Consider the following 943,283-nt stretch of genomic DNA (forward strand, 5'->3'; position numbering starts at 1 on the left):
CAAATATTGTTGTCTTCGCCGACGCGTATTGGTCCACGCTGAATACTCGCACTGCGCATGCGCCATGGGAAATCTTGTATTTCCACACGCAGAACTACGCAAGAGTGTTTTATCTTTTTCTATTGCTATAGCAGAGTGGGAGTAATAATGTGCAAGGATGTCGCCGATAGACTACGCTGAAGCGAAGAGAGGAAAAACGTTGGCGGCTGGAAAACAGTTCGTATCCTCAACGCGTGGCGAACGCGCGTGTACGAGCAGTGCGCGTTCGACTCGCGTTCGCGTCGCATCGTGCGTGACCGCCTCCACCGGGTCAGGTACAACAGCCGCCGCCGCCACCGCCGCCGCTGCCAGTCATTACTCATTGAATAATACTCCCCGGTGCTCTCTCGGTCGTCGCCGGTGCGAATAGTGCGACTATTGATCCTATACACCACCCGCACCCGCACATACGCCACTTGTTGGATATTTGTCTCGATATGTTTCGCAATTGTTGCGCGCGGTGAGAACAACTACTTTACCAGGTAATTGCCGGCAACAAAAGCGAACAAATGCTTTGCTTCCGAGTGTCTAGTGCGCGCTGCTGTGGAAATAAACAGCGAGCCGGATCGTAGGCGTTCGACCGCGAGATTATTTGTTATTTCAACTTTTCGGCGCGTATAAATAGAATAATAAATTGATCGGAATGTCAAAAGTTTTTGAGGCGTTATATTGGTGGCGAGCGTGAATTTTTCTCAGCAGAAAAGTAACAGGTGTTTGGAGAAGGTAAATAAGATTTTTTTTCATATTTTCAAATATAAATTTTGTAATTTTAAGAGAGAAAAAAAAAATTTTAGAAAAAAAATTAATTTTGGCAAAAATTAAAAAATTAAATTAAGAAATTTATTTTTGACTAGCTGTTGCCCGCGACTTCGTTCCGGCAGTGTTTAATAAATATGTAATTCGTTTTTACTATCTTGTTCTAGACATACTCGTAGTAAGAGTCAATTCTATCAATAAGATTAGCAATTTTAATTTAAAGAAATTATGCATATAAAGTTTTGTCAATAATGCACTTCAGCGCGCCATCTTGAATTCAACTATTTAACTATAACTATGATTGAATTTCAATGTCAAATTTTATTCTATGGAAAAGAGCTGTTTTGAGGATTTTCCCGGCAATTATTCGAATTTTTCTCACCTTTTAAACCTTCCCTAGACCTCCACGAATAATTCAAGACCAAGAAAAGTTAAATCCGTTCAGCCGTTCTCGAGTTTTAGCGAGACTAACGAACAGCAATTCATTTATATATATATATATATATATATATATATATATATATATATATATAGATAATTAAAAGACAAAAAAAATAAAATTAGAAAAATAATTTTGAATAATTTTTAAAGAAAAAACCTAAAAATCTTTTTTTTTCAATTTTTGTAAAAATAATAAAAAAAGCATAAAATCACATATTTTTAACATTTCCCAGTCAAATTAAACAATAACTGATTGTTATTGTTTGTATTCAACGTTGTATACAAGCTTTGTGCATGTTCAAAAATTTTTTTCTCTGTACGCTTGTCATTCATCAACATTCGATAGTTTTAACTAGTGGTTGTTACAAGCGTGAAAAAAACTGTGTGCACACTCGTGATTCACACTCTTTTTGTGCCTCGATTCGCACAAATAAATTAAACAACGTATAGTGCACGTCGCTGAATGTTTACCGAACGATTTCGCCGATGCTCTGTGGCGGACGCATCTGCGCTGCTCGCATGTTTGAAATGTGTTAATTTACTAAATTCACGCGCGCGTTGCCAACTAGATGTGTTCCAACATTTGTTCCGCACGTTTGCACAACGTCTCCGGCGCGCATGTTTAAAGACGTGCGCCGCAAATATTACGAAACTGGAGAATTATTTTAAATATTTGCGTTGACGATTATATACAATTGAAGGTTTCGGGCCGGAAAATATTGATTTTATAGCAGAAATATTAGTATTAGATAAAAATTTAATTTACACGTGTTGAAAGTACTTAGCGATTAGGAATGTTTTTGAAAGAGGGTCGTGGCTGGTCGCATGTTTGAATAGATAATGAAATTTCGTGGCATCGACGATTAAATTTAATAATCCGCACGCATACTTTCGATTGGATGCTGTGGAGTCGTTTTTGGTTGACGGTGGGGTAAATTTGGTTTTCTGCGGCGGCGGCGGCGGCGTTTGGAAGTCGTTGAGTAAAAACGAGCGAGGACAATCGATGCGCGAAATTATTTATGACGGGCCCGACCGTCCAACGCACGGCTGCGGCCTAAAGTATGGCGTGACCCGATCGCATTTTATCGCTGCCGCCACCGGCGCCTCCACCAAATACCGTATGCTATCGCTCGCGTGCCTTCATAAAATTTGTTTCCGATAAAAATATCTTGCTAAACATGATCAAAATTATGATAAAAATAAACTGCTCAAAAATTTATTTCCGTTTAAACAAATTTTAAATTTAAATTTTTTTACTTTAATTATTGTTAATGAATAAATCATACAAATTTTATTTTAGAATTTTTAATGTAAAATATACACATCAACAGCAATTATGGCATGAATATAAACATCTACATCTAAGCATAATCCTTCTAAGCCCGGCGCCTCCACATAATACAAACCCATTAATAATTACCACAACGCATAGAAAGTTATTCAAAGTGTACTTCACTAGCTATTTAATTAACAAAACACTAATTTCAAACGGCGTCAGTAGTTACAAAACTGACTGGTAACTGCGGTGGTCATTGTATAAATATTTAATTTGCTCATTCGCATTCGCTATTTCACTGCCAACTTCACGTCTGCATAGCTAACTTTTACTGTTATTCTATCACGAACCAAATACTCTGTATAAATATAATACAAGTGATGCGATTATTACACGTTTCGCGATGAAAAATTGCCAGCGCTTGAGAATTTTCCAACGCGAAATGGAAATTTGCACATTTCAAAGTTGGCCGCTTTTACGAAGCGTCGCTGACAGGCAAAGTTCTAACGTTGTAAGTGTATTAAAAGCCCAGTGCGTTGCCAACACTGGCGAACTTTGTCTATTTCAATTAGAATTACCTTCTCGCCAAACTTGAGAGATTTCGCATCTCGGACGAAGAACGGCAAACGACAGGGGAAGAGTCAGTCAATAGACAACGCGAACAAACTTGAGTTAACAGTGAAAAGTTTCGCCACAATACACAACAAGGGGTACAGAAGGGAAAATGTTAAAATATTTCAAGTTAACCTTAAAAAAGTTTAAAGTAAATAATAAAACGGATAAAGATAAAAATTTGATTTTTATTAATTTAAAATTGATTTTTAAAGAAAATTAATGCAAATTCAGTAAGTTTAGACTAAATTTTAAGAATTAATTAAATATTTGTATAGTTTTTTACTTTTTATTATTTATTATTTATTAAAAACTGCTAGTAATGCATTTTTATCCATTTTAAATTTTAATTATAAAATTCTAACTATGATTGAGCTTTTAAAACAAGTTTTATCAAATATTTCAAAACCAAAAAGCGCCAAAACTGTCCAAACATTTGCGAGTTTTAATAAGACAAGCAAAAATAAATGTAATTATTTATATATTCAAATAAATAATTAATTATTCACGAAAAACAACTTTCTGTTATTTTTGTAAATATTTACAGTTTATCCAAGCATAAAACACAGCAATAACTTTATCTATTTACGCTAGTAATCCGATAATCCACGAAATTCACAAATCTGCTAAATCCCATTCGATAAACCAACACAAAAATATTCAACGTGCGCTTGTCATATTAACGCTCGAGCGCTTCGCAGAGATTGCGCCTATCAGCAAGTCATATCCTCACAGTTCACAATCCTTCATCGCCTTATCTTATCTGCTCATCGCTTTGCGTCTTCATTACGCATGCAAATATCCGTAGCGCGAGTATATTCCCAAGTCATATATTCCGTCTTAATATGCGTTGAGTTGGTTGACTTTGAGTGAAAATGAGAATTGGTAAAATGAAGACTCGATATGCGTCGATGGCATGAAGGCCTGGTTTGATGTCTGGCTGCGTTGATGCGTGAGCTCGTTGGTGCTCGAATGCCTCGAGGATTAGCATAGACGTTAATATTTAAGGAGAACGGGCGCATCAAAGACGCTCATTGAGAGATCAGAGGATCAGCGTTCAGTTCGGAATAAACGCCGGGATCAGAACGACCGCGGAGAGGGCAAATAAAGTGGAAAAACGTTTTGCAGTCAAACGTGGAATTTATTTACTTTTAAATCTATTTACCTAAATATTAAATTTATATAAAAACCACTTTTTACGCTATTAAAATTGCAAAAAAAGTAAATTTAATAAAAAATATTGAAAAATTCTGATATTGAAAAAGTTGTGTGTATAAATATAATAACATTGTGTGTTTCAAATGTAAAAATGTTTTGCAATTACAAAATGCTGTTTGTGCTTCTTTGAGAGCATGTTTTGACGTTGACTTTGCACATATTGAATAACTTTCTTATGCGCACGAGAATATGTAGCTAAAATAAATGTGAAAGGAAATATAGAGAGCACTACACATAATTGAATAGAGTATAAAGTACGAAGCGCACAGAGACGTCGGCAAGTAGGACGAGTTTTCTCGGTACACTGCGCGTATTTTTCTTTTTTCTTCATTCTCACACATGCTCTCGCAACTCAATATTGCAGCGATGCAACGCGTCAAAGATGTCAAATTGCATTTTCAATATTTTCCTCTTCGACTGCCGACAGAGTTTTTATGCATTAAACTAAATTTTTGATATTTATAGATATGCATATGAATATATGAATATATCCTCATAATTTTTAAAAGTCAAATATGTCAAAAATATATTTTTTTTATCTTTGGCTCTGTAGAAGTAAATATTTACAGAAAAATGTTTTTTTTAATTTTTTATGTTTAAAAAATGTGTATTTTATTGAAACACTCTGTGGATATTTTGGATATATGAGATTTGGGCCCACATTTTCTCTCAAAGCAACCGCGGTGGTTTTTATCAGTTTTCTTTCTATTTGCAAATGGGATTTGATTCATATTTGTTTCTGTTCTTGTTTTATTTACCTTCCGCTTTATCGCGTCACAAATAAATACGAGAAAGCAAAAATTCAGAAAATAGCGCAAACACTTCGTTAAAATTTAACGCGTGTTGTCAAATCCTCGCAAAAATATTTCACGTCAAAAAAATCGTGGTAGGTAAAAATAAATTCGCAAATTTTCATGTTGACAGACATGTAATGGTAGAGTTTCGTGTCGAACGATGACACGCGCAGGATGCTGGGCGGCGGCGGCACAATTAAGGGCTCCCCGGTTGAGGCTAAAATCATTGCGCTAATGAACCTCGGGCGGGCGCATGATGTAATTTACGTTTACGCAATACACCGACACAGTTACACATGTATGTGAGCATTGAATCATTATTATGCGTAAGTAGAAAATGATTTGCAACATCTCCAATTCACATTCCTATCACTTCGAATATCGTTATAGTTGGAAATGTATGAATTTGGATGTATTTAATTTCTTGTGGTAATTCAATACGTGTTTTCATGCCAAATGATACCGGGAACATGTTTGGTGGGGTAATGATATTTTGCGCCGGATTTAATTTCCCATTAGCGTCATACTGCGCGCGTAATTGGATTATTATGTTGAAACGAATCCATTTTTCCATTACGGCACCGCAAAAAGCACTTTGTATAATTTTCTATACATAGAGTATGTTTTAATGTCGGATATGCCACAAATAGATTATATTTACAGAAATTGCATTGATCAGCCCGGCGCCTCCACTGTATTAAATCTAGGCTAAATATTTATTGCCAAAATATAGATTATTGAGTGTAGATTGTAATAAAAAGTAATTTAATTGATTAATTTCCTATTATTAGTCGTGTTATGTACTAAAATACTTCATTTTAATATAAAGAAATAAGAAATGTTATTTCAAAACCTTCCTTTAAATTTTATTTGTTTTTTTTTTGCGTTTTCAGGAAAATTTTTACCACAAAAAGTGACCTATGTTATTCTTCTTGATGGTGACTATCTCTAAACCGAGTTTCAACAAAATTGGTTGAGTAGTTTTGGCTAGAAAGCGTCACAAACAAACAAAAAATTAATAATCAAATTTATAATACAAATTTAGATACATTTCCTACATTTATTTAACAAAATATCATTAATAACTAATAGATATCATAAATTTTAATTTTATTTTGAAACCTACATAAAATCTAAAGAGATTTAATGTTCTTTGTGAATCACAGTTAATTACTGAGTCTATTAAATCCGCTTTTTGCGCTGATCCTGCGGCGGAGCGCATCTTCGCTCATAATCCCCATAATGACGTGCAACGCCCCAATCTCGGCAAACGTTTAATCACCTCCAATCACAATCGTAATTGCTTATCGATTGACGACGAGCACCAGCGTTTGCGTTTGTTGTCTGCGGCTGTGTGTGTGTATGCGTGTGACCGTTTTGTGATTAACACAATATGCCAGCCGACGCCGTTCGCAACGAATCACTTCCAGATTATAAGGACGCCCGGAATACTCGCACGTCAATAATAATAATAATAATAATCATAATGAATATAACTATTAATAAAGCTTAGAGTTCTCTGTTTAATTATATTATCATAAAAGCATTTATATATAGTACAGTTAGAGATGCAAGATTTATATATTTAAACACTCAGGAATTAACGTTTCTATCAGTCATAATCAAATTATAATTATGCTGGTGTTTCGGATGTGACGTGACGTAATGGTGACCAATGCATAATTGATTGCATGGGCTGAGTGGAGGCGCCAAATCGATATTTTCGGGCGGCGCTATTTTCGAAATTGCGCAATTTATAATTCAGCAGTGAGACGCTCGAAACAACGCGAATAAAGATTGATGTTTTATTAATAACGCAGCGAGTAGTGCGCCGGGGATGAAAAAATGTAAAGTGAAAATGCGCGCGGAACGTGGAGCTGGGGCGGCCTAATGGAAAATGGAAACGCCCGCACACCAATTGAATTAACAATGAGGCAGATATGACAAGCAAAAGAATCGTTGCAAATGTTTCAATTAAGAACGGGTTTTTGAAAATAGATTTTCGAGTAGTTTTTTTGAAAAAAAAAAAAAATTCAGGCATCAAAATGTTTTAATTTGATGTAAATTTATATCCGCAGAAGTATGCGGTTGATTAGTTAACGCATTTCTGCAAAAAAAGTCAAAGTTTTGAAAATTTAAGCAAAAATAAACGTAATTTGAGTATTTTTAGCATAATTTTCAACTAACGCCATCTATTGGAAGCACATCAACATAAAACTTTAACCTAACTTCTCTATTTATAGACACATCACTCACAAATATGATTGAACCTAAGTTATTTATATGATCGACCAGAAACGTATGTTTTCTTTCGTTTCCCTTCGCTCTGCGAACGTCCTTCACTCATTCTTATTATGAGTTTTCTTTTATTTCTTTATAGCGCTCCAACTCGATCGTTGCGATGTTCTGCGGGCCATGTAAAAATAGACGAAGTAAATCTACTCTTGCAAACGACGTTACGTCCGTTTCGGCAATGTGCTCAATGTGTGCTCTCAATGTGCTCAACGTGCTCGAGCAGCGATAAGAGCCCGCGGTGCAAACGGAAACCGCTGCAAAAGGAAAAGACCGCTTCAAACTGGAGGTCGGCACTCGGTCGGACGTCGTCGATGATTGCGTTACGGCGCTGCGCCGATTACGCGTGGTCGGAAAATGTCCACTTTGTTAGAATAGTGACCGACGCCAACGAGGATTCAATATCCGGTCACGAAAAACCTGTTTTTTTAAGTTTTGCAACAAAAAAATTATTTAAAAAATTTTTTTTTGAACAATGTGTATGTGTTAATACCTGAAGCATATGTTAAACTTAATTTCCGTAAGTTTACGGCGCTGAACTTTTTTTTGTGTGTTTGTTTTCGCATAAGAATGAAATTCAGATTCGAATTCAAATTCCCAATTCGTCGAATGCGAGTTTTCCTCACGCCTTGCGCCGTGATTTATCGCCGCCGCACAAAATCCATTTTTCATGTTTTGATTTCGCCTCCTAAAGCATTCGAGCTGCGAGCTTCCAATTCGACACAGCGGGCATTCGCGCCTGATTTACTCGAGAAGCTTCCAACCTTACCGTAGGCAAGATACACCAATATCTTTCACGTTCAAATATCACAAAACCTTTCAAATTATCTTTTAAACTTCACAAAAATCATTTTTAAATATTATTTCTACATAAAATACATATTTTGAACTAAAATAAAACAAAATAAAATAAAATTTGCTTTGTTTGGAACACACTGTATATGATGCTGAAAAAGTATGAAAAATGAAAATGACATGCTTTTTGTGCGCGAGATGCGAGACGGTTTTTGTTCCGGAGGGCGCGTTCGAACGCGTTCCTACCCTCGTTTCACCCTCGTTTCTCGTTTTCCGTACAGCTTCTGTGCCCTGGCATGCCTATACGCGTTGGATGAATAGATGCAAGCGCAAGATAAATAGACATCGCGTCGGCGACAAGTATTTATCAAAACGTACGATCGCTATCATTTCGAAACCAAACAAACAGAAAAAACAAACGTGCGTACCTATATGAGTGTGAGTGAGTGTGTGTTTGACCCATATGAGCATATGGTTGCAGTTATCTCTTTAGTTAATTATTTGTTTGTTTAAGTCGGGAGATTTATTTTATTATTTGATGATTTATTTCTTTTGCAAAGTGCAGTTACGTGCTTTAAATTAATTTTAAAGTTAAACGCTTAGTTTGAGTTGCCGTACAAATGGCGAACATTTATATATCCAGTGCTTTTTTTCTTCAATTTTGTGATTATGTTTGTTTGTAACGCATTCACGCAAAAATCACCGAATCAATTTTGATGAATTTTTGTATAGACATAGTTAATATAAAGGAAAATAACATAGACTACTTTTTGTTGTCAATAAACAATATAAAGGGCATAAAATAAAGGATGAAAGTTTGTATCCACCAAATTTCTATTAAAATCTACGCGGATAAAGAAAAAAATTACTAATTCCTAAATAATTTTATAAAACTGCTTCCCTCGTGTTTATCACCAAACAAAATGAAATTGATGCATGATGATCAGGTAATCCATCCTGAGTCAATCAAGACAGGTGTAACAATAGACCGTTAGAGTGATGAGAGCCCCCGCTACCCCGGCAGGTATTGAATATCTGACATTGTTTCCTCCTCGTTTTGTTTGACGTACGCGTATTATGAAGAAAGCGAAAACAGTTTAAGAAGACTTTGCAAACAATTCGCGGCGCAAACATTCAACACATCGAGCGTATTAAAGAAGCGCGTGCACAATGAAACGCTCGCCGACCAAGGGAAAAAAAAGCGTTTGAGTTTGAGTTGGTAAGTAATGAGTCAGAATATGAAAAGAATAAGAAAAGTTGAGAATATAAAAATTGTTAAGAAAACGTAATATAATGGATTATCTTGTTTTTAAACTTTATCAGAAAGTTTTTAATTAGAAAATTTTATTTTTGTTTGAGTTTTAATAGTTACTAGGTTTTTTATACATAAAATTATTAATTAATTTAATAAATAAGTTTTTCCATAGTTTTGAGACACAAAAAGTGGTATTTTAAACATGAACGGCCAAGGTCGTGACTAAAGTACTTTAATCACGGGATTTAGTCACGGGGTGGAGCTTATATTTAGTTTTTACATTAATTTTATATTTTTTTAGTAGAGAGCAAACAAATTTCGAAGATTTAAAATACAAAAATTTAAATTTAAAAGTCTTAATGTGGAAATTGAGTAAAAATAGAAAAAATAGCGCAAAAATCACGTCGCTAAGCGTTGCTAAAGTGCAAGTTGATCACAATTGTAAGACAGAATACGTTCAGAAATTAATTTTGCGTCTAAACTTCTCACTCCGGCTACTTTTTGGGGTAAAATATAATTTTTTACACTATAATAATATTATCTATAGATTAAAATGCATTTATCGTAATATTTTTACCAAAAACTGCGTTTAAAATAAAACAGAATGATATAAATGATTACTTTTATGATTGACGGTGAGTACGTGTTTGTGAATTGATTAAAATTCATTGAATGCGCACCGTCGTCCGCAAACAGCGCATATCAAAATCGAAAAGCACTCTCGCCTCCCCGCGCTACCTCCGCCCCCATCGTTTTGGCACTCATCGCGCGTAAAAACCAAACAATGAAAAACCAATTTTGGCGCACGTCGCGCACCGACAAGTCAATTTCGCGAGCGCATAATCGAATGACACCTCGCATCTCGCAAAAGCTCTCCGATCAACTTTAAACACCCGCAAAACATAAAACAAATATTGAATAAGAAAATATAAAATTATTTGTATATAACACTGAATATATTGTAGAATATATTGTGCTATGATGCAAAATACACATTTTGTATTAAAATTGCAAATAGAGTCTAAACGGTAAATGTAAGCAAAAATAGTTACTTAAATAATCGATGTAGAATTAAATTATCTATCAGAATCCGGGAACAGAATTTAAAAATTTGCTTACCTTTGCGTTTAAGGAAGTCGCACATCACTCGGGCACAATCCAAGAAGCATTGAGAAATATTACGTAATATCGCGACGAAAAATTAAGAACTCAAATTATTGTGAAGAATATTGTCTGTGCGTGCAGATTACCCGACGACAAAACTGAGACTAACGTGGTATGCAAGCCAACCGCGTGGCGACCGCACAAAAATCACGCACGAGATAAGAAAAACTTGTTTGTTTGTAAACACTGATTCTTTCGATGTTGAAATACAGAACATGAAAAGAATTGAATTCATACAATTTACTTATGCATGGAACATCTAATTTATAATTTAAATTTCGAATTAACAAGTTCCAATTATTTCAAAAGTTGCATTTATTGAAAAAATCATAAAAAAAGCAAAAGATTTCTTTTTTTATTATCAAAATTAAAAATTTGAATTTTTAAATTCTAATTTTGGATTCTGATAGATAATTTAATTCTACATCGATTATTTTAGTAACTTTTTTTCCTATCATTTACCGTTTAGGTTTTATTTACAATTTTATTATCAAGTGCATTCGACATTAAAAACAGATTTTTTTTGCAATTTTTATAACAAAATATTATCTTTAAATTTTTGGACCGAAAAAAATATCAATAAACTAAAATACAAGTAAATATGCTTTCAAGTTATTATCGCAAATTTCAAACTGCCTTTACACTTCAATTTTTTTATTTTTATTTTGTTGTGAAAAGAAGCCAAAAGTAAAGTTTTATGTTTGTCGTTCAATCGCATTAAGCGAAGCTTTTAGGTGAAAAACTTTGATGTGTGTCTTGCGCGTAAAAAATAGCTCTCAACGCAAAAATTATATTTCCATGGTAAATAAACAAGTAATATAAAATCTAATTAATTAAACAAAAGCAAGTATAACTTGACTATCCACACAAACGTTTTAAGTTGGTGCTGTAGTCTTTTATTGCGCATTACTGCAGATTAAATTCGTCGGCTGCGTTCGTGCGTTGAAATCAAATCGCAATTTTTCTCATCCGCTAATTGGAAAATGCGCCTTCGCTTAAAGCACGCCTCGAGCGGAAATAAATCCGCCACAATGTAGCGGCGCGCATTCACTCGCCGACGCCGCGCCGGGAATCCGCGGCATCCGCCATTAAAGTGCTTTACGACGTAAGGCTCGTTGCCGGATTGAAGTGAAGTGAAGGAATAGGACGCGGAAAGACGAGAGCGTGAGAATGTGAGCATCCAGAGAGCGAGAGAAACGCGCACGCCGCGAATCGTTAGCGGCCGAACAAATGATTCCAATTTCGGTCGTATTTTAATTGAAAGCGAAGCACTAAAAGCGTTCGAAAATCCGATAGATGTGAAATAGCAATTTTCGAATATCTACCTGGCAATCCAAGGCAATAAACAACCTGGATTATTGATTTGCCCAGCGCCTTCACCATAAAATACTAAAATATGAATAAACAAAGTTTAAAAAAAAATTGAAAAAAATTCAAAATTGACTGCAAAATAATTTGTTATTAATTAGAACTATTCTTGTTTAGGTTACGTATTTTCCCCTTGAATAGGAATGATAGTTTCAAAGTAGAATTAATTAATTAGTTCAAAACTATGTGCGATTTAATTTAAATTGTGATACAAATAATTTATAATTAAATTCTTGGTGAAATTAAGCAAATAAATTTGAAATTTTCAAACAAATAGCTTGAAACTTAAGATAAACAATTAATTTAATAATTTTGTTTGTTAAATTGACTAAATTGTGAATAAATCAGTAAGAATTTTAATCATTTTGTAAGTTAACGTAGAAAATCAAATTATTATTGTTCAGCTAATTGCATTGGCTACTATTCTGAGATTTATTGGCTTAATTTACTTAATTTTGCAAATTCAGTTAAGTTTACTAACGCAATTATCATCGTGGCGTTGGGTCCTCGCTGAAAATGGTATTTTCTCTAAAGTCACTAAAGTCATTACCTTTCTAGAGTCTAAACTTTGATCACGGTCCTTCCGACCTTTCCACCCACGAAACCCTTACAATTTAAAATATTCACATCACAAATAACAAGGTTAAAACATAAGATATACGAGTATTATTTATCTAAAACTTGTATTTTGTTGTAGATCTACGTTTAAAGAAATAAATAATCGTCCGGAAGTATCTGGTTTCTTTTAAGTGGAAAAAGAAGCCCGTGAAAGATGAGCGCCAACCCGAGCACCACGCCGAAGAACACGAAAAATGACGACACGATATTGGAGATTCTGCAAGGACACAGGACAAGCAAGTGGCCCGCGCCGAAATTGGTGAAGATTTTTATCGCTAGTGATAAACAAGGTAAAATATTTATTTTTGTATTAAAAATAGTTTTTATTATTTTTATTTTATTTTCTATGAAATTATTTGATTTTTTTGTGAAAAACAAAGAAAAAATTACAAAATTTTTATTAAAAAAAAATTTCCGTTATTCTAATGCTAGTTTAGCATGACACAAAGAAGTAAACTTTCCCATATGTTCTTAAAACGTAAAAAAATCCCTCTGAATAAAAGTAAAACCAGAATCATAAGCATACACAAAAGATACAAACCCAGAGGACATCTGTAACACCAACATTCTGTTCTTTTCTTCCGACGTCCGTTTCGTGGTGGTAATGGTAACGTGTTCGCAAGTTCATGAAAACGTACGGAGAAAGCAGCCCGATGATAAAGCACCTCGGCGCTGCAAATGGCAGCGGGATGAAATGGGCCGGAGTGCCCGGGCGTCTCCCGGCGCGCGCTCCGTAATAAATAGGACGCGCCGCGATGGTAAGGTCCGCGCGGCCGCCCTCGGGCGAGATGTTTAATTATCCTTCCGGTGTTTTCGCCCACCTGGGGCGCATCGCGCGCGTGCATCGTGCACCCAACAATCGATAAATTACTTTATTATCTCATTACACCTTTGTGCGCCTTTTGAGCGCGCCATGTTTAACACGCGGCTGGTGCCAAACGCTGCACGTTAATTATCGTAATTGTTTTCATTTTGGTGTGGTGCACGGGTAACTCAGGACCAAAATGGCATCTTAACTTTGACCTTTGGGGGATATTGATTACATCCTTAATCAGGGATAACGTTTATATACACTGCGGAGTGAAATTTTTTCTTTTTAAATTTTTTTTGTGGTTTTAAAGTTTAATATTGATTTTTGAACAATTTAAAGTTTAAATAATTTATAAATTTATTTAAAAAATGATTTACATGTTTTTATTTAGTTTTTCTGTGGTATTTTAAACAAGGAAAGCCAATAATGTGACTTTAGTACTTTAGTCACGAGTTTTAGTCACGGGGTGGAGCTTGCGCCTGCGCATTAGCTTACAGTGCAACACAAAACAAGTCAAAATAACGTTTTTATTTGTTTTTATTTATTTTTTGCATTTTTTTCAATTAAAATTGTTTAATTTACTATAAAACTATTTATCTCTAGTGATAAAATCTCAATTTGTTATTTCACTACATGAACACATTCCCTACCTTCAATAAAACAATCAAAATCAATAACTTGGAAACATTCCAATTGCAAAACAACTCGAAACAATGTTTTATTCACATCGTGCCTTTGATTTCAGATTTGAATTCAGTTCGCTCGTACTTAAAATAAAAATTGTAGCGCGCACGCATTTGCGCCGGCAATAAATCATCCGTGCTCGCCGTGCACATTTCCACAAGCCTTTTGATCAATAGCGTTTGCATTATGACCGTTTCTCGGCGATTTCTTTTATATTTTCTCTCGCAACAAGTATCACAAAGCAATGTAAGAGGACGCAGAATATGAGAAATGAAAGGATGCTGTGGTGCTGGAATGTGAGGGATGAAGAAAAAATGCGCGATATACAGAAATATAATAGGGTCTAAATGGGGCAGCATTTCGCGATGCAAATTGCGTATAATGTACATCGTGCACATTCCATTGGATACAGAAAAATGTTTATGGTGAAAATATATTAAAATTTGTGTAGGTAAAAATATGTTGTTGGATTAACTGTGAATATTTAGGGAATTTATTGGGAATTTATTTGGAAAAAAATATTTTGCCTTAAATTTTGACAATTTTTTTTTTTGTACTGATATTTTAACATTTGATTGTTTGATTGCGCTAAAATAGCCGCAACTGTTTGTTAACGTTGTAAACGCAGACAGTTTCGATTTTCTTAGCGTCGGTTGATTGTGGGTTATGTTTGCTTATGCTAGGCAACTTAATTTACAGCCTTGCAGACTAAAGCTCTAAGCAAAATGAAAATTTCCTTCGCTTTTGCGCCTCACAACTTATAACAAATTATAGTAATTTTGCGCCGCTTGGGTTACATGCGAGTGACGTTGATTTATGCACTTTAACTACGTAGGTATTTCGTATCGCGATTGTTGCAAAGCGTCGACGGGCCAAAGGCGCGCAAAACTAACTAACTAAATTCATCTATTTTCTTTAGTTATTCTCCATCTTATTATTACATTCCTGCTGAGTTACAAAAGAAACTTCATTTATTAAACGCTACCAGCCTGCTAGGCAACCAACAATACAAAACATAAAAGTTTTGTTAGTAATTAAATATGAAAAATATAAAGAAACATTAATTTTGGAAAATATCGTATGATTTAAACATGAAACACAAAACGTGGGAAGAAAAAAGAACTTTGTTTCACTTTTTCCAGTTTACATTTACATTTTGTTCGCTTGTCCGGCGGCCAGTCGGCATCCTTCATTTGAGAACTTTGGAAACTTTATGTGTTCGCTGCCGGCGATATGAGCTGTGTTATTTACGTGGCTTTTTGCACGGCGCGTACAATTTAATTAAATTACTTCGTTTTTCGTTTTCGTCTCGCTTCTTGCGATACGCTTTTTCTGCGCGCGCAGGTTTTTCTTTCGCCTCATTATATCGCAACACTTGGAAATGAATTACGTATTCACAAACGGATGTAAATGTCTGCAAATGACGCCAAACAAAATGTTTCTTTACTGTCACGTTTCTCCAACGGATGTATATATCATTATACAATTGTTTTCTTATTATTTACTTGAGGCAAGAAATAAACTCAGCAAATTTTTTATCAGATTGAAGATTATGTTAGTAAAATAAGTTTTTTTACCTTGTGCTCTATGCTTTTTTCTTTCCTGAATGAGGAGGATGATGGAGATGATGATAATGATGATGATGGGAGAAAAAAAACGAAAAGTTTTTAATAAAAGCCGCGATTAAAGAGGGTACGAAGAAATCGAGCGAGTTTATTATGCACTTATTTTTATGTATCATTAGACGCGTTTAATAATAATAATAACAATTTCGTGCGACTTCATTGGCGCGCAAGTCGGTAAAAAGCACGTTTAACGGCAATCGATACTTTTGCATGGTTGAATGTAATTATGGTAAAGCCGCGAGAAAAGTTAATAAAACTAAGTATACATAAATTAATTACAATTACATTTTTATTAAAATATGTTATATTTAGTGTATCTATAGGTGTATGTATGTGTGTTCCCAATTGACAACGAAACAACTGAACCAATTTTGATGAAATTTTCAGAAAATCTTTAGAATACCCTTGTTAGTAATCTTGTAAAGTTTGGTTGCGCAATTATAACTGGAAGCCGGTTAAATAAGGGATGAAAGTTATTATTGAGATGTACACATAGTTAGGTAGTATAGTTATATAATTTGAGACAAGATGACGCTTAGACTGATCAAAAATCTTTAAAATTCTTCGAGTTACATAAAAAAAATAAAACATTTCAACCAGTTTCTTTTATTAAAATCTGCCCGGATGAACCAAATGAGTAAAAAGTAGTTTTTCATAAAATTTAGTATTCTCCTCGGGTATTCTACCGTCCACTATATGATTGTAATAAAAATGTTGTTTAAATAAACACGAATTATATTAAATCACAGAACACAATTTCGGCGCAGCTGCTTTTTTCCATTTATTTGCTTTCCATTGCCGCGCTGACGCTGGAATTTTCCCTGTGATGTTTTACTTTGGCGTTCTGCTGCCATTTTCTTTGTTTTTCTTACTGAAGGATGGTGCAAAACTAAATAAACACGTCGTTCTCGGGCCCTTTTGTGCTCCTCGATGAACATGCGTAAACACTTCTCTGTGCAGAGTCTTCACTCTTTCGTCTTTCGACGTCGTAGACTTTCGCGGCGCTTTCTGTGCGCTTCCGGCGCGAAGCTTAATCTTAAGTTATACTCGCTCACAAAGCACACGGTTCACTCTTTTGCTTTCAACTTGGAAAAATGCGACTCACGCAGAAAACGTCAAATAAAACTAAAAGTTACACTCACACTATCAGTGATAAATTTCTATTGCTATAGATTCGTAAACGAGAAGTTAATACTCGTACAACAAAATTGATGTTTTAAACTCGCATAAATGTTGAACACACGCGCGATGAAATAACTTACGTCATTCGATTACTTGCTAATGTCTCGCAATTGGGTTAACACTATGTAAATTGAATTCGCCGGAAAGCCGAAAACTAGCAGCGAAACTTTTGCCGCAATGTCCGTTTCCAAAGTTTTGGATTAGTCGTGTCACCGTACTAATTTCAAAATGGCAACCCAAATTAGAATCACAATGGTGTAGGCAACAAAATTACATAAAAATGTTTTTTTAAATAAAATCATTTGGTATTTTAAACGTGTAAATTAAGTTACGAACGATTGCTGAACGGAAATGTATAAGTATCATCCCCTGCGGCAATAAATTCGATTTGCGATAATGTCCCCGGGGGACTCCTCCATCTGCTCCGGATGTGAACGCACCACGCCACCGACGATTAATCCGCTTTAAATCATTCAAAATAACAACCAAACATCCACAACGACACGCGGCATCTTGCGCGTCCTTAGCAAACACGCCGTCATGTAGATCGCAATCTCCAACATCAACAACACAGTTTAGTATGCGCGAGCGAGAAGAAAATATTCTATTTTAAACCCGGTTAGGGGATAAACCTCTGCGGTGGCTTTTAGTTTCCCAGGAGTTGGGCCAGCGAATACGAATAGGAATAGTGGTTGATATGACGCGGAAAGCGCTGTTAAATTAGTCAGCCAGGCTGAGACGACGTCATGCGCGTGCCCGTTAACGAAACAAAACAACCAAGGGCGCCGCAACAAGGGTATGCGAGTGGAATAAATCAAAAGGGCAACAAGGCGCAACAAAGTCTCGGTTTGAAAGGCTCAAAGGACACCCGAGGAGCAAATTGACTGCTTTAAATGAGAGATAAATGTAGTCGACGATAAAAGTTTGGGTTAATCACAGCCAGTTGCTATAGGCAACCAAATCTACGAATAGTTACGTGTGTTTGTTGGGTTGCCTTGAAAATACACTCGGATTACTACTATGTATTAAGTTAATTTAGATGAATCGGTGGTTACAAAGTTAAATAACAAGAATCTAACCGTGTTTGCAGACTTTGCAGAGGAGAGAAAACTATTGCTGGAATTTGTAGGGCCGGAGCTGCAAATTGTTTGCAATGAATACCAAATTGAGGTTTGTAAGCGTTAAATCTGCTGATGTGAAGTGGGTAAATATTGAAAATAAATTTGTTTAGGTGGAACTTGTCGATATGCATTATGGAACTAGTGAAGCTGTTGTATATGATCCAGCACTGCAAGAAGATCATCTAGATCAAATACGGGCATGTCATCAAGTCTCCAGAGGATGTTTTTTTCTAGTTAGTGTTTTTTTTTAATAATAAAATCATAAAAATTAATATATTTTTTTATAATTAGCCTCTACTTGGAAATAAATACTCACCATGCGCGTTACCATATCGTATCAGCTCGGAAATCATGTCCGCCATGTTGAAAATCAACGCAGACATCTTAAGTAAATGGTATATACAAAATGGCGATGAATATATCTTAAAAAGTGATTACAAGTACGTAAAAACAATGAAAATGCATTGTGTTTTGCATTAAATTAATAAATTGATCTGAATTGACAGAAAATTAAAATATGACGAATGGAAACCGATTGCTGACAATCTGCATCAGGCGATAACCGAAGCAATAAACCAACAGGACGAGCCAACAAAGCGGAAGTGCGCGTCGCTGTTGCAATCGATAGTCGAGCGACAATTCCACCACGCTATCGGTATAAATAAGCAAACTGATTTCCAATGCAGCGGTGTCAAAAAATTAACAACGTCGGGTTGATTTTCCGCAGGATTGGCACCTGGCACCGCGCATCGTGTACTCAGCGTCCTGCGGGACTTCGATCCGCTACCAACAACAACACCGGATGCGACGTCAACGTCTAACGAGTATAGATTCCAAGTAAGTCTCATGTTTCCAGCGCGGTGCAAACTTCCGACTTTCATAAGTTTTCCGCTTGATATGTCAGCATATTCAACATCTCCATATTGTGTTTTTATTTGTTTGTTTTTCAGAATATCGTTGAGGCTCTAATACCGGAAGAGAACCGATGTTATTTCAAGTAAGTTGCTTAAAACGAATCAAATCAATTTTTATTTGTATTTCTATTGCTATGAATAAATTAAGAGTGCCTTGGAGAAGCGGAGGATTGGATCCAGAGCACAACGATCACGAAGCATACCTCAACAAATTCAAAAACACAATCCTCAATAAACTGCAGACGATGATCAAGAAGTCTCTCGATGATGAACCCGACCTCAAATCGCGCAAAAAGATCGTCGAGGAGAACTTTCAGGAAAACATCACTCACCTAACGATTAATCACTTTGAAAAACCTGTTATTGACTTTTCTCAGTCTGACCTCCTTGATCGCATCGAGAAGGTTGTTCTTAATACGACGCATACCCGTCACAATCCTATTATTATTTATGGCAATACCGGATCGGGAAAAACGTCACTGATCAAAACTGTCTACAAACAATTTGAGTCGTGGTTCTCTTGTAAATTATTACGAATTGTCCGCTCGATTGCAAGGACTCCTCGGTCATCCTACAATTTGGAGTTGTTAAGGGTTATATGTCAACAGATTTGTATAGCTTTGAAACTTCCCGATGGGTTTTTACCAAAGGACGCCTCGTTTGACCCGTTGTATATTAATAATTGGTTTCAAACTCTTCTGCGTATGTTTGAAGATATGAATCAGGTGTTAGTGATATTCCTGGATGATCTGCATTTGTTGAATCCATTGGATTCGGATCTGGTGTCGGCATTAAGCTGGTTACCAATCAGTTTACCGAAAAATTGTTATTTAATTTGTACCAGTGGAGTTGAACTTGATGGGTTGAGACTTACGCCTGTACAAAAAGAAAGAATGAAACATCCTGATTGCTATATGGAGTTACCAGGTGTTGGAGGGTTCCATGGTAAGACGCCAAATGAAATATTTAAATTTAAATATTAAAATATTTATGATGATTTAGAACAATTGGATGAAACATTTTCTACTTTGGAGTTAACTTTTGGTACACCCGCTATTAAAAGATTATCTTCGTTTATTACCTGTGCGGAATATGGTTTGACAGAAACTGAATTATTAGAGATGTTGATGCCTACCAGTAATGTCACAACTGAATCAGTGATAAACATTGAAAATGCAGATTTTAATTTTTCCACGTTATGTTCAGTAAGAAGAAAAATGAGTAAGTGACTTATAATAAAAATTAAATCATATTTAATATTGACTAAAATTGAAGGTGACCTTTGTTGTGAGAAGCTAATGAGTGGTAAACTGCTCATTGAATGGCGACATCAGAATATTAAAGACTTTGCAAGGAAAAGATATCTAACCTCACAGGAAGTGCAAAAGAGTGTGCATACAGAAATAGCCAACATGTTCTTCTCAGAATTCTGTGATGAGGAGAATAGTGAATCTGAAGATGAACCAGGTATTCCCCACAATCATTAAATTGTTTATTTTTATCCTATAAAACAAATATTTTTAGCTCCTTTACCTTCAGACATCAAAGAAACTCCTTTCCAATCAACCCTACATAGTGACGTCACTTACAGTCTCCGCCATGTTGAAGAATCATGGATACACCTCCTCAAAGCAGGAGATGTCCTAAAACTGAAAACATTGACCATGTGCAATTATGATTTTATGTTGGCCGCTGTAAGTTCCCATTCATACCCATTTTGTAAAAATATGTGAGATGTGAATATTTGTTTAACAGGTCCACACAATATCCGTAAGTTACCTGCGTTGCGTGCTAGAACACGTTCGGTGTTACCTGCTGGACAGAGAGATTGAATTGATCTATCATGCCATTCGCAAAGCAACTGATATTTTAACGAAAGACACCTATCAACTAGGCACACAAATCATTGCCTGGTTGCGTCCGGTAGTAGAAAAATCCGGTTCAGGGCTAATGAACACCCTGGTCACCGCTGCAATGGCCTGGTGTGACGGGTTTACCCTTCCTTTGGTAGTACCATTAACTGACTGGGTACAACCCACACTACCATCACAAAGTAAAATTGTAAACACACCAGGTGTGCGTTTGATAGAATCAACCCCAAGTGGTCAACATGTAATCTGTTGTCCTGATAATGAACCTCAACTGTGGCACATCATGAGCAACACTCTGGTACACACCTTCAAAGGTCACACAGGCATGGTCATCTGTATGGCTGTGACAAAACAATCGCAATACCTCCTCACAGGATCAGAAGATCTTAGTATCATTGTCTGGGACCTTAGAGGTCTTACTATGACCCTGAAAATAATGGAGCATATAGCACCAGTGTTGTGTATTACCAGCGCATTGAACAACTCTGTGATTGTCAGTGGAGGCGAGGAAAGTAGTATTATTGTTAGTTCATTGGGAAAGGGTCAAGTGGTGATGAAGATTGACCATCATCGTGGACCTGTGACTGCTGTAAAAGTTACCTCAGCCGGAGATGTTTTGGTCTCGGGGAGTCACGACGCAACTGTATGTCTGTGGTCTTTGGAAACATTCACGATACTGAATACAATTCAAATGCAATCTCCAGTGAGGATGATTGATGTCTCCAGCGATTCAGTTTTTTTATTGACTGCTTGTTTGGATAATAATCTTTATCTGCGTACTCTAGCAACTGGTACCGAGTTGCATTCGCTCAGTGAACACAAATCCCGAGTCAAGTCTATTTGTTTGGCTCAAGATAGTTGTCGAGCAGTAGTGGGATGCACAGACGGACGGGTTTATATCTACGATGTTCATAGTGGAAAACTAGCAAAAACACTTTCAGGTCAGCAGGGTGAAGTATCCGCGGTGCGGGTTACAGATAAAGATGATTTCCTACTTACCGCAGGTAGAACCTTTTCAGGGATATCTTCAGGGTTAAATTTATATATGCTGAATTTAAGGTGGAAATAAAGTGCTCTTCTATCCGTTTCGATCCGATGATAACGTGCGGAGTCTGCTCAAACTGAAAAAGTCCGCACACCATCTACTCCCACATACTGGTTACATCACCTGCGTCGAGATTGCACGAGATGGACTCTTGTCCGCCACCGGAGCGAGCGATAATCTCGTCAACGTGTGGCAGCTCAACACGCATGAACTGCTTCTAACTCTCAACAGCCATTCAGCCGCCATCACGGATGTCAGTTTCGCGCCGAATACTTTATTCGTTGCCTCCTCGTCCGAAGATAAAACAGTTAAAGTTTGGGGCTTGACTTTGGGATCCCTTGTGGCCACTTTCAAAGTAAACACTATAAAAATCAATATAAAACTTTTTAAACATTTATTTCATTCATAGGGTCACCAAGCACCGGTTTCCACCGTGATGGTCATGATGGATTCAACACGGATTATCTCAAGCGATCGTAATGATACCCTCTGTATATGGTTAGCTGACAACGGGAACTTGATACAATCAGTGGCAGGACCATCTAATTGTGTTGGAGTGACCAATAATATGAAATACGCATTGTGTACAAATGCGGAGACAACTCTCAAGATATGGTCCTTGGTTCGTGAAGATGAAAAATACACTGTATCTCATTCTGAAGAGATCACATGTTTTGTAATTACAATGGATTCTCTGCATGTGATCACAGGGTCCAGGGATATGTCTTTGAAGGTGTGGCAGACTTCCGGTGGGAAGTTGTCTCAGGTATTCATTGGTCACACTGATGCAGTCACTTGTGTTGCTGTTTCCGCTGCGGATAAAAACATAGTCATTAGTGGATCATGTGATTGTAATCTTATTGTTTGGGATATCAATACTGGAGCTGACCTGCATACGCTATCAGCCCACCTGAGTTATATTACCTGTGTGAAGTGCTCGGGAGATGGCACCATAGCCATTTCCGGTTCGGATGATAAAAGTATCATTATTTGGGATACAAAGAGAGGGTTGCCACTGACGTCCCTACAAATGCATTCTTGTGTGATGCGTGTGGAACCATCTTCTGACCTGTCGCGGATTTCGGTTATGCTGAAAGATACGCAATATATGCCAATTATTTGTCTGCATAATACACCGGCAAAGTATGTTAAATTGCCTACATACTGTGCACCTGAAAAGGATATAATTGAAAGTGAGTTATGACCAGTATTTGACAACATCAAAATTTAATTTTAAATTAATTAAATTTTAGATCCTACTAAAGCTGCACCAAAACGTCAACTACGGCGTTTGCTCAAGAAAGAAGTGTCGCTGGACACGTACACGTGGCAGAAAAAATATGCGCACTTAACCTCAAATCTAGTTATACCAGCGGTTGATGAGAGATTCAAGCGCAGGTTTTCTGTTTCGGCGAGTATGGAGGAAATTTCCAAGATACCACAAAAAGATGGCCAAGTAATAATTATAAATTCCATTAATTTTCAAAAATTTTACCAAATATTATATTTTAGGGCGGGTTGCCTAACAAGCAAGGATCTCTAGCCCAGAGTCAACATTTTGATCAACTGGAAGCTTTGTGGAATAAACGATCTCCTCCCAGACGTAAATTACAACAAGTATGATGAAATTTATTTATTTATTGCATAACTTTTAAAAATATGTGTTTAATTTTGCTTCAGTCGCTGTCAAAACAATCTTCACTTGCTGAATCACACCAGGACTCATCAGATGAAGATCAATTTGATGAAAGCGGACCATGCTCGATACCAAAACGATAAGCAACTTGTTGTACAACTTGATTTTCCTACTTTTATAACGACACAAGTCCCATGAATCATTGCGCAGTGCTCTTACTTCCACACTACACCTACACTCGTTGATTAGCTAATTCTAACCTATTTTTACACCTCTCTTCCTCACAATCAGACCTGTCCAATAATTTCTATTGTTTTCTGTTTTCTCCTCCAAAAATTGGGCATGTCTGGTTTATGTGTTATAGAAATAATGCAAACATAGAGAGACAATCGTTTAACAAAGCATAGAATATATATGAATAGATCACAATCAGCAAAACAATATTATCTAAAAGTGTAGTCGTATTAAAATAGTTACGAATCAATTAGAAAATAGCGCGTGCGCTTGCAATATTTAATTATTAATTGTCGTCACACAATATACATCTGAATGTTGCACGTTGAGTTGATGTATATGCAAAACAAATTGACAGACGATGATTCGGTTCGCCGCCGAGACAATATCGAACAAATAGCGTTAGCTGAAATAACTAGACACAAACTGTAGCTCTAATAGAATATAAGCGTAAGAAAAATGTCGCACAATGACAATGAATCTAATCGATTTATGATTATTTCCAAGCATATACACGTACATGTTATATGTATGTTATCTCTCTCTTTCTGTGATGTAAACTAAAAATTTATTCGAATTATTCGAGTCTTAACTAAATGCAAACATTAATATGAAATTAAAAACACAAATCGGAAGACAACCTCATACCTCTAGATGAGTAATATATCCAGAGTATAAAACAAACATTGTAATTGTTAGAAAATAAATAAACTGTTGTTTTTATAATAAAATGGCGGCACATGAGTCCAACTTTAAAATACTACAACACTTATTTGGGATAAATAATCTTGTTGTTGTAAACTCACCGACATATTTGTCATATTAGTCACTCGACTTTCATCAATCGGACGTGTTGTGATTAGGAAACTTCACATGAAACTCGGTGTAATTAATATTCCTAATTGGATTCCACTGCTTGTCCATGGCGACCAAAACACAAGCTGACCCCGCGATTGATAACGCGTGGAATTTCGATCACGCCTCCGAAAAAAAATCTCAACCGTTTTTTTTTTGCGTGATTTACGATGGCGACACAACTGCCTAACAACCGAATTCAATGAACTTGATGTTTTTGCACATTCATGTCGTTAAATTTATCACTATCGTTCACGTGTGAGTACACGTGTCCTGGAATGATCGTAAAACTCGCCATCGGTTGTAATTCATCAATTAATTTAAACGAATTGTGAAAGCGTGGGTGGATTGCTAGATGATGATGAAAAAAAAAGATAAATAAACGGGCCGATGCGTTGTGAGTCATGTGCGGAGGTTACGCGGCGATCCCGGATCTGGACTTTGCACACACGTTGAGTAATGCGACACAGAAAAGCGAAAAAATGGCTGCGTTCAATCGAAAAAAATCAAAATCAATGCATCAATGTGTCAGAAATTGCGAAGTTGATTTTGGCATCGCTGATAACACTAGCAAGCGCACAAACGTAAACAAATTCAATGCTAGATATGTCAAAAAAGAACAACCTTGCAAACATTCATCAAAGTTGCATCAAATTAAATTTAGCAATGGGAGTTTTACGTTATGTGCGAGTGCTTCTTGTTTATATTTAACTTGGGAGGCAAATTCCGCACTTTTGGAATTCTTATCGCCTCGTGGCGCTGAATACTGATAATTGAATTTCAATACTGGAAATAACTCAACCGATAACACTCGCCAGCGAAGAATTTGAGAGGGTCACTTCCAGGAGCCACGCGACTCGTAAACATATGCTTCAGGTTTGTTTACAACTTTTGGGCGATTGGTTTTGTATGTTTTTGAGGTCAATTATTGACTGTGCAAATTTAGTGTCTTTTTATTTTATTTTATACAATTAACAAACAAATTCAACGCGCGTGCCTTAATTAATTATATAATTATAGAATTAATTAAAGTACTAGAATGAATGGCGAAACTCACATTCCGATTTCGTTTCGTGACTGCGTGACTGACTTGAGATAAAGTTTTTGCTTGTCAAAATTCGGTTTCTGCGTAGTAAAATCGGAAATTCGATTCACGCGATTCACGCGACGCCGGCCTGAAATTCGTCCGCCGTGTATTACTCTAGTTCCGATAGAGATACAGGTTCAAGGTTCAGTTCAATCATCCAGCACCGAGATGTTCGGATCCATCATCAACCGCCTGTCACTCGACTACTGGTGGGGACAGCGCGTTTGTCGGACACTTATTCCAGCGATCACTGCCGTGCATCGAGCACAAATCACTTGCTACCACCAGCATTAAAATGTCTAACATTCAACTTGCGCCCACGCTGCTGGTCCTCCTCTTGGCGATTGCCGCCTGTTCGGGTGGTAACGATCATCGTCACCTGCGAAGTGTCCTCGGTGCTTTCTTCGATTCAAACCTACCGCAGGTGGTCAATTTACCACACAGCACCTGTACGGGTTGCTCAAAACGTTATCAAGTGGAAACAACCGCGGATGACTTTCCGGATGAACAGAACGCCATCAAGGAAGTGGACCATCACAGCATCACAGCTTTGGAGATTACAGCACTGCGTATTGAATACATCAAGAATCAAATTTTGACCAAATTAAGATTGAAGGAGAAACCATCTTCGATGGCTCAATTGCCGCAGCCTGTAGAGGAAGAAAACCTCGTCCCACAAAGACCCACATTGGACATCAATGATATTCTATACAGACACTACTCGGATGATTTCTACGGAAAGACCACAGAGGCAATCATCCTGCCCTTTGAAGGTGGGTGTAAAACATTTAACGAGTTTTTGGTCCACGCACCAAGTCCGGTTCTGATTGTGACCGATCATAGTTCGGAATTTCTTAGATAGCCTCGGGGTCCGATAATACTATGTTGTTGTTTTTTTTTTAATCACAGACGAGGCAAAGTGCGTCCGAAAGATTCGTAACCCGTCCGCTTGTGTGCCGTTCCAAATGCCCAACGATATTGCCGCTTCAGATGTGAGCAGCGTCGAGTTGTGGTTCTACAAGGAGCCCGATGTACTGGATACCCATAATCAAACCTTTGTGGTTTCTGAGGTCGCGCATTGGGATAGCAACAAGAGCTTTCAAAAGAACAAACCCATCGCCATCTTGGAGACCGATCTTGATGGTAAGCACAGTTAAAGAAGCAACAACTTTGGTTACATGGAGTTTTTTTGTAGAGGGTTGGATCAGAGTGGATGTGACATCTGTGATTAAAAACTGGTTGATGTATCAAGATTCCCCAACGCATGCAATCGCTGTAGCATGTAAAACATGCGGAATGGATATGCAAAAATCACCGATTTCATTCAAACCTTCGTTTAAACCTTTTTTGATGATCAGGACGTATGCACCCCAACTTCCGGTGCCTGTAATGCGTCGGCCTAAACGCAATGCTCACAACTGCGTCGCTGGATCAAACGAGTGCTGTCGTGAGAATGTGTACATCTCCTTCGCGGAGATCGGATGGGATGATTGGATCATCGAACCGAAGGGTTTCAACGCATACTTCTGCAGGGGATCATGTCGCACCGCTGCGTCCCTTACAGTGTATCCATCAGATTTGTACAGTATACAACGGGTAAGCTCTACAAACCAATATTTAAACTTAAGCTTATGAAGTGTGGTTATGTTTGTAGAGAGCCATGTTTGGCATAAACCGGACAAAGACGCAGACGATTGAATTACAACCGTGCTGCGCGGCAACACAGTATAGTTCGTTGGAGCTGCTCTTCTCCGAGACGAACAAGACGATTAGCAAAAAGATCATTCCGAAGATGATCATTGAGTCGTGCGGATGCATGTAGTGCGCAGGCGCGTTCGCCGCTACAGTATTCGCCGGTGTAAAAGACAAAAGACAAATTGTGATCTTTGAAAAGCTTACTGCATTTTCTTCTCTCACGAAAAGCTTTATTTATTGTTTTATTTTTATTTTTTAATATTATGCTTGTTTCGGATGATACGTGGAGATAATTAGCTAAATTGTTGTTAGCGTTGCGTAATTGAAAGTTGTTGATGTGACTTGATCTGTTTTTTTTTCTTAATTTATTATCGTACTTTATTTATACGTTGTATCGTTGTTTTTCATAAATATTTTCGAAAATTGATGCGTTCTTATTTACGTTCCGGTTCTGGTGCCTTATCGGCGCTGAGAATTTTTGGCACGCAAAAACATACATCAAATTGTTGAAATATGGCATAATCATGGCATTTGTAATAAATCGATTGTCAGTTGGTGAACGAGCTTATCAACAGATAATATGAATCTACTTTGCGTTGCATAAACAGAAAATATCCAACATCATATTATTATTATAATATTTATATTGCCAAACAAATCCATCTCTTTTTTTGGCCCTAAAGTTACCAATGATATACGTTCCTTTGTTGCATTTGAAAATATGACAACATATGAAGTGTGAAGTTATAAATTGACACGACACGCAAATATTTGTTTTTGATTTTGTTCATTGTTGATGTAAATATGTAGTCTGATACGATAGTTATTCAGAATAAAGATATATAATATTTTCTCTGTGTAGTTTATGTGTTGTCCTGCAAATTTTAGATAGGTTGTTTGGTTGTACAAATTCAATATGTTTTTTTTAAATTGTTTTATTTTTTTTTACATTTTTGGGATGCTTGTAATTTAAAGAGTTCTAGAATTCAAGGTGGTGGTTTTGAGAAGTTTCTCCCCTCACCCATCTAAATGTTTAATAGCGGGTGCAAGAGGTCTGGATCTCCATGGAAATGTCCTTGGAGACGGACTTGTGGGAGAAGTCGGGGCTGGCGCCGTTCTCGATCTGCTGCTTCCACAGCTTGGAGACGGAAGACTTGGCGACGCAGTGCACGGGCACCTTCTTGGTGGACATGCGCTCGACGTTGCAGTGCTTGCGGCACACAGGCTGGGGGCGGATGGTGAAGCAGATTTCATCGTCGCTCTCGATCACCTTGTACTGAGTCTGGTGGGTAAGGCACTCCTGGCCATCACCGTTCTGACCACGGGCGTGGGCGTTCTTGCCGTGATGCTGTTGCCACTGCTGCTGCTGGCGGCTGTGGTATTGCTGGTGGGCGCGACCGGCATCCTGCTCGGAGATGACATTGGCGTACTGGATCTCGGGCTTTACGCACTCAGTTTGGCTTTGCTTGCCCTGCTGCTTGTAGTTGTAGCGACCTTGGCGACCCTCGGCTTGCTCAACCTGGTAGGCGGCGACGAAGGCATCCTCGTTCTCGTAGATGCAGTATTCGGGGGCAAGGAAGTCGGTGGCGTATTCGCCGGTGTAGGTACCGCAGAGACCACGGACGGAGCCGCGGAGCTTGTCGTGGGTGGCGGTGAGCTTGACGCGCTCGCCATCATAGATGATGTAGTAGGCCTGACGGACCTCAATCTTGACGTCACCGTCGGGAAGAGCGTAGACCTTGACAAGGCCGTGCATGATGTCGCGAACCTTCTTGTTGTCGTACTGGATCTCCTGGCCGTTGTAAACGACCTTGGCGCATTGCTTGTTGTCACCGCACTGACCCTGGGGCTTAAGATCAATCTCGATGGTCTGGCCCTCGGTGTGAGGGTGCGGATGGTCATCTTAACTTCCTTCTGCTGGCCGTTGGAGGCATCGCGAACAAGAACGGAGTACTGTTCGAGTTGCTGCTCCTCCTGCTGCTGGGAGTAACGTTCCTGGTGGCGGCTGGCGCGAGCGAACTGGGGAACGTACTGCATCATCACGGTCCAGGCATTGCCGAGGTCGGCGCGGTAGGTCTTGTTGTCGAAGGTGTTGGCGGCGGTCTGGTCAACGACGCAGATGGGACGGTAGGTGTCGAGCTCAAGAGCCTCAGACATCACGCGGTCGGTCATGCGGAAAACGGGGTGGAATCCAAAGACTTGCTTAGCCCACTGGTTGACGCGGATTTGGTCAAAGTGAGACTCCATCTTGTGGGTGCGGATAGTTACGTTGACAGCCTCAAAGTCGGGCTCGAAACGGGCCTGGATGGTCATTTGGTTGTCCTTCTCGTTGGTCTGGGGATCAACAGTGTTCTCGTCAAGGTTGTAGTAGCCGTAAGCGCGAAGAGCGTTGTAGATCTTCTGGGTGGCGTTGCGGGCCTTGGCGGAGAGATGCTCAACTTGCACGTGCACGTTGACGCGGTCAAGAAGGTTGGCCTCGGCGGTCATGTTGGCGCAGGCGGGCAGCTGCTTGTTGCCCTGCTTCATCTCTTCGTGGCACTCCTGGGCGCGCTCGGAGTTCTTAAGGTACTGCTTGCGGGTTTCGCTCTTTTGGAGCTTAGCGTGAAGCTGAACCTTAGTGGCAGACTGGAGGTCTTGACCGAAGGCAAGCTCAGCCTGGGCGGTGGTGGTAGGGTCGAACTGGAGGGCGTACTGGTAGTCAAGACCGTTGGTGTTGGGGATGTGAGCCTTGGCGGAGAAAGCAACTTCGTAAGACTGCTGGGCGGCGTGCTTCTTGTAGTAGAAGAGGGCACGGGCCTTCTCGTCGACGGGAGAAGAAGCGATGGCAGCGGTGGCAACGTATTCAGCCTTGTTGTGACCGTCAAACTCGACAGACAGGTCAACGACGCGAGCGGTGGAGGAAGCGATGCCGGCGGAGGCAATCTTGGCGAACTGCTGCTGACGAGCCTTGGACTCGCGGGGCAGCTGAGCGAACTGAGAAACCTCAGCGTTACCGTGACCCTGCTCTTGCTGGTACTCGGATTCGTAGCCAAGACGCATCTGCACCTTGCGGGCGGAGGATTCCTGGGCATCGTAGGTTACTTCAGCCTTGGTGTGCTGGATAGTTTCGTCGTAGAGGGGAGCAAGGAGGAAAGCGATAGCATCGCCGTTATGGCGCTGGAGCTGTTCGTAGGCCCACATGGAGTCAGCGAACTTCTGCTCGGAGATGTACTGGACGCGGAAAGCCATACCGGTCTGCTTACCGACGAGCTGGTTGAACTGGCTCTGGGGCTGCTGCTCGGCGTAGATGATCTTGGTGTGAGGGCCCTGGGCGACAGGTTCCAGAGAGAGGATGTCGTGCTTAGCGGTGTAAGGCCAGGAGCTGTAGTGGAACACCTGGACGTTCTTGTCTTGCTCAATGGGCTGGAACTGAGCCTGAACCTGCTGAGTCTTCAGATCGATTTCGTACTGGGACTTGATGGGCAGGTTGATCTGCACATTCTTGTCGTAACCGGCAATGTATTGCTGGTGGTCGAAGGAGTGACAAAGCCGATCTTAGCCTGAAGACGAGCGGACACAAGAGCGCGGATTTCGGCGTGAGCGGTGATGGTCTCGGGCATGCGGATAGCTTGTCCGTTGGACATCTTGGGCTCGGCGGTGGCGCGGATCTTGCCCTGGAAGTGCAGAAGGGTAGGAGCGTCAAGAGTGTAAACGAAGGGCAGAGCCATTTCAGTGGGGAAGCTGATGGCAACGTCGTTGCGGTTAATGTACTTGGTGTAGTGGAAGTCCTCGCCTTCGCGGAGCATGTCCTCGACCTGGCGGAGAAGCTGGGGCAACATCTCAATGGTCTGGTTGTTGATGGCGAAGTAGCGGGTGACGCCACCGGCAAGCTGGACCAGGAGGTCAGCCTCCAGTTGCTCGCGCTCGGGGTTCTTGATGTTCAGTTTCTCGGCGATGTACTCAGCGGACCACTTCTGCTGCTTAGCCTGCTGGAAGCCTTGCTGCTGCTGCTCCTGGTGCTTCTGGTATTGGTGGGACTGACGCTGGAAGACGTTGGTGAGCTCCTCAACGGAAGAGACCATGCCTTGGACGTTGATGAGCTGGCGGCGGGCGCCACCAAGACCGGCGCGAAGAGCGTATTTGAAGCCCTTGGGCATGACAGAGTCGTGGCTGCCGTAGATCTGAGCGGTCTGCTTGTAGAAGAGGTTCATCTCTTTGGCGACGAAGGAGCGGAGGAAGTTCTGGCTGTACTGGATGCCATAGGTGTTCTTGGTGAGCAGGGGCTGGGCGGCGCGAGCGTTGGAGGCGAGCTCCTCAAACTCAGCACCTTCAAGCTGGGCAGCGGTCTCAATGGTGGCCTTGACGGCAGCGTTGACCTGCTCGTCAGTGTCGATGTTGGTGTACTCAGCCATGCGTTGAAGCATGGACGCGGGGGGAGCGGTGCGCATCAGCTGGTAGACAGCGGCGACACGAACGTACTGTTCCTCACCAGCGTTCTGGTAGATCTTGTACAAGACGGAGCGAGCGACCTTGGGGTGGGTCTTGACAAGTTTGTCAAGAGCGAGCACCATCTGCATGCGCTGGAACTGAGAGCATTGTTTCTCACCCTCAAGGTAGGGTTCGAAGACAGCGAGGATCTCCTTGTGAGCGACGTTGCCGAGAGCGCGGATGTAAACGAGAACCTTGTGGGAGTCAGCCTCCTTGACGGCCTGGTGAAGCTGATCCTTAAGATGGGGGATCAGTTCTTGGGCAACAAACTGCTGGCCTTCCTGGGTGCGGAAAGAGCCGAAAGAGTGGACGGGGTATTGGTTGTGGGCAACCAACTTGTCGACAATAACCTTGCGGACCAAACGGGTGAAGGAAAGGATGGCGGTGTCATTGAGGATGTGTTGGCGCTGAACCTGCTCGTTCTTGATGGCAAGCTGGTAGAAAGCGCGGATGTACTTGTCGGTGGGCTGGCGGACAGAATCAGCCATAACAGCGACGACCTCAGCGGCTTCCTCGTGCTGGATCTTCTTGGAGTCAATCCACTGCTGGACGGTGAGAAGAGCGGGACCGGTGCCGGCCTCGGCGATGGCGTCGCGGTAGGCGTACCAGGCTTCAGCCTGCTGGCCACGCTGTTCCTTGGTGTACAGTTTGTCGGTAACCTGCTGCATCTCCTTCTCGTTCATGATCTTGGCAACGGAAGAAAGAATAACGTAGGAAGCAAGGGTCTGTTCCTTCTGGATTTCCTGGGGATGCTGGATCTCCTTGGCAATCTTCTGGGCGAGCTTGTGGGCGGCCTCGACAACGTTGATCTTGTCAGCGGACTTGATGGATTTGCCCTTGTAACCAATGTAGAGGGGAAGAAGAGGGGACTGAGGGGGCTGGTTAAGTTTAGCCTCCTCCTGAGCCCACTGCTCTTGGGACTCGACGGATTCCTCGGACTGCTGGACAGAGCGGGGGTGGCGGTGCTGCTGGCGACGGTACTGCTGGTCATCTTCCTCAGAAGAGTACATGTACTCCTGCTGGCTGCGCTTGGCACCCTGGCGGGCTTCGTGGTTGCCAGAGAAGGGGGTGTTGAAAGTGTAGGTCAGAGAACCGAGCTTCTGGCCCTGCTGAGGCTGCTCGAAGCTGCCGGAAGCGGGCTGCATGGCGCGGAGGGTCAGATTCAAGTGAGAAACAACCATACCCTTCTGCTCAGAGTTGAGGGTGGGGGCAATGATGATCTTGTTGGTGGTAGAAGCAGACTGGATGGTAAAACGCTTGAGAGAACCGGTAACGATCACACGGGACATGGCGGAGCGGAGGAAGAAATCTCCCATCTGGTTGGTGTTGGGCTCGAACTGACCCATACCGCCCAGACCGTAGTAGTAGCCGAGGTTCTCCTCGGAGCGGCTGAAGTTCTTGGTCTTAATGATCTCGATGACCTCGCCGTTCTTCTTGAGTTCGGGCATGGGCACAAGCTCGGGTTGAGATTGCAGAACATACTCGGGCAGAGGGGTGATGTCATAAAGGGTCTCGTAGGTGCCGGTGACGGTGTCCTCCATGGTCTTGAAGACGGCGGAGTTGTCATCACCCTCGGGCAGCTGGTTGAGGTGAGCCTTGATCACGTTCTCACCCTGGGTGTCGAGCTGAACCTGGCTGACGATGGCCTTGATGATGTTGGCTTCCCAGTTGTGCACGTCACGGTCAACGATGACATCGCGAACAACGCCGTTCTTGAGGAGGATCTGGAAAGGCTTCTCGCTGAGTTGCAACTGCTTGTATTGCAGATGCCTCTCGGGGATGTCGCTCTTCCAGCCTTCAGGAAGGTTGGCGTGAACTTGGGCGTACTGGGCGTTAGCGATCTTGGCCATGAGGACCTCGTCGCCTTCGGGGCGAACGATGAGCTTGGCCTTCATCGCAATACCGGCGTACTGGTTGGCGATGTCGGGCAGGGCAGTGAAAGTGCGACCCTGCACTTTGTATTCGTATTCCATATTGCTTTGCCAGCCATTTTGGGAGGCAGCGGCGAAGCCGACTATTCGGAAATAGACGTATTCAGTTAAAAAATTATTCTAACAAACAGGAGAAATATACTTACTAAGACAGCACAAGAGAAGTTGGGACCACATCTTGGACTCGTTCTGATGAACTCAGAAGTGTGCCATTCCGTGCTTTGCTCTCAGCTTTTATACCAAAATTATTTGCACAACGGACATCAGCAGTTTCCACAGATAAGCGCATCGCATGTTGATTTTTGCTCGTTAATTGTTGCTGATCTGCAAATTGATTGATAATTTTGAATGCAAATTAATTGTAATCGTTCACCCAAAAGTATGTTTTAATCAAATTCATTCATAAGCGTAACCAAATATTGCTATTAATGCATTAACACAAATGCATGGCAGAAATGCAATCATCAGCAATCCGTTATCACATGCGCAAAAGCTGTGTATCTTTCCGAACTGAAAGTGCTCAAAATTGCAATTTTTAAAAATTTTGACGATTTATTTCATTTGCGAATATTTCGTATACTAAAGGAGATAGAAAGGAACGAATCGCAGAGTCTCACTCTACGGAAAATTTTCAATAAAATATGCTGGTTAAATTATAAATTTAAGGAATGAATTTTTAATTCACGAGATAAACATGGTGTGGAAAACAGCCTGTATCCGTTAAACTAATTGACTATCTGAGAATTTCTTTGGGACGAATTTTTTGGCGATTACGTCAAGAAGAAAAAAGTTGTTCTCTAAAATTATAAATAGGATCTAACCGATTAATGTTATCAAAAAAGGTAATAAAATAATCGATGTAGAATTAAATTTCCGATTTAAAATTTAATGGAAATTAATAGTTCCATGCATAGTAAAAGTACAATTCTATTCATGTTCTGCACTACCACACTGTAAGTCTCAGTGTTTACAAACAAACATGTTTTCTTATCTCGTACAGTTTTTGTGCGATCGCTACGCGGTTGGCTTGTGTACCACGTTAGTCTCGTTGTTGTCGTCTGCACGCACAGTTCCTTCATTATTCTTGAGTTGCTAAATGCTTCTTCGATTGTACGTGATTGATATGTCGAGTTCGTACCACGCGGATTGTACTCGTACGTACTCAGAGGTAAAGCGTGATGCACCGTCGGCCATCATAGTCGTATTCTTTTTGTATTATACGCGTATTTCATCGGTTCTACTAAATTGGTATGTTCCATTAAGGTATGTTCTCGCATTTCTTCAGCTATTTGCAAATCAAATCCAAATCAAAGCTACTTAATTTGGGAATTTAAGCCATGAAATTTTAATTATATTATATTTATAATTATAATTAATTATATATTAGAGCCTTATTGGCGTCTAAAAACCAATTTTTCCCTAAAATTGCTAACATTAACGACTTAAGCCCTATTGGCAATTTTATTTAAAAAAAAAAAAAAAGAATTTGCACCGTAACGAATTGAAATACAACTTATGTTTTTTTACAGTATTCGCCGTACCATGTAGTTCTGCATTAACATTAACATAAACGTTAACGCTACCCTCCTACGGTGCCCTGAATGGAAGTCACTTCTACCGCTACCCTCGTACGGTGCCCTAACATTTGTCATTATCTCACAAATTGACTCCCAAAATTGCATTTTTATGTTCGAAGGACTAGTTTTTGATGGTTTTTGGGATTTTGCACTTGAGTCAGACATCATAGAAGGACCATTCTTTCATTAGAGTGTAAGTAAATAATTCTTTTATCATTTTCCTGCATAACTTTTGTGATTATCTCACAAATTGACCCCCAAAATTGCATTTTTATGTTCGAAGGACTAATTTTTGCTGGTTTTAGGGATTTTGCATCCGAGTCTGACATCGAAGTAGGACAATTCTTGCATCAGATTGTAAGTAATTAATTCCTTTATCATTTTCCTGAATAACTTTTGTGATTATCTCACAAATTGACCCCCAAATTTACATTTTTATGTTCGAAGGACTAATTTTTGATGGTTTTAGGGATTTTGCACCTGAGTCTGACATCGTAAAAGGACCATTCTTGCATCAGATTGTAAGTAATTAATTCCTTTATTATATTCCTAAATAACTTTAGTGATTATCTCACAAATTGACCCCCAAAATTGCATTTTTATGATCGAAGGACTAATTTTTGATGGTTTTAGGGATTTTGCTCCTGAGTCTGACATCGTAGAAGGACCATTCTTGCATCAGATGGTAAGTATTTAATTCCTTTGTCATATTCCTAAATAACTTTAGTGATTATCTCACAAATTGACCCCCAAAATTGCATTTTTATGATCGAAGGACTAATTTTTGATGGTTTTAGGGATTTTGCTCCTGAGTCTGACATCGTAGAAGGACCATTCTTGCATCAGATGGTAAGTATTTAATTCCTTTGTCATATTCCTAAATAACTTTTGTGATTATCTCACAAATTGACCCCCAACATTGCATTTTTATGTTCGAAGGACTAATGTTTGATGGTTTTAGGGATTTTGCACTTGAGTCTGACATCGTAGAAGGACCATTCTTGCATCAGATTGTAAGTAATTAATTCCTTTATCATATTCCTAAATAACTTTTGTGATTATCTCACAAATTGACCCCCAAAATTGCATTTTTATGTTCAAAAGACTAATTTTTGCTGGTTTTAGGATTTTGCACCTGAGTCTGAGTCGTGACATCGTAGATTGGACCAATTCTTGCATCAGATTGTAAGTAATTAATTCCTTTATCATATTCCTAAATAACTTTTGTGATTATCTCACAAATTGACCCCCAAAATTGCATTTTTATGTTCGAAGGACTAATTTTTGATGGTTTTAGGGATTTTGCACCTGAGTCTGACATCGTAGAAGGACCATTCTTGCATCAGATTGTAAGTAATTAATTCCTTTATCATATTCCTAAATAACTTTTGTGATTATCTCACAAATTGACCCCCAAAATTGCATTTTTATGTTCGAAGGACTAATTTTTGATGGTTTTAGGGATTTTGCACCTGAGTCTGACATCGTAGAAGGACCATTCTTGCATCAGATTGTAAGTAATTAATTCCTTTATCATATTCCTAAATAACTTTTGTGATTATCTCACAAATTGACCCCCAAAATTGCATTTTTATGTTCGAAGGACTAATGTTTGATGGTTTTAGTGATTTTGCACTTGAATCTGACATCGTAGAAAGACCATTCTTGCATCAGATTGTAAGTAATTAATTCCTTTATCATATTCCTAAATACCTTTTGTGATTATCTCACAAATTGACCACCAAAATTGCATTTTTATGTTCGAAGGACTAATTTTTGATGGTTTTAGGGATTTTGCACCTGAGTCTGACATCGTAGAAGGACCATTCTTGCCGCAGATTGTAAGTAATTAATTCCTTTATCATATTCCTAAATGACTTTTCTGATTATCTCACAAATTGACCCCCAAAATTGCATTTTTTTGTTCGAAGGACTAATTTTTGATGGTTTTAGGGATTTTGCACTTGAGTCTGACATCGTAGAAGGACCATTTTTGCATCAGATTGTAAGTAATTAATTCCTTTATCATATTCCTAAATAACTTTTGTCATTATCTCACAAATTGACCCCCAAAATTGCATTTTTATGTTCGAAGGACTAATTTTTGCTGGTTTTAGGGATTTTGCACCTGAGTCTGACATCGTAGAAGGACCATTCTTGCCGCAGATTGTAAGTAATTAATTCCTTTATCATATTCCTAAATAACTTTTGTGATTATCTCACAAATTGACCCCCAAAATTGCATTTTTATGTTCGAAGGACTAATTTTTGATGGTTTTAGGGATTTTGCACCTGAGTCTGACATCGTAGAAGGACCATTTTTGCATCAGATTGTAAGTAATTAATTTCTTTATCATATTCCTAAATAACTCTAGTGATTATCTCACAAATTGACCCCCAAAATTGCATTTTTATGTTCGAAGGACTAATTTTTGATGATTTTAGGGATTTTGCACCTGAGTCTGACATCGTAGAAGGACCATTTCTGCATCAGATTGTAAGTAATTAATTTCTTTATCATATTCCTAAATAACTCTAGTGATTATCTCACAAATTGACCCCCAAAATTGCCTTTTTCTGTTCGAAGGACTAATTTTTGCTTGTTTTAGGGATTTTGCACCTGAGTCTGACATCGTAGAAGGACCATTTTTGCATCAGATTGTAAGTAATTAATTTCTTTATCATATTTCTAAATAACTCTAGTGATTATCTCACAAATTGACCCCTAAAATTGCATTATTATGTTCGAAGGACTAATTTTTGATGATTTTAGGGATTTTGCACCTGAGTCTGACATCGTAGAAGGACCATTCTTGCATCAGATTGAAAGTAATTAATTTCTTTATCATCTTCCGGAATAACTTTTGTGATTATCTCATAAATTGACCCCCAAAATTTCATTTTTCTGTTCAAAAGACTAATTTTTGCTTGTTTTAGGGATTTTGCACCTGACTCTGACATCGTAGAAGGACCATTCTTGCATCAGATTGTTAGTTTTAAAGTTCATTATCTTAAATAACCTTTGTGATTATTATACAAATTGACTCCCAAAATTTATGCTTCTGTGTTTTCTTTAATAAAGAATATTTTTAAGTTTTTCTAATCAAAATTATTTCTGTTATTTCTACCTGATCACATATTCATATTTAACGATTCCTTAAACCATTTATTTTGAAAAGTGCATGCTAGTGCCATCTATCAATTAGAAACTACAACTACCGAACGTTTTGAGCTTCGGTCCGTCGCCACCAGAGGCAGCACATTACTAGTTTCCGCCAAAACTTTATCAGCCTCCTCAACTTCCTGCGATCCTAATATTCAATCTTTATTTTGTCGACTTTGGAAGGCAAAATGACACAAAATTTGGACTCGAAACAGACGAAACTCAGGTTTTGGTATTCGGATCGCAGAAAGGGTGAGGAGGTATGTAAATAAAAGAGGCGGTAAATAGTAATGGCGGGTAAAATGAATGTTTAAAAATCTTTATTCAGTAAATTCGGTTTTCAAATTCTGAAGGATCTCGACAACTATGAGGGCTAGAAAATTAAGAACTACATAGTATTGATACTTGAAAAATTCTCTACAAGGTGGCATCATTATTGAAAAATCATTAAAATAGCACAAAAAAATTTTAAAGAAAAGATTTTATTAAAAAAATGGCAAAAGATTTCTCTTTTTTATGGTCGACATTAAAAGTTGGAATTTTTAAATTCTGTTTTCGAATTCTGATAGACAATTTAAATTTTCGAAATTTTGTCGAGAAATCCATTGAAATTAGTCACAAAATTCTTTTGAATATTAGGATCGCAGAAAGTGCAGTAGGCTAAATCTCTTGAATAGCGACGTAGTTTAGTTACTCGTGGATAGATGACACTAGTAATACCGTTTTTAAATTAATATTGATACAATATAAAATTATTTTTGAACTATTTCTCATATCTAGCAGTGGTATTTCCATTAAAGTTTAAGGGATTTATGGATTAATTAAAGGAGTTACAATGTTGTGAGCTATGTTCTCCGTTGGGGACAAATAACACAATAAAAATTTATAGTTCAAAATATAAAACAACAATTTTATTCAAACATGTAGAATAACAAACTCAATTTCTTAATTTATACAACATTTTTAACAATACAAGCATGAAAACAGGATAATAATATGCAATTAGATAATGTTCTTTTTATATCTTTTAACAAAATACATAAAAATTATATCAATATCAGCTTCAAAATGTTGTAAATTCATTCAATCGTATTTGGAATCATCATCAACACCGGCAATCCAATCTTCAACTTCTTGGACACTATAAACCAGATTGAATAACAGAATAGTAAAATGTAAAATATTATAAATTACCAATATATAACATACGTTCTTGGTATTTTAGTCCAGTTGACACATCCATCTTCAGTAAAGGACACATCATCCTCAATACGCACTCAGTACCCCGGAACCTCTCCACTTGCTCCTTATTGATAAACTTAGACATCTCAGGATAAGCCAGCCAATGCTTCATCCAACAACTGAAAAATATTTATGTAAATGAAATATACATGTAATATCAGAAATAAGATTTAAGAAAAGAGTGTACACGAAAAGGAGAGGCCATCGTTTAGTTTTAAGCTTAAGTTTAAGATGCTACGCAGTCATTTTACGAGTGCAAGAGAGATGATAAGGGAGAGAATAAAAGTATGTACTCGGTATGGAGGTATGACGTTTGGAAGGGATGAGTGCTGAGGGTCAGTTTTGACCTACGAGTGATGGACAGTTCTCGAAGAGCATTTGACATAGACGTTTCATTTTTTTTTGTACCACATTGCATTAATAAACTAGCAATATCATTTAACCACACTTGTTCTAACTACTAGAAGTAAGAACCTATACCCTATCACATCCACAGGGTATTACAATTTGGGGGCTCGTGCCAGGATCTAGTTTGAGTGACAGTTACAGTTGTGAAGTTAAAAAGTTATTTTGTGACAGTGTAGTGCAATAAAATGGCAGATAACGAAGTAGCCAACGAAGTAGTGGGTTTGACCGACGAAGAAGTCGCCCAGATGACCATACCAGAGCTGAAAGTTGAGCTCAGAGGAAGACGCCTCAGGTTATCAGGGAGAAAGCGCGAACTTGTTGAACGGTTATTGGCAGCGGTACGATTAGAACGGGAGCACGGCGCACTAGACGACGAAGAAGAAAACGACGACAACAACGACGAAGAAGAAGACGAAGAAGAGGAGGAAGAAGAGGAGCTACTCACAGGAGTCCCGGAAGACGCCAGGGCTGGCCAGGTGGTTACTCCTCAAAACCCTCAAAACAACGACGAAAACGACGAAGACCGTGAAACTCAAATTCGAAGACCCGCGCTGAACAGACCCCGACGTACGTTATTGCTCTTAAAAGACGTCGAGAACTCACTAGAAAAGTTCAGTGGGGATGACTTGCTGAATGTCTCCCGCTGGATTGAAGATTTTGAAGAGTTAGCAGAAGTATGTGGCTGGACCGACGTACACAAAGTCGCGTTCGGGAAGAAGATGTTAACGGGTTCAGCGTTAGCTTTTGTACGCCAGGAAAGATGCGCTAAGACGTGGGCAAAACTTAAAAAAGCTCTGAAAGACGAGTTTGAAGACGAAGTAACCGACCAGCAGATCCATCGAGAGCTGGCACAAAGGAAGAAGAAGACCGACGAGACCTTGCAACAATATATGTACGCAATGCGTGAAATTGCGGGGCAAGGAACAGTGGATACACGATCTTTAATTGAATATATTATTCAAGGTATTCCTGATGAGGTCACCAACAAAAGTGCACTGTATGGTGCTAACACGCTGCAGCAATTAAAGGACCGCTTCAAACAGTACGAAGCGATGAAAAGAGACATGAAGACGAAGCCGAAGCCCGTGGAGAAGAAAGACGATAAGACGAGGAAGCCTGATGCAAGAGGTCATCCGAAGAAGCGGGCAGCTGGTGAAAAGGGTGATAAACTTAGGTGTTTTAATTGTGGGTGTGAAGATCACGTGAGTGCAGAGTGTCCTGATAAGGAAAAAGGTGCAAAGTGTTTCAATTGTAACGAGTTTGGGCACATCGCGGCGCGGTGCCCAGACAAGAAAAATAAGGCATATGTAATTTCAAGACCCGACATGAAGAAATACACCAAGGAAGTGTCAATAGATGACTCTAAGTTTGTAGCTTTAGTGGATACAGGTAGTGATTTAACGTTTATCAGGTCAGATGAGTATGTAAGATTAGGGTCACCACCGTTAGGTAATCGCAGAATCGAGTTTGCAGGTGTTGGATCCACTGGCAATGAAACTTGGGGTGAGTTTTCAAAGATAATAAATATTGATGGGCAAAATTTGCCGATAACGTTGCATGTAGTATCTAGTAAAGTGTTGACGAACCATGGTTTATTGTTGGGTACTGACTTTTTGGACCAAGTAGAGGTTAGAGTCAAACGAGGGGAGGTTACATTTTTGAAGTTAGATGAAATTGAGTTTGACGCAAATGCACCCGATATTTATAGAATTAATCTCATACATAAGACCAAGGAGTTGGACTTATCGCATATCGAAGATTTGCCTTATCGAGAAGCCGTGCGGGATATTATTAACGGGTATAAGCCAGAGAAGACGCGAGAGGTTGATTTGACGGCTAAGATTGTTTTAAAAAGCGAGAAGCCGATCGTTAGACGGCCGCGAAGGTTGGCTCCTTGCGAAAAGAAAGAAGTAGATGATTTAATGAAGACGTGGATCGATGAGGGGGTAATAAGACCGTCTAATTCGGAATACGCGAGTCCTATAGTAGTGGTGAGAAAAAAAGATGGCTCCATCAGAGTGTGCGTTGATTTTCGCGAATTAAATGACGTCATTGAGTGTCCACATTTTCCATTGCCGTTGATTGACGATATTTTGGACGCTTTACAAGGGTTCATGTATTTTACAACGATAGATTTAAGAAACGGGTTTTTCCACGTGAGAATGCATGAAGACAGTTGTAAATATACATCTTTTGTCACGCCGACGGGACAATATGAATTTTTAAAATTACCATTTGGCTTAAAGATTTCCCCGATGGTATTTCAAAAATATATTACTTTAATTTTTAAGGGCCTTATAGAAATGGGTATTCTCATAGTTTATATGGACGATATTATTATTCTAGCTAAAGATTTGAAGGAGGCATGGGAACGTTTACTTATGGTAATAGAAAGAGCAGAACAATATGGGTTGGTAATAAACTGGGAAAAATGTCGTTTTCTGATGAAAGAAATTGAGTATTTAGGGTATGTTGTTTCGAAAAACACCATAAAACCGTCCACTCATAAAAGTAAAGCCGTTGCTAATTTTCCCAAACCAACATCTGTTAAAAAGGTTCAAAGTTTCTTAGGTCTCACGGGGTATTTTAGAAAGTTTATTAGGGGTTATTCAAAGATAGCTAAGCCATTAACCGATTTGTTAAGGAAAGATGTTTCATTTTGGGAACCATGAGAATGACGCCTACGAGGCCTTGAAGTCAGCACTTACCAATGATCCTGTGTTAAAATTATACAGAGTAGGAGCTAAGACGGAATTACACACAGATGCGTCTATTGACGGGTATGGGGCAATATTAATGCAAATTGACCCAGATGACGGGAAGTTTCATCCGGTCTATTATGCCAGTGGAAAAACGACTCCTGCAGAGTCTAAGTATACGAGTTACGAGTTAGAAGTACTAGCTATTGTAAAGGCATTAGTTAAGTTCAGAGTGTATTTGTTGCCGATACCATTTACTATTGTAACCGATTGTCAAGCATTCGCTATGACAATGAAGAAGAAAGATTTATGTTTACGTGTAGCCCGATGGGCTTTGCTTTTAAGTGATTTTAAGTATTCGGTACTTCATAGACCGGGTAAAAGTATGCAGCATGTAGATGCGTTAAGTCGAAATTCATTACCGAGCGCTATGTTTGTGAGTGAGAGTGAAGGTGGGCTGATTGCACGTTTAAGAAGTGCACAGAATAAAGACAATGATGTCCGTAAGCTTATAGATGCCGTAACGTGCAGCCAGACCGATGGGTATGTTATTAGGAATAAGATTTTGTACAAACAGTGTAAAGACGATTTGTTAATTATAGTACCTAAAGGCATGCAGACTCAGGTAGTCAGACAGGCACACGAACGTGGCCACTTTGGGGTCACAAAAACCGAAGCAATTGTCAAGCAAGACTTCTGGTTTAAGGGGCTGCGAGAAAAGGTCGAGCACGTGATAGCCAACTGTTTAGACTGCATCTTAGCTGAGAGGAAGTTGGGTAAGCAAGAAGGGTATTTAAATCCATTAGACAAAGGAGACAAGCCATTGGATACCTATCATATTGACCATGTGGGCCCAATGACCTCTACGAAGAAAAGATATGCACACATTTTTGTAGTGGTGGATGCATTTACCAAGTTCACGTGGCTTTATCCTACTAAATCTACCGATACAGCGGAAGTACTAGATAGATTAACAAAGCAAGCTGCCGTATTTGGGAATCCAAGACGAATCATCTCTGATCGAGGAACAGCGTTTACGTCTAACGCTTTCAAAGACTATTGCACCGAGGAGAATATACAGCATTCTTTAATTACGACAGGAGTTCCCAGAGGGAACGGGCAGGTAGAAAGGGTAAACCGAACCCTTATACCATTGTTAACTAAATTAACAGCACCAAATCCAGATGATTGGTACAAGCACGTGGACAAAGTGCAAAGATTTTTGAATGCCACAGCGAGCAGGAGCACTGGAAAGACGCCGTTTCAGTTGCTTGTAGGCGTAGACATGCGGATCAAGGAAGATACGCGAATTAGAGAATTGATTGAAACAGAGTGGACTACACAGTTTGAAGAAAAACGGTGTGAATTACGCGAAGAAGCTACAAAAGCAATTGCCAAGGCGAAAGAAGGCAAGTATGTACTCGGTATGGAGGTATGACGTTTGGAAGGGATGAGTGCTGAGGGTCAGTTTTGACCTACGAGTGATGGACAGTTCTCGAAGAGCATTTGACATAGACGTTTCATTTTTTTTTGTACCACATTGCATTAATAAACTAGCAACATCATTTAACCACACTTGTTCTAACTACTAGAAGTAAGAACCTATACCCTATCACATCCACAGGGTATTACATACATATACCGAAATTAAATTAATTATTCTTACAGGATCCATTAAGGCTCCCATTTAGGGCACTGTGCGAAGGTAGCGATAGAAGTGACTCCCATTCAAGGCACCGTACAATTTAGTGCAAGAACGGCGGCTCCACGACATTGCGTTCGCCGGCTAAAACAAAAAAAACCACAAAATTAGTCGACCAATAAACACAAAAAGGGCATTTTTGTAGGTTTCACGAGGGATAAACCCACAAATTATACATGAAAATTAAAAAGAATTTAAATATCTATAATTTGGTGAAAGAACGGTTGTCCTACGACATCGCGTTCACCCGCTAAACACTAAAAACCCCAAAATTAGCCGACCGGAATATATAAAAAGGGCATTTTTGTAGGTTTCCCAAGCGATAAACCCACAATTTATACATGAAAACTATTAAGAATTTTAATATCGATAATTTGGTGAAAGAGCGGTTGTCCTACGACATCGCGTTCACCCGCTAAACGCTAAAAACCAAAAAATTCGACGACCAAAAAACACAAAAAGGGCATTTTTGTAGGTTTCCCGAGGGTAAACCCACAAATTATACATGAAAATTAAAAAGAATTTAAATATCTATAATTTGGTGAAAGAACGGTTGTCCTACGACATGGCGTTCGCCCGCTAAACACTAAAAACCAAAAAATTCGACGACCAAAAAACACAAAAAGGGTATTTTTGTAGGTTTTCCGAGGGATATACCCATAAATTATACATGAAAATTAAAAAGAATTTAAATATCTATAATTTGGTGAAAGAACGGTTGTCCTACGACATCGCGTTCACCCGCTAAATACTAAAAACCCCAAAATTAGCCGACCGGAATATATAAAAAGGGCATTTTTGTAGGTTTCCCAAGCGATAAACCCACAATTTATACATGAAAACTATTAAGAATTTAAATATCGATAATTTGGTGAAAGAACGGTTGTCCTACGACATCGCGTTCACCCGCTAAACGCTAAAAACCAAAAAATTCGACGACCAAAAAACACAAAAAGGGCATTTTTGTAGGTTTCCCAAGCGATAAACCCACAATTTATACATGAAAACTATTAAGAATTTAAATATCTATAATTTGGTGAAAGAACGGTTGTCCTACGACATGGCGTTCGCCCGCTAAACACTAAAAACCAAAAAATTCGACGACCAAAAAACACAAAAAGGGTATTTTTGTAGGTTTTCCGAGGGATAAACCCACAAATTATACATGAAAATTAAAAAGAATTTTAATACCTACAATTTGGTGAAAAAGCGGTTGTCCTATGACATTGCGTTCGCCCGCTAAACACTAAAAACCCCAAAATTAGCCGACCGACAAACATAAAAAGGGCAATTTTGTACGCTTTCCGAGGGATATACCCACAAATTATACATGAAAATTAAAAAGAATTTAAATATCTATAATTTGGTGAAAGAACGGTTGTCCTACGACATCGCGTTCACCCGCTAAACGCTAAAAACCAAAAAATTCGACGACCAAAAAACACAAAAAGGGCATTTTTGTAGGTTTCCCAAGCGATAAACCCACAATTTATACATGAAAACTATTAAGAATTTAAATATCTATAATTTGGTGAAAGAACGGTTGTCCTACGACATGGCGTTCGCCCGCTAAACACTAAAAACCAAAAAATTCGACGACCAAAAAACACAAAAAGGGTATTTTTGTAGGTTTTCCGAGGGATAAACCCACAAATTATACATGAAAATTAAAAAGAATTTTAATACCTACAATTTGGTGAAAAAGCGGTTGTCCTATGACATTGCGTTCGCCCGCTAAACACTAAAAACCCCAAAATTAGCCGACCGACAAACATAAAAAGGGCAATTTTGTACGCTTTCCGAGGGATATACCCACAAATTATACATGAAAATTAAAAAGAATTTAAATATCTATAATTTGGTGAAAGAACGGTTGTCCTACGACATCGCGTTCACCCGCTAAACACTAAAAACCCCAAAATTAGCCGACCAGAAAATATAAAAAGGGCATTTTTGTAGGTTTATCCCTTGGGAAACAAATTATACATGAAAATTAAAAAGAATTTAAATATCTATAATTTGGTCAAAGAACGGTTGTCCTACGACATGGCGTTCGCCCGCTAAATACTAAAAACCACAAAACTAGCCGACCAAAAATACCTACAATTTGGTGAAACACCTGTTGTCTTACAACATTGCAATCGCCCGCTAAATACAAAAAACCACAAAATCTGCATCTGGGAAAGTTATTCCATACTTATTGTAGCACCGCGTTCGCGTGTTATACTAAAAAAAAAAAACTACAATTCCTAGCGCAACGAGTACTAGTGCGTATACACACAACTTTCAATATAAATCGCGTTACGGAATTTTCTGGCAATAAATTTCGATACATGGAGATATAGACTTAAATTCTGCATTTAAAAAAATCATTAAATAAAAAAATATAAAATAAATATATTTCCAACAGTAAAAGGTCGAAAAACGCGACTAAAAGTGCTAAAAAGTGACATTTATCAATTTTGGTCTATTTTAATCAATCGCGAATATCTCGTAAACTAAAAGAGATAATTAAGATCCGATCGCAGCGTCTTAATCTACGGACTATTCTCTATCAGATAGGATAGTTAAAAAGGAAATCTGTGAGATGACATTTTAATTCTTAAGAAAAAAATTGCCAAGGGGGGGTGCTTGATACTTTTTTACGACGATTTTCAAAAATTCATATCTCTTAAACTAAAAGAGATAGCTACCAAAGAATTGTTGATTATGAAAGATTGGAAAATTGTCTATCAGATAAAAATATAAAATAATTATATTTCCTACAGTAAAAGGTCGAAAAACGCGACTAAACGTGCTAAAAAGTGACATTTATCAATTTTTGTCTATTTTAATCAATCGCGAATATCTCGTAAACTAAAAGAGATAATTAAGATCCGATCGCAGCGTCTTAATCTACGGACTATTCTCTATCAGATAGGATAGTTAAAAAGGAAATCTGTGAGATGACATTTTAATTCTTAAGAAAAAAATTGCCAAGGGGGTGCTTGATACTTTTTTCGACGATTTTCAAAATTCATATCTCTTAAACTAAAAGAGATAGCTACCAACGAATTGTTGATTATGAAAGATTGGAAAATTGTCTATCAGATAAAAATATAAAATAATTATATTTCCTACAGTAAAAGGTCGAAAAACGCGACTAAAAGTGCTAAAAAGTGACATTTATCAATTTTTGCCTATTTTAATCAATCGCGAATATCTCGTAAACTAAAAGAGATAATTAAGATCCGATCGCAGCGTCTTAATCTACGGACTATTCTCTATCAGATAGGATAGTTAAAAGGGAAATCTGAGAGATGAAATTTTAATTCTTAAGAAAAAAATTGCCAAGGGGGGGTGCTTGATACTTTTTTTCGACGATTTTCAAAATTCATATCTCTTAAACTAAAAGAGATAGCTACCAACGAATTGTTGATTATGAAAGATTGGAAAATTGTCTATCAGATAAAAATATAAAATAATTATATTTCCTACAGTAAAAGGTCGAAAAACGCGACTAAAAGTGCTAAAAAGTGACATTTATCAATTTTTGCCCATTTTAATCAATCGCGAATATCTCGTAAACTAAAAGAGATAATTAAGATCCGATCGCAGCGTCTTAATCTACGGACTATTCTCTATCAGATAGGATAGTTAAAAGGGAAATCTGAGAGATGAAATTTTAATTCTTAAGAAAAAATTGCCAAGGGGGTGCTTGATACTTTTTTTCGACGATTTTCAAAAATTAATATCTCTTAAACTAAAAGAGATAGCTACCAACGAATTGTTGATTATGAAAGATTGGAAAATTGTCTATCAGATAAAAATATAAAATAATTATATTTCCTACAGTAAAAGGTCGAAAAACGCGACTAAAAGTGCTAAAAAGTGACATTTATCAATTTTTGCCCATTTTAATCAATCGCGAATATCTCGTAAACTAAAAGAGATAATTAAGATCCGATCGCAGCGTCTTAATCTACGGACTATTCTCTATCAGATAGGATAGTTAAAAGGGAAATCTGAGAGATGAAATTTTAATTCTTAAGAAAAAAATTGCCAAGGGGGGGTGCTTGATACTTTTTTTCGACGATTTTCAAAAATTAATATCTCTTAAACTAAAAGAGATAGCTACCAACGAATTGTTGATTATGAAAGATTGGAAAATTGTCTATCAGATAAAAATATAAAATAATTATATTTCCTACAGTAAAAGGTCGAAAAACGCGACTAAAAGTGCTAAAAAGTGACATTTATCAATTTTTGCCCATTTTAATCAATCGCGAATATCTCGTAAACTAAAAGAGATAATTAAGATCCGATCGCAGCGTCTTAATCTACGGACTATTCTCTATCAGATAGGATAGTTAAAAGGGAAATCTGAGAGATGAAATTTTAATTCTTAAGAAAAAAATTGCCAAGGGGGGGTGCTTGATACTTTTTTACGACGATTTTCAAAAATTCATATCTCTTAAACTAAAAGAGATAGCTACCAACGAATTGTTGATTATGAAAGATTGGAAAATTGTCTATCAGATAAAAATATAAAATAATTATATTTCCTACAGTAAAAGGTCGAAAAACGCGACTAAAAGTGCTAAAAAGTGACATTTATCAATTTTTGCCCATTTTAATCAATCGCGAATATCTCGTAAACTAAAAGAGATAATTAAGATCCGATCGCAGCGTCTTAATCTACGGACTATTCTCTATCAGATAGGATAGTTAAAAGGGAAATCTGAGAGATGAAATTTTAATTCTTAAGAAAATAATTGCCAAGGGGTGCTTGATACTTTTTTCGACGATTTTCAAAATTCATATCTCTTAAACTAAAAGAGATAGCTACCAACGAATTGTTGATTATGAAAGATTGGAAAATTGTCTATCAGATAAAAATATAAAATAATTATATTTCCTACAGTAAAAGGTCGAAAAACGCGACTAAAAGTGCTAAAAAGTGACATTTATCAATTTTTGCCCATTTTAATCAATCGCGAATATCTCGTAAACTAAAAGAGATAATTAAGATCCGATCGCAGCGTCTTAATCTACGGACTATTCTCTATCAGATAGGATAGTTAAAAGGGAAATCTGAGAGATGAAATTTTAATTCTTAAGAAAAAATTGCCAAGGGGGGGTGCTTGATACTTTTTTACGACGATTTTCAAAAATTCACATCTCTTAAACTAAAAGAGATAGCTACCAACGAATTGTTGATTATGAAAGATTGGAAAATTGTCAATCAGATAAAAATATAAAATAATTATATTTCCTACAGTAAAAGGTCGAAAAACGCCAGTAAATGTGCTAAAAAGTGACATTTTTCATTTTTTGCCCATTTTAATCAAATGCGAATATCTTGTAAACTAAAAGAGATAAATAAGATCTGATCGCAGCGTCTAAATCTACGGACTATTCTTTATAAGATAGGCTAGTTATAGCGCAAATCTGGGAGATAAAATTTTTCTTCTTAAGAAAAAATTGCCAAGGGGGGTGCTTGATGCTTTTTTTCGACGATTTTTGATAATTCATATCTCTGAAACTAAACGAGATAGCAACTAAGAAATTGCTGATTATGAAAGATTGGGAAATTCTCTATCAGATAAAAATATAAAATAATTATATTTCCAACAGTAAATGGTCAAAAATCGCCACCAAAAGTACTAAAAAGTGACATTTATCAATTTTTGCACATTTTATTCAATCGCGAATATCTTGTAAACTAATACAGATAAATAAGATCTGATCCCAGCGTCTTAATCTACGGACTATTCTCTATAAGATAGGATTGTTAAGTTGGAAACCTGGGAAATAAAATATTAATTCATAAGAAAAAATGGGAGTCAGTTATACATTCATCCATGTAAGGTGACACAAGTCACTTCTATCGACACCCTGCTACGGTAAATCGAATAAAACTCAACTACACAATTGCGATTAATTGCAATATAACTCAATAAACAAGGAATAATCAACGTTCTTGACATATTCGAGTCGATAAACGATAATAGTGCATAACTTTTAAACTAAAAGCGATAGCGACCAACGGATGAAAGCTATAAAAGATTTGTAAATTCTGCATTAGATAAGAATTTAAAATAATTTAATCTCGTGGAATAAAAGGACCAGAAACGTGACAAAAAGTGCAATTTTTTTTGCCCTTTTTTGAATGGCGAATATCTCCTAATTATGTCCGACCGTACCGGTCGTCTAAATTGTGTCACAGGTAGGTAGTACGTGATAAAGAATTAAATTCCGCATCTGGGAAAATTATTCCGAGCTCAGTTTAAGGCCGAGTTCGCGTGTTATAATAAAACAAACTACAATTCCTAGCGCAACGAGTACTATTGCGTATATGCGTATACACACAACTATCATCATAGCTCGCGTTACGGAATTTTCTCGCAATAAATTTCAATGCAGGTAGGTAGTACGTGATAAATAGAAAACTTGTTTATAAACAGCAAATGCATATTTGACCAAAAAATATAATTGAATTATAAACTTACCAGTGTACAGCTTATCGGACTGCCAGGCACAACGAGTGCTGTAACTAAACGAAAACATAAATTAAACCAAAATAATTCATACAATTGAAATATGTTATAATTAACAATCAACACAAAACAAACAATTTTTGCTGTTTAGTTAAAAAAATACATACACGAGCCTGATGAATCTTTCTTAGTGATGAGAATCGACATGGTGGTGATATATATAGGTATATATACGATTAATTTAGTAACTGACACCAAACACAACGCCGAGTGAAGAATGTTATCACCACTATCACGTGACTTGTAATATACATAACAAACGCGATCAAAAACCGGCATGTCCGAACATTAAGCAAATTACTATAGTCGCAAAGTACAAATAAATAGTCGATTGATCTTCGTATATAACAGGAATAAACGATATAAGTCTCTCAAAACACAACCGAAATAACCAGCGACCGGCACGAAACTGGCTGCAATCCACCGATAGTGCATGCCAAAACTGCGTATACAACGACGGGACGTATATGATAAGAAAGCAAGAGGTGCGCAAAAGCGGCGCGTCGACGGCACGCGACCTTGCGCGCGAATTTGCAATATGCACATTACCTGTGATCTAAACTAAACTAGATTTTGCTGCATGCAGCAAGTTGATGCGGCGCTAGGAGACAGCGCGCGGTACACATGCGATAAGAAAACTATTCTCGTGGCCACGTTTGTCGATAAATATAAAAATAAGCCGTATAACTCGATTTTACGATTTTTAGTGCAACCTAGTGCCATCTATGAATGCGACAGATACTAGTCCCACAATTTAAACTATTATAATCAATAATTAATGTTTCCACTTAGTTCATATTGTCAATTAACATGTAGAGCGTCTCTTAAACTATAACATGGCCTTTAGAAACTCACAAAATGTGAATTAGGTCTATTGCGAATATCTCGTAAACTAAAGGAGATAGAAAAAAATCGCAGAGTCTTAATCTACGGAAAATTTTCTATAAAATAAGCTGCTTAAATTAGAAATTTAAGAAATGAAATTTTAATTCATAAGAAAAAATGGCCAAACTAAAAGAGATAGCAACCAGAAAATTATAGATTATAAAATACTGAAAAATGCTCTATCAAGTAGAAATTTAAAATAATTTAGTTGAACGCATTTTTATTTGTTAAATAGAATATCTTCAGACAACGGCAGTTGCTATTGGATTTTGTTTTAAACTGAACAAGAAATCAATTTTTTATACGAAGGTACGCAGAGACTCATTTACTATCATATGACAATGAGATAGTCAAAATTCTTCTTTCGAAAATTGGCAAAAACAACCATTTTTAATTGGCATTTCAGGGTACTTCCTAAAAGATTAAAATTTCGGAAAGATACACAGCTTTTACGCATGTGATAACGGATTGCTGATGATTGCATTTCTGCCATGCATTTGTGTTAATGCATTAATAGCAATATTTGGTTACGCTTATGAATGAATTTGATTAAAACATACTTTTGGGTGAACGATTACAATTAATTTGCATTCAAAATTATCAATCAATTTGCAGATCAGCAACAATTAACGAGCAAAAATCAACATGCGATGCGCTTATCTGTGGAAACTGCTGATGTCCGTTGTGCAAATAATTTTGGTATAAAAGCTGAGAGCAAAGCACGGAATGGCACACTTCTGAGTTCATCAGAACGAGTCCAAGATGTGGTCCCAACTTCTCTTGTGCTGTCTTAGTAAGTATATTTCTCCTGTTTGTTAGAATAATTTTTTAACTGAATACGTCTATTTCCGAATAGTCGGCTTCGCCGCTGCCTCCCAAAATGGCTGGCAAAGCAATATGGAATACGAATACAAAGTGCAGGGTCGCACTTTCACTGCCCTGCCCGACATCGCCAACCAGTACGCCGGTATTGCGATGAAGGCCAAGCTCATCGTTCGCCCCGAAGGCGACGAGGTCCTCATGGCCAAGATCGCTAACGCCCAGTACGCCCAAGTTCACGCCAACCTTCCTGAAGGCTGGAAGAGCGACATCCCCGAGAGGCATCTGCAATACAAGCAGTTGCAACTCAGCGAGAAGCCTTTCCAGATCCTCCTCAAGAACGGCGTTGTTCGCGATGTCATCGTTGACCGTGACGTGCACAACTGGGAAGCCAACATCATCAAGGCCATCGTCAGCCAGGTTCAGCTCGACACCCAGGGTGAGAACGTGATCAAGGCTCACCTCAACCAGCTGCCCGAGGGTGATGACAACTCCGCCGTCTTCAAGACCATGGAGGACACCGTCACCGGCACCTACGAGACCCTTTATGACATCACCCCTCTGCCCGAGTATGTTCTGCAATCTCAACCCGAGCTTGTGCCCATGCCCGAACTCAAGAAGAACGGCGAGGTCATCGAGATCATTAAGACCAAGAACTTCAGCCGCTCCGAGGAGAACCTCGGCTACTACTACGGTCTGGGCGGTATGGGTCAGTTCGAGCCCAACACCAACCAGATGGGAGATTTCTTCCTCCGCTCCGCCATGTCCCGTGTGATCGTTACCGGTTCTCTCAAGCGTTTTACCATCCAGTCTGCTTCTACCACCAACAAGATCATCATTGCCCCCACCCTCAACTCTGAGCAGAAGGGTATGGTTGTTTCTCACTTGAATCTGACCCTCCGCGCCATGCAGCCCGCTTCCGGCAGCTTCGAGCAGCCTCAGCAGGGCCAGAAGCTCGGTTCTCTGACCTACACTTTCAACACCCCCTTCTCTGGCAACCACGAAGCCCGCCAGGGTGCCAAGCGCAGCCAGCAGGAGTACATGTACTCTTCTGAGGAAGATGACCAGCAGTACCGTCGCCAGCAGCACCGCCACCCCCGCTCTGTCCAGCAGTCCGAGGAATCCGTCGAGTCCCAAGAGCAGTGGGCTCAGGAGGAGGCTAAACTTAACCAGCCCCTCAGTCCCTCTTCTTCCCTCTACATTGGTTACAAGGGCAAATCCATCAAGTCCGCTGACAAGATCAACGTTGTCGAGGCCGCCCACAAGCTCGCCCAGAAGATTGCCAAGGAGATCCAGCATCCCCAGGAAATCCAGAAGGAACAGACCCTTGCTTCCTACGTTATTCTTTCTTCCGTTGCCAAGATCATGAACGAGAAGGAGATGCAGCAGGTTACCGACAAACTGTACACCAAGGAACAGCGTGGCCAGCAGGCTGAAGCCTGGTACGCCTACCGCGACGCCATCGCCGAGGCCGGCACCGGTCCCGCTCTTCTCACCGTCCAGCAGTGGATTGACTCCAAGAAGATCCAGCACGAGGAAGCCGCTGAGGTCGTCGCTGTTATGGCTGATTCTGTCCGCCAGCCCACCGACAAGTACATCCGCGCTTTCTACCAGCTTGCCATCAAGAACGAGCAGGTTCAGCGCCAACACATCCTCAATGACACCGCCATCCTTTCCTTCACCCGTTTGGTCCGCAAGGTTATTGTCGACAAGTTGGTTGCCCACAACCAATACCCCGTCCACTCTTTCGGCTCTTTCCGCACCCAGGAAGGCCAGCAGTTTGTTGCCCAAGAACTGATCCCCCATCTTAAGGATCAGCTTCACCAGGCCGTCAAGGAGGCTGACTCCCACAAGGTTCTCGTTTACATCCGCGCTCTCGGCAACGTCGCTCACAAGGAGATCCTCGCTGTCTTCGAACCCTACCTTGAGGGTGAGAAGCAATGCTCTCAGTTCCAGCGCATGCAGATGGTGCTCGCTCTTGACAAACTTGTCAAGACCCACCCCAAGGTCGCTCGCTCCGTCTTGTACAAGATCTACCAGAACGCTGGTGAGGAACAGTACGTTCGTGTCGCCGCTGTCTACCAGCTGATGCGCACCGCTCCCCCCGCGTCCATGCTTCAACGCATGGCTGAGTACACCAACATCGACACTGACGAGCAGGTCAACGCTGCCGTCAAGGCCACCATTGAGACCGCTGCCCAGCTTGAAGGTGCTGAGTTTGAGGAGCTCGCCTCCAACGCTCGCGCCGCCCAGCCCCTGCTCACCAAGAACACCTATGGCATCCAGTACAGCCAGAACTTCCTCCGCTCCTTCGTCGCCAAAGAGATGAACCTCTTCTACAAGCAGACCGCTCAGATCTACGGCAGCCACGACTCTGTCATGCCCAAGGGCTTCAAATACGCTCTTCGCGCCGGTCTTGGTGGCGCCCGCCGCCAGCTCATCAACGTCCAAGGCATGGTCTCTTCCGTTGAGGAGCTCACCAACGTCTTCCAGCGTCAGTCCCACCAATACCAGAAGCACCAGGAGCAGCAGCAGCAAGGCTTCCAGCAGGCTAAGCAGCAGAAGTGGTCCGCTGAGTACATCGCCGAGAAACTGAACATCAAGAACCCCGAGCGCGAGCAACTGGAGGCTGACCTCCTGGTCCAGCTTGCCGGTGGCGTCACCCGCTACTTCGCCATCAACAACCAGACCATTGAGATGTTGCCCCAGCTTCTCCGCCAGGTCGAGGACATGCTCCGCGAAGGCGAGGACTTCCACTACACCAAGTACATTAACCGCAACGACGTTGCCATCAGCTTCCCCACTGAAATGGCTCTGCCCTTCGTTTACACTCTTGACGCTCCTACCCTTCTGCACTTCCAGGGCAAGATCCGCGCCACCGCCGAGCCCAAGATGTCCAACGGACAAGCTATCCGCATGCCCGAGACCATCACCGCTCACGCCGAAATCCGCGCTCTTGTGTCCGCTCGTCTTCAGGCTAAGATCGGCTTTGTCACTCCCTTCGACCACCAGCAATACATTGCCGGTTACGACAAGAATGTGCAGATCAACCTGCCCATCAAGTCCCAGTACGAAATCGATCTGAAGACTCAGCAGGTTCAGGCTCAGTTCCAGCCCATTGAGCAAGACAAGAACGTCCAGGTGTTCCACTACAGCTCCTGGCCTTACACCGCTAAGCACGACATCCTCTCTCTGGAACCTGTCGCCCAGGGCCCTCACACCAAGATCATCTACGCCGAGCAGCAGCCCCAGAGCCAGTTCAACCAGCTCGTCGGTAAGCAGACCGGTATGGCTTTCCGCGTCCAGTACATCTCCGAGCAGAAGTTCGCTGACTCCATGTGGGCCTACGAACAGCTCCAGCGCCATAACGGCGATGCTATCGCTTTCCTCCTTGCTCCCCTCTACGACGAAACTATCCAGCACACCAAGGCTGAAGTAACCTACGATGCCCAGGAATCCTCCGCCCGCAAGGTGCAGATGCGTCTTGGCTACGAATCCGAGTACCAGCAAGAGCAGGGTCACGGTAACGCTGAGGTTTCTCAGTTCGCTCAGCTGCCCCGCGAGTCCAAGGCTCGTCAGCAGCAGTTCGCCAAGATTGCCTCCGCCGGCATCGCTTCCTCCACCGCTCGCGTCGTTGACCTGTCTGTCGAGTTTGACGGTCACAACAAGGCTGAATACGTTGCCACCGCTGCCATCGCTTCTTCTCCCGTCGACGAGAAGGCCCGTGCCCTCTTCTACTACAAGAAGCACGCCGCCCAGCAGTCTTACGAAGTTGCTTTCTCCGCCAAGGCTCACATCCCCAACACCAACGGTCTTGACTACCAGTACGCCCTCCAGTTCGACCCTACCACCACCGCCCAGGCTGAGCTTGCCTTCGGTCAAGACCTCCAGTCTGCCACTAAGGTTCAGCTTCACGCTAAGCTCCAAAAGAGCGAAACCCGCAAGCAGTACCTTAAGAACTCCGAGCGCGCCCAGGAGTGCCACGAAGAGATGAAGCAGGGCAACAAGCAGCTGCCCGCCTGCGCCAACATGACCGCCGAGGCCAACCTTCTTGACCGCGTCAACGTGCACGTGCAAGTTGAGCATCTCTCCGCCAAGGCCCGCAACGCCACCCAGAAGATCTACAACGCTCTTCGCGCTTACGGCTACTACAACCTTGACGAGAACACTGTTGATCCCCAGACCAACGAGAAGGACAACCAAATGACCATCCAGGCCCGTTTCGAGCCCGACTTTGAGGCTGTCAACGTAACTATCCGCACCCACAAGATGGAGTCTCACTTTGACCAAATCCGCGTCAACCAGTGGGCTAAGCAAGTCTTTGGATTCCACCCCGTTTTCCGCATGACCGACCGCGTGATGTCTGAGGCTCTTGAGCTCGACACCTACCGTCCCATCTGCGTCGTTGACCAGACCGCCGCCAACACCTTCGACAACAAGACCTACCGCGCCGACCTCGGCAATGCCTGGACCGTGATGATGCAGTACGTTCCCCAGTTCGCTCGCGCCAGCCGCCACCAGGAACGTTACTCCCAGCAGCAGGAGGAGCAGCAACTCGAACAGTACTCCGTTCTTGTTCGCGATGCCTCCAACGGCCAGCAGAAGGAAGTTAAGATGACCATCCGCACCCCTCACACCGAGGGCCAGACCATCGAGATTGACCTTAAGCCCCAGGGTCAGTGCGGTGACAACAAGCAATGCGCCAAGGTCGTTTACAACGGCCAGGAGATCCAGTACGACGACAAGAAGGTTCGCGACATCATGCACGGCCTTGTCAAGGTCTACGCTCTTCCCGACGGTGACGTCAAGATTGAGGTCCGTCAGGCCTACTACATCATCTATGATGGCGAGCGCGTCAAGCTCACCGCCACCCACGACAAGCTCCGCGGCTCCGTCCGTGGTCTCTGCGGTACCTACACCGGCGAATACGCCACCGACTTCCTTGCCCCCGAATACTGCATCTACGAGAACGAGGATGCCTTCGTCGCCGCCTACCAGGTTGAGCAGGCCGAGGGTCGCCAAGGTCGCTACAACTACAAGCAGCAGGGCAAGCAAAGCCAAACTGAGTGCGTCAAGCCCGAGATCCAGTACGCCAATGTCATCTCCGAGCAGGATGCCGGTCGCGCCCACCAGCAATACCACAGCCGCCAGCAGCAGCAGTGGCAACAACATCACGGCAAGAACGCCCACGCCCGTGGCCAGAACGGTGATGGTCAGGAGTGCCTTACCCACCAGACTCAGTACAAGGTGATCGAGAGCGACGATGAAATCTGCTTCACCATCCGCCCCCAGCCTGTGTGCCGCAAGCACTGCAACGTCGAGCGCATGTCCACCAAGAAGGTGCCCGTGCACTGCGTCGCCAAGTCTTCCGTCTCCAAGCTGTGGAAACAGCAGATCGAGAACGGCGCCAGCCCCGACTTCTCCCACAAGTCCGTCTCCAAGGACATTTCCATGGAGATCCAGACCTCTTGCACCCGCTATTAAACCTTTAGATGGGTGAGGGGAGAAACTTCTCAAAACCACCACCTTGAATTCTAGAACTCTTTAAATTACAAGCATCCCAAAAATGTAAAAAAAATAAAGCAATTAAAAAAATACTCTTTGAATTTGTGCCTCTATACAACCCATCTAAAATTTGCAAAAAAACACTTTTAATACATTAGTAATACAGAAAAAACTTGATCGTCCTGGTTGTACACACACATGCTGGTACATTATTTGATCATCACCCTGAACTACAATTATACTGGCATGACCAAGCAGCACTGGGCCAGTTAGTAACCGATATAATAACGATAAAATAATCTATGAGATAATTATGGAATCCATTTCTTAAATTTTTAAATATTTTACAAATTATGTACATAAATAACTCGTTTTTACTTTCTATAAACTTTTCCTGAGAATTTAACAATTGTATCACGTATTAATTATTTAAAAGAAACATCGTTTTCACCTGATATTTTATAATACAAATTACATTCTTCATGCATAAAATCGCTTAACAATTCAATCGTTTCGAATTGCAATATAGTAATTTGGCACACGCTGTAGGCAGGTATACGAGGAATTTTTATTATACACTGCATCTACCTCAACTTAAACGTATAATTTTGTTAGGAAATATAATAACATGAATTTCGATAAAAAGCTGTTACCCATTTTTAAATGGCATATAAATTCATCAGTCAATTCCATTTCCTGTTAGTATAATTTTCGCATTTCTGCAAACAAAAAACAAAGAAAATCCGCAATGAGAACCGCCGATTCATCTCATATTTTAGATGTGGTAGACTATCTAAAAAAAGTACTAACATTTTCGGGAACATGGCCAGTACGCAAGCCTTCCTGGTCTCACAGAATGAGAAAAACAATTAGTTGGATCTTTGACATATCAATTCAAATTTTCTTATTCGCGGAAGCGTATAAGAACTTTACACACCGCGAATACAAAGAATTGACCGAAATGTTGTCCATTATGCTATCATTTAACTCTTGGCTTATTAAACGCACGATATTTGAGCTTAATTATGGTGCTCTTCTAAGCCTTCTTGAAAAACTTGATGATCCCGTCCTACACGACTTTCCTAAACATTGCGACGGTTACATTAAAAGAGCAAACAGATTAACAATGATATGCGCAGTATCATTTCAATTCTTTGCTGCTAACATGATACCATTCTCGTTATTCAAACCAATTTTTAACGCAGGGTTAGCTATGCACTTCTCTGTTGTGGAATTAGGCCACTGGTATTACCCGGTTCACATTTATGAGTGTCTTGCAATGGCAAACACCTGCTACAATAACAGCACCATGGACTGTCTTTCAATGGCTTTAGTCTCCGTTGGTAGTACACAATTGGAAATACTAAAAGATAAAATAACGTATAGCAGACAATGGGCTGGTCTTACAACAGAAGAAATTGATAGTGGTATTGTTAATACAGGTCCTGACATGGATCCAATACTTGATGGCATAATTCTTGAGCATTTAAATAATTGCGTGAAACATCATTTAAAAATTTTAGAGTAAGTAATATATCAAAATCTATTAATTATTAGAATTATATTATACCGAATTATGCCTTTATTACAGTTTATTGGATAATATTGAGAAAATATTAACATATCTTATATTATCACAGTTTTTTACAAGTGTATTAGCATTTTGCAATACTTGGTTTCAATTAGCGGTGAGTATGATGTTTTGTGGAATAAATACATAATTGAAATTTATTTATTTCAGTTAGAAGATCAACTTGTTAAAATTTTGTTCTTGGTAACGTACGCAACTGCTTTGCTTATACAGTTGGGGTTGTATTGTTTATTTGGTGACCGAGTTATTGAAAAGGTACATTCCTAGTTGCAGTTTACATTAAAATCTTGATCAAATGCTTTATCAATTTAATATTTAAATATTTTTCAGAGTCAGGAACTTTGTGAAGCGTGCTACTTTGCAGACTGGTATAAATCAAACAAGGCCGTGAATAAAACGTTAATGTTAATTATGGAAAGGGCAAAACGTCCCTCCGTTATAACTGCTGGAAAGTTATCCGTTTGCAGTCTAGTAACATATACTGGAGTAAGTACTCACATTCATTCCCTTGATTGAGGTTTTAATAGTGAAATGTATGTTATTAATTTGTTTTAGCTGATGAGAATGTCATATTCATATTTTGCGTTGATGAATCGATTGTATGGTTCAACATAAATTAATAGATTAGAACCAAGGTCAATAGTTCATAGTGAACATACACTGCTTGCAAACAAATTATCAGTCAGCAAATTATAGGCTTTATTATACATTTTGATTATATTGAAAAGTTATAAAAAACATGATTAAAACCGCCATAGACAAACGAACAAACTCTCCATACCATCATAAATCCACAAATGCGCATAAATTTCTGTGGATTAGGAAAGTTTAGATGGATCTGGAGTATAATCCCATTCATACACAAATTTATAATCAAATCTTTTGTTTCCTAAATGATGAATGCAATCCTCAAGCCGTTTTTGAACCTTCACAATATCAAAGTATGGTGGTACCAAATACTTGTACTGTTTGTCAAGAATATTACCGCACATCTTCATGGCGTCTTCGAAATGACCGGCCCCAAAAACATCATTGGCTTTTAATAAGTTCGGCGCTAAGTTCTATAAACATGAATAAGTTAATTATATTTTTACTTCATACATAGAATAATTACCATTAATTTAGTAAGTATTGACAAAGAAACATCTGTGTTTTTGCACTTAGGACATAGCCAGGAGTTCTCCTTCTCGGGTGAGCAATGAATAACTCCACCACACTCACACAACAGCGGGACTACCTCTTGACTCATTTGACTGGCAAGTGGCCAATTTTCTTCGCATGCTTGACACTTGCATGTAAAATGACAGGTAGATAACAGCGCATCGATTCGTTCTTGCCTCGTATTGTCCCAATACAAGACGCATCCATAAGTGTCATAAACAATGTCCCCTGCCTTAATCGGTTTAATACTGCGTAGAACCAGAGTGTCCTTAATGTAATACCTATTTAACAAAGCAGGTTTTAACAAAAATCATTCCCAAAGCAGCAAATTACTTACCTTGTAACAGATGGGTCACAAGAATGATTGAACAATGTCAACGTTGGGTACAAAGCGGTTCCAATTCCATGCGCCATTTTGATATGCGGTAATTCAAACATGATATGTAGATTGTAACGGAACATGTGCATATATTTGTACATTAATTCACCCACAGCCACCTCCTTCTTGGTTAAATGACTATCCGCTGGTTTGTAACCGAAGTACTCTTTGATTCTCAATATCTTCAGCAAGAACACTGCGTAAAATGTCATTTCCAAAAGCACTGCAACTCCTTGCAAGTTTTCATGACGCTCCAGACGACTGACATTGTAATAATCTTCGGTTTTGTAAACATCCACCTCGCGGTCCACGCTGGCATACGCTTTATCTTTCAAAACTTGCGCCCGGGGACGTTGAGTGATCATCCGCAGCGCCATCAGCGGTACACACTCGGGAGTTTCGGAATCAAATAAAGGTGTAATACCGCATTCGTATTGATGGTGGACTCTTGCGTTCTCTAAACAAGGAATGCTGCAGTACACTGCATGACACTTGGCGCAAACGTGAATCTGATCAGTAGATATAGCGCAGTTCTCGCAATTATCTTTGCGTGTCACCACAGACACGTACGGCTGCTCCATGGCGACAATTTCTCCCGTCTTGATGTCTTCGGTAGCTACCACGTGTCGGCCCATAACATCATCCTTTTTCACAGTAAGTTTACTTGACAACGCAGGATACTGTGGGTTCCCTGAAGACCAGGAGGATTCCTCGCGCGTGGGCGATTTAACGGTACCGTCTTCATTTAAACGGATTAATTTTGAACCAACGGATCTACGTAGGGCTTGCAGGGCTTTTCTGCCACGTGTACTGATTTTTTCTGGATTAGGATGGTGGCCATATTGTTTAATGAAGGCGACATCTTGTAAGACTTTTTTGTACTCGCAGTCATCAAGGAAGACCGCACAACGATTTGCGACAAGAACTGCGTAAAGTTGTTTACCTTCCGCTGGAAACAAATTCATAGACTGAATTCACGATAATAATTTATTGCAACAATTAAATACATACAATAAATAAATAAGTGACTTACGTTTGTCCTGTGGGCATACCTTAAGTGCCTCGTTGTACACAGTCACAGCTTGTGCATTACTGTGTTGCTTTAAGAATAAATCGTTACCCCGCACTTTGAGGGCTTCCGCGCGTTCCATAGATTTAAATTCCGTTGTAAACAAATCTATTTTAACCTCTTCACAAAATGCAAACACGTGTCTGATTCTCACCGGCGTGTCCGCAAACTTGGAACAAAATTTCACGACATCTTCTCGAAGTTTATCAAGGACTGCATTATAATAGCGTTTAACGATGCATGGCGCCGGATCACTCATTTCGTAAATGAAATTGTGCTCTTTTGTGATGCAGAATCAACGTGGCGTATGAGCGCAAAACCCGTAGTATTATTACAGTTCTTTTGTTAAGACGACGGCTCGGCGCACTGCGATCTCACGAAGTTGTTTGCAAATGGGGCCAACTCGCGGAACGCCGAAATCTCCTTGACCCCTTCTTAAAAATTACTATCGTACTTACTCTTATTCTTCCCAACTTGTAGTTGGTACAGGAACAAGAAAAACAGCATATATTGATTATTGTTTTCGGATCACCTGAAAATATCAACTAATAAATATTTATTAATTAGATGGCATTATAGTTTTATCTTACAAGCCACTTTTTTCTTTTGATTAGTTTTAACACTTGTGGAATATGTAAACTAATTGGCATTCCGGTCGCAACTAAAATATAATTACAAGATTGTGATTATTAAATGGGTGATATGAAAATGGGTAACAAATGTCACAAATGAATTAAACGATTAATGCGATAAAAGTATTGGAGTATGTACAAAAACTGTGGATGCAAAACAATAAAATGTTAGCAGAGCATGGTTTCGATCCACGGACCTCTGGGTTATGGGCCCAGCACGCTTCCACTGCGCCACTCTGCTATGGACTTCCAAAGATTTGTTTGCAAAGTGTGTTTTTATTACTCAAATAAAAAATAAAATCAAATATCAAATAAAAGTTATTCTAAAATAAAATGCAACACAAAGCAGCATTTCACACTACCATATTCTAAAAAAACATTTCAAATATTTTAAAATGACGGAATAGTAACTATAAAATAAAGTTGACACCGCAAAAATTGTATTTTTTGCGAGTTTACTCAAAAAACGGGTAAAACTTATATGTTAGAAAAACAAAAAATCTAAATTTTAATTTTTAACTAAACGGTATTGAAAGTGTCTGTTGCCACGCTGATCGAGACATTTTATGATCATCTCAGTACTCCTAATTATAGGTTCGCACGGGTGCGCGAAGAGTTCGTACAATGTCACAAGATTCTCCTCATACAACTTACGACAATTATCAAAATCACCCTTGAGAAAATGTTTATTTGCTTGCGCTTCCGTCGCCTCCAATTTCTAAAAATAAAATTAAAACATACAATACCATTCAATTCTTCAGATTTAAATGCTTACCATCATAATTTTGCGCACCGCGCGAAAATTTTTACGTTTGTGACACTTAGGGCAAATGGCGGACGGCCTAGAAATTTTATTATGTGCAACCAGAATCCCACCACAATCACACAAGACTAGGTAATCGTTTGGGTTCATGTCGACGTAAACTGGCCAATCTTCAACGCAAGCTTGACATTTGCATTTGAAGAAATAACTTTCGTTCATAGCTTCAATGCGTTCTTCTTTCCTCTGAGTAACGTACCACCATCCGTAGCTTACAGTGACAGGGTCTCCCGCCTTAAGAGGTTTTAAGCAACGTAGAACCGATACGTCCTTAATATTGTACCTTAAAATGCATAAACGGATTCATAGACATTTACATAACCTAATTTATAGACTAATATGATGAAGACTTACACCATTGCAGATGGATCGCAAGAATGATTAAACAATGACATTGTTAGATAAAGACCAACACCGATTCCTACAGATTTGTATATGTTAAGCGATGCATTAATCGGTCTGATTTCATCTATAGAATTCAAATTAAATTGAAGCACTTGTAGATATTTATAAAGTAATTCTCCAACGATTATTTCCTCTCGAGATAATTCGCCAGATGCTTCCGGATCAAAATACTTTGTAATGCGCAATCTTTTCAGCATAAAAGTTGCGTAAATTGTCATGAATAACATTCGATTCCTCGATTTTTCATGGCGTTCCAATCGAGTAATGTTGTAATGATCATCAGATTTATAAACACTCAAGTTTCGTTTCTTCTTTGAGTAAGTCTCTTCGAGCAAAACTTGCTGAAGAGGTCGTTGAACAATCATTCGAAATGCCAGTCGAATGTACACCTGTTTAGAAGTGCGTATATCATACATGGGTAACCAGAACATACACTCATGTTTGTGATAAGTCTCCGCCTTCTCCAAGCATTCCATACTGCAGTAAAGTTCCGAGCACTTTGGGCAAGCGTAAACCTGATTGGTAGACACTGAACAGAATGTGCAATTTGTATAGGTTGTCATTATGGTAGCGTAGGGCCTCTCCACGGCTAAAAGCTCTCCAGGATTTATATCTTCGGTTGCTACAACGTGTCGCCCCAAATCTTTGTCGCTTTTGACTGTTAACTTGCTTGATAATGCTGGATACATTAAATTTCCTGAATTCCAGTTTAACTCTTCCGAGTGATCACGTTCAACAATTGGTTCGGATTCGCTTAAAGCCAGCAGCGCATCGGCTTCTAGACGTTCGATTTTCTCCAGGTTCGGATGGTGGCCATATTGTTTAAGGAAGGCGATATCTTTTAGGGCCTTTGCGAAATGTCCAGTATTCACAAACGCCGCACAACGATTGGAGATTACAATGGCATATAGTTTTTTCCCCTCCACTAGAAGAAAAAAATGTGGAATACATAAATATACTGAATTTTGGGAACTCAAAAGTGCCAATGTTCACTTTTTACCACTTTTAAACACAATTTCAGAACCTCTACACCACAAATTTAAAATATTTTCTTGTTTTGTCCCATAGAGAAATTTCCAAACTTTCATTATCTTTGATCGACTGGTCGCTAACGGGTTTAGTTCAAAAGATATTCACTACCGAATTCGAATTTCCAATTTAACTAGCTTATTTTATACAGAATTTTCCGTAGATTTAGACTTTGCGATTCGTTCGATGTATCATACGGTGCCCTGAACCAAGTCACTTCTACCGCTAGCCTCGTACGGTGCCCAGAATCAAGTCACTTCTACCGCTACCCTCGTACGGTGCCCTGAACACGAGTCACTTCTACCGCTAATCTCGTACGGTACCCTGAATCAAGTCACTTCTACCGCTACCCTCGTACGGTGCCCAGAACCAAGTCACTTTTACCGCTACTCTGGTAAGGTACCCCGAACACGAGTCACTTCTACCGCTACCCTTGAACGCTGCCCTGAACAAGGGTCACTTCTACATTTTTTCTTACAAATTAAAATTTAATAACTTAGATTTCCAATTTAACTAGCTTAACTAGCTCTCATACAGAATTTTCCGTAAGTTAAAAATTTGAAATCCATTCTTGTCTATTTCTTTTAGTTTACGAGATATTGCCAATCGAAGAAAACTCTCATAAAATGAGAATGTCTACTTTCTAGCACAATTCAGAAACTTCTAGAACCGCCTTCTTGATATCATAAAAGCGATTATTCCCGCTAATAACTGGTGCAATACCAACAAAACGACTAAAATAACATATAGTAATTTGAGAATACTTACAAGTATCCTGGGGACACATTGATATTGCAACGTTGTATTCCTGGATTGCGCCAGAGTAGTTTTCTTCATCAAAACACGTGTTTCCATGCTCTTTCGAAACGGTTGCCTGGCCATGATGTTTTGAAATGGCCGGCGGAGGAAACAAATCAGGAACTGACTCACACAATGAGAACACGTACTTGATGCGCGACGCATTATCCGGCAAACTGAAGAAGTGCTGTTTATCAAGTGATAGTAGCTGAATAAGTTGATCACATTGATTTCGAAACTTTGAATCCGACATCTTACTACGCGATCAATCGATAAACGCACCACGCGCTCCCGGCAAATAATGACTCGGTGATTTTGCTGACTTGGAATGAAATAATCTTTCTTTGTTTCTTTTGCTCGCGGATTACTTAAAGGGAAAACAGAGGGCGTTAATCGGCAATTTTGATGACTTCGCTGAGGGTCTCGCAGGTGGCACGCACACTCTGACTCTGATAATGAATTTTAGCAAGTTTTAGGATTAAAATAAACGTTTTAATTACAAAAATAAGAGATGTAAGTAACAATTCGTTCTTATTTAATCTATTAGATTCATTGAATGTGTTTTATTCATTAGTCAATCGAATAAATCTGCTCAATCAACAAATTTCGCTGAAACAACAAAAGCGCAACTTATATCAACAATGAAAACGGTGATACCCAGAAAGGCTTTATCGGCCTTTCTCGGCATATCATCGTTGTGACCAACAGTGACCTTTGTGCCAAGCAAAAATCCCTAGAGAAGAATATATCAAATGCTTCCAAATACTTCTAATTTAAGATTGTATTATTACAGTAAAAATAACTCTTATTATCACAAAAACATTAAAAATAAAAATAATAATATAATATTTCCTTGACTGTATTTACCGTGTTTGCAACATGCTGTATGTCCCTATTTAAAAATTCCCCAGATTTCAAATGTGAGCAGTAACCTAAAACAATAAAATCCCGCGCAATGTTACTACAAACATTCTGAAGTCATTTTTCAAATGAGTTGCCAAAGACGAGCTAAATAATGAAGTCCAACTTAAGTAAGACTCTTATCTCATAATAAATTTCAATTTTAATTAATATTTATAATGATTTTAGAACAATTACTGACAATTCTCTCAAAAGAGGTGCAACTTCCCCGAAGTAGACCTTTTAATATTGTATTGGAGGGTAATATTGGCTCAGGAAAGTCAACTTTCCTGAATTATTTCCAGCACAACAAGTCAGTAAGCATTGATAGTGAACCTTTGGACTCATGGTGCAACTGTGATGGCCACAATTTATTAGCATTGCAATATGAAGATCCATCAAAATGGTCTGCCACATTACAATCATTTGTGCAGCTTACAATGTTGCAATTGCATTTAAAACCAGTGCAGCAGCCAATAAGGATGATTGAGAGAAGTATTTATAGTGCACGGTAATGTATATTCATTTTTCTACTAAAAAATGATAACATTTGCGTTTTTTTATTAAGAAAATTGAATATTTTAGTCATTGTTTCATTGAGAATATGATTCGAGAGGAAACAATGCCATCAGCATCTGCTGCCGTTTTGGACAAGTGGTTTAATTTTCTCACAGAGAATATTCCTTTAAATATAGATTTAATAGGTAATATTATCTGTTTTTAAATGTTTTATTATTTAATTGTTATATTTCTAGTTTATCTGCGCACATCACCGGAAGTAGTCTTCCAACGAATGCTGTCACGTTCTCGGGTAGAGGAAAGTAAAATTCCCTTTGATTACATACGAAAACTTCACGATCTGCACGAGGAATGGCTAACACGCAGCGAGATTTTATTACCGGCGCCGGTTTTAATAATTGATGGAAATGTCGAGAGGCATTACTTTGAGGAGGAGTTTTTGAATCATTCCAGGGAATTTAAAATTTCCAGAGAGAAAGTAAGTTCAATTGCTTAAAAGTCGAATTGAGGTGAGAATCTGAATGTATGTTGTGTAACAACGTTAAACGAAATAAACCGTAATCTGATATTTCAACATGTGACTGGTTGCCTAACTTAAACACTCGTTCAGTCATTTTGTACAACTTGTTGATCGAGATCCACTAGCGGTCGACGTCAGCTGACTTTGAACGCAATAAACTTCCTAATTTTCTATCTAAGTAAGGTAAACATATTTAGGTTACCAGGATAACTTTCGAATAATCGCAATATGTTTAATTAAAACAATACTTTCTATACCTACAAGGGCGTGGCCGCCATTTTGAAAAAGATGCGCATTCCGCAATAAAAATGCAAATAAAAAAGCTGACGACAATTAGGAAAAGAGCAAAACGAGTAAGGAAACGAGCGCATAAAATGTGTGTTGGTGCTTGTTGCATGTAATTGCAGTTCTTGGTGCCGCTGGTCGTTGGTGTGAGTTGTTGCGCGATGGATCAAGGTCGATCCATCGAACTCTCGCCGCGTGATGTCACCGCGGCTGGAAACACAAATGACATCACCACATCGACATCGGGGAAGTGCGCGGTCGCACTCAATTATTATATTGTTACGAATGCTCAGCGCAGCGCACGCAGACGCAACAAATCAACAAACGTACTAAAACGACTAAACACAACGCGCAACCGCAACACATGCACACAGGGTGTTGTGATAATCACATTGGAAGATGGCGCTTAATGCAAAATGGTTGCCGTTTACTTTATATCCATATAGTCTCTTATCAGTAGGATTGTTGTGTGTGTGTGTGTGTATGGCGGGAGTGGCTGTGGCAGTGATGAGAGGCCGAGCGGTTCGAATCGATATCATCTGACGTCAGCGGCGGGGGGCCGAGGAAGGGGGCGCGGCGCCGTGGTATCACCGCTTGCGGCGCGCGGCGTACGCTCTCGCGACAAGCCACTTGTCCGGCGCGCGCCCGCGCCACTCGGCCAGTAGTGCAATAACGTCGCACGTCTCGCGGTCGCGCACCAGCGAACAACAACCAAAACATCATTCACAAACGCAATCGGTGAAAATCCATAGCTTCAAACAACAACTTCTCGCGCAAATCCGTTAAGTGTGCTTTGCAGAGTTCGTGTTTAGCTCGGTGTGTGGCGCTAGTGTTTGTTGTTCGGTTGCCATCGTTACCGCGCACTTGTTGCTGCGGCGCTGGTATTGTTGATTGTTGTTTGTTACTTGAGCATGGTGGACAGCGGTTTCGGCGGCGACACGCGGCGCGAGCGCGTCGTCACCGTATAACGTGCTAAGTGGCCTTCGCCACCGACCACTGCGCGGGCTCTCCACAGTCGAGTTTGGTGCTGCTGGCGTGTGTGCATGTGTGTCTGTGCGCCGTGTGTGTTGACATTGAAGGTCGGTCGGCCGGCGCGCGCGTGCTCTCTCGCTCCCGCTCCGAGAAGACAACCGCAGGAGGCCAGCGGAGGTCAAGTATGTATTACAATCTTATAAATGTTACATTTTTGCTCCCTTTTTCTATTGACACGCAACACTGCACACTTTACACCCCTGAAAACACTCTGAATATCAATTTCTAACCTCAAATTAGTTTGAAAACTTTTCAAATATGGCCGCGTGTTTGTGTGAAGGATAAGTACGTGTGAGTGTATGAGTTAACGGCCATCTTGGCATCGGCAATTATCGCAATTTGCGATTTATTCAATCGTCTCACACTCGTCTGCCGGTTGACTGCGGGTTTTGTTGCAGGCCGACCGCGAAACTGGTTGCGTCGGTTTTCGTACGCAAACACGCAAAGAGCGCAAAAAAGGGACGCAAAGTGCAAGTTTGGCGTGCGCTCGCAACAACCTGCCCGGCGTCAGACATGCACGTCGACATGTCGCTGCATGCTGATGTTGTTTGTGTGTTGCTTTTGTTTTGTTGTACGCCGCCCGATAAGCCGGATCTTCTGGATCGGCGCGAGGATTGATCAGAAACACGAGTAGAACCCAACTCGTGGTGGCGGCGGGCAGGAGCGCTCTGCTTTTCTTCCCGTTCGACGCCAGATGGACGCACGGGTTTCCAAAACGGGAACAAATTTTATCCCAGAAAAACAAAACTCAAACAAAAATAAAAAATTGAAATTTGTTTTAAAAAAAGTAATGATTAGTGACATATTGCATGTATAAATTGTTAATATTAATTTATACTGTTGTTTTATTTATTTTTTGATTAATTTCTTCGATTTCCATAGTTGGTAATTTATTATTGTATTTTGAATTTGATATTTTTTTTTTGCATTGACATGCGCTTGCATAATATCGATCGAGTTGAGGCTGGTGTTGACCTCATCGGTTCGCGAGTTGACAACGCTGCGATTTGCAATTGTTCGGGCGCATGCATAAATTATTGTAATGTGGCGCTGAGCTTGTTGTGTGCACGCCGCCGCACAACATGACTACTATAGCAGCAGCAGCAACAGAGCATGGCTGACACTGACACCCGCACACTGGCTTTTTGTTTTCAAAAAGTCTGGCAATTTTTTAGATTTTTTGGTTATTTTCCTCTTATATCAATAATTGAAGAGTGTTTTTACTTGGAATTTGAAGTGGGTTCAGCGAATATTGATTTTTAAGTGTGGTAATAAAAGGAAATTGTTGCTCTTATCGATTGTGATAAGATGATATTGATAGGGATGCGCTAATATGTCAAATAAAGTGGAATTACCTTACATATTGATTCAGATTGGACTTTCACTAAAGAATTTAATTTTTTTTCTTTAGTTTAAGCTGGAAGTTAATTAATTTATGATTTTGCATTTACTATACTTTGGTAAATCACCAAAATCTTACAAAAATATGTGTTATATAATATTTTTATTAATTATTTGCGTAAACATGTTTATAATAACCTAATCTTGTTTTTCTTCTCAATTTTTAAAGATTGCTTACTTTTATACAGAGAATCAGTAAATTCTATGAGAAAATTTGTTAATTTAGTAAATTAATTAATAACAATGAAGTATTTAATCTATTGAATTGGTACTTACAACTTTTCGATAGCGAATTTTATAAAACACGTTACTTATGATTAAAAAAAGGTTCGCCCAGGTTATTACTTAAAAAAAAAAGAAGATTAGATATGTAAAATTTGAATTAACAGATGTAGGTAGCTAGATACTTCTAAATTTTTTGCATTCCTGCCTCCAATTTGAAATTTAAACATAATTTAAGCGATAATATCGATTGCAATTACAAAAGCAGCCATATTGTCGTAATTTTAATCGTAGAAATCTGTTTTACCGACCGGAAAATGTGATATTTAATCATCTTGAATATCCTATATTATTATACCCTAAACATAGTGTATACATTGTAATTTGGTGATAAATCGCTTGGTGGTTTGTTCGTAAGCGTGTTTCTCAACGTTATCGGCGTAAAGGCGGGTGATAAGCCGATAAGGCTGTGCGCTGTTGAAGCACGTTAACGTATGCAACTTTGCACACTTCTTTATTATCCTTTTTACATAAAATTCCCATCTTGCAATTCTACGACTTTACAATCAAAGATTTACATACATGTACAACCTATCCACAACTGTTATCACCCATTTGCATCCTGCATGAGTTGTAGTATCTCGCAGTCAAAATAAATAAATAATAAATTCATTAATATAATGTAATGCAAGTAATTATCATTTTACCACGCGAGATTAATGACCACGCTTGGCAAACAGCAAGTACAGCCAACAATATGCAAACAAGCCACCAGCTTCTTGTTTGCATGTTGTTTAATAAATTTAAACAAATAAAAAATTGCGCTGTACGCATTAATGCGCAGGTCACAGCCTTTAGCATACAGATACACTTACCATGTGTTCAGTGCTTGTCTGTGTACATTGAAAATTTTCAGGGTTTAGTAGAAAAAATGAATTAAATGTGAAAAATGATGTAAACGTGCTGTATGCAAAAAGTGCATTAACATTAAACGGCGCGTAAACCGAGCGTGCGCAAACATTGCAATGCAAATCGTGTGTGGAAAAATTCGATTGTATAACGCAAGGCGATTGTTTACAATCGCATGGTCTCGAGGGAGGGCAATGTCATTGTTTTGCGAATAGAGAAAAATTTTTGAGAAAATTTCAGCGGTTTGTTTTCATGCTGCAAATGTGGCAAATATAGCGACAGTCGTGTGTTGTTATGTAACGCTGGCAATATTGGCATTATCAACGGTTATCATTATCAATTGGATTTTTGAATGTTTACTATGAGCGAGCAAGTGTTTGTTGACGCCAGTGTAATTATAACTATTCGTAATTATATTTAGAATTTTTCGTATGGAGGAAAATATTAAATTATTCATAGAATAAATAAATACAAGCTATTTTTTACTGGTAATGCTTTTAAATTATTAAAATTATTGAAAATAAAAGTGTTTTGTGGTTTGTACTTAATAGTGATCAACTTTGCGTACATACAAACAATAAATAAATTAAATCACAACAGCTACAATGCATAAATAATCTAATAAATCAATAATTATATTAGTTACATTTAAAAAAACAAGTATTTTTTTAGAAAAATAGTAAATTATAAAAAAAGTAGCTTAATAGTAAAAGAATGATTTCGAAATTTTTCTCTAAATGTTTGACAAATAAATAAAATTGTTGTTTTCACACTTTTCTTTACAATTTCTTCATTTTTTCTCATTTTTTGACCGTTTCTGAGACTTCTACAAATATTTCAAAAGAAAAATCAGCAAAATCTGTTCAGCATCTTCCAGTTTCTGTAAGTTTTGATTAAAAAACTACTTTAAACACTTATTACACTCATATTTCGTTCAAATATTCGCAAATTTCATGTTTACCTATTATTTATTATCAATTATTTATTTTCAAACCAAAAATCCCTACTAATATTATAAATGCGAAAGTCCTGATGTTTGCTACACTTTCACGCAAAAACTACTTAGCCGATCATCATGAAAATTTGTACACATATCCTTAGTGGTCCCCGAATGGTTATAGGCTACTTTTTATTTAATAAAAAAATTAATTTTTAAATAAAATAAAGAAATTGTTTAGCCAATAATACCTCTGCATCTGGCTATTTGACTACTTTAACGCCATCTAGCAGTCCAGCAATGAAGCTCAAACCTAAGTACTATAGTACCATCACACTGTATTATCACACTGTATTACCGACAGCTACGTCAACATCAAATCCAATTGCCTACACTATGGAGACTGTACACTATACTTCCATAGACTATACTTTCAGCCATTTTAAACTTCCCGCCATTCTACTTCATTGTTACTTCTTCTGTGACTACAGACGCGTACGGAAGCAACTTCATTATTTTAAATATTCGCGAACGAAGCCGCGGGTTAAAGCTAGTCAAAAATATTCCTCTTTGAACTTGACAAGGATAAATCCCAAGGTCAAACCCTGTGCTTAAAACACAATATGGAAGATAAGTTTCCTTATATCCTAAAACACTATGTATATGATTACCAAATTGAATGAATATTTATTATAGTATTATAATGCCATTCACACGAATGACGTAAGCGCACAAAATATTTGTAAAATTGATAAACTCGATAGCATTACCAACTGATAACGTTTGTCCCGAGTGGATATTTGCATTTTGAAACCCGCGGAACGAATAAAAACGGAATTTCCCCCTCGGAAAATCGCTCGACATTTGCGTGGACAGTGTATACTTGGTAATGAATTCGTAAGTTGCGATAATTGACGAACGCCAAGGACAACAACGCGCGTACTTTGCATTTCATTACGACTAGTTTGAAAAAATGTATTAAGCTCCTTTACAATATACAGTGTGATTGGTAAAAAACGCGAAATTTTAATGGAAAATTTTCAGAGTTGTAAAGAAGTACAACGTGTGACGAAAGCTTTAAAGTCGACGCTTGGCGTCGTCGAAGGGTACCGCCATCGGTCTATAAATACTCCATGAATCCGTCGGCGTGGTGCTTTTGTTTCGGAAAGCTTCATTTTCATTTGAGCAACGCTTGCAAGTGACTTGTTCATTTGTTTTCGGTTTAGTTTCCTACAATTTGTTTTGATACGCGTGTTTTATACTTTTTTTTTTTTTCATTTATGTAGCATGATGATTACTTTTCGTATTTTATTTATTGTCGAGTTGTATTTCGCTCGGGTTCAACTTCCTCCCGGCGGGCGACAATAACAAACAGCCGCCGTCCGTTCAACCAACTGCTCTCATCTGCCGAGATGGAAAAAATAAATTTTCCGCTAATTAAAGGCGCGCGCGCTAATTAATAAATAAACGTTTGCGGAATAAACACGCGCGCAGCGCGCTTATCGCTGCCGGGGCGTTATCAGCGCGCGATTTGAAAGAGGCGCTAATGAACCGCGCAGCGCTGGGAGCAATTCATTACGATTCACAGAAATCACAATTGCGACTGATAACAGTACGGTGATAACAGATAACAGTAGCAAGTTGAATGTCGATTTTCACAACTGAAAGGTTACAAAATATTAAATAAATATTAATAAATACAAAACTATTCACCGATAGATGTCACTACTTAATAATTAATAATTACACAGATATTATTATTATATGTTTAAATTGTTTTAATTATTTATTGTGTACGTGCCGCATCTGTTTCTTTTTGGCGTCATTGATGTTATGGTCGTTATCGTGCGCACGTGGCGCCGCACGCAACCCCTTTGCGCATTCGGCGCCTCCCACGTGTGCATGTGTGGTGTGCGCAAAGGTGCGACACGAAGACAAGCCGCGAGATGGCAAGAAGCAGCGGTGTGTATCGTGTTACAGACGTTTGCAGCTTGCAGCAAATTAACTGTATCAACGTGCGTGCGCGTGCGCCCCCTGCTTAAGCTAAAAATATCCGCTTGCCGACGAAATGCAACACAACATGCACACCTGAATATATGTGGTACCAAGAAATTATTTTTTAATTTTTTTATTTCAGATTTTCATTGGATTTTTCTGCTGGAAATTTAATTATAAAGGTAGGTTTTATTTAATACAGCTTTTACGCGCGACTTCGCTCGCGAATATCTAAAATAATGAAGTTGCTTCGATACGCGTCTGTAGTCACAGAAGAAGTAACAATGAAGTAGAATGGCGGGAAGTTTAAAATGGCTGAAAGTATAGTCTATGGAAGTATAGTGTACAGTCTCCATAGTGTAGTCAATTGGATTTGATGTTGACGTAGCTGTCGCTAATATAGTGTGATAATACACTGTGATGGTATTATAGTACTTAGGTTTGAGCTTCATTGCTGGAATGCTAGATGGCGTTAAAGTAGTCAAATAGCCAGATGCAGAGGTATTATTGGCTAAACTATTTCTTTATTTTATTTAAAAAATAATTTTTTTATTAAATAAAAAATAGCCTATAACCATTCGGGGACCACTAAGAATATGTGTAGAAATTTTCATGATGATCGGTTAAGTAGTTTTTGCGTGAAAGTGTAACAAACATCAAGACTTTCGCATTTATAATATTAGTAGGGATTAGTTTTTAGTGGATTTTGAGTGATTAGATCTCAGATGTAGATTGGTTTAATTCGTTTTTATCGATTGTGTTTGAAATGTGCCAAATTTTGAAGTTTTTACGACCAGCAGGAAATTAACCGTGCAATGTGTGCGTTTGTATGTGAGTTCTGCCCGCCATGTGCACCGTGTGCGTCGCTTCCGGACGACATACCACTTTGAACTCCTCTCCTCTCTCTGCCAACATCGCATCCACTCGACTGCTGATGTTGTTCTTGCTCGTCTCCTGTTTTCCCGTCGCGGTCTATTCTTCTCGCCTCACACACGCATAGATATCCGATGCTTATCTCTATCTCTTTGGTGTTTGTGCTGCGTTCCTGCCATCCTGCGTTGCGGCGTTGGGATGTGTCACACGCTTATTTTTTCCACAACTTTTTTCTTCCGCTTACGGCGTACGACGGCGGCTGACGCGCAACGTGCGTTTTGTTGGTTTGTAAAGTTTAAATTAACGTAAACGGGCGAAAACCGCAAGTAACTAAATATTAGACGCGGATGAGGCAGGCGCGCTGAATCATACTGCGTTTTTTTTATGACGGGGATTAAGTGCTGTAACACGTGCGCAAATAAATTGGGCTATGAAAATAAGAAATAATTGAAAGCGGTAGAGGAATTTTCGGGCGGAAATAGGTGACTAATTATGATAGAAATGGAAATATATTAAAAATTAAAACATGTGTGTTAAACTCACTATAACTTGATAACCGTTTGGACGATTTGGGAAATTTTTGTTTGGAAATATTCGTAGAGGTGTAAGAAATGTTCTAAAGTGAGAAATTGTTAAGAAATTGCAAGGAAAAGAGTGAAAAATCAATTTTATTTGTAATTTTGTGAATTTGCGCGTTAAAAACTTAATTTCTTGACTAAACTTATCAAAAAAAGCTTCAAAAATTACTTTTTCAACTCTTTAACCATTTTACTCATAGTACAATAAAGTACTTTAGTCACGACTTTGACCATCAGTGTCTAAAGTTCACTTTTCATGCCTCAAAACCATAGAAAATAAATAATAATATAATTCAATGCGATTGTTATATTTTTATTTATTTTGTTTCTCATTTTCATGAATTATTTACGATTCAAGGTCATATGCCACCCTCACATATGCTCCAACTCTGATTTATGAAGTCACGAGTGCATTAATTATTTAAATTTTAATTATTTTTGTTTTATTTGACGTAGTCGAGCCGTGGGTGTGGTTATAAAGCGTTTTTATAGCATATTTACCTTTAACAAAAAGTGCAAAATTATTTTTAGTTCCCACTCTGCAGTTATTACGGATGGTAATCTTAGTCCGCATTGCAAAAATGCAAAATTAAATTGAACGTAAACACAGAGAATTCATGCGAAGCAAAGGGTGGAAGTTGCAAATACGGCACGTGCTCTTTAATTAAATGCGAGTGATACGCTAGGATTAGCGTTACAAAGTTTTCGATTGTGTGAATGATTAATTAACCGCCTTGAAATGGATTCATTAATATTTATATTAATTCTATTACAAAATTAAAAATAGCAAATAATAGTAAATAATTTTATTTCTTGATGATAATTTAATTTCATATTTCTATTGTTTTATATTTGATGAGTTGTTTAATGTTTTGCAGCGCCCACGCACTCGTAAAAAAAACTTAACAAACACAAACCGTTTAAGCATGACATTTGCTGACTTAAGTCCGCTCGCGGCGAGAAGACGCGATGATCTCAAAGCGTTTTTACAAAACGCAAAACGTGAAATTTACTAAATGAAATCATAAAGGTGATTTATTGATTTAATGATTGCGGCACACACACTGCTCACGGCGAGATGTGAATAAAACTCGCATCGTGAATGATGCTCAACTAGCTGCAGGACACCAATGTGCGCTTCAAATTGCCTGTGAGCATGCGACACACTCGTGAACTATCACATTTCCATTGTGCATAATTTACCGTAACTGAAAACAATTAGGAAATCGTTTTTTACACATCTTTCAAACAATACATAAATTTTATTTTGTTATGCGTTGTTAATAACGAAAAAAAATTTTGTAATGTTTAAGAAATTATTGAATTAAATTTAAATAAATCAATAAATTTTTCTGACACAGATTTTAAGTCATTTTAGAAATTTTTCTAAAATTTATTAAAAGTTTACGAAGTAATATTACCATTTTGTTTTTGATTTTCGTCAATTATGCAAGCGTTAAAATGCACATTAATAGTGTCACATCTTGCCACTGTTTGGCGTGTTCGCGCCTCGGTGACGCGAGATGATGGGCGTTCATTAATTAGCATTCGTTAAGCCCGGCCCGACTGGCCGGCTGGCCACAACGATACGCGACTGCACATCTACAGCACTCAGCGCTGGCGACGTTAGAATCGTCACCGGAAGTTCTCTAACTTGCCACTGCCACTAAAAACATAACCATACTTGACGAACAAATAAACCTTTCAGTCTTGTAACTTGCGCAAACAGTTGACACACGTGACATATACCAAAACTCTAAGTTTGAGGTTATATAAGATGAATGCAATATTGGTTGCATACTCTACTATTCAGGGAAAATGAGAATTGATAGGGTTTTGACGTTGAATACATCGATGCTAATTGTTTGTTGTGTGTTAGGCTTTGTGACAATTCCGGAAATTTTGGCCCTCGCCGAAATCATGAAAATCGATTTGGTGAGTAATCATGTCTCTCGAGATGAATTATGTTCGTATAGGACAGGAGAGGAGCATATTCTAGAAGCGCGTGATGTGGCCGATGCGGAATGCATGCATAATGCGTATGCGCAGTCACTGCTGCCGCCAACGTGTTAAACCATTGCGTTTTTATGTTGTTAGCTTTTTTTTATGTGTGCAATTATTTACTTTTATTGCTATGGCGTTAGATGACGGAATGTATTTGACAGCCTGCGGTCAACTGCAGTTAATGCGATGAGCACGATGATTGCTATCATTTACCAATATAATATTTGAAATAGGTAATAGCTTAGGGGCCTAGTGAATTATAAGAAACGTCATATTTTTGAAATTACTTCAGATGTTTACCTGAAATATTCTAGAAGATGTTTCTTTAGATATTTTATGTAATCCGAATATGAAAGGAAGATTTTAATGATATACACCTACGCATATTGAATTCTTTGATCAGTTGAAATCATGAGAGTATCAGGAAACATCTAAAAGGTATAATATTCAGTATTAAATTGGTAAATACTAATTATTTGTTTTTAAATATATTTTTTCTATTTTTTATACTTTTTTCATGGTTTTGAGACATAAAAAGTGGTATTTTAAACACAGATGTGACTAAAGTACTTTATTCACGGGTTTTAGTCACGGGGTGGAGCTAACGCCTGCGCATAAAACCATATGAATAGTTTGAAACATGATTTTTTCAATTTAAACTAATAGTATAGTTTTAACTTATCAGAATTTTATCGATGACACTAATATTGGACATTTACCAAAGCAATTTTCAACAGAATGGATCTGGGGGCGATGTGTAAGTATGTTAGTGATATAATTGAAGAGGAAATTACAGAGAATGCAACTCGATACACACGTCGCGAGCACGTGCGACCAGCTGTATGATGACTTTGTGGCATTTTTTTTTTCGATAGGTGAAATTGTTAAATGGCGTGTATTCCTAATCGATTACGTGCACATGGACGCAAGTACTTACCTAATCCACCAGTGTTAAACTTGAAATTACCAATTATTCATAACAACAATTACAATGCCCAACAATTGATATGCATTTATATTTTTTATAAGATTTTAACGTTTTTTTTCTTAACCTCGTAAATTTGAGTATTAACCAAATAGAACTTGACACATATCGAACAATTTCCGAAGATGTTTCTGGCTTGCCCGTAATCCACGCATTAATAACTAAAACGTCGTTCGTCCTTTGACGGATGTTTATCTTATTCGTTGTTCTTGTTTTCTTTCTTTCTGGAGTTATAGTACACTATTGGTGCGTTGCTGCCGTCCCCCGAAGATGGGGCTCGGTAATCTTATTTATTCATTAGCGGAAGCGAAAGGGTATGGCGGCGAAGGGTAGGTTGTGTAGCGTGTGCGTGCGAACGCAATCATCGCCATGCCAACGAGCGACGAACGCCACCGCTGGCCGTGACCGGGGCCGGGGGCGGCAGCGGGCGGCGGGCACGCATCCCCGCGCAATCGATCGGCGTGCACGGCGTGTGACGCACGGAGCGCGCACCGGTCGAAGGCCACGTGGGGGCGCACGTGCTACGATGTGCCCCGCGGGGGCGGCGTACACCCGCCACCTTCTTAGTACCTGGGCGTACCTGCATTGTGCGTAACATACACTTTGATATCAATTTTTTTTCTCCTTTTTCGTTTCATAATTGGTCATAATTTAAACGAAAATCAATAAATCACCAAAACAAATTAATTTTTTTTTACTTAATATTATTTTTTACGGAATTCATTTATATGTTGAGTTTGTACACATTGTGTATTATCAACTCCAAGTGTGTATTTGTTTGTATCTCTAGCGCGGTGACACTATGACGGAATAGAAATCTATGCGCGACCTTGAACGAAAATTATGTTCAATCGCGTACACAAGCGCACTTCGCACATTTATCGTTACCTAGGAATACTCGTACGTTACGAGCACGTTGTGAGAATATTGAAAACTGAAATAATTCCATACACACAACATCGCGCAATCTCCCTCTGACTATCACAACAGCAGTCATACACAAAGATAAATAATAAACACGATAATCACGCGTTATCTATGCGCTAAAATAACGAATTTTTCAAAATTTTCAACCTCAGGTGATTTGTTTGATTACTTTGACGTAGGTAAGTTCACACCACACATAACCTCAATCAACAGCTATGTTTTCATCTAATACAATAACAAAACACTTTCTTTTCTTCTTATTTCAAGATAATTCTTGTACTTATAATTTTCAATTGTGTGATTACGATGACTGCGTCTGGCAGACACACACAATCGCGTGTTACGCGCGTCGAAAGAACTTTGACATAACCGCGAGCGCGCGCGCATACACTGCCATCATTGACCTTGCACTTTTCCAACGACTTGCGATAAACGTTATTGCGCTGCGCACGCCGCCGAGCATGCCAGACAAGGAGGTGAAATTTAATGAGGAAGAAATGTTAAATAACAAACAAAATAAGACGAGACGTGAACGCGGATTGCACATCAACAACACAACAACGATTAATGCATTGAGCATTAAATTTAACATTAACACTGAACATATTCACTTGGTGATAATAAGATTTTTTATGTATTCTAATGGTGAGTTGACTTTTTTTATTACTTACTCTATAGTCATCTATTGGATACCAGCTTTAACCGGCGGCTTCGCTCGCGAATAACTAAAATAATGAAGTTGCTTCCGTACGCGTCTGTAGTCACAGAAGAAGTAACAATGAAGTAGAATGGCGGGAAGTTTAAAATGGCTGAAAGTATAGTCTATGGAAGTATAGTGTACAGTCTCCATAGTGTAGTCAATTGGATTTGATGTTGACGTAGCTGTCGGTAATACAGTGTGATAATACAGTGTGATGGTACTATAGTACTTAGGTTTGAGCTTCATTGTTGGAATGCTAGATGGCGTTAAAGTAGTCAAATAGCCAGATGCAGAGGTATTATTGGCGAAACATTTTCTTTATTTTATTTAAAAAATATTTTTTTATTAAATAAAAAGTTGCCTATAACCATTCGGGGAACACTAAGAATATGTGTACAAATTTTCATGATGATCGGTTAAGTAGTTTTTGCGTGAAAGTGTAACAAACATCAGGACGTTCGCATTTATAATATTAGTAGGGATGTTTGTTATTTGTTTATTAAAATGCTTAGAATGGATTACAACGTATTATAAAGACAAAAGTTTTTTTTTAGCATTTTCCACGGTAATTTTTGATCATACGTTTCTGGTTTTATATTTAGTACATTGTAGTAAAGTAATAACAAGTTGGTAGTACACGTAGTGCCCGTAACCTATTTTTAGACATTTTTTGTTAAATAACTTACATTTCTAAAAGGATATTAACTTGATTTTTGCCTGCCACTTGATTGTACGAGTAATAATATTCTAGTGTTTTTGTTTTCACTGGTACTTGTGTTTTCCATCATGTAGCTAATTACCGCGTTGGTCATTAGCTCGGACATGTTCATAGTTGTTGCGACTGACGCACATCGACGTCAAAGTGCGTCGTTCCGCTTCACGTCTCTTTTATTCTTTGTGGTTTTTATATGTTTTGTTTCTGTCGAGTGTGAATGTTTCGTTTTCTGTGCGAAAGGGCGCTGCACCTGGTGGAGGCGCCGGGCTGTTTACTTATTAATCGGCGCCGCGCGTAACCTCACGTCCGCACATGCCGGATGGAAATAAATCCCTATCGATTGTGCGCGTTTTGTTTACGCCGGTTATTTATACATCATAATTCTTGCGACACGCAAACTACTTCCATCATTACGCTGCGATTGTGTTTGAGAGGAAGAAAAGCAGGGACTTGCACAATGTTGAATATAATGACCAACCAAATTGATTATTATGTTTTGTAGCATAACAGAATTAATTTTTAGATAGAAATTTTTTTTATTGATAAGGAAAAAGGTGTGATGTTCAATTAGATTAGTTTAATGATTGTTTTATTGTTTGTGTGTGCGATAAACGCTTAAAAATCATTAGGATTTTGATTGATTAGTGATTAACTTATCTAATCTCATCTTGTGTGCCAACATCAATATCCTGTCAAGTGAATTCGCGCCTCTTTCACTGATTAATTGAGATATTGATATCATATTTTGCAATTGAGGCACATTTTAGGATTTAGGTTAAATATTTTCATTTTTTTGGGGGGATATTTGGGTTGCCTACGTCTAACAAAACAATTAAGGGATGATTTTGATGATTTTAAATGCTGGGCGAGCTTCTAGTTGCTATGCATCATGCGCAAATCTATGTATAGCGAAAAGATATTCCTGTTTGTTTATGTCTATAATTAACGCTAAAAATTGTTTCGCCGGTCGGCGGTAGCGGCGCGCGGCGGGTCAAAAATACTCAAAAAGCCCCACGGCTCCACGCCGCCACACGCTCCTCTCTGTACGCACTCGAAATAAAACTTATATTTTAAGCGATGCCTTTTATACATTGCCTCGCGTGGATGAGGAGAGCCTCTCGCTGCGCTCGCCGTTTGAATTTAGTGGGCATCCAGTCCTCCTGCTCGTCGCCAGCACCAAAAAACCACCCCCCGGAAATGTGGGCGCGAAATGTCTTTTACCTCATCGGATGCCAGTGGTGCCAGTTAGTGATGTTTCGCAATTAAAATCTAATTGGATATTCGATCATATTATATCAGAGGTGTGGTGACACGACAAGTGTGCGGATATGGCCTATAGATGGCGTTCGATGAGTGTGGGCAGGTGTGAGATGTGTTGTGCAAGTGTCAGCTATCAACCGCCATGATATTTTTTAAATATTAACTGGGAATATCAACAATACCCAAAGGTAAATTATTATTATTTTTTTTTTTTTGAAAAAATGGCACCTAGGGACCAAAAAAGTATAATAAATTTATCCAAACATTAGTTTAGTTGTCAATCAAAATAGTTCCGACACTTGCCGCCCCCCCCTAACGAGTTTCGCAAACTTTTTAAACGTGCGCTTGGTCCATTGTGTTTCTGCTGAGTGCATTCGAAGCAGCGCACGTGCCGCGGCGTGACTCAATTAGTTCGGCCTTTGTGGCGAGTCGACGGCGGCGTTTCGCGCCCTGCTTCACTTACCTACCAGCGCGCGCGGCAATGCGGCCATCGATTTTCCCGTCAGCCGCCTCCGACACTCTTGTGGCGGTGCTGCCGCAATGCGAACGCACTTGACCGACCAACGTCGCCTACTGCCGCCACCGACATCCACACCGACACCCTTTTGGCTCGATGCCTAATAAACCTGTTGATTCATGTATTATTTTTTATTTTATTTTTTTATAAAATACAGAGACAGGGAGGAACACATTGTATATTTAACGTAATTATTCATTAATTTGAATTTTGAATTTCTTGTGTCGAAATATGAGAAGCGTTTTAATTAATTGTTTTTGGCGACACCTTATGCCGCGAAATTAACCTCGTCAATGTTGGGCTGACATTGCCACCGGTATGAAATAATTTAATTTAATTCAATGGCGCGCAACGGTGCAAAGCACTCATCGTTAGATGAAAATTTGGCAGTTGATAGATGACAACCCGAATTTCGGACCAAATCACTCAAGATGGCGTCGAAAACCGAAAGCAATTTCATGTTCTGCATTTGTAACCTAACCAAACCTAACTTATTTTTTATTGTGTGGTTATTATTTTGTGCAGCTGTGTCTCGTGAGCGCGTTTAATTGCGTTTCGTGCCTCAGTTGTCGTTTGCGCGATGCGTTTTGTTTGCATTCGTCGTGCACACGTTGTGACATTTCGCGAGCGCAGAACGCAAAACGTCCAAAAGCGCGCGATTCTGGCAGCTGGCGGCGCATGCGCACCAGCTCTGGATTTTTCCAAGATACTTTGGCAGCGTACAACGGCAGGGAGAGGGACGTGGAAAAGTTGACTTCATCGAGAGCAACAAACGTGCGTGTGTCGGGAGTAAATAAACGATTTCAAGCTGGGAGTTTTTCCTGGACGCGTGCCAAACGTCAAGCACTTGAAAGCCAAATTATCTTACAGAGTGTATCAAAAATATTCACAAAAACGCACATAAAAATTAAAATAAATAAATATAACTCAATAATAACACAGAAAAAATATGACTTAAGTTAAGCAACATTTTTTTATTAAATTTTTTTTTAAATTTTAATTAATTTTATAATTTATTTGATTAAATATGTTACCCTGTAGTGGATAATTTGAACGTGTGCCTGCGTCGCTCCATAAAAGGCGTCGGCACACTTGAGAAGGGGCTGGTCGAGTGCGCGCCCGCGGCTTAAGTCGTGGCGGCGGCGCTCGAGTCAGTAAGTCACTTACACACTCACCGCGCGCACATGGCCCTTCCGGCCTGCGCGCGCGCTCTCCAAAGGTGAGTAACCCAGGCGGCGAGAGGCGATCGACGCGCATGAGAGTGACTCAGTGCGAGCGCGCATGACAAAGACGCTTAGCGTCGCGACCTCCCTCTCGACCCGGGTTGCACACGTGCCGCTTGCGAGCTGCGGTGCTATCTTTAGAACATTACCCACGGCGTTCCCCCCAACGTTGTGTTTGATGAGTTTTTTTCTCTTGGCACCTCAGACTGCTATGGAAATGCTCTATGTGGTTTGACTTAAGTCAATACATAGGAAAAATTCATTTTTAAAAAATTTGATTTTATTTCTTAAAATTTATCAAGTTTTGATGTTTTATTGATGTTGTTGCATGAAGATTTCGTGATTAATGAATTCCTCACGTGATAACATGCCGGGGCCTTTATCCCTGATGCCTCATCTCGCCATTTTGAAGGTGGGGCTGAGCCAGCGGCTGAGCGTCGCGACGCGGCGTGCTTTTCGGCGTTCCTCACTTTGTGTCACGCAGTGCGTCGCGATCCTGCTCCTGCTGCCCGCCCCGAGTACCCACCTCACGGTAAGCGCTTCTAGATCACACTACATTGCCGATAGTCGGCGCCCGAAAGTCCAAGTGCCGAAAGTCCCGAAGTGAGCACCCAAAGCCAAAGATAGCCGATTTATTTTGGAACTACCAACGGCGCACAGCCAGCATAAGCATAGTCATAGCGCAATGGCGACGTCTACGTATAGATATTCGGACAATTATTTTCGGTCTGGGGGATGCGAGATGCATGCACACGCGGCGATTAGTTTCGCCGTGGCAAACATGGCGGACAGTCGGGAAAATCGCGTGACTCGGCAAAGGGACTAATGTAACCTTGAAATGAAAATCCGTGAACGTCATCGGGCATGCGATACGCGCATTAGACACTAGCTTTGAACTTTTTAGCGAAAAACGTGAAAGTATTTAGATTTAAACATGTTTTTTATTAACATAGATTTTAAACTTCACTTTTTCATTTTATTTCTTTGAAAATCTTTAAAATTTGAGGTTATGAACGTTTTTTAAAGATAATTTTAATTCTTCCTGCTGAGTGTTTTGTTTTTATCGTTGCTCGGTTGTATCAGTCGCTTCCCGATGTTCCAATTAATTTTTTGTCTGCCGCATTGGCTTCTGGTGCTTGTCGCGCATGTGTCTGGATGTTTATGTATCTATCCGAAGCGGAAGTGGTAACTTTTGTTGGGCAAATGGGACACACACTTTATATACACATATATACACATATAATTGATATTAAAAAAAAAACTAAAAGTTTTGAACGAATTGCAATCACAATCACAATCACAAAATCACAAGGTGTTACTGGTTATGACCAGTCATTGCGTCATTAATATATCGTTAAATATTTTGGACTTTTCCAAGTAAATGTAAATTATACAGAGTGATTTAGTTTTTATTTTGTATTTTTTACGACGGAAGTTACTTAAATTTTGATTTTAAGTAAATGCCTTAAGTTAAGTCAAGTAAAAAGTATTTCGAGGGGACTAAGAGTGATTACTCGATGTCGATGGTCTTGGCGACGAGATGCCGCATCTTCTCTCGCGGCGACAGACGAACAGGAGGAATCGCGCCGGATTTCCGCTATGTCTTCCCGGCGCGTGTGCGTACATCTGTTGCGCGCGCCAAACGGGGAATCACCCTTCGCCAGGCGCACCCCAAATTGTGTCACAGACAGACTGGTAGATACTTAGATAAGTAGTAAATCATCTGATTCATTCGAAAAATCATATGGTTTGTATTGTGTCTCAGAAAAATGATTTTTTAAAAAATTTTTGTTTGGATTTGTAAAAATTTTGTTACGATTCGTACGCAGCTACTTCTACGCCTCGGAAAGTGCGCGCACCGCAATCCGAGACGCGGGGCAAAACACCGCCGCTTTTTGGCCGCGTGCCAAACGCCAAGCGACCCGCCGCCGCGCCGTTCGCCGAGCAAACATTTCCTTTATGTTTGCCTACTACGACGCGATTCGCAAGATTTTACAACATTGTTTCCAGAAAATTTACGTTTATATCTTTAAAAGTCATTTATTGCTAATTTTTAGGTTAGTCTAATTTGAAGGTTATGTAATGTAAATATTAGGTTATGTTATAAAACGTCCCTGAACCATTGGACGATTTCGAGGCTGGTCGAACAAAAGGTTAATCGAAAATCGATGGACAATCAACGAAATGTGCGCAAATTGCCGGATCGAAACGAAACGAAACGAAAGGAAAAAAAATAAAAGAGTGTAACACACTCCTTTGAGGTTACATCTGGCGCTGGCGATGTTTTCACATGTGCGTGCAAGACGGACCTCCACTCGCGACAAAGACGAAGTGCGTCTTGCGGAACACCCACCCCACGCGTTTTCCGTGAAGCTTTCTTGGTTTCAATGGTTTCAGTGTGAAGCTCGTTTTGGAGCAATGTGATTGGTCGTGCGGCTGTGCGGCGGTGACGCAACGCGTTCGTATCGACCAATCGGTGGCGTCGTGTGCGCCGCCGTCGGTCGGCGTCGCGCTCGTCCTCGCCACCACCGCCAGAACGCGTCCAAACGCCCGTGTCGCCGTGTACGGGTGTCGAGCGACACTTTCCGACCAGCGAACACCAAAAGCTCTCGAGAAGCTTTCGTCTCGTTTCGGGTAGTCGTGCGCGAGTGGCTGCGTCGATCGGACGTCTTCTTCGCGGGTGCGCAAAACGTGTGCAAACAACGTGCAAACTAATCAACGTTTTAATACACGAAATTTAAATCGAGCTTTAAATACATTTAACTAAACATTGATAGAATACTGTGTGTGGTGGAAATTGCGATTTTCAAAAATTGAATTTAAATCGATGTTCGGTGTCAGGATGTCAGGAAATCTAGGTGAGTCCGCTTGTACGCGCCGCGAACGGGTCGATCTCGTTCGCCCTCTCGTCCATTCTCATTGAAATCGAGACCTTGCAGAGACCTTGGATTCTAACGATTGAATCTTATTGTTTAAAATTATTCAAATCACAGCGGAGCTATCGATAGTTCACATCAAATCAACATATTCATTTTAAAAATGTTTAAAATGTAAAAATTTGATGTTTAGTTGTGGATTTTTGTGTAACACGTGGTGCACGTGGCACCCACGAACGACGTGCAAATTCTAGTATTTATATTTACATAATTCTATTGTAAATACACACGGTAGTATGGTAGTACACACGGCGCGTGCTATTAATGCGCGATTAGTTGCGTTGTCGTCGGCATTGTGGTGCGGCGCTCGCGGCATTTTATTTATAATTCTGTGTGTTTTGTTTTGTTACTATATTTAGCGTATCGATCAATTAAAAATAGCGATATGAGGTAATTTTACGCTCTAGACATGTCGGGGTTTCGCGCGAAAGTCGCGACTTCCGACTATTCTCGGCACACCTGGTATAAATAGTTTAAACTCACTTTCACAGTCATCCACAAAATGCATCATAACAAATGATAAACAGTAGAAAATCGGATTATACTTGATTTTTTGATGAATTATTTAAAATTTCGTTGTTTTTTTAAGTTTTTAAATCGGAAAACTTGTCATATTCGATATTTTTATGATTTAAGTTTGATACAAGTATTTTCTGGGTTTAAGAACCTCAAAAAGTTCGACAACTCATAAAAGTTTGTTGATTAAAAGTAAATAAATGCTTTGCATGTCAATTTTATTGACATAATCACAACTTTTATGGATGTAAATATCAAACTGTACCCCCATTCAAAGATAATTAATATTTTTTGTTAATTGCAGTAATAATTCACTAATTGCAGTCAAAAATCACGAAAAAATGCAAGAAGCAATGATTAATTAAATTATTTCTCACTGAAAATTAGCTTATTCTTAACAAATTCATGTTATTGACACATTTATATTTTTTTAATCCAAACTTACTTAGTATTCAGCAATTAGCATTTTGTAAGTCAAATTTTACTAATTTTTTTGCTCAAATGTGAAGTGATTTAATAGTTTTCATCTTCTATCCCTCACCCACTTCAATTCTTGTCTTTGTGCGTGATACTTTTGAAGATTTGTGATTCTGTGTTTGTCTTTTGGGTTCACAACATCTTTGCTTCTTTTTGTCTGCCCCCTCGACGTGCGTTCAGTGTGCGTGCAATGTGCGCGACACATGTGCGTACGATGGATGGTCATGCCTCCTGCCTAGTTGTCACTCTCTTTCGGTATCATCGTCTGCAAGATTTTACATCTTCGTAATTTTAACTAAAGAATATTTTAGAAAAAAAAAAGTTTTTTATTGATTGGTTCTTATGAGGAAATATAGCGCAAATGATCCTCATTCAATAATGAACACCACTCCACCGCTGGAGTTGTCAACCGGACATGGCGAACGCGACTCCTCACATCAATAATAAATCGGGTTAGCGCGCTTTCAGGAGATGAGGAAGGAAGGCGGAGAGCAGGTACCCATCTACCCGTCTGTCATCCGCGTGGGTACTACCTGGGCTATGCAACCCGCATCACGCACCCGGCACCTACGCGCGGCTACCGGTTGCGGTGACGACCACCATCTCCTCCCGGCCGGCAGCGATCGGTAGCAACCGGTGTAACAAGAGCGCGGAGGCGGCGCGCGGCAGGTGCGAGAGGAGAGCGCGCGCCTCGCGCCCTTGCCGCGTAGCGTAGGAGGGCACACGCGCTGGCCTTGTTTCGCCCTCGACAACCGGCGGCCACCGATCGATGCGATGTGCCCCGTCCGCCCCTCTCGCCGCCCCCGGCCGCTGCTTGGTTCCTGAATCGGGTCACTGTGTTTGCGGGTGGCCCGCTTCCCCGTTTCGTGCCGTGTTCGCTTCGATTCGCTCAACGTGACAGCCGAACCGACGAGCGATCCTGCGAATTGCGAAACGTATCGGGATAATGGCCAACTAGCCGAGGTTTTTCTTTGCAACGTCAATTCGCTATTCTCTCTTTTTGTGGAGGCAATTTGTTGTGACCTAGGTCGTTTCCAGGAACATTTCGATGAGTTTACATGGAAAGCAAGATTATTAATCGCGCATTTCGAGAAATTTGCGTATTATTATACCAACATATTTGTGGAATAATATTTGATTTAAATTTTATCTAATAACTATCACAGTTGTCAATACAAATGGTAGATTTTTACGCTCGGCGTTTTAAAGTTGAAATCTTGCCAAATACGTAATGAAACCTCGATCGTATCACGCGTTTCGTGTTTCGAATTTCCTAAGCTTCAGCGACTCGCGCAGCTCGTCGTTTTCCTCTCCTGCTGAGCGAGATTTTCCACGGCGCGAGCTTAAGCTGTTTGCGCTGCGTTCTAATTAATGGGCTGCGCGCCGCGACGCCTAAAAATAGCGGCGCGCACTTCTAGGACCCTAGACAGAGCAAGCGGAGGCACGCTCTTAATGACTGCCAGATTTTCAACTAACAGCAACACGCACGCAGATACCAACCAATCACTTCCTTGATAAATGATCGCGCCTGCGCTTACACTTAATTACTTTTAAAAATACTTAAATTTAATAAAAAAAAATTTTGATTCATTGCAGTGTGCGACTCAATGACATCGTGAATGGTAAACCAATAGAGTCAGAAAACCGTGCGATTTTCACTTCAATTCGAGCCACCAGCTGAACAGCCCCATCCTTCAAAATGGGTCGCAAAAAAATCCAGATATCACGGATCACGGACGAGCGGAATCGCCAGGTAAACATCCGCAAGCAATCTCAGAATAACGAGCAACGAGTTGCGTTGCCATGACTCTCTTCTAACTGCGTTTCCTGAACACAGGTCACATTCAATAAGCGGAAGTTCGGCGTGATGAAGAAGGCCTACGAGCTCTCCGTCCTCTGCGACTGCGAGATCGCCCTCATCATCTTCAGCTCCAGCAACAAGCTCTACCAGTACGCCAGTACTGATATGGATAAGGTGCTGCTCAAGTACACCGAGTACAACGAGCCGCACGAGTCGCTCACCAACAAGAACATCATCGAGGTACATCAAATCCAGCAGCAACTCTGGCGGGCTTTGCGCGAACTAAAACAAACGAAAGCAATGCGATACAATATACAACTAACGCCATCTTCAAGATGTTTTGTGTTTTCGTGTTTGCGATGTACATTAACACTTGATGCGAAATTTTAATTTTTTATTTTTAATTTTTAAACAAAACCAAACTGAATTTTGTTTGATTGGATTTCATGCATTTGCTTGTTCTGGTCGGCGAGCCGATAATCCCCCAGGTTGTTGCTTATAACTTAGACAACGTACATAGCCCCGCCCCCCTTAATGTTGCGCCGCCATCTTGTGTTGAGATGCGCGGCGCGCAGCGTGCATGTTTGTTTGTTTGCTGTGTGAGTGATTGTTGAACGTGTGTGCGAGCGCCCTCCGGCGAGTAGTCTTATCACCTTGAGCTGGTCCACTGACACTTGCAGGCACTTAATAAGAAGGAGCATAAGAACGGAGTGATGAGCCCGGACAGTCCCGAACCGGAAACAGAGTACCAACTGACGCCGCGCACAGAGGCCAAGTACACCAAGATCGACGAGGAGTTTCAGATGATGATTCAGAGGAATCAGATGAATGGTCAATCTAGAGTGAGTTTTTTCAAAAAAAAAACATTTCTTTATTTTTATTATTAATTTGTTGGGATTTTAGGGAAGTATGAGTGGAAATTACACGCAAGCAGTGACAGGTCCCGGAATCTACGGTGACGCAGTGTTGCTACAGTCTAGTCCCCAGATGGCGCACACCAGCATTAGTCCACGTCCTTCCTCTTCGGAAACAGATTCGGTCTACCCCAGCGGCGCAATGTTGGAGATGTCCAACGGTTATCCCAACTCTGCATCACCCATGGGTGGATCCCCATCACCTGGTCCCTCCCCAGGACCAGGAATGGGTGGTGGGGGTGGATCTGCAAAACACCTCAAGCAACACTCGCCCACGCCTAGATCCAATCTCCGTGTGGTCATACCCAACAACCTGGCAGACGACATACACTACGGCGAAGTAAGTTTTAATCCATCTGGGAATTCATCGATATAATTCGTAATGTAGTATGTCTCGCTGCAGAACACGAGCCTGTATCCACCGCTCGGAGGCTTCGCTCCGCAAGACTTCAGTACTGGTCTCGTTGGACAGGACATCACGCTCAATCAGATCACGTGGTCCGGCCATCAGATACCTCCCTCACTGGGGCATGGTCCAGGAGGCGGTGGGTTACCGCACCTTGCAGTCTCCAGCAGTACTCCTCCGCCTTCCTCTTCGTCACCTCACCCTGTTAAGATAAAGAGTGAACCGCTGTCACCACCACGAGGAGGTGGCGGTGGAGGTGGAGGGAGTGACCATCACCTGCATCACTCGCTCAACTCCACCCTCAATCTAGCGCCGCACGCCCATCAGCGACCCAGCTCCGCTGGTCAGCTGACGCCCACGCACACACATGGTAGTGTCACGCCGACCAACATGCCCTCACCGGGTGGCCCGCCTCCTAATTCGGACTACGATACTGGGCCGATGCTGAAACGGTCGCGTCTTAGCGAGTGGAACTCGTAGGCAAGGACCAGCTATGCCACTCCTTCGATTATAACCAATCGTTACTGAGGGAGGAGCGCTTGTTTGAGAAACACTGACACAGTGCCATAGTGATAGTTCGTTTGCTATTGCCAATTCTGTCATCCACCAAATTGTGATAAACTTCGAGTCCTCACAAAGCAGGAGATGGAGACGACGCGTGAACTTTGACAGTCAGTGAGTGCGCGTTTGCTGTTTTCCGAGTGTCGTGCATCCAACACAAGAGGAGATATGATATGCATGCGCGACACTTTATCTACACACATATTATCATAGTGCCATTATTTTCTTGTAAAACTCGGATCGTCGTAGTAATTACGTCTTTTTTAAAACATGGCGCCCGATGAGGATCATAACTAACCGCCCCCGCGCGGGACGCCGCAACCACACACACTTATTATGTATTTATATATTATTATTGTATATCACTTGTTAATTTAGTCGCGAATTCGAGAAATTCAAGAGTCACTAACAGAAATCTTTATCGAGTACAAGAGAGAGAAACATATAGAGGTATTTATAGAAAGATGGCGGATCTTTTTTAGAGTTATAACGCAAGTAAACACGATGACTACGTGAGAATAACTCCTGTCCATTGGCTGTTCGCACGTGCAACATAAAAACAAAACACTCACTCGTCGATGTTCTTAAATGTGCTGCTTCCCTTTCGCCGAAGAGAGAAATAGAGAGAGAAAGAAAGCTGAAAGTAAAAAAAAAGGAACCTAGCGTGTGTTCATTGTCGTACCACTCGTACCCTCTATCGCACGTAGCCATATTGGAAAAAACAAACACGAAACAATACGTATATCGACGACTGGAGGCGAATTAACCTAAAAAAAAAGTAACAAATGACGCGATATATTATACATAATTATATACATGCATATATATTTTATCTACTGTTGTGTGCACGTACCTTGCACATAGATTTTAAAGTTTATATGATGAAAAACGATGCAGTAACGAATGAGATTCGAAATTTCAAAATTTTGACAGCATAAAACCCGTTGGCGAACATAAGCGAGAGAAAGAGAGAGAGAGAGAGACCCTTTTCATCTCCACTATTTGAAAAGTTTAACAAAAAAAAAACATTACTGTAGGAATGCCTTACTCACAGTGCCTGACAATATTTGTGTACGTATATATCTTGTTCGTTATGTCTTAAACAGAAAACAAATGGACACACAATATAACACAACAGACTCTGTAATACACACACACGCGCCATTATAATCGATGTGTCTAAACAAAAATGTCACAAGTCACTTAAGTATGATGATACACACTCTTAACTCTAAGCCAATTGCGCATGTGCGTGATTGGTCGATGGGCGTGGTCTCGACGAGAAGCGCCACCGCCTCCGAACCGAACCGCTGCTTGTGCCTTCTCGCCTTTTACAACTTTTACCTGATTCGTTCGTACGCACGCGCGAGCTAGATCCAAACGACACTCACGCCCCCATCGACGTAAACGTAAAACAATGAATGTCATCCACCACACAATACACTACACACTGAGAAATTCACCTCCGCCGCAACCCAACACACACGTTTCTAGATGTCAAGTGCAAATTCAGTATTGTTACATGCGACACCCGGCATGCGGCAAGACGATGGTGTTAAGATGTTGAAAACAATGTTACATTAATTAACGAGCATGCGTAATGGTTTGTGTTCTGATTGGATTGCGCGATTTCGTATCGTCCGCGAATTAGGTTATAACTATATAGGTATATAACACATATATATCATTGACTCTTTGTACATAGTTTATCATTATATCCGAGGAAGTAAGTTTTTGTAACTCTTAAACAACGGACGTACCAAAATTTCTCTTTTCTAAATGTTATCTACGATTTTAAGTTTGCGAAACTGTGTGCTATATTAGGTTTTTAGGTTAGAAACTGACAGTTTTTACGTTTGCGTCATACGTTGATCCATCCGCTTGTTGTAAGAAAAATGTCGATACTGATTTTACACGGACCACCAAAAACCCACTTAACTCTGCAAACCTGTAAACTAATTATTGTATGAGATTATATAAAAAAAAACAATGTAAAACAAAGCGAACCTGGCTTCCAATTTGCACCACGAGAACAAGAAGAAAAAGACATATAGATCTGTTATAATCTGTCCAAGGAAACACAATTGAATTGTATATTCATGTTATATTAATATTTAAAGAGAAACACTGATTCGTGTGCGGTGAACAAGTGCAATATACGTGAAGTCATTATAGATGGCGCGCCGATCTCTTCTCTTCTGTACGAACATCTCGGGGGTGTTCGACTGGCCGAGCGCATGATTTCAGTTTGCGTTGTTTTTCTTTTTCTAATTTAGTTTGTTTTCAGTTTTTGTAAGATTTGTAACGTTTGAATGATGCTTGTACACCTTGTAGTTTCACACACACGAGTATGAGATGTGCGCATGCGCGAGGAGATGTCAGATGGTTTTGACACATACTTTTGTTCCGTACATTAATTCTCCTAATTTTCGATAATTTAATCAACGTGCAATATCTAATGGCGATGTGTCGACGAGATGATCATGATGATGAGATGTATTAAATTTTAGACCAAATAAATACTGTTTGTTACATTTATTTTATATTTTTTTATTTTTGTTTTGTTGATTTGTTTTGATTTCCTTTCTGTGCAGCGCCAATTTTATTCTGGGGGACAATTAACTGATACAAACTGCAAATATTGTAAAGTTGTAAACTTGTAAAGAATTTAAGAACAAAGAGAGATATTTTAAATTCTATATTCTATATATACCATGACGATGTCATGCCGAAAGACAAATGAAGAGATATGAGAGATATGTTTCAATTGCTAAATTTTATACATACATATTGTAAATTAAATGAAATGTTTATAATGTTATCTCAATGGCTGACAAGAGAAGTGTGATGTGATCGAGAATCAATGAGAATATTGAAGGAAAAAAGCAACAACAGCGTACTATGTCCAATAAATATTTGTTTCCACACAATGTTTACTAATTTCTACTTTGATATTACCTGAATATCAACTATAACTTCTTTAAACTTAAAATTTGATTAATTTGCGCAGTATTTTAAATTTGTGTATTGTGGGTTGCCTATCACTTAACGCAACATTCACATTATTTGAAATTAAAGTTTTCTTTTCGTCTTTAGTTGTTACGGTTGTGCCGAGTCTGTTGATAGACTTACGGATTTACTAAAAATGCTAAATATGTGTATTTAATTACAACTCGCGACGCGATAGTGGTAAGTATTCGTGATTATTCGTGTTAAAAAACAAAACATCACCAAGAAGAACACGTCGTGCAATATTCGAATCCGCGACCAATCAGCGACGGCCACCAGTCTCGACACGCAGCCACCGAGCACGCGCACTTGTGCAATAGCCACACAACCGGCAATCGCAGGCAAACACCGCTCACCGGCTCGACATCCCGACACCGGCTCGTGAATCGTCAATCGTCATTCCGCAGCCACGTCTCCACCGAACAACCACACAGCGATGCTTAAGTTCTTCTGCTTCGTCGCCTTGCTGGCGGCAACCCGAGCCGGCGAGGCCGACGTTTTAGACCTCACAGATGCGGACTTCGATAGTCGACTAGCGCAGCATGACACCGCCTTGGTCATGTTCTACGCACCATGGTAAGAGAATAAGTCGATTCTTTACACTTTACACCATAATTGTTTCTAACATGACTTGATAAAAAAATCAACATGGCGCTTATATAGTATTACTTGTAAAGGTGCGGACATTGCAAACGATTGAAACCTGAATATGCCAAAGCTGCTGAAGATCTGGTGAGGAATGATCCACCGGTAGCACTCGTCAAGGTCGATTGCACAGAAGGCGGTAAGGAAACCTGTAACAAACACGGAGTTTCCGGATATCCAACGTTGAAGATCTTCCGCGGTGGCGAAGTCTCGCAGGAATACAGTGGGCCACGTGAAGCGCCTGGTATTGTTAAATATATGCGCGCGCAGGTTGGTCCCAGCTCCAAGGAGGTCGCCAGTGTTGCTGAGCTGGAGAAATTCCTTGCTGCTGAGAAAGATGTTGGCGTTGTGGGCTTCTTTGCTACAGAATCGGATCTCAAGGGGGCTTTCCTTAAACTTGCTGATAAACTGAGGGAAAAGGTCAGGTTTGCCCATTCTACAAACAAAGATGTCTTGAAGAAAGAAGGAGTTAGGTATGTGATAATATTCTAGTCATATTTCATGTATAAACTTATTTTTTGTGTGTTGTTTTAGTGATGGTATCGTTCTGTTCCGTCCTGCGCACTTGCACAACAAGTTCGAGGAAAACAACGTCAAATACGAGGGTGATGGTTCCGATCTGCGTGAATGGATCAACAAAAAATTAGTAAGTCAAGTAAAAATACTTTCTATAAAAACAGAATTTAAATTTTTAATCTTTCTAGTCATGGTATTGCCGGCCATCGTCGCAGCGACAACCGCGCTGAGTTTGTAAACCCGCTTGTCACTGCCTACTACGCCGTCGACTACGTCAAGAACATCAAAGGCAGCAATTACTGGCGTAACCGCATCTTGAAGGTCGCTAAACCCTACGCTGATCGCCTTAACTTTGCTGTTTCTTCCAAGGACGACTTCCAGCACGAACTCAACGAGTACGGCATTGATTTTGTCAAGAATGACAAACCAATCATTCTTGCACGCGACGCACAGAACCGTAAATTCGCCATGCGTGAAGAATTCACCCTGGAAGCCTTCGAAGCCTTCATTGAAGATCTCCTCGCTGAAAAACTTGAACCATACCTGAAATCCGAACCTATTCCAGAATCCAATGCAGAGCCTGTTAAGGTTGCTGTTGGTAAGAACTTCGATGATATTGTGGTGAATAACGGTAAGGATACACTTATTGAGTTCTACGCGCCATGGTGCGGGCATTGCAAGAAACTGGTTCCTGCCTACGATGAAGTTGCGACCAAGTTGTTGGATGAAGATGTCGCCATTGTCAAAATGGACGCCACTGCAAACGATGTGCCCGCACCGTTCGAAGTACGCGGTTTCCCCACGTTATATTGGGCACCACGTGACAGCAAGTCTGCGCCGGTGAAGTACGAAGGTGGTCGAGAAGCTGATGATTTCCTAGCTTATATTGCCAAGCACGCCACCGATGAGTTGAAGGGGTACGATCGTAAGGGCCAACCCAAACAACAGAAGACTGAATTGTAAATTCAACGGCGCTCGTGCGCGTAACAACTTTATTTAACTGTTGTTTCACATAATTGTTTGTAATTTGTGCGTCAGTTATTTCGGGGATGCGGAGTCATCTTTAATATATTCGGTAAACTTAGTTTCATTTACGTTTTAAACCGCAGTTGTAATTATTGTGATCACTGAGATATTTGAATTAAAGAAATCAATTTTATAACAAACCAAATGAAATTTGTGTTTGTTTATGCGCGTTATCTTTATAAATTTAACTCTTTTTGATAAGTTTAAGTTTATTTTGTTTTGCTACACTCTGTTTAGTAGTTTTTCAGCTGAAAACGGCGGCGCTAGTGTCGCACTGAAAGATACTTTCACGGCCGTGCCAGTTTTCAGCGAGTCTTTGGTTTGTTCATCTCGCGCCCTCGCTGAGTTCGCCCGCCCGGTGTGTCAGAAGTGTTTGTGGTGATGACGCCGCCGTCGAGCTGATGCAGGAGTTGGTGGCGAAGACGTACACGATGGCCGGCATATTCGCCGTGCTCGTGGCTCTCCTGCCCTGCGTCGCCGCCTTGGACCAAGGTATACCTAGAGCACTTTGTCTTCTGTCTGTCGCGTCCCGAGTTATTTATAGTTTTGTCTTCTCCGCCTCTAAGAATTACTACCAATCACCCTGCACCCTTTAAAACTTTAAATTGTTTCAGAAGGTTTAGTAGAAAATACACTTTCAGTATTTATTTTCTTTGCGCCTGAATACACAAGTTTTATGCAACCAATGTTACACATAAACAAAAACAATAACATTTAAATCTTAATATTTAATATTTCAGCATCATTTTATGGGAGCTCCAGCATCGCGATACCCCTCCGCGAAGCAAAGAGCGCCACTGATGTTCATTTTAGATTTAGAACAAGGGCTGCCAATGCTCTTATTCTGTTGGTGGCTGGACAAACTGACCATTGCATAGTGGCACTGGCTGATGGCAGACTTCGCGTGAATATGAATTTAGGCGCTGGGGAATCTGAGCTTTTATCAAATAGAGATAGAAGATTAGATGATGCTGAATGGCATGAAGTATTTATTGTAAGAAAAGAGGGTGATTTGTCATTATTAGTGGACAACAGTCATCAAAAAAGAACTCATCTTGCTGGGGATTTCTTTGAGTTGAACATCCATTATGGTCTTTTCCTTGGCGGCCAAGGAAATCGCACGGATTTGTTTTATGGACACATGGAGAATTTTCGGGGATGTTTATCAGAGGTAATAATTAATAATTATTACTTATTTATTTATAAAACAATTTTTAAATATTTTAGGTTATGTACAATGGAATGTTAGTCCTGGACCAAGCTCGTCGCCGCCAAGCCCAAGCAGTGGTCCACGGCGTGACATGGAATTGCGCCACTGAATTCGACGCCGACGGCGACACACCAATGAGTTTCATCGAAGATGGAGCGTTCATGACACTGCCTTTCCAATCATCAGCTCAGCACTCGCTTCGCCTTCAGCTAGAGTTTCGTACGATTTTACAACACTCAGTACTTGTATACAATAGCGGACCCGTTGCGAAACCAGATTTATTCGCGCTCGAGGTCTGGGACGCCAAACCACGTGTCACTTTTCGACATGGCGAGCACATCCATGAAATCATCCCTGAATTAAACGTCGCCAATGGCGAGTGGCATCGCGTTTTAGTTATTTTGACTTCCACTACGTTAGAATTAACTATTGATGACCGTACGCAACAAACTCGATTGCCACGTGGCGCGTTGATGGATTTCACTGATATATTCCACATTGGTGGTGTGGAAACACCCAGACGGGCGCGGGCAATGAGTAAAGGTCTACGCACAGCCGATGCTAGTTTTAAAGGATGTTTGAGAAATTTACAGATCGGGGAATCTTCAAAAGGTTTATCTGATGCTAGAGCCACCGAAGGTTTGTTACCAGGCTGTGTCTGGCGATACCCTTGCGATCAATCTAAATCACATTCTTGTTCAACGAACGCCACTAGCGACGCCAGTCGTGTGGTAGCTCACAGCGGACTTGCAACAGATTTGGAATTGTTGGCACTTACACCATTGGAAGCTTTTGAAGGACAATCTGTATTATTAACTCCTGAACATTTACACGTTGTGTTGGATTACCCTAAGTTCGGAGTGCGTGATGCAGGCGTTAAATTCACAGTGACCGAGGCGCCATCTCACGGCAGTTTGGCGATTGATATATGGCCGAAAGAAAGGGATGTGTTTACGCTTGCGGATGTCGCTCGCGATAAAGTGCATTACGTGCATGATGGATCAGAGACGTTGGAGGATACTGTTGGTCTACAGGTGGAATTTACAGCGAGTGATATGTATATTCTACCGGCATATCTGCAAGGAAAGTTTCGCTTCAAGTTGCACGTTTTAATTGCTCCGGTGAATGATCCGCCAGTGTTGAAAATCAACGCCAATACTGTGCTGCGAGTACCACAGGTGAGATAACGCACGTATTGCATGTAGTTTAATTGCATTACATTAACATCTGTTCATATGTCTAATATTTGCAAAGTTTAAACACTATTTAATCATTTTTTATGAATGTTATAGCATTGTGAGTTCAGTTTTTTGAGTTTTTTTGTTATGATTTAACAAAAAAGCATGTTTGGCATGAAAAACCCATAAAAGGTAAGGTACACTTTTTAGTTTAATAATTTCTAATCATTTTCTGTAAGAATTTTAAGCAATAAACGTAAATTTTAATCACAGGGCGCGAAGAAAACAATCGAGGCTGATTCACTCACTGCGCATGATCCGGACAGCGCATCATCACATCTGGTGTTTAGTATTCTGGACTCCGGCGCCGGCCATTTTGAACATAACCACAAACCTGGAGTTCCGATAATATCTTTCTCACATACTGAACTTGTACAACGTGATGTGGCTTATGTTCATAAACCAGGCGCTGCCAACGAATCACACGTTGTCCTGCAAGTTTCTGATGGTATCGAAACTAGTTCAGCTAGTCGAATAAGAGTCTCCGCCTTTCCTCAACATTGGAGGTTACAAAACAATACTGGCGTGGTGCTGGTGCATCTAACCTCAACTCTCATCACACCTTTTAATTTATCATTTGTTTCGAACGTGGCTAATTCAACAGAATCTGCACAATACGTGATTGAGCATGGTCCGCAATATGGCGTCGTAGAGGTGGAGAAAGATGTTGGCTCCTGGGAGAACACGGTGATTTTTACCAGTGAGGATCTAAGACAACATAGAGTCAGGTATAGGCATGTGACGTCAAGACCTGACGTGGACGAATTTCAGTTTAGAACTACGCTGAACAAAACGCAATTGTTTACATTCAGAATGTCATTTGCACGATGCAAACTTCTAAAGTTAAGCGAAGATCGCTTAAAACTAAATTCCAGTGTAGAAAATGTATTAAGTTTAGATTCGCTGAGGTATGAAACTGATCCTGTCAGATCTCCATCAGTAGCCATTTTGTATACTATAAAAGTACCGCCATCTTTCGGTTATATTTACGCTGCGGTATCTAAATACAGAATGAGAACTCACGATACTTTTAGTCAGGAAGACATTGCATCTCATCATGTGAGATACCACTTGCATAGAAAAGGTTATTCTGTGATCAAGGATCATATTGAGTTGATTGTGTCAGCTCCGGGGTGTCGCAACACAACAACAAATTTAAGTATTGAGTATACCCCGGATGATGAGAGTATTCGCTTTATGCGGAACAAAGTAGTTGTACTTAACCTCCAAGTAGAAGAAGGAGGAAGTACTTCTATATTCACAACCCATCTGGATATTAGAGGACATGTTGATCTAGTATTTAACATAACTTCCAAGCCAAAACATGGTGTTTTGAGGGTTTCGCCAGGTGGCAGCACCTCTGCGGGTAGTCTTAATCTCAGAAACAACACTGATTATTTTACGCTGCAGGAGCTGGCAGGTGATAGAGTTGCCTATCTACACGATGATTCTGAAACACGACATGACAGTTTTACTTTCATGGCGCTCTCTGCTGATGACGGAAAAGATGACTTTGAATATGTCGACACTGTTCATATTGACATTTCACTCAAAAACGACAACGCTCCCAAGAGATTGGTTGATAAAACGTTTGGTGTTGTAGTAGGTGGCGCTAGACTCTTAACCTCAGCAGACTTGGCTTACACTGATGCTGATCTAGACACAAAACCACAGGATATTATCTACACGTTTAAAGAGTTGCCTAATGGAGAGTTTCAAGACGCAAGAGGCCGAAACAAGATGGTGGAGTTTACCCAAGCGGATTTGGATGCAAAGAGGGTATTATTCCAACATCGGGGACCAGAGTACGGAAAGGTTAAGTTCTGGGTCACAGACGGGCCTTATTATGTTAGCGGAGTGTTGGAAGTTCAAGCATCCGCGCCGTTTGTCCGACCTGTGCTAAGTAAACGTTTAGTGGTGCAACACGGAAAGGTGGCCGTCTTGACATCGGAAAATTTGAACTACGCGACGAATTTGTACGCGAGTGATGACGACGTTGTGTATTCTGTTATTGGTAAACCTAATTTCGGCCATGTTGGATTTGTTACCAATGAAAAAGTAAGATATAACATATTTATTGGCACTCATAGACTAATAACAAAATGTTATTTAAGGTATTTAAAGAGTTTACGCAGAAAGAAGTGAAAGCAGGTCGGGTAATGTACAAAAACGACGTGACATCATCATCAGCAGATGAAATTAGGTTAAAAGTCAGCTGTCGGGATGCAACCAGCACTGCTCAAATTAGTGTGCTGATGTTACCTGCTAGTTACTGGGAGCCTCTGCATATTAAAACCCTTCGACAGTTGTCAGTTGAAGAATCTACTAGCGCTATTATTGGTAGGAATATTCTTGAGGTACGTACAACATTTTATTTTATTTTTATTCCACATCTTTAAAATAAAATATTGATTAGGTTATACAACCACAAGTACCACCAAGTGCGATTACATATCACCTCACTGTACAACCAGAAAACGGCTACGTGAGTATCCTTCCAACAGGCGGGACCGATGACCACTCGTCCCATGTGCGCTCCTTTACTCAAGCATCTCTGAACGACAATCGCGTCATCTATATCCAATCAGTAGCGAATGAAACACGCGATCGTCTTATTTTCAATATCACCAATGGAATGGTATGGCTACCCAACCTCATTCTAGACGTGCAGATTATACCAGAGAGGTTGTATCTTGGTAGCATTGTTTTGAGTGTCTCTGAAGGAGGTGCTGCTGTTATTACATCCACACATCTACACGTGGCAACAGAATATTATCGATCTCGTGTTACTGATTACGTTGTTTTGGAAGGACCTTCATTCGGGTGCGTGCAGATTCGAAAACGTTGTAGTAAACTTCACGGATTCTCACAAAAGGAATTAGCGGCGGGGTTAATACAATACGCACACGATGGTTCAGAGAATTTAAGAGACGCGCTGGTGCTGATTGCTGTGGCAGGTGAGAAGAGGAGTATCCCGGTTGTTTTGGATGTGCGGGTGTTGCCGATTAATGACGAGTCACCGAAATTGGTGAATAACACTGGTCTCACCATGTGGGAAGGAGGCGTTGCGTTGATTACCCACGAGGCGCTTGCAGCAGCTGATGCAGATCAACCTATGGAGACTTTGAAGTATCAAGTGATATCCAGTCGATGGGGGAATGTTTCTTTGCTGAATGAACCGCATACTTCGTTGAAATACTTCACACAGGAGTTGATTGATCGGAAAATGGTTGTGTTTAGGCATCAAAGTAAGTTTTTAAGAATTACAATAAATTAATCAATAATATAATAATTTATTTGTTTAAATAGATGGTACTGATGCAAAATTCACATTTAATGTGAGTGACGGTCTACATTCTACGCAAGAGTACATCTTTAATGTGCGCGCGCAACGTGTGGAGTTGCACATGCGCCATTTACGCCCGCTGCATATATTCCCTCTGCAGCGTAAGTTTTTAACAGCCGCGCATGTTTTAACGGATGTATCGGATCCCGATCGGGAGATGACATACGAGGTAACCACAGGACCCTCCTTGGGACGGCTTATGATGGAGAGTCCCACCACACCGGGAATATTTAATGTCGTGTCGAGGTTTACTCAGCATGACCTGAATAACAGCAGGGTATATTATGAGCATATTCATCCGTTTGCTGGATTGTACGCCAATGACAGCTTCGTATTTGATGTTAGGGCGTATCTCGCGGAACCCCTATTGAACAAAGTAAGATTATATAATGTAAATAAAATTGCTTATGTTAAAAGTATGCAACCATTTTTACAGCGAATGAAAATTGACATCTCAGTGTCTTCCGGTGGCCTGGACGCGTATGTCTCCATACCTAAAATTCAAGTGGATGAAGGTGGTGTAACTCAAATAGTTCTCAACTTTTCGGGAGTGGTATCTTTTCTGGAACAACACGCTGGAGTTGCCCGGCCTGTGATTCATGCATCAGTGGAACAACCGCAACATGGTTCGGTTTTCCTGCAACCCAACGAACACAATCAAACTACTTTCAGCGCGTCACAACTGGAATCAGGAGCTGTACACTATCAACATGACCATTCGGATTCTCTGGGTGACAACCTTTATTTTGCTCTCTACCTGCTACCAGGATATATTACATTATGCAACCTCACTGTACCGATCCGTGTGACGCCTATTAATGACCAACCCTTCCGGTTGGTAACACCGGCACCCAACTTAGTAGTTGTCAGAGGTGAGAACCACACCATTTCAAGAGCTGAACTGTGCACTGAAGATGCAGATACCTCACCTGCAGATCTCTTGTATGACATTATCTCAGGACCTGCTGAGGGTAGAGTTGTATTACTCCCCGCAGGTGTACCAGTTAATCACTTTTCACAGTCGGATGTAGATGCAGGTAAATTGGTTTACACCCATTTGGGAGGTGGGCTTACAGATGCTTTCCACCTGCGTGTGTGGGATGGTAAGTTTCGACCGGAGTACACTGTTTTCAGTGTGAGGGCTCTGGAAGTAAATCTGGAAGTCTCGGGAGGATTGCCAGTGTATATCCAACAAGGTATGAGTGTGGTGCTGTTGTCACCCAAACAGTTTTCTGTGAAAACCAATGCGGACCCAGCTAAAGTGATATATTCTGTAACCACACCACCTAGACATGGAGCTTTGTATGTAAAAGACACTGCTGCGACTGGTTTTGCGCAGAGTGACCTCGATGCTGATAGAGTTATGTATATGCAGCGGGATATGACCACTGCAAATGACAGCATGACGGTACGCGTCGCCATTTTGGGCATGAATACATCCAGCAGTATAGTTTCGGACCAATCAAAAGTACTTGCACAGTCTGTTCACGTGGATATCAGAGTACAACCATTAATGCAACTCGGTAACTGTACGGTACTAGCCGGGGAAGTAAACAGGTTGAGTTTGCATGTGTTGGATGCCACGCCACTTGCAAAACTAACAGGTGGTAACCCAAGGTACACCATCAATCGTCAGCCGCAATATGGTGAAGTACGGAAAATCATCAGGAGTTCCGGAGAGCGGAGAAATGTGTTGAATACACTTGTGACTGGTTTTACACATGAAGAGGTGCAAAGCGGATTGATTTACATTGCGGTGCGTGATATAGAAGTGGGATGGCGGGGTACACCGGATCGTTTGGGTTTTGTACTCGCCGCTCCGATTTTCCAACCAGCGGAAGGAGAGCTTAAACTTTTGGTGCGCTCACCGCTGCATAACGATGTGCATGCTACTCTACCCGGACCTAATGATCCGGCTGGACATGAAGGTGGCCTACATTTTGCAAGTCCCAATATGACACGTGATTACTTTTTGATTGTAAGCATGGTTGCTGGTGTGGTCATCCTAGGCGTGGCTGTAATCATCGTGATTAAATGTCGATCATTTGATCCGGAGGAGTTGGCGAAAGAGGCGGCGCTACAACAGCCCCTCCCCTTGCCACGACCACCAGATCGTTTAATGTCGGCGTCGCCACCATTAAAACATCAGGCGTCACCAACTGCGACTCTTGCTACGCCTCCACACTGTAAAGTGACACCTATCGACGCCACAACGAGGTACCCTTATGGTTCGGATGAACACTCCGCTGATGAATGGAGTTCTTGCGATGCTTCCGACCCATCGCATCCTGCGTCTGGTGGAGGCGGGCGGAATAACATTATGCTGCGGCGCAATCAGTACTGGGTCTAATTTCGCGCACCATTCACATGTTCCATAACTTCATAAAGCAAAAATCGAAAACTCGGACTATCTAACTTAAGACGTGCATTTTATACCGACTTAACAGTAATTATTAGGATAGGGTGGAGATCTCCGGTTGTGGTGTGTGTTTAGTTGCGCCATTATCATGAAAACTCATATTATACATAGTATATTTTCGGTCATCCCTATTACATCGCATTATTACGATTATGATGATTATTCGCGTAGAGCAACGAAATGTTCAAATGTTCAAGTTTTAAACTCAATGTGTAGATGACAAGATGGCAGCGGGGTCATGGGTGAAGTCATGCAAGAATCGCAACCATTGCCAAAGTTACTTAACCTCTAAGAGATGCATAAACAAAGAATGTTACTAGTTTTAAGGAAAAGCGTGTTTTTACGAAATGAACGAAAACCAATTTGATGTTAACTGAAAACCAACGTTTACATAACCTTGTTTGCCATTATTATATCATCGATAATCGTTACTCTTAATATTATGTATTTGTATACATTTTATATTTACTATTTACGTATTTTATATCTTTATGCGAGTTATGTTATCACGACTTTTTTATTATAGTATCAAATTAAAGGTTTATTCGAAACAAACTCTCTTTAATTACAGAGTAATAGAATTGATGAATACAATTGTTCAATTCGCAATTTTATGTACTATATTTTATTTACTTTGTCTTACATAGGTCATAAGTTATGTATTGAGAGTAGAACTGGTTGCCTAGCTTAAATTTGCGCATTTTTTTCATGAATCATTGTAAAAATCGATGATAATTCAATTAAACACGACCTAAATACGTTTTGCCTTATAATCCAATATGACGCAAGACAAAATAATGAAATTTGTTGAAACGAACTGGTATTGCATTCAGATGTTTTTGTTTTCTTGAAAACATTCACCAAATTATCGCATTATGGCTTCCTGTCACGCATTCCGCATGTAAAACGATCATTAAGTGATATTCAGAGGTCGGTGTGATAAGCAATGATATGAATACACAGTGAATGCCTACTACACAATGAAATTATAACTATTTGTATCGTCCGTCGTTGCGTATCTTATGAAATTTTTGATAATTACACAGTTGACGAGGAGTTGTAGACGAGAAGTGTAGTTCAATTTAGTGTATTTAATCGTAGTATATTGTCAATATGGCTATTATTCGAAGTGCAGGTATATACATTTTATACAATTTTTGTTGTTCTGTTTATATACTCATGTTTATGTACACGCTCTAACAATTTAAATGGGTAGAAGATCAGCGCTGCCAACCTACTAGTAAGTTTGTCGGTTTAGATTTTAAAATTCAATCGCTCTAGTTTTAGTTATTTTTTAGTTAGATTTAGTAAGTTATTTTTGTATCAATGAATATGGTTTGCATTGTTTTTTATTTTGTTGGCTTGTATTTTATTTAAAAAAACTTGCAAAAGTAGTTGTATAGTAAGAAAATGCCTGGTGGTGAAATTATCAACTAGAAACACGGCGCTGACAGCACTATTCTCGCGCGTCGTGGCTCGGACTCTGCTGTTTAAAAATTGTGGAGTAAATGTTGCTATATCAACAATAATAGAACCACCGGTATATTTTATTTTATACAATGGGTGATATAAACGGTAGTAGGTTTTCATTTTTGTGATTAATTCCGTAAAATGCGCGTTTTTGATCAACGGGTAAACGTTAGTCCGTCCCTGCATGGTGGCAATGCGCTTATAGAGGGGTACGCGCTATACTCAAAACGTGTGCCTGTGCGCCCGTGTGCCGACTCTTGTGCCGCGCTAGCCTCTCTACCCAGTCTACCGTGGCGGGATGTTACATCCATCTTGGATTTAGCACCTCGTTTCCTGGGCAGCGCAGCGCAGCGCCAGGCCGTGCACCGTGTTCCAGCAGCGAATGAGTGGTGAGTGGTCAGTAGAACGCACGCACGGCGTCAAGTAGAGGAGAGCCGCCCCGCAGCAGCAGACACGAGCCGCCGCCGCAAGCCGAAAACCGCACCGCCGCAGAAGGGCGCCGAGTGTGTGCGTGAGCTCCGCGAGCACGTCGGCATGAAAGAGGTACGCATACCACTTGCACACTAATCTCACGTTTGTTCCGCGCCGTCTTCTCCGGTTGAACACGCGCCCCCTCGAACGGCGAGGTGACGATGACGCGCTCGCGGTATGCTGGTGCGCTGTGCTAGATTCGCGAGTCTTTGCGCGCCCCAAGGTAATACCTTCTTGCAAGCAGTCTCATCATGAGCCACATGCATGCCTCACTCTCATGATGCATTGCAATGGATTATTTTACATCACTATTTATATTGTTATCTAGTATTTAGAGTTGGAACCCTGTAAGCATGTTTTACCTTGTGAGATCATGTTGCATGTTTTATGTCTGTATGTTTAGTGGTGCTTAGTTTGATTAATGATGGTTTTAACGTTGTAGTGAAATCCTATGAGCAAATAAGGATCGGCGTTCAAGGACTGGTGCGTGGGCCCTCGCTTGCTCGTTTGCGCTTCGCCGAGCTGGCGACGATGGCGGTACCGAGTCGGTCGCGCGTCTACACGGACGTTAACTCGCTGAAACCGCGAGAATACTGGGATTACGAGAGTTATGTGGTCGACTGGGGCCAGCAGGACAACTACCAGCTGGTGCGTAAGCTCGGCCGTGGTAAATACAGTGAGGTCTTCGAGGCGATCAACGTCACGAACAACGAGAAGTGCGTCGTGAAGATCCTCAAGCCAGTCAAGAAGAAGAAGATAAAGCGTGAGATAAAAATTCTGGAAAATCTGCGCGGCGGCACCAACATCATCACGCTGCAGGCCGTGGTGAAGGACCCAGTGTCGCGCACGCCGGCGCTCATCTTCGAGCACGTCAACAATACCGATTTCAAGCAGCTTTACCAGACGCTTACCGATTACGACATACGCTACTACCTGTTCGAGCTGCTGAAGGCGCTCGACTACTGCCACAGTCAGGGCATCATGCATCGCGACGTCAAGCCACACAATGTGATGATCGACCACGAGAATCGCAAGCTACGATTGATCGACTGGGGCTTGGCGGAGTTCTACCATCCGGGGCAGGAGTACAACGTGCGCGTCGCATCGCGATACTTCAAGGGGCCGGAGCTGCTCGTCGACTATCAGATGTACGACTACTCGCTGGACATGTGGTCGCTGGGATGCATGCTGGCGTCGATGATATTCCGCAAGGAGCCCTTCTTTCACGGCCACGACAATTACGACCAGCTGGTGCGCATCGCCAAAGTGCTAGGCACCGAGGAACTCTTCGAGTATCTCGAGAAGTATCACATTGAGCTGGACCCACGCTTTAATGACATCCTAGGAAGGTATGTTTATTACATCTTGATATTTTTTTAATTTTTAAATTATAATTTATTGTTTTAGGCATTCGCGTAAGAGATGGGAGCGATTCGTGCACAGCGAAAACCAGCATCTAGTGTCGGCGGAGGCGCTCGACTTTCTCGACAAGCTGCTGCGCTACGACCACCTCGAGCGGCTGACGGCGCGCGACGCCATGGAGCACTCGTACTTCTGTAAGTTGCCGCAGCGCACCGCGCAGAGTGTGCTCGCGCACGACATGAGCTAAGAGGAGGAAGCGCGGTCGCCATTTTGTACATAGGAGACACGCACGGCACGCCTCGCTTTGACTTTCATTTGTAGTTTAATGAAGAACACGAGACAGGGAGAAAGCGATCGAGCGAACGGGGATGATGATTACAATGATAATGGGACGGACGCAGTGGTAGAAGTTTCTAGCAGTAAGCCTAAGCAACCGCGCACGCGTCGCGGGTTCATTTAGTTATTTATCTTTGTTACTTTTTACTTGGAAATCATGATTCTGGAGGATAACTTTGTTTTGGTCGCCGAACCTAACCGCATGCAGCCGGCGTCGTCGGCGACGGAGGGGGGACCGTTGACGCCGAGCGTAATTTAAATTAAATTAAATTTAGTTGATAGGAAGACTTTCTTGGATATGATACAAAAACAATACATATGAGAACTAAACCGAAAACAACGTTGGAGCGTTTGCTGGATTTGTTTTGGTGCAGCGGGGAGGAAAAGTGAACGTTGCTGGGGGTGAATCACATTCATTTGCGCTACGATTCGCAGCTAACAGATATATTCTCACACATTGATGATAATGATGAGTTGATTCTGTTTTATCTATACTTCATTTTAAATCCTAAACTTGCGATTTTTTTCGTTTTCCGCTCGAGAGTATACCACCTTCGACCGTTTTGCGACACGGAGCGCATTTTTGTCATTAATTTTTATTTTGCAAATAAATCCATTATAGTTCGTTCACGCACACGTTGCGCATCGCACGCATTCGACTCTCATCGCCGCCGCTCCGCCTTCCTTCCACCGCTCCTGCTCGCCCCGTCGCCATCTTGCTGCGCCCACGCAAGTGTGCCTATATCTATCGCCATCTTGTGCTTTCTGTTCGCAGACCCCGTGGTTAAAGAGCAATGCCGGATGATAGCGAACGTGAATCCATCTCCTACTCCACTAGCAGGCGCAATGTCTGTTGTAGGAGTAGGTGAGTAGATGCCCATTTAGCCAGGTAAAAACCGATTGCACCGATGTTTCGCTTTTAAGACACACCCCCCACACACATGAATCCCAGAACAAGTGCCTCCCACACAAAGCGAACGTCCCACTTTCTATAGTTTGGTTCTTTCGTTTCCGACACGACGCCATCTTGTTGTAGTCAAAGCACCTACACTCACAAGATGGCAAGCTGTTTGCTTCAATTTGTTTGTTTGCTGCGCGCGGCGCATTGCATTGTGAGCTAGAGTGTGAAGCGTGGCGTCGGCCATCATGTTTTCCAGATGAGATGACGGCGTCGCCGCCGCTCGGCTCGCCTGCCGCCGATGAGTCGTCGCCGAAGCAGCTGGCCGCGATGCGTCGCACCTCGGCGTACCTCACCAACCTGGACTCGTCGACGACGCCTACGCCGACCTAAGGCGTGGTGGCGGCTCCGCCTCTCCCAGACTAAACAAACTCCCACATCCCGACAGTCACGCCCTCCATGACAAAGGGAGGACTAAATGAATTCTTTGGTTGCGAAACATCCTCGGTGTAAGATGCACGCGTCGCGTGGGTGTAAGCGTGAGCGTGCGCGCTGTAATTTTGTATATATTCAAAAGAAAACGAAGATACTGATGATGTTAGTCCAAATATTACACACATAACACTAATAACGATGAAAACTATAAGTAAATAATAAGTAACGCTAAGCAAACAAAACATTGTTTCAAGGTAAGATATACATATTATACATACAATATAAATACATATTAATAAGTACAAACGATTTGTTTCATGATTTATAGAAAATAGTTTCAATTTCCTGCCGAGGAAAAATCTCATCATCTATACAAATATGCAGTGTATGGTGGGTTGCCTACGTTAGTTGCAGATGTAGTCGACTCATATTTAAGCTGACAAAGTTAAGCGTTAACCACAAAATTTACAAAAACAAGTCAAAATAAGATCAGTGGTTTGTGTCTTTTGTTTGTACAAATTCACACAAAGCCGCATGAACTTTGCGCAGTTGATTGCCGTGTTTACTTATGATTAACGAACGAGTGTGCGGTTTGAAGCTCAACTGGGTTTAATTAGAATGTCTAGTGGTTCGTACATAAGAAACGGGTAGAAATTTCAAGTGCACTCGGTTGATAACGCGATCACACGATAAATACACGCCCCTTGCCGCGCAGTCACCGCGTTATAAAAGTAGGCGAAGAGTGGAAGTGCGGCGTACTTGTTTGCAACCCACCGCGGAACACACCCAGTAATTACACCAGTTGTCTAGCAACAAGTGATAAACGTGATAAGTGAGAACAGCTGTTAATTGGGCGACAATCATCAAGATGGCTAATAAAAACTTCACGTAAGTGTCAGTTTATTTTGCATTTTAAGGTTATGCGGGGAAAGTAAATACTACAAAACAAAGAAATGGAGTTTTATAGTCACAGTAATCACAATCAGACTATTTTGCAATATTTGGGAGTTATTTGTCTCATTATCATGACTCAATAACAATTAATTAAGGTTTACTTTTATTTTCTACAATAAACATTATTTACAAAGTCTACAAAGGATTATGTTGCTTTGGTTTCAATTCTAAGTCCATGAATCTTCTTAATTTGGTCTTTGAGTGTTTCTGTTATGGTTTTGTGTTGTTTGACTATTGACAGACCTTTAAACTCTGCTGAAGCAACATAAACATTGAACATGGCGCCACAGCCGCCTGAAACATCCTCGACTATAATTTCTTTGGCGTCTTGAAACCGTACTTGAAGTAGATCTTTGATATCCTTTTCTGTGACTACTTCACTTGTTGAATAGGAACAATTAGTATTACATGAAAGCTAAAAATTAAAAGAAAGTTAGTATACTGGATTTAAATAATATATTCATACTTACTAAAGGCAGCTTGGTTCGGAGGTTTCTATGCGTTATATTTGTTAATAATTTAAATAACTGCGACATTATGCAGACTTCTATATTGTTTCGCTTAAAAATGTGTAATAACCTTAAAGTTTGTACGTAGCCGACTTGAGACTTGAGATTTGACCTTCCGATGAAAGTTTAGATAGTTTGTCAGTAGATGGCGCTAGGGGTATTAGAATTTGCACGTTTTGCTTTGTGTTTACGTTGTTAAGTTATAAATGGTTACATAGATGTCGCGCGAGGTTGCATTTTACGCGTTGTTTATCTTTGACCATGTGATTTTTTATACATTGATATTTACTTTTACATTATATTGGAGCAATGTAACTGCAGCTTTATTAAAGAAATAGTAGATCTACGCTATGCGTAATACAAATCATTTGTTCATTGGAAATTTCCGATCGTATTACATGTACTGGTCGCTTACACAACAATTAAGTTAAATTTCGTGGAAATTTTCGAGCTGTACGAACGTTACGAACAAACATGGACATGTTTATATCCGCCCGGCTTATATTATCGTATGGCTTATTAGTCACGATTGTTATTTATAGCCTTCGATATACAAACATGGCTGTGTTTTTGGTGTCTAATTTTTTTGCATTTAATCTGCAAATATACAGAAATTAACTGCCATGTGACATCAAGATGTGGAAATGTTAATTCAGTGAATAATATAAACAGGAAATGTGTAATTTATGGCAGTCGCAAGTCATAATGTTGTGTTGTGTTATGCGGGAGACCGGCATCGCCATCTTGTCCCCCGCCTCTTGTCTGCCCGGCCAGCGTGTCTGTCTGTCGGGCGCATTCCGTTGTTTACATGCTGCGCCGTCATAATAATAATCGGGGGCATCCGCTTCGATCGCGGAAACAACGTCATCGAACGCGATTCACAACACACAAGAACCGCGGCGCGGTGCGAATAAAATTCTGCGATACTCTCGTGGGCTGGGATGTTGTGAAAGCGCAACCTGAATCGATTCACACAGCATTCACAGGTCGTCTACGTAACTCGCGTAAACGACCGACAATGCACGAACTTGCAAATCAAAACAATCCGGCGTGTATGTTTTGTTTTGGCTTGGAATGTTGAGTGAGTCAGAGTGAGTTAGATATATCGAATAGCATTAACGTGAGAACGAAATAGAGTGAAATATTATAGTGGGGGTTTGTTGGTGTATGACTCGGCGAGCGGCCGTGGGACGCTGTGCCGTTTTACGCGGCGCAGGTTGTCTCGCACAGGCAGTTACTTTCAGACAGGCGTTGAGTGCGCATGTACAACGAGTGTGAACGTGAACAGTTGCATCAGTTTGGATATAAACAGAACCACTCACACCAACTCATACACACACGAGCGTAACGCCTGCGAGAGTGTGAAACCAGCCAAACATTGCATTGGATATCGGATAATCCGAACGCGGTGCGCATGTGCGCCATCTTGTAATACACAAACCAAAACAACACAATCAAAACATAAACATCACGAGTGTTACGTGACTGTTTTTTTCTGGTGATGCCGTCTGCGAACACCCGCACAGTGGTGGCGGCTGCCACCGTCACCACGCCTGCCCCCGTAGCCGACTACCGCCACCTGCATCGCGATGTCGAGGGTCTCGTGTTGGAAATAAAAGAAAATTTGCGTATCTCATCCACCTGTGCCGTTGGCGCTCTGAAAGCGCTTCCGGCATACCGCCGCTACCCGAAGAAATACCTACGCAACTCACCTTATGCTGCGCGTTCCGCCGATGAACAAACAGCATGCGCGCGCCGCCTCCTTCGTCACAAGCAAGAGGCGGCCGATGACGGCTGCGAGGATCCCTACGAGTTGCTACAGCGACTGCTCAAGGACGGCGGGCTTGTGAGCGAAGCCGTGCGGCGTGTGCAGCTTGCTGCCGCGGCTGCCACTTTCGCCACCGCCACCGTTAAGACAGACTACTGCTACTACGACTCTGAAGAGGAGTGCTCCAGTCCAATGCTGCGGCTATGCGATTAGGCAAAAGTTCTGCATAACATTTATTGTTCCTTTGACGCGAGACGGACTGACAGAGAGAAGAGTGGATATGTGAATGTGTGAGTGCGCACGAGATGGAAATAGCACTGAGACTATAATGAGGCACTCATATACAGAGTGTCCCAATTTTAATATGTGCGAAAGAAAACTTTGTCGGGTGGCACTCGTGACATATCGTAGTTTTAAGTAGCTAAAAAGATTTGAGAAAAGGTTACGCTTAGATGGCGTCGCGAGCGCGCAACAATGAATACGCTTAAGTACCTTAACTACGTTGTCGTTATTTTGTTTTAATATTTTTGTTTTTTATTATTTTCATCTGTTTTAATTTATGTTCCATTAAATTCGAAAGAAGAAAGAAAGAAACTCGCGACGACGACAGCGCAATCAGTTCTACTCCGTATCTGTGATTGTAAAACTAAACACTAAACTAATATTAGTAACGCTAAGCTGTAATAATTTAATATTAAACAAATGAAAATCGAAGCTGAGAGGAGGAAAATGGCCGACAATGACAGTCGTGCAGGAGTAAACTCGAATTCGGACTCTTGTATATCAAATAAGCGTCAAGCGATTGTAAATGTTTGTCATAATTGTCATAAACGTGAACAATATTTATTTTAAACTAATAGAAACGTTTATTGGACTATGTGGGACATTTATAATAATTGACACCTGTCAATGTCACAATGTCAAAGTATGACGTTGTGGTGGCTCAAGTCGTATGCATTATACAGGGTCGACACTGAAGAAGGGAGGCAGTTGGGGAATAAAATTGTATATTTCTAGAGTTGTAAAGCGTTAATTTTGTGATATTTGTAAAGCAGAGGTTTTGATTTTTGTGATTATTTACGTTTTGGTTTGTTTGGCGAATCGCTATGGCGTGTCGACAGTACATGAAAATAGAAAAAAAACGCATGGAAGGAATTAAACATTTTAATTTCTTTTACTAAAAAATATTTGATGATTTTTCGAGACAAAAAATATAAATCATTATTTTGATGAAAACAAACACACGTTTTATTTATTCAAAGCTTACTATTTAAGGTTATGCAATACTTTTACCTCTGCGTGCACCTAAACATGTGTACGCATGCGCAGATTTACACCGTTTATCGACCAAGTGCGTTCGCGGTAGTTTCATGCGTTAATTCGCTTGTGTCGGTATCGGTACGCGTGCGCCGTGTGTATATGCACGGTGTTTTGCACTTGTGTGTTTACAAAACATTTCCACGTGGCCGCGAATACTACGACTGAACGAATTGCGAGTACTACTACGCCACACTACGTGATCGCACCGCTTCGGTCGTAATATTGCGTCGCAAAACTCGCCGCGGCGCGTTTTTTTTACGACGCAGGCATCCTTTTCAACTTGAATTCGAAACTTTTATTACAAGTTTAAATCATTCGCTCTCCATCGCGCACGTTGAACAGCACGCAAACACTTTTGTTTGCAAACACGCCACGTGTACTATTATTGCAATAGTTTACAACAATCGATATTCATAACAATTAGACACTCTAAAGTAAACATACACAGAACATACTAATGCAACACACGTGGCACGTTATTTTTAAAATAATTATTTTTAGTTATTAATTTTTGCAATATTTTTTAATCTTGAGCTAAATTTATGTGAATTTTCATTACTTTTATGTGCTTGATATGTGATTGATGTTGACGGTTGCATGTTTATCAAATTTATCACCAGATAAGCGCGATATTTTTGTTTTATTTTTGGCTGCAATATGGCTGCGTTGAATGCGAATCCGTTTCGCGCTTGTTTTGCACTTGACATTGATAGCATGTATCGAAAGTGTTTAATAACAAGCTTACAATGTATTTTCTGCAACAAATTGGCCGAGATAATCACTAGATTGGTGTGTTATCGTTATTATTTTGTTTACTGTGCAGTAATTGCTGTGTTTTGCATATGGCGCCATCTTGAATTACTTAATTTACATTTTTTGTTGTGTTTTTGAAGTCGATGAATCTTTCGTTGTTGATGGAATCGTTTGTCAAGTTCAAAGGCATGCCTTGAACCTCGCCGAAGCGCAGCCATCGTCATGCGCCGACGAGCACCACCTTGCCTTCGTCGGATTTACATTTTATTACGATTTTACTACAAGTTTTGTTTGTTAATTGAACGAAAAGCCGCCGAAAACAAAAAGACAACGTTGCAATACAGATGGTGTAACTAGAGAAAGATTTATCGTTTTTATAGTTTATTAATTTCATTCGATTGTGTGTTTATTAGTTGATTTGCCCCAACATTCAATTAACCTATAAATCGTGAACTAGTATTTTGACAGACAAGGTTATGTGACACGCACGCACATTGTGCAGCGCGCTTATAAACGATGTTGGAAATGATTAATAAATGACGCCGACGTGATTTGCGAAGACCATGTGTCTTGGGATATTGCGCTGGACAAGTTATGCGAGTCCGGCTTCAATGTTGCTATAAATTCGCAACAAATGACGATCGATCAACCGGCGTGATCGATCGTAAAGGTCAAACGCATTCGTCGCAAGCATGATCCAGCACAATCTGATAACCACATTTCGATTCATTGCATTGGAATGAAACATATTCTAACGCAATAAACAAGTTGAGACAAAGCAACTAATCTGTAACACAAAATTTGTTAAAATTTGATTCATGATTTATTTGCAAATCTTTTTTTGCAAAATTTAATTACTTTCAAGTGTTACTACATCGTTACTACAAGTCACAAGTCTTATTTCTAATCTTTTGTATTTTAAACTTTAACTTTAACTTGAAAACTTGTTTAAACTATGAAACGTAGAACACGTACATTCCGTTTTTCTGTTTTTATTTGCATACTTGTTTAATAACACACTCGACATTTGACGTTCAACTATTTAAACATTTACTCGTTAACATTTATCCACCAATTGGATGTTACTGCGCGTATGACGTAGCATACTGTTGTAAATTTTCTATTATACGGGAAATTCTAATTCATCCATGAACTGGTATAGTTTTGTCGTCATGAACATTATCATCGGTTGGTTCTTTACACTTTACACTACTCGTTTCTCGTATCATTTGACAACCGCACATTTTTTGTCATGTCATTCACCGTGGAGCAGAATAGTATTATACATTCTATAGGTGTTCTTACATTTGAACAATTTCTGTTGGTTTTTAGTTGAATTTCTTATTTAAATTTAGAATGAATTGGTTGGTAGTAAGTTATCATTAACTATGCCTTAGATTCTTTAGTCTTATGAAGGTGCTGAAACTATATTTCTTTATTTTATAGTAAAACTAGTTTTTGTATTTTTTTTATGAGTAGTAGATACCTATATTCTTAATTCTAATTTCCATTCTCATTTTGTGTCTATTACAAATTTAAAAAAGTATTTGCAGTCTATCTCTCTTGACTTTTTATTAGTCGCTGGATTCGTATATTTATGAATGTTGTCAGCGTTTTTCTGTGTAGGTTTTATTAGTAGTATGAATTTTGTATGTTTTTATTTATGACCTCGAGCGTATTCGCATAATTTTTACACTGACGTGTTTCGTTATTGTTCACGTGTGGTTCGCTCGGAACAAATGAGTAAAGGAGCTGTGTGAATGGTGGAGGTATAAAAATCATAAACAAATATCACGATGTGGAGAAACATTGCCAATTCAGGTTTTCGATCAGCATGGAATGTCAATTGGCTTATTGGTTCGTGTTTTGGGTGTGGCTCTTGTACACAATTAGAAATTTTTAATTTTAACTTAATTTTTGTTTTAATTAATATTTCCATCGATTAATTTATAGTTAAATTTAGTTTTATACTTAGGATGGTAAACCGAGTAATTTATGAATCAAATAAGTTTATAATTTGACTGTAATCCAAACAATTTCTAAGCATATCTCCTAGGGAATGAAAAACCGCAGTTTATAACATTCTAACAAAATGTGGTTTACATTGTGGTTTCTTATCATTGTCGACTTCCGAAAATATGTTTTTTTTTTGTAATTTATTAAAATTCTGTTCTATTCTAGTTTGGGAATTGCTCGGTTAACGGTTAACTTGATAACAAACCGACTTGGAAAACCAACTTTTAACCTTATTTTTTACTTTTACCGTCGCCATGAGTCACAACAACCAAATAATAAATATTTATATTACATTTACTGCGAATAGCTTAGAGCATAGATGAAATTATGACAAAACACAGAATAGATGGGTAATATCCGTTTGCGTGCCTTTTTTTATTTTCACATTGCGTTTGTGAGATTCATTCATTAAGAATCAGCAAACAAGCTGGCATGTTATGCGAGCGAGCACAGCAAGTAAATGAATGACGCTCATTGACGTGTCAACTGACGTTACAACAGCCCAATAACAAATATACCATCTGTACATATTTTATTTTTGATACCACGTTCAAATTTTGATTATACAGCACACATGAGATATTTTCCCGCGATAAATCTACTCCCATCATGATTTAAAATCCACTTTTGAGCATGACGATACAAATCCGGATGTCAATATTAATATAAACATTAACCATCCTGTAATCATACTCGTACATTACTTTTTATCAATATATACATATATATTTATAGATTAATTAACGGTTTCCTGTGTCGTCTGACACCTGCGCGCGCCTCCGCCAACAAGTATTAATATATCTTCTATTTTTACAGAAGAATGTCGTCAATTTTCTGATTTATCGAAATATGTGTGCTTGTATTATGTCTAGTCAAGTATAGAATTATGCATTGGTTTCCGACACACATTGGCGATTTTGGCTGCGTTTTCGAGCGCTCCCGAAATAATCCACAGCCGTGGCGCGCGCTATAGTTGCCATTGTTATTTATAAGTTTCGCGGGAATCACGGGACTGACGATGATTCGGTCCGCGGCGCAAAGTGCAAACTCTCGCGCTATTCCTATACGCATCACTATCTCACATTTCATTAGCGAATCGATGCAAATAGCAACAAATGTATACACTATGTAGGTACATCTGCATCTCTACATTGACAAATGATCAATTGACAATGTAAATTGATTGAATATTCGTGTTGTGTTGCATAATATGGTATTACGATGATATGATGGTCGCCAACAGACAATTAGAGTTATAAATGTCGGAACGCTGAATATTCCAGAAATCTTTTGGCAATACTACAAGCATTTTTTTACTGCAGATCAAATTAATAAATTGTTATTATTGTTGTCTTGGAAAAATTTCCGTTGACTTCATTTATGATATTTATTTATTTGTTTACTTCTATTTGTGTACATCCTGCCGTTTACTTAGTAGCGCTTGCGCTAATTTATCAAGCTGTTGGATCGAGGACTTGGGAAATTTTCCATCGTTACGACACTTTATCTAGTTAAATTTAAATTGTATTCAGAATGTATCGCCGTTGACACACATATATGACACATAACGATAACCAGTGATAACCGTAGAGGATTCTTAAATGTACGAACCTGTGAACAAAAGCCAACAAGGAGAAAAGCTAAACCAAAACAAAAACAATGTTATCAGCGCGTTGATATTTATATTTTTTTGAAATTTAAGGCTGTTGGGAAAGATACCATAAATTTGAAGTGATAGCAGAGATATCACGCGGTATATTATGACGAAAATCAACGATCTTTGTATTGCTATCTGCTATATTTATCGATATCAGACGATTACGACGCATCAACAACAATCAACAAACAACTGGCTTACGTAAATAGCATGTTACATATAAATGATTCAATACGAAATATTAAATTTATTTACATTGATGTAATACACTTACCTAGAAGTATTTTCCTTGGGTTTTTGTGTGCGAGCTATTGCTACGTATGTGTCAGAACGTTTTCAAGGACGTTTTGGTTATTTAATTATTTATTGAATCGTTCACCTCAGTTCTCACTTCACTTTCGTACCATTGCGTACCAAACTATTATTATTATCCACTTTTAGTCACTATGTAGTTCTAGAGTATTTAAACTATGATTTTTATTGCTTTGGTGGTCTATAACAATATATTAAATTATTATTTATGCTTTAAAATATAATTAAATAATTTTAAGGTTATGTATTGTTACATAATGTAATATTAGGTTAGGTTATGTTTTGCGGGTAACCTGCAATTTCGCTTTCTTTACTTTGTTTTTGTGGATTTTATGTTTATATTTCTTGGTTTCATTGATTTTTTGTCGTGTATTACCTGGTGGCATGTTATAATTCGGTATTTTCGTGTTTTCTTTGGTGGGCACGTCGGTTATTTTCGTCACGCTCGCGAGAACGCGCACACCCGCGGAGCGCGTATCAATAAAAAAATTTCAAGGGCACTCATACATACTTGTGATCTAAAAAAAGGCGAGAAATAATCTAAGTTTCGAAATTGTGTTTTTGTTTCATTTTTTTTTGCATTGTTGTGTCTAATCTATTTGATGTGTAATATGAATATTTTATCCTTTTTAAAAAGTTTTATTCTTTGAGGATGAAAATGTCTGTATTACAAATTTTAGTAATTTAACACCGCAACATGTGCGGAAACATGAAATTTTCATAATAAACATAAAAAATGAAACGATGCACTTGTTTTATAGCATTTCAAAAGTGCTAAGTGAAAATAAAATCATTTTACGTAATGATACTGGTTGCAACTATGATAATCATGTAAAATCAGAGTGTTTATATGAAGTTGTCAAAACGAGTGATATTTGAGAGATCATGCAAGGTTACTGTGCACGTCAAATTCTATTTTGACGTTTCTGAGTATAAATATTTTACTTGCAAGTTTCACAAAATTAAATATATTGCAATTTTAGGTTCTTTTAACTGAACAATAAAAAATGCCATCAAATTTCATCGAAGTTTATATGATAATTTGCTTGTTTCTTAAATAATTTAATTTATTTTACGATTTCGACTTATTACATGTTTATGTTATGCCAAAATATTATCACCAACATGTTTACTTTTCTTATAATTTCGATGATCATTTCGAACATACATCATAGTTATGTAACACTTCGTCTATGTTACATCATATTAAATCATCTCTTGGCGAATGTTTTGAGTTTTACTGCAATAATATAATTTTCGGTTGTTGATGCGTTGTACTCATACACAGCGACGATGGCTTTTTATTTTCGGCACACAAGGTGACGTCGGCTCGCCCTCAGCGTGAGTTTATCTTGGAGTTCGTTTACCCAGAGTCGAGTATAGGACGTGTGCGAGCATACCAACGAACGCGAAACTTCCTCTCTCGTTCGACGCTCCGGTGCGCGCCATGCTTCTCTTGCTGCCACCTGAGTCAACTACATAACGCATTGAAGTTGAGATTGGCGGAGACGCGGCACCAGGAGACGCGCTGTTTGTTTGTAAACACCAACAACCTCAAAAGCAAACGCGGGGACTGGTGAAGGTGCTCGACTGCGACCTGCAAGTCTATGCCAGTCTGCGAATGTTTGTGTGCTCGTATTCCTGCTGGTGCCTTGCTCGCCGTTTGGCGAATTGAAACAAACAACATTCCGACATTCCGGCGAGCGGCGCTTTTTTTGTTGCTTCGCCTTCACACGAAACTAACCTGGCTTAACCGAATCTAACATAACCTAATCTCAATCACAGCATATTATATATTCGAAATAAATTGACACATGATATGTCAGGAAGTAATTTATGACTTGTTATACTCGTAAATCATGTAACTTTAGTTATTAACGAGAAACCTAGTTTTTTTTTCATTTGTTTAGTTCTGTTTTTTGACAGACAGGAAATTTGTAGTTAATAAAAGAGGGTCAGAATTGTTTGGTTCTCTATGTGTTTTATGATTAATGCATTGATTGATAATTCATTTCTGTTTATGTTTCAGTGGTCGTTTGTCAATGGGCGGTGACACCCATCAGGTGCCCCTTGAGCTCTTCGCATTAAATCGAAAACGTCTTGTCGACCGCCTACGTGCCGGAAACGGAAAGTCCATTGTCGTCCTGCAGGGCGGTGACGAAGTGCCGTTCTACGACACGGACACCACCTACCATGTCTTCCGACAGGTAAGCAACATTGTAGTGAATCAGAAAATAAATAATAAAAAAATTACAATAGCTAACTATCAAAACAAACCGATCACAATAACAATAACAAAAACAACGACAAAAACAAGTCATTACGTTAATGTTTTGTAGAATAAGAAAAAAAGTAGATAATTGACTATTTGAAGGTTGAAAGAAACGAATATTCAAATGGAAATACTACATATTTGCTTCGTAATAAGTTAGATTTTAGTTGTAATAAACAAATGGTAATTCTTTCTGTTTTGGATGTTGTTGATGTCGATGTAGATGTGGATGTTAATGACCCGGGCGTTGTACATTTGTACATGTTCACAATCCGCATCGATCGAGCTGGTGTTTTCATTCGTTCGACCCGGTGCGCATTGGCGGTAATTGCACGTGGAAAATATTTTTAGACTCGATAGCCCCCAACCACTTCAACCCTTTTATACACCTTTCATAGCACGAGCGCGTTTGGGTTGTGTGGCAATCGATATTGTAAATTGGGTCATTTATTATTTAATCTATTGAAACAGTTTCAAACAGGTATCATTACATTTATTGAGTCAATATTTAATATATTATGAATGTTTTGTAATGGAAGATTCTTAGTTTTGTTTATTTTTCGAGAAATTATCTTTAAAAGTTTGGAATTTTAACAGTTGCTAACATTGTATGTATGTACTTATATAATGATTGATAACGTTTGCAAAATGACTAAGTGAAGTTAAGATTTCATCATATTGCATCAGATTTGAAGCTAAAATCGCAGTTTTGGTCTTGCGACGTCATTTGAAAGCTTTCTGGACCAACTTTAGATATAGATACATACCTGCAGGCCTAAATATATTAAAAATAAATTCTACCTAGCATAAAATGAAATTAAACACAAAATGCAACGTATATTATATTAATATATCTTTTTCAATCGAAAAGTAGTCATCGTTTATTGGAATTTAAAGGTATGAGCAGTTTTAAGTCCGTTAATAGTGCGTTGAACTTGTCTTTATTATCCGACCTGCGGACGTGCACAATGTGCCCATTATGTTGATGATCGGGTTGCCTATTTTTACGCAATGGCGAAATGGCGGACAGGAGAGACGTTCGCGCCTGGTCCAATTCTAATTTATGTCGAATCAAATTAGGCACGCCGGGACATTTAAAATAGCAGAGTCGTCAAGCAGGAAACAGTGAAGTCTCACAACTCAAAATAAAAAAGAATATAAATAAATGTCGAGTGGAGCGCGCCGGGCAAAGTCGAATATTTCGCGATGGACGAGACACCGTAGACTACAGCTCTAGGAATTGGCGAGGTATCAATGTAAATTCGAAAGGAAAAAAACCGAAAAGTAAACATCAATTATAATATCCATCTAGAAATTCTATAGTTAGATTAGAATTATGAATAATCTTTTAATTAGTTTGTTATGTTATTTATGTGAATTATTTAGTGATTGTTAGTTAGTTTTTGTTTACGTTATTGTTTGTTGTTTGCGTGCAGGCTTTTGACCTCTGTAGGTATGTTCGTAACTGCTAACTGTACCATCAAAGCATCAGCGACAGCGACTGTCGCAAATTGTTATGAGCCTTATACAATTTGTAAAATGTACGTTAAAAAGGCTATACACAAAAAACTTTACACAATTTAGCACGATACCGAACAATTTGAACAATGCTCGCAACTTTTTGCTGCGAAATGTTACAAACATTTCAGTATAGCATAATAAAATTAAAATTACATGAAACACAATTGCGTGCAGAATTGTACCATTTGCGTATTGAAACAATAAACAAACAAAACATGGCGCGACTGAAAGAATGAGAGAATAAACGAAACGAGACGAAAATAAAACAAACAGACGGCGAATGCGACATAATATACAATACATGCACACATTTCAAATAAGTTTAAATATTGCCGAAAACAATGCGAACGACACAATCACATTATTCCTAGCGTGAAATTAACTAATTATCGCGCTGAATGTTGACAAAAATGTCGCAATTTTGAACAATTCGTGTATAATAAGCGAACTTTCAAAAATTGTGTTTAATTAAATTTTACATATGCAAGTTGTGACTGACACTTTGAGGTTTGTGCTTATGAAATATTAAAACAACGATTATCATGTAACTAACTCATGTAGAGAACTTTATATAGAGATTAGATTTTTTGCCAGTTTTCACAGCTCACAAAATGAATGAGCATGGGCATGCGTACATACAAGGAGTGGATTTCAATGCTGTATGTGCTGAATGCTAAATGTGTGTGGTTGAGTTTATTTAGCATGATGGCGGCCGCTGCTCGTGTTTTGTTTCGGCTTACTAGACTAGAAAGTTTCGCGCAAATTAGGCAATCTTTGTTTACTGTGCCGCCGACACAACACAGCCCAGCACTGCGCCCAATGCGCAATGCAGGATCGAACTTATATCAACATGAATAAATAAAAGCTATTTTTATATTCTACAAAAATAGCACAATTTGTTGATTTTAGTTACTTGGAAAAAATTTATAGTGTTAAGTCAGTTATACAGATTTAAATTTTTATATGAGGTGAAGGAAAATTTGGTTTTTTATTCTATGAAAACGTTTTAATTAATTTGTATCAAATTGCATACTTAATTATTAATTTTGAGATTAATTTATATAGGCTTGTGATATAACTTTTGTGGAGATGTTTCGTTTAATCTAGGTACATCATGTACTGACGCTGAAGTTGGAAACCTAAATTAATAATTGGAATTATTTCGGTTGATTGAGATCATACAAAGTTTCATTGATACGGTGCTGCCTTGGATTCTTGCTCTTTCACGTTTACAGCGATGGCGATGGCAAATACGAACAATATCGCTCTGCGAAAGGCCTCGTTTCGAACGACCGCGGCCCGGAGAAATGAAAACAGACCGCACTCGTCTCGTACGTGTACATAACGGTTTGTTCTCTACAGTTCACTTGCGTTGCGTCGTCTCGCGTCACACAGCGAAACACAACAATAACAAATAATAAACAACTGGCAACCAACAAAGAGCGCAGAAAATAAACAACAACAGCGCCACGTAAAATAAAACAACATTCTCTTGTAACGATCAAATACTGTATAACTTTTATTACTCTATACATTTCTTTTGTTTTCTTTGGTTTATTTGCATTGCGATCTTATTCAATCAGCTGCGGATGAGGTTGGTCGGTTGTTCTTTGTGCGCTCTTGGTATTTAGATTTAGATCGAGTATATGTTTCATTCTCGTGATGGAAGATTGCGAAATCGAAATCGAAACGCGCAAAAACGAACTATAAACCAGAAACGGAATCAGAAACAGGATATGCGATTTCTTTTATCTTCATGGTTTACGCTGAACGTCGATTTAAATAGATATATTACAATTTATTGTTTTATTGGAATATAGTGTATTCATTAAGTGGGCAAAAAAAGTGCTGCGTTAGTGTTAAATAAAATGTTGTATACGTTAGCAAATATTTGCAAATAAACCGTCGGGTATTGATCAATCACATCGCCACCGCATTTTGCAAATAGAAAATAGCGAATTTCATCATTCATTATTTACCAATCAAAGTGATGAAATGACGCAACTTGAAATAGTATATAGCAAGATTTAATTTTCCAAGTAAATTTATTTTTGTAAGCATTTTTTAAATTTAAGCTTTAAAAGTTATTCCAATCAAAGTCCAATTTAATGTTTAAATGATTTCGTTATGTTGAAAGGCTGAAGGTGTCAAAGAACTGCACGCGCTAACAATGCAAAATGACGATGCGGAGGATGCAAACAAACGCAAATAATGCAAATGGACGCTAATTACGCGGAAATCGGCGTTACGCTGACGCCGCCATTATATAAAACCACAATCACATATTACACGTGCACACATTCATTTACAGGTGATTTCGAATTATATCACGTTACGATACAGTCTGTTTTTGACGACATTACATTTAAAGTGCAAACTATACAAAAAATTAACACGTTATTGTTGATTATGTTGTCTATATAATTTAAATTGCTCACAGAAATTTCATCATATTGCGCAAGTGAATTTAGTGTTTATTTTGACTGGACAGTTGAAGAAACTGTGTCTCCAACACTGTCTTTAGCGAAACTACTTTATGAAATGAATGGAATGTTCTGTGTTGATTTTTGTTGTGTTTTTTGCTAGTTAGTCATGCTTTTTACTATTTTAGCAACAAGTAAATATGTGCGCACTTAACATGTACAATTGTACAAACTCGTAAAAGCATGATTCATTAATTTATTCCTTTGGAATTGGCGAATTTATGCTGTGTAACTGTAAACACACAGTTGGCTGCTGCATAAACCAAAATGTGGTACACGTTTGCCAAATTAACGACGTTAACAACAATCGCCAACTCAACACGAGTGTAAGACAACGAAATATTAAAGCGTGGCTAACTCCAAAACACGATTGTAACCTTTGGCGAAATTACCTCATAAAAGTGGGTCGGCAGAAAGTTGTGCGAAAAATCCCAATGAGACAAGAGCGAACGAAACAAACAAGATGACTAATCAAAATAAACAGAAACATATAATTTTTTATGCAAACATTCAAACACATAAGAAAGCTTTTAATCACTCACTATTATATGAATAATGTATTTGCAGGAGTCGTATTTTATGTGGACTTTTGGTGTCTTGGAAGCGGGCTGTTTTGGCGCTGTGGACATTGCCACCGGAAAGTCTTACCTTTTTGTGCCGAAACTTCCGGCGTCTTATGCTGTCTGGATGGGTCCTTTGTTGACTCTTGATGATTTCAAGAAAAGATACCAAGTTGATGTTGTTAACTATGTTGATGACGTAAGTATTAATTGCAGAAAACCATATAAAACTTTATTAACTTTAATTATTTTACTATACATAGATTGCCAAAGTTTTGGGAGAACTTGCACCAACATCGCTGTTGACTCTGGTAGGTTCTTAGAAAGAAATAAAGGTATAATTAATTAATGGAAAATATTTTGCATTTTGTATATTTTAGAAAGGTGTAAACAGTGATAGTGGATTGACAGCCAAGGAAGCCGAGTTTCCAGGAATCGAGAACTTTAAAGTCGACAATGTTTCCCTGTTTTATCACATTGCTGATTTGTAATAATTACAAATTACTAAATATTGTTCTAATGTGAACTGAATTTGTGTTGGTTTTTCAGGCGCGTAATTAAGACTGATTACGAAACGGAAGTGATGAAGTATGTCACTAAAGTGTCTTCCCAAGCCCACAGGAAAGTTATGCGTATGGCCAAGCCGGGTAAAAGCGAGTACCAATGCGAATCAACTTTCTTGCATCATTGCTATTCTTCCGGAGGATGCCGTTTCGTTTCCTACACTTGTATTTGTGGATCCGGGAATAATGGTGCTGTTCTGCACTATGGTCATGCTGGATGCCCAAATGATAAGTTCATCAAAGAGGGCGAAACTTGGTATGCAACCATAAATAAATGGATTCAATTGATATTGATTGTTACTTGTTTTAGTCTGTTTGATATGGGAGGAAACTATTTTGGATATGCTGCGGATATTACTTGCACCTTCCCGACTAGTGGAAAGTTTACCCCAGATCAAAAGATGATCTACAACGTGGTGTACGATGCTAACATGGCCGTTTTCAACGCATGCAAACCGGGCGTCTCTTGGGTTGACATGCATCATCTTGCTTTAAGGAAGATTCTTGAAGGCTTGAAAGCCGGAGGTGTACTTAAGGGTGAAGTTGATGATATGGTAAAGGTGAACTTGGGGCCCATATTCCAACCGCATGGTCTGGGTCATTTGATTGGTATGGATGTCCATGATGTAGGAGGTTATCTGCCATCAGAACCGCCGAGGCCGAAAGGACGCGGTGAAGACCGTTTGAGAACTGCGCGTATCCTACAGAAGGGAATGTGGTTGACCATTGAGCCTGGGTGCTACTTTATTGATCCTGTAAGAAAAATTAATTTAATTTATGTATATGTATATTTCATTTACATAAATATTTTCCAGTTATTGGATGAAGCATTGGCTAATCCTGAGATGGCCAAGTTTATCAATAAGGACCAACTGGAGAGGTTCCGTGGTACTGGTGGAGTGCGTATTGAGGATGATGTTTTGATTACTGAAAATGGATGTGTCAACTGGACTAAAGTTCCAAGAACGTATGTTATATTTTGGCAATTTATAATATTTTATATTTTACTATTCTGTAATTCATTCTGATTATAGTGTCCAAGAAATTGAAGATTGGATTGCCGGTGTTGATGATGATTCCAAATACGATTGAATGAATTTACAACATTTTGACGCTGTTATTGATATCATTTTTGTTTATTTTGTTAAAAGTTGTAAAAAGAGCATTATATAATTACATATTATTATCCTGTTTTCTTGTTGCTACTCTATATATTGAGAAATTGAGTATGTGATGGGTATATATTCTACATCCTTGAATAAAATTGTAATTTTATATTTTTAACAATAAATTTTTAACGTTTTATTTGTCCCAAACTACTCCTTGAATTAATCCATAAATCCCTTAAACTTTAATGGAAATGCCACTGCTAGATATGGGAAATAGGTCAAAATCAATTTTATATTGTATCAATATCAATATTAATTTAAAAAAGCTATTACTACACATTTTGTGAGTTTCTAAAGGCCATGTTATAGTTTAAGAGACGCTCTACATGTTAATTGACAACATGAACTGCCTACAAAAGTGGAAACACCTACAAACATTAATTATTGATTATAATAGTCTAAATTGTGAGACATGTATCTGTCGCATTCGTAGATGGCACTAGGATGCACTATAAATCATAAAATCGAGTTGTACGGCTTATTTTTATATTTATCGACAAACGTCGGCACGAGAATAGTTTTGTATACAATCTGCGATTCGATGTAAACAACGTTTTTATCGCATTTGTCCCGCGCGCTGTCTCCTAGCGCCGTATCAACTTGCTGCATGCAGCGAAGTCTACTTTACTTTAGATCACAGGTAATGTGCCTATTGCAAATTCACGTACAAGGTCGCGTGCGGTCGACGCGCCGTTTTAGCGCACCTCTTACATTCTTATCATATACTGTTCCGTCGTTGTTTACGCAGTTTCGGCATGCACTATCGGTGGATTGCAGCCAGTTTCGTGCCGGTCGCAGGTTAATCCAGTCGTGATTTGAGAGACTTATATCGTTTATTCGTGTTATACTCGAAGATCAATTGACTATTTATTTGTATTTTGCGACTATAGTAATTTGTTTAATGTTCGGAAATGCCGGTTTTTGATCGCGTTTGTTATGTATATTACAAGTCACGTGATAGTGGATTTGATAACATTTTTCACTCGGCGTTGTGTTTGGAGTCAGTTACTAAATGAATCGTATATATACCTATACTAGTTAACCGGGCAAACGTTGTTTTGCCATATATTATTTTAAGTTTCTAGATAAATTTTAGTGTAGACAAAAAGTAACTTACTTATTATAAAAATAGGGGTTGGTGATAAGAAACCAAACATTTAGGGTTGTATGTATATTTTAATGCCACATTAAAAATAAAACAAAAAAATTTCGACCAAAATTAAGGGTGAACAACCCTTATCACTTAAAGATCCATCAGACTACGTACGCATATAAAAATTTTCTTTGAGCGGGATAAAAATGATTAAATTACTAACTAAACAGCACATTATAAAAAATAAAAACAAAAGATTGTCCATTTAAAAAAGTGTGTTATCACTTAGATTGAAAAATTGTTAGCCGATTCTCATACTGAATACGCATATATTTGGTAAAATCGGTAATTGTATGGAAATATTTTATATTTAGATAATTTATGTTTTCGTTTAGTGATCCATCAGGCTCGTGTAAGTATTATTTAACTAAACAGCATAGATTGTATATGTGTTGATTGTTAATTATAACATAATTCCATTGTATTAGATATTTTTGTTTTAATTTATGTTTTCGTTTAGTTATAGCACTCGTTGTGCCTGGCCGTCCGATAACCTGTACACTGGTAAGTTTATAATTCAATTATATTATATTATATTTTTTCGGTCAAATTTACATTTGCTGTTTATAAACAAGTTTTCTATTTATCACGTTGTACCTACCTGTGAACTAAATTAGACGACTGCCACGGTCGGACATAATTAGGAGATAATCGCAATAGAAAAAAGGGCAAAAAATTGCACTTTTAGTCACGTTTTTGGTTCTTTTATCCCACCAAATTAAATTATTTAAAATTTTTATTTAATGCAGAATTTTCTAATCTATCATAACTTTCAATCCGTTTATTTACTCGAATATGTCAAGAACGTTGATTTTTCCATGTTTGTTTAGTTATATTGCAATTAATTGCAATTGTATAGTTGAGTCTAACCAACCGAAGCAGCGTATCGATAGAAGTGACTCGTGTTCAGGGCACCTTACATGGCTGACTCTCCTTTGCCCATTTTTTCTTTTGAGTAATCATTTTATTTCTTAGATTTCCAATTTAATCAGCATATTTTACAGAGAATTGTCCGTAGTTTCAAACTCTGTGATTTGTTCCCTTCTATCTTTTTTAGTATACGAGATATTCGCGATTGAATAAAATGGGCAAAAATTGAAAAATGTCACTTTTTAGCACTTTTAGTCGCGTTTTTCAACCTGTTACTGTAGGAAATATAATTATTTTATATATTTATCTGATAGACAATTTTCCAATCTATCATAATCAACAATTCGTTGGTAGCTATCGGTTTTAGTTTACGAGATATTAATTATCAAAAATCGTCGAAAAAAAGTATCAAGCACCCCCCCTTGGCAATTTTTTCTTAAATCTTAAAATTTCATCTCTCAGATTTCGGTTTTAACTATCCTATCTGATAGAGATTGGTCCGTAGATTAAGACGCTGCGATCAGATCTTATTTATCTCTTTTAGTTTACGAGATATTCGCGATTGAATAAAATGGGCAAAAATTGCAAAATGTCACTTTTTAGCACTTTTAGTCGCGTTTTTCGACCTTTTACTGTAGGAAATGTAATTGTTTTATATTTTTATCTGATAGACAATCTTCCAATCTTTCATAATCAACAATTCGTTGGTAGCTATCTCTTTTAGTTTAAGAGATATGAATTTTTGAAAATCGTCGAAAAAAAGTATCAAGCACCCCCCCTTGGCAATTTTTTCTTAAGACTTAAAATTTCATCTCTCAGATTTCGGTTTTAACTATCCTATCTGATAGAGATTGGTCCGTAGATTAAGACGCTGCGATCAGATCTTATTTATCTCTTTTAGTTTACGAGATATTCGCGATTGAATAAAATGGGCAAAAATTGCAAAATGTCACTTTTTAGCACTTTTAGTCGCGTTTTTCGACCTTTTACTGTAGGAAATATAATTATTTTATATTTTTATCTGATAGACAATTTTCCAATCTTTCATAATCAACAATTCGTTGGTAGCTATCTCTTTTAGTTTAAGAGATATGAATTTTTGAAAATCGTCGAAAAAAAGTATCAAGCACCCCCCCTTGGCAATTTTTTCTTAAATCTTAAAATTTCATCTCTCAGATTTCGGTTTTAACTATCCTATCTGATAGAGATTGGTCCGTAGATTAAGACGCTGCGATCAGATCTTATTTATCTCTTTTAGTTTACGAGATATTCGCGATTGAATAAAATGGGCAAAAATTGCAAAATGTCACTTTTTAGCACTTTTAATCGCGTTTTTCGACCTTTTACTGTAGGAAATGTAATTGTTTTATATATTTATCTGATAGACAATTCTCCAATCTATCATAATCAACAATTCGTTGGTAGCTATCGGTTTTAGTTTACGAGATATTAATTATCAAAAATCGTCGAAAAAAAGTATCAAGCACCCCCCCTTGGCAATTTTTTCTTAAGAATTAAAATTTCATCTCTCAGATTTCCGTTTTAACTATCCTATCTGATAGAGAATAGTTCGTAGATTAAGACGCTGCGATCAGATCTTATTTATCTCTTTTAGTTTACGAGATATTCGCGATTGAATAAAATGGGCAAAAATTGCAAAATGTCACTTTTTAGCACTTTTAGTCGCGTTTTTCAACCTGTTACTGTAGGAAATATAATTATTTTATATATTTATCTGATAGACAATTTTCCAATCTATCATAATCAACAATTCGTTGGTAGCTATCGGTTTTAGTTTACGAGATATGAATTATCAAAAATCGTCGAAAAAAAGTATCAAGCACCCCCCCTTGGCAATTTTTTCTTAAGAATTAAAATTTCATCTCTCAGATTTCCGTTTTAACTATCCTATCTGATAGAGAATAGTTCGTAGATTAAGACGCTGCGATCAGATCTTATTTATCTCTTTTAGTTTACGAGATATTCGCGATTGAATAAAATGGGCAAAAATTGCAAAATGTCACTTTTTAGCACTTTTAGTCGCGTTTTTCGACCTTTTACTGTAGGAAATATAATTATTTTATATTTTTATCTGATAGACAATTTTCCAATCTTTCATAATCAACAATTCGTTGGTAGCTATCTCTTTTAGTTTAAGAGATATTAATTTTCAAAAATCGTCGAAAAAAAGTATCAAGCACCCCCCCTTGGCAATTTTTTCTTAAGACTTAAAATTTCATCTCTCAGATTTCGGTTTTAACTATCCTATCTGATAGAGATTGGTCCGTAGATTAAGACGCTGCGATCAGATCTTATTTATCTCTTTTAGTTTACGAGATATTCGCGATTGAATAAAATGGGCAAAAATTGCAAAATGTCACTTTTTAGCACTTTTAGTCGCGTTTTTCGACCTTTTACTGTAGGAAATATAATTATTTTATATTTTTATCTGATAGACAATTTTCCAATCTTTCATAATCAACAATTCGTTGGTAGCTATCTCTTTTAGTTTAAGAGATATGAATTTTTGAAAATCGTCGAAAAAAAGTATCAAGCACCCCCCTTGGCAATTTTTTCTTAAGAATTAAAATTTCATCTCTCAGATTTCCGTTTTAACTATCCTATCTGATAGAGAATAGTCCGTAGATTAAGACGCTGCGATCAGATCTTATTTATCTCTTTTAGTTTACGAGATATTCGCGATTGAATAAAATGGGCAAAAATTGCAAAATGTCACTTTTTAGCACTTTTAGTCGCGTTTTTCGACCTTTTACTGTAGGAAATATAATTGTTTTATATTTTTATCTGATAGACAATTTTCCAATCTTTCATAATCAACAATTCGTTGGTAGCTATCTCTTTTAGTTTAAGAGATATGAATTTTCAAAAATCGTCGAAAAAAGTATCAAGCACCCCCCCTTGGCAATTTTTTCTTAAGAATTAAAATTTCATCTCTCAGATTTCCGTTTTAACTATCCTATCTGATAGAGAATAGTCCGTAGATTAAGACGCTGCGATCAGATCTTATTTATCTCTTTTAGTTTACGAGATATTCGCGATTGAATAAAGGTCGCGTGCCGTCGACGCGCCGTTTTTGCGCACCTCTTACTTCCTTATCATATACTGCCCCGTCGTTGTTCACGCAGTTTCGGCATGCACTATCGGTGGATTGCAGCTAGTTTCGTGCCGGTCGCTGGTTAATCCAGTTGTGTTTTGAGAGACTTATATCGTTTATTCGGACATCAATATTCAAAATTTGTGTTATACTCGCAGATCAATCGACTATTTATTTGTACTCTGCGAGTATAGTATATTATTTAATGTACGGACATGCCGGTTTTGATAACGTTTCTTATGTATATTACAAGTCACGTGATAGTGGATTTGATAACATTCTTCACTCGGCGTTGTGTTTAGTGTCGGTTACTAAATTAATCGGATATATATCGCCCTCATTCAGAAAGATCTATCAGGCTCATGTAAGTATTTTTTAACTAAACAGCATAGATTGTTTATTTTGATAGATTGTTAATTATAACATAATTCAAATGTATGAAATATTTTTGTTTTAATTTATGTTTTCGTTTAGTTACAGCACTCATGCCTGGCAGTCCGATAAGCTGTACATTGGTAAGTTTATAATTCAATTATATTTTTCGGTCAAATTTACTTTTGATGTGTATAAAAACTCCGCCACGCGAGTTACGTATATTGACAGTTGTGTGTATACAAACTAGTACTCGTTGCGCTAGGAATTGTACTTTGTTAATATTCTAACACGCGAACGCGGTCTTAAACTAAGTTCGGAATAATGTTCCCAGATGCGGAATTTAATTCTTTATTTCCCTGTATTCAAATTTATTGCGAGAAAATTCCCTAACGCGAGTTATAATGATAGTTGTGTGTATACGCATATACGCAATAGTATTCGTTGCGCTAGGAATTGTACTTTTTAATATTATAACACGCAAACGCGGTCTTAAACTAAGTTCGGAATAATTTTCCCAGATGCGGAATTTAATTCCTTATTTCCCTGTATTGAAGTTTATTGCGAGAAAATTCCCTAACGCGAGTTATAATGATTGTTGTGTGTATACGCATATACGCAATAGTACTCGTTGCGCTAGGAATTGAACTTTGGTTATATTATAACACGCGAACGCGGTCTTAAACTAAGTTCGGAATAATTTTCCCAGATGCGGAATTTAATTCCTTATTTCCCTGTATTGAAGTTTATTGCGAGAAAATTCCCTAACGCGAGTTATAATGATAGTTGTGTGTATACGCATATACGCAATAGTACTCGTTGCGCTAGGAATTGTACTTTGGTTATATTATAACACGCGAACGCGGTCTTAAACTAAGTTCGGAATAATTTTCCCAGATGCGGAATTTAATTCCTTATTTCCCTGTATTGAAGTTTATTGCGAGAAAATTCCCTAACGCGAGTTATAATGATTGTTGTGTGTATACGCATATACGCAATAGTACTCGTTGCGCTAGGAATTGTACTTTGGTTATATTATAACACGCGAACGCGGTCTTTTTGGTCGGCTAATTTTGTGGTTTTAGTATTTAGCGGGCGAACGCGATGTCGTTAGACAACAGTTTTTCACCAAATTGTAGGTATTAAAATTCTTTATAATTTTCATGTATAACTTCTGCGTTTGACCCTCGGGAAACCTACAAAATGCCATTTTTGTGTTTTTGGTCGGCTAATTTTGTGGTCTTTAGTATTTAGCGGGCGAACGCGATGTCCTAGAACAGCAGTTTTTTACCAAATTGTAGGTATTAAAATTCTTTATAATTTTCATATATAACTTGTAAGTTTGACCCTCGGGAAACCTACAAAAATGCCCTTTTGTGTTTTTGGTCGGCTAATTTTGTGGTTTTAGTATTTAGCGGGCGAACGCGATGTTGTAAGACAACAGTTTTTCACCAAATTGTAGGTATTAAAATTCTTTATAATTTTCATGTATAACTTCTGCGTTTGACCCTCGGGAAACCTACAAAATGCCCTTTTGTGTTTTTGGTCGGCTAATTTTGTGGTCTTTAGTATTTAGCGGGCGAACGCGATGTCCTAGAACAACAGTTTTTTACCAAATTGTAGGTATTAAAATTCTTTATAATTTTCATATATAACTTGTGAGTTTGACCCTCGGGAAACCTACAAAAATGCCCTTTTTGTGTTTTTTGGTCGGCTAATTTTGTGGTTTTTACTGTTTAGCGGGCGAACGCGATGTCCTAGGACAACAGTTTTTTACCAAATTGTAGGTATTAAAATTCTTTATAATTTTCATATATAACTTGTAAGTTTGACCCTCGGGAAACCTACAAAATGCCCTTTTGTGTTTTTGGTCGGCTAATTTTGTGGTTTTAATATTTAGCGGGCGAACGCGATGTCGTAAGACAACAGTTTTTCACCAAATTGTAGGTATTAAAATTCTTTATAATTTTCATGTTTAACTTCTGCGTTTGACCTGCGGGAAACCTACAAAATGCCCTTTTGTGTTTTTGGTTGGCTAATCTTGTGGTTTTTTGTATTTAGCGGGCGAACACAATGTCGTAAGACAACAGTTTTCTCACCAAATTGTAGGTACTAAAATTCTTTATTATTTTCTTGTATAACTTGTGGGTATGACTCTCGGAAAACCTACAAAAATTCCCTTTTGTGTTTTTGTCAGCTAATTTTGTGGTTCTTTTGTTCTAGCCGGCGAACGCAATGTCCTGGGGCAACCGTTCTTGCACTAAATTGTACGGTGCCTTGAACGGGAGTCACTTCTACCGCTACCTTCGTACAGTGCCCTAAATGGGAATCTTTATGGATCATGTAAGAATAATTAATTTAATTTATGTATGTGTAGGTATATTTCATTTACATAAATATTTTCCAGTTGTTGGATCAAGAATTGGCTAATCCTGAGATGTCCAAGTTTATCAATAAGGAGCAAGTGGAGAGGTTCCGGGGTACTGAGTGCGTATTGAGGATGATGTTTCCTTTACTGAAGATGGATGTGTCAACTGGACTAAAATACCAAGAACGTATGTTATATATTGGTAATTTATAATATTTTACATTTTACTATTCTGTTATTCAATCTGGTTTATAGTGTCTAAGAAATTGAAGATTGGATTGCCGGTGTTGATGATGATTCCGAAAACGATTGAATGAATTCTCAAGAATATCATTTTGTTTATTTTGTTAAAAGTTATAAACAGAGCTTTATATAGTTGCATATTATTATCATGTTTTCTTGCTTGTATTGTTAAAAATGTTGTATATATTAAGAAAATGAGTTTCTGATTCTACATGTTTGAATAAAATTGTAGTTTTATAAATTTTTATTGTTTTATTTGTTCCAAGCTTAGAACATAGCTCGCAACATCGTTACTCCTTTAATTAATCCATTAGCCCTTAAACTTTAATGGAAATGCCACTGCTATATATGAGAAATAGTTCAAAATCAATATTATAATGTATCAATATTAATTTAAAAACGGTATCACTAGTGTCATCTATCCACGAGTAACTAAACTACGCCGCTATTCAAGAGATTCAACCTACTGCACTTTCTGCGATCCTAATATTCAAATGAATTTTGCGACCAATTTCAATGGATTTCTCGACAAAATTTGTCGAGAAAATTGCTGAAATGTTGCTGCTCATCAGTCTGTAGTATTAGGAACGCAGAAAGTGGACATAGATAGTTTCCGTCAAATTATTATATACCTATATTATTTCAGTTTGTTTCAGTACATTTTCAATTTTTTCTATAAAATTGCAAATAGGGCCTAAGCAGTTAATGCTAGCAAAAAAAAATACCAAAATAATTGATGTAGAATTAAATTGGCTATCAGAATTCGAAAACAGAATTTAAAAATTCCAACTTTTAATTTCGACCATAAAAAAGAGAAATATTTTGCCATTTTTTATATAAAATCTTTTCTTTAAAAATTTATTGTGCCATTTTGATGATTTTTCAATAATGATGCCACCTTGTAGAGAATTTTTCAAGGATCAATACAATGTAGTTCTTAATTTTCTAGCCCTCTTAGTTGTCGAGATCCTTCAGAATTCGAAAACCGAATATGCTGAATAAAGATTTTTAAACATTCATTTTACCCGCCATTACTATTTACCGCCTCTTTTATTTACATACCTCCTCACCCTTTCTGCGATCCGAATACCAAAACCTGAGTTTCGACTGTTTCGAGTCCAAATTTTGTGTCATTTTGCCTTCCAGAGTCGACAAAATAAAGATGGAATATTAGGAGCGCAGAAAGTTGAGGAGGCTGATAAAGTTTTCGCGGTAACTAGTAATGTGCTGCCTCTGGTGGCACCGGCCCGAAGCTCAAAACTTTCGGTTGTTGTAGTTTCTAATTGATAGATGGCAGTAGCATGCACTTTTCAAAATAAATGGTTTAAAGGATCGTTAAATATGTGATCAGGTAGAAATAACAGAAATAATTATAATTAAAAACTTAAAAATATTCTTTATTAAAGAAAACACACAAGCATAAAGACTGGTCCTTCCACGATGTCAGACTCAGGTGCAAAATCCTAAAACCATACAAAATTAGTCTTTTCAATATAAAAATGCAATTTTGGGGGTCAATTTGTAAGATAATCACAAAAGTTATTTAGGCAAATGATAAAAAATATAATACTTACAATCTGATGCAAGAATGGTCCTTCTACGATGTCAGACTCGGATGCAAAATCCCTAAAACAAGCAAAAATTAGTCCTTCGAACATAAAAATGCAATTTTGGGGGTCAATTTGTGAAATAATTACAAAAGTTATTTAGGAATATGATAAAGGAATTAATTACTTACAATCTGATGCAAGAATGGTGCTTCTACGATGTCAGACTCGGATGCAAAATCCCTAAAACAAGCAAAAATTAGTCCTTCTAACATAAAAATGCAATTTTCGGGGTCAATTTGTCAGATAATCACAAAAGTTATTTAGGAATATGATAAAGGAATTAATTACTTACAATCTGATGCGAGAATGGTTCTACTGCGATGTCAGACTCAGATGCAAAATCCCTAGAACAAGCAAAAATTAATCCTTCGTACATAAAAATGCAATTTTAGTGTCAATTTGTGCGATAATCACAAAAGTTATTTAGGAATATGATAAAGGAATTAATTACTTACAATCTGATGCAAGAATGGTCCTTCCACAATGTCAGACTCAGGTGCAAAATCCCTGAAACAAGCAAAAATTAGTCGTTTGAACATAAAATGCAATTTTGGGGTCAATTTGTGAGATAATCACAAAAGATATTTAGGAATATGATAAAGGAATTAATTACTTACAATCTGATGCAAGAATGGTCCTTCTACGATGTCAGAGTCGGATGCAAAATCCCTAAAACAAGCAAAAATTAGTCCTTCGAATATAAAAATGCAATTTTGGGGTCAATTTGTGAGATAATCACAAAAGTTATTTAGGAATACGATAAAGGAATTAATTACTTACAATCTGATGCAAGAATAGTCCTTCTACAATGTCAGACTCAGGAGCAAAATCACTAAAACAAGTCTAAATTAGTCCTTGAAAAACACAAAGATATTTGAATTAATTTAATATGAGATTAGGTTTTATTAAACAGGTAGTACTTACAGTTAGTTTTTTGAAGACATTTTCCTGTCCCACACCGTATCCTTAAATCATCCTCAATCATCTTAATATCTTCGTTGCACTCCCAATAATGCTTTCATACTTCAACCAAGAATAATCAAACTGAGGTTAGGTCTTCCAACGTTGTACAAGCAAAGCCGTGCTTGGTAAACACAAAAATAAAATTAGCTATCTTGGGTAAAACGTGGAACAAAAGAAATACTGAATTTATGTTTGTATTTTACATGACTTTAAATATTTTGAAAAGGAACCAAAATCATATGTTACTGAAAATTTAAACAAAATACACACTTTATACCCATGAGAAGAGATCGTTGTCAGAACTTAGTCACCATCTTAATGTGATTATTAATAAAACAGTAATTAAGATAATGGCCACCCCTGCGACGTGGGCGCGCCTGACAAGAATTACCCAGGTAGAAAGTTTTCAATAACCATCCCTGAGCCGGGTTAATGTTATCGCGATTATTTTTAATAAATCAAAACAAATAATCTAGGTAACAATGGCAAAATGTGTTCATCGGCTGCACCGCCCTTCCGATATGTGTAAGGTATGTGTAATGTGTGTGTATGTGATAGTGTAATGCAGTGTTTGTTTAAAGAGATAGATTTTATTTTTCAATGTTAAAGATTAAGTTAAAACGACCTGAAAATGTAAAGTTCGGATGAATATAATTAATTTTAAAAGTTGAATGTTAAACATGATTTATTTTTCATTTAATATTAGCCGGTTTTACATAAGTAGAGTAACAATAACGATTATTAAACAGCAATAATTAAGATAATGTTTATCTTGATTATGTATGTTTCGGTGCGCATTGTAAATGAAGTAATTGCACCATTGAACAAGATTAAGGCATAAATCATACGGAAAGGTAAGAAGGATAAAACAAGTTTGTGCTAATTCTACCCTAAAGCTTAAACACTAATAACAACACAAATTATTAGTCTACGAAAATTCTTTATAATGTAAGCTAGTTAAGTCAAGAAGCAAAGAGATAAAAATAATACATAAGAGAAAATAGAGAAAATAAGAAGCATAGATTTTGATAGCAATTATCTCAATTAACTAGCTTATCTTATAAAAATTTCCCGTTGATTAAAAATCAATTATGCGTTTTTGTCTATTACTTTTAGTTTATGAAAGAACCGTGACTTTAGCTCAATTTTGCAATAAGATGTTAGAATTAGATGCATAAATCAAATTTTAATTTTGCATTATTTTTAATTATCTAAATTGCGAGACTACCATCTCCATCATTCATAGATGGCACCAGCATGAACTAAAATTCATATAATAGACTTACAATGTTTATTTCTTTATTTATCGGCAAACGTGGGCATTCGAATTGTGTGTGTTTTGGACGCAATTTACACTTTCTTATCGCAGTCCCTCGTATCGTCGTTGCCATGCTCTCATGCCGCACGTTTACGCATCTTAGTTTAGTGTTGATTGCAGGTAACGTGCCGAAGGTCGCATGCCAGTGATGCGCCGTGTTTGCGCACTTCTCGCTTTCTTATCATATACTGTCCCGTCGTTGTTTACGCAGTTTTGGCATGCACTATCGATGGATTGAAACCAGTTTCGTGCCGGTCACTGCTTAATTCAGTTGTGTTTAGAGACTTATATCGTTAATTCGGACTTCAATATTCTAAATTTGTGTTATACTCAAAGATCAGTCGACTATTTATTTGTACTTTGCGACTATAGTAATTTGTATAATGTTCGGAAATGCCGGTTTTTGATCGCGTTTGTTATGTATATTACAAGACACGTGATAGTGGATTTGATAACATTCTTCACTCGGCGTTGTGTTTGGTGTTAGTTACTAAATTAATCGGATATGTATCACCACCATGTTGATTCTCATCATTAAGAAAGATCCATCAGGCTGGTGTAGGTAATATTTAACTAAACAGCACAGATTGTATATGTGTTGATTGTTAATTATAACATAATTCAATTGTATGAAATATTTTTGTTTTAATTTATGTTTTCGTTTAGTTACATCACTCGTTGTGCCTGGAAGTCCGATAAGCTGTACACTGGTAAGTTTATAATTCAATTATATTTTTGGTCAAATTTACATATGCTGTTTATAAACAAATTCTCTATTTATCACGTACTACCTACCTGTGAACAAAATAAGACGATTGGCACGGTCGGACATAATTAGGAAATATTCGCAATTCAAAAAGGGCAGATAAAAATTGCGATAAGTCACGTTTTTGGTCCTTTTATTCCACGAAATTAAATTCTTATCTAATACATTTTCAAATCTTTAATAACTTTCGATCCGTTGGTTGCTATCGCTTTTAGTTTAAAAGTTATTCACTATTATCGTATATTGACTCGAATATGTCAAGAACGTTGATTTTTCCTTGTACGAGTATATTTAGATACATTGCAATTAATCGCAATTGTATCTCATTTGGTTTAACGTAGCAGGGTGTCGAGAGAAGTGACTCGTGTACAAGGCACCTTACGTGGATGAATGTATAGCTGACCCTCATTTACCCATTTTTCTTATGAATTCAAATTTCATCTCTCAGACTTCCGTTTTAACTATCCTATCTAATAGAGAATAGTAAGTAGATTAAAACGCTGCGATCAGATCCGATTTATCTCTTTTAGTTTACGAGATATTCGCGATTGAATAAAATGGGCAAAAATTGCAAAATGTCACTTTTTAGCACTTTTAATCGCGTTTTTCGACCTTTTACTGTAGGAAATGTAATTGTTTTATATATTTATCTGATAGACAATTCTCCAATCTATCATAATCAACAATGTTGGTAGCTATCGGTTTTAGTTTACGAGATATGAATTATCAAAAATCGTCGAAAAAAAGTATCAAGCACCCCCCCCCTTGGCAATTTTTTCTTAAGAATTAAAATTTCATCTCTCAGATTTCCGTTTTAACTATCTTATCTGATAGAGAATAGTTCGTAGATTACGACACTGCGACCAGATCCTATTTATCTCTTTTAGTTTACGAGATATTCGCGATTGAATAAAATGGGCAAAAATTGCAAAATGCCACTTTTTAGCACTTTTAATCGCGTTTTTCGACCTTTTACTGTAGGAAATGTAATTGTTTTATTTATTTATCTGATAGACAATTTTCCAATCTATTATAATCAACAATTCGTTGGTAGCTATCGGTTTTAGTTTACGAGATATTAATTATCAAAAATCGTCGAAAAAAAATATCAAGCACCCCCCCTTGGCAATTTTTTCTTAAGAATTAAAATTTCATCTCTCAGATTTCCGTATTAACTATCCTATCTGATTGAGAATAGTCCGTAGATTAAAACGCTGCGATCAGATCCTATTTATCTCTTTTAGTTTACGAGATATTCGCATTTGAATAAAATGGGCAAAAAATGAAAAATGTCACTTTTTAGCACTTTTAGTCGCGTTTTTCGACCTTTTACTGTAGGAAATATAATTATTTTATACTTTTATCTGATAGAGAATTTTCCTATCTATCATAATCAACAATTCGTTGGTAGCTATCGGCTTTAGTTTAAGAGATATTAATTATTGAAAATTGTCGAAAAAAAGTATCAAGTATCTCAGATTTCCGTTTGTACCTATTTAAAAAAATTACTAAATTTTTATTATATTCGATTATTCTACTATTTAATTGTCATTCGCTACTACTCGTATAGTAATGGCATATACTATTTCCGCGTTTAATATTAATTTTGAACAAAAATGGTGATATTTTATCCTGTCTTGTGTGCATGCTTATGCAAGTTGTTTTAACTTATGTTTTTTTTTTTACAGTATTCGCCGTACCTTGGAGTCAGATGAATTCTGCATTAAAATTAACATAAACGTTAATATTAATGATGCAACACGCCCTTCTAGGAGTCATTACTACCGCTACCCTCCTACGGTGCCCTGAATGGGAGTCACTTCTACCGCTACCTTCGTGCGGTGCCCTGAATGTGAGTCTTTATGGATCCGGTAAGAATAATTAATATAATTTATGAATCTGTATATTTTATTTACATAATATTTTCTAGTTGTTGGATGAAACATTGGCTATTCCTGAAATGGCCAACTTTATCAATAAGCACCAACTGGAGAGCTTCCGTGGTACTGGTGGAGTGCGTATTGAAGATGATGTTTTGATTACTGAAGATGGATATGTCAATTGGACTAAAATACCAAGAACGTATGTTGTATTTTGGCAATCTATAATATTTTATATTTTACTATTCTGTTATTCATTCTGATTTATAGTGTCCAAGAAAATGAAGATTGATGTTGATGATGATTCGAAATACGATGGAATGAATTTACAACATTTTGAAGCTGATATTGATATAATTTTTGTATATATTGAGAAATTGAGTTTGTGATGGGTGTATATTCTACATGTTTGAATTAAATTGTAGTTTTATACTTTTATCTATAAAGTTTTATTGTGTTATTTGTCCCCAACGGAGAACATAGTCCACAACATCGTTACTCCTTTAATTAATCTATAAATCCCTTAAACTTTAATGGAAATGTCACTGCAAGATATGAGAAATAGTTCAGAATCAATTTTATATTGTATCAATATTAATTTAAAAACGGTATCACTAGTGTCATCTATCCACCAGAAACTAAACTACGCCGCTATTCAAGATTGCTGGAGATTCAGCCTACTGCACTTTCTGCGATCCTAATATTCAAAACATTTTGTGTATGAATTTCATCGGATTTTCAACAAAATTTTGTCGAGGAAATACGAAAGAGCTGCTCATCAGTTCGTGATATTAGGAACGCAGAAAGTGGACATAGATAATTCCCGCCAGATTTTTGTTGGATTTCCATTAGTTTGTTATGATTAATAGGGCCTATATGGATAATGTTAGGTAAATAATTACTTAAATAATCGATATAAAATTAAATTAGCCTGCAGAATACGAAAACAGAATATAACATTGACCGTTTAGGCCCTATTTACAATTTTAATACAAAAATTGGATTTTACATGCCAATAAGGCTTTAATCTATAATTATGTTACTAATTTCCGTTTCAGAATTTAATCTATATTCAGAATTCGAAAACAGAATTTAAAAATTCAAATTATTATAGAAGGTGAATTTGGTGAAAAAAGATTTCGTCATAAAAAAGGCAAAAGATTTCTCTTTTTTATGTCGAATAGAGTTTTCATTGAAATTTGCAAATAGGCCCTAAACGGTTAATAATAACAAAAAAAGTTACAAAAATAATCGATGCAGAATTAAATTGTCTATCAGGATCCGAAAACAGAATTTAAAAATTCCAATTTTTAAATTCGACCATAAAAAAGAGAAATCTTTTGCCATTTTTTTAATAAAATCTTTTCTTTAAAAATTTTTTGTGCCATTTTGATGATTTTTCAATAATGATGCCACCTTGTAGACAATTTTTCAAGGATCAAGAATATATAGTTCTTTTTCTTCTAGCCCATTTACTTGTCGAGATAATTACGATTTAATCTTCTAATTAGGAATGTTGAAAATTAAAAATCAAATTTTTTAAATTCTGTTTTCGGCTTCTGATACCTAATTTAATTCCCCATCGATTATTTCAGTAATATTTTCTGCTAACATTAACCGTTTAGGCCCTATTAGCAATTTTAATGAAACATATGCAAGCCGTCGGAATAGTCTAACTTAGAAGATTAAAATAGTAATTATCTCGTCAACTAATAGGGCTAGAAAAGAAAGAACATCATATTCTTGATCCTTGAAAGATTCTCTACAAGATGGCATCATAATTAAAAAATGATGAAAATGGCACAAAAAATTTTTAAAGAAAAGATTTTATTAAAAAAATGGCAAAAGATTTCTCTTTTTTATGGTCGAAATTAAAAGTTGGAATTTTTAAATTCTGTTTTCGTATTCTGCAAGCTAATTTAATTCTATCTATATCGACTATTTAAGTAATTATTTGCTTAACATTATCCCTATATCCCCTATTAATCATAATAACTCATGGAAATCCAACAAAAATCTGACGGGAATTATCTATGTCCACTTTCTGCGTTCCTGATATCACGAACTGATGAGCAGCTCAATTTTCGTATTTCCTCGACAAAATTTTGTTGAGAAATCCGATGAAATTCATACACAAAATCATTTGAATATTAGGATCGCAGAAAGTGCAGTAGGCTGAATCTCCAGCAATCTTGAATAGCGACGTAGTTTAGTTACTCATGGATAGATGACACTAGTGATACCGTTTTTAAATTAATTTAGTACAATATAAAATTCAAAATTGATTTTATATTGATACTATTTCCTTCACGCTGAAAACTTTAAAAAGCTGGATCGGGAGATGGCATTTTACAGTAGAAAATCGGTAAATTAAAAGACAATGAACATCTTTATTGTATTGACATTTTATATTTTATAACTTGACAATTACAGGAAATTAGGAGAGTTCACAATGAAATGATAGCGAAGACATATGAAACAACGTATGCATCCATGTTGAGTTTTATGCCATTTCGCGTTGCAACAGAAAACAATTGTTGCGCGTTGTTTCTCTTACACTAATTTCGTCGATTTTGCATAGAATAATGTATTAACACACATGTATATATAAAATCAAATAAATCAGTAAAGTAATAGATCTTCTATACATCTACGTGGGTATAATGGCAATATACATAACGAACATAAAAATACGGCAATAACGTGTTGTATTATCACACATCCAAACAAATGTTCCGAATGGATTTAAAGAGTTTCATAATATATTACGGATTCGGTGCATGCTGCCATTTTTTCTTACTCTAACAACAATTGTTCAAGAATCATTCGCTTACATATTAGTATCGTATTCGACTGTACATTTGAAAATGCCGATACACGTGAGTTGGTAATGCGCCTCCCCCGAAGATAAACATTGCTAACTTCTTAGTTTAGAGCTAGTTACAGATGCATTCAGACTTGTTGATTTTGAGTTGAAAGAGAAATGTGTCGGCTGGTGGACGGATTACTATTCTATCAAAAGCACATCAAATATCTTCGGAAAACAACAGCAGTACAATGTCTATATGATGCTACATATTCAGCAAGGTGCGCAATTTGTGAATTATGACTGAAGGTTGACAATTTATGGCGAAATTTCAACTCAACAGACACCGAACCGTGTCGAGCTTTCTCCATCCTATAAATGAGTTCTTTCTAAAATATCTGAGCAGTTCAAATGTCTCCGATGGGACCACATCAGACCTACTAATTAACTGTATACCCTTCTATTCGAATACCATATTTGTGTGTGTGTGCAATCACCCGCCCTTCATGCGTGTTGAAATCATTTTTGTTGTATATCTGAATTGAATTCCAACTCAAGTAATTATTCTAAATTGGTCCAGATTCATAAGGGTGAGGTGGTTTTGCATGAATCGATGTACTCATAATTTATATAAATAAATCTTATGTAGATATAAAAACTAAGTCTATACAGTTACATAAATATTGGATTAATATGCTACACTGCACATTTTGTATAAGTATCTTCAATTCATCATCCTAGGAGCTCTTTTATACACATAACTACAATATTTATACATTGCATTCACACATTATTTCGTATCCATGACCAACATTGTCTTCATTTACGCCATTAGTAGTGATGCACATCGGTTAATCTTACATATTTGCATTGAATACTAATGAAATTCATTAAATTTTAGCACATTTTTGTTTAAATATTAGCTTAATGATCTACGTGTCCATCTCGTCATCATTAGCTCTGTTAAAACATTATCTAGACAGATGATAGAGTTTCAATAGATTAATATAAATCTCAGTACAGTACATTGGCGTATTATCGTTTCATCATATAGAGCCGAATTTAGTTTCATATTTATATATACTCTACAACATGTTTAATTCCATTAAATCATGCAACTTTTTTGCACTAATTTCATAGCGATAATATTCTAGCACTATTCGCAGTATTCAATTACGTTGTAATATTCCATCATTTCGCCCTCCTTAAGAATAATGTACAATTCTCAATTAAAAGTATGTATACAATTAGCTTAAATGTATGTATATAAATATTGGTAAAAAATGAACGCGTTTATCGTTTAGTAGATAGGTACAAAAAGTGATAAAGTATTTACAAGATATTAATAATTTAATTTCGATCATTTTGTAATAAAAAGTACTAACGTTTTTGCATCGCTCGTGTTTAGTAAACGCTGTCATACTAAAAAGAGCACAATGGATTGAAGATAAAAAACATTCGATTAGATTTGGAACTTGCGTGTGCCCACAGGTATTAGTCGAGCTTCTGTAAATTAAAACAAAATACAAATTTCACTCGATTGATTCATGAGAAACGCAAAGTTGGCTGGCGGGGATTTGCTTCCACTCATACATTACACATGCATGCATTCATTGCAATCTGATAATGTTAATATGTTTGACATGCGTCGATGCAAATTCCCAGCACTTGATATTGATTTCTGAATGAACAATGATTAAGTGATTAAGCAGACACAACAAACATACTTGATGATTAAACACCCACGACTTGTATCGAATGCAATCAAATGCTGAGCTAGGCATTTCAAAATTATTTAATGCAGTCATATCTATGTTGCCTATTTGTAAGTTTCAACTAATCGTACGTTGCTCAAACGTAATAGTGTTACATAAAATTGTCGAATGACGCTAGTTATTTGCGATAACTTGATCAATTTGAGTCGTAGCGTGCCACATCAATCTAACGTCGACGACTTGTAATACATGTGCAATAAACTGCATACATCTTCTTCGTTGAAGAATTTGTTGGTCTATCATCAATGTTAGGGGTATAAAAAGAGCATGATTACTTCACAGTCGAAGGAAAACAAAACGAGGATTGAATCGAATGTGTGCGTGCGTTCATGTACAAAAAGGTATGATCGTGTACGGCATTACACTAGTCGTAAAAAGCGAATATGTACACCAAAGCGGGTTTGCGTTGTGATATTTAAGTGACCGTGAGTTTGGGCCCCACTGCCTCCATACCTTCGGGCGGCACGCGCACGCTGTCGTTGCTGAGCGAACCGTTTACAGCGCCGTTCGTCGTCGCATACAGATCGGGAGCACCGTCCGGTGGACTGCAGAGGGTCTGCAGGGCAAGATGCATGCGCAGATAGTCGTCCACAGAACCCCAGATGCCCGGCCGGCGATTATGGAACAGTTTCGTGTACATGTAAATGTCTATATGGTTGTCGTACATCAGATGTTTGCGCAGTGTGCTCAATGCGCAGAACTCAGCTGCCTCCGTGCCGCCATACCTAGATAAAACAATAGAAACATTTTATACATCAGCCCACAAATTTGATGAGAGCTCACCTGTCGACAATTACGATCGGTCCATTTTGATACCCTAGTTGTGCACTTTGTACGGTATTTGGCAAGTAAAATATTTCGCTAGCTGTGGAGCACAAGTGCGGCCAATTTGTGCTATGGATCATGCGCACGTGTAACTCATAGTCGTCCTGGAGCGATTGCATCGTAAACTCTCTGGTAACATAAGAGGATTGTGCTACTTCGTTGACTAATTTCACTTTGTAGTTCTCAGCGTCTATCGTATCCTGATCAACTGGCCAGAATACTTCAAAGTCCTGAAATGTGCGCAATGAAAGCAAGTGATGTTGTAAAATAAGAAAATTGTAGGGATGTTAAAAGGAACGTACTTGATTATCGATAATACTAAGCATCACAACTGTCTGCGCGTTATGATCCCAGACCATCTGCCAAAAGTCTTTTATGGTGCTCTTGAGCGGATGCTGCGTGATGATGAACTCCCGAAGACTGTGGAAACCCTGTATCCAGGTAGCGTTGATATAATCAGAGCCGTCCTCTCCGGGTTTTGGTGTGAGATGAACACGCGAACTTTCCACCGGCAATATGTCCGCCCGTCTGTTCTTTGGTTGATTTATCACTTTGTTAGAGGACACCAGATTGAAGTCCTTTGGCTGGAAGCTTGTTGCAAGCTTAAACTGATAGTCGAGCGGCTTCCACGGCTGGCACTTCTCCTCCAGCGTCTCGTCCTGCAGAATCTGCACGTACTTGGGGAACTGCTCGCGGCTGATGTTCGTCTCGCCAGACTCGATTGCCTCAAGCAGCGCGTCGTGAATGAAGATATATTGTTCTTCTGTCTGCACGAGGAAATTGCGCTGGGTACGAATGTGCCGCAGGAAACCATATATGTTTACTTCGCTGCGGATGCGTATCTGACGCAACATGGCATCCAGAACAATGTAGGTGCCTGTACGTCCGACGCCTGCACTACAATGCACGATGATGGGTCCGGCGTCGGGCGGGTTTGCAGTCGCCGATTTCTTGACAAAGTGCAGCACAGGCAGTGGATGGTCAGGGGTGCCGTGATCGGGCCAATTGGTGTAATGATACTGATAAACTAGTTTCTCATTCATCGCCGCCTTCTTCTTCTTGATCTACACAAAAATAAAACAGATTAAAGTTGGTAAAACCCAATAGTTATGTTCGTGTAGCAATCGGCAAAGTGCGGATTATTTACTTGGCAGTCAGCCAAACGGATTCAATTCAATTAATTCGTATGTTCGTTTTTCACTGCATCGAGTTATATACATTGTTTGATGTTTACGCATTACACGTTAATAAAAAGAATGTATACTTACACGAAGGTGGCGAATTTGCAGCGTCCTCACAGTGTATGTTGACATTACGTCCTCTTTGACTAGTTTCACTTGGATTACGCCGTAAGTTTCTACACCCTCCTTGGGCCAATACATATCACATTTTCTCTGTAAAGTAAAAATAAATATTAAGAACACTGTTCGCCAACGTAGTAGCATGGGAATAATTTGGGTTAATAAAATAAAATCAAAAATAAACGGCAATTAACACAATGTGTACAAGATAGTGACAAGCAAAACACCACACAAACACTTGTATACCTCAAAATGTTCGCTACCGAACTTGGAGTGAGGAAAATATAATGAAGCCTAATAACAATAAATAGTATTCAATACTCTGAGATATGAAAGCAAAGAATACTACTCACCCTTCCACGCTCAACTAAATTTGTAATCATCACAATGATGTTCACTCGCTGCTCCCACACCATGCGCCAGAAGCAATCGAATGTCGATGGCAGAGGGCCTTGTGTGCCAACGTACGCTTTGGACCAGAGAAAACCATCGATGTAATTCGCGTTGATGTAATCGTTCTTCTTTTGTCCGGGCATTTGCAGCAACTGTACACGGCTGTGATCATCTGTGGAGAGTGGTAAAGAGCAAGCTCGATTGTAAGTACGATCACGCCAAACGTCAAAATATGTCACTTACATGCAATGATGTTGAGATATCGATTCTTGCTTTTGTTGTCGGGCAGTTGAGAGTTCACTGAGGCGTGCTCGTCGTTGTTGGCCTCAGCTTGAATAGCTTCATATTCCTTGCTGAAGCCAATATCACCATCGGCATGCAACTCAGCCACGTGTTTGTTGAACATGTTCACTGGAATAGCGCCTTTGGAATCGCCACCATCATCTGCTGGCGCATTCCAGTCTAAGGATGCTGTTGGCACTGAGCATGGCGGGTCATCCAAATAGTAATAGGATGCACGAAAACATTTCCTAGAATAAATAAAAAATAAATAAATATTTTTAAACTAACATGAACAGATTATTAATGTGGTTGCCAACACATACCTCCAAATGATGAATGAAAATATAGCTAACAAGAAAGCAAATGCAGCGCAAATGGCTCCAGCAATCATGCCCGCGCTAAGTTGATGATGTGTACGTCGCATTATCGGTTCGAACTTATCGCAGTCAGGAACGATATTCACCATCTTGGGATCAGACGTCTCGCCGTCGACAACTTTCCCAGTCATCGGGCTTCGGGTGGACGCCCGAATTCGAACCTCATACAGAGTATGTGGAGTGACATTTTTAATCGAGTACTAAAATCACAATTAAAACAATTGCAGCAATTAGAAACCGAGCGCAATTTTACGCTATTGACTTTAATTACCGAAGTTTCCAAATGTTCGGTGCTCGTCGGCAGCATGATGTTCTCGAAAAATGCGCCGCCATGCACAAACACGTTGTAGAAGTCCACACTGTGGAAGTAACTCAACGGACGTGCCCATTTGATATAGATGGTGTCTGACGGTTCACAAGTCAAGTTCAAAATTTTAGGCTGTCCAGGTCCAGGAATATCTGTTTTGTTGTATACTTCTTCAGACTTATTACCCTCATGTTTTGATGTGTAGGCTTTCACAAATATTTCATATTCTGTGTTAGGTTCTGCAATCATTTCCAATTGGAAATATGTAATTAATTTAAATTCATAGAAGAGGATATTTAAATACATACTTAATTTAGTCAGATTATAGTGAATAATAGGTCCTGTTTCTTGAATTGACTGCACATCTGTCAAATTCCCCTGAACATAGTACACTCGATATCCTTCGATAGCTCCGTTCTTCTTCTCGGGCTCAGTCCACGTTAAAAAAATGCGATCAGACGAGATGTCAAGCACTGTCAAATTGCGGGGTTTACTTGGCACTGAAAAAAACAATAAATATTTAATTGAGGCCAACAATGTCAACTGCAATTACTCAGTTGTTGATATGCAACGGTGTACGTATGTGCGCATTGGTTGATTGAATACAATTGAGGATCACGGGGGCGTAGTCAAACGAGAGTTTCCTTCAGGATTTCGGCCGGGTTATTGACGTATATTGCATGCAAGCTGCGGGCGAGCGCAGTACGCAGTTGCCGCTCCGGACGTAACTCATACACAGTTATAGGCATTGTAAATGAACGAGCAAACAACCTATATTTAGATGAAAATATGCGAAAATCACAACCGCAGGCAGCAAAACGGAAGGATATTCTTTGTTTGTTTTATTTACCAGGGTCATCATGTTCGAATTGGGGATTGGCGACGACGCCGAAGATGACGCTGCACGCAATTGCGATAGCGACGAAGGCCGCCGCGCTGTTGCGATCCATAACAAGTCGTCCAAGCGGCATTATTCTTCGGACACGGTAGCACAAAATTCAACGCCTCGTCGTCGTCGTCGTGGTCATACATGCACTTGTTATCGACAATGCTTTCATATTTGATCACGAAGAAAGCGCGCGCTCGTATCAATGATGGTCGCCGCGAATGCAAAATCGAGTACGGCAGATTCACGCCCGATGCATAACCGATGCGCCGCGCACCGCGTACATGTTCGTCACACTAGTTATTATTATTCCGATCCGAAATAAAACGCACGTCAAGCGAGCGCACCACCCAATTGCTCCGCAACGGCCAGCACCGTGACAAGAGCGCTAGACGATGGCGGGAGGGGCTGCGCGGAAAGGCGAGCAGCGAAGAAGCGGGTTCGTGACCGCGCGGGCTGGTGCGGGCTTACCGGACGGCGCACACGCAGTGCGCGCCGGCCCGCTCGGGTCGTTGGCGTTCATGGCGAACGCGGGGAGCGACGATGCCGATCGGGTTGGGTTTTCGAGCGCTGCACTTCAACACAACACACTACACACAGTCGTGCGAGCTGATGTGAGCCACTGCACTGGTACCACAGATTATTCACTACTAGTGACCGGTACCATGCAGAGACCGTGCAGCGATTCACTCGATTTTCATTGCTTTGACTGCTGCTGAGAGCAGCTGAGCTCAGCGTGCGGCGCGGACAGGCAGTTTCGGCTGTTTCGATCGATTCACGGTTTGTGCTCGTTTGAACGGGCCTGCATCGGTGACCATGAACACATTCGTCATTCGTTTAACTATAACATGTACCCCGCATGCGTAATTGTTTATTCAAATATTTAAACATTTTCGTACATCACGATGCATACAGTCGATAGTAATTAGTTGCGCAACGGATGCAAACGATGAAATGATGCAGAAAATTGATTTATAGATGCGTACGTGATTCATATCAACTCAATGCAATTAATTGTTAGTTGGCAAATAATTGATGTCAATATATACATCTCTTTAAAAGAGAAAAATATGAAATTTTGTTTCTTACGTTATGAAATCTGTGTTTTTACTCCGCAACCAGTTGAACAATACATTTAAAAATAAAAAGTAAATATTTTCCCCTTGATATAAGGCTGATAATAGTATTTATGATTACTTGTCAAATATTTATGCCCATTATCTTGTATTCAGTACAATTCACAGTAATATTTGTGCCTATATTATTAAGTAAACAAATAATGACTCATAATTATAAGTTTACTATTTACGTATGTATTATTTATATTTATATGTGGTACAGGTGTCAATGAATTAAATAGGACGTAAAGTAATTTATATTTAATATATATTTAATTATTTTGCACTGTGCAATATAGATAATAGATACTTTCATGGAAATCATATGTTCTGTCACACAATTATTCAATATTTAAACATGCGCATGCGCAAAAGATGACAATCTAATTGATATTATATTTCTGGAAATAACTGAGCAGATCAAAAAATTTTATTGCAGCTCACAAAAGCAACTTTATATGAGTGATTTGATTAATTTGAATAAGAAATATATGATTTAAAGTTAATAATCACTCATTTCATGTTACTACACCAAATTTAATTGCAATCGTAAATTACAGATCCCCGGGAGGTACCCAAACTATATAATTGTAATTATGCCAATCTAATAAATACGGGAATAATAATTATTACTCATTCTTGTAGATTAATCGCCATTTTTTATCAAATACTCTTCACAATTACATGAACATTGTTTTTTGGTGTATAACTGGTTGCATAATCACCATCGCCATAATATCGGAAATTACCACCAGATTTTCATATCGATGCTGTTAAATGGCGTGAAAGACTTTCGCCCAGATGTTCAAGCCAATAGGCACAAACCTTCCGCTAGCGTACTCTAAAAATATTTGTTATTTTTGCCCTTTTCTTCGCCATTCAATATTTGCGCTCCTGTGCGATGAAAAATGATTTCCGCGCTCGAAAAAGTTTAGTTTAATTTCCTCTGAGGTGCACACGGCAGCGCGCGTCCCATTCACGAACAGTAACGTGATTATAATGGTAACGGCGATTTAAATGAGACCCCTTGTGCTCGCGACGGCGAGATTTGAGATCTTTTGTATTCTTCGGAACAATGGCTTACACAAGTAGCAGGTGTTCACGAAGGTGGATGAGACACGAGACGCGCGCCACCACCCAGTCGGTGAGTCATCGGTGCAACGTGTTTCGGTAGTCTGCAATCCGTCATTATGCGCTCGGAGCGAAAAACAAAGCGAACAACGACATTATTTGACCCAGACGAATAAAGATGACTGAAGTAAATGCATAACGCGCACTTTAATCAATATATTCAACAGTCCACGGTCTGCATGCGGTCGATAGGATATTTATAGGATGTTTTAAATTAGCAACAATTATTCACCGTTCTTCCGGGAAGCGCAAAACCATTTTGTTGTTCGCATCTTATTTCATCTCTATTTACTCCTTCTTTCCAGCGACGCTTTGCGCTTGAAGGAAGACAGACTGTCCTTAGCTTCGCCTTGCAAACAATGCCAACTTATTTAACTTCGCCCAACTATAGCGGCGCGTTTTGTAGGTGCGCTGAATTTCGTAATTGAAATTTAAATCTTGTTCAACTTTCCTTTAGATGCTTTAGATTTTCTTGCATTTTCATTTCAGAATGCATGTTTCGCCAACATCATCATGTTTCACATAACATTAAAGTCGTAAATGTTTAATTGAGCAACAAAACCACTCTTTTTGTAAAACTATTTTATTTTATTAGAGTGCGTTATTAAATTTTTAAGCAGAAGTAATAACATTTATTGATTTTTATTGTGTTTGACAAGGCAACTTGTATTACATCTGTAGTGTTGTGATTCGCCGCTAGGTGGCACTAGCAATACTAAAATGAGATTTTGTTGTGAAATGTGGTGAAAATTCCAAGTTTCTAAACATTGATTTATTAATAATAACTAATTCAACCAAGTAATATTTATTAATATTATCTCAACGTAACCTAGATTCGTGTTTTACTTTATTTTTACCCTTGGGGCGTTCTATCATTTTGTGCTCAACAACAAAACAAGAAAACATAAACTAAACTCTCCACCGACATATTAAAGAAACCACTTATCATTAAACTTCATTAAAGTGAGCATAATAAATTACTGCGTGAATATAGTATTAAACTTTATTTCATTATAAATTGTGCTGATTTGCACATTTTCTACTCGCGCAGCGCATGTAATAGAAAAATTACATTTGCACAAAGTAATTTTGTTCACGTGTACAGAATTGTTGCGCATTTCTTGATCAGCAACTTGGCTCTTTAATAATTCACAGGATATCTTTAGTGTTTCCGCAGTGCAAAAATAGTTAGTCGGAATAGTATTTCCGGAGACTTTAACTTCGCCTCAATGGGATGATATTAATTTATTATGTAAAGAGTGAGGCGGTCCGTGCGCATAAAGCGATTTGCCGCGCAATAATGACTGGTTCATTTACGCTATAATGAGGCGTCGCCAGCGCAACGACAAAGACGTCCTGGCGTTGCACTGCTGCTAGGATGCCCGGTACTTCTAACGCTCTATGCTTTGTGCGGCATCTTCACTCGTTTAGTCGGGCGTGTAAGCTCACACCGCCGACGGAATAACATACGCGGAGGAAACGTATCGATTCATTTAAGTGAAATGTGTGTGGGTACAATCCAGACGCACACTTTCTGCATATATATTTATACATGCACATAGAGATTTATTCTTGTTGCTTATGCATCGTATGCATTCTTCATATTTATCTGGGTATTGACTCTCACAAACTGCATTTCAATATAAGTGCTTATTTTGTACAAGCAAATATATGCAATTATTCGATTTCAATTCAATTACATACCTAATCTCTGATCTTCGGGTATTAGCAAATTTGGCATTCGTTTGATCTGTGCCAGAAACTGAGCAGCTAACTAGTGTTGCTTTGAGGTAGAGAAACCTTACACGCACATCTAGTACTTTATGCACATACCTAGTCAATATCCGTGTGCAGTTCGAATGTGCGTTTAACTAAAAAACCGCGTTTGCACCGGTCAGTACCCAATTCCATCTCAACTTGCGACTGAGGATCAATTATAGTATTGCCTGCACTGGAAACTCTTGCGGTTTCTCTCAAAAGTATTCAAAAACACCTCCTAATTTATTTCATGTACTTTAAAACGATGTTTTCAATGCTATGCTAAGAGAACATCTACTACAATTCAGAGATTACCGTCAAATTATTATTTAATTGATTTCTATTAATTATTAATGTCATTTAATATAACTTTGGTATTAAAAATATTAAGAAATAAGTTTTTTTAAATTAATTCTTCTGCTTTTTTCCTTGCTTGTGTGACTACCGTAAGCATTCTCATTTGCAAAATCTCTCTATGTGTTTTGTTCATCGTCTAACGTTTCTTAGATTGATCTTCATGCGATTAAAACGTTTCCACTTTTCGCCGACAGACTCCACTTCGTATTCACGAAGTATTCGGCAAACATTCGTTGATGTTAGTTGATAGCATCATTTAGACGCTTACTACGTCGAGTGTTAAAGCTGCCTGCTCAGCGCACAAATATAGAATTGCATTTTGATTTAGTACGTAAATGTAAAGTACTTTACACACTTTAAAAGATATCCTGATTAGCATACCTGAACATTGATTTCTTATGTTCTGTCTTATAGAAATACTTAAATATATTTTCCGTAAATTTTCCACATGACTGCTATAAATTGAAAATTTCAAGTTGAATGTAGAAAACTCTTTGACCAGTCACCACATCTTTCAATTGTGATAAATGCGTATGTAACTATTGACCAACGGCAACTTTAAGAGAACCATTGTTCGCGGGTCAGCCGCTTCGCCCAGAAAGGACGATAGGCTTCTTTTGGTGCGCGCAATTTTTTTTAAACTTTACATGAAAAATTGCTATTATAAGAAGGGTCTGATTTTCGTAAGTTCCTTCATAAATCAAAAAGTGTACTAAATCTAGTCAATGCCATTCGGGGCGTACGGCGGCGGCTACAACGCAGGGGACCTAGGCTTGTCCGACTCGAAAACCCGAACTTCTTTATTTAATTTAGAAGTTCAACTTTCCATGGCGGTCGTCTCTCGATCACAACTTACAATATCCCGGTATTATTGTCATCGTCAAGATGTTTTTTCGGTGTTCCACAAAACTTACGATGTGAATTAACTTTCATTCTTGATATATTTTATGCATAGAATGATTTTATTTATTAAATTGAAGTAGCATTAGAAATCAACGTGAAACGTATGAAAAATACAAGTTTTAGGCAGCCCTGAAAAGATTGTTGCGGACTACTTAGGAATATTGAACGCGTACTACTAGTGCGGATTCCCTGAGTTGAAAAAAAGTCCCTGACAGCGGTCACAATTCGCAAATCTCTATAATCCGCAAATCTTCATGCAAACCAAGTTGCAAAACATCAAGGAAATGAGTGCACTCTGTAGCTCATGACATAAACGTCACTTACTCGTAGGTTTCTCGCGACTCGATACTCTATGCAAGCGCACTTCGCGGTTGAGCTGTGTGAGAGCTCAGAAGTCTAGATTCTGATATAGTTGTGAGAACGACAGCTTTAATTCCGGTACGAGGCGCGTATGTAGCATTTGGGGTCCAGACGCCGCAGTCACGATAAATATAATATAATCCGAGTTAAAATAGCATGGCGCATGAATCCTGCGATGTTTATGAAAACGTCGCCAGTGTCCTTATTTGCATCCGCTTTTGAGTCGAGCGCGAGACTCGGCGGCAGGAATAGAAATGAGACACTCTCTGGCGCGCGTGTCGCGCCCCCGAATTGAAGTTGAACAAAGTCGTCGACTTTGGCTCGTTCTCCACTTAACTCCGACGCCCCACATGCCCGCCAGCGAGGAGTAGATTTGCATGAACAGTTAGAACGAAGGAAATGAGGCACTCACCTCCCTCATCTGTCATCACGAGTACGGTCGTGCTCGGCCCGGGTCCCTCAGGATTGAAAACCTGTAGCGAGACCAAATACTGCGTGTAGGTCTCCAGGTCTTGTATGGTGTGGCTCTGCAACAGACAAATACAGCCCTGTTTAGCGCTGTGGTGGTGGTGGTGGGGGTTTGAGACCTAGAGGGAAATTATTCCCCCGGATGCTGGCGCGGATGGCTGACACGTGCACGATTAGGAGGTGCTTAAGCGATCCACCAGGACTTGCTGGCCACGCGGAGAATCGGCAAACTTGCGCCAAACCACGATCTTAGTTCATCCATTCACACACGCACATCTTCATACCTTGCTTATCTAATGTTCCTCCCGGTTGCCAGGAGGCAAATGTGTTTCAGTTGTAAATAACCTCAAATGTCACAAGCCAGGTCATGAATATCGAGCAGGATCAATAATATAATAATTCATAAAAAGCAATTTACAAATCAAAGCAATCCATAAAACGTCAGTTGAAACGATTTTTAAAATAAAAACCGCTGTGTAAAGTCAAGGAAATTCTCGTAATCATATGTAATCATGGTTTATCGTCCTCGTCCCTCGTTATCGTCATCATCATTATGTGCTACATTTTGTGGTGACTTATTGCCAAAACGGTGGAGAATGGCACACTTGCCGCAGGCATATTTATTCCCCGAGATATACAAGTTTTTACGATCAAAATGATAAATGGTTATTTAAATAGTACGATGTCGCGGAACATATGTGAATGGATGAAAAGGATCTGATGTGATATAAAATTGCAGCGTTTCCATAAGCCATCCGAGACATTTCCACGTGTTTTTCGATAATAAATGATAGAAATTCAAAAACATTTAAAAAAAATTATACTAGCATCGTAAATACTCAACGTAATTAGGTTACTAATAATAATAATAATCACTAATTATGTTTACAGCAAGGCGTAAAAAGAAAATGTTACCTACTCTAGAAAGGTGAGCCGTCTGATAAACACGAGCAAGGCAGGGTTGCTTATTAGCGCACAGAGGCAATTTGATCTGAAAATAACAGCAAGAACGCGTCGCGCCGGCCTATTAATAAACAGGTCATCCGATTAAGCGGGGCGAGGTGAATTTCTGTGATTTCCCGTGGGGCCCTTAGATTGAGTTTATCGGGAATCCGCGCGAGCACCAACATCTGAAGCACGCGGAATTGGAATGAATGAATGTCGGACGCGACCAACAAGACGCTCGCAATTTCTTTTTCCCAATCGTTTTATAGACTAAAAGAGACCGTCACGTTCAAGAACCTATGAAAATTTGTCTTTTTCTATTTTATTTTACAAGAAACAAAAAAAATTGTTTTAAAAAGTCTAAAATTTTAGAGTAAAATTTACCTCGACGGTGGGATCCCTGATGTAGATTTCTTTAACATCGTCGACGCCCTTATCCCGCGGCCGATATGATATCCTGTATCCGAGAAACTCTCCATGAATGGTATCTCGATGTGGCGGTCGCCAGCTAATGTGCAGCGCCGTCGATGACACGTTGTGAGCAGTTGTGATTGTCGGCTTGCCGGTGGGCGCTGTAAACAAAGGCACACGGTAGATAATTAACATGTTTTAACCTCCAGTTACGACTTGCTTCGGCGCTTGCGAGAACTGTTATTATTTATAACTATCAGTGACATTTGTGCTGGTCGGACACGTTTATGTATGCTTGTGTTTAGTTCCAAAGTCGTTCATAACTCTCGCCAACAGTCGTAACAAGCGTGTTACGATTAGCATTTATATTTCACCCACCCCGATTTAGGCAAACTACTGTGTAACTCGCAATCAACTAACTAGTACTAGAGGAACGCGCATAACGATTACCTAAGTATTGAATGTAACATAAACTTGAGGGGTAATACCCGCATTGGCTAGACATACATTATTTTAAATTATTGCCTTGTACTCGTACATATCCATAATCACTATGGAAGAAATTTTGGATGAATACGTTATTTGACCTACAAATTGTGCACGATGCAGAGAATCGATTTCTTCAATTATTTATTGCATTTTTATCGAAGCAGCAATTTTTGTGTCGCGCGTGCAGTCGAGTAGTGAGTTATTCGCAAGATGTGGAGGCGCCGGTCCTCAGATATTACCATTTGGATTAAATTTAAGTGTGTAATACATGTTGGTACCATTCGTACATACCGCCTGTCGTGTAACCCGGAGGGAGATAAAATTGAATCGCAGAACACAAACTTAATATTGTCGCGATGCTCCAACAATGTAAATCGCCATTTGAATACGTTTATGACACAAGGAAATGAAATAACGCCCCTCATGCCGGGCATGAATGCATGCGCTCGAACGCAAACGATTTGGTGGAGGCGCTCAAAGCCAAGACATGCACAAAAAATACACGCATTTCGGAGGAGTTTCTCAATGCAAACGTGGATTGATGTTTTTCAGAAAGGGCAAAAAAATACGACGAGGAGGACTTTTAAAGATCGCATCTGAATGGTTGGCAGTTTTCTTTGTTTGATTTTGCCAGTTCATTTCGGCCACTGCTCGAGTTTTTTTCACACCTTTCAAAACCGATGAAATTCAAACAGGACTCAGTAAAAAACATGTGCTACGACTTTATTTCGACTAAAAATTGATTTTAAATCGTTGATTTTGATGGTAATTATAAAAATAAAACACACAAAAGCGATTTTCAATCGGGAATTATGTATTGAGTCCACGGGTCGAAAATACCCTTGGAATTAAGGATAAACATGCAAGAAGCCCATCGACTCAAGCCTACTATCACTCGGAGTATTTTGCGCTATATCAGAATGAAGAAAGTCTGAAATATACTCGCGCTGAACTCGCATGGCGTTTATTATTCCACAGCGTCTAATCTACATTTCGCCGACGCTCTAATCCGCATCAGTTGAAATATTATACAAATGTGAATTTATTCATGATGCGGCGGCGCCTGGATGTTTCCATCGCCCTCCAGCCGAGTGCGTCCGGCGCACCGGCAAACGAACGAATTTATTCGTGCGCGCCGGGCAATTAGATCTATTCCGTAAACATATGTACCTATTGCAGGCGCACACGAAAGCGCAGACCAGTGGGTCGTTATTTACAGCGCGCGCGGCTTGTATGTCGACGCTGTGCGCCGTCAACGACATGCATTATGAATAAAATAGATGGCCAGCATTACCGATTTGTGGCTGGCGTGGAAGCACCAGGGTGGAGGGATTTTGCAAATATAATACGTCCGCAAAATGCGCCGTTAATGCTTTCCGTTTTGCAATGTGGCGCGAACGTCTTAAATCGATTTTATTCCAGGGGAATAGCAATGGATAGAACTAGAACTAGGAGGGTGAATAAATAAAAAAAAATGATTTGGCGATACTCAAGTTGAATTATTGTGGAATCGTTAAGAGAAGATCAAGAAAAATTATTTTAAATCTTTTCTAACATTTCACGTGATTACATTTTTTCGTATCAAAAGTCAATACTTGCATTTCCTTTGATAAAAACACATTGACTACAGATACGAAAAAACAATCTCTTAAAAGTTTCATACCGTATTCCTATACACAGTTTTTTTAAACGTTTGTACGCGTGGCTCGAGTGTGTGCTTTTATTGTCGCTGCGCCATGCAGAAGAAAAACAATGCGAAGCATTTCTGGCGAGAAAAACTGGGGTGACCGCGTAGTCCATTTAAGTTTATTCGGGAAGCCCGCCCGAGAGGGAGCAACTTCATCCGGAAAGTTTTCGGACTCTTGTTGGAAAGCATAAGGGGCAGTCAAGAGAATTGAAGTAAGTGATCCGATCACATTAAGGCTGCGTACGTGTGAGAGTGCGTCTTGGTTTTCTCTGTGTGTGGGTGGAAAACGCAACCCTCCAACACAATATCTATATCTATACCTTCTACTATATCAGTATATCTCTAATATATGTAGTTTATCGAACATGATGTTTAAAGCAAACTTTTTGCAGGCATAGAAAGGGTGCCGAGCGTCAAGATGCCGTCCAACGTCTCGGAGTCCTTCCGAGTACTCTCATCTTCCTATAGTGCCTTTCATATCTCGGCACGAAGGCATGCGTTTGATGTGCACGTTTGCAGTCCTGGGGGCCTGCGTCGGGCCCGACATAATACCCGGGTGTCTAGCAATTAGAATCTTGCATCTTTTGCTTTGACTTGGTTCGCGCATAAATAAAGCAAAAGTTGTTTGCTCGCCAACTTTTTAAATACATCGTAAAACAAACATTTGGAGTTTTATTTAGAGAAATGATATTATACCTGATTCAATCATTTGATCCGCAATGTTTTAAACTATGAGGTAACAAAGTCCATGACCTGATATTTTTATATGTCAAATGATTTCCCACTTGCGCGACCGGTTATTTAATTTCCTGACAGGCAAGAAATTGTGTGGTTTATTTGTCAATAACGGCCACGGATCGGCTTCTAGCCTGCCTGCATGAACCGCGGCTTGTTCAAATCGCTACAAGTTCGATTAGCGCGGTTTCACTTTGACAATGGTTTGGTGACATATACCTCGTCCAGGGATTCTACCTACTCTACATAACACCTACACCTACACCTGCCTATTGACCACACACAAATCTATTGGTATTGACGTGCGAACGTTATAGTGTTTGTGCGCTGTTTATTTGCGCGTTTTGCTTCATCGATTTGTCAACGGAGCGCGTCGCGAAATATTCGCTCGCGCACGAATTTTCCCAGAAACTGCATTTTGAATTACAAAGAACGGAAATATACTGTTGGTTAGTCATGAATATACTGAATTCCTTAGTTAATTGGGTCAGCAACTAGCGTTTGATGAACATTATTGTTTAATAAATACTAACTATAGATTGAAATTTAATTATATTGATCATTTCTAAAATACGCGGCGATGAATGCTCGTGGGCTGCGTCGAAACTGAACAAAATAATTAATTAACGAGAATAAAGTTGACAAAAAAGTTTGCTAGAATAAAAGAGAAACTTTAATATAAAGTTTTTTAAGAGGCAAAACTACAACTTTATTAATATTAAGTAATAATATTAATATTATGAAGTAAAGAGCTATTTACCTTAACAAAAAGAGAAAAATAATCAAAATCTTCTTAGAATAATGCAGAAATAATAAAATAAAATAAATAAAGTCGTTTTTAGGTAAAATTCAATTGAAAAATTAAAGAAATGTAAAATTAAATTTTATTCTTAACCTCAAATCCACTTTCATGATCACATAACCATAAAAAAATCAGAAAATGTCCTCAAGTTTCCACCTAAACACCATTTTACTAAATGGTGTCGTTTGGAGTTTGACTCTCCACCCTATTGTGATATGAAATGCAAAGTACACATACGCCACGAAAGGTGAGTAAAAATACCCCGAAAAACCAATATTTTACCCAAGATACCTAAAGAAGACTTAACTTAACAATTGTGGTGCGATGTACTCACCTTCGCGCAGCGTAACCATATAGTATGACCCCTTACTGGGCGCACTGGAACCCATCCCATTGACGGCGATCACGCGGAAGCTGTACACCGTGTACGGATGTAGGTTGGTGATTTGGTAGGTGGAGGCGTTGTTCGGCGTGAGAATGCTGTCGATGACTTCCCACTCGCTGTCCTCTCCAACTCTGTAAAAGTGTTCAAGATCATATAGTTTTATCCGGCAAACTCCGGGTCTTTGTTCGCGGCGTTTTGCTCTCGAGTGCGAACTCGTAACGTCTCGGTCGTCTCGCGACTACGTATGGACACAATGGCTGGTGGCGGCAGCGAAACGACCACCCGTCACCAGCGTCCACTCCCAGCCGCCCTGCGTTCGACATCGACAGCAATGATATTATGATAGAAACGTGCTTTATTATACGCGACGAATGCGCCCGTTTTTTTTCATCATCTACAGCTACACATTGAACCAGTGAGGCTGGATCATTGGGAGCATCACTTCCGGGCGACACCAAGTGCGCCTTGTTATGCATTGTACGAACGCCTTATGCTTTCATCACGTTTCTCGCGAAATTATGCAGTAAGCGGAATTCACTACAATTTTCTTACACAACCACCATGAGCAAAAGTGTGGGTGTAAAAGTAATGCAGTCGAAATGTACGAGTACTACCAGAATACTAGCAGAGTGGAAAAAAAATCAAACTTGCAACAGCGAGCGCGGAAAGTTAATACGAAAGACGTGCAATCGCTCTCAACGCGCTTTTATATCACAAGCTAGACTATATTATCATTTCATACGGATGTGCATTTTTTAATTACGTTTTTCTCATGCATTTAGATGACTGCATCGCGCGGACGAGGCAAGTTCGCCTCTCACACTAATGAGAAAACCACCGCGCACCCGGGAGCGCTGAATTCTGCGCGTCATCTTAGGTTCTGTTATTTAACAGCGACGACAGGTGGAAGACCTCTTTAGCAACTACTGGGTTTTTGTGGTTTCAAAAACCTTTTCCACCTACATATGCTGCTTTAAGCGACTTGCTGAAAGCTTCCAGCGCAGAATAAATAAATTACGAAACTTCTTTCAGCGTTTAATTTATGTGCTTGCTTGATTTAACTACTTTTACAAAGAATTTATTTAAATTTACTTTAACGAACGTGGCTTTGCATATGTATACTCATTGTGCTGAATAAATGCTAACTTTAATACAACGTTTCTTGCGTTTTACGAAAAGAAATTATTTACAGCATTTCGAATGGTTTATAGTTGTCATTATACTTATAGTCTGGATCGATAATTGAGGGTTGGCTCGACACGATTGACCTGAAGTGCATGTGTTGCTCACCTTAGTTGCGGTGTTTTATTATTGTGCTTGTCCTACTAATAAGTCGTAAACTGGAAACTATACGCGCCCTGGCAACTACTTGCTGAACTTTAATATTAATCAACGTCGGGACATAAAAGTACAAGGCGGGAAATAAATTACTCGCATTGCTATACTCACATGCATGTGTGATAAGACTCACAAATATAAAGTGAAAAATCAGAACAATTGCTTCCGGGTGTTTCTGATGCAACAAAACAGCATTTGCGCTTTATTTTGATGAAATTCACTCGGCAGATATGTGGAGTGAATTGCTGGGGTGCGTTGAGCTGCAACGCATACGCTAAGTGCTTGTAATCATCGTCGGTTACAGCATCGCGTAATGTGATATGTATGTAGATTCATGCTAGACGTATTATTGCCAATTGTAATAATCATTTCCGCAATGCATCTTTTGCATTATCTCGAAAACCTTTGCCACTTTCGGTGAAATAATTTCCTCCAAATACGCAAAATGTGTGTGAGGGAAAAAACGAAAATGGTATATTGTTTCGCCAGTGGTATGGAAATGCGAGCTGTAAACGACGCAACAAAGAAACGTGAGGACGACACGCGGACGTTGAGCATTTACATGTTATTTGATATTTTCCATCTCGCAACGCGCGCGTCGATTATATTAAGTGAGTTTTATAAGCCTATTCTGCCACTTATCCTACGCGGCAATAACGTGGAGTTTGTTATTTTGCCATGGATAACCTAATATTACACTTGATATGCAGGAATGTTTCCATTTTCACCCTGGGTGTGTGATGTGAGCACCAATATCCGTCAATTCACACATTTTTATGAAATATTCCAACGGAAAAAGTTGACATATTTAAAGAATTTCAAAATTTATTAGTTTTCTATTATAAATACAGCAAATAAAATTTTAGATATTTGATATCTGTATTAGCAAACATGAGAAGTCGACGATGTGGAATTAATAAGTCGTCGCACCCTCCCATGAATAACATGTCAAGTTCGGTAATGATTATATATGTGTCTTAGGAGTTTGATTGATTACATCGGCAGATGAACGGGTAGGAAAATTTGAGAGTGGTAATACTAACGTACGTTCCAAAGACTTTTTGCGGTTCGCGAAGATCTCGCAGGATCACATATCCGGATCACTATCGCCTTCGACTGCTGCCATCGTTTGTTCAACTTTGCGTCGATTTAAAAACGTGCACGGCACCGCAATCCGTACGAACGTAAAACAGTTACGCCCGGGAATGAGATACGATCGCATTTGCCATCCGACATCTTGCATTATCGTGGGTTGTGTGAATGGCAATGTAACATAGGAAATCGTCTAGATTACGTGTGGTAGTGTTCCAATGATGTCCCACCGTTGGTTTAAGTAGTAATAAGTGGTTATAACTTGCAAGAAACGTATTTGTATTCTATTCCCACCCACACACCACGAATTCATCTCTTCAAAAGGCCGAATATAGAGGAAACATTCCACTAATCAAAATAATACAACCCTCTCCCCGGTTGACACCCTAGGCATCCATTTGTAACTCGCGCGAATGATGAATTGCACGAAGATAAGAGAAAAATACGTGCGTGGGAAGTGAATGCGCGTGCGATATGCGTGCGCCATGGGCGATTCTTTTTTGCGGAGGTGTCGTGTGAAGTCCTGGCGTCCGACGGTTGGACTCAGTGGAGTAGAAGGTGCATTACACAAATGGTCATTGTTTTTTCATGGCTTATCTGATGGCAAACCCCAAATAAAATAATCACAACTAAGTGACAAGCACAGATAACAAAATTGCCTTGAAAAAACATGAAGATTAACTAAAAAATAAAAAGTTGCTATCATTAAACAAAGTTTTAATCCCTCTGTAACAAGAGGCTCATTGAACTAATTATAAATAATTTGATTTAATATCGCGCAGCATTAGCGATATCGACGTGCCATTAGAGCAGGCAATTATTTTAATACTTTTCTATTAGCGAAATGCAAACAAGCCGCCGGGCGCCGCCGGCTCGTTAGCCCTGACGAATTATCGAAAGAGATAACGTCGCAACAGGACGCTGCGTCGATTTGTTGACCGCCCCCATCGTGATTCCAGCCCTCATCCTTCCACCATGGTGGCAGCGCGCTGCGACATCACTCCGCGTCCGTCACACGACGCCTGATTAATGAACACGCATTTTAAATTGTCGACGTCACGTTTGACGTCGATCTTTCATAATTGCAAAAATTGAATTGTAAATTTCACGGTCGTTTCATATTAATCACCTGATACTCCACCCCAATGCACAGCCTGTTACCAAAATATCGTAGGAAACGTTGTAAATGTGGGTAGAATAATTTTTTAATAATAACCAAGATTAGGGGACGTAGAATAATGAGTAATTTAATTTCCCTATGACAGGAAGTATTCCATTGTCAGATCCTATCATCAGTTTGTGGATAGAATGCATGTTGACATGGTTTTCGGGTTAGGTTATCCCGTAGGTGAAAACTGGGTGAAAAATGCAGGTAAGAGTTATGGCGAATAATGCAAAGGCATGGTACACGCAGAAAAGCCCACTATTTATTACCAATATGACACAAAATAAGTAAATGCTGCTTGTTTTATGGGTGGCGTATAAATCTATCTGTCGCGAGGGACATAGAGCTTGCACATCTGGCAGCGTACCGTGCAGCTACGGGAATTTGAATAGGAAAATGTTTTGATATATTTTATTTATACATTTGCGTTGTACTGACGTAAATATATATATTGGTTGGATGGATAGCGTAGCGTTGATTCTGTTGTTACATATTTTGAATTAAAATTCTGATACATAATTTTCGAATGGATTAGAATCCACTCTCAATATTATCAAACTTTGACCTATATATGCATATGCATATGTAATCCAACATGGCGAGAGTAATGATAATTAAAGCATAAAGTTTCGCATTCAACAAACATTCAGACTCAAACAATTGAGCAATGTAAATATCAATTAAATTATTCCGGAAGCATTTTAGAACAAATTTGAGTTGTATTTTAACTCAGACATTTAATTTAACTAACAAAAAAATAAAAAGTGAAAAAGTTTGAGAGGCGAATTTAACTTGGGTCCTTGATCTTTGCCTGAGTTATGTCCTGGCGTTGTAATCGGAACAATTCCGAAAAACGAATTATACTGTACCCCATCGATACCCCACGGACTGCTCGTGCTGCTCCCGGCATGGGACCCGTTGTCACACGTAAGATAGATAGACGATGAAAATCAATATCGATTTATACAGGAAATTTGCATGCGCCCCAGACGACACGCTCGCCCCATCCATCGCACCTTCGGCCTTGCCGCACACACAATCATCAAAGTTACCTACGTGTAATTTAATTTATTTTTAAATTAAAAAACAATATTCTTCTGGAATACTCGTAATATGATAAAAACGTTTGCTGAATTTTTAAAGCACACGTTTTAGGAGGGAGCAGATTATCTTATGGTCAAATTGTATTCGCAAATGTCTTGAAACTCTCTGCGAGTTTCGGCGAGCCAAGAAGATATTTTAAATTACTTCTGACATTGTATGGTTTATTGCAACAACTTTCATTTTGTTTTATGAATTTTTAGCACATGTGACCTGCACAGTCACGAAAATATATTTTGCAAAAATTGTAGCGGTAGGGTCATAACGAGATTTAAAATAAAATAAAATAGTTTAGCCATGTAAATACAGGATAAATGCAACTTTCACACATAATATCTACCTGTCTGTTAAATTCGGTTATTTTATTTTTATTATAGTAAAATATTTTAATACTTTTGCATATTATTTTAATGCCAATGTTATTATGCCTCAATAAACAATTAAATAAATGAAAAGTTCAATTTAAATCTAAAAATTTTAGGTTTTTAGAAGTTTTATAAACTATTTTATGCCATGATACTCATAAGCAGAGTAAAAAATAAAAAAATATAATTATATACAACGCATAAACGTTCTCTTCGTAGTTATAAAAAAATAATTGCGTGATTAACATAAACAAGCAACACTTCGTGTCTACGAATCCATTTAAAACAATTATATCTCTATTCCAGCAGAAGAAACAGGTCGTTGGAAAAATTAATATGTAGTTTATATAAATGCATACTCGCACTAAACGTAAACGGGCAAAAAAAACCAACTGCACGCTTTCAATAGCAAGAGGAAATTGAGATAGCACAAAGTGCAAGTAAATTAGTCTCTCCCCGGAAACACAGCGTATAATTATATACTTTTAAACTGCATTGAATGTGCTCTGTCGCCCCGGCAGCACCATACGCGCCCTGAAGATTACTTAATAAATATGCGGATATGCGAACAAACAGTGAAAAGTAATTAATATTAGAGGCGCACAGCGCTATCAAAAGTAAATTAGACTTTTCGAACACCCAACGCAACGCATCGCATTGCGTGGCTCCCCGGGATGGCAAATAGTAACGCAACGGCGTAAAATTCCGAAATGCGAAATGGAAAACAGATGCATATAGAGCCAACGCACACACTGGGTTTTCCCAGCGTATGACGAGCACATGTTTATACACGTGAATCCCACAGTGTGTTTCCGTACACAAACGAACAGGCGCGCGAATGCTAATCCACCATGTGGGCTGCGGGAAATGGGAGAGGTGGTAATGTATGCCCAGCAGAAGAGAAACGAACGAAAATGTGTGGTGGTTGTACGCATTTTGTGTAACGTACGCATTCATATTGCATGAACCCCATACGAACAACCAGTTGGTGTTTAGACACAACTTAGAAACAGAGAATCGATAATTACACATGCACGCACACTCGCCGGCATGCCTAATGAGGATGTTGTTAAATAATAAAACGCTACACGCCTGCACGAACAATTATTATTGTCTCGATGATTCGAGCGCGCGCGCCGCTGCCCGAAATTAAACTAATGAAAAATTAACGATTGTTTTTGGCGTCGATTAAAAAGCATCGCAAATCGCATGATTAATAGAAGTGGCTTTCGGCGAATGCGAGCTTTATTCGATGTTCAGCGAGCACACAAGAGCATCGGGAAAATTTCAACAAGCATATTGCATTATCGCGTACAATGCGTACTTTTATTCCAATGATTTATGCACTCGCCGCCGAAATTCGTGCCGATAGTGCATTTATTTCCGGCTGCGGGATGCAAACGCACACATATATAAAAGCGAAGGGAATTCCTTCTTGGCCGGCGCGCCGCCGGAAGATGGAAGAAACTAATTTCATTAAATTTGATAATGGCTTTGTGTTGTTGTGTGCTGTTGTTATTGTCTGTCGACGAGCGTGCGCTAAGGAAAAACATGCAGCATCGCCTTTAATCCCGCAATGAATCATAAACATTGAGTTACTCAACCCGCAAATTCAATTGCCGGTGAAGAACACGTCTTAAGACTTGATTTAACTCTACAAATAAAAAAAAATTTAATTTTTTTTTAATGAAATTAATTTGAAATAAATTAAGAATATTTTAGTCAAGGTCCAATTAAATAAATTAGCTTCTAATTGCAGATAATGCAAAAGCTCGCCTCAGCATACAATAAATCCTCTAGCAGTCGACGTTCATAAATAATTCCACAAATGGTTAACCAAGGGTTTAGTTTCTTCCCAACTGGGTAGCAGTAGAAGAGGTAGACGCAGGTACGGTAACTAACTATTCGAGCGTGCAAAGAAAGGAAACTTTTCCAGGCGAAAACTTTCCATAAAATACTACATATAATTATTACAAACGCATTAAGGAAAAGGTTTGTTCGGGGATATACTTAGAAGTTGGATAATTCTACTAGCCAGCAAATTGCTTTCTCCTGGGAAGAACTTCCCGCCGAGACAACATCTAATAAATACTATGGTGAGCTAAGCTCCCGAAAGTTGTGTGCGCCTAGGTCACAATCACTCACAAGTGAGGTTTGAATTTTTGTTTATTTTATTTGATATTTTCTTAGGTATACTCACAAAGTTTTAAAATCAATTTGATGCATGTGTGAGTGATGTGTCCGAAGATGCTAAGCCTCATGGACCAGTGGGATTTATATCGTTAGCAGACGGAACTTGATGAAGGAAGCTTGTCAATGCATCTATCCGCTTAAAGACTTAAATGCAGCTTGTTAATGGACCCTACTTTTTATGCATTGATAGAATTACTCTGTGCGTATTTTTTTTATTTTTATTTTTTTCTCTGTAATTGATTCCCGATGCGCTGACATACAGCAGATCTAAAATATTCAAATATTTATGCTTACTGCAGAAGCATTCAAATAGGAATTAATTAACGCGGCGCTTTCATACAAAACAATGCGGCCAGACGGGTGCTAGTGCTTTGAATAAAGGCATCCGAAGAGAGACGGAGCTTTATTACGTTGCCCGGCGCCTCCACTTCAAAATTGAACTTGCAGCGCGCGGCGTTTCTGTCATCTTGAGACGCATAGGGAGTGTTAAAACTTTCCGATAAGTTTTGTTTGTTATTAGACTAGAGCCGGTCCTCCGCCTCAACCGTGACAACTTGACCGCAGTCTGTTTGTATTGCGAAAGTCATAAGTGCCGCCAGTTGCACCTATATACATGACGTAAGTTGGGTTGAGCGGGAATAGCGGTCACGCCGATGACGCAACAACCGAAGGTCTAAGCTACTTATCGAACGGACGCTTCATTAGACTCGCCCGCATAACGCCGACCAAACCCTGCGACGACAAACTTATCACCGGCAAATGAACGGCTTGTAGTAATAAGTGATTATTGAATTCGGTTAATTCAACTTCCACCACTAGGCTAACAAACGAATAGGACAGGCAAAGGTTTAATACCTTTGTATAATCTAGGTGCTTACCAGGTAATTGCTTATTTAATTCACTAGTCACTTTTTTTTACTTTTTTTATATTTTGACTTATTTTAGCAGTGCTTACTTGTAAGTCCCTTCATTAATCTGCCATTTGTTTCTTTTTCTATGTTAATTTTGTGGCACTGTTAAAAACTCACAATTACACGACGAATGCGGGAGGCAATTGTGAGCCACCTTCGGGACTAGGAAGGAAGACGCAAAAATAAGGAGGATTATTTGCATTTTTACCATCTTTTATGCCGCTTACTTCGTTCAATTACCCTCGGGAAAGATAAATTCAAGAAACTTAGTTAAATTTCCCAAATAATCATCATTTGCGGTTTGTAAATCGCCGTGGCAAGCTACGTAGGTACGAGCAAACAAGTAATTTGCTTTAATACCTTAAAAAATCATCACATTTTTTTACTTTTTTGCTTCAAAACCAAAAAAAACAAAAAAAGAAATTTTAAGTAAAATTATTTGTTTTTTATCAAAACCAAAGGTTTAACTGATTCTTTTTTTGGTTTTGTACCTTATCAAAACCAAGAAAATGTTATCGTTGCCATATTTTCCGTTCTGAAGCAATCTCTTTCTTTGCTTTTTCTATGCGCGCGCGTGTCACAGACACAAAACAGCCGCCCGCAATCAGAAAAAGCAAATGTTGTCAACACGATGCTCGAAACGTTTTAAGGCTCACTTTTTCCCATCTCGCTCCTGTCCGTTTTATTATTTCATCCGGTTGTATAACTACGTCGGTTATATTCAATGCGTCCTCGTTCGCTTTATTTATACGAGATGGCATCGAGCACGAGAGTCGTTTGGCCCTCGTCTGTCTGGAGATGCACGAACACACCAAGTGGATTCATGCATGCAACTTAGATTTACTCGACCACCATATTACATTTGCCCGTCCGTCCACTCGATCCTTTTCGCGTGAGATGCGAGCACAGTTGAGGCCTTCGGGGGCGGCGACAAGGAGTTATCGTATGCGACCGCATATGGTTGATCTTTCAACGCGAGACGAGTGTCTGTCGCCTGGAAAAACTTACATTTACTCCAAGCAGTGTGCCCATTGTACTCGCCGGCAAGCAGATAAGCACACGCGGACTTTGTTCCTAGTCCTATTGATTTTCCTGACGTCATCGCACTTGGAAATAAAATAAGGTTTACAGGCGGAGGGCCAACCCTTCGTGAGTGCCGCGCGGTGGAATCCTTGAGAGCGGTGTATCGTGCGCCGGCGAGCCCTTCGTGCCCACTTGTGAGCCGCCACTTACCGACTCATCTTTACATTTACTTCACCCTGGCCACAGACTCGCACTTTTGTGGTTATTCACATTGTGTGCCCTGAATTCTTTTCTCTGCGATTGTGTCACATTTTCTCACCTTTCGAGGTGATTAGTCAAAAACAGAGACAGTATGATAAACAAATTTATTAAACGACTGCCTGCCTAGTCGGATTATTTTCAATTTGACGCTGGCGCGCAATTTCCGTGTCGTAAACGCTGGCAAATTCAAAAACGTAATAAGCGCCATCGCGCGTGTATCGTTTATGGTGTAGGCTTGCGCGCATTTTCGCACCCCCTCAAAGAAGCGCTCAAGCGCTTAGTAGCCCCGTTGTTGCTTGGCTTTTGGGGCACTTCGCTATGGCGCTTGTGCTCGCCACTGCGGCTCTTGTTTGCGGCAGCGCCCTTTCACCGGTGGTCTTAGCATACCACCGGCCTAAATGCGCCCTCCTTCATGCATACGCAATTGTCTTCACTTCACCTCTTTCCGCCCTGTATTAAGCTATTACGCAATATTTCTATCCAGGACGCCGTTATATTAGCATGTTCGTAGACATATACCATCTCAGCGCGCTCAGCACGTCGAGCCACTCTTTAATTAAGGCTTTAGCGCATTCATATTAAACAAACTGCAACTTCTTAATAGTAGGTATCTTGATTATCCAAGAAAACTTGGTTTAGGTGGTGTTAATTTTATAATTAAAATTTTTATATTGAAAAATATATTTTTTCAGTGTTGGTATTTGATAAAGACGTTTAAGTTGAAATCGCCAGCGACTTATGTTGTTAGCGAAATAATTTATGCATGGAAATATACAACCGACCGGAAATTAACTTTTCTATTTGTCAGTTGGTCGTGGCGGACGGACGTGTGCGCTAGAAAATGCCAAAGAACGAATGAGCTGTACAAACAAGCCGGTTACCGGTAGGTTTTTCACCCGCCGAAAAAAAAAACGACACTGGATTGATGTTTGAAAACGGTAAAAACGCACATTAGCTCTGCGTGTTGAACCATCGAGTGGCAAAGAAATTAACATGAGCCCGTATGAATATATGTTGAAATTAAGTTGTTCGTTTTTTATTATTTTTTCGTTTAATAAACGACAATTTATCCAAAAACAGCTAAAATTATTTCTTGAAAATTTAATTTGCTGAGATATCCAACAATATTCAAAATATTATAATATGTTAATGATGTAAGTAAAATATTTGAAACAATACACGAAATGACGAAACAATTGTTTGTTGAAGAAATATGCCGACGTTTTCAACAACAACGCCCACATCGGTGTTTGTTCAATTTATTTATACGCTACGCGTTTATATAATTCACGACGGTTGTTTGCCAAGTTTAGTCGCCTGCATTAGTGGGTTCCAAAGCATTTACATACAAACACATTATCGCCGTCGAAATTATTCGCGCGCATAGCCACCGTAGAAGTGTGCGAATCGCATGTGTGGCATGTATAAACGCAAACCTCCGCTGGCTGGGAGAGAGTTAAAGCACGTGTGCATATTCCCATATCCCATTCCATTCGTCTTGCGTCATATTTCTAGCGCCGGAGACCCAATGTGTGTACCTAAGAAGAATAAACGCACACTTGCGCGAATTGCACGCATTCGTCGGGCGAACGGTAATGACATCGAGCTGCTTTACCACCAACAGCTGTAAAGTTTGCCTACAGATGTAATTTTATTATTCATACGCGTCAACTTTGATAAAAATAAATTCAGACGCAAAACGAAATTTTGCGCGTCGATTTCTTTTACTTAATGGCGTGCGCCAAACTAAAGCATAAACTACATCACGTAGGTACATTTCACATCTTGCCACCGCTAGACATTGAAATATTAAAGTTCAGCGCGTGCACATTGTTTAAATAACTGAATTTCTTTTTGAAGAAAAGCGCTGTTTTAAGTTAACCTGAATAACAAAAAAGTTTTTCTCTGAATTGCTAATAAAAATGCCACAATTCTCGAAACAAAATAAATTCAATAATACAAAACAAACGCGCGGCTTGTAAATGAACGACAAAGTAGGCGGAAAGTAACATTCGAAACGCGTTGCAATTCTAATTGGCCAATCGACCGCAAAGCAACTCTCGCTGCTGGCTTTTTTCGGTCGGGGCCCAGCCGTATTCAATTGAACGCAAGAGTTTTGGAAGAAAAGGTGATAAATAAAATTGTAGATTGAATGCGGGCGGAATGTTCCAGGGATTCGAAAAGAGAAAGCATCAACTAGCCCCAGCTACCTCCCAAAGGGCACACGAATAAAGGCATTACGTGCGCGATACACATGGACAAGGACGAATCTCAAATTCAAATTTTCTAGTGCGTGGTCGATACGCTGGTACATTTGACGCTTGTTTCCAGCGAACTAAAAGTGTTTTTATTTTATTTTTCACTATATACTCGGCGCGCCTGAACTGCGAGGAACAAAAAATACGCGCTATGCTTTTATTAGGCTGGGATGACCTAAAAAGGGTAGGTTTTTGTTTGAAAAACCGAACGGAAAGCAGTAATGAGCCTTGTAACTGTTCCATTCCATTGTGACGCATCATTTTTCCTCGGCTAACTTTCCGTGTTAATGTCACAATGCGGCGAGTACCCACGGCATATCACGTAAACTTCTAATTATTGGCTGGTGGGTTGATTATGGATAATTGTGAATGGTCGAAATGACATCTTAATTAAATATACTGTCGGAATGTGATGCCTGTCGTTGGTTCAAGTTTGAATAAACAAATAAAATCATTGAATAAAAAAAAAACAATTTTTGGTTCACTGGACTTTTATTCATTAAATCCCTACTAATATTATAAATGCGAATGTTCTGATGTGTGTTACACTTTCACGCAAAAACTACTTAACCGATCATCATGAAAATTTGTACACATATTCTTAATGGTCCCCGAATGGTTATAGGCCACTTTTTATTTAATAAAAAAAATATATTTTAAATAAAATAAAGAAATTGTTTAGCCAATAATACCTCTGCATCTGGCTATTTGACTACTTTAACGCCATCTAGCATTCCAGCAATGAAGCTCAAATTTAAGTACTATAGTACCATCACACTGTATTATCACACTGGATTGCCGACAGCAACGTCAACATCAAATCCAATTGACTACACTATGGAAACTGTACACTATACTTCCATAAACTATACTTTCAGCCATTTTAAACTTCCCGCCATTCTACTTCATTGTTACTTCTTCTGTGACTACAGACGCGTACGGAAGCAACTTCATTATTTTAGATATTCGCGTGCGAAGCCGCGGGTTAAAGCTAGTAATTAATATATTTATTACTTTCTTTGGTGAATACGTAATCCATGTTATTTTTATAAATATAAAAATATTTTTAAACCACTTAACAAACTACACATTCCCACAAGCACGATAACACACAATAACACAAACACTTGACACACAAAACACCCCTAACAAACCTACTAAAATCAGTTTATGAAGATGCCCTCTGGGCGAAACATGTCAAACTCAACAAAAACCTGTAAAATCCAAAAAATCACGTTGTAATTTTAATCAATAAATATTTTTATATTTATAAAAATAGTAATTAATATTTTTGATTAAATACGACGAATTCATACAAGAATAAAAGTAAATTCTTGCAAAAAATCAAAAATTTATTTTTCACTTTAATTTTGAAAGGAATAAAAGTTTTTAAGCTAACTTTGTGTAACTTTAGTTCGCAAACGTGAACTGTAAATGCAAGATGGCCTTAGACCTTCACAAATACACCGCTCTCACCATTAGAACCATCCGCATGATAATGTGATATAGCGAGGCAATGCACGCATCGCACGCACGCTCCAGAGGTGCACCCCACCCACGAGTACAAGGCTGCTCTGATTTATACATTCTTCCCGGATCGAATTCTTAAGTTTTAGAGCCCCTCTAGTAAACGACGCGCGACACCGCAATCGAGGCTCCGCCGGAGCGTATATTTTAACTTGATTGCATACATTTGAAAAACTTGCCGGGGGTCCGACCACCCTAGCGTATACAATAATCCATTAGCAAATCGAGCGAGAGCAAGGAGCGCGCGTTTGATCAAAGCAACATGCATATTTACATAATTTCTCTCTTAGATTATCGCACGAACTAGAAGAGATGATAGCCAACTTCCGATCGATGCTGCGAGAGTTTTTGTATTGGTTATCAACGGTTTCCGGGGAAAATTACGAAAGCAATTACTGTTGGCACTTTAAACGCTGTGGAAAAATTATTTATTCAAGTATTAAAGTTTATCAATTTTTAATTTAAAAAAAAAAAAGATATTTTCTTACATGATTTGATTCAGAATTTATTTATGAGCAAATTTAAATTATAACTTCGACCACAAATCGCCAGAATATTAATCGAAACTATTACTCAGCAAGTCAAAGGTTGGAAGAGGAAATTAGCGTTAGTGCATTTGAATATCACCTTTTATGACAATATAAACTCTCAGTATGCATACCAAGTTGATATTAGATTCTTCTTCGGTGAGTTTAATTTCTCTATTCAATTTCATTCCAAATCTTTTTACGATTGTTCGTTCCATGAATGCAAAGTACTAAACTCTAGACCATTAACTACTAATTTGCTTTTGTTATTTTCATTTCTTCAGAAAAAAAATTAAACTGAATTAAATTAAAATTAGTTATAGATAAACAATTTCTCACGCAGTATTTTCACGTGATTAAAACTCGATAATGAATATTGGAATGCATTTATTGATTTATTTTTGTTTTAATCTCACTTGCTCACTATGTGCGCGCGTCTGCGGTGGAAATTTATTTGATGCAGATCGGCAACGTTATTAAATTTCATTTATGATAAATAACACAATTATTTGCATATAATTTTTATTCATACATTATATGTATTTGCTTGGGCATAAATTTGCCGTGTCTGCGATGAGCGGGCGTAATGGCTTGGCGTATTTATTCCTGCTATAAATAAATAAATATCAAAATGATTTAAATTCGCTTGTATTTACCGTTGTACTTATTCAGGAGCTTCGTACCTTGGGTAAAACGTAAATTCGTAGTGCGCGGTATTTTTTTTTCTTCTTCTTCGTTTGTTTGTTGTTTGTTTGCTTGTACGCTCATTACGAAAGTTTCCTATTGGTCGAGTGATTTCTTTACGTGTATCTATATTTAAATTTATGTTGAGTGATTTTTCTCTAATTTTGACTCTATCCACATGGTTGAATTTATGTTAACGCATTGTCGATGAACCCTACACACCAGTGCAACTCCAGATAAGCAAACTTTTCATATTAAAAGAGTGTCAAGTTTGCAGCGCACTCCCGCCATAATGTTATTCAGTTAATAGAGTTCGTATTCCTTTTTTCGCATCCGTGCGCGCGTCCTTTAGCAACGGATTTATCGTAATTGAAAAATAAAATATGCTCGAGGTTTATTTGGTGCATTGTGCTTCCAACTCCGCGCACAGCGTTTAAAGAATTGCGAAAGCAAAGAGACACATAATTATGTGCAACAATGGTTATATCGTAATTGAAATATAAAATCTTCCTGCAGTGCTTAATGTAATGACGATTTCGGAGCATACGCCATTCTCGGTCTTTTCCGCGACAGCCAATCTGCGCTTCTACTCACTACTTGTTTTAATAAGCTTTCATGCCTTTGTGCGCTTTACTTTGTTTGCTGGGAAAGAACGCTGGATGAAAATGAAATAAGTTTTTAGCGAAACATCATCTTGTGTTGCCCGACTTTCTTGTGTTGTCATTGGCATTCACTCGAGTATGCTACATAATTGTGCATGCTTTTGTTTTAAATATTTGCGCTGTAATTTTTAATTATTAAGATTTGTTGCTAGATTGCAATCTTGTTCTATAAATAAGACTGCTATAAAACAATTAAAATTAAGCTACACTCGTACGGTGCTCTGAACACGAGTCACTTCCACCGCTACACTCGTACGGTGCCCTGAACCAAGTCACTTTTACCGCTAGCCTCGTAAGGTACCCTGGAATAAAGTCACTTCTACCGCTGCCCAAGTACGGTGCCCTGAATGGGAGTCACTTCTACCACTACTCTGGTAAGCTACCCTGAACACGAGTCACTTCTACCGCTACAATCGTACGATGCCCTGAACCAAGTCACTTTCACCGCTAGCCTCGTAAGGTACCCTAAATAAAGTAATTTCTAGCACTACCCGCGTACGGTGCCCTGAATGGGAGTCACTTCTACCGCTACCCTCATACGGTGCCCAGAATCAAGTCACTTCTACCGCTATACTGTACGGTGCCCTAAATTATTAAGATTTGTTGCAAGATTGCAATCATATTCAATAAATAAGACTCCAATAAAATTATTATCAAGTTTAAAATCTTATTTTTCATTATTATTATCCCAGTAATTAAAATTTAAATTACATATTATCAATATTAATTTCTATTGCAAAATAAATATATTCAGCATGTTTGAACATTTCCAGCTTTTATTACACCCGAGCACTTAAGCCCTAATGTCCTATTCAATTAAATGAATAATTAATATAAAATTACATGCAGTTGACAGTCAGTCAGACAGTTTACAGCCATATTTTTTATTTATTTATTTTACGCCATTAACACATGCTTTACATTATTCAAACAAACATAAAATTTAATGTCGAGAATATTGTGGGTTGATATATCTATACAGATATAATTAAAACAAAAATATATTCTGACAAATAATAAAATTATTCCGCTCTTTGTCACCGTTTAACTGCCTGAAGATTTACGAGTAAAAATCAATTTGTTTAGCTGTACTTTCCGGGCGGTGCAAATTTGCTGATCCTAAACCCCCACGTTGATGGGGTGGATAAATGTTCAAAAACAAGGACCTGACTTGGCGTAGGCGTAACAGAGGCGTCTTCATCTCTTCGAACGGATTCATAATGGTTCGGAAAATTTTAATACAAAATGTTGACTTTACCTATCAATCTTTTCCGTTTTTGCACGTCGGATTTGCGTCGCTATATTGTCGCCGACTATTAATTTGATTCTTTTTCTCAGCGGCGCATTGTCGTGCGCTGTGATTTCCATTTCGTTTCATTCATCAAAAATGCGAGTCGTGAATCGGAGGCGCCGACGAGCATAGTCAATGCGTAGCTTGTTTTGTATTCGTCGTGAATACGAAAAATATATGTTCTTATTTTATTTGCGTTTCGTTTTTATTCGGAAGTAATAAAAATGCCATGCGTACGAACAATATTACGCATATTCCCGTCTTATAAAATAATAATAAAAAATATATAATTAGCTCAAATCCACACCTCTTGAGATGAAAGAATAAACAGACTATTAGATATTAAATATTTATTGTTGGACGCACACAAAATCAGTAAAACAGCCGACAAGCATAGTTGTAGGTAATTAATGTTCTGACGCGCTAAAAACGCTCCGGCAATTAAAAAAACTCATTTTCTCTCAGAAATAATGAGAAAAGATACACCTTTTGCAATCTACAGCATCATTTTGTTTGCGTTAACTCCGGCGAGTAGGTAATTGAAAATTCTCACCCGCATTCTTTCCTATCTTCACATACTAACTTACGTATACGCACACACTGCCGAGCTTTGTAATTAAAAAATGCAATTTTCATGTTCTCCTAAGACACTTGCAGCGAAAAAGCGCCGACTGGCAAGCTTCAGCGTTTGATGGAGCGTGCTTCGCACTGAATAACTTTAATATGCTTCAATATATCCAATTAATTAAGTCCCCTTTGGAAACGTTTTCATGACAGCCTCCCGGTTTTTTTTCTCGTGTTAAAACAACTCATCTGGAATTTCCTCATAAAAGTTTTGCTTTCTTTTTATACGCTTCCGGTTGATTCGCATGCAGAGGGAAATTGCGGCGTCCGTCGTCGTGAATTTTTAATAAGTGGCAAATAATGATTTACTTTGATGCATAATTGGATTGAACGCGGCGTCGTGCTAATTAAGCGTGTTTACTCCGCAACGAGTGACAAGGGAAGAAAAACGAAGCTCGGCGCCTTCATCGATCAGAACCTCGAGTGACGGAAATTCACGTGGGAATCTTTGATTCGTTACCATTGCGGAATGCGGAATTCGGACACGGTCTTAGCAGAGATGTCACAAGCCGTTAGGAAACACTATCAATCAATAGCATTTACGTGGCGCTCACAATCGCGTTACAAAGCGCCACGATTAGGCTTATTGCAATCGCGAACGACCGCCGCCGGGAGCAGAAAAAGTAGAGGCACGCCTGAAGGATTTGCTAGATGTGTGTGTATAGGCCGCACAAAAGAAGCAGCAGTGCGCCAGCCGAACGAGAGAAATAAACGAGGCAAGGCGGAAAGGCACTTCAGAAAATTGAACCACAGCCGCTTTGGAGATAGAATACACTATTCAAATATATACGCCGCACTTAACTGCTTTTATTCATACAAATAAAAGCGAGCACGTTGACGGTACTATTATAAACAAATATATTGCATTGCATTTTTGGATTACAGTAATGGCTAAATGTTACATTTTACTGCTTCAAAGTAAATTATTAAAAATAGTAAGCATTCATCTCCTTAATTTCCAATTTAACTAGCTTATTTTACAGAGAATTTTCCGTAGATTAAGACGCTGCGATTTGTTACTATTTATTTATTTTAGTTTAGGAGATATTCGCAATTGAAATAAATCGTCAAAAATTGAAAAACGTACGGTGCCCTTAATGGCAGTCACTTCTACCGCTACTCTGGTTAGGTACCCTGAACACAAGTCATTTCTATCGCTACACTCGTACGGTGCCCTGAATAAAGTCACTTCTACCGCTACTCTATTAAGATACCTTGAATCGAGTCACTTTTACCGCAACCTTCATACGGTGCCCTGAATACGAGTCACTTCTACCGCTACCGTCGTACGGTGCCCTGAATAAAGTCACTTCTACCGCCACTTTAGTAAGGTACCCTGAACCGCTACCCATGTATGGTGCCCTGAATGGGAGTCACTTCTACCGCTACCCTCATACGGTGCCCTGAACACGAGTCACTTTAACCGCTAGCTTTGTACGGTGCCCTGAATGGGAGTCACATCTACTGTTACAAGGGTGACATTGTAACGTGATTGAAGAATATAAAACTTTCAAAAATTCTTTATAAAACAAGATAATAAAATATATTAACTACTTGAATTAAAAGTTAAAAAATAGTCGCTAAAACTGCTAAGAAAAGAAATTTTTTGTGCTTTTCCCAGATTAAAAAATAAATCGGAAGTAAAATAAAATAAAAGCAACAAAGTGTCATATGCAAAGAAGGGTTTTCTGTAAATTTGTTGCTTTTGTTCGGTGAGGCCGACGTTTACCCAGCAAAATATGCCTAATAATTTTTACACGCGCTGACATTTCAAAATATATAGGTATGCGGCGAGATGGTCTCTATTTGACGGCAGTTTATAGAAAATTATGACTCGTTTTGGCACATGTCCTCCTAAATTTCCGCGTATAATGCACCAGCGCAATGTGGAGGACAGACGATGCGTGATAAAGTTGCCTTCCTTCCTTCGCTGCGCCCCCGCTTAGTGCGGATCGCCCCATAAGAGAGGAGTAGTGGATAGCGGCAAAGTCTGCCTACCCCGCTTATCCTAAAGCGACCTAAAACGTTCTCCACCTATTTGCCACGCCACAATAAACGATGTAAAATATGTTGCTCACTAGAGCACGGCCGAAGCGGGCAAAAGGAAAAGCCCTTAAGTAATATACGAAAAGTTAAAGCGAGCGTCGCATTTGACAAAATTTATATCGGTCCATGGAAATTGCCGCACCTGTTTATTTTTAATTTCGTGCAAAAACGTTTTCTTTTGCTGGGAAAAGCGGGCAAGCGGCTGTCGTGTTGCTGCTCAATTGTTTGCCTTTGTTTCCGCAAATTCGTTTGTTTCAGAGGCCCATGTCGTGAGCGCGTGTTTACTCACATTGCGTGAATGAATTGTGCGAGGCAAGACGTTTAGGAAAAGGAAGCGGCAACGGAGATGGTCGGCTTGCTACGCTTCGCTGCCTTCCTGTACCCCACCGCCGCTCGCGCGAATATAACTCATTTGTAATAATTACGCCCGCTGAGTGAAAGGGAAATTTTCTGACAATGCGGTGCGCGACGCCTTCGAATCGCGCTTGAGGAAGATTGATTTTGTTAACTTTTATGAGCAGCGCGGTATTGTCGCGTCGAGCGCTTGAATATTTTAACTTTTCCGAACAATTACGCCGACACAATAAACCGCCGATGACTGTGATTAGTCCCCACGCTGATTGTGGCCTTAATGATGACACGCAGTCCTCTTAACATCTCTTTTAAATATTTTTTCAAAAATAAATAAAAAAAAAAGTAAAATTTATGCACGTTAGTGAAAAAGTTGTGAAAGTCGATAGCAGCAATATTTAATTAATTCCAACTTTGCAGTATTCTTTATTCCTTTGCCTCGCAAACTAATTTCAACATAAATGTCTCCACGAGCACTTAATTAATAAACTTTGGAAACTTTATCATTTTACGCCACGTGGTTATACGTGATGCAACAAAAGTAAAACGCGCCAAGAAAAAATGCAAGCGTATCGCGCTGCACTGATGCAACAGCTATATCAATATCGGTAATTCAAAAGTGCTTCGCAATAATACGGTACCCTGAATACAAGTCACTTTTACCGCTAACCTCGTACGGTGCCCTGAATGGGAGTCACATTTACCGCTACCCGTGTACGGTGCCTTGAACACGAGTCACTTCTACCGCTACCCTCATACGGTGCCTAGAATCAAGTCACTTCTACCGCTAATCAAGTAAGGTATCCTGAATCGAGTCGCTTCTACCGCTACACTCGTACGGTGCTCTGAATGGGAGTCACTTCTACAAATACCCTCGTACTAATTAATAAACTTTTGAAACTTTATCATTTTACGCCACGTGGTTATACGTGATGCAACAAAAGTAAAACGCACCAAGAAAAAATGCAAGCGTATCGCGCTGCACTAATGCAACAGCTGTATCAATATCGGTAAATCAAAAGTGTAAGTGCTTCGCAATAAACTACAAGCGAGCATATCGGCTGGGAAGTCTACAGGGGAGGCGCGGACGTGTCCATGTAAAAATATTTACGTACAGCCCGGAGTTTTGAATGTGTGTGGGGCGATGGACGATGCGGCCCACTAATCATGTATACTTCACGTGCACGTACGCCCATGCAAATAACCCTCGAGAATTTATTATCTATTTACTTTAGTTTTCATCCACTGCGGAGTATTTATATCTTCGTGTATGTCGTGCGTCATGCGTTATCTATTTTTTAGAAGATAATCAGGAAACACAGCTATGCAACCAAAATGTTTAATTTTTTAAAATTTTAATCGTGAAAAAATTGAAATTTAACACATATAATACTAGCTTTTAAGTGTTTATCTTCTTTATAAACAATTAAAATTTAAAATTTTTGCGAAATGTGACAAGATATTCGCTTATCTTAAATTATAATTGAAATTTTAAAAAAATTGCTTTTTTTAGCAATTATATCATTAAAAATTCCTCATTGGAAATGAGCAGTTAATGTTTACTTGCCCACACTTGTAGAATCAATTACAAATGATGTTGTTTCCACCAACATTCACTCTCCTTACGAGTAAGTAAGTTATGTTTGTCGTCCCACGCGTACCCATATCGTATATCTTTGATCTACATCACCACATAATTAACAATAATACGCCGCCACCACAATAATACCAAGGGCTTATAATTACCAACATGCATGAAATATAATTCTTTGTTGTTTACGTGCGTGAGTGGCGAGTGACATCATAGCAGTAAATGTTGTTTGATATCAACCAACATGTGCAGTTTTTTACTCACAATGTGAGGCGGTTTTACGATATTTGTAGACAACCAATATTTTAATTACCATTCTAGGCTGAGCGGCGCGCAGATAGCCTATAAACTGCGATGATTAATAAAAAAAGCAAAGTCGTAAAAGGACTCGCTATAGATCGTTTTATTTGCGATCCCTACCACATAGATCTGCGTCATTTGGACAAAAACTATGTGAGCACTTTTTGCATCGTATGTACACCGACCACTACTGCGGTAAACTAGCATAAAAACGGCCGAAATGAAAAGCTTCTCGTGCATACAGGGCATTCAAAGCAGAGGTACATTCACTGCTCTATTTTCCATGGTGTACAAATGTTCTTTTGCAGTTCTTTTGTATTTTATTACATAAAAACTACCAAAATCATTTGGCGTCAAAATAAATGATTAAATGATGAATAAATTTTTGTTTAAATTTAATTCTTTTCACTTTGTATGCATTCGTGATATTTTATTAATCGCCCTTCCGTATTCGATGAACGGTTATTGCACAGACCAGTCGCTATCAAAAGATTTGAGCATTATTATTTTTATTGCTGGTTGCACTTATAAACTCCCCCACTATTTATTTAGCTTAGTGATTTAAGCTGTTCGGATTTATCTGATCCGTAGATTAGATATACCTCCACTGCGCCATCGATGAAAGAAAGCCGACGTCTGGCGAAAATCTCAGAGTTAAACGAAGAGGAAGAAAAAAAGGGGGCAGCACGTCCTCTGTAGACGCGTAAGAAAACGAAAGTCAATGTCAAACTTCTTGTGCGCTTCGTAAAGATTAAAAACTCGGCCCCGAAGTTTGGCGTCGGACCGAAATTTGATTTGCGCGCTACCCATTGCGGCGGTTCCACCTGACCTGCTTTTCATATAGCAGCCACATGCATGAGAGCGTCGCATGTGCATGGCACTGGTGTACAAATTTCGTTATGCGTCGTAAACTCGATTTTCGGGCACATATTTGGTATTTTTCATTTCCGCAAGCGTGCACAAAAATTTCGTTAATTAAATAGCCTTTGGAAATATCTATTCAAAGAAGAGCCAAAAATATGCGTACAGAAAGGGGCATAATAAATATGAGAGAAAAAAATACGTTTTGTAATTTTCGGTGCAGGTTTTTACGTACCGCAAGCAACCCGAGCAAAAAATGCGACGTTTCTTTGTAGGATGATAACAACAACAACAACAACAATAGCGATGGCAAGGGTTTTGCGCGTTATTGTTCACACCCGGATTAAATCTCACACGTTAATATGCCCCCCTGCGGGGTAACACGCATGTATATCGCCCTGTAGGTGCAAAATATTCGCCAAGATATTTGCACATTACGATACTCTGCCTAATATCCTGTTGGCCCGAAATAATATGCAAACATCTACCTAACACCTTGTCACCTTGTTTTCCCCAATACATCATTCTATGTATCTGTATACTGACTGTAAACATTATTAATTTAACATGATTTTTTACTAATTTTTAAAGAAAAACAAATTTTAACATAAAAAACAACAAAACATTACCGTATTGTTTGATGGAATAATTAGAAAATTATTAATAAACACAACACTACACTTTGTGTCATTTGCTGGTTATTGGAATTGTGTTCTGTGCATCGAAGCGCTCCGATTTCAATTATCAGTAACTATCAGTAACTCTAGCAATGAATATTGATGAACACATTGTTCGCCGAAGTTGCATTAGGCGGCATCGAACGCTTAATCGGCTGCCAAGCTCGCGGGAAAAATAACTTGAGTGGAAACTTTCGAACAAAAATGTTCCGGCACCGTCTTAATTATGATTAATGTCCCTAAAACTCATCAAGTTTCAGCGTCACCGTCACCATCGCCAAGGTTTACATTCTTGCATTTTCTTAACATTTTTTTGCGATTAGTATGTAAATAAAACTATTTACAGATAAAGTCTCTTCATTTTTCATTGCTTGACTTGATTAACGTCTTAATTTAAGACTAGTAAATTCTATAAAATGAATAAATATCATCTAAATTATTGTGATAATTGCAGAAGCATTACAAGAGTTGAACACAATGTGAGTAAAGTGGCATTTAAATTTAATACGGCAACAAAAACTCCTTAGCAAGTTTTTCAAATACCATCGAAGAATAATCGGGGAGCAAAATACCGCCGCAGGCGCAACATTTTCAGCACGCTAAATGGTTTTTCTTATTAATCCGGCGCGCGGAAGCGAAGTGTGAACGCTTTTTAAAACGAATCTCGCGCAGCACATAACGAAAAATCTCCTAATTGCACCGCTCCCTATTTGGTGTTTTCTTTTTGCACTATGCATAAGCACCAACACAAACAAAAGCTGAAGCATTCTTCTTTTTAATTATATCCAGCGCTCGAAAACTCTAATGAACGAATTTGTATCCATACATTTTCCATTCGGGCTGGCGTAAAATAATATGGCGCATTACGGCATTGAAAAGCGTATATCTACATAAATAAATATATTCTATAATTGAATTGATACTCGTGTATTCATTTGGCCGTCAATGCAGATGTAAAATTGAATTAAATTAAATGCAATTTATTACATGATTATTGATTCCACAGCTGCGGAATTATCGAATTTATTTGCTAATGCGCTCGCGTATATAAGTAGCTCTTTGCATAGTGGTCGATTTTAACTGAAATAATTAAAGCATACTACATTATCATTTGTCGGCTTCATTATGCATTTCGAATTTCAATCCGCTGGCGATATTTTTTGGTATTTCCGCGCGCTTAAAGTGTAGATGTTGGTGTTTTATGTGCTTTTTTTCCTCTCGTGTGCATTATTTGATAAAAATGCGAATAAATCATTGCGGACTCGCGGAGTTAATTAAGCGGGTTTAATATTCAAGAAGTTTTTTCATTCGGGCCGATCGTAATTTTTGGCTTCCCGCGATGCGACGCCAAAAACCCTGCTTTCCACGCAATCCCACGGCTGTGTTTTTACACGAATTTCATGCATATACTCCCCTTCTTTACACATCGAAGAGTTGCCCGTTGGCGACGGTAAGTCCGGGGGCTTTGTATGCAAAATGATAAGTTGCTTGCACGTTTCAGACCGAAAAATTTTAAATCGTTTCATTAAAAACAGAAAAGAAAAGTAACGACTCTAAGAATTGATTGCACTCTGCGGTTTGATGAATTATTAACAATTAATAAGATTGAATCTGCCCGGATGCTGGAGACCTACATCAAGCTTCCAGGAGAGAAAAAAAAACCATGTTGGAGTAACACGGTAATAAATGAATCGCGCCTTGTTATATGATTTGTTAATCGTCCCCAGTGTGCCAGCAAAACATCTTAGTTAATGTTGAAACATTCATTCGTGACACGCGTACTAACCCACATCGCACATCCCGTCGACAAAAACATCTTAATGTTCGCGTATTATCTCTGGATATTTAATCGCGTCTTCGTCTGCGGCGCGTGCATCCTCGTCTTGATGCTGGGACGCCCGAAATGGGATCTTATCTCAATCGTTTGCGGTCGTCTCGCTTTGCCACAGCATTGCATTGTCTGGCTAGAATGATGGTGGAATTATTCCTTTTGGTGGAGGCGCTGTTTGCTATCGGATAGCAGTACAAATAACTCGAATCAAGGTGGTTTAAAGTGGATTTCGAGGTTTTATTATTAAACTAAACGTTTACCATCAAAAAAGTGAAAAGAAACGTTGTGCGATAATTATTTATGGCGTACATCGACTCGTATTACGATTACGCGCTCGGTTGCAGGTAACGCAATTATACGTTTTACGACCGCACGAATTATAGCTAACCCCGTGGGGCAGGTTGGTGGAAATACGCATTTCGACTTTACCTTGTTAACCACCTATATGGATAATGCAAATATCTTTGTTGTTGCCTGCCCGTCTATTTTTAATGACAATTCACTGGATTTGAAACGCTTGCGCTGATTTTTTTCATTTCGGCCGAAATATAATTATTGTATGTTATGGAAATGTCGAACAGGTGAAAATAATTTCATCTATATTTAATACCGCACAACTTACAAAACAGCTTCAACGTGTTTATTGTTAAAATTGACTTAAATTTTGACTTAACTTTTTCTTGAATTTAAAATATTTAAATTATTGTATTAAAACAAATGTGAATGAGAAATTTTATTGAGTTAAATTTTTCTCTGCCCTCTTTTTTCTCTTTGCTTCATCTCATTTATATCATTAAATTATCATCGCGGTCGCAACGCAACCAGCAAGCCTGCGCTTCGTCCAAACAATTTTTCTTGTTTGGTTTCCCGTCGGTGCTCGCCAGCCTAATAAATCTTAACGAAATTAATTCGGGCAGTGAGTAGCAATATATCATCTTAAAAGGGTTTCCTCCATTATATATGTTGATTTATCCTTTTGATCTTGATTCTTTTTTCTCTCTGAGACACAGATGTGTAATTTATCATTACAAAATGAATGAATTTTTTGTTGGTTTTGACTCGCCCACCGTCATCGGCTTGGTAAAATCAAGTGTGATGATTTTGTGAGGCCTAGACAAAAGGTCACCACGTCCGTCGTCAAAAATCCCTGTCGATTTTTTCAGTATTGAAATTTTAATCGCAAACTTTTTGTTTTGTTTTTGTTTGTGTACGTTTTCACACATAATAGTTAGCTTTCACATCACAATTGTAGCCCAGCACGTTTCGGTAACAAGGACCCTTTCTGCTGAAAAACAAGCGCCTGTTTACGCCCGTTTTCATTCCATTTCCCACTAGCTGCGGTGCATATTCGTATGTGTGTTACTTCAAGAGGAAATAAGAAAATGGCCGATTTTGTTTGTTTTGTCTCAATTTGTATGAAAAATGCCGAGACGGAGAAAAGCGATATTTTATGCTAGGTCATTTGAAATTTAAAGGAATATATGTACTGCCTAAACTTAAAAGGGTACGTATACACACGCACAGCATGGCGTAGACGCCGGACCGAAAAAGCATATTTCTGCAAAGTAGAGCAAATGGAATGAAAATGTAAAATATCCACCGTTTTCTGTTTTCTTTATCTTTTCTGCTTCCCCGGCTTCCGCGCCTCCACCATCGTCGCGCGGCCCCGGGAACGACTCGTTTACACAAAAAGCGAGGACACTTATTCATGCACGCGAAGACAAAGTGGAAAAACACAACGAAACGTGGCGGGTTGTGGCAAACCGCCGAGTGCATTCATACGATCATCAAGCGCGTATATTATTACATGCGTAAAGCATGGAAGCTTATGTTTACACAAGGGTGAGAAGGCGAACGCAATTGTCGCTAAGTTTCGGTATTTGATGACTTCAGGTGAAGGCGCCGGGCAACCTACTGAATCTATTTACTTTATTTTTTTGTTAAAATACATGAATAGAATTTCCCAGAATCGTAGCCAAAATATAAACGCTTTCAATTCCAACACGCGTAACATTTTCCCTTCGTCCTTCGACGTAATATTGTTAACTCGATAATAAAACATATTCCGCTCGCTTGACGTGTGCGCGCCTGGAAACGTGTCGGTGGCAAATGAGGATTGAGATTGTCAGTGTTCAACGAGTGGAACGGATTTATGCGCGAATTTCCAAATAATTCTCTGGCTCCTTTTCAGCCACCGCCTCTCCGCCCACTAACAAACTTTAATTTATCGGTCCCTAGTTGGACGCGAACGTTTGCAGCGCACGGTCCGCCGCCGCCGCCGCCTCCGCCTCCGGCATGGCCTTCACTCAGGCAGATTCCAGTTTCCAAAATCCCAGCCTCTATTAGATGTCAGACTTTCTCCGAGGCGACAATCAAAACGCCGTTAGTTGCATTGGCTAATGATTTAATCAATACTCATGCCAAACGGATAAATCTGGCATAAATTGTCATCTGTTGCACTTTTTATGCATTTGATAGCAATTTCACACGGATAAAACAACATCTGCATTAACACTTACTTAAATACGTTGATATCTCATTGGTTTATGCCGATATCAGTTGTGAATCAATGTAAATCACCTGAATAATACCCACCGTCGTACACGTGCCGTTTCCACCCGACACTACGACGCCCGCCATGTCATAACCGCCATGGTAACGGTAACCGGTGTGCCGTGGATTCCCACCGGCGCCGCCATCATTCGAGACCGCGAAAGCTAATAACCCGCCGAGGTTAAACTTTTCCTAATCGAGTCAACCGGGCGAATGACAAGCACGACACGAAATTTGCAAACTTCCTTCCGCCCTATCGCGATGGAGATGGCCGCCGCCGCATCCAGCCCGAATGCTTCTCGAAGCGTTCTTTCATTTTAAACGGACAGTCCCGGTCGTGTTTAATTTTTAATAAAACCAAAGGGAGAAAGTTGGTTAGCTAAATTCTTAATTAAAAAATTGTTGTGAGGGCGCGCCCCGTGTGCGTAGCAACTGATAAGCCAGAAGCAGAAGCAGAGAAGCGGGTTATCCGCCCCTCGGGCCTCAAATCGACGCACTGAAGTGCGTGAACCGCTCGGCTGCCGTGACGCCGCGATAATTTACTCTAATGACATTTAATTGTGAATAATTTTGTTATTACGTATTACTCTTGTGAGTGTGCGCACACCTCGCGCGCCTTTGCACGCTCACGTTTCAATTAAACCCTTTTGCAACCCGCCTCGCTGATGAATTATGAAATGCATGGCTGACTTTGGTGTAATTCTTAGCTGTGCGAGAATTTTAGAAGGCAAGAATTAAATTCTACCCGCAAGCTAATATCTGTTGCTAAATATTTTATATATTTAATGTATTATAAGCCATCATGTGTGAATTTATATTTTTTTCTTTCAATTTCGTTTATTTTCATCACCAAAAAAAAGAAAAAAAAATTGATACTCAATCTATGCTATGGGTTGACTTGCTACGTATCACAATGTGTATTTTGCGTTTACATATTGTGTTTCCCTATCTCGCCGCGCCGCAAACATTTCAACAATGAGCGAAGAGATTGATACGAATTAATTTTTGCATCAACGCACGCTGTGCGATGTTATGATTCGACGACTGCACAACAGTGAAATCGTGGGATGACATACGGCGTTTATTCACGCGTTTATTTCGCTTCAACTATGCAAACCAGCACAGCCAGATTTGCATTCGGCAATTTTTTACTCCCTGCTGCTGCAGCAGGAGGAACTAGTTTGCATAAAAAATTGGATTTCTTCGGGAGTGGCTTATTAGGCGCACATCCGGCGGAGCAAGTTTGGATTCTTATTCTGTCGACGTGCACTCTCACACCGCGATTGTCCATTTCTCCTAAGACTTCAATCCAATTAACTGTACGATAAGCATTGGAGGAAATTTTTCCAACGCTGTTTGCAAGTTTCTTGTTCTTTTTAATTCTTATTCTTAAATTCACGTTTTGCTACTGAAAAAGTGGGGGAAATGATTCGTTTCGGAGCATTGTCTTGCATAAAATTGTTAACGTTTTGCAGGCGAGCGGCGAAGACAATTAAAACGAGAGTTTTCGCACGCGCAACTACCATCGATCATCGCCAACTTACCGGAACACTTGCTGCACTTAATTAAAAGAATCGAAACATGCAATGTCATAGTCCGTAATTATTTTTCAAACAATTATTTCACCGTTTAACAAAAAAATAAAAAAAATAAAAGTATCTCATCGACAAATTGAATATTTATTGGAAAAAATGACTTCCTCTTTATCACAACCCTCTTGTACATGTGATGATATTAATCTGTATCGGCGCTCGCGCATGGTATGTTTGCTAAACGAACTAGATTAAGCCGGTCGTGCGCGCACGCGTTAATCCGATTTGGTCATTCATTTATTTTTACTTTGAAGTAATTATTAAACGAATTACCCGCCGGGCGCACTCCATGACTGGAAAGTTTTAATGCAATTTCGCGGCGACCTCATTTACGTACGCGGAGAATCATCGGAAATGTAATTGAAAAAACATCCGGTGGCCGGTGGCTGGGCTGGGCTGGGCGCGCGTTTCTTGCATACAAAAATATCCTGCGCATGATACATCGCAATGCGCACGAGGCATTAAAATAACACTGGGGCTTGTTTCCCCAATTCAACAATCACTTGTCCCAACAATGGAATTAAATATAAATACAATTTTTGCCTGCGTTGAATAAATTCTCTCACTAAGCTTTTAATTAATCCACGTTTAGTAAAATGATAGTTTTTGTGGGATAGAAACTTTTTGACCGCAATAAATATTGCGCTGGTAATGACCGGTTTAAGTCTGTTATTGTTTACATTAGTAGAGGACGACGTGAAGCACATTAACATTAAACAAAGGATGTGTGTATACAAATTGCCCTTTTGTACGCGCGTAACGCGAGTAAAACGGATGCGGTGATAGGCGACTGAGCGCAGAAGGTGTCGTCGATGGGACAAGACAGCTTTGAGCGTGTCGCCAACACGAATATTATTATGTCCTAGGTCGCCGGCAAACGCGTCATTTTCAGTCTTGGGTTTACTTCCGGCCAGCCTTTTGCGCTTTGTGCATCTCGCCTCTCACCATTACGCTCCTTGTCCAGCGGGATTCATCTGCGTGCTTAGCGATTTAATCACGGACCTTGGATATCAGATAATCGCCGTTATTGATCATATTAATTAAGTGTGTTAGCCCTTAATGACCAAATTGCTGTTATTATTCTATTGATACATGCGTTTCGGTTGCTTTAGTCTTTAGACCCTATTAGGAGTTTTGTTACAATCGCTTTGTCATTTTAATTGCTCACAGATAGTTTCATTCAACTCCTAGAGCTCTAATAAAATTAAAAAATAATTAAATTTTGGAATCTTGGAATTTTAATAAAATTTTGAGACAACTATCGCCCTCTGTTGATAAAATTGTGTATTAACTATGCAATAATGAAATTTGAATAATTTTGGCGCATTGGCTGCGGTGAAAACCGATAAAATCGATCCGTAGGTGATGAAACCATCCATCGACGCACGATATCTCTCCTATAATCATTCATATAACTTTCACATCGGAACGCGCATCAATCTCTATCGCTTCGAACTCGTTAGATATGACTTCGAGTCGGCTGGTTTTCGCCAGGGCGCATTATGTGGCGAGGCCTTTTTGTTCAATTTGTATAAACATGTATAATATATTTTCTTTCGCCATCCGGCGCGCGGTTTTGCTGCTTCCTTTCTAGTTTTTGGCGTCTCTAGCGCTCGTCGTCAACTGCTTATTCAGTAGTTCGCGCTCGCGTTCGGCGTTCATGTTTATTGGACACATTCCAAGATGATTAGCATTGCTAAACGTTAACCGCTCATGTTAACCAAGTGACACGATGAAATTTATGTCATCATGGCATTTAATAAGTTAATGTCGTACGCGTACAACATGCCAACACGATAAATATATGATAGCGTACAAAAAAAACAACGGAATTTCTTATTTTTTATTTTTATCAAGTTCGGAATAAAAAAATTGTCAATTTAAACAATTGACACGTTTGTTAATTAAGAAACATTTGCAATAATTACGTCTCGACGCGTTAAATGTTCAGCATGTATTTGCCTCATTCAATATTCAATGAACTATTAACATACTCGCGCACGTGTGACGCTTAACAAGACTTTCGACTAATTATTGATGTTTGACGAGCAATTAGCTTTAATGATTGGTAATTTTATTACGAAACGCTTGTATATTTCCAGGAGTACCATGCAGCGCGCAGCATGTTTATTGTTGCCAATTTCGACACAAGTATTCAATAGACTGCATTCTCCGCTCCTGCTGAATAAATATATTCCTCTGAAAGCGTAGAAGGGTATTTGTCGTGAGCGGTGCACCCCGCGAAGCGGTCATGAGTTAATAATGCAATTTATGGATGCCCCCGACGACGTCACTGCCTGGAAAATCACTTGGCTTAGTTCTTGTAAGAAAGCGACGCTTTTATTAAACTTTTGTAAATTAATATATCACAATGTGCGGTAGCGCCAACCTTTCCACCGCCGTTTGTCACGGATAAACACGGTGGTCATTTAAGTATTTATACACAACTGGCGAGCGCCATTATTTCCGTTTACGCGCTGGTCGCGTACATCGCTGCGATTTAACTATTTCATTGCAGCGACAGCGCAGTTGCGTTTTTTTTTTGTTGCGTTTGCTTTCAGCGTTGTCAGCGTGCATATTTTGCCATTGGTGTATCCGGTGTCGTGCTATAACGACTACACACTTGCGGACTGTGCGCAGCTTCTCTATTTTACAATTTCGCGATTTTCCGTGGCAGTAAGTTTTAATTTTTAATAAACTTTCCACGGAGCTTCAAGCCCGGAGGTTGCCTGTTTCCTTAGTGCGTCTTTGCGTTAGTTTTGTTTTTGCGTAAGTTAAAAGAATATATTTTCCAAGATTTGTGAGACCATTAAACGTAAACAAGATAGTTTCAATTGATACAGTTTTTTATTAACTCAAATAATTTATTTCCACGCATAAATTATTTAAAAAATAAAAATTGTATTAAATTGAAACTAAAAACTAAATTAATAGGTATATACAGAGTGTCACTATTTTATTTTTCTTTTTGTAAAATTTAAATATTAAAATTCTTATCTCTGACACGATTTACTTGAAATTATTACACTCATCGGGTAATTTCATCTAATCATCAGCACCATACGCCTTAATTATACCTAATAACACGGATTAGTAATCTTTTAATAAAAGGGTTAGCATAATAGCGTGCGCGTTGGTTATAATGCAACATAGCTAAATTCATCCATCAGCATACTTGTTGTTTAATCACGAATTCAAAACATTACATCATATCACAATGTATTTGTGCGTGCATACGTTTTTAATAAAAAATATGTTTGATAATTTTTCAAAGAGGTGTTTTGTTACAACCCTTGATTAAATTACGTATAACACTACACTCGAAATGATTTCATATTGCATTTGAAATTTATACCAATCGCAGAAGTTTTGTTAAAACTATTAACCAGCATCGAATTCGTTATTTAGTTTGAAATTATATTCAATCCATTACATGAGTACAGAGATTTGATGGATAACAATATGATGTTGCTAATTATGCGCATTATTCAAGCCCAGCGAATTGCGAAAGCAAATACAAAGCATGTTTTAAGAACGCTCTGTGGAACTGTTGCAATTTTTCACCAAAGAGCGCGGGTTTTACGTTTTATGTTTTACGTGCGTTTTCGTTTGCGTTGTTCGCGTTGCGCGCTCAAGTTGCTATAATGAGTTCTTTCTTGGATTTCATTATGTTTTTGTTCTTTTGCAGCACAAAGCCGAAAGCCATCCGTCCTTGATGTCCTCGGGGATGTCGTCTCAATAGACTTGCGTTATTATCATCTCGCCTTTTTGCCAGCGCGCAACTTCAAGGTAAGAATGCGCCGTTGCCTTTCGTCTCTAACTCACAGTGCTTCATACTTTGTTTTGTTTTGTTCGATTCACGTGTTTCGTTCGCGAATCCGTCAACGTTACCTACTCACCGACAAGCGGAATAGGAAAGCTCGGATAGGGAAATTTTCGTCTGCCGTCTGAATTGCATTTTTCGTGTGCATTTTGCATGCTGCAAATGCATCGCGGCTCTTCTAGTGTTGAGCACTTTGCATTGACAAGCGAATGCGCATTCCGATACTGAGCGCTCGCGTCCCATTAAACAACAATGGACAATGGAAGCCTATGCATAAAGCTTCTATAAAATCCCAAGTTGAAACTGAAATGGTCGATGCAACAATAAATATTGCCTCGCTGTTTGACTTTTTTTTAAACTTTTAATGCGCCAACATTTACGTTGTTTCTAGGTGTATTTACGCGCCGCAAAAAATCCGTGTTTTTATCGATTCGGCTATTTGCGCTAATATTTTTCACTTGCGCAACATTATGGCCTATTATCCCTGACACCGACTTACGATTCGCACATCAACGGATGCAATCTGTTTTGTGAAATACTATCACGTCAATGTACGTCGAATGAGTGCGCTGAAATGAGCCAACTTGAGACAAATAGCACATTTGAGCGCTCAATATAAATGAATTTCGAGTTTAAACTGCCGCATTTCTAAACTTTATATCTTTTTATTTTTTTATGCGTCTGGAATGCGTCATAAACTTTTATGCATATTTAATGATCAAAAAAGAAAAAAAAAATCCCAATGATAATTATTTCACTTTTGAAGTAAAATAAATATTACTTTAAATATTAGAGACCAATTTGACAGTCACACGCTGTTCGCCATACGTCCTTTCATCGTTTCTTATTTTTTTTATCATACTTACACGCTGCATTACGTGCCCTTCGCAAAATGGTTCAGTCAGTATTCCGCTCATGCTTGAAAATCTGATTTCTCTCATTCGATTATATATACCTACTTATGATTCCATAAAGCAAACTGCTTCTTTATTTCAATAGTCGAATCGGCAACCCCCGACGATAAGAAAACCAACATCATTTCGAATTACACAACGTCTAGTAGATTAGGTCGGCGCTTTGCAACGTTTTGCAAGCAACATTTTCGAATTGCCTCCTCGGATATACACGCCGAAATGGTGAAATTTTCTCTTTGCTCGTACGTTTGCTGGCGGTTCCTTCTCGCCGCGAAACTGAGCACTGAGCACGATTTGCCAAGGTCTATTGTGCTGAATCTACAGAAATCCTAGGTTAACAGTATACTGGGCACACCATGCCGCAATCGAAATTATTTCAAGCATGCTTTGGTAGATTTGGCAGCAGCTCGAGTAAAAATGAACTTCACATTGAAGTAGCCGAGGGTGGACTTCATAAATGTTTGCTTGCTGCGGCTGAAATCGTATCGATTTATAACGTAGATTTACGCACCCGGTATGTGGGCGTCCCAGGACACAGTCTTTGCCTTTATCCCCGTTTCTGCAAGCCTTTGCTTGCGCTATAACGTCGCCGTTGTGCTATTTCGTTATTGCCGTCGCTAGTGGTGCATACTATAAAATTTAATCTTTATTACTGTGTACGGCGTTCGGCGGGCGAATGCGTCGTTGTCAAAGGACGCTCCAAGCCTCAGTGAGCGTCGCACTCGCGCCAGCTGCGAGCAGATAAATCTCTGATCCATTTCGTGACAAGCGCAGGACACTAAAGGATGATACATTGTTGATTGAAAGATGCGCTTGCTAGTGCTTTGGTTCTGGGCATGATTGTGTACGTGCGCGTTTGAGTTTGAATTTTCTTTTTAGAGGATCAACGCAAATACCTTCGACCTAGTATATGTAGTATTTGTTAGCAAACAAAAGCATGCATCATCCAGTCTTTTCCAGTGACCACAAACATTGTGAATTTGCGTACTGAACAAAAAATGATTTTTATTTTACTACGGAATTTTTGCCATCTTCTATCAGACTACAAATAGTTTTACAGAATTTTTATTTTATGCGATGAGCATGAACGCATTCAGAAATCATTAGGAGTAATTACTTGTAGAAATAATTCAACTGAGCAGAGCACAGCGGGCGTGTTTTTCTAGTTTCAATTAGATGTTTGCACTTGTTATTTTTCCATTTTCTCCAATGAAAAATTCTCCGTCTGCACGTTCGGGCTCGAGCAATGTTTGTTCGGACATCAAGCAGAAATAAGTTTTAATGGTTGAATTTGGAAAAGAATTTTATTTCACTTCTTTTGCTTTTATTTTATTTTGATAAATATTATTCAACCATAGACACAACTATTTTTCGTAAATGTTAATGAATATCAACGTATAAACATTAATTTCGTCAGGATTTGAATGAAACTGAGAAAAAAAGTGTCACCGTTGTTGTTGACGTGCAAACCGAAAAGATGAAAGACGTGACAAAAAACGTCCTGAATTCATTTCGGGTTTTCGCCAATAAAATGAAACAGCATTTACATATTCACAAAAGCAAGCGCAAGCAAAAAGTACGAAAGACGCACCTACGTCTGAGAAAATATTTATTTATGAATATAAAGCGAATCTACTCGCTTCGCCCATGAACATCGAAACGTCCAAATATATTTCTTGGAAGCCGTAGGTGTCGCCAGCCTTTTATGGACACAAACACAAAAACATGTCAGAATATAATTGTGTTATTGGCTTTTTTCTGCCAGGTTGAAAAAAATGCGCAAAACATATTCGCAAGTATATTTACTGCGAGAAAAATGATTAGTTATATAAGTTTTAATGTTCAAAGTAATAAAAAGAAAGAATTTTATCATTATTCAGTGTTTAATTCTGTTTTACACGATGTAGGTGCACGTAGTTAATAGAAACATGGAAATATAATAAAAAATTATATGTGTAGCACATAGCAATAACTGGAAATGTAAATAAAGATTAATTTTTATGGTTGGTCGCATATTTCCTGCCTGTGTTACCGGGAAATCTAAATTTTCCGCGCAAAGTTTTTCTCGTGTCGGAGTGAACGCACAAAGTGGAGGTAATAATTTATACGCTTTGCGTGCACACAGAAAGCGCAAGATTATTACACGGTGCTAGACGTTCATCAACAAATCCTTATTTTAAACGATTTTGTTTATTGTCATGCGATGCGAGATTCGAGACGAATTTGAACGGCGATCGTAAAACAGTGAACAATTAAACCGTACTAAAACGGATTACTTTACCAAGCTGCGGATATTTCTGCGCGTGTCACATTGGAAAATTGGCAAAACGAGTGCCCGGCGCCTCCGCATGGATTCAACGGAACGAATTCGGCTCTTTAATTTCTGAATATGGGGAAAACGTTAGCTGCAAACTACGTGAACATGCGCTGCTCCTTTTTTTTCAATTTATATTTATATTATTTTCTGGGGATTTCCTCCTAAGCAGGAAAAAAACAAGTCGTTTATATAACAAATATAAAACGAAAACCGTCCGAAGGTAAAATACGACCACATGCGAGCGTCGCACAAAGCGCCTGCAACCTGTACCCACGGACCAAAAGCAGAAAAATAAATATAAGAAGTAAAAGTGAGAGAATAAAAAAAGCGTATATATTTTTACGCGTGCATTTACCGAAGTCCGCCAGGCGTTTAATAAATATAAAATGAAACGAAATCGTGACAACGAAACGACGACGAAAAAAGTGCAAATATTGGGACACGAAATAAGCACGAATATTTTTTTGATTTTGTTGTGAGTGATAAAGTTAACCAAAGTAACAAAATATCGACTTTTAAATCAATATTTTCTTTTTTTTTTAAATTATTAATTTATATTAAGTAAAATAAAAATGTAGAATAAGTTAATATGATCCATTAATGTAATCCCCTCTTAATTCTACGGTATTAAAGATATGCCAAAGTACATCACTTAAGACGTTCACATATCGGGTACGTGCTGGTGTCGTTTTGGGGCGCGAACGATTTGGACTACTTTACTCTCGTCGGCGCTCGCGCAACTCAAAACTTGATAAATTAATTACCCGAGACATCCGGCGGCGCACACTAAAACTACGTACTTATATACTTTCCTAATTCAATTGAAAATTTCTCAAGTAACGCACATAGGAACGCAAACAAGGGGTCGGCGCTGCTTCACATGTCAACCCAGCGTCTTCAAATCGGCGCCGAAGTGCAAGACGTCGCGCGTCGCCTCGGCGCGCGCCTTTACAGATCTATAAACAAAGCCGGCGGCGTTTCTTATTATGCATGAAAACATTGCGCATCGAAAATATGCTAATAAGCTTCCGCGTTGGTTCGCGTGCGTCGCTAATGCTTACATTTGGATCGTTACGCCGCGCTGACTGTTTGCTAAAGCGGCAATGCCTCATGCAAAAGCATGCTCGCAGCCGCTGACATGCCGAGTGATGTGAGCGATGGATTATGAGCAGCTCTTGCTTAGTCAAGTGAGGAGGAGATATTTTTAACGCGCTTTCCTGTGTGATATTCGCTTATTACGTTTGCGTTTGGTATTTGGCGCGAGGGTTTCTTCAATTTTCTTGCTTGTTAGTTCGAGTTTATGTTGTCACAGACGTAATCAAGCAGAAAAACATTTATTGCATTAACCGGACAAAAGTAGCTTACATAACATAACCCCACTTTAGTTTAAATTCTCAAATTAAACCAAAAATTTAAAAAAATTAAATTTTTTAATTAAAAAAATGATAAAATTTGTTAGTTACCACCAAATAAAACCCCTAAAACCACAAAACAGATGTATTCTCATTGAAATTTTTATATATTCACAATTTAATCTATGTTTAATTAAATGCGGTTTGTTTTAACAATTTATATGTTTTCCCAACCTACCAGTCTAAATATATCTTCTATTGTATCCCGAATGAAACAACATGATGAACCGTTTTCAAGTTTTGAACGCACCCACGTTAACGTTTTAATGTTCATAAAATTAAACAATACAATCAAAAAGAAGTATACGTGCTGCTACCGCTCGAGCTCTTGTAACCGTCCGGCGTAAATTCAAAAATAACAAACGCAGCGTTGGTGGCAGCGCGGCATTGCAAATTAAATTCTGTTCAACATGCGTGTATTATGTTTATTACTCGTTTTCACACGGGGGGCCGGGATAATTTTGTTGTACAACTTTTTTTGCTAATATAATAAACACGATGTTACGGCGCAGCATAAACGTGCACAGCATTTTTTTCCTGCTGCTGTGTCACGAAACGTATTGTGACGACGACTGCAAGCACCACTGGCTTGTATTAATTAATAGAAATTATGTTGTTCAAGTTTATTATGAAGCCGTGCGCGAAGCTTGTGTATTTGCTTTGTTTTTTATTTGGTCCGCTGCGTGTGTGTAGGATTTTTTCTCTTGCGAAGGGAGACGTTGTTTCGCCGTCAAATGTCTCGCACACCTTTTTCTCGCCGCGATTTTTTACGACGGGTGACAGCTGTTGCGGAAGATGAGGAATGATGGTGTCGGGTAATGGCGGCGCATGAGTATATTGTTATCTGGAAAATTGAAGTCAATATCTTCCTTAAAATCATAAACGTGTTCGTCGTATTCCATGGGGTTCAAAGTGTCTCGAAAGCGCTGGGCGAGTCGAATGCCCACAACGCTGCTGCCGCCAGCGTAAACAATCTATAATTCTATATACGTCCCTTTACTTTCAAGATTTATTTATTCGCGGTCGGATGCGATAATAGATTGTGCCACAATTCAATCTGTCGGAAACGCCGGCCGAAAACAAAGATATGGCCATTTAACTCAAAATAACTATTTTCGAGCACTCTCACGCGCCGCGCTCGAGGTGAGAGCACTCAGAGGAACCTGCACGTCGCAGCCGCCGCCACCATCGCCGCCACCGCCGTCTAGATGCCTGTGATCCCGCCTGCTCACGTCACAGCTGACTGGTCTTTGTTTGTTTACGCCGTGCTCCCTGCACGTTTCGCCTCGCTGGCGTATTGTTGTGCCGATCGGGGATATATTGCCGCACCCCGCGTTGTACGAATGGTTTAGCTATACCTATTGTGCATATCGCTTTCCGCTGACAAACAAACAATATTTAAATCAACTACCGCATCAATTCACTCGTGTCGCAAACAATAAACCATTAATCTATTTATTATTAATTATATATCATGACACGTTTGTTATTTTTATCCGGTAAATTCAGATCTTTTTGTTTGTTTTAATTAATTTTAATGAACACAATTATTATTTTAATTATTGATCCGTCAAATGTGGATTAAACTGAAAATATTGTGGTTTTGATTTATTTTTTAACAAAAATCAGAAATATTTAATGTGTAACTGTAAACACGCAGAAAATTTATGTTATTTCATAGTTTCGCTTAATTTACAGAAAGCGAATTGTTAATAGCAGCTGCTGTGTCGTAAACACATTATAACAAAGGTAAAATTAAGGACGATGAGATGTTAATTGTTCTCGCCAGCATATATTACATTTTCTACATTTTCTACCCGACCCCATCCACTATGGACCTTAATAACTTGCAAGTCCTTCAGACCCGTGCATGTTTGCTGCCGCGTTGTTGTGTATACTTTGTTAATCAGATTCGGATTTTTCACGACCCGCTGCGTGCAAAAAATAGAATGGGAACGTCAAGGGGACCCGTAAACGGTCCATGGGGACCAGTTAGGATGGTAGATTTTTACCCTCTGGCGAGTTGCAGTGTTTTATCTAATAACGAATGTTTTGTTGCAGAATATTTTGAATGTATGTATCAATTCTGTGTATTTTGAATTTAAAATGAAAATTTTCATAAATAAATTGTGTATTTATTCCATTTATAGCTGATTTATTCCGTGTAAAACTAATTTACGAACTGAATTTATGTGCAATGACTAGTGTTAACAAATATTTCAACTGATCATGGTCCAATTGTTAAAATTTAATATTTATTTTTCAGTTTTTAGTTTTTTTCTTCTTACTTCATGTTTTTAGGCATTAAATGCAAATATTTATTTATAACTAATCTATATATAAATGAATTGCTGTTCGTTAGTCTCGCTAAAACTCGAGAACGGCTGAACGGATTTATCTTATCTTGGTCTTGAATTATTCGTGGAGGTCTAGGGAAGGTTTAAAAGGTGAGAAAAATTCGAATAATTGCCGGGAAAATCCTCAAAACAGCTCTTTTCTATAGAATAAAATTTGACATTGAGATTCAATCATAGTTATAGTTAAATAGTTGAATTCGAGATGTCGCGCTGAAGTGCATTATTGACAAAACTTTATATAATTAATTGCTTTAAATTAAAATTGCTAATCTTATTGATAGAATTGAGTCTTACTACGAGTATGTCTAGAACAAGAGAGTAAAAACGAATTACATTTTTATTAAACACTGCCGGAACGAAGTCGCGGGCAACAGCTAGTTATGTATAAATTTATCTCTGTATTTGTCAATACAAAATGCAATTTTCTGCTTTTGGCACTAATTAAAAATTACTTAGTGCGATAGGAAAACAAATGAAGTCTTCCGAAATGAAATACACAGCGATTTCGTTAAGAAAAATTGTCACGTTCCATGCTGTTTGCACGAGAAGCATGGAAACGTTTTCAATGTTGACTTCCGACAATCAACGCTTGCCTTCCATTATTATCGAGCAAAAGTACGCCTTCGGTTGTTCATCGTTCGTTGACGTGTCGGCGTCCATTCCAGCTCGGTACTTGTACGTGCGCCATTGCTCGCGCTCATTTCGTGCAAATCTTCCACGAAGGCGCTACAGCTCGTGTTGCGAGTTGTAAGTTGTGCGCGCGCGAGCCAAACGACGGCGGATGCCAAAATGGAATTTCATTTCCTCCAGCGTTTGCCCGTTTGCTCTTAGCGCGCACTTGAACGCCACGCGATGCTCACACTCGAAGCGCATCGGTCATGATTTGTTGGATTTCTCTAAACTATATAATTATTTTCGTTATTGTCGAACCGAGCTGGCAAATATTATGTGTTGTGTGTGTTACTGTTGTAATTTGAATAGAAAATATTAAAATCTTATTTTTTATTTATTTTTACCAACTCCAAGGTGATAAAAACAAACCGAGCATTCGAAAAGCTAACGAAAATAACAACGGACGCGGCGCAGATTTATTTTCGGTGTACGAATGTTATTTATGTGGGACATTTAACGAGTGTCGAGTAAATAATCAGTTAGAGCTGGTTTTTCGGCCGGCGTTTCATTGCTTTTCATTGCAAACGACCAAATAAAATCGGCCCTAATTGCGCACGCGGCGCACATGGTCTTTTTAAACATTAAACTTCCTTCACAATCACTCACTAACGATCATTGCCGCCCGGCGCCTCCACCGCGTCCACTCCTTCGCATATAATACAAGTATAATCGATTAGGGCGAGTGTTCGCTTCGTCTTTATGCTGCAGAGAAAATGGAAATGCGGCCGAGTATTAAGCGGATTACTTTTCATATCCCTTTTACGTTTTCACATCGTTCGCATCCATGTTGAAAATAACATTTCGTGACAATTATTCATTTTTCTCCGTCGGTTTCTGCCTATTCGGTTTGTTAAGTTTTTAAGACCAATAGCAATTCAAACTTTAAAGGTAGTTATAAATAAAATAAAGTAAAATTAGTTTATAAAATTACTGAAAATGAACTTGAAATTGTTTTTCTATTGAGGCGGTGGGAGCGATGCTAAAAAATGACTTTCGTTACTTTCGGATTAAACCGAAAATGAAAGAAAAAGCACTTGCGACCTGTGGCGTAACAAATAGGCGTTAGATAGACAGAAAGGCGGAGACGTTTATAAATCGATGCTTGAGCCTTGCCGCTCCACTCTTCGTTTTTTATGCAAATTTCAAATGTATGCGCGCTATGCGTACTTTCCCCGATGCGTTGCCAACGTACACGAGTGATGCTACTCGTAATAAAACAACAACGCGGAATTTTTGGCTGTTTTCCTACTCTTAAGAACGAAACGAAACAAAAATGATTAGTTATACGAGTCGAACGTGCCGGCAGATCGAACCATAGCGAAAATGAATTGTGTTGCTGTTTATTGTTTGCGCGCATTTTTGTTTTAGTTGACTCCAGGGGTGCAAAACATAATAAAAAGCATGGGGAATGGAGCGTGTTTCAATAAACGTATCTAGAAGAAATCATGTAGCTGCCGTGACGCGCGTAAACGAAATTGAAAATCGATTCGCGCAAGTGAATATTCATGAATATAGCCAGAGACACACCCGATTGGTCGTACGACTCGCATACCACTTTTATATGTTTTACGACTAATTTCATATCGCGTTTGGTGCGGTCTCGGAATGTTTGCCATTCGGTAGGTAGCGTGTGATTGCACCGACTGCAAGAAATCGAATCAAATCAGAAATTGTGTACCATATATTGACAATTTTATTTTGCTCCTTTTTCTGATACTTCTATTGTGTGCAAACACAATATTATATCGTATAAAGTTTGGTCACATTTTGAAAATTAAATAAACTCAAACTTTTGCACGTAAAAATAAAAAAATGTATTTTTTATTTCTTTACTTTCAATTAAATGTTATGTAATTCGTGTTAATTAACGCTTTGTGTATTCAATTAATTTCAAAAGATTTTTTTTGTATTTAGTTAAATAATTGCGTTAATTAGAGTTAACCACAGCAGCCAGGTAACAAGTCAATTTAAAAGTGTCACCTGGCTACGCAGAAACAATTTAAATCGCCTCAGTTGTAAAAAAAAACACACACTTTTTAAAATTAGCCATGTTCACGCAGAAACATGTATATTTTATCGCGCTGGGGTATATTTAAAAGAAAACACACATCCAGTCTTCTACTCTCGTCTAATTCGTTCAGCTTTAACTTTAATTAGGAAATTTCAGTAAAAAAGTGCGGCGCTCTTATAATTACCACACCGCAGCTGGCGGCTGGGCGTTAGGTGATGCTTTGACGTCGTTGTGGAAGCTTTGTTCGCATCACATGGACGTCTGGCTGGTTTTTGGAAGCAACATGCATGTGCGATTTACTATCGTCTCAGTGGTCAGCAGTAGAGAAAAAAATTCACGCCCGGCGTCTAGCTGACCAGTGTATAATTTAATTAAAACTTATAATGGGAATGTTTAAATAATTAATCAACGTTATGTTTGAAAGTTTTCGAATGCGGCCGGCGGCCGGCTGCGGACCCAGCGGATGTCGGGGGCGCCGCCGCCGCCGTCGGCCACCGCCGACGTTTAGCGCGACGTAACGGCTGCTCGTGAAACGTGCGCGTTTATTATGACCGCCCGATTTATTTTTGTCATAATACACCGGGTTCATTTATATGTAGATATTTTTAGTGTATAAGTTTGAGCAATTTCACTCGGAATTCGTTGGAATTAAATCTACACCAATAAAACTTAAATATTTTGCTTATTAAATTACATATTAATTGAATAAATAGTTATTACTACTTTTGGTGAAATAATATTTCCTTTAAAATAAATATTAATTGGTTTATCAGCTTAGAAACGGCTGCAGCTGGAACTAATTTATGTTTCCCTAAAATCCCAAGCAAATTTAACGGCGTAATGATAAACGATAGACCGTTTAAAGCAAAACTCGTGATTTATTTTTTTCAATCAATTAAAGCGCTTGGCGTTGTTTAAATTGATCGACTAATTTATTGTCATTGTGTCCCATGGTTCTATCTATCAATTTACCTTTAAAATTCGTGTGTTTTGTTTAAAACTAAAGAAAAAAAATTTCATCTTCTTTTATTTTTCCTTCCTGTTTGCGCCACAGCCGGGACCGATAGATATGACTAAGATTTTCGCGCGCGCAGTTCGTGAAAGCTAAGCAAGGAAAACCTAAGCAACGGCAGCAGTTGGCAGCGCCGAGATGAAAAAAATCTGATTTTAGTCTGTTTGCACAACTCGAGGGCTGTGAAGGTTGTGGATGTACGACTGCTGAATGATGCTGTGAGTGGCTGTTTGTGTACGTGTGCAGAAGGAAAGAGATGTGTACAAGGGTTTATCCGTAGGCTGGGCGAAACCCATATGAAAACGCGCAGCCGTGGCATGGATTGCTTCGATTGTGCGCGCCCGGTTTTCGTCGGGGAATTGAAAGTTGCGAAAATTTTATAGACATAAAGCGCGTTATTATTGCAACCTTTCAGCAGTGCTTCTTTTATTGCACATACAAAACATATTATTTTCCCGAGCTTGTCATGAAAAATACGAGCCCGCTGCGACTTTCGCTCTCGCTTCGAAATTAAACATTCGCGGACGATGTTGTGTCGTAAAAAAGTTGCAAATGTTCACGGCTTGAATGAAAGATAAATCCGCATGTCTCACATCAAAAGGCCACTAATTAGTTTTTTTTTCTCTGTGCCAAGAATTTTCTATTACCTCTTTGTTTTCAAGCGGTTATTGCATAGGAAAAACTTTTCCGAACGAAATATAGTTTGCAACTTTGCAACGCGGCAATATAAAACTTGTGTAATAGAGAGGATAATAATATTGTAACTTTGTATTTTATTTTAAAAAGGAAAATTAAACTTCCTGCGCCGGTAGACGTACGAAACGTTTAGCAAAGTGGGCCGATGATGATTTCGAGATGCTGCCGTTTGCATTCGGGCGCGTACACGCGCGAAAATAATTATTTCGTTAGATTTGCGCCTCACGCCATGCGAATACGTGATTAGCATTAGTGTGACGCTTCGTATGCGCATCACGCGCTTGTCAATACAACGAGTTTTCGCGCTTTGCCGCAACGCGCAGATCGCCCCGCACGTACGCAATCAACGCGAATGCAGCACATCTAGGAGACAGAAATGAACGCTGTGGTGAGTATGTTGTGGTTTGCCATGGGTATGAATGTATCTAGAAATTATTTTTGATTGTTGGTTATGATGAGATTTTTCACGGAATTAATTTAAATACGCTAAGGTTGATTTTTTTCACTACAACGTTCAATTTTGCTCATTCAAATGTAAAAAAAAATATTTACCACTTTAGAAGTTTGGGAATCTTGTATTCTATCGAATGTTGAGAGATTAAGCTTACCTGAAACAAAGAAAAAAATATTTTATTGTTAGTTTTGTTTGTATAGTACTAAAATTATAAAAAAAAAATCATTTTTTTTAATATCAGGGATAAAAAATATTATTAAGCAATAATCTGGTACCAATAATATCAGATTTCATATTCTGCAACAGAATCTAATAATTTTCTAGCTTTCAAACCGTTCATTTAACGTATATTCCTGAAATTAAAACTTTTCGTTTTTAATTAACTTTTCACCAAATATGAGCGCCACTACGCTGGTTGACAAAACAGTGAGCTAAAGACAAATAGATTTTAAAATGATGAGTTCGGAAAAAACGACGAAAAATGCCAGGAACAAAAAAATGCGACCAGTATAATTCGAGCAGCGTCAGCATTTAAGGCTCGCGAAAAAATTGAACAGTAAATCAACGAGAGCCCACTTTTTCCTTCCCGACCATTTTCCTGTTGATATATAAACACGCGATATACGCGATCATGCTTTATGTCCTGAACGAAATTCCAACGATGACATTTTTTATTCAGTTCTCTTTTGCAGCAACTGCCACCAAATAAAAAAAATATTTGTAAAAACTGTACACATTTCCTTATTGGTAAAAATTATTGAATTTTACAAGGAAACTTGATGTTTGTTTTCAATAATTGATAAATATTCAGGATACGGAAATAACTTTGCATGTATTCCTCCATGCAAACAGGAAATCCACAGCCGGGGCAAATATGGTGTTCACATGGTGTTCTTAAGTACCAAACATGCACTCCCAGCACGTGGATACCATTCAGTTCGTGCGCATTACACCTGCAAATTGCCGGCGGACATTCGAGCTGACTTTTATTATATTATTATGATAAGCATCGAAATTCGTATCTTGCATGAGTTTGATCGATTCGGATAATTTCCATAATTTTGTCTGGGGTCTGAGGTGCATGTAATCATTACATTTGTCGACGACTTATTCACTCAACAAGTCCGACATAAACCCACAAAAGATATTGCATTTGATATTTCTATTAGGCGACATTATTTCTAGCTCACTGACGGCGAATACGAGTAAACTCTCTTCATTCAGTTGCGGTTGTGGTTCATTAATTTATTGATTTGCGGAGGACGCCAAATCAGCTCTTTTGTGGAAAGTAATTAATGTATAGCTAAACAAAACAGATGTTGTTGGTACATATTCTCATGTTCAATATTTGCAGTGCGACGGAGGAAATTTGCCGACCAATCTACCAAAACTACATCAATTAAATTATTATTACTCAAAATTTCAAATGTAGTTACAATTGAATAGAATTTACGTCGATTGAAATGAACAAATATCGAAAAATATCATTTATATATATAAAAATGAATTGCTGTTCGTTAGTCTCGCTAAAACTCGAGAACGGCTGAACGGATTTATCTTATCTTGGTCTTGAATTATTCGTGGAGGTCTAGGGAAGGTTTAAAAGGTGAGAAAAATTCGAATAATTGCCGGGAAAATCCTCAAAACAGCTCTTTTCTATAGAATAAAATTTGACATTGAGATTCAATCATAGTTATAGTTAAATAGTTGAATTCGAGATGGCGCGCTGAAGTGCATTATTGACAAAACTTTATATAATTAATTTCTTTAAATTAAAATTGCTAATCTTATTGATAGAATTGACTCTTACTACGAGTATGTCTAGAACAAGAGAGTAAAAACGAATTACATTTTTATTAAACACTGCCGGAACGAAATCGCTGGCAACAGCTAGTAAATAATAATATTCTGTTATTATAATATATCAGAGTGATAATTATCACAATTTACACAATATTGAGATGAAGTGTTAATTGAATAATACGCCAAAGGCGACATCATGACGAAATTGCCCTAATTATTACATTATTCTAATTGTTTTGTTCCATCAACTCAATATTCTAAACCAATCCTGTTTTCTAATAAAGTTTCGGTTTATATTTGACACATTTTTAATTTCCTGATGACGTTATTAACGAAATCCCTCCTTATACTTCGCATGTGTCTACTACTAAATGCACTCACTCTTCAAAAAAAAAAACGCACCACTTCAGTTTGAAGGGCCATCGTTTTACCAAAAGTTTACTGAAGTTTAGCGACGTTAAAAATGAACAAAGTTTCAACTTGGCGCTTCGCAGCGCGGTGAAGAGGCAAAAAATCCACGAACGAGTAATTAATATATGTTAATCCTTGCCATTTACAGAACTGGTGCACACGCCGCGAAGGTCCGCATACTTAAAGGTAATGAATAGTTTGCGGTTAGCGTTTTGCGCTTGCAGGATGTGAGGATTTGGGCTTTCCCATCGTCGAAATAGGTCATTCATAACGCAGCAAAAAACCGGGCGTAATTGGCATGGAAACAAAAGTTCAGTCGAAGCGTAGACGCGTATCATTACTCACATCGTTCAGAAATTGTGACCTAATATCTCAAATTACACTACGAGTACCTTGCGTTGTTGAGGGGAATTTTTAAAGTCAGAGCTCTGTAGCAAACTGTTATCATTTCGGCATTCAAACGTGTTAATTGCGGCAAATCGCTGCGCAGTGTACAAAAGACTTTTAATGTGTACCTCTCTTGTTCCATTCCTGCGGTTGGATGTTTGCGTCACCGCGTAATTTCTTCGTTCGCTCGCTTTCATCAACCCCGCACCGCTGCGTGCTTTTTTTACTCCTCGTTTATGAATAATTACGTGTGAATAAAGTGAATTAGTGTTGTATATTCGGCGAAAACATGCCCTGAAGGTTTGGGTTTATTGTGATCCATAAACCCCAGTGCTTGGTGCAATATACACGCCAAATATTCATGGTCGTCGTCGCGGCGCTTCAATTTATCGACATGTCGTCCATTTTATATGATAGCGTAAAGTGGACCACAGAAAAAATATTAAACGACCCAAGATAGACTCTTTACTGTTACAATCTCATTCATTATACGAATCAGGAAACTGGGCAATAATAAAATTTGTTTTATATGGAAAATCGCATTGCTAAATAAGAATTAAGCATTAGTTGACAATAATAAAATCAAATGCTGTTTTTGACATTCTGGGGAAGTAGTAATTTGGTGACTTGCATTCTAATTAAGAGTGGATCATGTCTTGGACGGTATTTAGTTACTCGTTTAATGTAACTACGTCTTTAAGAGACGTACGCACTTTGAATACTAAATGCTATAGGTAATTATGATACAAATTAATGATTGTAATTGTTGTTTGTACAAAATTATTCAAAATTAGAATTTTCAAGTTTTTTGACGTGATAACGTCTTTAAAATCGTTTTAGTCGGGTGACATGTTCAGAAACTGTGTCACGAGGCCTCTCGAGGCCGATCGCAGGTATACCCCCCTCTCGTTATAACGAGAGAGAGACGGACCGATCTCCCTTCTCATCTCGAGCGCTGCCAGTCATTCCGTGAAACTTGACACGCGGAATCCACACGAGCGGAGGCAGGCATAGCGTTCGAGTGAGTGGACCGATCTTCCGTCTCTCTCACTCTAGCGGCATACAAACGAATGGAGATTTTCTCGTGCGGTTAAGTTTTCGTTGAATGTTTAACAGTAAAACAAAATGTGAAGTGCAAGTGAAGTGTTACAACAATTGCAACAAACAAAACTTATATCACCAATAAGACGTTATCACGTAAACATCTCGATCGTAAACCTACTTTACAAACAACCATTTTTTTGTTTCAAAAATAAATTTTTAGGCGAATATTTATCATTTAACGCTTTCACCAAGGATGTCACTCCTCGTCTTTTATTTACACGCATACTACCTACTCCCAAACATTTATCCAGGACGTGGTGAGCGCAATAAACAATTCATGTTCAATGTCCCTTTTTAATGTCGTGCGAATAGGAAAATGACCACTTTTCCCGCTCGTGAAATACGTGCGCGTCGCGAAGAATGCCGAAACGAAACAAAAAGATATCCTCTGCCGGGAGAGAGCTAGACCCGTCTCATTTAAACAAATTTCATTTTTATTGTTCGAAAGAATCGGAGTGAAAGCTTTCGGATTATTATGCGGCCATAAATGAAATTCATTGCCATCACACTCGCGCTAAACAAAAGGGACTAGTCTTCTTAATTGTTTCTCTTAAATATCTGAGGAGCGGCGTGACCGGGGACAAGAGTTCAAAAAAAGGGGAGATGGCATTCTATTATGTCGCCTTCGTCGCCATCGCACAAAACGGCAATGGAAGAGTTTCAATGGAAACCATTTGAGATGCAATGGTTCAAAATGTCGGAGATTTTTTATTTTTATACTAGCTGTTGCCCGCGACTTCGTTCCGGCAGTGTTTAATAAAAATGTAATTCGTTTTTACTCTCTTGTTCTAGACGTACTCGTAGTAAGAGTCAATTCTATCAATATGATTAGCAATTTTAATTTAAAGAAATTAATTATATAAAGTTTTGTCAATAATGCACTTCAGCGCGCCATCTCGAATTCAACTATTTAACTATAACTATGATTGAATCTCAATGTCAAATTTTATTCTATAGAAAAGAGCTGTTTTGAGGATTTTCCCGGCAATTATTCGAATTTTTCTCACCGTTTAAACCTTCCCTAGACCTCCACGAATAATTCAAGACCAAGATAAGATAAATCCGTTCAGCCGTTCTCGAGTTTTAGCGAGACTAACGAACAGCAATTCATTTATATATATATATATATATATATATATATATATAGATAAAATAAATAAAAGTTAGGTCCAAAATCAGTATTATAGTGGTAAAAAACCATAATTAAACCAAAATGGATTTAAATATAAAAATATTTGTCTGGTGAATGTTAAGCCTCGTTTTGCGGATTTATTAAAAAAAATATTCGCGCTTTTGGCGTTTTTGTGCATATTTTTAATTAAATTCATATTGAAATTGAATTACCAACCGCATTTGGTGGTACGAAATGAATTGTTGGTGCATAGCTCATCGTGGTGAAATTATATAACATAAATGCGCGTCGTTCGTAAAAGTTATTTCGGCGTGGTGACAGCGGTCACAACGGGCATGAGGAGTCTTTTATACTGACGACAAACGATGCGGTGTGCGAGTAAGAGGGCACACAGCTGGGCCGCGTCAATATTATGGTTTTGTGGTTTGTTGTATTTTGCATCAAGGGGTAAACTTTCAAAGTGGTTGCTTTAAAATATCTAAACTGTCGTTGACTCGACGGTCATCCGGACGAGTGGCTCAATGTTGCTTTGCTTCTCCCAGTGCAGAAGACGAAAGTTTCCTACATAATCATCTCGGTACGAGTAGACCGTGTTTTGAATTATGCACGCCGGCTTTGAATTTAATTGAAATATTCTCTAAGCTGCCTGGGAGAATATCACGAGAGGTATTTTGTGCCGAATATTATCAACAGATAGCGAGTCGCAATATTGCATTTCTTAGGATGACTCTTGATACGCGCTAATTTACTAATTGCTATTTATTCACGGACTGCTGCACTTTGCATTTAAATGCTGAAAGCCCGCCTGGTGGGCGCTTGTGTGGCTCTCACAGGTGCGTATATCTCGCGCTAAATCTTCATTTGCATCAGCCTCGCTTAGGATTTTAACGATTTTCACAAATGCGCACGCGGGAATTTACCAGCCAGCGGCTGCAATTCAGAAAACTGTTGCAATTATTTTAAGCTAGAAATCACAATTAAATTTTAAAATAATTAGATTTTGCTTTTAAATATTTCGGTGTTTTGTATTGCAATATCATTTTTATATAATTTTGTTGTCGAAATGTTAAGCTTAGTTAAAGTGTTCACATTTGTTGTAATTTATATTACAATAAAATAGGTGAAATAACGAAATAAATTATATATTATGAAATATAATTACACTACTACTACTGCTACTATTTCAGCATTAATCACTCTGCCGTTATATTTTAATCAATTGAACCAAAATCAATTTTTACATGCTAAATGATTAAATAAAGCTATCGTTGATACATGTTTGCAATTAGAACATACAACCATCAATTTTATATGCAGTTTGCGTGCTTAAATCACAAATTAAACTAATTTTAAATATTCGATTAATAAGATTGTCCAAATGTCCAAAATAAAAATAAAAATGCCTCGGAATACTAAACTTGAAATAAACATAATCTAGGCCTTAAAATATAAGGTTTATGCTGCTTTATTCCATGCACTGCAAGATACGCGAAATTACAGGACATTTTCAAAGAATTGGAGTAAACATAATATTAAGATTAACGAAATGCGATGCGCACACCCGGCGAGCGGACGTGCGCAAGGATGCAAACGATGGCACAGGAAGCGCATAAAAGTTTGGTCATATATTATTCGCAGGCACAATGGCGGCGAGCACCGGCAAGCACTACAGGCTGATCAAATTTCGATTCTTGCCAGCTTCGCATTCCGCTTGGTCGTCACTTTACAATCCATTCATTCCGTGACGCCGAAATGCAATTTTAAGAATCACCATTATGAACTTTTCATGTGTGAACTTTATGCGTATATGCAGGGAGCAAAGCGTAAAATGAATTCGTAAACAATTTTCACAAATTTCAACAAAACTAATACAAAATACCCACGATTTTGCCAATTTTCATAATTGGGCTTTGTGCGTATGTTAAAATATAGTTTAAATTATGCAAAAGATTAAATACATGAGTTGTAGCACTTGATAAAGGTAATCGACTTGCATCTGTAGTAAAAACGTTTGCAACATAAAAAGTATTCATATTTTCACACCGCCCGCGTGTGATAGAAGCATTAAAACGCAGTGTCGCGCCATTAATTAAAAAGATAACAGCCAACGATTAGAGTATTTACATACCTACTCTTGGTGGTTGAAAAAAAACCTTTTTTCGCATTTTATTCGCTTTCACATCTCCACGTTCAGTTTTTTTTTAGATATAAGTGATAAATATATAAATCACGCTGTTTTTTAAATATCTTTCTTTAAAAATATTGAGAAAAAAACACAAATTTTTCAATTTCAACTTCTCGCTCCGCATTTGCATATTCCAATCTCAAATTGACTCTTTCTTCAACTTCAACCTCGAAGTTATTTACTAAGTGTGTGATGGAATGTACTTTTGACTTTTTCAAAAATAAACTCACACGAATAAAGAAAGCAACCACCGCACGGTGTGTAAGGTTTGGATTTTAATTGAATGGCACCTGTGCACATACTCAACGAGGTCGAGAGTTTCATGTGCAATCCGGGTGGCGGGTTCTTTTTTGTGCGTTTACGCCTCGCAGCGTATTTGTTCATCATAGATTTACGCTTGCGTTGTTCAGTTTCGCGAATTTCGGCGGCTGCGGGAATCGGCCATGTGTGACGGGTGACTGCTGAATAGCATTTCATAATAATATTTAATACGCATATGTGCACGTACGCATGTAATTTGTTTGATCGAATTAAATGTAAATTAGATGTCTGCCTATTGATCGAAGCCGTGCGCCCGCTGCGCCCTTTTCACGGGGGCGGCGTGTGCAAGCCGCAAATGTGCGCGGTTCTAATTCGATTTGCTATGAATATTTAACCGATTATACCCGCTTGGGTTTTGTATACATGCCGAATGTATAAAGTCACGAGGCGGGATGAATAGTAATTGGAATTGAGATTGAAAATTAAACGCACGCATTGACTTTTCAAATTATCTTAGCTAAAAACTCCAAAAATCAAAAATGAATTTTTTTAATTTAAAATCATTCGTAATTCGTTTATTCAAATACAGTTCACGATATAGAATTAGAATGTGTGTTTTAAAGTTTCATAGCTATTTGAAAATAAAATGCGATTAGGATACGACCCGGAAAAACGTCCTAAATCATGCAAATAAATATTCATTTGCACGTTGCCGAACCTATATAGTCGTCTTTTCGGCATGCGGCCGCCTACGCTCACATTGCCGCTGGCAGCTAGGGCCGGTTACCGGTTAGTTTAAAATGCGTGGATTCAATCCAAACTCCCGATCCAACTCTTTCGCCCTGGCTGGCGCTCGCACATCCGCGACGGAATTTAAAGCAGGTAAACCGACCGCAATCTAAAAGGAAGTGTGTTGGTGTCGCGCATACCGCTGCTTGCGCCATAGATAAAATGTAAATTTAATTAATCCAAATAAACCCACGATTCATTTGTAATTTTAGTACATAAAGGAGATTTTGGCGTGCAGACACGCGGGTAAAAGTCATAGCTTTGCGCTTTGGGGGTGCGCCCGGTATTTTTGGGGGGTGATGGTGAATACACTGTCAGTCGCCGGGTTTATATCTTAGGTTTATGCTGCGAGAACACGCACCGCCCGGGCTGTAATCATAGCATCTGACAACGTTTTCTGTTATTGTGATTAAAGTCGGATATCGCACGAGGCGTGCGCCGCATCGTAGGTGTTTACACATTTTTCGGGCTCCCTGGGGCGCTACTTGGACCGGTATCGCACGCTCGCACTTTACTAGCGGGCCGTGCGCGCGTTGTCAAGTTAAACATCGCATAATTTTTCAAAGTAGATATGTTTATGATGAGGGTACAACGGAAGACAAAAATTTTGCCTAAATATTCATCATTTAATTGTATTATTATTTATATCAAATTTGCAATCAGTAAATGCGCTAATTTTAAATTCATTATATTATATTCACTTTATTCCTATTCTTATTGCGAATACTTTCACAAACCTACACATAGAAAATAAAAGACAACGTAAGTAACCATGCGAGACATGGCTCCTCGTAAGTCTCACGGCACCGAGAAAGGTCGTCCTGTGCTTTCTCTATAAATAAAGAAAACCCTACAACATTGTTTAAGAAAGATCCTGCTAACTATTTGTGATCGCAGGGGCGGCGACTGTGTGCAACGCCAATAAAGCCACCTACTTCCATTCCGGAAAAGTGGTCCGAACAATTATGCCCCCCGGTTTGTTATCTTTGCTCTCGATTCGCATCGCAATTCGGCCTGCTCTTAGTTTTAACTTTATGTGTGCCGCTTTGTTAGCGCTAAGAACTAGTGCAAATGAATCTAACTATTTTCACAAGCAGCGAGATATAAAAAAGCTATTTTTTATACAAAAAAATGGAAATCAGTGAACGCATAAAAATTAGTTTTCTGATTAATTTATACGATGCATTTTACATGATAGGTAGGTATAATAAATGCATCAATTTGAGCTATTATACATTCAAATAGAAACATTACTCATTCATTCAAACTGCTATTGGCAACTATTAATATTTTAATTATAGCAACATTAAAATCTAAAATTCTAATCAAGAATTATCGATTTTGGCATAGGCATTGTGCATATCCAGAAGCATAACATGTTTATAAACGTAATAATTGGCTTTTAAATGTACGTTGCCATTACCATTCAATTTCCGGTTATTAGTTCAACATGTTTGAATAGATGTTGAACCTACCTATCGATAATAACCAATAGAATCGTTGGAAATCGTTAAAAACTAAACAAAATTCAAAATAATTAATAATAAATAAACTAAATGTAATTCGTTTTTACTCTCTTGTTCTAGACATACTCGTAGTAAGAGTCAATTCTATCAATAAGATTAGCAATTTTAATTTAAAGAAATTATGCATATAAAGTTTTGTCAATAATGCACTTCAGCGCGCCATCTCGAATTCAACTATTTAACTATAACTATGATTGAATCTCAATGTCAAATTTTATTCTATGGAAAAGAGCTGTTTTTAGGATTTCCCCGGCAATTATTCGAATTTTTCTCACCTTTTAAACCTTCCCTAGACCTCCACGAATAATTCAAGACCAAAATAAGATAAATCCGTTCAGCCGTTCTCGAGTTTTAGCGAGACTAACAAACAGCAATTCATTTATATATATATATATATATATATTACGAGATTCTTACAATTTCTTCTCATCGATTCTGTCCCCAAATAAACTTATAATAAAATCTAATATTGTTGAATATAGTTATTAAACTTCCTAATGTAGTTCCGATTGGCTATGCAAGCCGCGCTGTTCCTTTGGCAAATTTGCTACTAGTGATAGTAGCAAAGCCACGGCGCGGTGGGGCGGGTAGTAGTAAATTAGAATAATAATTCGAAAATCCAAGCGGGTTGGTAGACACCGCCGACCTCCTAGAACCCGCACGCCAAAGCTCGGTGTTAGAGCTTATAAATACATACGTTAGTCGCAAATGTAGATAATACCCCCTCATCGCGTTTGACCGGCGCCGCGTTGGAGGCGGGCCCCGCGTCAATTTTCAAAGTTTACTTTCGTCGAGTTTCAACGCCGTTCGACACATTAATTAATCTGCCTTCGGCGTTTTCCATGCGTTCGGTTATGTCCCACGATAATCGACAGCATTATATCGGCACCTATCGATGTATATTTACATTGCTGATTTAAGTCTAAACATAATATACACGTTAATCGTTGAATGTATGCAGTTGATAAATACAATATGCTCAAAATTTTGCCTAAAGCTATAAATGCTTAGAAATAACATTTTGAGTATGATTATTAGACTTAATCGTAAGTGTTATTAATTATTGTCGTTATTATTCTAATAGGCAAAACTATTTGACCGAAATTTTTCGTTTTGCAACAAAATAAACAAAATAAAAGCTTTTTTCGATATCTATTACTAATTTCATTTATTTTAGAGCTCTGCTTACGTTAATATATAGAAAAACTTATTGTGTTTAAAGATACACAAAGATTTTAACGTTTTAAATGAAAAAATAAGCATTTTTTTATAAAAAACTGAAAAGTTGATGCAAAATCGTGGAGACTTTCATACTTTTACGTTTCACGTGTCGTTAATGTACTATCCGTTGAATTTGTGTATAAAATTAGATAATGCCAAGAATAACAACGCTTTACCATGGATTTAATTAAAGAGGATTGTTGTCGTTTTGAAGTTAGGGTTATTTACGACGTCCACGGCACTATTTTCCCGTCGTCGCTGTCATCCATATTCAAACACACAACTACATCCACCCACCTACACGCAAACATGTCGTCTTGATATAAATATTAATAGTCTCCTACGTAATACTATATGTAACATATGTATACATGTGAAGTTATCAAGATATTATTGTAGACGCACGTGCCCGGCGCCTCCACATGCCTGAAACCATGGCGTAAAACTCATGCTCCTGCAATGAGAAGGATTTACGTTTGCAATGAGCAAATGAAGTGTCTCCTCAATGGCGTCGCGTATAAGCTCCTCTATTGTGCCAACACGGACTTAATTAGCTCATAAAATCGGCGGTAATACCGCAGACCTTGAAGTATTCGTTTTGCATTAACAATGAGATATCGCACAATGCAAAATTCGCCCCGGCTTTATTTACACGACGTAATTAAAAAGTGCTCAAGCTTTCGGAATTCCGCCAAAGACTACGCCAGTTGCAGGAGAGTGGAATGAGTGGCGCGAAAGGCAAAATGCCACAGATGCACAGCCAAGCGAGACGAACGCCAGCGAAAAAAGTACCTGGTCGAGCGACTCGGTTTTTTCCGAGTGGAAAACTAACTAAAACCAATTACGAAAAAATTTACATACTTTTACAGCGTATAATTATTGTAGGAGGTCGTCGTCACGTTGCTGCAAAACGAATTACGGGACGTCATAGTGCATCGGCGGGAATCTCTTCACTTTGCCCTTCAACGTGTTAATTTGACACATGAGCATTGTCTCACTAATCGAATTTTATTGCAGATGCAAATATTTCATATCAAAAATCACGAAATTCTATAAACACATTAATATAAATTTAAACTATTAAAAAAGTAATTTGGCTTCGTATATTTCACGATAATAACACGGCCAGATGGCCAGGATATCCTCGAAAATGAAAAAGAAGCGAGGCGATATTTTTCCTTCGCTCTACGCTATTTAAAGTCGCTTGCGACGGCGTTATATCTATAATGCTTCATTTATCTCTAATCTGCGGGAGCAAATTTAGGTTCGGTGCTCAGCGTAACAGCCGTGTTTGTATTTCTCTCAGCGTATCCGATTGGTCCGCGCAGGGTGAAAATAAAGCAAAGAAAGGCTATGCTTAATAATAAATAGCGATGAGCTATTTCGATTTTATTGCTGATATATCCGCAACCAATCAAATATATGAGGCAAGACATTTTAGTATCACTATAGGTATCATCATATAGTCGCTTATGCGATGGGCGGCTCAATCCATCGTATACGTTTGCTAATAGACAACATGAAAGTTTCTCAACGGAAATGCGAAACCAACACAACACATAGGTTTGCTTATGTAATTTGAAACTTCATAAGTCTCTCACCCCGTAAATCGAAGGCAATTATCGATGAAGTAACAATATATTATCACAAATGTAATGCATGTACATTAAGACAAGAGATAATTGTTAATATTTAGTAATTAGCATGTTAAGAAAGGTTTAAAGAGGAAATTTATTCAGGAAATTATAAATGATTGTATTTACAGATATTTTAATAAAATTTTCAAGTTGAGTAATCATTTTGGCCAGAAGACGTTGGCAATTTCGGCATTGTAACGAGCGATAAATTAAATTAATTTTATGATTAATCCGGCGCCGTGGCGCGATCCTACAGATGTTCCTCACGAGCAATAAAAGCGTCTCCCACACTCGAAATTTCCCAACCCGCATATGACCAGCATAAACCACCAACTACCAACCGCAAAACTATCAGTCTGAAGACACAAAGTGTAGCAGTAGCAGTAAAACCAAATAATACTGATAATGTAAGCGCTGACGTACTTAAAAATCCGCATTGTCGTCAATGTCTTCACGCGTCTTCGACATGTCACATTTTATTGCATCGTATCGCGTCGATTCCTTGGAGAAATTCCGCGATCGAGATTTATGTAAACTCATGTACCGCCGCATCGCTTGAGGCGTGCGCGCCTTCAAAAGCGCGACTCTTTTAAATGAACGGCTGCCTTTGAACTCAAAATCAATTTGAAGAATATTTCGCGCCTGCGGATTGCACACACCATGCAGCAGCGCATATATATTGACTCCAGCTGCAGGATGGGAGAGAATTCGGGGGATTGCATGCAGACAGTCAGACAGGAAACTACCGAAATTGAAAATCGCAACCGGTTTTCATCCAGTGCACAAACAAAGCCATATATATACAACTCTTCTTCTCTGCCAAGTGTGGGACGTATATTACAGCGTGTGGTAACTTTTAGTTTTTCAGCTGCAATTCGCGCACTCGGGCTCAAAACTATATAATAAATAGAGAATATTTGCGCTGTGTATTTCTACACGATGCGCGCTCACTGAAAGTAATTGCTGTGTTTGCGTTTAACGTTTCCGCATTCAGAAAAATACCGCGGGAACTTTACATTTACTATTAATATTGAGTACAGAGGAAATGCATTCACATCTATATATTTTCAAATTTCAACTGTAATCTTTTATATCCTGTTCAGTTATTTACTTCTATATTCAATTAAATGTTTTTTACAACACAATGAAAGCAATTTACTAAACTGTCGCGATGATTTCTTTAATTTCGTGGTATTATGCCATCATCAGATCATTAAACTGTTTGGGAAGTAGGCTTAATAAGAGTAACTATCTTGTTTCGTAATAAGTTTTTTAACAAAAGTTTAAAATTAAAATTAGATCGCCGAACGCGTGCGACTGCGATGCAAGGATTAGGGTCGGTGAAGAAATGAAGAGAAATCGATTTCGAGGGTGCAGGAAAACTCAAAGCGCGCAGAAAGAATAAAAGGAGTGATGCCTTCCTTTTTGGTCTGTTTCACTTACGAGAATCAGACCTCCGATTCTGTCTTGATATTTGAAAACGGTATTTAGTTTCATGGCAGCTTTCACAATGATAACGGCAAAACGCGCTGCATAATATAATCACAATCAAGCTGAAATTTAATTCGCGAACGCGAAGTGCTGTTCGAAGCCCTTTGTGTGTTTCGTTATAAACATGAAAGCATATCAAATATGAAATCAGAGATTATTTCCAACAACTTTAGATATGGCTTTGTCGAGTTAATAGCAGCAGCATATGTGCATCTTCATTCGTTTTAGTTTTAAATGCAAAATGCAATTGTTATCGGAAGCGAAAAATTCGAATTTCGTTACAGCGAACGCGTGTCGAGCATATTAAGCAAATTACGATGCGTAATCGATACGCGATGCAATTGACGCAATCGAGTATGGGCTCGACAGACGCGATGCTAATTAACTTGTCGCGTGTGCACCACTCGGCAAATTCGGCGCGTGTTGTTATGAGCTTACAATTTCCTGCATGTTCGGCCGCCCAACATTTCCTGAATCGATTAGAAGAAATTACACCTCCTGGTGGAAGTGCGTGCCGAAACGCACGGCGAAAGAAATTCGACTGGCGTCGATAAAGGAGAAAACATCTCAATAGGCCTCGGCGTCGACACATTCCTCACTCAGATCTCGGTCATCACAAATTGAATTCAGCCTTGTTACCTTCTTCAAACTCGTGCGTTTGTTATCCAGGCCGCATTTAATCAAAGCTTCGTACAGGAGGAGAATGTGTGCGTTGGCTGGGATTGATAGAAAGGAATGAAGTTCAGGTAAAAGACATGTTGAGTGGCATTCAAACAAAGGAAATACATTTTGGGATAAGGTTTATATAGAAACAACTTTTCAAAGAACCCCAGAATTAATTGTACTTAAATTTAGTGTAAAAATAATGCATTTTTATGAGTTTAATAACTTTTTAACTCAAAAACAAAAAAAAATTGTGATTTTTCTTTAGTAGCTGATATTTCAGCAACCAATTATACACCCAACAAGATTTTATGTAGAAATCTTTTGATCAACACCCCTTACACCAATAACCAACTCCCCACTGGGTTGTTTCGAGCGTGGATTTATACCCAACATATAATATTTGTGATGATCAGTAAACATACGAGTACCTTGAAATGCAGATTGCATGCAAGACTTTAATTGAGAGCGAGAGCCTCTGTTCGCAGATATTTCACTTTGTACGTGCACCGCTCCGTTCCGGATTTAACACTCCACTTGCTTCACTTTTACGGCGTAAGCACCGAGTGAAATTTTCATATTTATTTCACCTCAGCGGGAACTTCCGCCTGCGCCTTTGCCGGCTCTCCATGAATTTTAATTTGCACTCCGGTTGCAAAGAAACACCTGAGGGTAATCTTTGTGAAATATAGATGTTGACGGCTCGCACTATTTAGGCTGCAGTATTCTATTAAATGAAAACTTGTTAATTTTAGATGATGGCGCTTTAATTCCTTTAACTGTGCTTGAACGAGCGGTCTATCGCGGTTGATATTCTAGCAAGAAGCCAATTTGACTTGCCTACATCTTTGGGCCTTTGCTGACGTAGCTTGGGGCTTAGAGCAATGGCTGCTTTAATAGGCCGCTTGGAGGTGGTTGAAACAGATGGATTTTATTAATTTATCTGGAATAATTGCGTTGGGAAAGGTGATTTTCGGTCGCTTGTTAATAGCAACCACCGCATTCCTTAGCTTGGACCTACGTAAGTCTTGCCTGTGCCTCGACGTGTGTTATTTTTGTGTGTGGAAATTGGTAATTCAGTTGGGGAATTGGGGTCGCTGTGACTTTTGCCTGGTGTGTGTGTGTGTGTTTATGCATTCGCACGCGGGGCAACCGAGAAACGGGTTTGTTACGTAACGCACGTCCTGGCGTAGCCTTCAAGAGTGTTTTAGGGTTTCCGCTTTCGCGCTGCCTAATATTATCCAATTAAATTTGACAATGCGCATCGGCGGAGGTCCTGACGCCGGAGCTTCCCCGACGAAGCGTTTAAAGCGCATGATTAATGTGACTTCTTTAAAATATTTCCCCCGCAGACTCTTCCGTCTAGGCTCAAAATACATCGACGACGCTAAGCTCATGCTCGGCATGTCGAGTTAAGCGTTTTAAGGATTTTTGACTCGGCGGTTGTTATTTTTTTTATTTGCTCAAGCTAGGAGCGTGTAAATGCGAACTGTTGAAACGCTGGTCGCTCCAATTATTTTGTATTATGGCTCATTCGGCGGACGTACGTGACTCCTTGAATTTGTCGGAGGGACTTTTGTTCCCGGTTACATTTACGCCTTTGTTGGATTAAACCTATCGGTGTCGAAAACTCGCCGAGGCAAGAAACTGAACAAAAAAAGCAGGAAAACAGCTTGTTTTTGTTGGTTGCTTCCGATCAAATTGATTCTCTCAAAGCATGCTAATTTTTATTACAGGTTTTCCGTTAAAAGTCAGTAAATTAATTGTTATATCGGTTGGTATATAAATCGGACAACAAAAATGGAAATCTCGTTTTCCTGCCGCTGACAGCATCAACATGTGCTTTTTTACACTTTTTACACTGCACATGACATTGTATTTTATATTTCACGGTTATGATCGAATTTTGGAACCCACCGGGATTAGACGCATGAAAATATTCATGCTAATATTCTACGAGCTGAATATAAACGATGTGCCTTTGCGACCCTTTTTAATTCTTATTAATTGTGCCAGTGCCACCCCCAAAGCGAATTAGCTTTCGGTAAACATCCGTCTAAGGCCAAACTCGCACGATTTCCCACCTAGGGCCGCATTGTCGCAGACTTTATAAGATTGGAGACGGATAAGTTTTCGTCACCTGGCGCATGAATTTGCTATCGACGGCGGAAACTTTCCGGTAACGCTGCGATGCGGCTTTCTTAATCTAGCTACCATTGTGAAGGTGTTGCGCACACGTACAAGAAACTTTCAGAGTGGTCCCCGCTCAGGCAGCGCTTTTGTTTAATTCGTTCTTTTTCCACTACAGCCGCCATCTTGGCACTTAGTCGTTTTATTTTAATTAACGCGCTTAAGTTGATACCTCGTCGCTTTTTTCTTTATTAAATTAGTCTATTTGCACACCAAGGCAGCAGCGATCTTCGCTTCTCTTCGCATGATTTATGCATTCGACGGTGGCGCTAATATTAAAGAAATGCTAATTTATGCGTTTCGTAATTTATGACCCGCAATCAATATTTATGCGTTGCGGCCAAAAACAAGCTGGGGCCAAGACCCGACAGAGAGACGGTTTTAAAATTCATACGCACGCGGAATCCAAGAATATGGCACATGACTGGTAATGGCGGATAAAAACGATCCGATGGCGGATAACGCGTGCTTTGGTTAAACATCCGTGACTATATAGGCACACGCTCGTTAATAATACAACGGTTCATTAATGCCGCGCAACGGTAGTTTTAAATTAAACATTACACTCAACCGATAGCTGGTACTAAGCGAGAAACACGCAATACGGATGGATACCATTCTTGTTTAACAAAAAAAAATTTAAAAACCTTCGAGTCGACATAAAATTCCGGAAATATCAGTAGATACATCTTCAGTGATAATAAAACCTAACATTCTTTAATTTTTGAAAAATTAAGTTTATTGAAATGAAATTTTGCGTAGTCGATCATCAGCATTCCTTTTATTTGGCATGAACAAAAGCTAATAAATATTTTTTTGTTGTAGAATTTCATTGCGTTGAATTTACGAGTAACTTTTCGTGTGCACCGCTATAAATATTGATCGAAAAATTGCAACCAAGCGAGTTTGAGTTATGAAATTAGTTCCAGCTTAATTGCGGCTTTCACGATCGAATGCTACCCGCTAGTACGCGCGTTGTCGGCGAATCAAACCAGGGCGTGTGCGCGGTGATTAAATTCCTTGCATTTGCGAAAAACAAGCGCACCGAAATCAAACTAAAATTTCGCACAAGTAGGGCGGTAGAAAAATTTCCCACGGATGAATTTTTCGGCACTCAAAGTGGAATGCACTTGCAATAGCTCCTGCGACAATGCGAAACGGTGCGGTGCGACGAATGGCAGCTTTATCACATCGACCGATCTACTATAACTGAATTAGAAGTGGATGATTTATGCCGACGCGTTCGCTCTATTTCAAACAAAGAACATTTATCCTTAAAAAGTTATTTTAACTTATGTTTGACAAGCGTAATCTGCCAAAATCTGAAGGCGTTCCGTTCCGGTGGCGGCTTAGCCGCTTTATCTGCGATCAGGTATACACCGAATGCCAACGCCAACGCAGCCCAGCGCGCCTTCAAAGCAAAGTTTTCCAAACGTTTGCCGCAACGATAAGGCGATATCGGCGCGCGTCCGTGTGACGGGCGGACTCTCGAGGGTGGTGCAGTAAAACAGAGTTGAAAAGTAAAAAAAAAAAAGAAAAGAACTCGAAGAACGTTTGAAGCACCAGAAAGGAAAACTGGATGCGCGGCCGTATCACGTCCGTAAAGCTGGCCGCTTTTAATAAACTCAGCAATCAGAGTGGAATATCGTTCCGGATCAAAACAAACAAACAGATGCGACCAAAAAGAACCAAGTGTCCGACGCCTAATGCAGGGTGACCGACCCTCGAATATCGAACGCGATCGAATGATGTAGAGCCCATTCATTCCGATAACTTTCTGCGCTCTAGCGGCGATTATGGCCGCGTAATCCGTACTTTCAAGTTTTCCCAGATTTCTCTGGGGCGTGTTGGCCCCCCACCGGAATCCGCTAACATATGACTGACATGAAATAATACGCTCCGGCGAATTGTTGATGCAGTTTTGCCGCGCATACCGCGCTCCTGCTTAAAATATTAATTTAATATCGTGCATAATAATAATCCGACGTCTCACGCGATGGCCGTGCAAGCCGACACCATGTTAGCATTTTTCGACCAGCCAGACAGAATGCAGGAGTTGTACAAAATGACTTAATAAGGGTTAAGCCGGTGGCTTGCATTTGCAGCAAACAGCAGAACGCAAACCTCATTTGTTTCGTTTGTATCTCGACAGCGTACAACTTTTTTGAGTTGCGCATACCTTGTTGGAATTATGAGCGATTTCGTTCGTAATGTGGTGCATGCTTCCATGCACATAAAACACATCAATTTCTGCAGAACCTAGCATTAAGTATTCCGTCATCATTATATACCTGGCATGCATTTGGTGAGTTTATTAGTTTAGCAGAATAAATCGGTTTATGCTGACTTTTTTAATGTCATTAATTCGCACTTGTGGCATGAAAATGTCATGGAAATTGTTTTGATGTAGGTATGAAATTTCCTAATTGAAAAATGCTTGCAACGGTGAGCAGAGGAGGAGTATAAATGCGCCCGAGTTATATTTCGTTAATATCCGTTCAATCTAGAATGCATCCTGGCAGGGAGGAAAAACAAATATCCTGATAAACGTTCGATCCTGAAAACTCTCTCCGTCAACGTGGTGGTGTATTGGCGTTCTGGTTTGCTTGCGGCGTTTTGTGGATTGAAAAATATCATGGATCTACTTGCATACACAACCACAAAGTGGACAGTGAGAAGAGGAGAATTTTGATCTTATAGCGATAAGCTAAAATTGCAAGACACGGGCTAAACATGTCAGTCAAGCAGTTGACCAGCAGAAAAATATAGCATCGTTGCAGTTTTACAACAAAAATTGTAAAACTATATCGATGCTTCTTTGCTGTCGCGTAAATGTCTATATAAATATTTTCTTGGGTTGACGGCACGCGCAGTGGCTTTATGTAAAAGAAAAGTATCGATAACCGAGGCAGTAGAAAAATATTTTCCTTCTAAACGCGGCGAGTAAATTAAATTTGATCGATTACTCGGACGTCAATAATTTTATTGGTCAGGGAATTTGCAATTGAAGCTATATTAATTTAATATTTTTCAAAATATTTCTATAGATATTTCTCTGTAGTATACCAGCAAACAGGTTCAAAAGCATTGTTGATTTACACCTGAGCTCAGCCAAGTTTTAATTTCTCTAGAGGTTGTTTTCTAAATTGCTCCACAAAGCAGCCAAAGCACGATATTAATTAGTTACCGCCGGAGTTTCTACCAACAATGCAGCCGTTTGAAATCATTGAAAGTTAATAGTTGTTTGAATGTGATTTTTCATCTCATGGATTGTGCGCAGTGCAAGAGTACTTTCACAATACCTAAACAAGTTACAAGTGGACTGTATGAGTGCACCCAGGTTTCGCGATTTTTTACCTCAAAGATTAAACAACATAAAAACAAACAACAATGCATAAATTGTAAACAAAGTTTTAGCGGAAATAAAATTAGAGTGGCCATACGTGGTATAAAAATTGCGGGCCTGATTGCTACACGGTACGATGAACTGTGATAAAGTTAAAGCGCATGAATACTTTTTTTAGTATGAAGTAGTTATACACTACAAATGTGAATACAATTTCATCAAACCAAATGGTATTCAATGTTTATTATCGCGATAATATTCTTTGTTGATTCAATCCCTACTAATATTATAAATGCGAAAGTCCTGATGTTTGTTACACTTTGACGCAAAAACTACTTAACCGATCATCATGAAAACTTGTACACACATTCTTAGTGGTCCCCGAATGGTTATAGGCTACTTTTTATTTAATAAAAAAAAATATTTTTTAAATAAAATAAAGAAATTGTTTAGCCAATAATACCTCTGCATCTGGTTATTTGACTACTTTAACGCCATCTAGCATTCCAGCAATGAAGCTCAAACCTAAGTACTATAGTACCATCACACTGTATTATCACACTGTATTACCGACAGCTACGTCAACATCAAATCCAATTGACTACACTATGGAGACTGTACACTATACTTCCATAGACTATACTTTCTGCCATTTTAAACTTCCCGCCATTCTACTTCATTGTTACTTCTTCTGTGACTACAGACGCGTACGGAAGCAACTTCATTATTTTAGATATTCGCGAGCGAAGCCAAGGGTTAAAGCTAGTATTCTATATTCTCTTAAGCCACCGATGGATTGATTTTGAGGTGTTGGTCAAAATGCGCGCCCCCATTGAAAAGCACCAAAAAAAAAACTTTAAAAAGTCCAAAAAACGATGTCTTTGGATTCCAAGGCCGACAACGTAATTTTTGCATGATTCCTATCTCCGTGGATCGGCCATTTTTGGCCGCTGCCGGTCGCCGGCTTATATCGGCGATCCGTGGGCCCGAAACGTCCCTCTTCAGGAGTATCCGATAGGAATCGTATTATGTCGGACGCGCGTGCATGCGATAGATGTAAGCGACGCTTGTTGAAAGCTATTCGAAATTGTATTAAGCCGGCGCGCAGGAAACTCGCATGTATCGGCGGCATGTACACGTATTCGGCCGCTTTTCGGCACAGTGGTGGCAGTGTAAAGATATTCTGGAGCAAGACATGTGCAGAATGTAAATCAGATTCGATTCAACAATGGCGGCGCGCAAGTTTCGGCTGCACTACGATGCGCTCTATCGGAACCCGCTTTCGCATCGTAATCCTCTGTTGAGTCTATTTTACTATGCATGGACGTCAACACCATACAACACAAACGCATATTTTTAATTAGTTTAGGATAAAGATTAAGAATTTTCGCTTAGATATTGTCTCCTAGGACGTGGAATTGCATTCGTGACATAGTTGTAATGCGCAATTAATTCACTTACCTTGTGTGTATGATGTAATGCGTGATCGGACTATGATGGGTGTCTTGCGAGGGTGCCCAGGAGACGTTGACCGAGCGGGACGTAAAGCTCATGATGAGCGGCCGGCCAGGCGGATCGGGCACATCTGAAACATAAAGGACGCACATGCATAAGCAATACACACCAACCATTACCCACCGCATAAAGCGCAATATAAGCTACCCCATACAATATTGTAACCAGCAGTAACAATCCGCTACTGTTCGTTAAACGCTGCTTCCGCCACGGTCATTACCACACGAAACAATTTATTTACAGTGCGTTTCCTAATCGATATAAGTTACTAAATGCATCAGGTGAGAGAAAGCTATGTTCAACTATGAGGCATTATGATGGAGAAGTAATTTTTTTTCTGCATTTGCCTGAAGTATACCTCCGGGTTTTTTTAACATACGAGTGGGTTAGGATGCTGCGCGCTCTTTCATTATCCGAGAAAACATCTCCGGACATGTGTTCCCCACGGTTGTAACACGAACGAATAAGATAGGATGACTCGCCTTTTATCCGCTCCGTTATAAAATCTATTCGCATTTCTCGAATACCCGTAAACACAAGCTCTATCGCAATTTACTATTACAAAATCAATATTCCCTCGAGCGCAAGCTTTTTTCATTCCTTGTGCGAGTTTCTTTTGGTTATCGTACATGCTGTCCAAGGAGAATAAACCACTGTTCGGTGCTACAATCTCGTTTGGACAAAGCAAATTGCCTGAATTACACACCAAAACAAAAAATCCGTTTTTTAGTATTTTAAAGAAGTTAAAAAAATAGTATATTTTTAATCTGCATGAAACCTAATGGAAAGTGAGTACCATTTTAGTATGCATTGCCGCCCTTGAGTGCTTGCCATGTTAAAACCCGATAAGGGCAGGGACACTAAAAAATCTAATCTCGGGAACTACGTGTTAAGCCTACCGATCGACGCCCAGGACGCCCTGAGGGCATCTTCGCATTGTCGGGAACGTAATTCTTAAATCTCCTTGACCATGCGACTATCCACAGGCGATTGGTTTTCATTCCGGCACGGATATGTAAATTTGTGGCCGGATCTGCACTCAGTGAAAACAAGTAACGTGCGCCGCCGTCCGACTGGAACAACCGGAAGGACAACTCACGCGTTCGCCCGTACTTAAAGGGCGCTGCCGTGCGGAATAACCTTCTGTGTAGTTAATTCCGCCATTGGGGCGAGCAGCTTAACACCTCATTTCATGTTTCATGCATTTAAACGAAATCAAAGAACAATGGAGACTCTGGCGTGGTTGCAGCGCGGACGTTTACGGTTATGACGGCCATTCGGCGCACTGCGTTCGAATATTGGCGAGAAATGTGTGTTTCAACGTACACGCGGCGTGCTAATCCCATCGTCGGGTTGGATTAAAACTAAATGCAGCCGGCTTAGGCGAGGAGGTCTGATGGACGATCGTTTTGCGAATTCGGCGCTCGTTTTAAACGATTCATAAACGATCTAACTATTTATATTTAGTCACTAAAATATTTTCATGCACTTCGGATGTACTCGTATTTTAACAGCAGATGGTTGGATATTTCCTGTGAATGCGAGGAGACAATATAACTCGCCACTCTAATAGATGCATATTCTATTTTCATGCATTTGGAATTCTGAACAAGTAAGCGATATATTACAGAGACGATGTTGTTCTGTGAATATTTAAATTCAACAGAAAATGGCAACCGACGAGTATTATTCCATTTATATGGAAAAATATACGAAAAATCAATACATTTTAAGTTTTTTTTCTTGAGGATAAATCAATTAAATTTTATTATTTTTTGCGCACTCTGTATAAGATAAAGGACATTGCATTAATAGTATCGACCCAGGGAAAGATCTGAAGGAAAGATAGAAATGACTGAGTGACTTGGTTCGTGTTAAGAACGAGTCCCCGCTATTCAGTTCATTTTTTACTCTGCCTTCCGACAGTTTGGCTAAAGTGAGATCATCGAGCGTGGTTTTTGCACAAATACACTATTCCTACCGAATATAGTGTTCAATACCAAACCGAACAAAGAAAAACCACCAACAAAAAAATTTCTACACAAATTTTCCAAATTCTACTTGAAATTAAAGTAAATTTACTAAATATTGAACTGAATATCTGAACCAAACGTCAAGAAAAATAAAAAAAAAAACAAAGAAAATCGCATGAATTACGAATTCTTGAATTTTGTTCATGTTTGCATCATATAAACGTCCATCAAACCTTCATATATAATAAAAGCATTTTTTATACAAACAAATACGGCACGTGCTCCAATAGAATACGTTTATATACTACCATCATATTGGCATGTGTTTCGAATCTTGTTGGCGCTGATATAAAACACGAACTTATCTTCTGTTCGGTGTCGCTTATATACAAGTACTTGCCCGGCGCCTCCACCGCGTGTTATTTCAAAGTTATCTTTACGTATGCTGGTTGACTGTCAAAGGAAAGCTCAAATTTTATCCAACTAATATTTACTGCAGTTAGTATGACACAAAATCAAGTGATATTTAATTATTCCTGACATTTACCAAGAAAATTAGCTTAGAATATAGATAATCTTCATGTTTAAATGTTGTTTTCATATCAGTACATTGTTGTTCTATGCTAAAACATCATTCTCTGTCGAGATCACTTCATATAGCAATTACGGGCGGTATCATAATTAAATTTCCGTGTATTCGACGCTGTTGAATCTATGACAGAGGTGAAGCAAAAGGTGTGATCGGCAACCTTGTAGCATGTAGATCAATGTTCTCTCTTACACACTCGTAACTTAATGCTGTAGAGTAAAGAAAACGAACTCGTACATATTTCAGAAGCGCATAAAAGTAGGCAAACAGGCCGCGAATACATGTACGCAAACTAGCAATCGTCGTTTCAGTCCTTTTTGGACCTTTTTGCGCACCGTTATGGCCGCCTTGAGTACCAGCCCCTTCGTGTTTATAGATTGCATTTTACGAGGAGTCGCGACTATTAACACAATGTATACTCATGTTATTTGCATCTGCTTTTCGTGCTTACGTCAGGTGAAGGTGCTCGATATATATGCCTTCTATTTCTCTTATTATCCTTTCTATTTATGTACTGCTTGAATGAATTGCATGTCCCCCAAAAAAATGTCATAAAATGGAACAAACATTCATTAAAAGTCTCCAACTTTGTACGCTAGCTAGGGATCATATATAGGAGTAAAGCTAACACACAGAGATATTTGGCAGTGTAGGAATTAAGTTGTTGGGAGTATGCGTGCTTGTGCTTACATCGCATCTGATTGTGGCGCGCGCTCAACGTTCTGCCCTACATTTTTACATAAAACCACAATTTTTCCGACCGGGCGGTGAATTCAGAACGCGCCCAATTTGGTATGGCCTGTGTTGCCATTGGGGACGCGATGCGCTAGGGCTCTGAGGCAGCATTTAATGATGAAGTTGCAATCGATTTTTCTGAACTTCGATATACATATCCCTTTGTCAATCCAACCTGTTCATATTTTTTTGTGAAAATGTGTATAACACACAGATATATTATCTTCAATCTTATTACGTTATTGAAAATAGATATACCTTTATTTGTTCATTACCTATCGACATTTTTATATAAAAAAAAAAACAATAAAAAACTATGACATTATAAGAGTGATGAATGTAACCTATTCATGAAAGTTGAATGCATGTGGCAATCACAATCTCATTTTCTTTATTTATTTAATGAGCAGTTTATATCCCTGATGCATTTTTGCTAACGACGCCCAAGATATTTAACTATGAACTAAACACAGCTAACAGGGAATAATAGCAGCTGTAAGATAAGCATCAAATTTTTTCTATGTTGAAGAACCTTCCCGGAAACTTGTACCGGTTCATTGAATATGCAAATCCCAAGTTTATCTATTAACAAACTGATATTGATGTTATTGAAACCGATACAAATTTAATTCAAATATTCCGTGGGAAGGTACGGGCGGATAGTTTTGGAGAAACGATGTCGACGCTAAGTTAAATATGTGATGACGACGAAACATAGAGATGGCGGCTGTCGGCGGCCATACCCCAGCGAGTCGATCTCACGGTAAATTTAATATTTCAGTCGCAGCCAGTGGTTCGCAAGCGCATTGTGCAAAAGCATAGACAAGCAATCGGCGCATATGTGTCGCAGTGTGGCAGTGTGTCGTTTTAAAAATTTCCAAACAACCGAGGCTTGTGTTTATCACGCAATCGATTTGTCACGGGCGCAAACTATCGAATAACAACACAACAGGGAAAGCACCATGCTGGTAAAATTTCTTCTAGTAAATATATAATGAAGGAATATTTTCTGTTGCAGAAATCAACTGTTTTTCACCGGACAAAATGTTTTAAAAAAGTTTCTTTGCAAGGCCGATGATCATTTCACGCTACATTTGCTCTAAAACCTTCCTATAATGGTTGCAGAAGGACGCTATGAAACTAATACCAAAGCATTGGTTCATGTTCGTAATAGAAAAATGTTGGTAGTACGTTGTCGCCATAAACACCTATATATCTTGCGCCGTGGATATAGGCACACGACTTGCGAAAAACTCCACTTCTGCGAGAAGTTTGTGAGTTTAATTGCGTTCACACACTGCTGGCACGCAAGGGCGGCAACACCGAGTGCCACGCGTATCCGCAGCACCCCCAAACGTCAGAAAGTAACTTATTTAGAACAATTTTTAAAGTTATGCTGTCGGCCTCAGACTCGATTTAACTTACGAGCTTAGTTTTGCTGCTGTGCGAGATTTTTAAAAATCAATAAAACTTTCGATATTCGTTTTTGATATAAATTCGAAAAGTTTTTTCCCTCCATTCCGCCACTTTTTGCATTCTGTTTATTCCCACCAGAGCTAAACCACGCACGCCTAGCGGAGATATATTATCGGTGGAATAATATTGATGTTTTCCAACGGTATGGACGCAATTCGCTAGGAATGATTGATCTGTGAATCGACGGCTTAATAGTAGCTACTATGTTTGTAAATGATTTACACTTTAGTTGGAATGTTGTATGATTTGACAATTTTAAATGGTTAAATGTTGAATAAACGATAAAAACATTTAAAATATGAACGGAGGTGGAAATAATTAGAACAAGGGCTATGAACGTGGGCGAAATCACTTTTCCTGGAACGAAAATCAGTGAATCACGTGCGAAGCGCAGAAAAAGCGAAGGATCAGCCATAATACCCCATTTATTTATCCCGGACAAGCGGAAAAAAAAGAAGGATGTAATAAAGTGGTTCATTTGGCAAACGGCCAATGCAAGCGATCGAGCGGCATGAATCCTCGCTTGAGGACAGCGTTTTTCCCTTCTGGAAGCCTCTGTGTATACGCACATGTCGACGCATTACGCCCGAGTACGCGCTAGTAACGCTAATGAACACAATTAACCTTGTACGATGAGGCGCACCAAAGCGTCCGGCTTCGGCCGACTGTTCACCAGACACACGTAGTCGCCGCTGTCTTCGGCCATCGCCGGATGGAACGTGAGACCGAACGTGTCCGTTAGCAGTGAGATGCGATGCTGGTTCACCCACACCGTTGTCGAGTCCTTCATGTACTCGACAACCTTTTGGTTGTTGTTCGCCACCGAGAGCCATTCCAGTGCGTGCACCAAGGAATGCTCGTTCACGCCGGGGCACGACAGCGACTTATTCTCGCCGGCTTTGATGACAACCCGGTGAATCGGCAGCGCGGTGAAATCTGCAAACACAAGAAGAGACATTTTAGTCAAAAGTTGCAGAGCCACAGGATGAGGACATTTGCTTGCATGCATACAAACAAGTTGCATTTGTGAATAATCACAAAACACAGCTTGGAGTTTTAACCCTGTGTGTGTGATATTTTCCGACGACAAGGCAGCGAGATTTAAAGCGTGCGCCCCGTTTAAATTCAACCGGAACGATCCCGAAGGTGTAATCTATTCGTTACGGCAGCCATGTCTACATGGCGTATTACATAAAAACGAGAAAGAAACAAAGTGACCAGATGCGTGTGTGAGTGAATGCGTTTATGAAATATGATAGGTCCCAATGTGCTTATTTATATACGTGTGTCGTTCCGGGTCGCGCGCCTCCACCACCGGCTCCGAATCCTAAGTACATTAATATCGTAGCAGGTCACACGTGATATCAAATGTTTGCGGGGCGGTAGTGAGGTGCGACCGCATTTATAACAATAACAAATATTGGTGAAACCTTTCGCATTTCTTTTCACGACGCACACACATCTCATATTCCCATGCCTGTCATATGATGACAGGAAACATATTTTCAAATTCTATTCCATTCTGAGCGATATGGTTTTGAATTCAGTTATTTCATTACGCTGCTTTTATTATCTCCTTTGTCTCATGGCATCAGAGAAAATAAGTGCGCATTTTTGGGGAGACATCTAAATTTGTTTTACGTCCGAATGCGCTGTGTTGAAATGAAAGATGATAAATTCCGCTGGAACTAATATCATCGAGATAAATATACTCCCGTTGAAATAATAAATTATTTCGGTGTCGTGGAAACAAAGTATCCACCGAGTCCGGCATTTATTAATAAGCATTGCTCAGCGTTTTGTTTTTTGCTGTGCCACCCCCGGATATATGCCTATATATACATTCCAGAGTATCCAACAGTTCAAAAATGTACATTTCAATACAAGAACACCCGAAACAAACGCGAGAGCTTATAAATCTCGTCGTCCCTGGATTCAAATTCGAATGCGAATGAAACAATTAAAAGCATTTTTGCATGTGAAACTTCCAAAAGGATTTTCAATTGATCCGAGCGGGAATATTCGTGTTGGTGGCCCGTCGACGTATTTTGCGGTGCCGTGGAACCTTCATTCATTTGATTCAATTAAACTGACTGGCTAAGACGTTTGCGCGCCATTCCAGCGACGCCGCCGACGCACGTTCCCACCCCTAGCGGAATCAATTAATCATTAACCGCGCCACGGACGTCGGTGTATGTGGTATGTGTCGGTTACGTCTGATATTGGATTCTCGTCCTCGCCACTGGCGCCCCGTGCAATTAGAATTTGCTTAAAGCATTTCATTTACTGTTTCATCACAAATTCTTCCAAAAATTATACGAATTTTAAACCACAGTCACATTTTTTTTCATTTAATGTCTTTTAATCGATGAATGACAACTTTATACATATACACAAAATTAGAGTTCGTAAGGGTCTGGCTCTGCGGGCACAAAACAATCTTGTGTTACGCTGAAGTTTCTCCCAAGCCACTTAAATGGCGCGCCGCGTTTATTAATTAATTCCTTTCGTATCTGGCGCGACTATCTATCGCATTGTAGAGCGCCGCATGTGACTTTCGCAGTTTCGATAAACACGCAATAAAGTTTCCGCTCGCGATATTGTTGAATATGGCCAAACTTTGACGACGCGATATTAGCTCGCGTTCGCGTTCACGCCGAATTGCCGAATGCCAGCAGCGAACAACCAATTCAGAAGTACTAGGTATTATATTACCAACCGAATGGCATGTGTTATCGATTGACTTTGATAAATATGCGAAGACTCATTAATAATATTAACGTTATTCGAGCATTATTCATTACGACTCGATATGTTGAAGTGGTAATCTGTAATGATACTTGTTCGTCTGTGCGCTTTGGGCACTTTTCGAACTCTCCCACCTTTACTTTTCGCGGTATACAATCAATAGCGGGCTCTATGTGCATGTGTCTGCGTAGAATCAAACAAAAATACACAATGAAAGGTGTAATAAAAGGTGGAGATTCAATCAAAGTTATATTTATATTATTCACATCGAGATGGCGGTAAAGTTACGTATTTTTATTTATTTTCATAAAAATTGACGAATTTAGATTAAAATAAATCAGAGAAACAAAAATTACTTATTTAGGTTACTTTTAGACGCAGTTGGGAGCAAAAATTGATATCTACGAGTAATAAACTGAAGTTTCTTTATATTTACTTCGTGTAGTTTAAGAAATCACTTATCAATTTTTTCCTGAGCGCAACTTTATTGCAGCGCAACATGTACGATGATATCGTGGGTATTATATGACTCAAGTGCGTTTCTGTTGAGAATTTAATAAATATTCCAGGTTAAGCACTCCTGCTGCATGAGCTGCACAAAAGTAGCAGTCGTACTTTTAAATTTGAAAAGCGCACACTTTATATATCGTAGCTGCATTAAACAGCTCATCCGCGGTGACTGACTATATGATACTTAAAAAACAATTACGTTTGATCTTTGTTCATGTATTAATATCATCCGCTCCAATTGATTTATATGCGTGATGCATAGAAACTGAAAAATTAAAAATGTGTACTCATTGTAATGAGTGTAACTGTCGGGTGATTCAAACGTTGGTGATTCCTCTCGGTAAGACGCATAGTGCGACAAAGAAATCGCCAACGCGAGCCATATTGAATGTCGTCCGTCGACGACGGCTTTCATTATCGTCAAACGCGCGCACCTCGCGCCGCAAAGCTTTTTTAATGAACGTCAAGTCCGGCCATGCAATGATAAACCTCAACATTCAGATATTCATCCAACATAAAGAGACGTATACATAAAACCAGCACCCGAGTATTATGTTTTTGTACTGTTACTCTTTATTCGAGTTTAAATAAAATATTTTCAAAACATATCATCTCTTCGCCGGCCCAATGGGATACTTTTTTCCGGGCTGCTGTGGTCCAGCACGTTGCACTCATTCATTTCTGCTTGCATGCAAATGCCGGCCAATTTTAAATCTGTTTATATAGAAAGTAATTACAAACATCTGTGCATTATATCCAGCTTTAGTTTACTCGGGGCAAATAGACGCAAGCCTGTGGCGAAGCCTGGCTGTTATGTGTCAGTCCGACAATTTTGCTGCAGTTTTACCCAATTTGTGATTAAGCATTGCGACGCGCGCCGCCCGCTCTGCTGGGTCTGTCAGTGTTCATATCAAAGGGTTGTCAGAGTCGGGCGCCAAAAGTAAACGAGCCGCACAAAGGACACTGGTTGACATCACGTGCATGCGCCCGCCGAATAAATTCGCTATTTTCATATCGCGCACTGAATTTTGTAAAATATTTCGAAATAATTGTGTTTTTGGATGCATGTTAATTACCATATTTTTTCCTCTTTATTGAAAGTATGAATTTATTTTGTTTTGAAATCGAAAAAAATGCTGAAAATCATCAATGTCATAATGATGTTTTTTAGATTATGCAATTACACACCCGAACGACGTAACGAGCGTTCGAGTATTTGGTCATGCTCGCGCTTGTTTATCGTGAAAGGGGTGCGCGCTCAAACTTAATTACAGTCTCGTTTAATTCCGTTATTTGGCGTTGAATCGTCGCAGGAAATTATTGAAATGTCGGTATAAATTGCGTAATGATATATGTCGTGCCGTAAGCGCTCTTTGGTCGTAATTGCGCAGCGGCGTGGTCGATGCCTAAATGGCTGGGGTGAGCGCCGTTTTAATGGATATACTGCTCGTGGCCTATTAGAAGGACGCGACTTTCGGCGTTTAGAAATAAAGTTGCGCACCAAGGAAACATTTCGCATAAAAATTTAATTTAATTGCTACGTTTCTTCAGGCTTTTTTCGTTGCCATATTGTTTTCTGTGTTCTTTTTACGGGTATTGTGCTCAGGATTGCCACATTTGCGGAATGTCAAATGTAATAACGTAAGTGTAAACCTTATCCCCGGCGTTGTTTACTTAGCTCGCATCGCTCGTGTTGTAAAAGAAAAAAGATACATTGGGAGCGCACATGCTGTGAAAACACACGTATATTATGGAGACAAGTGGCCCGGAAAGTTACTGGAAGTACGCTTGATATAGGTGAGAGTGAAGAAACGTGCAGAATTATTGCTTCGAATGCTAGCTACCACTGTTGCACTGGCAAATGGCAAACCCGGAGCACAACCCCCCATTCCCTAACAACGTGCGCATAGAAACTCAATTCGGCCCAAGAAGCAGTCGCCAAAACTTAATACATGACGCGGATACGAAAATAAATATACCTCATGCTCGAATGCGCCATTCGGCGTTACCCTCTGTTTAATAGAAATTTCTCATCGCGTTATTCCACCGCGCGCTGATAACGCAGATATCGCTTAATTTATAGAGTGTCTCCTTGAGGGGCGACCACTCGTACATTCCGCATTTTTCTTATCATTTAATGTACCGGCAATAAAAATCTAGTCCGCCATTAAAATAATGGCGGTGGCCCAAAACGATGAGAGACATTATTATTCTCCCTGGTCGTCTTCAGCAGAGAAAAACCTGCATTGGACGCAAATAATAAACAAACATAATGTGTTTATATCTTCGATCGCATTTCCTACATCACACAATGTAATAAATCGCTGTATAAGAAACTTTTCTATTTGATTGTTTAGAAATATCACGAAAAATTTTAAATCCTACAAACAAAACAAAGAAAATTTTCTCTTGCTGAAGATTTACGAATAGAAGTGCGGCGATTTAATGTAACTTTAATTACATGCAATTGGCGGTCGCGTTTATCGACGCCACTATATCATCTCGAAGAATGAAATCGATTTTAAGCGCGCGCGGCGCGCGCGACACTCACAACTACACCAACGCTCGCCGCAAACTTAAATTAATTAAAATATGATTGTTATAGCAATAAGCTTCGCGTGCATTCGTTTATCTTGCTCCCTTCAGGCAGACCCTAACTGTACTCTAATTAATTTTATCGATAACCAATTTGTTAGTGTTGCGTAATGGTATCGGGAATTGTATAGCGTACGCAATTTCTCTTCATACACACACACATAATATCCCTACTAATATTATAAATGCGAATGTCCTGATGTTTGTTACACTTTCACGCAAAAACTACTTAACCAATCATCATGAAAATTTGTACACATATTCTTAGTGGTCCCCGAATGGTTATAGGCTACTTTTTATTCAATAAAAAAATTATTTTTTAAATAAAATAAAGAAATTGTTTAGCCAATAATACCTCTGCATCTGGCTATTTGACTACTTTAACGCCATCTAGCATTCCAGCAATGAAGCTCAAACCTAAGTACTATAGTACCATCACACTGTATTATCACACTATATTATCGACAGCTACGTCAACATCAAATCCAATTGACTACACTATGGAGACTGTACACTATACTTCCATAGACTATACTTTCAGCCATTTTAAACTTCCCGCCATTCTACTTCATTGTTACTTCTTCTGTGACTACAGACGCGTACGGAAGCAACTTCATTGCTTTCTAATATTTATTTGATGGATTCAACGCAAGCGAAGCCACGGGATAAAGCTAGTACGTAATAGTTTTCCATAGAACAAGACCGATTTGTTTCAAATTATCTTGAGTACAATGCGACCAATTAATCACAAAATACACCTATTAATAATTTAAATGTTTAAATGCCGATCAGAATTGACAGATTTTTTAAATTTAGGTCATAATGTGAACAATGTCAATGCATGTATAAATATCCAATTGGAATACCCGATTGAAAACATTTCATTTAGGTAATAACCTATTCATGAATTTTAATCAGGTTTGAACAAACCATTAAACGCCACTAGTTAACTGGAAATACCCGGCAATCCGATGAAATATTAAATCTTGTAACAACTCATTATTAGGCATATTCTTTGGTGCGTGCTAACAACTGCCGGCGGTAATGCCATTTGATGTATAACCACGAAACAATATTTATCCGATTGCAAATTATGCGGAGCTAATAAATTTGATTGCCTACGCATGAAACACCTGTAGTTGTAACATACAAATGAATTCAACGCGTGGAATTATCAAAAACAATACAAAATTTATCCAGATTTTTGAAAAGTAAATTTTTGGTAATAATATTGACCTAGTTTGAAATCAGGTGCGAAGATGTAAACTGCATGGACGAGATTTGCTGTATTTCCTCTGTGGCAGAATGTTGAAGGCTCGCTGGTAGTCACGCACGTTGAGATTCATGCGATGGTTTCCTTGAGAGCGCAATAATATCGAGTAGCAGCCAAAAGAAATAAAAGGAACTATCTTTCGCCCGGCGTGCTGAAAGGGGAGAGAGTGCCGAACCAAGGAAGATCAAGGCACGACAAGAGCAAAATTGACTCCGCCAGGCGAAAAAAAAAAAAGACGAAATCGTCGAAGGCGAACGCAAACGTAAGCGATTTCGTGCCAACGTGAGTTTTATGCTCTTTCCATCCATTTTTCGATCCCGTAGCGCTTGATTGTTGCATTGAATCTTTCTTTTAATTAATCAGCATTGTATTATGTGCGCGCGCGCGAGAGAGAATTGGGCTTCCGGCCGCCGCCGCCGCCGCCGCCGTCGCTCACTTTGCGTTCGTTAATTAATATTTTATCTGTAGCAAAATTAATCGAGAATTCGAAAGGCTGCAAAAGGCTCGTAAGCGAAGCTTAAAATTTTTATCGCAATTTATCGCGAGCGTTCGCTCTTGCGCTACTCCTTCACCCATACTCTTGCAATAATAATTCCAGTGAAGCCGGCGGCGTCGATGTTTCCTCTCCTCGGCAATGTGCAATCTATGCTCCGCTCTTTGTCGGCGAAGAATTAATTTCCGTTAATTAATTTAATTTATCTCATTATTCATGCAAGTTGAGCGGATTACATTTTATTGTTTCATTGAATAGGGTTGCTTAAATGCGGCTCAAGTGTATGTGTGTACCCCCCGAGTGCGCTTCGGTCGAACCCTCACAACAAAAACCTCCGCGTTTTTTTTTCTCCTAATCCGGCAAAAGCTTTTCTTTGTTTCGCGCGCAGACATCTAGGGGAATGATCGTGTAATGACAATGCACGGTGCCCCAGATCCAGAGCCCGGCATCGACCAGTTAATATTTTAGAAAAATATAAACAATTTTCTTTTAGCCCCGCAGCTTTCCGACGTTATTTGCTACATCATCAGAAAGCTCGCCGGCGCGCACATAGTAAGAGTAAAACCCGCGCGGGTATTTACTTCAAATATATCTCGAAGGTTAATTCGTTTCGTTCGGAGATAGCATCATCCTTATCCACGCGTTTCCATTAAATATCTTTTGTGCCATTTTGTTTCGGATCGACTTGCAAGCTTCGCTGGAGTAATAAACGTAAAAATACTAAATCATAATAACAAAATGTCTTTAATAAGAGCACTGCGTGCGCTCTAGTTGGCAGTGAACGTGTGCGCAATGAGCATTGGTCTCGCGGGTAATTCGTTTAAATTAGTTCGTGCTCGACGAGTTGTATACAGCTTCTGTTCTGGGTTTCAAGAGATCTCCAGTCGTTTTAAATGTGAGACTTCGTGATAACACGTTTTCGGTAATTTGTTTTTATTAGGAAATTCGACTAGTGTGCTAATAGTACTGCGATCTAGGATCTGAAGTTGAAAGTATTAAGTTATTATTCATGTAGACACCTTTTACATTTTATTTTTTGTTACAATAAAGCAAACAATTGTTTATTTCGAACTGTTGCCCGCGACTTCGTTCCGGCAGTGTTTAATAAAAATGTAATTCGTTTTTATTCTCTTGTTCTAGACATACTCGTAGTAAGAGTCAATTCTATCAATAAGATTAGCAATTTTAATTTAAAGAAATTAATTATATAAAGTTTTGTCAATAATGCACTTCAGCGCGCCATCTCGAATTCAACTATTTAACTATAACTATGATTGAATCTCAATGTCAAATTTTATTCTATAGAAAAGAGCTGTTTTGAGGATTTTCCCGGCAATTATTCGAATTTTTCTCACCTTTTAAACCCTCCCTAGACCTCCACGAATAATTCAAGACCAAGATAAGATAAATCCGTTCAGCCGTTCTCGAGTTTTAGCGACACTAACGAACAGCAATTCATTTTTATATATATAAATATAGATAACAGTGAGAGCAATGTTTCATCTATGTTAACTGTCTATTTTTTTACGCGTTACAGTCAGGTATGTATATTTACAAACAGTTTCTATTGTTTCCTCTGAATTTCTTGTGTTTACAGCTATTTTGGAAGCCCAATTGCCGCGAGACACATTTTTCATCGCTTTTCCCGGCATTCATTATGTTCCCCGTCCGAATATATTAGCAAAAAGCATAGTTCCTGATACTTGTTTAAACAGACGTCATCTAAAGTTCGCCTGAAATGTGTACACACAGTGAAGCATGAATATTCATGGCTACAATGCGGAGCGCGCGGTCGTATTGTGTGCGCGCGCTGGTGCTTTTATCATCGTCGACTTTCCGAAAGATTTTCATCAAAACTTATCTCACTCTCCCACTTGTCCGATTCGCAAAACTTCCGCACGGACAAACTATGCTTCGGCGAGCGTCCGGAAGCACGCCGACGTCGAATCAAAAATACAATGTAATTTTATCTTTTTGTTTGGCGATGCCGAAGAGCACAATGGTCGTTCAAGTGCGGTCGCACAGCGGCAGCGACAGCAAGTGCCAAAAAGGTAAATACCATTGTGCTCAAGTAAGCGAAGCTTTCCGCTGCGTTTTGCGCGCAAAACTAAAATCTAAATTAATGTCGCCTGTATTGTCGCCCCGAGAGAGTGCGTTCTGCATTCGTTTGCTGGATTCTGCAAAATGCAAACGGGGCAATTTTAATGCACTCGAAATTAATTTAAATATTCATGTTGAAATTAATTGTCGCCTCGTTGGAATAATGCTATTACAAGAAATTGTGTGTGAAAATATGCACACCAAGAAAATGATGAAAAAGTCAAGAAGTTAATTTTCAACCGTGTGGCATTTGTAATACACGAACCAAAAAAAGGCAGCTCATTTTTATGCGTCTTATGATTTGATTACGCAGTGAGCAAATATTTTTCACCGCCGCAGCCGCAATTAGACGAGTTGCGGGATCGTTTTTCTTGTGTTATCGTCGTTTCCGTCTGTGGTAGATAACCAGATTAGACGATTTAGAACAGGTGGAAAATTTAGGACATCCTCGTAAATTTTGCACACGTGTAAGACGCATGTGCAGTAGTAAACCACTTGAATTGTTGGCTTGCAATTAATTTACTAAATTAATTTGAATACTTTACAGTTTCCTGATTAATTTCTCGGGATTTCTAACGTGTTTTTACCCTAAGTTATTTTTTATACCAAATCCTACTTAAATTAAGTCATAAATTTTAAATTTATTTCATTGTTTCATACAGATTATGATTTTTTTCTTGCGTAGGCTTTATTATATTAATATTTGGTTTAATTAAGAAAGTTACAGGATGACAAATATTTAACTCTTTTTTAATCTCACAGCCTCCACGAGTGACAAGGACTAAAGACCGGGTCGCGCGCTTAATTTTACAATTTTCTTAATACGCGCTCCAACTGCCGTGCAAAGTGTTCATATATAAAATGATATCTAAAGTGCCCGACTTAATACTTTTTGTCGTGTCGTATCAACCATATTCATAAATCACGCTGGAAATTACTTTTTTGACGCGTTCGTATGAAACCACAATGTATGGCTGTGGCGAAGATGCATGCACAAGTCTACTCGTAACAAAAACTGAACGAATTGTCGCTGGCAAAAAATACACATTGTGAGAAGGGCAAGCGAAAGGATAATAAAAGGGCAACTAGGAAAAGTGGTTGAGCATGTCTAAGTTCAAAGCAAAGTACAATTTCAGAGCTAATTCACGATTCGTTAATATTTCTAGCATTCTACAACAAAATATTAATTTTTTAGGACCTAGAATCATAAAATATCAAAAATTAAGAGATATTAAAATGATTCAATTTTCCAAATTCGCAAAACATACAAAAATGGCTGAATTATTCACAAAATTAAAGCAAAACATTTAAAAAATGTTTTTATCTGTAACTAAATATGTTATCCAAAACCATAAGTTGAATATTACTCAACCACAATTAATTTTTTTGTTAATTAATTTAATTTCAAAAGTTAATGTCACAAGGGCTTCCCTAGCTAATTCGGTCAGCAACTAGAGACGCACCATGCATAAATGAATTTGTTATGACTAGACATTTTAGAAAGGCGTACGACCATGTCGAATTTACACTAACAAATTTAATGAGGCGTTGGCGCCTGAAACAAAGGCTTCTTCCCCGGCAGATTTAAGCAAATGTCATCTATAGACAAGCTATAAGCTCAAAAAGCGCACTGAAACTGTTCACTGTAAAGAATAACGCGCACATTTCTACCACGAATAAAACAAAGACGTGTTTTGCAAGAAGGGCGCGACGGAAATGAATTTAGATCCCGGTTAATTCTTCGACCGCATAAAGTTATACAACGCTTTTTCTTGCTTGATAATTTATGTTAGGCTTCATTTTTCTCGCAATTCGCATTTCAGCGTTCTGCGCACTTTTTCCGTCTGCGTTTTGTAATAAACTCGCTCAAATTAGCCATTAGTAAGATTTCTACGCTTTTAATGAGTCGCAATGCCCGCGAGTGTGCCCGTCAACTTCTTATAATTACTCACAAAAAAAATAAAACAAACGTTTTGCAAAAACTGAATGAAAATTGCGGTGCGGTGTTATCGTTGACACAACCATGTCGCAATGTACAAGTATAACTTTCGTCTTTCTTAATCGAATCAACCCCATCGGTGATACGGCATAGAAACCATCCCTGTCAAACCGATAACAGATATCTCATGATTAAGGGTCAACGCGGTTATCTTCCAGCGGCATGACCCTTAATTGGCAAAGGTAACGGTAATAGACAATGACAAGATATCTATCACGGTGGTGGAAGGTCTTATAAACTAATGCATGACACCAATTACGTCTGTAGCTATTAATAGTAATTTACAATGGGCAAACAAAGTCGTAGCGACGTTGATGCATTGCAAATATTTGCGGGAGCGCATCGGCGAATGAAACACATTCGATTTAAAAATATTGCGGCGCGTGTTACGTCGAAATTGATAAATCGATGACACAAAGTGACGGAGCGAAAATAATGCTGTCAAAACAGGAAATACGGTGTGTGTATGTCACGTCAACGGTATGATGCGCATCAGTTGAACAGAACAATTAGTTTCTTGTTGCTAGTTTTGATATTCTGATAAATGCGTGAATAAATATGTGTGTAATATAACAATGAAGTATTTAAGTACCTCCAATGCGTTGCGCACCCCATTTATTTGAAATAGAATCTCTTTTCTTGACGCAATTGACATAAAACTCAATTTTACGACCGATGAATCGAACTAAATCAAAACTGTAAAATATATTCAACGTTATGTTGTGTTAAATATTCTTCTCAATGCGTTTCGACGCGTATTTATCAACATGCAGTTGATAAACAACTCCGAATTTGGGCATGCAAAAACTAGTTTAACTCAATATGTTTCGTCTTTCGTTTTGCATCATCCGATAAACGAAATATTTCTATTCCAATCGTGATGCTACGCCGTTAAATTAATTAACTTTGGAACGATCACGTTTCGAGGAAATATATTTTGGTGCACGTTTGCGATATCGGATTATAAACGAGCGGCGGATCGCATTGAAAACGTGAACACAAAAAAAAGCGAAGAGGAGTGATGCGGTGCGACGGCCGGTCGAAAAATGTGAACGACATCTTAGCAGCGGCACGAACGAAGAAGAAGAAAAGTGATGCTGGGGCGATATCGAAAATTGGAGGCACTTACATCACGCACAGAAAACGACTTCCCATAACGATAACAATAAAGCGCCGAGGCGATCTCGCGCGATACGGACGGTGGACGAGATAATTTTAAGCGCGTTATGTATTTTAACCTTAGCAGTTTCCTAATGGTGCCAAATGTAAGAACGTTATCGACGTGCGCGGTAATGTAATGTAGCATGTATGTCCGTAAACACGTTCGGGCAGACATTGCCAAACGTATAAATCTTAATTATGTGTCGAGCGCGCGTGCTCACGTGCCGATATACTCGAAACAAAGGACGCGCGAGGTTTCCGACAATGATTTTCGGTGATCGAATGAAAAAGTTGCATTTTCTTACCGAACGTATACACTTGCACAGCGAACAACAACAGTGACCAGTAAACCAACGGCATTGTCATGTTTATAGCGATAACTGGTAAACACAAAATCGTTCACTTCTCATCTCGACACTTTCACACAATTTATTCCACTTATTAATCCAAAGATGATACACAAGTTCACGTATGATCCAATTTGTTAGCACAGCTGGAATAACATCTGAAATGCGCGAAAAACTCAGTCACGCGTTCGGAAAAACTCGCGCGCTTCCCGCGGCGTTCGGAGCGTGTGCACACCAACAGCGAATGACGTCGGTTGGGTTGTACGCGGTACGCGGGGATGCACGAACATCGCGCGAGTCAGACGAGTGGAAAACTAAATCACATAACCTCGGGGCCGTTTTGCTGCCGCCACCGCCGTCGCCACCATCGCCGCTCTTGCCACCGAACGCGCGCGGCTCCCTACTTCTCGACGCGCGCGGCAAGCGTGCGCGCTAGAAACGCGTAGCTTGCGCGCATCCTCGCCGAATGTAACCAGCGCACCGCGGCCACCCTCACCGAAAAACCTGTTCGCCACGACGAACACCGCCAGAACCTCTTGCTGCGATGATTACAAAATCCACGGCGCCATGAACCAACGTAAGTCTTAAATTTTAAATGAACGGTTCGTCATCGAGCATATACCCCTTAAATGTATGCTTTTTCTACGATTTCTAACCTACAAAACGAATAATTTTAATATTTCACTAATAAAACTGTTTTTTTTTTTAGTTTATAGCCATTTATTTAACTGAAAATTGAATTAAGCAATGCATTTGCTAATATATACACCAAGGACGTGCCCAAATTGTTTTCAAATTGCATTCGGGCGATTAAAAGTTTCAACATGAAGAAGGGAGTGTAAGAATATGAGCGAGTCCGAAGGCGATTGCATCGGAATGATTTATATTAACGATGTGTCCAATTTAATAGCTCCCAGCATGCTCATCTGTGTTTCTCAAATGCTTTTGTCTGCTGGGGTAGGACGGCACGAGTCCTACGCGAGGCAGCGATGGATGAATCGAAGGCGGAATCGTGGGCAACGTCCTTAGACATCGTGCGACGAAGGAACCGGGGTTATAAAGGGAATCGTGAACATTTTTATTCCGAACCTCTTGGGTGAGATTGAATCAATTGAAGGTATTTTACCATTACGCTTTTAGTTGGCTGTAAAAATCGAATGCCAGAGCAAAACTAATGACCTCTCGACGGCATGCATATAATCTGAAGCGGCGTGCCACGTCAACTTGCAGGCGCTTACTTGTTTTTGACATCATGAAGGTATTCGCCTGTTTCCACGCCGCCTGAAAAATCACTTACGATGCGCTAACGTATTAGCATTCTAATCGTCGGTTACATCGTGCCACACAGATTCATTTATCACGTTCGTGTGGTAGTTGTTTCGGCGCACGGGATGGATCTTTGTCCGCCGACGTCAGCTTAGTTTTCGCACAGCACCTTTTCCTCCTGGCTGTTTGTAAAGACGGTGCGACGTCCGTGTGTTGGGCGGACGCCTCGTGCTGGGAAATCTACGAATACGGTTAGGTAACATTATTGCCTTGTTCGCCTATTCCCGACAGCCAGCCTAATAGGTTACGTATTTTAACAAGTTTCATCATTCAAGCTATAAACCCCTCCTTCATACCTGAAGCGAATAAATCATTTTTTATGTACTGAAGGCATTGGCTTGCAGTCTACCTTCGTTCGATATCTACGCTTGATTTATGGATAATGTACGGCACTAGAAAATCCTACATTATACTATACTAGACTTTTTCAAATTATATATCGTGAATAGATTTAGTCCTGGCATTTTAAAAACTATTTTTAATTTGTGACGAAACTCAAATTCAATATCTGTGCAGGATCCATGTAGAAACAAAAATAAAAGAAGACCTCTTGTTGGTATTTTTGGCAGTTGGAGTTTACCGTTCGCACGTCGAGCACAGTGCTCGGAAGGTTCGCCCCCGAGGGAGTTGACTTTCAACCTCTTCCTGAGGTTTGCCCGCGTTTCCACTTCTGGAATACTAATGCCTCAATTTTTCAATGTGTCATCTTGGAAAATAAACAATTGCGTCATTAAAGTGGCAGCGGCAGGTTTTAGAGCGTTGTATGCAGCTTCGCGGCGGCAAGAGCGCCGCGGCTTTGTTTGCGTAGCACTGGGGCCAAACAGCCAACCGCCGCCGGTCGACCAACCTGTACATGTGTGTCCACCAAGTTTTGACAGTGACATGCCTTTATTGTCCTTCATTTGCTTAGCGCGGAGCGGGCCTACCATTCCGCCTTCGCCGCCTCCTCCCAGCCCAAAACAAGCACATGAATTCAAACGCGCCGCCGCAACCTATAAACACGAAACTATAAAGCATGTCACTATCTCGGGGGCAATTAGATAACGTGCAAACTTTTTATGGACGGTCTTGGCGGTTCATTCGCGCGATATGACAAAAAATATATTATGCTACATTTGTGTTGAGAAATATTTCATTTTCATTGTGTTTATTTAATGGTATATTAAGTATCAAGTGGTTAAATGAGAGTTTTAGTCACGGGATTGATCAAGGACGAGCTTAGCGAGTGTTTGACTGACGGTACATAGCATTTTAACTAGTTTTAGTAAGAAAATTCGCAGTTGCAAGCTCCACCCGTGACTAAAGCCCGTGACTAAAGTACTTTAACTACAGCTTTGGCCGTCTATGTTTAAAATACCACTTTTTGTGTCTCAAAACCGTGAAAAACTAATTTTTTTAGAATTGCAGTTAAATTCCACAAGACGAGTTTATAGCATGTAATAGAAAATAAGCTAATATAGTAATTCGTATATATCCTTCCTTGTACAATCCGCGACGGGTGTGAACACGATGGGATATAATCTATAATCTTGTTTCATCGCCGGCGCACATAGCAAAGTTAGGTAATTATTAGCATTTCGACCAATACTACAAAGTAAGCCTACATCGCTTGCGCATGTATCAGCGATTTTCCCCGGGTCTAATTTTGCTCCTTTTTGCCCCCTTGCTTTAGCCTACGCCAGCGTGTAATACTTGCAGCATACGTGTTCGCATGTGAACGCTTTAACTTCCGGCCCCATAATTATTGGAAAGTTTGTAACGAACCCACTCACCGAAAGCTGGAAGCATCTCTGCCTACACCACATCATCTTTTGTAAATATGAATATTAGGCGAATATTAAATAATTATAAATTAAAGCCGCTCGTTCGTTAGGCAGCCAGCGGCGGCAAAAAGCACCCCCAGCAGCCAGTAAGTGGAAAGTCGGTCAAATTATGCTTTAAACAGCAACTTTTCCACGAATTTCGAAATTTTGTTTGCCATTAATTTTCTTTCAATTTGTATAATTATTCTACTATAAACTTACCTACGTAATGTTCTGCTGAAATAATTAAATATTCGGTTAGTTAATCATAAATTTATATTTATTTAATAAAGTACACATTGGTCTTAAAATATTCAGCTAATTTCTACAAGTTTTGAGGCAAACAGTTAATTACAATTAAATTCAGCGAATGGCAACTGCATTGATCGTGAAAATGTTCGTGGGATTCGTTTATTCACAGCGGTTCACACGTCGCAATCCATTTCATTCACTACTATCGTGAAAGTCGAACAGGTCGTAGTCGTTGGGCTGAAGTGCTGCGAGCATTTCCTCTTCGTCTCCCTGCAAAAGTTGCATTAATGCTTCGGAATTGTGCTTCGCTTAAAGGTTCGGGATAGAGAGGGGTGTTGCAACCGTGGACGCATTGTATGCGACGCGTTAGGGGTGAGTGGGCGGCGGCGGATAACCACGCGCGTATTGAATACGCGTCAAATGTCGCGCATTGTGCTCGCCACTTACGTTCGGCCTAACAAGCGCCACCGGAATCCATATATTTCCTACCGCTTTCTTTCGCTAATGTCATTCAAACGACTTTTTTACAATTACACTGCGGTCCGGGAATGAAGGAGTGTCGCGCATTTATACGCCTGCCGGACCATAAATCTCCCCCATGTCAGAAGGAGCAAAATAAAAAGTTTAGATAATGAAAGGTACAACATAAAATGTAAAACGTATACATCGCTGAAATAGAGTCGACAACTGAAAGTCGTATAAATTCTGCGCGTGGATATAAATTCTAGCCTGAATCGGGACTAGGCGTGGAAGGAAAGCGGAGTGCTATGCTGCGCGCGGCCAAGTAACTGGCAATCCACTCGAAGAAGTACCATTTGTTGGACTGAAGGATTACAAAACGCAAGGCGCGCGCGTGTGCTTGAAAGGAATTTTGTGGCTTTCGGCTGTTTTGTTATGTTGCTAAACTTGCCCGGTCTTTTCGTGATTCTTTCCGTGGGTGTTCCGGAAACTAATAAAATTGATGATGTTAACTGTCATTTTACTCTAGATCTAGTCGAAAAATAAAACAGTTATCACTTTTCACCGCCCCCCCAGGACGAAATGTTTGAGGTACGAGACATGAGTGGGATAGTTAATTAAGTAAACATAAAAATTCATCCTACTTACGTATTCTATTGCCAGCGGCGTAGGGTAGTAGCAGGGCAAACACTCCATATAGGATACGCCGGAGTTGTCTGCTGTGCACTCGCATGTCTTGCACGCGTTCGCCACGGCCGACTGCGCCACTCGTTTTGCAAACACACCGAGAATCTTGCGAGCGGATTTCTCCCCGTCCAACTTTTTGCCGGCGAAGAGTGAACCTGCAATCACATCGACCCCATTGGATACCACTCGAATGCCGATATATCAATCGGTTGAGTTTTTGGCATAAGATGTATTGCCTTTGGTCAGGCGAAATTCAACGAACAATACAATATTCGCGTAACCAGCGATTTGTCGCGATTCTCGTAAATTTTAGAATAAAACATTTGAATGATTTAGTCCGTGGGTGATATAGATACAATTAAACCAGGTCGCGGCGAGAATTTATCGCTTTTCCGGTGAAAAACGTCTTCCCAGCGCACAGGTGATAATTTAAAGTGGCAATTGTGTTCGAAACTAATGCACTATGAAAAGATCTACGCCTTGAAATAAAAAAACATGCCACGGAGGCAAACTAAATAGTTCCTTTGAATTTCCATTAAAGCTTGCGTGCTTTAGTGTCCTGTAGCCGGCGGCAAGGACTAGTAGCTCGCGTAGCGTACGAACATCAGGTTTATCTCTCGGATTTTGACCGGCGGCGGCGAACGCGAGCTCACGGACGGTATACATCCTGTTAGCCACCGGCTGATCTGCGTTTCGGCGATAGTTCCAAACGTGCCACCGATGTCTTACTTACCGTTAGTTTCCAATGACAACGATGCGCACACACCCAGACTGCTCTTCGGTAATTGCACGCTCTTCCTCAGTGCCTTGTCTCCTTTCAGCTGATCCATATCCTTCTTTGCGTACGCATATCTGCGGTCGACGCCTGCAACGACAACACGTTTTAACAAGAATAATCATTATAATATTCCACTTCGTCTCCTCTTTTGTGAATGGAAAACATATCCCATCCGAATGCAATTGCTGCACCTTTATATTACTACTCGTATCGTAATTCGTCCATGGTGGACCAGAGTAAGCACAGTATGGTGATGACATCTGACTCATTTTAATTAATCTGCCGTTCAACTCAAGCTTTTGCATTTACATAACGTGCATTGCCAGTAGCAAACAATTATCTTTCTTTGAGCGAAGTATTATTTCATTTTTAATTGAATTCCCTTGCAAAGACCAGGAACACGTAAAGTCACCTGCGCTCCGCAGCAATTTCACTCGTACCCAGCTGCCTGAGTCGTATTTGTTTTTCTTCTTTTGAGCAAGTGGCATTTGAAAACAGGTCGCAGAGCTAAAACACCAATGGCAAAGGAACTGCTTTCTTTTTCCAAAGGTACCTAATTGAATTTTTTGTTAATACACATATTCGCTTCTTTCTCAGGTTATGCGCACCGCAAGGGTCTTTGTATAGCAAATTGTGCAATGTTCCCAACAACCAGAGAAGTCTAAACTCCGAAACGGTAAAGACTGAGTTCTTTGCTCACCAATAATGCTATATAATAATGTGGAATTGCGTAATCCGTAAAGGAAAAACGTTTATATTATTCTTATCGAATTTTATTTAATTTTTAGTTCATTACTTAGTTTTAACATAATGAATAATTATGCATATATTATGTATAAGTGCACTAATCAAAATTCAGGTATCAAACTACTGAAATTAATATTGCAGCAACTATGCAGCGCATAATGAAATTCCGACGCTATTAAGAGTATTAAAAATTAATACTAACGTTGATACTTTTACAACTTGTGACTACGTTAATTATAATAAATTCAGAATTTGAGACTTTAATTAATATTTTACATTAATAATGTTTTCATCTTGCGCTTTGAAAGTTTCAAGCAACAAAATAAATGCATTCACGATGTTTCAGTATCTTTAAATAGAAAACATTCCAGGAAATTCCGGAAAAAAAATTAAATTCCACTGTTAATGCATATTTCCGTATTTTTTTGTTTTTGTCTTTTTAATACATTTTTTTAAATATTTAAGAGAAGAGCAAATATTATTTGATAAACAAGACGCAATATTTCAAAACTATGTGACCTATTAGCTTTCCATTATTCTAAAACTGCCGAAATACCCGAACGTAAAATACTGATTATTCCACAACAACATAAAGTTTCATCGGCAAGTGCGAATGAATTCAACCAGCATGCGGCCACACGCAAATGTGCATCCAATCGCCATATCACATTGAAATGACACTTGCTAAAATCGCAGCGAAATTATCGAACGACCACGACGCGATGAAACGCGACACGCCGCGCTGCTTTGTTCCGGAAAACAATGCCCGTTTTGCGCGTTAATTAAAAAGCAGACCTTTGAATCGAACATTTGTGCCGTACCATTACGCACGCAAGTTTATTTTTGGGCGACGGTCTGTTTTGCGTTATGGGTCGAGTCGGGAGCTGAACAAGATTTAATTGCGAGGTGATATTATATACTTGTTGGTGAAATGTAATAGCAGGCAGCCTCAGAGAGAAAAGTCTGCTGCCTGTGGCCAAAGGTCATGTGAATCGTATAACATTACCAGTACATAATACAGCGTATAGAGATATTGCCTTAATTAACGATTTTTAGCTAATTACAGCTACGGAAACGATGTTACGCTGGGATAACTTGTGCGCGCACCCTGACTATAATGTGAGATAATAATTGTTTGGAATCACCGCGATGCAAATTGTGATTCCTTCACGCATGTTTCACAAAATTTACGAACTAAATCGGGGAGTGAATTAGCAGACGCAGGTGCCTGCCACAAATGCAAATTAATTCTTTTATCAACTCGAAAATTCAAACCCAATCGTAATGCGGATGCGTCCCAAAATGGCAAATATACAAGGCACGCACAGCGTCCGGAAACAGAGTAATTTCCTCATGCGCGTCAGTTAGTAATTCATAGCGTTTACTGAGGATCAGAAAACTATAATCGACTATACAAGGCGATTTGCTCATTAAAAAGTATTCGTATCAGGCGAGATATCGAAAGAAATTGTTGCGCCGCTGGGTGCGATACAAATACCTATACCATGGGCTCGCGTTTCGCATTCTTCCCGCAGTATTGTGCAGGGCACGTACTGTTCAATGCCATTACGGAAGATTGCTGTTTATGTATCGGCGCGCGTCCTGAGGCCATGTAGATTAGATCTCCTCAAACCGTAGCTTCCTCGTCCATGCAACACAAGGGTTCTTGTACAAAGCGCGCATAACAAAACATACTAATCTCAACCAAGCGCGCGATTCATTAGCAAATTTCGCAAACAAATAAAAGTCAACAACGGCATTTATCCGAAGAAACTTGTTTTCAATTTCACTGTGCGATTGGTGCATTAAACCTTTGTAGAAATAACATTTTGACGATGATTGATAGATCCTAGTCCTAGTGTTTTCCACACCAATCAAAATTTTGATGAAGTTCAGCAAACAGTTGCACCTGCTCGTACTTGCGCAGCTATTCGCATGCAATTTTCGTGGTTTACAGTTTGGAATAACATTATAATTATATAGAGCAACGTGAGGCAACATGGGGCAATGCTTTGTTATCATGTTCACATTTCATGAATATTCCTCATTCTGATTTAAGCAATGTTACCGCAGAATGAATTAACCAAATAGTTTCCTGATTTCAACGTGCTTACTTGGATCATCGATAACAAAGATTCCCGATTTCATGAATGAGCTGTAAAATTTCCTTGTATGCACTCGAGATTCAAACCAAATCCTGTGCTAATAAACTGTTCCCATTTGTTGATTCAAGTAGTAATATCTAAATGACATAAATAAGTATATAGAATTTTGAATGACAGCGTTCTGGGATTGTGCAAATCCACAATCCGCAAAGGTCTACAAGAACGCACCGGTAGGCCGCAGTCGACTGTCATGGTAAATGTAATCGCCCGCCGGATGGACATTTAAACAAGTAACGACTCTAGTTTACATTGTTTTCCATGTAAACGGACTATACATCATCCGAAATTTGCATTCGACAAACGAGGCATGCACGCTCACATGCGCTTCTAAATAATTCTCCCAACAAACGCGTGTGCTTCGTATTTTTCCACACGCCGAACAAGAACACGTATACTCCTCCAACATCGACTGCTCGTTTCACGGTCGAAGGGAATAAAAATAATAGCATCGCAATTCGCAAACGCAACCCGCCTGCGAAATTCCCCAACTTATATCAAGAAAGAAGTAAACCGATCCAAATTAACTTCCTTTCCCTTGTTTGGCACGCAGGGCCGCGGTATAAAATGTCGAGTCATTTAAGCTGCGTAGCGCACATTCGGAATGGAAAGCGAAGAAGTGGAAGAAAAGTACTCACCGAAGGTGGTTTTGATTTTGCCCGTCTTTTTCGCCCGAAACTCGTCGTTCATTAATATGTGTAGAGCGATGTCGTTCTCCAACAGCAACTGGTGTATGGTGGTGTAGTCGAGCTGGAAAGTAATTACAAAATAATGTTTCGCTCATCCTGCGGAGGAAGGATTTAGCAAGACCGCCTCCTGATACATGGGCTGCTTTGGGGCGTATACATGCATTAAGGGTCTGCTTTTTATCGTGATCATCAGTGTGCGGACTACTTAATATCATGTAGGTAGACCTCGTAATTTTTTTCAAAGCTTTAAGTAAATCACAAAAATTCGTAGAAAAAAGTAGAAAATTCAATGATTGAACAGTTTTGATATTAATTAATAATGTAAATTGCTGCTTACCGTCATATTAGCCTCTTTACAATCAGTGCAAGGGAGTAAGATGAATGATTTTGACACGCCCGGGCGGAAAATCAACGTAGTTGCGAATGCAATAGCTTTGAATATGTCGGCACTTCCGTTACCTGCAAAGCAAAACAAGACGTTTACAATCGTGTTTATTGTATTTTTCAAAGGAAATCACACAATACCTGGCATAATGTTATCGAAATACTTTGGAAGCAGACGATGTGATGTGAAAATTCCATCTTCAATGATGCTGCGTGGTTCGTCAAAGACTCCGTCACCACCGAATACAACTACAGAGTATCTGTAATTGTATGATAAAAATATTAAAGTAAAATGCAACTTCGAAAAAGAAAAATGCATAAATCGATGTCTTACCGATTCGTTCTGTATTTTAGTGAAGTTATTTCTCGGTCAAGCTCCTGCACGAACTCCTCCATTCGTTTGCGAATGCGCAGATCTTTATTGCAGGCTTTGGCCTCAACGATAAATACAATGTCCGTCGAGGGTGGCAGTGTGTCGTTCGACATCTTAACGAATGTGCCTTCCTCGATATCGGTTCCATTCGCTAAATTACATCTGCAATATAGATGTATAAATATTAAGCCCCCCGACGTATATATTCCAAGGTGAGTAATGTAAAAGCAAGAAAACACTGGATATAAATCTGTTCGTAAATTATGCGAGAACTTTAACTGCACTACTCGTATATTGAATGTGAGTTGTTGCTCTTTACGGGGTGCAGACATTTATGCATCACTTATGAGAATGCATCACTCGAGCACAATAACGTAGAGCACTCCACACATGATTGCAATCAATGGGCGGATGTGTCAACAATACGAATTGGGCATTTTCGGCACGTGCCTAGCAAGAGGGTCGCACGACGCGCTCAATTATCGGCTTTCGCATCAAGGATTAACGCAATAAAATCAAGCCTATCATATAAGTATACTCCACCACTATGTCTATATTAATCACTTACTTGACGCAGGCGTCTGGAATCCGGAGTGGAGTATTAGAAAAAGCGCACATCTTCATGTAAGCAATCGCAGATATGCACGCCTCGTGCGCGGTGTGACTATGCTTGCACATTTCGAAGAAAGGAGCGACGGGCACGCGGTCGAAACACGAATCGAACGGCGACACTTTGCTATCGAAGAACGACGTGCACAGCGTGTCGACTTCCGGCGTCACCGCTGCAACAGTGTGACGTCCTTTTGCTTTTTCCTTTTCCAGCGACGTCGGCATGTTGACGCACGTTGCATCCAGAGACCAGCTTTCGGAAAATCGCTGCAAGTCGGTGGTGGCGAGGCGAGTTTTATTCGGCGTCGATAAATCATCGTACGGTTCGTTGTTCATAGTACCCCAGAGCCCGGCCGTCTTGCCAAAATACCATCCTGCGGGAGATGCAAAACTCATTAAGGGATCCACGCGCAGACGTGTTGAACTTACCCGCGACCTCAAACAGGCATATGTCGAATTTCATATTGCACTGCAAGTTGAATCCCATCTCACTTTCAACTGTTACAATATCAGCTTCCTGGTAAACGAACGCTTCGCCTACCTGGAACGGGAGAGCGGCTCGCTGTGTATCAGAACCTCGGTGAATAGTCTGTAAACGCAACAAGATTTTAGACGTAGAAAACATTATTATTATTAGAAATCTATTGTAAAAACCTTTGAAAGCATATCAATTCGAATCAGAGATCCATGAATCAACAGCAACAACTCGTGACTTTTTGGTGTGGTCTTTTTGTAAGACACGGCGATGGAGAAGTTCCTATCCAGAAAATCAGATGCCAAAAGATAAGTACAACTACCATCAAACTCATACACCTGGCCATCAAAGGTGACGTAGTACTGAGACCCAACCAACATAGCTTGAGCTGTGAATCAATAATATTTCATATGAAATAATTAATTTTACATTTGTGCATATTTTATTTCAACCTTTGAATGGAGGCAGCCAGTCCATTGGATCGGTGTACGGTTTGTAATCGTAGTAGAAGTTCGAGAAAGTCAATTTCGATGTGCTGAAGAAGCCCTGTACATCATTGAATGTCTTGTATTCGGGAATTTCCTGAAAGAACGTGATCGTGAGACGTGACGCAGGCAATAGTTGACTACGAAATTATACTTGGAACTTGGGGGTTTCATTAAACGCATGCCATGACATCGGCAATTTTTGCTCGAGATGCATTATTCCATCAGCGGGTTCAAAGAAGAACTTGGTTTTTGCCTCTCGGTACCTGCTCAGAGAATGAAGTAAAACACGTGTATAGGAATATAAACATACATTAAATATAAAAAGACTTACCTGTTTTCTGCTTGAAGTGCAGTTTGTTTCATATCAGTTAATTTCGCGTGAATAAGCGAGATAAGTCGATGCAAACGATTCTCAATATCAAAGTAATCATAAAACCATTTAGCTTTCACCTCAATTTCATTGTATTTATCAATCAATACACCAATAGATTTCAATTTCTTTAATTCATTGATTTCGTCAACAATCTCATTGACGACATCTTGCAGCTCACGTCCGAATGGCACCAGTTTAAAATACTTCTCTTTGATGAAGTCCCACGCCACTTTTGAGTACTTATACACACTGCCGATTGTATCGTTGCCGGTGATATCATGGTAGAAGCGATCAAGATCGTGCGTGAAATTCGATATTTTGCTGACGTACGGATTATCGATAATGTCGCTGTTGCGGATGTAGAGGAAGTCTGGAACAATCATAACGTCACGCAGCGGAACTCGCATAAGCCGCGCGCGCAATTAACAAACCTAAAATTTCCGTGCCGGCGTTCCATATGATCGTTTCAAGATAATGAAGGAGCGTGATGAATTTCGGTTCGAGGGCGGCGAGCGTCTTGTGCCAATTGACAAGGAGCATTCGGTAGGTTTGGTTCCACAACTCCTCCACATAGCGTATGAACGCAACGTGCATGTCTTTAATAAAGTTGTCATATTTCTCAACGAGTTGCTTCATGCCTTCGGAGAGATGCTCGAGCGCATCGCCTTGGAAGAATGCGTTAACAAACTCGGCAGCCTTTTTGTAGTACTCTTTAATCTACTCAACAATTATTAGAATATCGATTTAAACATTAACAGAAAATACGCAATACCTTATTAATTATCCAACTTATGCTCTTCTGAATTTTAACACCTGAATCACCCATGACTTCCCAAATTTCATTGAAAATCACAGGTAAAGATTCAATGTGTTTCCGAATGGATAGTTCGTCCACCGCCTGAACAATAAACCCAACCACGTTTTTGATGTAGAATTCGTTGGCGTTGTACGACTCGTTGAGGAAAACTTTAAGCTCTTCAAGATCTTCTTCGATTACGTGTAGTTCCCTAGAGGATGCATTATTTATATTCATAAGCTTCGCCAGCATGATACATCGTCATGTGAAATTAGATGTGCCAGCAGGAAGCATCATTACAGCGCGCTTCAAAATTCGCTTGACCGGTTGAATTTATATATCGGGCAGATTGGCCGATTTTCCTGCCGGCCGATCAAACCGGTGAATCGGCTGACCGCACGAACGATTTTCGAGTTTAGGACCCGAGTTGTTTACTGTCTACCCCGAAATCACACCAAACGACAAAGTAATTTGCTTCAAATTGCAATTTTTAGAATAAATTAATAAAATATAAATCGATTCGCGAAGTAGGTACAACATTTGATATCTAATATTATGTCCACCTACTTGATGTCGGCGATGAATTCCTCCATGCGAGGTTTCGAGTCCTGCCAAATATCACTGAGAGCATCCGCCATCTCAGAGCGGACATACTGTCGCCAGTAGTCACTACGCTCCATCGTGTGGTTGTAGAGGCCGACACTGAGAGCTCGTATCCCGTCCTGTAAATATTTTCATACGAAATTGAATACTTTTGTGCGTGGCTTCCACATAAAAAGCCTATGTGGACCCAACAGGCAGATCGGACGAGGTAGAATAACGTTTGATGACTATCATAGATAGAATAGCATCTGATAGAACGAGGACCCGCTCCGGGTCCGGATTCGATATGATATGTGTACCTTAATATTCTGCTTCAACTCGGGTCTCCACCGGAGGCTGGCGACGATCAGCCGGGAGTGATTCAGCTTGAGAAAATAGGAGACGTCCGAGATGCGGTCCTCATCATAATCGCGCCAGATATCGAAGTAGGCACTGCGTGCATCCGGGATGTAGCCGTACATGTGCATGCTTTGACTTCCGTCTGTAAATCATTGTGTGAAATACGCGCGCAATCGCGTTTAGAAAAGTTACGACGTTTCAAAGAATTATGCATATACCTTCAGTGAGATTCAGTTCTAGTTGTAGCAACTTTTCGACGAAATTGAGGTAAAACTCTCCAGAGGCATTGATGTCTTTCTCATGTATGGCTGTTACGTTGGCGGTGTAGAGCGGGAAACTTCCCGCATATCTACCCCACAAATAAGACAATTCGTGGAGAGTTTTGCGCTGCAAGAAGAACAAAAGTTTAATTTTTTAACATTCAAAGAGAAATTTTGAAACATTTTATTTTCTTAAATATATAACAAAATCCAAAAGAATTAATTTATCGTAACAAGTGTTTTCGCATTATCGATTTGTCCTCTGCATATGTGCCCCGGCCTTGAAGGCTCAGCTGGCGACATTGATCTTTCTACACGGTGCTAATGTTAGCCGGGAAAGTCCCACCGTAGTGGGACGCCTGTATTTCTTTCCACGTCTCCGATCCGTAATGATTTTGAATGAGAAGATTGCTCCCCAAGCCTCTTATCTTATTTATCGGATAACGGTCGGATCGCATTGAGCCACCGACGGTACGAGGAGCATTCTCAACGGACATTTTCACGCTCGCACCGCAACCTTCTACCAATAATTAGTTTTACTTCAGTTTGGAGGCCGCTTGTGGTTTGAAGTCTTACGAAGTTAACGATACATATGTATTCATTAATTTGCGGTATTTTGGCAAAAACACAACCGTAAAATTTATAGCTGCGGTTAAAAATTAAATAAAAATGAATTATTTTGCATTGCTATGTGATTTGGAGCACGAATGGTCAAAAAAAGATACCAACGAATTACACTATATTGTATTAAATTCCGGGTTACCGGTTCGGTTGATAGTATTACCTTCATTTCGATCTCGTTGTTGTCGATGTCGATGCGCGTGGTCGCTTCGCCGACCTGCGTCGGCAAATAGCTGCGCCTGTAGTCGACCAAATGATGTGAATAGAATCTGCGCCGCCTGTAATGCACTCCGCCTCCGACGTCTAATTGCAGATTGGTTGCTGGATGGCTGCCCCACAGGCCGTACGTGTAGTTGACATTATATCGGTCCGAATGATTTTCGAGCAGACCGCGCAGTTTTAGCGTCTGTTCCGGATCGGGCGAATAATCGACGGTCAACTTGACATCCGCGAGCGCCTTATCATTCCTCTCGTATTCGCCGAGAATCGTGACATTCTGTAAATTAATTTTTAACATTCACATATATATTCATAAATCGTATCGTACCTTTTCAAGCGATGGATGTTTAAGTTCCAAGAGAATATTATGTCGATTGGGGATGTTTTTGTCTTGCGACCAACCAAAATCTCCTGCGACGCACTTGCGTCGCGACTCCTCGGCCATAGCATTGCTCCAGTCCAAGGACACACCCGAGGATAGCACGTAGTCGGTGATGTTATATGAGCCGGCGGCCGTAAAATTTCGCCGAGGGTACGATAAGTTGATCTGCACTTGCTGCGCTTCGAAGGAATCATCCTGCGGGACATTTATGATATTTTTATTTTATCATGCCTACAGCTTTGGCAAGCATACACTTACCACCGTATTGTTGCGCAAGTCGATTTCGTACGCGAGCCAATGCGTGGGACTCATTTCAATCTTGGAATATTGTTTAAACTGTTGGTCCAGCACATCATAGTTGGTCGTTAGGCGCACCGTGCGGTTAGAGTGGATTGCCATGAGCGTTATTTCTTGACCTGTTTCCTTCTTTAGCACTTTCATGTTCCCAGTTACGTCAAACGTGCTTCTATTGTGTAAGTGATACACTTTGAGGTGCTTGAAATCCTAAATAAATCATCTTGTTTAATGCTGATTGAATCGGTTAGGGCTAACATAATACAGAGTCCTAGGAGAACTTCGGAGAAGATTTGGGATTGCTCAGGTTTAGTTGTTTGTAGTTTCTTTGAAAGAATTTGTTTTTGTAGTGCGTGCACGTAGGAAATGCACGGGGTGGTAAAGTAAAATATTGTATGAGTTGTACGATTGTAGTTAATATTTCGCGTGGTCCACTCGCAAGTAATTTATATCATTTGGAAAAGTTTAAATTGGTCATAATTCACATCGGCTATGGATTATGGAGAAATAGACAATCTGCCACTACAGCTTTGGCGGTGCTTATGTCCGTCCGGCTTTCGTCGTCCGTTTGTTTTTCTCTCTCCACCCTCCCCAGCGTAAACGGTTATGTATGTGCGGCTTCAAACGACCGGATGAATGCCCGAACTCCAGATCACATTCATCACTCCGGATATGTACCAAAATTTAAATCAATAGTACCCCCTTTGTGTGCTCCCGTCATCCACGCTCACAACGTATGTGTACTACCAACCGGAATAGTTGCATCAGATCAATATGAACGCAAAAATACAAAGAAATGAATTTAATGAAAATTTAAATTAATAAAGTGTCTAATTATGAAAATGAGGCATCAAGTGCGTGTGGTGCAACTTTTTAATACCAAACGCATGTTGAAAGCACTGATGCTGAAATGTGAGACTTCTGACAGCCGCAAGAGCGTTCCGCATCTTCGCGTGCATGGCACAAAGCGGCGTGCCAATTAGGAAGAAACAAGTCGCGTCGTCTTTGCATCGGTGTGATGCGAGCAGCCCTAGAGTAGGTTTTAAGTAAGTTTTGTTCAACGCCCGACGCGCGAGCGCTGGCAGTGACACAATTAATACGGTACGAGACTGTGACTTCTAATTAAACCACCACCGCACCTATATTGATGTTGTTCGCAAAGAATGTGTCGGTCGAAGTTAAGCCGAGTGAGTGAACCTCCTGCTGCGGCAAAGACGTCAAATGAAATTTGTGTATAAACGACGTTTAAACGCCAAATTCATTCGCCGAGCAAACATTGATGAAGAACCCTCCTTGAGCATGATAATGAGCAAAGGTGTTGGATGAGAATATTTCTAGGAGTTTCTAGAAAGACGCGTAGACGGTCAGGATGGCAAGTAATAGATTAGGTAGGATTTTATAGCGGGCGTGTGATTTATTCGATGCACCCACCGTGGTTGGCGCGGCACTGCTGCCGCCGTACTCGAAGCTGCGAATATAGTCTGCGCCGACGGGGACCCACTTGTTCTCAAGCTCCACGTGAATCGTGTCCTTATCGAAGCCGGCGCGGGACTCCGACTGGCAATTGTACGTCCCGTTCAGCACTCGGTCCTTGTTGTAGACAACGGTGGCGTGGCCAACGCTCTGGACTGGCTTCGCCTGCAACACGAAATATGCGCCGATAACAGTTTTGCCGCTTGGAATTTACGCACGCACAGCGAGGATTACGTGCATTGTCGGGCGCGGAGAAAAGGCGAATAGATAAAGTGAAAAGAGCCGCGCGCCGAGTAACGAGATTTGTGACAAGAGGAAGAAAAATCTGAAGAAAAACTTCAACGGCGACTAACATAAACGACTATTTTCTCGCATTGCAGCAATTTGTGCATTGGTATACGTACGCTGTAGTCATAATCCACACGAGCCACATGCCGGGTCGTGAGTGGAAGCTCCACCAGCACAACACCCTTTGTGTCGCGTTCGACGGCTGAACCGCCAACCTCTGTGGTTGTGCATGTCGCGTTGAGGAATGCGTTATTGCGAGGCCAGAATATCTTGATGTAACGATTGTACGTCAACCTGTAACCAACCAAAACAAAACAACTCACATCAGAAAATTTTCCTAAAATTTTCCTAAAAAATTCTTACCGATTGGTTTCTGTAGCAAATTGAGCAGCTGTGTAGTTGAGTCCTTGGAAGGGTGTGGTTGCATTGATAAAACCGTTCATATTCCCGAATTGCTTGAAGTTGATATGCCCGCTGCCGACAGATCGATTGCCAGGGTAAAACAATTCTCCTCTGAAATGAAGAAAACCGGTCATTTCCTATTACTTTGCATTCTCTCGCTAACTTACGTGACATTGTGGAAAGCATTCCATGTCAAGTATGACATGTTCGCAATTAGCGCCTCCTGCTGAAATTTCGGAGTGCGCAATTTGTACAAGAGGTGCGTGATGTCGGCACTCTTGTGCAAGTCGAGGTAGTTGCGGACCAGCTTTTCATTCCATTCGATAAGCACATCGGCGTTCATATGAGTGGTGTTCCTATAAGATAACTACAAACCAAATATTAATCGATGCAATAACTCTCAGATAAACCATGCTTACCACACCAGAAGATCCATAATTTTTAGCTGATTTAATTGTGTGGTATTTTGCCATGTATTCAATATCAGTGACTGTACGTGAACCGCGGAATTGACCAGTCATCACGTGTGTTTCATCATTGGGTTTAGGCAATTGTAAATTTGCTCCTACAAGGTATCTACCACGTTCCGGACGGGACATTGTCAAGTTACTGCTCATACTAAAAAATAACCGACAGGGGTTTTAATACAAAGTCCAATTAGTTCTCTCTGGAATACCTACACCCAAGCATTGTTTAAATCCACATTGCCGCCAATCTTCAACTGTTCGAAGGCTTTATTCTTATTAATGTAAAATGCATTAATTGCGGCATCGCGTTTGTATTTCAGCTGCCGGTAATTGCCAATTAATTTAACGCTCATATTCTCCAGCAACAGCCAGGACCAGGTTGCTTCTATGCGACACGACGTATCATCGAGGTCGTAGAAAGCATTGGCATGTTTCTCTTGTTCACCTATTATACTGAAATGCAATAAAATAAAAATTTGTCATAAAAAAGTCGAAAAATTAGAAACATGAGCTGAATGAATATTTAATAGTTACGGTGCTTGTGTATTCCAAAACAGGAATATTACGAGAGTGCCCAAGCTAAGAGGGCGTTTGATAATTCCGACTGCTGCTAAGAGTTTCAATCCTCTTGCATCAGCAGGACTCGGGAGTTATAGCAGCGCCTGCGAGACGTTGTGGATTGTTTAAATCAATCATCTTTTTATTGCGCGCGACAAATTCTAAGGCTGTATGTTATGAGTGGATGTTTCGGCTTAAGCACCCTTATTCTATCGCCGCACACCGAGGGTGCCGAGAGTAATGCCATTACACCGCTGCCGCCATATATTTTATTACATCCTTTGTACACCCATGCAACCCATTTATTTCCAGGCAAACAACGACGCCCAGAAAAATGTTCAATGTAGAAAAAAGCAAAGGAACTAAACCTGCGACTTTAGATGATCAACTCATTAGAAAATAAGAAAAATTTTATGATTTTTGAAAATTAAATTTTTGTGGATTGAGTTTGAATAAATAAAACTCAAATACCTGTGCTGTAAAGAAAAATGAAAGAAAGTACAGAGGCAAATGAGAACCCATTATAAAGGCGAGAACGGTGCTCCGAATGCTCGACTTCAAGCGTTTGGTAGTACTTACAGAAAAGCCGCTCCAGTTCTGATCTTCTGAAGCCGCTCGAACGGCGTAACGGCGTCGATTGCGATGCTTCTGTTGGCGTCGTTCGACTCCGCTTTAGCGTTAACGACAAACGTCTTGTATATTTGATGAGACGTCTCAATCTGCGAATGGAAAATTTGATTACTAGCGCTCGCTCACGCGCTTCCACTCCTAATTAATACAACATACTTGCAGATGAAGGTCCCAATCGAACTTCGCCCTGACATTCGCATTCGCCGTAAACTCGGCGAACTTCTCGCCGTAACGCATCACGTTCGTGACGACAAATCCGCTGCTACGCGGCTGCATCTCATAACGCAAGGTGATCGGCACACCTTCCGCGCCCTCCACGGTCATATCAAACGCTTTCGGCATTTTGCCATCGTCGCCCATTTCTATCACGCCGGTAACGCGCAGCTTTTTGTCCTGTCTTGTTAAGACGCCTTGAATCTGATGTTTGCCGTTGGCTTCTTTCGCCAGCCGCCCGGCGAAATCCAGAAGATGCCTGCATACACAGATTAACACGTTGTACGTTTAGATAGATGCCGTAATATGCAAATGTTTCCGGTTATCCTACTCGCTCTTACCGTTTGCCGTCGAAGTCGACGTCGAGCGCAGCCTCCAGCTCGTTATCGCGGAGCGAAGCGTTCGCTCTAATTCCTAACGGGTACATTTGTATATTAGTTCTAGCTAATGCGTCCTGGTCGGTCACGCGCACCACAACGTCGGCCTCGATTTTCTCCAGACTCTTAAACGGCGTCTCTAGATATACGTACGTCTTCATATCTTTAAGGGAATTGAGTTTCCAGGCGGTGTCTAATTTGAACTGTAATCGGAAAAAAAAGTTACATAGTTTTTTGCTAGATTTCACTATGAAAACTTACATTGTTTGATTTATTATTATGCATTGTGTAAAAGAATTCAACTCGGTTGTCTTCTTCACCAAAATCTTTCATAAAACGTACACTGGACTCCGGAAGAGTCAAAATGGAAGTTAAAACATGACCATCAAAGCTTCCTTTTAAATATTCGCCTAAAATCTGCAAATTCATAAAAAAATTTTTTTTGTAAAAAGAAGAAAAGATAACTGAATACAAAACAATAAAAATACATAGGATATAAAGAAAATCGAATCCTTTCCGATAGAAACGATTTGAGCTTAGCAGCTTCACTTGATTGTAAAAAGGTTGTAGTGTCAGGCATAGAGAAATATATATGAGCGCATCTGCGAACAACCAATAAACCGACATTTGATTGCGTCCTTTCCCCTCGGCGGCGCACGTAAAAAGTTTACGGGTTCCAGAGCGTTTCACTTAGAGGTAGCGCACGCGATCATATAAACTTCTTCACACATTTCGTACCTCAACGCCAGCCAAGACGGCAATGTCGGTGGTGTTCGTCAGTAAGGTGATATTGGTGCCGTACGCGTGGTCGCCCTTCTGAAGCCCGCCTCGCACCTCGAGCGTCGGCAGAGCGTCGAACGGCGTGTGTACGAGGAACGTTGCATTATAGATAGCCTCGCCATTTGGGCGCATCCGTTTGAAGTAGTGGGCTAATGTGCCCGCCTGCAAAAAATACACTGTCTAAGCTAATCTGACTTAATGGCCGCAGCGCGTTTGTCAATCTCACCTTTATCCACCGGCTGCCGTTCAGGTAGTCGGCGTCAAGGGCGAGAAGATATTGATGGCCCATCATTATCCTGAACTCGAAGCTAGAGGTGAGTTCCTTGAAGGCGGCGTATGGCGTACTGAGCTTGAGATGATTCTTTATGTTGAACGCGTCCTGAAAAAACATCCCCAAACGGGATCAATATCAATGTCAACGAAGACATTTTCGATGCTGGCATCAAAATAGGCCAGCGAGGTCTAAGATGCAACTTACGCCGAAATCGAATTCATCTCGTAGAATTGCCTCGCCGTCGGGCAGACTTAATGTGGCGACGACATCGTAGACGGTGCCTTTCTGATCGATGTCGACGTCGATGATTACGCACGGGTAGAGAAGCGTATGCACTTCGGCGTAACCTGTCCAATTAAACGGGTCCTCCTCTTCGACGTCTTCGTCATCATCTTCATTGTCCTCGCTGTCATCGTCGTCCGGTTCGATGAGATCTTCGATGAAAGGACTGTCGTTGTTTTCATTCAGTTTTTTGCTGTTGTAGATTTGCTGCGTGCGGAGACCAAGTTCCGCCAGAGTTCTCGGATTTGACTTGCCGCTTGCGATAACTCCCAGCTGAAAAGTGCACACGCAAGAACGTGAAAGCCATAACAATAAATATACGCTTGTGGGAAGCGGAGGTGGTGCGCGTCGGCCGCGGTCCGAAATTGAGGACCTACTTCGGCAAGGCGCGCGGAAACACGCCGCCGGCGAAGAGGCACGTAACTACTTGTATAATGTGGATCCATTAAGTGCATAACTTGGTATAATGAGACATGTTTAAGCCTCGTGCTCTCGTGTTATAACAATGTGATATAGGAAATTTTGCATCAAAAGTACCAAAGAAGCAAATCTGGTATTTTCAACTTAAAGAGTGAACAAAACTATTTAAAAACAAACAAAAAGACCACAAATGGAAATTTGTTATCCTAATATTGCTGGTTTTTCTTTGTGAGAATACAATTTGACCGATCGATAAAAGTGTGAAATGTTTGCGGCATGCGGAAGCTACTTAGAATAACAGAGAGGGTTTGAGGCTATCGCGACCTTAGCGTAGGAATAAGCAAATTGTAAATCTCTGTTTTGACGAAAGATTCAGGCCCCAGCTCATAATATTCAGCATCTCTATACAGACCTGGGACATCGCCAACTTGACGGAAACTTCAAAGTCTAAGCCTTCTTTGAATATGAGTTTTGCGACGATACCGTTTTCTTCAAACCCATCGATGGGAGTGTAAATCTTGTACGAATACTCGAAGTCGGTGATATTAGCATAATGCCAAACTCCGGCAAAGCCGGCGAGCAGGGAGTTCCATCCAACGCGGAAGTCAAGCTGAAATAGAATGTGTAATTATATAATAATTACAGACATCGTTAGCAATGTGAACATAAACACTCCGACATAGTGAGTGAAATCTTACCGCTGCTGGTTGCAGTTTGCCAACGATGAGAACGTCCTGCAGAAATTCCAGCGGAGTCGCCAAATCGAAAAGAACATCGAAGTTTGCCAAACTGACGATGAGAAAGCGGACCTCAATGCCTGTCTTGCCAGTGGGGTATTCAATCTGCGCGACTAAGTGTCTCTGCACTTCGGAGAATCCGAAGCGGCCTTTAATTAATTTGAACTTTTCGATTGGCGTTGTTATATTAAAGACTAGCGTGCTACGCGACAATTTCTGAAAGTGGCCTGTAACATACAAAACATTCACATTCAGCCGCATAGAAAAAACACGTCAATTAAACTACGCCCGACGCCTCGTTTGCTGTGGGTTGTTGGCGTGGACCTTGCGTTTCTATTTGTGCATACCTTCGACGCTCGCGCTGAACTCCTTGTGATCCAGGTCTAAATTGGCAACTCCGCGCAGGTCGCGCGAGCTGGTTGCGTAAATCTTACTCACGAGCAGCCCTTTGTTAAATCCCTTGAAAGGGCTAACGAGAGTAACGGCGCCTGTTAGGTTCTTCATATGCGAATCCTCGTCGATCTGCCACGAGCTCGTTACGGCTATCTTCTGCTTCGGTTGGTACTGAAACAAAACGATGCAAAATCGATGTGAGTGTGTGTGTGCGTCAGGGCATACACCAAAGCATTGTTATTAACGATACCGCTGCGGAAGCCGCGGGTCGCTCAGAAATCCGTACCATCATGTGAACCTCCGAATCGACTTTGGTGCTGTTGTGACTGTGTTTTACGCTGGCACTTAACGACGGTATATCGCGCACGGTGCTGTCGAGCGCGCCTGTAAATTCGCATTTGAGCGTCGATGCCGTCGCCGCGTAATCTCCGAAGAGATCGATGGATACGTGCTGATCGTGCTGCCAGTACATACTGCCGTTGGCGCGATACATGTTACCTCTGTGGCTGAACCTGAACAGAGATATAGTAGACAAGATTAGGGGCTGATGAACTACTTAGCTGATGAAGTTTAGTCGCGAGTCGCGAAAATGCTCACGCACCCGCCATTTAAAGACGTTCGACGCCAGTCATCGAACGGTGTCAATACCAGCGATCGGATCTCCAGCATGGTTAACTCTTCATCATTCTTCAAGTCAATAGAAAGTTGCAGGGACAAAGAATCATCCGGTCCCCATGTGATTCCTGTGGTAGTGTCGAAATGTCCACCTAAATAACATATACGTTCAAAGTTAGTAGTTAATATTATCCACAAAGTGTCTTCTATTCACCTTCCAAATCAAACGTAAAGTATCCTTTAATGGTCCGGCCCGGATAGGAAATATAGAAGTTAGCATCATAGTTGTACGGTTTGGCGTTGGCGTAGTAGACGGTGACCACCAGTTTCTGGTTGGGATCCCGATTTGCATCCCATTTGACATCAAAACCCGCCTCCTTGTGAGTTTCCTTATTATTCGCCCACAAAGATACAGAGATATCTCTTAGCCTGTAACGTAACATTCATCACATTAACGCGATTTATATCTGAAATAAGTCTCTTGGTTCGGTATTGCAATGCACGTACGACCTGTTCATTGCAGGCGATGTCAGTCAAGATACAAAACTTGCCTCAAACTGCTTCTCAACTTACACTCAGAGGTATTAATTTAACTTACTGGTCAATGTGGAGTTCGAGCGATATCTCCCGTTTCTCTTTCAGTGATATCAAACTACTAATTGAGTAAAGTTTGCCCTTGTACAGCAGCCGTCCTGAACTCATTATTTCGTACGCCGAAGTTTGGATGTGGAGCACATTCAGCCCGTATTGATCGTCGTTGTGATCGGCCTGGAAAATTATGTGCAAGTTGTCTTCATTAGAAATTTAAATCTATTCAATTGATTATTAATTGCGTCGCGAAGTGCGTGCGGGTAATATTCAATCGAGAAGGGTTAACATGCTTATACCATTTACAAACCGCCAAAGAAGTTGTGTGGGCAATTGATGAAAGGATCGAATTTATGTATTGCCATGGACAAATAAATGTTAAGATAAGTATGTTTTGTGACTGTGGCGGTGTTGTAGCGATAATGTGTTTTCGTCAGACGACAGGAAGGAAAGATGGGATGACCGAGCCCCAATCTCCATCAAAGCTCAGACAGCTGAATAATGAGAAAGTGTCGAGCTTAATTAATACGAGCGCGTGCGATAGCGGTTGGCAAGGATGTACGGAAGGACCTCAGCGTCCGATCCGAGAGAGGATATGGGTCGGGGGACCGTACAACTGCCTTAATTCTCACCTTAATGTCTATCTTGAATACGGTGTTGTTGCGGTGGTAATAGCAATCTGCATTGATCTCACTAAAACTGGGCGATTGCACAAGTAATTTAAGGTGGTGAATTGCCTCGAGGTCCGTGCTACGGTCTTGGTAGAGTCCCTTGACGTCAAACTTATGTCCGCTAAACCAACTGCAGTCTAATTCAACCTGTTATTAAACAATAAATAATGTACGATTAAAGCCTGCACTTTCGCTATTGTTCACATCTTGTTATAATGCAAATGCATTCAATAATTCCAAGGAATTTCGCCATCTTGGAATTGTATAAAATATCCAGAGTTTAGTTTGACATCGGGGAATAAAGTAAAATTATTACTGCTGGTACCAAACGCGTGATAATGCGCGCGTCCATTAACCGCATTATTTCATAACACTGATATAATCAGGACAAGAGAAAATAGACTCAATTACATGTCTCAAGAGTGCGCTTTAACTGCGCGCCAGTCACTCTGGTAATCTGGAAGTTTTTTCCATGACCGTGGTCATAATTAATGTGAAAACTTACCGTATAGTCGCCGGAGTTTTTCTCTTTTAACTTGCCTTCGAGTACCATCGGTTTGAACGTCGGTATTGTAACATTTAAACGACCTTCGTACAGCTCAAGCATTTGACGTGGATGATACCAATAAACGCTAATGATCACATCTTTGTCCCGACCGGTACGCACCAGCGCCGTTACGTCCGTGCCGTAACCCATTTGGGCGTACGACAATAACGCTTTGACGTCCAGCTCTGTCTTCTCGCGAAATAAAGATGCACTCGCTTTAAACCGGGTGCCATTCTTGAGCGATCTATATGTTAGGAAAACGTTCATTGTGAGCATATCCCTGTCCACTGTCAGGTTCTTGTTGAGATGTGGACTGGCGTTCAAAAGGCCTTTCAGTAGAATGTGACCGGCCGCTCGCTGCAAATAGATCGTAATTGTTTGTTATTACTGTTATTACTTCGGTTGTTACTATTATTGACCCAATGGGCAAATTTTCCACCTGGTTGAATACACATGCAGTGTTTACCTGTAATGTTAATGTGGAATTAAAATTGTAGCTCGGGTACGCACTGGCCGCCACTTTAGCTTCGGCCGTAATCACTTCCATGTTAGGTGAGAAGCGTCTGGCCAGTGTTACATCTACCAACACCTCGTGTTCTCTCTTATCCACGAATTTGTAGTCCAGCTTTAAAGTGGATGTTACGGATGTTTTCGACAGTGAGACGTAGCCAAATAGCTTGGATGCAAGCCGCTTTGTTTTGAATTTCAAGTCGACGTCGTATTGCGAAATGCCTGCTTTTGAGATTAGTTTCACCGAACCTGTAATCGAAAAATAAAATAGATGCATAAGCTCTATGAGAATGACAAAAATAAACAAACCCTGCAGGTCGGCAACGCGCTCCTCGTTTATACCCAGGTATAACTTTGGCTCGTATAAAAATCCGTTGCGGATTTCTTGTTTTTCCAGCGATAAGAGAGCGTCAAAGTTTTTTTGATTGTTGATATCCAGTCCCAATTGGAGGTACTTTTCCGTATCGGTGTTTTTATACTTGCCGCGGGCGAGCACAGTCCCTTCAGTTGAGCGTAGTAAAAGTGTAAGGTTTTGACTTTCCTTATCAATGGTCATATTTGCACCCATGATGCGCGGAATGCTAGAATCAGGCGTGTCGAGTGTAAGACTCATGTAACTACTCGCGGGTGTCTCTTCCCATTTGTATTCGAGCAAATAAGTAATTGCAGTTGGGTCAGATTTTTGTAGAGACAATCTGAATCCAGCCGGTCCTGCCATGATAAAGTGCGGTACGTTGGCGATGTCAGTCACGTTCGCGAAATGATAATCTGCGCATAGCTTAAGACCCAGGGTCTTGTCCACAGCGGGCCAAGTACACGCTGATCCCTGCACACGGTATTTCTCAATGCCTTCCTGCAGCTCCTCTCCGCTGCCTTTCATAATTATCAATTCGGACCTGTTCATGCAAAGATGGACCGTTAATTACATTAGAAACTTTCACTCTAGACGAAGTTAATCCTACCTGACACCAATAATCTCATTGGTAGTTTTGGGCAAACCAAACTTGATACTCAGTAGCTTCATGCCTCGGATTTTCAAGTGTGCGTCGATAGCAGTGGTTGTATGCATGCTAGTCTTTAATTTGATGCCTGTGCTTGCGAAATACGCATCTACTGACATAGTGCCGACGATGTCAAGTGCGATGCTTGGATTGATGCTCGTGCCCACATCCATTTCCTTGGTCTTCAAGAAATTCTCAGCGTCCAATGAGCCTTTTAATTGTAGATTAATGGACGTCGTACCAACCGCGTTGAGCGTGACGGGCAGACCAGCACCACTCGACACAACGTAGCTGGTGTCCAGAAACATCGCCGCTTTGTTGAAATTGATCTCCTGTGATTACATAAATGAAATGAACATTTGCTCTCGGAGTGAAAAACGCGTTCAGATTGTAGACTAATATACACTCACCCTACCGGAGAGAATGCGCTTTAAGTGCTCGAATGGATCCAGATTTTGCAGTGCCGTGCGAATCTCCTCATCGCCATTAAATGTCGCATACTTGAGCTCATTGCCGAATAATTTCATTCCCAGGGCCACCTGTTGGGTGCATAATTACGCCGTTTTAAATCGCCCTCACGAAGAATTAATCAAGCGCGTCGGCATGCAAGCCGCCTGCATTTTAGAGCACTTACCTTAGGCGATCCGAAATTGTTATCCATCTTGTAGCCCAACTGGTCTATGGCATTGTCGTATTCGTTACCGTCGGGAGCGTCGCGACGGAAGCGCATTTGAGGAATTTTGTCTCGTAGATTTTTTGCGCCGTATTCTCCTTTGGGCCCGAAAATCGATTCTGCATAATGCTCAAACCCTTCGAGTCGACCGTACACCTGCAAACAAAGCCGGGGCGCGTTAATGCATGCAAGCGCAGAGAAGACAAAACAAGGAGGTAAAATAGCCTACCTCTAGCAGGTTGATAGATTCGCCGAATAAATCAACGGTCACGTTCAGCATAGCGGATCTAGGAATGTACGAATTTTGGGAAAATATTACATTACTCTCGTAGTTTCCGCCTGAAAAGAAACATTAATGGTGTATATTAATATAAGTGTGAAAAAAGACATGAAAACCTTTGTAAAAAAGACAAATTTAGAAAACTTTCCAAAATTATTTATAGGACATCATCAGTTGCACATCAAATGCCTCATTATTAAAATATTGTCTTTGAGCTTAAAGCTTATCAACGCAAATTTACTTTCTCCTGATAATATTTTTTCGTCCCGCCTCAATGGACAAAGCGATGCAATAAATAATAATTAGATTATCTACAACGACGTTCATCAAATTGACCCGCACGCTGGAGATCCAATGCAAGAAGTTGGGCCGTAAAAATAACACTTACCAACATTATATTCTTCGAAAAAAACTGAGCCCTCGTAGTTATGGGAAAACTTGCGCACGTCGCTGCTAAACTTTTTAGTCAGATCTTTGTCGGAGAGCAGACCCTGGATCTCTACGCGGCTCGGAATTGATGACTTCAATAAATTGTGCAAATGACTCCAAATAAAAGATCCCACTAAAACCAAAAACGCTCATGAGATTTCCCAGCACGCGAGGTGCCAACAAGCCACCATTGTAGAGAAGCGAAAAAAATTTGCTGTGTTGGATGTAGTCAAACTACAGGGCGGCTTCGAAATGTAGACCTCAAGCACATAACATTAGCGTATTCAACACAACTCGAAACAAGTATAAAAAATGTTAAATTATAAAAGTTTTTCTCTCCCGGCCGACGCGGCACGCATGAAGCGTGCTTATAACTTTTATGTCATAAAAAGAGTCAATGAGCTATAACGTTGGCTTGCTGTTAAAATGTGGAAGTATTTTCATCATATCACACTTACCTTGATTCACCTCTTCATACTCCAGACTGTGCTTAATCGTTCTTATCACGAGATAGTTTGGACAGCGCATTACCTGCAGATACGCAGCAATACGAACCTCCGAGTCCTCGTTTTCATTGCGGAAGAAATTCTCAAAATATTGGCGCGTTTCCTCGCACGGTAACCGGCGATGCGCTTCGACTGCGGCAACTCTAATAGCCACATCCAGCTGAACATCCTCTGTCATCATACGCAGTTCCTCTTTAAAGGACTCCGAGGCAACACCAACGTTGGCAAGCGCTTTCAACGCGACCAAAAGCTGCAAGCAGAAATCACATATGCGAGTGCATGTAGAACGCACCCTCGAGCATTTCCATCATTCGGCATCGGCTTAGTGCCTCCGCTTTTCTACGCTGACGCTCCGCAGCAATCGATAAGCTATTTTGTTTATTCAACATTTAAATATTATATGCGAGGCATGCGATGTCCCGCGGCACCTCAGTCAATGTTTGTTTACGTACCGTCTCCTGTGTTTTGCGATCTCCTTTATGCGAATTATATGCTTCGCTTGCCCTGTCTTCTAAAAGTTGAATGATGCCATCGATGGCGTCCGAATCCATGCGACAATCGACGTTTTGTTTGCAGTACGTGTGTGCCATCGACGAGATGGCCAACACCGTTGCTGGGTCCTTTTTCCCTTGAAGGAGTTCATATGCAGTCGTTACCATCGCTTTAGAGGGTAATGGAACTAATGCTATTGACATCATCCAATCGCGGATAACATTTTCGGGCGCGCCATCATTTAAAACGATTGTTTTCATCAGTTCTATGGAAGCATCACTGCCGAGATACGGCAAAACGTCTATTACATGCTTCCTGAAAGTGCATATTTACCAATAAAATACCTTAATACCTAATCCTGAAGAAAAAACTTACTTTCCCATATCACACAAGGTGCTAGCATGGTTGTGTAGCGCCTTGAGCGCAGGCGACGAGAGAAGTCGTGCGGTGTGAATGAATTTTGTGAATAAATCAGAGAATTCGGTTCGAACGTCATCTGCGCTCACCCGGCACAATTTCTTAATCAAATCGCGCGACGACTTCAACTCGCCGGATGTGGGCTTCGGCGTTGGGACGTGGTCGTACAGCAGGGGTGTACGTCGTTCAATTGGTGCCTGTTCTTCGACAATCTCTGGTACTTCGTCGATCAGCGTCAGTCGCTGGCGCACAATCGTCGTTGCACCTGCGGCTCGATTGGAAAACGGCTCGAAGATGTGCGACTCTTCGCATTCCACGTTTTGGTAGATGCGATGGTCGATAGAGAATTCACAGCGGGCCTCCGACTTTAGCAAACTTTTACCCTTGTAATTCTGCAACATTTTGTAAGCACTTTAATCCGCACATCCCCGGAAATCCGCGCCAGCATAATCAGCGGTAGTAAAGTGGTGAAGTAGGAAAACATGAGGGTTGCGATGTAAATTTAATAACTATGACACGCGTTTGCAAAGTATAGGACCTAAGCAAACATTGTCACAGTCAACACTAAAATGTGGTCACGCACATGTCATGATAACAAAACTTTACGCATGCTGACAACTACACCTACAAGTGTAGTGTCTTATCAGAATTGAATAGATTCTAAACCTACCACTCTAAAATTGTAAGGAGTCGATTGAATCATGGAATGCAGCCGGGAACGACTCTCGCAGGTGCTCATATCCTTATACTTCTCGACAATCAGACTGGTTCCCTTGGGTCCTTGAACACGATACTTGGTTTTGCATCGTCCGCGCACGTCTTCCTCATCGTCCACCTCGTGATCCAGATCGAAACGACGCATTGAGTTGTGCAACATTGTGAGAATACCCTTTTTGAAGTTGAGTACCCAGTTTTTTTCCTCTTCGTAGGGACACACCTCAGTGACAAGACCATCATGGAAAGCGAAACGCATGGAGAACTCTGTGAGTACATCACTGAAGGCTTGGCTGTGCTCATGCAGCGTCTCATCCTCATTCTCCGTCGACCATACATTTAGCCGTTCTGGGTCTGCGGTGTTTTCTTTGCTGTCGCCGACACCTTGCGACTTGAAACTCTTACGCAGAGTTACATCGCTTAGTGTTAGGATGCCGTCGCAATGGGAAATGAAGTCTAAGTGAACGTCGCCTTCAATAAATAAGCTCGATTCGTTTTTGCTTGTGCCCACGAACAGCGAACTCACGTTAACCGCATATTTGTAGTTATGTCGGATACCGGGTCGGTATACAAATTTTCCACCTTCTGAAAGTTATGTACATGTTTTATGAATTACATACATTCAATTATCAAGCAGAGCAAAATTTATTTCAATATTACGGAGAGCAGATTTGTTTATAACGTTTTTAGTTTTTCACGAACACAAAAGCATTCCTTTTTGAGATGGCATGCGAGAAATACTTGTCCTACATAGGAACACGATTCGAATTATGCCTTTGAAATCGTGTGAATGGGTTCTACCATCATATTAGCCCGTCCATACTGGCTTGCACAATTGACATAAAATGATTCTTGAACAATAGCTTACAGAATTTTGCCAGATTTAAAAAAATCAGAATTTAAGTATTTTCACCTGTTTTTACGAATATATTCAAGCTCAGACATTACGAGTATTTAATTTATGTTATTTTATTAACAAATTGGGTTGTAAACTTACCTTTACACTCTGGCCTGCCACATATGTTTGGATCCTTTAACGGATCTAAAAACAAACAAAAACAAACAGTTAATATTCTTGCTCCCACGATTTTATTGCCTGTTGGTGAAACTATAACAATAAATAATCCTTTGCAATAATTAATCCTATTCAATACCGATTCATGACAAATCCCAGTTTACCAGGCTAATGATTTTAATCCCACTACAAAATAAATAAATTGAAACCAATTTCACTAGTTGAACAAATCTCAAACGTCCAATTTGCGACTTCATATTTTCAAAATCCAATCTTATATTTTGAATGCGTTTGCATAAAATAATTTCATTTTAATGCAGCAAGCTTTATTTCTGTATATTTGATATAGACAGACAAAGCATAACATTAAATGATGACGTGGGAGAACTTTTTTTAATTCGCCTTTAGCACTTGGAACGTGTTTTCTTTTCGAGGTATATAATATTAAATTTTGCGGTTCAAATATATGTAGATTATCTAGTGAGAAAAGCATTGCGCATAAATATTTCAACATCACCGACGGTAATACAATGCTAATTATATTTTCGCTTTGTTTCGTAGCGCACGGCGTTACGCTGTTTTTTTGGGCAATTCTACATGCAATTTTCCGCGCGTAAAGACAAGCTCCAGCAGCTGCATCGACTCGGTTGCGCCCGCAACACTCACATCTTTACCGCCGCCTCCGAACACAAAGCATCAGCGAAGAGAGAAAGCACACGAGCGAAGTAAGTGAGACTATAAATAGCAATTTTTACATTGGTCCTGGTTTGGTACTACTTTTTCGCCCACTTCCCTTCTGCGTTTCTCGCGGGAGCGCCATGTTTTTTTCTCAGTGGCTCTCGATCCGTGTGTGTGGTAGTTAAATTTTCGAAAAATATAAAAATGCTAGATGAAAAGCTTTGGTCGATGGAAAACGCGGCTAAACGTTAAAGTTCTTTCACATTTTATGTTTGTTTGCGTTTGTATTTTATGCGCGCGGCGTGTAAACGAATGAAAGGAGCGCGTTTGGTATTGGCGAATTCCAAACGGCACGAATGTCCGGAAATTCGTACGCTGTGTTTGCGCTACGGGGGTCTGCGAGTACATTTATAATTTTGCGAGCGGCCGCACGGCTTCGATAGAAAAATACTCATCGATACGCAACGCTGCCGACGTGTGTTGGCTGCGAACACTTCATTCTCGATTGGTTTTTTTGTAATACGGCCCAACGTTTGTGAATTAATCAATGCACCCTCAAAAACAATATACAGTCGCTGCATATTTTAATATCAATTCGTGATGTAACCGAGCGTGAGGAAAACATGCGAATGCGCACAACTCTGTTTATCGAGATTTGTTGAAGCACATGTGAGTGGAAACATTTGGTTTTGGACAGGAATTTAGTGTATCTTTGAGTCACGGATTTTTAAAAACATAAAACATCAACAGATTGTCCAGTTAAGGCCTGAATTTCAGTATATCCTTACTAATATTATAAATGCGAAAGTCCTGATGTTTGTTACACTTTCACGCAAAAACTTCTTAACCGATCATCATGAAAATTTGTACACATATTCTTAGTGGTCCCCGAATCGTTATAGGCTACTTTTTATTTAATAAAAAATATATTTTTTAAATAAAATAAAGAAATAGTTTAGCCAATAATACCTCTGCATCTGGCTATTTGACTACTTTAACGCCATCTAGCATTCCAGCAATGAAGCTCAAACCTAAGTACTATAGTACCATCACACTGTATTACCGACAACTACGTCAACATCAAATCCAATTGACTACACTATGGAGACTGTACACTATACTTCCATAGACTATACTTTCAGCCATTTTAAACTTCCCGCCATTCTACTTCATTGTTACTTCTTCTGTGACTACAGACGCATACGGAAGCAACCTCATTATTTTAGATATTTGCGAGCGAAGCCGCGGGTTAAAGCTAGTTTCTAATATATCTTAATTTTCTCGAATTTCTGGCGTGTTTACTAAAAATATTTGCAAATATTTTTAAAACAACAGCGTTGAATATAATATTTATATTAATAACGTAAACGTTAGCAAACGCGTCCAACAATTGCATACAAAAATAACAAAAGTGCCGGCCCCGCTTGAGCGACACGCTAAAAAAATAATAAATACACGCCGTACGGGTTGGTTTCGCGCACATATTGCTCGCCGCGGGTGTCCGCCGCGATTCTATAAGCGGACAATGAAAATATTTCGAATTCCCATATACCTTTATTATAAAATGCTAACAACATTCTCAACGCAATCTAATTTCGGCTAAATTGATATTTCCTTTTTAAGCGGTCTCGTTGCACCGCTTAAATCAACAAGACTGCTTAATAACGGCTTATTTAATTTCATTCCAAATACTTACTCTGACCACCATTTATGCTTAATTGAATGAGTCATATTTAAACTTGAAAATTGCCCGTTTTTCATATATAAACTCACATCTTAATTGTATCACGAAGATTAGCGCACATATCAACCATTAACAGTTGTATTAATCACATGGATTCGAGCTCGGACGGTAGCAGGGCAAACAAGCGAAAGTTATGAAGCACGTAACGTGTTTACATCTTATGTTTACAAATTGTTGGAATTTCCAGCGAGCGTTGATGCTGGTTCATCGTTATCGCCGGTTTTATGAATGGGAGTCGAATGCGGCGCGACGTTATGAGTTAATCAACAGTCCGAACACTGCCCGAGTCGCTATCAAGTGCGCCTTTATTATTAGATTATTTCTGCGATATCCGAACTGGACGACAATAAATGCTATTTACACGCTGCCGCTATCGACGGCTTCGAATTATGGGATAACTTCATTGGAGGTCGTAATTTAATTAGACGCTTCATTTCTCGCCCACGTGCAAAATCTCGAGAGGTGCTTTTAAATAATTACGTGAATGATCGGTTACTTGTTGATCCGCATTTTAAGTTTTAATTTCGCAATTTGCCTAATTGAATTCACAAATCAACAGTGATTTGTTTTCGTCAAATCACTCTTAAAATTAGTATATAATGTTTAATTTTACAATATTTCATAATATATCATAATATTTCACAATTTTTTTTGAAAACAGAAAATCTTGGTTTTAAACAAGTTGGACACCCCTGAGACATAATTTTATACAGACTCTAGCAAATTATTTAAAACATTTGTATTAACACTGTCGTAAACGTTGCCGCCTATTGTTGCCGAGTTTGTTTAACAACTAAAACTTCATCGTTTTGAAAATGTTATAACTTGATGCAAGTGAGAAGAGATTCACGAAGGATAGGAGGCGGATGAAAATGCCACAATCCGAATACCGCCACCACAGTGTTGTACTCCGCCTAGGAAGGAAACGCGTCGCTAGTTGAAGTGGAGCGTAGTCGTTGTTCATCAATTTTCATTTTACACAACTCAAGCATTATTGTGTTGCGATGCTCACGTGTGCCTGCGGTCTGCTTGTTTGTATTTAATTAATAATCAATACCGGTGCTGTTTACGTATTTTCCTCCGGCAAGTTTTCTGCACTGAGATAACTTGCATCCTTATGTTGTCGAGTTTCTTTAGGTTCGCGGAGAAACGTACGTAATCGTTACCGGCAGCCATAATTAATTTCAAGTTTGCAACATTAAGTTGTCGTTAGTCGCGGATGCGCTGTTTGTTCAAATGATAAACGTATGCGTTTATTGAAGCTAGTTGAATTTGAATAAGAATTTCCGTAATATCAATATTTTCCATGCGTTAGTTTAATGATTCAAGCAAAAATAAATGTGGGAAACACTTAATCTGTTATCAGTTACAATAAAATATTGATTACTGAATATAGTTGAGTATTATCACAAAGTGTTCTTGACGTAAATATATGTTATGATGTAGTTCAATCAGTATTTGCGATTAATATGTAATAAATATAGTATCAGAACACCAGTGACATGCATCGCGACGCATCAGAGAGAAACAATTTGTTGTTGACATTTAATAAATAATGTACGCTTAGGAATCAGCTTTAACAACCTGGAAAGTAAATATTTAACCAGGCGTAGTTGCAATAGGTGTTTGGTTTTTGTACTGTAATCATCCTGCCGAATCTGTAACATTATCTGTCACCAACACAGTCCACCAAATTCACAACTGAGATTCATGATTTATTACTACAAGAGTAATGGTAGAGTAATTTCAAAAATATTCTCAACTCTTATTTTTATAATATTATTTGGATCTTGTTATCATAATTTTAAATTAAACTTAACTTTTGATGTTAAACATTTCTAATTATCATATTTATCGGAATATCGTTGACCGCCGTTGTTCACTGCTCGATCGGAAATGTATTTAGTTCAATTTTAAACAAATAGTTTACGAGTACACTGAAGCAATACATCATCGGCGCCGCATAGCCATTCAGCAGTTGGGCCGTCCCTTCATTCATTTATTCGGCATCGTTTCGTTTTCCGCTGGCGTTCGCGCATATGCGACGAGATGCTGTGGTTAGTTTCGCTCAAGTACCGAAGTATGTTTGATTTATAGCGTTTTCCAGATCGAGAGGGGAATATAAGTTAGGTTTACGCGAACGCGCGTGTTTATATTGTGGATTTGCAAACACCAGGGGTGCGCGTTACGGAACAACAAGATGCTAAAATTCGATCTTCTAAATGCCGTTTCTTTAGCTTCGCTTCTGTTTTTCTTTCCATTCCTGTTTTTTCTTTGTGTTGCATAAATCAAGTGTATGTACAAACGCCGTAATACTTCATTCAAGTAAAATTCACGTATCAATGAAACACAAAGTTTTAATTTTAATTTTATGTTGCTGCTTTTCTTGGCATGTGAAATGTTAGAATAAGTAATTATTTATAAGTTAGCTCATAATAAGCGAAGATATAAAACTGACATGTTGCAGCAATTTTACTGCGCATTACTTCCAGTTTAGTTGGCTTACAAATTTCCGCAAAAACTTTCTTTTGCTGGAAGTTGTTGTCTAAAGAACTAAAACCCAACAAGCAAAAAATGCGTCATGCATACACGGAAAGTTTATTTTTCCTTGCAGAATTGCGCTTGCTTTGTGCTGCAAGTAACCGTGGACATAATATGAAGAAAATAACATGTACCTACAATGTTTTGTCTAATTCGGAAAATAAACGGCGGCAAAACTAAACAAAACGAACAAAGAAACTCATTTTCATTTGGCAGCGTTGTCGGGCTACGCTTTGCACTTTTATGAGCATTTTCACTTGAATTAAATGCTCGATACTAGTGCTAGCCGAAAATGTTTTGTTTTTATTGTTTATTAACGTCGACGTTATATTTTCTGCGCACAATTTAATGACCACGTGCCATTGCGCTACGCCAAACCGTCCACAAACGGAAACCAAGTCGTAAAATTTAATAATTGCGAGATTTCTGTTTGGCAGCAAATTAAAAGCTGCCAAATTAATAAAATATTTAACAATTTCCACAACGCACGCGTTTAGGGCCGTATAAATTACCCTCCCTGGTATTAGCTTCTCAGACCACGTGTTGATATAAAACGCTAGTATGGATAAAGGTAAACAAGCGTTGCGGCAAAATAAAATATGAAGTCAACTTACTGTTTTGCGCGAACGATACGCCGAAAAGCGTCGTCGTCACCAGCATCAGCAACAAAATCAACCGGAGGCGGCCCATGTCGCCCCGGCGAGCGAAAAACGTGCCGATTTTAATTGCTCCTCTTCTTGGCGGATCTCCGCTGACGAGGAATGGAAAACCGTAGCACTAATTAATCACACCGACGATAGAAATACAAGAATCGCACACATTCACGAACGGCGCTCAGTCACTGACGATGCACACACGATCGATTATCGATCGGCAATTGTCCGTCGCTTAGTAAAGCGATACTTTTCGAGCGCGACGCTGACGAATGTCGAGATCCGTCCGACGTTGATGTAACTAATACAAAGGTCGCGTGTTCAATGGTGGCCCACATCAGCGTCCAGCCAGCTGAATGATAACCGAGTTCAAAGGGTCGAAGGTTTGACGCGATCTTTCGATTTCGGTTAAGTTTATCACTATTTCTAGATCCCCGCCTCCCAACCCCTAGCACTAAGACGCATTAACAGAGTTAACTTATTGTTAAATTTAATGTTGTCACAACACTCATCAATGCGAGTGAATTTCAAAAATAGAAGACGTTAAATTGTTTATGTGCGTATTGAACCCTCAAGGTCGAGTGTTACCATTTGCATAATCCATGCTAATGATTTGCTCGTTTTGTTTTCTTCGAATTCAATTGTCGTACTGATAACAGTGATTTAATAGCAGATGCTAGAAATGCGCTGAGTGCGCATGGTGCAACAGAGTTTTATCTCCTTCTTTGACGCGGCAGATTTCGTGCCCGCGCGCACTTTCGCCTCCGGAAACACATGAAATCAGCATCAATTGTTATCGCCGCTGATTTTTGCTATATATATATGTCTCGGCGGTGCGCGCTTTAGCATCGATTTGGGAAAAGCTCACGCTGCTTGGGTCATTGTCATGTGAAGCGGGCGCCGTTTGCGGGCGCAGCTCGTAATCCAAATCTAATTCTATCCAACGACCATCGAGTGTATCGGAACGTCGTAACTGTAACGCTCGATTTTCAAACACACTGCCAGCAGCGCTCTTTCTAATCCTCTCGACGTTATTACTCTCACGTGAAATTACCGACCGCTGAAATCATCGTCGCCGAGCGAACTAATCTGGCAGTGCAGTTTAGACAGAACTCCGAGTCAACGGTGCGGCACCAATTCGAGATTAATTAAAATTATCGCTAAGAAGCTTCAGTGTCCGTTGCTCCAGGCGCGCCCGCCTTCGCGCGGAATATTGAAATAAAGCGAACGAGGAAAGCGCACCAGACAGGACGAAAATGTTTCGCAAGTTTAACGCGCGTCGCCTCGCATATATTCGTATTTTTCGCTAAGAATCGTAGATGGTAGATTGTTTCCGCTTTCGCGTTTCCTTTACGTTGTCGTCAACATGATATTAGGTTGGTCTTTATCCGCGTTTATTTACACTCCGCGAGGTGCACAACTCTCAGAAGCACCTGTCTACAATTATTTCACTCACAGTTATCCTTATCATTTTCCTGTCATTTGAGATACCGCTGCACATCTGCGCTAGTGAACAAAGTTGGTGATGCGTCCTGCTTACATCCTGTTTATTCGTGTTATATTCCAGAATTTCCGCGCGAATAAACAGCGACATCGAAGTGGAAACGCAATTACTGAGTGATTAAGAATAGTTTAGAGTATGTAGCGAGTAAAAAAACGCAGTAACACATGACTAGATTGTGCACGATTGTTCGTTTACTGCATATCTGGACCAACTGATGGAAGGGGGACAGACTGTTTCAATGATACTACGACCCGGACGTTGGTTAATTTCTGAATGGGAGAGCAAACGGCATGGCTACATTGAATACAGTATCATTGACCAAAGGCAGTGCGCATTCACGCATTGTTTCTGCGCATTGATGCCATAATTAATGAGGTAGTCACCGACTCTCTCTACAAATGTTGCATACAGACCCATTGAACACGCAGGATTGAAGTGGCCTGCATGTCCTGTGCAGGTACAGAATGAATATGAGTTAGTCACATTGACAGTAATTTTCCTGTGCATTAAAATGATACAAATTTCCTTCATGGTCACAGATGTTTTAGTAAAATGTCTTATCCAACCTTATAAATTGGATTTCTTTGAATCTGCTTCTTTGCTCTGTTGTGCAATTACAGACAGGTCTACAGCACCTGTTATCTTCGATATACTCTTAGAAAGTACCTGAAGCATTGATATCAATGCTAATAATGGCGTAAACTGCGATAGCTCGTCCTTCGATTGTTAAACATGGTAGTAAAGTGATCCAGAGATTTCAATCGCAAACGACGCGTCGCTTCCGATTCAATCCTAAGCGAAGGAGGCACCGGGGTTGCAATACGACGACACATAAATACAACGAGAGTGTCGCGTTTGCGTTTTCCAATTCCACCAGCATGCGCATTGTTTTTACGTATCGGGCGCCTGCTGCATGCATACGATCGTCCGCCGTGCCGCTCGTGCCGCTTATCGCCCCGATCTAACATAATGACCTACAGGCGAAGATAAAGTGCTGGAATAAACAGCGTGTTGCGGGTTGCCTGCAGAGTAGAGCACGATTAAGGTTAGATCGGTTGGACGCATAGCGTACCACTAGTCTAAACATACCTGTACTTTGCGATTTCGAGCTTCAGTGGCGTCTTATAAATTAGCCTGAGGCACAAACATGACATTCGGGCCAGTATCAGTTCACTATTCATTAACATATACCTTCTGCGCTTGTTGTAACTCAAGTTATAGATATACCAACAAGTCTGTACCTACGGTTAGCGTAAACATTTACACCAAGTTGGTATCTGCTTAGCAAATCCGCAATAAAAATAGAAAACAAAACGTACTTTTCCTGGAGCGCGAAGGTTTTATTTTTATTTGTTTTCGCCCTTTGTGTTTTTACTGGTGCCGCTCGTTACGGGCACTTGTAAATAACATCAAATCGCATTATACACATTTTGAACGATAAATTTTTACACTGTTTGCAGCCCGTTTTGTTTGTGAATGTTTGCGTTGACTTATTGTTGACTAAATCAATAATTTACGTTCTGGCCATTCATTGTTTTGACTAAATCTACACTGCTATCGCCGCAATTAATGGGTTTAAATTCTCCAAATTGTATCCGCTTATGAAGCTACTACACAAGCGCAATCACGATGTTTCTCAAGGTTATTACAAAGTATAAATACACTTACACTATTAATATATTTTCCAAAATCTACAAAATGAACAATTTATTACCGCGGTATATTAAGACACAGATTCCAGTCACACAAATTTCCGTATACACTAGGTGTACATGTGGCACTAAAGTTATTCGACAATTTTAATTGCAATTCCCAGTAATAAAAGTTGGAAAAACAAATATGAATCAAGTATGCTGCATTGCCATCACTGTTGTCAGAATTTTTAGGGGATCCAATTGCGTTCAAAATAAACTGCCTTTTTGTAATTCTATTTCATCAAGTGAAAGAAATGATGTATCAAATGATATCAATATCAATATCACGTGAGGGAGCATGATGGTAGCAATATTTTCGCTGTTAACAAGCACAGTTAAGAATAAGTTACGAACAGTTGCGGAATAACTAGGAATAAGCTACTTACTGAAGTCTGTTATTCTTGATACACCAAATAATATTGACTACATAAAACTTAGTGCATAGTAAGAGCATAATAAATATTGGTAGAATCACACAATTTAGTAGCGTAAAATTACATATTTTTTGCACAAATACCTTAAGTAAATAAACGCATTCTTTAGTTTAACATTGTATAATTTCAATTTACTAGGTTATGCTTTGCAGAAGAGAGAAAGAGTTTCCTCATCCTGAAGACATGCCCAAATGATGGAGAAATAACTTCTCTATGTACATAGCACGAAAAGGTTAGTTTCTATTGGTTTTAAATTTAATTGCATATGTTATTAATTTGTTCCATTTTTTATAGACGTTATCACCTGGTATGTCCATTCACGAGTTCATGTCAATAGCAACTTTCCCGCCAAATTGCACCCTTCCAGAAACATTCGGCATCGACTGTAATGACTCTCTACACGCTGCCAATGTGGATATTGTTACATCATTGGGTACTAGAAGTATCTGTATCAAAGCGGATATCGGAGAAATACTGCGGTCTGCTGAAATTTTGCAAATGCTTTTATACCAATTTGATTATTAATAATATATTCAAATAAATAAATAATAAACGTTATAAATTTTTTTAAACTTAAAGCCCTTTTATAACATAGGTATGCTCCCTACTCATTTGCAATGCCAAATCCTCAGACGGAGCTCTAATGCATCCTGTATCTCGGCAATTGGTTGACCAATTTTGAGTTTCTTGCTGCCATGTTATAGTCCAGGATACTCCTTACAACATAATGCCCTTTTATTGAGTTAAACCATTGGGAAATTTACTAAAATGCACCTTAAACATGAACTTTTTTAACAATATTAAGAAAATGGTGTATAAAATGCTCTGTATATCCGTATCAAGTTAACATATTTTAAATTTTACCACTATGTTTTAGCTTGAAAAACCCTCTACCGTTGACATACTTATTTAATGTACTAAATTCTTAGCAACTGCCGTAAAATATCCATTAAAATTGCTACTTTTTCAAAATTTAGAAAGGTTGGTGTGATAAACACTCTGTATCTTGGGAACCAATGGAGAAACTTGAACTGTTTTATTCACATGTGATAGCTAAAGAGTTTTTCTATAAACTCTGTACCTTTCACATCTTTTAAACCCTTAGGAAGTACTTAAAAATGTTATTAAAAATTTCTATCTATTCAAATTTTCAAAAATATAGTTTGGAAAACGCCCGGTAGCTTGGGAACCAATAGAGCAATTTTAACTGCATCATCCTTATATTATAGCTAAAGAGTTCCTCTTCAAGCTGCGTACCTTTCCAAGTCTCTAAACCCTTAGGAAGTATCCAAAAATGGGAATTAAAAATTGGTGTTACTTTAACAATTTTTCATTTTGGTGTTAAATATTCCGTGGAAATTAATTTCGTTCAACTGGTTTAATAAAAATATTTTCTGCTGAAAGATAGGGACGAACTTTTTTAAACGAAATTATTATCTGTCGAACAACAGGGTCGAACTTTTTTTTAACGAAATTATTATTTACCGAACAACAGGGTTGAACTTTTTTTAACAAAATTATAACCTGTCGAACAACAGGGTAGAACTTAAATCTTAATTTTTTTTAGGACGAAACCGTGAAAGTGCGCCTACACCAAGAAAAATTTTATGGAGTAAATGATAAATATCTCGAGAACTAAACGGGCTAGAAAAAAATAAACTTCATATTCTTGATCCCTGAAGAATTCTCAACTAGATGGTATGTTTTTTGTAAAACGACCCAAATTGGTATAAAAAAATTAGAGAAAAGATTTTATTAAAAAAATGGCAAAAGATTTCTCTTTTTTATGGTCAAAATTAAAAGTTGGAATTTTTAAATTCTGTTTGCGGATCCTGATAGATAATTTAATTCTGCATCGATTATTTTTGTAACTTTTTTTGTAATTATTAACCGTTTGAGGCCTATTTACAAATTTCAATGAAAACTCAATTCGACATAAAAAAGAGAAACTTTTGCCTTTTTTCTGTGATAATTGGAATTTTTAAATTATGTTTTCGAATACTGAAATCAGTATTATAATTATAGATTAAAGCCTTATTGGCATGTAAAATCCAATTTTTGTATTAAAATTGCAAATAGGACCTAAACTGTCAATGATATTCTGTTTTCGTATTCTGCAGGCTAATTTAATTCTATATCGATTATTTAAGTTATTATTTGCCTAAAATTATCCATATAGGCCTTATTAATCATAACAAACTAATGGAAATCCAACAAAAATCTGGCGGGAATTGTTTATGCCCGCTTTCTGCGTTCTTAATATCACGAACTGATTTATGAGCAGCTCAATTTTCGTATTTTCTCGACCAAATTTTGTTGAGAAATCCGATGAAATTCATACACAAAATCTTTTGAATATTAGGATCGCAGAATGTGCGAGTAGGCTGCTGAATTAATAATGAAACTTATTGTAACACCCAGTGGCGGAGTAATTTATTTATTCATAAACAGATGGCAGCGGTGGCAATATTTACATAAATTTTGATGCAATATTAAACAGAAAATTGATTATTATATTTATGTTGAACGAACAAGATCTTCGCAATTAAAATAAATCGTCAAAAATTGAAAAATGTCACTTTCTAGCACTTTTAGTTGATTTTTTCGACTTTTTACTGTTGGAAATATAATTATTTTATACTTTTATCTGATAGAGAATTTTCCAATCTATCAGAATCAACAATTCGTTGGTAGCTATCGGTTTTAGTTTAAGAAATATTAATTACCAAAATCGTCGAAAAAAAGTATCAAGCACCCCCCCTTGGCATTTTTTTTCTTAAGAAGTAAAATTTAATCTCCCAGATTTCCCTTTTAACCATCCTATCTGATAGAGGAAAGTCCGTAGATTAAGGCGCTGCGATCAGATCCTATTTATCTCTTTTAGTTTACGAGATATTCGCGTTTGAATAAAATGGGCAAAAATTGCAAAATGTCACTTTTTAGCACTTTTAGTCGCGTTTTTCGACCTTTTATTGTAGGAATTATAAATATTTTATATTTTTATCTGATAGAGAATTTTCCAATCTATCATAATCAATTATTCGTTGGTAGCTATCGGTTTTAGTTTAAGAGATATTAATTATCAAAAATCGTCGAAAAAAAGTATCAAGCACCCCCCCCTTGGCATTTTTTTTCTTAAGAAGTAAAATTTAATATCCCAGATTTCCCTTTTAACTATCCTATCTGATAGAGGAAAGTCCGTAGATTAAGACGCTGCGATCAGATCCTATTTATCTCTTTTAGTTTACGAGATATTCGCGTTTGAATAAAATGGGCAAAAATTGCAAAATGTCACTTTTTAGCAGTTTTAGTTGCGTTTTTCGACCTTTTACTGTTGGAAATATAATTATTTTATATCTTTATCTGATAGAGAATTTTCCAATCTATCATAATCAATTATTCGTTGGTAGCTATCGGTTTTAGTTTAAGAGATATTAATTATCAAAAATCGTCGAAGAAAAGTATCAAGCACCCCCCTTGGCATTTTTTTTCTTAAGGAGTAAAATTTAATCTCCCAGATTTCCCTTTTAACTATCCTATCTGATAGAGGAAAGTCCGTAGATTAAGACGCTGCGATCAGATCCTATTTATCTCTTTTAGTTTACGAGATATTCGCGTTTGAATAAAATGGGCAAAAATTGAAAATGTCACTTTTTAGCACTTTTAGTTGCGTTTTTCGACCTTTTACTATTGGAAATATAATTATTTTATATCTTTATCTGATAGAGAATTTTCCAATCCATCATAATCAGCAATTCTTTGGCAGCTATCGGTTTTAGTTTAAGAGATATTAATTATCAAAAATCGTCGAAAAAAGTATCAAGCACCCCCCCTTGGCATTTTTTTTCTTAAGAAGTAAAATTTATTCTGCCAGATTTCCCTTTTAACTATCCTATCTGATAGAGGAAAGTCCGTAGATTAAGACGCTGCGATCAGATCCTATTTATCTCTTTTAGTTTACGAGATATTCGCGTTTGAATAAAATGGGCAAAAATTGCAAAATGTCACTTTTTAGCACTTTTAGTCGCGTTTTTCGACCTTTTATTGTAGGAATTATAAATATTTTATATTTTTATCTGATAGAGAATTTTCCAATCTATCATAATCAATTATTCGTTGGTAGCTATCGGTTTTAGTTTAAGAGATATTAATTATCAAAAATCGTCGAAAAAAGTATCAAGCACCCCCCCTTGGCATTTTTTTTCTTAAGAAGTAAAATTTAATCTCTCAGATTTCCCTTTTAACTATCCTATCTGATAGAGGAAAGTTCGTAGATTAAGACGCTGCGATCAGATCCTATTTATCTCTTTTAGTTTACGAGATATTCGCGTTCGAATAAAATGGGCAAAAATTGCAAAATGTCACTTTTTAGCACTTTTAGTTGCGTTTTTCGACCTTTTACTGTTGGAAATATAATTATTTTATATTTTTATCTGATAGAGAATTTTCCAATCTATCATAATCAATTATTCGTTGGTAGCTATCGGTTTTAGTTTAAGAGATATTAATCATCAAAAATCGTCGAAAAAAAGTATCAAGCACCCCCCCTTGGCATTTTTTTCTTAAGAAGTAAAATTTAATCTCTCAGATTTCCCTTTTAACTATCCTATCTGATAGAGGAAAGTCCGTAGATTAAGACGCTGCGATCAGATCCTATTTATCTCTTTTAGTTTACGAGATATTCGCGATTGAATAAAATGGGCAAAAATTAAAAATCAGTTTTTAGCACTTTTAGTCGCGTTTTTCTCATTCTTATATGATAGCTCAAGAATTTCTCTATAAACTGCATTTACTCGAAACTCTTTGAACTCCTGGGAAGTGCCCTAAAATTCCTAATAAAAATGGCAACGTTTTCAAATTGTTAAAAAATGTTGAGGGAAAACGCCCTGTATCTCGGGATCCATTGTAGTAATTTCAACTGCATCATCCTTATATTATAGCTAAAGAGTTCCTCTTCAAGCTGCGTACCTTTCCAAGTCTCTAAACCCTTAGAAAGTATCCGAAAATGGGAATTAAAAATTGGTGTTACTTTAACAATTTTTCATTTTGATGTCAAATATTCCGTGGAAATTAATTTCGTTCAACACGTTTAATAAAAATATTTTCTGCTGAAAGATAGGGACGAACTTTTTTAAACGAAATTATTATCTGTCGAACAACAGGGTCGAACTTTTTTAACGAAATTATTATTTACCGAACAACAGGGTCGAACTTTTTTTAACAAAATTATAACCTGTCGAACAACAGGGTAGAACTTAAATTTTAAATTTTTTTAGGACGAAACCGTGGAAGTGCGCCTATACCAAGAAAAATTTTATGGAGTAAATGATAATTTTCTCGAGAACTAAACGGGCTAGAAAAGAATAAACTTCATATTCTTGATCCCTGAAGAATTCTCAACAAGATGACCTGTTTCTTGTAAAGCGACCAAAATTGGTATAAAAAAAATTAAAGAAAAGATTTTATTAAAAAAATGGCAATTTTATGGTCGAAATTAAAAGTTGGAATTTTTAAATTCTGTTTTCGGATCCTGATAGATAATTTAATTCTGCATAGATTATTTTTGTAACTTTTTTTGTTATTATTAACCGTTTGAAGCCTATTTGCAAATTTCAATGAAAACTCAATTCGACATAAAAAAGATAAATCTTTTGCCTTTTTTATGACGAAATATTTTATTTCAGCAAATGCAGCTTCTGTAATAATTGGAATTTTTTAATTCTGTTTCCGGATTCTGAAAGTCGTGTAAATTCTGAATCGGAAACTAGTAACACAGTTGTATATTAAGGCCCTATTGGCATGTAAAATCAAATTTTTGCATTAAAATTGAAAAAATGAGCCTAAACGGTCAATGTTATATTCTGTTTTCGGTTTCTGCAAGCTAATTTAATTCTATATCGACTATTTAAGTAATTATTTGCTTAACATTCTCCCTATATCCCCTATTAATCATAATAACTCATGGAAATCCAACAAAAATCTGGCGGGAATTATCTATGTCCACTTTCTGCGTTCCTAATATCACGAACTGATGAGCAGCTCAATTTTCGTATTTCCTCGACAAAATTTTGTTGAAAATCCGATGAAATTCATACACAAAATCTTTTGAATATTAGGATCGCAGAATGTGCGAGTAGGCTGCTGAATTAATAATGAAACTTATTGTAACACCCAGTGGCGGAGTAATTTATTTACTCATAAACAGATGGCGGTGGTGTCAATATTTAAATAAATTATGGTAAATATTAAATTAAAAATTGATTTTAAAGTGTTTCACGATAGCAGGAATGCACAGTTATAAGCCATGCTACAGTAATTGCCTAAAAATACCTAATTAACAATTATATATAACGAATAAGTCCACTATTAATTTAAAATCAATTTTCAGTGTAATATGGCATCAAAATTTATTTAAATATTGCCACCGCTGCCATCTGTTTATGAGTAAATAAATTACTCCGCCACTGGGCGTTACAATAAGTTTCATCATTAATTCAGCAGCCTACTGCACTTTCTGCGATCCTAATATTCAAATGATTTTGTGTATGAATTTCATCGGATTTCTCAACAAAATTTTGTCGAGGAAATACGAAAATTGAGCTGCTCATCAGTTCGTGATATTAGGAACGCAGAGACTGGACATAGATAATTCCCGCCAGATTTTTGTTGGATTTCCATGAGTTATTATGATTAATAGGGGATATAGGGATAATGTTAAGCAAATAATTACTTAAATAGTCGATATAGAATTAAATTAGCCTGGAGAATCCGAAAACAGAATATAACATTGACCGTTTAGGTCCTATTTGCAATTATAATACAAAAATTACATGCCAATAAGGCTTTAATCTATAATTTTGTTACTGATTTCCGATTTAGAATTTAATCTACATTCAGAACTCAAAAACAGAATTTAAAAATTCCAATTATTATAGAAGGTGAATTTGGTGAAAAAAGATCCTAAGTGTGTAAAGGCTTAAAAATGTACGCAGCTTAAAGAGGACCTTTTTAGCTATAATATAAAGATGAGACAGTTCATATTACTCCATTGATTCCCAAGATACAGGGCGTTTTCCGCACCAACTTTTTAACTAATTTAAAAAATCGGCAGTTTTCAATGAGTACTTATAAGCACATCGTATGGGTTTAAAGAATTAAAGAGATACACATTTGTAGAGAAATTTGTTAGCTATCACATGAAAATTAGATAGTTTAAATTACTCCATTGGTTCCCGAGATACAGAGCGTTCCTTGAACTTTCATTCCACATTGTAAACTTGCAATAGTGTCCATCATATCAATTGTAGCAACCCCCAACGAATTGGCAATATGCACTGTCTGTATTTGTATTTGTTCACGAATGATTTAAACGCACGAACGCAGCCGCATCAACCGCCGCCACCGCAGCAGACTCAGCAGGTTGGAGAGCTGCGTCCGTGACCTTATTCGTCTTCGTTCGTGCAAATTTTGTCACCTATGTGCATAAATCATTCAATGTCAAAATGCCGATCACATCACATATCCCACGCACGTCGTCATTCATTTGCAAACATTCAGGGCTCGTCCCGCTAGGGCGTTTATCCATGGACATACAATATGAAAGCCGCTCGCATTTCGTTACGTGCACGTTGGTACCGGGAAGTGCACTCGAATCGTATAAATGCCAAGAGTTTGCGCAGCAAAATAGCAAACTCGCTCACTTGAGGTTCGCGCCACCGCTTTGTTTTGTTTAATTAATTTCTCAAACATGTTTATTGCATGCGGCGTCAGCGGCAACTACGAGTGCATCAACTAGCGTTTTCGGTTACAATTGTTTCATGCAAACCGGGCGGAAACGAAAATATGCTACATATCCAACGAAAACCTGATGAATGTTATCTTGTTCCACTTTTTATTTCGGAGCATGCTAATTGAAATTTAAAGCATGTCGTAAGTTTTAGTAAACTACAATAATTACAATTAATATTAACATTGAAAGAATGGAAGTGATTGAATAAAAAGGTTTAGTGAAAATTAATGCATGAGCACAACACAAACTATTATGTATTCATAAATTTAAAAAATAAATAAATAGAAGTATAATATACTACTTAATATGCTAGCTACCATAAAATCACTACCGCAATTTTTCCACGCGGCTATGGATTTGTTTTTCATACCTACCAATTTAAAATGCAACCACGTAATGAGACACGTGCACTTTTCTCGTCTGGATGCGTTAGTCTAATTGTGTCTACTCGGACATGCAAGCATCGTACACCGTGCGACGCAAATGATATGCTTTTTTAATCCGTCTTCTTTTTCATTTATCTCACTGCAATCCTGCAAACTCGGGACCAGCGAGTCAACAAAGCTTTCTTTCTAGTAGAAGTGAGTTTCGTGTATGTACGAGTAAAAGAAGAAAAGGACAAAAACGAGGTGCCAACTTTGACTTATCTTATAAATTATGATGGCGATAAAATAAAAATACGAACTTCTCTTGAGACTGAGCTTTATGTGACAAATATAAGATTGAAACAAATACGCGACGAGCATCAATTCAAAAGAAGCAGCCAACGTTCCTGTTTATCACAGATTCCATTGCGCCACCTCAGAATTTTGTCGGTTTCCTACGGTTACAGTATGTTGTCGTAAAATGAATTTTACGCGGTGCACTCACACACTGGTGCACGTTAAAATGCAATTTTATCGACTGTCACAACTGAAAGTGGAAATTGTAGAGTGCGGCGGCATCGTTGGTGATGTTTCAGTTTCCGATTTTAAACTAATTCAGTGCGACGTGTATAAATGGAAACGTATTGTTTTTTGCAACTTTATCGACGCCCGTCGAGTGAAATAACATTACTAACCGTATAAATGTGACCGCTCGCCGTCCGGAAACCTCTTTTCGCGCTACACGTCTGGGCGCTGGGAGTCGCATCAATTGAAACGAGAGGCCGCAAATGCCCGGAGGTGTCGCGCACCTCCAACCCTTCCTCTACATTCCATCCCGCGCACCGGAGAAAAACGCTAAAGGGATGAAATAAAAATTCATTCTCACTTCCAGCCGACTGGTCAACAGGACGAAACACAATAAACGTGAAGTAGCTTAAAAGCGACCACACAATCCGGTGAATATTAATTTTTTTCGCAAATATTTATTCCCTCACTTAACCTATTTTACAAAATGTGGCAATATCAAAATTAACGTTAGTTAGGAGTTTCGATTGACGTCGCAGCTTAGTGTATTTTTAATAGCACATTCACATTACAACGAGCAGCAGATACCCGTCGGCCGATACCGACCGTTTTATTCAATTTTCCCAAGCCGTTTCGGCATGTACAAGCGTCACATCGAATGGATTTCCATTTACGTGTAAATAGCAAATGTAATTTTATTTTGCTCCTGCTGATTCCAATCTCTCAGGCGTACAGGAAAAACTATTCAAAACGCAGCGGTCGTTTGAAACCAGAAAAAAATAATCGCTGCGACAAAAACTCTTAATTAAACGCGCGGCGGCTTCAAGGATGTTTGTTTATTGAAAGTCGACTACCGCCCTCCCGTCGTGCGGTATACCCAAACAATGGCCGCAACTATTTATTAAATCCATTTCAATTCAGTTCGCCAAGCATAACGTTATAATAAGCTGGTGTTTGTGTTTATTAAACGAGAGCAAACTTTTCGTAATTATTACTATTTAAGTGGCTTTTTATTGTGCTGGTGGAATAATAGGTATTGACAAAACGACAGAGAATAAAGCCAGGACAAAAGTGTTTTATTCAGTAATAGTGGCATTAGTATAGTCATTGTACACATTGTTTGTCGAGCGTTTCTGCAATAATGAGGAAATAATTGATTTTCGGGAAGTTTCTTGTTGAGGATGTTAGATGGTAATAAACCAAGGTAAGTATATTAAATTATATACAAATATCTATTAGGTATCGTATGTACATATAACAAATAACGAAAATATGTAAAAGTATATTTTGCAACTCCAATTAGTAGTTTTCATTTAATAAAAATTCAAAATTACAAATAGTTGATGGTTTTATATTTGGTTTACTGCATTCCATCTTCCTGATACAATAATAAACAATAACCAACCTCAATGTCAATATAAAATCATGTTCAACGTATATATTTTTTGTGATAGCTTTTTATTAAAGCCGTCATGATTGAATGTTCCAAACAGGCCAAAAAATAATAATGCGTTTCATTTCGATTGCAATGTAAAAAAGCAACCGGAAATGGAAAACGAAGTGAAAATATAATATAAATCCAAAAATTATGACACTTTTACTCTGGGGATTTCGGAGTGCTTCGCAGACGGTTTGCACGAGCAGGCGTCTATGTACTTCCATTCACTTTAGCGACACAGGCACATATACCGTCGTCACCCATTTTGTCTTTGCTTTATTCTTTTGCTACAGTGCGAGTCCATTATTTGTTTTCGTGCGAAATTAAATTTGCTACAATGATGCTTGTCTTTTTATGTTTGTAATGGAGTTGTTTGATGTTTTGTTACCATTTCCAGCTTTCTTCCAATCTCTTTTTCGAAATTCTGATACCTATACCTATATCCGTATCTCAAACAATTTTCGGCTCAAATTCATGCAGCCACAATGAAGATATTTCAACAGCGCGGCGAAATTAGAATTTTTATAGATAATTAATTTTTCTTAACGGGCGTCTTTAATACAGTGACTGTACACTAATGAATTCGGTGCGGAAGCCATTTGGTTTTCGTCTTTCGGTTTTACCTGCCTTCTTCGAACCTGACGATCTTGGTTTTGGAGGCAAAGGTTAGGTTAATTAAATTTTGTGATTGACTGTTATTATTATTATATGCGTTGTCAAAGCGCCACACAGATCTGAATATTTTCGGAACTGGTGGCAGAATTTTCTCCGAAGCGTTGAAAAGTTTCGACGGAGACGCGACACCTAAGCGACGGCTGCCGTTTTCGAAAATGTAATTTGCCGTGCCTCACCGCTACATGCCCGGAACAAACTATTCCAACTTGTGCAATATAATTAGCCGCATACTTTAATTATTATTAATTTTCGTTTCACGCAGACGGCGCCACGCATATAGTTCTATGGGAAAGTGAGTGGAAAACATGTTCGCTCACATGTGGTCGTGTCGGATTACAAGCGACCCGTTCTTATTTGCGATTATAACTTTACTTATGAAATTAGTAACATATTGCCACGCGACATTCGACTCATGAAGTAAACCCAACTTGGAACTACTGTTGGAGTTTACTAATAATTATACCGAATAAAATATGGTGTTAAAAGCCTAGAAATCAAGGACAACAACCTGCGGTTTGTCCACTTGAAGCATTGAGCGACATCTCCCGGATTCTGTTATCAAGGCAATAGAGACACGCAGGCGCCGATTTATTGGCTGCGAATTCGAGCGTCTCTTTGAAACGCGCTAAACGTTCACATTCCATCCGAAGGAATGAAACTCATATGGCGTTTAATTATAGTTTAAGCACTCTCCGACTCGTTAACCCCTAACGAGTCCGAATGTCGTTTTTCACCAGCGACGCAAGTTTTCAATTAATTGATTAACAAGTTGCGCCTCTCGCAAGTTGTTAGCTGGCTGGAAATTACAAGTTCGCAAACTTTTCGTATGATGTGTATCAGCGCGTGCTCTACAATTACAATTAGCACAAACTCGTTTGTTGTTTACGAAATAATTTATCACGATGTCGAGGAAGTGTGGAAAGTGTGGAGAGGCGAGGACAATCAAGCGAAGGTGTTAGATATACACGTTGGAGTCTGACATTTTATATATTTTCATGTTCATTCATACGATCTGATGCCATGGCTTTGTCATAAAAATACAGCAGTAGTATAAAAAAATGTTGTCCGCGCGAACGCAGGCCACAGACGCGTGAACAACAATTACGAATTCATTTTCTATCTTTTTTAGAGAGATATTTGTTAGGAATGTTTTACATACTCATATGTATAGCAAGATATTCTGACATATTTTGTCTATAATATACAAAAATAAATATTTGAACAAGGCTCTTACAAGGCTCGCATACACTACGTACGGTACGTAGTCTATGAAGAAGTCGTATCATTGTGCAACAGTTTTTACATCGCGAATAGTAATTGGTCACCTTGAACATACCATATGTCGTCTTCTAAGGGCCTTGTTACTTATTGACATCGACAAAACATTTACTTTATAAATACAGAAATAGCATGGTTACTTATGCAGTTAATAAGGGTATCATCCAATATGGAAAATTCACATTTAAACATTTACATAAACAAGTGAGCAAATAAACCGAGTATCACAAAAGTTGTAAATGAATCGACGAAATCGCAAACATTGTCTCGTTACGTCATGTTAACGTTGACTTTGACTATTTGCATTGCCTGTGAATAGATTCCACATCGAAGCCGGGTGCGCGCAGTCATTGTTTTAATGTTTGCACGCTGCACTGGCGTTTCTATGAAAGGACGAAATTAGGAAGTATGTAGTTAATTATTCATAGGAAACTATTGAATGCGATAAGTAAACGAGAAACTCGAATCGAGCGCGAGCGAAATAATTATGCTGGCGAATCGTATCGAATGCATTGTAGGTAGAATTCGATTTGGTGTAGAAAATTGATGCGATTTGGACCACACTACTGGTTGACGTAATTACGCAACCATTTGTAGATTTCCGCCTGGTTCTGCGTCACCCAATTGATGTTCAACTTGATCGTTTCGAGGCTCTGCTCCAGTGCGCGCGATGCCGAACCCACATGCATTCCTTTGAAGTAGGTAGACACCTGTTAACAAACATAATTCGTGAAACCAACCACATTCGCCCATGTAAAATTATATTATCTAAAGTTTTGGAAAGATGTTGATAGATTTTAAGATCAAATATGAAGCCTTGTTTCCCCTGATGTTATTATATGATATAAAAGGGCACGGAAAAAGAATGTGTCTCAGTATGTGAGGATAACTTGGCTCGGAAATAATCACGGACGGCGAAAAGGCCAGCACACCGAGCAATCGAGGGCATTGCCATTACCGCCTCTATCTATTTCATTTCCGACGGTATTCCCAGGCGACGTATTCGTTTTTCTTCCCGGCGAGTTTTCTTCGACCGGCCAGCGTTATTCCCAGGCTCTACTTAAGCAATGTAACACACACGCCAGGAAAGTCGCATCGAGGAAAACTTTATTTGCTGAGAGTAATACCCGCCACGTTTATTACGTAAAGTAATAGTTTGATGGATTGCTCTGTTCCACTGTTCTAACAAGTTAAAGAAATTCGCTACAGTTTTGTGCTGACGTCAGAGAATTGAAACTTGCAAGAAATGGTAAATTCAATCATTAATTAGCAATTAATTAAATGAAAGCCACAAATTATGTACGCCTACCTATTGTTCTTTGTTTCTATTTAAAAAATATCCAACTGACATGCAAGAGGGATTAAATTAAATTATGTTGTTGAATCAAAATCATTTCGGGAATATTTTTAGATTAATAGCGTTGAATGATGTTACAAAGTGAATCTAGTTTTTATTGTTTCAGTACCAATAAATACCGCAATGCAAATAACTTTTATACGCGTGCTCTTAGACTGAAAGATAAAATTTTATCGTCATTTTAACGCAGTTGCGCGGCTTTTGATTCGCATGAAATGGAGAAGAGTTAACTGTTCCCCTTCTTCATTTATGTACACTTTTACGAGACATCAAGACAAAAATAGACCTTTAACTTGTTATACAGATTCACATATTTTAATCTCGTAAATTTTATTCCTACCTCATTCCTAAGCTTAAAAGGGTATCTTTTGTTCAGCGTAAGCCTTACATTGTTTTATTTTTCATGCGGTTTCAAGTGGGTGGCTTCTGCTTTCTGGGCCGAAAGCAGCTGTAATACGTGACGCGCGACTTCGTGCGCGAGATTTAAAATTTATCCCCTTTTGTCGAGCACACTTTTATTTACCGGAATCCATTTTGCATAAGTGAATTTGCGCAGGAATTGAAATTTTATTCATTCATTCCGGCGGTCGTTCATTTATTATCCGACCTCGCGGTAAATCTAGTGCATAAATTGACCTTTGCCAAAAAAAAAATATTTTGGGTTCATTTACAATACCCACAACAGTGTAAATATGCGAATTTATATGCATCAAATTAAATAAATAGAGATATGTAATATTAAAAGTGACTCACGTCGTAGTAATCGTAAGGTGTCGACAGGTGTGCGGTGACGGCTGATATGAGGCCGCCCATCATGAAAGTGGCGTTGCCGAACAGCGACTGCATTGTCGGCCAATATGCCTTAAGATGTCGCCAAGCATGCAATCGACCTTCAGGATTGGCGGAAACAACCGCCAATACAATCTTCACATCTTGTGGTTTAACCATGTCGCGTTCCAACGTCTCCAGTAAGTACCTAAACGAGAAGAAACCAAAATTAAGAAGTCGTTTGATAGTGAAGCGTTAAACGTTACCGTTGCAGGAGCCAAGGATCAGACGCGGCGCCCAATGCCTTCAGGAGCAATTTGCGCTCGCTAGCGACTTTGGTCGTGTTGTAAGTGTCCCAGCAGTGCTGCCATTCCGCCAATCCGCCATATTTAATACCAGCCGTGTATACAACTTCCTTTAAATCGGAGGGAACAGTTTCATTTTTAGTCATCCAGTTTTGAAAGACGGTTTTTGCTTGCGAAACAGTGTCGTTGATTTCGCACAAAACGGCAGTGGATAAAATGCTTGATCGCATTAATCTGATAATAAATATAAACATAACAATTATTTTAATATAAATACTAAATAAATTAAAATAATAATAAATTACTTTTTGAGGTGAGGTCCCTTATCATTCCAACCAACGAATTTCGTAACTGGTGTCATAATTTTCCGCATATACTGTAAAAAGAGTTTGTATGACAGGGATTCAGAGAGAATGCGACTCCATGATTGAAAGTGTTCAATAGCGGTTGCCCACGGAACGTAATCCCGTTCGTTGATCAAATACAGCGACATCTCCAACGGGACAGTCGCGTTCAGTAATCCAGCTCTGAAATCGCAATATTCATGAGTGTCACATGGATTATGCGGGATGACCATTAATTACCTGCATAAAGTGAACGCGTCGTCGATGAGACTCGCGCGGTCGGCAGCATTGAACACGGTGTGATTTTTACGCAAAGTGTTGATAATAGCCGCCCACATGGCATCATCATACATCACTCGATAGAAACCTGATTGATTGACGTTAGCTTTGATCCATTTCACATCCGGGTCTATTTCAAATCGCACTGCAAATTAAAACATTCTTTGTGAAACTGACAATCACAATTTATTGTCACTCACCATCGGACATATTCATCCAGACGTTATAAACACATTCGGTATCATTGTCGGCGATGTATGTTAATGGCACGTACCACTTGTACTCGTGTTTGGATTTTGGCATTGATCTTGCTGTGCTATTGACACCTTCGGTTGTTAGAAGGAAACGTTCCTGAGTTGCTATTATTTCGTTGTCCTCACGTGTGATCGTAATTAATGGAAAACCCATTTGTTGTGTCCATGTGTCCATAATTAGCTAAAGCAATCGCAGCGTTAGTAAGATTTAAATTTTTTGTTTAAAAATGAAAATTTTACCTTAACATCTAGAGATTGATTTGTATTTCTACTGAACACATTCCAAAGTTCTTTGGTGTCGGCGTTATTAAATCTATACGTGTTTAAATAATCATTGAGACCGTTTTGAAGAGTTTCCTGTTGGAGAAACTTCCCCAGCATGTGCAAAATGGCGGCACCCTAAAATGATAATTGACATATGATTGACTACTTATTAAATATTTATAAAGTAACCTACTTTGCTGAAGGAGATTGTATCAAAAATAGCTTCGATTTCATTCGGGTCATGAACAGGTACGGACACTGGATGGCTGCTGGAAAGCGCGTCTAAAGCTAACGCTGGCTGCGTTTTATCTACAATGAACTGTTCCATCATCTTCCATTCGGGGAAAAGATTATCGACGCCAAGATACTCCAAAAAGCTGGCGAATCCTTCGTTCAGCCACAAATCGTTCCACCACTTCATCGTGACCAAGTTGCCGAACCACTGCGCGTGGAAGAAAAAAAGATAACAATGCGGTATTATCGATCCGATTCAATTCCGCTAATGAAATAGGTACCTGGTGTGCGAGCTCGTGCGCGATTATAACTGCGATGCTTTGATGTGCAGCTGTTGAGGTTTCCACGGGATCAAAGAGCAAGGAAGACTCACGGAACGTGATCAATCCCCAATTCTCCATTGCACCCGTTGCAAAGTCGGGTATTATAACAAGATCTACACAGATACCACAATATTAATGACATTAGTCTATTTTTAACAAAATTTACTGAAAATATTTTATTACCTTGTTTGGGTAATGGATATGGCACCATAAAAAAATCAGCGTAATAATCCATAATATGCGTGGTAATATTAAGGGCAAAGAACGCTTGGGAAGTAAAAGTTGGCGGTGTGTAAACGGTGACGGGAAAGCCACGATCGGAGTTAGTATTCACGTGTTCGTAATCGCAGATTACGAAAGCCACCAAATAAGTGCTCATCTCAACGGACTCTTTAAAATCGTCACGCAGCTGTAAAATTACATTCGGAATTTAATTATCTTTGGGGATGGAGAAATTTGAAGGGTCCATAATTGGATTGGACCACCCCCAGACTAAATGTTTTACTCACCAAACCAGTACCCATGTAAAAGCCAACATCTTCGGTGGTCACAACCGGCATATTGAACAGCGCTATGTGGAAACGGTCCCGAAATATGGACATTTTGAATTTCGCCTTGAGTTGCGGCTCGTCGAAGCAAGGGAAGGCCGCTCGGGCATACGTCGGCTCAAAATGAGTCGTCGCCAGGAACCTGCATGTCATTTAAAAAAAAAACTCATTTTATTCCCCTTTTCTGTGCATACAACGATTTTTTAGGTTCACATTAGGGGCATGCATAATAAGTGAAACTGACAGTTTCCCGTTGATTGCGGAAACTAATGTATTTTCATTGGTGTAGCGTGTTGGTGTAGTAAATCACAAAAGGGTTGCTTCCCTAAAGTTATATCGATCGCGATAGTAATTGCCCCGTGCAACACATGACAAATATACCTTTTTGTAGAATATTATAAAGAAAAATAATAATAAATAAACAAAACATGTAAAATACACGCGATAAATACCTGGTATCCCCATTTTCGTTGGTATAAGTAGAAACATAGAAGCCCTCGTAATCCATCCCTAGTTTTGTCGTGTATCTAATATTTAATGTATAATTGTTGCGTTTACGAAATTTATCCTTAATCTCTATATAAATTTGTTGAGCACCGGTGTATTCCAACATCTTAGTTATCCTTAAGTTGTGTCCTTTTCGGTCCTGTATCATCTAGAAAATTAAACCAATCCGACTTAATACAATGCAATACACTCTCTCTTACTGCATGACGTTACCTTATCAGTGATAGAAAGGTTTTTACTGTGCAGAACAATAAAGTGAGTATCTTTTTCTACGTGAAATTCTATGGAAACTTGACCTGAAGACAACAAAGAAACAACATTACAGTAACGCACATGGTTGTTACGACACGTGCACACGTGCAACACGAAGCGTTTAGCATCGCGATCGCAGTTCGGCAAGTGTGCGTGTGCAGCAGGTCGACAAAAGCATTTCGCACCTTTTACTTCGAGCGTGGTGAGATTCGGGTGAATGGTAATATTGTAGCGGGTCGGTTTGATATAAGGGGGAAGACGAACGTTGTTCCATGGGAATATTTGGCCGTTCGTCGCGCGAGGGACGAACGTTTTCGTCACGTTCCAATCCTCGTCGACGAAATTAGGGGGTTTCTCCCCGGCGCACGTGCAGTCTGAAAATACAAGCAGAGAAAACGCATTATAGCGGCTCTGCCAAGTGCATCCACCCTTTATATCTTTCTCTCTTTTGTATCAACTCACTACTCGCAGTAAATATTGTAATAAAATCGGTAAAATTGAAATTACCGCTTTGTGGACCTGTATATGCGATGATGACCGACGTGAGGAAGAGCAGAGCGAAAACGACGGTGGCGATGAAGAGTGCACGCTTCTGAGAGCACGCGGCGACCCCATTGTTTTCGTAGAGACTCTTCTTGGTTGGACCGGCAGGACTTTCAGTTCCTGCAACACCACCTAATTCACAGGCAAGGTTATTCGTGTAGGATGCGGATGGACACAGCGTCTGAGAAGTGTAACTGGTATGCGTGTGATTTGTACCTGTAAGAAACGCAACATCGTCAACATCCTGCTCACTCATTACGGCCTGACCGCGTCTCCAAACGACTGCTTCAATGTTGCGCTCTTCTTCACTATCGACGCTCGCTTTTACAAACTGACCACGATTGTTGCCCTCCAGAGTAAAGATTTGAGCGTATCAAGGTGTTTTTAGACGGAATTAGGGGTGGATTTTTTGTCGGATGGACTCGTGAGGTTTGCGTTCACCGATGCCGCACCAACGCCGCGTGACTGGAAGCAATTCCGATACCGGTGGGCAAATCTACATCGTCCAAAATCGAAGCGCCATCGATCGTCCAGGCAAACGAAAAAAAACCAACGCGGACACAATGCGAGCGGTTTTCCACACTTTCACACACAGTATCAACACGTTTGAATGCCTGCAAGCACGATTCACACTGCCGCGAACAATTCTTCAGACGCCTCCCGCACCAACGCGACTACTAGCAGCCGCATCGGCCTCGGTCATCCCGAAAGGCAAGTTACGACGCTCACGGATTGATAGCATGCGCGCGTTCCCGGAACGCCACCGGCGCAATAGCTCAATACTCGGGAAGGATCCTACTTGTCCTGCGCCGGCTCGCACGTGCTTTTATTACAAAAAGCGGCAAACGACAGAAAACATTAAAAACAACACGCGATTAAAAAAATAAACAATTTAATATCGACTAAACTATTAAACCTTATTTTATAATATGGTGACTATGGGTGGAACATTGAAGCATTGGATCGTTTATTGGAAAGTGTCATGTGAAAAAACATTTTAAAATGTTTGTATCTATATTATAAATGTTACCATTTCCATTTTGCTTGTATCTTCCCATCGGTTCCATCGGAATCTCAACTGGAGCGTCCGGCGGCGGCGAGGTGCCCAACGGCATTGTTACACGCACCGACACAATGTGGGCGTCATCCTTACCACGCAATATTAAAGTTTTAAATCTTAGCTTGCTAACGAATACTTTAACTCAAAACTATTCATTCCTCACACTCCCACGGTTAACCAGAGAATGTAATCGGGTAAATACACATACTTTAACCCGTTTCCTTCGTGCGAACCTGTTGATTATAAATTAATGTCGAGTATTGTTCACAAAACGCGTTGGAATCAAAAATTGAATCAAATATTCCGTTCTATCACGCACAAAATACGCGCGCCATCTGATATTTACACTTTCGTTGGTAGATAATAACACACGAGGATAATTGTATGCGTCGCACGACTTACGACGAACGGAGGCGGCACACAAAGCCGGTGCGCGGCGGGAAAGGACCATGCGCAACTCGGGGATGGACAGATCGAGCGCACTTTTACAGTTTACACGGTTTATGGCATTCGACTGTGGTCATTGCCGGCTAGACACTACAATCTGGATGCATCACGCTTCATGCAGTATTGATTTTCCATTACTCCCGTTATCCATCTCACACTCGCACCCTTCGAGCAAACATGGCTGGGGCATTTTACCCCTATAATTGCATATTTCGGAGAGGAATCATCAGGGGTGCAGTTGGATCTCATATTGATCTCGAACGCAGCGGGCAACAGCGCATGCCCACAACGCGGTACAAGAATAATGAATATGTTAAATATTTCAATTTTTCTTTATTAACATACTGTGTAATTACACATTACAGATTGATTCTGAAACATGTTCAAATACCTTTACTATTACCTATTACAATTGCTTTTGAATTCTTGGTGTTTTTATTTATTTTGGTGGGAGATTTTCTAAACCCTAAAACAAAATTTATGTATTATATACAATTTAATGATATATTTTGCATGTATTAACTTACTGCTACTTTGTAGGCACTGCCACCACTAATTCTACTGTCCCTTATGTAGCTCATACGGTTTTCAAGAGTCAGCATACTTCTTCTGTATCCCTGCAAAGATGTAAAGAATTATTATATAGTTTCACTTACGTGTATAGATAGTTTAGTTTAGTATAATTTAAAATAGTGCAATAATGTCTGTAGATATGAAACAAAATAAAATAACTTATCCAATAATTATATAATTTAACCTCTAATATAATACATACGTTTCCAAGAACAACCTTGTTGATGAGGTAGGAACCAAAGGGAGGCAGTGAGAGGGCTGCACAGATGATGCCAAAACTGGGTAAAATTTCATACCACATTTTGTTGTTATGCTAGCAACAACCACCTTAGAAATGGGTTTATTTGTTGATGTGGGCAAGGCGAGTGACACTGGCAACTCGCTGTGTATGGATGTGTGTAGTATATCTGACTAACCTACAAGTAGACAGTAATTTAGGCGAGTGGCGAGTATTTGAATTATCAAAAGTTGTTAAGAAATATTCCCTTATTCGTTTAATAATGTCAACAAGCATGTTTATTGAAATAAAAGTCATCTAATATATGAAATCTGAACTAAATTCAAAATGGGACGTTGGGATGATAAAACCACGTTCAAGTTTGTTGCTGCCTATTTGAAACATGAATGTCTCTGGAATACAAACTCAGATTTGTATAAAAACAAAGCACTTAAGGCAGATGCCATCTACGACTTGGATCAGACGATGGGGATCCGAGACTTTCACGAAAAAGAGATCAAAATCAAAATTAAAAGCATTAGGTATATATAATTCCTTCATATTTTTGTATATACTAAACTAAACTCCACTTGCTTAGATCTACTTACTGCCAGGAGTTGAAGAAGATTAAGGAATCGGAACTATCGGGAACAAACCCCTACATATATGTGCCTACCCTTAAATGGTTTTCTATGTTACACAAATGTCTCAACAATCTAAAACCAGAGAGTACTGCTGTTGCAAATGAAAACAATTTGGTAAATCAAGCACATAAATTTATACTTGTTTTGTTAAGTTGAAGGTCCATTGTTAAACAGTGGAAATAATTCTTTGTTTCTTTAAGAAAACTGAAGATGTTCTCGCCTGGGAATTTCCTGATGAAATCACTGAAACAGAAGTGGAAATTAAGTCAAAATTAATCGAACGACAAGCGGTTAAAAGAAAGCATCATGGAGATGATAAAACAACGCTGAAGTTAAATAATATAAAAGACGCATCTACCAATTCTCTCCGAGAAGACGAATTTGACATGTTTGGTAAACTAATAGCCACACAACTAAAATCCTTACCTCTGATGCTGGCCCTGGAAGCAGAAGAAAATATCCAATCTCTTATGACCAAAATTCGTCGGAAGCATTTAAAACGAACTTCAACTACAAATTATGCAAGTGACGAAAGTTCTTAAATTTAATAATAAGAAATGTAAATGAGATAGTTATAAATATATTGACAAATGCCTCATATATACGTGTACGTTATCTCACAAATGTAAATGATTCGCAAGTGTTCCGCAAATGCGAGAATGACTTTTCATAACAGTTAAGAGCATCCATAAGGCCACCGGAAAATCACATCTCGATTGTCTTCATTATTATCATCAGCCACGCCTCTCGTCATTAGACACAATAATACAAACTGAATTAGGACTTATCAAGTAACAAAATATACCCGAATGAAATGGTTCATTTGATAAATGCATCTAAAAAGGAACAACACACACAACAACGAATACCTAAAATTTCAAAAAAGGCAGCAATATAAAATAGCTAAACTAAACCTTTGCAACACCCCCATCAGTTCACATTCCATTACAAACAATACAAACAACAAATTGAAGATGCCATTTTTCTTTCACTAAAATTTGCAGATTGGTGCAGCAGTCACCAACCAATGTTTTTTCTTTACCTAATTCGAAATGAATGGCGTAATACTGTTGATGGAATGTGCGACTGTTAACTTAGAAATATTCACATGACTAAACATTACAAAATTATCACACCGTGCGACTGAATTTAGGGCGGATTTGCTCCGCGGTTTTGAACTGCTGACTGAGAATGCTTACTTGTGCATAACTAAAATAAATTCGTTTAAAAACCGAAATAAAATTCTGAACCCTGTCTGGTGAGTACGAATACTACCTACAACCTGGAAATTAAACTACTTCGTACGCTGGCAGATGAGAATCGATGAGATTCGGCGCGGCGGCGTTTTGATGTTGTCATTTTCGATGTCCAGGTCGAAATCGGTTGAGCAGTCGAAGGTATTATCGTGATTAACGACAATAGTCGGCACTAACTCGACGTCCTTCTGCGCAAGATACTTTTGATACCAATCGTCCTGTAAAATATGTAAAGTGGAATCAATAAATTAATTTTAATTGCTATTTTGGGATAAATATGACGTACAAAGTAATTGAACCGAGTCTTCTTCAATCGTGAACGCATTTTTATCGCGGGTGATCCCAATAGTTGAAGTGCTGATGGTCGTTGGTCAGCTTGGGAACTCATCATCCAATTTAATAGTTGTTCCATTTCTATTGATATACCTGAATGTAAAAACGTATTACAATCATATTATTAGTCCATTTTTTCATACATCAGAGGCAATAAAATATCACTTACGTCTTTTTTCACCTTTGGGCAAAGTCCGCCAATCACAATTTCGTATCTCGTGCCATAATTCGCCATGTATAGGAAGTAGTAGATCCATTGCAATTTCCAATATAGAAATTCCCAAGGAGAAAATGTCCCCAGCAGGTGTCACTACCCCTGAAGTATTTCACTTGCTATGTATTTAGCGTCACCTTCACATGAAGGTACTGAACTTTTCTATAAAAAATGAACACAAATAACCTTGAATTTAATTACTTATAATGGAAGAGAGAAACATAAAAGCCCTCACACCATAGTTCACCCATGACTGCCCAAGCATGCATAGTCTACTTACCTTCTGATTCAATTTATACAACAATCCAAAATCACATAATTTATATTTGCCTTCAGGTGTAATCACAATATTCTCAGGCTTTATGTCCATATGCACATATTGGTTACCATGCAAGCACATCATGGCATTGGTGATGTCATGCAGAATATACCAGCACTCCTCTTCACAGATACTATGATTCTTCTGAGCATAATCAGCCAAGCTCATCACTCCTAGCTCCAGTTGAATGTAAACCAGGTTGTCTTCCTCCCAAGCATTGTAGTACTGAATACAATAGGGTAAACCATCAACTGCATCCAAATTGTGGATATCATTCTGTTTATATCTCTTTGGAATGATTTTAATTGCATATGTTTGTTGGTCTTCTAGGGAATAATAGGAATAGACTGCACCAAATGATCCTTCACCAATCTTCTTCTGCTCACTGAAGAGTTGGTTGATGTACTTTGTTTTTAAGCTTTTATCATAATTTAAGCTTAGTTGTCCTGATACAAACGTTTACATTTATTTAATGTTTAAAATCAACTAAGTGGTAGTGACATACCTTTTTTTCCTAATGCCCTGGCTCCATAACTTCTCAAATGGTTGTTGTTTAGACACAAATTTCTTTGTATCTTATGTGATAAGGGTGGACATTTTATAGGGTGATTTTGTTCTTCAGCCTGCACAAATGTATGCAATAAATATATCACTTTTAAAGAAATCACAATTATATTCAAAATACTCACTGATTTTGAGGATGGCCTAATGATGAACGTTTTGCCATTTCGCAAGTCGTAGTGGTTCGGCGCTGGTCTCGGTACTGTACTGATACTGTTATCAGGCAACGTGCTCACTGCTTCAATTCGGCTTGTTCCTTCTCTAACCTTTCTCACTTTGCGTGAGTTTTTCGTTGTGGAATCCATGATGGTTCATAGTTCACCTATATCCATGTATTTATCTACTCTATGGACTAGATTTTCTTAGGTCCGCTTGGCATGCCGCTGTTGCATGCCCTTCGATTGTACACCGAATTACTGAGATAACAGCTATGGACATCAGCCGTAAAAATCCCATAGGCGGAGAATGAGTTGAAACAGTTATTGGTGGTTAGAATTGTTTTTAGTGTGAATTATTCAATGAAAAGAGAAATAAAATTCACTCTTAACCTCACAACCGTATTAGAAAGAGACGCCCATACTCACATTTTATTTTAGTTTATTTAAAGTTTTTAGAAACAATTAGCTACGTTTTATTATTGTTAAATATTAAGTTTTTAATTTCTAAAAGTTATCACCTGTTTTTATTTGGGTTTTAATTTGTATAACGTTTTGTGATACAATTTAACGCGCATGCGTGTTGACAGCTTTAATGAAGAGGAGGGTAAACCGGTTAAATACCTACTGCTTCAGAGAAACTTTATTTCAGAACTTTTATGAAAGAAATTGAAGAAAACCGTATTATTTCTTAGGTAAAATCAAAACATAATTATTCAGAAAGTATATAATTATATTGTGTTCAAATAATTGAAGAATGATTTCCTCCCTGTAAGCAGTTAACAGATAACCGGTTATTTCATGCTGGTTTATACCACTGGGTACGGTATACCGGTAAATATCTCACTTCTCCACTGACTGCGGTACGGGCACATTGAAAATCGGTATAATTTCAGCGAGCCCCCGTACGGGATCTTTCGACATCGGCGAGCAGAGCGGATTCAGTCAGCGCATGGGCTGCCAGGTAGTGGCACAAGTGGCTTGGACAGCGTAAGTGTGCGTCGGTAGGTGTTCGCGATCGGGAATGCAGTGGAAGTACGCCAAAACAGCTGTCATTGATGTGTGAAGCCTGCCGGTACGTTAACACCGACTGATCGCCTGCTCCTCCGTCGCCGAGCGAACACCGAACACCGGACTGCCACTTGCATATTCCTATGGGCATGGTATGATAATTCAAGTACAAAGAGGCTTGCAATTAGGTACGGTTTTATGCGGATATCTATTTAAGCGGGCCGAAGCATAGCATAAACACGTGTACAAACTAGCTGATGTGCAAAAAATGCACTTTTTATTTGGCGGGTGCTCACAGCCAGACATCTGGGTAGACTGGGTCGAATATTGAAGAGGGTTACGATTATCTTGTAGGTGGAAGGGTAGCGCGGCGCAGCGCACATTGTCGATATCTCAATTCACCCAGATTTACCTAGCTCTGTTTTATTGAACGTTACTAAAATTAATGCGAAGGTGAATTGCCCAACGAGCTGAAAGAACCTTGATTTATGTGCATGTTTGTTAATTATTGTCTTTGATTTTTAAAGTAATGTATAGGGCTTTCAGGTTTCTAAAACGAATGCGAGAGGAGCAAATGGGATAGTTTAGGCGTAGAACTGAGGCACTAGGACTGATTTAGGTATATTATCTACATAATATCATCATAAAGTATTAATTTATTTATTTTTTACTCTTTTTAGGGTTTAATTAGCACTACAAAGTGCGGTTTTATCAAGAAATGAGCTTTAAGCTTCCTCCATCAATAAGGTTAAAAGATTACTATGGTCGACCATGGAGCGATATAGAATTTATCGAAAAAGATGGCGGCACAACCCGTAAGTATCATCAATGCACATAGTGTTGTTATATTTGATCTAAATTTGTACTTCAAGACGAAGATTTTCTTTAAATAAATTTGGTTTCATTGCAATTATCCAACTTCTAAAAAATTCTGTGTTTATTTTGCTTATTTGCTAATTTTCCAGCCGAAAAATCACCGCCAAGTTCAAAAGAATATCATTCAACACGCTTGCTACCCCGGGCTGACCTTCCACTCTTCGGGGTGTTTCCAAAACTCGACACACGAGTATTATTGGAATGTGATAAGTGCGGTAAGGTGTTACTACCGTGCGTTTACAATGCGCACTGTGCGAACCCGGATCACAAAACCATGCAGCCGATCGTGCAGCAGGCGGTGGTGCCATCGAAACCGTCAAATCGAGCTCGAAAATCGGCCACAGTAACACCACATTCTCGGCGGTTGTCTGGACTATTGATTTTGAATGCATTTGCTTTTAGAAACCGTCAGCAACGTACACCAATGCTCCTGCTAGCGTTAGCAGTAATCACAACAGTAATGTTTCGTTGATGATTCCCAAACCGATACCTACACCACCGCTGGTGTCTGTTGCATTACCGAGCGCAGTGGCAGCGGCTCCTAGCAATGGCCGCTCCAGTAAACCGAAGAAGAGCTCGAAAAGCAATAAGCGTAGCCGGAAAGAAGAGAAAAGCGATCCACCGATACCATCTGCGGAAGAGCATCCACATCCTACTAAAGTAGTCAAGCAGGACTCTCAACACATTGTGGCAATTGCTGCGAACGCACCAAACATTCCGCCCAGTCTTCTATTTGACAATGAACCAGCTACACCTAATACGACAGTCGTCGTTAACGCCGAGGTGCGTGTGCAGGAAACACTCGTGGAAAGGCGATGCGATGAATCTACCTCAACAATCCCAACGGTTGATAGTCCAAGATCAACATTTATTGTAACCACCATTTTGTTTAGCCATAGACGCATATCACACATATATTTAATTTCAGAACAATGCGATGGACTCATCAACCACGCCAAACTATGTGATTAGTATATGTAAGCAACTCGATGAAAGTGAGCTACCGGCGCTTGAGGAACCCATCGCGACAGACGCTATCACCGTAAGTAATGATCTCGAGGAGAATCAAGACAACTCGCCGGTTGAACATATGCCTATGAGCCCAGTTGCTGTGGTTAACATTGTTCCTGTGCAGGTAACTAACTTGCATGCCTATTTGTTTCTTGTACAATGCGAAACACACCGAAAACAAATATGTTAATATATGTTTCAAGAACTTTCAGTATTTACAACAGTATCTGCAACTACCGACACAGCCGATCGTCGTCACGATTCCATGCACAAGTCCGAGCACGCATTTGTACTCCTATCCCAAGCCGCTGACGGTGGCAACACGTGCGATGCGTAAGATTGGCAGCACCTACCTCTTGCAGAATCAACGATTGGATCATCAACGTGCTGAGATTCGGGCCATCACCAGATCGCGCTGCACGCTCAATCATCTTCCGACGTAGGCGACCTAATCATTAGCAATACTTGCATGTGAATGAAATCGAACAAATGACGAAGATTCATCATAGTTTTACGACTCGTGCGATCAATGTTATTACTTAATAGAGAAATTTTAAATTACGACTTTTGCGGCATGCACAAGTCGAATTAGCGTAATTAATCGATGGGGCCTTTATACCTATCCCAATGTGATTATCATTTCAATATTTTGATTGCATAATTACGATTAAAGGAAATTATTTTATTTATTATACTATTATGGCATTACTTCCCATAATACAATGCTATTCCAAGGTGATATGAAGATGTAATCATTTTTGACTGGTTCATTTTAACTTCTCATATCGAAAAGAAACGTTTAACATGCACACGCACTACATTCAACATTTTAATCATGACATATTAAGACTGTTTATGATTAACTCGTGCATACTACCAACCTACTACCGTTTTATAGTGTATACGTGATTCATCTTGTAATTGATATTCCATTAACCTACTCATTACTCTGTACATGTTCAAAAAATTGAAACGAAATCGCTCATGTAATTGTAACAAACGTGTAAATTTGCATGCTGTTGTACTTGTCACTATTGCATAATTGTGCAGATTCTGTTTCTGTGTTCAACAAATAATGTGTCTGCCCAATACTTAAATGCTATTCATCTCAACTTGAATGAATCGGAATTTTGTAAATACGATTATAGTCATGTCATCAACAATGCTGTAATGAATGTAATTTAAGCACAAAGTCGTTTAAACAGAAAGACATAATTTAAATAATTACTAATTGAACTCATGAGTATGGCGAATGGGAAATAAATACATTTTTATATAAAATTTACTGCATAAAAATAGACTCAAATATTTTATATGTGCCGATTGTATTTTATGCTCAATTATCGAAATCGGGATTTTTATTTTTGACATTTGTACATTGATTTTGTTCTTTTTTATTTAGTTTTTAATCTTTTTTTTTTAAATACTTGGCCCTAGTGTTGTAGCTACAGTATTTTAGTATCAACTACGTGAAAATTAAACAGAATATTTATTTATATAGTTTGTGATTCACATTTGCATGTAATTTTTGTTGTGTGGAGTCACTGATAATATTCTGGTATAACAAGATCCTTTTTTAGTATAGGTACTTAATAAAGAGAGTAACAGACAATACCAACACTTTAGAATCTTCAATTCTATCACTGTTCTAACACAAATGGTCAAAATATTTTTGAGACTAAAATTGGAGCAAGGATTAATAGCTCCATATTGTTTTTTAAAGAATTTTCCAAGGAAATCAGCACTTTACTAAAAGTTGCAAAATTTTACTTTATTGCATGTTTTGGCAGATAAAATGTCAATTTTAAATCCTGCAGGACCATTTTTATTTCATCCAAGATGTTTACATCGCGCTGTTTCCTATGAGTACCTAAATAATTATAAAAAGGACGAATCTTTCGAGTGGTGCGTTAGGAACGCACTCACTTGCCATTTCGTTCATGCCCTCGCATGTTGCAAAGAAAGGTCATACTTGTAAGCTGCATTTCCAAGCGGCGCACACACAAATTGGGGACGCGTAAGCACACGCTGGTTGGTTTTCGCGCATTTGCCGCGCTTGGGGGTACGAACAAAGAACGCGCCGACGTAGCACATCGCACAATGTTGAGATGAGCAAAATAATCGATAACGTGGTCGTTGTAGAGGGTTGTTGCGCGGCGAGGAAGGGATGAATGTTGTGCTGCACGTTGCGGCGAATATGTATGGCGTATATGCGTTTTCTGCTCTACATAATAACAGCGAACAGCGTATCGTCCACGCGAATGTCCAGCAATCGTACCAACTTTTTTACATCGAGCGCTCGGCTGGTGAATAGTGAATCGTTTGCGATTACAAAGTTACTCATTCGCACCTTGGGAACAATACTGTTAAGTTTTAAAGTCTTTATTCCTACGTCTAAAGTGCGTTTTTGTTAATTTGTGGACACTGTGACATTGTTTGGAGTTTTAAAGTTCAGGATAGTGTGGGTGTTTAGTGTGATGACATATGGGCACAGGAATTAAAATTTGGTTGAATTGCAGCGCGTGCTAAAGTGTAATAAATGTTTCGGTTGGGTAATGAGCACGTGCATGTCGCAAGCTGAAAGAGTGCGTCAATGCGTAGTGCAACTTAATACCAACAAAGCGACTAGAACGCCCGGAACAAGTAGAATGTAACACCGGACGCCGGCAACGGGACAAAACGGAGTATCTACGCACACAAGCGGGTGGGATATTTGTCGTCCCAGTCCTCGTGTTCGTCCTAGTCGGCGCTGTCGGTGTTTGTAGAGTGCGGTGCGTGCAGCGCGCGGTGGTATATGGCAGTGCCGTCGCGCGCCGAGACCGAAGAAGCCATGGCAATGGCAGCTGCTTGATAAGGGGTGCCTAGCGGTGAGCGCACCACGAGGGGTCACACGCGCAGAACCACCTGGCGACGCGCGCTCCCTAATATTCAATTCAGTATCGACCGGGCACGAGTTACGTTTCTCGGACAGTGAATCGAACTAAGCCGAGCGGCGGCACACGGAACTCGAACGCACCGGGCATGTACGCGATGACAAAACCGGCGGGCAACGATGGCGGCGATGGCGGCAAGCGCTGAAGTATGCGCGAATCTGTGCGAGCGCGAAATTTCCGCCGGAGTTTGTCAGACGGGGCACAGTTTAGTCACCGCCGCACGAGCGGCGTCGTCGTCGTCGGGACACGCGTCGAGTGTGGTGCCATAAGCGGCGTCGCGGGCGACGCTTAATGGTGGACGCGAGTATTACAAACAAAGTGCGTTTGATGGCGTCGCATTCAAGGCGGAAGTGCGTCGAAACGCTATAATATGGCCTCGCAAGGAGCGCGGCACGGGCTCGTAGGATAGGAGCGCCTTCGATTTTCACCAAAGCACGAACAAGGATAATAAGGACTCCGTGTGACACCGACGCACAGAGCATGTGAGTGCCGAGGTGCACTTATCACAATGATGGATAACATAATTGAGCACCAGCTCGGCGAGCAGGTGGAGACGGTGGATGGTGGAGGCGGAGCGCATGTGGTGGTCGCCGGCGGCATGGACACTCAAACCGTCCGCATGCGGTTGGTGACGCGCTCCGTTGTGGAGCGTCGACTTGTCAAACAAGAAGAGGCGGATGGTTCTTTATCAGTAATTGTTCAGCCTCAGGAGGACTCGCGTGACTCAGAACTGCTTAGTCCCGGTAAACTATCGCCGACGTCGGTGAGTGTCGCGAATATGATCGACAGCGCCGACTTCCGAACGTTGCAGCCAGAACCCACATACCAGACGCTAACGTCGGTTAACGGCAGGATGTCGCCTCCGGGATACAGCCCGAACTCGTCCTATGCCACGTTGACGCCGCTACAACCGCTACCGCCAATCTCAACCATGTCGGACAAGTTTGCCTACGGGCATGCGAGTAACGTTACCGGCTCCTTCACCGTAATGCAAAATAATGGACTGGGCATTGGTTTGGGGCTAGGCGTAAACGTCAACACGGCGTACACAATGCCCAATATGGGCATGACCCCTCCGCACAATTATTCCTCACCTGGAATGGGTATGCAGCAGCAACCGTCACCCATCAGCCCACAAAGCTCTTACAGCCAGAATGGGCTGCCTTCGCCGCAGAAAAGCATGTCACCTCCTCAATACGACTCGCCGTACGGCAACCAGCGCGACTTGGTTGGACGATCACTCTCTAGCCCACAACTCAGCCCACCTTCGGGGTCCCTGAACTCCCCGGGAGGTTCACTGGTGACGAGCTTCAGCGGTGCGACGTTGAATGGTCTCACGTTACAGCATCACCCTCCGACGCTAGTGCAAATCGCGGCACCACAACGTGAATGCTCTCCATCACCTCCGATTCTCACTCTACAACAGCAACAACCTCAACAACAGCACCAACAGCAACAACAGCAGCAACAACAACAACAGACCCAGCTACAACAGCTCAACTCAAAGAACCAGAATCAGAACAATTCGCTTAGCGTGACCACGATATCCGCCGACGTGGAGGAGATCAACACCAAGGAGCTGGCGCAGCGGATAAGCGCCGAGCTGAAGCGGTACAGTATACCGCAAGCCATCTTCGCACAGCGCGTACTTTGTCGGTCACAGGGCACGCTCTCCGACCTCCTACGCAATCCAAAACCATGGTCCAAGCTGAAGTCAGGTCGAGAGACTTTTCGACGCATGTGGAAGTGGTTACAAGAGCCTGAGTTTCAGCGAATGTCAGCGCTGCGGTTGGCAGGTCGGTAACCAATAAGCACCTGCATGATAACATATACATCTTGGCAATTTAAAATCACACTCACATTACACAAGTTAGCAAGGTTAAAAATATAAAAACCAAACATATTTTCACGGGTCTAAAGTGAAGCGCACAAAATACATAAGTGGTACGCGGCGGCAGGCAAGCAATTCAGTTCCCATGATGCTTTTGAGTCTCCCTTTACATCACGGACACAGACACTAAAGGAGAAACCCTCTAAACATTTAAGCTAAGGGATGTGTGGTGCACTGCGCCTTGTAGGAGTAGCGCGCGGTGCAACACTCGCATCAAAAACAAGAAAAACAAAATTTTCAAAAAAACTATTAATAAAGTTTAATATTGAATACTATTTAGGATTAAAATGTATATCTTGAAAAATACTGTTAATTTTTTATTTTATCATTGCTTATCAATGCATTGCACTATAAATATTGCTAAATCATTTATTGACATTCCAAACGAGTGGTTCTCGATACACGGTTAAACATCCGTTCCCTGCACGTTGTTTTGTGGCATTCTAATTTAAATACACGCGGTTAACGTTTGTGTAGACTACACGCTTGGTGTATATAGGTAAAGTATTGATTTTTTACATGACGCTGATAATTTCCCTCAACCACCCCCGCGTATACACAACGTGTACAACCCCTTTTATAATGACACAGACTAGCCAAAGCACGTTAGTCATTTTGGTTTTCACATGTATATCGGTGATAAACACAAATATTGCAGCATTTTATTTAAAATTTATTATTTTAAAAATATTATTGGATTTCCTGCAGTTTCAGAAACAATTTATATCCAAATGCATTCAAATTGGCGCGGAATGCATAGGATGAAAATGAAAAGTTCTCGATGTCGATGTCAATGTTATGTGTTGTTTGCAATGTTGACTACTCTCTTGTTTTCATTGCAGACTGCCAGATGCGCAATGTAAACGTGAGGGCAGTCAACGGCAAGCGAAGAAAACCACCCTCCGCTTCATGCTTGTGAGTCTTTCTGTCTGTCTGTCTCGATGTTTCGGGCATGTGCCGTATTACCTCCCTCACCCTTCTTGCGATTTTCAAAACGCAGTCTTTAAATGTTTAAGACCGCAGCATGACTCCAGGAAGCGCTGAGTGCGTGCCCGGCGCATTCGCAAGCTGTGTTCTATTGGTATGCCCGGCGCCTCCGCGCAACGACTCATACAGATGTGATTTGAAATTGGGTGGTTTTCTTGAAAATTCAGACTAAATTTTATATTGTATGATTAGAAGCAATTACACATGAGCGGACTGTCCACGTGCATCTAATGTACCGCTTACCACATTGCTGGGAATGTGTTGATACGACATATATAAATTTATTGATTTGACTTACTGTGGCGGATCCAAACAAACTACAATGCATACAAATCGATTAACACATGTCAAGGTTGTTGCCTCCAAATTTATATATATATATATCTGCACGATTGCCAGATTGTTTATGTATATCCAACTATGGTTGTTATAACTATGCGATTATTTAATTAACCTGTATGTACATGTTTATGCTGGTAAACATTTTAATAATTCTGTTTTCTTTATTTTACAGCTGCGCAGATACCTCAACGAGGCAGTGAGTATATATAGTTTTTATTTTATTTATTGTTCGTAGTATGTATATAGAAACAGAGTCGAGGGCCATACTTTAATTAAAAGATACGTCTGATTGTTTTAAATCAGATTCGGTTTTAGGCTGCAAGAGGAAAGAGGATGTTACGATCCAACAGCCGCCTCCACAGGAGCAGTTACCTACGCCGAAGAAGCCCAGGCTGGTTTTTACCGACCTGCAACGCCGTACTCTTCAGGCTATTTTTAAGGTAAATTTTAAAAAATCATGTGAAATTTAACAACAAAATTTTAACTTAAAACATGTTAAATAATTGATGATATTATTTAGAATGTAGCCACTGCTTATATAATTCTATTACTTAAATCTAGATGTCGCTAAGCTTCACTTTCTTACATTAAAAATTTTCTTACAATAAATGTCCAAATAAACATTTAATAAAATCTGATCCAGGAAACAAAACGACCGTCGAAAGAAATGCAAGTCACGATCGCCCGACAGCTGGGTCTTGAACCAACAACCGTGGGCAACTTCTTCATGAACGCACGCCGCCGCTCAATGGACAAATGGAAGGACGAGGACCCAAAATCGGCGGCGCACATGATGCACGGTATGTCCCCGGGCATGGAACATGAAGACCCAGACGGCGACATTGACCTGGACAATGATATGGATGATCACGACGACGACGACGACGTGTTGTGACATGCATTACGCGATCGCCAATTGTTAATGCTGTGAACACTTAGTATATCTTTGTTGTGGCCGAGAACGACATTGGACGGGGACGCCGCGACGCGCGACCACAAAAGTATTTGCGAGCAACCACACATTGTGACGAACAATCAAATTCGAAGCGGAGCGTGCGCGGTGTGCTTGGATGTTTTCAGTGCAATGTGAAAAAAAAAATGCGAACACGAGCAGGGTGCACCGGAAGCGGAGGCGAATATTAAACAAAAATGCAATCTAATGTAGCATCCCATCTATACACACAAGAATACAAATGCAAATGCAGTAGCCAATTGAGTTTGAACCGCAATCTATCAATTAACGTTTGATATTTTAGTCAAATAGTCATGATTTTTATTACTCATTGGCGAATACGTTGATTTATCATTAACCGAACGCACGTATTGATAAATAATGCTAAACGTTGACGAATTCACCAAAGCTACAACCAAGAACATCGCTCGTTGATATAGTTGGCTATTATTTAACCAGATATGAATTCGTAACATAGTTCAATTAAGCTTTAAGCTTGTACGATTAGTTACAAAGTTAAATTACCTTCGACCCGATAGATGATGGACCCGGCATGAAAAAAAAAAACTTAATTGTGAACATGAACAAGTACAATGTGAACTGTTTCTAGTCATTTACAGCCTAGTGTTTATTTTTATTTTTTGTTAATTTATTTAATTGTTTCGTGGGTATTTAATCATTGATTTGCTATTGGAAACTAAATGTTTGGCACCGAAATATTTTGAACTTTTTGAACAAAGTTCGTATACAAGACAAGGCACATTCCTAATGCGAAAAAAACATATTTTTTATATTGTACATAAACATGATCAAGTTGTTCCAGGAATGATATCGACTATTTATTTATTTATTGCTTATTTATAATCGACCTGTAATTACAATCATTTTGTATGTCACACTAAGCCAACGACGGATACGCAGAGATAATTGCTGAGAAACCAAACCAAACAAAAAAACAAAACATGTGATAAATTTTATTACTAACGAATGATGATGATCATTGCTAAACAAAACAATTGTAAGGTAATTGCGACAGTATTAAACCGATACAACAAACACGTTGAAAATGATGTAACACTGAACACAATAGTATGTTTCCGCAAATCGTAGATTTTTGATCACTAACTTAATGTAATACAAATCATAATGAGATACTAGATGCATCAGTGAGTGATTATGAACGGATTGGAATTGTTTGGTAAACGTGAACAAATAATAATAAGTAATCTACGTTTTTGGAAGAAGAAGAAAAAAAATCACGCAATAATATTTCCGTACCTTGTGTTACAATGGCATTTACTGTAAATAGCTATTTCATGCTGACTCGCTGATGCTAAACATCTCCCAAAATCAGTGTTAAATTATACATTCCGTTTTTTTAGTCATTAGTGATAAGTTTTTACGTTTGACGTTTTTTATTTTTATTTATTGTTTAAATTTTTCTTTTATATTTTATAATTTATGCTATTTGAGAGGGTTTTACTGCTTTAAGCCACAGTTCAATAAATAAAAAACATAAATAATTGCGTGTAAATAAAATTTTAGCACAAATTAATTCGGAATCATACAATTCGGTGACAAAACTGTATTTCAAATTTATTTATTTTATTTCATTAAAAGTTTTCTTTTCTTTTTAATTTTCAACCCTTTCTGTGACAGACCTGCACCCTGAGTTTCATTCGATAGCTGGAGTTGTGCAATGTGCAATGATGCGTGACATTCTGTGAACCACTGAACAAAACGTTTTCCCAATCACGAATGAACTCTGAGTGGAATGGGAATAGAGCGTAATAATATAAATAATTAGCTTAAATGTATATAGTTAAATATATAAATATATATAATATAGTAAACTATCGCAACAGAATAATAAACTTTGTTACTTCACATCATTAAAATGTTGAGACACACGGCAGACAAGAAAACCAAAGAAGCAAGCGTGGAAAATGCGTAAAGCTCGTGAAATGCGCGCAGCTAATTAATTTTAAAAGAAAATTGAAACAAAATACATTAACGTAAGTAAAACTAATCTAAAGCAGTATATTAATGTAAAATTATTTATAGATGAAATTAAATAACCTGGTGGCAACTTTGGGTCGTCACACAATGCCTTAATACCATGTAGAAACAAAAACATACAAAATGTAAAATGAAGAAAAGCAAACATTGTTTAACAAACCACACACATTATAGTAAGCACTCTTTTTGTCAGTACATTCTGTAACTAGTTAATTTCTAGTCATATTTTTATGTAAAAAAGAATAAAAGTTTAAACATGATTGAAAATGATGAACGCTGATGATGTAACGACGCAATAAGCGCAAAATGAGTATTTAATTATTTCTTTCTGATTAATTGTTTTGGTAAATCAAGTAAACATTTATTTTTTACTCTGTTGTGGTTGCTAAGTAGGATTGCAATTAAAATTGAAGCGTAAATAATTCACATCATTGTTATAAGCTCAATAAATATCAAGGCAGAAATTATTTTCAAATAAAATTTGCATTTTGCTTTTGGTTGATTGAGTATAGTTGAGAATATACAATTTATTATTTACTCAATTTATTTTATCTTCAATTGAATGTAATTTTTCTTTTTTTTTTGCGCTAAAAATTATCATTTATTGTATTAATTAATTTTTACTTTATGATGAAGAGTATAAATACATTATATCAGCATTTCAACAAATTTAAATTTAGAAGCCACTAAAAGAGTTTAATCTAATATAATTTATAAACTAGTGCAATAGAAACGTGTAAAAATGGCAATATCATATCCCATCAATGTGTAATCGTGACCCCCACGAGGCAAAACACATTCTGTAAACGAACGCATTGATTAAAGAAATACTATTTAAATTATTTCCTCATAAAAATGTTTTGTCATGTCAGCAAAATGAAAATTTCGATATTTTTGGTAGTACGGTTCTGAGTAAGGTGCGATGGCTTGTATACATGTTGCGGCCCCTCGACCGCTCTATTTTTGTCTCCGATCGATAGCGCTTATCAACGCGACCGCCGGGAATTTAAGCGCCGGAGAGGGTTGACGCGGCACGAGCAGTGCTCGTCTTATGCTGCAGGTCGTTAGATGCTTTGACGCCTGTTTTTGTGAGCTTGCGCGTCGCTGCGCAGCACGAAGAAAACACTTTCTTTCCTAAGCGCCTATCTAAATATAGGTCGAATATTGGGTTATCTCTACCGGCTCGCGGCGCGTATTTACACATCGCGAGCTATGTGAGCCAGCTGACGTGACTCGAAATATTGTGTAGTCTCGCATTAGCTCGAGCGTGATTAACGCGTGCTTGCAGCAATTCGCGGATCTAAAAAAGGCGCATCGCAAATTGCGAGTATTTTATTACATGCGTGTGTATTGGATAAGAGGATGAGGTAGAATGAGTGGCCAAGTGCGCTCCAGCTAATTGTCGCTGACGAGTCCCCGGGATAACGACGAGACGCGCAGGAGACGTGCGTGTGCGCTGGTGAAGTTCCCACTGCGAGGTGCTGTGAAGGCTTCGGATTCCTGCTGGGCTGGTGCGTTGTGAGAGTGTGGGTGGGTGCGCGCGACGCAGGATTATAAGCACTCCTATGTCGAATTTAGATAGCGGCGGCTGGTGCCAACGGTGTGGCAGTGGCGGCGCAAGCGAGACGGCGGCTTGAATTTTCTATTTCGGTAAATGTGCGCGCATCGAGCTCGCACATGGAGGCGCTGCTGCGAGTCGAACAGCTCGCCATCGCGTCCGATTTCCCATCCCTTTTTACGCATCTCCGCCGCAGTGTCCACAGCGAGTGCCACGGCGTCTGACATAGCGCCGCGACGGATCGTACGCGAGATGCACTCGGTCGCAACGCATCTTTCGCGCGCGTAGTGTTCGTCCTGTACGAGACGCGTGGAATGAAAGCCGTCAGGGCCGCGCTGTATTGTGGAGCGCGTACGTCCTGCGGCGGTATATAGGTGGGTGATGGCCGTGGACTTTGCTGGGCGCGTGTGAACGAGTGCGAACATTCCTCCGCAAAGTATGGCCTCGGTCGCCGCTTGGCTGCCATTTGCCCGGGCGGCGGCCATCGGCTGGGTGCCCATCGCTACCCATCCGCTCCCGCCGCCCCCGGTGCCCAAGGATCGCCGAAAGACTGACGATGAGAAGATGCTCATTAATGTCTCGGGGCGGCGATTTGAAACTTGGCGGAACACGTTGGAAAAATATCCAGATACCCTTCTGGGATCAAATGAACGCGAGTTTTTCTACGATGAAGAGATCAAAGAATATTTTTTCGACCGCGATCCGGACATTTTCCGCCACATTCTCAATTATTATCGCACAGGTAAGCTGCACTACCCGAAACACGAGTGTCTCACCAGCTACGATGAAGAATTGGCATTCTTCGGCATCCTGCCGGACGTCATCGGCGACTGCTGCTACGAGGACTACAGAGATCGTAAACGTGAGAATGCCGAGCGACTCATGGACGACAAACTCTCCGAAAACGGCGAGCACAATCTGCAACAGCTCACGAACATTCGACAGAAAATGTGGCGCGCGTTCGAGAATCCGCATACATCCACAGCGGCACTCGTGTTCTACTATGTGACGGGTTTCTTCATTGCGGTGTCAGTGATGGCCAACGTGGTCGAGACGGTGCCGTGCGGCACGCGGCCGGGTCGTGCAGGTGCGCTCCCATGTGGTGAACGCTATAAAATAGTGTTTTTCTGTTTGGACACCGCCTGTGTAATCATCTTCACCATGGAGTATCATCTGCGATTGTTTGCGGCGCCCAGTCGTTATACGTTCGTGAAGAGCGTGATGAGTATCATCGACGTGATCGCGATCATGCCCTATTATATCGGCCTCGGCATTAAAGACAACGACGACGTGTCGGGCGCGTTTGTCACCCTCCGAGTGTTTCGTGTGTTCAGAATCTTCAAGTTTTCGCGTCACTCGCAGGGTCTACGGATCCTCGGTTACACCCTTAAGTCTTGCGCTTCCGAACTTGGCTTCCTCGTGTTCTCGTTAGCCATGGCTATCATCATATTCGCGACGGTCATGTTCTATGCCGAGAAGAACGTCCCGGACACGAACTTCACCTCGATTCCAGCCGCCTTCTGGTATACGATAGTAACGATGACTACATTGGGGTAAGTAGAACAGCTCGTTGCGGCTGCCCGTAATTAACCACCCGTTCGTGTTGCACGTCAGTTACGGCGACATGGTGCCAGCGACCATAGCGGGCAAAATCGTTGGCGGTGTGTGCTCATTGAGCGGGGTGTTGGTGATCGCTCTTCCTGTGCCCGTCATCGTGTCCAACTTCTCGCGCATCTATCATCAGAACCAGCGGGCAGACAAGCGCAAAGCGCAGAGGGTAATGTCACATGCCCTTGTAGCACGCAGTCTCTTTACTCTTGCATTCGTATGCGTTTTATCTTGCTGATTGCAGAAAGCTCGCCTGGCGCGTATCCGAATAGCGAAGGCGTCTTCGGGCGCCGCGTTTGTCAACAAGAAAAAAGCGGCGGAGGCGCGTCTAGCGGCGCAAGAGTCCGGCATCGAGCTGGATGACAACTGTCGTGAAGAGGATATCTTTGAACTGCAACATCATCACCTCCTGCGTTGTTTAGAAAAGACCACAGATCGACAATTCGTGGAACTGGAGGTGCCCTACAATGGGCATCCGAAACGGCCTGGTTCACCATCACCGCTTGCCAGTCCGGCACACTCGGCTGTATCCATCGGACTGCTTCAGTCCTGCTGCGGGAGATGCTGTCCTCGGCGGTACCAGCAGGCTTGTGGCAAGTATATGCCGGCCGCGTCGGCGGCACAAAGTAATCAAACGGGCGGCGGCATGGATGGTACCTATTTAGTGGAGGCGTCTTTCTAGACCACATATCATATCAAGCTGCCTTCCCGTTGGGTTAAGTCCGATGCAAAACCACCAAATACCAAATTCTTATCTAACAAGTCCTTTGCGATCGTCATGCCTCTAGTAATTGGTGTGCTCGACTACTATTATTGCTCTGCCGCATCCGCCTACGTTTGCTATGCAGTATATTATATACTTTAGTAGCCACCACAGGCGTTATGTAGCATTTGATTTTTCTCCGGCCACAATCGATGCGTGAAATCCCTGTAGCCTATATATGATCCGAGAAAAAAATGAAGACGCAACAAAACAAATACCTTGCCGACCAAATATCAAAACCGAAACCAACAGCTCTCACTCACTATTTTTCTACTTTCTCTCACTTCTCTCACCACAGATACCGAAATGAAATCAAAACGTATCAGAGAATTAACAACAGCTTACTTTTAGCAGATAAACATAGAAACTAGTCTCAGTTGTCAGTAGTATGATTTGAGTTCATTTGCGTTTTACTTTCGATGTTGATATCTACATACATTTGGTTGTTTTTCTGTTTTATAATGATATACCACACGTATGACGAGTGATGTACACCATTATCAACTATCCTATGTTCTCGTAGGAGCATGGATAGGAGGTACTCACTAGTTGGTAACACACGGCCACCGTAAAGCTCCGTATTCCATATTCAGATGACACGATTGACACGAACGGGACGATGTCTGTGTGTGTTCGGGGGAAAAGGTCATCGCGTCATCGCGCAACCCTCCCTCGCAATGCCCGGCCGCCGCGGCGAGCTCTCGCACCCCCGCCTCGCATCATGCGGCGCGGGCAAACTGTATTCATCGCAATCGAATCACGAGTACCGCGTAGTAAACGAAACTTTACATGCATGCATGCATACATACGGTATGTTACCGATACATTGATTGCAAGCCACACTTTGCACGCGTCCGACAACAAATTTACTCCCCACATTCAACATTTTCAAGTACGTTGGTGCCTGGTCTCGGGTTATCTTAGCGCAATTAACCCACAGGCTATAATTGGCAGATTGCAAATCGGTAATGTCGTTAACCCCACGACTTCTAATAGCGCCGTCGTAATGTACGGTATGTATGCATAGCGGTGCGATGAGAATGCGTTCGCCATGTCAAGAGTTACATTTTCATCGCATCGAAGAGATGCAGCCGATAAACCAACATGTTTGTATCGTGTTGAAAGGATTTGACGCAGTGATGCAATCGAAGGTTGAATGCCAGACCTTCTTCTTCTTCTTTGGGAAGAATCCAGATATAAAAGCGCACTTATGATGATTGTGGATTTGTACGCCTTGTGATTGTGTCACTGCGAATCGATAGGCTAGATATTGTTACTACATTTTAAATTAAACGAAATAAGATTCATACTGTGGTCGTGGCCGATGCGACCCACTACGAACAACAAAGCAACTTACCAACTAAGAAACTTATTAAGACAACTAAGACAACTTCTCTTCTTTCCAAACATCGATCATGTTTGTATTCAAAACGATACAATTATTTGTAGTGTAAATTGTGATATAGCTGATAACTTAATATACTTACATATATTAACAAATAAGAAATAATGAGAACCAGAACCCTACTACATAAACACGCAAAGACGATCCTGACGAATTAAACACGCCCCAGTTACAAATTACATACGACTTGATTCTGATCCAGTGGCGTAGCTACCATATAACATTTGCAAAACATAACCTCAAATGTCGGAAATTTGAAAATAAGTAATACGTACGTTTGGGCTCAGATTAAACTTGAGTTTTGTACAATTATGCATGCTCAGCGTTTGTTTTTATTCACATTATTTTTATTGCTTCGAAAAAAAAGGTAAAACTTGATTTAGGGTCCTATATGTGTAGCTACGCTGATTTCCACCATCTTTTTACATATTCATTTAAACAACAAGTAGGTATTCCCCTCTATCACAGCGAAAATGGAACTTAAACCATAGAACATTTCTGAAAGTGTAATATAAATTATATAAATGTTTCTAAATTAATTAAAATTACATTAGTTAGTCATACATATACATATATAAATATATAAATATGCAGATAAATACATTCAGAAAATTATATATATATATATATATATACATAGAATTAATGTATGAAATATAAAAACAAGTGAAATTTCGAGACGATTTTGACTTATATCATTGGTCTACTATCACTGTCACATTACCCCTTGAGTTCTTTTCGGAAACAATCTCAACGTATTCAATTGTTTGTAATTGCAGACATAGGCAGGGAACCATGCTCGCATGTTTAGGAAAATGATTAGAATTCTTACAAGTGAAAGGATATTACTAACACACAGGATTATGTTTATAAATTTTTCTAAACATTATGTCCTCGTATGTGAGATTATGTTTAATTTGCAAGCTTGCAGGCTGTTATGTAGGAGCGGGTTTAATTTGAGTGTTTGCAATTTGTAGAAATTTTCTTTGGTTTAATTTGCAAAAATAAATTATGTTGGTGCCATGAAGATTTTTAGGGACAATAAATATTTCCTATATATTCGTGTAATAAGAGAGGGAATTAACTGGACAGTGAATAAAACGACTCGCAATCAAAAACATTGACATATATTTCAATTAGTTTTACTGTGTCGCGATGATCAACTCCAATGATCTTTATGAACGCGTAATAAATGACAACGTTGCATAAATTTTCGATGGTCAATTCAACGGATGTTTTCATCATGAACATTTTGTTGTTGCCAGTTCGGTGTACGGGATATCTCTCTTCGCGTCTACTTCAACTCAGTGGCCCAGCAAATCATTAGAACGATTACCGAGCATTCTTCCTCAAGTAGTTAAACGTAAACTAAGATAAAGACACCAGGTAAACATTGCAAATGTGTAAATTACAAAAGAAAATTCAGGAAGTCATGTAATTGCTAAAACAATTGCATAAACAGCTTTACTCACACACACACCTAGCCACACACACCCCCACCACACACATGAAAGTGAAACACCACAACACTATGCATTGATGCGCATGTAAGGATTGGTTTGCCTATATAAAGATTACCTAAAAAAACGACAAATTAAAGTAATGATAAAATCTCACCACAGAACAAATAAACGTGCGTTTAGAATTAAGATAAAAAAAAACAGAGTCTATATATACATAGATATTTTAAATATAAATGAAACAAATGGAAAATAATATTGTAATTTTGCGTCTCTCCCTAACAGATTTAGATCTTATGTCTTACGATGTCTTATGAACCAGCGCATATTGCGCGTCCCGATTCGTTATTAATGCTCTACATTATGATGCGATTTCAATTCACGATTCGTGCGTTTGTAAAGTATTCGTGACGTTGATTTAACTGTTGTTATGATTAAGCTAAAAGGTCGCAGGTTCGATAACATAGACGAACATAGCAAAATCAGATTAGATCAAAGTAAAAAAACATATAAAAAAGAAATAGCATCAAAACATTAGCGAAGCAGGTTACAATTATCACGTAATACAATAAAAAGCAGTCTTAAAAATAATTCGGCTAATAATAAACACACAAGCGTACAGAAGCAAGAAAACCAGTTTATAAAAACAAATTAACATTAAGTATCTATAGTGAATTATGCATTGCGTAATTATGAATTGTATGAATCGATTATTGAATTATGTAAGTAAGTTATCGATTTAATTCATATTAAATTTATTGTGATTATACTTGTAATGTTAGAGAACTTGTTATCGTTTATTCCTTTGGAAAATATCATTTGAACAAGGGTTTGTTAATAAATAATAAATGATAATAAAAAGAGATTTAAATAATAAATAAATAAATTTACAAAAAATGCAACTGACTTGTTTATACAGCTTTATCAACCTGTGGACAATAATCGTTTATTTTTTGTGTTCTAGTGGTGTAATGACGTGGCAAATGGTGATGGTTTTGCGCTATTAACCGGAATATTTACCTTTGTAAGAGGGGTTGCCTGGATTACTCACACACGCTGATTTACTTTTCAGATCATTGGTTCACCACCGCATGGCTGAAGGCTCGGCAATAATTTAATTATCGCAATTAAGTCTTTTGTTTACTCGTTTGCTCAATATATTTCCGGGGCATAATTTTTCCTGCGTTTTATTGATGAGTTTAAGCAATGATATTAGGTGAGTAGCCTAGGGTCAACCATTTTGACATTTTTATTTTTTATACGAAAACGACAACAAAACATAAAAATAAACAATATTTACTACGGTTAATGATTACAACTCAAGAATTGTACTTTTGAACAATCTATTTCAGCGCAAATCAAAATAATATCAAATAAATCAGTTTTATGAGTGTTTCCTGAATTTCCAAGCTCATCCCATACTAAATCGTAATACATCATAACAATGAAAAATTATTTGTTTGTTCAAGAAGCGCGATTTTATCGATCCGCAGCGCGTTTTCGCGATTTGTTTGGTTTCGATTGAATGCGTCGACGGACGAGATGCGTCTCGTTTCCTACGTCGGCATGCACTTGCTGTAATTTCATTACGGTGCCCGGCCTCAGGCTATGATGCATTTGGCACTTTTATCGAAAGATTTCACATCCGAATGGCATATAAAATTTATATTGCAAACCGGTTGCTACTGAAAATAACCAAACGCACGCATGTTACTACTGCATGTACCAAAATGGGTTTCATGTTAAAAAAAAATCTAAAGGGATGTTTGCGAATTTAACAACTTCCGCAACCATATGCTATATTTAACGTGCAAAAACGAGAAATCATTCTGGCACATTTCTGCATCAGTTTATGACACCTGTGGGATATTTATAGTGGGCACGCTTATAAATTTAATATTATTATATAGTAAGCTAAATATTTGCAAGTGCAATTGCATTAATTGGTGTTTAATCGGTTTTTAAGGACAAGTAAATGAATATGTTACAAGTCACATATTAGATGCATCGTACAAGTAACGCGCAGTTGAAAATATTAAGAATTTTCGTACGCGACGGAACTAACTACACAGCGCATTAGTATACGCAATGTAAACAGAAGCATTAAAAGTTAGACACGAATATACTTGTGCAACGAATTGGCCCATTTGCATTTGAAGTTGCACGCCATATCTTGGAGTAAATCCTAAACGCGGAGGAGTTATAACTGTTTCCATGCTAATGAAGTTTCTTTGCGTTCGAGTGCACTCAACTTGGAATGTAATTTAATATTTTACGCCTTACGATTTGTGAAATGAGTAACAAACGTTAAGAATTGAGAATATGCGTTAATAGGAATTTTCACAAATAATGTGAATATTTATTTTGCCTTAATAAATCATTGTGATATGAAAATTTTTCCAGAACCGTGCAAAAGTACGATTTATAAATTTAAAAATCAAAATAAAATAAAAATTAAATAAAAATCAACTAAAACTTATATATAAAAGACGTTTTTAATTGAAATCAAAATGATTTCCATGTTTTTACGCGATTTTAAAGTTACTTTGGTTTTCTTCTTGCTTTGTTTCATAAACTATGACATTGAATAAATTTATTCGCCCGTATAAGTACAAATGAATGTATAAACCATTCAGGACAATTAAAAACTTCAAGGCTAATAAATAGCCAAGTGTAACATGATATATGAAACTTTAATTAAATGATAAATGGTTGCGGAAATATATATTGTAGTTGCGAAATTAAGTAAACAATTTCTTGCTGTCTTCCTGAATGTCACCAATAAATCTTCACCAATACGACGTGGTAAATCTATGCTAAACTAGGACAAACTTTTCGAAGTATTTCATTGTTTTTGCAGCACTAACTGACCAACTCTTCAGCGGTAAGTTTTTCTAATATCTTAAATATAAATAACAACATGTTTTTATCTTGTCATTTCACACTTTTTGATTAGTTTTCCAAAGCAACGTAGATTGAATTAACGCACTACGTTAATAAATTCTCTGAACAAATAAAATCGTAAACACGTTAGTCATTTTCTTTTCAGAAAATGCATTTCTCATTCATGAAATTACACCGGGCAAAATATGACAGCGCGAACTTAACAGTCCATTAAATATTTGCAGGCTCATCAGTTTTCTGTTTTCAATTTTTCCGAGCTGGTTGAGTAGTTGCGCCTTTTTCGTCAAGTCACACACTTCGAAACTCAATTAACAAGTGAGGCGGTTTATAGACACTTGAGTGAGTCATTGCGATTTATTATGTCTGCAAAATGATGTTTGTTCCTGGATTATTATTCCAAATAGAAATGCGGACGTTTTGTGGCTTCGTTATTCCACATGTGTGGACTTTTACGAGGAACAGTCGCGAAATTTTCCAATTGCATGCGAATGGAAGCTCATTTCATTTTGGATATTCCAATAAAATACAAGAGTTAAATTTATTATTTAGCTATAACTAAATAACTGAATCCGTAACTATAAACTAAACAAATAATTCATTTAAAAATACTTCCAAGCGTTTTCATTAGTTTATATTAAATTGATAATGTAGTTATATTCTTCTTGTATCTTAATAAATATATAATTAACTGTATTGATTTGTGATCGATAGCAATGCGACTTTCAGAATGATTGACACGCGTGATTTTGTGTTAACATACTAAGTTCACACACTCGGCGCAGTGTCTCAGCTGCCACGTTCACAATATGCGCACCGTTCGTTTTACGGTAGGTACACAACATTATGATTTTTCATTTAACGTGTGGCGGCGTCTGTCGATATGAATTTATTTTATGTAAATGCAAATTAATGTTTACATTGTGAGTAAAAAAAATACGTATTATAAAAAGGGATCATTTTTTCATGTAGCATAATTTTAAACTATAATACACAATTTGCTTCTCATTTCTCTAAACATTTTCGATGATTATTTTTGTATTTAGTTTCGGAAAGCGACCTTAGTTTAAACTTACGCACACTATGATTGTACAAAAGTGTTTGCACTGTAAACCCTTCACCTTTACCTATATTTGATCAATAAATAGATATGATTAACTATCAATGTTATCAAAATAAACCTCACAACGCGGAATAAGTATAAAAATAGACCAAGTCGAATGAATGCGGCGAAAAATATAATGGGGACTTCCAACGCCGCTATGCTGTTGACGTCGACACGCGTTACACACCGGGTTATGTGTTACGTTTTATCGAGCGAAGTGTACGACCACCCCCGGCTGATGTGGGACGCAGTGGCGGTAGTGGTGACGGCAAATGATGCCTGCACGATATCGCAGCCATTCGCTACCCAATGTCAAGACTAAGCAATTGCAATCTTTGTTCTACGCCGACAATCAATCGCTGTTTATTAATGTTGATTAATTGCAGTCGTAATTGAAGCAGTCGCTGTCGAAAATTGCATAGTCAACCGTTGAATACTAAAAATGCGCTGAAATGTCACTTTTCAAAGGCACTATTGTCAGCTTTGTAAGCCGCAATTTGAAGTGCGCGATAAGCAATAAATGAATGATGCTTAGCAGTGTGCTGCTGGAGCAGGTGTGAAGTTGTGAAGTCGGGGAGCCAATAAATTGTGTTATTTATTATTTCGGTACACTTTTATCGATTTTGCGTAAACCCACTATCACCCCACGTGGATTATTTATATATCCTCAGCGTGTCGTGTGAAGTTTCTAATAGTTTCAGCTGGTGAGAACAGCAGCGACAGCTTATAAAAAGCGATCTGATTTCAATTGTTTCATGCTGCTGCGCGAATTGTTCTGTTTCGCAGATGTTTATGTGCTCTCACGTTTCTCATGTAATGTTTATTGCTTTAACGATACTTGGCTTTTGTACTTCAAAAATTATTCACTTTATTTCATCTAAAAATATCCAAAGCATTATTGTGATCCAAGAATTGACAACAAAAACAATGGTAATGAAGAAATAAATAAATATATCTTAAATCTTATTATATTTTTTCAGGTTTATGGTAAAGTGTTGAAATTTAAAGCTGGAAATGTGTTATTACAAGATGATGACCGTCCGCATGGAAATTGGTAATATTTATGGCCATTTTTCATAAATTCATGTATGCGTGAATGCATGTTGGGTGTAAAACCACAGCCAGGGCCAGGCGAGCCATTCGATTCGAAAATAATAAACTATCGCCACAAGTATTTCGCCTAGCGATAACAAATTGCGGATCGATGGTTTGAACGTGTGCCAACTTCATTTTTCACCGCCGCACTATCATCAGCCGCCGAGCATGCCCAGGGGCGATTAAAATGGTGAATAGAAAATGCTGCAAACAGAAACCACCGCGTCGCGCCAATCATTAATTGTCTCTCTTTTGTGTTCTCGGTCGGGTCGTACGTGGCATGATCGCAACATCTGTATTGACTAATTCGACGTGCATATTTAATGTGTGCCACAATGACAGGTGTTATCGTGGCTGTTGGCCACCCGCACAACTCGCAACACTTGGACGCCGAATAGGAATGGTAAATAGTAAATATGCTTGACCTCTGCTCTGCTCCTATTTAAAAAATAAAATAAAAAACAGCGTTTCGGCTGAAGTTAACAAACCGCATATTATTTCACGATCATCTCTTTTTGTTTCATTAATTATTTTTATTTTATCAACCTGAGGACTTGAGACATTCTTCAGTGTTTTTTAGCAGTGATAGAACCATATAGATGTCATAAATAAATAAATAATATGAAACTATAATTTATTAATGATATGACATGGCAAACTATGGCAACTATGTGGGTACTGATTAATTTTTAATAATCCAAACATAAGTTTTGTTCTTATGAGCGCGTTTTATCACAACTCAAAGACGAGAGAGTTGAGATCAAAGACTGGATTTAAATTACGATTTTCTGTAAAACTATGCACACTCCATGTTTGGCAAAAATCAGCATAAAGCACATGCATAAAGCAAAAGAACAATACGCGTCTATATTCATCTCGTCACTTTTGTTTGCATTGTTTTGCATACTACTCAAAGTACGTCCTTCGATCGACATTTTTATTTGCACCCGTCTTACGTTCACAACTTTTGCGTGTTACTTTAAGGAGGTCGCTTAGTCGACTCGAGGCGGGTGCACAAAGGCGTAGCGAAACAAAGTTATCGCGGCACCAATTCGTCGAACCTCAAAAGACAAAAAACTTTTATTTTTATTTCGCATTGTTTATATATCACATGCGTCACGATTGGCCAGGCCGGTATATGGAGTCGTTTCTATTGATTGATTTTGCACATTCAAAACGCACGGATTGTATTCATCCGGTAACAGTGCGTTGTGATATTTTTAGTATTGCAATTTGCCGCCTTAATTATATTCGAGTTCGCAACTTGTCGGCAATTGTGATTAGCGTTTGTTTTCGCGTTTTGTGTTGGTTTCCAGATTTCGCCCTTCGGGCGATGTGTCTTTGTTCTTTTGGACGTAACATCATTGTTTCGACGCTTTCGTGCCTTCAACGTGCGGAATAATCAATACCATGTTGCAATGTATAATAGAAAATAAAACAATACCTACAATCAATTCAGAATGATGTGTCATTGAAAATATAAGAAGTAAAAATAAAGTATAACAAAATATTTTGCATAAAAACATCTTTTTTGGAACGTACTGGGTCAACATTATATACCAGTATAATGAATTATAAACTAATCCGAAAATATTGATTGAAATCGCACGACGCCCACTATTTCTCAGAATAATTGCTGGTGTTTGTAGTATTTATTACGATGATAAAAACAATCAAGCTCTATCACTCTCACTTGACTATTCAATTTATTAATCATGTATAAGTATAACTTATGTATTATGTACCACATCAGCAAAATGTAGTTTTATTAATAATTCAGGTATGCTATATTTATTAAGTCAAGGTGAACACTTCTTGAATATCAACCAGAAAGATGTGTAGCGAGTTTGGTCTTAAATTGTTAACGCGTTAATATCATCTTCTGCAAGTGTCATAAACAGTTAGCCAATTAGAAATTGTCGTAAAGTCATAATGTACGAGTTCTCCAGAACCCGAAATTGGCGTACTACTGGCAATCAATACGATGCGGAGTTGTCCAAAATGGTAGACGGAGCAAATCTATGGTTACAATTGTAAAGTACTCGTACATATATCGAGATTGCAAAACTCTTATTCACACCATTATCTACGAGAAGAAACTGCACTACGCACTCTCCATTGTGTTGTTCGACCAAAGTAAACCAACAAATCGATTGTGGTGTAGATTTATGAGCACATCGAGATATTTTCGGAACATGCGAAACGATCGCGCACGTCTATAAAGCCAGTTTTGCATAGTTTTTATTCGAAAAAATTGAACATTGTTATTTAATTTGTGATATTGGAATTTTGAACGCGGTTTTTCTTTGATATCATATATGCTCACATTCTTAAAGTAAATATTTAGCCTATTGCTAAATATAGGTTGCACTTGAACTGTAGTAAATCTAGTCGTCCTACAATATTTATCTTGAGAAGTTTACATGACTTGACCTACCATAGCAGTTGGTCTAAGTGAAATGTTACAAAACTGACAACCTTATTAGTACATAACAACGAAAAATAATCTAATATATGATAAGAACTGAGGTGTTCCAGAAGTGGGTGGAAAGGTGTTTGTCATCAATCTAAAAAAGCACTTCTGATATATCTCCGTGGATGTTTTTTAATCTATTGTACGGATATGTGAATTTAAACAAACCCTAAATAAACATCGCACCCAAAAACAAATCGTTACTTTCTGCTTAGCATGGTTTAGCTATGTTTGTCCCGAAAAATAAACTAAACCGTGCGTGTTCAGTTTCGGGACCGCAGATTTACATTTGCAAGATTAATCGGTTACGATTCGTTCAGACGCGCGTAGTGCGTGATGTGCAATTACAAATCATAAATCTCTCAATACCTAGCATTGTTTTGCACTCAAAAAGTTATTGGCAACAAGTTTATATTTGACTCTGAGCATCGCAGAACCATAACATTGACTGGTTTAATAAAATCATTCGTATGTAAATTAAAAGAACTTGTTTTTCTTTTTATTTTTGTAAATAATATAGATATGATATGTGTGGATGTAACGAAGGAATGAAGCTTGGCTACATTTCAAATTTTAATAACATTACTCATTTAGTCACCCGGGTCACACCCGAAATACATACGAGTAAATCTACATATTTGTGCACATAGAGTAGTAATGAAAACAAATGATCATAGTAGTAATGATGGCCGCATTTCAAAAACTTAACTTCCAGAATATTCTCAATTACAGTCGCGGAGACAACTAAAATATTGAATTCTTAAAATGATAAATTATTTATAAAATGTTTCTTATGAACCACTTAATATTATTAAAATAAGAGGGAAACTTAAAAATCAAAAAAATCCATTTTTTCTTGTTTCGATGTAGCAAAATCCAAGAACCCTGTTAAAAAATAAAGAATAGTAATAAATAACTGAACTAATTAATTAATAGTACTTGCCATGTTCTGTCGTGTCGTCTTTATCACTTTCGGAGTTGGTTTCATTATCACCAAACTGTCCAAACGCAAAATTATCAGATAAAAAGAAGTCCGACTGTAGTTCTCCCTATGTATATGTACAAAATATATAAAATGTGAATTAGGTGCATGAATTATTCAATTATTTACCGAATTTTGAAATGTATACGCATCGCCATCAAAATCAGTTGTTGAAGCAGGTTTGATTGGTTCCCGCACCATAGACTTAGATTTTTTTGCAAAAGAGGATGAAATTGGCAGTGTATCACTTTTGCGCTTATTTTCCAACATATACTTATTCCCAGCAGACATAGAAACATCAAGATTTTGCAAAACTGTTACTTTTGGAGCAGTTGGAGGTGGGACAATTGGAATTTTAAACTTTTCCTCTGTGTGATTCACAATAGTTTCTAAAGAAAAAGATTTAAACATTACTCAATGGCATAAAACGTATAAAGAGGACCTACTGTTGCAAACATTATTTTGGTTGGTGATCGTTTCGTTCAGTTCCGCTGCGAAATCTCCTGCTAATAAATTTTTATCATAAATATTTATATCCACCTTTGTTTGATCCAATTTTCCAAGTTTCTAAATTTACCTGTATTTATTGTGTCTGTATTCACTGAATACGCCATTACTTCATCTTCTTCAACCGTGCTTGTTGTAATACTTTGGTCTTCAGTTAAAAGAGTGTTCACTGTAAAATAATCGTTGTTAATTTAATTACACACCTTATTAAAGCAATAAAAATGTACTTAATTCTTCAGTGGCTCTTTTATATTCAATGCAGGATTCGTCATGTTCCTTCTTCAAAGCTTGCAACTTTTGCAACTGCACAGTGCGCATTACAAGTTCCAGCACTTGTTTATTCCTTTCCATTGTTTTTGATTCTTCAGTTTTTATTACTTCATTCTCCAATGCTGTATAATCAGCTTGCAATTGAGCAATATCTGCTTGTAATTGCAGATTATGATCTTTAAGCGCCCGATATTTTGGATATTCGGGTTGCAGCGCAAGTAAATCTTCCTCCATTTGGACAATATTTTCAGTTTCATTTTTTACAATAGTTAGATGTTCTTCTTTTAAAGTTTTCATCGATTGCTCCACTTCTTTGATTTCATTGCTACAGGATTCAGTGCTTTTCTGCAGAAGATCAATATGATTCAAAAGGCGATTCTTTCGCTCTGCTAACTCGGAGATATTGTCAGACAACAATTTGTTTTGCAATTCGACAGTTGCCATCTCTTTTTTAATTAATTCTTTTTCATATTTTAGATTTTCTAGAGATATTTTATATGCTAGAAATTATACATATAATAATAAATAATTTAAAATATAATATAAATATTATATTACCGTTGATAGCTGCCTTTTGTCCAACATAAATAGTTTGCTTTTCAGCAATCGATTTGTTGATTTCTACCCAAGCAGACTGTTCCTTATTCATAGTTGTATCTTAAACAAGTAAGTATAAGCAGTATATAAATGATAATATGAAAATTAACAAACAAGTTCTGAATTTAAGTTTGAGCGGCAAGTATTACAGAGTTCTGCAACTGTTACTTGTCAAAACAGAGCAAGTATCATATGATATAACCTTGAATGTTATCAAAACATTACTCTACACTGAAATAATTTAATTAGGATTCATTTTTATTCGTTGTTGCAATGTGTTGTGCAAAGAAACGTCATCCAACATGTTAGATACTAAGGAAATTTTGGAAAAAAAGTTTAACATTGATACCCACCGTACGTAAACAAAGCATTAACCTTTAAACTAGAAAAAAATTCAGTACTATTTAATTTTGCTGCTTGTTGCTTATATTTCTGCAGGTTTAATTGCCGAAAAACAACTGCAACGATATAGTAGTTTCTTTGAAAAATACAGTGAAGATGTTAACACTTTTAGGAAGAGACTGAAGTATTCATCATGTGTATCTATAAAACCCATTATAGTAAATGTAAGTAAACATCACTATTTAAAAACAAAACTGTGTTTAATCTTGTTGATATTTAGATCATTCCAAAAGAAGAAATATCTCTCTTGAAGTTAGTAACTTCTGATAATAAATTACTTAGTAGAATATTGGTTAGTCTCAGTTCTGTGTGCAATGAAGCCTACTTACTTGTGGCTGAAGCCAAAGAAAACTTCTATTCTGAATTGGTGTATTATGGAGAGTTTGATGATGACAAGGGCCTGGAGAATTTGCCCAACTTGGATAAACTCTTTGAACTCCTGCAAAAATACAACTATTTATTAAACGAACTCAGGATGTCATCATACTTATTCTACAGCAACTATGTGCAATCATTGGCAAAAGATTCTCCAGTGAGAGCAATGTTACATCATTTTCAGTTAGTTAAATATATATTATTATACACAAGGCAAGCATGACTCTTGATGTTTGTTTTCAGGAAATGTTGGATTGTTTAGCTGAACTACTGGTGTGTTTGCTCACACTTGATTCATTATTGCATGCAAATGTGATTGATGATCATTGGAAAGTTTATAAGAGAGCAATTCGGACAATGCTTCACAATTCTCATCATTTCAGTATTGATGTTGATGATATTAGGAACTTAGACAAGAAGATATTGGACTTGGAGGATACTTTACTAACTGGGATGATTATGAAAGTATGTTTTGTATTTTTTTAATACTATATCTGTGTAATGAAATTCATTGATTTAGAGAACAATGGACAAATGCATGGATGAACAACTGTTAATCACTATTAAGAGTTGCAATCTATGCAATGAAATAGTACTGTACATGCAGCAATTGCTGCAAGATCTTGAAAGAGATGATGAGGGTGTCAACTATATGCAGATATGGCTGCAAGTAAATGCACTGTTTGTGTTGCATTATAATCTAAATGGAGCTTATGACAAAAAAATATTCAAACGCATTCTGGAGAGCAACAAGAAGGTGTCGGCTTGTGTTCTATCTGGGAACATAGTATGGCTACCAGAACAGTTCCTTATCAATCACATACCTGCGCTACGTAAAATCATTGACATTAAAACAGCGCACGCGAATCGTGCGGGACAAATCACACAACGTACTCAAAATTTACACAGGGATACAACCGCGATATGTATGCAAGTATGTATAGGTAATCTATTTGTTGGATGTAAATTGACTAATATTTAATTACAGGCGTGTTCTTGGTTTATACTCATAGAAAAAAAGTTGAAGCAAGATACTAGCAAGTTTAAAGTGAAAGATTTGCAAGAATGCAGCGCTTTATTTCTGGATGGAATCAAACTTCTGAAGAAGATTTCAGAGTCTATAAAATGGATCACCAATTTACACGCTGATGAAGGACGACCAATGCCTAAATCAGTACTGTTAAATTTATGCAAAATGGTGGAGATTCTGGTCTCGTATCAGTTTGTTTTCCGACGTAATATTTTACCTATTTCCTATGTTATACCTTTAATATCACAGCAACTCACTCACAAAGCATTGGCGTTTTTGGCGAATATTAAGAAAAGTTATGTCGCCGAGAAAACATACAAACAACAAGAATTAGATGTGCTCTCAGCTTTGGTTGTAGCTGAGAAGGCTTTAAAAGGTCCTACTACTCCCGAACGACTACTTGTAACAAAATTAGCCTTATCTGCAAGTGGTTTACACAGCGAATCATTAACCGAAGTCAGACAAGTCATCCAAAAATTGGAATTCATTTGCCATTTAGTTGAGATTCTGAACCAACTGACAAACTGCTCGTTTCTCTATTGGCATCAAGTGCTCTTCCCCGTTTATTTCAATAAGCTGGCAACCAGCAGGGCTGATTTAACTAGGTCCTATGTAAGTACCCCAGATTTTCTATCTTCTCAACATAATATTTATCTGTAATGAATTTTGTTTTGGCGTAGTTACTTTTGGCAGCGCTTTCGCATTCGACCGATCTAACAGACAACACACGCGAAAACGCCGACAAATACGTCGATAAGAGTCTGGTGGAACCGATGCGTGAATTCATTGAAGCTAATCTGCGCCACCAAACGCATTTACATCTACAACTCAACCCGCTGAATCCATTCCAGACGCCATTACCCCCAAGCTGCAGGAAACTGCTGCCAGTATTATTCTCAGATACGTATGTTAATATGCGCCATGACATCGAACATTATTTGAGTACAATGTTCTACAACCTAACTACTGTTGTGTTGCACGATTGGCGGACATACGGCGAGATGCGTCGGCTCGCTGTGCTTCAGTATGGCCTTAAGACAGTCGAAGATAATTTACCCGTCCAGACATTGGAACAAGGTCTGGACGTACTGGAAATAATGCGTAATATCAACGTGTTTGTCGCTAAGTATATGTACAACTTGAATAATCAGGTCTTCGTCGAGGAATGCAGCAGCAACAAACATCTAAATACGATAAATATTTCGCATGTGGCGAATTCAATACGCACGCACGGTATTGGAATCATGAGCACCACGGTGAATTTTACATATCAGTTTCTACAAAACAAATTCTACACGTTTTCGCAGTTTATGTATGATGAGCAGATCAAGTCACGTCTTTTGAAAGATCTGCGATATTTTAGCGAGCACAAGGTCGATTTGAATCAAATGTATCCGTACTCTAGGGCGGACGCTTTCAATCACGGAATACGCAAGTTGGGTTTGAATGAAAATGGTTTGACGTACTTGGATCTATTTCGCAAGTTGATCACACAAATAGGCAATGCGATGGGATACGTGCGACTCATTCGATCTGGAGGAAAGCGGTGCGTAGCTGATGGCACTTGCTTCCTGCCGGATTTAAAATCTGTGGATGCGTTGAATGAGACCGTCCAGGACGCAGAACTTCCAGAATTGACCAAACAAGCCGCGCAACAGCTCAAGCGCGAAATTAATAATTTGGCGGATAATTTCGAGGAAGCTACCGAGTATTTTAAAGTATATTTAACTAAACTTTAAATGTTTTTCAGATAATGATACAATATTTGTTTGTAGCTTTTGATAAATGCTTTTGCATCGGTGTTTAGGGACCCACAAAACAGTCACTTGCGAAACTTCTACGTCATCATACCGCCTTTAACGATAAACTATGTGGAACACTTGTTGAACTGCAAGGAACGCCTGAATAAGAACAATCGCGATGGTAGTGCGTTCACCGATGATGGGTTTGCGATGGGAATCGCATACATAGTCGAATTACTTGATCAAGGAAGTCAGTTGAATTCACTGCATTGGTTTCAGTCAGTGTGGGCAAAACAAGTTCAGGAACGTAATCAGCTCGAAGCACAGAAAGCTAAGGCGAGCAAAGAAGACAATAAATTGCAGCAGGCATTGTCATTGACCGAAAAACGTATCAAATCTATCGAAACTGTAAGTTGCATTTGTGTTGTTGAAATGGGATGCATAGTTCAATGTTTGTGATATTTATGTTACAGGAATTCAAATTGCTGTATTACAGCTTCAGCAGTGCAAGGATCTTTTTTGAAAAGTAATTATTGATCAAATGTGTGAGAGATATTCTATTTTTATACAAATATATTATCTGTAATATACACAAACATTTAAATGCATATTTTGTTACTGCCTATGAAATATTATACTGTTAATGAGTTAGTACTCTGTTATGTCCAATTGTTAACAAGCTAATATAATAAAATGTTTATGCTTCATATTTCTTGTGAATTATTAATTGATAATTAAGATATGATACTTTTGATCCGCCATTATGCGAAATTGATTGAATATACTATAAATTTACTTACTGAACTTTTTTACTTGCTTATTGCCGTTGCAGCACACAACTAAAACTTTGTCAACAGATAATGTTGCAGAAGTACTTTGAAACAACTCAGTTGAATAACTTCAATAATTTAAAGAAAAACAAAAGTAGGCAAAAGAAAACATTATTTTACAGGCGGCGCCACTTGACAGAGCACTACTACTGCGTAACTCAAATCGATTCAAATATTTCTTGCAATATTGTTGTTTTCTATAAAATTTGTTAATATATGAACTATTTTTAATTATTAAATAATTTTAGTTTTAATAAAATCAGCTTATAAACCGCGTTTTATGCTAAATTTTTAATATGTTTGTGTTTGGACACTGATTTGACTAGCATGAGTTTACCTCAGTGCCGCGGCCATCTTAATCGGTCTCTACTTTGGTAACACGTCGAGTGCACGCCGCAACGATGAGGTAAATTGTGTTTTTGGGCATAAAACGGCGATTTTCTTACAATAAATAACTCAGAAATAATGCTGTCAGTGATCGATCCATGTTGGTTATACAAATTAGTGCGTAATCGTGTTTTAAATTCGCGAAATCAAAGAAATTGATCTAATGTTGCACCACATGGTGTTGTGTTGATCCTCATCGGTATACCTAACCTGAAATTATATACTATTCAAGCAAAAATTGAGTTTGTGTTGTAAGAAAATTGCTATTATACAGTGATCACCTAATGTTTTTATCATGCATCTAAATTAATATCTATTCTTCAGTTCGCTCAAGTTACAGAAGAGGCTCGCAGCCTCTGTTATGCGATGTGGCAAGAAGAAAGTGTGGTTGGATCCTAATGAAATTACCGAAATTTCAAACACCAATTCAAGTAAGTTAATAGATTTCTCCCGTTATTCAGTAATTTATGTTTGAATTTGTAGGACAAAACATCCGTAAGCTTATTAAGGATGGTCTCATCATCAAGAAGCCCGTGGCTGTCCACTCACGCGCTCGTGTCCGCAAAAACACCGAGGCCCGTCGTAAGGGTAGGCATTGTGGTTTTGGTAAGAGGAAGGGTACGGCGAACGCTCGTATGCCTCAGAAGGAACTGTGGGTGCAGCGTATGCGTGTGCTGCGTCGACTCCTTAAGAAATATCGCGTCGCCAAGAAAATCGACAGACACTTGTACCATGCCTTGTACATGAAGGCGAAGGGTAATGTGTTCAAGAACAAGCGTGTCTTGATGGAGTACATTCACAAGAAGAAGGCCGAGAAGGCGCGTACCAAGATGCTGAAGGATCAGGCTGAGGCCAGGCGTCTGAAGGTGAAGGAAGCACGCGTGCGACGCAACGAACGTATTGCCGCCAAGAAGCAAGAGGTATTGCAGAACTACCAGCGCGAAGATGAAGCAGCCGCGGCCGCCGCTAAAAAATAAATTATACATTTAGAGGTTTTTTTCTTAAAAAGGTTCATAAATAAATTATGAAACACCAAATGTATGTTATTTCATGTTTAACCACCCTATAAAAGTACTTAAATACTTTAAATCTAACAAAGATCAAGCTAAATTATCTTTTCATGAGTGAAAAGAGACAAAAATGATTGAATGTTGCCGATTTAAACAGTAATTTTAATAAAATCAGGGATATTGTCGCCATCTTTAGTAAGCTGGGTGAATTCTGAGTGAAAATGGTGAATAATTATGGCTTTAAACAGAAAAAAAAACAAAGTTAATACATTTTTGGATTGTAGGGAGAGTTCAGTCATGGAAAGTCATTTTAAAAACGATTTATTGCATGTAAAAAAACAATTCTCAAGTACTGAATATCAATTCAATATTTTCATAATAAATATTTAGTTTTGCACCCCAAAATAATCAAAAAATCAGTTAAATATAAAAAATGCAATTTTAATTGCTTTAAATTTTTAATTAAAGTAAATTGACTGCATATATTCGTTTAAAATTTAAATGTCGCAACCTAACACAGAATATAAGTAGTTTAAAAGTCTTCAATTTTGATTTCTCAGCAAATAAATGCTGTGAATGCAAATTATGTAATATTTGACTCATGTTTTATTGTCCATCGTAATATTGTCTTAGAAATTCTTCTTTGGCGCGCGCGGTTATCCTCCACGGCAGCTGTTTGGTTATAATCTAGTCGGGGTGGTACAAAACCCCGTTGAATACTTTCCATTTCCACCAGTTTAGTACCGCATTTACGCATCCCAACACCAAACCGCAGCAGGCATATGCTGGAAAACGCGCTAACAGCCCGACGACCCCAGCGCGCGCACGGCCAACGAACCAGCCGCGCTCTAATGTAGGTAAGGAGAAGTGGAAACATACGTTCGGAACGCGCGCCAGTATTGAGAGTTCGTCGAGATCGCGCGCCGTAATCAAGTTCAATGGTAAATCCGTGCATCAAATTCGCGTCCGAAAAGAAAGATTTCTAGTGCCTTGTGGTAAAATTATTGCCTGCGATCACATAACTACTAGATTTTATTAAGGTAAGTCTCAAAATCTTCAAATTTGTACCCAAAAAGATAATGTTTTGTGGATGAACGTTAGCGCCAAAAGTTGTGAGACGATGGCTAGATTGACACGTTAGAGGGGCATCTTTGGAATTAATTTCTGAGTGCATCCGTGGTGCTAGCACAATAAAACTTATACCATTTTATTTGTCTTTTAATTAGCTACCAGCACGTATTTTTGTTTTTATTAAATGTTGCTTGTTCGCCTATCATAAATTATTTTCTGTAGGTTATGTGATTAACCTGTACATTGGTGTTTTGCCGCTTCTTTTGAAAACACCCCAATTTTATCAATTTGGACTTATTTTAACATAATCGAGTATTGTACAATATAGATATAGAACATATTGAATAATCTAAATGGAAAAAACGGCAATAATTGGCCTGGTTCTTAAGTTATTCGTGTTGTTTCGTGATGAGTTTTGGCGCGTATCAACTGATCTCATTGCTGCAGATGCAAATTCGGTTTCCTTGTCTATTTATTTACTATGGGGCCAAGTATAATTTTTTAATAGTAATTTATTAATTGTATAATAGGTTTTTAAATTTAATTTTTGATTTTGCAGACTGACCATGGACAAAAATGTTATAATAAACAATGATTCTTCAACTTCAACTTCAAGAAAACAAGGAATCAAGGAAGTAAAACTATGTGTTGAGAGTGAATCAAACTCTAGTTCTGACACAGATTCACTAACGAACGAACCGTCAAGCAGTTTTTTCGATTTTTTAAATGAAGATAAGCTACAGAATGAGATTAATGCATTAGTTAGCCCAAAGGAATATCAATCAGAGATATATGATGAACAAGTATGTGACTATATTCTTATCACATACAAAATATATGAATGTTTTTAGTTAATCATGTTGACCTTATTTTTATATATTTTTTTAGAGAGGCATTAATTCATTCGGAAAGGAGGGCATATACAAAACGCCTCGCAGTCGCGTGCCGACGATAGTAGAGAACGTTGTCAATGATGTGGAGACGACACCGAAGAAAATTCGCGACACACCACTGCCATTATTAACTTGGGCAGAGAGTGACGAAGTCTGGCAGAATTTGGTTTACAAAGAAGAAGCAACAGCGACACTACGCAACATTAAAATCTTCGATGAAAGATCTGCGTATTTACCGCGAATGCGCGCTATTCTTCTCGATTGGATCATGGAGGTTTGTGAGGTTTATCACCTCCGACGCAACACATACTACTTGGCAGTAGATTATATCGATAGGTACCTAACTGCGCGTCCCAGTGTTCCCAAAACTCAACTACAATTACTAGGAGTTGCTTGTCTTTTTATTGCGGCTAAACTAGAGGAGATTTATCCTCCGAAGTTATCTGAATTTTCATACGTTTGCGATGGTGCGTGCACTGAAGCTCAGATACTTACCTGTGAAATACTTCTGTTGAATATTTTGGGTTGGGAGGTGAATGTAATGACTCCTAGTAGTTGGCTCAATCTGTACATGCAGATACATTACAACGCTGATGTCATCAAACAGTGTAAGATGCTCTCACTGGATAACAAGTATTTTGAGTATCCTCAATATTCAGCGTACGAGTTTGTCAGAGCGAGTCATTTGATCGATTTGTTCTCCATGGACGCAGGTTTTCTCAAGTTCAATTACAGTACAATTGCTGCCGCGGCCATGTTCTACACTTACGGAGAAGAGGTTGCTCTAAAGGTATCCGGGTTGAAAAAGAAACAACTAAAAGACTGTACTAATTACATGCGTGGGTTTAATTCGATTATTAATCAAGCTCATGATCCGCGACTTGCCTCGATTGTTCCAGCACAGGACGATGAGAGATTGAATCGTAGTTTTTGTTATACTAGGCGACATGTACCGAAACTGATTAAGAACGAAGATCATTCCATACAAACACATTTAATTGATTTAGACTATTTTGAGCGATCAGTGCTACATCGAATTGAAGAGTTTGGTATTCAGGTAAGAAAGGCGTTTGTTAGGAAATACAAGTCCTCAAGTGGGGAGACAGAATTTGAGACGTTAAATGAAGAACCTAAAGAACAAGAACCACCCACAGTAATGGTATACGAGCTGACACCATTGAAGAAGTTTGAGGAAGAGGAGGAAGTCAACACATTACACACAATGCATCCAACTGACGCTGAGTATGAGGCTGGTAAAGTGAATATTTTTCGGTTGCCACACAAAACAACAGTTACTTTCGATGATATACTATCAAGCATTCATCACGATTCACGTATAGCTAAAATTACCTCGCAATTATTGGATCAGTCGCTAGTGTATCACTAATTTTATTTTACTTAATAGTTGCAGTTTGGAAACATTTAATACTAGAGCGTTTTTGTTTGGGAAATTGTTTGGATTTGTAAAAGTGGCAGTTCATATGTTTAGAGATAAATGTGCAAGTAATTCGATATGGATCACTGAATATTTTTGAGAAAGACTTGATAGAAAATTTTATAGCTTGAAAAATACTGTGATCTCTACAAACTGACTAGTTTTATTTAGGTTTTAGTGAAATTAATATTTATTGTACTTGACGATTAATACCGTTCGTACGGTTTATACAAGTGAATTTTTATTAAAGCGTAAAGAATTTGTACAAATATGATGTATGGAATTTTTAATGAAATAATACTTCAAATGGTATTTGTGTAGTAGTTTAATACCAATAACAAGTGATTGATAGCATTAAAATGTCTAATAATTATTTGACAACGAAATTAAATGAAGGGGTGTAGTATTAGTGGAACATATTTTTAAAATACTGCAAAAGTAAGAACTCAAATGATTTTATTATTAGTATGCTAAGATTGAGTCTAATGTTTGTAACGAACGCGAATTTACATAGATACTGTGCCTTGTACTTTGATTTTTATAAATAAATGAGTTAATAGTTTCACGGTTAATGCAATTAAGCAATTAAATATTTAAATAAGTGAATACGTTAGTCGTACAATAATTATTACTCATTACACATGCCACGCGTTCGACATCACGATAGTTACATGTACCTGCGTTTCATTTTCATGTAATTATGCCCAAAAGTTGAAGCAAACACGTAAATTCTGGTTGCAAATCAAAATGAGTATAAATACTTTTGAATTTGGCTTTACCTGCTTGATATCATCGGCTAAAATGACAAAGTTGGATATAAATACATTTTAACTACTTTGTAGTTTCATTCTTTATTTGTAATAAGTTCAGAATTAATTTTGCACATTGAAATCTAAGCAAATATTTACAAATCACATAATATGGAATATAACTTGTATAATGTTTATACCATATGTATCAATTATATATATCATTACTTATTTACTAAAACAATAGTCCAGCTACGAAAATATTACAAATTAATTGTGAAGATACTAATTACTGATATGTTTTTGTCAAATTTCTAAATGCATACAACGCTATTTTCTTACAGTATCAAAGAAAATGATATTTGACATGGATAGATAGTGAGCTATAGTTATTTGTTGAATATTTTGTAAACTTATCAGTTCATTTCTTTCAACAAATTGTATTAACATGGTTTGCAACTAACAAAATCTTTAAACGCGTTATAGCAAGCGAATTAATTTACGGTATTAGTTTATTATTATTTTCTGGTGGACTAAATGTAGACTCGTGACCGATGCAAGTAGAACACTCCATGTTGGGCTTGGATATCAACGATACCGGGCCGGGACTAGGTGCTTCTATAACAAAAGAAATTGCGTGAAATTTAGCTATCGTTTGGTTTTAATTAAGTCGTTAAACTTTAAAGCAAATTCAGAACATTTCCAGCTGCCAATGTTGCACGTAGCGTTAAGTCGGGCGCTGCATTGTTCTTATTTAGAACAAATTGAAAGCGCCGCCGGTGTTGAGTAAATGCAGACCCGTTTGCTAGTTGCTAACGCGCATCCTGAACAGAGGAGGTGTAACTTAACTTGCTCACACAATCATTAAGCGGATTTCCGTTAATTACCAAAGTGTAATCAAATCACATAAGTACACACTTTGCATGAATGGCGTTCAAAATCAATTAATGTAACTGCGCGTTGCCATGGCAATTCCCGAACCGTTTTCTAGCACTGTATGGGAACCGCCTGGCAACGTGTAGGAACTCAGCTCCCCGCTTCAATATAAACCTGTTTATCTATTTCATTTTAATTTACTATTATGTAAAACTCTGTTGGCGTATACTATATTATTATACTAAATAATTAATGCTTACCACCCGCAAGAACAAAGTGTCGGTGCAAATCTTGTCGATAGAGGAAGTTGGTGCGATCTGTACCGTCGAACGACAATCGCGACAAATTCCAGATACGATGTGTTAGTGCTGAAGCAGGTAATAATTCTTGTTGGCAAACTGATGCAGGAACTAATGAAGGATGATGTTGTTCATCGTTTGATTCTGGAGTTCGACTGCGTTCCACTAATGGGCCTAGCTACAAAAAATGATTTTTTAAGTTTGAAATTAGGTATTTGATCCGCAGTTAATAGAAACTCAAAACACAAAACATATTCTGAAAGATAATCAAATTTTATATCGATTATATAAGTATTTATACCCCTACCATTGATCGTTCAGGCCCTATTTGCAATTTTAACAAAAACATTGGTTTTTACATGCCAAAAAGGCTTTAATCTATAATTGTGTTAATGGTTTCCGATTCAGAATTTAATTTACTTTCTTAATCCGAGAAAATAATTTAAAAATTTCAATTATTACAGAATCTGCATTTGCTGAAATAAAAGATTTCATCATAAAAAAGGCAAAAGATTTCTCTGTTTTATATTGAATGCAGTTTTCATTAAAATTTGCAAATAGGGCCTAAACGGTTAATGTTAGTAAAAAAAGTTACTAAAATAATCGATGTAGAATTAAATTGTCTATCAGAATCCGAAAACAGAATTTCAAAATTCCAACTTTTAATTTCGAGCATAAAAAGAGAAATCTTTTGCCTTTTTTATAACAAAATCTTTTCTTTAAAAATTTTTTGTGCCATTTTAGTCGATTTTCAATAAGGATGGTTTCTTGTCTAGAATTCTTCAAGGATCAGGAATATGAAGTCCTTTTGTTTCTAGCCATTTTGGTTTTCGAGATAATTAGCATTTAATTTTCCAAATTACACTATGCCGACCGAATACACGTGTTTCATTATACATAATTGCAAGTAGGGCCTAAACGACTAATGTTAGACAAAAATGGTACTGAAATAATCGATGCAGAATTAAATTATCTATGAGCACCCGAAACCAGAATTAAAAAATTCCAATTTTTCCTTTTGAACTTAAAAGAAAAATATTTTGTCTTTTTTATGACGAAATTTTGTTTTCAACAAATGTAGGTTCTGTAATAACTAGAATTTTTGAATTCTGTTTTCGGATTCTGAAACCTAATTAAATTCTGAATCGGAAACCAGTAACCCAATTATAAATTAAGGCCCGTTTAGCATGTAAAAGCAAGTTTTTAAAATTAAAATTAGAAATTCGACCTAAACGGCATATGTTAAGTGAAATATTTCATGAATATTGAATATCTTGATTAATATGTTGGTGTCTCTAGCAATAGATACCAATATACACCAAAATTTATGAAAGAATTTGGATAACGCTTTTGGTCGCGCTCCTAATGCGTTAATTTGCAGTCCCAAATTATGACGTTCGCCATCAATTTAATTAATTCCCGTGAAATAAATGTTAAAATCCAAATTTAAGGCGATTATGATGCTGTATATATTCGTAAAACGACTGCGTGCACGCGCCCTACATAATCAATTAACGTAATGTAACATCAAACGAGAAATATGATATGCGTACGGGTTGGATGTGCGCAGTATTGGCTTGTTATGATTGTTGAAGGGAATAATCGTGTGCATGCGTATGTGTGTGTGTTGTATTGAGTGAGTTAGTGGTCGCGACTGCCGGCGGGAAAACGTTATTTTATACAAGTGAATGTTAATTTGATGTAATGTGATGTGATGATAAAGAAGCTTCCTACTAGCTTCCAGTTCCGCAAATTGAGTATTAATTAAGATTATGTTATTTGACGCGTAATTACCTAATTGGGACAAGCATTAATAATAACCTAAATGGATATTACTTTAATTAGTCATTTAGTAAACTATGTACACAAAGATTATATATGAGATTCCCTTCTATATTAGAATTAGAGAATTGTTATTCCAGATATGAATAATCAACATTCAACAGTACAGAAAATTAATTTATAATTTGACAACCGTGGAGTATTTTCTTGTTTATCTCTTCATAACTGCGAAAAAAATAAAACAGCAGCTTATTTGATAGAGAAAAGTCCGTAGATTAAGACGCTGCGATCAGATCCTATTTATCTCTTTTAGTTTACGAGATATTCGCGTTTGAATAAAATGGGCAAAAATTGCAAAATGTCACTTTTTAGCACTTTTAGTTGCGTTTTTCGACCTTTTACTGTTGGAAATATAATTATTTTATATCTTTATCTAATAGAGAATATTCCAATCTATCATAATCAATTATTCGTTGGTAGCTAGCGGTTTTAGTTTAAGAGATATTAATTATCAAAAATCGTCGAAAAAAAGTATCAAGCACCCCCCCTTGGCATTTTTTTTCTTAAGAAGTAAAATTTAATCTCTCAGATTTCCCTTTTAACTATCCTATCTGATAGAGGAAAGTCCGTAGATTAAGACGCTGCGATCAGATCCTATTTATCTCTTTTAGTTTACGAGATATTCGCGTTTGAATAAAATGGGCAAAAATTGCAAAATGTCACTTTTTAGCACTTTTAGTTGAGTTTTTCGACCTTTTACTGTTGGAAATATAATTATTTTATATCTTTATCTATAGAGAATTTTCCAATCTATCATAATCAATAAAATTTAATCTCTCAGATTTCCCTTTTAACTATCCTATCTGATAGAGGAAAGTCCGTAGATTAAGACGCTGCGATCAGATCCTATTTATCTCTTTTAGTTTACGAGATATTCGCGTTTGAATAAAATGGGCAAAAATTGCAAAATGTCACTTTTTAGCACTTTTAGTTGCGTTTTTCGACCTTTTACTGTTGGAAATATAATTATTTTATATCTTTATCTGATAGAGAATTTTCCAATCTATCATAATCAATTATTTGTTGGTAGCTATCGGTTTTAGTTTAAGAGATATTAATTATCAAAAATCGTCGAAAAAAAGTATCAAGCACCCCCCCTTGGCAATTTTTTTCTTAAGAAGTAAAATTTAATCTCTCAGATTTCCCTTTTAACTATCCTATCTGATAGAGGAAAGTCCGTAGATTAAGACGCTGCGATCAGATCCTATTTATCTCTTTTAGTTTACGAGATATTCGCGTTTGAATAAAATGGGCAAAAATTGCAAAATGTCACTTTTTAGCACTTTTAGTTGCGTTTTTCGACCTTTTACTGTTGGAAATATAATTATTTTATATCTTTATCTGATAGAGAATTTTCCAATCTATCATAATCAATTATTTGTTGGTAGCTATCGGTTTTAGTTTAAGAGATATTAATTATCAAAAATCGTCGAAAAAAAGTATCAAGCACCCCCCCTTGGCAATTTTTTTCTTAAGAAGTAAAATTTAATCTCTCAGATTTCCCTTTTAACTATCCTATCTGATAGAGGAAAGTCCGTAGATTAAGACGCTGCGATCAGATCCTATTTATCTCTTTTAGTTTACGAGATATTCGCGTTTGAATAAAATGGGCAAAAATTGCAAAATGTCACTTTTTAGCACTTTTAGTTGCGTTTTTCGACCTTTTACTGTTGGAAATATAATTATTTTATATCTTTATCTGATAGAGAATTTTCCAATCTATCATAATCAATTATTCGTTGGTAGCTATCGGTTTTAGTTTAAGAGATATTAATTATCAAAAATCGTCGAAAAAAAGTATCAAGCACCCCCCCTTGGCAATTTTTTTCTTAAGAAGTAAAATTTAATCTCTCAGATTTCCCTTTTAACTATCCTATCTGATAGAGGAAAGTCCGTAGATTAAGACGCTGCGATCAGATCCTATTTATCTCTTTTAGTTTAGGAGATATTCGCAATTGATTCGATATTCACGACACGTTTGTCTCTTTTTATTGTTGTTTCATTAACTTTGAAATCACAACGATTTTAAAGAAGCATTCAAAAATATTGATAAACATAATAATCTTTAAACGTATGAAAATAAAACATCAAATTATTATTATTATTATCATGATATAAGCTATCATATATTCAGAGGTTTTCATTGTCAACGAAATATTTAATGTATACCTAAGCACACTAAACTAATCTAATGAATACGGGAAACTAAGTACACTTGAACAATGGTTTTATCAAAATGAAATATCGTGAAATACAATGCCGCTTTCGCTTTGCCTAACGCGAACTTCGATTTCCAGGACTAGTACAGGTGGCAGGATGGAATAGAAGCAGAAGTAGTTCCACCACGGTACATGTAATATTTAATGAGGCTATAAAATATCTGATTTGGAATGATATAATAAAACATGTGAATGCGTAACATGTTCGTTTATTATTAATTATCGGACACGCGAATCATCCACTCGTCGCGTTGGGTTTCCATGCACGACGCATTTAATATGCGCTTGGAGTGTGTTTATTAGTTGGGAGCGCGCTTGCTTAACCGACCCCAAAGCGTTAGTGCAAGCAAGGAAAAACTAAACACGACAGTACATTTTTCCAGTTCTTTTATTTAGCAGGCAGCGTTATTAATTCATAATTAAATATTACAACACGTGCATTGATTTACCACCTTATGTGATTTTTAGATGTTTTAATAACAAATTAATTAAAATTAATCAATTATTATTTTTATTATAATCTAGTTTATTTACTATTGATTTAGGAATAATAATATGTTTAAATTTATATAAAATCTTGAAAATTGAGCATTAGATAAACGAAAACAATTTTTTTTCTTTCCTGTGAAGCATTTAAGTGACACAACAAACCGAGAAAGAAATGGTCGTATTGATACATTCACATTGCCAAATCTTGTGCTTACATCAAGGCTTCTCTTGTGCGCACCGGTTTCGCCCAGCGCAACCGCCTCCACATGTTGTGGGGCACACAAATGGCGTAATACCCTTAGTCAAGAGCTTATACGGTTTGTGCGCACGGAAACGCGGCGAACCCGTCCCCATGGGCCGGCCAAGTCATATGGGATTACAACGAATGTTGTATTATAGCTACTTTGCCCAGCATTGCTTTCTCCGTCGCTATATAAAACGCTTGACAAAGCGGGCGGACGGGACCTTTAAAAACGCACTGCACACAAAACGAATCCCAGCCCGATTCAATTACACAAGTCTAATTGCTTTTAATTGTAAGTGTGCGAAATTTGATTGTAGTTACCAGATTTGCGATTTGTTATTGTCGCCAGTTGTTAAACAATTATGATTATGCATATAGATATATTAATCTAAATAAATTTTGTGTTTAATTTAATTGTGAGTTGATTAAGTTAGCATGTGTTAGGTTAAATTAGTTTCAAATAGATTCTGATATACTTAAACTGCTTAATTATTTAATTCGAAGAACATTTGATTATTTTGAAGGTGGATTATGTCCTTTGGAAAATAATTACTTACAACTAAGACAAATAAAACAAATTAACTTTTTCAAGCGGCTCATTTAGTATTCATGGAATGTATTTAGCACAAAAGGCCAAATGCGGCAAGTGGCACGCCTGTGAATCGGGCGAGCTTCGACGCCTGCTAAATCGTGCACCCTCGCCGTGAGTGCGCCCGAATTAGAAAGCGCGACGAAGAGTTTGCCCGGCGGCACTCAATGAACATTTTTATTTAAATTAAATATCTCGTCAATGTTTCACCGTGCTGCTTCGCGCTGTAGTTGCGACGTCTTTATTCAGTTTTACATGCCGTCGGTGTTGCTCAAGAATAGCTGCTCTCGAGCTCAAGGAGTTCACGCTCCAGCTCGAAAAGAGCGTCTGTTGTATACACAATCCAGCAGACTTTTCTCCTCCGACGGAGTCACACGTTCGGCTTGTCTGGATGTTAAAAAGTGTCGTGATACACCATTAGTTGCGAGTATAATAAAATAAATACACATTCCAAGTTAAATGAGTTCGTATTCCCAGCGGACGTTCGACGGAGGCGCCTCCGTGCCGAGCGGACAAATGCGTCCCGGCGGCGACATCGCAATACTCGATATCCGACGCTGATTTCGTACATGATTGCTTTTTTATATCTCCAAAACAAAACACGTACGAGCAGAAGATAACGGCGCCATTTCGAACGACGTTAAATGTTTGTCTTGGCTCGTTTCCCCGAGAACTAATGCCCCACGATTTCGCGTGTGAGCCACCCCCCGACTCCGAGCCTAAGTGGTAATTCGGACGGGCATCTTCTTCGAAAAACGGCTCCTATAAAAAGATGCCCATTACCTACACGTTCACGTGCGCACGTTTTCTCTTGCAGTACCTACACGCGAATAGATACCTCGGGCTGTCATTAATTATTAGCTCGGGTACGCCGAATTAACTTATTGAGGATGTTATCATTTCAGATGGGATTGTTTGAATCATGGATGATGGCAATGTTTAAAGGCTACGCGGGGGTCGCATTAAATTTTTAGCGTAGGTATTAACTCGAAGAAGGGTCAAACTCATTCAATTTAATTCAATTAACATACAGGGTGTTTAATTTAAAGCTAATTTACGTATATTTAATTGAAAACATGAAATATTTATTAAATTTTTTAGTTTTCAATGAAATATATTTTGTTTCTATATGTTTAGAAAGCTGCATAATTGTGTAACACCCAGTGAAGGCGAACAAGGGTGAATTTAACATGATGTATGATAGATAACGCTCGAAATCGCGAGAGCAAATGAGGGGACAAATGCAGCGCTCCGCATTGTCTGTATCAAAGTCGATCCCTTAATTATTCATACCTGCCCATAGAATTGTAGTAATTTTAATCCATTGTTAAGTTAAACAAACGCCCCGATTCTCATTGTTACGGCGTATTCACTTTAATTGCTTTTAATTTACAAGCAAGAATCGCGTGGGTTGTATTATGTAGTCTTGTTTGCACTTTTCAATTATGTTATGGTATGTTCACGGTTCATCCGCGCCGACTTTCATGTTATTTCACTTCGGTGCGACTACGCGCATGCAATCCTTCGAGGATGAACTTTGGGATGGTTGCATTGGAAGTGAAATAAAATATTATCTCCGACTGTTGATTTTCCATTGTATTCTCTATACTATATTACCAATTGTGTCTTACGGCGCTTCAATTTAAAATGAAAAACGCGGAAATATCATTCGTTGAATAACGAAAAGTAACGAAAACACGATCGCCATTATTTAGTTTCGCGCAAACTTTTAATTGGCATCACCTTTGCGCATTTTAATCAAGCGGATTTTTTTCTGCGTCGCTGGTAGAATGGTAGTTTTTGTGCGCGGGGGAGATTCGCGTCTACATCACTGAGGCAACTAACGCGGAAAAAACGTTCGTTTGCACGAGCGCCCTGCTCCGATTACCAAACATTGCACACTCCCAGTGAGAGCGGGTCGGTCGTAAGGGACATTTCGCTTAAATGCCAGCGATTGCCCTTTGCGAAGAGTCCGCGAAAATTAAAGCAGACATTATTCAAGCCTGAAATTAAATGAAAGTTATGGTAGATAACTAGGCCCGCCAGGGTGTCTGGCAGTGTTCCATAATAAAACTGACAAGAACCTAACTGATTTATTACCATATCTAGGGCTGTAACTAAATTAATCTCTACGTTGGTTATAAGTGTTTATCAGTTTATAAGTCTCTGTGCATTTCTGCACAATTATATCTATTATATAAATTTAATTCAGAATAGTAAAATTAACCTATTTTACAGATTGAATTTTAAATTTATGTCGCATATGTATTCACTTAAAAGCAGTAGTGACTGATAACAGCATTAATTGCTACAACACTCTTTTGCGTAACAATAGCGCGCGCGATTTATTATTCATTACTATCGATTTGTACACAGCGGCGCGACTCCATGATAATCTAAATTGTCATATGGCGATAGGTATTGTCAGCAGTAGGTATGAGTGGCTGCTATTCTATGTAAGTAAATCGTCAATTCAAGGCGACAGGAAAATAGTTATTTTTGAATGTTTTCCGTAGGTAATCAGTATTAATAAAATATTTATTTAATAGAAACTGTTTGGCAGTTAATTATTATGCTTATTGCTGTTTGAAACAGAGCGTTAATTATTATGTTTATTGCTGTTTGAAACAGAGCGTCATTATTATTTTTTATTGTAATCGAGTAGCGCTCTATTCGGCCATGGAAAAGTTAGTGTTTATGACCTTTATTTATTGGTAGGATCTTGAATCTATGTACGTTTTGGAATAAAATGCACAAAATTATAACGCGTGCTCAATTAAAATCAATCAAGTTCACCAAATCTCATTATAACTCATTACATTATCGTCCGATTAAAGCAAAATTTCCTTTAGGTAAAACTTAGAAATTCGATTACATTTAAATAACTAATATTTCCACCAGTCAACAAAGGAGCGCCCGATGTGCTCACCTACTTATTACATTAAAGTTCAAAGTACAGGACCTTCTTGCGCACCGGCACTATAAATATTGTTTTTGAATAGACTCATGGTTGTAAACCATGCGTGACATCGAAATTCGAGTTCTCTTCGATTAATGCGTTAGTCTTTTTAATCAAATGTAACTCAATACTGAAGTGTTTGTGTTTAACCGCGTTCTGCCAGGACAGACACAACAGCAGCACCGGCTAAGACCCACCCCGTGCAGAACGTACCGACGGGTTTACCTTCGTCGGTGTGCTGGTGTGGGCTTTGTCGACGCAACCTTTTAATATGATTAAATGCAAACACTTGCAAACGGCGAACTAAACAGCAAAAGTTACGACCGCCACTTATTTATATCTTACCGGCACGCGTTAAGTGCTTTTCACTTTTCCAAAATTAAATTTTGCATTATTTATCATATTTATCAATGTATTCTGTAAGCATATGAACGTTTGCTTCCCCTTTCCAAACAAAATTTCTCATACAAAAAAAAAACATTAAAATAACTCACCTTTGATTCGGAATTTGGGCTCCACTGGCCATGAGTAGTTGTAGGGATGTCTGTTTTGTCGTCTGTTGTCTCAATATCCACTTCATCATCACTTTGATCTTGCTCTTTGGACGTTGGAGGCTCCTCAATAGAACTAACAGGTCTAAACGCCGACTGGTACGATTTATCCATAGGAAAGAAAGGATTTTCGTGTGGAAACAGAATTGGATTACGTTTTAACCATGGAAATGATCCATATGAAGAAAACGCAAATGGTTTGTTATAGATGAAATCCATTGCGACTCTGGATATCGGCAGAGGTAATTCCGGACACGCTGGTAACCTCGGCGCTGGTACCACTGGTTGTGGTGTTGGGGGAGTAGCAGGCGCTGTTTTAACTTGTTTGGGTTGACGTGTACTGATCACAGAATTAGCCAGCATGCGTTTTCGTGTACCACCGTTGAACATAGCCTTGACATCCTCCCATGCAAAGACCACTTCATCCGGAGGGCTACCGCTGAGTTTCATGTGACGTCGCCAGGAATTAAAGTTAGCCGCGTCAGGCTGCACGTACTTGTCGTTGGCGCTAAGACGATGTGAGTGAAAGATGAATTTATTTGGAGAGAAAAACAAGCCGCACATGGAACACTTGATGCACTTTGCTCGTGAGGAATTATAGCGTGATGGTAGGAAGGAACCTCGACAGCCCCAGGCGCATTCATGGTGCACGGAGAATGCAAAGTCGTCGGGGAGTCGAGGTGGTGCGTTGTCACCAGGAAGCTCTTACAAAGACGTTCTGCTTCACGACGGGTGATCATTCCACACCGGCGGGAGGATACAGGCATGGCACCAGCTCGACGGAGAATCTCCAATTGCACAGGAGTGCATTGCACGCATGTTATTCCAAGCGCTACCCGTCTATTGTGGATTTCATTGTAACTGAACTGCTTTAGCAATGTGTTCGAAATTTGCGCCAGGCATAAACGTTCTTGATTTTCAATCACTAGTGAAACTATCGGAATTCCATACAGCACAACTGTACTAACCTAATGTTAGCAATAAAAAACTGAGGTAATTTTAATGTAATTGAAAGAATATATAACTTACCTGATTAGGTTTTGCTGATGGAAGTGAAGGTGACGGCGGTGCGCTCCCTTTAATTTTGATCTGCTGTTCACCCCTGAAAGCACTTGCACATATAGTTCTCAATAAACAACAAAAATCATGTTGCAATCAACGTACATCTATATTAGATTATGATGTTATCAGGAATAAACGACACTTTAATCACCGAAAAGACGTGAGAATTTGAAACAACACCTGACACACTGCGTGAGACGGACAGGATAGGGGATGTTTGTGCGACAAATCGTCATGCGAAAATGAAACTGTCCGTTTGCGTCACTGTGCGATGCGTCCCGACGCTCCACCCGCTCGGCGTCCCGACGCCCTCCGTCGGTGACCAATCATAGCAGGGCGTTTAAAGTAAACGCGGCTGTTGGTTTCCATCCCTGCGCTTCCGCCAATCATACCAGGGTAATACAACGACCCTTTACACTTGTTCTTGTATTGCATTTGGACGCTGGAACAAAAAGCATGCGACGCAAGTATTGATAAATAAACAATTTTCTATTTCTGATACAATAAACTAAACTAAAAGCTGTAAATATTTTCAATAATTACATTTTTTATTGGTGATATTATCACCATCATGAATTTTTTTATTTGAGTTTTGCATTGTTTAATATTTAACGTTTTTATTTTTTCAGTTTTTTAAATCAAATATTAGAAATATGTGAATTTGAATCAATAAATAAAGTCAGTGTTGCGTACTTAAAGATATGTCATGTCGATGGTTCCGATAAGTGGCTCCCGAGGGACGTTAGCATGCATTATTCAAATCATATGCAATTATATTCTGAATTATATTTTCTACTGTTTCACCCGCGTGGAAATAACAAAATTTGATTGTAGATATTTGAATTTTAATACTTTTGACAAGTATAAATGAAATTTACTATTTACTATTGTCCAATTACGTCATGTTGATCTGTATATAAATGGGATGCGGCTACAGTGCCAATTACATTCTAAGTTGTGGTCATTCACGAAGGGTGTAAATTATTATCGCCGCATGCAGCATGGTGGTTGTTAGTGGATAAATGTAAGTATTTAATAAACGTGTATTAGACGATGTGGCGCGGCACAAAGCCGAGGGGGCATTTCACCCCCACACCAACACAAACATACACTCACACGCACTTAGCGCATCCCTCGCCAGGCTTGGAATCGACCTCACCATATTATAGGCTCGAGGTAAGGGCGCGCACGTGAATGCGCTAAGCCGTTGCTTGAATCGTCGCTGAATGGCTCCCTCGGGAGGCCACAAATAATAAAACGCGTTGAGAAAACTCCCAGATTCAACTAACCGAAGTGAAACTCACACACACTCGCGCAACTACGTAAACATGACGCTATAGTTGAAAGAAAAAAGCTGGTGGCCGATGAAAAGTGACATGTGTGATGTGTATGTATATATCGTCGGATGAGGACAAGGATAAAGATAAGAAAAAAGAAAATAATTGGGAGCGCGTCGCACATAACGAAAAGACGAATTACCGCGCGCGCTGGAAATAAAACTATACCGCAAAATAAAAACGTAGGCGAAAAGGCGTGTTCCAGTTAGTTAGTTTTCTGTATTGTTTCTCGCTGAATGTGTGCTCACCACGTTTGCGGGCGAACACAAACGCGCTGGGCCGTCGTTCGTCATCGTTAATGTTACGAGGGGTATCATTACGCGGATTTGTGCTCTTCCTCCACTTCCTCCACCTGGAGGCGCGAATCGATTTAATAACTTGCTTTATCGCTATGTTCTTTTTATCCTGCAACCGCTTAAAATGCAATTGACAAAATAATTAAAATTTTGAAACCTGTAAAATTATTTTATTTTGTCATTATTATTAGGCGCAATCAAAAGATTAAAACAAAGATTGTTTGTAGTGCATATCCGGTGTTTACCATGACATTGTTCATGACGCTGGAAATGGATTAGGTCATTGAGACATCACCAACATGGCGGGTAAGTTGGTGTTTGGTTTAACAAGACGCGTGCGAGTCGCGTGCGTTCTTTAGCGTTATTTAGCCAAAAGCTTGTTGTTATCGGAAGGCGCCGCGTGCGAAAGCTGCGGCACGTGCCGCCGCTCGTTACCGCCTCGCTCAATTGCCATTAAACGCTGCCGCCACCGTGGCGAACATTATGTTGTGCAGCTGTCGTCATAGCTATAAGTAGACATGCGAAAAAGGTAAGCGATTAATTCTGAATGCTGCGCTTCTTTCAATATAATTGGCATGTGGTCGTACGATTTGCGTATGGTGCACATACGCAAATGTATCAACTTATCGTGGAATTACATACTTACATCATATTTTAAGATATGTTACGCTGCACACAACATTTTAATATTCATTTTGCTACGTGAGAGTGATAATCTTATCTTTCATTGATTGTCAATTAATATTAATTTATATTATTACAGATTTGTGGAGAAAGTAGAACTTTCTCCTGAGTTACTCGGAGATTTTAATTACTGATGATTAATATTACAGAAATGATATTTGCGCAAGAAATCATACCAGGAGATCAATCAGATGAGGGCAGAATCATCAAGGATCCATCTAGGGCGGTGTTAATATCATTCAACAGTTGACCAAAGAAATACCTGTGCACGAGAAGATGAAAAAGGACATGGAAAACCACCTGGAATTGACACGCAGATGAAGGTTGGTTATAATCATCGTTATTAAGGTCTTGTTTTATTTTTTTTTTGCTTGTGTGTTTCAGGGGGTCGAACAAGAGGCAATTGAACAACTACAGCGCATCAACCAAATGGTTTTATTCAAGTTACAACAACCGCCATGTTGAATTTTGACATAATACAAATACTTGTTGTAAACAAATTATTAATAATGATGTATATTGATTTGGGAATAAATTATTTATTATTTGGAATCAAAATGATTGTTAAAATCATTCTACAAAGAGCTCCTCTTTTTGTGGAAAACTAATTGTATCTCCTGAACTAATATAGGTACCTTTTCCAAGTTTCTCGGCGCTATACTATAGTCTAAGGGGTCCTTTTTCTGATACAATTCATTTCAATCCCGTAGCCCTTATGGAAGTGCCCTAAAATGCTTTTTAAAAGTTAACAGTTTTATAAAAATTTGAAAACAAGGTGTGGAAAACACCCTGTATCTCCTAAACCTATACACTTTCTGCAAGTTTCTCGGCGCCATATCATAGTCCAAGAGACTCTTTTTGCGATGCATTTTATTCCAACGTCCTAAACCCTTTGAAAGTGCCCTAAAATGCTTCATAAAAATTGACAATATTATAAAAATTTAAAAACATGGTGTGGAAAACACCCTGTATCTCCTAAACAAATATACTTTTTCTGAGTTTCTTAGCGCCATGTTATAGTTCAAAAGACCCTTTCTACGATGCATTTTATTTCAACTTCCTAAACCCTTTGCAAGAGCCTTAAAATGCCCTTTAAACCTTGACAATTTTATAAAAATTTAAAAACATGACGTGGAAAACACCCTATATCTCCTGAACTAATTGGTTTTCTCAAAGTTTCTCACCGTCATATTACAGTTCGAGAGTTCCTCTACAAGATGCGTATCCTTTCAAACCTCTAACCCTTTCGGAAGTGCCCTAAAATTCGATTTAAAAATAGTCATTTGTGTCCATTAAATTATTTTTTTGGGTCAAAAAACTGTGTTAAAATCGTATTTAAATTTATTTTCGGTCGAATAACAAGGTCGAAATTAATTTTAAAAAATTCTTTTGGTCGAACAACAGGGTCGAAATTATTTTTTAAAATAATTTTTGGTCGAACAACAGGGTCGAACTTTTTTTAACAAAATTATTACCGGTCGAACAACAGGGTCGGACTTTTTTCTTAAAATTTTTCAGGTCGAAACTGTCGAAGTGCCCCTCCACCAAAAAAAATTAAATGAGTAAATGATAATTATCTCAAGAACTAAGAGGGCTAGAAGAAAATAAACTTCAGATTCTTGATCCTTGAAAAATTCTCAACAAGATGGCATCTTTATTGAAAAACGACCAAAATGGCACAAAAAATTTTTAAAGAAAAGATTTTGTCATAAAAAAGGTAAAAGATTTCTCTTTTTTATGCTCGAAATCAAAAGTTGGAATTTTTAAATTCTGTTTTCGGATACCAATTGATAATTTAATTTTGCATCGATTATTTTACTAACTTTTTTTGTTATTATGAACCGTTTAGGGCCTAATTGCAAATTTCAATGAAAACTCAATTCGACATAAAAAAGAGAAATCTTTTGCCTTTTTTATGACGAAATCTTTTTTCATCAAATGCAGCTTCTGTAATAATTGGAATTTTTAAATTCTGTTTTCGAATTCTGAATGTAGATTAAATTCTGAATCGGAAATCAGTAAAACAATTAACGATTAAGGCCCTATTGGCATGTAAAATCATATTTTTGTATTAAAATTGCAAATAGGGCCTAAACGGTCAATGTTATATTCTGTTTTCGGATTCTGCAAGCTAATTTAATTCTATATCAACTATTTAAGTAATTATTTGCCTAGCATTATCCCTATATTCCCTATTAATCATAATAACTCATGGAAATCCAACAAAAATCTGGCGGGAATTATCTATGTCCACTTTCTGCGTTCCTAATATCACGAACTGATGAGCAGCTCAATTTTCGTATTTCCTCGACAAAATTTTGTTGAAAATCCGATGAAATTCATACACAAAATCTTTTGAATATTAGGATCGCAGAATGTGCGAGTAGGCTGCTGAATTAATGATTAAACTTATTGTAACACCCAGTGGCGGTATAATTTATTTATTCATAAACAGATGGCGGTGGTGTCAATATTTAAATAAATTATAGTAAATATTAAATTAAAAATTGATTTTAAAGTGTTTCACGATTGCAGGAAGGCACAGTTATAAGCCATGCTACGGCAGTTGCCTAAAAATACCCAATTAACAATTATATATAACGAATAAGTCCACTATTAATTTAAAATCAATTTTCGGTTTAATATTGCATCAAAATTTATTTAAATATTACCACCGCTGCCATCTGTTTATGAGTAAATAAATTACTCCGCCACTGGGTGTTACAATAAGTTTCATCATTAATTCAGCAGCCTACTGCACTTTCTGCGATCCTAATATTCAAAAGATTTTATGTATGAATTTCATCGGATTTCTCCACAAAATTTTGTCGAGGAAATACGAAAATTGAGCTGCTCATCAGTTCGTGATATTAGGAACGCAGAAAGTGCAGTAGGCAATTCCCGCCAGATTTTTGTTGATTTCCATGAGTTATTATGATTAATAGGAATATAGGGATAATGTTAGGCAAATAAAATTAACTTAAATAGTTGATATAAAATTAAATTAGCTTGCAGAATCTGAAAACAGAATATAACATTGACCGTTTAGGCCCTATTTGCAATTTTAATACAAAAAATTGGATTTTAGATGCCAATAGGGCCTTAATCGTTATTTGTGTTACTGATTTCCGATTCAGAATTCGAAAACATAATTTAAAAATTCCAATTATTACAGAAGCTGCATTTGGTGAAATAAGATTTCGTCATAAAAAAGGCAAAAGATGTCTCGTTTTTATGTCGAATGGATACACGATATGTACCCTTTCGAAAGTGCCCTAAACTGTGATTTAAAAATTTGTGTCCATTACATTATTTTTTTGGTCAAAAATTATTGGTCGAACAACAGGGTCAAACTTTTTTTAAGAAAATTATTATCTGTCGAACAACAGGGTCGGACTTTTTTCTTAAAATTTTTCAGGTCGAAACTGTCAAGTGTCCCTCCACCAAGAAAAAATTTAAATGAGTTAATGCTAATTATCTCGAGAACTAAAAGGGCTAGAAGAAAATAAACTTCATATTCTTGATCCTTGAAGAAGTCTTTACAAGATGGCATCCTTATTGAAAAACGATCAAAATGGCACAAAAAATTTTTACAGAAAAGATTTTGTTATAAAAAAGGCAAAAGATTTCTCTTTTTTATGTCGAATGCAGTTTTCATTAAAATTTGCAAATAGGGCCTAAATGGTAAATGTTAGCAAAAAAAGTTACTTAAATAATTGATGTAGAATTAAATTATCTATCAGAATCTGAAAACAAAATAAAAATAATCCAAGTTTTAATTTCTCCCTTTTTCTCACACACACACGCTCACACTCAGCTTATGTGAACGAAGAAGTGCATGTGTGTGTGTGCGCGTACAAATTCGGGTCGAAAACCAATGGTAAAATCGGTTTGTGTTATTCGGATCCCAGAAAGTTGAGGAGGCTGAAAATTTTTGCGGGCAATTCGACGATTTGTGAATTGCACTTTCTCTCTCCTTTCTCCCTCTCTGCATGGGCGTGAATTTTACGTTCAATGTCGTATCAGAAACAAAGTGGATCGGAAAACAAAAAAGGCATTTTTTAAGGTTTCCCGAGGAGTAATCGCACAAATTTTATATGAAAATTATACAGAATTTAAATATCTTTAATTTCGTGTAAAAATAGTTGTCCTAAGACATCGCATTCGCACGCAAACCACCAAAAACTACAAAAATTAGCCAGCCGAGGAACACAAAAAGGGCAATTTTATAGGTTTTCCGTGGGTTAATCCAACATATTATATATGAATATTATGCAGAATTTGAATATCTTTCATTTGGTGTAAAAATAGTTGTCCTACGACATCGCATTCGTCCGCAAATCACCAAAAACTACAAAAATTAGCCAACCGAGGAACACAAAAAGGGCAATTTTATAGGTTTTTCCTTGGTTAATCCAACATATTATATATGAATATTATGCAGAATTTAAATATCTTTAATTTGGTGTAAAAATAGTTGTCCTACGACATCGCATTCGCTCGCAAACCACCAAAAACTACAAAAATAAGTTAACCAAAGAACACAAAAAGGGCAGTTTTATAGGTTTTCCGTGGGTTAATCTAACATATTATATATGAATATTATGCAGAATTTAAATATCTTTAATTTGGTCTACGCTACTGACCTTTAGACAACGGCCCTAGCATGGTTTATATCCATGCATTCCTGCGACAACAAAAGGAGTGGCTAATGCTTGGATAGAAGACCGTATGGACCTCCCCCCTGCATTAGTGGGTTTAAGTTCTGTTTCAGCGTTAGTTACTCAAGCTACCAGTGCCATCTCGCCTACTGCACTTTCTGTGATCCTAATATTCAAAAGATTTTGTGTATAAGTTTCATCGGATTTTCAACAAAATTTTGTCGAGGAAATACGAAAATTGAGCTGCTCATCAGTTCGTGATATTAGGAACGCAGAAAGTGGACATAGACAATTCCCGCCAGATTTTTGTTGGATTTCCATGAGTTTGTTATGATTAATAGGGCTTCTATGGATAATTTAGGCAAGTAATTACTTAAATAGTCGATATTAGAATTAAATTAGCTTGCAGAATCCAAAACAGAATATAACATTGACCGTTTAGGTCCTATTTGTAATTTTAATTCAAAAATCGGATTTTATATGCTAATAGGGCCTTAATCTATAATTATGTAACTGATTTCTAATTCAGAATTTAATCTAAATTCAGAATTCGAACACAGAATTTAAAAATTCCAATTATTACAGAAGCTGCATTAGATGAAAAATGATTTCGTCATAAAAAAGGCAAAATATTTCTCTTTTTTTATGTCGGATGGAGTTTTCATTGAAATTTGTAAATAGGCCCTAAACGGTTAATAATAACAAAAGAAGTTACTAAAATAATCGATGCAGAATTAAATTGTCTATCAGGATCCGAAAACAGAATTCAAAAATTCCAACTTGTAATTTCGAGCATAAAAAAGAGAAATATTTTGCCATTTTTTAATAAAATCTTTTCTTTCATTTTTTATACCAATTTGGTCGTTTTACAAAAACATACCATCTTGTTGAGAACTCTTCAAGGATCAAGAATATGAAGTTTATTTTCTTCTAGCCCTTTTAGTTTTCGAGATAATTATTATTAATCATTTAAATTTTTTCTTGGTGGAGGGCCACTTCGATAGTTTCAAACAGAAATTTTTTAAGAAAAAGTCCGACTCTGTTATTCGACAGATAATAATTTTGTTAAAAAAGTTTGACCCTGTTGTTCGACAAGTAGGTAATAATTTCGTTAAAAAAGTAAGGCCCTGTCTTTCAGCAGAAAATATTTTTATTGAACATGTTGAACGAAAGAGATATTCGCAATTGAAATAAATCGTCAAAAATTGAAAAATTGCAATTTTGAGCCCTTTCAGTCGCGGTTTTAGACCTTTTAAATTAAATAATTTTAATTTTTAATAGGGTACTATCAGACAACGGCCGTAACATGGCTCATTACCATGAATTCCTGCGATTGATTAATTCCAGCAGCGTCAGGTGTGGGTAGTGGCTTAGCCTTGAGCCTTCTAACGTTGAGACAGAACTTAAACCAACTAATGCAGGAAGGAGGAGTCCGTGCGGCCACCAATCCAAGTATGTATTACTACCTGCGCCCGATGAATATCTCAAAATTAATTTAAAAAGGTACTACCAGTGTCATCTGTTTATGAATAAATAAATTACGCCGCTATTGGAGATTACTGGAAATTCAGCCTACTGCACTTTCTGCGATCCTAATATTCAAAAGATTTTGTGTACAAGTTTCATCGGATTTCTCAACAAAATTTTGTCGAGGAAATACGAAAATTGAGCTGCTCATCAGTTCGTAATATTAGGAACGCAGAAAGTGCAGTAGGCAATTCCCGCCAGATTTTTGTTGGATTTCCATGAGTTATTATGATTAATAGTGAATATAGGGATAATGTTTGACAAATAATTAACTTAAATAGTTGATATAAAATTAAATTAGCTTGCAGAATCCGAAAACAGAATATAACATTGACCGTTTAGGCCCTATTCGCAATTTTAATACAAAAATTTGATTTTACAAGCCAATAGGGCCTTAATCTTTAATTGTGTTACTGATTTCCGATTCAGAATTTAATTAATCTACATTCTGAGTACGCAGAAAGTGGGCATATACTATAAAGTTCCCACCAGATCGTAATATCGTTTCGGGGCGGAATCCAACCAAATCATTGCATCGGTCGATTAGGATTGTAATAAGGTATTTATAAATAATGTAATAAACGAGAATGTAATTTTTTAAAAATTTATTTTAGAATAGTAGGAAGTTATCAAACAAAACATACATAATAACAACATTTACATATCAGTTCATTGCTCCTAATAAATAAAATGTTGTATAAATATAGTATTCCATTGCATATTGACAAAAATTACAAATGATGAATCAAATCAACGCCCTAACAATTCACCTAATTAAATTTTTGTGATATATGCGCATATTTATTAGCATTTTGGCAGCGAAGTGAAATGAAAAATAAAATAATAATTGCGCTTGGATCCCAATGGAAATGTTTCCATCTGTGCGTAGCAGCGCATCGGCGTAATATTCTGCGGGCGATTGTAGTTACTAGATATTGGACGAACCGGCGCCGCTCGATGCAGGAGCGCCCACCAGCAATAAAATTACATTACACAATGCGGACCGGTGGTTTTTTCAATTATAAACTCTATTTGGCTTAGCACAGATTGTTGTGTAATCAGTTTAGCTCGTTACGAGCCGCGGGCACTCGACGGTGAACTGCGGGCGGGGAAACAATCTAACTAAAGCAAACCTAAACCTTAACTGGAGTAGAATGATTGCATTTCGCAATCCTCGACGCCGCGTTCTGCCTAATGCCTAATACGTAGCGAAATACCAGTCAACGCAGATATAACTCCGTCAAGCATAAGCATAATAATATTGTTGCCGAAATAGTCAACAACCCAATAAACAACCGATAGACCTCGACGTCGACGTCGGTTGGCTCGTTCTTGGCCTGGAATTTGAGATCTCAATGAACCAAGAACAGTCTATTAAAGTACCCGCTTGTGGAAACTGCTTGTCTACACGCTGAAGCGAGATGGAACTTGGGGAAGCAGGGAAGGAAGGACTAAGCGCCGAAGCGGATTGAATATTGCAACCGTGTCTTTCGTTCGCTTCCAATTCGTATCCGATGCTGTGCTGGCAGCGCAAGATTGTCGGACTCGCTGATATTATTCATTTGCAATTTGCGGTCGGGACGTCGGGATGTCGAAGCTGCAGCGGTTGACATATTTTGATTGCGGCGAAGTGAGGAAACAAACGACATTAAGCACGGTGTAATGATTGTGTAGTAGATTTGCTGGCGGAGACGGGAATAACTTGCATTTCTCATCAAAAGTTGAATCAAGACTTAATTTGCATATAAAATGTCACCAACAAAACTGATTTAATCTTAACCTATGCCAATACTTATTATAAACACAATGTTTTAATTTTTTTTTCCAAAAATTGTTTTTGACGAATTTTAAAGCTGAATAAATGCTAAGTGGAAGTTGCAAAGCGTATTGTCTATTAGTCAGTAGAGAACATATTATTAAGTGCGATTAGTTTGTAATTCACGTGTGGTGGTTTAATAAAAGGGAGAAAGTTACGCAGTGCCCCTCCGGTAATTCCCCTTACACCCTCACACTCCACCATTCCACAGCCTTCGCAATTCGTTCATCTGTCGACAGTTGATCAGTCTGTCGCGCTTGTAATTGAGGATTCAATTTGTTAGCGAGTAGGTAACTGTACAATGATACAAAGACGCTTAGTTAATCTCCTCAAACACACTCTTCGACCCTCCGAGCATATACTAAACTCACCCACTAGTATTACACATTCAAGTGTGCGTGCACAAGGCAATGTTTTGACTTGCTATCTTCGGCATGTACGCGTTGCGTTATTGTGTGCGGATTGAACAGGCACATCAGCGTGATTACATTGAGATGAATGAGGTGAGTCATTATAACGCAATGGTTAATCTTGCCGGTGCTGCGAGTGGCCGAATGAATAATTTCACGCACATCAAAATAAATACCCAAATGTAAAATTATGCGCGCCGCGCTAAGTAAATATTAATGGCCGGCGCGAACGCGATGCAGGCGGGAGATGAAAGCTTTGTGATTTAAATAAAACTTTTACGCTTTTTAATGAGCTGCCGACGAAGCGTGCATCGGCAGCACTGCTTCAATTTGCGAGGACGATTCGTTTGGAGCTGGTTCTATTCAGACATTTTTATGAATGCGTCCTTTCTGCTAAGATTACATTCTTTATATTAAATACCTAGGCATCGATGTATAAAAAACCGCATTACCGCAGCACGAACGAAAAGAAATGAGCAAATAAGTGAGGGAATACAAAAAAATCGAATTGGAAATATGCCAAAAGAAGTTTAACGTGAATCAAGCACGGAACCCTCGTGATTCACTGAGGAATCATTTTTCAAAATATATATTCGATGCTATAATTTATGCATTTTGATATCGCCCTGTATAGATAAATACCAACATAATAAGCGGAAAAATCACGATAAATACTTACAGACCGAACAATATATCATTAAATATCTTGACGGAATAAATACAAAAGTACTGCATTAATTTAATAAAAAATATTAAATACTTTCAGTAAATGGTGCAAAGTTATAACAATGGTATTATTATCGTAATGAATTCTAAACCGATCCTTAATTTATTTAATTTTTTAAACTGAATCAAATTCAAATAAAAAGTAATAATATAGGTACTACATTTGTTTATTATTTAATGCTAAAACTGTAATAATTAGTGGTGCCAATTTAATTTTGTGGTAATTCCGACTGCTGTTTTGTGCGTACACAAACAAGTTAAGAACAATTAATGGAAACCAGCGACATTATTTTCGCGCGTACCACATAAAAGTTGCTTTAAATTGAATTTGCCAGAGTTGTTTCGCGTGACCTTAAATCAAATCAGTGAGGGAATTCGCGTCGCCGATCCCCAACTCCCAGGAGCATGCAGAACGACGGCAGCTGGATCGAATTTTAATTAACAAACTCGACAAGCAATTAGTTGAGCAGTGCCGTGATAGACATTTACATCTAACAAATGTCACACGGCGCGATATAATTAATCAAATGCAGCCAATGTAACATTTACAATTTGGAATATATATTCTTTGTTTAAATTAATTTAAATTAAAAGATTCAAAATAGTAATTCCATAGTATTTTCAAATTAATAAATTAATAAAATAAATTTAATGTAGGCAAAATGTAGGCAATCTGTATTTACTACTCGTAGTACATAAAATAAAAGACCGACAGGTTATGTATAACGGAAAACCTTGATTTAGCAATGAATAAAAACCAATTGAAAATGTGTTTTAAATTTAGCAAATTGCTAAATTCTTTCCTTAAGCAACATGTCACTATTCAAAGTTGTCAATAATGGTTAAAAATCGTTTTTAGCGGGTTATGTACAACAAGTACATAAAAGTTTATACATAGCGAATTAGTGGAATATACGTATGCAACCCACAATACACTTCAAGTCAGTTCTAAGCGGTAAAAATAAACAATACGAAAGCTTAACCTTACAAGCAATCATCACATTGAAGTCAAGTTTTAAAACTGTACAATGATCCATGGTTTTATTTCATAAACTTAGTCGGATATCATTCCACATACAACGATTTTTTGCCAAGGATTCCAAACCGAAAATGAAATACCTCTGTGTGGCAGAAAAGAATGATGCTGCTAAGAACATTGCTTCAATTTTATCTCATGGAAACTCAAATAGGGTATTATCTAAATATTTATTCAATGTTAGCTCATAGCAACTCATTGTATATTTTTAGAGAAATGGTTTATCAACATACAACAAGATATACACATTTTCATGTCAAATTAATGGAGTTGAATCTGATTGTGTGATGACTTCTGTATCTGGCCATCTTCTGACCTATGCATTCAGTGGAATACACAAAGCTTGGCAAGCTTGTGATCCAATCACTTTATTTGATGCTGAAGTTAAAAAGATATGTCCTGAAGATTATCAGAAGATAAAGGTTTTTCTGTATTTAAATATAAGTATGTGTTTCTAATTGCAATAAATGCTTACAGAAAACTATTCAGAAAGAATTGCGTTATTGTGGAGCACTAATAGTATGGACTGATTGTGATAGAGAAGGAGAGAATATTGGATATGAAATAATACAAGTTTGTCAAGAAATTAAGCCCAATATCGAAGTTTTTCGCGCCAAGTTTTCGGAAATTACTGCAAGGTCTATTACAAGGGCTATCAATAATCTAGAGAGACCCAATAAGAATATAAGTGATGCTGTTGATGTTAGAAGTGAATTAGATCTAAGAACTGGTATTAAAATTATTTAAATATAACATTTCAGAAAATATTGTTTTATTGTTTCTTTTAGGCGCCGCATTTACTAGATTACAAACGTTGCGACTTCAGAAAGTTTTTCCTGATGTATTGGAACAGAAATTAATCAGTTATGGTTCCTGCCAGTTTCCTACATTAGGATTTGTAGTTGAGAGATTCAAAGCCATTGAAAATTTCATAGCTGAGCAGTTTTGGCAAATTCATTGTAAGTATACTTATATTAAACATTTTCATACAATAAATATTGATTAACATATGATTAGTGTCTCATACAATAAAAAAGTTAACAACTGACTTCACCTGGAAACGCAATCGACTCTTTGAGAAATCAGCGGTGCTGGCGCTTCTCGATATCTGTCTGCAAGCGAATTCCGTACGCATTGAAAGCGTAGATAGTAAGCCGAAGAGTAAATGGCGTCCATTGCCTTTGGACACGATTGAAATGGAGAAGATTATATCGCGTAAGATGCGTCTCAGCGCCAAAGAGACCATGAAGATTGCCGAAAAGCTTTACACTTCTGGTTATATTAGTTACCCCAGGACAGAAACTAATATTTTTCCCAAGGAGATAAACTTGCAGAATATTGTTCAACAACAAATTGACGATCCAGATTGGGGTGGTTTTGCAAATCGCATCATGAACGAAGGAGGGCCAACACCGCGCCAAGGCAAAAAGAGTGATCAAGCTCATCCTCCCATCCACCCAACCAAATATACGAAAAATTTGACCGGAAACGAGAAGCGAGTGTATGAGTACATTGTAAGGCATTTTCTGGCGTGTGTGCACAAAGATGCTAAAGGGCACGAGACGATTGTTCAGGCAGATTGCGGTGGTGAGAAGTTTACTGCAAAAGGATTGGTTATCTTAGAACGGAATTACCTTGATGTTTATATTTATGAAAACTGGAACGGGAAGGAGATTCATGAATATCAGATTGGAGATACTTTTGTGCCAACTCGTCTTGAATTGGTAAGTCTTACAAATAAGAACAAATTAAAAGTTTTTAATTCAAATTATTGATTTCAGGGTGAAGGTGTAACTAGTCCACCAAAACTTTTAACTGAAGCCGACCTCATTGCCTTGATGGAGAAACATGGGATTGGTACAGATGCAACTCATGCTGAACATATTGAAACAATCAAAAGTCGTGATTACGTTTCTCTACATCAAAACATTTACTTTGTGCCAGCTGCACTCGGAATGGGACTTGTGGAAGGGTATGTACAACTAATAAAGTATATAACAGTTGATCATAAGAATTTTTAATTTGTTAGATATAATAATATGGAGTTAGAAATATCATTGGCGAAGCCAAATTTGCGCTCAGATTTCGAAAACGACTTAAAACTTATTTGTGATGGTCAAAAACGCGCCCAGGATGTTTTGCAGGATCAAATAGCTAAATACAAAGAAGTGTATCGCATTGTTTCCCAAAAAATGACAACCATTGATAGTACTCTACAACAAAGATTAAACCGTGTACCGCGTCCGTATAATGAAGCACAGATTATGATGGGTTCATCGGATAAATGGGCACTGAAATGTCCTAAATGTGGAGGAAACATGTTCTTGCGTCAGAGATCCAACGGGTCGGGATGGTTTTTATCCTGTGCAAATTACCCACCGTGCAGGAATGCGATTTGGTTCACAGGTGTTAACTCTGCGCAAATCATGGATGAAACCTGTCCAACTGTAAGCATTTCGCTCATTTAAATCAATTTGCATTAGTAATTATTGTTTGTTTTTATAGTGTGGACCGGACGTAAGAAAAATCAAATTTACTTTCCGACAAAATCCGTTTCTTGGAGAGCCAAATCCTAATGTGTTATGTATTGGCGGATGTGACATCGCTGTTTTATCCGCCTTAGACATTCAGTTGTCTTCTGTGAAGAAAGGTACATAAACATTTAAATAATTTGGGTTTAGTTGTTAAAACAAATTGATGTTTTAGTAAACACACCAGGTTTACCCGTTCAGGAAGCGCCTCCACCACCACCACTACAAAACAGAACTAACAATTACAACAATCAGAATGGGCCTACAAAGAAAACAAGCCAGACCAAATCAACAACGACACAAGTCCCTCCTAATCAATCTACAATCACGTCATGGATGGGTGGCGGAAATACAAATAATACAACAAATGTCCAAAATATTCCAAACAATCGTCCCAATTCTCTAGGATCTTCCGGGAACACTTCAGTATCTACTGATAATGGTCGCACACCTGATACACAGATATGTAATTGTAACCGGGAAGCTGTGGTCCTAACATGCCGAAACGGAGCGAATGCAGGTCGTCAGTTTTATAAATGTCCGTTGAATAATCAAACTGGAACAGGAGGGTGTAAATACTTCGCTTGGAAGGACGAAGATCAGACACCTAACACAAGTAACGCAGGATCTTATCAACCGCCCGCCAATGGCAATAATAATGGAGATGATTCTGACGACGCCGGACAACCTGCACAATGCCAATGTGGTATGCCTGCTGCGATGCGTACTGTCTCCAAAGACGGCGCAAACAAAGGTCGGCAATTTTATTCCTGTCCAAAACCAATGGGGCAGGGGTGCAAATTTTTTGAATGGGCAGATGAAGTAAGTACCCTCAAATCTAACACATGCAATATTTTCATATCTATAATCTTAATAGGACAATAACGGAACATCAAAGCGAAGGATTCCACTAAAAAGACGGAATGCACCTGTAGACAAAAAAAAACAAGCTAAATTGTCTAAAAGGAAATGTAGCATTTGTCACCAAACAGGTATGTCACATCTATTGTATATTACAACATATACTTATACATTTATTTGAAATTTTAGGTCACGTCAGACCAAAATGTCCATTAAAAGGTCAAAAATGAATAAGAATGTAGTGTATAGTGTTACAGGGATGTAAATATATTTATTTTTACATGACTCGAATTATTTACCAAAGGTTATGACCGAAAAGTTGATTTAATCAATGATTTAGAACTATGTTTATAATGATACTTACCACCTATTATAGTAATTATAATTCTGATTTGGATTCGCATCCATATTATTACCGCCGCTATTATTCGGGTAGAAGCGTTGTTGCATGCCTTGGAAATTATGAGGGATGGTACCCATGGGTTGTTGCATGTGTGGTCGCGCATTCAATCCAGGCCCGTTTGGTTGAAACTGCCGATATGGCTGTTGTTGTCGCGGTTGAAAACCCTTATTACTATTAATGTTATAACTATTAGACTGTTGCTGCTGTGGCGGATGCAATTGTAAGGTTGGTGGCACAGATTGTTGGGGAACAGTATTAATCACTGGTTTACCAGCCACCGACGTAGTCAGTACATTTGTGTTGGCATTGGACGCAATTGAAACCATAATATTCGCAATTAAATTAGACATATCCGATTGTTGCGTCTCGCTCAAGTTTTTACTAGCTGCTTTAAAGACATCTTCATAGCTATAGTCGTCTTCGTCATCAGAAATACCTACTTTCGTTTCTTTTTTGATATCATTTGTTACAGATTTGTTTGTAGTTATATTTTCTGATAACTTCTTGGAAAACGGACTTATTCTACCTATCTCTTCAGTTTTTGACGATTGTGGTAGAGTTACATCCATATTGACAAATTTACGTAGTGTTTCCACTCGTGCGGGTTCTTTCGCTTCCAATTTCTTAAGATATGAGATCAACCCTTGCTGTTCTTCAGCTGATAGGTCCTTAAAACTTTGAAGGAGTGTCTGCAGCTCTAGATCAGAGAGACCATCCATAGCGTCCTTTTGAATACTGCTTAGATCCTTTTCAGGTTCAATTTCTGTAACCTTCGTGTGTTTCTCAAGCTCAATTGTTTGTTTTGAGTGTTCGGGTTTGGCCTGAGATTTGTTCTGTTTAAGCATTTCTAGGAAGGAGGCTGTGGTCATTGGTTTGTCTGATTCTTTAGACGCCTCCGCCATTTGTACAACAGTATTAATAAGTTGTTCTAATTCAGCTTGGGTGACGTCCGTTTTACCTTGCAACACCAACGCATTTGCGATTTGTTTCGCTATCGCCACCTTATCGATGTTTATGATGGAAGCTTTCTTTGCTTCTTTTTCAGTTTTTCGTTTATTTGCCAAATGTAATAAACCTGCAATTTTTGTGATGCTGGTCTTAACAGCTTTTTCCTGCGAAGGGTAATCAGCGACTAACCCAGCATGCAACAATCCCTTCAATTTCTCCTTGATAGTTTCAAACATCACGCAGTTTGTTTCGTCGTCTAACAGTTGCTCACTGCTATTCGGAGTTTTCTTCTCCATGGAAAGTGCCTTGGCTAACAAATCAACCACCTTCGGTCCCAATGATCCAAGTTTATCTTCTAACGCAGTCAACAGACGCAAGACGGCAACAATATTGACATCTACTCCTAGATCTTCAACAGCAGTGATCTGTTCATCCAAAATCTCTTGCTTCTTCAGTGCGGACTCTCGTACCATAATTACGTCCTTCCCAGAAGGCGCAAACGGGATGTTAGCCTGTTGATGATTTTTGTAGGATACCGCCCGATCCCATTCGACGGAACGACGTCCACCCTAACAAACAAAATAAATTAATTTGTATACAAAAATATTATTTGCATTGTTTACATACCGTTGTTTTGCTGCTATCGGCTTCTCGTCGTATTTGTGGCGACTTACTCTTTGATCGTGTCGTTCGCCTATACCTCCGGCTTTTACTCCTGCTCCGACTGCGACTCTTTGTTCGACGCCTTCCATAGTTCCTTCGCCGATAGGGAGACAACGATCTTGAGCGTGATTTGGATCGTGAACGAGTTTTCGTCGTTCGGCGAAGCGGAGCTGGCCTGCGCCGATAATCTTTCCTTGGCGAGTTATTCGAATCGCTCTCCCATGGACTATGTGAATCTTCACGTGATTTCACCTTGTCATCTCGCAAATCGTCAATTACAATTACCTCGTGATCTTGATCTGGTTGTGCAGCAACCGGCTGACATCCAAATTTCGGATCACGTCGACGCATCGCTGAGGAACTTGTCGATGCCGAGTTGATTTTGAAACTGATCGGGGTTACTTCAGCCAGACCCAATCTAAACCAATAAACACGATAAAATAAATGCAATTGTTAAATTATTATAATGTACCTTCGCCGCAACGCATCAATGCTTTGTTTCACAGCAGTTTTATGAAACTCTTCCATCCTTTTGTTCCAATAAACAATCCACTCCGGTTTAAAATCGTAGCCTTGTGTATCTCTTCCTTCCATTTGTAACTCTTTATATCGCTTATTCCAGAAGATTTTCCACTCCTCGTTGTATTGCGGATGCTTCTCCGGGTTCATTTGATGTTTGCGAAGTTGTGGCTCCATGTCTTTTTCAATCGCCGCAGCTAAACGACGAAATTCGTCTTTTTTATTATCCCTATCATCCTCTTTGCTTCGCCGGTCTTTTGATGAATTATTTTCGTTCCTACGATAATCCGGACGATTCCACGGTAGCGAATCTTCAGCACGGCGCCTGTATGGCGATCTGGAGCGCGAGCGTGTTCTAGTGCGACGTCGACGATTATAAAGCGAAGAAGTGTTTGATTTGACTGGCTTGGAACTGCGATTCCTGTCCCTGTCGTTTACAGAGACTGTGAAATCATCGCTGGATATGGATGAAACACTGCTCAATGATCGACGATTACGTCTGTGTTTCGGTTCGTTATCTCTGGAAGTTGGCCGACTATGCGCAGGTTTCGCATCTTGGTTTAATTCATCTATGAAAGCTACACAATCCTACATTACCCAAATATATATAAATATTAAATTTATTTACCTTTATTTGAATTGTTTATTATTTCATCTCGATTTACGAGATGCTCAAAACTAACGCCATTGCTTTCAGAGAAATGCGGCCCATTGTTAACTTTGTTGTACACTTCCTGCTTATTCCTTTCATATGTATCCATATCAATGGGATGCGGCAACATGCGGCCATATTTAGTTTCAATCGCGTCGGCAATTTTCGTCAAAGCTTCCTGCCAGCATTTCTTGTACTTCTTATGCGAAGAAAACGGCACCAATGCATTATAGGTTTTGGTGTAATGTCTTTGCAAATACTGAAAAGTATGCAATCAAATAAAAGTATATAAAACAATCTTGAGTAAACTTACATATTGCAAGTGATTGTAGCTGACCAAATGTGGAATAATGGTGCGAAAATCACCCTTCTTTCCACAAAGCAGACAAAAGTATGATGGTTCGCGTTCTTGGTCGTAATCTTGCAATTCTAATAAGTACTCCAATCCTATAAGGCTTGTAGTTTTAAAGTTGTCAAGACGCTCCTGCGATAAATTAAAAAATCACATAATTTTAACAATTAAATAAGATAAACAAAAATGTTTTGTACCTGAATTTGTGCAACTTTAGTTATCTCTCCTTCAAAACCAGGAGGCACTGGTTCTCCAGGTGCAACAATCACTTCACCTCGTTGCTCAGTATAGTTCTTCGTTGAATTACCATCATCCCAATCCGCGCTATTTGAATTTGAAGTAGACTTCAACAAATTAGAAGCCGATGTACGTTGATTTCGGGAAGCACTGGCGGCTTCCAACGCTGCCACGTGTCTCTTCCCAGCTTCGTGGTTGAATACCTGCCCCATAACTGGACAGTGGCACACACGACAATACCATACTTCACTGCCATTCTGCCAGGTGAGCTCAAAGATAGCTGATGAACTTCCATCAGGCAAAGTATATCGCAAGGAGAGCAGCCGATCGGTCTCGGAATTCTGCAAATAGACACAAATTACTTACAATGACATTTAAATGTTTTGAAGACCAACACTAAAATAAACTCAGAAAAATGTGTAAAAAAAAACGTAAATGCCAAATTTAAAGTTAAATTTGTTTGTCCACAGCTTAATAGCATACTTACCTGTGCAAGTATCTATTGCTGTTATTTTATTTTACCTTTTTACTAATATATGTAGATGATGCTGGTGAAGTGATGTTATCTTCAGTGCCAGGCGGCGCCAACGATTCCATTATACACTGTGCACTGTACACACTTCACTTAACTTGTCTTTTATTGAATAGTCACTTTGCTTCTGCAAAAATAATAAACATTTATATTTCCATTGCACAGTCAACCCCCAAAAACTCGAATTAGAATTAAAGTACATACTTACTAACTTGTTTACACTTTACTACACAGAACTTACCTTCGGAAGGTGAATGTGAATTAAGAAAAACATATCACAGAACCGCATTGTAATTATATAATGATATAATTACATGAATTATGAGTATATCAGTAAGTACGCACAATTATTGCAGTCAATAATATGCAAGTAGTTTGTATTTGTTAATAAATTGCAGTTGCAGTTCAAAAGTAGATCGATTCTAACCTTACATATATAAATTTAACATAAAATTGTGATAGCGGCACGCCAAAATATTTATCACATATAGTATTTATCTAATAGTTGTAATGGTGTGTATAATTACCTTTCGTATTTATTCCTGTTTCACTATTACAGCGGTTTGGTCATTTTCTTATAAAATCGGTTTGTTTTGGACGCCTAATGTGGATTTTCAATGGCGGATATGTTGATCGTTATTTATCACGGTTATGTACTCTGATGGATGATATTCGCCTGCGGTTTTTTGGTGAGCAACCAAATATACACATTTTTAGCACCTTAATTCAAATCATTTTAAGTAATATTAACAATTACTTTTATTATGAATTACTATTATGAATGTATGTAAATATGCTTCTAGGTACCAAATATTAATATTGGGATAAAGTCAGGGAACACCAGAACTTAACTTAGATACTGAAGACTTTTTTAAATTTATTTTTTGTGGTTTTTGTAAAAATGTGGTATCAATCAATAGATAATACTGGCCCTATGTGTATACATTAAATATTATAGTAAAAATAAAAACATATTCATGAATAATAAATGAAATTAACTTAAAATATAAATTAGACTTTGGTGCGTTCTTCAGTATACCCATCACCCACATATGCTGCGTTGGCGATTCCTTGATGAGTGATACCGTTTGTGTTTCCTTCTGGTTTCTCTTCTGCGGACACTGAGTCATCATTCCAATGCTGAGGTTCACCACTTCCAATCAAACAAAACAGCAATCCGCACACAATATAGACAGAGGCACCAATCCAGAAAATGATATGCCATTCAAATAATCCATTCTAAAATATTTAAAATTATTTAGTTTTAATTATAAAAATATTGATGACCGATGAAGAACTTACGCGTTTTTCGGTAATAAATCCCGTCAGCAACGGCGTGATAAAACCCGTTGTCCCACCGATACAATTAACAATTCCATACACGGTTCCAGCATAACTACTGGATAAGTCTTGAGCATTTTGCAGATTTGTAACTGTTGATGCACCATTCATACCAAGGGCTAATGTTAGAAATACTACAGCCAGTGTTTGGTCACAGCCGATGAGCGTTTGAGCAATAAGAAAACAACCGGGAATAACATGTGCTAAAAATAAATAAAACATTATATAACTCCTTACACAATAGTAGTTACTTTAAACTTACAAAAAATAATGAAAGATTTTCTAATTTGTGTAACGGACATCCAATTTGCTTTTCGTATATAATCCCCGATGGTCCCAAAAATAAATCCAAATATCATTCTAGCCAAGTATGGCAACGACGCCAAAATACCAGAGTGTCCCAAATTGAAACCCAGCACTTCCGACATAAATTTAGGACCCGCCGTTAGTAACAAATACAAGCCCCAACAATTTCCAAAGTGCAGGAATGTCAACGCCCAGAAGGGGATTGAAGTAAATATTTGCCTGTAAGGTGGAATGCCTTTTGAAGGTGCACTGCCTGCATCGCCAAGACTTTTGATGATGTAGAATTTTTCTTTTTCGCTGATGCGAGGGTGAGAATCAGGAGTATCGGAGACAAAGTAGAACCACAGCAAACACCATAATAACACAATACCTCCAGGAACAAAAAAGGCCCAAGTCCAACCCCATTTTTCAGTAATGGCGCCCAAGAGTGGCCAGGTTATGACAGTTCCCAGGGTTCCTCCCATTAATGCCCCGATGAATTTGCCTTTTTCTACTGGAGGTGCCCAACGGGCAATGAGACAATGTAATGCTGGATACACTACACCCTAAACAAAACAAGCAATTGTTTATAAACATAGCATCTATATACTTATTAAGTCAGCGTAGGTACTTACCCCAAGCACGCCAAGTAATATACGAATGGTAATTACATAGCCAAAATGCCAGGAAGCAGCCAAAGGTGTCAGGAGAGTTAAAACAGCTGATAACAACGCGGATATACCAACTATTCTAGTAGGACCAATGATTTCAGCTAAAAGACCGCCTGGCATTGAAGATACCATGTATCCCCAGAAGAATGATCCCAAAATAAGTCCTTGAACGTTTGGGCTCCACTCATGTCTTGGGCCGTACTAAATAAAATTATATTAATAATTTTATTGATTATTAGAGAGATTCTTACATCTGGTAAAGCTGTCAATCGTTCATGGGTCTCAGAACCATTTCCGTTTGGATCGTTTATAGCCAAACATTCAGATTGCACCTGCCGCGGTGTAATGTCTTCCAAAGATATTGTAGATGTGCCATTTTCATCAAATTCAAAATCCGCTGATGAACTTGGTTCAATCATTGCAATGAGATTTATGGACATATTTACACGTAACATGTACGACACCAGACATGCCGTCAAAATTAACACCCAAAGGATCGCACGTGTTTGTATTTGGACCATTTTGGATTTTGATTTTTACTTGAATTTCAGCCTAGAAAAATTCACATGTTTAACTTGACATGTACTGTCAGACTTGGCAAAAATTAGAAAACTAAAAGTTTGCCCGTTAGTGTTAGGTACTTTAATGCCTCGTGTCATTAGAGAAATTTCGCCGCTAATACAAATAGAAAACAGTTGCTTCCAATTTGACACTTTGCTAATGTGAGTCATTTATTAAACTGGAAATATTTACACTTGAATGAATACGCATTCTTTGAATTTTGTGTTTATGTGCAATTGTGTATTGTGGAAAAGATTGTTTGATTCCACAAATGTCTCTTGTGTTTATCAAACATAATTTTGCTTACTGTTTATCGCCATCGCTTAGAATTTAATAAAATATTGACATTTCTACTCTGTTTATGCAAACTTTTACTGATTCACCAATAATTAAATTCCTCGAATTTGTTTATGTTTATCACTATCATAATCTGTCGGCATATTTATATACGCCACGCAAAAGAATTTCACACTCTTGAATATGGTTCATAGTTATATTTACATTGTTTGTAAAATTGTCCAATGATTGCTAACAACTGATAATATGCAAATTTAATTGTGAATTGATGCATCATTGAACTGCGCATTGCAAATTTCTCACATATCTTGTGCGTCCGAACCAAATCAAATACTTAGGTAAACGTTGATGTTTTCAATTAGTGAATATTTGCGATGAGTTACACACTATTTGCGTGAAATGGGTGCTAAATGGTCGGTAAGATTGTTAAGCGCTTGCGTATATTTTATTAGTCAATTATTTTGTTGTTAGTACACATTTGGTGGTATATTTTGTACTTGGTAGTGATGGGTTAAAGTCCAAGAACTGACGAGGGCGTTATGACACATTTGAATAACCTAGTTTAGATGCTATGGTGCTAACCATTTTTATTATTAAATACTTGACGTACTGATGATGCTTAAAAATACTATCTTGTTATGTATTAATATTATTTAGTATTATGTATTGTGTTGTGATTACGTTCAGGGATATTTTCTGGTCGAAATTGTCGAAAGGCGCCTCCACCAAGAAAAAAATTAAAAAAATAAATGGTAATTATCTCAAGAACTAGAAGAACTAGAAACAAAAGAACTTCATATTCTTGATCCTTGAAAAATTTCCTACAAGATGCTATCTTTATTGAAAAACGACAAAAATGGCACAAAAAATTTTTAAAGAAAAGATTTTGTTATAAAAAAGGCAAAAGATTTCTCTTTTTTATGTTGAAAATTAAAAGTTGGAATTTTTAAATTCTGTTTTCGGATTCCGATAGACAATTTAATTCTACATCGATTATTTTAGTAACTTTTTTTGCTAACGTTAACCGTTTAGGCCCTATTTGCAAAATTTAATGAATACTGCATTCGACATAAAAAAGAGAAATCTTTTGCCTTTTTTATGATGAAATCTTTTATTTCAGCAAATGTAGGTTCTGTAATAATTGGAATTTTTTAATTCTGTTTCCGGATTCTGAAAGTAGATTAAATTCTGAATCGGAAACCAGTAACACAATTATAGATTAAGGCCCTATTGGCATGTTAAAACCAATTTTTTTGTTAAAATTGCAAATAGGGCCTAAACGAATAATGTTAGTAAAAAAAGTTACTAAAATAATCTATGTAAAGTTAAATTACCTAACAGAATTCAAAAACAGAATTTGAAAATTCCAATTAGTACAGAACCTGCATTAAAAACAACTTTTTTTGTTAAAATTGCAAATAGGGCCTAAACGGTCAATGTTAAGATAATAACTACTTAAATAATCGATGTAGAATTCAATTATCTTTCAAAATCTGAAAACAGAATTCAAAAATTCCAATTATTTCAAAAGTTGCATTTGCTGAAAAAAGATTTCGTCATAAAAAAGTCAAAAGATTTCTCTTTTTTATGTCAAAAATTAAAGTTAAAATTATTAAATTCTGTTTTCGGATTCTGATAAATAATTTAATTCTACATCGATTATTTTAGAAACTTTTTTTGCTAACATTAACCGTTTAAATTTTATTAAATAAACGCCATAACGTATAAAGGCAATACGACTTTGCTTAGTCACATCAATATAAATAAAGGTCGGTTAGATACTGCCATAACAAATTTTGATAATTATATTCTATTTTGAACATTAGACTGTATGGAGTGAATAAATAATTATTCAATTGATATGCAATCGATTGGGAACAATCTTCATTTGCATACCTACTTTTACAATATGTATCTCTAGTGTTTGAGTATATATTTGTTCTAATTTAAGTTTTTAAAAATGTTTTCAATTTTTGCACTGCTAAAATAATTACTAGAGATTAAAAAGTAAATCTTAAACAAAATTTACCTCTTGACGAATTTATGAACTATCAGAAAATTAAACACGCGATATTGAAAAAGCATATTCATAAATTTTATTTGTTGTTGTGTCTATATTTTGCGTATTTTATTGTTGTTATTATATCAAGGCATTGTTGCTGTGTTTATTACAAGCGTAATAAAAAATATCTTCAACTTTATGACGCGAAAAAGTACATTATTCCAAAATCATATTAAATTTTTGTTTTATCGTGAAAATTAATAATTAATTATAGTAAAATCCAACAAGCACACACATTTTCAAGAAATAGTATTTCGGTTAATTATCTGCACGTAATTCTTTGCGATACTGGACTTTTATTATACAATATAATATTTAATCAAAATTGATTTCGGTGCATTCCATATTCCCAGAATTATCCTAATATTATAGAAGTAATTACTGTTTTCAATTGTGTTCCTATATTTAAATGTAAAAAACGCAACAAAGCGTGAAATACGTCATGTTTTAGGTTTCCAAGTAGTTAGCTACCTACACAAATCATGGCATTTAAAAAAATCTATACAATTGATAAAACCAATATACAAACGTGGAAAACACTTGTTTCCACATATACTAAATTTTAAAAAGTGCTCAAACTGAAACTTTTTACTATTCATTTACTACTCACCTCGTACACAACAGCAACTAAGTAAAAGTTTATCTTTACTTTTAAATTTACTTTAAAAACTCGATATTCATTATATTTAACAGTCACAAAATAGTAACAAACAGTTATCACTTATCACAGTCGTATTGTTTATTATTATACACAATTAATTTATGATTTCCAAGTTTTGGAAGGCAATAAATAGTGCGTGCTGTGTTCACAACACATGCGATGTCAGAATGAAGCACACGCAGAAAAATGGCACAAAATTTACGCGTTGCTAATCCACATAAGAAGTCCAAGAGTCTACGAACAATTCGCGCACGCAATTCCTTAAATAGGTGTTCACTAGATTCACAAAAAAGTTCGCGACTTTGTTGTAGGTGGGCCCAGTCAACGTGCGAATGTTACGATGAGCCCAACAAACGCCTGGCGAATGAACGTCGCGCGCACGGGGACGACAAATATAATGCACATTTTAATGACATTCACAATAAAAATCCGTAACCGATAAGCAGATTTTCCCGCTGCCATATACTTTTGAATGCTCATTAAAGTCACTGACGTTTTACTAATGCACCAATACGTAATTAAGAGCGAGTTTTTGTTCTCGTTAGGAATGTCTAGACCCAGACTTTAGAAATAACATGTACTATTATTAATTACGCCACTTATACCAGCATAATATCGTTTGATACCTGCGAAACCTTTAAAATTGCAATACTGTTGATGCATTGTAGACATTCTGACACACTGATTGTACAACTCATAATTTGTTTATGATCTACTGGTTTTGAAAACAATTGCATTCATTGATACATTTATTTTATCGTTTGTATTGTATTGTACGTTGTGGCGCAATTTAAATGTTAGTAAATACAAAATTAAAATACCGAAACATTGACAAGCGACATTGTTTTCAAAATGGCGGTTTAAATGTAACAAAAACAACATTTTACTATAAAAATGTAAAATTGTATTTCTTTCAACTAATCGAAGCATAGAATTAGATAACTATGTATGATATAGTAAAAAAATAGTTAATTTGATCATATGAATTCGTGTATTAAATAATAAAGTGTTGTTTTAGATTTTTAATTGTTGTGAATCCCAATTTAACTTGTTACCTATAAAAAATGCAAATCCTATGGGTTAATCGTCCGAATTTAACTGGGAATTTTAACTGGTGACATTAATACTATGTTTAATAACACTTAATTTGTTGACTACTATTGTACCACGGAATGATTTCCTCGTTTCAATGCCATTGTCATTTCCATTATGTTTAATTTAATTGTTTTATTCTTATTTTTATTATAATTATTTGCTTTGCAGCGTACTATTTGCGGTTGGTAATTACACAACACTTTATCTCTTCATGATTTTTTGTCACTTTAATCGCGTTAAATGTAAAAAATATTTATAACGCTAAGGAATGCTTGAACGTGCGTGATGATACTACACGAATACCTAATATTAAATGTAATCTAATATTTTGGTTTGTAATTAACACTTGTGGTGTTTAGCATTTATCATTGAAAGATGAATACCTACTACGAAAATTAAACATTCTTTAAAAGTATTAATAGATTTGCTTCGAGAAGTTCCTTGAACTTAATTGGTTATTGGAAACGTCTAGAATGCGCAAAATCTTCGTTAACTGTTGCTAAGCAACCAATTTGTCTGCGACTTTGGCTGATAAGTTGTTATTCCATGTCGATGTTTACATGCCATACTTTTTTAGTTGTTTGGTAACCAACACAAGAGTACCTCACACCACTTTTTTGTACAGGTATGATTTTATGATTCAAGACTGGAGCGGAAATTTCCACTAATCTATTATAGTTTAGTGCTTAGCAACGTGCAAACACACGATAGCAGTTATGATTAAGTTGTATTAGTTTAAAAGCTTCTTTGGACTTTAATCTGAGTATCTCTTGCTTATAAATATGTTAATAGTTAATTTGTTTTTAGTTTTAATTTGTCTAATAACTATGAAGAAGTTTCTAAAAATAAATTAACCGTCAGAGTTAAAATACTGGTGAAATATCATGTAGTATATAAAATATTAACAATTTAACACAAAAAACTAATACTTTAGCAATAAATGATCATAACTTATTAAGGGCCTGTTGAAATAGGTGTTAAAATTGAATTTTTAAGGTTTTACAATCAGATAAAACGTTTAAAAAGTCTTTGAGTCTTGAGTTTTGTTGATGCCTAGAGCAATTCAGTTGAACAACAACTTTTTATACTAATTATATGAATTGATTTACTGTTCAGTTTACTGCTCGTTATTATAGTGGATTCTGTTTTATAAACGTTCAAAATACAATAATTTTTAATGCCAAAAAATTCGTTTATTGCGTTAACCTGTGATTGGATTGTTCGTTTACCATTGATATCGCAAATTGTTTATACACTTCACGTTTTTATTCCTTTTTGACAAGCCAGGCACCGATAAATGTTTTATAATTGAATTTCATACTCCTGCAATAGTAATAAACCTTCCCAAACATGCACAAAACCATTGCATTTTGTTTTAAATATTAATAAAACAAAAGATGGACAAACCAATCAATTGTGAGCAATATTACCACTGCAATAAAACCAATCTACTCGAGCATCGCTCACATAACACACTGCTCGTTGTGCCTATACATAATTGAAAAATGCATGACAGGTTTATGCATTATGACTCTGTGACTCTACAAATCGCTGACAATGGCCATCAACAAGAATACTTTAACTTTTAGTGCACTCACGTGCGTCATGATTGTTTGGGTTTATCACGTATTGATAATTACCAAGCGTAACCGATCTAATTTAACATGAATATTTATGTTATGTTGCTTTTCAATTTTCTTATTATCATGATACTGGTTTGTCATTGTATCTGTGTAAATAATCACAAATTTCGCAGGTTTAATTACTGATTACTTCTCTGTTATTTTATAACATTGCTTATTATGGTGTACGCTTTAAATTTGTTAGCCGCGACCTTGCGACATGGAAATAAAATTTTAACGCGGACTCAGCATGCGAATTCGAATTATGACAATTTGCTTTTTAATTCAAGCAATTCGGTACAAACCTTTTTTACAAGCGGACCGATAGCGGAAGTAAAAACATAATCATAATGGCTGATTTATGATTATATGAAAATTGCTTTTCTGGACACAATGTTTTGTAAATTTGTTTGTATATACTCGTAGCGTTCTGTTAGTCCAATGAAATAGAATGAATTCGAAGAATCGCTATCATTTTCTTTACATAACTCAAACTTGCCCAGTCAGGCAACAAAAAAAAACATGATTTAGTTTAGTAATTACATTGGTACATGCTAAAGTCGCATTAAATTTAATTTGGCTTGGTGAAATCGTTTATATCCATATCCCATTAATTTATTAAATAGAAACAAAACTAATGCATCTGGAAAGCACAAATTACTATTCTATCCTAAAGACTGAAGTAAAATTTTTATGTTTATTCAGAAAGTATAAATAAAACAAAATTTACTTCAAATACAAATCGCCATGTGTAACTTTACCACTCAGCCGAAATAAAAATGCAAACACGTGAATTCCCTTAACTTGCATAACAATAATGAGTAATAAGAAAATAACTAACTGGATTTAAACATAGTAGAGTTCGAAATTTTTAGATAAATCATATCACGTTTTGTCATTAGCCAAAATACACACGGATACGTTCTTGGCTAGTCATATTTACTGTTCGTTAACATTTTATTACTGGTACTATCTTTGATCAAATGGTAAAGACATTTGATGTAGATTCTAGCGACGATGCGAATGGTGCGGCGATTGTTGATCGCCGGAACGCTCTCGATTTCTATCTCTATCACGATCCCTATCGCGTCCTATAAAAATACACAAAATATTATACCATAACAACCTTCAAGAAACTGAAAATGCTGAAATATTTGCCTGAATGTCGATGGTGCGAATGTCTGTCACGATTTCTGTGCGGACCCACGCTGCTTGTATTGTTCCCAAAGTGTCTTCGGTTTACATTTCGATCCTTATCCCTACTATCCCTATTATTCCTGAAAATTAAATAAAATATCGTAAATTATTTGTTTTTTTGTATAAGTTAAGTTTACTTTATGCCGTTATTGTGATCCCTGTCACGGTGATATGAATCCCCCCGACGTGGTTCACGTCGATTGAATTTGAAGTTCGTCTCCGTACTTGGGCGCTCAGATTTCAGTCGTATATTATCAATTAATGCCTGCACCTCTTGAATAGCTGCTTTGATCCGAGCAAATCTAAACATTCACACAAATATTTTAAAATATCTGATTTCTTTAGTTTATGTATATGTTTAATTCTTACCCAACATGTTGTTTGCCCATAAGATGATCATCAATCCTCTGTTGAGCATCTCCAACAATCAGAAATGCTCCACAAACCTCACAAACTTCCATTTGCTTTTCTTGGACTTGGGCTGAGCTTGAACTTGTGTTCGGATTCTCTTGAATTCGTTTTAAACTGTCCCTTTCTTCTTTTAATTTATCACACAACTTCATCAAGTCTTGTGCTTGATCAACATTGCCTTGATAGCCAGCCTGTTCAGCCTTTTCCACCAAACTGTTGATTCTATCAGTTAAAGTATTAATTTCTTCTGTATTTCTCTGACACTCTGCAGATACTGGTATTGTTTCAGTTTGGCTCTTCAATTCCAGTCTCTGCTTGCCTTTAATTATCTTGCGGTCCACATCATTTATCATTGACTGGCAAAATCGGACAAACTCCTCTTGGTACAATATCTTCTTGAATGATTTACCTTCTGCAAAGAGTTTTTTCACTTCTTCATCATGGATTTTTGTGCACACCCCCAAATCAGCTCGGGTATTGACAAACAAGTCATGAGGGCAGAACTTGACCAGATAGTATTTACAATACTGCAATTAACATATAATAAATTTTACATTAATGATTATAGCCTTATAAACAATATGTAAACAAAATTTGTTGTATCTATTTGTTGAATTAATCCACTTATACCTCTGAATCTTCCCAGTTTAGTTTCTTTCCTTTCTCATTGGGCGCTACATTTCTATTTCGACCCATAAGCTCATCTAGCAAAGCGGCGGCTGCTAGGGCCATAGTTAAAAAGTGTATCTACTAATCAACTGCTTCTAATTGTTACTAACTAAACCCAGTGTGAATTTTCGATAGGTTAGAAACTCACGATTGTAAACAGTAAACCAGTATATAACTGCTTGACTTCTGTTATTTACTGGTTGGCGTCGCCAGATGGCGCACCTAGTACCACATTTAAGATTAAATTTATTTACTTCGTGGAAATCATAAACCATGGTTTACATTATATTTATTTAAGTTCTACGTTATTGAATTACATTTCTGTTTCAAGTTAAACATGTTTCGCCTTGAAAACATCGTCTTATTCATCGTATTATTAACATTAATTTTTAATTTGATTTTATTACTCAAAAGATAAAATGTATCATCAATTTAATATCTTAATTAATAGTTCTCTGTTTATAATGAAGCATATTGAGTAAATTGCAATATCGATAATACAAGGACGTAAAAAATTCAGTTTTCATCCACTGTTTGAGTTTATCGGAATATCATGGATATTCCATTCGAAAAAATTTGTAATTATTTCAAGTGTTATGATACTGGTGTTAAGACACTTCAGTTAAACCAAACAGGAAGAAGATTCTTAGCAAAAGTTGGATTTCACTCTGACGTTGTCGATTTTCGAGCATATTTGAAAATGATTCCCATCACCGTCTTTTTTCATATGTTGATGTTTGGTCAATTGGGTCATTTGATACATTATCTACGTAATTATAAAATAAAACTAAAAGTATTAACATTACTGATTCATATCTTCTTTCAGAACATAATCCGTTTTCTTTCTTTGAAGTAGCCGATGATATCGCAGTTATACTATCAACTGAAACAGTTACTTTCGTAACAATATCAATGGGCTCATTCTCTTCTGAATTGGATAAAATTTGTATAGAACTTGGAGATTTTATTAATGCAGATTTGGGTAGAGCACGAGGCGTTGAAGCTTTGGACAAACTTTTTGCGAAATATGTTTACGCATGCATCTTTGCCTTTGTATCAACTTGTTTCATAACTTTCGTCTTTTACTTTATTGACAATTGCGCACCAGACGAAGTGAGCAACTGCGGATTTATATTTACGCCATATTTGCCATATATTGATATCTATAACAAACCATGGAGGCAAATTTTTCTGTTATGTCAATGTTTGAGTTCTTATACAGGCGGTGCTATTATTTTAATAATTGTATCGCAATACATGTTTGTCAACGAGGTGATAATTCTGCGATTTGATCACTTGGCAAGTTTAATTAAAAGAATCCCTAGAACAAAGCAGGAAGATAGACAGGCATTGCTTGGAAGAATAGTTCGATACCACAACTATTTATTAAAGTGAGCGTTGTTATAAAATTTAATTGCTTTATTTAATTTTTTTTATTTAAATAGAACCAACAAGGAAATCAACCGTGCATTAAGCAAAGCATTTGCATTACATTTATTTGTCACACCTGTTAATATGAGTGTGATTGCATATCAACTGCTTGGCAAAGTAAGAACGTGTCACATCTTAATAAATTAGAGTAAAATTATCATTTATTTACCGTTTATATTTTAGGAAGTAATTTTATCATCAGTAATCCATCTATTGACGTACGTTGTTATTGTGACCTTAACTTGTGGAAGTGGCGAACGTTTAACTACTTCTGTACGATACATTTGATTTCAATCTAGTGTTATTACTATATATTTTGTTTATATTTCAGTCAGAAGCTTTATACAACATCATTTTTCATTCTATACCATTGGAAGACACGAAAACAGCATTAGATATGAAGTTTATCCTATTAAAAACCAAGAAACCAATTATACTTCTTGCTGGCAGTCTTACAACTGTTAACCATGTTTTAATGAATGAGGTAAATCATTGAATTTAATATACAATGCAATAATAAATGAAATAATTGTGTTTTAGATTTATAGAATGGTATGGTCGGCACTAACAGTTTTAAACAAAACAAAATGAAGAATTCGTTCAATAATTTTAACTTATTTTTACAGAAATGACTCTAATCTAAATGACTTTATCAAGAATAGTTAAAAAAATATAGGTATTGAATGCTATTAATGAAATGTGCTCGATTCTTTAAGAAAATTCAGCATATACACGTGTCAAAGACATCGAGGTCAATAATTTGGAACAAATCAGCAAGAATAATATAATAACAAGTTAAAAAACGACATTTAATTATGATTAAAACAGATAACATTTATTTGTGCCTCGTGAATATACTGTACCTATAAATTATTAATTCTTTAACTACTATAGACTTTATTAATCATTTCATCTACTTTGTAGTATCTTATTACACAACCTTTATTAGTAACAACTATATTCAGATTCTGCTACTGTGAAGGACTGTCAAACTGCACAATAACAATAACATATGTAGTTAACATATTAAATATAGTTATATTTGCCGCATAATCTAACTCGAAGAAACCAGCCGCACTGAATTCTGGCGCAAAGACAATTGCTTCATTTGTAAAGTGAGAAATATACTCCATCCAGGATTTATTGTAGCTTATTGGGTTTGTTTGGAAATGTCGAGATATTTTCCGATAACAATTAGCAATAATTTCGGTATTCCATTGTCTTATTTGAGCACATTTGTTAATAATCATAAACCACCCAAACTGAAACAATTACATCACATTTAAACAGCTAAACGCAGTTTTCCCAAAAGAAATATTTAAAAAATGCAATAATGATTTGAATTTATGTTAAATTTTGTAAATTACGACGTGGCAACTTACCATATTAATCAAATTTTTAATTACATTTTCAATTATAAAAGTAATTTCATGATATTGATTCCAATATAAAAAAATCATCACATCATTTAACAAAAACGAAAATATTGAAATAGTAAAAAAGAATATATACGTCCCAAACACATCATTAAAACCAGTAATAATTTCATGAATAGCTTCTTGAATATCCAACCAATCCAAAACAATATCATTCATCAAATCCACAGTCAACGAAGGTTTCACATGAATATATATAGATGCCTGCTTTGATTGCACCTTATTTTCGTACATAATCAATTGGCTTAAATTATTGCATCGTAGTTCAATGTCATCCAGCAAGCTTAGTGTACAGAACAATATCAACATCTTAATCATTTCACACCATATTGCCCAGTAAGACAGAAAAGTATTAAAAATAATGTGAACATATGTCAACCACAGGAGTAGAAAAATATAAATAATTCCATATTTAAATTTATTTTGCTTTTGGTGTGGAAAATCAAGGTGCTTAGCGAAAATCTCATCTATTTTCTTAAATTGTCTTCGGAAGTTTTGACATGTACGTGCGTTCAATAGATTAAGTTGCAGGATCACAATCGTTGTTGATACATAGTTGGAAATAGCTGAAACTAAACTCATACATTTGCTTGCTTTTTGAGAATTTGCACTATAGACGGGAACATCAGCGCTGCCAATTGACAAAATTACTATTGACCATATGTCAAAGATTTGTGCAATCAAAAGATGCGTAATTCCAATAAATTTATGAATATGTGTGTGGTTTATTAGCCAATTACCTGGAATTAATCCTATTAAACGACCTACTTTTATTAAATAGTTATCCATGATTCTATAAAGTTTACAAGCATCTGAGCTGGTTTATAACTGTTTTTGAAATTTATAAATTGTGATCGTTCATAATTTATTATGAAGAAATTTGGTTTAAGAGTAAATTATATTGTCATGTTTTCTTTAACGTTTCTAATATCAAATGTCTCATATATTATTAAAATTCACACAATGCGCTTGATCGATTTAATGAAAAGACATGTTTTTATATATTAAAAATATCCGAAATCTTTGTGCGTTCAAAACCTATTGAAATCCAGATTTATTAAAATGTCAAGCTGTTTTCACACCCTTCCATCAATTTTATTGGTCAACTGTTTATGTTATTGGTGATACTACATTCGGTAAATAATATACGAGTATTCTCTTCATAATATGAAGCATTGACAAGTAAATGTGTTGAGCCACACCTTGTAGAAAAATGTATTGATAAACACGTTATAATTACAGTATAGATATAAATAGATCTCTTATTCATTCTCTTTCAATGGCCTAAGTGAAAAACACCGAATTTGTGCTGAAATATTGTTTAATCAAATTGTGTTTGATAAAAAAAGTAAAGTGGCATATGTACTTTATATAGACATTTATATTTTGACAGAGTGGTGATGTGAATACTTTTTGTTTACTAAATAGGCTTTGATTTGATGTGATTGATGAGGTTTGGAGTACAAACATTGACATAAAAAGTTATAGGTACGACAAAAGTATAATAAAATTCTTTTTGAATGAAGAAGAATCTTTTTGCAAACCGAATTAAATTTAAGCATTAAGTTCTACTACAATCTGAGTGAGTTTTTTCAATTACAAATAATGAACCAGTAAATGATTATCTACCTCGTAAAAATAGAAATATGTGTATTAATACACGTTGTGTGGACATTTCCGCATAGAAAATTATTACATGACTTTTATTATATACATTTACCTTAAAATAATGAAATGAACGTTGATAAAATCATGTTACCAATCATATTTTACGACAAATTATCAAAATGTTTCAAAATGACATACTTGATTTTACTAACATAAAAAGCAAAGTCTACCCTTACAACCGACAGTTATAATTCTAAAATAATCCAAGATGTGTACTTCAACAAAAGTTACAATCAAATTGATAATATATTTTACATTTATAAGTCTAGTTGGTTCATCAATTGTCCAAAACAAGAGATCTACGTTTAATACTATATATAATAATATTGACATATCATCCGCAAGTGAATGTATTCAGAATCTAACTTATGAGTTTTCAAAAACCAAGAATTTAATAACCATATTGATCTGCAATGTAACCAATGAGCCTGGATTGTCAATTATATCTAATGTACTAAGTACCTTACACAACAACCCGGAATATGTGTCTTTCACCTATGAAATAAGTAATGGAACACAGATAAAAATGAATTCATTCGAAATGTGTGTCAACAATTGCAACTCAAGAAACACTTCGATGAAAATATTCAAAAGTTATTTTAAAAACACTTGGCAGACACAAATTTATCTTGTGTTCATAGATAATCTTCAAGACTTTGAAAATAACCTCAAGAAAATTAATTTTATGGCATCCTACAATATTTCAGCAGAGTTTATTTTATTTTATACAAATATACCAAACAACACGAAAGTTCTTGCAGAGAAAATATTAAAAATCGCATACAATCATTCAAAGTACATCGCAACTCTTTTAATACCATCTGCCAGAGATATATTTGACATGTATGTCTTTGATTTATATGCAAAAGACTCAATTTACTGCGGAGCTAAACCAGTGCTGACTTTATTAAACACCTGCAATCAAGGAAAATTTAATTTTACGACTTATCGACATATTCCTAATTTTAATAAATTAAACTGCACCATTCGTGTGGAATTGGTCTACACCCCGCCTTTTGTTGTATCATCTACTGATGGAATTGAAGTACGATTACTTAAACAAATAGAGAACCGCCTTAACATAACCTTTGAAATGATCTACTATAACACAACATTGAGATGGGGATCCAAACAAAGTGATGGCAATTGGTCAGGAATACTTCGCAGAATTTACAATGATCATTTTAGAATAGGTGTTGGTTCAGTTGCTTTGAGAGAAGATCGTCTATTGGATTTTGATTTTTCATTGGATTACTTCTCCGAGGAGATGTTCTGGGTTGTCCCACGAGCGGAACATGTAAACGACGGATCGCTTCTGTTATTTATGTTTACTAGGAGTCTTTGGATTGTTCTACTGGTGTTTTTGGTAATCATCGCAGTGTTCTTCTGGATAGTTAGTAATGTTGAGCGTGAATGGATGCCTATACAAGACAATAGCTTGAAGAAAATTGGTCCAGCCATTTTGTTTTCTCTTCAAATTTCACTTTCTAACTCAGTAGTAAAACATCCATCTTTATTTGCTAATAGGATGATTTTTATAACCTACGTATTATTCTATATCGTCATTAGCAGTTTATACCAAAGTGCTTTAATTAATATATTAACCAAGCCCAAGCATAAACATCAAATTAAAACTTATGATGAGATATTGAAAAGTTCCTTAGAGATCGGAGGTATATCCTACGTGCAGGAGTTTTTTCACACGCCAGAAAATGAAAAAGCAATGATTATTTATCATAAATACAATTCACTAACAGCAGACGAACCACCAGATTTTTGGAGGAATATGGTTGCTGATGGAAATGCAATTTCGATTTTAGGCAATACTTATTTAATGTATTATGCAAAAAGAAACGAGTTGTCTAGACGTGGTCAATCATTGAGCATTTACGTGGTAGATCATGAGGTATTCGTTGACACATTCCGAATTATTTTCTCGAAGAATTTTATTCTTAAGAACCAAATGGATAATGTTATAGAGAAGGTAATTTATGCAGGATTTATTGGTAAATGGACAAGTTTTTACTCTTATAAAAATGTACATGAGGCGGTAAAGAAGATGAAGAGACATAATAAACGAAATGTTCCGCTGACCATGAAACATTTAAAAGGAGCTTTCATAATCATTCTCACTGGCAATTTTCTTGCGTGTTGCGTATTTATTTTTGAACGTTTTTTGTGGAAATAAGCTAAATAAATGTAAATTATGAAAGAATTGTTATTGTACAACGAACATTTTGTATTTTACCAACTGCATTTAATAAATATTGTTGATTGCGACTGTTTAAACGTCAGTAAAGAACCAAAATATAAATAATAAGTAATTGAATAGCGTTGAGGTAATAAATAATCGATTCGTAGGTATACTTGGTTGCATATCGTGATGGAACAATTTATGCTTTAGTTTGGTTATATAGATCGTGCTTCAAAGCTTCAAAGCTATTTATTTGAAATAAAGTCAATTTTGCATAGACTACAACAAATATAAATACCTAAGATATCGAATTTAATATTAAAAATGTTTTCCATCTACATTTTGTAATTATTTGAGAAAAAAATGATTTAAGTAAAGGGTTTGTCAATTTATACCACAACAAAGATAATAATTCTTCTTCAAGTAGCACTACACGCGTTAATTGAACGCGTATTGATGGTTGCTATCTTCGACACGCCAAATAGCCGTGATTAATTCTATTTCGCGCCATGGTCGCCCGACACAACCGCCTACAAAACGTTCAATTACATTCTCTTGTTGAGCTCGAAGAAGAATTGCAGAGGAGGGAGCAGCACTCCCAATCTGCATCCCAGCATCCCATTCTTCGCGTGGTCGTAGTGCAATGTTGGTACATAGATACGCAGCCGACTCGTTTGCAGGTTTGGGTGTTATTGATGCCTAAAAAAACACGCTGGGCATTGTTATTAATTGTGCAGAAGAACATATTGTAACATCCCACCATTTATTCCACAGACATTTCAAATACTAAAAAAAATTATACCGGTTAATATATTTAATGCAATACCGGTATATTTTGAAGAAATATGCTGGGACTCAATGCATTCACAATTGCGTGTTTATGCCGTAGTGTGCCCGGCGGGCAAATGCGATTGCCAGGCTCCCGTACATCGGAGCCGCGCGGATTTTCGCCCGTGTCAAGATTTGCGCAACGGACAACATCTGCGACGTGGCGCTGTGACATCCAGCTTCCTGTTGATCACGTAGCAGGCATCTTTGCGAGCATATGATTAGCAGTTTCACACGCGGCTGGAATCGAGGCGCAACGGTCCGTGGTCAAGACGCAGGCCACGACGACGCCGGATTGGAGAGCGCGCGTGGGCGTTCGAATGCATTCTTTATTACTGATTGGCTGCGTGCACTTAAGCGAACGGAAGACGTGGAGAACGCGTGTACCATGTGAACTTCAAACGCTCAAGAACTCAGCTATTTTAACTATGCGCCGTAGTTTTATATATAAAATAAATATTGAAAGACGCAGAGCAAATTTGTACGAACACCAGCGATGATTTGATTAAAAAATCGAAGAGTTATGTCGAAATTAGTTCGATGTTATGTATTGCTTTCAAGAGTGTACAACTGATTCTCTAATATCGAACACTTTTATTCATACTTTGGTTGCATGCATACCAAAACCCGAGAATTGATGTGACACTTTGAAGTTTCCAAAACTCGCGCCCGATGCGAAAATGATTTATCGCCGTGCGGCGTGTACTCGGCGTGTTATTTATGCGACAAAACAATTTTTTGCGAGCGTCCGCAACACATTGAACATAGATTCTTACTGGCTTACACACACCTTACATAAGAATGACGCCGAAAGTTTTTAGCGACATGTTTTTGACTCTCGACAAAAGTTTCATCGTCAGCTAGTGCAGCAGCAGTCGGAAGGTTTGGACGCCCGTGAAAGCGCTGCCGATACTTTTTGCGACACTTTTGTCAAAGCTGCCTGCAGGCCAGCAGGATGGGAGCTCAACGGCGTGGTTTGATTTATTGTCGAGAACAAGCACCCAAGGCGGTTGACCCCGTAGTGGATGAACAAAAAATCGCCATGGTGGAAAAGGTCAATATTTGAGAATTCGTCGAAAATGTGTGATATACAAAACTTTCTGATCATCGATATTGTTTTTGTGGTGACTCGATAGGTGGTCCACCCTTAATCATGAGCAAACGACCCTTTCTCGTACTTTCATCTCATCAACCAGCTTCACACTTCCCCAACCAGTCCGATTGTTAGAAGTGAAATTGACAAACGAAACCGAACGCGTCGACAGCAAGGGACGAAATTCATGTACCTCGAATTGGGAAATAAATTAGACGATGCGGGCGATTAAATATAGAAAACAAGGTGGATCCGCGTCGCGCCAAGGCGAACGAGGTAAAAATTGTGTGTAATTAAATAACGAACGCCAGCGATCCGATAAAGTAAAATAAACACTAAAAGGTGAGGTAAACGTCGGGTCCGTATTTTCACACGATTAAATACCGTCGATCCGTAACGGATAAGATCGCACCACGGAACACCCACGCGTTTTATCGTCCCTTTGGATAAATACATTTTTCCTCCATGCCCCGCGGTGGTGCAAAATTTTCAATGCTTTTGTTGGGCTGCTTTTTATTGCGTGTCACCGAGACAAGAAACAAAGTGATAAATGAATGTGAAGCGGCTCCGAACGTCCTTTAATATAAACTTGACAAGCTAAAACATTCGACAAAACGAAACAAAACAGCGTCTGTGGAGGCAGTTAAATACGGAGCAGTCAACTTAAAATCTTTATAAATTAAGTTGGATTAGTTGGAAATTTTTTTAAAGTTATTAATCATTGGGCTGTCAATTTGAAACTGGTGTTATTGATTGTTGAGGCTGTTAAGGCATGAAAAATTATGAAATAATTTCATATAAATGACTACTAAGAAGAAGAATTAAATGGTTGAAATACAATCAAGCATCAAATCATCGATAAAAAGTCAATTTAAACAGTTTTATTCAAGAAATAAACGTAATAATCTTCCTGAGATAAAAATATGCAATATTCTGCAACTGGTAATACTTACATAACCTAACATAACCTAAAACATAGCCTATTATTCAATCAAAAAGCCCAAACGTCTAAAATTCTCCAATTCATGAAATATCAGGCTTTGATCTGCCTTTGCTGCATGTACCAGATGTCAATGAGTGAGTTAAAGCCCCGCTTTGAATGTGACCATGCATTTGTATCTTTCACTTGCGGTGACAAGTCTCAGCGTGGTCCATTCGCCCAGCCACACGTAATTTGTATCCTATCCCCATGCCCCACATCAACAGCTGTAAATATTACTATGTGCCTATTTATTTATACGCAGCCGTCCTTCTATCCCGCGTCCTAAGTGACTAATGGTGTCGGAAACGACATTAATTAATTCACCACGCCGCCGCCGATAATGGAGATAACGGCAAGCGCGCCAACCCTTGTTATCCTCTTTCGCGCCGGGGCGATCGGAGCGCGCGGCCCGAACCGATGTGACTCAATCTAAACATCCCGACTTTAATTATGTTAACTAAAGCGAATATCTTAATAACGCCACCGCGGCGCATTTACGTCGCGTTCGGTGAATATTATGTCGGGGCACCGACGTGCACCGTTCTCAAGGGGCTTACACCTTTAAAATTTTATCACGCAGAGCGCAGACAACGCACTGGAATTCGCCCAGTTTATGTCGATTGAGATAAAAAATAACGACAACAGGAGAAAAATAAGACCCAAAAGAATTCCGGTTGTGGAAAGAGGCCAGAGAAGAACCTAGAAGTGTCTCGTCTAATTTGGGTCGGGTACTGTGTCCGGGTGGTTGGTTTCATCAGCCTTGCCTTTCTTTAATCTGGGACACAACTTCTTAATGGTTTTATTAAATTAAGCTCAGCGCTTAAGTCTTTATGCTACAATTTTTATACGTTGCTTTCTTCATAAATTGATTTCTTTATAACCCTCTTAAAGTTTTTTTGCTAAAAAAATTATTTTACGCACTTTAGTTGTACCTATATTAATATAAAACTTTTATAATTACCAATAAAGAGTGATTCATGGCATTAAATTAAAATCAAATATAGATGATATAACCAATTTACTCGTACGTGTATTTGAATAAACCATATAATTAATACGTCACAATAACTTTTCACAAAAGCTTGGTCTATGGCCATTTAAATGATAATACTTGCAGTTTGTTGGCGTTGTGATTTTAATTGGAAATTTATCACTATTCCATCCGATCGCACATTGAGACTATAAAAATCGTCCGCCAGGAATCAAATTTCCCATGGTGCATGCGGCGACAACCCGCAATAGATGCAATTTTGTGTATCACTAGGCATTGTATAAACACTACCCATAATTACAATGTCGGTGAATTGATCATTTATGATTAATGCATTCCTGATTTTTGCAATATTTTTCCATGCCTGTTTTTGTAAAAATATTTACGTAGCGCGGGTAAACTCATTGAACTAGTTGTTAATTTACCCAACGGACGCACGATTAGAGTGATTTTTATTTGCTGCAATAAACCAGTCATGGATAAAAATAAATTCTGTGTTGGTTTGTTGCGCTGTGCAACTGTTAATTAAAAAAAGTTAAAAATTTGATTTTATTGCTAAGTAAACTCTAGTAGGTGTTATTCTTTGAATTGTTTTACAATAAAATTTGCATGTAATATATCGCCAAACAAAGTTGACATCATTTTTCTTAGCGTATACTAAATGTGACATTCATATTATTGAAAAATATAAAATAATTGTCAATCATAAGATTTTTTTTTATTGATACACTCCGTATATGCAAACGAATAATTGTTTTGTATGCAAAAAGCATGTTTGTTGAAATGGTGGGCAACGTCGTTGAGTTGTCCGAGTCGAAGTCAGAGTCCGAGTTCTCCTCTGCAACACGCTTGTTCAAACTAGGCTCAGCGTGATAGAGAAATCCAAAGAGATGTTAGTGTTAAGCGCGTTTTGCTCAAGAGCGGTACGGTGCGCGCAGGTCTCTTCTGAAATGCCGCAACACTTTTTCTTCTTTGAACAAGCACGCGCGACCATCTGACAGAATTATCCCAGCCACAATCGTGACTCTAGTGTATTAATTTGTTTGACTAAAATAAACAAGTAGCTGTAGTGGACAGCAAAATGTGCCACAAACTAATTTCCAACCGGACTTTTGTGACCTACGCATTGTGTTTGTTTTTGTTTCTAATTTCAAATCCTGTGCAGAGTAAACAGGACTTTCTCGAGGACATTTTCGGCAATGTTTCAAATACTCGAGTGATAGGAAACGATAAGAGTTACCTGCGTAGGAGGCATGCGATTCTCTATGCGCCGTACTGTAAGTATGACACCGACATAATCGACGACGATAAATTGCTGGCCGAAGAAGTGCGGAAAGCCGATTACGTTTTCTCGGGCCGAGTCAGCAGCGAAATTCGGCGCGCCGACGATAATCGCACGCTGCTGTTCAGCATCACGGTGAAAAGGCACTTCAGACATCCGGGCGCGCTCGAGGGGCGGAATGTGGTGCGCGTCGAGAAAATACTACGCAAAGACGAAGGTGTGAAGTGTCGACAAGTTGTTCGCTATCGATATACGGCCATCTTCGTCGGGCGGAAACCGGAAGAAAGTGACGTTCATCAACTCACAGATGTACAACTGACCATCAGTCCAGTACCAATCACATTGGACAATTTGGATCGAATCAACGATGCAACTAAAGGTAAATAAAAAAAAACAATAAATTTAATTTATTACATAAATCCAATGTTTCTATTAAATTTCTTTTATGATACAAATTTCGTTTTGAGTTTATTTAAACTTATAAAACAGTAGTAAAATAAAATAATTTAATACTCGCTATAAAAGTGGTTTTGACTTGGTCTACGCATAAATCGTAAAACTAAAAATATTACGCCTTTCAATTAAAATCTCTTGGCGCTGTGTCTTTAGATTAACCTCGCGCGCGCAATAAAAATAAGTGAACATTTCCCGAATGATGAAAATCACGATTTCATTATCCCATAAGTTTCACGTCTATCAGCTCGCCCGCGCAACTTGATCTCTCGCGGGACCAATAATACAGTTGTTAATTGAAGAAATTGAATTGCGGCCAGAAAATTCGAATAATTTATCGTCTCTTGCATGGTTTTTAATGCTCGACCTAAAACTAACTAAAACTAAAATTATCTGGCGCATCCGGGTAACGACACATAGGTCTTAAATTACCTTCTACTTGTTGACATGCACATTTACATCAAAATTAATTCTTAAAGTCCATTTTGTTTATAAGAATTATTTTTACAATGTGGGAATTTTGCAGTCAAGCGAAAAGTTTAAAAGTTTCCTGGCTGTTTCTTTTCTTTTTTCTTTTTTCTTTTCTTTCTGGGATAACGCTGCTGCTTCATTTTTAATTCAGACTTTGCGAGCAAGGGAGCGACGTTGATATAAAAGTGTGCAGCGCAGAAACTCAAGTTCGCCATGTCGTCATGGCAGAACAAATATTTGTCTTCGGATCGGTGGTGCAGGTAGACGCGAGTATTACCCGTGTGCACGGGCGGGCTGAGATTTAATCTTCACTGACATCTATCCATGCATTATCTGCATACTCAACGGAGACAAACATTCCCGTGCGCCGATACGAGTATATGTGCAAAGCTGATGAAGCCCAAGCGGCAGGCGGCGAAGCGTTGAACAAATTAAGTGCTGATTAATGAAGTAAAAATTGAAAATTTACATTTTACGATCACACCAATCCCAAATGCTTTTTTATTACATTTTGGTGGAAAAACTGAATAACGAGTGTATAACAAGTCTATGCCAGATATAAGAAATACTTAAAAATTGTATTTTGTTGGTGTAGTTGTTACATATTGCAATTTCAAAGGTTTTTATAAAATCTCTACTTTATGCGCAATAAAACGTCAAAAGTGACTCGCTGTATGTCATTGCTATATATTTATATATTGAAAATCATGCAACAGTCAGATTCTTCTGTATGCAATGCGAAAATGTACAAGTGTCGCAGAATAATAAAATATTTTTATTGCTTATTTGGTTGCAACGCTTCGTCGCTTTCAACAATTTTTAACCTCTTTTTATAAATATTTACTATGTTACTGCATACGTTACAGTTTTACAAATTAACATTTATGCGTGTTATTGATGTTATTTATTGATAACGTATGTTGACCAGGTTTATTTTTGATGTCGTATTAACGAGGTTGCAGCAATAATATAAATGCAAATAATTTGAAATATTTTCGGACGGTTTTCAATTTTAGCACATCTATATTGTATAATTCTGTTTTAATAATCCCATTATATTTTATATTCAATAATTTAGGGCTTTACAAAAAACAATAAAAAATCAAAATATTTCAACTTTTTTGTTCATTAAATGCCTTCAATATTGATATGCACGCTACGAGCATGTAATTATCATATTTTGTCTACATTTGTCGGAGATTTGAAGGTTGGAGCCAAAAAGGATGTCTGCATGTTTAATACCGACGCGTTTTACCCCGGGGTGACTTTTCAAACGCATAAATTCAAGTAATACGCTGCCATAAAACTAAAACCCAGTAATTACACGCACACAATTAATTACCAATTAGCGCTGTGTATTTTGAGTTTAATATAGAATAATAAGTGGCCGCACGTATGAACGGACCATCGAGGGCCATAACTTATTGTGGTGGGCACCCGTGGCGAACGAAGCAGGTTACTAGTTCAGTTTTGTTTCTACTCGTGTGACTAAATACAATTCGTATGGAATGGAAGTGTTTTATACTGCATGTACCTACAAAACACAAAATAAAGCATTTATGGTGAAAATTTTGCTGTTTCTCAAATTACTCAAAGTATTTCCTAACAAAACATAAAATTTTAGCTCAAATTACACTGAAAATTTTAATTTTACCTAGAAAAGCAGTAAAAACTATTCTCCAACAACCTTTGTTGTTATATTGCCGTATTCCTGAAACTTTATTGTTGTTTTTATTATAAAACTGGATAATTAATCCTCTGTGAATACTGAAACATCAGTAAATTGTGCGAATGATATGCAAACACTTGCGTTGTGCTTGTGCGTGATAATAAGGCTTACTTTTATTACACATGCAATCGTTCGATTTTATCGGATCGAATGTGAGACATACGCAATTAAATTTCTTCGATTTATACTCATTAAACGCGCATACAAGTGGTAAAGAACATAAAACATACATAAAATTCTCGACTACTCAGTATTAATGTGCGTATTCATATATTAATAAAATTGACAAGGTGATAAGCTTTTTAAATTCATTATTGTGTCGTACCAATACTAAAAATTAAAAATTAATTTGATTAATAAAGCAAAACACGCGTAAATGAATGTAGATTTATTAATTAATTATTGCTTTTCGAATGCATCGAAATACATCGTTAAAATGCGCAAATTAATATAAAACTAGAGTGTATTAGCGTGAAACGTTTTTACACGCTGAATAAATGAAGCGGGGAATGAATAAAATAAAACGCAGCCGGCCGAATCACGTGTCTGGCGCTTTCGCATTCCGGCAATCGCACGGAACGCGTGTACTTCGCATTCGGCAAAAAATTATTTATCGTAAACGATCGTTTATTCCAACTGGCAGCGCGAGCGCATTTATGAAGCCTTGCGAAGTGCGGAGCAAGTGGCCGGGCCCGAACTTCATTATTCATGGACGACTTCGCAGCTCGAGGAGAGAGAGCGGGCGCGCACTGTGCGCGCATTAATGATATTCGTTGCGCCCACGCGGCAGCGCCGATGTCCGAAGTCGAAGACCGAATCTGAATGCGTGTGTGCGGCCCGAGCGGCCAGCCGGTGCGCGCTACCAGTGCTAGTGTGCATTTAGTTGAAATTGTGCAATCAAGAAAAAAGCTCTAAGCTGGAATTAAATTTGAGCGCGTCGAGGAGGCGCTCCGAAGACAGGAACGACTAAGCTGATTTCGATTGATTTGTTGGGCGATGAGCAGTTGGCTTTTAATGCGGCTGGCATTTGTAAAACATAAAATTTTATTTATTTCGGTTTTTAATGATTTTTTCACTTTTTTACGGAATTGTATAGTTGAGTTTATAGGGTAGCGGTAAAAGTGACTTCCAGGCAGAATTCAGGGCACCGTACGAGGGTAGCGGTAGAGGTGACTCGTGTTCAGAGCACCGTAGAAGGTGGCGGTAAAAGTGACTCGTGTTCAGGGCACCGTACGAGGGTGCCGGTAGAAGTAACTCGTATTCTTGATACCATATGAGGCTAGCGGTATAAGTGACTCCCATTCAGGGCACCGTAGCAGGGCAGCGGTAGAAGTTAATTCCTATTGCTTAGTTTTGATTTAAATTTTATTTTGAATTTTTAATTTTTTTTACATTTTTTTTCTGATCCTCAAATAAATTTGCAAATAGAATATTCTACTTGCACAATCCATTTAATAAACACACAAGAAATGTCGATAATAAGCAACATCGCGTTCACAAACACTAAACTTCAGTAAACAGTAAACAGTAAACACATACTCGCCATACACTTTAGATGCCAAATGCAAAGTGATAAACTATAATGAATATTATAAATGGTGTCTGCATCTCTTTTGTTCCCGGCATGTGGCATTCCAATCGACGATGGCAGATCGACTCGCGTAACTACGAAAATGGAAACTGCCATTACACATCCTTATTACCCCCGGCATTTGCAACGTATGCGAGCGTGGCGTAATGATAGGAAAGAGTTACTTAAAGTTAACGATGTGCTACGTGAGACGTGTGCCACTGCTTGCTTTTCGACGAAATATAAAGTCGCTAAAATTGAGTGGAAACGAAATGGTGCTCGATTATCTGAAATCCAATTTGCGCCGAGGCGTGCAACCTGCAAGTGCGATATTCGTTCGGGAATATCTCCTCAACAGAATTAAATTGAGTGTCGATAGATATTAGGAGGAATTCCATTGATATCTTCTATAATTTCTTAAAAATAATTTCAAAATTAAAAATTTTATTTTTTTCAAATTTAAAACATAATTTATAAACCTACACAATTTGACACTTGACAATCAGAGTCCCATGTCTCCTACAATATGAATTTAATTAGCAATGCACTGCCCCACATGCCACTCCAAAGGTAGGCACAATAAGACATAGATTATCAAGTGGGCCGATGCGTTTTTATCAGCTTTGTTTGTTATACATGTTCCAGTTTAGATTTATTCCGCATCTACATCGGATTCGTGCGTCGTCGCTCGAATTATGATGACAACGGAATGATGCATATGGTATGTACGTGGGCGACAATCGGACTTTATTCACACCTTCTGTCTGTTGGCTGTCCCACGACGGGCTTTTGTCGTGCGTGCGGTATTCGGAGACGGACAGAAGGCGGTCGTCGTCGCGCATCGTAGGGTATTAAATATTGCGCATAAATCTGTTCGTGAACACAACAACAATAAAAAAAGATATTGAAATGAAACGCGGCAATGTTTACGATGCATGGATTTTTAAATTTTTAGTAAAAAAATTTTTTTTTTAAATTTTTAAGTTTAAAAATAAAAATTTTGAGATGCAAGGTTAAATATTATGATATTTATGTATATTGCGTTTTATATTTAACTGTGCGACAGTTATTTGAGCCATTTTCCGAAAAGAAATAAATATCAAGTTTTATTATTTATATTTGACATCGCGAATTGTGTACGGTACACCGAAGCATGTAATTGCAAAATACGATACAAAAACATGACATTCCGGGCTGCACGAAAGCATTAACGCTGAAATAAAATACGAGAGTAGCAGAAATATGACGTCAAATAAAATAATTAGCGGACGTTTACTGCCCTCGATGTGATTTAAAAGTGGTGCACTTGAATATTTTCCAGCGCGTGCAATTACACCAGCGGCGGCTTGCTAATACAAAAACTGCGAATGTAACTCCTCTTTACGCGCGCACAATTTGCATGATTAACGATAGCAAGTGCACCAGCGACTGCACGGCACACGGCGCGATCGATTCGAGTTCATCTTAGCACCGTGCACACGGGGCTAGAGACGTTTGAGCTATCGCGGACGCGAACGCGAACGGAAAACGCTCAACGCACATATTATAAAGATGAATTGCCGTAGATTGCAATTATGTATGCTAATATGTCAATTAGTTGTGTTGTGTGCCATTGTGCGCGCGCTTCTTGTCGACGGTGTTGTTCCCTAAGTGCAATTAGAGTGTAATTACAGCTCGGCGCCTAGGTGGGAAAGCGTTTTGGATGCAGGCAAACGCCGCGCAAACATAATCGATTTTCGAACGTTGAATTATGCGTGGAGGGTAGTGCCGGTTGATGTTCATTGAGTTTAATAACTTCTCGTTACGAGCCAAGGTGGTGATAAGTAGGAAATGTTGTGAACTACATCATTTAATGCACTTTTTGAGGTGGCGGGCTATTTCACCGGCGTAATAAATTGATGTTAGTCTCGGTGGTCGGCGGGCGCAGACGTCGCCAGCGCTTACGAAACTGTCACACACATGCCACCGCGTCTGGGTTCTTGGTATGAGTTATGGGGTTTGTGGGAGAGCAGCGAGGAAAGCAAACAGGTCATGCCTATTATTCTTTTACGACGAAATTAATCAAATCGAAGGTCAAAACAAGATGCGGATAAATACTGATTGCACTGGATATTTTATACAATGTGGTAACACATCAAATTTCATTAAATTTTAAGTTTTACAAGAAATTAGTTTTAAATTTTTAAATTTTTAAATTTTTAATATTTAAAGTTAATTTATTTGCATATTGAAAGACGTGGGCATCAAACGTCATCGAGTTTAATAATTTATATTGTGAGAAGGGCGCGCGCACTATAAGATTATCGGCAATTTACATATAATTGTTCCCAATAAATCAAGAACGCGAATGGTCTTTAAAAATACGCTTGCAAATAAATCTTGGTCTTTTCCTGAAGGTCGGATCGTCTGTCTGCTTTATGAATTAATTTCCACTGCGAGTACTTACGCCAAGACAATGAAATTTCTTATTTGCACCTTGCATGCAAAATAAAATATAACAATATACGAATATCGGATGTGATAAATTGCAATCGCGTATTGAGAATACCACAGGCATCAAATAATAATATGGAATTATTGACTCGAAAAACTAGTATCCATGTGTGCCTGTGCTTGTTAGGCCGCATAATCTCACCAAAGAATATTATGTATATAATAGGGTTGGAGATTATCGGTGGATGAGTGCGTCGAGAATAAAATTCATATAAATGCAATCCGCTTGAATTGACAATACGAAGTGTTTTCATACGATATCTACAATTCCACATACAATCCAAGTATTTTTATGTAGAAACACACCCTGTATATGCAAATGTGTTGCCGATTACAACTCAAAATCCAAGTGCTCTCGCGCATCCTTCATGCATCATATTTTTTTGTCTCATGCGAAGTGGCGAGCGCACAATGAGTAAAAAATGTAAGCTGTGGTGCTCACGCCGCCATTAAAGTTTAACATGACATTGCTTCAAGTCGGGCGCAAAGTGCGGACTTCCCAAGCACTTCAACCCTCTTCAATCTTTGCCATTTTCGGAATAGATTCTTATAAACTCGCAGAGATGGAATGCATAAAAGTTGCAACAAGTCAAAGATTTCACGTGACGATTTCTACGAGTATATCCAGACCGTGTCCGGAAATTGAATAACAAAGTTAGAATCACGTAGATGCATTAAACGTCCGCACATGCGCATCAAAGTGATTTAATTGCACCAATAAATCGATCAGCATCCCTCGAGATTGCTCTCTAAGCCAGCGTTGTGCTCACGGCCATGGATGGGACTAATTAATGTCGGCGCGTGTACGACGCGCTATTAATTAGGCTGACCGATGAGACTATAAATACGACCGCAAGGTGCAACAATAAAATACGAGCACGGCGTAAAAACTCGCGCGTTGATCGATTTACTTAATACGAAATTTATACCAGCGTGCATTTTTACGAATCCGGGCTATTTGAATGAATTACATTCCGTGCTTTGCATAACATGGGCCACTCGAGGCGTTTGTTGCATCGTTTTGTTTTTGTGGACGTTTTCTGAAACGATGCTGCAGGTGAGTCGGCGAGTCGGCCAGGACACACATCACGCTTCATGAAAATAAACACGTCGGTGTGTAGCGCGCTTTTTAACGGGGGCGCGTCGCCGTAACTCAATTTACATATGTCTGGAGTGATTTCCATGAGAATATAATAGTACCGACGACGACATAACCACAAACAAATTTAATCACACTTTATTATGAGGCGAAGATCTTGCTGGAGGTGAATCTTTTGTGGTGTGTTTATTTTCGATTATGTCTTGGAATATTCTTTGTGGGGTTAATTCAAGTGGCTTCTGTTGATTTGTATCAGAAAACAAACATAAATCTAATATTTTATGCAAAATGTCAACATGTGGAGAATTAAAAAATTAATTGAAAGTTAATATTTGTAAAGAAAAACATTTTTATTTAATTTTTAGAGTTCAAACCTTTAATTTTGATGTTTTGTTATTTTTTATATTATTTTCTATTCTTGGAGCTTTTACTTAGACTCCATATTAAATTGCAACTGCATTTTCATCGTCTGAATTTTTTATTATAACGTAATGCAACATATTCCATAAGAAAACATTGTTAAGTATCTTTTGTAGATTCTGAGTCTTCTAAAACTTGATATAATGAGTGTTATCCCAAACATTTTATTCTTACAGCTACATATCATATTTATTATTGATGAATCAGTTTTTAATGATTAATTATCTTTTTGATTATCATCCCGCTGATAAATCAACCGACACACAAGAATACTTACGAGATAAGTACCCAATTAAATCCTCCAATTAAAGCCAAACTTGCCAAGTCATTTTTAGATCTCGTCTGCTTCTTTCCGTCTTTTGTCTGACTGCTGGTTCCCCAACACTCCGTATACGAGATATCATCTCAACTGGAGCACACACAACGTGTACCTATTAGTCTACATCTAAATGAACACGGCGAAGCACTGTGCGATGCACACATCAAGCCGTTCAAAGGCAATAAAGACCTCAAAGCATTACGTTGATAAATAGTGCGGATAACGCGCAACTTTGCATATCAAATGCGACTTTTTCCAAATTGTCATTATGTAGATATATCGATCTCACAACTGGAATAATAAAATTGTACGCGCCATGAGCACACGCGGAGCCATTTGTCATCGTGCTAAAACATTCATCCGCGTGCAGTGTGTGTGCAGCCATTCGGTCGTTATTTATGCGTATCATTCGTGCGCGCTTTATTAATTTGAATTTATTCAAGCCGCGCGCTGTCGCCTAATGGCGCATCGCGTTCATGAAAATCATTTAATTAATACTGAGTTGAGTAAATAGTTGATTTTAAAGTGGATAAACAACAAGAATACACAAAATTTTTAGTTTTTTAGTCATACAATGAATAATCAACATAATTCACAGTAAAATAAAGTTTTTTCAAGATGCACCTCTGTTTTGGCTCACGGCTTGTCGACGGCAAGGCGTCAAGACAACCCACGCAGAAATTAAGTGTAGGTTGATTAGTCTTACATGCTGGCTGTGTGCACTGCACCGGATTCGTTGAGAATGCAGCGCGGTTATAAATGAACTCGCGCAGGGCAGGTACGAGACACAAAAACAGAAATACGAAATAGAAACACGGCACCGTCTGCGCATTATTACACTCGTACTGGCGAGGTGCTATCATCCCATGTTCCCGGTTTTATTGTATACAATTACATGTACTTAATATTTTGAAAAGAATAAGCGAAAAGCTAATAACACGGTGCGCGATGCTAGAAATGGAATCGCGCATATATACGCTGCACACAGAAAATCAAGAATGACCAGGACAATGGAGATGTTATGTAACGCATCAGAAGATGCTCATGGACCACCTTGCAATGCCTACACAATATCAACGAGTGTGGGATCGTCATGAACTAGGTGGCGCCTCAGCAATTATTTTATTCCTTCACGTTTAAAACCATTTTTAAAATAATTTTTATATTGTTGTTGTATAATATATTTAATACTAGCTGTTGCCCGCGACTTCGTTCCGGCAGTGTTTAATAAAAATGTAATTCGTTTTTACTCTCTTGTCCTAGACATACTCGTAGTAAGAGTCAATTCTATCAATAAGATTAGCAATTTTAATTTAAAGAAATTATGCATATAAAGTTTTGTCAATAATGCACTTCAGCGCGCCATCTCGAATTCGACTATTTAACTATAAATATGATTGAATCTCAATGTCAAATTTTATTCAATAGAAAAGAGCTGTTTTGAGGATTTTCCCGGCAATTATTCGAATTTTTCTCACCTTTTAAACCTTCCCTAGACCTCCACGAATAATTCAAGACCAAGATAAGATAAATGCGTTCAGCCGTTCTCGAGTTTTAGCGAGACCAACGAACAGCAATTCATTTATATATATATATATATATATAGATGAATAAAGATTGACGTGACTTTGTTGTGTGCATGAAGTAAAGATTTAAAATTGTTTCACGCATGATGTAAATTTCCACAACATTACCCATTTGAGTTTTCTCAAGATTAAATACATTTATAAATTCATGGTATCTTAAGTTGTCTGAACTAGATATTAAAAACACACCATAAGAAGAAAATGAAAACTTCTTGCAATGCGCCTTGGAATTTTCATAGTTTTGCAGCCTCGGAAAAGAAAATTGCTCTCTGCTATTAAAATGATAAACACATTATATTACTTACGTTCTGCTATCTGCTGCACCACGCAGAAAAAGTTCTAATTAATGTTGGGAACTTTATGCGTTTTTTTAAATTTCAATTAGTATCTGGCCTAGCTGAATTTCTGAATAAACTTGAAAAGTTTGTTGATTAAATTTAAAGTTATGTGTCTTGAATTTTCCGCCGTATAAAATTTTATTTTAAAATTATTATGTTTTATAATTATTATTAAAGCTAAAATAATAGCATGTAAGCTTGTAATCAATAGAGATCAGCTCCTCTTCCATTTTCGTCGCTTCTTCACCGCGACTTACACTGTCGCCGCGACTGCGACGTTTTCTCAATAAACAAAACTTTATTCACAGCGGCATGCAGCGCCAATGGCAATTGGGATAGAATTTCATTAGGTAAACATTGGCTATTTATTTACTGTCACATTCGAATAAAACGCGCCGGGCTAATACAAGAAGCAGGCGTGAGTGTGTAGCGCAACCGTCGTTAAGCAGAATGTCAAAAAGCAAATCTTTGCTTTGAAGCCGTGCTGCCTATTTCCACATCTTAAACAAGCACGAATTTCGTTTCACTATTTAGTTAGCGCACTTGTGCTCATACTCCGGCTCGTAACGTATTCGCGCGTTCTACACGCATGTAGTATACTCGTATGTCGGATGAAATCTAAGGCAAAGAGACGTCGGCGGCCTGGCGGCTTTAAGCCCAACAGAAATACACAATAATTCACATTTACCATTACCATTGCTTGTGTCAGCACCGCGCATAAAGCCGCCCGTGGAGGAGACGCTTTAATAATACCAATTTGAAAGGATTCGATAATAATTATTAAGTGCCAGCTGCGGGTACAATTTCATTACGTGCAAGCCTTAAAGTACGATTCATTCGCGAATAATATTAATCCTTATGTTCGTGTACAATTAAAATTAATCCAATTAGTGATTTTATTGGGTACTGACTGAATTGTTTGAGGCAATTTTCATTTTTTTTACAAATCTACACAGACGACAAGATTTCTACATTCTAATCGCATTAAATTTATTAATAGCTCAAAATTTAGCTTCCAATTGATGTTATCCTGTCGGCTATTAACAAAATTTTTATTTTTATTCAATTTTATCTATTTTTCTGCACTATAATACTTTGTAGTCAGTAGTCACGAGCAAACAAAATAAATATATGCCATGTTAGATCTCATGGCACGAAGTAGACTGAATCCCGCAATAACATACACTGGAAGTGTATATAATCAGAAAGGAAACTCTTGTAACATTTGTTTATTGTCCAATTTTGCGCCGGTGACTGCAGGACATCAACGTACTAACAGAATACGTAATGCGTCGGGAACGGCGGACGAGACGACCGACACTAAAGTCGTTGTCATAGCGCGCTACAAAGTTGATCCGAGTGGAAAAGCTCGGAAGTTGCTTTAATGTCCGCGCAGGACACGGGATCCTTCCCATCTGCGAACGCATTTCATACGCCAAACTAAAATTTTATTTAAATTAAGCCGCGCGTAAAAGTAAAAGAATATACATCCCGAAGCACATTACTCTTTTTTACTCGGCTAATATATTTAATACTCTCACGAGTTTTCATCTAGGCAATTTTAATAGAATTTGAAGTATAGAGTAGGCAAGTTGCCAAGTATGATAAATAGATTATAGATACAATGTATTCGTATGTAATATTATACTACGACGTATTAAAAACTTAAAAAATAATTTTTGTTAATTAATTTTAATTATTGCGATAATTAGCTAAGTTTATCATTGTGAAGGTTATAACAAACACTTTCCACTTAAAGACCTGTCGGATAAAGGAAATTTCGCGAGTCTGGCGTGGAAATAACGCGGCCAAACGAAGAGACGCTTTACATCTAATTGTCTTTTGTTCTGAGATGCCGTGTGACGTTTATTAAAGTTTATTTGCAAATTCCATAGCAATAAGTAATAAACGCGGCCATTGTTGTAAGTGCCTCTGAGAAAAACTCCGCCGCATCTGCGCGCGCGGATATTCTCGGAATGCTGAAATTTATTAGGTTTCTGCATTTTCTGCGGCGTTCTATTCGACTATTTGCCTTTGCGCACATTGTTCATACAACATGATGTTCGCTCATAAATATGAACTGGGCGTTTTATTACGTGCTCTCTAAGACTGCACCATGCACATCGTCTTAATGTATGACAATTTGCAAACTTGTAATTTATTAAACAAATAAATTTACACAAATAAAATTTTCCATAAACAAAACCCGAAAATTGATGAAATATTTAATACACAACCCACTATAGATTATTATTTGATTTGTCATCAACATTCTGTGATTCCTAAGCATTTAAGCGCACCAAAAATTCAACTTAATTAAATTTGATGCATAGATGCCCACATGGGATTAAATTCTCAGTGAATGTCAATTCGATAAGTAGAAATTCAATTACATATAATAAAATGCCCGGTGTGACACTAATCTGGAGTTTCCTACATGTGTAAATAGAGATTAGCGCCCCAGTCGAGTTTCTAGTCGCGATTCAGCACTTTCAATAACTAGAAACGAATTAATCAAGTTAAGTAGTCCGATCGTTGCACAAGTTTACAACGCACATGCATAATATTCCAGGAACACGGCATCGTATTTATGATTATGCAACCCAGCTCTCTATGTGCTTTTATTTTCTAGGTTATGTCGCGCTGATAATTCGCCGTATATAAATGATATTAATTTTATGCATTGTCGCGCATCGATTTTAGCTTCTGGTGTTTCAGTCGAGTACTCACGCAGATGTTGTGTGTATTTTTTTGTATTTGAAGTATGACAAGCATGAAATGAAAGCATCTGATACGCTCATCATGAAAAAACGCGCCAATCCGTTGCTATTGCTTTTTATTGCTACATATACAACACGTAGACTTGATATTATTTTACAGGACGCTGTCCGATATCATTAACACCTACCTGATAAATGCCAGACTAATGTTACTGTTACCCAGCGTAATGCTGTACCTCGATGTGATTACATTATTATACTGATCATTAGAAAAATTCAATGAATATTTAAGCATAGAGAAAACGTGTTATATTATTACATCGTTGCATCACGAGTGTTTGCATTTGTTGCATGAGTAAGTGGTCGTTTTTAGCACATCTATTAAATAATGCTTGATTGTTGATGTTAATTGTTTTGCTGAATATGGTTTGTGAGGTTTGAGAAGGGGAAATTTATTTGTGTATGCAAATTTAATAAAATTTCTTTAGCGGTGAAGAATACTCACAAGCAGTGTTTGAATCGAGACAACAAGAATTACAATGTAATCAAACACTGCTGTTCAGCGGCAAAGCTAACAAAGAGGTACATATGTCGTCGCGAAAAGCTATTAAAATGTTTAATTTATTAGCAATTTAAGCCTTTGTGAAAGAGGTTATCAATCTTCATTTACAAATTAAAATAAATGAAATTATTAACAAGAATTGTAAACAAAACACCTTACCAGCGACACTTTAGCAAAATTAATTGTATAGTTTCTTAGAATTATTGCTTAGAACTATTGTTTTATTTGTATGCTTGTTGTTTAACGTCAAATTGATTTATTCTAAGATAAAAAAAAGTTTCATGATTCTTAACAATATGTAAAGAATATCACTTTATTCCATTGTTTTATTCAATACTTGTTTGAATTTAATCCCATTCCAATTTAGGACTTTTCTCTTGTAACATATCGATAGCATTGATAACCGGGTGACATCCAACGTGAAATCATAAAAGGAATCCACCAGCGCGATTGCCAAGAATGCGGGCCGTCGTGCGTTCGATTTCGTTAGTTGGTACGTGAACGACTTTATAACAAGGAGTGGCCCGCCGGTAATGCGTGCGGTAATAAAACACCGGAGTCATGTCAACCGATCGTACTTACCTGCGGAGGAAAATATAAAGATAAACAAATGAAACGGATGGCAAACGAATGGTTGTCAAGGCGTTGTCAGACGACGCAAGGTGTCTGTAATAGCGCGCGACGATCATGATAAACTAATTCCCTTCTCGTGTAAAACGAACGAAAAGAAGTTTTAATCGATAGATTAAAGCGCGACTGCTCGGATATGAAATTGCGGCCCATCTTGGGCGGACCGCAGCGCGTCGCTTCTCACACTCCCACGCTAGCCATTGTGAGAAAAAATCCGTCGCCGGACCGGGCAATAAATATTGAATCTACTGACAAAAGTTTGGGATTCAGAAGTTTCGAGTGTTATTATGGCAATTTAACCCGTAATCAAATCACTCCAACGCAGTTAATATTCGGGCATAAAGATATGACTCATGGACTGTCTCAGGAATAATATACACGTGAAAAGAAATATTATTAAGTACAGCATTATAATTTTGAATAAAATTTGATTGTATCTAAATTATTAGTCAAAATATACCGAAATGAAATGAAAACAATTTTCAATATCTAAATTAAAGCGGAATTATGGTAAACGGAAGAAGAAAATCAATATGGTTATAATTAATCATTCGAAACTGGACGGAATATAAATCTAAATTAAAGAGCATTATGCTGTATAGTGGCCATGACAAATGTTATTCTGAAATTGGCTTTTCACATCAAGTTTTCGGTATTATATATAGTTTTCACACTTTGGTTACATTGAAAGCTTACGGATTGATTTTCCGTTACTAAGTACTTTGCTTATTGACGACTGACAATTGAGGAATTTGTTATAAATTATTTAACATTACGCCTGCCAACCTTCCAGGTATTAGTTTGAAATTAGCAGACTTGCAATTAAATCGGTTCATTATTAAGCAGTTAATTACGATAATTGCGCGCAAGGCAAACGCAAAATTTCGTTTGTTTTAATTTTTTAATTATTTATTTTATTTGATTACATCCCAAATAAGACAAATTATATATCAACATTAGATTTACTGACTAAATCAATCGTTTCGCACATGAGTCCGCACTCAAAACGATTGTGGTGCGACAAGATTCGGATAAACGCGTGAAATTTATCAAATACCACGTGGACACGTTCAATATGCGTGCATATTGAATTTTCAACACATAAGCAAACATTTAAACTGCACAGCAATAAAATCACCAACAAATATTTCAAACATATTTCTTCTCTATTACTATGCGCTGCAAATATCTTATTCAATTTTATTCATGAGCCGCATGCTCGAAGTACGAATGTCCTTTGCTGGAGCAATGTGTATAGTACTCGGATGTGTTCCAAGCTTCGGTTTTAACGTTTACGAAGTGGTGTGGAGCGCTTTCACGTTGCGTCCATCGCCGGCGCATAAACGGTTTATCCCAATCAGGAATGGCTGTGTTTTCGATTGTGCAAATAAATTGCCGTAAACCGGTTTCGGTGGGCGGCTTAATTATATCGAAAATTAAATTGAAGCCGATACGCGGCATGCAATTTTGTTGTCACATTCAGGGATGTGCCGAATTAGTGCAGCCATCACAATTAAATCAATAGAAACATTTTTGTGCCCGCGACCTGTGGCAACAACGCGTCCTGTTCCATTCGCTAGCGCAAAGCGGTTTATTACTATCACTTAGCATTTAAATTTTATTTGATAGGAATTTACCAGCAATAAAGTCAATCAAATATATTTCTGTTTAAATTCATCATTGTAGCATGAACAAAATTACATTAAAATAGTATTTTATTCATCAAACAAGTAGAATAGTTTTTCTTGGTGATTGTCATTCGTTATACCACTGGAAATAAATCGCTGGCGTCAATATCCTTGTCGAAATTCAGTGCTGCGACCCTTGACGAACATGTACGTATGTAATTCTATCGGAGCAAACCAACAAACAATGCAATAAACCTGTTCCACACATTTTTCACGCGCAATCGCTTTTGTTGCGCCGTTTTATGCTGTCTAAACGCATGTCTGCCGGACAATGCGATGAAATAGTATTCCGTGCGGCGCACTTTGAAGCAATGATAAATTCGACCATCCGCTGATGTATGCAGAATCCATACGACGTGCGCATGCGGTGATATATTGTGCTCTGCCAAACTAGTCAAACTCAAAATTAAATTTCCATCCATCAACTTAAAACCATTACAAAATCACAAAAAAAATCCACTCTTGTTTAAACATTTTACATCACATAAATCTAGTGTAATATTGTATTTGGATAAAACACAGAATATTATTTTGTGTTGTATAATGCATTATCACGTCAACATTAAACAAGAAATGCCAATTAAATTTTGATGTACAATAATAAAGCTGGTAGAAACCGATATTGGATATGAGACATATGTTCCTCAAAATATCTTGATGACTAGATTTAGGCGCTCGACGATGTTGATAGGCTTTCATGGCTTGTATACGTCCATCAATAATCTAACATCGGGGACGCATTTCCGACAATGTTACGCTCGCTTTTGCCCCACTGAGATTGTCGTGTTATGTAAAGTAGGTGTGTACACCTACGCCGGACAAACCTGTCGGTCTCTGACGATCACCCCCCTTCATTATCGTATATTATCGTTCCATTTACCGCGCATTTGTCATACACGTCCACAAAACCACGTTCCTTAAATTATGCTGCGCGTAAAGTGCATTTACATAGAAATGCGTTTTCGTATAATTTCAACATTTTATTATGCTCGATATTTTATTAGAAATTTAGAAAGAGCGTGCGGCATGTGTAACAATACACGGCCCACCGGGGTGTAGTCGGTGTAATGGTTTTGCCCGTTAAATATTTCTGATATTTTTTATGTCGCTGCTTGGGGAGAGGATATGATGAAGGCGGAGGAGTCACAGTACGCAGTTAGAGCACGATTCGACTCTGTGAACACATACCCACATCGCAAAGTATTACCTATTTACGGCAGATGTCAGATTTAATATATTCATAAGGAAGGACGACATTGTGCATTGTGGAAGAAAATTAACATTATTTGTGAGGCTTATGAGGCACACGACTTACATCTACAATCACAATAACAACATAAATTTAAATTATATAATATTTGCAGGGTAGGTAAAGAAATTTTCAATATAAACGCTATTAAAAGTGAAAGTATAATAGAAAAAGCAAAAATAATTGAGAATTTAATATTTTTTATGGAAATTTTATAAAAAAATTAAAATTATAATATTGATCCATTGTATTATCAAAAGAACAAAATATTTTATATGTCTGCAGTTAGTAGCACTCTTTTGCAGCGCATAATACAGGACAGTAACATTCTGGACCTTCCTATAGCAAATGAATAATTGAGAATGTTTGCTTTGTTTTGCTTTGTGGAAAACAAAGAATTTCAAAATGCGAAATAGGGCAACTTGACACATGACCGGGGAGCATGAGAAATGAATCAATTTCGTTGGGACACGAAAAACAAATGGATGCAGATTAAAAACGAGTACAACATACAGAAACAATTTTATAAAGTAAATAGTAAATCAAATCAATATTTAATAATATTTTTATTCTTCTTTTGAATATATTTTCATATGCAAACATACAATACATTAATGTTTTAGCACTTGTACTAAAACAACCCCTAACTTAATGTATTGCACATTTTACTGTTTGAACATAAACGTAATAATGATAATTAATTTCGTTGACGACAGTCGAGAGTGTCAACATATCCAACAACTTATTGAAACTTTCAAGTCAGTTACTTACGCAAGTATTCGTTGAAATTGCCTTGGATGTAATGTGCATGCGCCGGGCAAAGTTAAAATCTGAGTTATATTAATGTAACTCGAACAATTCGCATTATTTGTTGAACGTTTGGCACAAAGGCACCCCGAGAGCACATTAATAGCGACTCACATGCGTCGATGGCATTCGAGCGCGTTTGCTTCTGATTGGGAAACTGAAGAGTGTCGTAAATAACTCCACTCGTAATCGTGAAGAGGACTTTTTATGTCTCCGGCCGGCGCCGCACACTTCGTCGTTTCATTTGAACGAACATCGAACCCACCTTATTGTACGTCTATTGTAACCATAGTAACAGTTGACTGTCGTTTCATTTCGCTTTGTTAGTTCTTATCAGCAACGGCGCGATGGTGCTCTTACGCTCCCCATCGCCGCAGCCGCCTTCGGCTGATGCACACACGTGCGCGTGAGGTGGCTGCGGTGATTGCATTGTTCCTGCTTGCTTTGTACTCGCTGTCGACCAGTGGAGGCTGCACTCTTGATCTTTGCATCCTGCACCTCTAAATATCTTCGCGGCGTGATAATTAAAATTGCATAAAACGGTCTAATTTATTATTCAATTTCCGTCGAAGCGTCGGCGTCGAGCGGGCAATGAAATTGCAAAAATAATCTACACCGAGATGCGCATGTAGGTGATGTGTACGTGCCTCGTCGGCGGATTTGTACCGCGCGGCCGATGCTGCTGCATCATTAAACCCCAGTTTTGCCGAACGCCGGCGGGGTGAAATGCTTCGGGAACTCGTAAAAAAAGTTGTTTCCGGCCGGCGGCGGGCGCGCGCCATAACTCGGTTACAAGGATGCGACGGCAGCGGCGGTTCACTTTTCCGATATCGTCGGAATCGTCGGAAAAAGCAACTGGGAGTAACGAGAATTCAAGGAAATTTTAACCGGCGGAGACGTCATTGAATCCATTCGTTAATAATTGATCCGAATGCCGGTTCGTTCCGATCGACGACGATTTCCTGCAGGCGTACACGCGCGCAATAGTGCAGGAATACGCGGCGGGCGCCCTTGCCGCCGCGAGCCGAATGCGAAAGTTTCCATTTTCGCAAATTAATTTACGCAGCACATGCGATACCAGCGATTATTAACGAACAATGACAATGCGAGCGGAGCGGTGTACGGGCATAATTAAAAGTGCTAGTTCTCGAGAGCGGAAAGCGGAGCAAAGCAAAATTAAGGCGAATTAACTCACAAGAAACGTATTACAATGTTAAACGGTATCGAAATTTGCAATTTGCGAGAGGGATGATTAAAAAGATTTTGCACAGAACATTTACTTGTTTCAACTATTTCATGCAATTATTTCTGTTAAAACTTATTTCACAATTGTTTGAAATTTGTATGTATTCTACAGTAAAAATTCATTTTAATTAATTAAGCTTTACAGAAAAGAATAACAAATTTATTCATTTGAAAAAATATTAAACAAGTCTTATATGTTACGAATTGCTTAGATGTAAGCTCAGTAATATATTGATTAGCGTATGTTATTGACTGTGCAATCGGATATTGTGAGTTCAAAGTATGTCATCACACACTGCGATTGACAGGTTAATATTTAAAAAGTCGTAACTGGAACGCTGCCAGTCAAGCGCACAAGCAATGTTAACAAGATTTAGAAAATATTTAACAAAGTTTCAATAATTATTTAAGTTCAAGTTTATTTTTAGAACAAAAAGTCCGCATTTAACAAAAATAATCTTAATGTTTAGCCTTTACCTATATGTTGCAACTTATTTCCTCACTATAAACTCTTGATGGTGTTGACTTGACCTATTGAACTTATAATATGTTGGTTGTTAAGTTAAAGTTAGAAGCAACACTATCCAGAAGTATTTACATGCCTCTATAATTTTTCCCTAGGTTGTTATATGTTTATTTAGTTTTGTATTAATAGAACCACATGTCGAATAATTAATCATAAAATTATATCTGAATCAGTGAAAGCCGATCTGTTGCGTTAATGACATTTTAATGACAATAATTTGACACGACAAACAGACGGGCGATACACACTGAACTGATACATTCTTCCGGGTCGATTCTAAGCAGAATTGAAAGTAATAAATATCCGGGCGCCGTTGTATTGTTTCGTGCCACATCATTATTTTCCACGTCAAAATATTTCAGTTAATGAATTGAAAAAGCGCTCGCAAATGCGAATTTTGTTCTCTTTGCTATTCTCGTGGTTGGACAACGTTTTGATATTGTGGAGGATCGCAATCTGCTGGAGCGCGTGAGCGAATCCACGGGCTTTGCAATCTGCGGCGACTACTTTTAATAAGATTTGCGAAAACTTTTATTGCGCTAGATGTTTTCGACCGATGGTGGGATGATTCCGCCCGTCGTATCTGTACGCAAGTTTCGAGTTGCCGCCAGTTTTCTTCCTTGGTTTCTATTATTACTCTTAGCGAGAGTTTGCAAATCGAGAGCCTTTTATAATCTCGTACTTGCGCTGAAATGCAAATAGATCAAATTATACACACTTCGTATAATTATAAGATCATTTTAACTTAGGAATAACAGCGCAAAGTAAATATTTTTTGTTTTAATTAGTTATTAAATAATATTCTACTGAGTAGAATTATGTGAATGCGCCGGGCAAAAATAAATCATCCAGTGAAAAACTCTACCAAATCTAAGTATATGTACCAATAAAATAAGTAAACAAAATTAAATATATAGACGTCGAGTAATAAGCACGCGCACGTTTATTTCTTCTCAGTGGCATTTGCGGAAGTAAGTCATAAATTAGCAAGAACGCGACGCTTGATGTTCGGCATGTCTGCGCCGACGAGCGCGCAAACCGTGTGCCGGCTGCGTGCCGCCTCAACAACGGTGTCAGTGTCCCGCGAACTCTTCTGGTGGCAGCATGTTCCATCGAAAATCGTAGTGCCGGTTTGTGATACGATACGTGCACGTGTTTCTTGTCCAGGAGTACCGATTAACACTTCTGCTTCACGTCGCAAATAAATCTCTTAAACTTCTTATCACGTAATAAAAATTGTTTTTTTCTAAAATTAATCTTTTATAATTATTAAATTAATACTTAGTGTTTTCAAGATAATGTTTGGGTGAGTATTTCTTTAATTATGAAAACTATTTATAAAAATAAAATCAGAAACTCTGTTTTAATTAATTACATCTTTGTAAGCACTTTCAAAGAGAGGGTTTTTACTTTGTAGTTTGTTTGCGTGGAGGCGCCGGGCAAGTATAAATTGCATTACGGCATAAAATAATTCCCGCTGCAGTATTAGATAATTGAGACAATCGTGCTTACAAAAAAAAGATAGCATTTATTTTAAATACCCTTGCATCCTCGGTGGGTTGCCGGCACGTCCGTGCGAAATTAATTTTAACGACATCAACATTACATGTAATCGACTATTGTTGCCGCATCTCACCTGAATCCACCCGGTTGCGAAATTAAATTCCGGACGCTGTGGGTGCATTGTTCGAACGTAATTACTTAAACATTTAGATCGTGCGCACAAAAAAGCAACTTTTAAAAAGGAATGTAAACGAATTTGGGCAAAGAAAAACACCGAGAAGCGGAGGGCTGCGCGGACGCTGCAAAAATAAATCCACCACCGGATCTCGGAATTAGTTGTAGGAAAGTATACTAAAAAGGTCCTCTGGGCGTCCATTTTAAATGTACCTGAGGTGCTTCACTACCCGATTACCACACAAAATTCCGCACCAAAGCACTGGCATTCATTTATTCGCGTAACAGCGACTATTCTGTATTTTCGCGTTGATCCAAGTCCGCGTGCGCCACTGTTTTATTTTCGGATTTAGGCTTTACATACGCCGCTGCGTAAAATTAAACGGGGTTGTTCATTTATCACATTCAGCGAGAAACGAAACTATCCAAACAGTAAAACGTGCTGTTCATGACTGAAATAATTATTATACAATGCGCGGCTTTTATCTGAATTATTTTTACTGCGGTTCTTAAACGATTGTTACGTATATGTTTGCAATTTTGACAATCCGCGAGGGCTTAATTTATGAATTCAAATTAAAGTGGATCAATAACTCATCAAATAAATGCCACAATACGCTGGGATTAAGCATTTTCGACAATAACAATGTAAATCATGGCATTCATTTGCATTTGCATAGTTTATTGGATTTGAAAATTAATTAAATAATTATGATTATTGCTTTTAATTAATTTGTCTGAACCTAACTTTAACCATAAACAATATGAAATTATGTTTCCATTTCTATATTTTCAAAAATTTAAAGGAAGATGTTTTAACTAGAAAAAGTAAAGAAATTATCTTTTTATGGCGTGAGTTATGTTTTAACAGAAGAAAATGTCGCCGGATTATTTTTGCATCCTTGGGATTTTACTGTGAAAACTGCAACATGTATCAAAACAAATCGTAAATTCTCAACTCCGCTAGTTTAGTATTATAAAATTTCGAGAAGAAAGCACGTTATGTTTTAAGTACGGAACTGAAAACAAAGTGTTTGATAAAAATGCAAATTAAGACTTTTACATCATTAAATAATCTCATATTTATAATAAAATAGTAATTTGTACTGAAGTATGTTCAATTTGCATGTAAAATTATATTCAAGACCCAATATGTTGCAAACAGTTGTTTATGTCAAAATTATTGTGACACTCTGTAACAATAATAAAATACAACTCTCTTTTAAATCTTCGCCGTGCTGAAAAGCACTCCGCATTTAAATGCGCCATGAATCTAAAATGTAAAAGCTCTGCTCTAATCCTGCAGACAGCAGAATTCATATTTAAGTCCCTGCGTTGCGTAAAATACGAACACATATCTCGTTTTCTCATTTTTGTTATATACGCTGCTAAATACGAGATTACCTGACGTAGGCTTGTTATGTTCACAATTAGATTTAATTTACGATTATTCCTTTATCTAATGCTGGGGCTTTCCTTTACTGAACAAGTAATTGATTAAAAGAGGTAGCTTTACTCACATTTTCGTAAATAGTTACAGAATAATTTATAATTTTATTTAATAATAAAACATTAATTCTATTCTGTGGTTATTAAATTTAATTAATGTTTTTTCATTGTTTCAGGTTCGTTACAATTAAAACAGTGCTAATAAATAACCACATAAACTTGACTAAAACATAAATTACTAAAAAACAAAATAATGATTAATTCTTCTAATATAACCATCGCCTTAAATGCCCTAAATGTTGGTACCGTTTAACCCTTGCCCGAGTAATGGTCACCGACACGAGCGAACATGCATATGAAACGCGCGCGAATAACACCCCCAATGGCAGCGCGTACGGCTACTATGAAACGCATCCGACACTGCCGTCCGACTACAATTACTACGCGAACAAAAACGGCCGATCGACAAACATAATGATGCACAACAATGGCACCCACGCACCGAACAACTTTGTTATGTCGTACGGTGTGTACTACGAGGACGACGGCGGTTTTGCATCGCCACATCCGCCACAGGCTGCAGCACACACCGGCGTCGTCGTCAACGCCGCCGGCAACGCAACCGCCGTGCGGCCGGAGCGGGTGGCCGCGACTTGTGTCGCTGACCACGGCGACGGTGAGACAGCTTGCGGGTGGTGTATATCCACAACCGCCTCGCCTTCTGATGGTGACGGCTGGTTACCGTGCTGCAGGCCAATCATCCTCGTCGTCATTCTCGTCCTGCTAATCGTGGTATTCGTCCTAGTTTCTGGCATACTGATTTACATTAACTGTACGTCCATTGAAATGTATGTTTGCGCATGATTGTATTGGTGTGTATAAATTATTGCTTCATTTTATCATGTTATTATTCTTGTTGTTATTGGAGTTTATTTTTGTTTGCTTATGTTTTTTAATTGGTTAAATGTCGGGATATTTACCTTTAATTTAAAATCCATTAGTTTTGAATATGAACTCAACATTTTGTTTACAAAAATTAATTTATTTCGAAATAAAATAAAAATATTAGCATTGATTTTATAGATTTTATAACAAATTACATATTTTGTAAGGTAGTTTCAAGAAGAGAAAATATTTTTATAAATGTTGACTATAGGTGCGAGTTATTATTTTATTTCTGTGAAGTTTTTAATTAAAACGCGACATTGGTACACGGAAATATTTTTCTATGGTTTTTAACTTGTTATTTCAAAACGTGGTTATAAATATTTGATGCGCTGGTAACGTTAATTAAAATGCATCTTTGTTGATACATAAAGTAGAAATTATTTTGTACAAATTCAACAACCTAGTTTCGATTTATGCATGTTATATTTCGTATTAATTTTAAATTAATTACAAACATTTATTTGATAGTATCTAAACATTTTAATATAACATTAAATTTATATCAGGAAATTGATTCAAAAACATTTTAGATTATTCTTGGAATACTCGTATGTCATTGATAAATATTGATAAATTCTGATAATAATTGCATTGATATAGTTGCCGACCTTTTATCACCTGAGAATGATACTTAACTTTATCATAACGATGGATTAATTAATAGAGAAATTGGAATTTATTAAAATTAGTTTTTCTAGAAGTACTTGACTCATCCAGAGTGTTTTCCGTTTATTTAATCCATTATTATCCAAAAAATACTGAGTGCCATTCAAATGCAAAATTAGTACCTACGTAGATAACATGTGAATCATATTACAATAGAATCTACTGATAAGAATAATCAATAAGCCCAAGGTTTACAATACATGCTCATTACTTGCACTCGCCGTGGGACTTCCGGGAAATAGCTTCCCATTAATATTTTCCACGAAACAAATGTCCCAGTGACATTACATGCACGGTCTTCAGACCTTCGCTGATTCCGGGCACAATTTACCGACTTCTTCGATTGACTACTTATTGATCAGATTTAGCAAGCGCAATCGCACGAAATAAACGCCGTTGTTGAATTAACTATAGATTACACAAAGCTTCTAGTACTCTACTCGTAGTTGCTTTGATGGCAAATGCAATAGCCGACCCAGTTGTTTGAAACATGCTCTCAGTACCAACCGAACGCAACTATTCAGATAGGAAGATAATGGTCTAATTTGTCATTCGTATCTAGGCATCATCAGCAATTAAGTTTGCATCTTCATTAAGGATTTCGGGAATGTCCAAGTGCACACTTTGGATTAAGTTGTTGTTTTTGTTGTTGTTGCTGCTCTGTTTGTTTGCACTCTAGTTCTGACCCTAAGATTCAGTTACTTAAATAAATACGAAGTAATTTAAGATGGTAATCTTTTTTACATGTAATCTTAAACTACGAGTACAAGAAATTAATTCTATAGCTTTTAAAATTTGTATAATTTTATACCCCGGAGATTAAAAAACTTTGAAATTACATTGGCATCAATGTCGTCTACAATATTTTAAAGTTCTACATCTAGTATTTAATATTTTAAGAAGAAACATGCAGCTAGGAAAAAATAAGTAGATGCAGCAAAAAATAGCCATGATTATGTGCATTTCCACATGAAACACCAACTTTCGTTTGGGTTCTTCTAATTTGAAGTGCCCCGAAGGCAAGCAGGCGTACCAAGAGAAAACACCTGTCACGGTCGCTCACATTACAAGTCGTGCTCGGCACTTGCTGCGTGATATTGCGCCAGCAGAGGAGAAGGCGCCGGTTTGCAAATATTCCCGCCCCGTTTGCAGTGCGCTTTTCCTTGCCGCATTCACTAGTGGCACGCCGCTCCCGCCATGAATCATACACACATCTTCTGCGCTCGAGGCATGCTTGCGCAGGCACATTTCTTCTTGACGGAAAAAAAGATGTTAGAATTCGATACATAAATAAAATTTTAATTTTGCATTATTTCCAATAGCATATTTTATAGAGAATTGTCCGTAGATTAACACTCTGCGATTCGTTCCTTGTTATCTCTTTTAGTTTCCGAAATATTCGCAATTGAAATAAAACGTCAAAAATTAAAAAATTGCCATTTTTAGCAATTTCAGTTGCGTTTTTAGACCTTTTATTCCATTAAATTAAATTATTTTAAATTTTAAACTGATTGAGAATTTTCCATTCTTCCATAATCTACAATTTTCTGGTTGCTATCTTTTTTAGTTTAAAAGATATTCACTGTCAAAAATCGTGAAAAAATATTATCAAGCATTTTCTAGATTTTCAATTTTTGTCCGTCTTGCCTGTTTCTGAAAAGCGACCCATGAAGAGTGAATAATTAAGCACATCAGCGTCGCGGTGAGGGCGGCAAAGTGTGTATAAAATCAGACGTGGTGCATGCATGCACAAAGGCCTATTAGGAAATAAATTAGTTCGACGTTAGTTATAAAGCTGCAAACGCTACAAGTTTTTGCAGTTCACTGCGAATCGATCGCTGCGCTGCGAGAATACATCGTCAGAGGTTCACTCCCCGCACTTCTGCATTTGTTATGCATTTAAGCTTTATTAAATTGCCGCTTGGCGAGAAATTAGCACTAAAACACGATTTATTTGTAATGGTATTAGCCACATCTCAATTCATCCTAATCGTACGGCATTGAAAGAATATTGTTTAATTTGAATATGATAGGATTACAATAGCTTCGGGAATAAATACACAGCGTTTGCAGACAATTAGATATACACGTAATTAAAACCGAAGTTGGAATCCGCAGTAATAAATCAATTAATCGGGAATATTTCGTACGTGTCCAGTATCCCTTCTCATAACGCCCGGCAAGAAATGAAAACGGACGGACTGAATAACCGCGTACCACCACTGCTTCGTCTCCAAAGGACGAAGATAAATTAGTTGTAAGCTTAGAATGGCAATTCCTGGGTGAACAAACTCGGGCCGGCACGGTTGGTGCGCAGGGTAAACAAGGGATAACACACTTGCGCCGCGTTTCCAACAACGCCGCAGAGCAAATACATGACAGGCGACCTCTTTCCGAATGGTAAACATTAGCCAACCGTCCCGCAAAGAGAATAGAAATTTATTTTGCACAATGTTAAAAGTATTACAGCCCGCACGCTCTAAAATAACATATTTTGCGAAGCGCCCCGAAAAGTAGAAAACATAAAATGATTCGGTTTCATTTGGACGTGTAAAATTTGTAGGAAGGTAACTTTTAGTAGAGGTTATTTGCAGAAGGATAAATTTTTTTAATATTCGGCAATATTCGAAGTCAAGTTCGATTTCAGAGATTCATAACTTTGACGACTGCATGAGGGATTCGTGCGATATTAATAATCTCTGCTGTCGCTGCATCATTTTATGCTTGCCTCTTTTTCGAGATTGCGCACTTTAATGCTCCTTACTATCCATCCTGGTGCGGCCCAAAATTTTCGTTCGGCCGGTAATAACACGAATGTGAATTTCGTAAGCACGAAGATTAAGTGTGTTAATGCGCTCATGCGGTAACTCGCGCGCAAAAAAAGGATCTGGCAGAAGTAGTTAGGAGCAAATTGCAGTCATTTCCCACGAGAGAAATGTCGACGCTTTGCGCTCGTCTCGAAAGGTTCAGGGCGACTCATTTGTAGCAGGAGTTGCGGAGCGGGAGACACTCGCGACAACGAAAACTATCACAGAGTGTTGTCAGCAGTTCTCAAAACAGTTACGACGCGTTCATATTTCCTGTCTGAACCCGTTGGTATTGATATTGCCACATATGATGTTTTATGAAATGTGAAGTGCTTACACTGCATCGGCGACGGCGTATTATTTATTCAATCCACGTCGTTATGAACACATTACGTAGTACAAATTATACTTCGGGAATTTTTACAACTTTCATGTGTGCAGATAATGGTGTACTTACCAATTCACTTCATACTTTTGTTGTTTCTGTCTCTATTTCATGAAATGTTTATCTTTTGATTGACGCGAACCGCATGTAGCTATATATTAAAGTTGTTTCTTACCTTGTTACAGATGTCGCGTACAAACCGAAGCATTTATATGTTGAAGGTAAGTTTTGATATTTTCGTTCAATTTCTTAAGGAATGTTTCTTATTGTGAATGCATGCTAGATATTAGTTTTCCATTAGGAGTTAACATGACAAGAATGCATTAATTTGGTATATTACGATTCTCAACAAGATGGCAAAACATACAAATTTGAAAAGATTTTGATATAAGAAAGGGAAAAGATAGCTAAAAAGTCTTTCTACTGGTAAAACAATTGCATATTAAGGTCCTATTGGCATTAATAAACTATTTTTGTAATAAAATTGCAAATAGGGCCGAAACGGTCAATGTTATATTCTGTTTTCGGATTCTGCAAGCTAATTTAATTCTATATCTACTATTGAAGTAATTATTTGCTTAACATTATCCCTATATTCTCTATTAATCATAATAACTCATGGAAATCCAACATAAATCTGGCGGGAATCATCTATGTCCACTTTCTGCGATCCTAATATCACAAACTGATGAGCACCTCAATTTTCGTATTTCCTCGACAAAATTTTGTTCAGAAATCCGATGAAATTCATACACAAAATCTTTTGAATATTAGGATCCCAGAAAGTGCAGTAGGCTGCTGAATTAATAATGAAACTTATTGTAACACCCAGTGGCGGCGTAATTTATTTATTCGTAAACAGATGGCAGCGGTGGTAATATTTAAATAAATTTTGATGCAATATTAAACTGAAAATTGATTTTAAATTAATAGTGGACTTATTCGTTATATATAATTGTTAATTGGGTATTTTTAGGCAATTACTGTAGCATGGCTTATAACTGTGCATTCCTGCAATCGTGAAACACTTTAAAATCAATTTTTAATTGAATATTTACAATTATTTATTTAAATATTGACACCACCGCCATCTGTTTAGGAATAAATAAATTACTTTGCCACTGGGTGTTACAATAAGTTTTATCATTAATTCAGCAACCTACTGCACTTTCTGCGATCGTAATATTCAAAAGATTTTGTGTACGAATTTCATCGGATTTCTCAACAAAATTTTGTCGAGAAAATACGAAAATTGAGCTGCTCATCAGTTCGTGATAGTAGGAACGCAGAAAGTCAACATAGACAATTCCCGCCAGATTTTTATTGATTTCCATTAGTTATTATGATTAATAGGAATATAGGGATAATGTTAGGCAAATAATTACTTAAATAGTCGATATTAGAATTAAATTAGCTTGCAGAATTCCAAAACAGAATAAAACATTGACCGTTTAGGCCCTATTTGCAATTTTCATACAAAAATTTGATTTTACATGCCAATAGGGCCTTAATCTATAATTGTGTTACTGATTTCCGATTAAGAATTTAATCTAAATTCAGAATTCGAAGACCGAATTTAAAAATTCCAATTATTACAGAAGCTGCTTTTGGTGAAAAATGATTTCGTCATAAAAAGGCAAAAGATTTCTCTTTTCTACGTCGACTTGAATTTTCATTGAAATTTGTAAATAGGCCCGAAACGGTTAATAATAACAAAAAAGTTACGGAAATAAACGATGCGGAATTAAATTGTCTATAAGGATTCGAAAACAGAATTGAATAATTCCAATATTTAATTTCGACCATAAAAAGAGAAATCTATTGCCATTTTTTAGTAAAATCTTTTCCTTAATTTTTATACCATTTTGGTCGTTTTACAAAAACATGATATCTTGTTGAGAATTCTTCAAGGATCAAGAATATGAAATTTATTTTCTTCTAGCCCTTTTAGTTCTAGAGATAATTATCATATACTGATTTAAATTTTTCCTTGGTGGAGGGCACTTCTACAGTTTGAACCTGATAGTTTTAAGAAAAGGGTCCGACCCTGTTGTTCGACAGATATTAATTTCGTTTAAAAAGTTTGACCCTGTCTTTCAGATGAAAATATTTATATTGAACCTGTTGAACAAACGAAAAACTATCCAACATACCAGTTAGTTCACGAGATATTTGCGATTGAATAAAATAGGCAAAATGTTGAAAAATGTCACTTTTAGCACCTTCAGTCGCGTTTTCGACCTTTTACTGTAGGAAATATAATTATTTTATATATTTACCTGATAGAGAATTTTCCAATCTATCATAATCAACAATTCGTTGGTAGCTATCGGTTTTAGTTTAAGAGATATTAATTATCAAAAATCGTCGATAAAAGTATCAAGCACCCCCTTGGCATTTTTTTCTTAAGAAGTAAAATTTCATCTCAGATTTCCCTTTTAACTATCCTATCTGATAGAGAAAGTCCGTAGATTAAGACGCAAACGATCAGATCCTATTTATCTCTTTTAGTTTACGAGATATTCGCGTTTGAATAAAATGGGCAAAAATTGAAAAATGTCACTTTTAGCACTTTTAGTTGCGTTTTTCGACCTTTTACTGTTGGAAATATAATTATTTTATATTTTATCTGATAGAGAATTTTCCAATCTATCATAATCAACTATTCGTTGGTAGCTATCGGTTTTAGTTTAAGAGATATTAATTATCAAAATCGTCGAAAAAAGTATCAAGCACCCCCTTGGCATTTTTTCTTAAGAAATAAAATTTCATCTCTCAGATTTCCGTTTTAACTATCCTATCTGATAGAGAATAGTCCGTAGATTAAGACGCTGCGATCAGATCCTATTTATCTCTTTTATTTTACGAGATATTCGCGATTTAATAAAATGTGCATAAATTGCAAAATGTCACTTTTAGCACTTTTAGTTGCGTTTTTTGACCTTTTACTGTAGGAAATATATTTATTTTATATTTCTATCTGATAGAGAATTTTCCAATCTATCATAATCAACAATTCGTTGGTAGCTATCGGTTTTAGTTTAAGAGATATTAATTATCAAAAATCGTCAAAAAAAGTATCAAGCACCCCCCCCTTGGCATTTTTTTTCTTAAGAAGTAAAATTTAATCTCTCAGATTTCCGTTTTAACTATCCTATCTGATAGAGAAAAGTCCGTAGATTAAGACGCTGCGATCAGGTCCTATTTATCTCTTTTAGTTTACGAGATATTCGCGTTTGAATAAAATGGGCAAAAATTGCAAAATGTCACTTTTTAGCACTTTTAGTTGCGTTTTTCGACCTTTTACTGTTGGAAATAGAATTATTTTATACTTTCACCTGATAGCGAATTTTCCAATCTATCATAATCAACTATTCGTTGGTAGCTATCGGTTTTAGTTTAAGAGATATTAATTATCAAAAATCGTCGAAAAAAAGTATCAAGCACCCCTTGGCATTTTTTCTTAAGAAGTAAAATTTCATCTCTCAGATTTCCCTTTTAACTATCCTATCTGATAGAGAAAAGTCCGTAGATTAAGACGCTGCGATCAGATCCTATTTATCTCTTTTAGTTTACGAGATATTCGCGATTGAATAAAATGGGCAAAAATTGCAAAATGTCACTTTTTAGCACTTTTAGTCGCGTTTTTCGACCTTTTACTGTTGGAAATATAATTATTTTATATGTTCATCTGATAGAGAATTTTCCAATCTTTCCTAATTGGCAATTCGTTGGTAGCTATCGGTTTTAGTTTAAGAGATATTAATTATCAAAAATCGTCGAAAAAAAGTATCAAGCACCCCCCCTTGGTATTTTTTTCTTAAGAAGTAAAATTTCATCTCTCAGATTTCCCTTTTAACTATCCTATCTGATAGAGAAAAGTCTGTAGATTAAGACGCTGCAATCAGATCCTATTTATCTCTTTTAGTTTACGAGATATTCGCGATTGAATAAAATGGGCAAAAATTGCAAAATGTCAGTTTTTAGCACTTTTAGTCGCGTTTTTCGACCTTTTAACCTTAGAAATATAATTATTTTGTATTTTGATCTGATAGAGAATTTTCCAATCTATCATAATCAACAATTCGTTGGTAGCTATCGGTTTTAGTTTAAGAGATATTAATTATCAAAAATCGTCGAAAAAAGTATCAAGCACCCCCTTGGCATTTTTTTCTTAAGAAGTAAAATTTCATCTCTCAGATTTCCCTTTTAACTATCCTATCTGATAGAGAAAAGTCCGTAGATTAAGACGCTGCGATCAGATCCTATTTATCTCTTTTAGTTTACGAGATATTCGCGTTTGAATAAAATGGGCAAAAATTGCAAAATGTCACTTTTAGCACTTTTAGTTGCGTTTTCGACCTTTTACTGTAGGAAATAGAATTATTTTATACTTTCACCTGATAGCGAATTTTCCAATCTATCATAATCAACTATTCGTTGGTAGCTATCGGTTTTAGTTTAAGAGATATTAATTATCAAAAATCGTCGAAAAAAAGTATCAAGCACCCCTTGGCATTTTTTTCTTAAGAAGTAAAATTTCATCTCTCAGATTTCCCTTTTAACTATCCTATCTGATAGAGAAAAGTCCGTAGATTAAGACGCTGCGATCAGATCCTATTTATCTCTTTTAGTTTACGAGATATTCGCGTTTGAATAAAATAGGCAAACATTGGAAAATGTCACTTTTTAGCACTTTCAGTCGCGTTTTTCGACATTTTACTGTAGGAAATAGAATTATTTTATACTTTCACCTGATAGCGAATTTTCCAATCTATCATAATCAACTATTCGTTGGTAGCTATCGGTTTTAGTTTAAGAGATATTAATTATCAAAAATCGTCGAAAAAAGTATCAAGCACCCCTTGGCATTTTTTCTTAAGAAATAAAATTTCATCTCTCAGATTTCCCTTTTAACTATCCTATCTGATAGAGAAAAGTCCGTAGATTAAGACGCTGCGATCAGATCCTATTTATCTCTTTTAGTTTACGAGATATTCGCGTTTGAATAAAATGGGCAAAATTTGCAAAATGTCACTTTTAGCACTTTTAGTTGCGTTTTTCGACATTTTACTGTAGGAAATAGAATTATTTTATACTTTCACCTGATAGCGAATTTTCCAATCTATCATAATCAACTATTCGTTGGTAGCTATCGGTTTTAGTTTAAGAGATATTAATTATCAAAAATCGTCGAAAAAAAGTATCAAGCACCCCCCCTTGGCATTTTTTTCTTAAGAAGTAAAATTTCATCTCTCAGATTTCCCTTTTAAGTATCCTATCTGATCGAGAAAAGTCCGTAGATTAAGACGCTGCGATCAGATCCTACTTATCTCTTTTAGTTTACGAGATATTCGCGTTTGAATAAAATGGGCAAAAATTGCAAAATGTCACTTTTTAGCACTTTTAGTTGCGTTTTTCGACCTTTTACTGTTGGAAATAGAATTATTTTATACTTTCACCTGATAGCGAATTTTCCAATCTATCATAATCAACTATTCGTTGGTAGCTATCGGTTTTAGTTTAAGAGATATTAATTATCAAAAATCGTCGAAAAAAAGTATCAAGCACCCCCCCTTGGTATTTTTTTCTTAAGAAGTAAAATTTCATCTCTCAGATTTCCCTTTTAACTATCCTATCTGATAGAGAAAAGTCTGTAGATTAAGACGCTGCAATCAGATCCTATTTATCTCTTTTAGCTTACGAGATATTCGCAATTGATTCGATATTCACGACACGTTTGTCTCTTTTTATTGTCGTTTCATTAACTTTGAAATCACAACGATTTTAAAGAAGCATTCAAAATGTTGATAAACATAATAATCTTTAAACATATGAAAATAAAACATCAAATTATTATTATTATTATCATGATATAAGCTGTCATATATTCAGAGGTTTTCATTGTCAACAAAATATTTAATGTGTACCTAAGCACACTAAACTAATCTAATGAATACGGGAAACTAAGTACACTTGAACAATGGTTTTATCAAAATGAAATATCGTGGAATACAATGCCGCTTTCGCTTTGCCTAATCCGATTTTTGAATTAAAATTGCAAGTAGGACCTAAACGGTCAATGTTATATTCTGTTTTGGATTCTGCAAGCTAATTTAATTCTAATATCGACTATTTAAGTAATTATTTGCCAAACGTTATCCATAGAAGCCCTATTAATCATAACAAACTCATAGAAATCCAACAAAAATCTGGCGAGAATTGTCTATGTCCACTTTCTGCGTTCCTAATATCACGAACTGATGAGCAGCTCAATTTTCGTATTTCCTCGACAAAATTTTGTTGCGAAATCCGACGAAATTCATACACAAAATCTTTTGAATATTAGGATCGCAGAAAGTGCAGTAGGCGAGATGGCACTGGTAGCTTGAGTAACTAACGCTGAAACAGAACTTAAACCCACTAATGGGGGGGGGGGAGGTCCATACGGTCTTTTATCCAAGCATTAGCCACTCCTTTTGTTGTCGCAGGAATGTATGGAAATAAACCATGCTAGGGCCGTTGTCTAAAGGTCAGTGGCGTAGACCAAATTAAAGATATTTAAATTCTGCATAATATTCATATATAATATGTTGGATTAATCCACGGAAAACCTATAAAACTGCCCTTTTTGTGTTCTTTGGTTAACTAATTTTTGTAGTTTTTGGTGGTTTGCGAGCGAATGCGATGTCGTGAGACAACTATTTTTGCACCAAATTAAAGATATTTAGATTCTGCATAATATTCATATATAATATGTTAGATTAATCCACGGAAAACCTATAAAATTGCCCTTTTTGTGTTCCTTGGTTGGCTAATTTTTGTAGGTTTTGGTGATTTGCGAGCGAATGCAATGTCGTAGGACAACTATTTTTACACCAAATTAAAGATATTTAGATTCTGCATAATATTTATATATAATATATTGGATTAACCTACGGAAAACATATAAAATTGCCCTTTTTGTGTTCCTTGGTTGGCTAATTTTTGTAGGTTTTGGTTATTTGCGAGCGAATGCAATAGGACAACTATTTTCGCACCAAATTAAAGATATTTAGATTCTGCATAATATTCATATATAATATGTTAGATTAACCAACGGAAAACCTAAAAAAATGCCATTTTTGTGTTTTCCGATCCACTTTGTTTCTGATACGACATTGAACGTAAAATTCACGCCCATACAGAGAGAGAGAAAGGAGAGAGAAAGTGCAATTCACAAATCGTCGAATTGCCCGCGAAATTTTTCAGCCTCCTCAACTTTCTGGGATCCGAATAACACAAACCGATTTTACCATTGGTTTTCGGCCCGAATTTGTACTCGCACACACCCACATGCACTTCTTCGTTCACCTAAGCTAAGTGCGAGCGTGGGTGTGTGAGAAAAAGGAAGGAATTAAAACTTGGAGCATTTTTATTTTGTTTTCAGATTCTGATAGATAATTTAATTCTACATCAATTATTTAAGTAACTTTTTTTGCTAACATTTACCATTTAGGCCCTACTTGCAAATTTTAATGAAAACTGCATTCGACATAAAAAAGAGAAATCTTTTGCCTTTTTTATAACAAAATCTTTTCTGTAAATTTTTTTTGTGCCATTTTGATCGTTTTTCATTAAGGATGCTATCTTGTAGAAACTCCTTCACGGATCAAGAATATGAAGTTTATTTTATTCTAGCCCTTTTAGTTCTCGAGATAATTAGCATTAACTCATTTAAATTTTTTCTTGGTGGAGGGGCACTTCGACAGTTTCGACCTGAAAAATTTAAAGAAAAAAGTCCGACCCTGTTGTTCGACAGGTAATAATTTTCTTTAAAAAAGTTTGACCCTGTTGTTCGACCAAAAATTATTAAAAAAAATAATTTGGATCCTGTTGTTCGACCAAAAAAAAATTTAAATTCGATTTTAACACTGCCTTTTTGACCAAAAAAATAATGTAATGGACACAAATGACTATTTTTAATTCAAAATTTAGGGCACTTTCGAAAGGGTACATATCGTGTATCCATGCGACATAAAAACGAGACATCTTTTGCCTTTTTTATGACGAAATCTTATTTCACCAAATGCAGCTTCTGTAATAATTGGAATTTTTGAATTATGTTTTCGAATTCTGAATGTAGATTAAATTCTGAATCGGATATCAGTAACACAATTAACGATTAAGGCCCTATTGGCATGTAAAATCCAATTTTTTGTATTAAAATTGCAAATAGGGCCTAAACGGTCAATGTTATATTCTGTTTTCTGATTCTGAAAGCTAATTGAATTCTATTATTATTGGCACCACCGCCATCTGTTTATGAATAAATAAATTATGCCGCCACTGGGTGTTACAATAAGTTTCATCATTAATTCAGCAGCCTACTCGCACTTTCTGCGATCCTAATATTCAAAAGATTTTGTGTATGAATTTCATCGGATTTCTCAACAAAATTTTGTCGAGAAAATACGAAAATTGAGCTGCTCATCAGTTCGTGATATTAGGAACGCAGAAAGTGGACATAGACAATTCCCGCCAGATTTTTGTTGGATTTCCATGAGTTATTATGATTAATAGGGAATATAGGGATAATGCTAGGCAAATAATTACTTAAATAGTTGATATAGAATTAAATTAGCTTGCAGAAACCGAAAACAGAATATAATTGACCTTTTAGGCCCATTTTTGCAATTTTAATGCAAAAATTTGATTTTACATGCCAATAGGGCCTTAATATACAACTGTGTTACTAGTTTCCGATTCAGAATTTAAACTATTTTCAGAATCCGGAAACAGAATTAAAAAATTCCAATTATTACAAAAGCTGCATTTGCTGAAATAAAATATTTCGTCATAAAAAAGGCAAAAGATTTCTCTTTTTTATGTCAAATGCAGTTTTCATTAAAATTGGCAAATAGGGACTTAACGGTTAATGTTAGCAAAAAATGATACGAAAATAATCGATGTAGAATTAAATTATATATTAAATTCCGGAAACAAAATTTAAAAATTCCAACTTTTAATTTCGAGCATAAAAAAGAGAAATCTTTTGCCTTTTTTATAACAAAATATTTTCTTTAAAAATTTTTTGTGCCATCTTGGTCGTTTTTCAATAAGGATGCCATCTTGTTGAGAATTCATCTAGGATCCAGAATATGAAGTTTATTTTCTTCAAGCCCTTTTAGTTCTCGCGATAATTATCATTTGCTCATTTAAATTTTTTGTTGGTGGAGGGGCCCTTCGATATTTTCGACCTGAAAAATTTTAAGAAAAAAGTCCGACCCTGTTGTTCGACAGATAATAATTTTGTTAAAAAAAGTTCGACCCTGTCTTTCAGCCGAAATTATTTTTCTTGAACACGTTGAGCGCCCTCTGTCGTCTCAAATTGGCACTATATTCGACACAAATATATAAAAATTGTAAAAATAACAACAAGTTCTAAAGGTCATTTTAGTGTACTTTCTCTAGTTTTAAAGGGTCAAAAAGGTACGCAGCGTGTAGAGCATCTTTTTAGCTATCATATGACATTGAAATCATTTAAATTTCTTCCTTAGTTCCCGAGCTACAGAGCATTTTAAATTTTAAAAGATATTTTAGGGCACTTCCAAAGGGTTTAAAGGATTGAAAAGTTAAGCAATTTGTAGAGAGACTCTTTGGCTATCATATGACGTTAAGATAATGCAATTTACCTTATTGGTTCCTGAGATACAGGGCGATTTCCTCAATAACTTTTCAAAAATTTGTAAGATTGTCACATATAAATGGTATTTTAGGGCCCTATCTAAGGGTTTATAGGATAGGGAAACTAATGGTCTGATAGAGGGACTTTTTGGCTATCATATGACAATAAAATAATTCCAATTATTTGATTGGTTCCTAAGATACCGGGTGTTTTCCATACTAACTTTTCAAAATTTAAAAAAATAGTACCCCTTAATATGTATTTTAGGGTACTTTCCACGGGATTGAAGAGTCGGTAAAATACCTAACTTGTAGAGAAACTCTTTAGCTATGATATAAATATAAGATAATTCAAATTACCCCATTTGTTTCCGGAATAGGGATGTTTTCCACCCAGACTTTTCAAAAAATTGAAAAACTAGCAATATTTAACAGGTATTTTAAAGCACCTCATTAAGGGTTAAAGAATCGGGAATATATGCGACTTATAGAAGAACTTTATATCTATCATATGATAATGGGATTGTTTAAATAACTGAATAGCTCCCGGAATACAGGGGAAACACACACACTGACTTATCAAAAATTTGAAAATATATCCACTTTTAATGTGCATTTTATAGAAAGTCGCATCAGCTCGTATAATATTTTTTGCGATTCAATCGTTTGGTAAATTTCGCTGCAAAGCGGGTTTGGTTTTAACAAAAATTGCTGAAAAAGCGGATAACAATAACGTACGATTTGCGTTGCGTATGTGCCGTTTGGCGTAATTTATATTTCAGCGCTCGGCGCTTTATAGCAGATACGTGATGAAAGCGATGTTATAATTATGTTGTTGCGTATTTTGCAGGCGGGTAGATAAAGGCCATTACGATTCCGGAAAACATAAATATGCAAAGTGAGCATATCGCATACGCGCTGCGCCGAATGTCGACAATTAACAATTTCCTCTTTCGTGCTTTGTTATTCCGCATAGGCTAATGAAGGAGAGTCGGCTAACAAACCGTGTGATTGAAACTTTTATCTCTTTTGATTTGGTACGAATTGGGTATTTAGAGCAAAACGGCGCAATCATAAAGTTTGCATGATTTTCCACGCATGCAAAATTAAAATTATCCATCAATTGCTTACGTAAGCATTGAATTTTATTTATTTCCACAAATATTTCGGAAATATTGTTTGATGTGTCAAATTAACATAAATTCTGCTTTGCATTTGCGCGAAAATTTCGTAATGAAATTAGCTCCACAAAAGCTTCCAATAAAACCCAGCGACAATATGATTACCTATCGCATTTGCGAGATGGTGTCACCATTAGCACGCTCCTAGATGAAATTGAGATAAATTAGAGCGACGATGCATTCACCCACCTGCATGGCGACACATCCAACTTTATTTGCATAATAGAAATGGTGTTAAAACCTGGCGGCGGCATTAGTGGATGATTTTAATTTGAATTTTATGTTATCTCCGCCAGCATGAACGCTCCAACGACGTCACAATATATACCTACACGTAGAATGCAAATGTCTCGCACGTAGCGTATTATGCAGGCATATCTCATCAACATTAATTTGCCCGCAGTATTCCCCTGATGCGACGGGTACACATACCCCCTGCTTGTCGTCGGCGCTTAGTGGCCCGAGCCGAAAAAAACGAGAGCAAATGCGGCGCACGAAGGAAATTTTAATTTGAGAAAATGAAATATAAAACAAAAATGCCTCAGCATTTTATTGCACAAAATTTCCAGCATTAATATCATTGCAAATTGGTTCAGGGAATTAAGCGTGTACAAAAATAACATCGTTTTGTGTTCAACGATAAATAAAAAGCTTCTTTTGGTGTTTGAGTAGCTTTTGAAACTCATAGTGCAGAAAACAAATTTACGTTGTATTTATATAACTTATTTCTTTGAACAAATTATCAGCAGCGACACTCTCAAAAACAATTTTAATAAAAGCTTGCATTAAACTTTTTCCCAACTTTGAGTAAGTTTATAATTACAATTTAGGTTAAGACGCAGTCTACATCTATTTCTTCAGCTGCGTTTTCATTCATGTACTAATTTAATGTCTTCAACAGACGGAACACATAAAAAATGACAGTTTTATTAACGTCGGAGAATCTTTAATTTTAATTAGCATTTTTGATGATAATAGCAATTTCTGGAAATGTAATATGCAAATCTCAAATGATTGTCTCAGTGTATTTACTGTCAAGAAGACCAAACTATTTCTATTATCACAATAACGAGATTATGTTTTCAGAGTTTAATGGGACTTTAGGCAAAGTAAGTTTTTAGTTTTAGACATGAAAAATTAAATGTAATGGCCAGTTGGCGTGCTTCTCCCGCTGGCAAAGACTAATTATGCATTTTCAACGAAAATAATTGCAACCCCGTTACACTGAGCGGGGCTTAGAAATTTCGTGCGCCGTTTCAATTTCTAGGTCGGCCGAACTCGAATTTCAGAATATTCAGCGCTCAACAGATAATCTATCCGTCGCTCAAATAACACGCGCCCTATCCCGCCCTGCTGTAATACCATCATGACAGTGCTACATTTCACTGCGTGCGCTTCTTTAAACAATACACAATACAATACACTTTAAACAAAACGTGATCAAACTGCCTACGCATGAATGTGCATGCATCCATGATTGTGTTATCGAACACAAAGCGCAAGTAGCGTTTGAAGTATTGCTTTGTTTTTATTTACGTTTGAAGTTAACTCTATTCTGGAACGTAATGGCGCAGTAATTGAGATTTGTGTGGCTAGGAGTATTCAAAATTCAATTATCAAAGAACAAACAATTTATCGCAAGCTTGTGATGTTTTTTTTTTCTCGTCGGTGTGGTTCTTTACGAGGCACTAAAACAACATAAAATATAAAAGCATGCGATGTACGCTTTGGTTTTCTTCAAGAGTGCTTCCACACGCCTTGCTACATACCTGTAAGATATTTACGATAATGGTTTCAATGCACATGTTGCCTGCCATGTTGTTCTTTTTTAGTGATACACGTTTGATATAATACGTATTCTTTTATATTGATGACAGTATAAAATGTTTAAATATTTAGACGTACAAAGTCCACTAAACCAATTTTTTATTAAATTAATTTCATAAAAGTTTTTCTTTGAATTTCTGAAAATGTGTTTTAATTCAATTTGGTGTGCATGAGGAAAAACCTTTGCATCCATTTGCTTGCGCTGCTTTGATGACGATTAACAGAGACTAACAGGTTTGTGTGCATTTTGGCATTCCGGTAGAATCCTGCGAGAAGACTTTTTGCGCGTGGGGCGCGCAATGCGTGACGGGGACCGAAGGGCGTGCGGTGTGTCAATGTCCAACGCACTGCCGTCCGCAGGGTGAACCGGTGTGTGGCAGCGACGGGCGCACGTACGACAACCACTGCCAGCTGCGTGTGGCCTCATGTCGAGCCCGCCGCAACACCAAAGTCAGCCATCCCGGAAAGTGCGGTAGGATCCTGTTATCATTTTGCCTCCTTTGTGCAGTCTGACTAATTAATGCAGATCCCTTTCTAAATAGCAACGCATCCGAGTTATTTCGCTTTGGAATCTCAACAAAGTACGCCTGTACGAGTAATCCGCTACTGCATTCATTAGTTATTAAAGATTCTTCATCAGCGATGTGGAATTTTTAATTGACTTGTTCCCATTAGGTTCGTGACCCTACTTTGAGGATTTCCGAGATTATTGAGTAAAGTTGAGAACGTTCGTCTTTTGTGGGATATTTGATAAGGTGTCAGGCAAATAGTATGGTAGAGCTAATGGTTCCTTTGCGCGTTTCAGAGCGCAACGATCCTTGCAAGGACAAGCAATGCGGTTTTGGGGCGCACTGCGTGGCTTCCCCAGACGGCCACAACGCGAGCTGTCGGTGTCCGGAGAACTGCCGTAACTACGGAGATCATCCGGGATCACGATCGGTCTGCGGCAGCGACGGCGTCAACTACAAGGACCAATGTGAGCTACAGCGTGCTGCCTGCGAGTCGAAAATTAATGTCACGATTAAGTTTCTTGGAAAATGCGGTAAGTATTCACAGGAATCAACAATGTACAAAAATTGCTTGGCGTGTAAAGAAGTATTTAAAAGATAAATATTTTCATTTAAAAATGAAAATAAAACGAAATAATAAGTATTTATAAACGGATGAATTGTGTGCTTGTGTGCTCCAGACCCATGCTTGGGAATACAATGCCCGGAACCTGAAATATGCCAGCTAGACGAACATCGCAATCCGGTGTGTCGGTGCGGCGACGTATGCCCATTGGAATTCACGCCTGTGTGCGCCTCCGACGGGAAAACCTACGCCAACGAATGCTCCCTGAGGCAGGAGGCCTGCCGCGCACGTAAAACATTAAATATTATTTATCGCGGCAAATGCAGTTCAGGTATTGTTGATGTTTTCCATCTCCATTGCTTTTCCCCTGCTTCGTTGCCTTCCGATAGCAAGTAAATGTATGTGGGTGGGTGTGTGGTTGTTTGTGCAGGTGCGAATCCCTGCAAAAGCGTTCAGTGCCTGCTAGGGGAAGAATGTGCCATTGACAAATTTGGAATCGCGCGCTGTGAATGCCCGCTGGCGTGCGAGCCCGTCATGCGGCCGGTGTGCGCCAAGGATGGCAGGACGTATCCCTCTGAATGTGAACTGATTCGCGCTGGATGCCTGGCAAGGGTCGCCGTGGAAATCGGCCACGTCGGCGTTTGCGGCGGGACTAGTCCGTGCAGCGATTACGAGTGCAAGTACGGCGCAACCTGCGTGGAACGACTCGGAAAAGCGTTCTGCGAGTGTCCGGCCGCATGCTCCGCCGAATTCGAGCCGGTTTGTGGTTCCGATGGAGTTTCCTACGGCAACGAATGCAAGCTGCTGCGGGAAGCCTGTCTGCGTCGCAAGGAAATTGCGGTTTTGTACAAGGGTCCATGCAGTAAGGCAACAGCTAATGCAAACGTTTCCTTGGGCATTGAAGAAATTTATTTGTTTGCAGGCGAGTGCGAGAGTAAAAAGTGTGACTTTTATGCGTCCTGCGAAAGCGATGGGTTTCTTGAAGGACGTTGCGTGTGTCCACAATTCTGCTCAGACATAAAGGTAAATAAAAAAATAAATCTCCTAGCTTACCGGTCAAAAAAAAATTTATTTGATTAAAATATTGATAGCTGCGTAATGGAACCGTATGCGGAACAGACGGTGTCACCTACGCCAACGAATGTGACCTCAGAATTTCCTCGTGCAAGACGAAACAATACGTTATAACCGCGTACAATGGCAATTGTGGTAAGCTACAGTAACTTAATGTACCCAGTCACCATCGTGCACAATGTTATCCAACCTAACAAACCATTCCAGATCTTTGCTCTGGGGTTGAATGCAAATACGGCGCGCATTGCGAAGCCGGTGTATGCGTTTGTCCGACAGATTGCGAAGGATCGGACGACGAGCTTGTTTGCGCATCAAATATGGTGACGTACCCAAATGAGTGTCATATGCAAAAAGCCTCATGCTCCCCACAGATTAATCAAACACTCAGCGTCGCGTTCTACGGTGACTGCCGAGAGCGGTTTCCGGTGCCCGGCTCAGCCCTGCGTAAGTCAATATCTATGTCTTATTCAGTTCCATAATGCACTAATATAATAATTAACTGTCACTGCCGACCTTGCAACTCATAGCGACTCTATCGCCAACCGTTGCGTCGAGTAGCGTCATAGCCACTAGTGCGATCGCAGAGGCGGAAAGTGAGTTTCCCGCCGGCAGCGAAAATTTAAGTGGACTTGTGCGCTCATACGCCGAGCGTGAAGCATGTCGTAATATACACTGCGACTTCGAGGCGACATGCGAACTCGCCGCGGATAATTTTCCTCGTTGCACCTGCCGATTTGATTGTGGTGCAGTAAAAACGAAGCCTGTGTGTGCTTCTGATTTACGTATGTATGAATCGCTATGTGCGATGAAAATGGAAGCGTGTCATCGGCAGGAAGAACTGCGAATACGGCCACTTGACCTCTGCGAAGGTTTGCCATCTTTTACTAACATGAAATAACTAACTTAATTCGGAAACTAATTTTCGAAGACGTGATCATCGGACTTGTTGGTGTGTTTGCAGGCATGGAGGTGAAGCCTTGCAATGGAGAATCACCACTACTAGATGAGCTGACTGGTAAAGAGTTGGACTGCGGCAACGGGCCGAATCGACAGGACTGTCCGTCCGATAGTTACTGTCACCAAACGGCGCGCTTTGCAAGATGCTGCTACAAAGGTATGTCTACACCATTCGGATGTGATGTACGAGCGGCGCATGCACATGATTCCATTAAATGTTGATAGATCAAAGCGAGCTGACGCAAAAAGGTTGCGAGGACAGCTGGTTCGGATGCTGCCCGGACGGGCGAACAGCCGCCCAGGGCGTCGATCACGCCGGCTGCCCCTCGACGTGCGGGTGCAATAAGCTCGGATCGTATTCGGAGACGTGCGACCCGGACACCCAACAGTGTCGGTGTCGTCCCGGCGTCGGTGGTGAAAAATGCGATCGTTGCGAACCCGGTTATTGGGGCCTGCCGAAAATCTCATCCGGCCATCACGGCTGTATACGTAAGACAAACTGGTCAATTTACCCTCAATGTCTCTGATGATGAACAACCTCTTACAGCGTGCGGTTGTTCAACCTTTGGCTCGGTGCGTGATGATTGCGAGCAGATGACTGGACGTTGCGTGTGCAAGCCAGGCATACAGGGACAAAAGTGTACGGTGTGTGCGCAACACGATCGAGTGCTTGGCCCCAATGGCTGCGTGCCAGGTAAAATGTCAATAGAATGCCAAGCGACATTTATTACCGCTTCCTTTGCCTTCTTTTGTAGCTGACCTCAGTGCGCCACCGCCCGCGACGTGCAAAGAATTGACATGCCATTTCGGGGCGGCTTGTATCGAGCGCGGAAGATTTGCCAGCTGCGAGTGCAATTCCGAGTGCACCGAGGAAAGCAATCCACAAGTACGCCATCGGAATAATAATACAATAGTATTAATAAACATTTGTTTTCTTTTCAGATTGTATGTGGCAGCGATGGTCAGACCTATGCCAGTGCTTGCAAATTACGCCAAGTGGCATGCCAGTTTCAGAAAGATATTGTGGTGCAAGCGTTTGGTACCTGTAGAGGTACAACTACTTCAACTTCATCTTGCTTAGATTTTATTTTATTGTTTTGTAATTTTACAGAAGATGGGTTTCCGGGAACTGATTGGCCTTTGCGTCGTTACACTCCTTTGCAGTACACGCAATCAGATGATTCCAATTCGCCATTGTCCAAGTCCACTAGACATTTACTAATGCCCGATCCTAGGTATTACTATGAACGCCCGGGTCAACTTAATAAAAACGGTGCAACTTTTACGGTTGATGCCAGGAAGACCAATGGACAGCCTGGGAAACCATTTAATTCAGAATATCCATATGAAGACTTGTATAATACTTCAGGTGAGGTCAAATCAAAGACCCAGAATAAAAATGCACGTAATGATATATTTTTTTTAATTTTAAAAGATTTTCGACCAACTCCAGCGACGGTTCGCGTTGTCACTGCCCTTCTTGGTGATCTTTGCTCCGATAACTCAGACTGCCTCATCATGTTCAGTAGTTGTGTAAGAGGCGCATGTAATTGTATACCAGCTTATTCAGAATCATCAGATAGGAAAGAATGCATAGGTATTTTTTAAATTTTTTTATTGTTTTAGCTAAATAATTTATTTGTAGCTGATGTAAATCCTACAGAAGAATACCGTGCTTGTTCTTCATCCCCGTGTCTTAACGAAGCCAAATGTGTCGATCTACCATCGGCAACTTTCACTTGTGTCTGTCATCCCAGTTTCACAGGAGAATTTTGCGAAACGGAACTTGAGCACCAACGATACAATATTCCCGCGTTTGACGGGCATTCATACGTTCGATTAAAACCTCTGAAAGCGTACCACAAACTCACCCTAGAGTTAGAATTCAAAACTTACACGAATAATGGCATATTGGTGTACAATCAACAGAAGGAAGATGGCCATGGTGATTTTGTATCATTGGCCATCGTGAATGGATACGTCGAATTTCGTTACAACCTTGGCGATGGTCTTGTAGTAATCACTTCTCTAGAAAAAGTAGAAATGAAGAAATTCCATCATGTTTCTGCGAAGCGCTATCACAGAGATGGCATGTTGCAGCTTGATAATGGAGAGAATGTCGCAGGTCAATCGAGTGGAACGCTACGAGCGCTAGATCTTGTCGAAGACACATTCGTCGGATTCATTCCAAGCAATTATTCTAGGTTAGTGGAATGCAAACTAATTACTAATTGCATTGTTTATACTTGTGAGCAATATATCTATGTTTTGTTTGTACAGGGTTTACGAGAACATTGGGGTCGATCGCGGTCTACAAGGGTGCATTCGGAACTTTAAGATAGATCGTCGAACTGTTGAACTTCATGAACACAGAGACGAATGGGTGGTCAAGGCGGAAGGTGTGCATGAGTGTGGGGCAAACCCATGCGCTAATTCACCATGTCAAAATGGCGGCGAGTGTCGCACAGTTGATGTGGTTTCTTTTCGATGCGATTGTAATGGGTCAGGATATACTGGAAATTTATGTGAGAATATTGCTGATCCTTGTCAGTCAAAACATTGTATGACCGGAGCAACGTGCGAATCTATTAATGGTAAAGCTATTTGTAAATGTCCCGCGGGTCAGACTCAAACCGGAAATGCATGTGAACATGGTAACTAAATTTAGTTGAATACCACAAAAGATTGAATTAATTTTTGGGTTTTCCACAGCGGTACAAACAGAGATTTCCATTCCGGAATTCAACGGGTCAAGCTTCCTCCAATTTCCTAAACTCGAAGGTGTTAGCAAAGCATTCACCTTGGAGATTGTCTTTTTGAGCCGTGTTCGTAATGGATTACTCCTATACAACGGACAGATGAAAAACGGTCACGGTGATTTTATATCCTTAGCCCTCGTGCGTGGACACGTACAATTCCGGTATAATCTCGGAAGCGGGATAGCTAATATCACGTAATTATACACGCATACATCAGCTAGGAAATAGAACAGTGTTTGCTTAATCATTGTCTTGTAGGTCCAGGGAAGTTGTAACTTTGGGCAGCTGGCATCGCGTTCGCATGTTCCGCAATGGCCGCGAAGGGGTTTTGCAATTAGACAACAACACGCTTGTGAAAGGATATTCGGGCGCGCCCCTCACCGAACTCAATTTAGAACTTCCATTATACATCGGTTCTGTGATGTAAGTCAGCATACATACTAACACGTGTGTTGTATTATAATACAAAATGTCATTTGCTTTATAGATCCACTCAAGAGGTGCATCGCTTAGCTGGGGTGACAAAAGGCTTTAGAGGTGCCATTCGGGAATTCCTCGTGAATGGCTCACCGCTGCCAATATCTGCTAAAGTAGTGGGTTGCTCGTTTGTCCCTGTGAATTCATCAGGATGTGGATTTGATATTGCGCAGTACGATGCGTCGCCATGTTCCGTTGAAACAAATCCATGCCTCAACAATGCTGTATGCATTCCTAATGTTAAAGATTACAGTTGCCAATGCCCGGAAAATTATGAGGGCGTTAATTGTGAAACGCGAAAATCACAAACTGCTATTAAATTTTCTGGACAAACATTTTTACAATTTAAAAATCGTGGATATAAAAGGTAATTTATAATCAAAAATTAATTTCTGCAATCAAATAACATTTACTAACTCAAACAGTTCTAATGTAACATCGCTGGAAGAAGATAATGATTACGACTTTCAATATGATGATGATGATGATAATGATGATGAAAAAGAGGAGGACATTGATACTTTTAACGAGAATACTAACTATGACACTAACAGTAATAATTTAACAGGGTAATCATCTATTTCTGTAGATTTGTGATTTTCTTGAAATAATTTTTGTAATTTATTTTAGGAGGAAAGGTGAACGTGGAAATCGTTATGAAATCAAACTTCGAACATTTGTTGCTGATGGATTGATACTTTGGAGAAGCAAAAATATGAGTTTAAAGAATGATTACTTATCTGTAGCCATTATTAATGGTTATCCTGAGTTCAGCTACAATCTAGGGAAACAAAAAACATTTTGGGCAATAAGGTAATTAATAAAATGATTTTTTTAAATATAAATATCTATAATATATTGCGATTGTTTTACAAATAGATCTGAAACAAAACTTAACGATGGCCAATGGCATACAATTCACGTATGGCGTCGGAAACGCATTGGTTTCTTATCAGTGGATAACCAAACTGAAACGAAGGGAATAAGTGACAGTGGTGCTTTTACATTGAATACAAATTCTAAGCTCTGGATAGGTATACATCTTAAAGATTTTACTATAATTAATTGATTAATGAATGTTTGATGTGTATGTTTAATAGGAGGTGCGCCATCACTTCCTACAGGATTGCCAACTGCATACTACACCGGATATGAAGGGTGCATACAACATGTGCACGTTCACGCGAAGCCAATTAACCTAGCTAAACATAACGACCCGACGATACTGCGGTTCTGTAACGATAATGAAATTTAATTTAAGAATCAATTATAACTTGTTTAGATTTACGAACGTTGAGACTGACATTAAATTACACGTATACTTTTCAATGTCAAAAAACGTTTGGTGAAGTAGAAGCGAAAAATAAGGCATTGTCCTAAATTTTCTAAATACTTTAAAACGTCACAAAGTTTTTTTATTCAGTATATTTTCTATGACTACATATCAGTATGGCCAGTTGATCGTTTCATATTCATGATTAAAAAAGAAGGAAATATCATCAAAACGCGTCATATCCGGTTCCACTATATTTTCTTGTCTATTATTAAATTCAGGACTGAGATTTTATGTAATATATGTATAATAAATATATAGCGATTTAGAAAATTTGGTTTTTATAATTTAATTTCCTCTGAAGTTGTACTATATTAAGTATTTACAATAAAAAATAAATACTAAATATAATTTGATACATACCATTTTTTGCCCTTAAAATTATATACTTGTGTGTACTTCAGAAACACTCAAAGTATGTGAAAAATTGTTTGAACTATTTTAATCCGTTTTTCGGAATTTTAATTGCTTGTACATCTCTATCATAATCCTCATTCATTAAGTATTTACAAGCGCAATTGTTTTGACAGGAAACGCTGCAAATAATAATCGGTAGATTAATAAATTTGTAGTAATTCAAATAAAACAATCATTTTAAAAATAAATTTAATCCATTACAAAGTGCTTTGAAAATAGAAAAAAAAACTATAATATGTGACGATATGAAAGATTAGTTGCTAAATCCATCATAAACCTTATCGTCATATCGTAGTAGTATATAAGGATGGTAGAAACATGACAAATGCACTCTCTGAAAACTATTCATCAGTTCTTTATTGTATATTCAATTAGATCAACATGAAAGGTAAGTAATAAACACACTTAATTAGAAGTCGTTATTAATTATAATATAATTATTTAGTTTTTGTGCAATTCGTGGCTGTATGCTTGCTCGTGCAATTGGCCGTTGCTGCCAAGGGTCCAGTAGCAGAACCGGTTTGTGATGTAGTTTGTCCGGAAACATTCCCCATTGAGGAAAACTGGCACTTGCCATACACTGGTGATTGCTCCAAGTTTTGCCATTGCGCCAACGACGGAAACTGGAAGAAGGATTGCCCTGCTGGTCTTCACTTTAACGCAGAACTTCAGGTATGCGATTGGCCCGCTAGCGCCGGTTGCGAATCTGGTTCTGCTCCAACAACCACAACCACTTCTGCCCCTACCACTACTCAAACTACTGTTAAACCTACAGAAAAACCAACAGAAAAACCAACCGAAAAGCCAACTGCAGCACCTACCACCGTTCCTAACAACATTTGCAATAATGTTTGCCCTGACGTGTTCCCAATCGAAGAAAACAATCACTTGCCTTACCCAGGGGATTGCACCAAGTTCTGCCACTGCGCCAACGATGGAAATCACGAGAAGGATTGCCCAGATGGACTTCATTTCAACGCCGAGCTTCAAGTTTGTGATTGGCCCAATAGCGCAGGTTGCGAATCTACTCCTGCTCCAACCGAAAAACCTACAGAAAAGCCAACTGAAAAGCCAACCGAGAAGCCAACCGAAAAACCAACTGAAAAGCCAACCGAGAAACCAACCGAGAAACCTACTGAAAAACCAACCGAAAAACCAACCGAAAAACCAACTGAAAAGCCAACCGAGAAACCAACTGAGAAGCCGACCGAAAAGCCAACCGAAAAACCAACCGAGAAGCCGACCGAGAAACCCACTGTAGCACCAACCACCATTCCTAACAACATTTGCGATGATGTTTGCCCTAACGTGTTCCCTATCACCCACAATAATCACTTACCCTACCCTGGTGATTGCACCAAATTCTGCCACTGCGCCAACGATGGAAACCACGAGAAAGTGTGCCCCGATGGACTTCATTTCAACCCCGAACTTGAAGTATGCGATTGGCCACACTCTGCCGGTTGTGATGCTAGCGCAACAACATCCAGTACTGCAGCTCCACCTACTAAACCAATTGGCTGTGAAAATGTAGTCTGTGGTATTGACGAATGTTCCGACGAGCCAAACACCGCTGACTGCCAAGCCTATTGCGAGTGCAATCACGGCGTAATCACTATTAAAGAATGCTCCGAAGGTCTGCATTTCAATCCCGTCACTAAGGACTGTGATTTCCCAGAAAATGCTCAATGTGAACCAACCATCCCACCAAATGGTTGCGAACATGTTGTATGCAACAAAGACGACTGCTATAAAACTTCCAACACATTGGACTGCAATCTATACTGCGACTGTGATCATGGCAACGTTACCATTGCGCAATGCGCCGCTGAACTTCATTTCAATGATGAAACTGATGTCTGCGACTTCCCCTGGAGTGCAAACTGTGAAATAACTGGTCCTACCCCAAGCACTGAAAAACCCACAACTCCTGCTGCTCCTTCCCAGCTTTGCGACAACATCTGCCCTGATGTTTTCCCTATCGTTGAGAATAACCATCTGTTCCCAGGAGATTGCACCAAGTTCTGCCATTGCGCTAACGATGGAAATTGGTTGAAGGATTGCCCAGCTGGACTTCATTTCAACTCCAAACTGCAAGTTTGCGACTGGCCCAGTGCTGCAGGTTGCGAGTAATTTAAATAATAAATAACATGTTATATTGCTTCAAAATAAAAATAAATATTTAACATATTCAAGTATTCACATTTGAGATTCTTTATATAATATTCAGAAAAAGATAACACATTAAAACATTAAATATGCATACATATACCTACCCTTTCTGTTTACAGACACAGTTGGAACATAACATATTAATAATTTAAAAAGAATTGTCCACGATGTAGGAGTATACCTACTATAAACAACACTTTACATTACACGCACTCAGATTCCGAGTAAATTAATATCTTCCTGCACATAAAATTTTAGCATGGATAAAAACTACTTTTTGCGATGGTGCATTATAATCGGATTAATTCCTGGATCTGACAATGCCTGGTATCGCACTACTTTAACAATTATTCACATAATTATCATGCAGTTATTGTACATACTTCAAATTTGGGATTATATTGAATACTTGTATAATTTTAATTCAAAAATGCAAATGTCAATAGAACTTAATCATTCAATCATATTGATTACTAAACCATTATTTATATTATTAACTTTTCCAATAATTCGAATAAATTTAATTCAACAACAGACATTCAGGAAAATGATGGCCAACTTTAAAACACTTGATGTAATACTGGACTCTGAAAACATTAAATTAAAAGAATATGGAAAGTTCAAACTTGTAGTAGCGCATATTATAATCGTTGTTTTTGCCTACAATATAATTCGATACGAAAACAACTCTATGCTTATTAAAATTTGGAAAACCTGGTGTAATTATATAGAAAATATGTTTTTTCTATTGCTGTTAAGTATTTTTGATCATTTGAAACAATACTATACTTTTTTCTATATGTTAATCACGAAAGGAACTAATTGTGCATCACAGTCAATAACAAATGTACAAAACAGTAATGAATCAAATGTCAAGCTGTTGAATTTACTACAAATGCGAGAAGCTCTGAATGATATTATAACTTATCTTAATTCAACGTTTGGATTCTACATTTTCATCTATACAATTTGTGCATTCACAATACTCTTATGCAATATGATGGTTTGCATATATTGGGGCTATTTATTTGAAACAAATCAAATTATTATACAAATTATTTCAGATGCAGTAAACATTGTGAGTATTTTTTTACTTAACTTTCATGTGAATATCATAAATCTGTACAATATGTTTAAATTCTAGTTGATATGGATTTTGCTAATAACAAAAAGCATGCAGATACAAAAAATTGGAAAGATAGCTGCCGTCAATTGTTGTAAACAAATAACACGTCAGCTGCGGCGTAATAAATTTGAACGTGACAATTTGCATCTCACACTTCTAACAGAGTTAGCCAGTGAAACAAATGTTTTGCGTCCTTACTTCACCGCAGGTGGATATTTTGAATTGAACAATACAACTATAATTAAACTGTTTAATATGATAACCACTTATGTTATACTTATTATACAATTTAACACTGTACCAAAATAATTAATGCATATTTATAATATTAATAAATGTTAATGTAATGTGTGTTGAATCTAGACAGAAAAATTAATTTTTTAGTTTATAATAATATATTTCATATATAAAAAAAATGTTTAAAAGAAATGTAGCACAGGAATTTTCATATCAGTTGGATTATCCATAATTCCTTATATTACTACGATTCATGTATTGCACGTTACGTTACACGTTACTTACTTATTGAAAAAAAATCAAATTACATCTTTCGTCTAGAAACCGTCCTTATAATAAAATTACAATTAAATAATTCAACACTTGATTTGAAAATGACATTTTCCCGTTTTGAAATTAATTTTTTTCTGCTATAAACAATGTAAGCTTAGGTATTTATTAGAATAAGAAGTTTCAACATAATTGGGTCAATCAAAAAGGAAAACATTTTTTACAATAATTACTTGCAATAAAATACCTTCACAAAATATTAAAAAATATAGTTTAAATTAATTTTCTAAGATAATTCCGCGAACTAAGCAATAAAACAGTAACTAAAAAATATGCCTAATCCGTTCCATAGTTCGGAGCTTATGAAGTAAACTACAATAAAGTCGGTCTATTCAAGATTAGATTATAAGTCTAGGATCATCTTTATCGCCAAAACTTACCTGTATATAAAGGTGATGCTAACTTGTCGATAGTCACAGCCTGAAAACTTTTCATTGGTTCCCAATTGTATATTCAATTAAATCAACATGAAAGGTAAGTAATAAACACACTTAATTATAAATCTTTATTAATTATTATATATTTATTTAGTTTTTGTGCAATTCGTGGCTGCATGCTTACTCGTGCAATTGGCCGTTGCTGCCAAGGGTCCAGTGGCCGAACCCGTTTGTGATGTAGTTTGTCCTGAAACATTCCCCATTGAGGAAAACTGGCATTTGCCATACACTGGTGATTGCTCCAAGTTTTGCCATTGCGCCAACGACGGAAACTGGAAGAAGGACTGTCCTGCTGGTTTGCACTTTAACGCAGAACTTCAGGTATGCGATTGGCCCGCTAGCGCCGGTTGCGAATCCGGTTCTGCTCCAACTACAACAACCACTTCCGCCCCTACCACTACTCAAACAACTGTTAAACCAACCGAAAAGCCTACTGCAGCACCTACCACCGTTCCTAGCAGCATTTGCAATAGTGTTTGCCCTGACGTATTCCCCATCGAGGAAAACAATCACTTGCCTTTCCCAGGTGATTGCACCAAGTTCTGCCACTGTGCCAACGATGGAAATCACGAGAAGGATTGCCCTGCTGGTCTGCATTTTAACGCAGAACTTCAAGTTTGCGATTGGCCCGCTAGTGCCGGTTGCGAATCTGGTTCTGCTCCAACAACCACAACTACTTCTGCCCCTACCACTGCTCAAACCACTGTTAAACCAACTGAAAAACCAACTGAAAAACCAACCGAAAAACCCACTGCAGCCCCTACTACCACTCCTAGTTCCATTTGCAATGATGTTTGCCCTGACGTGTTCCCCATCGAAGAAAACAATCACTTGCCTTTCCCCGGTGATTGCACCAAGTTCTGCCACTGCGCCAATGATGGAAACCACGAAAAGGATTGCCCAGATGGACTTCATTTCAATTCCGAGCTTCAAGTTTGTGATTGGCCCAATAGCGCAGGTTGCGAATCTACTCCTGCTCCAACCGAAAAACCTACAGAAAAACCCACTCAGAAGCCAACCGAGAAACCAACTGAAAAACCCACTGAAAAACCAACTGAAAAACCAACAGAAAAACCAACCGAGAAGCCCACTGTAGCTCCTACCACCACTCCTAGTTCCATTTGCAATGATGTTTGCCCTGACGTCTTCCCCATCGAAGACAACAACCATTTACCTTACCCCGGTGATTGCACAAAGTTCTGCCACTGCGCCAACGACGGAAATCACGAGAAGGACTGCCCAGATGGACTTCATTTTAACCCCGAGCTTCAAGTTTGCGACTGGCCCAATAGCGCAGGTTGCGAATCTACTTCTGCTCCAACCACATCATCCCCAACCACTTCTGCCCCCACTACTGCTTCAACTACTGTTAAACCAACCGAAAAACCTACAGAAAAACCCACTGAGAAACCAACTGAAAAACCAACCGAGAAACCAACTGAGAAACCAACGGAAAAACCTACTGAAAAGCCAACCGAGAAACCAACGGAAAAACCTACTGAAAAGCCAACTGAGAAACCAACGGAAAAACCAACTGAAAAACCAACCGAGAAGCCAACCGAGAAACCTACTGAAAAACCTACCGAAAAGCCCACTGTAGCACCTACCACCATTCCAAGCAACATTTGCGATGATGTTTGCCCTGACGTGTACCCCATCACCCATAACAATCACTTGCCCTACCCTGGTGATTGCACCAAATTCTGCCACTGCGCCAATGATGGAAATCACGAGAAGGTTTGCCCAGATGGACTTCATTTCAACCCCGAACTTGAGGTATGCGATTGGCCACACTCCGCCGGTTGTGACAGTAACGCAACAACAACCAGTACTGCAGCTCCACCCACTAAACCAATTGGCTGTGAAAATGTAATCTGTGGCATTGACGAATGTTCCGACGAGCCAAACACAGCTGACTGCCAAGCCTATTGCGAGTGCAATCACGGCGTAATCACTATTAAAGAATGCTCCGAAGGTCTGCATTTCAATCCCGCCACTAAGGACTGTGATTTCCCAGAAAATGCTCAATGTGAACCAGCCATCCCACCAAATGGTTGCGAACATGTTGTATGCAACAAAGACGACTGCTATAAAACTTCCAACACTTTGGACTGCAATCTATACTGCGACTGTGATCATGGCAACGTTACCATTGCGCAATGCGCCGCTGAACTTCATTTCAACGATGAAACTGACGTCTGCGACTTCCCCTGGAGTGCAAACTGCGAAGTAACTGGTCCTACTCCAAGCACTGAAAGACCGACAACTCCTTCTGCTCCTTCCCAGCTTTGCGACAACATCTGCCCTGATGTTTTCCCTATCGTTGAGAATAACCATCTGTTCCCAGGAGATTGCACCAAGTTCTGCCATTGCGCTAACGACGGTAATTGGTTGAAGGATTGCCCAGCTGGACTTCATTTCAACTCCAAACTGCAAGTTTGCGACTGGCCCAATGCTGCAGGTTGCGAATAAATAACACATAAAATATTCCCATTGTATATCATATTTCTGGCATAATAAAAACTTTTTAATACGTTAACTACTTATGTTCTTTTTACTGTTATTTAATACCGATACAAATCAATCTATAGAAATAAATTTACAATATTTATTGTAATCATTGATTGTCTATCAAATGAAGTGCGTCAATGCTTATCAACTTGAACAAATATTTTCTCACTTGTTGCTACTTCTGTATGTGAAAACAACTGTACCTATTGGTTTTGGATGGTAAACGCTTGGTTAATAATTCAATACTCTTATTTATAAAAGCAGTGTAAACACGGTAATTTTACTATTCAGATTTAAAACTTCCCTGGAACCAGTTCTGACAGTTCTGATCATTCAAGAACCTTGAATAAAATGGATAATAATTTAATTAAATTGGCCCGTTTCATTGGAATCATTCCAGGCTTTTGGTTTAAGAATCATCCTCGTAGATATCAAATAATTTCACTAGGTCATCTCTTAATTATACATGCATACTTTATTTTTGCCGTGGTGCAAAAAGCTGTCATGGTTGTCCCGCACTTATTGGAAATAGGAAAGTTTATGTGGATTTCAATCAAAATTGGTCACCTCTTTTGTATCACCACCGTACTTGTAAAAATAAGCATGTTGGGTAACAATTCATGTCAATTTATGCAACAACAATTTCAAATAATCAACGGAGTATTTGCCAGGCAATGCTCGTTCACACACAAAAAACAAAACGCATCAAAGTATTTTATTATATACATATTTATGGTAAATGGTTTCATAAGTATTCATACTTGGATAGATCCCAGGTTTGACTTAAATGCTGAAACATTTTTTGAAGTTTGGTGTGAGGCTATTAAAGACCTAATAATTGTATTTGTATTTACTGTTTTGGAAGATATATCATTGCGATTTGAAAGTTATGCCAAGTTGATACTGTCTGGAGATGCAAAATATAATCACTCATTGAGTGAATCTGTAACAAAATGTAACAAAAATATCATTATAAATAATGATCTTACAGATTTGATGGAAATTCAAGAAGCATTACATAAAATCATCAATTGCTTCAATGATACTTTTGGAATATACTTTTTTATTTCAACTGGGTTGATTTTCAGCTTATTTTTAAATGATATCATGATAATCCCTTATTTGTTTACTTATGGTACAGCTAGAAAAACAATGCGAGGCGTATTAGTTAATTTTGGAAATATTGTTAGTATAAAAATATTCTGATATTATAAAATATTATCTGTGTGTTTTGTATTTCAGATGGCTTGGTTTTTCGTTGTCAAGAAATGCTCCCAGATAAAATCTCTTGGAAAGAAAGTTGTGCATAATTGTCACCGGAAAATAACAACAGGTTTATCAAAAGAGTTTAACTACAAGAAGTTGTGGATGATGCAAATGACACATTTATCCAAGGAAGCCATAGCTTTCAAACCAGAACTGACTGCAGCTAGATTCTTTATTATTGAGTATAGATCATTTGTCACTGTTTTTAACATGCTTACCACTTTTGTAATTGTCATTGTTCAATACAGTAATACTAACTAAACTTATTGAAGAATAAAAAGTAAATAAATGGGTAGCACAGGTCGAATTGTTGTAATAAAATGAAATAAATAATAATATCGTTCGTGTAAGTTTTCGTTTTTATTACCGTTACAAAAATCTCTTGAACAATCAACCGTCCAGCACACGATTCTTTCGTTATTAACATTTCATTTACAACATAACTCCAAAAATCGCCAAGCTTTCGTTACGTCCGTAGAAAACTTATCGAGGAAGATTTAAATATATCCAATGAATTCCAATTATACACAAATCGAATATAATAAGAATCGATGGCGATTCGCCTGCCTGCCTGCTGGTCAAATAATACAAACTATATATGTATTTGAAATCGTGTACACACTTAAAATACCCAAAAATTTCAATAAGCACAAAACTTTACAAGTTGTCATCGTAAGAATGATAATAATTGGAATTAAAGGCGGATGTCATATTTCTGTGAATTTGCTTGTGCCGAAAATGATTTCACAAATTAAAAGACTAGATGTCTGGAATATTTCTCACAAGGTTCAGAAAAAATAGCTATTAAAGGTATATCATAGGTGGTTAAACAGCTGTCCTTCCTTATCCAGTCACCGAACAAATCCTCGATTCGAGATATTCGTAGCCAGTTGCGCCTTACGCAACGTAATTGTATTGGTTCGGATTGTCCTTGTCGCGTTCCATGTAATCGCGATCGATTAACGACTCGATGCGTTTCTTGAGGTCAGCAGGCTACAAACCAAAATATTAATGAAGTAGTAGTATCAAGAAAAGAAAAATAATTACCTTGACAGGAAATTTAAGTTGGACGTACAACTCACTAATTAATAAATTATGACTTAATGTTTTTCGCATTTTCATAATGCGCACGATTGCCGCATCGATTTGATATTGCCTATCTTGATAGACCCGCTCTTCAGTTGCTTTCTGCTCCTCCATCTTTAAAAAAAGTTTTAAAAAAACATACAAAACATTGCAAATTAAAACCCTGCAACTACTTACCGTTTCCTTCATTTGTATTTGATTAATTTTAATCCTATATAGCTTATTGGTAAATTCCGAATTGAATTTAAACTTATCATCTTCACCAACATCCCGTCCCTTGGGATTCTTATTGAGCACGCGCGCCTTGCCACACGCCAAACTCTGCAGCGTCCGTTTCAGCTCGCCTTCTTCGATGTTAGTCGCCGTTTTAATATAATCAAAAGCTAACTCATCAGAATTATTGAATAACAGCAAGACGAGCGACTGAAACAGCGACACCACCAACTCCTTTTGTGCAGCCTTGAAACACGCTTTCAACACGCAGTGACCCAACGTCGGCTGCCATTGCAGTTTGCGTCCGCTGTGTTTACTGAGGTAGAACTTGTTGAAAACATCCTGAAACTGCACCATCTCTTCGGGCACGTTCACCTCCATTGGTGTATACGTGGGCCAGTATCCCATCGTTAAAATATTCACAGTCATCTCCAGCTGGGCAAGACGGCTACTCGCATTGGTGATGTGCTGCTTGAACGCAATATTAATATCCTTGCTCAGTTCCATATCTTTAAACATTCCCTCTAATTTTGAGGTGAAACCACCGCCGCATTCCTGTTTCAATTTGCTCAACATACTCTTCTCAGCATCGACGCTGGCTGACTTCCCAACTAGTAATCTTTTAGCCAAGTCTTTCTTATAGAACGCTTCAAATACATCCTTTCCATGGATGAATCTAAAAAGTACCATTATCTTGTCTAACAGCCGCTCTAATTCTTCCTCAGTTGCTTCTTTATTTCCTGCACGTAGTTTGGAATCAACGAATTTCGCAATCAATTCAGCTGGTTTATTTGCACGTTGATTAATGAAGTACTCAAAGGCCTCCTTCAGTGAATTCCCAAACTTCTCATTTCGATTGAAACAAGTCTGCACAACATTATCCGTGCTGTCCTTAAAGTCCAGCAGTTCCTGTACCATAGTTTTGTCCTTTTCGGGTTCGATAACGATTATCCTACCGCGTTTCTTAATATAAGCATTAAACGCTATACATAGCTCAGAGTGTCCGTTCTTCACACGTCCGAAGAGATTGTATAGCAGAGTCAAGTTAGGCAGACGTTTCTCTTCCAGCAAACCGTCCAGACCTTTCGCCAAAATGTTATTAATATGTTCGCGCAGCAACATTTTCTCCACGGTGTGAATCAGTTGATACTTGGAAATCGAATCCAAATAATGCAGCACGCGTTCGTTCTCTTCAGCAATGCGTTTGTCAACGTGATTTAGGTATTCAGGTACTTCCATTTCCAACATCAAGCGTTGCCCCTCGGCCGCATATAAACGTTCTGTGGCGATGAGGAACTTCTGCTCGAATGCTTGTTCGTAGATCTGTAAGTCAGTGAGCATACGCAGCAGGGACTTGAGCAGGGTGCGATCTACAGTCACTCCACGGCGCTCACGCTCGATAAGCATTAAGAGACCTTCGACAATTCGCGTCTGGACGAGCGTGTATTGCAAAATGTATTGACGGAATAACTCCAGACCCATGTCCCATATTGAAAGAATGCTTGGATTTTGTAGGACGTAAGTACGATCGAGAAACAAGAATATACTACGAATCATTATCATTTGTTGACAATGCGCCTGCCAAGTTTCATTCATTTTCTTCAAAAATAAAAACCTATCCATTGATTCAGCAAGAAATTGCTCAACATTGGTGCGTACATGTTTTTCCATTAGCGAACGTAAATCGTTGTAGAGTGTGCTTGCCATTTTATGGTTGCACATGTTTTCCACTGCTTGATACAACTCTTCAAGAGAATACTTGTTTGGCTTTGACATGTGGATGGCAAGCACAGCCTCTTTTAACTTCTCCCATGTTTGTTCTCTGTAGTCATCAGGAAGTTTTAATTCACCTAAAATTCGACACACATTCGAAATGTTGCTTGTTTTATATATGATAATATTGCAAATACATACTTTTGAGATTTTTAATGACGAGTTTCTTCGTAGCCGTTGGCTTCACATTTAAAATGTTCAAATTGCGATTGAGTCCGTTTGAGGCAATCGCCGAGAAGTTGGCCCGTTTGCTACGGTCCGCCGGGTTGTCACTCATATTTTCAATCTCGACGGGTCTTTTACGCTTGTGAGACGGTGTATGAAAATGTTCCCGATTGGGACCCCTGTCCTCACTTACTTTGGTGTATCTGGACATAGAAGCAGCACATCACCGATGCTCTAACCACAAAACACAATCGTACTCCGGAAACTGGAACGGCCACACGAACGATGCGAACAATGCAAAACGCTCCAAGGTGAAAAGCGCATTAAAAGCAAAAGCAAGAAAACTCGTCCCGCAACGATACCGAAACACGGCTTCCACCACAAAACTCCTGGCAGCTCGCGATCCCGAGATCCTCCTGCTGTCGGATATCAAAATTATGTTCTACAAGCTTGTACGCGCTTCAAGGTAATGTTTTGAAAGCGCCAAATTCAAAGTTGTTTGGTTTACACTCAAAAATTATACATTTATAATGCAGCTTCAAACAAATAACAAGTCAAGAATTGTTAATTATTTAATGAAATAAAATTACTCCGGTGATTTTGTTGTATTTTCAAGTCCCACAATGAACTATTATCATAGGCAACTATTTTTGTTTAACTACCTACAGTTGTTTGGGAATACGAGTTTATTTTTAGGGTGGCATTGGGTGAGTAATTCTAGAAACATCTCTACTTACCTTGTAAATTGCTTGTCAATGCCACACTATTGAATTTTAATCAGAAAACAGTTTCGGGATTAAATAATATCGAAGATACTAAAGTTTCCAATGCATTTTCTATTAAATTTACAATAAATAATAATACATACTTGTATTCACATAACTTATTAAGCATTTTATTATAATTAATAAAAAATATTCTTAAAACATATCCTCACTAACTTTTAATTTCCAGTAACCCAAAATATGTAGTATTCCAGCGTGAAATACTATTGGCGCCACCACGCGGCTGTCTGAAACAATATTCCGACATTAATTTTATAATTTTAGCACAGATCTGTCACCAAAACCCATCATAGCAAACGTCAACCAAGTCATCATAATAAACGTAATTCAGGGGGACTTGACGCGAATCACCTCTTGAACAATAATATTATTAGATATCAACAAATCTATTTTATCTAATCGACCGGATAAGGTATGGCATGTACCTTAGTATAACAAAACTGAATTATCTTTTAGAAGGTTGGTTGTACTCTATTTTAATTACATTCTTCTACATAACTACTTTCATTGCAGTGCAATTAAATCAACTAGTGCAAACATGGAGCCGTCTGAAGAAGTGAGCAAGAGTTTAATCGTGTGGCTACGTGCAATCATACCAGAACGAACACGCAATATATCAGAAATATCCGATGGTGTTGCCATTCTAAAAGCATTGATACAAATGTCTCCTGCGAATTTTTACAAACTTGATGGTAAAATTAAAAGTGATATAGGAAATACCTATATTAAAAACTCCAATCTAAAGAAAATCTTATCCACAATAATGGAGTTTTATAATGATGCTCTCAATCTGCAAATCATGGACATAGGTTGTCCTGATGTGAACAAAATTGCTGAGACACAGGATTTAAAAGAGTTGGGTAAGCTGTTAAGGTTAGTCTTGGGTTGTGCAGTACATTGTGAAAGAAAGCAAGAATATATTACACAAATAATGGCTCTGGAGGAGTCAGTGCAAAGGTGTATTATGCAAGCTATACAAGAACTTGAAGAATTGACTGGGGGTGTTGGTAAATCAGGCATTAGTTTGTTGAGTCTTGATTCTGAAACTAGAATAATGAAAATAATGCATGAATTGGAGCAGGCAAATGAAGCCAAGGAGATTCTAGCACAGCAGTGTCACAATTTAGAATCAAAAGTTCAAAGCCTACAGGAAGAAAAACAAACACTACTATCTGAGAATCAAATTTTAGCTACGCAAATTAAAGAACGGCAAACACATGATTTTCCACGCGGGTTAGAAAATCGTAAACAAATTGACCATCTGAAGGAGGAGATTTTTCGATTGGAAGTCGTCCGTGATGATTTAGGTGCAAAGCTGAAAGACCAAGAGAAGGATCTTCAAACTGCGCAAGATAAAATCTCTGAATTATTACACGCTGCGGAAGTCAACGCTCGATTGAAAGATGAAGTTGACGCCCTGACTGAATCTGCAGAAAAGGTAAAAAATTTAGAAACCGCACTAGCTTCATACAAGAAAAAGCTAGAAGATTACGCCGATGTTAAGAAACAATTCAAAGTTTTGGAGGAGAAAAATGTCGAATATTTACAACAGAACTTGAAGCTAGAAGAAGAACTAAAGAAACACCACAGTTGGAAGAATTCCTCAGATTTATACAAAACACAAGCTTCGGAATTAGAATTAAAACTGGATGAAGAAACACAACGTCTGGATAAAGCCCTGTTTCAGAACAAAAACCTTGAATCAAAACTAGCAGCAATGCAGGCGGAAAAGGAACGCTTGGAACGTGAACGTGTTACTCTACGTGAAGAAAACGATGAACTTCGTTTGAACACAAATAAAGGCGGCGATGGAGCAGCGATGGCTCAAGAATTAGCTCCCACTGAGATGAAAGAACGCTTGCGGTTTTTAGAAAAAGAAAACTTATCACTTCGTGCGGTGAATCAAGACGCTGAAGCGCAACAAATGCGCTTGGAAGACGCCACTGCACGATTAAAGAAACTCACCGAACAAAACCGCACTCAGAACTTACGCATTCTGGAACTGGAAGCACTGGTAGAGAATACCAGACTGGAAGACCGAGCAAGTGGAATGGCAAGTGGCGATGACAGCCTCAAAGATTGCAAAGCAAAGATTGTACAACTCCAGGAGGTATTGCAGGGTAAAGAACAAGAATTAAATATTATGCAGGCAAAATACGCGAGGAGCGTTGAAAAAGCCCGAGAGATATCAATATCTCTTCATGGAAAAAGCAACGGTAGTATTGAGTCACTCCCGACGCGTCATCAACCAACTATGAAAGAAGAAGAAATTCGGTTGATGACAGCAGCTTTTTATAGATTTAGTTCCCAGTTGCATAGAAATGCTGTCGATGAGAAACTGGCGCTGTTAAGTGCAGGCCAAGGACAATCGTTTCTTTCCAGACAAAGGCAACCCACGCCCAGGAAACCCGTGACGCCATTTAAATCAAAATAATTGGTGTGAACAAAGATTTGAACAATATTTTAACTGATTTTATGGATTTGATATAACAAGTAAGACATTTTATTCATTGTTTTGTTTCTATTTATTTTTTAGAAATAAATAATTTTTAATAATCAACGCTTTTCAAACGTGTGCATGGCAAAGTGCACAGACCTTACGAAAGTTCATGTATTGCTCGAGTGCAACATGGTGACAAACTTTGCAAATCCAGTGATTCGATGATTTTTCCAGCAACGGTTCCCCGGAAATGACGCACGTCGGAAATGTGCTGTTGCAAGTCGGACATGCTGTGCTCCTGTAAAAACAGAACACGCAGACTTGTGTATTTCTGCAAAACGCAATAAATTCAGGTACAACTTGAATGCAATTACCATTCGTATAAACTTTCGTGACAAGTGCCGCATCGTTTCTTCTTGAAATCGTCGTCGTTCGGCTCGTGAATCAGAAATATCTCGTAGGTAAGTTTATTAATTTCCGCCAGTTCGTTTTCCGTAAACTAAAAATAGCACAAATTTTGATAAACGTACCCGCAGAATTTCGTACCACTGACCTCGAGCGATTTTAATTTAATGAATGCCGTCGAACAAACACCGAACGCTTGATACTGACATGCAATTAACGCCAAAAGTTTGTAAATTTCCATTTCGTCTAGATAGCTGGCATACTCTTGTAGTTTGAAGGCGGTGTTCATGGCATCGCGGAGTTTGTTCGAATAGAGCTGTTCGTGCGCCAGCAGGAAGTAATGATATGCTTCAGCACCCTTCCAGACGTTATCCATGTAATGTAGATTGCTTTCTTTACGCATCGAAAATATATGCATACGATTATTATTATTATTATTATTAAAAGTCGCTTTGGGAAATTATTTCTCATTGATATTAAATTGCGTTAAAGTGACATACTCACCAGATGTGTTATTGCCTGCAAGCAAAGCGGCATACACGAATAGTTTCTTCACTTTGATCAAATTTCGTTGCGAGCGCTTAGCTTCCTGCCTCGCTAATTTGAAAGCCAGCTCTGCGGCGCTTGCGAAATGCTTCGCCTGCACGTTGATTTCCACGGCGCTTGCGAGCATGTTGCGCTCGACCAGATGCGATGTGTACTTTTTGAATAGCACGCTTATCTGCGGCAGGTCGTATTCTTTGGCTAATTCGATTGCCTGGTCCCATTTATTGTGCAAAATGCACAAGTCTACCGCGGCTTTGATGTTTCCCAACTGCAAAGTGATGTTAGCGTTGAGAATATGTGTTGTGAGGATTAAGAGGAAATAGAAAAGATTTTAGACGGATATACGTGCCCTGATAAGTGCTTTAACAGCCACTGAGTATACAGCATCCGCGGCAAACATGTCGGCGATATTTTGCAGCAACGGATCGCCGTCCGGCAACGATTCAATCATGTTCTCCAATGCAGCGTAATCTTCCAGGTGATAATAGCATTCGATCATCTCGCCGCGATTTTTTGCCAGCTCGTAATACTCCACGGCGGCGGACCAATTGTTAAACTGCGCAAAGTAGTCGGCTGTGGAATTGTACGCCATTTCCAGGACGAGATCTGGCGCGGAGACTCCATTTTTCATTATTTGAATCACCCGAAACCAATCGCCCAAAGTTTGACGCAGAATCAACGCCAAATCCCTATAATACAGAAGACGAAAATTGATAGTAATGTGAATGTTAGTAAATAAAAAGCTTGCGCTGACCGTCGGTCCGAATCAATATACAATTTTTCGGATTCGTCGAATTGCTTGAAATAGGTCGCAATATAGGCCTTCCTAATTGCCACATTGCTAATGCCGTGCAACTTCTTGACGAACGAAATGCCGCGATAATCCAATGACCGTATGAAAGCCGCCTCGGCGACGGGCAAGTTGACTTCCTTGAGTGCAGCCTCGGCGAGCAGGCGCCATAGTCGCGGATGCGGATTATCCTCAATGAACTGCGCCGTTTCGGCGATGCCAACTTTTTCGAGCAACATGCGCGTGTCCCGCAAACTTTTCACTTCCAATTTGAGTAGGTGGTCTTTGGAGGGTTTCTCCGGCTGCTCCATCACTTCGTCCAGCAGCACCGCCTCGATTTCCAGATCGTTGAAGTTGCAAATGTAGCCGGAGCTCGATATCGGCTCCTCGGGATTATTGCCTTTGAAGACATACATGCGGGTTTTCTCCATGATGGCGAGCGATTGCGGATTGTCACTCGCCCAGCACATCGCCCACACGTCTTTGCGCTCCAGTTTACCCGATTCGCCCTGATTCATGCGCAAGCTGTTTTCCGAAATGTCCATTACCGTCATAACTCCCGACACGTCGATTATCGACAACCGCCTGGAATTCCAAACCGCAAGTTTTAGTTTTTAAACTTTCAAAACACCCCAATAAATCACGACTTATAAAGTCGTATACCGCAAAAATCACTTATTTTGAAAGTGGATATTGATATTGATATTGATAGATATTGAAAAGTGAGTGCGGATTTCATAAAATATTTTCATCCGGCAAACAAAAATTGCATCCCACACGACATAAAATTAAAATGTGATACATACGTGGAATTGCAGTTAATAGCAATTTTGTGCGGCCGCGATGCAAGCTTATAACGATTACAGAGCGCCGAATGCGGCAACGCGTAATGCTGCAGCGATCCCGACTCCCTGCCAATGATCAATGCACGATCGCTCGCCGCAATCGCACAAATTGGATCTGTGGTCGCATGTGTGCTAATAGTTATTTCAGCAGTTTGTTCCAAATCGTGAATTACTTCCACCGCTCCCGATGGATTATCGTCGACGTGGTAGATGCGGCATTTCATTCGATTTTCTGCACCAGGAAAAAAAAACATGATTTATTTCAATTAATTACCACAACATGGCGCTTGCATACTTAGAATCCCGTAGGTCTTGGGTGTTTTGTACTGCCAAACTATGAAATTATTCTTATCGGCAGCGATCACATGGGTGGAATTGATCGTCACGAAGAGCGGCTCGATATCAACGTAGTTACCATCGATTAATGTGCCTAATGTATTAAACAACAATAATCCGTATTGGCCCATTGCATCGTCCTGATCATTTTTGGTTACCAACACGCAGTGATCACCAAACGCCGCAATCCCCAGTAAAACAGGAACGTATTTCGTCTGGCACTGATATAATTTATATTATTATTTGTAATACAAATTTAATTCTAGTACTTACTTGATTGTTTGTTGTATCCCAGAAGGAAACACACACTCCGGCTTTCTGCGGACGGCAAGACGTGTAGACAATTGTCTTCTTGAAATAACACCACTTGTAGTCCGGGCGGATATTGGCGAAGTAGACGTAGGAATCAATTGCGAGAGCAACACGCAAAGAACCACCCTCCCAGACACAACAGGATATCGAGTAACCAGGCACTTTTAATGTCCGGAGATGCTGCAAGGTAGATTGTTAGCGTTATATTTTACTATATTGATTCGATTGGAATTACATCCCCGAAGGGGCTATAGAACTGCACGACATTCGATTCCTTGTCATTATCCAGCTGTCTTCCAGCAACTGCTAACAAGGTGCCATTGTGATTCCAACTGCAGTAGACTGCTGACATTAGTGTATCTACAATCACCGGATCTACAACAAATAATACTCGATAGTCATTGAGTTAGGTTAGGTGTGATTGATTTTATATACTTGGATCTGTTTCGCTGCTCATCAGTTGCATTCGTCCGTTTTCGTAACAAATTGCTAAACATGGACACAAGGCGTGCATGTAACCATTTCTTCCATTGTACCAATCCAAACCAACAATGGATACACTCATGTTTGGTTCTTGTGTTTGTATCTCTAAACGCATCTAAAATTTGTTTGTTTTTTAATGTTTTGTAGATTAATTTACTTTTAATACTTACAACAAAATTACCCTGGTTATCATACAAATGCACTTGGCCATTTTGTAAGCAAAACAACAAAAGTTTTGCATCTGGTGACCATTGCACTCCGGCAAGTTGAACTCCTTTTAATTCCTTTCCCCAAATACGGTTCCCATCCACGGAACCAACTATAACCGCTCCGTCTTCATAAATAATACAAATTCTCAAACCGTCATAGCTCCATGCCATGCCAACCACTGTTGACTTCTTCCGATTGTTGATCATCTCTTCATACCAGGCACCTTTGTACAGCATCCACACGATGATGACGCCATTCTGATCAGACGTGGTGAGTTTCTTGTGGGTTTCATTCCATGTGATTACTTTGATACTATCCGCATGCCCTTCAAGGGTTTGATTCATTGAGAGGTTGCTAGCTGCTGCTAGACCTCTGGTTTTACTTCCACCTTCGGCATCTGTACCCGCGTCCAATTTCAACACCTTTAGTAAGCCATCTTCGCCACCGACCGCGATGTATCCATCTTCTCTATTCCATGCGATGCTGTATAATTTTGTGTTGTTAGGTATAGCAATCTGGAAACAATAGATAATTAGTTGGTGATTGTCGTGTTTAAATTTGATGTAGTTACCTTTTTACTTAAATAGATAAACATTTTAGCAGGTTTGATTATTTCGTTCGTACAGGATCTGCGATTATCAATAAATATCAATATATTGTTATGTTTGCGGCGCAATCGTTGGCATGGCAACGTTTTTTTGACGTTTGTATACCTGTAGGGAATGATACAGGTGTAGAGCTTTTGCCGGTGTTATTTGTTGAATTGGAGGATCATCAAGCGTGAAGAAACCGGTTTTAAAAAGCTAGGGTTTGATATATGCCTACAGAGTGTTGGAAATTTATGGAGATATATTTGGATGGTTAAATAATTAATTAATTTGTTTGTTTTGAAGTATAGAAAATATTAATAAATAGTATAATTGTGTTTTTCATAAACAATTTTAACAGTTTAAAGTATTTAAAGTATTTATTGCATTAATTTAATTTTGAGAATAGTTTTATTCAATTAAGTAAGTACTAGGACTATTTACCCATAAAATTAGCCAACAACTTACTACAGAACTTATTTACCTACTTAAATAATCATAAGCAACTTTAGGAAAGAAACAATCAATAATTTAAGTTGTTTGAATGATCCACAGAGGGCGCCAACATTGATAAATACTTCTAACTCATTGTTGTATCGAAATTACAAACAGAAAAATACAAGTTTTTAAAAGAAAATTAACTTTAAAACAATATAATCTTTAATAAAATATTATTATCTTTTATTATAGTCCATGAAGCGTTAATTAAAACCGTTTTTAAATCCCGTTGACAGTGCAGTTCAGTGGGAGTCGGCCGGTAAATACAGCTGACTAATCTGAAGAAAATGTGAGTGACTAGGAACGACGCTAGCGTGTACACTTCGCCCGCTTCACCAACAACACACTTCGATAGCTGTAGCGTAGCGTCATAGCTGTAAACAATACAATAGTGGATTCGGATACACTCATTCCTATTCTTTACATTGAATCATCTCGCCCGTATCTACAGTCATCACTTCACGGTAGATACTTCAAGCGTTCATCTGCTGTTTAACTTACAACGAAAAGACACCAAATAATCAGCAATCATGGCTAAAATGGCATTTCAACACCAGGCCGGCACGGCGATGGAGTGTTTAAGCGTGAGTATTCAATCATACACAGAAAATACAGAATAAATCATTCACTTTTGTTTCTTACAGATTCCAATCACATTGCACAAGGAAATCGAAGGGGATAATCATAGATGTGGGTTTAAAATTGGTGGAGGCATTGATCAAGATTATCATAAAAGTCCCCAAGGATATACAGACAATGTAAAATAAATATTATATTTATAACTTTAATTCAATCATGTTAAACATATTTCTTGATTGAATTGTTTCAGGGTATTTATGTGACTGAAGTTCATGAGTCAAGTCCAGCATCAAGAAGTGGTCTGCGAGTGCATGATAAAATCCTACAGTGCAATGGCTATGATTTCACAATGGTAACTCATAAAAAGGCTGTTAGTTATATAAAGAAACATCCTGTACTAAATCTGCTTGTTGCTCGCAAAGGAGTCACATCAACATAATTGAAACTCATCAGATTTGTGTACTATTCATTCCCAATTACAGTATTATCAGCAAGTTACCATATATTGATATGTCCACTTTACAAAATTCGTAGCTCAATGTTATAGGTTTCAAATTGAGGATTTATCGTGGAAAATTGTGTGAAGCAAATTGTTTGACGGTGTAACTTACGTTTTTTAGATATATAGATGATATCACTGATGTGATTGCATTTTTTTGCATATATTGTTTATTTTTTCATAAGTTTAATATATTGTTCCATTGTAAATGTGCTTATAATAAATATAATTACATCAACGAATGTAATTTAATCTAGTTTTGGGATTGTAGGACTTTGTCAAGTAAAATCTGCTTCTAAAACTAATATTATTTTAATACATCAAAATTAAGTGACCTAAAATAGCATTTGACTTGGTGCTCTACGAAAATCTGTGAATAATGTTGATTTTAGGCTTTAGTATTTGATAAAACAACCACTTTATGTATGTATATGTATTCTTTTCCGTAAATTTTTATTAATTTAATCAAAATTGAGAGTGCTTTTATTTTGCACGTCATATTTTGATTATATGATTTAATTAAAACCATGTTCAAAGCCTATACCGCGTGAAATTCCATTTTTGGATTTAATAAATCGTGTTGGGCTAAATTTTTAAATGTTTGACATGTTTTGTTCGATTGTGTGTGATTATATTAATATTTAGTGTCACGAAATGCATTCTTTCTTTTAATAGTTATATTTATTTGTATTTGCAATAGAAAATATTTAAAAAATTGTTTTTTTACGAAAATTACACGTGCTGGAATCAGCTGAAGCGTGATCTGAAGTAAATCACGTATTTGCTGCAATATTGTTTTGAGTTTATAGTTTGCGATGAAGATAAGAATGGATAATACGACAAACAAACGAATAAAATCGTAACATAGTAACATAAATCAATAATTAAGTTAGTAAAATTGTTTATATGTGTCAAAAGGACAAACTAGTGTGACCTATAAGATTTTATGTTTTTCTAATCAAATTTATTATCGCAAATTACCATGATATTAGTTGTTTTATTGCATAAATTTTGATTGAATAATTTTCAATTGAGTTTATTGCATACAGCTTAATTTTAATAAAATTAAATATTAATATTATATGTTGTGTAATAACACACGATGAAGAAAATCTTATTACAAGCAAATACCATGGGTCACGAACTCATTTTTTAAATCAACAGCGTCTTTGGAAAGCAGAACTTTTCGACACGCGACGTAGCTTATATCGGCCTGGGCCGATCGCTGCTGGTGTTTTGTTTTTGGACCAATTCCGCCAACGCGGAAACGTTTTTTCCCATCAGATTTCAATTTGCAGCGCCGCGGCAAAATTTGTAATTTTCTAATTTTCTCTTTATACGTTTTACACGTTTATAGCTGATTTGGCAGGATCAAAGTGAATACTTTATTCGGAATTAGGTATTCTGAGTGATTATAAAGCCGCCACTAAAGATGTGGCGCAGAAAGGGTGAACCAATTTTGCATGTAAATTGCTCTACTTTGTGCTCATGGGTCAATTAACATATATATACCTATATGTATCATAGAAACGTTGCCGAAAACATCAACATCAATTAATCGAAACCCGGAAGCGCAATGGGCGCAATTTTTTTGATTATTTTAGTCAAATTTTGTTTTTATTTGAATAAACGCGTTTTAGATTAATTTTTAACAATTGTCATGCGTAGACTTTGTTGCCAAGTTTCGCGTTTCAAGCACGAGAAGAAGAAATCATATTCGTGACTAAAGGTTCCACCAAAATGTCACATTCGTAAAAATCCATTATTCTTACAGTATTTAAATTCGTTAGCGAGCCGTTGTGATATTCATTTGCAGAATGGTCACACAGGACGTGCTGTTGGGAAATACTGTTAATAAAGATCATTAAATGAAAGTCATTTTTCAGTGTGATTTATGACATACGATTTTTTGCGGTCCCACCAATACAGGAAAATGCATGGAGTATTCTGAAGCAAATTAATTTAACTTTATCGTGTAGTTGAAGTCAAAAATAGTTGAAGTCAAAACCATTGCAGAATTATAAAACATAAAGTTTTTTTTTAAATCTGCAGTAGAAATTGGCACTGAAAATGTAAATGAAAATGAATAACATGTTAGACAAAATAATTTGTAAAACTTTCCAAGAACTTTGATTCTGTTGCTATTTTTATAAAATTATCTATATCACGATTAATACGTATGATAGATTGAAGCAGTTTGCTAATCATAATTTTTTTCCTAATTCGATAAAAAGTATAATCAGAAAAACGCAGTTAATTTAAAATCTAATCATTATCCACTTTCTTAATTTCAAAGTCCAGTGTAAGACGACATTATATAATTTAAAAATACTATAATAGCGTGATATAGGATACTATGAGTAACATTCAATAATATAAAACCGATTTATTTCAATATAATCGATTGGCACCGAGGTTGCATATCGTTATCATGTTGTTATTATTGTCTAGGTCGTGTTCGTGCATGTGCCTCGCTCAAACGACCCTGGTGGTCACTTTTATGCAAAAGTAAACTAACGGGAACGAAATTCTATACCTGTTCAGTCAATATGATGGATTACATTTTATATTATTTTATATTTACTTTTTGATTGACAAAAAATCAAACTTTTTCACCAAAGCAAACTTATTGGTTCTCAGTACTTTGATAAAAAATCTCTCAATCTGTGTGGATGGTGAAGAGGATATTATTAAAGCAAAACGTAAAAAACCTTAGCTTATCTTATCTTATTTATTCGCTTATATTTTTATTCATCACTAATAAAATCAAATTAACAACTTGTGTTCCGCAGATGTGTCTCCAATTCCCCGAAATTCTGGAAGAATTCTTCCTACGTGCTGCGACTAGAAGTACCGTAAGTTTGTGCAATCACAAACGAAAATTCTACGAATATTCAAGGTAACAGGTAAGAAAGTGTAAATAACTTATTGAGCAATATGCATACGCGCATTCGAGGTGCTTCCATTTTTATTTCATTTCATTTCTAGCGAAACGAATTTAATTTTGAATTTATTTTCATTTTAAGTGAGTTTAATTAAAAATAAAAACGAAAATAAAATTTGGTTTTTTGATAAATAAATATATCTGCCCGATTATCAAATATTTTCATTAAAAACGCCAATGTAAATAATTGTAATAAACAAATCAAACCATGAATAGTATTCCATATAAATATTTTCGATAAGTGATTAAAATCAGTTTTTAAATGCGAATATACATATTTTGGTTTTTGAGTGTACCGATAATTGAAAATGTGGGCTAAATTTTTAATATATTAGCTTTTTCTATTATTAATCAGGTAGAAATTGGAAATGTTGTGTGCAACACTGTCAACACATAAATAATTGATCCAAATAATCAGCATAAAACAGGTCATCATCCAACCTTTGCTAAAATTACATCCAAAGGGCAAATCAAACAAAAAAGGGTTGCTCGGTTGAGTAGTCTCAACTCAATTTCTAATTTCGACTCGGGCATTTCGCTAGGGATGCCCTCGCCCTCGGATAATGGATTTAAGGCGCTAGAGAAAGGAAGATGAGCATGACGATTTGATTTCCGTTCTTCAAGTACACAAAAAATTAAAAATTAACCCATTGCCAACACGAAATAAGTCTTACTCTGTTCTCTCTCAAAAAAAAAAAGAACTGAAGAGTTGAGGTTCATTAAATAGATTAATTGGTCCTTTTATTGTACGCTGATGATCACTTTATCTTCTCTTTTCTTCTCGAAGGCCGTCGACGAGGTGGACGTGCAGACCGGCACGTGTGCCTCGAGAATGGTGCAAGAAAAGCTTATTGTGACAATGATGACTCATTCGTAAGCGTTTAAAATTCGCATTTAACGTCACTACTATATCAAATTACGCACATTAACTGGGCCCGCGCCAACTGAGTACGTGCTTAACGAAACAATACGACACTCGTAATGCAATAATAAAAAAAAACAAGCAGTGTGTGCATTAATGCACATGATATGCTTTTTTTTTTCGACCGTTAATCGAGGGATTAACAGAGCCGAATCAATTTCGAAAAACTAATTTACTTCGAGTACATATTGAAAGGATTGACATCTAAATCTGATTCTGTACACAGCGATCAAACCCAATCGAACGTTCCCGAGTGTCTGTCTGTAAGTCTAGAATAACTATCAATCATGCCAGGCCATGCCAACCGCCACAGTGTTGTATAAACATCGACTCACATCGGCTATAAAAACACAAAAGCGTTTCGCCCGTCAGCGACACACTGTAATTCAATGCGTTTGCACTCGTTTAAGTCGTCTACTCGAAAGTGGGGAGGGACAACGTGCCGCCGGCATCACTACAAAAGAAAGTCACCCCCACGGGGATCACGTAGTAACACTTTGGAACTCTTGGAAAGAGCACCCGACCTCACCAACATCAAGACTGATAGTGCGATTTATTTAATTACCGAGATGTGCGTACCGAATAAATCCAGTGACTTAAAAAAGCTATCCAAGTATCAATCAAGGGGCTTTAAAAACTTTCAAACTTCCGGCGTCGATAGTGATGAAAAATTCAAAGACGTTCTGTCCGTGTCGACGGACTACACTAAGTCGTGCTTCAATTACATCGACGAACGATTCAAAGATTTCCAGCGCAGCAGCGCGTACAAGTAAGTTGCATTTGCGCGGATCGAAGACCGAAGCCGATTCTGATTAATTAAATTTTTATTCAGAGTGCTCTTCGGAACAACTCAACCCGCTCATGTAATAATGATCGTTGCCGTGGCGACGGTCGCATGCCTGTGGCATCCACGGCGTGAAGAAGCACCAGTAGCAGCTGCGAGTCGAATCGTTCGGTTCGCGTACTTCGGTTCCTTCTGCATGTATCTGGGCAGCCAATTCTGGATGACTTTCGTCTCGGGACTGGCGTTGTACTTCAATCTCCCGAGACATCACTTCGGCGACGTTCAGCGCGTACTGTTTCCGAAATATTTCGCTCTCAATAGCGCGCTGACGTTCATCATCCTCGTCATCTTCACGCAGAGCGCCCAGGAACTGCACGGCTGCAAATTGTATCAAGTGAGTTTCGGAGTTGAAGCGAGGATCGGAATAATTTTGTATTAATAAGTGACGCGTTCGTGTATTTCGCAGATGATCGCTTTGGCTGTGTCGTTCATCATAAACCTCGTAATACGTCTGTATTTAACGCCGCCCCTGCTAAGGTTAATCTTTATCAAGAACAAGATCGAAAAGGAGGCCGGCGTGGGGATGGAAGTCGGAGCCGCAGATGTTGGCGCGCTGCGGAATTGCCCCCATTACACCAAGATTCATCACATGTTTAGAAAAGTTCATATGTCAATTGCCATCGGCAATATCATCACCATGGGTTGTACTGTATTTCACTTGTATTATTTATGTCATTCAATATGTATGCTATGAACGCTCAATTACGATAGTTACATCAATTGAAGTGTGGTATTATAATTTATAGTGATTATTAATTTGTATTAGGCAAATGAAATTAATTTTATCATGAGTCTATTTATTATAAAATAGACTTTTATTTTTGGAAGCCGGAAGTGCTATTTATATTACTTCCGCTGCAATTCCAGGTAAATAACCATTATTGAAAACCTCTTTCCGCAAATTAAATGTCATTTGCTTGGTAATAGATCGCATTTTATTACTTCTTTCGTTTTAAGACAACACCGCGCACTGGTTATAATACGCTTTGATGGCTTGGTATTATTGCTTCCTTCTGTAATATCCCAAGAGTACTCGAGCGGACTAAAGGTGGAGACATTTGTCAGTCGCAATAACTGCACTCTAAAAGCCATTCAACTACACATAAAATATTGATGCTGTTGTATATTTATGATAGCCATGAGTATTTAAAATCGCGGAAGTAAAATGACTAAAACTTGACATAAAATCAATATTGAAGAAGTTGAAGAAATAATTAAATTACTTAAAAGTATTTAATATCGATGATATCATATATTCAAATAAAAATATTGTATTGAGTGGGAAAGATATCTAGGAATAAACTGAATTGACATTTGATGATGTAATATTGAATCAAGATACAAGTGGCTATCTGGATCAGTTCGGATATTCCTTTTCACTTAAATTGATTGACATGTTAACTGACGTCATAGAAAATCACAATTATGAGCTACATTTAGAATTGATAACAATATTTAACTTACCTGTGATATTTCTCACTATTAATATCCCGTTACTATGCTGTGTGAATACAAGTACGTACCTATAACTTTACAATTTCAATTATCGATGAAAAGCAGAAAGGATTTGTTTGTTGTGTGCTGTTTTTCAAAACATTTTACTTACTTGGTAACAACGTACATCATATAAAACTCTACAGTGTAGGTAAAATCATCTAAGTAAAAAAAAAACCTATATAACAGTAACTACTGGTGATTACGAACATGTTACATGATGCTAATATTTTGCATAAGCTACAAAACGAGTTAAACATTGTAGTGCCGGTTGGGATGCGAGTGTTGCCGAAGTTGCAGTTAAATCTAGATTAAATACGTAGGTGTGTAATATGATTTCAGCCTTAACGCAAATAAATAAAATCGAAAATCTATGCAAAGTCATAAATATATCCAACAATGTGCGAATGTGCAAAAAGATTTCATGGATCAGGTAGATAATGTCGAAACCGCGCGTAGGTCCATCCGTAATTTCTCTCTGTACACGATTTTACCCAAAAAGCGATTATGCTACGAGCAGATAAGTAGATAATCGCATTTTCAATGGCCCCCAAAAATTAATTAACAGTTTCGCTTACCCTAGGCACGTTATTATATATATATGTACACAGAGGGATTCAGCATGCGTGCGCATTTTGTGTCGGCGGCGCAGCGCATGCATGAAACTCAAAGAAACAAATGGTTAAGTGGAATGCTGGTAAATGCCGGAGCAGTCGACGGTTCTGTACATTTAGAGGTTGTTTACGCTGATGATTTGATTTATCCAGCCGATGAACGATGATACTTTGACGTAGACGCCGGGCACGTCAACTCGTCCGCAACCGAATCCCCAGGAAACCAGGCCGGCCAGCTCGTAGAAGCCGTCATCTTGGCACACCAGTGGTCCTCCACCGTCACCCTAGGTATTATCATAAAGAAAATAAATAAATATTATGTTTTGATATTAAAAATTATGAATTTGAAGTCTCGAAAATTTTTTGTAGTAAAATCTATCTTTCTTTTCAGTTCGTGGGTCGCTGACAGAAGTAGGAAACAAATAGGTCAAGCATGAGGTTTTGGCTGTTCAAGTTTATGTACCCCAGTAAGTTTGTAATTGGTTGTAGATCGCGGCGTGGAAAAGAAAATAATATCGGCGAGCGCCATTGCTCAGAGCGCGCAAAATGAAATTTTTATGTGACTGCCGCCGCCGTCCGCAAAGAAGGCAAACTCGGTAATTTACCGGAGTGGTTTCCAGCGGGTGAAATATAGTGCAAATGCCGGCGCAAAGCAAACAGCATCGCAACAATGCAATAAAAGGCAAAAATGTTCATTCGAAATGTGCGACTGCACGCCTGCATACATGAGCGTACCTGGCAAGCGTCGTTTCCTTCCTCGCCGCCGGCGCAAAAACTGCTCGCCGGCAGGATGAATATCTTCTCCGTAACTGCATTCACCTTGCGGATACATTCCGCGTCACTCACAATGGGAATTTCGGCCTCTCGCACTCGCAGCGGAATGGGACCGGCTGAAAAATGAACGAACGTGTTGCGGCATAAGTACGTCGGTCGACGGCGGCAATTCGTCGCGATTACCTTCGCCCATGTAGCCGTAACCGGTGACCGTGCAGCGTTTGCCGGCGGCGTGACTGACGCCGCGCGCCGGCAAGCACACCAAGCAGACGCCCTCTTTCAGCTCGGCCTGGCCGTGCAACTTGAGCAGTGCAATGTCGTTATCCAACGTCTGGCTGTTGTGATTGTGATGGATGTAGGTGGTGGCAACGCGCAGTGTCTGAGCGCCGGGGCTGCCGTACTTCCTGGTCAGATCGTGGTCGCCCACCCGCACGTAAATTGCATCGCCCGACCGAACTATGCTGCACAGATCGAATGATGCGAACGATGCGAAGCGGACGTGACGAACGCCGATCGGAATCGAGAGCATAGATTAGTTAATAACGCGCGGCTGGCTGGTCGAATGGAAGTGCACTTACTTGGTTACGCAATGAGCAGCCGTCAATACCCATTGAGTTCCGATGAGAGCCGCGCCGCATAAATATTGATTAAGTGAATTAATTAGCGCCACTTGCCAGCACCATTCAGCGCGATCGCCGTCTTCGCCGCCGACGACCCGGCCTGCCCGTGCGGTGCCCTTGACGCCGCACACGTACTTGCTGTAGACGGGCGGTTTTCCGGTCGTGCCCGACTTCAATCCGTCGGGGGTGGCTGCAAACAGTTTAAGTCAATAACCCGCAGATTCACAGGAAGCGGGCGCCCAAGGTGCCAATCGTTTGGCACCCACAGACTTACTCAACGCGGACGTATCATTGAGGGTTGTGTGCCACGGCGTGGTAAACGCTGGCGAAGCAGCAATGGGGGTGGTATTTTTCACACTAACACCATCCTCTTCCTTGGCACCGGTGATTTCTCGAATGAGCGATTTGGGTGCGCAACATTTGGTGCCAGATTTCCGGCATTTGAACACTTCGGTCATCTCCGCGTTTCCTAAGTGAATCAACGAAAAATAACAATCTTAACATTTCGAAGGAAAGAGAGCGGTAATCCGACGTAAGCCTGCACTTACGGAAGCATGTGAAGCTCAGGTAGGAGACAATACAAGAACCGGGGCATTCCGGTCGCGGGTCGCTCGTCGTCGTGGTAGAGGTGGTCGTGGTCGTGGTCGTGGACGTTTGTTGACTCTGCTGTGGTCGCGGTCGACTTGTTGCCGTCACGGATCTCGTGTTATCGCAGCACACTGATCCTCGTTTGCAGTTGACCGTGTGGGGGATTAGAACCGAGGGTCGTTCGCAGAACGCCGCCATTATGTTAAGCAAGCAGAAGCCGGGACAACGCGGCCCTGGATCAGGTGTTATAGCGGGACGTGAAGGCGCCAGCGTTGTGGTTGTTGTCGGCGGTGGCAACGGCGGTCGGGGCTCTTCACCTGCGGGCTGCAAATTCGTCTATACTCACCCTTTGCGTTTCCGGAACGCGTTGGCAATGAGACAATATTTACCGGGTTGGTGATGCAGCAGCTCCCCTCGTCGGGACAGTCAGCCTCCGAGTCGATGTCATCGCAGAACAAAGCGAACAATCCACTCACGCATTCACCGGCGCACTTATGGTTCGGCGGCTGCGTGCCGCCTACCTTTGTCGCCGGCGGCAGGTGATTGAGCGTTGTCTTGATAAAGCTCTCTGTGGTGGAGGTCGTCGTCGGTTTGGGCGTGTTTCGCACTTCGTTGCGCGTTAGATTGTGCTTCGTCTTGTTGGGGATGATCAAGTTCGGCGGAACTTTGTCACCGAACGCATCGCTGGAGACGCAACAGCGTAAGCCCGCCTTGCACAGGTCCTCGGTGGTCAATATTGCCTCGCAATAGTCTGCTATACGGTTGGCGACGCACACGCCAGGACAAACCTTGGCCCCTTGAACGCAATCGGCAGGTTAACCATCAGCACGGAATGTTCAATTCAAATTGAACAACTTACCCGCTTCCTTTTTATTCGATTCCGTCGTCGTCTGATCACACGAAGAGCAAAGGGATGAAGACGGTGTAATTAAAATTTTATGCGTTTACATTGAAATTTGCTAAGAAGCAAAGGAAGAGGTTCTTACGGGTTTAGTGGTAGTTGTAGTCCTTGTAGTTGTTGTCGGAGGAGGAGTAGTAGTAGTTGTCCGTACTGAGGTACTCGCTGGGGCGCTAACATTCGCGGGCATCTTTTCCGTTGCGTTCGCTGGCGCCGATTCCACACAGCATTTCATCGACTGCGGGCATTGCACGTTTTCCAGCACGTCGTAGCAAATCAGCGTCGCCAGAGCGTGCACGCACACGCCCGGGCAGTCTTTCGAATCCGCCGTGCTCGTGATTGTGTCCAGTAAGCCTTGTTAATCAAATTGAAACCAAATTAAATTCGTTCAAATACTTATTCGGATTATCTGTTTTCGCGTTGGCGACAGCAGCGATCCGCGCGTCGTCGTCCGTTTTTCCAATCAGCGGAGTACGGTATTTTCGAGTTTATCACATCGCACATTCATGAGATTGAGCATCCCAGTTTTGTCATTATACATATCTACCAGTTCGACCGGCATGAGCACGACGAGGTACCCGCATTCACTCGCAGCGATTATTAATGGAATGAATGGCATAATAAATGCCGGAGAGGAATATTTGATGTATCAAACTTTGTGCGATAGCGTAATAAATGAATCTACCTTTCCGAACCAAATAAATATACCGAGCGCAACTTGTTAGCATAACGCTGTTATTTCGTATATACATTCCGGGCGAATGTATCTACATTATATTATTTTGTTTGCTTTCTTCGTTCAGAATTTATAAATAAATACTAACTTTTCCCGATAAAGTATTTATGTTATTATATAAGAGTAAGCACATAATGCTATTCAACCTTTCAGAAATGTTGTGAAATACTCATAAAAAAGTTTTATTGTCCAAATTTTCCAATATTTAAATGGGCATTTATAATAATGCTAATTATTATCAAAGTTTAAAATGAGAAATAATTACTTTTGTTTTCGATACATAATTTGTTCAAATTTAATATTTAGTGATTAATTCCTATACTTAAAATCAGTTGCAAGTATTCTTGAATATTAAGATAAGTGCTACAAGTTTTTTCCAGTCGAGAATTACCATTTTTTAAATATGCATAAATTTTTGTTGAGTAAAGTAAAGTTTTTCAACTAGTAGTGCACCAATATACATAAATAACGTAACATCAAAGTTACTGAAAGTTAAATAAGTAGCAAAAAATTGAAGGCAAGTGATAATAAACTATAAAACTGATTTTTCTAGGTCATTTAAATTTGCTTATTAATGATAATGATGCACTGTCAAAATAAGACTTGAGTAAATAGTATAATCTGCTTACGGCGCAAATGGTAAAGTTTTTGGCTCCTGTGGATTTTTGATAAAACAATCAGTGGTTTCTCGGGTTTGGGGTTGGTGTATTTACTTTAACGATAGCATCGATCCGCGCCATTTCGCAAATGTATTATTGAAGCCCCCGAATTGACTTGCAAAGCAAGTGCAAAGAATCAAAGTCAACAAACGCACTCCTCGCAAATGGCGCCAGAGCCCCGAAGCGAAATGTACTTACCGGAGAAGAAGCTCCCGGCGAGCGAATCCTCTTGTGCTCGCGTCCCGATCGCCGCACATAGCGCAAGCACCAGCACCAGGACAAACCGATGCAATTCACACATGTTCCGTAAATAGTCTGTCGACGCAAATTGTGCAAGTCCCTTTTTTGTCACCTCTCAACACAAACTCATCTTCGTCGTCCACACTCGCGATTCAAATCTTCTACTTACAGCACTCGTCGCGTCCGGCGCACTGTTGCTTTTTCATTCATATGCGTACGGTCGTGTGTGCAATACGGAATCGTTCGGTGCCCGCTGAAATGTACCGTTGGGCAGAGGCACCTCAGGTACCTCAAGGTGATTCGTCGGTGATGGTCTTCGCTGGTTCGCGCACGTACGATCGTAACGCGCGCCTCGCCTCTGCTCGTGGAGTGGATGCGCATTGTCGGCGGTGTACAGTTATATCCAATGCAGAGTATTGCCCGACGATCCCATCTAAGACCATGGCCTTGACTACACATATCCAAGGCGTTGGTCAACGACCTCGGCAATGCTTGGTGCTCATGTCGAAGCGTGCACCTTTGGCTTGAGGTGTACAGGTTGTACACACACTACACGTCCGTGCTTAATACCTTAAATATTGGATAAGCCCGGACGATGTATTATGACCGACTTAACCCTCGAATACGACCACGTAATTCATTCAGAAAATAAGCACTGCTCTGATTATTAAACCAAACCCCAGATTTTATAAATATATTATTACAACTAGAAATGGTTAATTAACTGAATATTTTAGGTGATATTAGGTGAATTTCTTAAATATACGTTAATAAAATTATTAATAGAGGAAGGCGTCACGCGACGATTTGACGATGGACATACTCATGTCTTGCATAACATGTGACATATTGTATCGATAAAACGTAATCACAATAGCGGCGAGCGCGTCACCAACCAGCAGAAGCATTAAAGGAAAGTTTCACTAATTGTGACAATTAATTGCGAGCTACTGAAGGCGGAACTTTGCTGCGACAATAACAATTACATTAGAAATCACTGTGGCACGATGTGACAGTTCCGCATAACCGCACTTTTTAACTTTTAATGTGAGTGTCGTTACATCTTCGCAGTCGTAAAACCCGTGAAGATTCCACCCAAGGATAACTGTCAAGAATGTGTGTGACATAATGACATGATTGTTTTTACTTTTATATCCGGTTTGTATCCAGGTTTTTCGTTACATGGAGCAAACTTTGGATATTTTATTATTAATTTATTGTTGTTTTTTAATACAATTAATTATATAATAATCGTTTTTTCTTTTTGGCATAGGAATACAATTTTAAATTTAATAGAAGTTGATTGAGTATCGATTGTGTTGAAGTACGTACTCGTTTTATACCAGAAATATTTCCGATTGGCTTTTTAAGATGATTTGTAAATCAAGTTGGAACGACAGCATCTATCAAGATGGCCGCCAAGAATTGCCTTCTGTTTCATCGTTGGTATTACAGTCGGAAACGGCTCTAAACGTAATGTGATTTTTGGCTCGAAAACCGATCGCTCTGCAAGCACATCTGTATTTGTCTGATTTGACCTCCCGCATTTTTCTTGTAATCGGGGTCAAAATGCCAAGGAGGTGATTTGGAGAACATTCAAACGAATGTGACAGGCAAATTGCGGTCAATTTCAAATGTGGACTTTGCGTGAAAAATAGGTCTATTTAAATAAACGATTTTAAAATATCGGATTTTAATCGAGCTGTGGGCTATTTTTGTTTGGCTGAGTTCGGTTTGAAAAGGAAATGCGATCGTGAATTATATAATGGTACGCAATGACAAGGATTACGAGCTGCAGTCCATAAAATCCGTGTTTAAATCCACCCCTGTCGTGGGTGCAAATAAAACTGAACCGGGTACCTAAAAAAATAAAAAAATAAAGCAATTTTATTTACTGCAATTTTTGCTTTAAAAAGAGAATTTAAAAATTCCAAATTTTAATTTTCAACAAACAACAAATAGAAATTTTGATTCTGATTTCGGATTCCGATAAATTATGTCATTCTCCACCGATTATATTAGTAACTTTTTTTTATATTATTAACCGTTAAGAACCTATTTGCAATATTAATAAAAAATGGCTATTTTATTCAATGTTTCGAAAGTCGGCGTGGAAAACGCCCTGTATCAGAGGAACCAATAAAATAATTGAAATTATCTTATTGTCGTTTAATAGCTAAAGAGTATATTTCCTATCATTTGATCATAAAATTGAGTTATACGGCTTATTTTTACATTTATACAGTCGTGGGCACGAGAATAGTTTTGTATACAATGCTGTTATCTGCGATTCGGTGTAAACAACTTTTTTATCGCATGTATCCCGTGCGCTATCTCCTAGCGCCGCATCAACTTGCTGCATGCAGCGAAGTCTAGTTTAGTTTAGATCTCAGGTAATGTGCCTATTGCAAATTCGCGAACAAGGTCGCGTGTCTTCGACGCGTCGTCTTTGCGCACTTCTTGCTTTCTTATCATATACTGTCCCGACGTTGTTTACGCAGTTTCGGCATGCACTATCGGTGGATTGCCGCCAGTTTTGTGCCGGTCGCTGGTTAATTCAGTTGTGTTTTGAGAGACTTATATCGTTTATTCGTGTTATACTCGAAGATCAATCAACTATTTATTTGTACTTTGCGACAATAGTAATTTGTTTAATGTTCGGAAATGCCGGTTTTTGATCGCGTTTGTTATGTATATTACAAGTCACGTGATAGTGGATTTGATAACATTCTTCTCTCGGCGTTGTGTTTGGTGTCAGTTACTAAATTAATCGGATATATATGGCCCCCATGTTGATTCTCATCATTAAGAAAGATCCATCAGGCTCGTGTAAGTATTTTTTAACTAAACATCATAGATTATTTATTTTGTGTTGATTGTTAATTATAACATAATTCAATTGTATGAAATATTTTTGTTTTAATTTATATTTTCGTTTAGTTATAGCACTCGTTGTGCCTGGCAGTCCGATAACCTGTTCACAGGTAAGTTTATAATTTAATTATATTTTTCGGACAAATTTACATTTGCTGTTTATAAACAAGTTCTCTATTTATCACGTACTACCTACCTGTGACACAACTTACACGACCGGCACGGTCGGACACGATTAAAAAAAAAGGGCAAAACAGCTATTTTAGTCATGTTTTTGGTCCTTTTATCTTTTATCTTTTAAATTAAATTATTTTAAATTCATATCTAATGCAGAATTTTTCAATCTTTCATAACCAACGGATTGGTTGTTATCGCTTTTAGTTTAAAAGTTCTGCACTATTATCGTTTATTGACTCGCATATGTCAAGAACGTTGATTTTTCCTTGTTTATTTAGTTATATTGCAATTAATATTGCAATTGTATAGTTGAGTCTCATTCGGTTTACCGTAGCAGGGTGTCGGTAGAAGTGACTCATGTTCACAGCATCGTAAGAGGGTAGCGGTAGAAGTGACTCCCATTCAGGGCACCGTATAAGGGTAACGGTAGAAGTGACTCGTGTTCAGGGCACAGTATGAGGGTAGCGGTAGAAGTGACTCGTGTTCACAGCACCGTATGAGGGTAGCGGTAGAAGTGACTCCATTCAGGGCACCGTATGAGCGTAGCGGTAGAAGTGACTCGTGTTCAGGGCACCGTATGCGGGTAGCGGTAAAAGTGACTCGTGATCAGAGCACTTCATGTAGGTAAATGCATTGCAGACTCTCATTTGCTTATCTTTTCTTATGACTTAAAATTTATTTCTTAGATTTTCAACTTACTGGGCTTTTTTTTATTGAGAATTGGCCGTAGATTAAGACTCTGCGATTTGTTCCTCTCTATCCCCTTTAGTTTACGAGATATTCGCAATTGAAACAAATGATCAAAAACTGAAAACTTGCAATTTTGAGCAGTTTCAGTCCCGGTTTCAGACCTTTTATGGGCAATTGTAAGAAAGAGTTGAGATTATTCAATACTCCAATATTAATATAAATAAGAAATTAGATTTACGTAAATTGAATTTAAAATTTTCATTACTTTTAATAATTTAAATCCTAAAATAATTGTATTGCTTATTTTTATATTTATCATCAAACGTGAATATTCGACACGAGAATTGTGTTTGTTTTGAACACAATTTACACTTTCTTATCGCATTCGCTGCGAGGAATGCTAGGCATGAAATCCCCTCACGCCGCATGTTGGTGCATCTTAGTTTAGTTTTGATCGCAGGTAACGTGCCAAAGCGATTCGCGCACAAGGTTGCGTGCCATCGACGCACTGGCTTTGCGCATCTATTGCTTTCTTATCATAAACTGTCGCGTGGTTGCTTGCACAGTTTGCAGCCAGTTTCGTGCCGGTATCTGGTTAATTCAATACGCGACTCGAATTGTTTGTCCGGACATCTACTTTCCAAATTCGCATTATATACTGATTGCGCGTCTATTGTTCATAAATGCCGGTTAAGTGTATCGCCTCATGTTGATATGATATTCATCATTCGGATAACCCATCGTGCTGGTGTAAGTAATTTTTAACTAAACAGCACAGATTGTTTATTTTTCCCTGCGGTGTGATTATAATATTACTAAATTGTATTAAATGCTGTTGTTGTAACTTATGTTTTCTTTGTTTATTTACAGAATTTGCCGTGCCTTGAAGTCCATGAGTTGTGCATTGGTAAGTTTATAATTCAATTATATTTTTGATTTTAATTTCTGCGTCCTCCATTAGTTTGTATTTACGTTGTTTTGGTTTATCGCGTTGCACTGCGTGTTGAAAATATATAAGATAGTTGCGTACTCCGAGTAGGCTGACACATCTCAAAATTAATTGTTTAGTTTTTCCTTCGCTTATAAAAGCGCAAGAGTTGTTCTTGAAGGTGCAATTCAGCGGAAATCCGTCTTAACCATCCCTATCCCATTTTGTCTCAGTTTTTCTAACTCTAATGATTTCGGATTCAAGATTCTAAATCTTTGGAAAATTCTTTATAAGATAAGGTATTCAAATTGGGAAAATAAGATAAAAAGATAAAAAGATAAAGAAAAATTGATAAATGTCACTTTTTAGCACTTTTAGTCACGTTTTTCGACCTTTTACTGTAGGAAATATAATTATTTTATATTGTTGTCTGATAGAGAATTTTCCAATCTATCATAATCAACAATTCGTTGGTAGCTATCTCTTTTAGTTTAAGAGATATTAATTTTTGAAAATCGTCGAAAAAAAGTATCAAGCACCCCCCCTTGGCAATTTTTTTCTTAAGACTTAAAATTTCTTCTCTCAAATTTCCCTTTTAACTATCCTATCTGATAGAGAAAAGTCAGTAGATTAAGACGCTGCGATCAGATCTTATTTATCTCTTTTAGTTTACGAGATATTCGCGATTGAATAAAATGGGCAAAAATTGAAAAATGTCACTTTTTAGCACTTTTAGTCACGTTTTTCGACCTTTTACTGTAGGAAATATAATTATTTTATATTGTTATCTGATAGAGAATTTTCCAATCTATCATAATCAACAATTCGTTGGTAGCTATCTCTTTTAGTTTAAGAGATATTAATTTTTGAAAATCGTCGAAAAAAAGTATCAAGCACCCCCCCTTGGCAATTTTTTTCTTAAGACTTAAAATTTCTTCTCTCAAATTTCCCTTTTAACTATCCTATCTGATAGAGAAAAGTCAGTAGATTAAGACGCTGCGATCAGATCTTATTTATCTCTTTTAGTTTACGAGATATTCGCGATTGAATAAAATGGGCAAAAATTGATAAATGTCACTTTTTAGCACTTTTAGTCACGTTTTTCGACCTTTTACTGTAGGAAATATAATTATTTTATATTGTTATCTGATAGAGAATTTTCCAATCTATCATAATCAACAATTCGTTGGTAGCTATCTCTTTTAGTTTAAGAGATATTAATTTTTGAAAATCGTCGAAAAAAAGTATCAAGCACCCCCCCTTGGCAATTTTTTTCTTAAGACTTAAAATTTCTTCTCTCAAATTTCCCTTTTAACTATCCTATCTGATAGAGAAAAGTCCGTAGATTAAGACGCTGCGATCAGATCTTATTTATCTCTTTTAGTTTACGAGATATTCGCGATTGAATAAAATGGGCAAAAATTGCAAAATGTCACTTTTTAGCACTTTTAGTCGCGTTTTTCGACCTTTTACTGTAGGAAATATAATTATTTTATATTTTTATCTGATAGAGAATTTTCCAATCTTTCATAATCAACAATTCGTTGGTAGCTATCTCTTTTAGTTTAAGAGATATTAATTTTTGAAAATCGTCGAAAAAAAGTATCAAGCACCCCCCCTTGGCAATTTTTTCTTAAGACTTAAAATTTCTTCTCTCAAATTTCCTTTTAACTATCCTATCTGATAGAGAAAAGTCCGTAGATTAAGACGCTGCGATCAGATCTTATTTATCTCTTTTAGTTTACGAGATATTCGCGATTGAATAAAATGGGCAAAAATTGCAAAATGTCACTTTTTAGCACTTTTAGTCGCGTTTTTCGACCTTTTACTGTAGGAAATATAATTATTTTATATTTTTATCTGATAGAGAATTTTCCAATCTTTCATAATCAACAATTCGTTGGTAGCTATCTCTTTTAGTTTAAGAGATATTAATTTTTGAAAATCGTCGAAAAAAAGTATCAAGCACCCCCCCTTGGCAATTTTTTCTTAAGACTTAAAATTTCATCTCTCAAATTTCCCTTTTAACTATCCTATCTGATAGAGAAAAGTCCGTAGATTAAGACGCTGCGATCAGATCTTATTTATCTCTTTTAGTTTACGAGATATTCGCGATTGAATAAAATGGGCAAAAATTGCAAAATGTCACTTTTTAGCACTTTTAGTCGCGTTTTTCGACCTTTTACTGTAGGAAATATAATTATTTTATATTTTTATCTGATAGAGAATTTTCCAATCTTTCATAATCAACAATTCGTTGGTAGCTATCTCTTTTAGTTTAAGAGATATTAATTTTTGAAAATCGTCGAAAAAAAGTATCAAGCACCCCCCCTTGGCAATTTTTTCTTAAGACTTAAAATTTCATCTCTCAAATTTCCTTTTAACTATCCTATCTTATAGAGAAAAGTCCGTAGATTAAGACGCTGCGATCAGATCTTATTTATCTCTTTTAGTTTACGAGATATTCGCGATTGAATAAAATGGGCAAAAATTGCAAAATGTCACTTTTAGCACTTTTAGTCGCGTTTTTCGACCTTTTACTGTAGGAAATATAATTATTTTATATTTTTATCTGATAGAGAATTTTCCAATCTTTCATAATCAACAATTCGTTGGTAGCTATCTCTTTTAGTTTAAGAGATATTAATTTTTGAAAATCGTCGAAAAAAAGTATCAAGCACCCCCCCTTGGCAATTTTTTTCTTAAGACTTAAAATTTCTTCTCTCAAATTTCCCTTTTAACTATCCTATCTGATAGAGAAAAGTCCGTAGATTAAGACGCTGCGATCAGATCTTATTTATCTCTTTTAGTTTACGAGATATTCGCGATTGAATAAAATGGGCAAAAATTGCAAAATGTCACTTTTTAGCACTTTTAGTCGCGTTTTTCGACCTTTTACTGTAGGAAATATAATTATTTTATATTTTTATCTGATAGAGAATTTTCCAATCTTTCATAATCAACAATTCGTTGGTAGCTATCTCTTTTAGTTTAAGAGATATTAATTTTTGAAAATCGTCGAAAAAAAGTATCAAGCACCCCCCTTGGCAATTTTTTTCTTAAGGCTTAAAATTTCTTCTCTTTTAACTATCCTATCTGATAGAGAAAAGTTAGTAGATTAAGACGCTGCAATCAGATCTTATTTATCTCTTTTAGTTTACGAGATATTCGCGATTGAATAAAATGGGCAAAAATTGCAAAATGTCACTTTTTAGCACTTTTAGTCGCGTTTTTCGACCTTTTACTGTAGGAAATATAATTATTTTATATTTTTATCTGATAGAGAATTTTCCAATCTTTCATAATCAACAATTCGTTGGTAGCTATCTCTTTTAGTTTAAGAGATATTAATTTTTGAAAATCGTCGAAAAAAAGTATCAAGCACCCCCCCTTGGCAATTTTTTTCTTAAGACTTAAAATTTCTTCTCTCAAATTTCCCTTTTAACTATCCTATCTGATAGAGAAAAGTCAGTAGATTAAGACGCTGCGATCAGATCTTATTTATCTCTTTTAGTTTACGAGATATTCGCGATTGAATAAAATGGGCAAAAATTGCAAAATGTCACTTTTTAGCACTTTTAGTCGCGTTTTTCGACCTTTTACTGTAGGAAATATAATTATTTTATATTTTTATCTGATAGAGAATTTTCCAATCTTTCATAATCAACAATTCGTTGGTAGCTATCTCTTTTAGTTTAAGAGATATTAATTTTTGAAAATCGTCGAAAAAAAGTATCAAGCACCCCCCCTTGGCAATTTTTTCTTAAGACTTAAAATTTCTTCTCTCAAATTTCCTTTTAACTATCCTATCTGATAGAGAAAAGTCAGTAGATTAAGACGCTGCGATCAGATCTTATTTATCTCTTTTAGTTTACGAGATATTCGCGATTGAATAAAATGGGCAAAAATTGCAAAATGTCACTTTTTAGCACTTTTAGTCGCGTTTTTCGACCTTTTACTGTAGGAAATATAATTATTTTATATTTTTATCTGATAGAGAATTTTCCAATCTTTCATAATCAACAATTCGTTGGTAGCTATCTCTTTTAGTTTAAGAGATATTAATTTTTGAAAATCGTCGAAAAAAAGTATCAAGCACCCCCCCTTGGCAATTTTTTCTTAAGACTTAAAATTTCATCTCTCAAATTTCCCTTTTAACTATCCTATCTGATAGAGAAAAGTCCGTAGATTAAGACGCTGCGATCAGATCTTATTTATCTCTTTTAGTTTACGAGATATTCGCGATTGAATAAAATGGGCAAAAATTGCAAAATGTCACTTTTTAGCACTTTTAGTCGCGTTTTTCGACCTTTTACTGTAGGAAATATAATTATTTTATATTTTTATCTGATAGAGAATTTTCCAATCTTTCATAATCAACAATTCGTTGGTAGCTATCTCTTTTAGTTTAAGAGATATTAATTTTTGAAAATCGTCGAAAAAAAGTATCAAGCACCCCCCCTTGGCAATTTTTTTCTTAAGACTAAAAATTTCTTCTCTCAAATTTCCCTTTTCACTATCCTATCTGATAGAGAAAAGTCAGTAGATTAAGACGCTGCGATCAGATCTTATTTATCTCTTTTAGTTTACGAGATATTCGCGATTGAATAAAATGGGCAAAAATTGATAAATGTCACTTTTTAGCACTTTTAGTCACGTTTTTCGACCTTTTACTGTAGGAAATATAATTATTTTATATTGTTATCTGATAGAGAATTTTCCAATCTATCATAATCAACAATTCGTTGGTAGCTATCTCTTTTAGTTTAAGAGATATTAATTTATGAAAATCGTCGAAAAAAAGTATCAAGCACCCCCACTTGGCAATTTTTTCTTAAGACTTAAAATTTCATCTTTCTAATTTTGTGGTTTTTAGTGTTTAGCGAGCGAACGCAAGGTCGTAGGACAACCGTTTTTTCACCAACTTGTAAGTATTAAAATTCTTTATAATTTTCATATATAAATTGTGGGTTTGACCCTCGGGAAACCAACAAAAATATCCTCTTTGTGTTTTTTGGTCGGCTAATTTTGTGGTTTTTACTGTTTAGTGGGCGAACGCAATGTCGTAGGACAGCCGTTTATTCACCAGCTTGTAAGTATTTAAATTCTTTATAATTTTCATGTATAACTTGTGGGTTTGACCCTGGGGAAACCAAGAAAAATGCCTTTTTGTTGTGTTTCGGTCGGCTAATTTTGTGGTTTTTAATGTTTAGCGGGCGAACGCAATGTCGTAAGATAACAGTTTTTTCACCAGATTGTAGGTATTAAAATTCTTTATAATTTCCATATATAACTTGTGAGTTTGACCATCGGGAAACCAACAAAAATGCCCTTTTGGGGTTTTTCGGTCGGCTAATTTTGTCGTTTTTAATGTTTAGCGGGCAAACGCAATGTCGTAAGATAACAGTTTTTTTCACCAAATTGTAGGTATTAAAATTCTGAATAATTTTCATATATAATTTGTGGGTTTGACCCTCGGGAAACCAACAAAAATGCCCTTTTTGTGTTTTTCGGTCGGTTAATTTAGTGATTTTTACTGTTTAGCGGCCAAACGCAATGTCGTAGGACAACCGTTTTTTCACCAAGTTGTAAGTATTAAAATTCTTTATAATTTTTATATATAAATTGTGGGTTTGACCCTCGGGAAACCTACAAAAATGCCCTTTCAGTCTTTTTTGGTCGGCTAATTTTGTGTTTTTTTTTTGTTCTAGCCGGCGAACGCAATGTCGTGGGGCAACCGTTCTTGCACTAAATTGTACGGTGCTTTGAATGGGAGTCACTTCTACTGCTACCTTCGTACAGTGCCCTAAATGGGAATCTTTATGGATCCGGTAAGAATAATTAATTTAATTTATGTATGTATAGGTATATTTCATTTACATAAATATTTTCCAGTTGTTGGATGAAAAATTGGCTAATCTGAGATGGCCAAGTTTATCAATAAGGACCAAGTGGAGAGGTTCCGTGGTACTGGTAGAGTGCGTATTCAGGAAGATGAATGTGTCAACTGGACTAAATACGAAGAACGTATGTTATATTTTGGCAATTTATAATATTTTATATTTTACTATTCTGTTATTCATTCTGGTTTATAGTGTCTAAGAAATTGAAGATTGGATTGCCGGTGATGATGATTCCAAATACGATTGAATGAATTTACAACATTTTGAAGCTGCTATTGATATAATTTTTGTTTATTTTGTTAAAAGTTAAAAACAGAGCATTATATAGTTGCATATTATTATCCTGTTTTCTTGCTTGTATTGTTAAAAATGTTGTATATATTAAGAAATTTCGTTTCTGATTCTACATGCTTGAATAAAATTGTAGTTTTATAAATGTTTATTGTTTTGATTTGTTCCAAACGGAGAACATAGCTCGCAACATCGTTACTCCTTTAATTAATCCATAAATCCCTTAAACTTTAATGGAAATGCTACTGCTAGATATGAAAAATAGTTCAAAATCAATTTTATATTGTATCAATATTAATTTAAAAACGGTATTACTAGTGTCATCTATCCACGGGGAACTAAACTACGCCGCTATTCAAGAGATTTAGCCTACTGCACTTTCTGCGATCCTAATATTCAAAAGAATTTTGTGACCAATTTCAATGGATTTCGCGACAAAATTTGTCGAGAAATTTGCTGAAATGTTGCTGCTCATCAGTCTGTAGTATTAGGAACGCAGAAAGTAGACATAGATACTCCCCGCCAAATTATTATATATATTATTTCAGTTTGTTTCAGTACATTTTCAATTTTTTCTATAAAATTGCAAATAGGGCCTAAGCAGTTAATGCTAGCAATAAAATACCAAAATAATTGATGTAGAATTAAATTGTCTATCAGAATTTGAGAACAGGATTTAAAAATTACAACTTTTAATTTTCAACATAAAAAAGAGAAATCTTTTGCCTTTTTTATGATGAAATCTTTTTTCACCAAATGCAGCTTCTGTAATAATTGGAATTTTGGAATTCTGTTTTTGAATTCTGTTAGTAGATTAAATTCTGGATCGGAAACCAGTAACACACTTATAGATTAACGCCCTATTGGCATGTAAAATCCAATTTTTGTAATAAAATAGCAAATAGGGCCTAAACGGTCAATGTGATATTATATTTTCGGATTCTGCAAGCTAATTTAATTCTATATCGACAATTTAAGTAATTATTTACTTAACATTATCCCTATATTCCCTATTAATCATAATAACTCATGGAAATCCAACAAAAATCAGGCGGGAATTGTCTATGTCCACTTTCTGCGTTCCTAATAGCACGAACTGATGAGCAGCTCAATTTTCGTATTTTCTCGACAAAATTTTGTTGAAAATCCGATGAAATTCATACACAAAATCTTTTGAATATTAGGATCGCAGAATGTGCGAGTAGGCTGCTGAATTAATGATGAAACTTATTGTAACACCCAGTGGCGTCGTAATTTATTAACTCATAAACAGATGGCAGCGGTGGTAATATTTAAATAAATTTTGATGCAATATTAAACTGAAAATTGATTTTAAATTAATAGTGGACTTATTCGTTATATATAATTGTTAATTGGGTATTTTTAGGCAATTACTGTAGCATGGCTTATAACTGTGCATTCCTGCAATCGTGAAACACTTTAAAATCAATTTTTAATTGAATATTTACAATTATTTATTTAAATATTGACACCACCGCCATCTGTTTAGGAATAAATAAATTACTCCGCCACTGGGTGTTACAATAAGTTTCATTATTAATTCAGCAGCCTACTCGCACATTCTGCGATCCTAATATTCAAATGATTTTATGAATGAATTTCATCGGATTTCTCAACAAAATTTGGTCGAGAAAATACGAAAATTGAGCTGCTCATCAGTTCGTGATATCAGGAACGCAGAAAGTGGACATAGACAATTCCCGCCTGATTTTTGTTGGATTTCCATGAGTTATTATGATTAATAGGGAATATAGGGATAATGTTAAGCAAATAATTACTTAAAGTGTCGATATAGAATTAAATCAGCTTGCAAAATCCGAAAATATAATAATAACATTCATCGTTTAGGCCCTATTTGCAATTTTAATACAAAAAATGGATTTAACGGGTCAATAGGGCCTTAATCTGTAATTGTGTTACTGATTTCAATTTCAGAATTTAATCTAAATTCAGAATTCGAAAACAGAATTAAAAATTTCTAATTATTACAGAAGCTGCATTTGGTGAAAAAAGATTTCGTCATAAAAAAGGCAAAAGATTTCTCTTTTTTATGTCGAATGGAGTTTTCATTGAAATTTGCAAATAGGCCCTAAACGGATAATAATAACAAAAAAAGTTACTAAAATCATCGATGTAGAATTACATTAACAATCAGAATCCAAAAAACAGAATTTAAAAATTCCAACTTTTAATTTTGAACATAAAAAAGAGAAATCTTTTGCCTTTTTTATAACAAAATCTTTTCTTTAAAAATTTTTTGTGCCATTTTGGTCGTTTTTCAATAACGATGCCATCTTGTCGAGAAGTTTTCAAGGATCAAGAATATGAAATTCTTATTTTTCTAGCTCTTTTAGTTGTCGAGATAATTACCCCTTTATCTTTTAAATTTTTTCTTGGTGGAGGGGCACTTCGACGGTTTCAAGCTGAAAAATTTTAAGAAAAAAGTTCGACCCTGTTGTTCGGCAAGTAATAATTTCATTAAAAAAAGTTCGACCCTGTCTTTCGTCTAAAAGACTTGACCTAAAAAAGAGAAATCTTTTGACTTTTTTATGGCAAAATCTTTTTTCACCAAATGCAGTTTCTGTAATAATTGAAATTTTTGAATTCTGTTTTCAGATTGGGCAGGTAGATTAAATTCTGAATCGGAAACCAGTTACACAATTATAGATTAAGGCTTTATTTGCATGTAAAAACCTATTTTTGTGTTAGAATATGCAAATAGGGCCTAAACGATCAATGTTAGGGATAATTACTAAAATTTATTGCTACTTATTAAATTCAATATGAAATATCTGTAAGGCATTTTCTTCTATCTTTGATTATTTAGGTCCTATTGCAAAAAATTGAATTTGTATGTTTTGCGTAAAGTTGAACTTTCATTTACTCGGCTAATAATAGCCAATAAACTATGTTTTTTTGGCATATCGAGAGAATTTGATTTCACGCTTTCGTTCACCAGGCCGTTACGCAAAGTGCCGCTCACACCCGCCAGCCCCGCTGCGTGGAATCCACTTGAGGCTCTGTGGCGCTTATCGCCCGCAATAAATAGCCCAGCTATCCGAATTTATTGGAATATCTGCATGGTGGGGTTCGCCGCGAGAAAGGAAACACTGGGATTTTCAATCCGTGCGCTCAATTCTACGTCCAATATATTAACCCCCGGCGTTAATATAAAGAAAAACTTGCGGGCATGAAAAACTATCGGTGCCGGGAGGCAAAGTTGGCCGTGTGCGACTACACTTTTCAGCTCTGCGCTCCAATTTCGAGAGGTTTTCGAGCTGGTCGCGCGAAGTTACGATCCAAAGTTGCGCGGGAAGACGCCAAGAAGGCGTCGCAATGCCGGCGCGCGGACATCCGTGTTAACGGCGCCGCGACGCTTGAAAATAATCATGATACCTACCTGAGTCTCTGACGCCACCTCCGCGCATCTTGCAGCAAAAGTTATTTTATTTAGGATAAATTGGCACGAAACGAAGTGCTAAGTTTGGCTTTAGCCACGCGAGTTGCGCGCCTTGAAACTTGCCGCTTATTCATCGCGATATTCAAGGCGCTTAATTACCTGCTCGGAGTTTGGTCGCCTCCCTGGGTAAACGCGAAATGGGCCAAATTAATTGAGACTTTACATGTGCCGCACCGTGTACGCGCTGCGCGAATAAATCATCACTCAACGGCTTTCGTCGACGCGTCGCGCCCGACCGACCCGACGCAGAGTTCCTGCCGCCGCCACCCCCCAACGTCGAGACGTGGCGCATCCATCCTCAGCGCCGCCGCTCCAACGCCCAATTACACATCCGCGACGAGCGCCCCGAGATCGTCGGCTGTTCGCATTACACGCCGATATGTTTGCCACGGGGCGTAAACACCGCTAATCCCTGAGCAATTTCTACCGCGAGCGCTGACGATATTCCGTAAAAACAATGCAAGTGCTTTAATTATAGCGTTAACGGCTGTTTTTAATTTAGCCTGGAGTTTTAAGACCCAGAAAACTTTCCGCATGTCCTCGTCTCCATCTTCCACGATTTTGTAATAAATCCATTAGGTAACGAGTTTCCGTTTTTCATCGATGCACTCTTACCCTGATTTGTGTTAAGTAATATAGATGTACCTATGTTCAGCGTGCTGAAAATGAATCAAAATCCTTTCGTTAATTATTCCACAAATTACACTCACCTTTTTGCTCAGCGCCTGCTGCCGCCGCCGTTGACGCCCGTACACCAGCCGGCCTAGCCAGCGCGTTGTTTTTTGATGTGCAATAAAAACGAGATAAATATTCTAGCGAAACACACCATAAACACTGTTTTTAATACGCCCAAACCGGATGCACTCGTGCGTTGGCTTCATCAGCGCCATCTGTTAGCTCGGTTTATCGCCGACTGGAGGTTCCGGTAACACGGTGGCACTAAAAACTTCCTTCGGGAATAGAATAAAGTTTGTTGAAAATTGCATCGATAGTAGTTCCGCCGTTATAACCTATCTGGGAAAAAAGCGGCGCAAAAAGTTACCGAGGCAACCCGCCGGGACGGAAACAGTTTCCCGTCTGGTCGTTTCATTAAAACCTGACCCATTCCGACGCACGCCTCAAGTGGCATCTGAAAGTCATGCATAAAATTTCTACGCAAATGAAGCGACGTGTGTTACCATTGTTATATTTGTCTTTATTTCATAATTTTTACATCATATAAATTATCTGCTATACACTTGTATTTAATTCTCAACTGGTTCGCCCGCACACTCGCACCGCAGGAGAGTGCTGCGAGGCGAACAATTAGCGCACACCTTTTCTTATAAAATCTGTCCGTCCGCAGCGCAATTGTTTGCTAATTTCCAAGTTAAATGTTTCGCATTACGCTGAGTCGAATATTGCGAGTGGTCTTGGCTTGTGGACCGTTGCCTGTTACACAACCATAATTCGGGCAAAGTGAGTGAGTTCTTGCGCTGCTCTAACTTGCTTTGTCTTCCGGAATGACACGATCACAAAGCAATCGCAATCTTCGGCCCCCGCGATGCATACATATTCATGTTGAGCTCGGTTCACTAAATACAAATTAACTATTGACTGTTCAATAAATTTGCTTGTTCCTTTTCGGTGTATTACATTTACATTTCATACAAAGTGATGGCCATAAGTGTAAGTTGAGATTGTATGTTTTCATAGAGACTAAAAGTGTTTAAAAGGTGATGAAACATTCATATCGGTCAATATTGATAATTAATCATATACATTAAATGGATTCAAATAATGGCGTCAATTCTTTGGTATAGGTGTGCTAAATTTCTACAATTGTTTAATTATTGTATTGCAAAATGTTATGCAACTTTTGTAGTCAGATTCAAGTCTCATAACTGTATTAAAATTAAAAACAAAGATATATACAATCATTCGTCGCTTCATTTTAACCAGACGACATTGGCATTTTCCGAATGTGATTCAAAATAATAAACAACTTGGAAAAAGTCACTCCAACTCGTTTTTGAAATTATTCCGCTTGGTTGGTATTTATTTTTTGGCGTAATAAGGTTTCCGCAGATCGCGTGCCCTTTGTGCTCACGAATCTAATGGCATTCCGAAATGATTAGGTTCTCCTCGCGTAGGATTGGGGAATTTTTGCTAACGCTCAGCGGTGTGTAATCTTTAAGAACGAATTCAAATCGCGCGCGGTGCGGAAAATAAATAAAAACCGAACACAAAGTCAAAAACTCGCACGAGAAACACGAAGCGCGTGAGCGGGTGTGCAAAAATAAAAAAAAAACGAGAACGTGTGCTGCACTTGAAATTCCGCGAGATTCAAATTGAAAAACTCATTTCCTCATCCTCGACAGCAGCGGGTGGGCGTTTGCGTGGTGCATATCCTTTGAGCCGATTCCCTTTGTCGTTTGTCGCGTTCATTAAATAAATGAAAAATGAAAGCCATACACAAAACAACAACACGAATGACGACGCTGCCGAATAGTACAAACGACGATAGGCTTCATTGCATCTGACAACATAATAAAATTTCTACCGCCGCGTTATTAAAAAGTTTTAAGTCCTCCACACCGGCACTTATTACCTTTTATTACGCCTGGGGTAGAATGCGTGCGCGTATGAAGTTATTACCAGGTTGAGACCTGTAACTTTTCCATCCGGTTTTAACCCCCCCACGCCTAAGCTCAAGACAAAGAGCAATTTTCAGAATTGAGCCGAAAAATGTTTACATTTGCGCGTATATGTGTTAATTAAATTTTATTATGCAATAAAGTATCCATCCGTACAGCGGATGTTTACAAATGTGCTCTGTTGCTTCAACCGCCCTCTGATGCTATTCTATTATATTCAATTATATCAAAACTTCGATCACTAGTTTACACAGTTTTGTTATTAAATTTTTTCTCTGGTTTGATACTTGAAAGGGTTCTTTACGGACGAGTTTTTTGTTGTTGTAAACATCCTGTTTTGGACGCAGTGTAAACGTTCTTTGAGCGTTCCGTTCATTAAGCGAAGTTGTTTGCTCAAAACGGCGAAATATAATAAATTAACTCAGAGATTAAAAGCTTTGCCGGCAAAGCGGTGTGGCGCGCTCAAATTCGAAATGAACTAGTTTTGTGTCAAAACGCGGCGGTCCGTTCGGGCCCAGGGATTATACAATTCAATTCGCGTCGTCCTCTCACTCGTGGGGTGTGCAAGCGTCGGTCCGTGCGGGGGCGCCGTGCGTGAAAATGGAATAATAAACATGCGAGGGTGCGCGCTCCAAAAGGATGTCCAGCGTTATTCGATAGTTGTTATTACGTTGCACCTGATAATATATATCTTCATGCAAATACGCGGAGAGTATCCTCGTGCGGAAACTCGAGCTGGCGCGCCGGGACCGAAGGGTTTAAAGGGACGAAAGGGTGCCAATTAATTCGCTGAATTATAGCTAGATTTCGTGCCGGAATGCCGTGCGTCTCGAAAATTCCCACCGAAGACACCCGGAAAAACGTCTGATGTTTCATACGCTTCAGCTACTGCTGCTTTCTTTCTTTCACCCAACAACCACGCCCAGCTTTATCACGATAAACATACGCAAGATTTCATGAACTACATCTAAATGTTTTCTTTAGTGTTTCACTCAAGGGCCAATATGAATTGTTAATTATTATGTCCTTTGTACAATTTTAATAAAGAGATCTATATATTCAGATAATAAGTAATATTCAACATTTATTTATTTTCTTTCTTCCCCTCGACCGTCGTAATCAAAGGAAATACGTTCAGTAAAGCTTCTTTATCGTTTAATTTCCGTCGTCGAGATTCGACTGAGACGGAAACCTCGAAAACAAAATCGACTTCTCGGTACAACTCGGTTCCGCATGGCTTAATTGAATAACTTTTATGCTAGGAATTTGCTAAAGACATCGAATATTAGATACAGTGATATATGTTCGTAACACTTTAAGTTTCATATGTCGTTATGCTCGAGTAAATTACATACGTCGCTCAGGTTGTCCGAAAAGTGTAGGTAAATAAATATTTACAATGAATTTACACGAAAGAATGGTAATTACCCGCTAACTTACCACGCGGCGGTCCAAAAACTTGTTGGGTAAAAGTTGCAACGCCGAAGGTGCTTCCTGGACCGCCATGCGGCGCTTACAAACTTTTTAAATGCTAATGTCTTATCCACTTTACGTGACATTTACTTTCGGCATCAACGAAAGTACGTACTCACTGTGTCTGCACGATAATACAATGTGGTGCGCGTTGTATTCCTGTCCAGTTGCCGGTTTCTTTTGTTCGCTCCGTTGGTTGTGTTGTATAATTGCCCATGCGAAACGATGGGCTCGGTTGGGAAGTTGCGTTTGAAGTTTTCCTTATCGGTATACCATGCCGTGCCATGCGTCTATGGTATGTACAGTTGACGGCCCTTAAATGGCTACCGCGTTGTGGAGGCGGCGCCGCGAGTCTTCGCAGTCTCCAGCTGTATGCTAATGTATGTTGCGGTGTACAGATAGAGGGTGATGATTAACGCCAGGACGTTCACCGAGCTGTTCGACAGTCCCGCCGAGCCGGTCTGCATTGCTGCCGGGCGCTCGCCTGTCGAAACAAAATAACTTTAGTTCCTTCGCTTTTCTTACTAGCTCTGCAAGTACCACACAGCCAGAGGGTAAACAAGTTTCGAGCAGCCAGCCATGCATGCGTTACGCGGTTGACTTAAGGAATATGTGCTGGCGCCCGAGTGAAAACTCAAACATTAGGGAAACTTGCAACTTTGTCGCGCGCGCCAAAGAAAGTCGCCAGTGAATTTGGTGTTTGCGCAAAAATTTAGAGCGTCACCTAAAATATGAAGCTCGACGGCGCAATTAACTTCCCACTTATGCAGTGGCAAGTGGTTTAGGTGCAATTCAACCGCATAGCGTTAGTTCGAATGTGGGAGCAGCGTTGGATTAAACAACACAGCCGTAATGCGTTTAAACAAACAGCCAAATCGTGCCAGAAGGCAACGCAAAGCAACCGAGTGGGCCACGGGTGGAAATTTTGATAGATTTAGTGGGAGCACCCACTAAAATGGGACGAACTTATAATGGAATTGTAATCTACTGCGGGGACCGAGAGTGGTCTCGGGCTGGGTGGGAGCAGCGGAAATGCTGGATGCGAACTTCTGGGCGCCGCGCCCGATCGCGCGAAAGAGAGAGACCTCGGTGATCTATCGGCGTCCGCGCCAAATCCTCGTAATCGAACGGATTATGTATCGCATTAGCGTCAAACAGCTTCCTGAGTTAGGGTAGGCCTGAAATTACGTGTGCGAACGAACCGATGAACTTGCCGCGCGAATTCGCCGGTGAGTGAGAAAAAAAACCGCCGAATAATTTTCAATTGGGTTTTGTGTGCCCTTTTTTTGTGTGTGCGTGGGGGTGATCCGGTTGCCATTGATGCGTCGGCGACCATTGCCTGGATATCGCGTGCAGCGAGAAAAGCGGATATTGGCGGATTGCGGAGACGTTTTCATTCGTTTGACAGAAATTTAATTAGAAATGCGTATGACGTATATTCCGCGCCATTTCACAGTAAGCGCGCCGGATCGAATGGCTTGGTTTCTCAGTTTGCAAAAGCGGCCGCGGTTTCAATGAAACTTGTTATCCAATCTGCATGTATAACTACCAGTATATGACTTGAATGCAGAACGGTGACTGGATGCGCGGCTGATTTTGTTCAATGTGTGAAATCATCGGATATAATAGTGCCAGCTTGACTAATTCGACAATCATCAATACAATCCATAGAAATAATTATAATTAGTTTAATAAAATCGCTTTAAAAAACAAAAACTTTAATTTTTATTATATTTTGTGAGGAAACTGAATCAAATTCATAACCTGGATTTTATTTTTTTAAATAATGATATGAAATTCAAACTCTAGAGCGCAATTTTATTTGAAGGCGTTTGTTTATTATAAAACTCAGTAGAATCCGATCAAAGTTTTTCTTGTCTTGGAAAGTTTATGAAATCTAATTTATGTTCATTAAAACAAACTCTTGAGTGCCCAAAATTAATCGGGTTTTACGTTTCGCGGTGGAAAGTAAAGCGAAGCGAAAAAAGTTCCATTCTAATTATAAAAAGGATAAAAAGTTATAATGATTCGTTTCACATTACACGTCGAGACAGTTCTTTTTGAAAAATTCGTTATTACTTTAATTGAACGCTGCTTCTAACACGCGTCGTATTTATGAAATGTCAGACACAAAGTGTATTTGATATTTAGATATCAGAACAATTATAAAGCATGCAATAAAAAAATAAATTAAAATAAAATGTGATTTTGTCCGTGAAATTAGATGGAAAATTGGTTAACTATGCGGTATTTTCAAATCAAAATAACTGTTAAACTGAATTTAAATTTTGGTTTACGGGAAATTTCGGAAACGTGGTTTGTAAACCAAGTTGGAAAATTGTTCGAAAATTGGCTGAGCGTTCCGTAATAGGTGCGGCGTCTTCATTTGCGTGTTGTTAAACTTAGTCCCAAGAAAATACTCGGGTGCACCCAAAATCATTCCGTCATCGTTGTGCCGTCGAGAAAATCGCTATATAATGGTAATTAGTTACACAATGCGAATTTAAAAACGTAGATTACGTGTATCCAACGGCAAGCAAGGACGCGCCCCCGGGGAAATAGCGAATCTCGCATAACCGAATGCCGAGATTTCAGACAAGTGTCTGATGGCGCACAAGCGAAAGAAACGGCGAAACTGCTCTGGATGAAAAACAAACGGAGCGGACGCAAAGTGCGACAAAAAATCGATATGTTTGCCACTTACCGTTGAGGACGTGCACTCGCACGCTTGCGACGTCAGCATTCGAGGGGCTGCAGGAGTACTTGCCCGAATCGGTGATATCAGCGTGCTGGATTAACAAAAAGGACGTTGTTACATCGCCTTTTTCGGTGATGACGCTCACGCCGCCCCGGTTCGAATCGTAGCTGATCACCTGGAAGAACGATTGCGCAACAACGCAAAAAAATGCTTCAGTTTGGCGAAATACGAGCGTAAAGTTCTACCGGTTATTACGTGCAGCTGAGGAGATTACGTACAAAAAGAAAACTAAATGGATTTTTATTACATTTTCGAAAACTTTATACCCCCCCCCCCCGAAAAAAATTGTTGCTATGCTTCAAATGAAATCCAATTTCGAAAGTTTTGCGGCATTTTACAAATTGCATAAAAATTAATCGATTTAAAAATTTCCAGAGGATGCTTACGTCATCGTGATGATACCAGAAGATGTACGCCGGCGGCTCCGGGCTGAAGCGGATGGAGCAGGTCAGATTAATGGTGCTGCCCTTGTCGACATGCAGATCGGGCCCTCCTAGAATCGCCGCCGTCGGCACTGTGGAAACACGAATTTGCGCTACGTGAATTACAAGCGTAATATTGACAAATTAATTGCACGTTTCGTGCAGCGGCAACGGCGGCAACGCGGCGTTGATTTCCAGCGCGTCCGCCATTTCGCTATTCGTACAGCTCACGGCTCGAATTAGTTCGCAATAACAAATCAAACGTTAAGTGTTAATCAACAAACAAATGCCACGCACACCAGGCGGCGTCAACAAGAGCATACGCAGCGTATTTTCAAGAAATCGAACAAAGCGAGAGAGCACGCGCGCGCAATTGTTAAACGTTTGTTAATTTGCGGCGGTTTTTCGAAGCGAGCGCGCTTCAAACACTAATTGAACACCTCCCCTCCGCTGGAGTGCCTTTTGTTTCGATGGACTTTACTTAATTGGCTTCCTGTTACCAGCACAACATAACCTGCACACATCAATCCATGGGCAATGCAAGTTGTTGAAGAATTTTACGGCACACAGGGTGGTATCCACATAAAACAAGTTGATTGCAGAAAGCGCCGCCACCGCTTTCGGTTTTCAATAATCGCGCAATCATCCGACGAATCGCAAAATTCTTTCATCTTGTGCATGGCTGGGCCGAGAATAGCCTAATGTTTCTTAATTTAGCATCGTGTTTCTTGTGTCAGTGACCCAATTTGGCCGTTGCCCATCACTCGGTATATTTTCATTCGGGCGGCTGACGACGAAATTGTGTTCGTTAGCTGTGAGGCATGCACACTTAGTTTTTATGCGCAGGGCATTTTGGCAACATTTTTGTTTTGCTTTTATTGCGGAATTTTATTGTTATGGTTATTATTTAGAAATAATTAGTTGCTGCGTTGTTAGTCCCACGACGTGCGTTTACATTGCCACGCGTTATTTATCTACTCTCGTTAATTATAAATAGCTTTGTATAAAAAAACATCAACAAAAACCAACAACACAAATAAAAACGGAAAACGAAAAAAATTGTAGCAGGAAAAAACCTGAATCCGCGAATTTTATGGTGGCTATCAGAACCATCGCTATCAGGTTAACGCTGCTCGTTTCGCCACAATTCACTTCGTACACCAAAACATCTGAAATCGAATACAATTCTAATTGTTTAACTGTTGGCGATTTTACCGGTCTCTTGTTATGACAGCATAATGGCATCAAAACAAAACATCTGATACGGTATTGTTTTGCTGCTGGTGCTTCGATAGAATTAACGAGCAAAAAATCGCCGGAATTAGACTGCGCTTCACGCAGCACGAAAATTTTTCAAAGTACGCGCATGCGCCAATCGCCGCCTACCAAATGCTCGGCATCGGAGGTACTAATTATCATGTCAATTGTTTGGAAAACTTTAATGTCCCTAATTCACGAATTAGATTACCATGTCTATCCGCCGCCCGGGGTTCGTAGCCGGCGAAATAATTGAGTCAAATGGAAGCGGTCCGTGAGTAATTAATACAATCGCATGTGCGTGTTTGAGCGATGATTAATGAGTTTCTTTAGGCCGTGAACGCCCACCGAATGAGAGATGGGGGCACGTAATGAGGAAAAACATTCTTCTATTTTTTTCGCGCTCTACGAAAGCACTCTCGCAAAAAAATCCAACAATAGTCGCCACCCTGCTAGTTGCAGAGGCCACTAATCAAATCAAGGACAAAAACAAAAGTTTAATTCCTAATTTGTCGCGTGAGATTCAATTTTAAAGTGGGTGTGAAGCAGCATGAGGTAATTTAACAGCGTGTATTCTTTTAGCGTTTTAGTTTTTTTTTGTTCCAGGCGTGCTTTTGTTTACTAATCTCGGTCGTTAAGCTATTTCGTTTTAATCCATCAACGATAACTCTGTGTTTTTTAACCAACATGTTTGTTTTGATTAATTTATAAAATATTTAGGATTAGTTAACGATTTATTACTGTTTTTTTGTTGAAATTGTAAAAGTTTGAACTAAAAATTTATTGTTTTCATAAATTTTGGTAGATATTTAATAATATTTTACTATACCTGTGATTTTAGATAGTAATCTTTACTGAACTTATCTTAATTAAGATTTTTAAACAAAAATTTAAGGAAAGCTTGAAAAACTATCGCGAAAACTTTGCGCAATTTGTGTTTTTTTTTTCCTTTTTCGTTGAAAACTTCTAACTATGAAAGAAACTAACATTAAACCCTTCGCTACTTCATCCATCTTGTAATCAAATTACGAAGAAAAACAAAATGAAACTTTAATTCCTAATTCGTCGCGTGAGATTGAATTTATGGCCGTATGCTGCACGGAGCCACGAAGTAATCCGCCGGCGTGAATTCCTGTAGTCCTACGTTCGTGTGTTTGGTTTGAAAATCAGTGACGCCGGACCATTCCGTTTCACTTACCCACAACGTTAAGATTGACGGAGTAGCTGCGCACCGGCTGAGTGCTAATTTGGCACTCGTAGATGCCGGCGTCTCTCTTCTGTGCCCATTTGATCTGCAGCGTCCACTCGTCGGTCTCCGGATGGTGATTGGCCTGGAAACGCTGGTCGCTCGTGTACGTGTAGCTGCCCACTGTGAGGATGTGCAGGTCTCGGTGCCTGATCCAGGATACCTGCGAAACGCAAACGCAAACAATGGTTCGGTCGGGGCGGTTGGTACGTGACTCTGCGCGACGTCGGGTTTTCGATCGAACACGTTCAACACCGACGTGCCCAGGTTTTGTGTACAAGGCAGGTATACATGCAGGATGCAATCGATTGGTGAAACGAATATCGCGCTAGCGGATGGTGGAGGCGCCGGGAACGCACGGAAAGGAAAACTTCGTTAGTGCAACGGATGGCGCGACTCTTGCAAAGAAAATATGTAACGAATATTAGGTGCTTCGGAATGGTGCCGAGCGGCGCGGATTTGCCGCGTAGGTGTATGCCTGGCGCGGGCGTAATCCTCGAACATTCTTGTCTCCGATATCGAACTCTCGTATATATTCGCTTCGGCGCTCGTGTGCTGCTGATTATATTTTTTGGCGCGCTCACGTGCAATCGCCAGAAATGCAATTTTAAGCGACACGCTATTCAAAAATGCTATATTGTCGCTTAGAATGTTTTCCATTTTCCTTTTGTCGCCGTGTCGCGCGCCGAACGCGAAGCAATTCGCTCTTTCTAGTGAGTCACAAAACGCTCTGCAGAATTCCTTGATTTTCGGCTTAAACGCCTCCTGCCATCGACGATATCGACTGCAAATCCGAATCCGAAATGAATTTTTCAACTCAATTTTATCGGTCGGTACAGGCAACAAGCGGCACACATATTTAGGCGCGCGCACAAACCCAGCACCCGTAACATTAGACAACCGAATGAAACTTGATAACACGTTTGAAGTGTCACATTAAAGGCACGTACGTATCTCGGCACGTCCCATGCGCGTTTCTAGTTAGCCAGTCGCTTGGAGTCACCTTAAAGTTTCAAGTGACGTGCCTGTACGCACGTCGACGCGCCTTTGTGAATTCGCCGGGCATTAAAATTGTGTGAAATAGCGTCAGCGACCGCGAGCGTCAATAATAAATGTGGCAATTCGTGTAGTGGCTATAAAATCTGCACGCGCCGAAATTTATACGCGACTTTTTTTTGCGCTGCCGCGGTGTGGCATATATACGTAATGAACAATATGGCGGGCAATAACGCGTAACGACTAGCAAAATGGCGAAATAACTCCGTGGCGCACGGATTTCGGCTATGGTTAACTTCTGCCAGCTTTTTTTATATGCAATTACATCTGTGGATCAGCAAATATGAAAATTTTATTATTTCAAAGTTTTTTTTTGCTGTAGAAAAAATAAAATGAGAAAAATAAATATACGAACACGAAGATGTGTGGCCAGCAGCATGCCTTGAGAAGGAATGCGATGCTGTTAAACGAATACGTATAAAATACGATTTTTATTGTTGTCGGGCTGGGAAGTGCGCGCCACGAACGTGATTGATGAAGTGGCCCGGTTCGAAGCTAAAGAATGAACATTTCAGCACGATGGTAAAGGCGGTGGCTGAGGCGGTGGCAGTGGCGCAGTGAAGGGACATTCTGCTTGCGCTTTGTGTTGACGGTTGCGGTGTCCATCTGTGTGTTAACGGCGATAACGATCGGACAGCCGGACCGTGCAGTAGTTGGCAATATTGTGCCCGATTTAACAGCAAGCCGTCGACGATTTGTCAGCCGGCACGAATGCACGATTCCCTGCCCGTCCGCTGTCGGAATTAAACCAATTTCATTTGAATAACAATGCGTTCGCTCCACTTACCGTCGCAGGAGGGAACTTTTAGGCGCAATTAAAACCGACGCAGCGACAGGCGTTGAAAGTTTAATGGCCGCCCTACGACGGCTCACCTTTCTTATATACCTCACGGAGAAATTCGCTACAAAGACTGCAAAGCAGCGCCTTGAAATGTTTGTTTGAATTTCCCCAGCGCGCAACATAGCAAATCCGGCTGATTGTATGTGCGCGCGTTCGAAATATTGTGTTATTCGACTGAATAATCGTCGGGATAAGTCGACAATGCCGTTGGGGAAGTGCATTTTCTGAAGCTTTACGCTCCGGCCTTTTGTTCACGTCGCAATCGAGTGTATCTCGCAAGGAAAAAGCGCGATTCTGAAAGCGTGTCGCAGTGTGCGCGAAGTTGTAAATGAAAAGAAGCAGCGCTTCTTGTACCGCGCAGCGGGTGAAAATCACCGCCTACACTGGCTGTGTATTATCAGCGGGGTTGCGGATATCGTTGCTTCGTCTTCGTCGCGGAAGCCATCCGTATGCTGGCCGCGGCGGGGGCGGCTGTACGCGCACTCGTAACGTTATTGCGCTTTCAATGACTGGGGGATTAACATCGGAAGGATGAACTCGTTACGCTTGCTAAACACTGCGCGCCCTGTTCGGCAAAGCGTCGTTAGCCGTTAACACACAACGCCGTCGCCGACGCGTCACGTCGCCGCGATATTAATTGTTTCAGCCGCATACTTTACCCAACTTTATACAAGCCTCATAATGTCTTCACCAGGCTACGCCACGCGCGGGAATATAATGTAGATTGTTTGACGAATGCGCGATTATTGCGACGCGATTCGGCTTAATCAATCATTTCAACTTCACTAACTGTTTTGCTATAAATTATAAAACACCCCAAGGGAATCACATCCGCAAAGTAATCACCACGCTCGGCGTGATTTATTTCAATAATATCGATTGCTAAATTTAACTTTGCGCAATTATTACTACTTCGCATCAGCGCTTCCGGCTCGATTGCAATTATTCGTCATACGGGTAAAATCAATACCAAAATAATGATTCGTATCGAAAACAGGGATTTATGTTGTTTGCTTTTGCATTTAATTTAATGACAAGTCGCAAGTCAACATGGTATTTTTTTTTGGAGGCAATCAGCCGATAGAGACTAAAAATACGCTTTGAAATTTACCTATCAACCGTTCATCGATTGATGTAAATATAGCATTTTTTGATTTTCCAATTTGGGAAGCAATTAAAGGTATTGATTTTTGTTTTTCATACCTTTTTTGCTATTTTCGATTATTAACAATTTAAAAAATGCTCATATCTGTATTTTATCTATGGTAAACATTTATGTTGATTTTAAAATTTATTTAAGCAAAAAACAAAATTTTGAATTTGAATATTCATAAACAAATTGCAAAACATTTTAACATAATAAAATCTTTCATTTGAAGAGAATTTGAAGTTCATTCAGATTCTAAAATGTGAAATAAATAATTATTCATGATTGTAAATGGTCCCCTTTAGTTGATTACGATTCGAATACCCTTGTGTATTATTCGGTAAAGTTCGCCGCATTTTGTTTTCGGCGGAAACGCAAATCCGACGATAGGATTTATTCGTACCCGCATTCATTACAACCAGAGCGGGGACAAGACATTCCGGCTTATCCCCCATCTGAACGTTGTCTTCATTTGTTTGGCTAAATATCGGGAAAACCTATAAACTCGATATAAACGCAAAATACTCGCCATGCAGAAGTTCGCCAAACGAGAGACAAAAGTTCGGGTTAACCAAATTTGGGTTCGCCGATCGTAGGTACTCAAAACTCGTCGATGTGCCCGGAACGTCCACAAAGGACGACGAGGTGATGTATATCGCGTCGCCCTCGTTATACGTGCGCCCGTTCAGTTTTGTTATTTACATTAAAACTAGACCGATGCAGTTGCGCTATTAAGTTTATACCCACTGAAAGCGATACGGTTGGACGAGCGACGCGAGTGTCCGTGACTGGGCAACGCGGGAACAGCAGGAACCGCGCCGCCATTAAGGAGTTTGTCCGAGATAAATAGGATAATTTTACACCGACGCGCCGGTAGCCGGCCAACAACTTCAACTTCGTTAACGCCCATTACGGTGCGCTCGGACCGGAGGGCAAACTTGAAACGTCAATAAGTCAAATGGATCGTTTCGATGTTTAGCGCTTAGATACAGACACACCGCAAAAGCTAAGTGTGTTTTTTTTTTCTCTCTGTGTCCGAAGCGCTGAACTTTGTCGAGTGGGGGTGCGTAATAAAAAATAAAATTGGCCAGCGGTCGGGCAAATCAAGCGGGCGAAACTAATAAAACAAAAGAACAAACCGCACACATCCAATCCCAACCCACCCACGCACTGTCGCACGCAACTCCATGCATTGCCGGGGTGGGTTTCGGGGCGGCAAACAATTCGAAGGAAAAACAAAAAGAGATATTATCTGAAAATGGGCTTACCGTTTTATTTCCCAAGTTCCTAACTCGACAGCTGAGATAAGCCGACTTGCCGACTAGCGCAGTGACGTTTCGCGGTATCATTGTATCGAACTGAGGCTCGAAGCGGTTGTGTGCAGATGGGGACCCTAGCGGCGATAGTGTGCCACTCTCGGGAAGTACATTTAAGCCGCTTCCGCCGGCGCTCTGGACTCCCCCTTTCACCAGCAATACACCTGCAAACACACAAGCAAAAAAGGAGCGAATGAGCGGAGAAATGAAAAAAACGATTTATATACGATTATAAGATTTTATCAGCTTTGTTGTATTGTGCGCGCGTGTCTCTTCCGCCGCCCCCGGCGGCAATCTCTGCCGGCAGGATGCTTATTCACCCCCGTTTTCCAATGGTAGTGAGATGCGCTGGCTAGGAGTATGTGTGCGTTCGATATATCCTCGCACGCCCGATTTATCGCGAAAGCAATAGAGATTCAAGCGCCAAAGTTTCGCTTGCATGTGAAATCCATTTTCGATTAATATGTCGATACATCTGCATTAATATTTATGAACTGAAATATGGATTTACTCTCAGTTCAAATATTTTCACAGTTGCCAGCAGCTTGACATTGAATGATATCACCAATAGTTTTGGTAATATTTTTATTTTATTTTAAAAATTTGAGAAAGTCTTCAAGATATTAGAAAAACGTGCGTATTTGATGGCGTTTTCGATGAACGATAGTAGCACCCCAGAGACATTACTGCATGTGAGAAGAATAGCAAAACTACAATATGAAATTCAGTTAGTTTTTTTTCGCCTGCTACCAAATCATCCACATCCATCATCCGTCCAACTTTTCTTTTTCCACTTATCTGGCGGCTTTATACATTCTGCGTTTAAGAAGGCCTGTATGCCATTTAGTTTCATCGTCGGTTCGGTGTGCACTTCCTTTTTTTTCGCGTCCTCCATACATAACTTTTTATTTGCGCCATCAGTTCCACGTCCAAATGTTGAAACTAAGTTGGCCAGCGTGGCACGGCTTTATTCGGCTCATAAAATATGAAAATTTACGAGATTATGTACTTAAAAAACCGTGATTACCGACTTATTTTTTGCGCCCCGCGCGTACATTCTGCTGAAACGCCTGGAAAAATGTTAATAAACGTCGGCTTTTAATTAAATTATATGACACTCGGCGTTGCAAATGTAACACTAGGCGGAGGGCGACAAAAACAAAGAAAATTTCCATACTCACTTCTTGTTGTTTTCAATGGTCGCTTTTGAGCGAGATTAATTTATGCGGTCTGTTTTTGCCTTGTTGTGATAATGACCCTTGGAAATTATTGCATTCTACGAATATTTGTCACGAATGTGCTTCTTTTTTATGCTTACACGTATTTTTTGAGATAACATATAAAGATTATAACCTGCTCTTTATAAAAATGCCATTTTTAGTACAATAGACACACGCAAAACTTAAAAATTAACAAAAATAATTTTTTTTACAAATTTTGTTTTTTTTACTAAAATAACCAACATAACACTATCATTAAATATTAAAATCACCGTGTATAACCCCAGGAAACATAAATAATCAATTTGCAATCGTTTTTCGCCCGCTTGTCATTTACTCCGATAATAGATCTATTTTGTTCCGAATTAAAAATTGTTTTATTTGCAAACATTTTACATTTACGTGCAAATATTACCCCCGCGCAGGCCTTTAATTGACATGACTATAAAATAATTGCATATGCATCCTATCGATAAAACATTCTGCACCAATCGTGCCACGAAACAATGCGAGTGAAGTGAAAAAAATTGCTTTCGGAAACCACGAGCGGAAATATTATCGCATTGCCATGCAAACCTGGCTGGCTGCGTTCGATGTTATAAAATTTGACTGTACAAATCGGCAACAGCTGTCGCCAACAACTGCAACCGCTTCCGCATTTTATATCACATTGGCGATTTAAATTCGATTTTCATAAATATCGAAAATCGTGCCCCCGCATAACACAACACAATTTGCCGCGCCGTTTGTGCACGACGATGATAATAAAAGCGACGATCAAAACATATCCATCTCTATTGTAATTCGCATATAGTTAATTTATTATTAATTAACTTTTAAAACGTACATTCCGCGTGCAGCACTGATGAGAATCTAGATATTTATGTGCCGGGAATATGAATGTAGTAAATGTAGATTAGCGCGCTAAAAATATTTTTTATTTGTCTGAACATTTCAGAGGCAAACTTTTTTCGGGGCATGGATAATTATCGCCCAGCGCGTGAGAGGAATACGCCCGAATGCCCCAGGATTGTGCACTCATCTGTACTCGCGAAAACACGCATTCGCCGCATCAGACGCAGAGACGCAATTAGAAAATCCAAAATGAGAAATCCGCTCCTTCAGAAAATATTGATTTTAAGCGTTGTTATATTCGCCATGGAAATGGTGCATTTGACTAGGGCTTATTATTTCTGCAGCTGCATGTTGAAAAAAACAAACTCAATTTCATTACGTTGAAATGCCAACACTGCCCTCATATAAATTCCTATGCATGTTCAGTTTCAGCAGGCTTCAGTGGGTTTCCATGCTTTCGCGTGTAGCGTAACCTGGATGCGCGTTGTCACCACATTCAACCGGCAATGGCCAACGTTGCATTCAATTATAAAAACGCTCCGGTTGTGCGCGATGTCACCGCATGTTCATCGCGCAATCACAACTAACGGTTTTTCTTTGTTATTATGCACCAACATCAACTCGCGTGTCTGATGCCTTCATGCTGCAGTATGCCAGGCAAAGCAAAATTACTCCTCATAATTGACTTGCCAGTCGGCCTGAACACGTTTATCAAAAAATAAAAACGCGCGAGCAAATGTTCAATGCACAAACCAGCAAAACGTTACATTGTATACAAATTCGCTTTGTTTATACACAGAGTTTGATTGAATGGGATTGACGAAAGTATGTGCACTGTGTTTTTCTCTTCTAGACCAGTGGTTCTAAACACAGTCCGCAGTACGCAGCACTTTTGATCGCAACGAACGATACGCGCTGGATCTCCAAAGGATAAAAAGTTTCGATATTTCATATGGAACAATAGAGCGTTTCGCCAGACACTGGCAATAAATTCCGGAGAAAACGTGCGGAGAAACACCGGTTAAGGTACATCGGGTTTGGATAGACAGAATGCGAGCGAGCGAATTGGACAGCAAAACGAATCGACACCGACCGAGCAAAAAATACAATGCAGCCGGAAGCGAGCGGCATACTGATCGATGTTGTGCAAAGATATTTTAAACTTTCACGGCGCACACAATAGCCGGCGGATTGGCGGAGTAAATGAATACGCTTGATTAGAGCGCATTCGTGAAAACCAAACTGGCGGAAATTTGCATGCTAATTAATTAGTTTAACTAGAAAAACTATTTTTGGTCATTACGGATAGTTTTTGACTCCAAACTTTATTTTTATAAATAAAATGCCTAAATGTTTAATTAACCCTATGATATGCAACCAACAATACAATAATTTACATTTAATATAATATTTACGCCATAGTTGGTTGCCTATAGTAAAAAACCTTGGCAATGCTATTTCCAAGTTTTCATTATATCCCGAAACACCCAAAACTAACTTACGTGAAAATTTCTTTAGCGCTATGACAAATAGAGCTACTACTTTTGTATCTTGTCTCCTCTCTTAGATCCTTTTTTTCCGCACGCGCGTTTTTTGTTGTTTCTGCTGTCATCATTTTTTTTACTACTTTTCGCACTACACGCGAAGCACTGGACCATCACGATGCTCTCTCATTTACTTCTTTCATCTATTTCCTGCCATTGCAATATGTTTTCGACACTATGAAAAAATCGAACGCCACTCGGACGTTAATTAAATGATAGAAGCGTGTGTCGGTCGCAGGATAACATTTATTTACCAAACAATGCAAAAAACACCTCGTGCATGCTGCTTTTTGTTTGTCTTATGCTACAATTCAATTATTTCAACCGAAAAATGCCACACAATCAAATAGAAGCTATGCATAAAATATTTCTTTGATTTACAATGTTTGCGTATGATTTCCAATTTTGTTGGCTTTTGATATCGTGTTGTCATAGAGACAAAGGAAGCGGGTGCTATGGCCGATCGGGGGCCGTGCGCACATGATGATCCCTTAAATATTGTACAAAATTCCATGCATGAACATGAGCTGCGTGCGCTCGGAGAGCGCCACCAGCGTTTTTGCATTCCTGACCGTAATTTCGGCAATGCTGCGGAGCGCGCTACCATTTTTGCAATTTATCGCGCACATAACGCGGGACCACGACGCGCGAGCACAAACCTGCACGATGCGATTTTATAAATTTTGATTAAAAGATTGTTACACCGAATTTAGTTTACCGCGTGTAACAAATATTAAATTTTCTGTTATAAATAGACGTCACGCTGTGCCAAATACTGTAATATTTTGAATTGTGGTTTGCAATTTTAAATATTAAATAAATTACCAATTATGTAAACAATTTGAGTTGGTGTTTTGGAAATTTTTAAATTTTCGCATGTTTGGCGGGTGGTTTTGAAAGGGTATTGTTTGGTGTGCGGCGACACAAAATTAGCAGGTATAGCGTGATTGTTTATTTTTCATAAATACAAACTCGATAATAACTAGGGCGTCGGGCGGTTAATTGCTTTCCCCGTTGATTTATGCCGGCGCGCTAACGTTAATTAAATAGTATTCTATTAGGTATTTTGGGGGCTAGGGTGGCGGCGTCCGCGTTTGGCGATTCGTGACGGCGGCGGCGGTCGCCGTGTAGCGCGCCATGGGAATGAAATATGCAGAACCGGCGCGCCGCAATCTGACGGATATTTGCAATGTTTTCCGTTTTGCAGGTTTTCAGCATTTCGGGACCCGCCCGCACCTGCCACGGCCGGTTAACGCCAAAGTCGCTCCGGCACGAGCAATGCTGTTTGATTATCGCGAACATAAATTAAAATGTCCGGAAATCGCGTTATTTGTTCGAATTGAATGATTAGAATTAATGAAACGTTGCATTCCGGTAATTTCCGTTTCAGCATTTCAGCTTTGGTTCGTACTCCGAGAATATGTATATTGTTTCACATCAGGTAAACACAACTTGGCAATAAAATTAATTACAGCTCACGATGCGCAGGCAGGCAGGCAAAACCGGCGTGGATAATCCACGCTTTGGATTAATAGTGGCATCGCGTTTACGATCGAGTCACGCATAATTGTTTAATTGCCCTATTATCAATAACAGATTTGCATTCGAAACGTAGTTTCGCTGTGCAATCTTCACCACGGCAGGTATAGCCAAACATTCAAACAAAAAGGGTGGATGCGCGCCACAAACAATTCGAAGTCGCGCGTGTTCATATCTTGTCTGCGCATAACGCACATCGCGCACTACTGGCACAGCGGGGGCGGAAAATCACGCAGGAGCAAATGTAATCCGTGAGCGTGCGTGACTGCAAACAACGTTTGCTGGATGGCGTGACAGCGCCGCGAGGAAGCGGTATGCAGTATTTGCTGATAGGTATCGCAAACGCATTCGCGGAGTTCCATTTATTTGATTAACTAACGGCGCCAACCGCCAAAGCACAGATTGCTGCGGATAATGATATGTATCGTCATTCTTTTCGGCATGTCAAATACCAAATGTCTACATAACTTCATGTAATCAAGTACTTAGGGGAAATCAAGCCTCAAGTCCCCTAATCGTCGATTTATTTATAAACTGCTTCTTTTTAAACAGCGCTCAAATTGATAAAAGAAGAAGTTAATACAAAAGTTTACTGCATAGCGGCGTAGTACGTAGTGAAACAAAACGTGGTTGCATGTTGCAATCACAAATCAGCAAAACAGACTTCCGAAAATGAATAAAACACACAATAGCCGCGCGCGAGTTCTAAGCAAAGCCCGGCGCCCACCTACGGATAACCCTATTGTTTCTACAGACAATGCAGCAACAATAAAATTGTTTTATAACGTGTATACGGTACATTGTTCACGCATGACGCCGACTTTAGTTGCAGATCGATGCCGTCTGAATTCGGGACACGCCCGAGCGCCAGACGCGGAGAGCGCTCGCTGGATGCGAGCGAACGGCGGGCGCAGAACTTTCGCTTTATTCCGCGGCGGCGGCGGCGGCGGTGGCGGCAGCTTTCCACTCCGGCAAGTCTGTATGATTTCCATTACATTCACCACCACTAGCACCAGCGGCTGGCTCTCCCAGCTTAAATATTGACATTGATTATGCGCGTTAACAGAATCCCTTTGCTCGCGGCATTTATTTCCTGAGGTGAATGCCGCCACACCACCGCGCCGCTAACGCATTAAGTCAACGTCGAAGGGAAATAATTAGATAGACCCTGATACTGTCGGTGTATTTCTTTCCGCGCGTCGAGGTTCTCGTACGAATGAAATGGAGCTTCTTGGCCACTAGTCACAATGGGTTTAGCACGAGTATCAAATCACAATTCTTATCACGTAGGATTTGCCGTGTCCCCTTACTTTCTTATTATGACTCTTATTATGGCTTCTTTATTACGGGTGTATCCGGTAATTACTTGTTTATGGAGTAACACCCCTCATATTATTTCTAATAAAGTTCAGGGAGAAGAAAATTCGTTGCGTAGCAAATTTGCAACTAATCGCTTTCTGGGTCTGCTAACAACGTTTTCGTTTCTTAAACATGACACACGAGAGTGTTTGTGCCATTCGAATATGTCACGATTGCGAGCGCGAGTGGCGAGTAGTAGATAAGTTTCCGAAAAGCAAAGCGTGCCGGCGTACCAGTGCTCGAAAGTTTCATGATTTTGTCCGGGTTATGGCTCCCTTGCGCACGTAATGCTTTCTTTTTTTTCCTCCACGTTCCGAAGGAAATTCTACGCCCGCCATATGTTCCTGGATTATTTCTACCCACAAGCAAGCGGAATAACATGAAGTGATTCTTTCGTGCAACCACTTTTCTAGCTTACGTTACTTCCAAGCGTGGCGCTGCGCTTTACGCTCCAAAAATAGGGTGGAAAAAGGTGCGAGAATATACGTACGAGTATTTTCGCATGATTTGCGTTTTCGACATAATGCTTCGGGAAAATAATAGAACACGCTTTTCGAAATTTCTCGCTTTAATTCAAATGGTATTTTGCTGTTGAACGAAGGTTTTTCCGAATATTTTCTGTGCGTGATGAAAAAAGGAGGAAAAAGATGTGTTACCGACTGCTGTCAGATGTCTTGTGTCTGGATGTCATAAACAAAATGTTTGAACCTTGCAATTTTAGAAATATGACCAGATTATGTTGTTACTAATCAAGATAATTGTCAAAGTAGAATAAATTTTACTATAATGGAAAAGAATTGCTTGAAAGTTTTTTTTAAAATACCATTTCGTTATCTATGGGGAGTATAATACGCGTTCATTGAAATCGTGCTTGGTGGGGGGTCAATGACAAAAAACCAATAAAATTGATATGCCACCCAGAAATCAGGCAAATAATCAATTTATACCTTGGTGTTCTCTGAATGAAAAAACAAATTGATTTTTTTATTCACCAAACACCAGTTTAATTAGTTTTCTTTGTATCCGATAGATTTTATCATTTTTAAAATTAAACTGAAAAGATATTAATAATTTATGATGCAAAATATTTATTTGCACTAAAAATAAACCTCGCAAATCTTTTTTACAAGTAATACACTGTAACTAGAGCGGAAAATAGTGGTGAATGAAACTTGAGATGATTGTCGAAGGAATGCACTGAGTAAGAGGTTCAAACCTTATTTTGGTTTGAAGTACTCTCAGCATATTTCCTCAACGTCCCTTTGAAAGTTTAGACTTTTGACAGGATATTTTGGACGCTACGCGGAAATAATGTGTTAGTTCTCATACAAATTCATAAAATACCTTTTCATCTAATAATAAAACACTTTTTATATATAATTACCAAAAACCATAATTAAATCATTTTCAAAACGCTCAAACATTACATTTAACGGTAATATAATAAAACATAAAAAATCATAAACAATAAAACATGCTTTAATTAAAATATCCATCTGGTTATGTCAGGATTTAAAAACAGTTTAGACCCGTTTTGCGAATCAATTAAAATATGGACGCAACGAAGCGTTGTATAGTATTATTTAATTTGTAATAACTTGTGTGTTATATAATTTGTTAGCCAATTTGCATGTTTGTTTGAGCTTTCAGTCGCATTGAATGTGATTTATAACACATTAACAGATTTGCGTTGTTTTAATCTATTTAATTATATATACTAGCAGTGCGCTCGCATTTGTTCACGTTTGAACTATTGCAACAGCAGGATGTTTTCGACTACAACATTCAAGTCCAAATATTATTTGATAAACAAATATTAAACATTATATGAAATAACATGTAGCTGGTTGATGGCAAAATCTAATTTTATCTAATAATTATTTATTATTACATTTAAAATTAAAGATAAATTTGTTTTTCAATGGAAAATTTACTTATTAATTGTATAATATTAATATTGTATTATTTTTACTATTTTTATTCGTGTTTTTGAACTTTTTGTGACAAATTTTATTTAAATTTTGAATGTTTGAAAATGTCCTCGACACGTGCTTGTGTTTTCCATTTTTTTCTTGTGTTACCACAGCTACAGATAAAAAAAAGCAGAGGCTGACGTATTTACAATCTGAAATATTATATTGATTTGCCATTTATTATATTATCGTCATTTTCACAGTTTGAAAGGCAACGTGATGCTCCAATGCGGCCTTCGGCGTCTCGCGCGTTGCTGGTGGCGGCATAAAATTTTGTGTGATATATCTGCTTCATTCACATGTTAAATTGCTAGAATCAGTCAAAAAATTGCCCCCGCAGGCTTTTTTTGCTGATAGCGAGCAACACTTTGGGTACGCGTGTATCGGCGCGCGCTCGTGTTGAAAGTAAATTTATAAATTCCAAAACGACATGTCCAGGGTTCTTCCGTATCCGAATATATTTCATGTTCGTTTTTACTAAAAATCTAAGGCAAGTTCAACTCAGATATTTGGTAGCTTTGAATATGTGCTAAAAATCTTTTCTGTTTTAATTTTTTTATGTCAAAAATCAAAAAGTAATTATAAAAATAAATATATGAATTATTTTTGTCGAGTATTGTGGAAAGCATGAGTGGATGAAACCCGAATCCAAACTTTCCGAAAAGTTTTACCAGATTTCCTGAAATTTATTAAAAATAAAATATCGGAAATTTATTTATTAAGCCTGGAACCGTCCGATATAAATAAATGTATACCGAAAGAGTGAAATACAAACTCGTCGGCTATTAAAACGCTTGCCGGCGATAAAGTTTCTCTTCAAACATTTTATTTGTACGCCCGGAGAAACATCTCCCCCGAGAGCGGCGCGAAGGGATATAATACTGAACAGCAAATGCATAATACATCGAACGAAGAGAAAATTTTTGGAGAAACATTTTATGATGAAGGCAAACTCGTAAAAAGCACAATTGTAAATACGCACGCGCTACATAAACAATTCGCATAGACGTGTGATGCTGGAATATACGATACTCGTACAGCACATTAAAAAAGGTTTAAATAATCGTGGCGCTACAAGGTGCGAGGCTGCGTGTTTGCCGGGTATTTATGGTGTTCTAACTGAATGTGCGTCCTCATTGCGCGTTGCCCGTTAACTCGCCAGCCCCAGCGGCCTGCTTTTTTTCTCACTGATTTATCAATGCCCATAATTCATGCGCGACGTTTGCGATCGACCAAAAAATGAATTTAATGAATTTAGTGACACGCCAAAAAACAGAATTATTATTTATTGCCTCGGACGAATCCACGACAGGCAGAAAATGCAACATTTGTTTTTGAGATTTTGAAACTTATTTTCAATATCAGCCTTTACATAAAAATATTATTTGACTACAAATAATTGAAATACATTTAATAATTCCCATAAATGTTAAAATAAATTTAAACTTTTCAGGTTTTTCTGTTCGATATTTGTTTTGTAGTATTTGAAACAGTAGCCACAAGAAAGTAGCAAGCGAAACACAGTAAATCCCAAGTATATAAAGTTTTTTATATGTACGCTACGCTGGATTTCTTTTATCGGCAATAATTTTCTTATTTTCTTAGCGAGTCGGGCGCAAGACAATATAAAATACACGAGAGTGAAAATACATATGTTGTAAATTTATCGAGGACGTCAGATTTGAGTTTTTGTTGCGCGCCGAAACGGCGAGAGCTTTTCCAAGCAGCAACAGCGACGAACGAATACGGTACAGTGGTGTGTTTGCATGGTTCAGGATATTATATTTACTAGCGTTTGAAAGGCTTCCGACAGATGCGCCTCTCGCGCCTATCCTGCCACATTCAAAGACGTTCCGTTCCGGGTGTCTCCCCTTCGAAGGCAGCAGCGATTTCCATTTGAATGCGAAACAAGTCCGCTTAGTATTTTTATTCAACGCGCAAAAGAATTACTGTCCATTGTAATTCGTCGCATATCAAATTGCGTTGCGAAACGTCAAGTTTTACCTTCGTTTGAACGGCGCCTCCACCAAAAAGTCAGGCGCCTCCACCAATTCAACACAATTAAATATTGAGTATGAATTATTACAAAATAAAAACACAATAATTGCGTGCATTGAACTATTATAAGAAACGAATACTAGAATATTGAATATTTGGTCTAAAAACTACTGTTCGTTGAGTGGCGGCGCAACGATGCAAGAAAATATGGAAATATGGAATAAAACGTGAGTGCTATTTATATCCGGTAACTTGCTAGCGGTCAGAAAATCGATTGACTAAAAAATATCCGCTGCTCAGTACAAATAATTGTCTCAATTAATCAACCAAAGCACAATGTGAATTTTAACCTAACCGACGTATATATGCAGATGAATAATGTATCCACAATTGACAATTCCGATCGTTTGATTCCCGGTCCTGGATCAAAGAGCATTACAACTTATAAGGCATTCGTGGCGTAACGATACGTTTTCTTTCCCATTTTGCTGAACTGGCAGTAAACAAGTGCACATGTTTCGGACGTCTGAGCATAGCTCAAGGCGCGTGGGCTTGGAGCAAGAAAACGCGCGCGCTCGAAGAAAACGTAGCCATCCATTTGTAGATTTATTATTTGATCAATAATCGCCGACTGTGATTGATGTGTACAAATTGTTGGCTGAGCCTAGTAAACTAACGACAGTTCACACTTGAATTGATTGAATGCGTAGAAAGCAAATTGGAGAAGAATAGCATGTTGCAATTGTGCTGATCGCACAATCTAAAAACCATCAGGGCAATTAAATACGGATTCGCAGCTAATGCCCGGCGCGTTCACATTATTTTCATTTTTGGTCATTTTAGATCATAAAATGGTTATTATCATAAGTCGTGGATTGTTAATGTAGGCAAACACATTAAAGCTTTTACATGCACATAAATAAAACATAATGTGCTTAATAAAAGATTCAAGAAAATACAATCAACTACTTGGGCCATTAATGCATGATTTGTGACAGTAAGTGATTAATTTTATATTTTCTTTCTTTGTGTCCGCATTTACTGAACACATTGATATTTTAATTCTGATTTTAAAAAAGAAAAATTACTTAAACTTAATTCCACAGAAAAGTTAAAATTTTCCATTTTATATAAAATGCAGGATTGTGAATTCTACGTTCAACCCTTCTTGCAATGAGAAATGAAATAATTAAATAAGAATTCGTCTAGAGAATTGGTCTTTCCGTCGACGGGGACATCCGCCACTGCAACTGATGACCTTAAACCCGCGCTTTTGCGCATTTCAAATGACAAAACGCCAAAACATAAACGACAATGACAAAGGGACGAAATGCCGCCGCCGAGGGGGAAGGTGGTGGGTCGCTTGTATGCGACACATCCTTTATTTTGTACGCATGTGCACCGCCTGAAACAGGGGGCGGCAGCATACGAGCGAGCGTTGATTCCGACCGCGCTCAATTCTCATGGCAAATGGCTGAAAATAAGGACAGTGAGTAAGGTTTGCGGTTACGTGTTATTTCAAGAGCATTTCAGCAAAAACATGTCACAGACCAGTGACACCGACGGCCAGACATAATAACATTCCTCCTGAGAAATGTAGCTCGACTAATATGATTCGTTGTGACATTTTTCGCCCCTGGGCTTTATAACGTTTTTATCTAAAGGTTGTTATTAAATTTCCAGATTTTACCTCACATATGTAACGCACAACTAATTACTAAACATTTTTTTCTTTAAATTTAAATCGCGTGTCAATTTCTTCAACGCTTGAGACGTAATTGAAATAGCTTTGTTTTCAAATTCAAAAGTTTGAGTAGATAAATCTTTTGGGACTCCAGCGGGCATATATAAACTTGTAAAAAAAGAACATTTAAAACACTTTACCAAAAAACAAAAAGTTTATTCGTGAAATTTATCTTCTTGTTTGTGCTCCTTGATTCCAGATTCGCTCGAGACTGAAACTCAGAGGTGTAAAAACATTCCTTCGACGTTGTCATGCGCTCGGCATTTCAGATATTTATTGGCAGAGCAATTTATAATCCAAAATCGAAAAAAGAAACGACGCGTCGATGCTAGATATATGTGGCGCGAAATTTTTATGTTACCCATGCCATTTCGCCAAACAATGCTTATTTGACACAAAATTATCAGCAATAAACACTTCACCAACAAAATAAACGAAATTTCAAATCAAACAATATTATATTAATTCGTAATATTCGTAAAAAATCATTTTCCTAATAAAATAAAATTAGCTGAATGTAAAGTGCAAAAATTGTTGGGGAAAAATTACGCCTGTGTAAGAGGGAAAAAGGTGGCGATAAATACAGTATAGTTTAGGGTACGCTCGAAAGTTGCATCGTCTGAAATAATAATAAATCAAGTTATACGAGAGTTGGCAAAAGTCTTGAAAGCGCGTAGAACTTGAAAAAAAAAAACGATTTTTTAGCGCTTTTGCTTCTTCCCTTAATTCTACGCGCTGCGGAGCCATGGAGAGTCAGCTTTACTAATGTACTCCGCGTTAAGTATAATAATAAAACAGTAGGCATTTCGAAACTGAATTTTGTTTGCCAACGCAAAGATTAAACGAGTCTGCAGGAATGCAAACTTGGCGCATTCTAAATATTCATATATTTTCCAGCAAACGCCGAAACGCAGAACGCAATGAAGCAGAGACATTTTATTTGGTATTTAATACAAAGCAAAAGAAAAGTAATAAAAATTCAAAATAAAACACGCCCGGAGGAACGCTATATTTTTAAATTTAAAATTTTAAAAACCAGACGTACATTTTTTATGCATGAAATTTTTCGATTTAGTTTTTAGTTTATTTCAAAATTTAGATACAAAAATTTATATTTTTTCTAACGCCAGCAGGCATAATTTAAATATTACAGGCTTTTAGAAGCACCCACAAAGCTTTAGGCCAAAAGCACTGCATTATACACCACACACAAAATGTATGTTGTATCCGATTACTCTTCATGAGCCACAAAATACCATAATGCCCCAGGAGCACAAAAGAATAAAACATGCGCCGCATTTTACCGCTCTGATGACGCGCGGATTCACAAGAGGCCCATTCGTGTGACTCAGGTTGCTTCTTAACAAGATAATAAAAGCAGTGAAAACGGCGAATTAAAATAAATAATACAATTTTTCAGCATTAAAAAACAAGTCAAATTCTGCTGTAGAAATTATCCCGAGGGCTTTAAACTGTGCATACATCTCAGAAGCCATTAAATGTCAACTATAGCTAATGCTTTGTTTAAGTAAGAAATAATATGCAGCGACTGTAAATAGAATTAATAAATAAACGTATTATCCGTTAAAGAGGTAAATACTCGTATGTTTCTGCGAGTTGTTTGGCGCAATGCGCGTGAGGCGTACGTGCTTCATGATTGAAATAAGCAATTAAGTGATTCTCAGATTCGCAGTATCATTAGCAAGTTCGGCGTACGCTCGCAGTTTCCATATTTCAATTTAGATATTTAATGTGCGAGTTCGCAGAAAGATGGAGTGTAAATACGGTGGGTGTGGGGTGGCACATTAAAGCATGCACGGCAGTCACGTCAAATTACTTCATTAGTTTAATTTTCTAAAGTCGTGCTATTAAACTCCCACGCTATATATTTATATACATAAATCATTTAAATCTAATTATTTCAACTTTTTAGCTAAATTTAAAAATATCCGTTTTATAAATCCATTTTTCATGCCATTAATTATTTAATTTTGGTTGTCATATAAAAGAAAATTTTAAAAATGTAAAAGATTAAACAATGGCTTATGTTGCAGGTTCTTTACTTAGCTCGGATTAAGAAAAAACGAAAAAATATATTCTACAAGCTTTTAACAAGAATTTTAGACAAATTTTAACGAAAAATTTGCAGTAAAATTTAAAAAACTTGCAAAAATTAAATTATCTATTATTTTTGTTAATATTATAAGAAAAAATACGACAATGCAAAATTCCTATTAAAAACAATCCAATTTTTGATGATGACTTCCCAAAAGTTCACTTTGCAAGTCCGTATAATCAATACGCGAACATTTAATATCGAAAATTGATCCAGCTAATCAATTTAAAAGCAAAGTGCGCTACTTTAGATGCCATTTCTTCGAGATCAAACAGCCCAAAACGAGCAATTTGGTCGTTTTGTTACGATATCGATTAGGTGCGTAAGCCGGCTACGGTCTTTCGGCGTTCGTTCGCAACGGCATCAAGCAAATAACCAACGCTAAACAGGAACGCGGCGCAGGTATTTGTACTTTGAGCGGTAATGGAGATTGAAACTGAGAAATAAACGAGTATCCTATTCCGGCCGCGCCGTATAATTTTCGGGGCAAAATGGACGCGCACAACACTTCAGACTTTGATTGTGTTTGATGTTGCGTCGCCTCAGGTAAGTACTTACCTTCTATTTATACACGTTCAGTACACAAATAAACGCAACACAAAATCTATCTAATATGTCAACTACAACTACAAAGTGTTTATATTGTTATTTTTGAAAGAATAACTTTTTTCTTTGCAACTTTGTTATTTATTGTAGAAAACCAAAGCTTTTATGCTTACATTTTTTATTGTTGGTTCGATAACCACGAATAATATATGAACTCATCCGAGTGCAATGAATAATAGACAAAGTTGAATACTTCCAAGGCCCAAGTAGTTAAGTAGTTGTTGTAAAAATAAATGACATCTTTCTAAAAAAAGTTCAGCAACTCAGGAGACTCGGGAATATTTTGTGTTTTATTTTGTATCATCAGGATATCCTCGCAAATTAAGCCATTTATTCCAACCGGGCACGAAACCGAATCATTACCTCGTAGTTATTTGTGAAAAGTTGCGATATTTATTCTCCGTCAAGCTTAACACGCAACAATCATTATTAATTCCGCTGTAATGACCGTGTCGCTAACGAGAGTTTTCTGCACCTAATAAGACAGTTTGTTATTCTCGCTTTGGTTCACTTTGACGACCAGTCAACAAAGGAAGGATTTTCATGAAGATGCGCAAGTGAAACGGTTTTGTTGATTAATTCTTTATAGACTAAGCTAGCTAATCATTAGGTACGGAGAGAAACTAGTTTACAGTTGGACATTGATTAAATATTAATTTTCACAGAGTCGGCTTCACGTATTTTGATAAAAATGAGAAATAAATATTTTTTGTTGATATGGGAATGTATAAGTGACTTAGGTGACTACACTTGCGTAATCAGAACATGGCAAAGTGAGAATCATGGCGTCTTCACTTGTGATTCGGTCTATATGTCATACTTCTCAACACCCCGTGTCAGGCGCACGCAGAAAGACCTAGAACGCTTCTTGTCTGATGGCGCTGGGCGTGGATTTTGTGTACCGAGAAGTTTTCCCATTAATTCAGTTTTAAAAGTAGCAGCGGCCAAGGTGCCCAAACACAAGTTAGTTTGATTCTTTTATGATAACGGTAGAAACTGCCAACGACATATTTTATTTTAAATAACTTTGCGGTGGTACCGCACGAAGTTTATTTTTTGCTTGTTGTAAAAAAGTTATACATAGACACAGGGTGCTCGGAACACTATAGCTTTTTTTGTTGGAAGAGTCTGGAGAATATTTTAGTCCATTTTTTGTCAGATGCCAAGAAGTGGTTGGGAGGTTGTATTAGAAGAGTAGATTTATACATGGTTGAGAACCTGGGAACGCTTCAGGATGAGTGGTTGCTCGATGCTGGCTTTTTTCATCTCTTCGAATTGCGCATTTTCCACGTTTCGGAAATTCTTATAGCCAGAAGCGTAAGAAATGTCACGTTAAAAGCCCGAATCTTGTCACGTAGAGTGCAACAATAATGTATTATTATCTATTCGACAATGCTAGATAACATTTTACCATAATTCATAAGCAAAATCAAGTTTTTTTTAACTTTTGAATCATTTTTCAATATTCGCCTTTTTTTTTACTTTTTTTGTCGGAAAATCATCGAGAAACGCGTTGAACTTGTTATAAAAATAAAAATTTATTTGGTTTTCATTTAATTCACGTCAAATATTTATTTATTTCTGGGAATAAATAAAAATCTAAAATAATTTTAAAATTTTTAAAATTTGAAAAGTTGAAGTTTGTGCATATTTGCATGATGCATGTTTTTCTTTTGGTACCTGTTTGATTGGTGCTGAAATGTTGCAATTCAATAAGCGATTTCAGACCACTTCCATACCCCGCTGGGATATTAGTCATATTAGGCGGTGTGCGGGCCGCAATTTAATTCTGAAATACTTCATAACTACAGCGTCTCGGGAGTGCTGCTAGAGTGTATTTCACTTTTAGATAAACAACTTTCGTGGCACTGGCAACGCTACAGAGGCACTTATGGATATTAAACGCTCATAAGAAAAATCATCTCCCACGTTATTAGTTATTACTTAAACCCTTAACTCAAAAACATATTAATACCATTTTTAATCTAATTTTATTTTCTCTGTTTTTATGAGAAATACTTTCCAAAGCAGAATTAAAAAATTACACATTACCTAGGCAAATGTAAAGTTGTTACCGTCGCTTGTTGTTTCATAACTCAAACATTAAACTTTGCTAATGTTGCCTGTGTTTCTAGGTGGAAGAAAAAAACAGTGTTTGAAAGCGTGGCATTTTTTATCACGTTGCATATGAATATTTGAGATGTGGTTGAACTATGCGTGCTCCCGGTAATTCGTGTAATGCGTTTGTGTATTAGTAACAATGGGTGCACGACCTGTGCGGCCAAATGAGAATTTGGCATGCGACATCTCTGTAAAATGACCGTGCGTACTCCAACTCCAATTCTTCGCTGGCCACAAAGAAGGCCACGCCGCATAAACGCCGCGGACACATGGCAGGGTCATACGCAGTGGTTAACATTTGAATTAATTTGAATACACGATAGCCAACTCGGATAATGGCGCCAGAATTTTTCAAAACATGCTTTGCATCATGTCACTGAACACAAAATAAATTTTGAAATGTTTTTAACGGCTCGTATCTAGTGCTGCGAGTAGAGAAAACATTTGCAAAAGTTCATTTTTAATTTATCGATCTGTTTTCGCGAAATGAATGACTTGGTGCAACAAATCAGAAGTCGCAAACACTAACGAAGAATAATCGCACTTGGATGCCGGCGAATCGCGCGCACATTCGCTGCAGAAAGCACGCCTGGCACTTGACTCGAAAAGGGGGAATATAATCCGATGAGAAAAACAAAATGTGGAAATGCGGTGGCGGCGAACGGGAGACAAAAGGAGGACGCTCGCAAGAGTGGCACCACCACTGCCATCGCCCGCCGCCGTCTTCGCCCTGTATAATGTGATTACGCAACGGAAAACAAAAGTCATTCTTTGAGCGCAAACAAACGACGCCATGCGGATAGTTTGAATAAGGATAACCGAAGAATAACCGGAGATTTCAAAACAATAGTTATTGAATTATTATCGTGTACCTACGCTCGTGATTTAGTAATTTACTTTTTGGCTGCGTTCCATGATAAAATCAATTTCGGTCTGTTTCAAAATGGCGATGAAATACTCTTTACTTATAGGCATCCAGTGACAACATATCAATAAATACGGGTGTTGGGATTAATTTCGATTATATATGCATCAGCAGAATTTAATAAGATCACTAATTATCTTCAAGTGCATCGATACATCTCGGGCATCCGAGCATACTTACAGCTCAGTATGTAATTGAAATCCTCATTCGATCCATATTCAAAGCTCTCAATTTCCATAGAAATTAAATTAAATACATATGTTTCTCTCTTGGCAACTGGGTCGCTATTGATCGCTATCCATTTCAATTCTTTCCACGGAAAAACAATTTTAATTAATAAAGTTTGAAAAAATATGCGCGTACAAGTAGTAAAATAAATTTTTCTAAGCGTTGAATGATAAAAGAAAGCATAATACGCATTGTTAGGGCTTTAATTCAAGTTTTAATTAAAGCCACGTATAGAAATCGTAAAATCTTAACAATTTGTTCAAGTATATTCATTGTGTGTTTAATTATACAAAAATTGTACATTAACAATTTAAGATAAATGATATTCAAAAAATTTGCAATCGAGCTATGAAAGTACATTACAAAACCGGAAAATTCCTGCCCCGCATGAGGAATGCAAAGCATTTGAAATACTTTCCAACTGGTGGGTTCGTTAACATTCCTTTGCGACTTGCGGTTGACATTTGTCTTGAGAAGTTCTCCGCCTTAATTAAACAAGATTTATCCAATTTTGCACAGTGGTGACATTAAAAATCTAAAGTAATTGCAACTCTTAATTTAATTCCTAATTGCTTCTGTACTTTCAAGATAAATATTTTCGATTATTAAACGAAATAAATTAATGTACAAAAATTTGTGTAATTTTCCGACGTTTTGAATATTTTTAAACTTTTCTATAAGTTCCATGATAAATATTTAGCGTTTCGCTAAATATTAAATCAAGCCTGCGTAAATTGCAGAAAAGTTTCGCGCAAATGTCAACACATTGCGAATTTTATGATTAATAAAGTTCGAAATGACTTGGTAAGAATTTCCGAGCTCATTAAATTATTAATCAATCATTAGGTCAGCGTGAACTTTACGCACGAGATGTTTGAAATTCTCTTTAATTATTCACTCCTGCCGCCTGCAATTAATCGGTGGGCAACTTTTATTAAATCTTCATTAACTGTTTGCACATTTCGCTTCGAAATGTGGAATGTATAATTTATTCTACTTCACATTTCCAATGAGAGTAAAAGGTCACATTGGGATATATTTTAATAAACATTGGATGTCATTCCGACAGGAACTAACACATTGAATCTTTTGTTAATGTACTCGCTGAAACAAATTGCTAGTAATCGGAAAACTGTCATTCAACATAAGCGACGATTTGTAGTATTTCAGTTTCTGACCAAATACGAGTATATGAAGTTCCCTATTATATTCTCAGAGGAAATCGAAGAAATGCAAGAATAAATCGAATTTCTTCTGTAATGAAATCAAAATATTGACATACAATTCTTTTGTGTTATTCCCATGCCCCGAAACGCGACTTGTGTTAAAAATAACGTTTCACAAGTCTATAAATATATAAATATAAAACAATACTTAATTTAATTGGTTCCTATTATTAGTTAATAGGCAAACGCATCAGCTCCAATAATAATGGTAAAATAACGACCACAAATATCATGTAATATGTAATGACGTGAACCCTTCATGCGGTTGACTCCAAAAATACATTCAATACGTTAGCAGAGTATAGGTACATGCTAAACCCATTATTATGAATTTTTAATTATAAATACGCTTATTAACCCCGTCGTTTACGTAAGTATATTTATAGTTACTTGTTTTTTTAATATATCGATTAGACATTTTAACATTAACGCGAGGTTAGCACAGGGTATAATTAGCCATAAAAATAACCATAATAATAATAAATATATGTCAGATGTGATTTTGAATTCGATAGCTGCGTACACACAACGTAAGTTTCAACTAAATAATGGTACAAGACGTAAATAGCACGAATTAAAAATAAAAGTTCAACATGTCCGTCTGCAGCGCATGACATTTAACGATGATATAATGCGTGACGAACGTTTTTGAGATTTTCAGTTGTTGATTTCAGTGGCAAAACATCATTTTAATAATATACTATAAGTAATTGAGCAGGGGGTGGTGTTGGGCAGTCACTACTTGTTTCAAAATATCATGATGATATATTTTAATATACCTAGATACCAGTTGAACTATGAATTACGCATCCTCTTTCATTTAATACGGTATTAAGTTGAATAAAAACATAAAAAACCGAAATAAATATTTATTTATTTTTAAAAATTGAATTATTGAATTTAAAATATTCTAATCTGTCGAATATTTTATCAGCCTCCCATGAAAAAAAAAACACCTCTCCAGGCTTAAATCATAAAACTCAGGTAGGGGTGTAATCCCGTAGCAAACTCGGATTTCGTCCGTTTAATTCATTTCTCATCGCCAGGGGAAATTAATCAATTACTCCGGGTGCGTTGTTCTCATCGCTTACTTTTTGCAAATTACCTATTCAGCCCAAGGCCGAACCGAAAACTGCAGCAAACAAATAACCCGACATGTGCCCGGCTCTCGCTCTCATCAACCGAAAGAGATTTTAATCAGTCATTAATTAAAGTACTCCTTTTCATGCGCTCTGAAATAGCCACGCGCGCCGTTCTAAAAAGTTATAATAGAGGAAACGTGAGCGAAATTCGAGGGGTGAATTGGGAAAGAAGAACAGTCGCCACCCAAGACGCATCCAAGCAGCACGTACCGTCGCTACGTGGCTTTGGTCGAATGAGCAAATTAGACAAACCAAACTTGGGATGAATTACCACGTCTGGGTGAAGTTATTCGAACGCACTCACGAGACATGATTTCTCACTTTTGTTCCACCACCACAGAGACAAGCGACGCGCGTGTATTTTATTTTTGTGTCTGCTTTGTACGCATCCTGCACATAAATTAAAATCTCATCACTTTGCAAATCAATTATCTATGCTGCGTATTGATACCACCCGCTTATCGACATGATGGCCAACTTGATGATTGGTTTATTGCGAGCTGCTTGCATAAATTAGCATTTGTGCACGTGGTGCTAATTGGCCTAGATTCTCACCTGAAAACAATAGATGCGCGCAGAGTCCCAAAATTCTGGTAAATATCGATGCATTCATTGTAATCCAATTTAGTGAGCTGATTCTTCATATCTAAGCACAGCACTGCATTTATTCGTACTGGAGATGACAAACGTGGCGAGAAACATTTTCTTATCAATCCGACGGTGCGGTTGTAGCTAGGTTAAGTTAAATTTTCCATTTGTGTCTCAAGTCTGTAGCAGGAATAAACTATACACTCACAGAGTTAATAATCAGTTGCATTTTACCGTAATCACACACTTATATTATCCGCACATTGTAAATATAAATATTTAAAGAGGATATGTCTATAATTACTTCTAGCTCTGTCTCCAACCGATGACACAATTCTAAATAACTTGTTTTAGATGTGGATGTATGCTGTGTGAAATAACTAGTAAATCCGATTGACCCGTTTTGCATACGCTGCAAAATCCGATGACCAACACCAACAAATTTTTTCTCAACGCACTGCGTGGTCGTTCAGACGGTGCCAACGAGTGAGTGTGGCGCGGAACGACGTGATAGCAGCAAGGTGTCTAACGATAAACTGCACGCAAGCCGTCGGCGATGCGTCGCGCCGCCCGCCTGTTTTCCTGCTGGACGCCTAGATGTAGCATGCCTGGCGCCATCTCAACGGCAACGCCGGAAGTCACCGCCGCCAGACCAGCCTCCCCCATTCGGACATCGATCTTTAACACTTTGTCACACTCTAATCTCTGTCAGGCATTTCATACAAATATGCGGAAATTGTGTATAAATACTAGAACTAGACTTTTATATTCGTAAATGTTGTGTAAATGTGACAGTTGTTGAAATATTGATCGAAAATGCACAAGTATTATTGAAATACTACAGTGGCAACCACAAAGTAATTCCCACTTGTACCAAACTGTCTTAAAACCACAGCATAATCAACATTGCAGGCGGCAACCGCCGCCGCCGTCAACGCCAACTGTTTTCACGCTCTTCGCTTCGTCACTTCCGTTCGCAATATCTGCGCGTGTGTAGTCAATTTATATTCGGAGCCTGTTATTACCCCGACACATAATCTAGTAGATAGCAATTAGTGCCCTTGACGCCCCTTTCTACTTTTCATTAATATAGAGCAGCCAGGCGCGCACCTTTCCGGATACTCCGCGAAGAATATGACTGATGCGAAACAAATCTTATGCATGCTCTCGCATTCTAATTAGCTGCAAACTGAAACATGTTGCCTTGAAGTGTAAAAGTGTTTCATAGCGTTCGACACACTAAATAAGCATGTAAATATGCGTGGACACCGCGTAAATATGACAAAGGTAAACATAGCTAACGGCAGAGTCTCCATTCCAGCATCAAAAGCTCTCCTCGAACAAGGATGAACGACATCCTCGTTTGAGGCAACTAATAAAGCCGTGCGGTAGAAGCTGTTTGCCATCCTTCCACCTTGCTTATCTGATATTTACCCTTACGCCGTGAAAGTTAGATTCAAAGGTGGTGTTCACGCTTCGTTGCTGCGTCATTAATAGTTAATTAATTATCTGTATATATTCAATTCCCCGATGTGTTATACAACCGCGCTAGTAAACCCAGCATACAAAATGCAGTTGCAAGCGATCTTATGTTTTAGTAATTAAATATTTCCTCATAAAACACCAACAGCAATAAAAATATGTTGAATATTAATCATGTTTGGGTTTCGATACGAATGTTAGGAGAAATTTTATGATTTACGATCACACAACTAGGAATATATTCACTTTCAAGTTTTCCCCCTAAAGTTTTGGTTCCAGTTGTGGCTAGTATGATACGGAATTTCACGAAGGCAACTCCACCATTTAAATTCAAGTATTCAAGGGATTAATCCTTTTCAGAATAGTCCAAATTATATTGAGGGTAGACCATTGTTTTATCTCCGAATATTTTGTTTCATATAGTTTCCAATTACGCAAATAAATGAAATATTTGACAATAAAGTTTGTGCATAAAGTAGATAGGATTTAATCAATCACATATTAATTTATTACGAAAACAATATTTCCAATTTATATTTTATAATTATTGCAGGTTAGCGAAGCAATTGCCCACTTATTATTTCAAGTAAAATTTAGATATAGCCAAATGTAATTTACGCATAATATCAAAACAAATATGTAATATTTGGCAGCTACAATGCTATTTAAATGTTTGTTTGGTTTTGCGTTTGGGTTTTGGTGAATCTGTTTATATAATTTTTATCACACAGCGCCGGACGTGCTTTAATCATCGATTTGTTTGCTTTATGCTTAAATTATAAGCTGCCTTTTTGTTAATTTTTGTTCGCAAATTCCACGCGTTTTCGAAATTAAATTATTTGTTACATTTTCTGGAGTTGTTTCGATTCAGTTGTTAATTTACGTCACGTACTTTTTTATTCCCGGCAAAATTTGCTCTCGAGAGAGTTTATGAGTGAGGTGTGCGAGAGTATAGAGAAAACCTCAACCACAAAAGCTCTCGAGAATCGTGGCAACATGTGTCCGACCGTGCTGGAAGCTAAAGCAAACTGTGATGAAATTTATGTGTAGTCAGTAGTCAGATTATTTATTCGCTGCTTCCACGGGGTGGAAATGCAGGTGCTTCAATTTTAGAAACGCGAATATGCAAAATAGAAATAATATTTTTGATCATTTTACTTATTCTTCATCATCATCAGGGAAAAAAACTCGTAATATTTGAACCAGGAAGTTTTATTGTTCATTTAAGAACCTCCTGAAAGAATATCAACATAAAAATATCACCTACACAATTATCTAACTACAGAAAAAAATTATTTTGAAGCATTTATAAGAAAAAGTAAAAATATCGCGGTTAAAAGTTTATAAACTTAATATCCTTGATTTTTTTATATTTTGTTACAATTTCCGTTCATTTTGACTATAAATTAATTGTATTTCTTACAATTTACTTCTATTTTGAAGAAACAGCTAAAACTTTTGTTAGTACTCAAAATATTAACCCGCCAAATGTATTATAATTCAACGTTGAACCTAGAAATTAGATTTATAGACTAATTTAGAAGTTTTGTGATTATAGCAAAATACCATACGCTGGTTTTCCTTGCAACACAGAAATTGATATTCTAGAGTTCTAGACTACATTAGAGGCTCAAATTATAATTAGCATGGAAAGCTTATAAAAGTCCGCCGACGAGACAGACTATAATTAGAGGCTAAATATACACATTACTTTACAGAGTTGACAAGCAATGAAGCGTTCGGGACAGCAATACCTGCAGAATGTCGCCGAATTTTATATCGAAATTTCAACGTCCGTACGTGACAATATTAAAAAATACATCTGTGTTTGTTGTTGCTGTTTGCGACGACATATGTGCCTGTCGTAAGATTTTTATATTATTTTTCTATCTGTACAAATAAAGTAGTAAAAGCAATGATTCAACAATAAAATTGTCATTTGCACTTGCGGATAACACTTTCTGTTATATTTTCTGTACGTTTTATGCTGCGTTGCAGTAAAATCATATACACTGAGTGTTGTTGAAATTTTTTATTTTTTATATTTTGAACAATTTCCTAGAAAGCTCTGAAGGAAGTTGGGTAACTTATATGAGAACGGTATTTCAACATGCAACATGTTCTCATAAGCTTTCAAAAGCACGTACATTTTTAACCACTAATCTGATGGTAATCCATATTAATTTCTAGTGTATAACCAACCTTCCGGTCTTGTTGACCTGATAACATCTTTTGTATATACGGTATTATTATATAACCGCTTTATCTGCTACAGAATCAGATACAAAAAGACGTATTCGTCTTTTTTGTCAAACAAAATGTATCACAAAACATATAATTATTTAGTAACAGACAATAGGTACAATTTAAAGTAAAAATAAAAACAAAAAAACGTTTTCTTGTGTTTTTATAAAAGTAAGGTACAAACGACATTTCTTATCAAGATAAACTCAAGGCAATGCAAGCAATTAATAATTCCGTTTTAATGATCTCCACATAAACAGCCTCTTTCAGTTCTAAGCGAAAATGAAAGAAAAATCTTTGCTTTACCATGCCGGGTGCTGATTGTGAAAAGCGTTTTTAAATATTTGATGTGCGTTTGCTTTACGAGCCTTTACCAACCCACTCCACCACTTTGTAAATACAACCATCAACTTTTTGTTCTTCATTTAGGACAATTTCGTATTTAAAAACTCTCAAAAATGCGTTGCTTTTATTTAATAATTCATATTTCAATATTTAAGACACCGACGACATAAAACTTTATTTGAAGTACTTTATTGGTGTCGGAAAGAAAACAATAATGCCACCGAGAATAGGAAAGAAAACTTTTTCGCTACCGCGTTTTCGTGCTATCGTTTTCATACTATTACAATGGGCTGAAAACGCTATTCTCACGTAATTTATTACCTCACGAAAACCGCTTGAAGAGAAATCTGGAAAAGATTCACTTTTCTTTTGGTAGGTGCTTGTTAAATATGAACTCCGTAACAATATAAAATTTAAAAATTTTAAAACTAAAAAAATGTTTATGTTAATAGTGATAAATTAAATATTTAAACGTTTAATAACCTGTAGGTAATAGAAGTATAGAAGTAATAGTACACTAGTTTTATAAGAGCCATTTCAGTTGAGAAAACTGCAGAGGAATGAATTGGGGTTGGGACTAATAGGAAAACACATACCTACGCTAAAAGCTATGAACGAAGAGCAAGTTTGGGTTGTTTTTGGTTATCCGTTTCCCGTGGGGAATAAAAGTGTTTGGGGTTAGTATGCAGGAACCTTTTATGGATCCTTTAGGCATAGTAAAATGCCCACAAAATAACTTCATTGCATTTGCAAGTTGTTAAAATGCACATTTTCATTTTGTTCATTTTCAAACATGCTGGAAACACCAAAAGGGTTATTTAGGTGCCAAACAGCATTTTCTATCTATTTACATAACGGTAGGTATATATTTATATACTAATCCTTCAAATTTTTTTAATAATGTTAATTAAAAACGTGTTTAACGCATCAAAACTTGCGCTACCTCAGAAGCATGAAATATTAAACGATTATTACCGATAATAGTTTACATTTGTATTTAGTAAGCTTTTTGGTAAGCTTTGATGCAAACACTTTTAAATAAAATGCGCATACGTTTCAGTCATGAATAATTACACGCATTTTACTAGAGATTTGGAGATAATATCACATGTCCATCAGTAAAACAAATCTAAAAATCTAAAAATCAACAACTAAAGCGAATTAAATGTTTTTATTAAACATTTTTTTGTGCAATTTTAGTTATTTGCTCGTAGAACGTAATTTATTAATTGAATTTAGCTAAATTTTTATATTGTTTATGATGTACTGTAATTAAAACGTAGCATAGTACTTGCTATCAATAGGGGATATATTCATTCGTCGTTTGATACTATGTACCACCAAGGAAAACAAATTATCACCTCGAATTCTTGTTTTATGTCAGTTCTGTCAGGATTGCAAAGATATCTGAGGTACTGTACTACAGTTGTAATTCTTTTAGTCACGCAAACTCGTTTGTAACGTAAAATTTAGCAAACTGTACTAAACACGAGAAAAAAATAGGAAACCTGCTTGTAATATTTGCTTTTTTGCAAGAATCTTTCTTAGTATTTAATATTTTTTAATAAATGTTGGATACAACGCTGACTCCAAAAAAGCCATTGTTCTGTAAATCTACGGATCAGCAGTTTATATTATGCTTATGCGGAGATGGCGATAAGTAAGATTTACACCCACATTTTGTTCTCACATGAAATGACAGCAAACGTGTTCAAGCATATTTGACCAAGGTGATTCTGTTGATTACACGTTTCTGTGGGTACCAGGTACCAATAATAAATCAGATTTTCGAATTGAAAACATTGACAGCAGTTTTACAATTACTCAAAACGCTATTGCCTTTTTTCTGGAAAAAGTATGCACCGCAATGACGACTCTGGTAAAATAGCTTAATTCAGCTTAGTTCAGCATCGTCACTTCATTAAAATTAACTATCACTTTAATAGCCCATAAAATAACATTGACTCTATTAGATATCTAAAGAACTATGCACATGTTGAGTATGCCCAAAGGAGACATTTGAAAACTTGTATTATGTTGTTTTTCTTATTCAATTATTTATCCTAAAATTCAATCCAAGTAATATCGCTTAAAGTTTCGCACTACTAACACTAAACTTAAGAGTACTTAGTACTTTAGAAGTAAATTTAGTTCAATAACGTGAATATTCCAAGTTTAAGCAGGTAAGTAGTAGTAAGTCATACTTGATTTGCCTATAAATAAATAAATTGTTTATAGTAAACTGATTCAATATATTATTTGACCAATTCACACTAAATCCAGAAAATGTAGTTCAAAAGTCTCTTTTCTTAAATGCATTTGCAAGTGTGCAAAGAATAAAAAGGTTTTTCCGTTTATCTAGCTCGTTGAGTTTGCTCCTTTGGGATAGATTTGTTAACATGATAATCATTGTGTCTGCACTGAAACGACAAACTCTTTCCAAGTGTTGTTTACATTTAGCTGCTTCGCTTTAAAGGAACTTGCTGTGCATGCGTTGCTGTGTTAAGTGCCGCAAATATTTGATTTAATGCTGAACACAGCTTTCTTATTCGACAAGCCAAATTTACCAAATTTATGATAAAATGTTATTATAACATAGTTACTGTGCGTTGACATCATCATGGTCACCATGTAACATACCTGAAACAATAGAAAAATAAATTTATAGAATCTTATAGAATCATCCCGGTAAATTTACAAAATCATTCGTGAAAAGAAACCAAAACAACATTTAGCTAACGCCATTAATTAATAATGCAAATTTTCTCGCATTTTCAGGAGATAAATTGTTGTCTTGTTCAACAAAGCAATAAAAGCATAAGAAACACAAGCAGAGTATTCTATAGAAGTAAAAGAAGAAGAAAAAAGGTACAAAAAGTTAGAAAATAAAAAAAACTCTATTTCGCAAGTTTATTTCTTTGTGTGTAGACTTAAAATACCAACAAGACGTGAAAACAAGGCTTTGCACAAGTCTTATAAAAACAATAAAGCAATATATGCAATAATAATTGGGTATTGTACTGCTATAATGGGAATAATTGTTGTTTTAGTTTAAAAAAGTCTAAATTTGTAGTATTTAATAATTTTTTTGCTTATATTATATTATATTATATTATATCATTTTTTGTACCATACGCCCTGCTAACACAATTTGAATGTCAATTTAATTGAGGTCGTGAACTTTAATCCGGTTAGAGTTTACGAGCTCCCAACTTGTGGGATCTTGGTTCGTAATTTCAGTTTGCGGTTGCAGAGCGCGACGACTGATAAAGTTTATAGCTTACTGTAAACGCGGCCACCTTTAAGAAGCTAGACACATGAATGTCATGAAGACATGAATCAGTAACGATCGCCCAAAGATCATGGACGCATTCAGGATCGTCTCTTGTGTTAAACTTAGGAAATGCAACCAATATTAACTATATGCATTATATGTTTAGCTAATTTTTATTTGAGTTTAGACCAGACACATTTATACTGTAAATTCGTAAAAAAGAAAAAAAAACTATAAGTTTTTTGTCAAAGATTGAAAATCTTTCGATATAATCTTATAGTGTAGATATAAATTGCAGTATTATACGTACTCGTATATATCGTGAAACGCAAAGTAATGTGTAACAAGATTGTACGTTCAAATATCATCAAAGTTTCTAGTCACGTCTTTACAAAATGAGTTTTTCAGGTAGCCAGGACATCTAAGGTCTACAACGTCGGTCTACAAAAAAATAGTGTTACTATAAGAATAAATTCAAAGCCTTTTGAACACTTTTGTAATCTAATGGTTAATTTTTAATACTATTGGTTCCAATAAATAACAAATCAATAAAATACAAAATTTATAAGATGCAGCTGTAAATACTAGAATACTTTGTTTATTGATATGTTGAACAACTTCTTCGCTTTTATTTTTTTGAGTTACGAGACATAAAGCACGCTTGTAAAATATTACAACCTAAATAAAGGAACAATTTATAGAAGATATAAAATCGGAATTTTGCCGTAAAATAAAAATGGATACATTGCCAGCTCAGCTACACTCGGTTCAAAAAAGATACTTTTAGCAGCTTTTAAAATGTTTCGGCCAGATGTGCGCATTTCCACGTATTACTCATTTCATTTTTGTTATAAAAAATGCAGAAACTCTACAAAGTTTCATTTAAATATTTTAACTATAATTAAATTTTTTCACATATATTCTTTCATATTTTCACAAACAATATTATTTCCTATAGATACTATAGAGTGGATGCGCCGGGCAATAAATTTTTTTTACAGAAAATTAAATTTTTAACAATGAAAACTTTACTTGACAAATTTAAAAAAAAAATTACAAATTAACGTTTTAATATGTAAAAATTCAAAGTACATATCAAAATTGAAGTTAATTTTTACAAGTTGTAAATTATAAACCTTAACAACTTTTAGTTTGTCATAGGGTGAATACAATATAATTATAGTAGAACGGTAATTGCGGCAATTAGAGCAATTTCAGCGCACTGAACGGTGTACCAGCCAGCTGGAAACAAATTATCACTTGCAATATCCTTTCTTTTGCTTGCTTTTGTGGTTGACGCACGTCTGAAAGGTTTGCCCGCTGGTTCGTAATTCTTTTAGTCACGCAAAGGCGCTTGTTTGGCACAATATTTAGCACACTCTATACAAATAATATAATGAAAAGCAGCCAAGAAAAAATTATTAAAAAAATACGCTGAACAAACTAAAAAAAATTAAAAATTAAACTACGTAATTAATTATTAGATACTAACTTGCTAACTTAATATTATGACTCATAAACTTGTAGAATATCGGTTTTATCTAATCGATATTGTTATAGACTGAAGAGCCTGTTTGAATTTTTTTAACCAGGAAGATAAAAACGAGAGTTGAATGTGTGGGCATAAAATAAAATATTTCTTAGAGTGTAGGCTAATTATAATACGAATTATAACATCAATTTGATATAAATATTGACGAAAAATTTAAATAAAAGTGTGTCCACAGTGTAAAATTTAATCTGAGTTGCCACTTCATTAAATTAACTAGCCTCTTTAATAGGTAATTAAATACACGATAAACTTAATGGCCTTTATACGTTACTTTGTTTTAGATACGCATTAAGGAACCATAAACTTGTTAAGCATGCCCAGCGGAGACATTTCAACATGTTATATTATGTTGTAATGTTCGCACTTGCACTGAGATAAGATAGTGACATTAAAGCTCAAAAGCCTTGATCCAAGATTGCGAAGAAAAAAATAGTTAAATGTAGATAAATTTCATGTTTTGTGTGGAATTAATTTAGTTGTGATTTGAATTGAGTAAGTTACCAACTCAACCGCAAAAATAAGTTGTGGCGTACTGTAAACCAAAAACAAAATTTGCTGATAGTAGTTAGGTTGCACATCCTTATGCTGGGGTATGTCAAGATGTTTTATGTCTATCATCAATCTTCTCTACAGAGATCATTTCATATACATTAATCAACTGCTTCGGGGAATTCGTGACAATATAAGAATTGTCAATTGTCAATATGAAACAAGCATTGCGGGGGTGTATCACATTGAAGACATATGCTTACACATGCAATATAATTCCCAATTGCTGCAGAAGATTCATTTTACAGGATATATTTTCAAAAACTTAATAATTATATAATTATAAAATTTTAGAGCCATTAATGGATGTTTTTTATAATGTACTTACACCAAATCATGTAATATATTTTTATTTTCCAGTAACCCACACTTGAGTTGCTTCTCATGTACACAGCGCGATGTTTCCTAGCTCAAACAATAAATTCCTAAAACTTTTGTCGTTTGGCGAAAACTTTGGGTTGATAAATCGTTGAGTTATTTTGTCAAGCAAGAAAGATGAAAGCAAGAACTTTTCGCGTGTGAAGGCAGAATAAGAGAAGAAGAAAATATTTAAAACGCGTTGGAAAAAGGAAGAGCTGCATTTTTCAAATTTATCTTCTTGTTTGTGACCTCTAAGCTCTCGAAAACAACAGCAAGGTGTAAATTCTGAATGATTTATCGCATCTTCTATTGTCAAAAACAATATACGAAATATTTTAATACCATTTATATTAAAAAAATGGAGTAAATTTTACAACAAAAAAAAATAAACATTATCAGTTTGGGTTAGTAAACATTCCAAACTTGTATTGCTTCAAATAGTACCTAATAAATTAAGTTATACGAGAGTTGGCAGCAATTTTCGAAACGGCAAAAAACGATTTCAAGCACTCCTATTTCTTCTCTCCTAATTCTGTTCAGAAACGGCGAGTTAGCTTTACTGATGTACTCCGCGTTAAATGCAATAATAAAAGTGCAGAAATTGAGTTTTGTTTGCCAAAGCAAATTAAAAGAAACACCGAGACGCAAACTTCGCACATTCTAAGCATTCATTCAAGTTAATAGCGACTAAAGAAAATGAAGGACATAAAGCAAATGACCTTGTTGAAATTTAATACAGAAATGGCGAATGATGACGAGAATCTGAATGTGTTGTGAGATTCTCAAACCGGGAAACAAGTAATCAAATTCTTTTAATTATTGAATAGCTATGTAAAGTTTAACTCCAGTAATTTCACATTTTAAACATCTCAGAAAACACGTTCTCGCTTTGAAGATGATGCAAATACTTTCCGCCACTTTTTCCTTCTCATTTAACTTTGTAAATTTGTATAAGGAAATAAGTTAGACGCAAAGACATAAAGCTAAATGAAGAATTTCGGACTGTATTAAGTTACTGCTATTTAAAACAAGTCATAATAAAATAAAACATAAATAAAAACTCATTTTTTTGATTATTTATGAACTAAAATAAAAGATAAATGACGTCTAGACACTTTGCGGCAAATGCTGTGACTACATCCTCTTAATTATTATAAATTGTAAGGCTTGCAACTTGGAAAACTTTAGATTACAATAAATTCCAGTTTCAGCTCTAACTCAATATATTCTGCAGAGTTTAAATGGCAGTATAGTAAGTGACGCAACTTTGAACCAATTTCGACCGTCACCTGCACACAACACCAAATCTACTACAACAGCCTTAAGTTTGTAATTACGTTGGTAAACAAATCATAAAAGCGACAAAGTCCACAATGGGCAAAATACAGGACTACGTGATAATTCCATGTATTTTACGACTGTACCAGGTTATTTCATTACCTGTCAAACATTTACGAGCCATAAAAATTGTATTTCGTATTATCTATAAAAACACTATTTTTTTTTCTCTTATATATCAAACTATAATAACACTAGTTTTACGAAATATGCAATTTCACATTTCACTGGTATTTTTAGTACCTGCTTTGGTGTAGACCCAACCCTAAAAATAGGATACCAGCGGGCATAATCCTATTAGAGAACTAATGCTGTCATCAGCACACTATGCATATTCTAGCAGTGCTTTGCGCAACACAATTATAAAGGGCAAATGAGCAGCACGTATTTTCTTTGCGTTGGTCATAATTCCTTTCCCATGGGTTTATAAGTGTGGTTCGTACGAGCGAGAAAGCTCTCGAGAATTGCAGCAACACGTGTTTGCCGTCTGACTACAAGAAAATCTGATAAAGTTTATATATACAGGGATTATTTGTTTCTGCAACCTGAATAACAACTAGGTTTTTCATGAACAATGCGCTCGTGCTACATATAACTTAGGGAAACACTCATTTAGAACGTATAATTTATTTGTGAAACAATATTCTTTTAGTTTTTCATGTGGATGCGTTTAATATAATTTGTGATTGTAGAAAAACGTAGAAAACTGTTTTTTATGAGTGTATAACGAATGAAGTAAATAATTTTAAGAATAAATTTGAATTGCAACTCAATTTAACACCAAAGTAATATAAAAAAATGGAATTTGTAAAATTCGCAAGAAAATTGAACTTAAAAACTTTAAAAAATATTCTTAAAGTTACCTGCATCTTTTTTAAAATTTAAATATGACAGCTTGAAGTGCGTTAATCCAAATCTCTGAACATTTTCACATTCTAAGTCATTAAATATTAAGACGACAAGGATTTCCATTTAACATACGCATACTCCCAACATTCTAAAACACGAGAAACTACTCTTGAACTTTTTACGTTTTACATCAACCCCCTAACTGTCATCCAGAATATTTAAATAAATATGAATCAAATAATGAATGTATTGTTATGATGGATAAGTCTACCCCTAAATAAGAACGCGTAACTATTTTTTAACAGCAAAAAAATGTAAAGGCTGAAAGTGAAGAATAGTGTGTTGATGGACCGCTTTCCCAGAATTGTGATTGAGATAAATTATGTCCATTTGCTCCCGCTTATATATGTCGTACTTGCAATGAATTAGCTTTCCAGCTACAGAAAGCATTTCAGCAAAATTAATTATTGTTCATCAATCAATCCCATTTACATCAGCGAGTTAATGCATTGCAAACAACGCAATTAAATGAAACATACCTACACCCACACACCTGTTTCCTCATGTATCATATAAACTTTTGGATTGAATAAATTTTACTTGAAACAACTTCCAGAAATGATATGAAATCTGTTAAATGAGAAAAATGTTATTTTCATAAATATAAATCATTAATGTTAGAAGTCGTTGTATTCAATGCTTTTTATATTAAAATCCTCTTTTGATCAGGAAATATTTGGTAAATTTACGTTTAAACTATTGATAAATAGCTTATGATGATGAAATAATAAAGTGATAGTTTAATAGTAAAATATAGTGCACAGTAAAAGAATATTAAAAAAAAAACTAATCTACGTCATATTTTCGACTATAAATTGAAATGAATCCTTAAAATTTATTGCACACAAAATTTACTATCAATTCATCGATAACGAATTGAAATAAAAATACTAATGAAATGTAAATATCTCATTACAACCCAAGTTTTCCAAAAATGAAGCAATATCTTTTCTGTGGTGAAAACTTTTATTTTTGTTCTTGAAATGGTTTTATTTCCTCCGCTATAATAACTTCCTGCTGTTTGTCACACGCAAGTCACGGTTTTAGAAGGTTGGGCCCGGAACATACCGGTTTATACCCAATATAAATTGGGCATCAATTTGCTATAGTATTCCTTGAAACACGGGAAATGACTTGGATATTACAATACTGCGTTTGGAAACGACAGCTTTAACATTTCAATCAACCTCGGGGGCGATATTTTATTTTTATATCGCAACAAGTTTGATGTTGATACTGGCTATTATTTTCAAATCTACGGCGCAGCGTGCTGAGAATATCATTTCTTACATTGTGTACTCGTAAATACTTTGAAAAACAAAAATGTTACATTTTAAAAGCTCAAGCCCACACAACACAAGAATTTAATCGTTCTAAGCTTATAATAAAAATTTTAACTACTGAGTTCTTATCATATTAAAAATTTAACTTGATAAAACCATTTTTCATTAGATAATCAAACGAGAATTTTTCTACTTTCATCTATGAAACAAATAAACGTACTACATAAATACATTTATGCATTTAATATTAGATGACAAAAGCGCAGCGCGAGGGATAAAGGAATTATGCCTAGAGTAGGACATGGCAAGTTTCAGTTGACCCAGATCCTTTATGCTGGTCTATCGGGTATGTCCGCAATGTGGAACCAACTTATATTGTATACAGGGCGGGATTGTCTGACATTCCAAACATCGCATGAACACAAAATAAATAAAAATACAATCTATGATTAATTTTCAGAAGTTGAAGCTTATATCATTCACTACTGCATCTATTTTAATTTTAAAATCAAATTATCTACCAAATTTTATAAAATAAAAAAAAATGAATCCTAATATAAAAATACATATTTGAATTTAAAAGAGTATGATATTGTCCTTTACGTGTTGCACTAGGTAAATAACCTGCGCTTTACACAATAAACTTCAACGATTTGTTTTCCTTCTACTTCGTTGAGCATTACTGTCAACCTGATCAAACACTAGATAAGTAGTGCAGAGCGAAAATTTATTTTATGTGGCAACTGTGCACGACCGCAATATATGATTAATATCTTTAGTATTTACGTTGTGTTCTAAAACAAATAAAATGCATGTAAAGGGAAGTATATTAACTGTACATTATCATTTTGCGTAAAATTTAGTTCTTCAGCTGACAGTTGACAGGTTTTGATAAAGCAATTTATTTCTTATAATAAAGATTTTCTTATTTCTCATTCACGTGTATAACACGCGATGTAAGTTAAAAGTTACCAGGAAGCACATATGTTATTCTTATTATACGAGATACGAGTATTTATTGATAGATTTTAGACGTTTGACTGCTTTGGACATAATAAATATTCAATCATATTACTTTTTTATTTTTATAAATATTGATAAAACTTATTAAAAAGTGCTACTTCCTAAAGTTGAGTTTAAAATAAGCTTGTAAAGCGTACTTACTAGTACTATAAAAACAAACGCTAAAAATGCTTCATGCATCTTTATAAAAGGAATGAAATATGAATGTTCACTTGGAAAGCAGTGAATATACATGCATACTTTAGATTCACGTTCTATGTGTTATCAACAGATGCGCTCCTTTTGCGTAGGTTTTAATTTCAATGCTGGTTTGCCTTTTTGTTTGAAAAGTTTATAATTAAACATGCAATACTCTAAATATCATTTGCATGTTTATATAAATCCAAAGATATAGAAAATAAAATACTTAAAAATATATTTAATAAAAGTTTAATAAATTTCTACTAATTTTTTATATAAAAATTGTTTTTTCGCCTTTTTCTTAAGCAGCAAAAAAAATTTAAATAGGAAAAAGAATCGCTTGACCAGGTTTTAATGTGTAAATAAAAAATAAAACCATTTTACGGATTATGCACCTTATGTGTTTTCCTACAATGCCAAAAATATAATTTTTGAACTTAGATTAATCCCTAAATAAATATTTCAAAATGCCCACTTAGAAAATCAGTATAAACATTAATTTAAACGCTTTTCAACGCATGTGGAGCACGGCCATTAGAATCCCTTAAATTGGACCACATACAAATTTAGGCGCGTGCGTATAATTACGTTTCAGCGTTGAATGATAAATGTATAATGCGTCAGACAGCGGTTTGCGGCTTGGGTAAGTAAAATGGAGTAGGCGGAGATGTTATGCAAAATTGACTGACAAGGGGATTAGATGGACATTCGGTGCAGATGCTCCACTCAACAATGCTCCTATTGTTCTACCTCATAGTTACTCATAGGGGCTTAGATTATTTTGCAAGAAGTCATTTGTAACCGGTTTAAGTAGAGATTACCACGATGGGTTAGTTTTTGCATACGTTTCCTGAAAATCGCATTTTTAGATAATTTTAATATAACACAATGAACAATTTTCAGCAATAAAGTACATAGTTCATGCGCTATCCAATTTTCAACTCTGATATGTCACTTTAATGATAGTGATTACTTGAGTAAACATATCGTAAAATTGGAGAGTTCTGGGTTATGAAGTCCGGTAATAACCCGGCGAGCATACGAGTATAGCTAGATATTTGCTCGAAGCATCCCTGTTTAATGACCCACTAAAGTGGTATCTTTTTATTAACTGTTATGTATTTACGACTGAGGCATAAAGTAATTGAAATATTGATTTTCATCGCCCAAAAGGCAAAAGTAAAGTTTCCGTTTGCTGGACAGGACATTTTGAGATTGGCATATCGAGCGAAAACTTTTATGCTTGGCGAAGTTAAATAGGCCAGTAAATGCTCAGTTCAAAGGTCTGGAAGGTTGGGCGTACCATTTGTAATATATTCTAGAAGTAATAGTATGACCTCGTATGTTTTCTCTGCCATTTGCTTGTCCCGCATTTTGGATGAGACAAATAAGAAAAATACTAAAGTCTTTGATTAAAATATATTTAATTTGTAATTAATTTGACACGAGCCTTCGTACGGCCCACTGTACGGTGTTCCTATCTCTATCTCCTTTAGTTTACGAGATATTTGTAACTGAAATAAATCGTCAAAAATTGAAAAATTGCAATTTTTAGCACTATCAGTTGCGGTTTTAAACCTTTTAACCCATTAAATTAAATTATTTTAAATTTCCATCTGATAGAGAATTTTCCAATCTTTCATAATCAACAATTCATTGGCTGCTGTCGGGTTTAGTATAAGAGATATTAATTTAACTAGCCTATCTTATAGAGAAAAGACCGTAGATTAAGACGCTGCAATCAGATCCTATTTATCTCTTTTAGTTTACGAGATATTCGCGATTGAAGAAAATGGGCAAAAATTGCAAAATGTCACTTTTTGCACTTTTAGTCACGTTTTTTGACCTTTTACTATTGGAAATATTATTGTTTTAAATCTTTATCTGATAGAGAATTTTCCAATCTTTCATATTCAGCAATTTGTAGGTTGCTATCTCATTTAGTTTCAAAGATATTAATTATCGAAAATCCTCGAAAAATCATCAAGCACCCCCTTGGCATTTTTTCTTAAGGATAAAATTTTATCTCTCTCAGATTTCCGTTTTAACTAGCCTATCTTATAGAGAAAAGTCCGTAGATTAAGACGCTGCGATCAGATCCTATTTATCTCTTTTAGTTTACGAGATATTCGCGATTGAAGAAAATGGGCAAAAATTGCAAAATGTCACTTTTTAGCACTTTTAGTCACGTTTTTTGACCTTTTACTATTGGAAATATTATTGTTTTAAATCTTTATCTGATAGAGAATTTTCCAATCTTTCATATTCAGCAATTTGTAGGTTGCTATCTCATTTAGTTTCAAAGATATTAATTATCGAAAATCCTCGAAAAAAATCATCAAGCACCCCCCCTTGGCATTTTTTTCTTAAGGATAAAAATTTTTATCTCTCAGATTTCCGTTTTAACTAGCCTATCTTATAGAGAAAAGTCCGTAGATTAAGACGCTGCGATCAGATCCTATTTATCTCTTTTAGTTTACGAGATATTCGCGATTGAAGAAAATGGGCAAAAATTGCAAAATGTCACTTTTTAGCACTTTTAGTCACGTTTTTTGACCTTTTACTATTGGAAATATTATTGTTTTAAATCTTTATCTGATAGAGAATTTTCCAATCTTTCATATTCAGCAATTTGTAGGTTGCTATCTCATTTAGTTTCAAAGATATTAATTATCGAAAATCCTCGAAAAAAATCATCAAGCACCCCTCCTTGGCATTTTTTTCTTAAGGATAAAAATTTTTATCTCTCAGATTTCCGTTTTAACTAGCCTATCTTATAGAGAAAAGTCCGTAGATTAAGACGCTGCGATCAGATCCTATTTATCTCTTTTAGTTTACGAGATATTCGCGATTGAAGAAAATGGGCAAAAATTGCAAAATGTCACTTTTTAGCACTTTTAGTCACGTTTTTTGACCTTTTACTATTGGAAATATTATTGTTTTAAATCTTTATCTGATAGAGAATTTTCCAATCTTTCATATTCAGCAATTTGTAGGTTGCTATCTCATTTAGTTTCAAAGATATTAATTATCGAAAATCCTCGAAAAAAATCATCAAGCACCCCCCCTTGGCATTTTTTCTTAAGGATTAAGGATAACTAGCCTATTTTATCTCTCAGATTTCCGTTTTAACTAGCCTATCTTATAGAGAAAAGTCCGTAGATTAAGACGCTGCGACGCGATCCTAATTATCTCTTTTAGTTTACAAGATATTCGCAATGGAAGAAAACTCTCAAAAAATTAAAAAGGTCCAATTAATTGCATTTTTAAACACGATTTTAGAACCTTTTCACTCCGAATTATAAAAGATCTCATAGAGAATTTTCCAAACTTTCATAATCTTTGATCGGCAAGTTGCTGGCGCATTTAGTTGAAAAGATCTTCACTACAGAAGTTCCTAAAAAAACATGATGCAGCATGAAATATGTTTCATATTTATATACCAGAATTAATTAAGGAACGTTAAAATATAAAATTCCTCGCGATATTGGAAGCAATTATTCGAACTGCTTGCTTTTTAGCGTACCTTCGTACTTTTCCAGCGCAGAATTTCGCCCTGAACATTAAATTAAAAGTTTTTATGCAATAATGATAACACAAAGTTAAACAATATTACAATATTAATAAAACCACCCATATTTTTATTCTTATTCTTTCAGTTAACTGATTTTTTAAAGTAAATTTAATCAAATTTACATTATGTTAAAATACACGTTTAATTTTATCGAAGAATAATATCAAATGAACATACTCATAAGCCTTTAAAACCTACAATACACCAAGATTGCATAGAGACTTGCGGTTGACCTACGTCTGGAGAGACTGGCTGCTTTAATTAAATAAGATTTATCTACTCTCGCACTGTCGCGCAATAAAATACGAGCATTACGAGTACCTGTGGTTACTTCAATGAGTACAAATTACTCAAATTGCCACTTTTGTGGTGCTGCTTAAGCATGTGCATGTGAATACTACATTTGTGCATTGCAAATTGTAAAGATAATAAATTATTTATATCAAACACTATAAACAAAGTTAATTGAATAAAATATAGTCATATATGTATGTATTTTTATTATATAAATATTTTAGACTTGCACGAAATAAAATATTTGAAAATAACAAAAATAAATGTTGTCCTGCGGCATAGCAATTATTTGCAAATGCACAACAATGATTTTTCATATATATTTATATAATAACACATAGATCTAACTGTTACGTAAATATCTGTAAATATCTCTACTTGGATAAATTGACATGAACGCACTGAACTGATGGAAGCGGCCATAACTCAAATATCGGATATTGAAACGGAACAATGTCGGTATAGTGGAAACGCCACAAAAAATGGAAATATAAAAAAATGTAGGTCAAATAAAAGATTATATCGAAATTGCAGTTAGGTAAAAAACACACAATATAACAATTTTTCACATGAGCACTTAGGTTTTACGAACAAAAAATTGATTGCCATATATAAAAACACACAACGTTGGTTTAATGCTTTTCTAATCAGATTTAAAATTTAAAAATCAAATTTTCAACTTCAACATTTCATCACAATTTCGCCAATTCTTTTAAAAATGCAATATTTGAAGTGAAATATGGATTATTATTATATTGCACATATATAGGTGTATACTGGCAGAAAATATGCGGGTTGCAAAGAAATATATTGCTTGTAAATTATTTATCAATGTGTCTAAGAGTTAAAACTTTGTTAGCAGAGAGTTTCAGGTCATAAGACCCGCCTAGGACGCAGAGTGCTTTACGGTTTTCGTTATATTCAGATATTCGCATTTTCCGCTTTTCCTAAAGTTGCGACATGAGCAAAAGAAATAGTAGCCCAAGGCATACACAATAGCATAGAATATTGAGCTAAAAGCATGAGCTCGCTTAGCGTAAAGTGCAACAATAAGATGGTATTATCATTTTCAAAAACTCAGAGTATTACTCATCCTCAAGACACCGCAAAAACAATAGGAGTGGCATCATCAGGTAGCCGAATACTACTCGTACAATACGAAACTAGTGCCAATGTAAGTAAATAATGTAAATAATTTAAATCTTTGAGTTAAAACAATTATTTTAGTTCCAATCAGTTGCTGATTACTAAAAATAGCATTTAACTTCTTATGACAATAAAATATTGAAGAGAAATTAATAAATAAGTGTTTAAGAAGAAGTTTAATACGAAACTTTTGTTTAAATAGTAAATTATTCTTGAAGAAGTTTTAAAAAAAGCAAATAATAGCATTAAGCATTAAAAAAAACACAATGCATTGTCAACGGCAAAAAGTTTAAGATTCCAGTTGTCCCAGAAGCATTTAACTGTAAACTTTTACGTATAAAAGTTTGACGCTTGTTTCAAATTAAAATTCTTATTTCAATTTCACAAAGTTTGCTAAAATAACTAAGATTATTTCCGAAGAATGATATAAAATAAAATTGTATTTCGTTTCCTGTGTCTGAACACTATTTCTTTCTCATAAATTAATTAAAACAAAATAAAAAGAAATAATTTTATTTATTTATGTATAAATAAATAAATCGTTTTCCCTAAATATTTCTGATTTTTTATGCATGTGTAAGCAAGATCTTAATGAGTAGTAAAACAAAATAACGCCGAAAATAACCAGCAGAACCAGCAGCTTCTTAATGCTCTTTTTATGTAAATTGTCAACAAACCTAAGCTATGACTTTAAATAGCGCTTGTTCGCAACGCATGTAAATTTGGTATTTACTTGAACTTTGAACGTTAGGGAGTGTTAAGTAAAAGTATTAGCATAAAATAAGGATTTCTTCCAAACTAAACTTTTCGGTTGGATATATGTATCTACATTTCGCATTTTATCACCCAATAAACGTCTACAATACAAATAGATACATTGTGAAGACAGACGTTAAATATAAATATTATATTTAACACGAAATAAATTTGCATTCAACAATTTCGTTAGATTTATAACTCAACTTTTATGCGGGAATTTTCTTCGCATTTCGCAACGCGTTCTTTGTTCCAACGCTTTCTTTGCTGAAATTGAAATCGTAAACTTAAACAGTAAACCACCCAAAAACGATTTGGTTTTGTCGACTCCTTTAGTGTAAAAAGTAAAGTTATATACCTAGTTTGCTGCTAATTCTGTATTTTACATCAAGAGTATATAATTTAAGGAATTTAATTAAAAGTCTCGAGTTTATTTATCACTTAAAAAAAGCAACACCAACATGAACCATCGGAACAAGGCGAATACAAAGGACCTCGAAATATTAGCGCCATAGATAAAGTGCTGCAAACACACTTCCTGTTGTTTGGCATTCTAAATGTTTCGGTCGAACATTCCATTAGTTTTTTGTTGCAAGTTATGCTAATCAAAATTTTAATTCACTAACAAACTGTTAATCTAATCGAATACGAAGATCAAATGATAGAAAATTAAACGGTGAAAAATATTTCATGATTGAATGACTTTATAATAAGTTATCTTACTATTACTCGCAGTATTAAGTAGTTTAAGTGCCAAATAAAAATTGATGGGAGGTTAAAATAGTATTTTTATGACTACTAAGCCAATAAATAGTCATTTTTAAACCGTCATAAAAGCTACCTTTGCTATTGTATTGATTTGCAAAAGCACTCGCCAGGTTTCGAGGTCCATTTGGAAGGATATCTAGACTATAACGGTCTCAAACAAGCAGCAGGTTTTTGCAGTTAGGACCGGAAATTGAAACAGAAGAAGAAGCGTTTTCGATAGTCCCATGGGCAGTAAAAGTTTTCGGAAGCAATCTGCAAGTTAGCACGTGTTTGGTTTCAACATGTAGCCGCCATGCTGTTTTAGCGGTGAGTGAGAACTGTGGTCCGTGTATTTGGATTTGAAATGTTTTGTTTTGGCCACTACTAATAAAACTTTAATAACTAGACTAAATTAATTAGAAAATTACAAACAGAATTCATATTTTCTAGTACTACTCTTGGTGTTTTTAAATAAAAAACCTTTTTGTGTTAAACTGGAACTTTCTCTGACTGTTTCAATCGAGTTTTATATTTCTGTACATAAATAAAAAAGGGAACAAAAGATAAAGCAAAATAAAATAGTACAACAATGTGCTCAGATTTATGATAAAATAAAAATAAGGTGGCAAATGTCGTTTTATACTTAACTATAGCGCCTCCTTGTTGTAAACTTTTTCTTCACCTCGCCAAGCGTAAAAATGCGTTATTTCGCTTATCTCGAAAGTAAATAACTTACCTGCAACACAACAAAAAAAAAAGCATTAAAGAAACATGAAAGAAAAGAACAAAAAATTACTTTGTGCTTACACTTTTAATGCTGCACCAAAAACATATTCAGAACCCGCAGGAGGAGTGAATTTTATGCGCAGAAGCATAAACATGATACTGACATTGTCCTTACTCGTATTTCTCATAGACAATTAAATTTACTAGTTTTAGAATAACGGCATTAATTTTATCAAATTTAACCTTTTTCATGGTTATGAATTATTAATTTTATGTTGAGACCAAAATGTTCAGAATAATAAGAAATAAAAATAATAATATTTATATTTGGATTGAAGATTGAATTTCGATGCAAATAATTTATGTAAACAATTTAAAGAAATTGCACGATTTTTTTTATCGTAGGACAAATATTACTGACTCAACATTTAATAGCATATTGGCATATTGAGCATATTGCTTGCAGTTCAGCAAGTTAAATAGACGTTAAATAGACCAGAAAACGCACGCTTCCTTGAACTGAAAGTTGATGCCGAAATCATGCACGACCAACATATAACAAGATTTTTTGGAACGACCCAAGACGTTTCACATATCAATTATTTCCACACAACAGAAATTCCTATTATTACGCACTGCAAATGTACAATATATATCAGATATGATATGAGTATTCCATAAACATAGAAGACATATAGGTGCTTGGTAACTCAAGAATTTCTAGTTTCTAGTTTGGACAACCCTGCAACACAAAATTCGTAAAATATTCCTGGCGTAATAGTATGTCCTGACATGTTTTCCCGCCCATTTGTTCGATTTACAGTAAACATTTGTGCGTGTTTTAGACGTTTCGCTGATGATCAGAGCGTGTTTATAGAAAATTTTCTATCAACATTGTATTACAATGTTTTTTTATTAAACAAAATTTCATAGGTGTGAAACTATGAATTAAATTTTGCAAATTTAAATAAAAAAGAAAAACAATTTACTTGACAATAATAATAATCTTATAGTAATTGAAATTTTGAAAAATATCGAAGCTGTTTGATCAAATAATCTGTTAATTTATGTTTTTTATTAAATTTTCTTAAATTTGCATCACAAATTATGGAAATCTTTATGCATTTTCAGATTATTTATTAGTATTGAACAAAATCACAATTATTATACATCCGACAATGTGTATATCAATAACACAAGGTGCTAGAAGACGGAAAACATAATCACAAATTTGATATTCCTTTTGGCGTACTTGTTACCTACACAAACGATTGTTTCGTGTGGTGTTTGATACACTTGTTAAATAGCAAACCATTGTTGCATTTTAGCAACATCGAAAACAGAATATTTTCAAGTGATAAATTATACAAGGATGAATGTGTTTGATAAACTTCCAAAACATCAAAACAATTATTTATAATACAGTACTCGTATACTCTTGTTTTTCAAGTAAAGTTAAAAGTTGCAAACTTGATTTGAACTCTTACATGCGGTTCATAGCATTCGTTCAAAACTGAGAGTGGTTTACTACTTTCATAACATTCAGGATTCTGCAATCCTGCTTTACGAAAACTTCTACCTTAGAGACTAGACATTGCCCGGAGCCAGTACAATGGCGGCAAATACTACGTGGGAAGCATGAACTTGCTTACAGAAAGTGCCACAATAACACCGCATTATCATATCGCACAATGGTAGATTTATTTCATCTACTTGAAATTCAAAACCTGAACTAGATATCAAATTAAGCATAATGCACCAACTGAAATTCGTATTATTTATAAAATCATAAACACCGACATGAAATGAAATATTCTCGTGAATACCTTTGGGAATATTTAAACTTTGTCACCTTAAAACCTAAATAATTACTTTATTCTACTTTCATCTTTAAAGCGTCAGTTTTATCATGGTTTTGAGATACAAAAAGTTGTATTTTATTCACGGGCGTGACTAAAGTACATTATTCGCGAATTTTAGTCACGAGGTGGAGCTTGAGCCTGCGCATTTGATTGAATATACTATTAATCAAAGTTTTAAACCTAATTGAACATTTTAAAGTACCTAAATTTAAAAATATAATAAATAATGAATAATATTCCAATATTTAATGTTTGCATATTAATAATAACAGGTTTCAGCTCATTTAAAACATGATATGTGCAAATATAAATTAAATTTCCAAATTAATTATTAATTAATTGATTATTTTTCCTAACAATATGTTTATAATCATTTTTAATTATATAATTAATTATTATTTGTATTATTTTTGATTAAAAACAGTATAATCATATAACGAATCGAAAAACAAGTTGATAACGTGAAAAGAAGCATCATGTCATCTTAACCTGGAGTTCGGTCTATATGTCATACTTCCCAGCATCCCTTGTCAAGTGCACGCGGAAAGTTTCAGCACGCTTTATGTTCTTTATGACTTGTGACTTTGGGCGTAGATTTTGTGTTCAACTAAGCGTTCGCATCAATTCAGCTTAAAAATGTGTTACTTAGAATACGATTCCCGGAAAATAACCGCTGAAATTGTCAACAATGTTATTGTCGTTCATTTTTATCCACGGGGCGTGTCATTAATTCTCTCTAATTTATTGTTGCAAACTTTATCTGGAATATTTACGGTATTATCCTGGTGTCATATTTGTGTTGATATTAATGGAAGTACTTTCTTTCATTTACCAACCAAAAGCCTTCAGTAACTTCAAAAAAGTTATAATAGAACAAACGTGAGCAAAGTTTCACACATTTCCACTAGAAATACATTGCAAGCACGTACCACTGACCAAATTAAACCAAACCAAACTTTAATTTCTCATTCCCAATTCGTATTATTATTATAATGAATAAAAATTAAAACAATTGATTTTTAACCGTACCTGATATCAATATTTGTGCATACAGTCCCAAAATCCTACTAAGTATTGATGTATGCATTGCAATCCACGTTGTTTTGTTGATTACACATATCTCTTAAACACCAGCCATTGTAAACACACACACGACGCGAATACATCCATATTTAAATATTATTAGAAACAATAAAGTGCGAATTGAATTTGAAGTGTTAAATATAATAACGCTTCCTTTAGTCTCTCGTTATTTATGTTGACACAACAATCTAATGTTTATTTAACGGACGTTGTGATTGTACAACCGGGTGGCTTTGATTGCGGCACAATCCGACGCTAGCTGGAAAGTGCTCGAAAGCAAACTGAACGAGAACAGCACGGTGTGACTCGAGCGGATATTCCGCAAGGCATGAAAACAGAATATACTGCGCCATCTAGTGAATCATTCAGGAACCAGATGTTTAAATCTCTTATTTTGTTCTAAAAAATAAAAATTTGAAATGTTTCTCTTCGCGTTTATTAATTAAATGCACTTGTGTAATAACATGAATATTTCCACTATGGTGGGTTTAATTCCCCGAAGGGTTCCACATCAGCAGCAACTGTTTTCACACCCTTCGCTTCGACACTTTTGCAAGCCGGCAGATATCATCCGCACTCGACTATTAATATTCCCAGCTTGTTATTACTCGGCGCATAAACCGGTAACCTAGTAGATAGCAATTAGTGCCCTTGCTACATGCAGTCTTCATCTGGGTGCGCAATGCTCTTCATTACTACACACATGAATGAGGCACAGAAACACAAATACGTACGATACCTGCGTGTGCTGAGTGTTGGCAGGAATGAGATTTACACCCGTTGGTGTCAGCGTGAATATGAGCAATAAGAGAGAAATCTTAAGTACGCTTCCGCATTTTAATTAGTGACGCCAGTTGTAACCCCGGCTGGTAGTTTGAGGTTGGCGAAAAGGGTAACAGGGGTTCATTTTAATTTCATATCTAATTTTCGTATACTAATATATGCTTGGATGGGGAATTATATCTTAGGCATGAAAACTTTATAATTAGATATGGTTAATGTAGATTCTATTATTATTTTTGCATGTGTTTGTCATTCAAATTTTGATTTGTTAAATTTTAAAGGTTTTTTTTCTTAAAAATTTATAAAACTAAAATAAAAATTTAATTTCTTTTAAATTTATTGGAGAATATTAACACTTCTGCCTTTTTCTATAATAAAACATGCCTATATAAATAAAAAATATAAACAGTTTTAAAATAATGCATTAAACTTACTTCAAAACTGTTGTTCAAAGTTTTGTTAAAGTTTACTTTCAGGAAGTAATCTAAATATTGTTATGAAAGTAATTCTTCGTGAGGATTGTTTCTATTTGTAATTATAAAATGCTTTTTTCCGTTTATTTACTTAAATTTACATACACCTACGTATTTTTTGATAAAAACTGCATTTAAGTTAATAATAAATACACTCATTGTGCAAAATATTTTGATTGCACGAAAATCATTACTAAAATATAAAAATAGGCAAGATAATAAAATTATCTGTCAGTTACCTATAGAAAAATAATTTGTCAGCACAAAAATTCAATTTATTCCATGTTATTTTATATATTTCACATTTCTATTTTAACTGAGAACTATTTTTATCTATTTTTACTTTTTTTTACTAATTTTATCATGTGAAATATTAAAATAATAGAATGCTATATGAAAAAGACTAAAATAGTTTATAGTTTCTGCACAAAAGTGAAACAAGCTATATTTTTGATGAAAATCGTAAAAAAGATGACGCTTCGTAACATTAAAAATGATAAAATAAGGTAATTTCGTATTATTCCAGAATACATGAATAGAGGAAGTCAGTAAGCCCCAATATATTATGTGCTGACGGTTGGCTTTTCTTTGTTCGCCTTTATCGCCAAATCCTGATATCCATAGATACATACATATTTTTATACCGAAGATTACACGGGCAGGTTAATACTAGTTTTTCAGGTCATTTAGGTTTCAACGTTAGCGTTTTTTCGAAGTTTTAGAGAAAAATATTTCGGTGGACTAAAATGAAGAAATATAGAAGAATAGAATAAATTGACAAACTTACGATAAAAACGACAATAACGTCATTATTGCTATTTTGGCAGAGACATTCTTATGATAATATTTGGTTGACATTGACGGCTTAAAATAAAATCACAACCACAAGTATTAATGTGAAACTGTAAATTCGTCCTGTGCACCTTGAAGCCTCGAAAGAAACACTTTCAATGGTTTAAACTGTGCAAAAATGTCGAATTCAGAAAGCAGGGAATTTAGCTGGGGAATGAAGTGACAATGAATTGAAAGAACCTTTTGTGTAAGCAAAGAGAGAGAGTTTAAGGTAGAATGACTATTTGAAGCGAAATACGCAGGAGCGTTCCAGAAGATTATCGACTGTTTTCTTTACTTCTCTTCCATTTGCATTCAAGCCCAACAGTTTTCTTTTTCGTCTCTGAATCCTTATGTCAGCACTTTTCGACAGTACTCAAATCATATTCATGCACTAAAAATCTTATTACCATTTTCTATATGTACTTAATTTCTTGTGCAAAAATTTCAGTCTATAGATATCACAAAGTGATATTTCTACTATGTTCAATAGTTGAAAAATTAGTATAGCTGGAATACTCCACGATGCAATATATTTATTCCAATTTACAAAATTTAATTAAAAGTAATTTATTATTACACGGATATCACTAGAATGTATACCAAATATATTAATAAACATGTGGATAATTATTTTATTAGTTCACTGGTTCGTTTTAATTTCAATTAGTTTAATTTAATATTAATATAAATTCAATATTTCGCCAGAGAATTATTTCAATGATTTCAATAATTATTTAAATGTATTCATCGCAGAAATAAAAATGAAGCATATTTGTAAACAATAATTCCGGCATTGAATAACCATATATGTTTGCATATATTCAGTGCAGATCATAAACTGGCGAACATTATTACGTATTACTCGTAGGTAGGACATGTGGGAATTTACCATGCGACCTGTAAGTGTACTCTTGAAAATCATCCAGCTTTATTTATGCACGTATATGTTTGCACATGACTGATTCCGACAAGAGCAGATGACTCTTGAATGGTTCGGAATATTTATTACAATGACAGACATGTAGAGTAATATGAGATGAGGAGTTTGAAAGCAGTTATTTCCGTTTTCACACTGGTTTTGTGTTGGTATTCATGATTCAACATTTATAGATGCAACATAATTAATCAGCATCCTGTATTGGATGCATAGAGGAGTATTTAAGAAATTGTATGCTATTGGAATATAGTGTAAAGAATAAATTTAATTGAAATAAATTTTGTATCAAAAGTTTTGAACAAAATTGAGCCAGGATTCTGTTTAAAATTTATCTGAAATATTTGGAGTGAACTGAATATAAATATTTGTTAATTTTAATGTTTTTATCCTTGAAAAAACCGTGTGTAAGAGTCAAATTTGACAATTTGTCAAATAAATTCTTTGTTAAAAAGTGTAGTTGATTTTTCAAGCAGTTTATAAACCAAATAACGCCTTAGATTTGATGTGGTGTTATTAAATATCTTTCTGCATTAATTAAGTATAAGAATTATTAAATACTGATTCATGAAGTATAAACAAACTTTAATATTACTTCCCTGTGATTCGTACCTAAGTAAAAGTGTACAGAAAACAAGTTTTCTATTTTAATTACTTATTTGTAATTATCCTTATATTGTTGGAACATACGTTGGTAGATATAAGTCTAAGCTAATTTTAATTCAACGATAAGACAACTGTTTCTGTCGTTTAACTTTCAAATAAACTTTTCAATGTATTCTTGGCATACTAACACAGTCTTTATGTTTATATTACAATACCCTTCCAACAATACATTTCATTATCGTTTGTTACGGCTTGAAGACCTACGATGCCTATATAAATATATATTTTATACGAAATAGTGATTGATGAGTTTCATTTAAATTCTTTGATATATAAAATATATATTTATTTATTATGGTAAATATATTCGTAATTTACATTTGTATTTAAATACATTTTTAGTTTCTAGCGGGTTGCCCTCAAGCAATTTTAGTATTCTCAAGGACTAAAGTGCTTTGTTTGTTTCTCCAACGCTATTGCGTCAATGTTATGTGCTGAAGAGCAAAATTAATCTATTCCTGAAACCCTGGAGCAGGTAATTAGTACTTCGACTGTTAACTGTTGAATACTCTTCGTTTGTGCATATTTAATGCTATTGCACCAAAACTTAAATTGCACCAACGGACATTTATTTAGATTTTAGATTTTTTTCAATTATCTATAATTGCCAATAATTTAAAGAAATTTAAAGTTAAAAATTAAAGTTAAGTTAATTCTGGCGTATTAACTTTATGCGTTGAATGAAAGCGGCTTTTACTAAATGGACCGTCACCAAAATAAATGCAAGCATTACAAAAGATGATCATGGAATTATCCTCATTTGTGATTCTTTTGCGGATCTTCTTTTGTTCGGTTTTTGTGTGTAATCTTCTAACCATTGTATATAACAAGCAGTCATCAAATGACACAAGGTTTGAACGATAGTAACAAGCCAGAAAAAAAAATGACAAAATAGTAAAAAGCCAATGTAAATGGCCAAAGTTTAATCAAATTTAAAAAAAGAAATAAAAATTATTTATACCTTTAAATGTATAAAGAAAGATCAAATTACCGAAAAAATTGTTTTTTGCAGGTTTAAACATAGTAAACCTGTAAATAGTTTTGGAAAAGTTGGTCGCGTAACTAAGAAGGTTGCTTTACTTGTCGTCACGTTCCTGGAAAGACCCAAGATAGCAAGGCGGATTGATCCGCGAGGGTGTCCTGGATACGTAGGCGACAAAAGACGCACTAGATGAACCAAGTCACAAAGGACATTGTGCGAAAGTCTCCGAGGAAAAATGGTGGCGGCCGTAGATACAATGAAGGGCTAACGTGGAGTTTAGGGAGGTTGTTTATATCCACCAAAGAAAAACACAAAGTGCAAAATGCTGTGAACCATATTTATATCAAATAAACTTAAATATACCATAAGATATTTGCTTTTATATCAATAATAAAATTGAGTATAAAATAATATTGATTTAAATATACTTCTTGTGAAAGAAATTTGGTTAGTAAATAATTATATAAATACTTATATTTCATAAATATATGAAACATTTACTGCATGGCATAAGAAAGAATAACAAAGAGAATGGTATGTTAGTTTGACCCTCATTCCTTGTTGCTGGGTATTTATATTATGTAATTCGCATGTGTGAGCACAGCTAGCATTAGAACCGGGTTAACTTCTGCGGAGCTAAATTTCTATGACAAAGGACCCGAAATAAGGATGGCATAAATAAGGTTTTGTGGATCTGGGCTGTTTCATCAACATTCCAGTGAAATGTGTCACGCTCCAGTAACATCAAAACAACTAACAACCAGACCAGACCACAATTACGATTTTTAGATGCTGTCAAGAGATTTGAGGGACATTAAAGAATTAAAAAGCAATACACTAGATTATAGGTTTTCAACTATTATAAATTTTATAAATTTTAGTCACGTTTATTATTATAACAGTTCATTTGATTTTTTAGCATTTAAATGATTGAAAAAGTGTAAAAAATGTAAAAATGAACTGTTTATGTGCAAATGCGCAGGCGCAAGCTCCACCGCATGACTAAAGCTCGTGATTAAAGTACTTTAGTCACAGCCCTGATCCACTATGATTAAAATACCACTTTTTGTGTCTCAAACGTGGAAAAACTCTCATTTTAAGTAGAAAAAATCCATTATTACATGAACTACAAGTATTTAAAAAATATAATCTCTAAATAACTTTTTTAATTAGTACGCAATTACTGTACCCGGTGAATATTAACAAAATTAACGCTTGCAAATACTCCAAAATGTAAAATAACTGTTTGATTGAAGTTGATCGTAATTAGAGAAACGTATGTTGTTGAAATACGTCAATTTTGTTTACACATAACGCCAGCAGCACTTTGCAGAATGAGCGTTATTTAGTAAAACGCGAATACAAGTTAATTTCTCCTGGGATGGTAATCAATTATGTTGTTCTAATTGTTACAATAAATAATTGTTGTTGCAAAACATGAAGCAAACATCCATTTATGCAGTGATTTATGAAAGAAGAATATAAATGAAGCAGCAAGACATTTTGATAAAAAAGGGAAAAGAAATGTATTCATTCTCGCCTCAGTAAAAAAATACTAAACATTTTTTCCGATTATTTTTAATGAATGCGTTAATCGTCAGCAAATTCAACCGTAGTCTAAATAAATTTAATAAATTTTGTATTCAGTGACAAGTTATTCTCATTTAACAAGAAATGAAGAAAGTTTGTGTTATCTAAAAAAAACTTTTGACCGATCTGTCACGTCACACAGCAGCTCACTCCAAGTTCACACCGAAAATGACCTAGAATTTTTCTTGTCATCGGATTTCCAGCCGCAATGTGTTGGGGTTTTGTATACTTGAAACTTTTCTCATTAATTCAGTTTCAGAAGTATCGTCTACACGATTCTTTTATGATAACGTAGGAACTGTTAAATATAAATTTTGGCGTTTACAACTCACAACTCCTAGATGGCTTTAAAAGTTTGCATCCAGATTTTACTTAGTTCTACACTTACTGCTTGTGCTGACTAACCTTGATTTAGGCAGGACTATTGTTAATAAACACATTGTTACTAAATTTTTAAAACTATCTCAATTAATTTACAAAAATTGGTACTTTCTGCGCGCACGGTAAATGTCGTGACTAAAGTACTTTAGTCACGGGCTTTAGTCATGGTATGGAGCGTTCGCCTGTACATTTAATAAGTTAAAAATTTATTTAACATTTATTTTACTCTCAAATCTTTCATTTTCATCGACAAAATCAATTTTGATTTAATACGTTGACAATAGAGAAGAATTTTTCTTGAAGAAACATTTCGTCTATACAAAGTGCATCAATATCTTTGTATTACCTTCCTAACAATGGTTTATATCCAGCTACACTTTTTGGCATTGTAGTAAAAATTGAATGAGCAATTTTCTTTCCACTCACAACTAAACTTTTAAAAATACTCGCTTTTAAATGCAGCATATACTCAAACATTCAATTTTTAAAATATAAAAAAGTCAATGTTTTCGTTTGCAAGTTTACAAACGTATTTGATCCCTAGATAGTGTATCCACCAACCATTTAGAAGTAGGTCAGTCTTGATCCATTGTAAATTGAAGTCGTAAAAGTATAGCTGCAAAGTTCGATAAATTCGATTTTCTTCTGTCGCACGATAAGCAAACTGATATGGACAAATCAAAAATGTCTTGCAATTTAAAACAAGTAGATATATGTAAATATAAAATATAAACAAAAACAAAATAAGCACAAGTAAAGTTTATATTTCATTTTGTAATAAATGGTTGACTTTATTTATTGATCTATTTTTGCACGCAATATGTCAGCAGAGAAAACAGCAGAAGTGGCAAACACTAACGAGAAATAATCGCTTTTGGATGCTCAAGATCTATTAAGGAAATCGCTTACTAATCCATTAGAAGCGCTTCATTTAGAATTCAGCCCTATTGGAAAGGGCGAACGTCAAAAGTCGATAAATACAAGCCCGGAACAAAAGAAAACAATTCATATATCTCCACAATTTCATTTCATAAGCTTTTTGATCATTTTTTAATTAAAAGATAATTTATGATTTATTATTTTATCTTATAAATTTTTTATTATTAAAAAATCTCATTTATATCCAATGTCAACGCATATCGATTGCTTTGATTAATGAAGCTTTAAAATTAACAAATTTACCACACATAACAAAACGCAAAATTTAATTTAGCCTAATTTCCTTCTTTCTGTAATCAAAAGATTTGTTTGTGCGAATGTTGGCATGACCCCTTGATTTGGTGATAACACCCTCTAAATTTGTTAATTAATTAAGGCTAATTACTTAGCGTAATTACATTTAAATCAAATAAACTGTAAAATGTAACTTTATCAGTATTGTCACTGTTTTTAAGGCGTGAGATGGCAAAGCAACGTTTTTCAGCTTCGAATATTTATTAAACACGTTTTTTGCTAGACGAAAAAATATTTGATGGATACAGAATGAAAGCGGCTTATTATGTTGGATTAGGGATTAAATTTTCAAACAAGAATTTCCCGTTATTATGCATTATTCAAAGCTTTTTGTTGTTGGCGCCTGCTTGTGCGTGAATTTGATTAAAACATTGATCAAAGTTAGATATTCATTAAAATTAAAAGTCTTCATTCAAAACTTTTATTTGCGCGGCGTTTTAATTTATTTTCTTATTGATTCTAGACTTAGGGAGCAATATATATTATATTTATTACAAGTAAATAATAAAACTAAAAGTCTTATGTAGAAAAAATGTGTTTTTCTCAATTTTTTTCATCTTTAAAAAATATTTCACTTTTTTAATCTCCCTTAATGGTTATAATAAACTGCGTTTTGAAACAAAGTTCAAAATTTTTTGAAAAATATTTCCGTTTACTGAACTTGCACAGATATAACTTTAAAAGTGAAACTCAAATATCTTTCAAGTTAAAGATTTCAATCACTTGAGCAAAAACATAAATTGAATGGTGACAATCGTAATTGATTGAATTATTGCTGTCGCCTCGCTGACTTCTTCCTTAAAATGTAGCTCCTAACATTCTATTTTTTGCTTTGAAGTTTTAAATTGGTAAAAATTGACAATTTAACCTTTTTGTGATATAAATAGTTGTATTTATTATAACAATAAAAGAAAGACATGTAATATCTAGAAGGAAACATCACAAGGCAAATAAATATTGTGATGGCAACTATGAAAAGAATAATTCAATTGTTATAAGTTTCCGTGACATTTCTTTCAGTACCTACTCGTACTGTTGTCAAGCACACGCATAATAGCTGGCTTTTAGAATCTGGATCGCAGAATAATTCTTGCTCTATGCTGAAAGTTGGGCGTTGATTTGCTTTCTCCAAAGTTTTCCCATTAATTCAGTTTTAAAAGTTTTCTTTTCTGTCCTACTCTTGTTTTGTATGATGTAAGTGAAGATGACAATGTTAGCAAACAATAGAAACTACTAATGACAAATGTTTAGTCATATAACTTAGTAATATAATCATATTTCACTATTGTTTCACCTGCGTTTTGCAATATGAACAAATTAATTGTATGATTTAATTAACAAGACTCATCTTAGTAAAATCAATATTTATACCTGCTTATTTTATTCCTGAATTCTTATTTTAACTCTTAAAAAAGTTTTTTTCTTCCTTTTTTGACAAATATTTTGTTCAACCTGACTTTTAAGCATTGAAAATGTTATTGAGTGATGTTAATAAACTCATCATGTTGCGGAAACATTTTATAAAATCATTGTGTAACACTAGCATTGGAGTTTGGTCTATATGTCACACTTCGTAGCATCCCCTGTCAGGTGCACGCCGAAAGTTTCATCACGCTTTATGGTTTTTCCGCCTTGTGACGTTGGTCGTAGATTTTCTCTTCAACTATCCGTTTACATCAATTCAGTTGTAAAAATTGGCTGCCTCGACACAAGTGCTTTTGATTTGATTGAGATAACACTCAATCATGACAACAATTTTACGTTGTTATTTTTTTTTATGTAGTTCTTACCTGATAGCAAAAGTTGCACTAATATTTCCAAATTCTTAAGGAGTATTGATGTATTCATTGTAATCCACTGTGTCTGGGTTATACCACATATCGTAAAATACACAACCAATAACGATAACACTGCGAGTTGATACTGAGATTATAATATTAGATAGTTTTGAATATTTTAATTTCAAAATGTTTACATTTCATTTATTAATTGTTTTTGGTTTGTAAGGAAGAACAAATGTTTGTTTATTAGCGTTATAGCGAAACCGGGTTATGATTACTGTGCAAACCGGCGTCTTAGCAGCAAAATGGCCAAAAGCAAACTGCAAGAAGGCGGTTTCGCGTGACTCGGCGGCGCAACACTGATTTTGCTTTCGATCTTCATCTAGAATGCATGGCGCCATCTCGTAGATACTTTTACAACTTATTAATGTAGATAAGACGAAATCAAAGCAATAAGATATTTATTTACCTATTCTAAATCAATCACCACAATACGAGAGTATTGAATTAATAAAGCAACAAAATATTAATCGAGTTTAACGTACCTTCGTATTGATATTAATTTATGATCCCACATAGTCAAATTTGCACAGTGTTATAGTATTAGTAATTTAATAGACAAATTCTCGTATCATTCATAATTGAATTGATAGCATCTAAATAGGGAATACGCAGGTAAATAATATAATAAAGGAGCAGAACCAATACTATATAATTTTAAAATATTTTCAGATCGATATTTTCATAGTGCAAATCATGCGTAAGAGTTATTTATTAGCAAATATCCGTATTTTATTTCTTTTATTTGCCTAAATGCATATTTTCACAATTTATATTTTATAGTTTTTATTTATGTGAGCTGTACGAGCTTACAAACACAAATTTATTGTGAATATTTAATACTCAACTTCAATTAAATGTAAAATTGTGTATTTGCTAAAATATACATTAAATTTTGCCCAAAATTTCATAAATATATTTTATATTAGGGTATAATTCAAAACAGGTAAAATCAATTAGTAAAAATCAATAAATAACTTCAATTTAGTTAAAAATAACAAAAATTTTACTAGTAATTTACTGAACAATTTATTAATTGTAACCTTCATGTTTTCTTATGTAATATTGCGGAAATCTAATAAAATTGTAGTCGATGTTAGTATCTACCGCACCAATCTAATCATGATAAGACGAATTTGCAATTGCGAAGTTCCCGCATATCTATATTTACCATATAAAATTGAAATCAAAACTTCCGAACAAAGTTAGATATTGTGTTTTCATTGCAACTTGCAACAACTGAGAGTAAACTGATAAAGTGTCGGAGAGGCAAAGCACCGAACGTCTTCTGCGTATAAAGCACAAATTTGTCTTCGGCTGTTTAATTAAAAGTTTCTCTACATCTCGGCGTATAATAAAGAAACAAGGCTTCAAAATTGAAAAGCTCATCCTTAACCCGGCAAGTATACAATTCCAGGGCTTTGTTAATTGTATTTAAAAGTTTTTGAAATTCAAAATAAATAATCTGTAAATACGAGTATAGCATATTAATAACTCCTATTTTGATTCATTTAATTTAAATTTAAACACAAAAAGTTTTTATTATGCTGAAGCATTTTCATTAACACTACTATATACCAAGAGCCAAAATTACGAAGTAAACTCATAAGCAAGAACATAGTAATTAGTGCGTCCTCTGTTGATTGTGTAATGTTGTCCGCTTGTATATTGAAACACAAACGTCTCTGTTTCTACTGCAGTGGCTAGGAATTCTCTTATTACAGTGCACATTTTGCAATGCCAACTTGAAATGACTTCCCAAAATGTTTAGGTATTACATATTGTAATTATTAACACTTGTTACACCAGTCCAGGATATTATACCAACTCAATTAATAAAATAATAAATTTACGAGAAGAAATAAAAAGCTGACAGAGGCTTAAAAATAAATGTACCACATATAATCCTCAATAAATTCTTTACTGCAAACTTTGACCTTGTATTGTGTGAAATAATAATAATAAATCAAGCTATACAAAAGTTGGGCAAACTCATGAAAACAATTCGAAGCTTTTACTTCTTCTCGGGAATGGCGAGTCAGCTTTACTGATGTACTACGAGCAAATGCAATATTAAAACGGTAGACGATTCCAAATTGCGTTTTATTTACTTTGGCGGATGAAAGAACTGGAGAAATGCAAAGTTTGCACTTTCAGACATTCATTAACTATAGAATTATCACAATAGAGTTAATAAATGCATTATTAACTAAATAAATAAACAAATTATTTTAAAAACAGAAATTTACGATTAATTTTTCTAATTTTTTAAATTTTTGGCAAAGTAACTTTAGCAATAACCGAACCTCCGTGTCCTTAACTCAACTAACTGGTTTAAAGTAAGAAGGTTCACAATATTGTGCTTTCAACCTTCGAAACTTCCAAGGTAGAACACGAATTGATCCCTAGGATCGCGGTAACCTGGAAGAGAAATGAGGCGTTGAAGCTGGATGAGTCCAAACACAAAAGCACATTATTGTGTGAAAGTCTTAGCGAAAAATGTAAGGGAAAGCTACTGAACCTTGAAACAATTTAGGACTAAGGTGAACCTTATCCGGTTGAATTCATAATGGACCTAAGAAAATATAAAGTTTTAAGTAAAGTAAACAGTGTGTATTAATATAGATGAATTAAAATTCAGCTTGATCTTGTATCTTATCACACAAGTGAATAAAACATTATGCAAACATATAATGGAACTTAAATAAGTACAGAATATCAAAGAGAATATGATTCAAAACTGTTTTGTATCCTTTACATACATTCCCAAGAGTAACGCTCATCTGCCTAACATGGAGGCCCAGTTAATTTCAGTCATGCTATTCTCTTTACAAAGGACGTAGAATTAGGATTGTAGCGACATAGTTCTGCGTTGTTTCATCAACATTCCACAAGAATATATCATGGTTCAGTGGCATCAGCCAAATATAATCACATTCCTTTTGGGGATTACTAGTAAAATATACATTTTCAAAAATAAATATAAAATATATTGCTAAAATTGCTTTGACTTGTTTGACTGACGGCGCTTGACATTTTCAATGACTTTGTGCTGCACCGTAGGCAAATGCGCAGGCGCAAGTTCCACCCCGTGACTAAAGCTCGTGTATAAAGTACTTTAGTCACGGTTTTGGTCGTCCTTGTTTAAAGTATCACATTTTGTGTCTCAATACCGTGGAAAAACTGACGATTTAAAGGTGTAAGTAGAAAAAATGTTTTAAATTATTTAATTGTCAGCTAATTATCTTCTTATAACAATAATTTAAAAACAATAGTGATATTTCAAATTTTGATATGTTATTCTTAAGACATTCTCAATAGTGAATGTATTTTTGCGCAACCTATAAATGACATTTGTAGCATGATAAATTGGCAGTATTTGAATGATTTATGACATTCCACGGCACCAGTTGGAAAATGTGCAATTTACTGTAGCAACGTACTCTTGCGGTCGTTCAGCACTTGGGACTCAAAAAAGTATGAAGTAGATACCTATAGGTGCAGTGAATCCTAGTGTATGTGCGTTCTTTATGGTAGAACGTGGATTCACAATGTGGCATTCCCAGGTGCAATAAAAGTGCACGTAGCCGTTTTCTTACTAAATTCATCCAAATGGCTGCCTGCATTTTAAGTTCTACAGTATTCAAACACGATAGCTTCAAAGATAACACGTCATAAGATAAGATTTGAAAGAAAAATACATGAAAAATGAAAAGTAAGTCAAAAGTTAAAAAAAAAAACAAAAAATCAATTTGTATCCAATAATTAACTTGTTTTTCTTAAGACAAATAATTATTTTAAAATTTAACATCGAATTGAATTCAATATTGAAATTTGACGTAATGATTTCATTCGATTACAGATGCTGCGCCTCATGTTTCCCTCCAACGACTCCCATTTTTCATTTTCAAGGAAAGGTCATCAATTATTCTTCGAGAGACGCGCACTGCTCTTCTTACTTTTTAATTATTCGATTCAGTGCTGATTGAAAAATGAATAAAACAAATATTTGAATAAAAGTCCACGACGTTTGTTTTATTTCCATCCGAGATACGAGAGATTTACATCGGCATTAATTAAAGTGCTTCTTTTCATTTAACTACTTCCAAAAGGCGATCGCGAATCCCGAAAAAGTTATAATAGAGAGGACGTGATAGAAATTCCAGGCATTTTGGTTGAGTCGACTGCCACATTGGGAGCACGTACTTCGACTACGTGGCTCCGGCCGATCCAGCAAATTAAACAAACCAAACTTTGGTGAGTTGCCACGTTCAACGTTGGATGAATACAGTTCGAAACAACATTTGGAGATACTTAAAAAGTGGATTAAAATAAAATTTCCAGCTTTTATTTAATCTCAGATATTGTTACTGTGAGAAACATAATTTGTGCTGATTGCAATAATAAATACTAATCTAGTAAACTAGTATATTAAGTTTTCCCGCGATTTGAGTGACTTTATATGGTCTTGTGCTGCACCGTAGGCAAATGCGCAGGCGCAAGCTCCACCCTGTGACTAAAACCCGTGACTAAAGTACTAAAGTAGCACTTTTTGTGCCCAAAAACATGAAAAAACTGACATTTTAAAGGTGTAAGAAGAAAAATAATATAAAAATGGCATATCTGATGTAACAATGCAATACTTTAAGATATAAATCTGCTATTAAACTGCTAAAAACCCGTTAATTAATAAAATAGGTATAAATATATTTTATGGCGACGTAGAATAACGTTTGCGTGTAAACTATAAGCTTTTATCAGATTAAAGTGTAATATTCACTAACAAAAAGTAATAATATTCAATCATAGTGTTAAAGTAACACCTAGTTTTCAGAAAAGTTTGATATAGATTTTGAAGTTAGATTATAAACCGATTTTATAAAGTTTATTATATCGATTACTACATTGCATGGCTTTTCAAATGTAATTTTTGTCTTTCGAGTATTTACAAAAGTTCTACGTGTACATACACCATTATTTGATCAAACTTTCAAATAATATACGTACATATACATACTCTTCCCTGATGAATATAATCAGAGTTTGAAATGTCTTTATTGAACAATTCAAATCCGTAGAGTCGGTCATTTACGGCTCTTTGGTATTTGATGGCAGTGAGTAATTTTAATTGTTGTGTGCGGCTTTTGGGTAACGAAGCCAATTTCCTGTTGCCACACAATGGCGTGCAATTCCGGGAACAGAGGGAATAATTTGGTACAATGCCGCCACAATTGAGTTCTCCTATTCAGACCGTATGACAATATTCCAAGAATGTTCGCTATCCTTGCAAATATTAAATATTGATAATAGAATAGACAATTGTGCAGGAAAACTAAAACAAATACAGAAAAACTTAAAAATGAATAATTTCATTATCGACAACATATTGTAAAGCTTTTAGCAATCTTAACAAATCGATAGATCCGGATTCTCTTATATTTAATAACGCTGAGTAAAATTCTGTTTTAATTGTATTGTTTTTACTGACTTTCAAACAAAATTTCTTCGATGTTCTAATGAATCTGATTGAATAAGCATCACAAAAGATAACGAGTACTAGTAAAAGAAACCCAAAGCAAAAACAATGTGTTTTACATTGCTAATAAGTAACACGCTTGCAAAGTTCACACCACCACAGTCAGCTTCATTGTTATAATCGGATAATTGGATTGCGACTGTTACCCAAGCGAAATTGTTTGATTGGAATTGCACAACAGGAAAGTTTCAAGACATTAATTAGTTTGAAGTACTATGTTTTTAAGTGTTTGTTTATTATAAATTTGTTTGATTATAAATGAATCTCAGTACCTTCTAAATTAAAGAATATTTTCATACGATAAGATAACACATTTATCTTGAAACTAATGCAAAACTAATGTTCTGAAATTACCTAACCTTACTGTTGACAATTTTGATTATTATTCTTTTATAGTAGTAGTCATTTAGAATACAACTGAAACTCCTTTAAAATTCGCGTGTATTTATTTCAGCAAAAATACAACATGAATAATAAATTGTACATAATCCCATTCGGGAGATTACGCAGCTCAAGTACAGTATGTGTTTGCTTACTTTTAATGCTTGCACGTGATTAATGTATGTAAATACCTACCAGCAGCACATTTGCATCTGACAAAAAGATTAACTATACTAAAACCTCACATTACAATAAAATGCTGCAAACTTTACATTACATCAAGCTGTCAGGAATAAATCCTCTACCAAAGAATATACATAGGTACATATATTTTTTTGTGTAATAATTAAATATGGGTATTTAAAATTATTTAAATATGTAACTGAATACAATAAATATTTGAATGTTTTAATAGTTGAAAAAATCTAAGGACTGCTCAACATAATTATGAAATAGTTTCCACTCGACCTGTCTACCGCGATACGACCTCAAACTTTAATAACAAATAATCGATTATATTAATTTTATTAGTTAGAAAAGGAAAACAAGACGTGCATCAAGGACACATCAATATCAAATATAAATTATTATATGATTGCACTCAGTACTTCAAAACATTTTGGTTTTTTGCTTTAATTGGTGGAATGTGCTCGTGATGTGGTCGTGATAATTGTTAACCTATAATGCATTACTATTTTTCCGCTTTTAATTAATTTTAATTTTAATTTCGATTATATTAATATCTAAGGCAATGCACGATTCCCATTAAAGCTTAATTATTTTACAAACGAAATTCCTGAAAAGTAAATAATAACTAAAGTAAATTGGAAACACAACATCAAACAGCACGCAAAATTTCGCTTGAATTAAGTATAATTACAATTAATTTAAAAATGAGAGATCACAGACCAAGTAACACCGGAGAGGTCGCGAACGCCTGGTAAGCGTAACTTTCGCTTTGATGTTTAATTTAAGTGACAAACAAGAAATTATAAAGAATAAAACATTTAAAAAATACCTTGCAATAAAGACATAAAATGATACAGAATATAAATTAATTCTCATAATATTTATACAAATTAATTAAAGCCTAGTAAATCTTGTACTTAGAATGACCTATAGTATATCAAGAGTATCAACTAAAAAGATTAGTGTTTGCAAAAACACGTCTTTTCAAAATTCCAGGAGAGAAGAGAACTGATCCCTCCGGAAAGGTATTATATTCAACAACAGATACATTAGATGGACCAAGTCACAAAAGACTCACATTATGTAGAAATTCTGTTTGAAAAGGTAAAACGGGAAAGCTAACAGTAAAATTTATGTCCTGCACAAACCTTAGGGATCTTGTTTATGACGAGCCGAAGGGAATAGAAAGTGCAAAGTTTAGTGTACGGTAAATATTTAAAGTAGTCTGTGGCAAGAACTATAACTTTTAGTTATGATAATTTTATGTACTTCTATTGTGTAAGATAATGTACACTTATAACATTTTTTGTTTACTGCAAAAGTTTTAAGAAAACATATTAAAGTACTTTAGTCACGGCCTTTAGTCACGGCCATAACAAAACTGCCATTTTAAATGTAGAAGAATATAATTATGAAAAAATACATGAATAAATTTCACAAGACGAAAATGGGGATCATATTGCAATATTATAAAAAAATACGTTTGCTCTAGAAATGGTTGAATTGTGATCGTTTGAAAGAAATATTTGCGTCCATTTACAAATTTGGCACATGCTCACTTTGTGCTGTATTTGACATATGAGGGACATTACAGCATCGCTTCGAGACACATTCAGCCGTTAAATTGAAGCGTGCTGGCATTACATAATCCAACGTTGGGCAATTTATATTGATACTATATATGTATATTGGATTTTTGTAATGTTTTATGTTGGATTGTACATATGGTATATTGAGCATATTGTGCTAACTAATCTTAACTAATAGTGTAAAAGAAAAATGTGAATTATTGCATAGTTTTGTTTAGTTTTAAATGAAATAAAACATTTAACTCTTATTTTTAAATATTTTATGTTTTAGTTGAGTATGTAGACTCTAATTATGCACTTAATTAACTAACTTCTAACTTCTATCGCTGTGGAAACAGATTACAACATTACTAGTGCAGATGTCCAATTGTACGTACATGCGCATAGCTTACCTATAAGCTCTTCATCCAATATACATGCAACTTGAGCTTATGCACCTCGCTTTAAGATAACTTTCGGGGTTTGCATTTGCAATTGAAATGTGCAATAAAGTCATTTAATTTACATCTGAAAGTAAAATTGCACGGGTTGCTACTGCCTTCAATTTAACTCAAATGTTAACATTTATGAAGCTAAATACACGCATAATTAAATTCAAAATTGCTTCACGTGTTTATCTTTGAAGCATATTTTATTTCAAAATCAACTTAATGAAAACTATAACTTAGTTCCGTCAAAAATATGTTAAAATAGGTATTTATTAATTAAAATTGATAGAATTTTATGATTTAGTTAAAACAGTTATATTAAAACTTGATAAAAGGATTAATTTTCAAGAATCCAAGTTTTTTGATTTTTTTTCTGAAAATTCTTTATAAAAGTTTTACTGAAGGGAATGTTGTGTTGGTCTGATATGATGTAAAACTGATTTGAGACGAAATACTAATACCATTGATAATTTATTTTTTTGAACCGAACTTTTGTTGTCCTATTCACTTTATTGAAAATAATTTGGTAATAAATATTGAGTAAAACGTTGTACTGTCTCGTTTTTTTAATCAAACATTTGCGATAAATTTGTTTATCAATACGATAAAGCAAAGATAACATACAGATAAAAATGTATTATACGATCTATAAATATAGGCGTTCCTTGTGTTTGCCAGTTATTAGGTGAGATACTAAACGCACTTGAAGCAAGCATGTTGAAAATATTTTTGTACGCAATTCTTTGGAATTGGTATGTATACATATCTCAATAACTTAACAAACTTATAAAGAAAATAACAATTTATATTTTAGTTTGTTCGCTGCAATTGTTGCTGGGGAGCAATCAGAAGAAAGAATACTCGAATGTAAAATTGGTTCAGGACGTAGAATTAAAAGAAGCGTTGATAGTCCATCACTCACCATATGCGAACCATCGCCAGGTGAACCTCTAAGTTCAGCATGGGAAACTATAATAATTCCTCAAGACAGACAATATGTATCAACACTAAATGCAATATCATGCAATCTAAATCGTGTTGAAGACCTGGACCATTTCTATTGCTACTTAGAACTGGAAAAAATTGTTCTAATCGACTTAAAGTTAACAAAATTTAATCTACTATTCGTGTCAAATAATCCACGTCTGCGTACGCTTATTCTTGATGATAATCCAATAGAATCACTTGAAAATGACGCAGAAATAACGCTTGAACATTTAAGTATGAAGAATACCAGTTTGACAAACCTACCGAATTCATCATTGAAAATATTCCAACATCTTAAAACCTTAAATATAACCGGACGTAATTTTAAAGATACACATGATAAAGTGTGTATAAAATTGGAGCACCTTGAGATGTTTAATGGTGTACCATGTCACCCAACTTTAACTCCGACTGATCAAACAATTTTGATTGAAGTACCTGAAGGAAATCCCGAAAAAAGACAAAATTCTCTCGGTACAAAATTACGACCTATGAGTATTATGATTGTTTTAATAACATCTATTTGTCTGCTCACACCTGGATATACAAAGAAATGGGCATGTTTGATTATACTACTTGCTTGTACATACTATACTAATGCAGTGACATTATTTGATCAACAAGAAATCATCGATAAAACCGACTTGCATTTCGAGTCTTTTGGAATCAGAGGACTAGATGATCTTGAATTTACATCTTTGCCAGCGTTAACACATCTGTATTTAAGTAATAATAGTTTAACTCGATTAAATATTCAATCTGAAAGCTTGACATACCTGGATGTAAAAAACAATGAAATCCAAGATGTACAAAATTATGATTTTAACGGCTTACCAAACTTGAAAGACCTTTTTCTTTCTGGAAATGCTATTAAAGAAATCAACTGGAATCTGGACTTTAATACACCTAACATCAAAAGGATTGATTTATCGCACAATCATGGATTGCGTAAGGTAATTATCACATCTCAAACCTTGGAAACTTTATCATTAGCGTATAATTTTATGGATGAAATAGTTTTGAACACACCTAATCTTTTTTTGCTTGATTTACGTAATGGCGTTTACAGTGATGGAGGCTTGCAAGGCATTTGCAAACAAAATTCACGGTTTTCTTTTAAAATTACATTTATACGGAAAGAGAATGGCACCGTTGACTTTCACAAGTGCGAAGCTATTTTTAAAGAGGAAAAGAAGCAAGAAAAAGTAACAAAATCTGAAAAATTTACTGATTATACTGAAGAACAAAACGAGACTGAAAATAATTTTGTCGGTTGTGAGTACACTACATTAAGAGTAAATATAGATGATATTGTTATAAGTATGAAGGCGTACTACAATCTTCACTTAACTTTTGGGTCTTTATTCACATACGCAATAGGATTGAGCTGTAGTCTCATCTACTTCACGCTTAAATTACGCGGTATATACAAAAACGGAAATATTTCTATTGATTTATTTATTGATGCCAAATCTTCAAAGGCAGGAATTTCGGTTACTTCTACGCGAAAATTACCAAACACTTCTTCTATACAAATGAATGATTTTACTAAAATTAAGAAAACGAATACAAAATAAAAATAATTTAAAAACTGTTACATTTATCATAAAATAATCATGTTTTTTATATAAATAGTTTAATTTAATATTAAACGAAGTAATAAATATTTTTTAAATGTTTTTGTAGTTTGTTATAGTAAACTTAAATCACTCTTTCTTTTATCGTATACCATGGAGGATAAAAGTTAGCAATTGCATGTTGTTTAGCAGTTTTATTGCTCCGCTGAGCATAATAAAATGCCCGTATTATAAGACCATCGCTAACCTAAATTAATGCACCTGAAGGTTATGAACACATTCACGGTGAACATTAACAATATTTATGAAATATAACTACAAGTTCAGACGTTAAATTAATTAAATTTACATATCTACATTCAAAATTATTAATATTTTAATATTTAATCAAAATTTTTGTGTTTTTAATTTGTGATTTAGCAATAAAGTGAATAGGTATTAAATTCAAGTGTTGTATTTACCAGTACAAGCCTTAGACTTAAATCTGATTAGCGGTGGTAACAATAACATGGTAGCAAACTTATTTCCGGACGATAATCTGTAGCCAAATTGTGCTTTCGTGTGCTTTGCCTTCCAATTCATTATATTACGTGGCTCAACAAGCTGAAGAGTAGGCACGGAACGAATGTAATTCATCATGCAACCGCCTCTTACTGTAAGTTCAAATCACTACAAATTTATTAAACCAGAGTAATTCGTAAATAATTAGTGAAGAAGTATGTGCATCCTAAGATTATTTATGTGATCAATCAAAATGTCAATGTAGGAAGATAAACCATTATTACATTCCACCAAAAACTAAAGAATAATCAAAAGAAATTAATTAAAATAATAAGTTAACTTCAACAAATTAATGATTTTTGTATATTTTGTTTTGATTTAGAAAAAGTATGCAAAGGAATTCTATAAAACCAAAATATATTATAAATAATTTACAAACTAAAATTTCCTAATTAAAAATTCCGTTGTTTCAATAGTTTATAAACAAATGTACTCTATTTTTAATGCTTAGACAATCAACTGTTGCAAAATTAATTATAAATGTAAGCGGCCAGACTTTTGATTTAATTCGACTGACTGCATTTTATCATTTAAAAGAGTTTTAAACGAAATTTAATTATTAATTGAAAAGTGGAAAGTTTTTTATTCACTTGGATAATTGAACAGCGTGGCACTCAAGACTTATAACTTTTTTTCTGGTGCAAGCGTGATGGGAGTTTTTAATTGAAAACCCTACTTTTTATCCCAGAATCTACAGCAAAGTAAAAAAAATTAATCATTTTTGAATTATCACGTAAGTATTTCAACCATAAAAGTATATTAAGTATCAAGTGGATAAATGGGTGTTTAGGCACGTGATGCTTACGCTAATTTTTCTATTTTTACAATATATCCATGTTTAGGTTTTTTATTTGAACTTTTGTATTGTGAATCTTAGAAATTCGCTCGATAGCGCATGCTATTTCATATGGCATGGCATATAAGCTCCACCCCGTGACTAAAACCCGTGACTAAAGTACTTTAATCACAGCCTTGGCCGTCGATGATTATTACTTTTTCTGTCTCAAAACTGTGGAAAATAGGCGATTTTAATAGTATTTTAATAGCATGTTAGATTATAACAGGCGTTAATTAAACTTCTTTTCATTGCTTTTCAGAGAATGTTACAAGAACTAAAAAAATATAATAGGAGAAACGTGAGAGTAATGTAAAGTACTTCGATAGAATCCACCACGTACCACAGCACGTTTGGTTTATACATGGCTTTGGTTGAACGAGGAAATTAAACAAACCAAACTTATACATTTCCCTGGAATTCTTCCCTCTAAAGGATTTTAAATGGATATTTTAAATTGAATTATTAGTTCATATTCCAGTTGAATAAAACTTCCAATACGCATTCATGAAGTATATTTTTCAAACCATACAAAAGATTAATTGATTCATTTTACCTTAAGCGAAAATTTATCGCTATGCGTAAATATATTTCGTTAATAAATATCATATTGCCATAAACAAATCAAAACGTACTCTACCCCTGCTTAAAATTATGTAATAGGTGCATAATAACAACGAGGTGGTTTGATAATGGCTACCAGAGATGATTTATAACGGGGCGCACGTACATTAAACTCTAGCAAGTATTTTGAGAACAACAATGGGATATAATTTCGGGCATATGCGCTAGTGTCAAGCATTAAATACATTAAAACGTGTAACAATAATGGGTCAAAGTGATAAAGTAGACCAACAAAAGTTTGCCGAATGATTAATGGACGTCATAAGACTTGTCGCCTATTCATCTTCTTATCATATATATGGTAAGAGGTTTTGTTTTCAAATAAATTCATTTGTAAAAATGGTTGTCATTGAAATATATATTTTTTACAGTAGTAAAGTAGTTGGTCGGTATAAGAAGTGCATCTAAATGGTTTATTGAGTATCAAGTGATAGAATAAAAGTTTTTGCCACGAGCGTAGCGAACGTTTAATCAATCGAGTGTTTAACAGTATTTAGCCATCCCTACTAATATAATAAATGCGAAAGTCCTGATGTTTGTTACACTTTTACGCAAAAACTACTTAACCGATCTTCATGAAAATTTGTACACATTTTCTTAGTGGTCCCCGAATGGTTATAGGCTACTTTTTATTTAATAAAAAATATATATTTTTTAAATAAAATAAAGAAATAGTTTAGCCAATAATACCTCTGCATCTGGCTATTTGACTACTATAACGCCATCTAGCATTCCAGCAATGAAGCTCAAACCTAAGTACTATAGTACCATCACACTGTATTACCGACAGCTACGTCAACATCAAATCCAATTGACTACACTATGGAGACTGTACACTATACTTCCATAGACTATACTTTCAGCCATTTTAAACTTCCCGCCATTCTACTTCATTGTAACTTCTTCTGTGACTACAGACGCGTACGGAAGCAACTTCATTATTTTAGATATTTGCGAGCGAAGCCGCGGGTTAAAGCTAGTGTGATTATAAATGTCGTGCTGCGCCGATACTAGCAGCAGCACTAGTTTGATTGACGGCGCACGGCATTTCATATGGTCTGTTGCTGCACAGTAGGCAAATGCGCAAGTGCAAGCTTCTCCCCGTAAATAATACCCGTGAGTAAAGTACTTTATCACATTTTGGGTCAAAAAACCGTGGAAAAACTGGCGCTTCGTAGATAGAAGTAGAAAATGAAATAAACGTTTTGTTCGTATGATTTGTGGATTATTTTATAGTAAGTAAATTATTCTGTAATTTCTTTCCCGTAAATTAATCGCATAATAAACGTAATTATAAATTATATGCATTTTACATGACAGAATTATAGCCTAATTAAACCAGAACTCCACAAATCATGCAAATTTGTGCCATTCTGGACATGAGTTGTCACTTATAAAAACGTACAATTTTATTAATGCGCAAATATCCAGCCGACCCAACTTAATACGAGCAGACAAGTGAATGCAAATGAATTCATTGCAACTGCATTTCGGTACATTTGTACGTGTGTTGGCAAATTTGCATTTTCATATTATGTGTCAGTTTGCGCGGAATCCATTAAACTAGATTTGGTTTATGTACCAATAATGTTTTATAAAAGAGCTAATGAATTGCATTCATATTATACCTATAATAAAAATTTACCACAATTTATATTTATGTTAAAATTAGTGTGAAATTATTAAGACTGGGAGTTTAAAAAAAAAGTCAATTTTTTATGTAAAAGTATAAAAAAATTATAGGTACTGGAAATATTAGAACTTTTTTTGGTTGGATATTCAACAAAATATCAAGAAATGTTATATTTTTAGATGACTAATGATAAGTTTTTTTTGTCAATAATTGTATAAATCAAGGATTATATTTATTATTGTATATTGTAATGTCTTGTCGCATTAAATGATTAATTACAAACATCAACGCAGCAAAACAAAGTGATTATTTGCAACGTAACTCTAATTCTCAAAGCTGAGGTTCAGCATCATACATAGGACATTACAACATTAAATATTTAAGAATAATTTTCCTGAATTTTCCAAAAATTTTCCATTTTTCTAAAAATAATATTCATTTGAAAAATAAAAACTCTGTGAAACAATATTTGAAAAATCTAAGACGTTGAATGCTCAATAATGAATAGGTATTTGCTAAATATTACCTAGTTTTGTTTTTTTTAATTGAAAATATTTTTACAAAATACCTGATATCAACAATTGTCCCAGAATCCTAACAAAGATCGATGCTTCCATTGTAATCCACTTTCTTTGGATGATCACTCATATCTCTTAAACACACCACACTCAACACTTGCACTTAAGAATAATAAGCAGATAACCATAATTTATAATTATTAATTTGTAAATTCTGTAAACACAGAACTAATAATTTAATAAATTCCATTCCACATAACTGTCATATAGTCTTTAATAGCCACAATAGGACAAGACGAAACAAGCAGGTCTCGTATTAGCAGAACCGGGTGTTTTTGATTACTGTGCACACCAACGTGATAGCTGGAAAGAGTTCAACAGCAAACTGCACGAGGGCGGCGTGCCTAGGCGTCGCGCTGCCGGTTTTCCCCTTCAACGAATGAAATGGTACACATTGCGCCATCTCAAGGCTTACGCTTAAAGCATTATTAATAATACAACCAATATCAGGGTATAAAACAAAATAAACAAAACTCTTTTGGATTAAACTGAAATACGAACGCAGTTTTTTTGGTAAATCTGCTTATATGCTCCTATTTTAGAATAAAACGTTTTCATTTACTGAAAAAATCAACATTTTGTCATCTAATTTTGCATTTTATCTATTAACTATGAAATTCGTGGTTTAAACATTCAATACAAGTCTGTAAGCTTGTTAAAATTGACTTAAATTTACTAAATTTACCCAAAAAATCAATTTTAAATAACTTCTTACATCAAATATAACAAACTTGCTTCACTTTACCCATAAATGGTAATCTATCATATTAAAAAGGATGCATACCGCATTAAAAATAAGTGACTTCACCAAGAGGCACAAAGTTAGCACCAAGTGATACACCAACTGCAATTTTCTTTAAGTAGAAACTTACTACATTAGAAAACTTTTCAGATAGTGCCCGTAATACTTCCAGACACGCACCGAATTTCACTCAATATTCAACAAAGAGCCAAAGTGTAATATTTAACTTTTGTGATAAATAAATATTTATCCAAAGCAGACACTGAATCATTTTATTTGTCTCACTCATAAACGAGTGTCACTTGAAAGCCAGATAAATTATATTACTGTCATTGTTGGCATACATTTGAATATGAATGTGCAGAATAAGCATCAGACTGTAAATGACAGAAACAAGTGAATATTTGTTGCAAGCATATATGTAATGCCCAATGTATCATTTTGATTATTTTACTTTACAGAAAGGTTAAAGTGTCACGCTAATAGTAATATTTTCTCGGCAACAAAGCTTTTGAAGCTCTTGACTTCATATAATTGCTTTGGTTGTTATTAATACTAATACTAATATCAAATATGCGGCTTGGTTTCGTCCGTCTAATGCCAAGCGGATAGTTAATTAGTAAATGATATGGCTTGGGGTGAGGCATTGTGGAATGATTTGGTTCGGCTACCGATCGGCCATCAATATAATACATGTTTAATTGTTACGTATACTCACTGCAATACTAAGCCAATAGCGATAATTTCCAGTTGATGTTTGTACTGCAGGATTATAGATATCGATCAAAACATTAAGCCTCCACAATCAAATTAGGTGGAAGTTTGTGGTTGAAAATTCATTAATATTATGTATTAATGTGATGTGAATCCATGTAGTACTTTACTGATAAATTGCAAAAGAAAATCTCTTGTTGTGTTGTAAAATAACCTCAATATTTGGAAGATAGAGTTTGGTTTGTAGTATAAAACTTTAAATTATAACATTACCGACTAAATATAAGTTAAAAGCTATCTGAAGCAGATGACATGACAGATTAGGTTAAGATATTAATTGTTCTATCTTTACAGTTATGGAAAGTCAACATTGGCATATTTGCATTAATAGTTGGACCAACTTTGGAGTATTGTTTTATCTCACGATTAATATTGTTGGTATTTGATGTTTCAGTTTCAAATACACGTCTGTGACGAAACTTCTTCGTGGTGATATTACCTCCTGCATCCACAGCAACAGTTGAAGAAGATCCGTTGAAACTTCGACCAGAGAAATTCTCCGGATGTGGAAGGTTTAAAAAACGTGCAATACCGATTCCCATTTTATGAAACGTGTGTGTACCAATTCTAGAATTTCTAAACCTACCCATCCTGTATTCTTGATGTTGGGCTATCATGTAGGGGAGCTATATATTTTTTGCATATATTATAACATTTATCTGATATAATAAACTTTCAATGCTGTCTTGTCCTGGAATTACAAACAGTGAACACAAAAGCAGTTCCAATATCTTGTATGTGACCAATTCTCAGCCAGTATAATTCATTTGTTTGGCAAGCACCAATTACTCCAAGGATTAGAGCAACCTATAAATAAAATTACCTTTTATCTTCTATGAAGATACGCCTATCACTTACTTTTGATGGGAGATACTTGTCATCTGGTGCATTATCTAAAAACTCTTGTATATTGTTCAGTGTGAACAAATAAGTCTTTTTAGGCTGGAAATCTTGTGATCTTCGCTGTAAGAAAGCTAAGAGTGTGGAATACTTCTCTATGTTGATCTTTTCATGTATATTCAAGGTGGTTTTCTGCATGGAAAAATGTGTCCACAGTGATGTAGGTGTATATTATGTGGATAATAATTTAAAGTAATCCAGCAGAGCTGATTCTGAGGCTGATGTAGTTCATTTGTCAACTCTCCAATTATTGAATGATTCATATGAGCTTAAATATACTTTCCTGGATTTTTCTGGTAAGATATTCATTGATACATGTGATGATTGCATTATTTGAGCCTTGTTACATGTTATCACTTCACATATTGTACAATTACTTACGCGGTTTTACCTTAAGATGCAAATTCACTTAATTTTAATTTATTGGATCTATATATTGATAGGTTATGGCGCGTTTTCAAATCTTCAACTCTGGACGCTTTGAACCGCTCAGCTGTTAAAGAATTACTACAACTTAAGTTGTTGGATTGAAGTCCAAACATGTAAAAATGTAGATTGTATCATTATTAAAATAGGTACTCATACCTAGATATTCATACTGTTGCTTCTTATACTGTTAAAAAGTAACTAGATGTAAAATTCAGATTATTTCCCTTTCTCTGCTTAAAAAAATATTCAAAATTAATATTTAGCTCTATAAACGTGATGTTAACTCCACCATATTGTCACCACATACCTATTTGTCGTGCCTTCGCATAGTTTATGAAAGTTCCAACCAGTTAAATTGCTTCGCTCGCATCTTCAACAGATTCTCATCAGTATATCAGTAATATTGCATGCCGTGGGCTGAAATTATCCCATTGCTGAGATTGCCTGGCATACTCGCAAGCAAGAGGCAGCAATTAGAACTCTCTCGGCTAATTGTGTTATACTGTCCTCAGCTTCTACAAACACGCACCACATTAATGCGTTAGAGAGACATCCTTTCATTAGGTTTGTCCTCCCATTGCACATACACCGAGTTTCATAATGTTTGGGTTTTGGGTTTCTCTCTTATTGCATGTATGTAATTTCAAGCAATTTTACTCTTATTTCTTAATTTCAATTTAAAGCTAATAATTGGCTTTAGTATCCAGAGAAATTTATACGTAACAGATAAATTTGTCAAATAGAAAATGAAATTTTAATGTATTTCAAGTTTTTACTTGATTTTTTGCTCAATTTAAGAACAATTTGTTCTACAACATCAAAACGGCTAAAATTGATCAAGTTTAAAACTTAGTGTTTATTATCTGAAGCCTCAGTTGAATGATGTTGGCAAAACCGTCAATTTTGATTTTTTTGTTACTCAATTTCTGAAGTTTTGCATGTTGTACACAACCAAATGAAATCAAAACTTCTCAACAACAAACTAAGCTTAAGCTGAACGAGTATTGGATAAATCACTTTCCTACAGCTTGTAATACTTACGAGTAGAAGGAAGCTGATAGTGTGCTGTTTAATTAAAAGTTTTCTTATACATTACAAAGAAACAAAACTTTAAGATGGTAAAACATATTAAACTAAAAAATATACATAATATCAAACGTTTTATTGATAATTATTTGATGGTATTTGTTTATTTTAAACAATTAAATTGTGTAAACCATAAATATTTGCGTTAACTAAGAACGCAAGGATAAATCGGACAAATGCAATAAAATAAGGAGCAAGTAAATGACGCAAATAAATTCTGGTAATCCGGGTAATCCGAGATGCTTACGATAAACCCAACCCAAATGAGTAAGGTTTGTGCTTATTTCGTATGGTTGTACAGTAGAATCCGTTTATTATGACTCCGCTTATATTGACCAACCGGTTATTATGACGTACCTACACTACCAAGTTTGGTTTTCATATAAAATTCTGTATAAAAAAGTCGGATATAATGACTTCGCTTACAGTGACATGTCGCTTATTATGACCCATTTTTAACAGATTATGTCCGATTATATTGACCAACATGATTCTTTACACCTCCGGTAATGTTCGTTGATACCCGACGACGTTCGACACGTGGCGAACTTTTTATATTTATTGCTACATTTCTTTTATGATTGTCAAATTACTTTTATGTATTTACTATCGGAAAGACCAAATGCTTAAATAATAAATATAAGCATTCGGGCAGCAGTACCTTGACCACGACTTAATCCGTATTTTCCATTAATCCGAATTTGGCGTGGGTCATTCGACAATCTCAATGCTTTTTAAAAAACAAGAACCGCATTAAGCAATCGTTCAATTCAAATGTTTTGAAACCGAAGAGGCTTCGAAAATCACAAGAAAATTAATTAAATGAAAAAACAAAAGCAGACAAAAATTACAGATTACTTGAAGTAAAAAATACACTTGTATGTGTTATAATGTGCTGATTATGTGCAATTTTGATTTTGATTTAATATGTATGTATATGTACATATTTACATAAAAAAGGGATTTCATTTCACAAAACGCTTTGTATGACGTCCGCTTATTATGACGTGTTTGTCAATTCCCTTCGATGTCATTATAACCGGACTCTACTGTATATGGAAGAAATTTATGCAAATGTCAACAGCACCATCGCGCAATTCAAGTAAGAAAACCCGATGAAATACGCAAAGAAATAAATGGGCGCAATATTTTTCAATAAATCGCAAATTTAACCGAATAAACACAAAACTAATTTTTCCAGAGCATAATAAATTTAAAAGTGTGATTGTAAGTTACCCAACAATTCAATAATTTTTGTTAATAAATCAAGAATTCGCAGAAATATTGATTTTTTATTGCATAGATTTATAATTGTTTACAAAATATTGATAAACTATTTAAATACGATATATTACTATAATGTTATCACTATAATTGTTTTAATATGTTATTTTAGATATTAATCATTATTCCAGGGTCCAGATAAACAGAAAGTGCAAAGTTTAGTAACTTTAAAATTATCCTGTTTGAAAGTATGAATGGAAAATGTAAAATATATCTCCTGGAGGTGAAAGTTTTGTTCCGTTGTCAAATAGTACACGTATTTTCTATGTTAAGGTTGCGAGAGAAAAAAGAGCCGAATCGTGAAAGCTTTCAAGAACCATGGCTTCACGTGCTTAACATACGCAAGCGGAAAATCTGATAAAGTTCATTCGTACTGGGATTATGTGTTTCGCGCAAACTGAATAACAAATAACAAGCACATTCAACATACTCGAATGAAACTCGTCCAAGCACTTAAAATCTGTCACCACGAACAATTAACATTACTTTTACAAGTAATTATTGTTTTATAAAAAGTGATTTTGTATATCTAAAAACTACGATGAGTTTCATGGTATTTTCTTTGCTTCCATATTAAATATCAACTAAAATAGCAAGCTGTTCAATGTTCTCTTGTTTTATTTAAAACTGTAAGCGTTGACCAGACGGTTTTAAAAATCTACAAGTAATAATTACGCATTATAAAAATATCTTCGTATAGATATCAGTTAAATTGTATACATTTCCCATCAGAACATGGTTCACTCCTGTTATACCACCAGCAAGAACTTGCAGAGGATGCTGGGCTTTCATCAATAAAAATTTCATATCCTTCGAAATTTTAACGTCTTTGAAAGGCATGGATATAAAAATAGTATAGTGTAATTTCTCAGTCTAAAACGTAGAAAATCATTGAATGATACAATTATTTATAATTATGATTATGTATTATACATATGTTGTTAAACGTTCGCCACTAGCACAGGTTAAAATGACGATAATAATGTATGACAAAATATGCACCACTGAAGACAAAATCAAATCCTTAAAAAATAAAATAAAAATTTATATTAATAAACAATTTTTTTTTAATATTAGTAGTGTGTATACCTTACTCAGTAGTTGAAATGCAATCACACTCATATTTATAGGTGTAACACACAAATGTAAGGCATATGCTTTTCCAATTGCATGGTTAGACTTTACGTTTATTCTGTAATATCAAAATTAACTATAATACCAATAATAATATGAAATAAATCAATACTTACTCCATTAAAATATTGTGATATCGCACAATTCTTCCAATTAACGCACGTCTTTCCCACTTTTTAACCTTGGGAATGCGTTGAACAATACTCTCCAAATGACTATACCTTAGAATTAACACTTCATTAAGGAATACAAACTGCGAAATATTACACATGGCAATTGCCCCTGCTGTATAAGAACTAAGACATTGACAAACCAACGCAATTGATCGCCATGGCTGATTATAAATATCAATATAAGGCAAATAGGGCGTAAAAATAAATCCACAATTACTGACTTCATCCGGCTCGCACTGATCAGTGATATAAAATACAAATGTAATCAAACATGTTACCACAAAACTCAGTATACATAAATAGATGTATTTTGTGAATAATTTGTCCAATGCTTCAACATTTCTCGCTCTTCCTAAATCAGGATCTTGAAAATCGCCTAGTTTTTTACAAATCTCATCCAATTCAGGGGAAAATGTTGTGAAATGTATGAAAATATAGGTGATTGTTTCGGTTGTTAATATAACTGCAATGTCATCAGCCACATCAAAGAATGAGAACGGATTATTACCTAAAAATAAATAAAATTTATATAAATAAATATTTTATTTTAAAAAATATTTATATACATAAATAGTGTATTATATGTCCAATTTGTCCAAAACAAAGCATATGGACGAAACACATAATTGGTATTATTTTTATATACGTAAATGTATTAATTTTATTCGGTCTTAGACCAACTGGTGCGAGAAAATTCTTTGCTGTTTGATTAAGATGAAGTTTATTGACGCCGGTGTCATAACATTTAAAAAAATTGCAGATTTTTTCAACCGGAATTTCCATTTTGATGTTTATAACTATATAATGAATTTATTAAGTGAAAAGTACGCGTGGTGAAGCTCAACTGATAAATATAAATCGTTGGAAGTATAAGAATATTAAGTATAAAGAATAAATAACAGAGCATATTATAAAATTGTGTAATTGCATCTCATTTGTCTTTCACTTATTCACTTATAAGTAAGTGGCGACACACATACACAAACAGATGTCACATGAAACACGTGGTTGGAGTGGGTGTTCTTGTTGCTTACAATAATAATCCTGCGGCCTCGAAAATTTCTTGAGATGTGCGCAGGAATCGCATGGCAATTTAACACCTGACACTTTACTTCCTTTTATAAATTTAGTCGCAATATTAACTTTTAGACAATTAGCTTCGTATTATTTTATTCAGTCAAGTAATTTGGTAATTATCTTCATATTTTCTAATATTTTGCATCTTTTGATTATTACTGAGTCTAGCTAATGTCAATATATTTTCCTATATACTCCTATACATGAAAGTTTCTTTAACTTTACAAAGTTGTAAACTCTGACGCAAAAAATGCGCAAACACAAAGTTAAGAACGCTGCAAAGTTGATTTTGCAATTAAAAATTAAATTGAATTTGAATTGAAAAGAAGCAGAACTTGAATGGAGCATGCAGAGAGCGAAGTACGTATACTTCAAGTCCAATTTCATCTAGATTAAACAACCCACAACGGGGATTCTAAGCGTTTTGTTTCTAAATCGATTTGGTGCGTGGACTTTTCAGCCATTCGGCGTTCGTTTGTGAAGACATCGGCCGAATAACCATCTTAAAGTAGGCGCAATGTTTGTACTTAGATGCCGTAATGGTGATTGAAACTCGGAGAGGAAGGGGCGCGCAATTCCCACGTTGCTTATTACTTTTGATGTTGCGATTTTGTCTTTTAGGGTGAAAATTATTAAAAAATTGTTAAAATTCGTGGATTTTTTCAATGTAAAGTGAAGGAAAAATACGTATATCCTAAAAACACGTATTAAAACATTATCAGCGCTTTCCTTATCTTTATTTTGATTAAATTGCGTTAAATTTGATTTTTTTTTTTTTAGTTTTTAGCTTTTTTTAACCATTTTTTCATTTATTTTTCACATTTTCTTTAAATAAATCTTATTATTCACTATAAATATTTAATTTTCACATATTTGACAAATCACTGGTCTAGTTTTTAATAATTTACGTTATTCCCATGTAAATATTAACATTTAAAAATTATATCAACCAAATCCAGTTATTACTGATTGTTTTATTGGCTAGTCGTCCATATAATTACAAATCCGAATATAAAACCATAAATAAATTGCCTATTTAGACGGTCCGTGTGCGTTGTTTTGAAATCACTTGATTGGAATGACCGAATTTTAATTAATTTAATTGCGCTGTTTACGCTCCGTGTTAATTAATTTAATTTATTCGTTGTGTTATATTCGACTAATTACTCGAGTTCAAAGTTGAATGGAATTAGTATGACTTGCAAAATATCACTTGAGCTTAAATAAACAGGACATTTACACTTTCATAATTTGCGCGTTTGCATTTGAAAGGTAATATCAGTAAATTATGAATTTAATTACGCCGGAAAACTTCTAGGTTCTAGAGTTCGGAAAATTAAAGTCGTTTTTATTCAGAAATTCCAAAGAGAATTGCTTGTTAACTGGTTCAATCTCGAGTTTCAATTTTTGTTTCAACTTCTAGAGTTTGCAGAAGTGGGTTTTCCAATAATCATTTACATACTAGTAATTTATTTGAGTAACATAATCATATGTTAAAAAATAAAATATAATCTTCTCTAAAGCTTTGTCTGTTTTTTATTCTATAGGGTAGATGAAGACATGACGTAAGAAAATGGCAAAAGGAAGGTTACAATAACAAGCTTGAAGATGTTCGTCTGCAGCATTCACTTTTGGTTCATTTGTACTCGACTCCGAATGTTTTCGTTACTTTCGTAGATTTGTGCCGCTTTGTCAGCGTTTTCAGCGAGTCATCACTTCAATTTTCTTCTTTTGCTCACGCTTCGCTAAAGTAAAAGTGCTTGTCTTTTATATCAATGTTCCACTCAATTCTGCACAGTCATATTATGAACTATATTATTTGTTCCCCGTAAATTTATTGATTTATTTTCCTTTTTTCCGCGTTGTTTAATTTCTGAATGCAAAATAAAAAGAGGAGGTAATTAAATGGCGTGAATAAATTGTACGTAATCCAAGATCAGTGAGATAAACCCAGTCCAAATGAGTTAGATTTGTGCTTACTTAAAACACGTTGGTGTACGTGAGTAATTTATGCAAGCGCCAGCGATACAACAGTGTGTAGCGCGTCTCAAAGAAGAAATGAGTGTAGCATTCGGATGTCTTACATTACCCTCGGCAGTGGGTGTGCAATAATTAAGCACTAAGCGTGCAGTAGCTTTAATTACCTTATGTTTCGGTTAATGACTGTGGATCTACCGATACTTTAACAGCCAAGCTGTAAAAATGCAATGAAATTTATTTATTTATGTGTATTTTTATATATTCGTGGTATTTTTTAAATAAAATAAAAGGAACTAGTGGTAAAAAGTGAAAATAAATGTTTTGTACTTTTTGTACGATTGTACGATTTTTAAAAACGTAAAATATTTTGTTTTTCAGTTTGTATTGTAATGGATGAATAATAAAACTTGGAAAAATAGATTATCTATTGTGTTATTTAAATAATTTGTGAATAACACAATTTATGGCTTTGAAATTTTGAAAATTAACATTTATTGATTTATTTATGCGTAATAAACAAAGGTAACATACTGCTACTGCTCTAGTAGTAGACTGGACGTGTCAATGAATTATGAATACAAAAAACACGCACGATTTTGGGTGTTTACCGGATAGAATACAAATGCGTGAATTTGGTACAGTGTTTTGTTACTCCTGCGGGAAGAGTGAAAACCGTATAATTCCGAATCCACACACAGCAATACAAGCTAGCAAAGCAAATCAATAACTTTACAATTTTATTTCTAGGTTTTTTTTTCTATTTTATATAAAACTAAGAAAAATACGTGCATTTGAAACTAATTATTTATCAAAGTTTTTATTTCTAACTGACTTAAAATATGTTTTATTTCTTTGGTTTTAAATTTAATTTTTTCAAAAACAAACAAAGCCGAAAGAAATTTGCAAAATATTTTTGTATAAAAACTTGTAGAAGGATTAATATAATTAGCATATATTTTTACTTGGGTGTCACCGAAATATCATAAGGAAATATCAGAAATATAATTATCTTTTTGCAAAACAAAATTAATTTGCATTAAAATAAGTTGTGGTTGCAACCGCTGCACAATTGATCGAGAAAAACAACTTGAATATAAATGAGTGTAAAGATGCACGAGTTCTTTTAGGTAATAAATTTTGTGGTTACTATTTCTCCCTGCTTGATATATTGAAACAAAAGGCCTCCGAAACTTTTTCCTTTTCCTTGCCAGACAAAAACGCTTTCTTTCTGCAATTTATTACTTCCTGAGAATCACTTCGAAAGAAATACATCATCCAATTATAGCGCTAAAGAATACCATAAAGGATTTTAAGTTTTTTTTTGTCTGTTTATATTTAAATAAATTTCACACTAGAGAAATTAATATTTAATAATTAATACCTTTGAGTCTAATCTAGTATAGATAGATGTATTATGTATTAAATAGACTATTAGCATTTAGCAAAATCGCTACACTTGCAATTTACACTGCAAATAAACATTACTTTACCCTAGATCATAGAGATTACAAATACTGAATGTGTTTGGTGGGTTTGTTTACTCTAAATGCATTCCTGCAAATAATTTATGTGCTACCTAATTCAGACATGGATAAAACACACATGCTTTAGAGGAAAAGGGTAAATTTATAAAACAAATACTTGCTTACAACCACAAAAATACTCAAATGTTGAAAACAAAACGAAAACATTCAAATGCTTCATATGGTCGGCAAATACATATGTCACTAGAAAAGGCCTATTTATCATCCTTTATAAAGGGAGACAACGTATAGATCAATGTCACAATATTATGAGATATTACGTGTTGGTCGAGCAAATTTGCGGTGGAGTTTCACAATATTTGGGCAAACATCAATTTCAATTAATTTACAAATTTGCATGCATTTTAGTAATTATTTGTTAATATAGATATTTCATACATATTCAAATATTTTTGTTAATTTTAATTTATTTAAAATTTTGTGAATCATCAAAATCATAAATCAATTTTGTACTTGTTGCGCAGTAGCTGTCGTGTTGTTACATGCAAAATATGATTCAACTTGGTTAAGTTTTTATTTTAATAGAAAAATAAATATTTATTCCTTGAATGAAAGATACAAAATATTCTTCTAACGTTAAAATATACTGCTGTATCTAATACATCACAAGCAAAATATATGTTAAATTATTCCAAGATTTTCTGCGATTCAACTTGGTGTTTTATATAAAATTATGATTTTAATTTATTTGCATTTATAATTTCTATCATTTGCATTTCGTAAAAGGCAAATTACAAATTTCTTAAAGTTCTTCTTCTTTCAGTCTTGTGATGTGATTCAGACTTCCATGAAAAACATTTTATAAAAATTCCAATTTTCCAAGTTTGCAAATTCTCACCTGGTACTATAACAGCTGCTAAAATTCCCAAAATCCAAGAAACGAATAATTTTTACATTAAAAACTCATTGATTAACACAGCATTTTTATGTAAACAATAAAATTAATTTAAATCGTTGTTTTGTTATTATGCTATAAACATAGAAACTAGAAGATTCAACAAATAAAACAGGTATCGAGATATCATGAAGATAAGACACCTGCGTTGGATATGCGTTAATAAAATACTAAAACAGGATTCCTGGCGGCATCTACACGCCAACGGAACGGGTAAATATTTAAATCAATACACCCGCACATTATTTCAAACACTCAAATACTGTGCAGTAACGATCTCTTGTGAGGGTTACAAGCGTTTTCATTTTATTCTATCTTAAAGCATTCGATTATTATTTTAGGAAACTGTTTTAGGGCGAAATTACACAGGAGTCCTGGAATATTCCAGGATATCATCCCACAGAGGACACTACCAACACCGTTGCGATGTTCCTTATTCAGAAATTTCATTTTTTTGTTAAATCGATTCAGCAAATAAATCAATTTATTAAATTTATTAAATAAACCCACAATATATGTAATTTTTTTAACTATCTATTTCGTAAAATATAATTTTTAAATTTTATAATTATAATAAAATTTTTGAATTGTTAAAAAGTAAATAATAATAAATTTAATTGTTAAAGTAAATAGAGTTTTAATATATATCCCCATTTTAAGGTCTCCGAATACTGATGAGATTACCAGTTTGTAGCAATGCAAAACGGCATTATCAAATTAATCTGTTAAATAAATACAACTGATCACACCATTATAACAGCAACAAATGTGGCATGTACAATTAGCGCGCACTAATGCTTCTACTAAAATTCCCGTTTTAATTATTCATGATTGCGAAGCGCAATTGGAATGCTATTTTATGATATTAAAACAAACAAACATTATGAATACAAATAATTAATAATATTACTATTTTAAGTAGATTTATATCATCTACAATAATTAAATAAATATTTACATAAACTAAATTTACTTTAAAAGTAATTCATAATTTATAACAAACAAAAATCAAGAAAAAGAAGTTTTAATGTAATTTTTAATAAATGTCTCTATTTTTATTTTATTTTCTTACATTTTAATATAAATAATTACATAAAAATAATAAAAACAAAACATTCTATATAACTTTTACCGAATTAATGACGTCGTAACTGTCAGTATTGAAAAAGACAATCCACACAGAAAAACTCGCATATAAAACATAATCCCAGACGAAGTGATCGTATTTTTCGGCTACCACATCTGAAAGTGATCGTCTGGCAAATCAATGCCTCTTTTTTACGGTTTTACATGCGAGTCATTCTTAATTAATGATAGTGTTAAACGCAGCATCAGCGTACATACGCTCGTGGCTCGTCGATTCGATGATTCGTTTTATTCCATTACTGCCACAAGCAGGATAATGCCATCATCGATCACTGATGAACAGATAGGGCCGGCTTAGGTAGACTAATGGAATTACATATAAACTCGGTGTAAAAAATACATTTATATACAGTGTTTCCATTAAACCAAGAATAAAATTTATCTGTTTTCATTACTTTCAATCGACGGTAAAGAAAAGTGAATACTATTGGCATTGACGGTGGAATATGCGTTAAAGGAAACACAAACACAAGAAACATTGAGAAAATTTATTATTCAACTGGGAATGAATTTAATTGCTTTCGCAGTTTACAAACGGTCGGTGGTGAAAACGATTTCTTCTTTTTAGCGAATTAGATTGCAATGTGTTTGCTAAAGAAAGCTTACTAATAAGATTTAACTTTATTTACGAGGTGATAAATGTCGTTTTCAAGGTTGTTTAAAGGTCACATTTTTAATACTAGATTTTTTTGTTTTTTTCTAATTTTTAAAAGTTTCGGTTGTTAATTTTGACTTTTTAGTATTTTTAATATTATTAAGAGCAATAAAATTAGTAGTCAGCCCTATTTATCTCTTTTCATAGCTTAAGGAAGTCTAAATTTATAAATAATTTTTGATTTTATTTATTTTGATGTTTTGATTATTGCTTATTGATTTAAATATTAAAGAATTAGGTCTGCTACCTAATCAGACAGTTTATTAGCTTATTCAAATTAGACAAGAATTTATTGCAAAACGCAGACGTTACAATCCTATGCGTCGTAATAAATTCATTAGAATCCTGCGACATTCAGTCCAGGTCTAATAAATTTATGAGTTTCCAATTGGAGTCGACGCGAATATGAGCGCAAAAAAGCACAACACAATTTTCCTTTTTGCTAATTGCTGGCGGGTATTCGCCAGTGATGGAAACGCAATTAGGTTTTTGCTTTTAACTTCAACTCCATAAAAGAGTTGATTGGTTGCGCAAATCCATACAAACAAATTTCAGGCCTCAATAAACACTTTTATTTATTTGAATAACACATTGTTTCCTGTCAAAATTTCCTCACATTTTTAATTCTCAATTTAAATTTAAAAATAAAAAATAACAAGAAATAGTAACGCATGGCTGGTTACTTGTTGCTTCATAACATTTTCATGTATAAAAAAAAGTTTGTGTTCACCAGTGTGTTGTGGATGAATATGATTTACTATTAGAAGCGACTGTTTTCCATCAATCTTTCATGATTATATTTTATGAAAAATTGACGAATTTGCCCGGCTGAATTTCAACGTAAAATCTTACACGCCTGTCTATTGCAACCCTTATGTATAACAATACGTTATTGTTCTCTTTCCAGTTTTTCCTTTTATCCGCGTATGCAAACAGCGTTCCTTTGCATTTTCTATAAAATTTACAACATGCGTAAGCACCTTTTTCCTCGTCTATGTAATTACGTGTTTTTTGCGTTTTCTTTTATGCTTGTTTGTTTCACTCGTATACCGTGCATAAACTAAACTTCAAAGCCTCCGAAGATTTTCACGCAGAAAAAAACACAGAATGAGAATTTGTACTTACAAGCCAACAGAGCCGACCGAGTGTTGTGCACAAGTTGTACAAGCATCGCGCAAATATTTATTTTGTGCGAGAAGAAATAAATTGGTGCCGTGAGGATAAACATAATGCTCTGAACGGCTTCTCGCAGACGCTTCAGGAAAACAGGCACAAAGCAAAACATGCGCAAATATATGCAATATGATGCTTGTTAGAAATATTCTCATTTTCTTTTCGCGTTCTTTCTATTTCCAATTTTTTGTTCTGCACGAATTGCCGGCGGTATTTGCGGTAATTTATGTTTTGAAATATTACCAATAAAATTGTCGTTATATCAGGGCATGCAAACTTTTCTTATTCTGTTCGTAAATTTCTGTGTAATCGAGCGAGTTGTGGCACTTTACGAGTTTACGAAAGAAGAGTTAACCAACTCTTTATTGGTAGGGCAAACAACAAGTTATTCACTTAGATAAAGTTCTAATAACTGTCTTAAAGTTGATCTTAAAAATTCAAACATTTGCTTAACAAAAGTGTTTTTTGAGGGAAATATTTGTTGAACAAAAGTAATTTTAGATTCTTTAGAGTCTTTTGTAAACCATTCATCCATTTGATCAAAATCAACAAAAATTTAAAAAAAAATTATTTTTGCTTTTTTTTATATAGAAAATTCGCCGAATTTCATCATTCTACATTCCACCAAAACTGATTCCGATGTTTTAGGTTATTGTGCGTATAATTATTACAGAGTATTATCCCTTATAAAGTTTTCCAAAAATTAATTAACAAACCCAGTATACTATTTCATATTTCATGTTCTGAGTGTGAAGTTCATAATGTAACCCGTGCATCAAGTAATCCACGCGAAAATTTACGTAGCTCCAAACAAGCCAGAAAATGCAAAACATTTTCACTTCGCCCCAAACTGAATGAATGCCCCAGCGTGATTTATGAATTCTGTTATAAACACATTAGCAAGTAACAAGATTTATGGAGAGTGAACGCAGCAGATTCGAGATTAAAATTGTTGCGAGTTGCAATTAGATAATCACGCTTGCATAAACACAATTTGCTTGATGATGCAAGCGCATCAGATTAATATTACTTTCGCGTTTGTGCTTTATGATTTGACATAAATTTTGCAATTGTGGTCGGGAATTGTAGCAAAGTAAATGTGAATGATAGATTTTGAAGTGTAGTTGGAGTGCTGTGCTTGGAGGCTGTCGTAATGTCGAAATGTAGCAATGTTGGCAGGGTTTTAGTTGATTGTGTAGGATTGGAGGTAGTGATGGCTCGTAAATCTCCCTCTCAACCAGCCCTTTCCTTGTACTTCCGCACAGACATAAACTAAACTCAACGCAACTGATTTCCGATGACTCGCATAGTTTTGTGTGTTTTTTTTTTAATTAAACTCGGAAAGTCATTAAGATAGCAGTTTGTAAATGATTTTGCATAAATACTTAAATTTGAATATATTGGGGGACTTAGAGGAAAATTTAAAGATTTACTGATATCAAACTTTTTTTAATAGAAGGTATTGACTATCATCCTTCAACATTTATAAACTGGAGCAATGGGATTTGGCGGCAAGTAAAGAAGTAAAGCGTTAAAGCGTAATGCCAAAGGACATTTATCAGGTTCAGAAATCTTTTTGCGAGTTCAGGCTTCTAGTCCATTAATTCCCATTTGGAGATCCTAATGGAGTATGGAGAGTTTAAAGCTTCTTCTTAATAGCAGCTAATTGTTTTTTCCTTTCTTAAATATCGACTATCTGCAGAATATAAAACTTTAAAAATAATTTATATTAAAATAACATAAAGGAATAAATATCTAAGCAATATACCTTGATATAAAATTAAATTTAGTTTTGTTTGCAAGATTCTATACATGAATCATGAGATAAAAGAGTTTAAGTGTACTTAACAAGTATGAGTTAAGGAGCAAGGTCGTAAATCTTACTTTTTAGGAATGTGTACTCGTTTATCAGGTTCAGAAAAGAATACATGTTTTTAAACTCTTGAAAGAAGAATAATTTATTACTAAATAAATATAAAAACATTTGTAATAATATTTTAGGTTATTTTTTTCTTTAACTATGGCTGCAAGAGATAATTTTAAATATGGAAGTAAGGTTATGTGAAATAATTAAAATCTGCTTTGAAAAATTGTTGATATCGGAGATCAATTTTCCAATATCCATGTTTATACCTAAAAAACACTTTTTTCTTGCAAAAATATATATTTTAAGACCATTTAGATATTTACGACTTTCATAAACATCTATATTTACTTTAGTCAATTTTTACCGTCTTTTCCTCGACGATCCCAACACGGTCAAGAGAATTTACGAGCATAAAAATATCTGAAAAGTTGAATATTGCGACAGATAATAGCACCATAAAAACCTCCTGAATTATAATCAAAATTTAAGTACCTTATTAAATGATTACGTCTACAAATTTAAAAAAAAAATCACAAAAATGCAATTCATAAATAAATATATTCATATCATGCATACACCCAAACAAAACACCTCATGAATGATAAAGCATCGGCCGATTTACAAAATATAAAGGTATAAAAGTCAGTCGCACGTCTCCAGTCGTTTCGGCATAATAGAAAAGATGATGCGGAAATAGCACATGGCGCAGTGTGTTGCTGAAATGTAAGAAACTGTGCGTGACATTTCACTGTGCTGCACTGCGCAGCATACAAACGTATGGAATGAGATTCTCCGCCGCTTCTAGGACGAATGATGAAGAAATTCGCGAGAAATACGACGAGCGCGTACATTCGTAGTCTCGAGGTGTGCGAGACGACATGCGAGCAAAATGGGAAATGATTCAATAAATACTACCAACCGCGCGCTACATCGCACAACGCAATTTTTTTCATATTTCCGAGCGTTCTTTTCTACGTTTGTGATGGTTTCGAGGTAGATGATGTGGATATAAGTAAGATATATTGGTTGATTTATGTTCTGACATCTGGCACGTGTGGATCGATTGTCAATTGTTCTTGCGCATTTAAAAAAATTAAAATACGTGGAAATGAACACAAAGTCTTTAAAAACAGTTATGTAAATCTAAATCTAAATATGGGTCGTAAATATTTTTTGCGTAGGGAGAATGTGAAAATGAGATAGGGTAAAGGATGCTGGAGAGCACCCAAGAACCAGTCGATCGAGAAAAGTTATTTTTAAGTCTTTACGAAGCTGATATGACCGGAATAGATTGTCATTTGGTGGCAAACATTTGGGGTTCACTTAATCAATTGACATTTAAGAAAAATGGAAAAATTGTTATTTTAGCAAGTTATAAACGTGTATCATTGACGTCAGAAGCATGGGAAGAGTTTTTAGGCTTTTTATATTCCATTTACTTAAGTTTTCCGCTTTTCACTAACTCTCCTACTCGAACAAAATTGTTATCGTTATTACTATAGCCCGGCTTTTCCTAAACCTTACTACAAAGTGTATGTATTCCTATTAGAACATCAAGGTACTCGCCGTAATATTCAACCATCAGTTAGCGCGTTTTATGTGCCTAGTTTAAGAATATTGAAAAAGTTAAGTAATGTAACATTCAAGTAAATTGAAAACTTTAATCACTTAACATCACACACCGGAAATACACGTTTGTGTAGTAGTAACTAAGTACGTGTAGATAATTTAATTAAATTTTTACTCAAATTGAATTTAAAAAAATCATTTTTTTATTGAAAAAACTTTGATTTTGTAAAATAAAATTTTGAGAATTTTGTATTTTTTATTTATTATTTATTTCATTTGGCATTTAATGCCATGCGCCTTTAGGGAGCCTTGAAGAGCACATTATCGCGCAGCGGGAAACAAGGGGCGGCGGAGGCAGGGATGGCTGCGCGGGCGAATGCGGCGGGAACGACGCACACATCAGGCGGCAGCGCGTACGGGGTTTTCGGATCCCAGCTTTTCGACGCATTCTCAGTTTTCCGCAGCTTCATCGGAAGTACACACGCGGCATCATACAGGTTTCATCTCGCGCTCTGATAAATCCACCGGAGTGACGGCACAGATTCGCAATAAAGAAGATTATTATATTACATCTTCGTCTATCGCAGTGTTTTTGTTCTCGAAAATCTTTTGCTATAAACTAGTTTGATTTACGGTCGTGTTTAAGTCAACATGTGTGCACCAGTTGTGTTGTGACTTAATCATGTGTCAACGTTTGGATTATTGGATGGTGTGAATTCATTTCATTATGCACAATGGGTAAGTTAACTAAAAATTAATTAAAAAATCAAAAAACAAAAAAATTCTTGAAAAATTTTAATTTTTTTCTTTTTTCTACAAATTTTTCCATTTATTAAATAAACTACAATCCGTACGTGTTTTGAATCGTCTAATATATGACCATTTGTAATCGGTTGTGTTGTGAAAAGTCATAAAGCAGGATTTGCCGCCTCCTAATTTGGCCGTGTCAGTAACTCTTGCTAACACTCGGTTATCGAATGATGCACGCGAATGGCAGAAACGTAGCGGTTGGTTCCAGTTTTACGCTCCTGCGAAAACATGTGCGTTGGCGATTGGATTCGGCGGCGAGACGGCCGTAAATTGAGATCTTTACGAGCAGCATGCTGCCGCAAAGTAATGTAAACAATTTACACGAAACTATAAGCGCCGCAGCCAATGCACACAATATGTCTGACCGCGGCATTATAAACAAATTTGTGTCTGCCGTAGTTGTTATTTCGATAATAAGATATATAATAAGATTGCACTTTCAAATAAATTCAAAGAGCTCCGAGAAAAACCCACTTAAATCCGATATATTTATTAATTGTAATCAAAGCAACGTTAGTGAATTTAGCTAAGCTAATAAATTTGTAAATAAATGTTTTTTTGATTAAATCCTGAAATTTTTATAGAATAGTCGAACAAAAATATAAATTTTTTATAAAAATATTCAAATTTTCATTTTTTACACTTTTTTTTCAATTTTTGCTGTTAGGTATTAAAAATCAATACTTGCCAGTTTTGTACTGGTTAAAATAAATATACCTAACCCTTGTCACTTTACATGTCGAAAGATTCCCTAAAGATATAATAACCATGTTTATATTGTTTCAGAGGATGATAGTGACTTGTTTAATTTACCAATCCGATATCGGCCCGAAGACATTCACAAACTATGCTCCAAAACAAAATTCACGAGAAAAGAAATTCAGTTGATGTATCGAGGATTTAAACAGGTAAGAAACTCTTTATAATAGCTTATATATTAAATATAATAACTGTTATTTTAGTTTATTTTTGATTATTTTTACAAAACGCATAATTTTGCAATATGTATTTGGAACAATTCGTAGAAATGTGCGCTGAGATACGTGATAATGTAACGCTCGGGAAGCTGGAAGATTTCCCAGCGCGCCGATATGAAAATGAGTTAATGTTTATGCATGCCACCCGCGGGGTGTTGCGCTCATTGCGGTGCGCTGTTGAGCTTAATGAGCGCAATGAGCGCAATGAACGGAATGAGCCCAACGAGCCAACGAACGTATTGAGCGTGGGCGTTTTGAGTATAATTACCCATGCATTTCATTGACTCGTCAAATATTTAAAGCAACTTGCGGCTATAATTTAATTAAATCATTTCATAAAATCAGAAAATTTTCATAGTAATAGTAAATATTTTATTATTAAAATATATTTTTGGATAATAAAAATGGTTATACATTAATTAGTAAAAAATCCAAACCTGCCACTGGATTTTAATTAAGTTAATTACTAGAGTAAAAGCATACTAAAAATGGGATGTAATTACATCTCTACTGCACACGGTATAATCCCTGGGTAGGAAATTAATTGGAGGGTAAGTATGATGCACAGCATCTGTATATGCATTCATTAAAACCTGTAGGTAATTATTTTCACGTATTACATTTTTTTTGTGAACATAAATTTCAAAAATTCGAAAAATTCAGAGAGATTTCATTACTTTTAAGCCTAAACAAAAGCGATTATACATGTCAACATTAATGGATATAGGTTGCGAATTTATGGCGCTGTATAGCGAATCAGGATACGTTGATGCATTAATTCCGGCCCGCATCAATTTATGAGGATTAGCGAAACATGCGCCAATGTTCAATTGAGCATGATTAATTGGTGTCAAGTCGAACAATCCTGTTTATTCGATGGGAGCAGTATGTGAAAATCATAATATTATCATAAAATCTAAATTGTGAATATATTAGAATGAAATCTGTATGAATTTAATTTTTGATTAAAATTTGAAAGTTAAATAAAATGTGATTTTACGGTTTTGCCATGTTGTTGATTAATTTGTACTACATATACACTAAACCGTACTGCATGATAATAGTGTATTAAGTATCCAGTGACTAAACGGTTGTTTTTGTCACCCCGTGACTAAAGTACTTTAGTGCTATTGAGAAGTACTCGTTGAAGATTGTGTCTTTTGCACTCGGTTTATTTATGTATCCTTAAAACCAGGCTTTGACCACATTAATAATTCTGCACGCATTTGACTATACTTGTATGTTACCCGTAGAAGGAAAGCCGTCCGGCTAAATCATGCAAATTTAATGCGAGGGAATGTGGTATTATCGGCCTAGCAGATCCTTCCACGTTGGTTGAAATTTAATTATGTTAACACGTTCTGGTTGCGGCTAACAAGACTAATATTGCCGATGAGAATATACTGTTATACATTTTGATTTATGCTCAATTTCATGTTCGCATAATGATCATCATCACTTAAAACAACAAAAACGAATTTTATGTTAATTTCTGTTTGATTCTTTGATTGATAGAAAATGTAAATAAAGGAAATTTCGTAATTTGTTCAATTAGCATATTTAGCACTTATTTCAATAAGGTAATTATTGTTTGTTTTGTTGCAGGAATGTCCAACTGGGATGGTAGATGAGCAATCGTTCAAACACATTTTTTCTCAATTCTTTCCGTTGGGAGGTAAGTTATTTGCTTGTTTCGGAATTTTGTATGTGTACGGTTAGTGTTTTAAAATTAACGTCAACATGATTAATTACCTCATAAATGTATGTTTACATCAACAAAAACAACAAAGACTTTTTTGCCTATTCGCCGCGAGCGAACTTGTCAAAAGTTTCCTGCGCTGAACTTTGAATGACAATGGAAAATTGAGTTTGTTCATTCCAGGTCAACAAATTGCATTCTAACTACATGAAAATTGCAAGTTGAGTTATAAATATAAAAAATGATAGTTTTATTCATATCAAAGGCAACCAGCAAGTTATTTCATTAATAAAAAATATCTACCATCAACATATTTCATTTTTTTTTCATTTTTGATTTTGTTTCAACAGGAAAATAAGTCAGTAAAATATGGAAGTTATTTTTATGATAGTTGATGGCAGTTTGAATAAAAACTACCTTCAGGTTATTTTATCAGTTAATATTTGGCTTTTTTTAAAATTAAATATCAACGTTTTAGAGTAGATAATTATTTCTACATAATGTAGATGATCTATTATGATTATACTTGAATGAGGTTGTAGAAGCGCAACATGTTGCTCGAGGTATTTGGTCACTAATGCATGTACTTCTACGTTTAGGTAATTTTGTAGTCGAAAAGTTTTGCGGCGTTCCATTGTACGAGCTCAATAGAAATTCCACTTGGAAACTTCCAAGCAAAGTAAACAGAGTTGCCGTGTTCCACTAAGTAACTGGTAGAATAGGAAACACCTCACGTTTTGCAATTTCTATTATTCGAATATATTATACTCAATAGGTATATTCTGTTGTAAATAAATACGAATTCACATGTTAACAAATCATATAATTAATTTATTACAGCTATATTTTATATAAGTATATAGAAAAAATAATAATAAACAAATTTTGATACTTATGTGCTCCTGGGTTGAAACATGAAATGTTTTATTTCTGTTTCAGATGCTAATAATTATGCTCATTACGTATTCAATACAATGAAGCAGAAGAATAGTGAGAAAATTAATTTTGAGGTAGGTATATGACAAAATTGTGCAATTTTTGATATTTTGGACAAATGGTACTAAATTATTTTGATTCATACAAACCGTGTGCATTTTCATGTTATTTACAGAATTTCTTGGATATTTTGTCAAAAGTATCTCGGGGTAGCACCCAAGAAAAACTCCAGTGGGTATTTGGCCTCTACGACCTAGATGGGGACGGCTTGATATCGAAAACCGAAATGGTCGATGTAGTTAGCAGTATCTACGAGATGATGGGACGCTCGACAGAACCCACCGTAGAAAATGGAAGTGCCAAAGAGCATGTCGAAAAAATCTTTCACGTAAATATATTACATAAATACAACACTTTATATTATTTTTTTGTATACTTTAATTTTGGTTCAATTTACTTTACAGCTTATCGATACTAATAAAGATGGGGCCGTTTCCATCGATGAACTTGTTCAATGGTGCACTAGAGACGAAAGCTTTTTGAATTCGTTAGATACACTCGATACAGTATTGTGATTTAATTACTTTTAAGTTAAACGCACTAACAAATGATATAACGTAAACCGAAGTCTACAAAAACGGAGTAAAAACCACAAAAATAGAAATTAAATAAAAAAACACAACTAAAATATTTAAAACGTGTAAAAATGGCCTTTTCCTAGAATTGAAAGTATTTTACAAGATCGAGTTTCTCAATTTCATTTTTAGTTTTATTTGCGAGCGCGACATATGATACTTTATATTATATTGGAAAATTCAACCAAGAATGTTTATTTTTAGATTGGAGATAGAGATGTGATAGACGCAATAAAAACCTTGACAAAATCTTGGTTGATTTTTGAATTTGAAACTCTATCCTGTAAATCAGCTCAAAATAAAATTAAAATGAAACAAAAAATTTAATAAAACTGCTTGAAACATGAATTTAATAATGTAAATAAATAAAAATTAAATTAAATACGGGTAATACTAATATATTAAAAATTGTATAATTTTGGGGGCCAACGTAATATTACGCAGTATATTCGACTAAGTTACCTACTTAATTTTTAATTTTTACAATTTTATTACATGGCATTTATATTAACTCGTTTTTGCCACGTTAAAGTTATTGTTCAGTGGATGTCATCAAAAGTTAATTAAGCCGAGAAAACGCAGGATAATTTATCGTTTCGCCTGCGAATTGTTTGCAACTTTGCGCTGAGTTGGTGAAACATTTTAATGTCGACGGAAACTCAATTCGGTGTAAGTGAAAAGTAGCAAAAGGGAAAACGATAATGTACAGCCAGGATAATAATAAGAAACAATTAAATTTTGCCTGCATGATTATTGTACACATTACGGACTTCATCTACTTAAAACTCATTTTCGAAAAGCATATTTTTAATAACTTTTGCTTAAAATCTTCAAAATAGTTCCCTCAAAACTAAAAAAATAATTGTTACTTCCAAAGTTTCTAAAATCAAAAAATAAAACTTCTGCATCTTCCACTATTGAAAAAATCTTGACTATATATCTATTTCGCAATAAATTATCAATATTTAACATGTTCAAATATACATTTCAAATATATTAAAAGTATGGAGATATCTTATAATTGGGAACAAAAAAAAGGAAGCAGTGATGTGTTGATAACAAGAAAGCAATTAAAAAATAAATATCAAAAACGTTTCAATATTTCTGATCAACTGTGGATTGAATTTGAATGGAATCTTCCAATATTTGTTCTAAATTGAAATTTTTGGCACGAATAAGAACGTATGTAGTTGCGTAGAGATTGATGATAGATTTTTATAAACCTGGAACAATAAATCGACGAAAAACTTCAATGTTACAAGTTGTTAAGATTTCGATAACTTTCGATATGTAATATTAATTATATTGTAGTCATTCTATTACATGGAATAACAGTCTTGTTGTAAATGAAATTATATTCAAATATTTATTAAATCTTTATCTGTGTTAATATAAAAATTTATTCTTAAATGCGTAGTGTTTCAATGTGTTAAAAATAATTTTTTTTTAAAGTTTATAATTTGCAGCAGGAAATTAATTATTTTACAGGCGTTAATTTTAATAAAACTAATTATTTTTATTTTATTGTTTTTCCTTCGATTTTCCCGACAATTTTTTCCGCTTTTTTGACCTTTTGAATTTTTCTTGAACTCCTTCCAATATTTTACGAGTACAACCAAAATACCAACTCATATAATGCTGTTTTCGTGTTTTAGCGATAATAAAATAAAATAGTAGGTGCACTAAAATAATAACGAAATAAAACATGAATGTCACGTACGTTGCTCACACGTATCACTCGTTCGCATCCCCGCGAAACAATAAAAATAACTCCGCAATTTAAATGGAATACCACAGCATCAACTGCGCGTTTTATAAGCAATGTCACGTTCTATTGTTGTGATGTTCCCATATTTTACGTGGTAAGCATGCTCTTATTCAAGCGGACGTGTGTCGTGAAAAATTAACATGCTTGCTAAAGCCGCGCAAAACTCTAAAAATTGTGACATAAATGTGAAGAGACAAACAGGTCATAAGTGAAACGGGTTGACTGGTGGAGTATTTTCTTTAGTGGTTATGACATGTTTGCTGTGAGGATTAGTGCATGTCACCCAAATACTGTCATATCCTTTACTGTAACAGATCATGTTACGTTTTGCTTCGGGTGTAGTTTTACAGTTTTGGGAGTGCTTTTGAGGTAAGTGATGATTTAGAGGAATTGTGTGGATGATGGAAATTCAAATAAAATTGGAATTTAATTAAAACAGGAATTTTAATTAATTTATTCCTATTACAGAAAAATTTGAAACGTTTGCTTTAGGACTTTAAGCTCGGATTTCGAAATCGAGACTCGTAAAAGCGTTTCAATGCATTTTTTTCTTGTAATTTCGACAGATTTTGTTTGTTTTGAAAAAAACTTCAATAAAAAACAACGTAACAGTTTTTTTCTGTCTCTAAACCATGTGTGTGATGCTGTATCTATAAAAAAACGTTTTTACGTTTTCCCAACATTTTTATTCCTACTAAAAACTATTCGTTTTTATTTTTTCTGGAATATTTCAAGTAATTTTGCCTATATTTTCCCCAAGTTGTTTGACTGAAAGGTCCAAACAGACCCACACGTTCCACAACAAATAGTTGATTCTATAAACTTGCAACAGGTGCAGTAAATATCCCTGAAACTCCGTTGCCCCAATGCGGGTCGGCACAAGCATTAATCCTATTTTCCTCTGCGCGCAGACAAACTGTTCAAACAAAAAATAGAAGTGTTAATCCTAACAAAGGTCATGGGAATAAATTCTACTAACTTTCTTCACCGCATCTGTATTTTTTGCAATGGTGAAACTTGCTTTTGACAGAAAAATACACGCATATATTTTTCATATTTAAAGAACGGAAATTAAACTTCCTGGAATTTTCCAAATATGAATACAGTTAGTATAACACAGAAAAACTTTACGAAACCATATTTTATATTCAACACTTTACCTTGTTTAAAGACAAAAGTACATTAATCATGTTAACAAATTGCTCGTCACACTCTGGCAGATTTTGGTTAAGCGTTAAAATCGATAATTCTATCAAATACTAATTACTTACGTTGTTAAACCAAACAAAGCTGTTTTACCCTTTTCATTCATAGGTAATTCAATTGTAATTAATTACTAACTCAACTGATTCAATGCTTTGCTTTTAATGCTATTTTTTTCTTTTAAAATAAAAATTTTATAGATATTTGTACCTGAAATTAAAGCTATACAATCAAAAAAGATGAATTACAGAAATCAAATATTCTATTAATTTTGCCTGGGTCATAACAAGAGGAATGTCCGCACGTAGGTATTAAATGATATCCAGATTGCAGGACGCAACGTGAACATGGATGGAATTCGCCCCAAATGCCAAATTTCCCAGCGCGCCAATATGAAAATGAGTTAACATTCGTAGATGGTTTGGTGCGCATCGTTTTCGACGATTCATGTTTCACGAGCATTTGCTGCGGCAACTTGGAATTATATTCCATTCAAATGGCATTTCTGAATTCATACAGCAAAAGAGAAACAAGAAATTAATGGAAATGCAGTTTACGACTGCTAAACAACAAATGGGTTTATGATTACTTTCAACACGTGTACAACAACGCGAGAGTAATATCAAAATAGGAGCAAGGATTCTTGAACAATCACAAATTCACAAATTTATATAACTAATTAACAAATTAAATTACATAAGAATAAAAATAAGTAAGTTTCTGATTTTTGTAAAAATTTATTTAAAAAAACTTTTTTTTACAGTTAAAATTATTTGTCATGGATTATAAGATAAAAAAGGTTTTAATTATAACTTAAAATGTGCTCAGCCTGGACAGCTGGAGCCTAGCGCCTCCATGTCAAGTTAAATTTGCATGGCTAATTGTAGTTAATATTAACGTTTCTCTCTGCAGCGAATTTTGCGATCAACTTTAAAGTAAAACATTAATTTCTACACATGTTTATAAATAATTAATAGTTCAATATTTCATTGAAATATTAAATAATTAAATTTAGTTCTGTTACTTCCAGCAAGCACACAAACAAAATATGTCAAAATGTACAAAATAAAAGCAAAATTTTCATATTTGTTTTTATTTTCTATGGAAAGGTTATTTGTTTTACACCTGCAGGTACCACTCCAGTTATGAGGGTAGGTTAATGATCATCCTATTCTCTGCCATCCGGCGCACGTGAACTGGCCTCATTGTAACGAGCCAAATGAAGCGTAACGATGCGCATCTGAAGCACATACAAAGCAGCCCCACTTGACGCCGCCGACCTCTTCGGATACTCTCTACATTCCGCGCACAACGTCCCAAAAGCGAGTCCTTGCCAAATCCACTCGGGAGGCATACAGATTGCGCAGTCACACTTTCAGCGCACCATTCAGCTATCTGCTGATTTATGTGAACGTATGGTATACGAAGAGAAACGGCGGCCATGTTAGTGGCAGGTTATAGAAAATTGTTGCACGTTGCCCGCATTTCGGCTTTTGTTAAAATTCAATGCACGCACTGAAACATCAATTCGTATTTATCATCGTTTTTCCAATAAAATATTACCATTCGAATATTATACCAACTGTTGAAATTTGAATAAAAATGTATTTTTGAAATTATTGTAAATTGGGCACATAGCAAGAGGTTTTTTGGAAACATTCATTTAAAAATATTGATCTGAAAATATTAAAGCAAAACCGAAACAAAAAACACTATAAAAACGATCCTTGTTGCTATTATATCACATAAATGGTAAACTTTTTCATTGTTCGCGCTCAAACTGAAACATTCCCAACACACAAAAGTTCTTGTTTGTAACAAGTACCTACGTGGCCCTCACATTTTATATCTTTATTATGCCGACGCGTTCACTGGCAGAATGTTTGTTTTGCAAAATTATCGTTGTCAAACAATGTACAATGCAGTGTGACAGATATAGCAACTTTTTCAAAACCTACATCGTTTATATTTCGAAAAACAAAACATTTTTGTTACTCGATTCTTTTATTTTCGTTTAATAAAGTTCAACTTTTTATAGTGACCTTTTCATTTGCTTGGGGTTAAAGGACTTTCGCATGACTGAAAACTTTTCGAAATGGTGTCGACCCTTGGCACTTTATTATCATATCCACCCAAGGTAATGCCGAATTACTTTTGTCCCTAGCATCTCTAACATTAAAGACAAATGATGACTTGGGGACTGCAGAGTACTGCGCAAGCACTTTATGGCAACCAGGCTAAACCCGTCGTTTATTTGACCCAAACGGTTTATTCGGTTTCTAATGGGGTGTAGAGAAATTCTATTTATTGATTGTAACGTTAGGTAGGTAGACCACGCATGTATTAAATATAAATGTGCATCTTTATTTCAAAATTTTTGCAAAGACAATTTCATTTTGCAATGTTTTTCATATTTTAATCTAAACTTACATTATTGGAAAGGGAACTTCTTAAAAAATATTTTAAAATATATAAAGAGTATAAATACATTGTTTTTGACAGCAAATTTAGGAAATTAGAATTTATCTTGAAAATTTGTTGAAAATAGCAATTTTTCTTCCGATTTTACGAAAAATTGAAAATTTTAATCACATAAAAAATAAATATTTGCAAGTAGTTTATTTAAAAACGCAGAAAAAATTGATTTGGGTCATTGGTTGTCTTTTTATCACAAAAAATGTAACCTATCCCATTCCATTGAGTCAATTTCGCTAAACCTAGATTCACGCCGCAGTAGACACGGTAAATAGAGTCACTGCAGATGCAAGCTGCCGCATTGATGAATTGGCTGGCACTCAGGATCACAAGCTTTAACCTTTCATGATAAATTTTCGTCACGTACATGTACAACAAACCGATCAATCAGTAGAAAACAAGTACACAACACATTATTCGCTTCCCACGTTACCGCAACCATGAAAATAGATAGAATATTAGTGTGAGTTGTGTAAGAATAGTACTTGTACGAGTAGGTGGCAAGTACGATGACGTCGTAGTGTAAGTAAGACGAATGCTTGAAGTAACGCTTCATTTCACGCGCATCTTGCAACGAGGGGAGATTTTACATTGGTCGGATAACGATGATCATTAACTTTCACAAAAGACCGGATTCTAGAGCTGTTGCTTCAGTGAAAACAGTGAAAACACACGCAACGCATTGCGGTATTTTCAAACAATGGAAGCTGGATAGATAAAAACATTGGAAGGATTATTTTAGTACGGTGAATGTTTACTAGGCGTGCAGAATTAATATTATTATTAAATTAATTAAACATTTAATTTAAATTTTAAAAAAACTTACTTTCTTATGATATGTGTTTCGGACGAAATAAACATATATTTTTCTTTTATTCTATCTTATAATCGGATATAAAAACGTACAACAAAAAGATAAAAGGCACAAACGAAAGGAGAAGAAATATTTAGCTTCTTTCTTTGTGGTGCGTCTCAATAGAAAGTAACCAATATCGGGATTTAACGCTCGCATAAATCAAGGGTCTCCTTTATCTGTAGCAATAAAGCAAATTTTCAAATTTAATTTCTAGTTTGGAGCAACAAAAGTGATGTAATTAATTTCAGGTTTGCCTTGGGTGGTATATCATTGAGTTTGTTTCTATACGCAGTTATGTCTTATAATTATCACAAATTTTTCAGTTTTTGAATTTTGAAAGTTTTATTTTTGCCGTGTTCTTAATTTTAAATCATTTTCATAATATATCTAACATTAATTACGGATTTAATAATAAACGAAATTCTTACCAATGTTTAATATTATTATTATATATATATTCTGTTAGTTAATCTTTTGATGTTTCGCTCGTATGATTTCTGTCAAAGTTATGTATGTACCACAATGAATCACACGAATTGCGGTCAGACACCCTAGAATGCCGACGTGCGAGTGACAGCTTTCGTGATCATACGCAGTTCTACCCTACATTGCCATTCTCTATGGCCATCGTTTAATAGCCCGCAATATTGGACACTGGGCAACTGTAGCGGTAAGCACAGCACTCAAATTTAATTACCACACACGAAAATAACTGCTGATGTTCAATTTACTTTTTGCGTGGTGTAATTTCCTTTGAGTTAATTTTGTTTGTTGATTAGTGGACGCAAGGAAGAAGGATGCTTTGGTAATTCAAACATTTTTTTGACATAAAAAATTACTCATAAATCTCAGATCCAAAATATAACTAATTCAGATAGGAAAGTGCGTTAAGAGCAAAACATATATAATTCCACTGGTTTGGCAAACAATTTTCAAGAATTTAATTTATTTAATACGTTTGTTTAGAATTAGCAGGTAATCATCATTAATCAGTAACTAACAATAAATTAATATTAAACGCATTTTCAGTTTATTGCCTCGCGAATAAACTCTCAAAGAGCTCATAAATTGAATTTATCTGCTACCATTGCAGTTAATTACAATTGCTATGATACTACGCTTAATTTATGGATGCATTCCCACTATTAAGGATGCAATAAAACAGGTGATTTGCCTGGGAATTGTCTGAAAATGGTGTGATATTCAGTGTAAATTGCCGAATACGAAGTAAACACGTGTGCCAGCAATTATTACGAGCGCACGTAATGCTCTAGATAATTATCAGGCATTAAATCTGAATAGATGTGAGCAACTAGAGATTTGGCGCTATCGATTAGGGTACAAACTTGTTTGGGAAACAAAGGGCTTTGATAAGCACCCCTGCTACGCAATTTGTTAACAGGATCTTAAGTATTTAAATTTCTCGTGGTAATAAAATGTTAATTTGATTGTATTTTGAATTTTGTTTTGTTTTCAATAAAAAGCAGATTTATTAGAGATTTAAATAAAAAATTGATTCGTTTTGTGCACGTACCTAGCATCAGAAGTTAAATTTTATGCGTTTAGTTTAAACTTTATTGTGGCAAACCGCAGAGTGAGTTCGCTAATATCATATCTAACCAACACGTGTTTATTATTTACATTTGTTCCAGAATCACAATCAAAATTGTAAATAACTCAAATTTATATTGAGATTTTAATGATTATTTAGCTTAATAAAATTTATCATTATTTAAGTAGAATATGCTGAAAATATTATCGACATTTTTTAATTAATTTCTATCCACTGGTCCAAAATGTGGCGAAATTTGGGACATTACACACTGCATTAATTATAACACCAACCGCATATGTTAATTAATTATTTATTGAATGGTGGAGTGCAACGGAAAGGCAATGCAAAATTAATATCGGAATATGATGAGATCGGTTGTGTAGATAGGTAGGCATAGGTATGCTCGTTGAATAAAATTTAATTATGTTTAAGCGTTATGGTTACTGACTAACCACGAGCAATATTGATGTTGATATAACATATGCAATTTTATTTGACAAATTTTCTCCTTTGTATTGTATTTATCGATTGCTACAGGTATTCATGTTCTGGTTATGAAGGTATTTCGTAAAAAGTCAAGAGTTTTTCTTTTTGTAATAGCTGTAACTTCTTAATATAAAAACCGAGCTCATACCTTACATCAACTTGTTTCTTTTCTTTCTTTTGTTAACTTTGCTTTGTAGGAATATTTCAATATACTAAATCGACGTTACTCGTCGAATGGTTTCCTGCTTCTTACAGAAGTTCACTCACATTGGAAAGTTTTGCAAGTGCTTGCAATGCGAGGGAATTTTATTCTTCCTGCAAGCCTATTTGCAACGCGTACCTGGGCACAAGTTGGAAAAGTAACTTTTACATAAAACGAAAAAACCTCCTTCAGTCATCGTGCTTCCACTCTGAACTCGACGATGTCAGTAATAAAATAAATACAAAGAGATATTCCCTCTTAACTTGGAAAGTACCGTCGAGAGAACATTTAATCCAGGATATACATTTGCATAAATTATATATCTTTTGTTTTTGTATCTATATAATAAAATTTGCAAAAATGATGAAAAGCGAAAAGAAAAGAAAAGAAAGATGAGAATATTCTTTGCATTACAAGGTGCCATGTTTAGTTTATAGCAAGGATTCTCGCGGAACCCCAATTACCTTACAAAAGACAACCAGGTTGTCTAGGATTGAATTATTTAGTTGCTCGAAACCATGTTCTGACATCCCTAACCACCGTTGCCTGTTTTAGCTCAGCATCCTGCAGATGCTTAGAGTCTCTTCCTCATCCTTCAAAAAATATAATTAATCTACAAATCAATCTCTTTTGATTTATTTATAGCAAGTGGTCTGCGACTAAATAATATGCAATTGCTTTTACTTAGGTGTATTATCACGTAGTTTGCAATTTCCTCCTTCCTGCACCCACCGGATATGAACCGTGATTTACGCGACTGCAACGTAAATCTTAGCTCAATCTTGCAGGCACCAAGCTAACCACAAGTGCTTAACCGTATCTTGTAAGACCATCCGGTGCTCGACATCCAAATTTACTGTACTATTAACAGTTAATAATGTCGCGTTGGCAAAACATGTCCTATTAAAATAATACATTACCACTGCACGCCACAGAATTAAATTCTGTTTTTAAGAGATACTGAAAAATCAGTTGTATCACACTTTAATTTTAGAATAATATGCAAGAAACACACTGTATAAAACAGAATTGTAAAAAATAAACAAAGAAGAGTGAAAAAGTTCTAAAACTTGGACGAATAATGGAACCCTTTGAATAATTTGTTGCTTCTCTGCGAGTCTTATCCCGTGAGGTCGCATTGCAGACCTTGTTACGAAAGAAAACATAAAACTGCAACAAAAAACTACAACAAAATATCATGTCCAAGATTATTTTGCAATGTTGCTGTGTTTTGTGTTACGCTTAAAAAACTAACAAAAGCACTGTGTTCACAAGATAACTAAATTTTTAATATTGAAGCAGGAGAGAAAAATTAATTTTTTAAGAATACACAGTGAAGCACTCAATCTAAACTTAAATTTGATTTAAAAAAATTACACTTGACATGACTAGGAATGAAAATCACGAATGTTATCTCCCTAATGAGTTAATGCGAATGCGTTTGCGCCACTGGATTTTAGTATTCGTGCGTTTCGTGCAATTTACACTAATCAAGCCCTCGGGTTTTACTAATTTCCATATCAAAAGCGCAGCGCAAAAACCATATTTTCAGGCTATGCATGACTTAATGGAAATAAAATTACTTTCAACTTACTGTGGGGCAAAAACCAACCAATGTTAAATGTGTGACATATGCTTGACACATACAAGTCATTAATCCCAATGTTTTTCTCATATGTTACATCCAACATATAAAAAAGAGTATCTGAAAATGATTGCTGAAAATTATACGTTAATTAATAATTAATTATTAATAAGACTTGTATAACCAGTCAAAAGCATTGAGGAAAAGGATTGAAGGCCAAATATTGAATACTTGAATTCGACAGAAAAAAATCATTAAAATTAACGTTTATTTGTTCATTTACCTCTAATTGCAGGGGCAATAGACCAAAATTACATACATTATTTACTTGCATTATGAATAAATTATCCTAATTGAATCAAAAAGATATCTACATACATTTAATGCGTATTTTTGTTCCTTAACCACAACCACAACCACAAACAACCACATTCTATTTTCCTATCAACTGAATACACAATTCCTCACATAATAGTTTTCATAATTTAAAATGTGTTATTCAAAAACCTTTCCATCCGTATTCTTGAGCACGCATATATTATATTCATACTATTGTAGAAGAATGGTAGTGCTCGATACCTTGTTGGTAATCAGTATGATAATTTATTATGCAGGAAATTTTGGATACTTTTATAAACTGTACTATAACAATGGTAAATTTGCTGATGTGGCTTTGAATTTTTCTGTTTTGTTATCAGTATCATATGGTTATTTTGTTGTATATACAATGAAAACAAAAACAAATTTAGTCGATCGTCTAATCCGTGCGATTGAAAAGAATCCATATCTTAACTTCAAAAGTACAAAACTTCTACCGGCTACTAATATGTGCAACACTGTTCAAAAATTGGTCATAGTTTATTGTTTGGTTTTTTCGATAATTGCGTTGATACTTGTTGAGTTGCAATCTTGCGATTTTGAATTACACCAATATGAATGCGGATATCTATTGCCTAGTGTATGTATTTTAATTGCTGTATTTACTTAACGTTGATTTACTCCTTAATATAATACTTTTTCAGTATTTTTTCATAGATAAAGTAACTCATGTTTATCGATTGTTTTATAACATTATAGTTATTGCCACTATTGCATATTTAATACTTGGAACAATGACAGCAATGGTACAATTGCTGTATACATTTAAATATATGGAAATTTCAATGCACTTACTTCACACATCATTGATTCAAGCAAAACACTCTAAAAATAAGACACTTCGACAACATTTTCTTGTAAAATCTCACAAACAGCATAGATATATGTTTCAGTAAGTGAATTAGGTATATTTGCATATTATTAGTTTAAAAATTATTTTTTTAGTTATTGGGCTGAAGTTCTAAGACTATATAAGTGGCCTTTATTTGTACAATGCATTACAAGTGGATGTATTGTTGCTTTAATGCTTATAACTCAATTAATAGTAAATATTTCTATAGCATTCATTAACACACTTATAATTTAATGATGTTTCTTCTATAGAAATTTGATGTCATATCACTTACCCTACTTGCTTTGTATACTATCGGGACGATTGCAATGGGCGTAATTGGAGAAGAAATTATTACTCTGGTAAATAAAATTTCTACAGCTATAAATAACTACTAACTATAAATTATAAATTGTAGAACACTAAAATTCGCCATTTGATTTTCTACGCTTGCCCATGGGACGGTGATTTCAAAAGCGCAAAATTTCTAATTTTAATGCATTTGAGTTGTTTTCGTGGATTTGCTGTGCCTGTGAGAAATTATGCTATTTATTCCAATGCTCTGGTTCTTGGTATATTCAAGTTTGCTTACTCTGTGGTTATGCTATACATTAATTGTACTTGGAAAAAGTAGAATGGATTATTAATTATTTATTTAACTTGTTGAGCACACACATCACAATAAATACATTTCAATAAACCATCATATAGTTTAAGAGACGCTCTACATGTTAATTGACAATACCTACTGCATACAAAAGTGTAAACACGTGGAAATATTAATTATTGATTATAATAGTCTAAATTGTGGAACTAGTATCTGTCACATTCATAGATGGCACTAGGATGCACTAAAAATCATAAAATCGAGTTATACGGCTTATTTTTATATTTATCGACAAACGTGGACACAAGAATAGTTGTTATCTGCGATTCGGTGTAAACAACGTTTTTAACGCATGTGTCCCTCGCACTGTCTCCTAGCGCCGCATTAACTTGCTTCATGCAGCAAAGTCTAGTTTAGTTTAGATCACAGGTATTGTGCCTATTTCAAATTCGCGTGCAAGGTCGCGTGCGATCAACGCGCAGCCGGCTTTGCGCATCTATTGCAATTCGCGCACAAGGTCGCGTGCCGTCGAGAGCGCTGGCTTTGCGCACTTCTTGCTTTCTTATCATATACTGTCCCGTCGTTGTTTACGCAGTTTCGGCATGCACTATCGGTGGATTGCAGCCAGTTTCGTGCCGGTCGCTGGTTAATCCAGTCGTGTTTTGAGAGATTTATATCGTTAAGTTTATACGAACTTCAATATTCTCAATTTGTGTTATACTCGAAGATCAATCGATTTATTTATACTTTGCGACTATAGTGGTTTGTTTAATGTTCGGAAATGCTGGTTTTTGATCGCGTTTGTTATGTATATTACAAGTCACGTGATAGTGGATTTGATAACATTCATCACTCGGCGTTGTGTTTGGTGTCGGTTACTAAATTAATCGGATATATATGGCCCCCATGTTGATTCTCATCATTAAGAAAGATCCACAGGCTCGTGTAAGTATTTTTAACTAAACATCACAGATTGTTTATTTTGTGTTGATTGTTAATTATTACATAATTTAATTGTATGAAATATTTTTGTTTTAATTTATGTTTTCGTTTAGTTACAGCACTCGTTGTGCCTGGCAATCCGATAAGCTGTACACTGGTAAGTTTATAATTCAATTATATTTTCGGTCAAATTTACCTTTGCTGTTTATAAACAAGTTTTCTATTTATCACGTACTACCTACCTGTGAACTAAATTTAACGATTGGCACGGTCGGACATAATTAGGAAATATTCGCAATTCAAAAAAAGGGAAAAAAAATTGCGCTTTTTGTCACGTTTTTGGTCCTTTTATTCCCCGAAATTAAATGGTTTTAAATTCTTAAGTCCGAAAATTAAGACGCTGCGATTCATTCCTATATATACATATATCTCATTTAGTTTACTAGATATTCGCGATTGAATAAAATGGGCAAAAATTAAAAAATGTAACTTTTTAGCACTTTTAGTCGCATTTTTCGACCTTTTACTGTAGGAAATATAATTATTTTATATTTTTATCTGATAGAGAATTTTCCAATCTATCATAATCAACAATTCGTTGGTGCTGTCGCTTTTAATTTAAGAGATATTAACTATCGAAAATCCGCATGGTGGTGCATCTTAGTTTAGTTTAGATCGCAAGAATCGTGCCTATTGCAATTTGTGCACAAGTTCTGAAGTTTTGATGACAGTTCTATTATCAACGTTTGTGTGTAACGTGTTTTATCGCATTTGCTGTGCGATATGCTATGGGTAATATTTTCGTCTATCGTCGCGCTCTCGCACAATTTTGTTTAATTCTTATTGCAGGTACCGCGTCTATTGCAATCGCGTACAAGGACGCGTGCCATCGACACGCCGGCTTTACGCATCTATTGCTTTTACCTGCGGGGTTCATGCAGCAGGTGCAGAGTCTTATTGTGAATTGTCGCATAGTAAATTCTATTCAGAGATGGCACTAGCATAAACTAAAAATCATTTTAGATTAGTTCTTATCACAGGTACCGTGTCTATTGCAATTCGTGCACGAGGTCGCGTGCCATCGACGCGCCGCCGGCTTTGCGCATATATTGCTTTTACCTGCCGGGTCATCAATCGACTTATTTGTAATATGCATCTGCAGTTTTTTCTTAATAAGTAATTGTTCGTTTAATGTGCATAAATGTTTTTTTTGCTTGCTTTTGATGTTTATATTTCAAATTACAATGCTGCGGTTTTATTGTCGGTTATTGTGGGACGTGGTCGGTTGCTAGATCATTCGGAAATCTATTCGTGCTTGAGTAAGTTACTTTTATCTGACCATTGCGATACTCAGCACTGGAAGTTTGTTTTTCTCATGTGTGAATATAATATTATCATATTGTATGAAATGTTTTTGTTTTAACTTATGTTTACTTTTAATTACAGTACTTTAATTGCCGTACTTGTTGTGTTAGGAATTGTAGTTTTGTATTATAGCATGCGAACGCGGTGTTATAAGAAGTTAGGTATAATTTTCCCAGGTGCAGAATTTAATTCTTTATCACCCTGTATTTGAATTTATTACGAGAAAATTCCGTAGCGCGAGTGATATTGAAAGTTGTTTGTATGCGCCGTAGTACTCGTTGCGCCAGGAATTGTTGTATTTTTATTATAGCATGCGAACGCGGTGTTATAATAAGTTAGGTATAATTTTTCCAGGTGAAGAATTTAATTTTTATCACCCGGTATTTGAATTTATTGCACGAAAATTCCGTAACGCGAGTTATATTGAAAGTTGTGTGTATGCGCCGTAGTACTTGTTGCGCCAGGAATTGTAGTTTTTGTATTATAGCATGCGAACGCGGTGTTATAATAAGTTAGGTATAATTTTTCCAGGTGCAGAATTTAATGCTTTATCACTCAGTATTTAAATTTATTACGAGAAAATTCCGTAATGCGAGTTATATTGAAAGTTGTATGTATGCGCCGTAGTACTCGTTGCGCCAGGAATTGTAGTTTTTGTATTATAGCATGCGAACGCGGTGTCATAATAAGTTGAGAATAATTTTGAAGTGACTCGTGTTCAGGTCACCGTACGAGGGTAGCGGTAGATGTGACTCGTGTTCAGGGCACCGTACGAGGGTAGCGGTAGATGTGACTCGTGTTCAGGGCGCCATACATAGATAAAATTTCATCTCTCAGATTTCCGTTTTAACTATCCTATCTGATAGAGAATAGTCCGTAGATTAAGACGCTGCGATCAGATCCTATTTATCTCTTTTATTTTACGAGATATTCGCGATTTAATAAAATGTGCATAAATTCCAAAATGTCACTTTTTAGCACTTTTAATCGCATTTTTTGACCTTTCACTGCAGGAAATATATTTATTTTATATTTCTATCTGATAGAGAATTTTCCAATCTATCATAATCAACAATTCGTTGGTAGCTATCGGTTTTAGTTTAAGAGATATTAATTATCAAAAATCGTCAAAAAAAGTATCAAGCACCCCCTTGGCATTTTTCTTATGAATTAAAATTTCATCTCTCAGATTTCCGTTTTAACTATCCTATCTGATAGAGAACATTCAGTAGATTAAGACGCTGCGATCAGATCTTATTTATCTCTATTAGTTTACGAGATATTCGCGATTGAATAAAATGGGCAAAAATTGCAAAATGTCACTTTTTAGCACTTTTAGTCGCGTTTTTCGACTTTTTACTGTAGGAAATATAATTATTATATATTTTTATCTGATTGAGAATTTTTCAATCTTTCATAATCAACAATTCGTTGGTAGCTATCTCTTTTAGTTTAAGAGATATTAATTTTTGAAAATCGTCGAAAAAAAGTATCAAGCACCCCCCCCTTGGCAATTTTTTTCTTAAGACTTAAAATTTTTCTCTCAAATTTCCCTTTTAACTATCCTATCTGATAGAGAAAATTCAGTAGATTAAGACGCTGCGATCAGATCTTATTTATCTCTTTTAGTTTACGAGATATTCGCGATTGAATAAAATGGGCAAAAATTGCAAAATGTCACTTTTTAGCACTTTTAGTCGCGTTTTTCGACCTTTTACTGTAGGAAATATAATTATTTTATATTTTTATCTGATTGAGAATTTTCCAATCTTTCATAATCAACAATTCGTTGGTAGCTATCTCTTTTAGTTTAAGAGATATTAATTTTTGAAAATCGTCGAAAAAAAGTATCAAGCACCCCCCCCTTGGCAATTTTTTTCTTAAGACTTAAAATTTTTTCTCTCAAATTTCCCTTTTATCTATCCTATCTGATAGAGAAAATTCAGTAGATTAAGACGCTGCGATCAGATCTTATTTATCTCTTTTAGTTTACGAGATATTCGCGATTGAATAAAATGGGCAAAAATTGCAAAATGTCACTTTTTAGCACTTTTAGTCGCGTTTTTCGACCTTTTACTGTAGGAAATATAATTATTTTATATTTTTATCTGATTGAGAATTTTCCAATCTTTCATAATCAACAATTCGTTGGTAGCTATCTCTTTTAGTTTAAGAGATATTAATTTTTGAAAATCGTCGAAAAAAAGTATCAAGCACCCCCTTGGCAATTTTTTCTTAAGACTTAAAATTTTTCTCTCAAATTTCCTTTTAACTATCCTATCTGATAGAGAAAATTCAGTAGATTAAGACGCTGCGATCAGATCTTATTTATCTCTTTTAGTTTACGAGATATTCGCGATTGAATAAAATGGGCAAAAATTGCAAAATGTCACTTTTTAGCACTTTTAGTCGCGTTTTTCGACCTTTTACTGTAGGAAATATAATTATTTTATATTTTTATCTGATTGAGAATTTTCCAATCTTTCATAATCAACAATTCGTTGGTAGCTATCTCTTTTAGTTTAAGAGATATTAATTTTTGAAAATCGTCGAAAAAAAGTATCAAGCACCCCCCCTTGGCAATTTTTTTCTTAAGACTTAAAATTTTTTCTCTCAAATTTCCCTTTTAACTATCCTATCTGATAGAGAAAATTCAGTAGATTAAGACGCTGCGATCAGATCTTATTTATCTCTTTTAGTTTACGAGATATTCGCGATTGAATAAAATGGGCAAAAATTGCAAAATGTCACTTTTTAGCACTTTTAGTCGCGTTTTCGACCTTTTACTGTAGGAAATATAATTATTTTATATTTTTATCTGATTGAGAATTTTCCAATCTTTCATAATCAACAATTCGTTGGTAGCTATCTCTTTTAGTTTAAGAGATATTAATTTTTGAAAATCGTCGAAAAAAAGTATCAAGCACCCCCCCCTTGGCAATTTTTTTCTTAAGACTTAAAATTTTTTCTCTCAAATTTCCCTTTTAACTATCCTATCTGATAGAGAAAATTCAGTAGATTAAGACGCTGCGATCAGATCTTATTTATCTCTTTTAGTTTACGAGATATTCGCGATTGAATAAAATGGGCAAAATTGCAAAATGTCACTTTTAGCACTTTTAGTCGCGTTTTTCGACCTTTTACTGTAGGAAATATAATTATTTTATATCTTTATCTGATTGAGAATTTTCCAATCTTTCATAATCAACAATTCGTTGGTAGCTATCTCTTTTAGTTTAAGAGATATTAATTTTTGAAAATCGTCGAAAAAAAGTATCAAGCACCCCCCCCTTGGCAATTTTTTTCTTAAGACTTAAAATTTTTTCTCTCAAATTTCCCTTTTAACTATCCTATCTGATAGAGAAAATTCAGTAGATTAAGACGCTGCGATCAGATCTTATTTATCTCTTTTAGTTTACGAGATATTCGCGATTGAATAAAATGGGCAAAAATTGCAAAATGTCACTTTTTAGCACTTTTAGTCGCGTTTTTCGACCTTTTACTGTAGGAAATATAATTATTTTATATCTTTATCTGATTGAGAATTTTCCAATCTTTCATAATCAACAATTCGTTGGTAGCTATCTCTTTTAGTTTAAGAGATATTAATTTTTGAAAATCGTCGAAAAAAAGTATCAAGCACCCCCCCCTTGGCAATTTTTTTCTTAAGACTTAAAATTTTTTCTCTCAAATTTCCCTTTTAACTATCCTATCTGATAGAGAAAATTCAGTAGATTAAGACGCTGCGATCAGATCTTATTTATCTCTTTTAGTTTGCGAGATATTCGCGATTGAATAAAATGGGCAAAAATTGAAAATTGTCACTTTTAGCACTTTTAGTCGCGTTTTTCGATCTTTTACTGTTGGAAATATAATTATTTTATTTTTTTATCTGATAGAAAATTTTCCATTCTTTCATAATCAACAATTCGTTGGTAGCTTTCTCTTTTAGTTTAAGAGATATTAATTATCAATTATTATTAATTATATATTATTATATTATTATTAATTAAAATCGTCGATAAAAGTTATCAAGCACCCCTTGGCAATTTTTTCTTAAGAATTAAAATTTCATTCCTCAGATTTCCGTTGGAAATATAATTATTTTATATTTTTATCTGATAGAGATAGAGAGAAAGGTTAGATGGCGCTACGATGTACGGTTTTGCATTAAATATTGCTTGTTGGTGGTAGTGAGTGCACACCATGTCCGTGTGGATCACGCGATTTCGCGCAAGAGATAAGTTTGTTTACTTGCAGGTATCGAATCTTTATTTCGTGGAATCAAAACACACCGTTGCTGTTTATTATATTAGCATCGTAAATTTAAGCAAATTTTCTTCAATTCTTTCATGAATATGACTAACAATTTTATATTAATTCTAATACATTTTTATTATCAGCAGATTACGGACTAATGTGTTACCTGGTAAACTAGAAACGATGCATGTTCAAATTAATTATCACTTAAATATTTAATGTAAAGTCTGACAATTTGTCAGCATATGAAATCAGAATTACGCAAATCGAATTTTAATTTTTTTACTTTTACTATTCTAAATTTCGAAACTACTGTATCACTTATAGATGGCAATAGCATGGACTAAAAATTGTAATAATAAAAATAAAGAATTGTGTTTGTTTGAGCATAATATACACTTTCTTATCGCATTGCCGTGTGTCGTCATTGCCAGCACCTCACGCCGCATGGTGCTGCATGTTAGTTTAGTTTAGATCGCAAGCATCGTGCCTATTATAATAGCATAATTCATGCACAAGGTCGCGTGGTATCGACGCGCCGGCTTTGCGCATCTATTGCTTTTACCTGCGGTGTTCGCGCAGCATGTACAGATTCTTACTGTGAACTGTCGCATAGCTGCTTGTGCAGTTTCGGTAAGCGCTATCGATGGATTGCAGCCAGTTTCGTGCCGGTCTCTGGCGTATCCAGACGTATTTCGCGCAATGCGTATCGTTTTATCGGATTTCTATTTTATAAGTTTGAATTATATTCGGTTATCAGTCGACTTAGTTGTTATATGCATCTGGAGTGTTTTGTGTTTTGATTAATTGTGTGTTTGATGTTTATATTTCAAATTACAATGCTGCGGTTTTATTGTCGGTTTTGTGATCAACCGAAAACATATTCCTGCTTGAGTTAGTAACTTTATCTGACCATGGCGATATTCAGCACAGAAAATAATTTGTTTTCCATTGTATGAAATGTTTTTGCTTTAACTTATTTATTGAATTGTTCAGGCACTTACATGATGAAACTCTATAATTATCGTAAAATAAAAGGATTTATCGTTTATGTTTTCTTTTAATTTCAGTACATGCCGTACCCTTGCAATCCGATAAGCGCTACATTGGTAAGTTTATAATTAAGTTATATTATTCGGTTAAACGATTGAAGGCCTTTCGTCGTGTATATTTCACTTACTGGTAATATAGAAAAAGGATCCTATTGCGGGAAACCTTTGTGAAATGTTCAAATTTTTCATCGGATTTTGATAGCGCAAGAGGGGTTTTGTTAATTTAGTTGAGTTTCATTCGGTGGTCCGTAGCAGGGTGGCTATAGAAGTGACTCGTGTTGAATGAATGTAATAATTTATCAAATTATTTATTTCAATTTTACGATGTGCAGTGTTATAAATATATTACTCTAGCACTGAAATGAAAATAAGTAATACTTTACTATCCTACACCAATATAAAGCGTAAAGTAACCTTTACACACTACGTTTGTGTCAACTACGCCTTGGAAGTTAAAAAGTATGACATAAAAAGTATAATAAATAAAATTTCATTTTGGTTGCTATTAAGTTAACTAAATTATTCATACAATTATTTATTTCTATTTTAAAAAATGTAGGGTCACAATTATAATACTGTAATACTAAAATACGAATAAATATAACTTTACAGACTTTTAAACGTGTTTTATAAAGTGTAAAGTGCGCTTTACACACCACGAATGCGTTAACTTAGCCTTGGCAGGTTGACACAATTAAACGTAACACATAGTACACGAAGTATATAGTACATCAAACATAAATATATAAAATTTTACTTTTGTTTTTATTATTAATGTAATAACTTATATAATTATTATTTCCATTTTTGAGTGTTATAAATGCATCACCGTTGCACTGAAATAGAAATAAGCAATATTTTATTGTTCTACACACATACAAAGTGTGAAGTAACCTTTACAGAAATGTTTATGTTAAGTGAGCCACAGAAGTTGTACATAAAAAATACTACGCAAAATATACTAATCGTACGATATACTTTCGTCGAAAAACGTAAAACAAATTTTGTGTTTTTCGGTCGGCTAATTTTGTGGTTTTACTGTATAGCGAGCGAACGCAATGTCGTGAGACAACAGTTTTTTCACCAAATTGTAGGTAATAAAATTCTTAATAATTTTCATATATAACTTGTGGGTTTGACCCTCGGGAAACCAACAAAAATGCCCTTTTTGTGTTTTTCGGTCGGCTAATTTTGTCGTTTTTAATGTTTAGTGGGCGAACGCAATGTCGTGGGGCAACAGTTCTTTCACCAAATTGTAAGTATTAAATTTCTTTATAATTTTCATATATAACTTGTGGGTTTGACCCTCGGGAAACCAACAAAAATGCCCTTTTGTGTTTTTCGGTCGGCTAATTTTGTGGTTTTTACTGTTTAGCAGGCGAACGCAATGTCGTAGGACAACCGTTTTTTCACCAACTTGTAAGTATTAAAATTCTTTATAATTTTCATATATAAATTTTGGGTTTAGCCCTCGGGAAACCTACAAAAATGCCCTTTTTGTGTTTTTCGGTCGGCTAATTTTGTGGTTTTTAATATTTAGCGGGCGAACGCAATGTCATAAGATAACAGTTTTTTCACCAAATTGTAGGTATTAAAATTCTTAATAATTTTCATATATAACTTATGGGTTTAGCCCTCGGGAAACCTACAAAAATGCCCTTTTTGTGTTTTTCGGTCGGCTAATTTTGTCATTTTTAATGTTTAGTGGGCGAACGCAATGTCGTAAGACAACAGTTTTTACACCTAATTGTAGATATTAAAATTCTTAATCATTTTCATATATAACTTGTGGGTTTGACCCTCGGGAAACCAACAAAAATGCCCTTTTTGTGTTTTTCTGTCGGCTAATTTTGTGGTTTTACTATATAGCGGGCGAACGCAATGTCGTAGAACAACCGTTTTTCACCAACTTGTAAGTATTAAAATTCTTCATAATTTTCATATATAAATTTTGGGTTTAGCCCTCGGGAAACTAATAAAAATGCGCTTTTTGTGTTTTTCGGTCTGTTAATTTTGTCGTTTTTAATGTTTAGCGGGCGAACGCAATGTCATAAGATAACAGTTTTTTCACCTAATTGTAGATATTAAAATTCTTAATCATTTTCATATATAACTTGTGGGTTTGACCCTCGGGAAACCAACAAAAATGCCCTTTTTGTGTTTTTCGGTCGGCTAATTTTGTGGTTTTTACTGTTTAGCGGGCGAACGCAATGTCGTAGGACAACCGTTTTTTCACCAACTTGTAAGTATTAAAATTCTTTATAATTTTCATATATACATTTTGGGTTTAGCCCTGGGGAAACCTACAAAAATACCCTTTTTGTGTTTTTCGGTCGGCTAATTTTGTCGTTTTTAATGTTTAGTGGGCGAACGCAATGTCGTAAGATAACAGTTTTTTCACCAAATTGTAGGTATTAAAATTCTTAATAATTTTCATATATAACTTGTGGGTTTGACCCTCGGGAAACCAACAAAAATGCCCTTTTTGTGTTTTTCGGTCGGCTAATTTTGTGGTTTTTATTGTTTAGCGGGCGAACGCAATGTCGTGGGGCAACTGTTCTTTCACCAAATTGTAAGTATTAGATTTCTTTATAATTTTTATATATAACGTGTGGGTTTGACTGTCGGGAAACCTACAAAAATGCCTTTTTTGTGTTTTTCGGTCGGTTAGTTTTGTGGTTTTTATTGTTTAGCGGGCGAACGCAATGTCGTGGGGCAACCGTTCATGTACTAAATTGTACGGTGCTTTGAATGGGAGTCACTTCTACCGCTACCTTCGTACAGTGCCCTAAATGGGAATCTTTATGGATCCTGTAAGAATAATTCATTTAAGTTATGTATATGTATATTTCATTTACATAAATATTTTCCAGTTGTTGGATGAAGAATTGGCTAATCTGAGATGGCCAAGTTTATCAATAAGGACCAAGTGGAGAGGTTCCGTGGTACTGGTAGAGTGCGTATTCAGGAAGATGAATGTGTCAACTGGACTAAATACCAAGAATGTATGTTATATTTTGGCAATTTATAATATTTTATATTTTACTATTCTGTTATTCATTCTGGTTTATAGTGTCTAAGAAATTGAAGATTGGATTGCCGGTGATGATGATGATTCCAAATACGATTGAATGAATTTACATAATTTTGTAGCTGTTATTGATATCATTTTTGTTTATTTTGTTAAAAGTTATAAACAGAGCATTAAATAGTAATATTGTTATCCTGTTTTCTTGCTTGTATTGTTAAAAATGTTGTATATAACATATTAAGAAATTGAGTTTCTAATTCTACATGTTTGAATAAAATTGTTTTTTTATAAATTTTTATTGTTTTATTTGTTCCAAACGGAGAACATAGCACGCAACATCGTTACTCCTTTAATTAATCCATAAATCCCTTAAACATTTATGGAAATGCCGCTGCTAGATATGAGAAATAGTTCAAAATCAATTTTATATTGTATCAATATTAATTTAAAAACGGTACCACTAGTGTCATCTATCCACGAGTATCTAAACTACGTCGCTATTCAAGAGATTTAGCCTACTGCACTTTCTGCGATCCTAATATTCAAAAGAATTTTGTTACCAATTTCAATGGATTTTCTCGACAAAATTTGTCGACAATTTTGCTGAAATGTTGCTGCTCATCAGACATTGGGAACGCAGAAAGTGGACATAGATAGTTTCCGTCAAATTATTATATACCTATATTATTTCAGTTTGTTTCAGTACATTTTCAATTTTTTCTATAAAATTGCAAATAGGGCCTAAGCAGTTAATGCTAGCAAAAAAAAATACCAAAATAATTGATGTAGAATTAAATTGGCTATCAGAATTCGAAAACAGAATTTAAAAATTCCAACTTTTAATTTCGACCATAAAAAAGAGAAATATTTTGCCATTTTTTTTATAAAATCTTTTCTTTAAAAATTTATTGTGCCATTTTGATGATTTTTCAATAATGATGCCACCTTGTAGAGAATTTTTCAAGGATCAATACAATGTAGTTCTTAATTTTCTAGCCCTCTTAGTTGTCGAGATCCTTCAGAATTTGAAAACCGAATTTTATGAATAAAGATTTTTAAAAATTCAGTTTACCCGCCATTACTAGTTACCGCCTTTAATTACTTACCTCCTCACCCTTTCTGCGATCCGAATACCAAAACCTGAGTTTCGACTGTTTCGAGTCCAAATTTTGTGTCATTTTGCTCCCAGAGTCGACAAAATAAAGATTGAATATTAGGATCGCAGAAAGTTGAGAAGGCTGATAAAGTTTCGGCGGTAACTAGTAAGGTGCTGCCTCTAGTGGCAACGGACCGAAGCTCAAAACTTTCGGTTGTTGATTTCTAATTGATAGATGGCACTAGCATGCACTTTTCAAAATAAATGGTTTAAGGGATCGTTAAATATGTTATCAGGTAGGAATAACAGAAATAATTACAATTAGAGAAACTTTATATATTTATATATATTCTTTATTAAAAAACACACAAGCATAAATTTTGGGACTCAATTTGTGTAATAATTACAAAAGTTATTTAAGATAATGATAAAGAAATTTAATACTAACAATCAGATGCAAAAATGGTCCTTCTCCGATGTCAGACTCAGGTGCAAAATCCCTAAAACCCAAAAAAATTAGTCTTTTGAACATAAAAATGCAATTTTGGGGGTCAATTTGTGAGATAATCACAAAAGTTATTTGGGAATATGATAAAGGAATTAATTACTTACAATCTGATCCAAGAATGGTCTTTCTACGATGTCAGACTCGGGTGCAAAATCCCTAAAACAAGCAAAAATTAGCCCTTCGAACATAAAAATGCCATTTTGTGGGTCAATTTGTAAGATAATCACAAAAGTTATTTAGGAAAATGATAAAGGAATTAATTACTTACAATCTGATTCAAGAATGGTCTTTCTACGATGTCAGACTCGGGTGCAAAATCCCTAAAACAAGCAAAAATTAGTCCTTCGAACATAAAAATGCAATTTTGGGGGTCAATTTGTGAGATAATCACAAAAGTTATTTAGGAATATGATAAAGGAATTAATTACTTACAATCTGATCCAAGAATGGTCTTTCTACGATGTCAGACTCAGGTGCAAAATCCCTAAAACAAGCAAAAATTAGTCCTTCGAACATAAAAATTACATTTTGTGGGTCAATTTGTAAGATAATCACAAAAGTTATTTAGGAAAATGATAAAGAAATTTAATACTTACAATCTGATGCAAGAATGGTCCCTCTACGATGTCAGACTCAGGTGCAAAATCCCTAAAACAAGCAAAAATTAGTCTTTCGAACATAAAAATGCAATTTTGGGGGTCAATTTGTGAGATAATCACAAAAGTTATTTAGGAATATGATAAAGGAATTAATTACTTACAATCTGATCCAAGAATGGTCTTTCTACGATGTCAGACTCGGGTGCAAAATCCCTAAAACCCTAAAAATTAATCTTATGAACATAAAATGCAATTTTGGGGTCAATTAGAGAGATAATCACAAAAATTATTTAGGAATATGATAAAGGAATTAATTACTTACAATCTGATGCAAGAATGGTCCTTCTACGATGTCAGACTCAGGTGCAAAATCCCTAAAACAAGCAAAAATTAGTCCTTCGAACATAAAAATGCAATTTTGGGGGTCAATTTGTGAGATAATCACAAAAGTTATTTAGGAAAATGATAAAGGAATTAATTACTTACAATCTGATCCAAGAATGGTCTTTCTACGATGTCAGACTCGGGTGAAAAATCCCTAAAACCCTAAAAAATTAGTCTTTTGAACATAAAAATGCAATTTTGGGGGTCAATTTGTGAGATAATCACAAAAGTTATTTAGGAAAATGATAAAGAAATTTAATACCTACAATCTGATGCAAGAATGGTCCCTCTACGATGTCAGATTCAGGTGCAAAATCCCTAAAACAAGCAAAAATTAGTCCTTCGAACATAAAAATGCAATTTTGGGGGTCAATTTGTGAGATAATCACAAAAGTTATTTAGGAATATGATAAAGGAATTAATTACTTACAATCTGATCCAAGAATGGTCTTTCTACGATGTCAGACTCGGGTGCAAAATCCCTAAAACAAGCAAAAATTAGTCCTTCGAACATAAAAATGCAATTTTGGGGGTCAATTTGTGAGATAATCACAAAAGTTATTTGGGAATATGATAAAGGAATTAATTACTTACAATCTGATGCAAGAATGGTCCTTCTACGATGTCAGACTCAGGTGCAAAATCACTAAAACAAGCCAAAATTAGTTCTTGAAAACACAAAGATATTGGAATTAATTTGATAGGACATTAGGTTTTATCAATCAGGTAGTACTTACTGTTAGGTTTTTGAAGCAATTTCCTGTCCCACACCGCATCCTTGAATCATCCTCGATCTTCTTTATATCTTCGATGCACTCCCAATAATGGTTTCATACTTCAACCAATATTAATCAAACTGAGGTTAAGTCTTCCAACGTTGTACAAGCAAAACTGTACTTGGTAAACACAAAAATAGAATTAGCTATCATATCTAAAACGTGGGACAAAAGAAGTACTGAATTTATTTTTTTACTTTACATGACCTTAAAGATTTTGAAAAGGAACCAAAATCATATGTTACTGAAAATTTAAATAAAATACACACTTTATACCCGTGTGAATAGGTCCTTGCCAGAACTTAGTCACCATCTTAATGTGATTATTAATAAAAGCATTAATTAAGATGATGGCCACCCCCGCGACGTGGACGCGCCTGACAAGAATTACCCAGGTGGAAAGTTTTCAAATATCAATCCCCTGAGCCGGGTTAATGTTATCGCGATTATTTTTTAATAAATCAAAGCAAATAATCGAGATAACAATGGCAAAAATGTGTTCATCGGCTGCACCGCCCTTCCGATATGTGTAAGGTATGTGTAATGTGTGTGTATGTGTTAGTGTAGTGTTGGTTGTGTAGTGTCTGTCGCTCGCGATGGACATGCAACCCGATTGTCCATTATATCAAATTTATAATTATGAATATGATTATATGATGACGAACGCGGCGACCACCCCCAGAGGTTCCAGATGGGTGCAGTCTCTGTCCTCACCTCTAAAGGCAGTTTGTTGATTGATGCGGAGACATGCAGTATTTGTTTAATAAGAATTATGTTGCGCCCTTGATTACCCTCAAAAGCATTTATCTTCGAGGGTTGTATGGAGCTCGCGGTAGACGCGGCGCGGTTGTTTAAACTCAAATATAGATAATTTTTAATAATGTTGTTCGCAAAAGAATCGACTCGATTTTATTTGTGTAAAATTCGCGATATTGAAACGAAATGATACTACCCATGCCCCGTAACCCTCTTGCTGGACCTCGACGTTGGCAGAAATTGTTCCTTCCTAAAACAATAAATATATTGTAGAAGTTGTTAAAGTAGACAAAATAAGGTTATTTATTTATTTTCAACTATCTACAGTTGAAAATAGATACGTGATAAAACTGAATAATAACCAAAAATAAAGTCAACTTACATCTATGAATTATAGGAATCAGCGGCAGTTGGTAATGATAACTGATTGCATTTCAATGTTCATTTTGCAGTCCACTATAACTACAACTAGGACTACAACTACAACTAATACTACGACTACGTGCATTCTACTACTACACTACGAACTGCTCGTGAACATATGAAACACAATTCAAAGTTATCTATCTCATTCTGAGATTTTATGATTCATTATTTTCTTCTTTATTCTTCTTTGTAGAATTAGATATCTTCCATTTTTTTTCTTAGTCTTTTTCACTCTTCTATTTTCTATCTTCTTAGTCTTCTGCATTTTTCTATTTTCTTTCTTCTTAGTCTTTTTCACTCTTCTATTTTCTTTATTCTTAGTTTTCTTCACTCTTCTATTTTCTTTCTTCTTATTCTTCTTCACTCCTCTATTTTCTATCTTCTTAGTCTTTTTCACTCTTCTATTTTCTTTCTTCTTAGTCTTCTTCTCTCTTCTATTTTCTTTCTTCTTAGTCTTCTTCACTTTTCATTTTTCTTCACAAAACTAAGAAAAACAAAAAATACAAAGGCAATTAAAAAATGTATAGTTAATGTGTATGTTGATGCCCTATGCCCCCCTATACTTGAAACCTCATCTTCATCCCCAGAGAAATGATGCCATCATCCAACTTCTGTAAATAATTTTATAAATATTCATGAATACGTAATTTATTTTACATCAAATAAGTAATTGAAATCATGTTAATATTAAAATATTATTACGAAAATTAATAATATTGTGAGTAGAATTTAATTGATATTAATTGTAAATTCACTCACCTCAGCATCTTGGCGACTGTTCATACCCTTGGAGGCAGCAGCCCATTCCTTGATGGGTATACACATCGAACCCTGCCCCCAAAAGCTTCTTTTTGTTGGGAAGCTGGATACATCAGAATCGATCTCGGCATGAATAGATCTGCACCACATCGGCTTCTTCTTCAGCTACGGTTAACAATAATATAATAAGTAAATAAAGTTATGTAATAAAAAATTAATTCTTACAACACTCACCTCAGTTACTTTCCGGCTTTGCAGGGGTAGGAACCCATTCCTTGATGGGTATACACATCAGGCCCTGACCCTTGGTGGTCAGCTGGACAACTGGCTAATTTGTGATCGTTAGGATCAACCTCGACGTAGACGGTTCACATCTTCTTCTTTGACTTCTGTTAACAGTCAAAAAAATAAAATAAAATATTATTACGACCAAATATTAATGTATTCCCCTAGAGACAGCAGCCCATTCCTTGATGGGTATACCCATCGAAAGTTCATGAAAGTTCTAGAAATAGAAATAATTATTTTAAAATGTATTAATATTGAATTATTTGTATTAGTTGTTTGTTAAATTATTGCAATAAAACTCACCTCAGTTTCTTTCCAGTGTGACATACCCCTGAAGGCAGTAGCCCATTCCTTGATGGGTATACACATCGGGCCCTGACCCCCAAAGGCGGAAAGATAGCTGAGCTGAGATCTTCAGGATCAACATCGGCGTTAGTGGAACTGCATCACATCGGTCTCTTCTTCTTCGTCTTCAGCTGAAATTAACATCAATAAAATAAGTAAATAAAAAATCTTGTGATAAAAAAATGATTGTAATAAAACTCACCTCAGTTTCTTTCCAGTTTTGCATACCCCTAAGGGCAGTAGCCCATTCCTTGATGGGTATACACATCGGGCCCTGACCCCCAAAGGCGGAAAAATAGCTGAGCCGAGACATTCACGATCAACCTCGGCGTGGACGAATCACATCTGCTTCTTCGGCTTCCTCTGCTAACATTAAAAAAATAATATATATATATATATATATACATATACGTGAAAATATATATTATTGCGACCAAACATTTATTGTAAATGTAACTCACCTCAACTTCTTTTGAAATGTGCCTTATATCAATAAAACGCCCATCTGTTCTTGGCCCTCGGATGGAAGGATCTTCTTGTTTCGCATTCAAAAACGAAACATAACAACGTGCAACATGACAATTTCAAACAGTGACTTTCGTGCAATCGTGCAAACTGTTGATCTGTAAAGAAATTATTAAATATTTCACGACACTCCCGCACTCGCACTAACACTTGTATAACGGCCCGCACAATATACTTCAACACTCGTGCACTATTAATAATTCACAACACTTCACTATAAGTTGATATCAGCATTTAACCGTTTCTATTTTTATTTCATTTCTCTTTCTGAGATGTATCCAATTCCATTTATTTTCAGTTGAGGTTGATATTTTTCTTGATAAGTTTCTTCTTCTGAGGTTTTGTCTTCTTTCTTCTGTACTTCTAAATAGTTGTTGATTATTTTAAAACACTATATTAACACACTCGCGCACTATATAAAACACACAAACAAAATTATTTATCACAGTTGCTATTCATATCCAATTCCAATTTTCAATTTGATTCAATTTTTCCAATTTTCTCTTTGTATCTAACTTGAAGTTCATTCTATAGTTGTTACAGTTAATTCAGGATTCATAATATCTTCGACTTCTCGTTTCTCGTTTCTTCGTTCGGAATAATTCGGTTGGCTGATATTTTTCATTTTCTTAATCTTCATACATCTTTGGGAAAATTCTCCATCTGCTTGATTTCTTCGTGTCTTATTATAAATGATGCTATTTGAAGTTGGCTGCTTGTAAATGTTTTCTCGAGAAAATAAAATCTAATACAATCTTTGAGTATCATTCTTCATTTTATTCGGTTCCTATTGTTGCTGACCCAATGTTGTTTGGTTTCAATTTATGTTATTTATGATGATGTGAAATATATGTAAGTGTAGTTGTGTTAAAAATGTAAGGTAAGATGTGCCGAAGCACACCACTACCCAAGAACCCTGACAATGATCATGAACAGGGTAGAAAGTGTAAGTGTATGTGTGTGTGTGTATGTAAATGTAAAAACTGATGAAATTCTATTTTCACTCCCGCACTATAATTCAAAACTCGCGCACTATATAAAAACACTCCCGCACTATTAATAATGCACATCACTGCACAAAAGTTGATACGTTGAAAATGTGATATGTAGGTGATTTTGTGTTAAAAATGTAAGGTAAGATGTGCCGAAGCACACCACTACCCAAGAACCCTGACAATGATCATGAACAGGGTAGAAAGTGTAAGTGTATGTGTGTGTCTACGAAGTATAAAAACTGATGAAATTCGATTTTCACTTCCGCACTATAATTCAACACACGCGCACCATATAAACACACTCGCGCACTATATAAAAATGCACAAACACAATTATTTATGACAGTTGATACTTTTAGTTGTTTTTGTTAATTCAGGATCCATTCTATCTTCGACTTCGTTTCTCGTTTGGAATAATTCAGTCCGCCAATATTTTCTATTTTCTTAATGGAATCCACGTACATCTTGCGGAAAATTCTTCATTAGATTGGTTTCTTCGTTTCTCATTTCTACAATCAATTCCATCCATTTAAGATCTTCTTCCTTTGGCATACTGCAGAAATCCTTTCCCATCATATCAAAATCCTGTTTCTTAAATTCTCTTTTTTATCCATTGATGAATAATGATGGATTGACATTTCCAGCAGCTAAGCATTCAGCTTATTGGAATTCGCTTTGAGCGGTTTTTCATAAATTTTAACAGTTTTTAATAAGACACAAGGACTAGTAATATATGATTATTAATACACTCAATCAATGATTCTACCAGTTCACCAAGCACTTCGAATACCTGTATCAAACAAACAAGCAAACAAAGTTGTGATTAGTAAATTTCAAGAATAGAACACAAAACAGCATAGAACATCCACAACGGCCTAGCATCCAGGATCCTGCAACATAAATTAAAATATTAGTAATCAATTCAAACAAAACGCCCTGAAAACATAGAAGAAATATTTAATTAGTTGCTGAAAGAAAAACATAATTCATTAGTAAGGATTTTTTGGATTTTTGGAACTCATTCACACACAATACAAATACATAATAAAAAAATAGCACAAATAACAATAAAAAATACAAAAAATAAACAAATGTCACCTAAAAGAGAAATAAATTAGATTAGTACACACATATAAATTGCTGTAAGAAAAAAGACATTAATAAGGATAAGGAAGGACCTAAACCCCTACCTAATGACAACCAATAGCTAATTCGCGATTATCCTGAAAGCGGAAAAAGATTAGTACACAAATTTCTAAACAATATTCATCATTCACACAGCTAAGAGGAGTAGGATACTTATAACTATTTTAATAAGACCTGCCTTTGTCCCTACCTAAGTACATGAGATAGCTTTTGAGCACAAACCGATTATAATAAAAAAAGAGCGCACCTAACCCGCGACGCGTTTGACGATTTGTGCTCGATGTGCAAAACGATTTTGCAACGAAAACAAAAGTGACCGACTGCTACATCCCAGCGGCAGCAGCCGGCTTTTGGTTGCCCAAAATTTAACACGACATACACAAATGAAATGAAATACAATACAACACACGCATACAAAGTAATAATCCATTCAACAATCAATCCATTCATTCTTAAAATTGTTCACTATGCAGATTTAACTCTGCTAAAAAATGCCCCGACCGATGCATTGATTTGATTAGTGTTATTTGTGGTGTTCTGCGTGAACAGAACGTGTAAGTGTTGTGTTGAGAATGTAAGGTAAAGAATGTGCCTAGACACACCCAAAACCCAAGAACCCAGACGCTCGCCGAAACGAACAGGGCAAAAGTGTAAGTGATTGTGTTGTATTTAGTGTTTGTGTGTGTGTGCGCGTGAGATTTTACGTGCTTTCGTGCGAAAACGGATAATAAACAAGATTCGCTTGAAACAAGAGCAAATTAGCAAAGTACAAGAAAAGTGTTCACGGTGAACCATTATTATTAACGAAATTAATACAAATTGTTAATAAACTTTGAGTTTTTGAGTTTGAAACACGATTGAATTTACCGCGATCACGATAGGAATAATAAATGTAAACTCACTGTTTATAGACATCCGGCGTTTCTAGCAATGCTGGGAGGATTAGTCGAATGACCAAGTACTGGTTACACACGCCACCCCCAGATACAAGAGTGTCATGCATACGCCAGCCTTCTGATCAGTGACATCACCCCTGCCTACCTTAATCCCATTCCTCGAAATGTCGCACTACGGTGTCAATGCAACATTTCGCAGGAGAATCCATCGTTGATTTGGGATAGTTTGGTGTTGGGGGGTCGGGCCATTCCTCATCTATTGGTCCATCCTTCCTTCATTGATCCTTTTGTCACGTATCGGTCCATTCCTTATCTATTGGTTCCTTCCTAGGTTGTTGATCTATTCAATGTTTTCCATCACTTGGTCTCATGTAGTTGTTGTTTCCTAAAGCAAACAAAATTTATTAGTATTTAATTATTAATATCGCATGCAAGGACAGAAAAGTGAAAAATTTATAAAATTATAGAAAACTTACCGAAGTCACTGGGTTCCCTGTCTGAAATTAAGGGTGAAATGATTTGTTTTCTCACACTAAGCGGTAAATAATTCTCAATCAGCAAAATTGCTTTAGTTTCTTTATGCTCACTTCTTTCGTTCGGATGTGTGTTGGTAGGTACGCTCGTTAATAATAACTCTAAAAAAATTTAATTAATTTAGAATATTTTAATGTATTATTGTTTATTTTGTTTTAATACTCACCAATTTCACACCGGGTTATTAGAAAATATTCACAGGTCACAATAGGTTGTTACGTATTCTTCTTTCTAGCTCTAAAAAATATTTAAAAAAATTGAATTAAAATATTTTAATGTTTTGATATTTGTTTTCGTTAATAATACTTACCAATTAACCAGTGGGTTGTTAGAAATTATTCGTTCTTTTTTCACAATAAGCTTGTTTTTATTACTCTCGTTCATAGTAGGTAACTCTAAAAATAAAAATAAATATTTAAAATTTTTTAATTAAATTATCATATCTTTTGTTTTGATACTCACCAATTGATTTTAGGTTACACTAGTAATTTAAATGTGTTAAATTCTTTGTTCCTTTGTTCAAGTTCGAACGTATCAGTTTAACCGCCATGTTTAAAACGAACGGACGAATTCTATTGGCTGTTGCCGACTGACGAAAACTAACCCTTGCGAGGTTGCCAAAAATTCAAGGCAAATTTTTGCGCAGAGCGACCGTGACGATGTGCACCCGAAAAAGTATGAAATTGAAGTGATCGAGCCGATCTAAAATTGCCGCATTATATAGTTTCCGAGTTGGCGGGAAAAAATTTGCAAAACAAAAATTTTAACTTTTTATTTAGACACTATGTGATAATTCTAACTTTATGAAAACAATCTAGGATTAATATCATGAATTTTGATACATTGTTTTCGCTTCAAGATGGTCTAAATCCGCTGAAATAAATGTTTAAAAATTCGTACATTTTTACCCGGGTTCTTATGGAAGAAAAATTATTTTGCGAAAAAATTAACGAATTAAATCGGGAATGACACAAAATGTGCATTATTGAGCGCTCTTTCCAACGGTGTATCGCACTTGAGGATCTATAGTGAGGTTTGGTTTTTATTCGCGAAACAAATTTCGACCGTTGACGTGTCAACTTCAAGAAGAAAAACCGTTGACATCAAAAATGTTTTTGCGAATTTCTCTTCAATCGCACGTTAAAAGTTAAATCCAAATGCGGCATCGTGATCCTCGCAGTCGAATACACCCCGGAGAGTGTTATTTTCACGAATCTCACTTTAATTAAAAAGTTACACGAGGTGTGTGTTTCAAGTGCATCAGGTGTGTTTTGCCGGTGTCTCACGGATTTCCTGCTGCATAAAACGTAAATCCTAGGCCGGTAATCGATAGATCAACTCATAAACTATCGATATCGACCCTTTTATGGTGCTGATACGTTTTGTGGATGCTGTGATCCAATTGGAAACATATGGTATACCTGAACCTCAATTTGCAACATTGTTGTGGGCCCCCACGAGTTAATTACAACTCAGAACCAGGAAAATCAGCCTTGGAGACAACAATTAGGATCTTAGCTAAGTGGTCAATGTATTTGTTGCTGTTGTGATAATGTGTTGAGCTTTTTATGTGTGTGGAAACTTAGTGCATATAAATGAGGAGTGTTGGGGCGCGATTTTTCAGTTGCTGAAGCCTAACAAGTGGTTGTTTCATGTGTATGTTGGTGTAAAAAGCTTAGGGAATAGTTAAACTACATAGCTGCTTTAAAAAAACGACGAATTTACTAATATATGCAAAGATATAACTTAAAATAACTTCACAACCTATAAATCACACTTTATTTGTATAAATCTACAGTTTAATACAGATTTGATAACACAGACATATTCTGAACGTGAAATAATGTCTGATAAAAGTTTATATCCAAGATTGTGCGTTTTTAAACACTTTTTCTCTGTTGCAGACTCAGTGTGAAACCTGATATGAGCTGTGCTGCTATTGGTGCTGATAACAGTGAAAGGAGATGGAAATTTGCAATTCTGGCTACGGGTGCTTCTTAAACACGTGAAGATACTCCTAGAAACGCTGTGTTTGCATTTATGGAGGATTGAATTTAGTTTAAACTACATGGGTTGGACAGGAATTAGTGCGTTAGGTGAATAATTTGATGTATTCTTGATAATAACTCTTGATGTGATAAGAATTTCGAAATTCTGATTGCGGATTGTGATTCAGCGGGTCCAAATACAGGTAGGAGCATATAAACAAGTTTCTAGTTGGATTCTAATTGAGTTTGTTTCAGGTATGTAAATGCAGCACTAGGGGAGATCGTCCAGCATGTTTCAAGGTGGAACATTGAAACGCCTTCATTTATTCTTACCTGGCGGCAAGGCCACGCCTTCTTTGCAAGTACACAAGTGCTGTATCAGTGAACGCACATGAACGAATGGTCCGACTTAATCTTATCAGCAAAAAGTGGGATTAAGATACCTGACTGTGTACATAAACCACGACCAACGGATCAACAATACATTCGCTCTACCTGTAGACACGAACTTTGTAGTTGTTGTATTTAGTTTTGTTTAGAATTACTATGTAATCTGCACTATAAACTTAAAGAGGTAGATTTTATTTTTTCAATGTTAAAAATTGAGTTAAAACTACCTGAAAATGAAAAGTTCGGATGTATATAATTAATTTTAGAAGTTGAATGTAAAATATGGTTTATTTTTCATTTAATATTAGTCGGTTTTACATAAATAGTGTAACAATAACGATTATTAAACAGCAATAATTAAGATAATGTTTATCTTAGATTATGTATGTTCGGTGCGCATTGTAAATGCGGTAATTGCACAATTGAACAAAATCAAGACATAAATCAAACGGAAAGGAAGGAAAGATAAAACAAGTTTGTGCTAATTCTACCCTAAAGCTTAAGCCCGAATTATTATAAACACAAATTATTAATCTACAAAATATTCTTTATAAGATAAGCTAGTTAAGTCAATAAGCAATAATGACACCAAGAAATTTAAAGAAAGGAAATTAATTCAGGAGATACAGAGCATTTCCCGCACCACCACATGCACGCATTGAAGATTAGAATTATTATTTTTTACTATTTTCTTCTATTTTTTACTGAATCCTTGCAATTTCTTTATAATTTCTGATTTTTTCAATTTTCATAGAACTAATTCAAATATTTCTATACCAGAATTAACTAAATCGCTCCACCGGGCCTAAATTTTAATAATTATTGCAAGTTGAAATATAAACAAGCACGTGTATAGATCTTAAGTATATTGCAACTGTTAATAATAAATGCATGATACTCGTAGTAAACAAGTCTAATGCGTAGTAAAACAGTTGTTCAGATTCCTAGTCAGCACGCAGTTGGAAAAAGAAAAGGGTCAATTATATCGTGTTATTGAAGTAATTAACAACGGCACACGCTGCAAAACGCTTTAAAATGCAAAACAATTATAGAATTATGTTTTTAATATAACATTAGCAGCCTATAAATCATTCGATTCAATGAAAGCTAATAACAGTTGAAATTTATATCTTGCCAACTGCATAACTATAATAAAACTGGATCAGCAATGAAAACTGCACGAAATTCACACGTTTTAGACGTAGTCGAATATTTAAGAGCTGTGCTTACCTTTTCGGGAACATGGCCGCAACGCAACCCATCCTGGTCTTACAGGATGAAGAAAATTTTCAGTTGGTGCCTGGATATATCAATTCACATATTCTTATTTGTTGAAATGCGTAAGAATTACCAAAACGATGAAATCAAAGAGTTAACTGAAACATTATCAGTCACAACGTCTTACTTTTCATGGTTGATTAAACGAACAATATTTGAGTTCAAATTCAACACACTTATATCACTCTTTGAGAAACTTGAAGATCCTGTATTGCATGATTTTCCCACGCAATGCTACACATACGTACATAAAGAAAACAGATTCACAATGATTATGGCTAAGACATTTCAATTCTTCGCTGCTAACATGGTTACGTTATCCGCAGTCAAACCATTCATGAACGCTGGATTAGCACTGAATTTTTCAGTTTTTGAGTTGGGGAAGTGGTATTATCCGATACATTGTTATGAAGTTATTACCATGGCCAATACTTGCTATAATAATAGCACCATGGATTGTGTTGCTATGTCTTTGGTGTCTATTGGTAGCACGCAATTTGAAATATTAAAGGAGAAAATTATTAACTGCAGGCAATGGGCTGGACGTTCAACTGAAGAAATTGATCGAGGTGTTAGAAATACTGAAGCTGATATGGATCCCAAATTGGATGCTACTATTAAAAATTATTTGAATGACTGTGCGAAACATCATTTAAAAATACTAGAGTATGAGATTATTATTAAGGGGGAATTACGATGCATTAAAGCGCGAAATCAAAAATATTAATTAACGATATTAAAAAAGCAATTAATTCTGATTTGTATGCGTAAAACGGTTTTAAAAAATTTGCATTATTTTAGAAATGTGAGGCAAAAAATGTTTTTGTTTTGTGGTGCTACAATGCGTCGAAACTCCTTAAGTAAGATATATTTACTTATAGAATATTTGCAGCATAGTAGATGATGTGGAAAGTGTATTTTCGTATCTATTGTTGTCACAATTTACAACAAGCGTTCTGGCAATTTGTAATACCTGGTTTCAATTTATGGTAGGTATTAAAAATATATTTTTGATAAAATTTATGTTTCTAAAAATGTTTTTTTTTTTTACTTTTAGATGGAAGACAATATAATAAAGATTTTGTTTCTGGCATGTTATGCAATTGCTTTACTCTACCAATTAGGATTGTATTGTGTATATGGTGATAAAGTCATGTTAAAGGTACGTATTTTTGCACGTTGAATTTTTGATTTTTACAGTAATTGTTACCTTTTTATTAATCAGAGTCAGGAAATCCGTGACGCTTGCTTCTTTTCGCAGTGGTATCGATCAAACAAGTCGGTAAACAGAAGTGTAATGTTGATTATGGAAAGAGCAAAACGGCCAACGGTTATAACTGCTGGGAAATTATCTGTTTGCAATATGGTCACTTATACTGGAGTAAGTTGAAAGTTTAGTTTCTATTAGAGTTATTAATAATATTAATTTTTTTGCAGTTGGTGAGGATGTCTTATTCGTACTTCGCATTGATGAATAGATTATACGGCACAGAATAAGCAGAATAAGTCATGCAAAAGATTATGGAGTCAACAAATATTAAAATTTACTAATTGTTGTAGATAAGCATATAGTATTTATTATCCACATGAAGTTATATTGTAGACAGTATTTTGAAATTGTTTAAAATAAAATTTAAAATCATTTCACCATTTAGTTGCTTTTTTTTTATATTAATTATTTTAAAGTTTATATTGTTTATAATCTGGTAGCGCATTGTCAAATATCCACTGAATTGTAGTAGGTCCTTCTGTAAATCATATGAATAACAAACAATTAAAACACAAATCACAAACTTTTAAAGTTTACTTACCCATTACTGCCCATGGATCAGCTTTTGCGTCCGATTGAACCCGAGCTGACTTCAAAGCATGTTTTATCGCCAGGGGGACAGCAAACGACAGACAAATCGGTGGCTCACTTGTTGCTGCACAATATGAAACACATAAAAACCAAACAAGTCATTTATTAATATTTAATGTTATATAATTACCTTTATTTCTAAACGGCGTAACGGGATTCGGCACCCCATCAGGAAGTTTAACCCTGAAATCCACCGGAATATCCTTCGCTCCTGGAATTTTATACCACCATGTTGAATTAGTCGTTAATGCCCCTTCCTCATTCAAAACAATATCCTCAATGGTCCAATTACCCATTCCCATTACAAAAGCGCCCTCACACTGCCCAATATCAATCGCAGGATTCAAAGGATTACCTGCATCTTCCAACAAGTCAACTCTTTGAACAATATGCGCACCTGTTAGAATATCAACTTCCACTTCACTCACGCACACCCCGTATACTTTAAACGTTGTAGGATCATTTGGATCATTAGAAAAGTGTTGATTTTCAGTGAGGGAAACACCGTTATCAAATGCATTACGTACACGATCCAACCAAGAAGCATCCGAGGGAAGTTTAGCAGATGTAGCTGCTTCGTTTATTCTAGAAAGAAGTTTCTCGGAGGCTGAATTGAGTGCGATTAGTACACTTTCGGTTGTTACAGCACCACCAGTTGCAAAACAGTTGGGAGATACAAAGTTATTGGTCGGCCATATTTCAATCATGGAGATATCTACTTTGAATAGGTAAGCAGCTGCTTGTGCAGTCTAAACATCATAAAACCATCAAAATCAGAATCAAAACATTAGTTTTTTTGGTTTTAGTTTTAAAGTTAGTATTACCTTGGTGTTAATACCTTGACCCATTTCAACTCCACAATGTGATATTGCTATGGTGCCATCCGCATGAAAAATACTAACTTGTACGTTGTACGGTGCAACGAACAGCATTCCGAAAGTCATTGGAACAATTGCAATTCCTTTCTTCCTCCATCGATTCTCCTGTATAAATTATATTAATACATAGCTACATCAACATAACCTAAAATATTCTAACCTTATTAAATGTTTCAATATCAGCTCTTCTTTTCCGGTATTCCGACCATTCTAAGCAATCATCAATCAATTTTTTCAATAAAGGATTAGCTTCGGTGTTTAAATTGGCCATTCTAACATCAATTGGGTCCTTATCAATTTTATAAGCGATATGCTCAAGAATATTTTCAATTATCGCACATCCTTCAAAACTCCCAGGTGCACGCATCATAGTCGCCGCTGGATTATCCGTCCTTACCCAGAATGTATCAGTCTGAAAGGCGTCTGTTCTATATGTGCCTTCATACAGTTCTAAAACAAATCCTTCCAACATGGCGTTTTGATATGCTCCAATGTTATTATACAAGTTATTGTCTAGGAACCCTATGACGCCATCTTTATCAACACCAACTTCATATTCACTCCTATAACAGTTCCTCTTTCCCATTACATTCATGTTATCAACCAAAGGAATCATAAATTTAACTGGTTTGTTTAGTTTCATCGCTGCTAGTGTTGCAGCAACAGATGTCCAATTGTTTCGTGTTATTTTGGCGCCAAAACTGCCTCCGAGGCGTTTAACAGCAATGCGAAGTTTATGCGCGGGAATATTCAACGCCCTTTGAATAGAATACTGTACATTATCCATCCATTGAGTGGATGGATAAATGTCAAAGTATCCATTGTCTCCTGGAATAACATTGACGACTTGCAATTCCATGTGATAATGGTACTTCCAATCTGTTTCAAAAACACCTTTTATTTTGTGAGGGACATTATGGTTTTGCTTCTTTGCCACACGGGTTTCAAGATGATGAATACGCTCCTTTGATTTTTCCTCCATTGCTTCTTTTGTTGTAAGAATTGGAGAATGCGCAGAGGGTTCAAAGGTAACTTTAATCATCCCAGCAGCTTGTTGGGCTAATCTTCTAGAGTTAGCCACAACAACACCAACAGGTTCGTAGTAGAATTTTATAGGTTGACCAATTGGAAGGAAAATTTCCTCATCTTCACGGTAGAAAATTGGATTTGGGGAAAGGAATGAATTTACACCGCCTACATCATCAATGTCTGATGCTTGGAAGAATCCTTCAACGCCTTCCATTTTCTAAACGTAATGAATATTTGGTTGCCTACATTAAAACTATGAAATATATTTACTTACCAATACTTCAGTAGCGTCAATGCTTCTTAAAATGGACCCAGCTGCAGCTTTCCCCGTGACAAACGCAGCGTAACACTGATTATGCAAATCGGGCATGTCTGTAATATATTCCGCTTCGCCAGTGGCTTGAATAGGTGCTTCTAACTTTGTAACTGCTTCCCCAATCGGATACATAGACTTATTTGTTTTGTAATCCTGCACGCCGGTTGAAACATCCGGTCTTTTCAATTTACTACCTCCGCTTTTATTAGCTTTGGACACCGCGCTCTCCGGTGTAATACTAAGTATAAATTTATACATTAGAGACACAGCAAGTCGTCTTCTAAACTCTGGTGGTGGATCTGGTGATTTATCCTCTGGATGCACCTCGGAATATAGTTTACCAAAGAGTTTCTGCATGTTACCATTGTCAAAAAGCTGTTTGCCTTTGATAAATGCTTCGGAATTTTTTGCATGGATGAAATTAGGAGCTACTCCACCATAAACAAACGTGGCGGAGCTAACAACATTCTTTTTGTTCATCTTTACAAGAAAACCAGCGTTTAGGTAAGCGTGAGCGTTTTGTGCACGTGGCATTATTTTGTATGTTTCTAATTTATAACTATCGTCAATTGGAGGTAGCTCGACACTGAGGATGATTTTTTGATTCATGTTATAATTAAGATAATCACGTGGAAGTAGAGATTTCTTAAATAATCCGCCATTATCTATAAAGTTACCATTTTTGTGTGTGTGAATTTGGTTGCCTATGTAAAGCTATTGTTAATTTTATGTTCACTTACCTACGATTATTTTAGCTCCAACGACTTCCAGTAATAGAAAAACATCCGATGCAAATTCATTATATGCGTGTTTAATGGATAAATTTCCAGCAAGTGTCCCAACCTAAAATTTAATTAATTATTTTAATTTTAGATTGTTTATGTTTGAAATTACTAACATTTCTAACGGGAATATGAGCAACTAAATCTAAATGCTCAACAAATTTTTGTAAATATTTAAAATCATCATCACGCCCTGCCACGTCTTTTAAAACAATCATAACCTCACTCAGGGACATCCCCCCACCTAGTTTTAAATTTTTAGTGTTCAATTGATAGTTTTTTAGTTCTTTTACGTCAGTTATGTCAATGTAATAATCTTTTTGTGATATTTCCTTGTAAATTCCTAAAATAAATCATTTAACTTGTATTTATTTATTCAATTATTGAAGTAATTATGAAGTATAGACCTCTAGCGGTATTCCCAGCAACCAATTGATAAGTTTTTCCACGATTTCTCCTAAACAAATTGAAAATATCTCTGGTTGTTTGTACTTTATACCAGTTTTGAGCATCTTTCAAATCTTCCAAGTTGTCACCTCTTAAATTCATTTCTAACGGTAGTTTAACCTCACAGTTATGTTGACAATCATTTTGACAGTTTTCTTTGTTTCTTTTTGAGCATAACCTCAATTCTTCAATATCCGGTATGATTCCTAAGACAGCGGGATTAGCATCGGGCGCCATTGATTTGAAAGCTGTCAAAATAGAACGGTATCCAGTGCATCTGCACATATTACCACCAAATGAATTCTCAATCTCTGCCATTTTAGTTTTGTCGGCTTCTTGAAGAGCATACATATTCATAACCATGCCCGGGGTGCAAAAGCCGCACTGGGTGCCATTAAATGTCACAATTTTCTGTTGAATGTCATGCAGGCCATCATATTGGTTGCCTAGATGTTCAACTGTAGTGATTTCCCAATTTTGACAGGATAACAAAGCTACCAAACACTAAATAACCAAGAAAATATTATGATGATAATGTTTTTTCAATTTTTTTAAATTTTATTTTGTTTAACTTACTGAATTAACAGCATGAGTTTCTTTTACGTTTGTCCTAGGATTGCGAATAGTGGCCGCAACTACACACGCTCCACATCCGCCTTCAAAACACATGTATTTTGTGCCTGTGAGATGTAATGTATCTCTCAGGTACTCATTCAAAGTCATTTCCGGTGTGAGATTAATTGTAGGCACAGTTTTTTTCTCCCCATTTATAATAAATGTTAATACATCACTTCTAAACATATAATCATAAAAATTATATAAATCTAGTTTTAAACTATGTTTTTTATTGCCTAAACTTACTTGACTAATTTCCAATTATCATCAACATCTACTTCTTCTATTTCTTGCAGATTAGAATCTTCCAGCGCTACTAACATGACATCCATGTTGAATATGTACTTGCACTTGCATTCAGTCAGTGATTAATAATATTATTGAGTTGGTTCAGTCGGTTTCGTTAACTTTAGTTTAGTTAATGATAATAATAATTAAAACTTAAAAATAAACTTGTTAAATAATAATTGGGCCTGATTATTTTCGCGGTTATGCGCGAAACAATGTTATTTACCAACTTATCAGCGCCACGTGTCAATGGCAGGACATTCATCGCATTGTTGGTGATATTTGTGGGAATTACATATAAGCATATTTTTCCTTGCCATATTTTCATTATAATATTTAAAATATTGACCTTAAACATATTTTAAACTACTGGCATTGATTTTTGTAAACAATAGTTGGGTAAGTAAGTATTTTCTGCTATTTTGGACTTGTTATGTGCCGAGAAGCCAATAAATTGTAAACAAATACCAGAAATAAAGAAATAAATGAAGAATACTGAACATTACCGCCATCTCAATTCGAATTATATTACTATAAATATCTTCTTATCCGTTTGCATCTCTTACATCTTGCAAGTTATACACCCTGCAAGTTATATCTTTTCTACTAAAAGTAACCCATGATATTTTCCTGTTCAGTGACTTTGCGGGAAAGCGTCATAACTCAAACTCACATTTGCATTTATTACTTTGCTAGGTATATTAAAATGTCGAAAAAATAAAATTTAAAGGATTTAAAAAGATTACATATTTAAAAATAGCAAAAATGTCTTTTTGAATATGAATATCTTTCCAATAGAATTATCCGCTCTTCATAGACAATTTATTTCATATAACGTCAAACACGTTCACGACCTCATCCATGATTGATAGCAGTTACTATAAACAATGTCAGTAGAACTCCTATCCACGCCCAGCTAAATTAAATAATGTAAGCAGTTTAGTAAAAAATAAACCAAGTCATTTTTCAAGTGGATTGACAGAGCATTTCAATTTGTCAATCAACTTCTTAGCATATTATACCATATTGTTTGGTTGTTAAGTAACCTGGTTCTAATACCGAGTGGCGCACGACAAGCCACGACAAAAATTACCACTTTACGCGCGACTGACACTGTAAATGATACGCATTTGCGCTGGTGTATGGCGTCCCTCTAACGGATTCCTAAAATTCGACCCATTCGACCATCTTGGCTTTGGTCTTGACCATGCAAAACAAACGCTCAACCAAGCGATGGCAAAACATTCGACCATTCGACATTGTCGCGCCAAACGCTTCAAACGTTCCGAAGAATTCGCACGCGATTAATTTTTATTTCAATAAAAAAAAAATGTTTAAGTATAGCATACAGTGTTAAACAGTCTAACAGAAAAAAAAACAATTTTCGTTTTATTTTTTTGTTTAAAAAATGAAACAAAAGGTGTTTGAGTTTATAATCATGGACTTTCCGGTTGTTATCCTGCTGTTATCTTATACATTGTGCGCGGAAAACACGCAACTCTCACAGAAATACCTACAGGATACTATTAAGGACCTTAAATTGAAAACAAACAGTAAACAATCAGGAATTGGGCATGTGAGTAGTGATTTCTTCCCAATTTATTGAAAAACGCACAAAAATATCAATTATTAATTCATCAACAGAGTCAGCCATCTTTAAACACACTCTCCTTGCGTCGTGTATACACACCACCACCGGAAATGGCGAGTTTTGCGCAGTCGCACGACTCACTCTCAGCGGAAGTAGACAAAATGTTAGACAATGTAGCCTCGATGGTATCCGCTGCTTCAGATGACAACGAAGAAACAAAACCACCACCACCACAATACTCAGAGAGTCATGGCTACCAAGAGTACCATAATTCAGCGCAACCACCACGCTCACCAACAATACAAGCATTACAAGGCGCGCAAGGATCACAAGCTGCTGTACCAGCCCTGCATCTTACAAAATCAGAACTTGCTTCTTTATATGCAAATGCCGTACATAAAGGAGACACAATAAAACTGGATGGTGGTGAAAACCACTCGGGAGATCCTATAACCGCAGCTGTGCATGAGGTGGACGCTGGCGGCCATGTTACCAAACCTAACCTCAACGCAGCGAAACGTCCTGATAACGGATACTACTATTATTATTATCCGTTGAAGAGTTTCATGGATGAGTTGGCGAGTTCTCCAAGTGTATTATCTCCTAGTCAGGTAAGTAACCAAATTAACCTAAAAATATAAAAAAAAACATTTTTGTTTATGTAGGTTAGTTATATACTGATTTAAATTTGTGCAAACCGTTTTAAAGTGAATGACTTGATAATTGCTTGACATAGTCGTAATTTTCGTGTTCCAAGCACGCAATCTGCTAATATTTCACGTTTCATTACTTCGTAGAAAACTGTAACAAATGTAACATTTAAGTAGACTTAAAAAAAAAGACAAAACGTTTGCGTGTTAAGAGCTTAAGAGTTACGTAGCTACTTACACAGGACCGGATGACAGACAGAACCGGACTTCGCTTTAAAAATTGATTCTAATCTTCCATTTCCTTGTTTCGCTTTGTTTCTTTCACATTTGTAGAACTCGAGCGCTGCGAGTGATCAAAACAATAAAAGTACTAGAAAAAATGGACAGTTTCAGAGCAGCCAGTCGTACAAGGCGCCGTATTATCATCCGCCATCATCGTATCATCCGCAACCAGCGTATCACCACCATCATGATCCATATTATCATCCACATACACATCATACACATCAGGTTAGTTACATAACCTATAATGTCAAACATTACATTCCGCATGTAATCACCTATGCAAATTTGAATGTGTGTGTGTGATGAGCACTAATCTTGCACCTGCAATGTGCTATTAAAGCTATTGCAACAATCGCAGCACAACGTCAACATCAACACCCCCAAGCCACCCACAATGATGATGGATGATAAGAAGAAAGGGTTGGAACCGTTGTTTATGGCAATATCGGGTTTCATCGGCATGACGGTGATGTTTATTCTGTCAGCACTGGTGCTGCCAAAGTTTCATAAACTAAAACCGAAAGGATGGCGCAGGGAGGGGCTTCAAGAGGAAGAGGAGGAGTTGTATGGTATCGGAAGGGTGGCCCTTGAGGCAATCGATGGTTATGATTGCATGGAACGTTTTGCTTGCGAGGCGGGCAAAACGGCGAATGCTCTCGGGTTGTACCACAATAGATTCGTCAAGTTAGTATTTACATTAAATATTTAACTTAAAAATTAAAGTTTTTTGTTGTTAAAGGTTGCTGAGAAGAATTGGACCTGTTTCACTTGTACGGCAAATAAACAGACTTGGAAAATACACTAATAAAAAATATCGCTGCGCTGCGATTCGCTGTAAGCAAAGAGGCGTGGCCCCCAAACCGCCAATCAAATTAACGTAAAGCACTCTAATGTAATCCGCCATTTTGTTTCCTTTTCGCGTCATCCCACACATCCTAAATTAATCTATTTATTTAATTTTATTTATTCCTAAAGATTTATAATTTTATTATATCAAAAAAGCAATATAATAATCAAAAAATAATATACAAATATCAAAAAATAATAAATAAATATTTGTGTCCTACGTATTATCATGTCATATAGTATCATATTATATGCGCATGCGCATCACACAAGATGGCGTCCTCGCTAATTATTGACGATTACAAGTATGAATGAATCGACTAACAACTAGTTAAACAAACATCAAAAATAAAACAAACGGACTTATATATGTACACACGATTACAATTACTTTGTTAGACGGTGATATCATGAGATTTGATATTTCAATATTTCAATAAGTCATCAAGAGAGTGAGTGAAGTAAACTAAGTGACATCCAAGCTATTTTTACAAACAACAACGAAAGTTAAAACAAAAATACAATACCTACATATTTTACATTGGTTTAAAATATGACACAATAATCTCAATAAGAAGTGTGAGTAAGAAGTAGTTTGAGTAAGTTACAATCACTGGTAACACGTATTGCTTAAGCTTTTTTCCGTCTTGTTGAGTTTCGGTTACAAAAATACAAAAACTACGCAAAATGACGTCATAATATGGTTGGATCTTGATGCATGGATGGATGAATTTTGCAGCTATCAAAATGGCCGACTTTGACTAAATAACACAAGTAAAAATATTTCTAGCAGTTTAAGTGCTAATAAAATGGCGTCGCCGTCAAAATACTTCCATCCATGCGATGCAAACGTCGAACCGTACAATATCATAAATTGTTATAAATATTTTTTTACATATGCAATAAATACGCCTACAGAAAAATGGAAAACACTGGAATGTGTACGTGTGTGTTGGGTTGCTTACACATATGAGCAGCGTAGCAAAATATGAATTTTTGACAATCAAACAAACAAATTGAAATAATTATTTCTAGTCTATGATTAAGTTTTTTAACTATCGGTTATTGAATCAACTAGAAATGTTACACATATTTGTCACTTGAGTAGACAGTAAGCACCCAGCAATCTTTCACCTTATTTTTTTTTTATACATTTAAAACTGACTTGTTCAAAAACCTCCTCCGATCGTTTAAATTTTAAATATTTCAGACTCATAATTGTTTCTTTTTTCTGCCTTAGTACATATACATGGTAGGTTATGTTATGGCACCCTTAATTTTTACAAAAAATATTTTGTGACTTTGTTTTTGGCTTGAGTATTAGGAAATGTGAGCAAATTTTAGCGAACGCTGCTTACTTCATATATTATGGCAAACAAAAACATTGTTTCGCTTAGGTTTCTTACAAAAAAAAAAAATCACCTTTGGTCGTTGAGTCTCTCGTTACTTTCATTTTTGGTACGCAAATTTCGTGTTTCTTCTCTCGCAAATCGAAATCGTGTAAAAGTAGATACAATATGGGAGTAAATAGTTTCAATAGAAGTTTTGTACGTTGTCGAGTTACAAAATATTTTTGGTTAAGCGCCAATTGAGGTTATGTCAACCACCGCAACTAGCAGTTTATGCTACAAACCTTCAGCGTGGAGAATTATGTCTCGCAGAGATTGTGCAGCTCGGCATAATTCACAATGGCTCGATGTAGAAATTCGTATTGTGCCTAAATTAAAAACAAAACAAAAAAATCACATTTAATATTTTAGGTTAGAAAATTTAGTACTTACATAAGTAGTGATAAGTTGTTGCCTCTGCGATCTCAACTTTCTCACAGTTGTAAAAATATCCACACGTTTCTCAATACGCAGCTGCTGTACGAGCACGCTCAACGCAACAAACATGGAACTCCTATCCGAGCCAAGGTCACAATGCACCACCATGGAAGTAGGCGACCCGTGTTGTTGTAATGCGCCGTGTGCATGATCAACTAATTCAATCAACCCACGCGTCACTTCCGGAACTTCGCCATCGACCGTCGGCCAGCCATGATACTGCAGGTGAATAACGCGGAAGTCATCGCCGTCGCGACTCTTCACGTACATCTCTCTGCGCGTATAATACGGGCAGTTCTCTGATTGTACGTAGCGCACGGCAATGTGATCATAGGCGACATCATCGTCAGGCCAATAACGCGGACATTTACCCTCACCGAGCTCTGAGAGCATCACCACCACGCTAATACCCTGCTCGGAGACCATACGCCAAAAGTCGGGTATGGTGTGTTCAAGTGGATCCTGCGCAATGATGAATGACTCTGAGTTGTCGTAACCTTCGATGAAAGAGGCATTGATGTAGGTGGAGTGTTCCTTGCCGGAAAGGGGTGTGAGTATGACACGGTTACGATCGTAGGGGAGGACTGTATCCGAACGGTTTTTCTCGGCGTTTTCTTCGCCACACGCGACTGAACATGATTTTCTATCTTCATATGCGTTCTTTATATTCTATAGAAACAAAAAAAAACAAATTTAAAGATTTATTATAAAATCAATCAAAAACTAAACTAACCTCAAATTCTTCCTCCATTCTGGTTCGATTTTTATCCTTCTCACATTGTCGCAGTTTTTCTACGGTTGACTTCAATTCAGTTGCAGGAATTTCAGTGTCGCCATATTGTGCAACTTCCATGAGTGCGCGATAAATGAAGATGTATTGTTTCTAAACAACATAAAAATAATTTAATTAAACTTCTCCATTTATAAATTAAAGACTATTATTCAACTTACCAATGATTGAACCAAGAAATTTCGTTGATGTCGCAAATCGCAGATTGTATTAAAGATGGCCACGTGTCCCTCCTCCCTCAACTGCTGCAGTAAACAATCCAAAGCAACCAAAGTCCCTGTACGCCCCACACCAGCGCTACAATGCACAAGAATACTCCCTCTCTCAGGAGAGTGTGCCTCGTTCATTCTTTTAATAAACTTCAAAATGCCATGCGGGTGTTCCGGCGCCATGAAATCCTTCCACACCAAATAATGATACTGTGTAATGGTACGCTCCTCCTTATCCCGGGACCCAGCGCGTGAAATTCTCAACTCCCTGACGATATAATCAGAAAACCGTGTTTCCTGTACATGATTAACCGTAATCTCACCGAATACCTTGTCAATCTCACTCTTATCCGGCCAGTATTTCGCGCATTTCGTTTTGCTGTACTCTTCAAGATTAGTCAACATTAGAATCAGTTCTAGATGTTGTTCCCAGATCATTCTCCAGAACTCATTCACCGTGGTATCCATGGGTCCTTGTGCACAAATAAACTTCTTACGCTCCTTGTATCCCAGGACAAAATTGGCATTGATGTAATCCGAACCAGCAATGCTATCAACCTGTGAGATTTTCACCCTGGTCTGATCATAACTCTTAATATCCGGGTAGCGATTCTTGTAGACATTCTCTCTAGCATCCGATGACCTTGTAGTACGATCATTGAACCTATCAGGAAGCAGTTCAAACTCCTGTTGGAAGCCATAGTCAGAATCACGGTGATGTTCAATGTAAGCAGACACCAGTTCACTTTTTGTAATCGGACACATATCCGGCGGGTTCAAAGAAACCAATCGTTGACGACCACGGAGATTCCTCAACGATGTCCTGAATGTTATCATCTCAACCGCCTGCGCATGCGCTTGTTTAGTATACTGATGTAAAAGACACAACACCGTCAAGAGAATCAACGCAATAACAATCAACCCGCTGAGTATTTGAACCACCAGACTCATGCTACTAGAAGGTGGGGCTTCAACTACTTCCGGTCCAGGGTGCATCATCATCAGGTAATTACTATAGGCAGCCATTACAGCGCCATCTAACTGACCGTAGACAATAACCTCAACAAAACTGGTATAATTAGCGTTGATATCAAGTGTACCATCAAAAGGCGGAAGTGGTTCCGGAAGCGCATTCTGTCTTCTAACACGATTACTCTCAATGAAACTAACATTCTCGGTTGTAGTAGCAGTTGAGGTTATGTCATCCGAAACACCATCAGTACTCTCAGAATCACTCACTGTGACAGATTGATGAACATTTAGGTTATGTTTAATGTCTTTATCCTTCGGTGGATTCATATAAGGTCTAAGACCTATGCATTGATCACACCCAGTTGCGCTGACATTATAAACCATATCATCACCCAAAAAGACTTCGTTATGAAACGTGGAGCTTGTAAACATCTCAGCGACATAAGCGCCACCTTTGGGAGTTCTATGCGCTTCTTGATAGGAAACCACATCAAGTTCTTCAGGACTAGGTAACTCAGACAATTTCTGTTGTGATTCCATTTTCACAAGATAAACACGATAACAACAGATAGGTCCATTGCGTTCGGAAACCCTGGGCATCGACAGTTTAAAAATCCACCTACCTTGTTCCTCCATTTTCCGCCATGACAACCTACTTAGGCGTTTTTTATCCGGAACAGTCGGTGGCATAGTACATTGCTTCTCTACAACATCGCCATTCTTTTTTGTTTTCGTCACAGCGGATATCCGCACTGTATAATTTGTATTAGCGCTAACATTATGAAACTTTGCTTTGAGATTATCCTGTTTTACTGAGGTGGCCTTGGGTCCCCAGGTTGTAGTCTCCAATAAACCTTGTTCATTAATAAAAGACGCATTGCTTACCAGGTTCACATTGTAAGACATAATGGTGCCATGCGGGTTGCCTGGTGGTTTCCATGATACTAACACCATATTAGTCTGACTTATATTATCAAACCTACATTCAACTTGGACGTGTTCCGGTGGTCCTGATATCCCATCCATGGTTGTACCGTTGACTTGATCCGACCATGGTCCACACTCTCCGCTGTATTCATTACAAGCAGACACTTGGAAGTAATACGTCGTTGCGGCAGCTAAACCGGAAAACATGTAGAGATTATCCGCTGGATTCAAACTGATTGTTTCCAGGGCATCACCGCCTGTTGTCTGACTTTTTAATCTATAACTCTGCACATAATCAACTAAATGCTCCGGTGGTTCTTTCCATGAGATTGTAATCGTGTTCAGAGTTAATCCGGTAACTTTTACTTCCGTTTTGAATATGGGTTCTTCTTTGAGTGTCTCGATTATATCACTTTCGGAATACGGACTTTCTCCTTCGGAGTTTACTGCTTTTATTCGTATAACATAAGATGTGCCTGGTTCAAAGTAATCTGCCAATACCCACGAACGATTATAACCTCCAATCACATCCTTGGTATAAAACCAGTTTGAATCATTCAAACTTTTATATTGTAGAGTATATTTTAAGCTGTGTGGCTCGTTACCGTCATTCACCGTCCAGTTAAGATAAATTTTCGTCATGCCAATGGCTTTAACAAAATCTAGAGTAACTGTGGGTTTGTCCAACACTAGAATTGCTATGTCTTGAGTATCGTTGTAGCCGAACACATTGCGTGCAAAGCAGGTGTATGTTCCGTTGTCTTTCTTAGTTACCTCGCTGATGATCAAGGAGACTTGATGCAGTGTATCGTTGAGGTGTTTAGTGACGATTGTCTCTTGATGCGTGGTGATGATGACTTCGTCCTTCATGAAGCCGATTTCCTCCAGAGGATATCCTTCGATGAGGCAGGAGATTTCTTCCTTTTGGTGTAGTTTGGTTTTGATGGGTCCGGTGGCGTTGATGACCCCAGGTGGAAGTGTTACATTGAGTGTGATTTTAGAGATGTCGATTTCCATTTCTTGTATTGCATGACACGTGTATACCCCCGAGTGGATTAGATCCACGCTGAGGATGTGCACGATGGAGACTTCCAGTTTGCTGTGTTTTTGAGGATTGATGTTCTCAGAGTCGTGTTCAATGATATATCTGCAAGTTTATTTTTTTTGTTAAATTTTTAGAGTTTTTACATATTTTTGCGTGTTATAAAAGACATACCTATTGTTATCTGTGATGTTTTCATCGTTGAACGTCCACCAGATTTTACTCTTGACCATTTTTGTTTTGCAGATGATGCTGATGTTCTGGCCGAATGGAAGTTGGTTTGGCTCGTAGTTGCCGAGTACCTCGATTGTCGTGTTGAGTTCTAAATCTACATCTTTAAAAAGCAAAATTTTAAATATTTAAATATATTTTATGCAAAAGTAGTTTATATTTAAGGTTAGGTCAATGTCAAAACATGATTTTAATCTAAATTATTTGCCAGTTGTTGTGATTAGCTACGTGAGAAGAATTATAAAACATTTCGAAGGCTACATTAATCACCTCAATGCTCAGAATTAGAAATAGCTTCCTCATTGAATAAATTTCATTACCATTGTCTATCAATTACATTATCGTATTATATGCAACCAGTCAAACGTCTTCACCCGGCTAAATCCCCAACCGCACGCAAACTCATTTGCCGGCCGCTTAAACCGCAACCAAACTCTCCTTCGCAAAACGAGCAAAAAGCACGCACATCATGCATGTGATCAAATGAATTTCTTAAACTGGCAACAAAATCTCACCAATAGGATTTCCGTGTGCAATCGGCATGTCGCCGAAGACAATAAAGAGCAGTGCGGCTCGGATGAACCACTGGGCTGGGCAGGGAAACATGGCGATGCCGATTTGCGCCTCTACGACGCACACTAAAACGCACCGAGAAAGGCGCAACAAATACACAATCGCGCGAAATTCACGCACGCATTATTACCACTCACAATTGTGCGAGCAGAATAATTTTCCGCACTGATTGCACTCACTAAACGCGAGATTTTCGTCTAAACATCGTTGTTTTCATGCGCGCAGCCCGGCCACCATTTTACATCAACAAACCACCGCGGAGTGAAACAAGCGACGATCGGAAAGAGTACGCACGCACAATTTTGACGTTTGGTTATAGGCAACCATGCATACACCTACTAAATAAAATCTAAAACTGATTTTAGTTCTATGAAATATTTATTATGCTTTGAATATTAAAACAACTCATTAGGAATTTTATTGTAAAATAATTTAATTAATATGTATGTAAAGATGTTTAGTTTTGATGAATACTTAATTGTCAATCTTAAGAAGCAAATGTATACAAAATCATAACCTGTTCATTTTACTTCATCCCAGTCGGCATTTCGCTTGCAATTAAATGTGTTAATCAATTGAAAAAGATGCATTCCAACCGGCTGACGTTATGTTTTGTGTTCTTCTTGGGCATATCTATCCGATGGTGCTTAGTAAACAGCCAATATCGTCAAAATATTCAAGATCGCATCGAAATAACCACACCTTTAAACTCAATCAAGAGAGGTACAGTAAAATACTTCTAATTAACTTATTACTTATTTATTCAACTAAAATTAAACATTGGATATCATATTTTATTATTTTTAACAAATATTTATTAATTTTATTGTCTGTTTCAGTCATTGAAGGACATTATCGAGCTTCTCTTGGTATAAACCCATATGAGAGCGATATCCTTCATGAAAGTCCTATACATTTGAAGTTTTACTCATTTTTGATCACAAACTTTGGCCAAAACCTTCCACTGGCTTTCATTGCAGCTGATATCATCACAGCACTTGGTTTATATTTGTTTTCAAAGAGATACATGCTGCAATTATTCATTGAACAAGAGTTGGAGAAGCATACCTATGCAAAAGACTCTGTAAATCAACTGTTGAAAGGAAAAGACTTGTCTTTGCCTCCATTGTATACAGTGATTGTGTTTCTGTTGAATCCATACACAATTTTCAATTGTGTGGCTTGCACAACAAGCACTTTTAGTAATTTGGTGATGACATGGTTCTTGGTTGGAACAATTTACAGTAAGTTTTTCATTTTTAGATTATCCGACAATATTTAAACATGAATTAATAGAAAATATTTTATTTTAACCATTTAGCTACTTTTTAACGTTTATTTTTGTATATTTTTTCAGATAATTGCTTGTTAAGTGTGGTTACATTGGCTCTGAGTGCATTTCAATCATTTTACCCACTTGTATTAATTTCACCACTTTACTTATCATTTTACAAGGGAACAAAGAGTATTTTCAAAGCTACTTTGGTTGTAATTGCTGCATTACTTGCTATTTCCGGTTTGATGGTTCTTTCCAAGGAGATTAATGGCGGGTGGCAATTTTTAGATGAGACTTTTGGCTTTATGTAAGTGTTTTTTATATTAAAAACTATTTATGGTATCTTAAATTTTATTGTTTGTGATTCTAGCTTGCAAGTAAATGACCAACAACCCAACGTAGGCGTTTTCTGGTACTTTTTCATGGAAATGTTTGAACACTTCCGTTTGCTTTTCCTCTGGTCGTATCAAATGAACGTAACCATCTTATACTTGGTTCCTTTGAGTATTAAATTCCGAAAGGATCCATCCCTGTTGGCGGCGTGCTTTATCTCAGTGATTACCATCTTTAAATCATATCCGAGCATCGGTGACTTTGCCCTGACCTTGGCATTATTGCCAAGCTGGAAACATTTATACAATTGTAATAATATAATATTATTTAATTTAATTTTAAGTATATTAATTTGTGTTTATATTTGTAGGTATGCAGCAAATTTTGATAAGTTGTGTGACAATCGTTGTTACAACCATTCTGGCACCGATTTTGTGGGATCTTTGGATTTATTGGGGCACTGCAAATGCGAATTTCTTCTTCGGAGCAACTTTAGCTTTTGTCACCGCGCATATTTTCATTGTAACAGACATTTCCTTTGCGTATTCCAAGCGCGAGTATTTACTTAAGTTCGGGAATTGTCGGAAAATTAACGGGAAAGATGCTAAACTAGTCTTAGAATAATGCAAAATGTCAAATTGCTTCATTTTGTTTTTTACTTTAATAAAAATCACAAAAGAATACGTGATATTGTTATATTTGTGGTCCAAATATACAACACACAAAAATAAATGAGTCATCTGTAAAATTATTCACACTAAACCAATTTGCAAATTGTAATTTCACGCTGCAAATTGTAACAAGGTGACAAGGTGACATATTTAAAAAATTCAAATTATCGCCGACTCATTGGTTCACAATTTAAACTTCAAAATAAATACTCTTCTCCTATTGGTTGAAATACAACATCGGTCCTACACGAACCTAGTACGCCGCTACCGGAACCTCCCGAATGTGGTGACGAACAACCGAAGCTCTGCTATTCAGTTCGCGGTTTTATTCGGTCGAGCAGGCATTGAGCCGAGTTATGTAGTGTGCTTTGACGGTTAGAATTCAAACGGGCATTGAAACTGTGCTGCGCCGTTGCAGTGCCATTGAAAGTGATTATAAATAACCTGAGTGTGTGCAGAGTGAAGATCGTTCGAATTGTGCCTCTGCTCGTAGTTTATCATTGCTGCGTGCCAGAAGATCACGCCAAATAAAAAAAGGTGAGTTTCCTTTGAATTTCATTCATTTCAAGATGTAAAACGGGGCCAAAATGGATAAAAAATGTTGTCACACGTTGTACAAATGATGTACATCACTCAATAACTGAAAAGAGTTCAATTTACCAGAATATACATTGATTTTCAACCAAATGGCGATAAAAATCATGTCGATGCATAGCTTTAAAATGAATTTGATTTAATTTAAATTGACTTGAGATAATTTGATTAGCGGCGCAGTTTGTATTTCATGCACTCGTTGCGGGTTGTTTTCGTTGTGCCAGTGCCACATCTATAAATAAACCAATTCACGATGTATTTTTAAATGATAATCATAAACGTATCATATTATTACAATGGTTATGTATGTATAAACATTTAAAACAAAATTTCTAATTTTTGTTTATAATTTCAGTGAAATACAAGAATTATGGAAGAAAACAACAAAATGGCGAAGGATATGGTAAGATAAACAAGTTCAATTGTTTCAAATAACTTTCAACTTTTCTCACAATTAATTCTTGCCCATAATTGTATGCAACGGTTTATTTATCGCCATAAATCACGTTCTTAATTCTAATTAGTATTTGATTGCATGTAGGTTGGTGGGTTGAATGAAAGTTGAAACTAGAGCATAATGTGCCCACATGCCGTGTAGCAAATCCGTAGGTGTCAGGTGTTAAAGAATTAAATGTTTCACTTCCTACTTAAAATATAGTGGAATGTTTGTATTTCTATTTTGATTTTGATAATTATTATTCCACCAGGATATGGATATGAACTTCAGCGATGCAATGGACGTAGATATTACTATGGGCGACGTGGATGTTACCATGGCTGATGCGGATATTAGTAAACTTTTGAATGACACGCATACTTTGCCTGTGTCCAACCCTGAGACTCCGCTGCAAACGCCCGTGAAGCCACATGTACGTGTTGAAGATGAGCTTTTCATCGCTGCAGACTACATGAACAATGTGCAGGTCAATCAGGTGATTACGCCTAACCAGCATCCAGAACCATTGAACTCTACTTTTAATTGCGAAGACATTAAGATTAAGAACAACGAAAGTATTCACACCAACGAAAACGGAGGTATTGTACATGAGCATTTGAATATTACAAATGAGGTTATGAATGCAAGCGTTGAGGGTAAAAAAGATTTGAACTCGACGTTTGGTGTGGATAATAATTGTGTTAACGTCAATGGAGATACAAATGGCAACCAGATGGTAGATGTGAGTCTTAATATGAGTGCAAGCCATATGAATGGCAATGCAGCGAATATGAATTTAAATTCCACGTTTGAATTGCCCAGCGAAAATCTAAACACCAACATGGCTGACATTTCATGTATTCAAAACATTTCGATTATTGGTAATAATCTGCCGGTTAATATGGCGAATTCTAATGTTGTTAATAGTGATTTGTCGATTCAATCAAAAGATTCTACTGCTGAAGTCACTGTGATTGCCAATGGGACGTTTGATGCCAGTCGGTCTCAATCACAAATAAATGTCACTCAAGAGTTGAGTACACACAATAATGAGCAGGATGCAGAGGAATATCTGCAGGCTGAAGGCAGTTCGGGGCATTCATCGGGTAATTATCAAGATGTCCCTGAAGTTGTCGAAGCAGAAGTGCCAATTGCAGATAATAAAGTTATCAATGAGCAGTTATCAACATTTTTCAACTCGCTGACACAGAAAAAGAGAGAAACTGAGAAAACTTTAGAAAATGTTAATATGGAGGTAAAAATAATTGAAACAGAAGATAATTCGCATAAAATTGAAGATATTCCTCAAAATATTACTATAACTGAAGAAATATGTTTTAACTCAGCTGAGAGTGAGGTTATTTCTATTGAAAATGAGGTTATTCCTTCAAATATAACCCCTTCTTTGGAATCTGCAGTAAAACCAGTTGAAATGGAAGTAAATACCATCAAAAATGAAGATATCTCTCAAAATATTATAACTCATGATGAAAAACCTGTTGAATCAATGGAAACTGATGTAAATTTAATCAAAAATGAAGAGAACACTCAAAATATTACAACTCTTGCAGAAAAACCTGTTGAATCAGTTGAAACTAATGTAAATTTAATCAAAAATGAAGAGATTTCTCAAAATATCTTAACCCATGAAGAAAAACCTCTTGAATCAGTTGAAACTGATGTAAATTTACTTGAAAATGAAGTTTCGCCTATACAACCTGCTCCCTGCTCAACAAACAATGATAATTTGGAGGAACTTAATATTAATCCAACTGATGAAGACAATACTGTCATTTTTGAAGATGCCGAACAGACACTACCAGCAGTTGATCCTGTGACTGACGCTGTTCCACCATCTCAGCCAGATATAACAAAATCTCCTCTGCCAATAAAAAATGTCAGCCATTCTAACTCACTTATGAAAACCGCTCTAATGGCGTGTCATGACGCTTTCCAAAGCATCACACGCACAAAAACAGAAGACTCACCACTAAATAACTCCACAATGATACTATTTGATCAATCCGGAATTGCAAGCGGTGATTGCTTGAACACCACAAATACCAAGAGCAGTAATCTCTTGGATTGCACCCTGGAGAATGGCACGATGATGCAGATGCTGCAACAGGAGCAGGAGAAAGTCTTACAAGCCGCCAACCGGATGAATGAAGTAAGTATTTTTAACCATTTTATTTCCTTCGTGTTTTAGGCATTAATTGTGGTAGTAGATGATATTGTCCGCCATGGAATTATTTTTAGTCTTGTGTTTTTCATCTATTTATACTCTTGAGGAAAATCTCCAGTAGGCACGCGTCCAACACTCTTCTAATGCGCATCTAGTTCAAGTTTACCATCTGCACGTGCACGTACTGCTGCACCTAGGTGTCTCTTGCCGCCTCCGTGCTGTCTGTGCGCGCGTGTTGCGTTTTATTTCTTTTGCTGTTCCGATTTCCTGCCAGTTGACAAATTTTCCGCGCTCATGATCAGGGTCGAGGCGGCTGCGGCGTCTGAAGCGCAGCTAAAATTAACCCAGGATGCGTCGACGCTGTCGCCGTCAGGCCAAACTGTATTTTGGCAAAGTTCGCAATCGGCAACCACCGCGAAAAGTTGCGTGCTCACTACGCTTTGTGTTTTCGTGTGTTTTACAATTGTCAGTTTTGTAATGCGCAATATTATGGAGTTTGTTACTAGTGTTTTCAAACGATATGTTACCATGGGTGGATATTATAATAATGTAATAATATTTTACATATTGATTAGATAAGAATTAACGGAATATTTTTGGTAATATTTCACACTTACATTATTTAAATTTGAATTTCCTATTTTGAAACAATTCCAATCGCCAGCTCTTTTAATAATAATTTGCAATTTGCTTAAATTGCACCGCGAAATTTTGCATTGTTTCCATTGTGTGCGACTATTGTCTTGTTTGTTGTTGCTATGGCAACGCAATTGCTACTTTGTGAAAATGCTTCAATTATACTCAATTCGGCTCAGTAATGAGTCTAAAATAAGTAACATGTTAATTTCTAATGCTATTTATTGTTTATTTTGTTTTTAGGATAAATTAACACCTGCAAAAGAAACTCACCCGTCACTATTGGCCGAAAACAAGGAAAACATCAAAAATGCCGGTGAGTATATATTTTAAATAATTTTGAGGTTATGTTACGTTAACACAACTTGCTTATTTTTAAACCTAAACAAGTTTTGTTTGTTTGCTTTTTTTGGTTATGTTAAACTGCAGTGCACTGCCGGCGCAGGGCGCAGCTGCATCAACATGCGCCGAACAAGCAAAGCTCTATTTACCATTTGTTTCACTCACTCACTTCACTCAACACCCATCTCCTTTCATCGCATGTGTATACTCATATCTCGCACTATTTCCTGCAAGCGTAAACTTTCACCTCCCACTCCTACTCCTGCTGCGTGCGTGCACTTCCAATCGCGTCTTGTTGTACTCGTGTTGTGCGCTTTTATTAGTCATGCTGTGTCCGTAGTCTACTCTTGCGGACCGTCAGCTAGCCGCTAGCGTTGGTTTTGTTTGTGGAGGTGCCGTGATGTCATAATTCGATACGTAGCCGTTTCGTTCGACTCGTTTCTGTGATGTGTACGTCAACAGCGGTAGCGCAGTGAGCGTACGCCCTCGGTCTCTCCCAATAAGCACACGAAACTCCTACTCGCGCGGTAGTTAGTTCGCGTGAAACGTCTGAAACAAATGCTAGCGAATGTTTGATTTGCACCCGCTTCGATCGCCCTGATCGGCCGCAGTGCGCGCTCATGACCTTTGGCGCGTTTGAAACACTACCGACACTAATATACTCGGCGGATTATTTTCAGCCGGCGACCGCAACGAGCAGGCAAACCGCGAGAAGATACGCGACAAGCCACGGCCTTCGTTACTTCTTCAATTTGACCCTCTTGCTAACTTGTAAGTACTTGAATAAATACTTTTACTTCCATTGTGATTAAATAAAACATTTTATTACACATAGGGTTAATGGTAAGACTGAAGAGTCTAAATTAGAAGCATTGCCAATTAGGACTTTGCCATTGGTAGTGACAAAAAGCCCAAAGTCTTCGGGGCGATTGCTCGACGTTGATCTGGAGTTTGACGTTGAACACAAGAAAGCCATGGATGCCGTCAACGAAGAGAAGATGAATCTCATCCAGGAGGTAAACCGTCTCAAACTAGAACTTAATCAGGTTAAGCAGGAGAACACAACACTCACTCTGGAGATTCAGAAGCGTGAGGAGGTATATCTCAAAGCAGAGGCTAACAGTACTCTCAGAGAGAGTCAGTATGAGTTGGAATTGAAACAACTTATGGAGAAGTTGGAGTCTGCCAAGGAGCAGAACAACAATGAAGAGTTATCTGAAGTTAAACAAGAACTAAAACAGAGTCAGGCAGAGATCAAAAAGCTTTTGGAAGAGATTGCACATTATAAGTAAGTGAAGACTATTTATTTATTTCTATGAATTGCTATTAATATTGTTTTATATTAGGAAAATAATGAATGAATATGAATCGACGCTGAGTGCTAACAACTGCGAAAAGGAGAAGCTCAAGACGGAGCACACGACGGTCACACAGCATTTGGCTGCGTTGGAGGTGTCTTTCTCAGATACAATCACCAAATACGATCGGTGCAAGGAGATTATTGCTGGATTCAGTCGCAATGAGGAGACGTTGAAGGAGCGGCTGGAGAAGAGCAATCAAATTGCCATCAAATATGAGGAGCGTTATGAGACGCTAAAGAGTCATGCTAACTCACAATTAGACAAGTAAGTGTTTGTAAATTTATTTTAAGTTTTTCGATGAACGCACAGCAAAATATCTACAGTTTAATTTATAATCTGATTGAATTGTTTGATATAATCTTTTAAATCGGTTATGATCATCTAAAATTATATTTAGATTGGTTCTAAGAATTATTATCAGTTAATAATATTTAAAAATAATTATTATTTTGATTTAGTGAGGTTTAAATTTGCACTTTTGAGCTTAGAACAACCTGCGATTAATAATTTTTTATGAATTCAAGGAAAATACCGTGTTCCCGATAGCAGATTATGATATCATTTAAATCTGAATGTTATATTTATTTACAGAGCGAATAAAGACCTGATAGCAGCAAAAGAAGCACACCGAACCGAAATTGGTAAGCTCAACACGCTTATCAAACGGCAGGAGATCAAGAACGCGTCGCTGCAGCAAACACTCGAGCAGAAGATTGCCGAGTGCACTGCGCTGGCGTCGCTCTGCGATGAAATGACCGGCTCGGGGATGCACTAGACTGCGTCCGGCTAATCTCTCTACTCAGACAGCTTGGAAGTGATTGCATTTTACGATTTTAATTGCTACGTTCGTGTTTACACGTGTAACTAAGCTAGTATTATCTATTTAATGTTTGAATGCAAATGTATATATATTATATGTCTTAAATTTTTGTTAACATTCCTCGTAAATAAATTATTTGATTACTACACGTACTGTGCAAGAATAGTGAGAGAATTTTAAATGTAATAAATGTGAGGTGTAGCGTGCTTTGTTTTGGTGTATATTGGGTTGCCTATAGTCACGATACTTTCTTTATGTATAGCTTGTGTAATTTATCAAAATCAAAGCAATTTAATGCGTTACTCATACTAAAAACACTAAATCGTTACACAAAAAAGCAATATTTGATGTAGTACACATCTATTTGTTTATATATTATCAATGTTTATTAAATTTATTTATTTTATTCATATTTCTAAGCTGTCAACTATCAGGAAGTTTGAATGTTTGCTGAATATCACTAAATCTTTTTTTAAAAACATGTAGATTACAAATATTTAAGTAATTCTATTTATTTAATTATTTGTTGACAGTTTGTTGTAACTCTCTCCGCACTCTGCTGTACTGCGCATGCGCCGTGTATGACGCCATCTTATCTGCGTCTCACGAAACTTGCGCTCGTGCGCTCGCATTCGAACACCATTCGAAGTTGCGCGGCGGCCTGTTGCGTTTAGTTTAGTTGCCGTGTGCGCCAACCGGCCGGAACCTTTTAAACCACCGCGAGCATCGCGCAGTGCACACGTCCACGAATAACACAACAATAATGCGCGGCCAGCACAAGCGGCATCGATCGATCTCCGAATATCGACTCGCAAACGCGTAACCAAAGTGAAACAAGTGAAGCATCGTCAGCGTACCTGGATTACCTGCGAGAGTGGCGTGGCGCGCGCGTTGCGCTTACCTGTGATTGCCACCCGAGACTGGAACGTGGAGCCATTTTAGAAGAAGTGATCTTCTTGCTCGCGTGCGCTGCTTCATTTGTTTGTTGTTAACTTAAAACAGTTGGACATCGACCTGTGGAATACACATAGGATTAAGTGCGTGCATACTCACACGCACGCAGTGTGGCTGGTTTCGATTGTTTGGTGGGTGCATTGTGCGACGTGCATGCATATGTGCAGTGAAAAAGTGCAGAAAGGAAAATGAAGTGGAGGACATGCTCGAGTGCCGTGGCTGCAGCGGCAGCGGTGCTGTTGTGCGCGATGGCCGTTCACAGCGCGGGTTCTTCGGGATTCAGAGAGTTCGAAGGTAGAGTATGCGAGTAACCCAATAGATTTTTAACCGAAAAGCAAATTTGTTTTCCCTTGATTTTGTTTAATCAAATTTGTATCAACATGTAATGTAATTTGATGATTACTTTTATTTATTATCTTATCAATTTTATATTTGTTATTGATAGATAAAGAGTGTATTTAGTAGTTTTACACATAAAATTTCTGAAAAACCAATTTATTACGGTCGGAAATTCCAGGTAGCTGGAGGTAATATGCGAACGGTCGGCAGATTTCAAATTCTTTGGTTTGAGGAAAGAAGAACTTGCCGAATTTAAGAATTTCGGCGAATTGTGCTCGTAAATAGCGTAATAAATTATCTATGGTTACCTCAAACCTTAAACCGCAGATTTTTCAGTGAATTACTAAAGTTTTAGTTACATAGCTACTTGTTTTACTATAAACAATGTACCTGTTAGCATTATGAGTCATCTTTTAATTGAGAATGATTCAAGAAAGCTGAATCACATGTACTTACCTAAGTAGTTTTGAAAAATCTTCAACTAAAGATGATTACAGGTTTTATTAGTCACACGTTTCACAATGTTTTTTTATAATTGTGATTTGGTAAGTATCGTTTTCATTTAGTTTTCATTTCCTTAGTAGTTTTCTTAACTTTTGAATTCTCATGATATATTCGCGAAAATTAGTTGATTATTACTGATAAAACGCTTAAAAATTAAATTTTTTTATTTTAACTTTTAAAATGCTAGTTTTTCCACGGTTTTTAGGCACAAAAAGTGATACTTTATACATGGACGACCAAAACCGTGACTAAAGTACTTTATATTCCCGAAAAAAAAAGTATATTTTTAACATAATTAAACGTAATATTAAAGTTTTCAAATATTAGGTGTTACAAAACGTTTATATTTACAATGTGTATCACCCTACTCATCGTTATCACTAGATAAAAGTTTATCTAGTATGTAGGTGCTTAGTTTGAACAGGTTGTATCATTTGCTATTAAGCGTTGCGGTGAGGTGTGGTCTCTATAAGCAGGCTATAATAACATCGATGGCGCATGCGTCGTTTACTTGCAATTTCCACGCCCGTACAACCGCGATTATATTAATTAATATCTCATTTAATTATCTTACGTATGACATGGCACTCGTAAAACCTCAAGGAAATATTAGCGCATCTTTATCTTTAATGGTATACTTTGAGCTTAAAATGGCGAGAAATCACGAAAAAATGAAGGTGATATGTAATATTTCACCGTAAACTGTTTATTTTATTTTAATTATTTTTTATATAAAGGAATATATAGGAGGAGGAGAAACCCTTGAACCCTGCGACTGGACTGCTGGACGACTTAGGAAGGACTGAGCCCATGCCGCCCTTTGCACCCGCCTTTTATACCTGCGCTTTTGCACACGACCCGCAAGAAGTGGTGGGGGTAGTAGCGCTAATCCCAACTATATTCCTGCAGTACCCAACCTAAACTTTCACTTTTCTTCCAAAAATACTTTAAAAGAAACAAATTAGCAAATATGATTTCAAACATGCTGGAATCATTTCATGGAAACGCCTTATGTATTGGTGTGATTCTCTTGAAGTACATTGCACGATGCACTCCCAGAGATATAGTACTCGTACAATGACGCTCGCGCAGGGCAGGACGTGCTCAACGCTCTCTCTGCTTTAAGTCGGTGCGGCTGGACTTTAGAATGCTTTAAGTCGCCTCTACGATTGTGTAGAGTTGCATTACGGTTTGCCTTGCCTTGGTGCATCGCACGCTCGAATAGTGAACAGAGCAAGGAATATATATGTGAGAGACGCAACACTAGTATAACCCTGTCAATAATTACACTCACAACTCAAACAGCGCTTGAATGTAACCACCATTACGTGTGTGTGAATAAAAATCGTACTTCAAGTACTTACAACGTAGAACGTACTCAAGGTTATGTTGAATGGTCTGTGATATCATGGATATCACAAGAAAGACATTAAAGGTTGAGGAGGAAGGGATAGTTTCACATTGTTGCTTAAATTATTTTAAAAAATTCAGAAAAAACATTATTTTAATTTTGTTGTGGTTTATTAGTATCCAAAACGTCTGCTGTAGAAAGAAATTTTTATTATATTTTGAAAAAGTTTGTTTTCTTCCGGGATTGATTGATTTAACTTTCATGTAAAAATAAACAAGGCATCAACGCGCATACATCATCATCATTAACGTTTCACTAAAACGCGCCCCATTGCAGTTCGCAGCTTACGCTGATGCATAGTGCACGTGCAGCACGATTGAGGGATCTTCGGCGGTTTGACGCGTTTGTCGCTCATCTGTCAATGATCGTCTCGGTTCTTGACTCATAACTCAAGCGATCCGAAACGTGTCGGCTCGTTTCGTCTTATTTCCACACCTTTTTGATGTAGGGATTCATGGTTGCATGGAATATGGAGTTTATTTTTAGCTTGTGACTGTATTTGGTTTTTGTGTTCGATACTAAGTCATGTTTATGTTTGTGCGGCAATAAATTGATGTGTTTTAGGGGTTTATCCATCTGACACATACTCTAGTATAATTTATCCCTTTGGAGATACAGAGAAAGAAAAAATTCCAAGCATATTGTGACGGTTTTAGATTAGAAGCAGTGTTGTAGTAATTTATTGTAAAAATATAAAAAACATTAAATAAATTACGTTAAATTCGTTTCTAGGAGAAAAACATTCTCGAGATGATTTAAATAAAAATTTTACTTTCTTTTGTACTTTTAAGTATCGCGAGAATAAAATTTCAATAGACGTGGTTTTAATTTAATTACACAAAAACTATTCACGGTACATGCATGATATTTGCAGAAGTAGATCATAAAATAAATCTACAACCAACGAAAGTTTCTCATTTATAATACGAATTTAATCTTAATCCATTCATAAAAATCACGTAAAAATCAAAACGAAAACACGTCAAATCACATACTTATCTCGCATGATTTACATTACGCATTCACGTTGATATGATTTAAGTGGAAGTAACACGAGACGCCGGTCTTAACCGATGAATTATAAAATTAAAACATAGGGGGCTTTTTTATTACAACGCGCGCTGCATTGCGTACAGCACAATGCTCCACAACGCTCCAATTAAAATTTGTTATCACTACAAAGAATGACATTCGAGACGACGCTGTGTTGCAACACATTATGCTGGTATGCGCAAGTCTAAGTCATTTACACACTGGAAGACCAGTAAACAACGGACTTGTATGAGATACCAGATAAATCAAACGGTGTGGAATAAATCATTGCAATGAATCACAGCTGTCAGAACAATCACTCGGGACATAGAAAAAGGGATTCTAAAAACAACTGGTAGGTTAGGGTAGGAGTAGTAGAGTATTGAAAGATTGCATTCATCTGGTGATGTTATAACGAGAGTTATATTCAATTATGTGACTAATTGGGTAATCATTGATGAGGTTTAATTTGTTTTCGTGTTGTTTGTTGACGTTTTCTTTTATTTACTGCATAAGAAGTGAAATAAAAGTATCCGGAGTTTTTTTAGGCAGTTAAAGTACTTTAGTCACGGCTTTGGCCCTCTGTGCTTAAAGTACAACTTTTTGTGCGTCAAAACCATGAAAAAACCAGCGTTTTAAAGCTGGAAGTAGAAAATTATTATTTTTGCTTCTAATATTCTTATCCTCTGAAGACACATTTTCCCTTCTTAATTTCTTTGTTATGTGGAAAATTAATTACAAAGTAAAACGCGTTTACCTGATAATGACTCACAGGACTTGTGGTAATGCTGGTTTCGTGACGGGATGACTCCTCTCTCGACTCCACCCTTATTTGTTTCATTTGCTACTTGCTACGTGCGTAGTTAGTTTGAGTGCAGATTGTGTCAGCATTCGCAGGCGCTTCTTTTTGTTATTACCCACTACCAGCGGATGAACACACAGTAGCAGCAAACGAGCGCTGCACACGCACATTTCTCACGTGTCCGACATTTTCACACGTGATCGTTCACGAATGCGCTCATTACATTAGAAATGCAATAGAGGAGGGATGTGAATGAGAGATGGGCGTTCGGTGTAGTGAGGTGTGACAACTTCCCAGAAATACATTAACTTGTAATTTGCGAGTTTTACATAAAAACACGTTTTAACACAATACAATCAGTCTATAGATATTCAGGTAGTAGGTACTTGAAGAAAGAAGAAAGAAGAAAGTAAACATTTTTGGAAACAAGTTTTTTTAAATTTTACCTCAAAAAATTGCACACTACAAATGAATAAGGAATAAGTTGATATTGATTATTTCTTTGCACGCTACTAGTTCGTTGTCGTCTGTGTTTGCCCTATAAACACACATTTTTGTCATAATATGATACATATGGTCATATTATACATTATTATTATAATTATACATCATGCAGTCAGTCATACCCCAATGATAACTGTAAAACATCGGCATAAATATGCGCTAACAATGCACAAGTTTTATTTATTTATTAATGCATAGTCATGCAGTAACCAAATTTATTAAATTTAAAGATTTTCATCATCAAATGTTCTACTTTGTGTTTTTTGGATTTATTTAATTTCCCATCGCAATTTTTCAATGAATAAAAAGTTAATTGCACCGCGCACGTATTTTAGGTCTCATCTCAACTTGGAATATGTAGTAGAAATATTTCCCCGCGAAAGCAATGCGCGGCACGGCCTTGAAAGAGCCAGCGACTCGCGATGGCCGGCCGCCGAAGACGAAGCGTCAATGAACGACCGGCATTAATGCACGGCGTGCACGTAACCGTGGCATCGCGCATAACTAACTGCTTACTTAAGTATGTTGCTACCAGCTACTTCTTACAGCAGTTACGCTGTGCTTCTCATACTAGAACTAGAGTGTCAACTGAATTATTTGTAATGGTGACTAATTAAGAGTAGGTAGAGTAGATTCAAGCATTCAGAAATATTGTTGTTGTGTTTCTGCTGTCATATGTAGAAATTACATCTTCATGTCAAGTCACATGTCACATTCCAACACGTTTACCTTGTTCTTCAGCGTAACGACGTGACAACATGTTAGCTTTTTGCGGGTAGCGGTAATTACTTTGCAATGTCATATACAATGTGTCAGGATTAATAATAATGGATAATTGATGATTGTTAAGATTTTTTTGTACTTCCACAAGATTTTTCATGGTTTTAAGACACAAAAAGTTGTATTTTAAACACGAGCGTGACTAAAGTACTTTACCCACGAACTATAGTCACGAGGTGAATCAAAATGATTCTTTACATAAAAAAACTCAAATCCCCCTTGTACAAATTAATGAATCATCAATCATGTTCTTCTTATCTCTCCGCGCCTTATCAATGTCACAATAAATAGAACAATATGATTAATACAATGCTCAATGCCTCGATATACTTTAAAACGATTAACTGAATAGCAACTATAAAAAATGAAAATAAAAAAAGAGAAGTAAATCAGTCGAGACGATGATTAAACATTGTTACTCATGAAAAATATTGTGAATGAATATTGCAACACCCACACACGTGTAGCGGTGTTATGCGTGCGGATGATTCCTATGAATGAACAACACACACACACACACTCACATGCGATGACTAAACAAACGTAATAAACAATTGCCAGCCCGACGTATTCGGATGATTGGTATGTAGGAAAGTAAATTGCCAAGAATGCAATCCAAGGTGTGTGAGTCATCTGGTCTTCTCCCACATCATCGTACGGCTTCTCCTGTTCCTGCGTGCTTTTGACGTCAGATAAAATCGAGTTGATTGCCGGATTCTTGACCGCTTTCTACTTCTCTCCGCGTGGATTGATACTTCGGGGAATTGGAAATTGTGATTCATCCCGATGAATCCTCTCGGTACTTGAGGAAGTGTAATGTTTTCATTTTGTTAGTCATCGATAAAAGTTTCATGTTAAAAGAAAGTCGCGCCGACAAAAGGTGAAGGCCTAGGGCAGGTAAAGTGATAATCGTAATCATTGTTCAATATTTACCAAAATTTAATTTTATCTTCTTCAAAGTATGTTCACACTTTGTATAGATATAATATGTGATTATTTATAGTATGATTAGTACCTAGTTAGGTCTGAGACAGTTGAAATGGTTGAACTCTACGCGATTTCCAGCGACAATTATCGAATTATGCTCAATTGCCATGAATGAACGCTGAAGTGAACGCAAGTCTATGTTGATGTTAATGTTGATCATGCGATTGTAGTGGTCGGGTTAATTCTGTACAGTTGTAAGAAGAATAATGGTCGATTACCACCGACAAACGCTAACTGCAAGTTGTAACTTCCATCATACAATTACTACCAGTGAGAAACAGTCGCAAATTGTCATTGGGATAATAATTATCTTGTTATCAAACTGTATTCTCATTCTTTAATTAATAGATTATAAAATTAATCTTATTTTGGGAGATAATTACAATTTGGTTAGAATTTTTAAATTTTTAAATTAATTTGATTTTGGGTAAAACTTATTCGTTATTAAGACAATAGTTCAGGATAAATTAGTTAATTTCGATTTATCTTTAATTCTACTCTTCTCCAAATTAAAATTAAAAGTATTCTTTTCATCGCCATCGAAACAATCACCAGCCATTTCAACGAAAGTCTGGTTTACTTAAATTTAAGTAATCTCTCACTCTTAATGAGCGTACGGTACGCGGTGCATAAAATATGTGTTAATGTGCGGTAAGAACGCACACGCATTGTTCGCTAGAATTCGTTAGGACGGCAGTTACACAATAAATAAGTGTAACACGAATTCGTCATGTCCGCGCAGCGAATTCGTTGAATGCTAAGCACGCTCTACTCGTACCTACTCAAAACTGTAAACCGCTGAATTGCAACTTTAACTTCAACTTGACTTAAGCAGTTTAACAGACAATGCACAACTCCAGACATAATTCATAAACTCTTTACTTTTCATGAATAGAATTTTAAAATGAGTGTTAATGTGAGATTTTCTACCGTAAGCGACTTAGAGATTATTAAAATCTGTGCTTTGCTTACTCAGCCAAGCGCTTGTTAGTATTTTCATGCTGAATGAGCGCGAAATGAAAAAATGACTTCATAAATATGCATACACTTTTGATTAAGCGAAACTTTAACATTACTTAAGTAAGTGACTTAGTCTACAGTCTACATAATGTTTTTCCGCACTGTAAGCATTTTCAAAATAACTGCGGTAATATCACCTACTTACTTAAGTCGCCTTAGTACTGCAAAACCGACAAATCGCAACATTGCTTTGGTTTTTGACCGATAAGGCAAAGGATTATTGATTTAAATATTATTTGTATTAAATATTTACAGTATAAGAATTCCCATAATAATTCAAACATTTTTTAGATTAAATTTTTTCATTGGTGTTATCAACCTCAAGTCATATGTAAATATTAATAAATAATTCCAAACTAAAAATAAAACTGATGATAAATCGCTACCGAAATTAGATTTACGTATATTAGATGTATTTTATATTTGTAAATATAAATGTTGTTTGTTTTTCGTCCATTTTAATAGCTTTTGTTCGAAGTATGGCGGCCAATGGCAGTTTCGTGATTCGTAACGAATCGTACGGTTTGTCACGGATCACCGTAAACTTCACACTCGCTCAGCGCGCGCGCGCTATAAATAAACAATGAGCACCTCTTTTTCGCTCCGCTGTTGAAATGGTAAAGTTCATCCGGTTCTTTCGCTGTTTCGACAACGGCAGCAGCCACCGCTGTTGGTGATTTATGCCGCATTAATATTAATCGCCGTCCATGTCGAACTCTCGAATACTTTTGTGCCTTCGCGGCCGAGACAAAACCAAAAACCAAATCAAATCTCAAAGAAGCATGAGGACTGTATTGAGAAATAAACCTAAGAAGCTCCGCGCAGCGACAAAACGACCGACACCCGTCGTAGATGTTAAGTCAAGAAAGGCGCGTGTTAGTTTAAGTGCGGTATGGTGGTTTATTATCGGTTAAGGCGACGGTTTTAGTTTAGCTTTTAAATTTTTTAATGGACTTTGACTTTCTGGGCGTTTGGAATCATATCTTCAATAGCTTGGGAGGCTCGTTGAACATGCATGTGTTCTTTGGCTCAAGTGGCGCACGTTTATCATGTGACGCAAAGACTTAAGACACATCATAAGTCACATGCATGTATTATACCGTATTAGGAATGTGATTAATGTTGATTTTCTTTGAGAATTTCAAATATTTTTTGTTTTCTAGTCTGCGAAACAGCTAAAAATATTTTTTTTGGGGAAATTTGAAATTTTTTGATAAAAATTTGATAAAAACTTAAATAACATGTGAATTTTGAGACATTTTACTTTCGTTGAAATAATTTAACTTCTCTATGAAGTTTAGGTTTGTTTCGTGCACTATGGGTAAACAAGATGGCGTCTCTAGTACCGTTGCACCTTCCACAAAAGAAGAAAGAATAGAGTACTGTGTGAGCATTGAGAACAAAGTCTGTGCACAAAGCACAAAGACGTATTGTAGTCGCCGTGCAGACCCAGAAAGGAACAATCACAAGTAAAAGCCAGCCAAGTCTAACAAAGTCGCACGTCATTTGTTTAAGCTGCTATCGCCGGCGATGTGTTAAATGTTGTTAATTGAAGCACGTGCGCATTACAGCCACTGTAGACCGTGATTCATACGAGTACTTAGCTTAGCAAACTCTGAGTCACAAGAGAATAATATATAGGTTATAAATTTTAAAGTTTTGGAAATTTCTTGGAAAACAATTTAAATATTTTAAATGTAATATGCGTTTGCCATGTTTAATTACAGTGTCGGGCAATCGCGACCTGCGACTCGTTGGGCGAGTTGTAAATGACTTAAGTCACGCATGGATAACAACCCTTGTCGTGTCGTGAACGCCAGCGGGCAAAAAATTACACCCAACTGAACCAGGTTAACTCAAGCGAGGCAAGTGGACTTAAGTCAAAACAAATTTGACGACGTTGTTGTAACTGATGTAAATGTAAATTCGGACGTTGTGTATATTTGGTGGAGGTATATACAGATTACAATTGTCTCCTGCTTTATGTTGATACGTTCGTATTGCAATGTATGCAACGTGAGTTAAAAAGCGGTTAAGGTTGTTTTCCTCCTGAGGAACAATGGACGGCACTGTTACTGTTTCGATTTCAGCATATCGTGGGAGCGTACACGCGCAAATGACTTAACAAGTTTAAGTATAATAATATACAGTGCGTTAAGAACTTTTATTTTATCCATTTTCTGATTACCAACAAGCATTTTTCTTTCGAATATAAGAGAAATAAGAAAAAAATAATTTAAATATTTAAGTTTCTATAACTTTTCGAAAAAATCACCGATTAGGATAATTTTCACCTAAATTTTGGTGATAGAAGGGGCCGGCTAAGAGTACGGCACGTACTTAATACTGCAAGTTTTATAAGTGCAAAGTATTAATTTCATAGTGCAAAGCATTTTATTCAAGTGGAATTCATTTTTCAAAGTGCAAATATTTATTTTTAAGTTCAGTTCTGTATTTTTAAGTGCAAACATTAATTATAAGTGCATTTCATGAATTGACAAGTTAAAAATCGAAAAAATAAAGTTTGTTTAATTACATGCCAAAAAAAAATAGCACTGTTAAAAGACAGCACAGCACACAATACACATCAAACGAGTACCGATCGAGAACTATACTCAACGGCATTCGACGACATTACCAACATTCCTCTGGCGTGAATCACGCGCTTTGTGCAATCTGCAGTTAACATTTTACTTGACTTAAAACTTGACTCAACTTAATCGTTACAGCACAGTTGCGTAACAAAATACTGCACAAAGCGTTAATAATATCTATCATTGGATACTTCTAGAATTACATTTTTCTGAGAAATAAATAAAAAACATGCGATTGATAACATTCTATGGTCTATGTTATCAATCAATTGTTTAAAGCTCGGATAAATTATATCTGGGTGTTTGATGCACGCGTTTGTTTTATGTTTTTTATGTGTGTTACAATAAAAAATGAATACATATCCGGTCGGAACGCATTCAATGGCAATGGCGAGTAGATGCAGACCGGAGGTGAGCCATTAGACGCACAGCTCGACATTGCAACGATCCAAACAAAAAAGCGTCGTGATCATGAGTGCTTTTTACATTCACACCACCGGCGATGATCCGGCTTTAATAATTCTATCCTGACTTTCATTCCTATTCATATTAATACTTCTAGAGATAATATATTTCCTGTCAAATGCACTACAAACCATTTATTAAGATAAATTATTGCAGAATATTTATTATTAGCTTTTATTCAAAAAAAGTTTAAAAGAGAATTGCTAATTATGCACTTTAACTTAATTTCCGATTAAATTAATCACAATTTTTAATATTTTAATAGCTATTCTGCTATTCAGAATGAAAACAAATCCAATAAATCATAAATCATCAAAATCTATCCACGCGTTCTTGAGTTATACACGTTCTAACTAACGCAACCTCATTTTATAATTATCTATTGATGTTCTTATCAATTTAATTGATTTTTTAAAGAAAATCCCGCTAAATTTGCATTTTATATCATTCCAGGTAATAATATGGAGGAAGATGTGCCCTACGCAAGATTAAAACAAGCCCCCCGAATGGGCAACACACACAAACCCACTTTTATCCACTGTACGCAATACGCTCCCTCGATAAAAGAGCAACAACCTAAGGGTGAGCACGTAATCACAGTGGAGGCGACAGACGAGGATTCTCTCGAAGAAGGCGGCCGTATTACCTACTCCATCAACAGACGCGATGGTGATCGCATGTACTTCAAAATAGACAACACCACCGGGCGCATCACCACAAACTACGAGTTTGACCGCGACGAGCCCAACCGGGTGAAAGAGATCTACATCACGGTGCAGGCCACCGACAACGGCCGCCCCGCTCTTACAGATATCTGCACCTTTAAGGTCATCATCACAGACATCAACGACAACACGCCCAGTTTTGATCAGGTGGACTACAACGAGAAGGTCTCTGAAGACCTGCCCAAAGGTGCTGAAGTGATGAGAGTTGTAGCGTATGATATTGACGATGGAGACAATGCAAAACTCACCTATGAGATCAAAAATGACTTCAGCGAGAGCGGCAATGAGTTCAACAAGTACTTCCAGATTGATAGCGAATCAGGGGTGTTAACACTCAAAGAACTCTTGAATAAAAAGGAAGGAACTGTTTTTCAATCGTATGTTGTAGTCAGAGATAACCCGATTGATCCTCATGAAAGAAAGGAACATCAAGCACAAATTAAGATTACTGTCGTTGGTTCCGATAAGAAACCACCATCTTTTCTTCAATACCCACAGTCTAAGACTATGATCAACGAGAACTTCAACAGTTTCAATTCTCCTGTGGTCATTTTGGATGCAGTGTCTAACATTGACGACACCTCGGTACTCTTTGAACTTGTTCGAGGGTTAACCACTCAAACAAACAAGGATTACACTTTTCAATTGGAGCAGCAGGATACAAAAGCTTATATTAAAGTTGCGAGAACACTGGACTATGAAACCGTAACCGATTATCAGTTGACTGTAAGATGTACTAACAAAGACTCCTGGTCTGTGATTAGAACGATTGATATTGGTATCGTGGACGTAAATGACGAAATCCCCAATTTCATCGAATTCTTCAGAGGTAGTGTCTTGGAAAATGAAGACCCCGGCGCAGAGGTAATGCAGGTACGTGCCGTTGATAAAGATGGCACCTCCGCCAACAATATTGTATCCTACGAACTTGTTGACCACAAAGACTTATTCGAAATCAATCCGAACACTGGTAAAGTAATCACGAAAGTAAGTTTTGATCGTGAGAAGCAAAGTGTTTACGATGTCAACATCATGGCGAAAGACAATTCACCTTCGGCGTTAACCGGAAAACCCTTCAATTCCGCATCGCAAACATTTAGGATCACCATCGAGGATATCAACGACAATAAACCGCGTTTTGTGCATTCACATTACGTCGCCGAGAAGATTCCCGAAAATTCTGATATAGGGAAGGATGTAATTGAGGTTAAGGCAGAAGATGAAGACACTGCATCATTGATTCATTATAAAATCATCGACGGTAACATTGGCGATGTTTTCATGATCATGAACACCACTGGTCGAATCAAAGTACATAAAAAACTGGACTTTGAGAAGATAGAGAATTATAATCTGACTGTGGAGGCCAACGATGGTGTTTCTGCAGATACCGCTGTGGTGTACATTGAAATTTTGAACGTGAATGATGAATTACCAGAGTTCTATCCCTACGATGGTAATATCACGATACCGGAAGAAGTGGTGCCGACCGAGTGCATCATTGAGTTAAGAGCGTATGATCCTGACATCAAGGATAAGGAGGCTGATCAAAAAATTGTTTATAGAGTTATCAAAAACAATGACTTTTTAACCGTTGATGAATATGGTTGCGTGAAACTAGCCAGGCCTTTGGACAGAGATCGTCCCAATGGATACCCTGTATATCAGGGATACATCTACGCGCATGACGATGGCGATGGTCCAAATTCCAACTCGCGAGCTGCTGAAATCTTCATTGAATTGAAAGATATCAACGACAATGCTCCGTTTTTGAATGTCACAGAAGTGGTGTGGTATGAAAATAGGTCACCTGGTATAATAACGCAGTTGCAAGCTGATGATTACGATAGTCCCATCAATGGACCACCATTCTCCTTTCAAATTGCATCGGATGCCGGCGAGGAAATCAAGCGTTTGTTTTCCGTTGATCCAGTAGAAAAAGTAATACGAGCCAATGAGATGTTTGATCGTGAGGAACGCAAGTATTATAATGTCCGGATTGAGATCACCGACAGCGGTACTCCATCTCTAACAGGCATAGGAGTCTTGAAGGTCATCATCGGGGATGAAAATGATAACGCAGCGCAAGATGGCGAGAGTAATATCTTCGTTTACAACTTCATGGGCAACTCTCCCAATATGGTTATCGGGCGTGTGTTTGTAGAGGATCCCGATGATTGGGATCTGGATGATAAGAACTTCCGATGGCATCATCAGGATAACCAATTTGATCTAAACACTGAAAACGGAGAGATTACGTTATTACACGGTGCACCCGAAGGTATTTATAACCTAGAGTTTATTGTTACCGAACAACATCCGCCATTGATCATTGATAACGTGGTCAAAGCCAAAGTAACTGTAACAGTTAAAGAGTTACCTGAAGAAGCTGTCCTGAAATCTGGATCTATCCGAATGACAAAGTGTTCCGCAGAGGAGTTCATCACTAAAGATGGTGTTGCTATGAGCAAAAAGGATATCCTTCAAAAACACCTCTCTGAGGTATTAAACACCAGCGTTGATAATGTAGATGTAATTACAGTAATACCCACGCCTAATAACGATTCAACAATTGATGTGAGATTTGCTGCGCATGGTTCACCATACTATGAAGCAGAGAAGTTGAACTATCGTGTAGCGAACAGTTCAGTTGATCTGGAGAGGAAACTCGGGGTGGATTTTGTTATGATTGATATCAACGAGTGTTATGAGGAAACATGCCCTGAGAATTGTTACAATAACCTTGCAGTTCACCAGGAACCAGCGGTTATCTTAACAAATCGCACATCGTTCGTAGGTGTGCGAGCATTGGTTGAACCCGTGTGTGGGTTGAGACCCACTCCAATCACATGTCTAAATGGTGGGATTTTACTGGAAGACACTGTGTGTTCATGTTCCGATGGGTTTGATGGACCTAGGTGTGAGATTCTTGGTATTGGTTTCTCTGGCAACGGATGGGCTATGTATGATAATTTCGATGCGACGCTCAGGACTGAGATTAGTTTAGAATTGACAACGCAACAGGAGAATGGGCTTGTGTTCTATGAGGGACCACAGTTTCCTCATCCACCATCACTAACATCAGGTATTATATTAATTTTAAATCGAGTTTATTGAGTTAATATAATATTATTTTCTAATAGATTTCATTTCTTTGGAGTTGAAAAACGGTTACCCTCGATTACTCCTTAGTTATGGAGGTCCTGAGGTTACGGAAGTGGTGTTGGACTTTAAAAAACTCAACGATGATATGAACCATAACATCAGAATTAATTTACAACCTAAGGTATGCTTAGAAATCGATTTAATTTAACATGAAGGTGTTAATGTGTGTGTTTATCGTTTTGTAGGAAATTTTATTGTCGGTGGACGATTGTCACAAGAGCAGTTGTCAAGTGCTGAAAGCACCAAAGGGTGAAGCTCGCTTCCTGAATGTTAATGGTCCCCTGCAGGTGGGCGGTATTGCTGGCAATATTAAACAAATTGCGACCGTTGCTGGTTGGACGCATGTGCCTACCCACTACGGATTCAGCGGATGCATTCGCAATCTTACCTTCAACGGGCAGGTGTGGAATTTGGGCCAGCCGGGTGAAGCCATCAATGGGTCCCCCAACTGTTTGTACAGTGTGGCGCGCGCTGTCTCCTTCCGCATTGACTCAAACTTTTTGGTCGCCATCTTGGTTTGCATCGCTATACTGATAAGTAAGTTAATAGCAATAAATTGTACAAAAAATTGTTTATTAATATCCGTTTTGTATAGTTCTTCTGTTAGCCGTGGTGGTTCACCGTAGAAAACATGATAACTGGCCTGATAAGGACAATGATGATATTCGAGAGACAATTATTTCTTATGAGGACGAAGGCGGCGGCGAAGTGGATACTGGTTTTGATATGAGTGTACTGCGTCGTGTGCAGGACGAAGAGTACGCTACCAAAGAGCCGATCAAGATGCCTGAGGTACCTGATATCTCCGGGTTTCTCGGACACAAGAAAGACAACTGCGATCGCGATCAGAACAGCTATCCATTTGACGATGTACGTTATTACGCGTATGAAGGCGGCGGTGACAGCAACAGCCAAGGATCACTTTCGTCACTTGCTTCATGTAAGTTTTACAATCTGCAACATGATTTCAGTGATTCATTGATATTCTCCTTTCGCAGGTACTGATGATGGTGATTTGAAATTCAACTACCTGTCAAGTTTCGGCCCGCGCTTCCGGAAACTAGCGGATATGTACGGTGAGGATCCCAGCGACGAGGATAGCCAAGATGGCGGCGAGGAGTCGTGGTGTTAACTCACAAACCGCTCACAGTCACGGTACTTAACTTAAAACCATCAAACTGTGCACACCACGTGCATATCTAAATGAAAACTAACCTAGCTTGAAGCAAAAGTTAGGTTAATCGATAGCTGTCTGGTCTTGACAGTAATATTTGACAGGCGATTGTCAAAACAATGACACCCTTAAGCGTCAAAGCCATCTATCGCTCAAATGTTCGTAACAAAAGCACGTTTTTCTTTTCGAAACAAAAACAACCAAAGAATATCGACCACACCACCTTTAACACGTCTTAATAACGATTTAAACGCGGCCCACGAGCCGAGATAGAGACTGAAAATTCGAACACACGCCATTTATAAACAAATGTTGTTTTCTTGATAATTTATGTTAGTTTATGATTACGATGATGAATTCGATGAGTATTTTGTTGCAACGAACGCGCAACTATGTAGAACGTAATTTATAACATATTATAAACATTCCTACTACGATTATTACTACGAAATATTGTAGTAAGTGCTCTTATATACAATTGTTGACAATTGCAAGTGATAGTGCCTTTTTGAATTAATTTAGCAGCAACAATCAAAAGAAACGAAACAGTGTACGAGTGAAAATATTTTGTTTAGTATTTATTTTTTTCTGAACGGATCAATCATTTTTTTATCACTTATGATTAATTAATTAGTTTTATTTTGATAACTAGTTTAATGTAATAATTAAAGTAGCGTATTACAACCTAAGCCTAACCTAGATATTGATAGCTAAGAAGATAAAAGTTACTTGTGATCATTTTGTGCTAAAGTTAATCAAGCAGCTATTTAAAATTATATTCGATCTCTATTATAAGCAAGATATAACGCGTGAATTGTGTGTATTTTTATATGAAAACTTTATAAGCATAATAATTTAATGATCAATCTTATAGGTGTAAACGTTGAATACGTAAGTTGGTTGCAAACTTACTTATCTATTCAATGGTGCAAGATGGGGTATGAGAAACTGTTAAAAGGTGCATTCTGATAGGGGAGGAGTGGGTGCAATCGTTACTAATGCAATGTATATAGAAGTATGAGAATTACACACTGCCTTAAATAAAATTTCATAAAATTTGAATTCAGTTTAGTTCAGTTCACGTGAGATTAACTTCTTTGTATGCTATTTTTGAATCTGTCTGGTTTGTAATGTGTATGTTGGGTTGCCTAGGTTAGGAGAGTGTAGGTATTTAATTTTTAAATTTTCAATGTAAATTTAAACGTCGAATATGTACATAAACGAGAACAAATAATAAAGATAAGTACAGCGAAATAAATCAACACTGCACTGCGTTAATTTGTTGAATATTTTTTAAAGACTTTGGGTGACATGCAAGCAACTCGATATACACGGCGCTGTATGTAAGGTGGCCAAGCATGAAAGCGCGCAAGGGGGAAAATTCCACTGAAAACAACGACATCGCGACTAATATTGTAGCTTTGTCAGGGCTGGATACGGTGCAAAATAGTGAAAATCGTCGGACTGATAACAGAAAGCGTGGGCGCTTGCTGAGGCAACGCAACGCGCGTGTGTTTACGTAGCGATAAGACTCCGCTACAGACGTAAATTCGTTGTTTTCGGGTCGTTTGAGAGCGTTTGTTTGTTAGTAAAACAAAAGCAGAGCGCGTAACAAGCAGCAGCGTAAGGTAAAGGAAGGAGTGCAGCACGAGTGCATCAGTGGCCACAGCACATTGCTAAGGAAAACAGGTAGTCGTGACGTCAGGAACATTTGGGTGTTGAGCGGAAGAGGCTGACTCTGGACAAAGAGAATAAATTACGAGTTGCATTGGGCGCATTGGAGCAGGTAAGCGTCGCGCCGTCGTAGCCTCAGCTGATGTCGGTGTGGTTGTGCCCGCGAGCGTCGAACCTCAGCGGTCGCGCGCGGTCGGGCATCGTCGCTCAGCGCCGAGGCGCACGCAGCGGTGGCAGCGCAGCCCCCAGCGGCCAGTCAGCTCCAAGCGGCCTCGCGTCGTGTGCGTCCCCTGCGAGTGCGTGTGCGCCGTGTGCGCGACCGATGAAGAGATGCGTATAAAGATGGCCGCGCCGAAATAACCGCACGTCTTTGTTCTGTCGCGCGACGCGCCCGATTGCGGATGCTCTCGGCGACATGTCCAGCGCCACGGCTGCCGCCGCCGCCGCCAACCCCGGCCCGATGAAGATGCCGTTGTCGCGCAGCACATTCATCCTGCTCTCGACGCCGCCACCGCCACACGCGCATCCATACGAAAACGGCAAGCCGCCGCCACCGACGGCCAAAGAACCACCGCCACCAGGCATGCTTCCTGAGCTGCCGAACGCGTGGGGCCGCCCAGCCGCTAAGATGCCCTCGCCGCCCACAAATGCCGCCGCCGCCAACGGCACGCCGCAGCACCATCCCCAGCAGCCGCCCTCGCAACAGCAGTCGCCCGCGCAGCAGGCCTCGCCGGCGCCGCTCGCCAACCGCAAGACCATGGTCGCCACTCCCGAACAGGTGATGAAAATGTACAAGAACAAGCTCACGCCGTATGAGCACCGCGAGATCTACAACTACCCGGCCATCTACTTCATTGGGGCCAACGCAAAGAAGCGTCCTGGTATTATTGGTAAGTACATATTATTTTTTATGTCATCTGATCAGTGATTATGATCAGGTTGCTGGCTTGAGGTTTAATAACCTCAACAAAAGGAGGAAGCCAGGTAGCTGGTGCTGATGGCCAGAATCAAGTTCAAGTTTAGGAAATTCTCACTCTTACCTTAAATAAACGCACATCGCGCACGTTGCGCAAAACGTGCGAGGCCACCGATTCTCGGAATCAAATTCAACAAATTGTGCACAAGTTTCATTTGTTAGATACTTGTTGGTTTTTGTTTTTGTACGCCATCTTGTTGTGTTGACATTGTGACACCCACAGTACATAAAGGGCTCAGAAACAGACTTAAACTTAATTAATCCTAAGAAAACTACATGAAATTAGATAATATTTTTATTATATTTAATAACCTAATTGCATTTTTTTGTTTTATACAAAATTTTCTTATTTATCTTATGATTTGTTTTGATTGCGGATGAAAAATTGAATAGCTGCATTTGTTTAATCGGTTTTTAGCACTTAGCATTCTAGACCGCTAACAAGTGTAATAATCGTGCATACACCGTGTGTGTGTGGTCGGCAGCACTTGCGGATCGTCGATTGCTTTACGTCCCAAATATCGCACAAAAAAAGTGGCACTCGCGAGACGGCTGGTCGGCGTGAACACACGGCGCTTCGTTCTAATTAAATCCGCGCCGCGGCAATTAAATTAATCAGCGCCGCTGACGCCTACCACTTTTGCACGGCAATTAGTGCGCGAAAAACTAAGCGAAACGCTGTGGGTTGCCACGAATGTCATCGCAAATCACTTAAATCATACGATCTAATCACTCCGACATCCTAACCTAAAAAATGTTCATATTTGTTGTAAAAACAATAAATTCCTAGCTTGCGTTATCACAAGTTTCACTGAATAAGTGAGCGTGGATTTATTATTCATTGCATATTACGCTATTAAGAAGTATCTTATCAAAAAGGTTGTGGTTATGTGGTTATTATATTCTTGAATTAAAATTAATGCACTTTTAGTTGTAAAATACAAATTGGTGTTGTTTAGATTGTTTACTTTTAATATTTAAATTTTAATTTGAGATATTAACTTTTGATATAATTCATAGTTTATGAAATGACAAACAAAACAAACTAATTTTCTCGTATATATTTTAGGCGACCCATACAATTGCGATTACGACAATGACCAAGGCTCATACATTCATATCCCGCACGACCACGTAGCATACCGTTACGAGGTGCTGAAGGTAATCGGCAAGGGCAGCTTTGGGCAAGTGGTAAAGGCATACGACCACAAGTGTCACGTGCACGTGGCTCTTAAAATGGTGCGCAACGAGAAGCGTTTCCATCGACAGGCGCAGGAAGAAGTGCGCATCCTCGAGCACCTACGAAAGAAAGATAAGGACAACGGCATGAATATCATCCACATGCTCGACTCGTTCACATTTCGTAATCACATGTGCATCACGTTTGAGCTGCTCTACATCAACCTCTACGAGTTGATCAAGAAGAACAAGTTTCAGGGCTTCAGTATTCAGCTGGTGCGAAAGTTCTGCCACTCGCTGCTGCAGTGCTTGGATGCGCTGCACAGCTACAAGATAATTCACTGCGACATGAAGCCAGAGAATGTGCTGCTCAAGCAGCAGGGTCGCAGTGGCCTCAAGGTAACACAACTTGGAGTTATTAATATCCTTTGGTTAGAGAGAGATTGATTTGGTATTTGGCGAGCGCACGCGGATTGACGGCACGTGTCGACGTGTGCGGATTCGCGCACGTTTTTGTTTTGATTCCCCCGCTGTCAATAACACTTGTTTCATGTGCACACACACACCTTGACATTGATGTTCCAAACAAAAACTTTGTTATTTCTTTTTTAGGTTATTGATTTTGGTTCGTCGTGTTACGAAGACCAAAGAGTCTACACCTATATCCAGTCACGATTCTACCGTGCACCGGAAGTGATATTAGGCGCCAGATACGGTATGCCTATCGACATGTGGTCGCTGGGCTGCATACTTGCTGAACTCCTCACGGGATTCCCACTTTTACCCGGTGAGGACGAGGCTGATCAGCTTGCCTGCATCATGGAACTGCTGGGAATGCCCCCGCAACGCTTGCTGCGTCAATCAAAACGCGCTAAAAATTTTATCTCCTCCAAAGGCTACCCGCGTTACTGCACCGCCTCCTTTCACGTGGACGGCACGGCGATCCTCACCGGTGGTTTATCACGGCGAGGAAAGCCGCGCGGTCCACCAGGCTCAAAAGAGCTCAAGCGAGCTCTCAAAGGGTGCGATGATCCGCTTTTCATCGACTTTATTCGGCGGTGTCTTGAATGGGATCCCGAATTGCGGATGACGCCACACGCGGCGCTGAGGCATGCGTGGTTGCGACGCCGTTTGCCGCGACCACCCGACGACGATTCCGCCAAGACGGCCGTCACGTCCGGCCCGGGCGGTGTGCGGACGCCGGTGAGCTCCACAGTGCGCGTGCAGCTGAGCGACGAACGCTCCGCAACTCTGCATTCACAGCACAGCAACCACTCCGGTAAGCTGCCGCCGATTTCATAGCCATGACACGGCCGCCGGAGCCGCCCGAGCAGCCGTCGCAGCCGCCACCCACTACTCCGATATGTGATTATTTTAGATTAGTCCGCGCGGACGCAGACGCACCACTCAAGACACTTTCTCACACCTCCACCCCATTTACCCCGACCGAGTTTAGTTAATTGTTGTAATGTTTTTAGTTAGTAGTTTTCGATGCAGACGCGCGCAGAACTGAACAATGCCGACGACGTCGTTTTAATTAGTTTTTACTAGGACTAGTATTAACATACTTAAAATCTCTTGAATCTTGATTAAATTATTAGGAACAAAGAGCGACAAAACACTTCTTATGAAGAGCTCGCACTCATCTTTAAACACCCACACACACACACACATTACTAATCTTTGCCAAACAGGTGTTCAGACTGCAGACTTAAATCTTATCTTCAGACGATACTTACTAATGTAATGTAGATGTATGTACTGCGATGCATAATCACTCGCCAATACACACACACACACAACAGACACATACACGCAGCAAACTAAGAAGTTTGAACGCCGATTGATCTCAATGTCGCTAGCGAATTACGAACTACGAATCCAACTAAGTCACTTATCTCCTTGTTGCATATCTTATAAGTTAGTGTTGATTGTCATTGCTCAAGATGTGTTTTAAGTTTATGAATTTCACGAAGCATTTACGAACCCCGCAAATGCCACATATCTTGTACGCTGTATATTGGTGTAGTCGTGTTTCTTCCTCTTGGAGTTCAGGGTATGCATACACACGCGCTTTTGAAACATTTTCGGTCACCGCCATTTTCGGTCAACGCATACAACGACTCTCGACACTCTTCGACTTGCAATCATTTGTGTTTCAATTCGCGTCGCGACGCCACAAACAATTGAGTGATCTTCGAGAACGAGAACAATTAGAGACGGCCTTAAACTGTATCACACTCACATTCTATACACACACTTCACGAATTTGTTGTTCGTGAATTCATCATCCGTAGTGCGTGCGTGCGTTCACACTGTGTTCAAATCTTTTCAAACATTTCATTTCTTGTATTTGTAGCGTCATGTGGTCACATGTCTCTTTTTAAGATTAAGTATTATTTAAAATACTCACGCAGCGCCAAAAAAACGATACTTTTTTTTACACGAAAGACTTACGTTGCTCTTGCCACACGCATTGTGTTTGACTTAACTTAATCGAAAAACATTAGAGCGTATCAATTAGTAGCTGCATGAATGCAAACTATGTAGTAATGTGACTAACTAAATGTAAACCTATTTTACATCGTCAGCCGCGCATCGTGGAAACAATTGACAGCTGACTCTTCTACCTAATAAAAATTAGACTATCATCGTTTACAGATCGGAACACTAGTTGTCGATTAGATGTACACATGTAATGACACACTCACACACACACACACACACTGAATCGTTGATGATGTAAAATAGAGAGCGATTTGTAAACTAATTTGTAACCGAGCGCCGCGACAGGAATTTTACCGCAAGCAACGCGCGAAAACACACGCCACACAAAGCTCGTAAATTATTTGTAAAATATGTAATTTGTACAATGTGTGTTTGTGACACTCGAATAATGATCGCGGAAGATTCAGCGACAAAACAGAAAACAAACAAAAAACAAACTATTAGTTATGAAAAGTGATAAGACAAAGAAATAAAGAATTAATGTATGTTATTGTATTTAAGATGAAAACAAACGCGCAAAAAAATATTTCAAACATGTCGACGCTTCGATTTTGTACGAAAACGACGAACGCTATCGGCGAACAAGAGAAATTCAATTCGGGGTAATATCGATCTGAGGCAAGATCTGAGGAAGACAGATAATTGTATTGATTGTACTTTTAACGATATATGAAAATTTTATTATGTAAACGATATAATTGAGCGATGTGAACGCACATTTGGCAGAAAACTGATCACCAACTTCATGAATTTAATTTTTTTGACGTTTGTGATCATTTGAGAGCTGAATGTGCGAGTGATGTGAATGTAGCATGCGTTGCGAAGTTTATTTCGATGCGGAGAGATGCGATTAACTACATTTTTGATAGTGCCTATAGTGTTTGTTAGTTTCCGAGGCTAATTTGCACTGGAATTTTCTTGTACATACCTTACGATGACATAAATGTAACTGTAAGATTTCTATTTCTAAGCAAAGATGACGAGCAAAACAAAATGTCAACAATTAGAAAACGCTAATGACGAGCATGTGAAGAGTGAAGGCATGGTAATTGTAATTGTACTACGATGCTTTTAGTTGACCAATTCTCATTGTTTTTATTGATGGAAAGGAATTTAATATGATGATGACGATAAGAAATTTATAAACGACCACTAATTGAAAATCATTTGTTTTTATACAAATCGATGAAGATTCTTCTTCTTTTTTTACATTTTGTCGCAAATCAAGCTTTAAACGTTTATATAATTTCCTTTCACATTCAAACAAATTTAAGTTGGTTTTCTGTTCCGTCTTTTGCGTGGCTCTTTGGTTTTGAAATGTTCGAGCAGCACTGATTTAATTATTGTGTAATTGACGATGATGTTACGATGCTGCCTTGTGATTACGACTAGTTTTTATTTTTAAACGCGGTTCGAATTCGTTCTTTATTCTCTGTATCGTTTAGTTGATTAATTTAGTGATTTAGTATGAATTATGTTAACGATGGGAAGGCGCCTACGACAATTTGAATCCAGTGCAATAATGCAGCACGATTTTGACGCGGTGGGCGCGCGTTCCGGGTGAAAGCACACGAATAGTGGAGCAGGAGAAAGGATCTCAGGAGGATCCGCGAATCAAAAGTCGTGTGCGACGATTTTTGCAATTTGTAAATTGAAAATAAACGACTTAACAAATATATACCAGAATGGTTGTAATATATATTCATATAATTTATTCCATTTTACGGTTCGGGTTGCAACCAGTAAAAATTCGCAATCATTATTATTGCAATCATCTTGCTTATCTTTTGCATATACAACAACGAAACATTCAACAACAGAATTATTGCGATGATGAAACACAGTTCGCAAATGTTAAGTAAACATTTAGGGCAATGTTGCTATGGTCATTAATCATATTCGACAATCGTAATCTTTTCATTCGCGTTTTTATTGCTGAGATTAGTCTAGCGTGTTATCAGCCGGACCTTCCATTGGCCGGCGCCGTCTCACACCCATTCGCAGCCCACAAAAATGTTCATCATTGTCGCCTGATATGACTTACATGATAAACAAAGTATCAGTATATGAAGTGTTCGCTCACATTTAACACACACGAAGCATTTCTTTGGAATGAAAATATACGCCATCTACGTCTACCTGCCACGTCTTGTGCGCGTTTCCAGTTAGTTCAAATATATATCTTCTTAACAAAAATATATATTCCATAGTTAAACAATAAAAAATACATATTTCTCTATCGTCTCCAACACGCCTGCAGAATGAGAACCGCTAAGTACAAAAGTTTAAGTTCTCTCGTGCTGACGCATTGCAATTCCCTATAAATAAATTTAATTTAAAATTGATGGGGTGTGCATACGCGGGGTTAGTTGTTGTTGGTGAATTTCTCATAAACGAGCATGACTAGACATATGTTAGGTGTGACGTGCAGCAGGTAGGGCGCCAGGCCCTTGTAGAAACCGCGCGTGCCTTCATAGCGCCACGTGCGCCGCACGCAGTCCCACGTGCCGTCGTACGAATGGTGCTGATCCTGCAGGCGTGCACGTATTACTTGATAGGGGTAGGTGGATGCTGCCGCCACTAGTTTCGACATTGCAGCGAAGGTTAAATACTCCATTGTCGTCTAAACGATAAATTAAAACAAATGACATGCTTATTTATTAATTTCTAGTTGTTTAATACATACCAATTTGTTGTCAAACGGCAGGGAGCGATACTGATTATAAAACGCTTTCATTTCTTCATACGTCATGAATTGTAGAGCTCCGTGTGTCACTCCAAACATACCAGGGATGAATCCCTAAAAACCAAGGTATAATTTAATGTGTTTTTAATAAGTTTTGGTTTTATTTACCCTGTAATATCCCCTCACTCCTTCCTCCTGGTATATCTTCACCAAAGCGTCCACCATGCCCTTGTAGTAGGTGTGTTTCGTGCCGGTTACCTTGAGATCTGATTCGTATTGAAGACATAGACGCGTCTTAACCACCCAGATGGGATTGGTGACGAGCAATGTGAGTACGCCCGCTTCGGCGGCGGTGAGCATGTGCAGCTTGGCCCCCAGCGGCTGGTCGGCATCGTCCGCCTGGATCCAATTCTTGATCGCGTTGTAGCTACGAAAACACACAACGCCGGTCGTTTTTTGTTTGCCCACACATAGTGCGTTTGCTTTTTGCTTGTCTCGCCAGCCACGACGTTCAACAATCATTCAACTTACAATAGAAAGTAACAGCCCCACCCGCTGCCGGAGCCCCAAACGTTCGGCGCTACGCCTCGGTAGAGGCCACGCACACCCTCCTTCTTGACGATCGTGTAAAACGCACCCGTTAGGCTGCTGTACTGCGGCACGGCCGATCTGCCATCACTGACTGTAACCCAATATACAAATTATAACCAATCGTAACTAAAAATTTAAACTATTCACTTACCGGCAAATCGAATCTTCATCAGATCCAAAGGGTGGAGAATTAGTGTTGAGATGGCACCGCCCGAAATGCCAGCGAGGAGATGCTCGTACCTGACATGACTGAGCAGTCCAAGCCCTTGATTGAGCTGGTTGGGCGATTTTTTTGTCGAGTTCTTCATGTTGTTGCTGCTGCTGCTGATGCGATGATGCTCTTCGACCAATTCCACTACATACTAACAGAGAAAAATACAAATTGGCTTTATCTGTAACAAAATGAAACGAAAATCAACAACACAACACACAGAAACATGAAACAAGACTACATAACAACATGATCATAAAACATATTGATGAGATGACTCAATTTATGTTTTTGCCGCGAGGATGTCGCGGTTATTAACTAATTACTATGCCACACAACGTGCGACAATATTGATTCAAGTAAGCATCGATTTTATATTATGAATATTATGTTACTTGGGTTTTCCATTCATCAAACCTTGACATGGTTGATACAAAATTAAATACCAAGTAAATTATAAGAGAATAATCATATTGCGCGCTGTTCTCTAATATTAAATCAATTACTAGAACATTTATAAGTTTAATAATTTAATAAGCCAGTGCAGTATCGCTTTATATCTGTATATTTTAATAATACATTTGAACAGCGATATTAACTTGGCAATGAGCAGGAGGAGTTGCATGACGAATGCTGCGTTTCTAAGAATAGTGAAAGTTTGTTTGCCTCTGGTTTGCCGTCGGTGCGCAGTCTGGGTTGCATATCGCAAATATCACCGTAAAACAAAGGCTCCGTTGTTTCAATTTTACTTTCCTTTTATAACAATTCCAATCCTCGTGCAAATATGCGCTTGGCAGGCGAATATTGAAAAGCGGCTATTTTGGGCGTCACGAGTTTTTGCACACCGACACACGCCACAACAAAATCGCACGATTATCGCCAAAAAATCCTTTAGTGCGTTCTGGTAAATTTAGCAACTATTTCGAGCGATAGATAGGGGAGCGCTGGGAGGCGCGGGTATGCCCGGAAACAAAAGCAAATCGCGCGAAACATCGTGCGCTTACAGTGTTTGCAGGTTATGTAACGCACCAAGTCGCTGGACAGGTGCAGGCAGCAATTTGAAAGCAAGCGAGGTGGAAAACGTGAAAATTAACGACTTACGTCAGTGTCGCGGTCCCATGGCGAGCGCGAGCTCTCCCAAAGGTGTCCCCCCCGAGTGGCGGTGGTGTCGTGTGCGAGAGAGAATATGATCCGTATGAGCCGCGAAATGGACGTGGGTAACAACTGGTGGTGAGAGCGTGGTGAGCGTATCGCTTTACGATATAATTACAGGTACGACGGGCACCACTTGGTCCACTGGCATCGCTCCACCGACGTTCACCTGATGCACCTGAAGAGCACTGCCGATGTTCGATTGTCTCGCTGCTTGTTGATCGGTAGTCGACAAGACAGTCGCGCTAATATTCGAGTGCACGGCTACTAACGCGCGTGATTACTGCGACTTGGGATGACTGCGAAGCGCGAAGTCTAGAAGTCTACCGTCTGTCCGAATAATAAGCACCGCTAGCAGCCAACGTTCGAACGTTCGCTGCGGAATTCACACCGAGTGGGAATTTACTTGTCGATGATTGGCGAATAAATGGGGCTCGACTTCGGATGATGAAACCGGGACTACTACGCAACTGCTCGTGATGTTGTAGGCAACCCATTTGACCTTCGACCAACATACAACCTTAGATAAACGAATGTACAGCGTGCCCTTAGTAACTCACGTAAAACATTGGATACAGAATGAACATTGGAACACGCAAGTTCATTTCAAAGCACTCGGAACAAGGTATATATAACTGAATTCGTGGTAGAACCAGCCATGAACCAACTTTCTCGTTTTTTCCATCTGTGTTGTTGATCTTTGCGTTACCGTTCAAGCAATTTTTTATGCAAACTCTAGCGAACTCAATATTCCAGCGGTTTCGATACACAAATTACGTACTCAGAATCGATGAAGGTGGCAATTAAATGACGTCATGCTCGTAAATTTTGTGGAAGTGTTTTTCGCGATGTTGACCAATCATTTACTCAATTATTTATCGCACACTGTTGCGAAAGCAAGTAATGAGCGCCGCGACCCTGGGACGAACGATATTACATTTATTGAATGCTAAAATTGCGGAAAAAATTCGATAATTTCGGTCTTAAACTTAAATTACAGTTTGCAAGGCTGTGATTGGTTGAGGAGACCATAGCGGCCATGTTGGGTGATGTTTGAACTTTCGTGTCATTAAGTAGGACTAGAAATATATTTTTATTAAAAATATAATAGGTCATTATGTATTTACGCCAATGAACCAATGATACGGCACTAACACGACTCGCATTTGTTATGTGTTTTTTTTTTGTTTGCTTCGTTCCATCAATTCACCATCACGCTTCATGATTGCATCGAGCAAATCATTTACATTATTACACATAAAGGCTGAGAATCTTTCATCCCAATTCACAATTCACACAAAAATCGAATGATGGATCGCTATTAACATAATATTTCAATCGTGTACACACAATGTACAATAACAAGTATTCTTTGCACTGACAGCACTGCAACCTAAGGGTGACCACAGATCAATTGTCTGTTTCCATCCTTATATTTACAAATTACAATTAACTTTAACAATATATGATACATTTAAGTAACTTAAGTGATCAATGACATGGCAAAACACTGGCAACAATTTCTTAAACTTTTAACTCAAATAAAACATATAGATTCATTCAAAGTACGAATAAATAAACAATAAGAATGAGTGTGTTACAACTTGTACAAGAATCCGACGTAAACATAACCTTTAATATAGTAGATCGACCATATGTTGATATTTAAAGTTTATAATTTTGTGCACAAAATTTGAAGTGTGAACGTATATGTGTGTGTGTAGAATAAGTAACGTATTTGCGTTTATAAATTTAGTAAGTTTGAGTAGTAATGTACACGCTTAGGAATAAAGTAGTTCATGCGACGCTCTTCAATATTAGATTAGATTTACTCTCGCGCAAACGGCGCTAATCTCAAGTTTTTTTTTTTCAATAAGGTTATAAATGTAACATTGCTTGTTTTACAAACAGCACTTTGTTTCGCCTGCGCCCCTGCGACTAATTCAAGGGCTTAGGTACTTAGGTCATTAATTTAGTTCATTTTAGGTTATAAACGTTTGTGTGTTGTCACAAAGGATTTGTTTGTTTAGTTTTAAATTTGGAAAATTCTCATATTGGTTATTGTGCGATGTATTATTGATTCTTATTCGTATTCGTCTTTTAATAGGAAATCCAGCCGTTTTTTTCCTTCGGAAAACACCCTGTATACGCTAAGCAAGTCTAAAACTTGGAACTTTTGATATGATGTTGGTTTCCATCAATCTTCGCTAATTTTTCGCTACGGGTCATTAAATTTAATTTGGCAAATTTTATCACTTATCACACTCTCGAGGAATAATCTCTATAAATGCCTAAACTTTGTGAATTTTGTATTGCATGCTACGCTTTTTTGTTTCGTTTTGGTGTATTTTCATTACTCATAAGTTCCCATTTTTCTAAATTACGTTGATACCTGATATTTACTTGCTTAGTTTTTCCAGTGCAGAAGGAAATATATGAAGAGCGCCTGCACGGCAAACATGGCCGCCACGAACATCAGTTGGTCGTTGACGACGACGCTGCCGCGCAACGATTGTCGTTGATTCTGGAGGATTACCTGCTGCAGGTCATCATGGATCTTCTCTAACTGTTGGTCATGTGCTTTCAACGCCTTCTCAAAATTTTCTATCGCCGCCAACACACTAGACAAAATTTATCATGAGTAATTGAAATTGTATGGTTAACAAATTGCATACCCGGCGTTTTCCGGTGAAGATTTCGGCGCTGACTGCGTTGAATCAGAGTGGTACTCCTCTGATTCACTGGCGCTTTCAATGCAGTCAACGTCTGAGGATACCTGCTTGGCGGTTACTTTGCGTTTCGGCTTGACTGGAATGCGTGGCTCGACCTAAAGAATAAATTATTAATTATATATCATTTTTAGGATAATTATTGCCTCCTACTTGATTTGGATCCACGCTGACAATGCTAGCCGTGCGAATCATTGGCGTGGGATGCTTCGTCCGCGTTGCGATTGCATAATTCCACTCGTACTGATAAAGGTCGTTGCGCGGATCCCATGGACGAAGATCCGAGTGTTTGTACACCCACTGGCCCGTTTTGAGATCTTGCTGGAAATAATTGGGCGTCCATTCTTCACATTTTGCCTTGCGTTCCTTTGACAAGGCGCGCTGCGCTTCTTCTAAAGAAGTTTTCTCTTCAGTAGCTGCGCTCATGTCATCACGAGAAATAGCAGCCGAGACATGTTGCCACAACTGTTCAGACTCATGCTCCCCCTGTTGATCAATCGGTACCGTAAATCGGGTAAGTCTGGATCTTCTCACAGTCGGTGTAGGATTCCAGAACACTTTCTGTTCACCGGACCTTCTGTCTTTTATCGTAATCACGCCGTCCCAGTAACCCTCAAGTGTTGCCAGGGTTTCTTTTCCGAGTTTTAAACGACCAGTGATGCAATTTGTTTGTTCAGCTCCGCCCAAAAATGGCTAATAACCAACCAAATTACTCACAAACAACAAAAACAAATCTCAACAACTTACCTTTAATTTAAATTCAATTTCTGTTGAGTATCCAGTCTTTTCACACTCAATTGAAACTTTTCCACCGAGTTCCATACTCAATGTGCCCATTAAAATACCTTTGCAATGAGCATATGGAACTGTCAGAGTGTAATTCTCTCCGCGTGGTAGTAAAGACAAAATGGCGATGCCGTCCAAGATGGCCGAGGTCGAATTACCGTAGAATTTGGATTTTGCGAGGATAGACGCTGTGATGGAGAAGCCCTCCTGACGATTGGTGACATAAAACGCTGATACTGGCGGATGGTGCGACACTTGCTCAGCGATATAAAACGTTTTCGAGCCGTTCGGGTGCAACCAGTGACAACGGAAGGTTTCGCCTAGGATCGGATTGTAGGGTTTCTTTAAACCTTTCGGTTTCTTGTATAATCCAGAGAGGTACCATTTGACAACAGACTTCATTCTCGTAAAAGCATCATCTTCCAGAACAGCACTAAAAATATTATTATTTTATTAAGTAAGATTCTTAATCAAATTGCAGAAATGTAAAACATACTTAGAGAGTATGTCGACGTGATAGTAAGAATCTGTCAGCTTGTCGAGGAATGACCTTGGTTCCAATATGAATGTTGGTAAAACGACTTTGCTGAGATCCATGCCAGGACGCACTTGTTTGACTAGATACCAAATCAAAGATTTGTGTTCATCGGCTAGTTCTTCAACTTGAGCGCCGGCCTAAAAAGACAAAAATGTTGAAAAACAAACCAAAATAATGATAAATGTCTAATTTTGCGTACATCACCGAATTCTTCTTCGCGATTAGGTGTATAAGGCGTCTCTTGTGGTTCCTCATCAACTTCTTCTTCCTTGACGGATACTTCTGATTCAGTTTCGGACGCATCCGCATCCCCTGCACTTAATTGACCCCCATTGTCTGTGTGGTGGCCACCATCACCTAAATCTAATCCCCCGTTAGTGAATCCAATATTTTACGCGCGCACGCCACAGCACTCACCCTGATCAACAAAATGCCGCTCGTAATCCGCTTCGTTCCACTGCGTCTCATGATTTGCACTTCCGCTATGCGTACTCTTATTACTCACACTGCGCACCAGCGCCGAATCATTACGGATTGAAATCTCCAATGCATCCAACCAGCACATACCGGATGCCTGCGACGAGGCACGGAAGATCGTGTGTGAATTTGGCAATGGTTGCACTACAGCACCTTTTGCAGAATAAACAAGAAAACTATTAATAAACAAAAATGTTGACAGGCACTGGAAATACATACCTATTGTTTCATTTTCTGGTCCGCGCGGAGCCCATATCGACTGGTCCAGGGGATTATACAGTTTGAAACAAAATCCGTCCTTCTTACTGGGTCTCTCGATCACTTTGCACGAGTTTAGCAATATTGTGCCAACCCAATGCGCACTCTACAGCACGACAAACACAATGGAAATTATTTTTAGCAATATACAAATATGTGATTGTAATGAACTTACTTTACATTTGGGACTCTTGTACAGCAGCAACATGCCAGGTTTGAGCACACACCACAGTTTGGTCCATGACTTTAGGGTGCCTCGCACTTTCAGCCAATCAGCAAGCACTACCACTGACGGATCCTTCAGAGAGTTTAGCAATTCATTAGTAACTCGCTTTTTTTCCTTTCTATAGTTTTTGCGTTGTGCTTTGTATGATTCTTTTCTTGTTAGCTTTGACTGTGGGTCGAGTTTTTCCACTGAGATAAAGTCCATGGTTTTGTCTATTGTTGCTATTCCTATAAAAATTATTACGGTATATTCAAGACGCCATTTTGATATTTTTAGATGCTTAAGAGTATTTATACATTAAATTTTCATATAAAATTCTAGAAAAGTGTGTAACTGATAAACAAAACTAGCTCTATTCTAACAAATTAAATACAAAAAACAACAACTTAGTTATATAATGAGTAATGATGAATGATGATGCAAATTATGATAATCACAATCGTCATAAGTTAAAGTTGATGTTGTAATTATAGATGTCATTTGTTTATATATTCATCTTGTGGTAAACAAGTTTTTGTTTTAGTGCGTATTATGTACCTGGTGATGCAGGCCCTGGACTATTGTTGAGCGAATCGCTGGACGGCAGCTTCGGCAGGACGTAGAGATGCGTCCGGGAGGCACTCCGCGTCTTGCCTTCATTCAGGGTCGCTGCGTGCGAATGCGCCATCGCGATCGGCGTCGACGGAGCGGTCGCCGGTCCTTGCATTGCCATCTTGCCTCAACGATACAAATAAAAACCTGACAATAAAAAAACAACAAAATCATGATAAGTAACTCGTGATAAGTATAAGTTGATTATTTAAATTTCCGATTACACCGTTTTGTTGCTACATGTATTCGCATCATGCGCATAACAGGAAATAGAATATGTGTAGTGTGTGTGATATGCACTCACTTTTTTGTTTGTTTATTTCCTGCAGCGTTGAGCAGGTCCCTGACGTTTGCGTCTCATCCGCAGGCCTGCAGCTTCTCAGCGCCGCATCTCGCCGCTTATGCGGCATGTGCCATTATCATCCTGCGCCTGCTACGATTCACTTCCGGCTTCCTGCTTTACGTTTCGCAGATTTGTGTGTGCTGTTTTCTACCACACAAGTGTGCAGAGACTTTTCGTGGCTAGAACTAAGTCGAGTCGTGTCGGGTGCTGTTTGTTGCGTGCGGTGCGTGCAGGTGCCGGGCTCGCTACTGCCTGCTAGCCTGCTGTGTTCCTGCGAGCGACAATCGACATTCGGATTCGACTCGGCGACGGGCGACGGACGACGTCAAAACACGCAGCGCGGCGCGCATTGCGCACTCGTCACTGCGACACGGAGTCTCTCACACGCATACACACACTCGTTTGCCCTGAAACGACCACAATTACGAATTACGAATTAATTTAATTAATTGCACGCCGCGAATGAAGAAAATTAACGCCTACGATCACGGCGAGTTGAATTTTATTAGCGATGATAAGATGGAGTCATCAGAATGATGACGATCATTTGTTTTTTGGCAAACAAGCGTCGCAATTGCAGTTAATTTTAGTGTTAATGTAAAAATACCACGCAATATGTAACCAGAAGCATGTACAGCGTTTTGAAACAAATATTTTGCTGCGTGTTATTTATGTTGTTGCTCAACTTTGGACAAGTTTGAGTGATTTACGAAACTATTTTTGTTAAAGTTTTTACTATAGGCAACTTATATTACTGCTCACATTCAGCGCGTCTAAAACTTTTTCAGTCATACTCAGTAACCATAATTTAATAATTATTGAAACAATAATAGTAAATAACTAAAACAGACAAAGCATACACATTCAATTTGAAATTATTTACCGTTTTTATTCTCTTGTTGATATCCAGTTTGACAGAAATTAAGGTTAAACCACAACTAAATTTTTAAATTTTTGCAAAAACGAATGAATGTTGATTATATTGAATTGTTCTGTTAATTTCGGGTAAATACAATTTTGCACTTTGCACAATGTTCAAAATCACCGACCTAAAACCACCAACGGTTGCACGGTGACTGTGTGATGTTTGATTGGTTACATAATTAATGCAGAGGAAACTATGAAACAGTCGCGATGTTGGCCGCAAGTTCTGAGTCGCGGCCGCTTGATTGTGATTAAATTTTCATAACTTGAGACTTGAATAATTACTTCGCACAACAATCACACACAAAGTCAGTTTTCGTATGCGTGAAATGGTTTTCGTCTTTGTGTGAAGCCCGCGTTCCGCACGCGTGTATGTTGGGCAGCATAAATCAAAATAATATATGAATAAAAAGAGAGTGCCATGCATAATTGATGGCGGCGTGTGAAAGAGTGCATTTATCGATCGAAACCGTACGCTGGAGGCGCAAAGCAATCGGCAAAGTATTTCAAGATCAAATTGACGCATTAAATATGGATTATGGAAAATGTGCGCAGCGTGGAAATCGCTCACACAGTTTTATTCGTATATCAACTGCACAACATTCGAGCGTGTGATGATTTTTAATTCTCTTCAAGCACATATAGGCAACCAAATATACAGATATTATTAACTAAAACAGTTATAAATAATATCTATCACAAAATAATATTTTGATTGACATTTTAAAGGTCACTAATGTAAACATTTGTTGATTTCGTATTTTTGGGCCTTGCTAGTTGTGCTGTCCCAATTTATTTCTTTCTTTGTGTAATCCTGGAACCAGTTTGATCGGTTCTTCGGCCAATCTGGCCATAGCAAACGTCTTCACGAAACCAAAGTAAAAAATAAACCGATGGTCGTGGAGATTGTGCGGTCAGTGCACTCTCCCGAGATTGCCAAATAAAATGCTGTGGTTTATCGCGTTTGTCGTGTAAATAAAAAATAAACGCGGCGTATCATAAAACGATCGGATAACTGTAGTTTTCCGTATAATTTTCGTTAGCGATCTTGAACTTGACACACAGATATTCGTTTATAAACTATAAATTATCTTGTCAATGACATTGATTGCCAATTTGTGCGTTTACAGTAAACTTGAGCCAAAATATGTCACAATTTTGAAGAAACATAAAAAATACATATTTTTTTTGGTTACAATTTAACCTAATTAGTTATAACTTTGATTAAAAAACATAAAACGTGTTTGTAACCGGATAAATTTTTGATAAAAGTGAATCATTGTATTAATTCGCTTGTCACCACAAGCAAAACAAACAAAATCACGTCGATGGGGACGACGCGACGTTCGGTCAACAAGCACATTATCATTCTGTGTGCACTGCGATGCGTTGCAATTCAAAGGTGCTTCGAAACCTTGAACTTGCATGAGCAAAAAAGGCAAAGATATAAACATAAATCGAAGATAATCACTTTGCTATTGTTTCATGTTGTATTGTTGGTTGCCTAGGACCTAACCTGCGCACAAAACGTACATGTTCCAATTCCTACATTTTCTTTTCTTTTGTTATTACCTACATTAGTAGATTAACAAATTACGGAAGTGTTACGACACGTGCCGCTCGCGTCCATTACACGATTAGACAAACGAATATAAATTTAAAAAAAGGTCGATAAGGCGTGCATCACGTTCGACGCCATGTTTTCCACGTTCAAGTTCATTTTCTAGTTCTTCCTGAGCTTATGATATGCATACTTATCTAGCATTCAACGACACACTTTGAATACTCATAATCTACGCTTTGTTTTTCTGCGCTTCTTTTTCGTTAATGTATTTGTCGCGTTCGAGTTGCGGCGATAAACACAAGAAGCAGAAGACCGATCGATGCGAGTGAGATCGCCGCTTTACAAGTATAAAAGGCACTTGGGCACGGCGGTCATTTACCAGTCGAGTTGTAACCGGTGAAGAAGAGTCCACAAGTCAACAATCTCATTAAGTGCCGCAGGATCAGGATGAGGGCACTGGTTATTTTTGCGTGTTTGTGCTTCATTGCACTTCAAACTGATGGTAAACCAATTTTTAATTAAAAAAAAAACAAAAAAATATTTTAATTTTTTTTGAATTCAGCTACACCAGCAAGAAGTGTCTGTTACTTCAGTAACTGGGCAATTTACCGTCCAGGCCATGGAAAGTATGGAATTGACGATATACCTGTAGATCGCTGCACGCATCTGGTGTACTCCTTCATAGGTGTAAGCAACGCCACCTGGGAAGTTTTGGTTCTTGACGAAGATGTCGATATTAAAGACCGAGGCTTCGAGCGTTTTGTAGGCTTGCGCGCTAAATACCCACAAGTCAAATATCAAGTAGCTCTTGGTGGTTGGGGTGAAGGAGGAGAGAAATACTCAGCCCTTGTGGCTGATAAAAACAAGCGTGATGTGTTCATTCGCAGCGCTGTTAACTTCATGAACAAATTCAAATTCGACGGGTTTGATTTGGACTGGGAGTACCCGGGGGCAACTGATAGAGGTGGCACCTTTGCTGATAAAGATAGGTTCTACTATTTTGTTCAAGAATTGAGAAGGGCCTTTGATAAAGAACAAAAGGGATGGGAGATTACTATGGCTGTACCCATTGCTAAGTTTAGGTTGGATGAAGGATATCATGTTCCGGAATTATGCGAGTATGTTATTTTCAAAATGGCTGCTTTACAACTATTAAAATGGCGGGTATTATTTTAGAATGTTGGATGCTATCCATGTGATGTCTTATGATTTGAGAGGAAACTGGGCTGGATTCGCCGATGTCCATTCGGCACTTTATAAGAGACCTCATGATCAATGGGCTTATGAAAAACTTAATGTGGTACGTTTCTTATACTTAACCTTAAAATTCTTTGTATTTTTGTTTTGGATTCATTTTTATAATTTTGTTTCTTAGAACGATGGTTTGCTTCTCTGGGTAAACTACGGATGTTCTCCTAAGAAACTTATCGTTGGTATTCCCTTCTATGGCCGCACTTACACGCTGAGCAACAGTAACAACAACTACGAGCTAGGCACCTATATTAATAAGGAAGCTGGTGGGGGTAATCCAGGCAAATACACCAACGCTACTGGTTTCATTTCATATTATGAGATCTGTGAGGATTTATTGGAGAAAGATAATGGCTGGACTGTCCGCTGGGACGAACATGGTAAAGTCCCCTTCATGTACAAGGGTAATCAATGGGTTGGCTATGAAAATCCTGAATCCGTTCAGATCAAGATGGATTTCATTAAGAAGATGGGTTATGGTGGTGCTATGACTTGGGCTATTGACATGGACGACTTCAATGGACACTGCGGTCCCAAAAATGTCCTCATGGAGATTCTATGGGCCAATATGAAAGACTATCAAGTACCGGAACCTATTATAGCTACTACTAAACGCGTAGGAATTATAAATTTTAATAAACTAAAACATAATATTATATTAAAAATTAATTTTTAGCCGGAATGGAGTAGGCCACCAAGCACGCCTTCTTCCGAACCACTCCCACCGGCGCCTGAAGCTCCAGCTACTACTCAACGCCCACAACAGGAACAAACTACAAGGAAACCGGAAAAGCCTACTCAGAAACCGCCAGTAGCTGCTGCGCCTGCAACCACTCAAGCACCAGCTGTTACAGGAGGTTCAGCGGGTAAACCATGCGGTGGGTCTGATTACTTAACGCACGAGGATTGTTCAAAATACTACCGTTGTGTGCATGAGAAATTGATGGAGTTCTCCTGCGAGCCCGGGTTGATCTATCAACAGACAAGTCATATCTGCGATTGGCCTGCAAATGCTGATCGTGATGAATGTCGCAAAGAATAATTTATTATAAACAGACAACGAGCACAAAACAACTTGGTAAATATCACATTAAACAAAAGACTGTAGGCTTAAGTTAATTTATGTTTAATAAAAGTTTGGAAACAATAAGTTGGGAAATATTTTCTTAAGTTTTAAATATTGCTATGTGATATATAAGTTGCCTATATTATACCTACTTTAACTAAAATCATTAAATCTAAATAATTTTTTCCTGCAATCTTTTTCATCTATTTATTAAATATTATTTAATTGTATTGCTGAACATTTCCAAACTTATTGTTTGAATCTTCCTCTGCCTTTATTTATAAATTTTATTTTATGTTAAAATAGTTTGCGGTTTCCCGCGAGGTGTCGCTAGTGTAATGTTAGTGTATGTAAATTGACAGCGTGGAACTCGCTGTGGCAGAAACAAAACACGTAAGAAGTTATTCAGTGAATCCGGTGTGGAATGTGGCGAACACTGCCGAATTTGTACTGATGGCCACGTACACGCCGCATCTGACAATCAACCCAGTGCGAATTGTGTTCATCGACCAGCATAATCGGTCATTCCGTTATTGGGTGAGCTTAGGCCGTAACAAACATCTGTTTGGGCGCTAACCTCCAAGTGAGGTGACACCTCTCAAACAAATGCTTGCTGCCGCGGCGAGACCGACGCCGAAGTCGAAGAGTGCACGCGGCTCTTGCCCTCGGCGAGCGAACGTGCAGACGCTGCAGAGGTGATGGCCGGCCGAGTGGTGGCAGGCGGTGGTCGGAGAATGCACCGCGCGCCGCCAGCGTTCACCTTTCACGAAAACCGCGCGCTCCACGCGCCGCATTCCAATCGCGTCGCGCGCCGCGAAACCATCCCGAACCAAATTCAAATCACCGCCATCCGCAACACAACCATCGTACCCGCAACGTACACGTAAGCCTAGCGAAAACAAAAGTTCGAAAAGTACAAACAATATGGCTGCGCTCCGTGGACTGGAAGCCAACGCACGCCGGCTGCTAAAATCATCTGGTCAGGAACACCTGCTGGATTTCCTCAGCGATGATCCGCATGAACGCGAAACCTACCTCAAGGAATTACTCACCATAGACTACGAAGAGATGCGCGAGCTGTTCCAACGTGCGACTGAGAACAGCGGTGCGCAGGTCCAGAAGTTGGACGACCTCATGCGCCCATTGGCTGAAGATCAAATCGAGGCGGAGGTGAGGGCGGATCCAGGGCGTCTCGAAGAATATCGCACTCGCGGATTGGAGGAGATCTCAAAGGGGCACGTCGGTGTTATTCTCATGGCAGGCGGACAGGGCAGTCGCCTTGGTGTCTCTTATCCTAAAGGAATGTATGACGTTGGTCTTCAGAGTAAGAAAACCTTATTTCAATTGCAGGCAGAACGCATTCTAAAGGTTCAACAACTTGCCGCTCAGCGCCACGGAAGACATGGTGCCATCATTTGGTACATCATGACATCAGCGCCAACTTACGACGAAACCTTAAACTTCCTAAAATCGAACAAGTACTTCGGATTAAATGAAAAAGACGTCGTCATTTTCAAACAGGGTTTATTGCCGTGTTTTAACTTCGATGGTAAGATTCTTCTGAGTCGCAAGAATGAACTAGCACTTGCTCCTGATGGTAATGGTGGAATTTACAAAGCGTTGGAGGTAAACGGCGTTTTAGACGATTTCCGAAAGCGAGGTGTTCTGTATTTGCATTGTCACTCCGTGGATAATATTCTAGTCAAAGTGGCGGATCCGGTGTTTGTCGGATACTGCGTGGTGAAGTCCGCCGATGTGGGCGCGAAGGTAGTCCAGAAGAATTCGCCTACCGAGTGTGTAGGAGTGCTCTGCTTGGTTGAGAATATAGTACAAGTAGTGGAGTACAGCGAAATCACCGAAAAAACCGCAAATCTGAAGAACCAAGATGGCGAACTCACTTTTAACGCTGGCAATATATGCAACCACTTCTTCTCCGCCGAGTTTTTACGACGCATCGCCAAGTTGCAAATGCCGCTGCATGTCGCAAAGAAAAAAATTCCGCATGTCAGTAATTTAGGCGAATTTGTCAAGCCGACCGAACCAAACGGGATCAAAATCGAGAAATTCGTTTTCGACGTGTTCGCCTTTGCGGATAAGTTTGTCGCGTGGGAAGTCCCGCGAGAATCTGAATTCTCCGCGCTTAAAAACGCCGACAGCGCCGGTAAGGATTGTCCGGCGACTGCCAAACAGGATCTGTATCGTCTGCATAAAAATTACCTGCAGCGTGCTGGCGTTGGAGTTGTTGGGGATGAGGTGGAAATCCCGCCGAGTGTTTCCTACGGTGGCGAGGGTTTGGATGCGTGGCGGGGCAAGACTATTGTCGGCCCTGCGCTGATTAAAGACTAGTAGTTTTTTTACTGCGCGAAATTATACCGTACTTAAAAATCTTTTAAATATACTGTAATTATATCGACGCGGATCTAGCAAGTATTTTGAGATATTTTGAGATACAAAGATGCAAGATTATATATAAATATATGAGATAATTAGATAAATTATTGTGTACATTGTATGTTTGTACTGATATGATGCTTGATTGATTGCGATAAAGACAAATATATGCTGTTATGATGTTATGTATAAGGTTGTAAGAAATTGTTATTATATTTTATCACATTATTTTGGTTTTTTATCGCTAAATTTTTAAGTTTTTATTGAAGGCGACAAATTGGTTTGATATAAAGAATATGGATTATTCCACCATATTTTTTTAAACCAATTTTCGCATAAGATTTGACTGGTTACTTGAGTGTTTTTGAGAAAAATATACTCATGGTGGTTTCCAGTACATGTGGAGAGGTTTTTTTAAAGAAATTTGCCCATAACTCGCGAATTAGCAGGATTTTTGTAATTTTTCTTTGTTATTTTAACTTGATAGACGCCCAAATGCATTAAATTCTTAAGTTTATGCACAGAAAAATTGTTTTTGGGGATGATCCTAAGCAGTTTCAAGAACTGTACGCTAAACTCAACGAAAAAGTAATTTTTTCTCATTTAAACAATTGCATTTTACATTACAAACATTAAAATTTATTAGTTTGTTCCTGGTTAGTGTTTTTTCTGTTTATTTACAGTCATCTTGCTCTTAATATTTATTTTTGCACTTAAAATAACTTTAATTTCTACTTACCGGTGTCATTTCACTGTAATCAACATAATTTTATTAACTAATTCTTAGTTAATCTGATATAAACTTGCGCAAGTATGAAAATATTCATAAATTTGCGTTTATTGTTATTTTTTAGTTTCGCTTTTTGATTTTAGATTGTTGTTACAAAGAATACATTACATAAAAATCAAAAATTCATGTTTTTGATTACGTCGGGATTTCATTCGCACCTTCACCCGCGTTCGTGGTGCGCGCGAACGCATTAAGCAGTATTTTAAAGTTCAATGTTCATGCGCCTAGATGCGAAACGAATCAAGCGCGGTTTAAAGGCATTCTCGGCGGCGAAGTGAAAGTAGAAATATCACTTTTTAGTCTGGCACTACTTCGCCGACCACCGACAAACACAATTCTCGATCGATCGATCGTAGCAAGCGATTAAAATACGTTCGAACGTTGAAATTGAAAATTAAGTATCTGCACATATTCAAATTCTGGAAATACCACCTAATAATAACCTGCTAGATTAAAATTTCAAATTATACACACTACGTGATAGAACACAAGCATTTTAAATGAACGTGTTTTTCTTATCTTTGCTTGAAATATATATTTAAACGTTTAATTTGCACAATAATTATTGATTTAATTGTAAAGTATTTCTTTTTTTTGCTTGCCATCATAGAGAAACAAAATTAGAGCAATTGTAGTGTGTATAATACACTTCCTTTTGTATCTGCTTATCAGTTTCGGTGACTCGCAAAGTGTGGAAACAAACAAAACATAACGAGTTATCTCTCTATATTTATTTAACTCAGTTTGTATCGTATAGCTTTGCTATCAAATATTTTGCGTAATATCTACGTTAATTGCTAATTTTACTTACATATTACAAGTAAAATTTACACTAAAATACACTAAAATATGATAACATAAGGATGCCGCCATTTTAATCTATGAAAGAATGTGAAAACAACTAATATTTCCACGAAAACTATAAAAACGCAATCCGGGATATTTTATCTCCACTATCAGTAGTGAGGATGAATGAAATACAGTTAATACTTTAAATATTTGTTCTGAGAACTGAGCGCAATTTTTTCAGGTATTAGGTACAAGTTTTAATACAAATAGAGTTCAATAGGTTCGATTGAGTGTGATCTAGTTAAGGATCAATTGAAAAGTACAATATCTGTGATATAAAACTCATATTGATAAGATTATTGACAGACACATTGACTCAGTTTTCATATCTGGATATTTTTTTCTGTTAGTTAGAAAACATTGAGAATGTTTAACAATACATGTAGGTTTTGTTCAAATCTGTAGTTTCCTTAGGCAACTCATTATACACAAATCTTCAATGAAATCTGTATATAATAAATTCTGTAATTAATTCTATATAGTAAATTCTGTAATTCTGGAAATTTTTAAATTTAATTTTTGGTCTCTCATAGATAATTGAATTTTACATCGATTATTTTAGAAATTTTTTGACAACTTTTATTGAAAACTGCATTTGGCATGAAAAAGAAAAAACTTTGGCCTTTTTAATGACGAAATCTTTTTGCAACAAATGCAGGCTGTTTAATAATTAGAATTTTCGAATTCTGATAGATTATTTAATTGTAGATCAAACATTTATGTAGCATTATTCTAATCATTGACTCTGTAGGCCCTATTTACAATTTTAATTAATAATAATTTAAAAATTAGTGATTTTAGCCATGGTGTTGCATAAAACGATTATTGATCGCTACCCTGCACCAATGAGCAACGTTATACCTTTGTTGAGTCGAATACTATCGTGAGCTAGACGCATTATTATGAAGGCCATTAATCACGAGAAGGAATTTTACGCGCTGTTGTATTGGGTTTTGTTGACCTGCGCAGCAGCAAGCACAGGTTTTAGCTTCAGAAGTACAATATACCTACTGTAGAATATGGGTAGATAACCTCTTTAATGCAGCGCTGTGATTGGCTCTGTCATTATACACGATCGTTTATAATAATTATAACTCCGACATTTCATGTTTCCTGATCTGTTCTGTTATCGTCAGTTTACTTATTGATAAAATGTCTGAGCAACATGCAGAAGAACAAGCAAATACCGCAGATGTACTACCTGAACGATCAAAAAAGGCATACTTGACTGTCTATGAAGCATATACCACCTGGAAATCGAAGGAGAAAATAACATACACATCAGAACCAGTATTATTGGCCTATTTTAAGGAATTGTCAAATGTGTACAAACCATCATCCCTCTATTGGCACTTTTCATTGCTCAAAACCACATTGCCTGTACAGGAGAATGTAAACATTGAGGATTATTATGAACTGCAAGCATTCCTAAAAGATAAATCAGAAGGCTTTGAAGCCAAAAAGACTCTGACATTCAACTCAGATAACATCAAAGACTTTTTAGCTAATGCACCAGATGAGGATTATCTTCCCACAAAAGTAAACAAAGTAAAATAAATTAGAATAATTAAATAATATAAGATTAAATTTACAGGTTGCATTAATACTGGGAGTTTTGGGTCCCTGTCTATCAATAGAAATGTATCAAATGAAAATGGGGGATCTGCAGGATCTTGGAACAGCACTCTTAGTAAATCTACAAGTTAGTCGGACAAAGCAATATAGAAAGTTCATCATTTCTCATCCGTTTTATGAGATATGCAGTAAATACATCAGTGGTCGAATGGACAACCCAGATGCATACTTATTTCAACACTATAGAAAAGGTCACTATATCAATCAACGAATAGGTATCAGTAAATTTATTCGAATGGGAAGGGATGTTGCAAAGTTTCTTAATTTTGACAATTTTGAACAGTATTCAGGACATAGCTTTAGAAGTTCAGCTGCCAATATTATTGTGGATGCAGATGGTAATATTAGTAGTAAACCAAGTGCGCCTGCGCGTGAACTTGTCTCAACATACACAAACAGTTCTAGTAATTCTAGTAATAGTATTGTGCAGATGAGTGCATCTAATGAAACTAGTGAAGTTGATGAAAGTGAAAATGTTGAGCAGAGCAAGACTGATGAGTCTTTGAATTTTGATATCTATACAAGACCAAGAATAACTTTTACTAATTGTCATAATATTACTATAAATATTAATATTATTACAACTAAGTCGAATAAAACTGAAATAAATTAAATATTAAAGGAGTAATATTTTAATAATAATGTTTTATGATAGTTGAATGCGTTTTAACTAAAGATTTATGTTATTATTTGAAGTAATTTCATAAATTACGTATTCCAAAACGATGCATTTCTATTTTATTTACAATTTTAACATTGGTATGTACAATTAGTATATACAATATTTGAAATATTTATTTATTTATAATTTTTCGTGAATATTGGATTTACAATTTATATTTGGAGTTGACATGTTTCATCAGTTGGCATCTTCATAAATCTTAAACAGTAAATCCAATATTCACGAAAAATTATAAATAAATAAATATTTCAAATATAAAAATGGATTACGTATTCGCCAAAGAAAGTAATAGTATATACAAATTAGTAAATACAAAACTGGGGACTTTTCATACCAACTGTCATCATCTCTGCGCAAAATCCCCTAGATTTTGATGTCACTTGTCAACGACAAGTGCTACAACAGCTGATAACCAGTAAATAAGCCGACAGGCAATATATAATAACTAGTGCAATAAATAATACTAATTTCCATACCTAAACATGCATCGGTAGTATAATATAGTTAAAGAATTCAAAAGCAGTTTTACAATGGCACAAGCCAAGCAATCCCCACAGGAATTCCTCCGCGACTCATTTACGCCCCAGATCGGTGTTCTGTGCAGTGCCAGCGCTGAATCACTGTGCAACAAGAACAATCTCAGTTTCATTGAGTTGCTGCAGCCCTTCTGCCGACTCAGTACAAAACTACACTATAAGGACCCCAATGGGAGTGCTGTTACATTGGAAAACTTCAAGATAACCTTGGTTGATGTACATGCAAAGCCACCAGTCACACAACTTGCAAGGAAGTTTTTGAATTCATCAGTGAGTGAGTCCAGTGTCCCACGTTTGGTAAAATTTAACATTGGGGAATATGCGGTGGAGATACCCAATGGGGCGCCGTGGTTTGAGGCATGGAGGGAAACATTTTTTCATGTGCAATATCCTCCTGATCATGAGTTTACTAAACATTTGTTAGGATGTATGCTGGTGGTTTCTACATCAGATCCTAATCCAATTGAAGCTATGGAGGGATTGATGACACAACTTCAACAACTGCAGAATACATCTTTGTCTAAGTTACCCAAATGGTTTGGGACCAGTATATTGAATTATTTTGTTATTTTACATGAGAATCAAAGTGAGAATGATTCAAAGTAAGTTTTATTATGAGATGTTTTGAATATAGCAGTAAATGGTTTAATTTATATTTTCAGGGCTTTGGAAATATATGAAAGAATGAAAGTTGCATATGGCAGCATGAATTGTTTCCTTCTGCGCATGAATTCACGCCCGGTGACATCAACAGGTGAACCTTTGCCAGATCCTTGGAGTAAATTTATAAATCCCCGCATGGTGGCGCTCGCATCGTCCACGAATGAAACTGCAAGTCCTGAGCAGTCGCCTACGTCGAGTCGTGCATTCCCTTCTGGACTAGAGCTTGCACAGGAGATGGGCGAACAAGGGGCGTTACTTTACCACCCACTCAGCCCGGAAACAGATGAGTCCATGGATGTCACTGCGCCGCCTACTGATATGCAAACTTCACAGCATACAGCGCCACCTGTCCTACATGGCGCTTGTCTTTCCACTGAAGATGTTGAGCAAATTAAACATTTAGTTGTTGAGTTTACCACACGGGGCTTATTACCACATGTGGAAAGACAGATTAATCAGCTTAGTGATTTCGTTGCGAACAAGAAGGGTGTGAGTCGGAGTTTGCTCAGCGCCACCAAGCGATGGTTCACTCCGAATAAACCGACGTCGAACAGCGCCACCATTAATACTTTGACGTGAGTTTTACATGCGTTTCATTGTGTAGAGATTATAATTGGGGTTATATATAATTTAGGTATCCACCTGATGCTCCAGAGCTCCAAATTAGACGCCTGGGTGATTTATATTTCATGTTTGGTCATTATGCCATGGCGTATCAGGCATACCACACCGCAAAGCGAGAATTCATGGTGGATCAGGCTTGGTTGTACTGCGCCGGCGCACTTGAAATGGCCTCATTGGCTGCATTCATGGCGAATGAACCGTCGCGGAAAAGTTTTGACTACATGGAAGAGTCAATCAACACATATCTGAATACTTGCAAGTAGGTTCGGTGGTGATTTGCGAATAAACCTTACAATTAATATGTTTTTAATAGAATGCCACAGTTTGCCACGAAAGCCACACTCCTTTCTGCAGAATGTCTACGTGGACAATCAATGTACGGCGAAGCTGCCCATCAACTCATCCGGATGGCATCGGAAGACTCCGATCTGCGTTCGGCTTTGCTATTGGAGCAAGCAGCGTATTGTTTCTTACAGTGTTCGCGGCCAACCATGGTGAGAAAATACGCTTTTCACATGGTTCTAGCTGGGCATCGATTTACGAAGGCTGGACAAAGAAAGCATTCTCTGCGTTGTTACAAACAAGCGCATCAGATCTTTGAGAATCATGGATGGAACCTTGCTACAGATCATATCCTGGCAAGCATTGGCAGATTAGCGAAAAACTTGGACGAATTGGAGGAGGCTATGAGGTCATACGCTAAACTTCTCACGGAGGAGAATCGACAGACTGCTGAGCAACAGGAAGTGTACCTCAAGGAATACCTCACAATACACAGTGTAAGTGCACATTAAATATTACAAATGTTTATATTTATTTAAATTTTACGTGAATTACGTTTAGGATTTGCTCAAAAAGCAAAATAACTTGCTTACTCCCCTTCTTCCATTACCAATTGTGGTGAATGATTCAATAAAAGTCTTGGTTGGACCAACTGCGCCACTGCGCACGCCTGGAAAGGTCCCCGCTGCAGGTGTCTCCCTTTCTCATAGAGAGTCCATCAAAACTCGTCAAAGATGGCTGAAACTCGAAGAGATGCTCGTCCAGGAAGCCCAAGGATCCACACCAATGATCTTCCGCCCTGCCGCTACACTATTCTCAGGCGCGGACATAGGAACCGCTAGTCCCATTGCAGTAATCGGCGAACCAATTCAAGTTGCTGTTGAACTAAGAAACCCTCTTCAGATATTACTTAACCTCAAAGATATTCATCTCCTGTGGCACGTTAAGGATGCTGGTAATCGTCTGGCTGCGAATGAAATCGTTGGTCATAATGTAGAAAATTTCATGAAGACGCACCTCTTGAAGAGTGTTGTGGTACAAGCGGGCGAAAGACAAGAGGTGGTGTTGAGTGTTACCCCATTGGCTGTAGGGGAAGTATGTATAAAAGGTATTGGCTACAGTCTGATTGGAGCGAATAACTCAGAGCATGAGATCATCCTCAGGGGTAAACAAGTTTTCAACATCAAAACAGCCAAGAAGAAGAAAGATGGTCCTCCTGCACCTGCAAGTGGCGAGGAGAGGAAGATTGAGATTAAAATCGTACCGTCAGCGCCATGTTTGCAGGTTAGTTTCTGCGAGATGAATGCTGAGTTACTCCGGAATGAACTTCAAGAAGTCTCAGTTGAACTGCGCAACGTTGGGTCGGTACCCCTGCATAATATTTACATGGCCACGTCGCAACCTCACCTCCTTTCGAGTTGTGAATTCCAGGCAAAGGATGATGATGATGGCGCTACGGTCACTTCCGGTGCGACGCGAGAAAAGGAAGCTCGCAAGAATCATGTATCATTCCTTCCGCTGCCTAACAAAGTACTTGCACCCGGTCAGTTTTACAATGTGCAAATATGGCTGAAGGCACCGGAAGTCATCGGACCGGCCGCCATTGATCTTTTAATCTATTACGAAAATGTCGATCCGGCAGCTGTGCCGCGGTACAGGTTAGTCCGCCATGTTTGGCACTTGTCGATTCAAGAGTCTATTAAAGTCGACGCTAGCGCTATGCAGAGCTGCGCATCGAAAGATGTCGAACAACTGGCGTTGATGGTGCGTGCGACTAACCTCAACAAGATTCACCACGCCATTTTAACGGAAATTCGCTTGTTGACTGCAGCGCTCCTGAGTCGCGATTGGGTTCTATCGGCGGATACAACGCCGCCTGCCAATATAAAACTTGAGTCACAAGCAAGTTACTACTTGTTTCTCAAGATGCGGCGAGAAACACAAAACCGCAATATGGCGCAATTAACCAATAATAAAAATGGTAAGAATAATTACTCACAGGTCGCGTTTATATCGGATGGAGAAGATCCCAGTGTAACTAGTAATTCCGCATGTTTGGACTTTGCGAAACGGAACGATCGAGAAAGGGCAAACGTATTTGATCCCGAAGAGGAAATAACGCCATCTTTGAATATACGAAAACGAGACGCCATGTTGGTTTTGAGATGGCGTGCAAATGTTACGGATAGCTCTGGGCGGCATCGAGTAGTTTACGGACAAAATCAAATTCCTATTCATGTAACACCCTCTTCGTATGCTAAAAATGCGCCAGTTGTTTCAAGCGACGATGTTATTACCCAAACGGAAAGCTTTGGGGAGGTGGCTATCGATGTTACGCCATCTTTGCATTATGGTGATAATCAAATAACCTACAATCTGTTACATCCAGCGTGTGTTACACATGATTTTACAGCGAAAAAGCTGTGTGTGGTACCTGTGAAATTGTTGCTACATAGCGTTGCGGCAGTACCATTGATTATCAAGGTTCACACGTTAGGAACAAGCAGGTAATTAAGATTATTCTTTGATTTGCGTTCAATTTAATGTCTTAAATATTTAATTGAGGCAAAAATGCTTACAAGTAGCAAATTTTAGCATAATATTAACTTTAATAAAATATGATTGTCTTTTTTCAGTGAAATATCACCACCAAATCACAACAGTCTTTTCTACCCATACTCATCGCGTAATTTCCGGTGGATCAAACTCGGCAGTGCTTCGAGAACGATAGAACCACTTTCGTCGATAAGTATCTCTCTAACAGTGGCGGTTTTAGGCCCTGGCACGTATGACCTAGGCTCACGATTAGAAATCTGGTGTCATGGCGTCGATGTGCCTCACGAGGCCATTTTACAGTCATGTCGGGTGCATTCTTCGCTAATAATCGCAAGCACTTAGAAAAATTGTATATATCTTAGTCGATTTTTGTTATTCTACGGTGGCCACGTACAATTATCGCAATGTATTGTACTTTCGATGCGCTATTCGAACGCAATAAGTGGTCATTGTATTTAATTAATTAGCGCCACCAGTATCATAATGATGAACTATTCACAATTTTCATTCCAAGTGTTAAGTCTTATTTTATTGTTTGATGCATTATTTGTGAATTTGGTATTTAAGAACGACTTAGGATTTGTTGTCGTTGATTTTTGCAGGTTTGTTTAATTGAATTTAATCCAGTGATTATTTACACTTTATGAAAGTATTTATTAAATTAAAATTAAAAGTATTGGCAGACATATTATAAAGGAATTGTTTCTCTATCAGGCAGCTTAACATTAATTTTTACATTATGACAATTGTTAAATGTCATTGCGGGTAGTTTGGCAATCTTTTGAAAGTCTATGTTTGTGTCATCATCACTATCACTTTCTTCACTTTGATCACATTCATTCGCCTCTTCAGTATCAGCAACACTGGTTGTCGGTTTGATACGCTCACGTAATAATTCCGGTTTTTTTGAGATAATATTCCCGTCAGCATCCAAAATAATATTTGCAGAGGAGAGTTTAAAACTATGGCCAGAATAGTGTGCTATATTGTCTAATTTGAGAAACTTTGCCACTTCTTTTCCCATTTTGAACAGAGTAGTAATATTCATCACTTTTCCATCAGAATATGGTTGGAAAATGAGCGCGTCTGGGTCATGTAATCGACACCCAAAATACTTTTTACATATCTCATAAAACGGATATGAAATAACGAAATTTCGATGCTGTTTGGTCCGAGAATTTAATATTGTCACTAAAAATGATGTGCCCATATCTTGTAGGTTTCCAATTTTCAATGTGGCTAATTCAGTTGATTGGCAAGCACCAAACACACCAAATATCATTGCAACCTTAAATTTAAATCAATTGTTGATAGATAATTTCAGCCAACACTTGAATGAATACAATTACCTTTGTTGGAAGATACTTATCATCAGGTGCTTTACTTAAAAAGTCTTTCATGTTCTCACCAGTGAATGACAGTGACTGTTTTGCTTGAAATCCTTTAGAGTTGTTCCTTAGGAATAGCAACAACCTAGGGAACTTCTTAATGTTGACTTTCTCCTCCACCAGCAAGGTATGTTTGAGTCTTGAATAGTGAGACCAGAGTGAAGATGGCTTGTGTGAGGTGGATAGTTCAGTAAAATAGTTTAATACATCTGCTTCTGTGCTGGTGGTTGTATTGTTCTTCGCTTTCCAAATGTTGAATGATTCATAAACACTCCAATAAGCCTTCTTGGATTTTTCCGGAAGTTCACTCACGAGTAGTTCTTCAGAAACTTCTTCCATTTTATATGTTTTAAGTCCTAAATAAAATATATCAAATAAAATTTACACAACTTCACAAGAAGACACAATGAAGAACTGCTTTAAGAGAACCAAGAAGTCTTTAAATCCAATGTTTATACATATGTGTTGCCTATGTTAAAGCTACTGTACATAACCATTCCGAGTAAAAATTAAATAATTATATTATTTGTAAAAGTAAAACTGCGTTTCTAAATGTAATTCTTTTTACATTTATCATAACTATGTGTCTACAGAATTGTTTGAAATGCAAAATGATAGAAGCTAAAGTAAATCTTTAATCTTTCATGCAGTAAGGATATGTACTTATATTTACACACTAGCTGACCCGGCGAACTTCGTACCGCCTTATTAATTTTTTACTAACGTTGATGTCGATTCCGTTGAAGTGCATTTCGCGCTTCGCGTTGCTCATCAGTTAGATTTGCTCTTCTATTTCTTTGCCTTGCAGTATTTCGAGATCTGCGGCCTATGTTTGAACGTCTGGCTGGTGGCATTGTTAAAAATCAAAATCCAACTGAAAATTAAAAATTGCTCCCATATATTTTCTGTATAACCGTGTATACCAAATTGTAATATTGTGTAGTTATCAAAGTTACCAAAAATCGATATTAAGCTGTGAACTTACCATGATTAACAAACACTTATTAGCAAACAAAAAAAACTTCTTAGTCTTTAAAACAAAACAAACTTTATCTAAAACCTGTGACAAAAACTTTAATAACCTTATTGTTGGCGCGGCGGGTATGACACAAATTACCACAGATTACTAAATAAGTCATGCGTTCTGAAATCTAACACATAGATATTTACATTAAAATGAAATCATCACTGGTATTATTAATATTACCGGCAAAATCGGTACATTTAATAATATTTATCTATAAATAAATATTCCGTGGCGAGTTATTTCCAAAAATAATAAATTAGTGCGATAGAATTTAATTATTAAGTAACCGCGTTTCCGAACAAACGATGCTCTTTCAATAATATAGTCTATGGCTGAATGACCATTAATGTATATTTTTCAATCTTTCTGAGACATTTTCCAAATATTTTTTTCCGTAAGAACCTTCTACAGAGTATTAGAAAACTACAAAAAAAATCAGCCAAATCGGTCTAGCCGTTTTCATGTTATGGCGTGACAACTGGAAACGGGAAACATTTTTATATATTAATTAATAATATAAGAAGATAAGTCCATTCCTGTTCAGTATATAACGTGTTAGTTATGTGTAACTCCGAAACTGCGATGCGCACTAACGCCATTTACTCTTCGTGGATTTAATCGGAACTAAATTATCAATACCTTGACGTTTGGTCGGCCGTTCCTCTCGTCAGCAAACGGCGAGGAGAAATCGCGCAATTTGCGCACTGAAATCGTCACCATCCATTTCTGGCATCGGTTGTGCAGTGAAAGGTAGCAACGGAGTACCTCCAGCGAAAGATATCTGTGCTCTACAGACGAGCGAGTGCGCTGCCAAGTGATTCGTTACCAGGCACGTAAATCAGTGAAACAATGGCCAGCAACGAACAGAAGGCGCAGCAGTTGATAGCCGAGGCGGAGAAGAAGCTCACCTCGTCAAAGGGCTTCTTTGGCAGTTTATTCGGGTAAGAATCGCGTATCTATAAAGTTACTTTCTCGAGCATGACTCAATTTCTGTCCTAAGTAAAGTGTTAAAATTTCACAATGTTATGGAGTTAATTTTGTATGTTTTAGTGGATCTGCAAAAGTAGAAGATGCAGTTGAATGTTATCAACGCGCGGCGAACTTGTTCAAGATGGCCAAGAATTGGACGGCTGCAGGAAGCGCTTTCTGTGAGGCTGCCAATTTGCATTCGAAGGCTGGGTCTCGCCACGACGCGGCCACTAATTACGTTGATGCTGCCAATTGTTACAAGAAGAGTGATGTTGATGGTATGCATTTTAATCTACATAGTTTATCAGAAATATTAATTTATGTTTATGTATTGTTACTTGAACAGAGGCTGTCAATTGTTTGATACGTTCTATCGAAATTTACACTGACATGGGCCGCTTTACAATGGCAGCCAAACACCATCAGACTATCGCCGAGATGTATGAGGCTGACAGCGTCAACTTGGAGCGTGCAGTCCAGCACTACGAACAGGCGGCGGACTACTTCCGCGGGGAGGAGAACAACTCCTCCGCAAATAAGTGCCTCCTGAAGGTGGCTCAATACGCTGCCCAACTGGAGAACTACGACAAAGCCATCTCCATTTATCAGCAGGTTGCGCAGGCGTCGCTTGAATCATCACTGCTTAAATACAGCGCCAAGGAGTACCTCTTCCGTGCCGCACTCTGCCACCTCTGTGTGGACGTGCTGAATGCGCAGCACGCAATGGAGAAGTTCGTCCAGATGTATCCTGCTTTCCAGGACGCGCGCGAGTACAAGCTGCTTCAGACACTTGTAGAGCACATGGAAGAGCAAAACGTCGATGGTTTCACCGAGGCAGTCAAGGACTACGATTCCATCTCGCGCCTCGACCAGTGGTACACGATGATCCTGCTACGCATCAAGAAGACGCTCAACGACAACCCCGACCTGCGCTGAGCGCCGCCCATCGCCCACCACGTCTACGTCTCTAGTCAGGTGCAATTGAATCGTTTCGCATGGCGCTCCGTATTTGTTATTGTTGCGGTTTTGTTTTCTCTTCAACCTAACCTCTAAGCAACACTGGTTGCGTACGTTAAGTTTGGTTATCGATTCGGTTAAAGCACATTCCTTTTACTCTTAAGTCTTCAGTTAAAAAAGAAAACATGCCGGACACGCGAGACGGACGAAACTTGTTGTCATATTTGTAGCTTCGTAAGTAATCAGTAGGTTTATACACACAACAACATACTCTCACACACACGATGACGACGACGATTTATCTACTATTCAGATTGTAACATAACCAAACTCTAAAGCTAATTCTTAGCGTAAAAACGCATGTAAACAAGGCAAACTAAACAGAATTCATAATGTAAACGGTAAGCGCTATCTCACTATCGGCATAATCAGTCGGTGTGTGGCCGACGCAGGCATGTCCGCAGTCTTGCAATGTTAGATAATAAAACTAAGACGGAGGGGTTTTTTCGCGAACGGGTTCGTGCTGAGTAAGGATGCATACATATGTGTTGGTTTTTAAATATTATGTACGGTATAGGTGACAAGGAAAACAACAATTACAACTCTTATTATTAAGATATGATTACGAATATTACAATTATCAAACTTAATTAATATATCGTTAATTGAAGAAATCGATTTTTAAATAGCACCTACTTGCGCAATCATCATTTAAACTAAGGTATAGCAATAGTATATTGGATTTTTGAATTGGGTAACATCATGGCCGCGACCTTGGAGCAAAATGTGCTTATATTATAATTTAATTCTGAAAATCACGCGTAGATGTCGATAGAATGCACATAGTTGCATTAAATTCTAAGTATCGCTGCCAGTTGTTGGTGGTGGTAGTGCGTGTCCGTGTGAGATTGCGCGCGATTGGTGCAACAGGTTTTGTTCTTATCTGTTATATTTATTTGTTTACGGCCATGCGACGGTGTGCCGTCGGAACTCACACGCTGCATGAAACTTAAGTGTCTTACATTCGCGCAGTTGCAAATGAGTTATCGTCGACGCTGAAACTCGGTGCATTTCTTTCGCGAATATCGATTAGTTCGGTAAATCGAGTTAAATTCGATCACGAATCAACGCCGTGTAATAACAACAAAGGTGTTGTGTTACTGACGATTTATAGTGTTTGTGAAATATGAGAAAACGTGAAATTATTCTCTCTCGGCTGTTGGATGTCATGGATTGCAAAGATTACTTGCGAACATGTAACCTTGTAAGTATTACAAGTTTTTATCTAACGGACCTTGATATGTAGTGTCGTAGTGTCGTGCAAAGTGTTTTACATAGTATATTTTTGTTACAGAACCTGCCGTAGATGTATTGAAGAGGACTGGTAAGTAAATAATTAAATTCAGAAAGAAACAGAAACAAATCTGGGGTGTTGTTACTGTTATTCGAGATGAAATTGTCGCATATCTCGAAAATAATTGGGAAATTGTTAGTTTTGCCTTCACCACGTTATAGAGAAAGAGTTGTTATTTACAATTGTGTTGTAAGAAAGATTGACATTAGTGCCGCAACAATCTTGTTACTGTAGTTCGATAGGGCAAAAGTTCTTTTAAGGGTTGGGCCCATTCGGGCCCTGAAAATCTCACGCGAACTGTCTGCAAACCGCCCCCCTAGTAATTTTTATCATTTCTGAAAACATGATGTGGAAATTGGTTATTGTTATATAATTACTTATTTCTATTTTACAAGGTGTAGTGCTACAGTTATAACACTGTAACACTGAAATGGAAATAAATATAGCTTTACTGACATTTAAACGTGTTTTATACAGTGTAAAGTACGCTTTACATACTACGTGCGTGTAAACTAAGTCTTGGTAGTTTAAAAGATATTCTCTATCGAAAATCCTCGAGAAAAATATAGCATTAATTTGGCATTATTTTTAATAATCTAAATTTCCTTCTGCATCATTCATAGATGGCACTTGTATGATCGAAAAGTCATAAAATAGAATTGTATTGTTTATTTCTATATTTCTTCCTTATACTTCTTTCGGCATTTGGCACGAGAATTGTGTTTGTTTTGAACACAATTTACTTTCCTATCGCTTCCGCCGCGTGAAATGCCACGCATGAGATTCCCGAGTGTTGTTGAAATCACCTCAAGCCGCGTGCAGCATATTCTAGTTTAGTTTAGATCGCGGGTTTCATGCCTATCGCAATTTGCGCACAAGGTCGCGTGCAAGCGACACGCCTTTGCGCATCTCTTGATTTCTTATCATAAACTGTCGCGTCGTTGCTTGCTCGGCTTTGGCGTGCACTCTTAGCGGATTGCGGCCAGTTTCGTGCCGGTCTCTGGTTGGTCCAGACGTATTTCTCGCGACTAGTATCGTGGGTCCGGACATCTGCTTCCTAAATTTGCATTATATTCGATCAGCAGTCGACTATGATATTTGATCGTGTTTCGTGTGCACACTTATGCAAGTTACAAGATTCGGTGTTGGTTGTTAAATGGATAGGATACATGTCGCCTCCATCTTGATTTATTCACCATTGAGATGACGCATAGTGCTGGTGTAAGTAACTTACTAAACAGCACAGATTGTTTGTTTTTCTTCACTGTGGGAATATAATATTACTAAATCGTATGAAATATTTTTGTTTTAACGTGTTTTTTTTTTTAATTTATAGTATTCGGTGTGCCTTGGAGTCTGATGAGTTAGTTCTGTTTTGGTAAGTTTATAATCCAATTATAATTTTTGTTTTTAATTTCCGCGTCAATCACTAGTTTGTATTTACGTGTTTTTTTTTATCGCGGTTCACCACGTGGTGCAAAGCCTTTTACTAAAGCGTTAGCGTTAAATAATTTAGTTTTTTTTTTGTTTGTTATTGGCAGTAAACTAGGTGCAATACAAACTTGGCCGCGGGGTTTATAGATACAGAATTCCGGGAGAGAATTTTTAGACCTTTTACTATTAGAAATATTATTATTTCATATTTTTATCTGATAGGGAACTATCCAATCTTTCATAATCAGTAAATCATTGGTTGCTATCTCTTTTAGTTTAAGAGATATTAATTATCAAAAATCGTCGAAAAAAGTATCAAGCACCCCCCCTTGACAATTTTTTCTTAAGAATTAAAATGTCATCTCTCAGATTTCCGTTTTAACTAGCCTATCCTATAGAGAAAAGTCCGTAGATCAAGACGCTGCGATCGGATCTTAATTATCTCTTTTAGTTTACGAGATATTCGCGATTGAAGAAAATGGACAAAAATTGAAAAATGTCACTTTTTAGTACTTTTAGTGGCTTTTTCCAATCTTCCATAATCCGCTATTCATTGGTTGCTATGGCTTTTAGTTTAAGAGATATTAATTATCAAAAATCGTCAAAAAAAGTATCAAGCACCCCCCCTTGGCAATTTTTTCTTAAGAATTAAAATTTCATCTCTCAGATTTCCCTTTTAACTATCCTATCTGATAGAGAATAGTCCGTAGATTAAGACGCTGCGATCAGATCTTAATTATCTCTTTTAGTTTACGAGATATTCGCGATTGATTAAAATGAGCAAAAATTGATAAATGTCACTTTTTAGCACTTTTAGTCGCGTTTTTCAACCTTTTACTGTAGGAAATATAATTATTTTATATTTTTATCTGATAGACAATTTTCCAATCTTTCATAATCAACAATTTGTTTGTAGCTATCTTTTTTAGTTTAAGAGATATTAATTTTGAAAATCGTCGAAAAAAAGTATCAAGCACCCCCTTGGCAATTTTTTTCTTAAGAATTAAAATTTCATCTCTCAGATTTCCCTTTTAACTATCCTATCTGATAGAGAATAGTCCGTAGATTAAGACGCTGCGATCGGATCTTAATTATCTCTTTTAGTTTACGAGATATTCGCGATTGATTAAAATGGGCAAAAATTGATAAATGTCACTTTGTAGCACTTTTAGTCGCGTCTTTCGACCTTTTACTGTAGGAAATATAATTATTTTATATTTTTATCTGATAGACAATTTTCCAATCTTTCATAATCAACAATTTGTTTGTAGCTATCTTTTTTAGTTTAAGAGATATTAATGTTTGAAAATCGTCGAAAAAAAGTATCAAGCACCCCCCCCTTGGCAATTTTTTTCTTAAGAATTAAAATTTCATCTCTCAGATTTCCCTTTTAACTATCCTATCTGATAGAGAATAGTCCGTAGATTAAGACGCTGCGATCAGATCTTAATTATCTCTTTTAGTTTACGAGATATTCGCGATTGATTAAAATGGACAAAAATTGAAAAATGTCAAGCACTTTTAGTCGCGTTTTTCGACCTTTTACTGTAGGAAATATAATTATTTTATATTTTTATCTGATAGACAATTTTCCAATCTTTCATAATCAACAATTTGTTTGTAGCTATCTTTTTTAGTTTAAGAGATATTAATGTTTGAAAATCGTCGAAAAAAGTATCAAGCCCCTCTGATTTCCTTTTAACTATCCTATCTGCAATTTTTTCTTAAGAATTAAAATTTCATCTCTCAGATTTCCCTTTTAACTATCCTATCTGATAGAGAATAGTCCGTAGATTAAGACGCTGCGATCAGATCTTAATTATCTCTTTTAGTTTACGAGATATTCGCGATTGATTAAAATGGACAAAAATTGATAAATGTCACTTTTTAGCACTTTTAGTCGCGTTTTTCGACCTTTTACTGTAGGAAATATAATTATGTTATATTTTTATCTGATAGACAATTTTCCAATCTTTCATAATCAACAATTTGTTTGTAGCTATCTTTTTTAGTTTAAGAGATATTAATTTTTAAAAATCGTCGAAAAAAAGTATCAAGCACCCCCCCTTGGCAAATTTTTTTCTTAAGAATTAAAATTTCATCTCTCAGATTTCCCTTTTAACTATCCTATCTGATAGAGAATAGTCCGTAGATTAAGACGCTGCGATCGGATCTTAATTATCTCTTTTAGTTTACGAGATATTCGCAATTGACCTAATACACATTTTGTGAGTTTTTAAAGGCCATGTTATAGTTTAACATGTTATTTGACAATATGTACTGCATACAAAAGTGGAAACATTAATTATTGATTATAATAGTCTAAATTGTGGGAGTATCTGTAGCTTTCATAGATGGCACTAGGATGAACTAAAAATCATAAAATCGAGTTATACTGCTTATTTTTTATGTATTGATGACAATCGTGGGCATGAGAACAGTTTTGTATACAATGCTGTTATCTGCGATTCGGTGTAAACAACTATTTTATCGCATGTGTCCCGCGCGCTGTCTTTGCGCACCTCTTGATTTCATATCATATACTGTCCCGTCGTTGTTTGCGCAATTTCCCAAACTATGCACTATCGGTGGATTGCAGCCAGTTTCATGTCGTTCAAGTTGTGTTTTGAGAGACTTAAATCGTTTATTCGTATTATTCTCGAAGATCAATCGACTATTTATTTGTATTTGCGACTATAGTAATTTGTTTAATATTAGGAAATGCCGGTTTTTGATCGCGTTAGTTATGTATATTACAAGTCACGTGATAGTGGATTTGATAACATTCTTCACTCGGCGTTATGTTTGGTGTCGGTTACTAAATTAATCGGATATATATCGCTCCCATTCAGAAAGATCTATCATGCTCATGTAAGTATTTTTTAACTAAACAGCACAGATTGTTTATTTTGATAGATTGTTAATTATAACATAATTCAATTGTATGAAATATTTTTGTTTTAATTTATGTTTTCGTTTAGTTACAGTACTCGTGCCTGGCAGTCCGATAAGCTGTACACTGGTAAGTTTATAATTCAATTATATCTTTCGGTCAAATTTACATTTGATGTGTATAAAAACTCCGCCACGCGAGTTATATTGACAGTTGTGTGTATACGCATATACGCTATAGTTCTTGTTGCGCTAGGAATTGTATTTCGTTAATATTATAACACGTGAACGCGGTCTTAAACTAAGTTCGGAATAATTTTCCCAGATGCGGAATTTAATTCTTTATTTCCCTGTATAGTAATTTGTTGCGAGAAAATTCCGTAACGCGATTTATAATGATAGTTGTGTGTATACGCATATACGCTATAGTATTCGTTGCGCTAGGAATTGTACTTTTTTAATATTATAACACGCGAACGCGGTCTTAAACTAAGTTCGGAATAATTTTCCCAGATGCGGAATTTAATTCTTTATTTCCCTGTATCGTAATTTATTGCGAGAAAATTCCGTAACGCGAGTTATAGTGATAGTTGTGTGTATACGCATATACGCAATAGTACTCGTTGCGCTAGGAATTGTATTTTGTTAATATTATAACACGCGAACGCGGTCTTAAACTAAGTTCGGAATAATTTTCCCAGATGCGGAATTTAATTCTTTATTTCCCTGTATCGTAATTTATTGCGAGAAAATTCCGTAACGCGATTTATAATGATAGTTGTGTGTGTACGCATATACGCTATAGTATTCGTTGCGCTAGGAATTGTACTTTTTAATATTATAACACGCGAACGCGGTCTTAAACTAAGTTCGGAATAATTTTCCCAGATGCGGAATTTAATTCTTTATTTCCCTGTATCGTAATTTATTGCGAGAAAATTCCGTAACGCGAGTTATAGTGATAGTTGTGTGTATACGCATATACGCAATAGTACTCGTTGCGCTAGGAATTGTATTTTGTTAATATTATAACACGCGAACGCGGTCTTAAACTAAGTTCGGAATAATTTTCCCAGATGCGGAATTTAATTCTTTATTTCCCTGTATCGTAATTTATTGCGAGAAAATTCCGTAACGCGAGTTATAATGATAGTTGTGTGTATACGCATATACGCTATAGTATTCGTTGCGCTAGGAATTGTACTTTTTTAATATTATAACACGCGAACGCGGTCTTAAACTAAGTTCGGAATAATTTTCCCAGATGCGGAATTTAATTCTTTATTTCCCTGTATCGTAATTTATTGCGAGAAAATTCCGTAACGCGAGTTATAGTGATAGTTGTGTGTATACGCATATACGCAATAGTACTCGTTGCGCTAGGAATTGTATTTTGTTAATATTATAACACGCGAACGCGGTCTTAAACTAAGTTCGGAATAATTTTCCCAGATGCGGAATTTAATTCTTTATTTCCCTGTATCGTAATTTATTGCGAGAAAATTCCGTAACGCGAGTTATAATGATATTTGTGTGTATACGCATATACGCAATAGTACTCGTTGCGCTAGGAATTGTACTTTTTTAATATTATAACACGCGAACGCGGTCTTAAACTAAGTTCGGAATAATTTTCCCAGATGCGGAATTTAATTCTTTATTTCCCTGTATCGTAATTTATTGCGAGAAAATTCCGTAACGCGAGTTATAATGATATTTGTGTGTATACGCATATACGCAATAGTACTCGTTGCGCTAGGAATTGTACTTTTTTAATATTATAACACGCGAACGCGGTCTTAAACTAAGTTCGGAATAATTTTCCCAGATGCGGAATTTAATTCTTTATTTCCTGTATCGTAATTTATTGCGAGAAAATTCCGTAACGCGAGTTATAATGATAGTTGTGTGTATACGCATATACGCTATAGTATTCGTTGCGCTAGGAATTGTACTTTTTTGATATTATAACACGCGAACGCGGTCTTAAACTAAGTTCGGAATAATTTTCCCAGATGCGGAATTTAATTCTTTATTTCCCTGTATCGTAATTTATTGCGAGAAAATTCCGTAACGCGAGTTATAATGATAGTTGTGTGTATACGCATATACGCAATAGTATTCGTTGCGCTAGGAATTGTACTTTTTTAATATTATAACACGCGAACGCGGTCTTAAACTAAGTTCGGAATAATTTTCCCAGATGCGGAATTTAATTCTTTATTTCCCTGTATCGTAATTTATTGCGAGAAAATTCCGTAACGCGAGTTATAATGATAGTTGTGTGTATACGCATATACGCTATAGTATTCGTTGCGCTAGGAATTGTACTTTTTTGATATTATAACACGCGAACGCGGTCTTAAACTAAGTTCGGAATAATTTTCCCAGATGCGGAATTTAATTCTTTATTTCCCTGTATCGTAATTTATTGCGAGAAAATTCCGTAACGCGAGTTATAGTGATAGTTGTGTGTATACGCATATACGCAATAGTACTCGTTGCGCTAGGAATTGTATTTTGTTAATATTATAACACGCGAACGCGGTCTTAAACTAAGTTCGGAATAATTTTCCCAGATGCGGAATTTAATTCTTTATTTCCCTGTATCGTAATTTATTGCGAGAAAATTCCGTAACGCGATTTATAATGATAGTTGTGTGTATACGCATATACGCTATAGTATTCGTTGCGCTAGGAATTGTACTTTTTAATATTATAACACGCGAACGCGGTCTTAAACTAAGTTCGGAATAATTTTCCCAGATGCGGAATTTAATTCTTTATTTCCTGTATCGTAATTTATTGCGAGAAAATTCCGTAACGCGAGTTATAGTGATAGTTGTGTGTATACGCATATACGCAATAGTACTCGTTGCGCTAGGAATTGTATTTTGTTAATATTATAACACGCGAACGCGGTCTTAAACTAAGTTCGGAATAATTTTCCCAGATGCGGAATTTAATTCTTTATTTCCCTGTATCGTAATTTATTGCGAGAAAATTCCGTAACGCGAGTTATAATGATATTTGTGTGTATACGCATATACGCAATAGTACTCGTTGCGCTAGGAATTGTATTTTTTAATATTATAACACGCGAACGCGGTCTTAAACTAAGTTCGGAATAATTTTCCCAGATGCGGAATTTAATTCTTTATTTCCCTGTATCGTAATTTATTGCGAGAAAATTCCGTAACGCGAGTTATAATGATAGTTGTGTGTATACGCATATACGCAATAGTACTCGTTGCGCTAGGAATTGTACTTTTTAATATTATAACACGCGAACGCGGTCTTAAACTAAGTTCGGAATAATTTTCCCAGATGCGGAATTTAATTCTTTATTTCCTGTATCGTAATTTATTGCGAGAAAATTCCGTAACGCGAGTTATAATGATAGTTGTGTGTATACGCATATACGCAATAGTATTCGTTGCGCTAGGAATTGTACTTTTTAATATTATAACACGCGAACGCGGTCTTAAACTAAGTTCGGAATAATTTTCCCAGATGCGGAATTTAATTCTTTATTTCCCTGTATCGTAATTTATTGCGAGAAAATTCCGTAACGCGAGTTATAATGATAGTTGTGTGTATACGCATATACGCAATAGTATTCGTTGCGCTAGGAATTGTACTTTTTAATATTATAACACGCGAACGCGGTCTTAAACTAAGTTCGGAATAATTTTCCCAGATGCGGAATTTAATTCTTTATTTCCTGTATCGTAATTTATTGCGAGAAAATTCCGTAACGCGAGTTATAATGATAGTTGTGTGTATACGCATATACGCTATAGTATTCGTTGCGCTAGGAATTGTACTTTTTAATATTATAACACGCGAACGCGGTCTTAAACTAAGTTCGGAATAATTTTCCCAGATGCGGAATTTAATTCTTTATTTCCTGTATCGTAATTTATTGCGAGAAAATTCCGTAACGCGAGTTATAATGATAGTTGTGTGTATACGCATATACGCAATAGTACTCGTTGCGCTAGGAATTGTATTTTGTTAATATTATAACACGCGAACGCGGTCTTAAACTAAGTTCGGAATAATTTTCCCAGATGCGGAATTTAATTCTTTATTTCCCTGTATCGTAATTTATTGCGAGAAAATTCCGTAACGCGAGTTATAATGATAGTTGTGTGTATACGCATATACGCAATAGTACTCGTTGCGCTAGGAATTGTATTTTTTAATATTATAACACGCGAACGCGGTCTTAAACTAAGTTCGGAATAATTTTCCCAGATGCGGAATTTAATTCTTTATTTCCCTGTATCGTAATTTATTGCGAGAAAATTCCGTAACGCGAGTTATAATGATAGTTGTGTGTATACGCATATACGCTATAGTATTCGTTGCGCTAGGAATTGTACTTTTTTAATATTATAACACGCGAACGCGGTCTTAAACTAAGTTCGGAATAATTTTCCCAGATGCGGAATTTAATTCTTTATTTCCCTGTATCGTAATTTATTGCGAGAAAATTCCGTAACGCGAGTTATAATGATAGTTGTGTGTATACGCATATACGCTATAGTATTCGTTGCGCTAGGAATTGTACTTTTTTAATATTATAACACGCGAACGCGGTCTTAAACTAAGTTCGGAATAATTTTCCCAGATGCGGAATTTAATTCTTTATTTCCTGTATCGTAATTTATTGCGAGAAAATTCCGTAACGCGAGTTATAATGATAGTTGTGTGTATACGCATATACGCTATAGTATTCGTTGCGCTAGGAATTGTAGTTTTTTATATTATAACACGCGAACGCGGTCTTAAACTAAGTTCGGAATAATTTTCCCAGATGCGGAATTTAATTCTTTATTTCCCTGTATCGTAATTTATTGCGAGAAAATTCCGTAACGCGAGTTATAATGATAGTTGTGTGTATACGCATATACGCTATAGTATTCGTTGCGCTAGGAATTGTACTTTTTTGATATTATAACACGCGAACGCGGTCTTAAACTAAGTTCGGAATAATTTTCCCAGATGCGGAATTTAATTCTTTATTTCCCTGTATCGTAATTTATTGCGAGAAAATTCCGTAACGCGAGTTATAATGATAGTTGTGTGTATACGCATATACGCTATAGTATTCGTTGCGCTAGGAATTGTACTTTTTTAATATTATAACACGCGAACGCGGTCTTAAACTAAGTTCGGAATAATTTTCCCAGATGCGGAATTTAATTCTTTATTTCCTGTATCGTAATTTATTGCGAGAAAATTCCGTAACGCGAGTTTTAATGATAGTTGTGTGTATACGCATATACGCTATAGTATTCGTTGCGGTAGGAATTGTACTTTTTAATATTATAACACGCGAACGCGGTCTTAAACTAAGTTCGGAATAATTTTCCCAGATGCAGAATTTAATTCTTTATTTCCCTGTATCGTAATTTATTGCGAGAAAATTCCGTAACGCGAGTTTTAATGATAGTTGTGTGTATACGCATATACGCTATAGTATTCGTTGCGCTAGGAATTGTACTTTTTAATATTATAACACGCGAACGCGGTCTTAAACTAAGTTCGGAATAATTTTCCCAGATGCAGAATTTAATTCTTTATTTCCTGTATCGTAATTTATTGCGAGAAAATTCCGTAACGCGAGTTTTAATGATAGTTGTGTGTATACGCATATACGCTATAGTATTCGTTGCGGTAGGAATTGTACTTTTTAATATTATAACACGCGAACGCGGTCTTAAACTAAGTTCGGAATAATTTTCCCAGATGCAGAATTTAATTCTTTATTTCCCTGTATCGTAATTTATTGCGAGAAAATTCCGTAACGCGAGTTTTAATGATAGTTGTGTGTATACGCATATACGCTATAGTATTCGTTGCGGTAGGAATTGTACTTTTTAATATTATAACACGCGAACGCGGTCTTAAACTAAGTTCGGAATAATTTTCCCAGATGCAGAATTTAATTCTTTATTTCCCTGTATCGTAATTTATTGCGAGAAAATTCCGTAACGCGAGTTTTAATGATAGTTGTGTGTATACGCATATACGCTATAGTATTCGTTGCGGTAGGAATTGTACTTTTTAATATTATAACACGCGAACGCGGTCTTAAACTAAGTTCGGAATAATTTTCCCAGATGCAGAATTTAATTCTTTATTTCCTGTATCGTAATTTATTGCGAGAAAATTCCGTAACGCGAGTTTTAATGATAGTTGTGTGTATACGCATATACGCTATAGTATTCGTTGCGGTAGGAATTGTACTTTTTAATATTATAACACGCGAACGCGGTCTTAAACTAAGTTCGGAATAATTTTCCCAGATGCAGAATTTAATTCTTTATTTCCTGTATCGTAATTTATTGCGAGAAAATTCCGTAACGCGAGTTTTAATGATAGTTGTGTGTATACGCATATACGCTATAGTATTCGTTGCGGTAGGAATTGTACTTTTTAATATTATAACACGCGAACGCGGTCTTAAACTAAGTTCGGAATAATTTTCCCAGATGCGGAATTTAATTCTTTATTTCCTGTATCGTAATTTATTGCGAGAAAATTCCGTAACGCGAGTTTTAATGATAGTTGTGTGTATACGCATATACGCTATAGTATTCGTTGCGGTAGGAATTGTACTTTTTAATATTATAACACGCGAACGCGGTCTTAAACTAAGTTCGGAATAATTTTCCCAGATGCAGAATTTAATTCTTTATTTCCCTGTATCGTAATTTATTGCGAGAAAATTCCGTAACGCGAGTTTTAATGATAGTTGTGTGTATACGCATATACGCTATAGTATTCGTTGCGGTAGGAATTGTACTTTTTAATATTATAACACGCGAACGCGGTCTTAAACTAAGTTCGGAATAATTTTCCCAGATGCAGAATTTAATTCTTTATTTCCCTGTATCGTAATTTATTGCGAGAAAATTCCGTAACGCGAGTTTTAATGATAGTTGTGTGTATACGCATATACGCTATAGTATTCGTTGCGGTAGGAATTGTACTTTTTAATATTATAACACGCGAACGCGGTCTTAAACTAAGTTCGGAATAATTTTCCCAGATGCAGAATTTAATTCTTTATTTCCCTGTATCGTAATTTATTGCGAGAAAATTCCGTAACGCGAGTTTTAATGATAGTTGTGTGTATACGCATATACGCTATAGTATTCGTTGCGGTAGGAATTGTACTTTTTTAATATTATAACACGCGAACGCGGTCTTAAACTAAGTTCGGAATAATTTTCCCAGATGCGGAATTTAATTCTTTATTTCCCTGTATCGTAATTTATTGCGAGAAAATTCCGTAACGCGAGTTATAATGATAGTTGTGTGTATACGCATATACGCTATAGTATTCGTTGCGCTAGGAATTGTACTTTTTTGATATTATAACACGCGAACGCGGTCTTAAACTAAGTTCGGAATAATTTTCCCAGATGCGGAATTTAATTCTTTATTTCCCTGTATCGTAATTTATTGCGAGAAAATTCCGTAACGCGAGTTATAATGATAGTTGTGTGTATACGCATATACGCTATAGTATTCGTTGCGCTAGGAATTGTACTTTTTTGATATTATAACACGCGAACGCGGTCTTAAACTAAGTTCGGAATAATTTTCCCAGATGCGGAATTTAATTCTTTATTTCCTGTATCGTAATTTATTGCGAGAAAATTCCGTAACGCGAGTTTTAATGATAGTTGTGTGTATACGCATATACGCTATAGTATTCGTTGCGGTAGGAATTGTACTTTTTTAATATTATAACACGCGAACGCGGTCTTAAACTAAGTTCGGAATAATTTTCCCAGATGCGGAATTTAATTCTTTATTTCCCTGTATCGTAATTTATTGCGAGAAAATTCCGTAACGCGAGTTTTAATGATAGTTGTGTGTATACGCATATACGCTATAGTATTCGTTGCGGTAGGAATTGTACTTTTTTAATATTATAACACGCGAACGCGGTCTTAAACTAAGTTCGGAATAATTTTCCCAGATGCGGAATTTAATTCTTTATTTCCCTGTATCGTAATTTATTACGAGAAAATTCCGTAACGCGAGTTTTAATGATAGTTGTGTGTATACGCATATACGCTATAGTATTCGTTGCGGTAGGAATTGTACTTTTTTAATATTATAACACGCGAACGCGGTCTTAAACTAAGTTCGGAATAATTTTCCCAGATGCGGAATTTAATTCTTTATTTCCCTGTATCGTAATTTATTGCGAGAAAATTCCGTAACGCGAGTTATAATGATAGTTGTGTGTATACGCATATACGCTATAGCATGGCTGGCCAATCCCAGGCCCGCGGGCCACGAGGTGGCCCGCCAGGACATTTGAATTTTCCCTCCGCACAAACCAAAGTTGGAACTTTTGTATATGTATAATATTTTATGTATGAATGGCCATAGTCTGTGGCCCGGTGCTGCCGCATTCTGAAAAAATTGGCCCTCCAGGAAAATCCATTGGCCCGCCTTGCGCTATAGTATTCGTTGCGGTAGGAATTGTACTTTTTTAATATTATAACACGCGAACGCGGTCTTAAACTAAGTTCGGAATAATTTTCCCAGATGCGGAATTTAATTCTTTATTTCCCTGTATCGTAATTTATTGCGAGAAAATTCCGTAACGCGAGTTATAGTGATAGTTGTGTGTATACGCATATACGCTAATTTTGTGGTTTTTAGTGTTTAGCGGGCGAACACCATGTCGTAGGACAACCGTTCTTCTACCAAGTTATAGATATTTAAATTCTTTTTAATTATCACGTATAATTTGTGGGTTTATCCCTTGGGAAACCTACAAAAATGCCCTTTTGTGTTTTTTAGTCGTCCAATTTTGTGGTTTTTAGTGTTTAGCGGGCGAACACCATGTCGTAGGACAACCGTTCTTTCATCAAATTATACATATTTAAAATATTTATAATTCTCATAGAAAATTTGTGGGTTTATTGCTCGGGAAACCTACAAAAAATGCCTTTTTTATGTTTTTCGGTCGGCTTATTTTGTGATTTTTAGTATTTAGCGGGCGAACGCCATGTTGTAGGAGAACCGTTCTTTCACCAAATTATAGATATTTAAATTCTTTATGATTGTCATGTATAATTTGTGGGATTATGCCTTGGGAAACCTACAAAAATGCCCTTTTTATGTTTTTGCGCTCGAATTTTTTGGTTTTTAGTATTTAGCGGGCGAACGCCATGTTGTAGGAGAACCGTTCTTTCACCAAATTATAGATATTTAAATTATTTATACATAATTTGTGGGCTTATCACTCGGGAAACCTACAAAAAATGCCTTGTTTGTGTATGTTGGTCGGCTAATTTTGTGGTTTTTTTTGTTTTAGCCGGCGAACACAATGTCGTGGGGCCGCCGTTCTTGCAGTAAATTGTACGGTGCCTTGAATGAGAGTCACTCCTACCGCTACCTTCGCACGGTGCCCTAAATGGGAGTCTTTATGGATCCTGTAAGAATAATTCATTTAATTTATGTATATGTATATTTCATTAACATAAATATTTTCCAGTTGTTGGATGAAGAATTGGCTAATCTGAGATGGCCAACTTTATCAATAAGGACCAAGTGGAGAGGTTCCGTGGTACTGGTAGAGTGCGTATTCAGGAAGATGAATGTTTCAACTGGACTAGATACCAAGAATGTATGTTATATTTTGGCAACTTATAATATTTTATATTTTACTATTCTGTTATTCATTCTGGTTTATAGTGTCCAAGAAATTGAGGATTGGATTGCTGGTGATGATGATGATTCCAAATACGATTGAATGAATTTACATAATTTTGTAGCTGTTATTGATATCATTTTTGTTTATTTTGTTAAAAGTTATAAACAGAGCATTATATAGTTATATTATTATCCTGTTTTCTTGCTTGTATTGTTAAAAATGTTGTATATATTAAGAAATTGAGTTTCTAATTCTACATGTTTGAATAAAATTGTTTTTTTTATAAATTTTTATTGTTTTATTTGTTCCAAACGGAGAACATAGCTCGCAACATCGTTACTCCTTTAATTAATCCATAAATCCTTTAAACTTTTATGGAAATACCACTGCTAGATATGAGAAATAGTTCCAAATCAATTTATATTGTATCAATATTAATTTAAAAACGGTATCACTAGTGTCATCTATCCACGAGTAACAAAACTACGCCGCTATTCAAGAGATTTAGCCTACTGCACTTTCTGCGATCCTAATATTCAAAAGAATTTTGTGACCGATTTCAATGGATTTCTCGACAAAATTTGTCGAGAAAATTGCTGAAATGTTGCTGCTCATCAGTCTGTAGTATTAGGAACGCAGAAAGTGGACATAGATACTCCCCGCCAAATTATTATATATATTATTTCAATTTGTTTCAAAATTCTAACTTTTAATTTTCATCATAAAAAAGAGAAATCTTTTGCCATTTTTTTAATAAAATCTTTTCTTTAAAAATTTTTTGTGCCATTTTGATGATTTTTCAATAATGATGCCACCTTGTAGAGAATTTTTCAAGGATCAATACTATGTAGTTCTTAATTTTCTAGCCCTCTTAGTTGTCGAGATCCTTCAGAATTCGAAAACCGAATTTGCTGAATAAAGATTTTTAAACATTCATTTTACCCGCCATTACGTTACCGCCTCTTTTATTTACTTACCTCCTCACCCTTTCTGCGATCCGAATACCAAAAGTCGAGTTTCGACTGTTTCGAGTCCAAATTTTGTGTCATTTTGCCTCCCAGAGTCGACAAAATAAAGATTGAATATTAGGATCGCAGAAAGATGAGAAGGCTGATAAAGTTTTCGCGGAAACTAGTAAGGTGCTGCCTCTAGTGGCGACGGGCCGAAGCTGAAAACTTTCGGATGTTGTAGTTTTTAATTGATAGATGGCACTAGCATGCACTTTTCAAAATAAATGGTTTAAGGGATCGCTAAATATGTGATCAGGTAGAAATAACAGAAATAATTATAATTAGAAAAACTTTAAAATATTCTTTATTAAAGAAAACACACAAGCATACATTTTGGGAGTCAATTTGTGTAATAATTACAAAAGTTATTTAAGATAATGATAAAGAAATTTAATACTAACAATCAGATGCAAGAATGGTCCCTCTACGATGTCAGATTCAGGTGCAAAATCCCTAAAACCAGCAAAAATTAGTCCTTCGAACATAAAAATGCAATTTTGGGGATCAATTTGTGAGATAATCACAAAAGTAATTTAGGAAAATGATAAAGGAATTAATTACTTACAATCTGATGCCAGAATGGTCCTTCTCCGATGTCAGACTCAGGTGCAAAACCCTAAAACCAGCAAAATTAGACCTTCGAACATAAAAATGCAATTTTGAGGTTCAATTTGTGAGATAATCACAAAAGTTATTTAGGAAAATGATAAAGGAATTAATTACTTACAATCTGATGCCAGAATGGTCCTTCTCCGATGTCAGACTCAGGTGCAAAATCCCTAAAACCAGCAAAAATTAGTCCTTCGAACATAAAAATGCAATTTTGGGGATCAATTTGTGAGATAATCACAAAAGTAATTTAGGAAAATGATAAAGGAATTAATTACTTACAATCTGATGCCAGAATGGTCCTTCTCCGATGTCAGACTCAGGTGCAAAACCCCTAAAACCAGCAAAAATTAGACCTTCGAACATAAAAATGCAATTTTGAGGTTCAATTTGTGAGATAATCACAAAAGTTATTTAGGAAAATGATAAAGGCATTAATTACTTACAATTTGATGCAAGAATGGTCTTTCTACGATGTCAGACTCAGGTGCAAAATCACTAAAACAAGCCTAAATTAGTCCTTCAAACATAAAAATGCAATTTTGGGGATCAATTTGTGAGATAATCACAAATGTAATTTAGGAAAATGATAAAACAATTTAATACTTACATTCTGATGCAAGAATGGTCCTGCTACGATGTCAGACTCAGGTGTAAAATCCCTAAAACCATCAAAAATTAGTACTTCGAACATAAAAATGCAATTTTGGGGGTCAATTTGTGAAATTATCACAAAAGTTATTTAGGAAAATGATAAAGGAATTAATTACTTACAATCTGATGCAAGAATGGTCCTTCTCCGATGTCAGATTCAGGTACAAAATACCTAAAACCATATAAAATTAGTACTTCAAACATAAAAATGCAATTTTGGGGGTCAATTTGTGAAATTATCACAAAAGTTATTTAGGAAAATGATAAAGGAATTAATTACTTACAATCTGATGCAAGAATGGTCCTTCTCCGATGTCAGATTCAGGTACAAAATACCTAAAACCATATAAAATTAGTACTTCAAACATAAAAATGCAATTTTGGGGGTCAATTTGTGAAATTATCACAAAAGTTATTTAGGAAAATGATAAAGGAATTAATTACTTACAATCTGATGCAAGAATGGTCCTTCTCCGATGTCAGATTCAGGTACAAAATACCTAAAACCATATAAAATTAGTACCTCAAACATAAAAATGCAATTTTGGGGTCAATTTGTGAAATTATCACAAAAGTTATTTAGGAAAATGATAAAGGAATTAATTACTTACAATCTGATGCAAGAATGGTCCTTCTCCGATGTCAGATTCAGGTACAAAATACCTAAAACCATATAAAATTAGTACTTCAAACATAAAAATGCAATTTTGGGGGTCAATTTGTGAGATTATCACAAAAGTTATTTAGGAAAATGATAAAGAAATTAATTACTTACAATCTGATGCAAGAATGGTCCTGCTACGATGTCAGACTCAGGTGTAAAATCCCTAAAACCATCAAAAATTAGTCCTTCGAACATAAAAATGTAATTTTAAGGGTCAATTTGTGAGATTAGCCCAAAAGTTATTTAGGAAAATGATAAAGAAATTAATTACTTACAACCTGATGCAAGAATGGTTCTTCTACGATGTCAGACTCAGGTGCAAAATCCCAAAAACCATCAAAAATTAGTCATTCGGTTGGAAAAAGGCAATTTTAAGGGTCAATTTGTGAGATTATCACAAAAGTTATTTAGGAAAATGCTAAAGGAATTAATTACTTACAATCTGATGCAAGAATGGTCCTTCTACGATGTCAGACACAAGTGCAAAATCCTTAAAACCATCAAAAATTAGTACTTCGAACATAAAAATGCAATTTTGGGGTTCAATTTGTGAGATAATCACAAAAGTTATTTAGGAAAATGATAAAACAATTTAATACTTACAATCTGATGCAAGAATGGTCCTTCTACGATGTCAGACTCAGATGCAAAATCCCTAAAACCATAAAAAATTAGTCATTCGGTCGGAAAAAGGCAATTTTAAGGGCCAATTTGTGAGATAATCACAAAAGTTATTTAGGAAAATGATAAAGGAATTAAATACTTACAATCTGATGCAAGAATGGTCCTTCCCCGATGTCAGACTCAAATGCAAAATCCCTAAAACCATCAAAAATTAATCCTTCAAACATAAAAATGCAATTTTGGGGTTCAATTTGTGAGATAATCACAAAAGTTATTTAGGAAAATGATAAAGAAATTAATTACTTACATTCTGATGCAAGAATGGTCCTTCGACGATGTCAGATTCAGGTACAAAATCCCAAAAACCATCTAAAATTAGTACTTCGAACATAAAAAAGCAATTTTGGGGGTCAATTTGTGAAATTATCACAAAAGTTATTTGGGAAAATGATAAAGAAATTAATTACTTACATTCTGATGCAAGAATGGTCCTTCTACGATGTCAGACTCAGGTGCAAAATCCCTAAAACCATCAAAAATTAGTCCTTCGAACATAAAAATGCAATTTTAAAGGTCAATTTGTGAGATTATCACAAAAGTTATTTAGGAAAATGATAAAGAAATTAATTACTTACAATCTGATGCCAGAATGGTCCTTCTACGATGTCAGACTCAGGTGCAAAATCCCTAAAACCATCAAAAATTAGTCCTTCAAACATAAAAATGCAATTTTGGGGTTCAATTTGTGAGGTAATCACAAAGGTTATTTAGGAAAATGATAAAGAAATTAATTACTTACAATCTGATTCAAGAATGGTCCGTCTACGATGTCAGACTCAGGTGCAAAATCCCTAAAACCATCAAAAATTAGTCCTTCAAACATAAAAATGCAATTTTGGGGTTCAACTTGTCCGATAATCACAAAAGTTATTTAGGAAAATTATAAAGAAATTAATTACTTACAATCTGATGCAAGAATGGTCCTTCTACGATGTCAGACTCAGGTGCAAAATCCTTAAAACAAGCAAAATTAGTCCTTTGAACATAAAACTGCAATTTTGGAAGTCAATTTGTGAGATAATCATAAAAGTTATGGCACCATACGAAGGTAGCGGTAAGTGATTGCCATTCAGGGCACCATACAAGGGTAGCGGTAGAAGTGACTCCCATTGAAGGCACCGTACGAAAGTAGCGGTAGAAGTGACTCCCATTCAGTGTACCGTACAAGGGTAGCGGTAGAAGTGACTCCCATTTAAGGCACCGTACGAAGGTAGCGGTAGAAGTGACTCCCATTCAGGGCACCGTAGGATGGTAGCGGTAATAGTGACTCCTAGAAGGGGGGTGTTGCATCATATTTCAGCCACGTAAAATTTAAATTATTTTACTATATGCACTGGTTTATTGATGAATCGACAATTGTTTCACCGGGAAGGGCATCGTCAAGACTGTCCTGACAGTGCAAATAGACTAGAACTCTCTCAGCAAAAAAAACATTTATAAGTAAAAACAATTTTTTACAAAAAAAATTCGACCGAAGTAAAAAGTTCGACACTGTTTTTCGACCAAAAAAATTGTAACAAAAAATATCGAATAATAAAGAATTTTAATACTTACAATTTGGTGAAAGAACGGTTGTCCTACGACATGGCGTTCGCCCGCTAAAACAAAAAAAAACACAAAATAAGCCGAGCGAAAAACACAAAAAGGGCATTTTTGTAGGTTTCCCCGAAGGTTAAAGTTATATATGAAAATTATAGAGAATTTTCATACCTACAATTTGTTGAAAGAACGGTTGCCCTACGCCATGGCGTTCGCCCGCTAAACACCAAAAACCACAAAATTTGCCGACCGAAAAACACTAAAATGGCATTTTCGTAGGTTTCCCGGGGGTTAAACCCACAAGTTATATATGAAAATTATAAAGAATTCTAATACCTACAATTTTATGAAAGAACGGTTGCCCTACGATATGGCGTTCGCCTGCTAAAACAAACAAACCACAAAATTAGCCGAGCGAAAAATACAAAAAGGGCATTTTTTAGGTTTCCCGAGGGCTAAACCCATAAGTTATATATGAGTAATAAACAAAATTTTAGTACCTTCAATTTGGTGCAACAACGACATGCTATCTCAAGTTATAGATGAATATTCTACAAAACATAACACGATCCATGGAATTCACTAATAACACGAACGTGCTGTGTGCAGGATCGAACAAGATTGAAATCGTACGCGTACCCCCACCGCAGTAAAAGTAGTACTAAGCAAGGCAATGTGCGAGCGGTGCACCGCGCTTGTAAAACGTGCCCCTTCCATAATAGTCTTGGAGATTGTAGAGCCATCTGCCGGTTATATTCATGCTAAGTGCGTGCTGCGCGCAGGTGTACTCGCTTAAGGTCATGAACCGAAAGGTCAGCGTAGAATGAGTTGAGGCGACTGAAGTGTAACGCGCGCGCCGCTCTCATTTCGCGTGGCGTGGCGTGCGTGTGCTCTTGTTTCGCTGTCGTGTCTGCTTCAAATGGAAGTAAAGGTGGAGGCGGCCACCGCCGCCGGCCTCTGCCTCAGCGCCGAGTTGTGCGTGGTGTGTGGCGACCGTGCCTCCGGGCGGCACTACGGCGCCGTCAGCTGCGAGGGTTGCAAGGGTTTCTTCAAACGCTCCATTCGCAAGCAGCTTGGCTATCAATGTCGCGGCGCAAAGAACTGCGAGGTCACCAAGCATCATCGAAACCGCTGTCAGTACTGCCGCCTACAGAAATGCCTCGCTTGTGGCATGCGCACCGATTGTAAGTTATTGTTTACCATTGAAACAATATCTATGTTTACCAATATTGTGATGTGTAATGTTTACTGCAGCAGTCCAACATGAAAGGAAACCAATTGTGGACAAGAAGGAATTCTCGCCTGCACGTCCATCTGCGTACAGTCCAGGCCTATCTAGAATATTTTTCCGAAAAGATCTTACTGTTGAACCACCCCAACATCAACCACCACCAATGACCACCAATAGTGATCTCAATTTTAGCTCACTCCTTACTAAATGTAAGACATTTATTCCCTACTCAGTAACTTGAAATTAATTAAAATTATTTTTGTGCAGTGAATGTTCATCTACCAGAGATACACCACATGTCTCCTAGCCAAGCAAGCATAGAAGATGAGGCATCCCTAGATGATGGAGACAATGCAGACCTGACTGAAGCCCTATCAGCAGCCAGAGATAAACAGTTGATAGCTCTAGCTTTAGATACAATGGCGCGCGTGCAATGTTTAGACTCGCCTTCACATGAAGCTCCCATACCTAGAATGCCTGCAGTGGATGATAATGGACCACTGCTGCATGACTATCACATGCGTTTTCAAGTGCAAATACCCGGACCAGTTCCAGCTTATCTCAATGCGCATTATGTCTGTGAGAGTGGATCTAGGTTACTTTTCACTTCTGTGCATTGGGCTGCTAGTATTCCAGCATTTCAATCATTAAGGTACTTTTGTAATTGTATTCCTAACCAACTTAACCCTAACTTAATTCGTTTTCTTTTTTTAGTGTTGAAATACAAGTTTCTTTGATAAGAAACTGTTGGAGTGACTTGTTTGCTCTGGGTCTTGCACAAACATCACGTTCGCTTCCGCTGTCGATGATTTTAGCTGCCCTGGTGGCGCACCTTCATGGATCTATTGCGCAGGATCGTCTTCCGGCGACCCGTGTTAAACTCCTGGCTGAACACCTTGTGCGTTTACAAGATTTCGTTGCTAGCATGCAACGTCTGCATGTTGATGACAATGAATATGCTTACCTAAAGGCACTGGTTGTATTCTCCGCCGATGCCGTTGAAGGTAGACTTGAAAGATTGCAGGAGAGAGCAGTCCAAGGTTTAAGAGCCCACTTATCACGTAAATGCGATGATGGTGAGCGTTTCTCCAAGTTGTTGCTACGCCTACCGCCATTGCGTGCGTTCGAAGCGCAGGTTATCGAAGAACTCTTCTTTTCGGCACAGTTAGGCCCAGTGCAGATTGAAAGTGTGGTGCCTTATATTTTACGGATGTCGCCAACAGGCGCGCATTCTGCTCGGCAAGTGAAGACCGAGCAACAAGTGGAGTTTAATTGATGACGCTCCTATTTTGACCCAAGTTGTACTTAAACTTAAAGTCTTTGTATTCCTAGTCTGCTCCCAAACCCACAGATATTTGAATTTCACACGCGTTTCACATTTCCCAGTTTGTGTCTGGATCTTTTCTTGTTTAGTTAGGTTTGTGTATTTTTATGTTAAAGAGTATTGCAATGTATTTATATGTGATTAATGATGTAGAACTAAGTGTATATTGCAGGTGAATGCGATATATGCAAATAAATTAATAAAAATCCTATTTTATAAAATGTTATTTTTTGACTTTTCCTTTTGACGATGTTTACGAATCGAAATATGTGAAAACTCGAAACACATTTTGACTCAATTCACGCAAAAATTAAATATTATAAAATGTAAATCATGAATTGTTCAAAAACTAAGATAAAATTAAAAATCCTACCTTAACATCAATGATCAGCAAGAAGTTCGAGGAGCAACGCAGTCACTTTCGATGGAATTGGTTATTGCAACTTTTCGATAGTTACAATAAATAACGACCCCAGAAAAACCGTTGACTGAAAAATATAATAAGCAAGTTTAGTTTTATTCTGTGTTCACTAAATTGCCTATGTTAACATAATACATAAAATTTTCCAAACAAAAGAAAGGAATTAATAATTTATATGTGTTAAAATAATAAATAAACTAAAATTTCATTATTTCTGGCGTTATAAGTGCAGTATTTGTTTACTTGTTTAAATAATAAATAAATTTACATAATTTTATTAGCGAAAGTCGAGTTACTTGTCGTGCATTATGCGTATGTATCAAATACGCCAGTAGAAAGCGCTGCAATCGCAATGCTATTTGAAACGTGGCTGATGCCGTGGTCGATTCGCCGACGTAATTATTCGTGTACCTTCCACGAGTTCACGACGTTACTCCGCCAGTAAACGCGTGTGTTGTCCAACGTCAGACATCTGTGATCTTTCAATTCGGTACAACACGCTCCAAAAATCGTACGTATTCTTAACATTTCTAACAGAACTAGTGCTCAATACATAACTAAACACTATTGATATTTGGTTTTCATTCAAGATGTGGCAGAAACTTACTCTCTCGATCCTCGCGACGCTTGTGGTCGCCGCCGCCGGCGGTAGTGAAGGCGGCGAGGAAAGCGGTGCCCGCCTTCTCGTTTCCAAGCAAATTATGAACCGCTACCTTGTTGAACAGATGGATGTTGTAGTGCGTTACACACTCTTCAACGTCGGCAATTCAGCCGCGATCAACGTCAAGCTTACCGAACAGGGCTTCCCAGCGGAGGCTTTTGACGTCGTCGGAGGGCGTTTGGAAGCACATATTGACCGTATTCCACCTCAGACAAATCTCACTCATGTGGCTGTTGTCCGACCGACCAAGTTTGGATATTTCAACTTCACTGGTGCTGTTGTTGAGTACAAAGCTAGTGAAGATGCCAAAGAGGTTAGTAAAATTAATTTTAATCTTTGATTGGATTAAGAATCACTTAAATTTCAATCATTGTAAAGTGAACTTGAAGCACTTGTTCCTTTTATTATAGGTTAAACGTTGCACTTTCTTCATTGTTTATGATTTTTGTTCCTAGATTCAACTTTCCTTCAGTTCTGAACCGGGTGAGGGCGCTATTGTTGCTTTCCGCGATTACGATAAGAAGTTCTCCTCTCACGTACTGGACTGGTTGGCGTTCGCCATCATGACCCTGCCATCCCTCGTCATCCCCTTCGTGTTGTGGTTCAACAGCAAGACCAAGTACGAAGCGCTGGCGCGACCTGCCAAGAAGACCCACTAATTCTGCCAGTCAAGGCAGACTCGACACACAATCGTCGTTCATTTCTTTTCCTGCTAAATAATTTACGAGCGCCCTCTGATGACAGAGAGTGTCGATCATTATTTATTCATACTTTGTTGCGTATTTTGTAAAGAAAAAGCGAAGAAAACGAGCAATGCTCTCGTCCATCACTACATCGAGGACGTTGCGACTGCAATAAAATATTTTGTACGTATGTTACATTCTGATTTTATCTGGAACCCTTTCAAACAAATTGCCAGCGCATCAGAATAGTTATAGTAAGGTGACATAGCACATTTGTCTAATAAACAATGAGTTTTCTTCTAAATTTCAATCAAAGTGAGTTTATTCCAGAGGTTATTGCAATATCAATCAAAATCTACTAGCACATATTAATCAATCCATATAAAATTGTTAGTCAACTTGAGTTTTAAATATAACCTCAATCTTTAGCCAGTACATACTTGTTTATCTATAAAACAACTAAAGTTTTCATATGTGCATTAATACGAGACAGAACATAAATTAGATATGTATTAGTCCTCACAAATAATCAGCGGGGGTGAGTGTCATTTCCATTATTCTTAGGTGAATGCATTAGCAAAATATAAAATTGATTTACTTAAAAACATAAATTAAATAGGCGCAATTAATTAGTTAGAATTAGATAAATAGACCGTTCGGATATTTGACCTCTTACGTCGTCAATTGTCAACTGTCTTTCACATATTCACAGCCATCACCATGTGGGGGTGAAAACACGGAGGGATTCCAATGAGAATTCATATTATCTCATTCTAAACTGGAACGGCGTCACCATCACCGCTTTCATTCGCATGCGTAGTTGTTGTCGTATTTGTCGATGAAGACGACGCAGCAGTCACGGCCGCCATTCTATTCGCAAACTCATTAATATTGGAACTTCCGTAGTCAGGCGGTTGCAGAACACCGCCCGCGCCTTCAGTCATAACAAGATGCTCCGAACTGACAAGCACAGGAGCAACGTACTGTTCCTGCCTCTCTTGATAATCACTGTCCATTCCTCTCGTACGCGGCGAGCAGTTGGGAAATGGGCTCAAAAACGTAAAGCAGAAGAGTGTCGCGAACACTCCGAGTAGTGTCACTATCGCCATGACACTCGTAGCACCTCTAATGAGAGCAAACGTCGCCATGATTACCTGCAGCAGGAAGAATGAGACTCGAACCATTCTTACCGCTGTAGCGTGGATCCTTGCACCTTCGCCCGACATCTGAATCGGTTTGTAAACATAATAAATATTATGTTTATCGACGAGGTGCTTGAGACACAGATAAAGCAGACCGAATGGCGCTATCAGTGGACAAACCAAACTGTATACAGTGCTCACGGTGAATATCAGCAAGGTCCAAGCGTAGTGAATCCCGAATGGAAACACTGATAAAATCTCTTTGCGAATAGATCCTTTCTCTGCAGCGGATCTCATCAATAGTAATCTCCAGACGTACATCGCCAACTCGGGGAATCTCAATAATTCCAATCCGGTTCCAATTAAAGCTGAGGTAATAACGTAATTCACGAAGAAAGCACCTTTATCTGGTAGGAATATACAATCCCATCGCACTGTTTTGTTAGCTGCATGAAGAGAAGATTCTAAAAAGGCTTGTGCACTTGTCAATCCAAGTGATGGTAAAATCAACACCATAAACAATAGAAAACAAAAGCATTTCAACATCGTGCCATGATTCTGTTTGGACTTCGTCCAATGAGACATCCATTGGTCTGAGTAGGCAACCAGTACTGGCATGAGTGCTGACATTGTCAACAACAACAGCGTTGGCACAAATTCAGCCAGGAATGGACTGAAACTTTTGATGAAGTTTTCTTGAACAGTTGTATAGGTGTTCAACATGTTGACTACAATCGCTGGAGTTGTCAGGAAAAACAATACCACGAACAACGCGCAGTTGATGGCGATTGCTTTCGAGTACCAGTTTCTGGTTGAGATTTGTAGATTCTCCCAGTTGATATCTCCTGGGCTCGGCGCTCTTGCAATATTCCACTTTCTATAGGAACCAGGCTGGAAAGTGTCGATTACCAACCGGGCTTGATCTTCTGTTTCTAATGTAACAAAAGCTATTCCTAAAGGTGCGCTTAGAGCCCTCGCGCGTTCCCGAAGTGTCTCCGCGGTGAGTTCAGCCTCCTGACGTCTGTAATACTCCAAAGCGTTGACAGTCCTCCATGGACAACATGCTATACATCCATGCGGTTGTAGCCTTAGAGAAGTTTTATTATTAGCTACACAATAAAGACGTGCTTCCCTAGCGAGGTTCCTCTGACGTTCGACTCTGACAAGGTTTTTAATCTTGTACGCCATCTTGACGTCTCGTATCTGCACACCGGGAAACCTCTGTTCAAAATAAACCCGAATTTCCTGGGCGTTCCGGTGATTATGTGATATATGTGTAACTAAAACAGTCCTTGATGATAACACTGAAGTGCTTGGTATTCTCGAACTGCATCTTCTCATGATCATAATCGAAGTCGGGACTAACGCGAAAGATACAAACACATGCACCCATAACCAAGCTGACGTTGGTTCCAGATTACTGAGTGTTGTATGCCCGAATGTATACTCATTACCTTGGAGCTGGCCTTGGAAGTTAATTGGTAGTATAATCACGAGCGCACAAAATACCACCACGCATTTTAACAGTAAGAGATGTTTTTGGAAGGAGATGTAATGTGAAGCGTCGGGACCACATCTTGCAAACACGCGATGCTGGCCAATTTTAAATATGGTCGGGAACCATGAACAACCCACGTCAGAGGGTAGTGAATTCTCCGTGGTTGAAGACTCTTCCACTTGCACAGCTTCATCAGTGTTTTTGTAGAACAGCTGTGTCCATTTTTCACTCTGTACTAAAGCTAGCCTACCATAATCCCAGGCTTTATTCCTGAGTATTGCAAAAATGAGTAGCAGCATGCACCATGTAAGAAAGTTCAGGAGAAGTGTCTCTGGGATACCCTCATAGACATTACCAATGACAGTCTTGTTCATTCGCTTCATAGACAAACATGTGTCATTGGGTCCTTCCTCCAGCAGGAGATTGAAGTGAGTTAGGGAAGTCATCATTGATCTAGAATCTACATCATGGTTAACAACAAACAATTATATATAGAAACAATTAACACTTACTGTTTATACTCTAGTAATTATCAATCATCAATCATAATCAATGTATGTGTAAAACCATTGCACCTGCAGTGATAAAAACAAGTCAAATACGTAAAATACCAATGCAAAAAATGCGATAAAAAAAACTAACCGTTAGACAACGCGGTTTCTAGACTCCATAGAATCGTTGTTGAATGCGTTACAATTGAAGATGTCTTAGCGGTGCTAGGTGTCTTGTTGAATATGATTAGATTAACGCCATACGTTGTTCACGATGTTCACAATATCCCAATCACGGCCACGATCGCGTTGGCTAGAAGTAGAAGCATGACGCACGATGAACCTCACCGCCGTTCACTACGCGCTGGTTACTCGTTTCATCGCACTGTGTTTTCTGTGTTCGAAAACAGACATACACGGGAGGCTCGCTTTCTAGTTGAAATGTCATGGAGACAGGACCGTATCACGCCGAAACCAGCTGAATTCAATCAAATTCAACTGCGGAACTGCGCAATTTGATACTTGCCTGATTCAATCGCATGATTATCTCAGACGTAATGTTCTAACACTGCTGAATTAACAATTCAGTGAATTGTAAAACATAATAACGCATTATATTACAAAGTGGTAATATATGCTGTGATTTTTGTTGAAATTTATTCGGAGATATTTTTATCACCAACCAGTGATAAGGTGATAACTCGGCGTGTTTTATAAATAATAATAATCAATATTTTTTTGCCGCATCCTATTCAAACTGGGGCAAATCAAATTGCCTATTTCTACACGTTTGTATGTTTTCAGTTGGAATTTTAAGCGATGCATGAAATTTTCATGTTGCTATTGATTGATATATGTATTGTTGTCATTGTTTGGTTGTTTTTTATCATTTACCACGCAAAAAACATTACACATGATAACAGTAGCGAACGAGGAAACGCCGCCCGAGTGTGTTGACCGAATGTTCTCGAAACAAACAGCATGGTTACTCTCCGTACAGAGATGAGAACTCGTTATTGTATTCATTATTCGCCTTATCGCAGTCCGTTACGGTTTTGTTTTAAATTGGTCGCGTGGAGCAGTCATTATCAATAAATCCGTGCGATGCATTAGTCACCACATAGGTTGATACTTACAACTTTAATAATTGTATTTATCATAGATTTATATATAAAAAAACATAACTGTACACAATGTAAATGATGAATCATTAAATTTCGTGCATAAAATCGATAACGAATGCGCTCATAGTATCTCAGATCGCCGGTAGAGAGCGCTTCTCAGCAGTTGTCAACTCAGGATGCCACAGGTCCACGATTAAAACCAACCGGAAGTCGCTTCCGTTGTGCCATACTTCATGTTCGAAGCTATCGTCAAAGATCATAACCTCACCTTCTTTCCAACTCCTAAAATCATCAAATTTACCAATTAAATAAAATATTATCAAGTTGAGGTTTTGATTTAATTATTATTACCTTATTTCCTGATCAACTCTTAAAAAGGTCTTCTCAGGTACTTTAAGTCCAAGATGCGCGCGTATTCGGCAATTCGTAGGCCCACAATGTGGCCACACGTGCGTCCCCGGCAACATCACACTGAATTTTACCTGTCCTCGGCGACAACCAGCGGCTTCCGGCATTACCTCTACTAGTTTGCATGTCAGAGGACACCTCTCGCAGTGTTTCTTATGTTTTATTCCCCTGGCAAACAATTCAAACTGCTTCCAATCTCCTTTGTCCCTCAAGTTCTCGGCTTCATCTTGGAATGAACCTCGTGATTTCATCACAGCGAGGCCTTCCTCTCTGATAGCTTTGAAATTACGTTCTAATTGTTTGAAGAATGAACGATAGGAAAGTGGGGTGTCCTCATGACGCCACCATGGCTGCCCCTTCAATGTAGGAACATTATATAAGGATCTTTGTGTTGCAGATAGGAAGACATTTTGTTTAGCGCCATCTTGATAAACAGCAGTGGCTTCATCATGACGACCTAAACGAGCTAAGGCATCGCCAAGATGGAAATAAAATCGACCATCAATAACACCTTCATGTCTAGTGGCAATACCACGTTGAAGATAATCTATGGCGGGTTTAAGATGGCCGTCATGGACTTTTAGAATGAAGCCGTAGTGAACCAGGGCAAACCCATCGGATGGCCAACGTTCCAAACTTAATTTTAACTCCTTACGAGCTTCCTCCATTCGATTTGTGGTTAGGTATGTCACTGCTAATTGGTTTCTATAGATAACCTCATCAGGAAATTTTGTAATTAGTAAACGATGCACTTCTATTGCTTTGGAATACTGTCCTGGAAAATGTTTTACTTTACTGTAAATAACAAAAATAAAACTCATTCTCATACCCATAAATCTTAATCTGTTGATACATCTATCCGCCGCCATTTTGAATAAAGCTGGTGGCACTCCATCGAAGGACATCAGTTTCTGATAGTTAGTAATAGCTTCGGTTAGTAGTTGATTACTTTGACGCTGCTCGGCAAGTTGATCGAGTGCGCGTGCTCGACCGTAGGTGGCACGCGGTGAGCGAGGATTTACTTTCAAAATGGCCGCGAATTGCGTCAGAGCCAAAGCAGCGTTCTGTTAATAAAAAAAAAAACAAAAACAAACGCAAAACATGAAGTGTTAGAATTCTATCTATGAAACAAAACAAAGTATATAAAAAATCATTCGTGAATTTGTTCAAAGTCTCCTCGAAATATATTTGATGGTCATTTGTGCGGAAGTTGAAGAGACTTTGATCAATTTCAAGCGTCAATGTAAATATATGAGATGAACATGCAAAAATGTAAGAGATGCAAGTGAACCGAAAATATTCCACATTGGAAACATTCCAACCTCAAAATAGAGGCTAAACAACAACACGAAAACAAATACGTTCAGAATAGAATCAACATAAAAATAGAAAATAAAATAAAATGCACTCAATTGTCCACTTAAACCTAAAATCTAATATTAGGAATTAATTCAAACTAACGTTAATTTATTCCTGTGGAAAATAAATTGATAAAAATGGATGAATTTTAAGATGGCGTAGATACTCACTACATTAAGGTTTTCTTGAGCTTCGTCCAGTTGGTCATAGATGGCGAAATCATCTGCATTTGTGATGTTTTCATGGTCGTATGACGGTGCGGATTGCCAGGACTCTTCTTCAGGTACAGCTGCTTCCTGAGCTCCACCATCTATGAAATAAAACATTGAATATATTAATAAGCTGTCAAATATTACATTTTGCTTTAAATTAACTAAACTAGACTCTTATAACTAACGTGTCCAAGGAAAACCATCATCTTCATCGTCTTCTTCTGGATCCAGTTCTTCGTCATCATACTGTGCATCAATATCTCCTCCTTCTTCATAGTCATCTTCTCCTGATGGTTGTGGGCCTCCTGTAAGTTTACCATACTTGGCTTCAAGTTTCTTCATTAGGTCTTCGTCATCTTCCTCGGAAACAGGTTCTTCTTCTTCTTCTGGTTCTTCTTCTTCGGGAGCTTCTTCTTCTTCTTCATCTTCGTATTCGCCTTCAATTTCAATTTCAATTTCTCCCTCTTCCTCAGGTCCTAATTCTTCTTCTTCTTCCTCAGGTTCTAATTCTTCTTCTTCTTCTTCTTCAGGTTCTAACTCTTCTTCTTCCTCTTCGGGTTCTTCATCTTCCCTGTCAAATCTATCACTATCTGGAGTAAGGGATCTTTCATAAGTGCTTCTAAGTTTCTGATAGTCTTTCTTCACTTGCGGATCAAACCTGATCTCATACTCTTCTTCTTCTTCTTCATCATCATAGGGTTCATCATCTTCTCCCTCTGAATAATCATCGTAATTCAAATCCACTTCCTCCACTTTCGGTGGTACAACAATAGTATTTCTCCTGGCAAGATCCTGTTGCACATCTTTTTTACTTTGAACTTCTTCACTACCAGCTGCTTCGTCTACGAATGTTGAATGTTGTTAGTAAAGTAACCAACTTCTATCGCACTACACGCAGGACCACGAAGCGAGCACACCCGTTAACACTGATTAATAGCTAATACAAAATGGCGTCCATCCATTACAAACAAGATGGCCGCGCATAGTCGTTCGGGAAATGCGAGTTAGTTCGTTTTACGGTTTTTCGTCACTGTACCAGTGCGGTATGTGTGTGCACAAGCTAAGCCAGAGTGAGAGAAGGACAGAGACTTGCTTCTCGCAACACCAACACAACAACAAATCAAGAACAACACGGGGCATGCGTGAGAAAGAGACTAATCGTTTAGCTTTTTGCTCGGCTTGAGAAAGATTTGATTACCGACCGGATTTCCACTTTCTTATCAGCACAACATACGCCACCACCAATATGACCAGCCCGACGGTCGCCTTCACGACTAGAACAACAGGTACAGACAAAGGTACAGAAGGAACTCGCATTTCCCGATCACAATCATCAGAATACATAAATATACAAAAATAAATATTCTAGCGCCATCTATAATGGAATATTTGAATGAGGTTAGATACTTACCACTGATTGGTTGTTCTTCGGCTTCGGCGTCGGCGTCGCCTTCTTCACCTTCTACAGCATCTTCAGCTTGGGCATCATCAGCAACATCATCTTCATCATCCTGTTTATTAAAAACATAAGTAAATGTGTTTGTAATTTGTAATAATCTAACCTTCTCTGCTGATTTAGCTTCTGCTTCTTCATCAGCGACTTCTTCCTTGGATGCAACTTCTTCATCTTGTTCAGGGGAACCTTGAGCATCTTCTTCTTCGTCTTGATCATCATCATCTTGATCTTCTTCAGTCTTTGGTGCTTCACTTACGTTATCTTCTTCTGCATCTTCAGATTTTTGTTCTTCTTCGTCATCTTCGTCATTTGCTGCACTGACTTCTTCTTCTTCTTCGTATTCCTGAGTGGCTTCTTCTTCATCTTCTTGGGTAGCTTCCTCTTCGTCTGCTTCTTCAGTGCCTTCTTCTATTTCTTCCTCTTCTTCTTCTTCTTCTTGACTAGCTTCAGGAGCACTTTCTTCAACTTCTTCTTCTTCTTCTTCTTGTTCTTCGGAAGCAGCTACTTCTTCTTCTTCTTCTTCGTCATGATCATCATCATGATCTTCTTCTTCTTCTTCATCGTGGTCATCATGTTCCTCTTCTTCATGTTCATCATGATCATCATGATCATCATGTTCATCGTGATCATCATCATGATCAGCTATACCATGATGATCATCATGTTCTTCAGGTGCATTATCCACCCACCCTTCAAAATATTGCGTAAAACGACTTTCCCTTTCAATTGTATCAACTGCAAATCAAAAAAATTAATATTTCTAATTTAATTAGAAACACCAATGACCTACGATCAGTTAATCCACGATGTTCAGTGTAAATCAAACCCACAAGCACTGCCAGCGCGCTAAGAAGTACAAAAAAGACTAACTTAGCGCATATTCCACCACCAGTGCCGCCCTCTTTATGCACGTGAATGTTAACGTCATCGTTCTCCAATGGAGTCAGACTACGCGCACGTGCTGGAAGTGGAGGGGATGTTTCTTCAACATCATCTAAAGAACAAAAAACCAAATGCATACATTTAACATGAATAAAAGATTAAAATCACATGTAACAGTAGGTTAAGTGCCACATCGTCACGCGGCGTATGTCTATTTATACATACTCATACGCACGTCGCAAAGGTATTAATACACACGGCGTGCGCGACCACAGATCCACAAATTATACAATTGCTTAATATCTCTGTTCTCTGTATCTCTGCACTATATTGAAAGTAGTTATTTGCATTTTGGCAAACAGTTTAAGAGTACCTTTCTTTTTCTTCTTGTCACGCCGCTTCCTCGGCTGCACGTCGCCCGACATTTGGTCCTCCTCGATGTAGTGGTGTGCGGCTGCTGACGACGGACGAACCGGTGCGGTTCGAGCGACGGCGACGGTGGCACTATTAAAAGACGCCGGGGGCGCCCGTCCTACGACCGAGAGCGAATATCCACGAAGACCGCCAGAACTATAAATATTTTTTTAAGTCAAGTCACTACAAGGATCTTTTCATCTTAAACATGTACAGTATTACATTGCATTGCAAAAGTAGAGCTCTGTAATTTTTATTATACTAAAAAACTACTTTTTAGTGTTTTTTTTTTTCTTAAATGTAAAAAGGGGTTGTTTGGTAGTAACAAGTGAAGTAAAGTGATAAAATGGCTGCGCTGGTCGCGTGGCAGTGTGACGAGGTGCGTCCGCCGTTTCCCACGACTCTAAACCCTCCTAAAACGGTGATTGTTTGACTGCCGCGAGACCACACTCAGGGCGAGTGGCACCCCTCACTGCGCTAATCGCACGGTAACAGTAAGTAAAGCCTTTATAATGTTTACACGTACAAATGTATAATGTATAATACCAACAAAACAATAATTGCAAATAACAAATACAAAAAATTGATATTTTTGTATATTTTACTACTATTCCCGTTATTTTTATCATTTCCGGAAATACAAAACACGAAAAAAATATATAAACTGTTATAAAAGGCGTTTTTATGGTGAATAAGATCCGCAAAATTGCATTTTACGGTACTCACTCGTAAAATACTGTTATCTTTTCTATTTTCAGAAAGAAAAGTAAAACACTTCCTGGTTTTTTTGATTGCGATTTTTTTTATACAAAAAATTTAAGAAAAAATGTATCTTCTTAAATGGTAAGCAGATAGATCTACAAAAAAGGTATAACCACCCGCAAAGCTCTCATGGGTTCCTTTATAGGTCGGATACGGTACTGAATTGATGAATCGATGAATGGAAGAATGAAGAATGAAGAAAAGGGGAGGATAATACCAAAGTCACGCGCCCAGGTAACCATTCTTCTTTTTCTTGTATTTTTTTCCCATAGTATTAAAAAAAACTTCATCCTCATCCTTATCTTCATCCGTTTTTAAAAAATTCTACTTCCTGGTACCCAAAGAGTTGTAACAAAAAAAAACTAGGTTATACTCTAATATAAATAATAGTTTAGTGATTTGTTGCGGATGTGAATTAAGTATAAGTAACCGTCCGGATGATAAAAATTATCAACCCGGGGTGGATTATAATCACACACGACCAAAGCGTGCATCAAACGGGGCGCTTTCACCATTCGGCCAGCGCGTGGGAAACCGTCCGACAAACCATCATCTCCGGGGTTCTCTTTGAACCTTAGGGTACAATACGTCCATGCACACGGTACACACGTTTCGAGATGAACGTGCACGCGTCGACAGAGACAACATTATGAATTTTACTTAGGTATTGTGTTACTAGTGGAATAAAGAGGGAATACACGTGGTCGCGTGCACCCTTCGGAGTGGGGGTAGTTAGAGTAGGGATGAAAACGTGCCTGAACGGCGGTCCGGCAGCGTGCCATTCGATCGCCGGTCGCGTGCACGGTAGGTCGACTGCGCTTCCTGCCACCCTGCCACCACCTACGCCAAACCAAACCAAACAACAAGTGTGTTCATGTTCAAATAAGTGTTACGCCCACGCGTGTGCGAATTAATCATAATCAACTCTACAATTGATTAAATTAAAGACTTAAGATATACAGGTTTAATTTTGTGTGGAAGTGTATAAAGTGAAGATGGACCACTTATCACAGAATACTCCCTTGCATTGGGGATATTCTGGGACAAACGCGTCGTCTACTTGGGCACCGGTTCCAAGAGGTGTGAAGAGGACTTTGTCGGATCATGATGATGATGATCTTTATTCGGAAGGATCTTCTAAGGACCAGTAAGTTTTTATTTCTTTTTTTAAAAAATTGTTTAAAAATTTTTTTAAGTAAAAATTAATAAAAATTATTAATTTTAAAGGTGTACGTCTCCTGGTGAAACCGACAGTTGTCAAATGCAATCCAGAAAGAAACGTCGCGGTGTAATCGAAAAGAAACGCCGTGATAGAATTAATACATCACTACTTGAACTCAAGAGACTTGTGCCCAGTGCCTTCGAGAAGCAGGGATCCGCCAAATTGGAAAAAGCAGAAATTTTGCAACTCACCGTTGATCATTTGAAAATGATCCATGCTAAAGGTAATTTAAACACATATTTTTTATTTTTAAAATTTTCAAGTGTTTAACTTCATTTCCGCTCTAAAAAATCACACCGGAAGTGCACCTGCATTTAGGGTCACCCAATACATAAAAATTAAACGTATCGTAACAGTTAATGAAGTGTAATTCCTAAAATATTCAATTTTCAAAAAAAATATTTAAAAAACTAAAAAAATGATATTTTTATTATATTTTTTGATTATTGAGGTGTTATTACACTGCGAGTGAGAAAGAGTATTCCGTGGGCAGTGCAAAACACAACGCAGGTGAATGAAGAAGGGTTAGCTTAGCCTCGCGTGGGAAAGGCGCCCGGCCAGGTGGCGAGGTGCCGTCGTGGGAAACGTAGTAAAACGTAGTAACACCACTCACACACAACACACACACATTCCCACTATACTTAGGGACACATATATAACATAAGAGCCATGGCCATGCTTGTATTAATTTTATCGCGTATTACCGTATTTAACGCAACAGGTTACCATCTGGTGCTTACCACCTCGCTGCAATTTCATTATGGGAACGATTGTAATCACAAAATTCAAAATGCAACCAATTACTAAATATTATATCTTGTATCATTCCAGGTCTTGACTCCTACGCATATGACCAACATAAATACGCAATGGACTACCATGGCATGGGTTATCGTGAATGCGCAGCTGAAGTCAGCCGATACCTGGAACGCATTGAAGGTCTCGACGTGCAAAACCCACTACGATTGCGTTTAACATCACATCTACAATGTTGTGCAGCTCAACGTGAATTATCCAAACAGACTCCCGTGGTTGCCCCGCCTGTACCCCCACATCCCACAGTCGCTGGGTCTTGGTATGGTCCCAGTCCCACTCAGGCTTATCCAAGTCTAAACCCTCTTCCACCTTCACCAGCTAGTAATCATTCACATGGATTGGTACCACCTCCATTACCTCCTACGTCTATGCATGATGCTCCTCACTTTACTGATTTGTCTTCTGCGTGTCCACCACCTACCACCTCGGGAGATACTAGAGTCACCTCTGCTTCTTCTGTTTTGACTCCGTTGACTAGTACCACATCAATGGCGTTAGCTTATCCCAATCATTATTCCAACTCCTATGGGCTTGCTAATCACCACCAACAGCATTATAATCAAAGTGGTGGTGGGGCGCAAGGGATGAAACCATATAGGCCATGGGGTGCGGAAGTTGCCTACTAGTCTGGGAGTTTGGTAGAAAAAAAGCGGTGTGGAAACTTAGTCATTGGTTTTACTTAAGATTAACTTATGGGGGTTAAGAGAGTGTCCAATCAGTCAATAGAAGGACAATATTTATTTTATATTTAAGATATTGTATGATAGGTTATATTATAGCAAGCACAAAGAGAGGAAACACTGATTGTGATATGGATTAGAATAAAATATTTTTGATAAACTTTATGAACACAAAACAACACAATATAAGAGTAAATATTTTTTAACTTACATTTTAGTAGTTTTTCCTTCCCTTTTTCCTAATTGCTGAATAAATTATGTTTGCACACGTGCGTTTGACCGTTACACTTTTTCTTTCCGTTTTTAGCACACGTGTTAATTATACAGCTTAGTGGTACAACTGGACAATGTCCAGTCACGTTTTTAGGATTTAACCTAAAAAACTACATCTCAATAGGTGTATTCATGCAAAAACTTGCAAAAAAGAGTTTTGGTCATTTTGGTGACCAGCAAAGCGTGAAAACAAAACAAAACTTTTACACCTAACCCTTAAATATTCTATGAAAATATTATATGATAAAAAATAATATTGTATTAGAAGGGGATTTGTGTGTTGTGTGTCAGAAAAGGGGAATACTTAACTGTTGAATATTCCCGCGAGTGTTTTGTTTTCTTTGCGTCTCTGTCTAAACGCAAATTCTGTGCGCTACTAAAAGTGAAAGTGTGGTGGTATATTTTAGGGGTGAGGTAGAATCGACGTGGGAAACGTGAATGCGACCGACTCTCATGGCCAACACACGTTGTCTCACTCACCCTAATATAATATTAACCCTTAGGAATGAAACGGAAACATAAAACGGAATTGAAACTTTTAAAAAGAGAGAATATTTTAAATGGTAGTGGAGTGTGTGATGGAGTGAGATAGGATGAAAACATTAAGTTTCGTTATTCAACTATCCCCTATGTGATATTTTTATTTTTAATTTTTAGTTCTAGTGTTGACTTCAGTTTCCTGCGATTCTTCGATATTCTTTGTGCTGAATTGAGAAACTCGTGTGCGTCGTGTGTGAGGGCTTCGAAATTGTCACCCTTAAGGTTTTTAAGCGTGCATGGAGTATTGCAGACGTGTGGCACTTTGTAAAGTGCAAAAACACAAGTCATGCATGCAAATGTATAGATTTATGATTATTGAGGTTATGGAAGATTACGCAAGAGTGATTTTTTTGATCAATCGACCAAAACATAGAAAAATTAGGGTAAGTGTCAGTTTATTACTATGTTTGCATGTACTATTGATTCTTTTGTTATCAAATCATAGAATATTTGCATACAAATCACGGAAAAACATAAATCATCAATTCATTATGTGTCATAAGCAAATATGTTTGATTTAGTTTGAATTTCAATCGATAGGTGGCGTAGATGACTAAATATTAGTTAATCTATGTGTAAAACAGAGTTTGTTAGTTACAACACTTATAACTCAAGAACGGCTGGTCAGATTTTGATGATCTACGATTTTTTGGATTTGTCTATGTCCTAATTAGCAGAATAATCATTAAAATGTCAAAAATTATTACTTAAATCATAGTTATAGCTAAAAATAAAATTTTTAAATGCGTTTTTTATAATTTTTTCTTTATAAGTAAAAACAAACATGTTTTTAATAAATAAATTTTTTCAAAGAAACAACCCCCTAAAATATTCTCATGAGAATTCAGTTTAAAAAACATTTCTCATGTGAAAATTGAGATACTAATTCAACTTGTTTCCCATCGAAACAATTGACTACTCCTAATCAAAGCGATGGCTCGCCGCTTGAATGCTCGGCTTTGTCGATGAATGGTGGGAGTGTAATTACCGCGTTGTTGGGGTGTGCACCCCCGTGTCGCGCTATCCGCTGCTCCACATATATCTGCATGTCCGCGAACGAGTCAAGTGGTTCCCACACGCGCCACTCCATTGAGTAATATTAACGTGCGGTGGTGAAACATGCAGTGCCGAGAAAATCTGCTATGGTGGGGGGTGTTCGCATCGATAAATATCACCCGCGCATGCATCTTGCTCGCATTTTATATCAAAACCTACTCATGGCAACATCTAGAACCGCATAAATTTGGAAAAATAAAAATTTAGAAATAAAAAAGCCAAAAAATAAACAAAATGTCCCTGAAGAAATTAATCTCGACTTGTATGAAGGTAAATTAATAATTATTAATAATTATAAACATTTTTTAAACAAAATTTTGTTATATTTTTTATAGATGATTAAAAAATTGTCATCAGATGTCTCCACATGTGTGCATCATGGCCGCCTACACCGGAAATACGCACATAAACACCACATAACCAAATATCAAGATGGCGCCAATCGTAAATCAGAAATGATTGAATTCCTCGATAATAGCTTCAATGAAAACTTAGAAAATCAAAAATTCTACCAAAATTAATTTAATTTTTATAACTTAAACCACTTTGGCTGTGAAATTTGTAATTTATCTTACTTGTAACTATCAATAAATTTAATTTAATCCAAAAATGTAATTTCTAATTTGTAATCCGTTTTATTGCCCTTTTGGACATGTCCAATAATTAGTTTTTGAAACACGATGAATCATACATTATTTTAGCTGTGCATTCTATTGTTACCATAGTAAGCTTCTTTGCTAGTGACGCAAAGAAATGAATGAAACGCGTTTACAATAGCGGGCGCCACGTGCGAGACGCACGTCCAGCAGCTATTGTATTGCTGAGGACATCAAGCAAGGCACGTGCCGCAAATGTATTACAATATTAAAATTTCACTCTGGACGCTGCTCGTGCTTTGAAATATTACTATGTGACATATAAGTTTATATACATCATTAAATTTTTAGTCTACCAGCAAAGAGACACACATTTATTTTTTATTTCATTTGTGCTGATGATTATTATTAGAAAATTGGAAAAAATATTTTTTTTTGCATTTTTACGATTTTCTGCGGTTTTAAGACACAAAAAGTTAGTACTTTAAACACGGGCGTGACTAAAGTACTTTAAACACGGGCTTTAGCCACAGGGTGACTAAAAAATTCAAAACAAAAAGTTTAAATTTAAAAACCTTATCGTAAAAATAAAATAGAAGTAGAAAAAATAGCGTAAGCATCACGTGACTAAACATTATTAAACACTCGATTGATTAAACACTAGCCACACTCGCTCTAAATCAATACAGTGACAAAAACTCCCGTTTAACCATTTAAAAATGAAAGTAGAAAAAGTAACATAACCTTAATATGTAAATTTACATTATAATTCCCAAACCCTATGTTAATATGTAATGTTTCCACTTGTAAATCACAAACGCACATTACTCCTCTCAATACTCAAAATTTACGACGTCTAACATTCCTCCCCGCATAATAACACGAAATTATGGATTCATACCGCACATGAAAATGTCAAAACCACCTCGAATTATTATAAGTTACAATCGCTTAGATTACAACCAAAAACCAATATCCTCACTGATTGTCCGAAATTATAGACCATGAAACCATCTACGAAACTCGAACAGATGTGCACCGCGCACTGCATAATACCAAAATGCCACAAGTCAATGTAGGGATGGTCAATTGGTCACTCGGTCACTCCAACTCCAATGAATGAAAATTAAGTGCTCCAAAGTGTGTTTACGCAAGTGATGCAACTTTCAACTCCAAGCCGAAAGACAATTAACGCAATACAACATGGCCGCATGTGGGTGTGATGCCCAACTTCCTGCTCCGCACTCAATTTGTTCGTTATTCAAGCGATTGTCCCCAAACTCGAACCCAATTGTAATTCAATTTGACTTTCCACTTTCAAATCGATTAACAATCAATCATTCATTTAACCACTGAGTAACGAGTCTTTTCTAGTGTCATGCTTATGTTGTTCACGCGACGCTATGCAACCAAGATGACAGGCCGCAATCGTAAATTGATTAATCGACGATGGATGATCGCGCAGAACTCTTCTTTGCGCACAAACGAGTTGAATTGTATCAATGCACATCCTGGTTAAAAATTATGACTGAGTCAATCGACTGATCGATCGGATGAAATTTTATTCATCGCGTATTTCTATTTCGATGACACGCGCCGAGATAATTGTTATGCACACTTTGCATGCGCCCTTAATGTATTCACAATCGAAAACTCGAAAGCTTTGCAAACAAAGTGGACATCGGTCTAAACTAAAATAAACAAATGTCTATAATGTATTATTGCGTCACGTTGTAATCTAATCTCAAAGTATTGAAGAATTTCACGTAAAAGTCTTAAAATTTTTATTTGTGTATCGATGAGTAGACTTATTGAAGTTTTCACGTTTCGCATTGGATTAATGCGTTAAATTTATGTTACATTTTATTATGTAAGGGTGTGTGCAGTGTGTGAGGGATGATTCTCCACGCTGGGAGTTTTAAAAATAGGGGAGTGACGCGCTTTAAAACGCAATTAAACAATTAAAACCGTTTGGATTGTTCGCTGCAGTCATTGAGTGACATTTGACAGTCGGAACGTATCACAAATGCATTCACAATCGTCGCAATCATTTATTTTATTCAGCGTTTGCGTTTTTTAACACTTCAAGAAGAGTTTAAACCCGTTAATCGTTTAAAAGCCACACAATCAAATATTCACGTTTTTTTCAAAGCGGAATAATTGATTGAAGTGTGAAATTCACGTTGAATTCATAAATGAAGCATTTTCAGAGGTTAAGTCACTTGAAAACGGCTGATTTATGAAAGAATAGAGAATACTCACTGATTTGTTTAGTAGATTTGCATCATCGTATCCCGGTGGTGTTTGGGTGATGTAATTATTGTTAATACATTGTTTATAAATAAACTCGCGGATTAGCGTCCGAACATTGGCGATTATCAACGAATACACTGTGGTTTCACGCGCGTACTTGCACTGTACGAGTATACCGTTAGTGTAGTGCGTATCCGAATGGATGCAAGATGAGTTAAGTCGACTTTGACTTTAAGTTGGCTTAAGGTCGACTAGTTGGGTAGTCAGCGGCCGATTACGGCATTAGCGGCAGTGTTCCGCTCTATTGTGTTTGTGTTTGATGAACATGTTCGTCATGCTCGCGATAAATAATGCAGACTTTTTTTTGTTCTAGTCATCGGAGTGTTGCATATACATACTGAAAATTCGCATTCATTTTAATTACAAATTTGTTTATTAATTATGTTTTGAGTTTTATATTTATTAGTTTTGTTTGAGGCATGTGTGTATTGTGGGTTGCCTAACAGAAAACGTCTCTTGATATATTTTATTGAAATACGCAAAGAAAAACGACAAAAATTAAGAAAAAACAAGTTTTAGACTAATTTTGTTATAGTTCAAATGATTTTAAACGCTTGAAAATGTTTTTAATGTAAGAAGGGGCTAATTAACTATAAATTATTCAAAATAAAAAGCAAATATGTCAATTTTTTGATGAGATATTAATTTTTAACCAAATTTTTGCTTTTCAAATGATAAAATCAACATAAAAATCAACCGAATATAAAATCCATACAGGGTGTTTCCAAAATTCACTAATATTGCTTAGTGATATCATAATTCTTTTATTTATTGAATCAAACAAACAGTACTACTCTTTGTTTGTTGCTCATGTGCCTTTCTTCTCGCAACAGATTCCGCCAATTTATCAGCAACATGAAGCTCAACTTTCAAAACAGCATTCTCTTCTTTCTGCAGTTTTGTCAACGGCACCCCTACATATTTCGCAACCAACTCAACAATACATGAATTAGTCGCTTCCCCAGTTTTCGCCGAAGTAAGATAATTATAAAAACCGTTTTCTTTCACAAATTGCCGTGTCCTGTCCAATCGCACACCGCGTTGATGCTCCAAGTCGCACTTGTTGCCTATTATTGCGCTCAGGGGCGGACTAGTGATCAGTGAACCGATGGTATCGATCCACGCGCACATATTTTCAAAACTTTCAGCGTTAGTTATATCATAAACCAATACAATCATCTGTAAAATATAAAAAATAATAATTATGCATTAATATTATAAATAAACAACTTAGGTACATCTGCTTTGAATAAATATTTATCAAGCATATGTGCTTTTCTTTCTTTTCCACCAATATCTGTAAGTTTCAAAACAATTTCCTGTTTATTCCCGATGGGATTTGCAGTCGGAAGCATTATACGTTTGATATAAAAGTCCGCCCCTGTCGTTGGCGTGTACTGCCGTAGGAAATCCTCGTAACAGAAACGTCTTATCAAACTGGTCTAAAAATAACCAAAAACTAGTAATTTTCTGATTGATTTACCAATTATTGTTGGTAAATTATTTAGAAAACATAAATCGGCTTACTTTTCCAACATTCGGCTCACCGATAAAAACGATATTCACATGCTGCACGGTTGTCTCGTCCTCTTCGGAGTCGGACATGTTGAATTATCCAACGCACTTTCCTCGGCTTTGCATTTTTACCCAAATAGAATTTCCATTGTCCATTCAGGAATAATATCGCACAACGCGTTGGAAATAACAAAAAAATGTCTTGAATTTACTATAAAACCGCGATGTTTTGCTGTGTTTGGAAGCAGTTGTCTTTTAGGTTGTCAACTAGCACAACATCAAACCCACGAAGATGTTCTCCAAGTGTTTCGTTTTACTCGCTGTGCTCTTGGCATTAGGTCAGTTGATCCAAGGCTGTTTGATTACGAACTGTCCACGAGGAGGCAAACGCAGTGGTAAATTCCTACCGGAAACCAATGTTAAACCTGTAAGTCACATATTTATACATAACCTTAATTTTATACTATTTATGTATAATTGTATTATATATTTTTATAGTGTGTTTCATGTGGTCCGGCTCATAGCGGACAATGTTTCGGTCCTAACATCTGCTGCGGTCCGTTTGGTTGCCTACTCGGCACACCGGAAACAGCGCGTTGTCAACGCGACGGGATGTTCATGGAGCGTGAACCGTGTATTGCAGGCAGCGCCACCTGTCGTCGCAACACTGGACGCTGCGCTGCCGATGGTATTTGCTGCTCGCAAGGTAAACTAACTCACATTTAAAATTTATTTATTTTAAAACTAAACATTAAAACTTTCAGACGCATGCTACGCGGATAAGTCCTGCTCTGTCGATACTCGATACGACGTCTACAACTTTGTCAACGCCGAGTACACAGCCTAACTCACTTGAATAAATTAATTTTATTTACACATTTTATCAGTCCGCGCTATTAATTTAATGTTTGATGATTGATTTTTGAAAATAAAACTCACCTGCAAATCAAAGTTGAATTTTTACTTGAAATTAATAAATACGATATTGTGTGCTGAGTAAGCAATCAGTGTCGACTGATGAACGAAAATAAGTTTGCCGCCCCCGTGTGTGCCGGCGTGCTCATATGCTAATCGTCGCTATGGGCAACAAATCGCCACAGGGACGATACAAACACGCCTTTTGTATCGGCGCTCGTTGTGGCTAAAGAGAGATTAATCGCCGCCGCACCGGTCAATAATTTATTATGCAAATTACAACGTTACAACAACCAACAACAACTGAATACGAAAACAATTATTAATTAAAAACATTAAAAAGCGTAAAAATCATCATGGCGAGACAAGTTATCTCAGAGGCGGTTAATTTACCAGGTGCTGAATTGTCTGAGCTTTTTGTCACACAACTAATTTTGTCTTTTCTAGGCATGAAACCCTCCTTACACGTACATTTGGATTTTTTACATAAAGAATCCTGCATACAAACTGATGGATGTGTACAATAATCACCAATGTGTGTAGCAATACGTAGACAGTTTCCTCCTACGTTTAGATAACCAGTATCGCATTTACAGATTTTCTTGTCATTGTCTAATCCGCATGTTGAATTCCATTTTCTAGCGCATTGAACGTTTTGAACACATTCCCTGCCCATTTCTACTTCTGTAATAGATATCAATATAAAAAAATTAAAATCATGTTAAATTAATTTAATTTTAGGTCATTACCTTTATAGCATTCGTATTCATGATCAACATAACCTTCAACACACATGCATATTTTGTTACACACAGAATTTGGAACCATTTCGGTGCATTCTGTTGAAGTGGTACAAACGCCACCTATACGTGGTTTACACTCGCCATCTGTGAGTAGGTACTCCGGACCACACACGCATGTATTAGTCGCGTCACAGATCTGATTTGCTTTCTCACAGTCGTAATCTCTGCTGCAACTCGCCCGGCAGATAAAATCATCATCCAGTTTGAAACCTTTGTTGCATTTACAGAGTTTATCATCGGGACAGTCGAAATGTGCGTTGAGAATACGACAGGAAACGGCGGTGCTGCATTTGAGGCCACCGTCGATTTGATACGCAGTCCCACGACATATTGTATTAGTGGTGCTGTAGTGGTTGCCTGCTTCACAAGTGCACACGCCTTTCTCGCATAACATCTTATTACCACATTCGGATGCATCGGAACATTTCATTCCTAATTCTGCAACGCATTTCTTTGACTGTTCAAAGTAACCATTGCGACACAGGCAGGTATAGGATAGTGTATTACAGATGGCGTTGGTGTCTGCACAAGTATCACCAGAGGAACAAGCTTCGTTCAATGCTTTACCATCTTTTAAGATACTTTTACTTATAGTTACATTATCGTCACGATTATCGTCAATATCATCTTCTTGATAAGAAGTGTCAATGTTTTTGCGGCCGCTACCAATTTTTCTGCATTTTTTGTTGTCACAGAAAGTATTTTCATCTTGACAATCCATATTCAATGAACAAGCCTCTTCCAATGCTGAAAAATAGGTTATGTTATAGGTTAAATTTCGTGGTTATGTTTGATCATACCAGCTTTTCTGCGACAATCAATCCCACTCCGGTCATAATATCCTTCAGCGCATTTACATTGCCCCTTTTGACACACACGTGAATTATAATCCAGGCCATCAAAACATTGATCATTGCTAGTGCATACATCATCGTTTAGTTTCTTATAGATGCATTGTCTCTTTAGATATACATGATCTTCAGGACATTGGCATTTGCCTTCACGACAGGATACAGGCCCACTGATAATGGCGCACTGCGCGTTTACTTCACAACTTCCCTCCATTTTATTGACAACTGAATAAAAACAGGATTAAAATATCTTTGAATTTAGGTTATGTTAGATTAGGTTAGGTTGCAGTTTGGTTTGTACCTTTAATACATTTCGTATTGTCGATATTGAAAACTTCACCTGGCGGGCATTGGCAGAAGTTGTTCACACATGTTGCTGTTGATGGTGCGCAGTTTTCTGTTGTTTCACATTCTGGAAGACTTGCAGCTGGGCCAGCTACATGCAATATTTCCGGATTAGTGTGGAGTTGAATTGAATTTAATGATTCATTGATGATTGTTTATTGCACACCTGTTCACACCTGCGGGTACTTACCAAATATAACTGATAACGTTGCTACACACAGTATTAATCTCATTTTAATTATTTTGTAGTGATTGTATTGCAATGTCTGGGGATACTGATAGTAATTTCAGTTCGATGCGTGTTTTATAGAGGTTTTCAAGATGTGAATGATAAGAACAGGTGTCTAGGTTTAAAAGTGATAAAATAAATGTTTTTATCAGTTAATTTAGGTTTAGTGGAATCAAAAGGTTAAAAATGCTTCATTGTTTGAAAAAATTATTAATTTGTATCAAAAAGGGTTTAATTGTTCCTTCACATAAAGATTTATTAATGAAAAAGTTAAATTTTGATAAATTTAAAAAAAAAATTTATGCAACACTTCGTACTTGGCTTTGAAAGATTTTAAAAGTATTATTATAGTTGATTTATGCAATTGTTGATAAATATCTTAAGAAATTCACTTTATTATCTAGAAAATTATAAAAATTTCCTTTATAAATTCTGTTTTGGTTTGTAATCAAACTTTTTATTCCCATTGTGCAACAAGCAGACTTTCAACCTTTGCTGAACTTGCACCATATCGCCAAACGGCGGCGCGAGGAACTTCAACTGAGTAGCAAGCATCTCCGCATACAATTTACGTGCCTCAACAAAATGCCCGTCAGCAAAAAACGCCTCTGCTTTGCCTGATTTAGGCTCCAACGGCTAAAAAACAATAAATTAAAACAAAAAAACTAAACAAAAAATAAAAAAAATAGACTCACAATTAAACCCGTAAGGACAGGCAAAAGATTAATATCCTTATTACACTTTTCACAAGTAATAGATGGCGTTGGTATATCCTTGCTAGTAGGAACCACGCCACCACACTCACACCTAACGCGCAACACATTCGCGTCAAAATCAGCCAACAGTGGCCAATCCTCAACGCAAGCATGACATGTACAAGAAAATTTATACTTAGAAACCATTTCATTAATCCTGCTCTGTTTTATATCATTAGTATAAAAAGGGCCGTAATTTTCATATACAATATCACCGGCTTTGATTGGTTTTATACTGCGTAGCACCATCGTGTTATTAATATTATACCTGAAAAAAATTTAATTTTAATTTTAATAAATATTTTGATTTAATTTACCTTATAACAGATGGATCACAAGAATGATTTAATAATGCTAATGTCGGATATAAACCAGCACCTACACCACCTGTTTGATAATTAATCGGCTCACCGGAAGTAATTTTCCGTTGAGGAAAATCAGCATTTTTCAATTCAAAAATTTCATGTGCATTATACTGCAATATCTGTAAATATCTCAAGAGTAATCCACCAACGAGTATTTCATCATCTGTCAACTCATTATTTTCACTTTTCTTGCTGAAATAATCCGTGGTTTTTAATAAATTCAACAAAAACGCAGCCATTATTGTCAAATGTAACAATTCCTCTGGATCTCTCACGTCTTCATGACGTACCAATCGATTTACATTGTAATAATCTTCAGTTTTGTATATTACAACATTTCTTTCCTCTTTAGCGTAGGTATCTTCTTTAATAACTTGTTCCAGAGGGCGCTGGGTGATCATCCTCAATGCTAACAGGTTATTCACTGAAACATCAGCGTCATACAACGTCAACAAAATGCTACATTCATGCTGATGATATATTTTAGCTTTTTCTAGACATTGCATGTTACAATAGACAACCTGACAACATTTTGGACATGCAAAGACCTGATTGGTTGATATCGCACAATATCCACAGTTTGTACGGTAAATATTACTGTTTAATACAGCTGCGTATGCTTTTTCAACGCCGACGATTTCTCCAGCTTGGAAATCATCTTTTGCAACCACATAACGCCCGAGTATATTATCCTTTTTAACTATTAGTCTGCTTGACAGGGCTGGATAGGTTATGTTTTTTGAGCACCATGTAAATTCTTCACATGGTGCACTTTTGACACGTCCATCTTCTTCAAATTCGATTACTGCAGAATCTGTTGATTTACAAAGAGCGTCCAAGGCTTTTGTTTCGCGTGCAGTTAATTTATCAGGGTTTGGGTGGTGGCCATATTGTTTTAGAAAGGCGACATCTTGTAACACTTTTTGGTACATGCTAGTGTCAAAAAACACCGCGCTACGGTTAGCTATTAATATAGCGTACAGTTTTTTACCTTTAACTAAACAAAACATACATAACCTTAATAATGATAATAATAATACTATACATAACCTTAAATAGTTTTTGTGTATTTTTTGCTTACTGTCATCTTGTGGACATCTTGTGATTGCTTCGTTGTACACGCACAAAGCTTGATAGTTGCAGCGTTGATGAAAGAGTTTATTGCCGCTTACTTTGAGAGCTTCAGCACGTTCCAGGTCTTTTGGTGTCCATGTGGCCAAATCGTACTTAACCTCGTTTGAGAGTGCGTAGACAAATTTTGTCCTTGATGCGTCGTCTGTTATAGTACGAAACTCTTCTACTTTATCTTTGCTTAGTTTTTTAATTAATTGCTCGCAATGCGTTTGAAATTTTGGTTTCGTCATTGTGGAAGTGCAGGTTCTAACGCGTGTAGGTACGAATACAACATTTAGAAGAAGCTCAGTTATTTGCTGAGCATGTGCTGCGCGGTATAAATAACTTTCGAAAAGTTCTATTTTTAGTTGAATCGAGTGTAGTTAACACGCGGAAACTTTGTGTGGACCTTTATAGATTATATTACAATGCTATTGTTATGTTTTTTTAAATTTTCTTAAAGAAATGTAAAGAAAAAACACATAAAAATCAATTTTTTTATTTCCTCTGTGTTGGATGCAATATTTAAGCCGTTGCTTGATGTGATGAATGTTAACATTCAAAGGCGTGAAAAATGACAGAAGTGTGTCGAGTATTTCAGCGTACAGTTTCCGGGCTGATTCAAAATGGCCGCTGAGGTACGGATCCTCCATTTGGTTTAATTTTAATAATAAAAGCTGCAAAAATAATAAAATAAAATTTAAACTGAAAAAAATAAAATTTTGACTTATTCGGCTTACATTCAGATGTTCTTCAACAGATGAAATACTAGAATGTTTAATTAAAATATCATTATCAAATAAGGAGATTTCTTTAAAAAGAGGCCAGTCATCAATACAAGCTGAACAATTGCATGTAAATCTATAACACCTTTTCAATAAATTGATGCGTTTGTCTTTTCTCATGTTGAAATATGCAGGACCGTAATTATCATAAACTACATCACCAGTTTTGATTGGTTTAATACTTCTTAAAACTATTAAATTGTTAATATTGTACCTAAAACATTTTAAAATTAAATTTTTTTATTTGTTTTTCTAAAAATAAACTTTACTGACTTTATGACTGAAGGATCACAAGAATGATTAAACAGTGCGATTGTTGGATAAAGCCCAACACCAATCTCAACACTATTCTCCGCCATCTTGCAATTCGGCATTTCCCTAATCGCATGAGCATTATGACGTAGTATTTTTAAATATTTTAAAAATAATTCACCAATCATAATTTCCTCCTTGGTTAATTCTTTGTTTCTAGTGCTGGATGTGAAATAATTTGTTGTTTTTAAAAGTTTTAACAAAAACACAGCTGTAAATGTCACTTGTAACATCTCCTCAGACTCTGGTTCATCTGCATGTTGTATTAATTCATTAACATTATAATAATCATCTGTATTTTGAATGATTTTCGCTAGAGGGCGTTGAGTAACCATCCTTAATACCAATCGAACATAACCTAAATCATCAGTAAACAAAGCTGATGAAATACTGCATTCATACTGATGATAAACCTTAGCATTTTCCAAACATTGCAGACTGCAATATATTTCTTGACATTTGAAACACGCATAAATCTGATTGGTTGATATGGCACAATGAGCACAATTTGTTTTATTTTCTATAACAGAAGCGGAAGGAACTTCAACAGCAATGATTTCTCCTGTTTTGATATCATCCACTGCTACAACATGGCGTCCCATTACATCGTTTTGTTTGACAGTCAGTTTATTTGACAGTGCAGGATAGGTTATGTTTCCTGAGTACCATGTCATCTCTTCATTTATTATTTCATTGGATTTGTTATTAATATTATTAATTTCACATCCGGATTTACGCAGAGCTTCCAAAGCCTTTCTTTCTCGTGATTTGAATATTTTTAGGTTAGGATGGTAGCCATATTGTTTGAGAAAAGCGACATCCTGTAAACCTTTATGGTATTTACGTTGTGCAAAGAAAACTGAACTGCGTTTTTCAATGAGAATTCCATAAAGTTGTAAACTTTTCACTGGAAATCACACATAACCTATAATAACACATAAATACAAATAAAATGCAGGAACTTACAATTATCTTGGGGACATATTTTAATTGCTTCGTTGTATACTTTTATAGCTTTAGAATTATCTCCTGTTCTGAAAAGTTTGTTACCTTTATCTTCTAATGCTTTTGCACCTTCGAAATCTTTTGGTACGGATGTAGACAAATCGTATTTCACGTTTTTCTCACAAAAATAGTACAGGAATTGTATTCGAGAGGTGTTACTTGTTAAACTATTAAATTGTTTTCTTTTATTTTTCGTTTTTATTTCCTTTGTCACTTTTTTCCAATACATGACAAAGTAATTCATAGCTGTAATCGAAATTAGCTACTAAACTGAGTTTTCGCATTGAGTAGGTAACCGCGACAGGCAGTAAATTGATAAGATGAGATAATACTACAGAATAATGTGAAATATTTTGAGATATGTAATTAATCATACATATGTGAAAAACTAAAATATGTATTAATATTATAAAATATGAGATAACTTAAACAATAGATTTAATACTTGGAAATTTGATTCATGTTTTTGTTAAAACATTTCTACTCTCTGACAAGTTATTACCAAAACAAGCGAATTCAAACACGCCTTCATCCTCCCCGAACAATTCGCCATCTTCCAACGTAACCGGAAGTGTTCTAGCGAGTGTTTCTGGCAAGAATAGACACGCCCCTGCTCCGCATATTAACAACACACCTACAATGATCTCCGGCAGAGGGCGCCACCACCCGGCGAGATACAATATCTGTGGACTGAAAAAAGTCGCCGCAAAACCCGCGACGTGAATTACAGACACGCCTTGTGCGCGTACTTCAGTCGGGATTAATTCAAATGCGTACTGATGGCCAGAATTAAACGCTACTATTACATTAAGACGCGCCAGGACAGTAAGAATAAGCATGAGTGTAGCGTCCGCTCCATCCCATGAGAGTATAACACCTACAAGGGAGATGAATACGCCCCCTATGAACAACGAACCCGAAGCTAGTGCTTTGCGGCCGATACGATCTTGAAGGAGGAGTATCACCACACAGCCTGGGAAAATTGTCGCTGAGGTGGCGCTGAAGATCAGGAATGGCGAATAACCAAATCCGTTGATGTTACGTGCGATTGCATCATAACACAAGCTTAATACCATTCTAAAATGTAATATTTAATAAATATTTTTATGTGAATAGTGTTTTTGTTACACTTACGATTTAAATATAAGAATTAACGTCTTTCGTCTCAAACGTGGCGTTTTCATGAGTCCCAAAAAGCTGGCATGACTATGTTCTGATTTAATATGTTCTTTCATGTATGTGCGTAGTTGGTTGCCTACTTTATCGTCAAGTCGACGATTGTTAGTTTGTGCAATGCGTACAAAGCAACGCATCGCTTCATCGAATCGACCTTTACTAATCAACCACTGTGCGCTTTCAGGCACAGCAAAATAAAACAATACAACTAATAAATGTGGTACTGATATCGCTAGCAGAAAGTACTGCCAATGATGCATCAAGACGGCCAACCATGGAACTAACATGGATGCCACACAATAGAACACGCCTATTGATAGGTTAAGTCCAGCTGTACGCATTGACGGCTTCATGTATTCCATTACTGTGAAACATTTCAAGAATAATAAACAAATACGAAAACATGTTTACGTCTGCAGAAAGTTCAAAAGCATAGAAAACTATTTATATCAAGACGCATACCGATCATATACATCATGACAAAATTCGTGTCTGTGGCACATCCAGCAACAAAACGCGCACAACCATAAGTAATGGCGTCGTTTGCAAAGATGGTAATGAAGTTGCCTACAAATGCACACACATTAGCAGCTACCAGGACATGAAGACGTCCTATACGGTCCGCAAGTATGCCAAATCCAAGACTACCAATTAACGAACCAACAAAAAACACGCTTTGGCCCAATGCAGGCTTCCAAGCATCATCACACACCCAATTCAACTGTCAAAAAACAAAAAATGTCAAAAATAAAATTAACCTCACTTATACCCTAGATAAGTAGTAAAATTACTTCTTGTACTAAGCTGACATATCCATAACTACTGTTATACTCCCAGTGTCGACAGTGTTCGACTGCAATCGGTGTGTGATTCTCGTTTTTGTAGGTTACCTTACATGCATCCGCATTGTAGTAAGCAATTTGTGTCAACAACGTGTTATTTAGATTATCCTCGGGATGAATTACGCAGGCATGTTGCGGTTCTACACTGATGAAGGTTTGGCCAAAGTAATGGAATGCAGAGAGGGCGTTGATCAAGCTAAACAACGCAATGAGCACCAGTTGGAAGCGACCAAAGTTGCCTACATGTGCGAGCATTCCGTCAACATCCACGGTGTCGCTACTATCGCTGTCAAAACTTTGTGACAGGATGTCAGGAGTGTTTCTACTACTCCTACTACTTCCACCATGTTTTTCAGACATTTTAAAACTAAAATTTATAAAAAATAAAATTTTTACTTTCTTAAATGTTATATTTAAAAACTTACTTTATGATTGAATATAAAATCCAGTATTTTATGTTTTTTTTCTGTTTTCTTATCTCGTGGACGATTTAACGGTCCCAGTTAAAAACTGGTGAGTGACTTGGCGTATGCACCGAGCGTGCAATTGAATTACTCTCGCCGGCCAATTATGCGCGCTCGAATTGGTAAAACACGAAAGTTTGTTTACGGCTATTTTTACCATGCGTGCGAGAAATGAGTGTAATCAGGCTTATTAGTACTCTAGCGCACTGAGATAATATGTTATTGACTCGTATCGCTTAAGCGTCTGCCGGACATCTTCTTATCTTGTCAAATTGCGTTCGCTTTATAATTTATAATTGCGAATGTCACGAGTGTAGCCAGCGACTAAAGGTGAATTTTTTTTGCGCTCGTTGCGAACTGCCAGCACCCAGAAGCAGTCGTAAATATCGCCGAATTGTTTGCCAGATAAGTGTACCTACGCTTTATAAATATTTTACAACGCATGATAATATTGTCATTCTCCGCACACCCACTTTTGAGGTCATAACAATAGATGACTCCTCATGAATGATACGCAAAAATGGAGTCAGAGCTTTGGACTTTATTACCCAGGTGAAAAATATCCGCGCTTGCAGCGCCACCACTCGTAGCTGGCTTGTATTATACCAGCGGCCATTTTGTTTCATCGCATTTCATCCGCATCTGATGATTTGCGTCGTGTATGATTCAATTGCACACGCTTTCCGCCTGAATGAATGATTTAGGGTGAAAGACGTGTGCACGCCGGTGAAAAAATGAGAATCCATCGAGTTGGGAAATTTTCAGCGGTCAGTTGGCGGTGACGGTCCCCTCTTTATTACCATTCACACACCTGTAGCTACACACGCATCCTCTGCGTTTACCGCTGAGTTGTGGTGTTGCTCCAGCATCAGAAAATCGACTCGGACTCATATTGCTGTCAGTTGTGCGGCAAACGTGCGAGCGATCGTTTGTTGACTTTGTACCGTGCGTGTTATGTTACTTGAGTGTTACTTAGTTGCGATGTCAAGGTCGGGCCGGTAGACGCGGAGCGTTTTGCTGCAATTTGTTCGCGATGCAATTCCGCGAACGCACGCTTTGGATATGTTTGTGTACTTGTTTGGGTAACTAACGGCGATTGCGGCGAGGAGATGCGAGATGCAATTTTTCATCGTCATCGGCACTCTGTGTGGGATCTTAGAGGCCGTGAGGGGCAATTTAGGTAAGGCTACTACGCATGCGCATTACAAACATCTTAAAAACTTAAAAATGGAGCTTTAAAATAACTTTTCTCCGAAAAACTCATTTTTCACCATTTTCTAGTGTTAATAACTATTATTAATTCAAATACTTAAGTTTGTAACCTCAAAAACAACAAAATACGTAAATATTAATAAAAATCTATAAAAATAAATTGTAAAAACCTTAATTAAAAGGCTCTAATGTTAAAAACACTTAAAATTTTTCTTCAAAAAATATAAATTTCGCGTTTTTTGTTGTTTTGCGCTATCGCGCATGCGTATTACACTCAATCAACTCTCAAACTCATTAAATTCACATTAAACACTCTCTATTCCTCCTCATTCTCTTCCATTCAGAAATACTTAATACTTAAGCGTATTCAAAGTCAATAAATTATCGCTAGTGTTTATCTTTTCATCTTTGGAGAGATGTTCAATAATAAAGGTTGAGCAACACTCGATTTTTATGACATATACGGCATGCGCTGCGCATGGACTTTCTTGAAGTCGACTTGAACATATGGTCGGAGCCGATATCTTATTAGGTAATAATTAGACAATCGTGGGTCGTTGGTGTGTAGGCACACGACACACAGCACGACTCATTTTTCAACTAAAGCCGTGTGCTGTTGTATCTTGTATCTGAAAGAGTCCGAAGTAGTTTAATTTGTGTCGCGCGCGCCTTAAAAATCGAAATTATTCCATGCAGCAAACAAGTGATAAGCGTTTAACAAACTTTACACAAGTCCACGCTGGATATTTTTCAATGAAGTTGACGCCCACGCCTCACTTGAAAATTTTCCGAGTGTTGTCGACCTCGATTGTTTGTTTGGACGCATTCCAAAAACAAACGTGCATGTAAAATATTGACATCTTTAACTTTAACTTCATTATTAACGCTTTTAAATTTTTCTGTTTCATGTTTGCGCTGCCTAACCTTACTTTTGTGCTTCTAACAACATTCTCCGCTTGTGATTGGTCCAAATTGGTAACACATGGTGGTTGGATATGATATAATTCTCTTTTAATGTGAAATTAATCAATGTAGCATTGTTGGCAGGCACTTTGCGTACGTTTCAGGCAGCTGCATGCGACAACGATGCGATTCACCTAAGATGTCCGCCCGGTACACGCATAGCTATCGAGTTGGCGCGTTACGGACGCATAGGCAACCAACAACACGTTTGTCCATCCTTAGACAAACGAAACAAAACATCTACTGCCATAATGATGTCTGGCACTTGTTTACTTCCAACTGCACAGCAAACGGTTATTGGTTTGTGTCAAACAAAGACTGAATGTCACTTTGTGAGCAACGCGACTGTTTTTGAGGGCGATCCGTGTCCCCAAGAGCGGAAATACGTTGAAGTCGCTTATAAATGTCGACCTTGTAAGTGCAAAAATAATCTAAGCTGAGATATCATATTTCTTTTGTGTTTTACTGGCTGCAGATGAATTTCGAAGTCGTTTGGTGTGTCAGGATGAACGCATGCGTTTGGCGTGCAATACAAACGCACGTATTGCAATATTCACCGCCATTTTCGGACGGGGTAAAGGCGAAAAAGATGATAAGACGCCATGTGCCTCAGAATATTTCAATCAATCAGAAAGTAATACATTTTTAACCCCATTATTCAACTCAAATTAATTAAAAATACTTTTAAGGTTGTTTTTCAAGTTATGCAACACAAACAGCAATGCAGGCGTGTCATGGCCGACGTACATGTGAATTGGTGGCAAATGCCTTGACCTTCGGGCAGCCTTGCAAAACAAAAACAAAAGTTTACCTTAAAGTCATCTACACATGCGGTAATAAACTATTAACAAACAAATCAACATTGATTTGATTTAATTTTTTGATTCCATGCTTTCAGTGCCAAGAAAAGTTCTAAATAAACAATACGAAGCGCGCGTGGTAGAATTCACCGACGCACAGATGGCGCCAGTCGACAAATATCTACCGCATGCCAAAAATGATCTTGGCAACGCTCAAGGTTAAACGATTAACATTTAACATTTCTACCAGTCAAATTAAAACCGTTGTGCCATTATCATTTACAGTTTATTACAACCTCAAGTCATCGACGACCACATCGTCCACCATGCTCCAAAAAGATACGTCGGCCATCTTGGATAATAACTGCACGGTTGAAATATCTGACAATGACAAACCGAATAAAGTCATCGGGTTTATTTCGCAATGGATCAACACGTACACATTTGTTGCACGTAAGTTTCTCATTCATCATTTCAAAATTGCGTATTATTTAATTGTGTAATTATAAAACCTTTCAGAAAATCAAGAGCGCTTCTATTTGTACCTAATCCTGAGCCTTGGTGCCGGAGTTTTACTCTGTATGAGTCTCCTTATTATTTATCTACTCGTTCAGAGGGGGCGCGCACGTCGTGAGGCAAAATATCGAAGTACAAGTTACGGTGGCGGTGGATCAATCCTCCCGCATGGATTTGCGGATGATATCAGTGTTGTAGACGCTGATATTGACCTGGATCTGCCCATTGTCTCCATGCGACCGTTTTCGAACACTGCCCTCAATTCAACAACGGCCAGCGCACCTTGTGAGCTTCTACGTGGATGTCATACACTGCCGAGGGACATGCCACGCAGTTTGAATGCTGGTGGAGGCGCGAATAGCTCGTTTTTCTACGGATGACCTGATAGCCCGGACACGCTGTATAATTTCACGTGTTCGGGCTTAAAGTATTAAAAACTCAACATTTGTATCAAGTACCAAAGAATTAACTGAATTAACTTAAATCCAGGTAAGAACCAATGCCATTAACTCTTCGAAATACGTTTGCCGCTGAAGTATGTTGTAATGTATGTTATTTAATGTTATTTATTTGTTTTTTGATTAAATATTTGAAAAGTTTTCGGACTAAACTTTATACTTGTATGTAGGCAACCCAACAATCGTGCAAAGCTTTGTACAAAGCGTTTTTGCAGCAAAACTATGTTAAAGTTAACTTACTTTCATTGGCACGCAATCAAAGCTTGAAATGCAGACCAAGTAAATATAATTAACTTTATTCAATTAACAATCTCAATTCATTCCGCGTAATGAACAAACCAATAAATATGTTTTCATGTTTTGCGTGTAAGTACACAAAATCCCATGGGAAACAAACACAAAACGCTCCGACTCTGTAATTAATCAAATATCACGTTCGAATGGCAAGTGATAACGAATTAATAACAATATAAACTTTAAACAGTAAATTTAAACTGGCCGATAGTAGTAATCGATAAATTTGGGTTGCAATGGCTTTGGTTTCAATGATACAATTTAGTTAAATGTCTAACTAAGCTTAACCTAGACTCGAATAATGTACAATCACAATATTTAATGGCCCCGAGTTCGTCACCGAATACTGTCGCTCAGTCACCAACATCGCTGTCCCGATCACCAATCAGATACAGCACTTGGAAGGCCACGCCCAGCAGGAGTGTCCCCAGCAAATCGCCAATCGCGGTCAGATACGGAATCGCAGAGTTATCCGGATCTATGCTCAGCTTCCACATCCACACGATCATCACCTGCGCAATGTATAACAAGAGAAACACCTGCAAGAGCGCAGCGGTTAAGTAAACCAGCATAAAAATAGGCGTGAATGACGTATGACCCGCTTGTAAGTAACTGATGGTATATGAAAATATAAGATGGCCGGGCACCACCATTAGCAACAGCATTCGGGCAGTTCCGGCATGTGGAGTCTTCGCACTGTCACAGAATGCCACACAAGGCGATAGGCAAACCTCCTCACCTCGAGGCAGTCGACCAATTACAGATTTGCTATGTAATTCGGTTGAAATGCGACTTGCTTGCACCGCGGCGAGATTACCACCGATGCCGTTGATCACCAGTTGGAACACCGCCACGCCTTTGTACTGCGAGACGGTGAAGTCGAGTATCAGCCCGCCGATGCTCGAAATAACCATGGCGACAATCACCGGTGACCAGCCAGTGTCCAACACTTCTTTGCTGTATTCGTTCTTCGACGCGAACCAACCCCATAGGGGCACGAATAAAATCCCTACGATTATTATCACTACGGGCAGCCACGGTAGAGTATCAATAGTTTTGTACAACAATGACGCAAAATACGACAGCAGCGCCAGTGTGGTTAAATCACCCAAACTAGCAGCGATAGGTGTCGCCACATTATCGGGATTAATATGAAAATGCCTCGAGAAGAGGATTACACCCACCATGACAAGACCAAGGATAAAACTTGCCATAAACGCCGTGCCGACGCTACTAGCACAGAGTAAAAGCGCGTGTTGCAGGTTGAATTTCCCGGCGGGGATCCACCCGAAGATGACAGCCGCGATGGACGCAAGGAAGCCCACGACGATCGCTTGGCACTGAATCAGTGAGAGATTGCCGGCGATGAGACTCCATTGCTGCGAGCGCGTGTCCAAGTGGCCCAGGTTCGCATGCGTGGAGAGACGCGACGCCAGCGTCATCTCCAGGTTGCCTTTGAGGCCCAGCAAGGCTGGCACGAGAATGTAAACTTCGGAGACGTTTTGAAACACGGGCCAATGTTGCACCATATCGAGGAGGAGTGATGCTGCCACCATGCCGAAGCCTGCCAGCAGGAAGGGGATGAACATCTGGACAGATGTCGCTAGGATCGACTCCTTTGAGGAGAATTGCACTTTTGGTTCGTCGCATGGTATTAGTTGACTGCGCACTGAGTCGTCTCCAAGCTCATCCTGAAAATAATAAGTATTAATAAATTGTTTTTGTAATAACTCACATTATTAATCACTTTATTCATGTTTTTAGTTGTTTGGTAAGTGCCAATGTACTATTTGAATATTTTTCGCAATTTTAACAAAAACTACTCATTTCCTGACACAAAAAAATATTTTAAGTGTTTTTACACAAATATTTTAATCACTGTTGCCTCTAAACTAATTAAATATGTAATTATTTCAATAATTACCAAGGTGTTATTTAATATTTTAAGAAATATGTGAAAAAATATTTAAATTGTTTGTAATTTAAGATTTATATGATATACTTACATTGTCCAAATGTAAAGTCATTGTTCTCTTTTTCTTCTTGCTCTTGAACTTCCTGTGTGTAAGACTATCATCGAGGGAGCTGTCTGATGACATGATTCCTGCAGGGACACCTGTAAATTGAAGCGTTTTTCTCGTCAGATTTCGCCGAGAGCGACGTGGACAAGCGTGCCAGCATGGCATGCATATTTGCACGCAGCGATAAAACAATGCGATAATTGCAATCAAATATTTGTTACGCGGTTGTTGTTCGAAAAGCGCTTTTTAGTCTGCGTGCCCTGTTAATTAGCGTTGGCTAACCTCACTCTCATCTTCGGCCGTTGTTACGGATTAGTTTCGGAGGCGATGAATAAAAACGTGTTAAGGTGTTAATGAGCACGCACTGCGCCTGGCGGGCGCGAACAACCTGTGTCACGGAGAATTTTGGACGAACAATGTAGGAACTGATAACGAAACAGAAACTGCCGAAAACGAAGGTCGCCGTATAACAGATTATGAAGTCAGCTGGCAGCATGCCATGGTAGGCAACATTATAAACACGCAAAGTTATTCAAAGTTATTCAAAGTTTCATTCTCACTTATAAAGTCTTCATTTTGTACAGATTATTCTAAATAATATATTTATACCTTGCATAAACTGCATTAATAAATTATATGAATAAATTATTAGTAATTTTAAAACTCAATCAATTTAGGTTGCATACCTTGCGTATGTGTAAAACATACGCATAAATATGCCAAATTAACCATATAATATTTCATTTATCTTATTATTTATATTTAATTATAGAAAAGGGGCATAATGACAAGAGAAGGAGTTCTTCCTGATAGACATGGCGGTGGCCCACATGGCCTCGGTGATCCTAATGACCGTTCATTGCGAAAAGTCGAAATCGAAGTGATGATCCCAAAGAAAATGCGAGACATCGCCAAGACAGAAAAATGCCCTGAAGAAGTCCTGCAATTCTCACAGTGCTGCAGTAAAAACTCGCTGTTGATGGTGCTTTCCTGTCGCAATGAAAACAGCGCACTCAAGGATTGCCTAGCAAAGTGGTATCAGAATGAAGAGTTTAAAACCAGATGCACCAATGAGTACCTTGCAGAAAGAAGTGAATACAGAAGAACTGGCATCAAACAGAAGCAAAAAGGCAGGTTGCCAGTATCAATGTAAAGTAAATCACATCTTATTTATTAAATATTTATTAAATTATTCAATTTAGTTCATTATTTATTTTGACTTGATTGTTTTTTATGTGAATTTAGAACATTTTCTTGAATTTCAAAGTATTTCAGACAACTGGGATCATTTAGAATATCTGTGGTGTATTGTTGAGTTGGTAGTGCAGATATTTTTGCAACTAGGACTTCCTTTCCAGCTGCTTCTGCTAATCTATTGAGACCTAACAACATAGGTACACTCATTGATCTTCTTGTTCTAAAATTCCAGTCTAAATGTTGAAGATTCTCATCTGACACAACAATTATGACAACATATGTAGAATGGCACTCCTCTGGACTATCCTTGTACAATACTAATCAAAAATTAAATCATTTAAAACATTTAACATTGAATAACACAAGCAATACTTACAAAAATCTCCCCCAAACTTCAAACCTGGTTTGACTATCCAATTCCTGCTTCTATAGTAATGATACACTAAATAATTCTGTAAAAATAATTTATTTTTCTGATTAAATATCTGCCATGCTTGATTAATATCAAGTAATTCCTGTTTCTGGTCAGTTATTTGAATACAATTTAAAAGCAAGAGAAAGAATGCTTCTTCAAGTGACAGAAACAATTGTTCAGTGTGTTGTAATTGTTTTGTATCCTCTTGAATATTTGAATATTCGTCGTCTGAATCGATTTCAATTTGATTTTGTCTTCCTAATACTTTTGTTCCAAAGAATCCGTTACAATGAAAGTTTATGATTGCAATTGGATCATTTACGATTATGTGACTGCCATTAAAAACTGCTGGAAATTTGAATCTATCACCAGTCGGCGATTTAAACAATGGTAATGGGAGGTACTTTGATTTCGCCATATTTAGTAAATATTTTGTTTAACCTAACTACATGTACACGTAAAACATCTTATGTAAACGGTGTACATAATGGATTTGGGATGTAATGTTGGTTGCCTATATTAAAGAACCTGTTATTTACTAGTAGTAAATAAACTAGCTTGTGAAAATATATCAAAAATTTCTTAGAAACCAGAGCAAAACTGAGTAAAACTCTTTTATATGTTCTGTTCTGGTCGAGATAATTGCCATTCTCTTCTCCACCAACCCTCTCTTATCCCTTATTGACTTCTGAGTCTGGCTGCATGTATTCTCCTTCAGATTATCTTCAAAGGCAGATTTTGTCACATCTTAAAGATGCTGAGATTTATAATGAATTTTGATTTTTCATTGGTAAGATGAAGTACAAATGAGCACTACCTAATTTTGCAAGGCATTTTATTGAAAATAAAAGCGATTTGTAATTAGAATGCGTATGTACATTTTATTTACAACTAATTAGTATCTTCGTTCGCGTCGTCGTCGTCACATTCGATTTGTATCCCGTTCGCGCCAACGCACGCGCGTCGCTTTTGTTTGTTTGTATCTTCTCTTCATCTGGCTGCGTGTTATGCGTAAAATTATTCGTTTAAATAACACTATGAGATAACATAAATACAATCTGTCCATTTTGATTATGACGTGATCATCAACTTACTAATAGTATGATTAACAGATGAATGGGATAAACGTAAAACTTAAATGAGCAATAGTGTTAACATAATCTACCGATAAACAAGAGGGTGTCGTGTATGGCTGGCCCCGCCCCTACTTGGGGTTAAAGTACGCCTGTTGCGGGTGGCCGGGCGGCGGGCCGGGTCCCATGGGCGGCCCGCCCATAGGGTTGCGCGTGCCGGTCGCGTACAGCTGCTGCTGGAAGTTGTGGAACTGCTGCGCGTAGTTGGGGTCGGCGGTGGTGGGCCCGACGAACGGCGAGCTCTTAAAGCTATTGTTCTGACTCATCGACGGCGGGAGTGGTTGGCCGGCGTCCGGCGGTGGTCCACCCATGCCCATTCCGCCCATAGGACTGCCTTTCGGCCCACCGACAAACATTTGCGCATTTGGGGGCGGCCCGCCTGGTTGGAACATGCCATCAGGAGGTGGACCACCGGGGCCATTAGGTGGGCCATTGAAACCCATCGGCATACGCATCATACCTTGAGGTGGAGGTGGACGCATTGGTCGCATCATGGGCATCATTCCCATATTCGGTGGTGGACCACCCATCATCGGCCCGCCTCCATTGCCCATTCCGCCCATGGGACCCATTGGTCCATCTTGCATAGGCCCATCCATATGACCACCCATTGGACCATTTGGTCCACATCCGCCAAAGTACTGCATGCCCTGCCCTGGCGGCATCTTCCCGTCCATGTTGGGCACGCCAGGTCCACCCATGGGATTAGCATACCTTTGAAGGAACTCCAACGAAGGCGGACCTCTAGGTCCAGGTGGCGGGCCTTGTCCTTGAGGTTTCGCCGGCATGTACTGAATCGTATTGGGCGCGTTAGGCTTCACCTGCACATTGGCCCCGTTGTAGGGATTCGGACCCGGAGGTCGTCCCATCATGCGCGGCATGTTCATACCAACATGATTACCAAAACCACCAGGCAACTTGGGCGAGAGAGACCTAATCGGACCACCCATTGGCGACCCGGGATGAAACCCATGTGGTGGACCATGCGGAGGTCCTTGCATTTGCCCCATCCCCATAGGATCACCCATATCAGGCATACCGTGACACCCGCCCATATCCATCATGTGCATTGCTGGCGATCCAAAGTTCATCATACCTGGGCCGGGCCCACCTTGACCATTCAACGAGCTGGCGACACTGTTGGTGAGCTGCTGGCTCATCTGCGCCAGCGAGGAGATCGGGTCAAAGTGGGACACCTTTGGATTGCTCATGGTGTTGGTACAGTTGGGGTTGAGGGGAACGTTGTCATTGCGTGCGCATCCGTAGTTACCGCCCATCTCCATCGGGTTAGGTTTGCCGGGGCCGGGACCCGAAGGCGACACGTTCACAAAATTGCCGCCGGGCATCTTATTACCCGGCGACGGGCTGGGCCCGGAGAACCTAGGAACATCCATCATGTGCGGCGAGGGTACCGGGAACATCTCGTTTTTGATCGGGTCGCCCAACGGTGGGCCAGAGGTCTGTGGACTTAGACCCGGACCCGAACCGCTTAACCTATTGGGTTTATCTGGGAACAAACATAATTAAATATTTATTTTAATTTAAAATAAGAAAGCATACCTGTTGCAGAGGGTGTGTGTGGACTGGGCACTGAAAACCTACACCCGTCCGAAGGTGTCCCGGGAAACCTAGGCCCCATATCCATGGAGGTAGGCGTGTTGGGGCCGCTCAGTCGGTTGTGCATGTCGTTGCCGGGAAATCCGCTGTCCATCGTCGTGGGCAAGACTCTATGCCAACAAAAATTAAAAAATCACTCATTTGTTTGTGTTTAAAACTTGAGTAAATACAAAACAAGTAAGATAATACTCACGGTGGCGAAATCATGTTGCCGTCTTTGTTCAGGCTAGTATTCGGCTGCTTCTGAATAATCAGTTCTTGCCCCTCGAACGCATTCAAGTACTGAATCTGTTGTGGAGAGGGCACTGGCATCAGATTGGGCTCCTTCGGCTGCATATTGGGCCCACCACTCGTGGGCACCGCCATTTGCTTTTGCTGGGCTGCCATTGATTGCAATGTTCTTCCAAATAATCCATCTAAGAACAAATGATCATAAAATAACATAAAATTATCTTCAAATTAAGGAAAATTACCTGATGTTGGATTAGTATCGGCACTACTGGTATTAACACTCGGCGAGAGATGCGAGGAAATCGGCGTCCCGGGATTGCTATGATTGGGCCGCGATGGTGAATCCTGCGAGGTGGGGCTTTGCCCCGTCGCGCTCACATGTCGCTGCAGGCCAAACGGTCTCGCAGAATCCGCCGGTGAGTTGAGCGCCGACGACGCCCGCGATGGCGACGGCAGCGACAAATTTGAGGTGGGATTATTCGGCGACGCCGGATTCGGACTCTGCAGCGCAATGGGAACACTCGCCGACCTCGGGGTTTGATGATAGGGCGGCGGTGGTCCTTGCAATCTCGGCCCTTGCCCGGGCGGGCCTGTTCTAGGCCCCGGTCCCGGTTTGTACTGCATCTTCTGCCAATCCATGGGCGGCGGTCCCGGCAAATCCAAACCATCTGGCCCAGGTGGTGGATTACCTTGAGGTTGTGGCCCTGGCGGGGTACCATCCGCACCAGGTCCACCAGGACCGCCAGGTCCATCCGAGCACAGCATCTGATGCAACTTGCGAATCGTGGCGAGTTGTTCCTCTCGATGCTGGCGCTGTTGGGGCGTGAGGTTCTCGTCAGGCACTTTGACACCCTGCAGCGACGGCTGCACATTCATATCCATATCATCGCCAAGGCCATTCTCGCCATCCTTCTGCTCCCATGGCAAATCACCGATATCCTCCAGAGGATCTCCGCTGAGAAAGTCCAAACTATCTCCACTAGGTGGTGGCGCATTAGGTACAGCACCTGGCGGTTTAATCGGAGGCGGCGCAGGACTCCGCACACTCACACACTTATTACTTTTGTTTGTCATTTGCGCGCCCGGCCAGTTCCCGTGCGCCTGCCGATGGAACTGCGCCATCTTCAGCGGGTTTTTCTCCAGGTACTTCTTTGTGCCGGGTTGCGAGCAGTGGAAGGCGATAATCGACGGGAATCGACCCTGCAGCACTTCGTCAGCGCCAGTGTTTGCCAGCACGGTGCTAAACACAAATATCTGACTCTGCTGCTGCATGTATTGCACCTCCATGCTGCTTGGTTGCTTACTGATCACATTGCTTGGCAGCGACTGGACGCCATCGGCGGCGCCGCTGGCGCTGCTCACCAGGTTCATGTTGAACGCGTCCGCAGGCAAGTCGGAATCAATTTCATCTTTAATGATTGGTGTTGATTCACCATCTTCATGCTCGGTTTTAACGTCATGCAGAGACCCTCCGAGTGAGCCCAAATTTGTTGAACCAATGCAGGAGCCGTTTTTCGCCGCGGAGTCCTCTTCCTTTTTGACTGGAGGCGCCTGGTCCTTCTCGGAGCCGCCCGGCTCCTCCTTGACGCCGCCGTCGGCGCCCTTCTCGTGCTTCTCCTTGATCATCCTCTCACTGTGTGCTTGCGCCCGCCGCCGAGTCGCATCACATATGTTCTCGCAATGTTTTTATTTGCATTCCTCGAGCGCGCACTGAGGAGGTAGTTATTTTCATCGTTGTGGGTTAGAATTTCGAGCGCAAGCGAGCGCACCCCCACGGATGAAATCAGCGCCGTTAAGCGGGCACACTTTTAATAATGGGCTTGCATTGTTTTAGTATAGGGTTGGTACAGTTACCGATGTGATTATTGAGATTATTTTTGTTGGAAAACGTCTCGGTCGCGCACAGAATGCCAAACTGTCGTTTTCCACACGCGTTGCTACCAACTTTTCTAGTGACTTTCGCTTTGCCACCAGATTTTATTACTATGTATCATGTAAGATTGCCAAATTTACATTTACTTCTTTTAAACAACTAAGTTACGAATATTAACCCTAAAACATATCACAATAAAATGATATATCTCAAAACATTTGACTTGTGTATTTATTTAGCCTAATAAATCACTGGATTACATGATTAAATACAATTTGAAAATATTATGACTTCTTACAGTTTAGTAAAATGAAATGATTGAATATTATCATGTTTATTATAAGTTAAATATATTAAAATTTCTAATTCTTTTATAAATTTTAATATTCAAAATAAAGCACATATATTATTTCTTTTCGGAATAAATAATTTTTGTCTTTCAAAATTGAAGGCTAGCATAATAAATCTGGCATCATTGCACCACCATTTTGTGTTCACGTGATCAGACGTTTTTTAATGGCGGACGCTTCGCACAAACTGTCGTAAACGAACACAAAAATCCAAAACCTTGAAGCAGAAAGCGCTCCAACAATCGAATTAAGTGAAGCTACTTGCAGTTTCGACTTTTGTTAGTGTTGTGGTGTGCGAATAATAATTAATCGTGTTATGTGCGTGCGAGCGCTGGACGCGCGACCAATGTAACCTCACATAGTTGTTGTGCGCGTTTGTTTGTTGTTGGTGGCGGCGCCCGCGGGGGTGGTGTTGTTTTGGATGCGGTGCAGCGTCTGCGGTGGTATGCGCTGAGCGCGAGCATGGCCGACGTGGTAGCCGCAACGCAGACGCAGGGCGATGGCGGCGCCGCACCGCCGAAGAAGGACAAGCTGTTTGACCCGTCGGTGGAGATGCTCGTGAATGACTTCGACGACGAGCGTACACTCGAAGAGGAAGAAGCGTTGGCAGCTGGAGAATCTGAAGATCCCAACGCAGAGCTCTCAAGTCTGCAGAAAGTAAGTTTATAGGTTAATCTAAACAAAAGAAAATAAACAAATAATTCAATAAATTTTTGTTTAGGAGAGTAATATGCCTTTGGAGGAGTTACTGGCATTGTATGGATATCACAATGATAATAATCAAGAAACAGAGATGACTGTAGATGATGAAAATGAAAATGATGGTGAGAAGGAGAATGAACATGAGGCTGAGGCAGAGAATGATGTGGAGGAGCCTATGGATGAAGAACAACTTGAGCAGGAGGAGGCTGAGTGTGAGCCTGAACCTGTGGAGCAACCCTCAAACTTACATGCTTTATATGAACCCATTCCAGAAAGTGACCAGGATGCTTCAAGGCTTCTTCGATGTAAGCTAAATTTAAAATCATTTTTTTAATTTTTAAACTTTATTATTTTATACATAATTTTTAGCTGTATCCCGAGTAAGCGAAGAAGAAGAAGAGGATTACGACTACAGCCCCGATGAAGATGAGTGGCGAAAGGTTAATAAGGTTAATTTGTCTTTTTCACTCATGCATATCACTCCTAGAATCATAGCCTTGTCCATACAATCATTTACAATTCACAAGAAATCTCCAAAAACGAAAAATTAATATTTTTTATGTTCCTACAGACGATTATGGTTGGTAGCGATTACCAAGCACAGATCCCCGAAGGTCTGTGTCATTACGATGACGCGCTGCCATACGAAAACGACGATAAGCTGCTGTGGGACCCGAACACGATTCCGGATCCGGAAATAGAGGCGTACCTGAAGAAAGCGGCGCATTCCAGCCGCCCACCCGCGATGCCCATGGGCGCGCAGCTGCGCGACGATGAGCAGGCGCTCTACTTGCTACAGCAGTGCGGGCACAATATGGAAGAAGCCCTTCGACGGATCGGCATACAAGTAATACCTGCCTCGGATGCGATGAGTTCGTGGTCGGAGGAAGAGTGTCGCAACTTTGAGGCGGGCGTTCGATCCTACGGGAAGAATTTTCATCAGATACAACAACACAAGGTAATATATTTTATAATTTATCTTTTTAAATTGTTTTTAACTTTGGGAAAATATTCAGGTTCGAACACGCTCAGTCGGTGAACTAGTGCAATTCTACTACCTGTGGAAGAAGTCCGAGCGACACGACATCTTCGCAAACAAGTCGCGCCTTGAAAAGAAGAAATACACACTCCATCCGGGCCTAACGGACTTCATGGATCGCTTCCTCGAGGACCAAGATGGCCGCGATCGCAGCTCGTCGCCGAATGTGCAGTGCAACGCCAGTGGTGACAGCAAAAAGTCTTCTTCGTCTTCATTGACTGCGGCCATTACAGTAGCCACAGCTGCTGCCCCTGCCTCCTCCGCCACGCCCCCAGCGCTCGCCGTCGACATTACGCCCACCATTACCGCCGCCAAGCCCGTCGCCGACACGTAGTTGTTATTATTTATTGTTAACCAAAATTGCAAAGATATATTTTTATACGACGCTATTAATAAGCAGATGCGGGCGAGCAATGGGCAGGCGGGGCCATGGACAGTATTTATTGCAGTGGACGGCGAACGTACAAACACGAAATGATTATGAACAATTTGTGCGGTTGCTGTGTTGTTCTTCAAGAGACTTTCTACACATTCATCGAAAGGCTAAGGAAGAATGACGATTCGTACTTTGTATACACACACGTTAAAAATTATTTTAATTACTATGACATAAATTACATAAATGATACCATACTTGTAAAAATATGGCGCGTGCGCGCAATGTTGAAAATTCGATCGCTTTCTTCGCAAGAGTTTTCAGTATCTTTCAAATATAAAACAAACTTTACGTACAAAATCACCAGTTGTTTTGATTTCTTTGTATATTTGGTTGCCTATCCTGAAGGTTTAAACAGCTGATTGTTTAAAGGAATATTCCTGCACGTCCTTGTCGCTTCCTCTTTACGCCGTTCATCATGGCGAGTGTATTTTTACACAACCCACCCACGGTGCGATGTGTGACTCGACCTCGGTTTGTGTTTGGCATGCGCTCAACGCGCGTATGAAATTTGTGTTATTTTTAGGTTGTGCGAGGCATGTCAATCTTGCCTTGCGTCATTTCACGACCGACGTGAACCAGCTGCACTCTCATTGCTGGTGTACTTCCGGTCAGTGACGACATTTTGCCAATACTAACCTAGTTTTTGGCATTCCAACATGGCGCGGAAGGCGTGTGAGAGCGTTGCAAATAGTGTGAAAAACGCCCTGTATCTTCTGAATTAAAGTACTTTCTTTAATTTTCTTGCTTTTATTTTATAGTATAAGAGACCCTCTACACGATGCATACTCTTTCAACCTTCAAAGCCTTTTGGATGTACCTTAAAATTCCCTTCAAACCATGTTAATATTATGAAAATTAAAGAACATGCCGTGGAAACGCCCTGTATCTCCTAAAATAAATTACTTCCTTCAACTTTCTTAGCACCATATAATAGCCTAAGAAACCCTTTTTACGATGCATTTTATATCAACCCTCTAAACCCTTTAAAAGTGCCATAAAATGCCCTTCAAAAGTTGTCAATTTTATGAAAATTTGAAAACATGATGTGGAAAACGCCCTGTATCTCCTGAACTAATATACTTTCTTTAAGTTTCTCAGCGCCATATTATAGACCAAGAAACCTTTTGTACGATGCATTTTATTTCAACCCTCTAAACCCTTTAAAAGTGCCATAAAATGCCCTTCAAAAGTTGTCAATTTTATGAAAATTTGAAAACATGATATGGAAAACACCCTGTATCTCCTGAATTAATTGACTTTCCTGAAGTTTCTCGCCGTCAAATTAAAGTTAGAGAGTTCATCTATACGTTGCATACTCTTTGAACCTTCTAACCCTTCCGGAAATGCCCTAAAATGCGGTTTAAAAATTGCCATTTTTGTCCAATAAATTTCATTTTTTGGTCGAAAAACCAAGTCAAAATCGTATTTAAAATTATTTTCTGTCGAACAACAGGGTCGAAATTATTTTTAAGAAATTATTTTCGGTCGAACAACAGAGTCGAAATTATTTTTTAAAAATTATTTTCGGTCGAACAACAGGGTCGAACATTTTTTAACAAAATTATTACCTGTCGAACAACAGGGTCGAACTTTTTTCTTAAATTTTTTCAAGTCGAAATCGTCGAACTGCCCCTCCACCATCAAAAAGTTTAATAGATTAAATGGCGATTATCTAAGAAACTAAAAGAGATAGGAAAAAAGAATTTCATAATCTTGATCCTTAGAGAATTCTTTACAAGACTGCATATGTTTTGTAAAACGACCAAATTTGAATAAAAAAATTAAAGAAAAGATTTTATTAAAAAAATGGCAAAAGATTTCTCTTTTTTATGTCGAATGCAGTTTTCATTACAAGTTGCAAATAGAGCCCAAACGGTTATTGTGAGCAAAAAATGTTACTAAAATAATCGATGTAGAATTTAATTATCATTCAGAATCCGAAAACAGAATTTAAAAATTCCAACTTTTAATTTCGAACATAAAAAAGAAATCTTTTTTTATGACGAAATCTTTTTTCACCAAATTCACCTTCTATAATAATTGGAATTTCTGAATTTTGTTTTCGGATTCTGAAAGTAGATTAAATTGTGAATCGGAAATCAGTAACACCATTAACGATTAAGGCCCTATTGGCATGTAAAATCCAATTTTTGTATTAAAATTGCAAATAGGGCCTAAACGGTCAATGTTATATTCTGTTTTCGGATTCTTCAAGCTATATTTTAGATAAATATTCTAAATCGACTGTTTAAGTAATTATTTTCCTAACATTAAAGATATAAGCCCAATTAATCATAATAATTCATGGAAATCCAACAAAAATCAGGCGGGAATTGTCTATGTCCACTTTCTGCGTTCCTAATAGCACGAACTGATGAGCAGCTCAATTTTCTATTTCCTCGAGCAAATTTTGTTGAAAATTCCGTTGAAATTTATACACAAAATGTTTTGAATATTAGGATCGCAGAATGTGCGAGTAGGCTGCTGAATTAATAATGAAACTTATTGTAACACCCAGTGGCGGCATAATTTATTTATTCATAAACAGATGGCAGTGGTGACAAAATTTAAATAAATTATGGTAAAAATTAAACTACAAATTGATTTTAAAGTGTTTCACGATTGCAGGAATGCACAGTTATAAGCCATGCTACAGTAGTTGCCTAAAGATACCTTATTAAACAATATGCATAACGAATACGTCCACTATTAATTTAAAACCAATTTTTTATTTAATATTGCACCAAAATTAATTTAAATATTGTCACTACTGCCATCTGTTTATGAGTAAATAAATTACGTCGCCACTGGGTGTTACAACAAGTTTCATCATTAATTCAGCAGCCTACTCGCACATTCTGCGATCCTAATATTCAAAAGAATTTTGCGTAGGAATTTCATCGGATTTCTCAACAAAATTTGCTCGAGGAAATAGAAAATTGAGCTGCTCATCAGTTCGTGCTATTAGGAACGCAGAAAGTGGACATAGACAATTCCCACCAGATTTTTGTTGATTTCCATGAGTTTTATGATTAATAAGGAATATAGGGATAATGTTAAGCAAATAATTACTTAAATAGTCGATATAGAATTAAATTAGCTTGCGGAATCCGAAAACAGAATATAACATTGACCGTTTAGGCCCTATTTGCAATTTTAATACAAAAATTGGATTTTACATGCCAATAGGGCCTTAATCGTTAATTGTGTTACTGATTTCCGATTCACAATTTAATCTACTTTCAGAATCCGAAAACAAAATTCAGAAATTCCAATTATTACAGAAACTGTATTTGCTGAAAAATGATTTCGTCATAAAAAAGGCAAAAGATTTCTCTTTTTTATGTTCGAAATTAAAAGTTGGAATTTTTAAATTCTGTTTTCGGATCCTGAATGATAATTAAATTCTACATCGATTATTTTACCAACATTTTTTGCTCACAATAACCGTTTGGGCTCTATTTGCAACTTGTAATGAAAACTGCATTCGACATAAAAAAGAGAAATCTTTTGCCATTTTTTTATTAAAATCTTTTCTTTAATTTTTTTATTCAAATTTGGTCGTTTTACAAAACATATGCAGTCTTGTAAAGAATTCTCTAAGGATCAAGATTATGAAATTCTTTTTTTCCTAGCTCTTTTAGTTTCTTAGATAATCGCCATTTAATCTATTAAACTTTTTGATGGTGGAGGGGCAGTTCGACGATTTCGACTTGAAAAAATTTAAGAAAAAAGTTCGACCCTGTTGTTCGACAGGTAATAATTTTGTTAAAAAATGTTCGACCCTGTTGTTCGACCGAAAATAATTTCTTAAAAATAATTTCGACCCTGTTGTTCGACAGAAAATAATTTTAAATACGATTTTGACACGGTTTTTCGACCAAAAAATGAAATTTATTGGACAAAAATGGCAATTTTTAAACCGCATTTTAGGGCATTTCCGGAAGGGTTAGAAGGTTCAAAGAGTATGCAACGTATAGATGAACTCTCTAACTTTAATTTGACGGCGAGAAACTTCAGGAAAGTCAATTAATTCAGGAGATACAGGGTGTTTTCCATATCATGTTTTCAAATTTTCATAAAATTGACAACTTTTGAAGGGCATTTTATGGCACTTTTAAAGGGTTTAGAGGGTTGAAATAAAATGCATCGTACAAAGGATTTCTAGGTCTACAAAATGGCGCTGAGAAACTTAAAGAAAGTATGTTAGATCAGGAGATACAGGGTGTTTTCCATATCATGTTTTCAAATTTTCATAAAATTGACAACTTTTGAAGGGCATTTTATGGCAGTTTTAAAGGGTTTAGGGGGTTGAAATAAAATGCATCGTACAAAAGGTTTCTTGGTCTATAATATGGCGCTGAGAAACTTAAAGAAAGTATATTAGTTCAGGAGATACAGGGCGTTTTCCACATCATGTTTTCAAATTTTCATAAAATTGACAACTTTTGAAGGGCATTTTATGGCACTTTTAAAGGGTTTAGAGGGTTGAAATAAAATGCATCGTAAAAAGAATTTTTTGGGCTATAGTATGACGTTGAGAAACTTGCAGAAAGTATATAAGGTCAGGAGATACAGGGCGTTTTCCACATCATGTTTTCAAATATTCATAAAATTGCCTACTTTCGAAGGACATTTTAGGGCACTTCCAGAGGATCTAGTGCGTTGGAATGTAATGCATCGTAAAAAGGGCTCCTTGGACTATAATATGGCGCCGAGAAACTTGAAGAGAGTATAATAGTACAGGAGATAAAGGACGTATAACATAATATAAATACCTGTTTGAAATTTCGGTATCCTTGCTTGCTGCGTGTTGTCTTGTGCGGTACCGTAAGCAAATGCGCAGGCGCAAGCTGCATCCCGTGACTAAAGTAGCCACGACCTTGGCCGTCCGTGTTTAAAATACCACTTTTTGCGACCTAAACCGTGGAAAAACTGGCGTTTGATAGGTGGAAGTAGAAAAACGTAATAACAAGTCATTTCTGAGCAGAATAAAGAAGAACGTTTCTTTATTGTTTTATTATGTGTTATTTTTTTGTTTCGTTATCATGTTCATGTTCCATCATATTTATTTCCTATTGTATGCAAGTCTAATACTGATTAAACGTACAAAAATCGAAGGATCATAGTTCGTTTTCTCATTTTCTGTTCTCATTATAATTTAACATTAATTTTTTTCTTGTTTATTTTTAATTCTCATTCATAGCGTTGTGTGTGGTTTATTTTTGTTCAAAATCTTTGTATTTTTTTGTTGCTTTAGAGTTTTACACAAAACGAATTTTCCTTGTATCATTTGTAAATTGTTTTTGTTTGCGCATGCGCACTCGTCGAAACACCTGGATTGCTGTAAAACTAGCGAGAGAGTATTCGTAATTAATTTAAACAACAATGATAATCCGTAACATGTAGAATATAATAGGAATCAATTAATTAAATTCGCACTAGTAGAAACGTAATAATAATCGTAATAAGTAAATATAAATTTGCTAATATATAATATTCGTCCGCGAATGTCCTCACAATCATAGATGAGAGTAATAAAATCGTTTGTGTGTGTGTTCTTCTTTTGCATATTTATTTTTTATGCGGGCGGGGGGCGAGTAGTGGCGGTGGGGAGGACGGGGCGTCGCGCGTCCACGCCCATTGCACTCCCACTCCACCAACAACACAAAAATCACAATGATATAGGCGCCCGAAGAGTTTATATTACATTATGTACTTCGTTAGTTTATGTATAAGTAATTATAATACGTATTTGTTCACAAATGTTCTTCGTAAAAACGAGTGTACTTTACAGAATTATGTGTGTGTGGGAGGGATCAGGGGGCGGGTAAAAGGAATTATGTGGGAGGGGTATTGCTGCGTCGACTAAAGACGGCAACGCTGCGAACGCAGGAACGTTGCCGTTGCAAATGGCCGCCGCGTGGTTCGCGTCGCGTGTCTCGTGTAATTGACTCGTCCGTCGGCGGCAATGTGATATGTGAAAGTGCGAGGGGTGGGCAGGGGCGGTTGATTTGTTTGGTGGGAGTTCGGTGTGTGACGATTAGAAACGACGAACGCAGGCACACACACACACAGTTTACGTTTTGTATATTCGCACGCACACACTCAGGCACACATTGACACATACACTCGCGCATTCACGCTGACATTCTGAGATCCGAATGTTTTATTTTGTTTTGTTTGATAATGCACGAACTCCCGTGGTTCTCGGCTCGGCCTACCTAACAACGATATCCAGAGAGATAGAGAGTTTAAAATACGATCTGACGATGAAGTGTGTGGGCGCGTGATGCAACTCGAGAGGGGGGAGGGCTGAAGAAAAATATATCACCGTTTACCCTGTGCAAGTCTCCCGTGACTCCCGTCGCACGGACTTGCTAGGCGCTAGCCGAACGCATGTACAGGTACACACAGCAGATAGGGGGCGGGCGCGTCGCGCGATCAGCGCGGCGGCGGCAATCAGAAGCCGCCCAGATAGGGCGGATAGCCAGGCGGTGGATGCGCCGGTTGCGGATAGCCGTAGTATGGGTAGTTGGGGCTGGGCACGTGCAGGCCGGCTGCGGCGGCGTGATGGTGTGCCGCGTACGCGGACTGCGCATACGCCGATGGCAGTTGCGGATAGCCGCCGACGAGTGGTACCGGTTCGTATGGTGGCGCGCTCCACGTGGGCGTGGGGTACAGCGGGTAGGCGGAGGCAGGCGCCGGCGTCGATGAGTAGTTATACGCAGCTGCCGGACTCACAGCGCTACGGTGATACCCACTAAACTGCGCACCGTATTCTCCACCGACGTGTTCACTACCCACGACTCCTAAGGGAGGCGGTTCACCTTCTGTGATGCTGGGTATCTGATCGACGAGTGATTCAAGCCCCGAGAGGCTTTTCCTTGCCATATCCTGCGGCTGACGCGGTGATGGGTAGTGCTGCTGTTGCTGCCCGTTGTGTTGTGATTGCGGAGGCGGTTGTTGAGATGAATCTACTCCGCCGCCACCGCCGGCGTGCGGGTACGGATGGTACTGTTGGTGCTGCCCGTGGTAATGATGCTGCTGGTGTTGGCTGTGATCGCCACTGTGCGTCGATGGGGCTGGGCTGCCCCCGCTGCCTAACCGACACTCCGCCTCCTCCGTCATGCTGGTGGGCGGGTCAAAGTCGGGCGGGCCTAGACTAGGCGACGCCGGCGAACCCAGCTGCTCGGAGCTGATCGCGGCGCTGATCTCCGAACTGAGATCGGAGTGCGTGAATGGTTGCGAATGTGGGCGGGGCGATTGGCTGAAGGGAGGGGCCGGGCGTGGGCTGGCTGTGTTGTACGCCGGCCGCGGTGACTGGCAGTACGACGAGGGCGGGTGCTGCGGCGGGTAGAGATTGCTCGAGCTGTTCGGGGGCGTCAGCGCTGGCGTCATATGGTAGAAACTGTTTGGTGATTGAATGGGCGATGGACTCGAGAAGCACTTGGACAGACCCATACCCTGCGACTCGCTGCCGGGCACTACCGTTGTCGCTGAGGGCACGCCCACGCCGTCCATTTGCGCTATGCTATCTTCGACTTTCACCTTCTTAGGCCGGCCTCGCTTCTTCTTGGGGAAATCACAGTTGGCATTCGCGCTCGTCTGCGCTGGGGTCTTGCGCGGCGTGGGCGTTTTCGCGGGCGGCTCTTCGCCATTCTCGAGTTTAATCTTCTTTGGGCGACCCCGTTTCTTCTTGCAGGGAATTGGTACACCGTCCTCTGTTTTCATGACGTCCGTCATGCCCTCACCGAAGGGGTCGGTTTTAGGTTCCGCTTCGTAGCAGGACTTGACTCGCGGCTCGCTGAACACCAGTTCGGATTCGTCGATTTGGCTGACCATGCCGTTCAGGTAATCGCGGAATTTCTTCAGCGCGGCGTAGAATGGGACTTTATCGGCGGCGCGGGGAAGTTGGGCGCACCTCGCACTCGACGAAGGCATCACCCACATGTGCTACAGGGACAAAAATCAAGAAAAATTGCAATTAATCAGAAACAACCCTTAAAATTTAAGTTTAGAGGCATATTTAGAGTAAAACAACTATTGTCCCAATATTTTCCCAATTTTCTTAATTTTAAAAACTTAACATTTTAGAATGAGGTGTGACATGTCAGATGTAAAGAAGATTTAAACAACTTTAACATGTGACATCAACCTATTTTTGTTTAGTCATAAAATTTGGTTCTAAATTCAGTTTTGAGCTAAACACTTCAGAAAAAACTTGAAGGTCAAGTTTGACAGATTAGAACTGTAGAATCCAATAAGAAATAATGTTGTTAGCAACACTGATATGCCCTACAATAATTAAACCTTCTCAAAAATGAAGAATTGACAACTGACAACCTCCCAGAAAGAATTTAACATCAATGTTTTTGGAAATCAAATATTATTATTAATCTAACCAAGTTAATGAATTTGTTAAGAATTGATAGCTTACCGTATTAGTACCGTCGATCACATCGGGTTGTCGCCCGAACTTAAAGTCTTTCTTCCCGGAGAACACTTCATAGATGAGCTTGCCATTGAAGACCGCAATCTTGGGTTTGAACTTGCGCAACTTTTCTAAAAGGATCTGACTACCCTCCTTGATCTCCTTGCGCGTGAGATCAGCGCTGCCTTTGGTCGCACGCGCCACCATGTTTGTGAAACCGATGCCAACCTGCAGCAGTTTGTAATCCTCGTCGGCGCACATCTGCTGCGGTGTCAGTCCAGAAAGGTACAGACACTTCCAGAAGTGGTTGCCGGGACCCGCGTAATGGTGGCCTTTATACGCCGCGAAGAGACCTGGGTTGATACCAATCTGCAAAGAATACACACCATACCAATAAGTGATGAAGAGTAATGTGGTTGTAGTTGTGGTTGTGTAATAAACGTACGATTATGATATCCAGATTGGGGTTGATGTGGTCGGGCAACGTGCGCTTGGAGACCTCCTCTTCGGGCATACCATTGAAACGGTCGTGCTTCTTGCGCTCTTTGACAGGACGAGGAATTCCGCCGTTCAATGCCGCCGCGCTCACATCCGGATTGAAGTCAGCACTGGAAAAGGAAGAAAAGTTTTAAAGGTAAATCCAATTGGATATTGTTAAGCTAAAGGTTTGATATCAATGGTATTACTAACATTGTGGTAGTCATTGAATGGGGAAACAAAAATGGTTGACATTACTCAACTTAAACATTACGCATTTAGCAAACATCAACAGCTAACAACTCCACAACACAGTTTCAAAATAACAGGGAGCTTCTTTTACTGAAGATAATTTAATCACTTGTAATTTCACGATAAATTCATCGTTAAGGTATTAAAAAGATAGTGGAAACTTAAAAACAAAATGTGTCAACATCATACGCTGTTTTGTTTTAACCTAATTTGACAGCTTTTAACGCAACAGTCATGATAACTTCATGGTTAAATCGAAAGTAATTTGACTGTGTAAATTGCAATGATTTAAATGCGATAGCAGAATTATAGCAGAAATTATACATTTTTGGTGATTTTATGAATGATTTTTTGATTTAAAAATTTTCCAGTTGGCAAATCTGATAATTTTCTTTTTCTAGGTTAGAATAATTTAAAAGATAGTCAAATGAAATTAATTTAGTGAGTAAAAAGTGAATTAATATCTTATTAATGTTAATAAAACAAACAAATTAAATTAGGCGCGTAAAAAACTACAAAATGAAGTAAGATATCATATTTAGTCTTATGTCAGATATTACGAAATTTAATAGTGTTTAATTTAAACGGTAACCTATTAATTATAATTGTTAATAACCTAGAGGTAATTGAAAAGCAAAAGTTGTTTGCACTCCGGTGAATCCGAGATAAAAACTGAAAGTTTAATTTTAAATAATGGCACTTAATCGTAACTTTAATCAATTTCTCATGAAATAATACTTAAAACTCAAAAAATATTGAAAACAAAATGAATTTGTGCAAATTTAAAGTTTAAACTTTTTACTTTTTACCCTTGAAAGAAGATTTTAATGCAAACAACATCAAAATATAATTTTTGGTGCTATTTTTTCTGCGACATGCACACACACGCATCCGGACATGCATCGCCAACAAAATGGCCGCCACCATCACTCAGAGAAAAAAAGAACAGCAGCCACAACAAAAAAAAAACGTGCAAACGTGACGCACGCCGCAGAATTATCTCAATAGGTCGTGCATAATCTCCTCTGGGATTGATAACGCTTGCAGTGTGCTCGCGCGGGCGCGCATCTTCAACATTTCAACACAACAACAGCGAGTGTGCATGGCAAAAAAAAAGTGCGCGTAATTGTTCGCCACGCTCAGTTATGATACAGGCCCGCTCGTAAGCAACAGGTGAATTAATTTAAATATTTAACGTCGGCGAGACGCGCCCGCCAAGTTGGAGAGTCTCGACTCACTCCGAAACTTTTTAAAGGGGGTTAAATTCTTTATCGTTTGTTTTCATCATAAATATTTATGACGCGGCGGCCGAAACTTTTCGCACGCCGCCAACTTTAACACTCACACACACACGCGGGCCAAATCACCCTCACTCGCATCGTGTGTTCGAGTGCACGCGCCGGCAGTGGAGGCGGCGCGCGAGAAGGATGAGAACAAAGAAAACGGAGCGCGAGCGCATTAAATATCGCGTCGAGTACAAACAAGTTTCAATTTTACGACCTAGAAAACTCCGCGCAACTCGTGTAACAAGTGTTTGTTTTGCGCTTTTTTCCGCTGCCGCCTGGATTTAAACTTTGGAGGTTATAGACCAGTCATTAAAACATATGATCACAACACAACAAACCATTAGGGCTACTCAATGGGATTATAAGGGTTGTTTGTTGTTTTGTTTTCAAATTTTTTTTGGTACTTACTCTTCTGGTTTGATCTTCTTTTTCCGGCCGCGTTTCTTTGGCCCAGGGGGCATTTGCATCATGGGGTTTGCGGCCTGTTGGGCCATTTGCATCTGTTGCATTTGTTGTTGCTGTTGTTGCTGTTGTTGCACATGATGGTGTTGCATCGATTGCTGTTGCTGATGATGGTGGTGCTGTTGTTGCTGTTGCTGTTGTTGTTGTTGTTGTTGCTGTTGTTGGTGGTGCAGCATTGGCATCGGGTCGTCATCGATGAAACTATAGGGGTCGTCCATCTTCTCGCACTTGACCTGTGGCGGAACGGCGCCGATGTCCGGGTGGTGCGCGTGATGCCCGCCGTGATGGTGGTTGCTGAGCACCGAGGAGGGGTTCGAGGGTAGCATCATATCGCCGCTCGTCTCGTAGCCGTCGTCCTGCGGCTCCAGCTTCATGTTTCTGGAAATCCACAACACATTCTTGATTCACACGGACACAACAAGCACGCGCACAGAATGAATAAGAGTTTGGTACTGAGTTGTGAGGCGAGTACGACGAGTTCGAGTACGGAGCCGTGTCGGTAGGAGATGGAATGAATGCAGGTGTATGGGTATTGTTTGCTCTTGCTGGTGTTGGTGGCGAGCGGGTGTCATGTGCGCGAGAGAGTAGAGTAGAGCGTTTCGAAAGTCTCTACGGCGTGGAGAGCCGTGGAGGTTGTTGTATAGAGGTAGCAAACACTCGTGTGTGCATGTGTGTGTGTCGTGTGCTCTATCGGTGAAGGCGATCGGGTTGTGGGTTTGGTTTGGTTTTGGGTTCGAGCGGTCGACGCGCCGAAGGAGGTGGTAGGCCATACGGTGCAGCTGCGATTGCCCGCGATGGCGAAGAGCACCGCTGGCCGACTGGCCGGACGCGAAGGACGGTCTCGCTTGATGATGATGATGGCACGCAGGTAGAGAGAGGCGACCGGCGGGCAGAAACCAGGGCCAGCTCTCTCCGCGACCGCGCGCGCGGCTCTTTCACAAAGAGCCAGGCCGTAGTATGAAAACCAGCGCGCCTCAACTTCGCATGCACGCAGCCAACATTTGTAGGCGTCAATGCGACCGAAGAGGAGCATGCACATCGGAAGGCATCACCCAAAACCCAACAACATGCCGCGTCGGCCGCAGCGCGTCGAAAATAGATTGTGGGATTACATCTGCCGCACGGCGCGCGCTCTGGGTATTTTTGTAGTGCGGCACCTCCGGACGGCAGGCGGACGGCGGCCGCCGCCGGCACACACGCGAAAGAAAACAAAATAATCAATGAGAATGGAAGGTTTTCGGGGGGAGGCGTGCTGCACACGCACGCACATACACACACACATGCTCAGTCACAGAACTACGGGCGAGCGCGCGGCGGTGTGGTGTGGCAGCATAGCGGGTGGAGGCGGTGGAGGCGGCCAGGGCCGCACGCCGCACACCTACGTGCACACAGAGTGCACACGCACAGTACCGGCCGGGCGAAAACCCGAACGAACGCATCAAACGCATTCGACGCACGCACGCACACCGCCGCCCCCGCGCGTTACCTCCACCGCCAATCCATACATTTCCTATTCACTCCGAATGCAACGCATTCGTACTTACACACACACACACAGCGCGCGCGGAAACTAATTTAGGACCTTTTTTTCTTTGTCAACCGGATGTCCCATGTTAAATCTAGGACTGGGGAAGCGCGGCAAATTTGAATGTTTGTAAATTTCAGGACGATGGGTTTTTCTTCGAGCGCACGATGATGATTGTTTACATTCGCGCTTGGCGATATATCGAGGACGGGCGGCGATAACGCGCGCGCCGTCGAACTAATTAAACAAGGACACCGCCGCTCGGAACAAAGCCGATTGTTTACACACGCGATAAGGATGAGTTGCGACGCGGCGATTGCATAAAACTGCACGTAGATACCGCACCGTGGATGATGAAATGGCAATGAAAGAGGTTGTGAGGTCCTGGGAGCACTTCCGGGTCGATGAAGTCGAGGGTGTTTTGAAGGATGCCGTCAGGATGAGCGAAAACCAAAAAAAAAAAAGGTGGATGCGTACTCACAGCTTGTATTTGTTGGCGAACGGATGGTTGTAGTCGTTGTAGGCGATGGGGGCGATGGGCCCCGTGGGGCCAAGTGGATCGACGGGGGCAGGCATGCCGCCGGGGCCCGCAGCGCCGCCTCCAGCCTCCATGCTAGCGCCGAGCAGCGACGTGGACTCGCGGAAGAGCGTCGCCACCTGCATCGGGCGACCGCTGGCGCCGCCGCTGGCCGCCTCCGCCGCCGCCGCCGCTCGGGGGGCCGTCGCAACCGCAACCGCACTGCCTGCACCTGCACCTGCCGCGCTCGCTGCTGGTGGCTGCCGTACGCGGATGGGCGCCGTCGCCGAGTCTCTCGCTGCCGTGCCCGACCGACGCACCGAAAAACCCAAAAAGCGACACAACAACCTCACCCTTTAAAAATAGTCCCGCAACTGTGATTGGTTCAACGAACGTTTCAGAAAAATCAATAGGCGGCGCGTGTGTGCGTGCGCGCGTGTGTGCGCCGCGGCGCGCGTGTATGCGACCGGTTCGTATTTTTGTGCGAGCGCTCGCCGCTGCCGCTGCCGCCACTGCCGCCGCCGCTGCTGCCGCTGCCGCTGCCGGTCATTGTCGATGTCTCCGTCGTCGGCGGCGTCGCGCTTTTTATCGCGCGAGCGCATTCCGCGCGCGGTGCGCGCCGAAAAATCCGCCCGCGTCGTTTGCTCTATCTGCCGCCAGAGGGAGGAGGGGGGCCGCCTCCGTCGCCGCCGCCGGCTCACACTCCGCGCTCACAGCTCACTCGCAACTTGCTGCACTCGCGCTCGCACCGTCCGCCCGCTGCAGCAGGCGTGAACACACTCCTCATACTGCCTCATACACTCCTGCTGCCTGCATTCGCGCGCCGTTCGTTTCTCTCGTTTTCGCCGCTCGCTCGCGCGGCTGGGTTACGCAAAACCAACAGCCGTGACTAAACTCGGCGGGTCGCCTCTACACTCGCGCAGAATCGCACTATTCCCTTACATTTCCACTCGCACACATTAAATTCACACCCCTAACACATTTCGCAACTTACAATATCAAAAACAAATGTTTTTGGCGAAACTTCAAAATAATGTCACTGCTAACATTGACAACTTCCGGTTTGCTTGCACTGAAATTCCGCGAAGACGGACCTGCACGCTGCGCGATGCATTCGCGATTCACACCGTGAAAGCCGCGCTCGCGCTCGTTTTGTGCGTTGCGAAAAAACCAGCTTGTGCAACGTCGGACGAGCGCAAACAATGAGAACACAATGGGAATATGCATGATAATGGACACTAATTAATTGCAATTTGTACAATGCGACAGCGTCAGCGCAAGCGAAACCAGTTTTTCTCTGTTTGCAGGTTAACGGCGCACTACTTTTACGCACCAGCCACCGAAACGTGGCGAATATTTGCTCACAGAACTGAAATTTATTAAATTTGAAGGGTAAATTAATATTATAATTATGAATTAAATTTGCGTTGGTGTTGCTAGAGCCATCTGGTGGCAGGTGCTCACACTACAATGCGTTTAAGTTCATTACCAACAAAGAATAATTTATTTTATACCAACAGAATAAATGAAAATAAAGTTTGGTCAATGTTACTTAAAATTTGTGCCAAGTAGAAATATTAATTGACTTTAAACTCATTTTATTTGTTTAGATTCTTTCTAAACTTGATTACATAACTCTATGTGAACGTGAGTTTTATTTTTAATATTTAGTTAAAAGTTATTAAATGTATTGTGAATACATTTAAATTTGTTGAAATTAATAATAATTTCCCATTTTAATAAATTACAAGTTCAAAATTGAAACATGTGGCGACATCTGCAGGCAGAACAAACTACTAAACTTCCTATTTGATTCATGTACATCTGGGATACAAATATACAGAGTGCTAGAATACTGCTTATTCAGGATCAAGTCTAAATACTTTGAATTTATAGAAATAACATAAAATAATTTAAGTTTTAAATAAAGTAATAAAATAAAAAACATATAGTATCAAATGTTTTTCTCTCTATTTGATAAAAAATAAGAATTAAAATAATTATGGTCTACATCACCTGGTATTAATAGACGTGATCTTTTCGTTGAATATGATCTGATGTTGCCAAGTTTAGAAGGAAAAATGCACTGCGCTCTGCCGTAGCCGCAGGCAGACGACGAACGTCTGGTGTACTTGACCAATCACAATAGCAACGAGACGGAACGGCTGGTCTGCCATTGTTGATCTGCGTCGCTTCGAGCTTGTTATTTTGTTTCTTCGACGGCGATCGCCAGCCGGAAGCCCACAGTGGAGGTGGCTCGCCAACAGGAACAGCGCGCGGTCGCCAGCAGGTACCGCCAACCTACATGAGTGCCGCTACGCCGCCACCGCCGCCGCAGTCGCCGCCGTCGCGTTGTTTTCGTGGTGAGTGGTGCGAACGCAATGCACTAAGCGCGTGACGACCGCGAGTCGCAATTTCCTCCAGCACGATGGGCAACTGCCTGAAGCGCGCCACCACCGACGACATCTCGTTGCTGCGAGGCAGCGACAGCGTGCGTGAGACCTCCTCCGACCAGCTGGGACCATCTCCCTACCAGGTAAAGCCCGACACATATTCAAAACAAAAACACCTAGACAACCTGGAGCCTGATTAAATCCGGTGATTTTTGCAGGAAACGCTGCCCATACAGGCCGCTTCGCCGGTGTACCATCCATCGCCAAGTGTAACGCGTTCCGTGGGTCAGCTCACCGAGGAGGAGCAGGTGAAGATAGCCAAACGCATTGGGCTCATTCAACACTTGCCCACCGGCACTTATGATGGCTGCAAGAAGGCACGCGAGTGCGTCATCTGCATGGTGGAGTTCCTCGTCGGCGACCAGGTGCGCTACCTGCCGTGCATGCACACCTACCACATGAAGTGCATCGACGACTGGCTGATGCGCAGCCTCACGTGCCCCAGCTGCATGGAGCCGGTGGACGCCGCTCTGCTCACCAGCTACGAGACCAACTGAGCGCGCGCCCCCCACGAATACAATACACAATACACACATACACAACCTAACCAACCACCACCACGGCCAGTGCCTTGCAACTGCTAGTGAAACTCTGTGATCTGAAAAAACAAACTCTTGTCTGTCTATGTCCGAATGTATAACTCTCGATCAATTAACCCCCACTTCCTGCGGGCGCGAATGTGCACTCACTCACTCACTCACACACACGTTAGGTGGTTGTAGCTGGTGTGGATCTTGGATGATCTTACTTATTGGGAAACTGGAAAGGATAGTCGAGTGGCTGTGAATCTGCCTCTGGGGGATGTCGGCGGTTGCAAAGCAAAACCACCGACGCCCGCCGGAGGCCGGATGGATTTGTATAGTTCATACTTTGAAGAAAAACAACCCTAGTTAGATATCTGTTTTATATTATTCATACACATAGCTCTTAAAAGTCTAAAACACTTTAAATTAAAAAAAAAAAACGCAAACGGCTGGGGACACATGGTGTGTGTTTCCAGCCTTAGAATGAATGCGGAATGAGGTGAGGCGTTGCGAAACAATACCGACGACTCATTGTTTACACTTACATCGGCCCGAATATTTTCAAACAGCTTTACACACTGCGCGCTGTTAATTGTTTGCTGCTTTTTTTTTTGTTGCGCTCTTCGAAACGCCTCACCTTGAGCGAGTCTAGGATTGCTGGTATGCATGTGGTAAGCTGGAAACCTCTTCGTACACCCTGTGCTAGTAGATCGGCTAGAACTAGGAAAGGAAAACAGGTCACATTTTACAATAATAACAAAAAAGATAAAACCGGTTGCGTACGTCCATCGTCCATTAAATCGCGAATTAATTTTAAGCGTACACGCAAATACATAACAGACACTAGATACGTGCTGAGAAATATTTTAAATTGAGGTGGTGTTTAGACAACACTCTGTATAATCAATCGTAGCCAAAGATTGTGATTTTGGCGAGGTGCATCACACGAATATTTAGATGATTTAAACAAAAACACATACAAAACAAAAAAAAAATGAAACTGGAATATGCCTACATTATATCTACTAAAGTAACATACTGATAATACTTGATAAGATGTGTGTATGGAGTAACGCTTGTTTTACATAATGGGACATACGTGTTTTTGTACTACGAAGTAAACTATAGCTGTAAGTGCATATTATTAGCCAAGTTTGTTTATTAGATTGTGAGAGGACGTAAGGGAGCTATCTGCGAAGGAAAGGAAATTATGGCCGTGAACAAAATTATCTGTAAGCCGCAAGGCGAACGCGAGATTGTATTAATTTAATATATATATACTGGAGTAACGATCTGGGAAGGGAAGGAATCGACGGCGAGAAGAAAGGTTATGCGAAACGTGTTAGTCATCAATAATAATAACTATATTATAAAGGTATATCTATATATTTGTTCGTTTCAATATGTTAAGACATTATTACATACAATAAAGTGGACACACTGTATACTGACTGGCGCATCAATGCTCTAAACTAGTGATCGGTTCAGGTTAAGGCATATTCTGATATTTGAGGTTATGTATTTAATAATACTGTGATTGAGAGGTTAAGGCATCCTATCGCACGATGGTGTTGCGTGTCTGGGACCCGGTGCGTGAGATTTGCCGCACGCTGCTGGTGACTGGTTTCATGTGCCGTTGGTCACGCTGTCGTGGTAGGAAACAGCATAGGACCGAGCGGAAACTGTCTCGGAAATTTTTTGACATAAAACCATATATCACCGGGTTTATACAACTAGAAATAATTTTATATTATTAAAAGTTTAAGTGAGGTTAGGTTTATAGGTTACGTTACCTATTGAAGTAGGCCATGAGTGTAAATATGGTTCCCATGTGTTTCTCCCATCCTCCTCTCACAGGACTTAAAATACCATAAGCTGTGAGGAGGTTATCGACTAGTAATGGCGTCCAGCATATAGCGAAGACTAACACGATGACTACTAACATATAAATGACTTGTTTGACTGTTTTACTGTCATCTCTACGACCTGCGCAATTTGAATTTCCTTGAGATTGTTGTTGGATAGGTGTTCCTTGAGAGTTTACCTCGTTCAAGGGTATAGCACATTCTTTTCTATTCAATCTACAAAACAAAACAAACAGGTGTAAATTATTAGTAGTTTAAGATACATAACCTAAAATTTACTTACGCATGGCTGCTGGTCATAATATGGCGTCTCTCCATGACATTCCACACCTCCCAGCAAATAGCAACATAGGTTAAAGTCATAATACAAAAAGGTATGATTAGCACCAGTAGCAACATGTAGATCTCATGCCAACGCCAGTAAGGACTGTCCCAATCCCTGATACACCAATAAAAGTCCTGGTGTTCCTCTCCAACCTGTTGCATAATCTGCACGTGCAGTATAGGCGTTGCTAATAAGATTGATAAACACCATGTTATCAATATGACCCTTTGGGCTTGACTAATTGTACAGATGTATCTGGCTTTCATTGGATGCACAATGGCGTAGTACCTCTCCACGCTGATGGCAGTCAAAGTAAAAACACTGCACAAGGTACTGACATTTTGCACGTAGTGTACTCCTTTGCACAATAACCATCCAGCATCCCAGGTGTACGAGAACAATTTAGCTACCTACAAATATATAATAATAAAGGCGATTACAACTAGGATGTTTGTGTTTGTTGTACGCGTAGTTGTTTCCATTTAGCAGTAAGCAAAATGGCGTGGCAAAATATACAAATCGACGAGGTATGTTAAGTGCTACTTGAAACGTTTTATCTAAACAATGTGAAAGCGGCTCGTAAAAATATGTAAACATATGGCCCTAAAATATGTAACTCTGAGAGCATCTAAAAATAGTTGCACTCTTCCACTCTCGAGAGATCCATTTGTGATATTCGCGTCAGAGCAACAAATTGCAAACTTGCACAGTGGCAGAGTTTAACATCGAAAACGCGTCATGAACTTTAACACTCGAGATAAACCAATTGGTTATCAATTGCAATGGTAGCACTTTGTTGTACTCGTACGAATAATTGCAACCATGCACCAGATTAACTTATTGATCAGGATTACCTTGACTGGGATACAGAGGATGATCAAAAGTAGATCGGCAATGGCAAGGCTGGCGAGGAAGACGTTGGTGACGCTCTGCATTCGGCCATTGCGATATGTAGCGTAGACAATGAGCGCGTTGCCGACGGAGCCGAAGATGAAGGTGATACCATAACACACCAGGACGGGGGCAAGCTCCTGCCAGAAGAAGTGTGCGTGTGGGTCTTGCTCATCTGACTGGTGGTCGTCCTCCATGTCTATATCCATGTTGTCTTACACGCACCACCCAGAACAGAAAGCGTCGATGGCGGTGGCGGCGACTCGCATCGATTGATTGCGCCGCCCCCTGCGATCAACGCGTTGAAGGATTCAATTAGGTTTATGCTTGCAGACGCGCTCGCGACAATTGGACCCGACGCTCAACGCTCAACCCGACGGCAAATCGGCGACTGTTGTGACGACGTCGGCGTCGCGACGCGCTTTTATAGCGCAGCACACTGCTGGGGGCCACCATCTGGCCCGTCGTAAATTCATAAATATTTTGATTGCACCGGCGGCGGCGTTTAAGGGCCCGCGGCAATTATGATAATGATTTTCGAGTGCTGCGAAAATATCCAGAATATGCCGGGGAACACAAAGCATTGCTACAAATTTATTTTCATCGCATTACATTAAACAAGCACCTTGTCATGCAAATTTTGCTGGAATTGAATCTGAATGAGATTTTTACTCGAGCGCAGTTATCGCACAAGCTGAATTTGCTAGTTTTTAATCAATGAATGGAAGCGAAGCTGGTCAAAGCGTTATCAACACAGAATGCTGAATATGATATTTTGTGGTATAAATACTGCTAGTTTAACTCAAGGAAGTCAGTCACACTTGAGGACCTGATCAAGATGTGGTCACAGATTCTCCTCTGCTGCCTTGGTAAGTACTCTAGTAAATTTAATAATTGGGCATAGATTTTGATTGAATTGGTTGATGCAGTTGGCTTTGCCGCTGCTTCCGACTACGGTTGGAAGAGCAACACCGAATATGTCTACAAGGTGCATGGCCGCACCCTTACCGGCCTGCACGAGGTTGAGAACCAATACTCCGGTATGATGATGAAGGCCGCTCTTGTCGTTCGTCCCCAGGACGATGGCAAGCTGATGGCTCAGATTCAGGACGCTAAGTACGCCCAGGTGCACGCCCACCTTCCCGAAGGTTGGCGCAGCGATATCCCTGAAGGCAAACTGTCCTACCAGCAGCTTCCTATCAGCGAGCACGCTTTCGAGATCGTCATCCGCAAGGGTGTCGTTCGCGATGTGATCGTTGCCAAGGAGGTCGCCAACTGGGAAGCTAACTTCATCAAGGCTATCGTCAGCAACCTTCAGCTTGATACCCAGGGTGAACGCGTCATCAAGTCTCATGTTAACCAGCTTCCCGAAGCTGATTCCAACAACGCTGTCTTCAAGACCATGGAAGACAGCATTGGTGGTCGCGTTGAGACTCTTTATGACATCTCTCCTCTGCCTGAGTACGTTCTCCAGTCGCAGCCTTGGCTCGCTCCCAAGCCCGAGATGAAGGGTGATGGTGAGTACATCGAGATCGTTAAGAACCGCAACTTCTCCCGTGCCGGTAATGTTGGTTACCACTTCGGTCTTGGAAACAACGTTGACTGGGAACCTTATTCCAACCAGATGGGTGACTTCTTCCTTCGTTCTTCCATGAGCCGTGTTGTTATCTCTGGCAAGCTCCAGCACTACACCATCCAGTCCGCTGCTACCACCAACAAAATTATTCTGAGCCCTACTCTTAACAGCCAGCAGAACGGTATGGTTGTGTCTCACTTGAACATGACCCTCCACCAGGTTCAGCCCGCTCAGGGTCAGTTCCAACAACCCCAGCAGGGTCACAACCTTGGCTCTCTGGTCTACAGCTACAACAAGCCTTACTCCGATAACCACGAACCCAAGCAGTGGATGCAGAACCGCGACGATGAAGATGTCTCTGACTCTTCTTCTGAAGAGAACCAATATGCTCAGCGTTACAACCGTCATCGCCGTTCTTCTGGCAATCAGTACACTTCCGGTGAATCCCATGAATACTGGACCCAAGACCAGCCTCAGCTTCATGAAGCTCCCGAGACTCCTCTTCTTCCTTTCTACATTGGTAACCAGGGCAAGTCCATCAAGCAGTCCCAGAAGGTGCAGGTTGAGCAGGTCGCTCAGAAGCTTGCTCAACAGATTGGTGAAGAGATCCAGCGCCCCGAGCACATCCACAAAGAGAAGACCCTTGCCAAGTTCACCATTCTTGCCCGTATTGTCCGCATCATGAACGAGAACGAGATGCAGCAGGTTGTCAAATCTCTGTACTGCACTGAAGAGAAGGGTGCTAAGCTCGACTCCTGGAGGGCTTACCGTGACGCTCTTGCTGAGGCTGGTACTGGTCCCGCTCTTCTTACCATCAAGGATCTTGCTAAGAACAAGAAGATCCGTGGTGAAGAAGCCGCTGAACTGATCGCTACCGCTGCCCAGTCTGCTCGCCACCCTACTCCTGAGTACATGCGCACCTTCTACGCTCTCGCTACCTGCGATGAGGTCAAACACCAGGCTATCCTCAACGACTCTGCTATTCTTTCTTTCACCACTCTTGCCCGCAAGGTGTACAGCGACAAGGTATACTCCGACAACCAATACCCCACTCAGGCTTTCGGCTCTTTCCGCAAGAATGAGCAGGGTCAGAAGTTCGTCGCTGAGGAGGTCATCCCCTACTTGAAGCAGCAGTTGAATGAAGCTGTCCAGCAGGCTGACTCTCACAAGATCCACGTTTACATCCGCGCTCTTGGCAACGTTGCCCAGAAGAAGATCCTCGGCGTTTTCGAGCCTTACCTTGAGGGTAAGAAGCAGTGCTCTCAGTTCCAGCGTCTGCAGATGGTTGTTGCTCTTGATAAACTTGCTATGGTCCATCCTAAGGTCGCCCGCTCTGTTTTGTACAAGATCTACCAGAACGCCGGTGAACAGGCTGAAATCCGTGTTGCCGCTGTCTACCAACTCATCCGCACTGGTCCTCCCGCGTCTATGCTCCAGCGCATGGCTCAGTACACCCATGTTGATGAAGATGAGCAGGTCAACGCTGCTGTCAAGTCCGCTATTGAATCCGCTGCTGAACTTGAAGGTGAACAGTTCGCTGAGCTTGCCGAGAATGCTCGCTCTGCTCTTCCTCTGCTTACCAAGAACACCTACGGCATTAACTACTCTCAGAACTACCTCCGCTCTTACGTCATTGACGAGATGAACATGCTCTACAAGCAGGACATCTACTCCATTGGCAGCCACGACAGCCTTTTCCCCAAGGGCCTGAAATACTACCTCCGTTCTGAACTCGGTGGTTACAAGACCGAGATCGTTAACCTGAAGGCTATGGTTTCTTCCATCGATGAGCTTACCAATGTCCTCCAACAGCAGACTGAAATCCACCAGCAGAAGCAGAAGCAGCAGAAGCAGAATGCCCAACAGGCTCAACAGAACCAGTTCTCTAGCGAGTCCATCCTTCGTCTTTTGAACGTCCAGAATGAGGAACGCGAACAGCTTGAGGCTAACCTTCTTCTCCAGCTTGGAGGTGGTGCCAGCCGCTTCTTCACCATCAACAACCGCACTGTTGAGATGCTTCCTGAAGCTCTTGCTCACATTGAAGACCTTCTCCGCCAGGGACAGAACATTCACTACACCAAGTTCTTGAACCGTTTTGACTTGACCATCAGCTACCCTACCGCCATGTCCTTCCCCTTCGTCTACACCTTGGATGCCCCTACCATGCTCCATGTGCAAGGCAAGGTCCAGGCTACCGCTGAGCCCAAGATCTCTTCCGGCGACAAGATCCACAAGCCCCAGACCCTCAAGGCTCAGTCCGAAATCCGTGCTGTTGTCTCCACCAAGGTCCAAGCCAAGCTTGGTTTCGTCACTCCCTACGACCACCAGCACTACATCGCCGGTGTTGAGAAGAACGTCCAAGTTCATATCCCAGTCAAGTCCCAGATTGAGATTGACCTGAAGAACAAGCAGGTGCACGCTGAAATTGAACCCCTTCAGCACGACAAGAACACCCAGGTCTTCCACTACAGCATGTACCCCTACACTGCTAAGCACGACATCCTCAGGACCCAGCCCCTTCAGGATTCCGAGGTCCAAGTCATCTACCAGCAAGAACAGCCCCAGACTCGCTTCGAAACCGTTGTTGGCAAGAAGGCCGGTATGGCTTTCCGCGTTGAATACGTTTCCGAGCAGAAGCACATGGACGGCAAGTGGCTGTACGACCAGCTTCAGCGTCACGACGCTATCTCTGCCCTTCTTGCTCCCGCTGTTGATGAGACCATCCAGCACACCAAGTTGAACATTGAATACGACGCTGAGAAGTCTCAGGCTCGCAAGGCCATTATCCGCATGGGTTACGAGCGCCGCTACGAAAACGACGACTCTTCCAACGACTCTACCAACGAAGAACCCAAACTCGAGCAGTTCTCTCAGCTGCCCAAGGAGTCCAAGGCTCGCCAACAGAAGTTCGCCAAGATGGCCGCCGCTGGCATCCGCTCCGCCAGTGTTGGTGTCTACGATGCTTCCATTGAATTCGATGGTCAGAACAAGATTGAATACGCCGCTACCCTTGCCGTTGCCTCCGGTCCCGCTGACCACAAGGCTCGTGCCCTCTTCTACGTTAAGCGTAACTCTGGTAACCACGGTGAATGCAAGCCTTTTGAATTCGCCGCTGCCGCCAAGACCCGCGCTCCTAACACCAACGCTCTTGACTTTGGCTACGCCCTGAAATTCGACCCTACCACCGCTGCTCATGTTGAGATTGCTTACGGTCAGGACCTCCAGTCTGCCGCCAAGGTTCAGGTTCATGCTAAGCTTGAAAAGAGCGAATCTCGTCGTCGTTACCTCCAGGCTCATCCCCGTGCCCAGGAATGCCGTCATGAAATGCAATCTGGTAACTACCAGCTGCCCGCCTGCGCCAACATGACCGCCGAGGCCAACCTCCTTGACCGCGTCCATGTTCAGGTTCAGTACGATAACATCACCCCTGTGATCCGCAATGCCACCTACAAGATCTACTCCGCTCTCCGTCATATGGGTTACTACAACCTTGATGAGAACGTTGTTTCCGCCCAGGGTACTGGTAAGGACAACCAGATCGAACTTGAGGCCCGCTTTGAGCCTGACTTTGAATCCGTCAATGTCACCCTCCGTGCCCCCAAGGTTGAAGCTCAATTCAACGAGATCCGTGTCAATGACTGGGCTCGTCAAGTTGTTGCCGTCCACCCCGCTTATCCCTTGAACTACCGCGCTATGTCCCATGCTCTTGACATCGATACCTATGGTTCCATCTGTGTTGTTGACAAGAACGCCGCTAACACCCTTGACAACAAGACCTACCCCTTGCGTCTTGGATCCGGCTGGACTGTGATGATGCAGTACGTGCCTACCTTCGCCCGCCAGCACCACCAAGAACAGAAATACATCCAACAGCAAGAAGAACAACAGCAGGAGCAATACGTTGTCCTCGTCCGTGACTCCCAGTCCGGTGAGCACAAGGAACTTAAGATGACCATCCGCACCCCTGAATCTCAAGGTCAGCTGATCGAAGTTGATGTTAAGCCCCAGCAAGGTCAACAGGGTGAACAACCCCGTGCTCAGATCACTGTCAACCAGAAGGCTTACCAGCTTGATGACAAAAAATCCACTGATATCGAAGGTGGTCTTATCCAGATGTACGTTCTTCCCCGTGGTGAGGTCGCCATTGAGGTCCGTGATGCTTTCTACGTTATCTACGATGGTGAGCGTGTTATGCTTTCCGCTACCCACGACAAGTTCCGTGATGCCGTCCGTGGTCTCTGCGGTACCTTCACTGGTGAACAGGTCAACGACTTCCTGACTCCCAAGAACTGCATTGTTCGTGATGCTAAGCAATTCGCTGCCTCCTGGGCCATCGAAGGTGAATCCCGCCAGCATGCTGGTCAACACAAGGGTGAATGCGTCTACGAGGATGTTGAATACGTCAACGTTGTCTCTGACTACGATGCCGGCCGCACTCAGCACAAGCAAGGCAAGCACCACCAACAGCAACGCCAGCAGGAACAATACGAGCGTTCCGGCTCCAACTCCGGCTGCAGCAAGCACCAGACCCGCTATGTTGAGGAGAACGGTGAGATCTGCTTCACCATTCGCCCCCATCCCGTCTGCAAGAGCTCTTGCCGCGCCAACGGTGAAGAGGAGAAGAAGGTCCCCGCTCACTGCGTGAAGGCTAACAGCGTTACTGACCTGTGGAAGAAGCAGATCCAGCGTGGTGCCAACCCCGACTTCAGCCACAAGAGCGTCACCAGGGACGTGCGTGTGCCCATGCCCAAGTCCTGCACCAGGCAGTAAGCTCAAAACGCATTAACAAAGCGTTAAGAAAGCGTTAGCATCCCAAAAATGTAAAAAAAATATAAACAAATAAAAAATATAAAAAATATAATAACCTTGTGATTATTCTTTACGCGGTAGTATATTTTAAATCTAAATCAACAACCGACTTACTCAGTAGTACGAGAAGAACATTGTAAAGTTTAATAAAGTTTAACACAGTGACGATTTGACACAGATTTTTTCTACTCATCATCTAGTTACTAGTAAATTGTTGCTTCAATGGCGTAATTCATACTCACTTAATCCATTACATTCATTCATTCATTATTGGATTCATGATTTAGTTATTTAACTTATGTTGCACCCTGTATATTTCATTACTTTTGGGTGGTATAACATCCGTTTATCAATTTATAACTGATACAAACTTAAAATCAAAAGATTTGCGTTGTTTGAGTATTTTTAAGACGTATTTAGTTAAGTAAAAGTTAGTTTGTGCAGTGAAATAATAGTTGGCGCTAGTAGTATCATTTTGAATGTAAAACAACGTCCATTGCTTTGTTTTTAACTTTTTAAAGTTTTTTTCTCGTAAAAATAACAACAATAAAAAAATAAATCAAAGAAATAATTATACTTCAGGTATGTGTATATATGTATATTTTGTCTACATTTCTTTTAACACAGGTTGCACAGTTTTTACAGATTTCACGCTCCTTCCTCACCACATAACATCATCAACATCATATAATTTGTTTTTGTTTATGGTATGTTTCACTGGAAGCACAGATGCATGCCGAACATCACATTGACAGAGGTTTCACATGTTCCTATTTTCATACGTCGTTATTGTCATTTATATGCACGTAGTGTTTGTATACAGAGTGTTGCACACTGGCTATATTCTTAGCTTATATAGAAACACGTCTATTTGCGCGGCTAGAACTAAGCAAAAAGCCCGAGGAACATATAAGAGCGAGTCCACACACGCTTAGCAATATAAGTTGCCTAAACTGATTCGACTCGAAAATTGACTATTAACAACAATCAGCATTCAACGCTTATTTACGCGGTGTCAGATACAGTACATGTCTACGTATTCATAAGAAACATTTGTAGTTTAGTTCGTGTGAGATATTCAACGTCAAAAAGAAACATTTCTCTTTAGTTTATGTTAAATCGAAACAAAAACGAATATTCTACGCATAGTTTAAGAATATATTTTGTTCATGGACATTTTCCTTGTTTAATATTTCGTTATATTCTTTCATTTTGCTAATAAAATAGATATTTTTACTTTCGCACAAAATAATTATTGTCATCATGTGTCAAATATAATTTCTTTGTTTCATATAGTATTTCACTTACATTTTTAATAGATTTTTGTTTCTGTATTGATTTGTTCGTATTCTTTTCATCGTTATTACCATTCTCAATGTATATGATTATTGTCTAAACGTAGTTGTATATAATATCACGTGCTTAGCATTAGATTTCCTCTCTTATTAGCTTAGTAGTTTATCAGTTAGGTTAGGTTAAGCTAGATGTGTTTGTAGGTTAGGTTGTGTGTTGCCAACACACTTATACACGCACACAACAAACTATTTACTCGCATAACTCACTCTTCAACATTTCTATTCATATGTTTACACAATTGTCTACGCATTTTTAAATTCTTCTAAATTTCTCTTTTTATTTGTTTTTCTGTATTGTTTGATTTTATGGCAGGAATTTTCAGACGTGCTACAATTTTTCTAAGTAAAATAATTTGTGCTTGATTTCTTTTAATTCTTTGTGTTTCAATTGTTGTGCTTTGTTGTATCGTTTGCCAAACACATTTTGTACAATACAGTCTAGTCAAAACGCTAAAATCGCATATCTAAACCTCTAGAATGTCTACAATTGATTGCCCACATGGTTGCATACAACAGCAACATGCAGCGCCCTCTGTGACATCTACTTGCCAGTTTGTTAGTAGTTTTGTGCGTCTATACACTAAAACAAACAATAATCAAGTGTTAATTGACAGTTTTATGCTTGTTAGGTTATGTTTTCCATTTTTTCAAAAGTTTGGTTATGTAGAGAGCGCTGACGTTTGACATCATTTATAATTTCCCATGTTAGAATAGAGTAGACACTAGATAACATCATATAATCTCATATCATATAAGCTTAGCTTACATATTATCTTTTCTTTCTGATATATATTCTTTTATATATTCATATATTTATAAATCTCTATACAAAACTATGATATATTGTATATATCGTTTAATGTCGTAGACGTAGTCAACCTTCTCTACGGGTATAAAATATATCAAGCGCACGCGTCGTCGCGACATCCATCGGGCGCCATTTTAATAGCGCTCGCGGATCGACGCGCCGACGCACAAGTGTATAATGTATAATATGACACAGCATGTATAAACAGATCACATGTAGCGGTCCGCTTCGAACACTAGGTGAATTGTCATGCGTTATTTATATATGTTTTTTATATTTCTCATCTTCACTTTGTTTACGTGTATAATATCATATAGATCATATATATATGTATCACTATAGGATTGATATCATTTGTATATGATAATAATGCTCTCCGCTAGATTATTGTGCGTAGTCGGATCGTGGCTATGACTCTGAAGTGAACCAAATTATTCTAAAACATTTTTTCAGTGACAGATGATGACATTTCCATACATTTCTTAATAATTCTGATTGCCTAACACGCAGTGCGTTTCCTAAAGGGTACTTTAAGGTTCAAGGACGACCATGAGTTGGAAAACAGTGTCTAACTTACGACTATCATCAACATTCGTCAAATTATCTTCATCAAATTGTATAATTTGTACCGTCTGTCAAAATTGTAAGGTTATGATACGTTATTAATTGATATTTATTGTCGCTGACCTTTTTTGACACCTTGAATGTCATTTATTGTCGTTTTATCAAAAATTCATCGAATTTGATTGTTATTGTCATCGTGTATACTCTTATTGTCGTATTTTAATCCGTATAGTTTTGCATTTGTTCCAAAATCCACGGAATGTATTTTGGGACGTATGCATACACGCCTGGTAACCGGGGATGGGCACATTTGATGCCCCATGAAACAATTCCGCCGACAAACCAGCGTTCGTGATCTGATTCGTCCCGGCATAAAAGGGGACCGCCGGAGTCACCTTGACAGGCGTCCTTTCCACCTTCTTGATATCCAGCGCATATCATACCGTCAGTTACGTTTAATTCGCGATTTTCTAACCATTTGTTGCATAATTCACGATTGAGGATTGGTACGTCTACTTCGTTTATTTCCGGTGAATATTCTGAACCTATAAAAATAATTTTTTAACAATTTATTAAAATAATTAAATTAACTTACGTCCTGAATCTTCTTTTTTGCCCCAACCAATCACAGTACACACAGTTCCAGGATGTAATTCTTTTTCTGCGGATGGTAGACACACGGGTGATAGATGTTCATGAAATGTCACTCGGGATGACAGCTGTCAAAATAATATATTGTCAGTTATGTTTAATTTAATTAAAAAAATGAATTTTTTGTTTTTACTTGGAAAAGTGCAACGTCGTTATCATGCGCAATGCCTAAATTGTAATTAGGATGTGGTACAACTCGTTTTACATGAACTTTTTGACCGTAGTATGAGTGGGCATGGCGTCGAGTTATTCCAAGTTGAATGGTCCAGCCTCCAACTTCAGAATGACTAAAAATTTATTTTTTGGTTTTAAAAATTAGAAATAAAAATAAATTAATAATAATTACTTTCCAACGCAGTGTGACGCTGTCAACACCCATTGATCAGCTATCAGAACACCTGCACAGTAGAATATCTGTTCAGATCCACCTAAAATGGCGGCGAGGAATGGCCAATCACCGGGTTTTGATGGTGTACCACCTACTATCCTCTTGTATCGACTTCGTGGGATGTAATTTCTTCTTACTTTACCACACACTGTCAAAACATAAATATTTTAAACAAAATTTATATAAATACTTATAATTTACTTACTGTAATTTGTACATGTCAATTCAATAGTCGGATATGTTTTTGTGCGACAGACAAAGTCGCGAATCATGTTTTTTGATTGTTTTGCTTGGTCACGCCGCCATTGTGTGGTTGTTTCGTGTAGATCCAGAGCATCACCATCATTATTCCTTCGGGGACTTCCACTTGAGTTCCTAAAAGCATAAAATAAAGTAATTATGCGGTTTGTGTATGTTGTGTTGCATAACTTACGAGTATCCCAACAAGGAGCAAATCTGATCTGCTGTGGTAGCTGCGTCAAAATGTCGGACACAAGCGGGGACAAACTGTCCGAGTGCAGGGCGGAATACTTCCAATTGACCACGCCCTTCATCACCGTTCTGTTCACTTAACCTCACTTGATAATAAAAAATATTAATTTAATTTATTACTTAGATTTATATAATTTCTATTTAAATAAACTTACAGCAATTTCTTTCGTCCTGTCCCCAAGGACAATCCACAGTTCCATCACACATGTGCACGTTAGATACGCATTTGTTTTGCCCACAATTTATTTCACCAGCGCCACAAGTAGTGCAGTTCTTTTCATCGGATTCGTCGAGACAATCAAGATGGCCGTCACACTTCCAGTCTTTAGGTATACATCGCTTGCCATCGCACTGGAAACCGTTCACGCATACTAAAAACCAATTTAAAATATTTTTATGCAGAAATATTTACTTTTGATTAATTTTTTCTTTTGACATAAACAGTTTTATATTTGTATTTGATATTTTGTGTTTACCTGGCCTCTTTGCCCGGTTCTTCGCCTCTTTGACCTCCCGGTGTCCTATGCAAACATCCGAATCGGGGTTGTCAGGAAAATAGCTGCACTTGAGCAGATAATCCGGCAGTTCTAGACCGAAAACGTTTAAGAAAAATCCACAACGCTCCTTAGTCTCTGAAATTTTAAACCATTTTTTATATTTTTTAAATTTTTTCTTCTTTTATATTACTTACCCATGCATAAACTCCGACATGGCCCAACCAAAGCCCCATTAGGTCCACATTTGGGCACAAAAATCGAGCATAAAAACAGCGCTGAAAGTTCATAACACCTTACATCAACTAACGCATCATAAACCTCCAACTCTTGCTGCGCTTCCGGTTGTCCAAAATGTCCCATAAAATTCGGAAAGATGGTATAATTATAGGGCACATTGTGCTGTTGACAAAACGTAACGATAACCGGTAAGCAAATCCCTGGAGCTGGGTTCTTCTCAATCATAGGTGGCGCTTTCTCATAGATAATAATTGGTGCCACCGCTGTGATATTTGTCGCTGTTGTGTTATTCACGATATGCACCAGTGGATATGCTTTGAAGTAAGCGATCATCCCGCCACCTATCGCCAAAAGCGCGAAGGCATTCAACGCTAACTGCGCAAAACGAAACTTTAAAAGGTTATGATGATTGTAGTTGTAATTTCTTGAAGGTCTTCTGATGTTTATATCTTTTATAATCTATTATAAACAAAATTTAATTTATTTAATTTATTTTTAGGTTATGTGGTTAGTTATACCTTGTGATGTAAATTTGTGCCATTTTGCAGTCTGACAATTGTTTGTAGACTTGCCGGAGTCGATGCACTTTTAGTTATAGTCTGGTTAGTCCCGCCCTCGTTGTCTCCGCCCACAATGTCAAGTTTAACTTTGTGGGCGTGGCTCAACGCATGTAAACCGCCATGTTGTTTACTTGCGGGTGGTGTACGTGGTGGTAATAAAGGTGTTTCCATTGTTTTTGAGGAATAAGAGGGACTTGATGTTTGACTGAAACTGTCACTCGAAATACCAGAGTCTTGACGCATAGACATTTTGTTTCTGTTACGCCCTGCGACTGCGTAGGAGTTTGTCGAGCGTGGGGAGATAACAGGACCTCCTATGGGAGGTGTGGCCATGCCATATTCTTGTACAAATTTCGGATTGAATTCAAACGCGCTTTTTCCGGTTTTCGGTGAGTTTGCAGATGGTTTCTTTGAGAAATTGGGAGAGTTTGGGTTGGATCTGCGTGCGGGTGGTAGAGGGGGGACGCGGTTTCTAGGGGCGGGCGGAATAGGCATTATTTTATGAGCATTAACAGTGTTTATACTGCCATTAACTGTGATTATGTTTTGTGGTTGGGGTTTTGTGTTGGGAGGTATTTTGACTGGAGGTGTTTTTATTACCGCGGTTGAGGGCGGGACGTAGTTGCGTTTTGGTACTGCTGGTGGTGGGCGTATTGGCACTGGGGGCGGTAACTAAGGAACATCAAAAATTTAAAATTTTAAAAAAATTTTAAAATAATTTACATACTGTAATGTCTTCTTGTTTCATGCTGTGTGCCGAATGTCGTCTGGAATAAATATTTGCCGTGGAGACCGGAACTAGTGTCAATGGAGCTTGTTGCATGTCTGGGAGCTCCGCCCCTTGAGTGGGCACGCCTCTTGTCGTGATTGGTAGGGTTGTCATGTTGGGGGCGTGGTCGCTGCTTGCTTTGTTGAGCAACTCGAATAAAGTAGCTTCGTTTGCCCATCTATTTAAGAATAAATCAAATAAAAATAAAATAAAGAAGAAAAATGGGAATAAATTGGTTTTACCTTGACCTCGATCGATCCTCCACCATAGCCGCCACCCTGCCGGCTACAGCCGTGTCCTCTGCAGCTGCGGGTCGGGTAGAGTACACATCACAAGGACCTGTTGCACGAGTTGTACCTGAATATCAAAAATAAAGAAAAATTGTAAAAATTATTCAATAAAATTATTTATTTCAACGAAATATTAAAAAATAATTTAAATTTTGAATTTTGTAAACGACAAGAATGCTCGTATTAATTTATAGACTGCATCTTTCAATTCCATTCTCCAGTGTTCCGGTTATCTGCTTCTCGTGTTATCTGAACTTCGAGAAGCCCACGCATTGTTTGCTCGCCGTATGCAGGCCATAATTTATTTTATTATGAGATTTTTTGTTTGGAAAAATAATATGCACGATTACAAAATGTGGAATGCGCACGTTTGAATTAAAAACGTATAAAATATTATTTGCACGCAGCATAAATATTGCGCTTGGAGGTCGAGTTCAATTTGTTTCTGACGCTTTGAAGGATTGAATCAATCGTTCGAGTGATTGCGGACGAGGGAATTAATGGATATTAAACGAGAATAACATACAATGACGGTTTAATGCATTGGTTATTGTGCACAAAATGAAATTTCAATTTTTATAAGTTTTTTTTATTTCGCTTATAAAAAAATAGAGAAAAAAACAGCGGAAAAGTGAAAGATTTATATGTATTAAAATGGATATGGTATGTGTGTTCCTTATTAACTCCTAAACGGCTTAAGCAATTTTAATGAAATTTTCAGACAATTTACAGGTTAACCTAGCGGGTAATCTGGTATAAGTAAAGTTGCAAAATTATTACTTGAAGGGTGAAAAATAAGGGTTGAAAGTTGAAAGTATAAAAATTCAATCATAATTCTACTAAAATTTAAATAGATTCACTCTTTAATATTCTAAAATCAAAAATTTAAAATTTCTATGAATATTAATTTCGTTCATGTCGTTATTTTGTATTATTTTACCATTTTGGCTCTTTAACACATTGAAAAACTTTATAAACCCCGCTTATACTGATCACTAGTCGAACATAAAAGAATAGTCGACATAACGTGAGCATTCCGCGCCTTAGTGCCGAAGGATGTAAAAGACCGGAAATATTTCGAAAGCTTACGGGATTTGCGCGCAGCGAAAGAAAAAAACCGCTGAAAATATTTACGTCGGAAAAGGCCCGCAAAGGTGGAAGGTGCAATGGCGTCCGAAAGTTGTACGACCGCGTTTTATAACATTTTCAGGACATTCACAACGCGCTCGGCGCTTCAGCGAGAAGCTTTTTCCATTATGTAAATTTCTGTTTCGAGCGCGCACAATATTTCAATATTATTCGTGTGCGAGCGTCGTGAGCGTAATAAATGCAAACCGGATGTCTAAGCGGAAACATGCTGAAACTATCATAACCTTATATTTTACATAACCTTAAACTACGTTACGTATAAAAATGAAATATAATTGACGTCGTTCGGTAAGCATCTTATCTGTTACATGTTTTTTCCTATAAAAAAATGTAATGCTAATAATTGATATCAATACGTGATACGCAGGTATCATACGTAAGTACCTATTAGGTTATATCACATCTTGTTCGTTTTTTTTTTCTTTTTTGAATCATTATGTACTATTTATCATCGCAAAGGATTATTTGCCTTCGACGTTCGTTGATTCGATTTGCTCTCGTTGAAGGAGCTCAAGTGCCGATGGAAGGGGGAAACAAACAAGTGTCTAATTCGTATGCGCGTTCCGCGTCCCGGAAATGTGACGGGTATTGAATTCCCGGGGCGCCTCCACCACCGAGCGCCGCTTCCGCGTTTAATACCACTCCATTCCACCGGTGCGCCAGCGAACACTTCAATTTGCATGCGAAACTAATCTTAGCTTATTTATAATTAACCAATAAAAACCTAACCTATTTATATCACATGAATACATGATTTTTTTGAGGTTAAAACTACTTGCGGGGGGTTTTAACTAAACTTTGAACTTTGATTCGTAGGCTTAACGATGATAATTGGCGACAATAGTCGAAAACGTCGAAATGACAAACGTGCGCCAGACTTCGACAAAGTTTAATTAAAAGCGATAAACTCACGACGAACTTTCATTACGGCACGATGATCGTTCTCATTCTCATCATAATCGCATTAATTGTATTCATCTCGAAACATTCGCTGGGCGCATTTTCGATTGTGTGATATAATTTTAATCAATACGTGCGAGGTGGATGGTTTTTTGCTTGTTACGTTGTCAAATGTCGGTTTTTTTTATCTGCGTCCTTCATTTTTCAATTTCGTTTTCATGTTTTTGCGTTTTCACGTTTTCACGTGCGAATTTTTTTTATTACATTCTTCTTTATTGACTGTCGACGTTGGCGCGAAAAATTACATCGCTTCATTTTGTTTATTCAACGCGCGCGAATCCCTGTCAAGTGAAAGACATTTTATACGATTTCCGACGTGGAAACAACACCATCACTTTTAAGTCAACATTCAATCACAACCAAAATGGGTGGAAAACATGAGATAACACTTTAAATTTCAAATTTTTAAATTTTACAACGAAAAAAACTTCAAAAATAAAAATATAATCATTACAATTAGCTAATAAGGTTTTTATTGATAACTAATTATCAAAAATTCAATTTTAAATTAATAATTGAATAGTATACAATTTGGACCGTTGTTTTGGACATAATGCATTTTCCTGTTTTTTGTAATTTCTACAATTCAGTTAAGTTGTTTTTGTGTTCAAAAAACATTTGTTTCCGGCCGTGGGGAATAGGTGCGGAATAAAGTTCGAGGACATTATTCATTAATTACGACAACAAGGGAGGCGGCGAGAGGCGGCGCACGGCGGTTAACTACAGCGGTCGGCAACAAAACAACAAAATCGGCGCGAGGCAACAAAACGGCAACACCACATGCCGTGTGCAAATTCGCCGCCCCCGACGCCAACGTTTTGCAAATGTAATTCCAAAAGGGGTGGCAATACAACCATATGTTATTATTTACTCAACTAAATATTCTTATATTTTTTAAAATGGTTTTTTTTAATGGTAATATAAGTTCTTATTGATTTTGCGGTTTGTTGAACATTATTATGTTATGTGTGCCCGTGGGGGCGGCTTTACTTTAGCGCGTTTTGTGGCTAAGGAAAATATTCCATTAGGCCGGCGGCGGTGGCGGCGACGACGTAGACGACGACTACGACGGCGGTTGGTCGGTTGCCATGCGGCATTCGCGTCACGTTCGCCTCGAGCGCCGTTGCGAACTTATTCAATCCTCCGCATCGTTCATGGCGGCGCGGAATCCTTTAGTTCCTCGGGGATTTCGCAGGACTTTCGGGCAAGTTTATTAATTATGGCAATAAAAGTGAAATATTTCATTTGGCATGCTTAAAACTCATTTTTAAGCAAAAAACAAACATAAATCATTTTTTAGGTTAAAATTTTAGGTTAAAATTGACAGCTGTCAAAATTGACATTTAGAAGTATAAATAATAAATTTAAAATGAATAAAATTGAATGAATAAAAATAAAAAGTTTAATCTAAACATAGTCGTTGAAGCTGTCGTTGGCGGTGGCAGTGGAGGCGGCAAACAGCAAGCAAGCAAGGTATTAAGCTATTTTTAGCATCAGTGGAATCATCCGCGACTCGACGCGCGCTTATCAGCGAACAACATTTCACATTAAGCCGCCCTGCCGCCTCTTTGCCACCCCTACACAAACCGCTGTCATCATCATCATCTTTTATAAGTCGCATTTGCATAACATTAAAATAAAAATGTAAATAATAAAATTTTGTTAATTATAACATTTTAGGTTATGCGCAGAAGTGGGCGGTGTACACGGATGATAGTATACGCGGCGTAGCTACAAATTTGTGGCGGGACGCCTACGCAATACGGACTACACACGCCGCCCCCGATAGTAGTCGAGGCGCGTATTGTCAGCTGAGCAAACAAAACGTAAATTTACATCTTGAATTATTTTCAGATAAATCACGCTGTGTTATTGTCTACTCGTATTTAGATTTAAATACCTAGGTATTTAGAGGCTAATGGCCTACGGTTGAGGTTAGAACCGCGCGGACATTAAAAAGTAATTAAGCTTTGCATATTTACGAAATTTTTGTCTGTTGCGTTGTAATTAAATGCATGAAAACAACAAAACACAAAAAAACAAATTTTTAAGCGAAAAACCCAACAAAACATTCCAAACATTTAACTAAATAAATTTTTATTAAATTTTCAGAATTGTTTTTCGGTATTTCTATAAATAATTTAATAAATTGAAATATTTATGAAATGCTTACCGATAAAATTGTTTATGTAATCCGTGGGAACGCGCATTCGTGAGTTGGCGTGAGTGCGGCGATGTGAAAGTGGCGGCTGGCGAGAGCGCACGGACACGCGGCGGCGGTCGTGCGGCAACTGGCGGCGGTCGGTCGGTAGAGGCGCCGGGTCGCCGAGAGTTCGACGTTCCGGACCTCGGCCGTCGAGCTATGTGTGCGCTCCACACGCGCTTTATGCCGCCCCTTCGAGGCCCAGCCGCCAACCTCAAGCAAAACTCTTTCACTTTCATTACTTTAACTTTATTATTTTTACCTAATTTAATCATTTTTTAATTTTTTCATTTAAAAAAATCATAATTTTATGTATTTAAGTGTGTAAAATGCTACTTTTGCACACGCAGTGCTAAAAATTAATTTACGCACGTTTAAAGTCACAAAAATTAAAAAATTGTAAATTTTTTAATGAAATTTTATAAATTTAAGGCAAGAAATAATAAATTTTTACATTGTAACACGTAAATATCCATTTTACACACTCCAGTAAAAAATAAAAGAAGAAAAGAATGTGTTAAGCAACTAAATGCTTCATTTTACACACTTCATAAACCAAATCCGATCCGAGATGATCTCTCAACACTTGTTGTTGATGTTTTTTTTCCTGTGCCCAGCGATGTGTTTCTTGTTGTTGTTATTCGACGCTGGGTTGTTTACGATCGCGAAACGTGAAGCGGCCAAAGCAATTTCATCCCCGAGGAGAATCGACCAGCAGTCGCAACCGCCCCCAATCGAAGAGCGCGATGCGGTGTGCGATTGATGGATTTGTTCCGAGTTAATTTCCTGCGGCGTGTGCTCCGACACCAACCGCCGCTCGACATCATCCCCTGTTCACGATAAACACATACCAGTGAAACACATTGATACAAAATTGTTCCAATCAATGCAATCGGAGTATTTTTGGCTATAAAAACAACATAAAAATTCATTTTTTGCAATTTTATAAAAAACGTATTTTATTATTTTGTATTAAAAATTATGAGTGTGTAAAATGATGTTTTTTAGTATTAGAAAATATAAAAATCAATTTTTTAAGCAAAAAATATCCCTAATGAAATTGTAAGGAATTTATTGGCTTTAGATAAATTGATAAAAACCTTTTTTTTTTTTGAGATTTTGGCGTTTTATTCTGCACCGCGTGCTTGTGCACGTTCAGTCCACGGGATGAGTAGAGTTAAATTCCATAGCAGCCGCCCCCAACCCCCTCCCAACCCCTTTTAACCGCCCCCCACACCTCTACCTTCACCTAATCTCTCCTTCCATCCCTTTTCTTCGCCTAAATATATTTAAACACTTTAATAATTTCATGCTCTCTCTTCGTCGCATTACAATCCGAATTTTTTGTGTGTAGATGCAAGCCGCCCCCCTGGGTGTCGGTGTCGCGGCTGGTGGCGGTGATGGCTTGCGACCTTGACCGTAGCGCAACGAAAATCGATTACTTTCTACGAGCGTGCCGACGCTTGTCGTACGCCCGGTCGCCGCCTCGCATACGCCGCCCCCGGACAGTAGTAGCTGGCGTGGATTGCCAAACGTTCGATTAAATTCGCCCGCTACAACTTATAGTATCACTATACTACGAGATTTACACAAGATGAACATGGTCTTGATCCAAGATGGCCGCGCTGTGACCTACATCCGGTTTGCGTATAAATCATGTCTGGAATATGAAATTCATTTGTTTCGCATTTATTTCGTAAAACATATTTCAATATTATCTCATAATTCAACATAATAAATATATTCGGTAACATTCACACACACAACGCACATTCACGCATGTTTCAAGATGGCGGTGAGATGTGTGGTGTGTGACGTACGCATTTATATGACATTCGTTGCCAACCTAAACGCAAGGCCAAAATGAAAGCACTTAACACATGACAACAAGATGACATGATTCGATGATGACGCAAAATATAATATTCTATACTCATAACCTCAACTCTCAACTGTCAAAAGTCTCAAATATCAAATGAAGTAACAGTAATCTTTAACAATTGTAAATAATTTTTGTTTCATAATACTTTTTTCCATCGTTTTTCGCCGCTCGCATAAAAACCACGTGTGATATTTCCATATTTGACATATTGTTTATCACTAGCGAATGATAACATAACCTTACATCACTAACCGCTCAATACAGATGAGTTTTTACACACACGTACGCATCGTTTAATTGAACATGGTATTGACTAAGGTCTGTGTATATGAATATGACGTTTCGTTACCATTACAGTTTCCTACAATTGATCGCTTAGAAAATAACCTCAACCTCAATCGTCATTGCAAATTCACAGGAAATGACTCTTATCAGTAAATAATTTATCCGTGTTCGTCGTTTAAGGAACGTTATCAGTACGAATAAAGGCTAATCACATCAACCGAGTAAAGTTTGGTTATGAAAAAACTCAAACTGTCAAAATTTCATTTTTTGACAGTTTTTGACAGTTTAAGTTAATTGACAACCGTGATGTTTATGTGTTTTGTTTTTGTCTAGCTAATACACGTTTTGGTTCAGTCGCAAACGAATACATTCAACATCTACATCAAATAATATGATGATTATAGATGATTACTAAACGTATTCTATGTTTGTGTTTGTTTCTACTCAAGAGTGTGTGTGTATATCTTAATGTTTAGTTTCATTTAAGGTTATGTTTAAGGTTAAACGTAGCAATTTACAAATATTCAACAATTTTTTTTCGTTCATCGGGTTGATTCATCTCCCCCTAAAATGTCTCCTTGAAAACGTTGACATTGCGTTTATATTTAAACATTAATTTTGAAGAAATTTAGATTTTAGAAGAATGAGGTGTGCAAAATGTCTTTTTAGCTTTTTTGCCTTTTTTCGTTTTTGTTGGAGGGGGAAAAGTAGCACGAGTAGAATCGAAAATGTACACAATGTACACAAAAAGTACAAATCTTGTTCTAAACTAGTTGTTGTCGTCTAAAACGGTAGCCTAAATGTCATTTTTTTCTGTTTAAGTTTTAGGATTAATTGTAGTAGAACCGCAAATGCCTAAAACGCATTTGACATATGTATTGGAGTGTGGAAGCATGTCACATTGACCTTGACAAGCTTCAAAGCGTGGTTATGTCACTAACCAGCGTTGTACACGTAACCTTTAGATAAGGACCTCTGGGTGCATATTTCTCACTCAGTTGAGCATTGTGGACAGAAAGCCGGGATCCACCGATGCGACCTTGGCTGTGAGGAAAGCGTGCATGCAGAAGAGCAGACTCTGGAGGATCGTACATTCCAACTCCTAAAATAATAAAAAAAATAATAAACATAACCTTAAAATAAAAGTAAATCAATACCTTGGTTTCAATGGCGCGTGTATCAATATCTTGAAAGTGAAGTTTCAACTTTGATTTACCATCGTCAGAGGACCCGCGTAGTTGGGAGAATTTAAACTGCCAGAGAGGTGTTTTCACGTCAGTTTCATGCAGGGAGAATCCATGATTCCAATCCAAAGTCAATCCAGCGGTTTTTCCATTGTAACTCACCGTAAACGTCTTATTCTGAAATATTTTGTGAGGTTAAACATTGGTTAATAAGTGAGGTTATGTGTATTACTCCAAGTTTCATCACTGCAGTGCACACGGCGCAATGCCAGGCGTTTTCAATCCGTAAAAGTTCCTGTCGTGTTTCCACTGAGAAATACCTTGAATCTTGACCGGAAGTCTGCACCAAAAAGCAATGTTGACGTTCGTCGACATTTTCGGATTCCTTGACCACGCGAAACATGGTTTGGTATACTTTGAACATCAACGTGCATTTTGCCCAGTCAGCAACGTTCAACTACAAAATTTATTTTATTTTTTAATTTATTTAGTTTATTTTTAGATATACTCACAGGTGGTGTATCAAATAACATAAGATCAGTCCCCTTAAGTGCAAAGAATCGTGGCTTGTAGTTCTGCCAAGGATGATTATTATTCAACACTCCTTCATTGACCCATCCCATATATTCTATTCTATCCGAAACACTAAAATTGCGATTGTACAACTTCATCTGCAGATGTGTCAATCCAATGATATTATCGCCAATGTACTTCAACCATTGCGACAAAATGGCCGAATCATCACAGTGGATAATACCAGTAGAGATACCATTCAATCCACGGACCTCAAACGCATTGGGTCGTAGTTTATCCGTTCCAAAAATGTACCTTGTAACATAGGCCATCATTAATGGTAAGGTAACCAGGTCAGTCCATTTGGTAGTAGGTGGAGCTGCCTCTGACTCTGATTCAGAGTACAGTGAGCTAGGTCTACTTCCTGTACTGTTGGTTGCCAGTCGCAGGCTTTCATCACTGTTGCTTTCCTGTGGAGCAGAACCAGCCATACCAGCTGTACTAGCCAACAACGCAGCCAATTCTTTCTCCTCTTGTTTCTGTAGGAATCTGGTAGCTGCTTTGTAGTGTTTCACTGTGAGCACAACTAGATCACCAGCATTGCGTAGGATATTCACAGCGTCATCATGCGGACATGCGGTGATGTATTCCCCGTTTACTTTAATGATGGCGTCACCTACGAAGAGTTCACCAGTGGCATCTGCGGCTTGGTCCTTGTAGATACGCGAGATTAGAATAGGGAGTTTATGCTCGGCGCCTCCTTTGATGCTGAGGCCGAGACCACCTACTTTCTGACGTGTGATTTGAACCATTCTTTCCTTTAACATAACCTCAATATTCATCCACCAAATTTAACCTTATTTATGATCCACTTACTTTACTATTGGTGGGTTTACTATCAGGTGGTACTATTTCTTCTTTTTGCAAACGTAACACCTCCATGGAAAGATGTAATCTCACAGGAATGGGTTTACTTTTCCCATCGCTGAGGGCAACCATTCCTGTGCGTACCTTCATCTTCTGATCCAACTTCTCCTCGATCGGCGTGGTCATCCTGGTCATATTCATCGTGTTGATCTTCATCGTGCTCGTCCTACAATCAACCCTAGGTACTTGTAATCATTGTTTTTTGATTGGTGATTGATGCTTACTTGCTTCCCGGTTCGCACTTCATTTGACCGCACTTTTAACTCATCCAGTTTATAATAAAATTACCATGTTTTCGCGGCCATTTTCAGTCGGGCCAAAACAACTCGGCGGCCTTACTGACTCACTGACTGCGCGAGAGGGGTGAACGTGAGCGCACAACAGGTTTGCATCTGGGGTGGTTGGTATTGATCGTGAGGGTGGTAGCCAATGAACGCGAAGGGTCATATATAGGGTTTACGTCCAGACTAGCGCTGAACATAGACTGGGGCACTAGGTTGAACAATATTATATTATACAGAGTGTTTTATATTTACATCCAAATTAATTATTAATTATTACAGAGAATATTTTTGATACAGAGCTTTGTTAACTCGTGATGCTGTTGGTTTATCAATGGCTGTTGAGATGTAGTGACCTGCTTTGACTAATTTTTCTAAATCCACTCCTGTGACACATCCTTGGCCGTGAAGCATGTAAACTACGTCTTCGGTAGCTGCATTTCCGGTTGCGCCTTTGGCATACGGACAACCCCCTAGACCGGATACTGATGAATCAACCACTTTGATACCATGCTATTTATAAATAAATTTTTTATATAAATTTAAACTCCGTTTTGAAAAAAAATGGCGTCTTACTTCTAATGCGGTACAGATGTTCACCAAAGCCTGCCCATAGGTGTCGTGGCAGTGTATAGCCAACCTATCAGCTGTAGTCACACTCCAGAGATCTTTCAACATGGCGTCGATTGTATCCCGCGTGCCAACTCCTATTGTATCACCTAGGGAAACTTCATAACAACCAAACTCTAATAATTTTTCAGTTACAGAAGTGACTGCGGATGGTTTAATAGCGCCATCGTACGGACAGCCAACAACACAGGAAACATAACCTCGGATTTTGAGCCCTTTTAGTTTCGCCGCGTCCATTACGTCTTTAATTCTTAAAACAGCTTCATCTGCTGTGCAGTTCACGTTCTTTTTGGCGAAACCGTCAGATGCGGATGCAAATACCGCTATTTCTTTGATTCCATCTACCTGGAGCTAATATTCAATGAATAAATATTATTTTTATTTGGAAAATACGTAGCGCCATCTTACTGCTGATTCTAGTCCTTTGAGGTTAGGAATTAATACAGGATAATCTACGCCAGGTTTCTTCTTAATACCGGAAAACACTTTTGAGTTGTCTCCCATTTGTGGCACCCATTTAGGACTTACAAAACTGAAATATTTTGATTAATAATTAATATTTAAATTGAATTATTAATTAAACCTTGTAACTTCAATCGATTTGAGCCCAGTGTCCGATAGTTGATTTATTAAATTAATTTTTACTTCAGTAGGGACCTGTTTAGCTTCGTTTTGTAATCCGTCCCTTGGCCCTACTTCTACTATGCGAATGTAGTCGGCGTTAGTGGCCTACAAGCATGAGACCATCGTTCAGAAACTTTATTGACTAACTTACAAGCTTAAATTGATAGGTATTTAACCACAAACTAAATTTACTTGATTTTGTTTTGTTCTTAATGATTAAAACTAAATTATTACGAGTTTTACTTTAAGCTTAGTTACGAACCTGAGCCAAACTTCGTGTTAACACGCGTGTCGCATTTCTCACAAGAAACCCACTCATTTTCTTTGGTTAGCACGTGAAATAAACCGCAAACAAAGTCGAAATACCGCGAACACGTTGTGTGTTATATTAAGTAACACTTTACCGGCTTACAATGTGAGTTAACTAATTTAAGCCGAGTTTAAAGCGGTTCAAGGACTTCAAGTAATATCAAATCAGCTGATTGTTACTTAGCGTTGGAAAGGGAATCAGTAGATTGGCCGTGAGTGAATTGGCCGCCGCCATTTCACCACGCGACGTTTCACCGTGGCTTCTATTCGTCCCATACAAAGTGTGGAACAACACGCGGCGAAACGACGGCCGCCAAATGACTCACAGCGAAATGGATGAGGAAGAACTACAGAAACCTGTAAGAAACCTTGATTAATACATAAAATAGAAATCTGTAATGCACGATGCTGGTAGGCTAGTAGGATGCTAATAGTCCATTAGACGAGAAGATGACACTACTGGAAAATAAAATTTTTTTTCTTCTTAAAACATGTTTCTTTGATACACGATAAATAATACTAGCTGTTTGATAAAGAAGTATTCAGGACTGAATTAAATGTGGTACATTGTTTTATTTTTAACTAAAAGTACATAATTTATTTATATATTTAATAGTTTTTAAAATGATATATCGCCATTAATAGTTTAGAATTTTAGAATTTAACATGTTTGTGCTTGTATAATTTATATCGTTGGTAATTACAATAGATAATGAGTAATGAATACCCAAGACATTTAATGTACTTATATGTTTACGATTAACAAGTAACGTTTTGCTTTAAACATCATATCATATCATCAATTACAAATATAAGTACATTTCGCAATAAGTTTCAAGTAGATATTGTTTCGACTCTAAAATGTTTTGTAAATATGTATTGATAAATATCGTAAAGTGAGTAATCATTTATTATTTTATTCTAACTAGTTTTCTAATTTTATAATCGTATTGCTTACAATATGAGTTCTTGGATGACGTCCAGGCGCCGCCATTTTGTGTATGTACAAATTATTACTAGAATTACTAGAGCTACTAGAATTATTTACGTTTGTTTTATATAAATAATAACGTCAACGTTGAATAACTTAGCAAAATGTTAGGCTATCCCTGATTTCTCAAACATTTTCATCTTTATTTCTGTATTTCTGTAGTCAGTTCAATTCCTTTGATGATAAAAGGCACGATCGTGTCTTTTGGACGTTTTTTCATTTTGTATTGTGTTTTGATAATTGTTATTCATGGTTTTTCTAACCTTTTAAGTACTTAAGATGACTAGACAGCTTTCAGCTTTGACTACTTTGACTTTTTTCACTTTTAGCTTGCGATTTGTTACTCTAATCAACAATGGTTGATGTTTTAGGTTATATCTCAATAGAAAAATCAAAACAAAGGCACTGATTCACATCAATATGGACCTTCGCTCAGTCTTTCCGGTTAGTTAAGTTTCTTTTTTACTAAATTTTGACTCTTTTATCTTCGAAAATTTCCATCATTTGCCTCGTTTATCGTTACAATTGTTTTAATCATCTAATTACATATTCGTAAATTGTAAATGTAATAATTTAAATAACTAAGTTATAGTAGACTAGACTTATTATAGCATATAACAATTATTCGGTCACTATGAGTTTGAGAAACAAAAAAATGAAGAGTGAACTAAATAAATATTAGTTAAAAACATGATGAGAGTGTAGGATTGCACAGCGCCCTCGGTCGGCCGCAGAGCAAATAACAACTAACCAGCGCTAGCCACCAGAGGGCGCCACATATCGAATTGAGCATTAAAATAATAATTATTACCAAATATTTAAGAAACTGAAAGTATCGAGTGTTCATGACAGAAATTTAGCTGAAAAAGAAAGAAAATATTGTTTTTAACAACAAAAAAAATTAAATTCTAATAGAAGTATGTAGAGAAAAAGAGAATCGATTGAGCAAATGAGCAAATGTTTCCGTTCGTCGAATATTACATAGGAATTTTGTACTTTCGTAACACTACTGGTAATAAATATAAAAAATCAACAAAATGACGCTCAGGCGAACGTCAAACATGGTTGACCCTGACGTAGCGACATCTATCTGCGTCACGGTCGCCGCGTACTGGTGCAAGAGCAGAGGAGGTCGAGTAAAGATTCGAGTGCGAATGCGAGAGAAATGAATGTTAATTTAACCTGGCTTCTTGCATCGTCGGAGCCTGCGCAGCGGCGGTCTGATACGGCAGCGTTGAGAAATTACCGGCGGCGGCGGCTGCGGATGCCGCCTGCAAGCTGGTCGTCTGCGGCAGTGCTGCGGCGTATGTATAGGGCATGTAACCAGCTGCGGCACCTAAGAAAAACCATAATATTAATATTTATAAACAAAAAATGAAAAAATTAAAGAAATAAAAAAATGTAATGTTGGTTGTCTAACCTGCGGCGTTCGCTGCGGCTGCATACGGTGAATAAGCATCAAATCCACTTGGATATTGTCCTGTATAAGGAGCGGCGGCAGCTGCGGCCATAGCAGCTGCATTCTGATACTCATAGAACTGCGTGGTGGCGGCCGCCATTGCAGCAGCATGCGACAACTGCGTGGTGGGCGCTAGCGGTACTATGCTGCCAGGTGCAGTAGCGGCCAAATATGGCGACTGGTACATGTATCCCGGCATTCTGCAAACACAAACAATCACATATAAAATATCTGCATTCAGGTGAAATTTCACAGCTACCCAAAGAAAAAAAAACACAAAAAAACAACAATGGCGGCTTCCCAACCAACGCGGCCAACACTGCAACACACAACTGCCACCGTATCAGCAATATTATATTATATACTCAATATAAGTCCTAAGGATAGAGAAAATCCACAAAAATCGAACACACAACCACGAACAATAATTATTTGATTATTTTCATTTCATAAAGTGAGAGATAGAAGTACACAAGGTAGAGAAACCAAAAGAGGTTAATTTCCTACAATAATAGTCTTAATAGTCAACACCAGATGGCGTAAAACGTAATTTTACTTTCTGAGTGTTTTTAACACCGTATTTGTTAATTTTTTTAACATATTGATAATATGTTATCATTTTGGTGGCATATTTGCATAAATTATTCAATTTTTCGACGTCTACGCGTCGTTTCGCCATGTTTTTGAGGTTATCTTATCAATAGCAATAGATTCCCGCTGCTTGTGCATATATTTTAAGGTTATAATCAACGTAATGACACATTTTCGACGTTTTGACGTAGCGATCGATGTGTGTGTGCGTATGTGTGCACTGTGCAACCTTTTAATGGCGGGTCTGCGGTCTAATGGAGTGTTTTATCGGTCGGGCGCATAATTTACGGACACGAACCGGACAATAACAACATGGCGCGCAGTCGAGCAAGGACGTGCATTAAGCCGCCCGCTGTCCTCCATACACAATATTCACTCGTTATATTGATGTGTGTGTGTGTGTCTCGTTTTTTTTTGTTCATGTTTTTATATTTTTATCATCGAACGGTTCACCGTTCACCGTAATACGGTCATAATGACCATCACACGTCCGGAGTCAAGAAAATCGATATGGAATTATTCATTTTATTAATAAAAATTTATTTTTTTTGGTTTTTAATTTGTTTTTGGTAATTTTTGCGTATTGAAACACTCTGTATATGACGTGTTTGGCTTTTATCGGCCATTTTCCATGTGATGTGTGTTTGTTGAACTGTGCGGCGGCCGACTTTGTTGAATTACAGTTTTGCGTCGCGAACGAACTAAATTTAGTCGAGAGACGCTTTACGTTTTACCATTCCACGTTTGTTTTGTTTTGTTTCGCCGACCATTATGCTCGGCGCTCTTTTGTTCGGATTTCCGACCGAGTCAGTGAAAATTTCACGCGTTTATACGCTTTTTTGCGTTTTGTGTTTAATGTTGAAATTGATTTATCGATTGGTGGTGGAATTTTTTGTTGGAATGCGATTTGCGCTCAAGATAAAGGGGTTGATCCCGTGCACTGACCGGTGGCGGCAGGGCTGCGCACTGATGCAGCGCAGTGGAGGCGGCGGAGGCGGCTAAACCACGGATTTGTTCTCGGAGCGCGCGCCGACGCCGGATTATCCAATCGCGGCGGGGTTATTCCCGCCCCTGAATACATCCACCGCCAACGCCGCCGCCACTGGATTCGCGTGTGCAAATCTGCAAATCCCTATCCGCGATCCAATCCACGAATCACGTGTGGTCTTGTTTTAGGTTGTTGGAATATAGATAGATGATTGTCGTGGTTTTTAGTTTTTGAGATTAAAAAGATTAAATTACGCGTTCGGGAAAAAATGCGGAGGCGTCGACCGAGAGTAAAGAAATATGCGCGGCAGCTGTCCGCCTCTTGCCAAGTATCGCGGTCTATTTTCGTGCGTTGTCTATTTCGAGATCACTCGGCGGTAATTAATTTTGTCTCTTGGCTCGCGCGCGTCGAAAACCTTAGGATTTCTTTAAATATCAGTACGCAAAACGCTAAAAACCCTTCGAAATGTTTCACAATGTCGACAAACAACATAAATCCATTTAAAATCACCAAGCACTGCGTTATTCTACAAAATATACACAGGCCCGTATTAAATTCTTAAAAATTTCAACTCCAAAATTACTTCTACATCGTTAAACCGCATATAAATTTAAAATTGTAAAAAAAAAATTTTTACAACAAAAAAAAGATAATTTAATCGCTGACCATGATGTCCGCGCGTCGCTAATGACCCGTGCACGCACGTGTCCCACCTCGCATGTCCCATTGACAATAAATCGTATAGTTATAGTTGTGGCTGTCATTGTTGTTTTTTTATTTCTATTTATTCGTTTCAAGTTTTTATTTTCAGGTGCATTTAGTGGCATTCTCGAAAACAACAGCAACCAGCACAAAAAAAATCCACCCAGTGACAACAACGTCAAAAAGTCAACCAAATCAAATCCACAACAACTAATGATCCACTCGCCTAAATATGATCAGTCACAAACACACTCTGTATATTTATAAATCGTATTATTACAGGTGGTGAAATGAATATCTACGAAACACCGTAACACGTTCAAGAAAAATCGTCTACGTTTTTAAACTTAATTTTGTATTCATGGGACACTCTGTATAAAATTTACCTTTTTAGCTATTAAAATGGTGATGTTTATGTTTTTCTTTAATAGAAAATTTTGTAAATGTTAAAATTGAAGATTTTTGTTTTTTGGTCCGCCATTTTAATAGCTCTGACGTTTTCGGAGAATATGGCGCGTCGCGCAAGCCAGACACACACCCCACTCGTTACTACTACACCGCCCACCACCAAAATAGGTGCCGCAGTGTAACACTTTAAAAATTTCAACTTGATTTTAAAGAAAAATACTAGTTTCAAATGTAGGCAACCGTTGTTTGTTTGTTTGAGGTTAATTTGACAACCAAGCAACATCGAGACATGTCCTGTTAGTGTCGCGTTAGTGTTACATTGCAGTTCATGTTTGGGGTGAGTACAGAGAGAAAATCATAAATCAAAAAATAATAATAACTAAAAAATAAAGTAATAAAGTGAGAAAAAATACGAACAGCCCAATAAAAAAACGCCCAAAATCCAAAAATAAATAAAAAACAACTAAAAATATAAATAAAACAAAAAATAAAATAAAACCTCACTGCAAACACAACCTGAAATGTGTTTTTAACTAGTCGCCACCAGGTGGCGCACTGTTCTCCATTATTTTTTGACATTTTGAAATAAAATTTAAAGAACTAAAAAATAAAAACAATTAAAAAAATTCAACACACGCACACGCACAAACACTCAACCGAAAAACAAAAGATAGATAGGTAAGAGATTATTGGTGGCAAGATTGGTCGACACTAACTCGTTTTTTTTTCGTTTTCGCTCTCTCCGAGACGCCGCGCGCGTCTTTCGCACAGTCACAGTTTTCAGACGCCATTTTGCGGCTCGCCATTGGCTCGCTTTTAGCTTACTCGGTCAGTGTGTGCGTGCTTGACATTTACACAAGTCTAGAAAAATATAATAGAGCAATGAGTTATCATCAAAACAAAAATGAGGACACATCATCAAAGAGATCAAGAGTTAAGAGCAAGAGAAATAGATTATAAAAGGCCAAGTTGCAATTTGCATATGTTTGACATTTGACATTTTTGGCAGAGTGGCTGAAAGGGGGAGCGGAATTTGTGCGTAGGTGAGAGATTTCCTCAATGGTGGCACACGCGACCTGACTGCAAAAATTTCCGAAATTTTTTTTCTGCTTTTGAAAGAAGACTGTGTGTTACACGGAGAAGTCTAATTGTACTTACCCGTACTGAGAGGGCAGCAGCGTCGGATAACCTGCACGTACTCCAGGAAATGTAAATCCTTTAAAATAATAAAAATTTTGATTTAAAAATTGAAATTTTATTCAAAAAAGAAAAAAAGTTACATACCGGTACTTGTAGGAACATTTCCACGTGGTTTCGCGCCTAGAATCGCCAGATTTACATTGGCTTTCCGGCCGTCGATGATGGGGTTAGGTTCACGGCATGCTCTCTCCGCCGAGGCACGATCTCCCATTATAACCTGCAAATATAACCTATTTTAACTGCTTTTCAGAGAAAAAAAACTAAAAATTTTGAAAAAAATGTAAATTTTACGTTATCAGTGAATAATTATAAACTCCTATTTTAATTAATTTGAATTTAAATGACATTAAGAACAAGAACCTATGTAAAACAAAATGGCGACGTAAAAAAAGCCATTTTATTTGTTCTAAACTAGTTTTCTCGTAATATAAGTCCTGTAACCTTCTACTTTTTAAGTAATACTTAAGTTACTTCTAAATATTATGAACTTACAAATCCATAACCACGACTTTTGCCATTTGCCCTATCGGTAATAACAACCGCCTCCTCAATATCCCCATAAACAGCAAAATGCTCCCTCAGACTACGATCAGTGGTATGATACGGTAGGCCTCCAACAAAAAGCTTGGTCCACGTGGTATCGCGGTTCTGCACGCCGGCGGCGCCCACCGCAGTCGTGGACCCATTGAGCAGATTGAGGCCGCCGACGAGGGCGTCCGCCTCGCCGTTGGCGGCGGGCACCGCATTCTGCATCAGCATCGCTGCTGCCGTCGTCGTGATGGCGGTTGGCGGCTCGACGCCGACGCTGGCGCTGGCGGCGGCGGTGGTCGTCGCGACGACTGCTGCGGCTGCTGCTGCTGCGGCGGCGGTGCGCGCTGCTGCTCCGCGCGCCCCGTACGGGTCCGGCCGGCCCGCGAGCGGATTCACGATATTGGCGATGTACTCCTTGGTGAAGTTGGTCCGCCGATCTCGCATAGGTCCCGGCGAGCGCGCACCCTCAACGCAACACACGCGCCCTCTACTACAACTGCAACCCTCTCAACGCTATCGCAATCATAAAAAAACTTTGCGGTGCTTGGAAATCGCGTCACTTACAAAACACTTTGATTTAGTTTTAGTAAAGTTTCGTAGGTTAGAATGACTTAAGTCGCTTTGGAACCACTCCTAGTACCTTTATATTATTATTATTACTATTAGTTTCAGCGGGTTTAACTTTATTTGCACTGTAACACTTCTGGATGCGTTTGAAGCAAGGAACCAACATGGACTGCGGCCTGTAGAGTGGAGTGGAGCGTTTGGACTGAAACGAGCTGTGAGCAGCGAATGTGCACACATGCGATGAGGACATGTGTGACGGACGCGCGTGGAGGGGGCTCGCACCTAGGTTGGATTTGTCGGACGGCTGTGCTGGATGCGACCAACACACGCCGCGTTTTTCAGCTACCGATTCTACCGAGTGAGGAGAACTACTGCATGAAGCGTTTTTACCCCCCGGCTTGTCACCACACACACGAGGAGACAGCAAGCGTTGAACTGTCGAACATATGGGATCGTAACGGGGCACTGAGGCATATACCACCTTACAGGGACGTACCAACCAATGTAATATACAAAAAAACTTACTTAGAGTAGCTTAAAACTTTAAATTCAAATATCTTTTGAACGGAAAGAGATAATTTGATAAAATTTGTGGGAATTTATAGATAATTAGAAAATCTTTTCTATTATGTGAAATATTTGAGGTAAAACTTGATGTAAATCTATGAAATCAACAAAAAATCTTTTTTTTTTCTGGTTTTTGTGTGTTTTTTATTGATTTTTATAAATTTTTATGAAATTTACTGCTTTTAACCGGATAAACTATTATATTTTAAGCAATTTAACTGCCTGACACACAAGTATTCTCATTTTTTATAATATTAACAATAAAAAAAATAAAATTTAAGCAGTAATAACCAAAAAAAAGGAAAAAAAATTAAATTTCTACTTTGATGTTTAATAACTAGAGAACCAAAGAATTTATTTTGATAAACTAAATCATAATTGATATATAATTTAATAATCTAAAGGAAAACCCTTTAAATCATGAATTATTGGTTAATTCTTCTCTAAGTTATCTCAAAAAACATGATAAAAAATATCGAACAATAAATTCCAGATGATAATCAAAAACTAAATGAATTGTATCGCCGACATTGAAATAAGAATTGAACCATTGCTAGTAGACGCATAGAGAGAAACCATAGCATAGGGAGATCCGTTAGGGACGCGTGCGTTTTGGGGTGAGGGTGCAGACCAGGTGTGCGCTCGCCAAAGTGGAACAAACGCCAACCGACAACCGACACTTTGTGCTAGTACGCGTATACTCGTAGCACGAGTCGCCCGACGCAGATGGCATCGACACCAACACCACCAGAGCATTTAGTTCTGCTAGGAATAAACACACACTCACACATATACACAGACAATATGAGGTTGTGTGAGGTTGTGTATGCGCCTTGCACAAAATGCACTGAACGACAGTTAAGGAGAGTTAAAGAGACAAAGCTGGTTGTTGCTGATGGCAAAAAAGAGGATATGGCAGGGTGGTATGAAGGATAAAACCGCCCGAGGAGAAGTTGAGTAACCTACGGTTAAACAGCTGTTTCTAACAGGGCGAAGAAGGTCGAAACTTGAAAGGAAAATTAAATTAGATGAAGAGAAACAGCTGATTTATTTCAAAATTCAATTTTTATTAATTCAAAGGCTAAATTTGATTTATTTATTTAATAAAAGGGTTTTAACATTAATGTTTCAATCAGTTATTGTCAGAAAATTCAATTTTTATTCAAAAAAAAGAGAAAAAAAAATTAAAGTTCGTATTTCAACAAACATGTGAATTGTGAACTACTTTGTATCTTTTTTCATATATATTTTATTCTGGATGCTGTTGTAGTGTTAGGGCAGCTTTAAGCTTTAAGGAGGGTGATCTACAACTATATGGTACCCCATACACAGTGCTGGACCCCCTCAGAGAAGAATTAATTGCAGCTCAATCTCATAGTATCATCATCATCGTCATCATTCACCATTTCAAACGCATAAAAACTGTGTTTGTTTGGTTGCAGATATTTTGCTATTTTTTTTAAATAACACAAAAATTTTTAATTAATTAAGCTGAAATATATTTAATATTAACTAGTGAATATATACATTTGTTTTATTTATAATTTTTTGACTAATTAATCAATTTGTACACTATGAAAACATCTGGTGTAGTATGGTTATATAATTGCATCCAGTTTGCACATTTGGTTGCATATTTATAGATGTTCAACGACGATAACTAGATACGCATCGGACGATACCGTTTTTGTGGTCGACGATTCCGGGCCGGGCGCAATTTCCGGACCGGAAGGCGACCCTTTGCTCAACGACACAAGGAAACGCGCTACGCATGAAACGCACACTACACAAAACAACGCATTATACAGGGTGGTACAAAAATAAAAATATATTTTAAGTTTTCTACTATAACTACAATACAAGTGCAAGTAACATAATATTTTACTCTTTACTTCCTGTTAATTATTCTTTGTTTTTTTTTACATATTACCATCAGCTTAAAATCAAGGGTGAGTAAGAGGGATGTTTCACTTTGGGCTTATACTTAGGCACCCTAACAGTGAATAACAATATGTCACTATATCATGAACCGTTATTTGCCTTTGAATTATAAAGTTAAAAACGCATTTCTTTTTTTACGTTTCATAAAAACACAGTGTATATTTACAAAAAAATATGTGAAACACAAAATGGCAACATAAGCGAAGATGACTTTTAGTGTTTTTAGCGCATAAATAAACAAATGAAGAGCGATTCGCTGCGGACGTTGAATGACACAAACGTGTTTCGAGTTAAAACTTTCGTAAAAGTCTTAAAACTCCTAAAAGTGTCATCAAGTCAGGGATATATTCATAGTTTTATGTGGAATTATCTAAAAATAGTTGCATATTTAGTGTACTCACAATGTTAACCATTCAAAATGACATAAAAACATAAAATTATCCATTAAACTCGATAAAATTATTATTTTTTTATAAATCAGTATTAAAAGCACTTTTGTGAGATTGAAAGTGGTATTTTAAACACGGGCTATTAAAACCATGTCTAAAGTACTTTAGCCACGAGCTTTAGTCACGGGGTGGAGCTTGCGCATGTGCATTTGCACTTTTAACCACATGCTACTTAAAATACTATTTGATTTGAAATTTAACAAATAATCTCAACAAAATATTTTAATTATTTGATAAAAAATTAATATCTTTATTAAATTATAACCTCTTTAACTATTCTATTATTTATTTCATTAAAACACTTTCCTAAGAAACACACAATAAAAATACTTAAAGCAAACACCAGAAGTAGAGTAATATAAGTAAGAAGAAGAATATAGTGTGTTATAATAAAAATTCAAAATGGCCGCCCAAGAAAACAAACAGCCCACATAACACATAACTACAAACCTATTTGTTCAACTGTTTATACTCATAGATGAAGTTGACAAATAATACACCATTGTGACACGTCGGAACGAGGACGATTTTCGATCAAGTTAAAACGATAACAACTACCATCACACAAACAGCAATATTATAAAAAGCAATAAACAAGTAAAAAGATGATTAATAAGTAATTAAACACTAAGGAATGATTCATTAGTGTAATTTGTTTTTAACCGCACGATTACTTAACGGTACATACACACACTGCGTTGATATGGCAACGTTGTGCGTTCGGAACTTGTACCGCAACTCCAACATTGGATTTTTTACGAATTTTTAATTTTTGTATTTTGGTGGTTTTTGAAGTGAGACTGGGATGCGACCTTCTCAAAATAGAATTTTATTTCACTTCTATAATGTTTATTAACTTTAAACATAAGTATTTATTAGATTTACTACAAATTAAAATACATTTTCAAATAATCTAATTTCCGAATGATATTTTCGTGTTTACGTGAAATGTTTGTCTTCTAACTACGTCTTTTATGTTTTGATTATGTTGAAATCGTCAGTTTGTATGCGCTCGCAATCTACTAGTGCAATGATGTGTAATTCTAAAATAATTTTGGCACAAGCACAACATTTCTCTGTCTCTTTTTGCGCTGTTTTCATTTGTGCATGAAACCGTCACGAATGCATGCATTCGTCGCCATCTTGTTTGCGTTGATTTGGCAACCTTGTCAACATCACCAGCCAACGACAATAACAATCTTCCGCATAAATTAAGTTTTCAAATTAAGTCCACTGAAATAATTATATATTTAGTACGATTTGTTTGTAGCATATGTGAAATTAAAAAAAAAAATGAAAAAATTAACGGAGACTATAAATAAGTGCAATTTCTACATTCAGTTGAGTCTATTGAGTTGAGTCGAGTTGGCTTTGCGGTCGAAGTCGACTTAAGTCACTCGGTGATGGCGGCCGCTGGCACGTCACAAATAAAATGTTTCGCTTCGAAAATAAATGTCGTCGCGCGGCGTCTATTTTCGTACCTTCCGCGTCGAAAATAATAATAAAAATAAAACGCAGACTCAACTCGGCGGCTTGAATCATCCGAAACTAATCATGGTTGCAGTTTAAAATGAGGACGGGCGAAAAATGTATAAAGGGGTATTTTTGTGCAACAATAGTAATAATTATTATTTAATATAACATAAAGTACTTTAGTCACGGCTTTGGGCATCCGTGTTTAAAGTACCACTTTTTGTGTTACAAAAAATGTGAAAAAACTTTATACTAAACTGAATTTTAAACAGAATTTTTGCTAATTTATTTTAATAAAAGTTGTAACATATCAAAGTTTTATTTTTAAACATACTAAAAGCAACAGGAATGTATGCCTATTATTATAATATATTTAGTGATTTACGATGGTAATTTATTAAAGTATAAGCCATAAGTAACCTCACATGGCATTTCATTTATATAATTTTTTCTTCATTACTCATTATTAATTCCACACATTATACACACAAAAAATCAAACGCCTATTACTTACCACTGGTCTGCAAAAAACAAAAAATGAAAATAAAATAAAAATACGATAATATCACAATATCCATGCATAAATGTGTGTGGAAATGTGTGGATAGAGTGTTAGAGGCCAAGTGAATAAATGGCTGACAAAACAATGACAGAAGAAAGGCAACGAAATTACTAAACGGAAAACGAAGTAGATAATAATAATAATAATACTAATAATAATAATAACAATAATAATGAAATAGATGGAATATTGGAGTAAAGAATAATGAGTGGAAAAGCGTGTGCGACACCATGACACTTTGTTAAATACCGGAAGGACACGAAGGAAAAAAATGTATTTGTGTAATAATCGATATGAAATATGAATATATTAACCCCTTTATGATCGTTTTTTTAGTTTTGTTGAATTGTAGAGAGTTTTTTGTAAATCGATCAGATTTAAATACATTTGAAGATTATCTTAAGTGTATTGGAAAGTTTAATTACTTTTAGAATGTTTTAATAAATTTTATTTAGGAACATACTATTTTTTCTATCAAATATAAATTTCATGAAGTGTAATTTTACAGAATACATTTTTGTCACTTCCAGGTAAGCCAGAAATATATAATAAACTTTAAATTAAAGAAAATTTATTTAACTACCTCATAAATAAAGCAATAACAAATTCCATTGTGCAATTAATTCTAAAACACTAAAAATAGAAAATAATTTGTAGGCCACACCTCATTACTCTAAAAATAAATAATTAATATATAATTTTTTACTAGAAATATTAAATCATAGCTCGGTAAATTAAAATTAAAATAATTGTAAATGCTGAAACTGGATACTTCTAAGAATAAAATTTTCAACTCTTTCTACGAATGTTTTATGTGTGACGTCTAACGTCTAATGTCCAATTCCTAATGTAATGTCTTATGCAGTTCGTTTTAGGGGTAATTTTCTATTTCCATGTCGCGAGGGCGCGCACGTGGCGCAAGTGTGAAACAAGGGTGGCACTTCCGAACAGGAACTCGCGCATATCCGTTATCCGGCCCGCCAGCCGCCTCCCGGCTAACGCGTCATTACGCGGTGGGGTTGTGGCAGCGTGTGCTTTATTATCAATTACCTTAAATTATTTATTACCTGGCACCCTCACTATTCTTACACATGCATAAAACTACGTCAATTTAAAAACACCAATTAAAATATTACTTAATCTTACATTCCCACATTGTATTTTATATTTTTAATAAAATATACATAATATATTTATTATTATTAAGTTTTTGCTTTATATTTATTATTAATTTAAAGGTTGAATTGATTTTTAGGGGTGGTTTAATGTGGTCATCATAATCAGACTTTCACATCCTTCTGGTTATATTAAAAATGTAAAAGTAAAACACTTTCTTGGCTGGACAACCCCTAAAACGAAGAAAATTTCCCTTCACTAAAAGGGTGGACAACAAAAGCCACGGATAATATTGAAAGTATATTGAAGCAAAACACGTCAAACACGATGTAACACTAGGGGGCATGATTGAAGCAATTTAGAAGTTTTTATATTCAACAAGTTTTTTCTTTAGTAAAACTTTAGTAATAACATAAAGTTATTTAAGAAAAAAGTACGATAGCAATACATTTTATACATTATTATACTTTTTGAAAGTTGAAAACAGGAAGTTTTTTTTTGTACTTTGAACCAGGACATAAAAAATAGATTTCTGGGACAAAACCTAGTTTTGTTATTTAGGTTTGCGAAAATATTTTAGATAAAGTTGCGGTGCTCATAGAAGAAATAAGAAAAATAATAATATACTCATATAACAAAAAGTTTGTAGAAATTTATTGAAATATTTTAATAAAATTTGATTTGTTAGAGTTTAAAATATTTTCTTTTTGTAGTATTTTGGACAATTTATTTCTAAATGCATTTTTGAAGAAATTATTGATTTATCTTTATTAGATTTTGATAAATTGTCAAAAAACTAACAGATTTTCTTAAACATTCTTGCGTAAAGTTTAAGCGCCGCCACTATATCTCCAACAAGACAAAACATTTGTGAAACCTTTAGAGACTAGACTAGAAGACTCTGATATAAATAACACGTTCAAATGTAAAATGTTCTCTTTTATTTTCATGTTATTTTTTCCACGTGGAGTTTTTTTTTGATAAATCAGAAACAGCTGAAACCGTTTTACATTCTAGTCAAGTTTCAAAAGTAACACACTGTAATATTCTATTGATAACCTCAAACACTCAAAAATTAAATTTAGAAATTAAGTAAATAATGTTTAAATTAATGTTAACATCATTAGTTTATTTTTTAATTTAAATAATTAATTAAATATGTAAAAGTTAAAATATCTTATTATATTATCTAAACATATTTGTATAATATGTTGAGAGCCTACACTGGTGAACATGTATTTATAGAAATATTCACGTCGGAGATGTTAATTAGCCACGGCCGAAATGAGAATGACATATTCAGCGCGTTAATGCGTTCGTAGCGCGCATAGCTTGGATCGTGCAGGCGGAAAACCAAAAACCAAAAAGTCAAAAACGAAAAACAACTTAAATGAAGTGCCATTAGGCACTACAAAAATACCAGACGGTACTAAAATGTTACACGGATTGATTCAACATGAAACGAAATTAGATTTCATAACATGAAGCATTTTGAACTATACAACAGAAGATGGCGCCATTCTATTTATATTAACATTATTTCTAAGAGAATCATTAGTGTAAGACTGTATTGAAAACAAAATCTTAGCTAGGAACTAAAAATAAAATTCAGAAAAAATACCTTTGATAATAATGAAAGACAAGTCTTTTTTCTGCAGATATTTGTATTGATGAGTGTTCGATGAAAGGTAAAGTATTCCTGTCGCTAATTGGCATAATCCCAGAAGGAGTTTTCTAAAAGCGCACTTTTAAAAAGACTCGGCGAGCTCACGGCTGCACGCGCTTGTTCATTTGTATAGGTTTTTAATGCTTTCTAAAGAAAATAAGAAAATAATCCTTAAAAGGATATCTTGTGAGTGAATAAATGCGAATTTCTTATAAAATATATTGATTTCTTCTTTCACTGTTGAAGCGCCAGTTTCTCTATGGTTTTAAGACGTAAAAAGTGATACATTAGACACGAACGTCTAAATCCGTGACTAAAGTATTTTAATCATGGGTTTTAGTCACGGGGTGACAATTATACGATTATTTTTTGAGTAAAAATAAGATTAATAATTATTTTTGATACCTAAACGTTGATTTGAGTAATTTAAAAAATAAAATGTTATTTATTTGAATATTGTTATATTTTATTGTATAATTTAATTATTATAAATAAAATATTTATAATTGAAACGTGAAAACAAAGCTTACTAAATTTTTTAACAAATACCGGAAAAATATTTTTATTTCCCCGAACGCTGTTCCTATATCACGCGATTAATGTATAACAAATAAAAATAATTACAAAAACAAAAATATTAGAACTAATATTTATATTATATAAAATTAAATAAATAATTATCCTACAAGTCTAATAATAATAAATTAATATTTTATCTTTTTATCTCCAAATCATCCGCACTCCACTTCCGGTTTGTCGTTGAAGTACCTAAAACGCTAAAGGTTAACGAACCTCTTTAGACGCCTGAGCTAACTGCATTCAGAGGCAAAAGCAAAGCAACCGCAACCAGCGCGCAAGTCACTCATTAAGGGTAGCTAGAGGTTACCCCTGACGCGGGGGGCGGCAAGGACGAAACGCCTCGGCGCGCTGAATAATTGACGAGCACAAATATTTGTCCGTGTGCGCAGCGCAAATGACGTGCATTACATGCATGACCATAAAAAAGGACTAAAATAGATAAAACGAACAAAAAAACGCGTCCGCGGGGGTAAAAATCAATAAAAGTGACATAGAAACATCAAAACATATTTTTGCTTAGCCCTAAGCCCTTCAATCATGAATACACAATCAAAAACAACAAAATAAATGTTTATACTTATAAAACACCAAAGTTCATCACTCTCCGTCAATAGATGGCGTTACTTTAAAAATAATTTCCTATTCAAGCAAAACATTAATTTATTAAACAATTATTCAAGTATAAATATAAAAAATAAGTAAATATCAAATGTACAGTGTGTTTACAATAAAAAAAATTAAACCGATGGATCATTATAATTAACATCATACTGATTGTAGAAATTATTCGGTGTGAGAAGATCTTGTATTCTCTTGTACATAGAAGTCCTAGCATACTGATTATACCAGCTGTCCAGCATGGGAGCCACGCCTGCTGCGGCCACGCCCGATCCACTTGCTCCGCCTCCGCTCACAGCTGTAAATCCACCAAGGTTTCCGCCCTGACCACTGCTACTAGGCGGAGCGTACGTAAAACTAATCTGTTCATTACCGTTAGATGGTCCATATCCAGGATAATGATGCACGGGAGGACCATAGGTAATGCTTATATTGTTATAGTTATTGTTACCATAATATGGATACTCTCCAGAGGTGGCGTTGGCTGCTGACATTGTGGTTGTGGTTGAAGGTGTGGTGGGAGTTAAAGTTGTCGCGTCAGTTAAGTCAGTGTCTGTGACTGTTGTCGGGACTGTGGTGATATCCTGCTGACGTTGGATTGCTCGGCGAGTTGTACGTCTGCCTGGGCGGGGCTTGGTTGTCACTTCTTCTTCATAGTCTGGATTGTTTTGGTCTTGACCAGAATAGTCTTGGTCAACTGGATCGTTATAGTATTCATCGTAGGTGGGTGTGGTTGTAGTGGTGGTACGCCTTCTTTGTGAATTTTTGTTATTTTTGGGTTTTGATTGGCCTTGACCTTGGATTTGTCTCTGGGGAGTTTCTTCGTCATCGTATTCGTTATCCGTAGGTTTGGGTTTCCTTTGATTTGGGTTTTTGATGTTACCATTGTAATATTGTACCTTTTTCTTTTGGGTAACAGGCGTGGCTTGGTCATATTCATCGTAAATTAATGTGGCAGGTGTGGTTCTACGTTTATTGGGAGATGGTTTTTTGGAGTTGATTCGTTCTTGTGTTTGTTCATGATTTTGGCTCAATTTTCCTTTGGAATTTTTTCTTAGAGTGGATTCTGTTGTTATTCTGATTTTCTGGGAAAATTTAGGTGATACTCTTTTTGGTAGGTTTTGTTCTACATCCATTTCTGGTTCTTCTATGGTGTCATCATCATCTTCTTCGTCATCCTCGTCTTCTTCATCTCCAGCGAAAACATATTCATCATCTGTTGTTCTGGAATTTTTTGTATTCTGAGATTTTTGTGTTTCTGATGCTTGAAGATCAATACTAGAAGCCGCTCCTTCTCTATAATCTGCATCAGTTGCAGTTTCAGAATTTTCTGTATCTACAAATTTTATATGACTATCTTTTTCGGGAAGTTCTCCTTCGTTTTCTGAGATAACAGGGAAATTTTCTTGTGAATCTCTATTTATTTCATTTTCTTTTGATTGATTCTCCGAATAGGTTTCTAAAACTGTATCATCCGCTGGTTTATTTGTGTCTGGGATTAATTGGGCTAATTTTTCCAACATATGATTTGAAACATCTTTGGAAAATTTTTCGGAAAGTTTTTCAGAAATCTGTTCGGAAATTTTCTCAGATATTTTCTCCAACATCTCAGGTGGAATGTTTTCTAGAATACTCGTTGGTAAATTCTGAATCACTGATTCCGACATGTGTTTAACTTCATTTTCAGTTGCGTTTTCTGACAAATTTTCCGCGATTTTGTCTACCATTGTTTCTGACATGTTTTCCACCAATTGATCAGATGTTACTTCTGGACCGTTTTCGGACATTTCTTGAGATATTTGGTCCAAGGTTATTTCTGGTAATCCATCTACAACTTTATTATTTTCTGAATTTGAAATTTCTGGAGCAGCAGAATTCTGAGATTGAATTTGTTGAATTGTTGGAACGTTTTTTCTAAAGAAATCCGTCAAAAAGTCTTTTAATTCTTGAGTAAGTTGATTACTTGAAGATCCAACCATTTCATCATCTATTTTTTGAGAATTTAAAGTTTCAGTTGAATTTTCTTCAACTTTTGGCATTTCCGTACCAACTGCAGTTGTAGTAGTTTGCATAACATTATTCACATTATCACCACCATTTTGATTCAGATTTGGCTTTTCCTTCAATGGCCGCTGATGAATGTGTATAATATGTTGCCTAATCGGATAACTTGTTTGTTGTGCATTTAGAGAAGTCTGCAGTTTATAATAGTGCTGAGCATCATGCGGATACCATGGTAAAGCCTCATAATAATTCTCTGAATATCTCAAAGGTAATGGCGGCGTTCGTGAATAAGATGGCGGCGGAGACTTCGATCTAGTGATTCTACTCAACAAACTTGCAGCCAGAATCAAATTCAACAGCGGAGAATCCAGAGATAAATCTTTACCACTTCGCACTGCAAAATTATCAAAAATTGAATCTAAAGTTATTAAAACATAAGCAGCCATTTTGGACTTACCGGAAGTAGTTGAATTTGCAATGGTTTCATTCATTTTCACCTAAAAATCGTTAAACGAACCAAAATTAATCCAGATTTTGCACAGATTTGCACTATTTTATACGTATTGCTTTAAAACACTCACTGATGTTGACGTCTGAAGAGTTCAACACACACTGGATGGCTTCGTTTGCAGTGAAAGCGCTTTATAATAGGGGCATTTTGCAAGCCACCCGCATATTTTGCGTTTATCACAAAAAAGCATTGAAAACGTATGAAATTGCAACATCATTACACCGATTCGAGAGTCGAGAGCGTCCCTAGTTTCGATTCGTTACATATGCATGAGAATTTCATATTTAATCGTCACTTGTTTCACTTCTAGCTCTAAAGCAACCAAGTTAATGGAGAATTTAGACATGCAGTGCCATCTAAAAGCGGAAAACTAAAACTTATATTAAAGTAATGTAGGAATGAAAAACGATGTAAAAAATAAATCAAAATTAAAAAATAGGAATTTTAAACCTAAAAATGCTTAGAAAAGTAATATAAATTGATAAAGTAACATAAAATTTCTATTTTTATTACAATATTTTAATTTGATGCGAGATATACGGTTATATTTGATGTTCATTTGTGTGTTAGCGGATTTATGACGGTAGGCACTGATTACAATTGTTGTTTATGTGGAGTAATGTTGTAATTTTACTCTAGAACTTGTTGAAACATACAGCGGATGATGAAAATGTTTCATTTATACGTAAATCTAAAGTCTAAATGAACTGTCACACAAATGTCGCGCACAAAATGGCGACTAAGCAGACATCTTAATTGTTTTCGTGAATATTAAGCCCGCGCCGAAATGAAATGCATGAAATGTAAATTTTTAGAATGTTAAGCTTAAATTGAGTGATGGATGAAATGTTTTAATGATTTCCGCCGGTTTGTTTGCGGCGTCGATCGGTTTATGTTTTTTAATTGAAATCGAGCACATCAATCGCCTGGTTTTTCCGTTTGAGACATATTTTAATTAAGTCGCGCGTTCTCGTCCTTAAACACATATTTCAGGTTTTCAGGTTTGCAGCGCGCTTGCGACTAATGAAAAATATTAAGTGTTTTCAATTCCTTGAATAAATTGCGCGCACAAAGAAGCGGGCGAAGAGAAGCGCAATCTTAAAAGGATCAGGATACAAATCCCCATTGCGCGACTGTCAGACGAAATGGGAAGGAGGAGAAAAGGCAATGTGGACGAGTAAGAGAAAAATAATGCAAAAAATAGATATTTACGAAAATATGCATTTAGAACAAGAGAATATGTTACTTAGAGTGAAAACATTGATTAGCGTTAATTAAATTAAACCGTTAATGAGTACGAATTCATAAAAATAACATTAGTAATAACCTTTTTTTTTATGGAGGAATAGAGCAACTCTTTGATTACGTATTTCTAAATTTAAAATATTTATTTAGATATAATTTATAGTATCAATTATTATTTTATCGATTATTTAAGTAATTATTTTCCCAACCTTAAAGATATAGGTCCTATTAATCATAATAACTCAGGGAAATCCAACAAAAATCTGGCGGGAATTGTTTATGCCCACCTTCTGCGTTCCTAATATCATGAACTGATGAGCAGCTCAATTTTCGTATTTCCTCGACCAAATTTTGTTGAGAAATCCGATGAAATTCATACACAAAATCTTTTGAATATTAGGATCGCAGAAAGTGCAGTAGGCTGCTGAATTAATGATGAAACTTATTGTAACATCCAGTGGCGGCGTAATTTATTTATTCATAAACAGATGGCAGTGGTGTCAATATTTAAATAAATTATGGTAAATATTAAATTAAAAATGGATTTTAAAGTGTTTCACGATTGCAGGAATGCACAGTTATTAACCATGCTACGGCAGTTGCCTAAAGATAACTTATTATACAATATGTATAGCGAATACGTCCACTATTAATTTAAAACCAATTTTATATTTAATATTGCACCAAAGTTAATTTAAATATTTTCACTACTGCCATCTGTTTCTGAGTAAATAAATTACGTCGCCACTGGGTGTTACAATAAGTTTCGTTATTAATTCAGCAGCCTACTCGCACATTCTGCGATCCTAATATTCAAAAGATTTTGTGTATGAATTTCATCGGATTTCTCAACAAAATTTGCTCGAGGAAATACGAAAATTGAGCTGCTCATCAGTTCGTGATATTAGGAACGCAGAAAGTGGACATAGATAATTCCCGCCAGATTTTTGTTGGATTTCCATTAGTTATTATGATTAACAGGGAATATAGCGATCATTAGACAAATAATTACTTAAATAGTCGATATAGAATTAATTAGCTTGCAGAATCCGAAAACAGGATATAACATTGACCGTTTAGGTCGAATTGGCAATTTTAATAGAAAAATTGTTTTTTTCATGCCAATAGGGCTTTAATCTATAATTCTGTTAGTAGATTCCGACTCAGAATTTAATTTACTTTAATTTACCTACACTGAATTCAAAAATTCTAATAAGTACATAACCTAAATTTGCTGAAATAAAAAATATCATCATAAAAAAGGCAAAAGATAATCATATAAAATCAGCAATTCGTTGGTTGCTATCGGTTTTAGTTTAATAGATAGTAATTATTGAAAATCCTCGAAAAAAATTTACAACCCCCTTGGCAATTTTTTCTTAAGAATTAAAATTTCATCTCTCAGATTTTCCTTTTAACTAGCCTATCTTATAGAGAAAGGTCCGTAGATTAAGACGCTACGATGCGATTCAATTTATCTCTTTTAGTTTACGAGATATTCGCGATTGAATAAAATGGGCAAAAATTGATAAATGTCACTTTTTAGCACTTTTAGTCGCGTTTTTCGACCTTTTACTCTTAGAAATATAGTTATTTTATATTTTTATCTGATAGAGAATCGTCCAATCTTTCATAATCAACAATTCGTTGGTAGCTATCTCTTTTAGTTTAAGAGATATGAATTTTTGAAAATCGTCGAAAAAAAGTATCAAGCACCCCCCCTTGGCAATTTTTTCTTAAGACTTAAAATTTATTCTCTCAGATTTCCCTTTTAACTATCCTATCTGATAGAGATTAGTCCGTAGATTAAGACGCTGCGATCAGATCCTATTTATCTCTTTTAGTTTACGAGATATTCGCGATTGAATAAAATGGGCAAAAATTGCAAAATGTCAGTTTTTAGCACTTTTAGTCGCGTTTTTCGACCTTTTACTCTTAGAAATATAGTTATTTTATATTTTTATCTGATAGAGAATCTTCCAATCTTTCATAATCAACAATTCGTTGGTAGCTATCTCTTTTAGTTTAAGAGATATGAATTTTTGAAAATCGTCGAAAAAAAGTATCAAGCACCCCCCCTTGGCAATTTTTTCTTAAGACTTAAAATTTTATCTCTCAGATTTCGGGTTTAACTATCCTATCTGATAGAGATTGGTCCGTAGATTAAGACGCTGCGATCAGATCTTATTTATCTCTTTTAGTTTACGAGATATTCGCGATTGAATAAAATGGGCAAAAATTGCAAAATGTCACTTTTTAGCACTTTTAGTCGCGTTTTTCGACCTTTTACTCTTAGAAATATAGTTATTTTATATTTTTATCTGATAGAGAATCTTCCAATCTTTCATAATCAACAATTCGTTGGTAGCTATCTCTTTTAGTTTAAGAGATATGAATTTTTGAAAATCGTCGAAAAAAAGTATCAAGCACCCCCCCTTGGCAATTTTTTCTTAAGACTTAAAATTTATTCTCTCAGATTTCCCTTTTAACTATCCTATCTGATAGAGATTAGTCCGTAGATTAAGACGCTGCGATCAGATCCTATTTATCTCTTTTAGTTTACGAGATATTCGCGATTGAATAAAATGGGCAAAAATTGCAAAATGTCAGTTTTTAGCACTTTTAGTCGCGTTTTTCGACCTTTTACTCTTAGAAATATAGTTATTTTATATTTTTATCTGATAGAGAATCTTCCAATCTTTCATAATCAACAATTCGTTGGTAGCTATCTCTTTTAGTTTAAGAGATATGAATTTTTGAAAATCGTCGAAAAAAAGTATCAAGCACCCCCCCTTGGCAATTTTTTCTTAAGACTTAAAATTTTATCTCTCAGATTTCCCTTTTAACTATCCTATCTGATAGAGATTGGTCCGTAGATTAAGACGCTGCGATCAGATCTTATTTATCTCTTTTAGTTTACGAGATATTCGCGATTGAATAAAATGGGCAAAAATTGCAAAATGTCAGTTTTTAGCACTTTTAGTCGCGTTTTTCGACCTTTTACTCTTAGAAATATAGTTATTTTATATTTTTATCTGATAGAGAATCTTCCAATCTTTCATAATCAACAATTCGTTGGTAGCTATCTCTTTTAGTTTAAGAGATATGAATTTTTGAAAATCGTCGAAAAAAAGTATCAAGCAACCCCCCCTTGGCAATTTTTTCTTAAGACTTAAAATTTATTCTCTCAGATTTTCCTTTTAACTATCCTATCTGATAGAGATTAGTCCGTAGATTAAGACGCTGCGATCAGATCCTATTTATCTCTTTTAGTTTACGAGATATTCGCGATTGAATAAAATGGGCAAAAATTGCAAACTGTCAGTTTTTAGCACTTTTAGTCGCGTTTTTCGACCTTTTACTCTTAGAAATATAGTTATTTTATATTTTTATCTGATAGAGAATCTTCCAATCTTTCATAATCAACAATTCGTTGGTAGCTATCTCTTTTAGTTTAAGAGATATGAATTTTTGAAAATCGTCGAAAAAAAGTATCAAGCACCCCCTTGGCAATTTTTCTTAAGACTTAAAATTTTATCTCTCAGATTTCCTTTTAACTATCCTATCTGATAGAGATTGGTCCGTAGATTAAGACGCTGCGATCAGATCTTATTTATCTCTTTTAGTTTACGAGATATTCGCGATTGAATAAAATGGGCAAAAATTGCAAAATGTCAGTTTTTAGCACTTTTAGTCGCGGTTTTCGACCTTTTACTCTTAGAAATATAGTTATTTTATATTTTTATCTGATAGAGAATCGTCCAATCTTTCATAATCAACAATTCGTTGGTAGCTATCTCTTTTAGTTTAAGAGATATGAATTTTTGAAAATCGTCGAAAAAAAGTATCAAGCACCCCCTTGGCAATTTTTCTTAAGACTTAAAATTTATCTCTCAGATTTCCGTTTTAACTATCCTATCTGATAGAGATTGGTCCGTAGATTAAGACGCTGCGATCAGATCTTATTTATCTCTTTTAGTTTACGAGATATTCGCGATTGAATAAAATGGGCAAAAATTGCAAAATGTCAGTTTTTAGCACTTTTAGTCGCGTTTTTCGACCTTTTACTCTTAGAAATATAGTTATTTTATATTTTTATCTGATAGACAATTTTCCAATCTTTCATAATTAACAATTCGTTGGTAGCTATCTCTTTTAGTTTAAGAGATATGAATTTTTGAAAATCGTCGAAAAAAAGTATCAAGCACCCCCTTGGCAATTTTTTTTTTAAGACTTAAAATTTATTCTCTCAGATTTTCCTTTTAACTATCCTATCTGATAGAGATTAGTCCGTAGATTAAGACGCTGCGATCAGATCCTATTTATCTCTTTTAGTTTACGAGATATTCGCGATTGAATAAAATGGGCAAAAATTGCAAAATGTCAGTTTTTAGCACTTTTAGTCGCGTTTTTCGACCTTTTACTGTAGAAATATAATTATTTTATATTTTTATCTGATAGAGAATCTTCCAATCTTTCATAATCAACAATTCGTTGGTAGCTATCTCTTTTAGTTTAAGAGATATGAATTTTTGAAAATCGTCGAAAAAAAGTATCAAGCACCCCCCCTTGGCAATTTTTTCTTAAGACTTAAAATTTATTCTCTCAGATTTCCCTTTTAACTATCCTATCTGATAGAGATTAGTCCGTAGATAAAGACGCTGCGATGCTATTCTATTTTGGATTTTCGGATTTTAATAAATAATTTAATATGAAATCGACAATTAAGGTAATTATTAACTATATAGGCTCTATTAATCATAACGCACTCATGGAAATCTAGCAATACTTTGGAGCGAGTCTATGCCCACTTTTTGCGTTTTTAATATCACCAACTGATGAGCAGCTCAATTTTCGTATTTCCTCGACCAAATTTTGTTGAGAAAGCCGATGAAATTTAGGCACAAAATTCTTTTCAATATTAGGATTGCAGAAAGTGCAGTAGGCGAGATGGTACTGGTAGCTTGAGTAACTAACGCTGAAACAGAACTTAAACCCACTAATGCAAGGGGGATGTCCATACGGTTTTCTATCCAAGCATTAGCCACGCCTTTTGTGATCGCAGAAATGCATGGATATAAACCATGCTAGGGCCGTTGTCTAAAGGTCAGTGGCGTAGACCAAATTAAAGATATTTAAATTTTGCATAATATTTAAATATAATATATTGGATTAACCCTTGGAAAACTTATAAAATTGCCCTTTTTGTGTTTCTCGGTTGGCTAATTTTTATAGTTTTTGGTGGTTCTCAAGCAAATGCGATGTCGTAGGACAATGATTTGGCACCGAATTAAAGATATTTAAATTCTGCCTAATATTCATATACAATATGTTGGATTAACCCACAAGAAACCTATAAAACTGCCCTTTTTGTGTTCCTTGGTTAACTAATTTTTGTAGGTTTTTTTTGGTTTGCGAGCGAATGCGACGTCGTAGGACAACTATTTTTACACCAAATTAAATATATTTAAATTCTGCCTAACATTCATATATAATATGTTGGATTAGCCAACGGAAAACCAATAAAACTGCGCTTTTTGTGTTCCTTGGTTAACTAATTTTTGTAGTTTTTGGTGGTTTGCGAGCGAATGCGATGTCGTAGGACAACTATTTATACACCAAATTAAAGATATTTAAATTCTGTATAATTTTCATACAAAATTTGTGAGATTACTGCTTGGGAAACCTTAAAAATGCCTTTTTTGTGTTTCCCGATCCACTTTGATTTTGATACGACATTGAACGTAAAATTCACGCCCATGCCGAGAGAGAGAAAGGAGAGAGAAAGTGCAATTCACAAATCGTCGAAATGCCCGCGAAAATTTTCAGCCTCCTCAACTTTCTGGGATCCGAATAACACAAACCGATTTTACCATTGGTTTTCGGCCCGAATTTGCACGCACACACACACACATTCACTTCTTCGTTCACATAAGCTGAGTGCGAGCGTGGGTGTGTGAGAAAAAGGGAGAAATTAAAACTTGGATTATTTTTATTTTGTTTTCAGATTCTTGTAGATAATTTAATTACATCAATTATTTAAGTAACTTTTTTTGTTAACATTTACCATTTAGGCCCTATTTGCAAATTTTAATGAAAACTGCATTCGACATAAAAAAGAGAAATCTTTTGCCTTTTTTATAACAAAATCTTTTCTGCAAAAATTTTTTGTGCCATTTTGATCGTTTTTTAATAAAGATGCCATCTTGTAGAGACTCCTTCAAGGATCAAGAATATGAAGTTTATATTCTTCTAGCCCTTTTAGTTCTCGAGATAATTAGCATCAACTCATTTAAATTTTTTCTTGGTGGAGGGTCACTTGACAGTTTCGACCGGAAAAATTTTAAGAAAAAAGTCCGACCCTGTTGTTGGACATATAATAATTTTGTTAAAAAAAGTTTGACCCTGTTGTTCGACCAAAAATTATTAAAAAAAATAATTTCGACCCTGCTGTTCAATCAAAAAAAAATTTAACTTCGATTTTAAGACTGCCTTTTTGATCGAAAAAAATAATGTAATGGACACAAATTACTATTTTTAAATCAAAGTTTAGGGCACTTTCGAAAGGGTACATATCGTGTATCCATTCGACATAAAAAAGAGACATCTTTTGCCCTTTTTATGACGAAATCTTTTTTCACCAAATGCACCTTCTGTAATTGGAATTTTTGAATTATGTTTACGAATTCTGAATGTAGATTAAATTCTGAATCGGAAATCAGTAACACAATTAACGATTAAGGCCCTATTGGCATGTAAAATCAAATTTTTGTATTAAAATTGCAAATAGGGCCTAAACTCTCAATGTTATATTCTGTTTTCGGATTCTGCAAGCTAATTTAATTCTATATCGACTATTTAAGTAATTATTTACTTAAGATTATCCCTATATTCCCTATTAATCATAATAACTCATGGAAATCCAACAAAAATCTGGCGGAAATTGTCTATGTCCACTTTCTGCGTTCCTAATATCACGAACTGATGAGCAGCTCAATATTTCCTCGACAAAATTTTGTTGAAAAATCCGATGAAATTCATACACAAAATCTTTTGAATATTAGGATCGCAGAATGTGCGAGTAGGCTGCTGAATTAATAATGAAACTTATTGTAACACCCAGTGGTGGCGTAATTTATTTACTCATAAACAGATGGCAGTGGTGTCAATATTTAAATAAATTATGGTAAATATTAAATTAAAAATTGATTTTAAAGTGTTTCACGATTGCAGGAATGCACAGTTATAAACCATGCTTTGGCAGTTGCCTAAAAATACACAATTAAAAATTATATATAACAAATAAGTCTACTATTAATTTAAAATCAATTTTCAGTTTATATATTGCATCAAAATTTATTTAAATATTGCCACCGCTGCCATCTGTTTATGAGTAAATAAATTACTCCCCCACTGGGTGTTACAATAAGTTTCATTATTAATTCAGCAGCCTACTCGCACATTCTGCGATCCTAATATTCAAAAGATTTTGTGTATGAATTTCATCGGATTTTTCAACAAAATTTTGTCGAGGAAATATTGAGCTGCTCATCAGTTCGTGATATTAGGAACGCAGAAAGTGGACATAGACAATTTCCGCCAGATTTTTGTTGGATTTCCATGAGTTATTATGATTAATAGGGAATATAGGGATAATCTTAAGTAAATAATTACTTAAATAGTCGATATAGAATTTAAATTAACTTGCAGAATCCGAAAACAGAATATAACATTGACCGTTTAGGCCCTATTTGCAATTTTAATACAAAAATTTGATTTTACATGCCAATAGGGCCTTAATCGTTAATTGTGTTACTGATTTCCGATTCAGAATTTAATCTACATTCAGAATTCGAAAACATAATTCAAAAATTCCAATTATTACATAAACTGTATTTGCTGAAAAATGATTTCGTCATAAAAAAAGCAAAAGATTTCTCTTTTTTATGTTCGAAATTAAAATTTGGAATTTGATTCTGTTTTCGGATTCTGAAAGAAAATTAAATTCTACATCGATTACTTTAGTAACAATTTTTGCTAACACTAACCGTTTGGGCTCTATTTGCAACTTGTAATGAAAACTGCATTCGACATAAAAAAGAGAAATCTTTTGCCATTTTTTTAATAAAATCTTTTCTTTAATTTTTTTATTCAAATTTGGTCGTTTTACAAAACTTATGAAGTCTTGTTAAGAATTCTCTAAGGATCAAGATTATGAAATTTTTTTTCCTAGCTTTATTAGTTTCTTAGATAATCGCCATTTAATCTATTAAACTTTTTGATGGTGAAGGGGCAGTTCGACGATTTCGACTTGAAAAAATTTAAGAAAAAAGTTCGACCCTGTTGTTGGACAGGTAATAATTTTGTTAAAAAAAGTTCGACCTTGTTGTTCGACCAAAAATAATTTTTAAAAAATAATTTTGACCCTGTTGTTCAATCGAAAATAATTTCTTAAAAATAATTTCGACCCTGTTGTTCGACAGAAAATAATTTTAAATACGATTTTGACACGGTTTTTCGACCAAAAAATGAAATTTATTGGACAAAAATGGCAATTTTTAAACCTCATTTTAGGGCATTTCCGGAAGGGTTAGAAGGTTCAAAGAGTATGCAGCGTGTAGATGAACTCTCTAACTTTAATTTGAAGGCGAGAAACTTCAGGAAAGTCATTTGGTTCAGGAGATATAAGGCATTTTCCACAACATGTTTTTAAATTTTCATAAAATTGCTCATTTTTGAAAGCAATTTTATTTCACTTATAAAGGGTCAAGGAGGTTAAAATAAAATGCTTCGTAAAAAGGGTTTTTTGGTCTATAATATGGCGCTAAGAAACTTAAAGAAAGTATATTAGTTCAGGAGATACAGGGCGTTTTCCCCATTGTGTTTTCAAATTTTCATAAAATTAACAACTTTTGAAGAGCATTTTATGGCACTTTTAAAGGGTTTAGAGGGTTGAAATAAAATGCATCATAAAAAGAATTTCTTGGACTATAATATGACGTTGAGTAACTTGCAGAAAATATAATAATTCAGGAAATACAGGGCGTTTTCTACATCATGTTTTCAAATATTCATAAAATTGTCTACTTTTGAAAGGCATTTTAGGGTTTTTCCAAAGGATCTAGTGAGTTGGAATATAATGCATCGTAAAAAAGACTTCTTGCTAGTGAGTTGGAATATAATGCATCGTAAAAAAGACTTCTTGGACTATAATATGGTGCTGAAATACTTGAAGAGAGTATAATAGTACAAGAGATAAAGGACGTATAACATAATATAAATACCTATTTGGAACCTTGGTATCCTTGCTTTCCTTTAAAGGTTCAAAATAGAGCGTTGAAATGAATAGTGTTGTCTTGCGCTATACTGTAGGCAAATGCACAGACGCAAGCTGTATTCCGTGACTAAAGTAGCCACGACCTTGACTGTAAAAATAAAATGAAATACATAGATTAAATTAACTAATTTAATATCATTATAATTACTTAATAATACTACATTAAAAGATACCAATTCCAATCTGTGATTACCTTATCAATTTCCTTTAAGATAGTGGGTATGCTACAAATAGTGTTTCAATAAAGTGCAGTTTAAATTCAATTAAAATGCACTAAAGTATTTGCAATAACGCAATCTTCCAAGATGGTCACGCAAAAGTTCTACAATTATCAGAATAACTTAGTATTTCTAATTCTTCTCAGCAGTTTAGTCACGCTGCATGCATGGGTATCAAGTTACTTTGTTGGTGCTACCAAAATCTGGAGTGCAGATAATCGCATGCCAGACGCATTTTCAGGTAAGTCAATATTTTATAATAAATTTCAACACTCAAAAGATAACTCACTCAAAAGTTTGACAACAAATTATAATTGATAAACAACTTAATATTCTATAATCTGTATTTATAGAATGGATAATCTCTTTAAGTCCAATTGCGGGTGGAGTTTCAGCATTGCTGATGGCACATTATGTCAATTTGAACCATCGACCTTTCTACATAGGAATATTTGCCATTTTTCACGCTATAATTGGATTGTTGCTCATTACTCCAAATCTGAATCATGCAAATAATGTGCATTTAAATCATAACGCTCGTAATCAAATTTTATGCGATTCTAATTATAACAATGATGTGGAAAGTAATAATATTGCAAATATGGTGATGTATCAGTTTTTTAATGGAATATCGTTCACGTCGATAGTAACGCTTGGAATTGTTCATCTGGATGAGAATAAATATTTGACACCTTTGTATATTGGCAAGTGATTTTTTGATTTAAATATAACAAGGAGTGTTTTGAGATAATGAGTTTTAGGTTTCATGGTTTTCACTGCTCAAATTGGCCGTTTTATAGGACTTCACCTAATATTGACTCCTAATATACAAATATTTTATTCATTTGGTATTTATTTTTCAGAATATTAAACCAAAAAAAGATTACTTAGATTTATTTTTTAGCGTGGGGGTTACCTATGACAGGAATATTTATTATTGGCTTATTAATAATAATATTTCCCAAGTACATGACAAAGAAAAGGAGTAGTCAAACAATAAGTCAGCAACCAGCCAAAGGTAAGAAATATTTCAACACAATATGTTCAAATTGAATTAAACTGTTGACGTTTAATCAGGCAACCAACAATACACTAATTTGCCAGGGTTGCATACATGGATGCACAAAATCTTAAACCACTACTATTACATTAAATATTACTAATACTAGCTGTTTTAATGTTTCAGTTTTTAGTTTCTTTGATGGTCTGCATTCTCTCTTCACCTCTAAGCTTTTCCTGTTGAACTCATTATCTGCAATATTTATGTATACTGCCGTCGTTAACTACAGTGCAATGAGCGAGAAAATTAATATTTCATATTATCTAAAACTCCACAGTGATAACAACCACCCCAATGTACTGCATTTTTGGATTCTTGTTGTCGTATCTATAATTATTCTCATCATGTCTAAAATCTTCATCCGCAAACTGCCCAGTACCAAATTTTTGGTTTACTGGTTAATTGCGGCGTACGCAACAATATTGGCACTTTTTGTGAATCATAAATTTTTTTCTTGCAACGATGAAACTAACTTCTTCAAAAACAATATTGCTCTGAAAGAATGCAATTTTAACTGTGGTTGTGAACCTGACTTTGAACCAGTATGCTTGGACGGATACACCTATTATTCAGCATGTTATGCTGGATGCACAGTGCAGAATTCAACCGTAAGTAATATTCGTTTTTACTTCCACCTTTGAAGCGCCAGGTTTTGAGACACAAAAAGTAGTCCTTTAAATACAGACACCCAAGGTCGTGACTAAAATACTTTAGTTACGGGCTTTAGTCACGGAGTTGAGCCTGCGCCGGCGCATTTGCTTACTGTGCAGTACAAGACCATATAAAATGTAATGCGATAAGATTAAATGTAAAAATAATATGGAAGTAGAAAAAAAAGCAAAAGCATCACGTATACTCAATCTCATGGCAAAAACTCCAGTTTAGCTTCTTGATAGCTAATTTTCTATTAAATTAAAATCAAATTTTGTATTATTATTATTTTTATAGGGTTATTATAATTGCCAATGTGGAACAAACGACGCCCATGCTACTCTTGGTTATTGTAGTGAAACTCTATGCCTCACAGATGTATTAATTACTCAATTTAGTTTCGTGATTATTTTCTCACTGGTTGTATGCACTTTCATGATCCACGTGCTAATTGCAATGCGTACAGTACGCCACCATAACTTACGCGCATCTGGAATTGGATTTCTTCTTTTGGGAATCTTGCTCTTTCCATATCATCCGTTCAAATTAATCTATGAAGTGATAAATTGGTCTCATTGTATGGAATGGTTTCGCAATGAATGTGTAGCATACACGGAAGAATTAACTTCGGTTATTATTACTACAACTATCATATTCATGATTTTGAGTATAATTCCAACGATGTGCATGTTATGGTGGGTGCGGAAGATGGAAAAAACATCAAAAATACAATCAGAAGATTATTTATATGAACCCACACTTGAAAGCTTACATGTACCAACAGAAACAGAAGATTTGTATAATGTTATAATGGAAACAGAAGAAAATTCAGATGAGATTCCTTCATCATCCAAAGATTATGATTATTTGACATAAACTGCATTAAATACTTTCTAATCTTATCATATTTTATCTTATCCTGTATGTTTACAGTCTGAGTAAGAATTCGCCGACTACAGTTCAATAAAATATTCAGTATAATGATCCATTAGTTATTACTCATAATCCGCTTGCAACAAGATGGCTAAATTGTATAATGATCTGCGATTGATTTTACTATGCAGTTTAGCCACATTGCACGCGTTTTTAACGAGCTACTTCATAGCCACGAGTAAAATATGGCGATTGCAATATGAAACCACGGATGGATTCACAGGTAAGCCCCAAATTTAAACTTAAATACAGATTTAAGTAAAAAATTATTATTTTAGAATGGATAATCTCCTTAAGTCCAATTGCTGGTGGTCTCTTTGCATTAGTATTATCAAAATTTCGAAATTTAATTCATCGACCTTTCTTCATAGTGTTGATCATTCTATACGCGCTTAGTGGTATGTCACTTATCATTCCAGAATTGAATGGTTCAAATAAAGTATCGAATTTGACTACTTTGGAGCTATGTAACAATAATGAATTTACTAACACAAAACAAGATGAGAATTATAACTTTGTCGTTTTGGTGATTTATCAGTTGATTAATGGCATAGCTTTTGTATCGGTCGCTACGTTTGGAATTGTAGATTTAGATTATAAAACATATTTGACTCCAGTGTATGTATGTGAGTAATATTAAGACTTGTTTTTTATGAAATGGCATATTATAAAGTATTTTTACAGGTTTGTTGATTGGTACTACTCAAATTGGACGATTTATAGGACTGAATATGTTATCAGCTTCAATATTTATTAATAAGTCAATATTTATTTCTTGGGGTAAACATTTTATTTATATAGAAATATATTACGTGTCATGTGGCTAAACAAGATTGATGAAAAGTAAGCGTTTATCAACGTTTAGCCACATGACGCAAGCCTCGTGACTAAAACCCGTGACTAAAGAACTTTAGCCACGGCTATGGTCGTCCGTGTTTAAAGTACCTTTGTTTTGTCTCAAATTCGTGGAGAAACTGGCTATTTAAATGTGATAATAAAAAAAAAACATTTTATGTTAAATTATAAATACTCTCTTATAACTATGGCTTTATTTTTAGCTTGGTTGTCACCAGTGGCTGGAATATTTTTTATTTGTGGTTTATTAACAATTTCCTCTACAAAATGTACATCAGGGAATGAAACCAACAATTATGAACAATTAAAAGGTAAATAATAAGTTTACCCTCATTAATTTTTATTTGTTTTAACTTTATTTTTCACTATTACAGTTTTTAGTTTCTTCGGTGGAATACGTTCCCTGTTCACTTCAAAACTTCTACTTTTAAACATTTTATCCGCTACATTTATGCATATAGGCATTGTTAACTTCAATACAATAAGCAAGGATCTATTCGACTCGCGTTTTTTAAATAGTGGCACATTTGATTTCAATTACAACTACAATAACCGTTTCAATCTTTGGATACTTTTTGGAATATTTATCATTGTCGTCGTTATGTCACAAATTTACGTATGCAAACTTCCAACTACAAAATTCTTGGTCATTTGGTTAATTACTGCATACTCAATAATACTGACAATAATTATCAGTTATGCGTTTCTTCAGTGTAACACTGAAACAACTCTATCTGAAAATGAATCAGTTATAAAAGAATGCAACCAAAACTGTAGTTGTAAAACTGAGTTTGATCCGGTATGTCTTGGAGGAAATACGTATTATTCTGCGTGTTTTGCTGGATGCACAAATAAAAATTCAAGTGTAAGTAATGTTCTTCTCATTAGACATAGCAAATTTTATGAAAATTATTAATATTTCCAGGGATTTTTTAATTGTCAATGTGGAACAAGCACGGATTTGGCCTTCCCAGGTTACTGCTACAAAGAAGCCTGCAAAACAATTGCAAACACAGCGCAGTTTAATTTGATGATTATTTTTTCTTTGATTGTGAGCACTTTTATTGTTCACATATTAATTGTGTTACGTACAGTGAACAATTATCAGTTGAGAGCGACTGGTGTGAGTTTTCTCTTTATGGGAGTGCTGCTCTTTCCGTATCTTCCGTTTAAATTTATCTACGATTTTATAAAGTGGTCACTGTGCGCCAAATGGTTCGATAATCAGTGCTTTACATACACAGAATATTTTTCTTTCGGGATTATTGCTACTACAGTCATGTTTATTATTTTGAGTCTTATTCCAACTATTTGTATGATGCGATGGTTGAAACAAAATGAAGATATCTCAAAAGCTGCAAACACCCATGAATCGTTTGAATTAAATCTTGATCATGTATATTTACCTTCTACACGTCAAGAGGAGACGGAAAATATTTATCAAGTTGTAAGCGGCGCGCCAAGAAAGTCTTTACATAAATATGATTATTATGACAGATCTTAATTTGTATGAACATGCCATAAAATAAAATTAAAAAAAAATAAAAATTTTACCTCTAATAAAAAAAATTAAAAAATGATAACACTCTCCTAACTTCTAATCTAATCATGTCTACATTATCTTATCTCGTGTGTTTACACCTTTACACAACCTAAAATTCGCCAGGTTACACCCGTATGTTGGCCAAGCAAGTTCATCACAGAAAATGGTGCATCCGACCGAGCTATTTCGGTCCCCTTCAGACGTAGGGGCATTTTCAGCCCCTGTGGGCAACATTCACGCAGAACCACCCGATTGTGGCCTCAATGTACTACCCTGGCTAGCTACGAAACTCAAACTGGAAAAGTATAATCGTAATACAGTGTTTGTGAGCTTACTCAGCGCCTTGGTAATATTACACGCATGTGCAGCAAGCTATTTTGTCGGCACAGCGAAATTATGGCGCTTTAACTACCACATATCGGAAGTAACCGCAGGTAAAATCTATAAAAATACATATTAAATAAATAAATTTATTATTTTTGTATTTTAGAATGGGTTGTTTACCTGAATCCAATTTTTGGCGGCTTATTTTCATTGGTGTTATCGCATTACGGTAGTGTCATTCATCGGCCATCTTACATTGGTGGATTAGCAATGATTCACGCCGTTGGAGGATGGATACTTATAGTTCCAGAACTGTATCATCCACAATACGCGTCTTTGAATACCTCCGCAGGTAATAATATAATAAATTCAAAACATTTTTCTAATATATTTAATTTATAGTTTTAGATCAAACATTATGCAAAATCTCAACTTCAAAATTAATTCCTTTGGAGGAGATTTTCGATGACGGAAAGAGTTATATTGCTTTGGGGATATTGGTAGCTTATCAATTGGTAAATGGACTTGCGTTTGTATCAATAGTGAGTCACGGTGTTGCTTATATCGATGATGGATGCAAAAAGTATACAACTCCAACGTTTATTTGTAAGAAATTAAAATACCGAGTGTTTCTGATATACAAACATGCATAATTACACAAGATTCAGTTGTATTAGTGGGACACTCTGTATAATTTAAAGTACATCCTTTATCTACAGAGATATTAAAAAATGTATGTTTGTTTCCAGGTTTTGTTGTTGCAGCTGCTCAAATAGGACGTTTTATTGGTCTTAACTTGACATTGATACCTGTTGCATTCAATCGACACCTATTTTTTTCATTTGGTATTATATAAACAGAAAAATATGGATCAATATTTAAATATTATTAATTTTAGCTTGGTTGGTGACTTTGACATTGATTTTCGTCTTTGGTTTCCTGATAAGCTTATTCTCAAAAGTACCTCATAGAGTATTAGTACGTGCAGGGGTAAATACTCTTCTACATCGACAAAGCACCAACAATGGTCGCTCACAACAGCAACAAAATCAAGAAGAAACAAAAGGTATCAGATAACATGATTAAATTAGTATTTCTGTAATTTATTTATTTTTTAATAATATTTTTTAAGTATTGGGTTTCTGGGAAAGTATAACTTCCCTCTTCACTTCTAATCTGGTTCTATTTAATACGCTGGCGGCCACATTCATGCACGTCGCCATTTTGAATTTCAATGCAATGCGCGAAGAGTTCTTCCGATCACGCTTCGTCAACTTCGCTGATGACTTTGACTACCACTTTAGTTTCTATAATGTCTCCGCATTGCTCTTCATGTGTGTCATAGTCCTAGTTATGTCACAGATATTCTTCCGTCATCGGCCAAGCACAAAATTCTACGTTGTTTGGTTAATTGTTGCTTACATAGCAATAACAGGATTCTTCTCAAGCTATGCATTTTTAAAATGTGAAGACCAAACTTCACTTTTCAAATATAATGAAGTTGAGGACATATGCAATCATGAATGCAACTGTAAAATTGATGTCTTTGATCCTGTGTGCCTGGACGGTAAAACATATTATTCTGGATGTTTCGCAGGATGCGCTGAAAAAAATTCAACTGTAAGCTAAATTTATTTTTTTTAATTTTTGGTGACACTCAGTATATTATAAATTTCTAGGGTTATTTTGGTTGCCAATGTGGTAAAAAATCTCTTAAGGCTTCAGCAGGTTCTTGTAATCAAGATAAATGCAAAGTAGTGGCATTTTTTGCGGAGGCAAACTCTGTAATCACTTTTGGGTTGATCGTAAGCGCTTACATTGTCCATGTATTGATTGCGTTGCGTACAGTAAGCCACCAACAACTGAAATCATCTGGTATTGCATTCCTCCTCCTAGGTGTTCAACTTCTCCCTTATCTTCCGTTTAAAATGATTTACGAATTGATTAAATCAACACACTGTAAGAAATCATACAATCACGAATGCTTCATCTTTACCAAACACTTTGCTTTGACAATCAGTCTGGTAACCATCGGATTTATGGTGTTAAGCATAATAATGGCGGTGTGTATGTTGCGAGGGGCGGGGCAAGTCAACATGTACAAACGACGAGGATCACAGAATCTAGGCACACCTAGTGTGAGAATACCGCGAAGAATTGAAGCTGTACAGGAAGAAGATTCGGAAGATGAAGATGAAGATGAACCAACTGAATTGAATAATTTGTATCCGGTACAGAGTGGTTCAAGCCACGCCCCTGCAGAATCAAATAGAACCTCCCACGTTCCAGAATCTAGTAGTGTTAGATCCGAAGAGGAAGAGGATTTAGAAGAAGAAAGATTAAGAAAAACAGAACATCATGAGGAATCACTAAGGAAAAGTTTGCATCAAGTGTTGGCTTCAGCTGCAAGGATAACACCTGATGGGAATGTACAGGAACCAATCCTAACCTCAAGTGAACCAACGCCTCGTGTTACAAAACGAGTACTACAGAAACAAAACAATGTCAATTCTGATCATGATTTTAATAGTTGTGATGATTTATCATTAAATGGCCGAGAAGATGCACCAGGATACACTGATAGTGAAGGAATGAATGATACTGATATTGATTTGGAATTAGCACGAATTAATGATGAGGAATCGCCTAAATGCTTACAACGGAAGAGTACTTTCAGCGAAACAAACTTATAAATTATTCATCTCATCATCTACATGCACACAAACACATTGTATATTTGCATGACATAGTCAGGCCGGGACATAGCACGTTATAATTTTTATTTATGTTTTTATGAATACAATTAATGAATTGTTTGGATTTATTGTAATGTTATGTTATATATAATTATTTCGTTGAATGGTTTACGTCGGTGTCTTTGACTTCGTCTTCCAGTTTGATAAAATCTTTGACATATTCAAGTTCAGTGATTTCTTCGTCAAATATTTTCAGGTCCTTGACGAGATACCACACCACAACATCGAAAAATGTTCCAATTGCGACGAATGCCGCTGCTGTGTAGTTCATGGTATGGCGTAAAGTTTCGCCATTATATAACCAACAATTACCATTTCCGGTGCAGGTTCTACCCCATAATAAACAAGCTTTATCTAAAAATAATATATTTTTTAACATTTTTTTTTAAATTTTGTTAAAGTCACTTAATTTGAGACTAATTGACTTAAACTAAGCAGGTTAACTTGACTTAAGTCAATTAAGTCTATTTCTTACCTATTATAATACCAAATAATATTGGTGATGGTACAAAAGCCCATAAACTCATCATAGTAAGACTGAAACCCATCGCAACAGCTTTATCCTTCTCTTCAACGCTTCTAACCTCAAAAATATTTATTAATAATCAACTTTAACTCAAAATATATAACAAAACAATACCTGACTGTAACTAAATAATTTGAAGCCTTCCCTGTAGCTCCCGAAAACTTGAGCAAACATACAACAACGAGGAAGATATAAAACTTTGATGTGCAGTCCACAGCGCAATTTCCTTGCTTCGCCACTCCATCTTGGTGAGTTTGGTTAGAATCTTCGGTAGATGTGGGTATGCACGAACAGTCTGTATAGTGTTTGGTGCCGTTGATCATTGTTTGATGGGTGCACCCAGCATGACACGCTGAGAGGAAGCCGGTGCTTCCGTCTGTAGAACAAACTGGGCTGTATTTCACGTCGAAATCACATCCGCAATCAGCGTTGCATGGTAATATCGGGTTTATTCTATAAGAAATTAAATATCGTTTAAAGTTTTGTTGTAACGAAACTTGTTCTTGAGTTATTTATGTTTAAAGGTTGAAAAGTAGCAAATTTCTACTGAATTTTTAGTTTTGCGTTAAAAGATTTAAATAATTATATACTTACTCTCCTGTTGGTCCCACAGGTGCCCTGTTATCACTTTCCACACATCCCAAAAATGCATAGGAATAAATCCCTGCAATGGATATCACTCCAACAATCACATTCCAAGCTGCTAATTTTCTTGCTTTCGGTTTAAATTTCGAAATAATAATCCCAGATAACAAAACTCCTATCGCACTAAACACTAACCCAACAGTTCCAGTAATCAAAGATGACGCTGGCGATGATTGTCTATATTGTGTTTCAATATATTTTGGCAAAAATATCCAGTAGGGCATGTAACCAATAAAATAAAAAATGGCCGCTAGGTTATTCGTAATTAATATTGGATTGGATATTATTCTTTTAAAAGTTACTCCCATATCTGTAACGCAAATATTAAATAAGTATAATTATAGATTAGAAATGAGGTTATAATTTTTACCTTTGAATGATGTAGGCAACTCATTTTCCACGTGCTCTTGGTGTGAGATTTGTCGTTGTAGTTTACGTGCCGCAGCACGCGGTAATGTTTTCGGGAAGAGAGCAACTAGAGAACCGAAAATAAAAATAAGGGTGGCAAGGATTATCCAGCCGAGCCACCATGCGCCTAACCATCGAGGGTCATCATTTGTGATTGTTGGCGTCAACGTAGGGGAGATGTAGATTTTTAAACAGAAGGATGCAAGAGTGTAGCCAATGCATGGACCCAACATTCGCAAAAAGTAGGAATAACCTAAAAGTATCAGAAATAAATTTATAAATTATAAAACTATTGTTAATAGACGAATTATTTGTTTTTTAAGCATAACCCTATCATTTTTAATGGTTTTTCGTTAAATTTAAAAGCAAAAAACATTTTTTATTATTTTTTCGCTATATTTTTGCAAAAAAAATAAGCTAAAATTAATTAACTGACCAAAACATAAGTTTTTTTTGTTGAAAAATGCTTCAAAACCATTCTTTTAAGCAAAAAATAAAAAAAAAGCTCTATTTATTTGATTGTTTGTATTTCTTACTGACAAAAACCGGCGTCTTAGACTTCTTGACATTATCATCCAGATAGGCAAGTCCCAACGTATAGTAGAGTGGCCCACCAATACCGGAAATAAATTGTGCGCTGAAGAAGATCGCCTGCGGCGCGTAATTTCCGTCTTCGACTTCACACTCAACGTGCGAGGCATTCGCGTCGCGCAAACAAAGCGTGCGCCTCTCCACAGACGCCGAGTGCAATGATGAAGAAGAAGGCAAGGATGAAAAAGATGTGGAATCTTCGTCGAAATCGGCGCCGTACTCCTTCGTCAGGTACAATGCGTCGTCTCCAGCGCCGTAGAGCAGATGAGGTGATGCCGTCAAGAGGCAATAGATGACCACCGTATACAAACCTAGTGCTATCCATCGAGGACGATGTTTACGCTCTGTGTAGTAACTTACTACTACGGAGACTATCATTGTGCTTAGGTCATTACCAATTGTAATAATTCCTAGAAAGATATTTTTATTTATTTTTAATTTTTTTATTTTTTTGTAAAAATTTCTTAATTTAAAAAATTATACCTGAATTCCTGCTTGGAATTTTAAACCTTTTCTCAAGCGTAGTTATCGTCCCATTATGATACGCAAACGTAGCCGAAAACAAACACCCCAAAATCCCATACAGAAAAACATACGCCTTTTTATTTGCAAACCGTTGCAGAAAACTACCCTTGACAAACCATATCCCACACGAAGTTTCCTCATTTAATAAAATATTATCTTCCACATTTAAATTTGTCACAGATGTCGACGTTTTAATTTTCTCAGTGCCATTTTGAGCCATTTTCAACACACACAAAAGTACGCGCACATTCTAAGTCTAAGGCAAAGCTATAGAAGCTAGATCGCGTCGGAGTTTCGGACAGGAGAAATAATGCGTCGCGTAAAACGACAATGACGACTCGAAATGAGACTAACACAATAAGTGCTTTCGTTTGCCAGCAGGCGAGTCAAAGTGGAGCGTTCATTTCATCTATTCATCAAAATCATCAAAAGTACAAGCGCGACACATATACAAGCAGCATCAATAAATCATCTCCGGAGGAATAAAATTGACAAGTAACGGTTTAATAATACTTAATTTAATTTTATTTTATTTTTATCAAAAACGTTTCAGAAATAGTGCAGGAATTAAAATCAAATATTTTTTTAGTCATTATTTCGCATGGCCTTTAGAGATAGAAGATTAAGATCAAAAGTCGAGACTCGTGCCACATTTCCGATTGCATGATTATTTCATTAAATTCGTAGCTGGCGCGTTGTAACATTCAACTAAAGTTGATGATTTTGTGTTTTTGTGTTAATTTAAAAACAATAAGAAAAAATTGGTTAAAAATGTTATAAATGTTGTACAATTTGTTTGAATATCGTTTAATTTTAGAAAATTCCGATATAAGTACTCAGCAGTACAAAGAATAGCCAACAAATTGAAATTTACGATTTTAACATAGGCAAATTTTTGTTCACAAACTTAATTTGTCCATTTTTTTTACTTAAATTTGCTTAAGTAAAAATTATTTCTAGATTAATAAAGTAATATTAATAAGTAATATTAATTAAAGTAAAAACCTAAAAGAAACTTGCAAATTTTTGTTTTTAAAAGTGCGCAGAAAGCAGTAATCATTCATTTTTCCCGTAACAAAAGCAAACCGCAAATCTTTCTAATTCAAAGGATGATTTGCCCTCATCGTCCTCAAAGACCCACCGTTCAGGTGTGTCCTCGAAAGTCCTCACCGCCGTTTTGCATAACAATCGCGCTAAGACTTCAATCGTCTATCATATTTTCCTTCTTCTCGTTACATTCTTAAATTCGTGCATTCTTCGCGACGCGCATCTTTTCATCCCCGGCCCTCGGCCCGCCCGAGATGGTTATTTACGCAAAGAATATCAGAAAGCACTAAAGCGTCGGTATTACGCGACGGCGAGCACGCAAACGACATTTTAATCTTTCGTTTTCGCTTCCAAGCCAGCAGAATGAATTCAGCGCGGAGCGGGTAGTCCACCCCCATCGCAAAAACGCACATTAACTTTTAAGCCTTCTTCCTTCTTTAACGAAGCGACAGCGCGACTTAGGCCACAGGACGAGATTTATAGCTGAACGGGACAAAAGACTGGAAAAATTGGTAAATATATTTTTTAATAAATTTTATTATTTGTAAAACTAATTGCAATTATTAAAACTTTCCAAATATACATTGCTAATCTATAAAAAATAATTTTATAAGAGCCCGTACCTCCAAAAACCAAAATGCAACATTTTTTCTAATATTTAGTTAAAACTTACTGATTTTAAATCATTTAAAATTCTATAGCAATTTTATGCCATCTAGATTAGAATTATGTAACTATAACTTTAATCAAATCTTCATATCAATTTTTACCTCGAATTTTACACTTTTTAAGTTTTAATTTGGCTTTTAAACTTCATCTAATTACTCGCTGGGATAATCTAAAGAATATCTGAGAATTTCATTAAAATCGATCAACACGTTTGGGAGATAAAAGGGAACATACATACATTAAAATTTAAATACGTGAAAGTATCTTAATAATTCAATATTTAATTAAACAATTTTAATAAGTCTAAATTTAAAAATGAAACTCATTAGTTAGCCGTAAAAATAAGTTTTTAAAACAAAAATATTTAGCAAAACATCAGAAAACAACTTTTCTCTTGAATTTAAACTGTTTTCCACCAGTCCAACATAATAATCCTTCAATCATAGTACTCTTCCCGTCCGAATCCTTGTTACGGCCGTCTTTTGTGCCTGACTCGCCCGATGCTCATCATTAAAACGGTTAAAAATATAACGCCCACCCATCGCGTCTTAATTTCCCCGCCGCGGCTTTGCGTCTTTTCTGCTCGACGTCTTTGTTTCCACCCGACCCCGAAAAGAAAAGCATCGCATTGTTTTTTGTTGCTCCAATTGCGCGCCGGCATCGCGCCGGGAATACATTAAGTCGGGCGGGGGAGATCAGGAAAAGAGTTGCATCCGTCGTTTCGTTTCGCGTGGTGCGCGAGACGCGAAAGAATTACGCTGCCATTATACCGGGATTATTGCGAGATCGCCCTCGAAGCGCGCTCGCGTGCTGTGTAATACTGGTTGCCAACCGAGTAGCTCGAGTAGCGTGCGCATTGTCTTCGGACCGAATCGTTTGGAAAAACGAGTAAATATGCTTCGGGCTTATGAAACAAACCCCACGGCACAAGCATCCAAGCATTCAAACATCCAGTAAGTCTAAGTCTATTAAAACTCTGATTTTCTCTGAAAATTAAAAAAGATAAATAACGTAGGCAACCAGATACACACACATATAGTATTTAAATATAAGTCGGCAACGGATCGATTTTCTCTTCTGATCTCATGTGGGTTAATTCAGTCGCGCGCTTGAACTCTTCGCGCGGGAATTAGCCAAATGTGTTTTCGCATATTAGGCATAAGACGACGCTGAGCCGCATTAAAGCCGCCGCCTCCAACCACCCCCCGCACGCTGCTACGTCTTGCGAGTTTGCGGTGCCGGTGTAAAAGCATTAGCATGATCGCATCCACCTTGTTCGCGAGATCGGAGATCTTAACCCCGGAGCACCCACCCACCGCCCGGGTGAACCACCCCCTCTTAAAACACCGCGCGTGTTGTTCCAGTCGGAGTCGTCCTGAGTTGTCTTGAGGAGAGTATAGATTGTGGTTCGAACCTTCGACGCCACCGCAAGCAGATTATCGGATGCAGATTTTGACCTCCCTGGGACTGATTCAAGCCCTTTACCTTTCGGAAAGACTTAGAAGACCACAAAGACAATTGAATCCATCATGCATCTTAATTTTTTTCAACGTATTTCTACCTTTAAATAAGGTTAAGTTAATGGGACTTTATTAGATGTCAATTTGAAGACTATTTTTTTCTGTTCTTGGTGCTAATAGGGCTTTACGCTGGTTTTCTTGGCGTTGGCGTTAACGAACCTCATATTTTTCATTACGTGCCGAGATTAGGTGTCCGCGTACGTGATCAGATTTGATCTAGGCGGGCACTTGGCCATCCGCCACCCTTGAAGCAACCCACCTTCCTGCGAATACTTTTTAAGCTCCCTAGCTCGATTGGTTGCAAGTAGACGCGCTTGACTTGGTCTTACTCCAAACCTACAACCTGCAACATTTAACCCCCAACCCTTAACACTTAATTTTTTTCGTTGGTGTCTTTTAAAAATATTAAGAAAAGAACGCAAAGAAGAAGATTGTAAAACGTCACGTTCGCCCTTAACGCTTGAATCAACAATCACCCTCCTCTTCCCGAGTAGAGTTATTCAAATTAAAAATGTAATTTCCAGTCGGGCGACCGAGTTATTACATTTTAATCCTGCGTGCCGTTTAAAAATTACAAGCGTCTTTTTTTAAGCGTAGAGGGGTTGTTGGCGGAGGGTAAAAGATGGGATTTTTGGTCTTAGGAAGGAAAAATCTTTAGCTTCTAATTTTAAAGGTATTAAAATATTAGAAAGATTTAGCTAGGCACTTAAATTTTGAAAATATTGTAGAAAATATTTATAAAAATGTTTTAACGATTGTTACTCGCCAACGACTGAACTGATTTAATTCATTGGCGTTGAAACTTATTTAAAAGCGAAAGGAATGATTATAAGTTAAGAAAATAATTTTAAAAATGCAAGAAAATTTAAAAAAATATTTTTTTTTATTGAATTTATTTGTTTTCTGGATTCTTCTTATTTCAAAAATACAATTGAGTAAAATACAGGATCAAGAATAATGGTGTTGTTAATTTTGTTTTAAATAAAACCAAAAAAGCCACTAATTAAATTAATATTCAATCAAATAAAGTGACGTTGTTTTTCGGATAAAAGTCATCTTCAAAGCTTCAAAGCAAAATTCCCCAGGTGTACATATTTAAACAACCGTTGAACGACATGATGAAACGATGAGCGGAAGACTGAAGGATGTTGGCGGATGTCTAGTCTAGTCATATGCTAATATTTGCTTGTGAAGAGAGCAGCGATGAAACGTTTCGGGCATTGCAGTTTATTAGCGAAATTAACCCGCTAGCTGGGTAGCTGCACGCAAATAACCCTCCAACGGCACACCGCGATCTCAACTAGTCGTTTGTGTTGCTCCCGGGTGGCTTCTGATCGATGTGTTTGAATATTGTTAGTGACTTTCGTGGAAATTATGCCGGTGAACAAACAAATTGATTTTTATCTGATTAAATTCATTTTTAGTTATATAGTGGTATAGTTTGGGATTACAATAGTTAAAAAACATAAATAATATATTTTGTTTATAATAAAAATTGTTTATTGGGTAATTTGGTTTAAAAATGAAGAAAATTTATTACTTTCAGTCGCGGTTTTAGACCTTGTACCCCATTAGATTAAATTATTTTAAGTTTTTAATTGGGTACTATTAGATAACGGCCATAGCATGGTTCATTACCATGAATTCCTGCAATTGCTAAAGTCAAGCAACGTCAGACGTGGGTAGTGGCTTAGCCTTGAGCCTTCTAGCGTAGAGGCAGAACTTAAACTAAGTAATGCAGAGAGGGGGAGTCCGTGCGGCCACCAATCCAAGTATGTATTACTACCTGCGCCCGATGAATACCTCAAAATTAATTTAAAAAGGTACTACCAGTGTCATCTGTTTATTAGTAACAAAATTATGCCACCACTGGGTGTTACAATAAGTTTAAATAAATAACTCCGCAACCTACTTGCACATTCTGCGATCCTAATATTCAAAAGAATTTTGCGTAGAAATTTCATCGAATTTCTCAACAAAATTTGGAATTAGCTTGCAGAATCCGAAAACAGGATATAACATTGACCGTTTAGGTCGAATTGACAATTTTAATAGGAAAATTGTTTTTTTCATGCCAATAGGGCTTTAATCTATAATTCTGTTAGTAGATTCCGACTCAGAATTTAATTTACTTTCAGAATATATACACTGAATTCAAAAATTCTAATTAGTACATAACATAAATTTGCTGAAATAAAAAATATCATCATAAAAAAGGCAAAAGATAATCATATAAAATCAGCAATTCGTTGGTTGCTATCGGTTTTAGTTTAATAGATAGTAATTATTGAAAATCCTCGAAAAAAATTTACAACCCCCTTGGCAATTTTTTCTTAAGAATTAAAATTTCATCTCTCAGATTTTCCTTTTAACTAGCCTATCTTATAGAGAAAGGTCCGTAGATTAAGACGCTGCGATCAGATCCTATTTATCTCTTTTAGTTTACGAGATATTCGCGATTGAATAAAATGGGCAAAAATTGATAAATGTCACTTTTAGCATTTTTAGTCGCGTTTTTCGACCTGTTACTCTTGGAAATATAGTAATTTTATATCTTTATCTAATAGAGAATTTTCCAATCTTTCATAATCAACAATTCGTTGGATGCTATCGCTTTTAGTTTAAGAGGTATTAATTATCAAAATCGTCGAAAAAAGTATCAAGCACCCCCATTGGTAATTTTTTCTTAAGACTTAAAATTTATTCTCTCAGATTTCCCTTTTAACTATCCTATCTGATAGAGATTAGTCCGTAGATTAAGACGCTGCGATCAGATCCTTTTTATCTCTTTTAGTTTACGAGATATTCGCAATTGAATAAAATGGGCAAAAATTAAAAAATGTCGCTGTTTAGCACTTCTACTCACGTTTTTCGACATTTTTCTCTTAGAAATATAGTTATTTTATATTTTTATCTGATAGAGAATCGTCCAATCTTTCATAATCAACAATTCGTTGGTAGCTATCTCTTTTAGATTAAGAGATATGAATTTTTGAAAATCGTCGAAAAAAAGTATCAAGCACCCCCCCTTGGCAATTTTTTCTTAAGACTTAAAATTTATTCTCTCAGATTTCCCTTTTAACTATCCTATCTGATAGAGATTAGTCCGTAGATTAAGACGCTGCGATCAGATCCTTTTTATCTCTTTTAGTTTACGAGATATTCGCAATTGAATAAAATGGGCAAAAATTAAAAAATGTCGCTGTTTAGCACTTCTACTCACGTTTTTCGACCTTTTCCTATTGCGAATATACTTATTTCATATTTTTATCTGATAGAGAATTTTCCATTCTTTCTTAAGCAGCAATTCGTGGGTTGCTATAGCTTTTAGTTTAAGGGATATTAAGATTTAAAAAAGATTAACCCTGAGAAATCGCCCATGAATGCCCTTTTTGTTTTTCTGGATAAGCTAATTTTGTGGTTTTTGGGATTTTCCGGGCGAACCCAACGGCGTAAGATAACTATTCACCAACCAAATTAAAGGTAGGAAAATTCTGCATGTTATGCGTACATAATTTGTGGGATTAACCCTAGGAAACCCACAAAAATGCCCTTTTAGTGTATCTTGGTCTGCTATAATATAGTATTTTCCACCAGAAATTGAACGCAAACAATTAAAATTTTGTCGAAATACCCGCGATAATTTTCAGCCTCCTCAACATTCTGCGATCCGGATAACACCAACCAATTTTACCATTAGCTTTCGACCCGAAATTGAACAGGCACATACACACATGCGCTCGTTCACGAATGCAGTGTGTGTCAGTGTGTGCGTGTTTGCTTGCGTCTAATTTTGACTCGAAACCAATGATAAAATTGGTTTGTATTATTCGGATCGCAGAATGTCGAGGAGGCTGAAAATTCTTGCGGGTATTTCGACAAAATTTGATTTGTTCGCGTTCACTTTTGTTCCTGAATCGGCTAATTTTGGGGTTTTTGGGATTTTCCGGGCGAATCCAACGTCGTAGGTCAACCATTCGTCCACCAAATTAAAGGTAGAGAAATTCGGCATATAACGCATACATAATTTGTGGGTTTAACCCTCAGGAAATCCACAAAAATGCCCTTTTTGGTTTTCTGGATAGGCTATTTTTGTGGTTTTTGGGATTTTCCGGGCGAACCTAACGTCGCACGTCAACCATTCGCCCACCAAGTTAAAGGTAGGGAAATTCTGCATATTATGCATACATAATTTGTGGGATTAACCCTAGGGAAACTCACAAAAATGCCCTTTTTGTTTTGTTTGGATAGGCTAATTTTGCGGTTTTGGGATTTTCCGGGCGAATCCAACGTCGTAGGTCAACCATTCGCTCAACAAGTTAAAGGTAGGGAAATTCTGCATATTATGCATACATAATTTGTGGGATTAACCCTAGGGAAACTCACAAAAATGCCCTTTTAGTGTATTTTGGTCGGCTAATATTTGGTATTTTCCACCAGAAATTGAACGCGAACAATTCAAATTTTGCCGAAATACCCGCGCAAATTTTTAGCCTCCTCAACTTTCTGGGATCCGAATAACACCAACCAATTTTTCCATTAGTTTTCGATCCGAAATTAAACGCGAGTACACACACACACACACGGCATATGTGAACGAGCGCATGTGTGTATGTGCCTGTTCAATTTCGGGTCGAAAACTAATGGTAAAATTGGTTGGTGTTATCCGGATCCCAGAAAGTTGAGGAGGCTGAAAATTTTTGCGGGTATTTCGACAAAATTTGAATTGTTCGCGATCACTTTTTTTTCCTGGATCGGTGATTTTTGTGGTTTTTGGGATTTTCCGGGCGAACCCAACGTCGTACGTCAACCATTTGCCCACCAAATTAAAGGTAGGGAAATTCTGCATATTATGCATACATAATTTGTGGGATTAACTCTCGGAAAACCCACAAAAATGCCCTTTTTGGTTTTCTGGTTAGGTTATTTTTGTGGTTTTTGGGATTTTCCGGGCGAACCCAATGTCGTATGTCAACCATTCACCCACCAAATTAAAGGTAGGGAAATTCTGCATATTATGCATACATAATTTGTGGGATTAACCCACGGGAAACCCACAAAAATGCCCTTTTAGTGTATCTTAGTCCGCTAATATTTGGTATTTTCCACCAGAAATTGCACGCGAACAATTCAAATTTTGTCGAAATACCCGCGCAAATTTTCAGCCTCCTCAACTTTCTGGGATCCGAATAACACCAACCAATATTTCCATTAGTTTTCGATCCGAAATTAAATGCGAGCACACACACACACACACACACACACACACACACACACACACACACACACGGCATATGTCAACGAGCGCATGTGTGTATGTGCCTGTTCAATTTCGGGTCGAAAACTAATGGTAAAATTGGTTGGTGTTATCCGGATCCCAGAAAGTTGAGGAGGCTGAAAATTTTTGCGGGTATTTCGACAAAATTTGAATTGTTCGCGATCACTTTTTTTTCCTGGATCGGTGAATTTTGTGGTTTTTGGGATTTTCCGGGCGAATCCAACGTCGTAGGTCAACCATTCGCCCACCAAATTAAAGGTAAGGAAATTCTACATATTACGCATACATAATTTGTGGGATTAACCTTCGGGAAACCCACAAAAATGCCCTTTTTGTTTTTCGGGATGGGCTAATTTTGTGGTTTTTGGCATTCTCCGGGCGAACCCAACGTCGCACGTCAACCATTCGCCAACCAAATTAAAGGTAGGGATATTCTGCATGTCATGCATATATAAATTGTGGGATTAACCCTCGGAAAACCCACAGAAATGCCCTTTTTGTTTTGTTTAGATAAGCTAATTTTGTGGTTTTTGGGATTTTCCGGGCGATTCCAACGTCGTACGTCAACCATTCGCCCACCAAATTAAAGGTAGGGAAATTATGCATGTCATGCATATATAATTTGTGGGATTAACCCTCGGGAAACACACAGAAATGCCCTTTTTGTTCTGTTTGGATAGGTTAATTTAGTGGTTTTTGGGATTTTCCGGGCAAACACAACGTCGTACGTCAACCATTCGCCCACCATATTAAAGATAGGGAAATTCTGCATATTATGAATACATAATTTCTGGGATTAACCCTCGGGAAACCCAAAAAATGGCCTTTTTGTTTTGTTTTTGTAGGCTAATTTTGTGGTTTTTGGGACTTTCCCGGCGATTCCAAGGCAGTTGGTCAACCATTCGTCCACCAAATTAAAGGTAAGGAAATTCTGCATACTATGCATACATAATTTGTAGGATTAACTCTCGGGAAACCCACAAAAATGGCCTTTTTGTTTTGTTTTTGTAGGCTAATTTTGTGGTTTTTGGGACTTTCCCGGCGATTCCAACGTCGTAGGTCAACCATTCTCCCACCAAATTAAAGGTAGGGAAATTCTGCATATTATGCATACATAATTTGTGGGATTAACCCTCGGTAAACCCACAAAAATGCCCTTTTAGTGTATCTTAGTCCGCTAATATTTGGTATTTTCCACCAGAAATTGCACGCGAACAATTCAAATTTTGTCGAAATACTCAACAGCCTCCTCAACTTTCTGGGATCCGGATAACACCAACCAATTTTTCCATTAGTTTTCGATCCGAAATTAAACGCGAGCACACACACACACGGCTTATGTGAACGAGCGCATGTGTGTATGTGCCTGTTCAACTTCGGGTCGAAAACTAATGGAAAAATTGGTTGGTGTTATCCGGATCCCAGAAAGTTGAGGAGGCTGAAAATTTTGCGGGTATTTCGACAAAATTTGAATTGTTCGCGATCACTTTTTTCCTGGATCGGTGATTTTTGTGGTTTTGGGATTTTCCGGGCGAACCCAACGTCGTACGTCAACCATTCACCCACCAAATTAAAGGTAGGGAAATTTTGCATATTATGCATATCGAATTTGTTGGATTAACACTCGGGAAACCCACAAAATCGCCCTTTTGTTTTGTTTGGATAGGCTAATTTAGTGGTTTTTGAGATTTTCCGGGCGAACCCAACGTCGTACGTTAACCATTCTCCCATCAAATTAAAGGTAGGGAAATTCTGCATGTTATACATACATAATTTGTAGGACTAACCCTCGGGAAATCCACAAAAATGCCCTTTTAGTGTATCTTGGTCCGCTAATATTTGGTATTTTCCACCAGAAATGGAACGCGAACAATTCAAATTTTGTCGAAATACCCGCGAAAATTTTCAGCCTCCTCAACTTTCTGGGATCCGAATAACACCAACCAATTTTTCCATTAGTTTTCGATCCGAAATTAAACGCGAGTACACACACACACACACGGCATATGTGAACGAGCGCATGTGTGTATGTGCCTGTTCAATTTCGGGTCGAAAACTAATGGTAAAATTGGTTGGTGTTATCCGGATCCCAGAAAGTTGAGGAGGCTGAAAATTTTGCGGGTATTTCGACAAAATTTGAATTGTTCGCGATCACTTTTTTCCTGGATCGGTGATTTTTGTGGTTTTGGGATTTTCGGGCGAACCCAACGTCGTAGGTCAACCATTCACCCACCATATTAAAGGTAGAAAAATTCGGCACATTACGCATACATAATTTGTGGGTTTAACCCTCAGGAAACCCACAAAATGCCCTTTTGGTTTTCTGGATAGGCTATTTTGTGGTTTTGGGATTTTCCGGGCGAACCCACGTCGTAGGTCAACCATTCGCCCATCACAATTAAAGGTAGAAAAATTCTGCATATTACGCATGCATAATTTGTGGGATTAACTCTCGGGAAACCCACAAAAATGCCCTTTTGTTTTGTTTGGAGGCTAATTTTGTGGTTTTGGGATTTTCCGGGCGAACCAACGTCGTAGGTCAACCATTCTCCCACCGAATTAATGGTAGAAAAATTCTGCATATTATGCATACATAATTTGTGGGATTAACCCACGGGAAACCCACAAAAATGCCCTTTTTGTTTTGTTTGGATAGGCTAATTTAGTGGTTTTTGAGATTTTCCGGGCGAACCCAACGTCGTACGTTAACCATTCTCCCATCAAATTAAAGGTAGGGAAATTCTGCATGTTATACATACATAATTTGTAGGGCTAACCCTCGGGAAACCCACAAAATACCCTTTTAGTGTATCTTGGTCCGCTAATAATATTTGGTATTTTCCACCAGAAATGGAACGCGAACAATTCAAATTTTGTCGAAATACCCGCGAAAATTATCAGCCTCCTCAACTTTCTGGGATCCGAATAACACCAACCAATTTTTCCATTAGTTTTCGACCCGAAGTTGAACAGGCACATACACACATGCGCTCGTTCACATAAACCGTGTGTGTGTGTGTGTGCTCGCGTTTAATTTCGGGTCGAAAACTAATGGTAAAATTGGTTGGTGTTATCCGGATCCCAGAAAGTTGAGGAGGCTGAAAATTTGCGCGGGTATTTCGACAAAATTTGAATTGTTCGCGTGCAATTTCTGGTGGAAAATACCAAATATTAGCGGACTAAGATACACTAAAAGGGCATTTTTGTGGGTTTACCGAGGGTTAATCCCACAAATTATGTATGCATAATATGCAGAATTTCCCTACCTTTAATTTGGTGGGAGAATGGTTGACCTACGACGTTGGAATCGCCGGGAAAGTCCCAAAAACCACAAAATTAGCCTACAAAAACAAAACAAAAAGGCCATTTTTTGGGTTTCCCGAGGGTTAATCCCAGAAATTATGTATGCATAGTATGCAGAATTTCCTTACCTTGAATTTGGTGGACGAATGGTTGACCAACTGCCTTGGAATCGCCCGGAAAGTCCCAAAACCACAAAATTAGCCTATATAAACAAAATAAAAGGCCATTTTTTGGGTTTCCCGAGGGTTAATCCCAGAAATTATGTATTCATAATATGCAGAATTTCCCTATCTTTAATATGGTGGGCGAATGGTTGACGTACGACGTTGTGTTTGCCCGGAAAATCCCAAAAACCACTAAATTAACCTATCCAAACAGAACAAAAAGGGCATTTCTGTGTGTTTTCCGAGGGTTAATCCCACAAATTATATATGCATGACATGCATAATTTCCCTACCTTTAATTTGGTGGGCGAATGGTTGACGTACGACGTTGGAATCGCCCGGAAAATCCCAAAAACCACAAAATTAGCTTATCTAAACAAAACAAAAAGGGCATTTCTGTGGGTTTGCCGAGGGTTAATCCCACAAATTATATATGCATGTCATGCAGAATATCCCTACCTTTAATTTGGTGGGCGAATGGTTGACGTGCGACGTTGGGTTCGCCCGGAGAATGCCAAAAACCACAAAATTAGCCCATCCCGAAAAACAAAAAGGGCATTTTTGTGGGTTTCCCGAAGGTTAATCCCACAAATTATGTATGCGTAATATGTAGAATTTCCTTACCTTTAATTTGGTGGGCGAATGGTTGACCTACGACGTTGGATTCGCCCGGAAAATCCCAAAAACCACAAAATTCACCGATCCAGGAAAAAAAAGTGATCGAGAACAATTCAAATTTTGTCGAAATACCCGCAAAAATTTTCAGCCTCCTCAACTTTCTGTGATCCGAATAACACAAACCGATTTTACCATTAGTTTCGACCCCGAAATAGAACGTGCAACGTGCACACACACATACACACATGCACTCGCTCGTTGACATATGGCGAGTGTGGGTGTGTGACAGAGCAATTAAAACTTGGATTTTTTTAATTTGTTTTCAGATTCTTTATGGATAATTTAATTTTACATCTATTATTTTAGTAACTTTTTTGCTAGCTAGAGCCGTTTAGGCTCTATTTGCAAATTTTAATGAAAACTGCTATCGACATAAAAAAGAGAAATCTTTTGCCTTTTTTATAACCAAAATCTTTTCTTTAAAAAATTTTTGTGCCATTTTGGTTATTTTTCAATAAGGATACCATCTTGTTAAGAATTCTTTAAGGATCAAGAATATGAAGTTTATTTTCTTCTAGTCCTTTTAGTTCCCGAGATAATTATCATTAACTCATTTAAATTATTTCTTGGTGGAGGCTTTAACCTGAAAAATTTTAAGAAAAAAGCTTGACCCTATTGTTCGTGGGATTGTGAATCGGAAACCAATAAAATAATTATAGATTAAGGCTCTATTGACATGTAAAAACCAATTTTTGTATTAAAATTGCAAATAGGGCCTACGCGGTCAATGTTAATATTCTGTTTTCGGATTCTTTAATTCTATATCCACTATTTAAGTAATTGTTTTCCTAACATTATCCATATAAGCCCTATTAATTATAACAAACTAATGGAAATCCAACAATAATATGGCGGGAATTATCTATGCCCACTTTCTGCGTTCCTAATATCACGAACTAATGAGCAGCTCAATTTTCGTATTTCCTCGACAAAATTTTGTTGAAAATCCGATGATATTCATACACAAAATCTTTTGAATATTAGGATCGCAGAATGCGCGAGTAGGCTGCTGAATTAATAATGAAACTTATTGTAACACCCAGTGGCGGCGTAATTTATTTATTCATAATAATTAAAAATAATTAAATTAAAAATTGATTTTAAAGTGTTTCACGATTGCAGGAATGCACAGTTATAAGCCATGCTACAGTAATTGCCTAAAAATACCCAATTAACAATTATATATAACGAATATGTCCACTATTAATTTAAAATCAATTTTCAGTTTAATATTGTATCAAAATTTATTTAAATATTGACACCGCTGCCATCTGTTTATGAGTAAATAAATTACTCCGCCACTGGGTGTTACAATAAGTTTCATTATTAATTCTGCAGCCTACTCGCACATTCTGCGATCCTAATATTCAAAAGATTTTGTGTATGAATTCCGATGAATTTCTCAACAAAATTTGGTCGAGGAAATACGAAAATTGAGCTGCTCATCAGTTCGTGATATTAGGAACGCAGAAAGTGGGCATAGACAATTCCCTCCAGATTTTTGTTGGAATTCCATGAGTTATTATAATTAATAGGCCCTATGCAGATAATGTTAAGCAAATAATTACTTAAATAGTCGATATAGAATTAAATTAGCTTGTAGAATCTCAAAACAGAATAAAACATTTACCGTTTAGGTCCTATTTGCAATATTAATACCAACATTGGTTTTTACATGCCAATAGGGTGTTAATCTATAATTATTTTATTGGTTTTCGATTCATAATTTAATTTTTTTTAATTTACTTTCAGCATCCGAAAACTGAATTCAAAAATTCCAATTATTACAGAAGCTGCATTTGGTGAAAAAAGATTTCATCATAAAAAAGGTAAAAGTTTTCTCTTTTTTATATTCAAAATTAATAGTTGGATTGGTTAAATTTTGTTTACGGATAGATAATTAAATACTATATCATTTATTTTAGTAACTTTTTTTGCTTGCATTAACCGTTTGGGCTTTATTTGCAATTTGTAATAAAAACTGGATTCACCATAAAAAAGAAAAATCTTTTGCGTTTTTTATGACAAAATTTTTCCTTTAACTTTTTCATTTCAATTTGGTTGGAAAAAATTTAAGAAAAGAGTTTGATGGTGTTTTTCAACAGAAAATATTTTTTTTAAATAATTTCGGCCCTGTTGTTCGGCAGAAAATAATTTTTAAAAATAATTTCGGCCCTGTTGTTGGACTGAAAATAATTTTAAAAATAATTTCGTCCTTGTTGTTCAACCAAAAATAATTTCTTAAAAATAATTTCAACCTTGTTCTTCGACCGAAAGTAATTTTAAATACGATTTTGGCACTGTTTTTCGACCAAAAAATAATATTTATTGGACAAAAATGGCGATTTTTAAACCGTATTTTAGGGTAGTTCCGGAAGGGTTAGAGGGTTGAAAGTATATGCATCGTGTAAAGGTAGTATCTAGCTCTGATATGACGCTAAGAAACTTGAAGATAGAAGATTAGTTCAGGAGATACAGGGTGTTTTCCACACCGTGTTTTCAAATTTTTATAAAATTGCCAACTTTTGAAGAGCAATTTAGGGCACTTTCGAAGGGTCCAGGGGATTGAAATTGAATGTGTCGTAAAGAGCATCTCTTGCACTATAAAATAGCGCTGAGAAACTTAGAGAAAATATATTAGTTTAGGAGATACAGGGCGTTTTCCATCGTATGTTTATAATTTTTTTTTAAATAGCCAAGGTTTGAAGGTCACTTTAGGGCACTTTCAAAGGGTCTATGAGGTTAAAATAAAATGAATCGTAAAAAGGGTATCTAGTACTATAACATAGCGTCAAAAAACCTAAAGAAAGTATATTAGTTCAGGAGATACAGAGAGTTTTCCACCAAATGTTTCCATGTTTTTATAAAATTGCTAAGGGTTGAGGGGCATTTTAAGGCAGTTTCAAAGAGTCCAAGAGATTACCGTAAAATGCATCGTATAAAGAGTTTCTTGAGCTAAAATATGGCGCCATGAAACTTAAAGAAGATATATTAGTTCAGGAGATACAAAGTGTTTTCCACACCATGTTTTCAAATGTGTATAAAATTGCCAAGGTTTGAAGGGTATTTTCAGATACTTCCAAAAGGTTGAATAAGTTAAAATAGAATGGCTTATAAAAAGAGCCTCTTGAATTCTAGTATGACGCCGTGAAACTTGGAAGAAGTAAATTAATTCAGGTGATACAGGGTGTTTTCCACGGACTGTTTGCAAAAGTTCATAAAATTGCTATAATTTCAAGGAAATTTCACGGCACTTCAAATGGGTTTGAAGGATTAAAAAGGTATGCACCTTATAGAGGATTTTTTACACTATAAAATAAGATCAAGAAACTTAAAGAAAGTGCATTATTTTAGGACATACAGGGCGTTTTCCATCACATGTTGATAAATACTTTGGTTTAGACACTTGATACTGAAATACTATTGCAACATTTAAAAAAATAAAACAAAATTGAAAATGTTCCAAAAAATTTATTGATATTATTGATTCTATAAACAAATGAGTACTTTTACAAAGAAATCTTCTCTAAATATAAGCATATTGGAAACTATATAACATAGTTACTAAAAAATCTTATTCTAAACTAAAAGATTCTAAGTGCACATTATTCAAGACGCTTTTGATGCACTCGCTGGTAATAACACAAAGATGCATGTAAATCGCCTCCTTTCCATCATCTACCCTTCTACCCCACATTCGAACTACATCTCAGCGTATCCTTAGTTCCCAGCGCTGCGTATTGACTCCTCGCTCTTGTACTCTTGTAGGTAGCTCGATTCCCCCGAGGACGCACCGAACGTATTCCCGACTCGCTTTGAAGGGATTATTTAATTGCTGCTCGCGAACGGGCGCGCATCTCCTTAATACGATAGTTGCGACGACGGCGGCAGCCAACCCCTTTGGAGGAGAAGCGCGCGCGCGTTTGCCTTACTTTGCAACCATTAACGTCTAATGTGGACCCGGAAGACCCCGGTCGAGACAAAGGCGTATTAGCCGAGATCCGATCGATGCTTATATTATGTGTCTGTTTTACCTTTGACGCCCAAAGTGGCAGGCGCAACGGAAATAGATTTGCATACGCTCGAAAATTACGCATAGCGCATTTTTGATATTATATATTATTAACTCCATACCTATTGTAAGCTTAGAGTAATATTTCGAACAAATGTCGGATGCAGGTTGGGAAAATCTTAAGTGTCACGATTTTACTACTAAATCAGCGGCGGGCGGTCATGGCGAGGGCGATATGCGTAGATATCGAATATATATGGCCAGTTTATTTGCCACAGAATAGAGATCATCTTGCGGGTAGTGTTGCCGAGACATTTGCATACGTGATTTATCGTCAGCGCTATCGACATGAAATATTGTACTTTTCATGCATCAAATGACTTTATCACATGGATAAAAGTTGTGTATGAAATATTTTAGATGTTAGGGAAAATCTTGTGTTTTTGTATAGTCAATTTGGAGTAGATTTTAGTAAGTCAAGTATTTTTAATAAAATTAGTCATCATGGTAAATACCAATTTAATTCTTCAAATAATTTTTTTTTGATTCCACAAAAACTTTTTTTATTTACTTTGTTAAGTTGGTAACGTAAAATTCATCACAAGACTATAATTAAATTCAATTTCTTTCAAAAGATTAATCCTTGGCCGTCGCACTAATTATTCCCTCGTTTGAAGATTAAGATTCTTATCAATAAAACACGTTTCAATTTTTTTATGAATTCAAACATTAAGTATCAATGAATAACACCCCATCGAATAAATTTTCACCTGGCTCACCCTCATACAAACCACATAGCTTTATATATCTTCTGGGTATCAGTATTGCAATGTGATGATGATGATACTTACTCCCCGACAGATTGAACTCGAGGGGTTGTGGTGTGGTGAAGTTGCGATTCGTGAGCTTATGCACGTTGAATGCCCGTGAATGATCGCAATTAGTTTTATCAAAAGCATTCGATTCGACCCGGGCGCGCGCAAAGTAAAGTCGAAGAAAAACCCACACTGTGCATAAATTCGCTTTGCCGCTGCTGCTGCTTCTTTTTTTGTATGCGCGCGTTTTATTTCAATCGCGAGAAAGAAATCTGCGAGCTCGCCCGGCGCCTCCACTTCCACAAATTTAAACTCTCGGCGCAAACGAAGCGGAAGGAATAAAAAGTACGCACGAATGGAAAACGTTGAAAATGAAACAGAAAATATTTACGTTGTCAGGAAATATAAATATATACCAAGTGTTGCAAGAATTAAATAATATTTATAAATTTAAAAAATAATCATTATTAACCATAATATTAAAAATAAATGATATTTTAAAACCATAAAATTTAAAATAAAATTATTTAAATCTATGCTTTTGTTAATTTTTATTATTTTGATGATGATTTACGTAATTTAGATTAATATTTATGTTTAAAAATTAAATTTTTGTAACGCTGTATAAAAATGTTAAGGAGATGATGAGGACTAAAAAATCCGTTACTGCGGCCGTGTGCATTCGAGTGGGTGGGCGCGAGCAAATCATTAGCAAAGTTTATCAGTGATTATTTAGGACGCTTTGAAGTTTTTACGTCGCGTCGTTTTCGCATTTTTCCAGCGTCGAGCTCGTGACGCGACCGCATCTTCTGTAATAAACTGACAAAGCGTAAAGACGCCGCGATGCCGCCGTCCCTAGGAAAGCACCACCCCAACGCCCCTCAAGACGATGAATCGATACCGAATGCTTTCAGAATGCTTTAGAGATATTTGTACAAGATTGTAAATTAAAGCAAAACTAAAAAAAAAATGTTTTTTATTAATTAATTTCAAATTATTTCAAAAAAAGTTAAATATTAAGAAGAGAAATTATTTATTTAGCTAATTTAAAGTTTTATATATTTTATAAATGTATTTACATTGAGTTAAAAAGAAAAATATCTCAAATATATTCAAAATTTTAAACAAAACATTTAAATGCATTCCCATCGACGTATAATTGAATTACATCTCGTATTTTCCTTACAAACGCTTCTTCAATTGTTCCCCCGCGTCCATGCGCATTCCATCCATCCCGAATTATAGTTGTATTCCCACGAACCGCTCGTAAAATAAAGCCTCCAACCCCCGCATCTCAGTACGCTCCTTCGTTTAGCATTCACACATTTATTCGCTCGAAATCGTTTCCAATATGCTTCAGCACCGCGTACAAATCATCATATATGAGGTTATGTTCGATTTGCTTCGGTTATTTCAGGTTATGACTACTTACATGCTGTCTATTATTACAAGTTATACGCATGTATATTTGGACCGGAATTTGTTCAATGTGGGTATTCTTGGTTATGTTTGGTTATGATATGCTCAGCTGTGTGCTCGGTTATCAATTGTGCACGTAAGCTCACATTATGCTTATATTATGCTCGCGGCGCGTGGAAATTCGAGGCAACTCGAGCGATTCGTGCGAATTTTCGAGGAATCCGCCGGAATTTATTGTGCTGGCGGCAATAACATTGGGAGAAACTACACAAATCACTGAGAAAATCTACCCTGGTAATAACTGAAGTGTCGAGGGGTGGATGTACAACTGTTATATGCCGTTAAAGTGTATCAAAATGTTGTAAAACATTGATAAATGCAAAAAACTTTATTTTGATTTTACACGTTAGAAAAAAAATTGTTAAAAATTGAATTTAAAAGAGTTTTTATAATAAAATTAATAAATTTTAAATTTAGTAATGTTTTCTTTAAGATTTATCAAAAATTTGAGAAGATTTTATATTATTTATATTTTTTATTGATTTTTGAAACATTTTTAGCATATTTCATTTTAATTTTATGATTTTTTTAACAAAATTTTAAATATCTTTTTAACTATTACTTTTAACATATTTCTCTAATTTTTATTGTATAGTTTATTAAATTCCTGATTTAAAAATATATAATTTTGTTTAAATAATTTAAAATTAATATGATTTTTAACAATTTTAATCTCAGCGAAATTTTTATACTTTTTACTCTTTTAACACATCTAATGATCCGATAGAATGTTCATGAAACGTAAATAATCTAATCAAACGTAATCTAATAGAACAATCGTTTAATAGAGAAGGCGGCCGTCGGACAGCAGCGGCATCTGCAAGGGTTTGGCGGGGGTGGCAGCGCGCTAATAAACTTAATGTACCGAATAACCGAGCGTGCAACCCTCGTAATTGGCCATCCGGGTTACGGCGTTTTGCCACTTAACTCCCAGCATCCTCCACCTTCAACACCGCCACCTACCCTCTTCGTTGACATCATAAGCAAAAACTTTGAAATCAACGCCGGGGTTTTAATTATTTTAAATTCATTTCTCACAAACACAAACAACACACATGTAACTTTAACTTGAAAGGGTAGAACACAATAATTAATCGAAGAGGGTAAACAAAGGGTAAATAGGCATCTGGTAAATATGGTCAGAATCAATTCGATGCGTAATTAAATTGCGCGCTATTTTAAAAGCTATAATTCACGTAGAGTGAACCGATCGTCTTTGGGCGGCACAGGGGCGGCGGGAAAAAGGGTTGCAAAAGCCGAGCGGGAGTTCTTACGAAGTTGGAAAGTTAAGTACGCATGAATTATGAGCCGCGGTTCTCAAGAGCCGGAAACTTTAGATTTAAAACTTGATTTAGTAGATGTGGTCGAAGTGGATGTGAATTTGTAGCGAAGATGTCGCATCGATTTATTGATTTTCAAGAGAAACTTGTGCATAAGTCTCGGAGTTTTGAAGATACAAGGATAGGACATACATCAAATGAAAGCTTAATAAATTTTCTATACAGAAAGTTTAATTAGTATTTTAGTATTAACTTAATGATAGTAGTTTTTATGATTTTTAGAGCAGAAATTTATTTTTGTAAAATTTTGGTTACAAAACATTTTAAAAACAGTTTTAATATAAAATATTTTTTTAATAAAAATTAATAAATTAATAAAAGAATTAACAAGAAACTTTAATAAAATTAATATAAAGTAAAATTTTGTTAAAATATTTAAGAAATTATATCCGAAATGAAACTAAAACACAACAATAATTTTATTCTATTATTTTGCAAGTAATATTTTGCCGCCCTTCAATCTCCTCATCTGAGCCCTTTATTCCGTATGCTTGTGAAACTTGTAAGTCGCGCTAGTGAGCTGCAAGTTGCCGCCAAGGCGCTTCAACCCTTTCGCGCGTCGCGAAAATCCATTAGCCTTCCAATAATAATGTCCGAGGCGGGGGTGGGCGCGCACAAAGAGCGCCTCCGCCGCCCGCGCTCGCAACAATTAGAAAGGCTAAGTATATTACTTGCTACTTACGCCTGGCGCCGGCCGAAGAGCCACGCATTAAGACATGGAACTCAATTTATTAGCGCAGTCGTCGATAACTTAATCAGCAATGAATTAAAAACGACGAATAATTCACTTTCATTTTAATCATATTCATATTCATATATTTTTATATTTTTTCACAAAATCTATTAAACAATAAAATTATATTTTCTATTATGAAATTTGCAATAACAGAAAACAATTATTTTACTTCTAATAATCATTAAAAGCATATTTTTATAAGAAATGAAGCACATGATCATTTCTCGTAATTTTAATCACAGTTCACTCACTTTCAATTTAATCAAACTAAAAATCCACTCAAATTTTACCCAGTAAATACGCTTTGATCCACCGCATTGAAAATAATAAAATTTCTCACTGAAATGATCGATAATCTGTAATCAAAGTCGATTACCGCGCAAACATCACACGAAAACAGCGCAACGTAGATTAAAACACCACTTGTGCACACAGATTAGTCTCAAATAAGACGAGCATTGAGGAATATGCGTTGCGAGATTGTGTTTCGATTCGGACGTGATTTGCGATTGCGTTAAGTCGATAAGCCGCGATCGCGCGATTGATCCTGTGCCGCGTCGAGCCAAATTGGAGAATGAGATTGGGACTAATCGTCGAACCACTTAAAACACAAAAGTGGATTTTAATCCGTAAAATAAATGCCGTGTACACAAATTTTGTTTTTCAAGAAAATATTTTATCTCCATCAATTTGTAAAAGGATTTCATTACGATTGAAACAAGAAAATATTAAAAATTAAATTTTTAATAAAAAAATAAAATTGAACTAATTTTAATTTATCTATTAATGCAGTTTAAAAATATTCCTTCATTGAGTTTTTAATAAATTAAAACCAAATTGCATCTTTTGCCTTTACCTCAATACACATATAATTGTCGCATCTGCATGTCAACAATTAACACGGTGCAAATTCCGCATCGCGCTAGACGCGTCATGATTGCTAATTAATTGTCACCGCCGGCTCGTCAGTGCAGCGCGCTTAATTTTTCCATAATTGTCGCAATAATTCGTGCGCGAATCCATCGCATCTCACACCGAAGGTAATAATTCTGCGAAAATTACCGCCGCGCGTTTATTTCTACGCCAAACACGATAATTAGAATTTTGTCATCTCGCCGGATGGGTTATTATCGCCAAGGTTCAAAGTAAAACGATCGAATCGCGCGATAAATAATAAATTACAGGAGAAATGCAGAAAAACGGAAAAAACCGCGCGCCGTTTTTAATGCGACACGCCGCGAAAACGACTCGATAATAAATCGATCGAGGCTGTTTATACGCGTCGGGTAATTTACAACAGCATTGACGACGCATCGCAATTAACGGGGTGCAATTATTTGCCAGCGAATTAATGCATTTCGATCGTAAACAAAACGCAAACGATTTGTGAAATGCAAAAAAAGTGTTTGTCCAACTTTGACAAGCTGGAAGTTTCGTATGAATTATCACAGAAAAAATATGTTTACATCAGAGTGTAGATAATTTAATTGTCTTTTTATTTTACTCTATTTTAAGACTTATAGTAACTGTTAACTGTCAAAAATTAAGCAAAAAAATGTAATTGCGTTTTATTTCCAATAAATTTTTATACCTTTTGTAAATATTTAAACTTTCACGCCGTAAACTTCCGTTTTTCATGATAATTATCCAAAATTTTAGGAAATCCTTGGCCATTTACAACTTAATAACTTTGTACCCACAAGATAACCTCCCAATATATCCGTTAAATGATTAGAATTAGCTTTAAAGACCGAAAATCTCAGTTCAAAGGAGAAAACACGCAAATCTAATAAAATTTACGACGGAATATTTACCAGCTTTGCGAGAATTACACACCATCGACCATTCGTGCTCAATTGACCGTCCCTTTTCTCAACAGCCCTTAACACGGTCGTTTTACGATTTGGGAACGACCCTTATTGTAAATTTTATGTTGTGGAGGTTTTAAGCAAATTGAGGAAAGATTTTGAAGACCTATGGTAATCGGATAACTGTATCTTATCCGTTTAAGAATGAAAAGGCAAGAAATTGATTTTATGTAAATATTAATTATGGAATTAATTTTGAGAAAGATTTAGATAAATTTAATAAATTTAGAATATTTTAGAGAATTATTTAATTTATGAACAAAATATTTGTGTTATTTACATCAAATATTTTTTTAAATTTTCTTTAAATGTTACTTTACCACTATACCAAATCTCAAATCTTTAAGTCATTTCTAAGTTGGTGAAATTTGAGGCTAAAATTTTGAAAAATCAGCCAAATGTCGTTTCTAGCGCCACAAATCGTTCCTAGACGCTACACCACGTTATTAATAGCAATTTTATGAAAATTTATTACATCTTAGCTGGAATTCAACGTCGGGTTTGACTTTTGTGTGCTTCTCGGACTGTGATATGGCCCTAGTGGTTTATTGCGAGGGCGCGCTGCGCTTTACTTTTGTGACTTTAGTCCCGAAACGAGGCCGGAGATCAGCGCGCACGCACCGATCGGATCTCAGATAGTAGTCGGGATTTACCTGAGTGCTGAGCCGAAATCTACCTGCCCGAAATTCATCCCAAACGATATTTTATTACGGCAAAAAATTCCGTTAAGTCGGCGAAACAAAACAAAACATAATTTTTAAAAAAGAAAAAAAAGTTAAGTCAAAATTTAAACTCGAATAACAGAAAAAGTAGTTAGCGAATATTAGAATTTCAGACGTATGTTAATAGGCAATTTAATTCTCTACACTGTAGAAATAAAATTATTAAGATCGGTCAATAAATGATTAAGTTATTAACAATTTTCTAATGTTTTTCAAAACTTGGCGTTATTTTTGTTTGCTTAATTTTAATTTATTATAACACACGTTACGACCAATTGAAATACATTATTTAAAGTACATCTTATAGAGAATTTAACTGACTTTAATCTGCTTTTTATTTCAAAAAAATCTATGGATAAATACAGGGGTAAATCAACTTTGCAAAAATTTGTGTCCTACAACAGAAGTTGAATTATGCCTTAAAAAGTCTAATAAATTCTAAAGCGATCCAAATCTCCTCCAAACTCTACCTATCCGCAATAAAACAACCCTCCAGCCCTCTTGCTATTCTCTTTTTATGCTCCGCGTCCATTTCTAGGTCTTATAAGATCCAGCAGTCGCGTTTTTGCCGACTTCGCAACGCATTATCGTCGTGCGGCCGGCGCTCACCGGTTCTTTCGAATTTCGGACCGCGCGGCCATTAATATTTGATGGACGCAGCCCGAAACGACAGGTTGATTTCGATGATGCCGCTGGTGTTGGTGTGGTGGTGCGCAGGTAGAAGCACAGCAGGCTTATGCTCGCTCGGTGAGCCCACGAAGTCAAAGTCGGACGAGGATAATCCGCTTACCCGCTTACCGTATTTGCTGCGCTGTTTCGAACACAACAGAACCGCGGTGGACGGCGGAGCGGAGAGCAGGAAGACGTGGTGAGGACATTCTTGTTGTGTTGGAGTGGAGTAGAGATGAGCGGTTGAGGAAGAGATCCGAGGTGACATTGCAGCCAAAATGCAGCTCATCAGTTAAATCAAGCTAAAATTCATGAGGTTAGGATTTTAGAGTTTAGGGAATTAAGAATTTAATAATTTAACGTTTTAATTATCGATACAATTATTTTTAGCAATATTCACACATATACTGATAAAAATATTGTAAATTTAAGTAATCGCAGCGTTTTTTTCAAATTATAATTTCAAAATTTCCGAAAAAAAAGATTAACTTTTCTATTTTTGGTTATAAATAAGATATTTTTGGAGAAATAGTATATCTGGAAGCTACAAATCTTACTGTTTGGTTAATAATTTTCAAATTTGCACCAAAATGACATTTTTCCCCAAAATTTTCCGAAAAATGCAGTTTTTTAGAAAAATAGATGAAAACATTTTGATTTTTTTTAAATTTCTTCAAAAAATAGTTGATTCAACTTAAAAAATTAAAGTATTATCAACAAAATATCTAAATAACTTAGTTTTAAAAATAAATCATGTCGATTTATATTTAAATCATTAAATTTGTTATTAATTGCATAAACTAGTACTAGTACTCAAACCTTGAGTGATAATAAGACAGATCAGTGGAGATTACGTACGCTTATGCACGATTAGTGCGTGATTAGAGAATTACGGGTGATTAAAGGTGCAATCAGTTAAATGAAGCATTCGAAACGCTTGAAGCGTGCGTTGCGTTTCTTTTCGCGATAAAATCAGCGCGCAAATCGGCGATTAATCGTCGACTAATGCGCGTATTGTTTGGAGTATCGATGACTTGGAATCAGTGATTAAGTCATTTTCAACTGGCGGTAATTACTATTTTGGTAAAATATTTGTAATATGAAAGTTTCCAAATTTTAAATTTTTCTTTTCTTTTTTAATTTTATTCTAAGATTCTCTTTGACAAATTGAGATTTAAAAAAAGTAAGGTAACTAAAGAAATATTTGTGGTATTAGTTTAATATTATCATAATTAATTAGTGAAAATATTAATTTAAGCAAAAATTGTTTTTTTTATTAAAAATTTCTTTAAATATTTAAAATATTTCATATTTGGATGAATATCTTACATAATCAAGTTTTTTTTCTTTCGTTGGCAGCTACCACTGGCAAAAAGGAAAGCAGGATAACCGCCGGTGGTGGCGGCGAAAGTAGTAGAGGCAGTGGTGGCGGCGAGAAGCTGCACGGCGTCGAACACGCCTCGTCGTTTACGGATCGAAACCATCCGGCGGGGCGGAGACGGAGACGTCCAACCACCAACCAAAAACATCCTTTGAACGAATCATACTGATCATATCCTTTTCTTTACATCACTTTAAAAAAACAAAAAAATATAAAAATTACCCACAAAAAACAAAAACAAAATATTAAACAATATTTCTTCAATAAAATTCCAAAAATAATTTTTTTAAATTTTTAAGTATAAAAACTTAAGGTAAAAGTAGTCCTTAGGAAAATCTTGTGGTAAAGATAAGGATAAGAAGTGCAAGGATACTCGTATAGCCGCTGTGGATGGTGTAGATGGTACCGCCCACAACTCCTCGTCCTGTAAGGACCCGCTTCCCATCTCTCTCTCCTCACCTTCCCGCTCCAACATTTTTCCTCTTTGTTTCCTCCTAGAAATCAGTATTTAGAGCAAACGCTATCCTTGTTATCCATCGCATGCTCATCTCTTCCTTGTAGATCTGTACATCTACACTTCTACACTTCTACACTTTTGCACACTTCCTCGGTTCCTTCAAACCTCCAAACTCCTCCTGAGACTCCTGAGATACAGATATTCTCAGCTGGTCTCCGTATCCTCCTATCTGGTGCTATCCCTCCTATCCCTACTATCCTCTCTATCAATCCGCGCCGGTTGGACACCGCCCCGACCCCCGCGCGCAACAGCTTTGGGGACGTGCGCGTGCGATCGTGCCGCAGTCGTGAACACGCCGTCGTCGTGTACGGTCGGTTGTCAGAAATCGATGCGCGGAGTTTTGCGCCCTCGTGAGTGTTTGCAGCGTGTCTAAACTTCCACAAAAGTTTAGAAACTTTATTTTTATTCTGCAAGAAATATTAAAAAGCAATGGTAGGAACAATTGTTGATGGTTTAGTTGGGTAGTGTTTGAATTGCGCGGCGTTTCTTGGTGACACATGACGATGGACTTTCAAAGTGCGATGGAGACCTTCGCGGAAGCATGGGTTGCCGCCAATTCAAAGAGCAGTCCTTTGGCAGATTTAACTACTCAGGTAATTATTATTTACTAGGATTTAAAATTTTATCTTTAAACATGAAGATTATTTGGAAAAAAATTCAAAAAGTGCATAAAACTTGATGTAAAGTTGTATAAAATGAATTTAAATTGAAATTTAGGTAAAATTTAGGTGTAGACAAGGTATAATTTGACCTAAGTATTAAAAAATGCTATTTTAGAACAAATATTTCCTATATTTTGAGGAAAAATAAAAATTTTCCTAAAAAAGTGTTTTTACAATGTTTAAAAGAACTAATAATTGCGATAAAATATTATTATGTGTTTATTATTGTATTTTTGTATTGATTATGACACGAAAAGTTAGATAATATAAGTTTGCTTATGAAAAAAGAGAACTTTTAGAACTTTTGAAAAGTTTACGCAAAATTTACATTAAAAAATCGCAATTTTGAAAAATTACCTAATTTTGCCTAAAAATACTTTGAAAACTATTATTTAAGTACCAAGAATCAAATAATATAAAAGTATCAGTTATAATATTTGTTTATAACTTTATCTAGAATCTATTTTTAAAATTAGATAAGAAAGATGCAATCTCATAAAATATAAGCCATTTAATTATAAATCTCTTGATTAATTATAGCATTAACTAATTTAAAACTAAATAAGTCCAGAAAATTAAAAATTCAGGTCTTTTCTAATCTAATACAAATATTTTGACAAAAAAAAATTTCTAGATTTAAAAAAATGGTACGCATTAAATGATTCGCTAATCCAATGTGAATACACACACATGACACATGGCAAAACGTCGAAATCTCCACATTTCAAAATCCGAATTTGAATTCGAATTCGCATCCGACGACAAAATAGTGAAATAGTGCACTTACTGGGCAAAGCGCTGAATAAGTCGAGCGGAGTGGGATGGAGGCGGCAGCGCGTCAGCCGGAATTAAGGGGTCCGTAGGCTGGGGTTTCCGGGGGTTAATCTCGTAATGCGTCCTCTCCTCCACTCGCACTCATTTTCATTCCATGCGCCTGTTTCATTCATATCTGCACAAAATACACTCACACACCAATCTATTTAAACCTAATCCACCTATATGAATATAGATTTATTTATTAGTGTGTGTAGTGTGTGTGTGCTCGCGCTTTCCAGCCGCCCCCACACGCCTGTTGGAGGGATGGGTGGGTGTTCCATTTATATGGCGCTTAATCCGGGATTTGCGTAATCCGGGATCATCCTCGGCGAGCTGGCCGAATGCAGTCCGCGGACGTGGATCGATAGATGACCGTAAACGCGACTGCAACCCGCCGAAAGTGTTGCTGTTGCAAACTGTAAAACATTTGAGTCTGCGTCAAATATTTATCGAACACACTGCCGGAACTGTATACGGATTAGTTTTAGAGCGCGATTCTAAAAACCCATTCGATGCCTAAATGGAGCAAATTTGGTTGAAACCGAAAATAGGACTTGGACATCGATTAATACTAACAATATATTCACATACGAGGATTTAGTTTTTATTATGGTATTACAAGTACAGAGGGGAATAAATTTAAATGTCTATGTGGAAAAAATTGTAGTGATAATCTGTGTGGATGATGTGCGTTCAAGTTGATTAAACATTCGTTTGTTTGCTCGCATCCTGATAAACAGCGTCTAAGCCTTGAGTTTTGATCACAAAAATTTATGGTCTTAACTTAAGTCGTATTAACATTCACCAAACTTTCATATATAAATACGCATGTAAAAATATTTAGAACTTTTAAAAACAATTTTTAAAAGTGTAGTAGTAGATGTTTTTCAGGAGGTTTAAGTTTTGCATTGAAATAATGAAATTAATTCATATTTTGTCAAAATTGCACAATGACTTATTGTGATAAGTCTACTTAAAAGATTAAGGTACCACCGACATTTAGTGTTGTAAAAATTAGTTGAAATACTTTTTTTTTGGAAATTTTGTGTTTTTTGAGATTAAAGAACTGGTTGAATAGATTTTTTGTAAATTTTTGTCAAATTATTATTAGAAATGGTTCATATTCATAATCCAAGTTTATTTGAATAAATATCAAGTGTTTTAATACTTTTTGTTCTATATTTCTTTGTTCACTGTAAATTGTTAAAAAAACAATTTTTTTCGATTTTTTTTTTCTAAATTTATAAAAAAAAAGTACTAAAAGTAGTGAGTTTAATGTAGTTATAATTACAAACTTTCCGAATACATGACTTTATGATACAATATAAAATATTTCCGCCTGTGTGACCGGATGTAACGTTTCGCCCCGTCTGGTTATTTCACTTACCACCTGTAGATACCTGGCGACATGCTACTCGCCACGTTTTCAAAGTCAATGTTTTCCCCTTTTTTCTGTCTGGTCGTTAAGTCCACCCTCGCGTTGACTCTCACCCTCTCTATACACTCGACATTCGCACACACACATACGTACACATACACGATAATATAACGAACGAGTACACCCTTTATGGGTTAAAGTTATCTTTTCGTATCTATGTGTGGCTACTTGTTACATGTACGAGGTAAATTTGTAACTGTTCTAACTGACTACTTGTTGTTGTTATTTTCCCACAATAAGTAAATATATGTGTAAACATAGAGGAAAGAGAATTAACTTAAGTAGGGGTGAAAATGTCGTATGAACTTTAGGGGTGGTTTTTAACTGGATTTGTAATAAAATAAAATCGAAAAATTAGTGAATTTTGGAACATTTGATAAAAATAGTAAAAATTTAGGGAAAATTTTGATAATTAGGCCCAATTATTTAAAAATAATTAAAATCATTAAATAAATTATGGGAAACATATTAATATGCATTTTTATACTTAATATTAAATCGGTTATTTGTTAAATTTTGTAAAACGAATATAAAATTATCAAAAAAATTTATTTCGTACCTAAACTTCAAATATCTTTGAATCAAATAATTCTACGTGTCTCAAATTTTGCATACATCTGCCTGAATAATATATCTACCTAATTTGAGAAGATGAGTCTTTTAAAACTATTCAACGGCAAATTATTCATAAATAATTAACGTTTTACCATTTTATATTTTTTTCTTTAAAATTTTTTGTTTTTGCAATTAATACCTCGAAATAAAATACACCTACTTCAACTTTTATTTTATTTGATTGTATTCCATGCAGGATTAAATTATATAGCTGGAGAATTAAGTGCCTCGTTAAAAAGGGCTTGTTATGCGCGGATTAAGTAAATTATGACTCATGCCACGTCTGAATTCAATGCTCCAACCTCAAAACTGCAGCACACACAGAGTCCAAATCCAAAGCACGTAAGAAGAGACTCCTGCTCTCCGCCCGCAGGAAATCTTCTTATGAATATGCGTGCACCCTCCACCCCATGACTAAAAAGCGGATAAGGCCCTCTCCAGTCAGATTACGATTACGATTACGATTCCTATGAGCAGATACAAAAAACACCAAATAATTCTGTGTGTGTATGTGGCGGTAGATAAGGATAGGAAATATAGGAAAATATAGAGGGTGGATTAGTCCGATGGGGTTATCATAATCATCTTCATAAAATAAAAACTTGGCTAAGAGTTAGATAGTATAGAATTTGGTAGGAGTTGAAGAAATGAGATGCACGTTGTGTACAAAGATGAAAATTTTAGGGTTGTTTGGTGTTAGAGGGTTACGCCTGGTTACTCAGAGTTAGAAGGGTGAGTTGTTGCGTAAATACGTATCTAGAGTTGTTGGAGCGTTGTGAAAGGAAGAGGGTTGGTTTGCAATGTGTTGCCATAGGTCTGGCATGTTTTTGGTGGGTAATTAATCTGAATGAGGGGTTTAATCCACTTTTATTGCTTTGTTTGCAGGGTTTTGCTCATTTTTTAAATAGAAAAAAACATTTGAACTAAAAATTTTATTTTTTAATTCGTTTTTTGTAAAAATTTAAAGTTGGTTATGTTTTTCACACCATAACCTCAAAATTATTCACTACTTGTTTGTAGTATGTTTGAAATACTAAAGTTTTTGACCCTGAAAACGTCGAAGAGTTTGAAGTTCGGCTTGTTCTCGTTAAACCGAAAACGAGGGACGCAGTTAATCCCTCCGGGCCGCTTAAGCTCAGCTCCCATCCATTGCGCATTCACATCATCTTCTCTTCCTCTCCCTCATCTTCGAGCATAAATTCTGCTTCGGTTTCGTTTTCGTTGGCGAGGTTATCTCCGCGCATGATACCGAATTTCGGCGAAGCCAAAGCCGAAAGCCGAAAGCTCGAAAGCTGCGCGGCGTAACAGGTCGATGCTCCTGCGTTTCGCGCGAACCGAGGAGTCGGATCAGTTTTTTCTTTTTGGCGAATTCGCAGAAGCACAACCACCAGTTGAGAGTTGGCCACTGCGCCGAAACTTACAGCCACTGGGTATGACTATATGACCCTGTCACTCACTGAAAACGAGCCAGATTCCACACATTTCATCATGCGACGTCGAAAGAAATGAAACAAAGAAAGAAATTGACCATTCTACACCTGTCGTCAAGCATAGAGATTGGGAGATGGTCAATGGAATTCATATAAAATGAATTGCTATGAGATATAACCTCAAAAATAATTAAAAATTAATTATCATATTAATAACACTTAAATAATTCACAATCAATAAAGTTTTAGGAATATTTTAAAATATTTTTACATATTTTGAAGATTTTTCATTTTTTCTATTCCAAAAAACCAAAAAAATTGTATCAATGTAAAACTTCCATCATTTTACTCAAATTCTTCAAAATATTTGCTCCGTACAGATTCCCAGAGTCATCCAAGTCAACACACAACTCAACAGGTCATTTATTATACCTCCGCGGCTACACTTCATCTTCATCCTCACTTCTTCACCAAATAAAACCGCCGAAATTACAGACGCAGTACAAGGTTAACTTTATTGCTTTATGGTCCATTTAGATGTCGGATAGATTTTAAAATTGGACATGCCACCACCCTTGAGTTAATATTCTTTGAAGTTGAAGGGTTGAGGGTTGGTTTTACAGCCTGCAATCGACAAATATTTAAGGTATCATAAAATTACACTCAATTTATGATTTTCAAGGTTGAAGTAGATGCATAGTCAGAGATACAACATGTGACAACAAATATTTTATAAAATTTTGAGATAAAATATTTTAAATGCTTGAAAATAAATTTTTTGGAGAAATATTTTGGTGAAAATGAATTTTAAAGTTATTTTTGTAAAATTGAATAAAAAAAATTAAAGGAATTCAAAGTTTTACGCTAAAATATTAATAATTAATGAAAATGTTTTTTAAAAATCCAAAAATTTAGGCAAAAAATTTAAAAACCTGAATCCAGTTGGATTTGTTTCCATTGAATAAGTATCACTGGCAGATAAAGATGGTGCAAAGACTGCGCCTGGAATTTTGAAGCTTTTTGACCCCACTTAACCCAGATTAATAACTCAATAGCCGCGTTCTCCCCGCACGCCATCGATGGTCGACCGTTCGGGCCGAATAATGAACGCAACAGATTTGTGCTCGGTTTAATTCGACGCCAGATTCTCTCCTCTCGAGAGCGCGTTAATAAATGGCACAAACGAATATAATTGATCTTGAGCCTACACACACACCAACACACACACATACAATAACAAAAACACATCAATGACGTAATCATCAAGCGTCACTAAACGGAAGTAAATGTATTGCCACACTAAACAAATGAATTTTTAATTTCAGAGTCAAGCATTAGCACTGACGAGAAACTGCAAAAGTCCTAGTACTCAAAATGGCGGCGGGGGTGTAGGAGCAACCACAGGAAGTAATAATAACGGAAGTGGAGAAAATGGCGAACGACGTGGTATGAACAACGGGGAAGTACCTGAAAGACGTACACCGACAACACCAGAGGAGAGAAATGCTACACCGATGGATGCAGTGTCGCCACCTTCCGTCAAAGAAGAGTTTGAAAATGGCGGGAAAACACTAGGTAAGACATAACCGCATTTAAAGTATTTTAATATTTGTATTATGTTATCGTGGGAATAAAATAAGGTTTAAAAGGAAGTTAAATCAGATTATCGCTAAAAAGTTCGTTTTGATTGATGAACCATCCGTAAATCCATTTGGATTCCGTTTAGGGATTTTCAATCCAACACAATACACGTTAGGGGCGCAGACAGATGGATTTACGAAATTCGGCGGATCGGATTGCCGGATAGCTTCGAAAGGTAGCAACGCAGGTACAACTTGGCTCCACAATCGACCATATGTTACTACACACACATACACATAACCTATATTCACGTAGCTAACATATGTGCGCATGTAAACTACTACAACTACTACTCCTCGAATATTTCGTTTTGTGAGTCCTTGAAGATTTTGTTTGGTTTGTGTGCGTGCGTGTCGGACGCCGCTCGGTTTTCGCTTTAAGCTGGATTAAGGCGAAGGTACGGCATTAGGGGAAGCCGGGATTAGACCGCGAGTATAGTGAGGTGAGGCGCGTGAGGCGGACGGACACACCGCGCAGACGGGAAGTTAGGGATTAGGGATTAGTCTCGAGGCCGGCGGGGATTAGCGACGACTGCGAGGCGAAACGCACCAGAACGCAACCGAATCCGTGTGGAGTGTGTGTGGAAAAAATTGAAATGAATGGAAATTATTTTAAGACGCTGTGTAACTGTAACTGTAATCCAATAAGATGGGAATTTTTAAATTCCAGGCGTGAATTAGGAAAGTAAAATATAGTTTTTAATCTGTAAGCTAAAGATTTACGTTTTAAAGCTTACAATTTTTAAAATATTGTTTTTTCTTTAAAAAATTAGCTAAATTTGTTGAAAATTTGTTTAAAAAGTTAAAAAAAAAATTGTGAAAAAAGAAAATTTTTGTTTTTATGAATTTCTTTGCAACTTTTTCACATTTTCTTAATTTTTGTACCATTTTTAAGCTTTTACAATTATTTCAAAAGCAAAATTAACAAAATCCAACTTTTTCAAGGTTTTAATGCGCTAATCAACGATTTTAACTAAATTTTTATTCATCAAAATAATTTTGAACATATATTTAAGCAGATTATAATAATATATCTTCAAAATATCTAATAATACTCAGAATTAATCCCTGAAAGCAAACACGAGTAGCTCGATGAACAATCTCTTATTATTCTCATTTTGACTCAGATTTTGATTTTGATTCTTATTGCTCAAGAGCAAAAAAAATCTCCTTGCTCCTTAATCCTGCTCTTAAAATATTCCGTTCAAGTTACAAGTCCCTTGTAAGACTTGTAAGATCACCGCCTGTGTTCTCCGACTTCTGATTCCGTCCGATTTCTTTTGATTTGGCTTTCTGCTTAAGTCTGCTTATTCAAATTAAATCGACTAAATAAGCAATCGTAATCCTGATCGACATGCGTCATTACCATTTGTATTCATTCAACTTTTATCAATATAAAAATAAAAACACCCTGTATAAATCTAAACCAAGATAAACAAAATTGTGAGGTTATGTTTCTCTGCTACTGTATAAATATATACTCATAGAATAGAGATTATTTTATGATTGATTTAGTTTGAGCTGTTTGGCATTAGATGGTGATTCGTAACTAATTCGACGAATGCGCCGTGATTGGCAGGAAAAACGGAAATCGCTGGAAAACGACGATAACACGCGCGACTGCCGCTGGAACGCGTTAACTTAATCCCGCGCGATGCACGGATTTAATCCTTATATTATTCGGATTAGCGCGTGAACGTCCGAAAACAACACTACATCATCATAACACATTGTATAATAAATATATATTTTCAAAATAGGTAAAAACACTCGGTATATTTAAGTTGTGAGTTTATGATCGTGCGTTTTGGGCGTTCGGCCAGATTAACGTAATCTGCGACGATCCCTCCAAAGCGCAAGTCACCTTAGTTCGATCTAATACGATCTAATTCGATCTCCTTCGATCTGCTCAGCTCTCTCAGCATCAAAACCCACCCACATAATACTTAAGACTTTAATAATTTATTTTACTTACTTGTTTGTTGGTTGTGTTTGTGTTTATGGTCAAGGTCGATTTAGGTTTGTATTTGTAAATAAATGAAAACTGGGAATAAGTTTGATTCGTATTTATTTGTATGGTTTTGCGCAATAGTTTTTAGTGCAGGACGACGATGGCTACGTCACGAGTATTATCCGATTATCGTGCGCTGTGCGAGTTCAGCTCGCAGGTGGGTTTAGGCGGGCTGAGGTGCGCGGCCGAGGGGAGCGTTAATCCTAAAGCCCACGAAAGCCGATCCGAGGACGATAAACACGCACGCGAGCTGGCATTAAACAGAAACGAATCGGATGCGAGGGATATTCACATAGAAACTAAAAAAATTGAAAATTTTAAATTTATATTAAAAGTTATTCATGATTTAACAAAATATAGATTAAAAAGAATCAAGTTTTATAAGAGAATATTTTTATTATATTTTATTATTTATTTTAGGGGTTATGGATAAGTTTTACTGGTTTTCCTAGAAGAAAAAAGATAAAAAATTTAATTATTTGTGAATTTGTTTGTTTGTTGCACTTTTACACAAAAACCACTGAATAAATTTTGATAAATTTTGGTATAAAGATAGTTAAGATCCTGGAGAATGACATAGGCTACTTTTTGTCCGAAAAATATAACTTAAAAGGTGCAAAATATGGGATGAAAGCTGGAATGAAAATTTAAGATGACCAGAAATTGAAAATAAATAACTTTTTAGAAAATTTTAACCAAAAATTTAAAATTTGTTATAAAAGTTCTTAAAAATGTTCTTATCCTGCTTCACTGCTTCCTTAACGAAGCACTAAGTAGAAAAGTGAAAGCGTCGCGACGCATCATCATCCGCACTATCGCTCCCATTCGTCGTCTAGAGTCTTTACCACATCGACAGGACTCAACCTCAGCCACAATCAGGATTACGTCAACCCATCTCCTTCATTTCCCCATTTGTCTCTCAAATTTTTTCTCCCTTGCTCAATTTTAATCCTCAGCCCTTTTTATTCCTCTTAGTAAGTTCAATGAGTCTGATTAAATCAGTACTTTAAGGATTGTTCATTTTTTAACTTCCTTCAAAAATTACCCCGCGATGGATTTACGCAGGACGTTTTATTTACCGTGGTACTTATCAAGGATTTCCCGGAACAAAAAAGCGGGTCACAACTGCTTTTAACTCTCAATGTTGCTTCTTGTGTCTTTCGAGTCGCTCATCCGGAAAATTCCCCGCTCGCATGGTGATGAGACAAAGAGTGAGCGAGAGTCTTACACAACAGCTTATTTCGATCCTCGGCGAAGGATTCTTATTAGCTTAAGTCTTGTTAGTCTAAAGTTTTAATTCGAGTCGCACATCCTGAACACCGGGCATGAACAGGATCGCAGAAGATGAAGTGCGTGGAGGGCGCAAGGGGCGAGGAAAAGTTTAGAGAGTGCTAAGAGCAGACGCAACCCGCAATACTGTTTACAATAAGCCTCCGCAACATCCGAAAACCACCCCCTTAAACATTCTCCATCGGGTTGAAAGTTCAAGAGATGTTAATACGATTTCACGCTTTGGATTTGCTTCAAACTTGGATTTTATTAATAAAAAATTATTATTTTATTTATGGGAGGTTTATAGTGGTTCCCAGATAGTGGTTATTAAAGATTATTTATAAGGTTGCATTATTGATCAGCGGGGAGTGCTTTGTCTTGACGACGGCGTCGTGGGGTGGCCGGTTAAGACGCCGGTCAAGCTCGGCTCGCGGCGCTGGATTAGTACCCGCCCGGCCGGGATTAGCAGCCGGCGCAGTCTGGCGCGTAAGCCCACCGGGATTACTCGCCTCCGGAGGCGGCTGAGATTTGCCCGCTTAACGCCGCCCCCGGAGCGCATCTGCATTGTGTGCGCCTCCGCTTCGAGGGCAGCAGTGCAAATAAAACAAAAATCGGAGGAGCGGGACCAACGTCTCGCTGGTCTTAGGAAATTACATCCCTGTTGGCATGCTTTCCGGAGTATCCACTATGGGTCGCACAGTCTTTGTGAACCTGCAGGACTAATCCGTAAGACGCCCAGTCTGGTAATATGCAGAAAACCTTCTTAGCCTAACGAGATTAGTGTTCGCCTCGGCTACGACCCCGGAATATTACTGGAGCCTGGACTCTTGGCTACCTGGTTTGTGTCTATCTCCAACAGAGTTGATTTTGTTTTCCGGGGGTTATTAAATGTCTTGCTGGGTGGATAAATCATAGAAATTCGCAAATTGAAGTTAAAGCGATTTTTTCTGCGTTGTAGATTTATTTTCCGGTTTTCCAGGGCGTAATGCGGTTGGTATCGGGGGGCAATCAGGAGGGGGTAATAGTGGAGATCATTAGGGATGCATTTAGATTGAGGGGGATGAGTCTACTTAAAAATCCATTTTATATTTGGATGATTTTTGGAGCTATTTTTTGGTATTCAGAAAACGCTTGATTTTTAAGCTGTTCTAAACCGGAAATGTTGGAGTTTATGAGTTGGGAAATATTTATACAGGGAAATAAAAACTTTGGGAATAGATAACACATTTTAAATATGGTTTCTTGGATAATTGTATTTCTTTTTAATTTTTTTCACAAAATTTTCAAAATCAAAAAAATTGCAAAATTAACAAAACTAACCACTTTTTAAATTTAATTTCTTCTCTAAATTAATCCATCAAATGTCCTCCATGACACCCTTTTGATAACCCTATTTTTGACAAATTATCCTTCCTAACTTTAGAAACCAGATAAATTCCAGGCGAAAAGTTGAAAAGTTGAAGATTATGTCACGATTTTCGGGCCGTAATCGACTCTTATCGCATCGCTGTCATCAGCTACCGTCTGTTTAATCTTGCGACACGATGAATTACGGCATTGTTTAATCGTTAACAAGCCGCAGGTGATAAGAGCAATTGTTTGCGCTCCCGCAGCGCCAACGCATTTGAATCCAGTTCAGGCGCGCTGAACTTGTACAGATTAGCGCGGAAAAATTTATGATTATGACCGCATTAATAAATATACAGAGTGTTACAATTATTTTAAACATTAATAATTTATTTTTTGTTACAGCTAAATCTCTACCGGTGCATTGTGTGGTTGAAGCTGTGTGTTCCCTAGAAGATACACGTTCTTCAATCAATTCCAACTCGAATTCATGGAGGCGGCGAACCCTGGTGGAAACTGACAGTTTTGTCATTATTCCCGTATCGACACCGTTTCATGATTTGGTCCAGGCTGCTCTTTTACAGTTAGGGTACTCACCGGAAAGTGTTGCCGCCGCCAAGGGGGCGGTTGTTATCAAAAACTGGAAGGCATTAACTTTTGATCAAATCTCCGATGACCCAATTGCAAGCGTTGGTGAAATTTTGGGAGAATTGACAAGCGTAGCCACGCTTCGGATTCAAGTATTCCGGGGGCGGCCGGGTGCAGTTACAGATATCAAAGACAAACTGCTTAGATTTCTCATGGTGCAATCTCATGGCGTACTTATGTCTTCTGGATGTCCACTAGATGAGGTAAATATATTTTTAAATTTTAAGGTTATGTTGAAGAGTTTTCTTAAAGGTTGTGTTTTAACAGAGGTTATTAAGACCGAGTTAAGTTCGCGATTATGATTCTCTCATCCCTTGAGCCTTGCTCGTCTCGCGCGAAGAAGAATCACAGACGACTGCCACCCCCTTTTTGGTAGTGCCGTCGTTGGGTGGGTGCGCGCCGCCCTCTTGCTTTTAATAAGATTACTCCCGGCATTATTTCATGGTATTAATGAGATCAAAAGCCTTCTGCATCCGAAAGACTCGCGCTCGTCTGCACTCTGCCAAAGGTCGTAGGCGGCGGCGGCTGCGACGGCGGTAACATCAACATTGTCTCGAGTTTTGAGTCTACGCCGACATGACAAAACGTACTCTCCGACAACGTACTCTTTCTGTATCTATTTATTAGGGGCGGATTAGAGGCGGCGTGGGGGCGGGGATACAATCCTCTGATCCTTGTCCACAAAGCGAAAGGACGAGCGGTGCATTCAATGCAGCGGCAAAGCTCAACGAAACTATAACGTCGGATTATGAATTATAAAATGTATCATAAATGCTCTTTTCAGGCTCAAACTTTATAAATCCTGAAAAAGGACCAAAAGACCTTTGATAATAACAATTAACTATGATAATTTTATAACCTACTAGCTGTTGCCCGCAACTTCGTTCCGGCTGCGTTTAATAAAAATGTAATTCGTTTTTACTCTCTTGTTCTAGACATACTCGTAGTAAGAGTCAATTCTATCAATAAGATTAGCAATTTTAATTTAAAGAAATTAATTATATAAAGTTTTGTCAATAATGCACTTCAGCGCGCGATCTCGAATTCAACTATTTAACTATAACTATGATTGAATCTCAATGTCAAATTTTATTCTATAGAAAAGAGCTGTTTTGAGGATTTTCCCGGCAATTATTCGAATTTTTCTCACCTTTTAAACCTTCCCTAGACCTCCACGAATAATTCAAGACCAAGATAAGATAAATCCGCTCAGCCGTTCTCGAGTTTTAGCGAGACTAACGAACAGCAATTCATTTTTATATATATAGATGAGATTTAGAATATTTTTATCTAAATTATTAATACAAAAGTTTAAAATTATTTACTAAACACTCAGTATAATTAATTCCAGGTGCTCCTTTCTCAGATCTGCAGAGGTGGAGCAGGTAACACACCACCTGAGATGACAGAAGAATCTCGTAAGAAGTTTGACCAATGGTGGTCAGCCCAATTCAGTCCCCAGTCTCCCAGCAGGCCTCACTTGGCCCCACCATGTCAATTTCCAACCTCTGCCCCTCATCCAGCCAAACTCCTCGAACGCACCTCTCTACACCCTGATCCCGTTGGTCATCCAGCCCTTCAAACCGTACACAATCAATTCCCCACTCAAAAAACCCGCATGCGGACCAGTTTTGATCCCGAACTTGAATTACCAAAACTACAACGTTGGTTCGCGGATAACCAACACCCAAGTCGTCAACAGATCCAACAATATGTCAAAGAACTGAACAGTTTGCAATCGCGCAGAGGTCGGAAACCCCTAGATGTAAATAATGTTGTTTACTGGTTTAAAAATGCTAGAGCAGCTCAAAAAAGGGCTGAAACCAGACAAGTAGGTCACTTGGTGAATGGGTATAATAATTATAGTCCTACGAATGGATCGGGGTTTCTGATGAATGACGGGTATCTTCCTTCGGAGAGGATGGATGGATGGAGAAAAGGTGCTTGTAGAAGAGGACCTAATACTTCTCATATGTCTGATGAGTTTAGCAATACTGGATCTGATCTGGATGAAGAGGATATGACGGAACCTCCGGGGAGCCCAGTGGGTCCTTTGTCTTTGACCACGAGGAAAACTGAATCAAGGGATGGGAGTCCAAGGTCATCAACACCTATACCAGATCAGGTAAATGTCAAAAACTACAAAAAATCAAAAATTTAAAGGTTTTAGAAGACAAATTCTTCAATATTTCTATCATGTCCCTATTTAGATTGAGCCAAAGATTGAACCAAAGTGTGACGAACCAATCAACTACCACTCCTCCAGCGATCACTCAAACAACAACAAAGTCCACTCGATTTCAGACAATGGTGACCCAGACCCCGATGCAGCCGAGGAACCCGACTCCGAACCAGAAACCAAAGGAAACTACGACATGATGACCCATATGATGCGCCCACGCAGCTGTGATTCCCCCACGGAACCCCATCCACTAAGCGGACACCGTGTGCCAAACGAAGGTCTTGAACGTCTCGCTGCTTCTTTCCCACTGGTGCCCAACTCTATGTTCAGCCACAGCATTATGTACATGAGCCAATACATCCCAGGTCTTCAACATGCAGCTGCGGGTAGTCCTCCAGGGGCATCATCCGCATTGACAATGTCTGCTCTATCAGCAGACGAGCGCCGCAAACGTAATCGTACTTTTATAGATCCTGTTACTGAGGTGCCAAGGTTAGAGCAATGGTTTTCACTGAATACTCACCCCTCGCATAATCTCATTCTGAAATATACTGAAGAGCTCAACTGCATGGCGTACAGACAAAAATTTCCACGTCTTGAACCGAAAAATGTGCAGTTTTGGTTTAAAAATCGCCGTGCTAAATGCAAACGACTGAAGATGTCGCTGTTTGACTCCCAAGGCGGCCATTTTGGCGATAAAGAATAGGATTGGTCCATGCAGGGCCGTACTTAGTAAATTTTAACAATTAATATTCGAATTACCAAAGATTTCTACAATAATGAACACATTTTCGACAAGTATTACAGGATAGTGTTAGGTGGTACATATTTGTTTGTTTGTTTGTTATTTGAATGTTACGTTTTTTCCGTTTTGCTGTTAAATAATCGCATAATCGACAACTGATGTACTCTGGTGGATATTGTTAACAAGTGAACCGCAAATAATTGTTGTATCGTACGAAATAAGTCTGTATCGGAACCCAAACATGTGTCTGTCTGTAAGAGACCCTTTTTTCCAAACAAAATCATTCTATGACGAATAATGACGACCCGTTTATGTTTGCCATACTATTTATAAGAATGTATCAAATGTAAATAAAGATTACATACAGTAAAACTAATTTTATGCATATGATTATTAAATTAAATTTATATCGTTTTCAGGAGGTTGAAAATTAAGAAAAAAGTGGTAAGTAGTAAATATTTGACTTAAGTCAGCAGGTTTAGTGAATTATGCGCATGCGCAACATTCTTAAATTATGCCATGACTCAATTTGCTTACATTAAATGCTAATTTAATTATTTTTGAGGTTAGTTTATGATTAGAATTAAGTTTTATTTATTTTTTTCATTTTTGACCTCAATTTTAACCAAAAAACACTGAAATTTTGCCAAAATTTCAATTTTTAACTCATTTTCTAAAAAAGAATCTAAAAGATTACATTTAATGATAAATCACACTTTCTTTCATTTTAATTCATTTCTCTTTAAATTGTCCACCGTTTCATTTAAATCTGACACTTTCTCCATTTACTCCTCAAAAACCTCAAAGTTTTCAATGTTTTACTTGTGCTGGTACACCCCCGCAGCCTGTTGAAACTCTCTCTCGCCGCGCAAAGGCGGACGTAGGCGGCCCGGACGTTATCTGCCGCCTCTCGGATGCGCGGCTTAAAATAGCGTAACTTCGCCCGACGGCAGATGAGATGTGTCTCAATTCATCGGATCTTATAGCCGCGCATTGTCTTCCGAAGGGGTGCGAAAGCAAGGCGGAAGGCGGCGGCGTTAAAGTTTGGAAGTGTGCCGGATGCGCGCTCGCCGAATGATTATCTGTGTCAGCGAGGACGCAGGACGGGCGACGCGCGTGTTGAGATAGTACCAGCGGGGAGGCGGTGAGTGAGTTACTCAAGCGGGGGCGGTTAGAATAATACAAGTACTTGTTAGATGTGAGAGAATCGTGGTTTTAAACGTAGATTTGGAGATTTTGATTGTAGAAATTTAGTATTAAAATTTTGTTTTAGAAATTTCTTTATAACTTTTTCATTTGTTGATGAATTTTGGTGATTGATTTTTTATTTTGTTCATAATTAGCTAATCTATGGATTTGGTGTATTAAATATTTAATTATAATAAATTTGTTTATAGTATTAATTTTTAAAAGTGAAAAAGTTTTCTAAAAAATTAAAAATTAAAAATAATGAGAAATACTTGAATTTTTATGGTTTTTATTTATTAAAACATGTAATAATTTATCTATCGACTGTATCTATTTATTATTATTAATTTTATCTACTAATTTTATTTGCAAACTGGTATAAAACACCAAAAAATAATTTTTTTTATCAAAATTTCTTTAAAATTTAAACATTTGACCCGTAAAATGCAATAAATTCTCAACTTTTAGGTTAAAACTTATTTTAATTAAATATAACATTTCTTAAACTCTTGGTATCTGCTTGCAAAAATAGTTTTCTTCAAATTTTTCCTTCTAAAAATAAAAATTGATCTATTTACTTAATATGAAAATATGAAATCTTAAAAGTCATCTACATAAATACAAAGCACAGGTAAACCCACTCCGATAAATGCAGCATTCGTCTTGTCTTCGCGTCGTTTGCGTCTTGGCGATTTTTAATTGGGAAAATCGGATTGCGTTCATTATCCTCGGGCGCGCACCGTTCCGCTCCGGTCGCGCGCACGCAGTCGTAAGACAATGGCGCCCGCACAACAAAGCATTTATTCGTTAATTCCGATTTTATGCACAAATGCTACTTGCGCGCGTCTAATTGGTATCATCAGCGGAGGGAAATCGCTGGATGTGCACTCGGTGAGATCCTTTTCGCATCCGGAAGTGCGGAGTTCAGGTGAGCGCCGCGCCGGAAAGCAGGGCGCGCGCTTTGTGTGCGAATACACAATACACAAAAGCCTTCTACTTTTCCACTTTTCTACTTTTCTGCTCTTCATAAACCCGGCGCGTTTTGCAAAACAAATAAAACTAAATATATTATTTTATAATTTTTGTTGAGGGAAGTTTTAAATATGCTAATTACAAGAAAAACAAAAAAAATAAAATTTTGTAAAGAAATTATTTTTGAGTTTTTATGTGAGAGTTGATTTTTTGGTTTTTTACTCAGAGCGTGATCCGATTAGCTGGCGTCGATGAGAGGGCAATCTCTCCAGCGCCACCGGCCGGATCCTGCCGATCCAGATAATGACGAAAACCGCACGACGAGGAGTCATCTCCTCTCGTGCGCACCCAACTTGTGTGGTAATAAAAATTAGGGAGAATGCCTTCCAAGTACTTACTGTTAGCTTTTCTACTTCTACTTCTACTTCAGATTCCATTTCTATTTTTTTCCAGTAGCCGCAAAAAGAGAAGAAGAGGAAAACGATTTGGGATTTTCTTAACTGATTTTTCATCATCGTGCGCTAAATTCACATCTTCATCTCCGAGCGCAGCAATCAGCACGAGGGTCGGATTGAAATAAGAATCAGAAAATCATAGCGCGTAAAATGGTAGATGGGAAATGTTACGGATTAGAAGGCGAGGGTTTTGCAATTTTTAGGAATTGGACTAAATTATGCGTAAGCAAGATTTGTACAAGATTTGGGAAGCTTTAGAAAGCTTTCAAGGCTGTGAAACTGTAAAAGCGGAAAGCTCATGATAGGAAATTGAATCAATTTGCAAAATTACATTCTATTTTATCTTTTTGAAAGAAAAAAAAAGATTTTTGAACGAATAGCTAAGAATTTTAATTTTTAAGAGGTTATGACGCGTAGCCAACTATATGCAACCCAATAAACATTAAAATTATTTCAGAAAACGTTATAATTGTAATGTGAACTCAAAAGTCTGTAAAATGTGAAATTTTGTAGAGTTTTAAGCAGGAAACAATAAATAACAAATAAAAAATTAATCCCTACAATTAATATTGCATATTAATTAAATTTTAGTCAAATAATAAGCAAAAATTACAATCAAAAATCAAATTTTTCAAAATTTGCCAAAAATATTTACACTTTTGTCATTAAATTTATTTGTATTGCAAATTCTTTTACTTTTCTTATTTCTAACCTTACTATCGGGTTTTCTAAGGTTTAGATTACACCCCATCTTTAGCAAACAGTAGCATCCCCCTTATATCAGTATTTATTATTCATAACCGCAGTGCACGGCGGAAAACGTGAAATACTGGCGCGTAACGCATGATAAAAGACTTTTAAATTGTGTGTTGGCCTCCTTTCAAAAACCACCCCCATACAATACTCCTCCAAGGGTGTAAACGCCACAACCACAATAAAAGCACGAAATCTCTTACCCTGCACTTCGTAAATACCAAATAGGCCTAGGCCAACTAAAAAGTGTCTTAGATCATCCGTTTAAAACAATTTTTTCAATTTTCAGAAAACTTTATCAATAAACAGTGGAATTATTAAGTAAAAACAAAATTTATTTTGGGGTTGTTGTAACTCACCCCTAGGTGAATACAACATCTGGCTAATCCTGGAACAATCGTCGAATTACATCAGGTGTAAATAATGTCTTTCTTTAGGTAATAATTCAGTATAATTCAAGCGAATGTATGCAACCCAACTTACACCATATTCTCTACTATGAGAAGTATGAGAAGCATAGACGTATTCAAAGCGGATCGAATGTTTACGCTCGAAGAAATCGCTATAGAAATAATACACACTCACTAAGCGTTACATTGTTGGTATTAACATAACCTCAAATATTAACCTCTAACCTGATGTAACAATTTATAAGCTTAAAACTTTAATATTAAGTCTTAACGTTTGGTTATTTATGTACTAATTTAAAATTGAATTGAATTGAAAAAACCTAAGCGTTATCACTGTTTCATTTTTCAACCCCCAAGAATTAATTTCCTGTCAGCGAATCGTAGAATCTCTCCTCGCATTCTTTAAAATCACTCACAGCCAGTCTAAAAAAGAATAAAAGTAAGGGTCGAATAAGTACCAATGGGGGTGTGAGTGCGCTATCAGGGGGTTGAAACACATTGAAAGCTGCGGTCTCGGCTAACCATCTCATCATCGCATCATCATTGTTTGAATTTAATTAAAATTCAATCAGAAAGAAAAGTCGCGTGATTCGCATCGCTTCTTTCAACGTTTCAACCCCTAACTGAAAACTTCTGCAACATATTTATCGGTGTTATCGCTGTTTATTCTCCATGCCGCACTTGAACGGACAGTATCGACACAATAAACATTTCAGACTTTTTCCATCTGCAGGGGTGGCAGGGGGTTGGAAATAATACTGAATCTTGAGAATATCTTTCTTTCGGAATGTTTTCATGTCGGAATGCTTGGGTGATGATTTTAAATAGGGCGAGTTTGCTTTAAGGGTGGGGGTGGTGTATGTTTATGAGATAAAACCGTTTCCGGCGTCATCTGGCGTCGAGCGCGCTCTAGTTTACCACCTTAATTTCCTTCGCATTGATAAACACCAACAACCGTCATCAGGGCGCTTACACTGCCATTGGACTGTCACCACCGTCACCATTCGCCGCCTCCAGCGGCTGGAGAAATCAGCGAAGTAATGGCCGATCGCTTGGGAAGTTTATCGGAGTTTATTTCTATGAGTTTGATTAGCACAAGGAAAATAATCTTTATTTTTTGATTTTTTGCCGTTTTTTTTATCATTTCTGCTTGTTTTTTTAAGTAAAAACACTTGAAAATGATAATTAAGTTGCCTATGATCAAATTATTAATGTAATAATTGTTTTTGTTGCTTTTTTCTTTAATTTATTCGTCAAAATGTAAAATAAAAAGTTACTATTTGTATTTAGGTGTTTGTTGGGTTGCCTATGGTTTAGATCTAAAAGTAGTGTTTTCTTTTGTATGTTTTGTACTTTTTGCTGTTCACTGAGAGTTTAGAGTCGTTTAAGGGCCATTTGGCGATGATATATGCAGCATTATTGCACCCTCTCGTGCCGATGCCCTTCTTTTAATGGTTATTGCCCATCGCTGCGGAGATTAACGCAGATAGGACGTGAATTACGATCGCAAGCCGTCCACTAAATTCTGCGCTACTCAAAGATTTGACTCTCTTCGCTGTTGAAACTGGAACAAAACCAGAACAAAAGAGAACCTTACACCTGAGCAATCTTAATTAATTTCCGCGCGTAGCGTAATCTCGCAGAGCAATTAAATGCCAATTTTCCAATGTTCCAATTTTCCCGATCTTCCTTCGGCCGTTATGAATACCACCCCAGCACAGATGAGGAGAACAAAAAGATTTGGCGCTTGTGTTTAAGTCTTGCGTCTTTGCGCAGCGCGGTGAAATTGCTTCTTCTTCTTCTTCCTGGTGGTCTCCTGCTGGAAATACTGCCATAATTCATCCGCCGCTATAAGATTACTGATCTTTAATCCCCTTTTCCTCGACGGCGGGCGCTCGGCGGCTCTCTTTCGAGGCGGCCGCTTTCGCTAAAAGTTGAGATTTACGGCGCGCTTGGTATTATATTGTTGGCGGCGGCGGCGGCGCAGTTAGCTGGGAATTATTATGATATATCTGGACGAGATCGCGCCGCGCCGCATGCAGCGAGCGAGTCATTAGATAGATGCAACATCTAGCCGCCTTCCAGGCCGCCGCACGGCGACTCAGACCGTCTCAGAATGCAGCTTATCAACCGGGAAACAGCCACTGGCTGCAGGAAGCTTTACAAAACCTTTAAAACTATATTAATTTATTACTTATACATAAGAAAATTAAGTTTTCGTCTTAAAAGATTCAGAAATGTCAAAAAATGCAAAATTAAATAATTTATAATAATTAATTGAAGTATTCTGTGTTTTGATATAATTATTAACAAAAAACAAAATTTTTCTTTAAAAAAGAAATTTTTATGTTATGCAACCAACTATACACTATACACATTAGGTTATGATGCAAGCGCCAGACGCGTCCATAAATTAAACAAAATTTAAAGCGCGTTTAGGAATGTGAAATCTCCTCCTCCCGCTGCTGCTGCAGCCGCCTGCTAAAAGGATTTTATCTCCAGCGATGCTAAGCGGCTCGCAGCAGAAGAAAACCAACGTTAGCAAAACGGCCGTCTTCGGAAAGGAAGTTAAAACCGAAAGCCTCGGCGCGAGTGCGAGCCAAAGCGCACTGATTACGATGATGTACGATTATTGAGTTAAATAAACAGGCGAGCCGTCGCGCCGCCTCCGCGGAGGCGGCTCGTAACTTATAAATATATACGCGCACGTCTATCCTGTTTTCCTTACGGGACTTAGCATGATATATAGCGGTGTAGCGGCGAGGATTATACACCTACTCCTTTCTTCATAAATTCGCGAAGCGCGCGAGCAGGCGGCGGCGGCAGGGGTGGCAGTGAGGGTAGGAGGCGGTGCGGGAGCGCGCGTCTCATAACTCGCTATCGCTTCTTCGCGCGCGCCGCGTTAGGGATATCTTAATAAGATTCATGAAAGGTCGCAATATTTTATATCTTACATCCCCCGCGCGCATCCCCTAAAGAAGAGTCACTGCAAAACGAGATCCTGAATCCCGTATGCAGGAAAAATCTTATATCTAAAGGTAATTTAAATTTTGTTGCAATTTTACATTAAAATTTTGGTGTATTTTGGGTTGCATACGATGAAAAAATAAAATTTAACCAAAAAAATCAAATTTTTGTGTTAAAATTCTCATTTTTCAATTAAAATTTATTTCTAAATTATATTTTATAAAGTTTTGGGTGAAAACAAAGTCCTTTCCTTGTCCTTGACGCACGTGTAATCTTTTGTCTCGCATTTTGCTCGAAAGCTCTCTTATCCTCACCGATCTGTTTCTGAAAAGCGCCTCACATCTTCTGTATTATTCCCCGGCGCGCATAAAAAGGATCAGACATCAGGATGTCACGATAACGACGAGAATAAGCGGAATAACCATTGATCCCCAGCGCAGCAGTCAACTTGTGTCATTTTGTCGTCGACTTCCATTATTATACGGCCAACCTCACATACGTCTGATCCCAACGCAGGTACATTGAGTTGCCTATCTCGGGAAAATAATATCCGCGCATCGAAAAGCGATTTGTTCTCTGAGACGCTCAATCGAATCCCCAAGCTTTCTATAACATATATATACAAACATTTACACACTGGTGGAAAGCTTTCATGCTTCACTAGTGAATGCTGCGCTTTTCTTCTCGACGTTTTCCGGAATTATCTCTCGCTGAAAGGTTTGACGTTCTATATTCGATATTTGCAGGACGAAGTTGAATTAAAGCCCGTCTTTCAGATGGACGTCGTCCTATTCAATCCACGATGTGTTTGCAATCGATTGATGGTATTAATGTCTTTTCAGGAAGTCCTTGCAATCCGATAATTATTAAATTATCAATGTGATCAAAGAAAAACCTGGAAAATACAAAAATCATCCTCTACGTCGTCTTCAACCATCAAGAAATGTACTTAGTTGTAATTAATTTTAATTTTAATTTCCGCATAAATATTATTTGAGGTTAGACTTGATCGGATTTGGAAAACTTGAGAATTTCCCCATGCGGTTGGTCAATTGAACTTTGTAGGATTTGTATCCTTGAGCACTAATTATCGGAATTTAATAACGTTGCCTTTGACTTCAATTTAAGATTGATTTCTCGGTTTTAGTCCTTGCAAGACTTTAAAAGGACTTTGCAGGACTTCGCTAGACATTTAAGGATATTAGAGGACATTCATGTAAACCAACAGTTTCAAACGAAGTTTATAATTGGCAATTATACAACCCTCTATACACACGCGTTGAAATTAAGGGTTGAATGTGCGCCGCCGCCCCCAGGACGAAAGTTCAACACGTTCCATATCCCGATGCGGGTTAAGAGCTAACCTGTTGCGCGGCTCATCCGCATTTAAATCGAGCGGCGGCAGACGCCCTATCCCGCAGCTGGATAAACATCCTTTTCACATCCTTTTTTTTCTTTTTCACTCTCCAGCTCGTGTTTTTTACCTTTTTTCATCGCTAATCGATAGGATGTAGCTTGTCGACCCAGACAGGCTCCTTGAAGTTTTTCCACGTCCTGGGGGCGGCAAACTCTAAGCTTGCAAGCTTAGTCCTTACTTCACTGTATGTGTGTGTGTGTGTGTTGCGGTGTCGTGCTCGGATGGAGCCATCCGCTCCGATCATATTTATGCGATGGGCCGGATTATCGACTGAGAAAGTCCGCCGCCTCCGTCGAGCACCGCCGCCGCGCTTAAATCGATTTATGGGACATCGAGTGCTTAAGATGTTTCGATAAATTCTTGTTAGATTGTAATTACGCGCGTGAGGAGGAAACTTTATCATGCCACCGCCCCCGAGACACTGGAACAAGGCTTAGGGGGATATCCTGCAAAGAATATTTATTATCAATTTTTATTCAGATTTTATTATAATAAAAATAGTAATATGGATGTTAACGCTAGGCAACCAACATTACACAAACGCAATAAAAATAAAAATAAAAGTTTTGTTACGGTATTTACACTTTATTTATTTCTATTGCGTTAGAATCACATGAGATCATTACCTGTTACATCATTGCGACATTTTTGGTTGAGTTTACGACGTTGCGACACTCACCAGAGTTTTTTTCCGCGCATAATTTTCTTACACCACAAAATAACACTTAAACATTAGTCATTCGAACATTTCTGTAACAACTATAAATACAAAATACCAAGTATTATTGACTACAAAGCGTGTCGAGCGTAAAAAATTGTTTAAATATCTTGTGCGTTCAAGCAAAACGCTCAATATTTATTCAAATAATAAACTATTCACGATTTAGAAATGCTAGAACAAGAATCACTGCAGAATTCATATTAAACATTTATTTAAAGCTGTAGATTTGCTAATTTGTAATTTGTAAAACTCAAATTGGCAAATATCTAACGTTAGCTTGTTTGTTTAATGACTCGTGCCAACGTATGTAAATTATATTGATGATGATGGTTGAAAATGGAAATTATACGACATCGGATGTTTGCGCAATAAACGTATTAATTCGACATGTAAAAATGACGTAAAACAACATCAAATGACGTAAATGTCCAAGACATTAACTAAAACAATTAAAATCATCGTATATTTGATTTATAACTGTTGAATTTATGACTTAATAAAGTGTTAATTGCAAAAACATGAATGAAATGAAATTTTGATGTGTTTAAAGTTGCCTACAGTGTAAAAGCTAAAGTATTGATTCTCTTATGTAAAAAATGTAACTTCAGCAAAGATTTGTATTTAATATCATGATTCATGACTTTTTCGACTTAGGAAATTGTGCAATATTGGGTTAGATGGGCTTGTGAACGTCCGGTCAGCTAATAGCCGGAAAAGTCATCCACTCAGTCGGATAACACGCCAATTTATTGACCGCTACCCAAATGGAGTGCACGTAATGCAAATCCGATATGATTCAATTTATATGCCGATTTTTACGAGTATCACATCGATTCGGATGTTTCCTAATGCTGTAAACGATAAAACCCTTACAAATCCTATCAATATGTAAAAAAATCGTATATCTCAGCATTTAACCACAAAATTTTAAGGAAAATATAATTTATCAAAATAAAAATATTAATTGTGTAATGTAGGCAACCAAATCTACGTTTAAATAAGGTTAAAATGATTTTTTAACTTTTATATGTTTTTCATGTGTTACTTTCACATGTTTACGACGCTAAATTCGCAATAAAATCGCACTGCGTTGCACTGTGCAAGTTTAAAAAAAACCTCCATAATTATGTGCATAGTTTATTGCAGAAGAAGCGGTCCGGCTGGTTACGCTCATCGCAAGAACTCTTCCGAATTGGGTCAGCGTACGTGTGTGGGCCAACAATATATTCGCGAACGCGACGATAAAAACAAGACAACGGACGTAATTTATGATTATTGCAGAATGTCCGCATACAAAATGAAACAGAAATTATATTTCAACTTTTTGAACTTGTATGCAATGTAAGTTGCCTACATTGATGCTGAAATATACAATATCTTTAATTCCCACGTTTAAATGCAAGAATCTTGTTCAGATGCATCGCCTTATTAAGTTCTTGCAGTGTTCTTCCTATAAAATCTAATGTTACGTAAGAGTCGCGATGATATCGTGCCATCTGCATGATAGGAGTCATTAAATCGATCGTTCCAAACACGTTTCGATGGCATGATGGCAAATGCGAATACGAATGAGTCGCGCAGCGACGACTTAAGTTGCGCGTCGGTCGAACTTGACTTCAACAGCGGCAGCAATTGCGGCAATTTATTTCCACCTCGTTCTAATTATGATTCAAACACGTATGTACAAAGTTTATGTTTTCTGCTTTAAGGCGAGGCTCTTGATATGATCGATTGATCAACGTGAGAGGAAAGACCCTCGGAGAACTCAAAAAAACCTAAAATTGAAGAAATTTGAAGTAAAAAAGTGAAAATTTATTTCAAATTACGGAAAATTAAAAATTTATGATTTTTATAATCAGTTTATTTATTTTTAGACTTTATAAAAGCCTTAAAAGTCGCAAAACTTGATTTTAAAGCATTTTTGATGACTTAATTTAAAAAAAAATTAAATTTCTCAGAAACGATGATGTTTTGTGACAAATAGAAAGTAAATATGTATTGGAGAATAGTAAATAAAGTTTATTAATGCAAAATGTCCTGTCACTATTGATCAATGGATAAATTACCTCGATTTGTCTTCATGTCCTCACATTAATGTTGATTCAACTTGACTTATGTCGACTTAAGTCACATAAATTCAAAATATCTTCTGTTTCTCTGCTTACATATGTTAATTTACCAAGCAATAAAATTAACTATTTAATTTTATTACATAAAAATTTCTGTAAAATTTCTTTATTTTCAGTTTTCTTCTTCAAATTAATTAATTATTTCCTACTGTTTCCAATTTCATTGTTTTTATCTTTATTTTCTTTTGTTTTTATTTTATTTTTTAAAGTCACATGTGGTTTTACCATCTTCGGCATCCTTGCAGAATTGTACTTTACAAGTGGCACGAACATCGAGTTTCGACTTCTTCTCGGTGTGCTCTCTCCGGAGCCACAGCACGCTTCTTTAAAAGTGCATGAAATTCATCTCACAACTCGCTCTACGACTTGCCAACGACTCTGGAGGCGACATTCGCATTGGAAATGCAATGAAATGCAGCGAACGACTGGTCGTGGACATATTGGAAACGCAGCCATTCATAAAAACGAGTTAGTTTTTTGTCTGCTTACTTTTCTACTTTTCCAATGCGTAAAACGGGTAAAACTATAAACATAAACATCAAACGTCTGTTCATTCAAAACATATTTCGTGACCCAACATACATGAAAATAATAATTTATGCAACCGGGTTAACATGTGTGTTTACATAGCCCACCATACACACAATATTAACTAAAGTAATTAGAAATCTATTAATGCTTAAGTTAACAGTATTTAACAAACGTTAAAACACATTAATTAAGATTTTAGTGTCATTTCTCTTTATAATGTGCAAAAAATAAAGAAAATTAAGTTAATCTGCTTTGGAAACTGTTTCTAAATTAGTTAAAAAATTCTTTTATTTGCGGTTTGAATGAATATTTGAATTACGTTTTTCATTCAGCTGTCAGCATGTGTACATACGAATTTGTTGCTGAAGCGAATCGATATGCGCAAGAGATGATACCAGTCATGATTGTTACGACTTCCTGTCGGCGTGCCGACGAGACGCGCGCAGACAATTGACCGGACCATCAAAAGTCGGGTCTTAAGCTGCGGCCGAAATCGTCGGATCTCGGATAATTACATTCTGAATGCGTACGCGTTGCTTTCCTGTGAGGAAGATTCATCGCCGGAGGCAATAAAAGCGAATAAACCGAGTTTTAGTAACGTGTTTATAAAGTACAAAGTAAAGGATGATTTTTTAAGTAAAAAAAAAATTTTTTTTTCGACAAAATTTTTTTTATTTTTTTATTTTATCGCTATTTACGCGTGGTTTTAATTAATTTTTTGAAAATATATATTATCATCAATCGGTCTGTAATCGTACTATGACTAAAAACTCTTATCTCACATTTGTAGATATTTACACAGTGTTATCTTGTTAACCATAATATAATGACTTTCATATACGAAATTCTACTCCTATTTGATTCCTACACCTGCTTAAATAAATCCCATAGAATATTCTCAACATCCTGTATAAAATTGATAACAATTTTCACCTCTAGAGCCGAGAAGATACCTGATAACAGATATTCCACTCGGAGTTGTTGTGCTACGTGCAACGCCCGTAATAATTATACAATTCCATCAATTTCCACCGAAAAACATCAAAAAACCAGTGAATAAATGTTAAAAACAAGTGAGTATCAAGTGTATAATATACTATAGTTGATGGATATTATTCCCAACATGCTAAACGAACACTATAAGTAATTACAGAGTGATTTGAAGAAAATTGAAATAAAATTCCAGCAGCAGCGTGTGCGAAGGACATTTTTTCATCGCAACGCGTGCGAATGCATTGCGAGAATTAAACAGTGGTTTGATGCGTTGATCGATTGACTCTTGGCCGCCATGTTGACACGACGGCACGATGACATGATGTAAATAAACAAAAAACAGGCGTAAACTGCGAGAGAAACGAGTGTACAGAGTTTGAGAAGTTTGTTTGCCTTCATGTAAGTAGTGCTTAATGAATTAATTGACAACCAGTCGATTGTAATTGATGAAAACATGTTTTTATTCAGAATTTATGCGAATTGTACGAATTTTATGTTTGTTGACGTTTATCGAATGTTAATACTATAATTTTTCACAAAAACTGTTTAAATATAGATTCTGTATTAAATTCTGCATCAAATTATGTTTTAAACAATATGGAAAAGTTAATATTTATTTAGTTATAAGCAAAACAAAAAATAATTGTGTAAAATTATGAATAGTAAAATTTTTTTTTTATTTTTCTTATTTACCCAGTATATAAACACTTTTAAAATAAAATATATACCAGATTAGATGCAGAATTTATTAAAGAATTATTCTGCGAAAGAATTATTATTCTATCTTATTTATTTTATGAGTAATCAAAGAAAAACAAATTTTAAATTTTAATAATTCTTATTTTGCAGGAATTATTAACTTACAACTCCAAAATGAAGCCCACACAAAACCCACTGCCAAAAATTACAATTCTACTTATTTTAATCATCATCCAAACCAATTTTGTTGCATCATTATGCCCCGAAAATTGCAACTGTAAATTCGACAATGTTGTCGCATGTCATCACAATTCCCTGAATCAGTTACCAGAAGACATCAGTTCAGAGGTAAATATATTCCACGTTGTATAATTTTAGACAACTATAACTATATAAAAAACATAATTGACGCAATTAAGTTAATTGCAATGCCAAACATTAAATTGTTATGGCGTAAAGGCGGAAAAAGTTGCTTCGAAACGATTGCATAATTTTAACAACGTCAAAATAGAAAAAAAATTTATTTTTAAATTAAAACACTCTGTATATTTCTATAAGACGAATTCCAGACAGATTATAACCGCAGCTACCTGTTTCTTTCAGGTGAATCTTCTAGATTTGTCCAACAATGACTTCACTTCGATACCAAAAGATATATCACAGTACCAACACCTTCAAAAATTAATCTTCGCACATAATCGGATCAACTCACTGGGATCTACCGTTTTTAAAGATTTACACAGTCTTGAATCATTGGATCTCTCCTGGAATACCATCCGCCGTAGCAGAGATCTTCATCCAAATGCACTTAAAAATCTAACACAGCTTAAACAACTGGATCTTTCTTCTAACACGTTGAAAACCTTTCCGGAATGCACAAGTGCAACTTTAGAACATCTAACATTAGAAAACTGCTCTATTTATGGGCTTAATCCAGGTATACTGAATTACTTCCCAGCTTTGAAGACGTTAAACTTTGCCCAGAACAGTATATCAGTGCTTCAAGATCAATTCAGAAGTAAAACTCTTCAAGTGTTTAATTTGACACAATGTCAGATTAAAACTGTGGATAGTACCGCCCTGAATAACTTTAAAAGTCTACAAGAGTTGTATTTAACCAGGAATTATCAATTGAAGAGTTTTAATGCAAATTCAACGACTTTGATTCATTTGGACTTGAAGGATTGTAACCTGGAAAGTGTCCCGCATAGTTGGTTGCCTAATCTGACTACATTACAACTATCAGGGAATCATATCCGAAGGATTGAAGCTGATTGGCTTCAGAATATGCCAAGGTTACAAAGGATTATCTTAAGTGATAACTCAATTGATTTTATTGAACCCGATAGGTTTACCCAGGCGATGTATTTAGTGACTTTGGACTTGTCACGTAACACATTCAGAAATTTAGATGAGAAAATCTTCAAAAACAGTTTAAATCTAAAGTTGGTTAATATGTCACGCACTTATATTGATGAAATGATTCCATTCCAGTCAAAATCATTGTTGATTCTTGATTTGACCAACTGTGAAATTCGTCAGATTAAATGGGATTCATTAAAGGGGATGTCAAAACTGCAGATATTATACCTATCAGGAAATCAGATCAAAGAAATCCCTTTGAATATCACATCAACGTCCCTGTTAAAACTTGATCTTTCTAATAATCGATTATCAACATTGAAGAATACAACATTCTTCAAGGTTCCAAACCTACAGAGTTTAAACCTGATTGGTAACCGTTTAGTACACTTAGAATTCTATTCCTCCTTCAGAGGAATAAGGACCTTTTTTGTGGGAGACAACCCTTGGAGGTGTGAATGTGAAAACAGAGGTTTTGAAAATATGTTCAAATACTTGAACGAAATCAACTCCGATGTTGAAGGAGCAAGATGTCAAACTCCCCAGAACCTCGAAGGTAAAACCTGGAATGAAGCATGTAGCTCAACATGGTTCCCATGGAATTTCGCACAGAGTGACAAAGCCTGGATGGTTTCAGTCACTATACTAGCTGTGTTTATCCTCAGCTGTTGTTTATTTGTGTCTATTAATCGTGAATGTAACAAAAGGAAGAAACGTCAACGTGAAGCAGATGCAGAGCGTCGTTCAGAAGTCCAAGAAAGATTAATGGCTATGATGCATGCAAGTCGGGATCACTTCAATGAAGAATCCCATAATGCACCTGACCCTAGAGCAGTCCAAGGACCTCCTAGTTATAACGAAGCCATTACACTTCCCCCATTAGGATCAACAGCTAGTTTGTATTCTAGGAAAGAAGAAGCACCTTCAATTCATGGTTCTACTAATACCATTAATCTAAACCAATCAAGATCCACTACGAATTTGAACAACAACAACCCAGAAACCAAAGAAAAACGAGTCCGTAGAAAGAAAAGACCTAAAAGTCCTCATAGACTAAACCGAATGAGTCAAGCAAGTCAGGAATCAAGAGATATCAGCGACGCTAACCAATCCAGTAGTCAACAGAGTTATGTCAGAAGTAGTAGTCACATGAGTGAGAGGAGCCAATCAAATCCCGATCTCCTCGATAAATCAGGCCGACCTCTATCGGCGAAAACCCGAAGACGCAGGCAGAGATCCCGCACAAGGTCACAAACCTTAGGCGAGTCTAGTAGTGATGATACTTCTGTCTTCGAAACCAAAATGTAGGTTATGTTGTTGTTTTAGTTTTTAGTTTCCATTAATTTTTATCAAATAGAAATATATTTATAACAACGTGTATTCGTTCTTTAATTTTTTTGACGTCACAATACTTAATACAAATAGATAACATTCAATTAAATATTTATAGAAAAAGAAAACTGTAATATATGACGTAGTAGAATATCTATTATGTTTGCAATTCAAGTAAAATATATATTATCCTGGCAGGCTATTATTTATTCATATGTATGTGATGACTATTGCATAATTAATTGTCTTTTAACTCCCAACAAGCACCAACGGGTTTATTTTTACGTTTATGTAATTTATTGCGACACTAGATGGCGCTAGTTGCGTCGAAGCAGCGCGGTCTGACTTAGATGATCACTTTTTCAAGAGGGGAGGTTAAGTTGAGCGGAAAGCGTCAAGCAATATTTTTTAAAGTTTTCCTTTGAACACTTTGAGTGTTTTTCTTTTACACAATGCACACACAGTCGTTAAATAAATAGGAACAACCATCTTTATCGAATCATATATATCACATCTTCACTTGTAGTTCCAGCTTCACGTGCAATTAATACTGAGGTATTAAAATGTCATTATTTCAATCGCACACTTTACCAGGAATGTATTCCAGTTGTTGTCATAACACAATTAAAATTGCTGATCCGATTCTGGGGTTGTGATGATCTGCCCATCTTGACTTCGTACTCGGTTGATCAGTAATGGTGTCTTTGGCGCTGTCAGTTCTTTTGCTTGTACAGTAACCCTATGTGTTTCAGGGAGTAAAGGGCTGTGATCACCTCGAGGTGACCTCATTGTAGCAGGGAAGTCTTCTTTTTCTTGAGGAGGTTCATTGATCAATGGTGTGGTCACCTCTGCTGGAGCATTGGGTGTGCTTCCGTTTTTGGGACCTCCGCCATTTTGGTTTCCGTTCTGGTTCCCATTTTGACCATTCATCAATGGGACCTTTTCTGGGATGCTTTTACTCTTGTCAGAGGGTGGTAGTGATGTCCGTGTTGGTTTTGTAGGTTTGATGGTCTTCATTTCCTGACCGGGGCTTGTGTTAATACGTCTGGGTTGACGTCTGTTCTTCCTGCGTTTGATCAGGATGGTGTAGATGATAATACAAGCCATTACTATGATTAACGCGATGACCACTATCATATTATTGCTTAGACCCAGAGGGTTACCTGCTTCTTTCACTTCGGAAGCTTCTGTATCTTCAACGGAGTGGATTTTATCTTCTTCGTTGATGATTATAGGAACAACACCATCGGAACGACCTTGTTCGGATTTATGAACAACTACATTGGTCATTGGTGTCTCTGTTGTTGATGTAGAACTGTATTCTTCATCATCTTCATCTTCATCAGAGAATATATCATTGACTGCTTTTTTGATTTCGTCAAAAATGCTGGGATCTGGTTCAGTGCTATTGGTGGGATCATCCAAGGTCAAAGGTGTGGAACAATCGAAGTTGCAAGCCTTCAAAGGAGTTTCTTCAGTTGTTGGGAAGATTAAGACACCTGTTCCTGATCCTTCTTCTTCATTCTCTTCAGGTTCATCTCCAGAATGACCTGAACCCTCGGTATCATCAGTTTCTGCCTCGTCTCCATTATCAATATAATCTTCATCTGTTAACTCAGGTGCTGGTGAAGATGCAGTTAGTAATAATTCTTCATTTTGCATTTCTGCTAATTTTTTAGAAGAACCTTCGTCATCTTCAGCAAAAACATCTGTTTGATCCTCTTCGGAAGTTTCCTCAGGAGTTGGTTCAGGTTCCTCACCGGATCCTTCAATTTGTTCGTCGTTTTGCATCTTTTCAAGGTCATTATGTTGATTGTGGTCAACATGTCTAACTATGGGACATTTCAAATTGGTCACTTCTTGAATATTTCCAGAACCATCACGACAAGTCACTGGTTTCTCAATTGTAACCCAAGTTTTAAGATCCTCACATTTGGCTTTCAATTCACAGGAACAAATAAACGGATTACCCGCTAGGTTAATTTTTCTTAACCTCAATTTTTTCCCATTTACGAAATCAGGAAAGTCTGCGAAATGATTTGAAGACACATCCAAGTGTTCTAAATTTTTGGGGAGGTTATTGACATCCAATGACTTGAGTTTGTTTCCTCGGAGATTCAACATCGAGAGTTTACTTAGACTTGAAAGATCGACAAGATGGCGGATGTCGTTGTGCGCCATGTTGACACTTTTAAGACCATGCAGTTTACGAATCGCGCCGATTTTTGTTAGATTTGAATGACGCAGGTCAAGGTGAGACACTTTGTTGAGCGTTTCCGATGAGCCATCTTGGACAAACGCGAGTGATGTGCAGCGTGTGGTTGTTACCAAATCCACTGTTAGGCATTCACAATCGGATGGGCACGGTGATTGTTCATGGGGCGGAAAAGGTGCGCCCCGGGCGGCGCACACAAGTGCTAGGAACCACACGAGGTGCATTTTGTCAACACCTGAAACAAATCAATTAAATTTTTATTTTTATCATAACTTTTATAATATAATTAATACAGCAAAATGATTTAAGTAAAAGATGTTCATAATTAAATTATCTTTCAGGTAATTGTTATTAAAATAGTTTAATTTATTTATTTGATCAAATATTTTGACTTAAAGTGCATAAGTAAATATTTTGACGATGAATTTAATTTAAGCGCAGTTACTAAACCTACGATAACTGCTCAACAATTAGTCTGACACTAAAATATTACTTAGATAAATTATTCTCAGGAACATTATCTATAACTTATCTTTATAACTTATTTTTGTAAGTTGCCTAACTTTCTAGATATTTGATGTAGTACCGCCGATATTGAAAGTACAACCTACTTAAGAGCGCTTTATCGTTTGATTTCTCTTATTAATTGCCAGATGATGCTATAACAATTAAGCTAACCAAAAACCATTTTAGTGTATAATATACCTAATTAATCCACGTTTTCAATAGTGATCTACCTTAATATTTCTTAGAAATATTTAATTTTAAAGAAAGTTTTCAATTTTTTTCTCATAAAAATTTTTAAATAAATGTATTATACAATAAAATAAATTAATGTGTTCTTAATTAAATTGTCAACAATTTATTTTAATGACTTTATTTACTCCATGGTAAAATTTATGTCAAAATAGTAAATTTACCAAAATAATTATTTTAATTTACAAATAGTTGCATGTTTTTATTGTAACTGACCCACAAGGTTAGTACGAGTAAGACAATTTAGCGTCTCATAATATTCGTGCAAAGTGATAAGGAAACTCGCGATTCGCGAATAATTTCGTGCCGAAATTTCGTGCGCGGCCCGCGCGAGGCCGAGCGCCATTAAGACGCGCGTGTGGACGCGCCCGGAAGTCCTGCATTACGAGCTTCCCGATTCGGCGAGCGCGACAACAATTGTTATCATCGTTAATTCGCGATCTGCGTTCGCGATCCGCGGCCCGTCGACGGGCGAAACAAACGATTACTCTGATTGTTATTGCCATCATCAGCATCGTTGGAGGTATGTCTATCATCGAATTGTTTTAAACTTTGCAAGCGAGGCGCAATACCTTAAAATAAACAATTGCAAATTGCCTGTGAACAATCTAAAGATCATTTGTTATCAATCAAAACCATATAAAGTCAAATGTTTTTGTCTTGTTAAAAATTAAATTTTTTTTTCGATTTAATTTGACTTGTGAGGTGCATTTTGTTTGTTTATTGTTGAATAATTATTAAACTATTAATTTGCCGTAAAAATTATTTAAGTATAAGTTGTTAAGGATTAAATTATCTATAAAATGATGTATTGTTGAGTAATGTATAATTATTGAGTCGTAAAATATCTTAATGCAAAGTTTATGTTCTGTTTTAGATTTTTAAACAACAAGCTTTTCACTTTACTAAAATTGCAATAACAACCAAACCACTCAATGCAAAACAAAAATTCAAAAATAAAATTAAAATTCATTAAACTCTGTATAAATTATTTCAATAAATCTTTTTTCTATCTATCATATTTTTAAAGTTATCTTATAAACAAATTTCACCACGCAAAAAAAATCATTTTTATTAAAATAAAGAAAACTAGTGCATAAATTGTATAAACACTAAAAATATTAGCGTTATCTACGCATAATTGAACTACTAAAGCATTACTTTTTATCAAAAGTCAATAACTACAACGTGGATGGTCGAAAATAAATATTTATCACTATTTTATCAACTGACAGATGACCTGATTCCAATTCTAGCTCAACTTAAGTCATAAACCAACTTGACTTAGAACTTAGAACATAACACTGCGCACTTTTTGTGTAGATTAAGTAAAGCACTCGACTAGTGACTTAAGCCATGCGTTGGTTGACGTTTTACGAGCGTCCGGGTCGGCGGCGAGTAATGCACGCGCGAAATTTGTGTCAATGCTACGCGGAGAAGAGACGGGGAGTAACAAATATAACAACACCAGCAACAACAACAGAAGAGTAGCATGCAAACATCATCAGCACCGGTTGCGATGTGTGGCGAATCGCCTTGAACCGATGCGATTGCAACCGCCAACGAGTTAAGTCACTAGTTGAGGCAAGTATGTCGTAAGACACTTGGCAATTCATTTTATCACAGCTCATGAGAGTTATCATGGCATGGGTGCGCTGAGAGACTTTCTAGAATATAAAGATCGTTGTCGAGTGCGACCGGCGAGATAAAATTTATTTGCTCAGCGTTTATGTGGGTTCTAATAAATGATAAGAGAAAATATTAATTCAATGCGCTGCATTCGAGTTGAGTCCTTGAGAAATTTTAACGCGAGATAAATTCAGCCAGCTAGATATTTTTGCATTCAGGGGGAAATTAAGTCACTTAAAAGCAGATTTAAGTTGACTTAATGTAAGCATATCGTGAATGATATTTAGATTTGCATAGAAATTGCTAATTATTAGAGATTTTGTTATTTTTGTCCTAATTTGACACAAAAAGCAAAAAATTATTTTGAAAACTAATTTTTAATGTCAATTATAAGGAAAACCGTTAATTTTACAATAATATTTTTTTAAACAAAATTTTTAGAATTTATCTGGGAACAATTTATTTTAGTAATATTTTTTTGTAGAACAATTAGTTTTATCTCTATCTTAATTTAAGATTATATTGAAGCAATTGAAAAAAATTGTATGAAATCAACTTTAAACTTCGAAGCCTTGTATCTTATGAATGAATTATCGTAAAGTACTTTGTAATACGTCATTTTATAGATAATTTAATTTACTACAACTTTTATTTAAACTATTTTATTGTAAAAATTATATTTCATAACTTTTTTTGTTAATTTATAAAATAATTCAAAACTTAAAAAAGAACAATTTTATTACATAAAGTTTAATTAGTGTTAAATTTAATATAAATAATTGTTAATAAAAATTTTATGTATTTTTTGTATAAATAATTTAATTGTTAATAATATCCACTTTATTTGAACTTTCTACCATTCCTCGTTTTCTCACAAAACGCAAAAAATTAAAAAACAACAAAATTCTTACCTTCAAAAATATGTGTGACTAAACTTAAGGCACTTCAAAATCAATATTTAAATCTATATAATATTGAGTAAGTCTCTAAACTGATAAGTCACTTTGAGACAACTTTAAGTCACTTTACTTAAGTCAAACTTTCGCAAACTTTTACAGCGCACTAATTCAGGATATAATATACTCGCACTTATGCCTCTAACTTGACTTAAGTCAGTTCTGCGTGTGCGTATGCAGTTTAAGTCACTTTTAAGTCACTTTCGGCAACTTTTTATAATCCATGCTCGGTGATTCGCGATCGCGATTTCGACTTTTCTACTGCGGCGGCCGTGCGCGACTGAATCGCGGTCCGAGTTGAGTCGGAATGGAGTGCGCAGTGCTGAGTACTCGTACGTCAATGAAGGTGCAACCTGGTTGTGTGACGCTCAGAGACATACGTACGCCGCGCACACGGCAGCCACGATTCCACGAGAGACATTTAGCGGCCGCGAAAGAGCCGGCATTGGCTGCGGACGCTCGTATGATTCATTCGCTTTCGATGCCGCGATCCTCCGAAGCGGAACGGGCCACCGGTAGTCCCGAAAACGCCGAAAATCGACGCACAATGAGTGCAGTTAGCGTGCGTGTGGAACGCTTGCGCAACGGAATGAGTTGTGTATGTCTACCGGCATTGTTTTGATCATTCGAATGGAAAATTTCGAATTTTGGAGAAATTTCGTGTGACCACGACGTTTGGAAAGTAAGAGGTGATTATGGGTAATTACATTTTCTTTTAGTGTTTTAATTTTGCTATTTTGAGGAAATTTCAAACGTATGTTAATTGTTAAAATGTTAATTTTAATAAAATACAAAGAAGTTCATTTGTAATTTTGAGTAAATTTTAAAAGTGAAAGTTTTTTCAAATTTTTGGTCTTGAGTGACTAAAGTACTTTAGTCACGGGCTTTAGTCACGGGGTGCAGTTTGCGCATGCGCATTTGTCTACAGTGCAGCACCATATGAAATATCTTGTGCTGTCCGTCAAACAAGTCAAAATGTGTTTTTATTCAAATTTTAATAAAATTTCAACAAAAAAATATTTTTAATATAATTTCATGTTATAGCACCGAGACTATATAATTTTCAGCCGGCTAGACATCGTTTACGTTTGCACAATTACCAAAAGTGTCATTAACAAGTGGCCGGTCCCTGCATTCGCATTATTTTTACGTTTGGCGGCCGGCCCAGGCTGATGGCAAGGTGAAACCGGCACCGGCGAGACGGACGCCGAAAATCTAATTCCGAAATCCGCAATACAAACGATTAACCTTACGTAATACAGCTGCTTTGCGCAAAGCAAAACGCGTGCAGGAATAAATAAATCACTTCAAACGTATTTCTTTTCACGCACTGTATATAATATAACTAGTCGTATGTAAATAGTTTTGTTAGTATTTGTGTGTGCCTGAAACATTCAATGAGTACGACCTTAGGGCGCTCGGATATTTATAGACACTGCGAAACGACATAGGAGTAAGTGTGAACAGTCGATTAAAATATTCATGATGTTTTTTTTTGTTTGGTTAGAGAAAGAAATTGATTTGATAAATTTTGGTAAGTTTAAACTAAAAAAGTTAAAATATGTTATCAATTAATAATTTTTTAAATATTTTAATTAGTAATTATTTGTAATTTATTGTTTTAATGTTTTAAATAAATTATTTGAGTACAAATATTTTGTATGTTGTAATTTTTATTAATAAAATGTATCAAAACATTTAAAAAACTCATTTATTTGGCTTCCCTTATTTAACACCCTGTATGTCATAATTTTTGGTATTTTAAGAATTATTCTTTTATTCTAAACAAAGACAAATCCAAAAAATCATAGATCATCAAAATCTGTCGATCCGTTCTTGAGTTATAAGTGATGTAACTAACACTTTCTTCTTTTTATTAAATTTACTTCAAATTTTAAGACTTAATGAAGTATATAGTGATTGTGCATATAGAGATTGCAGTTATTAACCTTTATATTCAATTAAATTGATTAAAATTTTAATTCATTTAATTTTACAGCTTACGAAATTCTTTTAAACAAATTACATAAAAAAGTTATAAATAAAAACTCAAAAAAAATTATTCACTCTTAACACATTTAAACCAGTTTAATATGGGTTAAAGCTATAAATAGAATTACAACTAAGTAAGCATTCATAAAAACTGCGCTTAATAAATGTACGCGCTCATTTACGCAATCAATTAATCACTTTCTCGTGCGTTTCTTAGTCGTAGAGCGCCACTTTTAATCTCGATGAGTAATGGTGTAGTAGTAATAATAAAATGAGCTAAGGTTGAATCTTTGATGTGCCCGTTGAACGATGATCCCGTAAACTGAATAAACTTATCATCACGACCACTGCATGGTTAATCCTAATCCTAATCAATATAATAATCATAAGTATAGACAATGAACGAACGCACAAAGTTTAATATCAATGATGCGTGTGTTTTTTGCATGGCGTGCATGATGATTGCACAAATATACAATCATGTTCGAGTAGTATAAACTGTGACCTTTGTCATGGTTCATTAACGCTTATTTTTACTGATTATCATTATTCATTGACACAATGGGAATTATGATGATGTGTTGTGTTTGTTTTTTGTATTTTTTTGTTTAAAAAATTATTGCTCTTAGAATAATTAAGATGGGAATATAAAATTTATGTCATTGGTAGTGTATTAAATTCTGCATCATCTAGTTTAAAGCATTTTATGGTAAATTTATTTTTTAACCTATAAAATTGGTTTTAAAACTTGTAAAACTGAATTTTTGTTAAAGTTGTTTTGTAATAGTTTAGAAAAATAAATAGAACTCCAAGAATATTGCAAATAAAAACTAAACGAAACATTTTTTATAAAGATTATTAAATTGTTTACAACTTTTACTTAAATAATTTCTTTGTATCTCCAATACTTAACCTATAAATTTAATTTTTTCTTAAAACTTTTCTTTACATATTACCTAACCTCAAAAACAAGCTTTTAGAATAAATTTTAATCAACTTTTCTCTCACATATTACACAATCTCTTAATTAATAAGTTTATTAAAGTTAAATTAAACACACAGCAATTATGCATCAGTAATTAAATAATAACTGATAATATTTCACTTAGCATTCGCTGATTCAACAATATCCCAACGATAAGTCATAAAACTTGGTGTGATATTTCTAATGATTCTCCGTTTTGAATTAAATTACTCGCGACATCTCGATAGTAAGCAATTTTGTTTAATTTTATAATTTCGCGCTAACTTCTCGGCTCCGTATGATGATAAAAAATAACCACAGCGAGACGAACATTGCCCTTGTCCGCTCCGCGAAGCGATAAAATGTCGAAGGTCGATCAATTTCATACGGTTTCGATTCCATTTCAATACGAAATTATGTAGATATAAATTCAAAAAGCAAGTTTACGGTTGGATTTTATTTAAATCACACTGTCAGTCGTTTCGAATCAAGCTGTAGACTCAAAATAAAGGTCGATTAAACGGATTGAAATTTGGACTTTTTTATTAGTCAGAAAACCACTTGAAATGATTTCCGAGTGTGGAAAATTGTGAATTAATCGAAGTATCATACTTTGTTTGTTTGTGACGCGATAACTCAAAAACCACTGCACCAATTTTGATAAATTTTGGTATGGAGATAGTTTTGACCTAGGATAATAAAATAGGATACTTTTTCTCTTTACAATATAACCCAGAAAGGGTAAAATCGAGATAAAAGTTGAGATAACGCTTTTAAATTGCCTAAAGTGTTAAAACCATGTAAATTTTGACAAAAATAAATTTTATTAGTCAGAAAACCACTTAAAATGATTTCCGAGTGTGGAAAATCATGAATTAATCGAAGTATCATACTTTGTTAGTTTGTTACGCAATAACTCAAAAACTACTGCACCAATATTGATAAATTTTGGTATAGAGATAGTTTTGACCTAGGATAATAAAATAGGATACTTTTTGTTTTTAAAATTTAACTCAAAAGGTGTAAAAACGTGTAAAAAGTTGAGATAATGTTTTTAAAGTGCCTAAAGTGTTATAACCCAGTAAATTTTGACAAAAATAAACGTTTTATTTCTAAATTTTGTATTTTAACCTTGAATATTTGATTTTAATACCTGAATGCAATTTTAAACTAATAATATAAATAAAACAAACATAAACAATAATTGCTTTACGATTTTTTCCAATAATTTTTAACAAATCACAATAATTAAGTATAGAATTTGTTTCTAGATGCTTGAAACAAGTTTCGCCCGACTTTAAAATATTAGTACACTTACTGAAATAGTTTTTACCTGGCTAAAAAGTGCTAGTCATAAGTCATGATATTATGCACGCTCGGCGCGTTTAATTGAGCGGTTTTCTTTTCCTCTCATTACTCACTGCCTGCTATGTAGGTACGTACTAACTAACTTTTAACCTGTTCTTATGATGTTACGCCTCGCGACTAATTATTTGCGTTAAGCGCGTAAAAAGCGATAAAAACGATGAAATGCGACTAACGACGACGAAATTCGTAAATTGTTTATTTTTTCTCTCTGTTGCAACATAGCGTACTGGTGTAGAAGTCATGCCACGCTATTTGCTACTCTTAATTTCTTACAATTCATGCCGCGCTATTTCACTACTCAAACTTCACTTAATATATAGTCCAGGTGGCATAGAAAGATTGTAAAAAGATCACAGAAATGAGAAATGCATATAATGCGTTTTAACGCCATCTGGGGTTGAATTATATAACTTAAATCTCTTTACCAACTTTTATTCCTGATTTTTCACCTTGTAAGTAATATTTTTTCAACAAAAAGCAGTCTAATTGCTTTTTCTTAGCCATAAATATCATCATACTAAAATTTATCAAAATTACTTAAATGGTTTTTGTTTAAAAGCGTCACAAACAAACAAAAAAACCATCATTCGCATTTATAACCTCATACATACATTAATTCTACCTTTTCTTCTCAGATGGCGCTGTTATACACAACTCCTTTAATACACTAATCACCCTACAGCAAAAGCACTATATATTTCCCTAAATTTTCCCGTGTGTAGCGTGAGGAGTACAACTCTGAGGTTAAACGTTAAAAACACTTGTGTATGAGTTTCGTTTCATCGTAAAATCGCGTGTTAACTTTATAAAAGTGTAGACTTCGGTGCCTGTGGAGAATTTAATTGATTCGGACGCGTTTTACGTGCACGTAACGCACGCAACATTCCCAAGGACGTTCATTTGCGTTCGACACACATTAAAATACACAGAAATATAAACACAAGTACAAAAAAAAATAACACTAACCACAACTAATAAGCGACTGAATGGAAAACAAAAAGAGATAAACATTTTTGCACTTTAGAAAATTGACAGTTTAAGGCCTTTCAATCATTTCACGGTTTAATAGATTTAGACACTTTAATTAACACACGTTAAAAACGATTATTTCCAGGAAATAATTATAACACTAAAAAATTTCTAAAAATAAAATTTTACGAAAATAAAAAAAAAATTTAAAAAAAATAATAAAAAATAGAAATAAACTTAATCTCTGTAATCATTTTAATTAAATTTGTTGCTGTGTACCTAACACTTACTCTGCCACCAATTTATTCTTATCGTAAAACTGTGCAAACTTTAGTATAGCCATAAAAAAATATTGCAACATTCAACTTTAGACTTTAATCAACCGTGAAATACATTAAATTATTCAATGAGAAGAAAACCAATAAACACACTTACATGATGTTCGATTGATTCACAATCGTACTCTTATTTGTATGATGTAATTGTAATTATGCCTAATAGGCTTGTATTAATTAATTTAAGGAGTGCACCTCTTCGCCATCTTACATCCAAACACCAAACTACACATTACACATTCACAGTGTAACAAAATTTACTTTTGTTTATAATTAAAATTTTTGAAATATATTTATTTGCAGACGTGATGCATGGGTAATAATACACGACTAACGTGCGTCGAGTCGCAACGAGTCCTTTTATTATTCATCGGTATTATAATCAGCTTTAATTCGAGCGTGCTCGAGGTCAGGAACGCGAAGAAAACGCGAATAACTCGGCAGCAGTTGAATGAAAATCAATAATAGACGAGAATTGGGATTAATTTATGCGGGAGGACATCCTAGCGCCATCTACCATCAAAAAACT

At 37.4% G+C, this 943,283-nt stretch overlaps 89 protein-coding genes, 12 long non-coding RNA genes and 1 other non-coding gene across 179 annotated transcripts; 58 read left to right on the top strand and 44 right to left on the bottom strand.

Moving 5' to 3' along the window:
- Positions 1 to 233: 233 nt before the first annotated feature.
- LOC135797358 (protein qui-1) lies at positions 234 to 24,511 on the top strand. The gene is made up of 18 exons (XM_065309661.1): positions 234 to 762; positions 12,708 to 12,918; positions 18,021 to 18,100; positions 18,162 to 18,284; positions 18,343 to 18,491; positions 18,558 to 18,706; positions 18,779 to 18,888; positions 19,002 to 19,048; positions 19,114 to 19,910; positions 19,968 to 20,186; positions 20,241 to 20,432; positions 20,490 to 20,659; positions 20,721 to 21,840; positions 21,896 to 22,236; positions 22,291 to 23,074; positions 23,135 to 23,337; positions 23,394 to 23,498; positions 23,562 to 24,511. The coding sequence occupies exons 2-18, from the start codon at positions 12,783 to 12,785 to the stop codon at positions 23,658 to 23,660; spliced, it is 4,824 nt and encodes a 1,607-aa protein (XP_065165733.1). The 5' UTR covers positions 234 to 762; positions 12,708 to 12,782; the 3' UTR covers positions 23,661 to 24,511.
- A 1,259-nt stretch (positions 24,512 to 25,770) lies between these two features.
- Positions 25,771 to 27,811, top strand: LOC135797800 (growth/differentiation factor 8-like). The gene is made up of 4 exons (XM_065310319.1): positions 25,771 to 26,466; positions 26,603 to 26,836; positions 26,889 to 27,289; positions 27,348 to 27,811. Exons 1-4 carry the CDS (start codon positions 25,989 to 25,991, stop codon positions 27,513 to 27,515), a joined length of 1,281 nt encoding a protein of 426 aa, XP_065166391.1. The 5' UTR covers positions 25,771 to 25,988; the 3' UTR covers positions 27,516 to 27,811.
- LOC135797799 (vitellogenin-like) lies at positions 27,739 to 34,034 on the bottom strand. Its single transcript, XM_065310318.1, is given in 4 exon segments — positions 27,739 to 29,275; positions 29,278 to 30,903; positions 30,906 to 33,869; positions 33,933 to 34,034. Coding segments are annotated over 4 exon segments (5,475 nt in total). The 5' UTR covers positions 33,964 to 34,034; the 3' UTR covers positions 27,739 to 28,421.
- An 815-nt stretch (positions 34,035 to 34,849) lies between these two features.
- On the top strand, positions 34,850 to 38,472 carry LOC135797801 (uncharacterized). 2 transcript variants are annotated; one of them, XR_010549630.1, is made up of 17 exons: positions 34,850 to 35,049; positions 35,316 to 35,414; positions 35,483 to 35,556; positions 35,669 to 35,720; positions 35,833 to 35,884; positions 36,325 to 36,376; positions 36,661 to 36,712; positions 36,825 to 36,876; positions 36,967 to 37,040; positions 37,153 to 37,204; positions 37,317 to 37,368; positions 37,481 to 37,532; positions 37,645 to 37,696; positions 37,809 to 37,860; positions 37,973 to 38,024; positions 38,137 to 38,192; positions 38,301 to 38,472. It is a non-coding gene; the product is annotated as an uncharacterized lncRNA (long non-coding RNA). The 2 variants fall into 2 exon arrangements; XR_010549631.1 differs by lacking the exons at positions 36,325 to 36,376; positions 36,661 to 36,712; positions 36,825 to 36,876 and adding an exon at positions 35,997 to 36,048 and having other exon boundaries at positions 35,316 to 35,556; positions 36,989 to 37,040.
- A 950-nt stretch (positions 38,473 to 39,422) lies between these two features.
- LOC135797802 (uncharacterized) lies at positions 39,423 to 51,755 on the bottom strand. 2 transcript variants are annotated; one of them, XR_010549633.1, is made up of 5 exons: positions 51,666 to 51,755; positions 51,069 to 51,112; positions 44,542 to 44,661; positions 39,736 to 39,887; positions 39,423 to 39,667 (listed from the first exon to the last, which is right to left on the bottom strand). It is a non-coding gene; the product is annotated as an uncharacterized lncRNA (long non-coding RNA). The 2 variants fall into 2 exon arrangements; XR_010549632.1 differs by having other exon boundaries at positions 51,224 to 51,729.
- A 937-nt stretch (positions 51,756 to 52,692) lies between these two features.
- On the top strand, positions 52,693 to 58,426 carry LOC135796866 (vitellogenin-like). Its single transcript, XM_065308955.1, has 2 exons — positions 52,693 to 52,794; positions 52,858 to 58,426. Exons 1-2 carry the CDS (start codon positions 52,764 to 52,766, stop codon positions 58,302 to 58,304), a joined length of 5,478 nt encoding a protein of 1,825 aa, XP_065165027.1. The 5' UTR covers positions 52,693 to 52,763; the 3' UTR covers positions 58,305 to 58,426.
- Positions 58,427 to 59,015: 589 nt separating this feature from the next.
- Positions 59,016 to 60,687, top strand: LOC135797872 (odorant receptor Or2-like). The gene is made up of 5 exons (XM_065310435.1): positions 59,016 to 59,849; positions 59,917 to 60,013; positions 60,067 to 60,171; positions 60,247 to 60,402; positions 60,472 to 60,687. The coding sequence occupies exons 1-5, from the start codon at positions 59,074 to 59,076 to the stop codon at positions 60,529 to 60,531; spliced, it is 1,194 nt and encodes a 397-aa protein (XP_065166507.1). The 5' UTR covers positions 59,016 to 59,073; the 3' UTR covers positions 60,532 to 60,687.
- On the bottom strand, positions 60,592 to 66,653 carry LOC135797423 (uncharacterized). Its single transcript, XM_065309787.1, has 8 exons — positions 66,180 to 66,653; positions 64,332 to 65,307; positions 63,933 to 64,260; positions 63,678 to 63,875; positions 62,490 to 62,820; positions 61,415 to 62,405; positions 61,031 to 61,358; positions 60,592 to 60,977 (listed from the first exon to the last, which is right to left on the bottom strand). The coding sequence occupies exons 1-8, from the start codon at positions 66,460 to 66,462 to the stop codon at positions 60,735 to 60,737; spliced, it is 3,678 nt and encodes a 1,225-aa protein (XP_065165859.1). The 5' UTR covers positions 66,463 to 66,653; the 3' UTR covers positions 60,592 to 60,734.
- On the bottom strand, positions 63,327 to 63,398 carry TRNAM-CAU (transfer RNA methionine (anticodon CAU)). Its single transcript has one exon. It is a non-coding gene; the product is annotated as a tRNA-Met (tRNA).
- Positions 66,654 to 67,125: 472 nt separating the features above from the next.
- Positions 67,126 to 68,204, top strand: LOC135797873 (deoxynucleoside kinase-like). Its single transcript, XM_065310436.1, has 4 exons — positions 67,126 to 67,240; positions 67,299 to 67,620; positions 67,695 to 67,813; positions 67,865 to 68,204. The coding sequence occupies exons 1-4, from the start codon at positions 67,225 to 67,227 to the stop codon at positions 68,122 to 68,124; spliced, it is 717 nt and encodes a 238-aa protein (XP_065166508.1). The 5' UTR covers positions 67,126 to 67,224; the 3' UTR covers positions 68,125 to 68,204.
- An 852-nt stretch (positions 68,205 to 69,056) lies between these two features.
- Positions 69,057 to 94,860, top strand: Mef2 (myocyte enhancer factor 2). Of its 3 annotated transcripts, none has more exons than XM_065310432.1 (7): positions 69,057 to 69,587; positions 75,072 to 75,111; positions 90,237 to 90,393; positions 90,478 to 90,681; positions 91,122 to 91,283; positions 91,345 to 91,695; positions 91,744 to 94,860. In XM_065310432.1, the coding sequence occupies exons 3-7, from the start codon at positions 90,340 to 90,342 to the stop codon at positions 92,239 to 92,241; spliced, it is 1,269 nt and encodes a 422-aa protein (XP_065166504.1). In that variant the 5' UTR covers positions 69,057 to 69,587; positions 75,072 to 75,111; positions 90,237 to 90,339; the 3' UTR covers positions 92,242 to 94,860. The 3 variants fall into 3 exon arrangements, with proteins under 3 accessions (XP_065166504.1, XP_065166506.1, XP_065166505.1); XM_065310434.1 differs by having other exon boundaries at positions 91,759 to 94,860; XM_065310433.1 differs by having other exon boundaries at positions 69,060 to 69,587; positions 91,134 to 91,283.
- A 783-nt stretch (positions 94,861 to 95,643) lies between these two features.
- ERp60 (disulfide-isomerase A3) lies at positions 95,644 to 97,668 on the top strand. Its single transcript, XM_065309034.1, has 4 exons — positions 95,644 to 95,907; positions 96,009 to 96,449; positions 96,511 to 96,618; positions 96,678 to 97,668. The coding sequence occupies exons 1-4, from the start codon at positions 95,768 to 95,770 to the stop codon at positions 97,453 to 97,455; spliced, it is 1,467 nt and encodes a 488-aa protein (XP_065165106.1). The 5' UTR covers positions 95,644 to 95,767; the 3' UTR covers positions 97,456 to 97,668.
- Positions 97,669 to 97,783: 115 nt separating this feature from the next.
- kon (chondroitin sulfate proteoglycan 4-like protein) lies at positions 97,784 to 106,286 on the top strand. Its single transcript, XM_065309032.1, has 8 exons — positions 97,784 to 98,010; positions 98,259 to 98,689; positions 98,746 to 99,906; positions 100,180 to 102,024; positions 102,081 to 102,323; positions 102,383 to 103,214; positions 103,276 to 103,688; positions 103,749 to 106,286. Exons 1-8 carry the CDS (start codon positions 97,920 to 97,922, stop codon positions 105,660 to 105,662), a joined length of 6,930 nt encoding a protein of 2,309 aa, XP_065165104.1. The 5' UTR covers positions 97,784 to 97,919; the 3' UTR covers positions 105,663 to 106,286.
- Positions 106,287 to 106,847: 561 nt separating this feature from the next.
- CkIIalpha (casein kinase II subunit alpha) lies at positions 106,848 to 111,009 on the top strand. 5 transcript variants are annotated; one of them, XM_065310269.1, is made up of 5 exons: positions 106,848 to 106,866; positions 108,115 to 109,021; positions 109,080 to 109,228; positions 110,146 to 110,235; positions 110,528 to 111,009. In XM_065310269.1, exons 2-5 carry the CDS (start codon positions 108,204 to 108,206, stop codon positions 110,659 to 110,661), a joined length of 1,191 nt encoding a protein of 396 aa, XP_065166341.1. In that variant the 5' UTR covers positions 106,848 to 106,866; positions 108,115 to 108,203; the 3' UTR covers positions 110,662 to 111,009. The 5 variants fall into 5 exon arrangements, with proteins under 5 accessions (XP_065166341.1, XP_065166344.1, XP_065166342.1 ...); XM_065310272.1 differs by lacking the exon at positions 106,848 to 106,866 and adding an exon at positions 107,431 to 107,744; XM_065310270.1 differs by lacking the exon at positions 106,848 to 106,866 and adding an exon at positions 107,431 to 107,590.
- A 114-nt stretch (positions 111,010 to 111,123) lies between these two features.
- On the top strand, positions 111,124 to 128,682 carry Dip-C (dipeptidase C). The gene is made up of 9 exons (XM_065310266.1): positions 111,124 to 111,591; positions 122,022 to 122,199; positions 126,836 to 127,027; positions 127,092 to 127,139; positions 127,209 to 127,315; positions 127,378 to 127,647; positions 127,702 to 128,146; positions 128,207 to 128,358; positions 128,426 to 128,682. Exons 1-9 carry the CDS (start codon positions 111,572 to 111,574, stop codon positions 128,481 to 128,483), a joined length of 1,470 nt encoding a protein of 489 aa, XP_065166338.1. The 5' UTR covers positions 111,124 to 111,571; the 3' UTR covers positions 128,484 to 128,682.
- A 1,366-nt stretch (positions 128,683 to 130,048) lies between these two features.
- On the top strand, positions 130,049 to 136,922 carry LOC135797570 (xaa-Pro dipeptidase-like). 4 transcript variants are annotated; one of them, XR_010549578.1, is made up of 7 exons: positions 130,049 to 130,065; positions 130,174 to 130,217; positions 134,173 to 134,213; positions 136,132 to 136,179; positions 136,294 to 136,413; positions 136,478 to 136,625; positions 136,694 to 136,922. XR_010549578.1 is itself a non-coding variant. In XM_065309993.1 (6 exons), the coding sequence occupies exons 4-6, from the start codon at positions 136,393 to 136,395 to the stop codon at positions 136,753 to 136,755; spliced, it is 231 nt and encodes a 76-aa protein (XP_065166065.1). In that variant the 5' UTR covers positions 133,686 to 134,062; positions 134,173 to 134,213; positions 136,132 to 136,179; positions 136,294 to 136,392; the 3' UTR covers positions 136,756 to 136,922. The 4 variants fall into 4 exon arrangements, 1 of the variants encoding a protein (XP_065166065.1); XR_010549579.1 differs by lacking the exons at positions 130,049 to 130,065; positions 130,174 to 130,217 and adding an exon at positions 133,682 to 134,062 and having other exon boundaries at positions 136,132 to 136,175; XM_065309993.1 differs by lacking the exons at positions 130,049 to 130,065; positions 130,174 to 130,217 and adding an exon at positions 133,686 to 134,062.
- Positions 136,923 to 138,259: 1,337 nt separating this feature from the next.
- On the bottom strand, positions 138,260 to 139,148 carry LOC135797111 (uncharacterized). The gene is made up of 6 exons (XR_010549454.1): positions 139,072 to 139,148; positions 138,909 to 138,960; positions 138,747 to 138,798; positions 138,584 to 138,635; positions 138,420 to 138,471; positions 138,260 to 138,307 (listed from the first exon to the last, which is right to left on the bottom strand). It is a non-coding gene; the product is annotated as an uncharacterized lncRNA (long non-coding RNA).
- A 1,559-nt stretch (positions 139,149 to 140,707) lies between these two features.
- LOC135797571 (uncharacterized) lies at positions 140,708 to 143,656 on the top strand. Of its 2 annotated transcripts, none has more exons than XR_010549580.1 (5): positions 140,708 to 141,134; positions 141,239 to 141,282; positions 143,027 to 143,209; positions 143,269 to 143,420; positions 143,489 to 143,656. It is a non-coding gene; the product is annotated as an uncharacterized lncRNA (long non-coding RNA). The 2 variants fall into 2 exon arrangements; XR_010549581.1 differs by having other exon boundaries at positions 140,708 to 141,130.
- Positions 143,657 to 145,588: 1,932 nt separating this feature from the next.
- Positions 145,589 to 248,049, bottom strand: Ptp99A (Protein tyrosine phosphatase 99A). 3 transcript variants are annotated; one of them, XM_065309439.1, is made up of 17 exons: positions 247,830 to 248,049; positions 235,270 to 235,581; positions 229,819 to 229,942; positions 163,669 to 163,850; positions 159,595 to 159,782; positions 158,210 to 158,324; positions 151,593 to 151,784; positions 151,249 to 151,523; positions 150,924 to 151,177; positions 150,562 to 150,848; positions 150,279 to 150,490; positions 150,172 to 150,219; positions 149,893 to 150,018; positions 148,927 to 149,688; positions 148,583 to 148,854; positions 148,253 to 148,524; positions 145,589 to 147,530 (listed from the first exon to the last, which is right to left on the bottom strand). In XM_065309439.1, the coding sequence occupies exons 1-17, from the start codon at positions 247,888 to 247,890 to the stop codon at positions 147,487 to 147,489; spliced, it is 3,726 nt and encodes a 1,241-aa protein (XP_065165511.1). In that variant the 5' UTR covers positions 247,891 to 248,049; the 3' UTR covers positions 145,589 to 147,486. The 3 variants fall into 3 exon arrangements, with proteins under 3 accessions (XP_065165511.1, XP_065165512.1, XP_065165510.1); XM_065309440.1 differs by lacking the exon at positions 150,172 to 150,219; XM_065309438.1 differs by lacking the exon at positions 150,172 to 150,219 and having other exon boundaries at positions 151,249 to 151,784.
- On the top strand, positions 158,626 to 159,576 carry LOC135797204 (uncharacterized). Its single transcript, XR_010549491.1, has 2 exons — positions 158,626 to 159,096; positions 159,157 to 159,576. It is a non-coding gene; the product is annotated as an uncharacterized lncRNA (long non-coding RNA).
- On the top strand, positions 195,118 to 234,210 carry LOC135797205 (uncharacterized). Its single transcript, XR_010549492.1, has 3 exons — positions 195,118 to 195,312; positions 196,232 to 196,332; positions 234,188 to 234,210. It is a non-coding gene; the product is annotated as an uncharacterized lncRNA (long non-coding RNA).
- A 43-nt stretch (positions 248,050 to 248,092) lies between the features above and the next one.
- Positions 248,093 to 249,756, top strand: LOC135797203 (uncharacterized). 2 transcript variants are annotated; one of them, XR_010549490.1, is made up of 3 exons: positions 248,093 to 248,448; positions 248,581 to 248,709; positions 248,782 to 249,756. It is a non-coding gene; the product is annotated as an uncharacterized lncRNA (long non-coding RNA). The 2 variants fall into 2 exon arrangements; XR_010549489.1 differs by having other exon boundaries at positions 248,588 to 248,709.
- Positions 249,757 to 251,261: 1,505 nt separating this feature from the next.
- On the bottom strand, positions 251,262 to 284,659 carry Apoltp (Apolipoprotein lipid transfer particle). Its single transcript, XM_065309437.1, has 56 exons — positions 284,319 to 284,659; positions 278,724 to 278,768; positions 277,683 to 278,311; positions 276,971 to 277,404; positions 276,556 to 276,910; positions 276,056 to 276,353; positions 275,557 to 275,730; positions 275,118 to 275,227; positions 274,850 to 275,044; positions 274,626 to 274,754; positions 274,177 to 274,547; positions 273,524 to 274,110; positions 273,171 to 273,463; positions 272,663 to 273,061; positions 272,119 to 272,304; positions 271,497 to 271,666; positions 271,113 to 271,327; positions 270,885 to 271,050; positions 270,570 to 270,795; positions 270,238 to 270,454; positions 269,852 to 270,117; positions 269,566 to 269,763; positions 268,656 to 269,006; positions 268,404 to 268,556; positions 268,136 to 268,339; positions 267,659 to 267,814; positions 267,362 to 267,600; positions 266,964 to 267,279; positions 266,757 to 266,896; positions 265,833 to 266,072; positions 265,572 to 265,770; positions 265,320 to 265,519; positions 265,114 to 265,263; positions 264,867 to 265,044; positions 264,421 to 264,627; positions 262,954 to 263,199; positions 262,642 to 262,890; positions 262,258 to 262,590; positions 261,432 to 261,600; positions 261,174 to 261,355; positions 260,839 to 260,993; positions 260,248 to 260,482; positions 259,907 to 260,192; positions 259,434 to 259,845; positions 259,254 to 259,365; positions 259,067 to 259,196; positions 258,794 to 259,002; positions 258,569 to 258,728; positions 258,099 to 258,513; positions 257,492 to 257,692; positions 257,299 to 257,417; positions 257,111 to 257,232; positions 256,723 to 256,834; positions 253,131 to 253,262; positions 252,359 to 252,552; positions 251,262 to 251,521 (listed from the first exon to the last, which is right to left on the bottom strand). Exons 1-56 carry the CDS (start codon positions 284,392 to 284,394, stop codon positions 251,444 to 251,446), a joined length of 12,723 nt encoding a protein of 4,240 aa, XP_065165509.1. The 5' UTR covers positions 284,395 to 284,659; the 3' UTR covers positions 251,262 to 251,443.
- A 15,090-nt stretch (positions 284,660 to 299,749) lies between these two features.
- On the bottom strand, positions 299,750 to 307,639 carry LOC135796883 (endoplasmic reticulum aminopeptidase 1-like). 4 transcript variants are annotated; one of them, XM_065308981.1, is made up of 16 exons: positions 307,068 to 307,639; positions 306,014 to 306,253; positions 305,680 to 305,868; positions 305,456 to 305,538; positions 305,188 to 305,390; positions 304,697 to 304,877; positions 304,371 to 304,596; positions 304,146 to 304,300; positions 303,824 to 304,072; positions 303,607 to 303,765; positions 303,313 to 303,547; positions 303,074 to 303,257; positions 302,795 to 303,016; positions 302,451 to 302,723; positions 302,170 to 302,392; positions 299,750 to 300,769 (listed from the first exon to the last, which is right to left on the bottom strand). In XM_065308981.1, the coding sequence occupies exons 1-16, from the start codon at positions 307,150 to 307,152 to the stop codon at positions 300,623 to 300,625; spliced, it is 3,054 nt and encodes a 1,017-aa protein (XP_065165053.1). In that variant the 5' UTR covers positions 307,153 to 307,639; the 3' UTR covers positions 299,750 to 300,622. The 4 variants fall into 4 exon arrangements, with proteins under 4 accessions (XP_065165053.1, XP_065165052.1, XP_065165054.1 ...); XM_065308980.1 differs by having other exon boundaries at positions 306,002 to 306,253; XM_065308982.1 differs by having other exon boundaries at positions 306,002 to 306,169; positions 307,068 to 307,638.
- Positions 307,640 to 308,047: 408 nt separating this feature from the next.
- Positions 308,048 to 309,578, top strand: LOC135796887 (uncharacterized). Its single transcript, XM_065308992.1, has 3 exons — positions 308,048 to 308,876; positions 308,933 to 309,092; positions 309,179 to 309,578. The coding sequence occupies exons 1-3, from the start codon at positions 308,683 to 308,685 to the stop codon at positions 309,518 to 309,520; spliced, it is 696 nt and encodes a 231-aa protein (XP_065165064.1). The 5' UTR covers positions 308,048 to 308,682; the 3' UTR covers positions 309,521 to 309,578.
- On the bottom strand, positions 309,543 to 312,408 carry LOC135796884 (membrane-associated tyrosine- and threonine-specific cdc2-inhibitory kinase-like). The gene is given in 7 exon segments (XM_065308984.1): positions 309,543 to 310,452; positions 310,521 to 310,660; positions 310,737 to 310,880; positions 310,883 to 310,943; positions 311,062 to 311,546; positions 311,606 to 311,723; positions 311,790 to 312,408. Coding segments are annotated over 7 exon segments (1,305 nt in total). The 5' UTR covers positions 311,967 to 312,408; the 3' UTR covers positions 309,543 to 310,272.
- A 249-nt stretch (positions 312,409 to 312,657) lies between these two features.
- LOC135796886 (uncharacterized) lies at positions 312,658 to 316,210 on the top strand. 6 transcript variants are annotated; one of them, XM_065308987.1, is made up of 7 exons: positions 312,658 to 313,015; positions 313,365 to 313,446; positions 313,508 to 313,642; positions 313,793 to 314,046; positions 314,106 to 314,576; positions 314,632 to 314,838; positions 314,918 to 316,210. In XM_065308987.1, exons 3-7 carry the CDS (start codon positions 313,546 to 313,548, stop codon positions 315,155 to 315,157), a joined length of 1,269 nt encoding a protein of 422 aa, XP_065165059.1. In that variant the 5' UTR covers positions 312,658 to 313,015; positions 313,365 to 313,446; positions 313,508 to 313,545; the 3' UTR covers positions 315,158 to 316,210. The 6 variants fall into 6 exon arrangements, with proteins under 6 accessions (XP_065165059.1, XP_065165057.1, XP_065165061.1 ...); XM_065308985.1 differs by having other exon boundaries at positions 313,374 to 313,446; XM_065308989.1 differs by having other exon boundaries at positions 313,374 to 313,446; positions 314,927 to 316,210.
- A 658-nt stretch (positions 316,211 to 316,868) lies between these two features.
- Positions 316,869 to 324,680, top strand: LOC135796964 (homeobox protein onecut-like). Of its 4 annotated transcripts, none has more exons than XM_065309105.1 (5): positions 316,869 to 319,443; positions 320,381 to 320,453; positions 321,040 to 321,063; positions 321,171 to 321,307; positions 321,511 to 321,649. In XM_065309105.1, the coding sequence occupies exons 1-4, from the start codon at positions 318,156 to 318,158 to the stop codon at positions 321,304 to 321,306; spliced, it is 1,521 nt and encodes a 506-aa protein (XP_065165177.1). In that variant the 5' UTR covers positions 316,869 to 318,155; the 3' UTR covers position 321,307; positions 321,511 to 321,649. The 4 variants fall into 4 exon arrangements, with proteins under 4 accessions (XP_065165177.1, XP_065165178.1, XP_065165176.1 ...); XM_065309106.1 differs by having other exon boundaries at positions 321,183 to 321,307; XM_065309104.1 differs by lacking the exon at positions 320,381 to 320,453 and having other exon boundaries at positions 316,871 to 319,443; positions 321,183 to 321,307; positions 321,511 to 324,680.
- Positions 324,681 to 324,908: 228 nt separating this feature from the next.
- Positions 324,909 to 331,529, top strand: Shal (Potassium voltage-gated channel protein Shal). Of its 2 annotated transcripts, XM_065309102.1 has the most exons (4): positions 324,909 to 326,949; positions 327,011 to 327,173; positions 327,249 to 327,597; positions 328,291 to 331,529. In XM_065309102.1, the coding sequence occupies exons 1-4, from the start codon at positions 325,835 to 325,837 to the stop codon at positions 328,314 to 328,316; spliced, it is 1,653 nt and encodes a 550-aa protein (XP_065165174.1). In that variant the 5' UTR covers positions 324,909 to 325,834; the 3' UTR covers positions 328,317 to 331,529. The 2 variants fall into 2 exon arrangements, with proteins under 2 accessions (XP_065165174.1, XP_065165173.1); XM_065309101.1 differs by having other exon boundaries at positions 324,910 to 326,949; positions 327,249 to 331,529.
- Positions 331,530 to 338,766: 7,237 nt separating this feature from the next.
- On the bottom strand, positions 338,767 to 344,934 carry LOC135797216 (uncharacterized). Of its 2 annotated transcripts, none has more exons than XM_065309450.1 (9): positions 344,912 to 344,934; positions 341,294 to 341,403; positions 340,524 to 340,622; positions 339,923 to 340,465; positions 339,766 to 339,864; positions 339,635 to 339,691; positions 339,318 to 339,577; positions 339,150 to 339,255; positions 338,767 to 339,091 (listed from the first exon to the last, which is right to left on the bottom strand). In XM_065309450.1, exons 3-9 carry the CDS (start codon positions 340,612 to 340,614, stop codon positions 339,036 to 339,038), a joined length of 1,212 nt encoding a protein of 403 aa, XP_065165522.1. In that variant the 5' UTR covers positions 340,615 to 340,622; positions 341,294 to 341,403; positions 344,912 to 344,934; the 3' UTR covers positions 338,767 to 339,035. The 2 variants fall into 2 exon arrangements, with proteins under 2 accessions (XP_065165522.1, XP_065165521.1); XM_065309449.1 differs by having other exon boundaries at positions 339,635 to 339,694.
- SWIP (strumpellin and WASH-interacting protein) lies at positions 340,730 to 344,820 on the top strand. The gene is given in 10 exon segments (XM_065309448.1): positions 340,730 to 340,916; positions 341,001 to 341,128; positions 341,185 to 341,410; positions 341,413 to 341,522; positions 341,583 to 341,804; positions 341,860 to 342,273; positions 342,328 to 342,981; positions 343,050 to 344,087; positions 344,145 to 344,519; positions 344,585 to 344,820. Coding segments are annotated over 10 exon segments (3,276 nt in total). The 5' UTR covers positions 340,730 to 340,864; the 3' UTR covers positions 344,642 to 344,820.
- Positions 344,935 to 345,186: 252 nt separating the features above from the next.
- Positions 345,187 to 346,365, top strand: RpL19 (ribosomal protein L19). The gene is made up of 3 exons (XM_065309618.1): positions 345,187 to 345,347; positions 345,653 to 345,759; positions 345,812 to 346,365. The coding sequence occupies exons 1-3, from the start codon at positions 345,343 to 345,345 to the stop codon at positions 346,303 to 346,305; spliced, it is 606 nt and encodes a 201-aa protein (XP_065165690.1). The 5' UTR covers positions 345,187 to 345,342; the 3' UTR covers positions 346,306 to 346,365.
- A 783-nt stretch (positions 346,366 to 347,148) lies between these two features.
- CycE (cyclin E) lies at positions 347,149 to 350,299 on the top strand. The gene is made up of 3 exons (XM_065309911.1): positions 347,149 to 347,378; positions 347,969 to 348,212; positions 348,298 to 350,299. The coding sequence occupies exons 2-3, from the start codon at positions 347,976 to 347,978 to the stop codon at positions 349,687 to 349,689; spliced, it is 1,629 nt and encodes a 542-aa protein (XP_065165983.1). The 5' UTR covers positions 347,149 to 347,378; positions 347,969 to 347,975; the 3' UTR covers positions 349,690 to 350,299.
- Positions 350,300 to 350,739: 440 nt separating this feature from the next.
- fuss (SKI family transcriptional corepressor fussel) lies at positions 350,740 to 361,838 on the bottom strand. The gene is given in 6 exon segments (XM_065309912.1): positions 350,740 to 351,104; positions 351,623 to 351,839; positions 360,498 to 361,252; positions 361,255 to 361,522; positions 361,584 to 361,656; positions 361,719 to 361,838. Coding segments are annotated over 6 exon segments (1,434 nt in total). The 5' UTR covers positions 361,721 to 361,838; the 3' UTR covers positions 350,740 to 350,985.
- Positions 361,839 to 364,092: 2,254 nt separating this feature from the next.
- LOC135797701 (uncharacterized) lies at positions 364,093 to 364,468 on the top strand. Its single transcript, XR_010549616.1, has 2 exons — positions 364,093 to 364,256; positions 364,318 to 364,468. It is a non-coding gene; the product is annotated as an uncharacterized lncRNA (long non-coding RNA).
- A 9,376-nt stretch (positions 364,469 to 373,844) lies between these two features.
- Positions 373,845 to 377,786, top strand: Top3alpha (topoisomerase 3-alpha). The gene is made up of 11 exons (XM_065309325.1): positions 373,845 to 374,264; positions 374,322 to 374,531; positions 374,587 to 374,839; positions 374,898 to 375,068; positions 375,127 to 375,833; positions 375,891 to 376,081; positions 376,139 to 376,556; positions 376,615 to 376,759; positions 376,816 to 377,462; positions 377,518 to 377,632; positions 377,691 to 377,786. Exons 1-11 carry the CDS (start codon positions 374,109 to 374,111, stop codon positions 377,729 to 377,731), a joined length of 3,054 nt encoding a protein of 1,017 aa, XP_065165397.1. The 5' UTR covers positions 373,845 to 374,108; the 3' UTR covers positions 377,732 to 377,786.
- On the bottom strand, positions 377,618 to 382,474 carry LOC135797119 (uncharacterized protein CG7065-like). Of its 4 annotated transcripts, none has more exons than XM_065309323.1 (8): positions 382,335 to 382,461; positions 381,798 to 381,934; positions 381,236 to 381,616; positions 381,000 to 381,170; positions 380,663 to 380,945; positions 379,988 to 380,603; positions 379,480 to 379,933; positions 377,618 to 379,421 (listed from the first exon to the last, which is right to left on the bottom strand). In XM_065309323.1, exons 2-8 carry the CDS (start codon positions 381,870 to 381,872, stop codon positions 377,862 to 377,864), a joined length of 3,540 nt encoding a protein of 1,179 aa, XP_065165395.1. In that variant the 5' UTR covers positions 381,873 to 381,934; positions 382,335 to 382,461; the 3' UTR covers positions 377,618 to 377,861. The 4 variants fall into 4 exon arrangements, with proteins under 4 accessions (XP_065165395.1, XP_065165393.1, XP_065165396.1 ...); XM_065309321.1 differs by having other exon boundaries at positions 379,988 to 380,612; XM_065309324.1 differs by lacking the exon at positions 381,798 to 381,934 and having other exon boundaries at positions 379,988 to 380,612; positions 382,335 to 382,474.
- A 190-nt stretch (positions 382,475 to 382,664) lies between these two features.
- On the bottom strand, positions 382,665 to 388,056 carry LOC135797488 (sialin). 2 transcript variants are annotated; one of them, XM_065309865.1, is made up of 6 exons: positions 387,635 to 388,056; positions 384,356 to 384,656; positions 384,069 to 384,305; positions 383,411 to 383,999; positions 383,110 to 383,351; positions 382,665 to 383,046 (listed from the first exon to the last, which is right to left on the bottom strand). In XM_065309865.1, the coding sequence occupies exons 2-6, from the start codon at positions 384,623 to 384,625 to the stop codon at positions 382,819 to 382,821; spliced, it is 1,566 nt and encodes a 521-aa protein (XP_065165937.1). In that variant the 5' UTR covers positions 384,626 to 384,656; positions 387,635 to 388,056; the 3' UTR covers positions 382,665 to 382,818. The 2 variants fall into 2 exon arrangements, with proteins under 2 accessions (XP_065165937.1, XP_065165938.1); XM_065309866.1 differs by lacking the exon at positions 387,635 to 388,056 and having other exon boundaries at positions 384,356 to 384,882.
- A 3,029-nt stretch (positions 388,057 to 391,085) lies between these two features.
- LOC135797462 (luc7-like protein 3) lies at positions 391,086 to 392,850 on the bottom strand. Its single transcript, XM_065309826.1, has 5 exons — positions 392,641 to 392,850; positions 391,969 to 392,537; positions 391,737 to 391,901; positions 391,561 to 391,679; positions 391,086 to 391,493 (listed from the first exon to the last, which is right to left on the bottom strand). The coding sequence occupies exons 1-5, from the start codon at positions 392,740 to 392,742 to the stop codon at positions 391,411 to 391,413; spliced, it is 1,038 nt and encodes a 345-aa protein (XP_065165898.1). The 5' UTR covers positions 392,743 to 392,850; the 3' UTR covers positions 391,086 to 391,410.
- A 367-nt stretch (positions 392,851 to 393,217) lies between these two features.
- On the top strand, positions 393,218 to 394,745 carry LOC135797476 (uncharacterized). The gene is made up of 6 exons (XM_065309853.1): positions 393,218 to 393,449; positions 393,506 to 394,070; positions 394,125 to 394,227; positions 394,294 to 394,383; positions 394,442 to 394,594; positions 394,651 to 394,745. Exons 1-6 carry the CDS (start codon positions 393,233 to 393,235, stop codon positions 394,699 to 394,701), a joined length of 1,179 nt encoding a protein of 392 aa, XP_065165925.1. The 5' UTR covers positions 393,218 to 393,232; the 3' UTR covers positions 394,702 to 394,745.
- Positions 394,746 to 404,120: 9,375 nt separating this feature from the next.
- On the top strand, positions 404,121 to 453,042 carry LOC135797306 (agrin-like). Of its 6 annotated transcripts, none has more exons than XM_065309582.1 (26): positions 404,121 to 404,963; positions 432,607 to 432,642; positions 445,358 to 445,567; positions 445,901 to 446,137; positions 446,285 to 446,500; positions 446,600 to 447,031; positions 447,092 to 447,192; positions 447,261 to 447,378; positions 447,451 to 447,687; positions 447,771 to 448,112; positions 448,205 to 448,357; positions 448,426 to 448,689; positions 448,748 to 448,894; positions 448,956 to 449,086; positions 449,143 to 449,251; positions 449,312 to 449,569; positions 449,636 to 449,797; positions 449,846 to 450,404; positions 450,481 to 450,854; positions 450,913 to 451,153; positions 451,218 to 451,382; positions 451,447 to 451,803; positions 451,862 to 452,005; positions 452,067 to 452,249; positions 452,316 to 452,470; positions 452,537 to 453,042. In XM_065309582.1, the coding sequence occupies exons 1-26, from the start codon at positions 404,384 to 404,386 to the stop codon at positions 452,689 to 452,691; spliced, it is 6,066 nt and encodes a 2,021-aa protein (XP_065165654.1). In that variant the 5' UTR covers positions 404,121 to 404,383; the 3' UTR covers positions 452,692 to 453,042. The 6 variants fall into 6 exon arrangements, with proteins under 6 accessions (XP_065165654.1, XP_065165657.1, XP_065165659.1 ...); XM_065309583.1 differs by adding an exon at positions 427,792 to 428,447 and having other exon boundaries at positions 404,832 to 404,963; positions 449,312 to 449,797; XM_065309584.1 differs by lacking the exon at positions 404,121 to 404,963 and adding exons at positions 422,426 to 422,441; positions 427,792 to 428,447 and having other exon boundaries at positions 449,312 to 449,797.
- Positions 453,043 to 453,545: 503 nt separating this feature from the next.
- LOC135797424 (mucin-5AC-like) lies at positions 453,546 to 459,995 on the top strand. The gene is made up of 4 exons (XM_065309789.1): positions 453,546 to 453,574; positions 453,632 to 455,315; positions 456,423 to 456,436; positions 457,583 to 459,995. The coding sequence occupies exons 1-4, from the start codon at positions 453,568 to 453,570 to the stop codon at positions 459,958 to 459,960; spliced, it is 4,083 nt and encodes a 1,360-aa protein (XP_065165861.1). The 5' UTR covers positions 453,546 to 453,567; the 3' UTR covers positions 459,961 to 459,995.
- Positions 459,996 to 461,606: 1,611 nt separating this feature from the next.
- On the bottom strand, positions 461,607 to 464,952 carry Cul4 (cullin 4). The gene is made up of 4 exons (XM_065310215.1): positions 464,479 to 464,952; positions 462,529 to 464,414; positions 462,313 to 462,465; positions 461,607 to 462,258 (listed from the first exon to the last, which is right to left on the bottom strand). Exons 1-4 carry the CDS (start codon positions 464,711 to 464,713, stop codon positions 462,163 to 462,165), a joined length of 2,370 nt encoding a protein of 789 aa, XP_065166287.1. The 5' UTR covers positions 464,714 to 464,952; the 3' UTR covers positions 461,607 to 462,162.
- A 594-nt stretch (positions 464,953 to 465,546) lies between these two features.
- On the top strand, positions 465,547 to 468,070 carry LOC135797722 (hook microtubule tethering protein). 3 transcript variants are annotated; one of them, XR_010549618.1, is made up of 3 exons: positions 465,547 to 465,699; positions 465,801 to 467,780; positions 467,962 to 468,070. XR_010549618.1 is itself a non-coding variant. In XM_065310217.1 (2 exons), exon 2 carries the CDS (start codon positions 465,826 to 465,828, stop codon positions 467,719 to 467,721), a length of 1,896 nt encoding a protein of 631 aa, XP_065166289.1. In that variant the 5' UTR covers positions 465,547 to 465,746; positions 465,801 to 465,825; the 3' UTR covers positions 467,722 to 467,843. The 3 variants fall into 3 exon arrangements, 2 of the variants coding, with proteins under 2 accessions (XP_065166289.1, XP_065166288.1); XM_065310217.1 differs by lacking the exon at positions 467,962 to 468,070 and having other exon boundaries at positions 465,547 to 465,746; positions 465,801 to 467,843; XM_065310216.1 differs by lacking the exon at positions 467,962 to 468,070 and having other exon boundaries at positions 465,801 to 467,843.
- Oseg4 (intraflagellar transport protein Oseg4) lies at positions 467,789 to 472,426 on the bottom strand. Its single transcript, XM_065310214.1, has 13 exons — positions 472,226 to 472,426; positions 471,615 to 472,169; positions 471,397 to 471,559; positions 471,197 to 471,336; positions 470,923 to 471,141; positions 470,609 to 470,870; positions 470,275 to 470,545; positions 469,433 to 470,053; positions 469,028 to 469,367; positions 468,637 to 468,946; positions 468,281 to 468,525; positions 468,102 to 468,226; positions 467,789 to 468,025 (listed from the first exon to the last, which is right to left on the bottom strand). The coding sequence occupies exons 1-13, from the start codon at positions 472,247 to 472,249 to the stop codon at positions 467,854 to 467,856; spliced, it is 3,447 nt and encodes a 1,148-aa protein (XP_065166286.1). The 5' UTR covers positions 472,250 to 472,426; the 3' UTR covers positions 467,789 to 467,853.
- A 547-nt stretch (positions 472,427 to 472,973) lies between these two features.
- On the top strand, positions 472,974 to 474,055 carry LOC135797723 (tax1-binding protein 3 homolog). The gene is made up of 3 exons (XM_065310218.1): positions 472,974 to 473,323; positions 473,384 to 473,497; positions 473,569 to 474,055. The coding sequence occupies exons 1-3, from the start codon at positions 473,270 to 473,272 to the stop codon at positions 473,755 to 473,757; spliced, it is 357 nt and encodes a 118-aa protein (XP_065166290.1). The 5' UTR covers positions 472,974 to 473,269; the 3' UTR covers positions 473,758 to 474,055.
- Positions 474,056 to 476,610: 2,555 nt separating this feature from the next.
- LOC135797211 (transmembrane protein 205) lies at positions 476,611 to 479,843 on the top strand. 3 transcript variants are annotated; one of them, XM_065309445.1, is made up of 4 exons: positions 476,611 to 476,723; positions 478,094 to 478,452; positions 478,516 to 478,861; positions 478,934 to 479,451. In XM_065309445.1, exons 2-4 carry the CDS (start codon positions 478,253 to 478,255, stop codon positions 479,219 to 479,221), a joined length of 834 nt encoding a protein of 277 aa, XP_065165517.1. In that variant the 5' UTR covers positions 476,611 to 476,723; positions 478,094 to 478,252; the 3' UTR covers positions 479,222 to 479,451. The 3 variants fall into 3 exon arrangements, 2 of the variants coding, with proteins under 2 accessions (XP_065165517.1, XP_065165516.1); XR_010549496.1 differs by lacking the exon at positions 476,611 to 476,723 and adding an exon at positions 479,485 to 479,843 and having other exon boundaries at positions 477,802 to 478,452; positions 478,934 to 479,394; XM_065309444.1 differs by lacking the exon at positions 476,611 to 476,723 and having other exon boundaries at positions 477,802 to 478,452.
- A 266-nt stretch (positions 479,844 to 480,109) lies between these two features.
- mas (trypsin-like serine protease domain-containing protein masquerade) lies at positions 480,110 to 485,507 on the bottom strand. Its single transcript, XM_065309446.1, has 10 exons — positions 485,109 to 485,507; positions 483,604 to 483,869; positions 483,477 to 483,507; positions 483,007 to 483,413; positions 482,578 to 482,941; positions 482,304 to 482,498; positions 481,988 to 482,219; positions 481,593 to 481,870; positions 481,371 to 481,525; positions 480,110 to 480,919 (listed from the first exon to the last, which is right to left on the bottom strand). Exons 1-10 carry the CDS (start codon positions 485,209 to 485,211, stop codon positions 480,752 to 480,754), a joined length of 2,199 nt encoding a protein of 732 aa, XP_065165518.1. The 5' UTR covers positions 485,212 to 485,507; the 3' UTR covers positions 480,110 to 480,751.
- A 2,013-nt stretch (positions 485,508 to 487,520) lies between these two features.
- On the top strand, positions 487,521 to 630,566 carry LOC135797489 (uncharacterized). 4 transcript variants are annotated; one of them, XM_065309867.1, is made up of 9 exons: positions 487,521 to 487,979; positions 488,091 to 488,134; positions 489,762 to 489,798; positions 494,696 to 494,746; positions 628,619 to 628,662; positions 629,772 to 629,815; positions 629,937 to 630,056; positions 630,117 to 630,248; positions 630,317 to 630,566. In XM_065309867.1, the coding sequence occupies exons 1-7, from the start codon at positions 487,931 to 487,933 to the stop codon at positions 629,992 to 629,994; spliced, it is 327 nt and encodes a 108-aa protein (XP_065165939.1). In that variant the 5' UTR covers positions 487,521 to 487,930; the 3' UTR covers positions 629,995 to 630,056; positions 630,117 to 630,248; positions 630,317 to 630,566. The 4 variants fall into 4 exon arrangements, with proteins under 4 accessions (XP_065165939.1, XP_065165940.1, XP_065165941.1 ...); XM_065309868.1 differs by lacking the exons at positions 487,521 to 487,979; positions 488,091 to 488,134 and adding an exon at positions 489,378 to 489,641; XM_065309869.1 differs by lacking the exons at positions 487,521 to 487,979; positions 488,091 to 488,134; positions 489,762 to 489,798; ... (1 more) ...; positions 628,619 to 628,662; positions 630,317 to 630,566 and adding exons at positions 620,184 to 620,569; positions 620,680 to 620,723; positions 627,262 to 627,302; positions 628,457 to 628,498; positions 629,442 to 629,485 and having other exon boundaries at positions 629,937 to 630,146.
- Positions 500,669 to 584,488, bottom strand: LOC135796999 (protein sidekick-like). 6 transcript variants are annotated; one of them, XM_065309152.1, is made up of 7 exons: positions 584,183 to 584,488; positions 513,599 to 513,810; positions 509,239 to 509,449; positions 507,860 to 507,952; positions 506,748 to 506,875; positions 506,308 to 506,476; positions 500,669 to 504,087 (listed from the first exon to the last, which is right to left on the bottom strand). In XM_065309152.1, exons 1-7 carry the CDS (start codon positions 584,229 to 584,231, stop codon positions 503,927 to 503,929), a joined length of 1,023 nt encoding a protein of 340 aa, XP_065165224.1. In that variant the 5' UTR covers positions 584,232 to 584,488; the 3' UTR covers positions 500,669 to 503,926. The 6 variants fall into 6 exon arrangements, with proteins under 6 accessions (XP_065165224.1, XP_065165222.1, XP_065165221.1 ...); XM_065309150.1 differs by lacking the exon at positions 584,183 to 584,488 and adding an exon at positions 569,224 to 569,365; XM_065309149.1 differs by lacking the exon at positions 584,183 to 584,488 and adding an exon at positions 559,504 to 559,823.
- Positions 578,070 to 581,861, top strand: LOC135797126 (leucine-rich repeat-containing protein egg-6-like). 2 transcript variants are annotated; one of them, XM_065309331.1, is made up of 3 exons: positions 578,070 to 578,149; positions 578,212 to 579,337; positions 581,620 to 581,861. In XM_065309331.1, exons 1-3 carry the CDS (start codon positions 578,112 to 578,114, stop codon positions 581,671 to 581,673), a joined length of 1,218 nt encoding a protein of 405 aa, XP_065165403.1. In that variant the 5' UTR covers positions 578,070 to 578,111; the 3' UTR covers positions 581,674 to 581,861. The 2 variants fall into 2 exon arrangements, with proteins under 2 accessions (XP_065165403.1, XP_065165404.1); XM_065309332.1 differs by lacking the exon at positions 581,620 to 581,861 and adding an exon at positions 579,454 to 579,946.
- LOC135797682 (uncharacterized) lies at positions 590,499 to 591,494 on the bottom strand. The gene is made up of 3 exons (XR_010549612.1): positions 591,281 to 591,494; positions 590,658 to 591,222; positions 590,499 to 590,599 (listed from the first exon to the last, which is right to left on the bottom strand). It is a non-coding gene; the product is annotated as an uncharacterized lncRNA (long non-coding RNA).
- LOC135797105 (calsenilin-like) lies at positions 603,063 to 609,087 on the top strand. Its single transcript, XM_065309304.1, has 6 exons — positions 603,063 to 603,358; positions 604,217 to 604,338; positions 606,013 to 606,082; positions 607,046 to 607,116; positions 607,218 to 607,430; positions 607,507 to 609,087. The coding sequence occupies exons 1-6, from the start codon at positions 603,355 to 603,357 to the stop codon at positions 607,615 to 607,617; spliced, it is 591 nt and encodes a 196-aa protein (XP_065165376.1). The 5' UTR covers positions 603,063 to 603,354; the 3' UTR covers positions 607,618 to 609,087.
- A 1,738-nt stretch (positions 630,567 to 632,304) lies between the features above and the next one.
- On the bottom strand, positions 632,305 to 633,816 carry LOC135797178 (uncharacterized). 3 transcript variants are annotated; one of them, XR_010549479.1, is made up of 4 exons: positions 633,599 to 633,816; positions 633,456 to 633,507; positions 633,292 to 633,343; positions 633,060 to 633,179 (listed from the first exon to the last, which is right to left on the bottom strand). It is a non-coding gene; the product is annotated as an uncharacterized lncRNA (long non-coding RNA). The 3 variants fall into 3 exon arrangements; XR_010549477.1 differs by lacking the exons at positions 633,060 to 633,179; positions 633,292 to 633,343 and adding an exon at positions 632,305 to 632,362; XR_010549478.1 differs by lacking the exons at positions 633,060 to 633,179; positions 633,292 to 633,343 and adding an exon at positions 632,800 to 632,851.
- Positions 633,817 to 643,841: 10,025 nt separating this feature from the next.
- On the top strand, positions 643,842 to 645,495 carry LOC135797271 (odorant receptor Or2-like). The gene is made up of 5 exons (XM_065309526.1): positions 643,842 to 644,629; positions 644,856 to 644,952; positions 645,021 to 645,125; positions 645,189 to 645,344; positions 645,401 to 645,495. The coding sequence occupies exons 1-5, from the start codon at positions 643,854 to 643,856 to the stop codon at positions 645,458 to 645,460; spliced, it is 1,194 nt and encodes a 397-aa protein (XP_065165598.1). The 5' UTR covers positions 643,842 to 643,853; the 3' UTR covers positions 645,461 to 645,495.
- A 19-nt stretch (positions 645,496 to 645,514) lies between these two features.
- On the bottom strand, positions 645,515 to 650,241 carry LOC135797272 (xanthine dehydrogenase-like). Its single transcript, XM_065309527.1, has 11 exons — positions 650,138 to 650,241; positions 649,853 to 650,069; positions 649,237 to 649,780; positions 648,946 to 649,172; positions 648,788 to 648,890; positions 648,006 to 648,712; positions 646,863 to 647,948; positions 646,649 to 646,807; positions 645,955 to 646,573; positions 645,775 to 645,888; positions 645,515 to 645,711 (listed from the first exon to the last, which is right to left on the bottom strand). Exons 1-11 carry the CDS (start codon positions 650,221 to 650,223, stop codon positions 645,644 to 645,646), a joined length of 3,930 nt encoding a protein of 1,309 aa, XP_065165599.1. The 5' UTR covers positions 650,224 to 650,241; the 3' UTR covers positions 645,515 to 645,643.
- A 937-nt stretch (positions 650,242 to 651,178) lies between these two features.
- Positions 651,179 to 653,586, top strand: LOC135797118 (uncharacterized). 5 transcript variants are annotated; one of them, XM_065309315.1, is made up of 5 exons: positions 651,179 to 651,755; positions 651,824 to 652,381; positions 652,754 to 652,930; positions 653,046 to 653,389; positions 653,445 to 653,586. In XM_065309315.1, exons 1-5 carry the CDS (start codon positions 651,588 to 651,590, stop codon positions 653,584 to 653,586), a joined length of 1,389 nt encoding a protein of 462 aa, XP_065165387.1. In that variant the 5' UTR covers positions 651,179 to 651,587. The 5 variants fall into 5 exon arrangements, with proteins under 5 accessions (XP_065165387.1, XP_065165388.1, XP_065165389.1 ...); XM_065309316.1 differs by having other exon boundaries at positions 653,064 to 653,389; XM_065309317.1 differs by having other exon boundaries at positions 652,808 to 652,930.
- Positions 653,587 to 653,653: 67 nt separating this feature from the next.
- On the bottom strand, positions 653,654 to 660,378 carry Ptp69D (Protein tyrosine phosphatase 69D). The gene is made up of 6 exons (XM_065309314.1): positions 660,064 to 660,378; positions 659,492 to 659,651; positions 656,329 to 659,422; positions 656,111 to 656,260; positions 655,333 to 656,046; positions 653,654 to 655,268 (listed from the first exon to the last, which is right to left on the bottom strand). Exons 1-6 carry the CDS (start codon positions 660,152 to 660,154, stop codon positions 655,200 to 655,202), a joined length of 4,278 nt encoding a protein of 1,425 aa, XP_065165386.1. The 5' UTR covers positions 660,155 to 660,378; the 3' UTR covers positions 653,654 to 655,199.
- A 251-nt stretch (positions 660,379 to 660,629) lies between these two features.
- PIG-U (phosphatidylinositol glycan anchor biosynthesis class U) lies at positions 660,630 to 662,413 on the top strand. Its single transcript, XM_065309313.1, has 5 exons — positions 660,630 to 660,844; positions 660,961 to 661,365; positions 661,479 to 661,704; positions 661,768 to 662,039; positions 662,101 to 662,413. Exons 1-5 carry the CDS (start codon positions 660,706 to 660,708, stop codon positions 662,352 to 662,354), a joined length of 1,296 nt encoding a protein of 431 aa, XP_065165385.1. The 5' UTR covers positions 660,630 to 660,705; the 3' UTR covers positions 662,355 to 662,413.
- Positions 662,414 to 662,709: 296 nt separating this feature from the next.
- LOC135797112 (transforming acidic coiled-coil-containing protein 3) lies at positions 662,710 to 668,921 on the top strand. 2 transcript variants are annotated; one of them, XM_065309312.1, is made up of 8 exons: positions 662,710 to 662,938; positions 663,351 to 663,398; positions 663,703 to 665,601; positions 666,496 to 666,568; positions 667,275 to 667,365; positions 667,430 to 667,882; positions 667,941 to 668,219; positions 668,547 to 668,921. In XM_065309312.1, the coding sequence occupies exons 2-8, from the start codon at positions 663,366 to 663,368 to the stop codon at positions 668,728 to 668,730; spliced, it is 3,012 nt and encodes a 1,003-aa protein (XP_065165384.1). In that variant the 5' UTR covers positions 662,710 to 662,938; positions 663,351 to 663,365; the 3' UTR covers positions 668,731 to 668,921. The 2 variants fall into 2 exon arrangements, with proteins under 2 accessions (XP_065165384.1, XP_065165383.1); XM_065309311.1 differs by having other exon boundaries at positions 662,710 to 662,935; positions 663,349 to 663,398.
- Positions 665,607 to 667,278, bottom strand: LOC135797114 (uncharacterized). The gene is made up of 2 exons (XR_010549455.1): positions 666,526 to 667,278; positions 665,607 to 666,439 (listed from the first exon to the last, which is right to left on the bottom strand). It is a non-coding gene; the product is annotated as an uncharacterized lncRNA (long non-coding RNA).
- Positions 668,922 to 669,406: 485 nt separating the features above from the next.
- shg (E-cadherin shotgun) lies at positions 669,407 to 693,246 on the top strand. The gene is made up of 10 exons (XM_065309790.1): positions 669,407 to 670,023; positions 680,621 to 683,977; positions 684,036 to 684,178; positions 684,243 to 684,594; positions 684,653 to 684,997; positions 685,056 to 685,184; positions 686,106 to 686,169; positions 687,248 to 687,795; positions 688,951 to 689,459; positions 689,673 to 693,246. The coding sequence occupies exons 1-10, from the start codon at positions 669,918 to 669,920 to the stop codon at positions 690,360 to 690,362; spliced, it is 6,243 nt and encodes a 2,080-aa protein (XP_065165862.1). The 5' UTR covers positions 669,407 to 669,917; the 3' UTR covers positions 690,363 to 693,246.
- On the bottom strand, positions 693,247 to 696,666 carry LOC135797233 (solute carrier family 25 member 32). Of its 2 annotated transcripts, none has more exons than XM_065309471.1 (6): positions 696,158 to 696,666; positions 694,997 to 695,207; positions 694,786 to 694,936; positions 694,423 to 694,681; positions 694,255 to 694,368; positions 693,247 to 694,191 (listed from the first exon to the last, which is right to left on the bottom strand). In XM_065309471.1, exons 2-6 carry the CDS (start codon positions 695,151 to 695,153, stop codon positions 693,934 to 693,936), a joined length of 939 nt encoding a protein of 312 aa, XP_065165543.1. In that variant the 5' UTR covers positions 695,154 to 695,207; positions 696,158 to 696,666; the 3' UTR covers positions 693,247 to 693,933. The 2 variants fall into 2 exon arrangements, with proteins under 2 accessions (XP_065165543.1, XP_065165542.1); XM_065309470.1 differs by having other exon boundaries at positions 694,997 to 695,237.
- A 616-nt stretch (positions 696,667 to 697,282) lies between these two features.
- Positions 697,283 to 702,755, bottom strand: Orp8 (Oxysterol-binding protein-related protein 8). Of its 2 annotated transcripts, none has more exons than XM_065309468.1 (11): positions 702,118 to 702,755; positions 701,760 to 701,960; positions 701,172 to 701,449; positions 700,958 to 701,102; positions 700,679 to 700,891; positions 700,461 to 700,618; positions 700,220 to 700,398; positions 699,685 to 700,156; positions 699,091 to 699,630; positions 698,884 to 699,035; positions 697,283 to 698,829 (listed from the first exon to the last, which is right to left on the bottom strand). In XM_065309468.1, exons 2-11 carry the CDS (start codon positions 701,932 to 701,934, stop codon positions 698,616 to 698,618), a joined length of 2,526 nt encoding a protein of 841 aa, XP_065165540.1. In that variant the 5' UTR covers positions 701,935 to 701,960; positions 702,118 to 702,755; the 3' UTR covers positions 697,283 to 698,615. The 2 variants fall into 2 exon arrangements, with proteins under 2 accessions (XP_065165540.1, XP_065165539.1); XM_065309467.1 differs by having other exon boundaries at positions 700,461 to 700,624; positions 702,118 to 702,752.
- A 2,231-nt stretch (positions 702,756 to 704,986) lies between these two features.
- Cht5 (Chitinase 5) lies at positions 704,987 to 707,045 on the top strand. Its single transcript, XM_065309472.1, has 5 exons — positions 704,987 to 705,146; positions 705,207 to 705,762; positions 705,821 to 705,944; positions 706,020 to 706,511; positions 706,572 to 707,045. Exons 1-5 carry the CDS (start codon positions 705,092 to 705,094, stop codon positions 706,935 to 706,937), a joined length of 1,593 nt encoding a protein of 530 aa, XP_065165544.1. The 5' UTR covers positions 704,987 to 705,091; the 3' UTR covers positions 706,938 to 707,045.
- Positions 707,046 to 707,310: 265 nt separating this feature from the next.
- Positions 707,311 to 709,580, top strand: mmy (UDP-N-acetylglucosamine pyrophosphorylase mmy). The gene has a single exon (XM_065309473.1). It carries the CDS (start codon positions 707,886 to 707,888, stop codon positions 709,305 to 709,307), a length of 1,422 nt encoding a protein of 473 aa, XP_065165545.1. The 5' UTR covers positions 707,311 to 707,885; the 3' UTR covers positions 709,308 to 709,580.
- A 2,425-nt stretch (positions 709,581 to 712,005) lies between these two features.
- Positions 712,006 to 713,250, top strand: LOC135797070 (uncharacterized). Its single transcript, XM_065309249.1, has 2 exons — positions 712,006 to 712,530; positions 712,586 to 713,250. Exons 1-2 carry the CDS (start codon positions 712,144 to 712,146, stop codon positions 713,237 to 713,239), a joined length of 1,041 nt encoding a protein of 346 aa, XP_065165321.1. The 5' UTR covers positions 712,006 to 712,143; the 3' UTR covers positions 713,240 to 713,250.
- Positions 713,251 to 713,726: 476 nt separating this feature from the next.
- l(3)76BDm (trafficking protein particle complex subunit 8 homolog l(3)76BDm) lies at positions 713,727 to 718,679 on the top strand. Its single transcript, XM_065309337.1, has 6 exons — positions 713,727 to 714,446; positions 714,507 to 715,082; positions 715,142 to 715,390; positions 715,445 to 715,910; positions 715,975 to 717,920; positions 718,050 to 718,679. The coding sequence occupies exons 1-6, from the start codon at positions 713,839 to 713,841 to the stop codon at positions 718,309 to 718,311; spliced, it is 4,107 nt and encodes a 1,368-aa protein (XP_065165409.1). The 5' UTR covers positions 713,727 to 713,838; the 3' UTR covers positions 718,312 to 718,679.
- LOC135797130 (uncharacterized) lies at positions 718,600 to 720,712 on the bottom strand. 4 transcript variants are annotated; one of them, XM_065309339.1, is made up of 5 exons: positions 720,565 to 720,712; positions 720,440 to 720,508; positions 720,082 to 720,231; positions 719,319 to 719,713; positions 718,600 to 719,257 (listed from the first exon to the last, which is right to left on the bottom strand). In XM_065309339.1, the coding sequence occupies exons 3-5, from the start codon at positions 720,209 to 720,211 to the stop codon at positions 718,658 to 718,660; spliced, it is 1,125 nt and encodes a 374-aa protein (XP_065165411.1). In that variant the 5' UTR covers positions 720,212 to 720,231; positions 720,440 to 720,508; positions 720,565 to 720,712; the 3' UTR covers positions 718,600 to 718,657. The 4 variants fall into 4 exon arrangements, with proteins under 4 accessions (XP_065165411.1, XP_065165413.1, XP_065165410.1 ...); XM_065309341.1 differs by having other exon boundaries at positions 720,035 to 720,231; positions 720,343 to 720,508; XM_065309338.1 differs by having other exon boundaries at positions 720,343 to 720,508; positions 720,565 to 720,711.
- A 284-nt stretch (positions 720,713 to 720,996) lies between these two features.
- alphaSnap (Alpha-soluble NSF attachment protein) lies at positions 720,997 to 722,984 on the top strand. Its single transcript, XM_065309475.1, has 3 exons — positions 720,997 to 721,325; positions 721,435 to 721,631; positions 721,700 to 722,984. The coding sequence occupies exons 1-3, from the start codon at positions 721,234 to 721,236 to the stop codon at positions 722,287 to 722,289; spliced, it is 879 nt and encodes a 292-aa protein (XP_065165547.1). The 5' UTR covers positions 720,997 to 721,233; the 3' UTR covers positions 722,290 to 722,984.
- Positions 722,985 to 723,393: 409 nt separating this feature from the next.
- LOC135797057 (uncharacterized) lies at positions 723,394 to 737,971 on the top strand. Its single transcript, XR_010549442.1, has 7 exons — positions 723,394 to 723,574; positions 723,665 to 723,694; positions 725,001 to 725,042; positions 728,080 to 728,120; positions 737,346 to 737,465; positions 737,526 to 737,657; positions 737,726 to 737,971. It is a non-coding gene; the product is annotated as an uncharacterized lncRNA (long non-coding RNA).
- A 5,792-nt stretch (positions 737,972 to 743,763) lies between these two features.
- Hr78 (Hormone-receptor-like in 78) lies at positions 743,764 to 745,620 on the top strand. Its single transcript, XM_065309399.1, has 4 exons — positions 743,764 to 744,028; positions 744,099 to 744,284; positions 744,343 to 744,727; positions 744,790 to 745,620. Exons 1-4 carry the CDS (start codon positions 743,764 to 743,766, stop codon positions 745,349 to 745,351), a joined length of 1,398 nt encoding a protein of 465 aa, XP_065165471.1. The 3' UTR covers positions 745,352 to 745,620.
- Positions 745,621 to 746,170: 550 nt separating this feature from the next.
- Positions 746,171 to 747,359, top strand: SsRbeta (signal sequence receptor beta). Its single transcript, XM_065310281.1, has 3 exons — positions 746,171 to 746,331; positions 746,411 to 746,794; positions 746,937 to 747,359. The coding sequence occupies exons 2-3, from the start codon at positions 746,411 to 746,413 to the stop codon at positions 747,138 to 747,140; spliced, it is 588 nt and encodes a 195-aa protein (XP_065166353.1). The 5' UTR covers positions 746,171 to 746,331; the 3' UTR covers positions 747,141 to 747,359.
- Positions 747,360 to 747,468: 109 nt separating this feature from the next.
- On the bottom strand, positions 747,469 to 750,840 carry Tmem63 (transmembrane protein 63). Of its 2 annotated transcripts, none has more exons than XM_065310280.1 (3): positions 750,447 to 750,840; positions 750,317 to 750,379; positions 747,469 to 750,257 (listed from the first exon to the last, which is right to left on the bottom strand). In XM_065310280.1, the coding sequence occupies exon 3, from the start codon at positions 750,251 to 750,253 to the stop codon at positions 747,938 to 747,940; it is 2,316 nt and encodes a 771-aa protein (XP_065166352.1). In that variant the 5' UTR covers positions 750,254 to 750,257; positions 750,317 to 750,379; positions 750,447 to 750,840; the 3' UTR covers positions 747,469 to 747,937. The 2 variants fall into 2 exon arrangements, with proteins under 2 accessions (XP_065166352.1, XP_065166350.1); XM_065310278.1 differs by having other exon boundaries at positions 747,469 to 750,264; positions 750,447 to 750,839.
- Positions 750,841 to 751,442: 602 nt separating this feature from the next.
- Asph (Aspartyl beta-hydroxylase) lies at positions 751,443 to 764,612 on the bottom strand. Of its 3 annotated transcripts, XM_065310282.1 has the most exons (11): positions 764,358 to 764,609; positions 756,110 to 756,306; positions 755,645 to 755,848; positions 754,961 to 755,589; positions 754,810 to 754,909; positions 754,601 to 754,672; positions 753,584 to 754,240; positions 753,357 to 753,496; positions 752,657 to 752,891; positions 751,771 to 752,602; positions 751,443 to 751,701 (listed from the first exon to the last, which is right to left on the bottom strand). In XM_065310282.1, exons 2-11 carry the CDS (start codon positions 756,159 to 756,161, stop codon positions 751,551 to 751,553), a joined length of 3,072 nt encoding a protein of 1,023 aa, XP_065166354.1. In that variant the 5' UTR covers positions 756,162 to 756,306; positions 764,358 to 764,609; the 3' UTR covers positions 751,443 to 751,550. The 3 variants fall into 3 exon arrangements, with proteins under 3 accessions (XP_065166354.1, XP_065166355.1, XP_065166356.1); XM_065310283.1 differs by lacking the exon at positions 751,443 to 751,701 and having other exon boundaries at positions 752,419 to 752,597; positions 764,358 to 764,612; XM_065310284.1 differs by lacking the exons at positions 751,443 to 751,701; positions 751,771 to 752,602 and having other exon boundaries at positions 752,742 to 753,300; positions 764,358 to 764,612.
- Positions 756,300 to 759,800, top strand: Hey (Hairy/E(spl)-related with YRPW motif). Of its 2 annotated transcripts, XM_065310285.1 has the most exons (5): positions 756,300 to 756,644; positions 756,909 to 756,993; positions 757,058 to 758,059; positions 758,140 to 758,357; positions 758,966 to 759,800. In XM_065310285.1, exons 3-5 carry the CDS (start codon positions 757,908 to 757,910, stop codon positions 759,574 to 759,576), a joined length of 981 nt encoding a protein of 326 aa, XP_065166357.1. In that variant the 5' UTR covers positions 756,300 to 756,644; positions 756,909 to 756,993; positions 757,058 to 757,907; the 3' UTR covers positions 759,577 to 759,800. The 2 variants fall into 2 exon arrangements, with proteins under 2 accessions (XP_065166357.1, XP_065166358.1); XM_065310286.1 differs by lacking the exon at positions 756,909 to 756,993.
- Positions 764,613 to 765,152: 540 nt separating the features above from the next.
- LOC135797470 (ras-related protein Rab-28-like) lies at positions 765,153 to 766,077 on the bottom strand. The gene is made up of 3 exons (XM_065309836.1): positions 765,936 to 766,077; positions 765,647 to 765,850; positions 765,153 to 765,587 (listed from the first exon to the last, which is right to left on the bottom strand). The coding sequence occupies exons 1-3, from the start codon at positions 766,011 to 766,013 to the stop codon at positions 765,177 to 765,179; spliced, it is 693 nt and encodes a 230-aa protein (XP_065165908.1). The 5' UTR covers positions 766,014 to 766,077; the 3' UTR covers positions 765,153 to 765,176.
- Positions 766,078 to 766,214: 137 nt separating this feature from the next.
- On the top strand, positions 766,215 to 766,874 carry LOC135797471 (neurophysin 1-like). Its single transcript, XM_065309837.1, has 3 exons — positions 766,215 to 766,350; positions 766,422 to 766,629; positions 766,688 to 766,874. The coding sequence occupies exons 1-3, from the start codon at positions 766,216 to 766,218 to the stop codon at positions 766,768 to 766,770; spliced, it is 426 nt and encodes a 141-aa protein (XP_065165909.1). The 5' UTR covers position 766,215; the 3' UTR covers positions 766,771 to 766,874.
- Positions 766,875 to 767,088: 214 nt separating this feature from the next.
- Positions 767,089 to 769,101, bottom strand: LOC135797469 (prion-like-(Q/N-rich) domain-bearing protein 25). The gene is made up of 5 exons (XM_065309835.1): positions 769,028 to 769,101; positions 768,794 to 768,928; positions 768,442 to 768,717; positions 767,588 to 768,388; positions 767,089 to 767,522 (listed from the first exon to the last, which is right to left on the bottom strand). The coding sequence occupies exons 1-5, from the start codon at positions 769,068 to 769,070 to the stop codon at positions 767,161 to 767,163; spliced, it is 1,617 nt and encodes a 538-aa protein (XP_065165907.1). The 5' UTR covers positions 769,071 to 769,101; the 3' UTR covers positions 767,089 to 767,160.
- Positions 769,102 to 769,443: 342 nt separating this feature from the next.
- Positions 769,444 to 771,584, bottom strand: LOC135797578 (SET and MYND domain-containing protein DDB_G0273589-like). The gene is made up of 4 exons (XM_065310000.1): positions 771,268 to 771,584; positions 770,139 to 771,183; positions 769,762 to 770,089; positions 769,444 to 769,702 (listed from the first exon to the last, which is right to left on the bottom strand). Exons 1-4 carry the CDS (start codon positions 771,548 to 771,550, stop codon positions 769,490 to 769,492), a joined length of 1,869 nt encoding a protein of 622 aa, XP_065166072.1. The 5' UTR covers positions 771,551 to 771,584; the 3' UTR covers positions 769,444 to 769,489.
- Positions 771,585 to 771,736: 152 nt separating this feature from the next.
- Positions 771,737 to 773,654, bottom strand: LOC135797426 (N-lysine methyltransferase SMYD2-A-like). Its single transcript, XM_065309791.1, has 4 exons — positions 773,363 to 773,654; positions 772,358 to 773,303; positions 772,040 to 772,298; positions 771,737 to 771,976 (listed from the first exon to the last, which is right to left on the bottom strand). Exons 1-4 carry the CDS (start codon positions 773,643 to 773,645, stop codon positions 771,737 to 771,739), a joined length of 1,728 nt encoding a protein of 575 aa, XP_065165863.1. The 5' UTR covers positions 773,646 to 773,654.
- An 86-nt stretch (positions 773,655 to 773,740) lies between these two features.
- LOC135797073 (organic cation transporter protein-like) lies at positions 773,741 to 776,298 on the bottom strand. Its single transcript, XM_065309253.1, has 5 exons — positions 775,845 to 776,298; positions 775,369 to 775,786; positions 775,040 to 775,298; positions 774,536 to 774,941; positions 773,741 to 774,478 (listed from the first exon to the last, which is right to left on the bottom strand). Exons 2-5 carry the CDS (start codon positions 775,777 to 775,779, stop codon positions 773,860 to 773,862), a joined length of 1,695 nt encoding a protein of 564 aa, XP_065165325.1. The 5' UTR covers positions 775,780 to 775,786; positions 775,845 to 776,298; the 3' UTR covers positions 773,741 to 773,859.
- A 430-nt stretch (positions 776,299 to 776,728) lies between these two features.
- On the top strand, positions 776,729 to 779,973 carry LOC135797075 (protein eva-1-like). 3 transcript variants are annotated; one of them, XM_065309255.1, is made up of 7 exons: positions 776,729 to 777,063; positions 778,131 to 778,472; positions 778,534 to 778,692; positions 778,748 to 778,891; positions 778,957 to 779,076; positions 779,144 to 779,311; positions 779,378 to 779,973. In XM_065309255.1, exons 1-7 carry the CDS (start codon positions 777,000 to 777,002, stop codon positions 779,752 to 779,754), a joined length of 1,374 nt encoding a protein of 457 aa, XP_065165327.1. In that variant the 5' UTR covers positions 776,729 to 776,999; the 3' UTR covers positions 779,755 to 779,973. The 3 variants fall into 3 exon arrangements, with proteins under 3 accessions (XP_065165327.1, XP_065165328.1, XP_065165331.1); XM_065309256.1 differs by having other exon boundaries at positions 776,734 to 777,063; positions 778,143 to 778,472; XM_065309259.1 differs by having other exon boundaries at positions 776,738 to 777,063; positions 778,163 to 778,472.
- Positions 779,974 to 780,112: 139 nt separating this feature from the next.
- Positions 780,113 to 782,236, bottom strand: LOC135797074 (solute carrier family 41 member 1-like). The gene is made up of 2 exons (XM_065309254.1): positions 782,133 to 782,236; positions 780,113 to 781,817 (listed from the first exon to the last, which is right to left on the bottom strand). Exons 1-2 carry the CDS (start codon positions 782,223 to 782,225, stop codon positions 780,480 to 780,482), a joined length of 1,431 nt encoding a protein of 476 aa, XP_065165326.1. The 5' UTR covers positions 782,226 to 782,236; the 3' UTR covers positions 780,113 to 780,479.
- Positions 782,237 to 782,530: 294 nt separating this feature from the next.
- On the top strand, positions 782,531 to 783,324 carry LOC135797076 (COX assembly mitochondrial protein homolog). Its single transcript, XM_065309260.1, has 2 exons — positions 782,531 to 782,649; positions 782,920 to 783,324. The coding sequence occupies exons 1-2, from the start codon at positions 782,647 to 782,649 to the stop codon at positions 783,298 to 783,300; spliced, it is 384 nt and encodes a 127-aa protein (XP_065165332.1). The 5' UTR covers positions 782,531 to 782,646; the 3' UTR covers positions 783,301 to 783,324.
- Positions 783,325 to 784,577: 1,253 nt separating this feature from the next.
- Positions 784,578 to 788,674, bottom strand: lgs (BCL9 domain-containing protein legless). The gene is made up of 4 exons (XM_065309461.1): positions 786,983 to 788,674; positions 786,703 to 786,925; positions 786,453 to 786,619; positions 784,578 to 786,399 (listed from the first exon to the last, which is right to left on the bottom strand). The coding sequence occupies exons 1-4, from the start codon at positions 788,364 to 788,366 to the stop codon at positions 784,964 to 784,966; spliced, it is 3,210 nt and encodes a 1,069-aa protein (XP_065165533.1). The 5' UTR covers positions 788,367 to 788,674; the 3' UTR covers positions 784,578 to 784,963.
- Positions 788,675 to 789,109: 435 nt separating this feature from the next.
- On the top strand, positions 789,110 to 791,440 carry LOC135797325 (mesoderm induction early response protein 1). Of its 2 annotated transcripts, none has more exons than XM_065309611.1 (5): positions 789,110 to 789,620; positions 789,685 to 789,970; positions 790,035 to 790,114; positions 790,237 to 790,623; positions 790,682 to 791,440. In XM_065309611.1, exons 1-5 carry the CDS (start codon positions 789,426 to 789,428, stop codon positions 791,036 to 791,038), a joined length of 1,305 nt encoding a protein of 434 aa, XP_065165683.1. In that variant the 5' UTR covers positions 789,110 to 789,425; the 3' UTR covers positions 791,039 to 791,440. The 2 variants fall into 2 exon arrangements, with proteins under 2 accessions (XP_065165683.1, XP_065165684.1); XM_065309612.1 differs by having other exon boundaries at positions 790,035 to 790,105.
- A 4,682-nt stretch (positions 791,441 to 796,122) lies between these two features.
- On the bottom strand, positions 796,123 to 805,057 carry Tdg (Thymine DNA glycosylase). Its single transcript, XM_065309398.1, has 5 exons — positions 804,061 to 805,057; positions 802,001 to 802,432; positions 800,023 to 800,185; positions 799,584 to 799,946; positions 796,123 to 799,099 (listed from the first exon to the last, which is right to left on the bottom strand). Exons 1-5 carry the CDS (start codon positions 804,240 to 804,242, stop codon positions 797,606 to 797,608), a joined length of 2,634 nt encoding a protein of 877 aa, XP_065165470.1. The 5' UTR covers positions 804,243 to 805,057; the 3' UTR covers positions 796,123 to 797,605.
- A 1,126-nt stretch (positions 805,058 to 806,183) lies between these two features.
- Rnf11 (Ring finger protein 11) lies at positions 806,184 to 808,518 on the top strand. Its single transcript, XM_065309310.1, has 2 exons — positions 806,184 to 806,632; positions 806,708 to 808,518. Exons 1-2 carry the CDS (start codon positions 806,525 to 806,527, stop codon positions 807,044 to 807,046), a joined length of 447 nt encoding a protein of 148 aa, XP_065165382.1. The 5' UTR covers positions 806,184 to 806,524; the 3' UTR covers positions 807,047 to 808,518.
- LOC135797109 (QRFP-like peptide receptor) lies at positions 808,441 to 810,547 on the bottom strand. Its single transcript, XM_065309308.1, has 4 exons — positions 810,118 to 810,547; positions 809,222 to 809,673; positions 808,867 to 809,154; positions 808,441 to 808,806 (listed from the first exon to the last, which is right to left on the bottom strand). The coding sequence occupies exons 1-4, from the start codon at positions 810,361 to 810,363 to the stop codon at positions 808,629 to 808,631; spliced, it is 1,164 nt and encodes a 387-aa protein (XP_065165380.1). The 5' UTR covers positions 810,364 to 810,547; the 3' UTR covers positions 808,441 to 808,628.
- A 370-nt stretch (positions 810,548 to 810,917) lies between these two features.
- LOC135797843 (vitellogenin-like) lies at positions 810,918 to 816,562 on the top strand. The gene is made up of 2 exons (XM_065310389.1): positions 810,918 to 811,023; positions 811,084 to 816,562. Exons 1-2 carry the CDS (start codon positions 810,993 to 810,995, stop codon positions 816,498 to 816,500), a joined length of 5,448 nt encoding a protein of 1,815 aa, XP_065166461.1. The 5' UTR covers positions 810,918 to 810,992; the 3' UTR covers positions 816,501 to 816,562.
- A 560-nt stretch (positions 816,563 to 817,122) lies between these two features.
- Positions 817,123 to 827,538, bottom strand: LOC135797844 (atrial natriuretic peptide-converting enzyme-like). Its single transcript, XM_065310390.1, has 13 exons — positions 827,433 to 827,538; positions 823,103 to 823,217; positions 822,819 to 823,038; positions 822,050 to 822,763; positions 821,489 to 821,990; positions 821,274 to 821,429; positions 820,953 to 821,168; positions 820,739 to 820,883; positions 820,511 to 820,680; positions 820,264 to 820,453; positions 820,051 to 820,204; positions 819,862 to 819,985; positions 817,123 to 819,811 (listed from the first exon to the last, which is right to left on the bottom strand). Exons 1-13 carry the CDS (start codon positions 827,467 to 827,469, stop codon positions 819,486 to 819,488), a joined length of 3,069 nt encoding a protein of 1,022 aa, XP_065166462.1. The 5' UTR covers positions 827,470 to 827,538; the 3' UTR covers positions 817,123 to 819,485.
- A 1,597-nt stretch (positions 827,539 to 829,135) lies between these two features.
- On the bottom strand, positions 829,136 to 832,627 carry Syn2 (Syntrophin-like 2). 2 transcript variants are annotated; one of them, XM_065309872.1, is made up of 6 exons: positions 832,478 to 832,627; positions 832,203 to 832,419; positions 831,326 to 832,144; positions 831,046 to 831,270; positions 830,787 to 830,990; positions 829,136 to 830,731 (listed from the first exon to the last, which is right to left on the bottom strand). In XM_065309872.1, exons 1-6 carry the CDS (start codon positions 832,498 to 832,500, stop codon positions 830,624 to 830,626), a joined length of 1,596 nt encoding a protein of 531 aa, XP_065165944.1. In that variant the 5' UTR covers positions 832,501 to 832,627; the 3' UTR covers positions 829,136 to 830,623. The 2 variants fall into 2 exon arrangements, with proteins under 2 accessions (XP_065165944.1, XP_065165943.1); XM_065309871.1 differs by having other exon boundaries at positions 832,203 to 832,431.
- A 119-nt stretch (positions 832,628 to 832,746) lies between these two features.
- Hmgcl (hydroxymethylglutaryl-CoA lyase) lies at positions 832,747 to 834,274 on the bottom strand. The gene is made up of 5 exons (XM_065309307.1): positions 834,051 to 834,274; positions 833,748 to 833,893; positions 833,573 to 833,696; positions 833,111 to 833,515; positions 832,747 to 833,047 (listed from the first exon to the last, which is right to left on the bottom strand). Exons 1-5 carry the CDS (start codon positions 834,105 to 834,107, stop codon positions 832,811 to 832,813), a joined length of 969 nt encoding a protein of 322 aa, XP_065165379.1. The 5' UTR covers positions 834,108 to 834,274; the 3' UTR covers positions 832,747 to 832,810.
- Positions 834,275 to 834,650: 376 nt separating this feature from the next.
- LOC135797107 (RNA-binding protein 24-like) lies at positions 834,651 to 841,890 on the bottom strand. 2 transcript variants are annotated; one of them, XM_065309306.1, is made up of 6 exons: positions 840,929 to 841,890; positions 840,521 to 840,653; positions 840,395 to 840,452; positions 836,509 to 836,747; positions 836,271 to 836,424; positions 834,651 to 835,948 (listed from the first exon to the last, which is right to left on the bottom strand). In XM_065309306.1, exons 1-6 carry the CDS (start codon positions 841,409 to 841,411, stop codon positions 835,945 to 835,947), a joined length of 1,071 nt encoding a protein of 356 aa, XP_065165378.1. In that variant the 5' UTR covers positions 841,412 to 841,890; the 3' UTR covers positions 834,651 to 835,944. The 2 variants fall into 2 exon arrangements, with proteins under 2 accessions (XP_065165378.1, XP_065165377.1); XM_065309305.1 differs by having other exon boundaries at positions 834,651 to 836,424; positions 840,929 to 841,887.
- An 8,734-nt stretch (positions 841,891 to 850,624) lies between these two features.
- LOC135797427 (putative uncharacterized protein DDB_G0271982) lies at positions 850,625 to 853,107 on the bottom strand. The gene is made up of 2 exons (XM_065309792.1): positions 852,967 to 853,107; positions 850,625 to 852,903 (listed from the first exon to the last, which is right to left on the bottom strand). Exons 1-2 carry the CDS (start codon positions 852,998 to 853,000, stop codon positions 850,625 to 850,627), a joined length of 2,313 nt encoding a protein of 770 aa, XP_065165864.1. The 5' UTR covers positions 853,001 to 853,107.
- Positions 853,108 to 863,880: 10,773 nt separating this feature from the next.
- LOC135797587 (solute carrier organic anion transporter family member 4C1-like) lies at positions 863,881 to 868,902 on the top strand. 3 transcript variants are annotated; one of them, XM_065310030.1, is made up of 11 exons: positions 863,881 to 864,061; positions 864,174 to 864,524; positions 864,582 to 864,668; positions 864,725 to 864,838; positions 865,007 to 865,488; positions 865,829 to 866,687; positions 866,743 to 867,090; positions 867,149 to 867,244; positions 867,523 to 867,630; positions 867,694 to 868,184; positions 868,245 to 868,902. In XM_065310030.1, exons 6-11 carry the CDS (start codon positions 866,552 to 866,554, stop codon positions 868,821 to 868,823), a joined length of 1,758 nt encoding a protein of 585 aa, XP_065166102.1. In that variant the 5' UTR covers positions 863,881 to 864,061; positions 864,174 to 864,524; positions 864,582 to 864,668; positions 864,725 to 864,838; positions 865,007 to 865,488; positions 865,829 to 866,551; the 3' UTR covers positions 868,824 to 868,902. The 3 variants fall into 3 exon arrangements, with proteins under 3 accessions (XP_065166102.1, XP_065166103.1, XP_065166101.1); XM_065310031.1 differs by lacking the exon at positions 868,245 to 868,902 and having other exon boundaries at positions 867,701 to 867,836; XM_065310029.1 differs by lacking the exons at positions 866,743 to 867,090; positions 867,149 to 867,244; positions 867,523 to 867,630; positions 867,694 to 868,184; positions 868,245 to 868,902 and having other exon boundaries at positions 865,829 to 866,433.
- A 77-nt stretch (positions 868,903 to 868,979) lies between these two features.
- On the top strand, positions 868,980 to 872,053 carry LOC135797484 (solute carrier organic anion transporter family member 1A2-like). 2 transcript variants are annotated; one of them, XM_065309859.1, is made up of 7 exons: positions 868,980 to 869,296; positions 869,353 to 869,538; positions 869,589 to 869,792; positions 869,936 to 870,031; positions 870,085 to 870,252; positions 870,319 to 870,806; positions 870,866 to 872,053. In XM_065309859.1, the coding sequence occupies exons 1-7, from the start codon at positions 869,026 to 869,028 to the stop codon at positions 871,877 to 871,879; spliced, it is 2,427 nt and encodes an 808-aa protein (XP_065165931.1). In that variant the 5' UTR covers positions 868,980 to 869,025; the 3' UTR covers positions 871,880 to 872,053. The 2 variants fall into 2 exon arrangements, with proteins under 2 accessions (XP_065165931.1, XP_065165932.1); XM_065309860.1 differs by having other exon boundaries at positions 869,595 to 869,792.
- Positions 871,950 to 874,976, bottom strand: LOC135797485 (solute carrier organic anion transporter family member 74D-like). The gene is made up of 7 exons (XM_065309861.1): positions 874,596 to 874,976; positions 874,058 to 874,522; positions 873,484 to 873,774; positions 873,063 to 873,423; positions 872,583 to 872,921; positions 872,418 to 872,521; positions 871,950 to 872,296 (listed from the first exon to the last, which is right to left on the bottom strand). Exons 1-7 carry the CDS (start codon positions 874,855 to 874,857, stop codon positions 872,034 to 872,036), a joined length of 2,085 nt encoding a protein of 694 aa, XP_065165933.1. The 5' UTR covers positions 874,858 to 874,976; the 3' UTR covers positions 871,950 to 872,033.
- Positions 874,977 to 901,132: 26,156 nt separating this feature from the next.
- Positions 901,133 to 916,017, top strand: dve (SATB1_N and homeodomain domain-containing protein dve). The gene is made up of 5 exons (XM_065309784.1): positions 901,133 to 901,428; positions 907,122 to 907,371; positions 912,472 to 912,917; positions 914,066 to 914,839; positions 914,925 to 916,017. Exons 1-5 carry the CDS (start codon positions 901,333 to 901,335, stop codon positions 915,600 to 915,602), a joined length of 2,244 nt encoding a protein of 747 aa, XP_065165856.1. The 5' UTR covers positions 901,133 to 901,332; the 3' UTR covers positions 915,603 to 916,017.
- Positions 916,018 to 928,131: 12,114 nt separating this feature from the next.
- Positions 928,132 to 931,616, top strand: LOC135797830 (leucine-rich repeat-containing G-protein coupled receptor 5). Of its 4 annotated transcripts, none has more exons than XM_065310370.1 (4): positions 928,132 to 928,257; positions 928,329 to 928,576; positions 929,027 to 929,224; positions 929,480 to 931,616. In XM_065310370.1, exons 3-4 carry the CDS (start codon positions 929,051 to 929,053, stop codon positions 931,544 to 931,546), a joined length of 2,241 nt encoding a protein of 746 aa, XP_065166442.1. In that variant the 5' UTR covers positions 928,132 to 928,257; positions 928,329 to 928,576; positions 929,027 to 929,050; the 3' UTR covers positions 931,547 to 931,616. The 4 variants fall into 4 exon arrangements, with proteins under 4 accessions (XP_065166442.1, XP_065166443.1, XP_065166445.1 ...); XM_065310371.1 differs by having other exon boundaries at positions 928,140 to 928,257; positions 928,338 to 928,576; XM_065310373.1 differs by having other exon boundaries at positions 928,142 to 928,257; positions 928,371 to 928,576.
- Positions 931,582 to 935,874, bottom strand: wdp (Leucine rich repeat protein windpipe). Its single transcript, XM_065310376.1, has 2 exons — positions 935,854 to 935,874; positions 931,582 to 934,020 (listed from the first exon to the last, which is right to left on the bottom strand). The coding sequence occupies exon 2, from the start codon at positions 934,007 to 934,009 to the stop codon at positions 932,195 to 932,197; it is 1,815 nt and encodes a 604-aa protein (XP_065166448.1). The 5' UTR covers positions 934,010 to 934,020; positions 935,854 to 935,874; the 3' UTR covers positions 931,582 to 932,194.
- Positions 935,875 to 943,283: the final 7,409 nt, after the last annotated feature.

The sequence above is a fragment of the Atheta coriaria genome, unplaced genomic scaffold, assembly GCF_025399875.1.
Source record: "Atheta coriaria isolate IRGN ID8LTWV9N9 unplaced genomic scaffold, Caltech_Dcor_3.1 hic_scaffold_8_pilon, whole genome shotgun sequence".
Taxonomy (NCBI): Eukaryota; Metazoa; Arthropoda; class Insecta; order Coleoptera; family Staphylinidae; genus Dalotia; species Dalotia coriaria.

Coding starts and splice junctions, on each gene's coding strand:
- LOC135797426 (XM_065309791.1), bottom strand. CDS start 773,645: ATGAATTACTTTGTCATGTATTGGAAAAAAGTGACAAAGGAAATAAAA. Junction 772,299..772,357: donor TGTGATCCTTCAGTCATAAA/GTCAGTAAAGTT, acceptor AAAATGTTTTAG/GTACAATATTAACAATTTAA. Junction 771,977..772,039: donor CTGTTGAAGAACATCTGAAT/GTAAGCCGAATA, acceptor TTATTTTTGCAG/CTTTTATTATTAAAATTAAA.
- LOC135797485 (XM_065309861.1), bottom strand. CDS start 874,857: ATGGCTCAAAATGGCACTGAGAAAATTAAAACGTCGACATCTGTGACA. Junction 874,523..874,595: donor AATTCCAAGCAGGAATTCAG/GTATAATTTTTT, acceptor ATATCTTTCTAG/GAATTATTACAATTGGTAAT. Junction 873,775..874,057: donor TAAGACGCCGGTTTTTGTCA/GTAAGAAATACA, acceptor TGATACTTTTAG/GTTATTCCTACTTTTTGCGA.
- LOC135797075 (XM_065309255.1), top strand. CDS start 777,000: ATGCAATTTTTCATCGTCATCGGCACTCTGTGTGGGATCTTAGAGGCC. Junction 778,892..778,956: donor TAAAGTCATCTACACATGCG/GTAATAAACTAT, acceptor CCATGCTTTCAG/TGCCAAGAAAAGTTCTAAAT. Junction 779,312..779,377: donor CACGTACACATTTGTTGCAC/GTAAGTTTCTCA, acceptor AAAACCTTTCAG/AAAATCAAGAGCGCTTCTAT.
- LOC135797211 (XM_065309444.1), top strand. CDS start 478,073: ATGCGTTTGCACTCGTTTAAGTCGTCTACTCGAAAGTGGGGAGGGACA. Junction 478,453..478,515: donor CAGCGCAGCAGCGCGTACAA/GTAAGTTGCATT, acceptor ATTTTTATTCAG/AGTGCTCTTCGGAACAACTC. Junction 478,862..478,933: donor ACGGCTGCAAATTGTATCAA/GTGAGTTTCGGA, acceptor TGTATTTCGCAG/ATGATCGCTTTGGCTGTGTC.
- LOC135797130 (XM_065309339.1), bottom strand. CDS start 720,211: ATGCCACCAGCCAGACGTTCAAACATAGGCCGCAGATCTCGAAATACT. Junction 719,714..720,081: donor TCAACGGAATCGACATCAAC/GTTAGTAAAAAA, acceptor TATTTTATTTAG/GACTTAAAACATATAAAATG. Junction 719,258..719,318: donor ATAAGTATCTTCCAACAAAG/GTAATTGTATTC, acceptor TTTAAATTTAAG/GTTGCAATGATATTTGGTGT.
- Hr78 (XM_065309399.1), top strand. CDS start 743,764: ATGGAAGTAAAGGTGGAGGCGGCCACCGCCGCCGGCCTCTGCCTCAGC. Junction 744,285..744,342: donor TAGCTCACTCCTTACTAAAT/GTAAGACATTTA, acceptor ATTTTTGTGCAG/TGAATGTTCATCTACCAGAG. Junction 744,728..744,789: donor CCAGCATTTCAATCATTAAG/GTACTTTTGTAA, acceptor TTCTTTTTTTAG/TGTTGAAATACAAGTTTCTT.
- Tmem63 (XM_065310280.1), bottom strand. CDS start 750,253: ATGATGACTTCCCTAACTCACTTCAATCTCCTGCTGGAGGAAGGACCC.
- LOC135797844 (XM_065310390.1), bottom strand. CDS start 827,469: ATGCGCGTTCCCACGGATTACATAAACAATTTTATCG. Junction 821,430..821,488: donor ATGTCGGAGTTTATGCATGG/GTAAGTAATATA, acceptor TTAAAATTTCAG/AGACTAAGGAGCGTTGTGGA. Junction 820,884..820,952: donor ACAGGACGAAAGAAATTGCT/GTAAGTTTATTT, acceptor TTTATTATCAAG/TGAGGTTAAGTGAACAGAAC.
- LOC135797587 (XM_065310029.1), top strand. CDS start 863,908: ATGGTCACGCAAAAGTTCTACAATTATCAGAATAACTTAGTATTTCTA. Junction 864,525..864,581: donor TTTGACACCTTTGTATATTG/GCAAGTGATTTT, acceptor AATGAGTTTTAG/GTTTCATGGTTTTCACTGCT. Junction 864,669..864,724: donor ACAAATATTTTATTCATTTG/GTATTTATTTTT, acceptor TTTATTTTTTAG/CGTGGGGGTTACCTATGACA.
- Cul4 (XM_065310215.1), bottom strand. CDS start 464,713: ATGTCCAGATACACCAAAGTAAGTGAGGACAGGGGTCCCAATCGGGAA. Junction 464,415..464,478: donor CGTCATTAAAAATCTCAAAA/GTATGTATTTGC, acceptor GTCGAATTTTAG/GTGAATTAAAACTTCCTGAT. Junction 462,259..462,312: donor AACTTAAATTTCCTGTCAAG/GTAATTATTTTT, acceptor TTTGGTTTGTAG/CCTGCTGACCTCAAGAAACG.
- LOC135797471 (XM_065309837.1), top strand. CDS start 766,216: ATGTTCTCCAAGTGTTTCGTTTTACTCGCTGTGCTCTTGGCATTAGGT. Junction 766,351..766,421: donor CGGAAACCAATGTTAAACCT/GTAAGTCACATA, acceptor ATATTTTTATAG/TGTGTTTCATGTGGTCCGGC. Junction 766,630..766,687: donor TGGTATTTGCTGCTCGCAAG/GTAAACTAACTC, acceptor TAAAACTTTCAG/ACGCATGCTACGCGGATAAG.
- LOC135797570 (XM_065309993.1), top strand. CDS start 136,393: ATGGGAATCTTTATGGATCAT. Junction 136,414..136,477: donor TGGGAATCTTTATGGATCAT/GTAAGAATAATT, acceptor AATATTTTCCAG/TTGTTGGATCAAGAATTGGC. Junction 136,626..136,693: donor TGGACTAAAATACCAAGAAC/GTATGTTATATA, acceptor TCTGGTTTATAG/TGTCTAAGAAATTGAAGATT.
- LOC135797107 (XM_065309305.1), bottom strand. CDS start 841,411: ATGCGAGATCGGCGGACCAACTTCACCAAGGAGTACATCGCCAATATC. Junction 840,453..840,520: donor AAATGTTCCTACAAGTACCG/GTATGTAACTTT, acceptor ATTATTTTAAAG/GATTTACATTTCCTGGAGTA. Junction 836,748..840,394: donor CTGCTGCCCTCTCAGTACGG/GTAAGTACAATT, acceptor TTGTGTTTGCAG/AATGCCGGGATACATGTACC.
- LOC135797476 (XM_065309853.1), top strand. CDS start 393,233: ATGGATATTCCATTCGAAAAAATTTGTAATTATTTCAAGTGTTATGAT. Junction 394,228..394,293: donor CATATCAACTGCTTGGCAAA/GTAAGAACGTGT, acceptor TTTATATTTTAG/GAAGTAATTTTATCATCAGT. Junction 394,595..394,650: donor ACCATGTTTTAATGAATGAG/GTAAATCATTGA, acceptor ATTGTGTTTTAG/ATTTATAGAATGGTATGGTC.
- LOC135797470 (XM_065309836.1), bottom strand. CDS start 766,013: ATGTCCGACTCCGAAGAGGACGAGACAACCGTGCAGCATGTGAATATC. Junction 765,851..765,935: donor GTGAGCCGAATGTTGGAAAA/GTAAGCCGATTT, acceptor GGTTATTTTTAG/ACCAGTTTGATAAGACGTTT. Junction 765,588..765,646: donor AATATTTATTCAAAGCAGAT/GTACCTAAGTTG, acceptor TATATTTTACAG/ATGATTGTATTGGTTTATGA.
- Hey (XM_065310285.1), top strand. CDS start 757,908: ATGGACCACTTATCACAGAATACTCCCTTGCATTGGGGATATTCTGGG. Junction 758,060..758,139: donor GAAGGATCTTCTAAGGACCA/GTAAGTTTTTAT, acceptor TTAATTTTAAAG/GTGTACGTCTCCTGGTGAAA. Junction 758,358..758,965: donor GAAAATGATCCATGCTAAAG/GTAATTTAAACA, acceptor GTATCATTCCAG/GTCTTGACTCCTACGCATAT.
- LOC135797723 (XM_065310218.1), top strand. CDS start 473,270: ATGGCTAAAATGGCATTTCAACACCAGGCCGGCACGGCGATGGAGTGT. Junction 473,324..473,383: donor CGGCGATGGAGTGTTTAAGC/GTGAGTATTCAA, acceptor TGTTTCTTACAG/ATTCCAATCACATTGCACAA. Junction 473,498..473,568: donor CCCAAGGATATACAGACAAT/GTAAAATAAATA, acceptor GAATTGTTTCAG/GGTATTTATGTGACTGAAGT.
- Ptp69D (XM_065309314.1), bottom strand. CDS start 660,154: ATGTTTCCCTGCCCAGCCCAGTGGTTCATCCGAGCCGCACTGCTCTTT. Junction 659,423..659,491: donor AACATCACAGATAACAATAG/GTATGTCTTTTA, acceptor ATAAACTTGCAG/ATATATCATTGAACACGACT. Junction 655,269..655,332: donor AACAACTTATCACTACTTAT/GTAAGTACTAAA, acceptor TTTTTAATTTAG/GCACAATACGAATTTCTACA.
- LOC135797325 (XM_065309611.1), top strand. CDS start 789,426: ATGGCCGACGTGGTAGCCGCAACGCAGACGCAGGGCGATGGCGGCGCC. Junction 789,621..789,684: donor AGCTCTCAAGTCTGCAGAAA/GTAAGTTTATAG, acceptor ATTTTTGTTTAG/GAGAGTAATATGCCTTTGGA. Junction 789,971..790,034: donor TGCTTCAAGGCTTCTTCGAT/GTAAGCTAAATT, acceptor CATAATTTTTAG/CTGTATCCCGAGTAAGCGAA.
- Asph (XM_065310282.1), bottom strand. CDS start 756,161: ATGTCGGGCGACGTGCAGCCGAGGAAGCGGCGTGACAAGAAGAAAAAG. Junction 754,241..754,600: donor GATAAGAAAGTGGAAATCCG/GTCGGTAATCAA, acceptor CAACATTCGTAG/ACGAAGCAGCTGGTAGTGAA. Junction 752,603..752,656: donor CAACAGATTAAGATTTATGG/GTATGAGAATGA, acceptor AACATTTTCCAG/GACAGTATTCCAAAGCAATA.
- LOC135797070 (XM_065309249.1), top strand. CDS start 712,144: ATGTCTGAGCAACATGCAGAAGAACAAGCAAATACCGCAGATGTACTA. Junction 712,531..712,585: donor AGGATTATCTTCCCACAAAA/GTAAACAAAGTA, acceptor TTAAATTTACAG/GTTGCATTAATACTGGGAGT.
- LOC135797118 (XM_065309315.1), top strand. CDS start 651,588: ATGAAACAAAAGGTGTTTGAGTTTATAATCATGGACTTTCCGGTTGTT. Junction 651,756..651,823: donor AACAATCAGGAATTGGGCAT/GTGAGTAGTGAT, acceptor ATTCATCAACAG/AGTCAGCCATCTTTAAACAC. Junction 653,390..653,444: donor TACCACAATAGATTCGTCAA/GTTAGTATTTAC, acceptor TTGTTGTTAAAG/GTTGCTGAGAAGAATTGGAC.
- LOC135797109 (XM_065309308.1), bottom strand. CDS start 810,363: ATGGATATAGACATGGAGGACGACCACCAGTCAGATGAGCAAGACCCA. Junction 809,674..810,117: donor TCCTCTGTATCCCAGTCAAG/GTAATCCTGATC, acceptor ATATATTTGTAG/GTAGCTAAATTGTTCTCGTA. Junction 809,155..809,221: donor ATTATGACCAGCAGCCATGC/GTAAGTAAATTT, acceptor TTTGTTTTGTAG/ATTGAATAGAAAAGAATGTG.
- CycE (XM_065309911.1), top strand. CDS start 347,976: ATGGACAAAAATGTTATAATAAACAATGATTCTTCAACTTCAACTTCA. Junction 348,213..348,297: donor CAGAGATATATGATGAACAA/GTATGTGACTAT, acceptor ATATTTTTTTAG/AGAGGCATTAATTCATTCGG.
- LOC135797873 (XM_065310436.1), top strand. Junction 67,621..67,694: donor AGAAGTATTTATAGTGCACG/GTAATGTATATT, acceptor TGAATATTTTAG/TCATTGTTTCATTGAGAATA. Junction 67,814..67,864: donor TTTAAATATAGATTTAATAG/GTAATATTATCT, acceptor TTATATTTCTAG/TTTATCTGCGCACATCACCG.
- Mef2 (XM_065310432.1), top strand. CDS start 90,340: ATGGGTCGCAAAAAAATCCAGATATCACGGATCACGGACGAGCGGAAT. Junction 90,682..91,121: donor CCAACAAGAACATCATCGAG/GTACATCAAATC, acceptor TGACACTTGCAG/GCACTTAATAAGAAGGAGCA. Junction 91,696..91,743: donor ACGACATACACTACGGCGAA/GTAAGTTTTAAT, acceptor TTCGTAATGTAG/TATGTCTCGCTGCAGAACAC.
- CkIIalpha (XM_065310268.1), top strand. CDS start 107,850: ATGCTGGTGCGCTGTGCTAGATTCGCGAGTCTTTGCGCGCCCCAAG. Junction 109,022..109,079: donor TTTAATGACATCCTAGGAAG/GTATGTTTATTA, acceptor TTATTGTTTTAG/GCATTCGCGTAAGAGATGGG. Junction 109,229..110,145: donor CATGGAGCACTCGTACTTCT/GTAAGTTGCCGC, acceptor TTCTGTTCGCAG/ACCCCGTGGTTAAAGAGCAA.
- LOC135797271 (XM_065309526.1), top strand. CDS start 643,854: ATGAAAACTGCACGAAATTCACACGTTTTAGACGTAGTCGAATATTTA. Junction 644,630..644,855: donor CATCATTTAAAAATACTAGA/GTATGAGATTAT, acceptor GAATATTTGCAG/CATAGTAGATGATGTGGAAA. Junction 645,126..645,188: donor GTGATAAAGTCATGTTAAAG/GTACGTATTTTT, acceptor TTTATTAATCAG/AGTCAGGAAATCCGTGACGC.
- Rnf11 (XM_065309310.1), top strand. CDS start 806,525: ATGGGCAACTGCCTGAAGCGCGCCACCACCGACGACATCTCGTTGCTG. Junction 806,633..806,707: donor TGGGACCATCTCCCTACCAG/GTAAAGCCCGAC, acceptor TGATTTTTGCAG/GAAACGCTGCCCATACAGGC.
- LOC135797484 (XM_065309859.1), top strand. CDS start 869,026: ATGGTGCATCCGACCGAGCTATTTCGGTCCCCTTCAGACGTAGGGGCA. Junction 869,539..869,588: donor GTCTTTGAATACCTCCGCAG/GTAATAATATAA, acceptor TTTAATTTATAG/TTTTAGATCAAACATTATGC. Junction 870,253..870,318: donor AAATCAAGAAGAAACAAAAG/GTATCAGATAAC, acceptor ATATTTTTTAAG/TATTGGGTTTCTGGGAAAGT.
- LOC135797272 (XM_065309527.1), bottom strand. CDS start 650,223: ATGGATGTCATGTTAGTAGCGCTGGAAGATTCTAATCTGCAAGAAATA. Junction 649,781..649,852: donor AAACTCATGCTGTTAATTCA/GTAAGTTAAACA, acceptor TTGGTTATTTAG/TGTTTGGTAGCTTTGTTATC. Junction 648,891..648,945: donor CTCATATTCCCGTTAGAAAT/GTTAGTAATTTC, acceptor ATTAAATTTTAG/GTTGGGACACTTGCTGGAAA.
- LOC135797427 (XM_065309792.1), bottom strand. CDS start 853,000: ATGAATGAAACCATTGCAAATTCAACTACTTCCG. Junction 852,904..852,966: donor TGCAAATTCAACTACTTCCG/GTAAGTCCAAAA, acceptor ATAATTTTGCAG/TGCGAAGTGGTAAAGATTTA.
- RpL19 (XM_065309618.1), top strand. Junction 345,760..345,811: donor AATTTCAAACACCAATTCAA/GTAAGTTAATAG, acceptor TTGAATTTGTAG/GACAAAACATCCGTAAGCTT.
- LOC135797112 (XM_065309312.1), top strand. CDS start 663,366: ATGGAAGAAAACAACAAAATGGCGAAGGATATG. Junction 663,399..663,702: donor ACAAAATGGCGAAGGATATG/GTAAGATAAACA, acceptor TTATTCCACCAG/GATATGGATATGAACTTCAG. Junction 666,569..667,274: donor GGAAAACATCAAAAATGCCG/GTGAGTATATAT, acceptor GATTATTTTCAG/CCGGCGACCGCAACGAGCAG.
- dve (XM_065309784.1), top strand. CDS start 901,333: ATGACGATGGACTTTCAAAGTGCGATGGAGACCTTCGCGGAAGCATGG. Junction 907,372..912,471: donor AAATGGCGGGAAAACACTAG/GTAAGACATAAC, acceptor TTTTTGTTACAG/CTAAATCTCTACCGGTGCAT. Junction 914,840..914,924: donor CAACACCTATACCAGATCAG/GTAAATGTCAAA, acceptor GTCCCTATTTAG/ATTGAGCCAAAGATTGAACC.
- LOC135797488 (XM_065309865.1), bottom strand. CDS start 384,625: ATGGTCCAAATACAAACACGTGCGATCCTTTGGGTGTTAATTTTGACG. Junction 384,306..384,355: donor GATTGACAGCTTTACCAGAT/GTAAGAATCTCT, acceptor AATTTTATTTAG/TACGGCCCAAGACATGAGTG. Junction 384,000..384,068: donor TATTACTTGGCGTGCTTGGG/GTAAGTACCTAC, acceptor TGTTTTGTTTAG/GGTGTAGTGTATCCAGCATT.
- Shal (XM_065309101.1), top strand. CDS start 325,835: ATGGCCTCGGTCGCCGCTTGGCTGCCATTTGCCCGGGCGGCGGCCATC. Junction 326,950..327,010: donor GTAACGATGACTACATTGGG/GTAAGTAGAACA, acceptor GTTGCACGTCAG/TTACGGCGACATGGTGCCAG. Junction 327,174..327,248: donor ACAAGCGCAAAGCGCAGAGG/GTAATGTCACAT, acceptor TGCTGATTGCAG/AAAGCTCGCCTGGCGCGTAT.
- LOC135797489 (XM_065309867.1), top strand. CDS start 487,931: ATGGCCCCCATGTTGATTCTCATCATTAAGAAAGATCCATCAGGCTCG. Junction 488,135..489,761: donor GTCCGATAACCTGTTCACAG/GTAAGTTTATAA, acceptor GTTTATTTACAG/AATTTGCCGTGCCTTGAAGT. Junction 628,663..629,771: donor AACCGTTTTTTCACCAACTT/GTAAGTATTAAA, acceptor TTTATTGTTTAG/CGGGCGAACGCAATGTCGTG.
- LOC135797233 (XM_065309471.1), bottom strand. CDS start 695,153: ATGAAGAACTCGACAAAAAAATCGCCCAACCAGCTCAATCAAGGGCTT. Junction 694,682..694,785: donor TGGGGCTGTTACTTTCTATT/GTAAGTTGAATG, acceptor GTGTTTTCGTAG/CTACAACGCGATCAAGAATT. Junction 694,369..694,422: donor GAGTGAGGGGATATTACAGG/GTAAATAAAACC, acceptor CTTGGTTTTTAG/GGATTCATCCCTGGTATGTT.
- LOC135797423 (XM_065309787.1), bottom strand. CDS start 66,462: ATGTCGGATTCAAAGTTTCGAAATCAATGTGATCAACTTATTCAGCTA. Junction 65,308..66,179: donor AATGTGTCCCCAGGATACTT/GTAAGTATTCTC, acceptor TTTTTCTTCTAG/TGGAGGGGAAAAAACTATAT. Junction 60,978..61,030: donor CAATACTTACTAAATTAATG/GTAATTATTCTA, acceptor TCATGTTTATAG/AACTTAGCGCCGAACTTATT.
- Apoltp (XM_065309437.1), bottom strand. CDS start 284,394: ATGGGCCGCCTCCGGTTGATTTTGTTGCTGATGCTGGTGACGACGACG. Junction 278,769..284,318: donor CGTATCGTTCGCGCAAAACA/GTAAGTTGACTT, acceptor GTTTGTTTTTAG/ATCCGTTAAAGGATCCAAAC. Junction 260,483..260,838: donor GAATTCATCGCCGACATCAA/GTAGGTGGACAT, acceptor TGCATCCTCTAG/GGAACTACACGTAATCGAAG.
- LOC135797306 (XM_065309582.1), top strand. CDS start 404,384: ATGTGCCACAAACTAATTTCCAACCGGACTTTTGTGACCTACGCATTG. Junction 447,193..447,260: donor AATTCTGCTCAGACATAAAG/GTAAATAAAAAA, acceptor AAATATTGATAG/CTGCGTAATGGAACCGTATG. Junction 451,383..451,446: donor TTATACATCGGTTCTGTGAT/GTAAGTCAGCAT, acceptor TTTGCTTTATAG/ATCCACTCAAGAGGTGCATC.
- mmy (XM_065309473.1), top strand. CDS start 707,886: ATGGCTGCGCTCCGTGGACTGGAAGCCAACGCACGCCGGCTGCTAAAA.
- LOC135796887 (XM_065308992.1), top strand. CDS start 308,683: ATGGGACGTTGGGATGATAAAACCACGTTCAAGTTTGTTGCTGCCTAT. Junction 308,877..308,932: donor ATCAAAATTAAAAGCATTAG/GTATATATAATT, acceptor CCACTTGCTTAG/ATCTACTTACTGCCAGGAGT. Junction 309,093..309,178: donor TTGCAAATGAAAACAATTTG/GTAAATCAAGCA, acceptor TGTTTCTTTAAG/AAAACTGAAGATGTTCTCGC.
- Tdg (XM_065309398.1), bottom strand. CDS start 804,242: ATGCAGGTGGCGACGCTCTTCCGCGAGTCCACGTCGCTGCTCGGCGCT. Junction 802,433..804,060: donor TTCGCCAACAAATACAAGCT/GTGAGTACGCAT, acceptor GTGGATTTCCAG/AAACATGAAGCTGGAGCCGC. Junction 800,186..802,000: donor AAGAAGATCAAACCAGAAGA/GTAAGTACCAAA, acceptor TTCCTTTTCCAG/TGCTGACTTCAATCCGGATG.
- LOC135796883 (XM_065308980.1), bottom strand. CDS start 307,152: ATGCCGTTGGGCACCTCGCCGCCGCCGGACGCTCCAGTTGAGATTCCG. Junction 303,258..303,312: donor CTGGATGAATATGTCCGATG/GTGAGTGACAAT, acceptor TTTAATTTGCAG/TGCGATTTGAAATAGACCCG. Junction 303,017..303,073: donor GACGCGTTCACTTTATGCAG/GTAATTAATGGT, acceptor TTGCGATTTCAG/AGCTGGATTACTGAACGCGA.
- LOC135796886 (XM_065308987.1), top strand. CDS start 313,546: ATGAGCTTTAAGCTTCCTCCATCAATAAGGTTAAAAGATTACTATGGT. Junction 314,047..314,105: donor GAGCTCGAAAATCGGCCACA/GTAACACCACAT, acceptor ATTTGCTTTTAG/AAACCGTCAGCAACGTACAC. Junction 314,577..314,631: donor GTCCAAGATCAACATTTATT/GTAACCACCATT, acceptor ATTTAATTTCAG/AACAATGCGATGGACTCATC.
- LOC135797216 (XM_065309449.1), bottom strand. CDS start 340,614: ATGAATAAGGAACAGTCTGCTTGGGTAGAAATCAACAAATCGATTGCT. Junction 339,578..339,634: donor CCAAAATAATGTTTGCAACA/GTAGGTCCTCTT, acceptor CTTTTTCTTTAG/AAACTATTGTGAATCACACA. Junction 339,092..339,149: donor AGACGACACGACAGAACATG/GCAAGTACTATT, acceptor ATTTTTTAACAG/GGTTCTTGGATTTTGCTACA.
- LOC135797800 (XM_065310319.1), top strand. CDS start 25,989: ATGTCTAACATTCAACTTGCGCCCACGCTGCTGGTCCTCCTCTTGGCG. Junction 26,467..26,602: donor AATCATCCTGCCCTTTGAAG/GTGGGTGTAAAA, acceptor TTTTAATCACAG/ACGAGGCAAAGTGCGTCCGA. Junction 26,837..26,888: donor CTTGGAGACCGATCTTGATG/GTAAGCACAGTT, acceptor GTTTTTTTGTAG/AGGGTTGGATCAGAGTGGAT.
- LOC135797578 (XM_065310000.1), bottom strand. CDS start 771,550: ATGACGAAACCAAAATTTCAAACGCATTGCGAGCAATTAATTAAAAAA. Junction 771,184..771,267: donor AAGATGTCCACAAGATGACA/GTAAGCAAAAAA, acceptor TGTTTTGTTTAG/TTAAAGGTAAAAAACTGTAC. Junction 769,703..769,761: donor CTGTCCTTACGGGTTTAATT/GTGAGTCTATTT, acceptor ATTGTTTTTTAG/CCGTTGGAGCCTAAATCAGG.
- LOC135797358 (XM_065309661.1), top strand. CDS start 12,783: ATGAGCGCCAACCCGAGCACCACGCCGAAGAACACGAAAAATGACGAC. Junction 19,049..19,113: donor GAGAACCGATGTTATTTCAA/GTAAGTTGCTTA, acceptor GAATAAATTAAG/AGTGCCTTGGAGAAGCGGAG. Junction 23,075..23,134: donor TGAAAAGGATATAATTGAAA/GTGAGTTATGAC, acceptor ATTAAATTTTAG/ATCCTACTAAAGCTGCACCA.
- Cht5 (XM_065309472.1), top strand. CDS start 705,092: ATGAGGGCACTGGTTATTTTTGCGTGTTTGTGCTTCATTGCACTTCAA. Junction 705,147..705,206: donor CATTGCACTTCAAACTGATG/GTAAACCAATTT, acceptor TTTTGAATTCAG/CTACACCAGCAAGAAGTGTC. Junction 705,763..705,820: donor CATGTTCCGGAATTATGCGA/GTATGTTATTTT, acceptor GTATTATTTTAG/AATGTTGGATGCTATCCATG.
- lgs (XM_065309461.1), bottom strand. CDS start 788,366: ATGATCAAGGAGAAGCACGAGAAGGGCGCCGACGGCGGCGTCAAGGAG. Junction 786,926..786,982: donor CGATACTAATCCAACATCAG/GTAATTTTCCTT, acceptor ATTTGTTCTTAG/ATGGATTATTTGGAAGAACA. Junction 786,400..786,452: donor ACACACACCCTCTGCAACAG/GTATGCTTTCTT, acceptor GTTTGTTCCCAG/ATAAACCCAATAGGTTAAGC.
- LOC135797105 (XM_065309304.1), top strand. Junction 604,339..606,012: donor TGTATCGAGGATTTAAACAG/GTAAGAAACTCT, acceptor GTTTTGTTGCAG/GAATGTCCAACTGGGATGGT. Junction 607,117..607,217: donor GTGAGAAAATTAATTTTGAG/GTAGGTATATGA, acceptor TGTTATTTACAG/AATTTCTTGGATATTTTGTC.
- Ptp99A (XM_065309438.1), bottom strand. CDS start 247,890: ATGACAATGCCGTTGGTTTACTGGTCACTGTTGTTGTTCGCTGTGCAA. Junction 235,582..247,829: donor TGTGCAAGTGTATACGTTCG/GTAAGAAAATGC, acceptor TTGTGTTTGCAG/ATTTCACCGCGCTGCCGATT. Junction 149,689..149,892: donor TGCAAATTCGCCACCTTCGT/GTAAGTATACAT, acceptor ATTTTTGTGTAG/ATCAAGAAGAAGAAGGCGGC.
- alphaSnap (XM_065309475.1), top strand. CDS start 721,234: ATGGCCAGCAACGAACAGAAGGCGCAGCAGTTGATAGCCGAGGCGGAG. Junction 721,326..721,434: donor TTCTTTGGCAGTTTATTCGG/GTAAGAATCGCG, acceptor TGTATGTTTTAG/TGGATCTGCAAAAGTAGAAG. Junction 721,632..721,699: donor CAAGAAGAGTGATGTTGATG/GTATGCATTTTA, acceptor TTACTTGAACAG/AGGCTGTCAATTGTTTGATA.
- LOC135796866 (XM_065308955.1), top strand. CDS start 52,764: ATGTGGTCCCAACTTCTCTTGTGCTGTCTTA. Junction 52,795..52,857: donor ACTTCTCTTGTGCTGTCTTA/GTAAGTATATTT, acceptor ATTTCCGAATAG/TCGGCTTCGCCGCTGCCTCC.
- LOC135797462 (XM_065309826.1), bottom strand. CDS start 392,742: ATGGCCCTAGCAGCCGCCGCTTTGCTAGATGAGCTTATGGGTCGAAAT. Junction 392,538..392,640: donor TAAACTGGGAAGATTCAGAG/GTATAAGTGGAT, acceptor TGTTAATTGCAG/TATTGTAAATACTATCTGGT. Junction 391,680..391,736: donor GATCACAATAACGGCATAAA/GTAAACTTAACT, acceptor TTTAATTTTCAG/GAATAATAGGGATAGTAGGG.
- LOC135797074 (XM_065309254.1), bottom strand. CDS start 782,225: ATGTCATCAGACAGCTCCCTCGATGATAGTCTTACACACAGGAAGTTC. Junction 781,818..782,132: donor TGACTTTACATTTGGACAAT/GTAAGTATATCA, acceptor TATTATTTTCAG/GATGAGCTTGGAGACGACTC.
- LOC135796964 (XM_065309103.1), top strand. CDS start 318,156: ATGATGGATAACATAATTGAGCACCAGCTCGGCGAGCAGGTGGAGACG. Junction 319,444..321,039: donor GTCAGCGCTGCGGTTGGCAG/GTCGGTAACCAA, acceptor TTTATTTTACAG/CTGCGCAGATACCTCAACGA. Junction 321,308..321,510: donor CTCTTCAGGCTATTTTTAAG/GTAAATTTTAAA, acceptor AATCTGATCCAG/GAAACAAAACGACCGTCGAA.
- Syn2 (XM_065309871.1), bottom strand. CDS start 832,500: ATGAAGTGCGAACCGGGAAGCAA. Junction 832,432..832,477: donor AAGTGCGAACCGGGAAGCAA/GTAAGCATCAAT, acceptor ACAAGTACCTAG/GGTTGATTGTAGGACGAGCA. Junction 832,145..832,202: donor GTAAACCCACCAATAGTAAA/GTAAGTGGATCA, acceptor GTTATGTTAAAG/GAAAGAATGGTTCAAATCAC.
- LOC135797073 (XM_065309253.1), bottom strand. CDS start 775,779: ATGTCTGAAAAACATGGTGGAAGTAGTAGGAGTAGTAGAAACACTCCT. Junction 774,942..775,039: donor TGTCATGATGTATATGATCG/GTATGCGTCTTG, acceptor AATGTTTCACAG/TAATGGAATACATGAAGCCG. Junction 774,479..774,535: donor TTAATTCTTATATTTAAATC/GTAAGTGTAACA, acceptor ATTACATTTTAG/AATGGTATTAAGCTTGTGTT.
- Hmgcl (XM_065309307.1), bottom strand. CDS start 834,107: ATGAGTGGGTTTCTTGTGAGAAATGCGACACGCGTGTTAACACGAAGT. Junction 833,516..833,572: donor TCAAAGGACTAGAATCAGCA/GTAAGATGGCGC, acceptor ATTGAATATTAG/CTCCAGGTAGATGGAATCAA. Junction 833,048..833,110: donor ACATCTGTACCGCATTAGAA/GTAAGACGCCAT, acceptor ATTTATAAATAG/CATGGTATCAAAGTGGTTGA.
- wdp (XM_065310376.1), bottom strand. CDS start 934,009: ATGCACCTCGTGTGGTTCCTAGCACTTGTGTGCGCCGCCCGGGGCGCA.
- LOC135797119 (XM_065309321.1), bottom strand. CDS start 381,872: ATGGAATCGTTGGCGCCGCCTGGCACTGAAGATAACATCACTTCACCA. Junction 380,946..380,999: donor GCTACAATCACTTGCAATAT/GTAAGTTTACTC, acceptor CATACTTTTCAG/TATTTGCAAAGACATTACAC. Junction 380,613..380,662: donor AATAAACAATTCAAATAAAG/GTAAATAAATTT, acceptor AGGATTGTGTAG/CTTTCATAGATGAATTAAAC.
- LOC135797469 (XM_065309835.1), bottom strand. CDS start 769,070: ATGAGATTAATACTGTGTGTAGCAACGTTATCAGTTATATTTG. Junction 768,389..768,441: donor TGATTGTCGCAGAAAAGCTG/GTATGATCAAAC, acceptor CCTATTTTTCAG/CATTGGAAGAGGCTTGTTCA. Junction 767,523..767,587: donor TGAATACGAATGCTATAAAG/GTAATGACCTAA, acceptor TATCTATTACAG/AAGTAGAAATGGGCAGGGAA.
- ERp60 (XM_065309034.1), top strand. CDS start 95,768: ATGCTTAAGTTCTTCTGCTTCGTCGCCTTGCTGGCGGCAACCCGAGCC. Junction 96,450..96,510: donor TTGAAGAAAGAAGGAGTTAG/GTATGTGATAAT, acceptor GTGTTGTTTTAG/TGATGGTATCGTTCTGTTCC. Junction 96,619..96,677: donor CGTGAATGGATCAACAAAAA/ATTAGTAAGTCA, acceptor TTTTAATCTTTC/TAGTCATGGTATTGCCGGCC.
- LOC135797843 (XM_065310389.1), top strand. CDS start 810,993: ATGTGGTCACAGATTCTCCTCTGCTGCCTTG. Junction 811,024..811,083: donor GATTCTCCTCTGCTGCCTTG/GTAAGTACTCTA, acceptor TGGTTGATGCAG/TTGGCTTTGCCGCTGCTTCC.
- mas (XM_065309446.1), bottom strand. CDS start 485,211: ATGTGTGAATTGCATCGGTTTGTCCTGGTGCTGGTGCTTGCGCTATGT. Junction 482,220..482,303: donor CAATGATACGTCCGCGTTGA/GTAAGTCTGTGG, acceptor AACTGTTTGCAG/CCACCCCCGACGGATTGAAG. Junction 481,526..481,592: donor TTACGGCTACATGGGCGAAG/GTAATCGCGACG, acceptor TTCATTTTTCAG/CCGGTCCCATTCCGCTGCGA.
- LOC135796999 (XM_065309150.1), bottom strand. CDS start 569,281: ATGAATACATCAATACTCCTTAAGAATTTGGAAATATTAGTGCAACTT. Junction 506,876..507,859: donor CATAAAATTCGCGGATTCAG/GTTTTTTCCTGC, acceptor GTGTTTCCACAG/TGCCGACGGCGGCGATTCTA. Junction 506,477..506,747: donor TCTGGTATCATCACGATGAC/GTAAGCATCCTC, acceptor TCGTTCTTCCAG/GTGATCAGCTACGATTCGAA.
- LOC135797126 (XM_065309331.1), top strand. CDS start 578,112: ATGTTGAAAATATTTTTGTACGCAATTCTTTGGAATTG. Junction 578,150..578,211: donor TACGCAATTCTTTGGAATTG/GTATGTATACAT, acceptor TTTATATTTTAG/TTTGTTCGCTGCAATTGTTG. Junction 579,338..581,619: donor ACAATCATGGATTGCGTAAG/GTAATTATCACA, acceptor ATTGCTTTTCAG/AGAATGTTACAAGAACTAAA.
- shg (XM_065309790.1), top strand. CDS start 669,918: ATGAAGTGGAGGACATGCTCGAGTGCCGTGGCTGCAGCGGCAGCGGTG. Junction 670,024..680,620: donor GGGATTCAGAGAGTTCGAAG/GTAGAGTATGCG, acceptor ATATCATTCCAG/GTAATAATATGGAGGAAGAT. Junction 684,179..684,242: donor GAATTAATTTACAACCTAAG/GTATGCTTAGAA, acceptor ATCGTTTTGTAG/GAAATTTTATTGTCGGTGGA.
- LOC135797722 (XM_065310217.1), top strand. CDS start 465,826: ATGGAGCCGTCTGAAGAAGTGAGCAAGAGTTTAATCGTGTGGCTACGT.
- Dip-C (XM_065310266.1), top strand. CDS start 111,572: ATGGCTAATAAAAACTTCAC. Junction 111,592..122,021: donor ATGGCTAATAAAAACTTCAC/GTAAGTGTCAGT, acceptor TTTATGTTTCAG/TGGTCGTTTGTCAATGGGCG. Junction 128,359..128,425: donor TGGACTAAAGTTCCAAGAAC/GTATGTTATATT, acceptor TTCTGATTATAG/TGTCCAAGAAATTGAAGATT.
- Top3alpha (XM_065309325.1), top strand. CDS start 374,109: ATGGTTTTATTTCATAAACTTAGTCGGATATCATTCCACATACAACGA. Junction 376,557..376,614: donor TGGATGAAACCTGTCCAACT/GTAAGCATTTCG, acceptor TTGTTTTTATAG/TGTGGACCGGACGTAAGAAA. Junction 377,633..377,690: donor TAGCATTTGTCACCAAACAG/GTATGTCACATC, acceptor TTGAAATTTTAG/GTCACGTCAGACCAAAATGT.
- LOC135797872 (XM_065310435.1), top strand. CDS start 59,074: ATGAGAACCGCCGATTCATCTCATATTTTAGATGTGGTAGACTATCTA. Junction 59,850..59,916: donor CATCATTTAAAAATTTTAGA/GTAAGTAATATA, acceptor CCTTTATTACAG/TTTATTGGATAATATTGAGA. Junction 60,172..60,246: donor GTGACCGAGTTATTGAAAAG/GTACATTCCTAG, acceptor AATATTTTTCAG/AGTCAGGAACTTTGTGAAGC.
- SsRbeta (XM_065310281.1), top strand. CDS start 746,411: ATGTGGCAGAAACTTACTCTCTCGATCCTCGCGACGCTTGTGGTCGCC. Junction 746,795..746,936: donor CTAGTGAAGATGCCAAAGAG/GTTAGTAAAATT, acceptor TTTTGTTCCTAG/ATTCAACTTTCCTTCAGTTC.
- Oseg4 (XM_065310214.1), bottom strand. CDS start 472,249: ATGTTTATCTATTTAAGTAAAAAG. Junction 471,142..471,196: donor TCTATAGCCCCTTCGGGGAT/GTAATTCCAATC, acceptor TCTACCTTGCAG/CATCTCCGGACATTAAAAGT. Junction 468,026..468,101: donor CACGAAAGTTTATACGAATG/GTAATTGCATTC, acceptor CTGTTTTTACAG/GAGCACAGCATGTCCGACTT.
- Orp8 (XM_065309467.1), bottom strand. CDS start 701,934: ATGGCAATGCAAGGACCGGCGACCGCTCCGTCGACGCCGATCGCGATG. Junction 699,036..699,090: donor TCAGCGTGGATCCAAATCAA/GTAGGAGGCAAT, acceptor TTTATTCTTTAG/GTCGAGCCACGCATTCCAGT. Junction 698,830..698,883: donor TCTTCACCGGAAAACGCCGG/GTATGCAATTTG, acceptor AATTTTGTCTAG/TGTGTTGGCGGCGATAGAAA.
- kon (XM_065309032.1), top strand. CDS start 97,920: ATGCAGGAGTTGGTGGCGAAGACGTACACGATGGCCGGCATATTCGCC. Junction 98,011..98,258: donor CGTCGCCGCCTTGGACCAAG/GTATACCTAGAG, acceptor TTAATATTTCAG/CATCATTTTATGGGAGCTCC. Junction 103,215..103,275: donor GGTTGTGTTTAGGCATCAAA/GTAAGTTTTTAA, acceptor TTGTTTAAATAG/ATGGTACTGATGCAAAATTC.
- LOC135797830 (XM_065310370.1), top strand. CDS start 929,051: ATGAAGCCCACACAAAACCCACTGCCAAAAATTACAATTCTACTTATT. Junction 929,225..929,479: donor CAGAAGACATCAGTTCAGAG/GTAAATATATTC, acceptor TGTTTCTTTCAG/GTGAATCTTCTAGATTTGTC.
- PIG-U (XM_065309313.1), top strand. CDS start 660,706: ATGCATTCCAACCGGCTGACGTTATGTTTTGTGTTCTTCTTGGGCATA. Junction 661,366..661,478: donor CTTGGTTGGAACAATTTACA/GTAAGTTTTTCA, acceptor ATATTTTTTCAG/ATAATTGCTTGTTAAGTGTG. Junction 662,040..662,100: donor CTGGAAACATTTATACAATT/GTAATAATATAA, acceptor TTATATTTGTAG/GTATGCAGCAAATTTTGATA.